Source organism: Antedon bifida, chromosome 3, assembly GCF_963402885.1.
Source record: "Antedon bifida chromosome 3, ecAntBifi1.1, whole genome shotgun sequence".
Classification (NCBI taxonomy): Eukaryota; Metazoa; Echinodermata; class Crinoidea; order Comatulida; family Antedonidae; genus Antedon; species Antedon bifida.
In genome coordinates, this window is record NC_136228.1 from 18,321,102 (window position 1) to 19,474,534 (window position 1,153,433).

Below are 1,153,433 nucleotides of genomic sequence, written 5' to 3' on the forward strand. Positions count from 1 at the left end.
ATCAGTTTGGGAAATGTACTCAGACACTTAGACTAGGTGTAGAAGGGGCTTATGTTATATCACACACTATAAGCACTTTACTTTACAAACTTAAAACCGACGTGCTTGTGTGATCTCTCAAACCTATGTGTCGTTAAACCGATAACTTTCAGAGGTATCTGATATTAAGATATCACACACTACTGAAGCACATGATAAAAAAAGAGCATGAAAATAGCTTGCATTATTACCGCTCCAGTCATCACCACCACTGTCTCTGTATCAGGTTGCACAATAATTCGCGAGGATCCGTCACGAAAAGCAACCCTTTCTGTTTTTACAACGAAACGATTTTCAGTAGGCCTACCAATATTGTCTAAACGAACAACAAACACATTTTAGATATCATTTTGTTAGTAAAGTTTCACCAAAATATTTATTTGCCATAAAAATATATATACCGTATTGTTTTAATACATTTCTTTGTATAAAAATCTATAAATAATTATTACAATGCAAATATTGCACATTTTGAAAGTTGCAATTATGATTAAAACAGAGATTCAGTATAAAATGTAATATTGATTATTGAATTTGAACATAATGAATGTGTTATACTGGTAAGAGTTTTATTTTTACATATTAAGTTTGGATAGAAGAGAGATGAGATCGTCAATCGGTGGTCGAGTTTTCTTGCATCTCACAGCCAACTCATTAAGTTGCTGCCAATGGCATGCCTGGGCTACTTCACAAATAACAAAGCAGAGGGCAAAGATGTCGCTTGATGTTACTCCAGCAGCAGGTGGTTCCACAAGTGGTGATGTTATTCCACCTATGTCAATAATCTTGCCCATCCATTCTTCACTTTCATGTGAAAGGAGAATGTTTTCTGCCTTTATGTCATTATGTGCAATTTTGTTCCGGTGGAGAAACTTCACACCATCAGATACTGTCAATAGGATGTTAAGAATTGACCTCCTATTCATGTTGGCGAATTTACTCTTTATTGCTTTTCTAAGAGTAAGAGATGAACTGTCAACTCCAACAAATGAAGAGACAATTTGAATGATGTTATTATCATCTCTTACTACGCCAAACATGAACGGAAATGATGGGTGAGCAGAACATAGTTGCATTGTGCGAGCCTCTATTTTGATGTTATCTGCACTGCCATTTAAGATGGTTTTGACAGCAACCAGTGAGTTGGTTGGATTGTGTCTCATCATAGAAACTTCCCCGAAAGCGCCTTGACCGATGACCACTGGTGTTTTCGTCTGGTCGACTGGTTTTAGATCCTTCTGGTTGATCACGTTCACGGTTGGCAGGAGACTCAGTAATACATCTGTCTTGTCTTTTCCTTGGTTTGAATTTGTTTGAGCCGATAGCTGAATTCTATTTTTTTTTAAAGTAAAGAAGTTAAATAATTTACCATTTTGTTTACAGAAATATCAGATAATATATTGCCTGCTTATATAAATTGTTAGGCCTACAATAAAAAATTATCTGTTAATGAGGAGACTCTTTCATAACACTTAAAGAAGCCAAGCAATAGCATTCTCAGTTTTAAAAAAAGTCAACATCAGAATCCTATTTATGGGCTTGTGATGATATAAGATAATCCTACCTTTGAACTTCTTCAAACAATTCCATAACCTTATTCTCTTCATTTTTTAAAAGTTTCTTGAGCTTTTCTAATTCTCTTTCTTTTTGATCGCAATCATCACAGCTAAAAAAATAAACAATACCTGAATGATTTGCTTTGAATTAGCTTGTAATTAACATGTAATTGTTATTATTCTAATTTCCTTTGCATTTTATCTATAGTTTTTTTTAAAAATTCAGCTCATCGTTATAAATATAATATTTTAAATTCATTAGTTGACCCTCCGACTGGGGGGTTAGATCTATTTTGGTTATTATTGTACGGACCCTACACATACCCTTGTTTTCTTGCACTTTCTGTACGTTGTTTACTCTTTAACAACTTCTTGGCTTCGTTTAGTTGTTCCTTTGCTTCCTTATATTTACTTTCATATCTGTTTGAATTATATTTTAATAAGTTATAAGATATATTTTTTATTTTTACAACATGTAATTTCAAAAACTTTGAGAAAAAGATGTCAACAATATTGTTGCATTTATGATTAGTATTGAATGTTGATAATGAAGACTATGATGAGAAGATGATGATGAAATTGTTGGTGTTGAAGATAATCATAACGATAATAATAGTGGAAACAAGTTGTGATAATAATGATATAATCAATAAATACCAGGTTAGCTTTTTATTCAATGGTATCAATTGATTTAGCTAACAAATCCTTTGCATGTTGGATGTGGTGAATTATCACAACATGGGGTTAGCTTTTTCAATAAAAACATTATACTTACTTAGTGTTTGTAGCATTAAGTAATTCTGTTCTCTTTTTCAAAACTTTCTTCAACTGCTCATTTTTTTTCTCTAACTCCTCTACAAGCTTTTCAATTCCTTTTTTCTCTTTGCTCTGTTGGCAATATTTCTCATTCAGCCTGAATTGACAATTGCACATAATGTTAGATGTGTTGAAAAAAGCATTAGCTTAATTGATGGTTACTGTAGCTCCTAGTATTTAACTTTTGAATATTTACTTGGCATTTACAGCTTCTAGACATTCAAACTCTTTCTGCAAGTCTTTCCTTTCACTTAACACTTTCTTTACTTCATCATCTTTGTTTTTAAACTCTTCCATCATTCTGAATTAAAAATAAAAATGTTTGAATGAGTTGAAAAATTATCAAATTATATTATTAACAAATAGGGTTAGCTTAATAAGTAACTGTAAAAGTTGTCAAAGATAAAACTGTTCAATACTTACTTGGCATTTACAGCTTTTAACTCTTTCTGTACTTTTTTCTTTTCATTTGACAATTTCTCTATTTCCTCACTATTGTTTCTAGAATCTTCCATCATTCTGAAATTAAGATAAAAATGTTGGTGTTGCAATATTATCAAATAAAAAATATGGTTAGCTTAATAAACTGTAGCTCCATTACTATTAAATCTAGATACAAAAGCAAACATTTCAATAATATTTACTTGGCATTTACAGCTTCTAGACATTCTAAATCTTTCTGTAACTCTTTCCTTTCATTTCCAACTTTCTTTATTTCATCACCTTTGTTTTTAAACTCTTCCATCATTCTGAAATGAAAATGTGTTGAAAAATGATATAGTGTTAGCTTAATAAATTGTTATTGTAGCTCCATTACTATTCAAATAATTATGTTACAAAGATGAAGTGATCAATACTTACTGGGTATTTACAGCTTCTAACTCTTTCTTTTCATGTATAACTTTCTTTACTTCATCATCTTTATTTTTCAAGTCTTCCATCATCCTGAAATAGAAATGTTCAAGGTATTGAAAATGATATAGGGCTAGCTTAATAAATGGTTATTGTAGCTCCATTATTATTCCAATTTGTTACAAAGATGAACTGATCAATACTTACTGGGCATTTACAGCTTCTAACTCTTTCTTTTCATTTCCAACTTTCTTTACTTCATCATCTTTATTTTTTAACTCTTCCATCATTCTGAAATAGAAATGTTCAAGGTATTGAAAATGATATAGGGCTAGCTTAATAAATGATTATTGTAGCTCCATTATTATTCAAATTTGTTACAAAGATGAATTGATATACATTTAATACTTACTTGGTATTTACAGCTTCCAACTCTTTCTTTTCTTTTGACAATATCTTTATTTCCTTACTATTGATACTAGAATCTTCCATCATTCTAAAATTAAGATAAAAATGTTTGAATGTGTTGGCAAATTATCAAATAACAAATAAGGTTAGCTTAATAAATAATTGCAAAAGTTAAGATAAAACTGTTCAATACTTACTTGGCATTTACAGCTTCTAACTCTTTCTGTAGTTCTTTCTTGTCATTTTCTTTCTTTATTTCCTCACTATTGTTTCTAGAATCTTCCATCATTCTGAAATTACGATAAACATTTTGGATGTGTTGCATAGGGTTAGCTTAATAAACTGTTGCTCCATTAATATTAAACTTAGATACAAAAATAAACATTTCAATAATATTTACTTGGCATTTATAGCTCCTAACTCTTTCTGTAAATCTTTCTTTTCACTTAACAAACTTTTTATTTCATCATCTTTGTTTTTAAACTCTTCCATCATTCTAAAATATAAAAATGTTCGAAGTGTGATCAAATAAAAAATATAGGTAATTAGCTTAATAAATAACTGTAGCTCCATTTTTAGTATTCAATGAACTTTTCAACATTTACTTGGCATTTAAAACTTCTAACTCTTTCTGTAAATCTTTCTTTTCATTTCCAACTTTCTTTATTTCCTCATCTTTGTTTGTAAACACTTCCATCATTCTGACTTTCTTCTCATTTAATACTTTCTTCAGCTCTCCGTTTCTTTTCTTAAACTCTTTTACTAGCCTTTCACTTGCTTTTTTTCTATAACGTAATAATAATAACATAAAACATTCAGGTATATAACAATAACCACATTACATTTTGATACTATTATAAAAATAAGGACACAATATTGTATAATATAATTGTTCCTTTTAGCTGTTTTTATTTTGTTCATACTTTTCTCTCAATTTCTCTGCTTCCATTTCAATAGCTTCCATATCGTTTCTCTTATGGTCCAAAGCACATTCAACTTGACACAGGAATGTACTTATGATCTTAAAACAATTATTTAATAAGAAATTGAATTAATATTTGTTAGATAAAATGAAATGTTGTTGAAAGAAAGTTAATTAATAGTGATAATAATAATGTGAAACTTGCAAGATGTGTTAGGAATCTTTTCCTACCTTGTTACCTTCCATTGTCCGCATAAATACTAAATCACCTGGATCAACAGTATTTCTTTTTGATGCTGAAAGTGGATCGGCATCTGGTTGGAATGATCTTGTTACTGGCTTCTTCCTCAACAGACTTGTTTTCTGCAGTTGCGGATCAAAGCTACAGTACAAATAGAATGAATCCAGGCATTGTTTTATTTGATGAAATTCAATTTGAAAATAAATTACAATACATGGGCTTCTATTCCTATTATTAGTAATTACTATAGTATTCTATTAAGTAGGCCTAGCAGCCTACTAGATGTAAAGCTAATGGAAATTTTAAAAAATAACCCAGGCCTATGCTGGGTCAGGAAAGGCATTATGTAGGAAGAGCAGCGTTTTAGGCCTAGCTATGCCCTAGCCCTAATATCTAGGCCTAAACTAGTCTAGGCCTAGGTAGAAGGCCTACCTAGACTATATAGTAGAGAGGTACGTAGGCTTAGTCTAGCCTAACCAGGCCCTAGTTTAGCTACATACAGGCAGTAGTACTATAGGCCTAGGCTAGTCCATGTTCATATTCATACATTTAGGCCTATATAGAGGAATACCTTTTAATTTACAATAAGCCTAGCTAGGCCTATTCTAGGGGCTTTTGAGGCCCTTGCTTATTAGGCATTGCTATTTAAAATAGTTAGGCCTACTACTAGCTCTAGGCTAGGCCTAGTACTACTAGCTACACTCACTGTACTCTAGGCTAGGGCCGAGGCTAGGTCCAAAGACGGCTAAAAACTAGGCCTCTGGGATTACCTTACTAGGGCCAGGCTAGGCCTACTTAGGCCTGCCTAGCTACTAGGCCTAGCTAGGGGCCTAGGCCTAATAGCCTAGGCTAGGCCTAGGCTAGGCGCTACCCTAATAGAGGCTGGTGGTGGTTAAAAAACTTACCGTCGTGATGAACGGCGCCAAAAAGGAAGTATATTGATGCTAGAATTCATATTGCTAGCTTAGACGTATAAATACAAATATTTAGGATGCGTAAAGGTAAATTAATTCGTCGTATTTAAAACCAGAAAAAACAATTCTGACGACTGATATGAGGCCTGAGCTCCGATTTCGGGTGCCTTTTATCAAAGAATATATATCACAAGAATGAGTAATCCGCGATTTTCCCTGTAACAGTAATATTGTCCATGTGGTAGGGCGCCGCCATAAGTGTGGATGTATCTGGGATGTATACACTTTTTGTGACGGTTTCACTAATCAAAGGCTGGACCACCGGTAGTATTTTTATGGTAAAAAATGTTATCAACTACATGCCAACATCATGTTAAATGCTGTTTGGATATTTAATTATTCGTTTTAGGCAATTTATTTAGTAAAAACTGCCGTATAAACAGTTCGCTTTATCAACCGGGCGCTACGATAGCGTGACCGGGCGTGTTGGTGTTTACGCGTTTTCACGAAGGATAGTTTAATAATATTCCTATATTTAACTTGTTTCTGGTAAAACAAATAAATGTTAATGAAATTTAACATTTTATCCTATTAATAACATGTATTGTATACTAATCTATATCATAAAAACAATACTTAATTTACCGGGCGTAGAGTAGTACGCGGCAATGGTAAAGAATAGGCCGTGTTGAGTAACGATTCGTTGATTTGTGGTGTTGCTGTGTTAGGCCTTTTTTGTGAACTAATTTAGCATGTTAGTAAATAATTGTTTGTAAAAGTGAAGTGCAAACTAGTTTGTTAATAAATATGTATTATAAAATAGTTTACAATTGCAAAATATATTATCATAATTCTATTTAATGTGACATGTATAATATCTATTAAATCAAGTCTTATTTAGTATGTATACATCCGCCCTTATGAGGGCGGGCATCACTCTCTGGAGCTCTCTGTTACAAATTTCTCATGCAAAAATCGCGGAATACTCATTCTTGTGATATATATTCTTTGCTTTTATACATTTCAGTGTGCGTGCCAGCCACACTTGTACGTCATAAAAACAATGTCGTGTGTGTCCGGATTTATGTTCTAAATACGCGCTACAGTCGACGTCATAAACCCATTGTTTGCTTTACAAAAAAACTATAATGATTATCTTATTAATCAATTAATTCAAATTCTTTAGTATTAGTATATATCATTAGTATAACTCATTCCTTTAATTCTAGTAATTTTTACTATTGTTATTAATTCATATTATTGAGGCGTGTTATCAAATTTAATGTGCTACTGGAATGATCCGGTGACAGAGGACGTAAAACCAAGTAGCAGATACGCGCGCAGTACGAAATTGTTGCCATGAAACATATAGTGTAGGCTGATATGTCGTTTATATGAATGTCGTGTATATTTTTTGTTAAAAGCAAACTTTGACTTTATTTCATATCTTGATAATATAAGGAATGAAAAAAAATATGTTGCCATTTTTTCAAAAGACATTTAAAGGACCAAATTCAAGATGGCCGCCAACATTCAAATAACCCTATTAAAAATCAGAATATCACCAATAATACAAATTATAAATGTGGAACAAGTCCGTTTTGATGGTATTACTGTACCCATTATACAATCTTAAGTATGTAAAGCGATTATCTGTCGGCCATCTTGGATTTCAAAATGGCCGCCACTAAAAATTAAATTCTTTAAATAATTTTTTTTAAATATGTGTGCATAAATTGTTGTTTGTACACAATGTTCTAAATTTGTCACTTCTCCCAGGATTGTCTAAATATAAGGCTGTCTAAAGTTGTCAATGTTCTCTATATAACAGATATATAATACCCAACTATGACTCTTAAATGAAATAATCGATCAAAGTTGGAGTTGCAAAAGTTGCAACTTACCAATTTATATCAAATATTCAACAACAATTACGTCTAACTAGAGGGTGAGCTTGCTTCGCTCGCTCCCCTCTAGGAAGTGTAAATGATGGTTCTCGGAATGATAATGACTCGGGTAAAAAGGTTTTAGAAGGACGTTCTCCTTGTACGTTTTATGTCGGTTACCATTATTGAAAATGCTTGACATTCGAAAAACTAAACCTACTCTGTTTCACAGTGTCTTAGATGATTAATAACATTTTAAAGTATAGTGTTTATTGTTTGGTAGGGCCCTTATATGGCGGAGGTCGGGAGGCAGATATCATTTGAGGGAGATGCTTATTCGAGGGATTTTTTAGTTTTAATAATATCGTAACATTTATAATCAAATAAAATCCTCTAATATATATGAAAATTGGTAAAAAATAATAACAAATGCTTGTTAAATTGTAGTTGACCGTGTGATGAATTCTATTACAAATAGTATAATTGTGTTATTATAAATATAATACAATATTGTGTGTATAAATTTGGATGGGCGTTTACCTGAAACCAGGTAGTTGCAAGGTGAACCTGTGAACTCATCGTGAACCTGGAAATTACTTTGATCGCGTACAATTGAAATTGAGTTGAAAATCTACCGATGAAATCAGACATTTTGTTTTAAAACTCTTTATAATATATTCCTAAGATATGAAACAATATCGTAAAAGTGAAAACTGTTTTACATTTCGCGGTACATTTGAGATAGGCCTAGTTCAGGTAGGTATCCAAGGCAGAGATTTGTTCTAAAGTTTTTCCATTGTGCTTGCCTATGTCAGAATTAACCATAATTTATATATAGATTCTAAATTACAGATTTCATTTCTTTTCATGAAACTGAAACTTGACAGGAAACAGGACCACAATATAAAACAAGTGCATTTATACCTTATTGTGAAATCCTGTATAAATATGATGTTAAATAATAAATGCGTTATTGCTATGTAATTCAATGTCTGAACCTTTAGGGCCATAGTCACCAGTATCATGGTTGGTAAGTTTTTAACCTGTCAACTTTTGGCAGAAGCTTGAAGGCAATACAGATACAGCTCATTCACAAGATTATTCATAGGCAGCATTAACTCCTACTTCTCATCTTCTACAATCTTAACCGATTTCATTAGATATGTACCCCCTACAGATGGACCACCATTATACACTGGTTTGATGAGTGCACATGGTTGTGGTTTAAAAACTCATGTACTAGGGAAAGACAAGAATGCCTGGTGATGACTCTTGCCCGAGATGAGTGAAGGTGGACAGAGATGACATCAAGAAGCAATTATTATGTCGACCCGGTGAACTATATGGCTTTTGGACATGTAGCATTGTGAAAATAGTGTTGAGGCCAGTGCTTTTGTTGAAACTGAACTTGTATTACCTATACAACCAGTGACACAAATATCTTAAATGGAAAACATCTCTAAAGGACAGAAGCACACTAATTCTGCTTTCTCTCTACAACTTTCTTCTACAAATGCAGACAGAGAGAGAGATTCTAAGTGAAGTCATTTTGTTTGAAAGAGGCTGATCATAAAGATATTAACTTGAATACAGAGAGTCGACGAAATCTAAATGATGTGGTTAAACTATATCCCTATATATGTCCGAGACACAAGAAAACGATATCTGCACACGAAGACGAACATTGGCAAAAAATATATATGACGGTGAATACAGGTGACAAACTTATCAAAGTAAAAGAGGACTCCTATAATAGAGATTATTTGGCAGTGAAATGAGGTATTGCAGTACTTTTGCCAATTTGTTTCTGAACAAGCTTGTTGGGATCGCAGATCAGTCTGTGGAAGTTTGATGGATACAGTAGTAGAAAACGAAGGAAGGTCAACTTACTGTATCGCATTCAAGATTAGAAATATTTCATTGAAGGACTTTGGCAGAGTTAGTTGTCATTTAACTGAAGAAGTGTATGAGATGTTTTAATATGAAGAAGTGTACTGTCAGTACTATAGACCTCCGACCTGATGGTCAACATTTTGTGTTAATCACCATGTTGTTGTCATAGGAATATCATTTTGTGTATTTCAATCTAATTTTATTTAACTTACACACGTTTTAATAAGAAATTTAACCCATTTTTAAAAAATGGCGTCCATTTTGAAATTCAAAATGGCCACCATTTTGTGTTAATCACAAATGTTGTTATCATAGGCCTATCATTTTATGTGATTTCAATCAACGTCATAACTTGCACATGTTTTAATAAGAAATGTAATCCAGTTTTTTAAAAATGGCGGCCATTTTGAAATTCAAAATGTCAGAATACTAATAAATATAGGTTTATAATAATTCTTATATAGCAGAGAACCCATATGAACTTAAAATATTATTCAAAATGGGTGTTACTTTGTCCAATATGGTACATTTATTGGATATTTTACGTATTGGCGGCCATCTTGGATTTGACACCCTTAAGCTTTTTTAAAAAAATGGCAACATATTTTTTTCATTACTTTACATCCTAAAGACACTAAATCAGCTGGAATTTTGCTTTTAACAAAAAAATGACACAAAATTACATAGTGGCCTATATTAATAAACAAAGTAGTGTATAAGTGTGAATACGTGATTAAAAAAAAGAAAATTGTGGGCTATGTGATGAAGCAAATTTTTACAGATACAGATAACTTTTATTGTCCAAATAAACTGGAAATTGCATTGCTCACTTATCACAAAAATAGATATTGAAATGTAGTATAAAAAATAACACACTATACGGTAACAATATAATATGACATTAATTTTAAAGGACACCCCTTCTAGATGGCTGGCCGGAAATGGTACTCTCGCACGTACAATTAAATAAATTATGATAAATGGCACCCGTCCGCCGGAACTTACTCTTCCTTATAGCTAATAGCAAAACGATCATAGCTCACAATGTCGGCGGTCGGTTGGTCGGTCGGTAAACACTACCGTAAATCTAATTGTAACCCTTGGTTATTATTCTTTGATTGTTTTTTAGGGTGGGTTACTATTACTTATTAGAAGGGGGTTACTATTAGAGTGGTGGGTTAATATTACTAATCTTAAATTAGGCACCTGAAAATAGTAGCCCATCCTCAACGTTTCCGGTCAGCAACTTATAGCAAAATAATAAATCAGTACAAATAAACAAATTTGGTTGAACTCTAACTTTATTTTATGAACTCAAAAACACTCAATCCTCCCCCACTCCCGAGATCAACATGCATTATCTCCTTGTTTTCGAAATACGGCTGCATCACAAACGACCAGTCATTTTTTCAATAGTTTTTGTGACTCTAATAGTAACCCCCATGGGTTACTATTAGAGTAGTGGGTTATTATTATAGATTGACTTATAAGGTGGGTTACTAATTAGAGGGGAGTTACTATTGGAGTGTGGGTTACTATTGGAAGATGTACGGTAACTCAAATTTGCACACGCGACTGCAGCCATGAATATATGTATATGTTTGCGTTGAATGTGAACGTCAGGTCCCCGATGAAGGTGGTACTTGTAACTTCCGATCATCATAAACGCTAGGCCATCTATCTGTGTTTGCCCAGGGAAGAAGACAACTTTTTTTTTGGTTGTTGTTACTGAAATCGCATCTTTCGCTATTTTTCTATATTTATACAGTTTTTTTTTCGTTTATACGCATATTATTTTGTGACGACCATTTATTAATGTTATTTTCAGCAATTCGCATTTTGCTATTATGGTTTGGATGAAGATCCATTTTTTTTCCACATGAAGCAACAGCAGGGAGGCCAGGATAATTGGATGATGATCCAATGGGAAAGCGCTACCTTAGCCGAACATGTGTATTTGGATGAAGATCCCTTTTTTCCCCTTTTTTTTCTACAACATGAATCAGTGGCAGGGAGGCCTGGAGAATTGGATGAAGATTCAATGGGAAGATAAGCGCTCCTTTAGTTGAACATGTGTATTTGGATGAAGATCCATTGTTTTTTTTTGGTTTTTTTTTTCACATAAAGCAACAGCAAGGAGGCCAGGATAATTGGATGAAGATCCAATGGGAAAAGCGCTCCCCTAGCCGAACATGTATATTTTGGATGAAGATCCCTTTTTTTTAAACATGAAGCAGCAGCAGAGAGGCCTGAATGAAGCAGTAGGAAATGGACAAGTGGTGTGGTGGGGCCCGAAAGGGAAGAGGATGTCCAACGACCCAATGTTTTAATAACATGATCCTCCATTCCTGCAGCAGCAGCAGCTGATGCCGCCCTATTCTAAACATATGTCTGTGGAAGTGTTGGTAATGACCACATATTTGTAGTATATCATTAAGCCAGGATAAGAAGGTTAGGCCTACTCGTAATAAGGGCTCTGTACTCGATTCGTTCTCTAAAAAAGTGGCGCTAGGTGGATATGCACCTTGTCTTAACCTAATAGCGATGTAGTTAGACATCGTTTGGACGGAACTTAAATTATTGTTTTCGAAAAAAGGTATTTCTACCCCTGTTCTAAATGGGTCGGTTTTAGACGCCTTTTTAAACGAAGTAAAAAAATTGTGATTCGGGCTTTAATGTAACATCATAAATTTGTAGGTATGCACCTGACCCTCTTATACTTGTAAATATTATTCGAAGAGTTTTAGGGGGCATTTATTCGAGGGAGGCGTTTATCTTTATATGGTATACCGTATAAATGGCAGAAAAGCAAAGATTGTATAGCGCCACTAGGCGGTGCAAGAAAAATAACTTGGATGCCATTCGGGCGGACAAAATGATGATGATTACAGTTATCGAAAAAATTTCCGGTCGGTGAATAGTCTGTCGGCGAAGTGGCGTTCGGCAAAACGTTCCGTCACCGTTGAAAGAAATTTGACAACTTCAAAGTCAAGTTAAATTATAAACCAAAATAAGTCTGAAATGGTGGAGATCTAAAAATTGAGTCGGGTAAACCAATCCAGCACCCCAAAAACTACTCTAAAACATTCGCTTTTAACATGAAATGCCTACAGCATATGAAAATCTGGACTAGTCTATTATTGCCACAAAAGACGATTTATTTGCTTTGCCTATTTTTTTTGCAAACTAACTTGATGATAGGTGGCGCCATTGGGTTTTTTTTAGAGTAGCAGAGCATTATATTGACAGTGACTAAAGAGTAACCAATCACCATAACATTTAGAGAGTCATCCTCAGTCTAGTCATATACAAAGTTGCACACACATCAGAAGTTTTCCGGAACAATATGAAATTAAAATATAATTACATTTTAATAATTAATATCGTACTAAAGTAGCGTCATACTGCACACGTCGGTCCTGGAACTAATTTCTGGTGACTTGCTTGATTTCCATCTGAAACAATTCACCTTACAAAATGTGCAAAACACACAGAATAGAGAAGACATTTTTTCTATTTATAAAAGTACATTTATCGTAAATAATCATAAAATATTTTCTAAATTACAAACATGCAAGCACCAATAAATCTAGGTCTACTATACTAAAAACAAAATATGGTTACGTACATAATTATGATGATAAAGTGTTTTTAAATCCATCATTGTTTTATTGTTAATTATTGTGACAGGAATTTTATTAACAGTAAGCTTTATTTCTGCTAAGCCAATATAATTGATTAAGATATTAATATTCTGGCACATACATTATCATTAAAATGGCATGTTAAATTACCATATATTAATATTTTAATTTCTGATACTTATTAGATTTATTACAATAAAACTGAAAAAAAAATTACCATGACAAATAACTAATATTTTGTTGATTGCCTAAATACATTATTAGTAACTGATAATAATATTTTTGAGAACAATTTCAAGCATAATCTACTAAAAACACTAATTCCCTGACACACTATATTGTATGTTATTTGCATTTAAACATTTTCATCTGTTCAGAATTAATTAATTTGATTCCATGGATTTTTTATCACTTTGGCAGTTAGATTTGTTTACAACTAGAAAACATCTTTACTTTTTGCGAAATTTATATATTTATTTCTATCCATTCAATAGTTCTCTATTTTCTATATTAAGCGACGCATGAACTACCAATAATTATTTAATTGAAATTTCATTGTCTCAACAATATTGTTATTAAATGTTATATCGGACAACAAAAAGGAGGTGAAAAGAAAAGAAGGTAGAAAAAAAGATAACTCAACCCATACTTCACATAATTTATAATATATGACTAGATACATAGATAATGTTTCAAGAAATAAACAGAAATGGATATCCTGCATGATAAAACGAGGACTTGGCATTAACTGTTTAGATTGGTTTCTGTTTGTTAAAGAATTTTCAATTACAACTAAAAAAATCCAGGCGATTCTTCTGAACGGTCACCATTTTTTCAATGTAACTACGGATTGTTTTGCCTAATTAATTAGCTACAATTTAATAATTTTATGAAACATCGTTGGCATTGATTTTTTTTAAAGTAAAATGATCCAAAAATGTTAAAAGTAGTATAGACAAGTAGTATCTTGGATTTTCAGCGACCAGCTGCTATTAACAATTGTGTTTAGGTCAAGTTTCCCCAGAAATGTATTTCTCATTCGATTTATGTCCACTTTTTTATTCTATCTAAAGCTAAATGCGACTTATTGCAAACACATCACTATTTCTGAGCATAATTAAAAACAAAGCTCTCACACAATGAAACAAAAAAATATTAAATAAAATACACCATGAAAAATATATAGTTTGGTAATGTATACTTTAGTGGCGCGTTCATCATCTAATTTCGACTACCACCAATTTTATTGTTGATTTCAGGTCCGTAAGCGCAGTTGTTTTATTACAATACTTCACATCTTAATTCTATAAATTACTAATTCATATGTTATCATTGAAATGTTTTAAACTGCCGACTGACTGACAGAGTTCAACGTGCATGTCCCTCTCATGCATGTTGTCAATTTATGATGTGCACCCTAGATTAATATTCACAGTGTCTTTTATGTTCGTAAAGTCCCATATCTAGGATTGCTTTCATTTTGGGCTTACAGATATTTCAAAGTGATATGAAGGAATACTTCATGTATAACAAAATCAATGATAATTGTTTGAAGGTTTGCATGGCGAAATCAAATGCATAAACAAATCAATGATTTTATTCTTGACAATTTTTTTTAAAAATAATTTGTCAGAGTACTTCTATCAGGGAAGAGTGTTGTGCTTTTATTATACTTACTCATCCTATGCGAATTATTACATAACCACATATTAAGGCGGAGCTCGGGTTACTGCCAGTACGTTCTATTATTTAGTTTAGGTGTGCAAATAAAAGCGAATGTATTGACAATATTTTTTCGAATCAGTTTGGGAAATGTACTCAGACACTTAGACTAGGTAGAAGGGGCTTATGTTATATCACACACTATAAGCACTGTACTTTACAAACTTAAAGGCCCATTTACACTAGGGCGATAACGATCGACGATAAAAAGATAAATATGCATTTTTCATACCTAAAACAAAAGAATTTTAAAAAGTTTTCATCCTAGAACTATAGGATTATCATCTATGCTGCCTTTGATGAAAATAATATTTCCACACGTCCAATCAAATGACGTCATGATTAGTAAGAGTAATAATATCGTTACAATACAACGATTTTATTTATTGATCATGACGTCATTTGATTAGATTTTCAAAAATATTATTTTTATCAAATACAGCATACATGATTATCCTGTAGTTCTAGAACGAAAACTGTTCTAATTTCTTTCGTTTTATCCAAGAAAAATGCATGTTTATCTATTTATCGTCGATCGTTATCGCCCTAGTGTAAATGGGCCTTAAAACCGACGTGCTTGTGTGATCTCTCAAACCTATGTGTCGTTAAACCGACAGCTTTCAGAGGTATCTGATATTAAGATATCACACACTACTGAAGCACATGATAAAAAAAGAGCATGTAAACAGCTTGCATTATTACCGCTCCAGTCATCACCACCACTGTCTCTGTATCAGGTTGCACAATAATTCCCGAGGATCAGTCACGAAAAGCAACCCTTTCTGTTTTTACAACGAAACGATTTACAGTAGGCCTACCAATATTGTCTAAACGAACAACAAACACATTTTAGATATCATTTTGTTAGTAAAGTTTCACCAAAATATTTATTTGCCATAAAAATATATATACCGTATTGTTTTAATACATTTCTTTGTATAAAAATCTATAAATAATTATTACAATCCAAATATTGCACATTTTGAAAGTTGCAAATATGATTAAAACAGAGATTCAGTATAAAATGTAATATTGATTATTGAATTTGAACATAATGAATGTGTTATACTGGTAAGAGTTTTATTTTTAGATATTAAGTTTGGATAGAAGAGAGATGAGATCGTCAATCGGTGGTCGAGTTTTCTTGCATCTCACAGCCAACTCATTAAGTTGCTGCCAATGGCATGCCTGGGCTACTTCACAAATAACAAAGCAGGGGGCAAAGATGTCGCTTGATGTTACTTCACCAGCAGGTGGTTCCACAAGTGGTGATGTTATTCCACCCATGTCAATAATCTTGCCCATCCATTCTTCACTTTCATGTGAAAGGAGAATGTTTTCTGCCTTTATGTCATTATGTGCAATTTTGTTCCGGTGGAGAAACTTCACACCATCAGATACTGTCAATAGGATGTTAAGAATTGACCTCCTATTCATGTTGGCAAATTTACTCTTTATTGCTTTTCTAAGAGTAAGAGATGAACTGTCAACTCCAACAAATGAAGAGACAATTTGAATGATGTTATTATCATCTCTTACTACGCCAAACATGAACGGAAATGATGGGTGAGCAGAACATAGTTGCATTGTGCGAGCCTCTATTTTGATGTTATCTGCACTGCCATTTAAGATGGTTTTGACAGCAACCAGTGAGTTGGTTGGATTGTGTCTCATCAGAGAAACTTCCCCGAAAGCGCCTTGACCGATGACCACTGGTGTTTTCGTCTGGTCGACTGGTTTTAGATCCTTCTGGTTGATCACGTTCACGGTTGGCAGGAGACTCAGTAATACATCTGTCTTGTCTTTTCCTTGGTTTGAATCTGTTTGAGCCGATAGCTGAATTCTATTTTTTTTTAAAGTAAAGAAGTTAAATAATTTACCATTTTGTTTACAGAAATATCAGATAATATATTGCCTGCTTATATAAATTGTTAGGCCTACAATAAAAAATAATTATCTGTTAATGAGGAGACTCTTTCATAACACTTGAAGAAGCCAAGCAATAGCATTCTCAATTTTAAAAAAAGTCAACATCAGAATCCTATTTATGGGCTTGTGATGATATAAGATAATCCTACCTTTGAACTTCTTCAAACAATTCCATAACCTTATTCTCTTCATTCTTTAAAAGTTTCTTGAGCTTTTCTAATTCTCTTTCTTTTTGATCGCAATCAACACAGCTAAAAAAATAAACAATACCTGAATGATTTGCTTTGAATTAGCTTGTAATTAACATGCAATTGTTATTATTCTAATTTCCTTTGCATTTTATCTATAGTTTTTAAAAAAAATTCAGCTCATCGTTATTGACCTCATTAGTTGACCCTCCGACTGGGGGGTTAGATCTATTTTGGTTATTATTGTACGGACCCTACACATACCCTTGTTTTCTTGCACTTTCTGTACGTTGTTTACTCTTTAACACCTTCTTGGCTTCGTTTAGTTGTTCCTTTGCTTCCTTATATTTACTTTCATATCTGTTTTGAATTATATTTTAATAAGTTATAAGATATATTTTTTATTTTTACAACATTTAATTTGAAAAACTTTGAGAAAAAGATGTCAACAATATTGTTGCATTTATGATTAGTATTGAATGTTGATAATGAAGACTATGATGAGAAGATGATGATGAAATTGTTGGTGTTGAAGATAATCATAACGATAATAATAGTGGAAACAAGTTGTGATAATAATGATATAATCAATAAATACCAGGTTAGCTTTTTATTCAATGGTATCAATTGATTTAGCTAACAAATCCTTTGCATGTTGGATGTTGTGAATTATCACAACATGGGGTTAGCTTTTTCAATAAAAACATTATACTTACTTAGTGTTTGTAGCATTAAGTAATTCTGTTCTCTTTTTCAAAACTTTCTTCAACTGCTCATTTTTTTTCTCTAACTCCTCTACAAGCTTTTCAATTCCTTTTTTCTCTTTGCTCTGTTGGCAATATTTCTCATTCAGCCTGAATTGACAATTGCACATAATGTTAGATGTGTTGAAAATAGCATTAGCTTAATTGATGGTTACTGTAGCTCCTAGTATTTAACTTTTGAATATTTACTTGGCATTTACAGCTTCTAGACATTCAAACTCTTTCTGCAAGTCTTTCCTTTCACTTAACACTTTCTTTACTTCATCATCTTTGTTTTTAAACTCTTCCATCATTCTGAATTAAAAATAAAAATATTTGAATGAGTTGAAAAATTATCAAATAACAAATAGGGTTAGCTTAATAAGTAACTGTAAAAGTTGTCAAAGATAAAACTGTTCAATACTTACTTGGCATTTACAGCTTTTAACTCTTTCTGTACTTTTTTCTTTTCATTTGACAATTTCTCTATTTCCTCACTATTGTTTCTAGAATCTTCCATCATTCTGAAATTAAGATAAAAATGTTGGTGTTGCAATATTATCAAATCAAAAATATGGTTAGCTTAATAAACTGTAGCTCCATTACTATTAAACCTAGATACAAAAGCAAAAATTTCAATAATATTTACTTGGCATTTACAGCTTCTAGACATTCTAAATCTTTCTGTAACTCTTTCCTTTCATTTCCAACTTTCTTTATTTCATCACCTTTGTTTTTAAACTCTTCCATCATTCTGAAATGAAAATGTGTTGAAAAATGATATAGTGTTAGCTTAATAAATTGTTATTGTAGCTCCATTACTATTCAAATAATTAGGTTACAAAGATGAAGTGATCAATACTTACTGGGTATTTACAGCTTCTAACTCTTTCTTTTCATGTATAACTTTCTTTACTTCATCATCTTTATTTTTCAAGTCTTCCATCATCCTGAAATAGAAATGTTCAAGGTATTGAAAATGATATAGTGTTAGCTTAATAAATGGTTATTGTAGCTCCATTATTATTTCAAATAATTATGTTACAGGGATGAACTGATCAATACTTACTGGGCATTTACAGCTTCTAACTCTTTCTTTTCATGTCCAACTTTCTTTACTTCATCATCTTTATTTTTTAACTCTTCCATCATTCTGAGATAGAAATGTTTGAGGTATTGAAAATGTGTAGGGCTAGCTTAATAAATGGTTATTGTAGCTTCATTATTATTCAAATTTGTTACAAAGATGAACTGATCAATACTTACTGGGCATTTACAGCTTCTAACTCTTTCTTTTCATTTCCAACTTTCTTTACTTCATCATCTTTATTTTTTAACTCTTCCATCATCCTGAATGTTCGAGGTATTGAAAATGATATAGGGCTAGCTTAATAAATGGTTATTGTAGCTTCATTATTATTTCAAATAATTATGTTACAGAGATGAACTGATCAATACTTACTGGGCATTTACAGCTTCTAACTCTTTCTTTTCATGTCCAACTTTCTTTACTTCATCATCTTTATTTTTCAACTCTTCCATCATTCTGAAATAGAAATGTTCGAGGTATTGAAAATGATATAGGGCTAGCTTAATAAATGGTTATTGTAGCTCCATTATTATTTCAAATAATTATGTTACTGATCAATACTTACTGGGCATTTACAGCTTCTAACTCTTTCTTTTCATTTCCAACTTTCTTTACTTCATCATCTTTATTTTTCAACTCTTCCATCGTCCTGAAATAGAAATGTGCAAGGTATTGAAAATGATATAGGGCTAGCTTAATAAATGATTATTGTAGCTTCATTATTATTCAAATAATTATGTTACAGGGATGAACTGATCAATACTTACTGGGCATTTACAGCTTCTAACTCTTTCTTTTCATTTCCAACTTTCTTTACTTCATCATCTTTATTTTTCAACTCTTCCATCATCCTGAAATAGAAATGTTCGAGGTATTGAAAATGATATAGGGCTAGCTTAATAAATGGTTATTGTAGCTCCATTATTATTCCAATTTGTTACAAAGATGAACTGATCAATACTTACTGGGCATTTACAGCTTCTAACTCTTTCTTTTCATTTCCAACTTTCTTTACTTCATCATCTTTATTTTTCAACTCTTCCATCGTCCTGAAATAGAAATGTTCAAGGTATTGAAAATGATATAGGGCTAGCTTAATAAATGATTATTGTAGCTCCATTATTATTCAAATTCGTTACAAAGATGAATTGATATACTTTTAATACTTACTTGGTATTTACAGCTTCCAACTCTTTCTTTTCTTTTGACAATATCTTTATTTCCTCACTATTGATACTAGAATCTTCCATCATTCTAAAATTAAGATAAAAATGTTTGAATGTGTTGGCAAATTATCAAATAACAAATAAGGTTAGCTTAACCCTTTCACTGCGGAGCATTATTCCTACCTCTGTGCGTAATATATATTTAAGAAAAACATATGATATTTTAATAAATTGCAAAAAAATACTAATTGAGATAATTGTGTAATTATTTTTGTGGTGTGTGATGGGCAAAGGGTTAGTCTACAGTTAGGTATAAAAAAAAAAGTAATTTGCATATTGATGACGTCATGTGACGTCATTACAGGTATTTTGGATTTCTTGTTTTTTATCGAATCAATGATAAAAACTATATTTTTTATAAGAATTCTTATGGAATACGTTTTTCCAACTGGATATTGATGAAGATACGTATAACAAATAAAAATATAAAAAAAAATTGAATTATTTTGATTGTTTTATAAAAATTATGCACAAATCAAAGTTTTGGGGCAAAATCGTGAAAATAATGACAGTTTCCAAAAATTCACTATAGTACAAAATCTAACTATTGTTTCAGAATTTTTTTTTGGGGTGTTGTGATAAACACGATGTTGCCCTATTGGGGCTGGTAAATTTTTGTTACTTTCAAAATTGCCGCCATTACGCTACTCAAAACAACTTTCCAAGATAGAAATACTATTATATATACTATACTATATATAATTAATTAATTAATTAACTATAGAGGGCGCATTATTTTCAAGACGATAATACAACTATAGAGGGCCGTTTTTTTTGCTGGAAAATTTTTTTAATGACTTGCAAAAATATTCAAGTTCATCGAAAGAATATAGAGGGTGCTATATATTATAGGCAAATACGATTAAATAATTGTTTTGCCCATACCCGGTATTACCGGGTATACGTATTTCAACGACGTTTGTTTATACCCGGTAGTACCGGGTATACGCAGAGAAGGGGTTAATAAATAATTGCAAAAGTTAAGATAAAACTGTTCAATACTTACTTGGCATTTACAGCTTCTAACTCTTTCTGTAGTTCTTTCTTGTCATTTGACAATTTCTTTATTTCCTCACTATTGTTTCTAGAATCTTCCATCATTCTGAAATTACGATAAACATTTTGGATGTGTTGCATAGGGTTAGCTTAATAAACTGTTGCTCCATTAATATTAAACTTAGATACAAAAATAAACATTTCAATAATATTTACTTGGCATTTATAGCTCCTAACTCTTTCTGTAAATCTTTCTTTTCACTTAACAAACTTTTTATTTCATCATCTTTGTTTTTAAACTCTTCCATCATTCTAAAAAATAAAAATGTTCAAGTGTTATCAAATCAAAAATATAGGTAATTAGCTTAATAAATAACTGTAGCTCCATTTTTAGTATTCAAATGAACTTTTCAACATTTACTTGGCATTTAAAACTTCTAACTCTTTCTGTAAATCTTTCTTTTCATTTCCAACTTTCTTTATTTCCTCATCTTTGTTTGTAAACACTTCCATCATTCTGACTTTCTTCTCATTTAATACTTTCTTCAGCTCTCCGTTTCTTTTCTTAAACTCTTTTACTAGCCTTTCACTTGCTTTTTTTCTATAAACATAATAATAATAACATAAAACATTCAGGCATATAACAATTTACACATTACATTTTGATACTATTATAAAAATAAGGACACAATATTGTATAATATAATTGTTCCTTTTAGCTGTTTTTATTTTGTTCATACTTTTCTCTCAATTTCTCTGCTTCCATTTCAATAGCTTCCATATCGTTTCTCTTATGGTCCAAAGCACATTCAACTTGACACAGGAATGTACTTGAAATTGAATTAATATTTGTTAGATAAAATGAAATGTTGTTGAAAAAAAGTTAATTAATAGTGATAATAATAATGTGAAACTTGCAAGATGTGTTAGGAATCTTTTCCTACCTTGTTACCTTCCATTGTCCGCATAAATACTAAATCACCTGGATTAACAGTATTTTTTTTTTATGCTGAAAGTGGATCGGCATCTGGTTGGAATGATCTTGTTACTGGCTTCTTCCTCAACAGACTTGTTTTCTGCAGTTGCGGATCAAAGCTACAGTACAAATAGAATGAATCCAGACATTGTTTTATTTGATGAAATTCAATTTGAAAATAAATTACAATACATGGGCTTCTATTCCTATTATTAGTAATTACTATAGTATTAAGTAGGCCTAGGGCCTAGCAGCCTACTAGATGTAAAGGTAATGGAAATAAAAAAAATAACCCAGGCCTATGCTGGGTCAGGAAAGGCATTATGTAGGAAGAGCAGAGTTGTAGGCCTAGCTAGGCCCTAGCCCTAATATCTAGGCCTAAACTAGTCTAGGCCTAGGTAGGCCTACCTAGACTATATAGTAGAGAGGTAGGCTTAGTCTAGCTTAACCAGGCCCTAGTTTAGCTACATACAGGCAGTAGTACTATAGGCCTAGGCTAGTCCATGTTCATATTCATACATTTAGGCCTATAGAGGAATACCTTTTTATTTACAATAAGCCTAGCTAGGCCTATTCTAGAGGCCTTTGAGGCCCTTATTAGGCATTGCATTTACTTTAGTTAGTTAGTTAGGCCTAGCTAGTACTACTAGGGCCTAGGCTAGGCCTAGGCCCTAGTACTACTAGCTACACTCACTGTACTCTCTAGGCTAGGGCCGAGGCTAGGCCCAAAGACGGCTAAAAACTAGGCCTCTGGGCTTACCTTACTAAAGCCAGGCTAGGCCTGCTTAGGCCTGCCTAGCTACTAGGCCTAGCTAGGGGCCTAGGCCTACTAGCCTAGGCTAGGCTAGGCCTAGGCTAGGCGCTACCCTAGTTAGAGGCTGGTGGTGGTTAAAAAACTTACCGTCGTGATGAACGGCGCCAAAAAGGAAGTATATTGATGCTAGAATTCATATTGCTAGCTTAGACGTATAAATACAAATATTTAGGATGCGTAAAGGTAAATTAATTCGTCGTATTTAAAACCAGAAAAAACAATTCTGACGACTGATATGAGGCATGAGCTCCGATTTCGGGTGCCTTTTATACATTTCAGTGTGCGTGCCACACTTGTACGTCATAAAAACAATGTCGCGTGTCCGCATTTATGTTCTAAATACGCACTACAGTCGACGTCATAAACCCATTGTTTGCTTTACAAAAAAACTATATTGATTATCTTATTAATCAATTAATTCAAATTCTGTAGTATTAGTATATATCATTAGTATAACTCATTCCTTTAATTCTAGTAATTTTTACTATTGTTATTAATTCATATTATTGAGGCGTGTTATCAAATTTAATGTGCTACTGGAATGATCCGGTGACAGAGGACGTAAAACCAAGTAGCAGATACGCGCGCAGTACGAAATTGTTGCCATGAAACATAAACAAAGTAGTGTATAAGTGTGAATACGTGATTAAAAAAAAGAAAATTGTGGGCTATGGTGAAGCAAATTTTTACAGATACAGATAACTTTTATTGTCGAAATAAACTGGAAATTGCATTGCTCACTTATCACAAAAATAGATATTGAAATATAGTATAAAAAATAACACACTATACGGTAACAATATAATATGACATTAATTTTAAAGGACACCCCTTCTAGATGGCCGGCCGGAAATGGTACTCTCGCACGTATAATTAAATAAATTATGATGGCACCCGTAGTTCGCCGGAACTTACACTTCCTTATAGCATGGATTAAAGAATAGAAGGATATGCATCGACGTGAGATCAAGGGTTCCTTGACTCTCGCCGACAGACCGCGGACCGCCCACAATGTTACAGTTTAATTAACCGCACGGTAACAACGAAACGGTCGCGTGCCTAATATATTGTTTACTGCACATGTGCAATGACATTTAACTTAGTTGGCTACGCTTTTTTCGCGCGTTCTTTGGTGGCATGATGTTTTAGCGCTAGCAACAATGGCGACGAACACTTTATACGACGACGAATTTAGTTATAACCTTTCTGATGAGGAATTCGAAGTCGAATTAAACGATCTCCCAGATATAGAGTTTCGTGAAGAAGAGGTTGTCTTGGATCATGGATTAAAGAATAATCCATGCTTGGATTCAGACAATGGTTATGGAGGAAAATGTGTTAATGATGGTCCAACACGTTCTGTCGGCGAAAGCGAAGGAGACCGCTTAGGTTTAGGCCTGAAGGGTAAATATATTAGGGCCTAGAGGCCTAGCCTAGTTTATTATTCCCTTAGTAGTGCTTAGTAGGCATAGTAGTGTTGTTTCTGAAGATGACGAATTTAACATTACCAACGAATTGCCCGCAACCGAAATTAGTGATGCAGCCATGACTTGAATTGAAGCCTTGGAGATTACAGGCGTACTTTAATATTTTTAAAATTAATAATTTAAAATTAATTCATTATTAATGAATCCATGATTAAACTATGCTAGCCTAGTAGTAGTAGGCCTACAGTAGGAGGAGTAGTACTAAGACAGTACACTAACTAACTAAGCTTTCTATAAATCTAGTAGTAGGGCCCCTGGCAATTATTCAAACTTTATTGCCAGGCTAGTTGCAAGGCTACCCTCATACAATATAACAGAGAAGGGGTACAAATTACATAATTTGATTAATTAGATTGTGTTTGGTTATTTGTTTTGTATAAATATGGATAATTAATTTCTTTCCCTGCAATTTTTAATGTTTTGTTTTTACCTTAAAAACATTAAATCAGGTCATTCCTTGTCTGTGAGTGAAAAGTGAAATGTATGCATATGATTAATTATGATAAAAAGAGAAAAGCAATGTACTGCCTACAGTAATTAATTCATATAGAATGTCCTCTCGTGGTAGACCTAGCCTTTCTACAATGAATGACCTATTTAGTTATTTTCACACAGATGTCACCAATGTGACAAAGAAGCCAGAGAAATTGAAGACTACAGCTAAAAAGAAGCAAGATAAATTGAAGACTACAGCTAAAAAGACTAGAAAAAGTAGTAAGAAGGCTTTAAATTAATTTTAACTCCCACCCCCATTATTGCCATGGGCATAGGTCGTGTTTCCGTAGCTAAACATAAATTATCTTGTTTTTTTTAAACCAGATAATTAATAAAAAATTAAATTGTTTTTTTTTTTGGATTACCGGTTAATTTTTGGCTACAGAAACACGGCCTTAGTCTATAATAAGACATCAATTATTTTGTTTGTACAAATTGATTTGTTCTTTATACTTATGTATTATTATTGTTCAATTATGGTAAATTATTTCTCTGTTATTTAATCTATATTAGTGGGAAAAAATATAAACAGATTTTTGGCAGGAGACATATGTCTTACTGTACATTTCATGTGTCATGCATAAGGTGTCATTTTAAAAATCATGGACCACTTTCTACTTTGTAGTAGAGGAAGAGCAAACTTAAATTTTTAACATTCCATTCATTTATGGAATTTCATCTAAAAGCATGACATTTTATTTCATAGGCCGAACAGATTTAGGGTGTTTTATTATCTTAATTGTACATTTTATATTGTATGATGTATTTTCAGCTGTTCAAAGACCAACTATTAAATTTACGAAAGAAAATGCAATCAATAATAGTCAGTCATACTTGATGTCAGCGTTAGAACAGGTCATGCACCATCCTGTGTACACAGCCGATTATCCAACAGCAAAACAAGTTTTAGCTCTTGCCAAAGTGTTACTTGAAAATAATAATACATCAGAGTTTCAGGACTACTCTAAAAACACTGCTAAAGATTTTTGGCAAATTGTGACAACTGGTGACACAAAGACCATTAAACCTGAGGGTAATGAAATGGTCTGTCGTGCATTTCATCAATATTGTATCAATAACGGTACTGTTAGGTGGAAGAATTTAATGGAAGCTTTAAATTTGGACAGTGAAGGTCAACATGCTAGAACATTAAATCACTTTATCATGAGAACAATTTTAGATTTAATGTTAACTGATCGTCACAATAAAGACATGCCCATACCTGAGGTGAAAGACCCAAAACCATTGGACAGCAATGAAGAACAAGTAGTTCGATATGTGGCTGGATACATACCTTATGCACTACTTAAGAAATTAAACAAAACAACCAGCATAACAGCTAAGACCTACTGCAAATTTCTTGCAGAGTGGCAGGTAAAGGGTTCTGATGCGACTCATTCATTTTTGGACTACACACAATTATGGATAGCAAAGCAGACACGTGGTCGATTGTTTAATGTCAATGATGATGTTTACTTATTCTTTAGAGCTGTCGTGGTTCGGGAATCCTTAATATTGATTTGCTAGGTTTAGACCATTAAGGTTTGGTTTGTGAAGCCATGTATCCCATGCAACAAAACAATACGCAAGATGAGGCTGCATTTACTCTGTATCATTTATTTCTCTAAACAGGAACAAACCCTGTATAAAACAACGTCATAATTATTATTTTTCCAGCAGTGTAATATAATTCAACAATAAAAACAATCACAAGCAAGCTTACTATAATATGGTCACTTCACTAATTATCAATTAGTATTACTGTATATAACATTAGTATTACTGTATATAACATTTAACGAACTTATACCTGGATCCAATACACCAATTTCATACTACTAATCACATCAACCTGGTAAGTTATCCAATTAACTTCAACATGGTATGTGATACAACTAACTTCAACATGTATGCTATCTAATAAGACAAAGCTGTATATCAAAGAGAAATTATAAACAGTGAATTCATTGTCGTTACAAATAATGAACGATAACAACTTAACTCGGTTATGCACATGGAGTAATACTGTAAAACATTATGGTTGTATAGAAAATAATTATCTACTCACAGTATTGGCGAGAATCCACACTTAAAAGAAATACAGTATATAACATGTCTTACTCAGACAACAACTAAAACAACTTCTGCAGAACCAACGCTCACGCAGCCTATTCGATATAATCATTCACCTGATATGCAAATACGCCGCGAATACCAGTAGTGAACAATAGCAATGCAATGCAATATATTGCGCCACCAATAATGTAGGTATAAGAAACTTCGGAAGCTTTCCGATCCATTACAATTTCCCCGCTTGGATGCCCTTTTGACCCAAAAGGAGCGAAACAAACAAATTTATTTTTGAAGAGTGGACATGGGTAAACGATATCGATTTTTGTGAACACCTTTTGTAGAACGAGATGATCGCCTTGGAATTACTCCCGAATCATCACGCTCAACATCTATTTGTTTATCAGAATTCACATCTACAACAATCTTAAAACTTTCAACATCATCGTCAGATTCAGACTCACAACTTTCATCTTTATAGTTTACATCCGCTTCTAGACCATCATACGGCAACCACTCATTCCAATCAAAATGTACCGGTTCTTCCACCACACTCCTAGGATCTGATCGCAATCGTCTGCGGTTAACATAATTCAAAGGACCCCCAACTGCAGAGCGGATACCAAAAACGTCTGCTTCTTTGTTAATAGTCTCAACAATATATGAGTGCTCCTCGAACTTATTAGCCAATTTATGTCTAGTATTAAAATGTCTTCGGCGAAGTAAAACCCGATCACCAATTTCTAATATTTCCTTCGGAGAACAAGACTTATAACGATGCTCTTCTTTAGCTGCTGCTGATTTGATTCTACGTGAAACCACTTCATATGCCCTCTTCATGAGATCAGCTTCTTTAGTCAAATAATCCTCAGACCAATCTTGTTCCGCACCTCCAATAAAGTGATCTAATGGAATTAATGGTTCACGACCAAACATAAGAAGATACGGTGTTACACCTGTAACGGTATGAGGGGTGGAATTATACATAAACACAATATGCTGCAGCAATTCGGGCCATTTGTGTCGATCTTTCGGGCTTAAAGAACGCAATAAACTGCATAAGGTCTTGTTGAAACGTTCGCACTGCCCATTACCTGCAGGCCAATACGCCGTAGTGCGAGATTTTGTCATGCCATAAAGACTACATATACCTCGAATAATTTTACCCTCAAAGGATCTACCTTGATCCGAATGTAACCGTGCTGGCACACCATAATGGGAAAACCAATTATCTCTCAATACACGAGCCACTGTATCAGCCGTCTGATCTTTACATGGGACCGCTAGTGAAAACTTACTAAACACATCAGTCATAACAAGAATGTCCTCATAGCCTCCCTTTCCACGATCCATCTTTAAGAAATCTATAGCAAGAATCTCTTCGGGACGAAAGGCTAGAATATGACGAAGAGGGGGTTTGACCGTTGGTGTAGGGACTTTACTAGATACACAACTAAAACACTTGGAAATATGCGTACGTACATCACCGTTCATACCTGGCCAGAAACATCGACGCTTTAGAAGTTGTATAGTCCGTTGAACTCCTTGATGAGCCCATTTATCATGACATAAATCTATAAAAAGATTGCGCAAATTAGTAGGCACTAACAATTGATGAATTTTACCATGGATATCTTCATTGATCTCTCTATACAGAACTCCACAAATCTCTCTATAACTTGTCCACTGTCTCAACCAGCCCAACATTCTAGAATTATCTGTATTGTAGCGGTCACCAGGACACCATTTTTCCATCCATAATTTCCAGATTTCTCCCAATTCCCTATCTTTCTTCTGACATTCTGCCAACTGCTCATGAGAGTAAGAAGGAAAAATAGACAATGCCTTGTTAATACTACGTGATGATTGATCAATTTCAATACGTGGTTTACACTTATTAATTGAGGGATGAGAATCAACATATATATTAAGACATGAAGCGATAACTCCTAGATCTGACTTAAAATCTGTACACACGCTAATCGGACGACGACTTAAAGTATCGGCACATTTGTTGCTAGAACCTGGCTTATATTTGATTTCAATATCGAACATAGCTAACTGAGAGACCCATCTCATTTCTGTAGCGCCAAGCTTTGCAGTTTTTAAATGCGCTAAAGGATTATGATCAGTAAAAATGGTAACCTTTGAACCCTGAATGTAAGAAGCGAATTTATCCACCACTGCCCATTTTAGCCCCAACAACTCCAACTTAAAACTCGATAAATCAGGGTATCGGCATTCAGCACCACGAAGACTTCTACTTGCATAAGCAATTGGATGAAGAGAACCATTAGAGTCCTGCAACAAGCAAGCACCTAAACCTTTCAAACTGGCATCTACTTCAATAACAAATGGTTCATCAAATTTGGGATATACAAGAACTGGGGGTTTAGTTAAAGCATTTTTTAATTCAACAAATACAGCTTCTTCAATTTCAGTCCAACGAAACCTGTAGGCCTTCCCCGCTTGTGTGTCAGACAACCGGGTTACCAAATGCAAAGGCGCAGCAATTTTGGCATAATTACAGATAAACTTTCGATAGTATGAAGAGAGTCCCAGAAATGATTTAAGTTCAGTAATGCTGTTTGGCGTTGGCCAGGTCAGTATCTTTTCTATTTTCCCATAGTCTACAGCAACTCCAGCAGATGAAATAACATGACCCAAATAGGTTACCTCCGTCTTAAAGAAATCGCACTTCTTGCCCTTAACCTTTAACCCATACTTAAACAATCTAGACAACACATTTTCTAATCTAGATAAATGTTGTTTAAACGAAGAAGAAAATATCAAAATGTCATCCAAGTACAACACAATCTGAGTCAAATTCATGTCGCCTAATACATATTCCATTACACGTTGAAATGTTCCCGGGCTATTAGACAGACCCTGCGGCATACGAACAAATTCATACAGTCCCCAAGGAACCCTAAATGCAGTTTTATTAATAGATTCGTCTGCCATTATAATTTGGAAAAATCCATGAGATAAATCTAAGGTAGAAAAATAACAAGACCCAGTGAGTACTTCTAAAACCTCATCAATGCGTGGTAGGGGAAATGAATCTTTCAACGTTTGGAAATTCAACTTCCTATAATCAACGCACATGCGCAAAGACCCGTCTTTCTTTTTGACCAACACAATGGGACTTGCAAATTCGCTCTTGGACGGCCTAATTATTCCCTGGTCTAACATTTCTTGTAACATAGACTTAACACTTGATATAGAATGAGGAGGAATACGACGATATGGTAGTCTAATTGGAGTTTCATCTTTTAAATTGATAACATGAGGAATAACATCACACTTTCCAACATCAAAAGCACTATGAGAAAAAACATGATTATATTTGGACAATAGGTTAGTCACTAGTTGAGTTTCCACACAATCAAGGTTACCGTTGATAATTACCCCAGGCGGTAACTGCTGGCTCTCAGAATTTAACTCGGTACCACAAAAAGAATTAGAATAAGAGTGATTAATGTCATATAACTTACGCACAGAACCGACGGATACGAGTCGACTTTGGGTGTGGTCACTAAATTTACAATCATCAATATCAGATTTTACACTACCGTCAACAATGTCTGAATGTGAATCACAAGGAACAGTCACGTCAGAATGTTGCAAAGAAACTAAGATACTTGATTCATCCTCATCTACTTGCAAAAGAATTTCAGCCTTTCTATTCCATGGAGCATCAACATGTGTAGCTGTTACCTGTGAAAGATCACGTAATAGATGGAAACCTTGTAATTCGCGTAAAATGTTACACCCAATCAAAACAGGATATTCATTACTATGATTAGTTACAGTGACAGCATCTGAAACTACCAAAAAGCTACCAGTTAACTTTTGTTCACCTATAACAATGGGAATTTCTACATATCCTTCGATTGGAACCTCCACCCCACAAACACCGATAACATTCATGAAAAGTCCATTAACAGATCCCAGCTCTCCAACAATTGACTTTAACTGCTTATTATAGACCGATGACGGAATTATTGAAGCTTCAGCCCCTGTATCCAAGATACAACCTAACTCAGTTGAGCCTATTCTAACGATAGTACATGGACTTCTGGCTACTAATTTATCTACTAAAACAGCATCGGAACATTTCAAGGATTGGGCGTTAGACATATTTCCATTATTGTCCGTGGCAACAACAGGGATATGAACTTCACGTTCAACATTACCAGTTGGAATTGGATGATTGGCTTGTGACTTAGAAACAGTATTAATTATATCTTGAGTAGGCGTATCTGAATCACTACGTTGGATACCCGGAGTATTAGAATTACTACTACGATTCTTATGTGGACATGCATATGAATAATGACCTCTTCCTCTACAAAACCAACACAACCCAGAAGGTATTTCACAATCAGATTTGGTATGACCATTTTTACCGCAATTGTAACATTTTAAAGGACCTGTAGAATTTTGATTAAACTTAGGTGGACTAGATATAAATTGGGAACGCTGAATTTCGCTAATTTGTTTCTTTAATGCTTGCAATTCTCGCTTTACTTCTGATAGTTCTGAGGGCCGTTCATTACATTCTACGCCATGTGCACGCGGATTTGTCCTAACAATATCAATTTTATACAACTCAAGAACTTCTTCGCGCATATCAAAAAAAGATTTTCCTCTAAAAGCTAGCTCAATGCGACGTAATTCACGCTTAACTGTAGGATCACGAACACCGTCCACTAAACGCTGCTTTAAAGTAGTATCTTGAAGATGTCTCAAAGCGGATTGCTCAGAGGGGCGAGACGCTTCGACAAGTTGGGAGTACAATTTCATTAAAGAAAGGCTATATTCAGCCAAGGTTTCACCCGGTAACAATTGCCTAGAATAGAATGCTGAACTATATGATGCAACAGAATCCTCCGATTTAAAAGCGAGTTCTAAAATTCTTATAGCCGCTTTCACATTCTTCCCATTTTCACACATGCTCATACTGCATTTAACCTCATCCTTCGCACAGCCACCAAGATGACTAATCAGGGTATCGTATCGATCATCATCGCCCAACGAATAATGATCACAATAAATTCGAAAATCTTCAAGCCATTCTTTTAACGTAAGGTCCCCAGGAGATCTTGGAACACCCTTAAATTTTACTAACTTAATCGGAGGAGCTTTCTGAACCGAAACGCCTTTTAAAACATTAGTTAATGCCGCAATCATATCATTAACGCCATCGCCGCTTGCAGCTGCTTCAGATTTAGATTCGCCTAGCGACATTGCAGAAGGTGAATTTGTGACAATATTATAGTAACTACAAATACTTTAAACACTACTACAATAAACAGAGTTTCAATACAAAAAATAAGTATCGTAAATGTAATACAAAAGTAACAATATTTCATATAAGGTAAGTATAAGCATCAATTCACAACATCATCTTAAATAACAACACACTGGCTGCCATGTCCATCGGAACAAAGATTCTGTAATATATATAAAACCATACACTTTCCGTTCTAAAATTAAATTAAGTTCATAAATCTTATCTGTCCAATACTCCTTGTCTTATGCACGATCCAGGGTTTGGTAAAACAATTGTTGAAAATACACAATGCAATCCTCCTTCAGGAACGCTTGAAACGTTGCATCCATCCTGTCCGTGACGCCAATTTGTCGTGGTTCGGGAATCCTTAATATTGATTTGCTAGGTTTAGACCATTAAGGTTTGGTTTGTGAAGCCATGTATCCCATGCAACAAAACAATACGCAAGATGAGGCTGCATTTACTCTGTATCATTTATTTCTCTAAACAGGAACAAACCCTGTATAAAACAACGTCATAATTATTATTTTTCCAGCAGTGTAATATAATTCAACAATAAAAACAATCACAAGCAAGCTTACTATAATATGGTCACTTCACTAATTATCAATTAGTATTACTGTATATAACATTAGTATTACTGTATATAACATTTAACGAACTTATACCTGGATCCAATACACCAATTTCATACTACTAATCACATCAACCTGGTAAGTTATCCAATTAACTTCAACATGGTATGTGATACAACTAACTTCAACATGTATGCTATCTAATAAGACAAAGCTGTATATCAAAGAGAAATTATAAACAGTGAATTCATTGTCGTTACAAATAATGAACGATAACAACTTAACTCGGTTATGCACATGGAGTAATACTGTAAAACATTATGGTTGTATAGAAAATAATTATCTACTCACAGTATTGGCGAGAATCCACACTTAAAAGAAATACAGTATATAACATGTCTTACTCAGACAACAACTAAAACAACTTCTGCAGAACCAACGCTCACGCAGCCTATTCGATATAATCATTCACCTGATATGCAAATACGCCGCGAATACCAGTAGTGAACAATAGCAATGCAATGCAATATATTGCGCCACCAATAATGTAGGTATAAGAAACTTCGGAAGCTTTCCGATCCATTACAGAGCAATAGAGAATGAAAACAGAAAGTATTTAACTGTGAGTAGACTCGATTCAATGCCAAATGCAAACATCCAGCAGACAATTCTTGACACTGTATTGGAAAACCCAACTGTTCATAAATATTGGTGCAATCTGATACGCAACAAAATTACAGGAGAGGCATCAAAACATTTGCTTGAATTGATTATCAAGCTTTGGCTCAAGATACGTGTACATGCTTTTTTAAAGGTTTATCTTGATTTGAAAAAGGCAGACAGCAAGTCATTGTCGCGCAAATCTGAGAAAGCGTTAAGAAAAGACTTATAAAAAAGTTGTTGCATGTACACATTTGTGTTCTACACTGCTGTACCTAACCTTTTCAATATGTTTTGTTCTTATTTGAAATTTTAGATGTTTATATGTGTTTATTTCCAGAAAAAGATTTGAGCATTACTTTACATTTGAACAAAAACAATTGTGATATATTTTAATAGCTATTTAAACAAATAAAATCAATTAATAATGATCAGTGAACAGTCAGTATAAATAACATGCAAGTCCACAACCTTTATTAAAGCTAAGCATGTTAACTCTACCCCCATCAGGAGAAGGGGTGTATTAAGAGGTTTTTTAACAAATGACATAGTTAAAGTATACCTTTTATAGATACAAATTGTCAGAAAATTCATGGATTTTCTATGGATACATTTACTTCCTTCGAGGTAGAGGTGTCTCATCTAGTAAACTACTTTCCTCCATAATTTTGCAGTTACCCCTTTTGGATGCCTTGGCACAATCAGATGCGACATACAAGGATTGCATATTATGACCAAACTGTGTAACTGTAGGGTTATCAGATGCACCACCTGCTGCTCTCTGTTTACTAAAATATTGCTCTAATGGGTCCTGATTAAACTTCTCACTTAATAAAAAATCAACATCAGGCCTTGCCAGCAATTCTCCAGCGAGTTCAACAAATGCATTAACTAAGGATATAAAATAAAACATATTGATTATTTTTAAACAACATCACATAACAATTAAACAAAGCAAACACTACTGTACATTGGATGCAGAAGCAGAACGTTTTATAATTATGGAAATTAAAATCAAACCTAAATGTTAACGTTTCTTGTTAGAACCTCATGAATTTCAGCACTTTGACTAACAAATGTTCAGCTATACACAAATTTGCTAACCTGTTATTCTGAGACCTTCTAGTGTCTCTCTACTTAAAAGCATTTTCTTCTTTGTTCCATCACTAACATTTTCGAGGTTATTGATCTCAGCCTCCCATTCGTCCAGAAATCCAAGAAAGTCATCTTTTAGCCACTGAAAATATAATGTAGTGGTTTGCCTATAATAATAATAACAAAGACAACGACGACGACAACAATAATAATAATATGGATCAGTCTATTAATCTATAACAGTTTCAAATTGTAACCACTGTCAATTCAAATATTTTTTTGTATTACAAACCTTGAATCGCCAGTCCTCATTTGATCTATAGGGTGCTAAGGCTGGCTTAATCTTGCTGATTCCCTTATGTAACTGTGAGACGTTCAAACAGTCGAAAAATGTGTCAAACATTCTTACGAATTTGATGGTTGATTTTGTGTCATACCGTCCATGGCATTCGAGTGCATTCGCAACTGTGTTGCTTAATACCTGAAGCAAAGGGTTAAATTAATTAATTGCTAAATACATACATCGATTTCATGTTGCTCTATATATTAGACTTATTTAAGATGAAGGAAAGTGAAAATTCTAACATACCTGCGCAGCCATGTACACTCGCATTCTCAAAGAAGGAGTTAGATGAAGATGCTCGTATGATAACTTATGTAAACGTCGTAACCCTGGAGAACACCTGTCTAGTCCGATGTCCCATTCATATAGATCTAGAAGATGTGACCACTTGATATCTTGCTTGTTGTACTACAGTATAAGAGAAAGAACTTGCATATGGTTTCATGTCATTCAATTAAATAAAAACAGAAATTAATTATTCATTTAACACAAATCAACTAATTTTGTAATTTACAACTTACGTGTAGATGGCGAGTCTTATTATGGTAATTACTGTTTTCAAAGTTGTTACGTGTCGTTTTTATAAGATGTGGAACATCACAGATGAAATATATATTTCTGGATGGGTCAATTGCATTTGTTGTAGAGTATGTAATTGTTTTACAATCAGGATTAGAATGTAGTCTATAAAACTTTCTGTTTGGAGATGCACCGTCTGATACTAAAGCGCGAACTCTAAATCCTGCTGTTTCTATATACTCGATCGCTTCCCATATGCAAGAAAATAGTTCATCACTAGTCGCTCCTTTACTTGGATAGTACCCGACTGGAGAATGTAACCTTCCAAAAATACCACGAATCATAAGTACTAAAACATGCGTTGCAATGGGTGGCTCTCGTTCTCCCTTACATCGTCTCTCGAATGCTTTAATTTCATTAGCTAAACTACCTACGTCTGTGAAACCTGTAACATGGCCAGTTTTGACTGAAAAGCAAAGACCAGTCTTCACTTTCATTTCATCAAATAGTAAAGTTACGTCTTTCTTTAGTTCTCCACCCTCTTTGTGTAGACCAATGTCCGCAACTATCCTTTTCAACATTTCTGGTGAAAAACCAGAACTGTTGTCGGCAAAATGGCTGTATGAATGTAGAGTCCTGGGATGCGGTAACTTTATAAAACCAGCCTCCCTTAATAAATTATATGAAGAAGCAGATCGATTTTGCAATGCAACGCACCAACGAATTATTGCCGGGTGCCATCTCATCTGCTTACCTTTATCAAAGGACAATTTCTGCTGCTCCCACAATAATTTAGCCGCTGACGACAAACTGTTCTCATCAAAGTTGTTAAATGTGTCCTCAAGAGCAGACGACTGTTTGTTACTGAGCTCTACGCTTTCGTTCCTATATAATTCGGAAATTTTGTCTTCCAGATAAGTGTTTTTTCTTTTCAGACGTTTTCTGTCATACTGCAGGACGCTAGTTTTGTTCTGCAGCTGTAATCTGGACAAACACCTGTTTGGGGTTTTTGATGACAGAGTCCATGTGTTTGATCCTTTACGACGCAAGGCGTTGCGCATGGCTGACAAGTCGGCCCTGTGTATTTTACAGACATGACAACGGACGATGTCTTTGCCTATTATTAGAGAACATTTGTTATGCCTGATTGTTTCAAAGTGGAAGTTGTACTTGTCATTTTTTGTAATAGTGACCGGTATCTGTCCTTCGGGGCCTTTCTTGGAATTGACCACATCTTGGAAGTCATTGTTACCGACACAGATATTTGTAGATACAAGAACATAACACAAACGCTTTATGTCTTCAACATCAAGTATTTCCTTATATTCATTGAATATTGGGCTCATATAACTTTGCTCGACACCAGCTACATTCAACTTCCATGTAAAGTCCGAATAAACTGTAAGGTTCACTATAGTGGAACCAGTGCGGCTCATCCTCATGATGTTAACTTGGTCACCGGTGGACCAGGACAAAAGTCCCGCCCTCTGCGCAACTTCTTCATACAACTTCAAACTTGGCAGTGGTTCTGATGGTACTGTTTTACACGATGCGCATTCACGTTCATCAAAAGACAAAAGTGTAATGTTGCAAGTTTTTTTCATATTCCTGGTTTTCCTCTTTCTCCATCTTTTTAATTTCAATTGGCAACAATGACAAATATGTGGTGGATGTACATCTATGTCATCACTAGCAATGTCAATTTCCAATGCATCCTTGATCAATTTAGAAAAAGTATTTTTCAATAACGGTTTCCGGTCCTTCATATAAACTTTACTGCTACCACATAGCCTACAAATCGTTTGCAGACACAACTGGTGATTGCTCATTTTCTATCTAGAAAATATAAAATATTGTTGCACTGTATGTATTCATATATATTTGAACAGTATAATCAGTGGCGTAACGGCTATGTGCGCTCACTGGCTAAACCCAGGGGCCCTGAAGCTTGGGGCCCATGAGCAGTGCCCAGAGGAACAGGCATAACATATGTCGCAAATGCTAAAAACGTCCGAGGCCTCGATCTTTGAAACTTTGAGGGCCACTGAGTATAATGTTTATTGAAAACAGTTATTAAATTACATTGTATGTTATTGTGAAGACCCTAGTGTAGGCCTACTTCATCAATATACCAGATAAAAACAATACTATATTGTTATTGGCTTAGAATTGTAGATGCTATAATTGTAATTAGTATATAGGTTTCTGCCGCGATTGATCTACGCTAATGTTTTTATGACATTAAGGTAGCATTTTATGACCTGTAGTAGCCCTACATCTGAGAAAATAACTATTTGTTGTCTCAGCCTACATGTAAAATTACAAAATCAGCAAGGATACTAGGCCTAGGCCTTCTAGGCTTACTATACTAGTAAACCATATGATTTGCCGACATTGATACTGCCTAGGTAGGCCTAGGCTAATATTAAGTGTAGTAGATACAACGTGTAATCATGTCTATATACTCACCGTTGTCTTACTTCTACTCCTGATTAAGTTTGCCCTGCGTGTACTTTTCAAAACGACCGCTAGGTAACGAATCGCAACTATACATAGCCAGCCAATCCCGGATCAGGGATCGCTGTTTTCATTTAATTAGACCCGGTGATTGGATGTGATGTGGATGACATAACCACTAGCCAATCACCAGGCACTACAATTTAAATATAATCACATCGATAATTAAGGAGATTTATGAAGAAACCACTTCTTAGCTATATATTAAAAACACGATTGTTGTATGGGTGAACACCGGCCACGCTAACAACATACATGGTCAAATGCATAATTTAATATTCTATAGATTAACGCAATTTTTAATGACAGAAGATGGCAGGCAAATAATGATAATTCAAATATAAAAATTGCATATTTTATTAATATTACCAACTACTTAAAATTACCAGTCGTAAGAAAGTGAACTTTTCGTAGTCCGATTGTGATGAAACTAAAACAAAATTATTCAGCAATATATTTTTGTTGTCAATTAATCATCGACGCAGACATGTCAATAGAACATTCAGACTGCGCATACGATTTCTACATGGTTACGTTTTGGTCTCAAAAAATGTAACAGTTGATTCGCAGCGTTTTACAGAGGGCCGCGGTTAGAGACACGGAGTTCAATGAGCGTGTTTGTTTGATTGGCAGCAGTGCTTTAGTATAGGCAAGCGCGTTGTAAAATCGTTTGATGTCACCGTCGATGCATATCCTTCTATTCTTTAATCCATGCTTATAGCTAATAGCAAAACGATCATAGCTTATTTTTAGTCTACAGCTCACTATGTCGGCGGTCGGTTGGTCGGTCGGTAAACACTACCGTAAATCTAATTGTAACCCTTGGTTATTATTCTTTGATTGTTTTTTAGGGTGGGTTACTATTACTTTTTAAAAGGGGGTTACTATTAGAGTAGTGGGTTACTATTACTAATCTTAAATTAGGCACCTGAAAATAGTAGCCCATCCTCAACGTTTTCGGTCAGCAACTCATAGCAAAATAATAAATCATTACAAATAAACAAATTTGGTTGAACTCTAACTTTATTTTACTCAAAAACACTCAATCCTCCCCCACTCCCGAGATCAACATGCATTATCTCCTTGTTTTCGAAATACGGCTGCATCATAAACGACCTAGGCCTAGGCGTTTCCGCCGCCTTTTAGGCCTAGTCAATTATTGTTATTGATTATACGAATACGTAATTAGTTTAGTAGCTCATCTAACTTTTTAGCAGGGCATAATGAATATCGTAGCTAGGCTAGGCCTACTAGCGTGAAATCAACCAATTATTTGGGTGGTACGAGGGCAGGAAGTTAAGTACGAGTTGGCATGGGTACGAGTCGACCAGGGGGGTGAATCGACCAGAGTACACCCACTAGCCCTATTAGAGCATAGGCTATAGTTCTGCGAGAATGGGAAATCTGGCCTAGATAGGCATAGGCCTACATTGGACTCCCCAAAAAAAGCTATCCTATAAGCATAAAAAGGCCTCGTAGTACGTAGAGCCAGAGGTGTTACTGTTAGCCTACTACGGATCACTACTATCTAGGCTAGGCCTACTATATATTATTTATTATTACTGCCTTTCCGCTGAAAAGTCTGCCGACATTTCCGCTTGGGCTGCTCCGTAAATCTCTTTTACTACGGTAGTTTCTTCCAGTCTGATCTTTCATTGGCTAGTTCTTTAAGTTGTTTCATGTCTTTCTTGGTTTTCAATTGTCCGGGATACTTAATGTCTGTATTATGCTTATAAAGGGTGAGTAGGTCGTTGCTGAGAGTTACTGGTAGGGTGGTTCTCGGTCTTCCTCGAAATTTTATATTGGTAGTGTTGCTGAAATAATAGCTTATTGCTGTGTTGGCTGGTGTACATGGGTCTTGTCTAAGTATGTGACCCAATAGTCTCCATCTTGCGTCGACTATTTCTAATGAAATCGGTTTTGTTCCTGTCCTTCTGTATAAATTTATGTTCGATATCCTGTCTGGGAACCTGATACCTATGATTTTGCGAAGTTGCTGTCTGTGAAATGTGTCGAGTTTATGTGCTTCTTCTTTTGTGAGTCCCCATGTTTCAGAGTTGTAGAGTAATATACTTTTAACTAGTGAGTTGTACAGCTTGATACGTATTTTTAATTTGATTTTATCTTTTCGAAGCCACATCGAGTTTAGTTTGGTCATTGCTACACGCGCTAGTTGTTTTCTTCTAATTATGTCTTGTCTGTCCCCAAGGAGCGATCCTACTTTTCTCGTGTTTCTCCATTGTTCTTGTATGTCCTCTTTTTCTCGTCTTACGATAGTGTGTTCTGTTTTTTCTTTATTTACATTTAAGTTGAAAGTTGATAGATGGCGTTCTAATTCATTTACATTATGCTTGCTGTTTAGACTCAAAAAATCTACATCATCAGCATATGATATTTCTTGAGGTATTTCTGTTTGGATAAGTGTTCTGATTCCTCTATAGAGTTAATATTATATATATTAACTATATATTAACTACTATAGAGTTAATTTTAAATTAATATAGATATACAGTATATACTGTACATAATGTATGGTATATAATAGGCACAACTCAGCACTATAACCGTATAATAAGATGGCATACATCAACATTTTCCGATCGTATGTTAACGTACGTGCATGTTAAAAAAAATATTAATTTCGGTAAAATGATAAAAATGATCACCTATAATTCGTCAAAGTGACGAATTAAATTCTAGTTTTATTTTGTTTTCGGTTTGTTTTCGGTTATTTTCGGTTGTTTTCGGTAATTAGACTGACCGCCCCTGCCTGCTTTCATTCCAATTTACTCCATTACCTCACAATGTATCCAATGCGGTGTCACAGAAACACCTCTAGAGCAAGCAGAACAAGTACCACTGACCAAATGGTTTCTTTTATTAAACAAAGCAATTTTTTATGTAAAAAATATAGTTAATAAAAACAATATTTAATAGTAGGCCTAAATAATGTGTTGTAGAGAGAGATTCTTCACTTCTATCTTTGATGATTCTTTTCCCCGAAAAATGTAAACCATTTTGGTTACAAAAATACAGTGGAAAAGCATGTGCTGTCATCCTTCCAGCTGCTACTCTATCTTCTAGTATAGCCAGCATCGCATGTGTGATAGCCCTTTGTAAACACAGCCAATTGACAATCAAATAACCCTTTTTAAAGGCACAATATTAACTTTAAAATTATACTTTGTAACTTATTATCAACATTTTTTTTACTATTGCATGTTAGATTTGTATTATTAGTGAAATACAGGTAAATAACTCCACATTTTCTGTCCGATTTTTAGGCCTAGCTAGGCTAGGCTAGCCCCTACTCTACTAGATAGGTAGGCTAAGCCTGAAAATGAAATAATTTTAGCGTCAAATTATTTGGAAGATGCATATTAATATTCGTTCTAATGGAAAAGTTTGTCCAAAAATGTCCGGAAGTATGATTTTTGGCATTTTTTACCTTTGACCTACATATGATGTAACTTCGTAACTAACAGTTGGACAAACTTTAAATAGGGCTCAAATTATTCTGAAGGTATAAGTTTCTATTCAGTTTAATGAGAACTTTTTCAAGAAAATTACTTAATTTTTTTTTTTTTTTAATTATTTCATTTAATCTAAGCGTTGCAAAGATATGACCATTTTGTTTTCAATTGGTCAAAGTATTCAAATTGAGGTCAGAGGTCAAAGACGAATTTTAGAAATTTGACAACATGAGTTTTTATAACCAGCATGCTTCAAATATTCATAAAACGCAATGTTTACACTTTCCCCATGATTTGCACACGAAAATACATAGGGAACTGGACTACATGGAAGAAGTAACAATTGACAATGTGAAACAAGGCCATATACATGGCTGCAGTCGCGTGCTCAAAGTTGAGTGTTTACCAACCGACCGACCAACCATCCTACCAACCGATCGACAAAGTGAAAAATATTACAGTGGATGCTGCAATTTGCTTTAAATGAGAAGATGAAAAGGGACATTTTATAGATTATCAGAACTTCAGAAGAGGTGGCAAGAGAAAACCAAGGGCTGGAAAGAGAAAGCCCTACATGGAGATTCTTGGAGATGGCTTAGGAATGGGTTTTTTTTTTAAGGAGACAGAAGGTTTGATACTAGCTGCTCAAGAACAAGCTTTAAGAACGAATGCGATAAAATACAGTATAGATAAGACTTCATAAACACCGTTATGTAGATTGTGTGGAGACTCTACTGAAACTGTAAGACATATTATCAGTGGATGCAAGATGCTTGCTCAGATATACTTCAGTGGCGGATCCAGGGGGCACGCCCCCCTATTAATCTGGAGAAAAAAAAATTATCCTACCATAAGGGAAAAAAAATGTGAAAAAAAAGCGTAAAAAAGAGTAAAGTACTTTCACTTTTGATTAAAACACATTGTTTCAGCGCCGTGCTAATTTACTTTTTATTAGAGGTCACCATTGCCGTTGCTGTCTGTAAATTTCTAAGAGTTGCGAAATGAATAGCCTATTTTCACCTGAAACGCATTTTGGTCCCTAGACTAGTCCAGATTTGAGAAAAATGAAATGCTGTAGGCATTTCGTGTTAAAAGCAAAAAAACATGTGTTTTAGGGTAATTTCGGGGTGCTGAATTCAAATCTTTTTTTAGATCTTCACCCTTAAAATGTGAAAAACAAAATGGCCGCCATTTCAGACTTATTTTGGCTTATAACTTGACTTCTAAGTGACGTAGCAAGTTAAAAATGGTGTCTATACCTATGTTTGTGATTATGAAGATTCCAAATATACTGTTATTAAAGTTGTAAATATTCTCTGTTTGTGATACTGAGGATTCTAAATATATTGTTACTAAAAAGTTGTAAATATTCTATTTCAGCCGCCATGTTGAAATCCAAGATGGCCGCCATTTAAAACGTATTTTGGCTTATAACTTGACTTATAAGTAACATAGAAAGTTAAAAACGATGTGTATGTTTGTGAGACTGAGGATTCCAAATATATTGTTATTAAAGTTGTAAACAGCCGATGAGAGAAAGCCCTAACTGAGATTCGAACCCGGAACCTTCTGCTTGATATGCAGATGTTCTAACCATTAGACCACTGGGGCTTTCATTGTATTGTTCCAATTCGATTGGACAGACTCTCGGTGGGGTATGGCTGAATGTATCTGTACATAGCTGTGCCTACTGTATACTGGTGGATATATATATTGCTGCTACTAAATTTGTCGAGTAATTTTACGTATCTCCTCCGAAATCGCTGAATGGTACGTGCTCACATTTGGTACACTTGTTTCTTTTTATCAATAAAATATTCTATTTCATCCACCATGTTGAAATCCAAGATGGCCGCCATCATTTTAAACGTATTTTGGCTTATAACTTGACTTTTAATTAACATAGCAAGTTAAAAATGGTTTTTATACCATAGTCCAGTAAAAGTATGGTTGCACCTAGAACAATTAATTGCAACAGAATTTCTTTTGTTTTGTCTGGTTGATATGGTCCAAATTAACATCATATCCAAAGTTTACCAAAATCGGACATCGGGAAGTGGGTTCATTAGCATAAATTAAAAAGGCCGCCATTTACCATTTTGAAGTCTTGTATATTATCTCCTTAACGGTTTAACTTATAAACCACCTACTGTAAGTGCATTACGAGTAGTTATAAATGTATATTTTACATTAGGCCTATAGCTTTCAATTATTTTTTTCTAGACCACCAGCCGATACGTAGGCCTACTCAACTGTATTAATACCACCTATTTACATTGATATATTTAGTTTCCTCAACAAATTGCTGTAAATAAATATAGATAGAGCTATCAGGGGCGGTCGCAAGACTATTTTAAGAGGGTTGCCCAAAGACTCCAGGGCTGTAGACACTGAGTAATTGAGCAAGCAAATTGTTAAATGACACCCCTAGATGGCCGCAAATGGTACTCTCGCACGTAAAATTCATGATAAATTTTTTTTCGTTCAATGCGATGTCACGGGGAAGTCCCCGATGAAGGTACTTTTGGTACGGTAATACATTCTAATAACTGTACTCAATTAATGTAAATTAATTATCAATTAATAATTTTAAAAAGTTATACAAAAAATATGAAGTTGTTGCTATAAATATATTGAGCGAAAGGTTAAATTGTATAATTTGGAATTTTAATTCATTTAAAAATGCTAAATAAAGTCAGATGTTAAAACCACAATTTCCAAAAATTCATTTTTATTTATCCACTATAAACTTTACAAAAGTGTTGTTTTAAACCACACTCCAAATAAAACAAAGAAAATAATGATAGGACATTTGCAGAAAGAAGCAACCTTTGCTCTGCTACCGGTATAACACGGTTCAAATTTCGGAACGTCTATAAATTACTACGGAAATTCGGCCTAATATTTACGAACGTACGGAAATGAAGATAAATAGGGTACTACACGCATCGGAAATACAAAACTATACGCACAATTATGATTTGGCCTAAAAATTGGCCTTAGATTATGGAAAACCCCCGGCAAAACGCAATAATTATGGACAAATCGATTATTAGCCTTGGCAATATGCCTAATATGGTTTATTCAAAGTCAAACTGTAACTAATCCCTCACTATTCAATCAAAATGTTATTATTATACTAGTATATTGTTATAAAATGGATTGCGTGATATGAAAATGGATTGATAGTAAAAGAAAGATACGTTCTTGTCTGGTTATTAGGTATCCATGCTCTGATGAAGCAGAGGATTATTTTTGTAGCGTTCCATTTAAAATAAATTTTATTACAAAGAAATATTTTGGTTGTGAAGGTCGTTTTAACAATTAGGCTAATATCAAAACATTCAACAATGATAAAAAGAAACATAAGTGTGCCAAATGTGAGCACGTACCATTCAGCGGTTTCGGAGGAGATACGTAAAATTACTCGACAAATTTAGTAGCAGCAATATATATATATCCACCAGTATACAGGTAGGCACAGCTATGTACAGATACATTCAGCCATACTCCACCGAGAGTCTGTCCAATCGAATTGGAACAATACAATGAAAGCCCCAGTAGTCTAATGGTTAGAACATCTGCATATCAAGCAGACGGTTCCGGGTTCGAATCTCAGTTAGGGCTTTCTCTCATTCTCACAGGTTTTGTCATTTTTATTGTTTCTAATTAATTAAATTTCATTATATCACCGGGCGGATTAGAATTTATTCTGTGCCTGTAATGTTTATATACTGTATATATACAGTATATAAATCCAAAGGCAAATTACTGAAAAAATGACAATGCTGTGGGTATCATGTAGCTGGATCTCAATGGAGATACAAAAAAAAAACTAAATCAAAACGCATACACGCATCGGAAATACAAAACTATACGCACAATTATGATTTGGCCTAAAAATTGGCCTTAGATTTTGGAAAACCCCCGGCAACGCAATAATTATGGACAAATCGATTATTAGCCTTGGCAATATGCCTAATATTTAAAAGGAATGAATATAAGCTATATTTCGTTTGTCGATGAATTTTTGAATTCATGTGTGAATGATTGATCCATTAGAGGTAATCTGTGATGGCTCTAGTAACACTGCTATGCAGTTACTTTGTGACTAACTTAGTATGCTACATACACGAGACTAGTTCATTGCGAGAGGAGGGGGAAGTCCGGTAATGTGTCATGAAAACTGTAACAAGCCAGAGATGAAATAAAATCACTAACATTTAGCTGATTGTCGTTGTTTTAGTCGTCGTCAGAAGTTTATCGACCGACATCTATTTCTCATGTGTATTAGAGCGTTTCTTTGATTGAATAATGTTGTTTGTATTATAACACAAGTTCATTTTGGATTTTCAGTAAATTACCAATGGTTTATTCAAAGTCAAAATGTAACATATATATATGTGTGTGTGTGTGTTTAAAATAGGCGTCATATTGGATTTCAACATGGCGGCTGTTTACAACTTTAATAACAATATATTTGGAATCCTCAGTCTCACAAACATAGACATCGTTTTTAACTTTCTATGTTACTTATAAGTCAAGTTATAAGCCAACATACGTTTTAAATGGCGGCCATCTTGGATTTCAACATGGCGTACACACAATAGGAACTTTACGAAACACGACGGGAAGCCATAGGACGGTGCTCATGAATAATTTATGCATGAGCTTTCAGCAAGAAAAATCACGTACTCCAAAATAGAAAAATAACAATAAACCTGAAAATGAGAGTCTTCAACGTATACTTCACAAGCATATTTTGGTATAATTGTGAACTGTGGACAATGGCAGTATTATCACTACAGAGCGAAATCGATGTCTTTCAAAGAAAATTCCTAAATAATAATAATAATAATAAGATTTATACAGCGCACATATCCACTAAAGTGCTTAAGGCGCTTGTGAAAACCATGAAACATATTAACCTTAAACCTAAATACTATTGATAAATTTGAGAAAAACCGAATAAAAAAACAAGACCAAATCGAACCCACAACACTGCTTCCGTTTACCAGCAATTTAAGGTACATAGATGTAACCCTTCTTGTTCGAAAATACTAATAAAAACTCGGATTCCAAATAAATTTATATTATTCCGGAGTTTATTCCAATTGAAGTTTAATTTAATCTGAAACTAAAAGAGAAAATACATACATGTATTATAACATAACTAACATACATAAATCGATTAAAACAATACAATATACTATGTGTAATTCCTATTAAAACAGGTAACTCTTGATCTCTAATTAATCCAAAATTGTCTTCATAATCAATAACATCGTAACAACACATAAATGCTATAGCAATAGTAATTAAGTGAAAATTCAATATAAAACACGCTAATGCTTCATCACTTTATACATTCACTAAGCCTAACATATTCCTTGGAATATCTTTAATACAAACGTATCCTTTAACATACTAGATCAAGAGTGTAATAAAAGTTTTAAGAAGTGTACCCCTATGAATCATCATTCGTTCAGCCAATTCAGCAAACATATGTGACCTCGACGGTGATTAGGAATGCTAGCATAGGGTCTAATTACACTTAAAAGGTCACCCTGTTAATATATTGGACTATTTGATTGTAAGACAACAATCATACACACATATCATAATTAATCAAGCAAGTAGCTTCATTTTAGAAATAATAATTAAAAACGAGCTCAAATATAAAGTTAACTATACTACAATAACAACAAAGATTAATACAATTCTAATACATTCTAATAAAACTGATAATACATGAATTAGTCCTATCATCGATTCAATATCGGTCGTCATAATCAAGACGTTCGTTTCTTGATCACTCATCAATAAGTAATTACTAATGATCTATATAATATAAAGATGGATCATAAATCGTAACAAGGCGGTAACCTTTCGTCTAAAGCATTGGCTTCTAATAATTAATAAAATTCGATGTATCGCTAAAATAATAATATTAACAATATAAGTACACTTTAATTAATACACTGATATTCAGGTACAAACCCGCTAAAACAATTTGGGACCTTACTTTAATGTGTACAAGTAGCCTATAATGCATATCCTTGGTACGTTAGTGTCTTTATACACACTGTACTATCATAAACAAAAAATGAGAAGTCACTAGTCTATAATTAAATCTATCCTATAAAACTTATTAAATATAAAAAACAAATTAAAGGTAATTAATACAAAACAATTGCTTACCTAAAAGAGCCAGTCGTACGGGCCAGATAGAAACTTTAAAAACAGGTTGTTAATAGAGAGGTTTCGCAATCTTACGAATACGATAACGAAAACGGATACGTCACGCACACGTATTCGTTTTCGTAAGCCAGTAAAAATCTGTTTCGCATGGCAACGAAATATTGAGGGCGCCGTCCAAAATATGACTGCGGTAAATTTGAGCGAAGCGCGTGTACGTGTTGCTTGGTGCTTGGCTGCCTAGGCCTAGCGTAACATCAAAGCGAGTGAGGACTTTAAAAACTGCTATTTATCAAAATTGACCTAGCATTTTAGTAAATTACTTTCAATAAATCTATAATTATATTATAATCATGAATCGTTCCTGATTCAAATTCAGAATGTGCAAAATTATCAAAAACTATACTCGTTTTGTAGTTACGAATATGACTGGTGATATTCGTCAACACGAATACGCTTTACGAATATGAATTGGGGATCAGCTCAAAAGTTTCACAAATGTGTGACGTATCCGTTTTCGTTATCGTATTCGTAAGGTTGCGAAACCTCCCTAATATGGTCGGAGCACTGTTACACTTTGTATGTCTTGGTCTTATCTGTGTTCATCAGGAGAATGGAATGTGGGGCTAAGCTTATCTGACAACTTTTGGTAATTTATGTCTTCTTTAATTACAAACATTGCAAGAGGGCTCTCTATATTATGGTTCCCTGTCATTTGTGATTTTGCACTGGGTTACACCCTCCCCTCTCTAACTATGCATTGTCCCTAATGCAGATATAGCATTTCCAATATTAGTTAAAAAAACATAAAAAGAAGGATTTCCTAAATTATCATATTGTAACCTAGCTGGTGGTCTTCTTTCTCTACGTGGACGGGTCGAAGTCTCCTCCCCTCTCAAATCGTCATCTTGGGGTTCTTTATGATCGATTTGGTCAGTGGTCGGAGGTTTATCACTTGCATCACTTGAAGTTAACAAGACCAGTTTATCCATTGAAGTTGGTTCCGGTTGAGTAACGATTGGTTGTGACGTTTTGGATGTTTGGGTGTCATCTGCTAAATCTGGATTGATGTTGTCTGCATCTGCATCACTATCTGCAGCAGCTTCCATATCTTGCATTGGTTCCTCTATACAAGGGATAGATACGTTATTAGCATTATCCAAGATGGTGGTGGTATCAGTCACAGTCATCTGATCTTTATTATCACTAACAGTGATGATGTTACTGTCATCATCAACAGAACTGCAGTTTTCATGTCCATCTCTGATAGGCATTCCGTCTCCGATACCTTCCACAATAACCGTATCCGGTATCGGTCCATGTGTGCTATCTACACATGAATACGACCTGGGCGTAGGATCTACCATAACTTCAGTTTCGTATGCTGTCTCCAATGTATCAGGATCCACTATTAAACCATCAACAGCGACTTCGGGTATTGCTTCACTCGCGACACTTTCTTTGTTACCAGTCTCAATATCGTGGATTACTTCAGGAGGTTCCTCCTGATCAACCAGTAACCGGATAAGTGTTCGAGGTGTAAATGGAGGTACATCGACGTTTAGGTGTGGTTGAGTTGATAAAGGTGTAGACGGTGGGTCTGGTATAACAGAATGATCACCTGGAATTAAAAGTTCTTCAGAATCAGCTACCGGTACTTGGTCCTCAGAGTCGCATACAGTATTATGGCGCTCAATAACTATTGGTACTATCAGTTCATCATCTTCATCACTGTCACTTTCACTGTCGTCACTAATATGTTGATTATTATTGTTGATCTTCTGGTGGGATCTCGTCTTTGGTTTGTGGACTTTGGTGGGTTTTGTTATAATTTCTTCCACTCCAGTTAGATAACCTATCGGCAGTAAGTGATCTCTGTGAAGTGTTTTAACAACATCACCATCCTTTTCTGGTGTCACTTTATAAACTGGCAGGTTTGGTAACTTATCCACTACTACATAAGGAAGTGACTTCCATTTATCTGCCAATTTGTTCTTGCCTTTTAGTCCTAAGTTCCTAACCATCACTCTATCTCCAGGTTGTAATTCGGAAGACTTTACTCGCAACTTTTCATCGTAGCGCCTTTTTCAGGCCTTCGCGAAGTTCTTTCACGTACTGTCCATGACTGGTGTGCGAATGGCCATCGGTGCTGATACCAAAACAGATGTCTATGGGTAATCTTGCTTCTCTACCGAACATTAGATAGTAAGGAGAAAATCCAGTACTATCATTTTTGGTGCAGTTGTAGGCATGCACAAGAGCTCCGATGTGTCTGCTCCAATGGACCTTTTTTTCCGTTTCCAATGTTCCTAACATATTTAGGAGCGTTCTGTTAAAACGTTCAGGTTGGGGATCGCCTTGAGGATGGTAGGGTGTAGTTCTAGACTTCTTTATCCCAAGCAGCGTCGTGAGCTGACGAATCACCTTGTTTTCAAACTCAGGGCCTTGATCTGAATGAAGTCGCGCTGGGAGACCATAGTGTTTGAAGTACTGCTCCCAAAGAACTTTTGCTACCGTACAAGCAGTTTGGTCTTTAGTAGCAAAGGCTTGCGCATATCTTGTAAAATGATCTGTTACTACTAGGATGGATTTTCGACCACTTGCGTCGGGCTCTAACGATAGAAAGTCCATGCAGACAAGTTCCATTGGGCCATTGGTCTTTATAGTGTGCAGTGGTGCAGACTTCTGCGGAAGCGCCTTTCTTGCAAGGCATCTTATGCAATGCTTTATCCAGGTATCAATATCTGCTGCCATCTTTGGCCAATAAAACCGTTCTCTAGCTAATGCCGTAGTGCGTTCAACTCCTAGATGTCCGAGTTCGTTGTGTAACATCCTGATTGATTTTTGTCTATATTCATCAGGCAAAACAAGCTGTCTAATAGGAGTGCCATCCGGTTTGATTACGTGTCTATATAGTATACCATCATGGATCTTCAGCCTATGGAATTCTCTAAAAATCTGGAAAAGTTCTTTATTGTCATCGGTGTAATCCTTAGCAGGTTTCCGACCAGCGGTTACTGCGTTACGTACTTTATTAATTACTGGGTCTTTCGTCTGAGCCTCTCTCCAATCTATAGAATCTGAATTTATATCTGAAGTTATGAATTCATTCGGGATTTCATCTTGACCCATGCCCAAGCAATATGCATAGGGTGTAAAGTTCTTATGTGGATTCTTCTTACCCGACGTTTCATTAATAGTAACTGAGTTCCGAGCATATATTGCATCCATAGCATCTTTTGAACATACTTGGAGTCTTGTTTCTAATAGATCCTTGATGTTTTGTTGATCTGAGATGTCCTTTGAGGCTGAGTTATTCAGTGTGGGTCTTCTCGACAAGGCGTCAGCATCTTGGTTAGTGCGGCCAGGTTTATACTTGATTGTAAAGTCGAAATTTGCTAAGGCAGCAAGCCATCTATGTCCTGTAGCATCAAGTTTCGCGCTTGTCAATACATAGGTTAACGGATTGTTATCTGTCAAAACTTGAGTTCCTTTTGCATGATACAAATAGTCACGAAATTGGTCGGTGACAGCCCACTTCAAGGCGAGGAATTCAAGCTTATGAGCTGGATAATTTCTTTCACTCTGTATCAGACTTCTGCTGGCGTATGCTACTGGTTTCAACTTTCCCTGAACTTCTTGGCATAAAACAGCACCAAGCCCGTCTCGACTTGCATCAATGTGAAGAATGAACTGTTTAGTAATATCAGCATAGGCCAGAACTGGAGATGAAGACAACTTATCCTTCTGTCTGAAAGGCATTTTCACATTCATCGGTCCATGAGTCACCAAATGGATCTGATGCTCGTTTCAAATCAGATTTCTGATGGTTGCGTTTCTTCACACGTCCTCGCTTCGGGGCATATCCGTAACCACTAGACAGAGCATGAAGAGGATTAGCAATCTTGGAGTAGCCTTCCACAAACCGTCGATAGTAGCCGGTAAGTCCTAAAAAGCTTCGCAACTCTTTTGCGTTAGTTGGACGTGGCCAAAACTTCACTGAAGATACTTTATCAGGATCAGTCTGGATTCCTTCTTCACTAACAATATGGCCTAAGTACTTGACAGACTTGCAGAAAAACTGACACTTTTCTGGAGATACCTTTAAACCATAATCATTTAGTCGATCTAATACTTTGAGGAGACGAGTTTCCATTTCTTCAGGGGTTTTGGCGAAAACAATTAGGTCGTCCATATACACAAGAACTTCTAAGTAATTCAGTCCAGACATGCAGGTGTCAATGAGACGTTGGAAGGTAGCTGGTGCTCCTTTTATACCTTGCGGCATTCGCTCGAACTCATAAAAACCTACAGGACAGGTGAATGCTGTTCGCTCCTTGTCTTCCTCTTTCATGGGAATTTGGTAAAATCCAGATTTCAAATCTATGACTGAGAACCAGCTCGAGCCGCTTAAATAGTCTACTGCATCTTGAATAAGAGGCACAGTGTACTGGTCTGGAACTGACCTTGAATTTAGCAGTCGGTAATCAACACACATCCTCAAGCTTCCATTTTTCTTGCGAACAAGTACTATTGGAGAGGCATATCGGCTCCTAGATTCACGAATTACTCCATGGTCTAACAGCTCTTGTATGTGATTCTGTAAGTCTTTAAGATCAGCAAGTGATACCTTCCGAGTACGCTCACGGAAGGGGCTGTCGTCAGTAAGGTTGATTTCGTGTTCTGCATGTTTTGTAAGACCTAGATCCCATTCATGCTTGGCAAAGACGTTCGATCTAGTTTCAAACTTCTCTAGTATGCGGGTCTTTATTTCGGGTGAAACATCACTTGAACGGCAATTTAGAGACAGTAACATCTTTACTAGCTGTACTGGACACATTAGTCATTCCATATGTTACATTACTGTTACTATTTACATCAGTCGAATAAATTGGAGAAGAAATAAAATCTGGGAGAGTTGCTTCCGCCAGCGGAGCACCCGTAGGAATATGAATATCATCATTAGTTGAGTTGAATATATTTACAGTGAGTTTACAAGTTGACGTGTGCGAAACCTCTGCTATACTTGCCACCGGAACTATACCTCGATTATTACCTCTACTGAGAGAATCTATAAGCACAGTCTTTGGTGTTCGCAAACGGTTCCGTATAATTCCTTGAACTTCCTTGGTCATACCTGCAGGAATGGTAGTCGAGCCTTTCGCTTTTACTACTCCAAACTTCCCTTGGCTACCTAATTGTGCTTCTTTCTCTGCCTTGCTATACAGTGTGGCGCACCAGGAATGCATATTTAACTTTTGCAAATATTGATTACCAGCATCTTTCTTACATCGTCGTCTTAAATTATCAAAAAGTCCAGTGTTAGTACCAATTATAATTTGGTGTTGTGCCTGTGGATTGTCTTTTATTACTAATGTTAAAGTTGAAAATGACTGTCGGGTGCCAGCAAAATGTTGGTTAAAGCCTAATTCTATCTTGGTCCAGCCAAGATACGGTATCTTTCCGCCTCCACCATACCAAAGAACAAGGTCAGAAAGTGGATACAGCTTTGTATTTAAAGACTCAAAGATGGAATTACTAATAACGGTAACTTGAGATCCGCTGTCGAGGAGGCAAGGATGGCATATTCCATTAATGTAACAGACATCAACTATACTCTCTCCGACTAAACCATGTGGAATGTCACTATTCGGAGCTACTGATCGTCTGATGACATCTGGTCGCTCCTTCTCAGATGCCGTCTTCCGTTTCCCTGATGCAGTGCAGCTATCAGTTTTTCGTTCACTAGCTCTGGGTTCTGGCTATTCTGGCAACTACGTCTCATGTGTCCTTCTTCTCCACATTTATAGCAAAAGTATGGTCGGGGCCGTCTAGGCTGACGTGATTGGCTAGAAGAATTTGGTGGTGTTGTAGACTCAGTCGACTGTTGCTGGTAGCTACATGCTGAATTAGCCAGGAGTTGCTCAATCCTACCTAGCCTCTCAGCCAGGTCTTGTTCTGACTTCCGGTCATTTACCGCTTCAACCTTCGCCACATGTGCGTTTCTAGCACCAATCGCCTTTGCCTTCTTGGTTTTCCCTTGGCATTCTTCTTCCCATCTACGCACCTGACCTAGTAGAGTCAGGTAGGTCGGTGCATTAACAACTTGATCTCGAAGATGCAGGTCTACGAGGAGAAGTTGGTCGAAGAGAGTTCCCTTCAGGAATTGCTTCAAAAGCGCCTGGTTGGCCTTGTCTGCTGTAATCCCTCCCTTTTGTACTATCTGCCTCAATGAAGACTGTAGTCTGGACAAATAATCAGAAGGCTTCTCACCTGCTTGCTGATCCAAACCCACAAACTGGTGATATAGTTCTTCTCCCGAAAGCGTAGTTCCAAACACCACCTCCAACGCGTCTAAGTAATCTTTGGCGGTAGCTTGCGGGTTATCTTTCTTCAAGTCATCTATTATATCTAATGCTGGGGATCTTAGAGCCTCTCTCAGTCTTCTCTTCTTCTCCGATTGGGAGACTTCAGTTTCGGCTTCTTCTATCAGCGCTTTGGCTTGCGCCCGCCAAACATGATATTTGTCCTCATCTTTTGACTTTTCGGTTGTGTGACCAGAGAACACACGGAGCTTTCGGTAGTTGCTACCAAGCGAAAGTCTGGACAGATAGATCAATTGCAGGTGAGGTGATATTTGCAGAAGCTGTTGGTGCCGGAGACGATGATACCATTGGTGTTGAAGTCACGGCTGCCTTCTTTAGGATGATGGTTCGCATCTCTATGTCTTCGGCTACCACAATCGTTTCTGGGATGTTAAGTTCTCTGACATGTATGGAAAGCTTTGCCAATACTAGCGTCTTCTGCCAGCCATGAGCATCTACCTCCTCTCGTCTGTCCACTGTTTCAGTTGGAAGGGACCCACACAGAGAAATATAAATTCTTTTTGTAGGAATTTCCAATTTTCGGCTGACTAACAACAAACATCGATCTACGGGGTAGTTTTTTTCCTCACACCACTCGATTCCGTACGAAACGTAGTCTGGCATGATCTTTTGTACACTGGCTCAATATTCCTTAAATTTCCAAGCTTCAATTGGGTTTCCCGGACGAGCCCCCAATTTGTAACCCTTCTTGTTCGAAAATACTAATAAAAACTCGGATTCCAAATAAATTTATATTATTCCGGAGTTTATTCCAATTGAAGTTTAATTTAATCTGAAACTAAAAGAGAAAATACATACATGTATTATAACATAACTAACATACATAAATCGATTAAAACAATACAATATACTATGTGTAATTCCTATTAAAACAGGTAACTCTTGATCTCTAATTATTCCAAAATTGTCTTCATAATCAATAACATCGTAACAACACATAAATGCTATAGCAATAGTAATTAAGTGAAAATTCAATATAAAACACGCTAATGCTTCATCACTTTATACATTCACTAAGCCTAACATATTCCTTGGAATATCTTTAATACAAACGTATCCTTTAACATACTAGATCAAGAGTGTAATAAAAGTTCTAAGAAGTGTACCCCTATGAATCATCATTCGTTCAGCCAATTCAGCAAACATATGTGACCTCGACGGTGATTAGGAATGCTAGCATAGGGTCTAATTACACTTAAAAGGTCACCCTGTTAATATATTGGACTATTTGATTGTAAGACAACAATCATACACACATATCATAATTAATCAAGCAAGTAGCTTCATTTTAGAAATAATAATTAAAAACGAGCTCAAATATAAAGTTAACTATACTACAATAACAACAAAGATTAATACAATTCTAATACATTCTAATAAAACTGATAATACATGAATTAGTCCTATCATCGATTCAATATCGGTCGTCATAATCAAGACGTTCGTTTCTTGATCACTCATCAATAAGTAATTACTAATGATCTATATAATATAAAGATGGATCATCAATCGTAACAAGGCGGTAACCTTTTGTCTAAAGCATTGGCTTCTAATAATTAATAAAATTCGATGTATCGCTAAAATAATAATATTAACAATATAAGTACACTTTAATTAATACACTGATATTCAGGTACAAACCCGCTAAAACAATTTGGGACCTTACTTTAATGTGTACAAGTAGCCTATAATGCATATCCTTGGTACGTTAGTGTCTTTATACACACTGTACTATCATAAACAAAAAATGAGAAGTCACTAGTCTATAATTAAATCTATCCTATAAAACTTATTAAATATAAAAAACAAATTAAAGGTAATTAATACAAAACAATTGCTTACCTAAAAGAGCCAGTCGTACGGGCCAGATAGAAACTTTAAAAACAGGTTGTTAATATGGTCGGAGCACTGTTACACTTTGTATGTCTTGGTCTTATCTGTGTTCATCAGGAGAATGGAATGTGGGGCTAAGCTTATCTGACAACTTTTGGTAATTTATGTCTTCTTTAATTACAAACATTGCAAGAGGGCTCTCTATATTATGGTTCCCTGTCATTTGTGATTTTGCACTGGGTTACATAGACCAGCCAGTACATAACTCAAGCATGTGTATAGGTCCGCTGAAAGAGAATAATAGGTATAAGGTGGCCGGAGAAAATAAAAAATGAAGATTTGTACAAAAGAACAGGAGAAATTGAGTGGAGTAAGAACGTAAAGAAAAGAAGGCTGACATGGTATGGTCACCTGCTCCGTTTAAATGAAAACACACCAGCTAAGATCGCACTCGTAGAGGCAGAGAAAGACCCTCCGCACGCCCCTATAAATCTTGAGGAAAAAAAATTATTCTACCCTAAGGAAAAAATTTGGAAAAAAAGCGTAAAAAAAGAGTAAAGTACTTTTACTTTTGATTAAAACACATTGTTTCAGCGCCGTGCTAATTTACTTTTTATTAGAGGTCATCATTGCCGTTGCTGTCTGTTGTGAATTGAATTTCCTATTTTCACCTGAAAAATAAACGCATTTTGGTCCCTGGATGTAACATGATATTGACGCGTAGGCCTATATCGTACCCATACTCGGGGCACGAACGATTTGTACAAAGAACACCGCCATACAACCGCGTAGGCACCTATTGTTTAGATCGCTGGCAGTCAGCAAGCATAAATAAAAGTGTATATACGTCAAAAATGGAACGCCATGGTTTCCTACACATCATCATCATAGAGGATAATAATGTTAATAATAATATAGTACACTAACTGTGGTAACTGTGTACTGTAGTATACATTAGCAACCGATTTCTTTTTCCTAGGCCACCCACCCAACTGTATCAATACCTATTTATATTTATATATTTAATTTCTTCAACAAATTGATGTAGGCCTACATAAATAAATATTGAGCTATAATAAGCATTAAATGTGCGCTTCTTTCGTAATTACGTAACTAGGAGGCTCGACGTTTTCGAACGAACCCCCTTTTTTGGAAGATGCCCTTTAAAAATGTAGATTTTTCATTCATGCCTTGTTTTTTCACCGTACGCCTACCAAAACACCCATGGCTTACAACATACCAATGACTTTTCAGGACGTTTTTACTACATAAACTATAACTGATATGCAATAAAAACAAATTTAATGCTGTAAGTTTACATTAAAATGCCATAGGCATATCCATTGAAATCAGCAACAATGGATTAGTATACTATAGTGCGCTCGATACTCGAAACTCTAGCTGTGAAACACAGAAAACCAAAATATTACAGTAAAGGTCGCACTCTTTTTACAAACAATCAGAATAATTTTATTGACAAAGCATGTCAATGTAACAGATATTCCTAGATTTTTTTTAAGGTATCGATAATATATAATAATCCATTGTTGCTGATTTCAATGGATATGAAATGTTGACGAAGAAGTTGATCATTGAACAGCATTGAACTTAAAATTAAATACAAATGTATTGTTTTATGATGATTAGTTAGCGTAAGCCTAGAGGCAAACGTGGTGTTTCGGGCTGTGCTAGCCATGCCTGCATGTGTCGTCGAGTAGACCATGCATTCGATAAGCTCATCGTACTGAGTCTGATGATTATACTTGATTAATATAGTACTGTATTGATAACATGATGTATTGTCCACTAAGGATCTGAAACGTTATTACGTAAACGTAAAGCATTTAATATATTGTAACTATATGTAATTATAGGCCAACGGTCACGCTAGTTACAGTATTGTGTGTTAAAGGATACCGTGTTGTGTTTGCAATAGGCAGAATAAAGGAACGTGTGAAGAAGGCGTATGTTACGCCATTTTACAAAGTGTATTTAAGGTGAGACTTGTGGTCATTTGTTTTACCTTATTTGATAGTTGTGCGTTGCCAACTAAACTTTGTATTGTATTTATTATGCTTTTGATGATTATGATTATAGTAATATTGTGATTTATGATGTTTATAGTTATTGGTATGTTTTGATGATGATTATGATTATAACAATGAATGAGTTAAGTTAAATACTGGCTTTTGGATTTAGCCATTTGTATACATCTTGTGATTTAAGCAAGCCTCTTATCCTAAAATGATGTTTATATAGTATGTTCATATGCACAGGCATTGATGTTGTGTTGCTTTGTAATACAAGCCAATGGTTTCTTATAAAGTTAATTATGACATGATGTAGTCAAGGACTAACGATGATAAGTTTGTATTTTTATATTATATTTTCTAGCTTGGCATACCGGCATTTCTTGTCTTGTCAAGTTGGGGGTGTTTAGTTTTTATAAGTTTTGTGGTTTTATTGCGATACTAGTTCCTATTCGATCTGAATAAATTTGTCATTGAAGATTACATCGTCTCTTTGGCTATTATTCTTCCTGTACTTTACATATATACAAATTGTTATTCCTAGAATTTTTTGAGGTATCAATAATATAATAATCCATTGTTGCTAATTTCAATGGATATGAAATAATGACGAAGAAGTGGATCATTGAACAGCATTGAACTTAATATTAAATACAAAAATAGAAACTTCTTGTGTATGCTGTAAGCCGTATTTGTAGGGTATTTCCTCTATGGTAGATATAAGTGGAAAAAACAAAGCATGTATATTTCATTTCATTTCAAGTATTCATTCGACTTCAAAAATTTCCTCGGACCCAAAAAGCAACAGAGTCACCATAACGTAATATGTATGAGGCCCCAGAAGAACTTATCTACATACAATTATTTATCAATACAAAATACATTAAAAAATTTGAAACCATATAAAATTGGCAAAATAAAAAGATTGCACTCATCAATCGTATAATATATATTATATTATATACAAATTGATATTCATATAAACTTGATTGCAATTATCAATAATACATAATTAACAACTTTTACAGTTACAGTTATTTATTAACCTAACATTATTTGTTATTAGATAATTTTCAAAACACTTTCAAACATTTTTATTATAATTTCAGAATGAAGGAGTAAAGAACATTTCAAATGATAAGAAACATTTATAGAAAGAGTTTGAACAGTAACCATCAATTAAGCTAATGCTATTTTCAACACATCTAACATTATGTTCAATTGAAAATTCAGGCTGAATGAGAAATATTGCCAACAGAGCAAAGAGAAGAAAGAAATTGAAGAGCTTGTAGAAGAGTTAAATAAAAAAAATGAGCAATTAAAGAAAAAAAATGAGCAATTAAAGAAAGTTTTGAAAAAGAGAACAGAAATACTTAATACTACAAACATTAAGTAAGTATGTTTTTATTCACAAAGCGAATCCCATGTTGTGAAAATTCACCACATTCAGCATAAAAAGGATTTGTTAGATAAATTAATTGATACCCTTGAATCAAAAGCTAACAGGTATTATTGATCATATCATTATCACAATTTATTTCCGCTCATTTCCACTATTATTATCGTCATGATTATCTTCAACACCAACAATTTCATCATCGTCCTCTCATCATAGTCCTCATTATCAACATTTAATAATAATCATAAATCTACAAAAATGTTCTTGACACCTTTTTCTCAAAGGCTTTGAAATCACTTCTCAAAAAATCACAAATGTCACTTGTACATTTTGTATTCAAGTAGAAATATGTTATCTTGATATAACTTATTAAAATATAATTCCAACAGATATAAGGAACAACTAAACGAAGCCAAGGAGATGTTAAAGAGTAAACAATGCACAGATAGTGCAAGAAAATAAGGGTAAGTGTAGGTTCATACAATCATTGACAACATAATATTAGGCCATGGGCTGAACACTGAAAAGTGGCTTAGTTTTTGAGTTTCGTGGTGACCCTCTGGCAGCTACCTCATCTTTTGTAGAATTGTTCTACACATATATCTTATCATAAAAACCAAACTCGCCAGTGAAAAAAGTTGCACATTAATTAATTAGAACGATTTTAAGATTATTAATTAAAAACATGCGCCCTCTATTGCCAAAATGTAAAACTCCCTATTCTTTTGCATTATACAATATCTATGTTTGCCAATAGAGGGCGCATTTTTATAAATTAAATAAGCTCACAATACTGTACCTGTCTGTATAGTAATACAGTAGTAAGACATAGCAGTACCACAGATACTGTATTATATTACATTGGAAGTTGTTGATTTTGTATCAAAACGTTATAAATTATAAAATAGAGTGGAAACGGATTGAAAAGGATTATTTTATATCAATTTTAAAGAACAAACATAAAGATGATTTTTATGTCAATGTATTGTGTGTATAATAATTGTAAAATACTATAGACAACCTTTATTTATATACTCATCACATTTATTAGAGACTTGGTAACATAAATACTATATACCAAGTTACAATTATCACAAAATTAATAAATTTTACTTGGATATTGCATATATTATTACAGGATATTACGAAACAGTTGTTTAAAAACACCATCAAAAAGATATGTTATGTATAGCATGTTAATTTTTTATGATAATATATTTATTAATAGTAATATTTATTTCTACACAAATAAAAGAACATTATTAGGTGAATATCAATTTAACATGAGTTGCTAAAATGTATAAAGTAATCATAGCTATGAAGTACAATGCATTACTTACAATATATTGGTAAAAATGGCGTAATATTAAAGTACAAGATGTATGGCATATTGTTGTTCTAATATGTCGGAAAAAAAATCAATAGATATAATATTATATATATTTTTTTGTAATTTGTTAATGCTATAGAATATTTCCTAATTAAATTATTTTTTCCAGCAAGCAAAGGCAGAGTTAAACCATTAACTGACTGTTGATCTGAAATTTCTTCTTAGATTGGTAGATACAGTACTTGCACTGTAAAATAAAAGACAGAATGTTACGAATAAGATGACATGAGTTGTCTGTGATCAGCTAAATTGTGAACTTAACAAGTATAGTAACAGTTCACCTGATAACAAGGACTATAGTGATAATAATTATTTATTTTGTATGACAAATATAAAGAAAACATATATGATAACGGAAGTACTGTAGATCATGTTTTTATGTGAACTGTATGTACTTACACAACACTGTACAGTAAATTAAACTGCAAACTACTTTTTTTGTCATTGTCACTGAACCTGTATTCTTCAGCTCTTTAAATTCAAGATGTTGTGGAATTCTTGTTGACTTTCTTAGAAAAAAAAAGAATAACGTTACAAAATAGAGGTAGACTTGGAGGTCTAAAGCTAGTCTCAATCAGTCAATGTTGAATGACATGATGACCACCAACTCAGCTGTATTATAACTATTAACACCATGGCATTATTGTGATTGATTCTAGGCCTACCCAAGGCCTAGAATCAATCACAATAATGCCATGCTAGTAGGCCCTACTACCTAGGCCTACTAGTTAGGCTAGTTAGGTAGGCCTATAAATAATATACATTATTACACTTTACAGTATTAATAATATGAACAAATAGGCCTATAAAATAGCTGTAAACATTACCCTCTTTTGTAGGCTTACCTAGTAGAAGGCAAATAGAGTACTGCTTGTTAACCATCTTCCAATCGAATAGGGTGCCTCTCTCTAGCTAGTAGGGTAGGCCTAGCTAGTAGGCCTAGGCCTAGTAGGCTAGCCCTTTATCACTCTGCTGGAACATTTAGTAGGTAGCTTCCACCATGCGTAACATTCTTAAAATTTAGCGTGTGTTGCTGCTGCTAGTTTTATAAACTTTTTCACAGAGTTAGATACGTCAATACAACACTAATTCGGCATATTTTATCATAAAAGGCACAAAGAGTAGGCCTACAACATGTGTGTGACCGTCTAGTGTTTTTTTGTTGATACCAAGCTAGTACCGAATAGCTATATCAGAAGGCTTCTCATTGGTCAACATTTAATAAAACTCTCCAAACGCCTATGAAAGCTTATTCGCGATTGGCTTATAATTTATATTCAACAATTCATAATTTGTTCATAATTTTTCATTTTTTACAAAAACAGTGCCTTATTGGCGATGGCAAGTTTATGATTAATGTTGTAAATATTATTTTCAAACTTTATATGTAAAGAATATGTAGTTGCCAGAGGGGCCACCACGAAAAGTAACAATTTTGATGTTCAGCCCATGGCCTATATGTAACCCCAGTCGGATGGTCCACTAATGAATTTAAAATATTATATTTATGATGATGCTTAATTAATTAATTTTGAAAAAAAAGTAAAGATAAAATGTAAATGAAATTAGAATAATAATAATTACACGTTAATTTCAAGCTAATTTCAAAATAATCATTTATTTATTTTTTAGCTGTCTTGATTGCGATCAAAAAGTAAAAGAATTCTCAAGAAACTTTTAAAGAATGAAGGGAATAAGGCTATATGGAATTGTTTCACGAAGTTCAAAGGTAGGATTATCTTATGTCGTCACAAGCCCATAATTTAATAGGATTCTGATGTTGACTTTTTTTAAAACTGAGAATGCTATTGCTTGGCTTCTTCAAGTGTTATGAAAGAGTCTCCTCATTAACAGATATTGTTTTACCTTGTAGGCCTAATAATTTATATAATCAGGCAATATATTATCTGATATTTCAAACAAAATGGTAAATTATTAAACTTTTTTACTTTTTTTAAAAATAGAATTCAGCTACCCACTCAAACAGATTCAAACCAAGGAAAAGAAAAGACAGAGTTATTGCTGAGTCTCCTGCCAACCGTGAACGTGATCAACCAGAAGGATCTAAAACCAGTCGACGAGACGAAAACATCAATGGTCATCGGTCAAGGTGCTTCTACAAGCTCTCTTAATGAGATCGGTTGCTGACTAAAACCAGCTTAAATGGCAGTGCAAATAACATCAACCTAGAGGCTCGCACAATGCAACTATGTTCTGCTCACCTATCATTTCCGTTCATGTTTGGCATGCCATTGACATAGGTGGAATAACATAACCACTCGTGGACCACCTGCTGCTGAAGTAACATCAAGCGACATCTTTGCCCTCTGCTTTGTTATGTGTGAAGTAGCCCAGGCATGCCATTGGCAGCAACTTAATGAGTTGGCTGTGAGATGCAAGAAAACTCGACCACCGATTGACGATCATCTCTCTTCTATCCAAACTTAATATCTGAAAAAAAAACTCTCACCAGTATTACACATTCAGTATGTTCAAATTCAATAATCAATATTATATTTTATACTGAATCTCTGTTTTAATCATGTTTGCAACTTTCAAAATGTGCAATATTTGGATTATAATAATTATTTATAGATTTTTATACAAAGAAATGTATTAAAACAATAACGGTATAATTGTTATTATGGCAAATAAATATTTTGGTGAAACTTAACTAACAAAATGATATCTAAAATGTGTTTGTTGTTCGTTTAGACAATATTGGTAGGCCTACAGTAAATCGTTTCGTTGTAAAAACTGAAAGGATTGCTTTCCGTGACGAATCCTCGCGAAATATTGCGCAACCTGATACAGAGACAGCAGTGGCATTGACTGGAGCGGTAATAATGCAAGCGGTTTACACGCTCTTTTTTTTATCATGTGCTTTAATAGTGTGTGATATCTTAATATCAGATATACCTCAGAAAGCTATCGGAATTAACTACACATAGGTTTGAGAGATACCACGTGCACTTCGGTTTTAAGTGTGTAAAGTACAGTGCTTGTAGTCCCCTTATAGTGTGATATAACTTTACATCGGATATCTCTGAAAGCTACACTGAGGATCACACCAGCAGGCTCCGCTTAGCCAAAAAAAAAAAAGAATAAAAACAAATTGAAAAGAGATAAATGAATTAAATAGAAACTTAATTTAAAACAGTTTTTGCCAAATGAAAATTAGGATTTTTAACATTTAATACCATATAATTCAAAGCCGGAACTTTGATCTAAAATGTTCTTGCATCAGGCTCAACAATAGTCAGGACAGGTGGCTAGGGATATCTAATAGCAAACATATATACAGAGGAGTATAAACTTAGTAGAAGGACGTATAAAATGAGGCCCCTTCTGCCTAGTCTAAGTGTCTGAGTACATTTCTCACGCACCGATTCGAAACATTATAGTTTTTGTCTACATTCGCTTTTATTTGCACACCTAAACTAAATAAGAATGTAAATTTAAAATTAAAATCAACACTATCATTAAATTTATTTGGCGTCTAAAAATGAATGAACCAAAATGATTGTAATCATTACAATTTGTTTTTTCCTCCTATTTGATATTATTGTAGTGCATTGTGTTCTCATCATAGTCTTGTAGTTGAAGGGTTTAACCGGGAAAAAATAGTTCAGAAGAAATGTTTACCTCATTGGAAGTGGAATTTTATGGAGAATAACATATCCAAAATCGATATAAATCCATCTTGGGGAAATTTTTTTAAACGCGTTTTTCTTTTATCAACATTTTTTTATAAAAATGGCCTACTGTAAATTAATATGATTGTATACTGTGGAGGCTTCTATTTGGTCTCAAATTATTTACAACATACATATTTCTATTTGCTCTAATGAAAATGTTTGTCAAAAAATAGCAGGAAAGGTCATTTTTTAAATATTGACCTCTGGTCTTAAATGGTTCGTAAAGTCTATGTTTCTATTTACTCTAATGAATAATTTTGACAATAAAAGACACTAAAAATATCAATTTGACCTCATATATCGTACACACTTAAAATTGGTTTTAACTATTGTTTATGTTTCTATATACTCTATTAAATAATTTTGACAATTCCTCCACATTTTTGCAAACTGTTCCATCTCAGCTATTTTCAGATATATATCAGATATTACTTTGGTTCATTACTTTGGTTCAATAGACATACATTGATTGTACCATTGTTATTAGATGATAAATAACAGGTTGTTGGGTGCTTAAACAGATGGATTCTTCAACCCCACTGTGGAGGGCCTATTAAGTCTGCATTATTTGCGACCACATAATTACCGAGTCATTGTATCAAATCACTTCAATTTGAAAAAGTCCCATATGATTCCTTATGTACAATAACCATCACAACAAACATTTAGACCACAAGACAAGAAAAAAGTTACGACCATGCAATAGGCGGCCTATTCTAATTTTTTTTTAGATAAAAACTTTTCAGGTTGATTTTTGGGCCCTTTTTTCTAAATCTGTATTCAGCATTTCTTGACTAGACAGCACATCCATACCATATGTCTGATAACTACTGACTAAGTTATACTATAATATATATTACCCGAACAAATCTGATCAGATAATGCGATAGTTTTTAACCTTTGATCTGAAGGACAAATTGTTGCGATGTGATTGGGTCTCTGGTTGTTTGATAATGACTGATCATGCGCACTTTATTGGTTAAAAAATTAACCGATAATTTTTGTTTTGGCTGCGGAAACACAGTCTATGTCAGATGAAACTTCATAAACATTATCACTATGAAAAACAACATCTAGTAGACCTACCGAAAATTAGCCTTATGTTGTTTCTTGAAGTATATATTAAACAAAGCTCCACATTTTGATTTAGAGGGAAAAAATCATAACCATAACAAAATAATAATAATACACGATTTTCCATGAATGTACAACATGCTTTTTATATTTTTGTGATATATGTTTTTCTTTCATTTTATCTGTTTTTTAGGCGTCCTGACACACAAGCATGTGCTGTATAGGTAACTCCACCATTCTTTGGAAATAAAAGTTTTATTGATTGATTGATTTATTGACTGTATGGATATAGGCCTATCTTATATATGTTGCCAATTTTGGTTTTTTTGCCTGCACAGAATTTATAAAAATAGCACATACACAGAATAAGATGGACAAGAAGGACAACATATAAAGTGCCAAAACAAGGACATATACATGGCTGCAGTCGCGCGCGCAAATTTAAGTTAGTGTTTACTGACCGACTGATCGACCGACCGACATATAGTGCGCTATGATAAAGTCGCATTTGCACACGCGACTGAAACAACAACAAATTGCTAAACAGCATCTGGAGAATTTGGTTATTTTATTAATGATGAATCAGATGATAAGACTCTTTGAAATATACTAATCCAGTTTATTATTACGGTATTAAAAAATTAAAATATTCCATTATCACAAATAAAAATATGCATGTATTATCTGTATGAAAAGTTTGAGACCATTTCCATAATACTATTATACAATTTCAGAAGTCAAAATAACCTATTTATTGTTGTTCGATGTAATGATATTTGTAATGTAATTAAATTTCATATTGTTTGCAAATTTTTGATTTGACTAGACTGATGATTTTTTCATGATTCTCTAAAAAATATTTAGAAAATTTTATTGTAGTAGAGTGGTGCCTGGTGATTGGTTACTAGTTACCTACGTCACACACTGTCAACAGTATGGCTGCTGCTGCTCCGCTCTAAAAAAAAAAACAATTACGCCACCTATCATCAAGTTAGTTAGCAAAAAATAGGCAAAGCATGTTGTTGTTGTGAATTTATGATGGGGGACTGTGTGTGTGTGTACTCTAAAAGGCTCTAGATCTAGAGTCTAGGGCCGGCCTAGGTATTTATTCAAATGAGTATATATGAGTGTATATATTATAGGGCCGGCCTAGGTATTCAGGACAGGTTACATTATTAGGGCCTTCCTATATGCTATAGGCCTAGTTCTAGGCCCACAGGCCAGAGGGCGCTAGTTCCGTTTCGCACCTGTCACTTATTTCGACTCAAAATTTGTTAAGTAACTTTATAGTGAGTACCACACCTTAAAATTAGGCCTCAACAATACTTTTATGAAGGAGATCACACAAAAAGTAACAAATAAATCCTTTAAATTGATGAATTTACAGACGTGTTTCTCGCACATCGGTTCGTGAATTTCGCATACTCCACGTTCAATGTAGTTGTTTCTATGGAGCGCCAAAAGAGCAATCATAATAGAGGGTTAAAAACTTGGTATAATGCGTATATTTAATGCATTTATTGGTGAAAATTACGTTCAATTTTAACATATTTTGTCAATGTCAATGCAACAAAAATGTTACTGTTGATACTGTACATGGTTTTCGCAGTTTTCGTTAATATTTAAGAATGAAAATCGACAAATTCATCATCATAATTACACTCTTAGTCTTAGGCCTAGGCTAGGTAGTGATGCTGATTTAGGCCTAGGGTCGACGGTTGATATTTGAAAACAGCACATTATTAGCAGTAAAATGTTACAGCATTTTTATTGACAAAATATATTATAATTAAACGTGTATTTCAATAATCGATGCGGATCAGGTGCCGTTTTCGGCCACCTCGACTTGTATGGACTATACCATTATAAAAAGATGGGAAAATAGGGGTGTCCCATTTATTAATTGAGTGTGCTAATGTGTTAAAATACTGCTGCTTTTGTTCTTTTGTTTAGTGCATTATGTTTCAGCAACAAAGGGAAAACAACTACGCCCTACACGTTGTAGAATTAATTTCAGTTTTCAAGTTATACAGTATATTATGGCTCTTTATTTCTATATAATGTGTAGGTATCCTTGATCCCTAATATGGATATTATTTGTTTTTATTATTATTACTTGTATAGCGCACATTTATACAATATTTAATTATAATCAGCGGCGCTTCACATCAATTAGTATCGTAACATTGTTTGAAATATAGTGCTTTTAAATGTTTTTTAAACTGATTATAGTCGTCTAAGTGTTTAATGTGACTTGGTAATCTGTTCCAAATTTTGGGTCCTGCTACTCACAGGTGGATTCCCTAAGGTGGATATTGAATAATTTTTACGGATTTATAGATACAGAAAGTACTGTATATAAAGAAATTAGTTTTTATTCCAGTTACAAATAAAAGATATAATGTATCTAACGATAAAACAGTAGTACATATTTAACAAAGATGACAGTAGTACATTTAATAAGATCTATCACAAACAAATAAACATAATTTTGTCAATGAATCTGTAACATTTTGTTCCCAGAAAATACAGCGTTTGACATTGCATGTTTTTAGGTTTGGTTTTTCTAAAACGTTTTAAACACGTTTTTAAACGTTTCTGTATAGAAATACAGTACATGTTCTAATTGAACAACGTTTGCATCAAAACGTTAAAAATAACGAATTCAAAACGGAGCTGACAATGTCGCCATGAGGAGGATGATTGGTGTCTAGCATGGAATATATGGGCAAGCCGTTTGCCGTCAAGCATTTGCATAGACAAACCAATTACTTTCCCCGCTCTACTCAGCATTCTCAATTCGGTCTTTATCCCCCTTAACATTCCCTTACTGATATTCCCAGCCCAACATACAATATCCTCAAATACAACATCACTGATTAGTAAAACATAAACATTCTATCAAATATCCTGCTTTACCCCAAAGAACCGAGTTTTCTCAAGCAGTACAGCCTTGTATTTAACTTCTTAACTATATGATCAACATGTCCACCCATTTAAGCTTTAGTCAAACACTACTCCCAGCATACTTATAATTGTTAACAATCTCTACTTCCTTTCCTTCCTTTCCTTTAATTAATGTATACTGTCAGACCAATTTTGTTTTCGAAAATCAATCCTTATTTCTTTCGTTTTATTTATGTTTAGTTCAAGAAAATTGTTGCCATAATCGGTAAAATCGAATAATCTCAAAAAGGTACAGAGAATAATCGTTGTTATAAGTCCAACTATAGCCGAGTCATCGTAAAACAAAACTACATATAATTAAGTCGTCAATGAATCTGTTACCATTTTGTTTCTGTATCTACAATCGTTTTATTTATTTATATTTAACATTAAATGTAAATGTATCAGGTGATCAGTAAAGCAAACATACATATATAATTACGTTAATGAATCTGTTACCATTTTGTTCTGTATCTACATTCGTTTCATTTATTTAAATTAACATTAAATGTATCAGGTAATCAGTAAAACAAATAAACATATAATTATGTCAATGAATCTGTTACCAGTTTGTTTCTGTATCTACAATTCGTTACATTTAGCATTAAATGTAAATGTATCAAGTGATCAGTAAAACAAACAAAAAAACATATAATTATGTCAATGAATCTTCATTTATACTCGTCTACCGATTCCAGGTTCTTGGGTTCAAATCCATGTTGTTGGGATTTATCCCTTGCAAATAAAAAATATGATTTATCTACCAATAGGATTAGAATGCGTTTGCATTCCGTGACACAGTACCTAATAATAACATGCCTTATAAAAAGTACATGCTTGCTAGTTTTTGATGTTCTGTATTGTAGGTTACATAACAGAACAATTGTATTGTCTTCCATTCAATAGACACCCTTCTCTACATAAAACATAATACACCACACCCCTATCATAATAATGGTATAGTCCATACAAGTCGAGGTGGCCGAAAACGGCACCTGATCCAATCGATGCATTAACAGAAGACGCATTTCACTGAGTTTTTAACCATCTATTATATTTGCCTTTTTTGGCGCTCCATAGAAACGAAAATAGTGAACTTCGAGGATGCTAAATTCGCGAACGGTATGCGAGAAACATGTCTGTAAAATCATCAATTTAAAGGATTTATTTGTTGCTTTTTATGTGATTCTTCTTCATAAAAGTACTTATGAGGCCCAATTTTAAGGTGTGGTATCCACAATAAGTTACTTAACAAGCTTGGAGTCAAAAGGAAGTCGAAATAAAAACAGGTGCGAAACGGAACTAGCGCCGGCCAGAGGCCCTAGCTATATATAGCCTAACTAGGCTAGGCCCGGCCCCTGCTGGCTAGGTAGGCCTACTGGTTTACGGTCGAAGCGGCCGCCAACCAAAGCGGCCGCTAGTTCAATAACAGTAATCTGTATGGAACGCCGTGTGTGCTTCGATTGTTGTTTTTTTGTTACAAAAACGCCATTGGCCCATGTGCTTTAATATTTGATTGTCGTTGGTTGGACAGGTTTTCTTTGAACGTAAATAACAATCTAAATGCATTATTATGTAATTTATTCTCTTTTTTACAGATTGAATGTGATACGTTCATTTAAACGAAATGGCCGATCGGCGATATCACTTGTTTTTCAACTGTTGAAAATTTGTATAAATTCGAAATATATATTATTCGAAATTAGCCAATGTATATATATTGTTGTTATTGTATATTAATTAATTAGTAAATTAACTACTGACTGTACTATCAAGAAACCAAAGTGTTTGCACTTACAATTAACTTTCAATTTATTTACAATAACATGAGCAATTTATTTATATCATACATCATACATTATATTTATATATTAAATTATTTAATTAACATTAAAATCAAACATCATACATTTTATTTATATATTAAATTAGTGACATTAAAATCATACATTATATTTATATATTAAATTAGTGACATTAAAATCATACATCATACATTATATTTATACATTAAATTATTAAATTAACATTAAAATCATACATTATATTTATATATTAAATTATTAAATTAAAAACAATAACATTTTAACTAATAAGTTTAATTAACTAATAACAAAGTGGCTGTCATAATTTGTTATTAACATACAATTTTAACTACTAAGTTTAACTAACTAATAACTAATTAATTACGGCTAATAACGCGACTGGCGGCCAGCAATAATGCCCTAGCGGTTCGCGTTCCTCGTGAGTACTCGTCCCAGAGCAGGTTCAGTCGATCCGTTGCGCGTGCAGCATGGCGTGATTGATTGCGTAGGTTGTCCTCCCTGCCGACCAACTCTGCATGAATGGCAACAGTCTGTCCTTCATCCAAAAGCAGCTTACAAAGTAAGTAGAAGTGTAGATTTGCTGCAGAAAAAAAACAATTAAAAATTACATAAGATCAATAAAAAAAAACACAGGTGGGTGAAAGACAAAATTAAACTGTTGACAAAATGAATGTTTGAAGTTATTCTTACATCTCTTTGCTCTGAAATGATAAATCTACAAAACAAATATTACAATGACATGAACACTTTACATAATATTACTTATAAAACAACCACGCCTGGGCGGAAACCGGGATAGAAATGTAATGACTAATGAAATACATTTGATTCGATGTAAATTGAAATATACGTTTCGACTCGCATGTAAATTAATAATAAAATTTACATTGACTTAATGCAATCAATACTGTATAAATACTATAGAATATAATGTAATATTAAGATTCGATGTAAATTAAAACATAAGATAAAACACATTCTACTGTATATAAATACTGTAGATTATCATGAAATACATTTGATTCGATGTAAATTGAAATATACGTTTCGACTCGCATGTAAATTTATAATAAAATTTACATTGACTTAATGCAATCAATACTGTATAAATACTATAGAATATAATGTAATATTAAGATTCGATGTAAATTAAAACATAAGATAAACACATTCTACTGTATATAAATACTGTAGATTATCATGAAATACATTTGATTCGATGTAACTTAAAATATACGTTTCGACTCGCATGTAAATTAATAATAAAATGTACATTGACTTAATGCAATCAATACTGTATAAATACTATAGAATATAATGTAATATTAAGATTCGATGTAAATTAAAACATAAGATAAACACATTCTACTGTATATAAATACTGTAGATTATCATGAAATATTAAGATTTGATGTAACTTAAAATATACGTTTCGACTCGCATGTAAATTAATAATAAAATGTACATTGACTTAATGCAATCAATACTGTATAAATACTATAGAATATGATGTAATATTAAGATTCGATGTAAATTAAAACATAAGATAAACACATTCTACTGTATATAAATACTGTAGATTATCATGAAATATTAAGATTCGATGTAACTTAAAATATACGTTTCGACTCGCATGTAAATTAATAATAAAATGTACATTGACTTAATGAAATAATTAATAATATAAATACTGCATATCATAAATTAAAACATTAAGATTGGATTTCATGTACAGTAATAATAACATGTACATTGATTTAATTCAATAATAATAAATACTGCAGATCATAATGAAAAAAAAAAACACATAAAATAAAATATATAAATATACTGTAGATTATCATGAAATATTATGTAAATTAATGGAAAATGAGATATAAAAAGTACGTTTAGTAGACAAATTTAATTATTTAATATTATAGAAATATTTAAGATTCGATAGTAAATAATTTGACCGTACTCCTTTGGCTGTAACTCAACCCGCCGTTGACAACAATCAAAGCGCACACGGCGCTCCATACAAATGACGATATTAAACTGGCGGCCGCTTTGGTTGGCGGCCGCTTCGACCATACTCCGGCCTACTACTAGGCTATACTAGGCCTAGAGGCTAGCCTGGTTAGGCCTAGAAAGCTAACGGCCTAAACCCTCCTAGACCTAGTTAGGCTATATTATTTATTATTAGGGTCCCTACAGTACACTACAGTAGTTATACTGTAGACTCTAAGGCTATTATTTATTAATATAGGCCTAGGGACTAGGCTATTTATAATAGTTCATGTAGGCCTATTCATTGTTCATTTATTCTGTGCATGTTAAAATATGTTAAATGCATATCGCCGCAAATTACTCAATTATTATTTTTATGTTGGGGCTGATATGTTCGTTTTATTTATGCACATGTGTTCTTAAGACATGACCTGAGCTCCATGATAAAACATTGAATTACTCCTGTGTTGTATTAAAAACCAATCAGATGAAGACGACAAAGTTTTATTAAATTTATTTTGTTTTATCACTAATTTTCTTCTTGATTCTGCTTGTATTGATGTGTGAGTTCCTGATATTCCTCTTTGTTCCTTAGGTCACCTAAGCAATGGAAGGAAAAACGTTTTAATTAAATTTCTTTTTTTTCTTAGCATTTCTTTTTTCATAGCCAAACCATGGAGGTATTTATACCTCCATGGCCAAACTATTAATACGTCTGTACTAAGAGATTATTTAACTGTGTCACTGACAGTTGAATTTGTTTTTCGCCAAGATTCCATGGTACAACTAAACTGGAATGGAAAAAACAAACGTTAAGAATGATAACACTGTAATGGTAGTAATAGTCATAAAAAATACTACACAACAAAGCATGAGATGCGATAACTAATAGAAAAAACAATAGCACAGTCTAATATATGCGTGAATGGCGCGCCATAGAAATCTGTTGTGGCCGAAACTGTCTGTGGTCGAAACGGTCATATGCCGCCTAGGCCTAGGCTATATGTATGAAGGGGATAGGCCTAGCCTAGGCTATATTATTAGTCTAGGGCTAGGGATGTTTCGAAAACAGAAAAAAAACTTCTCAACATCTTAGGGTTAGTATAATATAATAATTACCGAAAACAAACCGAAAACAACATTTTTATAAATTTTTAAAAATCGAAAAACCGAAAACAACAATATGTTTACAGATTCTGTAAGTAAATGTATGGCAGTCCATCAGTTTTAAGGAGAGTGAGAGCGATTGCTCTCCTCCGCTCTCCTAAACTTGCTTCGAGGAGAGCAACTAATTGCTCTCCTCCCGGCCCAGCCTAGGCCTAGGCTAGTCCACATTTTGCACCATGTACTGTACTAGGAGAGCAAATTGCTCTCCTCAGTATTCCAGGAGAGCAATTCATTGCTCTCCTGGATTTTTCATACGTGAAGGACTGGTATGGGTGTTATCATTGAGCCTGTTCGGACGGAACAAATTTACACGTGTAATGGTCGTGTGTGGTGTAAATTTTGAGATAAACTTGCTGTTTCAATTACACCTTAAACCGCAAGCTGATTAACCGCAAGATAAGTATAAGTAAATTGTTCATCGTTCGAATGATCACTGATTACACATGTAACTGATTTTACGTCCGAACACAGCCATTGAGTTTGTACGCTTTTTAGTTGTATGTTGTGAACACTACCATTTCATAGGGTCTTCCTTGGCTTTTGCACGCACAGTCTTCTCTCTGTCATGGTCTTAGCTTTAGAAACACCCATCAGTAGAGGGCGACATTAAAAAAAATTATACAAGTTTGTTTTCGATTTTTAAAATTTAGTTTTTGGTTTGTTTTTGGTTTGTTTTCGGTTGTTTATGGTTGTTTTCGGTAATTGGACTGACCGACATCTTATTAGGAGGTGTCTGTTTCTTGAAAACAGAAACCCCAATGAAAACTTCTCAATCTTTAGTTTTTCTCAACAAAATGATGCCAGGATCCCAATCGGATTTTACCAAAATAACAGGATTCTAACGTGATGAACTTTCATGGCATTAAGCCAGGATCCTGTTCGTTTACTTTGAGATTTCACCATGAGGATTCTGATATACTGTCTATATGTATATTGTTATGTTTTTGGTGGGAACCCTTAATTTTCATGGTGTGTAAAAAATAATTAAATTGTACTGTAAAATGTTCTAGATATAGAAAACAAGAAACAATAACATCAAAGTAGACAGTTTGATAGATTTCAAAAACAAATACCCCTTATATTACCGGATGTTGGGAAGTTTTTGTTGAGGTCTCTGTTTTCGAACCACCCGTAGAACTAGGTCTAGTCAATAAAGTGATAAAGATCTTATTGTTTAACACAGATAGTGATGAGATAAGACATGGCCAGTAGTGGTTACCATGAAGGTGACTGGTATAAATCATCCAAAGATATACAAGGAATTTTGCTGGACATCTCAGGTGTTCTGTACAATAGCTCTGATGATGGTGGTGTAGCAATACCAGGCTCCGTGCAAGCTGTAAACAGGTGAGCACTAGAGCCATAGGAAAATAAAATTGTTAGCACATGTGTGCAGATTTGCCCTTGCATCTAATCGAATAAAGAAATGTTTACCACAATCATGACATCACCAACATTGTATTTTCTCTCTGGCCTTACAATACAAAGTTAAAGTTCACTATTTGCTTCGGGGCTAAAGCCCATCAACAAATTTAAATCAAATCAATCTCTTTATTCATTAAAACAATACAATACACATCAATAAAAATGTATGGTAATAATCACAATTACAGTATAAACTAGAGGGTATTCCAAGAGTACAAACCTCCGCCTACTGTAAATTTCTCCTACATAAAATGTCCCCGGAAAATATTTATATTTTTCTAAAAATTTTTTTTATTAGTTCTAAGTGTAAATAGGCTAACTGCACACTACAAAGCAAAGTTGTGGATGAGCGTTTGGTGTAATGGTTATGTATCCACTCTCACAGCTGAGAGTCCCGCTGAGGTTTTTTTTTTTTTATTATTATTTTTTTTTTTTGTGGACCTTGATCTTTGACCCTGACCCTTCAAAATTTAACCACAAGTATATGATGAGTCATTGATCATTGTGGCTAAGTTTGGTGAGAATCGGATAAAAACTGTAGTCTCTAGGCAGTAAAATAGTTTTTTATTAGTTGTGATCTTGACCTATGACCTTTTCCCCTGTGGCCTCCAGGCTGTTCACAGACACACACACAAACACACAAACATACAGGGGTGAAATATAACCTCCTTGGCGGAGGTAATAAGGATAAATTTTAGGTAGATGAAAGGGACCTCCAAGGAACCCTAATGGGCTTGTGATAGGAGGCCCACTAAATATCCATTAAAATAATAAACAAAGACTCGTAAAAAAAGATGTATAATAATGAATTAATTAAAGTAATTAATTAAAAACCCATAAAACTAAAGTTGGACCATGATAGGATGAATAGAATTTACTATTCAGGCACATCAGCCCATAGTTTTACTATGACTCCAGCAATTATGCTACAGTATTTTCATGCTAGAATCAATTCAGCGCCTTAGTGCATTCTTCTCATTTTAATTTTCAAACACATAGTTTACATTGTTTGGTAATTTAACAGAACATCAAGAATGATAAAGAAACATGCATTTGTTATTTATTTCTTTTTGAAGGTTGAAGTCGGCAGGTTTTAAAGTACGATTCTGCACAAACGAGACACTTTGCACTCGTCAAGTTCTTGTTACAAAGCTTACTAAACTTGGATTTGACATCAAAATGGAAGAAGTGTTCTCACCAATCCCAGCAGTTTGTCATGTTCTACGCCAACAAAATCTTATACCTCATTTACTTGTACATACAGGTACAATATTTTGTGAAGAGCTGTTATTTCTTTTAAATAAACCATTTAAATAGTTGGTTATTGATTAGCTTGGGACTTTACGAAACATGGCGGTTAGTGGAATACGACGAATATCCTGTGTTCGATAGAGTGTAAAATCATATACAGTCAACATAGCTGTTCTATTAGTTACGCACGTACCTTGCGCGAAGATGACGACCCGCAGTGGGGCCCTTCTATATCGCTTGGCTCTGGTGATACAGCATAGGCCTTCCTAAGCCAATAAAAATGTTATTTCATTAAACAATTAAATTAGAAGTTATTATTATATTATTTATTAAACACATGCCTATAAAGCTTCGTTACTTACTTTTAACAGCTATCCTACACTGGAGAGGTGTGGGAGCTAGGCCTAGTTTTATAGGCCTGATTTTTTGGGCGCAAACAACTCCTCTCAATTCAAACTGCATGTTTAACAACCGCACGCGCTTAAAATTATTGTTCAATTCCTGTTTCAAATAAATTTACAACAGATGCCTACATTATGATATTAAATATTCTAATAATATTGTTAAATATAAAAGAAAAGTTTACTTATTCTAGACTTAAGCAAACCAGAGTACACAACCTCTGAAATTCAATATTTTAAAAATTGTTTACAAACATCTTGCGTGCGCATACGGCACGAAAATTGTACAAAAAGGTGCTATTATGCACCTTTTAACTTATAGGGTGCCAAGTTGAACCTTTGAATTTATCATGTTAAAGGTATGAAACTTTAATTTTCAGTTACAAGCCAGCGACTTTCTAATGTTCCGTAAGAAAAAGATTTTTTCGAATTCCGATAGCTGTCCCCACAAACCTATATATTATTAATCTTTCTTATTTTTGTTTTAACTTACCACAATAATGTCATTCTAAAAAAATTGTCCTAATCATCACCTTTTAAGTTTTTAGAAGCCCTAAGTTAAATATATCAAGAAGCGTTCATTAATCTAATAGGTCTTATTTTGTCACACAGTCACCATGGCCTATTTGGGCCTTTTCGGTGCAGTTCTGCACCTTTTTATACTTGTCTGCATTTTTCGATATAAAAGGTGCAAAAAGAAACCTTCTATGAACTCTGCACCATTTTATGAGAAAAAGGCGCAAATTAGCACCCTTTTATAGGTTTGCACCCTTTATTGCACCTTTAGTTTTAAGTGTGTAGAGGGTAGTTGTCCTAGGGGGTAATTGTCCGGGTAGTAGTTGTCCTAGGGGGATCATTGTCCGGGTGGTAGTTGTCCGGGTGGTAATTGTTCAGGGGGTAGTTGTCCGGATACGTATGTCTACATTCGCTTTTATTTGCACACCTAAACTAAATAAGAATGTAATTTTAATATTAAAAGCAACACTATCATTAAATTTATTTGGTATCTAAAAATAAATGAACCAAAATGAAAAATGATTGTAATCATTACAATGTTTTTTCCTCCTATTTAATATTATTGTAGTGCATTGTGTTATTATCATAGTCTGGTAGTTGAAGGGTTTAACCGGGAAAAAATGGTTCAGAAGAAATTTTTACCTCATTGAAAGTGGAATTTTATGGAGAATAACATATCCAAAATCGATATAAATCCATCTTGGGGAAAAATTTTTAAACGCGTTTTTCTTTTATTAAAATTTTTTTATAAAAATGGCCTACTGTCAATTAATATGATTGTATATCTTGGCAACCGCTAACTGTAGAGGCTTCTATTTGGTCTTAAATTGTTTACAACATACATATTTCTATTTGCTCTAATGAAAATGTTTGTCAAAAAATAGCAGGAAAGGTCATTTTTTAAATATTGACCTCTGGTCTTAAATGGTTCGTAAAGTCTATGTTTCTATTTACTATAATGAATAATTTTGATAATAAAAGACACTAAAAATATCAATTTGACCTCATAGTATTATATCGTACACACTTAAAATTGGTTTTAACTATTGTTTATGTTTCTATATACTCTATTAAATAATTTTGACAATTCCTCTACATTTTTGCAAACTGTTCCATCTCAGCTATTTTCAGATATATATCAGATATTACTTTGGTTCATTTTTTTGACACAATAGACATACATTGATTGTACCATTGTTATTAGATGATAAATAACAGGTTGTTGGGTGCTTAAACATAGCTTGATGGATTCTTCAACCCCACTGTGGAGGGCCTATTAAGTCTGCATTATTTGCGACCTCATAATTACCGAGTCATTGTATCACATCACTTCAATTTGAAAAAGTCCCATATGATTCCTTATGTATAATAACCATCACAACAAACATTTAGACCACAAGACAAAAGACAAGAAAAAAGTTAGGACCCTGCAAGTTGATTTTTGGGCCCTTTTTTCTAAATCTGTATTCAGCATTTCTTGACTAGACAGCACATCCATACCATATGTCTGACAAGTTCAAGTTTATACTATAATATATATTACCCGAACAAATCTGATCAGATAATGCGATAGTTTTTAACCTTTGATCTGAAGGACAAATTGTTGCGATGTGATTGGGTCTCTGGTTGTTTGATAATGACTGATCATGCGCACTTTATTGGTTAAAAAATTAACCGATAATTTTTGTTTTGGCTGCGGTCTATGTCAGATGAAACTTCATAAACATTATCACTATGAAAAACAACGTACAATAGGCCTACCGAAAATTAGCCTTATGTTGTTTCTTGAAGTATATATTAAACAAAGCTCCACATTTTGTTTCAAAGGGAAAAAATCATAACCATAACAAATAATACACGATTTTCCATGAATGTACAACATGCTTTTTATATTTTTGTGATATATGTTTTTCTTTCATTTTATCTGTTTTTTAGGCGTCCTGACACACAAGCATGTGCTGTCTAGGTAACTCCACCATTTTTTGGAAATAAAAGTTTTATTGATTGATTGATTTATTGACTGTATGGATATATGCCTATCTTATATATGTTGCCAATTTTGTTTTTTTTTATAACACCTGCACAAAATTTATAAAAATAGCACATACACAGAATAAGATGGACAAGAAGGACAACATATAGGCCTAAAGTGCCAAAACAAGGACATATACATGGCTGCAGTCGCGCGCGCAAATTTAAGTTAGTGTTTACTGACCGACTGATCGACCGACCGACATACAGTGAGCTATGATAGAGTCGCATTTGCACACGCGACTGAAACAACAACAAATTGCTAAACAGCATCTGGAGAATTTGGTTATTTTATTAATGATGAATCAGATGATAAGACTCTTTGAAATATACTAATCCAGTTTATTATTATTAAAAAATTAAAATATTCCATTATCACAAATAAAAATATGCATGTATTATCTGTATGAAAAGTTTGAGACCATTTCCATAATACAATTATACAATTTCAGAAGTCAAAATAACCTATTTATTGTTGTTCGATGTAATTATATTTGTAATGTAATTAAATTTCATATTGTTTGCACATTTTTTATTTGACTAGACTGATTTTTTTTTCATGATTCTCTAAAAAATATTTAGAAAATTTTATTGTAGTAGAGTGGTGCCTGGTGATTGGTTACTAGTTACCTACGTCACACACTGTCAACAGTATGGCTGCTGCTCCGCTCTAAAAAAAAAAACAATTACGCCACCTATCATCAAGTTAGTTAGCAAAAAATAGGCAAAGCATGTTGTTGTGAATTTATGATGGGGGACTGTGTGTGTGTGTACTCTAAAAGGCTCTAGATCTAGAGTCTAGGCCTAGGTATTTATTCAAATGAGTATATATGAGTGTATATATTATAGGCCTATCAGGACAGGTTACATTATTAGGGCCTTCCTATATGCTATAGGCCTAGTTCTAGGCCTAGGCCAGAGGCCCTAGCTATATATAGCCTAGGCTAGGCCCGGCCCCTGCTGGCTAGGTAGGCTATACTAGGCCTAGAGGCTAGCCTGGTTAGGCCTAGAAAGTTAACGGCCTAAACCCTCCTAGGCCTAGTTAGGTCTTAGGCTATATTATTTATTATTAGGGTCCCTACACTACAATACAGTAGTTATACTCATAGACTAAGGCTATTATTTATTAATATAGGCCTAGAGACTAGGCTATTTATAATAGGCCTGGCCCTAACTAGCCTAGGCTATATGTATGAATGGGATAGGCCTAGCCTAGGCTATATTATTAGTCTAGGGCTAGGGATGTTTCGAAAACAGAAAAAAAAACTTCTCAACATCTTAGGGTTAGTATAATATAATAATTACCGAAAACAACATTTTTATAAATTTTAAAAAATCGAAAAACCGAAAACAACAATATGTTTACAGATTCTGTAAGTAAATGTATGGGTGTTATCATTGAGCCTGTTCGGACGGAACAAATTTACACGTGTAATGGTCGTGTGTGGTGTAAATTTTGAGATAAACTTGCTGTTTCAATTACACCTTAAACCGCAAGCTGATTAACCGCAAGATCCGTCCGAACACAGCCATTGAGTTTGTACGCTTTTTAGTTGTACTGTATGTTGTGAACACTACCATTTCATAGGGTTTTCCTTGGCTTTTGCACGCACGGTCTTCTCTCTGTCATGGTCTTAGCTTTAGAAACACCCATCAGTTAGTAGAGGGCGACATTAAAAAAAATTATACAAGTTTGTTTTTGCTATTTAGATTTTTAAAATTTAGTTTTTGGTTTGTTTTCGGTTGTTTTTGGTTGTTTATGGTTGTTTTCGGTAATTGGACTGACCGACATCTTATTAGGAGGTGTCTGTTTCTTGAAAACAGAAACCCCAATGAAAACTTCTCAATCTTTAGTTTTTCTCAACAAAATGATGCCAGGATCCCAATCGGATTTTACCAAAATAACAGGATTTTAACGTGATGAACTTTCATGACATTATGCCAGGATCCTGTTCGTTTACTTTGAGATTTCCCCATGAGGATTCTGATATACTGTCTATATGTATATTGTTATTTTTTTGGTGGGAACCCTTAATTTTCATGGTGTGTAAAAAATAATTAAATTGTACTGTAAAATGTTGTAGATATAGAAACCAAGAAACAATAACATCAAAGTAGACAGTTTGTTTTAATACAGTGAGAGTGATAGATTTCAAAAACAAATACCCCTTATATTACCGGATGTTGGGAAGTTTTTGTTGAGGTCTCTGTTTTCGAACCACCCGTAGGACTAGGTCTAGTCAATAAAGTGATAAAGATCTTATTGTTTAACACAGATAGTGATGAGATAAGACATGGCCAGTAGTGGTTACCATGAAGGCGACTGGTATAAATCATCCAAAGATATACAAGGAATTTTGCTGGACATCTCAGGTGTTCTATACAATAGCTCTGATGATGGTGGTGTAGCAATACCAGGCTCCGTGCAAGCTGTAAACAGGTGAGCACTAGAGCCATAGGAAAATAAAATTGTTAGCACATGTGTGCAAATTTGCCCTTGCATCTAATCGAATAAAGAAATGTTTACCACAATCATGACATCACCAACATTGTATTTTCTCTCTGGCCTTACAATACAAAGTTACAGTTCACTATTTGCTTCGGGGCTAAAGCCCATCAACAAATTTAAATCAAATCAATCTCTTTATTCATTAAAACAATACAATACACATCAATATAAGTGTATGGTAATAATCACAAGTACAGTATAAACTAGAGGGTACTCTGAGAGTACAAACCTCCCCCTACTGTAAATTTCCCCTACATAAAATGTCCCCGGAAAATATTTATATTTTTTTAAAATTTTTTTTTATTAGTTCTAAGTGTAAATAGGCTAACTGCACACTACAAAGTTGTGGGTGAGCGTTTGGTGTAATGGTTATGTATCAAGCCTCTCACAGTTGAGATCGCTGGTTCAAGTCCCGCTGAGGTTTTTCTTTTTTTATTATTATTTTTTTTGTGGACCTTGATCTTTGACCCTGACCCTTCAAAATTTAACCACAAGTATATGATGAGTCATTGATCATTGTGGCTAAGTTTGGTGAGAATCGGATAAAAACTGTAGTCTCTAGGCAGTAAAATAGTTTTTTATTAGTTGTGATCTTGACCTATGACCTTTTCCCCTCAAATTCAAACTTGTCCGAGCTTTTGGGGCATAGATCATTGTGACCAAATTTGGTGAGAATCGGCTAAAAACTGTGGCCTCCAGGCTGTTCACAGACACACACATACACACACAAACATACAGGGGTGAAAATATAACCTCCTTGGCGGAGGTAATAAGGATAAATTTTAGGTAGATAAAAGGGACCTCCAAGGAACCCTAATGGGCTTGTGATAGGAGGCCCACTAAATATCCATTAAAATAATAAATAAACAAAGACTCGTAAAAAAAGATGTATAATAATGAATTAATTAAAGTAATTAATTAAAAACCCATAAAACTAAAGTTGGACCATGATAGGATGAATAGAATTTACTATTTCAGGCACATCAGCCCATAGTTTTACTATGACTCCAGCAATTATGCTACAGTATTTTCATGCTAGAATCAATCCAGCGCCTTAGTGCATTCTTCTCATTTTAATTTTCAAACACATAGTTTACATTGTTTGGTAATTTAACAGAACATCAAGAATGATAAAGAAACATGCATTTGTTATTTATTTCTTTTTGAAGGTTGAAGTCGGCAGGTTTTAAAGTACGATTCTGCACAAACGAGACACTTTGCACTCGTCAAGTTCTTGTTACAAAGCTTACTAAACTTGGATTTGACATCAAAATGGAAGAAGTGTTCTCACCAATCCCAGCAGTTTGTCATGTTCTACGCCAACAAAATCTTATACCTCATTTACTTGTACATACAGGTACAATATTTTGTGAAGAGCTGTTATTTCTTTTAAATAAACCATTTAAATAGTTGGTTATTGATTAGCTTGGGACTTTACGAAACATGGCGGTTAGTGGAATACGACGAATATCCTGTGTTCGATAGAGTGTAAAATCATATACAGTCAACATAGCTGTTCTATTAGTTACGCACGTACCTTGCGCGAAGATGACGACCCGCAGTGGGGCCCTTCTATATCGCTTGGCTCTGGTGATACAGCATAGGCCTTCCTAAGCCAATAAAAATGTTATTTCATTAAACAATTAAATTAGAAGTTATTATTATATTATTTAGAGTTTTGAAAATTTCACATTTAAATGTAATTTAACACTATATTTAAGGTTATATATACATTATTTCTAGTCGTTCTCCGTAAACGGGAAAATGGCAACTTTATCAAGACGACAGAATTTCACGCTAAGCTCCACCCACTTTTTTAAAGCTCATGCATAAATTATTCATGAGCACCATCCTGTTGCTTCCCGTCGTGTTTTTCATAAAGTCCCTAATGTCATTATGGTACCCCAAATTAATGTCATGTGTCTGAAAGTCTCTGGTGCTCATCACTGTTTGAAAAAGCCAATGGCACTTGGATTTATTAATAATTGAAATAAAATAAATAAAACTATACTCTTTTTACATTAGATGCTTTGCCTGATTTTGGAGATTTAGTATCATCAAAGGCCAGCCCTACATGTGTAGTTATAGGCGATTGTGCGTCACAATTTACATATGACAATTTAAACAATGCATTTCGAGTGTTGATCAACATGGAAAAACCAGCTCTCATTGCATTGGGTAGGGGGTAAGTTAGTTTCCTGGATCACTGATTATTACGTTAGTACGTAATTTTTAAGTTATCGTCCTGAATTTGTGGGTGTTAATAGGTATATACTTGCAGAACATGCATTGATTTTCAGAAAACAAATCATGCTTATTATATAAAAATATGAGTTACCTGTATCTTACATACGATATATTAAATAGAACGCCCTCTGTATTCTTTTAACATGGACCAAAATATCAAGTAGTGAGCCCTCTCCGAATATTGTTTTCCCTGATATATTTTGCCAAGTACTTCACTCAGTTTCCGAGTGCTTTCATTTCACTATTACCAATGTACAGTATTGCAATTTGTAGCTTTATATATAAGAATGATAATACGATAAGCAAATCTTGCACAACAACAATTTTGCCAACGGTGCTCAGAACATTTTATTTTTATGTCGAACGACATTCAATTTTGTAATTCTTCCTAATTCAATTTGTTGAAGCCTTCTATTTTCTATCCTTCCCATAATTTTTTTAATACAATGGTATAAATATTTATTTCAATCAGAAAATCAAACTACATTTAAATGAAAATGTGTGTGTGTTTTTTTTTTCAAGAAAATATTACAAAGATGGTGGACAATTAAATTTAGATGTTGGATCTTTTATGAAAGTTCTTGAGGTAGGCCTACTGCATATATTTTTATAGTTATTCAGTATTTTTTCTCACTAAATTAATTTGTTCAAAAACAAATAAGAATACCATTTATTAAATAAGATATTAAGTTGTGAAAAATGTCATTCATTTATTTGTTGCTTGTATATTTTGGTTTACAAATTGCACCTATACGTATTATAACTGAGAATGAAAATATCGGTATTTTCGTGATTGGTTAGTCGCTAAATCTGCACATTTCACCGTCAATGCAATGATATTTTCATCATATATTTCAAATCAAGATTTTTGCAATTTTGATAATGTCTGTATTACATCATAAGTCAAGCATCTTCAACTTTAAGATAAAAAGTAGGCTATCCTCTGTTGTTTGTGATACAATTTGATTGTATAATTATTTTAAAATAACCTTGTTTATGTGTGTATAATTTTTTGTAAACAATTGTCATTAAAACTACCAATACTTCCTTCTCTTGCAGTATGCTTGTGGTTGCCAGGCTACAGTAGTTGGAAAACCAGCAGAATCTTTTTTTATGGCAGCTCTAAATGACATGGAAGTTACACCAGATAAGGCAGGTTTTACATTCTTTTTCTAAAGCTCTGTCTACACTATCAAACTTTATGTCATAAAAAATGTGATGTGCCCATTTATGGACATGATTGACAATGTCATATCACTATCATATTTGGGCATATCACTACCATATTTAGGCACATCACACTTTTTTTTGTCAAACTAGTTTTATTGTGTTGACAGAGCTTAATTTGTATCTAAAGCATGTACTGTAATAGTGAACTAGTCTAAAACCTTTTTCAAAAGATATAAACATATTATTAGTAGTGTTATCAGGTTCGGAAAAAACTATATGGTGCTCTAAAATGTAAAAAAAAACAACTAAACTAATAAATACAAATAGAGTATGCAGTTTTAAAAAATGTCACAGATTTTAATGAATTTCAGTACATATTTCTTTTCAAATTCATGACACTTATTGCTGTAAAACTATGTCTTCAGTTCTTAAGAAATCCAAAATGTTCTCAAATTCTTCTCAAGCTCTGTCTACACTGTCAAACTAGTTTGACAAAAAAATTGTGTTATGCTCAAATATGGTATTGATATGACATGTCCATATATGGGAACATCACATTTGTTGTCACATAAAGTTTGATGTGTAGACAGAGCTTTATATTTTATTGTTTAGGCAGTAATGATCGGTGATGATATTGTCAATGACATTGGAGGTGCACAGGCTTGTGGGATACGTGGCCTTCAAGTAAGAACAGGAAAATACAGGTATATAATTGAATTTCACAAAATGGTGCATTCATGACGTCATTTTGACGTTTAAGATCACCTAATCAAATTTCATACAATGTGATCTTTTAAGATCACCTACTGTATAGCGAGCAACTCTGGTGTTTGTACAGAAAGAGAGTACTGTACAATAAATTGTATTACAATTATTATCAACTATCAAAATAACAATCTGTATGGTATAGTAGATGTAAATAATGTTTTGATGGGAAAAAATTGATGTGGTATTTATGCAACCATTGAAGACCAATATGTTAAAAAGAAATTACTTGAAGTTTTTTATTTAGTGAAATTGGTTTTTTTTAAGGCCATCAGATGAGCAGCATCCTGAAGTTAGACCTGCTGGATATGTAGATAACCTAGCAGATGCTGTTGATCTATTATTAAGTAATAGATGAAATAAAGTTTGGTGACTGTTGCAGATAGATTGGAAGAATTGGTTGGGCAAAGTCTTTTAAATTGTATGTCTGTCATATATTCCTTCAGAGTGTCTTAGACTGAATACTTGCTTTGGACTAACAATAACTTAAAAGTCTTCTGCTTATGTTTGTGTCGGACACAAACAGTTACTGACTATGCAAGATCAATTTATATAACTGATACAGACTCTTGTTAATTTCTCAACGGTACTTTATTTACACTATATACACAGAGTATGATTAAGTTGTATCTATCAGTTGACGTTATTTCCAAATTTTTATCGTGATTGTGAATTTAAAATCTGAATATACATGACTATTTAAGGAACAGTTCAGGGATGTGACTTATCAGTTCAGTGACCCTACTACTCCACTTCCAAAAGCTGGTATATCCCACCCAAGTAATTATTAGATACCAATTCTATAAAATGAGGCAATTAATTAGAAGTTGAAACCTTAATGGTTACAGCCCAGGTTACAGTAAGTATGGTCAACCACATGAGTTCCAGGAAAGTGAGTGACCTGCTACATATAACAACATTGTAATGATCGGTATGTACCAGTTCAGTATATGTAAATAAAACTCAATAAAAAGATGATTTTGTAGTATGGAACTTTAGCTTATTTAATAAAAACATAAATAATTAAAGTTATACTATTTCAATTATGCACTTGTCAAATTTGACGCACTATACGACCCCCAAGAGGTGCATCATTTGTCCAATGTGTGTCATACCTTATGTATACAATGAACGCACACCTGCATAAAAAAAGTGAATTACCTTTACGTGACAATGACGTACCCATTTTTAAATTAATGACGCACACCATGAATGTCCTTTTTTAGTAAAGTAATGGTTTGACATTGTCGCACCATTGTTCATTGAGGTGACGTACCATCAGGTTTCTTTGCACACTCCCGCGTCATTAAGTGTTTGTAAATAACGCACCACCTCTTCCGGGGGTCGCAAAGTGTGTCATACACCTGACAAGTACATTACCGTCTCCTTTGTAGATTGCCCCAAATCATCAGGTCTATAGTGTTATTTATCATGGCTTGTGTTCAGTAGGTTAACCATATCTGGTACAGGGGACGATTTATAGCAATATTTATACATGTTTTGGAATAGTTTGTTGCTATTTCTAAGCGCACATCCTTGAGTCTTGGAACTTCATGTCCGAGGAAGAATATCTCCCGATAGTCTGACTCTGAGAGATTTAGTAAAACGAGTGCAGAAAGCGTCTACTTCTAAGATGTGAACATTGACGTTACTATTAATTCCACATATATACAGAGATGCCTTCTCAGTCAATGGTATCGCGATAAAACATTTAAACATTTCTAAAAATACATAAGCCTATCAATGATGAGGATACTACTTGCACAAACATTTCTTGAATTTCTTGTGCACGCACTCCTTAAAGTCGTTATATTTGAAAGTGTATATTATTGGATTGATACAAATATTAACCATCGTCAGGCCTGTTGTAAAATTAAAAATCAGGTCAAAGTCAAAGGCTTCTACGTTTCCTTCAGATAGTACAAAAATTATGACCAGCACTCTGTTAGGTGTCCAGCAGATGATGTATGTCAAACAAACTATTGCCATTGTTTTAATGATATTCAGTCGTCTGGACACAACAGCTGCGCTAACTAAGGACGAGTCCTCTCCCACTCGATTTTTTAAAGTGTGAAAAATCTTGAAGTAAACAAAGAAGATAACAGAGATAGGTATAATTAACATCAAAGTGAAAACTAAAATACCATAAAATTTCTGATATGTTAAGCTAGGCCAATTTGTATAGCACACTTGCTCGTCAATTCTGTGTATCCATAACCATAAGAGCAGCACTACAAAAGCTGTTATCCACGGTATTGACACAAGAAACACCTTTGATTTGATCTTTTCCTTGAATATATTATATTTTAATGGATACATAACAGCGAAATAACGGTCAAAGGTCAGTACAAGAAGATTACATGTCGATGCCTGCATAAATGCCCAGAAAAGATAGCCGCTTGACCAGATCTTGCAGACTAACTCGGCTAGAACATTTGATTGTTTAAATAAATTCTCTCCTTTCTCCAAATTAAAAGCAATTGCGGATAAAGATGTTAAGAAATCAATTGCACTCTGATTGAGAATTAGTAGGTTTGTTGCAGTAAATTTTTTTGGAAGATTAAGTAGAATATATATTGCAAAACCATTTGTTAAGCACCCGATACTAGCAACTATCACTGTCAGTACTTCACCTACTGCCATTGCTCTGTATTCTTCTAAATCAGTGAGACCAATAGTATTCACATCTACTTATGATAAAAGTCAATCCATCAAAATCCACTGTACTGTAACTTGGTCTAGATTCTGGATGGCTTTCAACTTAGTATTGGTTAAAAGAATGCTGATTGGTGGACAAAAAGTTCCACATAAAAAAGAAAATATTCCTGGAGCGAGACTACACTGTATTCAAAGAACAGTATGTGTTTATAGTTGAAAACCTTCAAACCTTGACTACCAGGGTTCGGTAGTCGTCTCCAATCTGTTGATTGTTGCCAGAATTCTTGCCATTGCTAAACTCTGTAGATCTATTTCTAGATTAACGTATCTGATGGCATCTCAATTTGTTTTCAGTTATGTGTGAACCAATTATATTTAGTAGGGAAACTTTAATCAAGGAATAAGAGCGATGAGAGCCATAGGTGGTGCAGACTTACTTAGTCAGATAATCACATTAAGCAGATGTTGTTCTGTTGCTACATAAATCATTTGAACACAGATTAATAAAATTATGATAAAATATATATGTAACTAATACTTGATGGCAATTTGTTGGTATTAAAAGATAACTTAATTAAAATCAAATCAATCTTCTGATTCAATAAGTAAGGAATAGGCAGTGTACTCTATGGCATTTCATACCCTTTGACAAAACAACCTTAGGACAACTACCAACAGAACATCGTTACTTGCTAGATTAAATTTATTCATTTTGTCATCTTTACTTTTTTCTGCTCATCATTTTTATTTTATTTGTTCAACCTTTATCTACTGTGCTGGTATTATTTATTTTTGTTTTATTTCTTTATTTTTAATTAATTTTTTACTTTTTTTCATATCTATTTGTAAAGGCAATCCCGCCACAAGATTCTCATCTTTTTGGGATCCTGTCTTCGCTCATTTTCTAAATTATCTCTTGTCATCATTGTTTTTGTCACTTTTTGTCTTTTGACGTAAATAAATGTTTTTTTTTTAAATTGAATTGAATCCCCATATATATTTACTTTGTCCTTGACCTACAGCATTTAATACAGAGCTCTCCTCTCCAGTTTTGCATTTTAGAGACAAAAATTGTTGACGATCATTAATTATACTCTATTGATTGTTATTAGGAGACCCAACATTAGTCTGAAGGTGTCAAAAGCAAAAGACTAAATTTCTTCCTGTAATTGGCTTACTCATCTCACCATTATACTGTACTATTGAAATAATAAACGCCTAAAAATGTTGTAATGCGCTGTACATATTATTCTGGTTATTTTTGGATCAAACATGTATGGAAACATACTCCCATAATGCAGCTAGTAATCAGCACAAAGTTGTGTCTGGACCTTAACAGGTGCCCATTTGTATACCTGGGTGGAGAGAGGCAAAGGTAAGTAAAGTGTCTTGCCCACGGATACAAGCAATGCAGACAAGCATTGGATTCAAACCAACACAAATGAATACATGACCATAATCATTTAGCCTTGTAAAGTGATTTTATTCTTAATCTCAATGGGCTGTATCCCATAGTACATTGTAGGAATTGTCACCAGCAGCAACCAAAAACATAAAAACTATTGGTTTTTAAAAAGCCTCAATATCAATATTCTTTAAAAATGAAAAAAAAAAATTTATAATCTATGTTTGTTTCTTGTGAATGTAAATTCGTTTTAGTTTCATAGCAACCTAATGCTACATAACGACTAAATACTGTATTAGAAACTACTGTAGATGTTGCCAGGCAACAACAAAAATGTCTTTCATGAATTTGAATATATTCTCTTTGGTTCTTAAATGAGATAGATGCTGCCTTTTCCACTACCAGACCCTGTCTTGCCTACCTGTAGAAATTTAGTCCGAATACAAATTATAGCCTGAATACAAATTATAGCCTGAATACAAATTGAAATCTATCTTGAATACAAATTTGATTTGAAAAGATTCATTGACATTAGAAAGACAATGGATAAAACAAAAATATTACTAAGGATTGACATAAAATACTGTTTAAAGGTATATTATTTCTAAACTGAATACTGTGATGAAAATAATGATTTGGTGCATTACTGTTAACAATACCTAACCCATTACAGCACTAAAATTGTACATATTTTATATATTCAATAATTTCAGTTAAAACAAACAATATAATCATCAATATGGGATACAATTAACTTTAAACACATTCATAGGGTCAGATAACATCATTCATAATGTGTGCTGTACATATTATATGATAAAATGAAATTCATAATTGCACTCATGTGTTTTATGTCATTAATTCAATCATAAAAATTATGAATGCTAATACATTTTTAATTTGACCAAATGTAGCATTAATGTAAACTAGAACATTATGTATGTTCAACACTCATTATGTATAACATGATCTAAGCCAAGGAATATATGTATTCATAACATTCAAGTAGATCAAAATACTTTCATTCCTGATTTATTCAAAACATCTTGTATTTTCTTCAATTTGCATGCTCTAGTGCTCGGTTGGCTTGTCCATATCGGACATGCTCAGTCCACGTTTTTCTTTAGATGTTTCACCGAGGGATGCAGAATGGCCGAGGCGTGTTAGAGGTAGGGAGGAGACTAAAGGTGTATGAAGAAAAAACAATAAATTTATCAATTACATAATTTGAAACAATTTAATTGCTTAACTGATTGAAGGACAAAGAAGTACTTATGGAAGTAAAAATATTAAACTGCATGGATTTGTCAAGATTCAAAACCTTCACTTCAAATTATCATTATTATATCAACTTTGAGTCGTATATCTTGCTTGCAATTTTCAATTTGATGAAAAAAGCAATAAGTGTTTCTGTTGAATAAACACTCAATTAACAACGTTGCTAAACATTTTCACAACTCATGCAATTGAATACAAATTAAAATATGCAAATGAAGGATTATTGCAGTATAATTAACAAACACATTGTGAGAACTTTTGACAATAAATTCAAACAAATACACTTAATTTTTATCATTAAATATCAATGACAAAGGTAGTACAGTAGTATATAAAGAAACTGAACATCAATAGTTTGTCTAGATTATATTCTCAAATCAAAATAACAAAAAATTTTCTCATTAACAGTAATAAACAGCCCTTGTTTTAGTGAATCCATTAAACTATTTTGAATATATTTCTTTTGTTTGTGTGTCGTGTTGATTAATTAATTTTTGTTAAATTGAATATTTTAATGGTTATTTTACGTATATATACTTATTATAAGTATTTATATTTCTTTTTCACAATCTAAATTGTCAAATACAAAACTAAACTACACTGTAAAAGAAGATAACACATAAACAATAATAAATCACACAAACAATGCACACAAATTAGATGGGGGTGTTGAATGGTGTGGGTGGATATCACACAAACAATGCACACAAATTAGATGGGGGTGTTGAATGGTGTGGGTGGATAAGGGAACAGAGATGTGAGGTATGTAGCAACAGGAATGTGAGAATAAAGGAATGTGGGAAGAGACAAGTGGGAAGAGAAATGGGTACAAAGATGTGGGAAGAGAGATGCGATAAGAGAGAAATGGTAGCAGAGAAATGGGAACAGGTTTGTAAGAACAGGGGAATGTGGAATCAGAGATGTGGGAAGAAAGATGTGGGAAGAGAGATGTTGGAAGAGAGAAATGGGAACAGGTATGTATGTAAGAACAGGGGAATGTGGAATCAGAGATGTGGGAAGAAAGATGTGGGAAGAGAGATGTTGGAAGAGAGAAATGGGAACAGGTATGTATGTAAGAACAGGGGAATGTGGAATCAGAGATGTGGGAAGAGAGATGTGGGAAGAGAGATGCTGGAAGAGAGATGTTGGAAGAGAGAAATAGGAACAGGTATGTAAAAATAGGGGAATGTGGAAACAGAGATGTGGGAAGAAAGATGTGGGAAGAGAGATGTTGGAAGAGAGAAATGGGAACAGGTATGTAAAAATAGGGGAATGTGGAAACAGATGTGGGGATATTAATGTCCTAACAGGGATGTGGTAATATGGATTTGGGAATAAGTATGTGTTGTGAACACATATATCACTGTAACTCTATCTTTTCCATTACTATTTAAATAAATAATCTATATTTTCTTTGGTTTTTACTCACTGATCAAAATAAAATGAATGTTAAGCTATAGAATTCAGATGAAAATATGCGTTTTTATCTATCAATCAAGGTCTGCTCTATCATCACATTCTTAATAGATCATATTATTTGGCTTTTAGTACTAATCTTAAAGGTACAATTTCATGTTACATGAACAGAAACTTCTAATTAAACCACAAAAACTGTCCCCAAATAATTAAGTACATCAGTAAGTGGGATTTATTTATTTATGACAAGGTTATTGGGTTACTCATGTCCTCCTTGTGAGCCAACTCTCACAAGATGAGGACGAGGTTTATCTTGATCCTCCATTGTCTCTATGCTAGCCATTCTTGAGGTCTCCCCCAGGGAGGCGGAGCGGCCGAGTCGGGTCATAGAGATACCAGAGACTATACATACCACATTTAATAGGATAACAATGTAAGGTGCATTTTAGTAGTAAAATATGAATATCAATAATATCAACACATAAAATAACACAATACAAGATAAATTAATAATGCAAATTTGATAAACAATGAGCACAAAAGTCAACAAAATAAAATATCAAATCAATAAAATTATATTAGGTAAAATAAATTGTAGTAGAAAGTATAGAGTTAAAGAATACATAAAAAACAATGTTAACAAAATTAAGTGTTTAGTTATGATGACCATTCAGTACATACCAACCAGATGTAGAAGAAGATAAGAAAAGAAATAGATAATATTAATTACATATCTTTATGCATTGTACACTATATAGGGCAGCAGATGTGTAAAGTGAATTGGATTACATTATATATATTAATGTTTCTTAAGCTCTGTCTACACTATCAAACTTTATGACAAACATATTTGGGCATATCACTACCATATTTTGGCACATTCCACTCTTTTTTCAAAATAGTGTAGACAGAGCTGTAAAGAAAAGGTTGAATGTTTTGTAGAAATTACAGGCATGATTGAGAAAAATTAAGAGATAATAAATTTAATGAATGTAAGTCAAATGTATGAGAATGAAAGGATGACATTATATAAAGATGGTTGTTGGAGTAAATTGTAAATTAATATGAAAAGGGTTAAAAGGAAAAATACTCACTCAATCCAAGTCCTTGTAAAAAGTAAGTCATGCTTTCTACCAATTTCTTTGGCTGCAAAAAGTTTAACAACAAATTAGTACAAACAAATAGAATACTCTTTTAATAGCTCTGTCTACACTATCAAATTTTTCGCGACAAAAAAAATGTGATGTGCCCATATAATGGACATGACATCATATCACTACCATATTTGGGTACATCACACTTTTGTCGTCAAACTAGTTTGATAGTGTACACAGAGCTTTAGAACAAACATAAAAGGGTGTGATAGAATATCAATCAACCATTGATGGTACATGGTGTCACATTTAATAACTGGGACCTCTAGGAGAACAGTCTTTGACTGAAGAGCTCACCCAGTATAATAATAATTTCAATTATTCTGACTATATATTTTTATAAATAATACTGCACCCTGTTACTTGAGGAATTTCTTAAGGGTTTATAGATGTGGTAAGAAAGGCCTTAGGTCTGTCATATATCAAACAAGATTGGATCACTTCTTGAAAAGCGGTAATCATTATTTTTTTATTTAATATGGACTGGTGATGTGGATGTTGTGATATCCGGGAAATTGAAAATAACACATGTTGCATCTTTTGTATGTTTTGGAAAAGCACTATATATAAATGAAATAATAATAATTATAAAATGTGACCCGATCTGGCAAAACCCTACTTTTGTCGGAAATATTCATTTTGTATTTTTTTATATATTTGGATTATTTGAATCATAAGCGTTGTAGTGGTGTTTATTTCATAAAAATTGAGTAAATATTTAAAAAGTTATTACATTTTAAAAACTTACAAATCATTCAATTAGTTTACGAGAAAATCGCGTTTGAAGTTTGCAATGAAATTCTTTTTGATACGCGCTGAAAACTCACTCCGTAGCAACGCGGTATTTTGGTCTAAGACACAATGACGTCATACCAGGAAGTGTGTGCGATATAATAGCAGCGTGCACATCATAGTCAATTTGACTGATTTCAGACGCCGTTTTAACCTATTTAGTCACTCGAATTAACTATTTTGCACTATTGAAAAACAGCATTATAACGTCAAGCTTATTTTAACTGGTTTCGGAGGTGTTTACGATATCAACAGCGAAAAACCAAGCAGGCCTAGCTAGGCCTATTCAGATTTTCGCCGTCATCGCCTGTAAGACCTACTGATGGGTGTTCATCAGGCCGTGTATGGCAGCGGTGCATCGACATTGGGGCTGGCGTTAGTAGTAAACTAGCCTAGACAAGTTTGGCGCCTTGCAGAGTCACAGCTTGCTAGCTACTTACATTGTATTGACGATTTAATACATTTGTTTGTTTTATAACTTGGAAGATTCGCTGTAATGTTTGGACTTGAATCCAATGAGTTTAAAAAACATTTAAGATGAAAGGACTGGACAATAAATTAAATAAATAATTAAGAGCCGATTGGATATATAAAATGTATAAAGAAAATTATTTATTGACAATAAAGCTAAGCCCAGTAGTAGTAGGCCTACAACCATAATAAAATTAAGGCCTATAGCCCAAAAAAATATAGAAAATACAATTGAATTTATGACGTGAATTGTTTTTGACTTGTCTATTTTACTATGGAATAAACAAATACAGGCTACAGCTATTGCAGAACACTTTACTTTGAATATTAAAATCGTTTTTATTCCAATTTACGACATGCTGTGTGTAAAATGAAAATAACCTCACAAAAATGTAAACAACTTTTTATTTCCGCGCGTAGAGCGTATAACATCTAGCGCGTTGACCAATAACGTTTGTTATTGCGATGATGCGCCATAGCAACACAGGCAGTTCGCTGTTCCAGAAACTTCGAAGAACCGAATTTTCTGAAATTATGTCATAGTAAATCAAAGTTTTCATTGGTTCCTTCTTCAAACTCCGCCCTAAAACTTCCATATTTGGAATGTCAAATGGATGAGCTTTATTTTGATGTGTGACCTTTCAACATTGTGCAGCGAACTGGCGATCAAAATGTCGTCAAACTCTGCAACTTTCAACTGAATTTACGCAAAATGTTAGCGTAGATCGTGAATAAATTGTTAGGCTTGAGGAAAATACATGTTTTTAAAACTCTCTTTTTTCATAATTTTAATTAAATTTCGGGAGTTTAAATCAGGTAGACGTATTCTTAAATAGTGAAATATTTCGAAAATGCAAAAACATGTAATCTGCCAGGGTAGTCGATTTGGACGTATTTTGACTGATTACGTGAATTTTGAATTGCCGACAAAGAGAGGGTTTTGCGAGATCGGGTCACAAATGATTGTTTCGAGTATAGTAATAAGATAATTGATTATTTTAAAAGTGTTCTCACATCTTCTTCTTTGATATCTCCAGCAACATCTTCAGCCTTCAACAGGTTACTCAACCTTTTGTCATGTACATGTGACCACATCTTGTCCTAAAAAATTCAATAAAATAACATTTTAAATCCCTGATTAAGTTTGTTATTACAATTTCAAATAATTATTATGCTGATATAAAGTTTGCGGTACACCAGGTATATTAGTTCTGAAAATAACTGTTGAGTTACTCGACGTTCCGATTAATATATATACAGCGAGAATAATAAATTCTTCATTATATCATCTATAATGTGTTTCATTGTTTTTGGTATCAATACTATCAATCTTTTTGCAGTATCTTTTGTATGCAATGATTATGATATCATTATTTATTTTTCATAACTTTATTGTTTATATACAGTATCTATTGAGAATCATTGTTAATATTTTTACTATTACCATGGGCTGTACACTTAAATCTATTCGCTTACAGTACTGTCCCTTCATGTTTCATTTCATATTTTTATATTTTATTTTCAATTATATATTTTACTTTTCTTTTTCAAACAAATTTCAAATCATTGTTTTTATGTACGATTCATGTGAATAAAGTGATTGGTCAAACTTGTTTGTTTAATCTATATATATAATATGTGGTGTACCGCAAACTTTATATCAACATATTGAATTCAAACAGATAATGATTATAATTAGCATTTGACTTTAAACTTACAACATCCTTAAGATGAGGTGAGTGTGATCCTGTGATTAGCAGCATGGGTATCTTGACGGCATCAAGCTTGTCAAGGATGTTATTGCGACTACATAAAACAAAATATACACATTATGATTTACTGTTCAAATAAACGCACTCCATTAATTGTAGTAATACATACAACCATGTATTATTGAATAAATATGGCAATATATCGCAACTAAATACATGGTAATATTTTAACTAAATATGGCAATATCGTAACTAAATATGGCAATATCGTAACTAAATATGGCAATATCGTACATGGTAATATGTAAATACATGGTAATATTTTAACTAAATACACAGTAATATTTTAACTAAATAATATGGCAATATCGTAACTAAATATGGCAATATCGTAACTAAAGTTACGATATATTTTCTTTAATTGTTTATCTTTATTTAAATCCAAAATTAAGAATTGTTTGTGGTCCATGTCGATGTTCTTTTGTCTTGTTTTTTTATGTATTCATATTTTATGTATACATACATGTATGGCAATATCATAACCAAATATGGTAATATCCTTAATACTAAATATGGCATTGCTACTAGTACTTCAGTCAAAACGATTTTATATATAAAATAATAGAAAAGAAGCTATTATCTGCTCATTGCCATTTTGCATAATGATGGACATGTGCTGCCAATCTTAATTTCCTGTTTTTAAGACATTTGACATTTAAAAATTTCAGTTGAAAACATGGTAAAGGTGATTGATTAACTGAGCCATTCCACTACTACTACTACTACTACTACTACTACTACTAAAACCTAAAAAAAACCTTTTAAGGGACACCTTCATGACCTAACAAAGTGTCCCCATAATAGGGATGTCCCTTGAACAGGGTTGGCCATAGTGTTAAAACATCCATTAAAACATTTTCCATTTAACTATAAAGTGTCCTCTTAATTAAGGGGTCCACTGAATAAGGGTGTCCCAAAGGAGGGGTTCTATTTATCTATAAATCCAAAGGCAAATTAATGAAAAAATGACAATGCTTTGGGTATCAGTGGCTGGATCTCAATGGATAAAAATGAGCAAAAAGCTAAATCCAAATGATTAAGTTGCAGGGCTTTGGGCAACACTGGCCCTTCAGGAAAGTACTTAGACAGAACTAAGAATATAGAGCATTCACCCATTTAAGATTCAGTATTTGAGCTATTACTAAAAAAGTTTAAATATGTTCTAAAAACTTGAAAATGTGTTTCTGAATTAGAATAAATACTTCAATAAAAAAAAAAAGAAACAATATGTACTATGAGAGATTTGAATGTATTAGTGATCTGCGCTGATTATTATTATGCTTCTATAAATACAGGTGTTTGAATGTAAAATATAACAATTTTATGAATTTACAAAAAGTGCATACATACTTGATGAAGCTGTCGATGAATAGATGAAGGTTTTTGGCATTCATTCTCTTGTAAAGAGATTCCTGATATTCATGTACAACATCCAACTTCTCTTTAGTGTGCTGGATTAATATAAAATGATTAGATCATCAAAAATGATTACTGTATATAAAGACCGGGTATAGTCCCAGGGGGATCTGGGATTATACTCGAATTGTATTAACATTTAATAAAATTAGTCCTGTGTCCAGATTTAGCCTACAGGATTAGACTCCATCATATTCAGTACTATTTTCTCCCTGCTTTCTCTTAAATTTACAGCTGATTTTATTATCACTGTGATTGTGAAAGATTTGTTTAGTTTGTATCGATAAATAAAAATAAATCACAGTGGAAACCCGTTTCATTGTAGAAGTGTATATAAAACAGTGTTTGCAATAAATAGTGCATATGATTACTCCACAAAAGGTTGCCAAATAATTGAATAAAGCGGAAATAAGAGTTGGAGTTACTGCAGTAGTACAATAATTTTGACATGGTCCCCTACAAATATCAATACAAGTTTACTTACATTACCAAGATGGTGCCATAGGATGTAGTTCTCAACTTTCTTGTTCATTCCCTTGTCCATGTTCCATGCTGCAACCTGTATTAATAATTTATTAATTATTAGGTTATTATGATTATCAGTTTTAATGTACCCTTGTTGTCCTCTCCTTATATTATATATGAGCAAGTGAGTGGCCAAGTGGTTAAGTCATTGGAACGGTAATACCTAGCCATAACATCGGCAAGGGTTCGAGCCTAACTCACTCCATGGTTCTGGTGGTAGAACGAGTCTTCTCGGTTAAGGACTTTAAACCGTAGGTCGAATGTACACATCTGTATTATGTGCACTTTAAAGAACCTAGTACATCATCATGAGGGCCTCTTGATTGCCAGCATATGCTGTTTAGAGTCACCCTCGATAAATAAGGTTGAATAAAAATTAGTATTTAGTTTGGTTCTTTTTGGCTCCTACCAAGTATCATCATCCATGTTTTTGCAGGTATGTGTTTAATGTGTATATTTTCAAAATTATTAATAATTCAACACAAAATTACCTTTTCTTGTCCCCATTCAGCAAAACTAGCGGATGTTGCTGTGCATTCCAGGAGAACCAAGGCTTGCATACGTTCAGGATGGGTAATCTGTAAAAAAAAAATATTTAAATTCTACGATTAATAACACCCCCCATCCCCACTACACACATAGCAATTATGTTATCAAATATTAAATAAAGTACATAACCAGTACATACTGGTAAAATTTGGAGTATCCATTTAGTCACTCTCTGCCACACATCACACCTGTGCTTAGAAACTTTCATTGGCTTCCTGTTACACAGAGAATCCATTTCAAAATGTTACTATCTATCTTCAAATCCCTTCAAATTCCTCGCCTGTTTTTATTGCGAATTTTATTCATCCATATTATTCCTTTTTGCGATCTAGTTCAGAGTCTCTACTCGCTCATTCCATCTTTCCACCACTCAACAAAGCATTATAGTTTTCGTTCCTATTCTTGGGCCGCTGTCGCCTTTTGAAACTTTTTATTTCTTTTGTTAAGCACATTGAGCCTTTGCATATGTGCTATATAAGTCCCATTTATTATTATTATTAAGTTGATACTGTGCATTTTAACACCGAGCAGATGACATTCAAAGCGTTAACATCTCGTATTCGTTTTATAGTAGTAACTCATCTATAATTTAATAACACACTGTGTCTTTCACAGCCTGTGTTCAATTAGATGCTAATCACGGGTGGTAAAGCACAGGATCGTTTACATCATAAAATAGATAGCACACTTAATTTGGGATAGTTTGAGTTTGTAACTTGCACAATTTCATCATAAAGGTTTTACAATTATCAACTTAATTAGTGGTAAAAATATCAGATTCTTTTTATTGACACATTTTCACATCATACAAGCCAATTTACACAGACGAGAGGTAACGGTAATAAAAATATACAATCTATGTTATTCTTTATGACCATTTAAACAAAGCGTAGAACGGACGGGCGGTTCCTGCTGATAGAGATTCTACGTTTCTATTATTGTGTGTAAATGAATTGTTTATGAATTATTAGCAGTTACTACTTATTCATGTCTACTTTAAACAGATCAATAAAATACTGATAATAATTTCATAATGTATTCATATTTGAGTGTTAGTCACTGAATATCAAATGGCACTGTGGATTGGTAGTTGACATGCATGCTTACAAATCCTAGGGCCTTGGTTCAAATCCAATCCAGCACAACTACCCAATCCTCATGAGACCTGGTGTTTAGAAAGTATGTGTCTCTTATTTATAATTAGAAAATAATGTGGAAAAGCAAACTTACAGCAAACCTTAAGAGAACATTAGAACCAGCCCCTTCACCAAGACCAATGATGTCATGTTTTTTATCTTGTTGGAATCTACAAGTAAAAATATCATTATTAATGTGATATATTATATTGAGGTATTTAATTTGTTAACAAACTAAATACTAAACAAACAGCCTCCCCCAATTGCACTAAACATGCATGCATTTGTAGGATCCAGGCTTGAATACTGTAACACACTTTTCATTGGTCTTCTGAAAAATCGAATGAAGATTCTGCAAAACACATACGATAACATCTCCCCAGTGCTTGCAGATCTTCACTGGTTACCAGTGCAACAAAGAATACAGTACAAGGTCTTAATTTAAATTAATTTGGGGCCAGTCTGCCTATCTAAGCGTGTGCATATTTACCAGCCTACTACTAGATTTCTTAGATCAGTTGGCCAATGTCTGATTGTAGTTCTTAAGACTAGGACAACTACATACAGTATGGTGGAAGAGCTTTTATTGCTGTGGCAGCTCGAACTCTGTGGAATTCCCTACCAATTTCTATCAGACAGTGTACTACTCTAACTCTTTCAAGACCCAGTTGAAGTCTTTCCTTTTCAAACAAGTTTTTCATTAATTTAAATTATTGCCACTTCTCGTCTATTTTATTTATGTACAGCACATTGAGAGCTTGCTTATCTGCACTTATATAAGAATTAACTATTATTAAACAGTTTTGTTTTCTCTTTTGTGGTGTAAAACGACATTTACTATTATTAAACAGTTATGCAAAGATGGGAAGCTCTATTAACAATCTCAAAGTGAACAAGAACAATTATTCCAATTTAATTATTCAAATTGTTGTATTATCATTTATCAGGTAAATCACCAGACCAAATAAATACCAGTAGATATCAAAAATATAAAGTTTAAACACAGTTATGTATTCAGTTAATACTAATCTTGGCAAGTTTACAATAGACAGGTATCACATGAAACCAACTAAACAAAAGACAGCTTTTTGTTATGAACTGTAATTATAAATTATTATTATAATTGTATTATATAGGGCAACTATCATATCATTGCTGATGTTTAATTGCTAAATATTATTATCATAATTAAACCTTTCAAACCAAAGGTGGTTTATAAGTCGAATTTTTAATTTTAGTAACATATTCGTTTACTCTGTTTGTAACTCATATTTGTCAGTTAAAAGTTTTATTAGTACAGTAACAAACATATTTGTTTACTCTGTTTGTAACTCATATTTGTCAGTTAAAAGTTTTATTAGTACAGAAACATTTGTTTTAAATATTATTGTACTTTTACATACTGTAAAACTTCCATATACTAATAAAAAGTGTATATGATTTGAGTAATATCATAGGATATATATATATAGTTTTGCATTTTAAAGTCCCTGGATAAATGCTAAGGAACTGATTCATTCATATACAGGCAATGCAAGATTTAAAGTAAACACACTGAAACAATACAAAGGTTGTTTGTATGATCATAGAATGTCTTATTTGTGCGGCACATGATCAGCATATAGATACAAATAATGAATATTTATTAGTTGGATGGTGAGAATATTTTATGAGTTGAAAAATTGACTGCTCTTTTTTAAATAAGGCACAAGCCAAGTTGAAAATAGAGCAGTCAATTTTTGTTTTATAACACACCTACTTTTATTCAATTTATCCATGGTGAATTTTTTGGACGAATGCTATTGATAGGCTGAAAGCTAGGCCATTCAAATAGGCAGTGCTCCAATTTTAGACGCGGAGTAAAACAGTTATTGGTGGCACGCACAACAAGTTGATTTCTGAACGCAATCGGTTAACAACGCGTGGCAAAAATCTCAAAGTGTTTACAGAAAGCTGAACATGCATTAGAGCATGTTCATTATCACCATTAGATATCACTATTTCGTTCGATCGAATGACACGTGATGTGTAATTGACCAATCATATTGCAAGAATACAATCAGGTGTGCTAAAAAATACACTGAAAGACCCAATTCTACTAATACATAAATTATAAATTGGTAAATTGAGACAGATGGATGTCACAGACAGAGAACTGAATATAAAAACAAGATATATGTTTTTTTCCTATAGATAATTCTAGTAAATTCCAAGGCCAGTAAAATGAGGAGGGACACTGGTCATTCAGCAATGTAATTGACACCAAGGATGGGGAGAAGGAAGAAGAAGATATGATCAGATAATATAATGAATCGCCAAGGTCTGGGGTAATGGTCAACATGTTAAAAATAGATTTGTAGATCTATAGTGTTATATTGATGGACAGACAGTGTTGATATCCTGCGACATATCTGCTTAATTTCCTGTCAGTGTCAGAATAATGTTGCCCTTGCTGTCTCTTTAAAAAATGCACTAATAGAAAGTGGCTGGTTGTCAACAAGCCGGGGCATACCCATTTAATTTCAAATGTACTTTTAGTAAAGAAATGTAGAATACTATAAATAGAAATATATATGCATTAATTACATTCAAAATTAATTAACTAGATTTGAACTCGTCACTATGATGAGTTTAGTTATCTGCACAACAAACACCAAGTGCAATACATTAGAAAATGAGCACATAAAGACTCCTACAAAAGGTAATTGATTGAGCAAGAAAATATTAAAATATGGGAAAGATTGGGGTGCAAATAAGCGAGATACACTCTATCAAATTTAATTAACTAGCACAGAAGGGAAAATAACCTTATTTTTAAAATTCGTCTGCGCAACTCTAGACATCATTCAAAAATAGGATGTGCACGACTTCACGTGATGTACATAAGTTGAAAAAGTTACGAAATGATTATATGCTTTAGAGAGATGCAAAACGAGACGGGAGACACAAGAAAGGGCTAGAAAGAAGAATGCAGGGAAAAAAATGAAATCACAAAGAGTTATCCGCCAAGCTGCGGATAACTAAAAAATAAGGGGGGGGGGGGAGAGAGGAGTAGGTTGTGGTGCAAGGGAATAACACTTATTTAAAAGTGTTTGGTATCTCATTGACAATGATTTAATGTTGATATCATCTCAGACAGATGTTCCAATAAAGCTGCTTCCTCCTCCTGATCTTGCATTCTTTCTTTTAATCTATTTAAACAAACGGCTGCACGATACATAATTTATTGCATTACGAGATAGCAGTGAACTTCGCTGTTATATATCCATTGTGTTAAACTAACATTATTAACTATGATGGATGTTTGTTATGTCTGAAAAGTGAATTTTTTTTACAGTTCTTATTGATTTCTCGATTCTTTATTTGTCGTATATTAAATTTGATTTGCAGTATCAAACAATTAAAAATGTGTGTGCACTTTTGTAGAGTACTGCTTGCAATTTTAAAGCTGAATTGTGTTTGTATACAGTTGAATTTAATTTTATTAAATCTATCATATAATGTATTGTACCCTATTTTTACAATACAAGACACCTAATTAAACTGTTAATATGAAATTGAATATTCCATTTGTCCAGTAGTCACTGCTAGCATTTACAAAATTCAATAATCTTGCTATCATCACAGCCTGATTAAATAGAGACAACAAGTGTAGTGAACCTTTAAAATAAACATGACCCATTAAATATGAATAATATAGTTAACCACTAGGCAACAATTAGTGCATATTAATATGGCAAACAAATCACTGCAAGCTTCATGTACTGTACTGTCAGTCGGAGAGCCGCGTTGGGAAATATGACCGTTATCGCTGAATTTTCGACTTCGCATGACGTCATAAATTTTAGAAGCCCTCTCTCGGCACAGAAGCATCAACGTTTCGCGCGAAAACATAGCATAAAGTATACGTCATTTAATAGCTGTTTAATAAACATTAGTAGGCGAAAAATTAACCATATATGGTAAGATCAGTTCCTTATATGTTTAAGATGTCGCAGGTCACCTAATTTTCTGAATAATTTGTTGGATTTGTTGTCAGCGACAATTTCTTTCCAAAGTTCGTGTGCGTCCGTCAAAACTGAAGTTTTCTAACAGGTGTTTGTTTACAAATTTTCCATTAGTGGGATTTGCATCCCATACAGTGAATTACCAAAAAACCGACGTATATGGATAGAGTAAGTATCAATAGTCTGTTTTACGTTAAAATTGGCTTGAAACCCTATTTAAGCTTCCTATAGCGAACATTTTAAAAAAGGTCCTCATGTCATATATTGTTACGTCTCGCGGCACTAGTTCCGTCGTGTGTGGTGCATGGTGTGTTGATTGTGGTTGTTGTAGGTGAGTATATGCACGACCTGGTGGATCGTTGTCGTATTATATCGGCCTAGGCCTAGTAACATGTTCTGTTAATAATTTAAATACTTTAGTTACAATTTAGTATTATTAAAGTATCGTTACAATCCTACTCTATATTGAAGATGCATTGGGAAGTTTTAAAAAGATAATTAAGCAAATCGCAGCCTGATACAGGTATAGGCCTACCTATTCTATATAGTTAAATATTTATTTATAGTAAAATTATTGACAACTGAGGGGTACAATTTATTTATAATATTAATAATTATTACAATAAACAGACATAAGGAAATTTTGTATTTGCTGCTTTTTCATGGTAGGCCTATATCTGAAAATGTTTTCAGGTTGTTGAATAATTATACTGTATAACGATGCAATGTTTTGTTCATATCATAGTGACAATTATTTAAATAGTTTCATTCATTACATTTCAGCTATTCATTTTCATTTTAGGTTTTTTGTTGGTATCAAGACTCGACGATTTTCTGTCTCGTTCTTCAATATGAGGTTGGACGGTGGAAGCTGTAATGGTTTTCTCGATTTCAATATCATTTCATGCGCATTCAAGTTTTAGAAGCGTTTCAGATCAGTCAATGATAAGATATAAATTAAGTTGCAATTGATTGATTGATTTACTTTATTAACCAGAGTCACACAGATACATACAATATAAACATATAAAACAATCATAAAATCAGTACAACCGTAAGACTCACGTAAGTTAATATGATATAGGCCTAGCTAGTTTGTTATGTTTGATGAACAAGGTGCTATTTAAATAATATATACAGTAGTAGTATTTACTATTTATATCAGTATTGTTTGAAAGATATTTGTATTAAAAACTGCTTTTTCACATTCTGTATACGTAAAAAAAAAATTGGTTGCTTGTGTGAAATGCAAGTTGTATCTAATAAAGTAATATTTATATACAAGTAAATGATGGACTTATATTTTTATATCTTGGTTTCAGCTGGGCCCATAATTATCTTTTTTAAAAACATGACCATATAAAAATACACGTTTGAGTCTCTGAAACAAACATGCCCGATTTTATAAAACATTCCCCATATATAAATTGAAAATGGGTTATTTATTTTTATTTTTCCATTTATTGTTTTTTTAACAGTTTTTTATTTGTTCTGGGCCTAGTTTCTCCTTCAGGCTTCTTCTTGCTTGGTATATGAGCAGAGCTGGGATAGACCTACCACCAGCCTAGACTATAGAATACCCAGCTACTATTATTAACACTCACTAGGGTAGGCCTACCTATCTAATATTAGTATTATATCAGAATTACTCAGCCTAGCTAGGCCTAGAAAATACTATTTTTAGGCCTAGCTAGGCTAGAAATCAAGTAAGTAATTATAGTAGGTAGCCTTTCCTAGCTCAGAAACCAAATAGAACAATAATCGGGGAGCAAATTGAAATCTTAGGCCTATGACGTAATACGCCTGCATGAAAACCGTATTGAACACAGACACGATTCGGTCCGGGACGATTCGTACCAGCTTCGTAAAACGTAAACAAAGTTTCAAAATGGCGATTTTTCGATCGAAACAGAACAGAGAAATGTAGTAGGTTTGGTTTGATTAGTGGGAGTTGCATCCCAAGAAAGCTTAAAATTAGATTTTTATTTTAATAGATAGCTTAATAGTTTATCTTGAAAGGATTTTAAATTCGCTTTGAAACCTTATCTAGAAAATATGAAATTTAATGATTTTTTACCATCATTTAAAAAAAAATTAAAGTAAAAAAGTTTATACATAAAATAATGATATTTCTTAAAACAAAAAATCTGTGGAATTTAGATCACAGTTTTTATCATTATTTACGCTTGTAGTTCAACTATTGAAATACGTTTATTGATTTCATTTAATATCAAAATTATACCATTTTCTAAGTGTACTAAAATAGCAAAAATTCCAACATTTTCCACGAAGCGCGCCCTCACAATTAATGAAATCAGTGATGCGTTACCAACGCGGCTTTCCGACTGTGTAGCGTTAAAGACACTATCCCTACCATTTTGTAAAAATAATGCAGAGAGTATATTACTTTAAAAACATTTAACCAGGTCATTTCTTATCTTAAATGTATGTTTTAAGTAAGTAGGTTGCGATGAATGTCCTTGTGGACAGTCTTAGGCCTAGCTTAGCTAGGTTGAGTTTTGTAGGCCTAGCTGATAAATACTAGTGGTAACGTACGAACATCGTACGCTAGCTAAAGGTATAGCCTGACGTTGTCTCGTTGGTGAAATAATTGTACTTCCTTTTTTTGGTAGAATCTGTTATACAAATTGAAGACCTGGTATTTTCATTGAAGTTACGTTTCTTTTACTTGTTTACCCTTTCACGATCGTAGGTGCATCACATATGAAAATATCAATCCTCGCACGATGCATTCGGGTATTTATAGAGGGCAGCTTAAATTATTAGAATCGACTTATTTTTCACATTTTCAAGATCTAAATAAACATGATAATTTGTACATGGATACCTTTAACATGTTTCATACTAAACAATCATTGACAAATTGCACCTTAGCAGGAGAAGGAATGATGACTTTAAATATTGGGAAACTGTCACAATTATTAGGAGACTTTGGAGGTACTGCTTTCATTATTTATGATACAAGGGTATTGATTTAAATAAAGTATGATACATGTACTAGCCTTCTAGTATTACCTACTGTACTTGCACATACAAATTTAGCATAAGAATAGCACATACTGTATGCAAAAACTCTCAACATGTGTTACATTTAACTAAAAGAATATTAAAAAACTGTTGGTGTTAAATGGTAATTCATTAAATATAAGTGTCGCTAACTTTACTATTAAACAGTCCTAATATTTCAGACTGGGATTCACATCATATCTGTGTCACATACATGCAGAAACTCTTGAATGTATTACCAATGTGTGTGTTTCCAAATTCTATCACGTGAAATTGACAATGCAACATCTTTTTAGACATATCATTTATTTCAGAATATGATAATAAATATTTAATGGAGAGTTGAACAACAAAGTTTGACAATTAATTTATAATGCCAGCAAAAATGATAGGTAAACAGGATCTTAGCATATTTACAGTACTGTATATAAATTTTGATGAGTTAACATCTACTTTAAAACATTGACACAAGAATGTATTAAAAGGAATAGGCATTAGGGGAATGAATTATAAAATAGTTTTAAATTTTAATTGAAAATCTTCTTTTAACACTAACAGAAGTAAGAATAGAATTTGCAAATTTAAAACCGAGGTGACAGAAGCCATCTACATCTGCCAACTCTTTACTGTTACCAAATAAGTTAACATTATTTTATCATGGAAAATTGTTCCCACAATACAAAGAGTTTTACCAGTTCTAGTCTTTAGGAAGAAGATCGCTTTTTCAGATGAAAAGAAAACATGGCACTGATAATTAAATCATTTAACAATATTACAACATATATTGTAGGGTTTATTACTTACCCTAGTTGCTCAAGTATATATGGGATCTCATCTGCAAGTTGCTGCATTGTGGGATACACATACCTGAATATGGTAATAAATAAAAAGATAAATAGTTTTTGATACATAAAATACAGACATAATATTAATTGACTTTGAAGATTTAAAAAAAACTCTGGATTTTAATATCCAAACATGATTTCAACTGCAAAAATCAAAATTAAATAGCCTCTTAACATTGTTTGCTGTTTTAAACTAATTTTTTATTTTAATTGCATTGCAAATGCCAATGTAAATCCACTTTCATTAATTTTCATAGTTCATGGAGTTAGATGGAATGTGATTTTTTCCTCACACATAAATTTTACACGTATTTAACTTGAATTGTACAATCAATACACAGCATGCAGGTGTTTTTCACCTATTTGTATTTATATTACACAAAATAGCTGCTAATTCAATCTAGACCTTGAATATATTAAAGTATGTGGCAAATGAAGATTTATACCTCTTAATGCATAATGAAGTGGACTGGAAAAACACAAATAAATGCAGCATACATGATGTTGTAATCTACAGTAACTCATAGATTGGATATTTTTTGTAATACGAAAAATTAAAGCCATTTATAAAAGGCTGTATGAAGTTTTATTTAAAGATGTATTGTCCCCCAAAAACATGAAAAATGAAGATTTTAAAAAATCAGACATTAAATAGTCCATTTTGCAGTTTTAATAAAGTTATTCACTTCTGTAAAAAAAACCAAAATAATGATTTAACTTATAAAAAGACAAAGAAACGTTTAGAAAGAAATTTTAACCAAAAACCATTGTCTGACACAATTTAACTATTTTTTGCTTTCAATTACATTTTATTCAGGTAAATAATTTTTTCTCGATCCAGTTTTTGGTCAAAGTGAATAACTATTATGTTCATTCATTCATTTAAAAAAAAAATTGTTTAGTGGGACAATATATATCTTTAATACAATTATCAATAATTGCCCAGTATGTAAATCATTTCAAAGGCATTATTTTCAACAAAGTTAATTCATATTCAAATTGATGTTATTGATTTTAAAATTTGACAAATGTCCTGAGAAATGTCAATTTCATATTGTAGTAGTGCACATTGTTAAAAAGAGCACATTCACTCGAAAAATACAACAATAGGCTGAGGAACTAATGGGGTATTCGTGGAGTAAAGCTGCCGTGTAAGCTTGGTTCCCAGGATGTAACGATGTAAGCGCAACGCAAGTGAGTTGACAAATCGCAAGCCAGAGTTTGAATGGTCTATCACCTCCTGATTGGTCAATTGCGTTTCTCCTACATCCTTGCGTTACATCCTACTTGGGGACCACGCTTTAATGTAAAATATAAGTAATCAGCTAAATTTCATCACGAGGTTATTCAGCGTTCAAAACTAATTTCAAATGACAGTAGTCATGTCTGCTGGTTATTCAGTTGAAAAGGGACTAATTAAAAAAGTTTATTGTGTATACTATTAACATTCAACAAACATATGTATCGGAGAATAGTAGCAAGCATAGCAAAAAGCTATACAAAACAACCTTATTGCTACACATTTATAAAATTTAATTGTGTAGCAAAAAATACAATACAAAACTGTTTCTCGACTTAAAAATCAGTTTGATTAGCAATATTGCTATAACAAATTTAAAATGAAATTTTCCCCTGTGTACAAACAATATCTACAGATTATATTATCTACAGAAGTACTGTACAGTACTTCAATTTAGATATTTAAAAATAATATAAATTGACTGTATAAAAGATGCATGTGATACTATTTCAATACCATGTTCCTTATCTAATATAATGTAGGTCACATAACAGTCATACTGTATCCCCAGTAGGCCTGCTATGGTTTTATGATATAAAATATCATCTGCTCTAGTGCTAAATTTAAATTAAATATATATTTTGATTTCCAGAAGCAAGATAAAATTAGTTAAAATATTGTTAATTTTTTCGTTTAAAACGCATCAATCATCAGCTTCAACGCCATAAAACATCACTTATCACAGAGAGTGGTCTTCAGTTTCGGAATAAATCTAATGAGTATTTTGACTAAAAATAATAATTATAATAAATAATATATATATAATTCCGATTTAAAAATGTATAAAACGTACAATTTAATATTAAAATAACATTAAATTAAATTATGATGTACTTAATAACATTTATATCATAAAACCTTACCGGATGTATCAGTAGATTACAGTAGTATGACTCCATATTAATATAATACACATTAGACCTTTTATCACCTTCAATGTATTTTGTATTATTATCACTGGATAAAAGCATACAATTTTAGATGGTAGTATACTGGGATTAAACTAAAAATATGCATTGAGTTTTACAGTTCAAAGTGCACACCAACTTCAAATAGTTTTATTACGTTATATAATATTATTATCATCAAGTGATCAATTTTTATTTTGCAAAATACATTATTATTTTGTGGTTTTATATTAAAATATTTTTTACCTACAGTTATTATCTCTTTACAGTTGGTAACTTACCCATCTTTTAAGTTTTCTGCATTGTCTTGCTGTCCAGGAGCATTGATATGGACAAAGCACATTTTGGTTGCTAGTCCATGGGCTACAGGTTGGGATATCAATTTCAGATAGGCAGAATCTGAAACATAAAAATTAAAATTAATATAACACCAAGCTCTGTCTACACTATCAAACTAATTTGACAAAAAAGTGTGATGTGCCCAAATATGGTAGTGATATGACATCATCGTGTAGATATACTGTATGGGCACATCACATTATTATTTTTGCATGATAGTGTAGACAGAGATTTTAATTGAACTACAGTATGCAATCATTTGATGGAAAATCCCTCCAAAACATACCAGTAATTAAAATTAATTGTTTATTTCTATTATTTGTTAGTTAGAGGGATAACTTAGAAGTTTATTATTCGATTTTCATAAGATGTTAAAGGATTAAAGGTTTCATCATCTGTACATTGTATGGGAACATGTCATTAAATTTACATTTGCCTAGGCAGAGGCTTACGCTCTCTGAGTGCCCTTCTGGTTTAATTATGTAAACTTGTTGGTGTCAAGTGGTAGGCCAAAGATGTTGCAAAAATAGAAATGTCTCTAACTTTACTAAAGGCCATTAAACAGTCCTACATTCAATAATGCTAGCCTGGATTCACAGCATCACATCTGTCAACATGCCTTCTGTAGCAAGACTCAAACTAATTTCTGATAATTACTCAGGGGCATGAGTAAGACAGCTCTATGTAAATATCTTTCTGTAATAAGGTTTCTTCTGGTGATACGAGTTAAAATAGTAGAATACAAGTAGTATAGGAAAGGACATTTTGTAAAATTGTACACAATATGAAAAAATGGGAATTCGTAAACTAGGACTGGGTATGCGCAAACCCCAAAGCCCGTCTGGGAGAAGAGAGTCTAAATGAGATGTATGCAGACAGTAGGCTGTAAGACATGTTCAATAAACAATGTTTTCGTTTTGGTTTAACTGTTACATCCAAAAATTCGAGCCAAATATTTTGTAAGACATATTTTCTTGTTTAAACATAGTTGAAATAATGAAACTTACGATTTAGACCGATGTCATGAAATGTGACACACACCTTCTTATTTTTCTCTTTATCCCCCTTGAAAAAAAATATTAAAAACTACATTAAATACTGTACTGTACAAGACAACCTAAGTTAAATTAACAGTAACACACAAATTATTATTGACAATTAATAACACTCACGAATTGTACAACAATTGTATATGTAATCCTCGGAATAAATACTAGATACTGAGAGAGCTCGGCCAGAGAGAGATTGCCATAGCAAAACTGGACTTGCCACAGTAGACTGTAACATGGCCTGGTATGGTATCAATTAATTACATATTTTTAATATAAACTATATAATATTGTAGTGTACACTTGTATTTTTCTACAAATGGAAGTTTTGGAGTACAGTACCACTTTCCTATGGCCTGGGGCACATATTGACTGTATACCTATATGTACACAGACACATAAATCCAACACTTAAAAGCGATTAACTTCTTTATCTTTACAGTTGCCTTAACAACTGTATCCTGTATAAACTTTTCTATGACCCATTCGATGACCTTTGGTTTCATTGCTTTGCTGCCTTGTACAGTACAATATCCCTCTGTGTGCAACAAGTAGATTCTGTTGAATGAAGTGATTCCAAGAGGGACACAAGCAGATCAGTAGGTAACTTAATGTCATATTGAATTTGTAAAAGACTTACTCATTTATACCATAAAATATTTTTAAAACCTACCATATCAAATTTTAACATTAATATCAAGTTTAAATAAACATTTAGTTGGCACTATATAAATCAGTCGACTTTAAAATGACCTTATAAGTCACTATAATAATATAATAATGAATAAATATGAATTTATAATACATGTTTTTAATTCTTCATTTTGGCATCCCAATATATTAAAGAAATGGTTTCACAATAATGCTACACGAGTAGGAAAAACCAGGTCACATAAGGCCAAATTGTATACCTACATTTTCTGCAAATTGTAAAACGCTCATCATACTTCATTATTTGAAAACAATTTTTAAATTTTATTTTTAATATTCAGATTTAATGTAATTTTTTACATTGGATAATTGCCTTAAAAGCATCAAATTCATGTAACAATTAAATGACAAGTATACACTTATCTAGAATAGTGTTAATGAACTAATTAATTGTTTTATTCCACGAAAAGCTTTTATATTTGTTGAGTGCAAAAAGCATATGAAAAGACTTTAATTATAATACTAAAAAAATGTTTTGCTTTATCCACAGGTGAACCTTTGACATACTTGTGGTAGAATTTAACTGTAGACAAACAGGATCAACGACCAATGACGCTTCCTTCATTGGCAAATATTTGAAGCAGATAGTTGTAAAGATATTAACAATACACTAGCATAGACTATAGTACTCTAACTTTACTGTATAAATTACAACATATTGACCCAGCTAATATAGTTTTAAGAGCTAAAAACTTTCAACAACTATCCAATGAATGCATTGCATCCAGTGGCCTACAATAACAATAATGTAATGGCATTAAGAAATAAAATATTGATTGGTCGTACAAAAATGTTTTGTGAACTGCAAATAGCCTTTAACATTTACAGTACTTGTTGTTTTACTGCATACATTATATTATAAAACAAATTAGTAGTAGTGGCTAGTATGACAAAAACAATAATAAATCTAGGTCTAATTTTTAATGTTTGTAGTAAATATAAGTGGAAATATGTGTTGACAGTTTATTAATTTTGTATACAATAATCTATTTTGTTCTTTGATTTGTCTGCAAGCAACAAACCAGACATAATAGGCTTGTGAACCAGTTAACTATTTTATGCATAATGTTGATGTCAAGCACTCCATCACAGCATGACTGAAGGAATATTGGATCAAATAGTAATTGACATTTACTTTTAAAAGCATAGTTTAATCATATACAGTGAAAAACACCATGTAAATTCATATGTTGCACAAAACACTCATATGAAACACCTCAGTCCAATAAATACTATTACTAAGGCCTTGTTTCCGCTACCAAGTAAATAATAATAAGTTATTACTGTATTTTTTAAATATCATATACAGTATATTTTTGGCAGAGGAAACGGCGCTCATAAAAAATATACCATATTTTGTATACCATATTTTCCACACCAAATTTGTGGATAAAATACGGTATTTATAAATTTATACCGTATTTTGGGTACCCTTTTCTGCTGCCAATAAAAAATGACAGTATATTTTGATTTTCTGTAAGCTTTTTACACATGGATGGATAATCTATAGTCATGCAAATAACCTGTTGGGAAAACAAAGATTTCGGGAAAATTAAAAAGGAACAAACAGGACAGCCAGATTTACAGTAGAAAGATAATTTAGCAAAAATTAAAGGAGAGTATGGGGTGTGCGAACTTGTCGTTGAAACAAGTCAATAACAAAACAAACATACACTGTGAAAGCACAGGCTTATACAGTAACATCGCCAAAGATAACAAATTCCAATTCGGGCAACTTGTCCCCATTTTGGGGGATCGAAAGGCAGGTTGGGTATAAAAGATGAACTTTAACAAGACCACCATAGATAGTACTTCTAGCAGAAGCGGGGTAATCAAATATACAATATAAAGTATACCATATATTTATATTTTGAGGATATGCAGCAGAAACACACCCTAAAAGCACCAAATTGAATTTTGTATAAAATAGATCTAATATTATTATTTAATAAACAATACAGATGGCATGATGAAAATTTAAATTGTTTGAAGATTTACATGTTAATGTTTTTAATAATATTTAATAACTATCAAATTTATGCATACTTTATTGTAATGGTGACATTCAATCAAGTTTTAAAAAGATAAATTCACCATCAAAATGTTATGAATTCAGCTGAATTACCTAAATTATATTTTGTACTTTGTAATGTCTTCAGAAAAACTAGAAAAATGTAGAGTATCTTTTAATATATAATCATATGTACCAAAAGATTAACCATTTGGAAATAACACACTATGCACTGAAAATAAAGTCTCTATTAAGCTAGATTTTGACTGGCCTTAATAAGTAATAGAATACAAAATATTTTAATAACATTTACAGTACTTAATAATCCAAAATCAAACATCTTTTCTCATAAACAAAAAAAGTTAATAATTAATGGTAAAATGATATTCGACAACACTTTCCAATTAATTATACATTTTGCTGACTAACCTGAACATAGCAATGGAACGCTCCCCATTTCTCAGTCCAAACTTCTTCAAGCTGAAAAATACAAAATACAGGCTGTTACAATTTACTGTGGTTTTTTAGCGCATGGTATTTCTTTCAAAATGGTCAACACAGTACAATTTTGTTTTTTGTTGGGCATAAAGTTCAATCTATTCAGGCCTACTGTAGCAGTTGGATTTTGTCTTGCAAGAACGCCACCCTATACACATAAAACTAATCTACTGGTGGTGTAGCACCCCGACTAATGACAAATTTATCTGTTTTTTAATTAAATGGTTGAAATGATGTTAGATTTTTCTATATGAATAATCAATAACACATTTCTTCAGCAGTTGTTAACTTTTAAAAAAAATTGCATAAATCAAACAAGTTATTTAATGACATGTTATTTCATAAAATTCTACTACTGGTCATAGGCTTAGTTAATAGTTAATGACTGAAAATAGGCCTGGGTACTCATAGGCCTAGCAGTATTAGATTCAAATCATGTGAGGAGCCACAAGACAGCAGACCCTTTTTTTAAATTTTTTAAACAAAAATGTTTGCCCGCCACCCTATTTTACAGTGAGCTAGGCATGTATTAATAGTAAAGGTCCCTTTCTGACCTAGTAGGCCTACCTCTGCCTAATAACCACTAATAATTAATGAGACAACAATGCAACTCAGTTGCAGAGAAGCACTACTGCATGTTGTAGCCCATTCCATCCAGGCACCTCCTATTACATCGCCGCGGATTAACTCCCTCTCCGAGAGTGAAGTTGAGTCAAGAAAGTAGGTACACTTCCTACAAACTTCAACAACTCAAGCCTAACGAAAATTAACAATATACATAAAATTTACGCACCTTTGCTTCAGGAACGTCACTATGTTCTGCCGACATATTTGAGTTGATTAAAAATGAATGAATGGTAAAAAATCAAACAAATTTAGCTCTCTCACAACCGGCAAACTGGCCACAATATTTCGACTTGCACGTCCACCACCAACTCATACGCGACACGACCAGCTCAATCAAGAGAGGGACAAGCGAGTGTGGCACACCACTCGTGTTGTTGAATATAGTATGGCGTTCCACCGAGGTCACACAACATTAGCTTCAATGACAAATTTTTACTTCATCAGAAAATTATAGGGATAGGCCTAGTGCTTTATTATATTAAGATTAGTGCCTCGATTATTTATTATCAGAACTGTGCATAGTTAAATCAACTAAATGAGCTCCAGATAAATTAAATATGTTAATTTACTGTATACAGTTTTCTGAATTGTTTGACTGTTCTTTTTGCCCCAGTTTGCAGTATCCGAGATGAATTTCATAATGTAATGCCCGTCAGCGTATTTTTTTTTTCCAGGACGAACGTGGGCAATTTACATAAATGGGCGTGGCTTAACCTCCAAAATACTCTCGCGCATGCGCGTATTGTCTAAAAAAAGTTTTACTTTCTAGAGAGAGTATATGCAGAGAGATGGCGAGTTGTTTAGCTGGGAATGCTTGCCCTGATCTAAAACTCGATACATGTCCTCGATTGCAGGTAAATTTTATCTCATCTTGTTTGAATGATGCATTGTTTTTCATGGGAGCTTATTAAGTTATTTTTTGACCCAAAATGTTCAAAGAATTTCACAAAAAATGCAGTAGAATGGGTCTCACACAATCGATCGGTAGCCTAGTTCAGGTAGTGTGTGTAGGCTAGTGTTTGTTGTATACACAATAAATTACATGCGCGTGTACACTGTTACTTGTTGTACAACTACCTATATAGGCCTACTCTAGTTATACTCATACATATAGACGTTAATGTTGTGTAAATCTCATGGTATTAAAACAATCACCCCAGTGTGTCATTCGGGCTGCAGCGTGGTCTGTGGCATACTGCAGGGATCAAAGGCAATGTGTGTAATGTAAAAAATGGTTCTGAAGCAGAAATAAACAAATGAGAACAGGGTACCATATGTATAATTACATGGTATATGTAGATCTGTCCATAACCTATGACATCTTTCCCAGCCCAGTAGAGCATAGCCCTACATATTAAAAGCAAGTCATTTGCTTTTAAAAAGGACAACGTTTGGCTTGATAATGGGTTAATTACTACAAGTACAACACTTAATTTCGTCATAAACACACCCCTTTTAATATTATTCTTTCTTTAGTTTTGGATTGCAACAACAGGGACAAACAAGTAAAATACATACATGTTTGTTTTCGTCATAAGATGTTGGTTGCTCTAGACCTCTTTTTGTTGAATGTTTTGAGGTCTGTCACATCACCAGCATACTGATTAAGGCCATTTTTATGCCATTAAAGCCATCTGATTATAAATTAATTTCTCTTACAGATAATACTTCCAGAATTGCAATCAGGTCACAAGTATAAAATTTGCCACTATGAAGAAAACGGAAATTCAATGCTATGTACCCTAAGGTTACCACTCACCTCTGCTGAAGAAACACTAAGGTGGCTTAAAGAGTTTGAAGGAACTTCTTACTCAACATGGAGGACAAACAAAACATATCCAAATAGCGGACAAAAAAATGTCTTCCGGGTATGTACAGAAATTTGTCTCGTATCGTGTGTGAAAGTTGTGACAGCTGTAAGGATATTATTTTAACTGTTGATAGTTGTCAGTATAAATTACTACTTGGGTTTTGTTTTTGTGTTTTTGGTTTTTTTTTATCTTTTGTGGTTAACCACCACCTTTATTCATTCAATGTTTGTAAACAACAATTACAGAATCTCTAAGAATTTTCTACATTTTTTTGCTATTTTCTTATTTTTATCCTCTTTAATATTAATAATAATTTTAATATTTTGACTTATACGTAGTACCCAATGTTTTCTTAATGTATTAATTTGTTTTGTCTAAAATATATGTTTACATTATTTTCTGCATATTTTTTTATGTTATCTATTACAAAATATATTGCATTAATAAAAAGTTGTTTACTTATGAAACGTTTGTTAACTTATTTATTATAATTTGTGTGTCTTTTAGTTTATATATATAGTTGTGTTGTGTTTCGTTAACAGGAATTTATCACTATCAGCTAATTTCCATAGTTTTGTTTTTGTTTTTATTAGAGGTTTTGAAGAATTATCATGAATTCGATAAAAGTTCACATTGCAGCAAGGAATTTTGTATGGTTTGATTTGGACAGGATAAAGATCTTTAATAAAATAGCTATGATAACAAGTTCTAAATCAGATGGGCACAAATGCTGTTTTGCAATATTGTACCAAATACTCATCATCTGAAGTATGCTAACATTACTTTACGTAATAAATATTTTCTACATACAGTATCATCAGTTTGATAATTATTGTCCTGTTTTTAATGGATGGAACCTGCCACCTCCTGATTGACATGATGTATGTTTTTTTATAACAGGTTGACTTGCACTGTCACCATAACACCCATCCACGATCCTCAACAGCTGACCTGAAGAAAGGTTCCAAAAACACCAACTGCCCGAGCACAATGTTTGTCATAGTGAAGAGGACAGCTGACTGTCGTGGTCGAAACAGGTAAGCATGATTGTTTTTAAAGAAATTTAAAAGACATGACGGTATAGAAACAATACATTGACGCAAATTTAAAAAATGTAAATGTTAGGCCTATTAATTTGGCACTGGTTCTAATCCTCCTGAGAAAAAGCTACCATCTGCAAGAAAATTGTGTTAACCACTTCATTTCTTTGAGTTGAAATATGTTGTACCAATTCAAATGACAAGGATTTATGTGTGTCTTAATATCAACACACACAGTTTACTTTTGTTTAAATTGTTTTCCCAAGTTCCTGTACTGTCTGTCTCTGATGATTCATTAAAGCCAATGCATCAGTTACAGCTTAAATTTTTGTTTTAACTGTTCAGGTCTAAAGATAAACACATAGGGCAAGGTTATCCAACAATCATAACCTTGAAGTGGGATCACAACCATGAGGTGGCAAGTGCTGATGCCCTTCGAGAAAGGGATGTAAGTGATGATGCAACGGAGAAGCTTCTTGAGCTCTACAGATCAGGCCATTCACCATCATCTGCTCTGGATACCATCAAATATGATCTTCAAGAAGGCTGTACAGATGTTGAGTACACAAGAGTCTCTGCAGACAGAGCCCATTGCCCTGATTTGCAGTACTGTTACAGGTAACATTCTGTCTATGCTTTTCAAAGTTCTACATTGCTCTTTTCAAAATTGTATACAGTTTGGGAACAGGATGTTTGATTGATCTTCAGGGTCTATAGAAACAAGTAAAAATGCTTGAAGCATTCCAATTTGTCCGGGCTGCTTAGTGGACGAAAACAAAAAACTTTATCAAGTATTTATATAGTATGCAAGCGACAAAAAATGTATACCTAATTTTTGGTATGTGTTCTCTTTTGTTGATTTTAGGGTATTTTACAAGGAATTCAGGACACACTATGGGGACACCGGTGGAGCAAAAATGATGCTATTCCTTGACAAAAAGGTTCAAGATTTTAATGAGAACCACAATGATGAATGTGTAAAGCTAGAGACAACCGGTGATGGCCAGACCGTCATTGCTATTTGCACACCCCTTATGAAGCGAGTACACTCTATGTGGAAAATCAGTAAAGAGATGGTTTTTGTGGACTCCTCTGGCAACATGGATCGCCAGAACTGCAGAGTCTTTTTATTGCTGACGCATAGCCCTGCTGGTGCTCTTCCACTTGGTGTTTTAATAACATCTTCTGAGTCCGAGTCCACTTTAACATCTGCCTTCAAGCTGCTTCATTCAATTTTACCAGAGAGTGCTTTCTTCAATGCAAGTAATGGTCCAGGTATATTTATGACAGATGATTGCACATCACTTCGATTGGCCCTGCATGAAGTTTATCCTAATTCTGTCTTGCTGCTGTGCCATTTCCACTTGCTTCAAGCCATGTGGAGATGGCTGTGGGACAGCAAGCACAAGATTGATAAAAATGATCGACCCCATCTCCTTAACATCTTCAAAGCCATGGTGTATGCTGAGACTGAGGATGACCTACACAGCATGTTCAAAAGAACAACAGAAGCTGATGCTACTTCCCTAAAGTATCCAGGCTTTGTAGCTCATGTGAATGAAATCTATGAGCGCAGAGTGACATGGTCACTAGCCCACAGGAAAGATCTGAGAACAAGGGGCAACAACACTACAGCTTATTGTGAAGCTGCCATGAGAATTCTCAAAGACAAAATCTTCTACAGGCTGAAGGCATTCAATATCTGTCAACTTACTGATTTTGTTCTGACCCGGTTGGAAAATTATAATGTAAGAAAGCTGACAGACATCGCCAACAATCGCCTCAACAGCAACAACTTGATTTCTCGATTCTACCCTTGTCCGAAAGATGTTTCCCCGGATGCTGTCACCAAGCTAGGAAATTGTCAAGAGTACACAGTAAAAAGTGCCAGGGAAAACATTTATTACAATGTGAACATGGACATTGGAATCTGCACATGCCCAATAGGTAGAACAGGTGCTCCATGCAAGCACCAAGCAGCTATTATGCACAAATACAGTATAGAATCAAGCAACTTCCTCCCTGTTCAGTCTGTAGACATGAGAAAGCTTTTCTACACAATTGCTACTGGTGGAGATGCAATTGATGACCATTGGTTTCAGCCACTCAGGAGTGGTATATTGCAAACTGACAACTGCCGAAACATCAGTGTCTCCTCTTCAAAAGATGCCTCATCCACAGAAGAAGCTTCCTCCCTAGAAGGAACCCCCTCACTAGAAGGAACCGCCTCCCTAGAAGGAACCTCCTTTACAGAAGGAATAGCCTCCACAGAAGGAACAGCCTCCACAGAAGGGACGTCCTGTACAGCAGATGATGATGCAACCCCAGCTAAAGGTGGTGCACACCATATGGGACAATTACAAGACCCCCAGATCCTCCGCATCCAATCGTTAAGATCACAGGCAACACTGATTAATCAATTTGGCCAACCAAGCAAGCGTGTGCCACAGGTTGAAGAACAGTTAGAGTGTACATTTAATTCAATCCGACAAGAGCTGAGAAACGGGGATCATGAGTTTGAGAAGGCAGTTAAGCATTTCGTCTCAAACTATAACAAGCTCACTACACACAGTCACCTTGTCAGTGCTCTGCATACTTTTGGTTAAGTACAGTGGGGCATCATTAGCATCGAGGTGTAAGGTCAAGGCAAGGGGACTTCAAACATCTAGCAAAATTGGAGTGCAGCCCACATCTGTTGCTAGGCGTAAGATGCCACTGGGTGGGAGGAGGCGTTTGACCATCAAAGGCTGCATTCACCACCGAGCATGGCTATGCTGTTAAACGCAAAACCAACACACCAAATAGCATGCATGACCTTCCAAGGAAGAAGCGATCGGCAGCCCCGCACAACCTTTCATTTTGTGTTTTACAAAATGCATCACTCGGCAAAAGCCACACTTCAAAGTAAATTCTCATAGTACTGCTGTTTCACAGCCCATTTTCATAATGAACACGTTGAGATTATTTAGAGGGTTAGATTTAGTTGATACAGTAGTTGACACTTTTTAGAGTGTTAGGTTTTTGTTGATAGTTGACATTATTTAGAGGATTAGGTTCAGTTCATAGCTGAGGTTATTTAGAGAGTTTGGTTTAGTTGATAGATGAGATTATTTAGAGGGTTAGGTTCAGTTCATAGTTGAGGTTATTTACAGGGTTAGGTACAAAGCCCTTAATAAAATGATATACCAAACCAAATACTCAAGCAAGAGATTATATTTCGTCATATATGATAATATATAAATACAAATAGCAGTACTGTATGTACTGTATACATTGAATTCTGTAATGAAACAAAAGATACATTAGAAAATAGTAATCGTAATATTTGTATTGTTTTATTTTAACATTTCTCTTTTTCTGGATTTATTAAATTATACTGTATTTACAATTTCTTTTAAAACAGTTATAATAAAGGATGTGCAATTTGAATTTATGTGTATCTGGTTGAGTTAGTCTATTGCCATTATTAGTTAAGAATAACATAATGCCATTGAAACTACAAACATCACTTCATAAGGTATCATTAAATAGTCACCTATTTTTCCAATATTTTTTATTTTATACCCATAACACTTTGGCCAGGAACATTAATATTATTCTTGTAAACTGGTGGTTTACAAAACATCACCTAGTTGTAAGTACACATATTGATAAACATGAAGACATTGCAGACAGTGTGACTTTCTTAGATGTCATTAAAATAGGTAGTTATTATTGCTTTGGAACAACGAAAATGAACATAACATCATGTACGATGACCACGATTATCTTAATACCAACAAATAATAATACCTAACCCTTAAAGATGTATTGTCCCCCAACAACATAAAAAAATGAAATGAATAAAATCAGCCTTTGAATAGCTCATTTTGCAGTTCTTAAATTATAGTTATTCACTTCTGTAGAAAAAAAAACCAGCAAAAATAATTATTTTACTTATACATTTTTGACATTCCAGTTCTCGGCAAAATATTTTTAATAAACCATACTGAAAACAATAACATTATTTATCAAAAACAATCAGGCTTTGCAAGGTATTCCGCACACTTAGATAATATTTTCATCCTAAACAGCACAATCCAAAAATATTTAAGTAAAACTTAAAAGAGGGATCGAGTATTCTGTTGTTTCGTTGATCTGAAACTTCCCTTTGACAGCATAAATCAAAATTGTTTATTAACAAAATTAAGATAAATAGGTTTAAGCAATAATACATTTCACGTAGCAACCACAACTGCTTTTCGAGCTATGTCAGAAATAGCTGCTATTATAGCAGTATTTAACCCTGGCCTTAGACTAAATACTAGCATCAGTAGCATGCTTTTCAAGTAACAGCTATAGTGTAATATAGTGTTATGAGGTTTCTGACTTGTAATGAAGACTCTTACTCGCTTGACTGCACGTAACACATATTGTTTATTCAATAATACTTGATACTATATTACAATAGGCCTAGCAGTAACACTTAACTCTCAGACCTGAGAGCATAACGACAGTCCCACTGTCTATTTTACCAATAATGGCACAACTAGCATTAACTAGCATGGTCATAGCACCAAATTAGTAAAAAAATCTGTATGTCTTAACGCAGAAAAAAGCAGATACAAACATTTGTTATTTTGTACGCGATTATTTAGATCCGTGAATGGCTTTCTGTCGCCTCACAACTATTTCAGTCCAAGTACGCATGCGCGAGAGTATTTTTGGAGGTTAAGCCACGCCCATTTATGTAAATTGCCCACGTTCGTCCTGGAAAAAAAAAATACGCTGCCCGTCATTTTATTTATTTTTTTTATTTAGGACATGAACACAGGACAACAAAAAGTATGAACAAATAAACATAAATAGTTTGTTTTTTTAATCCATCGACATACTAATTAAAACACATAATTCCTGATTGCACGCAAATTTCAACCCACCAATTCAATACTGTTAAAAGATTGATCATGAAAGAATATCTTAAATAAGAACGAGGTGGAGCGGGTACATAACAAATTAGCACCCACAAAACACCGAGAACAAAAATTGTTATTCATAATTAGGCTCCCCTGGTAGGCAACCACTATTAACGGCAAGTACAACACACAGATCTGCCCTGTATTTCTCAATGGCTATTTTCATATTTAATACATTTAATATATGTTTAAACATAGAGATATTATAGTTCACTATAATATCTCTATGGTTTAAATAACTAAATAAAAAGTAAATTATCTATATCTTTTAAAAGAAAATTATTTGTAGATCCTTTAATTATTGGCTTATAGTAAAGAAACAAAATTGATAATGATTTTATTGGTATTAAAGAAATTCTAACAAGCAAAAACTTATCACTAGAAGTAAAAATGAGACTATTCAATGTATACATCAGAAGCATATTCATGTACAACTCAGAATTATGGACAATAACCAAAAAACAAGAGGACGAAATTGACTGTTTTTTTTTTAAATTATAAAAATTAAGTGGCCGTACACAATCAGAAATATAGAACTATACAGCAGAATGAAAGAACTAAAATGGTTAAACATAATAAGGAAAAGAAAATACAAATAGACCGGACATATGCTAAGGCTTCCGATGGACACTCCAGCCAAATTAGCGTTGACAGAATCCATTCGAAAAGTTGGCAGACCAAAACTACCTGGATAGGAAACATAAACAAAGAACTCAAAAAAGCAAATACATCGATCGCAAAGTTAATGACAGACCATCAGACCACCAAAAGAGAGTCATGGAAACGATTAGCGTACGCAATGTCTACCCAAGACGAATAGTGTAACGAATGATGATGATGCCTTCAATTATTGCCTTATAAAGAAATCAAATTGACAAAAAATATCAATCAATAGATAATGATCGAAAGCTTCTTTTTTTAAATACAACTGAACAAATACTTCCACTATCTTAACCCCAAAAACATATGACATTAATACAATATTTATGATTACACAATTTTAAACTTAATTAAAAAATATAACAGAATAATTTACATAAACATATGGTTTAAAATAAAATAGTATTTACTGAAAATATGTGCTTAGGCCTAACTATAATTGGATTTACAGTATAACAGATATATAATTTAGTGCATTAAACAAGTTTTATAATTATTGCTTATGCCACGTCATTCATCATTTGCATTTTCTTTAGTTTTTGCTCTTCTTTTTTCTGTTGATTGTTCAGCGCTTAGAAGCGTCCTGCATTTTGCGCTATAGTAAATTGAACATTATTATTATTATCATTGTTTAAAAATTAGTAAAATGTAAGATAAAAGATATATTGTCCCCTAAACATTTTTTTTTTTCCACATTTTTTGTTGAATATGCCATTTTAATGTCACATATTAATAGTTATTCACTTTGACCAAAAGCTGGATTGAAAAAAATGTAAATTAAAAGCAAAACATACTTAAATTGTCTGTCAGACAATGAATGGTATTTGGTTAAAATTAACCTTCTTTTGTCTTTTTATAAGTGAAATAATTTTTTGTTTTGGTTTTTTTTTACAGAAGAGAATAACTTTATTAAAACTGCAAAATGGCCTATTTAAAGTCAGATTTTATTAATCTTCTTTTTTCATGTTTTTGGGGACATTAAAATAGAACATAGATACATAAATTACAGTTTGATTAATATGAATGTTTATTAAACTGGATACCAGCCAATTTAATACTGTATTTAACATTAACCTAACAAATTCTAAAAATAGAATTACCATTGGGTTCCTCATTACTGGTAGCTTCATATTTAAATATACAAATCAAAATAGCTTTAATTCAGCATCAATATTGCGGTCATTTAAAAAATTTCTTTCTAAAAGTTAAAATTTAGAATAAAAATAGCTGATATGAACTTTTATTTTAAAATTGTGCATAATGTAGAATAAACGCTTTTGGATAAAAATATAGATGGATCTTAATCTTTGTGGTTGGCTTTGGCGCTTGCAATTATTTTGCTGTATTCTAGTTGTTCTTCTCGAATCAGTTCACTTTTTACTCTGGCTCTTTTCAGTTGACCATCCCTAATAAACAAATGAAAAAAAATAATTAAACCATCAGATTTTATATAGTGATACATAATTTAGCTTAATTAGATTAGATCAATCAGATTTCACCGCAACCAGGTTGGGTGTGAGACGTCAGGTTTGAATTTTGAATTCCCTGATTTCAGCAGAAAGATTTTAAAGTGTTGATATAACATAACTTTAACTAACTTTTTTCTATTTGTTGACCTTTTTCTCCATTATCTGTCTCACCAACATTTTTTGCAGTTTACTACATGATTATGGTTTATGTACATTGTCCATTATTATAGTACAATAAAGATAAAATAAAACACTTTTTTCATAAGATTTCAGTTAAAATTCTTAATCCTTCCCTCAAGAGTTTAAAATTAGGAGGTAAATTTCATACCATACAAGGTCAACAAGTCCTCCCTTTTTGGCAATCTCTGCTTTGACTCTATTTGCAAATTCTGCAGCTTCTTCACCATCCTGTTGAAAAATATAAAACATTATATAACACCTAAATAAATTCCTGTCACTTAATTGGACGATTGTGGGTCACATGACATGCAAAAGTATGTATTATTTAACAATCGTGTAATAGTACATTTTATGTAAAAAAAAAATATATTCTTATATTCTCGCATAAGAACAAAAAAATCTGCGTGAATTCTAATATCAGCACTGTCTGTTCTGCGAACGGAAGCAGCGACACGATCTCTCAATGATAATGACAAGAAATGTTATACTGTATTAAACAAATAAGGATGTTCGATGGTACAAATAATTTAATTCGGTGATATAGAATTTCACCTTATGAAATTAGTTTTCATAAACATTCATTATTTGTATATTAATTTATATCTGTAAAGCATTACTAAAGAAAATATTTTGTTCCGGCTGGTGATATATTGATTGTCTTCCAATAAATATTAGAATATATCTGAACAATTGTTTTATACGTACTTGTCTATACATTGGTGGAAGATACCAGACATCAGCTACAACTGCCCAACTTGTCATCATCATCAAGAGGTAATGCATACCAGAGAAACGACTACTGTTCCAAAATGCATCACCAAATCTTGAATCATACTAAACAACAAAACATATTGACAAAAAAAAAGCAAATTAAATTACGCTGTTATCCCTACCACATCATTACTGTATTACAATTATCAAACCTAAAGAGCCAACAATATTGGCATGGGTTCGAGGCCGACTCGCTACTAGTTCTGATGGTGTAACAAGTCTTGGATAAGGACTATCAACTTAGGTCTTAGTGTACACAGTTACTGTATAACCCGTGTGCACTTTAAAGCACCCAGTTCATTATATGAGACAAGTAGGGGGTTACCCCAGTGAACTGGTTCACAAAATAGCCCCAGTTCAGGAGGATTACCACCTAAGACCGTGATTAATTTACTATTGGTAATCCCTTGTCACATGAGCCTAAAGACATTAAACAAAAAAATAACCAAAGGCAAGAACATCATTCTAAACTTTGGTGGGAAGAAAGTAAGGAGCATTTGATTAGTGAAGACAGACAACCAAACTATGTAGTGTAAATTCATCTCAAGTTGGGTTGTGTTTCCTTGCTTTGAGAGTTTTGATGGCTTCTATGTCCAAATGACGACCAACAACACATCAATTGAAATGACCTAACTTTGTCCATATTTAGTATTATAAAATAGAATAAAATTATTATGAATAAACATTGTACAAGCAATGAATGTGTGCAATGACAAACCTTAACAGCAGCTGGATATATCACACCACCAACATCAAAACTTCCTTTCTTGAACATCATTACTGATGTATTATTGATACATGTACCTTTGGAAATAATAACAATTCATTTTTTATCAAAAAGATATAAAAAATTAATCGAAAGGTTAGTTGTATACAACGGACTACAGATTTCTTCATCTTTAACGTTTCAAATTAATTAATTAAATTTCAGTATATCACCGGGCAGTTGATAAATTAATATTTGACATGAGTAAACATAATTTATTTATAGACGGGTATGTATAATAAAATGATGGGAAAAATTGTTTTCCGAGTAATAAATTAAAAGGAAATTTCGTCTTCAACTGAATTAGTTTAAAAAATGTTGGACGTGCATTTTTGTTGTGGTGTCCTGTTCCATTTTCCCCTTTCAATCCTGACTTTCAATCAACGAGATAACAGGCACAGATTGTGTTGAAACAATTTAGTCAATTAACTGTCAAATGTTGTTTATGCCCCCACAAAATAAACTAGAGGGTACTCCGAGAGTACAAACCTCCGCCTACTGTAAAATTCCCCTACATAAAATGCCCCCTGAATATTTTTTTTTTTACATTTTTTTTTATTAGTTCTAATTGTAAATATGTTAACTGCACACTACAAAGTTGTGGATGACAGTGTGGTGTAATGGTTATGTATCCAGCCTCTCACATTGTTTACTCTACTGACGCACTGCACGCACGAGGAAACTTTATTAAGGGTAAAATATGAAACTACATTATTGGAGCCTAAAATGCATAACGCATAAATATTGATTTCGATAAGATCATTCATTGAAGATACTATGTTTTTTTTTAATCTGAAAAGAGCACCCTTATCGAAAAATAGACAATCCCGGTAAATAGCCGACCGTCGGTTGTCGAGTCGTCGATCGTTTGTGCAGCGCAACAAGTGATAGTTTAGGTAGACTCCATCATCCATATGTCGTGTAACGTCTGTCTCTCTGTGCAGTCTACCTCTGCTATCTCCATCATATTGAAATAACAAAGAGACGCCTGGTACAACGAAACAAGTTGACAAAAATGGAGCTTGAAGTAAACAACATGATAACGAACAAAATAAAATGCTTGAAGATCGACAAATGGACCTTTTAGTTGGACTTTATGCTTTCGCCAAAATGATTATTTTATTATCTATTTTATCATATGTCATAGCCAAAATGGCTAAAGTAGCCGTTTTATTTTTCGCCAATCTGGAAACGTTTTCGCCCATGGCGACTTAGCGATCGGCCAGTGCGAGCCCAGACAAACATACAGGGGTGAAAATATAACCTCCTTGGCGGAGGTAATAATAAATGTAAATCTAGTCTGAAGAACAAAATGTAAAAAAAAAAAAAAAATACCTTCGGGGAAAATTAACATTGGTAATTTTCTTGCATCTTCAACATGTTCTTTTAACCTGAAATAAAAAATGTACAATTTTACATTCGGCATCAGGAGGTTGTATTACATATTTGTCACAAGGACAACATGGCCCAGTGACAAGGATGGGTGTACAAGATTTTTTTTTTTCGCTACAGTAATCAAAGCAATGTACTTTATATGACCCAATCTAAAAGGAGGCCTGGGTATGAAATTTTACAAAAACAAGGGACTTGATTGCATTAAACATTTACCAAAAAAATTGATTATGGAATAGCTCTCCAGTGAACTTAAAGAAAATAAAATAAAAGAAGTTGTCATTGTCATCTATGGGTTGAAATTATACTTGAGTACTTCAAGTTACATACCTTTGTGTAACACCCCTTCTGTCTTGAATTTCAAATCTTTCAAACCATATATGGTCAGTTCCTGACCTACTTAAAGCTCGTTGAATTACACCAAATAAACCACCATGACTTTGACCAATCTAAACAAATGTTTTGGGAATTATTTCATATTATAACACATTGTATTCTTGCAATTTGATTGGCTAATTACGCATTAAATTAGCCTTAATGAAAAAGTTATATCTACTGGTGATAATTAACGCCCTCTAATGTACTTTCAGCTTTCTGTAAAGATTTCGATAATTTTTGCCACGCGACGTTTTTGATTGATTGCGTTCGGAAATCAATGTGTGTGTGGGCTGTCTATAACTGTTCTACTCTGCCTCTAAAGTTGTAGTATTGCCTTTTTTAATGGCCTAACTTCCAAGCCTAGCATTACGTGGTAGGGTGGCCAGTTCCTTTCCATTGAATAGAACCCAGGTCAACTTTCTGTATGATAGTCAAGTGTCCTAACCACTCGGCTACTGCAACTCTCTTACAAATTATAATATGGTTTTACTTGTAGAAAGGTATACTAATAGAACCTGGATATACTATCTGTTTTGTGTCCTAACCACTTGGTACTGCAACTCTCTTACAAAATATAATAAATGAATATAATTTATATAAATAACAAATTGACTTACAAATGCATAGCAATTATCACTGGCAAGTACTAAAACGTCTATTGGTGAAGTGTGATTAGCAACACAAATACCACCACCTACAGCCCGATTATCTCTGAATTACAAGAAAAATATTGTTAAACATTCTAACATGTCCCGAGACAAGTACACAAATGTTTTTTACAGATAGCTATAGTAAATTCCTACATAAAAAAACACTAGATTTTTGTATACTTACCGGCCATGGTAGGTGATCATAGCTGAGAAACAGCGGCATAATATCCTATAGACGGTTAAACTTACATATTTATTAAGTATTTGTTTGAGGCTGGAATGAAAAAAAAAATTATTTCAAATTCAAATTTTATTTGTTTTACATTAATTTATAACTATAAATTAAAAAGGGTGAGTGAGTGCTATGCAAGGCATAACATAGTTTTGATGATGCAGAGCCCTCCTAAAAAAGACACAAACCAAATGCTTCTCATTGGACAACAAAAGACCTCCTATGGACAATGTACAGTGTACAATCATTGCCTGCAATCAATGATTTCACCTGCAGAGAGCAAGAGCTGTAAACTTGCCTAGGTTGTCTTAGGCCAAATGTTTTGTAGTCAAACAATGACCTTTTGGATCAGACAAGCAATGAGGCATGACTGGAGGCCAAATTGCTGTGCATAATACAAATAGCTGCTTTGCAGCAACAATGAAGATGATGATAATGGTGATGATAAAAATGATTATGGCAAGATGATCACGATAATAATAATGGTAAATGGTAAAGTTAGGTTTGCGGTACACCATGTATTTCCAAAAGGAAATAAAGTATGGTTGAGAATGTCTCAACATTTTAGTTCTATTGAAGACGGTTGTAGCATTACAACCAAAATTAAATTAAACAACATCTGTGGTTATCATAAGGAGATTTGTAAATGAACGCTTAAAATAATAATTCTGAAACCTACTTTGAATCTGGCATACATCCCAGTAATGTGGTAGATGTTATTAGATAAGATAATGCAAATACAGTCACGGCTAACCTAATAATAATATTTAAAAAAATGATTTAGAATGTTTCTCTTCCAATTTAATATTTCTTCTATGCCAACTTCAAGTCAATGGCTACCAGATGTCTCTGTGAGACGGTTATTTGAACCAGTACCAGTACCAATCAATTATATGATAAAAAAAAAGGCCTGGTCATATATTTTGTTTTTTGATGCAGGGCTTTACCATTAGGTATTGTAACAATACATACCAATTTAATGAGAATATTATAATTTATACTGTATAACACCTAAATAAATTCCTGTCATTTGCGTTTAATAGTACTTTTTTTTAAATTTCGTGGATGAAAAAAATCTAGTATACAAATTACTGTGATATACAACAGCGCCACCTGTCGTCTGGCCTCAGTTTTTCATTTGTAAACACCACTGGAGGCAGCAACACGCATGACGCGATATGCTCACAGCAGACGATAAGTTAGCAAAATGGCCGACTGCAGATTCTGTCAACACGAAAAGACAAATTAAATATGCCATCTGAAGGCTAGAGGCATTTTCACAAGCTTCAGGCACAACATTGGCAGAAGTAGAAAGGTTAAGCACGACAGAATTTGATTGTTTTTTGAGTCGATTCGGGGGTCTACGAACAAATGAATTGTATATACAAAGAAATCGATGCATGCGATTCGATATGGCCTAGGCCGACACTTCCACGATAAAAACGATGTGGATATAACCGACAGTAAGGTCCTCAAAGAAAGTAATAAAACATACAAAGCCATGCTTGTTAAGATGGTAAAGGTGTAGTGCAACACAAACAAGCAGTGAGTGAAGAAGACATGGGGAAATACTTGACTTTTTGGATATTAGAGTACACCAGATGGACTTCAAAATAAATTGATATTGATTTTACTTTGCTAACCGTGGTAGAGAGAACCTTCAAGGTATGTCGATTTCCAAGTTGAAGTAGATGACAACAAGTAATAAAAAGAAAAGTCTATGAGCTGTACTTTGTCTACAAAAATGTGTGAAGTTTCAGAAGACCAATCAAATAATCTGCCTCAGACGTATTGGCTTATGCCTTTCCTCTAGTCAAGGTGGACACTGGACGAGAGAAGCCCTTGATCAATGTTAGGACCAATCAAGGTGCTTTAAACAGTCCTGGCTTTGTTTGTATCAAACCTGTTAGTGGCGGTAATTATCGCTGTTGGTTTCGATTGAATAAAATAAAATAATGCCATTTCAGAATCTGAAACAATCCATATCAAAATCTTAAACTCTTAGTAGTGAATCTAATTAAAAATCACAGCACTTCCACGGACCAGTTACCTTTTTAAACAAGTAAAAATGCAATTAAAATACAGTTTTCCAAATAAATCTATTTACAGTAGTATGTTATAATATATGAGTTTATATGCAATGTAAATAATATGCACATGTTTAAAAAGCAATAAATCTTACTATGTTTCAAACATTTTCTTCAATCTGATTCAAATGACAGGAATTTATTTAGATGTTATATAAAACAAATAATTAATGTTTTATATTCGTGTAATGGTACAAATAATGGCACTTGGTGAATGATGAAAGGTTATAATATATAATAAAGGCTGAAATATCATCATTCACCTCATGTCATTATTTGTACCATTACACTCATAACATTCATTATTTGTATAATAGCATATACAACTTGGAACAGTTAAATTTAATTGTTTGAAGGGATGTAAAATCAAACATTTTATTTGGCCTATTTGTAAATGAAATGTCATTCAAAAAATAATTACATTAGATATTGAGAATCTACTCTACCTTATTGGTAATAAAATAAAATAACGAATCATGAATCCCATAACCCAAAGGATGGTCAGTCGCATACTGCAAAAGAAAAGAGAGATTGAACTACAACTCGTCAAAACACAAACAGAAAAAACATGTTTGTTATTAGGAACATAGATATATCACGCCTTAACTCGACGCAGTGTTTTACCACTTTAACACTTGGGAAACCCCATACTACTGTATTTCTGAAAGATGTAAATGGCTCTTTTAAAAGTCAGTCAGTTTTAAGTCCTTATTACAGAAGAGAGTGCAGGGGAAGATTCAAGTGGGCCCCAGTCAGCCCAGGCACCCTCTAAATTTTAAAATCCTGGATCCACCACTGAAGTTAATTTTCTTGCAAAATGCTCAATGAGGGGCATTTTGTCTCTAGTATTTAAACCATCTGGGCGAACATAGTCAAATCCATGAGTGTGGAAAAGGGCAATAACTGAGTGCCTTAATACCAATACCATTTTCAATGAGATAACTATTTTTAGAAATTTATTTTTTACAAAATGTGTCGGATCAAGTACCTTAAATATTGATAATTCATATTGGTTCTTGTTAAAAGATTCCATGATGGTAATTCTGTCAAAAAAAATATCTGAATTATAATTTTATGGAATTAATTTTATAACAAATTATAAACTGGGATGCACAGTGTGGGAAAACTGGCGCGGGATGACCAATAAAAATGACGGTCGACTTGTTCTCTGTCGTCAAGCATCACTATAGACCTTTATGTTGTAGTTTGACTAACACAGATTAGAACACAATAGAATTGTTATCAGTATGTTACAAATCCACAATGTAGTCAGATAACAAAGAAGAAAACATTGTGACATGATTTATCAAAGCCTGATCACATTATTTAATGTGGTGTCTAGACTAAAGATATGTAATTATCAAACTTGCTACAGTACATTAATGTAGACCTCTTTGAGTCACCTCATAGCAATAAAGAAAAATTTAAAATCGCATTTTTTAAAGATATATTGTCCCTTTTTTTTAAAAAGGTTTTTGTTGAATATGCCATTTTAATGTCACATAATACTAATAAGTAATAGTTCACTTTTACCAAAAATTGGATTGACAAAAAAAGTTTTTTTTCTATCGAAGTGATTAACTTTATTAAAACTTCAAAATGGCCTATTCAATCAAGGTCTTTTTTTTTTAAATTAATTTTAATTTTTCATTTTTTTAACAAAGATAAAGAAACTGCTTCTATTTAATGCTCTCCAAGGTCAATTCAAAATATTACTGTATCATTAGATGAAATAATTAATTGTAGATGATAACATATATAACAACAATTTGTCAAACTTTATCTTTATCATTCATAAAATTACGAGAGATTTTATTTTGTAGATCAAAATTAAAACTCTTGAATATTCAATGCACATTGATTTTTCTATTGTATTTATTGACCTTGTGTCCTGTTCATAAAGCACAGCTGATAACATCTACAGTATTGTACAAACTATACTGTGATAATACATCCCCTGGATTAATTCTAAATAGTAATAGTTTGATAGTAGAGTGGCCTGTGAAACTCTTCTGTTGGTAGACCATTCCCACATACCATTCTTTCAATAAACAAGATATGTACCAGAAAGTCTAATAAATAGTGTGTCTCTGTGTTGCAACAAAATTCTGGAATAATTCCACTATTTTTTAAAAAACCATTACAGTATTTTGAAGATAATGTATGCAGTAGAAATGCACACTTTAGATTTTTTTCTTCAGAAATTCAACTTTTACTAAAGACTACAGAAATATTATTGAGAAACAAAATTTTAAATTTTTAAAAGCCTTACCCTCTGCTGAAAATCTTTTGGTAACGTCATCATCAATTATTGCCTAAAACCAAATGAAACACATTGAAACTAATCAGTATTTTCTTTTTGTCACCATCGTTATGTCAGGTTAAATTTGGTTTTGAAATATGAAAATAATAATAATCTACCAAGGATGTAATTTCAGAGCTTTTCATCAAATCTAATTTGAAAACTGCACTTTCTTCCCCCTATACACCCTCCAGGTTTTCAAGTATCGTCAGCATAACTTACTTCCATAGCTTTTTTGCAAAAATATAATCCATCTGATAGTTCAAATTCTCTTTGTGTCTCACCAATACCATTTCTTGAATTACCCACAGATTTTTGGTGTTTGACACCCTGAGCAATATGCCTACCACTTCCTCCTCTGTCTCTCCCTAGAGTCAAATAGAGTACAAAACCCACTTTACTAGTACTATAGTCTATAAACTGAATTTACAATATAATCACCATATCAGAAGTATTAAAGCTATCAGAGGATATTTTGCCCTGTACTCAAATTATCTGTCAGGCAATGGGGTTTTGGGTAAAATTAACAGTTTGTCATGTTTTTGGGAGACAATACATGTTCAATCTAAAAAAGCTGTCACATTAGTTATTACTTAATTCATATGAATTTTCCTCCTCTTCCTCTTCTTCATCATCATGATTTCTTTTTTTGTCTTCTAAAGCTAATCGTTGACGCCCAAACTGAAAAATTTAAAACAACTTTTTTCCAAACATTATTCTTTGTTAGGATTACAGTATTTTAATATATTAAAATTTAAAAAGATATTTGTAGCTGCGAAAATGCAATACTGTAGCTGCTGGCTGGCATAATGCACTGTCAAATGTATTACCCACTATACGACCTCCAGGAGAGGTGCGTCATTTGTCGGATGTGCGTATGAATACCATACCCATCATGCATCAAAAATATGACTTGCCTTAGGTGACCATGACGCACCCATTTTGACACACTGTGACCATGTTGTTTATGTTATGGTGGGCGGTGGTAAAGTGACAGACATTTGTTTTGTTTGTTTGTTTGTTTTATCTTTATACTGGGTGACCTCTTCAGTCAAAGACTGATCTCCCAGAGGGCCCAGTTGGTGATCAGTGGCTGTGATGTACTAATACACCGGGGTAACCCCCTACACGTCTCGAAAGATGTACTAGGTTCTTTAAAGTGCACACGAGCAAGTTGTGTACACTGGACCTACGGTTTATAGTCCTTATCCGAGAAGACTCGTTCTACCACCAGAACCATGGAGTGAGTGAGCCTCGAACCCCTGCCGATGTTATGGCTACGTGATTACGGTTCCACTGTCTTAACCGCTCGGCCACTCACTCACTCATTAACACGCCATTGTTCATTGATGTGATGTATGTACCATCTAGGGTTTTTGACGCACTCCTGCTTCAATAATTTTTTTGTAAATGAGGCACCTACGACGCACCTCTCCCGGGAGTCGTATAGTGGGTATATCTATCTATCCCATGATTTATGCTGCTGGCCTATAGAAAAAGGGGTAAAAACAGAGGCAATCATACAGACAGTACCAACTGAATAAGATGATCAGACCCAGATTCAACCTAACCTAACCTTATAAATAAACTTAGATACTTTAGGCCTACTAGCCTAGATGGCTTCCACAAAAAATATTCATGGTTGAATTTCAAATTGCGCAATAATATTTTTAAATGTCCTTGCACAAAGAAATCTTTCAAATTTCGCAAACAGTAGTAAGCTAGCTAGGCCTAGCTGGCTGTGGGCTCTCCTCAACCAACAAGAAGAATACAAATTAGTAGCGGAGGCCTAGTAAGGCTACCAAATTAGGTACAGGTACTAGCTAGGGCCTAGGCCCTAGGCTTACTACTAGGCCGGGGGTTCACCTGCCAGGCCGGGTAGCCTAGCTAGGCCTAGGCTAGCTAGTTAGGCCTAGGCTACAACTTTATATGAATGCACTTACCTCAAACAAACGAAGTAGAAACTGCATATAAAGCTTTCTAAGTCCTATGGAAACCCCAAAACATGCTGGGATAATAATCAGGCTTAATATAAGAATTAGCGGTGATAAGTATACACCAAGAAGAGTTAAAAAAAGCTGCATTTTTTTGCCATTGATTGAATGCTCGCGAATCAACAAATACAGTAAAATTGCCAACCACCAAAATGGAAAAATCGAGTAGTGCGCCCTCATGAAGTTTTAAAAACTTCTTGCTTCCTTCTGTAAAATCCATTAAAAAAACTATTTTAAAAGTTTCTGTAAAGTTAAATTATGCTCTGATTCGCCATTATGGGAGAGAAATAGTGGTTACTATACTACCCCGATGAGACCGGATGTGTCTCAAAGCCTAGAAACTCCAGGCCAACCTCTGTTACCAAGACCAGTTCAGGGGTATAATACAGCGGTAAAACCATTATTACCGGTGCCAAAATCAGTACAAATTTACACCCCGGCACACCAACTAAAAGGAGTACCAATATTAAGTTGTAGCAACATGCCTAGTCACCTACAGTTTTCAACAATAGTTAGAAATCTGGAAGGAACTGCACGGAAGCTGGTGTTGAACCTACCGAGAGAGTGTCAGACACCACAAAGAGCATTCAAAGAACTGAAAGAACAATTCGGAAATTTGTCCTCTGGTGACCCCTGGTTTTTATCAGAGAACACAAAGACAGGGTGAGTCTGTTTGTTTGTTAATGCGGGGGGAATGTACGACCAAGAAGTAGTTGGACGAATAGCACCCATGAGGCCGAGGTCTACGACATTTAGTTCTGTACTATCAGAGATAAGACTACTGGAAAGGGAACGAAAGCAGCAACCGTGCGCACCACACCTAGCCCTCCCATAACGCCGACAAATGCCAAAGGTTCCGAGGAGGACACGTCGCTGCACTGATTAGTTACGGATATGGAAAGAAAAATAAGTTTTCTTGAGGCAAAGGAAGCGGCGCAGCAACGGCCCAACACGACACAACCTAGGGGACTTGAATGCTACGGCTGCGGCCAAATTGGACACATTCGACGATTTTGCCCAAATGCGTCGACGGGAAACGGCAGGTCACCACAACAGTAGGTGGGTTGATGGTGAAAAGCACACACCCAAAGGACAGACATATCTTGTCGGGCCAACTAATCAAGCAGAAATATCAATTCATGGAGTAAAATGTAACGCCCTTATTGATTCAGGCTCACAGATATCAACTATAACTATTAAATTGTATAACAAAATTCCAGAATTAAAATCACAAGTTATGGAACGTTCACCAATAGAAGTTATAGCGGCAAATGGCCAGAGTGTCCCATACTATGGAATTATTAATAGCAACATCAATATACTCAATAAAACATACTTCGCTGTTACCGTGTTTGTAGTCTCAAACAGTAAATACCGCCAAACTATGCCCATACTGATTGGGACCAATGTTCTGCGTGCACAGAGAGACGACAAATGCAACATAAAAGACAAAGATGCAGCCTTTGAAGCAGCATTTGCGCAAATGGAGAAAAATATACAACCAGAAAATGTTGGCAGAGCTGTCTACTTTAATAGAGACCCTGCTCGCATAAACCCAAATCAATGTACTGCAGTGTGTTCTAAAGAAAAAATATCAACATGTGAAACGTGCGCCTCTCATGAATAATCACACTTACGAACCAATGGAACTACTATGCATCGACTTCCTTGGTCTGGAACGGTCGAAAGGAGGCTATGAGAATGTTTTAGTTAGTTATCACCGATCATTTCACCCGATATGCCTTAGCGTACCCAACGAAAAACCAGACGGTTGAAACTGTTGCCAAGGTACTATTTCAGAACGTATCCACTCCGATCAAGGGCGTAATTTTAAAAGCACAATAATTAAATCTGTGTGCAAAGTCGCCGGAATAACAAAGTCGCGTACTACACCCTACCACCCAATGGGTAACGGAACTACGGAGAGATTTAATAGAACACTAATCAACATGCTGGCTACACTCCCACTTGATTGTAAACAGGACTGGAAGGAATACGTTAGCGATATGGATTCTACAGGTTATGCACCATTTTACTTAATGTTCGGCCGTCATGCCAATCTACCAATTGATGTAATGTTTGGACTTGATAGCGATAATCATAATAGCGATGACGATGATTATGATGAGTTGGTCTTACAATTTCGCGAGCGATTAAAGCTGGTCTATGACCAAGCAGCCAAATCGTCCATGAAAGCCAAAGACAAACAGAAACGCGAGTATGACAAAAAGACAAGTCAAGACAATGGCAGCAGGCAGTTCATCCGGATTGCATTCTGTGTCCTTGCATAGTTGATCTATGTAGGTTTTGTGGGGACGTCTAACCTTCTGACGACCATGTCTTGGATTCCATAGAAGTGTAGAGCTAAACAAGTTCTCTTTTCGATCTCCAACAATGTCCAGCAAAGCGAAGACGCCGTTGTCTGATTGTGGAGGAGATTGGAGGCATACTGTATTTCCGTATAACTGTGGTTTGGTTGGATGATCTCTCCAAGATATGTCCAGAACTACTCTTAGCATACGAGTGTATGTACCATCAAGTTTCGCTTCTAAAGCTTTCGTTAGTGTCCAGGTAGAGGATACATACAGCAGCACCGATTCAACTGTGGCTTGAAAGAATTTTCTTTTGATATCCTGTGTTTTAGAGATAACCTTCAGTGAGTTGAGGGCAGTCCAGGCTTTAGCTATTCTTATTTCAACATCTTTTGATGACGACTCGATGTGACTTCCTAGGTCACCAAAGTGACCAATTGGATCCAATTTGAAATTGATATTGGTTCCTTCCAACCAAATATTTAAATTTCTGTAACATAAAAATAAATCACAATGGCTTGGAATATTGTAATACATTAGTATGTATAGTTAACTATAACTATTTTGAAATATTTTTTGCTACGTTGAACATACTAAAATGTATATAATTCTAACTGCTATATCTTTAAATATTTGGCTCACTAGACTACTTTATAACAATGACTTATTGCATCAGTCAGATTGGGTCTGTTAATTAAACATAACCAAAATTAATATGCAATCATTTTGAAAAATAATACAATCACCTACTAAAATCTATTTTATAAAAATAATAGATTATTAGATAAGTAAGTATTAAGCCGAACTAATTCGCTGGCAACTTTCGCAAGTTGGCAATCTTTTTGGTAATATACCGGTTCACTTTTGCCACCTCTGCATCTGCATATCTCGTTCGAACATGGTCTGAAAAACAATGATATTTTGCACATAAGCTTCTAGTAATGAAGATTAGTGTTTCTTGGTTGCCACAAAACCTGGAATAGGATGTTCTTGTCAGAGTTTGCAACTGAGAAGCCAATACTATCTTAGAAAGGACTTTTTTTTTTAATCTTAAGAAGTCAATCTTTTAAAAATTAGCTTCTTTTCAAGAACTGGTGGTTCCAACGTATTTCACAAGAAAGTGTCCAACAATAATAGAATGTCTTGCTGCTCAAACGAGGACATTCTACACCTTAAACAAAGCTGGTCAGTGGATGATCTCATCCATGGGGAGGGTGAGTCTGTTGAAGATGGTAAGGTTAAGGCTATAATGGATGCTACACTGTCTCGCGAACGAAAGATGGTCAGTATCAGTTTGGCCTCCTATGGAAGGACGTTAATTGTTCTCTACCCTCAAATAAGTTACTAGCAGACACTAGATTATCCAGCTTAAACTAAAGCTAAAGCTGGAAAAAAATGAAGACTTGCTACATGAATATGCCAAAGCAGTAGATGGATACTTATACTTATGTATAATTTAATTATATATTAATTTTGCCTGTCCTAAATAATTATTTAATATTGTTGATGGAATGTTAAAAGCTGTATGGGACTGTGGTATAAGAGGTTGTATGATATATTCACTGTATCATAAGTGTGAGGGTACAGTAATATTTGGAGATATTACAACAGAAGCTTTTGAAATTGAGGAATTGAGTTTGTAAAACTTTTAAAGTCACAAAACGTTGGTATTAGAATCCATGACATTTGGTAAGGAGCCCTATTTTGGGCAGATGATGTGGTACTGCTAGCAGACAGTGAACATGATTTAACTAAAATGCTTGATATAGCTTCAAGTTTTGCCAGGAAATGGAAAATGCCAAATCAAAAGTGTTAGTTGTTGGAAAAAAAGGTAGACAAAAAAAAATTGGAAACTTGGTAATGAATATATATTGGAAGATTATACATACCTTGGTGTTAACATACATGTAAATCATAATCTCAATGATCACAATCATATTGAGTACATTATAAATAAAGGGCAATCGCATTTGTGCATATATCAAATCAATACTTGAAAATGTTGATAGTTTTAATAGAATTTATTATGGGGATGTATTATGGCGCTCAATTGGGCTCACATCAATTAATTATAGTATAATTTTGTATTGTTTAGGTTTTAAGATTTTTATATATATATACTGTATGATATTGTTTATTCCATTCTGTAAGGGGCGGGTTTCCCGCTGTTGAATGAGTTTGAATAAAATAAAATAAATTATGGTTGTAAAGTTGTAATGGAAGTAAAGCAGATATTGAACAGTTAGAACATATACAAATTCAGATGGCCAAGTACCGGATAAAAGCAGGATCAGACGTGAATGTTGCAAGCGAGGTAAGTCATACAAACTTATATTTAGTGTCTCAAGTAATTGTATAATTTTAACAAAATATTTAACTTTTTTTCTAATTTAAAAAGTCTAGATTAATTTTTCATAAAGTCTACAAATTGGAGTAGTAAAGATCTTTAATGTAATAAAATAAATTGTTTCTTGACAAATGGCGTGAAGATATGAAAGCAAAATCCTCACTTACTCAATATGCTCAATTTAAGACTGCACCTTTTATAGAGGAATATCTCCTTGCTTAAAATTTAAGATACGCTCCAACACACTAGCTTTAGATGGTCGGACGTACTGTACAAGTGGGCCAATACTGCTATACCCATCAATTAATTATGGTTGTAGTACTTGGTGTAATATAAGTAAAGCAGATATTGAACAGTTAGAACATAACAAATTCAGATGGCCAAGTACCTGATAAAAGCAGGATCAGACGTGAATGTTGCAAGCGAGGTAAGTCATACAAACTTATATTTAGTGTCTCAAGTAATTGTATAATTTTAACAAAATATTTAACTTTTTTTCCAATTTAAAAAGTCTAGATTAATTTTTCATAAAGTCTACAAATTGGAGTAGTAAAGATCTTTAATGTAATAAAATAAATTGTTTCTAGACAAATGGCGTGAAGATATGAAAGCAAAATCCTCACTTACTCAATATGCTCAATTTAAGACTGCACCTTTTATAGAGGAATATCTCCTTGCTTAAAATTTAAGATACGCTCCAACACACTAGATTTAGATGGTCGGACGTACAAGTGGGCCAATACTGCTATACCCATCAATTAATTATGGTTGTAGTACTTGGTGTAATAGAAGTAAAGCAGATATTGAACAGTTAGAACATATACAAATTCAGATGGCCAAGTACCTGATAAAAGCAGGATCAGATGTGAATGTTGCAAGCGAGGTAAGTCATACAAACTTATATTTAGTGTCTCAAGTAATTGTATAATTTTAACAAAATATTTAACTTTTTTTCCAATTTAAAAAGTCTAGATTAATTTTTCATAAAGTCTACAAATTGGAGTAGTAAAGATCTTTAATGTAATAAAATAAATTGTTTCTTGACAAATGGCATGAAGATATGAAAGCAAAATCCTCACTTACTCAATATGCTCAATTTAAGACTGCACCTTTTATAGAGGAATATCTCCTTGCTTAAAATTTAAGATACGCTCCAACACACTAGATTTAGATGGTCGGACGTACTGTACAAGTGGGCCAATAACTGCTATACCCATCAATTAATTATGGTTGTACAGTAGTACTTGGTGTAATAGAAGTAAAGCAGATATTGAACAGTTAGAACATATACAAATTCAGATGGCCAAGTACCTGATAAAAGCAGGATCAGACGTAAATGTTGCAAGCGAGGTAAGTCATACAAACTTATATTTAGTGTCTCAAGTAATCCTCACTTACTCAATATGCTCAATTTAAGGCTGCACCTTTTATAGGAATATCTCCTTGCTTAAAATTTAAGATATGCTCCAACACACTAGCTTTAGATGGTCGGACGTACAAGTGGGCCAATACTGCTATAAATGGTAATTGCACATTGTTCTCACTTAATGTCATTGAAGATAATATGCATTTCCTTTGATTGTGCAGCATACAATGATATAAGACAAACAGAAATGCAAAAGTTAAAAGAAGCTTTAATTTTAAATGGACAAGAAAAATCCTGGGAGATATTTTTCTCTATGTTATGAAGAGCAAACAAACCATTTCTTTGATAAATATTGAGATGTTCCAGACAATGTTAGTGCAGATAAAAGTATGCGGAAAAGGATCTGTGACACAAATAATAATACATAATAAGATATTAATCAATTAAAAAAAATTATAAAATGAGATACACAAACAATACAGCAATGTAGATCTCCTATTCCATGCTTTACACACGTAAAAGATTCTCGAAAAACTTATTTATGATCGTACTTATGATTTTATTAACAAGCATAATACTCTTTTTACTAATCAATTTGGTTTTAGAAAACATTATTCCACTTCTTTTCCTTTAATTGACATCAGTATTCAAATTACGGATGCAATACAGAACAGAACATTCGCCTCTGGATTATTCATCGATCTTTCAAAGGCATTTGATACAATAGACCATTAATTTCTAAACTTTATAATTATGGAATACGTGGTATTTGCTTTGATCTCTGAAAATTATCTTTCAAATATATTATAATGTTTTAATGAAATGATGGGAATGGGGGCATGCAGTAGTAAGTATAGTTGCAGGTGGTGCATTGGGAGCCAGAAATCCAGGAGATCTGCCTAGATCAAGACAACAGATATATGATGCTAAGTGTAAACGCAGAAAGACGCATGACAGATGAATCGTTGCTGTATGTCAAACATGCAGAAGAAAGTTTTGTACTTGAACACCATGCTATGCCAGAAGACCTATGGACCTTATGTCCATTTTATTATATAAAGTTGGCAAAATTGATCAAAGGTACTCCGTACAATATGTTCCAAAGCAGATTAGCAATGCTCTTCGAAACAAACTAAATGTCATATAAACCAACCACAAAATGAAATACTGGATTATAAATGATTGATTTATAAAAAATGTAGTATAAGTAAAAAGTATTTATTTCAGAAAATAATAAAATTAGTAGCAAAAGAATGCAATGCATACTATTTGTAAAGTCTGTAATAGAGAACCCCGGTTTGGGGAAAGATCCCTGAGGTGGTAGGCCTAAATACATTTTGAAGAAAATGATTGTTTACCAAGTACAGTACCATGTACCATATAATAGGCCAAAGCCTCATATTATTAATATTAACAGTACAGTAATATTTGGAGATATTACAACAGAAGCTTTAGAAATTGAGGAATTGAGTTTGTAAAACTTTTAAAGTCACAAAACGTTGGTATTAGAATCCATGACATTTGGTAAGGAGCCCTATTTTGGGCAGATGATGTGGTACTGCTAGTAGACAGTGAACATGATTTAACTAAAATGCTTGATATAGCTTCAAGTTTTGCCAGGAAATGGAAAATGCCAAATCAAAAGTGTTAGTTGTTGGAAAAAAGGTAGACAAAACAAAAAATTGGAAACTTGGTAATGAATATATATTGGAAGATTATAAATACCTTGGTGTTAACATACATGTAAATCATAATCTCAATGATCACAATCATATTGAGTACATTATAAATAAAGGGCAATCGCATATGTGCATATATCAAATCAATACTTGAAAATGTTGATAGTTTTAATAGGGATGTATTATGGCGCTCAATTGGGCTCCCATCAATTAATTATGGTTGTAAGTTGTAATGGAAGTAAAGCAGATATTGAACAGTTAGAACATATACAAATTCAGATGGCCAAGTACCTGATAAAGGCAGGATCAGATGTGAATGTTGCAAGCGAGGTAAGTCATACAAACTTATATTTAGTGTCTCAAGTAATTGTATAATTTTAACAAAATATTTAACTTTTTTTCCAATTTAAAAAGTCTAGATTAATTTTTCATAAAGTCTACAAATTGGAGTAGTAAAGATCTTTAATGTAATAAAAGAAATTGTTTCTTGACAAATGGTGTGAAGATATGAAAGCAAAATCCTCACTTACTCAATATGCTGAATTTAAGACTGCACCTTTTATAGGAATATCTCCTTGCTTAAAATTTAAGATATGCTCCAACACACTAGCTTTAGATGGTCGGACGTACAAGTGGGCCAATAGTGCTATAAATGGTAATTGCACATTGTGCTCACTTTGAATGTCATTGAAGATAATATGCATTTCCTTTGATTGTGCAGCATACAATGACATAAGACAAACAGAAATGCAAAAGTTAAAAGAAGCTTTAATTTTAAATGGACAAGAAAAATCCTGGGAGATATTTTTCTCTATGTTATGAAGAGCAAACAAACCATTTCTTTGATAAATATTGAGATGTTCCAGGCAATGTTAGTGCAGATAAAAGTATGCGGAAAAGGATCTGTGACACAAATAATAATACATAATAATAATAAGATATTAATCAATTAAAAAAAGTTATAAAATGAGATACACAAACAATACAGCAATGTAGATCTCCTATTCCATGCTTTACACACGTAAAAGATTTTCGAAAAACTTATTTATGATCGTACTTATGATTTTATTAACAAGCATACTATTTTTTTTACTAATCAATTTGGTTTTAGAAAACATTATTCCACCTCTTTTCAGTCTTTTCAATCAGTATTCAAATTACGGATGCAATACAGAACAGAACATTCGCCTCTGGATTATTCATCGATCTTTCGTTGGTTGGGTTTGGAAATAATAAAAAAAAAAAAAGGCATTGGATACAATAGACCATTAATTTATAAACTTTATAATTATGGAATACGTGGTATTTGCCTTGATCTCTGAAAATTATCTTTCAAATATACCATTATAATGTTTTAATGAAATGATGGGAATGGGGGCATGCAGTAGTAAGTATACTGTAGTTGCAGGTGGTGCATTGGGAGCCAGAAATCCAGGAGACCTGCCTAGATCAAGACAACAGATATATGATGCTAAGTGTAAACGCAGAAAGACGCATGACAGATGAATGGTTGCTGTATGTCAAACATGCAGAAGAAAGTTTTGTACTTGAACACCATGCTATGCCAGAAGACCTATGGACCTTATGTCCATTTTATTATATAAAGTTGGCAAAATTGATCAAAGGTACTCCGTACAGTATGTTCCAAAGCAGATTAGCAATGCTCTTCAAAACAAATCAAATGTCATATAAACCAACCACAAAATGAAATACTGGTTTATAAATGATTGATTTATAAAAAATGTAGTATAAGTAAAAAGTATTTATTTCACAAAATAATAAAATTAGTAGCAAGAGAAAATGCAATGCATACTATTTGTAAAGTCTGTAATAGAGGACCCCGGTTTGGGGCAAGATCCCTGAGGTGGTAGGCCTAAATACATTTTGAAGAAAATGATTGTTTACCAAGTACAGTACCATGTACCAAATTAGGCCAAAGCCTCATATTATTAATATTACCATTTTTTTGTTTTGCAGGTCAAGAAATTTCATAAAAAGACGCTGTCGTCGATATGTTTCTGTTGCGGGAAAAAATTAAAGCTGAGGATGAAAGATATAATTTAGAACATATGAAAAACACACCACAATCATTTGATGTTGAAAATAATAATCATCCCAAAGCACTATACTCAACCTGCCATTCAAAATTTTGTAATGGACATATTCTGACACCATTAAAAGTTTAAATCTCATAGCGAAAATTATGTAACTTGTTATTTGTATACCAAGCCGCTACAGTAAGACCTTCTACAGTAATCTATGAAGCAAGAGTGGTAGTTTTTTCAAAGATGTCATTCCACTTCCCGCAGTCAGTCAGCAGTTTGGAATTTTAAACAAAGTTGACTAAATTTATCAGTGCAATATTTGTAACAACCTTTTGTCACTTGTGATAGCATCCAGACAGTGATCAACCACATACACTGGAAATCCTCTTAACCACAAAGAATTGTATACCACAACCACAAGAATTAGCGCCAATATTGGGAAAAGACCAGAGTGAACAACACCTGGTGGACATTGGAATTGATGAACAAGATTACAAAAATGCACTGGAAAAACTAGAAGCACTTGGTAAGACATTTGTGATTGCAGATATGAAGTCTTGAAGATTGAATCTACCGATGAAATAAGACATTTTATTTTAAAATCCTTTATAATATCTTTCTAAGAGAGAAATATAGAACAATATCATAATGTTTAATCAAATCCACATTTTGTGGTACATCGTAAATAAGGTAGGTACTATATCTACAGTAAGTCGGAAATCTTTACAAAAGTTTTTCAATTGTGCTCGTGAACACTCTGATCATCAGGTCAACAACCCTTTTTCACTATTTCTCTCTATTCTGGTTATTAACAATCCTAGTGGTTACTTCCTGTCCCTAGGGGACTCCTTATTCACTTTCCTATAACCCACATCATTCATCAAAGAATGTTCCCTTTCCCAAATAGTCCCCTTCCAGTACATGCATATTAATTAGGACGGTTCCTTAAATATGGATGTACTGGCCAAGAGGAGGAGAGTTAACAAATTGATTTGAATTGAATAAAACAGAATAGATTTGTCACTTTTTATGTCAAAACCCGATTTTATGCTGTCGTGTATTGAAGCTATATTTGGACAACTGTTTGACATCCTGCCACGAGACAATAGGGACAAGTAACGAATAAGGGGTAGATACCCTTAACCCCACATTACACTCGCCTATGTGGGGATTAAGTATAATTTATATATAGAAGACCAGTGAAGTGAAATACATAGGACATGTGCTATTGAGTGATCCTAGGACAGTGGAAGCGATTAATAAAATGCCATGACCTCGGGGCATGACCTCAAGGAAGGAACAATATTTCCTGTGTTTGATACCGTAGAAATTAGCCGTAGCTACAGTGTGTGCAATATAAAAACCCACTTTCACTTTGTGAAAAATATTCAGAAAACCCAGCCGGACTGATTTTTGCTGTAATCAACGGCCAAAGCTGGTCCGGCCTTTAAAATCGCTTTTTATTCTTTAAAATGTCATAAGAAGCCTGGAAAAAGTCCAAAATGATTTAAATAAACAATGCTTAAAGTAAATACTAAATATTAACAGACAAACAAAAAGAAAATAAAAGAAGAAATCTAAATTCATATGGGGGAACTTGTATAGTGTGTGTCTTATCAAAGAAATATATCAAAAGGCATAAGAGGTCCAAGTGTTCCCTGTATTCGGATAATCTTTAGTAGTTCAATTGATGTAACAGCAAAACAAAAATCATACATGAAGAATATGGACAGGACTTTATAGATAACATACAACTGATGCTGCTTGTCAGCTTTGTATTACTGATAAATACCTGATAGAAATAGGCAGAAGAAAGAAAACTTAATAAGCATTCAGAGGTCAGATTGATATGAGACGGTTGGCAGGATTGTATTGGAAATGACAGCTTCTGAATGTGTCTTGGGAATGCTACTAGTAAAGAAAGAAAACGTATCAGATGTCTCATAAAGACAACATTTTCTCCATTTAGAAGAGGCAAATCAACAAGCAAAATTTTAGAGGCCCTTTATCAGATTGATGATGAACTGTAAATGTAAAATGAAATAACCTGTGACTTGTAGCCTACTGGGCTAAATTGCGCACAGGTGTGAACGACACATACCACAACTTTCTTTTCCCCTAAGGGTCCCTTTGTGTCGAATGCTGCCACCAAATGGCACTAGTTCATCTGTCCACAATGACAGGCGCTGAATGGACCAGTACACTGGGGTAATCCCTTACTCTTCAGAAAGATGTACTGGGTTCTTTAAAGTGCACACGAGCCAGATGTGTACACTGGACATCTAGTTTTAAGTCCTTATCCGAGAAGACTTGTTCTACAACCAGAACAATGGTCGAGGAGTGACTTGAACCTGTGCCGATTGTACTGTATAGCTATGGTTTGTGGCGGCGCCACTGCCTTAACCGCTCGGCCACTCAACTCGACTGTACTACTACTGTACCTGTAATGCTGGTCCAGTAGCAGACAAAATACCAGTACAAGAAATTGAGATGCTTAATATAATAGATGTAGAAAACACCGATCGATAAGAAGCAGTTATGCCAATTAGTTTGTGGCAAAAAGGGTGCAATGGCGGCAACAACCTCCTGCATAGGCACTTGTTGTTGTTGTTGACTTGTTGATTGTAAACCGGACTTGTTGACCATGTGGAGGAACTTATCGTGGGATGAGGCAACCTTACATTAGTTTTCCGGCGGGAAATCTACTGTTAAGTGCAGCCATCACTTCCTAGCAAAGTAATGAAAGTTTTTCATTTCTTTAAAACAATGAAAAAGGCATACTTATTTTGTGGTACACACTATTTTTAAGGTGTGCAATTATTAATAACTCTGTTTAAGAACCAAAGTTCCTTATTACACAGTGATCAACCACATACACTGGAACTCCTCTTCAAATTTATGGAAAACCAAAAAGAATTGAATACCAAAACCACAAGAATTAGCACCAATATTAGGAAAAGACCAGAGTGAACAACACCTGGTAGACATTATAATGAACAGGATTACAAAAATGCACTGGAAAAACTAGAAGATTGAAGACAATCTACTGATGAAATCAGTAGATTGTGGATTTGTCAGATGATTTTACAAATATGTTGCCAGTCCAATGTAAAATTTTAAAACGTAGGGCATACCATCAATAAGTTCAATTGAACTGCTGTAAATGCTTGAAAAAAATATATAATTGTCCTATATCCATGTTATGTGGTTTTGTAAATGGTATAGTTGAATACTAACCATGATGCCTTCATCAAAATATCACTATACTAGGCCATCAACTAACAATCATATTAGAGTTACGAATATTTACAATTTAAATTTATAAATACAGTATATGTATGATTTACATTTTAATGGCCAATTTGGTTTTTAGGCTAAACATGTAAACAAATAATGCACTGGTAAAGCAAATTAACATTTTTCAGTGTTCATATAAAGGGTATTCAACACCATCGATAATTTTTTTTCACTTTGGAGGAACTGGAATTGGTTTAAAAGTTAATTCAATTCATTATGTTGTTTCAGATCCAAAGTACAAGGACTGTTAGTAGAATTGTGAGATTTCAGCAAGAAAATACACAATAGATTTCAAACTTTGTTTGTTTGATAAATTACATTAAAATGTAAATTGATTTAACATGTTAATAAATCATGAATTATTAAACTCAGAAGTTCCACAATAATATGTCACGTTTGTATAATAAATTGCAATCGTTTTGTTTGGAGATTTGCACTAGAAGGTTTACAGTACAAAATATCGCTACATGTGTGTCAACATTTCAAATACAGTTTTTCACAAGCTTTACTGACCAATATGTTCCAAAAGTATACTTTACGGGTTTTTTTCCTATAGAAAACAGGTTATTATTATTAAACAGTTTATTCACATGAAACAATTTCTATGTGCATTGAAAATCAGCTTCAGTTTTTTTAATAAAATGGTCAATCTTCTCAAGATGTCAACAAATATTTCAGTTTTTATTTATGTAGTATTGTACATAGAACATCCTTTGATCACAAAATGATTCATTATGAAATCAACTGCTTTATACCAGACCTCAATTATTCAGCTAAAATACACAGGTACAGTTTCTTCAACGGCTTGATAGAATCAATTCTTTGTGAAATTCTTCTGCATTTCAAAATTGTAGCTAAAACACAAGCAAGTGAGATAACAGTTTCTTCAAGAATTTAGAGTGGTTTTCTACCAGTTTCTCTGTTTTAACTTAAACTCACAGGTAAGTGAGATAAAGTATACAACAATCTTCAATGGTCCAATTATTTTCTTTGTAGCAATTTAAACTCACAGGTAAGTGAGATAAAGTATACACCGATCATCAATGGTCCAATCATTTTCTTTGTTGGAATTTAAACTCACAAGCAAGTGAGATAAAGCATACAGCAATCTTCAATGATCCAATAAATTTATTTGTTGTGATTTAAGCTCACAGGTAAGTGAGATAAAGTATACAGCAATCTTCAATGATCCCATCAATGTCTTTGTAGCAATTTAAATTCACAGGCAAGTAAGATAAATTATACAGCAAACTTCAATGGTCCCATCAATTTCTTTGTTGTGATTTAAACTCACAAGCAAGTGAGATAAAGTATACAGCAATCTTCAATGGTCCAATCAATTTCTTTGTAGCAATTTAAACTCACAAGCAAGTGAGATAAAGTATACAGCAATCTTCAATGGTCCAATCAATTTCTTTGTAGCAATTTAAACTCACAAGCAAGTGAGATAAAGTATACAGCAATCTTCAATGATCCAATCAATGTCTTTGTTGTGATTTAAACTCACAAGCAAGTGAGATAAAGTATACAGCAATCTTCAATGGTCCAATCAATTTCTTTGATGTGATTTAAACTCACAAGCAAGTGAGATAAAGTATACACCAATCTTCAATGATCCAATCAATGTCTTTGTTGTGATTTAAACTCACAAGCAAGTGAGATAAAGTATACAGCAATCTTCAATGGTCCAATCAATTTCTTTGTTGTGATTTAAACTCACAAGCAAGTGAGATAAAGTATACAGCAATCTTCAATGGTCCAATCAATTTATTTGTTGTGATTTAAGCTCACACACAGGTAAGTGAGATAAAGTATACAGCAATCTTCAATGATCCCATCAATGTCTTTGTAGCAATTTAAATTCACAGGCAAAGATAAATTATACAGCAAACTTCAATGGTCCCATCAATTTCTTTGTTGTGATTTAAACTCACAAGCAAGTGAGATAAAGTATACAGCAATCTTCAATGGCCCAATCAATTTCTTTGTAGCAATTTAAACTCACAAGCAAGTGAGATAAAGTATACAGCAATCTTCAATGGTCCAATCAATTTCTTTGTAGCAATTTAAACTCACAAGCAAGTGAGATAAAGTATACAGCAATCTTCAATGATCCAATCAATGTCTTTGTTGTGATTTAAACTCACAAGCAAGTGAGATAAAGTATACAGCAATCTTCAATGGTCCAATCAATTTCTTTGTTGTGATTTAAACTCACAAGCAAGTGAGATAAAGTATACACCAATCTTCAATGATCCAATCAATGTCTTTGTTGTGATTTAAACTCACAAGCAAGTGAGATAAAGTATACAGCAATCTTCAATGGTCCAATCAATTTCTTTGTTGTGATTTAAACTCACAAGCAAGTGAGATAAAGTATACAGCAATCTTCAATGGTCCAATCAATTTCTTTGTTGTGATTTAAACTCACAAGCATGTGAGATAAAGTCAGTTTTATGGTTATCAAATAAATTTCTCTGATTTGTGATTTATACTCAAATGTGTTCATTCAAATGCCTTACAATAAAAAAAAATAAATCTTCTGTGCAAATCTCCAAAGTATATTGAACAAGGAAGAGCCGAGTTCAATAGAATAGTTTATTTCACACGATATGAAATACACTTGGGTGTGTTATAAGTAAATATAAATACTGTGGTGAACTGCTGAGTTTTTCTGAATAAATTATTAGTTGTTAATGTAAAACATACAAAGTTTGAAATGGAATTAACATGGGATTTAGGATCTACTTTAATGAGTAAGCAACAGACATGGAAAGGAGTGTTTTTCTTCTCTTTTTTAATGTGAAAAACAGCATTAATTGTACTTTAAAAGAAGTTCCAAAGAATTAGGGGACCGATTAGGAGGCATTCAAAATAAAAAATTTATCTTAACAATTATTGAGAATTTTATTTTCACTGGAAATTACAGAAACACTGCTATCAAAAGATAGTACAGTTTCTTATGTCCAGGGTAAAAACATGTTGAAAGTGCCAATGAATGCACTATTACTGCATGCAAAGATGAAATAGGACAAAAATTAAGATTAAAAACATCTAGTTACGTATCTACATGACAGGACTTTTTTAATGGTACAGTATTAAATCTATATTTTCGAACTTTATGTTCCTTTAACATCAGTAATAAGTTCTTGCAGATACAGTTTTGCAACCCTAAGAAATCAGTTGCAGAAGAAAAAGGAAAACACCTTTAAAATATGGGAACATGGAGGACAATTGATATACCTCGTATTTTGTCATGATATTACAAGAAGTTTACATTTGAGTGTTTAATCTGGTTGTAAACATTGATGATCATGCAATTGTAATAGATCCCAATGGGAAAAGCCATAAACAGGTGCTTCTTTAAGCACTATTTTCTAACTTTATGTTCCTCTAACACATAATCAGTTCTTGCAGATAGGTGATACAATTTTGCGACCCTAAGAAATCGGCTGCAGAAGAAAAAATTAAGGAAAACCCATTTAACAACATATGGGATTATGGAGGGCAACTAATATACCATGCTATACATCGTATCTGTCATGATATTATTACTAAGCAGTTTACATGGTTGTATTTGATATGAGTAAAAACCTTGATGATCATGCTATAGTTATTGATTCCAATGGGAAAAGCCATAAACAGGTGCTTCTTTAAGATGACCGGTCTGATTTAATGGTACAGTATTACATCTATATTTTCTAACTTTATGTTCCTCTAATCTAACACATAATCAGTTCTTGCAGATAGGTGATACAATTTTGCAACCCCAAGAAATTGGCTGCAGAAGAAAAAATTAAGGAAAACCCATTTAAGAACATATGGGATTTTGGAGGACAACCAATATACCATGCTATACATTGTATCTGTCATGATATTATTACAAGCAGTTTACATTGTTGTCTTTGATATGAGTATAAACCTTGATGATTATGCTATTGTAATTGATTCTAATGGGGAAAGGCATATACAGGTGTCTCTTTATGAGGGATTATGGAGGACAAATGATATAACATGCTAAACATCGAATCTGTCATGATATTACAAGAAGTTTACTTGGTTGTCTTTGAATCAGTATGAGTGTAAACATTGATGATCATGCTATAGTTATTGATTTCAATGGGAAAAGGCATAAACAGGTGCTTCTTTAAGACGACCTGTCCGAATTAATGGTACAGTATTAAATCTATATTTTCTAACTTTATGTTCCTCTAATCTAACACATAATCAGTTCTTGCAGATAGGTGATACAATTTTGCGACTTTAAGAAATCGGCTTCAGAAGAACAAATTAAGGAAAACCCATTTAACAACATCTGGGATTTTGGAGGGCAACCAATATACCATGCTATACATCGTATCAGTCTCGAAAATTACAAGCAGTTTACATTGTTGTTTTTGATACGAGTGTAAATATTGATGAACATGCTATTGTAATTGATTCTAATGGGGAAAGGCATAAACAGGTGCCTCTTCAAGACGACCAGTCTGATTTAATGGTACAGTATTAAATCTATATTTTCTAACTTTATGTTCCTCTAACACATAATCAGTTCTTGCAGATAGGTGATAGCATTTTGCGACTTTAAGAAATCGGCTGCAGAAGAAAAAATTAAGGAAAATCCATTTAACAACATATGGGATTATGGAGGACAACCAATATACCATGCTATACATTGTATCTGTCATGATATTATTACTAAGCAGTTTACATTGTTGTCTTTGATATGAGTATAAACCTTGATGATCATGCCATTGTAATTGATTCTAATGGGGAAAGGCATATACAGGTGCCTCTTTATGAGGGATTATGGAGGACAAATAATATACCATGCTATAAATCGTATCTGTCATGATATTACAAGAAGTTTACATTGTTGTCTTTGATATGAGTGTAAACATTGATGATCATTCTATAGTTATTGATTCCAATGGGAAAAGGCATAAACAGGTGCTTCTTTAAGATGACTGGTCTGATTTAATGGTACAATATTAAATCTATATTTTCTAACTTTATGTTCCTCTAATCTAACACATAATCAGTTCTTGCAGATAGGTGATACAATTTTGCGACTTTAAGAAATTGGCTGCAGAAGAAAAAATTAAGGAAAACCCATTTAACAACATCTGGGATTTTGGAGGGCAACCAATATACCATGCTATACATCGTATCAGTCATGAAAATTACAAGCAGTTTACATTGTTGTCTTTGATACGAGTGTAAATATTGATGAACATGCTATTGTAATTGATTCTAATGGGGAAAGGCATATACAGGTTCCTCTTTAAGACGACCAGTCGATTTAATGGTACAGTATTAAATCTTTATTTTCTAACTTTATGTTCCTCTAACACATAATCAGTTCTTGCAGAAAGGTGATACAATTTTGCGACCATACGAAATCGGCTGCAGAAGAAAAAATTAAGGAAAATACCTTTATATGGGATCATGGAGGACAATTGATATATTATGCTATACATCGTATCTGTCATGATATTACAAGACGTTTACATTTTAGTGTTTATTCTGGGTGTAAACAAAATTAAGGAACATACCATTAACATATGGGATCATGGAGGACAATTTGACCTGTATCATGCTATACATTGTATATATTTTCATTTTCAAGATAAACTAAAAAGGAATCAGTAATTTAAATGTGAAGCATATATGGCAAGGACTCTAATGTAGAACATTCCTTTAAGTGGAAAATTATAAGAAAATGTATGCTTTATTCAAATGTTAGCAAACGTTGCAATTTATGTATGTATTAAAAATATATCATTATTTGCCATCCTGAGCTATGCTCACTTAACAGCAAAAATGAGCTACTGTAGTATCAACATGTAGGTGCAAAAATAAATATTTAATTAACAATAGGCAGCATATCCGTAAACAATAGACCTTTGAAAAACATAAACAACATAACTTCCTGGTCATTCATTAACTGTAGTCTTGTGGACAAATTGATTCACTCATGTTTTGTAATTCACCTGAAGAGTGTAACCAGCTTTGCTGGCCATACAAAACAAGCTTGTAGTGAATAAATATAAATTTCTGTATATCAATGGGCAGTTTAGAATTTATTCTGTGCCTGTGATGTTTATATTATATATATATATATATATTTAATTAGACGATGCCAATTCCTTCTATTCTCGCCACGCATTCTCTCTTTTGGATTTGGTAAGTTTTGTATTTGTATTTCTCATCCAAGTGCAGATTTAGACCTTTTCATCATTCGCATTTTTAAAAAGTAAATAAAACATATGATATTGAACACAACACAATGCCAACCAAGTCTTTAGTCTTATCACGCAAAAAACATTTATCAGATTACAGTTGTGTGCCAGATTAGCAAATGATTTATAAGCTCATTGGAGTCAAAGAAAAGTTACGCAAAATATACATGCGATCTCGGCATGGTACGATGCATGTACATGTATTCAGTACATGTGTGCTGAATCGCTGTATCCGTCCCTGTCAATGTCATCACCTTTTTGGCCGACAGGCTGATACAAGATGGTTTAGATTAAGCCTGGTTTCTATAAAATTGCTACACCGTTTCCATTAAAATCATTACACACGCTATGTCGCTGACGCGCAATCAAATCTACGTCATGTATCTGTTTTGGTCATGAGGTAATATAAATATTTATAAAATACCAAGCGATAAAAATGGCAACCCAAAACATGACCGATTTTGATAAACTGCTCTTGGTAGAAATAAGAAATCATCGTTGTCTTCACAACAAAAGTTTAAAGCAGTTCAAAGATTTAAGAACAAAAAATAACGCTTGGAGCAAGGTGGCAGCCACCCTCGACTGGGGTACCCTCCTCGACTGTGCTGTTACCAAGTGCGTACAACGGTATCAAAGTTTATGTACTACATTTTCAAGGTAGATATTCTAGCCCTACTAGAAAGCTTTACTCCTACAGGCTTAAACTAGCTTTGGAGTAGGGTATGCCTATGTATATATGGCCTTCTAAAAAATGTGCGTCATCTTGAAAATTCCACCTTTCGGACTTGTGTTTACCGCTATTGAGGCTAAGTCAAATTGGGATCGCATACTTTCCGAATTTTTAGAATGAAGATGTATCTAGAGTCACTACCAGATTGTCAATGGAAGGATGAACAAAAACGGTCCGAACTTCACACATCAATGGATGCAGAACCATCTAAGACCGTATCGTCCTTTGACCTAGAGTCGCTTGAAGATTTCCAATAAAGCCACAACCTCAACACATCATGTTAGTGTGCCATTGCTATCTGAAAGGGACCCATCTTTCCGAAAAAGGGTCACATGAATAGACAAACCTTTTCCAGGCGATTCAACTAATCTAGCACTAGTAGAATACTACAGTAGAGTAAATTTTAAAAAAACAAAGAGAAGTAATAACAGAAACAGAATAACAGCGGGAACAGAATATATCAGAACTGCAAACAGTACAAAGATGGCAGCAAAACAGAGACTTGCCACACAAACCTCACATGCTGATCTCCTGTTAAATGGAAGGAACGCCAATCCTAGAGGCATGAAACAGATACAAAATATAAAGTATAGCATGAAAGAGAAAGAAAAGGGACATCCTGCAGGACAAAATACAGCAGACGAATTACAAGCGATTTTGACGAAGCTTGCGACAATGAATTTGTAAAGAAAAAGTAGATCAAAACGAAAACAGCTACTTATTTCTCAATATTTTGTTTACGATTTTTCACCCATTAAGATTCTATTAAATGTGTTAGATCCCTATACTGTACCCCTGTGATTGATTGTTTATTACCTGTGAGTAAGCAGCACAGAAATTAGACCCCTACAAAATTTAGTTCAAGGACCTGTGGAGTATCACCTTTGCAGCTAAGGTTGGGTCTCTGGAATGTGACTTATCATCATTAAAAAGTCAGATACTGAGACACCAACACTTGCATTTACGTTATGTGTATTATTTCACAGAGTATGATTTTGCACCTGTAACAAATGTTTTGCAAAAAAAGATTAGACGCCTACCTCAATTAATTAATAAAAAGTAGCAAATCTTAAAAAATTGACGAAATCTTTGAACTTGCTTAATCCATTTATTTTATTATAATAGGTGTACCATCATCTAATGCAAAACAACATAAATATGAAGATATATGTTCATCGTCTGACCTAGATTCAGTGCCAGAATTTCACTGGAAGGATGAACAAAAATGGTCCAAAATTCCCACATCATTGGATGCTGAACCATCTAGGACCGTATCGTCCTCTAACCTAGAGTTGCTTGAAGATTTCAAATGGAGGAATAAATTCTACACATCACATCCACCCTCGGTATCCCCGGACAGAAGTTGTACAACTATGTCAAGGACGGGGTATCAAATTGACAGGTAGATTTCTTGGAATCCGTCGCATGAGACAAATTTTGGTACACACCCCAATTAGTGAAGTTGTCAATGAGGTTCCTTGTGGCATAAAAGAAAATATTGCATTTGTTGTAGACAATGGAGAAAACTTTGCACTCAGGGCAGACAGTATTTTTTATGATGACTGTGGTACTTGGCATTCATCTCAAACTACAACACCTCGGACAATAATTGCTATGAATGGCGTTATGATGACTGTGGCTAAACAGGATGGTGTGTACTGTACAAAGGTAAAAGGTGCCTGGAAACCAATGAACCCACAACCTTAACACACCATTTTAGTGTGCCGTTGCTTTCCGAAAAAGGGTCACATGGATTGACAAACCTTTTCCAGACGAGTCAACTTATTTAGCGCTAGTAGAATACCTGGGTAAATTTCCAAAAACAAAGAGAAGTCACGGAAACAGAACAACAGCGGGAACCGAATATATCAGAACTGCAAACAGTACAATGATGGCAGCAAAATAGAGACTTTCTGCCACACAAGCTCCAAGAGACGTTCATGTTGATCTCCTGTTAAATGGAAGGAACGCCAATTCTAGAGACATGAAACAGATACGAAATATAAAGTATAGCATGAAGAAAAAAGAAAAGGGACATCCTGCAGGACAAAATACAGCAGACGAATTACAAGCGATTTTGACAAAGCTTGCGACAATGAATTTCCCACGTAGAGGCATGATGGCACCACACATACTTTAAATGAGTAAACTGCGATACAAAGATGGAAAAGGTGATCCTGGAGGATTTACATTTCTAGACAGGAACAACATTCCACGAAATATTCTGCCAAGGTACCGAGGCAATCGGCTTCATATTTTGTTTGACAATGCAGGAATGCTCATTCAGCATCATGACCTTTTTATGGAACTAAGATCAGGTACTTCTCTTGGTGGATTATGTGCATCATTGATAAAAAATTTTGGTAGCAATGGCAAAGGCGGAGTTACAAGTATTGGGCCTCATAGGAAAACATTTAACTGGGTCATGGATGAGAAAATTAATCATATTGAAGACATTACAGTTGTAAAGGAATTAATAAAACGTTTAAAAGAAACTCGGACAAACCCAACAACCATCCTAAAGATGAAAAATGATTTCTTTGGCGAGGAGATAGTCGTTGACAATGTATTAACGAAGCTTAGAGCAGTAAACACCTCTGACGAACAATTTAGCTCCCTAATAAAAGGCTGCATAGAGAGTGCCGTGCTTGTTTTAGAGAGGCAGTACGAAAAGTATTTCAACTTAAAGATTACGGAAACCTTTAAAAAAGAAAGACTTTTATGACCTTTTGACCTCATATGCAATCACCCTATAGGACCATAATTTGACACAATATTTACATTATAAAGATTAATAACACTGTTAATATTGGCCGGAAGACATTGAATTTGGTATCATTTTAATGCTAACTAATGTTAGTGCTCTTAGTAAAATAATTGCATTGGATGAACTGGCAGGTGGAACGCACGTAGATTATGCAGATCAAATTGATGAATGCATTTGTCATTTAGCCACAATTTATAGTAAAATACATGATAAGGATGTTCAAGAAATTCAACATCAGTTAATTGATAAGATTAAATCAACAATGACAGACAGAGCGGCAGTTAATCATGCAACGGTTGCTTTAATTGAGAAGATATGGAAGACGACTTTAACTGAACTAAACTGCCATCTTCACCCGTTGGAAACTATCGCAAGAGACTGTAACAGTGTTTTGAATAATTTGGAAAAGCAACAAAGTAATCAACACAAAGATTTGTATGGTCACGACTGTATCGCCCAACGCCTTGTACACAACATTAGTAAAATGCGATGGAAAGGGAGACCCCAAAGGTTTAAAAAATGCTTTACAAGGAGGAGGCTTCCAAAAAGGCTTTCTACCAAGATACCGGGGTAATCGATTGCATATAACGTTTCACATTGCCGAGAAGCTTTTCACTGAAAAACCTTTTTTTCAAGAGTTACTCTTGAAGTCAAATTTAAGTTGCACTGCAATATGTCGTGCTATGGAACGGGTGTTTCTTACCAACTTCGCCCAGAGTGAACTGCAGGTGTTTGGCTTGGTTGGGAAATTGATATCTTCCCCTTGGATAAAAAGATTTTATGTAGCAAAGGAATCAGAAATAAGCCACTTTGATGCATATGATGTTCAGTTCAAGAGAAGATTAAGAAGTACGCTGATAAGCCAGAGCTAACACTGTCGACCACAACCAACTGCTTTGGTGAAGTTTTAGCTGATGTCATTAAATTACAAGTCAAGCAAACCGACCCCAAGTTATTCGCTGACATGCCTAACTGCAACATTACAAGTGTTGACTCGCCAATACGCGCATTATGAAAAATTCATAATAACGGAAGCTCTAAGGGAAAACACCTCATCTGCTCGTGTTCATAACATAGAGGCGGAGTAGATGATGGGAATGTTTTCAGCCAGACAATCTATGAAGCTAAATGCTACACTAGATTATCTTGCCTGTGGCATTATGGCTACCTGTAGAAAAAAACAAAAACAACCACGTTTTTGCAAACATTGAATCAGCCACTAAAAATCAAATTGATGAAAACTGCTATTAAATTCGGAAGAGAGAAGAGAGAGGAGAGAAAGAAAACAGTGGTGGAAGTCGGAAAAGAAATATATAGAAGGATTAAAGACGAGAAGCAGAAAAAGAGTGATGTTGAAAGAAGAAAGTTGGAAAGAAACTTAAAATCAAAAGGACTAACAGAAATGTTAAAGGAAAATCCAGATTGGAAAGCACAGAAAGATGAAATTAATATCATCTTGTCGGGAGAACTAAAAGGACTTATAAGTCATGCATGGTATGATGAGACAACGAAAGTAGACATTGTCTATTCTGGTAGAATAAAAAAATTCTCAAAAGGGATGTACCGTATTGAGTATTGGGGTGAGGAAGAAAGTTATGATGACGATGCCGAAAGTTACAATATTTCTATGTTTTCATTGGCAATCGATTTAACACATGGCAATAAGTAGTACTGTATATAATTATGTTTCCGGTCTCTTCTGGGAGGGGGATAAAGTTTTAAATCATTTATTTCTAATTCATCTTGATGTATAGTGTAGATACATGATCTTGCCATTCAACCTGTGTGAAAAAAAATTCATATGATTTTTATGTGTTCAAATATGCTATGTTTATGGTTCAAATATCTATTTTGGGGGGGGGGGGAGGGGGATAAAGTTTAAATATCATTTATTTCTAATTCATCTTAATGTACAGTGTAGATACACGATCTTGCCATTCAACCTGTGTGAAAAACAAATTTTAAATGATTTTATGTGTTAAAATATGTTATGTTTATGGTTCCAGTATCTCTATTATTGGGGAGGGGGGGGGGGGGGGGGTAAAGTTTAAATACATTTTCTTTCTAAATCATCTTGATATACAGATGAATGTATTGTCTTTGATGTTATCAGTTTGATATTCAACAGGGGGAAAAAAGAATTGAAAAAGAATTACAAACAAAAAAGTTATGACTAATTATATTTTCAGAAGTAAAAAAAAGGTCACAAAATTTGATATATTTTGTATACACAATTTATCACCGAATTTGATTATTAAAATAAATCGTATAAAACAAAATAGTTGACTGATTTTGTTCATTTAAACTTTTGTTGAATTCCATTTTTTAAATAGAATTATAAAAAAATATGATTGATAGGGCCTAATATTATAGGCCTATGTTATGGCAATATAAAATTGCTTGAATATGAATTTTTTTGTCACGTACGTACCTAAATTCGATTTGTTTTTATTATACATTTTTTTTATAATTGCTATCACAGAAACTTTCGTCAAAAAATCTAAAGAGTTGTTGACTTGTCTGCTAGCGTTTGCGAATGTGCGACTGTGTAAGAGGCGACTTTAAAGTGCAACAGACCGGGCGCGCCTGGTTTGACTAGCGAGACTCAGTCTGCTCGGCCTCTTTTTTGAACCTAGCCTAGCATACCAAAGCTTTAACTAGGACAGAACATTGTACAAACATGATGGTAAAACATTAGCTTTTAGGTGGTGCTACTACCCTAGTCAGACCACATTCAATAACAAATATCACTTACAATCTCAGTCCAGATGTCCTTTTAGGGCGTTTTCTTTATCAGTTGTGTGGCAAACACACATCAAGCTATCAAACGAAATTGAAAAGAACGCAAGCAAAGAACTTATAACACAAGAATCTCCTGTTCGTACGTCCGATGCCGGTTCAGGGACGATTCGGCCCTGAGACGATTCGGCCCGGGACTATTCGGCCCACTTTTGGTGAGACGATTCGGCCCACGTCTCACCAAAAGTCATATTCATTTTTTTTTCCAGTTTTTAAAGGTGTTAACAATCCGTATTTATTGATATTGACAATCTTGATATAATATATATAATAAATTACTAAAAAAACATAATTTTATATTCAATTTATTACTTCGAAAACTTTGTTTATTTCGTGCATTCGCCAAGCGGCCAACAGAGGGCGTAACTTGTTTACATCGTTCGCGTGACTAAAAAATGATCATTTTCGACAATGTTTTCAAAATGTTTGCTTTATTGCATCTTTATCCCTAGTAGTACTACCCCATAGTCTCTCTGAAAATAAAGTTTGGGGAAAAAAGCTTATTTTATGCTTATAAATGCATATCAAAGCCGATAAATTTAAGTGTGCCGAATCATCCCGGGCCGAATCATCCCAGGGCCGAATCGTCCCGGGGCGAATCGTCTCAGGGCCGAATCGTCCCGTTACCTTCAAGACACGGTATCGGAAGTACAGGGTTAAAAGGTCAAAACTGGGCTACGCCATTTCACAGCAGCGCCATTTCACAGCAGCGCCCTCTCCAAACTAGGAAACTATATAGATCACTATAGAGGGCTCAGGTCTCTGTACATGAATATTACATTATTACAAAATATAGTAAAATTCAGTCTTTTAAAAACTAAAAATATACGATTTCTCTATGATGATAAAAAATAAACTAGTTAACCAAAGTAGTTTTGCATAATTTGTATTTATTTTTATTTCAAAACACTTAAATCAATCAAATATAGGCCTAATAAAGGTCATAATAACAATTAAAATATTAATTTAAAAAAACTTAAAGAAAATATTGGAACGAAATATGTTATAAAATCCGCAAAATACATATTTGTATCCTTAGCATAAAAGAAAATTGTAAATTTAGATTATCATTCCTGTTTTTTTTTTAGAGCTTTTTTATGTCCTGTCAATTATCCTATCTCCTCCACAATACAAAGATTTTGACTTTCTAATTTGATGAGGGCGCACTAATCCATGGCTCACCAGAGCTCTGTGGCTCACAATGGCACCACCCATCATCATTATCCGTTACGCTATTCGTCTTGGGTAGACATTGCGTACGCTAATCGTTTCCATGACTCTCTTTCGGTGGTCTGATGGTCTGTAACTCCACCCATTAGCTCTATTCTATCCTGCAATGCATTTCGAAAATTACATGCTTCCGGACGAAGAGATTCTTGTGTTAAGTTCTTTGACGCAAGTTAAGCCAACGCTTTGTATGGAAAGCACGACGCGTGGTAAATTTATTCCAAATATGCCCTATTCTAGTATATGCTGCTTTTCGATCGATGCTAATTAATTTAATCAAAGAAAAGGTTTTTGTAATTTTTACAATAAAAAAAAAATATTTAAAATCTGTTTTAGATTAGGTTTTTGGCATAATTTATTAAATTAATTTCTAAAAATCTAGGCCTAACCAAAATATTTCTGGATTGCAAATTATCACCAAGGCTATACCATTATGAATGGGGTGTTGTATAATAATAATAATAATAATGTTCAATTTACTATAGCGCAAAATGCAGGACGCCTCTAAGCGCTGAACAATCAACAGAAAAAAGAAGAGCAAAAACTAAAGAAAATGCAAATTAAAAAGGTGGGATTTCAGGAGTTGTTTGAATGTGGTGAGTGATTCAGCATTCCTGATATAATTTGGAAAGGCGTTCCAGAGAACAGCAGCTGACCACGAAAAGGCACGTTGTCCATAAAATTGTGTTGAAGGCCGTGTAGGTATAGGCCTGAGTAAAACCTCAGAATTCGTTTTGGCTTGTATGTAGAAATGATATCAGATAGAAAAGTTGGAGCCATGTTATGAAGTGATTTGAAAGTAATGAGAAGAATTTTAAACATTATTCTCTTCTCAACTGGCAACCAATGTAGATGTTCCAGTACTGGTGTTATGTTTTGACATGTTGGGATGCGAAGAACCAGACGGGCAGCAATGTTCTGAACACGCTGAACCTTAGAGCGATAGTTTTAGCTGGAAGCCCGCAAAGAAGAGAGTTGCAAGAGTCTAGCCTGGATGAAACAAATGCATGGACCGATATTTCTGTTGATTTAGGGTCTAAATACTTTCGAACATGTCCAATCTTGCGGATGGAATTCATTGCAGATTTGCACACTTTGTCAACATGAGCAGACAAGTTGAAGACGGAATCTAAGGTAACTCCAGGGTTTCGAGCGGTAGGTGATGGGGTAATCAAAGAGTTACCGATTTTAACAGAGGGTATCCAGTCTGGAGGTCAAAAGCGAGAAGTGAAATGAATCAATTCAGTCTTGACATCGTTCAGTACAAGCATGTTGTGTACACCATGATTTGATTTCGGCGATGCAAGTTTCAAGCTTTTTCACAGCTCCTTCACGATTTTGGATTGAAGAACTCTTAATTGTCAAATAGAAATACTAATGTCACTTTATATTGGTAAAGAAGTCATAAATTACATAGATCCCAAAATTGATCAATAACTAAAAATAAAAACCCTTCTCTCGAATAAAATATGTGAGTTTGGGTAGGGAAATACGTTCAGCATTACAAGGGTATTCGTTTTTTCCGGCGGTGCGGTGAGCTATATATCCAATACCAAATTGGCGAGTAAATATATGTTTTACCTTGCCTAGAATAGAAGAGCTATAGAAGCGCTAGGGGGTGCTAAATATTTTTCTTCCTTAGATTTAGCACATGGTTATCATCAAGTAGTGATGGATGAGGATAGTATTCCTAAAACAGCTTTCAGGGTGCCGTTCGGTCTTTTTGAATTTACACGAATGCCCTTTGGACTTGTTAACGCCCCATATACTTTTCAGCGTGTTATGGAAAGCTGTTTAGGTGACTGCAATTTAACTGAACTTTTAATATACCTTGATGATATTTTAGTCTTTAGTTCTACATTTGAAGAACACCTCCAACGTTTAGATAACGTCTTTACTAAACTTAAAACATTTGGCCTTAAGATCAAAGTGCTCCTTCTTGAAGGAAGAAGTGAATTACCTGGGACATGTTGTAAGTAAGCATGGAGTTGCCGTCGATTCCGATAAGATTCAAAGGGTTAGGGACTGGCCTATACCAGCCAGTGCAGAACAGCTCAGGTCATTTTTTGGTTTAGCTGGATATTATAGGCGATTTGTTCCAAAATTTTCACAAATAGCGGCACCACTTCATTCAATCCTCCCTCCTACTAGGCATAAAAACAAACCAAAAACCGTCCAAAAGAAATTTCATTGGAATGCTGAAGCCGATTTTGCATTTAAAACACTGAAAGTAGCTTTAACCAATGCCCCTGTTTTAGCGTTTCCTGATTTTGCACGCCCTTTTATTTTAGAAGTAGATGCCTCAGTAAAAGGGTTAGGGGCTTGTCTAGCTCAGGCAGATTCTGAGGGCCGGGTACATCCTATTGCCTTTGCTAGCAGAGGACTTAGGGGAGCGGAGACAAACTATCCGGACTACAGTTTATTTAAAATCGAACTATTAGCACTAAAATGGGCGGTGGTAGACAAATCAGGCACCCAATTTACCGTACTAACCGACAATAACCCTTTAGCTCATATTCAAAATGCAAAACTTGGAGCCTGCGAAATGCGTTGGGTTGCCCAATTAGCAGCTTTTAATTTTGACATTAAATTCCGTTCAAGTATGTTTGCGCCGACGCCTTAAGTAGATATCCCCAAACCAACCCTGTTATAGAGGATAATTTACGTCAGAAACTAGGTTCTACTGCTATTCCTTTACAGGTGCGGTCAATTAGCTTAGTTAATAAATCTCATGAGGTGCAAATAATATTCTAATATGGCAGTTATGGAATCGGAGATGGACACTGGGAGGGAGAAAAGATTCCGGTTTCAGATATTAAAAATCTTAGGCCATGGTTAGACCAATGGCATAGAATTGTTGAACGAGATAATGTGCTTCATAGAAAAGTAATAGATCCGATTTTGGGAGAAACTTTTCAAATTCTTCTCCCAAAATCTTTACGACTTCGAATACTTAGTGGTTGTCATGATGGGTGGGGTCACAAAGGTGTCACTGGAACATGTTCTCTCTTGCGACGAAGGGTATTTTGGTCAAAAATGGCTAGAGATGTGCGAAGTCATATCAATAAATGTAGCGCATGTATGTTAGCAAAATCTACAACACCTAAAGCTAGAAACCCAATGCGTCATCTTATTGCATTTAGACCACTAGAGGTACTCGCAATTGATTTCCTTAAGTTAGATAGGGGCAAGGGTGGATATGAGTGTAACAGGGTAACAGGTATGCTTATTCCCTTGAATGATTTATCTGCTGAATCTGACTTGAACCTGAGAAACCTTGTGGGACCCATTAAAGTAAAAGCTGGAATGATAAGTGACCATGCTATAAATAGATGAGTCACCTCATCCAAGTGGCGGGAAAATGGTCATGAATATTTAGCTGTATAATGTTTCAGTATGGGTCAGTTCATAAATGGACAAGGGATTTTGTCAATTGATTTGTATTTTTAATAATTTCTTTTTTTTGTATAATCTAACTTTAAATTGATAATTACATGTGTATGACTCGAGTTACAGTAATCGGTCTGTAAACTACAAAATAATGTTATGGTAAATATATATACCATCGGTTAAAAATTGTCATTGTACCCAACTGGCATCCCATGTGGGTTGTTTAGATGTTTGATTGTTTAAATTGTATTAATTTTGCTTGACACTTAACTTTTTTTTTATACATGTCTGAGAGAAGACAATTTTACTTAATTTTAAATTTTAATCACAGTAGTTTGTTTATTTTGTTACCTTTACTGTATACTGTATCTTTTTGTATAATGTTTTTTTTAACTTACTTGTTTGCCATGTGTATGGCTTTTGTTATGTTGGTACGTCACCTTGTGATGGGTGGGATTGAACCTTCGAGTAGTAATCGCAGGATTTCGAGAAACTTCTGAAGTGTAAACGGGCACTTCTGTACACCGACTATTGTGGGTATGGCCACCCTTCAATAGTAATCCATTTGGATAAATTATTATTGGTTGTTTCTAATAATTCTGCATAACTTCTCTCATTGGTTCAATCAGGTACAGGTATGCTGTTATGATACAACAGTTTCGTTTTTTTATAAATGCCATTTAGTTAAGTTTTTTATGTAATTTTCTATGATGTCATTTTCATTGTATGAATCGTGACTAAATGCACCGAGGTATTTAGGTTTAGGTTAATGCATTTGTATATCACTGTGATTTAGCAGATAAATGGGGGGTGAGTGTAACAGGGTAACAGGTATGCTTATACCCAAATACTTGAATGATCTGCTGAATCTGACTTGAACCTGAGAAACCTTGTGGGACCCATTAAAGTAAAAGCTGGAATGATAAGTGACCATGCTATAAATAGATGAGTCACCTCATCCAAGTGGCGGGAAAATGGTCATGAATATTTAGCTGTATAATGTTTCAGTATGGGTCAGTTCATAAATGGACAAGGGATTTTGTCAATTGATTTGCATTTTTAATAATTTCTTTTTTTTGTATAATCTAACTTTAAATTGATAATTACATGTGTATGACTCGAGTTACAGTAATCGGTCTGTAAACTACAAAATAATGTTATGGTAAATATATATACCATCGGTTAAAAATTGTCATATTACCCAACTGGAAATGGATGACACTTACTAGTGCCTAGCCCAAAGTAAAGGTTTTCATCTCCTTCACTGGTTACTAGGTAAGCATCTATATTTTATCTCTCTTAATTTTGGAATTGTTTTACTATAGTTAATATAGTTGATTAGTTATTTGATTGTTATACTAGACACAACGCAATAGTAGCCTATACTATCATTAATGATAGGATCGACCGATCGATCACTGATATGTTCTTACTTGAATCTTCGGGCTCATGATTAAGGCAGATGCCTTTTAAACGCCCTCCATTTCTTCTGTATTTACTAGAATTGGTAGCAAAATTTATCTCCCATTGCTCTGTCTTTGTTTAGTTGATCCTTGAATGCATTTATGTTTTCTGCTTGTACTGTAGTGTGGTATAGATTGTTCCAAGCCCTTGATAATTTTAAACACTTGTATAATGTCCGCTCTCCTTCTTCTGTAATTCAGTGTAGGTAATCCAAGCTCTTTTAATCTCTGATCGTAAGATTTATCTCGTAACTTTTTGACAATTTTAGTGGCCCTACGCTGCACTCTTTCAAGCTTATCCAAATCACCTTTTAGGATAGGGTATCATATACAGCTTGCGTGTTCCAGATGAGGTCGAATTATACTTTTATAAAGGGGCAGGAACATATCATTATCCATGTAAGCAAAAGATCGCCTTACCAGTCTAATGAGTCTATTTGCTTTATTTACAGCTTCATTCGTTTGTAGTGAAAATTTTAAAGACTGATCAAAAGTGACTCCAAGGTCCTTTTCAGTATAGGCATTTGGCAGATCCTCGTCACCTTCCTCTGTTGGCATAGTGAATTGCATTTGTGGATTTGAATTTCCATAATGTATTACTTTACATTTATTGATGTTGAAATTCAGCTGCCATCTTTTAGACCAATCGGATAATGCCTTGAGATCATTTTGAACAGTATCATTTCTGTTTTCATGCACTACATTAAACACCTTAGTGTCATCTGCAAACATCCATACTTTAGATTTAACTGCATCAGGTAGGTCGTTTATGTAAATTATAAATAATAAAGGGCCTAATACGCTGCCTTGAGGGACTCCACTTTTAACCGTAGACCATTCAGAAAATGCTGCGGCCACTCTAACTCTTTGTCTCCTCCCTGTCAAAAAAAAAAAAAAGTTTATTTTAAAATTAATTGCATTTCTTTACTTGTTTTCTTTTGGTTAATATTTTAATTGTACCTGTATTATCTTTTATGTAATATATTGGTGTGTGAGGTTTCTGACTTGTAATGAAGACTCTTACTCGCTTGACTGTCGTAACACATATATTGTTTATTCAATATAATACTTGATACAATAATACTTCAGTACAATATACAACTATAAGTATAAAGATAAGGAACAGGATTAGGTGATGCTACTTCATCTGTGAGGGTAACGATTGGTCCTAAGTTGGTCCAGGGGTGTTTAAGTAGAAGTGATTAACGGTATAATAAGGTATTTCAATGATGGATAACACTGTCAAATCTGTACTTAAATAGTGTCAATCTCTCCTGGTTTAACGATGGGATAGGTCAGAGGGGGGTCAAATAAACTGTTTACTTTTGAGATTTAATTATGAGCTAAATGGACTAAATGTACTTTTGAAACATCTGGACAATTTCTCCTCTGGACTTTCTGGGTCAAGTTTGTGAACTTATTTGAATTCTGATACAAAGGTTGATTTCTCAATTATAAAAGTATATCATTATGTTACATCCCTCTGTTTCCCTTTTTTTTTCTTCTAATCTATTTAAAATATAAAAATGGTTATAATAGTGGCATGCAAAATTAAAGTTATATAAAAGAAAAAAAAACATGATTATACATATAAGCAAAAATTGAGTTAGCCAAAACCATTGACTCTGAAGTGTAACCTTATCACTTTCACTCTCTCTCTTCTCTCTCTTAAAAAATTAAAAATGAAGTTGGTATAAAAATTCGCGCAAATCAAACAAAAATCGGTTAAAATAAAAATACAAAACTTAAAGAATAATATATTACATTGAACATACATGAAATCGTGCGACAACTTATCGCATTCTATTGGCCTTCGAACATAAATCAATTAAATTAAAACATAAAACTTAAGAAACTGTGGCTGATTAGCCTAAAATCAATAATTTACTCAAAATATCAAACTTAATCACTTCAAACTTTAAAAGAAACAAATGTGTGTGTCCCGTTGACACAAACTTATCCACAATATATCGTTATCATCACAACTTTATCGATTTAAGCATTTATATTCACAGGTAATTATGATTTCAATCGGTCGACAAATTCGACTTTTGTACTCAATGTAAAAAATACAATTAAAAGTACTAAGAAAATCTCCTGTTCTTATATCAATTAATTAATTAATGCTTGAGATTAACGACTCAAAGGTTAAACAAAATATTTGTTACGAAATGCTTGTCGTTCTTTTCAATATCTCAATATCGATCATCAAAATTAATCATTATCAAACTCGTTACAAAATCAATACTTAATCATAAATTCAATTCTCCTTTAACTGAAATCACATCGTTACTAAACAAATCAAATCAAATACGTAGACTATGCTATCATTAATTTAGCAAATGTCGTAGTTAAAAAAATTCTTGCAAAAAATTAAATCAGTAACTTGTTGCATTATACAAACGTTTTATGAATCGTTTTGGCGATCCACTTATCGGTATCTGTTTATCATTAATAATCTCTTTAATCAATTTATCTGTATCGTTATATCTGTCAATATTCCACCAAAATTTGCGAACATTGGATTCGTGTTTTGTTTTATCGATGTTGCGTTTGGCTGAAGTCTGTTTAGAATACGAAACTAAAACTTGGAAATGTCCTGCTTTAGGCATGCGTAAACTTCCTCAAACGGCACTATAACTGTCCGTACTACATGGGTTAGTGTTAGGGACTTAAGTGTACAATTCAACAGCATTCCTTTTTAACAGTTCTCTAAACAATGATATAAACTAATTTCAAACTTTTGAGTTACAGAATTTAAGTAAGTTACATACATTACAATTATTATTTAAATTATTTTCTACCTTTCTCACAAATAAAGCCGTAAGATCCGTATAAACAATTACGATCCACCCACAATGCTTGATCTTTATCCAGCCTGCCGCAATCTGCGTTGCTTCGATATGGTTCACTCACCCGCCCATCCCCGTTATTTGGTTCAACTGGGTGCCACACTGTGAAAAAATGTATGTCTCAACACAAGTGATAAAAATAGAAAAAATGTAGATACAAATTTATTGTTAAACGTCTATAATAAACAATATAGGCCTAACATTGATCCTAAACATTGATTAATAGTAACCGTGATTGGTCGAAATGGCATCACACTGTTTTAAAGATCGTAAACGTTATAAATTCTCGAGGACTCTTATATAATTTTCGTATACAATCCAGTGAAATTTCGAGGATGACCACGTAATTTTGTGTAGCAACTCTTGGGAATGATATTTTTCGCTAAGCTTCGCTTCGAGAAATATATCATTCCCTCGGGGATATCAGATGTTAATATTTCAGCTCTAAACCAGGCAATATTATATCGCTGTATAATATACCTACGTACTAGTAAAATCATTATCATCTGCTCCAGATACCCACTTCCAAACACCCTCAACGTCTATGTCGTTAAATCCGATCCACAGATTGCAGCTATCGCTACCGCTACACATTTCAAGTATAAACGTCTGTTTTGCTTCTGTATTCACAGTCGCTAAACTTCCTTGATAGCCTTTACATACTTCAAGAGAATCAAACCAGTTGAGAGGGTTCTCAAATAATCTGTAGCATTTGCGACCAAAAGGTTTCCACAAATCTGGACAAACAGCACCTATGATATGATGAAATAAGTTCATTTGTTGTTTTTTGTATTTAATAAAATATTGGTTGCTTGAAATAAACGTTCGTAGACCTTATCTAGATTTTGTTTCTATAATTCCACTTGTTCATGTTCCGGTTCAGTTACACCAAATAACTTACGAGATTTAGAGAACCTTATTCGAATAATTGTAATTGTACATAATCGATGTAATTAATATAAAAGAAAATCGGTTTCGAGAAAGAAAAACTTAGTTCTATACCTTAATAACTATAGGGTGTGCCTATAAGAGAACTACATGGCTTAGACATTCAACACCAAATACAGCTACTGTATCGTAATTGCATTTCTTTATACTTAACGTACTTACCGTTTGTGCTGCTCGATACGAGAGAAGTAACAAGCATAAAAATAATCAAAAACGTAAACGTTATTTTGATCTTCATTTCGATAGATGATTCGGGAACAGTTTCACCAAAGTATACCTCTGAAAACAAAATGTGAATAAATAAATTCGGTTACAAAGCGTATTTTTAATGGATATTTTATTACGCTGCAATTTGTATAATTCATATATTTTTAAATAATCGTAAAAATTGTATTATCTTGTTGAGTCGGGTCGAGACAAAAGTTACCAACATTGAATAAATTAAAACACATTTTGTAAACCCATAACTGGGTAATATACGTGACTCGAATATAAATTAGAACAAAAAGTAATTTATCAATATTTAGTAGAATATTTTAATTCAAGTGTACTTAGGCCCATACAACTTTTTTATTAGACATACCTGGAAAACTGGTTTCATCCAGGAACGTAATATGCTAATTGAATAGACGTTAAATACTTCAAAGTGAAGGTTACAGCGACGAATTTTAATTTTCTCTTCCATCCTTAATTCACCGTCACGATGTACCCAGGAAACGTTTTAGTCCGCTAATTAACGACCGAAACGAAGGATGATGCAACCCGTGCGACAACACAGCTTTGCGACGCGTTCAATTCAGGAAAAACATTCAGACATTTTATTTACAGAAAAAAGGTGAATTTGTAGCAAAGGCTATTTTATTAAGTCTTTCGTTTAATATACCATTTGACAGAAAAAAGGGGTTGTTGAATGGAGGTAATTTTTAACGTTTGGAATGGGGGAGGGTGTTTATTCACAAGGGAGGAGAGGGTGTTTATTCACAAGGGAGGAGAGGTCGTTGAACTCACAGTATAGGTCTACGCCTACCAATAATCAGTCTGATTGGAAATATTTCACACTCGCAGATTTTCTGGGAGATGTCGGGGAATAAAAGGTGAAGATCAGGCATGCAAAGAAACACATTTTAGGCCTATTGCTTACGTAATACAACAGATAACATTCGCGATTCTATACTGCGGTACATATGTTACGTTCAAGCAGCGACTCTAATTAAATATACAATATATTGGATCTAAATACAGTGTCATTACAACCATAGATCAACTATTTTTGCATAAATTACCAACGGCTCTCGTGTGCGCATGTCTTACAATTTACAATTACCCAAAGTGACGTCACAGCGAGTGTGCTTGTTTGTTTTTACAATATATTGGTTTTAAATACAATGTCATTACAACCATATATCAACTATTTTTGCATAAATTACCAACGGCTCTCGTGTGCGCATGTCTTACAATTTACAATTACCCAAAGTGGCGTCACAGCGATTCTTCTGCGGTGCATATGTTACGTTCAAGCAGCGATCCTAATTAAATATACAATATTGGTGTTAAAACCATAGATCAACTATTTTTGCAAAATTACCTACGGCTCTCGTGTGCGCATGTCTTAAAATGTACAATTACCAAAAGTGACTTCACAGCGAGTGTGCTTGTAGTTTAGCGAAGGCCTAAATGTCTCACTCTACGTAAACACATTAAGAAAACTCGTGTATTCTAACACCACTTCCAACTTATAGGCTTGTATTCCTATAGTATATTAAGTCAACAATGTAAAATGGTTTAAATTTAAATGTTACTATATTATGAAAAACATATGACAACCATCGTGTCCAGATTCATACTGCGCATGCTCTCCTTCACTACGCAGGACGTCACATGTCAGTGCGTTTTCTGATGCACTCCGAACTTGAAACACAGTGCAATGTTCGATTGAAATGCAAAGACGAAAGCAATCAACCCGACTACGAACAGTCGTCGAACTTCTCAGTGTCAGATCAGCTAATTCACTTTCCTTCAAGCAGGCTGGGCTACCGTTGCGTCCATACACTTGTTTCGATGTGTAAATATGTCTCTCTGAATATAATTTAAATAATAAGAAACAAAACAGTATACAGGCCTATTAAAATATGTAATAAAAGACATGCTTCTCTACAAAAACAAAGGCCGGGTGAAAAACGCTTCACAAAGCGCCAACCTATTATGCTGCTGTCTTACCGTCAACCTCACTCTCCGCTCATTAACTAAATAGTACATAATAGGCATGCGTAAACTTCCTCAAACGGCACTATAACTATCCGTCCAACATCTATAACTATTTAATCAAACGATTAGGGACTTCCGTATTAAGTGTACAATTCAACAGCATTCCTTTTTAAGAGTTCTAAACAATAATATAAACAATTTCAAACTTTTGAGTTACAGAATTAAGTTACATACATTACAATTATTATTTCAATTATTTTCTACCTTTCTCACAAATAAAGCCGTAAGATCCGTATACACAGTTACGATCCGCCCACAATAATTTAGTGTTATCCAGCCTGGCACAATCTGCGTTGCTCCGATATGGTTCACTCACCTTCCGATCATAGTTATTTGGTTCATATGCGTTGTTGTAGCGGTGCCACACTGTGAATAAATAAGTTATAACTAAACAAACCGCCATCAATGTGTTAACGCATTTATAGAGAATGTTGGTGTGATACAGTAAGTGTAACATTTGTATGTCACAACACAAGTGATAATTTAAATAGAAAAACTGTAGATAAAATTATTGTTGAACGTCTATAATAAACAATATAACATTGAGCCTAAACATTGATTATAGACTATTTAAACTGTTACCCGTTCTCTCTATGTTAAGGGAGTGATTGCAGCGGTGGCGCCAGGATCTTTCCGACGCGGGAGGTAAATTCCCCGACGGAGGGGGTGGGGGCTATGCTAGTGAAGCGAGCATCACTAGGCTGGGGGAGAGGGGGCCGCCAAGGGCCCCCGGTGGCGGTCCAGGTGGCGAAGCCCCCGGAAGCAACGCGTTATAGCGTAATTTGAGGCCGTTTTAATCAGATTTAGGGTAGCCAACTTTTTCCATTTTTTATGGTACATAAATAAAATAATGTGTGAAAACACATTGCACGAGGTCCGAATTGCGATGACTGTGTAAATACACTCTTTCAATTTTAAAAATGAAAATATACGCGAACGTAGAGGCGTAGACTGTTTGCAGTCTGGGGGTGCGAAAATTGTAAATGCGAGAGACCAACACCCATGGGCTGATCTGTAAGAAAATGTTGAAAAACAGAGCTGCTAGGTCCCCGGAAATTGCAATTATACATTGATATATGAAACGAAAAGTCTACAGAGAACCAGCCCACCGGGGTTGGGATGGAGCAAAGAACCCGGAAATTGGATTATAGTATTTCGAAAAAAGAAACAAAATATATATTGTCTCCAGGACCAGCCCTACCATTAGGGTTGAGCTGCTAAGAAAATTGTGAAAAATAGAACTGCTAAGTCCCTGGAAATTGCACTTATATATGCCCTTATTAATAAATGAAACGAAATTATAAGTCTACATGACCAGCCCGCCATGGATGGTAGCGTAGACCATTTTTCGTCGGTGAAATCAGTTTATTTCCCAGATGTAGGCCTATAATATGCGTGCGTACCATCTGGACTTTCGATGTACGATGAGAAGTTCAGGACATACAGGACATTTGAAATGTAATAACTTAGCTATAATAAGATGATGGCTAAACGAAAATGGCATGTTTTTGTTTAGTAATGTAGGCCTACAGTAGGCCAGCCTATACTTAAACGTCTATTTTAGGTACCCCACGGTACAGAGGGTTAATCGTAAATAACAAAATCGAAACATACGAACAATATTATTCGTACCCTTTTGCTGTATGACGTACGTCGAAACTTAACACAGTACACGACGTAAAGCTTCGGTAAACTTCGCTCGCCTGGAAACTACAGTACACATTCTAGTCCCTGGATGGAACATGATATCACGCGTAAACCGCAATGGGCCGGGCCCAATGTTAAACGATTCGTACAAAGGGACACCGCCAGACAAGGGCAAGGCTCCCCGACGAGGGGGCTACAGCCCACGTAGCCACGCCTCCCCCACCCCACCCCGCTGGCGCCACCAGTGATTGTAGCTTGCTTTTGAACGTGATTGGTCGAAATGGCATGATATAACTACTGTTTTAAAGATCTTAAACGTTATAAATTCTCGAGGACTGTTATATAATTTTCGTATACAATCCAGTGAATCTGGAGGAACACGTAATTTTGTGTAGCAACTCTTGGGAATGATGTTTTTCGCTAAGCTTCTTCGCTTCGAGAAATATATCATTCCCTCGGGGATTTAAGATGTTAATATTTCAGCTCTAAACAGGCAATATTATATCGCTGTATAATATACCTACGTACTATTAAAATCATTATCATCTGCTCCAGATACCCACTTCCAAACACCCTCAACGTCTATGTCGTTAAATCCGATCCACAGATTGCAGCTACCGGCGCACATTTCAACTATAAACTTGTGTTTTGCTTCTGTATTCAAAGTCGCTAAACTTCCCCGATAGCCTTTACATACTTCAAGAGAATCAAACCAGTTGAGAGGGTTCTGAAATATTCTGTAGCATTTGCGACCAAAAGGTTGCCACAGATCCGGACAAACAGCACCTGTGATAGGATTTAAAAATAAATATTTGTTTGCTATTTACCAAAAACATTATTTTGAACAAATAAATGTGAGAGATGACCCATGTTTTTTTCAATAAATCAATGCTGTTTCACAAATTATTGTTTTTGGTAGTTAGATGGTGTAGTGTTATTATTAAATTACGAAATTAACTCGATGTGTTTATACTAACGATATTTGTCTATGATACCGGACAATGTAGCAAATGCCAATTGCGACATCGTTTGGTGTCTGATCGCAGTTCTGCAACCCCGTTGCATCATCCATGCCTATAATACCGTTCCCTACATTACGGTACTGCAGACTTCAAACACCGTACTCGTGTCTCGAAAGACACTGCGCGCACAGTTGCGAACCCATAATTAATGGTTTTATCGGTTTTGCGTCTGTTCCAAGATATATTGACCGACTATTAATAGTAGTCTAGATACAGCTAATACACATAGATTCGTTTTTAGATGACTGTCAATAGTCGGTGACAATCTATCTAGGGACAGCAGCAGAATCTGGTAAACATACTCACCGTTTGTGCTGCTCGATACAAGAGAAGTGACAAACGTAAAAATAATTATAGACGTAAACGTAAACGTCATTATCATAATCTTCATTTTGGTGATTCAGAAACAGTTGTTACCAACAATAAGGCCAGCGTAGTTGTTACGTCAACAACGAAATCTGAAATAAAGAAATTCAGTCACAGAAATGTATTTTGAGAACATTTATTTTACGAGCAAAATCAAAAAATAATCAATATTTCTTGCTTACTTTGATAAGAATAAGTGGAAAAACTATACACTACAATAAAATACGTGAATCTACTTATAATTTAGTAAATTAAAATATCAATATAATGACTGCCAATTGCCATCCGAGATACAATAGACATTAATTCTATCAATATTATAGTTTCACAAATCAAAACGAAATCAAAAACTCCTCAACTTAAATTACTTACCGTACTTTATAGGACTAAGTCAATATCTAAATTGTTCTGACTGAATCATTTAGAATTTCTTCTAAAGCTCTGTCTACACTATCAAACTTTATGTCACAAAAAATGTGATGTGACTAGATATCGACATAATGATGTCATATCAATGCCATATTTAGGCACATCACAAACTAGTTTGATAGTGTAGACAGAGCTTAATGCCTGTATATGTATTTATGGCAAAGCATATCGTTACATATCGATACATACACATAGGCCTACACTTTAATATAAAATAATTTGACGTAATGAAACAAAACGGTAAAATATTATAATATTAAATAAAGCAGACTCACCTTTTGATTCATACGTGTACAATACGACGTAGATAAATAGTTTGTTTAAAAATAAAGTGACAGGCGATTTAACATATACATTTATATAATTACCTTTTATTTTTTCCATACATACATAGAAGTCTGTGCAAAGGTGGGATAGGGTAAAAACTATTATTCAAAAGAATAACATTGTAATGTACTTTTAAGTGAAAGAAAAAAAAAATTAGTATTATTTTAACCATCGTGTCCAGATTTATACTGCGCATGCCCTCCTTCACTCCGGAGGACGTCACATGTCAGTGCGTTTTCCGATGCACTCCGAACATTGGTGTACCTCTGAAAACAAAATGTGAATAAATAAATTCGGTTACTAAGCGTATTTTTAATGAAGAGTTTACGCTTCAATTCGCATAATATATTTTTTAATAATCATAAAAATTGTATTATCTTGTTTGAGTCAGGAGACAAAGGTTACCAACATTGAATAAATTAAAACACATTTTGTATACCCATAACTGGGTAATATACGTGACTCGAATATAAATTAGAACATACAAAAAGTAATTTTTAATCAATATTTAATAGAATATTTTAATTCAAGTGTACTTAGGCCTATACAACTTTTTAATTAGACATACCTGGAAAACTGGTTTCATTCAGGAACGTAATATGCTAATTGAATAGACGTCAAATACTTCAAAGTGAAGGTTACAGCGACGAATTTTAATTTTCTCTCGCATCCTTAATTCACCGTCACGATAATACCCAGGAAACGCTTTTCTGCTAATAAACAACCGAAACGAAGGATGACGCAAACCGTTCGTCAACATAGTTTTTGCGACGCGTTCAATTCAGGAAAAACATTTAGACATTTCATTTACAGAAAGAAAAAGTGAATTTGTACCAATGGTTATTTTATTAATTCTTTCGTTCAATATACCATTTGACAGAAAAAGGGGTAATGGAGTTAATTCTCCACGTTTGGGGTGGGGAGGGTGTTTATTCACAAGGAAGGGTAGGTCGTTGAACTCACAGTATAGGTCTAGGCCTACCAAATCGTAATCAGTCTGATTGGAAATTTTTCAAACACAACGCAGATTTTCTGGGAGATGTTAAGGAATAAAAGGTGAAGATCAGGCATGCAAAAAACAAAGTGTAGGCCTATTGCTTACAAGTATAAAAGACAGAATGTTTGTTATTCTTACGTAATACAATAGATAACATTCGCGATTCTACTGCGGTGCATATGTTACGTTCAAGGAGCGACCCTAATTAAATATACAATATCGGTATTTATTAAAACCATAGATCAACTATTTTTACATAAATTACTAACGGCTCACGTGTGCGCATGTTTTAAAATGTACAATTACCAAAAGTGACATCACAGCGAGTGTGCTTGTAGCTTAGCGAAAAGTAAGTAGGCCTAAATTCGGTCATGTCTAACTCTACGTAAACACATTAAGAAAGCTGGTGTATTCTAACACCACTTCGAACGTATAGGCTTGTATTCCTATAGTATATTAAGTCAACAATGTAAAATGGTTTAAATTTAAATGTTACTATATTATGATAAACATATGACAACAATCGTGTCCAGATTCATACTGCGCATGCTCTCCTTCACTACGTAGGACGTCACATGTCAGTGCGTTTTCCGATGCACTCCGAACCTGAAACACAGTGCAAAGTTCGATTGAAATGCAAAGACGAAAGCAATCAACCCGACTACGAACAGTCGTCGAACTTCTCAGTGTCAGGTCAGCTAATTCACTTTCCTTCAAGCAGGCTGGGCTACCGTTGCGTCCATATACTTGTTTCGATGTGTAAATATGTCTCTCTGAATATAATTTAAATAATAAGAAACAAAACAGTATACAGGCCTATTAAAATATGTAACAAAAGACATGCTTCTCTACAAAAACAAAGGCCGGGTGAAAAACGCTTCACAAAGCGCCAACCTATTATGCTGCTGTCTTACCGTCAACCCCACTCTCCGCTCATTAACTAAATAGTACATAATAGGCATGCGTAAACTTCCTCAAACGGCACTATAACTATCCGTCCAACATCTATAACTATTTAATCAAATGATTAGGGACTTCCGTATTAAGTGTACAATTCAACAGCATTCCTTTTTAAGAGTTCTGAACAATAATATAAACTAATTTCAAACTTTTGAGTTACAGAATTAAGTTACATACATTACAATTATTATTTCAATTATTTTCTACCTTTCTCACAAATAAAGCCGTAAGATCCGTATACACAGTTACGATCCACCCACAATAATTCAGTGTTATACAGACTGACACAATCTGCGTTGCTCCGATATGGTTCACTCACCTTCCGATCATAGTTATTTGGTTCAACTGCGGTGGTGGAGCGGTGCCACACTGTGAATAAATAAGTTATAACTAAACAAACCGCCATCAATGTGTTAACGCATTTATAGAGAATGTTGGTGTGATACAGTAAGTGTAACATTTGTATGTCACAACACAAGTGATAATTTAAATAGAAAAACTGTAGATAAAATTATTGTTGAACGTCTATAATAAACAATATAACATTGAGCCTAAACATTGATTATAGACTATTTAAACTGTTACCCGTTCTCTCTATGTTAAGGGAGTGATTGCAGCGGTGGCGGCAGGATCTTTCCGACGCGGGAGGTAAATTCCCCGACGGAGGGGGGGTGGGGGCTATGCGAGTGAAGCGAGCATCACTAGGCTGGGGGAGAGGGGGCCGCCAAGGGCCCCCGGTGGCGGTCCAGGTGGCGAAGCCCCCGGAAGCAACGCGTTATAGCGTAATTTGAGGCCGTTTTAATCAGATTTAGGGTAGCCAACTTTTTCCATTTTTTATGGTACATAAATAAAATACTGTGTGAAAACACATTGCACGAGGTCCGAATTGCGATGACTGTGTAAATACATTCTTTCAATTTTAAAAATGAAAATATACGCGAATAGAGGCGTAGACTGTTTGCAGTCTGGGGGTGCGAAAATTGTAAATGCGCGAGACCAACACCCATGGGCTGATCTGTAAGAAAATGTTGAAAAATAGAGCTGCTAGGTCCCCGGAAATTGCAATTATACATTGATATATGAAACGAAAAGTCTACAGAGAACCAGCCCACCGAGGTTGGGATGGAGCAAAGAACCCGGAAATTGGATTATAGTATTTCGAAAAAAGAAACAAAATATATATTGTCTCCAGGACCAGCCCTACCATTAGGGTTGAGCTGCTAAGAAAATTGTGAAAAATAGAACTGCTAAGTTCCTGGAAATTGCACTTATATATGCCCTTATTAATAAATGAAACGAAATTATAAGTCTACATGACCAGCCCGCCATGGATGGTAGCGTAGACCATTTTTCGTCGGTGAAATCAGTTTATTTCCCAGATGTAGGCCTATAATATGCGTGCGTACCATCTGGACTTTCGATGTACGATGAGAAGTTCAGGACATACAGGACATTTGAAATGTAATAACTTAGCTAGAAAAAGATGATGGCTAAACGAAAATGGCATGTTTTTGTTTAGTAATGTAGGCCTACAGTAGGTGAGCCTACACGTACACTTAAACGTCTATTTTAGGTACCCCACGGTACAGAGGGTTAATCGTAAATAACAAAATCGAAACATACGAACAATATTATTTGTACCCTTTTGCTGTATGACGTACGTCGAAACACAGTACACGACGTAAAGCTTCGGTAAACTTCGCTCGCCTGGAAACTACAGTACACATTCTAGTCCCTGGATGGAACATGATATCACGCGTAAACCGCAATGGGCCGGGCCCAATGTTAAACGATTCGTACAAAGGGACACCGCCAGACAAGGGCAAGGCTCCCCGACGAGGGGGCTACAGCCCACGTAGCCACGCCTCCCCCCACCCCACCCCACTGGCGCCACCAGTGATTGTAGCTTGCTTTTGAACGTGATTGGTCGAAATGGCATGACATAACTACTGTTTTAAAGATCGTAAACGTTATAAATTCTCGAGGACTGTTATATAATTTTCGTATACAATCCAGTGAATCTGGAGGAACACGTAATTTTGTGTAGCAACTCTTGGGAATGATGTTTTTCGCTAAGCTTCTTCGCTTCGAGAAATATATAATTCCCTCGGGGATTTAAGATGTTAATATTTCAGCTCTAAACAGGCAATATTATATCGCTGTATAATATACCTACGTACTATTAAAATCATTATCATCTGCTCCAGATACCCACTTCCAAACACCCTCAACGTCTATGTCGTTAAATCCGATCCACAGATTGCAGCTACCGGCGCATATTTCAACTATAAACTTGTGTTTTGCTTCTGTATTTAAAGTCGCTAAACTTCCCCGATAGCCTTTACATACTTCAAGAGAATCAAACCAGTTGAGAGGGTTCTCAAATATTCTGTAGCATTTGCGACCAAAAGGTTGCCACAGATCCGGACAAACAGCACCTGTGATAGGATTTTAAAATAAATATTTGTTTGCTATTTACCAAAAACATTATTTTAAACAAATAAATGTGAGAGATGACCCATGTTTTTTTCAATAAATCAATGCTGTTTCACAAATTATTGTTTTTGGTAGTTAGATGGTGTAGTGTTATTATTAAATTACGAAATTAATTCGATATGTTTATACTAACGATATTTGTCTATGATACCGGACAATGTAGCAAATGCCAATTGCGACATCGTTTGGTGTCTGATCGCAGTTCTGCAACCCCGTTGCATCATCCATTTCGCCTATAATACCGTTCCCTACATTACGGTACTGCAGACTTCAAACACCGTACTCGTGTCTCGAAAGACACTGCGCGCACAGTTGCGAACCCATAATTAATGGTTTTATCGGTTTTGCGTCTGTCCCAAGATATATTGACCGACTATTAATAGTAGTCTAGAAACGAGTCTAGTTAAGCTAATACACATAGACTCGTTTTTAGATTACTGTCAATAGTCGGTCACAATTTATCTAGGGACAGCAGCAGAATCTGGTAAACATACTCACCGTTTGTGCTGCTCGATACAAGAGAAGTAACAAACGTAAAAACAATTATAGACGTAAACGTAAACGTCATTATCATAATCTTCATTTTGGTGATTCAGAAACAGTTGTTACCAACAATAAGGCCAGCGTAGTTGTTACTTCAACAACGAAATCTGAAATAAAGAAATTCAGTCACATAAATGTATTTTGAGAACATTTATTTTACGAGCAAAATCAAAATATAATCAATAGTGTGTTATTATTATTATTTAGTAAATTAAAATATCAATATAATGACTGCCAATTGCCATCCGAGATACAATAGACATTAATTCTATCAATATTATAGTTTCACAAATCAAAACGAAATCAAAAACTCCTCAACCTAAAATACTTACCGTACTTTATAGGACTAAGTCAATATCTAAATTGTTCTGACATTTAGAATTTCTTCTAAAGCTCTGTCTACACTTTCAAACTTTATGTGACAACAAAATGTGATGTGCCCAAATATGGACATAATGATCACTACCATATTTGGGCGCATCACACTTTTTTTTTGTCAAACTAGTTGATACTGTATAAGTAGACAGAGCTTAATGCCTGAAAATGTATTTAGGCCTATGGCAAAGCATATCGTTAACATACATACAAATAGGCCTACACTTTAATATAAAATAATTTGACGTACTGAAACAAAACGGTCAAATATTATAATATTAAATAATGCAGACTCACCTTTTGATTCATACGTAGATAAATATTTTGTTTAAAAAGTGACAGAAACAGCACCATCACATATCAAACCGATTTTCTGGCGCAGATATGTAGACGATGTCTTGGCAATTGTACCAATTGGATTTGAAGAAGAACTCCTCCAACATCTAAACACCATTGACCAGACAGGCCAAATAAAATTCACTATGGAGAACATGAAAAACAACACCATCCCTTTTCTCGATACTCTAATCACTATTCAAGACAATGGTAACATAAAAACATCAGTGTACAGAAAATCGACACACACAGACCAATACCTACACTTTCAATCAAATCATCCACTCGAACACAAACTTAGCGTAGTCAACACCCTAGTGGACAGATGTGAATCCATCGTATCAACAGAAGAAGGACAAAAACAAGAAATGAGCCATATAAAAGCAGCTTTATCAACATGCGGATATCCAGACTGGAGTTTTAAAAGAGTTAAAGACAAAAGGGAACATAGAAAAGCAAACAAAGACAAAGAAATAACAACAGATAAAGAAAAATCCAGAGTCAACATTGGTTTACCGTATGTCGAAGGGATGACTCAAAGGCTAAGAAGAACATTGAAACAGCACAATATAAATACATATATCACTCCCAAAAACAAATTAAGAGAAAGTCTCGTTCATCCTAAAGACAAGATTGACAAAGATCAACAGTGTGGTATAGTCTACCAAGTAGGTTGCCACAACTGCAAGAAGGTATACATAGGGGAAACAGGCAGAGCATTAAAAACAAGAATAATAGAACACAAAACAGACGTGGAAAAAAATACGGTAGGGACAAGAACCAGGAGCGCTCGCCACTCACAATCTAAAATTCTACACAAATCAGCTATCACAGATCACGCCACCATAGAAAATCACATACCGGATTTTGAAAATACAAAAATATTAGACAAAGAACAACACTACTTATCAAGAAAAATAAAAGAAGCCATTTGGATAAGAAAAACAAATATGAACATCAACAGAGACCAGGGAGGACATGAACTGAGCCACATCTATGATGACTTAATAAAAAGGGACACCCGAGCATCCAAAGGGGGACACCAGCAGAAAGCTGAACATCAGACGAAAGATGGCGCAAGTCACCGAACTATGACGAATGACAGAACATCATGTCAACGTCATTTGCGTGATCAAGGCTACTGAAAGTAGCTGAAACGTAGCAAGTAAGTACTTGTCAACTGGTTTAACCAAAAAGTTAACATTGATTTATTTAATACATTTAAACACCTTTTATTTTTTCACATATTTCAACACATACATCGAAGTCTGTGCAAAGGTGGGATAGGGTAATAACTATTATTCAAAAGAATAACATTGTACTTTTAAGTGAAAGAAAAAATTATTATTTTTCTAAGGAAACTCGTGCAATGTTCGTGTTACACGCGAATCTACTGCGATGCTTAAAAAACTTTAAAAGTTGAGTTTATAACACATACAGTAATTAGCGGATACGGCGCTTGTTACGCGCATTCGATACGTTTTACTTATTATCTGTTCTCTTATAGTCCTTTAAGTCATCAATGTAAAGTTTTTTTACATTTAAAATTTAATCTATTATGATAAACATATGACAACCATCGTGTCCAGATTCATACTGCGCATGCTCTCCTTCACTCCGGAGGACGTCACATGTCAGTGCGTTTTTCGAAGTACTACGAACCTGAAACACAGTGCAATGTTCGATTGAATGCAAAGACGAAAGCAATCAACCCGACTACGAACAGTCGTCGATTCTCAGTGTCAGGTCAGCTAATTCACTTTCCTTCAAGCAGGCTACCATTGCGTCCATAGACTTGTTTTGATGTGTAAATGTGTCTCCCTGAATACAATAAAAAATTAATCAATAACAATATGAACTAGAATTTAATTCGTCACTTTGACGAATTATAGGTGATCATTTTTATAATTTTAATGAAATTAACATTTTTTAAACATGCACGTACGTTAACATACGATCGTAAAAAGTTGATGTACGCCATCCTATGACATGATGCATATACAATTATAGTGCTGAGTTGTACCTATTATGTGTCATATACAATATGTACAGTATTATACTGTATATCTATATACAGTGTAGCATAGGTGAAATTACGGGACCCACATCATGTTTTTTTGTATGATGGAATTATCAAAATAAACTTGAAGATGACAATTTCGAAAGATAATGAATTGAGCAAATAAATATATGGATTGGAAGAGAATTTGACACTTAGAAGCGCAATGCGCGCTCTTTGAAATTTGTATAACTTCGACTAAAGAAATTTAAAAACTACGTTTTAACTTCAACTGGCCATATGATAACATCACAACATCCGATAGGCTTAATTTTTATATGAATTCATATCTACATTTCATCAGCTTTCATAATAAGTTATAATCTTCTTTAATTCTGAAGAGCTGTAAGATATTCAAATGTATGGTGTAGCTGAAATTACACGACTTAGGTTATTCAAGTATTTACGCGTGATGACGTCATCAAAATAAAAATGTTGACAACTCATGAGAAAGATAATTAATTGAGCAAGCACATACTAAAATTTGTGCGAAAATCGGGCTCAAATAACGGAGATGCGCAAAAAGATAAAAAATACTAATTTTTTAATTCAAGTGGCCATTTGATGACGTCATACCATTTTGTACGTCTAATGTGTACATGAATATGTATCTACAACCCATTTGCTTCCCGAATAAGTTAAAAAAATTGGGGGTCACCTGCCATTCTGAAGAGTTATATTCATTTTAAAAAGGCCTTATTTTTCACCATTTTCAGCACTTTGATGCAATTAATTTGCGCATTTTGTCATTGTTAACATGCTCGTATAGCGTTATTTTAAGTCGGAATGGACTCAAATTTGGTCAATGTACTAAGGAAGATGAGTAGAATGCAATTTGTATAAAAAAATTGTATTTTTTTACGCTTTGTAAGTATCGCGTGCGCAAAATATTTTTTTTGCGCAATAGTTTTTTTGAGACACGCATTACAATACATTAGTTAGTTAATACCATAAAAATGAGGTAAACTTGCAATTACTTGACATTAACACATTCCTAACTGTTGCCTTCAGACTAGTTACCATGGAAATTAATGATTGTAGGATGTAATAAGATATGGGAGTGTAATTTAGCAGCAGTGTGCAATGAGCATAGAAAAACCAGAGTTTCTTATTACCAGTATGGCCAAAGAAAAAATTACCTTGCTAAGCATAACACACCATAACAAATTATGGATAGAGGAGAGAAAAACGGTTTAAAAAAAAATAAATAAATAAAATAACATTAACATTTGCAATAGTATATTTCCACCATACAGAATTAACCAAGTATAAATACAGTACTGGGTTGAAATTTATTTTTAACAAAATAATAGATATTTAAATTATAGTATTTTAACATTGCCTTTTGCATGATGTATTTTTGTTTGTTGTTTTATTATCCTAATTATGACAAGCAAAATGAATTTCCATTTCAAAATGGACCAATGAAACATACATCTTTAAAAATGGGATATTACAATTGATTCAGGACTCATTAACGGAGTATAAAAACATACTAAAGAATGTAAAATAAATGACAATTGTTCTCTTATAGTCTTATAACAACAGCATTTTAATCCATACTTATTGTATGCTTAGTTTCTTTACCTTGAATGACTACATTTTATGACATTAAAACAGTCCTAACTGTTGACTTCAGACTAGTTACCATGGAAATTATAGATTGCAGGATGTAATAGGATATGGAGGAGTGTAATTTAGCAGTACATGTTATGAGCATTAAAAAGGAGGTTTTTAATAATAACAAAACATAATAGCAGTAAATTTCTGCAGGGTTATCAACTTTCCACTGTACAGAATATTAATATACAGAGTTGAGATTTACCGGGTTGTATTGGGACATCATAAAATCATAATATAGATATTTAATTTTAATTATTTGTATTTATGACATAAAAATAGTTTTTAGATCTTTATTTATTTGCTCAATTCATAATCTTTCGAAATTGCCATCTTCGAATTTATTTTGATAATTCTATCATACCAAAAAATTAGAACATGATATGTGTCCCGTGATTTCAACTATGCTACACTGTATATAGATATACAGTATATACTGTACATATTGTATATGGCATATAATAGGCACAACTCAGCACTATAAGCGTATAATAGGATGGTATACATCAACATTTTCTGATCGTATGTTAACGTACGTGCATGTTTAAAAAAAATTAGTTTCAGTAAAATGATAAAAATGATCACCTATAATTCGCACCAGTGGCAATTTTTTAAACGCTTAAAATGACCTGAAACGTGCTCTAATTTAATCAGAAATTGATTTGAAGCATTTTAAAATTTCAAACGCCGTTTAGGCGTGCACTTTCTAATGTTATAAAATTCGGTAGGGATAAAAAAGTTAACAATTGATGTGAAGCAAACGTGGCTGAAAATTACGTTAAAAAATATTTATCTGTTTCAAAGTTATGATCAATTTAAGATTTTCAGAAAATCGCGCGTAACTTACGCTACGCGGCTCTGCCAGCGTCCAAAAGCTTCGCTGCACATCTTCAGTTAAAGGTTTACCAAGTTACAACATGTTATGTTAACACGTTGCAGAGAAACGTCGCGAACAAAAGTGGCGGAAAGAAAGAAGAATAATAAAAAAAAAAAAAAAAAAAACACTACAATTCCAAGGGCTTATCCGCTTGAGGCGGATAACCAATAAAAAAGAAACACTACAATTCCAAGGGCTTATCCGCTTGAGGCGGATAACCAATAATAAAGATTTTATACAATAACAATAGGTGATCATTTTATTCTAAATGATCACCTAATTATTAGGCTTTAGGAATCTAAAAGCAGTATTATTATCTTATTGTATTTAAGTTCATATTTACTAGTAGCTTGTATATCCTCAATGATCATATCTTAGTTTGATTTTACACATTCCACACTCTGAATTAATTAAGACTGTACCTCCTTTATCTAGGTTTCCATAACAACTGGTCCATTTTGTGGGTTTTGTGGTGGGGAATAAGAAAGTTTTATAGCCTGTGTTATCATGGAGGAAACATTCCTCCATGGTGTTATCTAGGAATATTGTGAAATTGGATAGATGAGTCAGATCTGTGTAGTTAGTATTGAGTTTTAAAAGTAAGCAGTTAACTGTGTTATAATTAATAAAAGCATTTTCTATTGGAATTCTGTGTTTCATCGATTTTGTAGCTGAAATTGAGAACCTGGGTTTAAGTTATTATTGTTATTATTTTGTGAAGAGCTACATATAGAGTATAGACTAAAGTTTCACATATAAAATCGACTAACAAAGGGTTGTATATGATAGTCATAAATGAAGCGCAATAATGCTAAATAGGGAATCATGCTAAATAGGGCTACAATAATAGTCTACAATAATACTGGGTTGATCAAACCATGGATCTATAAAGTAGGCCTATAGGTTTATGATCAAACTATGAAATTTGTTTTAGAGCTGCAAACATTATTCGTTCAAAATAAATAATTGTATTCGTGGAGGTGAAACGGTCGCCATTTAAAAAGCTTGCTTGAGTCATCGGCAACCAATCACAGGCGGAGCTCAGAATAATAAATTCGACACGGCGCGGGATTTAAATACATATATAGTGTCACTTGCGTTCTGCTGCGGAAAAAGAGAAGCTCGTTCAAAAAGTCAAGTAAACTATCCTAATTATTATCAACAACAACTTCTATCAAGCCAATATATTTGCGGTGAGTTATTGTTTCATTAATCCTTATATATTGAGGTTTTTTAATTTTTGTTAATCGATGCTTTGTATCTTTTCCTACAGAAAACAATGCAATGTAGGTTGCTTGTGTAATTAGTACAGTAATTGTTACTAGATATTAAAAAAAGCCGTGAATATTTATTTAACATAACATGGTTTATTTATTGTTTGGAATACATTATCAAGTTTGAATTTAGTTTCATTTAATACAAATAAATGTATTAATAATTTAGAATACATTCTTGTAATGTATGATCAAGTTACAGAAATTAGCAATAAGCTAATCAACATGTTAACTATACATTATTCAACAGTATGTAAGGGCACTCATGGCCCAAGTACAAAAATAGAAAATAATAGGCCTACATAAAATTAAATTTAAGTAGCAGTAAAAGCATAATAATTAGTTCTCTTTTTATATGCGAAAAAGGCAAATTATACCAGGTTATTGATTACTTTTTTATTTTTGTTATTCATTAATAAAAATATAAACTTTTTTCATTTTTCAAAAAGAAGTGACTAATTTCTTTGTAGTTTGGACATACTCAAACAAAGTGATATCCATTTCAACCTCGTTACATTTGCAAACTTTTTATCTAAAGAACGGAATTAAATTTGATATGTGACATATGTGTCATACAAGTCACATTATAAGGTGAAATACAAAATATGAATGAATAAATGTAGCTATATAATATAAAAACACAGTTAAGCAGAAAAGTATGATAGTTGGTGAATAAAAATGTAATCAGAAGGAAAAAAAACAAACATATATATCGGTCAATACTGTTTTAAATGGTATTTTAAGATCTGTTCGCCAATGCGTTAATGTTGACCTATATCTTAAATTCCATCCTACAACAAGGTTGATTTATATAAGTTACCATGGTAATTAACGACGTACCCTCTTGTAATAGGATATAGTACAAGTTTCAGAGTAGAACTCGGGTTAAATATTATAATGACAATGTACTTCGGCCGTATACTTTTTAAATGTTAACATTCAAATTTTTAAATACAATACAATCGGTTGTGTTTAATAACGCTCTTTAATGAGTGTATGACTATGACTGTTTTATTTTATAATTATAGCCTACTTATTTTGAATACACAATTTAATGAAAAAGTAAAAATACACTGTAAGAACCAACGTTGGTTAAAGGAAATGAGCTACACTGATGACAAATTATGTAATTGTATTTATCCTAATTTAGATAAACAATTTTGCTTTATAGAATCCGATTGTTTATTGAGTGTAGATTTAAATACTTTGATCAATATTATTTCCTTCATTAGACATTAGATACATATAAGTAAATATGCAATGATATGTTGTTTCCTGTTGTTGTATTCATTAATGCGAATTGCCAAAGGCATGGGGGAATTACAATTAATTCCTTTAATCTTTGATCTGCTTTGATCTCACTCTCCCCTAATATACCAAAATGAACAATAATTGATCTCTTGATTAAGAGAATTTAATTAGCAGCCAACGTTTCACCAATGAAAATTACTGTCAAACCCAAGAAAATATCATAGGCGCGCCTACTTTTTTAAATTTGTATTTACTACACAAATGTTATAATGTAAAAGAAAAATACTAGTGTCAAGTTTTTTTTAAATTAACTTAGGCGCACTTTTAGTAAAAAAGTGTTGTAATTGTATTCTAGAACCATAGGCATCATATTTTGAAAAATTAAAAATGTCCAAATCATCTAAAATTCTAGTAAATTACCCAATTTTTATACAAAAGATAAATAAATACATATACAATTATTGTACCAAATTTGAACAAAATTGAAGTTGGTTAAGTATTTTTCCGCGATGGTTTTTGAATGATGTTTTTACAGTTTTATTTTATCCAAATCATACTAAATTTCTATTACTAATAAAAATCTAACTTTCCGATATACTGTATTACAATTTTGGAATTAAATACTATTTTATGAGTGGAACACACTTACGATATTAAATATTAAATGTAATGTAATTATTAGTCATAAATTAGATATTATTTGACTTTTTTCCCCGTTATTTGAAACCTACGCGAAATAATATGAGAGGACGCTGTTTTACTGGTAATAGATATGGTTATTGTGTGTTCTATTCTTCCGCTCGAATATTCTTTAACCCCACAGACTACATCGCCCAGATAGCGAGATCCTAAATATTTTTGTATTCTTATACTATAGGAAAGGTGATTACATTTTGCTAAAGGAACCTTTAGAAATACAATAGCTTTATTTTTTTGCAGTTTATTCAACAAGAAACGGAAATTAAATATCTAAATAAATAAAGTATAGACATCATGAATTAAATTAATAAGTACTTTTAGTACGAGAAAATGTATTATCAATGGGCAAAATATGTAGCATTGATGCCATAAAAAATAAATTGACGAGTCTCGGTAAATATGTAGGCTAGCTCGTGGTTCAGTGTAGCGGAGGAAATTCACTTTAGCTGCGTATCTTTATTACCACTCCGCGAGAGAAGTTGGCCTAACGGGTAGGCCTAGGACTTGTAGTGTCAAGCAGAGTGCCTCGGCCAACCTACGTTCCCTAGTAGGTAGAAGGTTAAGTTAGACCAGTCCATTTAGGCCTACTATAGCGGGAAAAGTTCTGGTGGTTCTACTTTTTTTATTTGTATTAAATGATTTATCAAATGGATATAGTATGTACATTATTCTATGGATTATGATGCGGATTATCGGGTAGCACATTCTTTCAAATGGATAGCATGGATTGGGTAGCACAATCAAATGGATAGCACATTGGGTAGCACATTATTTCCGGTAGCACATTATTTGAAATGGATAGCACATTGGGTAGATAGTAACTGTACATTATTCTATATGGATTATGATGCGGATTATCGGGTAGCACATTCTTTCAAATGAATAGCACATTATTTCAAATGGATAGCATGGATATGGGCAGCACAATCAAATTGAGCACATTGGGTAACACATTGCATTAAATGGGAGCCTTGTGCAGTTATTCTATGCGGATCATTATCGGGTATAGCACATTAAAATTGGGAGGACATAACAATAATTTAGTATTAATTATCCGACTAACTTCTTGATCTTTCAATAAATATATGCGTGTTATCTGAAAAAGGACATATCTTGCCAGATACAGAACAGCCGTTTCTTGTTGTTAGACATGAACCGTACAAGAGAATCGGGTGGAATTACCGTGTACCGTATCGGATTTTCCATGGACAGTTGCCCCTACTACATTCCGGCCAACGACCACAATAATATTGTCATATATACATTATAGTTAGACAGAATGATAATTTGTGTTTATATGTTAATAATCAGTGATCAAAATAATGAATATAATTCACTTTTTTTAACTGCGATAACATTGAGCTACAGTACTGTACGTTGAAAATATAAAATAATTGTGACTGTATGTAATGAACCATTATTTTAAAACGACACCAGCCTTTAAATATTTTCATTATTTTTGAACGTTTTTAAATGTTATGTACGTCATCAAAACATAATATGTTACGTTACTAAATAACATAAACACTATGTAATGATAATATTATACATTTGCATTAGGCTACATCTAAAATTATCTGAACGTTTGTCTTGAACGTTTTATAAATGTTACATTGGTACGTTATCAAGACGTTAAAATGTTACATTAATAAATAACATAAAAACTAAGTTATTAAAAAACGTTTCTATAACATTATTATTACATCTTAAATTAACGTTAGTTTGTATTTTACGTTTGTATAACGTATTTCTGAACGTTTGTCTTAAACGTTGTATAAATGTTATATTGGTACGTTATCAAGACGTCAAAATGTTACATTAATGAATCACATTTAAACTACGTTATTATAATACGTTTTTATAACATTATTATTACATCTTAAATTAACGTTAGTTTATAGTTTGTATTTTACGTTTGTATAACGTATTTCTGAAAGTTTGTCTTGAACGTTGTATAAATGTTATATTGGTACGTTATCAAGACGTCAAAATATTACGTTAATGAATAACATATAAACTACGTTATTATAATACGTTTTTATAACATTATTATTACATCTTAAATTAACGTTAGTTTATAGTTTGTATTTTACGTTTGTATAAAGTATTTCTGAACGTTTGTCTTGAACGTTGTATAAATGTTATATTGGTACGTTATCAAGACGTCAAAATGTTACGTTATTGAATAACATATAAACTACGTTATTATAATACGTTTTTATAACATTATTATTACATCTTAAATTAACGTTAGTTTATAGTTTGTATTTTACGTTTGTATAACGTATTTCTGAACGTTTGTCTTGAACGTTGTATAAATGTTATATTGGTACGATGTCAAGACGTCAGAATGTTACGTAAATGAATAACATATAAACTACGTTATTATAATACGTTTTTATAACATTATTATTACATCTTAAATTAACGTTATTTTATAGTTTGTATTTTACGTTTTTATAACGTATTTTTCAAACGTTAGGTCTGAACGTAATATAATTTTCACATGTAAACGTTATTAAAACGTTAATATGTTACGTTACTATACAACAATAATCAAACGTTTCTCAATTACGTAAACAAAACGTTGTGAAAACGTTTTTGTATTAACGTAATTTTATTCACATTATGTAACGTTTTAATGACGTTGTGACAATGTACTTTTGTAACGTTATTATCGGAAACCAAACTATAACGTTCGCGAATGTTGTCATAATATGTGTTTGCTGGGTATAGAGGATAATTTACGTCAGAAACTAGGTTCTACTGCTATTCCTTTACAGGTGCGGTCAATTAGCTTAGTTAATAAATCTCATGAGGTGCAAACCTGTGGTCCACCGGGTGTTTTCCCATCCTGGACGTCAGGCCAAATGTTGAGATTTCAAAAAGACGAACAGGCTGAATTACTTCTAATATGGCAGTTATAGAATCGGAGATGGACACTGGGAGGGAGAAAAGATTCCGGTTTCAGATATTAAAAATCTTAGGCCATGGTTAGACCAATGGCATAGAATTGTTGAACGAGATAATGTGCTTCATAGAAAAGTAATAGATCCGATTTTGGGAGAAACTTTTCAAATTCTTCTCCCAAAATCTTTACGACTTCGAATACTTAGTGGTTGTCATGATGGGTGGGGTCACAAAGGTGTCACTGGAACATGTTCTCTCTTGCGACGAAGGGTATTTTGGTCAAAAATGGCTAGAGATGTGCGAAGTCATATCAATAAATGTAGCGCATGTATGTTAGCAAAATCTACAACACCTAAAGCTAGAACCCCAATGCGTCATCTTATTGCATTTAGACCACTAGAGGTACTCGCAATTGATTTCCTTAAGTTAGATAGGGGCAAGGGTGGATATGAGTGTAACAGGGTAACAGGTATGCTTATACCCTTGAATGATTTATCTGCTGAATCTGACTTGAACCTGAGAAACCTTGTGGGACCCATTAAAGTAAAAGCTGGAATGATAAGTGACCATGCTATAAATAGATGAGTCACCTCATCCAAGTGGCGGGAAAATGGTCATGAATATTTAGCTGTATAATGTTTCAGTATGGATCAGTTCATAAATGGACAAGGGATTTTGTCAATTGATTTGCATTTTTAATAATTTCTTTTTTTTGTATAATCTAACTTTAAATTGATAATTACATGTGTATGACTCGAGTTACAGTAATCGGTCTGTAAACTACAAAATAATGTTATGGTAAATATATATACCATCGGTTAAAAATTGTCATATTACCCAACTGGAAATGGATGACACTTACTAGTGCCTAGCCCAAAGTAAAGGTTTTCATCTCCTTCCGACTGGTTACTAGGTAAGCATCTATATTTTATCTCTCTTAATTTTGGAATTGTTTTACTATAGTTAATATAGTTGATTAGTTATTTGATTGTTATACTAGACACAACGCAATAGTAGCCTATACTATCATTAATGATAGGATCGACCGATCGATCACTGATATGTTCTTACTTGAATCTTCGGGCTCATGATTAAGGCAGATGCCTTTTAAACGCCCTTCATTTCTTCTGTATTTACTAGAATTGGTAGCAAAATTTATCTCCCATTGCTCTGTCTTTGTTTAGTTGATCCTTGAATGCATTTATGTTTTCTGCTTGTACTGTAGTGTGGTATAGATTGTTCCATGTGTTGACGATTCTACTTGAAAAGGAGTGGCTTCTGATTTTCAGTCGGGCTCTTGGCTTTCTTAATTTGAATTGATGGCCCCTTGTTCTACTGTCCACTCTGAAATCAAAAAAGGTTTCGGCTTCAATATCATCCAAGCCCTTGATAATTTTAAACACTTGTATAATGTCCGCTCTCCTTCTTCTGTAATTCAGTGTAGGTAATCCAAGCTCTTTTAATCTCTGATCGTAAGATTTATCTCGTAACTTTTTGACAATTTTAGTGGCCCTACGCTGCACTCTTTCAAGCTTATCCAAATCACCTTTTAGGATAGGGTATCATATACAGCTTGCGTATTCCAGATGAGGTCGAATTATACTTTTATAAAGGGGAAGGAACATATCATTATCCATGTAAGCAAAAGATCGCCTTACCAGTCTAATGAGTCTATTTGCTTTATTTACAGCTTCATTCGTTTGTAGTGAAAATTTTAAAGACTGATCAAAAGTGACTCCAAGGTCCTTTTCAGTATAGGCATTTGGCAGATCCTCGTCACCTTCCTCTGTTGGCATAGTGAATTGCATTTGTGGAATTGAATTTCCATAATGTATTACTTTACATTTATTGATGTTGAAATTCAGCTGCCATCTTTTAGACCAATCGGATAATGCCTTGAGATCATTTTGAACAGTATCATTTCTGTTTTCATGCACTACATTAAACACCTTAGTGTCATCTGCAAACATCCATACTTTAGATTTAACTGCATCAGGTAGGTCGTTTATGTAAATTATAAATAATAAAGGGCCTAATACGCTGCCTTGAGGGACTCCACTTTTAACCGTAGACCATTCAGAAAATGCTGCGGCCACTCTAACTCTTTGTCTCCTCCCTGTCAAAAAAAAAAAAAGTTTATTTTAAAATTAATTGCATTTCTTTACTTGTTTTCTTTTGGTTAATATTTTAATTGTACCTGTATTATCTTTTATGTAATATATTGGTGTGTGAGGTTTCTGACTTGTAATGAAGACTCTTACTCGCTTGACTGTCGTAACACATATATTGTTTATTCAATATAATACTTGATACAATAATACTTCAGTACAATATACAACTATAAGTATAAAGATAAGGAACAGGATTAGGTGATGCTGTCGGTGAGACGTGAGTGTAGATGTTCTTCTGGAGAAGTGGCTGTGAGGTGTGTGCTCCGTGAGGTGGCTGTAAGGTGTGTGTTCCGTGAAGTGTCTGTAAGGTGTGTCTGGGCTCTTCTGAAACTTGGGGGTATATTGGCTTCGGTTCATTTGCATATGTCACTACTTCATCTGTGAGGGTAACGATTGGTCCTAAGTTGGTCCAGGGGTGTTTAAGTAGAAGTGATTAACGGTATAATAAGGTATTTCAATGATGGATAACACTGTCAAATCTGTACTTAAATAGTGTCAATCTCTCCTGGTTTAACGATGGGATAGGTCAGAGGGGGTCAAATAAACTGTTTACTTTTGGGATTTAATTATGAGCTAAATGGACTAAATGTACTTTTGAAACATCTGGACAATTTCTCCTCTGGACTTTCTGGGTCAAGTTTGTGAACTTATTTGAATTCTGATACAAAGGTTGATTTCTCAATTATAAAAGTATATCATTATGTTACATCCCTCTGTTTCCCTTTTTTTTTTCTTCTAATCTATTTAAAATATAAAAATGATTATAATAGTGGCATGTTATATAAAAGAATAACTTTGACTTCCAGTCAAAGTTTTCGATCAAAACATATCTCATAATGCAACGCGCTTATTTGGCTACTCTGTATGCATAATCATAAAACTTCCTCGCAATCTGTGTGAAAACACCTTCTCAACCGTGACGAGTTGTAAACAATCCTAATTAACATCATGCATAATGTATAATCATGGTTAGAAATCTTTGTTTACTTTCGCTCGCGACGATTTTCCAGACGAAATGTAATCAAATTAATTTAGCTGTTAATTACGTAAACCTGTTGTTTTTGGCTCGAATTTTCGACTGAAAGTGAATAACTTTAATATTACTTTGATATGGCCAACTTAAATTTAGAATATTCTGACCTTCATTTTTTTGTGTTTCAAGGGACAATACATCTTTAATCATAAATTCAATTCTCCTTTAACTGAAATCACATCGTTACTAAACAAATCAAATCAAATACGTAGACTATGCTATCATTAATTTAGCAAATGTCGTAGTTAAAAAAATTCTTGAAAAAAATTAAATCAGTAACTTGTTGCATTTTCAAACGTTTTATGAATCGTTTTGGCGATCCACTTATCGGTATCTGTTTATCATTAATAATCTCTTTAATCAATTTATCTGTATCGTTATATCTGTCAATATTCCACCAAAATTTGCGAACATTGGATTCGTGTTTTGTTTTATCGGTGTTGCGTTTGGCTGAAGTCGGTTTAGAATACGAAACTAAAACTTGGAAATGTCCTGCTTAATTAAATCTACCGCGGTTTAATGTTATATTGGAATCATTAGGCGCTGTCATAATAAGATTAGTTTGTTCCTTAATTTTTTCTTCCTTCATTTGGAATGGAGCTGCTAATCCCATGTTATTCTCTACACAGTTGATGCAAGGTTGCAAGTTAAGGGGTTCTACTTTAGTTGGATGTGTAGGGTATCTGATTGCAATTGGGTGGGTGTCCTATCATGTTCGTCGACAAATTCAACATTGGTTTCGTCATTTACTACATTAATGGTATTCTGAATTTTCTCGTTATTATCAGTGGGTTCATTCAACAATTGCTTAAGTTTTTGGAGATGTGTAAAATGTTTGCATTCTTTGGGTGTTCTCATAAAACAAGGTTTCAGTCTGTTATAATTGAATTCGTCGCGAAGTATTTCTCCTTTAATCGTTGCTAGGATGTAGTGTGTTCTGTCTAGTACTTCATGAATTACTAATGGTCCGACCCGTTCTGCGGCGATTTTCTTTGAATTTGCCGTTAGTGAGGATGATGTTGGCTTGTATAAATATACGAGTTATCCTACTGAGTAAATTGGACTTTTTTCTAAGCGTTGGGAAATTTTCGAGTTTTGGACGTTTTGTTGTGTTCGCTGTAATTGTAGCATTGTCTGTAAAATGTTTTGAAATTTCTTCTTGAGGTGTTCAAAGTATTCTTCATAGGAATGAGACAATCCTGAAACGGGGTTAAAAGTTCAAAATTTAAAAAAAAAGTAAATGTTCAAAAAACGTTCGAAAAAAACACCGGCGTGAAGTTGAAAGTGTCCAAACGAAACAGTTCTTGTCCGCTTGCTTCTGTTTTCCGTTTTGATTCTTCTTGTGTCTTTGATTATCTTCTTTGTCTTCATCCAACGGTTATACAAATTTTAAAAAAATCAATTGTCTCGATCTGGTTAAAATGCTTACTTTTTTTTTTTATCTTTTGTGGTTAACTACCATCTTTATTCAACAATTACAGAATCTCATATATATATTTACATTATTTCCTGCATATTTTTTTGTTATGTTATCTATTACAAAATATATTGCATGTTTAATGAAAAAAGTTGTTTAGTTATGAAACGTTTGTTAACTTATTTATCATAATTGTGTATGCTTACTTGAAAACAATTCTGCTTCTCTCGATCCAGTTAAAATGCTTACTTGGAAAAAAAATTCTGGATTCTTGGATCAAATTTTTGGTCGAAGTCAATAACTATTATGTGACATTAAAATGGCATATTCAACAACACAAATTTAAAAAATTAATTTTCAGGGGGACAATACATCTTTAAGCCTTTTTTTTTTTTTTTTTTAAATTGTATTTTACCACAAACTGTTTGGGATGTTAAACAGTATTTTGTTTAGGCGCAGGAGCCCCGGATAGCGTTACGAAGTCGTTAACTCTGTCAGCCCATGGAGAAATAAGTTAGGAAGGAGTAACATCGAGAATACATCAAAATTAGTTATATAGTAAAACACTGTGCTAAATTGCTATTAAGGACGAGATCTGAGAAGAAGTATTCAAAGTTACAACCAATCAGAACAGTGTTAATCAATATAATCCATGGCTACAACTAATCAGAAACGTCCAAACCGCTGAGTAGCCTTTTAAACCAGACGTTGCGAGGTTTAAAAAGTAAAACATGATTTACTCGCCAGTTTGGTATAGTTCGCACGGTGGACAATTTTTTAAACGTTTGTTTTTTTTTTAGAAAAGCGGAAGCGGGAACTCTCATTTGTTTCATCATGTCTGGACATTTTGAAAATACTCAAATATGGAATTGGATTTTAGAATTTGTATGTAAAAGTATGCACAGAGAATTTATTAATTCTTCAACAGTTGATGATGTATCTGGTCGACGATTTCTAAACGGTAAAGTAAAGTACTTATTACTAGGCTAGGCCTAGCTGCTGCTAGGCTGTAGCCTAGCTAGGCCTAGCCTAGGTAGGCCCTAGTAGTAGTAGCGGGTAGCTAGGCTAGGCCTCTATCTAGGGCCTAGGCCTAGTTAGGCTAGCCTAGGCATCGTCCTTCCTTTTTGTTGATGATGAGTATCAAACTCGAAGTGAAACACTGTCAGACAGAGGCACATTCGTCCCGAGACGATTCATCCAGGCCTAGCTAGTAGGCCTCTATCAAGAATTATGACCAAAGCGGGCACGAGCGAAAGCGGCATCCAATCTATAACAATGCATTTGTATTAATGTGGGTGTGTTGCTTTGGTGCAGGACGTATAATTGTAAAACATGATTGATTGCAATATAGAAGATAATAACGTAAATTTATGTTCTCGTACAGAAATGGATGTATAAATGAATAGTGGTGTACCCATTACTTTTTATGTCTTACATTTTTTTTCAACCGTGTGATAAAAGAAAGAAAGAAAAGAGAGCACATCAGCATTTGTTTTCAAACAACTGTTACACATTTATTAACACAAAATTCAATTCTAAGAAACAAATAAATAAATTATTATTTTTATAGGTAATTTAAAACAAACTATACATACTGGTTATAATGTTCACAATTTCACCTAAATATTCTAATTAATTTATTCAACTAAAAAATAAACTCAAGTACAGTATGCATTAATTTAAAAATATTGTTAAAAATCACATGAAATACAAGATAGATACATTTAATTAAATTATTTCAATAATAAAACAACTGATTAATTTGCACGAGCATTACGACATCACACGATGCTGCAAGTAAGAGGGACTTAGCTGATCGTACACCGCATGAATATTCATCCCAGAAAGTGTTGAGGCGTTCGTTGGCGATTTAACTGTGTGTCTAGACTTAGTTCGGATGATGTCTTCACGGAAAACAAGTTCGGCCTGGATGGAAACTGTTTGGCTTTCTTCGAAAAGTAGCTTGCAAAGATAATAATTATAAAAAAGTTAATTCCACGATTGTACAACATATAATACATACACACTTTTGTTTATTAAACATCTTACTAATATTTTTCTCTCCTTATATAGAATGTGCAAGAAAGAACGCGTGTGCATGTTTGCTTTCCAAGTTCATTGTTGCATTTCGAATAAAAATTAGATTCTACATTAAACAGTGTAGTACATGAATGATTTCCCTTGTAATATAATGTGCGAGTGCTAGAAAGCAGGTCGAATGCACGAAAGCGCAATCACAGAAATACCGATTTCTGAAGAAAATGTAATCAATGCAAGGTGGTAAAAAAGCGGCAACGACCCCGCATTAAACAGTTAAAACATAATACCGTAATTCCTTTAAACTTTTCCAGGAAAATCATCAAATCACTTGTTTCAAATCAATTTAATTACAAATTCAAGTTGATATAACAATATAACAGTTTTTAATTCATAATTAATTGATGAAATACAGCAAAATCATCACTTAACCTTATGCTTTTTAATTACAAATTCTTTATTTTATTTATCTATTCAAGATTACTGTACTTTCTATGTAATCAGCTGCTGGGCCGCCGATGAATTCATAATTTTGTAGTCTGCTCTATTAATGGTGTCCCATTCATTAATTTAGTGTACTCATTTGTTGAAATACTGCTGCGTTTGTTCTAGCTTTTGTTTAGTGGCATTATGTTTCAGCCTAAATGCTGCAGATATAAAACAGAACTGGTTTAAGTTCTAAGTTATATATATTTATATAGTATATATCTTTATTTCCTACTTTTTTTCGCAGGTCGGATATTGAATCTTTTTTTAAAGGATTTCTAGATACAGAGAGAATGAAGAAACTAGTACAATAACTATTTTATCCGTAATATATGATATACTGTATTCATTACAATACAGAGATATAATGTGTGCATTCAAGGCATAATTTTAAAAATTAACACCTTTTTGTTTCTGAACCAGTTAAGATCTTTAAATATACCTGAGAACGGTACCAAAATAATAACAGGCTACATCGGTGACTGCCGCAAACATTTGTATGACGTACTTGGCGTTTCATAGATTCTATTGGCGGCCGCTTTGGTCATATACTATATCTAGGCCTATCATAGATTTATTTAAAAATCATGTTATTTAATAATCAATTGTTGTATTTTATTTAGTATGACTAGGGCCTAGGCCTATACTATATCTACTAGTAACTATAGGCCTATGTCTAATTTAATATTTGAAATTGCACAAGTTTGTGCAAAATTTAAAATTTGAACAAAGATTTCTTCGCACAATTTGTGGAATGAAAAAAACACCACAGTCTATAAGCATAGGAAAACAACTGTTTTTCTGCGGTGTAGTCCTGGCACCTATTCTTAAATAGTTATACACTTCTGTTTTTTTTTATGGATTTTAAGTGGTGAAATAAAAATTTTATAAAATACATTTTATTCTGTTAACAATTGTTTTTATTCTGTTACATACAACTTGATAGGCTTTTGCAAGTACATAGAAGCGGAAACAGAACAACCAAATTTAAAGATGTGTTTACTGAAGTATATTCATCTACTAACTCAGCTGAGTGACGGTGCTTCCACACAGAGTCATTCCGACAGTGGATTAACCACTTTAGAAGATGCCATGCATACCATTGAGGAAATGATGCAGTTTGATGTAGATGGCATTATCTCAGATGAGACTATTGCTCATTTAAAACAACTAATTAGAAAAGAGGTCAGTATGCATCATACTCTTTTGATCAAACTTCCAGTAACACCCGCTACAGAAAACACTATTTCTTCCACACACTAAAGAATAAACAAAATGCATTGAACAAGACTTTAAACTAGAGACATGTATCACATGGAGCATTACATTGTCTTAAGCTTTTTCTACACTATCGAACTCATTAACAAAAATAGTGTGATTAGATGTGCCCAAATACGGTGGTGATATGACAACATGGGCACATCACATAATTTTTTGTTACATAAAGTATGATAGTACTGTATACAAATAATGAATGTTTATGAGTGTAATTGTACAAACAATGGCATGGGGTGAATGATGAAGAGTTACTGTATATTTCAAGAGGCGAAGCCGAGTTGATATATAAACTTCCATCGTTCACCAAATGCCATTATTTGTACCATTATACGAATATAAAACATTCATTTTTGTTTTAAATATAACATCTGAATAGATTCCTGTGATTTGAAGGCCTACATTTGATTCACATTGATTAAAACAGTAACATTTGGTTTTTAATAATTACAATTATATGGATTTTATAAACACACATGTAATGTTCATTTATGTCAACAATCGACCAAACAATCCAAAAATGTACTTCCATCGCAAAACCAGTCTTAACATTCAATTTTCACAGCGAAAGTACAAAATAGGTGGCGCTGTTTTAGTTAAAAAGCAATAGTACTGTACACGAAAAAAAAAAAAAAATTATATACTTTTAAACAGTTGTTTAATAGTGAGTACTATTGCATGCTATGTGACCCACAATCGTCCAATCAAATGACTAGAGTTACCTTCAAGTTACCTTCTCAATACAAAATCTCTTGATTCATGAATAATTCATGAGGCAACAGATCTGAGGCAAATACTACTTCTGTGGACTTTCTGAAAATTATCAATATAATACTTATACTTTATTAGTTATCATAATACATGTTGATGTTAATTAAGATATATTTTTTATTAACAGGCCGTCCTGGTTTGGTGTCGCAATAATGATTTCATAAAAGCTGAAGAAGTTTTTACAAATTGTTGGGAAAAAGATGTTGAAGTCGACGAGGTAAAGTGGAACATTACACAATATATTTATGTGCATACACAGGAACATGTTGTTGTTAAATCAATGCAACTTATAAAAGATCCCTTTTCCAATATAGACAAGCTTTTGTTTTTGAGATCTTGACAATTGACCAACATGGATGGAATTCAGATTTATTTGGTCCTTACGGAAATTCATGACAGGCACAATCGCTCACATAACATTACAATAACATACAAAAGTAAGGAGTTGTAATAAAGATATTATTAAAGATATACTATACAAAATAACAAGGTGATTCAACAGTATTTGTCATTGAAAGCATGGATGGGAAAAGGGACAAACAAATTTAGATATCTGTTAGTTCTACATGTTTCATGGTCTGATAATTTACCCTGACCCAAAACAAAAGTTCACTATTATAGGATCAGCAGGGAGTAAATGATTGATTTACCAGGGTTTGTTTTGATTAAATTTGTTTGTTCTTCAGGAAACTAAAAGTATTCTGAGAGATGTCATAAAATCTCATAGACGCACACACATAGAAATCAGGAATAAATCCTATAAAGATTTCTTACATGAGACACACCAGTATCTTGAAGTTATTTACTCAACTTTTGATGAACCATTTCTTATTAAAGTAAGTACTGTTCTGCAGAGGAGACCCGGGTTCAATTTCCGACAACTCCCAGTCCACTCAGCTGTAAATGAGTACCTGGTTGAAAATTACAGGGGCGGCGTGAAAAGGAACTGACCACCCTACCACATAATGCTGAGGCTTAGTACAATGAGCTCCTAACAGCTCATTCTTTCCCCTACGTTCAGAACACTTGACTCACCTTTACTGTACTGCAATTAATTGTTTTTCTTTTTCTGCCTCTTAGATGATATATACAGTACAGAAAGAAAATACTGCAACTTTACCTACAAAGTAGCTTCATAGATAGAACGTAGGCTACGTTGTTGACTTCGTAGGTTCCGTAACCTCAATAAACGACTTTAAATGAGCTACGTTCTGAACTTCGTAGGGAGTTCATAACCTATATAAACAACCCTGCGATGTTCTTAGTGATGTAAGAAGGTGTGAAATTAATGTGTTAAATTTAACTGGCGGAGGACCAAGTTGTAAATTACTAAAAAATAAATAATATTTTTTAATCGTAATCGTTTCCTTCGTTCATGTTTACCTACTCAATGGCGAATATAAATTTCCCACGATGTAAACGTAGAGACACGATCCAACACAGGTGAACCTCAACGAACAGGCCAACTAATAAACATAATATAGCAAACGTCCAGTCCATCCAGAAACGATGCCAAGAAAAAAAAGATCCTAAACAATTCATTCTAAATATAGTGTCAGAACGTTCAATCGGTCGCTCAAAAAGACTGCCGACAGAAGACCGTAATTAATACAGACGTAGTAATTTAACATAAAACAGTAATTAAGACCATGTACCTGGATTTTGTGTCACATGACATGAAACATAATACTCTCTCTCTCTAAAACTGCTCAAATGTTTTTTCCCCTCCAAATTCTGGTCGGGCCTTTTTCTTTACACATGTCATAATCATTTTAAAAGGCCTATGTTAAATCTTAATATGGAATATATATTTATTTTGCATATATTTTGTTGGTGTCCTAGCCTAGGCCTAGGTGTCGTTTTTATAATTCGCTAACCCAAGGTAGGATTAAATAATGTATAGTGTAGGCCCCCGAAACAGGCTAGCCTCGATTCCCTCTACGTGAGCTGAGGTCAACGTGCCCGATGCCGTCCAAATTAGGATAACTGTTGCGTAGTGCGGCTACAAAAATTGACGTCTACTATCTTTAAATAGGATTTTAATTAGCAAACAATACATTGTTTGTTTGCATTGTCCTTGCTTCTAAAGGCGATGACAATGGTGTTTACTACCCCTACGAACCACCCTACACGATCGATGCGTAGATAATTATCGTAGGCTATGAACAATACATCGTAGGCTACGAACAATACATCGTAGGCTACAAACAATACATTCCTACGACAAATTACCCCAATGAACGACGTCAAAATGTGAACCAGTGATAAAACTTCACTGGCTCTCCCTCATCTTTTTATTATGAATACCTGATCAATATTTTTTATTTATTTTATATATTTTTTTAATTTCCAGGCGGATAGGAAGTTTAATCAAATAATAACATCCAGTAAAACAGCTCAAGAAGATAACTCAGTATGTCGAAAAAGAAAACCTAAAAAGAAATGCTATACTGATGCTCAACTGTAAGATATATTTTTTGTGTACACATGCAGTACTGTACAAGTTATTGTAGGTTTAAATACAGTACAAAATCTACAGTGATTTACATAGTAAGCAAGTTGCTATGGCAACCACAATAATATTTTGATATAAAGTTTGCAGTACACCATGTATATTTAGTTCTGAAAAAAACTATTGAGTTTCTCGATCAATATACTTCGATCGTCCTCAGGAGTGAGAACCTGTGAGGATGATCAAAGTGTATTGATCGAAACGTTGAGAAACTCAACAGTTCTTTTCAAAACTAAATATATGTTGTGTACTGCAAACTTTATATCAACAAATTTATTTCGCCGTGCAAACCTCCAAACAACACAATCAAAAGTTTAGAAAAGTAAAGGCTTATCTTGCCATCCCAAGAGGCCCAAGAACTAAGCAATGTTATTTTATACAGTGTAGCTAAAGAGTATGTGTGTTTGTAATAATGAAGGAATAATACAAATCTAGTTTTAGAATATAAGGTCTAAAAATGGTCTTTTGTGTATGAATGATTCAAACAAAAGGGAAAAAAAATAATAGTATAACATGGTAGCATGTCTCTTCTATCATACATTTTTAGATGAGTTTATATGTAACATTAACATTTAAATAAATAAATTTGTTTTTAAACTATTTAGCATGTTCATTGCATAGTGATTTGTTTATTTTTGCATTTCAGTATCTGTAAACGCATGACCGAACACATGTCAAAAAGAGCCGGAGTAGATCAGGACATTATGTGGAGTGACATAAAGCGCAATGAAAAACTTCACATTGCTAATGTTATTAGAAAAGTGAGGATTTCAGTATGCATGTACTTTTGTCTATCAAACATTTTTATTAGTAAAAGGTAAAGGTATTTATATTTGTCCTCAAGCTTAACTGGAAACTGAGGAAATTCGGATTAGGCCACCCACGGCAGCCAGCAGTGCAGCGCCAACCAGATCAGCACACCGGGAGACGATCCCCATCTCTTTTCAAATAGTGTACCAAGTTCTTTAACGTGCACTGTTAAGTACACGGGACCAATGGCTTTAAATCCCATCCGAAGGATGAGGCAGTGAGAGTAAAGCATCTTGCCTAAGGATGCAATTAGTATGGTACAGATAACCTCGAACCCATGCCTATCACATGCTAGTCCGATATTACCATTACAACATCACTCTCCAGTATATACAGCACCCGCCGCGATTTCTAGACGGTCTCCCATCCAGAACGCAACCAGGCTCAACGTTGCTTAACTTCGGTGATCTGAGGTTGTAGCCATTTTCTCAACCACTTTTTCCTATGACAGGCAATTTTGTTTTTACTTATAATGGATATTTATTTATTTAATATCAGGATTACCTAATGCAATTGTCAATTGTCTAAAGGTAAGTCATTTTTTACACACAGGTGCGTCATGGTTTTTGTAATGTATGACACACCTTCCCGGGGGTCGTATAGTGGGTCATACAGTTGACAAGTGCATAATGATTGATCAAGTGGTAGAGCAAAACATTAATTAAACTACGCCAGTAAATGCATTTCAAATAATGGTTATTTTCCATGTTGTAGGTACAATCTAAAAAGGATCAGAAAGATGTGATGTCTGGTATGTATCCATCTAAATTTCTACATATTTTATTCTTTTTACAGTAAAAGCATGTAAAATGTAAATTCCTCTTGTGGGATGAATAAATGTTTTGAATCTTTGAAATCAAGTGTATACTGAAATAATCCATCCACTAAATTGCGGCAAGATGAACTTATGCCTCATGGTGTGCTTTACTGTACAGTTTACCACCTCTGTTAAAATGGTTTGCAAAAAATGAACAAGCTTGTCTACATGTTGGTTGCTTTTAGATATTAAAGCAGCAAAATTTCACACTTTTCAGAGTGCCAGTAAAACCATAATAACTATTTCATATAGATTGTGACATTTTTGATGGGCCTTCAACATCAGGGAACAAAAGTCAGAAGCGTAGTGAAGATGAGTCAGACAAAAATGAAACTGATTCAAGGTTTGTGTGTACACCCTTGTGCTTGCCCACAATGTGGACACCCTTGTGCTTGCCCACAATGTGAACATCTTTGCACTTGCCCACAATGTGGACACCCTTGTGCTTGCCCACAATGTTGACACCCTTGCACTTGCCCACAATGTGAACACCCTTGCACTTGCCCACAATTTGGACACCCTTGTGCTTGCCCACAATGTGGAAACCCTTGCACTTGCCTACAATGTGAGCATCTTTGCACTTGCCCACAATGTGGACACCCTTGCACTTGCCCACAATGTGGAAACCCTTGCACTTTTCACAATGTGGACACCCTTGCACTTGCCTACAATGTGAGCATCTTTGCACTTGCCCACAATGTGAACATCTTTGCACTTGCCCACAATGTGGAAACCCTTGCACTTTTCACAATGTGTACACCCTTGTACTTGCCCACAATGTGGACACCCTTGCACTTGCCCACAATGTGGAAACCCTTGCACTTTTCACAATGTGGACACCCTTGCACTTGCCCACAATGTGGACACCCTTGTACTTGCCCACAATTTGGACACCCTTGTGCTTGCCCACAATGTGGACACCCTTATACTTGCCCACAATGTGAACACTATTGTACTTTCCCACAAAAGATTCTCTGGTTGAGTTTTGGGAATGCATAGAAGGATTTGTCAAATAAATTTTTTTTTTTCAAATTGATTACATTTTCTAATTACAGTACTTACTTTACATTTTAAATAGAATCAAACAGAGAAGAACAATGAACAAAACAGAAACTACTGAAAGTAAATCAAGGTTTGTAAAAAATAAATAGATTCTATTTTAAAACAGTGACAGTGTGTTAAATCTTTTTTTCAATCTTTAATTATTTTTTTCAGACCACTACGCATTAAATTAAGGAGGACAAGACCACTGTAAGAATTACTTTTGGTTTACTGTACTTCAGCAAAATAAGTAACAATTTAAAAATAGTAAATGTTGAGAAATATAATTGGTTATTAGTGAGATAAAGAAGCTACAATGAGCTGATAATATAATTATGAATATAAATACATAAATATGGAATGTAGAGATTTATTTCTACTTCTAACTAGGGCCCATGATAATGTTTCTTTTTATTCATACTTTGTACTCTTTGCTCAAAACAAATGTTTAAAAATGAAAATGAATGATAATCATTTTTGTTACAATTTAGTTTTATTGCTGATTATTTTCTATCTACAATTTAATGATTATTTATGAAGTTTTCCGATAATGTCTATTTTCAGGCCCTTTGTGACGGGTGCCCCTGGAGACCAAATAAAGTGGGATGATGATGATGATGATGATGAAGAGGAAGAAGAAGATGAAGAAGTTCAATGTAAGTATAACTTATAACAAACCTGAGTGTATCCTTGCAATTCGATTGGTCAATTTGTATCACATGCCATTCATTATTAGTTCTACTAAATGGTATTGCACGTACAGCTTTTTAAAAACATGAGAATTTTGTTGGGTAATCGAAAGCCAACCAGTAGACTGCACCTTAAATAACTGTCCTTTGCAGCCAAAATCGGAGTGTTGCCTTTTTGTATTTGTTAAAACCTATTTAACTTTGTTCTGTTTCATTGAAAAAGAACATTGAATGTTTCAACTCAATTCAGTATTTGTATAATTACATGAGAATTGAATTAGATGATTTAATCTGTGTTTTAACACACATGCTAATTATTTTGTTTTACAGACCAAAACCTTGCAACTCCGAAAGTGAGACGTAGCCTTTATTTGAAGCCGAAGCGCAACATATGGAAGGAAGGTGAAGTAACTGAACTGAAGCTTGGAGTAAGAAAATATGGCGAAGGCAATTGGGCCAAAATATTACGTAATTCATCAATTGTTAACAGATCATCCGTTGATCTTAAAGACAAATGGAGGAACTTGCAAAAAAATGAATTCTCATAAATTGTTTAACTTGTACAGTATTATTGAGTTGATAAGTTATTGAATGTTTGAGATAAGGTAATTAAGATAAGTAACAAGTGTGATATACTGTAACTAAATAGGTTCAGGGACGATTCGGCCCGGGACTATTCGGCCCACTCTTGGTGAGACGATTCGGCCCACTTTTGGGCCGAATCGTCTCACTTTGTGGGCCGAAACGTCTCACTTTAGACCAAATTCATATTAATTTTTTTTGGGTATTTATCCAGATAAAGGTGTTTAACAATCCGTATTTATTGATATTGACAATCTTGATATAATATATATAATAAATTACTAAAAAACCGTAATTTTATATTCAATTTATTACTTCGAAAACCTTGTATATTTTGTGCATTCGCCAAGCGACCAACAGAGGGCGTAACTTGTTTACATCGTTCGCGTGACTAAAAAATGATCATTTTCGACAATGTTTTCAAAATGTTTGCTTTATTGCATCTTTATCCCTAGTAGTACTACCCCATAGTCTCTCTGAAAATAAAGTTTGGGGAAAAAAGCTTATTTTATGCTTATAAATGCATATCAAAGCCGATAAATTTAAGTGTGCTGAATCGTCCCGGGCCGAAACTAAATTCATTTCATGTTTAGCTCAGCGCCTTCAACAGAAGGTTATTTTGTAATCCGTGTTAGAAAATAACAACATTACAACAGCTTGTGTTGATAAACATTTAATAAGAAAACAAGTAAACATTTATACTAATTATTCAGAAATAAGTTACCTGATAAATGTCTTTAAAATGTCTACTGCTACAGTACCATATCTACAGTGTCCAAAATTTGAGATTAAAACAGCCAATAGAAAATTGTATACTCATAAAACCTAAGATTAAACTTCATATTAGTAAAAACAATTTTATTCTGGCTGCCTTTTGTGTTGTGATAAAAAGCTTGACAATAACCAATTTAGTAAAATATGAAATCTACAGCATGTGTAACGGTATATATAAAATGTCTGAATAAGAAATCAATAAAATGTACAATTGTGGACACCTGATCTGAAATCTTTAGTGCTATAGTGACAACCTAGTCTTTTTTTTATTACTTATTGATGACAAACCATACCACCTAGGTTTTGTAAAATCAATATACGTGATATATCTTGCCTGAAAACATACATTCAAAATGTAAAGAAATCCTGACAGTTTTTCATAAAACATGTCTTTAATACAACACTTGAATACAAACATGTTGTATTAGTAAAATTAATGAACAAATGTGTCCCCTGAAAACATTGATAAGAATTAATGTTGAAGGTAAACCTGTGTATGATCTCCGTAAATTCATCATACATAAGACAATAGTTTGATTTGATGAATTTGAAAGAAACCTTTGTAGAAAACATCCACACATACTGAATCATTTTCAATAATAAATAAGTTATTATTAATTATATTTCAATGTAATATTATTCTTTCCATCTTCCAGTGCTTTTGATTTGCAACTACCAAAGAATATATGTAATGGTATTACACAGTGCGCATGCGGGGATACTAGGACATGTTTCCTCACTTCCCACCTCGACACATCGATTGACCAGGGGCGGATTGCTATAAGCGGTCTATAAACGGTCTTAGCGCGCTATAATTCGTTAAGTAGCAAGTAGTCTTTAGTATAGACCATTGCTATACCGCGGTCTAACCTGTAAGCGGTCTTTAAAATTAAAGCCTACTCGAAGGAGTCTTAAAACAGTCTGAAACCTCTCTTTTTGTTGATTTTACGTATTATCTATTAGTCTAGTAGGAAGGAGGGGTTACCATGCACCCCCATGATGTATTTTTTTAATGTACATTTTTGTAATCCTGAATATATATAATTACCATTTTTTGATGTTCCCAAGACGAAATATTGTCCCATGGGGTTTTTTGGGGGCCATTTTGGTGGCCATCTTGAATTTATCAAAATCCTAAATATAGACGGTACTTGACAAAGAATGATCAAAGACAACCAATTGAACAAGTGTTAAATAAAATAATAACGGTGATTTTATTCTTATATAGGCCTAGAATAGATTTTCTTGTGTAAAAATGTACATACTGTTATGATTGTGAATTGAACAAACGTGACGAACATTACCTTATTTGGTATTCTACGCGCCTCAATTTGTTACTTTACGCGGTCTTATCTAAGACTGTTTTATAGCAATGGTCTAACAGGGGTGGCTTTAGTAAGACCGTCTATCCATGGAGGAAATATACAGTATATTTCCTCCATGGTCTATCTGATAAAGCCGGCTTTAATCGGGGAGTTAGACCATCAGTTAAGACTGTTTTATAGCAATCCACCCCTGACGTAGGTAGGTCGTCGCATATCGACTATTAAAGATGTATTGCCCAAAAACATGAAAAATGAAGATTAATTAAATCAGACTTTGAATATGTTGGTTTGTAGTTTTAATAAAGTTAATCACTTCCATAGAAAAAAAAAATTATGTTTTCACTTGTAAAATGACAAAATAAATGGTTAAATTCAACCAAAAATCTATTGGCTGGCAGCCAATTTGACCATTTTTTGCTTTAAATTACATTTTTTTCAGGAAAATACGTTTTTTTTCGATCCAATTTTTGGTCAAAGCGGATAACTATTATGTTGCATTAAAATGGAATATTCAACAAAAAATGTTTTAAGAATTATTTTTTCAGGGGGACAATACATCTTTAAACCTAGTGTCTTTTGCAAGCTATATAAAAGACATTAAATATGTAAACAATAATTTACAACATTATTTACAATGTATTCACAGTGAGTGCTGGTTTTAAAAAATACAATTTAAAATAATGCAGTCTAAACTGGGCACAATTGATTTTTAAAAACCGTTAAAAAAATAGTGTTCAGTAGTAGCGCAACATTTTTTGTTTGATTTTATGAATAACCAATCGCATGATGAGAAATATCCCTATGCAACATTATTTACAATGTATTCACATTGAGTTTTTAAAAATTCAATTTACAATAATGCAGTCTAAGATGGGCACAATTGAATTTTAAAAACCATTTAAAAAATAGTTTTCAGTAATAGCGCAACATTTTTGTTTGATTTTTATGAATAACCAATCGCATGATGAGAAATATCCCTATGCAACATTATTTACAATGTATTCACATTGAGTTTTTAAAAATTCAATTTACAATAATGCAGTCTAAGATGGGCACAATTGAATTTTAAAAACCATTTAAAAAATAGTTTTCAGTAATAGCGCAACATTTTTGTTTGATTTTTATGAATAACCAATCGCATGATGAGAAATATCCCTATGCAACATTATTTACAATGTATTCACATTGAGTTTTTAAAAATTCAATTTACAATAATGCAGTCTAAGATGGGCACAATTGAATTTTAAAAACCATTTAAAAAATAGTTTTCATTAATAGCGCAACATTTTTGTTTGATTTTTATGAATAACCAATCGCATGATGAGAAATATCCCTATGCAACATTATTTACAATGTATCCACATTGAGTGCTGGTTTAAAAAATACAATTAAAAATAATACAGTCTAAACTTAGATCAATTGAATTTTAAAAACCGCATAACATTTTTGTTATGCATAACCAATCACATGATGAGAAATGGCCGTATTCATCATTCACACTTAGGCTAAGGGAAATACCCTTAAAATTTAAGAATTCCTTATCAATGAGAAATACTTAAAAGTCATTCACAAATGAGAGGTTCACTTTAAGTGACATCAGAAAACAATTACTTTTAAAGAAAAAATATTCTTGAGTTTTTCATTGTCCAATCAAAAAGGAAATAATTTGTCCAATATCCAATATACGCCTCCTCAAAACCTCATTTGCTTATTTTCTTTTGTTTGATAGGTGGATACGGCCACTTGTTAAAGCACTAACCACTAGTATACTTTATTAAAAATAGCACACTGTCATAGAGAAAAGGTGATGAGTCAATAGCAGTGTTTGATTAATGCAAATAACAATTGAGATGGGACACTAAACAAAGCGTGCTTTACATAGGTAGGTGTAATAAGATTTAAAGACACTAGACCTACGTTTTTTTACCTACTTTAAGGTTACAAACTACATTTTAAGTAAAAATAAATACTATATGGACCTATTGCAATATTTTTTTTTTGTCTTTAAACGGTTACAAATGTGAAAAATAAGTTGATTCTAATCATTCTAGCGGGTCCGCTATAAATCCCAACATGCATCGCACACGGATTGATATTTTCATATTGTGATGCACCTATATAGACCGATCGCATGAAAGGGTAAACAAATAAAAAAGCCAGAACTTTTCAGCGAAAATACCAGTTCTTCCCCAATTTGATTGTATTAACAGATTCTGCCAAAAAACAAAAGACAATTAATTCAGCAATGAGACAACGTCAGGCTAGGCATATAGCTAGCGTAGGATGTTCGTACGTTAGCGTTCTTTACCAGCTGGCCTACAAAACTAAGCCTAACTATTGCTAGGCCTAGAAATGGCTATGAGAGAATTTTTGACATGAGCTACTTAGGTAGTGCATTGTTTTTCTCTTTTTTATCATAATTAACCTTAAATCGCACATTTAAGACAAGAAATGACCTGGTTTAATGTTTTTAAAGCTATATATATATATATATATGCATTATTTTTACAAAACATCAAAAATTGCAGGTCTAGTGTAGTTCAGTATATACATCCAGGCTCTGTGTTTGTGATTGAGCTTCCAGCGAATCAGGATAAATGTTACAAAACTCAAAATATCTTCACATCCAACCAATCAGGATAAAAGTTACAAAACTCAAAATAACTTGGCATCCAGCCAATCAGGATAAAAGTTACAAAACTCAAAATAACTTGGCATCCAGCCAATCAGGATAAATGTACAATCAGCTGTATAAATCCAGTCATTAATTTAATTGCATTGTAACTTCCACATTTTGAAATAAAGCACCTGTACGTTACAAATTATTTTCCAATTTGATCTGTACTTTCATTTCCATTAGACTTTGTATCCTCTTTGAGGTTTTGGCCTGTTGATTCTTCTCTGTCGATGCCTCTGTCAGGTAACTGTTTATCCTCTTTAAGGTTTTGGCCCGTAGATTCCTCTCTGTCTATGCCCTTATCAGGTAACTGTGCTACTCCTCTGTAATTAAATCATGTAAGAATACTTCAAATGAATAATGACGCAAATTACAAAAGGTCAATTAGACGCACTTAAGTTATATATAAAAGGTAGGATATTAGGCTACTGCATCTAGCATTTGAGCAGGACAAAATGTAGGCAAAGGTTTTAGAATGTATATGCTTATCTTTTGTTTCAAATCCTGATAAAATCCCATCCTTGCCCATTTCAGTTTCCTTATAGTTTTCAGTTGGATTTTATAGCAAAACCCTTTTCTTTTTTCATTTATTTTATCCTTAAGAATGAATTTGCCATGAAATGTACTTGCGGGCTGCAGTTTCTAATGATTGTAATTTATAAATGATTTTAAGAGCCGGATAGAACATAGCATCAGTTCTTTATAAATCTTTTTATTTATTTAAATTTGGCCCGTGAGCCACCTGTTGTGAATACAGGCAGTAGGTAGTTTTAAGGTATGTTAGATCGTAAAGGTCTGAAGCTCAAAACGCAAGTATTACGTTAACTACCGTATATAATTGAATAAACGCCCCAGACGTTTATTGTTCGGGAGGCATTTATTTGTTTTGGTGTAATATTGGTGTAATATTTTTGTCACAAGGGAAATATTTCCCTTGTGACAAAATACAACACAATTAATATCAAGAAGTGATAAAATACATCAAAAAGTGTATCAAAATGCTTGGTAAATAGTAAATCATGGAAGTCAATGAATAAATACAGAAGCGTGTGTATATAAAATATGTGGCGGGGCATTTATTCTAGAAAAAAAATAATTGCCCCTGGGTGTTTAATTTATGGGGGAATTTATTTCCAAAGATGTTCTATGGGGGCGTTTATTCAAAGCAGGGCGTTTATTCAAAGCAGGGCGTTTATTCAAATAGACATGATATCTCAATTTACCTTTGTATATTATGAGCATTATCTTGAATGAACATATAATGATTAAATCTTACCGTTCTCGGTTATAAATAGAAAATTGGTTTCCAAATTTGTCAAGATTAGCTCGTAATTCTTCACTCTGAAATAAAATATTAATATTTTGGTTAGGAAATTCTTATAAACCATGTTGATAATAAACCTAGATTGGATAATATTTTTATTTAATAAAACATTAAAACTACTGAATTTGTATTTAGAATTCCCCAACAATAAAATTTATTATTATGTTTAAAGTGCGTGTTGAATAAAAGATTAAAGACAAATGTTTTATTATTATATTATTTTATATATGTTTTGTTATAAACACCTATTAGATCAGACTTGGTTTATAAATTTGTGATAACATGATTACGCTATAAAAATAACTTACCACTTCCTTGCAATTGCCCTTTGACCCTTGTTTTGCTAGCCTCTTCTTTTTCTTATGTAAAGGTTTCGATTCAATTATCATTTCTTCAAGTTCAAATGTAGGGTCACAGTTCAAGTGATCTTTCTAAAGTAGAAAAACATAATAAACATTTTAATGTTTTGAACTGTGACAGATATACTATTCAGTGTGCATATGAAAGGAAAATATAAATAAAAGCACTCAGAAACTGAGTGAAGTACTTGGGAAGATTTTGCCACAGAGGGCGCATGTTGATATTTCAAATTTTCTGTAAGTAATATACCTATCTACAACAAAATATTCAGAATAAATAAATGATTTAAGAGCCAGATAGAACATAGCATCAGTTCTTTATAAATCTTTTTATTTATTTAAATTTAAAGTTGGCCCGTGGGTGGGTGCTATCATGCTAACAAAGCAAGTACTGTACTTATACAAGTAATAAAAATAAGTAATTTTTGTGCAACCATAAATTGATGATTCTAATACCAATACCCTATTAAACCCTTGGTGTCAAGTTACTATTCCTCTTTAATTAATATTTAATCTCACTGAGATATTACATGCTCGAAGCTGCATACGAAACAAAAATAGTACCAAATCACTTTTTTTCGGGAATAAAGAACAAATTCTTTTGAAACAACACATGAATCTTTCTGAAATTTCTTTAGATAAACAGTCTATTGTACCACAATGAGATTGAACATTAACATTTCAAATGATCACAGCGTTTTTGTAAACTATCCATTTGCAGTTGTTGACCGCGGCTATGTGAACTAATTTTCAATCAGGCATTCACCTTGGTTTAACGAATCTTATAAATGTCAAACACATCACTGTTATTGTTTGATATTTGTAATGTTTGTATAAAATGAAGTTAGAGCTAAAACATTACAGATGGTTTTGTAATTACACGTAATCCTCATTCTTACACACCAATTCAAAGCTGTGTGACGTAAATGCGGTGTACTAATTAATGCAAACCAAGCTTCACACATTAAGTGAATGTCCTCTTACATACGCCAAAATGTTGATATAAAGTATCACAACTTCACCTTTCTTTATCATCACTTGAGCCTTCATTTTTGTCAAAATTTGTATTTTATTTGAAACCTTCAATGTAAGTAAAATATTTTGTTTGTTCTCATTCTCACAGATTTCCTCATATTTACTGTTAAAAAATTAATTTTTTAGTGTATCACCGAGTGATTTTGAATTTCTTCTATACCTGTGAATTTATATCGAGGAAGGATTAGTGCTACCCAATTTCTCTCTGGCTGTTGTTATCGTTTTGATTTAGTTTTTTGATTATTTTATTTTTATCTCCACTAGCCACAGCATTGTCAATTTTTTCAGTAATTTACCTTTGTATTTAGATATTATATCTTGTATGTTTGTACTGTAGTTGGAGTGTTGTTGTTTGGAATATTAATAGCATGATAAACTGTAGTATAAACAGGTATGTTGCTTCATGGTTTCACATATGGTCATAAAAGACTGGTACAAAATCACTTGGCCTTGCAGTTTACCTACCGGTGGTATGAATGTCGGTTTGATGTTCTTATTTAACACTGCATCCCAGTCCACATCTTGCATATAAACATTTTGCTTCATGGCCTCTAAACTCTTGATTCTTGATTCTGGGTTTTTGCATAACAACTACAAATTAAAGAAAACAAAAAAGATCTTAAATTTTAAACGTACTGTAGATAAAATCATATAATAATATTAAATAACATTACTTGTCTGGATAAAAACAACTTCATGCTATTAGAATGTAAACCTTTTTAAAGTTTATTTGTAACAAAATGCTTTTCTATATCCTGTCTTATGCATTTCATATACTTGTTGACAGGCCTCGATGAATATTAACACATCCTACAATAACAATTTAATTTTAATTTAAACTGAATGAAAGACAACATTAAAATATCAGCAAATTATGTCCATTTGCATGTATGAATACAAATATATCCTATTATAATTATAGCAAACTGTAATTGTAAGCTGAAAGGCAACAATAAAATATGTGCAATTAGTTTTATTACATCATCAGACACTTTGTAAAATAAATCAAAGTGTTGAAACACAGTGTGGAACATCAAAATACAATTATGAAAGCATGATGGGAAAGGTCAGGACAAGGATGAGGTTGAAATAAAGGAGGTCACAACAATCAGCACAGTTCACTTTTCAAGTGTACTCAATTTGATGAATGTTTTCCTTCCAAATATCTCTTCATTTTTTTCCAAACTTAATGAGGATAGGAAATGTCAACAATGATTTATCAGCTATACGATAGCACAACAAATTTGCTATCGGAATCCCCATCCAAGTTTAAGTAGAATTACTTTCTTCATTTCATGGTGTAATACAGGAGAATGAATTGAAATTAATAAATGAAGAGTCCAATTGAAACTGATTACAGACTAACTTTTATATAGTACTTCACACATATTGAACTTAGGCTCTGCACAAGGATACTACACTGTAGAAACATCTGACAGTAAGATGAAAAACACATTGATGGTTAGAAAGACTGGTACTAATAATATTAATATGTCAATCTTATATATATATATATATCTTCACTTTATTATCCTAGTCATTGGATCAAACATGTATGGAACACATATTCAGCATTTTTTAAAGACACAAGACCTACAATTTGTTACGTTTTGTAAAAATAATGCATATATTATACTTTAAAAACATCAAACCATTGTCATTCCTTGTATTAAATGTACATTTTATGCTCGTGACAAATGTCCTCTATTGGACGGTTTTAGGCCTAGCTTAGTTGTGTAGACTTAGCTGGTAAATAGCGGTAACATACTGTAGGAACATCTAGCCCAACGTTGTCTTGTTGCTAAATTAATTGTCTTTCCTTTTTTGGCAGAATACGTTAATAAAAATTGGAGAAGACCTGGTATTTTCACTGAAAAGTTAAAGTTCTTTTATTTGTTTACCCTTTCATGATCGATCGAAAGTATGTGGGTGCATCACATCATAATATGAAAATATCAATCCGTGCGCAATGCATTCTGGTTTTTATAGCGGGCCGCTTAAATAATTAGAATCAACGTTTACATTTTTAACCGTTTAAAGACAAAATTATCGCAATAGGTCCATATAGCATTCATTTTTACATAAAATGTAGTGTGTGATCTTAAATTAGGTTAAAAAAATGTAGGTCTAGTGGCTTTAAATGCTGCAGCTATAGTATTGTGCAGTTGTGTTTGTACACCATGTGTACTGTACACCTGAAAACATAAGTGTCTTGCTAAAGCGTTGGTTTCAGAATGCCTAATTCGAAGAGTAATCTGACTTGAACAAACTTTTTACTGTAAATTACAGCAAAAAAAAACCAATGATACAAAAATAATCAATATATATTGAGGTGAAACGATGTTGGCACGAAATGAAGGAAGTGGCTGATTTATAGTCAATAAACGCTAGAATGAATTGTATATCCTACAGTTTATTAATTTCCGCAAGCCAACATGCAGGTTAGTTTATAATACACAACCAGTCATAACAATCAGAAATATATGCTGCATAACCAAAATTTATGTTATAATAAAATCATCTGCCACTTTTAATTGTAATTAGCGCAAACAATTAAAATATGAAATTAATATATTTTCCTTGAAAATAAATTGTTTCCAAGGCCAAATGCAAAACAGTTATTTTTACTGGTAAAATATTGTTCTTAAATATTAATAAATATTTAGTGGACGAAGGAAAAAACTAAGATGAATTGAAGTAATTCACATTATAAACTAATTTTTAATATGGTGTCAGCTCAATCCATACAGTAGATAAACAATTTGTTTATGAGAAGCAAATTTTAATTAAATACAGAAGCCATGAAATAAATTGTTTCAAAATCTATATGTCCAATATTGACAAGGATAGTTAATTAATAATTGTTTACGTGTTTCAGTAATGAAAGTGTTCATTAAAAAAACTTGTAATTCTGTCGATGTTCGCGAAGATGTAATGGAGCTGACTAATGACATGTATATATCTAGTCTGTAGATTGAAAATGGTTCGTTGACATCAAGAGCTGTTGTTACAGTCTGTAGTTGAAAGTGGTTCAGCAAGTGGTTGCCGGCATGCACATTTCTGTACTGAACCTCCACATCATTATGTTATGTATCATGGGTAAATTCTGTAATACAGTGTCATTGTACCGCCTATATTATGTTAAAGGTATATTGTCCCCCTGAAAAAAATATTTGTTTACAAATTTGTTGAATATGCCATTTTAATGTAACAGAATAGTTACTCACTTTGGCCAAAAATTGGATTGAAAAAAATATACTTACCTGAAAAAAACTGTAATTTAAAGCAAATAGTGAAATTGGCTGCCAGGTTGGATTTAACCGTTTTGTTTGTCATTTTATAAGTGAAAACATTATTATTTATTAACTTTGTTAAAACTAAAAAATGGCCTATTCAAAGTCTGATTTTATTAATATTTATTTTTCATGTTTTGTATGTACAATACATCTTTAAGGTTAATGTTTGTTTCTATGGCCTATGTTAGGTGTCACAGAATTTGTGGGCTAGATTTCGAGATTACTTCTGCAAACCAAAGTGGGGGGCTTCTTTGAGGTTCTTTTCGATGTTTTACAAAGTAAACGCAGGCATATGTCTTGTGGTACAAATCGTACTTCCTAACACATTCATGGGTGCGTAGGTGTGCTGTATTAATGTGTAGTTGAAGTACATGGTTTTAAAAAGTGAGGTAAGTTTGAGATTCATGCATTATTTATAGTAACAGCAGACCACAATCTGAGAACTCAGGATTATCAATATTTCTTGATAGCCCACAGGCATAAAAGTAACAAACAAAATATGTTATATGTAATTGGACGCATGTGAGTTTAAAAATGACATTTATAAATGACAAATCAACAATTACTATTCATAGTCCAGGAAATAAATCTTATCCTAAGGCAAACAATTATTTATTTATTCAAATTTATTAATAGCTATTTTTTTAACGGTTTAATTTGAATAAAACCCCAGCAAACTTAAAGTGGTGGAATAATATATTTTTAGGCCGACCACAATTTTGTAAATGTTTAAGGGTCTGTTTCTGCTGCATAACGCAATTTAACCGGTTATTTTAAAATAGATTAAAAAAAGATAACAATAACAAGACCGCGTTTCTGCTCAATTTGTGCTCCGAAATAACCGGTTAAATCTCTATGGGTGGTCGTCGAGCAAAACGTCATCATTACCCAAAATGCAATACACTCAGACGGAAGTAGTAAGTTGGCTGTTTGTTTACATCGACGTCAGTACACACGTGTGTGATATCGCCGAACATCTCAAACATGAACATAATAAAATGTTGTCTCCGGGTCTACAAGTTTTGTTTTTTGTAAAGCCTACTTACCATCACTAATAAAATTAATTCTCATGCCACCTTCAATAAACATGGGGAGGGTCGTGCAGCGTCCGATCGCCTAGGATCATTATTATCTAGCCTAATTCCTCAAAAAGGCGATGTCATACGGCCCTTCCCACGTGAACGACTGTCTTTCGCGAGCGCGGTCCTACTAAACACCAAACGGAAAAAAAACCAGACTCAGAATGTTGCAATACCTACCAAACGAGAGTATATAATTGTTAATTAATTATGAAAACCCAACTTTTATAGCAAAAATCGTCCGAATTTATGTTAAAAACGATGAGTTTGACCGCAAAAACTTAAATCAAACGAGTGTATCCAAGTCATAGAATATCGCACGCACATAGTGCCTTTGATAGAATAATGAGTGTTGAACATTATTTCGTATATTTATGTACTAACATAAATAATAGCACATTTTTATGCTTAATAAAATCATATGTAATATATTATCAAAGGCTCTGATAACCTTTGTTTTCGGTCGATGTGATGTTTTTATAAAAAATGATGATGTAAAACGATCAAAGTAAGATTGTTCATTGTTCTCCTATTAAAGGCACTAAGGGCGTGCCATAAATACGCTCGTTTGGTTTCAGTTTTTGTTGCTAAAATTCATCTTTTTTAACATAAATTCGGACGATTTTTGCTATAAAATTTGGGTTTTCATAATTAATTAACCATTATCTATTCTCGTTTGGTAGGTATTTGCAACATTCTGAGTCCCTTTTGGTATTTATAGGACCATACATATACCCTTCGCGAGCGTGTATTAACACCTCAAATTGTTTAGCTTGGGTAGTCCGGAACTCCACCCCGAATTCCTCTTTTACTTTCGCAAAAATGCTCTTATATATCTGTGAATCTTTTCTATTGCCTGCCATCCTTCCCCGTAGTTTCTCTTCCCCCCACAACTGAATAACATATCTTGTGATTTCATTCATCCACATACATGTTCACTTCTTCGTTCGATTGTCAAAACCACGAGGAAAACACACATGGTTCGCGACGGTATCTGACCCGGGGTCACAACTGTCAATCAAATAACCGTTATTTCGTGTTGCAGCTAAGAATTGCTCAGCGATAACCGGTTAAACGGCGTTCTAACACCGATTTAAATTGGTGTTTTTAACCGGTTATTTTGCGCTGCCTTTTAACCGGTTACCAAAAATGTGTCCTGTTTCTGCTGGCAAGAAAATGGAGTTAATTTATTCACACCGATTTTAATTTATTCACACCGATTTTAACCGGTTATTTTTATGCAGCAGAAACAGGCCCTAAGATACTGCAGGTGTCAATCAAATAACTGTTATTTTGTGTTGCAACTAAGGGCCTGTTTCTGCTGCATAAAAATAACCGGTTAAAATCGGTGTGAATAAATTAAAATCGGTGTGAATAAATTAACTCCATTTTCTTGCCAGCAGAAACAGGACACATTTTTGGTAACCGGTTAAAAGGCAGCGCAAAATAACCGGTTAAAAACACCAATTTAAATCGGTGTTAGAACGCCGTTTAACCGGTTATCGCTGAGCAATTCTTAGCTGCAACACGAAATAACGGTTATTTGATTGACAGTTGTGACCCCGGGTCAGATACCGTCGGGTACCATGTGTGTTTTCCTCGTGGTTTTGACAGTCGAACGAAGAAGTGAACATGTATGTGGATGAATGAAATCACAAGATATGTTATTCAGTTGTGGGGGGAAGAGAAACTACGGGGAAGGATGGCAGGCAATAGAAAAGATTCACAGATATATAAGAGCATTTTTGCGAAAGTAAAAGAGGAATTCGGGGTGGAGTTCCGGACTACCCAAGCTAAACAATTTGAGGTGTTAATACACGCTCGCAAAGGGTATACGTATGGTCCTATAAATACCAAAACGGAAACAAAAGGGACTCAGAATGTTGCAAATACCTACCAAACGAGAATAGATAATGGTTAATTAATTATGAAAACCCAAATTTTATAGCAAAAATCGTCCGAATTTATGTTAAAAAAGATGAATTTTAGCAACAAAAACTGAAACCAAACGAGCGTATTTATGGCACGCCCTTAGTGCCTTTAATAGGAGAACAATGAACAATCTTACTTTGATCGTTTTACATCATCATTTTTTATAAAAACATCACATCGACCGAAAACAAAGGTTATCAGAGCCTTTGATAATATATTACATATGATTTTATTAAGCATAAAAATGTGCTATTATTTATGTTAGTACATAAATATACGAAATAATGTTCAACACTCATTATTCTATCAAAGGCACTATGTGCGTGCGATATTCTATGACTTGGATACACTCGTTTGATTTAAGTTTTTGCGGTCAAACTCATCGTTTTTAACATAAATTCGGACGATTTTTGCTATAAAAGTTGGGTTTTCATAATTAATTAACAATTATATACTCTCGTTTGGTAGGTATTGCAACATTCTGAGTCTGGTTTTTTTTTCCGTTTGGTGTTTAGTAGGACCGCGCTCGCGAAAGACAGTCGTTCACGTGGGAAGGGCCGTATGACATCGCCTTTTTGAGGAATTAGGCTAGATAATAATGATCCTAGGCGATCGGACGCTGCACGACCCTCCCCATGTTTATTGAAGGTGGCATCAGAATTAATTTTATTAGTGATGGTAAGTAGGCTTTACAAAAAACAAAACTTGTAGACCCGGAGACAACATTTTATTATGTTCATGTTTGAGATGTTCGGCGATATCACACACGTGTGTACTGACGTCGATGTAAACAAACAGCCAACTTACTACTTCCGTCTGAGTGTATTGCATTTTGGGTAATGATGACGTTTTGCTCGACGACCACCCATAGATTTAACCGGTTATTTCGGAGCACAAATTGAGCAGAAACGCGGTCTTGTTATTGTTATCTATTTTTAATCTATTTTAAAATAACCGGTTAAATTGCGTTATGCAGCAGAAACAGACCCTAAAAGTTAAACAGCGATAACCGGATAAATTGCAATCTAACACCGAATCAATTGGGTGTTTTAACCTTTATTTTCGACCTGCCATTTAACTGGTTATTAAACATTTGTCCTGTTTCTGCTGTCAAGAAATTGGGTTAATTTATTCACATGGTTAATAACCGGTTATTTTTTCTCAGCAGAAACAGGACCTAACATGATCAACAGTACCGTCTTACGAATTACGATTGAAATTAGTTTAGAAAGACATGAGTTCTGTAAATTTGCTTTATTTAAAATAAATAAGAAACTCACCTGTCTAATTAGATCAGAGAGACCTGGATTCCACGACGACGGACAATGTAGTGTGTGCACTGTTAAAATATCACGTATGTCAGATATACTTGAGTCGGAATGAATATTATAAGGCCTCTGAAAGTAAGTAAATAAAATGAGACATATCACATTGACCTCTATGTGACCTCCTAATTTATACATTACAGATTCTATTTTTTATTAATTTAATTGATTTATTTATAATTCACCATTGTGAAATACACATTTTAATATAATCAATTTTAAAATAAAGCCATCATAATGTATTGAAATGTTAAACAAGTATATGTTTATGCGACTCGGACTTGATTCAGACCTAATTGGAATAAAGATCGTGATAATGATTGCGTTTAACAGCATGCAATCATTCCACTCGGTGTCTTGCTGATTGCCAACACTTATCTTTACAAATACTCTCATTAGACATTTTATTTCTAACTTTCTACGCAGCAATTTGACTCAGTCTGTTTAGCTTTGCTATTAACAATGATGTGGATTGATCTGTGCTTCGTTCTTCAGTGAACAATCATTCTAAAATACTAATGCTTGTCATATCTGTCATTAAAACATCTTATAAAAAAGTAGACGATTGACAAACTGGGTACCAGTGGCAGTATTCAACAATAACAGTCTAAAGGAAACACCCTTAAGACCAATTTACACAGACGAGCGATATCGGTGGTACAGTATGTGGCTTGTCCTATTAACACTGTACATGGAAATTCATGAGTGGTGTGGTGGATCGACATTTGTTGCCTATAATAACGTCCTAAATGTATCTTTTTTTACACTGTCATTAAAAACAATCAGTTACGTCATATAGTTGTTTGTATTTATGAATAATAAGTTCCGAATAAAAGGCTAGACTAGATATCTTGAACTCGACAGACGTATGTGTTGATGGATGACGTCACATTTAATCATGTTGTTGATTGGTCAGAATCTAAAATTACTGCGCGGTATTTTGACGAAATAGAATCCCATTGCCTAATGGTCATAAGAAATAAAATAGGTTCTATATTTTAGTTTTCCGCTTACCATTACCGCGGGAACCAGTATATAAAGGTTGGTTCTTGTTGCAAAATGACAAATGAAAGAGTAATTTAATTTATTTTCAATTTTACTGAGTAGTCCAAGAACTCTCCCCCACCCACTAAATCCTGATAACTTTCAAAAATAGGATTCTTTGAAATGTCATCCTCTACCATCAGTTTATACAGATATAGCAATTAAGGCATCTTCACTTTTTAATAATGAAAGAAAGAAATCTATTTTTGGCATACCTTTCCACGTAGAAGTTCATAAACACAGATTCCTAATGACCACCAATCAACAGCATAGCTGTAACCTGATGCATCACCAGTATTGAATATCTCAGGAGCTTAAAAGACAAAAGCATCAACAACTATCTGTATATTAGTCAGGAACAGTTTTATCTACAGAATACCAACCTATTTAAATTTACTTTCCTCTGAACTCAGAAATATGGTGTCACTACATCATTTTAAAAATTGTTTTTAAAATTTTACACCACAAGAAAAATCGCTATGTCTAGTATAGTGTAGGCCTATAGTATATTTTTGTATAGTTGTTTCGTTTTTCTGACTTCTTGAGCTTTGTTATTTTAATATGTTTGTTTTATCTGTTACAAGTAATTTATTGTCAGCATAGCTGTATAGGGCAGAAAGGGAAACCCTCTATAATAAATAAGGTTAAATAAACTAAAATAAATAAAACACTTTTATAATAACAGACAACATTGATAGGGAATATTAACAGCTTATACCATTAAATAGTACTAGAGGATTCGCTTCGCTCGCACACCCTCTAGTGGGTGTACCCGAATGGTTCTTGGAAACATGGCCAACGCCTCTGGAAACTATGCGTGTGAGATTTGAATCTTTACTGAAAATAAGTCTTGTATGATGCGAAATGACTGAAATAATCGATAATATAAACATTAAAGGTTTGTCACACCTCATCCTGGTACCAGGCCTCCTATAGTAACATTGAATCGCACCCAAATTTGATTAGGTGATTAATCATTAATAGCATAAATAATTAGTTAAATGACTAAAACAGATTGTAGTTAAATTACTAAAACAAATTGTAGTTCACGTAAAGTAAAGGCCTTTATAAAACAAATAAATTGTAGTTCACGTCACTATAATTAGTTGAATCACTAAAATCAAATTGTAGTTCACGTAAAAGTAAAGGCCTTCAAAAATTAAATAAATAATTAGTTACTAACTAATTAGTTACTACTTAAAATCAAATTGTATTTAGCACGTAAAGTAAAAGCCTGTCATTTCAGCCCCGCATATGTCCTGCCACTCCCTATTTTATATAGAATTAATATCAATGAGTTATTCATTGTGCCGTGTATCCGTATTTTCACTTATCGACGAATACAAATATTGAATGTCGCCACCAACGGCCATTTTGCAGGGAAGTCACGGGACCTGGAAGCCAGTTAAACAGCGCGAGTGTGTGAAAATAACCCTGTGATATCCAAAAATTTCGATAGGAAACGCTAAATTTTGTCATTTTAAAAGACAAAAATGGAACAATAACGTAATACTGAAAACTAATGTTATCAAATCTACGTTTTGCGATACATCTGAGATAGATGAGGTAGGTATCAAAGGCAGAGATTTGTCCCGAAGTTTTTCCATTGTGCTCGCCTATTTCAGAATTAACCATAATTTATATATAGATTACTATATTAGTTGAAAGTACACATTAGTACATTGGTACTGTAGTTGTAGTCAAATACTTTTATCGATTCCTTTTCTGCCATTAGTGTCCTAGAAATTTATATGTATGTATGTTTATACCTCTAATATAAATATGTATTTACTGTTTGAAATGACACTAAAAGTATTATTGTATAAATAAATTTACATTACTACAAATGATGTATTGTTTGTGTTGAATATGTATAGTAGAATTTGGCCATGGGAAAAACAATACGTTTAAAGTGGGAAAAAAGAATATTTTATATTACAAAATGTCATGGCAACAACCTTCACAAATTCAAGAAATGGATTATATATGATCTGTTTAAAAAACAAGATTAATATTTTTTGTCCTAATGTAGATGCAGTTTGAAGAGATAAGAACAAAACAACAATTTTGGTCCTTAGGTTGTAGTGGTCTAAGGTTGGTTTAATAAAAGAGCTATTAAAACAGTATTCATCTGGGGCATAAAAATGGAGTAATCCATGTATTATTCATATAGACAGAATTTAATTTTTCATGGTGTCCTGAGGTTTTAGTGGTCTAAAGCAATTTAGCCTATCATTAGATAGCTTTAGTATTCATGTTCATAGACAGAATTTAATTTGTTATGGTGTAAATATTTACATAACATAATAATATAAAATCATAAATAATTTGATTCTGAATTAATGGGATGAAACGATGATGTCTATAACATGAATAATGACATTTGTAATTAAAATTATGTGATGCAATTACTGTACATACAAAGTGTAAGAAGATGGACAACAACAATACTCAATGGCAATGATATTGATAGGGACTATATGAACCATAGGTCCGGGCTGTACACAGTTACAACCCATGTGCACTTTAAAGAACCAGTTCATCATGCGAGACGTGTAGGGGTTACCCCTGGTGAACTGGTTCACAAAATAGCCCTACATCAGAGCGATTACCACCTATTTGATAGGACAGTGATTCATTTAGTATTGATAATCCTTGGCTACATGTGCCTAAAGACATAAATTAAAATAAATGACAATTCTACAATGATGTTAATAAAGCTGGATTTTTGTTTTTACACACATTTTACATTTTAATCAATTTAAATTCAATTCTGGTTTATTAAAAAGAAGTGGAATTGTAGAAAAATCTGCCAAATTTATAATGATATAAAAAGTAAAAAAATCTTAAAATTCCATTTAAAAGTTCATTCAAATATAAAATATGTACAAATATAAAAATACAGTACAAACTAACATTACATTTAGAATATCGTGAACAAAAATTAGATTCAGGACAAACACATTAAAATAATTATCTTTATGCTCAGTCAGGATCAGAATATACTGAAATTCCCCAATTATACTAATAGACCATCTAACCAAGGCTGACAATCCTGTGTGAATTGTAAATGAAATATTTAATTATCCCAGTTGTACAGTATAGATAAAAATAGCCTCGGTTCTTATTACAAGACCGTTTTAAGTCACAAAATCTAAACGATGTAGGCTATTAAAATCTAAAACTAGTTGACAAATTTGTGTAAGCAAGACGGTGACCCGATACTAATTATGAAATATTATTTAAACTAAGCTGAGACAGCAAGACCATTATGTATATATTGGGAAAAAGAGTAATTAGTCAAATTTTGATGTCGTCGAGTTAATTCAAAGTTAAAACACTAATGTCGTCACATTGTCCATGATGTCAGAGAGAATAATGACACTCCCTCTGGCAATACATCCATCAAAATATATCGTCTAATTTTATAAATAATGTTTTTAACATTATTGTCCCTAAAGGGTAAAAAGGAGTGTAATGAGGCATTCACGGTGAATTGAAAAACATAAATTTCACTGTTAATGTATCATTTCTCTGCAAATGTATATATTCGTGTGTAATAAAGAATGTTGAGATAGGTGAATTTAATTAATTTTGTAGTATTTTTTTGAAGAAAGTAAATGAGTCCACCACTTAGAGCCTCAACTGTAATAAAACAACACCTGTGAATGTCCAACACACCAAGGAATACATGAACTATTGAAGTTTGCCTCAATTTTTAAATTCTAAATTTAAAAATAACTTATTATAGAGCTGAGTTGAATATCATACCTTCCATAGGCAGATTCAATTTTGAAACTTATGTTTAAGTTAATATGATATTACTGTAGGTTCTATTCAGAATACTATTTTTAGGCCTAGGACCCTCTCTATCTCAAAACCCTGGATCTGCCACTGCCTTCCTGAAATTTATCCTACCATAGATTTCTATAAAGAGTTAGGATACTTAATTAAGCATAATGTCTACTTAATCCATTGTGTAGTACTATAAATTGTAGAAAAATGTAATTAGTACTATAAAACCACTTTAGAGTATTTAATAGTTTAAAGGGCTCTGATAATGCAGTGTGTAAAGTGCCATAGTCAACTATAACTATAACAAAAGCAAATTTAGCTAACTATTGTCCAGACAAATTTACTTAGAATTTCACAAAATCTTTTCATATTCATTAATTAATTTCTTACCCATATACGGCTTTGTTCCCGATACAGACGTTGCGACTGTTCGTTCTTTCAATATCGTTGCAATGTTGAAATCTGTGATATGTATATGACCTGAAAAAAAAAAAATCATTTTCAAAGTTATCAAAAAAATGTATGCAGTCAACAGTCTAGGTCATCAACAATATCATAAATTTCTAACGATAATATTACATTACTCTGTATCAGACGGTCAACCAAAACCATATTTCTATATTAAAATATTTATTTACTCCTGGCGAGTGGCCTATGTGTTGAGAAATAAATGACCTAGACCCCGAGTGTAAGAAGGAGATCATTCTCTCTGCTTATTGAAAATAACACCCTTGTGCTCTCCATTTCTTATTTTGATTTCCGCTAGGTTTTTCAGAAAGGTTTATTGACTACAGATCACTATAGTACTAAAATTCTAATATCACTGCATAATATCTAATTTCACTATAACACAACTACCTGCTCAGGTATACTATTTCACCTGCAATCAGTAAATCTCTAACACAAAGTCTTTGCAATCACTCGCTCGTTGTCTAATTAAAAATCAAACCAACATAATTAGTCAAAGAACCCAGGTAGACATCCTGTGGGAATAACCTGGTTCAGGTATTCAGAATGTGTATGAGAAGAAGTGATAAGTATACCAAATGAGGAAATTGAATAAACAGCGATAACAAATTATAAAGTAAAGTTTAATTATTCCAAAGGTTTAGTATAGTATGAGAAATAACAATTTTGGGATGCAACCAGAAGGATGCAACAGTCCAGAGGGTTTCTGTAAATTATACTTTTTAGTGTCGAAAACACACCAAATAAATCCATCATAATTCACTTAATTAAGTATGAGAAGAAGTGGCGACACACATTAAAATAGCCGGTTTTGTAATTTATGGGTTTCATTAGACAGAGAGGTTTATACTGTAATCTACATTGTAAGTAGATACATGCTGTGATATGATATGTCTCCACGACATCAACTTCATACATCAACTCCACATCCATAAAATCGAAAGCAAATATTTATGATGAAAACACAACCGGTTTGTCATTAAGAATAATTCATAAAGTATCATATCAATATTAATAAAAAAATAATAACTGCATTTTTAATATCCTGTACCGCGAAAGCGATTATCCCAGGAGATATCAAAGTAACAATTTGCATTTTGTTGTTACATACGTGTAAATCAGGTTTTAGATTGAGTATTCATTTAACCGTAGTTTTGATGAAAGCTCAATTTCCAAGGCTGTTTCAATGCTTATATTTATATTATATTGTCAACATCAGTATCACTCTTGATTTCATTTTAATGTTATACCCATAGATTATAATTTGTATTAGTTCTATATTCACTGTTCACTATTTTACAAGATTTTTAAATTAGAGCATTGATTACGTTTAATGGTCTATCCATAGATAAGAAAGCCGAGGGCTAGATTGTCAACACCAATGCATTCAAAATGTGTCCATCTCTGGGAGAGCTCCTCTCCAATATGGCTGCCGCAAATCAACCAATCAGACACACAAATATCACTACGCTGTGCATTAATTCTTTGGGCCAAGGGGAACTAAGATCGAAAAAAAGGTAATCACCACACACATGTATTATAAAACAATCATCGTATACAAATTGTAGGAATTTGTTTCTATATAACATATTATTTCCAATCTAAAAAAATATATAAATACATTTAAACTACTGTAAATATTTGTCTTGTTTATTTTAAATGTTTCTTCACAAAATAGCATCAATTATTAATAATTATTAAACTATTTAAAAAGTGTTGATCAAGCCCGTCGGCCATCTTGTTGAGGACTGCCATCTACAGTAGTACTCCATTCAGCTTAATATTATCTCTATGGTATTATCACATAATGTTTATAAACCAAGAATGGATGATTACAATCATATACTCTAACAGGTAAACAAACCAAGTTTCTAAAACATTGAAAATTAATAAATTTGAATTCACTTTAATATTTTTAAAATTATACTTTTTTACAAAATAATTTTTTTGAAACAATCAGGTAGGTAGTTAATCAAAATAGGAAATATTGGCATTAGTAGATTAAAAAAATATAGATTACATTTTTATTGAACAAACAAATTAAATTTTGTGTTGATTGTATATGGTTGAATACTTTGTTTTGGCAGAAGCAGAATGAATTGACAATAAAAAGATTTAATAGCCAATCTAAATTGCCTCAAACGAATGTAAATGAATAGATACAGAGATTCATAGAGATATACGTATTATTTTACATTCTATAAAGTGAAATTTTACGTACAAGTTGTATAGGGGTTTTAAAAAACCCCGTAGCAACTAGCTTGCTACAATGGGCTTCAAAATGAATCTAGCATACCAACATTCTGCAGATGAGAAAATGGTAACCTGACGCCAAACTAAAGACATGCTAATTTTACTAAGTTGTGTTTCTGACATATCAAGTCGGAATATCATTTAAACGTTTTCTAATATCAAACACATGTATAGCTAGTAGTTGTTTATACATTTCAATTTAACTGTGATTGCCGAAAGCACGATTTGTTCATCTCGTTTCACCTACTAATGGATCATAAGAGAGCCTGTTGAGGTTTAAGACAGTCAAGATTAATAATACCTGTGCTATTATCAAGTCTTTGTAGCCCGACGGCAATTTTATCTAAACCTTTCATTTCTTACAAATTAATTCAGCATATTATTAGGCATGGAGGAAGTACAATAACAGTATATGGTTTTCAAAATGCACAGGTTTCTCTAAATTTGGGGATAAAAAAGTATACTTGAAGAATATTATATTAAATACAACGGCAAGTTACTGAAAAAATGACAATGTTGTGGGTATCAGTGGCTGAATCTCAATGGAGATACAAAATAAAATAAACAAAAAGCTAAATCAAAACGATAAAGTAAAACAACACAAATTTGAATATCCAATCTGCAGACAGTAAGCCATGATCAGATGATCATCATCACATCATCAGAGCCTTTTTCTTATAATAGCATAATGATACTATATGTACTGTAGGTGACAGGTTGATATTATGTAAATTAACTATTGTAATTACTTCCCATAATGCAACACACCAGATATCTGGTTTGCTAATGTTGTTTTATACTACTGTGTTATATTTTTATAGGTTGCATGGAAATCGAGGTTATAATGCGTTCTCAATTTTGAGAATTTGAGATAATGCTGGCTACGACGAAAAGTCAATCACATTTAATAATGATGACGTCTATCATGAGTATTTATTAGCTTACTTTTAATAATTGCTGGCAAAATAAATACTAAAGTCATAAATTATATAGCTGTATAAAGTTTAATTTATTTCATCGAGACAATGTGGCTGATAAATAAATAATCGATGGATAAATGTCAAAAGTTAAAGACAAATATTTTCTGATATTATTGATTTTAAAATTTATTGTAAACTTCGATTTAATTTAATTGTATATTATTTTCATTACATAATTTTACCCAATAACAATAAATAAAGCTAGCTATGTTTGACTTGCCCCAAGTTTGTAGTTACTGTCTTTTTTATATTAGTCCCCAGTCGGCATTTCAATTTTGGTCTGTATCATACGTATGAAACGCCATATGAGCCAAAAAATGTCTCTTTCTACTAACTTCAAGTCAACTAACTTCAGTCAGAATCTACATTACTAGCTATATATATGTAACTATCCTGCCTTGTTCTAATTATTACCGTACACACATTTATTTACAATTCCATAGAAGAATATAGCGTATGTTATCAATATATTACTAGCAGACTAAAATAATCAGGCCTAACCTATATTTAACGTAACACCGTATACTTTTATCTCTACCAATATCAGTTAATTTATTACGAAAAATAACTTGGTACTTTATTGTCATGGTAATAAATAACTTTGAAGCAACGGATAAAGACTAGGCTCAGGTTTTATTGGAGCATAACATCAAAAAGCGACATTATGATACATACAACAGAGACAGAGACGACAATGATAGATGTGGTTAAGATTAGTAGATGTTATAATGTGATATGAAGGGATAAGAATTGATTTACTGATAATGCGTTTATGTGTTTTGTTAGACTCAATGTAAAACTGCCTATACTCATAGAGATATTATAGTTCATGCTCTACTATAGTATAGTTTCTCTATAGTTGCTGCAATACCTATTTTCCTGTTTCCTGCTCTTTATTGGTATTGATACATAAATCTTTTATTCTATAATGAAAAGTATTGACAAGTAAATGGCATAGAGAGATGCTTTGGACCGGCGTCGACCTAAGACCAATTGTCACCTGAATCACCACGACAAACGGTGCCGAGGAGTAGAGCGACGAAGCATGTCCTGTATGCGTTGGAACGTTCCCACATGAGGGCGTGGTTGCGGACTAGTCCATTATAATACAGGGGTGTTCTAGGAACTTTTCACTTTCGTATCTAAAGCCCTCCCTCTTAAGAGCACGGGCTATTGCCGGTTTATACAGGTAAGCTAGGCACGATATAGACTAATATGACCTAACTTGTTACTAGGTCGAAAGCTCCCTACATCTTTAATACAATAAGAAGAATAACTTACCGTCCTCATCCAGTAACATATTATCAGGTTTGATGTCCCTGAATAAAGTAAATAAATGAATTAATTAAATAATGCATAATTACAATTAACCCTTACACAAAATCAACAATAACTACTCCAATAAATTTGCAAAACAATAGTGGTATAAAGACTTTATAAAACTGCCTATTCTAAAGCTCATTAGTAAAGCTAATTTAATTGAAGAGTCTTGATTAATAATTAATTTAATGAATAATACAATATACTATTAATGACAACCATACATTTACCAGTGTGTCCCAAAACCTAATTATTAATATAATAAATTATACAGTAATTGATTTTGGCTGTAACAGCTTAAAATCATTGAGTGTTGTTTTCAATGGCAATACACCCGCATCAGCAAATTTAAACGGTTTTGCTTCGTATATCTCTTTGTAGAAATGTTTATTAAATTATGACAGTAAACAATGGACATAAATTTAATTATACAATAAAAATTGATTTTTGTGGCTCCAGTATGACTAAAAAACTTATTGGTGAAGATGAATACATTGATATCTATTTAAAACTTAATTGAGAATCACCAAATACTATACCATGCCTTTAACCTTTACTCAGCATAAGTCTCACTTGTCTTAATACAATTAAGCAAGATAGAACTGTCTAATTTTAAAGACACTTTCCCTACAATTTTTGTCGTTTTGTAATAATGCATATTACTTAAAAAAAATTAAACCAGGTCATATGGCTAATTATGATAAATAGAGAAAAACAATGCACTACCAAGTAGCTCGCTTTGAATATCCCCTCGTGGACGGTTAGACCTAGCTAGGCTTAGATTTGTAGGCCTGGCTGGTATACATTGGTAGCTATAGGCCTACAGTAGTCTGCCGTTGTCTAGTTGCTGTTATTATTGTATTGATAATTCTAGTTGATGTTATTATAATTATTAAAAACGACTGTTTAAAGACAAAACAATTATCGCAATAAGCCCATATAGTATTTAAATTTACATAAAATGCAGTTTGTGACCTTAAATTAGATCGAAAAAAACAAAAGGAATGTGGCTTTTAAAGACACCTTCCCTACAATTTGTGACGTTTTGTAAAAATAATACATATATATTACTTTAAAAACATTAAACCAGGTCATTCCTTGTCTTAAATGTACGTTTTATGGTAAATTATGATAAAAAGTGAGAAACAATGCACTACCTAAGTAGCTCGCGGCGATTGACCTCTCGTGGACGGTCTTTAGGCCTAGCCTAGCTAGGCTTAGTTTTGTAGGCCTAGCAGGTAAACATCGGTAACATACGAACATCTTACGCTAGCTATATACCTAGCCTAACGCTGTATAGTTGCTGCATTAATTGTCTTTCTATTTTTGCCAGACTCCGTTGATACAAATTGGGGAAAACCCGGTATTTTCTTCCATTTGTTACGTTTGATAAAGGTCGTTTTGAAGCTGGCCGTTTGAGGCTGTTTAATCCATTTGGTAGTTGACTCCTCCCCTTTGTATGGCTGACTGATCACCACTGACAAACACTAATAATATTAGCATGCACCAACCAACTTTACACTTATTAGCATAAAACTCACCTGTGAATGATTTGTTTTGCCTGCAAATAATCTAACGCCAATGCAATCTCGCATATGTACAATCGTAATCTCTCCGAATCAAACTTAACACCCTCATTTAGGTGATAGCGAAGGTCGCCGCCAAGCAAGAGGTCAACGACCATGAACATGTCCTCTTCGTCTTGAAACGTATACCAGAGGTTTACTAAGAACGGATGTTCGAGAGATTGAAGGATCTCCTGTTCTCGTAAAACATTTCGAACAGCATCTTTTTTAATGCACATTAATTTGTTCATATACTTCATAGCAAACATTTTCTTTGTGTCTCTCTTTTGAACAATGCATACCTATGTAAATAAACAAAATCATAAATAAATAAAAATACATTTATTAGTTCAAAAGAAAAATTACAAAAACCAACAATAGTCTACCAAAAATGTCTCGAAAAGAAATGATGATGGTGATTTGTGGGGATGTGACCACTTGGTCTGTACCATTTATGGAAAGGGGTGAAGTTTCTAATTTTTTAGTTACTGTATATCTCGATTTAGAGTAGAATTGGTTAATGATTTAGTAATTCCTCCTATGGTTTATCTAGGTAAAGGAGGCACGAAATAGACACGCAATTTCAATCAATGTTCTCAAAGTTAACATTTTAATTTCTATTGCCACAAGATGCCATTTTTTTCTAATTTGCAGAGTTGCCATTTGTGATATTTTTTATTTAATGATTCCGCACCATGCACCAATACTTAATAAAGCAGCTTTAATGATTGATTTGTAAACGAGTGACATATTTCCTTCCAAGAATCTTTTAAAGCATCGCATCTGATAAATTGCAATTTGTTCTTTGGCCTTGTCACATACTTCTATTTTATTTTTTAATGTACAACCATGTTTCAAGGATTTATATAATCAAACATATCCATTTATATTAATTTTACATCTAGCATTTACATGTTGATTTAATATCGTGTAAATTACAAGATGAGACCTTGTTCCTATATTTCTGGTTGCATAATAAAACGGTTGTATATAGTAACACCTTAAATTTATATTACTAATTTCATATAAAATATAATACTGTATATTAAATTACATCAAGGTTTGAAAATCAATATATTAGTCATAGAATTCAATGTATAGTCGTAATATCAGTAGTATAAATAAAGCAATATGGGATATCAAAATGATTTGAATTTTAGTAGGTTTAAAAAGGAACACCTAAACCACCTGAAGCTCTCTGTACACTATCAAACTAGTTTTGATAAAAAAGTGTGATTACCCAAATATGATAGTGATATGCCCAAATATGGTAGTAATATGACATCATCATGTCCATATGGGCACCAACATAAAGTTTGATAGTGTAGACAGAGCTTTAGGGTTATGGGATATCAACATGAAACACTACATTAATTTGAAACCCACCCTGATAGATAAATGTGACAAAGATGATTATGATATTGATAATAATTAACATAAATGATAAGAATGATAATCAGGGAATTAAAGATAACAATATGAAAAGGAGAAGGGTACATGATATAAATGTTATTGTCATCTTCAAATCAATATTTGAATTACAAATATTTTTTAATTTCAAAATTGCAATTACTGAAGGCAATTAGAATGCAACTTAGCAACCTCAATTCAACATATGCCTTAACATATTAATAACAAAGAACAAAACAATTATTTGTATTGAATATAGTGAGCAAACAAACTAGTATTGCTACAAAGCTATCATTAAGACAGTGCGTTGAGTTCTCAAAGGTCAAAGTTTAAAAAATGCTCTATGAAATCACGCAGAAACAAATGTAAATATTGACATTTGACTTTGATTGAAGACTATATAATTAACTGAATGAAACTGATGAAACTGAGATGGGAAAGTTGAATAATGAATATATCACAATCTTGTAGGATTGTCACAAAATAAAATTGTTCGTTACAGAGCTATTTGAACATGATAATTTACATAAAGTACTATATTATAAGAAGACCACACTGAGAAGGTAGGCATAACATACTTATTTGTTATTCATGGAGATATCACTGTTTTTCTGGTTAGACACCCAACTACCTATCAGTATCTCAATAATATGGCTATTCTGTACTTACTTTTCCAAAACTTCCTTTTCCTATAGCCCTTAAAATCTGGAAATGATCAAAGTTAACTGAAAAACAAAACCATTAAACACAAACAATTGTCAAATTGCAATAATAGTCAGCCATGTCTATCAATCTATGAGCATGTTAGTGTAGGTGATGTTATGGTATTAATGCAACCTAAACACATTATAAATGAACTGTGATATTTGTTATATTAAATGCATTAAATTAAAAGAAAGTTGGAAAAATTAGTCTTCTGATGATGGCTTTAACTAATAAAGAAATATAAAGATATTAAAGATTATTATTATTATTTTTATATATTAATAGAATATGAAGATAAAAAACACACAGAACACAGTTACAATATGTTTATGAAATGTAACAGGTGGCAAAGAAAATTAATTAGGAATTAGAAATTGCAAAAAATAAACAAGCCAGTCATACCGTAATATTACAATAGAATAGCTCTTTTAACACAAAGCAATGGTCTTTAAAGAGGTTCCAAGATTTTTGAAAGAAATAAAAAAAAACTATAATAAAAAATGCAATTACAGATATTATTAACAATTTTTTAATTCAACTATTTTTTTTGCAGATATTTACAGGTCAATAATCTAAAAATAAAATTTGTCATTTGTCGTTCACTACATTACAACAACAGTCATCATTTGAGTTCATTGTACTTGGTCTTATACTGTAAATGAATGCTTCAAGAAAAGTACAAGGCAATTCTGTAAAGATCTTCCTTTGATTGATGCCGACAAAGACAGATGAATCATTAAAATATTGTAATTACAATGTTTAACAAATTTGGTTATTATTAAAATAATTCCAAAATGTCTTATTCAATGTACATATAACATAAGATAAAAAGGTTTGTTCAAATAAATTTTATGAAAGCAATATGTTTGAGTCTGTCATTAATTCGCAAGTAAGCTTTATATTTGTAGATAAGGACTCTGAACTGTACTAAAGGTTCATTGTTATCCACTCTGTGCACACTTAAAAATCCCAGGTACAGTTCTCATTTTTTGAGACCCTGGTATTCTAAGTCTGTAAAGCTCCTTGGATGATGGAAAAGATTTTAGCTGGCGAGATTTGGTTTTCAATCAAACATTTAAAATAAAAATGCTCTGTTAAATTTGTAATGATTTAATAATCCTATTCTATCAGACAGAGTGTAGGATCTGTACTATAAACAAGATAAATATATTTAAAAACATTTGTGAGTAACGCATTCTGGCTATTGGCACATCCTTCGTCACGGCGAGCGACCGCGGAAAAGTTTATTGTAATTTTTCCCTGATATTACTGTACGTATTTTTGTTGATATGTGTGGTGTTATTATATGAATACTCGCATAATGTTCTGTACGTTTAAAATACACCAATTAATTTGAATGTATTTTCCTCTCAAATTGTGATAAAAAATGATCACGCATATACTTCTGCTAAATGCGTGGCAAATATGTGGTCACACATGTGTTTGTTCAAAATGCCTGTTTTATTAAAAATCACTTTGAAATGTGTGACCGTACAGTATGATGCGAGATGTATCTTTAGTATACAGTATGTTTTCTAATGAAGAAGCAAGTTTTATTAACTATTTGTGAGTCTTCTGTAATAGTTCATGAGATTGTAACTACATATTCTATTGTAGAATACACAGTAAATGAATGTTTATGAGTGGACTGGCCGCAGCATAGAGCTTTCCCAATGCAAAACCCAACAACAAATTGAACAATATACCACCTAATTATGAAAATGGATTGAGATAATGCACGGCACATGGTAATGTGTGTATAAATCAACCAATCAAATAGCAAGGTTACAAAACTCGTAGAACAGAAGAGTTCCTCTCACCTTCTCCATTTGAATCAAATGCTGCCTCTTTCCGATTGGAATGATTCGCCCCCATTTTTATGTCACTGGAATTCTATTCAATAGTAGTTTGATCTGAAAAATACAAACAAATAATATACTGTATCAAGCAAGAATATAACAATTAATAACATAGATTCATTTTCAGCATATTTTTAATTTTCAGATTGGATCGTGAAAGTGAAGTGAATACTGTAATGCAATCAATGGTTAACTAGCATTGTTGACTACATAATATAGTCACTATTTCTTTCTACTTTAAATTTTCTGCAGGTTTTAAATAAACCGATGCATGTACAGTAGTTATCATAGAAATCCTACATTATTGTCTTATGGAAGGCTTCATATAATGTATACTCATTTGATGCATTAAATGTTTTAGCTGTTTGAAATTTAGACTTTGCCAACTTTATCATGTGTGTATTACACCTGTTATAGGTATCAAGCACATCCTCTAGGGATTGTGAATTGACCATAAAAATGTAAAAATTATCATGTTACCCATCGTAATATTTATAGTTTGTGATGTTGGACATTATGTAGTTTTATGAACCACATCTGATCCCAATATAGTTTCACTAGATTTCTAATTAGACATAAGCTCGTAAATGCTCCATAAATTAAAAATATCTACGATGAAATGTGATGGGAATACTTGAGACATTATAATGTGTGTACATCTGATTAATGGTTAATATTGTACTGTAGGCTGTTCGCTAAAGCAAAAACAAAAATAAGCTATTTCTCAAGCCTAGAGTTAATATTATTTAAAGGGGAATTATCATTTTTTTTTTCTTTCTAGAAATTCATGAGTAAATTTCATACTGTATCTATTGATACATTTTCTTTTTAATGATCCAATATTTGAATAAAATCGTAAACTAATACGTTCTTTCTATACAAACTTCAAATTCAAATCTTTATTGCAACAAGGTAGCATTAAAATATAAACCTAGTCATCTTATATAAAGTACTGTAATTATGATAACATTTTATTTTGAAAATATAAAAACAAGCACTATGAATCATGTGTATAAGTTATTACAAAGTATTAAAAATGATCTGTTGAGACAGGTGAGGTGGGTACTGACTGAATCACCATTCATGTGACAGTCCGTAGTTGATAATAACATTTCCAGATCTGTTGGTTCGAGTGAAAGGCATGGAGAATGATTCAATGTGTCTGAGATTATATTTATGTTTGACTTGTGGTGGAAGAAGGTGATTCAGCCAGTGCTTAATTCCATGACTTCAGTTGGTTCAGTCAGTCAGTACTTCCTCCTCAAGGTTTTATGGTAACGTTTCCAAACTACATTGACACACTCATGATTAAGCCAAATATTTGGATCATTTAAAGGGGGCATGGTCCAACCACCCTCTTAAATTTGCACCATATTCAAGAGTTGATGTAATTATCAAGAGGGGCTTATAGGCATAGCCTAGCCTCGACTCCGGACCCAGCACCGCTGAGCTCCGGAAACAAGTAAACAAGTAAACTATACAAAGATAAACCTTTTCACTAAATTTCATATCTTTTTAATAAAAGTCTAGTAAAAACGTTGAAACATTGGTTCTTGTCAGATCACCAAAGTTAAGCAACGTTGATCCTGGTTAGAGCTTGGATGGGGGACCATCTGGGAATATTGGGTGCTGTTCTGTATATGGAGCTAGGGTCTCATTAGGCATTTGAAATCAGCACTGCATCTAGTATCTGCCTCAGATTCCTCTCTGGTCAAAGTAGGCACTGGACAAGAGTAACCCTTGATCAGTCATATTTGTAAAAGGGGGCTTATTTTTAGGATGTTCTCTTATTTTATACTTTTATCGGCATTTATGAAAAATTGCTACATGACAATATTGAAAACACTTCAGGTATTCTTCAAATATGACTGTACAGTATTTTATTACCGATTTATAATGTTGGCTTTAATAAAGCAGGATTGATGTCTGCAATCTATATGAGATATGACAACAATATTTGAGAATGCCATCTGCAGTATTCAAAGATACTAATCTTACTCTCGATATCTTGTTCAGTATTATTAATATTGGCTTTAATAATTATGATTGATATTTCCCACATCGATGAGATCTGACCTGGTCAGACTATAACAGGGGTTAATAACACAAGGTTTATTTATATACTGGATGGAACTGCCGCATCAAGTTTTATGTGTATAAAAGAGCAGGGCATCTCCGACATAATATTTTATGAGGCTAACAACATGCCCATCTACTAGGGGTAGAAGACGAATGAACTACAGTACGTTGACTACGGTATGTTGCAAGAGACACCAACCAATTTATTGATGACCTACCAAATCAAAAGATGAACAAAGTACTGGGGCTTGGCATTGTGAACTCCATCTTGGATGTGTCCTCTTGATGATGTCTGATATAATTTACTTGTAATGTATGTAACTTTGGGGTATTTGATATCTGGCTATAGGGGACACATGGTTTTATACTGCAACATCAAAGCCCTGTTATGTTTATAATTCACATCGCTGTCTCACATGAATGTTTCATATCTACAGTAGCTACAGGGGACATAATGTTTAAAATACAGATGAAACTGCAGCATCTTAAGCCCCCTGTACGTTTATATCATGTGAATTTTTTAATCTCTTGACTGTGTAAAGAAATAAAAATAACATTCCCAAAAATTGGATGGAGACACTTGGAATTTTTGTAATGATTTCTGATTTTAATAGTTAAATGATAATAAAATTATACCTGTAATAATATAAATAATAATATTTCAGTCTTAATTTTATGTGTAAATGTATCTGTTACCATCTTTTACTAGAATGTGTTATTTCTATCATATGCTATGATCAATATATCAAATTACACTCTTCTAAAAATATCATGTTAACATATCAATTTATGCAAACGTAAAGTGTTTTAACTTACATAAAATGTACTTCCGTAGCGTTGCGATTACCAACACATAACAGAACATTCACTCTCTGTGACTGTTCTTGAATTAATGTTCTAGTGTTTAAAAAACTAAGAAGAAGCACCGCTTCAACCCGTCAACATGACAAACAAGTGGCATATTTTATTGCATCTTGTAGACTTCATTATTCTTTATCCTCTTGTTGAATAGCTCAGTAGCAGGCTCAATCATCCAGGTAGATGTACGCTGTCAGTTTGTATTCAATACCTTTAAAAAAAATTGTGTCAATCTTGTATAAATAAATATGAAATAGTACTTAAGAAAATAAAAGATTTATTTATGGTATGCTATATTTTAAATTTGACTTAGTAAAAAGAAGAAGAAGTAAGAATTGGACAGTGATGTACTGTCTAGAATGTTTATGAGAATGCCAACTTTTATAGAATCCAACTCTCTGCAACGTGCTAGTACATATTATATCATTACTCCCGCCAATCAGATACACCAGTCCAGGAAATCCTGAAGACTGAAATGTATCATTCTACCAAGAATACATAATTAAATATTCAAGATATCTAATATTCTACAGTAAGATATCTGTACTGCATTAAAAATACTGTAGGTCATGATTACGTGGTTCTTTATATAGAATAACTTTGTAACATGCCGGTAAATTTGTAAATTATTATCTTTTACCACTAATAAATTATCAATCGGAAAATGTCGGTTGTCATATTTTACAGTCAAAATTCTTATAATAATCTCACTTTGCCGTAACCTAGATCACACTCTAGTGCAGTGCAGTATCTCTATGGCTGAATACCATTTGACAATATGCTGGTATATTGTATCAAATAAAGAACCACAAGACAAAACTGGATACAAATTAATGAAATGTGATTGTATGCATACCATATTGTGATCACTTAAAGGGCCAATTTTAGCACAACCACCCGTCCACACCGCATTTTGTGGAAATGGTCATAAGAAATAAGATACATTCTATATTTTTGTTTTCCGCTTACCATTGCCATTCGTCTTTGTAAATTACAGAAACTTGTTATTAAAATAGTATGTTTAAAAAAAATGCTGGCTTTAGGCCTAAAATTGAATACCTGTACTACTACTGTAATACCAGACTGAAAGTGGTAATTAAACATTAAAATGCAATTAAGGTACAGTTCATTACATTCAAACGTGCTAGCAGAATCTGATGGGATAAATATTGAATGATTGCATTTGTAATAATCACAGATGGTGTATTGGAGAGCAAGAAAAATAACTGAATCATGATATTATTACTACCCAGAAAGTGGTGCAATTCCCTCATCATCTAGGTAATCAAGCAAATATCCTCACTCATGGGAGAGTTTTTGTCATATAAACACAGAATAATATAGTATCTCACTACATACAAGATAATAAACATTTACTATTATAATAGATTTGATAATTCTAAACAGAAAACTATTATTTGGTTTGTTGACATAGAGTACTGTAACAAGTGTCTGAAACATATATCAAATAAATACAGGGTATTTCACTTTGCAGATACTTACAGCAAATTATTAAATTAAATTCATAATAATTAATTTATTATTTATGTTCAATCTTACTCAATTATTAAAAAGACTATAATTAGATACTTTATATCCTTGGGTATAATCCCATTTTGGGTCTAATCCCACCCCCTACTTTATGTCTGACATCACAAACAGGCATATCCCCGGGTATAGTCCCAGTATTGACTTTTGGTCAGGATGTCGGCCACTCTCTAGCCAGTTCAGATGAGTTTTTACAAGAAATGCTTACCAGTCATTTTTTTTCCTGTACCAGGGTTTCCCCATGTATAGTCCTACCCTCCAAAGTCGGCCCGATTTTGTTTTTCTATGGGGGTCAGATTATATCAGAGGATACAGTATATAGATAATCCATAAATTTGATTAACCACTGTAATTATAAATGCGTTTTTAGTAAAAATTACAAATTAATAAACATAAAAACTGAATTGTACATGCTTTTTCTTAGTGTAAAAGGTTGAAGAACAATGGTGTTACAAAAAACTTACTGGATGCTTCAACAGTTTAACAAGGTAGTAGGGATTAATTATGTAGTGCATTTTATAAAGGAAGTATTTTAAAATGAATATTTAAGCATTGAGCGTTGCTTATTGAAGACAATGGGGCCATTGAAAGGCTGTCTATAAAATTACAGGATTATTACAGTCAAAATATGCCACATCAAACACCTCAGAATTAAGTCTTTGTTTAGAAGAAGAAACACTTACTGAATTGTTATTTCACTTCATTAATCAGTAGCCACTGCATACTGCAGTTATTCAATTGTTACTGTTATTTATGAATTATAAGTCGAATGGAAGAACTTGAAATAATTTCTGAATATGGTCAGAAAAAGTCAACCCCAACATTAAGCAAGGCTACAGTTGTATTTTGTTTGAGTGTTGTATTGATTTTCCACAAATAATACATATATTTTCTTGACAAAATAATTAAATATTTATAAATAGACTTTAAGCACAGACTACCAACCATAAATTTAAACTATGCCACTCTTTGATATCAAGACATCAATGTCTGGTCTCAATTCAATTGTATATATTATACAGTAATATGCATATTATAATTTATAATATCAAATTTATACAATAGCTACCACTGTAAATTAATCCTACATGAAGAACTTATGAGTTAGGTTTTAATTATTTTCTCATACCACATTTTGCATTACTGTAAACTGTATACTTTGTTCAAGTACAGTACATATTTATAAATTTTAAAGATGTTACAAAATAAGAATAAAACAGACACAAAAAAATCATTTATATTTTCTGTATTTTATAAAATATAAAAAAAAAATAGAATAAGTAATTGACAGTGACATACTGTTTTAAATTCAGAAGTGTGCATGATGATCACGTAATTGACATCAACCAACAGTCCACTGATTATCACATCAATAAAAGTGATTATGCATCAGAGAGTGAAAATGATTACTGCTCAGTCGAGGTATGGACAGAGGTTTGACCGAGAGCATGGACAGGTCAATCAACAAGATGGTATAATTCATTGCTACACATTTGTTGTGGTGTTTGGAGTTGGTACTTTATCATAATAATCATTACAGTATTAGACCTATGCCTAGGCCTAATCTGAGACTGTTTTTCTTTTTTAATAAACTGGTGAAATTTTTATTTAAAGATGTATTGTCCCCCAAAATCATGAAAAATAAAGATTTTTAAAATCGGACTTTGATTAGGCCATTTTGCAGTTTTAATGAAGTTGTTCACTTCCATAGGAAAAAAAACGGGGGAAAAAAAGTATTTCACCTATAAAAAGACAAAATAAACAGTTAAATTACCCAAAAACTCATTGTCTTCCAGACAATTTGACCATTTTTTGCTTTAAATTACATTTTTCTCAGGTAAATAAATTTTTTTCAGACCCAATTTTTTGTGAGAGTGAATAACTATTATGTGATATTAAAATAACATATTCAACAAAAAAATTAAAAAAAATATTTTTTTAGGGGGACAATATATCTTTAAAGGGAATTTTGGTTTTTAATTTACTAATAATGCAATCAAATGAAGCAATAGAGCGTATCAATCATCTGCACATGCTCATAAACCAACAAGGGTTGTGATACCGTAACCTTTTTTAATAAAATATTTTCTGAATCGTATAATTTTAGTCATCAAGTCATCATTTAATTTATTGTTCATCCTGAACACTCCTGCATGCATGGATGGTTGTGTGTTGCTGCTCAGTCACTATTTTATCACGTACAGATATAAATTAGTACAAATAAAAGTTTCCTATAATAGACCTGTACAAATAATAAAAGGTTACTGGTATGTTGGTTGATTCCTTCTATTGCTGTATGCCCTTGGAGGAGAGAGAGTGCTATTGTGTCAGAGTAGGTCAATTGAAATTGAACTTACCGCTTCCTGTTTTCTGCTGCTGGTATCTTCATAATATCATTGTTTAATTTGCAACTACGTAAAAATATTTAATAATTAACCTTTCTCAATAGTATATCCACTAAACTCAAATCCATTAAAATGAAAATCGACTAAATCAACATTTTAAATGTAAGCCCAATTCCACATACAGTACTTCCTTGCCATTCAATGTCCATGCACAAAATGATTGTTTTTCTCATTTATATTTTCCTGGATGTTTATTGCCGAAAATAAAATGGAAGATTCCTAAAAAAAAAAAATCAAAATACAGTTTATACATTATAGAATCGCTTAATTTATTTGATTTTAGTGTTATTAAACATTTATTGTAATATATTTAAATGTTTATAAATGTTATGTAATTAATTTTCAATATTTAGAGACTACAATATAGTGTAATATTCCCAAATAGTAATAGAATATCCCAATGAACCTTGACAGTCTGTTGCTGAGATATTACAAGCTTTTGCTGCTCTTTTTTTAGTTAAGATAGTGTTTCAAATCTGGATAATGTAGGCTTATTTAATTAATATATAACAATGCTGTAAGTACGATTATCAAGTGTAATTTTAAAAGATTGCTTTCTTAGTGTTATATAGCGTATTCAATTTCATTTTTTTCAAAAAGTATAGGTTTAAGTTTAGGCTAGCTAGGCCCGGGCCCTAGCCTAGGCCTAGCCATTATCATTTGATTGTTATGCTCCACCAACTCTTTTTTTGAGCAGGGCCAGGTTTCCAGATAAAGACCATCAGGCCTAGGTATTTCTATAATGTATAGCATCAACTCATACAAAAACGTAGGCCTATATTAGAATATCATATACATAGCCAAGCTTTATTTAAAAACAAACAAAGATACCATCGGCATGATTGATACTCTTTTATTTTTTTGCAGAACAGAACAACCACGATGGACATGACAGATGAGAACACATCAGGAGTTGTCTCTTCAGATACATGTTCTCACATTACTACATCATCATGTTTAGCAAAGTTAGAGGATTGGGAAGAAGATGTTTTGAACATAATTATAAGTTGTAAAGCCGTTGGGGCAACAAGTGTTGATTTAGCTGGAAAAGGAATGATTTACTTTCCCGAAGAATTGCTGGAACTTGACAAAATTGAGGTACAAGTCACTTCATCAAATTTATGCTTATTTCTCTTAACTCATACAGTAATCAATTAAATTAACAGTTTTTATGCAACAAATTAAGGGATGATATCCCAAAAAGAAACAGAACGAACATTAATAGTAATACTTTTAAATATGTAATTCATAAATATTGTACTATTGATAATGTACTGTATAGAAATGACAGAAAGCATGAGTTAAAAGGAAATATGAAAAGTACAGAAGAATGGCAAAACACTTGAGACAAAAAGGACAGCCAAGAAGACACTGAAGACAAAACCTGGGGGGAAAAAACCAGAAAGAATCTTAACTCTCCTTGAACTCACTGAAACCAAAAATTCTCCCAAAAACAAATAATATTTTCTTATTGATTTTTATCTAGGTCCTTTATCTTGAAGGAAACAAGTTAACAGAACTTCCAAATACCTTATTTGAAAGCTTGCCAAATCTGCGGTGGTTAGACCTTCGAAACAATCAACTTCAAGAATTACCTCCATCTATTGGAGAACATAAGTACGATAGAATTCATTTCTTTTTTATTAATGGATATTGCCAAATTTTCTACTAAATTTGTCAGATACTCTAGGTTTACCTTCACCAATAACAGCCATTTGTTCTATTCTTTGCTTTTTAGACACTTGAAGACACTCCTTATCGAAGGCAATCAAATTTCAATGCTACCTGTTGAATTAGGTAATACACTACTAGTATAAGAGCTACTACACTAGTACCAAAATGACATGTTTTTTTTACCTAAAATCTAAATGATATATCTATATTATTAATAGCATCAATTTCTTTGCGACAGCAACATGAGTGAGTGACCGAGCAGTAGAACCGTAACCCTTAGCAATATCATCGGCAAGGGTTCTAGGCTCACTCGCTCCATAGTTCTGGCGGTAGAACAAGTCTTCTCGGATAAGGATTATAAACCGTAGGTCCAGTGTACACAAAAAATGTATGTGCACTTTAAAGAACTACATCTTTCGATATGAGTAGGGGATTACCCCATTGTACTAGCTCACACTAAGCTCCGTAGTTGGTAGTACCAACATGACCTGACCTTTAGAGGAGTAGCATGTAGTTGTAAGTGTAACATTTAAGTCCACAGTGCATTGAGACAACAGTGTTTGTGGAATGCATTAACAACTATTAAATCCTCATTAATTAAGACTTTTTTGCTAATTGACTACTTTCCATCTATACTTTGTATAAATTTGAAGTTACATAAATCTTAACCCAAATGAAACTGAGTAAGTAACATTAGCTTTGATATAAACCAAAGCTGTAGAAATGGTCACATATGTAACATCAGTGCACTTAGCAATTAGAACACTAACACTTGCAGACATGGTCCTCATCAATGGTGTGACATTTTCATATAGAATTCTTGCAATGAAGAAACTTGATTCTTGAAGTGATAACAATTCAATTTATGTACTACACAGCAGCATGCATTCTTTCTCTTATGACAATAACAATATTATAAACCTACATTCAATTCTCAATTCAACTCTCCGAATTTAAAAGACACCATTTTCCTAATAATGTTGTTTTTTGGGGTTTTTTTTTACCATATTTAATGAGGGTGATCCATCCAGCAATTGCTCAGAGCCATATATAGAGAGAGTTTCGACATTGAATGGATTAGAAGCCGTGTTTGTGTCCAACTATTCCTATGTAGCGTATGGAGTTCAAAAGGCTTTAATTATCTAATTTAATATCAAAACAATCAATTTGTTTAAAGGTTTTTGTTAAAATAATAAAAAAATTATAAAGTTACTGCGAACATGATTTTAAACAACAAAAATAGCAATTTCGGAACGGCTCTGGTTGTGCGCTCCATGCACGCTCTACGCGTGCACGTTTAGTTTGTACAGCGATTCTCTATAGTAATGCATTGTTTTTACATTTTGTTGTTTAAAATCATGTTCGCAGTAACTTTATGATTTCGTTATTATCTTAACAAAAACCTTTAAATAAATTGATTGTCTTGATATTAAATTCGATATTTAAAGGCCAGGTGCGGGCAAAAAATTTCTATTGATCATACATTCCAATAATTATCGATCTATAGTTTCCCCTATGTTTCATAATTGTTTGAATTTTATTTGTGTTACACGAGCTTGTTGAAAATAAGCACTTTCTTATCAGTGGGGGGATAGTTCAAATTACACAGTAAAATCTCTATTCTTTTGTACACAAATTTTGTAAATAGAGAGGCATTTTAAAAAGCTATGAAAAATAAACGGTGTGGTAAAAAATGTTTATCAGATGACTAAATATAGGTATTAACTTGAATTTTACAATTCTGGTATTTTTATTCAACTTCAGATTTTTATTTTCATGCTATAGCAAAAATTATCCACCGTATATCCACCATCTTTTTTCACCTTCTAGGGAGTCACCAGACATGTTATTACATTAGGTTAAACTACCTAACTACTGAAAAAAAGTCTTCCTGGTTTTTATGGCAGAATTTTGCAAAATTTTGTATTTGACCATATTAAGGGAAATTCAAGTTTTTTCGTCTTGATTTCTGTTACAAAGATTTGATTTATGTACAATTAACCAGATATTATATTTAAAATTCATGCCTGTACCTGAGCTTTAAAGCCTTGTGAATGTTATACATTTTTTAAGCAAATGACTCGACTCCATACGCTACATAGGCATAGTTGGACACAAACATGGCCGGCGTGCACACCACGTGACTTTCTAAAATCCGTGAACGCAATGTCGTAACTCTCTCTATATATGGCTCTGCAATTGCTGATCATTAGGGACCCTCAAAGGTTCACACACACGATGCTCTACATAAACAATTATTATATTACAAGCCTTTGGGAGTGGAGTTGTAATTTTGTCCTTAGAAAAAATCATGACATGTGACGGGACTTGAACCCAGGACATGAGTGGTAGCCAAGCATCATAACCACCAAGCCACAACTCCACTGCCTGCTTTTCCATAAATTCTGATAATTTCATTCATTCATTTTTATTTGAAATTATTTGTTATCTTTGTTAGGTTTTTTAAAAACGCTATCTGGATTAAACCTACGCAATAACCCTTTAGAATTTCCACCTAAAGAAGTTACCGATCAAGGAGTTAATTCAATACTTCGTTTTCTACGCGAGATATCTGTTTGCCAGCAGCGAAGCTCAAAAGTTTCTATTGAAGGTACGTCGTATGATGTAACAGAGTCTGAAAACATTTTTTTTTAGAATTGCATTTGGATTATCCTGTTGACTGTTTATTTTAATCCCACAATATGGTCACCGTTACTGTTAAAGTTTCTTCCAGTAAATGGTTTTTCTACTGTAATATAACAATTACAGTACCTTTATACTAATTCTTTAATCAATTGTACATACTGTATCTCATTCTTATGAATTGTAAAACTGTTTTAAATTTGTTAATTCTATAATGTATTAATTTTTTTAATTTTATTTTTGCTGTATAATGTTTTTCAAAAAGGTTGCAATATTTTCTTTTTGTATTTGAGGACCCCAATGGAAATAAGTTTTTATTAAATTTTTTTGGGTTATCCGATTTGTTAATAATATATTGTTTTCTTGTTTTTAATTTATGTCTGTTAATTGTAAAATTGAATGAACTAAAATAAAAATAAATAAATAAAATACACTAATTTTTGTGTTGTAGACTTGAAATTAGAGAATCTCAGAATACAAGAAGGGGGTGGTGAGTCTTCAACTGATAGTGATAACTTTGTTAGTGTCTCTAATCAAGAGAGATGGAGCCACAGAATGCGCAAGACAGGCAGCAGACAATCATTGCAATCCAGTATGAGTAACCTTTCAGATGTTGAAGGTCCAAGCTCAGCGACCATGTCACTTCACAAACACATGTCTTATAACGAGTATCGCCAAAAGCAATATCAGAAATTTAAACGAGCAGGTGCTTTGGGGATCTCAGGCAGAGATAAGTAAGTATAGGTTAAAGTCATTTTACAGAATCAAGTTATATAAAGCCTTGTCTACACTATCAAACTTTATGTGACAATACAATGTGATGTGCCCATATATGCACATCACGATGTCATATCATAACCATATTTGGGCATATCACTACCATATTTGTGCACATCACACTTTTTGATAGTGTAGTGTAACATTGATGTGGTCCTGCATTTATTTATTTTCTGTTGGAGGTAGACTTCTGCTTTGTCATGATTTTGAATACTACTATAGTACAATTTTTGTTGAAAGTAAACACATTTTATTCGGATGTGTAGATTAATATAAAATTATATAAAATAATTTCTTGAATTAGTGATAGTAATGATATACAAAATAACTTACAATGTGTAATGTATTTTTGTTTTATATAAATATATTAATCATGTTTCTGGTCTATGGAATAGAAATATCTTTAATCAATTATTTTCATCAGACGGAAGCGACGAAAAAAGAAAACGCCACCTAAACCAAAAATGAATCCAATGCAAGCAAAAATCCAGGAGGAGTTAAGAAATGACCAACTACGAACACACAACTTACAACAATCCGTGGTTGAACAAAGGTTAAAGTAAGTATGCAAATTAGAACATTTTGCTTGAGACAAATTTAATTCCTCGTTTTAAACTCTGTCATACGGTTTGATTGATTGATTTTACTTGCTATTCCTCATGCAATACACAACATTAATTATTCATTGATTGTTTTTTTACATATCAGAGACTTATTTTCAATACACTAAGTTCACTGTGGAATATCACAAATTATTTTGAATGATTTATGTTCTTAATGGAACATTAATATTGATTTTACTATCACATAACATTCACAGTCATTACAGACAAAATGTTACTTAATTAACTATAATTAGATTTTGAAAATCGGAAATATAAACAGGTGTAAGGGTTAGCTTTTTCTAATTCTCCCAGATTTCCTTATCTTAAATTAATTATTTGTCAGTATTTCATAGAGTGACTCTATACCTGTGAGTGTGAATTTATATATGAATAACATATCCTTTGAGTTTTAATCATACTACTAATTACTATAAACTAGCTACAGAACCTCTCTTCCTTCGCAACCTCCTCCTACAATTTGCATAACATTTTCATCATCTTTGACTTGATTTCTAGGGACACTAAACTCCTTCAAGACTGGCGTGATGAAACACGCACCTTGCAACGTAAACATTACATAAGAGCTATCAGGAACAATTCCCTAGATGGTAATTATTAATGACTTGTTGTACTCTGTAAAATAAGCATTTAGATTTATGTTGATAAAAATGAAATTGCTCATCATATACAGTGAATATTGTGCTTTCATCCTGTAATCTGTATGGATAAATGTTCATTAGCAAATGACCTCACAAGTATATGCAGGTAAATTTGATCTCAATTTAGTTAGACTCTGTTGTCGGTATTTAGGCATAGGATCAATGATTTTTGTGATAACACATGATGAGACCCAAACCAGCAGTTTTATGTTACACAATGTGAATTGCACTATTGCTCAATTCCATTTCCGTATTATAAATTACAGAATTACCTAATAGAGTGTGAGATGGAAGCAACATTGATTTGTTTATAGAACGCTAATTATTGACTTAGTAACATTGGATTATGCCCTTTCACCTGTTTCATACATTTCTTATTGATACCATTTATTTACTTTTACAAATATGATATGTTTACATTATTGGATTATCATATTTATGTAAATTCATTCACATAATTGCATCAAACGTCAATATTCTCGGGTCATCCATCCCTTAAGGCATACCAACTTTCTGTTTTTCATCCATTCATAAGCTTACGGCAGATTACGTATCACTTTTGTGTAAGTGTAGTTTAAGAACAGGTGTTTATTGATCAGCTGATATCTCTTTGTGATTGACAGATTTTACAGACCCATCGGTCAAGGCACCGTACGATACTGACCCAGACTATATGAAGATTATGAGCAAAGAAGAGAGAATTAAGGTGATTTTTGTATTTATTTGTTAAGATTGTGTTTATGTTATACATAAGACCCACAGAAAAAAAATTTAATTGCCAGTAATTCTGAATAAATTGAATTGAAAATAAAGATTTTCATTACATAATATTTTTAACTGTAATGGTAAACATATAAATGTATTTATTATTAAATTTTGAATAAGGTTGAAGTGAAGAATAGACACGAAGCAATGATGAACAGAATGAGACCCGAAACAAGAAGAAGAATGGAGGTAGCCAGGTAATATTGCTAGAATGATGATTGTATTGATATTATGATAATAATAATGATTATAATGAATATCATTATGATTATTACAATTGTGATTGATTGTGATTGAACTGGCAAGTATACCCGCCCCAGAGCGGGTTTCAAATGTAGTTTAAGGTCATGTTTCCGCAGCCAAAACTTTTTCAACCAATAAAGTGCGCATGATCAGTCATTACCAAACAACCAGATGCCCAATGGCAATGCAACAATTTGTCCTTTAGGTCAAATTCTAAAAATAATCGCATTTATCCAATAATTATCCGATTTGAATGAGATAATTAATGTTAATTTTTCTCCAGTGGTTAAACCCTGTTTCCAGGCAGTATATCAGTTAATTTTTATCGGTTAATTATCTGTTACTTTTTGGCTACAGAAACACGGCCTAAAACATCATTTATCAGATTCAAACTCGCCCTATATCCTCAAGATAACTTTACCTAAGTTTCAGCTTGATCGGAGCAATTTTGAAATTTTATCTTGACCTTTGACCTCACATGATCTTGGGTGGCGCCCTCCGCAATATCAGATTAATACATGGTCTATCCTCGGGATCACTTGATCAGAGCATCTGAAATTTTTAGATTTGACCTAACGAACGCAAACTTTCTTCTTACCGTGCGACCCCTAGTCTCTGAATAAAGCCGGACAGACAGATATACAAAGACACACATAGATTTGGTGGGTTCTAGGACACCTACCCCCTAGACAGTTACCCCCCGGATGTTTACCACCCGGACAACTACCCCCTTAGGACAACTACCCGCCGGACAACTACTCCACGGACAACTACCCCCTTAGGACAACTACCCCCTTAGGGTTGTTGTCCTAAGGGGGTAGTTGTCCGGGGGGTATTTGTCCAGGGGGTAGTTGTCCTAAAGGGGTAGTTGTCCTAAGGGGGTAGTTGTCCAGGTGGTGGTTGTCCGGGGGGTAGTTTTCCGGGGGGTAAATGTCCAGGGGGTGAATATCCGGATACGAGATTTGGTGAATTATAGTAAAATGGTAATAATGATGATAATGAATTATTATTATTCAACTTTAATGATAACCACAAATTTCCATTCATAGGTGTCCATGCGTAAGTGTTAACTCATCCCATGTCCCCTTGGGTGATGTCCTAATCACGTATGCTGGTTATCTCACAACATCAAGCTCACTTGTATTATAATTATATATTCCAAAATAGATAGGTTTTTTTTTATAATCAGGTTGGATCGTGATCGACACCTTTTGGAAAAGATAAAGGAACATACTAAACGGATACAAGAAAGAAATCACCAGCCGAAAGGAAGGCCACAAGAAATCTTGGAAGCTACAAAGAAAGACCTAGAAATGGTGAGCAAACATTATTGGTCACATTAATTGCTCAAATTCCAGTCTAAAGCGTCTTCCACACCTGCTTGTTTTCACGCAGCTACTCGCATATAGATTGACACATCGCCGTGTATGGTGTCGTGAAAACGAAACATTGATGTTCACTTTTGATTTTCCGCTGGACCGGAACTGTGCCGTGTGAAAGACCCTTTAAGCCAGAACAGGTGGATAAAACTGCAGTATTTAAATTACTGAAATTGTCAGTAATGAATGAAATATTCTCTCCTATACAAAACATTCAGTATTTTGTTTTAAATATACACCTACTACACTAAATTAAATCAATCTCTAATCATTGTCTAAGGCTAGGCTAAGCTGGGGAACTAGGCCACGCTCTAAATTCGGTTGCAGTTACAGATGATGCAGGTTAATTTTTTATTGCCACTAATCTCGCGTTTCTCCAAATGTTTACAAAAAACGTTCATTAACACTGTTAATTATCACTATTAGATATCACTGTTCCGTTCAGTAGAACTAATAATACTGAAAGACATGTGATACGTAATTCACCAATGAAATGGCAAGGATACATACAGCTGGTGTGTTATAATGACAGCATGCTGCAAATGCATTAGTCCTGAAAGAAAACCTACAAAAACATGACCTCTCTGATCGTATACCAAGGTGTTATGATTATACTACTACTACTTTAATAATAATGATTTTTTTTTATCTCAAGCTTCCTAAACCATCTATGTTCCACCGACAAAAACTATTTTGATTAGTAAGTTGTGATTACTAAGTTATGGTGTCCAATAACATCCTTGTAATCAAAGCATGTTTGTAACGATAATGATTGATTAACTGCATAATTTGTGTTTGTTTGTTGTACTGATAGGTGTTATGTAACTTTAGCACGACTGCTGTGAGTCTAAGACTGTGTAAACACCAGGTGGCGACATATTTGTCATTTGTTACAACAGCATATGATGACAAACTTTGGTAATAATTTGTCAGCTGGGTTGTTGATAATATACTAACATATTTAATTTATTTTTAAGCAACCACCAAAATATAATAATGTAATAATGGTTTTTACCACTTAGCAAATTAACAAAGTGTCTGTGAAAACAGATTTGGTAATTTCTAAGAATTTCTGAGTGCATTAGTACAAGGAAATGTGGTGTAATTTAACAAAATACTAAATGCATAAATTCTAATAATTTGCACTTTTAATTACAGGCTTATAGTTTAATACCATTGCACTTAATCATAATCATGCATGAAATTCATACAGTAAAATTTGTATTATAATATTATATTTATATATCTTTATACCAGTGGCACAGTTTAGTGCGTTGGTAAATAATTAAATAAATAACAATGCAAACTGTAAATAATATACACAAAAACATGAAAAATTAAACACACATAAAGTTTATCTGTTAATAGAAAATATCCAAGTTGTTATTCCTCAAAAGGATCTAAGCTACTGTATGTCTACACTATCAAATTTTATGTGACAAAAAAATGTCCAATATATAGTCATGAATAAATGATGTCATAACATGGGCACATCACTACCATATTTGGACACATCTTCCCTTTTTTGTCAAACTAGTTTGATAGTGTAGACACAGCTTAACATCCAGTTACATGTACTGCATGCAAAGAGATGCCAGTGGCATAACAGCTATAGTAAGTGCTCACTGGCTAAACCCAGAGGCCCTAGAGCTTAATGGGCCCCATGGGAGTAGCCTCAACTACCCAGCATTGGAAGGCCCCTTAAGAGTGCTAAACTAGGGGCCTTTTCTTCCTTCCTTCCTTACGCCATTGAGAGAAGCTCTACATTCTTGGTAATCTTGGTAATGATATTGCTATTATTATCTACATTGGTAGTGATTTGTGGTAATATAATAAAATGAGTCGTGGTGTTAATATGATATGGCAATGCTACAACGTAGTGTCATTTACCACTAGGCATGTGTACATTTGCTGGGTGTTGAACATCAACATGAGAATGTGACTTTTGCCAATCAAGAAATTATTCATTAAACATTTGATTAGTCTTATTTTTGACTGCACTTACCAGTAGTGACAGACTTTAGTTAAATACTACTTACTGCATTATGTAACAATGGATATTGTTATTGTTTTTGTTTTTCAGGCCAAAACCTTGCATCTGGAAGTCAACAGTAGACAGAAAGAGCTGGAATATCGGTTCAAAGCTTTCACGGGTGATGTTTCCCCTTCTCCAGCATTTCCAAATCGTTATTAGTTGCGTGTGCACAAAATAATAACAGATTAAAAATATTATATTTTATTGTTGAGCCTTCTTTTCAATTCAATAACGTATAGAATACTTTAAAATTCTTCCAAACTCCAGTGTATGGATCTGTTACAGATGAGTAAATGGATTACATCCGTTTTTATAAGCAACATCAACCAAAAACAACAACTTTGTTTTCATGTTATCCAATTTTGCCTTATTTTATTTTTCTTTTAATATTAGATGTATTTTCAGAAAAAGGGAGAACTTGAAAGTAAACAAAATTATTATTTTATATCTCATTAGAGTTATTATATTATGTGATAGTATTATGCAAATTGTATGTTAGTCAATAACAGTTCAAAGATACTTTTATGGTAATTATTCCAGTACATCCTAGAGTTACAGTATTGTGTAAATTATAGTATTATGCAAATTATATGTTAATCCTCACTCGTCTATCCATAGTGTATAGTATGTGAATAGCATATAGTGTTGTTTTTAAAGTACTATAAAATCATTCCAGATTTGTAAATAATTTACGAGTGAAGTTTATTAGAAATATATTTATTTTATGTGTGTATGTGGTATATATATATATATATATTGATTTGTTAATTTATATATTACAGTGTTTGATAGTTTGGTATGTGTATAATAGTGTTCAAATAAGAATCTAATTTTTGTAGTTAAAATTGTTTTAATGTGATGTGTGTTAATTTGCTGTGCTACAGCTAGTATTATATTATCTATTTGATTGTTAGTTTATTTAGTCTGAGTTTATTTTATTTTAAATATTGAATTCAGTGTGGGTTTGCCTGTCCCTTTTGATAGACCACAAACTACATTTGCTTCCTGTTGCAATACAATTACCACATACATCGTTCGCACATTTCATAGAATTCTTCACTCAACCTAAGCTACGTTCACATTGAGCTCATATTCGGTATGATTCTTTCCCCCACCCCCAGCGCAAACTCTGTGTTAGGTTGAAGGGAGTGTGTGAACGTTTCGTAAACACTACACCCATTTTCCATGATTTTTTCTTCGTTCGCCAAAATCCGGACTCAGTGTGAACTAAGCTTTACCGTCTAACCAAAATCCTGGATCCATCACGAATGACCACGACAGTTTGGAACGTCTGAGTCCGTGTAAGCAAACCAGGAGGAATGCGATTTTAGAGAGCAATGAACTTCATTTTCCATAACTAGTAGGCCTACACTAGAGTGCAGCCAGTGTTATAATACCATAACTAGTAGGCCTACACTAGAGTGCAGCCAGTGTTATAATACCATAACTAGTAGGCCTACACTAGAGTGCAGCCAGTGTTATAATACCATAACTAGTAGGCCTACACTAGAGTGCAGCCAGTGTTATAATACCATAACTAGTAGGCCTACACTAGAGTGCAGCCAGTGTTATAATACCATAACTAGTAGGCCTACACTAGAGTGCAGCCAGTGTTATAATACCATAACTAGTAGGCCTACACTAGAGTGCAGCCAGTGTTATAATACCATAACTAGTAGGCCTACACTAGAGTGCAGCCAGTGTTATAATACCATAACTAGTAGGCCTACACTAGAGTGCAGCCAGTGTTATAATACCATAACTAGTATAGGCCTACACTAGAGTGCAGCCAGTGTTATAATGCCATAACTAGTAGGCCTACACTAGAGTGCATCCAGTGTTATAATACCATAACTAGTAGGCCTACACTAGAGTGCAGCCAGTGTTATAATACCATAACTAGTAGGCCTACACTAGAGTGCAGCCAGTGTTATAATACCATAACTAGTAGGCCTACACTAGAGTGCAGCCAGTGTTATAATACCATAACTAGTAGGCCTACACTAGAGTGCAGCCAGTGTTATAATACCATAACTAGTAGGCCTACACTAGAGTGCAGCCAGTGTTATAATACCATAAATAGTAGGCCTACACTAGAGTGCAGCCAGTGTTATAATACCATAACTAGTAGGCCTAGACTAGAGTACAGCCAGTGTTATAATACCATAACTAGTAGGCCTACACTAGAGTGCAGCCAGTGTTGTAATACCATAACTAGTAGGCCTACACTAGAGTGCAGCCAGAGTTGTAATACCATATCTAGTAGGCCTACACTAGAGTGCAGCCAGTGTTATAATACCATAACTAGTAGGCCTACACTAGAGTGCAGCCAGTGTTATAATACCATAACTAGTAGGCCTACACTAGAGTACAGCCAGTGTTATAATACCATAACTAGTATAGGCCTACACTAGAGTGCAGCCAGTGTTATAATACCATAACTAGTAGGCCTACACTAGAGTGCAGCCAGTGTTATAATACCATAACTAGTAGGCCTACACTAGAGTGCAGCCAGTGTTATAATACCATAACTAGTAGGCCTACACTAGAGTGCAGCCAGTGTTATAATACCATAACTAGTAGGCCTACACTAGAGTGCAGCCAGTGTTGTAATACCATAACTAGTAGGCCTACACTAGAGTGCAGCCAGTGTTATAATACCATAACTAGTAGGCCTACACTAGAGTGCAGCCAGTGTTATAATACCATAACTAGTAGGCCTACACTAGAGTGCAGCCAGTGTTATAATACCATAACTAGTAGGCCTACACTAGAGTGCAGCCAGTGTTATAATACCATAACTAGTAGGCCTACACTAGAGTGCAGCCAGTGTTATAATACAATAACTAGTAGGCCTACAGTACACTAGAGTGCAGCCAGTGTTATAATATCATAACTAGTAGGCCTACACTACAGTATAGCCAGTGTTATAATACCATAACTAGTAGGCCTACACTAGAGTGCAGCCAGTGTTATAATACCATAACTAGTAGGCCTACACTAGAGTGCAGCCAGTGTTATAATACCATAACTAGTAGGCCTACACTAGAGTGCAGCCAGTGTTATATTACCATAACTAGTAGGCCTACACTAGAGTGCAGCCAGTGTTATAATACCATAACTAGTAGGCCTACACTAGAGTGCAGCCAGTGTTATAATACCATAACTAGTATAGGCCTACACTAGAGTGCAGCCAGTGTTATAATACCATAACTAGTAGGCCTACACTAGAGTACAGCCAGTGTTATAATACCATAACTAGTATAGGCCTACACTAGAGTGCAGCCAGTGTTATAATACCATAACTAGTAGGCCTACACTAGAGTGCAGCCAGTGTTATAATACCATAACTAGTAGGCCTACACTAGAGTGCAGCCAGTGTTATAATACCATAACTAGTAGGCCTACACTAGAGTGCAGCCAGTGTTATAATACCATAACTAGTAGGCCTACACTAGAGTGCAGCCAGTGTTGTAATACCATAACTAGTAGGCCTACACTAGAGTGCAGCCAGTGTTATAATACCATAACTAGTAGGCCTACACTAGAGTGCAGCCAGTGTTATAATACCATAACTAGTAGGCCTACACTAGAGTGCAGCCAGTGTTATAATACCATAACTAGTAGGCCTACACTAGAGTGCAGCCAGTGTTATAATACCATAACTAGTAGGCCTACACTAGAGTGCAGCCAGTGTTATAATACAATAACTAGTAGGCCTACAGTACACTAGAGTGCAGCCAGTGTTATAATATCATAACTAGTAGGCCTACACTACAGTATAGCCAGTGTTATAATACCATAACTAGTAGGCCTACACTAGAGTGCAGCCAGTGTTATAATACCATAACTAGTAGGCCTACACTAGAGTGCAGCCAGTGTTATAATACCATAACTAGTAGGCCTACACTAGAGTGCAGCCAGTGTTATATTACCATAACTAGTAGGCCTACACTAGAGTGCAGCCAGTGTTATAATACCATAACTAGTAGGCCTACACTAGAGTGTAGCCAGTGTTATAATACCATAACTAGTAGGCCTACACTAGAGTGCAGCCAGTGTTATAATACCATAACTAGTAGGCCTACACTTGAGTGCAGCCAGTGTTATAATACCATAACTAGTAGGCCTACACTAGAGTGCAGCCAGTGTTTTAATACCATAACTAGTATAAGCCTACACTAGAGTGCAGCCAGTGTTATAATACCATAACTAGTAGGCCTACACTAGAGTGCAGCCAGTGTTATAATACCATAACTAGTAGGCCTACACTAGAGTGCAGCTAGTGTTATAATACCATAACTAGTAGGCCTACACTAGAGTGCAGCCAGTGTTATAATACCATAACTAGTAGGCCTACAGTACACTAGAGAGCAGCCAGTGTTATAATATCATAACTAGTAGGCCTACACTAGAGTACAGCCAGTGATATAATACCATAACTAGTAGGCCTACACTAGAGTGCAGCCAGTGTTATAATACCATAACTAGTAGGCCTACACTAGAGTGCAGCCAGTGTTATAATACCATAACTAGTAGGCCTACACTAGAGTGCAGCCAGTGTTATAACACCATAACTAGTAGGCCTACACTAGAGTGCAGCCAGTGTTATAATACCATAACTAGTAGGCCTACACTAGAGTGTAGCCAGTGTTATAATACCATAACTAGTAGGCCTACACTAGAGTGCAGCCAGTGTTATAATACCATAACTAGTAGGCCTACACTAGAGTGCAGCCAGTGTTAAAATACCATAACTAGTAGGCCTACACTAGAGTGCAGCCAGTGTTATAATACCATAACTATAGTAGGCCTACACTAGAGTGCAGCCAGTGTTATAATACCATAACTAGTAGGCCTACACTAGAGTGCAGCCAGTGTTATAATACCATAACTAGTAGGCCTACACTAGAGTGCAGCCAGTGTTATAATAAAATAACTAGTAGGCCTACACTAGAGTGCAGCCAGTGTTATAATACCATAACTAGTAGGCCTACACTAGAGTGCAGCCCGTGTTGTAATAAAATAAGTAGTAGGTCTACACTAGAGTGCAGCCAGTGTTATAATACCATAACTAGTAGGCCTACACTAGAGTGCAGCCAGTGTTATAATACCATAACTAGTAGGCCTACACTAGAGTGCAGCCAGTGTTATAATACCATAACTAGTAGGCCTACACTAGAGTGCAGCCAGTGTTAAAATACCATAACTAGTAGGCCTACACTAGAGTGCAGCCAGTGTTATAATACCATAACTAGTAGGCCTACACTAGAGTGCAGCCAGTGTTATAATACCATAACTAGTAGCCCAGCCAGTGTTATAATACCATAATTAGTAGGCCTACACTAGAGTGCAGCAAGTGTTATAATACCATAACTAGTAGGCCTACACTAGAGTGCAGCCAGTGTTATAATACCATAACTAGTAGGCCTACACTAGAGTGCAGCCAGTGTTATAATACCATAACTAGTAGGCCTACACTAGAGTGCAGCCAGTGTTATAATACCATAACTAGTAGGCCTACACTAGAGTGCAGCCAGTGTTATAATACCATAACTAGTATAGGCCTACACTAGAGTGCAGCCAGTGTTATAATACCATAACTAGTAGGCCTACACTAGAGTACAGCCAGTGTTATAATACCATAACTAGTATAGGCCTACACTAGAGTGCAGCCAGTGTTATAATACCATAACTAGTAGGCCTACACTAGAGTGCAGCCAGTGTTATAATACCATAACTATTTAGGCCTACACTAGAGTGCAGCCAGTGTTATAATACCATAACTAGTAGGCCTACACTAGAGTGCAGCCAGTGTTATAATACCATAACTATTTAGGCCTACACTAGAGTGCAGCCAGTGTTATAATACCATAACTAGTAGGCCTACACTAGAGTGCAGCCAGTGTTATAATACCATAACTAGTAGGCCTACACTAGAGTGCAGCCAGTGTTATAATACCATAACTAGTAGGCCTACACTAGAGTGCAGCCAGTGTTATAATACCATAACTAGTACAGTAGGCCTACACCAGAGTGCAGCTAGTGTTATAATACCATAACTAGTAGGCCTACACTAGAGTGCAGCCAGTGTTATAATACCATAACTAGTAGGCCTACAGTACACTAGAGAGCAGCCAGTGTTATAATATCATAACTAGTAGGCCTACACTAGAGTACAGCCAGTGTTATAATACCATAACTAGTAGGCCTACACTAGAGTGCAGCCAGTGTTATAATACCATAACTAGTAGGCCTACACTAGAGTGCAGCCAGTGTTATAATACCATAACTAGTAGGCCTACACTAGAGTGCAGCCAGTGTTATAATACCATAACTAGTAGGCCTACACTAGAGTGCAGCCAGTGTTATAATACCATAACTAGTAGGCCTACACTAGAGTGTAGCCAGTGTTATAATACCATAACTAGTAGGCCTACACTAGAGTGCAGCCAGTGTTATAATACCATAACTAGTAGGCCTACACTAGAGTGCAGCCAGTGTTATAATACCATAACTAGTAGGCCTACACTAGAGTGCAGCCAGTGTTATAATACCATAACTAGTAGGCCTACACTAGAGTGCAGCCAGTGTTATAATACCATAACTAGTAGGCCTACACTAGAGTGCAGCCAGTGTTATAATACCATAACTAGTAGGCCTACACTAGAGTGCAGCCAGTGTTATAATACCATAACTAGTAGGCCTACACTAGAGTGCAGCCAGTGTTATAATACCACAACTAGTAGGCCTATACTAGAGTCCAGCCAGTGTTATAATACCAAAACTAGTAGGCCTACACTAGAGTGCAGCCAGTGTTATAATGCCATAACTAGTAGGCCTACACTAGAGTGCAGCCAGTGTTATAATACCATAACTAGTAGGCCTACACTAGAGTGCAGCCAGTGTTATAATACCATAACTAGTAGGCCTACACTAGAGTGCAGCCAGTGTTATAATAAAATAACTAGTAGGCCTACACTAGAGTGCAGCCAGTGTTATAATACCATAACTAGTAGGCCTACACTAGAGTGCAGCCAGTGTTGTAATAAAATAACTAGTAGGTCTACACTAGAGTGCAGCCAGTGTTATAATACCATAACTAGTAGGCCTACACTAGAGTGCAGCCAGTGTTATAATACCATAACTAGTAGGCCTACACTAGAGTGCAGCCAGTGTTATAATACCATAACTAGTAGGCCTACACTAGAGTGCAGCCAGTGTTATAATACCATAACTAGTAGGCCTACACTAGAGTGCAGCCAGTGTTATAATACCATAACTAGTAGGCCTACACTAGAGTGCAGCCAGTGTTATAATACCATAACTAGTAGCCCAGCCAGTGTTATAATACCATAATTAGTAGGCCTACACTAGAGTGCAGCAAGTGTTATAATGCCATAACTAGTAGGCCTACACTAGAGTGCAGCCAGTGTTATAATACCATAACTAGTAGGCCTACACTAGAGTGCAGCCAGTGTTATAATACCATAACTAGTAGGCCTACACTAGAGTGCAGCCAGTGTTATAATAAAATAACTAGTAGGCCTACACTAGATTGCAGCCAGTGTTATAATACCATAACTAGTAGGCCTACACTAGAGTGCAGCCAGTGTTGTAATAAAATAACTAGTAGGTCTACAATAGAGTGCAGCCAGTGTTATAATACCATAACTAGTAGGCCTACACTAGAGTGCAGCCAGTGTTATAATACCATAACTAGTAGGCCTACACTAGAGTGCAGCCAGTGTTATAATACCATAACTAGTAGGCCTACACTAGAGTGCAGCCAGTGTTATAATACCATAACTAGTAGCCCAGCCAGTGTTATAATACCATAATTAGTAGGCCTACACTAGAGTGCAGCAAGTGTTATAATACCATAACTAGTAGGCCTACACTAGAATGCAGCCAGTGTTATAATACCATAACTAGTAGGCCTACACTAGAGTGCAGCCAGTGTTATAATACCATAACTAGTAGGCCTACACTAGAGTGCAGTCAGTGTTATAATACCATAACTAGTAGGCCTACACTAGAGTGCAGCCAGTGTTATAATACCATAACTAGTAGGCCTACACTAGAGTGCAGTCAGTGTTATAATACCATAACTAGTAGGCCTACACTAGAGTGCAGCCAGTGTTATAATACCATAACTAGTAGGCCTACACTTGAGTGCAGCCCGTGTTATAATACCATAACTAGTAGGCCTACACTAGAGTGCAGTCGTCAGTGTTATAATACTATAACTAGTAGGCCTACACTAGAGTGCAGCCAGTGTTATAATACCATAACTAGTAGGCCTACACTAGAGTGCAGCCAGTGTTATAATATCATAACTAGTAGGCCTACACTAGAGTGCAGCCAGTGTTATAATACCATAACTAGTAGGCCTACACTAGAGTGCAGCCAGTGTTATAATACCATAACTAGTAGGCCTACACTAGAGTGCAGCCAGTGTTATAATACCATAACTAGTAGCCCAGCCAGTGTTATAATACCATAATTAGTAGGCCTACACTAGAGTGCAGCAAGTGTTATAATACCATAACTAGTAGGCCTACACTAGAGTGCAGCCAGTGTTATAATACCATAACTAGTAGGCCTACACTAGAGTGCAGCCAGTGTTATAATACCATAACTAGTAGGCCTACACTAGAGTGCAGTCAGTGTTATAATACCATAACTAGTAGGCCTACACTAGAGTGCAGCCAGTGTTATAATACCATAACTAGTAGGCCTACACTAGAGTGCAGTCAGTGTTATAATACCATAACTAGTAGGCCTACACTAGAGTGCAGCCAGTGTTATAATACCATAACTAGTAGGCCTACACTAGAGTGCAGCCAGTGTTATAATACCATAACTAGTAGGCCTACACTTGAGTGCAGCCCGTGTTATAATACCATAACTAGTAGGCCTACACTAGAGTGCAGTCGTCAGTGTTATAATACTATAACTAGTAGGCCTACACTAGAGTGCAGCCAGTGTTATAATACCATAACTAGTAGGCCTACACTAGAGTGCAGCCAGTGTTATAATATCATAACTAGTAGGCCTACACTAGAGTGCAGCCAGTGTTATAATACCATAACTAGTAGGCCTACACTAGAGTGCAGCCAGTGTTATAATAAAAAAACTAGTAGGCCTACACTAGAGTGCAGCCAGTGTTATAATACCATAACTAGTAGGCCTACACTAGAGTGCAGCTAGTGTTATAATACCATAACTAGTAGGCCTACACTAGAGTGCAGCCAGTGTTATAATAACATAACTAGTAGCCCAGCCAGTGTTATAATACTATAATTAGTAGGCCTACACTAGAGTGCAGCCAGTGTTATAATACTATAACTAGTAGGCCTACACTAGAGTGCAGCCAGTGTTATAATACCATAACTAGTAGGCCTACACTAGAGTGCAGTCGTCAGTGTTATAATACCATAACTAGTAGGCCTACACTAGAGTGCAGTCGTCAGTGTTATAATACCATAACTAGTAGGCCTACACTAGAGTGCAGCCAGTGTTATAATACCATAACTAGTAGGCCTACACTTGAGTGCATCCAGTGTTATAATACCATAACTAGTAGGCCTACACTAGAGTGCAGTCGTCAGTGTTATAATACCTTAACTAGTAGGCCTACACTAGAGTGCAGCCAGTGTTATAATAACATAACTAGTAGGCCTACACTAGAGTGCAGCCAGTGTTATAATACCATAACTAGTAGGCCTACACTTGAGTGCAGCCAGTGTTATAATACCATAACTAGTAGGCCTACACTAGAGTGCAGTCGTCAGTGTTATAATACCATAACTAGTAGGCCTACACTAGAGTGCAGCCAGTGTTATAATACCATAACTAGTAGGCCTACACTAGAGTGCAGCCAGTGTTATAATACCATAACTAGTAGGCCTACACTAGAGTGCAGCCAGTGTTATAATACCATAACTAGTAGGCCTACACTTGAGTGCAGCCAGTGTTATAATACCATAACTAATAGGCCTACACTGGAGTGCAGTCGTCAGTGTTATAATACCATAACTAGTAGGCCTACACTAGAGTGCAGCCAGTGTTATAATACCATAACTAGTAGGCCTACACTAGAGTGCAGCCAGTGTTATAATACCATAACTAGTAGGCCTACACTAGAGTGCAGCCAGTGTTATAATACCATAACTAGTAGGCCTACACTAGAGTGCAGCCAGTGTTATAATACCATAACTAGTAGGCCTACACTAGAGTGCAGCCAGTGTTATAATACCATAACTAGTAGGCCTACACTAGAGTGCAGCCAGTGTTATAATACCATAAATAGTAGGCCTACACTAGAGTGCAGCCAGTGTTATAAAACCATAACTAGTAGGCCTACACTAGAGTCCAGCCAGTGTTATAAAACCATAACCAGTAGGCCTATACTAGAGTGCAGCCAGTGTTATAATACCATAACTAGTAGGCCTACACTAGAGTGCAGCCAGTGTTATAATACCATAACTAGTAGGCCTACACTAGAGTGCAGCCAGTGTTATAATACCATAACTAGTAGGCCTACACTAGAGTGCAGCCAGTGTTATAATACCATAACTAGTAGGCCTACACTAGAGTGCAGCCAGTGTTATAATACCATAACTAGTAGGCCTACACTTGAGTGCAGCCAGTGTTATAATACCATAACTAGTAGGCCTACACTAGAGTGCAGTCGTCAGTGTTATAATACCATAACTAGTAGGCCTACACTAGAGTGCAGCCAGTGTTATAATACCATAACTAGTAGGCCTACACTAGAGTGCAGCCAGTGTTATAATACCATAACTAGTAGGCCTACACTAGAGTGCAGCCAGTGTTATAATACCATAACTAGTAGGCCTACACTTGAGTGCAGCCAGTGTTATAATACCATAACTAGTAGGCCTACACTGGAGTGCAGTCGTCAGTGTTATAATACCATAACTAATAGGCCTACACTGGAGTGCAGTCGTCAGTGTTATAATACCATAACTAGTAGGCCTACACTAGAGTGCAGCCAGTGTTATGATACCATAACTAGTAGGCCTACACTAGAGTGCAGCCAGTGTTATAATACCATAACTAGTAGGCCTACACTAGAGTGCAGCCAGTGTTATAATACCATAACTAGTAGGCCTACACTAGAGTGCAGCCAGTGTTATAATACCATAACTAGTAGGCCTACACTAGAGTGCAGACAGTGTTATAATACCATAACTAGTAGGCCTACACTAGAGTGCAGCCAGTGTTATAATACCATAACTAGTAGGCCTACACTAGAGTGCAGCCAGTGTTATAATACCATAACTAGTAGGCCTACACTAGAGTGCAGCCAGTGTTATAATACCATAACTAGTAGGCCTACACTTGAGTGCAGCCAGTGTTATAATACCATAACTAGTAGGCCTACACTAGAGTGCAGTCGTCAGTGTTATAATACCATAACTACTAGGCCTACACTAGAGTGCAGCCAGTGTTATAATACCATAACTACTAGGCCTACACTAGAGTGCAGCCAGTGTTATAATACCATAACTAGTAGGCCTACTCTAGAGTACAGCCAGTGTTATAATACCATAACTAGTAGGCCTACACTAGAGTCCAGCCAGTGTTATAATACCATAACTAGTAGGCCTACACTGGAGTGCAGTCGTCAGTGTTATAATACCATAACTAATAGGCCTACACTGGAGTGCAGTCGTCAGTGTTATAATACCATAACTAGTAGGCCTACACTAGAGTGCAGCCAGTGTTATAATACCATAACTAGTAGGCCTACACTAGAGTGCAGCCAGTGTTATAATACCATAACTAGTAGGCCTACACTAGAGTGCAGCCAGTGTTATATTACCATAACTAGTAGGCCTACACTAGAGTGCAGCCAGTGTTATAATACCATAACTAGTAGGCCTACACTAGAGTGCAGACAGTGTTATAATACCATAACTAGTAGGCCTACACTTGAGTGCAGCCAGTGTTATAATACCATAACTAGTAGGCCTACACTAGAGTGCAGCCAGTGTTATAATACCATAACTAGTAGGCCTACACTAGAGTGCAGCCAGTGTTATAATACCATAACTAGTAGGCCTACACTTTAGTGCAGCCAGTGTTATAATACCATAACTAGTAGGCCTACACTAGAGTGCAGTCGTCAGTGTTATAATACCATAACTAGTAGGCCTACACTAGAGTGCAGCCAGTGTTATAATACCATAACTAGTATGCCTACACTAGAGTGCAGCCAGTGTTATAATGCCATAACTAGTAGGCCTACACTAGAGTGCAGCCAGTGTTATAATACCATAACTAGTAGGCCTACACTTGAGTGCAGCCAGTGTTATAATACCATAACTAGTAGGCCTACACTAGAGTGCAGCCAGTGTTATAATACCATAACTAGTAGGCCTACACTAGAGTGCAGCCAGTGTTATAATACCATAACTAGTAGGCCTACACTAGAGTGCAGCCAGTGTTATAATACCATAACTAGTAGGCCTACACTAGAGTCCAGCCAGTGTTATAATACCATAACCAGTAGGCCTATACTAGAGTGCAGCCAGTGTTATAATACCATAACTAGTAGGCCTACACTAGAGTGCAGCCAGTGTTATAATACCATAACTAGTAGGCCTACACTAGAGTGCAGCCAGTGTTATAATACCATAACTAGTAGGCCTACACTAGAGTGAAGCCAGTGTTATAATACCATAACTAGTAGGCCTACACTAGAGTGCAGCCAGTGTTATAATACCATAACTAGTAGGCCTACACTAGAGTGCAGCCAGTGTTATAATACCATAACTAGTAGGCCTACACTAGAGTGCAGCCAGTGTTATAATACCATAACTAGTAGGTCTACACTAGAGTGCAGCCAGTGTTATAATACTGTAACGAAAATCCGTTCTCGGGTTCGTTCCCTTTGGGGAGGGTCTACGGATACCACGGTACACTCGAATGAAACAAACAAATCAATTACAATTTCTGGAGTGACCTCTTTTATTCTTCTATGATTCCAAATTATTGGTAACAACCGATTAAAATAATTATTAGATTAGTTTTGATCTTACGCCGGACTTGAAACAACAGCGTAACCACCAGTAATGACGTAACTTCCAATAGTAGCGTAACCACCAACAATGGTGTAACCTCCAACAGCAACGTACACCAACAATGGCGTAACCTCCAACAGCAACGTACACCACCAACAATGGCGTAACCTCCAACAGAAACGTACACCAACAATGGCGTAACCTCCAACAGCAACGTACACCAACAAATGGCGTAACCTCCAACAGCAACGTACACCAACAAATGGCGTAACCTCCAACAGCAACGTTCACCAACAATGGCGTAACCTCCAACAGCAACGTAACCACCAACAATGGCTTAACCTCCAACAGCAACGTAACCACCAACAATGGTGTAACCTCCAACAGTAACGTAACCACCAACAATGGCTTAACCTCCAACAGCAACGTAACCACCAACAATGGTGTAACCTCCAACAGTAACGTAACCACCAACAATGGCGTAACCTCCAACAGCAACGTAACCACCAACAATGGTGTAACCTCCAACAGCAACGTGACCACCAACAATGGTGTAACCTTCAACAGCAACGTAACCACCAACAATGGCGTAACCTCCAACAGCAACGTAACCACCAACAATGGTGTAACCTCCAACAGTAACGTAACCACCAACAATGGCTTAACCTCCAACAGCAACGTAACCACCAACAATGGTGTAACCTCCAACAGTAACGTAACCACCAACAATGGCGTAACCTCCAACAGCAACGTAACCACCAACAATGGTGTAACCTCCAACAGCAACGTGACCACCAACAATGATGTAACCTTCAACAGCAACGTAACCACCAACAATGGCGTAACCTCCAACAGCAACGTAACCACCAACAATGGCGTAACCTCCAACAGCAACGTAACCACCAACAATGGCGTAACCTCCAACAGCAACGTAACCACCAAAACAAAACAGTGAACGTAGCCTCGGGCTATCCTGTAACTTTTTTCACTCTTTTGTGTAACAAGAAATGACGAAATAAATTGCACTTACTACTTACTGTTTCTATAATTCATTCTTTTATTACTCAACTTTAATTTTCTCTTTGACACTTGTTTTTCAATCTCTAATATCTCTACTCTTATTTATACGTCTGCTCTCTGCTTCTCTTCCTTTTGAACTCCCTGCTTATCTGCCGCCCTCTATCTTTTCTCCCCCAAAATCAATACATCATCCCCTCCCTAAAATGACCGGTCCCCGATAATAATCCAGAACACAAACAGCAATAAAAACAAAACAAAATTGTGTATAACATAAACGGCGAGAAAACCTAGCTGCTTATTGTTCGTAACGTGCAGGTCTCCGCCTTACACGTCTCCTTGGATACCTTTTCTCTGGGGGGGGGGGGGGGTGGGTCGGGGGACTGTGGAGATACCGTCGTACTTCCCCGATCACCGACTCCTGTGGGGCCGTAAGCAACGGGCCTTCCTCAGGCGTATCGGGACGTTGGATTTCCCCGTCCACTTCCTCTGTGACTGTTGGCGTCTCGCTACTTTCGGCAACGGCTTCCTGCGTCACCACCCGAGCCAACGGACTCTCTTCTCCTGGGGGAATGTCCCAGCGGGCAATCTCCTCGCCCTCATATGGCTTCAGTCGGTCCACATGTACGACCTTTGGTTTCTTTCTCGGTCCCTCTTGGATCCGGTACACCACATCGGATAGCTTCTTGATAATTAGGTATGGCCCATGCCACTTACATTGAAGTTTCGGTGATCTCCCTACAGTTTTCGCCGAATTATATAACCATACATATTTCCCTGCCTTGAGATCCTGCTTCTAGGCTTTCTGGTCGTAAGTTGCCTTCTGAAGGCGGGCACTGCTCTTAAGCGTCTCTCTGGCCCTCCCGTGGGCCGCCCGAAGTCTTATCCTCAACTGCTCTGCGTAGTCGGTCTTCATTTCTCTGTCTTCTGTCTCCATTATTGGTATAATCAAATCAACAGGAAGGGAAACCTCTCTCCCAAGGACCATCATGTTTGGTGTCTCTCCCGTCGAGGCATGCGGAGTAGATCGATATGCAAACGTGGCATACGGCACGTGAACATCCCAGTCTTTCTGGTTACAGTGGGGTTCTATCATTATCGCAACCATGTTGACCAAAGTGCGGTTGAACCTCTCGATCATCCCATCTGATTTGGGATTATAGGGCGTCGTCCGAGTATTGTCTATTCCCAATATCTTGCACAACTCCTTGATTAGGTCAGACTCAAAGTTCCTCCCCTGATCGGTGTGGAGCTGTCGAGGAACTCCGAATCGCAAAACAAAATTTTCCACGAAACACCTCTCTACGGTTTCCGCCCTTTCGTTGGGAATACGGTATGCTTCTATCCATTTAGAAAAATAGTCGCCTACGACTAGAATGTATTTGTTACCTCTGTCGGTCTCGGGCAGTGGGCCTAATATGTCCATAGCAACCCTTTCTATAGGGTTTTGTACGGCTTGTTGCTGGAGGGGGGCCTTCTTTCTTGGGTGTGTCTTCCGCCGAACGCAACCGTCGCATTTACGTATCCAATTCCGGACCCAGGCACCCATTTTTGGCCAGAAATAACGTTGGACCAACTTTCCGGTAGTTTTAGCCACTCCCATGTGTCCACCAGTCCTTCCTCCATGGAGCTCTTCGAGAACCGTAGACCTCATTGCTTCAGGAAGCACCAGTCGCCAGGTTATCTCTTTACCATTGTCGGATTCCCATCGGCGATATAACACATCATCTCTTACTTCCAACATGTTCCAGTTCTGCCAGTAACTCTTATAATCAGTTTGCAACCCGGCGATCTCTTCGAACTTTGGTCGGGACTCTCCTCTCTCTAGGAATCCCATGACCCATCGAATGGCATCATCTGCCATCTGGGACTGTCGGATGTCTGCGTTCTTCCACGTCGGCTGAAATTGGACCAGCCGTAACGAGGACCGTCCTCTTGCTTCTTCCATCTCTACTTCTACTGCCTTCCAGGCCAGCTCTTTCTCGCCATCGTCTCGTCAATTCCGCACTGCACACACGGTTTTCTGGACAGCCCATCTGCATTGCCATGTTTTAATCCGGGACGGTGGACGATCTTAAAATTATATTCTCCTAACACCGGGCAAGCTGTCCTTCGGGTTCTTTGAAACTCGTTAACCAACGCAGGGAGGCGTGGTCCGTGCGTACTGTGATCGATTGTCCATACAGGTACTGTCGGAAATGTTTGAGGTAAGTCACTACGGCCAGCAATTCTCGGCGTGTAGCGCAATAGTTTCTCTCCGTCTTACGGAGTCCGACTTGCGTAACATATTACGTGTTCTTCTTCTCCGTCCGTTCCTGGGATAATACAGCGCCGATGCCAACGTCACTCGCGTCGGTATCGAGAACGAAACGTCCCTCGGGGCGAGGATAAGCGAGAATTGGTGCCTGTATTAATCGGTCCTTTAATTTTTGAAAGGCTTGTTCACACTCCGGGTCCCAGAAAAATCGTCTGGACTTCTCTGTCAATTTGTGCAGTGGGGCAGCTATGGACGCGAACCCATTTATGAACCTCCTATAATAGGACGCCAATCCTAAGAAGCTGCGAACGTCCCGGACGGTGGTTGGCGTTGGCCATTCCTTTACAGACTCTATCTTCTCAGGATCGGTCATCACCCCGGCATGAGAGACTCGGTGTCCGAGGTACTAGACCTCCTGTTTAAATAAGGTGCACTTCTTGGGCTTTAATTTTAATCCGGCCGTTCGTAAGCGGCAAAACACTTCCTTCCAGGCGGTCGATCTCTTCTTCCACCGTCTTTCCATAAACAATCACGTCATCCAAATACACAAGAAGTACTTTCCACTGCAAACCGGACAGCACACGCTCCATGAGCCGCTCGAACGTAGAAGGGGCATTGCAGAGTCCAAATGGCATTACCTTCCAACGATATAAGCTGCCTCGCACGGTGAACGTGGACTTATCCTTAGCATCGTCATCTAACTCCACTTGCCAGTATCTTGAAGCCAAGTCCAGTGTCGAGAACCATTTGGCACCCGAAAGCGCATCTAAGGAGTCATTGATTCTAGGGATTGAGTAAGCGTCCTTGATCGTAACCGAATTCAGTCGCCGGTAGTCCACACAGAACCGCTTGGTGCCGTCTTTCTTAGTAACCAATACGACGTTTGACGCCCACGGGCTGTCGGTAGGTTCGATTAGTCCTCTCTCTAATAAGTCCTCGGCTTGACGTTCTATCTCCTTGCTGGCTTCTGCCGCCTGGCGTCTTGGCTGTTCCTTGACGGGTCGAGAAGTTCCAACTTCAATGTGGTGTTTTACTTTATTCGTCCTTCCCAGGTCCGAATCTCCTTCCGAGAAGACGTCTTGGAACCTAGTTAGTAAAGACGCCACCTGTGGTATTGCGGCTCTAAATCGGTTACGCTTCGGCTTAAGAGGTCCACCAGGTGTTATGGGAAAAGTCGCTGGCTGGGCTCAGGGTCCTCCGGATGAAGGGCATTAGCTTCGACCTGGTCTGCAGATACCGGGTACAGCTTTCCGACTTTAGTCCCAGCGCGTAGTACCCTCTTTTCGCCACCTGGATTAAAGATTCGTAGTGGTAGCGCCTGTTGCTTTGCATTCACTAGCGTTCTTGCCATGATGAGTCCTTGTCCAGCTAGTTCTCCTTCACGATCCGGCTCTATCAGGCCTGTCTCCATGTCGGTAGGTTGTGACTGGATCAATCCCAGAATTATGTGTTCGTGCCCTGGCAGGATAACCGAAGTGTCTCGTACGATTATGTTAGGCGAGAATCGTGTCTCATCAGATCCTAGCAGTTCAATCACCTTTCCACCCACCTTCATTTGTAGCCTACAAAGGTCTATTGCCGCTCCTGTGCCTAGTAGATAATTCATCCCAAGTACTCCCGAAACTTTTAAATCTGCACACACAACTTCCGTCACCCTAAAAGTGTGGCCAACTTGTAATCCTACCCAGGTACGTCCTATAGTGTTTAAACGACTGCCGTCCGCTTGCTGGCATTCTCGAGAATCCCGTCTGAGCTCCGGTCGGCGTTCCGTCGGTATTTCGTAGTACAATCGGGATGATAGGACTGTATCCGACGCTCCAGTATCAACCAGTAGTGTTGTTCTCGTCCCGTTGACAGTGGCTCCTACGTATAGGCCCTCGCTAGGGTGGTATTTGGAGTATTCTGTTTTTTCAAGTTGGTTTAATGTCTGGGTGGAGGTGTGGTTTGTGGTGTGTGCGCAGGAGTAGCTCCTCTTTCTCTTTGGTTCACTGGGCCTTCGATCTCTTCCAGCCTCCTCTCGACCCCTTGAGTCGGCTGCTCTTCGTTTCCCGAGTCTGTCGCTCTATTTCGGCACTGTTTGGCGAGATGGCCCTTCTGTTGGCAATTATAGCAGACACTCTTACGCACTCTCTCCTGTCTTTCTTCTCTTGTTTCCCATGGTTTATCCCGCCTCCTCGTCGTCTGCTGTTCTGTCGAGTGGGGCAGCATGCGTGCCTCTACCTGTGCCATCCATCTCCCCATTCTTTCTTCAAAATCGTCCTGCCTTTGACGAGGTTCGTTTGTAATCAGCCGTAGGTATTTCGGGGGTGCTCGTGCAGCTTGAGGAAACTGTCCGTGGATAGCGCTGCTCTGAGGGCATCATCCAGCGTGGCCGGAGACACTTTGAAGATTCCTTCTCTAATCTCTGCTCTCCCCACGGCGTCACTAAAGTGTCCTTTTGCCAACCGTTCTACTCCTGCTTCTGGAAATTCCGGGTATGCCAGGTAGGATAACTCTCGGATGGCCTGCCCGAGCTCTTGTAATGTCTCGTTGGGTTTCTGTCTCCTAAGTCTCAGTTCCATTAGGAAGTTTTCTGTTTTCTTTTCTGGACCAAATCTGTGTTCCAAGGCCGCTATCAGTTCCACGTAGGTTAACTCCCGCTCTGGGGCCACAGCCAGTACCTTCAAGGCTGGTCCTTTAAGGCTGGCTTTGAGGAATGCTCCGGCTTGTTTCTCCGTCCATCCGTTCGCCTCCACGCAGGCCCGAAAGTGTTGGAGATAATCCCTCCAAGGCGCCCTTTCCTTCAAACCTATCGGGATGTATGACTGGTTTCTGGCATCGGAGGTTCTTTCCAAACCTTTTCTGCATCGCTTCTGCTCCGCTTATCCTTGGTTCGGGTCAACGGCCATGGTGGAGTAAAGGTGTCAACTTCGGTCGGCTGCGACCTTCTCTTTCCTGTTGACTGTCCAACAGGGGACCCTAATATCTCCAAACTATCGGTTTCCTCCGCCCTCTGTTCCGAACTATCTCTCTCTAAAGGTGCACGTCCGCTACCACCAGTACTCCTCTGGGGCCGGGAGCCGTGTCCAATACAGGAGCTTAACGGCTGCGCCAGGTCCATGTCCGTCACCTCGTTCTCCAGTCGGTTTATCTCCCTCTGGATAGCATCTAATGACTCTTGTAATTGTTCCATCGTCGTGTGAGTAATTCCTTTCGCAACACGACCAATCCCACCGCTGCCACCAATGTAACGAAAATCCGTTCTCGGGTTCGTTCCCTTTGAGGAGGGTCTACGGATACCACGGTACACTCGAATGAAACAAACAAATAAATTACAATTTCTGGAGTGACCTCCTTTATTCTTCTATGATTCCAAATTATTGGTAACAACCGATTAAAATAATTATTAGATTAGTTTTGATCTTCCGCCGGACATGAAACAACAGCGTAACCACCAGTAATGATGTAACTTCCATTAGTAGCGTAACCACCAACAATGGTGTAACCTCCAACAGCAACGTACACCAACAATGGCGTAACCTCCAACAGCAACGTACACCAACAATGGCGTAACCTCCAACAACAACGTACACCACCAACAATGGCGTAACCTCCAACAGCAACGTACACCAACAATGGCGTAACCTCCAACAGCAACGTACACCAACAAATGGCGTAACCTCCAACAGCAACGTTCACCAACAATGGCGTAACCTCCAACAGCAACGTACACCAACAATGGCGTAACCTCCAATAGCAACGTAACCACCAACAATGGCGTAACCTCCAACAGCAACGTAACCACCAACAATGGTATAACCTTCAACAGCAACGTAACCACCAACAATGGTGTAACCTCCAACAGCAACGTAACCACCAACAATGGCGTAACCTCCAACAGCAACGTAACCACCAACAACGGTGTAACCTCCAACAGCAATGTGACCACCAACAGCAACGTGACCACCAACAGCAACGTGACCACCAACAATGGTGTAACCTCCAACAGCAACGTAACCACCAACAGGTAACCACCAAAACAAAACAGTGAACTTAGCCTCGGGCTAACCTGTAACTTTTCCACTCTTGAAATGACGAAATCAATTGCACTTACTACTTACTGTTTCTATAATTCTCTCTTTTATTACTCAACTTTAGTTTTCTCTTTGACACTTGTTTTTCAATCTCTCTAAAGCCCCTTTCTCACAGATGTGCCTGCAATATACCGGTACTATGCTGTCGTCGTGCCGGTATCGTTACCGGCATATACCCATTCTCATCGGACTATCGTGCCGGAAATATAACCGGTATATACCGGCTTTCTGTGAGAAAAGAGTCGGGCATATTCGGCCAATAAAAAGTCTCTGACAAAATAATTATTGAGGGCGTCCTTTATTGTTATTATTTTTGTCTTGCGATATATGGCGGCGAATTTTAAGTTACAGATTATTATCTTCCTATATAGCATATTTATGCAATATATGCTATATATAGTATATTGTGCATATTATACAGGTACAGCAATTAATTAGCCGTCATCGGCAATCTGTAAAACACCTTAGAAGGCTGTACAATTTACAAGGCGACGAAGGGTCAGGCACCAACAAAGTGCTGCTATGGCCTAGGCCTAGTATAGATTATGCTACAAATTTCTTCTTGTCCCCTTATTTTAAGCAGCTCTCTTATCTCATTATCCCTCCAGTTCGACATTATTATTGTTAATTGAATTGAATCGGCGCCAAAGTGATACACTTGACCGCGCAAGGTGTCAAAGCCTCGACAGGGAATTAAATATAACCAGAGAATATAACGGCGTTACGTTCTCACAGAATGCCCGTCTGGCATTGCGGGGAATATCCCTAGAATATTACTAGGTCTAAAGCAGGTCATGTCGATGCCGGCATGATGCCAAGACGACCCGTTCTCACAGAAAACCATACCGGCATGGTAATGGTATATTCCCGCAATATTCCTGGCACACAGCTCTGTGAGAAAGGGGCTTATTATCTCTACTCTTATTTATACGTCTGCTCTCTGCTTCTTTTCCTTTTCAACTCCCTGCTCATCTGCCGCCCTCCAACTTTTCTCCCCCAAAATCATTACAATACCATAACTAGTAGGCCTACACTTGAGTGCAGCCAGTGTTATAATACCATAACTAGTAGGCCTACACTTGAGTGCAGCCAGTGCTATAATACCATAACTAGTAGGCCTACACTAGAGTGCAGCCAGTGTTATAATACCATAACTAGTAGGCCTACACTAGAGTGCAGCCAGTGTTATAATACCATAACTAGTAGGCCTACACTAGAGTGCAGCCAGTGTTATAATCCAATAACTAGTAGGCCTACACTAGAATGCAGCCAGTGTTATAATACCATAACTAGTAGGCCTACACTAGAGTGCAGCCAGTGTTATAATACCATAACTAGTATAGGCCTACACTAGAGTGCAGCAAGTGTTATAATATCATAACTAGTAGGCCTACACTAGAGTGCAGCTAGTGTTATAATACCATAACTAGTAGGCCTACACTAGAGTGCAGCTAGTGTTATAATACCATAACTAGTAGGCCTACACTAGAGTGCAGCCAGTGTTATAATACCATAACTAGTAGGCCTACACTAGAGTGCAGCCAGTGTTATAATACCATAACTAGTAGGCCTACATTAGAGTTCAGCCAGTGTTATAATACCATAACTAGTAGGCCTACACTAGAGTGCAACCAGTGTTATAATACCATAACTAGTAGGCCTACACTAGAGTGCAGCCAGTGTTATAATACCATAACTAGTAGCCCTACACTAGAGTGCAGCCAGTGTTATAATACCATAACTAGTAGCCCTAAACTAGAGTGCAGCCAGTGTTATAATACCATAACTAGTAGGCCTACACTAGAGTGCAGTCAGTGTTATAATACCATAACTAGTAGGCCTACACTAGAGTGCAGCCAGTGTTATAATACCATAACTAGTAGGCCTACACTAGAGTGCAGCCAGTGTTATAATACCATAACTAGTAGGCCTACACTAGAGTGCAGCCAGTGTTATAATACCATAACTAGTAGGCCTACACTAGAGTGCAACCAATGTTATAATACCATAACTAGTAGGCCTACACTAGAGTGTAGCATGTGTTATAATACCATAACTAGTAGCCCTACACTAGAGTGCAGTCAGTGTTATAATACCATAACTAGTAGGCCTACACTAGAGTGCAGCCAGTGTTATAATACCATAACTAGTAGGCCTACACTAGAGTGCAGCCAGTGTTATAATACCATAACTAGTAGGCCTACACTAGAGTGCAGCCAGTGTTATAATACCATAACTAGTAGGCCTACACTAGAGTGCAGCCAGTGTTATAATACCATAACTAGTAGGCCTTCACTAGAGTGCAGCTAGTGTTATAATACCATAACTAGTAGGCCTACACTAGAGTGCAGCCAGTGTTATAATACCATAACTAGTAGGCCTACACTAGAGTGCAGCCAGTGTTATAATACCATAACTAGTAGGCCTACACTAGAGTGCAGACAGTGTTATAATACCATAACTAGTAGGCCTACACTTGAGTGCAGCCAGTGTTATAATACTATAACTAGTAGGTCTACACTAGAGTGCAGCCAGTGTTATAATACCATAACTAGTAGGCCTACACTAGAGTGCAGCCAGTGTTATAATACCATAACTAGTAGGCTTACACTAGAGTCCAGCCAGTGTTATAATACCATAACCAGTAGGCCTACACTAGAGTGCAGCCAGTGTTATAATACCATAACTAGTAGGCCTACACTAGAGTGCAGCCAGTGTTATAATACCATAACTGTGTAGGTACTTGTTTAAATGTGTTTTCAACCAAATAAAATCAATATTCACAGTTATTAAAGTAAAGTTGTTACTTTGCCTAAAGACATAAAATAAATAAATAAATAAATAAAAATGCCCTTTCTTTCAAATTATGTCTAATTTCAAACAAAATCATTATCTGAAACACGATGTGCGCGTTATTGGAGTCTGGACATGTATTGCATAGTCATGACTGAAACTTAATCTGTAATAACAATCACTAAAGGTCTGTCTACACTATCAAACTACTAAATAAAGTGTGATGATGTGCCCAAACATGGTAATGATATGCCCAAATACGGTAGTGATTATGACATCATCATGTTCATCACATTTTTTTGTCACATAATATTTGATAATGTAGACAGCTTAAAACTGCCAGTATAGCGCATATAAGCAGGCTCTCAATGCGCTTTACATCAAAAATAAAAGCAGGAAATGATTAAGAATTAAGATTTTAATTAAAAAGGTTAATAGATAGATGTCTAGCCTACTGTTATCTATATATAAATTTACGTAAGGGCAAAATTCGATAAATCGCGGTTTATTTCTAGAATGTTTACTCGATGGTATATAAAGTTGGTTCGTACTGGTTCGGGAGTTTATGTTCTGTGTATTAAGAAAATGTAATTTTGGCGAATCTTTTAGTAAATGGGTAAAAACATTATATAGTAACACAGAGTGTATAATTATAAATAATGGATGGACATCGAATAATTTTAAAATGGAAGGTGGAATAAGACAAGGTTGTCCGTTGTCAGCTTTGCTATTTATCCTTACAACAGAAGTAATGGCTTGTAATATAAGGAATGATTTAATCTATAAAGGAATACCAGTTCCTAAAAAAGATTGTGATTTTGAAGAGGTGCGTATTGCGCAGCTTGCTGACGATACGGTGTTGTTTGTCGGAAATGACACAAGTATAAGTAGGAGTGTAAAGTTTTTTTTGTTTTGTAAAGTGTCTGGTATGTGTTTAAATGAGCATAAAACCAACGCTATGTGGATAGGTAAAAATAGAAATAGAATTGAGAAGCCTGGTAAGCTGAATTGGGTAGATAAACCAATTAAGATATTAGGGATCTATATTGGATACAATACCAGATTGTGCAAAGAGTTAAACTGGGATGCTAAAATGATAAACTTTGAAAGATTACTGAATACTTGGAAAATGAGAGATCTAACATATTATGGTAAGGTGACAATTCTAAAAAGTCTCGCATTGTCAAAATTGATATACAATGCTTCAATTATAGATGTACCTAACCATGTTATCGCGAAAGTAAATAAATTGTCATATGAATTCTTGTGGAATGGAACAAAAGAAAAAATAAAAAGAAAAACATTAATTGGAAAACCGTTAGAAGGAGGCATTGGAATGCCTGATTTCTCACTACAAGTAAAATCACTTAAAATTAAATGGGCGAGAAATCTCCTATCGAGAAAACATGTAAGGTGGAAATTGTTGCCTTTGCATTACATCAATAGAATAGGTAATGAGAGTATTTTATTCAGTATGTCATGCATAAATCTCACTAATCAGAAGATCTTTCAAGGTATACCATTATTTTATTTAAAAGTTATTGAGAGCTGCGTCGATTTTAACAAGGTTGACGTTGAAACTATCAGTAATTATGAACAGATTGTTGAACAATATTTATGGGGAAACGAGAATATTAAAATAAATAACAAGGCTTTATTTTATAAAAATTGGGTTTCATCAGGGATTACAAAAGTGAAACACGTTGTTTCCTTTAATCGTTTATTAAACCCAAGTGAAATAAAGAATAATTTGGGTATAAAAAGAAATTGGATTAGTGAATACACTACACTTGTTGAGGCAATTCCAAAAATGTGGATAAATGTAATTAAGAAAAACAATAAACAGGTAAATAATATGGTTACAAAATGTGACGTAATCGATACAATTTTAGGAACGACCACAAAAGATGCATATTTATACTTTGTCGACAGCATTTTTATTCCTCCTCAATGTATACGTAAATGGGAGAATGTCTTTAAAATTACAATAAAATGGCCAGAAGTTTGGAAACAAAAAGTATTAAATGAAAAAAACAAAAAATATGCACAATTTAATTATAAATTGTTGAATCGAACTATTCCTACCAATAGTCGATTATATATGTGGAATATTAAGAGTACTAGTAAATGCAATAATTGTGATGCCTTTGACGATGAAAAACACATGTTCTTTGAATGTCCAGGTAACAAGAATTTATGGAGAAATATAGATAAAATTTTTAAAAATATTGATGGTAGTAAAAGCTCTTTTAAAGAGCTCATTCTTGGCAGTAGAAATTGTACAAAAAACCAATTATATACCATCGCTACCTATTCTATTTATAAAATAAAAATATATAATGAATTAAAAAAACCGTTTTGTCAAAATCCATGGGTGGCCTTTAAATCTAATGTAGTTGATATGACTGCCGTAGGTTTGATTTAAATGTGTTTTATTATATTTATTTTACCATACAATGTAGCATAATTATATTGCATGAATTAATTTTAAATTTATTCAGTTTATGTTACACAACAAAAGTGAAAAAAAATCTGCAATGCAAATGGTGCTAGTTTTTTTTAAAAACAAACAAATGAAAATGTGTAAACTATTTTAAATCGGGATAGATGATAATGATGATCCTGTCAAATGTATAGCAAAATATAAGAAAATTAATGAAAAAGGGAGTAATATACAGAATTCATATAATTATGTAAAAATGTTACTTATGAACTGTAACGACATTTACAAGTTAAATAATACGATTTTATGTAATATGAGATAATATGAATGTGAATAAAAGTGGTGTTGGTGGCGCCACAAAAGAGAAAGAAAAAAGTTGGTTCGTACTTTCGGTACTGATTTTAACCATCTGATGTAACCATGTTTACTAATTAAATTGAGTTAGATAATTAGTTATTGACAATTAAAACGAATTTAGGTTCAACGATTTGCCCCAAATAGGGGTGTTTCGTGGTCGTGGTATGCACTGTCTAATGGATGTCCAACTTGAAAAATACCCGCAGACAATAATGCGAGGATGCTTCGCATTTTCCTATCTCCTCCTACGATAATTGTTTTTAATAGCTGAAAACCGGTTGAACAGCTCGAGTACAGCATCATAATGTTGAAGACAGGCCGATTTTCTTAAAAAAATACTATTTTGATAGATTTAATATACGTTTATACAAATGTTTTGATCTGCAATAAATGGAGCATTCCAATCTCTGTTCCACAAGTGTCTATTCCCTCAGGCGTCGTAAAGACAAGTACAGTCATAACAGAAATTCGATACATTTTTTTCCAATCTGTGGAATCTTTTTTTTAACGCATAATGAGTTAGCCTTTCCAGTCGCCGTCTATGCACCCATCCTCTTCCCCATCCCTCAACCCTAATGTTACATACAAAACACAAATTGAGTTTGTTTCTTATTTTGTGACAAGTTTCTTTTTCGAAAGTAATTCCCGGGGTGCTAATTTTAGTTGAGTACATAAATCACCGTGTCTATTTATTCGTTCCTGTAAACGACATTATTTTCCTGCATGTACATTTGAAGTCGCCAGTTTTTTTAACGCTGAAATTACTATGTATTCGAGAACCATATGTGGGCACGACCTGATGGTACGCGAGCGAATCTAGTCTTATATAATTAGTTCTACTAGCCTAGGCCTAGTAAGTTAGAAAGGTAGGCCTATATGTAACATTATTTAGGCTAGGTCTAGCTTGATAGCATTACCATTCTAATAAATACAATGTTTGTACGCTGTATTGCTTTTTTTAATGTAGTCTAGATAATGTTTTTCTTTGTAATCCTCCACAGTTTTACCAATATAATATACTACGATACGACGCATAATAAACGTTAGTAACGAAACTCTAACTATAATGTACATCATTCTAGTGTCTTATTTGGTTATCTGGCTGTCTAGAAGACGCGACCGTTATCGAAGGCAGCACAATTATCTATAATCACAACAATGCACAATTAATACTTTTTATATTAGAGAAAGTTGAAACTACAGTACTGTATTTCTGACTGATATTGTCAGTATGTTGAAAGAGATGGCTTACTACTTGATATTTCGATTTTTCTTTTTTTATTTGCGTTATCAATAAACTGATTTTTTTTTCAAAATCAATAGGCATGTTCTGTAAGTATATACATAATATGTTAATATAATGTATACATATTGTGTGGACACTATCGCGCGAACACAATCGCGCGAACAAACAAACAAAACAAATACTATTATTGATCAAAATTCTATTTTGCAAAGTAATAAATAAATAAATACCAAAAATGAATATTAATATACTGACCTCTTTGATACTCTCTAATATAACTGTATGCCTAATTATGCATATCTTATCAAATCAATGCAATGCAACAACCTGAACTAGGGCTTCCAATGAAATTCATCAAATCAAGAATTCTTGCCTAATAAAAAATATTTTTTTCATTACAAGGTACTTGTATTTATTATTATTATTATTGATATTTTATTAGTCCAGTACCAGATTGTATTGTAAACTATAAAGTATATTCTAGACTTTTTTTACAAATAAAGAATGTTTATTAGTGCAAAATGGTACAAATAGTTTTTCTTTCACCAGAGATTGTTGTCTCAGCTTTAACCTAATTATTATTTGTTAGATAAACATATATTATTAGTCGGATAAGCGTTTAATCAAATGGTATTGTGATACTTTTGTCTGTTTTTTTTTTGTGTATTTTTTTAATGCAGCATCTCAAGTTATACCCCAAAATATGAGGATAAGAATCGGTACATCATGCATTTAATTATATCTAGTTTTAAATGCACTATTGCAATTCCAATTATACCATAATGCAACCTGTCAAAACCTATGTGTCTTAAATGACTTTTAAATCACGAAATTACAGCTTACACATAACCAATAATTCATTAATTTTAACTTTTGTACACTACTGTAATAGGCCTACTGTTCTTATAACTGTTTATATATAATATATTATCAATGTATGCAGTTGTTTATAATAACTATGTATTCTTTTCATAACACCTAGTTATCTTAGTTACATAACTCTGCACATTCAATTGAGTGCGCTTCTTTGAAAGCATTCCATATCGGTTAAAACAGGATACAGCATTTAAATAAACATAATCAATTCACGTTTTAAGATAGGCCCTATTAGTTTTACAGGGCCTGGTATCAAACTTACACTTACAGTGGACCTAATTCGAGCAAAACTCAATGTGATTGATTAAAGATTGGTCGATTCACAAAAATTAAACTAATTTGGATTCAGATCTAGTCAGTATACATATTGACGACAAAACTTATTGGTCTTATAGACAGGTCTTATAGTGTTCTACGCGCATACAGAAACCTACTGTTTATTATTACCATATGGCCGGTCTCTTGTCGCCTTTATTTCCGATTCATCCAGCACTCTATCATAAACCTGGAGAGCAGCTACTTTTGCCTTAACTCCCTCACCACCAATCTTTATATTCGTTTCGTCACAAGCCAGCTGCATTTGTGTGAAATCTATATAACCAATACTTGCAATCTATGCATTCCTCCAAAGTTTGACATTCTTGTGAATTCCATCAATGTCTAGTCAAAGCAAGAAATGTCTAGACTTCAGGCTTTCGAAGTATTTTAACCCACATTTAAAACTACAATAATATTTTCCTGCAATGGTATACAAATTTGCATTTTTTACCAACAATACAGCACGAATTTAATGTATCAAGACATACGGTACTATTTAAATGTATTAGTATCTACAAAAAAAACCCAAAAGTGTGGAAAAAAATAAGTGATAGTGGTTGTTGTAGTAAATTAAAAGAAAGTGATGGTTGTTACCTATTGTTTTGTTTATCTATAATCTTATTTTTTTTTTCATTCTGTATTATGTGTGAATACGTGCAAAGAGAAATATAATTCGATATCAAATAAATAAATTACAATTGATGATGATGCAAACATATCAATTTAAAACAAGAATCTTCAGACACAATAGCTTCTATAAGTATTTTATTATAGTATTCTATACTAGTTACATTGGGTATTCTTTATATCACTGTGTAATAATGCACTGTGTAATAATACTATAGTATCCATTATCTTGTTTTTAAACATCTTATTTAATTATTAATTAATTATTATTAATATATTTATTTGTAATAACTTTAAATGTTTGGTATGCTAATACAGTAGCAATCCATTACGGGTTTCTTTGAGGAATAAACTGTTAGTAATATATCGATTTAGTAATCTATCTATCTAATCTATCAAATTATTTGAAATAATGATAATAATATGACAAAAGCAGTTGCATTAGATTGTCCAAACAAAATGTAGGCCTACCTAAAATCTGAATACATAATTAAAAAACACTACTGTTTTTATAAACCCATCACAATTTACAATAATGAACATAATGTTAATACAAAAACAAAAAGTTCGAATTATAGAACCATAAGGGCTTTCTTCACCTTTTGCGGAATGTTTAATATTTATTTTTGTTCTATTTATTTCAAAAATATCCAACAGGATTATATTCGATGTAAACTATTTGTAATAATCGATCAACAGCAAACTCTTATTGTTAATGATTTTAATATTAAGGCAAAAGTAGTTTGTTGACATAGGGGTCCCAGATACAATTATACTCGTGTATCTAAATCGAATTGATTTGTGTTTACCTTAGATGACTAAAATAATTATAATATCTAGAACCAAACTTTAACTAAAATAACAGGGCGGTCCCAATAACCATTAGAAACATGCGCAAATCAAGCAACATAATCTTGGTTGTTACTTGAATTGGTCTTACAATCCGAATTTGGTTGCTCTACTTTAGACGAATTCAACCTAAAGGAAGTAGTTTTACCTGCACTGGAATTGATAGAGCTACTTTTAGTTCCTCTAAGTCTTTTACGCATCTTATTTAATTATTAATAATTATTATTAATATATTTATTTGTAATAACTTTAAATGTATAAACTGTTAGTAATATATCGATTTAGTAATCTATCTATCTAATCTATCAAATTATTTGAAATAATGATAATAATATGACAAAAGCAGTTGCATTAGATTGTCCAAACAAAATGTAGGCCTACCTAAAATCTGAATACATAATTAAAAAACACTACTGTTTTTATAAACCCATCACAATTTACAATAATGAGCATAATGTTAATACAAAAACAAAAAGTTTGAATTATAAAACCATAAGGGCTTTCTTCACCTTTTGCGGAATGTTTAATATTTATTTTTGTTCTATTTATTTCAAAAATATCCAACAGGATTATATTCGATGTAAAATATTTGTAATAATCGATCAACAGCAAACTCTTATTGTTAATGATTTTAATATTAAGGCAAAAGTAGTTTGTTGACATCAGGGTTCCAGATACAATTATACTCGTGTATCTAAATCGAATTGATTTGTATTTACCATAGATGACTAAAATAATTATAATATCTAGAACCAAACGTTAACTAAAATAACTGGGCGGTCCCAATAATCATTAGAAACATGCGCAAATCAAGCAACATATTCTTGGTTGTTACTTGAATTGGTCTTACAATCCGAATTTGGTTGCTCTCTTTTAGACGAATTCAACCTAAAGGAAGTAGTTTTACCTGCACTGGAATTGATAGAGCTACTTTTAGTTCCTCTAAGTCTTTTACGCACCTCTTCTGCCCAGAAACTACGAACATCCTTACTTCTTAAACAATACAGAACGAAGATAGCAAAACCTTGGAGAGAATTCAGGATACAGAAGAGTATCTGAATCACTTTGGAGGCACTGCCAATTGCAAAGAATCCAATAACCCATGTCAATCCCATAATTACTGATATGCACGTTGCATTCTGCAGTAAGTGCCTGCTTTTGTTGTATTCGTGAGCTTGTGCTGTTATTTTACCAAGTTTACTTATGCTGGGTAACACCATAATAAATACAATCGTATTAAAGAGTAATATGATTGCAATAGGTAATGCTACGCTGTAATACATACGGGTTGCAACAAGGAAACAGCTGTAAACAAAAATACACCCAGTTTTAAAGTGGTATATGTTATTTTAAAGAAAATATAAAGTAAGCTATGAAAAGGTAATGAGAAATTAGTTTGCCATAGGGCTAAATGAAACTCAATATAATTATGTTCTCAGTATGTTGTAGTTAAAGGATGAGTACACTTAACAGATAAATCAAACCGTTTGTGTAGTCGAAATATCAGAAAACTGCGAGTTGGTTTACTCAATATTTAATAAATATTAATAGATTATAATTTAATGTTACAATTTAAGTAATTGATGTATGCTGCTTTTATTTCTTGAACTGTTTCTAAATAAATGTTGTTGTTAAAACTTATAATAGACTTTTAGTATAAAATGATCTGATCTGTATCAATATGTATTGAGTAACTTACTAGTCTTTATTTGCATAATTGTCAACATCAATACCAACAGTAATAGCAACAATCACAGCTGGTAGACCTGTAAACAATAAATGTATATATAGTGATAATCACACATCCTAATGTATAAATTAAAAAGTAAGCCCAATGAATCAATTTACCGAGTAGCGCCTGAGAGGCTTGTTTTCCATTTGAAACACAACAAACTGCCATCATCAATGACTTCTTTTTAATCATGTAGTTAGTTTACATTAGGTAATAATTGTTATTTCGTATGTTTGTGCACTTACCCCAAGCAAAAAGACAGGCTTTTAAGAAAAACCTAGAAACATGTGTATTACAAACTTTGACGATCAAGTAATACAGGTTAATAGCTTGCACAGACATCCAAAACATAGACGTCAACAAAAAGTAGTGAATCAGTCCAGCAATGGCCGTACAAGAACCTTTTTTATCTTTACTGTCAATCCCAACCAGAAAGATCAGATACAAGCAGAGTAATGATACACACAGGTGGCATAATATTTGTTTTGGTTTACTCTTTCGTAGCTTTCTGAAATTTGAAAAAATAAAACAGCATCTGTAATTTTTAAATTGTGAGGTTGAAAATGTATAATATTGTTTTGTTGTCATCACATTGAACTGAACTGTTATAAAAAGATAAGAATGTTATCAATGAAAAGTTTTGAACAATTAAATTGAAAAAAAAAGAATAGTTAATCATACAAATTAATATATTTCAAAACACTTTACAACACTTTTTATGACAAATTTATATTTTTGTAAACTCGGAGGAGCTCTCATCATTTTAGAATAACACTCATCTTTATAAACATAGAGTCAACTTCATTAGTTTAAATTCACGAATTAAGAACGATTACCATTTTGTCCCTAATCTAAGATGTATTGTAGTAGGAATTAATTAAAATTACAGTTTAATAAAAACGTGTATTTTAATTTAAACCAACCTAGCTACCAAAAGTATTCAATACTTCCAACTTGATAATGATAAATGTTATGAATTAATTTTGATCCTACCTGTTGATTGTAAAAGAAACTAAAGTTGCAAGTAAACAAACGATTGAAACACCAAGACCAATATTTGTGATGTACCTTGCAATCGGTGGATCTTCTTGACCTGGATAAAAATTCTAAATGGAAAAATACAATTTAATTTTTATAAAATGGTACCATTACTGACTAGCCTTGATATGAGTTGGGCTGGTTTAAATGGATTTACAAGCCTACCACATTGTCTATAGTTCAGTCTGGTGCTGAGAAAACCATAATACTGTTATACAGTGTAAAGCAGGCTTGAATATTTAATTCAATCCTTTCTGGACTGCATTTTGTATAACTATTGAAGGATTTATAATACTATTTTCACTAATATACTGAGCGTCGCACTATAACAATTATTAACAAGCACCTAATAATTTGATTGATGATGTTTAATAAATATTCTATTAAAATCATAATATACTTCATCATTGTATAACTATTGAAGGATTTATAATATGTTTACTAATATACTGTAGTGTCACACCATAACAATAATAACAGGCGAGTGAGTGGCCGAGCGGTTAAGACAGTGGAACCGTAATACATAGCCATAACATCTGCAAGGGTTCGCTCACTCGCTCCATTGTTCTGGTGGAAGAACGAGTCTTCTCGGATAAGGACTATAAACCGTAGGTCCAGTGTACACATATCTCATGTGCGCTTTAAAAAATCTAGTACATCTTCGAGACGAGTAGTGTACTGGTCCACACAAACACAGCTACTGTCACACACAGCCACTGTGCAATTGGGACTGGACCGTTTTAGAGGTGTTTACCACCTGTTGGTCCAGATCCTTCACTAACAGAGTTAGTGACAAGTTGAATAAAAACAAAAATAAAACAAGTACATATTGGATGATTGATGTTCAAAAAATATTCTATTAAAACCTAATGTCGTTTTTTGCGAGAAACGCGTGACACAAGGCTACAGTAGGCTATCTACTGATCATTTTGCCGTCTGTAATTGTTCTACACTCCGAAGTACTGTTTGAATTGTTTGAATAGAAATTCGAACAAAATTCATTTTTTTTTTTTTATTTTAACTTGGCTTCACCTTTCATCTTTCACCTCATGAAGTTATTTTAATCATAGCACTCATAAACATTCATTTATCTGTATGCTACGTTTTCAATAGAACTTTCATAACTTGCCATAAGGATTGCAAAATTGTCTAAATGGTCGCAATGACAAATTTGTCTGTCACTGCCATCCAACGATCCATTAGCTAAGTAGCATCCAGCACTTGACCAGCCACCATTACCATCATCAAGTTCAAAATCCCAAAACACACAGGCTGTCTCATTATTATGTTTGGATATCTAAATAAAAAGAAATTGGAATGATTATAAATGAATGAGGTAATTTTAACAATTCTTGGCCAACTAATGTTCCTGCTTTCAACTAGTCGTGATGTACTAAAAGTATATCTGCTGACTACAGAATGAGACTTGACATGTAATTTATTTATCAAACTTTTTATTTTGTGATAAAACATGGTATAATAGAAATCAAACAAGAATATTATTTAAAATTTCAGGTAGAGAATCGCACTCTATAGGGTACAATCAACAAGGCTTTATTTTCAACTAGTCATGATGCTGACTGCAGAATGAGACTTGACATGAAATATATTTATCAAACTTTTTATTTTGTAATAAAACATGGTAACATAGAAAGAGTGGGATCAAACTTTTCATAATTGTAAGCATATTATCTCAACTTTTAAGAAAGTGGAGAACCGCACTTTATAGGGTACAATCAACAAGGCTATGACAGATATGTACCGTCCGGTTATAATAATAAAACGTAATGTTGAAATTACCTCAGCAGGTATAAATGTTGTGACAATTGGATCTGATAAATTGTTCAATTCAACTCCAGGTATTGACAATGAAATGACCTGACCATTAGTTCTTGTTGAATTATTTGACTGGTTTGTTGGAAATAGTGAACTGTCATTATATACTATTGTAACCACACGAAAATCAGATGTTCCTGTTTGAAAAAAAATCAAAAAAATCATTAATAGGGAAGATTTTTGATGAAAAGTCTCAACACACATTATAATTACAATGTATGTTGTAAACGTTTGTTTCTTTGAAACATTTGGAACAGTCATATCATTCTTGTGTGTTGATTATTCATTATGAATAATGAGTACGAGTATGTGGTCATTTGACCACTTACCATTGGAGGCTGCAAACATTTTAGTAATTGTTGGAGGAATGTAAATACTGACAGATGCGGCATTATCCAGATCTTCCTTCTCACTAAATCCTGTCACATTTACTATTGCACTAGTATCTGCAGATTGATAAGATGCGATTCCAATTCCAGTGTGATCAAGTTCATTTGTTGTAACATTTTGAGCTTGCACTGCTACACTGCTGGTTACAAATTCATATTTATCATTTTTAAGATCAACAACTGCTAATTGTTCTTCAAGGGATTCAACAATTCTACTTGGAGCTTGTGTTTGCATCTGACTCTCTAAGAGAACATCATCGTCTACTTCAAAGAGACTAGCAACAGTTCCAACTAATGTTGATGTCACCTGGATAAAAATTAAAATATTAATACACATGGAAAACTCTAGTTTCCAACTTTAATATGTTATACTGCAATGTATATAAACAAAACATAAACTCACTTCAGCAGATGTTGAATTTACAGAAATAACACTTTCAATAATCTCTGCAGTTGCTTCCAACCCGTCTGGTGTTATGGTATCTGGTTCAGTTGTTGTAATGTTATTAACTGCTTGAAGAACTTCCTCTGCATTATCCTTTGTAATTGGCATCTACAATTAATTATACTAAAACATTGAAAATGCTCTGCAAATCAATTTCAGCTCAAAATTAAGTTTAGGATAGACGCAATTAAATTGGAATTTCAGGATGGAACAGGTGAGCTGTGTTTTGATGGTAAAATAATAAATAATAAAATAACAGTTGTTAGACTAACAACACGGCCGGAAAAGAAATTGACTTACATTGTCAAAATTGTTATTTTAATAATAATAGAAATAAATAAATATTAAAATGTGTGAAAACATATCTTGTTTTCAATTATCTACAAGTTTAGAAGTAAAAATTTGAAGTCAAATATTTACAAGATTGCAATAACATTATCCTAATACCTTTCTTTGAACAATAGATGTCTATACTAACCATATTTAACCTTTCTAAAAGTAGATCAGATGTAGCCTCACTACAGTTCCGATGCATCACTTTTTGCCACATAGCAGGTGACAGGCCATCACTAAAGCATATAGAGAATCCCAGGGACATACCATCTATGACAAGGATATATAGTATTTTAGTTTTAACTTATTAGGAAGCTCTCGATTTGCCAAGACCGACGACTAAACAACGTCATGTTAGGGGTGTCACGAAATCTAAGATTAAGAAACCTATAGACCCAAGAACTAAGATTAAACATTCTAAGATAATTCTAATATAATATACGACAGCTTAAAAACAAAAATGTTTATCTATACATAATTTTAAACATAGGTTTAATTTATTGTTTTTACCATAAATATAATTAAATATTATTAAATAATAATAATTTAAATTGAGTCCTATAGTGTCTCGCGTATATTTGCATGTAGTGTAAAAGTGTAAATACCGTCCTACTACACTATCTTTGTATAGTACTCTATTTCGTTGGTTTTCGCACATTTTTGATTAATTAAAGTGTTAACTAACTTTATCCTGAATACCCACACCTTAGAATTTTATGAAGGATAAAAACAAATAAATCCTTTAAATTGATGACTTTACGGAAGTGTTTCGCGTGACTTTTTCCATGTTCAATATTTTCGTTTTTATGGCGCGCCAAAAGAGCAACAATAATAGAGAGCTAAATGTCAATATATTTTGTCAATTTGTCAATAAAAATGTTTTAATATGTTACTGCTGATATTGTTTTGGTTTCAAAGAATAATAATCCATCCTAATGTCTTCGATCAGCATCACTACCTACCCTAGTCATAAGGGCAACCTAAGTGCCATAAAATCCAACCTTATGGAATGTACCATTATAAACAGTGTGGTAACTGTCCAGTACCTCAATGTGTATGGTTTTTACATTATTAGTTAAATTATTAAAAATAAAAGTATACAAAACAATATAATACTGCTGGTCATTTAAAATGTTTAAACAAATAAAACATAAAAAGCTTACATTCGAATGCAGATTTTGGACAAACTTCTTCTGATGATACATTTTTACCAACTTCAGAACGGTTGAATGTTAAACTTTCTATGATATCTAAACCACAATTCTCTGTAATAAAAGGTAAAATATTATTTTATTACTGTACCATTATATTACATCAAACGACATAATACAATTTCAGTTGTAACTTGTCATTCTTTGCTACTTTTATCATCAATACAGCTTTTACAAAATCATAACTCAATATTAATTGTGATGAGGGACCAAAAGCGGCCAATACAACATTCCAGCTGCGTCTCTCCACTTAGTCACATTGTTTTACCTGTTTAGTATATCAGCACAAGAATTCTATAAACTAGCCTTTGTATGTTAAAAATTAAAATTATCTATGTTAATGTCGTTCATAATTAAATTAATAGTTAATTTCTAAAAGATGTAATTTTAAAAATGGGATATTAATATGTGTGTTATTCGTAACATGTTAGGTGATAAAAATTACATATTATATACAATTTTATGTACTAAATAACGTTTCTGAATATTTCTATGATACTTCGGAAATAGATACAGTACCGAGAATCGGCTGTGAACAAACATACATACATCAGGCCAGTTTCCTGATCTTCTTTTAATTTTACGGTACCTTGTTGAGTATCTAGTGTTTAAATACATCTATATTACAATTGTATAGATACAATTATTACATCCAGGTTCATAAAACTAGTTGTAGTAGTTTGAATTAGTTTGACTTACCAGTGCTAAATATTGAAAATTGTCCAATAGTTCCGTTATTTGCTAATGTATTAAAGTCTTCTGATAAATTGTTCGTAAAATTATCATAAGTTGTGTCTGCACTTGGAGTGTATATATTGACATCTGCAATCACACTACCAGCACTAAGGCTAAGAACTTGAACAAATATATCACTTATACTTATACTCTCAGTTAACTGTAAAATAAAAAAGTGAAAAGCAAATGCACAGTTACCTGTCTCAATTGATGAACCAATTCTTGTAAATAATCTTAACATTATTGGGTCTAATAATAACAATAACTCAAACTCATAAATTTAGTTATTTTTCAGAGGAATTAATATTGAAATTGTTTTGAACAAGGCAGTAATAATTTACTTTTAGGCTTATATCATGTTGGTTCCTGATGATTGAAACAAATTAAATGGTTATTACATAGCAGTAAAAGTGCTTATGTTTCCAGAATTGACCAGGAAGTAGATATAAATTATCCACAATTTTGAATTTATCCATTATTTTGTTTAGAATTAATCAGCAAATCTCTACAAACAAAACAAGCTTTTGTAAACAAATTGGCTTCAACCTAAACCTACCAAATTAACAATCATTGTAGAAGTGTTTTTGAATTCTTCAGAAGACGAGTCAGTCAAACCAGAGGTGAATTGTAAATTCAGGAAAGATACCGACACTGGAACCGTCAACGCATCTACAGAATATTAGAAACGTTTTGTATTTAAATATTTATACAAAGCTGCCAATAACATAATATTTATAGAGTAAACTATTGGCATTGTTTGTAATAATCAATAAACCAATTACTTAGGTGCATTAACATTTTTATTTATATGCATTTGCAAAGCAAAAAAATCTATTTCATTTATCAGAAACATGTCTATACAAAAATAATATACATTAAATAATGTATATTATTATTAAACATGGATTATATGGAAATAAACATGTGTCCCATTAAACCTGTAAAAGATTATCATCATTAAAGGCTGCTTTATTTAGCTATTTGCTACTTGATTGTGCAAAAAATATAAGTAACAATAGTTTGTATGTCATGATCGCACTTTTATTTTGTGTTTAGGGATATTTTCTAGTTCATATACATATTTAATTTACTTTATGTAGTTGAAATTTGATTTTGATTTTTGAATGAGGCATTAGAAAAAGGAAGAAATATGTATAGATACTTTTTTAAATATCTATGTAGTAACTTAGTTTCAGTAATTTAATGTTATATTAAAGTTTGTTACAGAAATTGCATATTTGCTGAAATTGAGTAAATTCTGTAATACTTCTGAAATAATTTTCCAACTCCTAGTTTTGGTGAATTTATCGGTAAATATTATGTTGAGTATTAATTTATCTGATAATTTGATTGTGAAAACTGTGTGTGATAAACTGTGTGTGATAAACTGTGTGTGATAAACTGTGTGTGATAAAACTGCATTTTAATTCCAAATATTATTTCAGCTGATCTGTTATTTCACATGAGTTTGTTTTTACTAATTCTAATTAAATTTTTTTATATGCATTCAATTTGTGAAATAAAAGTTTATATATTAACATACTTTGTAAAAATACGTTTACCTGATATAACAAGAACTGCCCTCAAAGAAGTATAAGTTACGCCATCATGTGGCGGTACTCCAAATGCTTTGCAGTAATAATAGCCTTGGTTTTCCAGACCTACATCATTAATAGTGAGATTTTTTAAACTTCGTGTTTCAGATGGGAGTTCGATGTCGTCTTTATACCAACGCCAATCAATTGAGTAATCCACATTACATTGGAAAGTGACTGTACTTTTCAAACTAATTGTGGATTGTGATAAAAGTTGAATTTCTGCTGTAGGTTCACCTGAATATATAATATATAATGATTTTAATCATATTAAAATATTTATCGTTGAAAATAATCTTAACAGTAAAACTTCGAAAAGAAACATTTTTTGTAAAACTCTTGTTTGGGCTTCTTTTCAAGATTATTTTTGCTGTACACACTACTGTCTGCTATTGCTACTGCTGCTACTGCTACTTTTGAGAGATTCCCTGCCAATATATATATATGAGGCTTGATTGATAATTAAGGGTTGTAAGGTCAATAATTATAAATACGATCATACACATTTCTATTGTTTTTACATTAAAATACAGTTTAATTAGAAAAAAAATCATACTATAATGAAAAGAAGCACAGTTGATTTTAAGATAGCTTTCTGTTTTTTTTAGATTTTAGACTCTTTTTAAAAACCAAAGAGGGGCTACTTTTTTCAGATGGGCTTCTTTTAAATTTTAAATTTCCTATTGTTTAACATTTGTAATTACTGTACATTGCAGATGAGGCCTTTTTTCACTCCAAATATTGATTGGATGTTGTTATGAATACGATTCTGGCTAATTAGAACATTAAGAAGGTGGTCAGAATATTTAAAGTTACCTGGAATGGTTTGACATAGTCTGCCTTCATATAACATAGGACAGATACATGTAAAGTTTGTCTCTAATTGTACACAAGATCCTTCATTAAAACAAGGTGAAGACGTACACAATTCTATAAGAAAAGAACCCAAGAAAAATATATTTCAAACGTTCGTTCTACCTAGTACCTCAATTTGGACTGTTTACTATTCTACTAGAACCAAAGAACTTATAACACAAGAATCTCCTGTTCTTCAATTTGCATTCAAAACACAGTATCGGAAGTACAGGGTTAAAAGGTCAAACTGGGCGACGCCATTTCACAGCATGGAGCAGCGCCCCCTCCAAACTAGGAAGTCGATTACTCGACCCCCCCCCCCCCCCCCCTAGAGTATTAGCAGATCCCCTCTATGATTTTGACTTTCTAATTTGATTCGGGCGCCCTACTCCTCAGTCAATTACTCTACCCCCCTCCCCCTAGAGTATTAGCAGAACCCCTCTATGATTTTGACTTTCTAATTTGATGCGGGCGCCCTACTCCATGGCTCACAATGGCGCCATTCATAGCTCTATTCTATCCAACAATGCCTTTCGAAATTGTTACGCGCTTCGGACGAACAGGAGATTCTTGTGTTATAAGTTCTTTGCTAGAACGTATTATTGTTTACCTAATTCACAATGAACGCCCGTCCGACCAGGAGGACAAGAACAAGTGTATGCATTACTACCCTCCATACAAGTACCATCGTTCATACAAGGTGCACTGGCACATTCGACCACGTCTAGATAGAAAGTACGAAAACTATTGAATTTATGATACTGATGTTGTGGTTATAATGATAAAGGGTCTTTCACAACTGTTCCGACACGGTTCCGGTCTGACGGCGGAAAATCCAATCGAACGTCAATGTTTCGTTTTCACGCGGCTACGCGCATTAACGTTCAATTCGACGGACCGGAACCATGCCGGAACAGGTGTGAAAGACCCTTAATGGTGGCTTGTGATAGTGATAATGCTAATATTGGCAATGGGGATAGTGAGATAAACTTACCCCAGAGTTTATACGCGTTTATACTCTTAACACGCTGCGTTGCGTATAGTCTGGGCTCCAGACGGAGTTTTGTCTTAATATTAGTAAAAATATAGATATTTTTGCACATATGGCGTTTCATACGTGTGTTACTTGAGTTTGGATACTCCGTCTGGGGCCGTGAAACACGCACAAGTCACGTGGTTTGGCACCAAGAATTCTTGGTGCATAAATTATCCAGTTGACTAGTTTCAGCCGCATGCCATTGGCTACTCACTCGTAGGCAGTTTTAATACTCATATTTCAGAATTTCAAAGACTCAACATCTAAGATGATACGCATGCGCTATGCAACGTTTAGACAATGTGTACTTGGGTACATTGATGAAAGTTTCTGAAGGCTAGAAATAATTTTATATGCCTAGTAGTCTGGTAAACATTTGATGGGATTTTTCCCAAGAACATGAAAACTCGTCTTGATATGATAGGCTAGCTTCTCCGCCAAATCAAACATTGAATGGATCATATTATGCGGAGATAATTTGATTTAATTCCCACTCAGCCCTGTTGTGTGCCGGTCGGTGGTGGTAATGTACCTTATTTATTGGCGTTTTATTTGGCAGGTCATACGTACGAGTTGAGTAGCCCTAAAGCTTGGTTCCCACTAGAACGTAACGCAAGGACGTAAACGCAACGCAAGCGTTTTAACCAATGACAAGCGAAGTTATAGACAGTTAGCAATCACAAGCGAATAAGCCATCGCTTGTGATTGGTCAATTCACTTGCGTTGCGTTACGTCCTTGCGTTGCGTCGCTAGTGGGAACCACGCTTACGAAGGAGGCCTAGGCCAGGACTAAACAATTAATAAACAAAACAACTTGGCAACACGATTTTATATTTCAACAGTTGTTCAGTCTCGATCGTACATTCAGCACTGTACGTACTCGATCTTTTTCATTTGAAACAAAATGATCATTGGTTGATTCGAAATCCATATTTACATACCGCCCGCCCCATATAGCCAATACGGTATGATAACCTACGTCTTTCTTATCGGATGTTTGCGGTCTGCAAATCGATTTCTATACGTGTTTCACAAGTCTGTGTTTTCAGACAAAAATCGCGGTCGAAATAAAAACAAATAAATAAAAAAAAAAGACAATAAATACAGACTTGGGGCAAGTCTACGTTGCGTATCGTTCTCACGCAGATAGGCGCAACACACAGGCATATATTAGTAGGTACTGCGTAGGGCATATCTGATTGGTCGATTGCAGCCCCCATATCGTGGTTCCCTCTCCATGAAGAATCACTTTTTAAACTGCGATAACATTGCAGTTTGCAATCCAGCCTTCGGCTATATATCATTGGCTTACCCATACATAAAGGCCCCGTCCAGCTGGATGTACAGCGACAACTGTACATGTTAATTTCATCAATACAAGTACCGCCATTACTACAGGGAGCACTGGCACATTCATTAATATCTATAATAAGCAAGAAAATACATTTGAAAATATAATAAAAATATGTATGCCTACACTCGGTATAGTAACAGAGGCATTGTATGAAACTGCATGTTGTGAGGAGACATCTACTAAAATATATAATTAATAGAAAGTAATACAGGTCCTTATACTATTATAATGCCAATAATAAACTGACTCCTTGGCTACACCTACTAATTTCGCAGTTGGTTCCAGTCCAGCCACTTTCACAAGTACAACTATAGCCATTCGTCTTGTCAAAACAGGTTCCACCGCTCTGGCATGGCACTGAAACACATTCGTCAATTTCTGTAACTAAAAACACTTGATATTGTACTACATTTTGTTAAAAAATTGTGATGGCAAGGAACACAAGGCTGACGATTTTAACAAGTACTTTAAATATTGTTTATTTATAAAAAAATATTATAAAAATCTCGTTTACAATTGTTTTTTAAAATATGATTTAACCATAAATTAAAAAAATCCCAAAGCATTACATATTTCGAGAGATGTGTAAATTGGTAAATATGCTATGGTATTACACATGACGGCATTTTATAATATAACGCTTTACAGCATGTTAGAATATTTTAGCAGTCTTAGCAGCTTAAGCAACACATTACAGCATGTCATAATATATTAGCGCCGTGTCAGTTTCTAATGCGCACACTTGATTATTCACAATGCAATGTCATTTATGATATAAATATCACTATTGATTAAAATCTTCTTTAGAAACTATATGCCTACGTAAGGTTTCAAGACAATACAAGTTTCATATCCTATATTCATTTCACTTGCAGAGTGAAGAAATACTAGGTCTATAAAAATGGTATGGTAAATGACCGTAAATAATTTGTTTTATTCTTCATACAATTACAATTCTTTGATTTTTTTTTATAAACCTAAAAAGTACTATTTTCAGAACAGTTTCCTCACCCCGGTACTTATAAGTATAACCACACCAACCACAGGATAATTATGTGGTAACCGCTAGTTATAAGTTAATACTGGATAATAATTAATAGTAACAGAGGCATTGTATGAAATTTATGTCGGGGATTTTGTAAGGAGGCGTCTAATAAATGTAAAATCAGTTGCGCTATTAAGTAAAAAGGGTCAAAATAGCATTGATTGATGGCTCGACTACACTTACTTATTTCGCAGTTGGTTCCAGTCCAGCCACTTTCACAAGTACAACTATAGCCATTGGTCTCGTCAAAACAGGTTCCACCGCTCTGGCATGGCACTGAAACACACTCGTCAATGTCTGCATGTGCAAAAACACTTGATATTGTAATACAGTACAGCTTAACACAATTGTATTGGTCATATAAGTGTGATGATGTGTGCCAACATCTATGAGGTCATACTATTTTAAAAGTTGTTGCTAGGAGCAATTTATGTTATTCTTAAAACATTATGCAGTGCATTGTTTTTTGTTTTTTATCTTACATATAAGTTTTTTTTTAAAGTTGTATTCATTTCGTTACATATTATCACATTTTTTTTGTCTGTATCTTTTCCTATATAATTTCAACTAGTACGGCTTCCTCTTTAACACATTTCCATTAACACTTTTTTCTTATTAACATAGTTTTTTCATCTGCATGCATATTTTATACTTGTTCATTAATTTTTTCCCAATTTTCCTCAATTTTGAGCATATCTCGTTTGCACTCAATTACACTTACTTGTTTCACACATAGTACCTGACCAGCCTGGCCAGCAGCTACAAGCAAATACATTCACACCATCGAAACATGTTCCGTCGTTCTGACAAGGAGTACTGTTACACTCATCAATATCTCAAAGAAATAGCAAAAAACGAACATTGTTAAATGATTAATACTGTACATGAATTTTAAGATAAGTACTGTAAGAATTTCAGAAAAACTAGTAATGAGTTAATATATACTTGCAACGTTACAAAGTAGTAACAGGAATTACATCGTATGTACAAAATTGACACCTACTAATTTCACAATCTGTTCCAATCCATCCACTAGCGCATGCACAATGATAACTATAAGTGCCATCAATACAACTTCCTCCATTCTGACACGGCCCACTAGCACATTGATTATTGTCTAAAATGTTTCAAAAATATAATATTCGAATTTAAATTATTACAAACTCACCGACAGATGCACAATAAATGCAGAAAATCAGAAAGTTTTAATAATGGATTTTATTGGGGTCTTCAATACAAGCCACTTTAATATTACAAGAATCAAATGAATACGACAATATTAAATGTGGTATCTGTTGCTGATATAATGTTTTATTTTGTATTTAAGCTTAGCATAGAAAATGTGCAAGGTAAGTTATTGAGAGCTGTGAGTAGTTTTCTTTGATTTTAACCATTTATTTAACAAAAAAAAGTTATAAATTCATTAACAGTATAGAATCTATCTTTCTTATTTTGTGTGTATATGTCACTAATAAACTCATCTTTATATTAACCGCAAACACCCTCACAACACTCCCTTTACACGTTTAAAAAAAATAGAAATACTATGGAATCTAAGATTTATAGACCGTTGTAAACAATAATTATTACGATTTGTTTTGCTATGCACGTTTGAAAATATGACACCAGAACATTCACACATTGTTAATGAAGTCACTATTATACCAAGTATACACGCGTTGTATACTAAAATAACAGTAAAGCAGAAGTACAGTATACTGACTATATGTACACTGAGGTCCAGTCCACCAAGGTGCACACTGACATGTGTAGCCATTACCGCTATCTAAACAAGTAGCTCCGTTTGAACAAGGATACTTACTGAAACATATATTCTCGTCTGACAAAAAAAAATCACATAAATTGCATCTTTAAAAAGATATATATTATTAATTTTCAAATAAATGTTTTTATGAATAACAATTCTAACTCAACACTTTGAAATGGAATTTTGGGTTTAAAATAATTAAACGACAATAATAATAATAATAATAATAATAATAATAATAATAATTACAGACATAATCTAAATCAATATGCATTGGTATGGAATTATTTCTTTTAAAGAGTTTAAAATGGCAGCCATAATCCTAAAAAATATAACTATTTGCTTTCCAGTTTTTGGTTATTATAATGTCCACCTATAATATCATTATGTACCTGCAATAAATGTTATGTTGAAACCTGCATCTACGGTGCTTTTGTCAGTTTTAAAAACAAACCATGCGTTGCTTCCTTGTATTACAAAACTGTATGGTACACTTTCACTTTTATCTCCATATAGCTTAACCCTATCAGATTGGGTGAAATCAGCTAAATAACCAGGCGCGTATGTAAGGACATCATAATTATTCTGTGACAACAATGATAAAAATAGAAACTAGAATTTAATTCGTCACTTTGACGATTTATAGGTGATCATTTTTATAATTTTACTGACTTTTAATTTAAAAAAGGATTCATGTACGTTAAAATATGATCGCAAAATGATTTATGTCATCCTATGACCTGATGCATTACATGCTTATAGTGTTGAGTCGTGTCATATAAAATATAATACTGTATATATTGTATATATCTATATACAGTGTAGCATAGGTGAAATTACGAGACCCACCTCGTATTCTAATTTTTTGGTATGATAACGTTATCCAAAAAACAACTTGAAGATGACAATTTCGGAAGATAATAAATTGAGAAAACAAATATAAGTTTTGAAAGAAAATTTTGCACGTCGAAGCCCAGTGCGCGCTCTTTGAAATTTGTATAACTTTGACGAAAGAGATGAAAAACTACGTTTTAACTTCAACTAGCCATGATAACGTCACAACATCCGATAGGCTTAATTTTTATATTAATTCATATCTACATTTCACCTTTAATCCTGTGGGATATTCAAATATACGTTTTTATGTATGATGAAGTCATAACAATTGAAATCGTGGCAACCATAAAGATAATTAATTGAGCAAGCACATATTAAAACTTGAGAAAAAATCGGGCACAAATAACCGAGATGCGCTTTGTTTGTTGAATATGACTTTGATGGTCTAAAATGAAATTGAAAAAAAAACAAAACATTAAATTCAGGTGGCCATATGATGACGTTATAACATTTTGCACGTAAAATGTGCACATTAATTCAAATCTAAACGTATTGGCTTTCATAATAATTATAATAAAATTGGGGTCACCTTCCATTCTGAAGAGTTATGTCCATTTGAAAAAGACCTTATTTTTTACTTTTGTGCAACTAATCTGCGCATTTTGTCATTTTTAACTTGCTCGTATACCACTATTTCAAGTCGGAAATTTGGTGAATGTAGAGTAGAATCAAGATGAATAGAATGTGCTTTGTACAAAATAAATTGTATTGTTACGCTTTCTAAGTAGCGCGCACACAAACGTGTTTTTGCGCATCAATTTGTTGAAAAACGCCAAGTAATTTTAGGCATTTTAAATTATTAACGCAATAATTTACGCGCATGACCTTGGAACGCGCAAGTTTTTATTTGCTAATATTTTTACTCATGATCAAACTTAATGTATAGATAAAAAAAAGTTAAAATAGAGATATGACTAATAATGTGATTTCACAAAATAGCGTATATATATGACGTCACGGATGAGTGATCAGGCTGAAAAGCTTAATAGGATTAAGTTTAAATATTTGAGATATTGTGTAATTTTTGTGATCATTGATGTATGTTCCACCAAAAACATGAACATTATTTTGTAGTTTTAATAAAGTTAATCACTTCCATAGAAAAAAAACCGGAAAAATTAATGTTTTCACTTATAAAATGAAATACTATGGTTAAATTCACCAAAAACCCATTTGCTGGCAGCCAACTTATTTCTTGCTTTAAACTATTTACAGTTTTCAGGTGACATTAAAACAAAATGTGTACAATACACATGTAATGTGTAATGTAACTTTAACTTTTTGAGATAATTGTGACACAAAATATGAACAGAAAGAAACAACGAATAAAGACCTGATAAATAACAATAGGTGATCATTCTAAATGATCATCTAATAATGAATCGTCAACGATTGAATGACTATCTCCACCCTCTATTCACCAGCCTGTGGAGAATAGAGAATTTGGAAATTTTAAAATTTCTTTTATTAAGGCTCATTCAGTAAGCGTTTGATTGCTTTATATTCTTTATCTCTATCCAGCCTATTCACACAAATCTTCATGCAAACATACAGGGGTGAAACATAAACTCCTCGGTGGAGTTGAAAATTACCTCAGTTTTGAACCTTTGCACAGTAAAATTTATTGAATGCGCGGCATGTATACGAACATAAAAATGACAATTATGTTCGTTACTATACATGTTGGGATAATTTGGTGAAATGATTTCGCCTGGTGTAGAATACACATCGTACCCACAGTTTCTTTCTGGAAATAAAAAAAAAATATATTTAATATTTGTAACGTTTTATATGTTAAAAAATATATTTGACGGATTTGATATCTTATTATTTCATGTGTGAATTTGCACGTGGCTAATGTAATATACTGTGTGGAGGTTTTACTGTATTAAAGACTCTACTCGCTTAACTGCAGTAACACATATATTGTTTATTCAATAATACTTTATACAATAATAATTAAGGATAACATAACTCAGGAACAGAGGATAAAGTGATACTGTCGGTGATGTGTGAGTGTAGATGTGCTTCTGAAGAAGTGTCGGTAAGCTGTGTTCTCCAAGAAGTGACCATGATGTGTATATCGGCTCAGTTCATTAGTATATGTCATTACATCATCTGTGAGGCTAATGATTGTAAGGTGGTCCAGTGACTTTTTGGAGGGATTGATTAATTGCATTTTAAGGTATTTTAATGATGGATATCAATGTCAAATCTGTACTTAAATAGTATCAATCCCTACTGGTTTAACGATGGGAAAGGTCACAAAGTTAAGCAAAGTATTTCTTTTGGGATTTAATTAATTATGCCTAATGGACTAAATTGACATTAAAACATCTGGTCAATTTCAATTTCTGGACCTTCTGGGGCAAGTTCGTGAACTCAATTGAATTTTTATACAAAGGTTGATTTTTCAATTATAAATGTATATCATTACATTACACTAAAGCAATGAAATGTCAAACCGTCTGATTTAAATTTTAAATCCTAAAGAAAGGTCAATTGAAATTGTTGTTATTAACAACTTATTTTTAGGGTAAAACATCATATTTTGGTTTAAAATAATTGCTAAACAACAAAACATAGCAGACCCCACCATTTATGATGTTTTACCTAAAAAATAAGTAGTTAACAACAAACATTTAAATTTTGGACACTAAGACCCCCTAAGATCTAAGATCACCTGCCTTGTATTTTAACTCTAAATTTGTTAAACAACTTTATCCTGAATACCACACCTTAGAATTAGATGAAGAAGAATCAATAAAAAAACAATACATTCTTTAAATAAATTGATGATTCTACAGACGTTTTCTTATGTGAATTTCGCATACTCTATGTTCAATACTTTGTTTCTTTGGAACGCCAAAAGAGCAACATTAGTAGAGGGCTAAAAACAATGTGTAATCCATCTATTTAACTCATTTTTGGTGAAAATCATGTTCAATTCAATATATTTTGTCACTGTTAATACAAGTTACTGTTGATATTTTACACGGTTTCGTTAACTTTAAGAATAAAATCGACAAATTCATCATATCCCCTTAGGTCGCCCTTATGACTAGGCCTAGGGTAAATAGTGATGCTGATTTTAAGATCGATTAATATTCTTTGAAAATAGAAAAGTATCAGCAGTAACATATTACAGTATTTTTATTGACAAATTGACAAAATATATTGAAAAAACTAAACGTGTATTTCACCAATAAATGCATTAAATGTAAACGCATTCCATCGAGTTTTTAGCCATCTATTATTGTTGCTCTTTTGGCGCTCCATAGAAACGAAAATATTGAAAGTTGAGTGAGCGAAGAAATGTTATAAATCTCAACTTCATAAAGCGCAAAATAATAGTAATTGTTGGGTAAGCGATGTAAAGCATATGTTATGCTCTATTGGTCATGGAAACATATGGTTTTCACAAAATAATGTCCTTGATAAATTTTATATAATTAATAAAATAAAAGAAAGGCTAACCGATATGGAACGCCAATCCTTTCATGAAAGCATAAATATTTCTTCAAAATTAAGATATTATAAAATGTTCAAAAACAATTTCGGAGTAGATGGATACTTACTACAGACCCTTGATACTAGATATAAGCGAGCTTTAAGTCAACTAAGACTGGGCACACTTCAACTAGAGGTAGAAAAGGGAAGATGGAAAAGAATAGAGCGCAGCAATAGGTTATGTAAAATATGTAATATAAATGAAGTTGAAGATGAATATCATTTTGTTACGGTTTGCTCTCGTTACAAGGAAATCAGAAAAAAATTTATACCTTCTTTATTTTTTGAAAATCCAAATACTTTTAAATTCTGCCGTTTAATGTCATCACAGGATCCAGTAATTATTGCTAATCTATCTAAATATATTTATCATGCTTATAAGTTAAGATATATGTTTTGCTTAGAGAACGAAATTAATTAATTCATTTATCTTGTGACCACAAATTGCTTTATTTTTCAATGTAATTATTATTTTGTTAATTACTAGGGGCCAGAGGCCTAAAGTAAATAAAGTCAGGCGATAAGCCTGAATGAATGAATGAATGAATGAAAGTGTGCAAGAAACACGGGTGTCTAGAAAACTCAGATCTCAGATATATCTGAGTTTTCTAGATCTAGAAAACTCAGATATCTGACTTTTCTAGATCTAGAAAACTCAGATATCAATATCTGACTTTTCTAGTTCCAGATTGGAACTAGAAAATAGTTCCAGAATGGAACTAGAAAACTCAGATCATCATTATGATTGGTTGGTAGGTCATTTGGATCATTCCATTATTATTATATATATATATATATATATAAACAAATCAGGCAAAGAACATAAATTCTAAACCGCCCGGTGATATACTGAAATTTAATTAATTAATTTGAAACGATAAAGATGGGGAAATCTGTGAGAATGAGAAAAAGTAGAATTTTGATCAATAATAGTATTTGCTTTGTTTGTTTACGCGATAGTGTCCACACAATATGTATATATTATATTAACATATTAATTTTAAACGATAAAGATGAAGAAATCGCCCCAAATCGTCTGCTTGATATGAAGTTGCCCTAACCATTAGACCACTGGGGCTTTCATGGTATTGTTCAAACTCGATTGGATAATGACTCTTTAACATTCTCGGCGTGGTACGGCGAATAGCACTAGTCCTCAGTTGTACGCACGCGCAACAGAGATCAAATTGATACGCCCTCATCTTACAGTATTTTTATATATATGAGTTATGACATCTGCATATCAAGCAGGCGGTCCGAGTTCGAGTCTCGGTTGGGGCGACTTTTTCTCATTCTCACAGATTTCCTCATCTTTATCGTTTCAAATTAATTAATTAAATTTCAGTATATCACCGGGCGGTTTAGAATTAATGTTCATTGCCTGATGAGTTTATATATATAAAAGTATCTTTTCGGAGATCCCGCCTCGTGAATAAAAATACTGAAAGATGAGGGCGTATCAATTTGATCTCTGTTGCGCGTGCGTACAACTGAGGACTAGTGCTGTTCCGCCGTACCACGCCGAGAATGTTAAAGAGTCATTATCCAATCGAGTTTGAACAATACCATGAAAGCCCCAGTGGTCTAATGGTTAGGGCAACTTCATATCAAGCAGACGATTTGGGGCGATTTCTTCATTTTTATCGTTTAAAATTAATATGTTAATATATTATATACAAATTTTGTGGACACTATCGCGTAAACAAACAAAGCAAATACTATTATTGATCAAAATTCTACTTTTTCTCATTCTCACAGATTTCCCCATCTTTATCGTTTCAAATTAATTAATTAAATTTCAGTATATCACCGGGCGGTTTAGAATTTATGTTCTTTGCCTGGTTTGTTTATATATATATACATTTACATAAGGGCAAATTTTGATAAATCGCGCGTAAATTCACGCGTATGGGTAATAGTCAGGTGGTGACTTAAAGCGACTTAACCATTACACGGTGGCAGTACTTCATACTAAGTATATTTGAGGATACTTGGGAATCGAACCCACGATCTCCAGATCACTAGCCTACTGTGGAGTACTTAATTTGGTATGAAGTACAAATTACGTCAGAGTAGGGCAAAACATCTGACCAATTACTCAACTCCCTGACGCAAAGCTACTCCACAGTAGTTTAATACAATTCCAACCCTGTTGGTGCAGTACCCGCTGCTTACTTGTGCTCGAATCTAACCACTAGCCATCAGCACAAGCTCGGTGGTCTAGAGGTATGAACGCCAGGCTAATGATCTGGAAGTCGAGGGTTCGAGTCCCACACGAGAACTACTTGCGAATTTTTTCGCAAGTATTCTCAAATGTACAAATTACGTCAGAGTAGGGCAAAACATCTGACCACATTACAATTTGTTTTATGTACCCAAAAATCCGGGCGATTTCCGCTAAACGGCACGAAATCACCGAAAAACAGCTATTTTTTGAAAGTTTTTTCAATGTAACTTTGTTATTAATTGACCGATTTTTATGGCTGTTTCGACATTGTAATGCCTAATTAAGTACCTACAATGTCATGTTTTTTTTAATTTAAAAAAACTTAAAACGTCGTCGGCATTGATTTTTAAAGTTAGACGATTTGAAAATTGCCCTGTGTTAAAGAATAGGCTTGTTTTGCAAATTTGTTGAGATCTTTACAAAAACGTTCATAACGTTTGACCTAGTTATCCAATGATATTGGCTGTTCCACCATGCAAAAGCTAATCAATCAAGCTTTCTAATGACCTAAATTAAAATTTGATTGGTTCAGATACTTCGTCGGCACAGCCCCTTTTTTGAAGCAGTGTTTTAGTTTGTCAGTGACCGGCTAGTGTTAAAGGATAGGCAAACATTTTCGAAGTCGACAAAGCTTTCCTTAACAGCAGTCAGAACGTAACGTTAAAACTAAAATTACAGTTGCTGTAAAACTACTTATCCAAAACGCTTAATTTTTTCACGAAAGTTAAGAGTTATTATCCCTTATTTGTAATATGTAAATATATTTAAGATTAGGGTACAGGATTTTTTACATAAATAGTTTTAAAACACTTGGTTTATTTGAAAACCACCAGCGTGGTTTTGCCGTATTGGCAGACTCGTCCATTTTACTAATAGGACAAGGATTGTAGCACATATAAAACTTTGAATTTGACCTATGTGGTTTCCATTTCTGTTTTCTAATGTAAAATTAATATTATATTATTAGTATCTCTATGTAATATATTATATATTCATATTGTACTAGTTAGCATCTACATACTGTTATACTGCACTTTGTTTTGATGATTTTTCAACACAGGGAGTTGGTATACCCTTAGTTCTACTAAAATTATTATTACTTTTATTTGTTTGTGCAATATTTGAAGATTGCTATAAAAATAGAAATAATTTAAATATAATATATTTAACAGATTAAGTGTACGCACTATGCCTATGGAACAGATTACCTATTGGGCGTAGTTCAGTATGACACATCTGATGTTCTATTATTACCTTCTGTATCAACCTCCGCCCTTTTGGGATTTTTTTCTATACAATACTTATTGTTAATGTACCATAGTTATTTTAAGGGGAATAGTCTCCTAATAAATAGTTCTTAACACTCTAACATTGTTCTTTTGTACCTATTGTATTGCTTTGTTTTCTTGTATTAAAAACTTGTGTTAACTGTCTGAAAGTTACCTCCTAGCAAAGTGGGACGACCCAACATGGTTCATTAACCACCACTGTATTAGGGAGCAGATTGAGATCAACTGATAAGAACCCAACGCACTAAAATTAAATAGGCCAAAAAAACAAAACAAATTGTAATGATTAAAGAAAATGTAATTATCTATCAAATAAGACCATTTAAAAAATATTCTGACAAAAACTTAATTACAGGTAAAAAAGTGTACTTGACTTAAAAAAAATCTGTTGGCACTTCTCGTGTGCCATCTAGGTTATTGTAATTAGGCTAAAAATACTACTTACGGGTATGGACGTTGCAGTCCACATCAGCCCAACCACCAATGCACCGGCACGTGTACAATTCAGATCCTCTCTTTCCGACACAAGGCGCCGCATTTTCACATGGATTATCATTATTTGGACATGGTGGTTCATCTAAAGAGAGGAACAAATGATCACTGCGGTGGTTATTTATTTTTGTTACAATGAAACTTGTTCATGGAATGGCAAAGCTAAAAAAATAGGTTTTCTAATTTCGGGATAATAATAATAACTGCCGCATACCTAAAACATGTTTTTTTGTCAACATTTTATGGAGAAGAAACTTGAAGTACGTATTTAATGGAATACAGCTAAATCCAATGGATCCCGTGTAAACGTAACTAGATGATGATGGGTTGGATGCGATAGTCCGCAGTAGATTTAGATCCGGGAATTGCCAATTTGCCGACAAAATTAGTGTCATTACCTGTACATACACCTGGTCAATATAAATGTTCTAGGATTGCATAGTCATATTGTCTTATATGGGATAACGATGCAAAATTAAAACCAAATTAAACATTATCTGTTAGTATGTTGTATTAATATTACAATAAAAAAAGAATTACGAAAATCTGAGTTTTCGAAATATAGGGTCTAAAACAACGCCGAAAATGATCGTTTTTAGCCACGAAATAAGTAAAACAATTTGCGGCCGCAGTCGACAATTCTATTAACTACGCCATTTTTGGTTAAAATAATTACATATAATTACGTTTTTTAGTAATTTATTTTATATATCACCATTGGAAAAATCAATAAAACATGTTATTAAATGCTTATAAAATATATAGAGTTGTTTACTTAACGGAATTCGGACAAATTCATTGCTCTAACTTTGTGTAGTAACGATCAGAGAGACCGTATGATCGACTTCATGGTACACGCGCGAGAGAAAACATTCCGCTGCGGGTGATTCGCATCCACCAATCAAATCAGCCAGAATCCAAAATCATTCAACCGTGAGCAATGCCAATCACGAGAAAGCTCAGCTTTGATTGGCTTACGATGACATCATATCACAAAATGGTGGTTTTGTAGTTGAGCCTCACGGAATATTCTGTTCCAAAAATGAAATACATGGATATTTTTAGTCGCGTGGACGCGACTCTATAGTTCACTATGTCGGTCGGTCGGTCTGTCGGTCTGTCTGTCAGTCCGGTATCACTATGCGTTTTATCGCTTTTCTGTACTTTTTGAACTGTTTTGATGTACAGAAAAGTTTTAAAGTACATTACTTTTTGAAAGTTCATTTTTTTCTGAGAACACGCGACTTATGGCTGTTGGCCTTGTTTATGGTATGTGTGCTTTTTCTTTAAAAAATTTGAATAATAAAGGCCTCATATCAAGAAAAAACGGGTTTTTGGCACTTATAATAAATATATCTTAGAGAAAAAAGCACATGGCATGTGGAACTATATATCTTAGCGTAAGAAGACATACAAATTCCAGGTCAGGAGAGGCTCAACTGCAAATACAAGGTTGAATAGGGTAAGGTCACCGGACCGTTCAAAGACTTTTGAGTAAACAATCTAGCGCGTACGGCCGTACGTGCTTTTAACCACATTTTTTACGTGTTTGGTTAGTTGTGATGAAAATAAAAAACAGTCTGAAGAGAATGATATGATATGTAAGTAAACAAACACTCAAAAGAATCATGTTTACAGTTCAATTATTGTCAGAATAATAGTTTATTCTTATTTGCCTAACTTTATTTTTTGTCCCCGGCACCTTTGTTTGCCGACGGACGCGATGATGTGCCGACGGACACCAAATCGGCCCCCCTCCACTCCGGGCCCCCCCGGTCACCCCACTGGATACGCCACTGCACTCTTTATATCCCAAAACGATCCTTGAATGGAACAATTTGCCTTTCAAAATCCGCGATGCTCCAAATACCAAGACCTTCAAATCCGAACTTGAACAAATAAACATTAACGACCTGATATCCACCGCCCACTATTTAAAATAACTGCTGCACATCAGACCCCGACCTGCGTGCAACGACAACCTAGGAAGGTGTTTGTACGAGTCGCATACAGATACAGATACAGATAAAATAATTTTCATTTTGTGTTGTTATTGTAAAAACTGCCTTTGCAACTATGCGTCATTTTGCTTGGCGCTGTCGCATTTGGGTTTTGAGAATGACAAAATATTTAAAAAATACATTACATTTTACATTCAATCAAGCTGGTGCATTGCTCTTACATACACCCCTGAATTTGTTTTCTTTGCCTTTTCCCTGTGCTAATTAGCAATGATGTAGGCCCTGCTTTAGCTAGTCATGTGTGTACACTTGAGAATTAGCTCGGTGGTCTAGAGGTATGAAAGCCAGGCTAGTGATCTAGAGGTCGTAGGTTCGAGTCCCACCCGAGAACTACTTGCGATTTTTTCGCAAGTATTCTCAAATGTACTTAGTTTGAAGTACAAATTACGTCAGAGTAGGGCAAAACATCTGACCAATTACTCAACTCCCTGACGCAAAGCTACTCCACAGTAGTCAAATACAATTACAACCCTGTTGGTGCAGTACCCGCTGCTTACTTGGGCTCGGTGCAGTACTCGCTGCTTACTTGGAAGAACGGAGGGTTCACTCGCTTCGCTCGCGCACCCTCTAGTGGGTGTACCCGAATGGTCCTCGAAAACATGACCAACGCCTCTGGGAATTGAACTTGACAGCAATCGGTCGTTATAGGAACGTAAAGGGGAAAAGTTACTCAATAGATTTATTAATTTGCAAACAAAATGTACATTAATTCTCCTGTAATGATGTAAAAACTTTACAACAATTAGTATTACAACAATTGGTGTTAATGCAAATAATATAATTGTAAAGAACAGTATACGTATAATATACATATTATATTATTATATATATTATCTGAACGTTACACACAGGAGGAAACCGTTAATAGGGGTCATCAATCACTGAAACAGTCTCTAACGTGACCGTACCAGCATCTTGTTAATTTTGGAACAAAATGATAAAATAACAACTTTCGTAGCCTACTTATATATCGGTCGTAGTAGACACCATTTATAATTATAAATAGAGCAAGCACCAGAAATAATCGATAATATAAACAGTAAAGGTGTTTCCCTGGTAGGCGCGGCCTACCCCTACCAGGACTCCTATAGTAACATTGAATTGAACCTAAATTTGATTAAATGATTAATAAATAGCATAAATAATTAGTTCAATTAGCCTCCTATAGTAACATTGAATCGCACCTAAATTTGATAAAATGATTAATAAATAGCATAAATAATTAGTTAAATTACTAAAACAAATTGTATTTCACGTAAAGTAAAGGCCTTTAATAATTGATAGTTGAATATCTAAAACAAATAAATTGTAGTTCACGATTCAGTTGAATCACTAAAATCACATGTAGTTCACGTATAAGTAAAGGACTTCAATAATAGTTCACGTAAAGTAAATGCCTTTAATCAATATAATTGATTAGTTGAATATCTAAAACAAATTAATTGCAGTAGGCCTAGTTCACGATACGTTAAACCACTAAAAATAAAATATTTGTATTTAATATTGAATGTCGCCACCAACGGCCATTTTGCCGGAAGTGACGGACCCGGAAGCCAGTTGAACAACAGCGCGAGTGTGTGAAAATAACCCTGTGATATCCATACATTTCGATAGGTAACGCTAAAGTTTGTCGTTGTAAAAGACAAAAACGGAACAATAGCGTAGTACTGAAAACTAATGTTATCAAATCTACGTTTCGCGGTACATCTAAGATAGATAAGGTAGGTATCCACGGTGGAGATTTATACCGAAGTTTTTCCATTGTGCTCGCCTATGTCAGAATTTACCATAATTTATATATAGATATGATAGGGTCTTGCCGATATCACAATCCGATCAAATACCCCTCTGCATATAATGTCATCAACTACATTTGTTACATAATAAAGACATAAATTACTTTTTATCTAGATTTCATTATAAATCATGTGTATAATCTATACACTAAGAAATAAAATTGAACAGACAATACAGATAATAAAAAAAATCATATTTCGTTTCGTTTCCCAAGCTGAGACTCGAACTCGGTACCTTGAATATGCCATAGACACGAGCACAGACCACCGAGCCATACACAACTGACTAAATCTTGTGGAAAGATTCATCCGTGTATTTACTATGCAGTAGGCCTAACCACTTTTGTGCAGATAGATTATTACATACCGCAATGAATTATAATTTGTTACTATTATGACATCTTTACAAGTTTAAAAAAGTGATGCACTGTCAAACTATATACTTTTAACTTTAATATATTATATATATAAACATTTTAAGGAAGAAAGTTAATGTTAAGTTTGTTATTTTGGTCTAAGAAAATGTCATAATTTGTTTGATTGTTGAAATTAATTTTTTTAAATTTAATATGCAATTGATGATGAATTACTGTAATCAAGTTTTGTTCTCTTAATAGCAAATTTGGGAAATTAAATTATAGTATATACACAATACCATCTAGAGCAACCCTGACGCCACTACAAGGACATTGGATATCGGTAGTATTTGAGGCTATGTTCAGACCCATGGCGTTAGACCGTTTTAGCGTACAACGTTACTAACAAGGTCACATTACAAACCGCAGAGAAAAAAATGAGGTGTTCAGACCCATAGCGTACCATTATCGTTACAACGGAAGTGCGTCGTTCAGGTTGGTTCTAGTTCCATATTCATGTGCTCTTACCCACGTGTTTTCATCATTATTTCCACTGTATATAGGCCTAGATCTCAGCCCTACACAATTATGACAAAATTTCCCGTAAATAAAACATACCTCAGCATTTATTTAAGAAAAATATAGTAAAGCCAAATTTCTGTTTCTATTGTTTTATTTTGTAGTAAAAAAAACATTTTCCCCAGGCTCTTGTGTTACGAAAATAAAGCAGGCCTCCTAATGATGAAGATGGAGATTGTGTCAACCATGTGGGTGGAAAAAATTGATTGTGATTAGTCCAGACCAGTCAGTTAAAAAAAACCCTTAACTCGCTAATAAAAATGACACAGCTCCCCTTGTTTGTTTACTGAATTTTTTAGGAGTTAGGGGGTTCTCAGCATTAAACTTGTCCAGTCTAGTCTGCCTTGTATATATGAATGAGTGACTTGATGTCCCACCACGCTAGTTTTTAGCTTGAATGAAATGCGTGAATAGCTCTTAGCTAGGCCTAAAAGGGGGCGGGATCGTAGTCACTATGTTTAAATACAAGGTGCATTTATTTATTTCATTTGTTAGAAAATATAATAGTAATCAATTGATACATGTAGTTTGTGGCCTAGTTTTTTTTAACAGTTGTATTTGTAGCCTAGTTAGGCCTTAAATTATTCTGGCCTTTTTGTTGTTGAAATCTATCTCTCACACATTGACGATACAAGATGTCAGCCTAGGTCAAACCTTGTTTCGCGTCATAACAGGAAACTTTCTGATTGGATACAACGTTGACTTACAGTAGCGTCGTACGCTAAAACGGTACTATCAACCGTTTTCCACTACAATGCTACAACCGTTGTACAACGCGTTGTACGCTAATCCCCAACTGTTCAGACACACATTCTTTTAGCGTCGTACGTTAAAACGGTCTAACGCCATGGGTCTGAACAGGGCCTTAGTGGCAATTACCTACACCAGTAGGGACCTTGACAAGTACAGCTGATGGACGGGTCCTTGCCTTTTGACGGAGTCAACCACCGGCTTCGAGTTTTCATCTCTAGCATCGAGTACCAACAATGGAACTGAGGAACAACAACAACCGGACAGCAGAAACAATCGGGTACTGACGGAGTTGGTCTCAAAGCTCTCCTCTACAGTGCAAAGTTTGCAGGAGAATGTTTCTAACCTAACACAAAAGGTAATTAACCTAGGGCATATGGCCACTAACCCGGTACCACTGCCTACCAGTAGTAGTATGCCTAATAGTAGGTAATTTAAAAAAAGGTAAAATAGTGAAAATTTTACAACAAATGTCGTCGCTAGAAGACGACACTCAAGGAACCTTCTCTATCGACACGGCCCTTCAAGCTCACAATGCTCCTGCAAATGATAATACCTCAAGAACATATAAAAAGACACGATTTGGATATTCAGCGGAGTCTTTACCATTAGTGGAAACAATTTCTCCTGCAATCCGGCAACAGATAATTTCAGGTTGGGATGTTAATTTAGCATCACTATTAATTCCATATTACAACGGTCCCCCGTTGAATCTAAAGACAAATGCCCAAACTAGAGATAGCCGGTTGAACATGAGCCTAAATATCGGGGAGTTCATATATGCCTTTGGCATTTACAAAAATATACTTTGCAGGGTTTATCTGCAACATAGAGAGGAGTTAGACCAATATAAGAGGGACATACTAGATATGGCGTCAAGATACCCCAGTAAAGAATTTTACGAATACCACAAACAGTTCAGTCTAACAGCAGCAGAACATTTGCGCTACAATAAAATGTTGGTCGTCGATTGGTGCACTGTTTTGCAATATATTCGCGAACAGTCGTCCGAATACATGCACAACATGTAACAGCACCCTGCATTCAACAGCATTCTGCTCCGATGTGAATATATCTCACGCAAAGGGTGCTGCACCAAATAACTACGCCGCCAATGATTTATACGGCCGGAAGCGCGTATTTCACAACGGCGGAGAAATTTGAAATAATTTCAACGGGAACAGAGGCTGTCTCAGGCCAAGATGCAACAATCTACATGTTTGCCTTGACTGTAAAGGAGACCACGCAAAACCATTGTGTAGGCTCAGCGCTTCAAAAAACGGACAACGGCCCCACCCTTAAGAGGCCAGATCAGAGAGAGAAACATGACACCGCTAACTTTAACTTGTCTGTTACAACGCCCATTAACATTAATGAACTAACATTAATGCTCGATACTTTTCCAAACACAAGCACCAAAGAATATTTACTCAACGGACTCCCATGCTTTCTACACGGGCATCAAAGGCCTGCCCGAACAATCAATTGAATGTAAGAACTTGAGATCCGCACTGCGACAACCCGAAATCGTTACAGAACTATTCACAACCGAGGTGAGCATAGGTATTTGATTGGCCATTTATTAATAATCCATATAACCAGTAGTGTATAAACCCGATTGGTATCGCTGAAGGTAGATATTCGCACAAAAATTGACTTATTGTGGACCTATCAGCGCTACATGACGACTTAAACAATCCGAGCCTACATGAACTTATAGACAATGACGCATTTTCCCTTCAATATGTATCAATAGATGACGCGATAAAAATAGTAAAACAACAAGGGCAAGGTGCGTTATTATAAATTAAGACTGATATTACCTTCAAAATTATTCCCATTCATCCTAGCTTAAGAAGTTATCACGGTATCAAATGGGACAGTAAATATTACTTTTTTAAACAATTGGTGTTTGGCTCCCGTTAAAGCCCAAATATATTCGACACCTTATCGGAAACTGTTTGCTGGGTCGCAACGAACGTATTTAAAATAAAAAATATTCTTCACTTTCTGGATGACTTTCTGGTCATTGAATCGCCACACGTAAATGCGAATAATACAAAACAAGTAATGTTAAACATGTTCTCAACACTCGGTATTCCATTATCGGAAAAGAAAACCGAAGGACCAACTAGATAGAATATCTTGGTATTTATCTGGACTCAGTTAACATGGAAGCAAGATTTCCGATGGATACGGTAAATATAATCCAACAGATTATACAACAATTCAGTAGGCGCAAATCATGTTCAAAAAGGGAATTACTAAGTCTACTTGGACACTTGAGCTTCGCTTGCGGAGTAATCAATTCAGGGCGTTCCTTTGTATCGCACCTAATCGGGTTTTCTACTACTGTTAAAAAAACTACACCATCATATACGCATTAATCATGAATGTCGGTCTGATTTAGCGATGTGGTCACGTTTCTTAAAGGGATGAAACGGTATTTCATTTTTTATGAATGATGACATAACAACAGCGAGTGATCTTAAACTATTTACCGATGCAACACGTACTGCATTTAGAGGCATTTATGATAACGATTGGTTCCAGGGGGATTTCCCCAAAGACTGCGTCACCGACAAAACGTCCATGGCCTTGTTTTAGCTCTATCCTGTTGTTATGAGCTGCGTGTTATGGGGCCATAAATGGAGTAGAAAGAGAATTCTGTTTATTGTGACAATATGGCGACCGTATAAATTATTTCTAACTTCTGATGAATTAAAACAGCAAGTCGAACAACTTTGGAACGCGGCTATTTGTGATTCTACAAAAAATGTGTATCGTACATCGTGCAACGTTTTTTGAATTTTCTTATGTCAGGTATGATTCTGCCGAAATCAGGACTACCGCCAATTGTTGAGGCACACCTTATTTATTTTGTAACTCACTGTCAGAAAGTACTGAACCTAAAACTCCAGACAATCAAACTATACCTGGCAGGAATTGATCGCTTCCATTATATCAAAGCGGGTCATCAAGATATCACACTGGGTGCTGAAAGGCTATTCTGCTACTGTCAATAGGTATGTATCTGTATAACTATAGCAAGTTATCCACGTTGCTGTCTGCATAAATGCTGTACTTTTAACACCGTACACTGTCATGTAGCACAGTGTCTGTTGACAATTTACAATGAGTTTATTACCTTAATTATTTTCTATTATAAAAAATTACTTCCTAAATATACTAAATCTAACCCTCTAAATAATCTCCCTCAACTATTAAAAAATATTTTAAAAAATGCATGTCCTTGATAGACCTTGAACCGAGGGCTCCAGTGTGCAACGTTAAAGCCTTTGCCACTAGACCAAACATTTCAGTTGGCAAACGCTGTTCGTATTTACTCTATATAGCGCACTCTATAATATATGTATGTAAAAGTACAGCATTAATATGCAGACAGTATACACTTGCTATAGTTATACAGATACATACCTATTGACAGTAGCAGAATCGGGTGCACTTCGCGGAATTAAAAAATCACAGAACAGAACAACAGTCAACAAAAACGTTTACCGATAACTGCATATGTACTAATGTGTAACGTACTTTCTCGGGGTATATTTTCCCCGTTTATAGATCTTATGCTTTAGTGTGTGTTCAAGTTAGCGTTTTATGGATTTTTACGATGTGGTGAGTTCGCATGTATAAGTAAGACTTCTTGTAATGACTATTTAAGAATTAGTGATATTACCTTTAGCCCAGATGGCCAAGTATATGTTTTACATCTGAACGCATCCCAAACGGATCCCTTTAGAGTGGGAATCGATATAAAAATCTTTGAGAACAAACATTTATATCCCGTCCATAATATTATGTCTAAGTACATTGCCCGTAGATTGGGTAATGGTGCACCCCGTTCAGCTCCGTTGTTCGTCGATAACAAATCAACACAAGATCCGTTATCAAGGGAACAATAATTGTAATGGTCTTAAGGGAAGTTTTAACAAGGAGTGGGATAGATAACCGCAATTTTTCAGGCCATTCTTTTAGGATAGGGGCTGCAACATCCGCTGCTGCAGCAGGTGTAGAAGACCACGTAGTACAAACCCTGGGAAGATGGTCCTCCAATTGTTATATTAAGTACATACATTAAGATACCGTTTATGGTCTACAATACTATTTAAGTTATCTACCTATTGTACAAGATGGGATGTAACTGTCAATGTTAACAAGAGTAATATTGTAGTGTTTAAGAATGGTGGTAATCTTAACAAATTTGAAAAATGGAATTACAATGGAAATACAGTTGACATTGTCAAATTCTTTAAATATTTAGGAGTTGTTTTTAACTCAAATGGTAATTGGAATAAAGCCAAAGAACACAATTGTCAACAAGCTAATAAGGCTTTGTTTACATTAAAGAAGTTGACCCATAGGCGTTTTGGTAACCTCCAAGTTAATATATGGAACCATATATTTGATGTTAATATTATGCCAATCTTACTGTATGGTAGCGAAATATGGGGTTTAAATGATATATCAGTATTAGAGAAAGTTCATTTAAGATTCTGTAAATACATTCTAGGAATAGGTAATTCTGCACCAAGTGTTGCAGTGAGAGGAGAATGTGGAAGATTTACTATTCAAATTCAAATTTTCATTAATATAATTCGTTACTGGATAAGAGTAATCCAAATAGATAATGACAAATTTATTAACACTTTGACTGCCAGAGGTTTTTCCAGTTAGAAACTGCCACCGCCAGCGTTTTTAGCCCAATTCGATGTTTTTATTAAAGCTGATTGAAACCATGTATGTGATCTGATTTATATGTATTTTAGACTAAAATAATCATAAAGATTTTAGATTTACAATGGTACCAAGAACGATTTTTAAATCGCAATATGTAAATCGTAATAGTAAAATGAAAGTAACCCACTTTTTGAGTTTTTCGTAGTTTCGCGCAAGAAAGTCGAGATATTCGCGATTTTGTGCAAGGCATCACAATATGAAAATATCGCCCGGTGAGATCAACAAACAACAAAAAAGTTACTTACACGGCACCGATAGGCCTATAAAAACAAGTTATCACTATCGAAAAATGTATTATATTTTATAAATCATAAATCTTACATCAATGTTTCGCCAAAATCCACATAGTAAAGACACCAGGCCTAGTTAACCAGGCCTAAAGTTGGTCCGGAACCGTTTTACGACTAGGCCTAGGCTAGCCTAGTACTACTAGCCTAGATAGTAAACTGATGATAATATCCATACCATTTCAGTTTGTTGCGTGAAACTCGGTCACTTTCAGTAAAACACCAAAACAATTAGGGTATACATACAATAATAAAATTAAATACTTCATATTGAAAATGACTCCATTAGGCTATTTTTTATTCAGATAACAAACATGTCAATCCACAAAAACCTTTGTAATGCTTCGGCGCGGCATAGCTAGCGCGCGACCGATACACAATTCGCCAAGCCATCGCTCTACGCGCAACTGTGATGCGCGGTGTTTGTTATTTCGACAGGTACCATTTTGACAGTAGTTCGTAACCAGATTAGTTACTTTCAAATTGTAAAATATTGACGGTCCAGACCGAAAATAGTGTTCATATTTATAGTATATACCAATAATTAACCTATCTACCGGATTTCGTAAAAAAACGCGAAAAACGAAGATCTTCGTGTTTGGCAGTCAAGCGTTGTGTTTCCAAAAACGAAGATCTTCGTGTTTGGCAGTCAAAGTGTTAAACAATGTTATGATTTTCAATATAGAAAATCTCAAAGAAATGAACATTGTTGAGCCAATGACGTAAAACAAATACTATGCATAAATGGATTTGGATTTTAGAATTGAAGAATATCTAATTAAAGTAACAAATTACATACAAGATAAGACTAGGAATATTAGATATAGAAATTGAAAAAGGAAGATGGAATTGTATAAATAGAAATGAAAGCTTATGCAAATTATGTGCTTTACAAGCAATTGAAGATGAACATCATTTCACTTTAGTTTGTCCATTTTATTCAGATATTAGAACTAAATATATGTTTTCCTTTTATACAAACAACCCAACTAAGTTAAAATATACTTATCTTATGTCTACCATAAATACTGATCTTATTGTTAAACTTGGAAAATATTTATTTTTTTTCATTTAAAGACACCTTTTCCCTACAATTTGTTACGTTTTGTAAAAATAATACATATATATATATTACTTTAAAAACATTAAACCAGGTCATTCCTTGTCTTAAATGTACGTTTTATGGTAAATTATGATAAAAAGTGAGAAACTATGCACTACCTAAGTAGCTCGCGGCGAATGACCTCTCGTGGACGGTCTTTAGGCCTAGCCTAGCTAGGCTTAGTTTTGTAGGCCTAGCTGGTAAACATCGGTAACGTACGAACATAATAATTCAACATGTATTAGTTTCTATCATCGTACGCTAGCTATATACATAGCCTGACGTTGTATAGTTGCTGCATTAATTTCTATTTTTGCCAGACTCCGTTGATACAAATTGGGGAAAACCCGGTATTTTCGCTGAACAGTTAGAAGTCTTCCATTTGGTTGATCGATCGAAAAGTGGGTGAATTACAGAAGAAAAACAAAAATATCAATCCGGGTTTGGGATTTATAGCGGGCCGCTATAATTATTAGAATCAACTTATTTTTCACATTTTTAACCATTTAAAGACGAAAAAAGTTATAGGACCATATAGTATTATTTTTACATTAAGTATAGATCTAAAAAACGTGGGGAAGGTGTCTGTAAACGTAGAACAGAATTTGTAAACGCACTCAAATGATATTTATTTAACTATTACATTGTATATTATTTGGACCAAAGGCCATATATAATAAATGTTTCATGGATTTCCAAGAAAGAAGAAGAAGAAGAAGAAGTATATTAGGTACATCCGAATGAATCGAGAGGTTTTAAAAGATGCACAAGCAAATATGTGTAAATTGTAAGTAAATTAAGACAGTATTTATGATAAGTTTAACTTTGAATTCACCATAGGGATCGAATGTATAGTAGTTCTTTTTCTTTCTATTATTTATGTTGTTGTATGTCTACCTAGAATCGAATGTATCGCTACGATCTCTCTCTCTCTCTCAAAAAAAAAAAAATCCCGCCGGGCTCAACCCCGGGATTAAATCCAGTCGGGCTCATCCCCTGGATAATTTTGAGAGATCAACAGCACCCTCCACTAACACAACATCTTGTCCCGCCGGGCTCATCCCCGGGACAAGTCCTAGTGGTTTTCATCCTAGGGATCGAATGTTCTGTAGTTTAATGTATTAAAGGACAGTATAATGATTTAAGTCCATTTTTTTTTATTATTATATATATCTAGTATCTACTGAGTCAATTATTATTGTAACTCTCATGGTAACTCTATTTAAATATTCTTTTCAGGTACTAGGCGATCTAGTACCTCTATTGTATTTAGAGATTGTTCTTATACAATTTAAACTACTTTTGTTAGTATAAATATAAACTTTAGTTTTATTTCTTTGGGGGCTTTCCCTCATGCTATTCGCTCGCTCAATTGGAGTTGGTATAATTCTTGGCAAATTATCTCGCCTCCAATAAAATAATACTATATTCCACGTACACGGTACAATATACCCTACTGACACCCAATGTAATTCTTCTGGGTCCTACTATCTCCAACACAGCGAACTATTATGAAATGAGTAGCCCCGAAATAGCCAAATAATAAAGAATTTCATTATTTAAGGTAAAAGGGACCACAGTAGTGGAATCAAATTTCTATAAATAAGCCAAATAATAATTAAGGAATTTCTTTTTTGAGGGTAAGGTAACCACGACAGTGGTATCAAATACATAATAAATGTTAACTATTATATTACTGTGCTTATGTGGTGTTGTGTATAAATTCATAATAAATAATACATATGATGATATTGTTAAAGAAAGATTGTAAAACAGAAATCGGGCAAAAAGAGTGAGTGCATATCAACGTTTAACGCGCAGTGCGCGTGCAAAAATCTGAACACTCATGGCAATTTTTAAACGCTTAAAATTGCCTGAAACGTACTCTAATTTCATCGAAAATAAATTTTGAACATTTTAAGCGCGCGTACGCATGCGTTATATGCGCTACGCACGTAATTGTATTGCCATATGATGAAATATTACTTGAAATTTATGAGTACCAAACTTTGTTTAATTGTGATTCATGCTTGTGAAAATATGATTACAAAACGTGATTTCGTTAAATCGCGCGTAGAGACCGCGTAATTTTAGATTGCGCCCTGTGAAAACATAACCACATCGATTCCTGGCCATAAGGAATAAACTCTGAAAAATTGACTTAGCTAGATGAAACTGATATCAAGATAATTGACGGACAAGATAGTGCTAAGGAAAGAATACAATTTATTAAATCTAGATTATTTATTTAATAAATAAACTAGATTTAATTCGTCACTATGACGAATTATAGGTTATATGCATTGATTTAAATAAAGATAATTGATTGATTGATTTTCTCAGAATCTTTAATTATTTATAATATATGATAGGATCTTGCTAACGCAAATACAATAGCCGGTATCACAATCCGATCAAAGATCCCTCTGCGTATAATGTCATAAACCAAATTTGATATTACATAATAATAAAGACATAAGTTTATTTTATTTTATTTCTTCTAAACCAACAGCAACGAAAGTTGCCACTTAAAGGTATGAAACAGAAAACAGATACAATAATACTCTATATGAAGTAAACTTAAATAAATAAGTCAATAGTAAAAATTAGCATATTGAGCACGATTATTTAAAAAAAGAATAAAATGAGTCTTGAATGAGGAAAAACTATTGAAAAATATCAACATTTACATTTGACTCACTTAAATAGTTATACAAGGAAGGCAAGTGTGTCTGAAACCCCCTTTTCGAGACATTAACTCTATTAAATGGAACATAAAAAGTGGACTTGACTCTGGTTTTACGAGAAGGAGCATGTAAATTATAAAGAGAGCAAGAGTCGCAACTAAACATGCAGACAATTGACACTCTTATAAAGGAACATTAAATCAGACACACTTCTTCTAAACTTAAGAGGCTCAAGACAATTAACAACATCAAAACGTTTACAAAGAAACCTAACAAACTTATTTTGAACACGTTGAAGTCTTGTGGCATGAATATCAGAAATTGAATTAAAAATAACAGAGGATAATTCTAAATTAGGTCTAACAAGCGTTTTGAACAAATTAACAAGGGGTTTGGAGTAGCTAATTCCCCTACAGTGCCTCCAAATGAAGCCAACCATTCTATTACTCTTACTAACAATGTGGTCAATATGCTTGGAAATTAAAAGTTTGGAATCGAAGAATATTCCCAGATCCTTATGGTATTGGACTTTATCCAAGTTCTGATTATTAATTTGATAAATGATGAGTTTTGATTTAAGAGTAATAGTCATTGACTTACATTTGGAGGCATTGAGTTTCATACCCCAAGAATTAGACCACTGCACTAGACCATCCAAATCCTCCAGAAGTAATACTGCATCGTTGTCGTTAGAAGAAATAATACGATATAATTTAATATCATCCGCAAATAAAAGAAACTTGTAAACTAGGAATTGGGGTAAAATCGTTGATAAAAATGTTAAATAATAAAGGACCCAACACTGAGCCCTGTGGAACACCAGAAAGAATAGGTAACCAATTTGACAATTGACCCTCAACAAGAACTCTCTGCTGCCTTCCACTCACGTAAGATGATAGTAGCTGGTGTAGTTTGCCAATGATACCAAATCTGTTCAACTTGTAGAGAAGGAACTTATGAAACACCCCGTCAAAAGCACGTGAGAAATCTGTATAAACAACATCACATTGCTGTTTGTTGTCTATAGAAGAATACGCTGTGCTTAAAAAAGTAGCCAGAATAGTTTGGCATGATCTCCCCGGAGTAAAGCCGTGTTGAGTCTCACTCAAAAAGGGAGAAACATGCTGAGATATATGATTATAAATCATTCTCACAAATACTTTGGAAATAGTACAAAGGAGTGATACTGGTCTGTAGTTCTTTACATTATTCCGAGCACCTCCTTTGAATATTGGGCAGATATTGGCCGTTTTCCATATATCTGGAAAAGTTCACTCCACAAGTGAACGATCAAAAATCATCTTACATGGGAGTGAAAGCGAGGATGCCCCGGTGACAAGAAGAGTGTTTTTTACACCATCTGGGCCCGAGGCCTTGCGAGGGTCAATTGTATTAAGTTCTTTCAATCTCCACCCGCGTAAAAGATATAAATGATAATTGATCAGCAGTATACTCAGGAAGGTCTGGATGGTCCATTGCAGCGTCTTGGCTAAATAAAGAATAACAATAATTGTTAAACATAGTGGCCTTAGAACTTGCTGTATAAGCGCTATCATTGTCATATTGCATAACAGACGGGATGCTGGAATCTTTCCTAGTTGTATTCACCCAAGACCAAAAGCGCTTTGGGTTTCCACCTATGTTAACTGATAAAGAATTAATATACTTTTTGTACTTTAATCTACACATTTTTAAAAAATTACTTCTTGCCATCCTAAAATTCTCTATATCAAGCCTATTCCCCCTTTCAAGCCTATTCCCCCTTTCAGTTACTTTTTATCTAGATTTTATTAAAAATCATGTGTATAATCTATACACTAAGAAATAAAATTGAACAAACAATACGGATAATAAAAAAAATCTTATTCGTTTCGTTTCCCAAGGTGAGACTCGATTTCGGTACCTTGAATGCCATAGACACGCACAGACCATCAAGCCATACACAACTGACTAAAACTTTACTTGTAGATAGATTATTACATACATGTGCTTTCCTGGCAGCTAGTGACTATGATTTATTATTTCTTTTGCGTTGTGTTTGTTTAATTTGTTGATTTGTTTTATATTTTGTAAAATGTATCTTTTGCCTGAATAAATAATAATAATAATAATAATAACTTTAATATATGAACTTCTTAAGGAAGAAAGTTAATGTTAAGTTTGTTATTTCGGCCTAAGAAAATGTCATAATTTGTTTGATTGTCGAAATTCATTTTGTTAAATTTAATATGCAATTAATGATGACTTAAGCAACTTTTGTTCTCTTAATTTCATAATACATTATACATATGATACATACACTTCAAGAAAATGAAATAAAAGATAGGTGTTCCCGAGCATTCTGACGATATATATTAATTTTAAAATTTAGCATATTTTTACCATTTTGTTAATTTACACGTTCGTAGCCTGTCACTATGGACGTGCTCGTATAACGCAATTTCGCGTTGAAAAGTAAATAAAATATGATGATATTATTAAAGAAAGGTTGTATAACAGAAATCTGAAAAAAGAGTGCGCATTAACGTTTAATGCGCAATGCGCGTGCAAAATTCTGCGCACTCGTGGCAAATTTTAAACGCTTAAAATTGCCTAAAACGTACTTTACGTACGCATGCGTTATATGCGCTACGCACGTAATTGTATTGCCATATGATGAAATATGACCTGAAATTTATGACTACCAAATTTTGTTTAATTGTAATTCATGCTTGTGAAGATATAATTACAAACGTGATTTCGTTAAATCGCGCGTGGACCGCGTAATTTTTTATTCCGCACCGTGAAAACATAACCACATCGATTCCTGGCCATAAGGAATATACTCTGAAAATTGACTTAGCTAGCTAGATGAAACTGATATCAAGATAATTGACGGACAAAATAGTGCTAAGGAAAGATAAATGAATGAATGAATGAATGAATAGTAAAAAGAAAACTATGAAATAGGCCTATGGTTGAAAAAATTGCAACAGAATTATTTCACCACAATGCATTTCTATAAGGTCCTTATATGAACATATTAAAAGTCTAGAAAAATCCAGGTAGGGGAAATAGGTTTTTTAAACAAAATGGCCGCCAAAGGCGAAAATACCTAAAAAAGGACAAAAAAACATAAATGATCTATTTACCACTTTATAACAGTTTTTACAATGCTTTATATATTTCTTTACAGTTTCGAAGATCTGAACTACAACATACACATTATTTTAAGTGCTGTTAATCAGAAAATGGCCGCAAAACAAATGTTAAGTATAGATATAGGCCTATCCCTAATGTTATAATATATAAAACGCACTCCTATGCTTAATGCATAGGACTATGGTGATGTCTAATAAATCAGTTCATTTACATTTGTACTGTTATAACAATATATTATAACATTGGTGGTGCCAGTGGGGAGGGATATAGGGATGGGAGATCATATGGGAAGGGTGAGGGGAGTCTGTCCAACGGGAGTATATGTAGACAATATATTTCCTAATATAAAACAATACCCCATTGAGACGTGCTGTTTCAAGGATTTTCATTTTAAAAATGATTAAAACTACCCTCTACTGGTATAATATTGTCGGAACTTCCGGGTGCTCTCCCACTGATGGCCCAGTGCACACTCCCCACCCCTCCCCCACCTCCTCATCGTGAAAAATCCTTGCGCCAACTGGACTACAATCTATTACCGTATTTATTTGGATAAACGCTACGTTTTGAAAAATCGAATAAAAGCCCCCCATAGAACATCATTTTGAATTTATTTCCTCGAATATACGCCCCGCCACATGCATATTATACACAATATTGTATTATAACATATCTCTAGTTGTAATAATTCACTGAATGGCATGACCTACAATTTATCAAATTGTGTTGTATTTGTTCATATCTAAAAGGTGTAGTTATTTGATTATACATGTTACCACATTACACCCAAAAATCCATTTTACTACAACCTTATGTACAGATACATCTAATCAACTTTAATAGTTGAACGTTGAACGTAGACGATGGCGTTGAACGTAGACGTGTGTTACACGGGCTCTCTGAGTTTCTTAACAGAAATCGATCTAAGTATACAGAAAATCATCATAGACAGTAAAGTCACTTCTTAGCATTAATTTCACTATCGATGAGCTACTAAAAGCCAAGAAGTTGAAGCTGCCAGGAACAAGTACTGTGATGAGACCCAAGATGGCGACGGGACACACACCGACGGAATAATGAATGGTTCAGACAAAACGCTAAGTACACTTTCTACATGTAATTTCATATTAAAGTCACGCAGATCCATAGGCAAAACAAGTTACCGTTAACCATAGGCTTATCGGTATCGACGCCATATTTGAACCCATAACAGAACCTACTATGCAAACTCTACTCAAAGCCATACTAAAAGTTCAATCGGATATAATCACTTTATAACAAATTAACTGAACACATTTCAACAAGTAAAGCCCAAATGTCAGTTTTCATAAGTGAAAAAAGAAAAATGGACAAAATTGACAAAATAGAAAAGGAATTCGGCGAGCTACATTCGATTATTATTATGTTCTTCTTCAAGTGAAGAAGGTAACAAGACAAAAAAACAACCAACCATTCATATGGTAATGAAGTGTCCTGATTGTACCGGTCCATGTAGCTGCACGGATAACCAAACCAACCAAGCGGAACCACCGAGTTCTATTGTGACTGAACCTGAAACCGACGAGGTTGTCCAAATCATCATTGATGATGACAATATGTTACACACCGCCGACTCCCGTACGTCGACAGAACAACTGATCGACAGAGTTTTTGATGATCTAAACCACAATGATCAGGTATCATATCAGCAACAGATTGACCAATACAGAAACAAACACAAGAAATTGAACATCACCAATACTAACCCCATAGCCAACAACGAAAGGTCACCAGCTTCCGTTGCAGACATCCTGATCATTGGCGATTCCATGATTAAACGACTTCAACCCAGGAGGCTGAGCAGAGCAGCAAATGTAAATGTAATCTGCCGGACTATGCGTGGAGCTAAAGTCGAGGATATCGTGCTAAATGCTAAAGACATGCCAAACAAACATTGTATTGACAAAGTCATTGTACATGTCGGCACTAACAACATGTATGACAGTCCAGAGACGATTGCAGCCAAAATATCTTCTCTTGGCGAAGTCATACAATCTAAGAAAGTTACAATCTCATCAATTATTCACCGCAAAAACGAGTCAAGTTCCCAACATAGAAAACGTAGAGGACTGCAATGAGCTGCTGAGATCCATCTCAAAGCGAAATTACTGGGTTTTATAAATAACCGATACATATCTCCCGACCACTTGGTCTCGGATGGAGTTCATCTAAATTCACGAGGTGTAAGTTTACTCGCGAAGAACATAATCTACTACATCAGTAATCGAACAGAGGACGCATATAGAAGAACCGTGCAAATAACCTCTTCCATTGGTAAGGTCGCATACACTGATGTCGGACAGCAACCGATCGTAGACGTGGATAACCAAGTAGGACAACCAGCTGAAGTACAAAGGTCTTTTCGATTAGCGAATCAGTGCCGACCAATACGACATCGGACTGCGTACAGCAAACCCAAACCCACGATGACCTGGAAGAAACACAGAGAACAAGAGTGGAATCAACACCTGGGAGCAGTCGGAGAACTTCTCAATCCACAGAACAGAGGTCCAAAGTAACCCTAACTGATGGTATCATTCACAACCAAAGTGCCGGTTGTTTCTCCATTGCTCACCTTAATGTGAGAAGTATAGTAAATAAATTAAACCAATTTTAATTATTATTTTCCAAAAAACCTTTCGATATTATCTGCCTAAACGAAACCTTTTGTGACGATACGATTTCAGACAACGAGATCTATCTTTCCGAGTTTTCGGTAATACGTAAAGACAAAAACCGACACGGTGGCGGAATCGCAATTTATATCCGAAACATGTGTGACCTTCTGTCGTCGAACAAACTTAGAATCAGATGATATCGAATGTGTTTGGATTGAAGTAAAATGTAATCAAAGACGTCCGATTTTAATTTGTTCTGTTTACAGACCGCCCTCTAGTCCAGCTGAGTTTATCACTAAACTTAACGAAAACATTGATAAGGCGGTCTGTGAAATGTAAACAAATCATAGTTCTTGGTTATTTTAACATTGACATGTCTAATGAAAAAACAGTACCAATCCTTTAACCTCATGTTTTGACCAATTCCAAATGACCCGATTAATTAATGAACCAACTTGAGTCACTAAATCAACATACACCACAATCGATCTAATATTTAGCTCAAATCCTGAACTTGTTAGCGAAAGTTGTGTATTTCCTGCTCTAATTAGTGACCATTATGTTGCGTACGGTATCCAAAATTGGAAAACTCCTAAAAACGGAAACGTTCGTTCATTACACTTTAGATTTTTTAACGATATAAACCATGATGCCCTCCAATACGACCTAATGTGTGCACCATGGAATAATGTACTTAACTGTACTTGCGTTAAGCTGTAAAGCGTGGTCCATGTGGCACTCGTTGTTTATGGGTATTTTTAAATATCACGCACCAACCAAATGTAAACGCGTCCGAAACGCATCGCTGCCATGGCTCAATGGTGTAATAACTTATGCGACCACGTGATTGCATACATAAAAAGGCTAAACAATCGGGTTTAGAAATAGATTGGAACACCTACAAAACGTTACGGAATAACGTTACTGATAATATCCGGACCAAAAAAGTGAATATTTTAAATCAACCATCGAAAAGAACTAAGGTGATTCGTCAATGCTATGAAAGAAACTAAAAGAGGTCCTTCCAAGCAATAAAAAATCAGCCAAATTGTATTATTTCCAAAAATGAAAGTACTACCAACAATCCTGACGACATTGCTGATATATTGAATGAACATTTCTCCACAATCGGTGAACGTATGGCGAATGCTACAACCAGTACATTTGAATCAAACCAAAACGTCTCTGAGTCAAATTCACTCGAACAATGTATATTGCCAGACATCACAGAAGAATTTGTTCAAAGTCAAATATTAGTAATGTATGCTGGTAAAGCAACAGGTCCAGACGACGTCAGTATCAAAATGCTAAAACTAGCTTACCCACACGTGACAAAGTCATTAATCCATGTCCTAAACCTATCAATACGATGCGGACATTACACTACAGAGTGGAAAATGGCCTCTGTTACACCTATTCACAAAGTAACACTAATAATTATAGGCCAATTTCCATCCTACCAATTGTTTCAAATATTTTAGAAAGGTGGGTACATTCGGCCGTCTATTCGTACCTTGATGTGAACAAGCTGATCCCATCTTGTCAATCAGGGTTTAGACCGTTTCACTCAACTGCAACAACGCTACATGCCTTAACCAACGAGTGTTTACATGCCATAGAATAGGGTAAAATGACTGGTACTGTTTTCATAGACCTGAGCAAGGCTTTTGACTCAGTTAATCATGAAAAACTCAAATGTATGTGCATGTCACCATCCGTAATAGAGTGGTTTAAATCATATTTAAGTGATTGCAGTCAATATGTAAACATTGGTGGCACAAAATCGAAGACGCGGCCACTAAACATTGGTGTGCCACAGGGTTCGATTTTGGGGCCACTGCTTTTTATCATTTACACAAGTGATTTACAAAAATTGTATTTCTAAAAACTGTAAGTTGTTCATGTACGCTGACGATTCAACTTTGACATGTAGTTTACCAACCATTGACGAAATAGAAACAAAATAAAACTAAATCAATGCTCATCGGATCGAAAAAGAAAACATCTACTAACGACCTTAATCTAAAAATTGCAAACAATTCAGTTGAAAAGGTAAAATCTTTTAAATGCTTAGGTGTCATAATTGACGAAACGTTAAGTTGGTCACCGCAACAAAAATAAAATAATTTTCAATTGCATACGGAAAACAAAAAAATAAAACCAGAATAAAAAGAAAGAAAAATTACAAAAACAAATAAAAAACTTAAATGAAACAATTATGAATACTCAAAATTGTGATATAACCATTAAAAATAAAATTGAAAACAAAAAGATAGAGCTTGAAAATATTTATAATGTAGAAGCAAAAGGCGCGCAATTAGGTCCAGAGTAAAATGGATCGAGGAAAGCGAGCGGAATACAAAATATTTTCTTGGGTTAGAAAAATCCAAAAGTAAAAAGAAACACATAAAAAGTTTAATTACTAAAGATGGGAGCTTAGCAACGAGCCCAATTGATATTTTAAAAGAACAAATACAACATTTCAAAGGTTTATACGCAAAAAATGTTATAAACTCTGGAAAAATTAAGAAATATCTTTGTAAATCTAATATAAACAAGCTTTCAGAAATAGAAAAAGAAAATTGTGAAGGTTACGTCACTATTGATGAATGTGAAAAGGCCATTTCAATGATGGAAAAAAATAAAACACCAGGATCGGATGGTCTAAGTGTTGAATTTTATGTGTTCTTTTGGAATAATATTAAACATTTAATTTCCGATGCGTTAAATGAAAGTTTAAATTCTCAAGAATTATCCTTTTCGCAAAAACGAGGTGTAATCACCATTTTGTTCAAGGATGGAGAAAGAGAAAATTTGAATAATTGGCGTCCCATTACCCTTCTAAATACTGATTACAAAATTCTTGCACATGTATTAAGCAATATACCTAAAATGGTTATTAAATCAATAGTAAGTTCAGACCAAAAAGGCTATATAAAAGGCCGTTTCGCCGGTGAAAACATTCGGTTAATAGAAAACCTGCTTTATTATACAGAATGTAATGATATCGAAGGGTAATAATTACCTTAGATTTTAAGAAGGCTTTTGATCCTATTAGTAGAGATTTTATGTTCAATGTTCTAGAAAAGTTTAACTTTGGAATGTTATTTTGTAACTGTGTAAAAGTATTATATAATAACGTTGAATGTGTCACAATGGTTGGGTTTCAAACAATTATAAAATGGAAAGATGTATTAGACAAGGTTGTCCTCTATCTGCTCTGTTATTCATTTTAGTGGTTGAAGTAATGGCATCTAGAATAAGAAACAAAGATGACTATAAGGGTATTAAACTTCCAAATAATGAAAATAACATAGAAGCTAGAATAAGCCAATTAGCCGATGATACTGTTTTGTATGTTGGTAATGACAATGACTTTTTGTGAAGTATCTGGAATGACACTAAATAAAAAGAAACCAATGCCTTTTAGATTGGTAAATGAAAGAACAGAATAGATAGGCCTTTAGAATTAAATTGGGTAAAACACCCGATCAAAATTTTAGGAATATATGTAGGGTATAATACAGAAGAATGAACCAGAAAAAACTGGGATGTTAAATTAATAGAGCTAGAAAGGACTTTAAAAATTATGGAATGCTAGAAATCTCTCAATTTTTGGTAGAATAATAATCCTGAAAAGTCTTGCACAAGTCTAAATTAACATATGCTGCAAATATCACCGATGTTCCAAAATATGTATATACACAAGTTACAAATCTAATATAAAATTTTATTTTTAATAATAAAAGGGAAAATATAAAAAGAAAAACTCTAATTGGTGATGATGAGATGAGAGGCATTAAAATGCCTGATTTTACTCTTCATGTTAGGGCACTCATGTGTGGCTGGTTAAATAGAATTATGAATGATGATGGTGTTAAATGGAAAAATATTCCAATGTATTATATTTAAAAAATATGTGATGTTAATGTTTTACCTAATATGTCATGTTATAGCATTATTGAGGTTAATTCAGATAAAATTCCACTGTTTTACAAAAATATGATAAAAGCCTACATAAATTATAACAGAATCTCTAAAAAAAACCTGAAACTTATAACGATATAATGAATGAGCAACTGTGGGGAAACCACTACGTTAAACTAAAAAAATCGCTTTTCTACAAGCATTGGATTGCCAGTGGCATTATTAGTATTAAAGACATTGTTAATAAGAAAACTTTTTTAACATCAAACAAAATACTGATGAAACTACGATGTAAAACAAACTGGTTAAATGCCTAAAATGGTAAGAGTACTTCAATGATAACAACATTGATTGGAAAATATCTTGGTTACGGAAAGTATGTAAAATAAAAGATAAGAAACTAGCACAATTCAATTATAAGATGTTACATAGAATACTGCCTACCAACAAACGGCTGTATCAGTGGAACGTTAAAGAAACACAAACGTGTGACAAATTTGGAGAAATTGAAAATGAAAATCATTTGTTTTTTAGTTGTAGTTATTCAGAAATTTTGGTGAAAAATGCTTAGTATCTTTGTAAGTTTAAACCATAACATTTACTATTTAAGCAATTAATACTAGGAACGGGAGATAAGCTAGTAGATTATATTTACACTTTTGCAGCATTCACTATTTATAGAATAAAAATGTTATCAGCACTAAATAAACCAGTGGGTAAATCTTTATGAAGATCATTTAAAAGCAATATGCTATATAACATTGAATGTGAAACATATAACAATAAAGAAATAAGTATAGAAAAATGGGTAGCTTTAAGAAATACTATTATGCTAATATAATTTCTAATTTGAAACGATTATCAGAAAAGGAATTACTGTGATACGAGTTACTGGTGGTACTGAGCTATTATTGTTTTTTTTTATTTCGTTTTATCTTGTATATTAATATATTGTATAATCCGGGTTGTAAAATAAAAACAAACAAATGAAAATGTGTGAAATATTTTAAAACGGGATAGATGATAATGATGATTATGTTAAGTGTATAGAAAAATATAAGAAAATTAATGAAAAAAGGAGTAATACGAAATTAATATATGTAAAAATGTTACTTATGAATTGTAACGACATTTACAATGTGTTAAATAATATGATTTTATGTAATGACATGAGATAATATGAATGTGAATAAAAGTGGTGTTTGCGCCACAAAAGAAAAAAAAAAGTTGGTCACCGCATGTTGAGTACGTGAACAAAACAGTTTCTTCTAAACTAGGCATGCTAAATCGGATTCGCGACTGTATTCCACAAAGCTGCATGAACACACTAGTAAGGCCGTCATTAGACTATTGTTGTACAGTATGGGGTGGCAGGTATCCATCCCATAATAAAACACTTAATAAGTGTTTAAAACGAGCTGCAACGCTTATTTTAAAATGTCCATATCGGACTCCTTCAGTAGAAATGTTCTCAGACCTAGGCTGGCTTTCATTTTCGGACAGAGTTTCATTTAAAAGGACTGTCCTTGTATTTAAATGCATAAATAAAATGACTCCCGAATATATGACTGATATATTTACATCCTTACCCCAGTCACGTGTAACGAGGCAGTCCATATTGTTGAAGTTAAAGATTCCTTTTGCGAGAACAGAATGTTTCTCCACAAGTTTTAGTGTTGTTGGTGCAACCCTGTGGAATAGCGTCGAAGAGGAGTTAAGAACCATCACATCCTTAGGGTTATTTAAATCAGAACTTCATAGGAAGTATATTCAGCAAAACGCTATCATATAAATGGTTTTTAACTCAATGCAGGGCCCCAATGGAAATCAGTTTTTAACTGTTTGGGCTTACCCTGGATAAACAAAGTAATAATGATAATAATAATAATAATAATAGTTTCTCTGGTTCTGGTAGTAAATTTGTCATCAATAGACACATCATGCCATCTTTAACTTTCCATCCCCAGTCTGTAAGTTGAAGAGTATTTTCTATCCACTGCTAAAAAGACTCACGAAATTTTGCAGCATTTTGAGGGAATAGATTTTTTTTAAACTGACATTTTGCTTTTTGCAACTTTCTTACAGAAAAGTTAGCTGTCTAAAGTCTCCATTGACTTCCATCCATATATAGCTACCAATGCCAAACTCCTCTGATGCAATGTTTTCTTATTTTTCTTTGGAAACTGTTTGGTTTATAGAATTTGACAGACTACTCCAACTGTGATGTGATGATTTTAAGATCAACACCTTTTTCTAAACCAAATTTACTTACGGCCCATAATTATAGCCATTAAACACATGATTTTGCCTTCACATAACGTAACAAACATACATGGTACATAATAAATGAAATGTTGCTGTTTCGGGCCAAGAGGTTTTGATGTAGCAGGGCTCCCCCATTACAAACATATAGTGGGCAGTGAGATGAAGGTTTCTGATAGTCTTTCATCTGATTCCAAAGTGCATCTTTTAATACAGCCTTGCAAGTCTAGCAGTATACATGGAGTCCAAGAGGGCTACAGGAAAAGTACAAAGTTCTTTACTTCAACAAAATGATGCATTTGTATGACTGTCTCCCATAGCCATCAATGATGAAATAGTACCTGTGAGGGAATGTGCACTGCTTCTCTATTGATAAATATAGCTGATTTTGACCCTGTGTAATAATATGTTCTTTCCTCTTAAGTTAATATTCCGTCACGGCTGCTTCATTTATTTATTTAATACTGTATGTTCTCGATGAGTGAGCCACTGTGAATGCATATATATAAATGTTAAGTCTTTCGTTGTTGTGATGCTCTGTAAACATTTGCTTTTTATACATAGAATCCAGGGATGTAATACTACATCCCACCTATTTGGTATAGTAAAAGGTGTTAAAGTCTTTAAAAAAAGTCATCACAGCTGCAGTAGTACGGTATGCTTACAATCTCTGTAAAACCACGTCTCCAAAAAAAAAAAATCATCGCATCAGATGAATTGGCATTGGTAGCTATGTGTTGTATGGAGGGAAAGTCTATAAACACTTTGGACAACCTACGGTTCTGTGGGAAAGTAGCGAAAATCAAAAAGGCACTTGAAATAAAATCTATTCCACCAACAAATGCTGCAAAATGTAATTCCTTGCATGTCTATTACCATAATGACGTGCTGAGGCGAGTAACAGGTTTGGCTGAGTGCTCGGAGAAAAAAACATATTTCTTGTCTTTTTTTCTTACCAGATAAACATAGAAGCTATAATTGTTAAATACTAGTACATTCTTTGTGTAAGCCTTAAAAATGAATAATAGAAAGAACAAGAAAATAAACAAGGTACCTGTTGGATGTAAGCCTGACCAGTGTCATGCAAACACTTCTACCGAGGCGGATGACGCTCGCGAAGGTCAGGCGGAATATATATGAATATTAATATATTTAATAAATTTGTTGATAACATACTACATGAAGTGACAAATAATAATAATAAAATCGTGTATATTATGGGCGATTTTAATATTAATATTTTGAATGCTGATATACATTTGCCTACAACTGATTTTGTTGACACATTTACTTCTTACTCATTGTTCTCCAGTATAACTAAACCAACTAGAACTAGAATTTAATTCGTCACTTTGACGAATTATAGGTGATCATTTTTATAATTTTAATGAAATTAAATTTTGTTAAACATGCATGTACGTTAACATAACATTTTTTGAAGGACAACGACAATGAGGGCGTCATCATGTATTTAGATACCATCATAAAGGGAAAGGAGCTCAATCAATAGTACAGTAGTATACAGTATATTATAATGCATATCTATATACAGTGCAGCATAGGTGAAATTACGGGGCCCACATAATGTTGTAATTTTTGGGTAGGATGACGTTATAAAAAAAACTTGAAGATGACAATTTCGGAAGATAATGAGTTGAACAAAAAAATATAAGACTTAAAAGAACATTTGGCACGTAGAAGCGCGGTGCGCGCTCTTTGAAATTTGTATAACTTTGACTAAAGAAATGAAAAAACTACTTCTTAATTTCAACTGGCCATATCATAAAGTCACAACATCCGATAGGCTTAATTTTCATATGAATTCATATCTACATTTCATCAACTTTTAGAATAAATTATAATCATCAAGGTCACCTTTAATTCTGAAGAGCTGTGAGATATTCAAATATACGCCGCAGGTGAAATTACACGACCTACGTTATTCAAGTTTTTACACGTGATGACGTCATCAAAATGAAAATGATAATGATAATTAATTTAGCAAGCACATACTGCAATTTCAGGCTCAATCGGGCTCAAATAACGGAGATGCGCTTTATTAAATGTGATAACCTACAAAAAAAGAAAAAAAATCCTAATTTTTAAATTCAAGTGGCCATTTGATGACGTCATGTCATTTTGTACGTCAAATGTGTACATGAATTCATATCTACAACTCAATGGCTTCCAGAATAAGTTAAACAAATTGGGAGTCATTGTGCATTCTGAAGAATTATTTTCATTTTAAAAATGCCTCATTTTTCACCATTTTCAGCACTTTTATGCAATTAATGTGCGCATTTTGTCATTTTTAAGCTGCCCGTATAACGTTATTTTAAGTCGGAACGGACTCCAATTTGGTGAATGTACTAAGGATAGTGAGTAGAACCCGATTTGTACAAAAAATCGTATTTTTTTACGCTTTTTAAGTATCGCGCGCGCAAAAACGTGTTTTTGCGCAGTAATTTTTTGAAACGCGTAAGTTTTTATTTGCTAATATTTTTACCCCTGACCTGAAGTTTACGTATAGTGAATTTTATTGATATGTGATAAATAGTTATGGAGATATGATTGATAGTGTATTAATGTACGTCACGGTTGAGTGATTACGCTGAAAAACTTAATTATTAAGGATTAAGTTACAGTATTTGAAAGATATTGTGAAATTTTGGTAATCATTGACATTAAACTTTTTGAGATATTTGTTACACAAAATCTGTACAGAGAGAAATAAAGAAGAAGAAAAATAAGAATAAAGATTTCATACAATAACAATAGGTGATCATTTTATTCTAAATAATCACTTAATTACGCCTAGAACGGCAAACAACCTTAATTGACAATATCTTTACGAACTCTCACTGTGAACAACATTCAGGTATAATCCTCAATAGTGACCATTTTCCTTCATTTATTTTTACAAACTTACCCACATATAGAAGGATTGAAGAAAGACAAAGTGATATCGGAATTATGAATGATACCAATATTAAACTATTTAAAGATAAACTGAATTCAGTTGACTGGGTAAATGTATGTTAATCTGACGATGCCAATGTTTCGTATAACTCATTTATAGATCAATTTAATACACTGTATGACGAATGTATACCCAGGAAAAAAATGGCAAATAAGAAAAATGTACCAAAATCTCCTTGGATCACGTTTGCCTTGATAAAATGTATTCTTAAAAAAATATACTTTACAAAAAATCAATAAAAAAACCTACAGAAAAAAAATATTTCCATATATAAAACGTATCGTAACACGCTTAATGCTTCCAAGTAAAATTGTATTTTTCTAAACTATTAGCTAAAGAAAGATATAACATGAGGAATACTTGGAAAATCCTAAATGGCATTTTAAGAAGTAGCAAGAGGGTAACACCGAACAAATTTGTCTGTAATAACAAAACAATTACTAATAAAAATGAAATAGCCAATGGATTTAATAAGTTTTTTTCTAATATTGGACCGTCGATGGCTGATAAACTTAAACATACTGGTAACAACTTTGATTATTATCTCAATAATATTTATAATGCCACATGTTTTTTTAATCCAACTGATGAAAGAGAGATATATGAAATAATAAATAAACTCAGTTGCAATAAAAACCCAGGCTATGATAATATACATCCAGGCCTAATTAAAAAAGTTGCTGACGAGATTATATCTCCATTGAGTATTGTTTTTAATCTTTCTATAAGTACTGGAATTGTACCAGATGTCTTGAAAATTGCAAAGGTTGTACCAATTTATAAAAAAGATAATCCAGAATTATTTAGCAACTACAGACCGGTTTCTGTGCTCCCATGCTCCGACGACGACGACGACGACGACGACGACGTCGACGACGACGACGACGACGACGACGACGACGACGACGACGACGGCGGCGGCGGCGGCGGCGGCGGCGGCGGCGGCGACCGCTGTTGTTATTATTATTATGTGTCCTACAATCATGTAAATTCATCATATGAGAGTGTCAAGTGTGGGGCCCCTCAAGGTTCAAAATTAGGGTCTTTATTGTTTATTATATATATGAATGATATATGCAATACCTCTAAGGTACTCTCTTTTATATTATTTGCAGACACTACTGTTTTCTACTTGGATTGTAATATTGATAATATGTTGAATGTAATGAATAATCAGCTCTCAGAAATCTGTAACTGGTTTAAATGTAACAAATTGACTTCAATACTGATAAAACAAATCTTATGTTTCTGGGAACACCGCACCAAACAAAAAATATAAATTCAACCTGTTGAATTTATCTGGATGGGTGTGAATTAAACCTTGTTCAAGAGGCACCATTCCTTGTTATAACTTTAGATCAAAATCTTACGTGGAAACGACATATCAATAACATTCAAAAGAAGTGTTCACAAAATATTGGAGTGTTAAACAAAGTGAAACGTTTCCTACCGGAAAAATCTTTACAATTACTGTATTATTCTTTGTTTTATTACACATCAATTACGGGATTTTGCTATGGGGTACAGAAAACAAAGGATATGTTAATAAAATATTGAAATTGCAAAAGAAAGCTGTAAGAATCATTACCAATAGTACATATTTATGTTCAACAAAACCTATATTTGAAAAACTAAATCTATTGAATGTTTTTGATCTGTACAAGAAGGAACTAGGTATATTTATGTACAAATATAACAATGGAATGTTACCTAAATCCTTCAATAATATTTTTACTGATCACAAAACTATCCATGGGTACAATACTAGAAATAAAAACAACTATCGGCTAGATATTCATAAAATCAAATCTGTATTTTCAACGGGTCCCAAATATTGGAATAATTTGCCTGTCATGTCAATGTCAAAAACTCCTCATAGTGTTAATCATTTCAAAGTTCAAATTACAATAAGTACATACAATCTCTTGACTAAGTGGCTTTACCTTGTACAGTTTATATTTTTTATTTATACTTATATTAACTTAACTTGTTCATTTTTGCTATGCATATTACAAGGGTGGGTGGGTTATGTCTTTTTTAATGTAAATTGTGAATATTTATGTATATAATTATGTTCTTTCAATATTATTATGTGTATGTTATTGTTAGTGTTTTTATTGTAAAGGTAGTAAAACGTTTTTTCAGGCTCTGCCTTAGTTGTACGTCCTCCATCTTAATTTGTATTTTATGTTTATTATGATGGAAATAAAGATTGATTGATTGAGGTACAGCAGTGAATAGAAAATACTCTTCAACCCACTGACTGGGGATGGAAAGTGGCATGATGTGTCCATTGATGACAAATTTACCACCAGTAATGCAAAGGCATCAGCACATGCCCAATTCCTACCTATAGACTATAGAAAGAGGATGGTAACATGATAATGAAAGTGAATGAATTAATAGATTGTAAGATTGTAGTCTATGTTATGACAGTACAAATTTAGTGGTCCTATGCATTTTAATTGATTCTTGTCCTTCATTCTTGTCAAGAACGTTGGGGTTGGGTTGTGGTCAGTCCAAACTACAATTGGAAACGGAGTAGATCCGAGATACACCTCAAAGTGCTTTAACGCTGACATCAAAGCTAATGTCTCCTTCTCAACAGTAGAATAACGCTTCTGATGCTGGTTGAATTTTCTCGAGTAGAAACACACAGGCTTGTCAACACCATTCTCGTCTGTTTGCGCCAGAACCAACATCACTGGCATCGATCATTAACGAGAACTGTTTATTGTGGAGCCATCAACACCGGTTCGTTTGATAACATCGCTTTAAATTAAATGAACGCATTACTGCATTCCTCCAACCACACAAAGCTCGCATTCTTTTTCAGCAGATTCGTTAATGGAGCTACAAGCGTTGAGAAACTTCTGCAAAAACGTCGGTAAAACCCAGCCATTCCCAGGAAACGCATTAACTCCTGCTTACTCTTTGGAACTGGGAAATCACAGACTGCCTTAATCTTAGCACTTAATGGTTTCACTTTTCCGCAACCAACTTTATGACCTAAGAACATAATTTCTTTTTCACCAAATTTACTGTCAACTTTGGAGCTGTCAACCTGTCAAACAATGCCTTAATTCTCTGCACATGGACATCCCATGTATCACTATAAACAACCATATAATCTATATAAGCTTCGCAGCCCTCCAAACCTGAAATTAAACCATTAACCAATCTCTGGAACGTGGCTGGCGCGTGACATGACCTTATACTGATAAAGACCCATGGGAGTTACGAAAGCTGACACTTCTTTCGCACGCTCTGTTAAAGGAATTTGCCAGTAACCCTTTAGAAGATCAAATTTACTGACAAACTTAGCACTACCCACACGATCAATACAGTCGTCTATCCTAAGTATGGGATATGAATCTGTAGTAGATTTGGCATTAACCTTCCGATAATCAGTACAAAAACGATACGATTTATCTGGCTTCGGAACTAATATACATGGAGAATTCCAAGCACTGCAACTAGGCTCGATAATATCATTCTTAATCATGTAATCAATCTCATTTTGTAGTATCTTCATCTTGAACGGATTTGCTCTATATGGATTTTGTTTTATTGGTGAACAATCAGCTGCCTTAACGTCATGCTCCACTAAGTTCGTTCGACCTGGAACATCCGAAAACAACTGCAGATTTCCAAATATCAAACTAACAATTTCAACCTTACGATCACGAGATAAATGACCAACTTTCTCTTCAATGTTTGCAAGGACATCTGAATTACTGAACTTAACACATGTATCAGGATCCCCAAACTCTTCAGAATTCTCTTCAACAACGCACGTAACTGGTGTTGACGTACAACAGGTATCACTATTATTTCTCGCTGTGTATGGTTTCAACATGTTTATATGACACAGTCGTTTCTTCTTACGCCTATCTAGAGTATCTAACACATAGTCAACTTCTCCTACTCTTTCTAATACTTTGTAAGGACCAGCAAATCTTACAGATAATGGTTGACTGGGAAGAGGCAACATAACTAACACTTCATCACCTGAACTAAAGCTTCTCTTTTCTGATTTCCTATCAAACTATCTCTTCATTTTACCCTGAGCCTTCACAAGATTCTTTCTAGCCATCTCACGAGCACGATTTAATCGATCACGAAATTCAGACACATAATCAAGTATTGATACAGACTCTTCTGCATTCCCTAACAGCCTTTCTTTGACTATTTTAAGAGGGCCTCGGACCGAATGACCATACACTAACTCAAATGGGCTAAACCCTAAGGACTCTTGCACTGTTTCACGAACAGCGAATAACAATAAGGGAACTCCCTCATCCCATTCCTTTTCACATTTTGAAAACAATAGGTTTTAAGCATATTCTTAAGTGTGAAATGTCTCAAGTGCCCCTTGAGATTGTGGATGGTAAGCACTTGAACTTATATGGGCAACACCTAACTGCTGTAAGACTTGTTTAAATATCTTTGACATGAAGTTTGATCCTTGATCGAACTGAACAGCTGTAGGCAATTAGGCAATCCTACCCATGTAAAGAATTTTACCAATGCTTTAACAACGTTCTTAGCTGTAATACGCCTAAGAGGAATCGCTTCTGGAAACCTACTTGATGCACACATTATTGTTAATAGATACTCATTTCCATTTTTAGTACGTGGTAATGGTTCCACACAATCAACAATAACCCTTGAAAATGGTTCACCGAATGCAGGAATAGGCTTAATAGTCCGGTGGCAGGAGGGGGGATATCACCACCCGAAAGGGGACAAATTGCCATCCAACTTTTCTAGACTAGAATTTTCCGTAGATTACGAATATGGAAGGTAATCGATCAGCGTTTTCGAGATGTAAGGGGTCAAAGTTCAAAATTGACCAATATAAAAACATGCTATATCTCTGGAAATTCTGGACGTAGTGAGATAATTTTGGTGTCAAATTGTTCACAATGTATTTGTTTATATTAGCTCTAACAGAACTTTCTTTGTAAAATTGACCGGAAACCCCATTGTTTGCAATTTTGACCTTTGACCTCTTTTTGCTATATCTAAGTAACGGCAGGTCGGAGAGAATTAAAAATAGAAACAAATTGTTCCCAAGATATACATTTATATTCAGTGTAGCAGATGATATTGCTTGAAAATGACCGGAAGTGTGGTTATTAACCTTTGACATAATTGAATAAGGTTATAAAAACATAAATTAATAAATATTTGTCGTAAGGAGCCAATTTTGGTGTCAAATTGTTCACAATATATATGTTTATACTTGCCATAATGCAACATTTTTTTCAAAAAGTGACTGAAACACCTATTTTTCTGTAATTTTAACCTTTGACCTGTTTTTCTCATCTAAATAACGACATGGCATAGAGATTTCTAACGGCAAATTGTTTATAATAGATATTTTTATTCAATCTAATAGATTATACTGTTTGAAAAATACAAGTGTGATTATTGCTTTGAAATCCTGTACATAAGAGCCTATCAGGGCGGATTTAATTCAAAGAGGTGTGGAAGGGGAATAATACTATTACTATACAGTACAATGTCTTTCAGAAATATTTGACCAATTTCAATCAGGTATCCATGTATCTCCAATAAACGGAATGTACGGCTCATAGAGAATTCAGAAGTTACCCTTGGTTCATTTTGGCAAATCCATATGGGTGCCTTTTAAAAGGATTGAGGGTGCACAGATAGGCTTTTCCCATGGCTTAATATTTGGAACCTACAGTTTTAGTTACCCAATATATTTCTAACACAGTAATTTATGTAGCCAAATACATTGATCCGATACAGGGGCCAAATGTAGAACTGAACATACAATAGAGAACCACAGAAGGGTCTAAATAGATGACCTGCTGTTGTTTCATTTTAGGCAAAATCCAAATCGGTTCCTTAAGGATCGAGAGTGCACAGGCAGCTTTATTCCATGTGCCTGTCTATAAACCCACATTGTCACCCCTTATATTTCCATTATGAGGCTTAATGTTCATAGATGACCGGCCCTTGGGTTAATTTAGGAAAATCCATAAGTGTTCCTTAAGGATCGAGAGTGCAAGGCAGCTTTATTCCATGGGCCCCGCCTGTCTATTATGAACCCACAGTGTCACCTCTTATATGTCTATTATGGGGCTTAATGTCCATCCATGGAGGACCGGCCTTTGGGGGTTAATTTGGGCAAATCCATAATTGTTCCTTAATGATCGAGAGTGCACAGGCAACTTTATTCCATGTGCCTGTCTATATAAACCCACAGTGTCACCCATTATATTTCCATTATGGGGCTTAATGTCCATCCATGGAGGACCGGCCCTTGGGTTAATTTGGGCAAATCCATAAGTGTTCCTTAAGGATCGAGAGTGTACAGGCAGCTTTATTCCATGGTTCTGCCTGTCTATATAAACCCACAGTGTCACCCATTATATTTCCATTATGGGGCTTAATGTCCATGGAGGACCGGCCCTTGGGTTAATTTGGGCAAATCCATAATTATTTTTTTTGTGTAGTGAGTTGTGGATTGAGTTTGGCCACCTGGATCTGCCTATGCCCTATCCTGTACGAATTGGTATTCTCTGGTTCTGATGAATAGGCCTAGTAGTTTATTTTCCAAAAACGAATATTGTAGCCCTAATAAATGCAACTGTATAGTGCCAATCATTGAAGGCCAGCGCAACATTTTTTATTAATTTTATTATTTATTTTACAGTATTATATTAATACATTTAAAATAATGTGCACTAGAAAAAATATAAAAATACCATAACTTCACTGATCAAATAACGTGATTACATTTATGAACATCGATCTCATAGTTTGAATAACTTTGCATTATTTAGTATATCATTTGTTCAAATGTTGACCTTTGACCTATGTCAACTTGTGTAATGATAAATGTGCTCTTTTGATTGTGTATGATTGATAGATGTCAGAATGATAAAACATAACATTTTGTCTTAAATGTTAGTTTTTATTTGGTTTTAAATGCAAATTGTGATTGGTCAATATTGACATTTGACCTTTAATTGCAAAGTATTTGTTTTATAAGGCGACTGAATAACACCATACAATACCCATAACCATACAAATGTATTAAAAGACCAAATTGAACTTTAATAAATTGGTTATAGTACATATGTATATAATACATTGTTGTAATTGGTCAATTTTGAACTTTGACCCCTTATCTCTTCCTATTCGCTTCCTATCCTGATCGAAGTCTGATTATTATAATTATATTAATCAAAATTATAATGAAATAACATAACTTTACTAATCAAATAATTTGATTACTTGTAAAACCATCAATATCATAGTTTGGACAACTTTGCATTTATTTGTTAACTAATACGCGTATTAAAATGTTGACCTTTGACCTTATGTCAACTGATGAAATTGACCTTATGTCAACTGATGAAATGATGTATCGCTCTTTTACATTGTGTATGATTGATTAACAGGATGAGAAAACATCCAATTTTTATTAAATATTAGTTTTTATTTGGTTTTATAGGTACGTTCTATGATTGGTCAATATTGACATTTGACCCTTAATCACAAAGGATTTTTTTTGACAATGCCGATTCTAATATCAGGGATTGTGACGCCCCTGTGTCTCTTAAGACACGAACTTTACTCAGATTCACATCGTTGATCAATGCTACAGAACCAGTATAGAGGAAAGGCTTAAATAGCTTTCGCACTTTTTCCGGATCTGAAGCTTGGATCAACTTCTCACTTTCATTAACGTCATGACTCTCTGTCACTTTCAAAGGGACTGTATTAACTAACGTGTTTGGAAGTGATTGGGATTTCTTATTATCCCCTTTAGCTTTGTTTTGAAACAGCCAGCAATCTGCCTTTATATGACCTTTTTCTTGCAATAAAAACGTTCTGACAAATTTACTACTACTATTAACTGTAGTTTTCTGACTTTGAACCTTAGAATCATCAACAGATTTTGAAACCGATTTGGTATCCACCACTTTTTTTTTATCAGCAACAGAAGCCGCTTTTATAACATTATCAACTTTCTGCTCCTCTAGATATGTACGAACTTCAGTAAGGGAACAGGATTTAAATTCCTCAACTAACATAAGCTCGCGAAGCTTTCCAAATTCACCCTTTACTCCTTCCGAACTACACCAAAAAGAATCTGCTTCTTACGTGCAAATTCCGTAAAAGTTTGATCACAATGTTTACCTAAGTTCCTAAATTTCTGACGATACGCCTCTGGAACTAACTCATAAGCTGACAAAACAGCAGTTTTAACCGCATCATAGCTTTCACATTGATCATCAGCCAATGCAGAAAATACTTCTTGGGCTTTACCCACAAGAGCAGTTTGTAACAACACAGTCCAGTGTCTAGCAGGCCACTTTAATCTATTAGCAATTTTCTCAAAAGCTAAAAAATATGTCTCTACCTCGTCCTCATTAAACTTGGGAACCCATTTAATATTCTGAGTAATCTCACAAGTGGTGTGACCCATTTAAAATGTTAAAAAATGTTAAATGTATTATTACTAGTCCTCAAATTTTACTGGAAATTGAGGAAATTCGGATTAGGCCCTCCACAGACCCACGGCAGCCAGCAGTGCAGCGCCTACCAGATCAGCACACCAGGAGACGATCTCCTACTCTTTTCGAATAGAGTACCAAGTTCTTTAACGTGCACTGTTAAGTACACGGGACCAACGGCTATACATCCCATCCGAAGGACGAGGCAATGAGAGTAAAGCATCTTGCCTAAGGATGCAATTAGTATGGTACAGATAACCTCATTAGCTAATTCTAATTTCCTTAACTCAAATTCATGTTTTTCTTTTTCCATTTCTCTTTGAGTTTGCATCTCTAGAATCTCTATTTTTCTTCTTTCAAAATTTAATTTTTCACGTTCCAACGCGATTCTAGCCAACTCGACCTCATTCCCCACAGTTTTTACGGATTCATGAGTAATTAAACCAACATGATTTCCAATCACATTTATCAAGTCAAATTTTGTCATGGAATCATTTATAGATGCTCCAACCTTAGTACCAAGGAGTCGCAAACGCTCCTCTGATAGCTGAGCTACCACCTCAATGGACATGCTATCCAAAAATTCCTCGTCAAAATCACTTTCTGACATAGTTTCTATTCGAAACAAACAAACAAAAACACAGGTTAAAATAACCAATATGACGATAATTAAGGCACCAGTAATAAATTACCTGCTAAGCCCACACAGTATTAAACCTACCGTGCCCCGTGGTCTCAATGACTAGACCCCTAAAATTAAAGCCAAACATACTTCCAGTATCACAGACAAGCCTACACAAGCCTAAAACAACAACACAGTGTACTGGCTCGACGAGCGCCAAACCTCGTTCGCTATAAAACGCCTCTAAACCTAAAACCAGCTTAGAATAAGCAACTAAAATTACCATCAGTTCGATCTACAACTACAATTCCGTACTTTGTTCACGGATGACCCCCCAATTTGTTACGGGCTCGCTCGTTAGGCTGAAACCAACAATAATAACATAACATAACAAAACACGTTGTAGTTGTCGTCCATCTTTATTCATCCCCCTTCTTTCTCTCTAGAGGGCTCACTTCCGTGTGACAAACCCATCACAGTATGTTCATATAGGGACCTTATAGAAATGCATTGTGGTAAAAAAAATTCTGTTGCAATTTTTTCAACCTTTTACTAATTCTGAGCATAGTTTTCCTGTACTAAAAGATCCTGACAGAATCAAGAGGTTATTAGGTTATATGCATTATCATGCATATAACCTAATACATAAAGATCCTGATAGAATCAATAGGTTATATGCATGATAATGCATATAACCAAAATATAGGTTATATGCATGATAATGTCCAGGGGGCAACCAGTCTAGAACCACCAAATTGGAAAGATAAAGTAGCTAATCTTCTTGTCTTGATCGCCTAAACGTAACTATTATAAAACACTGATGGTAGTATAATTATAATGCCTGAAAACATTGTTAACATGTAGACAAATTATTTTTTGATTCCCAATGGGATAAATCTGATTAAAAAATAAAACACAAGACACTTAGATTACCCAAACCATAAACATGAAATTGTTGTTCACAAGTTTAATTACTAAAAGCTAAGCGGATATTTAAATTATATACGACCCAAAACACGGGGGTAATGGAAACTAAAACCATTTTATTGTTTGCAAAGAATATGTACAATTAACAATATTATAATAAATATGACAAATGTTGTTGACATAGATAACAATATACAAGTTACTTTACCCTCATTTAGGAATGCAATTAAGTCAATGTATAATATAAATGTGTGTGTGTGCCTACTACTCGCAATGAAGTTACAAAGCAGTGTTTATGGTGTAACAAAAACATTGCTAGTATAGTAAGAAATCACTTGATGTGATTCGGAAATTTATTTCCTATTTATTGTTATCTAGCCCCTGCTGATACCATACGTCAAAAGTTAATAATTACCATCCAGGATTCTCTAGCATAATTATTGGACAATAGCCTTTGACATATGGTATCGACAGGGGCAACATAACCATTGCATTGCCTGGTTAATAGATACACATTATTCCAATGTAAGTTTTCTTATTTTTAGTAAGTAATAATATTATTATAGGTTGCATAGGATTTTAGGACAACTGAAAGAACACTATAATTGAGAACATTATTCTTACCTGTACAATATCCAATTGAGGTTCCAGGAGTGTCAACCAAATAATGAACAAAATATAAATCATTGTTTACAGTTGAACAAGCAAGAAGAGAAATTGGAACAGTGAAGCTACATGGATCCCCAAAGAAATCTATGCAGCCAGAAACATTTTTGATCGGGTCTCCAAGTTCTGGATATTTATCTATGAAAATAAATAAATCATAATTATATATTGTATTGTATATTTTTTAAATTTTATTTACATGGAGTGTTTACATTGTTATTTGGTCCAAACGTACCAGTCAACTTTGTAGTGCGCCAGGGGGTCAACAGCCATTTTAAAATGGCCACGATTTGTAACAATGTTAAAAAATTAAAGTTAAAATTATACTTGATTGTAATATTTATATTCTGTAAGGCTAGGCTAACTGCACACTACAAAGTTGTGGATGAGAGTTTGGTGTAATGGTTATGTATCCAGCCTCTCACAGTTGAGATCGCTGGTTCAATTTCCGCTGAGGTTTTTTTTAATTATTATTTTTAATTGTTTTATTTCTTTTTTTGTGGATCTTGATCTTTGACTCTGACCTTTCAAAATGTAACCACAATTATATGATGAGTCATTGATCATTGTGGCTAGATTTGGTGAGAATCGGATAAAAACTGTGGTCTCTATGCAGTAAAATAGTTTTTTTGTTAGTTAGTTAGTGACCTTAACCTATGACCTTTTCCCCTCAAAATCAAACTCGTCCGAGCTTTTGGGGCATAGATCTTTGTGGCCAAATTTGGCCGGATTCGGATGAAAACTGTGGCCTCCAGGCTGTTCACAGACACACACACACGCACACCCACAAACACGCAAACATACATGGGTGAAAATATAACCTCCTTGGTGTAGGTAATAATCACCGATGACACAGCTTGAGCGGACGATCACAGACATGTTGAGAATGCGAGAAAAAGCGAATTCCAGAAAGTACGAAATCGTCAACAAAACAAATGACATTGGTGGAAAGATAAAAGTCAAAAACTACTAGTTGGATTAAATTAAGAAACACAATTGGACGGCAAACAACTTTAAGACAGATAGTTGGTTAATTTATTAATGTTGATCCAACGTTGAAATAACATTGTCTTTCTAACTAGTAATTTACGTTAATTTATCAATGTTGATCCAACGTTGAGATAACATTGTATTTTTAACTAGAAATTTACGTTATTTTATTAATGTTGATCGAACGTTGAAATAACATTGTCTTTCTAACTAGTAATTTACGTTAATGTATCAATGTTGATCCAACGTTGAAATAACATTGTATTTTTAACTAGTAGTAATTTACGTTAATTTATCAATGTTGATCCAACGTTAAAATAAAATTGTCTTTCTAACTAGTAATTTACGTTAACTTATCAATGTTGATCCAACGTTGAAATAACATTGTATTTCTAACTAGTAATTTTTTTCAAACAATTATTATTTTTGTTTTTCAATGTTATTCCAACGTTATTTTAACGTTGAAATCCAGTTGTCATTTTCAAATGACATGTTTTCAACGTTGAAAAACTGTTGAAATTATGTTGTGTTTTCAAACAATTATTATTTTTGTTTTTCAATGTTAATCAAACGTTAAATTAAAGTTAAATTCTATTTAATACTTTGGTTAAAATGACATGTTTTTAACGTTAATATTAAATAATATGTGTTTAAGTGCGTTGCCATTGATGTTTCAACGTTAAATTAACATTAGATGTAGCTTGATTATTGGTTATTTAGGAATTTTAGATTGGCAAATATTATTGTCTCTGTATAATACAAAAATGTTCTAGCTAGAAGTTGTGTTGAAATTGAATGATCCTTTCATGCAAGATCAAATTTCATAAGATACGAGCTTGTCATTGGTTAGTTTCGTTTTGATCAAATTTTGAAACTGGTGTTAGTAATTTCAGTTACTTCGACATAGGCTAGGCCTAGTAGTAGTGGTGTGTAGAAAAAAAAGGCTCATCATTTAAATTGTCAAATAAGTATGTTTTCAGGTAGGAAAACAATCTTTTTTATTTGTAATCTACTAATTTATAAGCTTAGAGCTTGACTATTTTACCCCTATCAATAGCTAGCATCTAGTCTAGTAGGCCACACATGCATAGCTAGGCTATAGGTATAGGCAGGCTGCCAAACTGATGAACTGAATTCACTCACTAGGCCTAGTGGAAGCATTTAGTATCATGCCTGTCAAGGGCAAACATTTGCCTTGCCAAGGATAACTACAGTACTGTACTTATTATGGTTATAAAATGGTATGTATTAGGCCTTAGTTCAATTCTTTATTTATCCAAAAGTATACATAAATATAACATTATTAGGTGATCATTTAGAATAAAATGATCACCTATTGTTATTGTATGAAATCTTTATTTATTTTTTTTTTTATTTTTTTTCTTTCTGTACACTTTTTGTGTAACAAATATCTCAAAAAGTTGAATGGCAATGATCACAAAAATTACACAATGTCTTTCAAATACTTTAACTTAGACATAATAAGCTTTTCAGCGTGATCACTCATCCGTGACGTCACGTATACGCCATTTTGTGAAATCACATTGTCAATCATATCTCCATAATTCATTATCACATATAAATGAAATTCACTACACGTAAACTTCAGGTCAAGGTAAAAAATATTAGCAAATAAAAAATTACGCGTTTCAAGGTCATGTGCGTGAAATCGCGCGTTAAAATTTTAAAAAGCTCAAAATTAAGTTTTAATCAATTTAGAGCATGAATTAGGCCATTTGCGTGTTTTAAAAAATTACTGCGCAAAAACATGTTTTTGCGCGTGCGTACATAGAAAGCGTTAAAAATACAATTTTTTTGTACAAACTGGATTCTACTCATCTTCCTTGGTACATCCACCAAATTTGAGTCCATTTCAACTTAAAATAGTGCTATACGAGCACGTTAAAAATGACAAAATGCGCACATTAATTGTACAAAAGTGCTAAAAATGGTAAAAAATAAGGCCTTTTTAAAATGAATATAACTCTTCAGAATGGCAGGTGACCCCCAATTTTTTTAACTTATTATGGAAGCCAATAAGTTGTAGATATAAATATATATACATATTAGACGTACAAAATGGTATGACGTCATCAAATGGCCACTTGAATTAAAAAATTAGTAATTTTTATCTTTTTGTGTGGATTATCACATTCAATAGAGCGCATCTCCGTTATTTGAGCCCGATTTTCGTACAAATTTTAGTATGTGCTTGCTCAATTAATTATCTTTCTCATGAGTTGTCAACATTTTTATTTTGATGACGTTATCACGCGTAAAAACTTGAATAAACTAGGTCGTGTAATTTCAGCTACACCATACATTTGAATATCTTACAGCTCTTCAGAATTAAAGGTAACCTTGAAGATTATAACTTATTATGAAAGCTGATGAAATGTAGATATGAATTCATATAAAAATTAAGCCTATCGGATGTTGTGATGTTATCATATGGCCAGTTGAAGTTAAAAAGTAGTTTTTAAATTTTGTTAGTCGTAGTTAATCAAATTTCAAAGAGCGCGCATTGCGCTTCTACGTGTCAAATTCTCTTCCAATCCTTATATTTATTTGCTCAATTCATTATCTTTCGAAATTGTCATCTTCGAGTTTATTTTGATAATTCCATCATACCAAAAAGTTAGAACACGATGTGGGTCCCATAATTTCACCTATGCTACACTGTATATAGATATACAGTATATACTGTACATATTGTATATGACACATAATAGGTACAACTCAGCGCTATAAGTGTATATGCATCATGTCATAGGATGGCGTACATCAACTTTTTACGATGGTATGTTAACGTACGTGCATGTTTAAAAAATGTTAATTTCATTAAAATGATAAAAATGATCACCTATAATTCGTCAAAGTGACGAATTAAATTCTAGTTATAATATATAATTAGTTGGCCTAGCTAGCTTTTTGCTAGGCTGTCTACAGTAGCTGCTAATGCTATTAGTATTAGTATTAATAGTATACAAACACATGCTAGCCTAGGACGGCTATTTGTTAAACTCACTCGCTTTCTTTATTTCAGAGTGTAGGCCTAGCTAGAGTACAAAATAATGAAGTACATGTATACTCTTTTCTATGTGAATCAAACGAGAAAAATCTAATGGATGTTTTTATATACAAAAGGTTGGTATTTATAGTTCTTAACTTTAATATTGAATAAATTTTAATACAGTGTTGCAATATTATTTACATAAATTGAATTGATTGCATATTTTACGTGTAAGTGTGAAATGATGTTCTGAATTGAATTTTTGTTTATGTACGGTATGATTTTTTAACAATGTGTTAAAGATATAATTGAACTGAACAATTTTTTTTTTAATGTTTTGTTGAATATGCCGTCACTATAGAGTTGTTCACTTTGACCAAAAATTAGATTTTAAAAAATGCATTTGTACCTGAAAAGAGGGACAATTTAAACAAACAATTGGTTTTTGGTTAAATATACTGTTTATTTTGTATTTTTGTTTAGTGAAATCTTTATTGTTTTTGTTTAATTTCTACAGCAAGTGAATATCTTTGTTAAAATTGCAAAATGGCAAGGTATTCGAAGTATGATTGTATTAATCTTCATTGTTCATGTTTTTTGGGGACAATAAATCTTTCAATTAATTTTGTACTGTATTATTTTTGTTTAAAACTACAGTAACTTGATTGAATTTGCTTCAGGTTTGGAAAAATGATATTGCCACACTTTTGGAAAGCATAGGACAATGTCAACACAGGAATCGAGGCAACTGTTTATTGACTAATCGGAACAATGCAATTACAGTATTGTGTTATTGCCATTTCATTTGGACTTCTGCAACATTAGCACAAGGCACCTGTGACGTGTGTTGTATTTATTGTGTTTTACTGTAATCAGCCAATATTTATAGTTATTCAATCATGTTAGTTGGCAAACATATTACAAACTGGTTATTGGTATATTTTTTATACTTAACTTTGGTACCTGAGAACTGTCAGTGAGGATGTACATTATTTGATTGTTGCTTGGATTTTGCCTGATGATTTGATAACACCTGATTAAATGTTATTTTATGTTTTTATAGAAATTAAAGATTAGTAAGATATACAGTATTTATAAAATGTCTCTATTGATGGATTCTCCGACGTAACAGTATACTTTACTACCAACTACTTTAAAACCGTTGATTCAAATTGGATATAGTAATTCAACAAATCAATTACCATTGAAAATATGCCAGATTTCAGCTTGATTTATTTTGGTTGTGTTACTATAAGCTGTTCTTCTATTAACTAAACCATTGCTATGTTAAATTAATGTTGATAATTTCTATGTTGAATCAACGGTAAAAATGTGTTTACACTGAATCAACGTTGATCTGTATACGTTGATTAAACGTTATTTTTTCTACCTTGAATTTGGTTGATTACTCTACAATGGATCAACGTTGATATTTTTTTTAATTTAAACTTTAATTCAACAGTTTTTCAGCGTTATTTCAACGTTTGCGGATAATGTTGAATTAACTTTAATATTTCAACACTGAATCAACGTTGATAATTTCAACGTTAAATCTATGTTGAAATTTACGTTGATGCAAATTTTCATTTCAACCTAATTATTACGTTGTTTCAACGTTAATAATTTTAACATTGAATCAACATTGATAATATCAACGTAGACATTTTTACGTTGTTTCAACGTTGATAATCAACGTTGACATTTTTGTTGAGGCAAACTTTCAATTTCAACCATTTTTTCAACGTTGTTTCAACGTTACTTATTTTAACGTTGTTTTAACGTTGATAATTTCTATGTTGATTCAACGTTGACATTTATGTTGAGGCAAACTTTCACTTTCAACCATTTTTTCAACGTTATTTCAACGTTACCTATTTTAACGTTGTTTCAACGTTGATAATTTCTATGTTGATTCAACGTTGACATTTACGTTGAGGCAAACTTTCATTTTCAACCATTTTTTCAACGTTATTTCAACGTTACCTATTTTAACGTTGATAATTTCTATGTTGATTCAACGTTAACATTTACGTTGAGGCAAACTTTCATTTTCAACCATTTTTTCAACGTTATTTCAACGTTACCTATTTTAACGTTGTTTCAACGTTGATAATTTCTATGTTGATTCAACGTTGACATTTACGTTGAGGCAAACTTTCATTTTCAACCACTTTTTCAACGTTATTTCAACGTTTGCAGATAACGTTGAATTAACGTTAATTCAACCAATTTTTGCCCACTGGATAGGCCAAGGGTAAGTAGTAATGCTGATTTTAAGATCGAATAATATTCTTTGAAAATAGAAAAGTATCAGCAGTAACATATTACAGCCTTTTTATTGACACATTAAACGTGCATTTCACTAATAAAGTAATTTTTAGCCCTATTATTGTTGCTCCATAGAAACAAAATTATTGAAAGTTGAGTATGCGAAAGTGTGCAAGAAACACGTCTGTAAAATCACCAATTTTTATTTATAAATGATACCAAGTATTTATTTGTTACTTTTTATGTGAATCTCTTTCATTAAAGTACATATGAGGCCTAATTCTAAGGTGTGGTATTCAGAATAAAGTTAGTTGAATTATTTTGGAGTCAAAATACAATAAATGCAGGTGCCGAATGGAAACACCCCTGAAACCAACACAATGGAGTAAATATATATTAACAAACAAACCGTCCAGTTTGTTTGTTGTGAAAGGTATATATTTATTCAACGGGCAAAAATATTGTGAGTTTATTTCTGTTTGTGAAGTATTTAATTAAATTTATGGTAAAAAGCATTAATAAATAAAACCTATTATGTTTAAAATTGTGTATAGATAAACAATTATTGTTTTTAAGCTGTCGTATATCTTAGAATGTGTTATCTTAAATCTTGGATCTTAGGTTTCGTGATCTTAGGTCTTAGGGTCTTAGCTTTCGTAATTATATTGTCCTACAAAAAAACGAAGCTACAGCTTTTTTATGCAGGATCCTTGTTATCAGTTGTATTGCAATTATGATGTAATTGATGACTAAATAAATGTGGAATAAATGAAATGAAATGAAATGAGATCTTAGGTTTCGTGACACCGGACATCGGGATGTCACTACCTTGAAAAAGTGCGATGCTAACGCACGAAACGTTGGTAAGTTCAACATTAATTTTTGTCTTTCACTAGAAACGAAAATTTGGTTATTAAAACATTACTTTAACCTAGAGGAGCTTATATTTCATGCTGTTTAACGGCATTTGTGTACTGCAACTGTACTTGTCCAGTTCAGGAATATTACTTTATAGAGGAACTTTTTTTTTGTAATTGATAATCTGACAACAACCCAATGGTAGTGAATGTTGGTCCTAATATTAATCAAATTTTTACTTCAGATTTATTTTTAAACAAGTACTGTATATAATTCTTACAAAAAAAAAAACGCCGTTCGACTTTTTGACGTAACAGCGTTAATTATTGTTCTTTTGTATTTAAAAGAATTCATGTAAATAAAATTTCTAATTTCCCAGAACCATCGTCGTATAGCCGCCGACAAACGTACTCACCAATCAAACAATATTCTTTATCTATAGGCCTACACACTGGGATATACACACATTAATCGCCAAAACTGTTATTATTATTATTCAATGATAAATGCTTACGTTGACAGCCAAACGAAAACATTGGTCATTGTACAGGTCTTACAGACTACACAACATATACATCATCTCATAGACTCTCTTCTCCCGTATGTGCTTTGAGCATTCCCAATCCGAGCTTCCAAATACCGTAAATCTTCTAATAGTAATTCTCACACTCTAATAATAACCCACATTCTAATAGTAACCTCCTTCTAATATTAACCCACCTTATAAGTCAATCTATGATAATAACCCACTACTCTAATAGTAACCCATGGGGGTTTCTATTAGAGTCACAAAAACTATTGACAAAATGACACTAAAATCAACATTTTGCTTTTAACACGATTTATTCCTTAAAATACGGTGTGTGTCGATGATCCTTATTTGTATGCACTTCAGCTTAGTATGCCTCGATTAACGTTCCAGTTTTAGTTCAAAATAAGGATAATTTTTTTCGGCCACAAGTAGCGACATAGCGACCAGGGACCACGAGTGAAGAGAAAATGATAACGACAATAGCATCATATAGTTAGCATAAGTTATAGTTTGAATCTAGAAAAAATGTGTGACAAGTTAGTCAAGTCAATTTGTTTATTTTATTATCATTATGAAGACTGGTCGTTTATGATGCAGCCATATTTTGAAAATAAGGACATAATGCATCCTGATGTCGGGAGTGGGGGAGGATTGAATGTTTTTGAGTTTATAAAATATATTATTTGTTTATTCGTACTGTTTTATTATTTGCTATATTTTCAGGTGCCTAATTTAAGATTAGTAATAGTAACCCACTACTCTAGTAGTAACCCACCGTAGGCAAGGCCATATACATGGCTGCAATTGCATGTTCAAGTTAGTGTTTACCGACCACCCGACCGACCAACCGAACGACCAACCGACCAACCAACCAAACGACCAACCAACCGACATAGTGAGCTGTAGAGTCGAGTTGCACGCGAATAAAAACAATCAAAGAATAATAACCCAAGGTTACATTTAGAAGATTTACGGTGCCCATTTTTTTCAGTTTTACAATAAGTTACCGCATGATAACTGTTTCCTAATGGTTCTATTCTCTTGAATATATCTGCATGAAGGAGCGGTGCGAAAACAGTACACTGTTAATTATATTATTTCGTTCGTTTTTAATTAATTTCGTTAGAAGATTAGAACACCAATGTACTACTGGCCGCACGACTCTTCGTTGCCAGGTCGTATAACATTGTTTATTCGACACACTCGTAATAATAAACAAATGAAACTTCAGTGATGAAACTTATGTATTATAGTTCTGGCAAACGGTAACTGAAATAATGAAAACGCAACAATTATAACAGAAAATTCTCTTCAACTTTTTTCTCTAGGCTAAGCAGAAGCACATTCATGTACAACTCAGAATTATGGACAATAACCAAAAAAACAAGAGGACGAAATTGACTGTTTCTATAGGAAATTACTAAGAAAACTATAAAAATTAAGTGGCCATACACAATCAGAAATATAGCACTATGACATGGTTAACTATGCCAATTGTGGAGATAAGTTGTACCCAGCTTTTTAAAAATTTAAAAAGCTCAAAATTACGTTTTGATCAATTTAGAGCATGAATTAGGCCATTTGCGTGTTCAAAAAAAAGATTATTGCACAAAAACACGTTTTTGCGTGCGCGATACTTAGAAAGCGTAAACATACGATTTTTTTTACAAATCGCATACTCACCATCCTTAGTACATTCACCAAAGTTGAGTCCATTCCGACATAAAATAACGCTATACGAGCAGGCTAACAATTACAAATGCGGACATTAATTGCACAAAAGTGCTAAAAATAATAATAATTCTTCAGAATGCACAATGACCCCCAACTTATTATGGAAGCCATTAAGTTTTAGCTATAAATTCATGTAAACATTTGACGTAAAAAATGTTGTGACGTCATCACATCGAATGGCCACTTAAATTTAAAAATTAGAATGTTTTATCTTTTTTTGTAGGTTATCACATTCATTTCCGTTATTTCAATCTGAGTTTCGCTCAAATTTCAGTATGTGGTTGCCAAATTAATTGTCTTTACCAATATTTTCATTCTGATGACATTATCAAGCGTAAAAACTTGAATAACATAGGTCGTGTAATTTCACCTTTAGCGTATATTTGAATATCTCACAGCTCTTCCGAATTGAAGGTTATTTTGATGATTATAATTTATTATAAAAGCTGATGAATGTAGATATTAATTCATATAAATATTAAGCCTATCAGATATGTTGTGACGTTATGATATGGCCAGCAGTAGTAGTAGTAGTTTTTTCATCTCTTTCGTCGTTATACACTTACACACACAAAGAGCGCGCAAATCTTATGTTTATTTGCTAAATTAATTCCGAAATTGTCGTTTCAATTTGTTTTTATAACTTCATCATACCCAAAAATTACAACACGATGTGGGTCCAGTAATTTCACCTATGCTAAACTGTATAAACATATACAATTTAAACAGACTGTATACATTCTATATGACATAGGACTATAAGCCTATAGGCATCGGGTCATAGGATGGCATACATCAACATTTTGCGATTGTATTTTAACGTGTGTGCATGATATTCTATGTCAGTAAAATTAAATTTCAGTAAAATTATAAAAATTATCACCTATAATTCGTCAAAGTGACGAATTAAATTCCAGTTTTATGATTTATTATTTTATGTGGAATAAATAAAAATGAAAATATTGGACTCATTTGCTATAAAAAAAAACAAAAAAAAAAAACAAGTTAACAAACCATCAATCCAAATTGGGAATAAAGTTCCACATTTAAAAACTCCAGGTGATGAGGTTGGCATTCTAATATCGATTACATCACCCTCATTTCTCAGCTTGTACCAGCCATCTATTATAAAATCATCAGATATTAAAAAATAAGGTTCAGTGTTGTGACGATAACTACGTTGCCACTCTGTAAACACGAGATCTGTTTCACATGGGTCACCTGAGAAAATTAATAAAATAAAATTATTAACAACGTTTTTCGATTTACATAAATTAAAATCCGAGTTTGTATCTGAATTCCGCAATAGGGTTGGTGAACATCAGTCCAAAATACGCAGAATTTTTTCCAAAATACGTCAAGTTGCGGGCGCTATACTAATCCCAAATACGCGAGTCTTTCCAAAACACGTCGACTTGAGGGCGCTATTCATTTTCCAAAATATGCGAATTGTCCAAAATACGTCAACTTGAGGGCGCTATTCATTTTCCAAAATACGCGATTTGTCCAAAATACGTCAATTTGGAACCGCTTGTAATTTTCCAAAATACTTCAACTTGAGGGCACTATTAATTTTCTAAAATTGGAAAATTATCCAACTATTATCCGCTATCAGTCCAAAATACACAGAATTTTTCCAAAATAAGTCAACTTGAGGGCGCTAATCATTTTCCTAAATACGCAATTTCTCCAAAATAATTTTTGGGGCACTTGTTCCAAAATACTTCAACTTAAGGCTACTATTAATTTTCTAAAAATATGAAAATTAAAACTTTTTTTGTGGCGCTATTAATTTTCTACAATAAGAAAGGTATCCCGACATACCCTCAAACTTGAAGGCACAGTTTTCCAAAATACGCGAATTTTCCAAAAAAGTATTCGAACCTTCAAAACGTGAGGCTGTTTTAAAAAATACAAGGATTGTACTGTATCTTAAACATTAAAAAGGTGAACCATTTTAGTAAGTTTTAAATTAAGTTTGTATCATATTGTAGTAGTCTCATTGACAATAATATATATCAATATTTGTTGTATGTTAGGCGTATATCTATATTGTCCCAAAAAGCAATAGCTTAAGTATACGTGTAGGCATATAGTATAATTGGTATACTTATAGGACAATGCAAGTTATGTTATTTTGTAATATATTAAAATTGAAATAATAAAAAGAAACAAGAATAAAAATACTCTAGATGATTATACTAGGTTATATCATTTGGTAGTGGTGGTCCTGTAGCCTTACATTTTTTTTTCTGAAAACAACCAAAGTTATACAAAGTTTTCATCCTACAAAAATACGATAACCAGTTACTATTTTTGATAAAAATATTTTCTCAAATCAACCAAATTACGTCGTGATAATAATTAAAATAAATTAAAATCATACGATATAACGATTTCATTTTGAATCATTTAAAATTTTATAAAATCACTTTCATCTAAAACAGTATAAATGCTTATAATAGTCCTACGTTACACATTTTTTAAATACATTTTTGTTTTTCTGTATAAATATATAAGTAAGTTTATTTATTGTCTTCGATATCGCCCAGAGTTAATAGTAATCAACATAGGTATACTACAACTGACCAGTTGCTCTAACCACACACGATACGTAGCCTCCCAGGAATAAAGTTGATATAACCTCATGACCTTTTCCATCGTAAAATAGTTACAAGTGACAGATTTAAGCTATTTTTGACAGCATAATTAATCAGCGCCTAAAAGGTGCAGACAACTTAGGACAAAGCAAAAGTATATTAGAATATTAATTCATTCGTGGGTAGATGTTTAATTTTAGTGGTATAGGGCGAGAGAGTCCTCGTAAATTGAGGCTGAGGTGAGAGACCTTTGGGATGAACTTTTAGTTGGTCGGAAATCACTCACAAAATCACAAAAAAAGAAGAATAAATATTCAAATGTTTCAAATAGCATTTAAGATACCTGTCGATGTACAGTAGAAAATCTATAATTTTATTGAAATTTAAAATGGTATAGGCCTATGAATGATTTTTACTCCTGAAAATTTAATTGACGGGTACGGGTACTGTCGATTTACAGTAAAAAATCTATAATTTTATTGAAATTGAAAATGGTATAGGCCTATGACTGATTTTTACTCCTGAAAATTTAATTGATGGGGAGGGTACGATCGCGCTGTCCATTCTCAAGGCTGCACAATTTGTCATGATACCTATAACCAGGGCTTTGTATCTGCCGGCCCCATTTAAATCCATGAATTCTAGATAGAACCAGGTAAAATGAAACAAAAATAAATTAGCCTATTAGATTCAATATATTATATTATTATTATATTATCACATTATATATTATTATTATGTTTATGTCTTCCTTCCTAATGTAATTATTTGTTTGTATTTTTAAAAGGAAAACCAAGATGAAGATGTAACAAAGGTAGGCTACATATAATAATATGTGTGCAATGCATCGTTTTATCGAGTTAATAAAAACTAGATTTTTTGTTGGTACTGTATCTAGATTTATCCAGTATAGGAATATTCACATGTAACATAAAGTACTCTGAGAATTTCTAGCAGAGAGACAAACACAACTGTATATAACTATATAGATTTTAGAAAAAATGAAGTGCCTATATTGTCAAAAAACCTGGTCAAACAACTCTGAATTAAAAAGACACATTTCTTGTCACGAAAAACGATCGGTAATTATCCCAGCCACAAACACATTAGCACGAGTACATGTGCTTGCTTGTAAATGTGAGGAATATTTGTATAAATATGAGGATAGGTACCATTGACCATCAAATTGATTTTTAAAAATAATGTTGGTATTAAATTAACCATGTAGTGTAACCATTGTACACATTGTAAATTAATAATACGAAGGAAGAATGAAGTTATTCTGCACATAAACTCACCTCATGATTATAATGCTGAAGTTCCAAGTACTCCAAAAGACGCACAAGCTATCAAACAGGACAAAAGGAAAGCCATCGATGACGAGGGAAAGTTGAATAAACGACCCAGATTTCAGCCAGGTATATGTGTTGACATGATAGAGGGTATTTTTCTTGTGAGGAAAAGCATGCATGGTGGTGTGGCATATCCATGCCATGTTCAGAAGTGTAACATAAACAACAAGATATCTATGTGTGAAGTATCAGAATGCCGCAGTGATGGATGTTGCTAACAACAGTGGTATTTCGGTGTATGAGTGCTCTCATTTACAAGAAGCATCCAGGGTTTCGTATGGCACGTTTACTGGCCTTGAGGAACATGTACTTACAAGTCTGTCTGAAGATGGATCTTACAAGATGTTTAGCAAGACAACGACAGAGCGATGTATTGTTCTTCGGGATGCAGCTTTAATTGGTGAAAAAGTTCCAGTGGCCTATTATAGAGATGGTCGATACACCCATCTATCAGTCTATGATGGTGACACCGGGTATTACAAAAGGTTTAGGAGAGTTGAATGCACATTTGATGCAAAGACGAATAATATATCTTGTGGTTGCTGCAAACTCAAGTTTACTTGTGTTCATAAGGCCATGTGTTTTTGGCGCATGGTCCAAGACGACCTTATCCCGAAAGCAACACGAATCAAGAACGTAGATGACCATGCAAGCGAAAAGAACGACAATTGTGAAGAAATTGATCTAGGAGTGAAGACAACACTGAAAGATTCAGTTGCTAAATATACAGCATTATATATATACACTAACAAACGAATTCCAGAACCATTCAATCAGTTTCTGCCAGAAAATAATGACTGGCCAACTGAATTAATACCATCTGAAAATACCATAAATTGGGGTGGGTCAAACTTAAAGTCTTTATGACTTATATGACTCTCCCCCACATAATCACTTTATTGCATTCATGTATGTATTTTATTATATTGTGGAAATAAATTGAAATTAAAATTAAATGCAATGCCAAATTGGGGCAACCTATACGTATTCTGCTTACAATGACAGGAACGCACTTTGTACAAGTATATGTGAAGAAATGCACTGAGTGTAAATTGACAACCTATTATAAGGAACATCAACAAGGTGTCTTCAACTTTAACGACTCATTTATTCTTGGTTTTGACGTTTGTGCCTGGTTCAGAGCGGGAGTGAATCATCATGTAGCAATAGGAAGTGTTGTAAAACAGATAAAAAACATTCTTTCAATTGATCTTGACGAACATCTTGTTATCAACGCTCACCTAGCATTCGAAGCCTTAACAGAAAAAGAACATCCAGTGAATTGTGTCGTGTGTGGCTATTATCCTACTATTATAATCATGGACGTTGATCGAAAAATACATTTTAGAATTCCAGTTTCAGATCTTCGTCGACCACAAAATGATGATCATATTAACGAAACAGTAGATTTGTGAGACCTTTTACAGAAAGGTAGATCTCCACATAATTTCACGAGGCCTCATAAATGTAGCACACGAGAATCCCTTTCCTATAGAGGTAAGCTTTGATAACTGGGCACCCTACATGGGTCAACATACAAGATCAAGTGAGCTATTTAATACTAAAATAAGAAAAGTAACATCGGATGGAGGTCTATCTAGCGATTGCCGGGAGATAAGCGAAGCTTGAGATGTTAACACAGTCTAACCTGAAAGAGGTTAAAAAAATTGCAAAGATTCTAAATTTGAAAAAAAAATGGAGCACAAATTGAAATTATTTGCGCAATAAGAGAGGCATTAGCAAAAAACTTTAAGAAAATTTTAACAAAGTTATGAAGAAAGGGATGTTCAGGAGGAATTTTGACCGCTCACTATCCCCATGGGATTATCTATGGTTTCAAATATATCGTATCGCAGAGAGTCCAAGAGACTATGTTGACATTATTCGGTCTATGAAACACAAGCCCAACATATTATTTTGTAGTGGATATGTCCCACATTGTTGCAAAATTTGCAAACAATTTTCACTACACTGATCAAACAGACCCAGTTTTTTCTCCAAATGATGGTAGATTGGCTGAGCCGACAATAGAAAACAATGATCTTGCAAAGTCCAATAATCTTCAGGTACCCATGCCATGGCTTAACTCGTCGAAAGTGTTTGACGAAGGGCATCCTGTAACCGGAAGAAGCGAGACCTTTGCACTGTTTGACAAGTTTCACGAGAAAAATGCTAAGGGTGCAGAAAAAATACTTAGAAGAGTTCCACAATTAAAGGGAATACTTAACACACAAGTCGCTGAACAGTTTTATTCAGATCTCAACAAATCCAAGCATTTCCTCAACTCAATGTCGATTCCAAACCACATATTTACAGCAAGGATGATCATTGACATGTCAAACCAAGTTTTCAACAGAAAACACATTAAAAAAATTCAGAAATCAGTAAAAGTTCAAGTCACAAGTGACCTCATTGGTAGGATTAAAATGACCATTGGTTGTGCTGATGCAAGAAATATACACAATATCTCAGACGATGATGCATCATGTTCTTCCCACAAATTCACAGACGTACCAACATTAATTCCAAAGGCAACTAACCCAGCCTCAGATTGGTGGATAAAAGATCTTGGTTTGAAATTGGAAGACAGGAATCGGATTGCGCAATTGGGTTTCGAATTAAACGATCGCGTAATAAATGCTGCCAGTTCTGTACTTGAAGACACTTTCCAGATAAGCTTGGACTAGATGACACAGTATTGCAGCAGAAAAGTAACAACATGTGCGTTTATGGTTCCCAGAGTTTCACCCAGATGGTTCACCTACCTCGGCATTGGATAACAGTGTCTAATGAATTCACCAAATCCAACCGTCTAACTGTTGCAATATATGATAGCCTCATTGGCATTAATAAAAATAAATATCCATCGCAGCTACATAACATTGTGTGTCACTTCCTTGCAACTGAGAATGACGAGATCGTCTTAGTCAGAGAACGAGTTCAACAACAGTCTGGAAATAATACATGTGGTTTTTATGCAATAGCATTTGCAAGTGCCATATGTGACGGTCTAAACCCCAGTTTATTACAATTCAATACAGATGAAGCAACAATAAGAGAAACTCTCATAAAAGGCCTGGAAGAAAGAAACTTAAGGAAGTTTATGAGGACAGGTTACAATATCGTTACCAAAAAGAGTGTTAAATATGATGATGCATGGAAAGTAAGTGTTGTTTGCAGTTGTCGTATGCCACCAGATGAAGATACCACCATGTGTTCATTGTGTGGTAAGCATTTACACAGGAAATGCATACAGAATAAAGCTGCTGGATGGTGCGATGAATGCGACATCAAAAGAAAAAGAGAAGAGGAAGAGCGACAAAGGAAACCAGAAGAAATAAATCAAAAGGTGAGATAACAAATATCATCCAAAAGTCCACACAAACTCCTTGGAGAAATCCATCATCTATACTCAACCATAAACGATCTAGTATACTTCGGAAAACTTCCAAAGCCAGATGACCATGTATTCATCCATGAAATAACACGAGTGCGTACATAGATGCTTTGGCCAGACTTTGTTTTTGGGCAAGTCGTCCAGCTTTATAGTACTGGACACGGGAGTAAATAAATGTCTCAAAGATTACTACGAGACACTCATACACGAAAGGGGCATATGTATATTTTCAGTGTTAATGTAAATGAGCGAGCTCATGGACCACAGTTTACAAGCCAGGTTAAAAAGTCTGTTTCCATTTTAAACAAGCACAGGAATTCACTACCAGGGCAATTTAAAGATATGATTGCAAATAAAGACAAGGTATCTAAAGCAAAAACATCCTCGAGTAGTATTATCTAGTAAAAAGGAATGTTTGGACATTGTGTTGGGCCAATTTAGAGCGTTTACGTTTCATCCAAATTTAAGAGAATATTATAGTTCTACTTGAGTATCATAATAATGTTACATTTCGATTTTAGCATCACATGCACAGAATAATTCTAAACCGCCCGGTGATATACTGACATTTAATTAATTAATTCGAAAAGATAACGATGAGGAAATCTGTGAGAATGAGAAAAAGTCGCCCGAGATTCGAACCCGGATCTTCTGCTTGATATGACGATGTCCTAACCATTAGACCACTGGCGCTTTCATGGTAGAGTTCAAACCCGATCTGATAGCTACTCTTTATATTCTCGGCGTGGTACGGCGGAAAAGCACTAGTCCCTTAATTTTACGCACGCGCACCACAGATCAAATAATTGATACGCCACCATCTTATATTAATATATATATATTTATTTATTGTGAAAATTTAAGGTGCAGTTGTGACTCTAAACTAGTCACCTCTTTTTTCCCCTCTCATATTCATCATTTCATTTCAAGTACAAGTATTTCAAATGTAATCATAATATATAATATAATATAAAAATATTGTTATTTTGCCGTTTTTGCATCAAAAACAATTATTTACTACTTATATAACCAAATATAAATATTATTGTTAAAACTTTGACAATAATGGTTTTTAATTATTATTACTTACTTTTCATCAAGATTGAAGATGATATTATAGTTCAGTTTGAGGATCATAATAATGTTAAATTTAGATCTCTCTCACTTAACCGAACCATTTTGAACTTTAACTAACTGTTTTAACTATGGGTATTTTGCCGACGTTTTCGTGTAAAAAAAATAATTACTTTACTTCTTCTAACCAATTATTGATATTATTTTAATTACAATACCATATGCTTTTTATTATTATATATTATATGAAATAACTATTATGTTAGATTTCAGATTAGGTAACTTGTATTAGACCATAAGTACATTAAATTGAAAGCGATGTTGGTCTGTCGAGCTCGGGAAAAATATCGATTTTGTAGATCACCAAATACATTACACATACCTATGACTATACTTGTACATGCTGTTTTTGTAGCCGGTGTATGCCTCATTTAAACTAGCTTGTCTCGACAAAATTAATTCTGTGTAAACAAAATTCATTCTGTGTAGACAAAATTCATTCTGTCTAGACAAAATTCATTCTGTGTAGACAAAATTCATTTTGTCGCAACAAAATTCATTTTGTCGCGACAAAATGAATTTTGTTAGCCGAGCCTACTCAAGCGTGGGACAAAACGTTTTAACATTTAAATTAGAAGGCGGGGTTATTATTGGAAACTCGAAGATTGACAGTTATAGGTTATAGGCTTGATAAGATTGATGTTAAATAAAAATGCATTTTCCACTAATAAAATATAGAGTTGTATCGAGAGAGTATCGTAATTTCGGGCAGAATGGTTTTCGGTTTGGAAAGGTCATTATTACACTGTCTGTGGTGTTGATATTTATACATCGAATGTTCGAATCGAATCGAATAGCCCCATTATTGAAGCTTTACCTGAAGGGGTCCTAGACAACTTGCGTAATCTTGGAGAAGCCCAGACCCTCAGTCAAACCAGAATGGTTTTCGGTCTGGAAAAGTCATTATTACACTGTCTGGGGTGTTGATATTTATACATCGAATGTTTTATGGGCAATCAGTCCTGAACCTAGCCAACGTAGGCTACCTGGCCTACTTACTACTGTAGGTTAGAGGTTATTATGTTTCGCAGGGTGGATGACTGTTATAATAAAAACTAACGTGAGCAATCTTTTGTAATCAGTTCTGTAAATGTTTTTTTTTCTTCAAATAACGGACAGCTTTCAGCATCATTATTTCTGCAATGATTATTATTATCTTAAAGATATATTGTCCCCTGAAAAATGTTTTTTTTAATCTTTTTGTTGAATATGTTATTTTAATGTCACATAATAGTTATTCACTTTCACAAAAAATTGGGTCTGAAAAAAAATTATTTACCTGAAAAAACTGTAATTTAAAGCAAAAAATGGTCAAATTGTCTGGAAGCCAATGAGTTTTTGGGTAATTTAACTGTTTATTTTGTCTTTTTATAGGTGAAATAATTTTTCCCCGTTCTTTTTTCTTATGTAAGTGAACAACTTCATTAAAACTGCATAATGGCCTATTCAAAGTCCGATTTTAAAAATCGTTATTTTTCATGATTTTGGGAGACAATAAATCTTTATTTTTAAAATAAAGTATATGCATTTTATAAGATTAATAAATAATATTTTAAACGACAAAATATTAAATAGCCCCATTACTACAATTTTACTTAAGTAATAAGCAGGGCTCTAATGAAAACCATTTTCCGATTTTTTAATATAGAATACATTATAATAATAATTATTACTGACGACGTAGATATTAAATTTTCAAAGTATGAATACTGATCATATCTGATATTTTCAGGGGTCCCTGATATTATAAAATAGATTAATATGATAGCAATAGAGACGGAGGCATGCTCAGCCATAATAACTGAACCAATAACAAATGTCAAAGATTAGACTTTTCTACGTGGTCATAGTAAGGTTTTATATTAAAGAAAGTGTATAAATGAATCAGTACATCATTTTAATGAATTGGAAAACAAATAATATTTGATTTAAAATGCCTTCTCTGTGACGACAGTATGTAAATATAAATTTTATTTGTCAATAGAAATATGCCGCTACTGCATAAAAATCCCCTAAGAAATTGCTCGCCGCAAGTAAATTATAAAAAAAAGAATAAAATATGAGTTTTTATTACTGATTCAACTATTTAATGAATAGCAATTTTCCAACAAGTGGGTGTTATTTAACCTTGAGGAAAGGCTGTCACAGGGCAATAGATAATTAATTGGTTTTGATACCATTTAGCCTGACACCTTCAAGACAATATAGCATTAAACACCTGTACAGTGGATATGAAGAGAACTAGAATGTCAGCAACCTTCAGGGGTTCACCAAACTCCACTATGACAACAAATTCAGGTTTCAAAGGCTAGGTGTAGGGTCCTTATACAGGGCAGGTCCAGCCAAATGGCAAATTTCCAGCAAATTTCTTTACCAAGTTTTCAAAAAATGTTTGTTCAAAAATAATACATACATTTATTTTACTTATTCATTTGTAACCTATGAAGATGGTATAAACAGAGAGTTGTAAAATATTATTTTACAACTCCCTGGTATAAACTTGTCGTGCCCTGTGGGCTATATATAAAAGTGTCAGAGTTACTATGATTTATTTAAATCATTTCATCATTATTATAATGTAGAAAAATGGCCAATTATTGAAAACACTGTTGAAATGTAAACATAAGTATACTTTTGTTACAATTGCGTAAAGTATGATACAATGTTCAACTTAACATTTATTTCTTCCTTAAGATAGATACTTTACTAGGCTTCAATATACTGTAGAGTATATTCTACCTTATCTGAACTTTTTGGGAAGTTTTTTTAAAAATTGTCATAGTCCTCTAATGTTTTATGCTGTTACAGTTTAAATCATTTTGTATAGGAAACAATAGCTAAGACTAAGAGCTAATAAAAAGGCCACTCATTAAAAATAAATTACAGATTTCGGACTTCAAATAAACAATGAATTTCATTTGGCCTAATAAAATCGGTTTAAATGAAATATACACGATATTACATATTAATTTTCATTTCAGTTCTTTCTCCCTAACCAGTCAAAAAAAGTGAACAAGTTATATTACAAAAGTCCTTTATAGTAAAACCTTAACAACTAAACATAAATAATCATATCTATCATTTTATATATTTGTTCTGAACAAATCAAATATAGTCTTCCTAGTGATTCTGGGTTACACTGTATAAACATTGGGGATTTCTACAATTTCTTTAGCATGTGTTTTAAGATTTTCATGAAAATACCTATTAGATCGCATTCCTATTCTTACACACAAATTTGGTAAGTGGGTTATTTTTGGTTCTACTCTGATTATACACATCCTAAATGAACAATTCTGGTTAAAACACAATAGAATAGCATTTTGGTCTATTTCTTTTGCATGACTGTTGATTTTTGATAATTTGTATGTGTGTAATTACATTTTTTTTATTAAAGATTAATGAGAAATGCATTGAATGAAAAAGCCTTCTGTATAGTTAATGTGTCATTATTTTGATAGTTGATATTTGTAAAGTGAAGTAAAGGATGTAGGGCATGAAGAATTGAAGTTCTTTATCCACATAATTTGCCACACTTGTATATTTCGACCAATACCCACAAGAAAAACAACAACAAAAAGGAAAAAGTTAGGCATTGTTGAGTTGTTGCTAGCGCTATCCCAAAACATGTTCAACACCACTCTGTTGAAAAACTGTAGTGTAGTTACAAGAGTTTATTTGGCTAAAAATCACATTTGTTATGAAAATAAATATATTTTGGGTCACACGACTATTGACATTTTGATTCTTCAGGTCAATCAAGATTACTACATTGGTTTATGAATGAAAAGGTAATAAATAGCTTTTAATACAGAAAGGCAGCTTACATGCTATAAGCTTAAGCAGAATTAGCAGAAATAGCGGCTTAATTGACAAGTTCAGAAATGAAAGACAACAGCGTTTACAACAAAAAGGCAGCTAACGAATCTGCTGTTAGTGCTTCAGCGGAATTAGTAGAAATAGCGGCTTAAGCGACGAGTTCAGAAATGAAAGACAACAGCGTTGTTAGCAAAAAGGCAGCTAACAAATCTGCTGTTACTGCTTCAGCGGAATTCACAGAAATAGCGGCTTAAGCGACAAGTTCAGAAATGAAAAGGTGATAGCATTTACAACACAAAGACAGCAATCACATCTGCTGTTAGGCTATTGCTTTAGCAGAATTAGCAGCAATAGCAGCTTAAGCGACGAGTTCAGAAATGAAAGACAACAGCGTTTACAGAAAAAAGTTAGTGCTTAAGCGGAATTAGCAGAAATAGCCGCTTAAGCGACGAGTTCAGAAATGAAACGGTAATAGCATTTACTGCAAAAAGACAGCAATCATGTCTGCTGTTAGTGCTTTAGCGGAATTAGCAGAAATAGCAGCTTAAGCGACGAGTATAGATATGAAAAGGTGATAGCATTTACAGCACAAAGACAGCAATCACATCTGCTGTTAGGCTATTGCTTTAGCAGAATTAGCAGAAATAGCAGCTTAAGCGACGAGGTCAGAAATTAAAGACAACAGCGTTGACAGCAAAAAGGCAGATAACAAATCTGCTGTTAGTGCTTTAGCAGAATTAGCAGAAATAACAGCTTAAGCGACGAGTTCAGAAATGAAAAGGTAATAGCATTTACAGCACAAAGACAGCAATCACGTCTGCTGTTAGTGCTTAAGCAGAAATAGCAGCTTAAGCGACGAGTTCAGAAACGAAAAGATAATAGCGTTTATAGCTAAAATGCAGCTAAAAATCTGCTGTAAGAGCTTAAGCGGAATTAGCGGAAATAGAAGCTAAAGCACTGCGTTCAGGAATGACAATGTTATAGCGTTTACAGCATAAAATGCAGCTAACAAGTCTGCGGTAAGTGCTTAAGCGGAATTAGCAGAAAAAGCGGCTTCAGCGTCGTGAACAGATAAGAGCGTTTCAACAAAAAGACAGCAATCACATCTGCTGTTAGTGCTTTAGCGTAATTAGCAGAAATAGCGGCTTAAGCGACAAGTTCAGAAATGAAAAGGTTATAGCGTTTACAGCAAAAAGACAGCAATCACATCTGCTGTTAGTGCTTTAGCGTAATTAGCAGAAATAGCGGCTTAAGCGACAAGTTCAGAAATGAAAAGGTTATAGCGTTTACAGCAAAAAGACAGCAATCACGTCTGCTGTTAATGCTTTAGCGGAATTAGCAGAACTACCGGCTTAAGCGAAGAATTCAGAAATGAAAAGGTTAAAGCGTTTACAGCAAAAAGACAGCAATCACGTCTGCTGTTAATGCTTTAGCGGAATTAGCAGAACTAGCGGCTTAAGCAAAGAATTCAGAAATGACAAGGTAAAAGCGTTTACAGCAAAATGACAGCAATCACATCTGCTGTTAGTGCTTTAGCGGAATTAGCAGAAATAGCAGCTTAAGCGACGAGTTCAGAAATGAAAAGTGATAGCGTTTACAGCAATCACATCTGCTGTTAGGCGATTGCTTTAGCAGAATTAGCAGTTATAGCGGCTTAAGCTACAAGTTCAGAATTGAAAAGGTATAGCGTTTACAGCAAAAAGGCTGCTGTAGCATCTGCTGTTATTGCTTTAGCGGAATTAGCAGCTTAAGCAACAAGTTCAACACTGAAAAGATCATAGCGTTTACAGAAAAATAAGCAGGAATAGCGGCTTAACAAAGATTTTCAGGAATAAAAAGGTTACAGAGGCTGGAAAACAACACCACACAGGTAGAAGCGCCCCACCACATTTCCGACCTAGCCTAACCTAGGCCTTACAGAACAGTAGGCGTACCAGCTCAAAAACAGCATACTTGCACAGTACAACTGCAAACAAGCAGAATAAGCAAATTAGCTTGGTTTTTTCAGGGGAAAGCAGCAAATAAGCAAAAAAATACCTATTCTACAACACTGCTAAAATCAGACCCACTGTCCATTTGACCAATCCTGCGCCTTTAGTATTATTTGCCTTCGCCATAATATCCACTTCCGTGCAACGCACATTCCCGGCGTCGATAATGTTTTGGCGGATCTTCTATTAAGGGGGAAAATTTCACGTGCCCAAAAACTTTTCCCAGACATAAATACACTTCCGTTCATCGTATGTCAGATTTACATTTAGCTTTCACTAATACCGACTCATAAATGTATTTGTTCGAGCTGTGGCTCACAACGCATGTCATTTTATTACAACATTCATGGTTCAGGCAGACCTATTGAGCACAGCTCTGGGCCTATTAATTAAACCGATACAAACCTATGCATTTCGCTATACTTTTCTGGGCCGAACTCTCTCTGCGAGTCGGGTTTTTGGCGTGTGTGCCCATAATAATCATATCTCAATTTGTTTATGTATATTAATTCTACGATACGTTAGTTACGATTCTGTATAGACCTATAACTTTTATATTATATTATCGGTTATTTTACAAGTATATTAATGGTGCGTATATATATTTATTAATAACAATGGTGAATGCTAATTGTTAATACTATATATTCAACAGGGGCAGCCTTCACGTAATGTAAGGTATTAGATGTAATATCAATACCATAATCTACTTGAATAAGGTGGCTGCCCCCTTTATTATTGTTACATTAGTTTTACATTATATATTTAGTTATTTCGTCATTTAATAATAAATGACATTTTCAATCCATATTGGTGTTTTGTTTCCTTTGTTTTGTCCTGGACTCTGTTGACACAAAGAAAGATTTACGCGCTGTATGACAATAATTATGATTATAGATCTGAGTAAATTCTGACATGCATTATTCGAGGACCGTATGATTTAGATTCATTTTGAGTATGAACATCATGTGTTAGTTAAAAATATGTATTGTATACTCTGATAAAGTATACAATGGCTGAAGGCAGAAGTGTCATTAGATGTTAATGTTGAATTTATTCATTCTGGTTCTCAAGCTTAACTGGAAACTGCTGAAATTCGGATTAGGCCCTCCACGGACCCGCGGAAGCCAGCAGTGCATGGCCTACCAGCAGCACACCCGGATACTTTTAGAATAGTGTACCAAGTTCTTTAACATGCACTATCACGGGACCAACGGCTACATCCCATCTGAAGGACAAGGCAATGGGAGTAAGTCATCTTGCCTAAGGACACAATCAGTATATAGATACCGGAGATACTGACCGGTCGTGAGCGACCAATGTTTTTGTTTACTTTTTTTTGTACATAATTGTTGTTGTATGTTGTATGTATGATATGTACATGTAGATGCATTTAAAATAATAATAGTCACCAAACTGATAAGCACTGGCTTATTTTTGGTGTACTGTTGGGTGTTGTTGTAAAATTGTAAATTGTAATATTTGAAACCTACAGTATGTATAGTGTATCAACATCATAGAGTATTATGAATATTAATATATTACACTATAATATCTATGGTATCATGTACTGTAGTTTACATTTACCTTGCCTTTACCTAGACCTTTAGACTATAAACCTGTTAAGGTTTGTGAGTCCATCTTTGAACATCTTGGTTATATGGCTCAAACTTTAGGTTGTGGGTTTTCCAGTGTGTTTCAAGATGTGTTTTAAAATTATTGATTGAGGATGCATTTACTATATGATATGGCAAACTATTCCAATCATTTACTGCAGATATTGAAAAGAATTTATGTCTGTGTTTCGATTTACAATGAACTTTTTTAATTTTAAAATTGTGGCCTCTAGTTACAGTTAATTAAAAAAAAGACACCCGGATTAACATTATCATACTTTTGTATCATTCTAAAAATCTAAAAGCACAAGACCTCTTTCTTCGAAATGCTAATGATGGCAGTTTCATAAATTTCATGCGGTCACTGTATGGTTGAGATTTAATTTCAACAGCAAGTTTTGTGGCTCTTTGCTGAACTTTTTCTAGAAGAACTGAATCACCAACAAACTGAGGAAGACAAGCCGTACTAGAATATTCTAAAATCGATCTAACCATTGATTTATAAAGGATAGACACTAAATGACTGTCTAAATATTCAAAGGTTCTCTTAATTAGCATGTTTAACAACTTCGACGATATGATCATGAAAATTCAATTTATTGTCAACTAAAATACCAAGATCTCTCATCTGAGTTACAACTCCTAACTGAATTCTATCTGAACCTGTTCCCATAAAGTATGTTGTGTTCAATGATTTTTTACCGAGATGCATAACCTTACATTTATTAATATTAAATATTAAAATATTAAAATCTATGTCTGAATCAACAGCTTTGTATGTCTTTGAATCATCAGCAAACAGACAAAGAGGTGACTTAACTGATTGAGGCAGATCGTTGATAAATGTTGTAAAGCAGATTACACCATATACACTTCCTTGAGGAATACCTCGATCGATATCCAATCCGAAACTTCGCCATTTAACACCACTCGCTGGACACGATTTGACAAGTATATTTTAGTCCATTCCAACAATTCACTACGAATACCATATGTATGCATTTTGTAGAGAGGTCTTTCATGTGAAACGGAGTCAAAAGCTTTTTGGAAATCACAGTACAAGATGTCGACAGAGTGTCCTTCATCTATCATTGAAGACCATTTCTAGGTGACCTCAAGCAGTTGCGTGTTGCAGCATCTTCCCTTGCGAAACCCATGTTGTTCGTTACAAAATAATTTATTATCCTCCATATTTTTGATATTTCATTCTTGATGAATGTCTCAATGGTTTTACATAGTATTGATGTTAAACTCACTGGCCTGTAGTTTAGAGGATTAGTTTTACAGCCTTTCTTATAGATTTGTGAGACATTAGCTTGCCTCCATTGTTCAGGAATAGTTCCCTCATGTAAAAGCTTAGAAAATAAAATGCTGAGAATTGGACTAATTTCATTTGCCATTTCTTTTAGAAGTCGAGAGTGCACACCATCTGGTCCTGGAGACTTACAAATGTCTAATGCTAATAGTTGCTTTCGAATTTCATTCTTCGGAAATGCAACATTATACAAAGGTTTGACTTCATGATCCAGGTTAAGATTAAGCGCGGGAATATCCGAGATATTTTCTTTAGTAAAAACTGTTGCAAATGCTTGGTTTAAGAGTTCAGCTTTTTGTCTATCGTCTACAATCAGTTCTCCTGTCTTGTCTTTTAATCCAGAAATGCCCGTCTCTTTCTTTCCAGAAACTTTTAGGATTCACTTTTATCTCGGATGCTAATTTGGACTCAAAACTTTTCTTCGCTTTTTGTATTGCCTTATTTGTCTCATTTCTGACTTTAATGTAAGCATTCCATCTTTCCGGTGTTCTTCAACTCTGATATCTATTCCATGCTTTATGTTTTTGTTTAACTATAGACACTGTTTCAACGTTCATCCACTGCTTCTTATACCTTTTAGTTTTAGACCTTAATGGAAAATTCTGTAAAATACAGAAATCTAACAGAGAATAGAGAGAATTAGCAATAGAGACCCCATCAATTTCATGCAAATAAATATTTAGTTTTGACTCTTATTTTAGTTATAATAGCTTCGTATAGTTAGCTTTGTAGTAATTTCTAGTAGGAGTGACATTTTCTTTTTCTATAAAACTTAAAGGAAGATTAAAGGTTGAAACAACATGGTTACTCTTTCCAAATGGTGCACTACTAATAAGATCACAGACATCAAACTCTTCCTTTGAAAGTACTAAATCTAATATATTAGATTCCTCTCCAGGACGATGTCTCGTCGGACAATCTACATGTTGATGCCACATTAAATCATCGATTAAATCAGTAAATATTTGGTGCACATCATGTGATCACCCTTTACTACGCCAGTTTATTCCTTTAAAATTAAAATCGCCAGCAACAATCATATGATCAGCCCTGTACTTGTCTGCTGCAACCAAAATATCTTTTAAATCCTCAAATTTGTCCGCATGACTACTTAGACTGCGATATATACAACCAATTAAAACATTAATATCATTTAATTTAATATTCACAATATTCACATAATAGCATCCGATTAATTTTTTCTAGACCACCAGCCGATACGTACTCAACTGAACCTTAAATACCATTTATTTACATTGATATATTTAATTTCCTCAACAAATTGCTGTAATAATAATAGATAGAGCTATAATAAGCATTGAATTTGTCTTCTCACCCAAATTGTGCTTTTTTTTCGGGGCTCCCCTAGACGTACGTTCACATTGAACTTGAACGCAAAACAAAATACCGAGTGAATGATCAGAAAATGGGCGGTTCCGTACAGAGCACGCACATCTAACATACGGCAACAAAGTGTTATCGTCCTTTAAGTAGTCCACGTGTATGAGGAGGAGGAAAATAGTATGATCATTTTGCTAATTGATAGCAGTGTTTTTTCTGGCCAATTAGAGGTGCCATTTATCATGAATTTTATGCGAGAGTACCGTTTCCGGCCCTCTAGGGGTGTCACTTAACAAAATTCACTTCGCCTCAGGCCCCACCGTTACTTAGTGTCCGAACCCCTTTGACAGATCTTGGCTACGGCCATGGTCTCCCATCCAGAACGCCACTAGGTCCAACGTTGCTCAACGTCGTATAACAGGGAGCTTTCACAGGAATACGTAAATGTTAACTTTAACGCTATTTCCCAACATGCAACGCGAAAGTTCCGCCAACTTTGTAGCGCGTGCGCAGGCATTACGAAAACTTTAGATACGTGCGTCGAGAACCTATTTCTAAAAAAAAATAGCGTAAATAAGAAAGTGGTAAATTTAACGTTATGTTTTTAATTAAGTCAAACAATAAGAATCGCAATACTATTTATCACTCAATATGCAAAGAACTATGCTGTTTATGCAAAGGAGTAAATTTGACGTCATCCGTTTAAGTTAACATTTACGTGCTTGCGAAAGCTCTGATAAAAGAAACCATTTTTAATGTTTCTAGAATTAAAATGAATGTGTTTTATCGTCCTCTTTTGTACGATAAAATCATTATAATCAATACAACCTCAAACTGTACAGTGTCTGTAATAATAGTGTCCGACATCCTCACACATTTATTAAAGAATGTCCTCTCGTGGACTGTCTTTAGGCCTAGCTTATCTTTTAGTGTTAGCTTTGTAAGCCTAGCTGGTAAACAGCAATAATGTACGCTAGATATATGCCTAGTCTGACATTTTCTAGTTGCTGCATATTTTTGCTCTGTTTTTGCCAGAATCCGTTAAATGCAAATTGGAGAAACCCCGGTATTTTCGCTGAAGAGTTACGTTTCTTCGATTTCTTGTCTTTACAATCGAAAGTGGGTGAATTACAGAAGAAAAACGAAAATAACAATCCGCGCGCTATGCATGTTGGGATTGATAGCGGGCTGCTTATATTATTAGACATTGACTTATTTTAAACATTATTAACCATTTAAAGTCGAAAAAATGATCGCAGGGACCATATGGTATTCATGTTTACATCAAATGTAGTTTGCGACCTTAAATTAGATCTAAAAACGTAGTTAATGGGGCTTTAACATGTTTAAGTACATCTTTCTCTATTTTGTGTATGTCACCATTAATCTTTTTTTTAATTTTTTTTTTCAAACCTCTTTACGTGTACAAGATCTTATGGAATGGACTTTTTAAATTATACATCATTGACTTAAAAACAAGATTTACGAGGATTTGTTTTGCTAATATGAAAAACCTGAAAATCAATACATTGAAAACAAACATTACATTAGTATTTTGTATTATTTATATTAGTATTATTGATAAATTAACAGTAAAATCACATATCTTCGATTAGAGCAATGCAGTAACCAAAAACAAATAGTACACTAGTAGTATACTTACTATCTGTACACTGTGGTCCAATCCATCCAAGTACACACTGACATGTGTAGCCATTACCGCTATCTAAACAAGTACCTCCGTTTAAACATGGGGAACTTAAACATTCATTCACGTCTACAAAAAATGATAGAAATTGCATCTTTTAACAAAAATATAAAAGTGGAGTTATAATCAACCTTCCACTTTTTATGAATCGTAACTGTAACCGAATATCATTAAGAAGGGAAATTTTTGGGGTAACAAATAAACAACTATGCTTGATGTACGGTTGGCATGGCTAACGGAGATATCCGATTGTTCCACAGCAATAATTATTATTCAGTATGGGTAAAGGGTTATTTTTGGCGAAAAATAATATAACCTCGCTGTGAACTACTACTTTTCCCTTTCCCTGGTTATTATAATCTCTATATACAATCTCACGACGTACCTGTAGTAAATGTTATATTGAAACCTGCACCTACGGTGTATAGGCCGGTTTCAAAAAAGAACCACACATTGCTTTCTTGTATCACAAAACTGTATGGTACATTTAAAATATCCCCATCTAGTTCCACCTTATCAGATTGAGTGATATCAAATAAATAACCAGGCCCGTACGTAAGTTTATCATCAATAACCTGTCAGTAAAACAATTATACAAAAATACTGAGAAATAATGAAGCTTAATATATAACGCTGTGTAGAAATGTACACTTTTTTTAGGATTTGGAAAAGTAGAGTCGTTGATGAAGTTAAGTGACCAAACATGGCTCCGTAAATAAAAAAAATTAATTGCATTGTGTATGTATAATTGATAGGAAGGAACTAATACACTTTTTATATGACCTTCGATTAAGTTTCCTGCAGTTAGATAAACTGGATGTTTCTGGATTTCTATACATCGTCATGTTATGGAAGAATAAAAATTAGGCCCAGCTTTTTTTATTTTTAAACAAATGGAATAACAATTAAGATAATTTGGAGCCTTAGTTTCGATTCTCGCTTGATATCAAATAACTGATGAATAGGCCTATAAAGTTAGAACATTTTCATTTAGTAAAATAAAAGTAATGCAATAGCCTAAGGTGTTTTGGTGTCATGAGATTAAATATCCTGGAGGTTTAGTTGTCTATGGGGTTCTTGTCCTAGGGGTAGTTGTCCTAGGGAGTAGTTATCATAGGGGGTAATTGTCCGGTGGTAGTTATTTTAGGGGGTAGTTATTCTAGTGGGTTAATTTTCCGGGTGGTATTTGTCCTATGGGAGTAGTTTTCCATTGGTATCCGCTGGTTATTGTCCAGCAGCTAGTTGTCTGGATACCTACTAAACACCAAGCGAAACCAAACGAACCAAATGGAAACAAGCGAGACCAACTGACACTCAGAATGATGCAAATACCTACCAAACAAGAGTAGATAATATTTATAAAGCCTACTGTCTACAATGCTGTTTTTAAATGTCCAATTGTAATTGCCAAATTCAATATTAAATGTTGTGTTTTTTCATATACAGTATCTTAAGCTCAGGCAAGAACAAGTTATACCCCATCTTTCTATGTTCAAGTATAGTACACAAACACCTAATTTCAAACAAAGTGATCAAAGCCAATAATGACAAATGTATTAGTGCCGTTGCTATGGTCATATACAAGCTTCCTTCTAGTTGTTATAGCTTTTTTAATGATTTTATTTTGACAAGCTTGCATATGGTGAAAATCGACGCTTGGTAAAATGTATCTATCTATCTATAAAAGAGAACCTCAATATTGGAACAGCGCCATTAATTGGAAATAACACTTAACGATTATGGTGAAAACTCTGAGTTTTTAAAAGTAGTTGTTGAACCTAAATGATGGGACCACACCCCATCACTAAAGCTGAACATAGATAAATATGAGGAGAACTCAAGCAACAGCTACACGAATTCAAAGAAATTCATTCAATTGTTGTCACCTAGTAGGCCTATAGCTTTTAAAGAAATAAGTGAACGAAACTGGTCTCTTAAATAGCAATTCTCAAATAACATGATATATGAACTAGACTATTCAACTAATTAATATCATATATAATATATATATATATATATATATATATATAAATCCAAAGGCAAATTACTGAAAAAATGACAATGCTGACAAAACGATAAGTTAAACAGCCAGAAAAGTTAGCAGAGCTTTCGGGCAACACTAGCCCTTCATCATTGCAAGTGAAAGAATTTGGATAACGTCATAGTATAAGAGCTGGCAAGTGCTGCCTGGGTGGACAGGAATATATATATATATTATATTTAAAATAAATTACCTGGGTATTGAACTTATGCACAGTAAAATTTATTGAATGTGCGCCATGTAAACGAACACTATAGTGACAATAATGTCTGTTACTATACATGCTGGGATAATTTGGTGACGTGATTTCGCCTGGTGTAGTATAAACGTTGTACCCACAGTCTCTTCCTGAAAATTCGAGAAAATAACATAGAATGTTTAAATTGTTTTTTATATAAACAAATAATATTAACACTTGACGGATTTGTTATCATTTATATTATGTTATGTGTGGATTTGAAAGTGGCCAAAGCAATAATTTGTCAAAACGTCTTATTTAAAAAATGCAATCAAATACTTTTCGTCTAAACTCAGATAATAAAATCTTTGGTTTAACGCCGTTACTTACTAAGACACAAGCTTTTTAGTCGCGTTCACTATGTCGGTCGGTCGGTCGGTCTGTCGATCTGTCTGTCGGTCTGTCGGTCTGTCTGTCGGTCCGGTATCACTATGCGTTTTATCGCTTTCTGACCTTATCTTGATATCAGTTCGCGTGGACGCGACTCTATAGTTCACTATGTCGGTCTGTCGGTCTGTCGGTCTGTATGTCGGTCTGTCTGTCGGTCCGGTATCACTATGCGTTTTATCGCTTTCTGACTTTATCTTGATATCAGTTTAATCTAGCTAAGTCAATTTTTCTCAGTATATTCCTTATGGCCAGGAATCGATGTGGCAATAAAAAATTACGCGGTCTACGCACGATTTAACGAAATCACGTTTGTAATCATATCTTCACAACCATGAATCACAATTTAATAAAATTTGGTACTTCTAAATTTCAGGGCATAAATCATCATATGGCAATACAATTACGTGCGTAGCGCATGTAACGCATGCGTACGCGCGCTTAAAATTTTCAAAATTTATTTTCGATGAAATAAGAGTACGTTTCAGGCAATTTTAAGCGTTTACAAAATTGCCATGAGTGCGCAGATTTTTGCGCGCGCACTGCGCGTTAAATGTTATGGCGCACTCTTTTTGCCCGATTTCTGTTTTCTTGACTTACTTTTCAACTCGAAATTACGTTATACGAGCACGTCAAAAGTGACAGGCTACGCACGTGTAAATTAAAAAAATATAAATGTTTCTAAACATTTCAACATTTTTAAACATGTTCAGTAATTTCGGTCAATTGGTAGGTTGGTCGGTCGGTAAACACTAATGAGCACGCGACTGCAGCCATCTATATGGCCTTGTTTTAGTTAAAGTGGAGCTACAATCAGACTTTCACAGCTTATATTACGTTTAAGTATGTTTATGAAAGTGATTACATACAAATCAAAGATAGTTCTTTAATTATGAATCACATTATGCCCATTTTTTCACTAGTTAATTGTATACTATAAATACACAATTTTTAATAATTTATGGAAAATATGTTTTGTTACCATGGAAACGTGTAACAAAATAAAAATATGTTAATCACAAAAATACACAAAATCTAACATAGCTATTTAATTATAAATTACAACATGCCCATTTTGGTGGGGATTAGTAATCTGGTTTTATTTCATTGAATAATTGATATTTCTGCTATTTTTCAACAGCATTTGACAGAAGTCATGTGTACCTTTCCAACAATGTATTATTTGCCAACAAATATTAATCTACTAATTAAAAAATGGCTTTTAAAAATGGTTAATTTTGAACTTTAATGTGCTGTTTGTGTGTGACATTAACCTGTAGGCATGCAACTAAATACCCTCTAGTATAGAAACAACGTGACTTCACAGTGATACAAGTGAGAAAATTCTTCCGCAGTCTGTTGATTCGCGTCAACCAATCAAAGGACGAGAATCCAAAATCGTTCAACCGTGAGCCCTCATAGACTCTGGGATCTATAAATTATAGTCGAGTTCTCAAATTCTTAAAACTGTCGGCCTTAGAACTATAGCTACCACGATGATAAAGCTTCTTAATGAGTATGTCCTCTTGAGACATAGCTGGCTAAAGCCACGGCGCGAAAAGTTGGTCAGAAAGTAGTGTTTTTTAATACATTACACTTTTTCAGTAACTTAGTGGATATTAGTTTACAATACGTCACAACACGCGTTACATTTGGCGACTGACGCGTTTAGTCGCATGTGAACGCGTTGGTGTAATGTCTCCCCTTTGGTAAATAATGTGTCGTCGAAAAAATGGCGAATCAATTTTGAACACACAATTAATGCGATTTGTTTATGCCCAAGTAATATTTCAAATAAAAGGTTAGTATAATTTACATGTAACATCATGATTCTTGCACTGTACAACAAACCGCAGCATAATAATCAAATTGCTTATTAATTTTAAGCTAGGCCTAGCGGGCCCGTCTACTCAGCCTAGCTAGCTAGTAGTCCAGTATGAAATGTAGCCATGATAAGTTGCATTTTTTTTGTTGCTATATTTGGTAAAAATTTGTAGATATGTTGTAGAATAGAAATCACTGAATCCAAAAAGTATTTGCTCCATTTTTTTTTCATACGCAAGGGGGATTGGCAGCCATTTAAAAATGGCTGCAATTTTGAACAAAATTGTTTCAAATATTGTAAGTTTATAATAATATTATATATTACAGTATATATATAAATCCAAAGGCAAATAACTGAAAAAAATGACAATGCTGTGGGTATCAGTGGCTGGATCTCAATGGAGATACAAATAAAAAAGCGAAAAGCTAAATCAAAACGATAATGTAAACAGCCAGAAAAGTTAGCAGAGCTTTCGGGCAACACTAGCCCTTCATCAGTGCAAGTGACAGTATATATATATATATATATATATATATATATACTGGACCCATGGTGAAGATAATTTGGAATCTTTTCTTCTCAATATTAATGCAGCCCACCCAACTATCAAATTTACAGCTACCAAATCCACTAGTAGCGTTGATTTTTTGGACACTATAGTGACCATACAAAATGGTACACTCAAAACTGACCTATTCCGTAAACCACGGATAAAAATATGTACCTGCTTCCTAGCAGTTGTCACCCCCGACACTGTACTAAAAACATACCGTACAGTCAAGTATTACGTATCAGACGTATCTGTTCTTCAGATTTAGATTTTCAGAATCGTACCGAAGAACTAACCGGACATCTCCGGAATAGAAATTACAAGAAGGAATACATCGAAACTGCTATAAAGAAAGCAAAAGATATTCCTCAATGTCAAACACTGACGTACAAACCACGTCAGCCAAAAAAATCGACCAGAGTGCCATTGATCACAACCTACCACCCTAGGTTGCCTCCATTACGGGCTATTATTGAGAAACATATGCCCATTCTACAGTCCACAGAACGTCTCAGGACTGTTTTTCCGGAACCACCCATTATTGCATTTCGTAGACCTCCCAACCTTCGTGTAATATTAGTCAGATCCAAATTTAAGAGTGAAATTAACTCTCATGACAGCCAAAATTTGGGCAGTCACCTTTGCGGCAAATCTTGCAAAACTTGTTTATTGGTTGATTCTACTGAAAAATTTCAGAGTAACCAAACTGGCCGCATTTTTCGGATAAGACAATCAATTAATTATCTAACCATTACATACTGTAATATTTGTGGCAAACAGTACGTCGGAGAAACAAAAAACACTCTCCGTATGAGAATGACACAACATAGATCAGCTATCAAAACATTAAAGCTTGATCAACCTGTAGCCGAACATTTTAATTCAGCTGGTCACTCGATTGCAAATTTCAGAGTTATTGCAATAGACCACGACGTCAAATGGAGCGACAAAACTCGCAAAGACAAAGAAAACCACTGGGAATTACTACTTAAAACCACAAAACCTTTTGGACTTAACATTAGGAACATACTCCCAGATCGGTAAAATTATTCCATTGACTACCAAAATTTAAGTTTCAATATTAACCACTATTTTAGCTTTTTTTTAGTTCCAGTCCAAAATTGTTTATATCTCTACCAAGCTACCTTCTTTGTTTTCTACTCTTATTCAGTCTCAACCCACTATTCAACACGCTGTTTCTATTGTTATATTTCTTTTATTCCTGTCCACCCAGGCAGCACTTGCCAACTCATATGCTATGACTTTATCCAAATTCCCTCACTTGCACTGATGAAGGGCTAGTGTTGCCCGAAAGCTCTGCTAACTTTTCTGGCTGTTTACTTTATCGTTTTGATTTAGCTTTTCGCTTTTTTATTTGTATCTCCATTGAGATCCAGCCACTGATACCCACAGCATTGTCATTTTTTCAGTAATTTGCCTTTGGATTTATATATATATATATATATATATATATATATATATATAAAATAATATTTCACATTTGTGTAACAGAACAAGCCAAAATAACCGCTATGTTATTCAACATGGCCGCCATTTCTATCTGAAATGGATACATAATCAAATTGGTTTTTCTTTAACTTTAATGAAATACATAGGCTATAACATAATAATATTTGTGTTTAATTACTTAAATTATTAAATTGGTCGTCACTTTCGCCATCACTATCGAATCGGATGTAGACAACAATGGTTATATGTTATTCTCGTCTGCTTCGCATTTACACATCTCGGTACATTATAGATTGTTTTTCTTGCATGTGCATGTATGGAAACATGTACTTATTAAACATGAACACAGTATTAGCTCCACAACTGCTTATGGGATAATATTGGTCTTAGTTTGCCGTTCTCTATAAACCAGCCTAGTTTTGGCATGGATCAGGAATTATTCTGTCAATAGTGACATCTTGGTTCTATATATTGGCCTGGAGATGTGCACGTAGTATGTGCTGGTGCAACGCTCTAGACGTTGGTGGCAATTTTTCCACACCTTTGTTATTTGGCAGTGTTTTGAATCGTTTCCATCTCAGGGTTGATGAAGTTTTGGCTGACACCCTTTTAGTTCCAAGAAGACTAAATAAAATTTCAGATAAAAATGGCGGCCATGTTGGATAAAATGGCGGTCATTTTGGTTGAAATGTGAGCCATTGTTCTGTTACATAAATGATGTGAAATATTATTTGAACATTTATTGTTACTTATATGATTGAATTTCTATCTCGATAACATCTTTTAATGCCATAAACTTACGATATTTGTTTTTAAATTGTCAAAAATGGCGGCCATTTTGAAATTGCTGCCAACCCCCTTTGCCTATGAACACAAAATGGAGCAAATACTTTTTGGATTCAGTGATGTCTATTCTACAACATATCCAATTGTTACCAAATATAGGTGAATAAAAAAATATTTGATTGATATATGTGGCCATTTTAGATAAAATGGTAGTCATATTGAATAAAATGGCAGCCATTTTGGGCATAATGGCGGCCATTTTGGCTTGTTCAGTTACAAAAATGATGTGAAATATTATTTAAACATTTATTGTTACTTTTATGATTGAATCTTTTAATGTCATAAACTTACAATATTTGAAACAATTTTGTCCAAAATGGCGGCCATTTTTAAATGGCTGCCAATCCCCCTTGCGTATGAAAAAAAATGGAGCAAATATTTTTTGGATTCAGTTCAGGTTCTACAACAATTTTTACCAAATATATGTGAATAAAAGTTTTAAAAAATATTTGATTGATATATGTGGCCATTTTAGATGACAATGACAATGACAATGACAAGGATTCTTTATTTCTTTATCGACCCTTTTTCAGGGTATGAAAGAACATTCTTTCAATCTGATACAGAAACAAACTAAACACTTCCAGACATAAATATTTGGTCTTAATACATAATTGATATATCGAAAAACAACATCTAACTAAAACAAATACAAAATTTTATGAATAAATTTAGCTAAGTTTGAGTTTTTTGATCTGGTATTAATTAATTGGTGCATTTTGGTTCTATTTGGGCGAGTGATATAATACTTTTGAATGTAAATTTGGCGCATGGGAACAAGTAAGGGGTAAATAAATAAATAAATAGTGGTATTCGTCTCCAGTGTCGTTTAGGTTACATAAAGTACATTTGGTTTCGTGTTCATTACTGTATCTTTTAGAGATTGGAAGTCGATGATTCCCACATCTGAACCTGCAGAGATCAATCCTTTCATTATCTTTTAGTAAAATTATTGACTGTTCGAATACTAAAACATCCTTAAAATATCTATAATTATCACACATTGTGTCGATGGTATGAGAGCGAGTATCGCCCTTAATAAATTTTTTATATACTTTTGCTTTATTTTTTAATAGTTCTGTCGCCTCTGTTGAATTAATTTTTTAAGTTTATTTTTTGCCTTTACATATTCAATTCGTTTGTTTTTACATTCTTTATTAAATCATGGCTTGTTTGAAGTGGGCTTTCTTTTTTTAGCAGGAGAAGTATTAGGTATATTTGTTTTAAGTATATTAAGTTTTTTAGCTGAAACCATATATATGTTATTTAAGTCCTTAACTAAAGAACACATCTCATCATTTGATATATTATTAGCGTTCATTTTATACATTTTTGTGTTCAGGTTAGTTATAGCAACTCTATCGCATGCATCATGAAATGGCATTGCAAGACTGTGATTCCATGTGGTTTTAACATTTACATAATCATTATTTCTAACAATGGTATCCTTTGTCTTAACTAAAGGCGAGGAGGGGGATTGTGAGTGGGTCTTGTTGGGTTTACTTATTTTAATAGTTAGTTTTAATGGTGAGTGTATATCCGATAAGGTCTTATCTAGAGTGTCAATCTAAAAAAATACTATTTTAGGAAATAGTCTCGTGGAAGCAAGTACATAATCTACAACACTACCACCACCTTTGTGGCATGTTACTTTACCAATTTCTTTATCAACACCACATCTGCCATTTACAAATAAAAGGTTTAAATTTCTACACATTTGAACCAGCTTTCGATCATTGTTATTAACTAGGTGATCATTAATAAATCTTCTAACTTCAATCCCAAGGTCTTCCAGTTTTGATTTGGTAGAGAATGTGTCCTCTTCCTCTGTGTCGATACCAGATACATCTGCGATTTCCTGTTCAATTGCAATAAAATCATCCAATACGCCTGTGCGAGAGTTGAAATCTCCCATTATTACTACTATGGGTGGGTTGTACAGAGTACTATTTATGTGTATGACGTCGTATTCCAGTGAGTCAAATAAATCGTTGTTATGAAAAACTGAGCCTTCGTAAGGAACATACACTGAACCTAGCACAAATTCAAGCCCGTATGCCTCTTTATCTACTTTAATCCATAGAGCAGCTTCCAACTTACATCCAGATATCAGATTACAGTATTGGGCAATATCTTCTTTTACAAGGATACAAAGACCGTGAAAACCACCAAAACGCTCGCCCTCGCTAGCCAGTTTCACAAATGGAACAAATCCCTCAATATCATTAGCATCAATTGAATCCGATTTCGTTTCCGAAAGACATACGAAGTCTGAATTACATAAATATTGTTCTAACACACCCAGTTGGAGTTTACTCCTCAGTCCACACACATTTAAGCTAGTAAAATGAAGACTATTCGTGTAGGAGAGCTATAGGAGTGATCCGGTAAAACACTTAAAGGGTCGAGCCTGTCCTAGTCGATAAATAGGCCAAGCTCTTTCACTTTATCTTCTTGCCATCCAATCTCAAACAAATCATCCGGTGAATCGATTGACAGTTTTGTTTCCTTACCATTTTCTAAGGTTTTACAATATACACGTCCACCGACAGTCCAAACTTGTTTAATTTCCTCATCTCGTTTCAAAATACGCACAATCTTACTTCTTAGTGGGGTCAAATCATCTTCAATGTAAACTTTCTTCCTGTTTTGGGTTTCCTTTAATTTTCGTTTATTTAGCATAATGTGTGTTTTTGTTTTACGTTTAACGAATTTTACTATGATAGGTTTGTTAGTTCCCCGACTAGGTAGCCTGTGACTGACGCTAATGTCGTTATGTGTAATGTTTACACCTATTTTAGCCGCTACATTTATAACTAAGTCGTCCGTGGATTCATTACTAGCTTCTGGTATGCTATATATTTTGATGTTGTCTCTTCGACTATATTGCTCTAATCTATCGAGCGCAAATCTATTTAACTGTACTTCACTTTTAATTCTACTCACAGAGTTCACTGCTGCATCTATCGCCATGTTACTTTCTTTGTCACCCTTTCCGAGAAGCTCGATCATGTGTTCGGTCGACACAATTGAAATTAGCATAGGTTGAATTGTAGAAATAACCTTGGACAGTATCGCGTCTAAGCTTGGTCCGGTATCTTTTCCACTTCGTAGCTTTAATGTTGTAGGTAAAGCTTTTGTCGATTCAGATAAAGCAGTATGAATTGCTTTTAAAACAGCATCGTCAGATTCTTCCATGTCTGGAGTTGATTCGAGAAGCGAGGCCATTGGCATTTGTTAGGATGAGGCCTGGGGAGCGAGCAAAAAAACACGTCTGTTCACCACCACCGCTACGATAAAATGGTGGCTATGTTAGATAAAATGGCAGCCATTTTTGGCATAATGGCGGCCATTTTGGCTTGTTCAGTTACAAGAATGATGAACATTTATTGTTACTTTTATAATTGAATTTCTATCTCAAAAAAATCTTTTAATGTCATAAACTTACAATATTTGAAACAATTTTGTCCAAAATGGCGGCCATTTTGAAATGGCTGCCAACCCCCCTTCCATATGAAAAAAAATAGAGCAAATACTTTTTGGATTCAGTGATGTCTATTCTACAACATATCCAAATTTTATCAAATATAACACAAGAAATGCAACCTTCCACAATATCCTAGACTATATGCTTGAATTCATGTCTAGGCCTATGTATTTATGGATTCGAAAAGGATTGGTAGTTTTTCCCCCATTTGTTGTTTCTGGGTTTTCTCGCACATTAAAACTTGTGAAACACAAAATCCTCTCCAAAACAAGACTGATAATGCTGACTGAAGAGAAACTATTCAGGAACCCTATCATGGCCCATGGGTAGGCCGAGATTGGGTACCAGAACAAACTTCACTGCTGTAAAGCTATCACTTAGCCAAGCTAGAGACCACGGTACATACCTAGACTCTTATGGATTCGAAAAGGATTGGTCGTTTTTCCCCCATTTGTTGTTTCTGGGTTTTCTCGCACATTAAAACTTGTGAAACACAAAACACCCACTTTATCATCTCACTGGGTCTACCGATAGTAGGGGAACTAAATTACAAAATTGAGATGGTAAACGCAGAAATCAAGCACCCAATGAGACTTGACAATATACACAACTTGTCATTCTGTGACAACAGCAATTTTCTTAGAAATGGTAACATTATCTACCATTTATTGGCCCAAGACGGATATCAACTATCTCAAAATGGAACAAGGCTACTTGCTAGCAACATTCGATGCAAAGTCCAGTTAACCCTCAAGTTACAACGCCCGAGTACATCGGCGAGTCATATGGCCGAGCGGTTAAGGCAGGGGCGCCGTTTATCGTACCTAAAGAGCCAACTAACATCGGCAAGGGTTCGAGGCCGACTCGCTCCTAGTTCTGGTGGTGGAACAAGTCTTCTCGGATAAGGACTATAAACCGTAGGTCCAGTGTACACAGTTATAACCTGTGTGTACTTTAAAGAACCCAGTTCATTATTCGAAAAAGAGTAGGGGGTTACCCCGGTGAACTGGTTCACACAATAGCCTCTGTATCAGGGGGATTACCACCTATCTGATAGGACAGTGATTAATTCACTATTGGTAATCCAATCCAAGAGACAGAAGTTAAAACCGAAATAACCAAAGTAACATGGAAAAGTCTACTCAAGCAAACCCTGAAAGCGCAAAAAGTAAAAACAATGACAATCTATCAAATCAAACTGATATATTATTCAATCCTATTACTTTATGTAACAACTTTGACGTACAGGATGAACTAACTGATCATAGTCTTAGCAATAAAATATGTACGATAGAGACATGCTCGTATATGAGCACAGACCAGTTAAATGACGCGGTTAATAAAATAAATAATATCAGCTACACCTTTTTACACTATAATATCAGAAGTAATAACAAACACTTAGATGAATTAATTACTTGTTTAAACGGCATTAAACACCCATTCACTATAATTGGCATATCAGAAACATGGCTTAAAGAAACATCACCTAGACCATACTTACCAAACTACGATTTCCATGCTCTAGACAGGGAAAATCGAAATGGAGGTGGTGTTGGCTTGTTTATTTCAAATACTATAGAGGTCAAAACAAGAACCGATTTGAAAATTAATTTCTGTGAATGTCTGTTTATTGAGATAATTAAAAAAAGGTGTAAAAATGCAATTGTTGGTACTGTCTACAGACCACCAGACATGAACATAGATGTTTTTAATGATTCACTTGAAGATGTCCTCACTGCTATAGACAAAGAAGGTAAACCATGTTATATCATGGGAGATTTTAATATCAATCTGCTTAAACATGTATCATGCAGTGATGTAAATGATTTTATTGAAATAATGATGTCTCACTCGTTTTATCCATCTATATCTAGACCAACTAGAATACAAGATCAGTCAGTAACACTAATTGACAACATATTTTCAAATACAATTTCCGAAAAAGTTCTATCTGGTATACTAATCTCGGAAATGTCCGACCATTTACCAGTATATCAAATAACTCACTCTGCTTCGTCTTCCCACGTAAACACGCACATGAATAAAGGCACCTCAGTCTCATGTGACACGTATATAGTTAACAATAGAAATATTATGAAACTAAATAATGATTTGTTAAGTGCAGAGTGGCTTGGAGTATATGAAGCGACTGACCCAGAAATCGCTTATAATGATTTTCTGGATAATTTTAAGTTTCTATATAACAAACACCTTAAAAAAAACTGTAAAGTCATCAAAACAGTATGACAAATTCAAGCAGTCCTGGATGAGTTCTGGGTTACTAAGGTCTAGTAAAAGAAAGCATGTACTGTATAAAAGGTTCATAAAACACCCTACTGTCAAAAACAAAAATGCGTATAAAGAATTTTAAAAAGCTTTTGCACGCACGTGCAAAATCGCCAAAAAGATGCATTATGAAAATCTTAGTAATCTCTTGGTAATATTAAAAAAACATGGAATGTTATAAATGATGTAATTGATCCGAATAAAGGAAAACCAAAGTTCCATCTTCTTTTACACATAACAATGAAACTATACATGGTTGCGAAAATGTTGTAAATCACATTAATGATTATTTTATTAATGTAGGTTGTGAGGTTCGAGACAATATTGAGTCTACTACGACAAAATATTCTGAATACCTCACAAACAAACAACGCAACTCAATGTTTTTTTGCTATGTTGATGAGGAGGAGGTACTAAACGTTATTGAATCTCTCGATTCAAACAAAGCCCCCGGATTTGATGACATTTCAGCAAAAGTTGTAAAGGAAGTAAAATACAATATTTTAAAGCCGCTGACATATATTTTTAATTTATCACTCCAAACTGGACTGATACCAGGGAAGTTGACAATTTCCAAAGTAGTTCCTATACATAAAAAAGGGGACCGCCATTTGGCCTCAAACTATCGTCCAATGTCGCTGCTGCCCATTTTTTCGAAAGTTTTTGAAAAGATTATCCATAATCAATTATACAATTATCTTACACAATTTAAGAGCCATTGTCTGTAAGAATCAAAGAAATATCAAAAATAGTGGCAGACTCAAAAAAATGGATTTCTTTCAAATTTTGCACATGGCTATATATGTGTTGAGAGAAATCAAATATGAAGTATTTTTTATTTCACACATATATTTCCATGGCAACGGCCAAATTTGTGTTTTTGACAAATTTTGTCCTTTTTTAAGGTTTTTTAAAATGGATATTGGTACTACTTTGATGAACGATATTTTTGTTTTGTTCATTTAATTATAAAAAATAATTAGTGTATGCATAATAACAATGCATTGTGTACCTGTTTCATATTTTTTTTAAATTTTTGATTTCATACTTTGGGAGATACCATTTATTTAAAAAGGGGTGTTTTTCACTTTTTTTAAATTGTTAAATGCAACTAAACTTTACTTCACCATAACGCCCAAAGTGGTGTATTTTTTAGCTGATTTATTACAAATAGGTAGTTCTAATGTTTAATAATTGATTTCTAAAATAAAATACTGGGGTAATTTAAAAATCTACAAGCAGTGTTGCGAGAAACATAGGCATTTTTATAAAAAAAAAAACATGGTATATTAGTAAAAACATTTTATTTTCTATGATTATCTGATTTGAAACTCATTGGTCAGAAAAATTCTTAATGTTTTATATAGTTCTAGTTGTGTTGTGAGAAAAAAAACCAATATTTTTAATTATAGATTCTGTAATTCCCAGTTTTAATGTCATTTTATAGGTTATATCCTCTGGAAATTTGAATAAATTATCAGATCGTTGTGAATTTTAATCTTTGCAACAGATTACTCCTCTCTTAGTTTTAAGCTTCTCTTTCATTTTTTTACTTCTTTTATTTCCTAACCTAAGCAGATCCCACATGCCCATCCACCACCACTTTCGACTACCAACCCCTCCCCCCCTACCCCGACAATAACTACAAAAAGATAAACTGTAACACTTTGGTCGATCAACCACTATAGAGTGTCAAATACATGCATTCAAGCACCACCCACACTGCCGCTACCATCGCCCCAACCAATAGACGGATTCGAACTCCTCCATCCCACCCCCTCCCCCTTTCTCCAAGCCCCCATCCACCTCAAGTTAAAAATTGCAATGCAAAAGATAGGACATAACGTTAAGTTTTTAGACCCTCGCCTCCAACCCCTAACTATTTCAAACTCCTGGATCCACCACTTTCCCCATCCCAAATTTAAACCAATCAAAAGTCAATGATATACTCAGGTATGTTAATGCTACATAACAAATATTGAAGCCCTAATGTGAAATTTCATTTCATTTAAGGTCAGCATGTAAAATATCACACTTTATATTAAATATTGGTTTTAAATTCTATATTTTTTTTTAATGTGATGGTTGGATTCAGTATTAATTGTTAATTAATGATTATCTGATAATTATTTAATTCCTCTTAGCAACAGTTACTATGGTAACTAAAATTGAGATATTCTTTAGAATTTTTATACTTATTAAATTTTAATTTGTAGATTATTAGCAGGCATGCCTTATTTGCATTTTAAAATTACCGTTTCACAAGGTCATATTCGTAAGGACTTTCTTCTGTGATTATTTTTATTCATGAAAACCCCATATTTTATTTACAGCGGGCACCTCCCGTAAGCGGCTACCTCCCTTAACGGACGCACTTTGAAAAGCCTGTTTGTTCTTCCTATCTAATTAGTGCATTTGGTACCTACCGTAAGCGGCCACCTCCCGTAAGCAGCTGTGGGCACCTTTTTATAATAAAAATGAGATTGTTTGTATGATAAATGACCTCCCGTAAGCGGCCACCCGAAAAATGTGATACTTATTGCATGGACCTATGAATTAGAGGTCCATGTTTATTGTATTTCTTTATTTTGTTGTTTTAAAAACATTACTGTGAAGAGATGAGAAAACTACACAGATTTTGACCGACCATTTTTCATATGATAAAAGCTTTTAAAATTTGTCTGAAAATGCTAAAAAATACTAAACCACCTGGTTATAAATAATAATACAATTAGCTGGAAAATTGAGAGGCTCGCTTCGTTAAGAATATCGTGTATAGCCATAATACGTGATTTTGGCCCTTTATCGGGGGGTCACAGCCCGTAAGCGGCCAATTCTCCAGGTCCCGCGAGAGTGGCCACTTACGGGAGGTTCAACTGTATTAAAAAAAACAATTATCCTTAGTTACGCATAGAAACAGGTTCTAAGATAACATAAATAATACATCTTGACATAATTTGACCCAACAAATGACCCTTTCACAAGGTCAGATATTTTCTGGGATTCAGTAGATAAGTAAATTTGGGAAAAAGCAGTAAAGCTTATATGTAATCAATTGTTTGTAGTCATGAAACCCCATATTAAAAATATTGTACTTAGTTACGTATAGAAACAGTTGCTACAATACACTATAGGTAAAATGTTGATGTCATTTGACCTCAATATGTAAAATATAATTTTTTTTTTGTAAACAGGTTTAAGATAACACTAAAGGTCAATTTGAAGGGTGGCGCTGTAGTATGACTTAACCAAGGTATAGTCTTCTTCAGCTCTATTAAATTGACTTATAAATCTGAATTCTGAAAATAAACAACAAGATCAAGTAAGTACAACAGTTCCTGAAAGAGTTAAAGTTAAGCTAGTTGTGAAATATCGAGGTTTTTCTGCTGGAAAACATCTGAAATCGAAGACATACATGTCTAAGCCAGCTGAAATTATTGCTACCCCTACTGACATGGCGAATGAAGACCATAACAACGGGACTAACAAAGCCAAACACCTACACAACCAAGCTACGATAAATACACAAGGTGACGTAATCGAAATCGATATCCACACAGAAAGCGATCACAAAGAAAATGACGTAATAGCAACTAAACAAAAAGACCAAATCTTCTCAAGCGTGAAACCAATATTCTTTAAAGATAGCGATGCACGCGAAAGAAATGATGACTATTTGAGTGAAGAAAAAATATATTTTGCTTTATGTGAAGTAATACATGGAGATAATCTAGTAGGAATACAGAAAATTAAGAACTTATGGAGAATTTATATCAACAATCGTTCCGACAGAGTAAAGATCCTCTCAACTGGACTTAACATAAATGGCAGAAATGTGCTGGTTTACGACGTAAATCCGTATCTACCTGTGAACAACGGCGTGCGTGTTCTTGTGAAAGACATACCCATTTCTGTGCACAACGACGAAATCAGAATCTGCCTTCAAAAACTAGGATGCAAAATAATCGGAAAAATCCAGTATGTGAAATTCCGTATAAATGGAAAACTATCTAGATTCATAAATGGAGACAGATCCGTGATAGTTGAAAGCTTTAAAGGAAGCCTGCCACGCTTCACTAAAATCAATGGCTTTGCTGCAAGGCTCTTTCACAAAGACCAGTTTGGCGTTGGTGAAAACAGATGCTTCAAATGTAAGGAAATTGGGCATAAAGTAAGCTCCTGCCCTAATACCATGCCCTACACTTGTCACAGATGCGGGAAAGAAGGCCACATTGCTAAATATTGTCAAGAGACAGAAATTCCAGACAAGAAATCTTCATTTTTGAGCAACGACGAAAGTGAAGAAGAAACAACAGCGATCTTTCGACCAACATCTGGTGAAAAGTTTATACAAAAAATGTGGAAAGACCTCGTTGACCAAGACAAGAATAAAGATCTAGGATGGAGCCTTGGCGATAGCGATGAGAGTGATAACGAAACCAATGCTAGCGACAAAGAAGATATTAGAGATGAGGTGTGTAGAGAAGGTGCTGTAGTCGAAAAAAGCAATACATCCAACAAATGCAGTGCCCCGACAAAAGATAAAATACAGTCGAGCATTAAGACTTTCATTAGGCCAGCGGATTCCCGAGCAGCTAATTCCAAAGAACACCAGGATGAAATTGAAACAGAATCAAGAAAAGACTACAACATGCATAAGTCGAAAAAAGATGATGCGGTCTCAAGAAGCCCTTCAAAAACAAGAAATAAAAAGAGAAGACGAATGAGAAGCAAATCAACGTGAAATGATAAGTACTGTACGGTTGCCTGATTACAATCCTGTTTGTACACATATATTTAGGCTAAGTTTTAGCATTATAGTTTATACAATATGGGTAAAAACAACAATAATGTAGGCCTACACTGCTTATCTTTAAACGTTAGAGGTTTAAGGGAAAAACAGAAGCAAAGAAAAATGTTTAATTGGGTAAAAGATAACAAAGTAGACATTTTTCTGGTCCAAGAATCCCACCTCACAAAGGAATATATAAATGAGTTCAACTTCCTTTGGGAAGGAGATACTTACCACAGTTTTGGTACACCTTTCAGTAGAGGAGTATCTATTTTAATAAAACAAAATCTTGATTATAGATTTAAAAAAATACAAATTGACAAGGAAGGTAGATTTATCCTCTTAAATATCGAATTTGGTGGTTTGCATTATGTCATTGTAAATGTATATGCACCGAATATTAGTAAATGTAGAAGTTCTTTCTTTAGACACCTCCAGAAATATCTAGATGATTTCTGTGAGGCACAAAATATAATCATTGGCGGTGACATGAACTGCATACAAAATGAGTTATACGATCAGAAAGGAAGCAAAATGAAAAATGATAGATCTGTTTTTACGGTCAAAAACTTCATGAAAAAAATGAATTTAATAGACATATGGAGAGTTTTAAACAAAAACAAAATGCAGTTCACCTGGCGTAGAAAAGCGGCTAACCTCTTCAAAAGGCTAGATTATTGGTTTATCTCAAAAAATTTATATGATCTAGGATATGTGAATTCTTGTGACATTAGACCGGCTGTTTTTACTGACCATCAAGGGGTATCAATCAAAATTAACCAAGTAGACGAAAAACGAGGTCCGGGGTTATGGAAATTTAATTCAAACTTTTTAAACGACATGGTGTTCATAAAAAAAGTAAACGAAATTATTGACCAATGTAATCACATAGAACTTATTTCCTCAGTGGATAAATGGGAATTAATCAAAATTAAAGTTAAAGAATTTTCAATAAATTTTGGAAAATTAAAAAACAAAAATAAAAAGAGTAAAAAAGAAAAATTACAAAAAGAAATCAATCAACTAAATATTGATCTGGTAACCAACCAAAATGATGAAAAAATCGAACTAGAATTAAAAACAAAAACACAAAAATTAGAAAAAATATATACTTATGAAGCCAAAGGTGCTCAAATCCGGTCAAGAACAAAATGGATAGAAGAAGGAGAAAAAAATTGTAAATATTTCCTGGGGCTGGAAAAAAATAACAGTAAAAAAAGACAAATTAAAAAAATTAAAAGAGCAAATGATACATATGCTTTAACTACTAAAGATATACTAGCCGAAGAAGTTAGCCACTTTGAAAAGTTGTACTCCAATCAAAACGTTAAACAACATAAAATTGATAATTATTTAAAATCAAACAAATCACCCAAACTTTCAATCCCCGAACAACTGTCCTGCGAAGGTGCAATATCCATTCAAGAATGTGAAAAAGCACTACGTAAAATGAAAATTAATAAAGCACCAGGTACAGATGGCCTAACTGTAGAATTTTATAATTTTTTTTGGCCAAAAATTGGTTTTCTTGTATGTAACGCTCTAAACCAATGCTTCGAGATAGGCAATCTTTCACATACCCAGAGAAGAGGTGTGATTAACCTTATCTATAAAAAAGGAGAGCATGATAATCTAAACAACTGGAGACCTATCACTCTCTTAAATGTTGATTACAAATTAGCTGCGTTTGTTTTAACAAAAAGAGTTCAAAATGTAATAAAAAAAATTGTAAATAATGATCAAAAAGGTTACATAGAAGGCCGCTTTGGCGGCGAAAATATCAGGCTAATAGAAGATTTACTTGAATATTCTGATTCTGAAAATTTATCAGGAGCCATTATAAGCCTAGACTTTAGCAAAGCTTTCGATACTGTAAATAGAGATTTTTTATTTAGTACATTACGTCACTTCAACTTTGGTCCATCATTTATAAAATGGGTAAATGTCCTATATTACCGCTCAGAATGTATTGTAGTAAATAATGGATGGGTCTCAAACAGCTTCATTACACATAGAGGCATTAGACAAGGCTGCCCACTATCAGCTCTACTTTTTGTCATGGTAGCGGAAATCATGGCCTTAGAAATAAGGAATGATAATTTTATAAAAGGTATTGTGATACCAAATAAAGAGAATCATAAAAATGAATTGAAAATATCTCAGCTAGCCGATGATACAGTTTTATTTATTAAAGATGAATATAGTATTAAAAGAAGCTTAGATACAATAATAGATTTTGGCAAAATCTCAGGTTTACAACTAAATAAAGGAAAAACAATTGCCATGTGGTTAGGAAGATGGAAAATGAGGAAATGTAATCCTTTCAATATCAACTGGACATCTAGTGGTTTTAAAATACTTGGTGTATTCGTAGGCCATGATAAAGCTTTGTGTTATACAAAAAACTGGACCGAAAAAATCGAATCACTAAAGTATATACTCAATTCTTGGCGAAAAAGAAATTTGACTCTATTTGGTAAAGTTGTAATCTTAAAACAACTAGCTTTAGCAAAACTGATTTACATGGCAAGTATTTTAACAACACCTGAACATGTCATAAAACAAGTTGATAACATAGTATATGACTTTCTATGGGATAAAAAAGGAGAAAAAAGAAAAAGGTCAACACTTATAAATGACTATTGTCATGGTGGAATAAAGGCACCGGATCTAAGATCGCAGGTGCAAGCACTACAAATATCATGGGCTAAACGTCTCTTTAACGACGAACCTTCAAAGTGGAAATACTTACCGACTATGTATTTAAATAATATCGGACCTCTAGATGTCCTTGAAAATATGTCTCATTATAATATAAAATGTTGTAAAGGTGTACCTAGTTTTTATCTAGATGTATTAAATGCATTAACTAAATATAATGAAATTGTATTAAAATGGCCATCAGGCTATGATGAAATATTAGAACAAAACATTTGGGGAAATAAATTTATAAGTTATAACAGCCTATCACTACTGTATAGAAACTGGATCAGATCCGGTATTAGAAAAATAAAAGATATTGTTTTTGGTAATAGATTCATTAATTCGAATATGCTACTTGAAATTCTAATTTCAAAATCAAATTGGATAGCAGAATTTCACACATTACTACAAGCCATTCCACAAGAATGGAAAGATGTTATTAAGTCAAAAAATGAAAATACAATACAGGACAAGATTCAGTCTGCTACTAAATTATGTAAAATAACAAGTAAGCAAATGTATAACTGTTTTATTAGAAAAAAAGGTATAGAACCAAAATGTCAAATAAAATGGCAGTTGTACTTTAATACTACAATTGATTGGAAATTAACCTGGGAGCGTAAAATAAAATTAATTAAGGAAAACAAACTCAAACAAATTAACTTTAAGTTACTACATAGGATTATGCCAACTAGAAAGAGGTTATGTATATGGAAAATTGTAAACATAAACAAATGTCCACAATGCGACTGTGTTGAAGATGATGCACATTTATTTTTTGAATGTGCGGAAGCAAATAATTTGTGGCTTTACATAAATGAGCATACAATAACTAAATTCAATATCGAGGCAAATTTCAAAAATATAATACTTGGCACTGGAAATACATATGTAGATCATGTGTTTTCAATTGGTTTGCTAAGCATATACAAAGCTAATGTATTAAAACAACTAAATAAATGGAAATATGCCTCACTTCATCATCTTTTTATAAATGAAAAAAATATAAGAATATACATATTATCAATGCTGCTATAAACAACAATTATGTATAAAAATAATGAAACGTATTACTTACCTGGAAAATTGTATAAATAAAAAAAATTAATGTTCTTTTTGAAACAATATTCATAAGATATAATATTATAAAGTTTACTTTAATGTATGTGCAATATTTATATACAGTACTATAAAAAGATTGTTTGAATGTGTGCTGTCTTATATTAACAACTTATTCTATGATAGTATTTTATTATATTATATAATAATGAATTTTGTATATACATTATGGAATGAACAAAGATTGAATGAATAAAGATGGGAGAGACCCATAAAAGATAAAAAAAAAAGGTCAATTTTTTACCTTTATTCTGAGATTATTAAGATTCAATATTTAAAGTAAATTTGGCAAAATGTTTTGTATTTATGAAAAACCCCTTATTTTTTAAATATTTTCGCATAGAAACAGTTACTATGGTAAAATGTTGACCTCATTTGACCTCAAAATGAATGAATTTACAAGGTCAAGTTTGTCATCACTTTAAGATTATTAGAATGCAATAGAAGTAAAATTGAGAAAAATTACAAATGCAATAAATTCTTTGTATTCATAAAAACGCCATTTTTTACGTTTTTTTTAAATTACTTTCCTTAGTTACACATAGAAATGGTTGCTAAGGTAACACTATAGGTCAAAAATGAAAATTGTTGACTTCTTCTTCTTCTTCATATTTGGAGCCAACTTCATATGTGAAGACTCTGCTCCTCCAACTCTGTTTTGCTAGCTCTACTGTATTTGGTTGTGTATTATTATTCTATTTATAGTTATTCTTTTACAGAGAATTTCTATTTAGTTATTCTTTTCTATTTAGTTATTCTTTTACAGAGACAAACTGACTCCCTTATTTATTCATAATTATTATTATTATAATTATTATCATTATTATAATTTTTGAGAATTGTTATGAACTATCTTGTAAATTTTGATCAAACATTAATAGTTGTAGGAAAGTGGGGACCTGTCCTGTTTTGCATTCTGACCCCTTTTGACCTCAAATGACATATTTACAAGGTCAGAGTTTTTTGGAGGTCTTTCTGTATCTCTTTACACAAAATAGATGTAAAAATTTATAAAAACCATTGACGCAATTATTTCAAAGTTTAACATTATTTTCCATCAACTAAATATTCCAATGCAAAATACTGTTTTTCTGGCAATTAATTGAAATAAACCTGGCAACACATTCTCCTATTTTATCTAAACTATTCGTATGACTCTAGTAGCATTATGACAAGCCACATATACATTTTATTATTGGATTAGCCATATTTAAATTGTGTTTCATGTGTTTTGTTTGTTGATATTTTTTTGTATTTTTCGTATTTTCCTGGCAACACAAAACCTATGTACGAAATTTACCCCAGCGTTTTTTTCGTGATTATTGTTGACAAACCTATTGACTATCAAATTACAAAACCTTATTGATATAAAAACACCACTTTGGAAGTTATAGGTACGTTTATGAGGTATACTTTTATAAAAAAAATATTTTTTAAAAACACCCCTTTTTAAAATAATGGTATCAATCAAACTCCATTTTGTAAATTTTTTTTTTCTACATTAAATGGAACTCAATACATGTTGTTTACACTGCTATAAACAAAAACTGTATACTGTAAGTATTTTTGGTTAAAATAAGTATATAAGTTTGTACTTTTTCAATATAGAAAATCTGTGAAAAATGGCAAAAACATCAAAATTTGGATAATTGACCGTTGTCATGGCAACGGAGGCAAACAATTAAATTGAATGTTGTAGATATGCTTTTTATTGAAATGTCTATTCATGGTAAAAATCAGATCATCATGTTTAAAAGACAACAATATAGGGGTGCCACATGGCTCTGTTTTGGGACCACTTTTGTTTTTGATTTACATCAATGATATAAGTCGAGCAAGTAGTAAAATAGATATAATTAGTTTTGCTGACGACACAACTTGTATAACAAGGGGAGATGACCCTACAATGTTAAACCATACTATGAATATTGAACTAGAAAAAATAAACGTATGGCTTAAAGCAAATAAGCTGTTACTGAATGTCAGCAAAACTAATTACGTTGTTTTTAGAACCAAAAAAAAAGTACTTTGACAAAAACCAGTTTAAAATAAAAATGAATAATATGTTATTACATAGAAAAGAAAATGTGACATTTCTAGGTGTACCTAATTTTAAACGAAAACCTTAACTGGAAACATCACATACAGCTTATTAGGAAAAAATGTCTAGGGCAACTGGTATACTTTTAAAAGTAAGAGAATTCTTTCCTCATAAAGTCCGTATTAGTCTTTATAACACCTTAGTATTACCTCACCTTCAGTATGGTAACTTAATATGGGGAAATACATACAAGAGCACGTTAGAAGTAATACTAAAACTCCAAAAGAGAGCTGTAAAATGCATTACCTTCTCTAAATCCAGACAAGCCTCAGAGCCACTGTTTAAGAAACTAAAAATATTAAACGTTTATGATATTTACAAAGTAAACGTCATGGGATTTATGGCAAACGTAAAATTCAATGAATTACCACATCACATTTTAAATATTTTTAATTACTGTGACAGTATTAGGCCTACTCATAACCTCAGAACAGAAACTGAATTCGAAATTCCCTTCACAAGACTAACTTGCAGTCAACAGTTTATACACACATCTGGACCAAAATTGTGGAAAGAATTCACTTGTAATGGTGGTAATAAACCAGTTATTTTAAAGAAACAAAATAAATGTATAAAAAAACAGGTCAAAAAATACTTTTTATCACTATATGCTGATTAACAACACGTTTTATTTAAGTTCTATATACTTGTTCTTATGTAAAAGGGTCCTACAAAAAAACGAAGCTACAGCTTTTTTATGCAGGATCCCTGTTGTCAGTTGTACTGTAATTATGATGTACTGTTATTGATGACTAAATAAATGTGGAATAAAACTCTAGTAGGCCTAGCTTTATTGAATATATATCCACGTCTTTCTCAAATCTTTTTAAATTTGAAATTCTAGTAATGATCTCGTACACATTATTACAATGTGAAACACCCAGAATGTAGGCCTACTTTTCGCCCGTCAAAAATAACATCGCGACAAACAGATGGCCAGGTGGTGTGATTATTTTTTTCCTTTGAACTGACCGGAAAAATTGGGGTGGGTTACTATTTTCATGTGCCTAATTTAAGATTAGTTATAGTAACCCACTACTCTAATAGTAACCCCTTCTAATAGTAACCCACCCTAAAAAAAACAATTAAGGAATAATAACCCAGGGTTACAAATTAGAAGATTTACGTTTTTTTATAAAAATAAAGGGAAGACGATCGGGTCCACGAAAACGAATTGGATTTTTAATTTTTCACCAAAAATATTATATAACACCTAAATAAATTCCTGTCATTTGATTGGACGAATGTGGGTCACATGGCGTGCAATAGAACGCACTATTAAACGATCGTTTAATAGTACTTTTTTGGATTTTTTCGTGTACAAAAAAATATCTGTTCGCGTTTGGAAAATATTTTGTTTTATACTATTGCTTTTGAAATACAACAGCGCCATCTAGTTTGTAGTTTCGCGGCGATTTGAATGTTTTCGCGATCGGAGTACATGTCTTCTGGAGAGATATTATTATGTACTAATTTAGATCAAAAAGGCACTTAAATTAGCTTTTAGATTGTGTGTAGGATTTTGATTAATGGGAACATCTCTACAAGACGTAGAATAGTTTGAAAAACCATAATTAGCCTAGATAAGTTCCAATTGTCTGTCGAAGTTTTTACTTTCAGCCAAGCTAGTACTAGGGTCTAGCCTACTGTAGGCCTAGGCCTAGCCTGCTAGTGTTAGGCTAGGCCTAGCCTAGGCATTTTAGCCTTGCTAGGCCTAGGAATGTTTGGTCGTTTGTTGACATAATTAACACTAAAGTAGGTGTGTTTATAAAATCCATATAAATATAAGATTGAATATACTATTAAAAACCAAATGTTACTGTTTTAATCAATGTGAATGAAATGTAGGCCTTGGCTAGGGCTATCAAATGACAGGAATCTATTTAGATGTTATATAAAACAAATAATGAATGTTTTATATTCGTGTAATGGTACAAATAATGGCTGATGAAAGGTTAAATATCAACTCGGCGTTGCCTCATTGATATATAACCTTTCATCATTCACCTCATGCCATTATTTGTACCATTACACTCATAAACATTCATTATTTGTATATTATTATATAGTATGATTACCCTATTAAGGGGACATTTTTTTTCTATACCAAAAACAATAAAATAAAAGAACAAATAATTAATTTAGGCTAAAAAAAGGAACAGATATACAGTTATTACCAAATGACAAAATGTGGTGTTTTTTTAGCTTACGTCACCTTTATTAATCTAATAATCTTCTATTCTATCTTTTTTAACCGCATGTACCATTAATATTATAAACATAAACATTGTTTGCCGAGAACTATACACTCTTGGCTATCGGGACCAATGTTAAGACTATCGGGCCCAACGATTAAGACTATTGGGCCCAACGCATAAGACGATCGGGACAAACTTATAGGACGATCGGGCACATAAAAAATGGGCACATAAAAAAACGGGCCCAATCGTCGTCTGTTCGCCGCAGATGTGATCGTGAAAAATGTCGCGTGATCATACTCCCTAGCATAATAAAAAAAAACCGAATTCACCGAAACGAGGAAAGTGTCTATTTAGGCAAATTTGCGCAATGTATACGCGATAAAAAATACTAGAAATAGAAAGATCTTGAAAAATTACGTGAAAAAAAATGTATACATTCGATCTGAAAAAAAATGTATACATTATTGTTTGTGAAAAAAAATTATTTTTTTAGGATTATTCAAATATACCCTCTTTTGCACGTAAAGAATAGGAAATTACAAGATATCCCCCTAAAACGCAAAAAGGCGTGATTTTCAAGAAAATCGTAGTCGAAAAAAAATTTAAAAAAATGTAAAGCATGAGGGATGATATTTTTAAATAATAGTTGAAATGTATGAAAATATAAATGTTATGGGTAGAGCTCCACTTTAAACCATACTTATTGAACAGTATATAAAATTGGCAGTCAAAACAAAGTAAAGAGTTTCGCACGTCCTGGATGTTACAGGCGACCAGAATGATCGGACACCACATCGAGACGACTATTTATTTAAATAACAATACTTACCTGTGTTCACCTCGCAGTTAACACCAGCCCAAACACCAATACACTGGCACGTGTACGATCCGGATCCTCCTTCTCCGATACAATTCGCCCCATTTTCACACGGATTATCATTATCTGGACATGACTGTGGGTCTAAAGAGAGGAGCATTACAAAAATAAACATGGTCATAAAATAATAAATGTTTACAGCGCCGTTTATTTACTTGTTGACTTGAATTGCAAAGCCCAAAACATTGCTGTATATCTAGAGCACTGGTAATTGCTGCGAGTGACAATTATTCATTGAGAATATTATTTTGCAATGTGATGACCTTTGGTCAATTTGAACTTTACAAAGAACGAATCGAATACAGCTTGATCATTGAAGTCGTAGCCGGCCAATGAATTGTAATTTACATTAAAAGTAGGCCATCCAGTTCTGTCCTAATATATTTTATACATTTTTGCTCTAATTAATGATGATGTAATTTGACTTTTTATTGTAAGATGATGTAATCCATCTCCTTCTTTTGTTAATTGTCCCATGAGTGATGAATAAAGATATATACTGATACTGATAATTTGGTTTTTAAGAGAGATGACTGTATAATCTGTTTTGAAAAAAAAGTGGTAGTTTGGTTGTTTGGCCTATTTTTAGCATAGGGCCTATAATGTAAGACATTTCGACGTTTCGGAACCATCATGGTTATTTTACTAATTTCTTCTTGAGAATGGTTCAATTATGGTTCCGAAACAATGATCTTTTTTGTCATTAAATTTTATTTTAAAGATGGACGAAATACTTTGAATACAAATTGTGGTACATTACTCCGCAAATGGTCTTAACATGATGTATTGTCCATTCAAATGACAAATGAATGAAGAAGCCATTTCGTAGTTTTAATAATGTCAATAACTTTCATGAAAAAAAAATAGATTTTTTATAAACTACGGTGCAGTTAACACGATAAAAAATGTTGCTTTTTATTTGTTTTCTAAATGAAATATTAATAAAGAAAGTACAGTATAGATATAGCCTATTATAAAAATATAAATAATTGATTTATATAATATCATAGCATAGTAGTACGTTAAAATTTGCCTCGCACTATTTTGAAATTGTAAACTATATGCATCGCACTTTTGGAAATGATAAAATTATTCCTCGCACAAATAGTCGGCGTACCCCGCATACCTTGCTTGCCTGACCCATTACCGTGGATTTTTCTTTATAACTAGGAAGCAGCGAATGTAGTTCAATGAACTTATCGTTCCATATTTTTGACCGTATGTATATATATATAATGTCAGGTTGTCACCTAAAATTTGGTGTGTTGTGTCATTTACCGGTGCAACATTTTCATTCATTATTTTCAATAAACACATATGCATTAACACTGAGGAGAGGCAAGATTTCAAATGGATCGACAAAACTAGCAAAGACAAAGAAAAACACCGGGAATTACTACTTAAAATCACAAAACCTTTTGAACTTAACATTAGAAACATACTTCAAAATTTAATTTTCAATATCAACCAACATTGGAGTAGTTTTTTAGTTCCATTCTAATTGTTTATATCTACCAAGCTATCGTCTTTGAATTCTATTCTTACTCTCTCCACCCACTATTCACCAGCCTGGCCCCCTTTGTTTTTAAAAAAAATATTTCTTCATTTTAATCCATTCAGGCAGCGCCTTTCTGCTTTATACTATTTTTGTGCAAGTACTCTCACTTGCACTGATGAAAGTTCTGCTAATTTTTCTCGCTGTTTTGTTTTTATCTCCATTGAGACCAAGCCACTGATACCCACAGCATTGTCATTATTTTCAGTACTTTTCCTTTGTATGCCTATATATAAACATCACAAGTACAGAATAAATTTTAAACCTCCCGGTGATATTTTTCTCATTGTTTTATTTATGTTACAATGTTTTCTTTATATTTAAAAATAAATAAAATTGTGAATAAAAGAAAGAAAGAACTTAACTTTCAGTATAAAATGTTATAATTTATTTTGTGATGTTTATATATACAGGTATCTCTTCGTCGATTCCGCTTTGTGACAACAATTATTATCTTAATCACGTTTTTGGATGTACACAATGCTATTGGCATGAGGAAATACAAAATAAATGTAAAAAGTAAGTATAACCAGAAAATGTATGAAGATTATGATCAAAGGATTGTATAATAACAATGCTAAGTATTTTAAAAGGTAACTAGGATTTGAATTAAAATAATAGGTCTTTAAAAACAGCTTTATTCTCTTTCATAATTCCCTTTTGTGGACATATGCAACTGATCACAATAAAGAAAAAACAAAGATAACACTATAATGTGTATCCATTGCTGAGCATTTATTCAGACCTATTTATAATGACAACGTAATTATAACCACCTCCACGAAATTAATTTTCTATTATATGTAGGCGAATTTATTTATTATAATTTACTGCTACAGTATGATCTACAATTTGACAATTATGTTCATACAATTTTACTGTATTATCACTTTTTTAAGCACAATTTAACGCCTCTCCGAGCAATAACCACGGTATTTTAAAATTTTTAATAACAAATATATTTTCACAATAGCAAGCATTACAATAAAAGTTCTATGGTAACCGACCTCCGAAATTGGGCCGAAACGTCCACAGACTAGACTAGAGGTGAGCGAACGGAGCGAAGTGAAAGTCAAATTAATTTGTTTAACGCTAAGTTACTGGAAAGTGAGTTAAGTTACCGGCAGGATGATTCATGTAAATATTGTATTGTTTATACTATAATACACACACTATTATAGGCCTACTGTATTAAAAAAGTTTTGTAATGTTTGTATTATTTTCAATATTGGCATTGACATTATTATATACGGAACTTTCGCCAATGAGCTATGCTCGACGCGATTATGAGATCATGTTCCGAATATGAGCACTGTTTCTATAATTTACAGTATGATTTATATATATATAAACTGATGAAGGGCTAGTGTTGTCCGAAAGCTCTGCTAACTTTTCTGGCTGTTTTACTTTATCGTTTTGATTAGCTTTTCGCTTTTTTGTTGTATCTCCATTGAGATCCAGCCATTGATACCCACAGCATTGTCATTTTTAGTCGCGTCCAACGCGACTCTACAGCTCACTATGTCGGTCGGTTGGTCAGTCGGTAAACACTAACTTGTATATGACCTTATCTTGATATCAGTTTAATCTAGCTAAGTCAATTTTTCACAGTATATTCCTTATGACCATGAATCGATGTGGTTATGTTTTCACGGTGCGCAATAAAAAATTACGCGGTCTACGCACGATTTAACGAAATCACGTTTGTAATGGTACTCATAAATTTCAGGGCATAAATCATCATATGGCAATACAATTACGTGCGTAGCGCATGTAACGATGAAATAAGAGTACGTTTCAGGCAATTTTAAGCGTTTAAAAAATTGCCATGAGTGCGCAGATTTCTGCACGCGCACTGCGCGTTAAATGTTAATACGCACTCTTTTTGCCCGATTTCTGTTTTCTTTACTTACTTTTCAACTCGAAATTACGTTATACGAGCACATCAAAAGTGACAGGCTACGCACGTGTAAATTAAAAAAATATAAATGTTTTAAAATATTTTCAACATTTTTAAACATGTTCAGCAATTTCGGTCGGTTGGTCGATCGGTTGGTAGGTTGGTCGGTCGGTCGGTAAACACTAACTTGAGCACGCGACTGCAGCCATCTATATGGCCTTGTTTTCAGTAATTTACCTTTGGATTTATATATACATATATATATAGAATTAATGTTCTGTGCCTGATTTGTTTATATATATATATATATATATATATAAATCCTAAGGCAAAATACTGAAAAAATGACAATGCTGTGTGTATCAGTGACTGATGCAAAAAAAGCGAAAAGCTAAATCAAAACGATAAGCAAGCAAGACGACAAGAAACATAAGTTTCAATTTATATTCAAAGGCAAAATGACTTACTGAAATTTTAAATGTACTGGAAACAGTACTAGTTAAGTCTCATGAAATCTACAGAAGAAAAATACTCACTTTGTGAATTGACAAGATTAACAATTAGTCCAAATACCGCAAACAAAAACTTCAGCAACATTTAGTTTATCCTTTACCACAACAAAGCCGAATTAAAAGATGTAGTCTAGCTGATTCGTACAATACCAATAGACATCGTTTAAATCTGAGTTTCTTAAAATGATGTAGAGATAGCCTACAGTAGGCCAGGATAGGTTTAGGTGAATGTATACACAAATGCTGTTTCAAAATCCCACCCTAATTGGCTTGTTCAAGTCATGCATGTCCTTCAATACAATAATGTTTATAATTTCACCCTTTTGGCAACGATGGCTTCTATGAAACAATCTTCAAACAGCCTTATCATAGTTCATTGTTTCTCATTTGAAGAAATTATCTGCCACGCAAATGCTCAAAATAAATATATTTAAGCTAATTTTTCTGGCTATTTTATTGATCGTTATGATATAGTTTTTGCTCATTTGTTTTTATCTCCATTGAGACCAAGCCACTGATACCCACAGCATTGTCATTATTTTCAGTACTTTGCCTTTGTATGCCTATATATAAACATCACAAGTACAGAATAAATTTTAAACCACCCGTGATATTTTTCTTATTGTTTTATTTATGTTACAGTGTTTACTTTATATTTAAAAATAAATAAAATAGTAAATCAAATAAATAAAGAAATAAAGAAAGAAATTAACTTTCGGTATAAAATGTTATAATTTATTCTGTGATGTTTATATATACAGGTATCTCTTCGTCGATTCCGCTTTGTGACAACAATTATCATCTTAATCACGTTTTTGGATGTAAAAAATGCTATTGGCATGAGGAAATACAAAATAAATGTAAAAAGTAAGTACCAGAAAATGTATGAAGATTATGATCAAAGGATTGTATAATAACAATGCTAAGTATTTCAAAAGGTAACTAGGATTTGAATTATATTACTTTAAATTTCCTTTAAAAACAGCTTTATTCTCTTTCATAATTCCCTTTTGTGGACATATGCAACTGATCACAATAAAGAAAAAACAAAGATAAGATACAAAAATTCTGTTTCAACAGGAAATATCATGTAAGACGATTTTGAACTTTTATCCCACCCTAATTGGCTTGTTCAAGTCATGCATGTCCTTCAATACAATAATGGTTATAATTTCACCCTTTTGGCAACGATGGCTTCTATGAAACAATCTTCAAACAGCCATATCATAGTTCATTGTTTCTCATTTGAAGAAATTATCTGCCACGCAATTGCTCAAAATAAATATATTTAAGCCAAACGCGGATCCAGAAAGTGTGTCAGCAATAATAACAAATGCAACAAAGGCCTATATTTGGAAAGTCGCATTATATCATAAACAAAACATTCTGATATATATTTTTATGTACAATATCTGCCTACCTCAAAATCTCTCCACAGAATGTGCACCGGCTTACCTTAACATTGGCTTAATTGTTTTTAAAATGGGTTGAATGTGAATGGTTAGTAAGAGATTCTCACTGAGACAACATGTAATAAAAGAAAAATGGCATAATTAGCTCAAGTTAACTTTGTGAATTTTCTATATTAAAAATCTGATTACCACACAATTAAAAATCTTTAATTTTTTGTTACTGCATTTAAATTGCCTCCAAAATAATCATCAAGATAACTTGTAACTTGTACACAATACTTTTTCAAACAGGACACAAACATAAAAGTATGTATTATGTGTTCTGCAAACTATTATACTAATTTTTTTTCTTCATTGAGTACCAAGCATTCTAATGAATATTATGTATAAGGGGAATTTTTCGTAATATAAATTTGTACAAAGAAGTCAAGCAATTCCATATAGACAATGCTTACAGCATGGACCTATAAATTAGAAACACGTTCGCCTTTTTTGTCGATAATAAAATTATACCACGCATGCCCAAAATGCTTCTCAAAACAATCTAAGCTCATGACGTCATAATGTTCGTTGCTCCACACTTACCAATATGAATCGAAAGAGGGTGTCCTTTACCGCGGAAAACCAGAGCCATATTATTACGACATTGGATTATAGTCACGTGATATGCAGATCAATTTGTGTCAAACTTGTCTCCGTTATTGCATGTAAAGTATAGGAGCAAGAAAATACTTTAAACTTTTTCTTATATTTAAAAAAATGTAATTGCACATTTTACGGTGAAATATCGATGTGCACTTAATATAAGCAATGACTCTATTGCCTTTATTGATGATTTGGTCGATGTGAAAATGATCTGAAATATTTCTTGAAATGTAAGTACCAATATATTTGTAGGTTTCAACCTCAGAAATATATTGATCGCCCAATTTCCACATCTTATTGTCTATGCGCTGTCCAACAATAAGGACCTTCGACTTTTCATGATTAAAATTTAATTTCCATGACTTTGCAAATTTAGAAGCTAGATTGAGCATCTCACTCAGATCATTTTCATTGTTTGCCATAAGTACAACGTCGTCTGCCCAAAAAAGGCTACCCATGCATACATTATAAATACGAACACCTAGATCATGTTTTTTGAGTAATTTGGTAAACTCGTGCATAAGAATACAAAACAAAGTCGGTGATAAAACACACCCCTGTTTAACTCCTCCATCAGTGTCTATTTTACCAAATCTTACTTTACCTTGCACATCGTGATATAAACTATCGATTAATTTCCATAGCCTACCTCTAATCCCAATATTCCATGCTGCCATTAGCATTCCTTCCCTCCAAACCGTATCGAATGCTTTTTTAAAATCTAAGAAAGCCATGAAGGTTTTTTTCCCTTCAAGCAGACGACAGGAAGCTATGCTTTTGAGGGTAAATATGTGATCCTCACATCGTCGCGAAGGTCTAAACCCTCCCTGTACTTCTGACAACACATTTTTATCTTCCAGAAAGTGAGAAATATTGTTTGAAATGATTCGGTTAAATATTTTCGAGATACATGGAGTAAGGGAAATCTCCCTGTAGTTATTAAGATCCCTGCGGTCCCCCTTTTTATGAACGGGTACAATAATACTTTTATTCCAGTCATTTGGAACTTTTTCTAAAGCAATTATTCTATTAAATAAAGAAAGGATTGACATATTCAAACATTTACCACCATTTTTTAAAATGTCATTAGTGATCGTGTCAATTCCAGGTGATTTATTGTTCTTTGACCTTAAAATTGCAGTTTCAACAATATCTAAATTCAATTCAACATCTGAGAGAAATTCATCATTGTCGTCGTGGGCATTTTTTGTGGTTCTAATGTTATTAATAAAGGTATTAATTTGTTTAGTTCGTTCATCAATTTCGGCCAAATTAGTTTTACCTAATGTTTGCCAGTAATCAAGGGCTATTTGGTTCTTTTCTTTTTCGTCGGAGACTATTTCACTAGAATCTGTTCTTTTGATACAACTAACACGCTGGTTACGATTACTGCCTTTTAACCGTTTCAAAAAATTGCTACCGTTACGTCCACCTTTGTTTGCCAATTCAATAGACTTATTCACACGCATTCATGCACTCTAAAAAGCGTTGTGAGTCATTCTAATTTATAGGTGCATGCTTACAGGATGTTTAACTTTTCCAAAGGGCATCTTAAGTTATTATGAACAATAAGCAGTTAATTCTGTCAAAAGGCATTTCAAGGACGTCAGAAATGTTGTAGTCATGGGCACAGTTTGGTAGTAAAATTGGTTTATAAATGTCTTGCGAATCTCTATTGTCGGCTCCATATTTCAGATTGACTAAAAATAACACAACGCAAATGTGTTAATAGGAAATCAAATTATACCTAAGTAGTATAGTATTATAAGAACACACAGCTATACGGGAGGGATGATAATTTCATACCAAATAAATGAAATGAACTATGATGCAGAAATAACAATAAAAGTAAACTTTTCAAACACAACGGCTGCAATGCGCATACATTACTTTGACTAGACTAGTAAGTGTAGACGATGGTTCTCGGAATGTTAAATAATGGTTGTAGAAGAACGTTCTGGCCTTATGGCAAGCCGTTTTATCATTTACCTCTAAAAATAGTTTACAATATATTCAACTAATAAGAGCAATTCATTTAACTTAAGTGCAATACATTCAACTTAAGTTAATTTGTTTAATGAATTTTATACATGAGCGATGTATACAAATTACGAGTTTGCCATTCGCTCATGTTGAGTTTACCCACCACTCGTGTTGAGTTTACGCACCGCTCGTGTTGAGTTTACACATCGCGCATGACGAGGTTTTACAGGTCTTTATTTTTTTTACCTGCAGACTGCTCTTGAATTTGAAAATCATTTATCATACAGTCGTTTAAATTCAGTTTCAAATGAAAGTAAAGCAATATTAGGATCATCCGTACCGTAAACACCAGTCCAATTCATGTTTGAAAAATCGTTTTTTATGTTTGAAATATTTGTTTCGTTAAATTTTCTGTAGGTATGATTAGGACTTACATAGGTTTTGGGACGGTTTGGTATAGGGTGTAATGTTAAAAATGGGCAAATGATCACTAATGTCACTATAGAAAAGTCCAGATAGACTTGGTGATTCAATTTGATTAGTTAATATTTTGTCAATTAATGTTGCTGACTGGTAATCGAGTTGGTTTATTGATTAAGAGTAAAAGGAAATTACTAAAGACAAAATTAACAAAATTGTTGGATTGAATATCTGACTGATGATTAAGTAGGTCAATGTTAAAATCACCTAATAAGTACATTTTTTTGTTGGTTTTTGCTAAATTATTTAACAGGAGTTCAAAAGCGTCAATAAAAGCATTCGTATCAAGAGATGGTGCCCTATAGATTACACCAACAATAATGTTTTGATTGGATTCACTTTCAAGTTCTATAAACAGGGAGTCACACGGGAGGATCTGTACTATCGAATTTGAGCTACTGACCATTAAATGTAGACCGTTTTACCTGCCGAAAGAACTGTCATCGATAATTGTTTATATTGTTTACATACCACCGGAAGTGAACGCGGACGATTGTCACAAGTGACATATAGTTGGGTATATATTTTGCTATTCTTACTTTCCCTTTGTTTTCACTATTTGAACCTTTCTTTTGTTTTAGGAAGCTATTGTGTGAAGCCAGTGGAGCAGAGTATTTGTGTTGCAGAGAAGGATTGTGTGGAGTTTGCTGATTGGAGGAGAAGTATAAGAGTTAAGTTAGTGTGTGAGTTGCTGATTGGTGGAGAAGGATAAGGTGGTGGTATGTGTATAATTGAGGTAATTTTGAGGGAGATGGGAAATTGAGAGGAGACAGAGAAGGAGGGCTATGTTATGTTAAGCCAGAAAGGGATAGGTGAATATTGATATGAGAAATTAAGACGTACAGGAGAAGAAGTAATTGAATTATGGTGATATAGAGCTGAAGCAGAAAGGAAATAAAGTGATATACATGAAGTTAACAAATTGTGAGTTGGAAATAATTATGGTGATATAGAGCTGAAGCAGAAAGGAAATAAAGTGATATACTTAAATGTAGAACTGTTAATTGTTGAGATTACTGAGGATTAATTGAAATTGTGTATGTAAATTGAAGGAAGAAATAACTGTTGGAAATAGCAGAATTAGTTGCATTTAAAGAATTGAAGAGTAATTTTACTGATACTGATATGATTTTACGTGGAAAAGGAGAAAGAAATAATTGATCGGGAGCGGATTGCAGTGCAGAACGACATCAAGAAACATTTTAACTTTATATTTAATTTATTTATATATCAGAAATAGTTGCAGTTTGGGAAGAATTATAATTGATAATACAAGCAGAACGGGAGCAGAGGCGTGGGAGTTGTTTAGTTGCGGAATCGTTTTAACTTTTATATTTCTAATTCGTTTTGGTGTCAGCATAGAAAAGAAGACAAGAAGTAACGATATTGTGGACCGTTATTATTTGTTTAATTGGGATAGTATTGTATTTGAAAGGGGGGTTTCTGGGATTTATTTGACACTAAGAAGATTGTTGATATTTTGTCTGGAAGGATTGGGAATTTGGGGAATTGTATAAATTGTGTGGGGAATAGGGATACTGTATCATTGTTTGAGAATTGGTTGGGTTTTTTTGTTGTGGTTTTTTTTTTGGGGTTTGGATTATAAAAGAAAGAATTGTTTGTCAAAGATTATTATTAATTTTACTTTTTCCATTTATATGTGTACAGTTGTGGCTATTTACGTTGTTTACCGGTGGTTACCAGCAATTACATGTCCGAAAGAGCCGTAGTTGCGGCTGTGTGACACTAGGCTAGGCCTAGTAAGTTAGAATGGTAGGCCTATGTAACATTATTTAGGCTAGGCCTAGCTTGGGACAGTGTTGATAGCATTACTATTATAGCCTAGCCTAATACCAGGGAGTTGTTATTACAACTCCCTGCTAATAGGCCTACTAATAATAGTAATAGTAGGGGCTTACTATGTTTCGTGTTTATAATAATATTTTATGTTCAACAAATTGCGCAAATCATTTAAATTGCGAATAACATAAACAAATTGTCATACCTATTATTCCTCCAGTTGAACACCAGTTGGAAAGGCCAATTTCCAAACCAATTGGTCTGTTTCGCAGATTTTGTAAATTTTTTTCCCAGTTGTAAATTTTTTTCCCAGTTTTGTAAATTATTTTCCCATTTTTCCCACTATTAAATGGTATGATGGGTCTGACGGTATTTTACGGCACCTCAAAATCTGGTGACGCCAAGTAGACCGGGGTTTTCCCTTTTACTACAGACGCAGTATCGTGTGTAAACATGCAAAAATAAGAATACAACCTTTTGACTGGAAATTGCACTCATAAGCAACACTACAGACAATACATATAAACATTCTGGGGTTTTCTGTAAAAAATTGAGGAACACCATCCCAATGCCACCCTCCACTTCTTGAAAATAGGTGGACTGTATAGATCGAATCAAAATGTTATATTTATTTTAAATCGTAATATATTTTAATCTATACATACTTGTTTTACCAGTTTTATTTTTATTATTATTTAAATTATATTGTCTGTATCATGTTTCTCTGCTATTTTATTATTTTATTGGATTGTACTTTTGTACGGTTTTTTTAGATTAATAAATGCTGAAATAAAATGTAGATGATGCTCATATGACCTCTATTCTAAGCTACAATTATACAAGTGATATTTTATATCAAAAAAGGTCGAATTGATTTTATAAATTAATATACAATTTGAATTTTTTGTATCATACTTTAATGACACTTATCTTGTCTCTTTTTTTTTCCAATTTCAAATTATTACCTGTAGATAAATTTCATTCTTATTTTCCATTCATAAAAAACACAAAATAATAATGTTTTTAATAAAATGTAATTATACTCTAATAATGCAAACATGACAATAACTTTATTTTATGTATAAGTTTATATCAAGTAGAAATATATAAATAAGTAATTCTTATCCAAAAAAAATAAATAATAATTAGCGAAACTAACCTAATTGATAGTTTTGTTGTCCTAGCAGCTTGTTCGGAAGAATTATTATTTATTTTTTTTGGATAAGAATTACTTATTCATGAATATCCAAAACCAGATGAACATTTTTAATCAAATATAGTTTGAAATATTTTGTGTTTTTTTGTTTAAAAATTATATGTGAAAATTAAAATGTATACGTAATGTAAAAAAGTAAAAACTATCCATTATGTTTATAATTTATTAAAGATGTATTGTCCCTTTGACTAATTCCAAAAAAATAAAAAATTAAAGATTTTGAAAAAAAGTGGGTAATTTTAAAGTATCATAATAATTATTAACTATCACCAAAAATTTGTCGGAAAAAAAATCATTTAACTGAAATACAGACGTTTTTTTGTTTAAAAAATAACTTTGACTTCCAGTCAAAGTTTTCGATCAAAACATATCCCATAATGAAACGCGCTTGTTTTGCTACTCTGTATGCATATTTCATAAAATTTCCTCACAATCTGTGTGAAAATACCTTCTCAACTGTGACGAGTTGCGACGATTTTCCAGACGAAATGTAATCAAACTAATTTACTGTTAATTACGTAAACTTGTTGTTTTTGGCTCAAAATTTCGACTTAAAGTGAATAACTTTAATATTACTTTGATATGGCCAATTTAAATTTAGAATATTTTGACCTTAATTTTTTTAGTCGCGTGGACGCGACTCTATAGTTCACTATGTCGGTCGGTTGGTCGGTCTGTCTTTCTGTCTGTCGGTCTGTCTTTCTGTCTGTCGGTCCGGTATCACTATGCATTGTAGCACGCGACTTAATGGCTGTTGGCCTTGTTGTGTTTCAAGGGACAATACATCTTTAAGCTTTTTTTTATTCTTTTTTTTTATCTTAGATTAGGAGATGTCTGACTCACAAAAACATCATTCATCGAGAGGGACAAAACATAGGCCTACAAAAAATGAGCCAAGAGACAACCAAGAAAAGCAAGAGGACACTAGGAGGAAGGAAAAATGGAAACCACCAGACAAGAAAAGCTATAGCAGTCTTGTTATAGCAAGTAGAAAATGGACAAGGAGTAGCAGGATAAGCCAACAGCCTACTGGTGCCGCTAAACAAAAAGTAAAAAAGCCTAGCCAAAAGCCTACAACAGATGAAAGTAAAAAAAGCAAGTTAAGAGAACATTCTAAGACAACAATAGAAAAATAAAAGAAACCCATCAAACAAGCCAAAACGCTGTAGTGATGTTAAAGAAGTCACAAGAAAAGAACATTATAAAAGACTGGCATTCTACATCCATCCTCATCATTGAAATCATTAGATGTTTTTCCTGAGTGGATAGTGTACACTGAATTAATAGAACAACTCAGGATTTTTTTCAGCATCTAACACCTGTTGAATATCATCTACAATTAGCGAGCTCTATTGATATTACATCATTGAAAAATAATCGAGTGCATGAATTGAGGGTTGCTAGAGTTGGGCCAACACTTATGGGACGTATTATACAAAAAGGTGGACAGGGATTGAGAGACATTGAAGAAAATGTGCGTTGAATTAAAAAAGATGGTGCCATTACAATGTTTTGTGCAATTGAATGTTGCAATAAAACTGGCACTATAGGGTTATTTGTTTCAAGAAGTGTAGCGGTTGAGGCAGAGGCAATAGTTCAACAAATTGTTAATAGAGAACGTGATTCTTTGGAGAAGCAACAGCTTGAGGTAGCTATTGGTCACTCATAATCTGGTGTTCGTCAAGTTATTGGAAAAGGGGCTGAACCAAAATTTATCTTGATGCCAGAAGATTTTCGAAGACTAGAAATAAGTGGCGTCCATGGAAATAAATTTGCAATTTTTGAAAACTGGCTAGAAAAAAACCATCTAGAAGAATACATACATGACAAATTGAAATTTTCTTCCCATAGCAAACAAGCCAGTCTGGGAATCTGGTGTAAGCCTACACTAGAGTGCAGCCAGTGTTATAATACCATAACTAGTAGGCCTACACTTGAGTGCAGCCCGTGTTATAATACCATAACTAGTAAGCCTACACTAGAGTGCAGTCAGTGTTATAATACCATAACTAGTAGGCCTACACTAGAGTGCAGTCAGTGTTATAATACCATAATTAGTAGGCCTACACTAGAGTGCTGCCAGTGTTATAATACCATAACTAGTAGGCCTACACTAGAGTGCAGCCAGTGTTAAACTGTAATACCATAACTAGTAGGCCTACACTAGAGTGCAGCCAGTGTTATAATACCATAACTAGTAGGCCTACACTAGAGTGCAGCCAGTGTTATAATACCATCTAGTAGGCCTACACTAGAGTGCAGCCAGTGTTATAATACCATAACTAGTAGGCCTACACTAGAGTGCAACCAGTGTTATAATACCATAACTAGTAGGCCTACACTAGAGTGCAGCCAGTGTTATAATACCATAACTAGTAGGCCTACACTAGAGTGCAGCCAGTGTTATAATACCATAACTAGTAGGCCTATACTAGAGTGCAGCCAGTGTTATAATACCATAACTAGTAGGCCTACACTTGAGTGCAGCCAGTGTTATAATACCATAACTAATAGGCCTACACTAGAGTGCAGCCAGTGTTGTAATACCATAACTATTAGGCCTACACTAGAGTGCAGTCAGTGTTGTAATACCATAACTAGTAGGCCTACACTAGAGTGCAGCCAGTGTTTTAATACCATAACTAGTAGGCCTACACTAGAGTGCAGCCAGTGTTATAATACCATAACTAGTAGGCCTACACTAGAGTGCAGCCAGTGTTATAATACCATAACTAGTAGGCCTACACTAGAGTGCAGCCAGTGTTATAATACCATAACTAGTAGGCCTACACTAGAGTGCAGCCAGTGTTATAATACCATAACTAGTAGGCCTACACTAGAGTGCAGCCAGTGTTATAATACCATAACTAGTAGGCCTACACTTGAGTGCAGCCAGTGTTATAATACCATAACTAGTAGGCCTACACTAGAGTGCAGCCAGTGTTATAATACCATAACTAGTAGGCCTACACTAGAGTGCAGCCAGTGTTATAATACCATAACTAGTAGGCCTACACTAGAGTGCAGCCAGTGTTATAATACCATAACTAGTAGGCCTATACTAGAGTGCAGCCAGTGTTATAATACCATAACTAGTAGGCCTACACAAGAGTGCAGCCAGTGTTATAATACCATAACTAGTAGGCCTACACTAGAGTGCAGCCAGTGTTATAATACCATAACTAGTAGGCCTACACTAGAGTGCAGCCAGTGTTATAATACCATAACTACTAGGCCTACACTAGAGTGCAGCCAGTGTTATAATACCATAACTAGTAGGCCTACACTAGAGTGCAGCCGGTGTTATAATACCATAACTAGTAGGCCTACACTAGAGTGCAGCCGGTGTTATAATACCATAACTAGTAGGCCTACACTAGAGTGCAGCCAGTGTTATAATAAGGACGTTTATATTATACTGTGTTTGTAATATTTAGTATAGGAAAACAATTCAATAAAATCAATTTCATAATGTCTATTGCGTGTTGATTACTCCGGATATTTAGCTTCATACCGGATGAAATAACGGTTTATGCACTATATAAACAAATGTTATGTATACAGTATACTTCGAATTGTCCAATAATAACCATTGATCCGTTACCGTACCATTTCCAAGACCTCCTATCATTAGGAAACCATAACAATACTGTACGTGTTGACTACTTAACGAACGTTGAAGTATAAAGATATTGTCCCCTTGAAAAAAAACAATTGTTTTTTTTAATATGCTATTCCAATGTCACGAGCAACCCTTGTGAAACAAAGTTAAATAAATAGTTATTCACTTGTATTCCAAAACTGTAATTTAAAGGTGTTTTACGGAAGTTAAATCTACAAAATAGTCTGAAGTCTCATTTTATTAATCTTCGTGTTTCAAGTTTATTTATTGCCGATTTAATTTCACATTTTCAGCAAGTGTTGATTCGCACAAGCGCAACGAAAGCGAGTTGACCAATCACAAGCGACAGTTGGGCTCATCTATCGCGTCACGATTGGTCAAATTAATTGAGGTGCCCTTACGACCAACCATAGGGTTGCGTAAAATTTTCGATGAATAATAAATTCAACAAGAAGAACCCACAATGCACCATGTTATCTAAATAACAAAATTCCATTTAATTTGTTGCCTCGAAATTGATCAATAGTTTTAAAAAAATGTTATAACAAATACGTTTTGCAGAATTTCTCATTTTGACATAGAAAAAGTTGCATAATATGTGTTACTGTGACCGGTTATCGAACTCAAACCATCTTAACTTTGGCTTAATTCAGATTTAAAATAACGTATAACTTATTTAAGATACAAATTATAACCGGTTTGCTATTCGCCATGGCATTGGATAACGTTTCTGATGTAAGCAGCAAGATTGATAAATAAGCCATCGTGTAATGATGTACGCATCATCTAAATTCCTCCGCATTACCACCACGCGTGTATTGCCCTTAAATTCCTCTGAATGCTTTTTCCACTCACGTACCTTCCAAAATGAAGGAATAATACAAAAATAAAAACCGTTTCTATAATAAACTAACGTGTTACCATTTTAAACATATACAAATCTACAAAACTATTTAATTTGAATATATACTGAATGAAAGACTGATTTTCCAATTCAATGTAGGCCTAACTGATTTTCCAATTCAATGTAGACCTAACTGAGGCCTAATCTTGCCACCTCGCACTGGACCTGTATTACTTTGATGTTAAATACTGTTTTTTGTTTATCTTCAAGTAGAAAATGTAGTCGGTACGCGCTAGGAATATTTTATTGTTTAGCAGAATGGAATAAATATATGAAATTGCTTTCAGTCGTTCCATAAGAACCGGTTGTCGTCAAGCACAAATGCGAGTCGTTGTAGGCTGGCACGATAAAACTCGTCTAGTAAGAGCTTAGTCCGAGGTAGCATGGTCTCTTTGGTTAACTTATTCACGTTTTCTGCTTCATTCCTGCACACTATAGCTATATCTTCTTTTGAAATTGGGCCTGAAAATTGAAAATAAAATTTATTTTAAAAAATCACAGAACATTAAATAGAAAAAAAGATAAGAACATTATCATAATAGTAGTAGTTTATGAGCATTTAGTTCTTGGAGTACCACGTGAGAATGGATAAATGTCACGGATTACTGACATTCAACATTCAAAATAGAAATTATAAAATATCTATACTTTTAAAGTCAGTTTACATATGTTTTCTAACTGTGCCCTATATATTGTATATATATTTATGATAAACCAGTTCTATTTTTATCGATTTTAATGTTTACATTCGAGAAAATAACGTTTAACTGGTTACCTCCAAACTAAATATAAACGCACCATCAACTTACCTACTGATAAAAACTCAAATACTTCGGGTAATATATTCACACAATCTTTCTTCCAATCTTCTAAGCGTAAAAATAAAAATTGATTTCTAGGGAATGAACGCAACCAGTCTGTCACGAAAACATCATAAAATCCAAGGAATATTCGTGGGATCTGTTGACAAAAACAAGAGTAGCCTAATCAAAATGATGAATTTAAAGGGTACGTAAATATGGCCGGCCATTAAGACCATAATAGTAAAAATTGAAAACAAAGAACAATGTCAAAAAACAACGAGCAAACTAGAAAGCTACAACAAAAAAAAATAAAATAGAAAACAAATCAACGGACAAGTTTTCCTTTGATTGTTGAGCTTGGCCTTTGATTTTCCAAAGGGTCCGTTGTTGTTTGCTTATTCTGTGTTGTTTAACTTTTGACTATTATATGAGAATATGATTTAGTTCTTTGCTTTCTATATTTGTTCGTTGATTTTTATTTTCCTTTGTAGTTTTTTTAGTTTGTTCTTTGTTTTTAAGTGTTACTATTATAGTCCTAATGGCTGCCCATACGTAAAGGATACTGTATTTGTAATCTCATTATTACAGTTTTCGATTTTAGACTTATATTATATATATACGGAAGTAAACGGTCAACGTTAAAAAGCTGTAGGTCAATATAGTGAGGACCTAACTTAAATAAAAGTCGGTACTGACCCAGAGTGGACTTTCGTCGTTTCTCCTTAAGTAGGCACTTTCACGTAGCGTAAAATTCTTCATGTGAACATGTGCTTTATCAATGGAATGTACTATGCAATCATGAAAGTTATCTGCACTCTTTATAGATCGATCTTTTTGATAATTATATTGCGAATATAACCTGAAAAAATATGAATAAAAACATGCAATATCACTTTGTACATTTGTCTTCTGTATCATATTAAAAAGCGACTAATTTGGAAAATGGTATTTCTGATGAGAAGAGAGTCTACCGATGTTACAATTATGAAGATGAAAATAATGATGATGATGTCTATCTATCCACACCGCCCGTCCTCTCTGCGCTTTGTGTAAATGGTCATAACATAAGATTCTACATTGTTATTACCGCTCGTCTATGTAAATTGGCCTTAAAGATTATGATAACAATGGTGACGATCTTGATTTATGATGGATGATGACAATTACGACGATTTCAATACTGTTTTTGTGTTAAACTATAGGCCTATATTGTTATTGTTATTGATGACGTAAAAATGATGGAAGAAAGATGACACTCGTAACGTTTTGTTGTGATAACATTCACATGTCATTCTTTAAATTAAATAATAAGAAGATGAAACAACATGAATTAGTTTCCTACCGTTCAGATGGATTGCGAAAGATAACGATAAATTTAGCTTGAGGTTGAATGAATCGAATTAATTGAGCAGTGGTATATTCTAAAGGATCGTTGCGATAAGATACGTTGTTACGGTATGTTAATTGCCAAAACGTTGATGCTGACCCATCGCCTACAGAGAAAAACAAAGTTAATCTTTTAGAAAACTTACAGCTACTGCTGAGTACGAGTACAAAGTATATGTACCCTAGCTGGGCCGACTGTGGTGCGCCACCGTGTGTTTGGGGAGAACCTACGTGTTAAATTGAAACTGACATACATGTTGTGTTTCAATTATAAACGTGAAGTTAGATTTAATTTTAAAGATTCGAGTAAAATCATGTTTGTCAATTGTCAACGAAATCAACTTGGGAGCTGTTATTGGGCAATTCCAATAACTGTAATTTACTAACTTGAGTAGTGAGTTAAATTGAAATTAATTGAATTGAACAACACCTCCATGGCCCATTAACCATAATATCCATTCAGAATATGTGTTCTTTCCACTACATACAAACATGAAACTATAATGCGCAATCCCTCAAACCCAGAGGTAGTTATATGCGCCATCCCTCAAACCTACCGTATAGAGGTAGTTATATGGGCCATCCCTAACCCTTTACCGTATGTAGTTCAAATTATAGACTTACTACACTATATCAATGCTTACTAGGCTTATAATATTATTGTATCAGTACTCCGTGCTACATTGTATTAGACATTACGATGACCCAGCACGTTTTGTGATTCACATTCCAAAGTCATCGGGGATGATTCATACGTACCTACAATCTGCTTTGATGCTGGTAATGTTTTATCTTCAAGCTGCTGAGCAAATTTTTTCCAATGCTTCAAATAACTTTGTATTGTTTCACCATATTCTGTGATGAAAATACCAAAATTAAATGGTTTAATTAATAATACAAACAAAACGTTTATTGGAGATTATGTTAATTTCTATATCTCGTATTGAAGGATCAAATGTGGTTTAGATAGAGTCTCAACATCCTATGCCAATTTCACAAAATGGTTTTTTATTCATACTCATAAGGTCCTCAAACTACTAATTCATGACCCCTCAGTAGTCAGAATGTCCCTTGCCCGAAGCCAAGTTGAAATTATTGCACAATTTGTGTCCAAAATAAAAATCGCACGGTGGCTTGTTATAAAAAACACTGTGTACAAAAAAACAACCAAATAGGCTAACTGTGTACAAAAAAACACCGTGTACAAACAAAAAACAACAACTACACAAAACGCATACAAAACATAAGAAATATACTCAGTATTTAGTTGGCTGGCAAAACGAAAACAAAAGAAGTCAACTCATAATTTAATTATAAGCTAGACTGTTCAGGAATGGGATACTACTGCGTTAGGCCTATATTATCTAGCTTCAGCAATAGACAAACATTTATTATTATTGAAATATTTCGGAAATGTGCCTAATGAGTGATGGTTCCATTTGAAGATGGCCTAACTAAAAATAACCTTTATTTCCAAACAATAATAATTATTATTATTCAAATAAATTATGTAATGTAATTTAACTTACTGAATCTGTGCTTCCCCCAAAAATGCGGTTCTTTTCTACATAAAGTTGTTGACCGCATGACTGGATTCCAGCCGCAGGTCGTTATGTGTGGATGTTGTGTAATTTTTGACCATAAGTCCGTAGTACCGCACTTGGGCATTCCCGCTAAATAAAAGTAAGGCAGACAGGTAAGACTGCCGTTGTTGTACCAACATGGATTTTTGTATGTTGAATTATACTGATGTGTAATCAAACTTCTGATCTGAAAAAAACCAAAAACAAACAAGTATTAAATTTATATTGATCAGATCCAATGACCCTTTTAAATTGTGCGACAGGAGTTGTGACGTAACCTTAAGCTTGGTTCCCACTAGGACGCAACGCGACGCAGCGACGTATTGACGCAACGTGTCGTATTGCGTACGCAACGACGTAGACGCAACGCAAACGCGTTGACCAATGACAAGAAGCAGTTCGACACTTCCAACAAAAAAACGGCGACTGTTTTCTCGGTTTCCACTTATGAAAAAAAACGTAAATTGCATTGGTTCATTTCTTTGTCACGTGTCAAATGCTCATATTTTCATTTTCGTTCTAAATATAGACACACTGTGCCATTTCAATATCATATTGACGTCGACGGTAATATAATTCTGTTTTAATACTAATTGAAGTTGATAGCGAAGAGACATGGTTAATATCGTTTTACGTCACTTATCTTATTAATTAATCTGTATTTCATTAATTCTTTCAGGTTGGCCTATATATTTAAAATACGTTAAGCCAGGCATGTAAACAAATTATATAATTAGCCTAATTTAGCCAATTTTATAGCACTCAGGATAAGTTTGAACCTTGTAACCTGGATTTGTTGTATTTGCCCCATTCGGAAATGGAGGCTCATACACAATAACCACAGGTCTGTTCCCGCTTAGTTATTTAACTGCAAAGATGGCTTCATGGATCAATATTACCGCTAACGTTGGTTGGTGGTAACCTACTTACTCAAGTAACTAAGTCTGAATAGGCCCTAAATTACAGGAGTAAAAACACTTTGTAAATACTAACTTCTTGTTCGGATTTCTTCAACCATCGTACATACTCGCGGGATCTGTGAGTTGCACTTCTAGATAATGGTGACATAAAATTATCCGTGTACATTTGATGAAATAAAAGAAGCATACAAAACACGACGATCGATAGAAGAGCTCCATACGACTGCATAGAACAAACAAATGTATCATAAGTTAATCATATAAACATAAATTTCCACATTAATAAACAATTTCAGACTTTTTAAAGTCCAACTCACCAAACATTTGATCTCAAAATATTAAATTGTTTATATTGTTTATTCAATGCAACTTATTCTTAATTGGTGTATCCCATAACTTTGTTTTAATTTTTGTTTTTAATTAATTTGTACTACTTAGTTTTTGTCTTGTATAGGCCTAATAATGAGAAGTTTTCTGTTTGGGCTATACTTGGTTCTGGCAAGATGAAATGTAAAACGTACTTTTAAGAACTTTTGGCGAATAAATATTATTATATTATTATATTATATTAATAGCCGGATAGCCTATAACCACCAGGCTACCAATAACCCATTATACATTCAAAGCAAATCACTGTTTGAACCCCATAAAAATCATTTTCAAGATTCAAGAAATGTTATTGGTCAACTTTAAAATGGAAATTCGTTTTGCTTGGCATATTAATTGGGGCTGAAAGGTAGACGTGTTATATTTCCCGGTCAATATAACACGTTAAAGGCAATATAAATATCGATCCGCGGATCGGTAGTCATGTGATGCAATTTCGACCAATAACGTTCAGGTAATATACTGCACTGCACTATCCGAAAATAAACATAGACATAATATAGACGACGAACAAATCTTTCGAGCAAAATTGAGTCATATCCAAAATATGGAGGATGACCTGCTTCTTTAGATTTAATGTGAATCAATGGCCAAAATATGAAACTAAAAGTTGTTACTGTTATTCGTATGATTGTATTAACTTAATTATATCAGCATAAACAAATATTTGTTGCCACATGCATGTGTTGACTGCCAAGTTAAACACAGTGACGCGCTGGATGATGCGTGGTGACGCAAATGTCGCTCACACAACGTGACTAGGCTATTAATAACTAAAAATAAGATATTAAATAAATTGATTGAAAAGTTCATCAGAGTTTGCAATTAAAAACGGTATTGGGCTGAAGGTTTTCTGTTGTATTTCAACCAAGTATATGAGGCTCCAAAAACACCCATGGATGCCTGCCCAATTGACTATTGTAAACGTGTAATTTAACCTAAAATTAAATTCTAGAATTGTAAGGATGCCACAGGAACCGTGTTTGTACGCGCTCGCCGTAAAATGACAAGAAAACAACAAAACATACAGACTTGGCTAGTTGACCCTTAAGTATTACCACAGCAGGGTGTGTATAGGGGATTACTGAAGCTTGTATTTCCGTACATTGGATTATATCATATGATAATATTGCCGCAGGAAAACAAACCTCTGAATAATGGGCATGTCAGCGTCTCACAAAAACGTACACAATGAATTATTTTGGAGTGCAGTTTGAATGCCATGTTACCCTTGTATTCAGATTTGTTTTAATTTATTTAAATGCTATTTTATGTAGATTCAGATTCAGATTCGATTTAAGTCATTCATACATAGTATTATGATAATTGTTTTCTTTGCAGAAAAACACAAGCAAAACAATACATACATAATGTTTACATTCGTGATCAACTTGGAACTAACAACAACGACTGATCAAGTAATATAAAATACAACAGACCTAATGACCTATCTTTGAATATGTATATGTTCATTTGAGTTACATTATTATTATGTATGTTTGTTTGTTGTATTTATAGGGTTTTTTTCCAAGAGACGGCCGATTGTGGCTGATTGTAGTTTATATGTGATAAATGCCAGTGAATATGAATGTGAATTCGATTGTGGCTGATTGTAGTTTATATGTGATAAAAGACAGTGAATATGAATGTGAATTCGATTGTGGCTGATTGTAGTTTATATGTGATAAATGCCAGTGAATATGAATGTGAATTCGATTGTGGCTGATTGTAGTTTATATTGTGATAAATGCCAGTGAATATGAATGTGAATATTAATAAATGAAATACTGATGGAAATCAATGCTGCCTTCATATGATTGTGTCCGACTGATCTCGAACTACCACAGATGTATTTTACATACTGCCCAACACGTTTAATTTATTATTTGTTTGTTTGTAATATTTATTGCTATCCATAATATACAGAATACAATACATTATAATTTGAATTAACAAAATCATACAGAAACTAAATAATTATACATTATGGTATAGCAGAGGATAACCCTTTATGAATGTCTGAGTTGTATTGTGCTGGTCGAATAAGGAAACGATGTTACAAATTCATGTAATAATAATATCGAAAGCTTCAGCATAACAAAACGTATGTGTTGATAATGTACTTCCTTTAAAAACACTCTATAATTAGGCCTACAGTTATAAATTAAATTATTATTAACAAATCAAACATCGAATCATCCGCTTAAAAACATAACACACAATATTTCCAATTATTTCCAGATTTGGAGCGGTCCCAAAACTGAAAAAAAGAAACAAAACAAAAGCGGTCATGCGAAATATCTCGCTTTGTTCTTCTTGAAGTCAATAAAGCAAACGAGAATTGAAATTCAATAATTCAATGAATACATTATATTCCATAAATTACATACAGTACTTAAAACATAAATCATTAAAAATAATACTAATTTAAGGGGAGGTTGAGAGATTTCGAATATTTAATATCCCCAGATAATTATAAAAGTCCATATGAAATATTTACTAGGGTGATTTGTAGTAAAATAATTAAATACAACCTTTCATAAAGCGTGTATACATTTGGGAGAATATTTCGTCTGACGGTAAACGATAAACATGACATTAATAATAGGCCAACACTATTTGCAGACTATAACAGATTCACAAAGAATACAAATACTAGTGTGTGACCTTGTTCTAAAACAACTCAAACAAATTAGTTAACTGTTTTGCTTTCGTAATACTGTACAGTATATTTTAAATACAGTTTAGAGGTTATTGCAGTATGACGTCTTGGATGTGGTTTTTTCAATCGTTTAATAAATCATCCTAGGCTCCTAGTTTGTTCAGAGGCGTGTGAGTTGGGTGGGTGGGGCGGGGGACACTGGCTCTCTGTTTGCTGGAGAATTGGTATACTGTACTAATTTAATTATGTTCATATACGTAGTCATTTAAAACGTCCAAGATTGAAGGAAATAAGCTAGACTTCTGTAACTCTTTCTAAGCATGCAGGTAAACCTCCATGTTAAACATGCAATTACCGTACAGTACGGATACGGTACAGTATAACATCTAGCCTATTCACTCCGCGGCTTATAGGCTAATAAAAAAAAACTAAACGAGGATTTAGAAAAATTACTTCTGAATCTACTTGGTTTAAATTTATATATTGTAGGTCAATCAAATTAAGTGAAATTCGTGGGGATTTTGCGGTTCACACGCTGTCGTTTTCATAGTGACGTCACCTGCAGTAACACTCATTCTTTGTACTCAACGAAAATACCATGTTATTAGTATATAATGTTTAAAGATGAGCTTATTTGCTTACATGTTTCACAAGCCCGTAGCCATGATGGGTAGTGTTCGAATTTGTCCAAAAACAAACAAACAGCCCCCACCCCAGCCCCCCCCCCCCCCAATGTCCAGCCCCCCTCCCCCTTCCATGATGATGTATTTTTAACAAGCCTTATATTATTACCTTTATGACGATTTCCCCCTTTATGTTAGTGGGAAAAGGACCTCTCTGTAAACATCATGATGTAGATATACGGGTTTATGTAAACATTCAAATCTACAGGCAGCTATAATGGGCGTTTATGTGCAGCGTATCAATGTATCATGTTGTTCCAGAAGCAAGTGATAATATAAACAGATGCATGCAAAGAGATTGATGTACTAGACATCGATGTCATTTATATATTGCCACACACCTGTCATCTTTAGTTAATATTCATGAAATGTTCATATCATGTTATGTTCATGTTTATTGTAAGTTATGCATATATCCATTTGCAGTGGTATACATTACATTTACAGACATATCTTACATCATTCATGGGCCTATAGATTAGAATGTAATTTATAGGTCCATGCTTGCATTAATGTTAATGTATTGTTAGTTATATATATATATATATATATATAGTTAAATATACATAATAATACACCACACATATTCATATGCATCATAATATGTTAATGTAGGCCTATACATTTTCTAATATGTTATGCATATGTTAAGTTAATTTGTTTTATCATATCATATTATCATCAGTGTGTTAATAGGTTTACCTATCAGTAACCGTATCTACAGGCCAAACATGGGAATGGGAATACGAAACGTGTTTCATTTTTAATCGTCACATTATTTGACAGGTTGGTCATCGTGGTAGAATTTAAAACAATTCAATCAATAAATGCCAGAAGGTGCCAAGCATGTGGTCTCCCTCTCAGCTACAAAACGATTATGTATAAATGGGGACGTAGACGACAATGACATTGACGTTTTATGTAAAGCAATTACGTACTTGTCCCAGTTGGGGGGAAAAGCCGGGGGAAAAAAATTAAAATAGAGACATGTGTATTACTTAAGCACGTTTTCCATTCATTTCTTTTACAATTGAAGAATGTGAATCCATTAATTGTGAACCTCTTGAACTATATAGTAAGGTCAAACTTTGAAACGTTATTTATAATTTATGTGCCCAAGAATCGTCTATAATACACGTTGCAACAACGACGTTTATATTGCATTCATTATTTCAAACAGATATAAACCATGAACACGACGACGGAAGTTTGAGATGGCTTTCATAAACACAATAGAGAAATGGTTGTATATTAAAATCCAACAAAGAAAGCTATAAAAGATACGACACATCCATTTCTTAAGATCCCTATATTTTAGAACCACGGTGCGGTGTAAGCCCTGGTGTAAGTCACAACAATACTACTACTGTACATAAAAGCTGTTAATGCAATCACGGAAGCAGTGATTTAAATCTCTATAATAAGTCCACTGACGAAAACGTTTTTAAAACTGAAATACCAAGATATGTTTAACTTACCCTTTTAATCATTTTCACGCCCATTGTAATAAAACGTATCCTTCCAAATGAAGTCGTCCATAAAGACGAAAGCAATGTTTAAGTTCGGTAATATATAGGCCTACGGTTTACATCAAACGTGTTTACATTGAGAAGGGCAACTGGAGTATGAATAAAAGCTAGCTCTGGCCTATGACTTCCGTTGCCTGCAAATTGAAGGTCATGTCGTGATGCGAGCAAGCAAAGCAGATTTGTATTCAAATATTTCCGGTTTATTTCTATACTATAGTTTGTATCACAATAATTATTATAACTTTCAAAAATACATTGTTTGGTGAATATTTAAGAATATATCTACCGTTCAACATTTTTGTCTAGCAATCATTTAGGGGCCTAATTATTATTAATTCATTTATGATGACTAAATATTATTGAATATTCCTTTTAGTTTTGCCATTGGCTCATGCGTGTGACACGCGTGTGGTAGCATGCGGCACGTGGAGGTTAATGTATAATACAGTATGTTTATGAAACAACAGGTCAATAGTGCATTCGAAAATGTTATAATTATTTTTTTTCAGATCAATATGCCAAAATATTCTGTTAAAAAATGTTTTAAGCTAGCCCACCATTTTTAGTTTGGATTTTTGTTTTAGCTGGAGGACATACTGTTTTTTTTTAAAGTATATAATTTAAGCGCATCTTGATGCTAAGGATCTACAATACCGTAAATGATACACTTCCCTATCATAGGGGTAATTTTCCTGAACAGGGGATATTTTGTGAACCAGTTCACCGGAGTAACCCCTTTCATCTTTAAAGTGCACACGGACAAACTGTGTAGGCCTACAATGGACCTACGGTTTATATTTCTTATCCGAGAAGACTTGTTCTACCATCGAACCATTATAGCCCCATGATCGAACCCATGCCGATTGTGGCTCTTTTATAAGGTAAACGACGCCCGTGCCTTAACCGCTCGGCTTTTGACTCGTTCTCTCCCTAAAGGTCTTGAGCCTTAATTATCTTTATTTCAGGTTTTTAATTGTATTATTTTAGTCGCGTGCAACGCGACTCCACAGCCCCTTTTTTTCGGTCGGTTGGTCGGTCGGTCGCTAACTCAAATTTAAACACGCGACTGCAGCCATCTACTCTATTTTGAAATAAATCGTATAAACTAATAGCAGAACACAACTGTCTAATTTTCCGCTCTATCAAAATGGTGTTTTCAAAATACTTCTTTGGCGAGACTGTGCTTTTTTATTCCTCCTTCATTCATATTCCCTTCAGAATTAGTTCGGATGCCTTATTGTTTTAGCGGAAATTGACCAATTAACGGAAGGTACTTAAAGTTGTATCAAGAAATGCCTTCTTGACTTAAGCCCAAGCATAGGTATCGGCATTTTATATCTCTGGCCCAAGTATGATTGGTCTTTGTTATTACCTATTTTGGTTGATAACATTCTCAGACAAACTTTAACTATATATATAGATATAGATAGATATAATAACCTCCCATCCGATATATTCGTGATATACGAGGCGTCGCATTGTACTAGGCTATAACATATACGGTGACATACGTGAATAATAATCACTTTTAAAGTGTACAGTTCAATGGGGTCAAAATGACTCATCTATAAATAAAAGCATTTAAGTACAATTAATATTACGCTATATATTTTCTACCAAATAGTCCTAAAACGCACTCGTTTTGCTTTAGTTATCTGAAAGTTAATTACTGTATACCACTATTGACGTAAGCAAAGGAACATAATTATATAATCTAGTTGGTATAAGTTCGATTTGCATTGCGGAGCTGGCAACATATGTCGTATTGATAAACGAATGATAAGATTTTATCTATTATCAACCAAATAGTTGACAGGTTGCCGTTCACATCCTCTAAATAAGATAAGTTTCATTCAAATTAATAATTGTAATAATGTTATCACACAAGATACATATTTGGTAGATAATATTTGTATAAGAAATTAAAGTAACACACATATAAACCATGACTTGATAATTATATAAATAATCAGAGCAAAGCAGGTATATTATCAGTCTGCTGTATTCTTTGACGAAGGTAGGTTTAAATTCAATTATTAATTGTAATTTAGTAGCCTAAATCTTAGTTACGATTGAAAAAGTTTCAATGTTTGTAAATGTTAGGCGTATAGGCCTACAATAGTTTTGGTAACCAGAATAACATCTCTAATTTGAGGAGGGTTAGTATAGGGTTAGGTGAAAAGTGAATTATGGCGTTTGGTTAGAAACCGAATAATTCGGTCCACAAACGGTTCAGAATTATAATGTTCATTTTCTTACCTTAATTAATCAAAAATGTTATTAAAAATGTGATTATTAGTTCTAACAACTTTACACCACTTCAGCGCCTCGTGTGCACGCATCTGATGGAAATAACATTATGGCATGTCATAATTGAACTTTATTTATATAATTAATAATATACTTGAATATAATTATTTTAATGTATTCCTTGTTTCTCTTTTATAACATGATGTTTGTATTTTGTATTACATCCTCTAAATATAAAGTTCAAACATATTTACCTGTATTCCTGCGAATGATTTCTATTAAAAGCTTTTAGATATTAACCGGCAGTATGAGGTTTCTCGTCTTACTTGCAAGTTTTGTGGTTTGTGTCGCATCTATGCCGTCGATGGCGCCCTTCCATAGAGTTTCTGAACCAATTTCCGACAGCTACATTATTGTTTTGCATGTGAGTACAATATTATATTAAATTATCTTTGTTAACGTTATTGTCTTTTGCAGAATAAAATAGAATAAAAAAAGACAAAATAATGTCGATAAACCTTAATTAAATTATGTTTACCGTAGTAGTATTTTAAAATACCCAGACATTTTGTATTTGTTTATAATTCATTTTATGTATCTATTTAATTTGATTGATATCAGAAACACTTAAAACAACACAATAATGCTTTGTGGTAAAGAGGTTGGAGGCACTGACCACGGTCCCACAGCGTGCCACGCCAACACTTATCATACATACGTTATATACACTATATTATCATTGATGAATCGACAATTTTTAATCAATATGATTTCATATTTTCCTATCTATTGTGACCTTTTAGTGACCTTTTAGTGACTCTGCGCGGTCACTACGCGTTTTCACCGGAATAAAGAAAAGACCAGTATGGTGTGAGAGAGAGAGTATTTTAGTTCTCAACATAACTATACAAATTATCTTACGCAGCAAAACAAATGTTAAAAAGGAACTAATTAATTATTCATAGAAGAAATATCAAAATATGCATGTACAAATTAATATACGGCTTCACTTCTTTAACAGAACATAAGTTTAGGTCACTACAACCTTTGTATAGGTCTATTTGAACATTTTTTCTAACTATTACTAGTACTGTATTGCAATAAAGAATTGATCTTCTAGGACAATGAAGATAAAATGCAGGTATCATCTGAAATCAAGCTTCTTGCTCAAAACTCACGTTTGGATCTTGTCATTGATCGTATGTATAACCTCGTTCTCAATGGCTTTGCCGTGACTATGCCCAAGGCTGCCGTGGATATTGTAAGTATGTTTTTGTGAAATATTAAAACACATTTTTATTCTTTTGAATTTTTATTTAAACAAAGTGTTTGTCAAAAACGATTTATTTAAGATGAAGTGTTCGTGTTACAGGTGAGACGACACGCTTCCGTCAAATATATCGAGCAAGATAGTATGGTGTATGCAATGGAGGAAACCTGGGGTCTTGATAGAATTGACCAAGATGATCTGCCACTTGATGGACAATTTAACCCAGAAGGTCAGATTCTTCTTACATTTTCAACAGTAGTCATTCATTTTTAAAGCCCGTCCTTCTAAATTTCGGTAAATAAAAATGCAAAGTAGAACATTATGTTAAAGGGTACATCCGGGTTTAAAATTGAATATGTAAAACCACTTGCAATGTTTTGGTCACAAACGAGCATCTCGAGGCGAACGTACATTAAATGAACCTTATTCATTTTAAAAAGTGATTATATATTCATTCCCAGTATTAAAGTAGTTATTATGTAAGTGTCTCATTTGTAGGAACAAATAAACGGATATGGACGGAATGCTCCTTTAATGCAAATAACTGTAATGCCTATTTAAAGAAAATTATTATTTAAGCAAATAATTTAAAATTCCTGGATCCATCGCTTAATGTTGGTTTCTGAATATAATTAATGATGTTGTGGTTCACTATGCAATTATATTTAATCAGGTGATGGAGCTGGTGCCCATGTATACGTTATTGACACCGGAATACGATGGACTCACGAGGAGTTCGAAGGACGAGCTGAATTTGCTTATGATGCAACGAATAATGACAGAGTAAGGAAATAGGATGAAGATTCGATGACTTATTAAATATGCATCTGTAAAAGAAACGCTCTAATTCTCGGGCGAATAAATTCGTCTAGTAGAAACAGGCTTAGATACCATAGACGATGTTCACATTATTTAAAAGTATATATTAAACTATAACTAAACTAATAAACGATTTTTTTCCAGGGAACAGGGACGGATTGTAACGGTCATGGAACACATTGTGCTGGCACGATTGCTGGCAAGAAATATGGGGTTGCTAAAAAAGCAAACGTGTATGGCGTCAGAGTTCTTGGTTGCCTTGGATCTGGTAGCAATTCTGGTGTAATCGACGGTAAGATATTGATTGTATTAATACAGTAACATTTATTCGTACAATAGAGCCGACCATCCAACAGGGTGTCTGTCTCCCTCCTAGTAAGGATTGGCCCTATAGTGTTGCCCGTCGTTTTTCACGGAAAGTGTTTCCTTAGAGGTGTCAAATGAGGGAGTTCTTCTGTTATTGGCAACATTAAAAAGAAGCACAAAAATGAAGCACCCACTGTGCTGGCACTCAAGTTAAATTGCTCTTAAATAATAATATGACTACTGTATATCATTTCGTTAGGCATGGACTGGGTAGCACAGAACGCTAAGAAACCAGCCGTTGCATCCATGTCACTTGGTGGCGGAGCAACGAGTACAACGGACAATGCCGTAATTCGTTTGACGGAAAATGGTATAACTGTGGTTGTTGCCGCTGGAAATTCAAATGACGATGCTTGTTTAAGTTCTCCTGCAAGAGCTCCTCTTGTATGTTTTGCATATAATATTCTTTCCCCTGTGAACCGGGTTCACAAAATAGCCCCCACATTCTGATGGGACAGTGATTATTGGTAATCCTCAGCAACATGTGCCTAAAGACATAACATGAATAAATAAAATAATAATAAAGTAGTAGGCTTTTCTTACTATAGGGGTGGGGGCGGGGGGTACCATATCATCGTAGATTGATAAAACCTAATTAATATGTAAATGCATTTCTAATTTGAACATAATATATGCTGATCGAACAATCCCGTGACGTGACATCTCCATGGGCTAGGCTAGTGTTAAACAACGATAATGCTAGGCCCGCAATGATAGATGGAGCATAACATCCGAAAAGGGAGAATATTAAAGATTCTTTATTGTAATTAATTAACCAAAACATATGGAGAAGAATGAAAAGTCTTATGTCTCCATGACACATTTTTAAAGACTCTAAATTTATTTCTTTAAACAGGCGATCACAGTAGGAGCATCAAACATTAAGGATCATCGTGCCTCCTTCTCAAATTATGGTGGATGTGTTGATATATTTGCACCGGGTAGAGACATAACCAGTTCCTGGAATGAAGACGATGCCAGCTATATAACAATCAGCGGAACTTCGATGGCTTGTCCCCATGTTGCCGGTAATATATATATATTGTCATTTTTTCAGTAATTTGCCTTTGGATTTATATATATATATATATTGTTTATATCTACCAAGCTATCTTCTTTGTTTTTCTACCCAATATTATCTCCACCCTCTATTCGCCAGCCTTGTGCCTCTTTTGTTTTATTTCTTTTATTCCTGTCCACTCAGGCAGCGCTTGCCTGATATATCTATTTATCTTTGTCCATTTACCTTCACTTGCACTGATGAAGGGCTAGTGTTGCCCGAAAGCTCTGCTAACTTTTCTGGCTGTTTTACTTTATCGTTTTGATTTAGCTTTCGCTTTTTCGTATCTGCATTGAGATCCAGCCACTGATACCCACAACATTGTTATTTTTTCAGTATGTTGCCTTTGGATTTATATATATATTATATAATTGTCCACACTGGTTCACATGGTAATAAATAAACAGTACAATATATAAAATGTACGGTACTGATTCGAACAAATTTCTCCCTCCTCCTCCACGAATCCCCACGAATAAATTAGGCCTACCCCATAGGAATCCTCCCAACCCCCGCATGTACACACAATTGTTATACGATTATTTTTTCCCGACAATCTACATAGCATTTTGATTCAATTTTTTCTGAATGTTATCAGTAATTCTTCATATTTTATGTTTTCATATATCTAGGGGCAATTTATTATAAGTATGTTATCATACAACAACAACAACAAATAAACGCCCCGGGGTGTTTAATCGAGTAAATACGGTATATAAAAGTACAGATTATTTTATTTTATAATCTTATTACTATTATAAATTTTTTACTTCATAAGATTTTCTTTTGTATTACCTTCGCTTCCCGGGAGGTTATTTTTGTGTATTGGTCTTTATAAGTCACAAACACTAACTTACTACTATTATGAGAAAAACAAAGAAAACAAAATAGGTACATATTCACCAAAATAGAAATAATAGGGGTAGTATTAAAATAAATCAAACTAACACACAGTGGAGTTTAATAAATGGCTATATTTATCTCAAATATCATAATTTAAAGAGCGCTGTTACAACCGCTAATGTAGAAAACGCCAGCATTATGTCGAACCAACCGTTAATGTAGAACAATCCACCGCTAATGTAATAATGATATAGAAACTGTAGAAGCACCACCAGCTTATGTAGTAAATAAAATTCAACACCAGCTAATGTAGAAACACCAACAGCTTATGTAGTAAATAAAATTCAACACCAGCTAATGTAGAAAACACCAACAGCTTATGTAGTAAATAAAATTCAACACCAGCTAATGTAAAAACACCAACAGCTTATGTAGTAAATAAAATTCAATACCAGCTAATAACCTCTTTTTACGAACACACCACCGCTCGTCAGTAACGACCTCTTTTAAAGGACCACCTTAAAAGAGACGGTGGTTGTTCAATAGAGGTGGTCACTTACAAGAAGTAATCGATTATGAGAGAAAGAGGTCGTGGTCCCTTAAAAGAGGTGGTCACTTACGAGAGGTGGTCGATTATGAGAAGCGATCCATTAACAGAGATGGTTGCTTACGATGTGTGGTCGTTTTGCTTACGCGAGGTGGAAAGACTGATAGCTAAGTAAAGATCGATGCATTTGCACATGACTTAGACATTTTTGTAAAATATATAACATTTTTTACATTAGCTGGCGATAGTAACTACATAAGCTGGGAGGCAATTTTCGTTACTACATAAGCTGTTGACCGTTTCTACATTAGCTGGTGTTGATTTATATTTACTACATAAGCTGTTGGTGTTTCTACATTTTAGCTTGAGGTTTTACTACATTAGCGGTTGTAACAAGCGCCAAAAAGCTCCAATATAAGTTGTTCATATTATTTTTTTCATTGTCTTTTGTGTATTTTGTAAGGTGTTGCTGCGCTCCACGTTGGTAGAGATGAAAGTTTAACGCCTGCAGAAGTGACATCTCTAATAGTGAACGAAGCATCACGTGGTCGAATTACGGACGTTGTAGGATCACCAAATCTCCTTCTTTATACCAAGTATGTTATCAGAAAATAATTCATTCAAATGTAGGCTAATTATTAAGCACAGAAAATTTACTTACAACTTACGCTATCTAAAAACATGAAGAAATTAGTGACCTTTAGTCGCTATCTTGATTCTTAAACCACTACAAATTCGAAAATCATTTTAACATTATTTTTATTCACTTACTCCTCACTCAGTTACTCCAAAAATAATGATGTTCTTTTTTTTTTATTTCAGAAAGAAATAGGTCTTTCATTTTTCGAAAAGATGTTCCTCATATTGGAAATGACACTAAAATGACAGCTAGTTAACATTTTATGATATCAGAAAGAAAATAAAATTATATTGTTAGGCATATAATCAATATTCTAGTTCCCTTTTGGGATATGTTTAAAAACATGCAAACACAATAAAATGTTAGTTGTCATTTTATCCACTCTCTATTCTACAACAGTGATTTAGTGTAAATCGTTGGTATTTTAATGCTCGCGAATCTATATAGGCTAACTAATTATGTTGCGTTTGTACGCGCGCGTCATTATTATGTTATCGTTCCAAGATTACATAATACGGTGAATTTTATAATTATATATAATAGCAAAATGATGCTAATATTAAACGAGTTCAAGATCGATCAATAAAAATAACAATTAAGTAATCCGTTAAAATGAACAGATTATCAATGTAAAAAAACAACATAATTTAATATGAACGAGGAGTAGATCAATTTAAAAAAAAAACAGTTTTTGGAGGTGATGAGGATGATGTGATAGCTGTAACGATTTTGATGTGAAGGTGATGAAGGTCATGAAACAGCGATGGTGATGAAGGTCATGAAACAGCGATCAGAAGAAAATGACGCCAAAATGTTCAGATTTGAAGAAGGTTTTATATGGTAATGATATCAATGGTATTGGAGTGTATGCTGGTTTTGATCAGTAGAAAAAAGAGTAGGTAAAAGAGAAGACTTTAATGTCGACAACTCTTTAGGCCTACATTGACATTGGCTAAAGTGCCGAATTACTCTATTATAAATAATGAATTTGAAGAACAGACATTCAAGTGAGGGCGTGTGGCGCAGTGTGTTGTACGTTGAACTACTGATTGTGAGATCGTGGTTCGAATCCAACTCTTGCTGCATTGCTTGTATCCTTAGGCAAGATACTTTACTTAAGTTTGCCTCTCTCCACCCAGGTGTACAAATAGGTACCCGGTTAGATCAAGACACAACTTTGCGCTGATTACTAGCTGCATTATGGGTGTATGTTTCCATACGTGTTTGATTCCAAAAAAATGACTGGGGTAGGCCTAATAATGTTCAGCGCTTAGAGGTTTCACAATTATATTAGGCGCTATATAAATCCAGGATATTATATTAAGTGAAATACTATGGTATTCTATTAAGCTGGTCAATCATTAAGGCATTCATTCGATTATTCAGAGAGAAATACACCAACTGACCAACTGGGAGTTAATATGAGCCGAGATTTATATTTCATGAAGCACTGTAGATTATTATTAATGACTGCTTATGAAATAAGACTGTTATTTGAGTATAATTCAAATGGTATAATGAAGACTTTTATTGCAGATACTTTAGCACCGCAACACATTATCGAAAGTGAATTTATACGGTATGTCACTTGGGAATTACATTATTTAAAATATTGATTTCAATTAAATTTACGCCTAGTTGGCTCCCGGGCAAACGCAATAATGTCGCTCAAATAATAGTGATTCCAATGTTTTGCCGTTGCCAAGTTGGTTGAGATTGAATTCTACAGTATGACAGAACGACAAATATGAAAAAAAAATCGAACAGAACGTCAATATATCCTATATCTCACAAGGAACTGCCGTACGTTAGGCTATATATACTTTATGTTGATACCAATTCGTTCCTATTCCAATCATGGAGGTTTAAGTTCGACCGGTTTCGGATCTCAATTAATGACCTCCGTCCTTCTACAGTAGACCGAAATTAGTGAAAATTATTATTTTGGCACATTATGGCGTTTCATACGTATAATACATGAGCTCACATTGTAGTTTTCAGACAAAAATCGGATCGCCGAGTGTTGGACTAACATAAACAAAAAGACTTAAAGCAAGTCTAGCTAATACCGTACATAATACAGCAATTACTGAACGCCTGGTTTTTACTATATTGTTCACAGACTAATAAACGGATAAGAAAGTAATATGAACATATATTTTGAAAGTGGTGACCCGCACTTTTTTAAAGGACTTCTTACGTACTCCATGCGTACATCCTGCAATGTTGAAGGTTGCATTACTTACGGTAGGCCCTGCCTTTTATACGTATACGTATTATTTCCGTAAGTGGGTCTATTTTTTGTTTTTTTACAATAGCTAAGGTCAAGTGTTACTTAAAAAACCCATTTATTTATTAAAATGATATCATATGTATTTAATTGTTCATTATTCGTGATATTCGTTATGACGCAAGAGAAGACGGAGATTAAGTACAGTACGGTTAATCCCGTTATTCATTTAGTGTTCATTTATCAAAGTCGATATTGAATCCCAATATAATATTGTGCAACGTGGAATAAGGTACGTAATACTACTGTGATCTATGGAGGATTGAAGGGCATTGGAGACGTTTCACAAACCTGAAATCTGTCAAAAAAACTTAGTTTTCAACATGAAGTAATATATATATTATTCCATGGTATGATTGAATAAGTAATTATCATAAATAACATTTTTTTAAATAAGTATTTTTCACTTAATAATAAAATATGAATACAATTGTTTGTTTTTCCATGTCAAGCAAAACAACAACATTGATTACAACCCGCATTTTAAAGAATGACGTAATCTAGAATTCGAGAAATACACATTTTTTTACTGTTTTACACAACAATAAATTATTATCATGTATATTAAATATGATTGACATTTGTATCCGTATACTCCAAATATAGTTTCAATTTGCATATTGTTTTACGTTTCAATCCAGCAACCAATCTCCCTATTCTGACTCATAAGCTATACAGTACTAGGAAATTGCTCATGGCCAAAGTAGTATTAACTACATGTAAAACTACAATAAAAAAAATTCTTATTTCAAGACCTTTGGTTCTAGTCTAACCAGGATTTATTTACCAATGGCGCAAGAGATAGTCATTCCCATAAGCTTCGCCTTAGAATGCAACGCAAGGACAAAAGCGCAACGCTGCAAGTAAGGACCAATCACAAGCGACAGTTCGAATCCATCGCGTTGTGATTGGTCGTTTAATCGTCTTTACGTTCCGTCCCAGTGGGAAGCTTTAAGGCGCAGTCTGATCTCGATAATGGCTCCTCACTGATACAAACCTACAGGCCAAAATCTTCATCTAAATATGAAGTTTAATTATTAGGTTTTGCTTTTGATAAATGCATACAATTAACAGCATGGCATTATAAATTCACAATAGCAATATTATTCATATTTTATGCAATTAATTAGTTTTCTGTGTTAAGTTAATGTTGAATAACAGAACACCTGAGAAGCTTAATAAGTACGATATCGATATATACATAATACTAATAAATAACAGTTACAAAAGACCCATTTTTCATTGTAGGCATCTCATGCATTTTGAATGTATTCGGTTTCCTTATCCTTAGGCCTACAACGTTTGTGATAATTTAACGATCCATAAACAACCCATTCAGGTAATTTCATCATTTATCAATTTTCTGGCATTGCATGCACGTTCTTTTGCATACATATTGAAAAGAAACATCATATGCGATGAATAGAATATTCAGTTCAGATGTCAGGCCTACAGCTTTGTTCCCACTAGGACACGCCGCAAGTATGTTGATCTTCTAAATTATTGCTTGCGATTGGTCGACTAACCTGCGTGCACATGCTATTGAGTAACGTTTATGTGGGGAACTTAGCTTACAGCACAGTTACTTTATTTAATTCCAGGCTATCGCCACTTCTTACTCCTTGGTTTCTCGAATCAATATTATCTGATTCATCAGTATATCTTTCCAATTGAACATTTGAAGTTTATAGATGTGTACTAAATTCGTTATGCGATGAATTACAATCCTGAACTCCAGATTCACGAGAGAGTGTTTCATTTGATGTAGCAAAGTTGCGATGGCCGCTTTTTACCACTACCGCTTTTGGTGAAGGGGGTTCGCTATTTTGCCTACTTTGAGCTACGATTAACAGATAACATTTTGGTAAGAACATCATCATTAAAATAAGAGTGTATAAAATGAGTATGAACATTATAGCAATTATAGGTTGCAATTTCCCAACAGTAAACAAGTGAGTGGTGATGGATACCAAAAAGATTATTATCCAAAACGTCATGACGACGGATATAAAGCGGGCTTCGTGGTAATTATGCGGCATTTTACGCGCGCGAAATGCGAACACGAAACAGACTACAATCAGAATTAAGTTGAACAAGTCATTCCACATAAATGTTATTAGGGTTGTGTCACACTGGACTATTGTTGTCTTCGTTGATGACGTAACATCTTTCACCACTTTTACAGGTGATGCAAAAAAGGCCAGAACAACTATCAAAATCTGAAAGCCGGTGATCATAGAAACTATAAGCAGACGATACCTTTTCAGTCTAATTTTCAAGTTTGTCATAGTTTTGCCTTTCTTCCCGCGATTAAATATTTGTATGACCATATAAATCTTTATTAGAAACACGGACAATAAAAGACTGTCAAGAACACTGGAAATAGAAATACGTAGCTGACATAAGGTATCCGTTGGCGACATAATAAACAAAATTGGAGAAAGAAAACCGAAAACGATTCCGACGTGTAGAATCATACTCAGATCTCGTGATGAAGATTTCACAATTTCCGATTCTCGTTTCACGTAAAATATAGCTATAGTGATGAATGTAAGAATACAGCCGACACCAGACCAGACGAGGAAACCAATGGCACCAGGATCGCTCCAGTCTAAAACATCCAATTCCTTCAACAAACATTCAGTGTTTTCATCATTTGAATAATATCCCTCCGCACATTTGTCACATTCGGATTGATCTGAGAAGACAAAACGTTTATTTTAAATTTTGGAAATAATTGTTTCACTTTATCATTATACATCTTTTCTCACATAATGTATCATTTTTTTAGTGAATAAGTATGTTCCACAACTTCAAGTTCACTTATTATCATCATATAGGCCTATATATTACATAATCTATAGCTTTTCCACTTGCAAAATCAAATGAATACAAATACTTTGATCTGATTCGCTGACTCCACAAAGGTCAGTGAAATTTGCAAAGAAAGTGCATGACCTAACTTCTACAAACTAGTTTTGTGCAGTTTGCCGAAGTTTGATACTTTACCAAACAAATGTGTGTATTGCCAAACTAGGAGTATGTTCAAGCTTTCAAATTAAGGGTAAGACAGAGTTTTAATATCATTGTTTTTGCTGCAGGCCTACCTATCCATTTTGGTTAATTATTCATTTATGTTCAGTTTGTATCAATTGATTGATTTGTTGATTGAAGTTTTCAAGCACAAAATAACTCTCAATTCCTTTATACAATGTGTGTTCAGTTCTAGTACAGCACATTACAGAATACATTACAGGCTAAAAACATTAGTGGTTATACCAGGGAATACTCTTCCCCTGGTTATACTTGTGTTAAACAAGAAAAAATATATCTTACAAAAAAACGCCGCTTGACTTTTTAACAGTTTTAATTATTGTTCTTTCTTCATTCAAATGTGCTTTTTTAACATTGATTTTCTATTTAATAATTTGAAAAATAACGATTTATTATCACTTATTTTTGTTTAACAATCAGTAGACCTAGTAAACATTTTGTGTAACGTAAAAGATAGTCTGAAATGCTCTATTTAAATATAAAGCAAGGTATGAATACATAATTGTTTGATGTTGCGCATTTCCTTCTGTAGTTGATTTAGCTTATCAATCAATTAATTAAATCCGCAATCAAACAATCAACTTTTATTTCATAACAATGTCCATGACCCACTGATGTATATAACAAAACTATAATCCTAAACTAAACTAATAGTACTGTGAATATTCCGGGATAGGGACCAACATAGCCCATTATTCCTGTAAACAAAATGTCTAAGGAAGGAGGAACCTTCGTCGTTCAGGCGCCGACAAACGTAGGCCTACTTACTAATCAAACAAGTTTTCATCTATACACACCAGGGATTCACTATTCCCCACGCACCATTCGCCAAAACTATTTACCATAGAGGAAGGATTTGACCATTATTTGATGATAAATTCCTACGTTGGCAGCCAAAGTGAAAACATTGTTTATTGAACTACTACTACTGTCTGCATATTTCATAGACTTTCATCTCCATGTGCTTTGGGGTTTGAACATGCCCAGTCCGAGTTTCCAAATACCCATTTCTCCAGCCGTAGTACTAGGCCTATAAGCTTCCGCGTGATACAGTTTCCAAATGCTTCCGTCCTCTTGAATATAACTGCCTAAAGGTGCGGTGCGAAAAATACTGATGGAGTTTGAAACCCTATAGATGTTACCTTACCTTCATTAGTTGATATTGTATTTGAGGAACAAGGAACGCAGTCGAAGCAGCATATTGGCTGTTTTGTGTCATGAAGCTTCCTGGTTCCAGGCTTGCATGGTAGGCTACAGACGGAGGTTGGAACCTGTAACATGTATACAATAAAATTACCATTTCATTTAGAAAGTTTAATTAGGCAACGTTTAATCATTATACAAGCACAATGTTGAGTTATCTCATCAAACCATATGCATATATAGAACATGCGCAACTTAAAACCATAATTAAATTGTTGCTAATTGCAACTAAGATTTACAAATTGATTGTTTGATCTTTGTATAATTATTGATTACTGGATCTTTGTTAAATTAGTTTTTTGATTATAATTTGTATGCAAATATTTAATTAATTTAATTCATACAAACAAAACTCATTAGTAGTTGGTAATACAAAGTTATAGTGATTGAAAAATATAATAATTTCAAATACTATTTCTTCAAGGCTTTCTTTTATCATCTTTCCTGGTATTTGCCTTCATTCATACCAATCAATCAATCAATCAATCAATCCAATCATTGTTTGTCGTTGTACAAGGATCAGAGTATGGTATAATGAAATTAAATCTAAATGTTACCTTCTTAGATGTACCGCCATCCCATAATATGGCTGAGTTATTCATTCGTAAGTAGTTACCATCCTCAGCAGATTTATCATATTCTCCGATAATTTCAATTTTAACTGTATTTTCTGGAGTACGCTTCCAGTCATAAACCGTGTAGCGAGCCAACACTTCATAATTTTCATCAAACATAAATTGACGATCTTTGATATGATGAGTAAAGTTAACGTTTCTGAGATACTGCATGAGTTGCCATTGCTCAAGTTGAGAAACATCTGGACAAAGTCCATCTTTCAGCAAACCATTTGGAGGACTGCATTCAATGATATCATAAATGGCATAACCAATAGCATACACGGCATTATACGTTGTAAAATCAATATAAGTTCTGAATTCATCAGCTTTTTCTTCTAGTGAATGCGACCAACATTCTTGATTCATTACTGTACGGTTTTCTGAATACAAACTACAATCGAACGTTTTTTCCCAGAATTCATTGAACCAAAAGTTGATATTTGTATTATTCGGTGTACGGGAAAGAAAGTAGTTCCAAAAATCTTCATTCCTGACTTCCTCAACAGAAGTACCAAACGCTGCATCGATGACGTTGTAATATGTGTTATCAGCAAATATCCTTGATATTATCCACACATCTGTACCTACCCAAATCTTCTCTAAAAAATAGAAAAATAAAAGAAAATCACATTGTGTGGACGCTCGGACCAGCAAAGAGTGAAAACTCTCCCTGCTCGGACAACCGGTCCCCACTGAAATTTTGTTTTCATGTGTTTGGGACAATACATTTTTAAAAATTATATTAAAAGTTGATAATAATATACTTCGTTGATATGATCAAGTAGAAATATGTTTTAAAATACATGTAGTTCCGTATATTTCAGATTATCTCTAGACTAATTGGAACTTTAATTAAATGTCCTTCGATGGCCCAATGGAAAAATTAAATGCATACAAAACCGGTAGATGATTATATTGGTTATAATGCCTAAAAAAAAGACACATCATGTTCATTGTCATCTGTTGATGTGATAATAAGACAACTTATTACGACCAAATCGATATTTCACTAGTCTAATTATGGTCTAACAAAAAAATAACTGACAGAATCCAATACAATAAAGCTGAATATTATGAACAATTCAATGCAGAATTTTATGAGGTGATATTTATACAGAATTTATATTATTTCTAACACGAACTTAATCATAAAAACTACTAATTGCACAATGTCTGGTGAATACAAACATCTCTACATTATATTTCTGTGAGTATTAATTGCAATTTCATTCTTCAAATATATAATAGGCTTAAATCCAATATCGTAGGCCTACTGTCAATTTAACATAAGTAAAACTGACTACAACATAAATATGTATCAAAATGAGACTCAGACATACAGCAGAGCAGAATGAAATATCGATGGAAAAATAGGGTTTCTATTCTCGAGCAATACCTGCTAACTAAACAGTGAAGTTATCTTTTTATGTAAAATATTGAATAATGGTTTAGCCTATACTTACTACTGACGTTGCGTCTGTCGCATTCTTTGAAAATCTTAGCGACTTCGTATCCACTGTTGATGAATGTAATGATAACTTTTACATTTGGATTGTTCATCAATAGATCAACAGCCTCTGTCACGCTTTTAGTATCTATAACTGTCGGAAGATACATTTCATAAGCAATGCATATCCCCCTTTTCTCAGCCTCCTCCCTGAAATGTGCAATGCCCAATCGTCCATAGTTTTCGTCCGTTGCTAATGCTCCTACCCACGTCCAATTAAAGCTTTGGACAATGTCTATCAAAGCATCAGCTTGGTGATTATCATTCGGTACAGTTCGAAAAAAAGTTGGGTAAAGGTTTGTATCAGTAAATTCAACACTGGTAGCCCAGACAGCTATTACTGGTGTATTCGTAAGTTGGAAATAATTAGCTACTGGGCCTATAGATCCAGAGAAGGTATCTGCTACAATAGCGATAGGAGTTTCGTTAATGCCACATTCACCTGTTGAGATATCGGATGCTCCACGAAGGGCAACACTCCGTGACCGACAACCATCAGACAACATGTAACCAATTGATACATTTTTCAAATCCAAAAATGTGCCAGCATTTATTTCATCAATAGCGTACAAAATTGATAAAGAAGTAAACATTCCATGATCGTAAGGATCTAAGCATTTCTCTTTGATTGGTCCTTCCGTCAAACTGTTGTCCGTCACGACGGTGACACGATGGATGTTAACGAGACCTCCAATGTAGATATCACCTTCTAATACTGGACAGAAAGCATCTGGCTCATGAGTACAATTAGGCCTATCTTCGCATGTCACTAATAAGAATACTCCTCCAAGTAGAATGTACACGTAAACAAAACGATTCATGTTGATATATTTCGAAGCAAGTTGATGTTACAAATCTAACATAATGTACCTGTTTGTAAAGACAACAAAAACACACAGATGAGCTTGCAATAATCCGATAAGGAATCGTTAACCATAATATGCATTATTCATTTCTCGTTGATACAACTTACCAACCACAATCCTTGTTTTATTTCAATGGATAGTACGTCATTGTCCAATAACACACAGCCCCATAAAGGTAATTAAACAGAGTATTCTTCAGCAATGTCTTAAATGAGGGTGAATGCGAGAACGATATCTATTTATTTTATTGGTTTTTTTGTACAAAATCAACGAACTTTCAACGAGTCCAATTGTAATTACAATTATAAGTAAAAAACGAAGATAAATTCATTTTCATATCGACAAAATGTATTAGTTGATCTGCTAGGCCGTACGTATTAGTGAAAAAGCTATTATGTTATTATATATGGGTGTATATTGCCGATTTGAGATTTATATATTTACAGCAAATTGTTCTCCTTTTTTATAAAATAGCTTATCTGGATGAACCATGTTAATACATTACTATATTAAAAAACAACTATTCTTAACATAAAGTATAATATTCATACTAGATGAAATGAATACTTTAATACACACCTCATGAAAAGATAATCCACTTATCCGGAATTTTTGGTAAGAGCGTTCCGTGATCTTATCAATAGTAATGACAGAACAATTAAAAAGATAAAATAGGAAACAAAATGTCCATAATTATAATCCAAGAAGATAGTGTTGAGGTATCTAACAAACGTATAGGCCTACACGTATATTCTATGATAAAGCGTCAATGAAGGTGTTTCTGTACACGGTAGGCTCAGGCCTAGCACGTTCATCTGACCATTGAGTACACATAATCATTCTCACAATGAACGTAAATACGTTTGTGAATAACGGAAATAAAAGACGAACAGAATAAAACGCGTCAGAATGGTACACACTGAGTTCAACTTCCGTTACAGATTTATTTCATTCATTTTAAGATTTTAATGTATAGGCCTATACAGATAGTAACCCACTAAATAGATTTATGAACGGATACAAAATATGCTAATTGTGACAGGACGAAGGTAGGCCTAAGAATAAACGCGTTATAGAAACGCGTCAGCAATGTGTTCACACACCAACAATAACGTAGTAAATATGTTTGTGAACGGAAACAAATATGCAAATTATGTGACAGGAGGTAAATTGGCTCCAAAACGAAAGTCATGATTCATGATATTAAGTGAGTATATGGTGTAAAAATGGAGGTATACAATGTTGTATCCGTGTTTAGTAATAGAAAGTGAACCGTGAACTGAAGCTAGAATAGAACTTGTGTTACTTACATGGAACCTAAGCCTGAATCGGCCTTGTCAAAGGCAGACTTGTACCCATAACTCCGGAATTTTGGAATGCGCTAAAGCAATAACCACTACAATGAATGACGAAAAACACACACGCACACACTCGATGGTTGCCATATCGGCGTACAAAATTGCCACTAGGCCTATATTACATACCATCATAATACAATGTCCTTCAACGAATTTATAACGTATTTTTACCTATTAATACAAACAAAACAAAAAGTATTCCTACTTACTGGTAGGAACGAATGCACTTGTTGTGCTGCAGCTGTTACTGCTCAGTAAACGGGCCAGTAACGCGTTGTAATAACATACGCCTGTATTCATGTGTTGTACAGTATTTGGTTTTCTCCAATTTAAATATAAAATACGTTGTAACAATAGATAGAAAGATCCATAAAACTCCATATACATATATATTAATAATATGAAATACGATCCAAAATCAATAAACCATACAACCAAATTATGATACAAATGACATAGGCCTAATAATTAATATGATTTATGATACATCGTACCGTAGATCTAAATAAGTTAACATGCTGCCTACTTAAGCTCCATTCACACTTATTCCATTTCACAGACGGTGCCATGTTATTAGGCCTACATCATGGTAAAAGCTACATTCACACTTGTTCCATTTCACAAGACGGTGCCGTGTTATTAAATAATAGTAACACTACATTCACACTTGTTCCATTTCACATAACGGAAGACGGTGCCGTGTTATTAAATAATGGTAAAGCTCCATTCACACTTGTACCATTTCACATAACGGAAGACGGTGCCGTGTTATTAAATAATGGTAAAGCTACATTCACACTTGTTCCATTTCAAGGAACGGAAGACGGTGCCGTGTTATAAAATAATGGTAACACTACATTCACACTTGTTCCATTTCACGGACCGGAAGACAGCACCATGTAGTTAATGGGAAATCATAATTGGTCGGCCGTGCCGTGAAACGGAACACGCAATGTTAGCTATAGGCCTACTGCATTTCAAACGCTCGGGCAAAACATTTTTTCTCGGTTTTGTGCTCCATACAATTTAATACATCTTCGGTTTTTCCTAACGTTATCATCTCTTTTTCTTATATAATCTAAAGCAGTACTGTGTGGTTCGCACAACTTGCGCTCAAATGCCAAACAAATTCCTCACAACGCGTTATGAACGGTACTGTAAGATGTAAAAGCGTTAAAAACTATACATTGCAAAGTACGGAAGAATATTCCATCATACTTAATTTGAAGATCTATGCTATTGATGACATACTTATGACATGGTCTTTACTTATTTATCTCTATGCGTATGACAAGTAATAACAATAATTTGGAAGCCTTTCACTAAAAGACAATATCGATTCATTCATTGAAATCCACCTCGTCGTCTTTTTTTACTCAATTAACATTTGATTGATTCTATATTAACGCAATATTTCAGCGCCTTTGGGTTCTTCAGCCGATCATAACGATTGCCAAATGTATCTCATATGGAGTGTTTTTTCAAATTACAATTATGGTTGGTTCGTCTCGAGTGCTTTAGGCCATGTGTATAAACCGTATATCGGTTTGATTAAATTGGATAAATTAAACTCAAACTAGATAAATCCGAATTTATTATACATCAATCCTGAAAAGGCAAATGAATAAACACGAACAAATAAACAAGTTATTTTTAATTTAATGAATAAATTTTATTAGAAATAGAGAGAAAAATCCAAGCCTTTGAGATGAGAAATGGGTTTCGTATATACAAAGACCGAATAACAATGAAGAAGTCCGAAGCAGAGTAAGAGCAGCCATCGAAACACATGATGACCTCCTCTCCATTGCCAAAATTAGAAAGATGAGATAGTACGACCACATTAGTAGATCACCTGGACTTGCAAAAACAATCATGCTAGGGACTTACCAGGTGGGAGAAAAAGAGGAAGACCACAGAAACACCACATCAAAGAATGGACCAACTGACTAATAGGCCTAATAAGACACCGAGGATGGCGGAGGACAGGGCAATGCGGAGGAGGAGAGTTGTTATATCATCTACGGTGCCCCAACAGCCCACAAAAGGCTAGGGGCAAAGTAAAAAAGGTTTTATTAATCGTTTACTGTATAATAGTTAAAAGTTAATATACCGCCGTCAAAGACAAAAATAATTTGTATTTATATTAACGATGATTTTTAACACATCATCCAATAACAAATCAAGGCAATCCAACAACATTTAGATTCATACTTAATTGAACATTAGATCGTGGTCTCTGACTCTATTTGTGGTTTACTACCATGTGAACGAATTGTATCCCCAAATCTTATGTTGTCAACCCCTCTCCTGCTTGTTAACATGTTGGACAGGGTCTACCTACTGAACGCTACCATCTTTACAGAATGCAATTAGCGAGTGGTGATTTTGGTCTAAATTGATATTATTTTATAAACCTGAATGGGCTAATTCCACACCATTGTGATAAACCTCATACTAGAGGTTATAGAATAAAATACAATATATTTTTTCTATCAATTATGATTTTTGTTATAACCTGTATACAATCTGAGCCTAATACCGAATAAGGTGAGGTTGTTCTTCCACGTGTCAACGACTCTTAAATAAATCCTCTTGTTGTAGTCAAAAACAATAAAAGTATTTTTATATATTATAATTAAAGCTATAGTATGATAACCGTTGAAGGCATACTTACATACCAAAATCTTTTTCTAAGCGTAGCGTTGTCCTTGACTTTTCGTTATCACCCCTTGTTAAAATTGTCCGAGCATCAATACCTCGTCCCATTGATTATATCATGGAGAAATAAGTTAGGAAGGAGTAACATCGATGTAATGCATGGATTTTAATCCAATTAAGCACATTACATGGTCAAATGACTCCTATTAAATTGCACTGCGACCGCCCGCCGCGTTATCTCGGTTCGATCTCCTTACACACAAGGCTCCTCGCCGCTAAGTAGCAACCCCTATACCCTGTCTAACTAACAGTGGAGTACATAAATACGAACAAAAAACACATTGCATATGCGCAGTTAATTGTCAACAAGGATTCACATGCGTGTTTTATGTATTCGGATTCCGAATTTTTTTGCGAACGTACCAGTCATTAAATCATTAAAATCAACCAAAAATAACTACTTGTTTCTTCAATTGTAAGTATTCCATTATTTTGAATATAACAACGAAACAAACACGTATTTTAATAGTTTCCCTTTGTACTGGAGTTTTAAGTTTTAGTTATATGAATAAAGGAAAGCTGTAGCTTTCATTTGATGCCTTGCATGACAGTTTCCGATGGTGTCCGGCTGACATACAACGAATTGAAAAGCATCGAATCTGTCCGACCGCCGAACCGAATAGCCGGAGTTAGTTCCACCGGTCGTAGTTATTTTGGTCCACCGGTCGTTGTATTACTTAGGCCTAGCTAGGTCTAGGGCAGTTATTGTTTCGATGTTTAATTTAGGCTAGGTCTTAGATTTAAATTTTAAACCAATAAATAATAACTAACATTAGCCATAAAATAATTACTTTCGTAGGCCTACTACTACTACTAGCTAGGCTAGGACTAAAGTACTCGACTCCTAGCTAGGGTCTAGTCCTACTAGCTAGGCTAGACCTAGGCCTACCTATTGTTCTATGTACTATTTATCATAGAGGTAATGTTAATCTACCACCTAGGGTTATGCCAAAAATACCAATACTACTATCTAGGGCCGGCCTAATTAGACTATGTTCAATAACATTAACAATAAAAAAAAGCAGGTATTTATTTTTAGTTAGCTAGCCTAGATAGTACTACTACTAGGACAACAACTCTAGGTCATCATTCGCCATTTAAATTAAATTGCTCTTGTTTTCAGAGAACGATGACAGGACACAGTGTTTGTTTGAAACCTACTTGTCGACTTTGTGGAATTTCCAGGGCGATTCCTTCAGATCGTTCACCTTATACAAAGGACGCGTTCAAGTCTGTAATCAAGTCATGTTTTTGCTTAGATATTGATAATGATGATCCAGAAATCCACCCACCATTTATTTGTTATTCCTGTGTGCAAAAACTGAAAAGGTGGAAGAAAGGCCACAGCAAGGACCGCAGTAAAGTGTGCAATATTGTAATTGCAAAATTCAATGATTCTCAATGTGCGTCTTGTATGACTGATGGGGAGATTCCTACCAATCTTCACGATTACAGAAAGGAAGCAGAAAAATGTAGCCTTGTCTCTTTGTTTCCACATGAAGATGAATTACTAATAATTAGACTTTCACCAACTGGTGATGCTGTCATCAAGTTAACAGTCAACAGTGATTCGACATGGGGAGTTGTCATTGCTGGTGTTGTATTGCAAGCACAGCCTATTCTAGGAGAAGTCTTTAACAAAAAATTACCATTACATCAGTTCACCAAGCTGTGTGATATATTGAGGAGTGCTAAAATCTGTGCAGGCAATGAAGATTATTTAGATTTGATAGAGAGACGAAAAGGACCAGAAGGGCAGATTCCTATAAGGATAACACCAAAAGATGTCTATTTATGCAACACCATTAGACATAATGACTGTGAATTGCTAATTGCTGAGGATCTGAAGCGGTGCGCAGTTTGCCGAATTTATCGTGGGGATTTATCATCAATGCGAAGTGCTTCCTGCAAGGAAAAGTCTTCACTGACGGTAGCCAACAAGTATTTATCAAATTCTCAACTGCAGAACAAAGCAGCAACATTACAATGTAATTACAGACGGTTGAAAAGAAAGAGTGGTTCCCTTGAGAATAAAGTTTCCAAGATGTACATGCTAGAAAGCAAATTAATTTCTGAAAATGCAGCTCACTTAATGGAAGACACAATGGAAATGGGAAAACCTGAAATTGAGAGTTTATTATGTAAATATCCGTCAGCAAAGCTTTTGTGGGAGCAGCAACTGGCATCTATGGGCAAGGGAAAGCAGATGCGTTGGCACCCGGCAATTTTACGTTGGTGCATTGCTATCCAAAGCAAGTCTCCGTCAGCTTATAATTTAATTCGCGAAAGTGGATTCATGACGCTGCCTCATCCAAACACACTCCAACCCTACAGCCACTTTGCTGGTGTGACAACTGGTTTTTGCCATGAGATGTTAAGTAGAGTTGTAACAGACCTCAAATTATATGAAGAAGGTAATGAATTGCAAAAACATGTTGTGCTATTATTTGATGAAATGAAGATAAAATCAGGATTGGTTTTTTCACAAAGCTCTGGCAAAGTTGTTGGATCAACAGATGTAGGCAGCTTAGCCAATGAGATGCATTCATTTGAGCGGCGATGTCGAGGTGAAGAAGAAATCCCAGTTGCCTCACATGTTCTGGTGTTGATGATCCGGGGTTTGTTTTCTAACCTGCATGTTCCAATTGCCTACTATCCAACAACTGGAGCTTCTAGTTGTGATCTGTTCATGGCAATGTGGGAAGCTGTTGAGATGATCGAAGTAGCTGGGTTTGTAGTTCATGCGATGGTTTCTGATGGTGCCACTCCGAACAGGAAGTTTTACAGACTGCATTCACCATCATCTACCACTTCATCCATTGTCTTCAAGACATCGCATCAGGGAGACCCAGATCGCAGTGTTTTTTTCTACAGTGATGTGCCGCATCTAATAAAGACGCTTCGAAACAATGTAGAGAACTCTGGCTACAATAACAAGACACGGAATCTTCATGTAAGTACTGTATGATCATACACCACATTGAAAATACCAATTTCATTATAGCATGTTGAAAATGATATTTACTTATTTCTAAATCTAAAAATGTTCTTCATTTAAAGTATAACAAACAAGACATCAAGTGGAGTCATTTTCTTGACACCTATGAATGGGATGTGAAATTGCAGAACACATGTCCAGGGCTGAGGATGCTCCACAAGTTGACGCATGAACACCTCCACCTTACTCCATCATTGAGAATGCGGGTATACTTGGCTGCACAGGTAATTACTTGCAAGTTTTGTGTTCAGCCCTTGTTCTTTTGCAAACAATTCTGTAATTTAATTTTTCATGAATGTTTTTTATTTTCTTCATATTTTCAGGTGTTAAGCAATTCGACAGCAAATGCAATGGAGATTATGGATCGACATGACATGACATCCACTATCAAATTTGTTAGAATGGTAGACCAATTTTTTGATTGCCTTAATGTCTCTAGTTTTTTCCAAGGCAAACGATCCAGAAAACCAGCTATGGAGCCATACAGGACAAAAGATGACTGGCGTTTTAAGGTACATTTTTTTTAAATAGAAAATTTAAAAAAAATTGAACATGGGACATGATTGGGCTTATTATTGTTTTTGTTCAATTTCAATTAGCATTTGGATATACATTGAGAAATATCTATAATTTTTGTATTAATCGAAGGAATAATTGCCACTATTTTTTGTTCTGATGTTTTTAAGTGGTTGCAAGATGACTTCCTGGGTTTCTTTAAAGAATGGCAAGACGAGGTGAATGCGCTTGAAGATGTAGAGAAGAGTGTAAAAAAGAGGATGTTATTAAGCACCGCAACACTTGATGGACTTGAGATAACAAGCAAGTACATTTCGTTTTTTTTTTACAGCTGACTTTGTTTAATAATTAATCAAAAGTTCTGACATCACAAGAGTGACAAAGTATATTAAAAATGAATTAATAATAAGTATATTAATTTTTATTCTTTGCCATCAACAGTTAATTCGTTTGTAGAGTTGACTAAAAAACTACTGGACCTGCCAGGGGTAGAGTGTGTTCTAAGTGCGAAGTATAATCAAGATCCGTTGGAACAGTACTTCAGTAAACAGAGAGGATGTGGTGGAAGTAACACAAACCCAACATCAATGCAGTTTGGCCACAATATGCATGCACTGTATGTAGCTGCGAACTGTTCCAAGGCATCCAGGAGAGGCAACTGCCGCAGCCAAATTGTTGACCAAACTATTGATGACTCACCTCTTCAAAGGAAGAAGACACCAAATGCATAAATGATATTTATGATCAGCAAACTTTTTCAAACCAAACGGTTCTTTTCAGAACCAACCAAAATACAATTGAGATTTAATTTAGCTATTGTCGTTATTTATTTCATCACACACACAAAATAGTATATATTACAACAATTCTTTTCTGAGAGATTTTTCACCCTTTTTTGAAACTTTGCCGCTTTCCTTCTTTAAATTCAAGTATACCTTGAGGAATGCATTAGCTCTGATTTTCAACCAGTATCTAACTACAATTTGTAATAATTGAGCAGAAGCATTGTCACCTAGTGTATCTCTGGTTATTCTGCACCAGAAAGTTTGAACATTCTCCTTATTGATAATACGGTCATACAAATCAGCCAGATAGTTACTATTTAACATCGTATTAAGTTTATTTGTAGCTAAATGCTGCCTTGTTTCTATTTCAACGCTTCTAAAAAACAGATATACATCATCATCAACAACAAACAAACCTGATCTATTTTGTTTGTCGATCCATTCTTTGGAATAGTCGTAGAAGGAATGGGTTACGTTGGTACTACACACTTGCCACTTAGTGAGCACATCACAGTAGGCTCTGGCAGTACTACTTTTACCCTTTCGAAATCTTTTCACAAGCGCATAAGGCACATAACCGGCAACGTACCGAATTATCTTTTCTGTGTGAACATCCAACTGTGGGATGTCAGTTACCGTTTCCTCATGTGGCAAATCTATTTTATGCTTATCATTTAGAATTAACCTTAACATTGTACGTTGCAAAAATAGGTTCAGTGTTTTTACATGCTGCCCATCAGAGTTGACATTTAGCTCCTTTAACAGGGTGACCCACCTTCCCAAACTTGTACACATGTGTTGGTGAAATGCCCGGCACATCATCTCATCAGCTTCTGGTTTCATTTTCTTTGTGTTTCCTGATGTTATTACCTTCCAAAGTAATTTTGTACTGTCTTCCCAAAATGTTTTTATAATGACTGTATTTGAGTGCTTCTGCAGATCATTTGCCAATTTTTTCACTTGACGAGCTATTGGATACAAGTCATTGCTGTATACTGGATCGTTCGCTAACATGGTAAAAGCAGCATCAACGTATTCATTAACCCTGCTGACAGCTTCATCTTCACTAAACTTATTGGAGGGTCGGTTGATGCCTGAAAATACAGAAAAGAAAGATTATTGAGCATACAACAGTTTTAATAAATGATGAGAATGCATTTAATATAGTAAAGATGAAATGTTCAAAATAAAATGTTATCATTCGTTCAAAATCCTTACTCTTTTTCCTTGATTGGTTTTTGGCTGGGTTTGTTGACACTTCCTTCTTCTGATGGGTTGCGGTAATAGTAGTTGGATGTAGGCCTACACTAACATCCATACCTAAATAGCATAATAAAATTGAAAATTAACTCATGTTGTCCTATAAGAATGAAAAATAATAATTTATCTAAAAAATACAGACTAATACTAATACTAATGGTTTGAGGTCTTGACAAGGTCATAGATGAGTTGGTTGCATCAGATGATAATCGTGCCTTCATAATTAATATAATAATATGAATGATGCATTATTGATGATTGTGCAATAAAATTAATGATATATTAGGCCTAGGCCTCCTATAGGGGGAAATCCATGGATGGATAGATTATAGGGCCTAGCCTAGCTAGACCTATCAATAAATCGGGCGGCTAATTTTTGGCGTACAGAAAGAAAAACTACAAAAATACTACCTAGCCTAGAGAGGACGAACGAATTCAGAATTATCGTTGTTACAATCAACCCGGTCGTGTAGACAGCCTAGAGTGGGCCGGGGCAGACGAGGCCTCTTTAAAAGAGAAGAGGTTCAGGTAACTAGGCCTAGCTACTAAACTTAAATGCAATGCCTAGTTTTAACCTAGCATACCATTTTCCAGGTCTTCATGTTCGCTGGCAAACTTCAATTCCTCGAGAATTCCGGGTTCCAATTCGTCCTCCAATTCATAAAAATCCATAATGATAAATAAAACGCGTAAACAAAATGTATCGAGTGTGGTATAATTATTCTTCTGCTGTGTGTATGGTCGCCGCGTGTGTAGATCAGCATCAACAACGAGTCTCGCTTGATGACGCGTCACATGAAAGCAATGGATATGCGCATGCTCAAATCTAACAAGCGACAGATCAACGGCAATTAAATGTTACGTAACAGTCAGATAATCCAATTAGCGGCGGGGTGGCCTATTCGTTTGATGTATTCTCGATGTTACTCCTTCCTAACTTATTTCTCCATGATTATATGTTACACAGTACATAAATACTTACATAAACATATGTTTTCTGTAGTTTCTGTAATCATCATCAATGTTGTTCATCGACGCCACATTCCAATAAAACGTCTACTTTGCTCCTTCAAAAAATTTACTTATTAAGCCACAACAGTCGTTTTTTTCTACATAACTATATTGTTATATATTGTACATGTTCTCTACAATATAACTAGTAGTTATCTCGTGTATGGGCATTATAACTTTACACTTGGCTACACTATATCACGCATGATTAAGCAGAGTGTTGTCATTGGATCGTATTATATATTGATTCGAGGAATTTTCCGGTTAGATGAGTAATTATGATTTATGTAAACATTATCAAAATAATCAATTTGAATTAATGAAAATTAATGAAATCTTTTTGAGAATTAAAGACAGAAATGTATGTATTATTCATGATGGAACAATATGATGCGTAACAAACAATATATTACAAATTAACTACCTAACTGGCTCCTACATTACAGTTTTTGGTCATTGTATCCACACAAAGCCTATAAAGAATGAAGAAACAATACCAGACCGTTTCAATCGATAAAGTTGTCTTTTTGTGTTTATTTCAGAGTTGTTATGTTTAGGCCTATTCGTGCAATTTGGGTATTGATTCCAATTTTTGTTCATAGTAAATGTAGGCCTACTAAAGCAGAAAATATAGTACATACAGTAGTAGCCGGCGAATCACTGCATAAGTAGGCCTAGCAATAAATCCTTTGCTTAGGAGAGTTACTACATACAGTACTTACCTTCAAACTTAATATAAATGTTTCTCATGGCTTTATTTTTTTTCTTGCTTGACAATTTTGAGTAAATACACCAGCTTTTATGCGTTCATTTTTTGATGAATTCAACGTCTGTTTTACAAGGGGAGAGTTAAATTACAATTTAACTCTTCCCTGATTTTAGTATGTGTTCTATTAAACAATTTTTGTAGATTTACTTCATGCCTACTTCGAACTTAATATTATTGTTTCTCATGGCTTTGTTTTTTGTTTTTTTTCCTGCGTGACAATTTTGAGTAAATACACCAGCTTAAATGTGTTCATTTTATGGCGAATTCAACGTTTGTACTGTGTTCTTATACACAAAACAATTTTTATAAAATTCAGAAAAGTGTAACGAATCTATCGATCATGACGTCATCTGATTGAACTTGTGAAAATAGTATTGTTTGTTTAAATAGTATTGTTTATATAAATGGTTATTTCTAGGAAATAGGAAAATCTCATCTTGAATGTGTGTCAGCGCGCTTGCATTATAAAGTGTGTTCTTGAACAAAACAAGGGTAATGTTTGTTAAGTTTAATAAAAAGATCATCTGAATTGGTGATGATCTTACCATATGAATACAATGTAATAACTTCCTGATTATAAACCATGGTGAATACACCGAACAAAATGACTATACAGCACATTTAATTCACGGTCAGAAGTGTAGTGTGTATTAAATAAAATGAATAAAGATTGTGAATCATTTCATAAGGTAACTCGTCAAACTTTAAGCTTAAAGGCCAATTTACACAGACGAGCGGAACGTACGAAAACCGCGTAGAATCTGTATCTATCCTCAGAAACCGCCCGTTGTGTAGGAATAATTGTAGCTCATACAATGTATCCGATGGGTTTAAACGAGAGATTTTAGGTTCTAGTTCTTGGTGAAATTTTATTACTCGATCATATCATGAGATTGAACCCGTTCAGGCTTAGTTAAGTTACTCGCTAAGTTGGATACGAGTTGCTTACCTTGTTGGGAGATCACCAACTTACCTGGGTATAACAAGCCTGAACCGGCACTATGTATCTGTTGTGAGATATCTTGCTCGAAACTACATTCATTCATTTGGTCAAAACAACAACAATATACTCGATAATGTAGGCCTACGAGAACAAGATTACAAGCAATATATAACTAGAAATTGGAGTTAAAAGGTTATATAAACCTTCCATTAAAAGCAGAAAACATATCAAAGATTTACATTTAATAGGGGCCTACACGTTTTTAAAAGAACTGTTGACAATAACGAAAAGATTTTGACCACGATAGCCCCCAAAACCCAAATTCAACAGGTTTATTTCTGCTGGGGGTCCTGAAACAAAATTACACGGTGTAACTGTATTGATTAGCTTGTTCAGTCCAGGTTGTTATCTCATGTGACATTCATCATAGGTTCTACTAATCATATTGATAACGTACGCGCGGGGGGAAGGAGAGAGAGAGAGTTCTCCGGGCGGATTTTACCGGGTTGACAATTCGTACCGGGCTGGGTAGAATTAGAAGAAAAAAAGAAGAGGAGAGGTAAGAGCGAGAGAAAGGCAACCCTGTCTACTCTATTAAACTAGTTTGAAAAAAAAAATGTGCCCAAATATGGTAGTGATATGCTTAAATATGGTAGTGAAGTGACATCATCATGTACATTACATCTCATGTTTTTGTCACATAATATAAAGTTTGATTGTAGACACTATCAAACTAGTTTGACAAAAAAAGTGTGATGTGCACAAATATGGTAGTGACATTCTTAAATATGGTAGTGAAATGGCACATCACATTTTGTTGTAACATAAAGTTTGATAGTGTAGACAGAGCTGTAAGTAGGGAAGGGTAAAAGGAAATAAAACGAGTAAAAATAGGATTATTGAATAGTTTAACATATTATGCATAGCATACACAGAAAGAACGTGTCGCATGAACTGTATTCGCTTTCCATATTTACTCGATTCTATTATACCCTGTGGCTTCAAATGTTACATTATGTTCGTGCATACAGATCAAAACGACTAAAAATAACTTTTTACCATGAATATTTTATTTGAATTTCATTTAATCTACGGTTTGGTAACATACTTACGTAATTATGATATGCACATTGTGATTAGTGAACTGCAAATAGGTTGTATGTGTAATAATGAATATGTATTACAATAAATAATACATTAAAATCTATGTTGTATCGGATGCCTTGTGACGACATTTGTACTGTATAGGGCATATTGCTGGTAGCTGTATAAATTGTTTACATGTATATCGTATTTATTCGAATAAACGACTCGGAGCGTTTGTTGTTCAGGAGGGTTTTTAGGAAGGAGTTTATTTGGGGAAGGCATTTATTTATTTGTGTGTAATATGGTAACATGTATAATCAAATAAATACCCCTAGATATGAAAAAATACAACATAATTAGCCTAATATCGAGAAGTGATAAAATCAAAACATCTTTGTAAATTGTAGATCATGTAAACCTATGAATTCTACTACAAATGGAAATGTTTTTTTCTTCAATAGCCCTATAGCTCTTGTAAACAATGTTTTCTTGTCACCAACTTCGGTATGTTGTAGTATTTTGTATTGAAACATGAAACACAATGAACACAGTTTAGTTACTCATAGAAAACAAAACGAAATAATTCCAACTATAACTATATAGAGACAAAATCCGTGTGTAGACAATTGCTTATTACAATGTTATTCTCTATATTATGCCTAATGTTATCGTCTACTAGATTTAGTCTTTATTCGAATAAATGCCCCGGGGCTAATACAGCATCTCATTTATATCACATGTAGTGTCCGTATCATGTAAGGTTAGGTTAAGGGGATGGGTTTAAGTGGAATTTATTCGAGGGAGGCGTTAATTTTGGTGTGTATAATCAAAAACAAATAAATTCTCCCTAAATATGAAAACACAATTAATATAAAGAAGTGATCAAATTAAATACAGCAAAAAGTCTATCAAAATACTTGGTCAATTATGCGTCATATATATATTATAAGTCAATGAATGCCACTACAAATAGAAATATGTGCTCTGCGCCGTATACTTAAAGATGTATTGTCCCCCAAAAACATGAAAAATGAAGATTAATTAAATCTGACTTTAAATATGTTATTTTGTAGTTTTAATAAAGTTAATCACTTCCATAGAAAAAAACGATAAAAACAATGTTTTCACTTGTAAAATGACAAAATATATGGTTAAATTCAACCAAAAATCCATTGGCTGGCAGCCAATTTTTCCAGGTAAATACATTTATTTCGATCCAATTTTTGGTCAAAGTGGATAACTGTTATGTTACATTAAAATGGAATATTCAATAACAAATGTTTAAAGAATTATTTTTTCAGGAGTCAATACATCTTTAATGTCTCTAGAAGTAGTAGTGCCAGTGCAATGTTTATTGAACATGGTGTCCCTTCCTTTAGTGAGTACATGCGAAAATCTACCTATGGTTTCATGCAACGTATGTTGAATATTCATAACATCCTTGTTTTTGCAATCATATGCTCCATAACTCCAAAATGTATTGTAGATGGAGAAGCATTCTATATACATAAATTTAGAGTTTACGATTTTTCTTTTTCTGTTTATAAGTTTATTAATATGGATGATATTTCCGAAATAAAAAGAAATTGAATAAAATATTGTTTATTTTAGGGAGGCTTTATTCAAAAAACGATGTTCTATGGGGTGGGGGTACGGTTATTCGAATAGATCAGATTTGTTCGGTTGATCAGCTGGAATGTTGTGATCGTGAGGATGAGGTCTACATAAGCGTAGTGTGAACAGTCAAATAAAAGATGCCAACAACAGATTCAACTATAATTATTTAATTGCACAGTCATTAGTAAAGATTAACAAATGAATAAAACATTTTACTCTACTGCTTTTCTAGTTACATCATTAAAACATGAGTTTAATCTTTAGTATGCTATTTAATCTATGTCATTTAATGTACAAAATAACTTTCATAGATAGATTCAAGATTCAATATTAAAATAATTACTTTCGTATCATTCCTTCAGTAATAATTGCACTAAATATTTATATTGCTGCAGTATAAAGTTTAGTTGACATTTTGATGTTAAGTAACTGTTCTGAATCCACCGACATGTCTGCATATGGCCTAAGAGAATTTAGATTATTTTAATGCCCTATTGTTCAATGAAATCTAAGTAACATTTGACATTTATCAATTATTTATATATAGAAAAAGTTCCGACACTCCAGCAATGGATCATACCATTTTCATAATAGGGTATTGTCAAAGCACAGATGCTATCCTGCACCAAGTAAAATAACTAAACTCATATGATGAATTTTTCCTATTTATATATATATATATATAATAATAATAAATATTTTATTTTGAGGCAGAAACAAGAAATTTGTCTGTTTTATTTTTATACATGATCCTGCCTATGCAGCACCTATTTCTTTCCTGATATATAATAAATACTCCGTAAAACCTCTGTTTTTTTGGGGTGGGCTTGTTTTCGAGATTACCTTTGTAAACTGAAAAAAGAGGCTTTTTTTTTCAGATATGCTACTAAAATAAGAACAGATAAGAAGATACAAGATCCGAAGAACCATATTAGGAAAACAACAAACTGTAGCAGAAATATATATGGCTAGTTTGTTGAGATAATTAAGGGTTGTAAGGTCATTAAATGATATGAAGCAGACAATACGATACTGTACAAGATGCAATCTTTACAATAACTGCAGAATTAACATATGAGGCTTGATGGTTGAGATAATTAAGGGTTGTAAGATCATGGATATATTGATAGTGATACCGTACGATAACACAATCATACATTTCTTTCCTTTGACATTCGAATACAGTTTATCTGGAAAAGAAGACCATACTATCTAAAAAAGAAGCCCTTTTCGAGGTTTTACGGTACTGTATTGATTAGGAATGTTAAAAATACTTACAATATCTACCTATATTTAGTCCTATTCCATAAATACTAAATACTAACAAAATATGAAATATATTGACGGTTCTACAAATTATTAAGTACATGTAATATTACGGTTGATTAAAGTTAGATGGATGTTTCTACCATATTTGTTGCCATATAATCTACTGTATTTAACAGATTAAGTGCACTATTTCGGTGGGAATGTTGAGTTTACTTAATATTCATGATTGCAACATTTTGGAGTGAATAATAATGAAAAAATTAAAAAATAATTATTATTTTGGTTTGTTTTGTTATCTTTTCAACTTGTAAAAACAGTTTTCAATTATAAGCAATAGTACTTTACTTTATGTTCTCAAATCCAACAAGCAATAATGTTTGCCATTTCCAAATGTCTGTATTTTGTTCAAAACAACAAAAACAAACAAGCTTCAATGACACAGTTTTAAATATCATCATTCATCTACGTGTTCAGTGAACCAAAATACAGACGTGCCTTCAATAACAAAGTGTTAAAATTGCAAACAGTTGTGTCACGTTATGTTTCTTTCCAAACACATACATAATAATAATAGTATCTGTTCTTATTGCACAATCCTACTGTGTGCATCACATTATTATCCCAGTCATTAAAATCAAACACATATGAAAACATACTCCCATAATGCAGCTAGTAATCAGTGCAAAGGTGGGTCTTGATTTAACCGGGTACCCAGTTATACACTTGGGTGGAGAGAGGCAAACACTCAAGTTTTTTGAGTAATGATACAAGTAATGCGGCGAGAGTTGGATTCAAACTCATGATCAGTAATCCAACGTCCAACACACTGCGCCACACGCCCTTACTCACTAACACCTGATATGATCACTTTGACTGCGTCACTTGTTCACCAGTTAAGAAATAGTAACATTGATTGCACACCAGTTCTTTTGCACTCTGAGCAGCTGGGGCTGAAGTAAAGAATGAATGATTTTACAACATTTTAACGAATTATAGGTAATAGTTATAGGTAAATTATTATTTATACTGGGCGATATCTTCAGTTAAAGGCTGGTCTGCCAGAGGGCCCAGTTATGATCAGTGGCTGTGAGTGACAGTGATTGTGTGTACTAGTAGACCGGGGGAACTCTCTACTTGGCCAATCTGTAATCTGTACACAAAAATTAATCGGAAAGTTGATATATGCCATCCTATGACCTGAAGCATTTACGTTTGAATCTTACCCAATATTTAATTTCTTGTAGCATATCAGATTTCATTACTAGCTATTTTCATATACAGTCGACTCTCTCAATACCTGACTGTCTGAAACTGGAAACTCTCCCAAAACTAGACTTTTTTTGAAGTCCAAAAGGTCCCAAATTCATTTTTACCATTAAAAACACATCCCGAATACCATACTTTCCGGAAACCCAGATATATTAGGCCAGCTCAAATGTGTCCAGTATTGGGAGAATTTGACTGTATATACTGTATCAACAAACAGATGGATGAACTTAATTGATGACTAATAAATATTAAACTTACAAGTTGCACCAAACGATGAGCGTGGGATCTTCTTGAAGCAGCATTTTGGACAGAATTGGTTTCCACAATAGCGACAATAACGCTAAGAAAAAGAACAGCTTTGGTTTTATACGACAAGTAACAATTTGTATGAAAATCTAGAATGGTCGGAGATGGTAAAAACTTACTCTTCTCTTTAAAACGGATGTAAAGACAGTGTTACACAGGATGCAACTAGGAGGCTTGTTGGTTTTTGTTTTTTCATCTCCTTTCTCGTCTATGTTTGTTCTTGATAGATGTTCTTCTTTTGTGTCATTGTACATTGATTCAGTGTCTGAGTTACATTCTACATCAGACTGGTACCAAAATAAAAAAGTATTGTAAAATAAAAAAACGTGATAAAATATCAGCACTTTATTTCCATATCAATAAATATATTGTAAAATTACAAAGAATCCCATGGGGTTCTTTCTTTTTTAGGAGTCTTGGGTGGGCTTCTTTTCAAGATGGGCTTCCTTTCGAGATTACTTTTACAAACTGAAGAGGTGACTTCTTTTCAAAATGAAATGTAAATTTTGTGAATTGTTTCTACAATAATATGGTTTTTAGACATTCCCTGCCAATTACAATAATTGTAGAATTAATATATGAGGCTTGATTGTTGAGATAATTAAGGGTTGTAAGATCATGGATATATTGATACCATACGATAACACGCTCATACATTTCTATTCCTTTGACTTTCAAATATAGTCTATCTCGAAAAGAAGCCCATACTATCTTGAAAATAAGCGGGCTTGATTTTGAGATGGGCTTCTTTTCGAGATTACTTTTGCAAACCACAGAGAGGGCTTCTTTTCAAAATGGACTTCTTTTTTAGGGTTTACAATAACTGTACTGTCGTGTGTAAAGCATTGGTCATTTACATTTTTTTTTTTCATAAATAAATAATAACTTACATCCACTGGAGTAGACAATTCTTGTATTGACTCTGTTGAAGGCTGAAGACAAAACATTGAGAATGTTAAATTATATATGTAGGAATTTTGCCTAGTTGGGGTGGGATTATACTTGTCATAAACAGCAACAATAAACAGGTATGTATATATATGCAAGACAAAACTGAAATTCTGTCTAATTAACAGTGAAATATACAAATATTACCTTTTCCCTTTTTTCAACAAACTTATAAATGCTGGAATACGCAGACAATAAAAAGCAGTAAAATCCTCTATTAATTGCAAATAAACTGCAAACTAAAACAGCTCCAGTCAATTGGTTAGGAAGAAGAAAAAATGCTAATATCGCCAACAAACATGCACCATAAAACCTAAAAACATATAATTTAGTACACATCAGTGAATTAATGGTTTGTTTAATGGTCTGTAAAAGGATAATGTCTGAATCCGAAATGTCAAAGTCAGTGGATGAAATAACATTAATGATAATTGGGTTAAAAATTGACTTCATGACAGTTCTATTTATGAATATATCTATGTTTTGAGCTTCACAGATACAAGGCTATTGCCACAAAATAAAGGATAAGTCTATTTTACATGATTAGCATGGAAACACACGATGAATGTTAGAAACCGTATATATTTGAATAAACGCCGCTGGGCATTTATTATTCGAGGGAGGCGTTTTTTTTTTTAATGTAATATTGTAACATGTATAATAAAAAAAATGCTCCCTAAATATATGTGATAAAATACAGTAAAAAATCTATCAAAATGCTTGGTAAATTTATAGATAATGAAAGTCAATGAATTTTTGCGTGTAATGCATGTGGCGGAGTGTTTATGTTAAGAAAAAAATAATGGCCCCGGGCATTATTTGAGTTCATTCCAAATGATGTTTTATGGGGGCATTTATTTCGAATAAATTTTGAATAAATGTGTTAAAATGACTAAAGTATGGAGACACTTGGGAAGCTCCTTCACAACAACTGCTCATGGCACAGACGGTAAGTTGTGGTTTAGAATTGTAATAACCACAGTGCTTCAGATTAGATATTTAGTTGTCGGTCTAATTCTAAACTATCCTTTGGACATATTGAAAGTAGATAAATAAATAGATGACTTAAGTTAAAATGTCAACTTGTATTGCACACTACTGAAGTAAGAGACAGTAGTCTCCTGTGAGGTGTACAATACAATGTATCAATTATCAACCACTTTTCTTCATCAACTACACCAAGTCTACACTATCACTATCAAGACAAAAAAATGTGATGTGCCCATATATGGACATGTTGATGTCATATCACTACCATATTTGGCATATCACTACCATGTTTTGGCACATCACAATTTTTTGTCAAACTACTGTAGTTTGATAGTGTAGACAGAGATTTAAGCTCTGTCTACACTATCAAAATGTATGCGACAAAAAAAAATGTGATGTGCTCATATATGGACATGATGATGTCATATCACTACCATATTTGGCCATATCACTACCATATTTGGGTATATCACTACCATATTTGGGAACATCACAGTTTGATAGTGTAGACCGAGCTTAAAATTCAGTTGAATGTTACAGATTACAATAAAGAAAATGAATACATTTATAACTATATAATACTTACAAACTAGATAAGTAAACATTATACCAAATAAGTAAACAATACAGATCATCAGTTGCCTTATTCAGCCACAGAAATAAGTCTTGAGCATCTAAAAACAAGCGGCGGCTTTCAAACAAAATCTGTTTTTTCTCCTCGTCTGATAGTGTTGCTGTTTTAGTATCATATGATGACCTTGAAATATAATACAATATAATGTCATTATAATAATGTAGAATTTACAATGAATACAGAGAGGTATTTGCTTTGGAGCAGCACTATAGCATTGAAATTTTGGACCACTTTTTAAAATTATTTTCAGACCTGCTAATGTTGAAAGATAGGACAGAAATTTCAAAAGCCGGTGAGCAATCTTAAAGTAACAATTAAACCAAAATTGTATTTTCCCGAGAACTACTTGTCCAAAAAACTTCATTTTTATACAAGAGGCAAGAATTATATTTTGTGCTTTCTAATTTTAAAACATAATTAGATTTAATGTACAAGTTTTTGGATGCGAGTAGTTTAAAAACCCTATTTCTTTTCAAATTCACTCGTTTGTTTTTTGCGTTTCTGTTCTATTGTTAGTCGGCTGAAGCTAGTGTTAGTTGAAAGGCGGGTTACATAACCTTTACACCAAACTCGCATACATATATGTTTGTAGTGAAATTAGCCTAAATCACACACAGCATTAAGACACACACTTTCCGGTGACTAAATCTGATGTAGAAGAATTTTACAGTAGGCATTCTCGGATTGGCTTTCTAGTTTATAATGTTATTGATAATGTGTTAAAAGTAATGAGTAGAATATCTTACCCAGTAGTATCTAGTAGTTCTGTATTATTCTCTTTTCTCCTTTTATTCAAATGTTGAGTAGTTTTGATTTGTGATAAACGAATAAGTGCACCAATTACTGCCGTTGCCAAGATGCATGATATACTCCAAATAAGAACTTGTTCTGTTAAGATACAAACATTATTAATTAAATTAATTTAATTGGGATCACCATGTTAAAGGTTATATTTTTACATTATATAGTATTGAATTTGCTCAGTCTACACTATCAAACTTTATGTAACAACAACATTTGATGTGTCCATATATGGACATGATGATGTCACATTACTACCATGGGAACATCACACTTTTTTTGTCAAACTAGTTTGATAGTGTAGACAGAGCTTTACAGAGAGTTGTTAATGTAATTTACAACAATAACATTTGTGAAACAACATTTTATTTCAGTTCATTCAATTTTACAGACAAAAAAAAAGAACAAGAAAACAACATTAACTTAATGAACTGAGGATAACCCAAGCAAGTTTAACCAAAAACTTATTTCCATTCGGGTTTCCAAGTACAAACAGAAAACTTCTTAATTTAGTATAATTTGAATATATTTATAAAATCAGCTTACGGCGGGTAGCTGTCAATGATACTGTAAACAGAATCATCCACGATGTAAGAGATAACAAAGGATTATTCCACCTGAAATATAAAGATGAAATACTGTACATACATATCATGTAATCATAGGGGTTGGGGGCATTTGAGGATTCATGACTGTAATTATCATATAGTGTACATACAAGTCATGTAATCATAGGGGTTGGGGGCATTTGAGGATTCATGACTGTAATTATCATATAGTGTACATACAAGTCATGTAATCATAGGGGTTGGGGGCATTTGAGGATTCGTGACTGTAATTATCATATAGTGTACATACAAATCATGTAATCATAGGGGTTGGGGGCATTTGAGGATTCATGACTGTAATTATCATATAGTGTACATACAAATCATGTAATCATAGGGGTTGGGGGCATTTGAGGATTCATGACTGTAATTATCATATAGTGTACATACAAGTCATGTAATCATATGGGTTGGGGGCATTTGAGGATTCGTGACTGCAATATTATATACTGTACGTGCTCATACATATTCATGAAATAAATTTACCTGACGATGTGTAGAATAACTTGAGCTGAGAGCTGCAACAGCCAACTTGTGCTTTGTATTCGTCTGTAACTACTAACTAACGTTACAATGTTATATTGTTCCATCTGAAAAACAATTTACAGTCAATGAAATACAGTAAATTTATTTATCATAATTAAATAAAAAGCATAATACAAATTGTATTCTTCATTCAATTTCAAACATTTCTTGTAATGATATTGTAATAAATATAATTAATATGTTCAGGCCTCATTATTGAATGTCCCACCAGCCTTTATTAGTTGGCCTACCAGCTTATCGATCACAATATCATTATGTGGACGTTTGATCTTTGAAGGGTACTTTTTATACAGACACAGGAGCTGCAGGAGGGGGTCATGCTAATCTCCACCCGGTATCACCTGGTAGGGTTTTATGATATCAAGCACATGCTAACATAATATACACTGTAATGTTATTGTGATATTTAACTAATTTAATTGTACGTTTTATTCATTTTTTAATATAAAAAACAGTCAAAATACTGAAGACTCGGTGATAAGTGATGTTTTGTTGTTGTTAGTAGGGAGTTTTCGTAGGAGCCCATAAACGTTAACTTTAGCGCTATTTCTCTACATGCAACGTGCAAACTCCTCCCACTTTGTAAACAAATAGATCTGCGCGTACGCAAGCATTACAAAAATTTAGCTCTGTACGTCGAGAACCTTATTTCTGAAAAAAATTAACCAAAGGGTATGGAAACATGGAAGAATCATCAAATTTCTGCAAAATTATTAAGAAAACCAATTGTTCATTGAAATTTCCTATTTATCAGCCAATATGCATTATTAAACAAGCTTAATTAGGCCTAGTATCTAGGCCCAATGTATGCCATGTCCATGATTTGTTTAATACGAAAGCAGTGTATGTTGCGTGTGCGACACATGCGTTGCGTTCTACGCGTCCTGTCGAAGCGAAATCAAAAAAGTACGTTGCGCAACTGTTGCCTGAACTTTGCGAAAACTCCCTATTGCTGATGCGTTGCGAAGAAAGAAAAGTTTTTTTTTTAAACTGATTTTAACTTGTTTCTGTATATATACGAGTTAAATTAAATTTATGACTAAAGCATCTTAATAACATGTCATCTTATATCATAAAACCCTACCAGGCGATGCCGGGCCCTACCAGGCTGTCACGGCCAGCAGGAGGGGAAACATAGCCTAGCTAGGCCTATAGGCATGGAGGTATTTAATAGCGCCGCCTAGTAGTAGTAGTAAGTAGGTTAGCTCGCCTACTATACTACTACTAGGCTAGGCCCTAGCCTAGCCTAGGCCTAGCCTGCTGAGTGTCTAACTAACTAGGCATAGTGTCAGAGGACAAGCCTACTTGGAAACATACTAGTCTAGGCCGGATCCCCTAGGCCTAGTAATACCTTCACCTCCCTGGTAATACTATGAATATACTAGCCTAGGCCTATATTATAATTAATGCTTTTGCCTAGTTTGTTCAGGGTAAATTTTACCTTTTCGATCTCATTTTGTTTTGTTGTTCGCTTGGATTGTTGCAACTGAGGGCGCTAATACCATTAACAAAAGTGCAAAACAAAACACATGGATAGTAATGTACTGCAGTGTTATACTACTTGTCTAAGGGGAATCTGCGGCTAAATGATGTAATTGTGGTGTAATTTTCAAGGTAGGCCTAATAGTATTATATTACCTAGTGTATAATACATAATAATTGAACCATTTATTGCATTTACTAGAACCAGCTAGGGCTAGGTAGCCTCAGCCTGGTAAATTAAATGAATGAAGATGACGGGAATTTCCCTGTATGGCCCTTACCATACCTCTCTCTGCTCTGTGTCTGTGTTTCAGGCTGGCCTAAAAACATCTAAGTTTAGAATAATATAGTAGTAAGAAGGGTATTTATGTATATTTACTAAATTATTATTTTCTTCTCAGACTTTTCAAGCTACTGCATTCAGATTCTATAACACCAAGACCAGGTTCTACCAACTCTAGGCTAATGAATTTGAGTCATAGACCCATTGCAGCACTGTTACAATCAAGAAGACATTGTCGATTAATAATTTGTTCTAGTGTACACAATAAAAGTAATGGGATGAAGTTGGATTCTGCAGAATTCCGTGGAATCTTCAGCCCAGGGATGATAAAGTTGCATGACGTATTTACACATTACAAATACGAGATCCGCATTGCTGGAGGGGCCGTCAGAGATTTGATCAAGAGAGTAAGACTATAGTACAAGTTGTTGGTCATTTTTCACTAGATATACATTTGAATAAATATTCTAATTGTTATTATGGAGACAATAAATACCTTTAATATCATCATCTGTTATGCAATTCATTTTGGGTATACATTGCGAAAGCTAATCAATTGTCGTATTTGATTGGGAGTTTTACCGTTAAGTATAGGTTTTCCCGTTAAGTATAGGTTTTCCGTTGAGTACTTATTTAGCAGAGTATTTTGAGCGTTGAGATTGTTCTCAACAAAAAAGCTTGCATTTTTAACCTTTTCTATTCGAATGATTTTCTGTTGAGCACAATCCATTTACAATTATAGTTCCTAATCGAATACGACAATTGCCACAACCTTCTTTCGGTGGTTTGATGATCCGTCATTAACTTAATATATATATACAAATTTATTTTTGCAGAAAATTCCAAATGACATTGATTTTGCAACAACAGCTACACCCTCTGAAATGAAGGAAATGTTTAATAAAGAAAACATTCGAATGATCAACACAAAAGGAGAAAAACATGGTACAATCACAGCCAGAATAAATGACGAGAATTTTGAAGTTACAACGTTGCGTATTGACAAAGTGACAGACGGTCGACATGCGGAAGTAGAGTTTACTAAGGACTGGGTGATTGATGCTGAGAGACGTGATCTTACTATTAACTCCATGTTTCTAGGTTTGTGTGTTTATTATTCCATTCCATATGCTTTCGAGGAAGACCGAGAATCACCCTACCAATAACTCTCAGTAACGACCTACTCACCCTTTATAAGCAGAACACAAACATCAAGTATCCCGGACAATTGAAAACCAAGAAAGACATCAAATAACTTAAAGAACTAGCCAATGAAAGATCCGATTGGAAGAAACTTGTAAAAGAGATTTACGGAGCAGCCCAGGCGGAAATGTCGGCAGACTTTTCAGCGGAGAAGCAGTAATCATCATCATCATGCTTTTAAAACTAATTAAACCATATAAGCAATGCATACAACTGCAAAAACAGAACATACATAATGGGATTACCCTATAATTCTACAAATGATTATATTACTACAAAGACGTTTTACCAAAAACAAATGTGGTCTTGTGTGTCGGAAAAACTTACTTTAGGCTTAGGCAAAAGTATATTCATATTTACAATGTTTATGATTTTATTTTAGTGTTGTTTAATTTCAGGATTTGATGGAACCCTGTATGACTACTTTAATGGGAGAGAACACCTTGACAAATGTGACGTCAGATTTGTCGGTGACCCTACCAAGAGGATTCAAGAAGACTACCTCCGCATCCTTAGATATTTCAGGTCTGTTGAATGTCATACAATGCCCTATTTTTATTCCGAAACTTTGATATTGTTTTTTGATGAATGAATACAATATAAGATATTTTAAAGATGTATTGTCCCCAATAATCATGAAAAATAAAGATATATAATCAGACATTGAATAGGCCATTGTGCAGTTTCAATGAAGTTATTCACTTCCATAGAAAAACAAACTTAAAAAAAAAAGATTTCACTTATAAAAAGACAAAAATGTAACCAAAAAATCATTGTCTGGCAGACAATTTGACTAATTTTTGCTTTAAATTACAGTTTTTTTTTTATCCAATTCTTTGTCAAAGTGAATAACTATTATGTGACATTAAAATGGCATATTAAAAAAAAAATTAAAAAATTATTTTTTCAGAGGGACATCCTTTAAGTTTTGCACAATTTTCACATAATATTTTCAATAATTCTATTTATTTATTTTATATTTATAGATTCTTTGGACGTATTTCACACACAGATATTCATTGTCCACAGACCTTACAAGCTATTAGAGAGAATGCATCAGGCCTTGCGAACATCTCGGGAGAGAGAATATGGATGGAGCTAAATAAGATTCTAGTGGGTTTTCATGCTGCCCATATTGTCCAGTGTATGTATGAATTAGGCTTGCCTGAATTCATTGGTAAGCATAATAATATGACATTGGTTTTGGTAGCACTATTCGAAAAGAGTAGGGTTTTGTCTCTTGGTGTGCTAATCTGGTAGGTGGTGCCTTGATGGTTGCCGTGGGTCCATAAAGGGCCTAATTCAAATTTCCTCAGTTTCAATGTAAGCTTGAGGACTCAAAGGGTGTCTGGCACAGTAATGGGGCCAGGATTTGCTATAACCTATTTTTGGGGAAAGATTTGAAAATGTGTGACACCAAGTATTTGATCTGCAGGCCCCTTGCCCCCATAGTGGGTCTGTGGCAAATGTTGATTCATGAATTTATTATTACCGTGATTTGACTATGCGCGCATGATGTATGTATATGGCTGGCGCCACCACTGGTCTGGTAATTTGGAGGGTTTATTGGATAGACAAATTCTTTTAAAGGTTTGCCCGTGAATGGTAATCTGGATTGTATGAGAGTTGTTTATGAGCGAAGTCACAAGCTCGAACCAAAACCTATGACCATCTTGTCGGCACTTCTTGACAACGAGCAAGACATTCTCAACATTATTGAAAGACTCAAGATTTCTTTAGAAGAAAGAAAACTAGGCATGTTTATTTTAAGCCACCGCAAGAAAATAGAAAGTGAATGTCCACTCAAATATTGCCAAGATGTTATTGTTGCTGTGAGTTGCATAAATTACTTTATTATTTTGTTTCAAAATTCTTGTATACTTTTACATAGCATACACCATTTTATTCGAATAAACACCCCGCTTTGAAAAACACCTCCCTTGAATAAACACCCCCATAGAACATCATTTTGAATAAAAGTCCTCCTCGAATAAACACACAGTGCTTTATTTATTTCCTTGAATAAACGCCCCACCACATGCATATACTCAATATTTTATTTGTAGTAGATTTCATTGATTGACAAGCACTTTTGATTCATTCAACCCTTCCAAGCAGTCGCTTGTATCTGAAATATTTGTTTATCTTATTTCAGAATGGTGGTAAAGAGAAAAATATAGTTAGCCATGTTTGTGAAATGTTCAAATACAGAGGCGAGCAAGCGAACATTGATGCCATAAAGAACTGGGAAATTCCTGTTTTTCCAGTTTCAGGAAAAGATTTAATAGCTGCTGGTGTTCCTCGAGGAAAAGAATTTGGAAAATTACTGGAAAGTATGAGAATGAAATGGATCAAGAGTAACTACAAACTAGATAAAAGTGAACTTATAAACATGTTACCAGGCCCCTCGTAACCAATAGTACTGTACCTTTATACGGTGAACCAATTGTGAATATCAGCCTGTTATCTACGCACATTGTTAGTGGTTCACTGTATGTATATATCATGTGTTTATAAGTTATATAAACTGTTTAGTCATATACTGTACTATAAATAATTTTTATTAGATCAAGACCACTACATTTTGAAGGTAGATTAATCTTTCTGGTCAACAAAAATAAGTTTTATTTTAATGGTAAATATTAATTTATGCAAGCTTTTTTGATTAATACTCAAAAAGAATACGCAAAGTTCTGACTAAATAAGGAAAATAAAGTAATTGTCATTAAATCTAATAAAATGTGACAAAACCCTTTTTTAGTTTATCTTTTAGTTTGTTTTATTTATTGAGTAATAACGCCAAAGCTTGGATTTGAAAATTAATTTAAAATTAAAAAAAATATGCCCTTAAACTTATCGGAGAGTATTAAGAGCGTAAAAATGAATAACAAAAATAAATCGAAATGCTGAAAAAAAAAGGAAAAGTTTCGTCCCCGGGTGGGCTTGAACCACCAACCTTTCGGTTAACAGCCGAACGCGCTAACCGATTGCGCCACGGAGACTTACTGAAAACGGGTTGCTTGTTTTGTGTATAGGACAGTTTTTTTGTATGAATTTTTTGTGGGGGCGTGATTAAATTTGGTCTGTTGTATTATTTCAGTGGGGTTATTGTACATGGATAGAGGACCGACTATCTTAAGTAAAAGATAAATGGTAGGCATATTGTGTGCATTTTAAAGAAAAACAAAGGAGGAAATACATTTCTTAATTGTTTCAGATTTTTATTTTATAGTGAAATATTGTATTAAGTTATTACTACAAACAAAATGGAATGTCCACAAAAAAATAAGCCAATCACAACTAAGGAATTTTAAGATTGGAACTAGAGAGGACGACATTTTCCTTAATTGAATTGGAACTATAGAGGGCGATTATTGGTTGGCCTACTCAGAGCTATATATGGCTCTGGGCCTACTAAACTATTACAAAGATTTTTATAATAATAATTTATTGAACCTACACCTTTACAACGGTGGCACCCGTTCATACACGGTGCGTTCTATATACAGATAGACATTCAACAGATACAAATTAATAAAAACAAACAGATACAAAATAAAACTAGTCAACCGCCGACTCGATCGCTATCGTAGTCGTACGTCACTTATGCAATATACAATGAGTTAAAAAGAAAAGAAATAGGCCTACAAACAATTTTTAAGTAGTACAGTAACTGAAAAAAAACAAACAAATATTGTACCAAAATTTAAAAAATAGTAATATTAAAAACTCAAAATAAAAAGATCTCTATACCGCAACAAAACAAAAACATTACATGCTATCTGCGAGTTGTATAAGATTGTTTCGTATTTTCCATGATCTTGTTAGGTATACTTTACAAAATTTGTCAAGACTCAATAGAACATTACTACTGAGGGGAAGTGTATCCGTCCCCAGAACATTTTTTCGTCATTGTTACTGGTGCAGAATGTTTCCCAAACATCTAACTCGTTATGAAAAATTAAGTCTTGTTTAAGTATATTTAGCTGTTCTTCTCTTAGACATTGTAATGCATCACAACTAAATAAAAAGTGAGATATGTCCTCTATATTTCCAGAGTTAAATAATAAACAAAGACCATCATTATCCACGGTCCATTTACTTAATTTAAAATTTAAAGGGAGAGTATTGGAACGGGCTTGAAATTTAAGACGGGCACCATTAAAATTTGTTTTATCAAGTAAAAACTTTTCAAGATCCGGCTTTGATTTTAACTTTGCATAAAAAGATAGCGACGATTTAGATGCGAGGTCCTCTGACCATTGATTATTTACATTATCTAAAATATTTTGTTTCAGTAAATTAAACCAATTTTCCATAGTGCGATTTTTAATAACATTGTTAAAAATATGCATGCATTCAAATCTACAGAAAGTGGTTCGTACACAACTAAGGAATTTAAATCGTAATTCTTTTGTGTTGTAATTAAGCATAGTCTTGTACAATAGGTTGGGCCATCGTTTTTCATTTAACCCGACTAAACGTTCAAAGAATTTTAGTTGTGAGATACGGTTAAGGGTATCCATCCTAAATCTCCATATAAGGCCACTTTGGGTGTATACACTGGTGCTTTTAAAATATATCGTGCCATCTGCATTTGAAGCCGTTCCAGTCTCTCAATATCTGAATTGGACCCTCCAGTCCAAACAGAGCAAGCATAATTAATAGAAGGTAAAACTATTGTTTTCCATAGGATATTTCCGTAATATACTCTGTCAAAGTCATCAAGATTATCAATTATAGATTTAACATATGAAAACTGAGAGAAACTGCAGCAAATCGTGCACAATGGTCAAATTTATTTTAACATGTATTATTATTATTACTTGTTTATGCAAGAAAGGCATTACTTATTATTTATATAAGAGAAATTATTTATTTTTCATTGTGAAAATGTTACATTTATTTCATACATGGATTACAAGACTTACCAGAAATTGAGAGTTAATTTTTTCAGTTTTTTAATAAAGCTATATATATATACTCAAACTATTATGGCTTACTATTACAGCCTAGTAAAATACTATTTTTCATTAGATATTCAATTTTTATTATGAATTTTGGTTTTTGTATTGAGTGTGGTTGTTACGTTTACAAGTCAATGTAGGCTAGAGTCTAGTTATGCTATTCCTAACTATGGCCGTTGTTTTCACTCATTTTTATTAATTTCATTAGAAAGTAATGGAAATGATAAAGTTTATAAATTTGGCTGGCTGAGAATGAAATAGCCTATAACTATAGGCCCTATAGGCGCCATAACAGCCACTTCTGATTCTCAATTTTTATAGATAGATTTAGTAAATTTATTTTAATTTAATAAGTAATGTTATTGCCTTTTTATAAAGACTGGGCATGCGCAAACCCCAAAGCACGTCTGGGAGAAAAGAGTCTATGAGATGTATGCAGACAGTAGTCTGTAAGGCCTGTTCAATAAACAATGCTTTCGTTTTGGCTGTTTCTATTATAAAATAGAATATCAATTTAAAAAAACTCATCCTTTAATGAAGAATGAACAATGAATTGACAATTAATTAACTGTTAGGCCTATATCAAAAAGTCGAGCAGCTTTTTTTGTAAGAAATATTTCGTTTTTTCTAGTTTTATTTTTCTTTATGGTACTACAATGGGGACGTTTGGTTAAAGTTTGGGGTGAGGAGAGGGCATTGGATGTAGTAAGATGCTTGATTTGATGCTCTTTTTTTCTCTTAGGATGATCATATTCACTGGTAGGACAATGAGTACCGGTACAAGTAAACTTATTAGACTTTATTAATATCAACATTCATTGTTTATTAGACATATGCATTTAAAACTAAACAAGTTTACAATTAAACTTCCCTCTGAATAATGTTTTGTTACTGGCAGTATTATTCATTGATGTAAACACTGAAAAATCGATCTAGACTTTCACAAGTCGATTTAAAAATCAACCTGTTTAGCGCCCTCTAATAAAAATTGCATACAGAACTAAGATCTTTGATACAGAACAATAAAATGCCTTTTATAAATAAACCATACCATTGGCATTACATTTTCAATGTTTTGTTTCTTATTTTAATAAATATTAAGCTTATTCCCAAAATACATGGCGTGACATACTTATGCCTGTACTTGATATTTCTTTTTATTTAAAAAATAAATAAAACTGTCGCTGGTGACACTACGTAAAAAGAAACAATAGGTACAGACACTTAAAACCACTTGCTTAAAGCAACAAAAGATAGTGTAATAAAGTTTTTTAATATTTAAAATCCGTGTGTAGTTAAGATTTCTTTCATTCCAGCCGCAGCACTGCTGTTAAGACTGAACAAAGGTCAAACCATTGAAGCGTATGATCCTTGGTCGATTTCAATTGATATTTGAACTTGACTTTTAAAAAGTGCATCTTTTCACAAATCTAGACAAAATATCGTAATTTTAACAACAAACGGGAAAACACCTATGAAATTAGCTTTTATTATTGCGAGTTATAATCTTGATTGTAAGTGTTTATTTTTTGAGTTTATATTATCGGCAAGGAAATCTAAAACACCCTTTAAACGATTATAGAGGCTTGATCACAATGCGATTTTGTTTGTACATAATTTGATTGATCGCGAGTTCACTGAAATTAAAATATATAAGATTATTACTTTTAAGTTAATTAATTTGTAGCAACTTTAAAAATAATACAAGGTCACATTTTGGTAGAACGTGAGAGGTTATAATGCTGACGTTTTCTATCCAGTAGGCCTATCCATAGGCAAATTGTAATACAATATGATGTATACCATGATTGCCAAATCCTAACAGTAACATAACAGGTTCATGTGATACTGTGCGGTGAATCCAGTCGACAAGAAGGTACTCTCCACCTCCCTTAAAATAAATGCATATAGAAGTTACAAACGTTGTTACCACAAGACCACCTCCCAAATATACCGCCATATTATGTTCATACTGGACCCCCTGTTCAGACACTCCTTCTGGCGCGGACCTACAGGACATTATAGATCAATGTACCGTATTACACTTTTCCCAGTGAATTTTTGCATAGAGACGAATGATATTTTTTCTCATGGTTCCACTGAAAAAGGCAATTTAAAAGGGCAATCGATAAAGCGACTTCGTTTTTAATTTGGTGGTCAGCACTTGCGTTTTAAATGAATGTATTTTGAGTTTATATTTTTGTAAATCGTGACACGCTTTGTATTTCTCGGAGTAATTTCTATTTTGAAGATAATAGTTGTGTGTGATAAGAGGTAGATGAACAAAAGCAGAGATCTAACTGGTATTACTGCAATACAATTACCAGTGATGTTATCAAAGATTACGATGCGTTTCTTTTTATTTCTAACAATGATATGGGTTAACTTGTACTTTTACGTACGTGTTTACTTGTAGACCTGTGTACTATTTTTATCGTATAAAACCAAAGTAGTCATTAATATAAAATCACATAAATTGTCCTTCATGAGTTATATTATTAATATTGATTTAGTTAGTCCGTTTTAAAACGATATTTGGTTAGTTATTAATAATACAGACATTATCTTATACCTGTGATACTTACAGTACTTATTTATGTGTCGGAAATCATAAATAAATGTGAGTTACACCCACGAAAGGGAGATGGCATTTTATATTTTAAGTCATTCTCATACCAAATTTCATCTATGTATTTTACTTGTGATTGTATTGAAATGTGCTGGAACTTTGAAAAAATAAATACATGTGAGTTACACCCACGAAGAGAGATAAAAACATTCTATATGTTAGGCCACACCCACATCCAATTTCATATAATTATGTACATCAAAATGCAATTCAATCCGTAGTTGTCTTTTACCTGTAATTTTATTGAAATGTGCTGGAACTTTGAAGAATAAATAGATAAAAACATGTTATTTTCTAGGCCACTTTACACACCCAATTTCATTTTATGTAAGCCTAATCAGTTAAATGCAACTCAATCCATAGCTGTCTTTTTGCTTATACATTTCTTGTTGGCGGATATTCTCATGATGGGAGTGGGAAGACAAATAATCTAAGCATAACAGGCCGGCTAGATTACCTTGATATCAACACACAATGATGACCAAAATACCTCTTGTAACTTACAAGAAACGTAAACATCACTTATGACACTGATTACTGTATAGAAGTAAAAATGATGTAAACATGAGGCTATAAGACGCACGAACCGATCAGCAATGAACGCCTAATTTAATGTCAACATTTATATTACCGGCGTAATTTGACAGACCATTTAGCCATTGCTATCGTTTGATTATTTGCAGTAGCAAACGCACAAACAATAAATCCAACCGCTCAGGTGCAACTTAAGGTATTGTAAAAACTTCGTGTAGCCTACGACTTTCTCGTGACCTAATACCTTTTTCATAGCTCTTTGATTAATGTTTTTAGGCACAGCTCAACCGGTATCAACAAACAGCCCCGTGCTACCACACATGATGTGTACGAGTAGGGTTGTATGGTTGTACCAAGGTGGGGAAGATGGACATGGACCACACAAAGTCCGGTTTTCTTTGATGACCCGAGCGTAAATCAAGGTGTTGACGATGATGTTGATGAGTTACTAATGGTTTCGACAACACAGAAGGTGAACTCAAGGTTACCTGGTCACTAATTGACCAATCATGTCGAATTATTTCATAAGTTATGGCTAGATTTATAATGCTGAGTACATTTGGAAATTCAGCAAATTGACACATGGTTTTAGCATTTTTATAACGGTTTACTTTCAAATTATGGCATATACTATTGGCATATTATACATATCTACAATTTATTGACAAAACATGTTTTAAAGTACTTCAGATTTTACGTTTTGCGCGTTAAAAATGTGAGGCGGACGCGCGCGCGTGCTAAAGTTTTATCATAGTTTGAACGCTGTTGTTTGTGAAGCATCAATTACATACCTGCTGTACATTCTATTATGTGATTATCGACTCATTAGTTTATCATATCATTGACACATTCTTATTCCATATCGTCATTCTCTTATCTTATGTTATTCCCCCTCAGTTCCTATAAACTAGATACTTAAATAGCATTTATCACAAATGTAACGATTTTTATAAGCAGTGTTTTTTACCTTTTTTTTTTATCAAAGCTTGGTTTACACGCAACGCAATGGTGTAACTCAAGTAATTTGACCAATCACGGAACGAACTGTGATTGGTCTTACATTGCGCGTACGATATCTTTGCGTTGCGTCGTCCAATAGAGAACAAACTTAAGAAACCTCCGCTATGGAATAATTACGATAAGAATGGTGATTTACGTTGAGTGTAAGATTTAGGTTTACCCTACTTGCCTAGAGAATAACGTATTCGTAAGATTGTCACGTACGTGCGTGTACGACGAGTGCTACTTCAATTCTATCAATTATCAAATCGGTATTTGGTCAATTTACACTGCTTTTACATTGTACATACCTTCTTTTTCGCGCGACAATTTGTTTTTTCATCATTTATATTCCGTAGTTAAATTTATTTGTACCAATTTTTATAAGATGTCTGAAAATCGTGGTTCCAATTGGACATACGAGGAGGTACTTGGGTTGCTCGGGATTTGGGCCGAGGAAAAAATACAGGCTCAAATGGACGGTAGCGTCCGAAACGCTGGCGTCTATCGGATTATTTCCGAAAAGCTCCTACGTGAAAGTGGGATTGTTCGGAACGCACTGCAAGTGCAAAGGAAAATTAAAAAATTAAAAGCGGACTACAAGAAGGTGGCCGATAATAATAAAAAGAGTGGGGCAAGCAGGAAAACATGCAAGCATTTTGAGGAACTGGACGCAATACTTGGGTCCAGGCCTGAAATGAACCCGCCGGAAATTGTCTGTTCCCGTCGGCGTCAACATCAAAAACCCGGAGGAGGAGGAGGAGGAGGAGGAGAAAATGACGAACCGAGCACTTCCTCTGGTAGTAGTAGTACTAGGCCTAGGCCTAGTAGTAGTAGCAGCGATACAGATAGTAAGTAGATTAAATAATTTGAAAAAAAAACAGATTTAGACTTAACATTGATTAGACGTTGCTTTTTACAACAAGTTAGGCCTAATCATTTTATTTAATTATGTGGTTATTTATAATTTATCATTTCATTGTCCCCTACATCATTAATTAGATGACGATGATGATGTAGGCCTAGTAGAGGAAGGAACAGCCGTAGTAGTAGAACCACCATTGCCAGCCCATCAAGCTACACCACCAGCAGCCCATCTAGCCACACCCCCAGCAACCCATCTAGCCACACCCCCAGCAACCCATCTAGCCACACCCACTTACAACGGTTAGTAAATATTATGATTATTGGGGCATTTATTGAAATAAATACAGTACTTGTTGTGCAATACACAAAACATTCCATGATAAATCGATCATAAATAAATATGAAAACCAACAATTTAAAAATAGAGCAATGATTACCTACTATTTATCTATTCAAAAAATTTAATTATTACCATATTACAGTATAAAGAAATTGTAATCTTATGTATAGGTAGAAACCAACCAAACCCAAAAAAGGCAAAAAAAGGAAAGGCAGAGCAGGCATTAGATGCTATGACGAAGGCATTTTTAAAGTCGGAGAAAGAAAGAGACGAGCAACACTGGGCAATGGAGAAGAGGAACAGAGACGAGCAAAGGATATGGGAGATGGAGCAAGCGAAGGAATACAGGTTATGGGAAGAGAAGAGAAAGGCAGAACGAGAAGAAAGCATGGAAAAAAGACGAAAGGAAGACATGGACAGGGAAGAAAGAATGCGAAACCAGGATAGAGAACATGAAATGCGTATGATGTCGATGATGTGCCAGATGTTCAATAATAGTCAACAACAACAGCCATCTTCAGACCAACCAACATACTACAACATGTAGAATCAACAACCTATATAAACAGGATGCAGTATTCAGTTACTTAAGTACAAAATGAAAAGAAAGTAGGCAATATTGTTTTGTAATTTTTGAAACTTTATATACAGCTCGACAGCTTGAAAATGGTGCTATGTACAATTTGATAAAAGTAAAATGGTGTCTTTCACGAAACTTACACTAAAATTATTATAGTATTAATAGCAATATAAACAACTTAATTTTGTATTTTAAGGTATTTTAGAAATGTTGAAAGTCATGGGAATACTTGACTATTTAATTGCATTTTTCTTTTTGTTTCTATACAATCACATACCTCAGCCAGCCACTATAGTTATGCTTTATAAACAATGCAATGTAGTATTGTTTTCTATACTATACTTTAATGTTATTAGTTTGGTAATTTAGAGAAAAAAAATGTCTTTCACAAAACCTTTAATAAATGTTAAAAGTCATGAAAATACTTGACAATGGTGCTATGTATAATTAAAAACGAAACTTACACTAAAATTATTATACATGTAGTATTAATAGCAATATAAACAACTTATTTTTTTATTTTAAGGTATTTTAGAAATGTTGAAAGTCATGGAAGTACTTGACTATTTAATTGCATGCTTTTTGTTTCTGTACAGTTGCATACCTTTCAATACAAATTTTATATAAAAATATCATTAAAAGTTTAATCTAGTTATCAAATAAAAATTGTTATATGCCTTCTCGTTGAAAGTGATTGGCCAGTGCTTCACGTATAGTATGACCTGATGGACCATTAACCTCAATATTATTTTCAATGGCTGCTAGTACTGGTTCATTATATAAATCAAGATTTGCAACCCCCATTTCAATTTCATCCCCAAACAACTCGCATATGTTATGGAGAGTACACGCTGCAGCTATCTGGGTGGGAAGGTATTCCAACTTTGTGTCGTTGCGTTTTAAAAGACACCGCCATCTTCCTTTTAGCCTGCCAAAGCACCCTTCAATTACCATTCGGGCTCTACTTAATCGGTAGTTAAACGTAACTTGTCTTTCAGTGAGCCTTCCATTGTCTGAGTAACCTTTCATAACTGTTGGGAGTAGGGGATAGGCCGGATCTCCAAGTATAACCAATGGGACTTGAACGCCATCAATATCTTTGGGAAGCTGAAATAAATTTTAAAAAATACAGTACTAGTTCGTCACCATCAGAGAAGTTACTGCTTTGTTTTCGTAGTTTGAAATACTTACATCTGGGAGGAGATTTCCTTGACACAAGTCGTCATAGAAAGGAGAATTCGCAAAAACCCTGGCGTCATGTACCTTTCCCGGCCATCCGATGTAGATGTCTGTAAATCTGCAAACAAACATTATAACTTGTAAATGATATGATGACTACCTATTTATAAAAGTAATTGCTACATATCTCATTATAAACAACCAAATCAATTAAAGTGAAATTGCATCTTGTACTCACCGGTACTGGTGGTCACAAACAGCCTGCATTATAATTGAATAAAACCCCTTGCGGTTATAGTAATCGGCATGAAATTTGACTGGTCCAATTATGGGAAGGTGTGTGCCATCTATTGCTCCAGCACATTGGGGAAAACCAAATTGTGTCTCAAAACCAGCCACCACTTCTCTCAGTCTCTGTCCTTCTGGAAATCTTATATATTGTTCTTGTAAAACATCAACTATTGCACTACATGTCTCTATAACAATTTTACATGCAGTAGAGGATGCAACACCAAATAAGTGGCCTATTGATCTGTATTCGCAATTAGTACCAAGCCTCCAAAGTGTAATTGCCACTTTTAATTTTACACTAATTGATTTTCTAAAACAAGTGTCTGATTTAAAAAGACGATTATGAAGTTGACCACATAAATATTCAAACGTGGTTTTTTTCATTCTAAAATTTTGTTTCCAGTCTTCTTCAGTAAATGTGCCTTCTATAATAGCCTGCCAAAATACACCCTGCATCCGAATTTTGCACCAGATTCGCCTGTCAACCATGTATCCAAGGCCAACACCGTATGTCAGAAAGTGTACCCACCGGCCTAGCCTAGCACGGCGATACTCCCTTGAGCGCCTGTCAACATCTCTCAGAAAACGTCTTCTACTCTTTTGAACACGATCTTGATATTTTGTAAAATGAACCTCCTCTTCATTATCCTCATCTGTGACTTCTTTCAATAAAGTATTCCTCCGCTTGTTTCGCATATACATAAAATACAGCCATATATATAAAACAGTGGGGTTCATTTTGTTTTTTAACGGGACGGGACAAAAAACAACAACAGTATAAATATAAAATGGTCGGTTCGCGCGGAAAGTTGAATTGACGATCGAGCGAGAAAAATGTAAACAAACTGTACTTCGTATCCCAGCATGCAATGGTACTTCCGATAAAATTATTTACGACCAGTAATCTGCGTCGGTAGTGTAAACGCTCTGGGCCGGCCTAAAAAGTAAATATTTGCAACCGGCCCAGGACCGGCCCAGGACCGGCCCTGGACCCAAACGAAAGTGTAAATGGGGTCATAGTTTTGTTATTTGGCTATACACAATTTGATAATAAATGCGTACTAAATTTCGTGCTAAATGTATATGAATTTGTAATTGTCATGTACGATGGCGATAGATGTTCGTCAATCTGTAAATTATTGAATGTTTTATCACGGTAGAGGTAATATCTCTCATTATTCACTCGTTTGCTATAACATACCATCAGTTTCTCGTCTGATTAATGACTATAAACTCTACCCAGACAGGTGAGAATAGTTAGGTGTTTTTGTGGTACCTTCTTAGCGAAGGAATTAAAAAGCCATCAAGTTGTTCTCTCGCTCGACTGTTTATCCTTTAGTAGTTAATGTTAGCGTTTATGAGGGCTTTTAAGATAGTCCAAGAAAAAATAGTTAACACCGCGGCGTTAAGGTCGTCAGTCTCAACAGCTTATTTGGATAGGTTGGCATTTAGGAACATCTCACAGTTGAGATTGGTTGTAAATATAACTCACGCTAATCGTTAGATACGATGATAGACAGGAAAACGGAACACACGTAGTATTTCTGGTGTTATAATCGTGATATGATTGTACATGCCGTTTAAGCACAGGTGTTAAGCTAATTCTGGGTTTTAAGAATATTGGGTCACATACCCAGACACTAAATGTCTGATTTTCAGAAAGTGTTCTTCCTTGTCTTGGTGATCCAATTTTTGTTTTGCAATTAACTCGTAACTTTATTAAATCGCATAAAATGAAAGTAGGTTTCATATCATATCGAATCATTTATTTCGCCAAATTTCAAATACAGTGCAAAGTAAGACACAGTACAAAAGTAAATCAATGAGGCAGCATCACCTAATAGTTATAAATAAAAATAACCGTCTAGAGGCTCTCCACATAGAAATAATTACATAAAATGAATAACACACATAAAAAACATGAATTCCTATAATATTAAGATAAAACGTTAACATTCAGCAATTGCATTTATATAATAAATTATTAATTTATTTAGTTACGTTAGGTTATGTTAAATTGATAAAGATTGGTCTGAGCTAAAACCGATTGTTCTGAATAAACACAGAAGTAGTGATTTTTAATTGAAAAAGAATCGAAAGATGTCTATATTTATGTTATCATTAACAGACGTTTCCTTTAGGTATCTCTCTTCTTCTCGATGCATTTGTATTAATTATTATAGCAAATAACTTTAGTAATTGCCTAGAAATATAGTTGAAAGGCCTCCAAGTGATCGTTTATATTATGAGGATGTAAATGGGATATAATTAGTCATACTGCTTATACGGCTGTACGTAGATATATTGATTGGACAGTAACTTGCGGAAAGACCCGGCTGCTAGCTATTAATGTCCTCAATCTATCGATGATAATGGGGTGAACGAAATTGAATTATATCCACACTTTGAATTAGCAAATTAGAAAAATAATGTACAATTTATATTGACTCAGTATTAGAAGTGATTTTGTTGCTAGTCAATTAGAATGCAATGAGTGCCTAATGAATTTGAATCAAGCATCTACTACAATCGATGTTGAGAACATGAACGTTTAAACTAATTCCTCCATGGCTTAATAAAGCGAACCAGCGTAGTTCACTTATAGAAACTGTCTCTATTTAATTAAATTTAAAAGTGTTTGAGCCTATGAAACAATTATCTAATTAACTATACTTGCTTTAGTTTGATCAGTTTCGCGTTAGAATTTGACTTTACGTCGGTTTGAAGTTCTTAGTCTAGTTCTTATTCTAAAGAACACATCTAGCCTAAACTTAGATTTTTCGCGTTAGAAACTTGACTTTTCGTCGGTTAAAGTTCTTATTATTCTTATTTCCAAAGAACACATAGGCCTAAACGTAGATGTTTCGCTTTAGAACTTGACTTTATGTAGGTTTAAAGTTCTTAGTCGCCAATGTTTTTTGAAGAAAACAAGTAATTGATTGATATAAAAATATTTAATCATCTAAGAATTATGGGAATATAAGGGTATATAATAATAAGGGTTTGAAAGAGATTGTTTGTCATTTAAAACTAAATAGGTCGAAATTTATTTATTTTTTTGTTTTTTTTTGCAAAATATTGTGTTTAATTGAAAATATTTCAAGATGTCAAGTGTTTCCAGGCAGGAATATCTTTTAACGAATTAAAATAATAACGTTATCCACGTGAATGGGTACCGGTATATCGTGATTTACGTTTTAACACCTTTTGTAACTGATGAATAAACAAATAATTAATTCAATACTTGAAAGTACAACTTTAATTTAATTCACCGATTAAAATCAGAAATATTTTGCGATTAATTAATTGGTCAATGACGAGGCTTCAAAGTGCATGAAATCATACAATTTGTAGTCATGTATAGGTGCCTCTCAAGGTCTTACAAAATCGATAACTATTAGGAATATTTTGCACCGGAATGTTTGTACGCTATAGGCGTATACAGAGATAAGTGATCAGACCATAATAACTAAAGTTATTGTTATTAAGATGACACCTGGACCAGGTGTCCAAATGTTGCAAAAGGATTAGAAGCTCTTATAACGTGTAATATGATACTTATATTTAATTGGCTATTATGCTTGTATTCAATTCTACACGAAATCAGGAAGAGGTGAGCCAAAAGGTGATGAATAGACGAGAAGAATTAGAATTTGTAAAAATAAACAAACAATATAATTATACCCGGATTAAGGATTTCCAAACATTTTAATGAATATTGTTAGGCAAATGTGTTCGGCAAATAGTTTATTAAGTATTTTAATTCTTCCATTCAAATGGATCAATTTTTTACTTTATCTTAACGTTGGCCTATTTGTATTTTTGTATAAAACAGTGAAAAACATATAAAGTTAATAAAAAGATTTGAAGCTAACAAAGTTTAAATGTTTGGGTGCGGTCCCTCAAATTGATTAAAACAACATTAATATTTATCGCTTACGTAATTTGAAAATATTTTTTATTTATTTAATAAAATGTGTAGGCCTCATGCAATTAGTTATTAGTAAAATCTTCTAAATTCAAGATCATTTTGTACAATTCTTTATTTTTTAAATTTATTTAGGCCTATTCATTTTTCTATTTTTTTACTTCGCTTAAAATGCTTATTTAATATTTATACATATAATATGAGATAAATACGTTTTATTTTTTCTGGCCGAACTAACGTTAAAGCCTTAAATTGCTTATTTAAGTTTCTCCAGCAATCTGTTTTTTAACAACTCTGATTTTTGCTATTACATTATTATGATATTGTGAGAATAAATTGAAAATGACTAGAATGAATGTGAAATGAACTACAAATTTGAAAATGAGACGTTATAAGTTGTTATGAAGGCTAATGATAGCATGTATCACGACAAAGGAAGATGATAATGGTTGTTTTTTGTGACTGAAGTAAAGGCACACCTTTCATTTTAAAGTCATAACATCCTTAATAAAATGATAATTAAAACGTAAGACAAAGTAAATCATATACTATCGCATTGTACAATCAGTGGATCCGGTCCTAAATAAATGACAATTAAACATAAAACAAAGTACTGTAAATCATGTATGGCATTGTACAATCAGTGGATCCGATATGAGAGGGCGTAGGTTTGGCGGAGCGATACAATGTCCTTACTTCGGGCCCATAAAACATATTTACCGCTGACATAATATATGAGATAAAAAAAACCAATGATTCATTATTTTTTCCATAAAAGTGTCTGAATTTTCCCCTGGGTCTCTGATGTTATTTGGTTTTACTATGTATCATTAAAAAAATGTACTGTACTTTTGTTGCAGCGATTTAAATATTGTTCGATTGAACCTGATTAGCCCTATCAGTGATATGTCTAATCCCGTTACTTAGCTACACAATAATGATTATATAGAGTTACAAGTTAATCGCTTCTGATTAAATTAATCGAATTCTTTCTTTCTTGTTTAAAGTAACATTTTATTTCGATTTATTTTCAAGTAAAAAGGAACACATCAAGGTCAGAGTTGATCTTTATCTAACAAGCTTGAAATACCATAACAGCTTAAATTTGAAATTGTTTGAATTGTATTTAGTACGGTATCTTAAACATCAGTAGTCAAACGTGTGATTATACGTTAGTTGATTACTGTTGGGTCTAAATATTCAACGAATAAAAGCATACATAAATGTGTAAAAAAGGTTTTAATGGTTAAGTCAAAACAAAATAATTATTTCACTTATAAAAAGACAAACGAAACTGTTAAATTTATCCAAAAACCCGTTGTCTGACAGACAGACAGACAGACAGATGAGCTTTGATTGACTAATTTTCCCTTAAGTTGTGGTGTTTTTCCAAGTAAATGTTTCGTTTTTTATGATATTTTTTTGTTTAAAGAAGTGAACTGTTATGTGACAGTGAAATGGCATGGTATTTTTATAATTAAAAAACAATGAAATAACATTTAAAGATGTATTGTCCCCAACAAAACATGAAAATGAAGATTAAGATGTTTTTATTTTTTTTATTAAGTTAATTAAAATACCTTGAACATGCCTTTCGCAGTTTTAATAAAGAAAATCATTTCTGTAAAATAAAAATGTTTAAAAAAATAATGTTTTCACTTATAAAAAGACAAAATAAAGGGTTTAATTCAACCAAAAACCCGTTGACTTCCAGTTTGACTCTTTAAAAAAAAATAGGTGAATAATTTTTTTTTTCGATCCACATTTTTGTCAAAGTGAATAACTATTATGTGACAGTAAAAGAGTATATTCCACAAAAATCAACAAAAAGTATTTTTTAGGTGGACAAAACATCTTTGTTAACTATGTGCATAAATTGCGTGTATTTCTTGATTGGTACGGTACAAAAAAGCCATTAATAATTGATAAAAATAGATATAATCTGCACAATGAACACATTTATTTATCATTAATCCAGTTCAATACCGATAAACATATAATTACCTGTTTGTATATAAATATAATCACAATTATATACAACAATCGTATATCGTCAGTCAACTATCGTAAATCAAAATCATTCTGGTTTGCTTTTGTTTGCAATGTTTTATCCCATCGTTGTGTTAATAGTCATGATATATGTATCTATCGTGACTGCCTTTATTTTTGTTGATGTTTCTACGTTTGTTTTTCGAAGTTTCTTCTATTGAGTTTGTTTCATCGGCTACGCATTTACTACCATTTGTCCTTTGATGTTTATCGCTCAGTTTGACATATTTATCGTTTATATGTTGTGAGATGTATTATACCTAATCAAAGTGGATGAGGTATACATAATGCTCATTGGTTAGCATTCCATAACATTGGCAATAATTTAAGCGGACATTCATTTTGTTTTATTACCAAAATAGTCTTTCTTTAATTTGCTAATATTCTCTGACAGATGGTTATCACAAGCCATCAGGAGTGTAAGCACATTGATTACATTCTAATGATAGTTCACGCGCGCGTACAAACATTGATTATATATTCCAACCATTTTTTGTACGCGCGCGTGCAAGTATTGATACTTTATTATCCATTATTGTACGCGCACCTAAACTTCGTGGTGTGGTTCGTGATATGTTCATTGATAACAGATTTGACAACAAGATAAGATTTCATATTTGATTTATTCTCGATAATTGGCAATGCAAAAGTATTTTATTTGAAATGTAAATTATTAAAATTAAATAAACAAAATAGCGCCCTCGTTGTATCTTTATTATTATGTTTAGCCTATGGAGATAATGTTAATTTTACTCCTAATAGAAATGAATATCCAATTGAATGTGGTGCTTCCACTATGTATTTGTCGAAGAAACCGGTAAGTTTACATTCAGCCTACCCCCGGGGATCAAATCTATCTACAAATTTAACTGATGAAATTAATTAGGCATATAATGAATTGGAATATAGAACCTTGAAATAAAAATCACCCCTTGCTCATGGAGACTATGACCCTTGACCTATAATTTCATACGTAGTACGACCATGCTTATTTTGTTTATTATTGCGCCATCTTTTAGTTTTAAGCAGGCGTTTGATTTATTTTAAGTTTGTGACATTACGGGGTAAACACTTTCATTACGATCGGGTTTCTCGCTCAAATTTAAGTTCAGTCTTTCCTTATTGTGAGAAATTGTTGGACTTGAATTGAACAATTGTGTTCAAAATCTATCAAGTTTATTTTAAAATAAAATGTTCTCATTCCTCCCAAATTACCGGATACAGATATCTTGAACCATTGATTTAAATGCATGTACGCCTACTGGTTAAATAACTGCATATCGATTGTTTTTATATCGCCACCGCATACAATACTTTATTTTATATTTTTAGTTTTACAATTCTTTAAAATTGTGTACATTTTTAAATAAAACTTGTCACAATTGAGGACTAAGGTATCCGTGACATTTTATAAAGGAGGAATTAACTAGAAACCTATTTTAAGATATCCAATGTTAAAATATAGGCCTAGGCCTATTGGATAGGTTTCGAGGAAAAAATATGTAGTTGCAAGTATTTCGGAATCATGAGATTTAATTTCAAAATGTCTATATCTGTATCTGTAACTGTCAATGATTGAGCAATAATTGTGATGATCATGACCCGAAAGATAAGTTTAAATTGTTTAGGTTATGAGAGCACTAATAGAGGTAGATAATGATGCATATTCAGACAGATTTAGGCCAGAAGATTAGGAACAGATCGATCAGGCATTGGGACGATATATATCTAACCGTCTCGTGTTTGCGACTCGAGTGTGTCTTCCCCGCTGTTATCGGACAAAGCTGAGGTAACCTAAAAATGAACATGTTGATAACGGTATTAATGATGAGAATATTTGTCTGCCCACTTTGTGGTATTTCTGTGCCCACTCCGTGCAATCTTTGTTACGAGCATCATCGATAAACCTGAGCCCAGGCCCACTGATTTTCGTGCGGGGCATTTAATCAAGATAGTATCATTAAAAAATAAAATTGTTGTCTTAGCCTTTAAATTTTAATTTTTCAATTTGATTTTAAACAAAAATCAAAGGTTGTTTGTCATATTATATCGTCATTGTCAGTTGATAGGAATTAGTTTAATGTTGTATAAAAAACTCACTTTTCACGGTCTATATAGATTGTTCCATAATTGGTGTATGTAATTTTAGAAATAAATAATAATTTATGACTTATCTAATTGACAAATAAATCATGAACGGTAACCGCAATTTGAGTCTGTAAATAATAATCAAGTGAGCTATGTGTGTTTGTTAATGAAATATGAATGATAACGTATATCTATTGAAATGTCTGTCTGTCCGAAATGTATCAACCTAAGACTGAAGAGCTAGGCTATTACACCTTTTATCTAACTGTCGACAAAAGAAATCTAAAGGCGGAGAACACGCGCTTTAAATCCATGATATGTTTAGATTTGTAGACCTACTATAGGCCTATTGATTTGCCCATGTTGATAATTAAACATCAATATAGGGTGTCCCCTGAATATAAAAATAGGTGTCCTAAAGTTAGGAATGTCCATAAGTATGTTTAACATTAAACCGCATTCACAGATGAATGTATTAACAACTAATTGTTGTAAGAGTTGAAGAGTTATTGACCTCATCAATGACCACCATATTGACCACACCAAAAAGTGTTTACCTGTTGATGAGCATTACCTGACAAGGTACCGCTCGGATCATAACAACCTTGCCATAAATTAACTTCTAAACACCAAGAATTAACTTATTTTAAGTGTTGAAGTAATTAACTGATGATGTTAATAAGAAATCAATTGAAATTCGAGAAGGTCAACAGTTTGGGTAATTATACGATAGAGGTAATGCTAAAATCAATATTCTTGTAACTTCTACTATTGACCCTCATAAGGAGATACCGTAATTGTCTAATATCAATTGTACCACTGTATTTTCGCAATGTAACAATACTTATGTAACTCAAGATAAAGTACATTAAACTAAGAGGAAAGAAAATCTCTTGTTAAATGAACTAATGGAAATAGACTGCTATAATTACAGACCATCCTTCTAATTAAACAAAACAATACTAAGGACCCTTCCCTAATGTTATTCTTTTGTTATTAGATAAGCTCCAATCGATATTGGTGTATCATTGAATCGATTATACAATTTACTATTATCGTCAATATCAACATTGTCAAAAATGTCGTCTTCATTATACTCATTAGACTTACTGTAGAATCCCTCATTTTGGCACCCATTTAGAGACCAGATATTCAAACAAGGGACAACCTATTCACGGGGTACGTTAAGCGGCCGAATACTTTCTCGTGAAATGCACAAGGGTAACAATGTTATGTTTTATCGGACACCCAGGGGACAATCTGTTGGGTTCCGAAGGCCCACTTATAGGTTCTACTGTTAATTAATGAAGTTGTCTATTAAAGCTAGTTGCCCCGTAGTTCAGTGACTTTTTCATCGACCTGTACTTGTTATTTTCAGTTAGAAGTTTGCCACAAACCTCAAACTGATGATAATTAACCACTTATTGCCACAAATGAATGATTGTTTGTTGTGTGAGGAATTCCTAACAAGGAAATAAACCTGTAAATTAGTATGAATAGGTATATTTTGGTCAGAATAATTGGTCAACTGAGGCCTTAATCGTATAGGTTGTCACAATTGTTATATTTGATGATGTATATAATATTCCAAGTTGAAGAAATCAGTGAGTAACATAACAATGCTGTTCAGTGGGTCTAGGCGTGGTTTTCTTAGTTTCGTGAATGTATATAAACCGTAAAGAATGATGACAAAATTACTGTAGTTTGGTGATTGATCATGTTAGCCTTCACATTCATGAGTTCAATTAGGGTCCATGGTGAACTACTCTAGCTCTAGGGAAATATACAACACCGCGGCCAACAATCATGGTGTAGGCCTACTACATTATGTCAATGTAATCAGTTTAAATTTGAACCTCCATTGGGACACCCCTATTAAGAAGACACTTTCTCAGAATCTAACAAGGAAAATATGTTTTAATACTACTACGGTAAACCCTTATTCAGGGAACTTTCCAATTAAGTAGATACTATCTTCGTTTTTTTATTTCGTTGTTGGTGAAGATATCTGTAGTTTGTGGTAATTAGGGTAGGCCTATAGTACGGCAATCGATTGTTGTCTGGGTGTATCGTATTATTTCATCAGAAAATATGCTATCGGTAAAAAATACTAAAAACATTAATACCGATCATGACAAAATATCAAAACACCGGTAATTGTTTTAAATGTAGAAATTTTATTTCCTTTTTAAAATAATATAGTCATACAAAACATGTTTAGGCCTAAACTTTTTTAGTAATATTAAAACTAAATTAAACGTAGCCAAGAAGAGTGTTTATACTTGAATTCAATAATATATTTCGGTGGATGGAGAACGCTAATTTAATTTATTCTATTAAAAAAATGTTTTTTCGTTGAACACAATTTGATAGTTATATTTGCAGGCCTACACATGATACCGATTCTTGATCAGATTATGTAGTGCCTAGGCCTAATATAATTTTTGTTTAAATGCATCATAACACTGATGAATCGACCAGCATAGCTGCACTACGTAGTGTTAACATTATTTCATAAAACAAATTATCAGAATTCTGTACATAATTATGTTAATTTACATTATGCCTATATTATTTACTGATTGTTTGAAATAGAATAGAAACACTGAACTTAGTGGATTATATACAAAATTTCTGGATTAATGAAATGATGGTCTTAACGTTATTAAGGTTGTATCAAATAATGACGTTATGACCAAGTTAAAACAATGGTTTGTTGTAAATTAATTGAAACGTCATTAAGACATGTTTCGACGCGCGCGTCAAAACATCATGGTTACGGCTTTTGTACGCCGCCCGTCAATAATGTGTCTTTCCTGATGTATCTGAACTCTGCATGATATTAAATCAATTAGGACAATTATAGCATTCGAAATAGATTACATCAGCCTCTTTCAGATAATTGTTCTTTTAGCAAAGTAAGTCTGGTATACACTTAGCGTACGAAAAAATATGAAAGAAAAAAACATATTTCTAATGCTCTAGACATTAAAATTGCACTTTGAATAAATAGGTTGCCTAAACAACAAATACTAAATGCTGTATAAAACAATGCAGTTCTATATGTACCTACACAATAAAAAGTGAATGCTCAAAACCTTGTTTTTCGTGCCTTCCTTTCAAGAAAGTAACAGATCAAAAACGGTATCACTCAACAATGGTGTAAACCGTGATATAAGTTTATTATTTTTAAGCGTATCGGTAAAAATTGTTATAAATTGAGGCGTTAATGTAAACGTCCTTTTAGCAAGCACTGGCAACATGCAAAGCTGTGGTACTTAGTATTGTTGTAGGCCTATTCACTTCCGCTCGACTCTCATAGCAGCACTACAACAGACAATCCGCGTTGTCGCAACAGTTTCGACACATTGTTGCAACTTATTGTCGCGTACAAAATGATCGTCGATAAGTGTTCATATGCGTTATTGTTACGTCACATGCAATGTTTTGTTTCCAAAACATCTTTAATATATTTGTTCATTTCATGTTATACTCTCTGTGTTCATTTTCTTCATCTTCTTCCAGTTCTTCTTCCTCCTCTTCATCCCCTTCCATCTCATCTTGTTGTGTTTCTAACCTCCATCGACTCACGTGGTGAGACCCTTTTTTCTTCATGTCTTGTTCTCCTTCTTCTTCAGCTCGAATTCGTTTGTATTTTGTTCTTCGATTTTGGAACCAAACCTTTACCTAAATAAAAAAAAATACCATATTTTACAAAAACCCAATTGTTCTTCTTTTAATAAAATATGATTTTTTAATTAACGATGTTTGTTTTTTTAATTGGAAAATGGCATTTTCAATGACAATAAATATTTTATTTCTATGAAATTCATTTTTTTACCATATAAATGAATAATTAAATTGTTAAAAACAAATAAAAAAATTATAATACACTGTAGTTGAATTAATAATTTATTTTATTTTAAAAATATTAATATTGTTATAGTTATTCCTTATATTATTCAAATTGTTTAAACACACATAGTATAGTCCAAGTAGTGTATTGTTCATAGAGCCAAAATATATTCATAACACGTTAGCAAAACATATCATTTTCGTTATGAAAACAAATGCAGACATTTTTGTGGTTCAAAATTGTCACGTTTTAATTTCAGTATTGATATCAAAGGTGTTGATAATTACTCGCAATTTAGTATATTTTTTCTTATCTTGATAACTGTTTTGATCTTACTTGTGATAAAATCGTTCAAATTATCCAACAATTCAATCAAAGAACTTTTTATTCATAGAAATGGGCTCGTGTAGAAAGAAATAACAAGACAGACGATCACTCATGCCTTTCTATACATATGTTATAATAATCTACGGCCAGAAGGCTTGTATTGTTTACATCTTTTATTTTTGAAAAAACGATAATCATCAAAATAAAATTAAAACCCTGTTGTCGGTAAATTTACAAGCGAATAAAAATGAGTAATGAAGTTAACTATTAACAAAACTAGTATTCTTTTCATTTGTTGTCTTTCACAAAAACTATTTAGTCCGCTTTGCGGTTTAGCCAAGGACATAAACGTCAAAATAAGGGTTACAATTAACTTTTATTCAACACAACAAAATGTTCCCTAATCGGATTTTTATAGAACTTATATTATAAGGAAGAAAAATAAGCCATGCCTCTGGTTAAACAGTCTATAGTTAGCCTACTACAACGTGACTGTACTTTGCTCTATTCAACACATTTTAAAATATTAGCTTATTCGTGCTCTTTAACTTCCATATGATATCAGTAATACGAGCAGAAAATCAAAAAGTTTCGGGATAATCCGTTCCCCATGGATGATTAAAAACTGTTTCATTAAACTTGTTAAATTTACTGAAAATAATGTGTGGCTGTCAATACAACACTAATGCAGAGTCATTTTCTTTATTTTAGTTAAAAGCACAGTTCTTGTAATGTCAATAAGCGTAGCTAAATATCACTATTACCCAGCCAAGCAAACCCAACTCGCCTTCATGGTAGTTTAGACCCGCAGCCGACTGTAAATAATACCACTATAGGTAAACTCTTTATCCTAGCTCAAGACCGCACATTAAACGCTACATTTCGCTAAATTTAATTTGTCAATTTTTCCCTAATTAGCAACACGAAGTGTAATTCATGCCGTAGTTAACGTACAAAGCTTAAATGCTATCGTTTTGGACAATACTATTTGTTACGGTTATTGTTCATTTCTGCATTTTCCCACACAGTATAATTTTGTTTCACCTGGCTATTAAAATTAAGTTAATTTTGAAAATTACTAGTCGGCTGCTTGAGTAGGCTAATCGGTTTACTAGTAAATAGCATAGTAAAATATTATTTATTTTGACATAACAGGGCTTTCAAACTGTGCTCGTCCTGCTACCAAGATTCTTTTTTTTTCATAGAACTAACTTAGGTATCGACCAAAAAAAGTGTTCCTATTGTGTCCAAGCGCTTGAATGTAAGCAGGAAAGAGTGAACTTCCCTGATGTATGTAAAAAGCCATAAATTAAGGTTCCCATCAGCCCAGAACAACCAAACATAGAGGCCTGTATGGATAAAACAAACCAGATCTTTAGCTAAGGTGTATGAACAACTACGGTAAGTATTCCCTCAGGTTCCCTCAGCCAACCCCAGTCAAGACAAGAACGTCGAGAACCCGATTAGGGCTAGGCGCGCTACCAACGTAGATGCCCCTCAGCCCACCTCAGCAGTCCAAACAAAACACGAGAAGCCGATTTTCTACGCTTAAACACAATTTGCTTACAAGTTCAAAAGATTAATCTAAAGAAAAAGCCAAATGATAATGAAAAGAAGATAATTAACGAAGACAAATGCTATCAATTATTCAACTTTAGATCTTGTCACACCTTTTAGAAGCTTGTTATTTGATTCTCCAGCCACAACAAGGCGCTTATGATTTTAATTGGCTGAAATAACTCGGATTGGTGGGTCGTTATTGTCCATTTTATGTCTATTATTTTCTTTACAATTGTCCTATAGTTAATGATTAAAAACGATGAACAGATTTGAGATCAGTTCTTTGCTAATCAGCACACATTTTACTTAGGCAGCCCACCTGTAATAATAAGCACTCACATCTCTATAGAACCCTAAAACGCAATCCAAAACTTCAACACATTCGTCGTAATTTAGTGGATGATACAATGTCCATTTTAAAAATGTTGTGATGTTAATTATTTGTGTAAGTATTTATAATTAATTTTGAAAAATATTACTGTTACCAAAGATTCTTATTTTGTTTACAAGTAAAATTATTAATTTTCTTTTATATTTCTGTTCTCGCCAAGCCAATAATAAATCTTATTCAGTTTGAGTGTGATTATTCCTATCGTTTGTAACACTAAAGATATTGTAAAATTACAATCCGGGTCACTATTTGTAATTTAAGTAGTATAAAATTCTTATGTAAAATTGACTGTTCTTTAAATAATAGGCCTATACCTTTTTCTGTAAGAACAAGGCCATATAGGCCTACATGGCTGCAGTCGCGTGCTCAAATTTGCGTTAGTGTTTACCGACCGACCAACCGATCTACCGACCGACGGACCAACCATCCGACCAACCGACCGACATAGTGAGCAGTAGAGTCTAAAAATGTCTCAAATTTACATAATGAGAGTCAGTATTGGTGAATTTTCTATCTTATAACATGAACCGCTGATGTGTAGCTCGTTCCTTAATATGAATTTATATTTTTATTATTATTATATTATTTTAAAAATAAAAATAAATGTTAAACCAGGAGTTGCTATTTAATCTAATGTGTTCTCCATGAAGTCATGAAATCAAGAATGATTCAGATGATGATGATAGCCATTAAATAGACTAGGATGTTTATTGGTAACAATGCCAACATACAGATTGATATCAATCAATTAGTTTAATGATACCTAACAAGACTCAATTTCACATAGTTACTGATTACTAATTGTACTAATTAAGGTTCTTAAACCACTCGTTTACGACTTGTTTAGATCGAGAATTCTAGAAATGTATATTTTACTTCTTACTAATAACAGTGAGCGTTTACAATTGTACGATAGCGTATAGCCAATAAATTAGCCCACGTCTGAGACAACAATTAGACGCTTTTAAAGCCTAATTTAGCTTTAATTAAACCTAATTTGTATACTTACTTTTTCGAATTGTTGAGTCATTTAATGCATGGGTATTGATTTGCAATTTGCTATAATGTAGGACTAGGAAATTCTAGTGTTTAGTTTAACGTATTATTATAATATTCATAGGCCCTATAAGTAGAAAATAAAAATAGCGATATTCGGGCAATATCAATCAGAAATTTAGCATGTGATAAATATAAATGTTTGTCGTAACCGGTTTTTTGGATCGTACTGTTAGTTAAAATAGTAAACAGTTATACAATGTATTTGTTTACTGGTATCTTACCTGCGTTTCTGTAAGGTTTAAGTTGGCCGCTAGCTGTTTTCTCTCCGCCCCTACAACATAGTGGTTCTTTTCAAAAGCTTGTTCTAGTCGTAGAAGTTGTGATGGTGAGAAAGCAGTTCTTATCCGTTTTGGTTTTCTAAATGGATGCTGAAGAAATCCAAATCCAGCATTCGGTAATTCTACTCCTAAAAAAAAATAAAATAAAAATCCATTTATTAAATAATTATATTTGTTATAATTGCAAGTATGAAAATGTGGTCAAATAATGTCATGTCAGATTAGTACTATGTATGTTTTAAGTTCGAATCAAGACATTTTGTGTTATAATAATGAAAGGTGTTTTTTTTAAAGTTTTGATAGTTTTAATAAAAAAAAGTACAGAGGCATGTTCATGGTATAGAAACTAAATAGTTATGATTAAAATATTAACCTTAATGTCTGATGACAGATATGACCATAAATATTATTCATTTAAGATAAAGTATGGAAACAAACTTTTAGAATTACCCAGTAAAATAAATTTTGCAAAAGATTGGCAATAAATGGATTGTCAATTGTTTAGAGGTGACACTTTAATAGTGTTCACAAGAGTTTTTGATTTCTTTCCTGTATTATATCATATCCCCTAAAGAGTCGTAAAATATTCTTGCAATTTGTTTTCCTCGTCTAATTTTGACATTTAAAACTATGTTGATATTTTGATGTTTAACAGTCATCATAATTCTGTAACAATGACAAGTTCAAGTTGTTTTTATGAAACTTGTATGTCTGTTTTACAAGCCTTTCTGAAATATGACATACACTAACTAGAGAATCGGATATAATTTATAAATATGTTTCACTAAATTAAATCTGATCGAGGTATTTAGTTGCAGTCTGCGTCTAAAATATTACATGATGTAAATCATCATACAGGACCTAGAATTGTGTGTATTTTAGTTCATTTTAATTTAACAGTTCTTTTATTATCATAATTTGGCCATTTTTTGAAAATTTCCCTGGACTGGTTTACGAAACTATTATCCATATCATAATAATTATGATTATTATTATCAAAATATATGAATATTATGTTGTATCATAATCATATTTATCAACCGTCTAAATCATTGCTGTTCCTTATATTTAAACTGGGTAATAATCGCCCTGTGCATAAGTACTAATGGTACGATGGACTAAAATCGTATAATAATATATAAATATTCAATTGTTCCAAAAATGCTATGCATCTGTACATAGTAAACAAAAGTATTGTTACTCACATTAGGCATACTCATATTATTTGAATGTGCCTAACTGGTCTATTTGTAAAATGAACTAAAATAACTCGTTCGTTATTTATTGGCGAGAGATATTTGTGCACTTAATATGCAAGTACTAAAGTTATTAAGACGAATGAAACATTTATTAAGTAACCGATATGCCTAACAAATCACTTGATTTAACTAATTGTCGAGGAAGGAAGGAACGAAAGAAACAGTAGACTTCTATCTCCCACTGGAATCATAAATCAGTATTATGAATAGGAGACAAACGAAACCGAGTTCTCATTTTGTGTTTTTAGTCGTATCAGGTTAATGCTCTAAATAAACTTTCTTCTTGTTCTTAGGCCTAACTTGTTTTTTTCTTCAGGTAAAATGAGAACCTCATTAGCAAAATTGTGTTTTCAGATTTCAATAGGCCTATATAAATCGAAAGTTTGTAGGCCCTATTTTTTATTTCTTCCGTTACTTTTATTTCATGAGTATGTAGCCCTACACTGTTCTGAAAGTCAATACAACATTTCTATCAGAGTTCGCCTGTCAACCCGACAGAACAATACTACGTTAGGCCTAACTAAAGTAAAACATTTTTGTCTGGTTTCATTTAGAAATAGGCTTTTATTTAGAATAGTATTTAGAATATTGTATATAGGGAAGGGCTAATATGATGGTAAGTTCACGAAGAATCAATTGGAAGACATTTCGCTGTGTATATAAGCCTAAGAACCATGTTTGTAGTTAATTAATACACTCATACATCTTTTACATTGAATTGAGTTATTGGCTATACACACCCTTTTAATTAAAGTGTAACTTTAATAATTTATGACCAATTAGAATTATTACCGAATCGATTAAATATCGTATGGTTACGTTTGAAAAATGTATCCTAGAGGCAGTTAGTTGTTGTGAAGGTTTGTTTACATTTAATAGTATGTTCTTTTGATGTTATTCAATGCCGACGCGTGTACCACCAATACCAAAACACCTTGTTCAATATTCATTAGGCCACACAACGAATCAGCCTAAAGGTATAATTAGTAAAAGTTAAGCATTTTACAACTTTTAAAAGAGAGAATTCGGACAAAAGTAATCAGATGTTGTTGGATTGGTATACCCACCACTTTAGGTAGGAAATTCAATTTTATTCTCATAAGATCATATTATGTAATAACAAGAGTAGTAGAAATGTAGAATGCACTATGTTGGATAAACTTAAATAAGCTTAGATGGGCTTTAAGGCTAGTTCCACCAGAAAAAAAAATAGAAGAGTATATGAGTCAAATATGTTATATAAATAAACATTTCAAGAGTGGATAACAAAATAAATAGGCTAAAAGGAAAGGTACTCTGGTAGGCCTACGGTACACATTTCCGTCGTATAAAGACTAGACATTTGGCTATTTTAGGCCTACTTAGTTTTAATTTTAAAAGATCCCCTGACCTGGATCAACCCGGTAAATGGACAATTTTCACTCGAAAAATGAGCCTAAAAAGTTGGTTCGTTTTCGTAACAAAACACATGAACATTATATCTGTTGGCCATTGAACTGTTGTCCTCCTTGTGTTTCAACACATTAGTGTTTAATTAACGCGATCTTTACCCAATTTAATTGGATTGCCCTATGATTAGTGGCGTATTGTTAGTTCTCATCGTGAAGAGAATAGATATCTGTGGTTCTTATGTAGTTTGTATTGTAAGATCGTTTGTAAGACTACGTACACTAATTAACCATATTAAAAGAACAATTATCGTCTGCTAATGCGGGCGTTGTGGATGTGTCCATGGTTACAGAGGGCGTTGTTTGATATTGATAGTGTAGATCTCTAGACATGCATGTGTTAAGAACGTCAAATAGCATCACAATTGCTCATTTAGTTTTCGTTAAATTAGTTTCATAATATATAATTATTAACCGTTTATGGCCTAATCAGGTTAATGTAACTATTATTGAAATAGGTATTGGCAAATTTGAGAGTCCAGTAGACCTACTTTCTTATGTTGCGTGTTTCGCATAGGCCTAGGCCTAAATGGCGTATCTCAATGTAAATTCAAACCAAACATTCAACTATATATTGTTGCCGTCAAAATGTTATGTTACTGTTTCGTTTAAGTGTATAAACTTTTAAAGACTCCAAAATTACTTTTAAAACTTGGAAACATTAACACCTTTAATGAAGATCAAAACGACCGCCATCTGTCGCGGCCTGGTTGTAGTAACCATTTCATTAGAGTCCTTTTACAACAGCTTTTAAGAAACGTAGTGTATTCCGTTGTTTGATTTACTCTTTAGAACTTAAATTATCCATTTAGGAAGCCTTCTCGTGATTCTGTTTGCAATTGAGGCAAGGCAATTCATTCATTAACTTTTGTAGACAGTTTGTATTCATTTAATCAGTGTATCGATTTTCCTTGTTTTTAAGGTACCAGTGATAACTTGACGCTTTATGTTTGAAATGATTTGGTGGATATCGATATATCGATTAGTACAGTATCCATTTCACATTAATTGAAATCAATTATGTATTACAATTCAAGGATAATTATCACAATAAGGACAATTGTCACAATAATTACAATGTTTGTGGCCTAATAAAGTTTACCGAAAATTATTATTTTATTTTAATTATTTGGCCAATGATGATAAAATGCCGGTAAAATGTTAACAACAAATGTTAAATGTGTTTATTCTGGTCCTCAAATTAGGCCCTCCACGGACCCACGGCAGCCATCAGATCAGCAAGTTCGTGGTTTTAAAGGCCCAGTTCCATTAAATAATTACCAAGCTTGTTTTAGCTTGTAAACATTTTAAATGTAACTCATATCCCTGTTACAAATGAGTTTGATTTTAGAAATAATATACATTATAGTTAAATTATTAATTTCAATTATTGAAAACATTGAAGCTATTAAAATGTTGAAATTATCTGTTTAATTATATTGATGCAAAACGAATTATCACCATATCCTAACTTCCTCCTCATCCTGATCATCAATAACATCTTTTTATTTAAATCTCTTTAGGCCTACTCTTCAGCAGGTTAATTCTCCATCGATTCATGGTCATCACCTCCTCTCGCCCTCTGTCCTTCACATCCAGTGGTCTAACCACACGTTTGATTCTTGCACTGCACCTTGCTTATGTTTGATTGTTTATAACTTTTGACCAATTTGACGCCAAATGGACCACAATAATTAGCAGATGATTTACATTACTGACATATGATAAGTTTTTAGTGGTAGGGAGAAGGGAGTAAACATTACGATAAGAATGAGGGTAATGACTCTTATATATCAACAAGAGTATACTAAGATTTAAAGTTTAAAAATTAGATTGTTATAAATATAATATTTGCACATACCGGTAGATACTATTACTAACGTGATCTCTATTTTAATTAGTGCTAGAATAACAAAAATAAATAAGAACAGAATATGCTTGTTAATTATATGCTGTATTACTTTTTTAGATATAGCAAAGTTGACTTACCTGGAAAACGTTGTCCTAACAGGCGACTCCTTGAAAAGAACCACGGGTAAAAGTTGAAAGGATCTCGCCTAGGTGAGTGGAACATACTATGTAAGGCTGCAGGGCTGTGTGTGGGGCTTAAGCCTGGGTGGTGGTGATGACTTAGTCCTATGGGTTGTGGAATCGCTATCCCATGAGAGTCTGCGTAAGTGGGTTCAGAATATAACCCTTTCATAGAATGTAATGTACTTAAAAAAGGCGACTCAGTCGGACAGGGTTTATATCTAGATGTTACTGGTGATGCGAATGGCGATGCACCATGATGATTCGACTCGGCTGACGACGGGACATCCTTTGAAACAAGTGATTCAATACTAAAACACGTTGGTTTAGGCTGGTAAATTTCTGCTACAGACATTTTGAATTGTTCTTATAAATCACTGTGAATAAATATATAGTTCTTTCAGAAAACACATCTACTCTTTAGAATAATACTGTTCCGGAAACCGTTCATTAAACATATGGTGGTTAAAATGACAGAATATAGTTAATCTGTTTTATAAGAATCAAAGAACCTTCTTTACATGGATAGAGCGCTGCAACGTTGCGTAAAGTGCATTAAATGGTTGTTTCGTTTCCTTTACCGTTTGCCTGGTCTATACCGTATATATCCAAATAATTCGTGTGTTGTGGTATATAGAGTTGTCAAACGTGTGTACGTCTAGAGAGATAAACACCGACTCATCGTTGAATAGTCACTGTTTGTTATACGATGATGTCACTCTTTTTATATAAACCACAACAGTTCCAATCAGGTGTACAGTACGTTGATTAAGATTAAGTTTCAAAAATTGATGAAATACAAAAATAAAAGTTAATTTGCATAGCTAGTCTAATTATCCCGGATCGCTAGAATATAGTGTGTTGTGTTTTCAGATCATAAGCAAAGTAACATAGATATAGAACTCCATTTATTCTAAGCCAAAAGTCATTGGTAGACAAAATGACGTAGATCTAAAAAGCGACCAATCAGAAATGATTATGAGTTACAATGGGTCGACAATTGTTGATGATTGGTGATTATAGAATTACTCATTAGGCAACAGTGCTTTCTAACAGGATTGTTAGTTGGGTCTTGAATTAATTACTTTTGCCACTTTTTAACACGATGCCAATCACTTAAGACGGCTTAACTTCCAACACTACTTACAATTCTATACAAACCGCACAGCCTATACATATAATGTATTTAGCTCTAGGGTTTTTTCAATACTGAAGGGGTACGTGGTAATCTAATAAAAGCCTAAGTTAAAACTAGCATTCAGCTTCAGAATTTTACCTCTGAATTGATTGATTTTGATTTTTATTATTGAGTAAGAATACGTTATCGCTGTTAAATAAATGGAATTTCCAAATTTTCTAAAAAATAAATAAAATTACAAAATGAAGAGTACCTTATTTTTTTTATAAAATATAATTATAAATAAACATACGGAACACATTCATTTTGATTTGTTAATTTTCGTGAAACATTGCTGATTCAATACAATTTACAAATAAACCTGATCAAATTCAACTTTATCAATTCTTGTGAATTATTATTATACTTGCATACTTGTTTTATAATCAAATAATGTCTCACATATTATTTTATTATTTGCTGCTTTTTGTATATAATGACTTCTTTAGTATTATTATTGTATTTCATAGATTGCATTGAATAAGTAAGAAGTGAATACATTGTGGGGAAAGGTGATCAAAATTCGATTATTTTATAATAAAAATTAAGATTATAATTGTGACTTGGGAGAGGAGATGAACCCACTCTGGATTCGCCACTGGTTATGCTTCATCAGTTGTCAACATTAAAAAAAACAATACGGTAATCAGTGGCTATGAGCGCTCACTGGCTAAACCCAGGGGTCTCGAAGCTTATGGGTCCTCTGAGCAGGGCCTTGAGGAATAAAAGGACATTAAAACAAGTCAAACAAGGCTAAAAACTCCCAAGGACTCCAGCATTGGAGGGCCACTTAGCATCCCTACACCAGGGGCCGCATCCCTCTGCGTTACGCCACTGACTGTAATCATTATTATAATTATTATAAAATAATATAATAATTTAAATGAAACACACAAAAATTAGAATTACTAAGATAGCATCAAATATAATTGGTTGTACGGTTAATGATTTAAAATATCTTTATGAAAAACAGGTCCTAAGTAAATTAAGTAAAATTTTAGAAGATAAGAAACATCCATTACATATGAGATTTTATAAGAACAAGTCAGGCCGGTTACGGGCTCCTAGAGCTGATACGTCAAGAAACCGACTGTCTTTTGTACCAAATTCAACTCATATTTTTGACTCAAAGATTGTTAGATCATAATAGCGCACATGCAATATATATTTTAAAGTTTTACTGTTTTAATTAATGTTTTTAAATTGTAAATTTGTTCTATGTATGATGTAATTATGAATGTTTTACCATATTTTTCTGTCGAGGAAAACAATTTTTCCATGTACAATTTAGTATATATGGAACGAATAAAGATTTGATTTGATTTGATTTGAACTGATTATGAAATATAAATAGAACATTGCAATGTAATGTTACATTCAAGGAATGTTACACCATAGCTTAGTAGAATCAAAGTGACCAAGTGAATGCCCGATGATGGCAGTGTCCATGCCAGGCCTGGTTCCTTGTTACATTTTTGTATTGTTTTCTTAGCTTTTTTATATTTGTTTTGCAATGTTGATGTAACTGATAAAAGCACCATGAAGTGAAATAGAATAACTAATAAACAAATACATTATAATCGAGAAAATAGCATTGAAGTTCACTTCTATTTCCGTGTTGCTTGTAACTTTGTGTAAAGTATAGGCGTTCCTTAACTGACAACATAATATAAATGAGAGTTACAAATAATATTATTGATGTTACAATCTAGCTCATCTAATTTGAGTTTTAATTGATTTGTTGCAATTATTTTGTTCGTTGATTGCTGAAGATAGGCTCAATTAAATTGCACCAATAGAAAAGAAATAAAAACGAGAGAATTTACCAAGTTATAAACACTCTTCATCTCAATATTGAGTTTTATTACCCCGGGTAGGTGCGAACAATTACTGCAATTAATTTTGTGTTATTAACTGGATTTCGTTTATTTTCTGACCGCACTTGTTCTATAATAATAACACTACTAAAACGATATAATCTATCATTTGTAATGATTGGTGTGAAATACTAAACGAAGGGTGATTTTGTTCTAGTCAAGATTAAGATGATGATGCGATAGTTCGTTTAGACGGTTAATCAATTGATTGATAAGCATTTCAATTTTAAATTAAGCAACGACACTTTGCATCTTAAAAGTAGTATTAAGATAATCATTGCAGGCGTTTCTTTAATCGTTTGCTTATAAACAATTTAATAGACGGCTACTTTACACTTATCACCCAGGGAGTCCATGTCTCGTAAAACAACTGAAATTTCCTTACAATTCGGTTGTTAAATTCACCAGCGACTGACGCGCGTGAATTATCAATTAAGAAATACGACCAACTTGCTTCAAAATAATTAAAATCTTCATTCAATATTAATTTCTTAAAAGAAAATTGACTGGAGTATATTTGGGTTTTAAAACATTCGATTAATCAAGATGAATATAATAAACAGATTTAGTAACATTTTATGAATAAAATAAATTCTAAAGGGAATTAACATCTGTATTAAGCTTCCGTTATTAATTATTCAGTATCAGACCGCACGCACACTTAAAGGTTATTAAATACAAATTATGTATATTATATTAGTAGATTATGCTGTACTTTAATTAAATATTAGACCACAATTTCCTAAGGTTCACAATGTTCTTATTTTATTGTTTATTGTTATAAAAATAAGTAAATAACCACTTTGTAAAATGTGTATGAAAAACGTTCTTTTTTTGTACTTTAACATTTTATTTCCATCCAAAATGTCGAGTATGTCTATCGTATTCTATTCGTAATCTAGTGACTGTTCGTTGTCTTTCATTACCATTATCATAGTGCATTACTGGGGTGGGGAAGTTCCTCCATGAATATCATAAGATACCTGCCATGGGCCTTACTGGTGCTCTTTTTTCGTCATATTGTTTCAATGTTTTACCCCACATCTTGATTTAGGGAAAAAAGTATGTTTTATAATCAATCAATCTAATTTCTTTGATTTTGCTTACTTATTCCTCTAAGATCTTCTTTATTATATTATATGAACCTCTCTTTTGAGATGCCCATTCAGAGGACACTTTTCCATGGAATTATCAATGGGAAGTAATACGCATGACACATAACCCCCATTCAGGAGACATCCCTATTAAGGGGACACTTTATTCGAGGGTTTCCCTTTATACTATTAGATAATTGTTATTGCGCCGCTTAAAAAATTGAAAATCTTATATACGATTGAAAAATGAAAAATTCGCCTTTCCTTTTTAACATTTTTCAAACTTTGTTGCACCGATTCGTCTCGTGATAGTCAGTTTTGAACACTTTTATGATATAACAACGCTTACTTAACTCAATTACCAATGAACAATGCAATATTTCTTAGCATACACAGAAACGGTTTCATATCTAAGTATAGTTTTTGTATACAGGGAATTTGATTGGTCGACTTAGATTGAAACCCGCTCTGTTAATATTATTAACAGGTTTGATTGGACAAATCAAATGATGTCTTACATGAGTTCTACCAATCATCATTCAGCGTCCCATATTGTGCTACACACGTATTGTGATTTGCATTAAATGGAGTCATATTATTTATTTATGTTTATTCTATTAAATATTATATTTTAATCGATTTTGTATATGGCAAGACGACACAAAATGATACCATTAATTGCATGCAATGTACTTTATTTCGTGTAATTAATTCATTATTCTTTGCCCTATCCGGTTATGAATTAGAACAGCCTTGTCGTTTACACAGATCCGGACTTATTATTAATATTGTTTAATGATATATTTTCCCCCTGAACAAATAATTTATTTTAGATTTTGTTTTTGAATGTCATTTTAATGTGACATAATAGTTGTCACTTTGACCAAAAACTGGATTAAAAAAAAGATAGGCCTAGGCCTATATCCATTTTTGACGTAAATAAACGTAATTTAAAGCAAAAAAGTATACACTTAAGCCTATCTATCTGTCAGGCAGAGTTCTTGGTTAAAATTAACCGTTTATTTTGTATTTTTATAAATGAATTTATTTTTCTACAAAATTTATCAAAAATACAAAAGGGTCTATCAAAAGTCTGATTTTTTTCATGTTTTTAGGGAACAATACATCTTCTTTTCATGAGGAAAAAAAAATTAGGTTAGGAGTTGGGGGTTTCATTTTTTTGTTTGCGTTATAGCTGACGTTTTTTGATCAATACAAGCCTCATATACAATAATTATTAGGCCTACTAACTTAATTTGGATGGGTAAGGAACGGAAAGATGATGAACTTTAAAGATCGAAAGTTAATGAACTACAATAATCGATAGAGCAAAATCTATGATCATTTAAAGGCCACTTAACTCTGTATCTGTATACTTGCATGATGGAATCTTGGTTATTACCATTACTTGTTAGACAGTATCGATTCTTTAACGACACGTTCTAGATACAACATAATAATTTCAAGTGTACTGACTACAAACAATTATACTATAGCCTACTTATTTTTCGTTGCTATCTCATCTTTATTCACAGTTGATTTAAAACTTATAATACGGTAACCGTTACCTAACTTAATATAATCCTGACATTTTATAATTTGCATATTTTTATATGCTATTTTTTCTATTTCTATTTTTATAATTACGGTTTTATGGTATCGTCCTAGTTGACAGGGGCTGGTTAAGCACATCACAACATGACAGTTTTATTACTTTTCCGCTATACCCCTTCTATGTGTAGAAAGATCGAAAATAAAAAATGTTATATTCTTTGTACAAAACTTGTAATTTCTTACTTTATTTTATTTGTATTTCGTTTCCGTGTATTTGTTTTTGTGTGTGTTAGTTGTTTGCTGTCCCTATCATTGTCCTAATCGCTATCGTTATATAACTGTATACGGCTTATTTTCTATACTTTGTTTGTTTGTTTTATTTATTTATAGTTTTTTGTTACGTATTAATTTATCAGATAATATGATTGTGAAGACTGTGTTTTAATTCCAAATTGTTTGCCAGCTGGTCTGGCATTTGACATTAATCTTTTACTATTTTATATTGTTGATACTTCATCTTAGTTTTATATGCATTGAATTTGCGAAATAAAAGTTTATATATATACGGTTGGTTCCTTGAAGACTCGCCTTGCTCTAATTAAAACTCCTGCCATTCATTTTTAATTTTAATTTTTTTATTTTTCCTCAAATTGTTTTTACTATTATAATCAATTATGCAATACTTTCATAAGAATTATTTGGTTATCGTACTTTTAACATTAAATTTAAAAATGAAATTATTTTGACATCTGCAGTAATCTAGAACAAACTTCGAACTAATCGCGCTGTGTAACACATGCGTTTGTCTGAAATATTCATAGTTGGAAAATCTATACTTCTGGCGTTTAAATTAATTCTTTTTCTCACCCGACTAAAAATCATGTAGAAATAAGTGTCTAACAAGAGCTTAGTCCCAGTGTATTTGATTTCCCATGGTGCTAACTAGATCCTCTTCCGGTGACTTCGATCACCTTCAGTAATGGGGAAGTTATTAAATCGTGAAAGTTGTTTTCTTATCCTGAAATAGTCCTTTTAAGGGTGTTAAATCTTCTAATTAAGGTGAATTTTCTTGATATTGCAAAGTGATTTTGCAACGCGAATGTAGCCCTGACTATTAATATGTGATATTACAGCTGTATGTTGCGAATCACGTGGTCATTATGTGAGGATAGATGAGCAATCGAGTGCCTATCGAATGACAGGTTTTCCGCGACTGACATGTCATAATCGATATCGACAATTCTATGCCTCTTAAACCTCATTAAATTTAATTCATTATAATTGTTCTTTGATGATGACGACGTGATTTTCATTCTGCCAATTGTACTTGTACATCAAGTATTTTAACAATTTAAACTACTTTTAGAACAGCATTTTATCCGTCAAAAAATACGAAATGTTCGTTTTTAATAACTACACTTAGGCCTAGCTATTTCGAGCAATACTCTTTTTACTTTTTATTTCGGTTTATAATAGGCGGTTATATCATATTTTAAGCGTCATATTGTCTTGATGGCGGCCACACATTTACCACTATGGCCTATAGGCCTACTATTTGCATATTATTCCAAATGCAATATTTGTGAACTTTTTTGCCTTTTGTTGTTGTTACTGGATTTTCTGGATGTTTTTGATTACGTGTTTTTTATTGAAATGAAACGGTACGGGGATATTGTTTTTTAAAAACATTTAATTATTAAAAGGAGTTATTATATTATGATGAAGAGTATACAAAAAATCTCATGAACCATTTTCACCATCGCCTAACATTAAACACACACGCACACAAGCACCCTGTAATTCTATATTGTACAAATACAATGTTAGGTAAAATTTTCAGTACGTAAACATAATCAAAACTGTATAATCTATTTTGGAAAATGATATGCTATAGAAAGTTAAGCGTGCGTGCTTTTTCGTTAATTACTGTAATCGTGGAAGGCCAGTAGTTGAGCTATCAATTGTTGATGAATCTATCTCGTATTACATACACTCTTCATACCCACAAGTGCCCAATTTACACTGGATTGTTTGTATTCTATAGATAATGTAATAATTACGCATCGTAAAGTGCGCTAAGTTTTGTCAGGATCAACGCGTAAGTTTTAACATAAATACGCGTTTCATCAATGTTGATTATTATTACAATTTTCTTGATTATTAAGCGTGTTTATTTGGTGGAATTAGTTGGAACATAAGTAGCAATCTGTTCGATTACCAGCAGAAATCGAACGGTTGATAGTATTTCTTAATTATGTAATAACAATTAGAGATGATGGAAGCTGTCCTGTTTGATGTTGTAAGGAATCCTCGCTTGTGTATGTGTATTTTCTGAACTTCTCTTTGCAATGTATTAACTTCACATAATTATATCGTAGTTGAAATCGTCTACATTAAATATAACAATTATTGGTGAAGCTGGAAAAGGCTTATACGTTGAAAACGACTGACCATAGATTTGAACCTCTCACTTTGGACGAGTTAGGTTATTCGCGCAAATGTACAGTACACATAATCAATATAGACACAAACAATTGACTACACTCATCCCTGCGGTATGTGTGATACATGAATACATTTTCCCTACAGAAAACAAAAAGAAATTAGAAAAGTGTTTTATCCTAATACTATTGGGTAACCATTATCTGTCTAATCAAATGGCGTTATGATCAATAAGAAAAATATAATCGTTGTATCGATCATTATCAGTAAACGGGTCTTGTTTACAGATTTGAGAAAGGGAACCACAGAAAGGAAAAGGAACCATAAATTTATTTCTATAAATCTCCCATTGCTTGTGAAAGCTTAGCTTTATCACCGTGTATGTAACATAGGTAATAGGCCTATACTTGACAACTGCTGGTAAAAGAAAGCGACCCTTCAAATATTTTAAGTGCAGTATTTATAATATCTAATTACATAATCAAACGTTCTTCGTTGGTAAAGAACAAAACATAATAATTTGTTTCCATAGAATGATTAATTATTTTGTGAGCGGATGAAGGCGTCTTGCTAACTCGCGTTAACGTGTGAGTAACGAGAATCGGCAACATCGATCACGTCTATCCGAGTAATACTAAACGTTGCATAAACATACCTTCATTACCGCACCAATTAATACAATTACAAGTTGAAACATTCAAACTGACTTGAGAACCTAATTTAATTAACACTCCCTTTTCGTTTGCCTGACAATAGAAGTTAACGACAAAAGATGAATTAGCTAAGACGCTAATTTGTCGACAACACTTATGTGTGCCGTATCCAGACTCATAGAACTTGTATTCTTTGTTGGTCTAAATAAGCCACCGTCTGCTATCAACGTTAAACCTTCATTTTTTAAAAGTTGAGTAGGCCTAGTAGGCCTACTTAAAACTTTTAGAATTTAATATGGGTTATGTATACTGTATTCACTAATATATTTTCCCGGAATTTCTATGACATTCATTTACTGCCATTAGAATTGGTTTTTAACTTTTAACTAAATTCAATGTAGACATGCGAGTTTTCCGAAAAGTTAATGTTGTAGGCCAAATTAATTTAATCGTTAAAAATGTTATCCATGCATTAACAACATGATCATCTATTGTATTATATTTTCAGAAGATGGTGGCCGACGAAAATATATGAAAGTTTTAAATATAGGTCTACATTTAAGAAAACGATATGTGCTAATTAGACTGACAAACTCTCAAGGTGTGTGACGTCGAGCAATACAATAAACATCACGTCATGGTAACTTATAATTAGGAGTTATTTACATCATTTTATTTTTTTAAACACTAACCGATCTAACCGTCAAGACACATTACAATTTGAGTTATGATACGAAGAATGTGTTTAATTTTAGATCAAAGAATAAGAAGTCTGGTGATAGATCCGGACGTAATGATCGAACTCAGAACTGAACACATGATAATACGATTGCAAGGTAAGCACTTTCTAAAATGCCATTTGTATTGATTGGTGCTGAACTGATTATAAACGTCTTAGTGATAGTTGATTTCTGTTCAAATAAAAGAAATATTATTTTATTAGTAATGGAAAGTGAATCTTCAAAACAACACCTGGTGATTGTTGTTGAGGTGTTTAATGAGAGTTTGATTGTCAGATTTCAAGGTTAGCTCATTTAAAATGCCGTCACTTTAAATTAACGGTTTCTAACAAATAATATGCCTGATAAAGCGAAAACAAACTACGATCGTTTACTGTAAATAAGGAAACACGCTAGGCAATTTTAGGCCCTTACTGCAAACTTTTCCCACATCATAAGCCTAGATAACCGACACTGCCGCCTTTGTTCGTTCTTTCTTTCGCGTATTTAAGCAGCACGGGTGAATTGAGGAATCAAAAAGCTCTCACTAACAGATACATATACTTTTCAAATGTGTCTATAGTCTAATTACTCGATCATGGCATAATACAATGGTTAATAGTTGAAAATTCGAAGCAATTTGCTTTTGAAATGAAATGATTTGTGAAATAGACTAGTATAGAATGTCCAGTTCGGACGCGATGGCGCGTCTCTTCATTTTATACGCATATCCGAATAATAAAAATATGTTCATAGTTACAACACAAAAGATGTGTTTTTATCGTAGGCATGTTTTTGCTGGAAGAATGGTAATTAGTTTACACTGATTGCTAGCTTTTAGTCGCATGGGTACCTCTTATCAATTGGCTTTCTGTGTAACTCGTGGGATCCTTGTCATACCTTCGAAATAGTTGATGTTTTCTTTTAACACTCTCAAACACAGCAGTTTCCTTTCTTTTACAGATGATGCGAACAAATAGATGATTCTTTATTAATAATATAATTTAATATGAATATTGTTTTTATTTGAATATTTTTTATTTATCGACGGAAATGCGCATAATGCTTGATTGATAACGAACACCAAGTTTCTTATACGAACATTTTGCTGGCAACATCAACTCTGTTATAAATAACAGTACATTGCCACAGGAGCATAACCTAATTTAATTTGTTTAATACCGTTATTATATATAATAAGTGTCGTTTTATTTACTTATTAAACTCATCATCCGAAACTTCAAAGAATTATTTTTAATGTAAATGACATCAGCTTGTAGTAATTTCAATCCATCACATAAATAAGTTGGCAATAGGTCGACATAAACAAACCAAACCGCATTTTAAACGAAAATAAGTTTAAAATTTGATTCTTAATATTACGACTAAATATATAGCAAAATTAGTCAAAATTGTTCTGATCTTACTCATGTCTGGATGGCGGCCAAGAAATTAGGCCTAGTATATTTATTATCGGATTTCGACAGATTATACCCTATATGTATTTAACATTTTACTCCAGACATGCAATATGGAAACACTGTTTTAAATAATGAAATAAGTATAGGCAGTACAGGAAATTGTAATACAGGAGGCCTTTATTTAAAGTTGTAACGATGAGGGCGTTGTTCTTCTTATCTTTATGGATAGGCATCTTATATGCACCGTTAAAAAAGAAATACTATCTCTTACAGCTTTGTGCAACCCTCTAATCAACCTAATTATGTTGTCGACATTTCCATCCATAAAGCTTGGTTCCCACTAGGATGCAACGCAAGAACGTAAGCGATGGATCATCCGAGCTGTCGCATTGGTCAACTCACGTGCGTTGCGCTTACGTCATTGCGTTGCGTCCTTAGTGGGAACCAAACTTAATACAACGTGATGAATTGTTACACAGTCGGTACTTTAATGATCTCATCAATGATATTAACGAATATTGTGCGTACAATCAATGCCAATCATTCTAGCCTGTTTTGTTTTTGATTGTTAGAAATGAAATGAATTCAATCAATCAAATGTAATGTAATCTAACGTGTTATGAATACACATACGTTGAAAATCAACCAACCATACGCCTTGTTAAGTAATATTCAACTGGTTATATTATAGGCCTTATTGGGTGTATTAGTGAAACCATAGGATCAAGCACACTGAGTATACAGCTATGACTTCATTTGTTTTTCTCTTTTTATTCATTAACTCCGCTTCATTAAAATAATTGATAAACAATATGCAAAGTCATCCGTGTGTAAATTACTTTTTTATTAATATTAGTTAAACACGAGGATACACTATCGCCTCGAACGAGTGTGTTGTTTTTTTTAACAACGGTGGCGGTGTACCGTTTTTGTTGCTCCTTTTCAAGAGGACGACCACATTTTTGAAATGCAACACCACTTCAAATTTCCTGTTAAGCACGCGTTTCTTTACCATTTCTTTTCAATATTTTAATATACTTGTAACATAATCACTGGAACAAGTCTAATTTCTATACTTAATTTGGCACCTATTCTTTTAAGGTTAATATTAACTTGAAAACGATGTTATTACCCTTATTGTTCAACTTATTAGAAGCCAAACTGCTGTAATTAAAAGTATTTGTTTACAATTGTAGAACAGCGTTTTAATTTAAAGTGAAATTGGTAACCGATATATTTTGCCATTTTAATTGCTGTTGTCACGCTCTTCCTTTATCTGTTATAGTCTTCACTAGGTCATTTATTGAAATCAACATTATTTCTATTTTTAGTAACAGATGATACAATACACCATTGCATTCTTTTAATTAATACAACAGTAAATAAATCCTAATATCAGCCGATGGAATAAGATAAAACATATAGGCCTAATTTTTACAATGCACGCCAGATACATTATACCTAAAGTATGGATACAAGAATGTATCGTCGATAATCAGATTGAATGGTGGCTAAACATGATAGTTACCTGGGGTCGCTTGTAACACCTCAAAGAAAATGCGTTACCTTAACTGCTGTATTCCTTATTTATATATTTTTATATTTATCTGCAAGTGCAATAAATTTTAAGCATCGACCTAAACTTGTCGAAGGTGACATGTAAATTATATATTTAAGGTTCAAACGTGTAGAAGGATCAAAGTACAATAGATCATGGCGTATAATCGAATATTATACAGAAACTTTTGAATTAAGTAATAAAGGAATACATTGTATATAAGGCATACTAATTAAAAGACATATCTTTCGAAATTTGAATCAATGAATTATTAATAGGCTACATTTCATCCATCAAATTTAAGGAATATTTTTATATTTCATTTTAATAGTTTTATTTTAATAGGTATATTCAGATTGATTGTGAATCTAATTAAATAATATAAAAGGCCTATTAAAGAGATACTGACATTAAGAACACAAAGTTGTTCTGCATTATTTAACGTATTTTAGGCCTACGTGCAATTACTTCAACATCTTGAAACAAATCAATTATACACAATGAACTTTAATCATACTGTTTAGAAGATAAAGAATATACTTAAATTTAATTACGAACTCACAAAATTTTTATTTGATTTAAGTCGTTTCTCAGATTAGGTGCCTAACCTATAGTAGATCTATGCCTACGCCATTATTGTACTATATTGTAGCTATTGAGTAGATATAACATTATTATTTTTAAATATTGTATGAATTAAAAGTATAGCGATAATGTCAATTTCTATTTATATTAGAAATAAAATACTTAAGTAGGAAAGGTACTGTATTCAATATTACTTTTTACTTGCCAACGATTACATTTATAATCATTTTGATTGTTATGTGTTAACTGTGACATAATTTAATTAACTTTTATATTTAATTAGGTCTTATTCATTGTTCCATTTTATAATTTTTATTTAATACAATATCTCATGCTATGAATACATACTTTTGGTGATATAAAAAATCACAAATTGATGTGTTTTGTTTCTTAAAAACTAAAAAATCTAAACATTGTTTTTCAACAAGTTAATGTTCATAGACAGAATTCAATCGGCCTTCGATTATACTGCTAATGATTCGATTAAGTCGACACTCTTTCACACAAAAGTAGTTTAATTAGTAAAATCACTCGTATGAACCCATTTATAAGGATTGTATTCGCGACTGCTCTTCTTTGCTTTTGTTCCTACCACCTGATCACGGCACGCAAGCACTTTTTGTATATTCTGTCTGCATGTTACAATGTATACAATAACGTTATATTAGTCTTTTAATAAGTATGTGATTAGTGCAGTTAGTGAATTCCTTATCCAAAGTAATCGTCATAATTAGAAACTAGATAATCGCTAATGTTGTAAGAAATCATCCTATTAGTAATTTTTAACAGATTTATGTTGAACCATTTCTAAAACAGTGAACAAATATATTTCGTAAATGTCGGACAAATTATCTTCAATCATAAAGATTGCCATAATTCGACGAATTTAAGTCGTTTTATTGTGATATTGCCATTATTAGGCGTTTGAAAAAAAAATCCATGCGTTAAGGGATATTATAAATATACCTCTATGACAAATGTGCTAGCCTTCGTCAGGAATTCACATTACTGGTGTACGCATGTATTGATCTTTCAACAAATAGACATAATTAATTTTCATGTCGAAAGTAATTAATTTTATAGCTTATAATCCAACAGACATATGAATAAAAGAACTAATTTCGTTAATCCAACCGAGAATCTAACCCATCCCAAATTTAAATTAAAGTCCTAGTTATTGATATAAGATAAAAAGACCCACATTGAATAGGATCAATTCATTGCAGTTCCGTTACTATGGGGTTTTTTCTCGTCAAGGCCGGGTTAAAATCTAGATTCAGTCAGCCAAGACGTTCCATTTGTTACTTTTCATCTAATTTAAAACTTTTATATTTGTAGTATTCATCAATTAGGCTTAATCTTTCGATAATTAAGTATAATTACGAAAGCTTTTATTAGCCAGGGCCGTTTACTGGTTGCCACAGGACTGACAAGGCAACAAGCTTGCCGGTAACGTACCGTAACTACCCTTTCAACGGTTAATGCACTACTAGACTACAGTATAACATTTTATTTCTACCTACCTGGATCTACCTGGATTCTGAGAGTTGAAGCATTAATGCTTCTGTGCACCTCATGACCAGAACATATTCTTCTTATATGGGCTGTATTTTAACGTCTTATATGGGCTGTATTTTAATGTCTTATATGGGCTGTATTTTAATGTCTTATATGGGCTTTATTTTAACGTCTTATATTGGCTGTATTTTAACGTGTTTGGCATTTTAGTGCGGTTTTAAATTGGTTTAAATTTTGAGATTTAATCACACTTTTTGGCAAAGAGTTCCAACAATTTATAGTTCTTATAGAGACATTCTAATTCAGATGAGACAGCAATATTGTGTAAAACGAACAAGGTGAAATATTTGTTAAAACCCAAACCCTGATGACACACCTAATACCAGGAATTTTAATTACATTAATAATTGAACTTTTTAACATTTTGGTGGTTTTCTTCCTCTTGATTTGTTTTTGTTGCTGTTCAGTACTGCAGTAGTCTGAGCGTTCTTGTAATGAAAGTGTATAATCTTCATTATGTTTAATAACTAGTTTTTTAACTTAGATTTCTTAGTTCTTGATTCGTGTTTAAAATAATCCATCTACTAAACTCGTACGAATAACAATAGGTAGTAAGCCGTTTATAAACGTTTAATGGTAGGTTCGTGTTCTACAAATAGTGATTGTAAGCCAACGCAATGCGTTTTAAATGAAACTTAGAAATCTCCCCTTCACGATAATGATGCATTAGAGCAAATTTACTGAAGTTATAAAACGTTTCTAACAATTGATTTTATATTAAAATAATAAATACAAAGAAAGTAATATAGACATTATAAAGAGATTTGAATGGCGTCTTAGCATGAAGGTTATGCAAGAAATGCTTTTATTAGGTAGATGATGAAGCTAATACAAACCATTGTGTTATATTATGTTCTTAACATTGATTATCGAACCAAACAAAATAGATGATAAATAAATACAAATAATAGATAAGATAACGATAAAGCCCGGATCTAGGTTATTACTGCATGTATTTCTAGCTATCAGGTTAAAAAAAAACAACTAACATTGAATATGCAATTTTGTAGTTTTAGTAATTTCTTCATTTTGATGATAAAAAAAAACCAACAACAATTACCGTATTTATTCAAATAAACTCTCCGGGCGTGGAGGGGGAAGGGGCGTTTATTCGAGAGAGGCGTTTATTTTTGTGGGTATAATTTTGTATTATTATTATTTTATTAAAGCAATTAATATTCTGCAGTGACAGAATACAACAAAAAGTTTATCAACATTTTTGGTAAATGGTAAATCATGTCAAAGAAACAATTCTACTACAAATAGTTTATTCGAGAGAGGCGTTTGTTCAAAGCTGCGGGCGTTTATTCAAATAAATATGGTGTGATTTCGCTTATAAAAATACAAAATAAATGTTTAATTTAGCAAAAACCACTAACTGACAATGTTCTTCGTCTTGAATATGTTTTTCTTTAAATTATCTGTTGAGTTAGGTAAATAGTATAAGCATAATTCAATTTGATGCATTAAATTATTTAAAAGACCTTCATATGATATCTGTGTAAAAGGCTAAATAAGGTCATTGCTTTGTTATAATGATTGTCTGTTGAATGCATAATTCATGAAATATCCATATAAGTCAGATGTTTGCCCTGCTCTGACGTAATTGTACGTTATTCACTTATTCAGGTGTAAAAAAGCTGAAACGTTTATGCTAAGTAGGCCTACATTGAATACTTGTGAAACAAGTATTTTTTAGGATTGTATTCCAACCCATGGTCCCACAGATCACTAGACTGGCGTTTGTAACTCTAAACCCCAAAAATGACTGTCGGGTCGCTCAATACATCTCTGATATCCTGCTGTCTATGCTATATCTGTTCGTGACACGCCAATCTTTCGCAAGTAAAAACTAAGTCCCTGACGCAAAGCCTTTGACGTTATTAAATAATCATTAATTATCGTTTTCAAAGGTTTGTTTGCCAAAAAAATACCGTTTTATACGAATTTGTAAAACATCACAACTATAGTGCATGTTATTTCGTGTTGCTATAAAACTATATTTGATGCATTCATTATTATTAATAGATTACATATTTAGCTGTAAATCATATCATACTATATGATAACATTTTATATTGTGTTTTTGTGTGTGAATCGAGTATATTGATAGTACGTAGCTGCAATTAATTGTTCTAAGATCTGCTGGTTCGTTTTAACAATTTACTTTGATCGAATGTAACTAAAGGCCCTTAAGTATTAATTACACAAGTCAGCTAGTTTAAAGCAGACACTCCGTGTTATTACTCCACAACACTTAGAAAAACACTGTAACGTCGTCTTGTGTTAGTATTAACTCGAAAAACGAACTGTTAAGACTTAATGACCATCTTTTCAATAATTCTGATGTCTATTATACTTTCAACTGAAGCTAAACAGTCATTATTAAACGTAATTATCATCTCTAATGACTATGTTATTACTTGAATACCATGATCAATAACTTGCCATAATAGTACTGGATGACAAAACAATAGATATGAACAACTAAATTACCTGCCGTGGATATTAAATACACGAAAGCGGATATTACATATACACATGACGTAAACATCATAACGCTGAAAATGAGAGAGGTAAATATAAGATCCGAAAACCTGTCATTTGTAATTTAACTTACCTATGCTTGTTATACATGATAGTGTATTGTATTTATACCGGTTTGAGTCGGGCCAATTTCATAGATATCATCGCGATGCTCAACGTACGCTTAGATCGTAAATTAAAATTGTACAAGTATTTTTGTATGTGCCTGCGGCTTCAGGGATAAACAGCCACCACTCCCGGTGATCTGGGCCTCCGTGGATGATAAATAAAGTTGGATTGAAGACCGTGTACTCTACTTTTTTTTAATTGTTGCAGTAATCTCAATGATGGTTAATATCATGAAAACCACTCTATAATCATCATCATCATCATCATCATCATCATCATTTAATCACCATTAATTTAGTATCATCTTTACATGAAATCATCATATCAGAGTTGTCCGACATACTGTTTAAGTAAGTAGTGTAGGTGGCAGCAGATATAAAACGCGAAACGATTTATTTCAGTTGAAAAAAGTTTATTTAAAATGTTCACGTTGAGGGCGTGTACATATTTATGATACGCTTCAAGTTGAATTGATATCGTCTGATGACCATCAAAGGTAATCAAAAGCAACAATACACAAACTATTCTTTAAAAATATGACAATAATTAGAATGAAAATGGCGGATCCAGGATTTTGAAAGATGGCGCCGAAGGAACAGACTAAACATTGTGAATTTAAATGCTGAGCATGTTCTGTTATGGCATTGTAATTTCCGGAATAGCTTAGAGAAAATAAAGTGGAGAAAATCATCTATATTTTTATTGTACGCGATTACAAAAAAAAAATCAAAATTGAATTTTACATTGAGTGTTATTTTATTGAAACATACTTACAAAACAGCTCATTCACAATATCAAAAAATGGTAAATTTTCATATCATAATTACCGAATAAAAAAGTAAATATAAATTCTGAAATAGCAATTATAAAATTAAAAAACTACAAAGACAAGATTACCTTACAAAATGTACATGCGAGACAACAATGTCTCAGATACAAGTATGCTCATTGAGGGGCTTGTTTGTTTGTTTAGCGCCCCCTATCAATATTCTATCGATTCATCAAGACAGCCACTATTATTATCTAACTAAATATACAAATCTACACTGAAATAAGAACATCAATATATATATATATACTTCAAACATTTCAAACTGAGTACACGAGAGGTTTCATTCACTTTTGTGACACACATGTCAACGTTCAGACGCGCGCATGCACCAAGTCTACACAAAATCGAAACGAATTTCAGATTATCAGGTACAGGCATGAATTTTAAATATAACATTTGGTTAATTGTACATAAAACAAATATGTGTAACAGAAATCACGACGAAAAAATGACCAAATACAAAATTTTGCAAAATTCTGCTATAAAAGTTAGACAGATTTTTTTTTTTCAGTAGTTAGGTAGTTTACCCAATGTAAATATATATCCGGGACTCCCTAGAAAGTGAAAAAGTGGAGAAAAGGTTGATGGGTATACAGTGGATAATTTGAAGTTGAACAAAACCAGGAGAAACGTAAAATTAAAGTTATTTTATCCATATTTTGTCACCTGATAATATTTTTTAACATTTAACGTTTTTTTTCTTAATTTAAAAAAAAATGCCTCTCTATTTACAAAATTTGTGTACAAAAGAATAGACATTTTACTATGTAATTTGAAGTATCCCCCACTGATAAGAAAATGCTTGTTTTCAACCAAATCGTGTAGCACAATAACAATTACAAATATTATGAAACATAGGGGAAACTACAGGTCGATAATTATTAGAATGTATTGTATGATTGATCAATAAACATAAACAAACACACCTGGCCTTTATTGCCAACTCAGACTGCGTCGTACTGACGACTCGTCAGTGCTGTCTGAGTTAAATCCCGACGAGTCGTCGGCCGTAGTTGTTTTTAGGTCGTCGGGAGAACATTAAGCCGATTTTCCACTAGGCGAATTTGTTCGCGCGAATCGAAAGCGTCAGCTTATACGTATGCGTAGAGAGGGATTTGGAAGATGGAAACATGCATAACAAATTTCGCCTAGTGGAAAATCGGCTTTAAACATGACTAATTTTCTACCGACGAGCCGAATCAGACGACTCAGTTGTACGACGCAGTTGGTCTTTAGGATCACAAAATATACAATTACGGCACAATAATGTATAGTACATTAGGCATACAGTCATTAGTCAAGGATTGGTTTGACAAGTCCAAATGGAAAGACTGTGAAAAGTGACTGTGTCTATTCTGTCACAGTATATACATACTTTTGAGAGATATTGATTTGATCATTCCAAAAGCGAACGTCTCTATATAGGCAAATTACACTTGATTGGTGATCATTTTTGTCACAAAATGTCACAAATTATACTTTCGAGTAGGTGTTGCTTCTAGGAACAACAGCTCGGATTGGTTTGATAATACCATGACGAAGTGGAGCTGAACATGCGAAACTCACCAACGGAATGGATGCCGGGTAGAATATGTGGATCATGTGTGATGCGGTAGACGCCCTGTATACATCGTCGTGAAGGATGTTAGAAGAGAAGATATGAAAGAACAGCAGACAATAGAGAGGAGCAAGCAACAGAGTAAAGAATAAACTTAACAGGAATAATAGAAGAGTCACCTGAAATGATAAAATGTTATTATTTCATCATGTTCTGGTAATATATAATATAAATATAAGGAATTGTTATTAATTATATAAGAATATATTATGTACTTGCACCGATTAAGGGCTAGTGTTGCCCGAAAGCTCTGCAAATTTGTCTGGCTGTTTTACATTTACGGTTTTGATTTAGCTTTTTGTCCTGGGCGTTTATTTGTAATTTGATAACATTTTTAATCAAATAAATTCTCCCAAAATAACAAATTCAATACCAGGATTGATAAAATACAGTAAAAAAATCTACCAAAATACTTGGTCAATTATAGATAATGATGAATTCTAATACAAATAGAATGTGTTGTAATATAATATTTGATGTAATGCATGTGGCGGGGCGTTTATTTGAAGAAAAAAGAATGGCCCGGGGGCGTTTATTTGAGGGGGAGTTTATTCCAAACAATGTTCTATGCACAGCATTCTCATTTTGTCAGTAATTTGACTTTGGATATAATGTACTCAAATGATTATGTTACGTGGTGTATCCAGGATTTACCTATTTGTATCTACTTTTGAAAAGACAAAGCGACTTGTTTTCCCAGGAGCAAAATAAATTAACGAAGCTGGCGGATAATTTTGTTAGTAATGAAGAAGAAAGAGGAGAGTAACCTTTAAACACTACTGTATGCCTATACGGCAAATTATGTGAAGTTTCGTGTCGATTGATTAGTTAATGTAATTCATCAATGAAAGAAGCTTTTCATGCGACAAGAAAAGGTGATCTTTTTAACCTACCTTATTTTCACGCTTGAGATCTTCATTAACATCTACAGTTCCTACGATGAGGGGCAAGTCGTGTTTTATAACAATGTGATCGTGGTTGTCATTGATTTCCTCTTTCATCACATGCACTCCGTTTTCCGTACATCCATTACCATGAAACGGCGCCTTGTCGTACTGCTGCCGAAGATATGTGACGGTCTCCGTCGAGTTTGGTGCGAAGAATGTTCGTCGAAGGCAAAACATGACGGGGTTTATTGACCAGATGATAAAAACTGGTATTCCAAAACCCACTAAGAAATGTGATAAGTAGAATACCATGTGCGCATGTGCAGATGGAAATTCTGATCCACAAAATGTGAAACTATGGAAAGTATGAATACGCTGTAAAAAGATAAAAAGGATTTGTGTCACTCATAATAATATAAAAAAAGAATAATTATTAAAGTCAATATGCGAGGTTTGTTTTCAGATTCTATTTTCTTTCTATTACCTATAAGAGGAAGAACAGTTTACTATAATATCTGAACTCGATGCATTAAAAATATCTATATAGCCAAAAGTTCCAATCCATAGCGCCATTCCTACCCCCATCCAATCACTTCAAAAGAATTAACGAAAGGAAGGCGCCAACAAAAGTCACATTATAAATGCTTCGTGATCGTATTTAAGTCGAATGTATTACTATATAGCGTGTGAACTACTTTTTCTTGAACGTAAACTAGACTTATACTTCTTTAAAAACATCCGATTGCATTATGTGGTACTGCTGAATCATACATATTGAACTGGTAGGCCTATATTAAGGTATGTAATTTCCCTAGGGTAATACACAGTACCTTCTCAATGTTTTATTATGCACGGTATACTTTTTTGTTATTAAGATACAGCCCTAGAAATATTAAACTTACGTGGTAAATTGGCACTGGACAATTGACAACGATGGATGCTAAACCAGCGATGCTGGAGAAAACAACAGCTATGAACACCGGGTTCTTTCGAAAACTTCGCTTCATTACTGTATGAGAAAGTAACCTAAAAAAGAACAAATAATGTTAATATTGTTTAGAATACTGTATTTCTTAACATTTATCCAGTACCATAGACAAATCTCGTAATTCACACTTGATTCTGCAACTGTCTCTAGGTAGATCTTAACCGATTATTGACAGTCATCTAGATACGAATAATAATGTGTATCACAATGCCGCCTGTATCATGGAAGGTTAAAGGTTTAGGGCCCATTTTATAGGTATATAACATGTGGAATAGTTTAGATTTTGCATGAATATGATACACGAAAAGTAGATAGTACCTAGAGTTTGAAAAACGGGCAAGTTTAATAAGCCAAATTGGGGATTTGTTGGTTATTTATTTATTACAAAAAAAAATCACACCTCATAATGCAAATAGAAGACAGTCCAAGACCAGTATATGTATATGGTACTGAGCTGACAAACGGAATCATTTTGCAGAGTGACAGTCCAAAAGGCCACGTGACTTTCTTCACGTGAACTAAAAAGAAAGGGATGGCGATATTCTGAACAACTTGAAGCATCGAAATGGTAGCGAGCATGTACCAGACAGCGGTATGTAGAGCTTTGTTACGCCACACAGAGAGCACCATACACAGGTTTCCCGGTACAGATATTAAGAACGTTATGATGTAGATTATAGTGTAGGCAGGGGCTTGAGCAAGAACAATTTCATAATCGGAATACCCGTAATCCATTGATCCATTGAAACTGTGGTAATAATCAAAATAACCTAAAAAAGAAAACGATTTATTGTAAAAAAAAAAACAACTATATAAAGTATAAGTTAGTTTTCGTAAGTTGTTTATTAAATTGCGTTTTGTCTTTAATTTGTATTTTAATTCAAAGATCGAATCCTTTTGAAAATGCCACTTGTGTTGTATGCGGTCCATATTGCGCACTATTCGGCATGAATAGTATCCTAATTGTGCCATTAAAGTTACCATTGTTGTTTTAACCAAAATATTATTACTTGAAGATCATTAATGACAATAGGTATATATGGATAATACAGTATATCCTTCCCAATCGGAAAGGTCATCTGGTTGTACTTTGATTTTAATATAGTATTTCATTCAAACAACGGAAACGGAGGCCTCCTAACAAACTGGTCTGAATAAGAATGTAGAGTTTATTGCAGAAGAGTCAATAGAATTGACCAAAAGACAACCAAACCCTATCGTATCGTAATGACTGCAGATGTGGTGTTCAAATATCTCGTTGTGTAGGGCCAACTTATTTCACTGATGGGATTCGAAGCCAGTAAATACTTGTGAATTTATCTTTGTGTAATAGCTGGAATGTTTTCAGCTAATTTATAGCCTAATTGTTTTGGTTGGTAACGTTCCACTTTCTATGTTCCCCCGTTTCGAATAATATTTAATATATTATTAATTGAGTTAATTACGTTCTGTTTCATGGCACAATGTGAAATTAAATATATAAAGCAATGCATAGAAACATGCTAAAAAGACTTACTGAATTGTTCAAATATGCTTTCCAACCAGCTCCCACCGTAGAAATCATCCCAGTCGCCTTCCTCCATTCTGGAAAGTCTCTCTCTCAGTCGCTCTGCTGCCAGTCGCTCTGTTAGTGTTAACACGTGTTGCTTGGCTTCTGTGTAAAATCCAACTGATCCTCCACAACCTTTAACAACACTTATCCGGATGAAAGTCGACCCTGAATTACTGAAACTTATTCCTATGAATCAACAGAAATACGGCATTATTAGATAGCACGACGTTTTAAAACTTCATCGTCAATTAAAGGCCATTGATAATAACCTCATTTCGTGTTTTAGTGGAGGGTAATGTACGGTGGTAATGAAAGCGCCAGTCAATTATTTAGTACCGCCATCGGCCTGACTTAAGGCTCGATTTTTTAAGTTACATTAAGCCAAGTTGATTTTATCTCTCAATTTACAACATAAACGTACTCTACTTTGTGTAACTTTACTTTTTCCTGTGAAAATGAAAGTCATTGCTAAGTTTCTGTTGCACTGCACATGCGCAAAGCCATTGAGAATATTTTTCGTGAAAACATGAAGTAAAAGTGTATACGTTCATGTATACACGTTACTACCAACAAACAATTCAATTCCATTATATATTATATCATTTACGTAAAATACAGAAAATGGTGTGCTCTAAGATTAACAGCACAATACAATACAAAAAAAGTACAAAACCACATCATTCTCTCTATCATTCAGTGCTCTATATGGCAGATCTATTGGTACGATAGGTGATGGACCGGAAGCGGCTGCCGCTCCCATGACTTCAAATACATAGTACATGGGATGGGTTGGGTCTTGTAAAATTGAAATATCGACACGAATATTGTTGTTTGTGTTCGTATACACCTGTGCGTAATTTAGTAACGTTAGTGTTTACAGTATATTTCGAAAACGTGTCCATTAGTAATAATTGCACACAAATTATGTAACTAGGTATCGTACATCATGGACTCGGAAGACAATTGTTTTCGACTCAATGTCCAGGTTTCTGAATTATAGTGAAAATAATTAAAATCCTATAAATTAAACAAAACACGGAAAATTATTAAGAAATTTGATGTGAATTAAAAATTGTTTGTAAACAATGCCCACTTTTCATTATTGAAAATAGGTCGCCGTAATTAATTAATAATAATAGTAATCAAACTAATAGTTTGTATGCCATTGTAAGAATGACTGTATTATCAGAGCTGCTATATTATTCAAACCGTCTTTGTCAGTAGGCCTACATAATTATAGGCCTAATTAACCGACAAATTGTTAATAGGGTATACGTATAATACTGTAATTAAAAGTCTTATTGTCGCTTATTAAACTACTGCCATTAGAATTAGCCTACAAAATTGATTATATAAAAACTTTCTTATGTAAGCTTCCGACCGGTAACTCACTTGCTAGGCCTACATTTTAAATGTAGGCCTATACTACCTACAACTACAGTATTATTATATTTTTGTCAGATTCAGCCTCCAAATATTCTATATTATACGCACTCTTCAATCATGCAACAGGCTTACGGTTATTTCAGCAGCTAGTTTAAACAATATGTTGTTTTTGTGTCATTTTTGTTTCCTGTTTCGCTTTGATTTTATAAATTTATTCCAGCATCAATGTTGTTGTAAAAACCTGTATTCTATATACAAAGAATATAACGACACATTTTCTTTTCCTATCGACTTTGACCTTAAAGAAGTTAAAGTGTAAGAGGACCATTAAAGTATAATTTACGATGTAAATGCCAAACCTGTCATAAATGAAGCTATGCTTTAGTTTACTTACGAGTTATTAAAAAGAGATTCGCTGGATTTTCTATCTCGTCCCAACCTTCTTGAATTGACTGTAATAGCTAATTAAATAGATAACACTTCCGCGGAGGTTTCAAGCCTACAAAGTCATCTGTACACCTACCTATATTGACATACATCCATTTTGAAGATGAAAACCTGTCAAATAAAATCTGGCATATCCTCTTAGAACAATTACAACGAGATTTGATTACATGGCTTGTTTAAGATCTAGGTATGATTTCGATTTTAGATCACAGATTTCTGCCAAATCAATACGAACAAAAAAAATAAATAAATGCAGTACGAAGAAATATTATTAATATTATTGACTATACTCATGGGCCTAATTTGAATAAGTGTATCTGGGTGATTACCCATTCAGTGTTACTAATTATTGTTGTAATTATAGTTATACAGCTTAAAGATGAGTGTCCTCTGGAAAAAAAACTTAGGTAAAAAAGAAGTTATTTACAACAAATATTTACTTGATAAAACCGTAATGTAATGAGTAAAGTCAACCGGAATCCTATTGTCTGGAAGACAACAGGTTTCCGGTGATCAGAATAAGAATAAACATTTTGTCGGAAAAATACATCTTTCAAGCAGATAACATAATAATAATAATTATTATTATGAGGTCAAAAATGCTACACTACCACCTGCTAATAGCTACTTCCTGTATTGTGTAACAAATATCCCTTATAATGGGGTAAATATGTTTCCTTAAATTTGGCTGGACATGCAACAATAAATCATGTATGCCTATCATAGTTTCACACGACGTTCAATGATGTTATACGGATGTACTCAGGTGCGAAATAATTAATGCAGCAGATTTTCTAAACGACTTTTTGATTCCACGCAAGGCCAACAACTTATAAATACTGGAAAAAGTAGGAAACGTAGAATATGATATATCACGGAGTCCGGGTAATAATAGTATTTAACCGCTTTAGTAGTTATAGAAACTTTGTTTTAGTTTAAAAAATATCCGCAAAAATTAAGAAATTTAAAAATATGAAATGATGGAAAGTTAATTTATATGCAATAAAACTATCCCGGCCGCAATGCATCCCAACCAGCCAAGAAAAATAAAGTGTAACGATACGATTTATAATTTGTTTTACAGTCACGTGCACTTATACATTAACATCACCTAGGTCTATTCTCTTTCGTTCAATGTCATCACACATGTCTACTTATACAAATTCGTGACTATTGCATTCCAGTGCGCATCGCGGTGCTAAGACCACTTTGATGAGACGTAGGTACGTCGGTGCACGCGATTTGTGACCATGTGCGCATGGTTTCCTACTGTATGCCTGGGTAAGTAAAGCCAGAAATCGCGACAATGAAAGCATTGTTTTAATAGATAAAGGGTTGGTTGTTACATTTCATAGTAACGTCAAGGTAAAATCACTTCCCTGGATTGAATAAGGAATTAATAAAAACATTATAGTATACCTGTAGCAGTAGTTTTCTTAAATGTGAATTTAGGGCCTACTAAAAATAGCTTGGCAATCTTACAGGTTATATGCTGTAAATTGAATACGTATTAATGGATACGGCATGAGAGAGTGGAATAATCCTCCCTCCATAATTAAATTAAATAAATCACATAGAATATATTGAAACCGGAAATAAGATATATAACAACGGCCTATATAATTAGAACATATGACTGTAAGGTGTACATTTTGAGATTTAATAGTATAGTAAGGGTACTTGGTTAATATAACCCCCTCCTCCAGGCTTAGTTACGATATTTAATTTTAAAAGGTAATCAGTTACAAGGATGAGCACATGTATAAAATAGTTTTTATACACGATGGTAGTGAATTAATTAAAATGTGTGCAGGTATGTATACGACCGCTGCTTAAACTAGGACGCGACGCTAATACCCCTTTCACACCAAAAGCAAAACTCCGGAGACACTCCGGAGACACCCCGGAGTTGACGCCCCGCTGTTTGGTGTGAAAGGTAAAATCAAGCAACTCCGGAGTTTAAAACTGCGGGGTTGAACAGCTGAACATTCTCCGGAGAGCGAACTGCGGGGACACCCCGGTGTTTTGGTGTGAAAGGTACCAACATCAAACTCCGGAGTGTTTCGGGTCAAAAGGTCATCCTCTAAGATCACTCATTGCTTTAGTTTTATTTCAAAATACTTTAAATATTTGTACAAAATATATAGCGGGTTTAAAAAATAATAAGTAGTATCAATAAAACATTATATTACTTCTGAGACTTTTGAAAGTAATTATTAAATTAAAAATATTGTTAATTAAAATTATTCTAATGATCGTCGCTATGTAAACAAAAAAAATTGAGGGCGACATTTACAATTTTATTTTATTAACCCCGGTGGCGCTAGGTTGGTGTGAAAGGGGTATCTCCGGAGTTTCTCGACGTTTTGAATGTTCATAAACCCCGGGGTGTCTCCGGAGACTCTCCGGAGTTTTGGTGTGAAAAGGGTATGCGTGTCGTACACGCAACGCAAATAAGTTTACCAATCACAAGCGACAGTTCTGGTGATCCATCACGTCGTGATTTGCCAAAGTAGCGTACTACGTTGCGCTTACATCCTTGCGTTGCGTCCTAGTGGTAACCAAGCTTTACATACCGGTTCCATTTCTAAACTGCAATGGGAAAATTTAAATCCATTGCACGATCAATTGAGCACAAATGATTTAAACAGTGCAGTATAATAGTACCAGTATAATTTGAGATTTCTATTCACGTGCTCCGGTTTGAACTGTGAAAATTAAACTAATGATTTTAATCCCTTGAGATGTAAGAAATCCTTGAAAATAATTTTGTATTATAGTACTGTAAGTTGAAATTACAGACCCTTCTCTGTTACTGTTTTACAACGTGGAAGTCACGTAGTGTGAAGCTTTATGGTATTCTTATGTTGACAATAAAAGGTAAATTATAATATTCCCCATCCCTTACAAAAAAAGTCACCAAAACTTACAAGTGAAACAAAAGAGTACTATATTAGAGTCACAAATCGGCCTTGGAGAGAATGTTACAACTTTAGATGTTTACGCTATGATTTCAATCACTCAATCAATCATCGACATTTTTATTCCATAATCAATATAAAAACATATACAAATACAGTGCTTTAAACATGTAACCCTAACAAAAAAGAACAAACATTAGTTAAAAAAAACAAACAAACAAACCAAAATAACATAATGTGATTTACTTTAATATTTCTATTGATATAATGTTGCTTTATGTTGATTTGAAAGGCAATTGTTTGTGAAATGATGTGTTTGTTTACTAGTATTCACATTCAATTAATCGTTATTGCAACTAATATAATACAATATTAGTTTGGATATTACTGTAGGCCTACATAGAAAAAAAGCACCACATCGACAGAAAAAATATATATCTTTTTAAATGACAGAAAATAACTACCAATGTGTAGTAAGGATGAAAATGCGTCAAACTCAAAAATGAGGGTTTTTTTTACAAATTTGAATTCAGTATCAGTTAACTCTGCAAAGTCATTACAGTCAGTGGTTTTCCAGAAGTATCAAGATACATTGCGGGCCAACAGTCAAAGCTTCTTAGTTTTGAGCAAATAATATTTCTAATAATATTAACCTTTATTAGAAACTTCACTTTATATATCAGGCTTCAAAAAGAAAGATTATGTAAACAGACTAAAAACTAAACTCCGGCATAGTTATTTCCCGTAAGTTAGTTTCCCGGGTAAATAAGTAGTCCTACCGTTTACTGCTTTATACGAATATAAAAGTAAACCTACTGTGTATGTAATACAATGTTAAAATATTACATTTTATTTGAAAATTTTACTTTTCAGTTTTCATCTTTCTCCCCCAAAAGTCTACTACATTTTTACTTTCAGTTTGAATTATACTTCTTAGTTTTGGACAAAGCACCGTCTTAGTCTGGGAAAAACCATTCATTCTTAGGTTTGGGAAAAACAATTACTAGTACTTAGTTTTGGGAAAAAACAATTACTTCTTTATAGTTGTGTTCAAAACAATTACTTCTTAGTTTTGGGCAAAAACAATTACTTCACAGTTTTTGTCAAAACAATTACTTCAGTTTTGTCAAAACAATTACTTCTTAGTTTTAGACAAAACTATTACTTCTTAGTTTTGGGTAAAATAATTCTTAATTTTGGGCAAAACAATTACTTCTCAGTTTTTGTCAAAACAATTACTTCTCAATTTTTGTCAAAACAATTACTTCTTAGTTTTTGTTAAAACGTTTTCCTGAGAAGTTAAAATGTTACTAACTGTATAGTTTGAATTATACTTCTTCGATTGGGACAAAGCAACGTCTTAGTCTGGGAAAACCATTCCTTCTTAGTTTTGGGATAAACAATTTCTTCTTAGTTTTTGGCAAAACAATTCTTAGTTTGGGAAAAAAACAATTACTGCTTTATAGTATTGTTCAAAACAATTACTTCTTAGCTTTCCTATTAGTTTTGTTCAAAACAATTACTTCTTAGTTTTGGGCAAAACAATTACTTCTTAGTTTAAGGCAAAACTATTACTTCTTAGTTTTGGGCAAAATAATTCTTAATTTTAGGCAAAACAATTACCTCTTTATAGTTTTGTTCAAAACAATTACTTATTAGTTTTGGGAAAAAACATTACTTCTTAGTTTTGGGCAAAACAATTACCTATTAGTTTTAGGCAAAACTATTACTTCTTAGTTTTGGGCAAAACAAGTTTTGGGCAAAAACATTACTACTTAGTTTTGAGCAAAAACATTTCTTCTTAGTTTTGTTTAAAACAATTACTTCTCAGTTTTTGCCAAAATAATTATTTCTTAGTTTTGGGCAAAATAACAATTACTTCTCAGTTTTTGTCAAAACAATTACTTCAGTTAGTTTTATGCAAAACAATTACTTCTCGGTTTTTGTCAAAACAATTACTTTTTTTTTCTTCTTTACGTTTTTGGTAAAACGTCTTTCTAAAAAGTTAAAATGTTACTAACTGTATAGGCCTATCTCTTAACCTTCTCACTTCGCATGAGTCTAAATAAAAATGTTGTTTACTGCTTCAATGCTATTAAACCCATAATGTTACATATTATGTTCGTTTCTTTGTCTAGAGCCATGTGTGGCGCATTAAAATACTTGCAACAACGACAACGCTACGCAGTATGAAAGAAATACAGTATCAATACAGAATCAACATAGTTAATATACGATGAGATATATGTAAATAGGATAGTATTAACAACATAGGACTTACCTATCAGATTGTTTCCGATATTTTCTATTGGTTGTTTTAACCCACACCTCTATACAACTACTGTACTTGAAAGCGCTGCCGTGTTTTGATATACACCCGCTCTTATCCAAAAATCCATTCGATATGCTTGGATGAAATCCAGTTGTATGGTTGAACGATTTATTTTCCTATTAAACAATAGTAGTATTTTAGATCCACACAGGGCAGTAACCTTTTTAAGCTCATCTGATAATCAGAATAATTGATACTATACTAGTGTAACACAATACCAAAGGAAATATAATAAAAACGTTGATGGTTTTTTGCAATGTTTGGCCTTCAAACTGAAAACCCCCAGCCAGACGGTAAAACGAACGACGACATGCGAGTTCTTTGTTGAGCGACGTACACGCACGTGCTAAATTATGCTGTTTGTCCTACTTTTTAAATCTGTTGTCGCATTATTATGCATTTTTATAGCATAATGAAGGGTTATCTAATGGCCGCGTCTTCATTTATTCAGAATGACATTGAAACGTAACGCTTTCAGTGCTGTGTAATGACACTATAAACAAAATATGACGTTTTGCAAATTTAGCATCGTACGTGTCCTTGACAGTGAACATGTCCGAAACAGCGCCATGTAGCGATAACAATAATTACCTTAAAGTGGTTATGTCATTACCCGTTGTGTGTTCGTTTGTTTATCTCTGAGCATCCAATTATATAACACCAAAATAAATTCCTGTCATTTGATTGGATGAGTGTGGGTCACATGGCGTGCAATAGTACGTAATATTTAATGATCGTTAAATAATACTTTTTTCGCGCCGCGCCTTTAGGCAGTTACTTTTACACTTTTTGTCATTTTTTTGTCCGTTTATGCAGGGAAGAGTTAAATTATTTGCTGACAACCGAAATTTCTTTGTTTTTCACGAAGACAAATAAAGTTTCTTGTATCTAGTATATTTCCAGAGGACGTAAGCATTAGGAAGCAGTATCACACGCGGAGCTATAGTACAACGGCTTGACAGAATTGAATGGATTTGTAAACTCGACTAATTTATAGGTTCATGCTCGACCCAAAGTACGTCTGGGAACAAAGAGTCTATGAGATGTAGGTAGTGTGAATACCATGCAGTCTCTCTGTTGTATGCTAGCTGTCAAGATTCATTGAATGATGAAAGATGATTATATTTCCACTCGGCTTTGCCTCGGGGAAATATAACCTTTCATATTCACCTTATGCCTTTATTTGTACCATTCCTAAATTTCATTCCAAAAATGCATTACTTGTATGATATTTAATAATAGCAGTGACTGGATCTGGTAATGTTAGTACCACTGCATTAATAAATAGAACTTGTATATGGGATTGATGCACACTTGTTTTAATGAATCTTATTTTTGTAATTTTTGTAAATGATTGTGAATGTTTTGTTTGTTTTATTATATTTCTGTCGAGAAAACAATGTTTCCATGTATACCAAAAAAATAAAGATTTTGATTTTTGATTTGAAACAATTTTTTATTTTAATTCTTTAAAGCACTTTACATCTAAATATTGTGAGTTTTTACCAGGCACCCGGCTGTAAATGAAAAATAGGAAGGATAAGGTGGAGTAAAGGAACTGACCACCCTACCAATAATGGCCCATTGTCTTATGAATACAGGACTTTATACCTTTCTTATACAATCATATACACGCTTATGATTACATTTGTTTAAAACTTAATCATTTAAAATATACATAGATTGTGTTATATTAGATTTATTATACGATAATAGGCCTATAATGTATTTCAATTATTTACAGAAGATAAGAAGTAATTATAAAGTAATTCTAAATATTGGGAATTTAGAGTTTAAATGGTTGCATACAAATTGTATAATCAGAGGTTTGCCAATTACACGAACCCAACATATCGATAAGCATATCATGATTATTAATATAACATTCATTATACAAAAGTATAAATGCAACTTCTTTTCTTTTAGCAAACATTTCAAAAAGACTAACATCAATAATTGATAACTGTACAAACTGTGTCACGTAGGCCTAAATATACATTAGTGATACACAGTGAATTATACCTTGGCTGACGTCCCGAAATGTAGTGTCGGAGTTTCCCGTTTTTGGAGAGTCTGGTTTGATGGCCTATTATATTAATTGTTTTATTTATGACGTATGTTCTATAGTGTGGGACAATGGCTATACAATAGTCAATTTCTGGCTATACTTATAATTAAAATCTTGAATGACTGATCATAGGCCTACATGAATTATAATACCATATTTAGGAGACCGAATTTACAAGAAAAAAACATTGTCTCAGTACAGCATGCATAGCAAAGGACAGGAAGGTATTATACATTATAAAAGGGACTCCTTCGGTAGGCCTACTGAAGAGAGATGTTCCCTGAATTGAGGTTTTCCCTGAATAGAGGTGTCCCAATTAGTTTATATAGTTCAATATATTTTTTAAGAACAGTTCTATTCTACATAGTGCAAGTCACATTTCAAATAACCTCAATAGATTCTCATATTATGTTTAGGTCTACAGTGTCATCAGATAGATTCTTGCTCTTAAGATTTTAATTCGCGTAACTTTGGAATAATGAAGAAAGCCGCTAGTGGGTTTATGATTCCGACAGTTAATGATACGATGTGAGTATACTTCAACGCCCAGTGGAGAACAGATGTGTAGGCGTTTGCGTAATGCACAGCCATCGTTACTGAGATAGCATAGGGCAGCAAGATCACCATGTATATAACCATGTACGCTATGTGTAGAATAGTGATCTGAAAGCAAGAAAATACAAAAATTACTTCAATTTCAGTTGTTAATAGTATATAGTATAGGCCTAATAAAATAATATTTTGAAAGGTATCAGTTTAGTTATGTTTAGTAAATGCACATGCTTCTTTGTCATTTATTATTAAAAAAAATAATAATAATTTAATAAATGTATCCGCTTATATAAGGTTTCTGGAAAACATTTTCTTTATTAAACGTCATGACACTTATGAGCATGCGCAGACAGTTTTATTTCGTGAAGTGCCATTTTGAAATTGAAAAATGTGCAATAATAAGTTACCCTTCTTTCTTCTTGTTCAGACTCCCCAGAGTAAATTTCATCAACCATAGGGCGGTCATCCTCAAAATCACTAGCCTTAAAAGAAAAATAAATATATAAAAAAAAAAATTGGATCTGTTTGTGTGAACTCGAATTCCTGGTATTACATGGGATACCTCCATAAGCTTTTTTTAGGTATTGTGGCCTAAATTTTTATTTATTTATTCATAGGAATCACCTTTATATTGGTGGCACACATCAATTAATGCTGCATCCATTTTACAAAATAAAAAAGAACAGTAAGCAAACAGTACAAACAACATTAGACTACAGTATAGAAAAAATCACACACATAACACATAACACATCAAAACAATATGTAAGTTAAGTATTTAAATCTGTCATAATGTAAATACAAAATTATATTGATACTGTTAATATGTATAACAAACAAAACAAGTTAGCAAAAAAAAAGTTTTCGGATATGTATATTTTCATTCATCCACTTGACTTACTTGTCAAACAAGTATGGAATATCATTAAAAAGTTAAATAAATCTGATAGAGGGCTCTCTTCAAATGATTAGAGTATGCAGATTTTTGTTAGCAGTTTAGCGCCCTCTATATATACCTTTGTGATAATACTATGTGACCAATTGCACAGAAGTTGCAAATTGGCCAACAATAATAATATGTAGAGCAAAATAGATGTACATTATTTTAGTAATCTAACCTTAGTTGAACCGTTTTCCTTGTTATCCACACTGTCGAGCTGGCGTAGGTACGACACGGATGTCTTGCAATATTCACGATAGAATTTCGTCTGGTTGATTGCCATAATAATTACACAGATTACACCAATTATTAACGGCATAAACATACAGAAACTGACATTGAATTTATTCCATCGGAGATACGGGTCATATTTGTCAAAATGAACGTGGCAAATGCGCATTAGTTTGTCGTCATCAAATATAGTTAGATCCTGACAAAAATAAAATTTCTTTCAAATGATATTTGATAAATACACAGAATTTAGCTTTATTCCTCTTACATGAATAACAAGTTGAGATAGAACGCATTAAAATAAAATATTTATAAAACAAATTTAATATACTGTCCTCTACTTTAAAATATTGCAACATTTGAAACACTGTGTTAAGAATTGCGTTTGAAACAAAAGACAAATTAAACCGTTCTTTGTTTGTGGTTACAAAAAGAACAAAATAGGCTTTCATTTGACAAAACAAATATAATGCCTTAGTGTGTCTCAAATAGAAACTACTACTACTTGTTTATTATTATTTTTCGAATGTAATATTCATTTTAAGCCTAGTCTGTATTAGCACACAGCAGCCACCAATGTCTTGTTTTGCAAACTGGGAGTTTCCTACAGTTTGCCAAATTGTCAAATTGCCTACAAGTCTTGCCAAGTTTGCAGTTTGCTTGAGTTTACAAACATTAATTTCCAGTTTTAAATAATAATAATATGTGTATAATATAAATTGTTTATAACTTACCAAATAGGACACAATTGGAACCGTTGAAAAGAATGCAATCAACATGACGACCACGCTCACAAAAACACCACAAATGATCGGATGCTTTGCAATGTACTGACGCCGAGGTGTAAACGAAATCAGCCTGATAGGATAAAAAGACAATAGTTAAGATCGCTTACCCACTAGAACAACGAAAACGAAATATTTACGTAGGCCTACACGCAAGGAAAGTGTCGACGGGTCATCATGGCAAACTTTTGTTGTCAGACTCGATCGATCGAACAAGCTTTCGGTAAAATATTCTAGTGTATCTACTAGCACGTACATTACTGTGTTGCATCATGGTTGCCTGATTGTTAGAAACAATTTTCAAAACAGAGTATAATTATAAGTATATAAACTTTAATGATAACAACAGACAGGAAGACAAATGGACAATTTTCGTTTTCGTAGAACGTCTTCATGATCGCAGACGGACGTTTTAAATCAAGTGTGCTGAAATGTGCTCTCGATGTCACATGAAAATTACACAGTAATAAACGATGTATAAATTATTGGTGATGATTGATAAATAAATGATTTACTTTTACCTAACCGAAAGCAATGCCAAGAGCATCATGTTTGAACTTGCTCCTGAAAATTCAACGAAGAAGTGAAACGCCTTACATGAAGCGACAGTTTCATAAGCAAATCCATGGGGGTGCCGGCTTGCATGGTACTCAATTGGTATCATTATAATACGCACGATGAGAGTAATACTAAACACGCCTTGTAAAAACCATATAACATCTCTGTACAGTTTCTTTTTCATGATGATGAAAAGGATTGAAAAATTTAATGGTAGTCCTGTGATGCACGCAATAATTGTTACTGCTAAGTATGTCTTAAGCCATGGCTCAGCGTGTACGTCGATCTCATCAACACTTTCTTCTACAAAAAAATAAATACATGTAAGATAAAATGTAAACAGCCACAACAATGATTTTATATTGGAGCTAGGTTTTAGAGAAACTTTCTTATTTGATTACTGTACCCTAACGCTTGGTTTCTAGGACGCAACGTAGTGATGACCAATTACAAGCTACAGAATAATATTCATGTGATTGGTCAATTTACTTGTTACACATACAGAAAAAATCCCAAAGTTCAATTAGTTAGATATTGGCAGTGGTAGTATGTAAACTGTCAAGACACACTCATTATTTCTCAGAGATGGGCCCACTGAATTTTAATCTTTTTTGTGTGATTCAGATTCCATTGCTAGTTTTCGACTGCCAGAATACTTATTCTGGATTGGCAGTCTGCAAACAAATGGATTGGATCCATCCAGACTGGTACTAATGAGGTGAGTAAGAGAAAATAAAACTGGTTAAAAACGTATTTACCATCAGGGTATTCTTCAGGATAAGAGGGAACATCAAAACTCCAAAAAATTGCCGAATCTTCTCCCATTTTGTATAACTAAAAAGACATAAAAAAATTAATTTCAATCAATATTACGTATGCATGTACACAGATCGTACACATTTCATTTCTATTATCATTTTCCGTTGCGTATTTACAGGATTGTCGCATAATGTTCATGTATATTACATGCAATGTACATTACAAAAACATGTCAAGATAGATAGATCATGTAAAGTATAACGTAATTTCTTCTTTACTAAATTAATGTTTACAATTTTAAAAAGTTCAAAAACTTACTTCTTTGTATCCAATGCTGCAATGTATATCCACGATTGTAAGAACACGTCGTGAAAGATCGAAGCTTCTGCAACAATTGCGAATAGTTTGTGAAGTGAGCTATTCAGCATACAACACACTCTGTGGTTTCCGATCCTCAACTGAAGAAGCTGAGAAAACTGTTAGCAACACTTCTTTTGGGATTTACAGATCTATTTCCAATATTAATTTGCACACCATTGCCCCTTTGGGGTTTGGACAACTGGACCTGTGAGCATGCGCATCTATCCCACTGCTTATTAAAGTAAAGTGCTGAGCCTTTGAAGTCAAAACCGGAAGTTATTCTGCCAAAATCTCACGTGAACAAACTTAAAATGCAAATAAATTCTTTACCACAAACATGAACATGAACATTTACTCACGTCCAGAGAAACATACTATTATTCCAATAGAAAAAAAAACATAGAACGAGACACTAAACGTACTATTTTGGATTAAAATAAATATTTAAAATTGTATTGAATTACTGTTAGACTATATTATTCTTTTGATAATTGACAGCCGATTTTTATCATTTTACCAATAATGTGATAGATTTTCTTTCTTTCTCTGCTGCGAGGAGATTTCGAACATAACTACACAAATTATGTGCCATTTTTTATCGAGTTAAGTATTAAGTGTCCTATGTTTACATAAAAAGAAAACTCTTAAGAAAACAAAATCTGTCGGAAAATAGAAGAAACAAAGAGATATTGTATTTGAAGTTTCATCTACCGGATGTAATAAGAATTTAAATATCCCATAAGAAATCGAACATGCCATTTCAAAAATTCCACAGAGTCTCTAGATTGGTTGATTTGCGCAGGCAGTGTAAACATTTACAAATTATAATACCCGAACATATTAAGTACAAAATCAAGCATGACACTGAGTTTTCCAGTTTGATGTTACAACTCGTTCTAGCTTCGGAAAACATCGATAGATCTATCTTAGTTAAAAGTAATTTCTAATAAGATATTGTTATTATTAGTATAAGTTTATGAGCCATAAATATATTTGTGTTTGTTGACCACAATGACTTATTGGTCAGCTTGAATAATTCTGATTTAAAACATTCTTTTGAGAAAAAAAAATACTGTAAGCTCAGTCTTTCATTGCTTGTTTATTACTAAATAATACTTTATTTTAGTTCAAAATTAACTATTTATTGTAAGCCTATTTATTTATGCTATATAAAAACAATAAAGAACACAGAAGTTGGTAGGGTGGTAAAACAAATTGTAGTACTTTAGGAAAATGAAAAACTCTTATTTTTATCTTTAAAGTTGTTTCTGTGGGATTACTTCACATATCCTAAGAGATAATAAGTGTATTGATAATGTTCCATGGTCAAGGTTACATCCCCTCGATGGATTTGTACAAAGTAGGTCACAAAATCTACCGTAATGGCGCCACACCATAGTATGGCGTTACATTAATATTGAAAGAAGTTATATACAAACTACACTACCATCAGCAAGTGCTTAAAATACTTCGATAATCCTAAATAATTCACAAAGCGATCAACTAATGGTTGGTTTATTTAAACTTCCGGGTGTCTTCAATAATTGTTTAATTAACCTGTTTATCTTATAACTGTGATATTGTTCAAGAATATACTTTTTAGTTCGATTTGTTTTCCAATAAGCGAATTCATTCACGACTGGTTGCGTAATTTTTCTTCGCGTCACATGCAACGTTTTCTATTTACTAAAATGAATTCTCCCATGCGCAAGGAAAACAGACTTATATGGCTAACATTTTCATAAATGTGAAGAAGCCATGAAAATGAGACAAATTATTAAGAAAAACTTGCTATGTTTCATTTTCTACATTATACAGTATATACAATAACATACATATTCAGTCCAACGTACAGGTGATGTGCAAGTTACGTATAACGTACACGTACGTATCGTGTTGTTTTATAGATAGTGCATGGTTTATCGTGTTATTTTAATCAAGATTTTTCTTATTTTACAAAGCTCTATTACATTTTGGCGCAGATGGCGGGAAAACAGAAAACAAATGATAGGAATATGCATCGGGAATGTAGTTGCAACCAAACCAGAAACGCGGTAACTGTGGAAGAGCGCCGGACTACTATTGTTGAAGTCGGAACCGAGATAGATGGCCCAGATGATAGAAATTGGTGCCAAGCAGACAGCGAATGATACTGACATGAAGAGGTGCATCAATGTTGCCTGAAAACAAAAATATTTAAATTTATTTAAATTTATTCAATTAATGATATGATAAATGTGTTAAATAATTGCTATAATTACTTAACTTAAATACAGTTTCTTTACTTTTTTTCTCCTAATAATATCCATACAAATTTGGCTGTCCATAGATAGCTTACCTTTTTCTGATCTCGAATTGTGAGTGTTCTGAAATCTTCAAATTCTATCACATAAGGCTTGACTTTAACAGTAGTTGATTCACACTATAAAAATAATATCACAGAATATCAGACGTTTATAAAGGGCGTTAGTTATTCCGGAAAAGTGCGTAATCATACAGTCTAATTCGATAGTAAGTAATTCTGAAAGTGGTTTTTACATTATAAGTTTTTAAATAAAATTGCTTACGCTTACTTGGTGTTCATTTTTAATGTCATTTCCATAACATGCGTCATTTTTGTGACTAGGGTTCTTCAAAACGGTTGATGACAACATAGTTGGGTCGATGTTTGTGTTGCTTGCTTGCATGTGATCGGCGGAAGGATACTGCTGTGCTTCGTGGATGTTATGGAACTCCATGCGTGGATCGTACTCTTCCGCGTAAAGCCTGTCCCCACGCACCATCAACAGTGTGATGGATAACACCATTATGATTAACGGTAATATCAAAGTCATTATTAAGAGATATGTGAACCACATTTTGTACTGTTTAGATCGCACGTCATTGAAGAGACAAAATTGATTGTCATAGTCATCTTGATATAGGAACTGAAATAGTTATAATACAAATAAAGTTAAATGAACTCAATAGCAGCATATTAACATTTTCTAACGCGCATTTACAAAGATTAAGAGTTTTTAACAATGTGTCACTGACGATGAATTGCGTATTGTTCACACATGTGAATTTCCACAATTATAAATTTGAATCAAAATATGATGATAAACATATTGATCATAGTTCATGAACAATCGTTTCATTTCATTATTAATCTTCTTTATCGAACCCTAATTGTTGGCAAACCATAAACATCAAAGTTTTTGGGTAGGCCTATTTTGATTTTATAAAATACTAACAGTTTGTGTTCCTAAACAATCTTTCGATTTCTACCACGTTTTCAAACCCCTTTGACACACCTTAGTTCTTTCAATCCCCCTTTTATTTCTAAACGCTTTGGGACATTACTGATTGAAGCACTATATAAAAATATAACAATAACTGTTTTCAGCAACTTTGTGACGTCATTTGTGACAATTTATATAAATTGAAAAACAATAAAAGAGGTATTTACGACAAATCTAATAGCTGGTAAACTTGATAAAATAGAAACGAGTAGCGTGACAATGAGGGATCCGGTGACAGTAAGAAAAGGACGACGTCGGCAGATGCTGTTTATGGATGAGTAGGACAACCACCTAAAAGAACGAATGAATTATCTGTTTTAGACAAGATGAAAACACAATGTAGTTTAACTGCCTCCCTAAAATGGTAAAAGGAGCATTTGATTTGCGATGACCTTGTAGGAACTATAGTTACGTCTTCATGTGAATCATGTTAAATCATGGTGAATCATGTTAATTTATGTGTGCATGATGCGGAATTATTTCCTCACTTGATTCGATTCCTCGACACAGTTTTGGTGAATTCTAGGCCCAGTGAAGACTTCGAACTTTGAGATAATCGTCGCACTTTGTAATACCTGTCGCGACCAACCTACGTACTTTCAAAATATCATTTAAAATACATCAAAAGGCAGACAATGTCGGATAGAAAATGAAATGCAAACACAAGTTAATTAACGAGATCTGCAATTGCTATAATACTTGTATTTTTAATGAAAAATGAGTATCATAATAGTCGATTAAATAAGTTTACCTGATACCACAAGCTGTTAATATTGAGAGCCGCATGAAAACGTTGCCAAAATCAGAGAAGAAGTGAACGGCTTGGCAGGAATATATGCCATCCAGAGGCCAGTTCATTGGATCGGTGTGCGACAGGTATGACAATGGTAACGCCATTGTGTGTAGTAAAACAGAAAAACACACAATACACTGACATAGCCATGTAACATCATGTAGTAGTGGTGTCCTCCAGACACAAAACATCACCAAAGGGTTACCGATGAAGGAGATACAACATGAAATTATGGTGATTGATAAATGAGCCCGTACTTGATTGGTACCATCAAAATCTTCATATTCAACTGTTAAAAGAAGAACATTAAATCGTGATCCAATAAAAATCGAATAGTTAGGCCTAAATATGATTATCATTCAAAAGATAAACAAGATTAATTGTTTTTAATGAATTTAATCTAGCTTAGATTGAAAGTGTCTTGTTTATAGCATTGATAAAAGAGAATGCTGTGAGTTATTTTATGAATAGCGTATTAACTAATATAATTATGATGATAAGAGGCCGATAAGCAAGCAAATGCCTCTATCTTAACTTGAACTTAAACTTTTATTGTCTATTGTGTATGTTTCATATCAACTTCAATTTATTTACACAGTATAATGAATTAATAATAATATAATAATTTCAAGTGAATTAAAAAAAAATACTAGTAGATTCCTCTCGTGCACTTGGAAAATCATCGATATCTGGTGGTGGAAAGCTAGATTCCATTTCCATGAAGTAAACCTGTAGAAAATGTAAAAGTGGAAATTAGTCTACACTTTTATTAGTCGTTGTTCTTTATAGAACATTGATAATGTATGAATATGATGTTTAACAAGTGTTTATGTCCTGGCTTTGTAAATATTGTACCATACTTTACTCCGGAACCCTGGATTGTCAAGTTAGTTTTCCGTTCATACTAAGTCATGCTAAATCCGTACAATTTTTTGGCAGGTCGGTACATATTTCAACACGTTTTTGTTTTGGTATACCGTCCCATTTTTACCACCGAAAGCATATTATTAAGTGTTAGCCTCAAGGTAGTCTATACTGTACGAAGAATAATACGAAAAGCAAATTATGAAACTAGGGAAGAAAATAAAAAGCGACCAATATCATAAAGTAAATAATAAAAAATATATATATAGGCCTAGCGAAGCACACTGCTGAAAGCTATAACAAAAATTAACGTCTGTTTCAATTTTCTTAAGTTAGATTGCCATTATTTACATTAAAAAGAAAGTATGCCTACATACAGTAACATTGTAAGCAAATGCATTATTCAATGTTTCATAACACGAGGTTGCGTATAAGTTGTTATTAGGACTATTTAATTGCTTTGTGTTACATATAACGGAAGGCAACTATAGAAGGATTGGCCAAAAGTAATTCATACGGGAAGCATCCTTCTAATTGTTTTAGCAGAGAATATAAGAACAATAAGCCTACAGGTACCCATGAGAGACGATGAGAGATTCAGTTAGGCTTGGTTCTTGAGCTAACCCACTTCAAGAACTAAGTGTACTTGGCGATCTCACACAGGTCCCGCTTGTAACCGTTCCCAGTATTACGTGCCTACTTGAAATCGATAAGATAGGTGAAAGAAAGAATAGAAGTTTAACTTGAATGACCCTTAAAGTCGTCACTTATTAGGAGAAGCATTTTTAGACTATGTGTGTATTATGACGTCAAATGTTAACGCCACCATCCAATTATAACCAAACTAAACTTTTTCGTTTTGCAGTGCGCAGCTCATTTTTTATCGCTTTGATCGTCCTACAGACTACAAAAAGACGACCTTTCAAAAGTTATCCACATTAAAATCTTTTAGTTAGTAGGCCTATCTGTGAGTAAATTGTATCCACATCAATGATGTATCAATAACTAAATTATTTTGAATAATTGTATTAAAATTATGATATTTTGTACACCGTTTGCGTACTGCATTCCTCGTAGTAAACGTAAAGTTTGAAACATGTAATTCTTTAGTATGCCAAAAACGTAGTAGTAGCCTTGTGTTAATAATATTAAACATAATAGAATTATATTAAAGATGTATTGTCCCCAAAAAAACATAACAAAAATTAATAAAATCAGATTGAATGAGTCAGTTTAGTGTAGTTTTAATAAAGTCAATCACTTTCGTAGGAAAAAACACCCTAAAAATAACGTTTTCACTTTATAAAATGACAAATTGAACGGTTAAATTCAACCAAAACCCATTGGCTGGCAGCCAATTTGAATATTTTTTGCTTTAAATTACAGTTTCTTCAGGTAAATACTTTTTAATATCCAATTTTTGATCAAAGTGAATAACCATTTGAGTGACATTAAAATAGCATAAATTCAATACAAACAAAATAAAAAGTTATTTTTCAGGGGAACACTATATCATGTTATAAATGATTTAATATATTTCAAAACTAAATAGGCCTACACTATAAATGTGGTCTTATTAAAAAACAAGCATAACACTTAGTATTCTGTAGACTGTACCTTACCGGTTCCGTAAAAGTTTGCTTGAAGAAGTTTGGTAGAAAATGAAATCAAAGAGTTGTCAAGGTAACCTCCACTTGAAGATGTTGATGTTGAAGAATGCTTGTTGAAGTTGGCTGACAACAATCATAGAAATGAGTAATGTTCATACGTAGGCCTACTTAATCTTGTGATTTGACGTTCTGTAATTGATATTATCATTATTTTTAGAGTTAGTATTGTTTTTTCTAAAGTAGTTATAGGTAGTTAAGCACTATGTCAGGAAATGTCCCTCATTGACCCGACATATCCAGATGTTGTAGGTCAATCACAAGGCTATAAGTGACATTATTCTATATGTTATCGAATCAAGTGACAATAGTAGTCATGATCCACCCATTTGATGAACGAAACAGACCCAAAGAAGTTCTCTTTCCACGAATATTTGATAACCCAAATAACATATCCCCATGAGTAACAGGTAGAGGGCATATATAAGATTAATAAGGATGAGAAGATAACGAACTGATTTCAATTTCATGGCCCTTTGCTTAATTCAAGTTAACCTATTTTCTCACGAGTATAAGCTATTAATATTATTATATAGGACAACAGTTTAGGCATTCTAGGTATAAATTCTAAAATTACCTTAAATGTTACGATTGTGTTATTTGTTTGAAATATGGAATTGTTTAACGATTATAGTATACAGCGGCGATTAGAATGCCATCTATACGTGTCCAGATGTTGCACAGAATAGCCTACTTTAAGGCCTATTAAAAGGAATTGAAGTTAAAAAGATAACCTACTTACCTCGATTTGAATGAGTTACGGTACAATATATAGTGTAATAATAATGTTGTAGTTATTATTAATAGGCTACGTGGTATTAATTTAGACAATGGTATAGATGACGTAATCTTACAATTGTTATCAATAATAATCTTATATAATATGAGGGGGTAATATAAGTACATTTAATTAATTTTCATATTTTGATACGGTATGAACACTAATTACATGGCGGTGTCCATACTGATTGTATAGTATCGGTTATATAAGAACGGTACTGAAAATAATAAAGCAGATGGGACCAAATCGTCTGGTATGTGAGGTAATACCGATAGAGGGCGTTCCAATTACTTTCTTTTAAACTAAACTGTATTACTGTATAAGTATAAATTAAATGAGAGATAGCTGGTAAAAAAGTACCACTACAAATATGCTATTGTTTCTACTATACATCTTTATTTCAAAATGAAAACAAAATCATTTTAGTTTTAAAATAACACTTTCAGAAGTAAACAAAAAATCTGTTTTTTCCTTATAAGATAACATGCTGTTTGCGTTTTTTTAAATTAGTTTTCAAAAATTATAGTATTATTTTAGTTTGGTTGTAGGATTGACTATTTACTGCACCACACATATTTATTTCTTTATTAATGATTCTCAAATACTTTCAGGAGTTACTGACAGCTGCATGACCTTTTGACCTCGAATGATAGAGATTTTTAATTGTTTTTCACTCTTTACAGCATTGTACACTTCTTTTGATGTCTTGATTTTTTCCTTGTCAATGTGAGTGATGATATCACCTGGTTGTAAACCACCTCTACAAACACAAACAAAAATGTTATATGTTACGTAATCTATTGTAGTTATACATTTAACACAATTTGTTACAACCATGGAGCAAGGCAATCTAACAGGATGCTGAGCTCTGGAGATCAAAGGGTTTACACACGATCAGTTCCACGCTCCGTAACAGACACTGTGTGCCACAGAGAATATGTACATAGTACATAGAGTATTATGCCTAGGCATAAGATCAAAGGACTGTTACAAGTTCCTATCTTGGCAAGGCAAGCTCAGTGTCCTGTTGTTAGATTGCTTTGCATGGATTAATAACTATTTTACTTGTGTGCTGGTGATCCATATGCAATTCTATAAACAAGAACTCCTTGATGAATATCTGGAAAATCTGGTGATCTTTGTTGAAGTTCTAAAATTATCTGCTGAGTTAAAGAAAGCATAGTGATACCCAAGTAGCATTTCTGTGATCCTTTGATGGCTGGAGTGTTATTACTAGTGAACCAGCTTGAAGAATTTGATTCTGAAAGGAAGAAAATAAAAATTCAGTATTTTCTCAAGTTATATAACTCACTTTTTTTAGTTCAGTTCTTTACTGTAACATAGGAACATACAAATACAAATACAAATACATTTATACTTTAGGAACATAGGAATATAGGATTTCTGAAGTAATTGAACTACTTCAACCTACTGTTGACAATTTTCTTGCTTTCTTCAATAAAATCTAAAGCATAATCAATTGGTATAGCAAAGGAAATACCGGCGGTAACCTTCATGGTATTGATTCCAATTACCTCACCATCTAGGTTCACCAGAGGACCGCCTGAGTTACCATACTGTCAATCAAAAAAAAAAAAGAGCTACTTTTTAACAAGCCCCTGAGGTTTCTTTGAGGTTCCTTTCATTAAATTGTTTACTCTTTTTTTTGTGTGTATTGTATTGATAAGTAAAGAGACTGAATTAAATTTTCCACAAATATTTACTTTCTATATAAATTTATATCAAGACTGGGTTTATTGCGCACTTTACAACTTACAGTAATTGCAGCATCAGTCTGGATATAGTCAATATCTTTGTTTAATCCAAGTTCTTTGCTTGTCCGACTAACAGCACTTACTATTCCGGCAGTTATCGTGTTGCTAAGAGACAAAGGGCTTCCCATAGCAACAACCCATTCTCCAGGCCTTAACAGTGATGATTTTCCAATTTTTAATTTTGGAACTTTTTTATTCTAAACACAAGAAAACTGTAATTAAATTGAATTTCAATTTTAAATGCAATAAAATTACAAATAACGTTTATTTAAAGATATTGTAATTATTCTAAACTTACAACATTAATTTTTAAAGTCGCTAGATCAGAAACAGAATCGACGGCGATGACTCTACCTTCGTAAACTGTACCATCCTTCAGTCGAACTTTAACCTTACTTTGCTGTCCATTGGCAACAACATGAGCATTTGTCAATATCAAGCCATCATCGGAGACTAGAAAGCCTGAGCCATTTGACATCGGAACTTGACCTCTGTGAAATGGATGCCTATAAAAAAAGATGTGGATTATTGCTGCATGTTCGGTAATTTCATGAGTTCCCTACGTAACTGGAGGCCCTAAAAAGTAATTTATAAGTAGTTTTATTAGTAATTTATTTCTTTAACTAGGCCTAGGTAGGCCTCATTCTTGCACGGTTTAATTAAATTGATATTTCTTAAGGGACTAATTTTTTTATTAATGTTGGTAATGACATTACCTTCCTTGCATTTCTATATACACGACTGCTGGACCTGCAAGATCTACTGTATTTGCTATAAAATTGAATCGATTTGAAATTGATTTGGACCTTTTCTCATCATCATTATTAATATTATTGTTTTCATTTATCTCCAAAGCTTTCACTCGGGGTAAACGCAAACCTGGATGCGGTTTACGAGGGGTATCATCAATTGTTTCATCTACTTCAATTCCAGCTTCTTTTTGCTGTAATTTTCTTCTTTTTTTGTCCCTTCTGGGTTCCCAATGCCTAGGTGCTTCGATGAAGCCTGGAAGGTAGGGACTAGCAAAGACGAGCACAACAATCAGGCCTGCAAATGTTCCTGTCGTTAACCAATATTTTCGTCTATTTTCATCCATCTTCTTTTGTGTAATTGACCTTATTGGTACATTCTTATACATTTGACGCATACAAAGTGATGATTTATTATCAAATAAACGTACAAAATTCTTTCTTCCAACATATGAGATTATAGACGTTCTTATTATGGAGGCTGCCATTTTGAAATAAAGCGCCATCTCTTGTCGAGAACTAAGACCGGCGGAAAAAAAATAAAAACAAATTGACTGCGCCCTCTATGTAGCCTATATAGTTTGCATCATGATGTTTTTTGTTGTTATTGAATGTGTGTAGGCCTAGCCTAGGCCTAGGTAAATTTACATTAATTTCTTTTTCTAATTTAATTATTATTTTGGTTTTATCATCATCATCATCATACTTACTTACGGATCATTACCCAGTACTGTACAGGCCTTTCTATCTAGTCTACTCTTATCATACTAGGGCCTAGGCCTAGGCTATAATAATAATAAAATAAGATAGGCTAGGCCTAGGCCTATCTATAATAATTAAGGTTATCAGACGATCGGGCCCACGGACGATCGGGCCCAGACGATCGGGCCCACTTCAAGACGATCGGGCCCAAATCGTGAGACGATCGGGCCCATCAAGGGTGAAAGACGATCGGGCCCAGAGACGATCGGGCCCAGACGATCGGGCCCAACAAACAAGACGATCGGGCCCAAAACATTCTCGGAAAATTTAAAAAAATAAATACGCGAATACAAACAACACAATAATAACAATCAAAATCAATCACATTTATTCATAAATCGAGAGTATTGGTAAGAAATTCTGAAAACCAGTAGACGTGTTAATTAGGGGAAAATTATTATATAATCAGAAAAAAATCTAATTAACCTTTTTAATTAAAATCTTAATTCTTTAATCTTAATTATTTCCTGCTTTTATTTTTGATGTAAAGCGCATTGAGAGCCTGCTTATATGCGCTATATAAGAACAGACTATTATTAAATTATTATTATTATTATTAATTACGCAAGAAAAGCACGTTGACACTAGCACTAGGAATTAAAAATGATGAAATGTGGCACATTATTTTATATAACACAAACGACTATCGGGCCCAACGCTAAGACGATCGGGACCAACTGGTAAGACGATCGGGCCCAACGTGGTTCTGAAAACACTGGACGATCGGGCCCAACTGGTATGACGATCGGGCCCAACGCTGAAGACGATCGGGACCATCTTTTCTGGGCCCGATCGTCTTGGGCCCGATCGTCCGTGGTCCCGATCGTCTGTTCCCCATAATTAAGTATTAGGCCCTAGGTAGTAGGTAGCCTAGGCCTATTAGTATTAGTTAGGCTTAGCCTACTCTGTGTACTGTTGTGAACCTAGCTAGTTACGTTAGACCACGTAAGTCCACTACTAGCCTAGCTACGCTTTACTGTACTACTACACCAGCCTTTTGGCCTAGATAGATCCTAGTGCATAAACAATCGAGGTAAACAAATGACAATACTTTACTTGGAAACTGTTTGCTTCTTTTATTTATAAATAAAAAACATGTTTATTCTACAGATTAAATAATATTTACATTTGTAACTGTTTACATGGTAAAACCTGGTTAAAATGGGTGGATCAGAAAAGAATGTTTTACTTGTGCGACATCTTCCAGATGAACTTACAACTGCTGATAAGCAAAGCCTATTGCAGCACTTTGGAGCAGTGAGTGTCAAGTGTCTATCTAACAAAGGACGTTTGGTAAATAGGATCTTAAAATAAACAATCACTTGTTTGACGCACTATACAACCCCCCAGAGGGGCATTAATGATGAACGGATGCATCAAAAAACCTAATTGTACACACCTCAATGAACAATGGTGTGTCAATCTCTTTTCTTTTATTTTATTTCAACTACATCCAACAGCGAAAAATGGCCAAATATAGAATGAAAAAAGAAAAACACAATATGAAACATACAAAAATGGCAAAATTTAATAGCTTTAAAAACTTTAGATTTAAAAATTGACACCAGTCATTGTAGGTGCGTCATTGTTCTCTAATTTAAAATGGGTGTCACACAGGGGGGTGTCACACAGGGGTGCGTCATGGTATACATAAGGTATGATGCACATTGGACAAATGATGCACCTCTCTCATGGGTTGTATAGTGTGTCATACAATTGACATGAATTTAGGTAGTTATTGATGGAGGTTTTTTTTTTTTTAAAATAACATTTTTTTATAGCATGTTTAAATACTTTTTCAAATATTTTAACTATTTGTTTTTTTTTTTCAACCTCTAATCATAGAAATTGTGTTTTAATTTGTAAATTATTTGTTATTTTTCTTCTCAGAAACACACAGCATTTGCTACCTTTGAAGATGAAGAGTCAGCTGCAAATGTAAGAATGTAGCATATTCTTGTAATAGGATCGAACTAAAGCTCTGTCTACACTATCAAGCCACAGTTCGACACAAAAAAATGTTTTTTCACATAAAGTTTGATAGTGTAGACAACCATTTGTACTTATTATTTACTGCATTATATGAAATATATCTTCTAAAGTAAACAAACGGCTTGCGATGTGAATTTGAGTAACCTATGTAAAATAAACCTCAGCTATGTTTGTAGTATGCCTATGTAAAATATTTATGTATATCAACCACCCATGGTTAAATTTGTAAAAGGATAGCAAAAATATGAGGATATGGGTAACATTTAGTATGATCAACCACCTTAGTTTCCTCATAGGTTTTTTTTTCTTGTTAAAAAAATGAGGAAACATAAAGGACTGAAATAGTAAAAGTGCCCTCAATCAATATTTTTGGTATTCTATTTATAGCTCTGAATACCCATCATCCCTGTAAGCCATGCTTGTGTACATATACTGTTTGTATCCCATATTTCTGACATATTTTTTAACATTTTTGTCTGTAGGCGTTAAGTAGGTTACATCAGCTAAAGGTTATGGGACGCACATTGGTTGTAGAATTTGCCAAGACACAACAGCAGAAGGACATGGCTGCTGGATCTCTACTTGATAATAAAAAGTAAACTTTTCAAGTCAATATTAGAGAATTTGGGCAAACACATGTATACATGAAACGGATACTGTATGTATGTATCCGTATCATGGATAGATTTGCATTTATAGCTTTTCCATTAGGTCAAAATCGTTAGAAAGCTAAAGGTATGTACAGTAGGAGGTAGGCTCAGCCTAGCCTAGCCATAGTTAAAGTTTTTTACCTCTTTGTCGTTTTCTTGAAACATTTGTATACTAAAACTTTGTCTTTCGAGATGAGTAGGGAGTTACTCCGGTGTACTAGCTCACACACAGCCACTGTCACATACAGCTACTCACCATAACTGGGCCCTTTGGGAGACCAGTCTTTGAAGAGGTCATCCAGTATCAAGAAATATGGTAATAAATAAATAAAATAGTAAGAAAACAAAAATGTGTTTTTGTTGGTTTGTTGATTTGAATTTGTTTATTTACAGAAAACCTGATGATGAGAACAGAGAGGATGCAAGTAAAGGAAAAGATGTGGAAGATGTTGCCAGGGAGAAAGCTAGAAAATTGAAAGGGCAGATACTGAGTGCAAGTAGTGGTCTAGGGTAAAGACACTCATTAAAACTTAAAAATGTGTTTATATTAATGAAAAAACAATGACTGGTTTATTATTATTACTTTACCTGTATACCACATACTGACTCTCAGTGGCGTAACTGTTATGAATGCTCACTGGCTAAACCCAGTGCCCCAGAGCATGAGCAGTCCCAATGCAACTACCCTGCGTTGGAGGGCCCTTTGGAGTGCTAACTTGCATTATGCCACTGCCAACGCTTATAGGGTTATATATTTTTTCTGACATTTCTTTTTAATTTTGGCTTATTTACAGTCTAGATTTTCCAATAAACCCAAAACTATACTACAAGTATCCCCAGCCTACCGTAGGTATCTTGGCAAATATCATCAATGCATTAGTATCCGTTCCCAAGTTTTACACTCAAGTGCTACACCTTATGAACAAGATGAACCTTCCAGCCCCCTTTGGACCTGTCACTCAAACACCTCCCATTCCAACTGATGCCCCAGCTGAGCAACCTCCTGAACCAGATGAAATGGAAATAGCAAGTTCCACAGAGGAGTCTGAATTGGAGAGTGATGGGGAACATAAACAGAAGAAGTAAGAGAGTTGATAATTTTCTCTAATTATAACAAGCACGAATGTGCGATACTCGGGGTACAGCAAAAGAAGCTGTAATGACGTCATAAGACGGGATGTGACGTCACATACACATCAATAACCCCGCTACCAAATACGGCTATACGGTACCATCTTCGAGACGTCATATGGCTGCATCCGGCTCTATAGCTTTGAGGACATGTCCCTGTAGTATATTCATGCCAAATCCCAGCTCAATACTACAACGAATAAGGGAGGAGTAGTACTTTATAAATCGCACTTTTTACTCAATATTGTCGGATGGAGGAGAAGATGAGTCCTAGACTCGGGTACCCCGAGTAAAAAGATGTAAAATTATAAAAACATGAAAGTTTGCAGTACAATATATGTAGTTCTGCACAGAACTTTTGGGCTTCTCAACATTTCAATCAATATGCTTCGATTGTCTCTTTTGGATTTATGCTAATAGTGATAATATTTTATATTAATATGTATTTTACATAACATTTATGAAATTTATGAAATATATTACTGTGTTGCTAAAAAATATATTTTCTTTAACAGAGAAAAAGTAAAACTATCGATTAAAAGACGTTCCCAGGCTAGATTTCCTAGAGCTAAGAAAATGAAATTACAGGTACCGTCTGCTGGCCTAGTAAAGGCCTTAACAACAGGGCCGCCTACTGTCACAGCCAAGCCTCAAGATGTATTTGATCAACAGTTACCAGCTACTACTATTAAGAAGCTTGAAATGAAACTCCCTCAAAGCTTATCCGATATCCTAGAAGCTCATACCAAAAAAACAGGTAAAAATTAACAAACTCCACATTTATTTTTGAAATTGTACTAGCTTACTATTAAATTTTGTTACTTTTTATTTGCCATTATTTTTTTTGTGGCATTAATATCTGGCTTTGTTGTTACAGCATCATCCATCCAGACACCCATATTTAGGGACACCTCTATGTAGAAAGCACTTTTCCTATGAAATGAATGTTTTAATAATACTCGGGGTTGGTCCTATTGGGGGGACACTTTGTCGTGTCTTGAAGATACCCCATAGGAGTTCTACCATATATGACTTTTTCCAAATCATACTATGTAAACCTTTGCCCCTTTTAGTCATCATTGATGAAAAGTTAAACTGAATTATATTCCTATCACCAACTAGAAGTTTGTTTTGCTCATTCTAGCAGTTGACCAACTGCCAGTATACACATTCAAGAGGTGACCTTTCACTGAATTAAATTATTTGTACCATAGTATGATATAAGTTTTTTCAATTGGTTAACAGTAATTCACCACGCTCTCACTGTAGCATGCCCAAAGCCGCCTGTGCATGTGCAAGACATTGTGGTTTTGCAGTTGTTAATTAATAGGGCAAATACTTTTTTTCATGTGACCCTCAATCATCCAATCAAATGACAGGAATCAGTGTTATTATTGCTGCATATTGATATTAATGCTTATTTGTTTTTGTTTATAGAAGCTGTCACAACAAATGTTGATGAATCTACAACATCTGTGGGTTTTGGAGTGATGGAAGCCACAGCAAAAGAAACAGAAGAATTACCATCAGAAAATGAATCAAGTGATGATGACGATGAAAATGAAGTGAAAGAATTTATCTCTTCAAGAGAACTTAGGAAGAACAGAATATCAAGCAAAGGTAAACACTGATTAAATAAATAAGTAGTTGCTTGGTGGCTGACATGCTTGCTTACCAATCCCAGAGTCCTTGGTTGAAATCCTGTCAAAGTTGGTTTAGAAAGTATGGGTTATTAATTTATTAATATCTTAATGTAACTATTTTTTGTGGGCCTCCTATCACTAGCCCCTTGGAGTTTCCTGGAAGTCCCTTTCATCTTACTTACAATTTGTTTTACTCCTTTTTTGTTATGTGTATTGAGATGAATAAAAGAAATTGATTGATTGATTAATTGCCGAGTTATGTATTTGCTGTTAGAGAGTATGAAAATTTAAAATATTAAAATTTTACTTGTAATTATATTTTAGTATTCTTCGATTCTGAAAGATATCGGACTAATATCAAATCAATAAATGATTTTAACCAATCTATTTAAGATTTTGATTCTTATTTTTACAATACTATTGATTGTTCAAATTAATTTATGCGACCATTATTGCAATAATAATTTAAACAAAGTACATAAGTTAATGAATTAATATAAGGTTTAATAGACTGGCGATTAATATAAGGTTTAATAGACTGGCGATTTAGAAAGTAGATATCTGGCAATTAATTGCAACTATAATGTACATTAATGGGTAAATTACTATGAAATATGGTAATTAAATGGTAGTCTCAGTTCTAGACGGTGATTCACTTAATATTGGTAAAAATACAAATGGCATTTCATACGTATAATACTTTAGCTGGAATCACAAAAAAAAAACACACACACAAACGCCAACTAGAATACATACAAACAACTAGAATACATACAAACAACTAGAATACATACAAACAACTAGAATACATACAAACAACTAGAATACATACAAACAACTAGAATACATACAAACAACTAGAATACATACAAACAACTAGAATACATACAAACAACTAGAATACATACAAACAACTAGAATACATACAAACAACTAGAATACATACAAACAACTAGAATACATACAAACAACTAGAATACATACAAACAACTAGAATACATACAAACAACTAGAATACATACAAACAACTAGAATACATACAAACAACTAGAATACATACAAACAACTAGAATACATACAAACAACTAGAATACATACAAACAACTAGAATACATACAAACAACTAGAATACATACAAACAACTAGAATACATACAAACAACTAGAATACATACAAACAACTAGAATACATACAAACAACTAGAATACATACAAACAACTAGAATACATACAAACAACTAGAATACATACAAACAACTAGAATACATACAAACAACTAGAATACATACAAACAACTAGAATACATACAAACAACTAGAATACATACAAACAACTAGAATACATACAAACAACTAGAATACATACAAACAACTAGAATACATACAAACAACTAGAATACATACAAACAACTAGAATACATACAAACAACTAGAATACATACAAACAACTAGAATACATACAAACAACTAGAATACATACAAACAACTAGAATAGATACAAACAACTAGAATACATACAAACAACTAGAATACATACAAACAACTAGAATACATACAAACAACTAGAATACATACAAACAACTAGAATACATACAAACAACTAGAATACATACAAACAACTAGAATACATACAAACAACTAGAATACATACAAACAACTAGAATACATACAAACAACTAGAATACATACAAACAACTAGAATACATACAAACAACTAGAATACATACAAACAACTAGAATACATACAAACAACTAGAATACATACAAACAACTAGAATACATACAAACAACTAGAATACATACAAACAACTAGAATACATACAAACAACTAGAATACATACAAACAACTAGAATACATACAAACAACTAGAATACATACAAACAACTAGAATACATACAAACAACTAGAATACATACAAACAACTAGAATACATACAAACAACTAGAATACATACAAACAACTAGAATACATACAAACAACTAGAATACATACAAACAACTAGAATACATACAAACAACTAGAATACATACAAACAACTAGAATACATACAAACAACTAGAATACATACAAACAACTAGAATACATACAAACAACTAGAATACATACAAACAACTAGAATACATACAAACAACTAGAATACATACAAACAACTAGAATACATACAAACAACTAGAATACATACAAACAACTAGAATACATACAAACAACTAGAATACATACAAACAACTAGAATACATACAAACAACTAGAATACATACAAACAACTAGAATACATACAAACAACTAGAATACATACAAACAACTAGAATACATACAAACAACTAGAATACATACAAACAACTAGAATACATACAAACAACTAGAATACATACAAACAACTAGAATACATACAAACAACTAGAATACATACAAACAACTAGAATACATACAAACAACTAGAATACATACAAACAACTAGAATACATACAAACAACTAGAATACATACAAACAACTAGAATACATACAAACAACTAGAATACATACAAACAACTAGAATACATACAAACAACTAGAATACATACAAACAACTAGAATACATACAAACAACTAGAATACATACAAACAACTAGAATACATACAAACAACTAGAATACATACAAACAACTAGAATACATACAAACAACTAGAATACATACAAACAACTAGAATACATACAAACAACTAGAATACATACAAACAACTAGAATACATACAAACAACTAGAATACATACAAACAACTAGAATACATACAAACAACTAGAATACATACAAACAACTAGAATACATACAAACAACTAGAATACATACAAACAACTAGAATACATACAAACAACTAGAATACATACAAACAACTAGAATACATACAAACAACTAGAATACATACAAACAACTAGAATACATACAAACAACTAGAATACATACAAACAACTAGAATACATACAAACAACTAGAATACATACAAACAACTAGAATACATACAAACAACTAGAATACATACAAACAACTAGAATACATACAAACAACTAGAATACATACAAACAACTAGAATACATACAAACAACTAGAATACATACAAACAACTAGAATACATACAAACAACTAGAATACATACAAACAACTAGAATACATACAAACAACTAGAATACATACAAACAACTAGAATACATACAAACAACTAGAATACATACAAACAACTAGAATACATACAAACAACTAGAATACATACAAACAACTAGAATACATACAAACAACTAGAATACATACAAACAACTAGAATACATACAAACAACTAGAATACATACAAACAACTAGAATACATACAAACAACTAGAATACATACAAACAACTAGAATACATACAAACAACTAGAATACATACAAACAACTAGAATACATACAAACAACTAGAATACATACAAACAACTAGAATACATACAAACAACTAGAATACATACAAACAACTAGAATACATACAAACAACTAGAATACATACAAACAACTAGAATACATACAAACAACTAGAATACATACAAACAACTAGAATACATACAAACAACTAGAATACATACAAACAACTAGAATACATACAAACAACTAGAATACATACAAACAACTAGAATACATACAAACAACTAGAATACATACAAACAACTAGAATACATACAAACAACTAGAATACATACAAACAACTAGAATACATACAAACAACTAGAATACATACAAACAACTAGAATACATACAAACAACTAGAATACATACAAACAACTAGAATACATACAAACAACTAGAATACATACAAACAACTAGAATACATACAAACAACTAGAATACATACAAACAACTAGAATACATACAAACAACTAGAATACATACAAACAACTAGAATACATACAAACAACTAGAATACATACAAACAACTAGAATACATACAAACAACTAGAATACATACAAACAACTAGAATACATACAAACAACTAGAATACATACAAACAACTAGAATACATACAAACAACTAGAATACATACAAACAACTAGAATACATACAAACAACTAGAATACATACAAACAACTAGAATACATACAAACAACTAGAATACATACAAACAACTAGAATACATACAAACAACTAGAATACATACAAACAACTAGAATACATACAAACAACTAGAATACATACAAACAACTAGAATACATACAAACAACTAGAATACATACAAACAACTAGAATACATACAAACAACTAGAATACATACAAACAACTAGAATACATACAAACAACTAGAATACATACAAACAACTAGAATACATACAAACAACTAGAATACATACAAACAACTAGAATACATACAAACAACTAGAATACATACAAACAACTAGAATACATACAAACAACTAGAATACATACAAACAACTAGAATACATACAAACAACTAGAATACATACAAACAACTAGAATACATACAAACAACTAGAATACATACAAACAACTAGAATACATACAAACAACTAGAATACATACAAACAACTAGAATACATACAAACAACTAGAATACATACAAACAACTAGAATACATACAAACAACTAGAATACATACAAACAACTAGAATACATACAAACAACTAGAATACATACAAACAACTAGAATACATACAAACAACTAGAATACATACAAACAACTAGAATACATACAAACAACTAGAATACATACAAACAACTAGAATACATACAAACAACTAGAATACATACAAACAACTAGAATACATACAAACAACTAGAATACATACAAACAACTAGAATACATACAAACAACTAGAATACATACAAACAACTAGAATACATACAAACAACTAGAATACATACAAACAACTAGAATACATACAAACAACTAGAATACATACAAACAACTAGAATACATACAAACAACTAGAATACATACAAACAACTAGAATACATACAAACAACTAGAATACATACAAACAACTAGAATACATACAAACAACTAGAATACATACAAACAACTAGAATACATACAAACAACTAGAATACATACAAACAACTAGAATACATACAAACAACTAGAATACATACAAACAACTAGAATACATACAAACAACTAGAATACATACAAACAACTAGAATACATACAAACAACTAGAATACATACAAACAACTAGAATACATACAAACAACTAGAATACATACAAACAACTAGAATACATACAAACAACTAGAATACATACAAACAACTAGAATACATACAAACAACTAGAATACATACAAACAACTAGAATACATACAAACAACTAGAATACATACAAACAACTAGAATACATACAAACAACTAGAATACATACAAACAACTAGAATACATACAAACAACTAGAATACATACAAACAACTAGAATACATACAAACAACTAGAATACATACAAACAACTAGAATACATACAAACAACTAGAATACATACAAACAACTAGAATACATACAAACAACTAGAATACATACAAACAACTAGAATACATACAAACAACTAGAATACATACAAACAACTAGAATACATACAAACAACTAGAATACATACAAACAACTAGAATACATACAAACAACTAGAATACATACAAACAACTAGAATACATACAAACAACTAGAATACATACAAACAACTAGAATACATACAAACAACTAGAATACATACAAACAACTAGAATACATACAAACAACTAGAATACATACAAACAACTAGAATACATACAAACAACTAGAATACATACAAACAACTAGAATACATACAAACAACTAGAATACATACAAACAACTAGAATACATACAAACAACTAGAATACATACAAACAACTAGAATACATACAAACAACTAGAATACATACAAACAACTAGAATACATACAAACAACTAGAATACATACAAACAACTAGAATACATACAAACAACTAGAATACATACAAACAACTAGAATACATACAAACAACTAGAATACATACAAACAACTAGAATACATACAAACAACTAGAATACATACAAACAACTAGAATACATACAAACAACTAGAATACATACAAACAACTAGAATACATACAAACAACTAGAATACATACAAACAACTAGAATACATACAAACAACTAGAATACATACAAACAACTAGAATACATACAAACAACTAGAATACATACAAACAACTAGAATACATACAAACAACTAGAATACATACAAACAACTAGAATACATACAAACAACTAGAATACATACAAACAACTAGAATACATACAAACAACTAGAATACATACAAACAACTAGAATACATACAAACAACTAGAATACATACAAACAACTAGAATACATACAAACAACTAGAATACATACAAACAACTAGAATACATACAAACAACTAGAATACATACAAACAACTAGAATACATACAAACAACTAGAATACATACAAACAACTAGAATACATACAAACAACTAGAATACATACAAACAACTAGAATACATACAAACAACTAGAATACATACAAACAACTAGAATACATACAAACAACTAGAATACATACAAACAACTAGAATACATACAAACAACTAGAATACATACAAACAACTAGAATACATACAAACAACTAGAATACATACAAACAACTAGAATACATACAAACAACTAGAATACATACAAACAACTAGAATACATACAAACAACTAGAATACATACAAACAACTAGAATACATACAAACAACTAGAATACATACAAACAACTAGAATACATACAAACAACTAGAATACATACAAACAACTAGAATACATACAAACAACTAGAATACATACAAACAACTAGAATACATACAAACAACTAGAATACATACAAACAACTAGAATACATACAAACAACTAGAATACATACAAACAACTAGAATACATACAAACAACTAGAATACATACAAACAACTAGAATACATACAAACAACTAGAATACATACAAACAACTAGAATACATACAAACAACTAGAATACATACAAACAACTAGAATACATACAAACAACTAGAATACATACAAACAACTAGAATACATACAAACAACTAGAATACATACAAACAACTAGAATACATACAAACAACTAGAATACATACAAACAACTAGAATACATACAAACAACTAGAATACATACAAACAACTAGAATACATACAAACAACTAGAATACATACAAACAACTAGAATACATACAAACAACTAGAATACATACAAACAACTAGAATACATACAAACAACTAGAATACATACAAACAACTAGAATACATACAAACAACTAGAATACATACAAACAACTAGAATACATACAAACAACTAGAATACATACAAACAACTAGAATACATACAAACAACTAGAATACATACAAACAACTAGAATACATACAAACAACTAGAATACATACAAACAACTAGAATACATACAAACAACTAGAATACATACAAACAACTAGAATACATACAAACAACTAGAATACATACAAACAACTAGAATACATACAAACAACTAGAATACATACAAACAACTAGAATACATACAAACAACTAGAATACATACAAACAACTAGAATACATACAAACAACTAGAATACATACAAACAACTAGAATACATACAAACAACTAGAATACATACAAACAACTAGAATACATACAAACAACTAGAATACATACAAACAACTAGAATACATACAAACAACTAGAATACATACAAACAACTAGAATACATACAAACAACTAGAATACATACAAACAACTAGAATACATACAAACAACTAGAATACATACAAACAACTAGAATACATACAAACAACTAGAATACATACAAACAACTAGAATACATACAAACAACTAGAATACATACAAACAACTAGAATACATACAAACAACTAGAATACATACAAACAACTAGAATACATACAAACAACTAGAATACATACAAACAACTAGAATACATACAAACAACTAGAATACATACAAACAACTAGAATACATACAAACAACTAGAATACATACAAACAACTAGAATACATACAAACAACTAGAATACATACAAACAACTAGAATACATACAAACAACTAGAATACATACAAACAACTAGAATACATACAAACAACTAGAATACATACAAACAACTAGAATACATACAAACAACTAGAATACATACAAACAACTAGAATACATACAAACAACTAGAATACATACAAACAACTAGAATACATACAAACAACTAGAATACATACAAACAACTAGAATACATACAAACAACTAGAATACATACAAACAACTAGAATACATACAAACAACTAGAATACATACAAACAACTAGAATACATACAAACAACTAGAATACATACAAACAACTAGAATACATACAAACAACTAGAATACATACAAACAACTAGAATACATACAAACAACTAGAATACATACAAACAACTAGAATACATACAAACAACTAGAATACATACAAACAACTAGAATACATACAAACAACTAGAATACATACAAACAACTAGAATACATACAAACAACTAGAATACATACAAACAACTAGAATACATACAAACAACTAGAATACATACAAACAACTAGAATACATACAAACAACTAGAATACATACAAACAACTAGAATACATACAAACAACTAGAATACATACAAACAACTAGAATACATACAAACAACTAGAATACATACAAACAACTAGAATACATACAAACAACTAGAATACATACAAACAACTAGAATACATACAAACAACTAGAATACATACAAACAACTAGAATACATACAAACAACTAGAATACATACAAACAACTAGAATACATACAAACAACTAGAATACATACAAACAACTAGAATACATACAAACAACTAGAATACATACAAACAACTAGAATACATACAAACAACTAGAATACATACAAACAACTAGAATACATACAAACAACTAGAATACATACAAACAACTAGAATACATACAAACAACTAGAATACATACAAACAACTAGAATACATACAAACAACTAGAATACATACAAACAACTAGAATACATACAAACAACTAGAATACATACAAACAACTAGAATACATACAAACAACTAGAATACATACAAACAACTAGAATACATACAAACAACTAGAATACATACAAACAACTAGAATACATACAAACAACTAGAATACATACAAACAACTAGAATACATACAAACAACTAGAATACATACAAACAACTAGAATACATACAAACAACTAGAATACATACAAACAACTAGAATACATACAAACAACTAGAATACATACAAACAACTAGAATACATACAAACAACTAGAATACATACAAACAACTAGAATACATACAAACAACTAGAATACATACAAACAACTAGAATACATACAAACAACTAGAATACATACAAACAACTAGAATACATACAAACAACTAGAATACATACAAACAACTAGAATACATACAAACAACTAGAATACATACAAACAACTAGAATACATACAAACAACTAGAATACATACAAACAACTAGAATACATACAAACAACTAGAATACATACAAACAACTAGAATACATACAAACAACTAGAATACATACAAACAACTAGAATACATACAAACAACTAGAATACATACAAACAACTAGAATACATACAAACAACTAGAATACATACAAACAACTAGAATACATACAAACAACTAGAATACATACAAACAACTAGAATACATACAAACAACTAGAATACATACAAACAACTAGAATACATACAAACAACTAGAATACATACAAACAACTAGAATACATACAAACAACTAGAATACATACAAACAACTAGAATACATACAAACAACTAGAATACATACAAACAACTAGAATACATACAAACAACTAGAATACATACAAACAACTAGAATACATACAAACAACTAGAATACATACAAACAACTAGAATACATACAAACAACTAGAATACATACAAACAACTAGAATACATACAAACAACTAGAATACATACAAACAACTAGAATACATACAAACAACTAGAATACATACAAACAACTAGAATACATACAAACAACTAGAATACATACAAACAACTAGAATACATACAAACAACTAGAATACATACAAACAACTAGAATACATACAAACAACTAGAATACATACAAACAACTAGAATACATACAAACAACTAGAATACATACAAACAACTAGAATACATACAAACAACTAGAATACATACAAACAACTAGAATACATACAAACAACTAGAATACATACAAACAACTAGAATAGACATTTACTAGAGACTAGACAGAAAGTGTAATTAACTTAATTATTGATAATTAACTTTTTACAATTTTTGATTTATTTATAAATGATTTGTTGATGTTTTATGTTTTTAGAAATGGAAAATATGTCAGTTTTTAAGAAGTACAACGCAGGAGAACCAACTACACGTTTATACATCAAAAACCTAAGCAAACAATGTGAACAAAAAGATTTAAAGTTTATATATGGACGATATGTTGACTGGGACTCAAAAATGGACCAAGATATGTACGTTTTCATCATTATTTTTATCATAAAACAATTTACCTTTGGGTTGACCCAAATTTGTTTTAAAAAATCAGTAGATATTGTAGAGTAACATTTCCTAAAAAATGAGGCTGAGACTACAGCACTGTCTATACTATCAAACTGTGAAGTAACCATATATGGACATGATGATGTCATACTGTATTAATACAATATTTGGACACATTACACTTGTTTTTGTCTAACTAGTTTGAGAGTGTTGACGGAGGTTTAGGTTATCATAATAATAATAATGGATAACCAGTTCTTTTTTTATTTGTCATTTTTTTATTTTTTTAAACTGACTTAAGCAAGATCATTGACTTAAACAATGATTTTTTTTTTGCTAAGCATGTTTGATAAATTGAACCTGGTATAAATGTTTTCCAATCACATTAATGTTAATTGTTTTTATTGGTAGGTTTTCAATTCAATTGATGACCCAAGGTCGTATGAAGGGTCAGGCTTTTGTTAGCCTACCCAGTGAATTTGCAGCAAAGAAAGCTGTTAAGGACACAAATGGTTACCAACTACTGGGAAAGCCTATTGTTGTTGTATCCTTTATTGCAGCCATTACAATATAAGTTTATGATAGTGTTAAATATAAAATGATAGTGCTGGTAATGAGGTGACAATGAGGTTGGTGACAAGACAATCATAGATGATAATAATATCTGTACTTAGATAAGTACAATGTTATGGTTTATGTGGATTGTTGGTGACAATAATGTATGCTTGTGGTGACAGTGATTATGATTTTATGGTTATGTTGGTGACAATAATGTATGTTTACAGTGACAGTGACTATGATTTTATGGTTATGTTGGTGACAATAATGTATGCTTATAGTGACAGTGACTATGATTGTATGGTTATGTTGGGGACAATAATGTATGCTTAAGACCCATTTACACTAGGACGATAACGATTTACATAAAACAAAAGAAATTAGAAAAATTTTTCTAGAACTATAGGATAATCATTTATGCTGTCTTTGATAAAAATAATATTTATAAATTCCAATCAAATGATGTTATGATAAATAAAAACAATAAAATCATTTGTGGTGTCACGATATTATTGTTCTTACTAATCATGTCGTCATTTGATTGGACAGCATAAATGATTCTATAGTTCTAGAATGAAAAGTTTTATATTTCTGTTGTTTTATGTATGAAAAATGCATATTTGTCTATTTATCAGTTATCGTCCTAGTATAAATGGGCCTTTATGGTGACAGTGACTATAATGTTATGATTGTGTTGATGATGTGTAATTGTGTTTTTGTGACAGAATGGTGATATTACCTTTGTAATGATGATAATTCTTCCATTTCTGTGTTCATTGTGGTGCTCATGTTTTATCGATGTATGCAATTTCATTATGCTCTACTCTACATAGATAAAGTTATTTTCCTTCATAACGAAATCAGCAATTTGCCCGATCTTCAAAACCAAAAGAACCACAAACATCCAAGACCACATGATATTAAAAATGTACACAGGATCATCATGAAACTGGTCATCCAAAATGCGGCAAGATGCAGCAGATCTGTCTGACATTCACCAGTATTTATGGCGGTAATGGTTGTGTTGTCTTGTCTTGATTTGCAACGACCTACTGCCTAACTAGGTCAGATCCATCAATGTGTCGTCGCCTAGACCTAGAAACTATCAAAACGGTGGGAGTGAAGAAACACATCCCAATATCCCTGCACACATATAGTGTATTTACATGACGTATTTTGGTTGTCGCATATCAAAAACCCCTTACTGTATGTGACCGAGTGTAGTCCCATGGGATTATACAGAAGTACAATTAAATTTATCCTAAATTAGGAGGTGGGATTAAACTCGAGCATGTCATTAATTGATACTCGGTAATATACTGTACTGTACATTTTAACGAATGGAAAGCTGACATTGCAGTCTGCTGTATATTGTATTTGATCAGCTGGATGTGGTACATCAGATCGGTAGAATAATTTAATACCTGCTTAGTCAAATTTTGAAAATAGAGTTCGCCTTATCTGCTTTTAAGGAGCAAATATATTTGTCTGACTTGAATTTGTCACTAAAGATTTTAATGCAGTGTGTGTTTTCTGCTTAAGTTTTTCCAAAACATTGCTGACGTACAATAATGTACTTTATATACGCCATGAATAACATGCACATTATATGTTTAAATAATGCGCATAATACAGTTGATTTAATGATGTGTCAATCTAATGCCATTATATGGTGGTTATTGCAAATAGAAACATCATTATTGTAGTGTACAATTTATACATTCAGCTCTTAAAGATTTGATGATGAATAATATTAAAGTTAACATCTATGAACATGAACTCAAGTGTACTTAAAACACAGTCATTTGAGAGGCTTTCTCAGAGTCGATAAACAACATGATCATTAAGGCTTCAGCAGTATTTGGACTTTAATGGATGTTGTAATAAAAAGTGTTGATATCAGATATGATGTTGTTTCAATTGTGAATCGAAAGTGACTTGATTTAAAAACGAGAAAGAAAACAACCACAATCTGCATAATGTTCAAATAAGATCAATTTGATCAAAAACATTTTAGCAGTTCGGCGTACAGAAATAGATAAAATGAACAATTTTAACAGTAAAGATATAATGTTCCTCTGATAAAAAAAATGTAAACGTGTTTTTGTTTGTTGAATAAGCTGATTTTCTGAAAATATTTTGGGTCAAATCAAAAATAGCTTTTTTAATTTATTTTGTCTTTTTCATAAGCAAAATCATTGTTTTTGTTTTGCAAAAGTGAATAACTTTATTAAAGCTATATATATATATAAATCTAAAGGCAAATTACTGAAAAAAATGACAATGCTGTGGGTATCAGTGGCTGGATCTCAATGGGGATACAAAAAAAAAAGCGAAAAGCTAAATCAAAACGATAAAGTAAACAGCCAGAAAAGTTAGCAGAGCTTTCGGGCAACACTAGCCCTTCATATATATATATATATATATATATAAATCATACTGTAAATTATAGAAACAGTGCTCATATTCGGAACATGATCTCATAATCGCGTCGAGCATAGCTCATTGGCGAAAGTTCCGTATTTTTTAGTTGTATGAAAAAATGTCTCTGGCGGGATTCGAACCTGCAACCTCTCGCTTACAGGGCGAGTATCATACCACTAGAGGTATGATACTCGCCCTGTAAGCGAGAGGTTGCAGGTTCGAATCCCGCCAGAGACATTTTTTCATACAACTAAAAAATACGGAACTTTCGCCAATGAGCTATGCTCGACGCGATTATGAGATCATGTTCCGAATATGAGCACTGTTTCTATAATTTACAGTATGATTTATATATAATTTACACAGTGCTACGCAACATCATTGATTTATAGTTCGAGTCTCGGTTGGGGCGACTTTTTCTCATTCTCACAGATTTCCTCATCTTTATCGTTTCAAATTAATTAATTAAATTTCAGTATATCACCGGGCGGTTTAGAATTAATGTTCTGTGCCTGATTTGTTTATATATATAAAAGTATCTCTTCGGAGATCCCGCCTCGTGAATAAAAATACTGTAAGATGAGGGCGTATCAATTTGATCTCTGGTGCGCGTGCGTACAACTGAGGACTAGTGCTGTTCCGCCGTACCACGCCGAGAATGTTAAAGAGTCGTTATCCAATCGAGTTCGAACAATACCATGAAAGCCCCAGTGGTCTAATGGTTAGGACATCTGCATATCAAGCAGGCGGTCCGAGTTCGAGTCTCGGTTGGGGCGACTTTTTCTCATTCTCACAGATTTCCTCATCTTTATCGTTTCAAATTAATTAATTAAATTTCAGTATATCACCGGGCGGTTTAGAATTAATGTTCTGTGCCTGATTTGTTTATATATATAAAAGTATCTCTTCGGAGATCCCGCCTCGTGAATAAAAATACTGTAAGATGAGGGCGTATCAATTTGATCTCTGGTGCGCGTGCGTACAACTGAGGACTAGTGCTGTTCCGCCGTACCACGCCGAGAATGTTAAAGAGTCGTTATCCAATCGAGTTCGAACAATACCATGAAAGCCCCAGTGGTCTAATGGTTAGGACATCTGCATATCAAGCAGGCGGTCCGAGTTCGAGTCTCGGTTGGGGCGACTTTTTCTCATTCTCACAGATTTCCTCATCTTTATCGTTTCAAATTAATTAATTAAATTTCAGTATATCACCGGGCGGTTTAGAATTAATGTTCTGTGCCTGATTTGTTTATATATATATATATATATATATATATAGATTAATTTTATTCATCTATACTTTTCATGTTTTGGAGGACAATAAATCATTGTTTTCATTTGTAGGTATGTGTAGGCCTGTATATGTATATTGGTATTGGAGTGAGTGCACTGTTTTCCTATTTTCAGTCCTGGTCGAATCAGAACAAACTCTGTCCATCCTAGCTCACCAGGTACACACTACATTCGTTGGTGAAGTGTTTAATGAAGGACAAAACGGGCCAAATTACAAAACAATTCGGTTGGAGACAGAGGTCGATGATGCATAATTAAATTAAATTTATTTCCACTGGTACTTGAACATGTATTAGTTTATCACGTGATGTGCTATGCATTTGTCTCGAGGGGACAGTGTGTGTTAAGTTACATTGCATACCATAAACAAAATACAAGAAATTACATGGGAACAAGACCAGTGTTTTATTTAAATTGCAAGGATCAAACGGCTGTCCTTAATTATTCAAATCATCACCATTGTTGTCGACAGATAGTTTCTAAAATCTTCAATGTTAATTTAACAAAGAATGGTGTGAACCCCTCTTTAACGATCGATTTATTCAACGATCAACATTGATTTTACTTTACTACTGGCCTCGATTTTGCGCCCTTACCGACGCAAAGAAGTACACGAACGCGAGTAATTTGACATGACGCTTTGATTGGTATAAGTTTCTTTTATTCATCCATAAGAAAATACTGTATAGTAAAAATCATAAAAACATCAATATAACAGAGTGAAATATGGACAAAAAGGAAGGATAGAAAAGGCTCAACTTACATTTGCGTTTCGCGTATATCATTGCGTCCACATGGGAACCAGAATTAACTATCCCAAGTAGCAAGCCCATATGGTGCCCATGCATTATACGACGAATTATATGGGTCCCATCTGGGACAGCCCATATAGCCCAATATGCGCACCACATGGGCTGGAAATTGGCCGAATATGGGATAACACCCAAGATTCATATGGGTCCCATATGAAAGAGCCCATCAAGCCCATATATATCCCATATGGGACCCATTTGGCATATACACATGGGATAGGCCTATCATGATTTAAGTTAGGAAATTTTTGAATAGGTCTACTAAGTGATAAATACTCTTGAAACGTAGTCGTCGTTTAGTACTAACGTTCATATACACAATGATATATTTGTAGATCTTTTAAACCGCTGCAAAAAAAAGAAGCAAATTGTTGCCGATTACATTTTATTTAATAATATTTTTATATTCAACTGTTTGATACTAAATGCTTTATATAAATGCGATCCATTTTATAAGTTAAATTTCAATTAGTTTTTACTTATGTTGTAGATAACGCTGTCATCACCAATCAGTATCTGGTTTATAAAATTGCCTCTACAATTATAAAATAAAAACAATAAATCGCTTTCATAAAGCAATAAAGAGAGAACAATTAGTAGAATACAGTTTCTGATTCAATAGATTCACTATCAAAATCGTTAATAGGTTCGTTATTGAACTGTTCAATAAGGGGTGCGAGTTTCATTGACTTGATATTGCTGTTGCGATCGGAATCGTTCACTTTTTCGTCTTCAATTCCATCCCCTCCTATATCGGATTGTTTGTAAGGATCGAACGAGTTATTACGCATTGTTGAGGTGTACAAGCGCCTGTTGACTTTGCGACATCGTGCGCAGATGACGATTTTTCTAAATGCCATTTTGAATTCTTGATGTCGGAAATTATAAATAAACGGATTCATCATGCTATTTATATAACCTAGCCACGTGACTGCACAATCAACTTCTTTTGGAACTTTGTGTTGCCATCCACACACATTAATTATTATATACATTAGGAAAAACGGAAGCCAACAAAATATAAAACCACCCATCACAACACCCAAAGTTCGAACGGCTTTGTATTCTTGAAAAAAGGTCCTTTTAGTCTGCGATCCGTTAGCAAACTTTTCGAAAGAAGCTCTTTCTAGTAAAATTCGATTCGCTTGATCTCGCGCAATTCTGTATATTTTACAGTATGTAAATACCATAATGGCTAAAGGTACGTAAAATGACGTCATTGATGAAATGATTGCATATGTAGGAGAAACGGCAAAATTGACACTGCATTCGAGTGAATCATTTACGTGTGAGTTTCCAGAGGCGTACATACCGCTAAAAATCGGTACAAACGATACGAGTGCTGATAAAATCCATACAATCGCTATCATTGCGGCTACGCGACGTTTCGTTAAAATTCGCACGTATTTTAAAGGTCGCGTAATCGCAAGGTATTTGTCCATCGAAATCATACATAGATTTAAAATAGAAGCTGTACAACACAACACATCAAACGACATCCACATCAGACAAACAAAGTTTCCAAATATCCATTCGTTGTTGTAGAGAATCCGCACGGTTGAAAATGTCATCACAAACACGGCAACGGCAATATCAGCAACCGCTAAGTTCACCAATAACAAATTAGATGGACTTCGTAACCTACGAAACAATACGACGGAGGCTACGACTAAAAAGTTACCGAAGATAACTGTTAGAATGGCAATCACGCACATTACTCCGATTATTATATTTTGTAGCGATCCTGATGGGACCGATGATGGTGTCGAACCAAGAATTATGGCATTCACGTCTGTCACATTCATATTGATGGCTCTTCATTAATGTTCTTGACGATATGTATCTATGTCACATAAATGCTCTTCTATAATCTTGTTAAAACTACATGTAGACCGTGTATTGTAAACGTCTTGATTGTATCCATCCAAGTGCACACATCACCAAACATTTTTTATATTTAACACGATGAAGGACAAGGCAGATTTATTGACACAATGAGTGACACTGAAAATAAAGAATTGTGTTCACGATTGATGCATAATACCCTGATTATTATTATTATTGGTATAGACGCTGTTGTCCTTGCTATGATTGTTCCAAAATGCGTCCCATATTAGTGACAAATTGCCTTACGCACATATCCACTCTAATGCAATTTGTAAATGATAACAATTCGCGCTTTTCGATAAAACGTTAAATAGTCGCTATTGTTCTTGGAACACGTTGATTGGTTACTGGTATTTTGGTCCATATTGTAGGCCTACTTGTATCTTTATGCGCATCGTCGTGAACGTACACAGGCAATCAATTGCACTCCATAGTTTTCTGTGGAAGAGAAATAATAATTTGATAACAATTTAAGTTATTATTTATATACATTGATCAATTACTGTAAACGCGTTCATCAATCAAAACAGCCATCATACACCATTAGTAGGTCTAAACATACAATTAAGCGTGTGAAAAACATTTGCTATTTAAATGACAATATAAAAGATTAGAGTGTAACTACGTAATATATATGCACACTGCAATTGCTTTTTGATATCTCTTGTTCATACGAAGGCAATAAGGCGCGGCGGCCGGTGTTATGGAGATAAACCTAGACCTTGATTCCGTAATACCATGTACAGATTAAAATCTGTTTTAAAAGTGGTTTTAAACGTAGGCTGAATAATGGGAATGACTTAGAAGCTTTAGTGGCAACTTATAAAATCAATATCATCATTCGTACGAATCATTTTTGGCATAAACATAAAAGACAGGTCAGAATGCAGGGTTCATAGTTACGCGTACCTTTCAGATAAGATGTTGCTGAAAGCTATTTACCGAAAACAGAACCCGAAAGTTAGACCCCCTACCAACTTTATTTTGATGACTTAGTTAACACAATTCCCAAGCTATTCGATATTTTCTCGACACTGACATTACATTGTAAACGTGAACTTGAAGATGTGTTTTTTATGTCATACCCCCTGGATGTTATGTTAAACTATTCTTTTTAAACTGTACTATTATTAAAGTATTTTATTCTTCAATTGTACTATTAATTATACGCTTATTATACTCGTTGTGGGCCATGAATTATGCTAACAGTAATAACTTTATTCCTGGCCATAATAAAAGTGAATTTATTTTTGGATATGATTACAAAAGTAACTTACAGTAGTTAATGCACGGTTGTTATTTTAGTACCGGTTTTCTTTATTATGTATTTAGTTAAGGATATACAACCCCGGTATACAACATAAACAAAACAATATAAAATATACAACACATTATTACTATTACTAGGTTAATCCTTTTGAATATCTAGACCCTAATATATAAATGTATGTACGCATTATTAAAAATAGTGCAAATTTCAGTAAATTGCGTTTAACGCCTTAGTCTTTATTCAATGGTTTAGAAAGTAGGTCCATGCTATCTGTACTGATTTGTACCACGAAACGAAAATGAATGAATATATATTTACGTAGGCCTACTGTTGGTTATATGATATCATATGGGTACTTTTATATAATAGTACATTCATCTTCCTCGACCGTGTCAATAACAGACACGTTGCTAACTACAGTAATGATCCTTGAAGAATCGGTTCTGCTTCAGGGACGTTTCGTACATGACGTTTGACAACATTAGTGGACAAACATTGAAAAGTAAACTATTGATGTCTGCTTTATTGTTTAAAAAACATTATCACACAATCGTTAGCTCATTATCGAACAATTATGATAATTAAGTACGTGACGTTGACAAGATGAGAGAAGTTCGATACCAAGGGCACCAAAGTGTCTTTAAGAATTTCGCCAAGGACTTGGTCTTTGAAGGGGTAATTATTTCAATAAAAAAAGGTAACAGTCGATTGTTACATACGTCGATACAAAAATGATGGTAACATTATGCTTAGCACGATACAATGTCATCGACCCTATGTAGGCCTACAATACTGCAAGGCCTATTTACGTGTTTGCAATTTATACGACGGTTATTGCATAGACATAAAAATAAACAAGTTGCTAAGCAACCATAAACAGTAGCCCGATTTAATTATACCATGGTCTCTAGCTGGATTCAAATCATATATTATTGATTGATGTTGTACACATTATACATTGATTATATTTATCTTCCTTGTCCCAGCAAAGTAGTTACTATCTACCCGAAGGATTTAACGGTTCCGAACCCCGTCCCCCATCACATAACGATTTTTGCACCTTTTTTGTGGAAAAAAAATCGAACCCCATGTTAAAATCCTGACTAGGTCTGCTGCTTAAAAATTATCACAGCCACTAAAGTATCCGATACAGTTTATTATTAAAGTATTATTATTATTATAAACCTCCGTATAAAAATGATTACAGTAATCATTTGGAAGTACGTAGGCCTACTAATAGCCATAATAATTAATACAATTCAAATGCAGAAATTAAAATTCCTGACGTAATGACTTACGTAATAAAACATGAATAGGACATGGTTGTAGTGGAGTTCATGTTATATTTTTATATTAAACTTAATATTAATGATTTACCTTTTACTCCATAGATTATATTAATATTAATACAGAAACATTGGGGTTAAATATTAATATATGGAGACAATAAGTTGTTATTACAATATAATGCAAGGCCTACCTTCTAGTACTAATACTTATACGGCATTACCACCATATCGGAACATTTAAGTCCTATCTTTATCCCGTCGCCAAGATTGTGTGGGGGTCATAAAAAGGGGGGTATTTCGGGAAAACTACCAATTAGATTTATACCGTACACCACAATAAAAATAACTTGCAATATCACACAAAAAAATAACTAAAATAAGATAAACACATTTATTTTGGTTTTCTGTGCTTCCATGATACGTATTAATCATTGTCTTGTCTTTTTGTGCTTGGCTTGTTTGTTTGTCTGTCCTGTTTTGTTTCTGTATGTTAAATCAAACATCAATATGAATACAATTAGATTTTTTTTTCTTAACTGGCTACCCGTCACGGGTTTTTTTTGGAGGGAGACCTTTTTTTTTTACTTTCTGGGTTTTGCCTCTTTATTATTTATATTTAAATTTGTATTTTGTTTACATTGAAAGAGAAAAAGAAATAAATGTTATATTATGAATGAATGAATACATGAATAAATAGCGAGATGTAAGGCCTCCTAGTGTAATAATATAGTTACGGTAGTACCGTACAGTACCACCATAATAGCGAAATATATCCAATCGTAGATTAAATAAGCTATGAATACGATGTAGTCATTAGTACTTGATTGATCTAGTCTCAATGTCCTCCAAACTCAATTTAGTATTATAGTACTGATTTCTATTCTTCGTCTACTAAATATCGAGTAAGCATTTCAAAACATGTGCAGTCTATATTGAAATTCTCAATGTCATTTTATGTTAAGTCTGTAAAGTACATATTCATAGTATTTGAAGCCAATTTATTTAACTACACTTTGATATCTTCCATTGCTATACTATTTATTATATTAATATTTCGATCAGGTCAAACCCGAACAGTGAATTAAAAAATGACCGTGATCATTTTCACCTGCTACTAATACATGAATTCGGAGGCGGTTCATTCTTAACTCAACAGGCCTACCACAGGTCGGAAAAATCATCTTTTTTAACAATATACCATGTTTCCACTATGTGAATTTATTATCGGGAATCGAATCATCGGGGGAAAATGCTCTTCTGCTCTTTTTCGTGCCACTGATCCGGCAAACGTCTTAACCCGAAGGAGAAGGGTAAAAACATGGTGTGTAAGTAATACCTAAAACATATGAATTGTAGATCTCCTAACATCGCACTTTGCCTGAAACCATAGTTAGCTGAAAATTCTCGCTTGTCTGTATCTGTTTGGTTATGTGAATAATTTCCGATGTATTTGATTCAGTTAGATAATGAACGAAACAAAATAATGGAATTCAGTGATTTAGTGATACGCCACTCAGTCAAGTTTAATGTTGTAAATCAAATTTAGCGCATGGCGATCAAGTACGTCACAGATTGGAAAGAAGTCCACTGTCAACAGTTAACATCGTCTATCATCATAATACAAATGTAAAATGTATAATATATCATTACAATGTACATTTCCCACACCTATTGTTGTTGATATGCAAAGAAATGGACCTACACTTTACTGGGGCTAATACCTAATATAGTTGATTAATAGAGTAATATAAGTTAAATGTTTATGCCAAAACAGATAAAATGGGTTATGAAAAAAATCGTAACTACAGTATAAGATAAGAAGAGCACATGCGGAACGTAATGGAAAACTGCTGTACCTAATACTAATTTAGAAATTACATATACCGGTACATTAGAATCAACAGTACGGTGTAGGCCTACGCCTGCTTATTTATGATAATTATGTGAGATAGGTAGTGTTACTACTACTACTACTGTACTAACATTATTACTTTACCAACTGTACCATTATATGTCATTGTATTATAAACAAACACCTTCTCAGATTTCAATAATGTGTTAAAAATATTACTACTGTACCTCTTTACTCGACTAGTCAGTAAATTTGAAACCTTGTGCGTTTTGTACAAACTAACAAATACTGGTACGTATCCTACCTTAATTGATTTGAAATAGTCTGGTATACTAGTATAGTGAGATTGTTTATTGTATATTATCACCGATTATCATCTCCGCTTAGTAAACTGTGGATACTTGTCCAGTGCTACTTATCAACAATACAACCATCACTACCAAGGCCTGTCTGTGATGGCGCTTTTTTCTTATCGTCAATGAAATCATGCAAGAAAATGAAAAACAGTTTGGCATACGTGGCGTTTCATAACTATACTTGGTTCGTGGGGAAAAAACAGACAACGTAAAAGAAGAAACTGTCACTAATTTTTTTATATTATTTACTTCAATAAAATATCGTTTTTGTTGATTTTCTTGTCTTTTCTTCCTTTCGGTGTATAGTATTTCTTGATATATTGTCCCCTTGAACAAAATATTTTTTTACATTTTTTTATTTTTCTTGAATAGGCCTATGCCATTTTAATGTCGCATAGGCCTAGGCCTAAATATATTCACTTTTAACAAAAATTGGAAAACCAAAACCAAAATTTTACCTGAAAAAACTGTAAATTAAAGCAAAAATTGGTCAATTGACTGGAAGTCAATGAGTTTTTGTTTTTGGTTGAATTTAACCGTTTATTTGACAAACTTTTTTTTTAGTTTTTTTTTACGAAAGTATTCATTTTATTAAAACTGTAAAATGACCTATTCAAAGGCCTTTTTTTTAAAATTAACATTCATTTTTAATGTTTTTTTGGGAAGACAATATATTTTTAAAGAACTTCAGCAACTTAGTTATATTGAAATGCCCATATTTTTTCGACAAAGTGGTTCAGAGAGTTTTCACCCGGCCCTTTTTTGATAAAACTTTCTATATGACCAAATGTTGTCCCTGTTTCGAAATAACTGGCTACTAATATCATGTGTTCTGCGAATGTTACCTCAATACATTTTGCCATTTTTCGAAAAAATCCTTGGGAGAAATTTCCGAAAATTTCCAAATTTCGACGTTTTTGTTTTTCGACATAACTGGTTACTACTGTATATCATAATGTGACATGCGCATGTTACGTACCTCAATACATTTTGAGACGATAATTTGGCAATTTTTCGAAAGAAATCCTGTACTATACTGTAGTACAGGAATTTTTTCTCGAAAAGATTGCCAATTTTTTCCCTTTTATTTTTCGACATAATTGGTTACTATAATTATCATATGGCATGCGCAGAATCACAAAATATGTTCGGCGCATGTAAATTCAATACATATTTGTTAAAAGTCGATAATTTGGCAATTTTTCCAAAAAAAATCCCTGTACTATAATCGTACAGAGATATTTTTCGAAAAATTGCCAAATTTTGACCCTTTTATTTTTCGACATAATTGGTTACTATGCACAGAATCACACATAATATGTTCTGCGCACATATGTTCACATAGTGGTAGTGTGCATTGACATAAGTGGTTCACTATAATCATACCTTAATACATGTTTTAAAAAGTCGATAACTTGGCAATTTTTCGGGAAAAAATCCTTGTACTTAAATGGCAAAATTTTTACTTTTATTTTTCGACATTGGCGGCTAACTGGTTACTATAACATGTGACATGCGCAGAATCACATAATGTTGCCTCAACACATTTTTAATGATAATTTGACCATTTTTCGAAACAAGGATTTTTTTCGAAAAATTGCCAAATTTCGACCCTTTTTTTATATAAACTGGTTACAACATCATAATGTGACATGCGCAGAATCCCATAGTGTGTTCTGCGCATGTTACCTCAATACATATTTTTAAGTTGATAATTTGGCCATTTTTTGAAAATAAATCCATGTACTAGCCTATAGTACAGAGATATTTTTTCGAAAAATTGCCAAATTTCGACCCTTTTGGGTAACTGGTTACTATACCGTAACGTGACATGCGCAGAATCACATAATGTTGTCTCAACACACTTTTTTTAAAGTCGATAATTTGACCATTTTTCGAAAAAATTAATGTAATAGTAGGCCTACAGAATCACATAGGCCTAATGCGGTCTTTTACTATTATATTAGGCCTATATGCATTTGTTTTCGGAAAATGGTGAAATTTAGAAAATAGAAGATGTTGAAAAAAACAATATATGCGTATATTATAGCAATATTAAATTTAATCGAAACAAAATGTTGTTCCTTTTTCTCTTACCTTCGATCAAATACAATCAAACATGCACACAAACACGCACACAATCAAGAAAGCAATTAAGCATGCACAAACACCCAAGTACGCACACAAAAAAGGAAGGAAGCAATATTTTGAACGACATTATAAATTAATTTTTCAAAGAAACATCTGTACTAAATTCAACGAATGATAACAATACAATATACTCATAAACAATGTATACATATCATTATACAGACCTACAGTCATTTATTTCTACATTTCATACATGATATTCCAGCATTTTGACGTGTTATAGCCAAGGCTATTTTGTCAATCAACACTCACAGCGTCAATCGTATAACGATAGGCAAATTTAATCATTTTATACAAAACAAATTGTCACTAATCATTAACACGTATAAGCGTAAATGAAAGATAGGTCAGTAATTGGTAAGATGACCACCTTGATATTAAGCATCAAGGTCTGTATGATATAGGTAGCACTCAGCTGAAATGCTTCCAATAGAAGAAGGTTCATTAAATAATTATATGATAATGGTTATCAAATAGGCCTAGCTTATTAGTAGTTATTTGACGTCTTGCTGTTAAGAAATTATTATATTGCAGTTACTGCAGTAACCACAATGTTTACTCTTCAACCAATTATTTAGCAAGTTTTTATAAATGTTTGTTATTGCAGTGATTGCCTCATAAATAAGGGAACAAAGTTTCTGCAGTAACTGCAGTATAATCATTTTTACATGATGCCGAAGTGAAAAGAAATGTGTTGATGTATAATAGTTAATACTGCACCTTCTAATCTATATACATTTGAAACATAAATATCATACTAATAATCTTTAAATTCTGTAATCCTTTAATTACCAAGCATTGAAAATTATATCTCAGGTTTATATAAATCTGTTCATTAATCATCTTTATCTCATTATCGAATGAATGTATATCTTAAAATCAAGTTATTTGATGGTAGTTAACCGAGTTACAAGAACTAGGTTAGGGGACTAGTTACACAAAGCTAACTGTTCTATTTATGCCAGACATGAACCAGATTAAAGTAATTCAATGATTTACTTGTCATATTCATTACATGAACATCATAATATTATGTTACTGAAATAGAACTGTCCATGGAAACATGCAGACATTGCACAACAATGTCTTGGCAGCAGAAACAGGACACATTTTCAGTAACCAGTTAAATGGCTGCTTGAAAATAATGGTTAACTAAACCCACGCCATTTAACTGGTTAATGCTGTGCAAATTTTAGACGCAAAGTAACGGTTATTTGATTGACAGCTGCTGACCTTGAGTCAACCACACTGCAATAATGTTTGAATTGACTGCCAGAGCCCATTGCATTTAGGGTAATGCTCGATTCCGTTGATAACAACCCAATGATTTAAACGGTTATTTAGGAGCACAAATTGTGCAGAAATGCAGTCAATATAAAAATTATATTTTAAAACTATTTTGAACAGTTCATTTGACGCTTTGAAGCAGAAACAGACTAGAATGAGTTGTTTTATATGCCAGGTTGATTTAATACATAATCTAGTTACAAACCCTTAAGAAGAAGCCATGAATTGACATGGTTCAGATTTTAGTTATCCTTACGACCCTCACTACTACATATCGGCTTTTACTAGGCGACTGATCCATTGGCTAAGTTACCCTTATAACCCTCACTACTTCAACACAGCTCTTAGCAGACGACTGACCCAATGACCAAGTTAACTTTGTGACCTACATTACTACGTATCAGCTTATAACTGGCATCTGGCTTATTGTGAAAGTTATCCTTAGACCAACAATACATCGTGACTTCCGATCCTGTCAGTTGGCTCATTGGGCATATTATCTTTACAAACAACACTACATCTTGGCGTTCAACAGTCAGCTGGCCCATTGGGCAAGTTATCCTTCCTATTATTGATTACATTTGTTTACCAGTCAGCAGCCCCACTAGCCAAGTAATCTTTACGGCCCACACTACTAGCTTGTTTAGATTGCATAGCTTCTAGTTTAGGACAGTCTGTAATACGATGACCCAAACCGCCACAATACGAACATCCTCGTTCATCTAAACAGAAAAATACAACAATTAACTTTTAATTTGAAACATTTGCAACATCAGTGGTTTAACGCTGAGGCCCCTGGTTTAGGAACGCTAAATGGCCCTCGAACGATTGGAGCCTTGGGCGTTTTAAGCCCTTTCTCCTCCTCCCTGCTTAGGGCCCATCAGCTCCGGGGCATCTGGGTTTAGCCAGGGAGCGCTCATAGCCATTACGTCACTGATCAACATGCTATCATATTTTCTTTGTAAAACATCAGAATTTAATAGTTAACTTTATCATGTAATTAATGATCAATATCTATGTACTGGTCACCTGTACTTTTTCACAATTACAAAGACCTTGTACAACTTGTAGATATTCACAGAATATAAATTAAATAAATCCTTGAATAGGTGGTTGAGTAATGATAAGTGCTGATATTCTGATTCTTTGAAAAAAATATAATTATAAGAGTAGTATTTGAGATTTAATTATCAAACACCTGTGCAATTATCATAGTAAGGGTATTTTGCAAGAAGTCAGTTTATTTTTTAAAAATTTCTTGAAACAATACAATATACAGTACTGTATTGAAGGTTTCTTTTATTGTTCCAAATTGTACAAAACAGAAGGGAAACATATTGGAACTAGGTTCATATTGAACTACTACTAGCTACATTTGGAATGCTGGATATAAATAAGTGTAGTGGGTGGCTGGATGGTGTTTTTTGTGTATCACATTTATTTGTGCTTTTGTTGTACTGGATACTCTGGGAATGTTTTTTAATGTTTAGGGGCAAAATGTTATTCCATGAAGATTTAAATGTGTCAAACAAAATATAAACTAGCATTGAGTATAGGAATGACATTTGAGCTTTGAGGTATTTTGAAATGCAACATTAATAAGCATGGAAGAATCCATAAATAAAACGCTACACAGGTGAACAATAGCATACATCTGACATATTTAAATTATTTTGGCTATGTATACTAGGGTGGGTTAGGGTTTTATTTCTGTAATTGAATTTAATTGAATTGAACACTTTATTTCAGAATAAATATTCCATATACTCAGTATCATGATCATTTTCACTATTCACAACTCTTAATCTAAAACCATAGACACACTTGCGTACATGCATGTAGAAAGAGGGAAGTCCCCTAGTGGCAAACATGTTACTAGCACTAAAGTGCTTAGGTAAGCCTAGCAACATGTTACTAGCACTAAAGTGCTTAGGTAAGCCTAGCAACATGTTACTAGCACTAAAGTGCTTAGGTAAGCCTAGCAACATGTTACTAGCACTAAAGTGCTTAGGTAAGCCTAGCAACATGTTACTAGCACTAAAGTGCTTAGGTAAGCCTAGCAACATGTTACTAGCACTAAAGTGCTTAGGTAAGCCTAGCAACACTCTCAATATTTAGGTGTCAAAGTGTGTTGTATTGTTATTGTTAAGGTAGTACAAGGTTGCAGTCCCTTTGTTGTGTTGCCTCCAAAGTCCTAATATGTTTTATGATGGAATATAAAGATTGAAATAGCCAAGGTGACCAAATGATTTCAATGCCATGTGCAATTAACACAATTCATTGAGGGAAAAGGTTTAGGAATATCCTAGGATTAACCTACTGTAAGCTATGTATAGAGGCAACAGAAAAGCAATAATGGTGTCTGTTAACTGCCTGTATTTCTTTAAATCATACACACTGATTTTTAACTTTTTAACAAAATGACACAAAGCAAAATTATAGACTGTTTACCTCCAATATTCAAGTGTTCATCATTGTCGCCCTCTAGAGATAATAAAACCATCGGAACTTTCTGTTTGGCTTCTACTAATAGATGTTTTAAGTCCAGCAAAACAGATTCGTCTGAAAAAATAACAACAATTTTACACATTCATATCAATACTGTACTTTAGTAAACTATACAGATGCTTTTAAAATCGTGGTCAAAAATTACATGTTTAAAAGGTTCAGCTCAAGTATCTTTATAGCTCAATTCATGTACAAGGGTTGAGCTAAATGTATAGGTTTCTATAGCTTATAGCTCAATTTGTATAAGGTTAAGCTCAACTTATATAAGTTTCTATAGCTTAATTCATATAATATTATATTAGCTCAATTTGTATTAATGTTCAATAGCTCAATTCATATAGGGTTAAGCTCAATTTGTATAAAGCAACAGAGCTTAAGGTTCTATAGGTCAATTCATATAGGGTTATATAGCCCAATTTATACAAGTTTCTATAGTTCAATTCATATAGGTTTATATAGCTCAATTTGTATATTTGTAGCCCAATTTAAGATTTTATAATCTGTAGTAGTACATCTACATCAGACAGGTAAAATAATATAGTAGTAGTATGTCATTTCTTATAGAATTTTTAAATGCATATTTTCAAATTGCTGACATTATACTTAGTGAATGTCCTAGTTCTAAGGGCACATCAGCAGAATTCAGGTCGACTTCAAAACAACATCACCTCTTTCTCCTATTATTAGATATCACACTAAGAGGTGAGAGGTGCTTACAGATTTGTTAAGGTACACATTTCGGTCCCTAGATACATAACAGGTCCCTAAGCAACAAGGTTACATCTTGCGCATAAATCAAACATTAACATTTTTATATAAAACACATTGTTTACACATTAATACATTCATTATACTATTCTACAAGTAAAATATTTGGAGTTTTTAGAATTATGAGTTAAGTAAATAGCGCAAAAACCTTATGTAAACAGCTATTTTAATTAATCTTATTGGTCTCTACAGATTAAGTATTACATTATAATTGCAGTAGAACTTGTAATAGGTAACACCTTCTGGACATCTGAACATACAGTAATTCCCACTTGTCCAATCAGGGGACAGTCTCCCTTTAATAGGAAAGTCCCCTTAATAGAGAGGTGTCCCATACTGTACTTTATTATTATTATCTCTCCCAGCAGGTTTTAGTTATAGCCTGCTACTTGTTTTGAATTACTAAACTAAAATGTGTCCCCAGGTTCTGGCGATTTTCTGTTGTCAATTTCAGCCTCAAAGCAATTTGTATTATTGTTGTGACATGACACAGGTCTACAGTACAGTAATACAGAACTACTATATTTGCAACATATCAAGATTTTGTTTCACCTTATCTCTCAACTTTAATTTGCTCATAGTTCATTCTCAGTATTTTGTCAATTCAACCAGAGTGTACTTGGAAAAAAAAGCTAATTAGCACATATCTTATGTGTAAATGGGATCATCTGGCAAGAAGTATGGCAACCTTGATTACTTAATTACATCATTTTAGGTTCACATTGACAAAGATTAGTTGGACTACAGAAGTCCAAGTTTACGACCTTGTCAGTTTTATCTACCCACCAACAGAGGCAAGGACCCCGGTAGAATAATATTAAAGATGTATTTTCCCTTGAAACACAAAAAATGAAGGTCAAAATATTCTAAATTTAAATTGGCCATATCAAAGTAATATTAAAGTTATTCACTTTAAGTCTAAAATTCTAGCCAAAAACAACAAGTTTACGTAATTAACAGGTAAACTAGTTTGATTACATTTCGTCTAGAAAATCGTCGCGAGCGAAAGTAAACAAAGATTTGAAACCACGAGTATGCATTATGCATATGCTAATTAGGATTGTTTACAACTCGTCACGGTTGAGAAGGTGTTTTCACACAGATTGCGAGGAAGTTTTATGATTATGCATACAGAGTAGCCAAACAAGCACGTATCATTATGGGATATGTTTTGATCGAAAACTTTGACTGGAAATAAAAAAACGTCTGTATTTTTTTTTGTGAAAGTTAATAACTATTATAATACTTCAAAATGACCCACTTTTTTTCGAATTCTTTTTATTTAAATTTTTTGGAATTAGTCAAAGGGACAATACATCTTTAAAATGCAAATTGATTTGGGTGTTTAATTATAGCTACCTGGCAGGAAAGCAAGAAGGCTACACATTGTATCAAAATCACAGGGTCAACAGGTTATTGGTGTCATAGAATAATCAAACTGTATCAACATTACAAGGTCAAGGGTTATTGGTGTCATAGAATAATCAAATTAAAACAACAAATGAGCTTCATTAATTATGTGATGATACAGATAATTCAAGATTTAGAGACCTTTTGTGATCACCAATATATTTAATGTATAACTGCAAGCAAACATACTTACATACATATGATTTGCAAGTAAAAATATTTTCAAAGTGATACAACTATGTGGTAGGCTATTTTACAATACATAGCAAACATGGACATTACACACTTATTGTGTAAATATATGCTGTTAATTGTAATTAACAAAGCCATTCATCTGATTGTCAATTCCTTTGTTTTCTGGATGATCGCTAAATATTGTACAAAACTGTTGGCAATTGGGTGGGAGCTCATTGGATTAAAGTTGCTTTCATATCTCGGTAGGATTCGGTCCGGTGCCCTGAATAAACTTTTGCGAGAATTGAGCGTGCTTTCATATCAAACACAAATTGTTGTTAAGCAAGGTCATTTATGCTCACTATTTATTGGTCAAAAGAAAAAATCGTACAAATTTCAGGAAACAAATGGCTTCGATTTTAAATACCACTAAACCAATTTTCCACAATACTTTTCTCAGGGTGCTGGACAGAATCTGGCCGAGATGCAAAAGCAGCTTTACACATAGGGTCAAAATGTAATTAGATAATGTTTGGTTACACTTACCACACCCCTTGTTGATGAAAGTTGTCGCTATACCAGTCTGACCGCATCTTCCGGTTCGACCAATTCTATGAACTGAATACCAAAGACAGGTTATATTAATCAAAAAATAACTGATCATTCAAAAGACAAAATTTTGTTTACTTGAAGTAGTAACTTGTGATTTACAGAAATCGGTTTGCCAATACAAGAATGGTAGAAAACACGAGAGAAGTACCGTATTGTTCCTAATAAACGCCCCCCGTCATTTTTTTTTCATTTTCTAATTAACACACCTTAGTGCCCAATCTATATAAACAGAGGATTCTCACGTTTAGAATTGGTTTTCAGCCCAGAAAGTCAAATTTGTCAGCGACTGTGATAGCGATGTACGCTAACAGCGTGACAAACATGTAGGCCTACACCGAGCGCGTAGGGTAATTCGTGCGTGTAGGACACTGGACGTTTTTTTTAAATTCGCGACAACATACATCGCTGGTCTTTAAAAACCAGGAAAACAACGGGGATCATACAATCGCATGTTTATTCACACACCACGGAATTGATACAAGGCGTCTGGTTCATGAAGACCTTTCGAGTTGTTAGAACTTTTCATCAAGTTGAGGGCGGATGTTAATAAACTACGATAAACACGCTGTTTCTGTTGTGAAGGACAACGAAGAACAACGCTGCATCGTCGGCCATTTGCCACAAGAGCAATCCAAGATTTTTAATTTTTTTTTTAAACATAAAGGCGAAGTAAAAGTAAAAATTACAGCTAAACGCCACAGTAGCATAGCGGGGGGTTTGGAGGTACCCTGTGAACTTATTTGTTGCACACCCAAAAAAACATTGATTGACCGTCTGAAGCAACTTGTTTAGGGTAGCCTAGCTAGCAAGGTTCTATTTACATTTTTACATTTCACCCCTAACAAACGCCCCCCTTTTTAAAAAATGCAATGCCCCGGGGCGTTTATTAGGAACAGTACGGTAGGCTGATTTGGAATAATTTTTCAAATTTAGTTTATTCAAATAAAAATATAAATGTATTTTATCTTCTTTCTTCAGAGGGTCTATGAATGAAATGTTTTTCAATAGATGTATTTTGCAGTTCAAAACAAAGAGCTAATGTAATTATGAATTTTTTTTAAATGTATTAAAATAAAGATACGGAAGACAAATTAAGAATTTCAATATAAAATTGTTAAGCTCTGTCTACAGTATCAAACTTTACGTGACAAAAAAGTGTGATGTGCCCAAATTATGGTAGTGATATGCCTAAATGATAGTAATATGATCATCATGTCCATATATGGGCACATCACATTTTTTTGTCACATAAATTTTGATAGTGTAGACAGAGCTTCAACTTGGCATAATACCCACCATAGTTTTCAATATCCTCTGGCATATCATAATTAATAACATGTTGAATATTGGGAAAATCCAATCCCTTAGATGCCACATCTGTTGCAACGAGGACATCTTTTTTAGTTTGTCGGAACTGATCTATTGCACGTGTTCTCTCTTCTTGATCTGGTGGTAGAAAAGTGCCAAATATTTGTTGTTAATATTTTTGAGGAGGAGGGGCAAATCATACAATGCATTAGAGAAATTGTGTTTGTTCTGCACGGGAGAAATGATCTTCTTAAAAGTACTCCACTGATTGATTTATTGTATTGTTGCTTGTAACAGTTTTAGTAATAGTTTTTAGTTTAGTTATTCATTTTTCTTTTTATTTCTTCTCAGTTTGTTTGGACTGCACTGCATGTGTGAAGTGCCACCGATTCAAAGGTAAACATAAATAAATAATAGATTTTTTTTACAAAATAAATACACTTTGAATAAAATAAAACACACAATGCTTTACTTAATTAGCTGTCTTTTTTTTTTTAAATTGTGTAATAAGTAAGCATCGATATTATCCACTAATAGACTGCTGTAGGAACATGCTGTCAAAAACAATCCTTATTAAATGTTAATACCTTTTCCTCCATGAATTGCCACTGCTTCTACTCCCTTCAATAATAAATACTCATGGATATCATCAACATCTGCTTTCTTCTCTGCAAATATTAAAACCTATATATAAAAGAACAATAGCATTTACACACTACACAATAACATTTTGCATTTTATGTATATTATATAGTACCCGCCGGTATGTGTAGACTGTGAATTCAAATAAGCATCCTCGTACACCTCTTTTAAGGTTTTAATTGGGTGTTTTTAGGTCATCCTTTGAACTTAGCTAACCAAAGACCTAGCATAACAAACGCAGAAACTTTTCAAACACGTCCACCAAGCTCCTGTGTACAGGGTATGTGGAGATGGCTGCTGTCAAAATAACTGTCGCACTCTGTTAATTACCATCCCTTTGTTTACCATCCCAATGCATAAGCTCCCTAATGTTGAAAGAGAACAATACTCTAGCCACTTACTGGAGGTGGTGTTTTTTGCAAGCATTCTAGAATATACACCATCTTAGCCTCTTGTTTTACATATTCCACCTCCTGTATGACGTCAAGACTAGCAGCACCAGCACGACCAACATTAACTGTTACAGGAACCACGAGGGCGCTTTTAGCAAAATTCTGAATCTTTTTAGGCATAGTAGCGCTGAATAGTAAAGTTTGTCTTTGACCCTGAAAGAAGTAAGGTTATCGTAAGTGTAATGAGACACCAATTTTGAATTTTTAAACAGATTTACTCCAAGAAAAAAAAAGCACAAAGGTCAAAATATCAACAATGAATTAATCCTTAATCAGTAGTTTTGTTCTTGCCATGGAGAAGATTCTGTTGTTTATAATACAATGCCTACATTTTGCAGAAAATAGAATAACAAAACACTATTTTGCCAGATTTATTTGTAAATTGGGTTAATCTTAACAATTTGATGTTATGCTATGATTAATTTAACAAGGGCATTTTAAATGTAATCTTAATTACTTTTTTTTATGTACATGGTCTGTTTTTTTGTTGTAATTTTGATGTATTTTATGGATGTAATCTTGAATGTAATTTTAAAATTGTTCTGTTATTGTCCCCAAAAACATAAAAAATGAAGATTAATAAAAAAGACTTTGAATATGCCATTTCACGATTCATTCACAAAAAAAAAAAAAAAAAGTTATCACTTTCGTAGAAAAAAATATATTTAAAACAATGTTTTCACTTGTAAAAAGACAAAATAAACAGTTAAATTTGACCAAAAACTTATTGACTTCAAGTCAATTTGACTATCTTTTGCCTTAAATTAGTTTTTTTAGGTAAATCCTTTTTTTTTTCGATCTAATGTTTGGTCAAAGTGAATACTATTATGACATTACAATGGCATATTCAACAAAAACATTTAAAAAATAATGTTTTCATGGGGGACATTATATCTTTAAATAAATAGGATATAATCAATTATGAGTAAAACAAAAAACAAAAATGGCAATGGTTACCAAGTAAATACAAACGTAAATAAAACAATAAAGACACTTACTTTGAAATAAGTGAGGATTGTCCTAATGTCTTCTTCAAATCCAAGATCAATCATCCTATCTGCCTCATCCAGACACAAATAACGACAAACAGACAAAGTGAAAAACTTCTTATTCAACATGTCCATCAACCTACCAGGTGTAGCTACAATAATGTGTACACCTCTACCAGAAGATAAAACAATAGATATAGTAAAATGTGAATTCAAATTATATTGTTAATATCAAACTTTATGTGACAAAAAAATGTACCCATATATGGACCATATTTGGACACATCACTACCATATTTAGGCATATCACTACCATATTTGTGCATGTCACACTTTTTTGTCATACTAGTTTGATAGTGTAGACAAAGCTTAATATCATTTTTAATGGAAATTCTGAAACGCCAAGTGACAATGCTAAAATAGTGTACAACAACATATTATGTAAATCAGAAAATCTGCGAGTGTGAAAACATTTTTGGCAAACACTAACTTTTATTTGGTATGCAGATGGTCTTACCAGTATATTATTGTAGACCATAAAGTACAGTATAACTCCTTCTTTGGGACACCCCTGACCAACTCCTATTTCGGAGACACCCTTATTAGTGGGACACTTTTGTCCCGAAAATGTCTACTTAAGGCCAACTCAGACAGCGTCGTACGATGAGTTGAACACTTTTAAATTATCTCAAGATGACTTGTCTTGTTGGGATTCAACTCGGATAACACTAACGAGTCAAGACACTTCGTCGGGCCTCGTTGTGTGACGCAGTCTGAGTTGGCCTGTAGGGTTTCTACTGTAACTAGTTTGTTCTCGATAGTGTACAAACAAGCCCACATTGACGGCATGCATTTTGACCACTCTTTCTTACTTTACTTACTTCTTAACAATCTCCATCTGCTCTTTTACAGACACACCACCAATACACAGCATTGTCTTGATAGTTGGAAGACCATCAGCTTCAAGACATTTGATGAAATACTGGATACCTTCATATGTCTGTCTTGCCAACTCCCTCTGAACAAAGAGACATGTTACACAATTTCCATATCATTCGAATAATAGCCCAGCTTTGAATAAATGTCCCCACCCCTCGAATAAAGGCCCCGGGCCTTTATTTATTTCCTCAAACAAACGCACCACCACGTGAATATATACACAATATTGTATTACAACACATTTCTATTTGTAGTAGAATTCATTGATTGACATGATCTACAATTTACCAAGCATTTTTATACAATTACTACTGTATTTATCACTCAAATGTGTGGTATTTTTTCATATCTAGGGGTATTTATTTGATTATACATGCTAACATATTATAAATACAGAATTATTAATTTATTCTGTCTGGCGTCCAGATGATGGAAGAAAAGCTTAGTGTATGATTTAAGTGACTTCACACATCAAGATGGGAGGAGCATCAGGATAGGAGGAAGGTGGTGAACAGAGTTTAAAAAAAATTGTATTCCTTCAGCCTAGCAATTGGCGAATAACCATCACACTAAGCACTGTTTAGCCTCCACAAATCAGTTTTATGATAGTGAAATGTTCATTTTTGTAAACCACATAAAGAGTAAGACATTATATAATGTTACAAATTGTCAATTCAAATTGGAATTGTATTGCGGTATTTAAAAATAATAGGTGTTTTTCAGGATTCATCTGACGTTTTGAGACAACATCAAATGTAGTTTATCATTCCTTAAAACTGTGGATGAGAGATTACCAAATGCTCGGTCTAATGCTCGGTCTAAAGTAGACAGGGCGTAATGTAAACTGCCGTCATCCCGCGCTTTTTGCCCTGGTTAAAAAAGTCCCTAATATTACATCTCAAAGTGGATTTTTGGTTATGCGGGAATAAATTTGTTCGCACACAGACAGAAGTTAAAAAGCAAATAATTTAGTTTTTTTTTACTGAAGAATAATACTTACAGATGGACAAATGATCAAACCATAAGGGCCTTCATTCTTTACAAATGGCATTCTCTTTTCTTGTTCAATACAAAACATCAAGATTGGTAATGTAAAAACCAGGGTTTTACCAGAACCAGTGAAAGCTATCCCAATCATATCACGACCTGATAAACTAGAAAGCAAAAACAAATCTTGTATTAATTGAAACTTAGTATACACTACAGTAGGACCTACATTCACTCACAGCTATGCATGGGGATGACTACTGTATAATGTTTATAGTTTATATCATAAAAAATCTTAAAACAGGTGATATCAGACCTACCAGGCCCTACTGGACGTAGGTTAGATTGGCCGTTAGAATTGCACACTCAATGTACAGTGTGCATTATGCTTGTTTAATTGTTATATTGTATTTTAATTTTCAGAATAAAAGATTCCTTGAGGTATAGTGACCTTCTGTTTTATATGTTTGTTCTTGTCTTGTTGAAAGATTTTTGGGAAAAACTTACATGACTGGAATTCCCTGCGTTTGGATAGGTGTAGGATGTGTTATTCCCTTTTTCTTTAAACCATATAATATTCCTTTTGGAAACTTCATTTCCTAGAATAAAAAAAAATTCATTTCAATTCAGTTTCCAAACATATATAAATACAAGCATATCAATCAAAAAATGTATTAAATGTTATGTGTATAATAAAATTCGGGAAACTTATAAATGAGAATAAAGAGTGGAAAAGGGACCTTTGACCTTCCCAAAGGCTACTGAAAATGTCACTGTACACCACAGCTAGTATCACCTACTTTGAATGATTTAATAGGTGGTGCAACATTTTCTCCTTCAACTAAGATGTGCCACTTCTTGCGTACTCTTTCATGGCGAGCCTCTGGCATGTTTCTAATGTGTCGAGGAGCTCTCCATCTGCAATAGCAATATCAAAATTATCATTGGTTGTGACAATCCTAATGGTTAACATGAATTAAGTACTGCTAGTATTAGCTTACAATAATTGTTCTCGCGAAATGAACCAATTAAACAAATAAACAGTTGACTGGTCTTATTTAGCTTAGCTTAATTGTACTAGTTCCTCCACTTACCCTGTTTTGATAGGATCTGTGTATGTGGTTCCAGTGGCCAATTCTTGTACTGTCATTAAAGCCTTTTGACGCTGAATACTTTCTAATATCTGCTGTTCTTTTTCAAGCTGTTTATCTCGCTCTGTTACTTTAATACCTTTTAAGAAATTCAAAAAGAAGTTAGTCATAGTAATATCCTTGATTTATAAAGTGCCTAAACTTCCAAGCGCTGTACATATTATTACCCGGCAACTTTTGGATCAAAGATGTATGGTAACAATCAGCGCAAAGTTGTGTCTTGACCTTAATACCATATACCTATTTGTACTGTACACCTGGATGGAGAGAGGCAAATTGAGTGTCTTGCACAAGGATACAGGCAATGTGACTAGAGTTGGATTTGAACCAATGATCAGTAACCAACAAACTGCATTACACATATCCATTAATGCATACATATTAATAATTTTGACAATTTTTTTTTATACAGAATTCAGTAATGATGGAATCAAGTGTATACTGCAACTCAAATTTTAAGTTAAAAAATTATTTTGTAGGCAAGTTGTTTAGGTAAATTATTAGGATCCCACATATCATATTATGGAGACAACCCCCAGTGGCCCATAGTTATTAATAACATCACTTAAAGGGGGCAAGACTTACTTTCAGCCTGTTTCTTAAGTTCTGCATGTTGATCCATCAAACTCATCTTGGCTAGTGGTCCTTCTTTTGTTTCATCTGTCTCTCTTTCAACATCACCATCTTTTGTTTTTTCATATGATTCTTTGATTGTTCGTTTAGTTAAATATTTATTTGCCTTTTCAAGCTATATGGTGAAAAAAAAGAGATATAAAAATGTTAATCATAATAAAGGCAAAACATTTAATGCAAGTTTAAAGTTTAATTCTTTATTAACATACTAACCTGTTCTTTCCTTCTTTGTTTTAATGGCACAAATGGAATATATTCTTCTTCATCTGAGTGTTCTTGTTCATGCTTATGTTTCTATACAAAGTATTCAAGTGAATGTCAGTTAAAAAAACATTACATTTATATCAGCTGTTAATACTGTGACAATATGAATATTATTCTTCCACATACATACCCATCCCAAGCCTTATTATGTATTATTAGATATAATTAATATTTAAAGATGTATTGTCCCCCAGAAAAAAAATAATTATTAAACATTTTGTTGTTGAAAATGACATTTTAATGTCACCTAGGCTAATAGATATCCACTTTGACCAAAAATTGGATCGAAAAAAAATGTATTTACCTAAAAACTGTAATTTAAAACAAAAACATAGTCAAATTGGCTGCCAATTTGGTTGAATTTAACCATTTATTTTGTAATTTTATAACATAAGTGAAAACGGTTTTTTTTTTCTACGGAAGTGATTAACTTTACTAACTTTTCTGGCTGTTTTACTTATCGTTTTGATTTAGTTTTTCGCTTTTTTTTTTTGTATCTCCATTGAGATCCAGCCACTGATACCCACAGCATTGTCATTTTTTCAGTAATTTGCCTTTGGATTTATATATTCAAAGTCTGATTTTTTTAATTTAATCTTTATTTTTCATGTTTTTGGGGGACAATACATCTTTAAAAAAAGAATACATGATAGGCTAGTGTTAAAGATGTATTGTCCTTTGACTAATTCCAAAAAATAAAAAAAAATTTTTGGAGAAAAAGTGGGTCATTTTGAAGTGTTATAATAGTTATTAACTTTCACCAAAAAAAAAATTCATTTAACTGAAATACAGACATTTTTTTATTCAAAAAATAACTTTCACTTCCAGTCAAAGTTTTCGATCAAACATGCAACGCGCTTGTTTGGCTACACTGTATGCATAATCTTAAAACTTCCTCGCGATTTGTGTGAAAACACATTCTCAACCATGACGAGTTGTAAACAATCCTAATTAGCATCATGCATAATACATACTCGTGGTTTGAAATCTTTGTTTACTTTTCGCTCGCGACGATTTTTCAGACGAAATTTAATCAAATTAATTTACCCGTTAATTATAATAATAATAAACTTTTTTTTTTTGGCTCGAATTTTTGACTTAAAGTGAATAACTTGTGTCATTTGTCCGATGTGTGTCATACCCTATGAATACCATGACGCACTCATGCGTCAAAAATGTGACTTACCTTTAGATGACCATAACGCACCCATTTTGACGCACGATGTGACCATCAACATGTTTTTTATGATATTTTGAGTGGTAAAGACGAACATTGACACACCATCGTTCATTGATGTGACGTACCTTCTAGGTTTTTTTACGCACTTCTGCGTCAGTAATTATTTGTAAATGACGCATTACTTTGATAATGGCCAAATTAAATTTAGAATATTTTGACCTTCGTTTTTTGTGTTTCAAGGGACAATACATCTTTAAACATTTTTATTTATTTATTTGAATTCAATTTACAAACAATATAAGAAGAGTATAAGTTCGTGTTTGTTCAGAGAGAAGCTGAATGGGTCGAAACGACTATATCACTCAATCAAGAGGAGTGTGTGTGTATGCAGTGTGTGATGAGTTCTCACCCCCGACAATTGTTGCTTACTTGGCCTAACATTAACAGTAATCGTTTCCAGTTATATCTTTAACATGAATTTATTTATATTCACCTTCGAATATTTAGAATGACTACTAACTGCTTCTCTTCGTTTAGACGACATATGTATTTTTATTTATGATGATTTTTATAACTAAAATTTAAAACCTGTTTGTTGTGTTCTCCAACTACTTCTGTGCATGTGTGTGTGGTGGCGCTGCTGTTTTTACATCGAAAACGCGCGCATGCGCTCACACAATTTGTGAAAAGAGAGAATAAAGATGGCTCCTGCACCGGTTGTAGTTTCACCGCTTGTTAGGGTAGGTATATTTCAGGTTGTAAGTAATTATATGGCAAGAACAGTACATTTATAAAATTATTAATTATTTTGTTCCATTATCGTAATTTATTTGAATTGACTGATACTTGTTTTTTGCTATGCAAAGCTAGGCCTCACTGTTGTATGTAGGCTACTGGGCGCCGGCTACTGTACTAAATACACCCGATCGATGCCCATCCATTGCATGATCCGAGCCTTCCACGCATCTAAACTAGGCCTAGAAAATATTGAAATTATTTTGTTTAATCATTCTACAGTTTTCAAGGTATGCTGCCATATTGATTGGAATCAAATATGGTTCAAGTCACCACAAAACACTGCAAAAGAAAGAAGATACTTTGATGAAGTTAAAAGAAGAGAAAAAAGCTAAGGAAGTTAAGAAAGAGGCTGCTGCAGGTAATAAAATATTTTATTCTAAACAAAAGAATGATTATAAACTGACTGTGTGGAAATAGCTTTTCTTTTTGGGGGAAAACCAGAAAACTGGAGCCATGGCCAGGTCAACTAGTCAGCCAGTAGATATATTTTTTAATAACAAAATATTCTGATTATTATTTATGAACTAATTAATTGTTACTTATTTTTTATCTTTCAGCATCCTCAGAAGGCTCAATATTTGACTAGATGAAATGATTGTTTCCGATTTCAGTGTGATCTAGACAGCTTGCTTGTTGTGGTCGTAGAAGAATGAACTCTTTAATATCAAATGTGTATATAAAATACTAAAATCTCAATATACCGGTTGCCACAACGTCTCACAGCTACCAAAACATCTGTTAGCTGTGTCTATAATTAGTTTTAGCAACCCATTTCAAGCAGTGACTGAAAATGATGAGCCTTTACTTTGCTTGTTTGCAAAAGATTTACAAAGAGATTAATAAATGTGTTTATTGAAAGATTATATACTTGAGTTGTTGGTTTGTCAAAGTTAGTTTTAGTTTTTAATAGATGAATGGAAAATATTTTTAAGAAGATAAGTATAAATACTCAATGTCTGATTCAAAGTTATTGATTAAAAACACTGGTAAACAGCACATCCATTGTGAAAGGTGAGGGGGAGAAATAAAAGAATACTTTGCGAGCGAGATGAGCAATTATAGGTTGTTTCAATCAATTTATAAACACATTTCAACTATCCCGATTTCATGTCTGCAAACTAAAACTAACTTCATGTGAACCTTAGTAAATCTTCAGCTTATGACATCAATTGACCATTTGCATGTAACGATTTTATGTTGTGGTACGATGATGCATGCACAATTTCCGAGCTTCATCAGCTGAAGTATAGGCATAGCTTGATGTCAGACAGCAATTTTACTGTAAATGACTTTTATCATTTTTTTTTATGATACATCTTGCTATAGTATATAATAATAAAAAAGGTACAGTATTCAGATAATATTGTTGCACCCAACCCAGTATGTGATGCACATTGAAATGCATATACAACATCAGAGCAGCAGAATCGGCTTATAAACTTTAAACCAATGATCATGGACAAAAATGAAAACATGAAATGAAACTACACATAACATTTATTCAAGTAAAATACTTTTATACAATATTTGTGTAATGAAAAAAGTGGCATATTATTTCAAAGCAAAACATTCTTAAGCTCTATATACAAGCTGTACATATAATATATCTGTGTAAAAAACTAAACACTCTGAAAATCCAAATTCTAAAATACAAAATATATCGACAAAAATCTTATAAAACAGGAATGTTTAAAAGATTGCAACTCTCTAAAATGTTAAAACTCAGTACTCCTATACGTATACTTCATCTGTTAAATAAACGGTATTTGAATTAAGAGAAACAAATTAATTTGACGCGTACGTACATAGCTAGTTATTGTTTCTTTTTTTGCTTTAGTGCCACTAGCGGGGTTATTTACAACTCAAGTATAATTACAACACGTCATGTGTGCCTATTTGTTTTTTTCTTTTCAAGAAGTCGAATCACCATCTACAACAATGAATGAACGTACGCGTCAAATTGTCTGTTTGTTAGTAATTTAACAATGTAATGGTGCTTAAATTGATTAAAATTAATCTGTGTATAGTACATATTATAATAATGTCTTTGATATTAAAAACAATACAAGAAAAGTTGTAAAGAAACTACGGGCACAACATACTGCAAATTGTTAATCTGTGCATGGTACATATAAACTATTGCTTTAATATGGAGCTTTCAAATTGCGAATGACCTACGACCTAGTTACGCAATATTAATTGTGCATTAAGAGAAATTGGCAAGTACTTCTTCACCCGATTTTTCTACACATTCGTCCAGATGAATGGCACAATATGCATTAAGTCCTAAGTCGTCGCAAGCTCCCTATGTTACAGACAAGGTGGCTAACAATGAAACGTAAAACTTAGCTTATCTTGTAATATTTGGATACAAACAGGTGGATGTGTGGAAGAAAATATATGTCAACATTCATAATCATTTGGTATTATGATGGTAAATCCATTTAGTTGGTTAAAGAAAATCCATTCAAACATAATATATAGGCCTTTAGACCTATACTAAAAGCAGACCCACACCGAGGGATAGCTAGGTAGTTTCAGTAATGACATAGATATACATTTGTTTTGTGTTCATCAATTATTATTATTATTATTATTACTACTGTAGGTATCAAAATGATATAACTATAGTACACAATACATGTAAGTTATTAAAGATTTACTATCAGTAAATAAATGTATCCTTACGGTAATTTAAAATGAAAAATACAATTTATTACATTTGACATTTATCTAAATTATTAAACTTCAAGATGATATACAGAATATATAATTAACTTTATTAATATATTTTTCTCAATATCTATATTGAATATTGCCAAATTAGGAAAATTAGGAATAAGAGAAAAATAGGGTAGTAATGACCATGCCTACTAAATTTCACCTTTTAAGAATAGTCTAAATATTTGTATAATTATAAAGCAACCTAATTTACATATTCTAATGTTGAATAACTACTACTGTATGGCAGGAATTGGCAATGATACTAATAATTGGCTAGTACATCTTTGTGAATCTATCTAGACAAGTTTAAACAATATTTCTTGATAACATGTATATTACTGTGGCAATGCTAGTCTGACATTGCACATGTTCAGCCTATTTTATTACAATGAATAATGTCAAATTACTGTATAAACAAATTTTATATTTTTTTTAGAAATCTAACATGAGGCATAAAAGGAAACAACTGTTCAGCTCAAACATAAAACATCAAATACACAAACAATGTGCTATATAAATTGCAACAATATTTTATCATAAATCTACATATTGAATATGTAAGCAGAAGTAGTAACACTTCAATACAACCTTTATGCCACACAAGCTGCACACTATTAAAACCTGCATCATTCTGCGTACGTCAATAAACATTTCAACCAATTAAAAAGCTAAAAAGAATTGCTTAGCTCTATAGTGTTCATCTAGTTAACCAAACAATGGTTATAACCATTAAGTACTGAAGAATCCTCATGAAAATGGTGTAGTTTTTACAAAAATGGACGATAAGATAGAAATTCAGCAAAACTCAGCAATGCTCTTCACTCACTTTATCATCTAACAAAACAAAAATTATAAATAATAAAATATGAATATATGATTCAACTCTAATTGCAGATATAGGATTTTGAAAAAGGAGTAAGGGGTTGTGGATGGTTTGTGGGAGGGAGAGTTGAAAGAGTCTAGTCTAAGAGTTGTAAAATTGTGCTAAACCCAATGTTTTTTTATATCTTTTGCATTGTATTTTCAGAATTTTTTGGGAGATAAGCTTCCACGTTGCTTCCTAAAAACCGAAACTTTCCGGGAATTACTTGTTTTGGGAGAGTTGACTAGGTTTAGCAAGTACTGTATAACAACAAAAACTTGTATGGTTTATCCTTGTTACAGTAAAGTTCTTATTCTACTCCTAAGTTAAGTTAATTAAGTTAAAGGAAAAGGGACCGACAGACATTCAGCAATGCTAAACACATGCACAAGAAAAAGAGCAAAAAGCTAGTTCATGCAGTAGAGAGAAGCAAAATAAAGCATTACTGTACAACTATAAAAGCAACCTCATTTGAAGAAAGTGTTTGGTGTGGCTATAGTAAGAGTTTCTGTAACTCCTTCTTGAGCAGTATCAACAGTTTGGTAAATAGTAACTGTAGTATCTCGATCCAGATCATTGAATGCTACTGTTTTGTTGTCCCAGGCCTCAGCAGTGCTAGCCGTACTGATATTGGAATTTTCTTTGGCAAAACTGTAAGAAGCAAGCAGGATGGCATTTGGAAATGTGCCATTGGTTGTTACCACCATCAACAGCAAACAGATGAACTCGTGCAGCACAAGAAGATGATTCTTGCTGGGTTAGTTGGAATTTACAATATTAAATTATTGACAGCAAATTTGACAAAAGAAGCAAGAAAGCAATACACACATAGCAAGACACAATGAAGAAGTTAAACAGTGAAAGTTAAATGAAAGAATTATATGAAAGTAGTGTATGAACAATTATTTTATTGCAGAGAAGTACAGCAGTACAAAACCGTGCAAAAAGTAGGTTTCCTATACTAAAAACAACTACAATTAAAAAGTTTCCTATTAGGACACATAGGCGGCAACAACCACCCCTGAATATTACAATGCAAAAGATAGGACATAGGTAGGTAGGTTAAGTTCAGTGTCTAATTTCACATATAGTTTGACGTTAATTAATCAAATGTAAATTATTTTTTTAAATACTAAAAATCATTATAGAGATTATTTAGTGCACAATGCAATGCATTGAGAAACAAGCAGAATATATGAACATTAACAATGTAATACGTTGTAGGAAGTATAACAATGATATGATGATGACTACTTACGCATAACCATTATGTGGGTGGACCTTGTTTCTGCAATTATAAACAAAAACAATCATTACTAGAATTACAAATACAGTACAGCAAAATAAAATAATACAGATTTGAAAAATTTGTTTTATTTCCTGTGATTTGAAGGCTTTTTCACCATGCTTGGCAAAAGGCTGTTTTCTAACACCCTTTTCAAATTGCATTAAGTCGTAACCTATTTTGATCTCCTGGTTTATTACTCGTTTTCGTACATGCATTAAAAAAAATAGAAAATTATTTTTGAGCAAAATTATTTTGTTGATATACTGTACACAGACATGCATGTTACCATGTATAAACTATTAAGTATCACAACAAAAATAAAATCATTAAAATATACTTCTGATAAGAAAACTACTGCTACTTTTGTATTATCTGAATTATCTACTATAGGATATATGAAATGAAACTATATTGTTGTTTTTTATGTAGAAGTTATGACTATAGTAAAAAACTTGATATAGATAAATGATAAGGTATATAATGATGTGCTGTTGACAAGAATACTACTAACTGTATTACTCTTCTCAAGCAGATAAAAGAAAAGTAACAATACATGATTACTGAATTAATTCTATAAGAAGTAAGAAACTATACTATTCTTTTTAATAAAGTAAAAAAAACTATGAAAATGGGAATATTCTTAAATGAAAACTCTACTAATATAATTTAAGATCAACTAATAAAGGTCAACTCAGACTGTGTTGTACGACGAAACGTCTTGACTCGACAATGCTGCATGAGTTGAATCCTGAAGAGACAAGCATAGTTTTTAGGTCAGGAGAACATTAAACATGTTTTCTTCCGACAAGACGGGCCTCGTCATACAATCCAGTCCGAGTTGGTGGCCTTAATATGGCTGTCAAATTGCATAGCAACACAGCTACACTATGTGAAAGAGAGTGTGGTACAACATGCCAGGGGAAACCTTCCCATATGATGTTACATTCTACCAAGAACATGCATTTTTTACTTTATCATTAGATGTCAAATGTTATAAAATAAGGTAAAAGACCTAACATAGTTGGTTAGCTGCCAATACCTTATCTTGTATGAAACTCAACATTTGATCATTGTCAGAAACTCAACCTTTGATCATTGTCAGAAACTCAACATTTGATCATTGTCAGAAACTCAACATTTGATCATTGTCAGAAACTCAATAACCACCTTACCCAGAAATCAATTTTAAGTTCTGTATTTCTGTACATTGCATATTAATATTACTGGTACTGTAGTTAGCAGAAAATTCTTTTTTATCAAATTTTAGTATCAAGCTTGTATTTAGTTTCTTGTTATACAAAATAGTAATAATAATTTGGTGAGTGTTGTTAGGTATTATTATTTCAACAAGCAATTTTTAAAAAAAATCTAAATGAAATTCATTCCAAAATCATGCTATGTTGCATTTTAATGGCATCCATGATGCCAAATTAATTTGTACCAGTTGTTCTTGAGATTTCTGTTGTGTTTTAATCAAACTCTGCACCACTAGATAGAAATATAGAAATTATTAGTAAAATAACGTTGCTTTTATACCACAATCGATCCTACTGGCTAATAATAGTACCTATAAATATAAATCATTAATTAATTAAACAAACAAGTTACAATACTGTACATCAAATATAAAGTACAAAACTAGAACTAGCATGCTGTTTAAATAAAATACATACATTTACTGAACACTCACTTCCTGTGATTTACTTTTTTTTTTTTTTAAATTAAATTGTGCAGAATACAAATATAATTATTTTACAACTTATGATTACGATTGAAACAATAAAAACAACCCGACACCGTGAATGGTTGAAATGTCTAGAAATGGAGGACGATGATGAGACATTAAATAATACAAGAAAATGATAATAATAATAATAATAATAATAATATTTATTCGGTCATCAATGTAAAAATAACCAGGAATGAGAATAGGCTAAAGCCCAAACAGATTCTGCACTCACTCCATACAATACAATCAGTTAAAGATAAAACCATATACAAGAAAAATACAAATAAATTATACATAACATGAAATATAGTGTTTTGTTAGAGCAGCCTTAAATATTGAAATTGTTTGTGAATCTTTTATGTCATTTGGTATTTGCTCCCATAGTCTAGGAAAGGAAACAAAAACAGAATTATGAAAAGTATTGCCTTTCGAATTCCAACGTAAAAGCCTACCCGGACATCTTTCACTAGTTTTAATATACTCATTGAAAGAATGGGGACAGTAACCTTTCAACACCTTAAATCCTAATGAAAGTCTATTTAATTTAAACAAGTCATCAATAGATAATAATTCAAGCACTTTCAACCTATGAAAATAAGATGTGTCCCAGGAACCTTCCTTTCTAAACATTATTATCCTTGTTGCTTTCCTTTGTATACTTTCTATTCTATTAATATATGATTTCTCAAATGGTGCCCACATTGAACAACAGTAGGTAACCACTGGAAGCTTTGTATAAGTTCAACATAGCTAACCAGGACATATTTTTACTACATTTTGAAATGAAACCAAGCAATCTGCTTGCTTTACAACATATATAATTAACTTGTGTATGACAAGACAACGAACTATTTACATAAACACCTAGAAATTTGAATTCTGTAACTTTAGGAATATTGTCTGATTCTATGGTATAATCCCAGTTAACTATCTCTTTACATCTTGTAACATGCATTACAGCTTAGTTAAACTTTACGAAAAATGATGATAAAAGAAAATCACAATGGCATGTTTACAATAAATGCATGCATTGTAAAAACTAAAATCCTAAAATGCAAACCATTGTGATTCAAAAGCTTTTACTTGGTAGATTGAATGAAATGTTCATAGCTATGATAAGTTTCCACTGCAGATGGGATCAACTCAATCACCCAAATTCCACAACCAAGCTAAACTCTATTAACATTTTCTTGAAATGTTAACAATACAGTAGAACCCCTATTAAGGGGGAGCTTCCAGACCCAACAAGGTACCCCTTAACGGGGGTATCCTCTGAATAGGGGTAGGCCATAGTGTTAAATATATTGCCCCTCATTTGATTCATGAGAAAGTGTCCCCTTAATAGGGGTGCCCCCTTTATGGGGGTTGGCCATAGTGTTAAAAGATATATTGTCCCTGATTTGATTATGAGAAAGTATCCCCTTTTTTAGGGATGTCACAAAGGAGGAGCTCTACTGTATATAGGTTGTTATTGAAGGCTACGGCAAGCAAAGCTAACCACTTTAAACTTGGAAACAGCTTAGTTAAACTTTACGAAAAATGATGATAAAAGAAAATCACAATGGCATGTTTACAATAAATGCATGCATTGTAAAAACTAAAATCCTAAAAAAACTCAACCAAAAAATCCACTTACGCATTCAGACGTGCTCCGTATGGTCTAAAATAAAATTTAAATAAAGTTTATTTCTATAAACAAGATACTTTTACTTTCTACATTATATCAAATATACAAATTGATCTTTACCATACACCAAATTCAACAACAGAAAAAGTTGTAATACTAATATAAGTTATATGGTGAAATCATCTCAGAAAGTTGCTAGAAAAAAGAACATTTTAAAATGTTATGTTTTAAAACTCATCTACACATTTCCAATTAACACAAATCCACCAATTCTCTACTGATTTTAAAAAGCAATTGCAAAAATATAATAACAAAAAAGGAAAATGTAAAATTTAATTAAAATTCCCAATAATACTGTATATAACTTTAAGCAATAAACTCAAATAACACAAATGTTTGAAAACTGAACACGGAAATGAAGATGATGATTGTGTGGACATAAAAGTCATCAGATATATTCAAGTCCCAAATCAATGATGATATGTAGTGGTATGGGGGTAAGACCAAAACTTTAATAATAGCAGGGTTTTTTTTTTAAATAATCATTGGTTTTCTGCTAGAAAGTTAACATAATTATATTGAATTTTCATATTTTTGTACTTTTCTCATAATTCAATTTTTATTGCAAAGAGGACAAATAAAAGTCATAATAACAATGGGGTTTTTTTTCACCTAATTTATAATTACTTTATTAATTTAATAATCTTCATAAAGCGTGAAACTAATTAACATTTACAAGTGTGATATTTATAATCTTCATGCAACAAGAACCGACAAATTGTTTTTATTAAAAACGAGAGGTTGAATAGATGAATCATGAAGACAGACATTTTGTATAGATGATCTACTCTACGAAAAATTATGATTTTAAGAATTTAATATGGATATGAAAAAAGTGAGAAAGTTTTGAAAAAAAGTATAGAGTTGATTACCAAGATACAAATGGTCCATAGACGGGAGCTTTATCCACCCACTGTCAAGTAAAGAAGAAGTACTTAGATTGAAAAAGACACATGCAATGAATTGTATATATACACATAGCAAAAGTAACGGACTAATCTATTATAGCTCTGAGACAGGCACGTAAACATGAGGCCTAAAAGGTTGGCCCTTATGCGTAAGACTTAACGAAATAATGAGCGATAATTTGGTTGTATACTACAGGGACAGTGTTATATCTCTTCTTACAACACCAAATCGGAAGCTTGCTGCTTATTAGACGAACCATGGATATCTTTCTATTAAAATATCCCCAATCACCATGTGAATTTCATCCTCGGTTGCTATATCTGTTTAGCAAGAATACTCCCAGAAAAGGTCATTGATTTATTAAATTCAATTATTGTAAAATAGACTTGGACCTATTATTTTATGAAGCATTTTACCACCATACCACTACTGTATCTGTAACACATTGTTGATTATAAAATAACTGAAAATTGTTGATTAACAATATTATTAACCACATTATAAGCAAATAAAAAAATGTAAAACAAAATGTAATAGTTTGTAAAAACCACAAATGAATATTATTTATGTTATGTTATTAATTACCTAGTTGAATTCAATCATTATATACAAACTTCTGACATGCTATAATAAATAAATTGTGTAGATACGAAATAATATTTTTAAAAAAATATCAGCTGACAACATAACGATACTAATTTAGTTTGTTTCTAAAGAAAAATCAAGCTAAAAAAACAAAATGGTGCAACACTTCAATGTACAGATCTACAAGAATATTGTATTAAAATTTTATAAGATTACTATCGCACTTTTTTTGCCAAGACTTTTAAGTTAAAACTGGTTGATAAGTTTTGGGGCTTTAGGCCGGAGGTTACATAATGATTGTGTGCATGCAGGGACATTGGCATGTAGTTCCTCAACACTCTATTCTTTGATTCTAATTCAAAATAAAATACTTAATATGTGTATGTAGGCCCTAGCTCATCGCAAACCGAAAAACTCCCTACAAAATTGCAACACCAGACCAGTAACTTAACAGGAAGACTTACCAAGCCACACAGTAAGTTTAACAGATTCTTGATTGCTCTGTAAAACTTACCGAGAAAGTTAACAAATGATAAAACTTAGAAAGTCACCATCACTTCAATGACCTTTAGTGATGAAGTAAAGGTCAGCAGGTTACACAATCCCCCAAGATAACAAAATTAAAATGAAAACAAGAGAACATTGAGAGTAGTAGACTTTGCTGTTGGTGATAGACATGATTAGACTATAAGATAAAATTAAAACTAACTTACCCATTCTTATTAACATTGCTCATCTCAATCCTATAATTCAAAATAAGTAAGTGAACAAGAACATTAGATAGATAATTCAATATTTACAAAATGTATACAGTATTTACATAATTTTGGTGCTTAATGGAAATTGGGCTCTAAGCTTTTTAACATGACATGAGCTTTTTTTTTTCTTCTCCTTTTTTCTTCATTTTTGTAGACTTAAGCTCTGTCTACACTATCAAACTTTATGTGACAAAAAAATGTGATGTGCCTATATATGGGCATGATGATGTATATATCACTACCATTTAAGCATACAGTATCACTAACATATTTGGGCACAGAACACTCTTTTGTCAAGCAAGTTTGATAGTGTAGACAGAGCTTTATGAGTGAAAAAAATTGAACACATTTCTTTTCTGTACATTTTTTAAACATTTGAGTATTAAAGGAATAATAATAATATATATATATAGTGGTTCACAACAACAAACTTACTCATCATAAGTATCCTCAGAAAACTGCATTTTTCTGAAATACTTGGCAAGCTTGATGGAGTAGACAATGCCAGCCAACATAAAGAACAGGCACCAGCCAATGCAAAACCAAAGGGAATTCTACAATAAAATCAATCAAAAACCATCAATCATCTACATTTGAATTTACATGTAAAGCATTATCAATAACTAATGTCCTGTTTCTGCTGCGAAAAAATAACCAGTTAATAACCGTGTGAACAAATTAACACTAAATTTCTTGGCAGCAAAAACAAATTTTTAATAACTAGTTAAATGGCAGCCTGAAAATAACGGTAGATGATTTGTCCGACGGATCGCATTGCATTTTTGGTAATGTTAACATCATTATTAATGACCAACCACAAATTTAAACAGTTTATCTTCTAGCAGAAATGCAATGTAAATTTTAACATGAATATTAATCCCAATTGTATGTTTATTTAGTAATTGTTAACAATCATGTTTAGTCTCCTGATCTGGCTATTCTACACAAATAAATATTCAAGCTAAACATATACTTACAATTCCCCTACATAAAATATCCCTCCGAAAATATATTTTTAAAAAGTTTTTGAGTCTTAATGCTGTGGTGATTGGGATAATTTCACTACAACCTTGTGAATGTGGATTTGGTGTAATGGTTATGTACTGTATTAAGCCTTTCACAGTTGAGATCCCTGCTGAGGATTTCTTTTTTCGTCATCATTATTATTTTTTTAAATAATTAATTATTAATAAAAATATTTTATATTTTAATTTTTTTTTACTGTGAACAACATGTTCTTACGGAAACGTACCTGTAGACAATGAGTAATAAATAAGTCAAAAAATAATAAAAAGTGGTCCAGAATTGGGATCCTGGTCTGGATTGTCTCCAAAATGGAGTAGTATGTTACTACATATCTATCAGTGGTTTCAATTTGATAAAGATCTGGAAATAACTTTTTGAGTAATGCTGCTAACTAACAAACAAAGGCAATCCACCAAATTAAAAACAAAGAGACCTACCCAATACAGTAGCATAGACAAGATCATTGTACCTACCCATGACTGCAGCAAAGACACACAAATTAAATTCAAAGAATCTTCATAAACACTGTACAAAGGTTTACATCGTCCAACCTCGGTCTGGACCTGATAATAAATAACCAAAAAATAGGTTCTTTTTATGCTATTCTCCAATCACCACTTCTTTATACAATTATTTAGAATTGGTGTATTAGAACTTGTATCTTTCCATTGAACACGTTTACTGTCATACGTTCACTTATGAGAGCTTATGAGGGCCTTGAGCAGGGATCGGAAGAAAAAAAAGGCATTAAAATATGTCAAAAACAGCCAAGGCCTCTAGCGTTATAGGGCAACTAAGTCTCCCTAAACCAGCGACCTCTGTGTTACGGCACTGAGAGTATACTCATTCATTATCAAACTTCATGGATACTTATTGTGTCACATGCCTAATACCTCTTGACCCACTTGGATGCTGTTGAACTGTACACTGTACACTCAGTGGTAAGACATATCGTACCAATTTATATAGCACATATATATGTTTGAGGGGTCAATTAAAAAAAAAACTATATTTGGCATGGAAATGAAATTGTGATGATATCAGACCTGATCATTAACATAGTTGACATACTGTTCAGCATAACCAAGGACACGGTCACTGTATGAGGACACTTCCTGTTAAACAAGAAAAAAGAAAACAATATTAGGTATTAAAACTAAATCTCTGTCTACACTATTAAACTAGTTTGACAAAATAAGTGTGATGGCCTAAATATGGTAGTGATATGACATCATCATGTCCATATATGGGCACATCACATTGTTTTTGTCACATTGATTGTGTAGACAGAGCTTAAGAGTTGATCAGGATTACAGTTGATATTTGTAGTTTTCAGTGAATATATTGTTACTGATGCTAAAAATAGTAGATGTTATTGTGATTTAAGCCTTGGTAAGTATTGAAACTAAGTTTTGGCTTAAGGGGAGTGAATTTGGGGTTTCTTAAAATTCTAAACAAAATGTCGGATCTCATCCATTGCAAATTTCAAAACTTTGGGCTGGGCTCGGGCTAGCTAACCTCGGATCTATGTATAACTAAATATCCTATTCCCCCTTCGGATCTGCCACACTGCATAGGTGTATAACTAAGTAACTGGAAGTTTAGAACTGTTACTTACATTATCAACCAATGAACCAATAGTTGAATCAATATAATTCTGTGCTGCTTCAATTTCAGTTAATGTACTATTAACGTTCATCTATTTAAAAAAATATACAAAATGATTTATAAAATTATAATTAATAATAATTGTAATCCTACATTTTACCTTTTTAAGATATTTAAAAAAATAGAATTTATAGAGAGTTCCTGTGCTTAAAGAAGTTGGAAAAAATGCACTGTATTTTATAGATGGCCTAAGCACCTTTACTTCTGCTGCCTCTTGCTTATGGAATGACCTACCCGCCTCTATTAGATCATGTTCTTCTACTATCGCCTTTAAATCTGCCTTGAAAACTCATCTTTTTCTTTCAAATTGAGATCTCTCATACTTTGATCACTTACTGCTGGAATTGGCGCATTACAAATTCGTATTATTATTATTATTATTATTATTATTAGATAGCGGCTGCACTTTACCTCAATTTGAGTAGTTGAAGCTTGTAATTCATCCAATGCTGTAACCAGTTCATCCTGTAAAAAATATAAATAATCAATGTGAAAACATTTATGGCATAAAAACAGTAGAATAATTGTATTCTGTTTGGCGAAGTGTGTAACATTAATAGCAATACATGTAACTGTATTAAAAAGCTTTGCTAGTAAAGTAACGTTATTTAAATATTATTATATACTTTTATTCAAACCAATATATAAACGTTTCAACTTGAGGCCAATGGCCTTTTAATACAGGCTCTTAAAAGTATTAAAAAACAAACACCAATATATAAAATACATAAAAAGGTGAAAAATGATGCCATTGACATATAGCTACAAAAACATAATAATTGTTTGACTAGTGACTCAGTGCTCCTATCAATGTTGATCACATTCAACAATATTCCATTTCATGATTATCAAATATATTGTATAGTTGTCTTACCCTCTTTGCAACCATTGGATCAATAAAGTTTGATTGTAAATCTGTCAGATAACCTGCCATTGTGTTCAATGCTACTGCATTGCTCTGTAACATAAATCATTGAATTAAAAAAAACAATTGCCTTTCTGTGGTAGAAGAATTACACAATGTATGCTATCATAGATTAATGTTAAGAAAAATACACACAATACATAAGAAACTGGATGGTAGGCTCGCTTACTGGCATCCTTTAGACAATCAAAAGAACGTAGGCCTAGGCCTAGTCTAGTTATTACTACATTTATTAGAAGTTTAGCTAGTTAACAGCACATTATGCCTGTAATTCATTTATAATTGTTCAGTGAAAATTCTAGGGCACTATGGCCAGTATTGGCTGTAGTTGTTCATTTTCAAAGGCATTAAATGTCAACTGAGAGGGCACCGACCGCTGTAAAATGTTAGGCCTGTATTAGATCACACTCAATAGAGGACACAGTAGCATGTCTGGATTTCCTGTATTTTCAGCATCTAAGTAAACATATTCTATAAACGAACCCCGGTGGAAATTTGTAGGTGTCCCTGCACTGCTTAAAACAATTCTGTCAAGCTAGGATAGCTTACTTACCCCAGTAATTGCATGACTAGTAATATAGGTCGTAATGACAGCAGCAGACACTGAAAGATCGTTAGGATCATCACTATCCAACGTGATATCTTTTCCTAACTACAAAAAAGAAAGAATAATAAACTTGTCATATAATGTTTTTAGTAATTATGAAAGCTGTAAACTATACAATTATATATATATATTAAATAGCTACTTTTTTTATTGTATTGCATATTGAGTATATTATTTAATTTTATTTAATTAATATTAAAAGGATGTTTAGATATATATTTGATGTTTTACGTTGTTCAGTGGCCATGGGCCTTAATTGCCAGTGTCCATTGATAATGTAAAACTGTTTTATGTCTGTGTACTTAATGTAATTCTTTTTTTCTTTTTGTATAGATTGTGTCTATGAGGAGGGGCGACAGTGATGAATTTGTTTGAGTCTCTATGTCATCCCTCGACCAAATAATACCTTTTTGTTGTTTTATTTGTTTAGTCAATGTACATACTATGTTGTTGTTTGATTTGGTAGAAATAAATGTTGAATTGAATTATTAGTAATAACAGTATGATTAATTATTAAAATAAATCGGGAGAAAATGCACCTTAGCAGAAATATTGGGAATCTTTTGTGATTAGTGGGAGACTTGACTCAAGACAATACACATTTACACTTTATTATCCTCTGTAGCCCATCTGTCTTGGGCTTTATTGATTTGATGTTTTTGATATTTTGAAATGCAAGACTTGAATAAGACTACTATAATGACTTACCTCCTTATTGAACAGTGTAAAGTTGATGGAGATGACACTTGAGTTTCCAAATTCTTCAAGTGTTTTTTTGCCGCTGTCTGGTAGAATATCAATATTACTAAAGTCACCAGTGATGTTCTCAAACTGACTATCAATATCAGGCATAAACTGGAGAAAAGAAGAATTCAACATTTTAATTGTTTTCATTTAATAAGAATAATTGAGCGCCTTGCTTGTGTATGTGCGCTATTTATAAATCTTATTATCTTATCTTATAATGTTTGTGCTGATTTTGAAGATGGTGTCTACACTATCAAGCTAGTTTGACAAAAAAAGTGTGATGTGCCCAAATATGGTAGTGATATGACCATCATGTCCATCACATTTGTTTGTCAAAATAAAGTTTGATAGTGTAGACAGAGCTTTACACCAAGATGATGTCTATCAAGATACAATTATTAAACTATGATGAAAATGATGATCATGACAATGAACATCATAAAGAAATAATAAATATGATTTAATAATTTAAATCTATTATAAAATTATTAAATCAATTTATTCTAGATTTAGTTTTTGTAGACAGAACCTCCTTTTTAAACCAACAATATAAAATAGATCATTTACAACACACATACCTCTTTATAATTCAGGTACTCAGAAATGTTAACAAGATACTCCAATTTGGATGCGGTGTAAATAGCTTCATTGTTTTCACAAGCTCTGTAAAATAATATTTCATTATACATATCTAATAGACAGTTGACACAATTCTTTTGCCAAGTACATTATTTTCTTTTTGGCACAATGACATCCAGAATTCTCTGATTATCATCCTCAATTTTGTTGTAAATATAGTTACAAAAAACAAATTTTCAGAGATTATCAACTAATTTTTAAATTTAACTGAGAGGTATCTAAACATGAAGTGATGGGTCAAATAAAATCTCCTACAATTAAACATGTTTAAAACAAATATTAAATAAAACAAAAATACATACTCAAGAATTGCAGTAATTGTTAGCGGTATAGAACTGTCATTAAGAAGGAGGTCTGACAAGTAATAACCATCAACACCTGGTATTGCGCCCTTCTTATCTACCGTCTGGAAAGAGACAACGTTAAACATTGTTAAACAATTGTCAAGACATACTATCGTAACTTATTTATTTATTCCTTGTTTATTTATTTATTTATTTATTTTTTTATTTCTGTGCTCTGTTGCCTTGCCCTTTATATTTGTTTTGTCTTCTTTGTATTGTATATGGCAGAAAATTGAATAAATAAAGAATAGATAAATTATATACAAAACAAATATTTCAAGACTGTACAACTATAAAAGCTTGCTTATTCGCAGAGTTCCTTTTCTACTGAATACAACGATCAATTGTACTTTCAGTTTATTTTATAATTATTCAAATCATATATTTCATGTACAAAATGTTTTATGAAAAAAGTGAAACAAATATTATTAGTCATTCCAAAAAAAACCCCCTAATTGTAAAATTGTAGTATACTAAGTAAAATTGGATATAATGTAAAAGATCACAATGTCAATGCTTAGCAACAATATGTTAATGAGTGACAAAGATTAGAAAGTTACCTCTTTGTATACTTCACCCGATTGGAAAGGATCACAGAAAAGTCGATCAACCGGACCACCGATGATAAACGGAAACGTGGTTAAGATCATTAGAAATGTGCCAAATATGAACACTAGAGCTGCACCTCTATAAAACAAGAGTAGAAATATACATGTACTATAAATTATACTTTTATGAGTTTTCAAAAAAGTAACACAATATTAAAAAATTTTAAATTACTTTATAATAGAGTATCACGGTGTGACGTCACAACGATAGAGGGCGCTGTATGGCTGCTAGCCAACCAAAAAATGCGTTCAACGCTACTATGTTGATAAACTGTAAAGATCTGTATTTCTATCAAATTATGTATCTTAGCTTGATTTTTTTTAACTTAAACTGTATTTGAAGAAGAAAAAGATTATTAAAAACAAATATTTAGTGATCTTTTGAAATTTTAGTTTTTTTTTATTGAAAATTATTATGTTTTAAAATGACTACTTCAATAAGCCTATTCCAAACCATTGGTGACCTTGGAGTCACTCAGGCAGGTTGAACGCATTTTTGGTTGCACTAGCAACCACGCAGCGCCACCTACCGTCGTGACGTCAGCACCGTGATACTCTATAGTCAATAAACTGTATTGTGAATTGTACCGTCTGTAAAAGGGTATTAAGATGTAACAAAATTGTGCTCATTGTTAAACTTACAGTATAAGAAGGCATCCACCACAGTTTGAGATACAACCTCGTTCAGTAGGTAAAGCATCGCTTGATCTTCCAAGCAAACCACAGCTCAACCCAAGCAACCAAATAATAGGCACTAAGAGAATGAGACCAAAGATGCCAGCCATCATATATACACGATATACATCATAGTCTTGGGCCGTCTCACCAAAGTCATCAATATCAGATGACCACTTGTCCGTCTCATCTAATACCTACAAAGATGAAAAAAAAACACAGTTCGCTCAGTTATTTTATAGCAACTAAGGGACCATGTCAAATTGATTCTATTGCAGTTACTGCAGTAACTATATTTTACTACATTTTTTATGTTAATGCAATAATTTATAATTCTTATTCATGTTTTTTAAACACACTGTTTATTGCAATGACTGACTTAACTTCTACATTGACACAAACTTTTTTATTGCAGAACGAAATGTAATTTTTGACATGATGCCTAAGTCAATAGAGAGGTTTCGCAATCTTACAAATACGATAACGAAAACGGATACGTTACGCACACGTATTCGTTTTTGTAAGCCAGTAAAAATTTGTTTCGCATGGCAACGAAAAATTGAGGGCGCCGTCCAAAATATGACTGCGGTAAATTTGAGCGAAGTGCAGGTACGTGTTGCTTGGTGCTTGGCTGCCTAGGCCTAGCGTAACATCAAAGCGAGTGAAGGACTTAAAAAGGACTAAAAACTGCTATTTATCAAAATTGACCTGGCATTTTAGTAAATTACTTTTAATAAATCTACAATTATATTTAATCATGAATCATTCCTGATTCAAATGCAAAATGTGCAAAATAGATCAAAAACTATACTCGTTTTGTAGTTACGAATATGACTGGTGATATTCGTCAACACGAATACGCTTTACGAATATGAAATGGGGATCAGCTCAAAAGTTTAACAAATGTGTGACGTATCCGTTTTCGTTATCGTATTCGTAAGGTTGCGAAATGTCCCTAATAACATGGCTTTATCAATTTCCTTTTTTACTATTTTAGTAAAGGCTTTTAATTCAAAGATGTACCAGTATTTTCAATATAAAATTTAATGACAAAAATAGAGATCGACGTTTCGGTACCATCATAGAACCATTTTCAAGATCAAGTGAATACAAAACAATAATAATTATGTGCACTAAGCACCAAAGTTGGTGACAGGAAATGCTAATTGAGGGCTAATTAAGTAATTAGCTCCTCCTACTGAGTTAGATAAACAATTTAGCTTTGATGGAATCCGATTGTTTATTGAGTGTAGGTTTTATCTCTTTGATCCACAACATCTCCTTAATTAGGCAATCAAACTTATTGTTACATTTAGATAAGACTCTAAAGTATTCTGAGATATCACCAGTTATGCCATGTTGTTTTAGGTGATCGCCTATAATACTTTTGTTATGTTCATTAATGCGTTTGTAAAGGTGTCGGCAAGTGTAACCGACATAGTTTGTATCACACAAACCACATTGAAATTTGTACACCACGCATTGTGAATTAATGATTCTGGGTTTCATTTCTTTAGGTTTTAAGGTGTCACCTATCTTACGACTAGTAAATACTGGTAAAATATCGTTTTCAATCTTCGCACTAAGTTGTTTAAGTTGTTTAGTAACCGTGTTACAACAAGTTTGATCCTTGTACGGTAGTACAATCAGATTCCATCAAAGCTAAATTGTTTATCTAACTCAGTAGGAGGAGCTAATTACTTAATTAGCCCTCAATTAGCATTTCCTGTCACCAACTTTGGTGCTTAGTGCACATAATTATTATTGTTTTGTATTCACTTGATCTTGAAAATGGTTCTATGATGGTACCGAAACGTCGATCTCTATTTTTGTACCAGTATTGCCCCACAAAAACATGAAAAATGAAGATTAATAAAAAATACTTTGAATAGGCCATTCATATCACAGTTTTAATAATGTTAATCGCTTCTGTAGAAAAAACATTTTTAAAGACAAAATAAACGATTAAATTCAACCACAAACCCATTGACATCCAGCCAATTGAACTATTTTTTTCCTTTAATTACATTTTTTCAGGAGTAAATAACGTTTTTTTCCTATCCAATTTTTGATCAAAGTAAATAACTATTATATGACATTAAAATTGCATATTCAACAAAAACATTAAAACAAATGATTTTTTCAGGGGGGGGGGGGGGCAATATATCTTCAAGTCTTCTTTTTTTCTGATAACAATAGGTGAAGATGCCCATTGCACGTTTGTTGTTGCTCTTTGAATCATTACAATCAAATGTACTTGTAAACATACCGAATCTAACTCCGACGTAAGATCATCAACTGCATCCTGAATATCATCTTGGAAACCTTCAATATTTTCTGAAATTGCTGTTAATAAAAAATGCAAATCAGGTTTATCACATTCTATATGACCCTTAATGCCAATTTACACGCACATGAGAGGTAACGGTAATAAAAATATAGAATCTATGTTATTTCTTATGATCGTTTAATACAAAACACGGAGGGAGGGGCAGTTTCCGCTCGGGATAGATACTGATTTTATGTGGGACAAGCTACGCGATTTTCCGCTTACTGTTACCGCTCGTCTCTGTAAATTGGCCTTTAATCATTTTTTCACATATTAAGAAAATTGGAAATGATTACATAATAATTATGTCTCTATTTTGTAAATAGTGGTCTCTGCTTAAAGTCTATTTTTAGACTTATTTTGACCACCATCCACATTTATACTTTATTAATTAAATATAAAGAAATATATTATATATTATTATTTGTTGAAAATCAATAAACAACAAACAAAACAACAATGTAGGAATTAATTAAAAACAAAAAGTGCTTTATAGAAACCTTTAAATTTGCTATAAAAATATATTACTCTCATATATGATCATGCACCTTAGTATGGAGAACTTTACTGTTGTTTTCTGTTGATGTTATGTTATTTTATAATCCAATTCCTAAGTAGGATCTCATGAACACTGGACTTAACAGCCAAGTTTGAATAATGTGTTAAGTAATATTCATAACAATGAGAATATGTTAATGTCTCTCAATGAACTTCAGAATCTATTATGAGCCAGTTAATGAAAACAAATGCTGTGGTAACTCTACCAAATAAAGACTTACAATCAATATCAGACTTGGTTGAATTTGTCAGGGTTTCTGGAATGTCTATAAACGTCTGTTCACCCTTTATAATTACAAAAATAAAGAATAGTTATTATATTTTATAACACAACTAAAAAATAAATTTCTGTCATTAGATTGGACGATTGTGGGTGACATGACGTGCAATAGTACATACTATTGCATGATCGTTAAATAGTACTTTTTTCATAATCAGTGAATATTACTATATTTAGCATTAATTTTTAAAATAACAAAATGAGTTTATGATGAAGTTCTGGAAATAAAAAACATACTTCCGCAGCTACAGAAGCCAGATCATCATCTTTCAGTCCTTGTAATTCATTTATAGATTGGTCAACAGCAGGTTGCGGAAAGCGACCCTAAAAAAAACAAATTAGAAACTTGCATATTGTATCATAATTTTATATATCAATTACTAAAGCTATAGTTCATATAATTTCATGGTTAAATAATCATGTTGCTGGGTTTTTCTGATAAAACCCAACCTAATTGTTTTCAAGATTGGTAATTCATATTTAAAGGCCAGGTGCGGGCAAAAAATTTCTATTGATCATACATTCCAATAAATATCGATCTATAGTTTCCCCTATGTTTCAGAATTTTGGGAATTTTATTTGTGTTACACGAGCTTGTTGAAAATAAGCACTTTCTTATCAGTGGGGGGACAGTTCAAATTACACAGTAAAATCTCTATTCTTTTGTATTGTACACAAATTTTGTAAATAGAGAGGCATTTTAAAAAGCTATGAAAAATAAACGGTGGGGTAAAAAATGTTATCAGATGACTAAATATAGGTAATATAACTTGAATTTTACATTTCTAGTATTTTTATTCAACTTCAGATTTTTGTTTCCATGCTATGGCAAAAATTATCCACCGTATATTCACCATCTTTTTTCACCTTCTAGGGAGTCACCAGACATGTTATTACATTAGGTTAAACTACCTAACTACTGAAATTTGCCAAATTTTTTTTTTTTTTTTTTTCTTTTCATAACATTTTATATTACAAACTCTGACAATAAAGGTAAGGAAGAATACAATGCAAACAATATAATGATAATAGATCAGAGAATGAAGGCAGATGCCTGGAAAGATGAAGACAAACGTCTTGAGGTAGGTGAGCATTAATGAATAAATAAATAAGAAAAATAAATAAATAAATTAAAGAAAAAATAATTAACATAAGTGTTCTCAGTGTATGCTCTCATTCTGTACAATTACATCAGTTTAGGGAAAAATGTACTCTTTAGTTCTATAATACTACTTCTTCCAAAGATAAAACTATATATTTATTTTTTTAATTAATAATTTAATCTAAAATCCAAAATGTGTAAATTTATTTGAATTTACATTTGTATTTCATTATTTGTGAGTTGTTTTGATATCTAATATATGTTTAATTTATTTGATATATAAGGCATCCTGTAATTGTCAACACTGCTATTATATTGGCTGCAATTTAAATAAAATACTAAAAAAACTTATCTACATAAACTTACATTGTCAACACCTAAATCTTGGTAATCAACATTTGATACGTAGTCATTGGCATAATCTGGAAAGCCGGACATACTACAGCATGAACAAGATAAACAGTCAGTACCAAAGTTAGCTCTAACTTGGTCAATTTTCGCTTTGAATAATCTGTAGAGGTCAGCCAATTCATTTTGGGTGTCATTGACCACTACAAGTATATCGTAAGTATCATCAATACCTGAAAGATAATAAAATTAAGTCACAAATACCTGATACACATGTAAAATATCTTTAAAAAATATATATTATAACAAATTGTTATGACATTTGTCATTGTTATTATGAATGTCTGAATGTGCTAATGGTTATATCAAGAAGAAGGTTCTGGGTTGGAATCTCACTCTAGGCAGCTTTTTTTTCGTCTCACATATTTCCATTTTATCTTATCATTTCAAATTCAATGGATTTTAATTTGTGATGTGTGTGTGTGTGAATTAAGTGGTGCATTTTGTCAGAAAAATACCGTTTTTATTAAGCACTACTGATTATTAAATACAGGTATAATTTTGTTAATGAATTTTCAAAAACAGGACACATTTATAAATTCAACTGGACAAAGTTTAAATCTTTCATACGAATAGAATTTGTTGCACAGTTCAACCACCACTTTTTAGTGCAACTGCAATATTTAAAGTTTACTGTAACCTATGACTAAATTAGTTTCAAAGAATATGTGGCATTAAAATATCAGGGAGTTACTTGATAAAGGAATGAAAGCACTCATAAACTGAGTGAAATACAAAATATATCAGGGAAAACTATATTCCGAGAGAGAGGGCTCACTATTTGATATTTCGGGAACATGATAAAAGAATACTGAGGGAGTGCTATTCAATATCTCATATGGAAGACAGGCAAGTCAGATTTTATTATAATAAGTTTTTTTCCTGAAAATCAATAGGCATGTTCTGTAAGTACTATATTAACACCAAACATTCAGGACGATAATGTAAAAATTGTAGATGCTATCGTGCTATAAAACAAACAAAGCAAGTACTATACTAAGCAAATTTCTTAGTTTGCTATGTAAAAGTAAACATTTCCTTGATTTCTATGAACCAGGAAATGGGTTTTCAGAGTATCTATATACTACTACCTAAAAACCACAAACGTGATCACTACAAATACTGGTGGTTATGAAAGGTATTGTATTGTTTCCCCTGTGGTCATATAGTGACGCTTAGTTATTGTTCCCATCAATATATTCAGGTTTCTAGTGCGTCATAAAAGGTACACTAAATAGTAAACGACACTTAGAAAATAATTGAAATTCAAAAACACATTTTTTCATGTGCTTCCAACAATGGTGAATATTAATAAATTATTAAGTGTTGGTTTAACGATAGAACAAGTATTGATATACCAGGGCTTTTTGTTAAGATAGATAAAGGAGACCTAAGAAATAATAGTCATTTGTGAGCATGCACGATTGAAGGAAGCCTCTAACTTAGGCCTAGACTCGGGGAATAGTCAAGACAAAAACCAACATAGCGGCATAAAAGTATATTGTCTCTGCCTTATCAAAAACCAAGGATACAGTTTTTTTTAAAGAATTCCAGTAAACGCATAATAATTTATTATATAACTGAGAAATAAACATATTTTTCTATGGTATAGTAAAACCTAGCAAACATGGACAAGTAATAATATAAAAACTAATTAATCCTCTTGGATTGGTTATGATGCATCCTTGGCAATTTGACTAAATACTGGGAGCTTGGTTAATTTTGTAATATGGGAACAATAAGGGAGGAGTGGGATTATACTTGGATTGCATTAATAATGATAATTAATAATGAAATTTACCATAGTATTGTGCACGATTTTAGCTTTAAAATTATAAGGTTGGATTATACTGTACTCGAGCATGGGATTATATATATATAAGGTAAAGGTAGGTAAAGCCGAGTCCTGTGTTCATTCTGAACGTAGGGGAATGAGCTGTTAGAAGCTCACTGTACTAAGCCTCAGCATTATGTGGTAGGGTGGCCAGTTCTCTTCAACGCCGCCTGATCCTCCTTAATAGTATTTTTAACCAGGTACTTATTTACAGCTGGAATCTACAGTGGACTGGGAGTTGTCGGGAACTGAACCCGGATCTCTCTGTACGACAGTAAAGTGTTCTAACCAATCGGCCACCCAATAAATATGTACGGAGTATAAACACCATACAAATATACAGGTATTGATAATTAATTAGGTATTCATTTTTAAATTAAAAAAGAATGAGGTAATCTTAAAGTATATGAAAATATACATAGGATCATCACTGGAGAGAAAACTGCAATGAAGAATTGATGATTTCCTCTGATTTTAATTAAATAAAATTCAATATTATTGATTTACTATATAGTTAGTAAACCAACCAAAACCAAAAACTGTGTATTAAAATTGAAACATATTAGCCTGTAATTTACAAATAAGATGAGAAGTAAAAATATTCTACATAGTAAACTGGAGGTTGTAGGTTCAAATCCCTTGTTTTCTCAAACGTGCTGAATATTCAGTGTATTGTTCACATTTGGGAAAAACTGATTTAATGATTTGTGATGCAAAATTTCTCGACAATATAATAAAACAATGATACTTACTTGTAGCAAGATCTTTGACGGATGTAATAGCAGGACCTACTTCATTATCCAATTCATCACGTACAGGAACACCGACCAAGTTACCAATATCTACAACACAAAATCATTAAATCGTTTCAAGTATGTCCAGTTGATTTAGAAATTTGTCCGAAAAGAAGTACCATATATTGAAAAGTAAAGGCCAATTTACATAGATGAGCGGTAATGATAATAAAAATATAGAATCTATATTATTTATGACCATTTACAAGTACCAAGCAGACGGGTGGTTTTTTCCGCTGAGGATATATACAGAATGTATGTGGAACAAGCTATGCGGTTTTTCGTTTACCGTTACCGCTCGTCTGTGTAAATTGGCCTTTTAATAACAAAACAATGATTGTTTATATATTTCGTTGTCAACAGACAAATAAGAGCTGTTAGGTGGAAGCCCCTCACAAAAAGGAAAAATAAAAATTGTTGAATGTGCAACATTCAGTCGACTATGCTTTGAGACAGTTATCAATCGTATAAAAGTAACAATTAAATGAATTCATTATCCATTACATACACTAACCTTGCTTCTTTCAATAATATACAATTTTTAATAAATAAAAAGGGGATTATTCTGGCATAAAACACTAAATAAAAAGCAAAATGTTATCATTTTCAAGCATTTCTTTTAGCCTATAAATAGATATTAAAGTATTTTTCTTCTCAATGTAGTGAGTGTAGTAAATGACTTCCTGTTGTGTAATTAATGTAAGATGCAATTATTGTAAATTCAGAATGTCATTCTGCATTCTACCAACTAATTCATATTGATTTTCTTGTTTTCTGAATGTAACAACAACTATTCGATCCTTGTAATCAGCCAATCATATTTTCCGCCCACAAATATGAACAGGTGGAGCTCAAATAAAATGTCCATCTTCTATTTTAATGCATATATCATTATGTAAGCCCTTGAATGGTTTTTTTCAAAAATGTAATAGGGCATAAAATAACCTCTTTCATTTTATTATTAAGCACCAAAACTTTATATTTGAATAACTGTTTTTACTTTTCTTTATAATAAAGTATGGGAACTTTACTATTTGAATACTTAATTGAGTCTTTGTCTATTTTTATTTTTTTAATGTTAAAGTGCATAAAATAGGTACTTTTTTATTACTTGAATATATATATATTTTAATGCATTTACTTTTATTATAATAACGTACCAAAGTTCATTTAATAGTTTAGTTTTTAAATTCATTTTATTGATTATCACAATACTTTAATTAAAATATTTAAATTCATTCAGGTTACATTCTAACTTGTAAATATTTTTTTGTTAGGTTTTCTTATTTTTTCAACATTTTCTGTTTGTTTCTGGACCATACAGCATTTTGTGAATGCCACAGAATATTGTTGATCAAAATAAATGATATTTCAATTTCACCGAGTGACTATACAAAATGTATATTAACTGGTTAATGTCATACACTGGTAAATATCTAACAACTATCTATTATCACAAGCCACAAGCAGGAAGCCACACAGTGTGTGAAACAATTGTTTATAATCAATTGGCCTGATCCTGTTCACAAAAGGCTTTATGTTGCTTAGCAACTGAAATCAACATATTTTTAGTTCCTGTTGTAGTTAATGACCTCTCATACATTTTACAATTCATTTTATTCAAGCAAGCCAATGATAGTTTAAATAGGCCAAGGGTATAAATAATTTGTTTAAATGTAAAAAATTGATAGGTATTTTGCTGTGAACAGCTACTGTATGTCACATTTTCTAGAATGACTAGAAATAATGTACATATAACTTTCTTAAAATCAATACATTTTGCACAGCATTTGATTCCAAGGCTCCTAGCTAGGAAGGCTAGGCCTATGCTGTATCACCAGAGCCAAGCAATTGAGAAGGGCGCTGGCCGCCGTCTTGCCGCAAAAGGGTGCGTAACTAATAAAACGGTTTGTCGACTGTTTGTGATTTTATGCTCTAGCAAACGCAGGATATTCGTCATCCTCATCTAACCGTCTTGTTTCATAAAGTCCCTATTGTGTACAGTAGTGAATTACCATTTCAAACTCTTTCACTGTGTTCAGCAGTTCAACAAGGCAGAATGCATTATGTTTTGCGACAATGGGCTTGAGTAAACAATTCAATAATAATGATCATAAAAATAGTAAGTAGTCATCGTTATGTACATACACGATCATGTTGTATTTTAATTTATATGTTCTTTATTTAAATTAACCATTATCCATCTTACAATGTAAAATTATTAATGAATAGAAAAAATTTTTAATTTTAGTTTACTCCATTCCTAAATTATCCATTCCAAGCTATCCTCATTATATCCTACTCTTACTCTCTCCATCCATTCTCTATTCACCAGCCTGTGCCTCCTTTGTTTTATAGTCAGCGCTTGTATGCTTTACATTCTCAATTCTGTCCAAGTACTCTTACTTGCACTGACGAAGGGCTGGTGTTGCTCTGTGTCTCCATTGAGATCCAGCCACTGATACTCACAGCATTGTCATATTTTCAGTAATTTTAAAATTAATACTGTAGTTAGAAGTCGTCATAAACAGTTATGAAAATGAGTTATAAAAATATTATTAAAACTTTATTACTATGGAGAAATTTAGTTACTAAAACACAAAAGACAGCTAAACTACACAGACTAAAAATAGCCAGTATGCAATAAGTAACCATAGAAACGCAAAAAGAAACCATTATAAAATAATAATGAGTTAAGTACTGCTTTTGAAAATTTTCTAATTTAAGTGCGGCATAGAAACAAAATACAATCTTTGAAACCATTTAGAAATTCTTATCAACTGTTTTTGAAAAAAAATCAATAAAAATAGGCTAAAGTAACAACATTTAGATTGTTTACAGGACTCAAAATTGAAAAATAAAATAGTTTGAAAAACTCACCATTGAGGTCTATTTTTACTTGATCCAATGTATAGTTTAATTGTTCTCCAACCAGAAATGAAAGCTCCTAATATAAACAAATTATTCACAGGCTCTTAAACATATCATTTTAGTATTCAATTTCAACTACTTAAATTTTAACATAACACACCTTAACTATGAAAATAACAAACTATTCATTATGATTTTGTATTGAATATTAAAATATGAAAAGCATCAAATTTCCTTTTATCAATATCTGAAAGAATTTACAGGTAATTGTAACATACACCAACATTACTCAATTTACAGTATATATTAAGTTCATAATCAATAATCAAAATACACACTATTGTTGTCTTAAGCCTTGTCTACACTATCAAATGTTATGTGAGAAAAAAAATGTGATGTGCCCATATATGGACATGATGATGTCATATCACTACCATATTTAAGCATATCACTACCATATTTGGGTACATCACACTTTTTTGTCATAAAGTTTGATAGTGTAGACAGAGCTTTAGGATTCATATTATATCATATTTGAACAGACGATATAACGCGGTAAACACAATAAAAATATAATAATAATAATATTAATAATAATAAACTTTTATAGAGTGCTATTTACTGATGTCTCACACTATACATATACAAAACAGAAAGGAAATTAGAAAATTTTTACTCATTTATTGTAACCATTTATTTCGATTATAATCAATAAAAACAATAAAATTGTCGCATCGTAAAGATTGATTTTTTTTTACTAATCACAATGTCAATTGATTGGAATTTAAAAATATTATTTCCTTAAAGACAGTATGAATGGTTATCCTTTAGGTTATAGAATGAAAACCTTTCTAATTCTTTTGTTTTCTGTAGAAAAAATGTATGATGGTTATCTATTTATCATTCAAGTTCCTTATCCTAGTATAAACAGGCCTTAAGTCACCATTACAACGAATGCTATTATGCTGATGAGGATATCATTCATTTAGAAATTAATGCCAACCCATATAATAATCAATGTTAACTATTTACTTACATTGTTTGTGTTCTCAACAAATTTCACAATGTTATCAATGTTGCTGTTAACATCATCTGCAAATGTTTTAACTGAATCAGCTGTGTAATTGTTCAGAGAGTAGGCAGTACCAACACCACCCCTAAAAGTACACAAAAAGAGATCTTTCATTGTCAAACAAAAGAATTCTTTAAACACTCCGAGATATTTTCATCTTACCGTTAAAATGGTTTTTAAAACGTTTAGAAAAAACACCATTATTTTCTATATGTCTCAGATATTTAAAAGATTTCATATATATTCTGTTTAATCATATTTATAATTTTAAAATCAAATGAATTTATGATTGAATTTAAAAATGAAATTGAATTAAAATCTGATTAACTTTAAGATTGAATTTAAGATTTAGGATCAAATTAAAATAATAATGGATTTTAACTTACAAAATGAATTGAAAACATTTCATATATTTTTTGTATTAATCATATTTATAATTTTAAAATCAAATGAGTTTATGATTGAATTTAAAATTTGATAAATTTTAAATTAAGATTGAATGATGTAGGATCTAATTATAAATAATAATGGATTTTAACTTACAAAATGAAAGCTATATCAGATATTTAAAAGATCTCATATATATTTTGTATCATATATTTATAATGACGATTTAAAAATGAAATTGAATTTAAAATTTGATTAACTTTAAGATTGAATTAAAATAATAATGGATTTTAACTTACAAAATGAAAGCACATGAAACTATTAAACCAATAATCAAATAACAACACATGCAAGTTGAGGAAGATTTCTGTTCCATTCTACCTCCGCATTTGTTGCAAAATCGACAACAGCAAAAACAAAGTGCAACGATCGGAAACACAACGATGAAGATGATTCCAATGACAAACAACACCGTAAAGCCAAGAATGTTGTCTTTGAACTGTTAAAGAAAATAGTATTTGAAAATAAATACCTTATATCCTCGATTATAATCCCACTTCGGGTCTAAGCCCACCCCTACTGTATGTCTGACTTCACAAACAGGCATATTCCCGGGTATTATCCCAGTATTGACTGTTGGTCTGGATGTAAGCATCTCTCTAGTTCAGATGAGTTTTACAAGAAATGCTTACCAATCATTTTTTTTCCCTGAACCAAGGTTTCCCCGGGTAAAGTCCCATCCTCAAAAGTCGCCCCCCATTTCGTGTTCTAGGTGGGTATGATTATACCAGAGGATATAAGGTAATTAAGATTATTTATGCTCCAATATCCGTTTTAAACCAAACTTTTTGTATTTAGTACATTTGGGTAAACATACTATGAAACGCTGTAATATGGTACAGTATGTCATTAATGGGTAATGAAAGTATGTTGAGATAATGTAATGTCTGGATGCATGCAACCAGTGATTTGACCTATGAAAACACATGTCACTGCTCTTTATTGATTGCTCTTTTGAGTGGAAGAGCCAGGCTCACTTGTGCATACGTAACTATGGTAACTACAGTTTAACCTATGCATTATTATCCTACCTACCTCATTGTAATAGTCTATAGGTTCATAATCAGTTGTTTCAAATTCACCTCCAATAGCATCACTGATTATTTCTACAAAAAAAAAATGGAATAGACACACAAGTCTCAATTGCACTTTTAGTCCAGATCCCTATGTATTTTCGTGTGCAGATTATGGGGAAAGTGTAAACATTGTGTTTTATGAATATTTGAATCATGCTAGTTATAAAAACCCATGTTGTCAAATTTCTAAAATTTATCTTTGACCTCTGACCTCAATTTCCTGCACACTAGATACAAGACGCTTTTCACAACTATGTTCCCTGAATGAAGTTAATTACAATGGATCACAAGAAACTTTTAACACTTACATGAGAATTACTTATTGATAACCTATTTCACTATATTCCTCGGATTGATGATGAACTTGAATCCAGAAATTTAAACATTTTATTCAAGCTATAATGGGCAGTCAACTGCAGTTATGTTATTTTCTTGTTATGAACTGAATTTTGGGAAACAGGTCAACTTGTTTCTAGGCAACAGCTGATTGATGTATCCGTTGGGAGTAAATGCAGGAGTTACTGAATTTATGACCAACTGACTTTTATTTTCAACTGAACATGATTGCTGAGCTATATATTATTGTGAAAACTTTATATTATTATTATGACTTTAATTTGAGAATTTTGACCAATTTTACTTTTACTTTTGTATGTTTTGCCACGTTTGCCGATTTATTGATTTGTGACGATTTGCGTTACTTTTCCGTTTTGTTTAGATTTAAGATGTTCGTAGTTAAGTTTTTTTTTCTCCATCCATTTTGGCTCAGTGACTCGTTGGTTTCGAAGACACGGCTTCGAGTTGACGAGCGGGGGAATGTAACATGGTGGGACCAAACCCTATTAGTCACACAGGCTATTCACCCCTTATTCTCCCTGATGCCTACTTAACTTGGAAAACTACATTCCAGAGGTGGGTCTTCCAAGGACATATGAATCTCTTGGTGCAAATTTTGCAACCAAACAGTGATTTTTAATATGTACCTATTGAGCTGTTTATATACTTATAGGTTCATACCAAGTTCATGCAACCCAAGTCTTGTCATCGTCCATTATATAGGAGGGGGTCAACCATTATGACTATAACTAATTTCCACAATTATTGATTACATGTTTTAACCAAAGAAATTAAAATGACATAAACTAGTATAGTATGAACATTTTCAAACTTCGTAATAATTACCATCTATTAATTAAACAGGTCACAGAAAGATAAACATAACCATTACCCGAGTGATAAATGGTATATCCCAGCTCGCTGGCATTCAAACATAGGTATCTTAATTTTGCAATTGTGAATATAAAAAACGACATATAGAACTAAATAACACCTAATAATTGTTCCTTATATATCAAACATTAGAATGATATAAAAATTAAAATGCTACTTACAAATTATATAATGAAAAATTAACCCCAAACTTAGCTACAATCCAACGGTCTGTCAAGTGAAGGCTTGATAACACAGGCAAACCCTATTTGAATTTTGCCGCGATTTTGAGGATTTTTTAGATTTTTTCAAAATAGAATTTGCTATTTTGACACGGTCTATTTTAAGCCAATGCTCATAAGAAAAGTATGTAAGGAATCTATGAATATTCAGCTTTCTTTTAAGAAACTAACCAAAATGATTGATGACATACAAGTGATCTTAAATTGCAAATAAAACACTGTGGTACTTTAGAAAATAGGTAAAAAATTGACCTCACACTGTCAGCAGGCAATGGATGGTGAGTTTTAAAACGTAAAATGACACGTACTTTTTTTAACTTTACAATTTCAAACATATATCATAATGTTCAGTATTGTCTACAGTTTATTTTGAGCTACTAACCAAAAGAATCCGATTTATAATAGCCGAGATATTTAGGTGGGAACATGAAAATCAAGTGTTTTGTAGAAAATCACGGTGCGAAATCAGTGGTATTCATGTCCCAGTGGAGTGTGTTGAGGCAATTTAGCTATTTCATTGCTCAAGAGATTCATATGAAGTCAATCAGGATGTGGTACCATTTAATTAGTCATCCTTCCTGTCCCCTTAATATAAATATATGTTTTGTAGTTAAGTTAGTTAGTTCGGGTATTGATTCTTGAGACTATAACATCAGTCAGAATCATTACATTTTCACCTTGTTTTATAATATTACTTTTGATTGAATAAATATTATATTTTGTACATTGAATAATTTTGTGCCATCGTTATTGTCTTGGCCCTCGACACGACTACCGTTACAACATACTAGGTCAGTTTCTCAGAAAAAAATTGAGAAAAATATTCCAATAGATAGTTATATGATATGTAGGTCAAAGGTCAAAAATGCCAAAAATCATACTTCCAGCCATTTTTGGACAAACTTTTCCATTAGAACGAATATTAATATGCATCTCCCAAATAATTTGACACTAAAAATTATTTCATTTAATCTAAGCGTTGCAAAGATATGACCATTTTAATTTCAATGGGTCAAAACATTCAAATTGAGGTCAGAGGTCAAAGATGAATTTTAGAAATTTGACAACATGGGTTTTTATAACCACCATGATTCAAATATTCATAAAACACAATGTTTACACTTTCCCCATGATCTGCACACGAAGGCACTTTTTTTGACATAGGGATCTGGACTATTTGTGGCTGTCTAAAGCCTTGTTCACACTGATAAAATGGTGAATTTATAACTTTTTAATACCTATGGCAAAATATGACCATTGTTCGGTCTTGGATATTCTCTTCCCATTTTACTTTTAAACTAAATTAAACCATGACATTAAAAACAAAACTAATTAAAGTGAATGGTGAAAGACAGAGTGTACATGCATGTTTGGATCGGACTTTTCATCCAGTGTGAAACTGTGATTATAGTTTTACCAAGACCATGGTTAGACCAACGATGAAACACATGATACTGTATTACAGAATATTCCTATATTGATACTGCAGAAATCTATACAGTACGGAGAATCTGGTAAAATACAGTCTATTCCCAATTACTTACAGTATAACAATTGTTGTGATTGCTTTCAAGATATACAGTAAAATTCTGTCGTCAATGCATAAACTTTGATTTTTATATTTTCACCAGATGCAGTTTTTGGAAACCTTCTGTTGTCTAGTTGTCATGGTTATATTATAAAATCAATAGTGTAACATCATGACAATAAAGGCTGGATTATAATGAAGTGCTAATAACTGCAAGGACGTCAAAGTAGAAGTTTCCAATTCAACATAATTGTAATCATCAGTCCCTGCATCAGTCACTTTAATCAAACTAAAATGTTCTGAGCAGCCGATCAAGATAATTGACTACAGTATGATTAAGGATTGAATTTACCAGCAACTGGCTTGTCATTACCACATATTTATCAGTGTATAAGGTAAATTATACTCAGAGGACTGGGTATACAATTAAAAAGATTGGGATAGGTACAAAAAGGGCCCAAGAGTGGACCTCTGCGCATTGATGATTTTTTGTTTAAAATTCTAAATGGAAAAAATATAAATATCCTTCCCTGAAATTATTGACAGGGTGATGCTTAACATTTAAGTTGTTTTTTGCCATATTTCTAGTTGAAAATTTCAATTGTTGTATGCTTGCTAGAAAACTTATTTTTTAGTCAAGCAAATGTACATGGTAGTCTTGATCTACCAATTAATGAAAACTAAAAAAGTAGTTCAATTATGGATAAAAAAAAGGATGATAATGTTCTCTCTCTAAAAGGTTATTATTTGTACTATATAGTACAGTAGGCTCCTAATGTTACTTATTACTTGATTTGACAAAACGAAATATTGTTGGCATTTGTCAGTCCTATATAAATTATTGATAGAATTAAATGAGAGTATTTTCATTATTTTTCATAATTTGATTGATGATCATATTTTTACCAAGATGACCATACTTTTATGTTTTCAGCCGATTGTTTTTCTCCTGTGCTTTATTTTTTAAAATATTATTTTCATTTATTTGGTATACACTCAAAATGAAATTCTTATGAGTTTACAAAAAGTATTATAACAAAACAGTTAATAAAAATGAAAAACATTAAATCGCCTATGTAATAAAAAAAAATAAATAAATAGAACCAATAAATACACATTATGAAATTAATTATTAGATTTCAATTTTAGAAATGTGTGCACTAGTACTTTCCAATGAAAATTCTAATGGAATTTAGGCCATAAAAACACAATCTTCAAACTTGGAAGTACTATGGGTAAAACAATCAATATTGGTTCATGAAAACTATGATGATACTCTCAACACCATATAAAAAAAACTTCAACAATTTTACAATAGGATTATATTATATATAGTAATAAACATCTCAAGAGAATACTGTACTTGAGTAGATAATAAAACAAATCAAGTGAAAATACTTTACATTCAAAATGTTTAGTTTTCTTCCACTTAAGTTTTACGAGTTCTTGAAAAAAAATAAGTGGAAATGAAATGTTTGAGTAATAAAGGAAAATAAGTTTTGAGTGTTTACAATTAAGATAATATTAATATTAATACCAAAGTATTGTGATGTGAAACAAGCATTAATTTAAACACAGAGTTTGACTGGATACTGTGTACAGTGGTAAAGTAAATTCAATGAAGTTCTTGGAAACAACACAATGCACTGTATTTTAATATCATTATACTGTTCTGTTAGGTGTGTCTAATCTATTGATTTTGTCACCATTGAATTCCTGCCAAGTTTTGTTTGAAAGAATGAATCCTTCTATAGATAGAAGACATCTTTTGTCATTCTGTATATTCTACTACTGTATGTGTTAATTAATATTGCTCATTGAAACACCTTCATATACTGTACTATAGAAACCAGGGAAGAGATAGAAACTAACATCAATAATAATTAAAATAACATTTTAACTAAACACAGTGGCAGATCCAGGCCAATGGGGCCTAAAAATGGCAAATTTTATGTGCCAAACTGAAATGAGTATCCTATGTTTTGAATTACAATTTGCAAAATTTAGGGTGGGCCCAGGCCGGCCCTAGAATCTGCCTACTGTATGAAACAATATGTACGGTTAAAATGTTAAATTCTTCTGTTTAACTTTTATTGACATCATTATCTTTTTTATGTTTTAAACTTTTATAGTTTATACTCTTTTCAAAAGATGTTTGAGAAGAATGAAGCTAATTTTAGAACTTAACCAGTCAAGTCAAACAAAATGTCAGCTAATCATCAGCTCTTTGTGGTAGTAGGTCTTGGTACTTGGGTACCAATTGAACCATGCCACTATTTATATTCCTCCATGGATAAACTCGCCCATACTTAAATTGAATCACAATTTGTCATTCTATTATATTAATAATAATAATCAGTTTAATGGTAGGTGTGTGTTATTATTTACAGAATAACATGCACCAGTACCCATCACATCTGTTCTTTTTTTTTAATTGACAGAGCAAGACCAAAAAGTATTTTTTTCAACATTGAAATGCTGAATACTTTGGATCTAATTATTCAATTTCGAACACTAAATACAGTATAAACTGTATAGTTTACTTTTAGTGGGGTGCATTTTTCATGTAATCATATTCATAATTTGGTGATGAGAAGTACAGTATAAAATGTGTACAGTGCAAGACAATAAGTTAATGTATATTCCTAAATGATGTGGCGTAGTAAACCAGTGTTTAGTTTTCATAATTTAGAAATCAATTCTGGACAAGGTACAGAATCTAATACTCAAGTCAAATTGTACTTTATCAACATGACACAGCTTCTTAATGTTTTTGAATGTGTAATGTTTTTAATTGTGTCTACAGTAGACATAGACTACAACCACTACTAGTAAGCTTTATTAATGTAAGGTATATTTTACCCTATTTAATACCAGTAGGAAGTCCTTCGTTCCAGTAAATCCTGTTGGTAAACTGGCTTAGGGAAAACACTTAGTAAGCAATTAATAACATTTATTTTAACTCTTTAGTTAGACCAAAATTTACATTCACAAATTTTTGACAATTTTTTTCTAAACACCAGTGTATAGAAAACTGGCACTGGCAGGCATGTTTTTAGTGTTTGAACTTTTTATATAAAATCATTCCTGTATAAAAGTATCTTTAATACCTCTATTATAGCCTACTCCTGTATAGAGTGTCATCTGAGTCATTATGGTTGTACAAAACAACCATACCTTTTAAACAAATCAATTTGCAAATCAATAATAGATTCTATAGAAATTTCCTTCTATTTAAATAAAGAAAACAATTCAACAATTGTACATTGCATGAAATCACCATGATTTAGGAAGAATAGTGCAGTTCAAATAGCAGCTGTCCAAATTAGTATAAATCGAACTTGAATTTTATACAGTAACAATTTGTAAATAATATTAATGGCTAGATTTGTAAACTTACAGTACCAGTCCACTATTAAAATTTATTTAAATGTTGCAGTCAGTACTACTAGTATTAGTAACAATTCAGACAATACAAGTTTATAACAAATTGTAATGTAATTGTAATAGTTATACATAGAATGGCAGATATGACATTAAAGGCTGTCAAGGTATTTATACAGGGGGTTTAACTGGAAAATGATGGTTATCACACATTCATTCATTTCTATGGTAACCACTATAAACATATCAAAACATTCATAATTATACTGTACCAAGTGCTTTCTAGTTAGAAATTTTAAAATTATATAAATCTACTATACAATTAAAAAATATTGGCATTTTGTGTATTATTGTCAAATATAAAGAGTTTGAAAGCATTTTAAAATACCATTGATCAATTAAAAATGTAATAAACTGATTAATTCAATAAATACTATGCAAGTTGTAACAGAATTTTTTTTTTACAATGTTTCAATAAAAGATAATCGAGATTATATTTCAAACTGATGTCAGGTAATAAAAAAGTAATAGAAAATAATACTAGAATACATACCATATGGTGGGTCACCAGGTGATATGAATTTCAAGAAACCATCTATTGAATTCCAAGTAGTATCTAATGGAAACCGGTCCCCATCAAACTTTTCTTCGCTGTATTCCTGGCCTTCTGGCAATGACGCCCACGTTATATCGCCATCATTATTCGTGTTTGTTGACGAGACTTCACTAACTACCAATAACGTGATGGCCAACAGGATAACAAATCTCGTAATCATAATGCAACTTTAAACTTTTCCCTCTAAAAAAATGAAATAAAATGTAACAAATTGAATGACATTTATAATAGTACTTCTTAGAAATTAGAATAAGAAATAAATACTGTGTGATTGACAGTAAAAAACCTTTGGAGACATTTTTCTTTCTTTTCTCTTACGTGACTTTGTAACAAATGTTTGTTAGTTTTTTTTTTTTGACTGGAAAATGCTAAGAACAATAATAATTAATATAAAATATTAATTATTAAAATAACACAATATTCTATTAATAATATTAATAATAGTTTTTTCGCAATAGACTCTTTAAGACTTAGGTAAGCCTAGACTCTAGGCCTAGAGTTAATATTGCATAGCCCCAATCTTAGTGATGATGGTAATGGTAGGCCTAGGCCAAGTGGAACTGTAGTATTTATTATGACCTACCTACCTCACCTGTAAAAAAAAGTGCGTAATAGTATCCCTATTTTACACTTTCTCTGGGAAAAAATTAGAAACAAGTGTTTCTCAACTGATTTGTGTCATATGGGGTCTACATATCCACCAAAAAAAAGTTCCAGCTCATCTGGCCTGGGGAAAGCCGCCATTTTGGATTTTCAAAATGGCTGCCATAAAATACAGGTTTTTGCTCATATCTCCTCTTCTACATCATGCATGGAAATGATTTTGGTGGCAAAATGTATGTTTTGAGGGTCAAGGAATCTAAATACAGCATTTTGAAGTTCACTCAATGACCGCCATCTTGTTTTTCAAAATGGCCGCCTTAAAATACAGATTTGTGCTTATCTCAGCTTCTACATCATGTATAGACATGCTTTTGGTGGCAAAATGTAGGTTTTGACGGTCAAGGAATCCAAATACAGCATTAATTTGAATTTCACCCAATGGTCAATTTGAAAATCAAAATGGCTGCTATAAAATTTACAGATTTTTCCTCATATCTCAGCTTCTACATCATATGAACGTAATTTTGGTAGAAACGTATGTTTTGAAGGTCAGGGAATTCAAATATAGTATTTTAAAGTTCACCTAATGCCCGCCATTTTGTTTTTCAAAATGGCTGCCATAAAATTTACAGATTTGTCCTCGTACCTCCTCTTCTACATCATGCTTGGAAATGATTTTGGTGGCAATGTTTATGTTTTGAGGGTCAAGAAATCTAAATACAGCTTTTTGAAGTTCACTCAATGGCCACCATTTTGATTGTCAAAATGGCCACCATAAGCTACAGGTTTTTGCTAATTTATGAGCTACTATGATTATGATTTTGCTAAGCCTATGTTTTGAAGGTTACAGAATAAAAACAAAATTCAGCTTTTGAAATACAGTTGGAAAGTGATGACGAGAATAAGTCAATATGTTGGTGATAATATATGGGAACCACAATGATTATGACCCCAGGAGATACTGTACACAAGAAGATATCAGCGATGTACTGTAACTATATCATTCGCGTGAAGAACCTAAAAATAAAATATTCTAAAAATGTTTGTTAGACGACATTTTAAGATATTTTCCAAATCCTAAAGAGAAGCATGGCCAACTTTAGTTAAGCATATTCCAATCAGATACATTATAGATAAAGCAAGTAAAGCAATTTAAAGCAACATATCTTATGTGACTGAATGGATGGTTACCTAATACACTGGGGACTAACACTACTTCACCATAACTGGTTTGGATTTATGCATGTAGGTATAATGCGATAACTGGACAAATCGACGATAGTTTATGCCGATCATTCTTTTTTATCCAATTAACATGTCAACAGTTTATACAATGGTACAGCCATTCTGAAAACGTATCTAGCTGCTCATCTACCAGTCATAATAATCAGACACGGAGGAGTTTATCTTTTCAGGAGCTTTCTTGGTTATATTGGACATACTGGTGGGTTGAGGTTTTGAAGTTGTGCATAACCTACTTTAAAGAGAGCTGTATATTCTAAAGCTCTTAGAGGATGCAGCTATGTATCATATAATAATAACACGAGATGAGGATGTACCATTTTGTCTCCAGATATAGACACAGTATAGGACAATTGACCATGATGGCCAATATGCCTGAACGACAAATTTCCATATACATACAATACAAGATGTTCCAAAAGAATGGATATCATGCAACGTGTTATAATGGTGAAGAATCAGTTTTTAGACATAAGCACAATAGAGAAAACCTTATGTATCTTGAAATTTGTCTTTCAGCATTTCCAGATATAGCCTTCCACTTTTGGCATTTTGGCCATGACCAACTGCTGCAAATATGAAAGCATACTGTAGATCCTATATCTGAACCTGGAGCTCCCAATTGCACAATCATGCCTAAAAAGTTATACCATCTAATGATACAGCCACAGCTTAAATGTTCTTGATATCTTTTTGACTTTCCCAGAAAGCTCTTAAGAATCTTTCGAGTTTGACGACAAATGGCAGTTTTCTTTCTCTAACTATTTGCATTACTTTACGTCACATTGGTTGATCGAAGGTTATTAGGATGGCAGATAAGCAGCTAGATTTAAACATAAATGCAGACCATTTAGGGTGACTAGTGTTGATCTCCCAGTGTATTACCATGTATTCATAAGATATGTTACTTGCTTTATCCATAAGTTGTACTTTTAACTGCAAGTTGGCCATGCTTCTCTTTATATTTGGAAAATATCTTTACATGTCTATGTAACTTCTTTAGAATATCTTGTTTATTAGTTTCTTCTCGCGAATGATAGTTACAGTACACTCTCTGGTATCTTCTTGTGTACCTCTTTGGTCGTAATCAGTATGGATCTTGACGTTGACATAGTAATAATGAGGATTGTGATAGCGATAGATCTTGGAGACTAGACAAAGGGGATTGTACATAAATGTTGTTATTATTATATGTTGTGCCAGTTTGATTGGGAATTTTAAAACTATTACTGTATTTAACAAACTATGCAAAAAAAAGCAACATCTAAAGCCAGTGGAGCAGTAGCCTTCAACTATGAAGTTTGGTCCTAAATGGAATAAGAAGATCTGATCACTTTCCGACTCTGTATTTTAGAATGCTGATTTTTTATTCTGTAACAATCAAAACATAGACTTAGTTATCAAAATCATGTCTTCATTATGTATATGAGCTACAAAATTAGCAAAACCTGTATTTTATGGCGGCCATTTTGAAAAACAAAATGGTGGCCATTAAGTGAACTTCAAAAAAATGCTGTAATTGAAATCCTTGACCCTCAAAATATATACATTGCCACCAAAATCACTTCCATACATTATGTGGAAGCTGAGATAAGAGCAAAAATCTGTATTTTTATGGTGGCTATTTTGAAAAACAAAATGGCGGCCATTGAGTGAATTACGAAAATGCTGTTTTTCGATTTCTTGACACTCACAACTACACTTTGTCACTAAAATCACGTTCATACACGATGTAGAAGTTGAGATGAGTACAAATCTGTATTTTATGGCGGCCATTTTGAAAAACAAGATGGCGGACATTCAGTAAACTTCAAAATGCTGTATTTGGATTCATTGACCCTCAAAACATATACTTTGCCACCAAAATCATATCCATACATGATGTGGAAGCTGATATATGAGCAAAAATATGTATTTTATGGCGGCCATTTTAAAAATCCAAAATGGCGGCTTTCCCCAGGCCAGATGAGCTGGAACTTTTTTTTGGTGGATATATAGAACCTATATAACTCAAATCAGTTGAGAAACACTTGTTTCTAATTTTTTCCCAGATTGGCCCTTTTTAGACTTAAAATAGGGATACTATAACCACATCCGCATAGGCCTACTCTACAACAACAAACACATACCGTACTCTTACCCTCTTACTTCACTTCTGCACATTGCATATTTTGGGCCGGTGGGAACAAGCTTGATAACGTTTTAAATTAAATTATCATATAGTGATACACTAGGCCTACATGGATAATATAACATAACCAATTGATTATAATGTATTCGTGTAACTTACAGTTTATCATTAATAACCAAGGTACCAAGTTATTTACCTGCAAACTCTGGAGCCGTATACTAGAATCGAATGAGAGTCGAGCTGCTGCGCTGCTTGTGTGATGTGTGCTGTCTTCTTGTTCTTGTGTTTTGAAAAACTATGTTATTGGGGGCGCTCCAAACTTTTTTTTTATGACCTACAAAAACGTAATATCCCCATCCGTCACCAGCGTACCTACGCGAGACAATTAAATCTACAAATCCCATTCAGCGCCCTCTACAACAACAATAATCTTGTTGATGAAATGAAGAAATTAAACTTGAAGATTATCAAACTGATTTGGTAGGTTATTTACTGATGGGTCTTGGTGCTTATTGACGTGAAGTAATTTTTGACAAAACAAGAACTATTTATAAGGTTGACGGATGCAACATAATAAAAAATACACAAACGCAATGTTTTTTACACGTCTTTGGCTGGCGGAAGAATACATCAATGTCTATTACTATTACTGTACTAGTACTGCTTTACTAATTTTACAGTAAAAGGAACACAATACAAATCTTGTTTAAAGTAATTGTAATTTTAATTAAAAATTCTCATTCATTTTTACATCTTTTTAAATGGGTACATATTAAGTCACATCATCTATGGTTACATAAAAGCAAGTTAAACATGCATTGAAGCAGTTGCCAGTGACATTAAATGACAGTGACGATATTTGCATATCCTTTCCTAAATTTATACAAATCAACAATTTTTTTTTTCAATTGAAAGATCGGTGGGACATTTTAATATAACACTATCATTCTTATTTTATTAATATTTTAGATAATTTTCATATTTTCAAAAATATATTCTGTTCGAGTTTACACAAATTAAAAATACAATACTCCCACACTATGTAGTGTGGACAAACATATTGTATCTTCATATTGATGTATAACTTTAGTTTTTAAATTAATTAATCATACATTATATATACTATAGTATATTTCCAAAAACAAACATTGTTTAAACTTTTTAAACCATGATTTCTACAAAGTCACTAGGCATATTCGACTGGTCACCATAAGCACCTTCCACTGCTTGCATATATACAGTAAGGAGTTTGAGTAGCTAGATCTGCAGATTATTTGCTAAAAAATGTACTACTCATACCATTGTACAAAATCTCAGCACATGATTTCCACTCGATTCTCGGTACTGTATATCAATTTGGCCTAGATTTGGCCAATATCGTAACACAGCATCACATGTGTTTCACATGTATTTCCTAGTATCATATACTATAACCTAACCCTTAATCTAACCTTACATGATACCCGGCACCACACGTGATACACATAAGATGTTGTATGTACAGAGTATATTCTTTAAATTTTAAGTAAAGGTGTATTATTTCATTTATAAAGATAAATCTTTTCTTATCGACAACACCTCGCTGTCTACCTCACTATAACACAGTGATTTTAATAGTTAACACTTTCACCGAAAGTACAAAACTAATTAATGTATTTAAATTACAATCAGTCTATTACATAACCAATTCTACAAATTGCTAAATTTCTTTACAATGTCAGCAGAAACATTATCTAAATAAAAATATTTTTCAAAATAAAAAGTACAATTGATGTTTCAAACATCTTAAAAATAAATTGTTTTTGTTTGCCGAAATACTAACTCTAGACATCCTGGTATAAAAATAACTTATCTATAAATAGGTGACAAATTGAACTTTACATAAACGAAAGAAAACAAGTCCATACTAGATTACTGGAGCTTTCAGTTAATGTTTACCATCCAGATGCTGTGGGACCTTCACAGTTATACAGTTTATATTAATTTGGCAAGTGTAATAGCAATTCAGCAGAATATTAATTTTAAAAAACTTTTGGCACATAAAATATTACAAAAAATGTGAATATCAATATAATTAACTCTCATAAAATCAACTTAAGATCCCAAATATGTTGATACAATTTAAAACAGATTGTCAAAACCAGATTTTCACTGGAAAAAATTATGGGTGGTGTTCATTTTTGTGAGATTTGATTATAGTAATATATAACTTATTTTTAGGCTTAAGATTAGGCTGCATTATCAAAAGAGGTGTTACCAATGCAATACCAAAACCAACCTAAAACCCAGATTGAGCATAATCAAACTTTAAAAAGTGTAAACATTATTAAAAAGCATAATAAATGTAACTTTGATTTTTGTTTTTATCATTTGTTTTCAAGAATTAGAGACAATTGCTCAAACATGTCCATGAATACCAAATCAAGTCCAGTACTCAATGTTTACAAGACCTTGCCAACCAGTCAACACACAGTATAAAATCCTGCCATATGAGCGGATGTTAAGAACCTTGTGCTCAGTCAACATCAGCAGAGGCCTAGAAACATTTGCTGCCTAACACAAGATGAGGTTTAGAACCTTGTGCTCAGTCAACATAAGCAGCGGCCTAGAAACATTTTCTGCCTAACACAAGATGAGGTTTAGAACCTTGTGCTCAGTCAACATGAGCAGCGGCCTAGAAACATTTGCTGCCTAACACAAGATGAGGTTTAGAATCTTGTGTTCAGTCAACATGAGCCAAGGTTTAGTACCTTGTGCTCAGTTAACACAAGCTGAGGTTTAGAATCTTGCGCTCAGCCAAGGCAAGCTGAGGTTTAGAATCTTCTGCTCAGCCAATACAAGCTGAGGTTTAGAATCTTGTGTTCAGCCAAATACGCTGATTTCTGTTGCCAAGTCAATACGCACCGAGGTCTAGAATCCTGCTGCCCAGTCTACATATGCTTCCTTGTTAAACAACACTTCTATACGTTTGGTCGATGCTAAATACCTATGATAGATAACAATGTATATGAGTACAAATCGTGATAATATATGTTTCAGGATTATTCTTATTATATAAACAACTACGCAGTAGCTTTGCATGAGGGAGCTCTGCTCAGATGTATACTGTATATTACTACAGTAGAATTCTATTAAAGACAGCTTCCATAAATCTTTCCTTAATACATAGGGGTGTCTCTTAGTAGGGGTTAGCTGTAGTTTCAAAATGTATATTTTCCCTGGTCTGTTCTACAGGAAAGTGGCCCATTAATAGAGGTGTCCTAAAAGAAGGGTTTAACATTACTTAAGACATCTGCCCTTGTTAATCATAATAACCTGACGGTGACTATCTTAAAACTTACCTGAGAAATATGTCCAGATGTTTTTGTAAGGGTTTCAGTTTTTTTGGTGGAATGTCCATCTTGCCCAATAACTCTGGTAGTTTAACTATTAAAATAAAATGTTCAATAACTTTATTTCTTTTGTTATGATAATCATGGTTTCCTCTCTATCATAGAGCAGGTAAATGTCTTTGTGACTGAAATTTTATACTTAAACACTGCATGCAAAAACTTACCAAACAACCTTAGAAGATGGTGCATTCCATACATCTTAGATGGTAGTACACAGCCATCAAGGCTAGCATTTTCTGGTACAAGCATAAAACATGCTGTTTCCAGAATATGCTTAGCATTGCGTATCTCTTTCTTGGTCCTGGAACAAGTAGAGGCATGCTTAGGTTCAACATCTTCTGTCTGCGGTGGAAGCTGTGCAGGTGGTTGGTTTGTGGCTGTCGGAAGTTTGTCCTGACTGATATCTGGTGGACATGAGGTATGTGGAGCTAGCCTCGATGAATGTCGACTTGACCGTCCTTTCTTGTGAGGACTTTGATCTCCGCTGGATGATGACTTTACATTTTGCGATGTGTTGTCTTTCTTCTTTGTTTCAGAATGGGAAGTTGCAGGGCTCCCTATGTTTCCACTACTGGACAGTCGTCTTGTAATACGACGTGTCGTCTCGGTTTCTTCTGGTGTGGCGACATCAAATGAAGGCGATACCTGAGGCTCAAGAACTGGTGGTGATATACTACCTGATGACGACTTCCGACTTCTTTTACGTGCCTTTGTCTGAGTTGTCGTTGTTTGAGATCTAAAGAGATAAAAATCAACATAACTGTCTAACCAGTGGAAATACAAGCTGAAAATGATTGCGGTTCTAGATTATTTATTTATTTATTCTTTCAGTGATATATAAAAAGGGAGCACTGAGGAGAGACAAGAGCTGTCAAAGACAACTATCGCCAAAGGGCGAGTCTCTCCAATCAATCAATTAATCTTTAAATCTTCATTTTTCCTTCTCTTATTTCCTTCTAATTCCTTGCACGTACAATATCAAGGACAGGATGTTAACATAACAATGATCAAAACATCTATTCAAAACTATTTCTGTGGTGTACCACAAGCATAATTGCTCATCATGACATGTTCAATTGTAGGTCAAGCTTTATTTCCTCCCACTCCCACAGACATCAAAAGGTGGGAAAAAACAACTGCTAAACTTTATTCAAGAAATCCTTACACACTGTCATCTGCTTTGGTTTGAGTATTTTCCTGAGTTGTCACTTTCTTTTTAGCAACCACTACTTCATACTGTTTCTTCTCTGGTAAGTACAGCAGACATGCTGGTAACATGAAGTCAAACATCACTCGTAAACCATCCATAACTTCTCTACATAGTCTTACACTTTAAGCAAAACAGAAGCATGGAATAAATACATTATTTCTCTACAGTTTACACCTACTTTCACATCTCATTAGAGGGCGTGTGGCGCAGTGTGTTGGACATTGGACTATTGAGCATGAGTTCGAATCCTAAACTTGTTTGCTTGTGGCCTTAGGCAAGGTACTTTAATTACGCTTGCCTCTCTCCCAGGTGTACAAATATGTACCTGGTACAGGTAAAACACACCTGTGCTGATTACTGGCTGCAACATTATAGGAGTATGTTTTCAAACTTGTCTGATTCAAAAAATGAGTGGGGTAATAATGTAAAGCACTTTAGAGGGTGGGTACATAGTTACTCAACAATGACCACCAGAAAACATCAGGCAAGATTTTCAAGATGACCGAGCGTCATAAAATGTTTTCCATGTGCAATTAGACTATATAATAAGCAATTTAAACGATAAGTGTTGTTTTTAAAACTTGACTCGATCATAGTGCAATTTCATCATTTTAATATTGTATTGTATTATTATTAGTATTATTGTATGTTTTGCTTGTAAATATTTTAATCATGTTTTTTAACCTTGAAATATAAATTTCAATTACATGCAATGTATTCGACAGTAAATTTGAACTTAAACTTAAATTGTTCTAGTGCCAAGGATCAGTTCAACTATGTTATCTGTAGTTGACATAAGGTGGTCTATGAAAATGTTCTTATTTTTTTAGATGAAAATTATATGAAATTTATTAAATTTAGAAGAATATGACTATTCTTAAGGTTGAAGTATAGTTATTTTGATCAAAAGAAATATAAATATCATACTTATTTGTTGGAGGTGGTGGTTGTTGGAATTCTCTTTGTACTCCACTGGATGTCACATACGTAACTGGCACATGCTTAGCTTGCTTATCTATTGACTCAGCAAAGTATTTAATGTAATCTTCCAAAATGGTCAGCACTGACGGTGTACATGGTAGCTTAACTAACTGAAACAACAGAAAGATAAAATTATAGTGATAGGTAGTTTTATGTTATTTTGGTGACAGCAGTATGATACTTTACTGCGACGTAGGTACCCTGAAATATAACAAAATGCACTATTATCATTATTATTGGTAGTAGTAGTATTCCTGTAAATACTGGACACTACTTTATCAATTATTGTGTTAACAAACAAAGTAAACAAAAGGTTTACTCTAATTGTTAAATAGTGGTGCAGTGTGTTGGATGTTGGGATTATTGATCGTGAGTTTGAATCCAACGGCAGTCACATTGCTTCCATCCTTTGGCAAGACACTTAACTTGAGTTTGCTGCTCCATCCAGGTGTACAAATGAGTACCTGGTATTTAGGTCAAAACACAACTTTGCTCTGATTACTAGTTGCATTATGAGAGAATTACAGTGAGGTTTCACAACATATAGCGTTTTATACATCCAAGATATTATTATTATTATTACACTACAACAATGATATGGTATTTCAAAGGGTAGCTCTGGGCATAAAGTTTCAATTGTTTTTAAATATACCTTTGCGACAACATTGATACTATTTTGTCAGCAGTAAAATAGAATAAGCATCGCGATGGAGGTATTTGCTAAAGTTCATACTGGGGATGTGGGGATCAGCAAGTCTCCCACCACCCACTTGGGGATCAGCAAGTCCCCCACCACCCACTTAGGGATCAGCAAGTCTCCAACCACCCAAGTGGGGATCAGCAAGGCTCCCACCACCCACTTGGGGATCAGCAAGTCCCCCACCACCCACTTAGGGATCAGCAAGTCTCCAACCACCCACGTGGGGATCAGCAAGTCTCCCACCACCCACTTGGGGATCAGCAAGTCTCCCACCACCCACGTGGGGATCAGCAAGCCTCCGATCACCCACGTGGGGATCAGCAAGTCTCCCACCACCCACGTGGGGATCAGCAAGTCTTCCACCACCCACGTGGGGATCAGAAAGTCTCCCACCACCCACTTGGGGATCAGCAAGTCTCCCACCACCCGCGTGGGGATCAGCAAGTCTCCCATTACCCATGTGGGGATCAGCAAGCCTCCCATCACCCACGTGGGGATCAGAAAGTCTCCCAACATCCAAATACTCCTGCCTCACCTTATGTTTACAATTGATTGTATAACAATCTTCTTCTAGTTTTGATATTAGTGCTGGTGGGATGACAATGGGTACTTCTTTGTCTTCTTCATCACTGCTAGAATCCTGTTGAACCAAAACAAAAAACACACATCAATTTGTACTCCAATTATGTTCATTTTTGTTAAATGATAATTTTTTGATAAATACTGATAAATTACAATCGAATACAATCAACTCTCCCTATACCAGACTATCCCAAAACCAGACTTTTCTTGAGAGTCCAAAATGTCGCAAATTTATTTTTGTCATTAGAAACACATTCCAAATACCATACTTTCGAGAAAACAAGACATATTACTGTAGGCCAGCCCAAAGGTGTCCAGTATTGGGGGAGTTGACTGTATCATTTTTAGAGATTTGGTAGAGATTGAAATTTAATAGAAATCTGGTAATAGTATTTTTTTTAAACATTAATCAATGTACTTACACTGCTTTCTTCATCACTGACTGAACTGGTATAGTCTGTCTCCATATGTCCTTCTATAAAATATAAAATCAAAGTAAAAAGCAACTGCTGTACATTTTATAATTTTGTTCAAATCATCTATAAAAACCCAGTATATTTCAAAAAAGAATATTGCAATAAAGTCAATATTCAAAACATCAATATCAATATATTTCAAAATGGCAATTACATTAAAATAAAAAACAAAACCCTTCCAATTTTTGTATTGTAGTTTTAACAAAAACTTGACTCGCTATAAATTATCCATACCTGTACGTGTACGTGTTTAAAAATGTCTTTTTTTGGGTCAACTGAGATGAAATGACCAATTAATGTATAAAAAAATAAAAATTTTTATTATATTAAATTTTACTTTAATGTCCTTTTCATTCTTTGTAAACCCATTATTCATATTAAATTTTCTCCTGTAAATTTTAAATATGTGTTTTATGTACAATTCCAGTATTGACACATTTTCAAATTTAAAATTAATTTGAATGTTTTACTACTTAATTGTTATAATTTTATATTCATATTTGAACTTTTAGTGGTGTTTTACACTTAATTTAAAATAGTGATAGAAAAAAATGTAAATATGTATTCCTGCACATGAAACACTGTACAAAGGTATATGATCTAAAGGTTACAGCTGACGATAAAAAAAAACGCAGGTTGTACAGACAATGAGAATAGAAGCAGAGTACAATGATCAGACAGAAATAACAAAGACTAGCAAACACTTTGAATAAAACAACACACTTATTTAGGCAGGAAAGACCTTTACAGTTTACATTCCAGGAAGTGTGTGACAAAATAATAGTCTTTGTATATAAAGCAAAATTATATGCAAATATTGAAGATAAGATACAATAAGGCCTGTTTGAGGTGTGGCTCTAATTTGACTGTATTGCTTTACGAATGAGCAGAGTATTTACAGTAAATTTTGTCAAACCATCTCTTTTGGTCGTCATATAATAGTAACATTTTCTTTCATCGTCTTTAGGAACGAAACAAGTAAGAAAAACTAATATAATGTAAACACAATTAGGAGATGTTGCTAATGGACAGCTACATATGGGATTACAGTATTTTGCATCAAATAAATACTGTAATTAAAATACACGGTTACCTTCTTCTTCAACAGGAGCTCTAGCTGCATCAACTTTTTCCTTTAGAGAAGGCTTTTTCTTCTTTTTCCTGAAAGGTAAACACAATCATCAATTACAAATTATTTTACAATATTTCACATAACTACTGTATACTCCTTAAAAAATATTGGAAAAAATTATTAATTTAAAAATTAATATTATGTAGTTAATTGAATTAACTGTGACTGATATTTTTTTTATCTTCATTATCAGGATATTAGACAAATTCAAAAAGACTATTCTAAGTTAAAGAGTAAAAACCTGTCGATACCACCATTGATAATTTATAGTGCCAATGATCTTACTTATAACACAACAGGAATTAACGGATATTGAATAATTAACGACTAAATCATCTTTATAAAGCGAGATGTCTACGAACGAAAGCAATCACAAACTCAATACTGTACATTAGATGAATATTTGATATTTATACTCAAGAAACAAATTATGGAAATTTATTATTAACAATTCGGTCCAATCATTGTATATGCATGCCAACGACCCCAACATTACTCTACTTCCTGCAAAGGTCAAACCACATTGTAATCTAAGCACTGGACCTTATGCTGAAGTCTGTGGTTAGACAAAGGTTCAACGAACCTACATCTAAGAGCATTCATTCATTAATCATCTAGCTCTTTGTATAGTGTTTTGAAGCAGCTTGTCATTACCATGAGGTACCAATAATATCAATAATATCATGATTTTAACATGAACATGAATGAGGTTTCACACAGCATGCCAATTTAAAATACATTTTAATAAATATGAGGTTAATTCATAAAAACCATTGTTTTGTTAATGTTTGATATGCAGAACAAATCATTAATAATAATATTGTCATCCATCCCTACTCATGTGTATAATGTCAGTAAATGAATAAATAATATCTTTTATTTTGAACTTGTTTTAATTGTTTTATGGTTTATCCAAACTTTATATCTGTATATTTTTAATGTTTACGTTGTTATATCTACAGTATTGTATTTTTGTAATGGAAGTCTTAGCTGAATTTCTATAAGAAACAATTATACAAATCTGAATCTCAATACATTATTAATATTAGGCCACATAAAAAAAATAAATTGTCAATCGTCCTTTTTGTAAAAAAGTGAGAAGAAGGAAGGTTTTTTTTGTTAATTGTAGATCTACAGTACCACTTAGCCAGAATGGACAAAATGTTATGTTTTGTGTGTTATGGTATAAGTTTATTGACTTTATCCAAATGCTTGTAAATTACGACCATATACACAAAATCTGAGTAGTCTTTTTGATAAAAATAGCTTTTAAACGGGACTTTCCCAGTTAATTTCAGAATGGACAAAATGTTATGTTTTGTGTGTTATGGTATGTTTATTGTTGGTTGACTTTATCCAAATGCCAAGTAAATTACAACCCTATACACAAAATCTGAGTAGTTTTTATAAAAGTAGATCAAATGGGACTTTCCCAGTTAATTCTGTCATTCCAGTTGATCAGCAAGTAAAAAATAAATAATTAAAAATCGCTGGTGCTATATTCGGAGGTAGGGAGTGGACAACACTTTTTTTTTTACATTGTCTTAATAGTATACAGTATTTTTTAGCTTAGCAGATAAAGAGACTATAGTATTCAATTCTTATTAAGAAGAGAAATCAATCAACACATCCAAAAACAATGGCTATTTTATGTTTTTAAGGTACAGAAATACTTTTCCAGAAATATGTGGACAAAATACAGAAGAATACCAACATCAATAAAATTAGAATTTGTTGGAGTCTAAACAAAACCAGCAGAATTGTTACAAGCAAAGACAACAAACATATCTTGCTGTACACACATTATATTTTTTTGTTCTATGAATTCTAGGAAACCAGTTTCAAGTACTGAGAGTATTGTCTCATGATCACGTAGTACAAACCACCAACACTCACATCAACATTTTTTTTTTTACGACGAAAATAAGACTGAATGTGTTTGTGAAATCAGCAAATGATGCATTAATTTGATATAGAAATATTAAATCCAATGTAATTAAGAATAATTTGAAAATAAAGCAGGTTTACTCTAGGCTATATCATCTCTGGTGGATTATTACATTACAAGTTCAAATTAAAACAGGTTACAGTACAATGTTTGTACTTTGTATCATGTAAACCTTTTTAGATTATTATAACTTTATTATCAAATGTGTGTTCTATCATCTGAATTCTCAATATTTTTTAATGATAATACTGATAGTTAAACTTTAAAGACACTTTCCTTTCGTTTTTTTCTCAATTAAATGTCACAACTGCGTTTTAGGTAAAAATAAATATATATGGGCCTATCAATATTGTTTTTGTCTTTAACTAACAGTATAAATTGGGAAAAATAAGTTGATTCTAATCATTTAAGCAGTCCGCTGCAAGTACCAGCATGCATTGCACACGGATTGATATTTTCGTTCTTCCTTCTGTGATGCACCCACTTTCATTTGATCGTGAAAGCAAGACAACTTTTCAGCAAAAATACCAGGTCTTCCCCAATTTGTAATAATGGATTCTGCTAAAAAAGAAAGACAATTAATGTAGCAACTAGTACGCCAAGCTAGGCCTATATCTAGGCCTATAGCTAGTGTATGATGGTTGTATGTTACCGCTGTTTTGGGGTTAATCTATTCACACCGTTTTTAACCATTTACTTTTATGCAGCAGAAACAGGACCTGTGTAGACTTAAGTTTATTGAAACATGGGAAAATCAAAAATAAAATGTGTCCTTGAGTTTGTTTTGTGATTGTATAAAATGGCACGTCTAAACTCAGCATGAATAGTTATGAACAGTCTGGTCTGGTGGTAAAAAAGTAATATCGCTCTAGAAAAATACCAAAAATATTAGCTTGCTTTATTATAAAAACACACACAATATGTGAAGCTTGTGTAAATGCCTGGAGTACTGTACTGTCTAAACTATACTGCATTGTATGGACAAATTTAAACTATAAAGAATTTGGCAAAATGGCTAACAACAACAAAATTTCATTTTGTAAGGTTCACTCTTGCGGAAGTAATGGGCCTTTTTAAATAATGGAGTTCAATATATAAAAACGTTTAATTCTTGCCAGTAAGTACTGTATAGTACACTAAGTGTTACCTTTTGTACCAGGGTGAAATGATAAAAACAGAACCTACAGTAGGACTGTAGAAAGTCATCCTTGTAGTTGCACCTATTTCAAATTCCACTGTGTGTTACCTATTGTGGGGTGAAATGATAAAAACAGAACCTACAGTAGGACTGTGTAAAGTCATGCTATTTCAAGTTCCTATGTCTGAGTCTCTGACAAATAACTTACTAACCTCCTTCAACACAAATTTAAACAGTTATTCGGGAGTACAAATTTAGCAGAAATGTTGTCGGTCTAAACATTTTATTTTTGAAATAAATAGTTTATTCGGTGATACAGTATGCAGAGCTCTAAAACAGCTCTACTACATTTAGTAAAGTTGTCTTTAGTGATAAGAACTATTAGTAAACACATGTTCATTGTTTATCTTTAAACTGGACAAGATATCGTTTACAGTACTATCCACTAGTAAACTGAAACTAAGCCAAACCAATTAGACAATCAGGATTTTGTTATTAACAGATCTGGCGGATTGAATCCACAATTCATGATATTAGGTTCACTGACTTCTGTAACTAATTAGCCTGATAGTAATGGTTTCTATAAGCAACCAAGTGGAAAGATGATGATAGAGGTTAGACTACAATGTAAAGATGTGTTTATGAAACTTACGGGACTGGGACGGGACGTCCTCTGGATAAGTTGGATCATAAATCATTAATTTAGTAGGGACAGACCAGAGTTAAAACAAAGCAAATTTACAGGGTGTTTAAATAATAACAAAGGATTTTATGAGAATTCTAAGCAAGTAATGCTACTTTCACACACAAATTTAAGTAATAATAATAATAAATGGGGCTTATGAATAGAGCATTATGCAAAGCTTCATTTCGTTTAAAACCAAAGAAATTGAAAGCCGAAAACTATAGAGAAAAGAGGAGTTTTTAAAGTAAACTGTTCCAACGGGCGACAGAGGCCCAAGAATAGGAACGAAAACCATAATGCTTTGTTGACGGATGGATAGAATGAGCGAGTAGAGACTCTGAACTAGATCGCAAGTATCTCTTGGGAATATATGGAAGAATAAAATTTGAACTTATCTGATCTGATGACATTTGTTTTATTATGTAAATAAATAACTATATTTGAGTATGTCGGTTCTCTCGTGGCAGACACAAGTTTCGGGGGTTTTTTAACAGCGAACAAACAATAAACACAATACATAAGGAAGCTAACAAATCTCTATCGTGTATCCATTTCTTAAAATCAATTTTTCTAAGAAGAATGTTTTTTTCCCCTAAGATAAAACTTTAAAATTCACAGAACTAACCACACACATGGTCCTGTCAGATCTATGTACAGTACAGTTACAGTATGTATGATACAGTAACGTGGTGGGATTTTTTTGGTACACCATACCATTTTATTTTGGAAAAGAGTTGTGAAAACAGTTTTCATTCATTCTTGTGATGTACTACTATACTGTAAGTCTGTACAAAAAAACAATTTAAGTACAATACAATATATATATTCTCTGATTGCCTTGATCCCAAGGCATACTATTATTTACTAAAGCAAACAATAATTCAAGTTATTTCAATTAAGGTATTACCTTTTTTTTTTATAGCTCTGGGATTAAAATTTAACCTCAGCCAGTAAAACTTCATTTATTCAATAAATGTTTGTGGTCTCAGTGAACTACCTACTGTACATTGACTCATATTATATTATAATGTGCATGATTTATGAAATAGCCATTACAGTGTAGCTGACCAAGCAAACCATACAGAATTAATTATTTTTTAATAGAAATAAAACCCATGTCATGTTGATTGAATCCTGGTCTAAACGTGACAACAACATTACTTGAAGGATAATGAACTTTATTGTATGTATTGTATATCAATTTTTTTTAAACCACATCTTTTCTAATCTAGCTTCCTTTAAATATGACTGCAAGCAATGATGTTCATTACATTGGATCATTACAATAGAAAATCAATGCTATATTCTATTATTATGTTTACAACCTAAACAGTGGCGTAACGCAGGAAGCAAAGGCTTAGCACTCGTAAGGGGCTTTCCAACACTGGGTAGTTGCATGCCCTTAAGCACTAGGGCCCCTGGGTTTAGCCAGTGAGCGCTCTCAGCTGTTACGCCTCTGAACCTAAAATCCAATCTTGATTGTGATTTTTTTTTTTGACAATTCAAGAAAGGTAGGTGTTCACTTGGGGCCTGTTTCTACTGCATATCCTCAAAATATGGTATACATTCAATTACGGTATAAAATACAGTATATTTTATACCGTACAGTATTTTTTAGAACCCTGTTTCTGCTAGAAGTACTATCTGCCTTTCTATCTTGCCCGAATTAGAACTTGTTACTGTATCTTTGGCAATGTTGTAGCCTCTGCTTTCACAATTTCTTGTTTGTTTTGTTTATTGACTTGTTTCAACGATAAACACCCCATAATCTCCTTTAATTTTTGCTAAATTATCTTTCTAAATCTGGCTATCCTGTTTGTTCCTTTTAAATTTTCCCGAATTATTTGTAACAGATTATTTACAAATGTTGTGTTGTTGTTCCTTACTTTCGTTGAATATAGATTATCCATCCATGTGTAAAAAGCTTACAGAAAATCAAAATATATGATATTTTTTATTGGAAGCAGAAAAGGGTACCCAAAATATGGTATAATTTTGTTTTGTCTTGATATTAGTAAAAATATAAATATTTTTGCACATATGGCGTTTCATACGTGTATTACTTGAGTTTTGATACTCCGTCTGGGGAAACACGCACAAGTCACATGGTTTGACTCCAAGAACATGAAAACTCTTCTTGATAATGATAGGCTAGCTTCTCCGCAAATCAAACATTGAATGGATTTATTATGCGGAGATTATTTAATTCCCACCCAGACCCTCCCTGTCCTCCTAGCCTGTCCTGTCTGTGTGGTGGTGTAGCTCTGTTGTGTGCCGGTGGTGGTATGTACCTTATTGACGTTTTATGGCAGGTCAGGCCTACGTACGAGTTGATTAGGCCTACGAAGGAGGCCTAGACAATTAATAAACAAAACAACTTGGCAACATGATTTTATATTTCAACAGTTGTTCAGTCTCGATTGTACATTCAGCACTGTACGTACTCGATCTTTTCATTTTAAAACAAAATGATCATTGGTTGATTCGAAATCCATATTTACATACCGACCACCCCATATAGCCAAATACGGTATGATAACCTACGTCATTCTTATCGGATGTTTGCGGTCTGCAAATCGATTTCTATACGTGTTTCACAAGTCTGTATTTTCAGACAAAAATCAAAACGACGACGTGTGGAATGACATAAAAAAGACAATAAATACAGACTTGGAGCAAGTCTAAGTGCAAGCCTATGTAGTCAGGAGAAGTTATACAGTATCCCATAGGATGAAGGTTGCTATCAGAAGACACGATACTGCATAATGTTTATTCTTACTAGACAAATATCATCGCTCATGTTTTGACTACTTACTTAGGAAATCCTTGCATAGTAAGTACACTAATATTTGCAAATGATTCGAAAACCTAACTTTCTAGAAAACCAGAGTAAGAAACTTACAATTTGTCTTTAGCATCTTCCTGTAACCTTCTTTGTAAGTCTATATTCTCTTCAGTGTGTTTAAGTACATACTCTTCAGGAGCCCATCGATCCCAACTGTCATAAAAATTGAATCCATTAGATTTTTTAATACGTTATCTATTCAATTACTAACTGTATGATCATATACATTGAGCAATATCAGTATAATAATTTATTCCTATAAAATACAAGATGCAGAATTACTGTACTAACATAGATAGAAATGTTTTTATACTACTGAAATCCAGTCATTCATAGAAGATAGGAATTACAAGTACTTTTTAAATTAGTTTGTTATCCATTGTTTGTTTGTTTGTTTATTTGTTTACACCATATTTTTAATGAGGGTGATCCATCCAGCAATTGCTGATCATTAGGGACCCTCAGAGGTTCACAAGACAAACATACACAAGATTCTCTACAACAAAGTCTTTGGAAGTGGAGTTGTAATTTTGTCCTTAGAAAAAATCCTGACATACCCAGGACCCTTGGAGTGTTATACATACAGTAGAATTTAAAAGTTGTGACTCTGTAATTGTCTCGTAAAAAGAGTATACAACATGCTAACATAACATTTGAAGAAAGAATAAAATTAATTTTAATATTAAAATAATATTTTAATGGTTGAATATAATGTGATGCAATTATTGTTATGGTAATTTAACAATTTGACCAATGAGAATAAAGGATAAAATGATCCTGGATATCTGTTTACAATGATCCAGTTAGATGACACTTTAAAAATAGCAAAATAGAAAGAATATTTTATTTTTTTAAATGTTATATCCTTATATGGCATATATAATTATATACTAATGGCATAATTTTATCAATATTGTCAAGATACTGTAAGCTAGTGCTTCTAAAAACAGTTAAAAACAGCCTACTAATATAATATACAATAGTATAAAATTCAACAAAGATTCCTAAACAAAGTATCTACAACAAACCAGGTAACTGTAGGCAAACAACAATAAAAGCATAATTAACAGAAAAAATGGAATGACTGAAAAGTTATTATAAATTATATTATCTTACCTGGAGTTCCAACCATTAAAATGGACAAGATATTCTGGCACTCTCTTTCCCTTTTCATCTCTTGTCCAATCAACATCCAATATCTTTAAAACAAAATGTATTCCATTTCATAATTTATTTGACCAAAAAACATTAACAACAATAAAAACAGGTCAGGAAAAACAAATGCAACCTACAGTAGGCCACTATGACTCAATAATTCCTTTATATATAAATTTGGTAATTATTAAAACACTATTTCATAAATTGTCAGCAAGTATCCGTTAATAATTATTCGTAAATTTATTCTTAAAAGATGTTCATTCAAGATGACATACTGTAGTCCAGTCGAAGACAGTGAGAATGAGTTTTATGTTAGTATTAATGCTACTAATAATTGTGTCAATATACTGCTTTATTGTCTGTCCTGTATCTTTAGCATTAACTGGGCTTTTGGTGTACTTAAAGAAACTGAATGATGCCAAATCTTTATGTACACAGCAGTGAACAAGTCTGATTACTTAACTGGTAATTTGAATTGCTATGATGTGTAGCAAAAATAATGTACTGTTGTGTTCTCCCTGCACTGTAGTACTGTACACTTAGTGTTTGATGTAGTTCAGGCAAGTAATGTTTAATTAATAGCTTTCATCTGAAGTCTACACTATCAAACCACAGGTAGTTACGACAAAAAAAGTGTGATATGTCCAAATATGATAGTGATATGCCCAAATATGGTAGTGATATGACATTTTCATGTCCATATGGGAACATCACATTTTTTGTCACAAAAGTTTGATAGTGTAGACAGAGCTTTAGTATAGTTGTCAAGTCTTAAATGTATTGACTGAGCATTATTATAATAATATATGATTTGTTTGATTTGAATAAATTTGAAATCTTTTAGTTATACAGGGAGTAGAGCTAGATAGGCATGAAGTTGCCTTTTCTCTTCTTCCTTTTTATCCAATTATTGTTTTATATTATAATGTTATGTTTATGTATTTTTTTGGATGAATAAAGAAAGAAATAAAAAAAAAAAAAAAATAATAATAATTATTATTCTTAGGAAAACCAAGTTTAACAAAAAGTTTATTCTGCATACTGTATGACTATGATGATTTACTTTGAGCTTTGGGCAGTAGTATATCTATCATCATGGGTTAGGCCTACTAGTATGGTTCAGAGACGATTCGGCCCGGGACTATTCGGCCCACTTTTGGTGGGACGTTTCGGCCCACTTTTGGGCCGAAACATCCCACTTTGTGGGCCGAAATGACTCACTTTAGACCAAATTCTTATTCATTTTTTAGGGTATTTATCAAGTTTTTAAAGGTGTTTAACAATCCGTATTTATTAATATTGACAATGTTGATATAATATATATAATAAATTACTAAAAAAACGTAATTTCATATTCAATTTATTACTTCGAAAACCTTGTTTATTTCGTGCATTCGCCAAGCGGCCAACAGAGGGCGTAACTTGTTTACATTGTTCGCATGACTAAAAAATGATCATTTTCGACAATTTTTTTTTAAATGTTTGCTTTATTGCATCTTTATCCCTAGTAGTACTACCCCATAGTCTCTCTGAAAATAAAGTTTGGGGAAAAAAGCTTATAAAATGCATCAAAGCCGATAAATGTAAGTGTGCCGAATCGTCTCAGGGCCGAATCGTCCCAGGGCCGAATCGTCCCGGGCCGAATAGTCTCAGGGCCGAATCGTCCCGTTACCTACTAGTATTAGGCCTACAGTAGTAATTGTATTAAAATTGGTGTAGTACTGTAGCAATCTTTCCTGCTGGACTATTTGTAACATGCAGTACATCAATAAAATAGGCCTAAGGTTGACAGAAATTACAAAGTAATCATTTTGAATCATCAATTCTTTGCAAATATAACCAATTTTAATCCTGGCTACGAAAACAAAATCGTAATTAAATATGTAAATCTCATCAATCATTCAACATTCATCATCTCTAAAAAAGTTAAAGAGTTAGTTGTAGTGATACAAAATAACAGTGCAAGAAAAAATACAATAATATTCATTATAGAGTCTAGGCCTAGTAGTAGTTAAAAAACCAGTGCACATCACAAACATTTTTGTGTGTACTGTAGGCATAGGATAGCCTAGGCTAGTAGTAGTAGTACTTGCTTGCTTGTATTGTAGACTAGGCTAGTACTTTACTTGCTTGCTGATGGCATGCCGAAATATTATCGTTTATTTTCTTTACAAACATGTATGCTAATTTCTGTAATAAGTAAACTTTTACAAATTATGGACAATAAAAGTGGACATGCCAAACGCTTATTAAAGTAAGTGTTAGTGTACTATACTACAACGTTTCTGCGAATCCCCGTAAAACACAGAGAGATAAAACACTATCCAGGGCCTAGCTAGGCCTGGCTAGCCACAGTTATTTTGTGTTACTTACTTTTGATTCATAAAGCACTCTCGCCTTTGATACATCTGGTTCATAACACAAAATTTTCTCTCCAACAGAGAAATTCGCTTGTTTCAGTCCACGGGTTGCTATTACTCTAGGTTCCTCCATGTTTTTTTTGTAAATAAGAATGTTATACAGCAGAAAAAACGTAGGCCTGCTCGCTGCACTGAAACTGGTGCTGCTCTCCCGTTATTTCGTCCTCGTCGTCGTTGTTTTCTCTCCTCCTCGCGCACACACACCAGATCCTCAATTACAAATCTAGAGTCACATGGGATATGCGCAAGAACCAATCAGAAGACAGGTTACTCCTGGTCATCTAGAAATAGATATCCAGTTATACAGCGGGGTTAGTCATCAAACTTAGTTCTTGCTGTTTTCATTCGAAGTTTACGTGAGTAAAATAGAAAGGCGAGAGGAAAAAAAACAATGTAAGAATTTGAACAGGAAAGAGGCACGGATAAACCTAATACTGGGCTTAAATGTTTTCCGTACGGTTAACCAGTGCAGAGTGACGATTGATTGCAGGCCCCCAGCAGCAGCCTGGCTGAGTGTGAAGCGAGCTGTATCTCGTCATCACTCACGTCACGAACGAAGCACTGTGTCCCGTGCAGAGAGCCTAGGCCTAGTAGTATTCCTAGGCTAGTACTTGGTACTACACCACCAGCCCAAACTAACGTCCTATATTGATATTTTATTTTTATTCTTATAATTTATGAAGACATAAAGTTAAGTAGAAAGCCTGAAAGGCAGACTAAATAAATTGTCTTTAATTTTCTTTTTATGTCTAGCTAGGCTACAAGCTAGATACCGATCAAGTTCAAGTTAAAATTTATTAATATAAATAATAATAATATTGATTATTTATAGAATAATAATACATGGTATACAACTAGTACTATGACAACACGAAAGGCAAAGTTTGAGGAGCTGGATCCAGCCAAAGAAGGGTTGCGTGAGATTGGCATCCAGGCAGTTTGGTCGCTGTCAACATGTAAACCAGGATTTGGCATTGAGCAGCTAAGAGATGACACACATGGTAAAAATATGGACTCTCAAACACAAAACAATACTGTACATAATAGTACCACACCTCTAAATTAACCACACCCCTAACGATGCTTCCTTCCCATAGTATTGAAGTGAATTACAGTTAACCTAGGTGTCATTAATATAATTATGTATGACCACTTATTGTCTAAAAATGGTAGTTCCTCTTGGTGAGAGGATAATACCCTCTTTTCACGAGCATGGTTTTAGAATAACAGTTTTGTTACGATCTTCAAATTTCATCACTTAATTGGAGAAAAAAAAATCTTATTTTAGTGTGATTTTCCATTTTATAGTGTTTGTTAAATAAATACAGTAATGAATATTTTTAATTTTTTAGAAACATATTGGCAATCAGATGGGACTCAACCACACTTGATAAATATTCAGTTTCGAAGGAAAATAACTATTGATAGCATTGCCCTCTATGCCGATTACAAATCAGATGAAAGCTATACTCCTAGTAAAATATCAGTGAGAGCTGGAAACAATTTCCATGACCTACAGGAGATTGAAGTGCTTGACATGAATGAACCAACAGGCTGGGTTCGAATCCCTCTAAAGGACAGTAAAGGTCGGAGAATAAGGACATTCACATTGCAGTTGGCAGTTCTGTCGAATCATCAGAACGGACGCGATACGCACATGAGGCAGATTAAGGTGTACGCGCCACTACAGCAAACTTCATTGGAAAAATTCCCAAACTTTACATCTGTAGAGTGCGCAATGCATTCAACTATTAGGTGATGAATGTGTATTTTGTCTGTACTTTGCTAGAAGTTGATAATGTATGTTTTGTGTGGGTTAATTGAGCAACATTAAATGATGTAAATGGCTCATTATAAATCATCAGAATATTGTACTGATGTCACTGATAAATTACCACACTGAACCCAATAAAACCAGGTCTGAAGAATTACCCAATAAACCACATCGTACGACGAGGTAATTCTTAAAATGCTTTTTTTCCGTGGGCTAGTTACGATGATCACCCAAACCTATTGTATTAAGGAAGTTCTAAAAAAAGACCATCCATCAAGGAAAATGGCGAGTTAAACCATGTGTTCGGTGTGGTTCAATGGAGTTTGGTGTAGTAATTTGTCGAACCACACTGTGAGTTGTGTAGGAATAACAAAATCTAACGCTGGGTGAAAACCAACAGTTAAAAGCTTCTTTTGGGTGGCTAGGCTGTAGTCTAGACCGAAATTAGTAAAAAGATAAATATTTTGCCACATATGGCGTTTCATACGTATAATACTTGAGATCACTATTTCAAATAAAAATTGAAATGCCGACTGGTAGACTAACATAAAAAAAGACAATAACTACAGATTTCGGGCAAGTATAGCCAGGCTGTTGTGTTACTAAATAATTACATGTCATGTACTGTACATATTACTCGAAGTCTTGAAATCTAGGTAACATTTATAACTAGCTATATATTCATGAAGGTTTGTGATAACATGCAATAAGCCGCTGACAAAATATGTTTAGTACATTCAAAATAATGAATACAGAAAGTAATAAAAAACAGTATTTATAATAGTTTAATTTTATTTGTCACAATTTTATTTTGCTACATAATTGGGCCTGAGGTGATTAGCGTACTAAAACCGAAAATGATTACATTATCAGGATTAGTTTATGATGGAATTTACTTGTATATATTGGTGTGTGTGTAAAGAACATTCCATTTTTCTTCTACTGTTTTTAATACACTATTATTTCTATAATATACACTTCATTTCCAAGAAAATTCTGAATCTAGATATGGCTGGGACCAATTGTCATCAAATAGTATTCAAATAATGAATGTTTAGGAGTTGAATGGGGAGGAATTCAAACATATCTACTGTTCTTCCCAACTCTCCCGATAAGGGCAAAACTCTCTCGATATTTCGAGTCATCTTGCGCTCTCCTGCTAAAACTTCTGATATTTTGGATAAACCAAAAAAATCTCCCTATACGTATATTTTTAGTACTCTAGAAATTGATAAGAGAAACATACTAATATCGGTCTGTATAATGTTTACAATTCATTCATGCGATGCCAATATTTTTAGGTTTTTTATAACGCCATCTATATTTTGATGTAGTATTATAGCACCCTCTATCGTTTCAATATTTCATTTATCCAAGTTAACCAATCCAATGGAAAGAATACACTTGGGTGTGGTTTAATAACTATATTTCAGTTACACTATTTGCATTATTATTATTTAATTATATTGCTTTAATAAATTTATTTATCTATACATTGGAATGCACATCAAACAGCTTAATAAATTATAATCTATAAAACAATTAAGTATGTTATTAATTACTGTTAGTTGCAATACTGAAGACATTTGGGTTTTAAAATATATTTTTACAAAAGGCCTACTTATGTAGTAATGTTTGTCCAGTCATTTCAGATGGGATATCCAATCCCATCAGGCTTAAAACTGTTGGTGCAACGTCAGCCAGTGAGGCGTTATGGGTAATATTCTTGAATTTGTGTTCTCCAGTCATGCCAAATGGAACTACAGTTAAAAAAGAAATTGTCATTGTAATTATTGGAAATATGTAACTGAAAATGTATTTAATTTATCAAAAATAATATTTTGGGACACCCTATTAAGGGATACTTTTCCATGACAAACCTGGGGCAATACATATTGTAAAAACCTGGCCTACCCCTATTAAGCAGACACTTTCATGTTAAACAAACGAGGAGAAATTACATTCTAATCCTATGCCCAATATTAAAGTGACACTTTACCCACAAATCTGAGGCAATATATATTTTAACACTACGGCCAATCATATCCAGGGCGCATGTCTATTAAGGGGACACTTAGGTTGGGTCCTCAATAGGGATTCTACTGTACCTCGATTCGTAGAATGCTTTGTGACTGGCTTCCCAGCCTCGTCTATCATCAACTCAGCATTGCCATGATCAGCTGTCACTAAAAATGTGTAGTTATGTTTCTTGCATGCCTCTACCATTAAACCTATGGCTTTATCTGCAATAGTATATACAGTACATGATTTTCAGACTAACATATATTTTTGATATAAAAAAATAAGTACTGTAAAATAGCTATAAAATAGAACTACATTACTGCATCATACTTTCTAAATGTGAAAATGTAAATGTTGGGGGGGGGGGGGGGGGGAGATAACCTGTGACTCGCACCCTACTACTGAATTGTGCACAGGTGTGGATAACCTTCTTCTCTAAGGATCCATTTGATCGTACAAATGGTGCTCATTGAACTACTGGTTCAATGGAATGATTTAAATTCAGTAACATATTAATGACGAGCCTGTTGCATAGCTACAAAGCTACAGAATCCTTACATTATATTTTAAACTCTACATACCAGTCTGTGTACATGCTTTCACTGTAGCATCATAAACACCAGTATGTCCAACCATGTCAGGAGGTGCAAGATTACACATGACAAATGGGAATTTCCCACTTTCTATTGTCTCAACCATCTGAAATTATAATTAATAATTAATATATATTCAGAGTTTTAGGAGTAGTAGAATGATCGTCCTTGTCTACTAAACTATTTGTCAATTTTTTTGTGAAAATTGTGCATTTGTGACAATTGTTTGTGTTACTGAATTACTGAAATCAAAAATCAAAAAATATTAACCTTTTCTGCAACGCCCATAACACTCATCTCTGGTTCGAGGTCATAGGTTGCGACCTTCGGTGACGGAACAAGACAGCGTTGTTCACCTTCAAAACTCTTTTCAACACCTCCATTGAAGAAAAATGTTACATGCGCATATTTTTCTGTTTCTATAAAAAAAATGTTGTAAAAAATGCATACTGTAAATTTTTTTAAAAATATTTTACAGTTTCAGACTGGTTTATCACTCTCTCTTGTAATGCAAGTCATTTTATTTTTCTTGTAAGGTGTATTTTTTTACAAAAACTAAAATAAAAATTACCATTATTTAAAAAACTTTTTGGGCTAAGGTTCCTCATTATTTATGCATTTTTTACAACACTTCTTGGTGTAATTATTTCTCATAATTTGTCATGGCAACCTCATATTGATCAAATGATTAGTAAATGTAATTCTAGAATGTACTTTCTCAAACAGGTGCGGAGGGCAGGCCTGGATGCCCCCGCACTTGTCCAATTTTATACTAGTATCATTAGACCTATATTAGAATATGCGGCCCCAGTTTGGGGATCAAATATTACGAAGCAACAGAATCAACAACTTGAACAAATTCAGAGAAGGGCCTTTAAATTAATTTTTCCGCATGCTACTTATTCCGATGCCCGCAGCTTCCTTGGTTTTTCTACCTTAGAAGACCGCCGTGTTCGACTGTGCAAGGATTTTTTTGTTAAAATCAAAGACCCCAGTCACAGATTGAATCATTTGTTACCGGAGGCTCCTTCTGCTGCTTATAATCTTAGAAGACTCCGTGAGTTCTGTATCCCTAGAGTTAAAACTAACCGTTCAAAAACGTTTATTATTAATCACGGATTATTCCAAAAATGGTAAACATTTTGTGTTATGTTTCCGCGACTTTCCGTACCTTTGTGTGTAAATATTATTGAACATTTTTGAAGTTTTAAACATTTTTTAAATTTGTAAACATTTTTAATACTTTTAAATTTTTATCCTGCAGGCCTATGTCTTTAACAATTTGTATTTTATATCTATTGTTTTTATAATAAGTGATTTTTAATTGTAATTTTGTTTTAATTTTTTGATTGTATGTTCTACATTTCTGAATGTCTTTTATATTTGTATATTGCATTTTATTTTTTTGAGTGAAACGCTTTTGTTAAACTTCAATCTTTCGTTTGATTGCAATAAAGTTCTATTCGTATTCGTATTCGTATTCGTATCTGTTCTTTGTTTTTTTTTTCAGACAAATAAAAAAAAATTATGTATATTACAATAATTAAACCATATGTATGAAAAATAAACATAAATATAACTGCCAGTTATTGTGTGAAAGAGACTGGAATTGTTGGTTATAATTACCTGCACAATGATATTGTGTCATTTTCTTTGAGGCAATCCATTCAGCAAGGACATTGACCGTTGAAGTAGGTGGGTAGATCACTGGCAGACCAAAATCACTCTTATACTGTGTCATACACACAACATGCTGCAGATACATTATAATGATTTCATCATGTTTTTGTGATGTAAAAGTTGCTTTAGCCAAAAGCTGTTTGTAGTGGTTAACAGGAATGAGAAGCCTGTTGATGTATTGTCCTCAAAATATAAAGATTAGTAAAATCAAACTTTGGCCATTTTGTAGTTTTAAATCTAAAATAATGATTATGTTTCCATAGGTGTTTGATCCAAAAAAAAAAGACTGGGGTAATAATGTTCAGCGCTTAGGCGCTATATATATCCAGGATATTATTATTATAAAAGGTTAAAATTTAACCCGAAACCTGTTGTTTTCCAGAAAATGGGCTCCAGTCTTTAGCTTATGGTTTTATCAGGTAAATAATTTAACCCAGACCTTTTATTTGGTCAAAGTACATAACTATAACAATAAAACCAATTGTTAAAGGACAATAAATTATACATAATTACAGGTGATAAAATATATTTATGACAAATTATAATTAGAAAATAATTGTAAATAAATAATATCAAATTTTTTCAAAATTTACCAAGTCTTTTGGTACGACACTTGTTTCAAAGTGTCGCTGAATCGCAAACGCCTCTACGATTTGTCGCATTCTATCTGAACGGAAATCAATGAAAACTAAGGTGTCTCCATCTTGAATTCTACCTTCTGGTTCTACTATTATTGGCTTCAAAAATTCATCGGTTTCTTTATTGGCATAGCGAGCATTAACAACCTTCAAATAATAAGAGATAATTATAGTACAGAGAAAGTCAACTGTTATTAAGCTCTGTCTACACTATCAAACTTGCCCATATATGGACATGATGATGTCATATCACTACCATATTTAAGCATGTCACTATCATATTTGGCCACTTTTTTTGTCCCATAAAGTTTGATAGTGTAGACAGAGATTTAGACAAATTACTATAGAATATTGTTGTACATTAATGGAAATTAGGGTTAAACTTTACAGTCAACTGCTGTCTCTACAGGTATTTTCACAAAAATAAATACATTCTTTTAAATTTTACTTTAAATTTTACAAAATACACTAATTTTAAGAAAAATAATAAAATAACACAAAAGTGACTTGAATTCATATAGCTATTAATATCATGCCAGTGTAAAAAAAGAAAAAATGTCTTTAGGTCGTTGTTGTGGTGTTGCCATCTTTTATAAAATACTACTTTTTACAATTACAGTAATATGGACATTCTGAAAGAATGATTAGTACCTGAATAACATTTTCAGGAGTAGTAGACTCTCCAATTCCTTGCACAAGACCTTCATAGGCAAGCTTAATTCTCTCATGACGTTTATCACGATCCATTGCATAGTATCGTCCAACAACTGTTGCTAAGCTACCATAATCTTCCTGTTTTAGGAAATCTAAAACTTGCTGCAGATATTTTACTGTTTTAGTTAAATAAAAACTGTTTAAAATTTATCCTAGGGTTCGAACCAAATACAGTAACGATTTTTGTGATGCTTGTTTGAAAAATGTGGCATCACTGTAAGGTACAAAACAAGTCAGAATAGAAAGGTACACGTCAAATTAGCAAAAAGGGTGTCGTGCAAAAAAATTTCCTTGCTCAGCCCCATTTATAAGTAGGGGAATTTCAACAAAAAATGATTCTATTGTTCTTTGAAGAGAAGGTCTAATGTTGGTTTATCCATGTAAGCTAGAACCTCTTCTACAAAGGAGCATTCCTGTGTTACAAAAGAGTGTACCCAATTATTATCATCATCTAAACAGTAACGATTTGAAATACTCACCTCCACTAACTGGGCTTGTGTCGCGTCCATCTCCAAAGAATTGCACAAAACTTTTAGGCACTCCATGTGACTTAGCAGCTTTCAAGAATTCTAATAAATGATTTATATGTGAATGAACACCACCATCACTTACCTGTGCAAAATATAAATTATCTTTTTAATATATCAGATTTGCATTGGAGTTTCAAGTTTACCAATACACATATACAGTTATTTTACGGAGTAACATTAAATTACTCTATGTACACACCAATAACTACAACCCAGAGAAAATATTTAGGCCTACAAACCAGTCCTAAAAAGTGTAGTCGTCCATTGCCCTGAATAGCTCTCGTGCATGCATCCACAAATGCCTTTTGCTGGCCAAATTCACCATTTTTAATAGCCAAGTCAATTTTTACAATATCCTAGAAAAAGAAGAAACAAAATAAGTTACAAAGACAGTTGATTAAATAATAAATTGTAAGTGCAGTGTTTTCTGCAAATATATTTACAGGCCTCCCAACTTGAAAAAATAAATAAATATACGAAGGTTTCTTGAGAGCATTTCCAAACTATAGAGAATGCTATAGTATTTAGAAAATTACACCAAACCATAGAGAGTGCTATTAAAAATATAAATATATTGGCATCTATAATATTAAACAAGGGTACAGTATGTCATGGCATGCAAAAGGCGGAAAATGCGGTACCAACTTAATGCTTTTATGGACCGATAATATTAGCATGTTCCTAATCTGTAAAATTATAAATTGTACATTATTGTTGTTGATATTTTTTATGTTTATTCAAAAATTCAAAATTGTATTTTTTGGAGAGTGGAAGATGACATGAAATTACACGCCATTATCAGGAGAGCTGGGAGGTCTGAAATTACATATCTGAAGGACACAGACAAGACATTTCTGGAATTTGTCCTGCCTTTCCACACAAATGTTTGTTTTACATTGTGTCATCTTGCAGATAAAGGGGTAATGAGCCCTTATGCTGAGTTTGTTTTATTTCAGTTCATCTGGTCAAGAATTGTCATCTTACTTGGTAAATGATCCTGCCAGCACCAATGGTCAAGTGTCCAACCTCACTATTGCCCATGAGACCATCTGGAAGGCCTACAGCAAGACCAGAAGCATCCAGTGTTACAAACTGACTGTTAGCTGGATTACACAGTGAATCCATAATAGGGGTTTCCGCATTCTTTATTGCATTACCTAAAGTGAATTAAAAAGATTTTAAGAATTTTCTAATTTGAAATTACATAATTTTGGTGCAATTTATACAGCGAGAATACAGGGTACAGTTACCCAGTCATATTGACAATTATTGTTTTAGTTCTAGAGGGTATCTCTACAGCCTCGACTTTTACTTTACCAAAATTGCAGTCCGCCAGAGTCCTGTGCAGAGTGAATTATGACAGAGATTTTCCTTCTATCCATGTCATTTATTGTGTGTTCAAATTGTGCAACTTGGGAAATGTTCATAGTGCAACATGAAATTGTGCATCCTTGTTGGATGATTATGATAATTTAATGTTAAATCGATTTATTAATAGGTGTAAATCTCCCTGGTTACCTACTACTAAGTACTAGTACTAGGGTAGGTTTAGTTACAATTATTTAAACAATTAATATTTGTTTTATATCTTAACATGTCATATAATATACTTTACAGAGGTGCAAAAAGGTCCACCTTTTTAGGCCAAGGCCTGACATTTTCAAAGTGTATGCAATATATTTTAGTCAGCTCTATTTTTCAATTTTTAGCTCAGCTCCAGTCATCCTGGAGGCATATATATTTTGTTTCATTTCAGAGTATAAATAAGTGCAATTTCCAGGGATCTACAGTTATTTAGCAGATCTATTTTTCAAAATTGTCTTCGCTCGGCCCCCAACCCATGTTTGGGCTGGTCCTGGACACAAGTTATATCTCGAAATGTATAGGTGCAATTTTTGGGGACCTACTGTAGGCCTACCAGCTCTATTTTCTAACGCTATGACTAAAGTAGTAGTGCCAGTGCAATGTTTATTGAACATGATATCCCTTCCTTTAATGAGTACATGCGAAAATCTACCTATGGTTTCATGCAACGCATGTTGAATAGTGGTAACATCCTTGTTGCTTGTGTTTGCAAACATATGCTCCATAATTCCAAAATGTATTATAGATGGAGAAGAAGTTCAGAGTTTACGATTTTTCTTTTTTGTTTATAAGTTTATTAATATGGATGATATTTCCGAAATAAAAAGAAATTGAATTGAATTGAAAGTCTAAATATACGGTACAGTAATTATAGAGGGCACTATGTAAACATAGATGTTAATCAAGTAGGTTATGGAAATGGTTTTTTGAAAGCCAGCTGTGTAGCGTGGTGGGTTTGTGATGAGGTTATGGCCTAGGGGTTGCGGGATCGATTCTCTGCCCGACGATTTTTTATAATTTTTATAGAGAGATTATTTAGAGGGTTAGGTTTTAATATTTAGGACGAGTTTTAATATTAAGGACAAGTTTTATTATTTATTTAGGACGAGTTTTATATTTAGGAACAAGTTTTTTTATATTTAGGAATGCAATTTTACCGTACCTTTAGCAAACGGAAGTTCATATACAAGGTCCTGGAAACTTATTTAGTTATATAAAAATTATATATTTCGTTTCATAGGACTAGCTAGCTAGGCCCTAGTAGTAGGAATCTAGATGCATAGGCTATGGAGTATGGTATGAAGTCTAGTTTATGCCTAGGCCTACTACTACTAGGCCTAAAGGGTGGGGGCGCTAGGACTACTGCAGTTTCGCACCTAAAACTGGGCAATTGACAAGAATACCCAATTGACAAAGACTCGCAGCGTGGTGCGAAGTAGGCCTAGCACCGGCCTAGCCAGGCCCTAGTTAGGCCTCCTCTAGGCGCGCCTAGCCTAGCCTATTATAGGCCTAGCTAGGCCTCTAGTAGATTTTTGCAATAATGTATTAATATTTTGAAAACTATAATAAAAAATATTACCTTCTACGTTATCACTTAATCCCCATCCATCTATAACTACTAAACAGACACTCATTTTTACACAAAATTTAATCTAAAACAAGAATTATTGACTAGCCTAGTATGTAAGAGGCCTACATTCTCTGGAGGTATATTCAGAGCGTCATTCTGGCGACTGGAGCATCCTCTACTTCTCTACGGAGCGCCATTTATGCTTTTATTAACTTCAATAATAGAAATTGTACTACGGTAACTGCTCAAGTGGACCCAATTTAGCACCAGGGTAGCACAGTGATATAAAATAGAAATAAAGTCATTTAAGTTTCAATATCTTTTCGTATGTTAATACACTGTGCTCCAGTGGATCCAATTTGGCACCAGTGGTGGAGCACAGCGAAATAGTCACATACAAAAACATCGAGAACTAGAATTTAATTCGTCACTTTGACGAATTTTAGGTGATCATTTTTATAATTTTACTGATATTTAATTTTTAAAAAACATGCACGTATGTTAAATATTACTGCAAAATATTGATTTATGCAATCCTGTGACCTGATATTATGCTTATGGTGCTGATTGGTGCCTATTATGTGTCATAGAATATATGCTCTATACTCTACAGTGTACTGTATATCTATATACAGTATAACATAGGTGAAATTACGGGGCCCACATCATGTTTGAATTTTGAAAAATACTTCTGAAAATACTTCAAAAATATTTCAAACTTCCAGGTATATATGTTAAATATCGGTACTCTATAAAAATTAGTTTCAAGCCATATCAGTTATTTTAATAACTTGCGTTTGGAAGATAAACACTTATTTAGTGTCCCCGGAGAGTGCACCTATTCATGGAAATATGAAATTAAATATTAAGTCTCCAGTACTAGCCCACCATGGTTGTGGCAGAGCTAATAATAATGAAAATAGAGCCCAGAATTGCACTTATACTTATTACTATACATAATCACCTATGATAATTATGGTAATGTTAAAATTTCAACTATCCAGATGCGACTTCAAAGTTGTAGGTGTGGTTTTCTACTTTAAAACTCGACTTTGTATAAGGCCTAGTCCGGCGGCGGAATTAGTCTACTTCGAAATTGGTCTAGAAATCGGCATCTTTGGAAATGTTCTATATTTGATCTTATTTCACTCTCCATTAGCCCCATACAAAAACCATCGGAGACAAACTATCTGTTTAAAACATGTTTATTCTGGGGACGGTGCGGCCATACACAGCAACTACCATAAAAGTTTATTCATAACATTTTACAATACAATATCTTGCATGAATCGGACATTTTTGCTACCAATGTAGCAACATTACAAAATCAAAATTTAACAGTGTGGCGTGTTGACCGCGAATGACTAACAATACCATCTTTCCCACTACACCTGCACAACCATTGCATAACAACGCACGGCATACCAAACCGTTTCGTACACCTGCGATGAAAATATAAATTCAATTTATTTTAAAATTGCATAAAATTTACGAGATCGAATACAGGTTGAAAAAAAAAATTAAATAAAAAAAAAGATGTTAAATGTGCTCTCCCTGCCTCAGCACTAAGGCCCTGCCACAGCCTTTTGGGGTCGTTTCCAGCACATCACCAGATGCATTGATGTTGTAGCCTCATGATGTGTGGTGGAAAGGGGGACGTATAATTCTGTGAACCCCAAACACAGTGGCCGCATGCCTTTAACTCTATTCCACCGACCAGCGTGGGAATCGAACCCACGACATACGTGTTGTCAACACGACGCTCAGGCGACTGAGCCAACTGATCATTTTGGTTTTAACAAGGTTAATATGATAGTTATGACGTACTGATGAATTACGTAATACACGTATAAATAGACTATTATCAGCTGTTCAGTCATGTACTACTTTGTGGCCTAACGGGTAATGCTCAGGTTTAGGTGCTCTCAGCTCTAGTAGATTGGGTTCGAACCTCTACGGATATTTTTTTTTTTAATAAAAAAAAAATAAATAAAAAATAAATAAATAAAATAATGAATATTGTTTTTCTTTTATTTTAAAAGAGAGATATTTTGAGGGTTGTAAATGTCAGGCCTAACACAAACCTTTTTTAAAATCAGAAACAAAGCTGCATGGCATTATTTTCCATTAAATAGACTACCATAAAACCTTGAAACTTGCCCATGTGCTCCTTCATTTTTGATACTCTTGGGTGGGCTTCTTTTCCAAATGAAGTTCTTTTCGAGATTACTTTTGCAAACTAAAAGAGGGGAGCTGATAGGTTCCCGGCCGGAAAATGTTTTATTTACATGATTTGAACAATCTTCTAATGTAAAGATTACCAACATCAACATTTAACAGTGTGGCGTGTTGACCGCGAATGACTAACATACCATCTTCCCCATAATACACCTGCACAAACTCATTTGCATAACAACGCACGGCATACCAAACTAATTAAAATATAACTGTAAGGTCTCCGGAAATGACATCTATTATTTTTTCAAAACAGTGTATAGGAATCTTCAGTACCCCACCATGCTTGGGGCTGAGCAAAGATAATTTTGAAAAATCGAGCTGCATAGGTTCCCGCCCGAAAAAAATGGCACTTTACATGATTTTAAATTATATGAAACAAACTATATAAGACTCAGCAGGGACAATAGAGCTTGTCATCGGAAAGTGCTCCTATAATTCATTAACATATGAAATTAAATATTAAGTCTCCAGTACTAGCCACCATGGTTGGGGCAGAGCTAATAATGAAAATAGAGCCAAGAATTGCACTTATACTTATAACTATACATAATCACCTATGATAATTATGATAATGTTAAAATTTCAACTATCCAGATGCGACTTCAAAATTTTAGGTGGGGTTTTCTACTTTAAAACTCGACTTCGTGTATATACCTAAGGCCTAGCCCGGCGGCGGAATTAGTCTAAGCTTCGAAATTGGTCTAAAAATCGGCATCTTTGCAAATGTTTTATATTTGATCTTATTTTACTCTCCATTATCCCCATACAAAAACCATCAAAGACAAACTATCTGTTTAAAACATGTTTATTCTGGGGACGGTGCGGCCATATCCATACACAGCAACTACCATCAAAGTTTATTCATAACATTTTACAATAGAATATCTTGCATGAATCGGACATTTTCGCTACCAATGTAGCAACATTGATTAACAAAATCAAAGTTTAACAGTGTGGCGTGTTGACCGCGAATGACTAACAATACCATCTTTCCCACTACACATGCACAACCATTGCATAACAACGCACGGCATACCAAACCGTTTCGTACACCTGCGATGAAAATATAAATTCAATTTCTTTTAAAATTGAGGGCGGCAAACCTAAAATTTACGAGATCGAATACGGGTTGAAAAAAAAAAATTAAATAAAAAAATAGATGTTAAATGTGCTCTCCCTGCCTCAGCACTAAGGCCCTGCCACAGCCTTTTGGGGTCGTTTCCAGCACATCACCAGATGCATTGATGTTGTCGCCTCATGATGTGTGGTGGAAAGGGGGACGTATAATTCTGTGAACCCCAAACACAGTGGCCGCATGCCTTTAACTCTATTCCACCGACCAGCGTGGGAATCGAACCCACGACATACGTGTTGTCAACACGACGCTCAGGCGACTGAGCCAACTGATCATTTTGGTTTTAACAAGGTTAATATGATAGTTATGACGTACTGATGAATTACGTAATACACGTATAAATAGACTATTATCAGCAGTTCAGTCATGTACTACTTTGTGGCCTAACGGGTAATGCTCAGGTTTAGGTGCTCTCAGCTCTAGTAGATTGGGTTCGAACCTCTACGGATATTTTTTTTTTAATAAAAAAAAAATAAATAAATAAAATAATGAATATTGTTTTTCTTTTATTTTAAAAGAGAGATATTTTGAGGGTTGTAAATGTCAGGCCTAACACAAACCTTTTTTAAAATCAGAAACAAAGCTGCATGGCATTATTTTCCATTAAATAGACTACCATAAAACCTTGAAAAGAAGCCCATGTGCTCCTTCATTTTTGATACTCTTGGGTGGGCTTCTTTTCCAAATGAAGTTCTTTTCGAGATTACTTTTGCAAACTAAAAGAGGGGAGCTGATAGGTTCCCAGCCGGAAAATGTTTTATTTACATGATTTGAACAATCTTCTAATGTAAAAATTAACAACATCAAAATTTTAACTTTTTTACTCTGCTAAAGGAAACACAAAGGATATTAGGAAGACTGAGGACGATCAAAGCATATTGATCGAAACGTCGAGAAACTCAACAGTTCTTTTCAGAACTAATATACATGGTGTACCGCAAACTGTATATCAACAAAGGATTTTTTTTTCCTAAATTTATTAAAATGTATTGACTTTATTTCTATATACCACTGTGCTCCCTGGTGGCAAATTGGGTTCAGTTGAGCACACAGTGTATGAACATACAAAATATATTAAAATTCAGTGACTGGACCAGTTACCGTAGTACTATTTCTATTTCTGAAGTAAATAAAGGCATAAATGGCGCTCCGTAGAGAAGTAGAGAATGCTCCATCGTCAGAATGACGCTCTGAATATACCTCTTCTCTGATGATACAACACACTAGAATATAGACGAAATAAACATTGAGGGCGCTATTCCATGTTTCTCATCAGAGCCATATATATATAAAGAGTTACGACATTGGATTATGTCACGTGATATGCAGATCAATTTGTGTCAAACTTGTCTCCGTTAATGCATGTAAAGTATAGGAGCAAGAATATACTTTAAACTTTTTGTTATATTTTAAAAAATGTAATTGCACATTTTACGGTGAAATATCGATGTGCACAGCGTACAGAAGTACTTGCAGCAAAGAATATTGCGCGCGCGTGCAGTAGTACATTATAAAGTTCGATTGATTGATTTTGGAACGAAACATCCCATAACTACGTCCTATTTATAACAATTATGTAATATTTTCAATCCATAATGCATGCTTTGATGACTAAATAAAATAATAAAGTGTCGTGGATATATTTGTTAATATATGGATATATATATTTGCATATATATGGCTCTGTTTCTCATGAAAATTAAAACAATTTCCAGGCTCATGAAATATAAATAAAATAGTAGTACCGGTAATAGATTATTTCGATTTATGTTCTATCCACTCTACCATTTTCATAATAAGATATTGTGGAACCACGTCAGGTTAAGTTCAATATTGAATATCGAAACGTGGCAGGCTATAGGCGATTGACCTGTGACAATTAGATCGCCTAAAATGTAAACGTAACTTACGATACTTAGGCTAGTACTTGTATGTATCTGGAATCCGCTCCATAATCTCTCTGATTTTCTTCCTTATATCTATATACACATTTTATAATGTTAGATTATTATTATTATTTATATATTTATTTATTTAATTTTTAATACTAACACATTATCATTGTCTTTGTAAATATTTAATCTATGTACAAGATCAGGCCTATCCAACTATTTACCAAATTATTTACAATAATAATAATCAAACATCGAATACTCTATCTCTAACCATGGATTAAAGATTAATCCATGCTCTAACAAAACATTTCAATCTTCTATCAACAAAAGCCGAAGTATAGAACCACAGTCTATTAGTCACCACGGATAGACTTTCTTGAGGATGACTTTTGGGGGTTCTAGGACACCTACCCCCTAGTCAGTTACCCCCGGATGTTTACCACCCGGACAACTACCCCCTTAGGACAACTACCCCCCGGACAACTACTCCCCGGACAACTACCCCCTTAGGACAACTACCCCCTTAGGATAAAAAAACCCCGGACAACTACCCCCCGGACAACTACCCCCTTAGGACAACTACCCCCTTAGGATAACTACCCCCCGGTCAACTACCTATTATACACTGTTGCAGAGTCAGGTTGTTCCTAGGGGGTAGTTGACCGGGGGGTAGTTGTCCAGGGGGTAGTTGTCCTAAGGGGGTTGTTGTCCTAAGGGGGTAGATGTCCGGGGGTATTTGTCCGGGGGGTAGTTGTCCTAAACGGGTAGTTGTCCTAAGGGGGTAGTTGTCCAGCTGGTGGTGGTTGTCCGGGGGGTAGTTTTCCGGGGGGTAAATGTCCAGGGGGTGAATATCCGGATACGCTTTTGGGAACAGGAACGCTAGACCAAACCCAGTAAGTAGGCCTACTTTGATTTCGATCATTCGGGAAATCTCCTCATGACGCCACTACCATCAGCTATTCCCCATCTATAATTACACGACAAAGAGTAGATATTTTTATGACGGTCCATATTGTGACCAGTATTGTTGTGATAAAATATATACAGTAGTTTAAAGTATCAAGAAAAAGGCCATGTACATGACTCTGCAGTCGCGTGCGTAAATTAAGTTAGTGTTTATCGACCCCACCGACCGTAGATTCGATCTAATAGATTCGCGTTGCGCTCGACTAGAAATATAACAGTAGGCCTACCTACCACCGGTAATAAACGTAGACCATTGATCCCGGTACCTCTCACATGCAAAGCGAGAAATCAGTAAATATTTTGTGACTGTTCATATTGTCACCATTATTATTGCGATAAAATGTATACAGAAGTTTACGGAGGCTGATTTCCGCCAAAGAAAAAAATTATTTTATAAGAATACGGCGTTATAACGCCCTAATTAGGGCGTTATAACGCCGTATTAGGGCGCCGTAAAAGTTTAAAATCTCAGCAACAAATGTAACAGTACCGGAAATAAACTTTAACCAACATTTTTGGAGAACCCGGGCGATCGCAATCAAATTATGCTAGATGGCAGCACAAAATTATGCCAGATTATGCCAGACACAATTAAGGCCAAAATAGCACAAAATCAATGTATTAGAGGGCGATGTATGGTTATGTACCACAAAGCTTGGAAGCCAAAAAAAAAAAAAAAAAAAAGGTCTTTATGTTTTTGGTTAAATTATGCCAGATTTTTACAAAATTATGTCAGATTTTTTCGAAAATATGCCAGATAATATGCCAATTCGCTGTAAAAATGCGTTTTTCAAATTATGCCAGATTTTCTAAAATTATGCCTAGCATAAATGCTAGATGCCAGATGGGTCAAAATTATGCCAGACGGCATAATTATGCCAGATTTGGCCACTATGGATGGTGGTGAAAACAAAATTTTTCCGCATCAAGCACAAAAATTGCGCCAAAATTGCATACGCGTCTCTGATTGGTTCACGCGGTCACTCTTTTTTCACTCTCGAGGAGCGAACTGCTTTCAGCTATTCGTATTATTTTAGACGATTTTAACCACTCTCGGGGAGTGAAAAATCGCTCTTTTAGAGTGAAAACAGTTTCACTCCCCACAACGAGTGACGTTTTCACTCGTTTACAATAAGAGAGTATATACAGTAAAAATGTAACAGTACCGGAATAAAACTTTGCCCAAATTTATTGGAGAACCCAGGCATTGATCCTGAGCTAGTTCCCCATATATACAATTGGACGAAACCAGTAGCTATTTTATTACTGTTCATATTGTCACCAGTATTGTTGCGATAAATATATACAGTAGTTTAAAATCTCAGCAAAAAATGTAGCAGTACCGGAAATAAACTTTAACCAACAATTTTGGAGAACACGGGCATTGATCCCGGTACCTCTCACATGCTAAGCAAGCGCTCTATCATCTGAGCTAGTTCCCCATCTATACAATTACACGAATCCAGTAGCTATTTTATTACTGTTCATATTGTCACCATATTGTTGCGATAAAATATATACATTAGTTAAAAATCTCAGCAAAAAATGTAACAGTACCGGAAATAAACTTTGCCTAAAATTATTGGAGAACCCGGGCATTGATCCCGGTAACTCTCACATGCAAAGCGAGCGCTCTACCATCTGAGCTAGTTCCCCATCTATACAATTACACGAATCCAGTAGCTATTTTGTTACTGTTCATATTGTCACCAGTACTGTTGGGATAAAATATATATATTAGTTAAAATCAGCAAAAAAATGTGACAGTACCGGTAATAAACTTTAACCAACATTATTGGAGAACCCGGGCATTGATCCCGGTACCTCTCACATGCAAAGCAAGCGCTCTACCATCTGAGCTAGTTCCCCATCTATACAATTGCACGAAACCAGTAGCTATTTTATTACTGTTCATATTGTCACCAGTACTGTTGGGATAAAATATATACATTAGTTAAAATCAGCAAAAAAATGTGACATTACCGGTAATAAACTTTAACCAACATTATTGGAGAACACGGGCATTGATCCCGGTACCTCTCACATGCAAAGCGAGCGCTCTACCATCTGAGCTAGTTCCCCATATATACAATTGCACGAAAACAGTAGCTATTTTATTACTGTTCATATTGTCACCAGTATTGTTGGGATAAAATATATACAGTAGTTTAAAATCTCAGCAACAAATGTAGCAGTACCGGAAATAAACTTTAACCAACATTTTTGGAGAACCCGGGCATTGATCCCGGTACCTCTCACATGCTAAGCGAGCGCTCTACCATCTGAGCTAGTTCCCCATATATACAATTGCACGAATCCAGTAGCTATTTTATTACTGTTCATATTGTCACCAGTATTGTTGGGATAAAATATATACAGTAGTTTAAAATCTCAGCAAAAATATGTAACAGTACCAGAAATAAACTTTGCCCAAAATTATTGGAGAACCCGGGCATTGATCCCGGTACCTCTCACATGCAAAGCGAGCGCTCTACCATCTGAGCTAGTTCCCCATATATACAATTGCACGAAACCAGTAGCTATTTTATTACTGTTCATATTGTCACTAGTATTGTTGCGATAAAATATATATATTAGTTAAAATCAGCAAAAAAATGTGACAGTACCGGTAATAAACTTTAACCAACATTATTGGAGAACCCGGGCATTGATCCCGGTACCTCTCACATGCAAAGCAAGCGCTCTACCATCTGAGCTAGTTCCCCATCTATACAATTGCACGAAACCAGTAGCTATTTTATTACTGTTCATATTGTCACCAGTATTGTTGGGATAAAATATATACAGTAGTTTAAAATCTCAGCAAAAATAAGTTACCATACCAGAAATAAACTTTGCCCAACATTATTGGAGAACCCGGGCATTGATCCCGGTACCTCTCACATGCAAAGCGAGCGCTCTACCATCTGAGCTAGTTCCCCATATATACAATTGCACGAAACCAGTAGCTATTTTATTACTGTTCATATTGTCACCAGTATTGTTGGGATAAAATATATACAGTAGTTTAAAATCTCAGCAAAAATATGTAACAGTACCAGAAATAAACTTTGCCCAAAATTATTGGAGAACCCGGGCACTGATCCCGGTACCTCTCACATGCATAGCGAGCGCTCTACCATCTGAGCTAGTTCCCCATCTATACAATTACATGAATCCAGTAGCTATTTTGTTACTGTTCATGCTAAGCGAGCGCTCTACCATTTGAGCTAGTTCCCCGTATGTAGAATTACAAGAAACCAGTAGATATTTTATTACTGTTCATATTGTCACCAGTATTGTTGGGATAAAATATATACAGTAGTTTAAAATCTCAGCAACAAATGTAGCAGTACCGGAAATAAACTTTAACCAACATTATTGGAGAACCCGGACATTGATCCCGGTACCTCTCACATGCTAAGCGAGCGCTCTACCATCTGAGCTAGTTCCCCATATATACAATTGCACGAAACCAGTAGCTATTTTATTACTGTTCATATTGTCACCAGTATTGTTGGGATAAAATATATACATTAGTTAAAAATCTCAGGAAAAAATGTAACAGTACCGGAAATAAACTTTAACCAACAATTTTGGAGAACCCGGGCATTGATCCCGGTACCTCTCACATGCTAAGCAAGCGCTCTACCATCTGAGCTAGTTCCCCATCTATACAATTACACGAATCCAGTAGCTATTTTATTACTGTTCATATTGTCACCATATTGTTGCGATAAAATATATACATTAGTTAAAAATCTCATCAGCAAAAAATGTAACAGTACCGGAAATAAACTTTGCCTAAAATTATTGGAGAACCCGGGCATTGATCCCGGTAACTCTCACATGCAAAGCGAGCGCTCTACCATCTGAGCTAGTTCCCCATCTATACAATTACACGAATCCAGTAGCTATTTTGTTACTGTTCATATTGTCACCAGTACTGTTGGGATAAAATATATATAAGTTAAAATCAGCAAAAAAATATGACATTACCGGTAATAAACTTTAACCAACATTATTGGAGAACCCGGGCATTGATCCCGGTACCTCTCACATGCAAAGCGAGCGCTCTACCATCTGAGCTAGTTCCCCATATATACAATTGCACGAAACCAGTAGATATTTTATTACTGTTCATATTGTCACCAGTATTGTTGGGATAAAATATATACAGTAGTTTAAAATCTCAGCAACAAATGTAGCAGTACCGGAAATAAACTTTAACCAACATTTTTGGAGAACCCGGGCATTGATCCCGGTACCTCTCACATGCAATGCGAGCGCTCTACCATCTGAGCTAGTTCCCCATCTATACAATTACATGAATCCAGTAGCTATTTTGTGACTGTTCATATTGTCACCAGTACTGTTGGGATAAAATATATACAGTAGTTTAAAATCTCAGCAAAAATATGTAACAGTACCAGAAATAAACTTTGCCCAAAATTATTAGAGAACCCGGGCATTGATCCCGGTACCTCTCACATGCAAAGCGAGCGCTTTACCATCTGAGCTAGTTCCCCATATATACAATTGCACGAAACCAGTAGCTATTTTATTACTGTTCATATTGTCACTAGTACTGTTGCGATAAAATATATATATTAGTTAAAATCAGCAAAAAAATGTGACAGTACCGGTAATAAACTTTAACCAACATTATTGGAGAACCCGGGCATTGATCCCGGTACCTCTCACATGCAATGCGAGCGCTCTACCATCTGAGCTAGTTCCCCATCTATACAATTACATGAATCCAGTAGCTATTTTGTGACTGTTCATATTGTCACCAGTACTGTTGGGATAAAATATATACATTAGTTAAAATCAGCAAAAAAATGTGACAGTACCGGTAATAAACTTTAACCAACATTATTGGAGAACCCGGGCATTGATCCCGGTACCTCTCACATGCAAAGCGAGCGCTCTACCATCTGAGCTAGTTCCCCATATATACAATTGCACGAAACCAGTAGCTATTTTATTACTGTTCATATTGTCACCAGTATTGTTGGGATAAAATATATACAGTAGTTTAAAATCTCAGCAAAAATATGTAACAGTACCAGAAATAAACTTTGCCCAAAATTATTGGAGAACCCGGGCATTGATCCCGGCACCTCTCACATGCTAAGCGAGCGCTCTACCATTTGAGCTAGTTCCCCGTATGTAGAATTACAAGAAACCAGTAGATATTTTATTACTGTTCATATTGTCACCAGTATTGTTGGGATAAAATATATACAGTAGTTTAAAATCTCAGCAACAAATGTAGCAGTACCGGAAATAAACTTTAACTAACATTTTTGGAGAACCCGGGCATTGATCCTGGTACCTCTCACATGCTAAGCGAGCGCTCTACCATCTGAGCTAGTTCCCCATATATACAATTGCACGAAACCAGTAGCTATTTTATTACTGTTCATATTGTTACCAGTATTGTTGGGATAAAATATATACATTAGTTAAAAATCTCAGGAAAAAATGTAACAGTACCAGAAATAAACTTTAACCAACATTATTGGAGAACCCGGGCATTGATCCCGGTACCTCTCACATGCTAAGCGAGCGCTCTACCATTTGAGCTAGTTCCCCGTATGTAGAATTGCACGAAACCAGTAGCTATTTTATTACTGTTCATATTGTCACCAGTATTGTTGCGATAAAATATATACAGTAGCTTAAAATCTCAGCAAAAAATGTAACAGTACCAGAAATAAACTTTGCCCAAAATTATTGTAGAACCCGGGCATTGATCCCGGTACCTCTCACATGCAAAGCGAGCGCTCTACCATCTGAGCTAGTTCCCCATATATACAATTGCACGAAACCAGTACACTGAACACTGCTGCCAGAATCATCACTCGTACTAGAAAACATGAACACATCACACCAGTACTTCGGAACTTGCATTGGCTGCCCGTTCAATTCCGTATTAAATTCAAACTGCTTCTCATTACATACAAAGCTCTAAATGGACTTGCACCTCAGTATATTGCTGATCTTTACACTTCGTCTCGTTCACTGCGTTCATCTAATAAACTTCTCCTTCATGTTCCTAAATGGAAACTTCAGACATAGAGCCATCGTGCATTTTCCTGTGCAGCACCCATTTTGTGGAATAAACTGCCAATCGACATAAAGACATCTGAAAACATCAACACTTTTAAACCACGACTAAAAACCCATTTTTACACAGAGGCATTCCCTGCTTAACTTTGTCAAGCGCCTTTGAACATTATTATGGATACTGGCGCTATATAAATCTGATTGATTGAATTGAATTGAATCAGTAGCTATTTTATTACTGTTCATATTGTCACCAGTATTGTTGCGATAAAATATATACATTAGTTTAAAATCTCAGGAAAAAATGTAACAGTACCGGAAATAAACTTTAACCAACATTATTGGAGAACCCGGGCATTGATCCCGGCACCTCTCACATGCAAAACGAGCGCTCTACCATTTGAGCTAGTTCTCCATATATACAATTACACGAATCCAGTAGCTATTTTATTACTGTTCATATTGTCACCAGTATTGTTGCGATAAAATATATATATTAGTTAAAATCAGCAAAAAAATGTGACAGTACTGGTAATAAACTTTGACCAAAATTATTGGAGAACCCGGCCATTGATCCCGGTACCTCTCACATGCAAAGCGAGCGCTCTACCATTTGAGCTAGTTCCCCGTATGTAGAATTAAAAGAAACCAGTAGATATTTTATTACTGTTCATATTGTCACCAGTATTGTTGCGATAAAATATATACATTAGTTTAAAATCTCAGGAAACAAGGCCAACAGCCATTAAGTCGCGTGCTACAATGCATAGTGATACCGGACCGACAGACAGACCGACAGACAGACCGACCGACCGACATAGTGAACTATACTGACCGAAATTACTGAACATGTTTAAAAATGTTGAAATGTTTAAAAACATTTATATTTTTTTAATTTACACGTGCGTAGCCTGTCACTTTTGACGTGCTCGTATAACGTAATTTCGAGTTGAAAAGTAAGTCAAGAAAACAGAAATCGGGCAAAAAGAGTGCGCAATAACATTTAACGCGCATTGCGCGCGCAAAAATCTGCGCACTCATGGCAATTTTGTAAACGCTTAAAATTGCCTGAAACGTACTCTTATTTCATCGAAAATAAATTTTGAAAATTTTGAGCGCGCGTACGCATGCGTTACATGCGCTACGCACGTAATTGTATTGCCATATGATGATTTATGCCCTGAAATGTATGAGTACCAAATTTTATTTAATTGTGATTCATGGTTGTGAAGATATGATTACAAACGTGATTTCGTTAAATCGTGCGTAGACCGCGTAATTTTTTATTGCGCACCGTGAAAACATAACCACGTCGATTCCTGGCCATAAGGAATATTCTGTGAAATATTGACTTAGCTAGATTAAACTGATATCAAAATAAGGTCAGAAAGCGATAAAACGCATAGTGATACCGGACCGACAGACAGACAGACAGACAGACAGACAGACCAACCGACCGACATAGTGAACTATAGAGTCGCGTCCACGCGACTAAAAATGTAACAGTACCGGAAATAAACTTTAACCAAAATTATTGGATAACCCGGGCATTGATCCCAGTACCTCTCACATGCTAACCGAGCGTTCTACCATCTGAGCTAGTTCCCCATATATACAATTGCACGAAACCAGTAGCTATTTTATTACTGTTCATATTGTCACCAGTATTGTTGGGATAAAATATATACAGTAGTTTAAAATCTCAGCAAAAAAATGTAACAGTACCAGAAATAAACTTTTCCCAAAATTATTGGAGAACCCGGGCATTGATCCCGGTACCTCTCACATGCAAAGCGAGCGCTCTACCATCTGAGCTAGTTCCCCATCTATTCAATTACACGAATCCAGTAGCTATTTTATTACTGTTCATATTGTCACTAGTATTGTTGCGATAAAATATATATATTAGTTAAAATCAGCAAAAAAATGTGACAGTACCGGTAATAAACTTTAACCAACATTATTGGAGAACCCGGGCATTGATCCCGGTACCTCTCACATGCAAAGCGAGCGCTCTACCATCTAAGCTAGTTCCACATATATACAATTGCACGAAACCAGTAGCTATTTTGTTACTGTTCATATTGTCACCAGTATTGTTGCGATAAAATATATACATTAGTTAAAATCAGCAAAAAATGTGACAGTACCGGTAATAAACTTTGACCAAAATTATTGGAGAACCCGGGCATTGATCCCGGTACCTCTCACATGCTAAGCGAGCGCTCTACCATCTGAGCTAGTTCCCCATATATGCAATTGCACGAATCCAGTAGCTATTTTATTACTGTTCAAATTGTCACCAGTATTTTTGCAATAAAATATATACATTAGTTAAAATAAGCAAACAAATGTTACAGTACCGGTAACAAACTTTAACCAACATTATTGGAGAACCCGGGCATTGATCCCGGTACCTCTCACATGCTAAGCGAGCGCTCTACAATCTGTGCTAGTTCCCCATATATACAATATCTCGAAACCAGTAGCTATTTTATTAATGTTCATATTTTCACCAGTATTGTTGCGATAAAATATATAGATTAGTTAAAAATCTCAGCAAAAAATGTAACAGTACCAGAAATAAACTTTGCCCAAAATTATTGGAGAACCCGGGCATTGATCCCGGTACCTCTCACATGCAAAGCGAGCGCTCTACCATCTGAGCTAGTTCCCCATATATACAATTGCACGAAACCAGTAGCTATTTTATTACTGTTCATATTGTCACCAGTATTGTTGCGATAAAATATATACAGTAGTTTAAAATCTCAGCAAAAAACGTAGCAGTACCGGAAATAAACTTTAACCAAAATTATTGGAGAACCCGGGCATTGATCCCGGTACCTCTCACATGCAAAGCGAGCGCTCTACCATCTGAGCTAGTTCCCCATCTATACAATCACACGAATCCAGTAGCTATTTTATTACTGTTCATATTGTCATCAGTACAGTATTGTTGCGATAAAATGTATACATTAGTTTAAAATCTCAGGAAAAATGTAACAGTACCGGAAATAAACTTTAACCAACATTTTTGGAGAACCCGGGCATTGATCCCGGTACCTCTCACATGCAAAGCGAGCGTTCTACCATCTGAGCTAGTTCCCCATCTATACAATCACACGAATCCAGTAGCTATTTTATTACTGTTCATATTGTCACCAGTATTGTTGCGATAAAATGTATACATTAGTTTAAAATCTCAGGAAAAAATGTGACAGCACCGGTAACAAACTTTAACCAACATTATTGGAGAACCCGGCCATTGATCCCGGTACCTCTCACATGCTAAGCGAGCGCTCTACCATTTGAGCTAGTTCCCCGTATGTAGAATTACAAGAAACCAGTAGATATTTTATTACTGTTCATATTGTTACCAGTATTGTTGCGATAAAATATATACAGTAGTTTAAAATCTCAGCAACAAATGTAGAAGTACCGGAAATAAACTTTAACCAACATTTTTGGAGAACCCGGGCATTGATCTCGGTACCTCTCACATGATAAGCGAGCGCTCTACCATCTGAGCTAGTTCCCCATATTATATACAATTGCACGAAACCAGTAGCTATTTTATTACTGTTCATATTGTCACCAGTATTGTTGGGATAAAATATATACAGTAGTTTAAAATCTCAGAAAAAATATGTAACAGTACCAGAAATAAACTTTGCCCAAAATTATTGGAGAACCCGGGCATTGATCCCGGTACCTCTCACATGCAAAGCGAGCGCTCCACCATCTGAGCTAGTCCCCATATATACAATTGCACGAAACCAGTAGCTATTTTATTACTGTTCATATTGTCACCAGTATTGTTGCGATAAAATATATACATTAGTTAAAAATCTCAGCAAAAAATGTAACAGTACCAGAAATAAACTTTGCCCAAAATTATTGGAGAACCCGGGCATTGATCCCGGTACCTCTCACATGCAAAGCGAGCGCTCTACCATCTGAGCTAGTTCCCCATATATACAATTGCACGAAACCAGTAGCTATTTTATTACTGTTCATATTGTCACCAGTATTGTTGCGATAAAATATATACAGTAGTTTAAAATCTCAGCAAAAAATGTAGCAGTATCGGAAATAAACTTTAACCAACATTTTTGGAGAACCCGGACATTGATCCCGGTACCTTTCAAATGCTAAGCGAGCGCTCTACCATCTGAGCTAGTTCCCCATATTATATACAATTGCACGAAACCAGTAGCTATTTTATTACTGTTCATATTGTCACCAGTATTGTTGGGATAAAATATATACAGTAGTTTAAAATCTCAGCAAAAATATGTAACAGTACCAGAAATAAACTTTGCCCAAAATTATTGGAGAACCCGGGCATTGATCCCGGTACCTCTCACATGCAAAGCGAGCGCTCTACCATCTGAGCTAGTTCCCCATCTATTCAATTACACGAATCCAGTAGCTATTTTATTACTGTTCATATTGTCACTAGTATTGTTGCGATAAAATATATATATTAGTTAAAATCAGCAAAAAAATGTGACAGTACCGGTAATAAACTTTAACCAACATTATTGGAGAACCCGGGCATTGATCCCGGTACCTCTCACATGCAAAGCGAGCGCTCTACCATCTAAGCTAGTTCCACATATATACAATTGCACGAAACCAGTAGCTATTTTGTTACTGTTCATATTGTCACCAGTATTGTTGCAATAAAATATATACATTAGTTAAAATAAGCAAACAAATGTGACAGTACCGGAAACAAACTTTAACCAACATTATTGGAGAACCCGGGCATTGATCCCGGTACCTCTCACATGCTAAGCGAGCGCTCTACAATCTGAGTTAGTTACCCATATATACAATATCTCGAAACCAGTAGCTATTTTATTAATGTTCATATTTTCACCAGTATTGTTGCGATAAAATATATAGATTAATTTAAAATATCAGGAAAAAATGTAACAGTACCGGAAATAAACTTTAACCAAAATTATTGGAGAACCCGGGCATTGATCCCGGTACCTCTCACATGCAAAGCGAGCGCTCTACCATCTGAGCTAGTTCCCCATCTCTACAATCACACGAATCCAGTAGCTATTTTATTACTGTTCATATTGTCATCAGTACAGTATTTTTGCGATAAAATGTATACATTAGTTTAAAATCTCAGGAAAAAACGTAACAGTACCGGAAATAAACTTTAACCAACATTTTTGGAGAACCCGGGCATTGATCCCGGTACCTCTCACATGCAAAGCGAGCGTTCTACCATCTGAGCTAGTTCCCCATCTATACAATCACACGAATCCAGTAGCTATTTTATTACTGTTCATATTGTCACCAGTATTGTTGCGATAAAATGTATACATTAGTTTAAAATCTCAGGAAAAAATGTGACAGCACCGGTAACAAACTTTAACCAACATTATTGGAGAACCCGGACATTGATCCCGGTACCTCTCACATGCTAAGCGAGCGCTCTACCATTTGAGCTAGTTCCCCATATGTAGAATTACAAGAAACCAGTAGATATTTTATTACTGTTGATATTGTTACCAGTATTGTTGCGATAAAATATATACAGTAGTTTAAAATCTCAGCAACAAATGTAGAAGTACCGGAAATAAACTTTAACCAACATTTTTGGAGAACCCGGGCATTGATCCCGGTACCTCTCACATGATAAGCGAGCGCTCTACCATCTGAGCTAGTTCCCCATATTATATACAATTGCACGAAACCAGTAGCTATTTTATTACTGTTCATATTGTCACCAGTATTGTTGGGATAAAATATATACAGTAGTTTAAAATCTCAGCAAAAATATGTAACAGTACCAGAAATAAACTTTGCCCAAAATTATTGGAGAACCCGGGCATTGATCCCGGTACCTCTCACATGCAAAGCGAGCGCTCCACCATCTGAGCTAGTTCCCCATATATACAATTGCACGAAACCAGTAGCTATTTTATTACTGTTCATATTGTCACAAGTATTGTTGCGATAAAATATATACATTAGTTAAAAATCTCAGCAAAAAATGTAACAGTACCAGAAATAAACTTTGCCCAAAATTATTGGAGAACCCGGGCATTGATCCCGGTACCTCTCACATGCAAAGCGAGCGCTCTACCATCTGAGCTAGTTCCCCATATATACAATTGCACGAAACCAGTAGCTATTTTATTACTGTTCATATTGTCACCAGTATTGTTGCGATAAAATATATACAGTAGTTTAAAATCTCAGCAAAAAATGTAGCAGTACCGGAAATAAACTTTAACCAACATTTTTGGAGAACCCGGACATTGATCCCGGTACCTCTCAAATGCTAAGCGAGCGCTCTACCATCTGAGCTAGTTCCCCATATTATATACAATTGCACGAAACCAGTAGCTATTTTATTACTGTTCATATTGTCACCAGTATTGTTGGGATAAAATATATACAGTAGTTTAAAATCTCAGCAAAAATATGTAACAGTACCAGAAATAAACGTTGCCCAAAATTATTGGAGAACCCGGGCATTGATCCCGGTACCTCTCACATGCAAAGCGAGCGCTCCACCATCTGAGCTAGTTCCCCATATATACAATTGCACGAAACCAGTAGCTATTTTATTACTATTCATATTGTCACCAAATTGTTGGGATAAAAAATATATACATTAGTTAAAATAAGCAAAAAAATGTGACAGTACCGGTACAAACTTTAACCAACATTATTGGAGAACCCGGGCATTGATCCCGGTACCTCTCACATGCAAAGCGAGCGCTCTACCATCTGAGCTAGTTCCCCATATATACAATTGCACGAAACCAGTAGCTATTTTATTACTGTTCATATTTTCACCAGTATTGTTGCGATAAAATATATACAATAGTTTAAAATCTCAGCAACAAATGTAGCAGTACCGGAAATAAACTTTAACTAACATTTTTGGAGAACCCGGGCATTGATCCCGGTACCTCTCACATGCAAAGCGAGCGCTCTACCATCTGAGCTAGTTCCCCATATATACAATTGCACGAAACCAGTAGCTATTTTATTACTGTTCATATTGTCACCAGTATTGTTGGGATAAAATATATACATTAGTTAAAAATCTCAGGAAAAATGTAACAGTACCAGAAATAAACATTAACCAACATTATTGGAGAACCCGGGCATTGATCCCGGTACCTCTCACATGCGAAGCGAGCGCTCTACCATCTGAGCTATTTCGCCATATATACAATTGCACGAATCCAGTAGTTATTTTATTACTGTTCATATTGTCACCAGTACTGTTGGGATAAAATATATACATTAGTTAAAATCAGCAAAAAAAATGTGACAGTACCGGTAATAAACTTTGACCAAAATTATTGGAGAACCCGGGCATTGATCCCGGTACCTCTCACATGCAAAGCGAGCGCTCTACCATCTGAGCTAGTTCCCCATCTATACAATTACATGAATCCAGTAGCTATTTTGTTACTTTTCATGCTAAGCGAGCGCTCTACCATTTGAGCTAGTTCCCCGTATGTAGAATTACAAGAAACCATTAGATATTTTATTACTGTTCATATTGTCACCAGTATTGTTGGGATAAAATATATACAGTTGTTTAAAATCTCAGCAACAAATGTAGCAGTACCGGAAATAAACTTTAACCAACATTTTTGGAGAACCCGGGCATTGATCACGGTACCTCTCACATGCTAAGCGAGCGCTCTACCATCTGAGCTAGTTCCCCATATATGCAATTGCACGAAACCAGTAGCTATTTTATTACTGTTCATATTGTCACCAGTATTGTTGGGATAAAATATATACAGTAGTTTAAAATCTTAGCAAAAATATGTAACAGTACCAGAAATTAACTTTGCCCAAAATTATTGGAGAACCCGGGCATTGATCCCGGTACCTCTCACATGCTAAGCGAGCGCTCTACCATCTGAGCTAGTTCCCCATATATACAATTGCACGAAACCAGTAGCTATTTTATTACTGTTCATATTGTCACCATATTGTTGCGATAAAATATATATATTAGTTTAAAACCTCAGCAAAAAATGTAACAGTACCAGAAATAAACTTTGCCCAAATTTATTGGAGAACCCGGGCATTGATCCCGGTACCTCTCACAAGCAAAGCGAGCGCTCTACCATCTGAGCTAGTTCCCCATATATACAATTGCACGAAACCAGTAGCTATTTTATTACTGTTCATATTGTCACCAGTATTGTTGCGATAAAATATATACAGTAGTTTAAAATCTCAGCAAAAAATGTAGCAGTACCGGAAATAAACTTTAACTAACATTTTTGGAGAACCCGGGCATTGATCCCGGTACCTCTCACATGCTAAGCGAGCGCTCTACCATCTCAGCTAGTTCCCCATATATACAATTGCACGAAACCAGTAGCTATTTTATTACTGTTCATATTGTCACCAGTATTGTTGGGATAAAATATATACATTAGTTAAAAATCTCAGGAAAAATGTAACAGTACCAGAAATAAACTTTAACCAACATTATTGGAGAACCCGGGCATTGATCGCGGTACCTCTCACATGCTAAGCGAGCGCTCTACCATCTGAGCTAGTTCCCCATATATACAATTGCACGAATCCAGTAGCTAATTTATTACTGTTCATATTGTCACCATATTGTTGCGATAAAATATATACATTAGTTAAAAATCTCAGCAAAAAATGTAACAGTACCGGAAATAAACTTTGCCTAAAATTATTGGAGAATCCGGGCATTGATGACGGTACCTCTCACATGCAAAGCGAGCGCTCTACCATCTGAGCTAGTTCCCCATCTATACAATTACATGAATCCAGTAGCTATTTTGTTACTGTTCATATTGTCACCAGTACTGTTGGGATAAAATATATACATTAGTTAAAATCAGCAAAAAAAATGTGACAGTACCGGTAATAAACTTTGACCAAAATTATTGGAGAACCCGGGCATTGATCCCGGTACCTCTCACATGCAAAGCGAGCGCTCTACCATCTGAGCGAGTTCCCCATCTATACAATTACATGAATCCAGTAGCTATTTTGTTACTGTTCATGCTAAGCGAGCGCTCTACCATTTGAGCTAGTTCCCCGTATGTAGAATTACAAGAAACCAGTAGATATTTTATTACTGTTCATATTGTTACCAGTATTGTTGCGATAAAATATATACAGTAGTTTAAAATCTCAGCAAAAAATGTAGCAGTACCGGAAATAAACTTTAACCAACAATTTTGGAGAACCCGGGCATTGATCCCGGTACCTCTCACATGCTAAGCGAGCGCTCTACCATCTGAGCTATTTCGCCATATATACAATTGCACGAATCCAGTAGCTATTTTATTACTGTTCATATTGTCACCATATTGTTGCGATAAAATATATACATTAGTTAAAAATCTCAGCAAAAAATGTAACAGTACCGGAAATAAACTTTGCCTAAAATTATTGGAGAATCCTGGCATTGATCCCGGTACCTCTCACATGCAAAGCGAGCGCTCTACCATTTGAGCTAGTTCCCCATATATACAATTGCACGAAACCAGTAGCTATTTTATTACTGTTCATATTGTCACCAGTATTGTTGGGATAAAATATATACATTAGTTAAAAATCTCAGGAAAAATGTAACAGTACCAGAAATAAACTTTAACCAACATTATTGGAGAACCCGGGCATTGATCCCGGTACCTCTCACATGCGAAGCGAGCGCTCTACCATATGAGCTAGTTCGTCATATATACAATTGCACGAATCCAGTAGTTATTTTATTACTGTTCATATTGTCACCATAATGTTGCGATAAAATATATACATTAGTTTAAAACCTCAGCAAAAAATGTAACAGTACCAGAAAAAAACTTTGCCCAAAATTATTGGAGAACCCGGGCATTGATCCCGGTACCTCTCACATGCAAAGCGAGCGCTCTACCATCTGAGCTGGTTCCCCATATATACAATTGCACGAAACCAGTAGCTATTTTATTACTGTTCATATTGTCACCAGTATTGTTGCGATAAAATATATACAGTAGTTAAAAATCTCAGCAAAAAATGTAACAGTACCGGAAATAAACTTTGCCTAAAATTATTGGAGAATCCGGGCATTGATCACGGTACCTCTCACATGCAAAGCGAGCGCTCTACCATCTGAGCTAGTTCCCCATCTATACAATTACATGAATCCAGTAGCTATTTTGTTACTGTTCATATTGTCACCAGTACTGTTGGGATAAAATATATACATTAGTTAAAATCAGCAAAAAAAATGTGACAGTACCGGTAATAAACTTTGACCAAAATTATTGGAGAACCCGGGCATTGATCCCGGTACCTCTCACATGCAAAGCGAGCGCTCTATCATCTGAGCGAGTTCCCCATCTATACAATTACATGAATCCAGTAGCTATTTTGTTACTGTTCATGCTAAGCGAGCGCTCTACCATTTGAGCTAGTTCCCCGTATGTAGAATTACAAGAAACCAGTAGATATTTTATTACTGTTCATATTGTTACCAGTATTGTTGCGATAAAATATATACAGTAGTTTAAAATCTCAGCAAAAAATGTAGCAGTACCGGAAATAAACTTTAACCAACAATTTTGGAGAACCCGGGCATTGATCCCGGTACCTCTCACATGCTAAGCGAGCGCTCTACCATCTGAGCTATTTCGCCATATATACAATTGCACGAATCCAGTAGCTATTTTATTACTGTTCATATTGTCACCATATTGTTGCGATAAAATATATACATTAGTTAAAAATCTCAGCAAAAAATGTAACAGTACCGGAAATAAACTTTGCCTAAAATTATTGGAGAATCCTGGCATTGATCCCGGTACCTCTCACATGCAAAGCGAGCGCTCTACCATTTGAGCTAGTTCCCCATATATACAATTGCACGAAACCAGTAGCTATTTTATTACTGTTCATATTGTCACCAGTATTGTTGGGATAAAATATATACATTAGTTAAAAATCTCAGGAAAAATGTAACAGTACCAGAAATAAACTTTAACCAACATTATTGGAGAACCCGGGCATTGATCCCGGTACCTCTCACATGCGAAGCGAGCGCTCTACCATATGAGCTAGTTCGTCATATATACAATTGCACGAATCCAGTAGTTATTTTATTACTGTTCATATTGTCACCATAATGTTGCGATAAAATATATACATTAGTTTAAAACCTCAGCAAAAAATGTAACAGTACCAGAAAAAAACTTTGCCCAAAATTATTGGAGAACCCGGGCATTGATCCCGGTACCTCTCACATGCAAAGCGAGCGCTCTACCATCTGAGCTGGTTCCCCATATATACAATTGCACGAAACCAGTAGCTATTTTATTACTGTTCATATTGTCACCAGTATTGTTGCGATAAAATATATACAGTAGTTAAAAATCTCAGCAAAAAATGTAACAGTACCGGAAATAAACTTTGCCTAAAATTATTGGAGAATCCGGGCATTGATCACGGTACCTCTCACATGCAAAGCGAGCGCTCTACCATCTGAGCTAGTTCCCCATCTATACAATTACATGAATCCAGTAGCTATTTTGTTACTGTTCATATTGTCACCAGTACTGTTGGGATAAAATATATACATTAGTTAAAATCAGCAAAAAAAATGTGACAGTACCGGTAATAAACTTTGACCAAAATTATTGGAGAACCCGGGCATTGATCCCGGTACCTCTCACATGCAAAGCGAGCGCTCTACCATCTGAGCGAGTTCCCCATCTATACAATTACATGAATCCAGTAGCTATTTTGTTACTGTTCATGCTAAGCGAGCGCTCTACCATTTGAGCTAGTTCCCCGTATGTAGAATTACAAGAAACCAGTAGATTTATTACTGTTCATATTGTTACCAGTATTGTTGCGATAAAATATATACAGTAGTTTAAAATCTCAGCAAAAAATGTAGCAGTACCGGAAATAAACTTTAACCAACAATTTTGGAGAACCCGGGCATTGATCCCGGTACCTCTCACATGCTAAGCGAGCGCTCTACCATCTGAGCTAGTTCCCCATATATACAATTGCACGAATCCAGTAGCTATTTTATTACTGTTCATATTGTCACCATATTGTTGCGATAAAATATATACATTAGTTAAAAATCTCAGCAAAAAATGTAACAGTACCGGAAATAAACTTTGCCTAAAATTATTGGAGAATCCTGGCATTGATCCCGGTACCTCTCACATGCAAAGCGAGCGCTCTACCATTTGAGCTGGTTCCCCATATATACAATTGCACGAAACCAGTAGCTATTTTATTACTGCTCATATTGTCACCAGTATTGTTGGGATAAAATATATACATTAGTTAAAAATCTCAGGAAAAATGTAACAGTACCAGAAATAAACTTTAACCAACATTATTGGAGAACCCGGGCATTGATCCCGGTACCTCTCACATGCGAAGCGAGCGCTCTACCATCTGAGCTAGTTCGTCATATATACAATTGCACGAATCCAGTAGTTATTTTATTACTGTTCATATTGTCACCATATTGTTGCGATAAAATATATACATTAGTTTAAAACCTCAGCAAAAAATGTAACAGTACCAGAAAAAAACTTTGCCCAAAATTATTGGAGAACCCGGGCATTGATCCCGGTACCTCTCACATGCAAAGCGAGCGCTCTACCATCTGAGCTAGTTCCCCATATATACAATTGCACGAAACCAGTAGCTATTTTATTACTGTTCATATTTTCACCATATTGTTGCGATAAAATATATATATTAACTTAAAACCTCAGCAAAAAATGTAACAGTACCAGAAATAAACTTTGCCCAAAATTATTGGAGAACCCGGGCATTGATCCCGGTAACTCTCACATGCAAAGCGAGCGCTCTACCATCTGAGCTAGTTCCCCATATATACAATTGCAGGAAACCAGTAGCTATTTTATTACTGTTCATATTGTCACCAGTATTGTTCCGATAAAATATATACAGTAGTTTAAAATCTCAGCAAAAAATGTAGCAGTACCGGTAACAAACTTTAACCAACATTATTGGAGAACCCGGGCATTGATCCCGGTACCTCTCACATGCAAAGCGAGCGCTCTACCATTTGAGCTAGTTCCCCATATATACAATTGCACGAAACCAGTAGCTATTTTATTACTGTTCATATTGTCACCAGTATTGTTGCGATAAAATATATACAGTAGTTTAAAATCTCAGCAAAAATATGTAACAGTACCAGAAATAAACTTTGCCCAAAATTATTGGAGAACCCGGGCATTGATCACGGTACCTCTCACATGCAAAGCGAGCGCTCTACCATCTGAGCAAGTTCCCCATATATACAATTGCACGAAACCAGTAGCTATTTTATTACTGTTCATATTGTCACTAGTATTGTTGCGATAAAATATATGTATTAGTTAAAATCAGCAAAAAAATGTGACAGTACCGGTAATAAACTTTAACCAACATTATTGGAGAACCCGGGCATTGATCCCGGTACCTCTCACATGCAAAGCGAGCGCTCTACCATCTGAGCTAGTTCCCCATCTATACAATTACATGAATCCAGTAGCTATTTTGGGACTGTTCATATTGTCACCAGTACTGTTGGGATAAAGTATATACATTAGTTAAAATCAGCAAAAAAAATGTGACAGTACCGGTAATAAACTTTGACCAAAATTATTGGAGAACCCGGGCATTGATCCCGGTACCTCTCACATGCTAAGCGAGCGCTCTACCATTTGAGCTAGTTCCCCATCTATACAATTACATGAATCCAGTAGATATTTTATTACTGTTCATATTGTCACCAGTATTGTTGGGATAAAATATATACAGTAGTTTAAAATCTCAGCAACAAATGTAGCAGTACCGGAAATAAACTTTAACTAACATTTTTGGAGAACCCGGGCATTGATCCCGGTACCTCTCACATGCTAAGCGAGCGCTCTATCATCTGAGCTAGTACCCTATATATACAATTGCACGAAACCAGTAGCTATTTTATTACTGTTCATATTGTCACCAGTATTGTTGGGATAAAATATATACATTAGTTAAAAATCTCAGGAAAAATGTAACAGTACCAGAAATAAACTTTAACCAACATTATTGGAGAACCCGGGCATTGATCCCGGTACCTCACACATGCGAAGCGAGCGCTCTACCATCTGAGCTAGTTCCCCATCTATACAATTACATGAATCCAGTAGCTATTTTGTTACTGTTCATATTGTCACCAGTACTGTTGGGATAAAATATATACATTAGTTAAAATCAGCAAAAATATGTGAGAGTACCGGTAATAAACTTTGACCAAAATTATTGGAGAACCCGGGCATTGATCCCGGTACCTCTCACATGCTAAGCGAGCGCTCTACCATTTGAGTTAGTTCCCCGTATGTAGAATTACAAGAAACCAGTAGCTATTTTATTACTGTTCATATTGTCACCAGTATTGTTGCGATAAAATATATACAGTAGTTTAAAATCTCAGCAACAAATGTAGCAGTACCGGAAATAAACTTTAACCAACATTTTTGGAGAACCCGGGCATTGATCCCGGTACCTCTCACATGCTAAGCGAGCGCTCTACCATCTGAGCTAGTTCCCCATATTATATACAATTGCATGAAACCAGTAGCTATTTTATTACTGTTCATATTGTCACCAGTATTGTTGGGATAAAATATATACAGTAGTTTAAAATCTCAGCAAAAATATGTAACAATACCAGAAATAAACTTTGCCCAAAATTATTGGAGAACCCGGGCGTTGATCCCGGTACCTCTCACATGTAAAGCGAGCGCTCTACCATCTGAGCTAGTTCCCCATATATACAATTGCACGAAACCAGTAGCTATTTTATTACTGTTCATATTGTCACTAGTATTGTTGCGATAAAATATATGTTAGTTAAAATCAGCAAAAAAATGTGACAGTAACGGTAATAAACTTTAACCAACATTATTGGAGAACCCCGGGCATTGATCCCGGTACCTCTCACATGCAAAGCGAGTGCTCTACCATCTGAGCTAGTTCCCCATCTATACAATTACATGAATCCAGTAGCTATTTTGTGACTGTTCATATTGTCACCAGTACTGTTGGGATAAAATATATACAGTAGTTTAAAATCTCAGCAAAAAATGTAGCAGTACCGGAAATAAACTTTGCCTAAAATTATTGGAGAATCCGGGCATTGATCGCGGTACCTCTCACATGCAAAGCGAGCGCTCTACCATCTGAGCTAGTTCCCCATCTATACAATTACATGAATCCAGTAGCTATTTTGTTACTGTTCATATTGTCACCAGTACTGTTGGGATAAAATATATACATTAGTTAAAAATCTCAGGAAAAATGTAACAGTACCAGAAATAAACTTTAACCAACATTATTGGAGAACCCGGGCATTGATCCCGGTACCTCTCACATGCGAAGCGAGCGCTCTACCATCTGAGCTAGTTCCCCATATATACAATTGCACGAATCCAGTAGCTATTTTATTACTGTTCATATTGTCACCAGTACTGTTGGGATAAAATATATACATTAGTTAAAATCAGCAAACAAATGTGACAGTACCGGTAATAAACTTTGACCAAAATTATTGGAGAACCCGGGCATTGATCCCGGTACCTCTCACATGCTAAGCGAGCGCTCTACCATTTGAGCTAGTTCCCCGTATGTAGAATTGCACGAAACCAGTAGCTATTTTATTACTGTTCATATTGTCACCAGTATTGTTGCGACAAAATATATACAGTAGCTTAAAATCTCAGCAAAAAATGTAACAGCACCAGAAATAAACTTTGCCCAAAATTATTGGAGAACCCGGGCATTGATCCCGGTACCTCTCACATGCTAAGCGAGCGCTCTACCATTTGAGCTAGTTCCCCGTATATACAATTGCACGAAACCAGTAGCTATTTTATTACTGTTCATATCGTCACCATATTGTTGCGATAAAATATATACATTAGTTAAAAATCTCAGCAAAAAATGTAACAGTACCGGAAATAAACTTTGCCTAAAATTATTGGAGAATCCGGGCATTGATCGCGGTACCTCTCACATGCAAAGCGAGCGCTCTACCATCAGAGCTAGTTCCCCATCTATACAATTACATGAATCCAGTAGCTATTTTGTTACTGTTCATATTGTCACCAGTACTGTTGGGATAAAATATATACATTAGTTAAAAATCTCAGGAGAAATGTAACAGTACCAGAAATAAACTTTAACCAACATTATTGAAGAACCCGGGCATTGATCCCGGTACCTCTCACATGCGAAGCGAGTGCTCTACCATCTGAGCTAGTTCCCCATATATACAATTGCACGAATCCAGTAGCTATTTTATTACTGTTCATATTGTCACCAGTACTGTTGGGATAAAATATATACATTAGTTAAAATCAGCAAAAAAATGTGACAGTACCGGTAATAAACTTTGACCAAAATTATTGGAGAACCCGGGCATTGATCCCGGTACCTCTCACATGCTAAGCGAGCGCTCTACCATTTGAGCTAGTTCCCCGTATGTAGAATTGCTCGAAACCAGTAGCTATTTTATTACTGTTCATATTGTCACCAGTATTGTTGCGATAAAATATATACAGTAGCTTAAAATCTCAGCAAAAAATGTAACAGCACCAGAAATAAACTTTGCCCAAAATTATTGGAGAACCCGGGCATTGATCCCGGTACCTCTCACATGCTAAGCGAGCGCTCTACCATTTGAGCTAGTTCCCCGTATGTAGAATTGCACGAAACCAGTAGCTATTTTATTACTGTTCATATTGTCACCAGTATTGTTGCGATAAAATATATACAGTAGCTTAAAATCTCAGCAAAAAATGTAACAGCACCAGAAATAAACTTTGCCCAAAATTATTGGAGAACCCGGGCATTGATCCCGGTACCTCTCACATGCTAAGCGAGCGCTCTACCATTTGAGCTAGTTCCCCGTATGTAGAATTGCACGAAACCAGTAGCTATTTTATTACTGTTCATATTGTCACCATATTGTTGCGATAAAATATATACATTAGTTAAAAATCTCAGCAAAAAATGTAACAGTACCGGAAATAAACTTTGCCTAAAATTATTGGAGAATCCGGGCATTGATCGCGGTACCTCTCACATGCAAAGCGAGCGCTCTACCATCTGAGCTAGTTCCCCATCTATACAATTACATGAATCCAGTAGCTATTTTGTTACTGTTCATATTGTCACCAGTACTGTTGGGATAAAATATATACATTAGTTAAAAATCTCAGGAAAAATGTAACAGTACCAGAAATAAACTTTAACCAACATTATTGGAGAACCCGGGCATTGATCCCGGTACCTCTCACATGCGAAGCGAGTGCTCTACCATCTGAGCTAGTTCCCCATATATACAATTGCACGAATCCAGTAGCTATTTTATTACTGTTCATATTGTCACCAGTACTGTTGGGATAAAATATATACATTAGTTAAAATCAGCAAAAAAATGTGACAGTACCGGTAATAAACTTTGACCAAAATTATTGGAGAACCCGGGCATTGATCCCGGTACCTCTCACATGCTAAGCGAGCGCTCTACCATTTGAGCTAGTTCCCCGTATGTAGAATTGCACGAAACCAGTAGCTATTTTATTACTGTTCATATTGTCACCAGTATTGTTGCGATAAAATATATACAGTAGCTTAAAATCTCAGCAAAAAATGTAACAGCACCAGAAATAAACTTTGCCCAAAATTATTGGAGAACCCGGGCATTGATCCCGGTACCTCTCACATGCTAAGCGAGCGCTCTACCATTTGAGCTAGTTCCCCGTATATAGAATTGCACGAAACCAGTAGCTATTTTATTACTGTTCATATTGTCACCATATTGTTGCGATAAAATATATACATTAGTTAAAAATCTCAGCAAAAAATGTAACAGTACCGGAAATAAACTTTGCCTAAAATTATTGGAGAATCCGGGCATTGATCGCGGTACCTCTCACATGCAAAGCGAGCGCTCTACCATCTGAGCTAGTTCCCCATCTATACAATTACATGAATCCAGTAGCTATTTTTTTACTGTTCATATTGTCACCAGTACTGTTGGGATAAAATATATACATTAGTTAAAAATCTCAGGAAAAATGTAACAGTAACAGAAATAAACTTTAACCAACATTATTGGAGAACCCGGGCATTGATCCCGGTACCTCTCACATGCGAAGCGAGCGCTCTACCATCTGAGCTAGTTCCCCATATATACAATTGCACGAATCCAGTAGCTATTTTATTACTGTTCATATTGTCACCAGTACTGTTGGGATAAAATATATACATTAGTTAAAATCAGCAAAAAAATGTGACAGTACCGGTAATAAACTTTGACCAAAATTATTGGAGAACCCGGGCATTGATCCCGGTACCTCTCACATGCTAAGCGAGCGCTCTACCATTTGAGCTAGTTCCCCGTATGTAGAATTGCACGAAACCAGTAGCTATTTTATTACTGTTCATATTGTCACCAGTATTGTTGCGATAAAATATATACAGTAGCTTAAAATCTCAGCAAAAAATGTAACAGCACCAGAAATAAACCTTGCCCAAAATTATTGGAGAACCCGGGCATTGATCCCGGTACCTCTCACATGCTAAGCGAGCGCTCTACCATTTGAGCTAGTTCCCCGTATGTAGAATTGCACGAAACCAGTAGCTATTTTATTACTGTTTATATTGTCACCAGTATTGTTGCGATAAAATATATACAGTAGCTTAAAATCTCAGCAAAAAATGTAACAGCACCAGAAATAAACTTTGCCCAAAATTATTGGAGAACCCGGGCATTGATCCCGGTACCTCTCACATGCTAAGCGAGCGCTCTACCATTTGAGCTAGTTCCCCGTATGTAGAATTGCACGAAACCAGTAGCTATTTTATTACTGTTCATATTGTCACCATATTGTTGCGATAAAATATATACATTAGTTAAAAATCTCAGCAAAAAATGTAACAGTACCGGAAATAAACTTTGCCTAAAATTATTGGAGAATCCGTGCATTGATCGCGGTACCTCTCACATGCAAAGCGAGCGCTCTACCATCTGAGCTAGTTCCCCATCTATACAATTACATGAATCCAGTAGCTATTTTGTTACTGTTCATATTGTCACCAGTACTGTTGGGATAAAATATATACATTAGTTAAAAATCTCAGGAAAAATGTAACAGTACCAGAAATAAACTTTAACCAACATTATTGGAGAACCCGGGCATTGATCCCGGTACCTCTCACATGCGAAGCGAGTGCTCTACCATCTGAGCTAGTTCCCCATATATACAATTGCACGAATCCAGTAGCTATTTTATTACTGTTCATATTGTCAATTAGTGGTTTTTTCCAGTCCCTGACTTCTGAGTTCAAACCTCTTGAACCAAAAACCAATGATTGTAACACTGTAGTACCACCCCATTTAATTATCACGCCAGAGACAATTGAGTCTAAGCTTAAACTTGTGAAATGTAATAAAGCCCCAGGCCCGGACGGAATCCCTCCGTGGGTACTACGTGATTTTGCCAATGTCCTTTCCAAGCCAATAAGTGCAATAGTTAACTCCAGTTTAAGGGAAGGGGTTCTCCCCATGCTTTGGAAGTCAGCCGATATAATCCCCATTCCAAAGGTTAACCCACCTAAGGTTCTTGAGAATGACTTGCGTCCTATTTCGCTGACTTCCACCACCATGAAAGTTATTGAAGGGATCGTAGGGGAAATGATTTGGGTCCAAATTAAAGATAAAATCAAGTTGAATCAATTTGGTTGCTCTAAGGGTGTGTCTACCACTGACGCTCTTATACTTTTGTTAAACGAATGCTTTAATGCTACTGACCAAGGAGATGAAATGAGATTATTATTGCTTGATTTCAAAAAGGCTTATGATTTAATTGACCATAATATTTTAATTGATAAGTTGTATAATTTAGGGGTCGAAGACCATCTAATCTCTTGGATCTATGCTTTTCTATGTGATAGAAAACAACGTGTTAAACTAGGCGATGAATTGTCCCCTTGGACAGTCGTTAAGGGTGGTATCCCACAAGGATCCTGGTTGGGGCCCATGTTGTTTATCATCTTTGTCGACGATCTTCTGGATGGGGTGCCGTGCATGAAATACATGGACGACACCTCCATCCATGAACGCGTCGGCAACGATGGGGCAACTGTACTCCAAACCACTCTTGACGAAACTGTCCAGTGGGCTAAGGATAACAATATGTACCTTAATATTAAGAAAACGAAAGAGATGAGAATTAGTTGTAAAAGGTCAAAGACTGCTTTTGAGCCACTCCATGTTGGAGATTGTAATCTGGAACGTGTTGACGAATTTAAACTTCTTGGTGTAATTATTTCTCATAATTTGTCATGGCAACCTCATATTGATCAAATGATTAGTAAATGTAATTCTAGAATGTACTTTCTCAAACAGGTGCGGAGGGCAGGCCTGGATGCCCCCGCACTTGTCCAATTTTATACTAGTATCATTAGACCAATATTAGAATATGCGGCCCCAGTTTGGGGATCAAATATTACGAAGCAACAGAATCAACAACTTGAACAAATTCAGAGAAGGGCCTTTTAATGTATTTTTCCGCATGCTACTTATTCCGATGCCCGCAGCTTCCTTGGTTTTTCTACCTTAGAAGACCGCCGTGTTCGACTGTGCAAGGATTTTTTTGTTAAAATCAAAGACCCCAGTCACAGATTGAATCATTTGTTACCGGAGGCTCCTTCTGCTGCTTATAATCTTAGAAGACTCCGTGAGTTCTGTATCCCTAGAGTTAAAACTAACCGTTCAAAAACGTTTATTATTAATCACGGATTATTCCAAAAATGGTAAACATTTTGTGTTATGTTTCCGCGACCTTCCGTACCTTTGTGTGTAAATATTATTGAAAATTTTTGAAGTTTTTAACTTTTTTTAAATTTGTAAACATTTTTAATACTTTTAAATTTTTATCCTGCAGGCCTATGTCTTTAACTTTTTGAATTTTATATTTATTGTTTTTATAATAAGTGATTTTTTATTGTAATTTTGTTTTAATTTTTTGATTGTATGTTCTACATTTCTGAATGTCTTTTATATTTGTATATTGCATTTTATTTTTCTGAGTGAAACGCTTTTGTTAAACTTCAATCTTTCGTTTGATTGCAATAAAGTTCTATTCGTATTCGTATTCGTATTCGTCACCAGTACTGTTGGGATAAAATATATACATTAGTTAAAAATCTCAGCAAAAAATGTAACAGTACCGGAAATAAACTTTGCCTAAAATTATTGGAGAATCCGGGCATTGATCGCGGTACCTCTCACATGCAAAGCGAGCGCTCTACCATCTGAGCTAGTTCCCCATCTATACAATTACATGAATCCAGTAGCTATTTTTTTACTGTTCATATTGTCACCAGTACTGTTGGGATAAAATATATACATTAGTTAAAAATCTCAGGAAAAATGTAACAGTAACAGAAATAAACTTTAACCAACATTATTGGAGAACCCGGGCATTGATCCCGGTACCTCTCACATGCGAAGCGAGCGCTCTACCATCTGAGCTAGTTCCCCATATATACAATTGCACGAATCCAGTAGCTATTTTATTACTGTTCATATTGTCACCAGTACTGTTGGGATAAAATATATACATTAGTGAAAATCAGCAAAAAAATGTGACAGTACCGGTAATAAACTTTGACCAAAATTATTGGAGAACCCGGGCATTGATCCCGGTACCTCTCACATGCTAAGCGAGCGCTCTACCATTTGAGCTAGTTCCCCGTATGTAGAATTGCACGAAACCAGTAGCTATTTTATTACTGTTCATATTGTCACCAGTATTGTTGCGATAAAATATATACAGTAGCTTAAAATCTCAGCAAAAAATGTAACAGCACCAGAAATAAACTTTGCCCAAAATTATTGGAGAACCCGGGCATTGATCCCGGTACCTCTCACATGCTAAGCGAGCGCTCTACCATTTGAGCTAGTTCCCCGTATGTAGAATTGCACGAAACCAGTAGCTATTTTATTACTGTTCATATTGTCACCAGTATTGTTGCGATAAAATATATACAGTAGCTTAAAATCTCAGCAAAAAATGTAACAGCACCAGAAATAAACTTTGCCCAAAATTATTGGAGAACCCGGGCATTGATCCCGGTACCTCTCACATGCTAAGCGAGCGCTCTACCATTTGAGCTAGTTCCCCGTATGTAGAATTGCACGAAACCACTAGCTATTTTATTACTGTTCATATTGTCACCATATTGTTGCGATAAAATATATACATTAGTTAAAAATCTCAGCAAAAAATGTAACAGTACCGGAAATAAACTTTGCCTAAAATTATTGGAGAATCCGGGCATTGATCGCGGTACCTCTCACATGCAAAGCGAGCGCTCTACCATCTGAGCTAGTTCCCCATCTATACAATTACATGAATCCAGTAGCTATTTTGTTACTGTTCATATTGTCACCAGTACTGTTGGGATAAAATATATACATTAGTTAAAAATCTCAGGAAAAATGTAACAGTACCAGAAATAAACTTTAACCAACATTATTGGAGAACCCGGGCATTGATCCCGGTACCTCTCACATGCGAAGCGAGTGCTCTACCATCTGAGCTAGTTCCCCATATATACAATTGCACGAATCCAGTAGCTATTTTATTACTGTTCATATTGTCACCAGTACTGTTGGGATAAAATATATACATTAGTTAAAATCAGCAAAAAAATGTGACAGTACCGGTAATAAACTTTGACCAAAATTATTGGAGAACCCGGGTATTGATCCCGGTACCTCTCACATGCTAAGCGAGCGCTCTACCATTTGAGCTAGTTCCCCGTATGTAGAATTGCACGAAACCAGTAGCTATTTTATTACTGTTCATATTGTCACCAGTATTGTTGCGATAAAATATATACAGTAGCTTAAAATCTCAGCAAAAAATGTAACAGCACCAGAAATAAACTTTGCCCAAAATTATTGGAGAACCCGGGCATTGATCGCGGTACCTCTCACATGCTAAGCGAGCGCTCTACCATTTGAGCTAGTTCCCCGTATGTAGAATTGCACGAAACCAGTAGCTATTTTATTACTGTTCATATTGTCACCATATTGTTGCGATAAAATATATACATTAGTTAAAAATCTCAGCAAAAAATGTAACAGTACCGGAAATAAACTTTGCCTAAAATTATTGGAGAATCCGGGCATTGATCGCGGTACCTCTCACATGCAAAGCGAGCGCTCTACCATCTGAGCTAGTTCCCCATCTATACAATTACGTGAATCCAGTAGCTATTTTGTTACTGTTCATATTGTCACCAGTACTGTTGGGATAAAATATATACATTAGTTAAAAATCTCAGGAAAAATGTAACAGTAACAGAAATAAACTTTAACCAACATTATTGGAGAACCCGGGCATTGATCCCGGTACCTCTCACATGCGAAGCGAGCGCTCTACCATCTGAGCTAGTTCCCCATATATACAATTGCACGAATCCAGTAGCTATTTTATTACTGTTCATATTGTCACCAGTACTGTTGGGATAAAATATAAACATTACCGTGACAGTACCGGTAATAAACTTTGACCAAAATTATTGGAGAACCCGGGCATTGATCCCGGTACCTCTCACATGCTAACCGAGCGCTCTACCATTTGAGCTAGTTCCCCGTATGTAGAATTGCACGAAACCAGTAGCTATTTTATTACTGTTCATATTGTCACCAGTATTGTTGCGATAAAATATATAAATTAGTTTAAAATCTCAGCAAAAAATGTAACAGTACCGGCAATAAACTTTAACCAACATTATTGGTGAACCCGGGCATTGATCCCGGTACCTCTCACATGCAAAGCGAGCGCTCTACCATCTGAGCTAGTTCCCCATATATACAATTGCACGAATCCAGTAGCTATTTTATTACTGTTCATATTGTCACCATATTGTTGCGATAAAATATATACATTAGTTAAAAATCTCAGCAAAAAATGTAACAGTACCAGAAATAAACTTTGCCCAAAATTATTGGAGAACCCGGGCATTGATCCCGGTACCTCTCACATGCAAAGCGAGCGCTCTACCATCTGAGCTAGTTCCCCATATATACAATTGCACGAAACCAGTAGCTATTTTATTACTGTTCATATTGTCACCAGTATTGTTGCGATAAAATATATACATTAGTTAAAATCAGCAAAAAATGTGACAGTACCGGTAATAAACTTTGACCAAAATTATTGGAGAACCCGGGCATTGATCCCGGTACCTCTCACATGCTAAGCGAGCGCTCTACCATCTGAGCTAGTTCCCCATATATACAATTGCACGAATCCAGTAGGTATTTTATTACTGTTCATATTGTCACCAGTATTGTTGCAATAAAATATATACATTAGTTAAAATAAGCAAAAAAATGTGACAGTACCGGTAACAAACTTTAACCAACATTATTGGAGAACCCGGGCATTGATCCCGGTACCTCTCACATGCTAAGCGAGCGCTCTACCATCTGAGCTAGTTCCCCATATATACAATATCTCGAAACCAGTAGCTATTTTGTTACTGTTCATATTGTCACCAGTATTGTTGCGATAAAATATATACATTAGTTTAAAATATCAGGAAAAAATGTAACAGTACCGGAAATAAACTTTAACCAAAATTATTGGAGAACCCGGGCATTGATACCGGTACCTCTCACATGCAAAACGAGCGCTCTACCATCTGAGCTAGTTCCCCATCTATACAATTGCACGAAACCAGTAGCTATTTTGTTACTGTTCATATTGCCACCAGTATTGTTGCGATAAAATATATACATTAGTTTAAAATCTCAGGAAAAATGTAACAGTACCGGAAATAAACTTTAACCAACATTATTGGAGAACCCGGGCATTGATCCCGGTACCTCTCACATGCAAAGCGAGCGCTCTACCATCTGAGCTAGTTCCCTATCTATACAATTACATGAATCCAGTAGCTATTTTGTTACTGTTCATATTGTCACCAGTATTGTTGCGATAAAATATATACATTAGTTAAAATCAGCAAAAAAATGTGACAGTACCGGTAATAAACTTTGACCAAAATTATTGGAGAACCCGGTCATTTATCCCGGTACCTCGCACATGCAAAGCGAGCGCTCTACCATCTGAGCTAGTTCCCCATATATACAATTGCACGAAACCAGTAGCTATTTTTAACTGTTCATATTGTCACCAGTATTGTTGCGATAAAATATATACATTAGTTAAAATAAGCAAAAAATGTAGCAGTACCGGAAATAAACTTTAACCAAAATTATTGGAGAACCCGGGCATTGATCCCGGCACCTCTCACATGCAAAGCGAGCGCTCTACCATCTGAGCTAGTTCCCCATCTATACAATTGCACGAAACCAGTAGCTATTTTATTACTGTTCATATTGTCACCAGTATTGTTGCGATAAAATATATACATTAGTTAAAATAAGCAAAAAAATGTGATAGTACCGGTAACAAACTTTAACCAACATTATTGGAGAACCCGGGCATTGATCCCGGTACCTCTCACATGCAAAGCGAGCGCTCTACCATCTGAGCTAGTTCCCCATATATACAATTGCACGAAACCAGTAGCTATTTTGTTACTGTTCATATTGGCACCAATATTGTTGCGATAAAATATATACATTAGTTTAAAATCTCAGGAAAAATGTAACACTACCGGAAATAAACTTTAACCAACATTATTGGAGAACCCGGGCATTGATCCCGGTACCTCTCACATGCAAAGCGAGCGCTCTACCATCTGAGCTAGTTCCCCATATATACAATTGCACGAAACCCTTAGCTATTTTATTACTGTTCATATTGTCACCAGTATTGTTGAGATTAAATATATACATTAGTTAAAATCAGCAAAAAATGTAGCAGTACCGGAAATAAACTTTAACCAACATTATTGGATAACCCTAGCATTGATCCCGGTACCTCTCACATGCTAAGCGAGCGCTCTACCATCTGAGCTAGTTCCCCATATATACAATTGCACGAAACCAGTAGCTATTTTATTACTGTTCATATTGTCACCAGTACTGTTGGGATAAAATATATACAGTAGTTAAAAATCTCAGCAAAAAATGTAACAGTACCGGAAATAAACTTTAACCAAAGTTATTGGAGAACCCGGGCATTGATCCCGGTACCTCTCACATGCTAAGCGAGCGCTCTACCATCTGAGCTAGTTCCCCATATATATAATTGCACGAAACCAGTAGCTATTTTATTACTGTTCATATTGTCACCAGTATTGTTGCGATAAAATATATACATTAGTTTAAAATCTCAGGAAAAAATGTAAAAGTACCGGAAATAAACTTTAACCAACATTATTGGAGAACCCGGGCATTGATCCCGGTACCTTTCACATGCAAAGCGAGCGCTCTACCATCTGAGCTAGTTCCCCATCTATACAATTACACGAATCCAGTAGATATTTTGTTACAATGACTTTGATGGAGGGAAGGGTAATTCTATCATTCTAGGTGGAGATCTGAATTGCATCATGAATAGTGACATTGACCAAAAGGGTAGCGCAAATACGTCTGATAAATCTGTTTTTACGATTAAAAACCTAATGAAAAATTTAAATTTAAATGATAGTTGGAGATCCAAAAACATGAATAAGCGACAATTTACTTGGCGTAAGAAATTTAACAACATTTTCCGTAGGCTGGATTACTGGTTAATATCAGAAGATCTCTTTTCAAAAACCAAAATAAAAAGAAAGAAAAATTACAAAAACAAATAAAAAACTTAAATGAAACAATTATGAATACTCAAAATTGTGATATAACCATTGAAAATAAAATTGAAAACAAAAAAATAGAGCTTGAAAACATTTATAATGTAGAAGCAAAAGGCGCGCAAATTCGGTCCAGAGTAAAATGGATCGAGGAAGGCGAGCGGAATACAAAATACTTTCTTGTATCCAAAAGTAAAAAGAAACACATAAAAAGTTTAATTACTAAAGATGGGAGCTTAGCAACGAGCCCAATTGATATTTTAAAAGAACAAATACAACATTTCGAAGGTTTATACGCAAAAAATGTTATAAACCCTGGAAAAATTAAGAAATACCTTTGTAATTCTATTATAAACAAGCTTTCAGAAATAGAAAAAGAAAATTGTGAAGGTTACGTCATTATTGATGAATGTAAAAAGGCCATTTCAATGATGGAAAAAAATAAAACACCAGGATCGGATGGTCTAAGTGTTGAATCTTATATGTTCTTTTGGAATAATATTAAACATTTAATTTGCGATGCGTTAAATGAAAGTTATAATTCTCAAGAATTATCCTTTTCGCAAAAACGAGGTGTAATCACCCTTTTGCTCAAGGATGGAGAAAGAGAAAATTTGAATAATTGGCGTCCCATTACCCTCTTAAACACCGATTACAAAATTCTTGCACATGTATAAGTAACAGACTTAAAATATTTATTAAATCAATAGTAAGTTCAGACCAAAAAGGCTATATAAAAGGCCGTTTCGCTGGTGAAAACATTCGGTTAATAGAAGACCTGCTTTATTATACAGAGTGTAATGATATCGAAGGGGCAATAATTACCTTAGATTTTAAGAAGGCTTTTGATTCTATTAGTAGAGATTTTATGTTCAATGTTCTAGAAAAGTTTAACTTTGGAATGTTCTTTTGTAACTGGGTAAAAGTATTATATAATAACGTTGAATGTGTCACAGTTAACAATGGTTGGGTTTCAAACAATTTTAAAATGGAAAGAGGTATTAGACAAGGTTGTCCTCTATCTGCTCTGCTATTTATTTTAGTGGTTGAAGTAATGGCATCTAGAATAAGAAACAAAGATGACTATAAGGGTATTAAACTTCCAAGTAATGAAAATAACATAGAAGCTAGAATAAGCCAATTAGCCGATGATACTGTTTTGTATGTTGGTAATGACAAAAGTATTAAGTCAGCAGTCAGTGTAATTGAACGTTTTTGTGAAGTATCTGGAATGACACTAAATAAAAAAAAAACAATGCTTTTTGGATTGGTAAATGGAAGAACAGAATAGATAGACCTTTAGAATTAAATTGGGTAAAACACCCGATCATTTTAGGCATATATGTAGGGTATAATACAGAAGAATGTACCAGAAAAAAACTGGGATGTTAAATTAATAGAGCTAGAAAAGACTTTAAAACAATGGAATGCTAGAAATCTCTCAATTTTTGGTAGAATAATAATTCTGAAAAGTCTTGCACTATCTAAATTAACATATGCTGCAAATATCACTGATGTTCCAAAATATGTATATACACAAGTTACAAATCTAATATATAATTTTATTTGGAACAATAAAAGGGAAAAGATAAAAAGAAAAACTCTAATTGGTGATGATGAGATGGGAGGCATTAAAATGCCTGATTTTACTTTTCATGTTAACGCACTCATGTGTGGCTGGTTAAAAAGAATTATGAATGATGATGGTGCTAAATGGAAAAATATTCCAATGTATTATATTACAAAAATATGTGATGTTAATGTTTTACTTAATATGTCATGTTATAACATTATTGATGTTAATTCTGATAAAATTCCACTGTTTTACAAAAATATGATAAAAGCCAACATAAATTATAACAGAATCTCTAAAAAAAAAACCTGAAACTTATAACGATATAATGAATGAGCAACTGTGGGGAAACCACTACGTTAAACTAAAAAAAAAATCGCTTTTCTACAAGCATTGGATTGACAGTGGCATTATCAGTATTAAAGACATTGTTAATAAGAACACTTTTTTAACATCAAACGAAATACTGGTGAAACTACAATGTAAAACAAACTGGTTAAATGAGTATTTGTGCATTATTAAGGCAATACCAATTCAATGGAAACGTATTATTAAGGAGGTAGATATTTTCAATTGTGATGATAATGATGAGTTAGTTGGGACCAAGTATGAGATTAATACTACCAAACTAATATACTCATGGTTTGTGAAAGAATATTTCATTATTCCAATGTCACAATTAAAATGGGAAGAGTACTTTAATAACAAAATAGATTGGAAAACATCTTGGTTACGGAAAGTATGTAAAATGAAAGATAAGAAACTAGCAAAATTCAATTATAAGATGTTACATAGAATACTGCCTACCAACAAACGGCTGTATCAGTGGAAAGTTAAGGAAACACAAACGTGTGACAAATGTGGAGAAATTGAAAATGAAAACCATTTGTTTTTTAGTTGTAGATTTATTCAGAAATTTTGGAGGGAAATGCTTAGTATCTTTGTAAGTTTAAACCATAATAATATATCATTTAAACAATTAATACTAGGAACGGGAGATAAGCTAATAGATTATATTTACACTTTTGCAGCATTTACTATTTATAGAATAAAAATATTATCAGCACTAAATAAAATAAATCGTTATGGAATTCATTTAAAAGCAATATGTTATATAACATTGAATGTGAAACATATAACAATAAAGAAACAAGTATAGAAAAATGGGTAGCTTTAAGAAATACTATTATGATAATATAATTTCTAATTTGATACGATTAACAGAAAAGGAATTACTGTGATACGGGTTACTGGTGATACTGAGCTATTATTGTTTTTTTATTTCTTTTTATCATGTATATAAATATATTGTATTATGTATCCGAGATAATGATGATCCTGTGTATAGCAAAATATAAGAAAATTAATGAAAAAATGAGTAATACAGAATTCATATATGTAAAAATGTTACTTATGAACTGTAACGACATTTACAAGTTGAATAATACGATTTTATGTAATATGAGATAATATGAATGTGAATAAAAGTGGTGTTTGCGCCGCAAAAGAGAGAAAAAAAAAAGATATTTTGTTCTTCTTTGCTTTTTCAGGGAATTTATTAGTTCAATGTATATTGGCCTTTGGCCCTAATACAAACAAATAAAAAATAACTATAACTTAAGATAATGGTTTCTTCTTTCAAAAGCAAAGTAGACGTATTTTCCTAAATTATAAGTAAACTTTGTGTTGGAAAGTAATAAACATAGCTTATTAAGCGTGGTTCCCACTAGCGACGCAACGCAAGGACGTAACGCAACGCAAGTGAATTGACCAATCACAAGCGATGGCTTATTCGCTTGTGATTGCTAACTGTCTATAACTTGTCATTGGTTAAAACGCTTGCGTTGCGTTTACGTCCTTGCGTTACGTTCTAGTGGGAACCAAGCTTAAATAGAAGGAAAAACACGAATAAATCTTGGAATAAATCTTTTTCTTAAATCATTGTAAAATGTGTATTGCAAAATAAAATGATATTCATCCTCAATAATGTTCTTTTTACATAATTTACACGTTCTCTTATACCTTTCTACACCCTCCCATCTGCCCTTTTCAATTTCTAGCTCTAATATCCCTAAACGTAACTTAGTTAATAATCTTTTTTGTTTAAAATTAATGATGTTGGTCAAGTGATAACTTAAACATATTTCTTTTTTATAAAGAGAAAAGAGCCTTAACTTATTATGTAAACTAAATTTTTGAATGCATTTTTGTTTTTCAATATCACATAAGCGCAACTTAAATTCTCTCAAAAATAAACCTTTACTATTAACATATTGTTGTAACCATATATACCAAAACCAGTAGAAGTGTTTGACCTGTTGTGCCCAACAATTCTCATTACGGTTAACTTTTCTAAGTTGAAACTCATAACACTTAAAAATGAATCTGTCATGATCTAAAGGAATAATATGTAACCAAAATCTTATAACTGTAACTAAACAATCCAAAGAAAGTGGTAATCTACCTAACTCAGAAGTAACAGCGGCATTTGGTGCATTTTTCCCAACTTGCAATAAATATCTACAAAATTTAGTATGTGTTTTTTCAATAATGTTTGTGCTATCTGACATTCCCCAGATTTCGCTTCCATACGTTAAAATAGGAAGTATTTTCACATCAAAAATATGGTTCCATGTATTAATTGGAAGAAAAGATAAGTTACGATAAATAAATGATTTTAAGCAGAATAAACTTTGATTTGCTTTTTGTTGATTATGTTGCATTGAGTTGTTCCATGCACCATTTGAACTAAAAATAACACCAAGATAATTATACGAATTAACAATTTTTAATTGAATATTTCTATACTTCCATTTTCAATGTTCCTTAAATTGCGGCCATTTTTAAAAACCATAATTTTGTATTTTGTAGTGTTTACAGTAAGTTTCCAAGTATCACAATAAAGTTCAAGTTTATTTATTAATTTTTGGAGACCTTTCACCGTATCACTAACAAGCACTAAGTCATCTGCATAAAGAAGATGATTCATATGACAATCTCCAATTTGAATGAAATCGTTTACCTGATTAAGTATACCACTCAAATCATTAATGTAAATATTAAAGAGTAAAGACGACAACGGAGAACCTTGTTGTACTCCAATCGAACAATTAAAAGATGGACTTAGTTTGTTGCCAATTTTAACATGAGCAGATAAGTTTTGGTATAAGGAATTTATTATGTTTAACATTCTGCCTGAAACACCGATATATTTCAGCTTATGTAGTAAAAGTGTATGATTTATAGAGTCAAAGGCACATTTAAGATCAACAAAACAAACAAAAATCCTACCCCGCTTTTTATCTAAGTATTTAGAGATGACGGTATCTAAAATGAATATATTATCTGTCGTTCTATATCCCTTACGAAAGCCTGCTTGTTCCTCATGGATTAACTTTTTACTATTTGTAAATTGTGTTAACCTAGAATTAAGAATATGTAAAAATATTTTTCCTAGGATTGGAATTAAAGAAATACCTCTATAAATTTCAGGTTTGTTTTTATCTCCATTTTTAAAAATTGGAACAATTAAGCTTGTTGCCCATTGTTTGGGAAATTTTCCAACTAAAAATATAGCGTTAAAAAAATTTTTTTAAATATCAAAAATAATGTTGGGGGCGTTTAGCAAGAATTCAAAATTCATTCCATCAATGCCGGGAGCTTTTCCACTATTTTGAGAATTAAATGCTCTATTTATTTCATCCAACGTTATGTCGTGGTTTAAATTATCATTGTCCTCATTCTGTTGGCATTCTGTGATTTTTGGCAATTCAACGCTAACAATAGACTCATCGTTTTTAAATAGGTTCTTAAAATGAATATAACATTGATTAATAGAAAGTTCAAGATAATTTCTGTTTTGTCTTCAACTTCATCCAAAACGTTTTGCTATCCTTTGTATTGAGTGCATCGATAATTTGTTTGCGTATTTTTTTATGAAAGTTAATTTGTTTGCATTTTAATAGCGATTTATATTGCTTTTTTGTCTGAATATAATTATATAAAAAAGGTTGAATGCGCATAATTCTAAATCTCTTTAATGATTGTTTAACCTGCATTTTAAGGTCCTTACAATCTTTATCAAACCATTCGTTTCGTTTTGTAGAAGTTGAAGATTTACTTGTGTGTGTATACTTAATTCCTTTACATACGTATTCAAAAATTTTACATAAATGTGAAACTGCCTCATCAATTTTATTTTGAGAGATAGCATTCATAAAATCATTATCAATAGTTTCAATGACATCATGTTCCCATCTGACTTTGGATGCATTAATGTAAATGTTGGACCATTTGAACGTACTCTGTGTAAACGTGTCATCTTCATTGACAATCAATTTAGGCCTAGTGTGTTCTTTGTCTTTGAATTGAATACTAAAGGCAATTGGCATATGATCCGATTCAACACGGTCATCAATTCTTAAATAAGATATTAGTTTAAAGTTGTTTGAGTTAGTAAGAAGGTAATCACATACACTTTTACCTTGAGAACTGATAAATGTAAAACCACTGGATGATTCTTTATCAATTCTACCATTTGTGATTCGCATACCAGTTTCTTTGCAAAATTCTAATATATCTTTACCGTAGCTATTTAGTATACAATCAGAATTCGTTCTACTTTCAATCCGGATGTTGTCTTCCACATATAGATTATTGTTCCATGTGTCGTTTTCATCAGCGGATATGTAATCGTCCTCCGAACCAGTTCTACCATTAAAGTCGCCAAGTACATATACTATGTCAGATATTTGGGAGCTGTAATGCAAATATTCGTTAGATAAAATGTCAAAAAAGTCAGTTGTCGCGTAACTGGATGTACTTGGTGGTCTATACAAAAAAGCGATTACAAGAGTGTCGGTTGGGGTTAGAGTAATCTTTAACCAAATATATTATTCGATGCACTTGACAGTTCTTCAACGACGAGATTTAATTTATAATATACCATTACGCCTCCACTATTTCTTCCATGACGACTTGTTTTATCTGGTAATTTTGATATGCAAGTGAAACCTTTATTATTGTAATCGTTCCGATATTTATCCCATGTTTCACTAAAACAAATTATGTCAAATTTGTTAACATACTCAATAAAGTCAGAATCAGCAAATTTGTTTCTAATACCGTTAATATTCCAAGAAATACAATCAATGTGTTTAGTGACTTTCAAAGATGGTTCAGATTGTTCTTCATTAGGACCATGGCCAAAACCCTATTTTGTGAGGTTTATGATTCTGTCGTCTTCTACGTTGAATGTATATACTTCGTCGCCTATAAACAGCTTATCATATCTGAGCCGAAAACGATCGTTGTTTTTGATTGCTTGTTGTATATTTGATTGTAGGCCTTTTCTAATTATACGGACTCTGAGAGTATAATCTTCACCCATGTCAATTTTTGATTTATTTCCAGCCATTTTCCTTTTGAGTGCTCTATTTTTGGACATTATTTCATCTTTTTGTTTGTAGCTAGTAAGTTTTGCTATGATGGGTCGTGGGTTACTTTTGCTGTGCAATCTATGCGCTCTCTCGAAAGCGTTACTCTTCGTATTGTCACCAGTATTGTTGTGATAAAATATATATAGTAGTCTAAAATCTCAGCAAAAAATGTAACAGTACCGGTATTTAACATTAACTAACATTATTGGAGAACCCGGCATTGATCCCGGTACCTCTCACATGCTAAGCGAGCGCTCTACTATCTGAGCTAGTTCCCCATATATACAATTACACGAATCCAGTAGATATTTTGTTACTGTTCGTATTGTCACCAGTATTGTTGTGATGAAATATATACATTACCTAAAAATCTCAGCAAAAAAATGTAACAGTACCGGTATTAAACTTTGACCAAAATTATTGGAGAACCCGGGCATTGATCCCGGTACCTCTCACATGCAAAGCGTGCGCTCTACCATCTGAGCTAGTTCCCCATATATACAATCGCACGAAACCAGTAGCTATTTTGCTGCTGTTCATATTGTCACCAGTATTGTTGTGATGAAATATATACATTAGCTAAAAATCTCAGCAAAAAAATGTGACAGTACCGGTATTAAACTTTGACCAAAATTATTGGAGAACCCGGGCATTGATCCCGGTACCTCTCACATGCGAAGCGAGCGCTCTACCATCTGAGCTAGTTCCCCATCTATACAATTACACGAATCCAGTAGCTATTTTGTTACTGTTCATATTGTCACCAGTGTTGTTGTGATGAAATATATACATTAGTTAAAATCAGCAAAACAAACTTTAACCAACATTTTTGGAGAACCCGGGCATTGATCCCGATACCTCTCACATGCAAAGCGAGCGCTCTACCATCTGAGCTAGTTCCCCATATATACAATTGCACGAAACCAGTAGATATTTTGTTACTCTTCGTATTTTCACCAGTATTGTTTCGATAAAATATATACAGTAGTTTAAAATCTCAGCAAAAAAATGTAACAGTACCGGAAATAAACTTTGACCAAAATTATTGGAGAACCCGGGCATTGATCCCGGTACCTATCACATGCAAAGCGAGCGCTCTACCATCTGAGCTAGTTCCCCATCTATACAATTACACTAATCCAGTAGATATTTTGTTACTGTTCGTATTGTCACCAGTATTGATGTGATAAAATATATATAGTAGTCTAAAATCTCAGCAAAAAATGTAACAGTACCGGTATTAAACTTTAGCCAACATTATTGGAGAACCCGGGCATTGATCCCGGTACCTCTCACATGCAAAGCGAGCGCTCTACCATCTGAGCTAGTTCCCCATATATACAATTGCACGAAACCTGTAGATATTTTATTACTGTTCATATTATCACCAGTACTGTTGGGATAAAATATATACAGTAGTTTAAAATCTCAGCAAAAATGTAACAGTACCTGAAATAAACGTTGCCCAAAAGTTATTGGAGAACCCGGGCATTGATCCCGGTACCTCTCACATGCAAAGCGAGCGCTCTACCATCTGAGCTAGTTCCCCATCTATACAATTGCACGAAACCAGTAGCTATTTTATTACTGTTCATATTGTCACCAGTATTGTTGCGATAAAATATATATACATTAGTTTAAAATCTCAGCAAAAAATGTAATAGTACCGGCATTAAACTTTAACCAACATTTTTGGAGAACCCGGGCATTGATCCCGGTACCTCTCACATGCTAAGCGAGCGCTCTACCATCTGAGCTAGTTCCCCATATATACATTTGCACAAAACCAGTAGCTATTTTATTGCTCTTCATATTGTCACCAGTATTGTTGCGATAAAATATATATACATTAGTTTAAAATCTCAGCAAAAAATGTAACAGTACCGGTAATAAACTTTAACCAACATTATTGGAGAACCCGGGCATTGATCCCGGTACCTCTCACATGCAAAGCGAGCGCTCTACCATCTGAGCTAGTTCCCCATACATATAATTACACGAATCCAGTAGATATTTTGTTACTGTTCGTATTGTCACCAGTATTGTTGCGACAAAATATATACATTAGTTTAAAATCAGCAAAATAATGTGACAGTACCGGCAACAAACTTTAACCAACATTATTGGAGAACCCGGGCATTGATCCCGGTACCTCTCACATGCAAAGCGAGCGCTCTACCATCTGAGCTAGTTACCCATCTATACAATTACATGAATCCAGTAGCTATTTTATTACTGTTCGTATTGTCACCAGTATTGTTGCGATAAAATATATACATTAGTTAAAAATCTCAGCAAAAAACATCTGAGCTAGTTCCCCATCTATACAATTGCACGAAACCAGTAGCTATTTTATTACTGTTCATATTGTCACCAGTATTGTTGCGATAAAATATATACATTAGTTTAAAATCTAAGGAAAAAATGTAACAGTACCGGAAATAAACTTTAACCAACATTATTGGAGAACCCGGGCATTGATCCCGGTACCTCTCACATGCAAAGCGAGCGCTCTACCATCTGAGCTAGTTCCCCATCTATACAATTACATGAATCCAGTAGCTATTTTATTACTGTTCGTATTGTCACCAGTATTGTTGCGATAAAATATATACATTAGTTAAAAATCTAAGCAAAAAAATGTAACAGTACCGGTAATAAACTTTGACCAAATTTATTGGAGAAACCACGCATTGATCCCGGTACATCTCACATGCGAAGCGAGCGCTCTACCATCTGAGCTAGTTCCCCATATATACAATTGCACGAAACCAGTAGATATTTTGTTACTCTTCGTATTTTCACCAGTATTGTTTCGATAAAATATATACAGTAGTTTAAAATCTCAGCAAAAAAATGTAACAGTACCGGAAATAAACTTTGACCAAAATTATTGGAGAACCCGGGCATTGATCCCGGTACCTCTCACATGCAAAGCGAGCGTTCTACCATCTGAGCTAGTTCCCCATCTATACAATTACACGAATCCAGTAGATATTTTGTTACTGTTCGTATTGTCACCAGTATTGTTGTGATGAAATATAAACATTAGCTAAAAATCTCAGCAAAAAAATGTAACAGTACCGGTATTAAACTTTGACCAAAATTATTGGAGAACCCGGGCATTGATCCCGGTACCTCTCACATGCAAAGCGAGCGCTCTACCATCTGAGCTAGTTCCCCATCTATACAATTACATGAATCCAGTAGCTATTTTATTACTGTTCGTATTGTCACCAGTATTGTTGCGATAAAATATATACATTAGTTAAAAATCTAAGCAAAAAAATGTAACAGTACCGGTAATAAACTTTGACCAAATTTATTGGAGAAACCACGCATTGATCCCGGTACATCTCACATGCGAAGCGAGCGCTCTACCATCTGAGCTAGTTCCCCATATATACAATTGCACGAAACCAGTAGATATTTTGTTACTCTTCGTATTTTCACCAGTATTGTTTCGATAAAATATATACAGTAGTTTAAAATCTCAGCAAAAAAATGTAACAGTACCGGAAATAAACTTTGACCAAAATTATTGGAGAACCCGGGCATTGATCCCGGTACCTCTCACATGCAAAGCGAGCGCTCTACCATCTGAGCTAGTTCCCCATCTATACAATTACACGAATCCAGTAGATATTTTGTTACTGTTCGTATTGTCACCAGTATTGTTGTGATGAAATATAAACATTAGCTAAAAATCTCAGCAAAAAAATGTAACAGTACCGGTATTAAACTTTGACCAAAATTATTGGAGAACCCGGGCATTGATCCCGGTACCTCTCACATGCGAAGCGAGCGCTCTACCATCTGAGCTAGTTCCCCATCTATACAATTACACGAATCCAGTAGCTATTTTGTTACTGTTCATATTGTCACCAGTATTGTTGTGATGAAATATATACATTAGTTAAAATCAGCAAAAAAATGTGACAGTACCGGCAACAAACTTTAACCAACATTATTGGAGAACTCGGGCATTGATCCCGGTACCTCTCACATGTAAAGCGAGCGCTCTACCATCTGAGCTAGTTCCCGTATGTAGAATTACAAGAAACCAGTAGCTATTTTATTACTGTTCATATTGTCACCAGTATTGTTGCGATAAAATATATACATTAGTTTAAAATCTAAGGAAAAAATGTAACAATACCGGAAATAAACTTTAACCAACATTATTGGAAAACCCTGGCATTGATCCCGGTACCTCTCACATGCTAAGCGAGCGCTCTACCATCTGAGCTAGTTCCCCATCTATACAATTACATGAATCCAGTAGATATTTTGCTATTGTTCATATTGTCACCAGTATTGTTGCGATGAAATATAGTTCGGTGGCAGGAGGGGGGAATCACCACCCGAAAGGGCACAAATTGCCATCCAACTTTTCTAGACCAGAATTTTCCGTAGATTACGAATATGGAAGGTAATCGATCAGGATAGGAAGCGTTTTCGAGATATAAGGGTCAAAGTTCAAAATTGACCAATTACAACAATGTATTATGTATATGTATTATAACAAATTTATTGAAGCACAATTTGGTCTTTTATTACATTTTTATGATTATAAGTGTCTATTCAATCACCTTATGAAAAAAAAATCCTTTGTAATTAAGGGTCAAATGTCAATATTGACCAATCATAGAACGTACCTATAAAACCAAATAAAAACTTATATTTAATAAAAATTGGATGTTTTCTCATCCTGTTAATCAATCATACGCAATGTAAAAGAGCGAATACATCATTTCATCAGTTGACATAAGTTCAATTTCATCAGTTGACCTAAGGTCAAAGGTCAACATTTTAATACACGTATTAGTTAACAAATAAATGCAAAGTTGTCCAAACTATGATATTGATGGTTTTACAAGTAATCAAATTATTTGATTAGTAAAGTTATGTTATTTCATTATAATTTTGATTAATATAATTATAATTGATACTGTATTTAATCAAATCAGGATAGGAAGCGAATAGGAAGAGATAAGGGGTCAAAGTTCAAAATTGACCAATTATAACAATGTATTATATACATATGTATCTATATATAAATTATGGTTAATTCTGACATAGGCGAGCACAATGCAAAAACTTCGGTACAAATCTCCGCCTTGGATACCTACCTTATCTATCTCAGATGTACCGCAAAACGTAGATTTGATAACATTAATTTTCACATCGACGCTATTTTTCCATATTTCTATCTTAGGAAGATATTATAATGAGTTTTTTAACACAATTTATGATTTCAACAGTAAATTTTCAACTCAATTTCAATTCTTCCCGGGTCAAAATAATTTCCGGGTTCATCTTGCAACAACCTGGTTTCAACTATTTTTTTTTTTTTATACACAAGGGAGCAGTTAAAATAATAGATTTGATCCTAAAGGTGACTGGAAACAGGCACTTTCCATCAATCAATACAGTGTCCCTTTGGAAGAAGGAAGAAAAAAACCGATAGTAGGACTGGAACTTAAATTGCATAGCCATTTCAGTTTTTTTGTTTATTTTAGGAACGGACAGAGCGTGTGTGAAGGTAGAGTAGTTAAAAAATAAAAATTATACTGCAAATTAATAAAGATCAAATTAAATATACGCCATAAAGAATCGGAATATATTGTGGGAAATAGTATTATAAAATTACATAGGGAGATTTGATGATAAGACATTTTGTTTAAAATCGAGTGAAATCCCGATAGTTGATTGAGTATTAGCTGACAGGAATAACTGTAGGCTATTTTTGTCCCGTTAGGACCGAGATGTCTACCCATGTTGCAAGCCGTAATGTCTTCTTTCTTGGGCCCACTCTGTCACGGCAGTTAGTTTCAAAAGATGTTTAAATTAAATAATGTATTAATAATTATTAGGATAGTATTTATTTGAATAAACGCCTCTCCAATAAAACATCACTTTGAATAATAATCATTATACTATTTGTAGTAGAATTCATCGCACTGTTATCTACAATTTACCAAGCATTTGTTATTCTTTTTTACTACTTTTCAAATCTATATAGGATTTCATTTGATTATAAATGTTACCATATTATTAAAACTAAAAAAATTAACATATATCCCTCGAATAAGCACCTCCCTCAATGAATTCCGCCTCCCCAAAGGGCCCTACAAAACAATAAACACTATACTTTAAAATGTTATTAATCATCTAAAACACTGTGAAACAGAGTAGTTTAGTTTTACGAATGTCAAGCATATTCAATAATGGTAACCGACAGAAAACGTACAAGGAGAACATTTTTATCATTCCGAGAACCATCGTCTACACTTCCTAGAGGGGGAGCGAGCGAAGCGAGCTCACCCTCTAGTTATAACCAATTTATTGAAGTTCAATTTGGTCTTTTAATACATATGTATGGTTATAGGTATCTATTCAGTCGCCTTATAAAACAAATACTTTTCAATTAAAGGTCAAATGTCAATATTGACCAATCACACAATTTGCATATAAACCCAACATTTAAGAAAAATGTTATGTTTTATCATTCTGTTAAGACATCTATCAATCATACACAATCAAAAGAGCACATTTATCATTACACAAGTTGACATAGGTCAAAGGTCAACATTTGAACAAGTGATATACTAAATAATGCAAAGTTATTCAAACTATGAGATCGATGTTCATAAATGTAATCACCTTATTTGATCAGTGAAGTTATGGTATTTTTATATTTTTCTAGTGCGCATTAATAATTATAATACTGTAAAATAAATAATAAAATTATTAATATTATGACGGTTAAAATGTTATGATGTTAAAATGTTACGCTGACCTTCAATGATTTGCCACTATACAGTTGAATTTATTAGGGCTACAATATTCGTTTTTGGAAAATAAACTACTATTCATCAGAACCAGAGAATACCAATTCGTACAGGATAGGGCATAGGCAGATCCAGGTGGCCAAACTCAATCCACAACTCACTACACAGACAGACCACAATTTTTATATAGTCACAGATAGTTTGGCCCATACAGGAAAGAGTTTCCTGTACACAAAAGATTCTAAAATAACCCATATGGATTTGCCCGAATGAACCCTCTAAGGACCCTTTTGGGATCTCTATGTGGTGTGCTACATAAGGCCCTGTATTAGAAATTAATATGGGGTAAATAGTTCATAGATGAACTATGGAATAAAACTAAAATGTTTACCCTCAATCTTTAAATAACATTTATGGATTTGCCCAAATGAACCCAAGGGCCGATCCTTCATGGACCTTTCGGGGTTCTCTATGTGGGTCTACAAGAGACCCTATATTGGAAATACTGTATGTGGGGTGAAAATGTGGGTTCATAGAGATATAATAAATATCCCTGTGCACCCTCGATCATCCATAAGAAACATTTTATGGATTTGCCCAAATTAACCCAAGGGCCGGTCGTTCTCCATGGATGGACATTAAGCCCCATAATGGAAACATAAGGGGTGACACTGTGAGTTCATATAGACAGGCGCGGCCCATGGAATAAAGCTGCCTGTGCACTCTCGATCCTTAAGGAACACTTATGGATTTGCCAAAATTAACCACCCAAAGGCCGGTCCTCCATGGATGGACATTAAGCCCCATAATGGAAATATAAGGCGTGACAATGTGGGTTTATATAGACAGGCACATGGAATAAAGCTGCCTGTGCACTCTCGATCCTTAAGTAACCGATTTGGATTTTGCCTAAAATGAAACAACAGCAGGACCCTTCTCTACTGTATGTTTAGTTCTACATTTGGCCCCTGTATCAGATCAATGCATTTGGCTACATAAGTTACTGTGTTAGAAATATATCGGGTAACTAAAACTGTAGGTTCCAATATTAAGCCATGGGAAAAGCCTGTCTGTGTACCCTCAATCCTTTTAAAAGGAACCCATATGGATTTGCCAAAATGAACCAAGGGTAACTTCTGAATTCTCTATGAACCGTACATTCCGTTTATTGGAGATACATGGATACCTGATTGAAATTGCTCAAATGTTTCTGAAAGACATTGTACTGTATAGTAGTAGTATTCCCCTTCCACACCTCTTTGAATTAAATCCCCCCGATAGGCTCTTATGTACAGGATTTCAAAGCAACAATCACACTTGTATTTTTCAAGCAGTATAATCTATTAGATTGAATAAAAATATCTATTATAAACAATTTGCCGTTAGAAATCTCTATGCCATGACGTTATTTAGATGAGAAAAACAGGTCAAAGGTTAAAATTACAGAAAAATAGTGTTTCAGTCACTTTTTGAAAAAATTTTTGCATTATGGCAAGTATAAACATATATATTGTGAACAATTTGATACCAAAATTGGCTCCTTACGACAAATATTTATTAATTTATGTTTTTATAACCTTATTCAATTATGTCAAAGGTTAATAACCAAACTTCCGGTCATTTTCAATCAATATCATCTGTTACACTGAATATAAATGTATATCTTGGGAACAATTTGCTCCTATTTTAAATTCTCTCTGACCTGCCGTTACTTATAGCAAAAAGAGGTCAAAGGTCAAAATTGCTAAAAAATGGGGTTTCCGTTCAATTTTACAAAGAAAGTTCTGTTAGAGCTAATATAAACATATACATTGTGAACAATTTGACACCAAAATTATCTCACTAGGTCCAGAATTTCCAGAGATATAGCATGTTTTTATATTGGTCAATTTTGAACTTTGACCCCTTATATCTCGTAAACGCTTCCTATCCTGGTACCTCTCACATGCAAAGCGAGCGCTCTACCATCTCAGCTAGTTCCCCATCTATACAATTACACGAAACCAGTAGATATGCTATTACTGTTCATATTGTGACAGATTTTGTTGTGATAAAATATATACAGTAGTTTAAAGTCTCGGTAAAAAAATGTAACAGTACCGATGTAAGATTGAACATTTTCCGGTGTTTAAAAGTGTCCACCGGACAATTTTCAGCATTGAATAGCTGTTAAAAATGGTTGCAACCACCCGGGCAGTTTTCATCGTGTGTATTCGTTTTCATTTGTAACAAAATAGGTCCCTCGACTGTCACATCACCTTTATCCTGTAACTTAACAATTAGGCCACTGGACATTCAACTCCCATTAGGGTATTTATAATTCCTTAGAATATCAACTTGAATCACTTGAGTCGATCCAAATAAATATTATTACCTCCGCCAAGGAGGTTATGTTTTCACACCTCTATGTTTGTGTGTCTGTGTGTGTGTTTGTGAACAGCCTGGAGGCCGGCCACAGTTTTTATCCGATTCTCACCAAATTTGGCCACAATGATCTATGCCCCAAAAGCTCGGAGAAGCAACTGTCAGTAATAAAGTATTATATTATTATGTGTTTATAATCTAAAAGTAGGGGCTACCCACACTCCAGTAATAAAGTTTATTAGTATATTTGTTTATATTATATCTAACAGTACCAACACACACAATAAGACATTTGCGATTCAAATGGCGATCAAAAGTTGTTAATACCTATTTACAGTATTGTATAGCATTACAATACTATTTATGTTTATTCTCCAAGGGCCCATAAATTTACCTACTTGTGTTAAACCATGGAGGTATGCAAGCATGGTTAAACCAAATAATTTGGAATGTTCCATTCATCGCAAATCAATACATTTGTATAAACGTATATTAAATCTATCAAAATAGTATTTTTTTACGAAAATCGCCCTGTCTTCAACATTATGATACTGTACCCGAGCTGTTCAACCGGTTTTCAGCTATTAAAAACAATTATCGTAGGAGGAGATAGGAAAATGCGAAGCATCCTCGTATTATTGTGTGCAAGTATTTTTCAAGAGGACATCTATTAGACAGTGTATACCACGATCGGAAAACACCCCTATTTGGGGCAAATCGTTGAACCTAAATTCGTTTTAATTGTCAATAACTAATTATCTAACTCAATTTAATTAGTAAACAGGGTTACATCAGGTGGTTAAAATCAGTACCGAGATTCTAACCAACTTTATATACCATCGAGTAAACATTCTAGAAATAGCGCGCGATTTACCGAAGTTTGCCCTTACGTAAATTTATATATAGATAATATAATGGTCGCTACTTTGAGGTGTCTTTAAGTTAAGTGATAATTTGAAGAGTACCAGTACAGTTAATTGTTTTTATCACATTTAAAAACTATTATTATTCTTGTCTTTACTCATACCAAATAATATAGAATAATAATAATATTATAATATAGAATGAGTTTGCTTAATAAATTCGCAAAACATTTTAATTTTAAACAAACAGCTCCCTCACAATTTGATATCAATGATGCGTTAACAACGCGACTCTAAAATAACCGTGGGGAATTCCCACTATAATATGATGTATGTACGGGACGACTGTATCCGGTTATTTGACTACCTGTGTGGGTTCAGGGACGATTCGGCCCTGAGACGATTCGGCCCGGGACTATTCGGCCCACTTTTGGTGGGACGATTCGGCCCACTTTTGGGCCGAAACATCCCACTTTGTGGGCCGAAACGTCTCACTTTAGACCAAATTCATATTCATTTTTTTTTTATTTATCAAGTTTTTAAAGGTGTTTAACAATCCGTATTTTATTGATATTGACAAAGTTGATATAATGTATATAATAAATTACTAAAAAAACGTAATTTTATATTCAATTTATTACTTCGAAAACCTTGTTTATTTCGTGCATTCGCCAAGCGGCCAACAGAGGGCGTAACTTATTTACATCGCGCGCGTGACTAAAAAATGATTATTTTCGACAATGTTTTCAAAATGTTTGCTTTATTGCATCTTTATCCCTAGTAGTGCTACCCCATAGTCTCTCTGAAAATAAAGTTTGGGGAAAAAAGCTTATTTTATGCTTATAAATGCATATCAAAGCCGATAAATGTAAGTGTGCCGAATCGTCTCAGGGCCGAATCGTCCCGGGCCGAATAGTCCCGGGCCGAATCGTCCCAGGGCCGAATCGTCCCGGGCCGAATCGTCTCAGGGCCGAATCGTCCCGTTACCCCTGTGTGTACGTACTGGCTCTACCTTACAAATAGGCCTACTATAACAACCAACTGCTTTTGGGGTGTGTCTGTTCAAAGTACAAATTCAAGGCAAGGGGAAAACTTATGAACTGTGGACGTTGTAGAATCAATTGGCACTGCTGAGGCCCAATATTTATATTATTATTTTTTTGGGAAGCAGCGATACGGTGATTTAATTATTCATTTTGATTATTATTGTTATTTTATTGTTTGCAAAATTAAATTAGGCCTAGCCTAGGCAGGCCTAGGCCTAGCTAGCAGTAATCTGAAAGCTCTTGGGACTGCAGTGTTAGTACTACAGTAGCTAGGCCAGGCCTAATATTCAGGTAGTGTAGAAACCGGAAAATGCTGCCTGGGTTACATATACAGTTTGGTATTTATTAAATATTATAATTAAACATGATTGTCTAGTTGGCCTAGCTAGGAGTTATATTTAATATTAACTTATTTTCATCGTGTGTTTTTTTAAATACAAAAAGTCAAATAGGCCTAGGCCTAGATTAGAAATGTGGAATAGTGAAGGATACCTAAAAATTATAGAGACATATAAGAGCCATAATAATTATCTACTCTCGTTTGGTAGGTCCTACCAAACGAGAGTAGATAATTATTATGGTATTTGCAACATTCTGAGTCTCATTTGGTCTCGTTTTTGTTTCCGTTTGGTGCTTAGTACGACACTTCAGGACGGTCATGCTAATATTCGCCTGGCAGGGCTGAGTAGCGCCCGGTAGGGTTATATGATATAAAATGATATCAAGCAAATGTTATTAACACATTTTAGTGGTAAATTTAACTTAGGCCTAGATATATTTTTCTTTCCAATAAACAAGTTAAAATCAAATCAAATCAACAAATTATTTGTATGATTCGTAAGAATATTGCAAAGATACAACTAACATTAAAGTTTGTGTTGGATATTCATATTATTATCCAATAAAAAAGTTCATTTAGTACCAAAAATACTTTATGACAGGTCACTTTTGTTAGGCCGTATGTTTACAGTGGCGTAACGCTCACTGGCTAAACCTAGGGGCCCTGAAGCTTCCGGGGCCCCTGAGCAGTGCCCAGAGGAAAAACCGTGGCATTAAAATATGTAGAAAAAGGCTAAAAACCCTCGAGGTCTCCAGAGGACCACTTGAGGTTCCTAAACCAGGGGCCTCAGGCCTCTGCCTTACACAACTGTTTGTTTATTGTGGTGGAGCATGTAACTATCTTATACTTAAGTAACATATTTTTAATCACTGATTAGTTTGCATTTATTGTGTTCAATGGTTTATAGAAAAAAAAACAGAAAATACTGTAATGCAACTAAAAACCACTGCAAAATTTGAAAAATGAATAGTCTTTCACAATTGGCTTTTAGTGAGATATGTTGCACATATTGTCAAGAATTTTATAATTTATTCCCAACTATTTATTTTACAGATACCAAATGTAGTATGGATGGAAGTGAAGTTAACCAAAAGTTTATGGACTTAAAGAAAAATTTCAGTCAACACTATAATGGCCACAAATATCGTTGGTTAAAATTGTGTCTTTTTGATATTGTAGATCTATCTGACCTTACTGATGACAATTTTTCAGCAAATGATTTATTAAATAGACTAGATGATTTTGGTGTTATTACTCCAACTAATGTAAACATTCTGTTAGAGATTTCTGATCTATCATGTTTAGACAAGGCAAACAATCTTGTAGTTCAGTATATGAAAGAGAACAAAATTCAAACTACTTATGTGAAAAGGCTAACCCAATATCGAAAACGACTTTTTAAGACCATGAAGAAAGTTGGACAAGATGACATTAAGAATGTTATTGGGTATTATGACCTGCAAATATATCCAACCAATATGTGGGATGTGGTGTTTCAATTGGAAAGAGACACAACTTTGGCAGATGAAGAAGATAAAATAAAGAGGTTTGCTGGTCTCCTTAGTCCATTAGCAAGGAATGTACTACTTGATATCTGTATGTATCAATATTTTTTATAATTTATTGACATATAATCTAATCACATTCTGTAGTTTTTAGTACTCTTTATTGAAGTTACTATTTGTGTTTTTTTTTCATGAACTTTCTTTCAACTATACTAATGTATCTGGCATAAACTTATGATTCCTTCTAGTAAATGTTACAAAATTGACTAAGATACTGGACATGCCGTGAAGATACATTACACATTCTTCCTATGTGCATGTTTTTAAAAATAAAATATATGATTTGTTTTAATTATTGAAGGTGCACAAATACCAATAAACCTAAAAAGAAGGTATCCTGACTCTGAAGATAACCCATCTACACAAACAGGTGATACTCGACATTTGCAAGTTATCTACGATGGTAAACAAGTGATATCATTAGTTCATGATAGAAAAGAAGAAATTGAAATTTGCTTTAAAAGGAAAGGTTTTACAAGCATCAATGTGATACAAGGTTCTATCATATTTGAAGCATGTCTATACGATCCAAAGGCACTAGAACATCTATGGGTACAGCACCAAAATGGGCACCTCTCAAGAGAACTGGCAGAAATATTATTTGCAGAGAAATATTTAAATGGGTTTGAAAAAGAATGGACAATACATATTGATGATGAAAAGTACCACACTGCACTCAGTATGTTAAAAGGAGAAGGTAAGAAATCAGAATAATTGTTCATCCCATTTGGCAGTAAAATTTTTCCAGCAAAGTGAATTATTTTGCTTATCAAATCACTTTTATTTCCATCAAAATAACAAATTTTAAAAATATAACAATACAAAAATTGATGGTTATGTACAACAAAGGAGCCTGTAAATAACATTGTACACCATTACGAAAAAACAAAACATCAACAAACGACGAATAGAAAATTAATACTTAAACATTTTATGTTGAAGCAATACTATTATAAAACATTGGCTGTTTTAACTATTCTTAATACATTAAATTATTAACAATATATTTTTTTCGTATTTTGTTTGTTTTGTTAATTTACCTACAGAAGCAAAAAAGGATACAGAGTTATACACGCACTTGGAATTGACAATTGATGTGGACCAAGAAGAGATAACAAAACATATTGAACCTGAAATTGGTACGTTTTTAATAGACAAATAAATAGTTGTTACAAATATTTAGGCAGCTTTTATTCTTACATTTTACAGTTAGGCTATATTATAAAATTACTTAATTATTATTATTCAAATTTAGATAGCATTGGTGTGACAGAAAAACCTGAAGAATCGCATTCAACTGTGATCAGCAGCAAGGAACAGGGATCAGAAATAGGTTATTATTATTATTTACAATGATTATACTGTGCTAACAATATTTGCTATAGTATTACAATTCTTACTGTGTGTGCTACAAGTGTACGTGTCATGTTTTTTCTATAGGATGGTTGGAGCAAGAAAACTTAAGCATTGCATTATCATATTTGTTTAAAATTGGTGTTATCAAAGATTCTTTGATGTTTAACATATCTTACGTTTTGAAGCAATCCACAATAATGGATTGTTTACTCTTTTATGTATATCGTTTTTTGTTGATCTTAGTGTTGTGTGCAGAAGAGACAAAGGAAAAAGATGTTACAACCCACTTGACAATTGATGTGGATCAAGAACAAAAAACAAAACATGTTGGAGCTGAAGTTGGTGTGTACTGAATATTGGTTTAAAATAATTTTAGTAGGAAACATTTTATTCTTATATCTTATTTACAAGTAAATGATAGATTATTCAAATTTTGTGTAATATTAGTTTTTTTATTAGAGAAACCAGAGGACTTCCATTCAGCAATAATCAGCAGAAAGAAGCAGGAATTAAATATAGGTTATTATTTTTATAAATATAAATATTTGTTTTTTTTTATCATTTTTAATGGATGTACTATCAAGTCATATTTCCATAGCTTGTTGATTATATAGAGTATGCTATCCATTCATTTTAAATTAAGAATTGTATAGCAACTGCATCCTCCCATTGGCATAAATGTACAATTTATCATTGATACAGATGTAGCTGTTTCTGATATTGATGAAGGACATTATACACTATCTGAAATGGATCTAGAAAGTGTTGGCTCAAAAATGGGTGAGTTCTCTGTAGTTGAAACATAGGCTGTGTTTATACAACACCCTAAATTTGAACACGTCTTTAATTTTTAGCGTGTTGCACGGGCCGAGGTCAACCCCACAAAAACCTTGCAGTTATACATTAAATCGTAATACCGTGTTATACCGTAGTTCATAATACTAAGTTGTATATATACTCGCATGCATTATGAATTAATATGAGTTTATAGGATTTTATAAAGGATGATTTCGTTTAAAATCTAGTTTATTCAGTTATTGAGTTTTTAAATCTGCTTTTGAAATTATGAAAAAAAATGTTTTAGAATTAGGATAAAACTATGCTACATTTTGCCAAATTATGCCAACATTTGATTAGCGTTAATGTTAAGTGCTAAATCGGTTAAAATATGCAAAAAAGGCACAATTATCTACTAGATTTGGTCAACATTTTCAAAGCATATACTTTTTTTTAACGAGAGGTCAAAACAATACCCTGAGGACACTTCCAACACGCCAACAGCAACCAGGAATCCACAAAATTTTAGGATTCAGCCAAGTAGCCTTTTTTGCAATTAAAATCTCATTACACGGAATCTCTTCGATGTTATACAACACACTTCTCGTAGGCGTGTTGAATATGCGTGTAATAGCATGTTGTATAAACGCGCCCAAAGACAATTTTGATGGGCTCTCATCTTAATTGTAAATTATTTATTTAAATATATACAGTATGTAGGCCTAAATAATTGCAAAAAAAGAGAGAACTCAAATATATTAGGAATGGTAATTGGAAAAAGTTTGAAAAGGGAGGAGTAGGTTTGCATTCCGTTTATGTTTGATATTATAATCCCGAAAATGCCACAACAAAAATGCATCAATATAATTGTAAAACCTGGGAAATAATTGAGAGGCTCTCTTCGACGATGCTGTGAAATATTGAACATTGCATGTTAAAATGTTTGGCCCACTATTAACCAACATTTTTTAAGTATACACTTTTGCCGGACCCAAGGGTTTTGTATATAAATAGATAATAATTGTAAAAGGCCTATATGCCTTCATATCATGAAGACAGTAATACAACACTAACCCTCACATTCCATTTATTTCAAGGACATTAGATCTTCTCTTCTCATGTTGGCTTTGATTAATATGACATATGGCCATCTTATCTTCAATATTGTTCGTAAACATTTGAATTGAAATGTGTCAAGTTTCTGTTATTTTCCATGTCGCACAACTGTAACACTGATCAAACAAGTGATCTAAAAAGTCTTAATTTGAATAGATGTAAATGTTTACAGTGATGAATTGTGTCTATTTTTTGTCATACAGTATATAGTATTTTGACAGAATACACTGTATAAATTATATACAGTGTAGCATAGAAGAAATTACGAGACCCATCTTTTATTCCAATTTCCAATGACGTAATTGAAATGAAACATGAAGATAACATTTTTAGATAATTGTCTAATTAATTATATTCATAAAAATTTGAAGAATTTTGGGGAAGTAAAAGCAAGATACGCAGTCTTAAACACAACAAACATTTTATGAAAGAGATGAAAATCCGACTTTTTTAATTCAACTGACCATATGTATTGATAGGCAACATTTTATTATATAATTCAACATTTAATACATATTATTCAACAGCCTCCCTAATAAGATTTAATCATGTTTAATCACTTTTCATTCTGAGGAGCTATAACAATTGAAATATACTGTGTCGATCAAATTAAGTAACTTACGTTATTCAACATTTTTGATTTGATGACGTAATAAAAATGAAAATGTTTGTAACTCATGTGGAAAAGAATTGATTGACAAAGAAGATATTAAAATCTAGGATAGAATACTCAATTAAATGGGATTAACAAGTACAAAAGAGAAAAAAAATCCTATTTTTTATATTTGAGTGGCCATGCGGTGACGTCATCTCATCCGGTAGGTACAAATTTTACAGGAACAAATCGGCTTCCATAATAATATTTTAAAAATAGAGGTCACCAACCATCCTGAGGAGCTATAATCGATAAAAATAGGTATATTTTTGCACAAATTTTCATTAAATTACCCATTTTTTAGCACAATTAAAGTTCATCGAAATGAATGATATCTATTACAGAAGGTATGAAAAACAAAAATCAATTGCAAAAACCATTTTTCTATGCTTTGTACGAGCTGTGTGTGCGCAAAATGCAGAACATTTAGAAACGCTCAAAATGTCATGAAATGTACGCAAAATTGATTAGAAATTTATGTTGCGCATTTTTAAATTTTAAATACGCATACCCGCATATTTTTTTGCGTAGCACGCTATTTTTATCATGTCATAAATTGCTCCATATTATGAAGTATACTTTTTTTTTCATTGAAAAATATTTTTTGGTTCAGAATTTATGATCAACCATAAAATGTCATAAAATCATGTGTAACTTACGCTGCGCAACTCTGAAGTCATATAACAAAGTTTCCTGCACATCTACAGTTAGAGGTCAAACTTCTGACAAAGTTAAACAATGTTAGGTTGACAAGATTTAGTGATACAGCTGCAACAAAATTCATGGAAAGAAAGAAGAATAAGAAAAAAAAAGATCCTGACAATATCAAGGGGTTATCCGCCAAGTGTGGATAACCAATAAAAGGTTTATTTGGCACTTATGCAGCAGATGACAGCCTTCACATTCTATTGATGATTATATGATTTCCAGATGAAAGTTAATTTCTACTATGTTAGAAGATTATATACTAAAAGTACATGATTTTTTATATTTTGATTTAGCTGTGCAAACATATACTGAAGTGACTAATAAAAGAGATCTTGAACAAGAACTTGAATCTATTAAAGGTAGGCTGAAATATTGGTTCAGTTCAATACAAATTAATTAAAAATATACAAATAATGAATGTTATGAGTGTAATGCTACGAATAATGGCATAAGGTGAATGATGAAAGGTTATATAATATACCAACATGTCAAAGCTAAGTTGATATTTAACCTTTCATCATTCACCAAATGGCATTATTTGTACCATTAAACGAATATAAAACATTCATTATTTGTTTTATATAACATAACGAGTTTGATATTGATACTGTGGGATTTGTGTGTGGCAACTGGCGTTGGCGATAAATAAATAAGTCATCTATTGGGATGTAAATTCTAACGTTTCATCTCGTTCCGATGTCATGGATCTACAATTTCTTTACATATTTAGAATAATAATTTTATAAATGACAACAAAAGTTCTCCATAATCGTGTTAGACAATTTTAAGAAATTACTGTTTTATTTTGGTACTTTATTTTAATGTACACCGCGTGAGTGATTTGGTCGGGGCGAACATTACACGTTCAAATTATCCGCAACGTCTTAAAAACTGTACCACGTGATCGTATTTCACCAATCATGCTCTGGTTACAGATGAGGGAATCCCCAAACTCACACACGGCAACGTCACACGTGGACAAAAATATTCAATCATGGATGGAGTAACTAGACAATTTGTTTGATTTTGTTTGAACAAATGCTGCTGTAAACGAAGAAATGATGCATCTTATTTTTATCATCCTATTGTATTGAAATAGTCTCCTTCTCATATAGGAAATGGGATTTTTAGAATGTTACCACTTAAACCAGTGTGCTATATTAATATTCGTACAGGCTAGCTACGTCTTAGGCTCCAGCCTAAAGGCTTAAGGCTACGCTAGCCTAGGTCTGGAGGTGGTAGTGTATACTAGGCTACTCTCAAGATGGCATAGGCTAGGTAGGCCCAGCAGCAACACAGTACAGTTAGGCCTGCTACTAAACTATAACTAAATGAGCCATTATTAAGTTAAAACGGAAACGGAATACAAAGACACAGGTAAGGATAGCATAATTTTACTACATTTTGAGCAAACACAATATAAATACACATTAAAATTAATATATTATTAATAATTACTAATTAATAATTGTTTGAAATAATTAATTTGGTCTGGCCTAGTTAGCAGGCTTTCCCTATACTGTACCTAGGCTATCCTATTATGCATTCATTTTAGTAGTATTCATACATCAGCCCGGTATTATTTTTATTTATAAATGCTTAATTTTGATTTAAAATAATTTATTTCATTTCAACTGTATCTTTTCAATTCAATTTATCTTCAATTTATGTCTAGGTTGTCTAGTGGAAAGGAGGCACCAAAATGCTTAACACTGTTCACTGCTTCTGGTAAGTTTTGGATCCTTTTTTATTGTAGAGATGAGAAATGCCAAATGCTTTAAGTTTTGTTATCAGTATGATGTACAATAGTAGTAAAAGTGGTAATGAAAGTTAAAATAGTAATGAAACCAAGAAATAAGCTGAAAAACATCCATTACTTTAAAATTGTTTTATATACCAGGTTGCATTGTCAATAAATACTATATAGTATGTGTGGTAGAGTAAGTAAAGTTGAGAATGTTTCAACATTTCTGTGTATGGTTTACCACAAATCTGAACTAATTTTTAAATATAAAACCAAAAAGATTAATTGTAATTTAATAATATTCAGTTTAACTAAAATATTAAGTAATCAATATAAATTAGATAATCTATTCTTGATTATTTGTTACAGAAATGATACCAGCTTCAAAACAATTGTCGTCATCTTGAATTTTTCATAAACTTCACCACCATCAACTGGCTGAATGTAAAATACTTACTGCAAATGTTGATGAATCTCTGTTGATCACATTTTGTTCCAGCACAATATTTAATTGTACCTACCTACCACATACTTTATATGAAGGATATTCCACATAGTAATTATTACTACATAGTTAAAGTTTAGTGCCTTGAGCACTTTTAGTGGATATGTGCGCTATATAAATTGTTATATTATTATTATTATTAAAGTATATTTGCTATTTCCATTGTACACTAGCCATGCCGCACCTGAAATTGACAAGAGTAGGATTATATACACTGTATATTGGGCAACATGTAGGGTTGTGAAAAAACACAAATCCAAAAGAAATTAATAAATGAAAATACATGTACCATAAGGTGCATGTACACAAAGTATTTGTTTTGTGTTTATATATATTTATATTGTGTGTATATATGTCCAGTTCATATCAGAATCAACAATAATAATTCTGTCCACAAGAGTTACATTCAATATAACAACAGTAAAAATGAACTGGTAGGCCTACTTATCTGGTGTTTCACAGAAAAAAAGGGGTTGTTTTTATGGCTCCTGCCCTAATTGGCACTAACATAATATAAATACATAGTGAGAGTTGATTATAACTTAACTGCTCAAAAAACGACTACTAAAGAATATAAAAATTATCTATAAAATTGGCCAAATCTCAGTTTTTGCACCTTCATAATTAAAAACTTCCTAAAGCTGACAAGTTAAAACTTTAAATGTTGGTTACAAACCCTTTTAAATAGTTGAGGAAAAAATATGAATAGGGTATGTCAGTTAGTTACGAAGATATTGTGCCTTAAAAATCTTGAAAAGTGCAATTACAACTAAATAATTGTAATTTTTCAGTTTTCCTCACTAGTCCGGTCCCTAAGAGGAAATGATGTTACCATAGTGGATACAAGTGTGCCCTTTGGCATGTTGATAGAACATGATATGGAGATACCAAAACAAAGTTGCTGGAAATCTGATTTGACCTCTGTGACCTCTGACCTCAATTTTTATATTTCTACCTTAAGCAGCCATATCTCGGGAACGGGTTGGACAATTGAAATGATATTGGTGTCAAATAGATCAGAGGGTACATATTTATATTCACTCTAATACAACTTTTTTTTTAAAAACGACAGGAAATGTAATTTCTAAATGTTTTGACCTTTGACCTCGGCTTACTGTATCTCAATAACTACTGGTCGAAATTTCTTGAAATTTATTTCAAATTGTTAAGAGCATACATATTTATATATGCTCTAATTAAACATGTTCTTCCAAATTCACATGAAATGTCATTTACTGACCTTTGACCTTTAATGTTTGAATATTTTTGTATCTCTGTAACCAAATGTCATAAAAAGTTCAGTTTGGTGTCAAATTGTTCAGAATGTAAACATTTATATTAGCTCTAATAGAAGATGTTATCATACTTTTACTGGAAATACCAGTTATGGCAGTTTGAGGTATGACCAGGATATACTGAAGCGTACGTGTGTCATACTTATAATAACATACCCAAAATATAGATTTAATGGACCAGAACTACATTCAATATCCTATTTAGGTTACCTTTTACAGTTTTCTTTAGACCTTCAATTTCAATATAACTCCATCGCATTGTATGCCTACACCGTAAGAGCAACACTTAGTATCAACATAAAATTAGATAAACTCAAAGTTGATGAATATTTTATAAAAAAAGAAAGAAAATCAAGATCTTAAAGAAAAGATTGATACTCATAAAACATATGACCTAATTACCAATTATAGTAAAGTATGCTGAAAAAATGAAATGTTGAAAACAGTGAGGAAAAAGCGAAGGAAAGAATGAAAATCTGAAATTTAAAAGGATCAAAGACAAATTAATTACAAAGCTGATTTCTTTCCAAGAACATACTGTAGTGGAATAATATAAAGGAAAACGAACCAGTGAGCAGTCAAAAAAATTACCATCCATTCTTGTAAAGGAAGTGAAAGAGGCTTTAAGGCAAATGCAAGAAAACAAAGGTCCCAACACTTATGATGAAGATGAGGCAATAACACATCCAGCTCATAAGACTATACAACAAAATCTTTGAAACCAGAAGAAATGAAGAGAAGCAATGATATACTTTAATCCATAAAAAGATGACAAAACTGAAGTATCAACAATCAACAATTACCGACCAAACGAACATTATCACATACATACAAATAATTTACAAAAGTAATCCAAAATAAAATCAGAGACCAATTAGAAGTAGATAAACCAAGATATAAGGCTTCATACATTAGGACAATCTTATACATTTTATCAATTGAAACTCAAATAAAAATGAAATGAATATCACCAAATCAAAGGAGAAAAACAAGGAGACACTCAAGATCTTCACTGCATTGGAAGAGGTATTCAATCAAAAGCTAAATCTTAAAAATATAGTAAATATCACTTATAAAAAGACAAAATAAACTGTTAAAACCACATTGACTTCCAGCCTATTTATAGTCGGGTGCGTGCAACGCGACTTTACAGTTCACTATGTCGGTCGGTTTGTTGGTCGGTAAACACTAACTCAAATCTGTACTGTACTGTATATGGCCTTGTTTGCTTTGATTACAGTTTTTTCAGGTATGCCCTATATCATTTTTTTTCAAACCAATTTTTGGTGAAAGTGAATAACTATTATGTTACATTAAAATTGCATATTCAACAAAAATATTTGTAAACATTATTTTGTCATGGGGAAAATAATTATATCTTTAATAGCATGTAATATTGTTAGCAAATATTTCAAATGTAGTTTTGAAACTTTCCCATTACAAACAATTGCCATCATTTTGATAACATTACAATACACTCATCTTCTGGGACTTATTTTCAAATGTAGCTTAAAACTTTCCAGTACAATTCTGGTCATTTTGATGTGTATAGATGTATGCAGTAGCATTTGTAAAGCGAGAGAGAGGGAGGTGGTTGGGGTGGATGGAGAGACACATATTTTTTACATGTTTGTCTACACTATCAAACTAGTTTAACAAAAAAGGTGTGATGTGCCCAAATATGGTAGTGATATGATGTCATCGTGCCCATATATTGGGCACATCATCGTTTTTGTCGCATAAAGTTTGATTATTAGTTGCTAAATATATGCAAAACGATGGGTCATAGCTCAAAATAGCATTTCCAATTGAATTCTGACAAAATCTTTTGTTAGAGCAAATATAAATGTGTATATTCTGAACAATTTGACATCAAACTGAACTTATTAGGACAAATAGTTACCGAGATATAGACATATTCAAACATTAAAAGTCAAAGGTCAAAAAAGCTTACTTTATGGTAATTTTTTGAAAAAAGTTTCTATTATACTAAATATTAGATTTATTTTCGTAACATTTTGAGCCCATTCTCAAATCTCTGTGATTGCGCGTTATTGAGCTATTAGGCGATCAAGGTCAAAGGTCAAACTGAAAAATATAGCCTTTGCAGCCATTTTTGTACAATTTCTTTCATTGTAGCGAATATAAATATATATCTTCCAAGCATTTTGACAGCAAAATTAATTTAAAATGTCCATGCGTTGTCAAGATAGGGTGATTTTTAGTTGTATAATAGAAAAATATAACAATTGAGGTCAAAGGTCACAGAGGTCAAATCAGATTTCCAGTAACTTTGTTTTGGCATCTCCACACTATACTCTACCAAACTGCTATATTGAATAATTTGTATCCAGTCTGGTAACATCCCACCCCTTTTTCTCCCCTTAGGGACTGGACTACACATACGAAATACTTATTTTAAAAATTTAAAATTTTGGATTAGAGTGTTCACAATATACTAGACTATTCACAGAGAAAGTATAATAACATTTTAACAAGGACCTTTAAAGATATTGGCCCATAAAAGTAACTCCTGACCTCAAAATATGCCGTTTTTGCAGTATTGGGGTATGTTTGAGAGGCCATTGCTCAAAATTGTCCAAATATTTTGTGGAGAACTTTAGATATATTGTGGGTAACGTATTCATTTCACAATATCAACTTTCAAAATGTAGATCCAAGAGGTGGGAACGAAATCCATGTTCTAGGCCTCTTTTGAGTTACTGCTTATGGCCTAAGGTGAACGCAACACCTAACTAGGCCTGGGCAGGTAGACCAGACCCAGCAGATATTCTAACTGGTTATTGGCTATATAATGTAACAGATATCACCTTTTGTATCGATAAAATATAAGATTTGATATTCCCTCAAGCAAAATATCATTCCCTCTGGGATGTCAAATCTTGTATTTCACCTCTAAGCAGGCGATATCTGTATAATAATTTTTTAATAACAAAACAATTCTTTTGACAGCCATAATTGAATGTTGTATTTGTTTACAGGATCAATAAGCTTTTATGAAGAATCTAAAAAAGCACTGGAAGATGAACTCATTGAAAATGAAAGTGAGTCTTTACAATAATCAGGTTATAAATTAGATTCTGTATCTTGTCACAGCTCAGTTTATTACAATGTGCGACATACAGTGTTACAAAGTGTGACCAGCTCAGTTTCTTACAATGTGCGACATGCAGTGTTACAAAGTGTGACAGCTCAGTTTATTACAATGTGCGACATACAGTGTTACAAAGTGTGACAGCTCAGTTTCTTACAATGTGTGACATACAGTGTTACAAAGTGTGACAGCTCAGTTTATTACAATGTGCGACATGCAGTGTTACAAAGTGTGACAGCTCAGTTTATTACAATGTGTGACATACAGTGTTACAAAGTGTGACAGCTCAGTTTATTACAATGTGCGACATGCAGTGTTACAAAGTGTGACAGCTCAGTTTATTACAAAGTGCGACATGCAGTGTTACAAAGTGTGACAGGTTAGTTTATTACAATATGTGACATACAGTGTTACAAAGTGTGACAGCTCAGTTTATTACAATGTGCGACATACAGTGTTACAAAGTGTGACAGCTCAGTTTATTACAATGTGTGACATACAGTGTTACAAAGTGTGACAGCTCAGTTTATTACAATGTGCGACATACAGTGTTACAAAGTGTGACAAAGTGTGACAGCTCAGTTTATTACAATGTGCGACATGCAGTGTTACAAAGTGTGACGGCTGACTGTATTACAAAGTGTGACAGCTCAGTTTCTTACAATGTGCGACATACAGTGTTACAAAGTGTGACAGCTCAGTTTATTACAATGTGTGACATACAGTGTTACAAAGTGTGACAGCTCAGTTTATTACAATGTGCGACATGCAGTGTTACAAAGTGTGACAGGTTAGTTTATTACAATGTGTGACATACAGTGTTACAAAGTGTGACAGCTCAGTTTATTACAATGTGCGACATACAGTGTTACAAAGTGTGACAGCTCAGTTTATTACAATGTGCGACATACAGTGTTACAAAGTGTGACAAAGTGTGACAGCTCAGTTTATTACAATGTGCGACATGCAGTGTTACAAAGTGTGACGGCTGACTGTATTACAAAGTGTGACAGCTCAGTTTCTTACAATGTGCGACATACAGTGTTACAAAATGTGACAGCTCAGTTTATTACAAAGTGCGACATGCAGTGTTACAAAGTGTGACAGGTCAGTTTATTACAATGTGTGACATTCAGTGTTACAAAGTGTGACAGCTCAGTTTCTTACAATGTGCGACATGCAGTGTTACAAAGTGTGACAGCTCAGTTTATTACAATGTGCGACATGCAGTGTTACAAAGTGTGACAGCTCAGTTTATTACAATGTGCGACATACAGTGTTACAAAGTGTGACAGCTCAGTTTATTACAAGGTGTGACATACAGTGTTACAAAGTGTGACAAAGTGTGACAGCTCAGTTTATTACAATGTGCGACATACAGTGTTACAAAGTGTGACAAAGTGTGACAGCTCAGTTTATTACAATGTGCGACATGCAGTGTTACAAAGTGTGACGGCTGACTGTATTACAAAGTGTGACAGCTCAGTTTCTTACAATGTGCGACATACAGTGTTACAAAGTGTGACAGCTCAGTTTATTACAATGTGTGACATACAGTGTTACAAAGTGTGACAGCTCAGTTTATTACAATGTGCGACATGCAGTGTGACAAAGTGTGACAGCTCAGTTTATTACAATGTGCGACATACAGTGTTACAAAGTGTTACAAAGTGTGACAGCTCAGTTTATTACAATGTGCGACATGCAGTGTTACAAAGTGTGACGGCTGACTGTATTACAAAGTGTGACAGCTCAGTTTCTTACAATGTGCGACATACAGTGTTACAAAGTGTGACAGCTCAGTTTATTACAATGTGTGACATACAGTGTTACAAAGTGTGACAGCTCAGTTTATTACAATGTGCGACATGCAGTGTTACAAAGTGTGACAGGTTAGTTTATTACAATGTGTGACATACAGTGTTACAAAGTGTGACAGCTCAGTTTATTACAATGTGCGACATACAGTGTTACAAAGTGTGACAGCTCAGTTTATTACAATGTGCGACATACAGTGTTACAAAGTGTGACAAAGTGTGACAGCTCAGTTTATTACAATGTGCGACATGCAGTGTTACAAAGTGTGACGGCTGACTGTATTACAAAGTGTGACAGCTCAGTTTCTTACAATGTGCGACATACAGTGTTACAAAGTGTGACAGCTCAGTTTATTACAAAGTGCGACATGCAGTGTTACAAAGTGTGACAGGTCAGTTTATTACAATGTGTGACATACAGTGTTACAAAGTGTGACAGCTCAGTTTCTTACAATGTGCGACATGCAGTGTTACAAAGTGTGACAGCTCAGTTTATTACAATGTGCGACATGCAGTGTTACAAAGTGTGACAGCTCAGTTTATTACAATGTGCGACATACAGTGTTACAAAGTGTGACAGCTCAGTTTATTACAATGTGCGACATGCAGTGTTACAAAGTGGGACCAGCTCAGTTTATTACAAGGTGTGACATGCAGTGTTACAAAGTGTGACCAGCTCAGTTTATTACAATGTGCGACATGCAGTGTTACAAAGTGTGACAGCTCAGTTTATTACAAGGTGTGACATGCAGTGTTACAAAGTGTGACCAGCTCAGTTTATTACAAGGTGTGACATGCAGTGTTACAAAGTGTGACAGCTCAGTTTATTACAAGGTGTGACATGCAGTGTTACAAAGTGTGACCAGCTCAGTTTATTACAAGGTGTGACATGCAGTGTTACAAAGTGTGACAGCTCAGTTTATTACAAGGTGTGACATACAGTGTTACAAAGTGTGACAGCTCAGTTTCTTACAATGTGTGACATACAGTGTTACAAAGTGTGACAGCTCAGTTTATTACAAGGTGTGACATACAGTGTTACAAAGTGTGACAGCTCAGTTTCTTACAATGTGCGACATGCAGTGTTACAAAGTGTGACCAGCTCAGTTTATTACAATGTGCGACATACAGTGTTACAAAGTGTGACAGGTCAGTTTATTACAAGGTGTGACATACAGTGTTACAAAGTGTGACAGCTCAGTTTCTTACAATGTGCGACATACAGTGTTACAAAGTGTGACAGCTCAGTTTCTTACAATGTGTGACATGCAGTGTTACAAAGTGTGACAGCTCAGTTTCTTACAATGTGCGACATACAGTGTTACAAAGTGTGACAGCTCAGTTTCTTACAATGTGTGACATACAGTGTTACAAAGTGTGACAGCTCAGTTTATTACAATGTGCGACATGCAGTGTTACAAAGTGTGACAGGTTAGTTTATTACAATGTGTGACATACAGTGTTACAAAGTGTGACAGCTCAGTTTATTACAATGTGTGACATACAGTGTTACAAAGTGTGACAGCTCAGTTTATTACAATGTGCGACATACAGTGTTACAAAGTGTGACAAAGTGTGACAGCTCAGTTTATTACAATGTGCGACATGCAGTGTTACAAAGTGTGACGGCTGACTGTATTACAAAGTGTGACAGCTCAGTTTCTTACAATGTGCGACATACAGTGTTACAAAGTGTGACAGCTCAGTTTATTACAATGTGTGACATACAGTGTTACAAAGTGTGACAGCTCAGTTTATTACAATGTGCGACATGCAGTGTTACAAAGTGTGACAGGTTAGTTTATTACAATGTGTGACATACAGTGTTACAAAGTGTGACAGCTCAGTTTATTACAATGTGCGACATACAGTGTTACAAAGTGTGACAGCTCAGTTTATTACAATGTGCGACATACAGTGTTACAAAGTGTGACAAAGTGTGACAGCTCAGTTTATTACAATGTGCGACATGCAGTGTTACAAAGTGTGACGGCTGACTGTATTACAAAGTGTGACAGCTCAGTTTCTTACAATGTGCGACATACAGTGTTACAAAGTGTGACAGCTCAGTTTATTACAAAGTGCGACATGCAGTGTTACAAAGTGTGACAGGTCAGTTTATTACAATGTGTGACATACAGTGTTACAAAGTGTGACAGCTCAGTTTCTTACAATGTGCGACATGCAGTGTTACAAAGTGTGACAGCTCAGTTTATTACAATGTGCGACATGCAGTGTTACAAAGTGTGACAGCTCAGTTTATTACAATGTGCGACATACAGTGTTACAAAGTGTGACAGCTCAGTTTATTACAATGTGCGACATGCAGTGTTACAAAGTGGGACCAGCTCAGTTTATTACAAGGTGTGACATGCAGTGTTACAAAGTGTGACCAGCTCAGTTTATTACAATGTGCGACATGCAGTGTTACAAAGTGTGACAGCTCAGTTTATTACAAGGTGTGACATGCAGTGTTACAAAGTGTGACCAGCTCAGTTTATTACAAGGTGTGACATGCAGTGTTACAAAGTGTGACAGCTCAGTTTATTACAAGGTGTGACATGCAGTGTTACAAAGTGTGACCAGCTCAGTTTATTACAAGGTGTGACATGCAGTGTTACAAAGTGTGACAGCTCAGTTTATTACAAGGTGTGACATACAGTGTTACAAAGTGTGACAGCTCAGTTTCTTACAATGTGTGACATACAGTGTTACAAAGTGTGACAGCTCAGTTTATTACAAGGTGTGACATACAGTGTTACAAAGTGTGACAGCTCAGTTTCTTACAATGTGCGACATGCAGTGTTACAAAGTGTGACCAGCTCAGTTTATTACAATGTGCGACATACAGTGTTACAAAGTGTGACAGGTCAGTTTATTACAAGGTGTGACATACAGTGTTACAAAGTGTGACAGCTCAGTTTCTTACAATGTGCGACATACAGTGTTACAAAGTGTGACAGCTCAGTTTCTTACAATGTGTGACATGCAGTGTTACAAAGTGTGACAGCTCAGTTTCTTACAATGTGCGACATACAGTGTTACAAAGTGTGACAGCTCAGTTTCTTACAATGTGTGACATACAGTGTTACAAAGTGTGACAGCTCAGTTTATTACAATGTGCGACATGCAGTGTTACAAAGTGTGACAGGTTAGTTTATTACAATGTGTGACATACAGTGTTACAAAGTGTGACAGCTCAGTTTATTACAATGTGTGACATACAGTGTTACAAAGTGTGACAGCTCAGTTTATTACAATGTGCGACATACAGTGTTACAAAGTGTGACAAAGTGTGACAGCTCAGTTTATTACAATGTGCGACATGCAGTGTTACAAAGTGTGACGGCTGACTGTATTACAAAGTGTGACAGCTCAGTTTCTTACAATGTGCGACATACAGTGTTACAAAGTGTGACAGCTCAGTTTATTACAATGTGTGACATACAGTGTTACAAAGTGTGACAGCTCAGTTTATTACAATGTGCGACATGCAGTGTTACAAAGTGTGACAGGTTAGTTTATTACAATGTGTGACATACAGTGTTACAAAGTGTGACAGCTCAGTTTATTACAATGTGCGACATACAGTGTTACAAAGTGTGACAGCTCAGTTTATTACAATGTGCGACATACAGTGTTACAAAGTGTGACAAAGTGTGACAGCTCAGTTTATTACAATGTGCGACATGCAGTGTTACAAAGTGTGACGGCTGACTGTATTACAAAGTGTGACAGCTCAGTTTCTTACAATGTGCGACATACAGTGTTACAAAGTGTGACAGCTCAGTTTATTACAAAGTGCGACATGCAGTGTTACAAAGTGTGACAGGTCAGTTTATTACAATGTGTGACATACAGTGTTACAAAGTGTGACAGCTCAGTTTCTTACAATGTGCGACATGCAGTGTTACAAAGTGTGACAGCTCAGTTTATTACAATGTGCGACATGCAGTGTTACAAAGTGTGACAGCTCAGTTTATTACAATGTGCGACATACAGTGTTACAAAGTGTGACAGCTCAGTTTATTACAAGGTGTGACATACAGTGTTACAAAGTGTGACAAAGTGTGACAGCTCAGTTTATTACAATGTGCGACATACAGTGTTACAAAGTGTGACAAAGTGTGACAGCTCAGTTTATTACAATGTGCGACATGCAGTGTTACAAAGTGTGACGGCTGACTGTATTACAAAGTGTGACAGCTCAGTTTCTTACAATGTGCGACATACAGTGTTACAAAGTGTGACAGCTCAGTTTATTACAATGTGTGACATACAGTGTTACAAAGTGTGACAGCTCAGTTTATTACAATGTGCGACATGCAGTGTGACAAAGTGTGACAGCTCAGTTTATTACAATGTGCGACATACAGTGTTACAAAGTGTGACAAAGTGTGACAGCTCAGTTTATTACAATGTGCGACATGCAGTGTTACAAAGTGTGACGGCTGACTGTATTACAAAGTGTGACAGCTCAGTTTCTTACAATGTGCGACATACAGTGTTACAAAGTGTGACAGCTCAGTTTATTACAATGTGTGACATACAGTGTTACAAAGTGTGACAGCTCAGTTTATTACAATGTGTGACATGCAGTGTTACAAAGTGTGACCAGCTCAGTTTATTACAAAGTGCGACATGCAGTGTTACAAAGTGTGACCAGCTCAGTTTATTACAAAGTGTGACATGCAGTGTTACAAAGTGTGACAGGTCAGTTTATTACAAAGTGCGACATGCAGTGTTACAATGTTTGACAGCTCAGTTTATTACAATGTGTGACATACAGTGTTACAAAGTGTGACAGGTCAGTTTATTACAAAGTGCGACATGCAGTGTTACAATGTTTGACAGCTCAGTTTATTACAATGTGTGACATGCAGTGTTACAAAGTGTGACAGCTAAGTTTATTACAAAGTGCGACATGCAGTGTTACAAAGTGTGACAGCTCAGTTTATTACAATGTGCAACATGCAGTGTTACAAAGTGTGACAGCTCAGTTTATTACAAGGTGTGACATACAGTGTTACAAAGTGTGACAGCTCAGTTTATTACAATGTGTAACATACAGTGTTACAAAGTGTGACAGCTCAGTTTATTACAATGTGCGACATGCAGTGTTACAAAGTGTGACAGCTCAGTTTATTACAAAGTGCGACATGCAGTGTTACAAAGTGTGACAGGTTAGTTTATTACAATATGTGACATACAGTGTTACAAAGTGTGACAGCTCAGTTTATTACAATGTGCGACATACAGTGTTACAAAGTGTGACAGCTCAGTTTATTACAATGTGTGACATACAGTGTTACAAAGTGTGACAGCTCAGTTTATTACAATGTGCGACATACAGTGTTACAAAGTGTGACAAAGTGTGACAGCTCAGTTTATTACAATGTGCGACATGCAGTGTTACAAAGTGTGACGGCTGACTGTATTACAAAGTGTGACAGCTCAGTTTATTACAATGTGCGACATACAGTGTTACAAAGTGTGACAGCTCAGTTTATTACAATGTGCGACATACAGTGTGACAAAGTGTGACAAAGTGTGACAGCTCAGTTTATTACAATGTGCGACATGCAGTGTTACAAAGTGTGACGGCTGACTGTATTACAAAGTGTGACAGCTCAGTTTCTTACAATGTGCGACATACAGTGTTACAAAGTGTGACAGCTCAGTTTATTACAAAGTGCGACATGCAGTGTTACAAAGTGTGACAGGTCAGTTTATTACAATGTGTGACATACAGTGTTACAAAGTGTGACAGCTCAGTTTCTTACAATGTGCGACATGCAGTGTTACAAAGTGTGACAGCTCAGTTTATTACAATGTGCGACATGCAGTGTTACAAAGTGTGACAGCTCAGTTTATTACAATGTGCGACATACAGTGTTACAAAGTGTGACAGGTCAGTTTATTACAAGGTGTGACATACAGTGTTACAAAGTGTGACAGCTCAGTTTCTTACAATGTGCGACATACAGTGTTACAAAGTGTGACAGCTCAGTTTCTTACAATGTGTGACATACAGTGTTACAAAGTGTGACAGCTCAGTTTATTACAATGTGCGACATGCAGTGTTACAAAGTGTGACAGGTTAGTTTATTACAATGTGTGACATACAGTGTTACAAAGTGTGACAGCTCAGTTTATTACAATGTGCGACATACAGTGTTACAAAGTGTGACAGCTCAGTTTATTACAATGTGCGACATACAGTGTTACAAAGTGTGACAAAGTGTGACAGCTCAGTTTATTACAATGTGCGACATGCAGTGTTACAAAGTGTGACGGCTGACTGTATTACAAAGTGTGACAGCTCAGTTTCTTACAATGTGCGACATACAGTGTTACAAAGTGTGACAGCTCAGTTTATTACAAAGTGCGACATGCAGTGTTACAAAGTGTGACAGGTCAGTTTATTACAATGTGTGACATACAGTGTTACAAAGTGTGACAGCTCAGTTTCTTACAATGTGCGACATGCAGTGTTACAAAGTGTGACAGCTCAGTTTATTACAATGTGCGACATGCAGTGTTACAAAGTGTGACAGCTCAGTTTATTACAATGTGCGACATACAGTGTTACAAAGTGTGACAGGTCAGTTTATTACAAGGTGTGACATACAGTGTTACAAAGTGTGACAGCTCAGTTTCTTACAATGTGCGACATACAGTGTTACAAAGTGTGACAGCTCAGTTTCTTACAATGTGCGACATACAGTGTTACAAAGTGTGACAGCTCAGTTTATTACAATGTGTGACATGCAGTGTTACAAAGTGTGACAGCTCAGTTTATTACAAAGTGTGACAGGTATTACAAAGTGCGATGTAACAAGTTGTTGTTACTACGTTATGGCTAGTTGTTTTTAATTGCCTACTTTCGGTACACGATTCGATTACAACATCCAACATCGTGATTGTAAGCTATTGACAAAAGTTATAAAAATTACTATTCTACTTTGTAAAGCATACATTTATTCAAATGTATTGATTGACAGCTATAGAACATTCCAAATCTGTTTTTCAAGCTTCAATTTCATCAGCATCTTCTGTATGCAAACAGAAATTTGATACAAAACATGATTTTTCGGATTGTTTGAAAGATTTCTTTCCTATCTGTGAATGCAGTTGGTAAACAAATGGTTAACAAATGGTTGCTCAATTTTCAAAACCATAGTGATTGCTCAATCGTTTCATTTAACCTAAATATTATCTATAGGCCTAGAAGAATAATAGCTACAGTAGGCCCTATAGGCTAGGTAATTGTTACCATCTGTGTTTATTGGTATACTGCCTTACTTTGATGAAAGTGCTACTTTTGAGTAGTAGACCAAAACAGGTTTTTGTTTTTCATTACAATAATTTAATATTTTTAATTTCAATACACCAATAAAAAATAGTTTTTACAAATTTGTTTAATTTTTGTTTAATTAAAAGGGTGAAATTACAGATAACGCAATTATCATTATTAATGAATTATTTGTACTAAAGAGTCAGTATAGTCCTACGGTACACATATAGCCTTGCGTTAAAAAAAATGTTCAGTTATTTTTACATTATAACAATTAAACCTTTTTTACAATTATATTTCTATTTTTTATTAAATCTTAATGTTTTTTTATAGAATTTCTGAGACATTATGGATTTCTTAAAGAAGAACTTGAAGAGATTATAAGTAAAGGTAAGTTACAGTCATATTTTGAAGGATAGGATTAACAATTTGTAACGATATCTTAAAAGATGCTGTATTGGATTTTTGATAGGAGTAGGAGGTTTTCAACTGCATATAATCTAGGATCTTGTGGCAGATAATTTCGCCCATTTCACAGAAGGAGAAGAACACATTAATATTGATTTTACCACTGAACACGTCAGTCTGAGCTTGTAGTCTGGTCTAATTGCCAGACCCCTTGGAAACCCTACAGTTATTTCACCCCTGGACCAAAATTGGTACACATAGTAGTATGTCATTACTTCTAATGAAGCAAAAATGATTATGCCATCCTGTGACCTGAAGTATATTTACAGTCCAGAATTGTGTTTATTTTTTGTCATAGTATTTACAGAATATACCTGATTATATACAGTGTAGCAAAGAAAAATTATGGGACCCACTTATATTCTAATTTTTAACATTACGTCATCAAAATGAAACGTGCAGAAGAAGTGCTCAAACTTTGGACGCCGAGTAGAACAGTTATAGATGGCGAGCACAAGAAGTTCAAACACGGATCATTCAACAATGTCGCATGGCAAAAATTCTCAAAATTATTACAAAAGCGTGCATTATAGTGAATTATCACAATAGACAGAGCAAATGCCGGATGACAATATAATTGCAAGAATACAATCAGGTGTCATAAATGAAATTAAGTAACCTACGTTATTCTAATTTTTTTACATGATGATGACATAAACATTTAAATGTTTGTAACTCCCGATAATTGATTGAAGAAGAACACATTAAAATCTGGGAAAAATGGGGTATGGATGAGCAAAATGCAGTTTATTATTATTATTAACCTGTACAAAATCCTATTTTAAACTTTTGGGTGGCCATATGATGTCACAACATCCAACGGGTATAAATGTTATATCGATTCAGCAGCTTCCATAATAAATGTTAATAAAATTAGGGTCACCAACCATCCTGAGGAGGTATGATAGATTCAAAATAGGTACTATATACTTTATCCATAACACAAAAGTTTCCAAATAAAATAGTATGAACGAAATAAAGATTTATAATAATTAGTTATCCGCATTCAGCGGATAACTCCTTGTAACTGTCCTGTTTCATCTTCTTCTTTTTATGGCAGTGCTGATAACTCCTTGTTATTGTATGGGATCTTTTTTTTGGTTATCCACAACTTAGAAGTCACATGAGTTAAAAATATTTTAATTTTTATGATGTCATCATGTCTAAAAATGTAAATAACATGGGTCACTTATTTTCATCTTTACAGTAAATTTTAATCTGTTATAGCTCGTCAGAATAAAAAGTGATAATCATGATTAAAACATTTTCCGGAAGCTATTGGATTGTAGATACGAATTCATGTGAATATTTTGAAAATCAGATGTTGTGACGTCATCATATGGCCAGTTGAATATTAAAAGTAGTATTTTCATATTTTGCGTCATAGTTCATGACATTTAAAAGAGCGCGCATCCATATTCTACGTATCCAAATTTCTTCAACACGTTGATATGTTGTTGCTCAGATAATTTCCTTCCAAAATTGCTATCTACGTGTTTCATTTTGATGACGTCATCATGTTAAAAATTAGATTGAAAGATGGGTCTCGTAATTTCATCTATCATCATCATCAGGCATCCTTCAGTCAAGATTGACTATGGAGACGACATTGGAGAGAATTTCATCCGTTTTCCAGTGAGTCTGTGTGAGTTCCAGTGGCTGATCTATGCTACACTGTATATAACATATACAGTGTATTCTGTTATAATACCGCAATGATATAGGTACAATTCAGCACTGTAAACATATTGAATTCATGTCATAGGATGGCATAATAATTGTCGACGTTCATAATAGTTTAACGTATGTGCATGTTGCATTTCCGCAGATAACCCGAACTCGTCAAAGTAAACGAGTTCAAATCTAGTTGCGGATAACCCTTGTGATTGTAAATATCTTTTTTTTCATCATCTTTGTTCTTCTTTCTTTCCCGGATTTTTGTGAGCAGCATATCCCCTATTGCTTGTGAATATATCTTTTGTATAACTTTGTCATTATATGGACATTTACCTGAAGTTGTGCACCTCCATATTTTGAATGACGTCAGAGTTGCGCAATGTGACTTACGCGCGATTTTATGAATTTCAATGATTGATCATAGGATAAAAAATAAAAGTCATTTTGTATTGACACTTGGTGAAAATTTAAGTCATATTAAGGGCAAACTTTCTATGGATTAAAATTGGCATGTTTTACTAGAAGTTACGCGCGCACGCTCATTTAAAGTTTCAAAATGCGCAAAATTAATTTCTAATCTTTCTACGCTGATCATGACATTTTGAGCATGTCAAAAATTCCCGCACGCGCGAAAATGTTTACGCCTATGGTGCGCACGGTGTACGAAAATCATGTTTTTTTCTCTTAAATTGTGATTTTCTAGCCTTTCCTAGTCATTTTTAAAAAGATTGACATCATTTCAAATTAAAATGACTTCATACGAACACGTTGATTTAGACCATTTGCGTGCGCTTTATAGTTGCGAAATTTACAAAATATTGTCAAAATTATGCCTAATTTGAATCTATTATAGATCTTCAGGATCAAAGGTGACCCCCAATTTTTTTAACTTATTATGTAAGAAGATAAATTGTAGATATGAATTCATGCAGAATTTTTACCTCTCGGATGTTATGACGTCATCGTATGGCCACATGAATGTAAAATATACGATTTTTGTCTCTTTCATTATTGCTCATCACATTCAACAGAGCGCATCTCCACTTATTCGTTTTCCATTTTCACCCCGATTTTGATATTTTCTAGGTCAATGAACTATCTATCGTATTAGTTAAAAATATTTTAATTATTATGACGTCATCATGTCTAAAAATGTAAATAACATTATTTTCATCTTTACAGTAAATTTCAATCTGTTATAGCTCACCAGAATAAAAAGTGATAATCATGATTAAAACGTTTTCTGGAAGCTATTGGATTGTAGATACGAATTCATGTGAACATTTTGCCAATCAGATGTTGTGACATCATCATATGGCCAGTTGAATATAAAAAGTCGTATTTTCATATTTTGCGTCATAGTTCATCACATTTAAAAGAGCACGCATCTATATTTTACATATTCAAATTTCTTCTACACGTTAATACGTTGTTGCCGAGATAATTTCCTTCCGAAATTGCTATCTTAGTTTTTCATTTTGATACCGTCGCCATGATAAAAATTGGAATAAATGGCGGGTCCCGTAATTTCACCTATTCTACACTGTATGTAATATGTATACAGATTTTACTGTTTATACTGACTGTAACAGAATGGTATAGCCCAAATCATTTATTTCCTACCTATTTCTATAATGTAGCAGGCCAAATAAGACTTGGTTCTGATTAGCTATTTTATTGTGCGTGTAATTTAACTACACTTTAAATTGTGGTAAACAACTTATCGGACCTTGTAGGTATATAAGGTCATAATGCCATGATCTTTTTCTGTGTGCAATATTCCAACGTATGACGTGCGCGTGGCGTTTGTCGTGCGGATAACTAACTCGTCAAAGTGACGAGTTCAAATCTAGTAATTTATTTGGAAGCTACACTTTTGAAACAGTAGCACACTTCTTTAAAGGAAAGGAACACCCTGGGCTAAATGTGCCACTGTGCTTATAGATAAATGTAATAAAAACATGATTACAATGGTTCAAGGTACAATAGTAAGCAATTTAGTTAAAAAATAGACTTATAAACGACAACATATCGGAAACTGAACAGCGCCATTTTGACAGGTTAAGAGCAATTATGTGACGTCAGATTAGGTGGACGCATTCAAGCAAATCCAAGCGTCCATCGTCTTAGCAGTATTTCAATATGGAAGTGCGGGATATAACCATAATTAAAATCAATTAAATAGCCTAACATACCTAATATTTTCGGAATATGGTTTGGAGTTTTTATAATTCAGAAAATTTACAGAAAGAGAGTTAGTTTTGCGTCGTGCTGAAAAAAGAAGAGAAGAAGAAGAACATTCTCGAGCATAACAAGCCGTCGAAGAATGGTGTACTTTCGGCCAGTGTATCTGTATGCCTTACTAGGCCTAGAACTCGTGTTGAACGAAAATAAAGTAAGACACTGCATCGTCAACCAACAGCCTCCGTTTGGAAGGTTTGCCAGTTAATTCCCCTACCAAATCCCGTTTGAAACAACTAGGCAATAAAAGTAACAATAGATTAACAATAGCTGAAAGATTTACGAATTGGCTTGCAGAAGAAAAGATCGATCAAAGGTTTGTTTACCAAGCCAGCGCATGCTCATACCGTGTCATCGCCATCCTGCATGACCGCATGTCGCGTTATTAGCCAATCATATTAGCGGATTCGCTTAGCCAATAAAAGCGCCGAATGCAACCGCGAATCTTAAAATTTTCGTCGGCCGTATCTGACGTCACAAACAGGCTGCCATGAGCATAAGATGGCGATTTTCAAAAGTCTTGAAAACAGCTTTAAAATCCTGTTTACTAGAAACCTACAAATCCGATTAAAACATAAATTGTTCTAAATATTAAGTTGGTAGGGTTACTTTTATAATAGTTACGTAACATATAAAGGTGTTCCTTTCCTTTAATGAAGGTGTGTCCATAGTACAGTAAGTAAAATAAAAGTTATAGAAAAAAAAATTAACAATAGGCCTATTTACAAGGAAACTTGAAATAAATTATGTACAAGATATAAAAATAACATGAACAAAAGTAAAACAGGATTTAAAAAGCAAAGAACTAATCATTGATTTCCCTTCTTTTTTTCCATGCCCATTTGGTGAAACCAAAGGTAGTGTAGTAGGAAGATATCACACTTTCTATTCGATCAATGCAAAACTCGAGACACTATGGGCGCCTATTTCAAGGGCGCCTCGCACGTCGAGTAGGGATACGGAAAGTTATTGTATAGGAAATAGGCTATATAACAGCAGAATAATATGACTGTAAAATTAAGATTTAATATGAATTAACATATAAAATGTAATGTTATCTTTATAGAAAGTGCAAATGAATCGTATGTTTATGCTTTGGAATAAAAATGTGTGTTTACCTGGAATTGTTTAGGTACCTGGAATATCTACCATATTTTATTTCTTTTATTTTAATGTTTTTATTTGCAAATCAACTGAACTTTTTTTAAATTATTATTGTATTTACATTTAATTCTTTATCATTGGACAGAGATAGAGAATTTAATACCTGCTTTAGAAAAACACTTCTTCATCAGAGTGATGAAGATGAATAAATATATTCTAGTGTTAATAATAATACAATGTGTATGCCTATATAATAATAATAATCGATTATGTGTGTGGTTTATTTTTAAATGGGTAATAAAAGAGAATAAGAAGTATGGCATGTGTAATCAATCAATCAATATTTATTATAATCAATAATATTATACAAATAGTCGATCATCAGTAGGAACTGTCTATATAGGAATTTAGGACTTCGGAAAAGTATGTTTTTTTACTGTGAAAAACCCAATTATTGTTATATCTGTTAATTTTATAAGCCTAAGTATTATTATTATATTAACCTTATTATATTATGCTTGTAACACTCCGAAGTTTTGTGCATTCACCGTAATTTATATGCCATAATTAAGTAATGTTGTGATAATATTATTGATAAAATTAGGCTAATTATAGTCGATGAGTTAATTTTTCGTAAGGTATACTAGGAAAAAATATCCATGGGGAGGCCTACGTTACCCCGTTTTATTACTATCCTTACAAAAATGTTCTATAGAACTCTACATATATAAGTTTTAATATAATTCTATGTCAATCTATAGAGACACAAATAACTTCTATAGAAATGTTTTATAGAATTTATAGATTCTGTATAGCTCTATAGAGTTCTATAAAAATGCTTTATAGAAAATATTGAAATTGCAGAAGAATTGATATAATTTATTTATAAATCATATATTGTTTGCCAACAACAATACTGTATACTGTAGAATTAATATGACTTGGGTTTGTTTGGGTACGAGATGACCAGCACCCATTCTTGAATGCATCTACAGGCGCGCGTAGGCCTCCTTCTGATTCTAGCTCAGTGTTTACAGTCATGTCATGCCAAAACTCACTCCAAATAAATGTAATTGACAATTAAAAAGATCCAAAAACAGTATGAAAACATCATATTAATTTTTATGTTATGTACAAAAAATTAGAAGTTCGATGTTGTTTGTGGCTTATTTTTACAATTTATTGCCGAAAACACCATTTTCGTTGTGCTTTGGTTCCAAACGTCAATTGCATTCGATAGATTTTGCTCGGGTATTGCCAATTCCTCCAGTCTAATATTCTGGAGCGCAGGACATGAAAAAAAGAAATGCCTAAGATCTTCAGTGGATTTAGAGTTACATAGGGTACATAGACTGTCATTCACGGGTCTCCTCAATAATTTTTACAGTTTCAAAAAATTAGAAGTTCGATGTTGTTTGTGGCTTATTTTTACAATTTATTGCCGAAAACACCATTTTCGTTGTGCTTTGCCACTGCGATCCTCATGTTTCGGATTCGTCTATCCCTAATCGTCGTGAGAGGCGCCCTATCTCCAGCCTTTCAGTCATTTTTAAGTGAAGTGTGACATCTTACAAAATCTATCGAATGCAACTTCAATATTTGTAGGGAGATCAAGTACAGGTGAACCAAGAACATACATTAATTTTTGGTCTATTATTCCATTATTAAATTGGTTCCAAATGTCAATTGCATTCGATAGATTTTGCTCGAGTATTGCCAATTCCTCCAGTCTAATATTCTGAAGCGCAGGACATGAAAAAAGGAAATGCCTAAGATCTTCAGTGGATAGTTACATAGGGTACATAGACATTCACAGGTCTCCTCAAAATTGGGTTTGTTCGTACTTTGATTGACAGAGTTTACAAATTGAATAATTCCTGGTCTAGCTTTAACAATGACATTTCAACTCTTAAAACCATTTTAAGTAAAAACTGTTTTCCACTCTAATTAATGACAATATTTACAGATATCTTAATAATATTTTTTCTCCTTGCAATGTTGCGTCAGTTGAGTCGATTATTGAACAAAACAAGGTTCTTTATTTTAAATTACCTTACTTACAGTTTGCCAAATGCGCACAACAAAGAATCGACAAAATCACACGTAAATATTGCAAAGGTATTAATATTAAATTAGCTTTCAAATCATTCAAAATTTCAAACTTGTTTAGTCTTAAGGACCCACGCTCTCGTGTTGTATATAAATTTAAATGTATGGGATGTAATTCCATGTATATTGGTGAAACCAATAGACGATTATCAATGCGGGTGCGTGAATATTTCAGGGACAAGGCTTCTCACATTTTTCAACATCTGCAGGATTCAGAACGGTGTAAGGTCCTCGCTAAGGCGGAATGCTTCACTGTCAAACTTTCATACTTAAAGTCAAGGAAGCCCTCCACATCTCCTGGAGTAAACCTTCCTTGAACAAACAAATCTATAACTTAGGCGTCACACTTGCCATATGATTGGTTGTTGCCTACATTCCTTGTTGTTTTATTATGCTAATTACTTACTTATTTACATACAATATGTCCTATTGGTATATAAGCACTCTAGGCGTTATTTACTGTTCTGATGATGAGAATAGTTTCTCGAAACATGTCACATTTACATTTTAAGGCAGTTTGCCTTTTTATTAAATGCCTCGCTATAGTCATCCTAACTCGTAAGTTTGGTGGTATTATTCATGACCGTCATTATTGCTTTTATCTGACCAGCTTGAGGTACGTCTGTTTAATGCTAACGTATTAGATCGCAATTTAAATTTTATGCTTGCGCTTTCGAAGTCTAATGGTTCAAGTAAATATTTTTCTAGGCAGGGGGTTTCTTTAATAATTTGATAGTCTAAAAGAGAAGATTTTAATGCAAGATAATTAACTCCTCCAATCAATACAAGCACGTTCTTTAATCTTAGACAACAAAAAGCTGGTCAGATCTACGATGGAGTTATCCATCGTGTTACATATCTCTTCAAACAAATTATCTTATCCACATTTAGAAAAAGTAGTATGTAAACAAGTTAAACATTTAAAACGAAAATCATTCTGATTATACAATTAAGTTGAAGCAGAGCATTAAGCAAAACCTTTGGCCAACGATGTGATTCCATGTGTACAATTCGATTAAAATATTTTATATGCAAGCTATCGTGTGTGACATTTATTGGGAACCAACCCAATTCACTATATAAGGTTGCATGCAGCGTGTTTTTAGACGCCTTAAGAATATATCTAGCCATTTGCAATTGTAATTTTTCTATTTTATCAATATCAACTTTATTTAACTAACACCAAACAGCTGATCCGTAATTAATTACAGGTAGACCGATTGTCCTCCATAATATATCTCCAAAAAATACCCTGTTAAAATTATTGCAATTGTCATCAACGATTTGATATAAGCTATAAAAGCCTATTGCATTTTGTAATTACATTTTGGAACTGTACATTGTCATTTAGTTTCCTAGAAATATGGACACAAGGTATTTGTAAGTCTCTGCTTCGACAATAAATCTATCCCCAGCTTCCATTGTTTATGGCTGTCAATCTTTTCCCAAAAACCAGAACATTGGATTTAGCAAAGTTAAAATTTAACTTCCATTTTTTTGCAAATAATGTTGCAAGATCAAGCATTTTGACAACTAGATGGTACGCGAGCGTACCATCTAGGTCGTGCCCACAGATGGTTCTCGAATACATATAAATAGTGATTTCAGCGTTAAAAAACTGGTGACTTCAAATGTACATGCAGGACTCGACAATAATAATAATGTCGTTTACAGGAACGAATAAATAGACATGGTGATTTATGTACTCAACTAAAATTAGCACCCTGGGAATTACTTCCGAAAGAGAAACTTGTCACAAAATAAGACCAATTGTTTTGTAACAAACTGAATTTGTATTTTGTATATACAGTAACATTATGGTTGATGGATGGGGAAGAGGATGGGTGCAAAGACGAACAATTTTTAAATGTATTCTTTATCCATTTAGTAACAAAATATTAATTGTTTTCATGTTTTACAAATAATATACACTAAACACAGTAAAACATTGCGATTTAATACTTTGTTGAAACTGTCACCTTCATAGTCGATTGAAATAGTACAGTACATGTAACGATACATCACTAATACGATGTTTATATTTTTTTGTAATTACATTATTAAATTAATACAAACGTTCAGAAGGAACTGTCAGTAATAAAGTAAACATCTCTATTCGGGGAAAATCGTAAATTCGCTTTAATCGTCAATAGATAATTATCTAACTCAACTTAATTAGTAGGCCTAATGGTTTTCAATTGTTTCTGAGAGCCAATTCATACTTAAGTTGGTTCCTAACCTGAGGGAATAGAAACTTGTGGAACAGAGATTGGAATGTTCCATTTATCGCAGATCAAAACATTTGTATACACGTATATTAAATCTATCAAAATAGTATTTTTTAAAGAAAATCGGCCTGTCTTCAACATTATGATACTGTACTCGAGCTGTTCAACCGGTTTTCAGCTATTAAAAACAATTATCGTAGGAGGAGATAGGAAAATGCGTGTTATTGTTATATTATATTATTGTGTGCAGGTATTTTTTAGGATTGACATCCATTAGACAGTGTATACCACAACCACGAAACACCCCTATTTGGGGCAAATCGTTGAACCTAAATTCGTTTTAATTGTCAATAACTAATTATTTAACTCAATTTAATTAGTAAACAGGGTTACATCAGATGGTCAAAATGAGTACCGAAAAATTCTAGAAATAAACCGCGATTTATCGAATTTTGCCCTTACGTAAATTTATATATAGATTCATGTTCGCTATTGGCAACTAATACAACATCATCTTCCCAGAATAACCGGGTGTCACGAAACCTAAGATCACGAAAGCTAAGACCCCCTAAGACCTAAGATTACTAAACCTAAGACTCAAGACCTAAGATTACCAATAGTTCTCTTTCGCACCTGCCTTGTATTTTAACTCTAAATTTGTTAACCTACTTTATCCTGTTATATATACCACACCTTAAAATTAGATGAAGAAGAATCAATAAAATAAATAATAAATTCAAATAAAAAAAATGTATATAAATTTTTAAAAAATAAAATAATATAAATAAATTCTTTAAATAAATTGATGATCTTACAGACTTTTTTCGCATACTCTATGTTCAATATTTTGTTTCTATGAAACGCCAAAAGAGCAACATTAATAGAGGGCTAAAAACTATGTGGAATCCATCTATTTAACTCATTTTTTGGTGAAAATCATGTTCAATTCAATATATTTTGTCACTGTCAATACAAATAAAATGTTACTGTTGATACTTTACACAGTTTCGTTAACTTAAAGAATAAAATCGACAAATTCATCATATCCCCTTAGGTCTCTCTTATGACTAGGCCTAGGGTAAAGTAGTTATGCTGATTTTAAGATCGACTAATATTCTTTTAAAATAGAAAAGTATCAGCAGTAACATATTACAGCATTTTTATTGAAAATATATATGTCAAGTTTGGTATCAAATTATAGCTTATGACATGTCACCTGTCACCTGTCTGTGTCCTCCGCTCGAAGCAGATTGGCTGTCATGAATTTCCATTCTTTCCTCAGCTGCGCCTTTCTCACACACTTCTCATAGCTCATTTTTGTCCATTCCTTTATGTTGGTTGTCCATGTAAAACGTGGCCTACCTCTGCCTCTTTTTCTGTCTATTTTACCATCTAGTAGTTCCCTTTGAAGACTTTCCTTATGAGATGACCAAAAAATTCTACCTTTCTTTTCTTGATGGTATAACCTAGACATCTATTAGCTCCCACTCTTCTCAACACCTCTGCATTACTAATTCTATCTTTCCATGTGATCTTCATTATGTGCCTGTACACCCACATTTCAAATGCTTGAATCCGGTTTCTAATATTTGTGTTTAAAGTCCACGTTTCTGCTGCATATAATAACGTGGACCATACATAGCATTGTGCTAACGTTCTTCTTGTGCTTACTTTTATGTTTCTGGTAGTAAGCACATCTTTTAAACCTTCAAAAGCCACGCGAGCAATTTCAATCTGTCTACGCACTTCCTTCATAAACCATGCTTGACACTTGATTTAACTGCTTGCCATCAAGTTGTATATGGACATTAAGTGTTAATTCTCTTTTATGGATAATCATCACTTTGGTTTTAGTGATATTCATCTTCATTCCGTATAACAGACCTTCTTCATTTATCACAGTGATTAAGCTTTGGAGGTTGCTTTCGCTGTTGGATAACAATACTGTATCATCAGCGTACCTCAGATTGTTGATGTTAATTCCTCCAATCACAACACCTTCAATATCTTCTGCAGTTTTGAAAATATGCTCCATGTACAAGTTGAAAAGATTGGGTGATAAAACACAACCTTGTCTTACCCCTCTTTTGATGTTGAAGTCGCTGGATAACCTATATTCTGTTCTAACATTGCCTATTTGGTTCCAATATAATAATGCAATGAACTTCACTCCGATATCATGTAGTAATGATAGTAACTTCTCATGATTGACACAGTCAAAGGCTTTGCTGTAATCAATAAAGCACATCAAAATTTCTCGATTGACTTGAAGTGCTCTTTCACAAATAATTCGAAGGTTGAAAATGCCTTCTCTGGTTCCAGTCCCTGCTCTAAATCCACTTTGGTATTTGCTGATCTCCTTGTCCACTCTATCTGAGATTCTGAGCTGTATTATCTTCAGAATAAGTTTCGTCACTTGACTCATTAGACTGATGGTTCTAAAATCAGAGCAGTTCTCCACTTTTACCTTTTTGGCTAGAGGGATGAAAATTGACCTCCTCATATCAACTGGTATATAGTTACCGTGGTAAATTAAGTTGTCGGTCAGATGTTGTATGTTTATATCATCCAGTAATTTGATACTTTCCATAGGGATTTCATCTGGACCTGCCGCCTTACCACACTTCATTTCTTGAATTGCTTTCACTACTCCTTCACTTTCTCTTCTCCTTCTTCTGATGTAAATTCTGGTATTTCTCCTCTTTCGTCGTTGTAAAGTGCTTCTACGTACTCTGCCCATCATCTTTGTCAAATAAAACCTTTCCATTCTTGTCTCTAATGCAGCCTCCATCCTTACTTTTTCTTTTACCTGTTAAAAATGACATGTACAATACCACTAACATGAGAAAAATATAATGTATGTCACAATATAATGATGTCATCAAAGCCACACCCATTATATATTACATAACTTCGTGAAAAAAATTAAGAAATCAAATAAATATGGCAAGTTTGGTATCAAATTAAAGCTTATGACATGTACAATATCACAGAACTATAACTATAACGTATATTAGAAATTAACTCCTTCTACAGGAAAATAAGCTACACAAACAAATATATATTGGTTTGCCATTATCATTGCAAACTTTGACCCAAAGTCTCTCTAAGTCACTGTTCCGCAACCCATGGGTCGCTACCCAATGTTTGGGTCGCGGAAAAAATTGATGGGGTTTCCGATACTGAAACTTTTTATCAATTATACACTAATATGTGAAATGTTCTCAGTTTTGTAGAATCTACAACACTGATTACATTTTACAGTTTTTCCCTATGTTGATGCGCGGCGAGTCCGTACCATGCACACAATTGGGAATCCCCTTTTAGGACGTGGATTTAATAACCTACCAACTGGTTCTACGACGCTATTTTTTGTAGTTTGCAATAGAGTGTTTAACTTGACTGAAAAACTGTGAACTTTGATGTACCGGCTGTGGGAACTTTTACAATGAACATTAGAATAATAGAAAGAACAATATAAACAGGTCCATCCCAAATTACACTCATAGCGATGTTGTTCAGGCCCTAGCCAGGGGAAATTTTTATGGTTCGGGAGAACCCCTTGACATTAGCATTGAACGCAAATGTGTTTACCAGCGGAAAAAGTAAACTACGATCATTCTGAGCGTGCTATTATAGTGTCAATTCAATTCTATTTTCAGGGATTTTATTCAAATATATATAGGCCTTATATTTTACAAAAGTAAAAAAACTAATTAATTAACATGTGTTGCATAATAATTTTTCTTTTTTTATGGGCAATAAAAATAAAATTTGCGACTTCTTCTGTAATGGTTTTGAAAATGAACAATAAATCTTCGGGATGTATTCAGTTCTGATATTTCTATAGAAAGGACAAATTAAAATAAAGTGAATTTCATCTTCTATTAAATTTAAATTACAAACTTTGCATAAATGTTCTTGGAGTGGAACTTTGTTCCATCTGCCCTTTTCAACTTCAAGATCTAGAACTCCTAAACGAAATTTTGTTGTAACTCTTTTACATTTCCTATCTGTATTTAATAAATGATAACTTAATTCAATCTTTGATTTAAATAATTTAAAATACTTTAATTTTGAATGAGTTTTAAACTGCTCAACATGGTTTTATTTGTCTAAATCCTCTGCGTCTAAGTTTAAAATCATTATTCTGTTTTTCACCGTAGCCAGTGGAACAAAGCGGATCTTTCACTTGTTTGACCCAACACTGTTCATTAGTTTTTCTTAGTTGAAACGTGTAACATTTAAAGAGAAATATATTTTTATCCATTTCAATGATACGTAACCAAAAACGAATAATAATAATAATAGTCTGCCTAATTCTGATTTGACACCCACGCTGGGTGCGCTGTTTCCAATGCCTAAAATAAATCTTGAAAAACGTGTCTGTAAATGATCAATTGGTGATAAATTCGAAAAGCCCCATATCTCACTTCTGTAAATTAAAATTAAAACTTTGATGTCAAAAATGTGGTTCCATATATTCTCTGGGTATTTTGTTTTGCTATTAATGACTGACTTGATCGTAAATAGGGCGTTATTTGCTTGTGTTCAATTGTGTTATTCCACTGACCATTTGAATTGAAAACCACTCCTAAGTAAGTATACGATTTAACAACTTCCATTTGAATGTTTTTATAATACCACTTTTCAAATGTTCTTAATTTCCCACCTTTTTTAAATACCATTATTTTTTATTTGTTTACGTTTACACTAAGAAGACCCCATGTGTCACAAAATATTTCCAATATAAATGTCATTTTCCGGCCAACTAGAGGTGCCATTTATCATGATTTGTACATGTGAGAGTACCATTTCCAGCCATCTAGGGTGTCATTTAACAAAATTCGCTTTGCCACAGGCCCCACCATGGGGTCTGTAAGATCAAATACGCAATGTTGGTTCGCGAAAATTCCCAAAATAGGATCATAGGGTCGCGGTCAAAAAAGGTTGCGGAACGCTGGGATGCTCTAGGTCATCATTCATAGATTCTAAGAAGTTGTCAGAAATAAACGATAAACGTTTAGATATAAAGAGACCGGTCCCACCACCTCCCCTTTCTTTTCTAATTTTTAATTTCCAATTATATCCATTAACATTAAAGTTAAAATTATTATCATTAAGAAATGTTTCAGATATACCAAGAAAATCTACTTTGCTATTAGTTAAATATTTTTCAATTTCATGAAATCTAGATTTTGTTAATCTATTTACATTATTAAAAGCAAAGGAAAAAGCTGTATTGCATGTGGCACTGTACCTTCACGTCGGTGTCGTTTATGTGTAGGTAACTGCTTAGAGTTATTTAATACAATGTCGGTTTCAGTACATTCATCATTTAAAATACTATAGCGATTTAGTGTTCTTGTTAGACCTGTAGTACTTGCAAAATCCTATGTGGAGCGGTCATGAACAAAAGCTGATGTCGAAGCATGTTGGCTTGGTCTGAATGTTGGCTGATTTGTGTTGTAATCATTGTAGTAGCCACTGTTGTAATCAACATGGTTGTTGTAATATTTTGAACAATAACAATAGATGATCTAGAAATAAAAGTAATACAGTAATAACGAGAGTACAAACCTACATAAAATGTCCCCGGAAAATATTTATATTTAAAAAAAATGTTTGTTTATTAGTTCTAAGTGTAAATATGCTAACTGCACACTACAAAGTTGTGGATGAGTGTTTGGTGTAATGGTTATGTATCCAGCCTCTCACAGTTGAGATCGCTGGTTCAAGTCCCGCTGAGGTTTTTTTTTTTTTATTATTATTTTTTTATTTCTTTTTTTTTGTAGACCTTGATCTTTGACCCTGACCCTTCAAAATTTAACCACAAGTATATGATGAGTCATTGATCATTGTGGCTAAGTTTGGTGAGAATTGGATAAAAACTGTGGTCTCTAGGCAGTAAAATAGTTTTTTATTAGTTGTGACCTTGACCTATGACCTTTTCCCCTCAAATTCGAACTCGTCCGAGCTTTTATGGCATAGATCATTGTGACCAAATTTGGTGAGAATCGGCTAAAAACTGTGGCCTCCAGGCTGTTCACAGACACACACACAAACATACAGGGGTGAAAATATAACCTCCTTGGCGGAGGTAATAATAATAAATATGAAAAGTGTTTAAAGTAACAAAAGTGACAGTAAAAACAAATACTAAAATGAACATACTGTACAAAGAATTTAAAAGTAATTAATGTAATAATAATGATAAGGCTAGAATCAATAATTTGTTAACAAAAGAAGAACTAGTGTACAGTATGTAAATATTTTTTAAATTGATTTAACTTGTAATTTTGGAAATAATGTGGACACTCTTTTGCATTCAATCAATCATTTGGATGTCTCTCCAGTTGCTGCCCTTTTTTAACCAAGTGGCGCATTGTCAATGCCGAATAAATCAACTTTACTGTATTTCTTCTCATTATGAATGTTACTGAAGAAAAACCTAACCTTAATTTAGCATAAATACTGAGGGCTTTTCCGTAATTGTGTACATTCCTTGTCATTGCATAACTATATTTTGAAATTGTTGTAAAAATCATAAGACAAACTAATAGTGTTTTTATAACTAGTCAATTATTGGAATTCAAATGTCTATATACCTGATCTAGCCCAAAACTGTATCATTAGTTATACTTAAAAGAATATGTTTACTCATAATTTACTCATAAACAGTATCTGCATATTATTTGATTCTCCAGGTTTTATCGACAGTCTTAAAGAGGAACTTTTTATTGAAGGTAAGTTGAATATTTTAGCATTTTATTTCATTTTATGTAGTTCACAGTTGGAAGAAGGGGAGCTTTGTTAAATTGTCTAAAATTGTTGTTTGATGTAAATACCTGTTTTCCCCAGTTTAGTGATCAGTCAATGTCGCATAGCTCTAATTTATCACTGATACAAGAGTCATTTTATCCAAGGCCAGTACATCAGTGTTTTCATTAATTTATTCGGGTACTGAAGTAAAGGAAATTACACCTGTTGTTTTGTTAAGTTTATCTACACTTTATCAACCATAGCATGTTCTTTTTCTATTTTGTTGTTAGGCTCTTGTAGAGAGGAAAGGCCCGCAATACTATGTTTGTCATTTGATAGCAATGTAAACATTTTTAGGCATATTACAGTTTCATTTCACATATTGATGTTGCTATGTTTCCTAGAAGTTTAAAAGAAAGATAGTATATTTCGTGCTAATTGATACTTTTATTTTACGTATGAGGCATCCTTCTTCTTTGTTTAGTATGTTGATATTAGACCAATTTAGGAATATGGTTGCATGTGTCAAGTGGTCAGTGATAGCTGATTTATGTAGTACAAAAAATAAAGCTTTTTTTATTATGAATATAATGTCACATACACTGCACTGCCAAGTTAAAAATAAACCTGTACTGTGTGAAGTTTGAATTTACTTTCTTTTACGCTAATTCGAGTAACCTAGAATCGCATGGGTTGCATGTCTTTGAAGTTCCAGATGGCAACCTGGATTAGCTTCATCAAAATTTATTCTATGCTAATAAAAATCAAATCTATAGTGAGTAGTGAGTGAGTATGTATCCCCCCCCCCCCCTCCACCCAAAAAAAAAACATTTGCAGATCTGTAGAAAATTGCGAATGCGGGTTTAGTTTTTTAAGCGATGTTTTCAGCTAACTTTTTTTTATGGCCGATGTCTGTCGCGAACAACAAGTTTAATGAGTTTTACTTTAATCTGAATGATGGATGAGACTAAACCAGCTACTAACTATTAGTTACAAAAATTGTGTAATTGATAATATAGGGATTTTATAATCTGATGTTTTTAAAGACTTACTTAAATCTAAGAAATATCTTTTTAATCATAACCTAATTTTGTTTTATTGTAGTTCATTTATATCAAATTTTTTTTATAGAAAAAATAGAAATGTTTCTACTTAGACACCAGTTGCTCAACACCAACAGATTTACACCACAAATTTGTAACCCTGATTATGTAGTCAATGTAAATGAACTTTTCAGTGATTTGGAATTCCAGAAAGATGGAAATGAGTCTATAACATTAGGTGGAATGTTAGATGTTATCAAATCCACACCTGCATGTAAAGTACTTATTGAGGGTGAGGTAGGTACTGGTAAAACGACCTTATTAAGGTATTTAGCGTACAACGCTAATCAATCAATTAAAGCCTTTAAAGGTAAGATTGTATTTCTTTTGAACGCAAGAGAGTTGGATCTAAATGAGGGAATCTTAGATTTAATTGTAAAGCAACTGGATATGGAAGATTTCAGTATGAGAACCAATCTTCCACACGATTCAAAGTTGATTAAACAATTCATAGTAAATCATGAGAATCAAGTTGTATTGATGTTAGATGGGTTAGAAGAATTAAAGTATAAGAATACAAGCCTAATTAGACTGTTCAGAAATGAAGACTTAGAGAAGAGTGTTGTGATACTCACATCAAGGTCAGGGAATCTTGATGAATTCAAAAAAATGACTGATATGCATGTAAGAGTTACTGGATTTAATGAAGAGGGCATAGAAAAGTACATCAACAAACACTTTGTGTATTTTAATAGACCAGAATTGGGGAAAGCCCTTAAAGAGGAATTGGGTATTGATGAAAAAGTTAGGCTTTGTAGACACCCAACAGTTTATTCATTATGCACAAATCCAATGTTTCTTCTCTCATTTTGTATTATGTGGGAAGAAATGGGAAGTCTTCCTGATAACAAAGTTGATCTCCTTAGAGGAGTTTTCTGCAATATTTTGAATCAGTTTAACAAATCAAAAGAGAAATACTGGAAGATCTCTCAGTTTGAAACCATTCCAATGGCATATGTAAATGCTATTATGTTTTTAGGAAAGTGTATGTTTAACAGCTTAAAAGTAAATCGACTTTCAATAAACGAAAATGACCTCAAAGCTAACAAAGATATTGGTGACTTGGCTTTGAAACTTGGATTTGTTTATAAAGATGCCTCAATTGAGAAATGTAACCTTGAAGCAATTTACACACCTCTTCACAAGTTAATTTCAGATGCCTTAGTAGGATTTTACTTGTGCAAATCATGTGAAGGAAAAGGTAGAGAGAATGAATCCACAGAGGATGCAAGACGAATCCTTACACCATTGAATGACGATGAATGGGAGGTAATTAGAGAAAGCAAACATTTAGAGGGGGCAAGAGAGTTTGCAATTGGTTTTCTAGGTGATGCTGCTGATAAATTCTTGAAGCACTGGATTACCAATAATTTATCAACATATCGAAATCTGCCAAGAAATATGCTAAATGTTAACAATAGACATGAGGATAATGTGTTAACTGCATTAATTAGTTACATGAACAGCAAGGATTTACAAATAATGAAACATGTAGACGATATATCAACATCTATCAGTATGTTTATTCAGCACACATATCCAGGTGTATATTGTGAAGAGCATTTCATAGATCTCATTATGCAACTTCATTGCATGAAATATTATAATGATAATTTAGACATCTTTTGTAGTGAGATGGCATCTGATTCTAATGGAAGAGTTCTTGCACACATTTTAGGCATCGAAAGCAAGTGTAGTAGAGTTACATTTGAAAAACTGTCAGGTAATGTAATGAATGAAATGGTTGATGAGTGTTTAAGTAGAGGAGTTAAAGTAGCATTACAAGGGATCGATATCAGTGATAATAACCTCAACGACGTAAATGGCACATTACTTGGTTCCTTGTTGATTATTTCTCCAAAGCTGAAGCACCTTACGATGCGTAATTGCAATCTATCAGGAGTCGTTATGAATCACATGATCCAAAAGTGTTTATGTAGTGGAGTTCTAGTAGCATTAGAACGCCTTGATATTACGGGAAATATGCTTGACAACATTGAAGGTACTTTACTGTGTTGTTTATTGAATTTGTCTCCGAAGCTGGTTCAACTTGCAATGTGTAATTGCAATCTATCGGGAGACGTACTGAATGACATGATCACCGAGTGTGTGATTAGAAGAATTGAAGCAGCATTAGAACAGTTTGATATTGATGATAATGATCTTTGCCAAATTGATGGTACTTTACTGGGTTGTTTCCTGGATATTTCTCCAAAGCTGAAGCACCTTGCGATGCGTAATTGCAATTTATCAGGGGACATAATGAATCACATGATCAGAGAGTGTTCAAGTAGTGGAGAATTAGAATCGTTTAATATCGATGATAACAACCTCAGCAACATTGATGGTTGTTTACTGGGTTCATTATTGATTATGTCGTCTAATCTAAGGTCACTTTTCATGCGTAATTGCTGCCTATCAGGGGACGTAATGAAGGGCATAATGACGGAGTGTTCAAAAAGACAAGTAGCATTGCCATTACAAGGGATTGATATCGATGGTAATGACCTGAGTAACATTGATGGTATTTTACTGAGTTCTTTGATTGTGTCTCCTCAACTGGCGTACCTTCGAATAAATAATTGCAATCTATCAGGTTACATAATGAATGACATGGTCAGAACATATTTAAGGAGTGCAGCATTACGAAGAATCGAGATCAGTGACAATGACCTTGTTGGTATTAATGGTCGTTTATTGGGTCATTTATTGATTATGTTTCCAAAGCTCGTTGAACTCGAAATGCGCAATTGCAATCTATCTGGGGACATAATGAATGACATGTTTGGAGTGTGTTCAAGTACAGCATTAGAATGGTTCGTAGTCGAAGATAATAACCTCAGTAGTATTGATTTTACTTTACTGTGTTACTTATTGAATGTTTCTCCAAAGCTTAAGCATTTTGCGATGCGTAATTGCAATCTATCGGAGGATTTAATGACTCGCATTTTAAGAGAGTGTTTTAGAAGGGGAATCGAGTATTAGAAATTAATACTGGTTTCTTATTGATTATGTATCAAGCAATTGTCAATCAGTCAGTAATGAATCACATTATCAGCAAGTACCAAAAATGGTTAACAAGATCAATATTGGTCTAATCTAACCAGATTAGCGATGTCCAAAATTGAAAGCAAAGAACCTAGCCTGGTTAAAGTATCGCAAAAGGAGACAACAAAATGTTACCAACACTACTGTAAGGCTAGAAACGCATCTGTTTCTGCAGCAAGGCATGCCAAACTGAAATTTGAGGACATACTGTAGCAGCTAATATAAAGATTGATCCTAAAGCGTTTTACGCCTATGCCAGAAGCAAGACTACTATTAAAGTTACCAACATTAAACGTTCTGCTTCTAATCTTGAAAATAGTGAACTGTTGAACCATGCTTTCCACGAGGTGTTTGTTAATGAAAATAGTACCAAAGTTTAACCTGAAATTCTTAATGTTGTATTTTCACCAGATGATGTTCTAGCTGCTATCAACCAGTTAAAAGATAATTTGTGTACTGGTCCTTGACGCTGTTCGTCCTAAAGTATTGAATGAATGTGGTCCAGTGCTGGCATTACCTTTATATCTAATTATGTCTAAATCATTGGCAACAGGTGAAATTCCCAAGATCTGGAAAGACGCTCTGTCACGCCTATTCACAAGGGCGATTCCCGGTCTGATGTTCTCAACTATCGCCCAATCAGTCTGACATCCGTTTTGCATGCAAGCTTATGGAAAAGATTTTAAGAAATGCTATAGTTTCTCATCTGGAGACCCATAACTTGCTCAGTTTACATCAACATGGCTTTCGAGCTCGACGTTCCTGTTAAACACAACTTTTGGAGTTTTTTCAAGACCTTCACAATGTAGTCGATGTCATTTACCTCGACTGTAAAAAGCCTTTGATACTGTTTCACATCTACGACTAATTAACAAATTAAAAGGTTATGGAATCGGCTGTCCTTTCCGCCAACAGATAATTCATTTCCTGGCTCGGCGTCGTCAACAGGTTGTAGTGAAAGGTTCTTTGTCTGCTAGTAACTAGCGGTGTGCCACAAGGTAGCGTTCTAGGCCCAGTACTATTTCTCATCTTTGTTAACGATCTTCTTCATGCTAAACTTTTTGCTGATGACAACAAAATCTACAGACGAATTAAATCCATTTCTGACAACGAAATACTTCAAGCTGACCATACAGCATTACGACAATGGAGTCAGAAGTGGTTACTAGAGTTTAACGAATCGAAGTGGAAAACAATGCATTTGGCGTACACAATCCTAAATACACTTATCAGCTGGGGCTACACCCCTGGAACCTGAGGTGTAGCATGAAAGACCTCGGGGTTTTTATTACACCCAACTTGAAATCAACAGTCTAAAAAGAAAAACCCGTATGTCCGAAAATAATATAGATTTTATTATGTGAAATGGGCCGGAGGCCGTTGTTTATTGAAATAAAAGAAAGAAAGAAAAAAATCTTCAGCAAAAGCTAACTCGATGAATGAACGCATCAAAACAACTTTTACATATTTGGACTCTGATATGTTTCTACCATTATATAAATCGCTTGTGAGACCTCTGATGGAGTATGCAGTCCAGGTATGGTTTCTTCATTTTAGAAGAGACAATAATACTTTGGAAAAAGTCCAAAATCGAGCTACCAAACTTGTTCCGGAGATACGTGATCTTCCAGCAGAATCAAGACTCCACGGACTTGGCCTCAGTAGTCTGGAAGAGAGACGTATACGTGGTGACATCATTGACGTTTTTAAAATGAACGGTTGCGAGAATATCAATTCTTCAAATTTGTTTACTTTGATGTCTGAAATTCAACACTAGAGGTCATCCATATAAACTTGTCAAGAAAAAGTCAAATACAACACCCCGTTCTTCTTTCTTTGACTCACCAATTGCGAGTCTATGGAACTCTCTTCCTAATTATGTTGTTCTTAGCACATCAGTCAACAAATTCAAAAACAACTTTTACAGACACATAACAAACACTAGGAGCAGAGGCAACCCTTATGAGTTTTAACTCACTACCTCTTTAAGCATCACTAGAGGTAAGCAGCAGAGTTCAAAATATTGATATCGGTCATAATAACCTCAGCAACGTTGATAGTACTGTACAATTTGTTTTGACTAATCTACTCAACTGGGGTACCTTCACATTACCATGATGACATGAGTGACAAAATTGTATCCTCAGCAACATTGGTAGGTTGAATGTATCTCATTAGAGATGTGTATGTCATAATGACATATCAATGCGTTTCATAAATTAGAGGCAGTAATATTTGATATGTGTTGTCATAAAATGAATGTATTACATTAGTTGTTAATTAGGTACAGTAGTGGTTAATATGGTGCTTGGTTTTTATTAGGGTGTACATTATTAGTGGTTGATTATGTTAGTAGTTAATGTTACACAATAGTTGATTAGGCTATGGTTTTATTTCCCGCACCCTAATAAAATATATTATGATAGACCAAAGCCCAACATTAGTGGATTACATGTTCAAGAGATTGAATTTATTTAAATAAGTATGGTATTTTTTATCTTTCATAATTTAAATTTATTTTGAAAAATGCATGTAAATAACTTTTAAAAAAACTTAATTTTACTAAAAATGACAAAATACTGGCCTTTCCCATGCCTCATCGATATATTATGTATTGCATTAAAAGAAGTTAGTAAATAAAATAGTGCTTGAGTACTATCATCGGTGCAATTCATAGGCCAATTAGATAATTTGTCTTTGTCACAAACACTGAAAATTCACTGTTTTTAAATCATGATTTTAAAAAATAAATAGTAAACCAAAAACTAGTAGTAAGTGTTTTATATTTGTTTGTAGTATGTGTTGTAAATAATTGTATTCTTGTTAATTATTTTTTATATTTTGGATGATAAAATTTCTTTTTTTGAATAAGCTGGTTATCGAAGTACTTTCGGTCTCTAATCGAGACCTTTACTATCTTATATTATATGGTATTTGATGGTGTTTTTAAAATGTAGGTTAGGAGCTGCAATGTTTTCAATGTTTCTTTTTGTACCCCAATGGAAATAAGTTTGTTTTCTTAACTTTCTTGGGTTAGCCTCAGTTCATTCAGTCAATAATATTGTTTTCTTGTACATTTTTCTTTTTTTTTAAATTGTTGTCTGTTTGTAAAATGTAGAATGAACTAAAATGAAATGTGTTGGGGTACATGGTCCAAAGAGAAATTACAATACTATGTATACTAGTATGGGTTGATCAAAATGATCCATTAGTTTTAAATATTTCAGATGTGACAATGAACTAATATTACATTGTTAATAATTGCTTTTATTTCGTTATATATTGTCTTCTTTATTATAACATAACATTATATTGTAAATTTATTTCGACTGCCAAATTAGTATTTTCTTATACATTCCACAGCACTTACAGTGTATTTTGTATAATCATTAATTTATAAAAAATATATTTTTAAGTAATAAATATTCTTCAATTAAATACAGACATATTCACAATTATCACTGCTTGTAATTTTAATAAAAGTTTAAAGTAAACTTTATTGTAATACTTGTGATTCTACTAATTATAGATTGATAAATGTAAAGATATACTGTTTATTAGCCTCCTTGGTATGTGCTACAAATTTACAGACTACCTGTCACAGATGAGATATCGCGAATTATAACTGTGCGTGCGTGAGTCTTGACCTGAGTTCGAATCCCATGAATGCTTTTTGGATGTCTATTCAACTCAGATCTCGGATATATCGGAGTTTTTGATCACTGGGTTTTTTTTTTGCTTGATCTAAATACTGTATATCTGAAATTTGAGTTTTCTATACACCCATGCTTTTTGGTGTACCCTGTATGTAGAGGAGATACTGAAAGTGCAGTCATCATAGTTGTACTTAAATTTAATTTATACAAAAATACTAAATTTTGTTATTAAACATAATAGTAAAACTTGCATCCAGTTTTGAACTGTTCTTCAAATTTTATAGCTGTACCTTCCAATTTATTTTTTTTCATACCCATCCAACAGCAAGCACAAACTCGCCAATTACAGGATGGATAAACTATTTGATAATTTATCATGCTTATAAACTAAATCTCATTTTAGGCTTAGGGAGTGGAGTTACTATTGTCAGTTTTAAAAATATCGTTTTCTTAATTTTTATATAATCTTGAAATGAAGATTATCTTTTGCCATCATTAATCCAATTAGTATTAATTCTGTGTTTCAAAGCAAACGGGTTTTCTTTATTGTGCTAAATGTATCATAGGGTATGCTCGGTTTGCTGCGTATCCTACATACAGTAAGCGAGTTCTCCTCTAAAATCACACAAGAAGAAATTTTATTACGGTCCATATTGTAACCAGTATTGTTTTGATAAAATATATAGTGTAAAATCACATAAAAAAATATAACAGTACCGGCAATAAACTTCGACCAAAATGAGTGAAGACCCTGGACATTGATTCCGGTACCTCTCACATGCTAATCAAGCGCTCTACCATCTGAGCTAGTTCTCCATAATATAACTACACGTACGTAGCTATTTAATTTCGGTCAATTGTCATTTTTGTTGTGATGTACAGTAGTAGGTACAATTGTTTCTAGAAAAAATAGTCGCCACTTTACATTCAAAATGTTTAGTTTTCTTACACTTAATTTTTACGAGTTCGTGAAAACAATTAAGTGGAAATAAAACTTGTTTTATTTGTTTAAGTAATAAAGGATAAATCATTTTCGAGTGTTTACAATTACATACAATAATAATAATACCAAAGTATTGTGATGTGAAGCATGCATTAATTTAAATACAGAGTTTGACTGGATACTATGTACAGTTTTAGTAAAGTAAATTCAAACGAAAATAAAAATTCACTGTGTTTTAATACAGTATTATTATGCTGTTTTGTAGGTGTGTCTAATTGAATTGAATTCCTGTCAAATTGTGTTTGAAAGACTGAATCCTTATATAGATAGAAGATGCCTTTTGTAAGTCTTTCCTCATCAAAGCATATTGATAAAACTCAACATATCGAGAAACTCAACAGTTCTTTTCAGAACTAATATACGTGGTGTATCGTAAACTTTATATCAAAAGGTGTAAACACAACCCATTATTTTGATATGTGAAACATTTCCTACGAGGAAACGTCTTACAATAATGTCTTCTTCCTCAAACGAAATGCTAGAAAGAAATAGACATTTTGAGGAAAGCTGAATTTTGATGAAGAAGATCAGCAGGGAGATCTGTCTTTTGCAGAATACTATGTATGTGTGTCAGATGATGAAAGAGATCGAGAGTATGATAAATCTTATGTGAATGCAACGGTGGCAGAAAATCGAAACTGGTTAATGGAAAGTGACGCAGAGGTGATGTCTTTTTTGAATGCAACATTAGCATCAGGCAATGAAAGCATTGCTGACCGAGAAACAACTACTGAATTTGAAGCGAGGCAAAGTGATAGTTAAAGATGGTCGTGTTACAGCAATGATTGTGGTTTTTTTAAATATGGATTAATATGGTGCTTGGTTTTTATTAGAGTGTACATTATAAGTGGTTGATTATGTAAGTAGTTAATGTTACACAATAGTTGATTAGGCTATGGTTTTATTTCCCGCACCCTAACAAGGCCATATACATGGCTGCAGTCGCGTGCTTAAGCTAGTGTTTACCGACCGACCGACATAGTAAGCTGTAGAGTCGCGTTGCACGCGACTATAATACATGGAAAGCAGGGGATAATCCTTTAAGCCCAAAGCCTTGTTTCCAAAGGGGTCAATGCAAAAATATAAATCAATTATTATTTATCTTATATTACAAATTAAATTCAACTTATGCTAAGTTCTGACAATCATCATTATAAAAATATATACTATTTACAAAAATGCAATCATTAATTTAAGTCTATAAAATTTGCATATTTGTTAATAATACACTGTAATCATTATAAAGCTCTGTATACACTATTAAACTAGTTTGACAAAAATATGATAGTGATATGCCCAAATATGGTAGTGATATGACATCATCATGTCCATATATGGGCACATCACATTTTTTTTTGTCACATAGTTTGATAGTGTAGACAGCTTTACAGTACTTCTTAGTAATAATAATAATCGGTAACTTCGCGGAAAGAAATGGATTGAAATGAAAATGTAGTATTCTAGCAACACAAGCTAACAAATACAGAAACGAAAGGCTGCACCCGAATGGGACGCAATATTTCTTTTCGTACATTATGTTTGGGACCCCTCATGAAACGTCACAAAATAAACATGAATATTCATTAGTCATATCCATAACTTTAAAAAAAATCGCGAAACTTTCTAATCAACCCCGAATTTTATCCTTGAGTGACAAAATATTTCATTTTATACATCAGTGGATTTGTCAATGTGTCAGCTAGTTATTTACACCTCCGTGACTTTTAATGTACTGTAATCGATTAGGGATTGCTTTTTAATTCGACAACATAGAGTTCACTTTGTTCACTGTGTAGCCAAAGTACAATGTTTAAATCAAGACAGTTTGTTATGATGGAAACTCTGTGTTTACATTTTGGCAGTTTCAAAAGGAACAAACTATGAGAGTTACAACTTTATTTTACAGAATAATGAAAGTTAATACAGTAATCGATGACTTGGAGGAAAGTGGTTTGAAATAAAAATGTGTTTTAGCATTGACTACATGTGATTATAAGGCTGAAATATTAACACCGAGTTTTTAATCCTAGTGACAAAATATCCATGTTACATTTTATATACCAGTGGATTTGTGTCAGCTACTTAGTTTACACCTGAATGAGTTATTTTGTAGTGGATTAGGAAATATTACTCATTAAAGATGTATTGTCCCTTTGACTAATTCCCAAAAAAATTTTTTTTTAATATTTCGAAAAAAAGTGTGTCATTTTGAAGTATCATAATAGTTTTTAACTTTCACCAAAAACTAGTCAAAAAAAAATCATTTAACTGAAATACAGACGTTTTTTTGTTCAAAAAATAACTTTGACTGGAAGTCAAAGTTTTCGATCAAAACATATTTCATAATGCAACGCGCTTGTTTGGCTACTCTGTATGCATAATCATAAAAATTCCTCGAGATCTGTGTGAAAACACCTTCTCAACTGTGACGAGTTGTAAACAATCCTAATTAGCATCATGCATAATGTATACTCGTGGTTTAAAATCTTTGTTTACTTTCGCTCGCGACGATTTTCCAAAAGAAATGTAATTAAATTAATTTACCTGTTAATTACGTAAACTTGTTGTTTTTGGCTCGAATTTTCGACTTAAAGTGAATAACTTTAATATTACTTTGATATGGCCAATTTTAATTTAGAATATTTTGAATCAGAAGAATCATTTTTTTGTGTTTCAAGGGACAATACATCTTTAAACAATCTGAGTTCAAAGCAAATTAGCTTAAAATGTTTAAATTTGTTATAGCAGTTCTGTGTTATGGGGTTTTTATTTTCGCACTTTTGACATACCGGATAAGTCCACTAAAACAGTGAGTACCAACTTTTGTTTACTATTTGTTTATTATAACACTCATTAAGGCCGCTGAATGATTGTCAAACCAACAGTACAAATCATGTCGTAGCTCATGTTACATCTTTTTAAAAGGCCACATAGTCGTGTTGCTAGTCACACAGCCACTGTCACATTATTATTTACGGTTCATTATTGTTCTTGATTACAATTATAATTTCTCACAGATTTGTTTCTGTCAGATATCCAAATACTATCGGAAGAAGCTTACAGTTCGCAAACATGGTAAGTACAATGTAAACTGTGACAATAAAGCATTCTGAAATAATCATGCCTACTGCGCATGAACATAGCGTTTCATTTTTTAGCAGCAACATCTTTTAACACATTAGTCTGGGTTCCAGACGGAGTTTTGACTTAATATTAGTAAAAAGATAAATATTTTGGTACATATGGCGTTTCATACGTAAACCTACTTGAGCTTTTTTTATTTTTTTTTGTTTCTTTTCATCCACACATAAATATACATTTCCACATACCACTAATCTTTTAGTTTCGAAAATAATTTATGCGGATTATTCCCTATCATTTACAAAATCGTTCTCTCAGACTATTACCAGGTAACACATCTGTAAAAGCTCTGTTTACACTATCAAACTTTATATGAAAAAAACCTGTACCCATATATGGACATGATGATGTCATAGCACTACCATATTTGGGCATACCACTACCATATTTATGCAAATTTTGTTTGCATAAGTTTGATAGTATAGACAGAGCTCTACATCACTAATTTCAGTTTGAATAAGATTCAAAGAGTACGTCTAGGCCTATGTGTAATTTCATTTAAAAATTTGTATAAAATACTTTCTATAAAATATTTAGAGCGTGTTGAGAGATTTGTTAAAACATTCAAAATAATTTGATCCATAATTTGTTTAGCAACCAGATCGCATAGGGTACAAACTAATTATTATATTGTTTTCTTCATCTTTCAAATTTATGTTCTACAAAGTCTACTAAATGCAAGCCTCACACAAACATAGTCTTCTTCAAAACTTATAAATGTGGAAGTTCGTCAGTTCAGAATATATTTTTAAGATTCGGAGACAAGCACATCTTGACGTTTGCTATGCCAATGGAGAACACTTTTGGATATGATCATATTTTCAGTCTTTTTATTCCTTTCAACATTAGCATGGTTGGGAATTTAACAGCCAATGAATACAATATATTAACACATTACTGTGTATTTAACAAGTCTAGTAAGTTTTATTCCTAAGCTCTTCTTACATCTAATATGTTATTTCCTGGTTCACAACACTCATTGCAAATTGTCATTTTAATAATTAATAATCTGAGCTGAATATTATGCATATGTCATAGTATTTTTTATTTATACAGGCATTTTTTTCATTTCTAACTTGTACGGTTTTTTTTTAAAGGTTTTGAAACCATTATGCCTTCCGATTCCTTTTACGTCACCATCCTTATCCGGGAACCAGTGTCGGTTTTTCATTCTTATTTTGACTGGAAAAAGCAATTTCGCACTTCAGAACTACTCGAATCCCCTCGAAGAGTTTATAAACCGTGTGGAAACATTTGACGTAATTCCACCAAGTTATAAAACCAGAAGAGATGTGGTGTACAAACAGTCTATAGAAACTGATACAATGGCGAAGATGGTAATGGGAAATATGGAAAGAGAGCTACATTTTGTTATGCTGTTGGAATATTTAAAAGAATCGTTAATTCTTTTAAAGAATAAATTATGCTGGTGTTTTGAAGACATTCTGTATGTGCCTAAGTTAGTTAGAAAACAACGTTTTGCTATCAACGAATCACTTGCGAATAGAATTTGTAAATGGAGCCGCTGGGATGTGATACTTTATGACAGATTTAATACTAGTTTTTGGAAACATGTCGACGAATTTGGATTGGATAAAATGAAAAGAGAACTAAAGATATTCAAGGAAAAACAAAAGGAGTCTCCGGAAAACTGTACTGATGAGAAAGATAATGTTTGTCAAAGGTTAAAAATACGAAGTTTAAATCTCACATTGAAGAAAACTCTTAAATCAAACGAAAAAGATAACATAAACCGTTTTAATAGGCTTACTAGTTTAAAAGATACAAGTGAGAAGAGAACTAAAGATATTCAAGGAAAAACAGAAAGAGTTGCTGGAAAATGTACTAGATAGATAGATAGATACAATTTTATTCGTCAAATAAGTAAAATTACATTATGAAAATTGTCTTCCTTGGCAAGAATATAAATATAAAAAGACCATATATAACATATTTAAAATACTTATACATCGGAATTACAGACTTCTCTTAAATCGTGAATTAAAAATATGAATAGCATTTGGAACAAAAGATAGTCTAAAACGTGAATTATTTGATCGTGGTGGTCTAACTCTCCCTGATCTATTTACAGTAAATTCATTGTGTAATGAGTGAGAACTGTTTCCCATAATGTTACTGATGAGAAAGATAATAATAATAATCAAACTAAAAAGATAACATAAACCTATTAAAATAGGCTAACTAGTTTTTGGAAACAATTCAGATTGGATAAATTGAAAAGAGAACTAAAGATATTTAAGGAGAGACAATTAGAATTCAGAAAACTGTCCTATTGAAAAAGATGAGCATTGATAATATGCATTCATCTTAACTATGACTGCGAATATTCTCAGCTTGATGGAAAGTATTGCAAAAGAAAGTTGTATTGCATTTGAAATAAACACTAAATGTCAGGAACTGAAACGTTTAAATCCGTTAAATCCGTCTATTAATTTCTGGCGATTCATGGTTCTACAACCAACTATTAATTTTGTACATGATACTTCTATTCAAACATTACTGAGAATATTCTCCGACCATTTTCCAAAGATTATAACATTTTGGCTGTAAGTATGTTACTACACTATTTGACGAGTTTTTATTTTGATAATTCTTATGTTTAATTCTTATGTGTGATTGCAGTGATGAGGCCGACATTCAAAGTCAGTACAGGTCTTTGTGTATTAGAAGCAACTCACTCAATCGTAAATTTATGAAATGCTCTACCAATGTTAAATGTTGTCTCTTTAGATCTTACTGTATTAATATGTATTGTGCAGCCCTTTGGTTTAACTATCGTATGAAGAATATTAGATCTCTTAATGTATGCTACAATAATGCTCTGCGCCGTATACTTAATGTCTCTAGAAGTAGTAGTGCCAGTCCAATGTTTATTGAACATGGTGTTCCTTCCTTTAATGAGTACATGCGAAAATCTACCTATGGTTTCATGCAACGTATGTTGAATAGTGGTAACATCCTTGTTGCTTGTGTTTGCAAACATATGCTCCATAACTCCAAAATGTATTGTAGATGGAGAAGCATTCTATATACTTAGTTTAGTATTTTCTTTTTCTGTTTATAAGTTTATTAATATGGATGATATTTCCGAAATAAAAAGAAATTGAATACAACGAATATAGAAATCTATCAATCAGGTAACAGAGCACACACTACAACAATTTCAAATGAAACCTTAAATCACGTGCAGTCTATGCAAAGAAGCTCTCTTTACAATCGATGTTTATGGATCGTATTGATAATTGTTGTGGTACTTTTATGCATCGCTACCATATGTATGACCACTAATACTTTACAAGTGTACCATGCTCATAGCTACTGTATTTGGCTATAAGTACCTTGCTCAAAATTGACACAGATTCTATAAGTCGTTGAACCGAAGTGAAATACTAATTTTGTTCTCTCTAATCGGAGCATTTGTATTGAGCGGTTGTGACTTCATATCAGCAAGTGGTAATTTAATAATTGATTTTCGGTATTTCACAGAAACAATTGAAAAGGATACATCAGAAATTAGCCATAACATAATGAGACAGATTGGTCTAATGCTATTGGCAGTTATAAATCCAGTTTACAGACAAAACTCATCATAAAGTTTCGAATATCCAGGATGTTCAGTGAGCACGCCAAGGATATTAGGCCTAATAATCGCTGCTTGATTTATCTAATGATTGCCCATGCACTTCACTGGTTGGGTGATACATGAGTCTATCCGGATACTGAAATGTATTCATCTGAGACAAATGATGTACTTTTTGGAAAATCTATTGCCGTTGTTAACATAACATTCTTTTCACTGGCAACGTTTTATCGATTTATTACTGCAGATTTGTTCTATCAAGCCAACAAGTTTTTAAGGTATTAAATCGTAAGCCACTGTAGGCCTATATAATGACCTCCTTGAGGTATAGGTCTACTGCAATCAGGGAGTTTAAAACTCCCTGCTGTAATGTTTATATGAATCGGGTGCAATTTCAAACTAAACATTTAACTGAACCCTTTATGTATAATGATGATATTTGAAGAAATCTCAATAATACTACTGATTTTTGGTTGAAGCCGAATAAAATGACGGAAAGCCGAAAGTATTATTTGTTAGTTTCTATTACACCAGTATGGTCGGTAATATCTAGATAATTGTACCACCTCGTCTATCTATTACGTTATGCAATGATAACAGTATGCCTACACATATTCCATGCACATGTTTGCAGTTAATAAATGCCTACATTTTTTCCTGAAATCGTAACAAAAAAAACGCCTATCGTACTATTTCACTCTCTATACGAAATCCGGTAATCAAAATTACCACAAGTATGGAAAATCGCTGTGGAAATTCTCTAAATGTTCCTTATACGTCGTACATCACTGAAAACCTTACTGTTAAAACCATTTGTGACAACAGATCCACACGAACACGAAGACCTGTGTCTTAATGTCATTTTATTCAATAATAATTCAATTTCAATTCATTTCCACAATATTATAAAATACATGATATACACAATGACATAATGTTAAACTAGTCTGTTAATAAATAAAATTGCATATAAATACGATAAATATTAGTTCAATCATGTGGGGGAGAGAGTCATATAAGTCAGAAAGACTTTAAGTTTGACCCACCACAAGATATAACATTAAATACGAAAAAACAAAATTACAAACAAAGCTACAATTTTTATTTTCGATCTTAACTAGTCTTATAAAATATATATTTAACGTTCATCATATCTAGAAAGTAAATAGTTCTTGTATACTAATTTAAATTTTGAAGTTGTAGATGCTGTTTTAATATCTACATGGATTCCATAATTTAGGTCCATGGTATTTAATAGAGTTCTTGATAAAATTATTTGTACATTTAGTTAAGAGATAATCATTTGAATTGCGTGTATTATGACTATGACTGTCTTTCATAAAGTAGTTATTAAATGATTTGGGAGTTTATTTTTTTCGTATTTGTATATAAACAAGGGAGATTGCAAACTATTGATATCAAATATATTTATTGTTTTAAATTTAGAAAAAAAGTGCTTAGGTATGGGCTAGATAAGTTGATTTAGAACAAATATGAAGCGCTTTTTTTCTATAATTTAAATAGATGGTCCAACTATGTTGTTTCCGTATAGTAGTCAATGGGCATTAAAGACGTTTATTTGTAACAGTTCCCTATAACAAGTTACAATTTCACAAACATGGAAGAACCATGGTATTAATGAAAAAAGAATATTTGTTGGTAAAATTACCCCAATATTCCTTGACACCACACAAATTTTAGTTAGGTAATTGCTGTTTCCTGTTAATTTGGGTGTCAATTGTGATTCTAAGAAAATGTTTTTTTTCTTTAACCAAAAGATTATCAAAATCAAAAGGTTATCAATTTTGATTTTTTAAATTATTATTCCCTCGGACGTGTTTTCAGTCACTTGCGAAATATAAAAATATATAAAAATTAATGTCAATATTCAACGATAGTTTATTAGCCTTGAACCAATCTGAGACATACAGTAATTCCCTAGTAAGTGTTTCAAAAAGTTTATTAATATTTTTATGAGAAAAAACATATTTGTATCATCAGCAAATAATATATAATTTAATAACTCAGATATCATTTACATGGTAGTACCCCGCAGTTTACAGGCAAGTACTGTATGTGAATTAAAATATGTAAACTGTTTTCTATCGTAAAGATAATTTGATAATACTAGAAGAGAGAGTCCTCTAATGCCATAATGTTCAAGTTTATATTTTAAAATGGTATGATTAATAGTGTCGAAGGCTTTCGATAAATCCATAAAGATTTTCAGATTTAGAAGAGCAGATTTTGTTGCAGATATCTAGTAATGCTAGGTCAGTTGAATGTTCTTTACGAAAACCATATCATTAGTGTTTAAAAAATCAATGATCCTATTATATAGATTAACTTCTCAAACACTTTCGAAAAGCACAAAAGAAGTGATGCCCGACGATAGTTAGAAATAATATGGCATCTTTTTTATAAATAGGGATAATTTTAGCTAAGTGCTGTAAGAGAAAATCCAGTAAAAATGGATACGTTAAAAATTTGACAAAGTGGTCGAACTATAAATGGTGCTATCTGTAATATAGGCCTAAAGTGAAACAAAAATATCAACATGAGTACGATATTTATATTTTTTAATTGGTAATGTGTCTTCTATTATCAGGTTAGATAAGGACAATCAAGTACACATATGCCAGTAGATAGGGACGCTTCTGTTGCATCATGAGGTTTTGTCCGTAGCAGATGACCAATTTCCCGAGTATGAACAATTCCTTCAGTGTCACTGTAAACGAAAAACAAAATAATGGTAATTTATTTGATGTTAATGTTAGAGTATTATAGCCATTTCACATGGCTAAGCAACACTACCAAGTTTACACACACCATGTCGTTTTGCTAGACGCATCTTTCCCGGAAATCGCATCAGGCGACGCATGCCTAACGCAGCAATCACATAAAATCCTTATGTGAAGAACAATCGTGGAATTCAGGAAAATTCCCTGTATATTTTTACGTCCCCGGAGCTACAAAATGGAGTGGGGGAGATGTCCTATCACTGGTTATTCAATATTAAATTTACGTCAAAAATGTTTTATTTTCCGTTTTGGACGTATTTTTTCAGGTGTTACGTCACTTACAATAATAGCATCCAAATAAGGACAGGATATGAATTACGTCATTGTTTGTCGGTTACCCATCGCCGGCGTAGCACTAACGACAAGGACAACTGGAGCGTAGACTACTGGAAAACCCCACCGCTGAATTTTCATTATCTCATATTGCATCTCGCATAACGTGCCAATTCTAATTTCTGTGTAGTATGACGTAGATGCAAAAATAACAATTACAATAATAGCATCCAAATAAGGACAGGCTATGAATTACGTCATTGTTTGTCGGTTACCCATCGCCGGCGTAGCACTAACGACAAGGACAACTGGAGCGTAGACTACTGGAAAACCCCACCGTTGAATTTTCATTATCTCATATTGCATCTCGCATAACGTGCCAATTCTAATTTCTGTGTAGTATGACGTAGATGCAAAAATCACAATTACAATAATAGCATCCAAATAAGGACAGGCTATGAATTACGTCATTGTTTGTCGGTTACCCATCGCCGGCGTAGCACTAATGACAAGGACAACTGGAGCGTAGACTACTGGAAAACCCCACCGTTGAATTTTCATTATCTCATATTTCATCTCGCATAACGTGCCAATTCTGATTTCTGTGTAGTATGACGTAGATGCAAAAATCATATGCCATTATGAATTTATGTATGTAATATTTATTTCATCATTACCGATCATCGCTTGCCGTCAGCAATTATTATATAAGGCTAATTTTTGTGGCCAAGCTCTACCTGTTGTTGAGTTTAGATTTAGGTATGTGGTTATTTACTTTCTATAGGCCTCATAAATACGGTACAAAAATACACACACACCCACATTTAAGTGTAGCTTTAAAAGATCCCATACACACTATTTATGTATTATATATATTTCACTCCTAGTTAACTCTGAAATGAAACGTCTTCAATTATGTTTTCAAAACAATGAAAGGCAGCATTCTGATTATTTTCAACATTGCTGCCTCTCATTTCTACTAATAGGCCTATGTCCATCACAGAGCTCATTTACCGAAACTTATTAATAAACCCTATTAGACATCACTTTGACATGGTCTTCTAGCAAATCTCCATGTACGTCACACGCCTCACAAAATTCAACCACGAAGAGAAACAGAATCACTCGTACAATAAATTCCTTCATTTATATAGCATAACTTCCAACATGGCCGTAGTCACCATTTTTTAATAATTTAGTCATGGTGTACCACGACCACTAACCAAAATGATAAATTTGTTTAATAAATCGTGTTTACACGACCGTCCATAAATCTACTGCGGACGCATCACACCTATCATATAGTTCTGTTTAAATTGGATGATTAGGAATTATTTATAGCGTATAATCAAAAACCTTGTACAGAATTTAAAAATTAATGTTACTATCAATACATTTACCTTTAATGACATATAATAACTTTATTTTGTTTTAATGCATTTAACTTACCCTACTATTGTACCATATATTCCGATCTCTGATGTCATCTCCTTCCACTTTACGTCTTCCTTATGTGTTATTGGGTAGCCTTTGCATTTGATCGGTTCAATTTTTTCCATTAGAATGTATTTAGTGCGACTTTTCAAGTCTTTTATTTCCATCAGTTTTCTCGCAACGTCCTTTCCAAAAATGTTGTTACCTTTAAAATCGAAATAAATGTTTATATTATTCGAATGCACTATAATAGGATTACTTAATTAACAGGGTAAGTTCCCTAACTTTCTTATGTAGTTCGCGAACTTACACGAGTAAATAACTAAGCCATAGACCTAATAAGTTTACATGTTCCAGTAGCAGATTGATTTAATGTAATATAAATTATATGTTTCAAAGATAACAGTATGAGCAGATGTGATGGAATATTATTTTACGTTTTCACATTTAAACCTTGTATCAATTAGTATTCACTTCACCTAATTTGTAGAGAAGAAAACTTACAATTTATAATAGCCTATCTGGTTATTTTTACTTACCACCAGATTCTCTGTTTGGCTTAAGTACAAACTTGTCTGGATTCTCTAGTGCTAAAGTAACGGCTTGGTCTCCTTTCGAGCCCTATCACATAAATATAAATTATTCAGCTGTATAATAGTAGTAGAATAGTAGGAATTGGGGCTCTAAAAAATACAGGGTACCAGGAAACAAGTATCTGTTTGGTATGTGAATAGACATAATTTGATTTTAAAAAATAAAGCATTACGGTAACTCACAATATCGAGCGAATACAATCTACAAAATGTTTCACGTATTCGATTAACTGCTTCTGGGTCTTCAATATACCTTTCGGTAATGCCTGGTTCTGACAATGCTTGTTGAACGGACTTAGTTCCCGCCAAATGACCACCTATTGATGGACACTTAATTGCACATGACTGCTCTGCTAAAGATCTACCCCTCCATTCCTGATTGACGAGAATGAGAATATACATTCATGTTGATAAGCAAATTTGCTATTTATTTGTTTTATTTATTTCAACCATAATTACTTCACAAAGCCATACAACTGTATATATGGAATTGCATACCTTCTTTGTCTTGTAATGGTCGGGTCTGTAACCAGTGCGATAATATACAACAGCAATTTCATATTCATCCCTAAGATAAAAAGTATGAAAATGTGTATATTCTCTCTCGCTTTTCAGCGCGTTCCTAATCTAGCGACGTCGCTATATTGATGGTAAAATGTACAAAATGAACTTGAAAATGTTGGGGTTTTTCATAAAATTCTTTAAAAGAAACCATGAGGCTAATGATATAACATATTATAAATAAAGTGGAAAACTTCAGATACTTATTAACATAATTGCTTACATTTCTAACTCTTGATCGTCAGTCAAAATGGCGCGATCTCCAATATCTTTTAGGTTTCCCTTAATAAAAGATATTCGCGAATTAACTTCATGAATTCGAAACTCGATGTGCTGGTGAGCATTAACAGCCCTGTCTGAAGTTTCAGCAACTAGTAAAATTGCTGCTCTGTAAATAATAAAATAATTACATCAGGTAGTTAGGTAGTTTCCACGCAAAAAATCGGGAACAATGTAACTGTTTTAAATAACTTAAACATACTGTACCTGGGTTGGCCGTAAATTTCCCATGCCCGAACAAGAGCAATGGCTATTTCATCAAGACACTTGTTTTCCGGAACACGTTCTTCTTCGTGTTTCCCTAACAACTTTAAGGTGTACCTGAATAAAATAAAAAGAATTAAAATGGAAGCGACTTATAGCCCTATTGTACCTTGCTTACGTTTATAATGCACACACGTTAATTTAATTAAATCTCGTTAAAATGGTATACGAACACTATACTGATGGGATGATAAGCCGGACAAGTTATATCAAATGGCGCTAAGTAAAGTGTTGTTATTTAATACGAAGCAGCATTTTACCTATGTAGAGGTGCTAACAATGTTGACATTTCACCAGCTCCAACTGATATCATGTTAATTTCAACTTGTTTAAACTGATCTCCATTTCTATCATCCAGCATGTAGTCGCATCTGATTATTTCAAGGCTTCCTCTCTACAAAATTATTAACGATTAATTGTTAAATGATATAAATGTAAATTAAAAGATACCACTTTATTAGAACTGTTAAAGACACGTTCCCTACGTTTTTTAAGGTCACTAACTGCATTTTATGTAAAATTGCATACTTTGGGCTTATTGCGAAAAATTGTTTGTCTATAAATGGTAAAACTGTGAAATATAAGTCGATTTTAATAATTGTATCGGCCCGCTATAAATACCAGCATGCATTGCACGCGAATTGATCGTGAAGGCCAAAGCAATTGGAAGAACTGTAACTTTTCGGCAAAAATATCAGGTTTTTTTCCTAATTTGTATTAACGGATTCTGCCAAAACAGTAAGCCAATTAATGCAGCGACAGGCTAGGCCTACAGTAGGCCTATAACTATTTCCAAAAGAGCATTATCAAAGACTCTACTTTCTCAGAAAGCTCAAGGAAATTAGAGTTGACAACACTATTTTAATCCTATTTTATCAAAGTATTATTTTAAGTATTTTTTCTTTTAGCATTGGATGTTTTTATAGTAATTATACTGAAAAAGATAGAGAGACCACCACGCAAAATTGCACAACGTATCATTAAAGCAGATCTAACGCCATGTTCACTGATTTATCTTAAGAAAACCTGAAAATATTATGAAAGATCCTACTGTTTGAAAAGTAAAATTATGCATTATTTTTACAAAATGTGTAGGGATAGTATTTTAAATAGGCTACTCACGTCTTTAATAGTCTTGTGACGAACCATTTTGCTAATCTCTACCAAATTTCTTGTAAATTCGTCATATTTCAAAGAACTGAAAGCAAAGTAACGTATGATTTAATAGTTAATGTTAAAAAATACATTTGCATTAAGATTTTAGAACAATATTTCAATAACAGTACATCAAAATTGTATTTGCCTTTATGTCAACGAAACATAATAGTTGTACGCAATAAAAACACAACAAACACGCATTACATAGGCCTACATACATTATCGAAGTTGATCGATTATTTAATCGGGTTAGGTCTACCGGTTTATTTACAGTTCTTACCTGTTCAGGACTTCGTACAAAAAGTCGTAATCTCGACTAACGTTGTACATCAGTAAATTAAAGTCCAGTTGAACTTTTTTCATTCTTTTAAATAGGTTCATGGGAAATGGTGTTGGAGTAAGCATAAATGGTATATAGGTGACTTGATGAGGCATTGGTTCGTTATCTTTCCTTTCCACTGGTCTGACCAGGCCATGGTTCATTGCCCAACATTTTGCTTTCCATATGACGTCATCAAGAACTTTTTTATCAATTATATCAGTACTCGTCATCATGGTATCTCTACCTATCTGTTATATAAAATATTGTTTAAAACACAGTAATAACGAAAATAAGAACTACGTTAAATTAAAAAGCATTGATTGTGTATTAATTATCATTATGATTTTATTTTATTATTTATCAGATTTGTGTGTGTGCGTGAGTGTCGGGGTGGGTGTGGGTGTGTGTTCGTGGTGGAGGTGGGGAGGGAACTCAGGTGCTGTGTGCCTGTGTTTGTCTGTTTCTAGATAACGTCACAACTAGAAGACGGATCTTTAACAAATTTTAAAGGATCCAAATTCTGGATCTCTTTTTATTATTAATTTAGACCGTACGTCAAGACGGATAATTATCACCTTTAAACCACATAGATTTATAGTCACGGAAGACTCCATTAAGTTGTGGAGGCAATCCGGATCAGAATCTCAAATCTGAAAAACATTATTTCCTAATTTAGGCCGTAGTTTAAAAAAAGTGCAAGGCGGATCTTTATCAGTTATCTTGATAATTTGTTCTCTTTTTTACTCCTGGCGGAGGTTACAACTTTCTGATTTCTCTTGTTTAATATGGAGCTATAATTTTGTATAGCTCCATGGTTTATTATATAGATACACTAGCATTAGTACCCGTCTTCGACAGGTGTGAGCCCCGCTGATTTCAACCGCGCCGAGAAAACTTGTCAAACGTACATTATGTAAAATAATATGTAAGAATTGCAATTGAAGTCTCATTCGTGGATTATACATAACTAGCATTAGTACCCGTCTTCGACAGGTGTGAGCACCGCTGATTTCAACCGCGCCGAGAAAACTCAAACAATTGAAGTCTCATGTTTTAAATACATTTGTACACAAAGGATATCTCGGTATCTTTATTCAATAAAAAACAATGACCTATAAAAATACAAAGGCAGCACATGTGCTGAATTGACGTATTCTTTACCAAAAAAAGAATCACAAATTACACAAATAAAATATATATTAAAGGTAAAATGTATATAAATATATATTGTATCTATAAAAATAGGTTGCAATTAGTGAACACCAATATTTAATTTGTTTACTTACTACGAAAGGATTGAAACTAACATAGGCCTACGTCTGGTAGGCTAAATGTTTATTATAGGTAGGCCTATACAATGTATGCTTAATAAATGTGAATTGAATTGAAAGTAAGATTCATCGTTACAAAATTAATACAACATTTTACTCTATTATTTTAAATACAATACATACAGTTTTACGTACTATAAAGGTTATATCAACGGACGATTTGGAGGAGAAAACATACGTTTAGTAGAAGACTTTTCCAGACCAATACATGTAACTTACCCGGAGCAATAGTTTTTCTAGACTTTGCAAAGGCCTTCGATTCATTAGATAGAAACTTTATTTTTAAATGCCTCCAAAAGTTTGGCTTTGGAATGTCATTTACAAAATGGATTACATTGTTATATACAGAAACAGAATATATTATAGAAAATAATGGTTGGCTATCTGAAAGTTTTCAGATGGAAAGTGGAGTAAGACAAGGATGTCCACTGTCTGCTCTTTTATTCACACTTGCTGTTGAAATAATGGCTAATAATATAAGAGATAATCCTCTATGTAAAGGCATTATGTTACCATGTAATATAGATAATGTAAATGAAAGTACTGTTAAAATTTGTCAATTAGCAGATGACACCGTCTTATTTACACAAGACGAGACTAGTTTAAAACACTTTTTGAAAGAAATAGAGGTTTTTTGTAATATATCTGGATTAAAATTAAATAAAGAAAAAACTAAAGGAATGTGGATTGGTTCCAGCAAAAATAATGAAACAGCACCTTTTAATCTAACATGGACGAAGAATCCAGTTAAATTCTTTAGGGATATATGTCGGCTACAATAAAAGAGTGTGCGAAGAAAAGAACTGGAATGAAAAAATCACTAAACTTGATCAGATATTGCAATTATGGCAAAAAAGAAACCTCTCTTTTTTTGGAAAAATAATTATTATAAAAACATTTGCAATTTCCAAACTTGTATATACTGCTAGTGTCATAAATGTGCCTAAATATGTATTCCCAAAAGTAGAAAAGGTATTATATAGATTTTTGTGGGGTAAAAAAAGAGAAAAAATAAAAAGAAAAACCCTTATAAATTCAATACTAGAAGGTGGTCTAAATATGGTACATCTTAGCACAATGGTTAGTTCGTTAAAACTTAGTTGGGTTAAGAGATTGTTAAGCCCTGACCCAGGTAAATGGAAATATTTACCAAAACATTATATGTATCCATTTAATTATACTGTCAATATTAGTGAGCCCAATTTTGAAAGTCATGTAGAACTGAAATGTATGCCTGAATTTTATAAAGAAATGTTAAAAGTGTTAGTGTATTTTAACAATAGCCTATAAGTAATACATACCCGCAAAATGTAAACGAAGTTGAAAAACAACATTTGTGGGAAAACACTTTTATAAAATGCAGTGGAAAAACATTATATTTTAAAAGTTGGATACAAGCAGGGTATAAAACAATAAAAGATATAATAATTAATCACAGATTAATGACTCCGACAGAATTGATACCCACCCTTTCAGAGCAACAAAATGGAATAATTGAATATTTTAAGATTGTAAATGCAATTCCCTCAAATTGGAAGAAAATATTTATAAACAATGAAAAAGAGAGAGACAAACAAGAAATACAAACAATATATTAGAAAAAGTATAAAAATTCTTTTTATTATAAACACATTATAAACAATATATCTATTACTCCATTTTGTCAATCGAAATGGGAAACAGAATTTAGAAATGTGAACTTTAAGTGGAATGAAATATGGTTAAAAAAAGTCTATAGCATGAAACATGTAACAAAAGTAGCACAATTTAATTTTAAACTGCTACATCGGATTCTGGCATGTAAACAACGAATGAAGATGGAAAATATCTCCTGAAGAAATGTGCGAATACTGCCAAAATGAAATTGAGACAGACAATCACATGCTTTTGAAATGTAAAAGTATCCAAAAAGTATGGACAAAATTTAACAACATGATTATAAAATGCTATACACTTGAAGAAACCGTACATGATTGGCTAGACATTGTTATTGGAACAAAAAGTGAAAATGTCAATGAATTATTATCATTGTTTACAACAAACTTTATTAAATCATTAGAAAAGCATTCAAAAATGAGATCAAAAGTCGTCTGGAACTTGTTCCGACTTGAGCTAAAAAATCTTATGCAGAATCAATATGCTTGTAACATAAACAAGGCAAAAAGAAATGGGGTAACGTAAAAAGAAAATTATTAACTTGTATTTCTTAAAATTACATGTATTAATTGTTAATTGTTTCATTATTATTTTAATTTTTATGTGTATATATATATATATTTAAAACTTTATTTTAATGACATTTTATACAATTTCTATATATAACTACAATGTGTAATATGAAGAATGAAATAAAAGTGGGTTGGCCCCACGAAAGAGAAAAAAAAAGTTATAATCTACGTATGAAAAATATGGCCAATATGAAATGACGCAAGATACACTATTGTCAGTATACGCTGAAAGATCACTTAATATATGGGGCCTACTACAATCAATACATTCGATTACAAATTATCAATAAAAGCGTTTATGATGGTCGAAAGGATGTTATTATTATAGCCAACCGGTATTTTAACAATGCAATAACCTTTTCTTATTTATTATATTATAAGTACAATAGGCCTATGGTCATATCCTTTTTATGATGTAGTTAAACCAATTATACTGCTTTTATTCAGCTTCAATTAGGCTTTGAATAATAATATAAAATAAATGCATCTTGAAATGTCTCTGTGGCTAGCTTTAAAAAGAATTAAAATTTGAAGTAAACGTCTTCAAATGATTTAAAAAAATCGTATTTATTTTAAATTAATATCATAATCAAAAATAAGTTAGTCTTCTAATTTGAGCATAACAATTTATTGTTGATACTTTGTTAAAACTATAGTAGGCCTATATATTTTATTGTAAAACATTTGTTATTATTAATTTTTAATAAATATTTATTTAAAGGCCCTGATGTCTATGGTAGAGCTACTGTGCATACAAAAACATTGAATTAATAGTGGTCGTTTGTAGTTACCTTCTACAGGTCAATTACAATTTCGACCTTTCGCTGGTACTCATGGATGTGATATAAACCGAAGGCTTTAACATCTTTGCTGGTACTACATCTCTCTGTACTATATATAACTGTATTCCATACTAATATACTATTTCTCACTCTACTATCTTACTGTACTGTATATCGTACTGCAAATTATATAACTGTAATATCCTACTTCACTATATTTCACTCTACTATCTTACTGTACTGTATATCGTACTGCAAATTATATAACTGTATATCCTACTTTACTATATCTAACTCTACTATATCTCATTCTACTATCTTATTGTACTGTATCGTACTGTTAGGTCTACTATATGCCTGTATCAGGTGGAAACTTATAGTTTACTAATGCTGAAAATGGAATTTGGAAACTCGAACTGAGCATGCGCAAATCCTAAAGCTCGTCTGGGAGAAGAGTCTATGAGATGTATGCAGACACTGTAATATATCTTACCATACTAAATGTCACTATGGGTCTACTATATCTCACTGTACTATTATACAAATAATGAATGTTTATGAGTGTAATGGTACAAATAATGGCACGAAATGAATTATGAAAGTTTATATTTGAGTTGAAATATAACCTTTCATCATTCACCAAGTGCCATTATTTGTACCATTACACGAATATAAAGCATTCATTATTTGTTTTATATAACATCTAAATAAATAACTGTCATTTGAATCAGATTGAATAAAAGGTACATTTGTTTGAAACACAGTAAGATTTATTGCTTTTGAAACAATGTGCATAATTTACATTGCATATAATACGTATATATTATAACATACTACTGTAAATAGATTTATTTGGAAACTGTATTTTAATTGCATTTTTACAAAAAAAAAGGTAACTGGCCCGTGGAAGTGCTGTGACTTGTAATTAGGTTTACTACTAAGAGTTTGAGATTTTGATAGGATTGTTTCGAGTTCTGAGATGGCATTATTTGATTGATCTTCTGAAACTTCATACATTTTCGTAGCCAAAGTACAGCTCATAGACTTTTTCTTTTTATTACTTGTTCGGGAGTAATGCTTTAATGACGATTCCGATCTATGCCCTGTAACCGACATTATATTTCGATTTGGGAATCCTGCCTCATCAAGTATTGTGCAGGTTGTAGCCCTTAGACTATGATTTGTGTATTTTTTTTTAGCATCCGGCCTTTGCATAAATCATTTTCATCTTATATCCAAATGTATGTATACCCAACGGCGCATTTATGTACCATGGAGATCCATCACTTGGTGCAGTAGATTTAGGACGCTGTCGAATACATTTTTGATTTGGATTTAACACTTCTTTGAAGGCAAAGAAACTTGAGACGGGGCACCTTTTTGAGCCACGAATTTCATACATATATGTCCACTACACTGCTCGTCTCGATTTGGTCAAGTTATCACGATCACAATGTAACGGAGATCGTTTCATCTACTTCAACAAAGAAATCGGAAATCGACATACCTCGAAGGTTCTCTCTACCTCGGTTAACAAAGTAAATCATAATATCAATAAGCATTTTATTTTGGAGCCCATCCGGTGTATTAGTATCAAGTCAAGTATTTCCCCATGTCTTCACTCACTGTTTGTTTGTGTTGCACTTTACCTTTACCATCTTGTATGTTTTATTACTTTCTTTGAAGACTTTACTGTCAGTTATATCCACATCGTTTTTATCATGGAAGTGTCGGCCTAGGCCGATTTCTTTGTATACAATTCTCCATCATTTTTTCGTAGACCCCATAGAATCGACTAAAAAAAACAATCAAATTCGGTCGTGTTTAACCGTTCTACTTATTCCAATACTAGGTTTTCCTAGGTTATGTTAAAATTAAATATATTATTTATTATCCTCAGTGAACAAAATATTCAATTTGCGATAATATATACAGTAGTTTAAAATATCAGCAAAAAATGTAACAGTACCGGTAATAAACTTTGAAAAAACTTGTTGGAGAACCCGGGCAATGATCCCGGTACCTCTCACATGCAAAGCGAGCGCTCTACCATCTGAGATAGTTCCCCATCTATATACAATATACAACACCAGTAGATATTTTATCACTGTTCATATTGTGACAAGTATTGTTGTGATAAAATATATACCGTAGTTTAAAGTCTCAGTAAAAAAAAACAACAATACCGGTAACAAACTTTGACCAATAGTATTGGAGAACGGGCATTGATCCCGGTACCTCTCATATGCATCGCTACCATATGTATGACCATGGAGTCTCCATGGTATGACAGAGTTAAGTTATATAATCAAACGCAATGTGTTTCTGCTATACAATTATATACAAATATACAAATATTCATACTAATAATTTATAAGTGTACCATGCTCATAGCTACTGTATTTGGCAATAAGTACCTTACTCAAAATTGACACAGATTCGCTGAACCGAAGTGAAATACTAATTTTGTTCTCTCTAATCGGAGCATTTGTATTGAGCGGTTGTGACTTCATATCAGCAAGTGGTAATTTAATAATTGATTTTCTTTTTTTTTTTTTGTTTTTTTTTTTATTTATTTCATATTTCATATTACCAAAAAAGGACCGACGGAGCGGTAACACACACACAAAAAAATATAAAAATCAAATTCTGCAATTAACAATGGTAAACCATCTATGGTAAATAAAGATATATAAAGATATATTAAATTGTCCCCTGAACATTTTGGTGATTAACCTACATTAAAAATACAAGAAGGGTATAAATCATAAGGCAAAAATCTTAATTTTTCATGTTTTTTTTGGGGGGGGGGGGGAGGGGGGGTAAATACATCTTTAATAAGTTTGTTTTCAGTTTAAAAAAACACCATATATACACAACTTACATAATTCTATACATTACATACGCAATACGTACCCATATGTGAATCAGAATTACCTAACTTTTGTTTTCACAACTACCCATTCTCTCCGATATGTATCCTTATTATAATAGTAAAAGATTTGTAGTCAAGGACATATTTAATATTTTGTACTGAAAATATCTCAGTCTTGTGTCTATTGTACTTTTGTATGTTAATCTATATTCCAAATGAAAGAGTACAGAATTTTATCTAATGTTTTAAAAAATGATATAGGTGGATTGGTTATCACATTAAACAAGAAAGTAATCATGGGCACTATTAAAGTCTTAATTATCGTTATCTTGCCAATTGGGGTGAGATTTCTTGCGGACCAAATATTAGTAAGCGTTTTAATTTTGTCAAGCTGAGGTAATAGGTTCAGAGTAAAAAGATCCGAAGGATCAAGTGTAAATTTGACTCCAAGTAACCGTATCGGACCTTTTGTCCAAGTAAGTTTTTTTAGTTTGTTATCCTCTTCAAATTTATTTAGTATATATTTATCTGATCCTATACACATCACTTGTGTTTTATCTTGATTTATTTTTAATCCAGAAATATTAGCAACATTTTCAAGAACTTTCATTCCAAAATAGACTCTTTAGAACCATCGAGAATGACAACTGTATCGTCGCGGCATATTGCGTTAGTTTAATTTCTTGATTATTAATTATAACACCTTTAATTGTTGGATTGTGGCGAATATGAGAAGACAATATTTCGGCACACAATATAAATAAGTATGGTGAGAGAAGGCATCCTTGTCGGAGACCTCTTGATAGATTAAAAAAATTAGACGAATAACCATTATTAATGACACAGCTACAAGCGCCGTTATAAAACACATATGTCCATTTTCTAAAATCCTTCCCAAAATTATAATAAGATAAAACCTTATCTAAATATTTCCATTCAATTTTATCGAAGGCTTTTTCAAAATCAAAAGCAAGGATCATACATGGTATTTTTTAGCAATCTGTGTAATGTATAATATTAAAAACTAATCGGATGTTTTCACCGATGTATCTCCATTTCATAAAGCCGGTCTGATCGGGATCTATTATTAAGGGGAGAACTTTTTTTAAGCCTTGTAGCTATCGCTTTTGTAGCAATTTTTTAATCCGTATTTAAAAGGGAAATAGGCCTCCAATTTTTTAGCAGTGATAGTTGTTTATCTTTCTTTGGGAGCAGAGTAATGATACCTCTATTTTGTGAACAGCTCATTTTTCCTTTTATAAAGGCCCAATTAATTGAGTTAACAACAGCAGATTTGATTTCTTGCCAAAAAAATTTATAGAAATCCGCAGGAAAACCGTCTGATCCAGGCGATTTATTATTTGGCATAGCGTCCAGTGCTTGTCTACATTCTTCTAAGCTAAGCTCTCCTTCAAAAGCTAGACTTTTTTCTCCACTGAGAAAAACCTTCTTTTCTTCAGGGAAGAATTCAGTGTCCAAAATATAATAATTGATTTTCGGTATTTCACAGAAACAATTGAAAAGGATACATCAGAAATTAGCCATAACATAATGAGACAGATTAGTCTAATGCTATTGGCAGTTATGAATCCAGTTTACAGACAAAACTCATCATGAAGTTTCGAATATCCAGGATTTTCAGTGAGCACGCCAAGGATATTATGCCTAATAATCGCTGCTTGATTTATCTAATGATTGCCCATGCACTTCACTGGTTGGGTGATACATGAGTCTATCCGGATACTGAAATGTATTCATCTGAGACAAATGATGTACTTTTTGGAAAATCTATTGCCGTTGTTAACATAACATTCTTTTCACTGGCAACGTTTTATCGATTTATTACTGCAGATTTGTTCTATCAAGCCAACAAGTTTTTAAGGTATTAAATCGTAAGCCACTGTAGGCCTATATAATGACCTCCTTGAGGTATAGGCCTACTGCAATCAGGGAGTTGAAAACTCCCTGCTGCAATGTTTATATGAATCGGGTGCAATTTCAAACTAAACATTTAACTGAACCCTTTATGTATAATGATGATATTTGAAGAAATCTCAATAATACTACTGATTTTTGGTTGAAGCCGAATAAAATGACGGAAAGCCGGAAATAGTATTTGTTAGTTTCTATTACACCAGTATGATCGGTAATATCTAGATAATTGTACCACCTCGTCTATCTATTACGTTATGAAATGATAACAGTATGCCTACACAGTATGTTTGTATGTATGTTTGCAGTTAATAAATTGCTACATTTTTTCCTGAAATCGTAACAAAAAAAACGCCTATCGTACTATTTCACTGTCTATACGAAATCCGGTAATCAAAATTACCACAAGTATGGAAAATCGCTCTGGAAATTCTCTAAATGTTCCGTATACGTCGTACATCACTGAAAACCTTACTGTTAAAACCATTTGTGACAACAGATCCACACGAACACGAAGACCTGTGTCTTAATGTCATTTTATTCAATAATAATTCAATTTCAATTCATTTCCACAATATTATAAAATACATGATATACACAATGACATAATGTTAAACTAGTCTGTTAATAAATAAAATTGCATATAAATACGATAAAAATTAGTTCAATCATTTGGGGGAGAGAGTCATATAAGTCAGAAAGACTTTAAGCTTGACCCACCCCAAGATATAACAATATATACGAAAAAACAAAGCTACAATTTTTATTTTCGATCTTAACTAGTCTTATAAAATATATATTTAACGTTCATCATATCTAGAAAGTAAATAATTCTTGTATACTAATTTAAATTTTGAAGTCTAGATGCTGTTTTAATATCTACATGGATTCCATAATTTAGCTCCATGGTATTTAATAGAGTTTTTGATCAAATTATTTGTACATTTAGTTAAAAGATAATCATTTGAATTGCGTGTATTATGACTATGACTGTCTTTCATAAAGTAGTTATTAAATGATTTGGGAGTTTATTTTTTTCGTATTTGTATATAAACAAGGGAGATTGCAAACTATTGATATCAAATATATTTAATGTTTTAAATTTAGAAAAAAAGTGCTTTGGTATGGGCTAGATAAGTTGATTTAGAACAAATATGAAGCGCTTTTTTTCTATAATTTAAATAGATGGTCCAACTATGTTGTTTCCGTATAGTAGTCAATGGGCATTAAAGACGTTTATTTGTAACAGTTCCCTATAACAAGTTACAATTTCACAAACATGGAAGAACCATGGTATTAATGAAAAAAGAATATTTGTTGGTAAAATTACCCCAATATTCCTTGACACCACACAAATTTTAGTTAGGTAATTGCTGTTTCCTGTTAATTTGGGTGTCAATTGTGATTCTAAGAAAATGGTTTTTTTTCTTTAACCAAAAGATTATCAAAATCAAAAGGTTATCAATTTTGATTTTTTAAATTATTATTCCCTCGGACGTGTCTTCAGTCACTTGCGAACTATAAAAAAATATAAAAATTAATATCAATATTCAACGATAGTTTGTTAGCCTTGAACCAATCTGAGACATACAGTAATTCCCTAGTAGGCCTAAGTGTTTCAAAAAGTGTATTAATATTTTTATGAGAAAAAACATATTTGTATCATCAGCAAATAATATATAATTTAATAACTCAGGTATCATTTACATGGTAGTACCCCGCAGTTTACAGGCAAGTACTGTAGTGAATTAAAATATGTAAACTGTTTTCTATCCTAAAGATAATTTGATAATACTAGAAGAGAGAGTCCTCTAATGCCATAATGTTCAAGTTTATATTTTAAAATGGTATGATTAATAGTGTCGAAGGCTTTCGATAAATCCATAAAGATGTTCAGATTTAGCAGAGCAGATTTTGTTGCAGATATCTAGTAGGCCTAATGCTAGGTCAGTTGAATATTCTTTACGAAAACCATATCATTAGTGTTTAAACAAGGCCAACTTGTTTAAACACTAATGATATGATTTTCGACTTAAAAGTCGCGTGCTACAATGCATAGTGATACCGGACCGACAGACAGACCAACAGACAGACCGACCGACAGACAGACCGACCGACTGACATAGTGAACTATAGAGTCGCGTCCAAAAAACGCGACTGAAAATCAATGAACCTATTATATAGATTAACTTCTCAAACACTTTCGAAAAGCACGACAGAAGCGATGCCCGACGATAGTTAGAAATAATGTGGCATCTTTTTTATAAATAGGGATAATTTTAGCTATTTTAAGTGCTGTAGGAGAAATTCCAGTAAAAATGGATATGTTAAATTATGACAAAGTGGTCGGACTATAAATGGTGCTATCTGTAATATAAAGTGAAACAAAAATATCAACATGAGTACGATATTTATATTTTTTAAATGGTAATGTGTCTTCTATTATCAGGTTAGATAAGGACAATCAAGTACACATATGCCAGTAGATAGGGACGCTTCTGTTGCATTATGAGGTTTTGTCCGTAGCAGATGACCAATTTCCCGAGTGTGAACAATTCCTTCAGTGTCGCTGTAAACGAAAAACAAAATAATGGTAATTTATTTGATGTTAATGTTAGAGTATTATAGCCATTTCACACGGCTAAGCAACACTACCAAGTTTACACACACCATGTCGTTTTGCTAGACGCATCTTTCCCGGAAATCGCATCAGGCGACGCATGCCTAACGCAGCAATCACATAAAATCTTTATGTGAAGAACGATGATTAATGTAGTCAACTAAAATTAGCACACTGGGAATTAGGCCTACTTCCGAAGGAGAAACGTGTCTTGAAATGAGTCCAAAAAACTAAAACTGTCCCTGTTATAGTCGATTGAAATAGTAAAGTACATGTAACGATACACCACTACGACGTTTATATTTGTTATAATTACTAATTAATACAATAAACACACACCATGTCGTTTTGCTAGACGCATCTTTCTCGGAAATCGCATCAGGCGACGCATGCCTAACGCAGCAATCACATAAAATCCTTATATGCAGAACAATCGTGGAATTCAGGAAAATTCCCTGTATATTTTGACCGACACGTACGGAGCTACAAAATGGAGTGGGGAAGATGTCCTATCACTGGTTATTCAATATTAAATTTACGTCAAAAATGTTTTATTTTCCGTTTTGGACGTATTTTTTCAGGTGTTACGTCACTTACAATAATAGCATCCAAATAAGGACAGGCTATGAATTACGTCATTGTTTGTCGGTTACCCATCGCCGGCATAGCACTAACGACAACTGGAGCGTAGACTACTGGAAAACCCCACCGCTGAATTTTCATTATCTCATATTGCATCTCGCATAACGTGCCAATTCTAATTTCTGTGTAGTATGACATAGATGCAAAAATCATATGCCATTATGTATGTAATATTTATTTCATCATTACCGATCATCGCTTGCCGTCAGCAATTATTATAAAAGGCTAATTTTTGTGGCCAAGCTCTACCTGTTGTTGAGTTTAGATTTAGGTATGTGGTTATTTACTTTCTATAGGCCTCATAAATACGGTACAAAAATACACACACACCCACATTTAAGTGTAGCTTTAAAAGATCCCATACACAATATTTATGTATTATATATTTCACCCTTAGTTAACTCTGAAATGAAACGTCTACAATTATGTTTTCACAACAATGAAAGGCAGCATTCTGATTATTTTCAACATTTCTGCCTCTCATTTCTACTAATAGGCATATGTCCATCACAGAGCTCGTTTACCGAAACTTATTAATAAACTCTATTAGACACCAATTTGACATGGTCTTCTAGCAAATCTCCATGTACGTCACACACCTCACAAAATTCAACCACTATCGAAGAGAAACAGAATCACTCGTACAATAAATTCCTTCATTTATATAGCATAACTTCCAACATGGCCGTAGTCACCATTTCTTAATAATTTAGTCATGGTGTACCACGACCACTAACCAAAATGATAAATTTGTTTAATAAATCGTGTTTACACGGCCGTCCATAAATCTACTGCGGACGCATCACACCTATCATAGTTCTGTTTAAATTGGATGATTAGGAATTATTTATAGCGTATAATCAAAAACCTTGTACAGAATTTAAAAATTATTGTTACTATCAACACATTTACCTTTAATGACATATAATAACTTTATTTTGTTTTAATGCATTTAACTTACCCTACTATTGTACCATATATTCCGATCTCTGATGTCATCTCCTTCCACTTTACATCTTCCTTATGTGTTATTGGGTAGCCTTTGCATTTGATCGGTTCAATTTTTTCCATTAGAATGTATTTAGTGCGACTTTTTAAGTCTTTTATTTCCATCAGTTTTCTCGCAACGTCCTTTCCAAAAATGTTGTTACCTTTAAAATCGAAATAAATGTTTATATTATTCGAATGCACTATAATAGGATTACTTAATTAACAGGGTAAGTTCCCTAACTTTCTTATGTAGTTCGCGAACTTACACGAGTAAATAACTAAGCCATAGACCTAATAAGTTTACATGTTCCAGTAGCAGATTGATTTAATGTAATATAAAGTATATGTTTCAAAGATAACAGTATGAGCAGCAGTGGAATATTATGTAACGTTTTCACATTTAAACCCTTATTTATTACCTTCAATTAGTATTCGCTTCACCTAATTTGTAGAGAATAAAACTTACAATTTATAATAGCCTATCTGGTTATATTTACTTACCACCAGATTCTCTGTTTGGCTTAAGTACAAACTTGTCTGGATTCTCTAGTGCTAAATTAACGGCTTGGTCTCCTTTCGAGCCCTAATCACATAAATATAAATTATTCAGCTGTATAATAGTAGTAGAATAGTAGGAATTGGGGCTCTAAAAAATACAGGGTACCAGGAAACAAGTATCTGTTTGGTATGTGAATAGACATAATTTGATTTTAAAAAATAAAGCATTACGGTAACTCACAATATCGAGCGAATACAATCTACAAAATGTTTCACGTATTCGATTAACTGCTTCTGGGTCTTCAATATACCTTTCGGTAATGCCTGGTTCTGACAATGCTTGTTGAACGGACTTAGTTCCCGCCAAATGACCACCTATTGATGGACACTTAATTGCACATGACTGCTCTGCTAAAGATCTACCCCTCCATTCCTGATTGACGAGAATGAGAATATACATTCATGTTGATAAGCAAATTTGCTATTTATTTGTTTTATTTATTTCAACCATAATTACTTCACAAAGCCATACAACTGTATATATGGAATTGCATACCTTCTTTGTCTTGTAATGGTCGGGTCTGTAACCAGTGCGATAATATACAACAGCAATTTCATATCCATCCCTAAGATAAAAAGTATGAAAATGTGTATATATTCTCTCTCGCTTTTCAGCGCGTTCCTAATATTCCTATATTGATGGCCGGTAAAATGGGGACTACTGTACAAAATGAACTTAAAAATGTTGGGGTTTTTCATAAAATTCTTTAAAAGAAACCATGAGGCTAATGATATAACATATTATAAAGTGGAAAAATTCAGATACTTATTAACATAATTGCTTACATTTCTAACTCTTGATCGTCAGTCAAAATGGCGCGATCTCCAATATCTTTTAGGTTTCCCTTAATAAAAGATATTCGCGAATTAACTTCATGAATTCGAAACTCGATGTGCTGGTGAGCATTAACAGCCCTGTCTGAAGTTTCAGCAACTAGTAAAATTGCTGCTCTGTAAATAATAAAATAATTACATCAGGTAGTTAGGTAGTTTCCACGCAAAAAATCAAAAACAATGTAACTGTTTTAAATAACTTAAACATACTGTACCTGGGTTGGCCGTAAATTTCCCATGCCCGAACAAGAGCAATGGCTATTTCATCAAGACACTTGTTTTCCGGAACACGTTCTTCTTCGTGTTTCCCTAACAACTTTAAGGTGTACCTGAATAAAATAAAAAGAATTAAAATGGAAGCGACTTATAGCCCTATTGTACCTTGCTTACGTTTATAAATGCACACACGTTAATTTAATTAAATCTCGTTAAAATGGTATACGAACACTATACGGATGGGATGATAAGCCGGACAAGTTATATCAAATGGCGCTAAGTAAAGTGAACCATATTGTTATTTTATACGAAGCAGCATTTTACCTATGTAGAGGTGCTAACAATGTTGACATTTCACCAGCTCCAACTGATATCATGTTAATTTCAACTTGTTTAAACTGATCTCCATTTCTATCATCCAGCATGTAGTCGCATCTGATTATATCAAGGCTTCCTCTCTACAAAATCATTAACGATTAATTGTTAAATGATATAAATGTGAATTAAATAATACCACTTTTAAATTATTAGAACTGTTTTTTAAGGTCACCAACTGCATTTTATGTAAAATTGCATACTTTGGGCTTATTACGAAAAATTGTTTGTCTATAAATGGTAAAACTGTGAAATATAAGTCGATTTTAATAATTGTATCGGCCCGCTATAAATACCAGCATGCATTGCACGCGAATTGATCGTGAAGGCCAAACCAATTGGAAGAACTGTAACTTTTCGGAAAAAATATCGGGTTTTTTTCTAATTTGTATTAACGGATTCTGCCAAAACAGTAAGTCAATTAATGCAGCGTCATGCTAGGCCTACAGTAGGCCTATAACTATTTCCAAAAGAGCATTATCAAAGACTCTACTTTCTCAGAAATCTCAAGGAAACTAGAGTTGACAACACTATTTTAATCCTATTTTATCAAAGTATTATTTTAAGTATTTTTTCTTTTAGCATTGGATGTTTTTATAGTAATTATACTGAAAAAGATAGAGAGACCACCACGCAAAATTGCACAACGTATCATTAAAGCAGATCTCACTGATTTATCTTAAGAAAACCTGAAAATATTATGAAAGATCCTAATGTTTGAAAAGTTAAATTATGCATTATTTTTTACAAAATGTCAAAAAGTGTAGGGAGTGTTTTTAATAGGCTACTCACGTCTTTAATAGTCTTGTGACGAACCATTTTGCTAATCTCTACCAAATTTCTTGTAAATTCGTCATATTTCAAAGAACTGAAAGCAAAGTAACGTATGATTTAATAGTTAATGTTAAAAAATATATTTGCCTTAAGATTTTAGAACAATATTTCAATAACAGTACATCAAAATTGTATTTGCCTTTATGTCAACGAAACATAATAGTTGTACGCAATAAAAACACAACAAACACGCATTACATAGGCTTACATACATTATCGAAGTTGATCGATTATTTAATCGGGTTAGGTCTACCGGTTTATTTATCTATACAGTTCTTACCTGTTCAGGACTTCGTACAAAAAGTCGTAATCTCGACTAACGTTGTACATCAGTAAATTAAAGTCCAGTTGAACTTTTTTCATTCTTTTAAATGGGTTCATGGGAAATGGTGTTGGAGTAAGCATAAATGGTATATAGGTGACTTGATGAGGTATTGGTTCGTTATCTTTCCTTTCCACTGGTCTGACCAGGCCATGGTTCATTGCCCAACATTTTGCTCTCCATATGACGTCATCAAGAACTTTTTTATCAATTATATCAGTACTCGTCATCATGGTATCTCTACCTATCTGTTATATAAAATATTGTTTAAAACACAGTAATAACGAAAATAAGAACTACGTTACATTAAAAATCAAGCATTGATTGTGTAATAATTATCATTATGATTTTATTACCTCCGCCTAGGATGTTATAATTTTTTTATCAGATTTGTGTGTGTGCGTGAGTGTGGGGGTGGGTGTGGGTGTGTGGGTGTGTGGGTGTGGTGGAGGTGGGGAGGGAACTCAGGTGCTGTGTGCCTGTGTTTGTCTGTTTCTAGATAACGTCACAACTAGAAGATGGATCTTTAACAAATTTTAAAGGATCCAAATTCTGGATCTTTTTTTATTATTAATTTAGACCGTACGTCAAGACGGATAATTATCACATTTAAACCACATAGATTTATAGTCACGGAAGACTCCATTAAATTGTGGAGGCAATCCGGATCAGAATCTCAAATCTGAAAAACATTATTTCCTAATTTAGGCCGTAGTTTAAAAAAAGTGCAAGGCGGATCTTTATCAGTTATCTTGATAATTTGTTCTCTTTTTTACTCCTGGCGGAGGTTACAACTTTCTGATTTCTCTTGTTTAATATGGAGCTATACTTTTGTATAGCTCCATGGTTTATTATATAGATACACTAGCATTAGTACCCGTCTTCGACAGGTGTGAGCCCCGCTGATTTCAACCGCGCCGAGAAAACTTGTCTAACGTACATTATGTAAAATAATATGTAAGAATTGCAATTGAAGTCTCATTCGTGGATTATACATAACTAGCATTAGTACCCGTCTTCGACAGGTGTGAGCCCCGCTGATTTCAACCGCGCCGAGAAAACTTGTCTAACGTACATTATGTAAAATAATATGTAAGAATTGCAATTGAAGTCTCATTCGTGGATTACAGATAACTAGCATTAGTACCCGTCTTCGACAGGTGTGAGCACCGCTGATTTCAACCGCGCCGAGAAAACTTGTCTAACGTACATTATGTAAAATAATATGTAAGAATTGCAATTGAAGTCTCATTCGTGGATTACAGATAACTAGCATTAGTACCCGTCTTCGACAGGTGTGAGCACCGCTGATTTCAACCGCGCCGAGAAAACTGAAACAATTGAAGTCTCATTTTTTATGTTTTAAATACATTTGTACACAAAGGATATCTCGGTATCTTTATTCAATAAAAAACAATGACCTATAAAAATACAAAGGCAGCACATGTGCTGAATTGACGTATTCTTTACCAAAAAAAGAATCACAAATTACACAAATAAAATATATATTAAAGGTAAAATGTATATAAATATATATTGTATCTATAAAAATAGGTTGCAATTAGTGAACACCAATATTTAGTTTGTTTACTTACTACGAAAGGATTGAAACTAACATAGGCCTACGTCTGGTAGGCTAAATGTTTATTATAGGTATACAATGTATGTTTAATAAATGTGAATTGAATTAAAAGTAAGATTCATCGTTACAAAATTAATACAACATTTTACTCTATTATTTTAAATACAATACATACAGTTTTACGTACGTCCGTAATCTGAAGTTCAAAAAGAAAGTCCACTGTTATTTACGAATTCGAAAGTATTGCTATATTGAACGAATTTTTAAAATGGTGGTACGTCTGTAGTTTATTATATATTAATTCCACATTTCATAGCCTTTTGATCAAGAGGTAATTTTTTTAATATTTAATAAGTCATAATTTAATACATATTCGGTTTACGAACTTTATATATAGACTATGACCATCTCCGTTGCAAGAATGATATTGAGTGCAAATTTCACAACATCAGAGGTTGTACCGCGGCGTGTTGTGTTTGCCTTTTATATAATATAGTACATTTATTCATGATTATAGGTATTTATTAAAAGATTGTCCAAGATTAGGCGCGACTAAAACAATGGGATGTGTATATATTTTTTGTATAATAATCCCTTAGGCTGACATCACTTTGTATTTATGTTGTAACTTAGTATTGTCTGAGTTATAAACATTGTAATTTTTTTTAACTTTCTCTCAAATATATAATAATAAAATGCTATCGAATATTAGTAGGGAGGCATACATCATATTCTATCGAATAATAGTATAGATCATTAAAAAGGGCGGATACATGAATTTATATTATAAATGGATCCCAATGGAAATAAGCTAATAAGCTTTTTTAGCTATCATGGAAAATCTTTTATAAATGTATTTATTTGTAATGTCGGTAATTTATGTTATCACTTTGTATATATTTTTATGATGATTTTCCAAATAAATTAAAATCAAATTACATCTTCACTCATGTCATACATATGCCTAAATAACTATGGTTTAGATTGAGTATGTTCGCAGCTTCCATGGTGTCGGTAGAGTCATCGATAAGCCAATTTGGGAAGTCAATGCTAATTTGGCTAGTTTGACCTCAAAACTTTAAACATTTAAATGTGTTCAAAGTCCAGATAGATATCTTTATTTACATCTCTTTTTTTTTTCAAGAAAACGGAATAATTAGAAATTATATGAGCTTGTAGCGGCGTTTTGTATTACGTCGTAATGCCAATCAAACAATCAAGAGCTAGTAATAAACAAAAACAAGTACTTACCTGAAATAAAGTTATAATCTACGTATGAAAAATATGGCCAATATAAAATGACGCAAGATACACTATTGTCAGTATACGCTGAAAGATCACTTAATATATGGGGCCTACTACAATCAATACATTCGATTACAAATTATCAATAAAAGCGTTTATGATTGTCGAAAGGATTTTATTATTATAGCCAACCGGTATTTTAACAATGCAATAACCTTTTCTCATTTATTATATTATAAGTACAATAGGCCTATGGTCATATCCTTTTTATGATGTAGTTAAACCAATTATATTGCTTTTATTCAGCTTGAGGCTTTGAATAATAATATAAAATAAATGCATCTTGAAATGTCTCTGTGGCTAGCTTTAAAAAGAATTTAAATTTGAAGTAAACGTCTTCAAATGATTTAAAAAAATCGTATTTATTTTAAATTAATATCATAACCAAAAATAAGTTAGTCTTCTAATTTGAGCATAACAATTTATTGTTGATACTTTGTTAAAACTATAGTATATCTTTTATTGTAAAACATTTGTTATTATTAATTTTTAATAAATATTTATTTAAAGGCCCTGATGTCTATGGTAGAGCTACTGTGCATACAAAAACATTGAATTAATAGTGGTCGTTTGTAGTTACCTTCTACAGGTCAATTACAATTTCGACCTTTCGCTGGTACTCAGGGATGTGATATAAACCGAAGGCTTTAACATCTTTGCTGGTACTACATCTCTCTGTACTATATATAACTGTATTGCATCCTACTATACTATTTCTCACTCTACTATCTTACTGTACTGTATATCCTACTGCAAATTATATCACTGTAATATCCTACTTTACTATATCTCACTCTACTATATCTCACTCTACTATCTTACTGTACTGTATATCGTACTGCAAATTATATCACTGGAATATCCTACTTTACTATATCTAACTCTACTATATCTCACTCTACTATCTTACTGTACTGTATACCGTACTGTAAATTATATCACTGTAATATCCTACTTTACTATATCTAACTCTACTATCTTACTGTACTGTATATCGTACTGTAAATTATATCACTGTAATATCCTACTTTACTATATCTCACTCTACTATCTTGCTGTACTGTATATCGTACTGTAAATTATATCACTGTAATATCCTACTTTACTATATCTAACTCTACTATCTTACTGTACTGTATATCGTACTGCAAATTATAAAACTGTAATATCCTACTTTACTATATCTAACTCTACTATATCCCACTCTACTATCTTACTGTACTGTATATCGTACTGTAAATTATATCACTGTAATATCCTACTTTACTATATCTAACTCTACTATCTTACTGTACTGTATATCGTACTGTAAATTATATCACTGTAATATCCTACTTTACTATATCTCACTCTACTATCTTACTTTACTGTATATCGTACTGCAAATTATATCACTGTAATATCCTACTTTACTATATCTAACTCTACTATATCTCACTCTACTATCTTACTGTGCTGTATATCGTACTGCAAATTATATCACTGTAATATCCTACTTTACTATATCTAACTCTACTATATCTCACTCTACTATATCTCACTCTACTATCTTACTGTACTGTATATCGTACTGCAAATTATATCACTGTAATATCCTACTTTACTATATCTAACTCTACTATATCTCACTCTACTATCTTACTGTACTGTATATCGTACTGCAAATTATATCACTGTAATATCCTACTTTACTATATCTAACTCTACTATATCTCACTCTACTATCTTACTGTACTGTATATCGTACTGCAAATTATATCACTGTAATATACTACTTTACTATATCTAACTCTACTATTTCTCACTCTACTATTTACTGTACTGTATATCGTACTGCAAATTATATCACTGTAATATCCTACTTTACTATATCTAACTCTACTATATCTCACTCTACTATCTTACTGTACTGTATATCGTACTGCAAATTATATCACTGTAATATCCTACTTTACTATATCTAACTCTACTATATCTCACTCTACTATCTTACTGTACTGTATATCGTACTGCAAATTATATCACTGTAATATCCTACTTTACTATATCTAACTCTACTATATCTCACTCGACTATCTTACTGTACTGTATATCGTACTGCAAATTATATCACTGTAATATCCTACTTTACTATATCTAACTCTACTATATCTCACTCTACTATCTTACTGTACTGTATATCGTACTGTTGCAAATTATATCACTGTAATATCCTACTTTACTATATCTAACTCTACTATATCTCACTCTACTATCTTACTGTACTGTATATCGTACTGCAAATTATATCACTGTAATATCCTACTTTACTATATCTAACTCTACTATATCTCACTCTACTATCTTACTGTACTGTATATCGTACTGCAAATTATATCACTGTAATATCCTACTTTACTATATCTAACTCTACTATCTTATTGTACTGTATCGTACTGTTAGGTCTACTATATGTCTGTATCAGGTGGAAACTTATAGTTTACTAATGCTGAAAATGGGTATTTGGAAACTCGAACTGAGCAAGCGCAAATCCTAAAGCTCGTCTGGGAGAAGAGTCTATGAGATGTATGCAGACACTGTAATATATCTTACTATACTAAATGTCACTGTGGGTCTACTATATCTCACTGTACTATTATACAAATAATGAATGTTTATGAGTGTAATGGTACAAATAATGGCACGAGATGAATTATGAAAGTTTATATTTCAACGAGGAGCCGAGTTGAAATATAACCTTTCATCATTCACCAAGTGCCTTATTTGTACCATTACACGAATATAAAGCATTCATTATTTGTTTTATATAACATCTAAATAAATTCCTGTCATTTGAATCAGATTGAAAAAAAGGTACATTTGTTTGAAACACAGTAAGATTTATTGCTTTTGAAACAATGTGCATAATTTACATTGCATATAATACTCATATATTATAACATACTACTGTAAATAGATTTATTTGGAAACTGTATTTCAATTGCATTTTTACAAAAAAAAAAGGTAACTGGCCCGTGGAAGTGGAAGTGCTGTGATTTGTAATTAGATTTACTACTAAGAGTTTGAGATTTTGATAGGATTGTTTCGGGTTCTGAAATGGCATTATGTGATTGATCTTCTGAAACTTCATACATTTTCGTAGCCAAAGTACAGCTCATGGACTTTTTCTTTTCATTACTTGTTCGGGAGTAATGCTTTAATAATGATTCCAATCTATGTCCTGTAACCGACATTATATTTCGATTTGGGAATCCTGCCTCATCAAGTATTGTGCAGGTTGTAGCCCTTCGACTATGATTTGTGTATTTTTTTTAGCATCCAGCCTTTGCAGAAATCATTTTCATCTTATATCCAAATGTATGTATACCTAACGGCGCATTTATGTACCATGGAGATCCATCACTTGGTGCAGTAGATTTAGGACGCTGCCGAATACATTTTTGATTTGGATTTAACACTTCTTTGAAGGCAAAGAAACTTGAGACGGGGCACCTTTTTGAGCCACGAATTTCATACATATATGTCCACTACACTGCTCATCTTCATTTTCACGTCTCGATTTGGTCAAGGTATCACCATCACAATGTAACGGAGATCGTTTCATCTACTTCAAAAGAAATCGGAAATCGACACACCTCGAAGGTTCTCTCTACCTCGGTTAACAAAGTAAATCATAATAATTATCAATAAGCATTTTATTTTGGAGCCCATCCGGTGTATTAGTATCAAGTCAAGTATTTCCCCATGTCTTCTTCACTCACTGTTTGTTTGTGTTGCACTTTACCTTTACCATCTTGTATGTTTTATTACTTTCTTTGAAGACTTTACTGTCAGTTATATCCACATCGTTTTTATCATGGAAGTGTCGGCCTAGGCCGATTTCTTTGTATACAATTCTCCATCATTTTTTCGTAGACCCCATAGAATCGACTCAAAAAAACAATCAAATTCGGTCGTGTTTAACCGTTCTACTTATTCCAATACTAGGTTTTCCTAGGTTATGTTAAAATTAAATATATTATTTATTATCCTCAGTGAACAAAATATTGTTGCGATAATATATACAGTAGTTTAAAATATCAGCAAAAAATGTAACAGTACCGGAAATAAACTTTGAAAAAAACTTGTTGGAGAACCCGGGCATTGATCGCGGTGCCTCTCACATGCTAAGCGAGCGCTCTACCATCTGAACTAGTTCCCCATCTATACAATTACACGAAACCAGTAGATATTTTATTACTTTTCATATTGTCACCAGTATTGTTGCAATAATATAATTATACAGTAGTTTAAAATATCAGCAAAAAATGTAACAGTACCGGTAGTAAACTTTGACAAAAATTATTGGAGAACCCGGGCATTGATCCCTGTCCTCTCACACATGCAAAGCAAGTGCTCTACCATCTGAGCTAGTTCCCCATAAATTACACGGAAACCTGTAGATATTTTATTACTATTCATATTGTCACCAGTATTGTTGCGATAAAATATATATACTGTAGTAGTCTAAAATCTCAGCAAAAAATGTAAGAGTACCGGTAATAAACTTTTACAAAAATAATTGGAGAACCCGGGCATTGATCCCGGTACCTCTCACATGCGAAGCGAGCGCTCTACCACCTGAGCTAGTTCCCCATCTATACAATTTCACGACACAGGTAGATATTTTAATAGATTATAGAGAAGTTTAAAGTCTGAGAAAGAAAATATAACAGTACCACCGGTAATAAAATTTGACCAATATTATTTGAGAACCCGGGCATTACCATCTAAGCTAGTTCCCCATTTATTCGACTATTTATTTTATTCCCAACAGTAGTTCTGATAAAATACCTTACGACATTATGAGAAGCGGTCCCTTAATAGAGATGGTTGCTTACGGTGTGTGGTCGTTTTAGATAGTTGGTTGCTTACAAGAGGTGGAAAGACTGATAGCTAAGTAAAGATTTATGCATTTGCACATGATTTAGACATTTTTGTAAAATATATAACATTTTCTACACTGTAGCTGGCGATAGGAACTACATAAGCTGGGAGACAATTTTCCTTAATAACTACATAAGCTGTTGACCGTTTCTACATTAGCTGGTGTTGGGTTTTATTTAATACATAAGCTGTTGATGTTTCTACATTAGCTGGCGTTTTCTACATTAGCGGTTGTAACATGACATTTCCCACATTAGCGGTTGTAACAAGCACCATAAAATATTTTAACTGTGTGGTGAAAAAGCGGCCCAATATGTGATAGGCCTTATAATAGGCAAACATGAAAGTTTATTAAATTTTGACTAAGACTAAATAAATGTTTACAGATACCTATAAAAGTAGTGTTCAATGTTTGTGAGCCTTTCGGAGTTTTGGCGAAGATTGCACTCCATACATAGTGTTTGGTGATTTTTTTGAAAAACGAAACCCCCATTTCGAAATGGAGTAGACTATAAGTAACAACCCAGCCCATGTAACATGTGGTTTGCATTTGCTCCTCTCTCATCCTCTTCGCGTCGATCGATCTGACCTGCTCGTCACGTCAGAGAGAGTGTAGTATGCAGGTATGATGTGTCAACTGTGAAGAGCTTATGCAGACAACACCATGCTCCCAGGAAAAGTGAGATTTATTTCTTTAGAAGCATGGGTCTAGTATAGCTATCTGTACAAGATGCAAATAACCGACCAGATTCAGAGAACAAAATGTGGCAGATAGATGAAGAAGAATGGAAATGATGGTTCGTTGTACATCGCAACCTGTTTGTGTGGTGGTATCGGTATGTACTGTATTTATTACTATTTAACGACCATTTTGAATCGACCACCGTTTCCATACATCTTCATCTACTCTAGTAGCAGGGTTGAGGTGAGTTTAACTTCAATCAAGGAGTGATTTTTTGTTTAAACCTCTGAATAAAATAATACTAAATAGAGTTTTAATTGTTATCCCAACTTCAACTAATCTATTCTATGCATTGTTTGGGAAGTCTTTCAAAAACCAGGAGGTGGTAGGCCTAGCCTAGTTGCCTTTTAGTTACTAGCTAGGCCTACCAAGGAATGATATTCATAAGGGTTAATTCTTTACACCCCTAAATTCTGTAATCACGCAACTGATTTTACCATGTGGCAGGGTGGTATTTTGAGGTCTAGAGGAGGCAATATACAGTCGCCAATTTGGTGAAGAGGATGTAAGATTGAAATGTGTCCATTATTCAAAAGTGTTTTCAGCATTGGATAGTGTCCAGTTGCATGTTTCAACCGGTTCGCAGGCATTTTCCAACAATTTAATGCTGTCCGGCCCGTTTAATAATGTCTGACCCATAGATTGAAATGCGTCCACTATTGAATACTGTACTGTGTTTTGAACGACCACTATTGTTAATAATAGGGATACTGAAAGCTGACTCCATTTTCATTACCACGATTAAACAGCGCGCACATTACTATGCGCGCAATGTCATTGACGCAGTGTTTTTCTACTTTGGTAAACACTTTTTATTAGGTCATTATTCTGAAAATAAATGAATTATGAAAATATCCTTTTGAGTGAATATTTATTTACCTATTATTCTATAAGATCAAGTATTTTTTATTTCCATTCATTCAACCAAACATGTGAATATAGTGGTTAAAAGATCGTCATCGTCTAGCGCGTATAGCTTTTGTTTACTACAAAACCCTCGGAAGGCTCATGACCTACCATTTTCAACCTTATTTTTGTAGTTGAGCCTCTTATGACCTCAAAATGTTTTTTCTTCCTACACCAAGATAATATAGTTCCACATACCATGTGCTTGTTACTAAGAAAAATATTAATTTTAAGTGCTAAAAAAACAGTTATTATCCCGATATGAGGCCTTTATGATTTGAATATTTCATAGTAACGACCCAATACCATGAAAAATATCTGTTTTGTCCATTTTTAAAATAATGTTTGGAAAATTCTGAGGGGCTCAACTACAAAAACGCCATTTTGTGGTATGATGTCATCGTAAGCCAATCAAACCTCCGCTTTCAACCGCTCCGCAGTGCTCACGGTTGAACGATTTTGGATTCTCGCCCTTTGATTGGTTGACGCGAATCAACACACAGCGGAGGAATTTTCTTGCGAGTGCCGTGTCCAATTACACGGGAAAATAATGCATTGAAATTCTTCGAATGAGGTTAAATAAACACTCTTTTTTTATATAATAAACAAGTAATATCATATTTTATTGAATTTTGCAATGTTGATACAAAATATATTACTTAAAAACGTGATTTTATATAATTATTTTTACGAAAAATGACTAGTTCATACATTGTTTACATCGTTCGTGTCTAAAAACGATCATTTTCGGCGATGTTTTAAACTCTATATTTCGAAAACTACAAGTCATATTTTCATAATTCTAAATTCAAAATCTAACAGGCAATGTATAATTTGTTTGAAAAATATTAACTTTTAATTTTACATCGTTATCCCTATTAATAATGCCAAACTAGTTTTTATTTTTCAAAGATCTCTTTGAAGACAAGAATAAATAATAATATAATAATAATGATAAAAACAAGTAATTCTGGGCTCGCACTGGCCGATCGCCAAGTCGCCATGGGCGAAAAAGTTTCCAGATTGGCGAAAAATAAAACGGCTACTTTAGCCATTTTGGCTATGACATATGATAAAATAGATAATAAAATAATCATTTTGGCGAAAGCATAAAGTCCAACTAAAAGGTCCATTTGTCGATTCGATCATTTATTTTGTTCGTTTTCATGTTGTTTACTTCAAGCTCCATTTTCGTCATCTTGTTTCGTTGTACCAGGCGTCTCTTTGTTATTTCAATATGATGGAGATAGCAGAGGTAGACTGCACAGAGAGACAGACGTTACACGACATATGGATGATGGAGTCTACCTAAACTATCACGTGTTGCGCTGCACAAACGATCGACGACTCGACAGCTGACGGTCGGCTATTTACCGGGATTGTCTATTTTTCGATAAGGGTGCTCTTTTCAGATTAAAAAAAAACATAGTATCTTCAATGAATGATCTTATCGAAATCAATATTTATGCGTTATGCATTTTAGGCTCCAATAATGTAGTTTCATATTTTACCCTTAATAAAGTTTCCTCGTGCGTGCAGTGCGTCAGTAGAGTAAACAAAACAACATTCGGGAAATGGTAGAGTCTAACGGGGATTTAGCTAAACACACACATGCATTTATTGCGGACTATAAACAGCAAGGCCGGCCTCCGGCTTCTGTGTTGTTGGGTAATAAATAATCGAGCCGGGATGGTATAAATTTCTCCCCCGACAGAAACACCTTTTCCCTGTGCTTTGGCCTATATTATCTGCACGTTCAACAACGATACGAGTGTTCGTTTGCTAGAAATATTTTTAGCATATAGGCCAACGACGACGTACCGTCGTACATAATTTTGTAGGCCTAGCTAGGCCCCTAGCCTAGCCTAGGCCTGCGCTACTGCACTTTCGCACCTCTTGAGCATACCCAATTTAAAAACATTCACCCGCTGCGCGGCGGTGACGGTGGGTGACCGTGAAAGTCTTAGGACACGATTTTCGTCTGGTACGGAAGCCACCAGCCAAGCGTAAAAAACAAAAATAACATAAATAGCGTTCAGGGGATTTCAGAAAACTGTAAAATGTTTCTTATTAAATTGATAACTGCATGAATGCTGTATGATTAAAAAAAATTTGAACGATTGTTTTGATCATATAAAATACAACAACAATTATTTTTTAAAATCAAATATACAGTGATTTAGGCATGGCTCTCTTTCCCCAAATGCCTTACAAAAACGTTCAGGGTACAGTGTATAGACCTATTGACATAGATAAATTAACTAAAACGTTTTTACCATTATATTTCAACAATTTTTAATTTTGGCTAATGACCGATTCATTTGGCTAAATAAAAAAATTTAACTTTAGCCATTTTGGCTATAGATAAACTGATTTGACTAAAAAAAAAATATTTTGACATCATGTGATAAAAAACAAGTAATTGTACTGGTCCCCTTCCATCCAATTAAAGATCACTTTAGTTTAAACACTTCCAATTAGCGACCATTATATTATTTTGTAAGAGTAATAAGAATAAATAGTTTATAATCATGTGATAAAAACAAGTAATTGTACTGGTCCTCTTCCAATTAAAGATCACTTTAGTTTAAACACTTCCAATTAGCGACCGTTATATTATTTTGTATGAATAAAGACAAGGAGAATAAATAGTTTATAATCATGTGATAAAAACAAGTAATTGTACTGGTCCTCTTCCAATTAAAGATCACTTTAGTTTAAGACATTTCCAATTTAAATTAGCGACCGTTATATTATTTTGTATGAGTAAACCAAGAAGAATAAATAGTTTATAATCATGTGATAAAAAAAAAAAGTAATTGTGCTGGTCCTCTTCCAATTAAAGATCGCTTTACTTTTAAGACACTTCCAATTAGCGACCGTTATATTATTTTGTGTGAGTAATGACAAGAAGAACTAGAATTTAATTCGTCACTTTGACGAATTATAGGTGATAATTTTTTACCATAAACAACAAGCAAATGGCTAACGGTCTAACAATACAATCACACAATGTCTGATTGGCGCACCATAAAAATTGGTTGTGGCCGAAACTGTCTGTGGCCGAAACGGTCATATGCCCTCTAGAGGGCGTAGCTAGGCTATATATTTCTATTGAAACAACAGGCCTAAAAAAGGACATGCAAAACAGCGTTAGCCTGAACTGGTGGGATGTAACGGTGTACTTGTAACGCAGAATCTTTGATTCTCTCTGTAAAAATCTCCCCCATAAAATAATAAAAATCAAATGTTGAACATTTGATTGTTATTTGGTCCACATCGGTGATCGTCGTCGATCGCGCAATAAACAGCATGCATTGTGAATGAGGGTTGCCATACTGTAGGTGAAAGTGTGGTCAATAATCGCTATTTTTTGTTGCAGATCAAAACTGCTCCGCAATAATCGGTTAAAACAAGAAATAATCGATTAAAACACGTAATGAATTGAGTGTTTTTAATCGGTTATTTTATTTTGCGCCGTTTCTGCTGCCCAGAAATACTTGATTAAAAAAATAAACGGTTAATAATCAATTTTTTCTGCTCAACAGAAACAGGCCTTTAAAACCCTTATCTTGCCGAATTCTTTTTAAGCTTTCTTTTTTGATAGTGATCATTTTTTCACGTTTTTAGAGGCAGTTCCCTTTGTTGACCATTTAAATCACTTTCTGTTAGTTTTATGGAAAAAAACAAATGTTCCTTATGAAATAAGCTACATTGTAAATTCAAAAAAAAAAGTTTTTTTTTTCAATATATAATTATTTTTTTTTTCAATCTAAATATTGTTTGAATATAAATATTACATATTTATGTTTATAAGCAGTATAGAGAACACAAGTATTCAAAATGAAAACACTTATCTCATTCACCAAAGTGCATGTCACAATTTTGTCTAAAACTTTTTTCCATTTACAGTAATTGAATAATGTTTGATACCAAATGAAAGGTCTTAAAATGTGCTTTCCAAATACATTATTTCTTTCTTGAACTAAATAAATGAAAATTATACAAATTGATAGTAAAACAAATGATTGTCTATTTTTCTTTGTGTCTGTGTAAGTCTAAATCTATATTTATATATAAATATGCAATATGCGACGTCAACAGGGCCGCCACATGAAGGCTTCAACATGGCCCCGGGGAGGGACAATCCCAAAGGCAGCAAAAGTGTAATCAAGGTGATTGTAATTAAATGATTGATTATAAAAAATGATGGTTGGACAAGGTAGATACGGTAGAAGTCTCTGAAGTTCCTGGTACAAAAGAAATACTATTAGCATGGAGTATACGGAAGAATCCAGCACCTACCGAAATTATATATTTTGTGATAGAAGGGCAGAACAATTACTGGTCATCATCCGGCAGGGACAATCCCCAAGGCAGCAAAAGTGTAATCAAGGTGATTGTAATTGAATGATTATAAAAAATGATGGTTGGACAAGATGAATGCTGAAAAAAATGGACAGCACTATCAGCCAAAGTAGCGTGCCTAAGCGGCTTCGGCAAAAATGAAAAAAAAAAGGAAATTACAGTTACTCTTTCAAAACACACAGTGGAACCCACTGCCCCTGTACCAATTCTGGTGACGACAATAGCAACTCAGAAACTCGCACAAGCCAACATATAGGTGAAACTTCTAAAGCACAAGGCGATGTCCACTCTTAAAGTACTAGGCTTATTCCGCAAGTGATTTTGAACAAAACAAAAATGACGATGCAAATGTAGGCCATACATCTGAATTGCAGAGCATGGAAAAATGGAAGAGGAATGTGAAGTATGCAGAATATGGAAAAAATACAAATGGAGCCCAATAGGGCTATGTTTGTAAGCAATTGTTCATGCTAGACAGAGAGGCTTGAGTAAGGCCGTTGATATGAGTAAAAACAACAACGATTTTTGATGTTCTGTCTGGTTGTTGTATTAAACAATAGAAAAAAATGGTGAACTATGCCTGAGCAGGACGAAGCCAGAGGATGCCACATGATTCAGAATAGGGCTATGTTTTTGCTATGCTCAAAAGGAAATTTGTGTTTATGCTATGCTTGAAGGGAAAAATGGTGAACTATGCCTGAGCAGGACGAAGCCAGAGGGATGCCACATGATTTTATTTAATTTATTTATTTTATACTATGCTTGAAGGGAAAATGTATGCTTACTATTGAATATAGTCCACCGTTATGCAGTTAAACTGGGTTTGGGGACATCATCAATGAAAACCCAAAAGGGCTATCTAGTTACTATGCCCAAGGGGAAATTTATGTTTATGCTTTTGAATTTCAATTTGTCCGCCGTTATGCAGTAAATGAAACTGAATTTGGGGACATCATCAAAACTCAAAAGGGCTAGCTATGCAGTTTACTACACCAGAAGGAAAATGATGTTGAATTAGTCATTGCCACAGTTCATGCAGAAATTAATCTGAGTTATGGTGGCTTCATCAGGGCCGCCACGGGAAGGCTTCAACCGGGCCCCGTAGGTAGTATTTTTGAATGATGCTCCTTGCTGTGGAAAAAAACATACTCAAATTTAAAAAAAATCCCACTTACTTGTAGTGTACTTACAGTTTAGATGTGGTATTCCTTTGTGCAATCTGCTTTGTAGTGAAGAAGGGTGTGGTAGCGCTTGAAGCAGGGCACATTACACATTGGTACTTCGCATTGCTCACACACGAATTTGGTTTGGTGACGCTTTACTCCTCTCTTTGAACAAACAACGCAGTCTGGTTCTGCTGTTTTTCCAGATGGCGTCTTGTTTTGATTGATCCGTGGAAAATGCCGTTCGGTCAACCGCTGGGGTGAATCTGTTGGACGCCTTCCTGGCCTGGTAGGACGTCGAACGTAGCCTTCAAGCAAACCATCAATAAGGTCGAGTCGCAGCTTGTCGGACCTAATACGCTGATTAGGTCTAAACCATCTGTAAATGATAAGAGCGTTAATGAAACTTACCTCCAACAAGTACATGAAGACTTTCTTCCTCCACTTCACGCTTTTGTGCGTGTGCAGGTAGGTCCATATCAGTCTGTCTGCCCTATCAACTCCACCCATGTAATGTGTATAAAGTTCGATAACTAACCCAAGCTATTCTCGGTGAACCGGAAGTTAGTGAAAATCTCATTTGAATGAGGTCATTCTAGATGTCGGATTTTCTCGACATTGGTGGCTGGATGATGTTTTCGATTGTCGGATTTTCTCGACATTGGTAAGATAAGGGATTTATTAAGAAGGATGTTGAAACTTTATTACAAACACTGGATTGAAAGTGGAATTGTAATTGTTAATGATATTGTTAGTGATAATATTTTGTTATCTGCTGAAATGTTATTAAGAAAAGTGTAAATCAAATGGTCTTATTGAATTTCTGAATATCCTCTAAGCTATACCAATGTTTAGAAACAAATGATTAAAGATGCAGTTATTTTAAATATTGAAATAAGAAAGGAATTAAGGTATGAATATATTAAAATAAAAAAATTTGACCTTAGTTTGTAAAAGAAATCTTTGTTACACCAAGACAAAAAGAAAAGATAAGGCCTGAGTGACATCTAAAAATTGTTTTAAATTTCGGTTCCAGTGTCATCATTGTATGTGGTCATTTTGAGACACTCAATTGTAGCACCATTGCTGCGAGTCATGATATGAACTGTTATTGGCAGCTCTTGAATGTTTCCCTCGATTTCCGAAAGCTCATTGACTGTAATGACATATTCTGTCTCTTCGGTGGTGACCAGCAGGTCATATGGATGTAGAAATCTATAAATTAAATGATACAATACATTACATATTTACGAACATTATGGATCATTTGATGGATATAAAGGAAGGTTTCTGTAAATTGAATTATGAAGGTTTTTTTAACAATTGTTAATAAAACTGAATTGTGTTTCCTGTATGAATGTAGGAAAGCATGTAAAAGAAGTTACTAAATTAGAATAGGCTGTAACTAATACAGTAAATCAAATCAGTTTGGTTTTGAAATAAACAATATGCATAATGATTACATTGATATATAAAGAGTATTATTAGATATTGTTCTTAGGTTATTTTGAAGGAATGGAAATATTTAATAATTATCAAATATTATTACATTTGCTTAATATTAGCCTAATGTAATTCATATGACGATATAATTTTTATTGAACTTAGGGGCTGGGATTATACTTGTAAGTTTTTCTTATTTTCATTCATTTATTGACATAGGAGAAAATGCTTAAAATGACTGGTGACGTCATCATTTCTAAGTATTTGGGGGTCAAATTAAAAGGAGGTCAACCTGGATTTTACGAATCCCATGTTTTATCTACGCATTTCGTACGTAAAATGAAGGTTGTACTGTATAATATTTTTGAATGAAATACTAATAAAAATAATAGTGTTTTTTTGTCAGTACAGAATACAGTAATTATGGTAAATATTATTTAAGTATAATGCGCTGTCATGGAAAAAAAATCACTTTTGTAGCTTGTGATATTGACGGAATGATAAATCTTGTGGTGCATTCAGACTTCCAAAATTATAACTATAAATATGGAATTCTAAAATTAAACTAACACTCAATTGCAAGTGTGTGTTTACATTATAACTGAACTGCAAATGCAACATTAAGTGAATTGACATATTAATATGTCATAAGAAACCCATTCAAGTACATAACAATGGTGTTTAAACAGGAAGTTGTAACAAGGTTGTTTATATTCATGTTGTAATCAGGGAGTTGTAAAATACACAACCCTGGTTGTAATACTTTGTGGTTGCTATTTTAAATTGGTACTTATTTTTATTTTATTAACATTTTAATTTATTTTCCATTTTTTTTTTGTTATAAAATATATTGTTGTGTACCATTTGAATGACATAAATGCATTCCTTATTACTAGCAAACCCTACACCTAAATAAACATACATAGGCAGATAATTGGGTTTGGGTGAACCCCTAATGTGGTAGAAATATTTGGCGTAGAGACATGCGTAGAGACATGGGTTATCATAAAGTTTGTTATTTTCTTGATTTTTAGTTTTAGTGATTTTTATATGACAAAGTAGTTCACAAAAGTTAAAAAAATAAAATGTTTTGTTCAAAACTTTGCTTTATGCAGCTAGCTGAGTGATGATTTTTTCATGACGGGATCCGCAAAATGATAATTTAAAAAAAGAGGGTGATGTGCTACTACCGAAGAACTACTAATACAGAGAGTGGCATCAGCAATGGAATAGATTACAGTTAGAATTGGAGTATAGTTCTTTTCGTCCACAGAAATACAGAGGTTGGATCAAAATAATGTGAGATGAGATTAAATTGATGTGAAATACTAGCCTAATGCCAATGGAACAAATTTTTAAATTATTTTAACTATAAATGTCTGGCTACCAATACATTGCAAGCCTCGCTACCACGTCAAGGTTGATGACCATAGCGAGGGTAGGTTGCACGTTTGTATGTGCCCCTTTGACCAAAGAAAACATATTATAGAAGAAAATTGCATAACATTATGAAACAGAATGAGTTGTAAATATAAAAATACAGTAAAAATAAACAAAATTTACAATCTAATTCACGTACTTTTACCTTACCTTTAGTCACATTATTCCTTTGTACAATCTGCTTTTTAATCCTTGTGTAGCGACCAAAGCAGGACGCATGACACATCATTGCCTGTTTACACTGGGCACATTGTATTTGGTCTGGTGTCATCTGCCACTAGACCCTCTCTTTGAGACTTCGACGCACTTGGGCACAGATATTCGTCTTCTGTTGATTCAATGAAAGATGGTGACGCTTTAGTCTAATCAGCTGCTGTGGTGAATCCATGTTCTTCTTTCTGGTCCGACGAATGCAATTGGTATTTCTCCGTCGATGAGTTCAAGATGACAATCTCCTCTTGACAGAAGCACCTGTAAAAAATCAAAGCATTAACAAACATTACCTCTATAAGGTAAACAAATACCTTTTTCACCATTTGATGCTTCTTTGTATGTTGAGATTATCAATCATCTGTAGGCCTACAGTTAAAGAGTGACGTATGAATCAACATAATTATAATTGTCCAGGTGCTTCATTGTTGCTCTGATGGATCCTTTCCGGGAAATGTTCCATGTCACAAAGCAAATTGAATATATTTAGATCGATATGATGTTTTAGATGGTTGACTGCTTCGATGTCATAATGGGTGTCAGTGAATTCAGCTACGTATATAACCTTCATAATGCCTTCGGAATGCATTACTGCTTCATCTTTGTAATTATCTACCAGAGCAGCATTAAGGGTCACATTGGATACAATATCCCAGTATTTCCGTGCAAGGTGGTTTTTGATTGGTGCGTATGGTGTATGAGTGTATTTTAATTCAGCGTCATAAGTTTTCTTGTCTACATCCAGGACAGACTCAAAGTGTGCACATAAGATGTTTCTTTCAGATATTAAATCACCAAACTGATTACTTATTAGTGCATATTTCAACCATTTGTAATGTGGAAGTCCTTTCCTTCTTACATATTTACTGTAAACATAAACATTCGTATTTGACATGGTTGCAAATGCCATGATTTCGATGTCCAAACCCCATGTCCCATATTCCCCCATTCCCGTGTCTTACATGTATCGTTCAAATGATCTGGATTCAATTTTTTCAAATAGGTTTTTGTTCATGGACATATAGTTAAGTATGTAATCCTGTACAACTACAACAACTACACACCAAAGAGCATATAACTCAAAGCCCTCAAAAGACAGTTGCCGTCCCCTCTCATATTAACTTTAGTAGGCCTGGCTGCCTTGTCCATTTCACATTCAAGTGAGTTTTGTGAACATTTTTTACATTGATACCAAATGGTGCTGCCTTTTCAAGCTGCCAATTGGCATCGACAGGAAAGAATAAATTTTAAGTTTTCGTGTTGAGGTATACCACATCATTATCAGATACAGGCCTACTGTTATGGTGAACATCATCATTGTCTAATGTAGGTCTGTTATCATGATTATCCAGTGTGATATCATCATTCTTGGATGTAGGTCTGTTATTGTTATCATCATTCTTGGATGTAGGTATGTTAATGTGATCATCCGGTGTGATATCATCATTCTTAGATGTAGTTCTGTTATCGTTATCATCACCATTCTTGGATGTAGGTATGTTAATGTGATCATCCGGTGTGATATCATCATTCTAGGATGTAGGTCTGTTATCGATATCATCACCATTCTTGGATGTAGGTATGTTGTTAATGTGATCATCCGGTGTGATATCATCATTCTTGGATGTAGGTCTGTTATGGTGTGTTACTTCAGGTGGGATGTCTGCCGTTCTTGGTCACTTTCGTTTCTTTGGAGCAGTGTTCTCCCCAGGCCTTTGAAGCGTCACGGTACCGTGACGCTTGGGTTCTCTACCATGATGCTTTATGGTCGTCCGTGACGCTTAAAACCTATCCGTGACGCTTAAAAATATCAACCACAACCAATCTAAAATAGATTAATAACAGGCAGGTACTTTCTAGAGCTGAGGCGCGGCATACATAAAGAGCCTAATGCATACGAGACACGTGACATGACCACAAGCCAAGAAACAAAAGACTGCGACGCACTTTCACCGGCCGCCGCCGAGAGATGTAAACACGTTTTTTGTTACTGCCATGTCTCTTTCGATCTCTAGTATTGGCTGTTGTCTGAATCGTCTAAAATGCAGTAACTTGTATATTGTAAATAAAGTTTTCAGTTAAAACAATGATTGATTGTATTGTTTTTCTTGTAAAAATGTTATGTGTATTAAAAAATAAATATCAATGATATTTTCAATATCACACTGAATTAATCGACTCTCTATGGATCGGTGGGATTTACTCTTTCGTCGGTAACGTACGCACATCATCAACAGACTGTTGTTAAATTCTCTCAACGGTACTTTATTTACACTATATACAGGTACACAGAGAGTGATTAAAGTTGTAGCTATCAGTTCAAGTTATTTCCAAATTGTGTTAATCTACAAGTGTTAATTACAGAATGTACATGACTATTTAAGGAGTAGTCCAGTGAGGTGACTTATCAGTTCAGTGACCCTCCTTGTCCCCTCCCAAGAGCTGGTATATCCATTAAGGTCACACCCAAATTATTAGATACTAATTCCATAGAATAAGGCAATTAATTATAGGAGTTGTCACCTTAGTGGTTACAGCCCAGGTCTATAGTGTAACGGTGGTATTTTAGTGTATCCGTTACTATATCATATAGTCTCAGTGGCAGGATTTCACACAGTCACAAAATGTACCAACAGCAAATATGGTTTATGGTCAGATACAGTTTTATTTAAATATGCAATGTAATACAGTCTGTCCTGGCTATATCACATAGGTTTCCTTCTCTCTATTATAAATGTTTTATTCTATCAAGTTCTCTTTTTCTTCTCTCTCTTCTCTTACCAGTACATCCATATTTTAAGGAACGGTCCTAATTAATACCCCTTTCACACCAAAACTCCGGAGAGTCTCCGGAGACACCCCGGGGTTTATGACCATTCAAAACGTCGAGAAACTCCGGAGATACCCCTTTCACACCAACCTAGCGCCACCGGGGTTAATAAAATAAAATTGTAAATGTCGCCCTCTATTTTTTTGTTTACATAGCGACGATCATTAGAATAATTTTAATTAACAATATTTTTAATTTAATAATTACTTTCAAAAGTCTCAGAAGTAATATAATGTTTTATTGATACTACTTATTATTTTTTAAACCCGCTATATATTTTGTACAAATATTTAAAGTATTTTGAAATAAAACTAAAGCAATGAGTGATTGTGTGAGGATGACCTTTTGACCCGAAACACTCCGGAGTTTGATGTTGGTACCTTTCACACCAAAACACCGGGGTGTCCCCGCAGTTCGCTCTCCGGAGAATGTTCAGCTGTTCAACCCCGCAGTTTTAAACTCCGGAGTTGCTTGATTTTACCTTTCACACCAAACAGCGGGGCGTCAACTCCGGAGTGTCTCCGGAGTTTTGCTTTTGGTGTGAAAGGGGTATAATATGCATGTACTGGGAGGGGACTATTTAGTAAAGGGAACATTCCATGATGATGAGTAATTGATTAAGGATGTGGGTTATAGGATAGTGAACAAAGAGTACCTAGGGATAGGAAGAAACCACTAGGAATGTTAATAGATGGAGTAGGGAGAAATAGTGTAAAAGGGTTGTTGACCTGATGGTCAGAGTGTTACAATAGTCTACATTAGTTAATATGGCCAACCACATGAATTCCAGGGGAGCGAGTGATCTGCTACATTATTTTACAAACCTAAATGTCTAAATCATGTACAAATCATGCATTTCTTTACTCAGCTGTCAGTCTATCCACCTCTCGTAAGTGATTGGACTTTCAAAACGTAGCAATCTCGTAAGTGACCACCTAGTAGAACGACCATATATCCTAAGCAACCACCCTTGTTAGCGACCACCTCTGTTAAGAAACCACCTTTAATATTTTGAAGGGACTACCTCTGTTAAGGGACCGCTTCTCACAATGGACAACTTCCTGAAGGGGTAACCTCCTCTCATAAGGGACTGCTTTTCATAAACTATGATGCCCCAGTCATCCAGTTGTAGACTATTTGACAGTTTCATAATTTCCTCATCCGTGCTAGCTGCACACATCTGAAAAGATTTGACATTTGACAGGTATCGAGCTTATTAGGAGAGCTATATATATTTTATTGTGATATAATGCGCTCATAGCTAGCTGCTTGAAAGTAATATGTGCAAGGTTTTAGATCTGCAAATAATGTTTGCCATTAAGTTTTATCAATGGTTGTGGGCCCATGTTTGCATAAGATGTTAGTGCACAAAAACTACCTTAATTAGATGCTGTCTTGACTCCATACACGGTACATCATTGGGGTCGTTTGATCGGTATTGCAGACCCAGAAGATGGGCTATTACTGGTTTACCAAAGATCCCGGGGCAAACACCATGGTTGATTGCCAGATTTGCAATAACATTGCCAAGGACTCTGCTTTCACTCAAATCTTGACTCTTTCCTAAAGTCGAATCATTGATGTAGTGGGATTTGGTAAGACCATTAAAAAATAATGTGGCCATCTCCCTTCCGAGACCAGTAAGATCAATTCCAAATTCACCTAAATCAATAACACGATCTCATTTACAAAAAAAAAGAAGAAATAAATGCATTGGTCGTGTATAAAGAACATGATAATTAATGTTTAGAATTAGTTAAACATTTGTAAGTAGGTTATATGTTTTAAAAATCGAAGAATCATATTTAGTGACTTTACAACCACACAAAAAATATACAAAAATCTATGATAGTGAAACACACGTACAACTTGTAACTCACCAATAAATTTTACTCTGTAAGGCTGTTCTAGCCATTTGCCACTAGGATCGATGTTTAAATGAAACTGAAAATGGCTCATTATGTCGACACATAACAAGTTTAGTTTTCGTAAACCCTCTCTGAGCATTTATCTTATATCTTATCAATTCTATTCAATTCAGATGACCTCTTGCAGCACTTAAAAAATAGAAGTAAGATTCAAGTTTTTACCTAAAGTGTTTTCATTTGTTAATTCCATTAAGTCGATAATTGTACTAAATTATAACAGTAATATTACTTTGAAAAACATCCCAGTGGTCTAATTATGGGGTGTCTCCATGCCTCTACATTTGTAATAATAAACTTACCTGTCTATATTTAATGTTAAATGTTCAGTTTCTGCGCAATTATCCATCACTATTTGTTGACTAAAATGTTGGTATGGTTTGTCACACTTTTCCATATATCTGAAAAAGATTTAAAATTTACTGAATTTGTTGGTATATATGCTTTATTTTCTATCAAAATGAATTGCCATGTTTTACAGAAACATTTTGTGAACCGTTTCTATAATACAATTTTTAACAAGACTCAATGTATTTCTTACATGGTCAGGCCTTCAGACTCGTCGTACCCATCCCCAAGCCACTGAACATTCAAAATTGTGCCAAATAGCGACGATGGAAGTGGTTTTTCTAAAGAAACATCAGTCTTGTTTGTTAATGAAAAGTCATGTCCAGTAACAGAAAATATTTCTGTTGAAGCTGGCTGCAATCCTGCAACGAAAGGTGAAAATATTTAGGAAACATTGACCTCGACCTGTCTCAGTCAGAGGGTTACATTACAAACACATGAGTGTCATTGCTTATGATCCTACTTTATATAATGCATTTTCTGGAAAGGTGTGTGTTGCCTGTGCGTTCTTAAACCGGAATTTAATGTTCTTTCCTGACTCGACATCTGTCACGTCTGTCAAATGGTACTCTCGCACATAAAATTCATGATAAATGGCACCTCTAAGTTGCAGGAAAAGACAATCTCATATGTAGCATGCTACCAATGAGCAAAACGATCATACTTTTTTCCTCCAATAAACACACGATATAACATTTTGTTGCCGATTTCATTCACTCAGTATTTAGTTTTGATTGCGTTGCGTTCAAGTTCATTGGAACGTACATCTAGGGGAAGCCCCAAAAAAAGTGACAAATTTAATGTCATCTATAAATAAAATAAAAACATGTTAATACAATGTTTTTACTATCCCAACTGATTAACAGTAATTAAAATACTCACTGATCTGCATAGTACTGTATGCATCTACGAAATCTTGCATTCGACGTTGTATCATATGGCTGATACTAGTTTTTAATACAGTCCTTAGTGTTATCGTGGTCTGGACGATTTCAATTCACAAAATTTGATAATCATATGTGTTCAAAAAATGAAACCAATCATATAGAGAAAATGTTTTATGAAGTGTTGGTTGATGTTGTGTTGGTGGCTGTGGTCTTGGTTGATGTTGTGTTTGTTGTGTGAAGGTATTATGATGTGGTTGTAATATTAATTTAAAAAGGTCCATCATCTGCTTATTATTTTGCTCCGCCATTTCTGTTGCTCTCTGGTGTTGTTGGGCAACCATTCTCGCTGAATGGCGGAGAAATCGTTCCTCAACCTCCCCATCTTGCCTTGCCATTTCTGTTGTGAATGTTTTTAACACTCTCCAGTTTAGTTTTCTTCATCTTTTTTGGGGGTGGTTGCACAACTGAAAAATAAATAAATTGTCAAATCAGCCAAAATTGAATATGGTGATATGATGTGCTGCCAAAAACTGCATTTCAATAACACTACACACTTATTTCTAAAGCGACACTTACCGACATCAACAGCTTCTGGTTCTACTACTGGCACTTCTGCTTGCTCTTCTTCTGGCTCTCCTCGGCTGTGTCCAATTCTACAGCATCACCATCTACTGAATCTGTCGATTTTTCAATGCTAATTTCTAATAAGTAAAATATTCTAAAAATAAAATCGCAATACAAAAACTGAAAGAAAGATACTTCGTAATAATTAAGAAATAAACCTGAATTGTATTTATAAATAGTAAATTAAAAATATCTTACCAAGGCTTTCATCAACACCAATGCTTTTTTTGGCACACTGAAAATCATCTGTAAAAAGAGTTTAAATCAAGTCTGATTTAAAACAAAAGTGCATCACCTAGCATCAGCCCTAATATTATTATGCCACAACTGAACTTTCACTTACCCACAAGCCAAACCCGCCTAGTTTTAAATTTTTTCCGTCGCTCTTTATCTGGTGCCTGGTGTCTTTTAGCCTAATATTGGTTTGGTTTTGCGTCGACCAGTAGCAATATGTATCATCCTTGGGGGAAAGAACAAGGAAATTCACAAACTTGATGAATAATTTAACTTTGTTGATTGTAATAAATTGTTGGATATTGTTAATCAATAATGGTGATTAAAGAATTAGCATTAAATGTTGACTTATTGCTTTTGTTAAATCAATCCACGATTCTGAAACTATCTCTACTGTCTCTTCGTCTCCATGAAAAGACTCAAAAATAACTACAGCGTAACCAGATGTCATCTATAAATAAACTAAAAACAGATAAAACATGTTAATACTATGTTTTTACTATCCCAACTGATTAACAGTAATTAAAATACTCACTGATCTGCATGTACTGTATGCATCTACGAAATCTTGCATTCAACGTTGTATCATATGGCTGATGCTAGTTTTTAATACAGTCCTTAGTGTTATCGTGGTCTGGACGATTTCAATTCACAAAATTTGATAATCATTTGTGTTCAAAAAATGAAACCAATCGTATAGGGATTTTTTTTGTGAAGGCCTCGTAACGCATGTGAATTTTCATTTTTTAATTATTATAAATTGTTTATTAATATCATTTTGTATTTAAATAATTTTTTTTTTTTATCGATTTTACATTTTTATATTGTAAAATAGATAATTAAATTGAATAACATTTTGGGCCACTATTGAGTTAATTTATACTTCAATTTGTTTTTTTACAATTTACCAATTAGATATCAAAAATATATGGTTGAAGAATTATCTTTAAATTACTAATTATAAAAATTACGGTACGGATATGCACTTATAAATATATATATAAAAAAAATTCATTAACAATTCATTAAAAACATTAAAATGGTATAAAAATTCACTAAAATACACAAGGGGGCCAACAGATGTTGCACGCTGTTATTGTTAAATCATTATATATTATTATTTTTATTTAAAATTCTGGTAAAATATAGGATTGCACTATTATGATAACGGCTGACTTTGGCTAATGGCTCAACATATTTTTTGGGATTGCGAAGAACCACATTGTGAGCTGTGTTATTTCTATTGAACCACCATGAAAAGCGATCGTCTTTCGCGCAAGTTTCGGCAAGTTTAAGGCACAGCTTTGTTTTAAGTTCAGATAGGGTTAGGAGGTTAAGGTTGTTCAGTGCGTGAGGATAATCTATTTGAAGGGTCCATTGTTAATTTATCTTGTGTTTTAACAACAATGTAGCAAAGCCATAAATACTGCTAACACAGTCAATGTCAAACTTCATGCTATGTACATTGTATCTAAAAATTCTTCTCCGTACAAGACTCTGCCCTGTTCAACATGTAAACTAATAATTGGCTGGTGTATTCGGGCTTACAAGGATGCAAGTGGCCATATTAAGAGCCAGTATAAGTACTAGGCCTAGAAGAACAAGTCGATGTAACTGATGAACCAGTCGTGTAGGCTGGTTTTGTTGCCGGCCGATCCCCGAAAACTTCATCCATTTCACTATAATACAGCTAATCTGAATGACAACTTCCAGATTTGTTCTGCTTATCTTTCTCTTCCAAATATTGTCTTTTCAAATTTTTACACTTATTTGTAACTTGAAAAATCCCAGTTCGGACAGCTTTGATTTTATCTCAGTGTATATCGCACCATTCCTTCTAGTACCATCAAAAGAATTTTCGATGTTGTTGTTCCCCCAAATACTGATAAGTTTATAGGTTGCCGTCTCGGTCCAGTGTACGTTTACCATTTTCAGATTATTTATTTTTTATTATCAGATTAGTATTAGGCCTAATCTGGAATAAGAAGACTCCACAGCAAGCTAAACAAAACATGTGCTTCTCGATAGCATTGTGCGTTAAGCTTAAGTGTACATCCGGTCAACTTTTCACATGTGATTCTCGTTAACAGCGTGATTAATCTACTTGCGGTTTAATGTGCAATTGAAAAATCCACCAAACGACTTGGATTTTTTAAACAACTGGTTCATCAAAATTTACACCGCACGCAACCTTTACAGTGTAAATTGTTACGTCCGAACGAGCCCTTACTGAAGTTTAAATTCCTAAATGATTTGTTAATATTATTTTCTACAGTAATAGTATAGAAGCTTGAACATAATTAAATATTAGTTGTAAATTGATATGTTCCAGACGAATGTCATAATTGCAAACACAATATAATTTCAACCTTTACTCAACGTTGACAAAATGTTATTATACATGTATGCTTACTGGAATGAAACGCATAGTGTACCCGACCATCAAATGACATAGGTATATATTTGCCGAGTTCACAGCAATCAACTTGTTCCTAAAATAAATGAAACAAAAAAAATACATTATGACTTTTTTTTTTACTTTTTCCACTAATAATAGACTTAACAACTGTTATTTGAAATACTATAAAGCATTCACAATACTTTGCACAACATTTTTTGTTTCTTTAAGGTGGGGCAACATTTGTGAATCATCATTGATGAATTGTTTACTTTGCTTACAAATGATTTTACTCTGAATAGTACTTGGTATTGTTCATAAGCGTGGGGCATGGTGGAACTTTGTGAATAATCAATCTTTTGAACATTACAATTGCATTATAAGAACTACATAGTTACTTTTGAATCACTGATCATTTTGTTGTATACATCACGCTGCTTCTGGGCCAATTTAACATGAATTTGTGCCTTCTCCATTAATTGTGCTTTTTTTCCAAGTGGAGAACCACTGCTCCGCAGGAGGATTTGAGTGTTAACTTGACACGTTCGACATAAATCTGTCCGTGGCTTAGCAATAACAATGTTCGGGAAAAGGTTAAGCCCGGCTCTTCTGAAAACGTCGACAGATGCTGGGTTCGATTCTGGAACTGAAGAAAAATAAATAATTAATGACTCACTTCACTTCTTTTTGTAACTTATTAGTGGACCCCGTGGTTAATTTCTATCATAACAAGATTGATTTTAAATTTTACAAATATAAATTTAAGTTAAACCTTTAATTGAGGAACACTTACATGCTTTCATTCTTGCATCATTGAATATTTGGTGCAAATGTGCAATTGTTTCGCTGCTGGAAAGTATAACAACATCAGATGTATTTATCATTCCTGGTATCCTTCCCGGTAACAAAAGACCTTTAAGTTTCGCATAACTCTTCATAAAACAGGAGAATTGAAGGTAGCATTTAAAACCCATAGCCTTCTTTGTATTCTTACGACCTGTAGTTCTTTTTTCCACATGTGAAAATCCGTCTTTGATATATGACACTTTAATCTTGTTATACTTGTCGTTACTGATGCTAAGGAAAAAACAAAACAGAAATACACAAAAATGTTAATTTTTAAAATGTATAGATACGACATTCTCTAAGCAAATCACCTAAGAGTTTGTTTTAAGTCATGCATAACAGCGAATAGCTGTTACATATTTGAAAAGAACGTAAATGCGCATCAATCAAATTTTTAATTGTTGAGAATTTACCTGTACAAAAACCTGAAACTGTTCCGGCATACTTGGACACCTCCACAACATGCGCGGCCCAAATTGGAATTATCAAAGATTAATTTTTATTCTCTAGCTAGGACGGCCTAGTTTTTAGGTGTTCGTATTAACTTGGATATTAATTAAACAAAATAGTCATAAATTTACTATTATTGAAAGCCAGCATATCAAGTCTTGCTTGCAAAAACCGGTCAACGCCAATTGCTTCAGAACATCTACCTTTACAACCACATTTGAAATTGTTGCATCGGGTACGCTCTTTTTCCTTGAAATCGTCTTCAAACGGAATATTCATCCCCATCTGTCCAGCATTTTCCTTTCCGACCTCTGGTAATGTAAGATCTTCTTCACTATCGGATTCATCTGAATCCGACAACCTTAGCCTTAGACTGAAGTCATCATCCACATCATCGTCATCGTCCTCCCCAGGCTCTAGCAGTAGGCCTAGCCTATCATCATCGGGACCACGGCCTAACTCATTATCCGCTACATATTCACTATCAACGGCAAAGAAATCTTCAATGAAATCGTCTAGCATATTGCACGATTCATCCCCCAGCAACTGTTCCCTGTAATACTTCAGGTTTTCGCTCATGGTTTTAATTTATTTTTCGATGCACAACACCATTCATGAATGTTTTGATAAGATCGACAACATGTGGGTCCCTTATGTGATTCGTGCTGCGCATGCACAGTAAGGTGAAAGGAGCCATGTTGTGACTTTGACCAATCACAAGAGGCCTCTTTCTAGTCGTTGTCAAGGAAGATGTAAATTTGTTTACCTAAGTTAAGACTCTTTTTATTGGATAAAATCACACAATTTGTATTTAATTGTCCAATCAAACGATAGGTTATTAAATGTATTTTACAGTGACCCCAAACATGCCTAGGGTCAGGTTTATTTATACACAAGAAAAGATGCCTAAACCTAGGCGTTTGATAGCGGAATTATGTGGCTAAGTTTTGATTTTACTGGTGAGTGTACTACAAAAAACCCTTTAATTTTATACCTTTCTGACCTTAAATAAACTAGACATGTAACTCGTCACTTTGACAAGTTTGGTTATCCGCCGCGCAAGTGGTGCAACATGAACGTGTAACGACGTACCTTTTAACATTAAGGGGATAGGTTGAGGACAAAAGGAAGTGTTCACGTTGGCATTATGACCTGAACTGGCGACGGCATCAAAATGAAATACAAAGATAGCAATTTCGGAAGGATATTATCTCAGCAACAACATATTAACATGCAAAAGAAATTTGAATACATGAAATATTGATGCGCGCTCTTTTAAATGTAATGAATTATGACGCAAAGGATGAAAAAACGACTTTTTTCATTTAACTGGCCATATGATGACGTCACAACATTCGATTGGCAAAATTTTCACATGATTTCGTATCTACAATCCAATAGCTTCCAGAAAATGTTTTAATCGTGATTATCAAATTTTATTCTTACGAGCTATAACAGATTAAAATTTACTGTAAAGATGAAATTAATGCCACACGTAATTTAAATTTTTAGGAATGATGACGTCAACAAAATTAAAATATTTCTAATTCATGCGAAAGACAGTTGATTGACCTAGACAATGTCAAAATTTGGGTGAAAATGGAAAACGGATAAGTGGAGATGCGCTCTATTAAATGTGATGAGCTATGACGAAAGATACAAAAATCCTAAATTTTATATTAGCGTGGCCATACGATGACGTCACAATGTGTCCGGTTAGCCATATTAATACATGATCCGATATCTACAACTCATTAACTTCCAGAAAATGTCATCCCCAAAAAGTTGACCGTGCAGTTTAGAAATTACGACTGTTTAAAAAAAGGCATAATTTTGACGAATTATTATATATATATTATTTTTAAAGAAATACATTTATTTGTGTTGTAAAATCTGAACGTGTTCTGAGTGTTTTATCATCGTTTTTCTGTTTTAAGGATGATTTATGTGTGATTGCTACGAGCATCTATATATAAATTTACGTAAGGGCAAAATTCGGTAAATTTGAACTTTTTCATCAAAAACGCGCGAAAATTGGCCAATTCGACGTGCTTGTATGACGTTACTTTAAGTCGAAATTGTTTAAAAGTTGGTAAAATTACTAGAAAAGGCTGGAAAAACATAAATCACGTGAAAAAAATATGTTTTTAATGCTACGTGTGCGCACGCGTGGGAATTTTTTACATGCTTAAAACGACATGAAACGCGTAGAAAGTTGATTAGAAATGAATTTTGAGCATTTTGAAATTTTAAATGCGCGTGCACGCGTAACTTTGTGTAAAACACGCAATTTTTTTTCTACAGAAAGTTAGCGCATGATATAAATTAAACTTTTGCGAAGTTTCAATTTGAAATGTTATTTGGTTTTCGACCTATGTTAAATACGAGAAAATCGTTAAATTGCGCGTAAGTCACGTTGCGCAATTGTAAACGTCATGAAAAGCTTCGCTTGACGACGTTACGTAAATGTCAATATGTTAAGATAGTTAACAAAATGTTATGTTTGCAAGTTTTAGAGAAAAGCGTTACACAAAAATCATACAGAAAGAAAGAAGATGAAAACTAGATTTGAATTCGTCACTTTGACGAGTTAGTTATCCGCACGAAAAAGATTATGGCATTATGACCTGAACTGAAGAATATCATATGCTGTTAGTGCTGAATTCTGTCAATTTTGCGTCATATAGTATATACAGTGCAAACGGTATAATCTGTATACATGTTACATACAGTGTAGAATAGGTGAAATTACGGGACCCCCCGTTTATTCTTATTTTCAACATGGCGACGGTATCAAAATGAAACACTAAGATAGCAATTTCGGAAGGACATTATCTCAGCAACCACATATTACCGTGTAGAAGAAATTTGAATACGTAAAATATAGATGCGCGCCCTTTTAAATGTGATGAACTATTACGCAAAATATGAAAATACGACTTTTTTTATTCAACTGGCCATATGATGACGTCACAACATCCGATTGGCAAAATGTTTACATGAATTCGTATCTACAATCCAATAGCTTCCAGAAAACGTTTAATAATGATTATCTCGTTTTATTCTGACGAGCTATAACAGATTGAAATTTACTGTAAAGATGAAAATAAGTGACCCACGTTATTTTCATTTTTAGACATGATGACGTCATAAAAATTAAAATATTTTTAACTCATGCAAAAGATAGTTGATTGACCTAGATAATATAAAAATCGGGGTGAAAATGGAAAACAGGTAATTGGAGATGCGCTCTATTAAATGTGATGAGCTATGATGAAAGATACAAAAATCCTATATTTTATATTCGCGTGGCCATACGATGACGTCACAATGTCCGGTTAGCCATATTAATGCATGATCCGATATCTACAACTCATTAACTTCCAGAATATGTAATAAAAATAATTTTTACCGTTTAGTTTAGAAGCTACAACGGTTTAAAAAAATGCATCATTTTGACGAATTTTTGAACTTTTTCATCAAAAACGCGCGCAAATTATCCAATTCGACGTGCTCGTATGACGTAATTTTAAGTCGAAATTGTTTAAAAGTTGGTAAAAGTACTGTAAAAGGCTTGAAAAACATAAATCATGCGGGAAAAGTATGTTATCATCGCTACGTGCGCACCGCGCGCGTAAAAAAATTTGCGCGCGTGGTAATTTTTGACATGCTTAAAATAACATGAAACGCGTAGAAAGTTGATTAGAAATTATTTTTTCGCACTTTAAAATTTTAAACGTGCGTAACTTTGTGTGAAACATGCCATTTTTTTTTCACAGTCAGTTAGTGCAAGATATAAATTAAACTTTTACTAAGTTTCAATTTAAAATGTTATATGGTTTTCGATTTATGTTAAATACGCGAAATTCGTTAAAACGCGCGTAAGTCATGTTGCGCAACTCTGACGTCATTCAAAAATAAAAAAGCACAACTTCAAGTGAATGCCCACATGTTGACAAAGTTATGAAATGTTAACTTTACAAGTTTTAGAGATACGCTCTGCACAAAAATGACAGAAAGAAAGAAGAACTAGACATGAAACTCGTCACTTTGACGAGTTAGTTATCCGCACGACAAACACCACATGCACGCCATACGTTGGAATATTGCACACGGAAAAAGATTATGGCATTATGACCTGAACTGAAGACTATGATATGTTGTTATTGCTGAATTCTATTATTTTGATTCATATATAGTATACACAGTGTAATCTGTATACATATCACATACAGTGTAGAATAGGGGAAATTACGGGACCCGCTATTTATTGCAATTTTTAACATGTTGATGGTTTTAAAATGAAACGCGAAGGTAGCAATTTTGGAAGGAAATTATCTCAGAAATCTGCTAACCCATCATGTTAGGAGATTTGTATTAGAGGTGAATGGAGCAAATTATTGTTTGGCGCCCTCTATCATTTAAAAATGTATTAGAAATTTAGATACATTTTTATCAAGTTTTTACAAAATGAAATATTGTCATTATGACCTGATGAAAATTGTTGCGCTGAATGCTGTTTTTTAGTGCCTTAGTATGCTGTATGTATCTAGTATATAATGTAAACATTACATACAATAAACCATAGGAGAAACAACGGGATTTGAACTATTGCGCATAGAAAAAAGGTGTGGCTATTATAAACTGAAGAAAACAAAATGTTGTCAGTGTGCTTTCTATGTTGTGTCGGAAGTATATTGAAGTACAGTATACACTATACTGTTTATTGTATACAGTGTAGCATAGATGAAAATAACGGGAACATCTTTAGTTCTATTTTTTAACTTGATGACGTCGTCAAAATGAAAGACGAAGATACCAGAAAATGTCTTTCCGACGGAAATTGTCTGAACGACATCTTATTAACATGTTGAAGGTATTGGAATACGTATAACATAGGTAGTGTATTTGCTGGTGATTTGACGAATTATGACGTAAAATATGAAGATACGATTTTTATATTGAAACTGGCCATATGATAACGTGACAACATATGATGCGGAGAATTTGTACATGTTTTCGTTTCTATAATTCAAACATTGTATTCATGCGTATCACGTTTTTATTCTGTGGACCTATAGCATATTGAAATTTAATGTAATGATGAAAATCAGTGGCCCAAGTTATTCACGTTTATGAACATCATGACATCATAAAAATTTAGATGAAAGGTAATGGATTGACGTAAAAGAAAGCAATTTTAAAATGTGAAGGGAACATTTTGATGTATGGGTAAGCGGAGATGTGCTTCATTAAAAAATGTAGGAAGTTGATTACAGATCAATTTTGCGCAATTTGAAATTTGAAATGTGCGTTTGCACGTAAGTTGTCGTAAAAAATGTCATTTTTAGTGTACAAAAATTGACCATTTTTGTAAGTCACGTTGTGCAACTTTGACGTCAATCAGAAATATGAGATGCACCAGTTGACATAAATTTCCATATGCTGACTAAGTTATGAAATTGAATATTTACAAGTTGTGAGTTGCGTGCTAATGCGACTTTGCAGCTCAATATGTCGGTTGGTAGATTGGTTGGTCAGTGAACACAAATTTCTGCAGCTGACTGCAGCTATGGCCTTGGTGACATATGCAAGGCATAACAAGGCCATATACATGGCTGCAGTCGCGTGCTCAAACTTTAATTAGTGTTTATCGACCGACATTGTGAGCTGTAGAGTCGTGTTAGCACGCGACTAAAAATGGAGGAGAAAGAAAGAATAATGTTGGTCTCGGTTTTAGGTTTGGGTTTATTTTTGAATTGGCAATAGCCTACAACATAACATTTATTTATTTATCAGTTTTATAATTTTATATCTGTCACTTCAGCAACCGCGTTGTAGGAAATTGTTGCCGACAACGGTAGTTGGATATCGGTTAGGCCTACTGTAAACGATAAGTCTTCAGGAACTTTAAACGTTTTCCCTTCGTTAGTGACGATATCTATTGGGTACCTGAAAAAGTGAAATGTAATAAATAGTAGAATACAAATATTGAGACATTGTTTGCATTTTATGTTGTTTTATTTATTTATTTGTTTTTTAGTCGCGTGGACGCGACTCTATAGTTTACTATGTCGGTCGGAATCGAATGTTTAACGAAATCACGTATTTGTAATTATCTTATCAATTATGAATCACAATTAAATAAAATTTGGTACTCATAAATTTCAGGGCATAAATCATCATGGCAATACAATTACGTGCGTAGCGCATGTAACGTATGCGTACGCGCGCTTAAATTTTTCAAAATTTATTTCAATGGAATAACAGTACGTTTCAGGCAATTTTAGGCGTTTACAAAATTGACATGAGTGCGCAGATTTTTGCGAAGGTTCTAGTTCTTGGATTTGTATGTTTTAAATTTGAAATGCGAAACATAATACGACGATGAAACAACAAAGAAAAAGACATCAATTTGCATAAAGTAATAATACTATTTGTTTAAATACTGTTGAAACATGATTGAAACTTTATTGGCTCTGTAAGACTGTGAAAACGATAACAATTTGGTATGGGTTGAATTAAATGTGGGAGGACTTTATTAATAATCATTAGAAAATCTTACCCGTCGTTAATATCGCCAATTGCCACAATCTCGACATCACATTTACTTGCACCATTTGTCTGGAAAAGTAAAAATTTTTTATGGGAATAAAAGTTACATTAAATAATTTGTTTTGTAATTTTGATTTGATGTTGTACGGTATTTTTAATGATTAGTAGGTTGTCGGAAAGTGTATTTTTAGTTGAAGATGTGGGCCTTAAGGTATTTGATAGTTTAGTGGTATTGGATATCTGGTTGTGCGATTTTACGATAGGCCTACTTTTAAAAGTTTATTTGTATATTGATTTTTTTTGGTATATGAATGGGGTTGCAATTTACCGTAAATTTGGTGGATGCCGTGCTTGAGGCATGGCCTTCTTGTGTAATGACTACTGCGCTCACGATAATGTTATCAGTAAGGGTTGCGGCATCTTCCGCCGCAGACCCCCATAACGTTATACTCATGGGGGCCTCTCTTGTCCCCATGGTTAGTGTTCTTCTGGTGTAGGTTGGTGCCTGAGTCAGTTGGCCGATCTAAAAGAGAAATATAATTATTTTAAGGCAACATTGTGATTTTTATTTTAGAATGAGAAAGTGAAATTGTATGTTTTAACCAAAGATGTAAAAAGATTTAATTGGAAAATTATGAAAACGAAACTCTATAACGCATTGATTTTTCTCCGCTTTTTCGTACATCCCGAATAATTTCGTTGTTACGTAATAATAGTTGTTTATAATTTTTTCTATTTTACTGCGTTACTACTGTTGAATACTTTACTGATAATATACTGTTTCAGTTTCAGTTTTTAATCGTGAAGTAATGAAACTAGCATTTAAACGAGCACTCTTTTTTAAGCGGGTCTTGTTTGTGAGTTTGGGAAAGTTAAAGGAAAAGTATATGGTAATGAGAAGTTATTAACATTATTAATTAATAAACTGATATCATATTATTTTTAAAGACGATGAAAGATATTTATGTATAACTGTAATAACACAATTCACATGCATGAACTTGTATTTATGTGTAGGCCTACCCTATCTAAGTATATGTATACATTTATATTAATTGTTCAATAGTTCGTTTGAGTGGTATAAGTAAACTATCAATATGTATAGAAAAGTTATATACATCGTTTGGTTTCTTGAAAAGGAAAATGTATATAGGTGGAAAAATATTAAATGTAATAAAATGACTGATTATATTTTTTTATTCGCAGTATGGTTGTGTTCAATTTGTAGATTGAATAAGACATTTTTTTTTTTTTATCAATAAAATAGATTGCAAATTGTGGCGGAAATTGTGTTATAAAATAGTTTACAAATTGTCGTAATTACTTCTAGGACTGGTCCCTCTATTGAAAGCCTCCTTTTTTGGGGGCTTCCCCTGGCCTCTGAAATTGACACCTTTTCAGGATTAACAAATCTGCTGACCGCTTGCATGTCCACATCAAAGTTAGCTGTGTTTGTGTAGACCTGAAAGATCATATAGAGTAATATCTTATAAAGAACGCTCATAGATTATTGTTGAATGGATAATAATAATATGGCAAGCCTCAGCTGTTTTGAAGTAATCGAAATGTTATATTATTATATCACTTTTTATTATATGTATCCATTGTACTGAATTATATGGGAAGCCTCAGCTGTCTGAAGTATTCGAAATATTATATTATTCTATCATTTTTTAATATTATTATATATTGTATTTAATGAATTATACTTTTGCATTATAATACTTGGTTTTAGCATCATATTATACAAATTATTGCATCAAAATACATTATATTATATGTATTTCTAATATACTATGTGAACATTTTAACAAATTATGACGTTTTGCATTATATTATTTGGTTTTAGCATTATATTATGAACATTTATTATTATATTATTAATTGGGTAGCTAGTTAGGCAATGGTGGCCAAGGACTACTTGACAGGCCCCCGGACAGGCCACAATAACTACTGTTTATACTACAATACAATAGTACTATAATAAGTACTACTGCTACGACTACTACTAGGCCTAGCCTAGTAGTACTAACATCATACGCCCTAGAGCCTAGCTAACACTCTAGGCCTAGTAGTACTGTACCAGGCCTAGTTGTAGTAGCAGTAGTAGTTATTAGTTATCCGCTTGGTATACCAAGCGGATAACTCCTTGTTATTGTATGAGATCAACAGTTTTTTTCTGTATTATGCTTCTTTCCATCCTTCCTTTTTGTGGATCGCGTTTCTCTAAAATGTGTAAACATAACATTTCATAACTTTGACAACATACAGTACTGGTCAGAGGACTTTCGACATTCCTCGTGTGTTTTGAACGAGTGTTTACCGAGCGTTGTTCGAGTATTGCTAGCGATATTCACGAGCGTCGCTATACTCGAGTAATACATTAAGGTCACAATCCATGCATGAACGGTTTTATCGAGCAGGGATTTCCGGCGAGCAGTTTATCCCGATGTCATTGTCTTTCGTGTTCCACGTTATTAGCGTGAAAAACTAGGCCGTTGTCGGCGATAATAATTTATTTTAGAAATAGCAAATGTCAATCAACAATCAACAAGTCAGTGATTAACACTGTAACCAAGCTATAATAGACGATTTTCGTTCGCTCAGTCGTGATCAGCCGAGTGTAACAAACAAAAATAACAGCGTTTTCAGGGTATTTCAGGACACCATGTTGATTAAAAATTGTACCGCCTGAAATGTCAGTAATTGATTCTATTGTTATTTATTTCAAAGGCATACCATGTCATTTTTTGGGGGCTCTTTAGATGTTTAATATAATAAAATCATTTAATAATGTTAGGCTTACTTTATTAGGCCTAGTATTTATATGTCAGACTCGACTCTTGCTGCGGGGAGAAAGTGCACGGTAGAGTATAATGTAAACAAAATGTTTAAAATGCTTTGGTATATTTCTACATAACATATTTAGATTGAATACTTGCTTTATAAATTCTTCATTTATTAGACCACTTAATAAGCTGTTGAATTGAATATTCTACGAGAAACTAACAAAGTACAAACAAATTATTTTCCGACATTAGTCTCTCGTGTGATGTACACTATAAACAACAACATTTGGTAAATGGTATGATCCACTTGAGGGGTGTCCATATTTTATTATCACGTATTTGACATAGGCAAGGTTCGTGTGAAATCAGAATTTCAAAAATAATAATTGTAATAACAGTATGAGTATATTATAACAGTTTTTATCTATAAAAAAAACGATACTCAAGGATGTTGTTTTTTCCACAAAAACATTACCCCATTTACCACTGTTAATTGAACCATGTGATTGATCTCATAGTTCAGTCAGTAAACACATGGTCTGCAGCTGTGGTGCCGCAACTCGCACATGGCTTAGTTTGAACGTTGTGCAGAAAGAAAAATAAAATCATACGTTAAGAAATTACATTTATTTTCAATTAATTACCGTAGCATAGCCTATGTACTGTATGTAATCATCACCGATATAATTATTATGTATATCTAATGAACAGTATAAATAAACAAAATAAATAAACTGCATCAAAACGATCGTTTTTGTATGCCCTGGAAAAAATCAACAGAAACAATTTTGTCATATTCGCAGCGCGATCCGAGGAGCTGATGAGAAAACCATGTGCTTGCAGCGTGACTTCACATCGCCCAAAGTTTCGTAAATCTAGGGTTGATGACCACCAACATAACAAAGATTGTAGATGCGTGTCTATGTATGCGAGAAGTGAGCGAGCGATATAGTAGTCATCATCTCGGTGTTGTTGACTCGGAATTTGAAGATATCAAATTTTACCATCATGATTTTAAAGCTGTTCATGTGAATTTTAAACGTATATTTTACTGTTTTTTATTATGTTAATTAATATATACTTTGTATTATTTGTTGAAGATAAACAAAGTCGGTAATCTAAAGATAAAAAAGGCTCATATATTATGTACGTATGATTGATTTCTATCGAGGTCAGCACTCGATCGCTCGATCCCTCGATAAACACTCCAGAAACGCTCCACCAACACTCTAGAAAAACAGCAGAAAAACACGAGCGGGAATGTCGAAAGTCCTCTGACCAGTACTGTATGGGCATTTACGTGAAGTTGTGCACCTCCTATTTTTGAATGACGTCATAGTTGCGCAACGTGACTTACGCGCAATTTTATGAATTTCAATGATTGATCATAGATTAAAAACCAAAAGTCATTTAGTATTGACACTTTGACAAAATTTAAGTCATATCAGGGGCAAACTTTCTACGGATTAAAAATGGCATGTTCCACAAGAAGTTACGCGCGCACGCGCATTTAAAATTTCAAAATGCGCAAAATTAATTTCTAATCAACTTTTTATGCGTTTCTTGTCATTTTGAGCATGTCAAAAATTCCCACGGGCGCGCAATTTTTTACGCATGCGGTGCGCACGTAGCGTTAAAAATATATTTGTTTCTCTTGAATTATATTTTTCAAGCCTTTCCTAGTAATTTTAAAAACAATTTAGACCTTTTCCAGTTTAAATAACGCCACACGAACACGTTGAATTAGACAATTCGTGCGCGTTTTTTATGAAAAAGCTTTAAAAATCGTCAAAATAATGTCTTTTTCTAAAGTAAACCGTGAACCGTTTATTTTTATTACAAAATCTAGAAGTTGATGAGTTGTAGATATCGGATCATGCATCGATAAGGCTAAAAAAACATTTTGACGTCATCGTATGGCCACACGAATGTAAAATATAGGATTTTTGTCTCTTTCGTTATTGCTCATCACATTCAATGGAGCGCATCACGCTTAACAGTAATCCTTTTTCTCCTACATTTATATATTGTCTAGGTCAATCAACTTTCTTTAGCATGAGATAAAAATATTTTAATTTTTATGACGTCATCATGCCTAAAAATTTTAATTACGTGGGTCATTAATTTCATCTTTACAGTAAATTTTAATCTGTAATAGCTCGTAAGAATAAAATGTGATAATCACGATTAAAACGTTTTCTGGAAGCTATTGGATTGTAGATACGAATTCATGTAAACATTTCGCCAATCGGATGTTGTGACATCATCATATGGCCAGTTGAATAAAAAAAATCGTATTTTCATATTTTGCGTAATAGTTCATCACATTTAAAAGGGTGCGCATCTATATTTTACGTATTCAAATTTCTTCTATACGTTAATATGTTGTTCCTGAGATAATTTCCTTCTGAAATTGCTATCTAAGTGTTTCATTTTGATACCGTCGCCATGTTAAAAATTGGAATAACTGGCCCGGGTCCTGTAATTTCACCTATTCTACACTGTATGTAATATGTATACAGATTATACTGTTTGCATGTATATACTATATGACACAAAATTGACAGAATTCAGCACTAACAGCATTTCATATTCTTCAGTTCTTGTCATAATGCCATAATCTTTATCTGTGTGCAATATTCCAACGTATGACATGCACTCGGCGTTTGTCGTGGTGCGGATAACTAACTCGTCAAAGTGACGAGTTTCATGTCTAGTTGTAGTAAATGTTATTGTATTGTAGTATTAGTAGTAGTCATTGTTTAACTATTTACGTAGTCTAGTATTAGAACGTAGTATAAAGATAATTAGTTATTCTTCGATAGCCATACAGTTCAGATTCTGCCGCTGCTTGTTAGTGAACAGGGGGAGGGAAAGAGTTTAAATAAGTGAAATAAGTCGTGACGTATAAGTATTCAATCAGTCGTTTTGAACATGAACAAAATAATAATATAACTAACGAATACGTATAATATAATAATGTTGTTTGTTATAAAGTAAGGTAAATGCATTTAATATAATATAATTATATACTGTATAATATAATGAATTTTATTAATAATATAATAGTAAATGTTCATAATATAATGTTAAAACCAATAATATAATCAAAAACGTCAATAATTTGTTACATTCTTCACATAATAATATTAGAAATAGATATAATATAATGTATTCTGATACATTAATTGTATGTAATATACTGCTTAAACCAAGTATTATAATGCAAAACGTATAATTCATTAAAATGCAATATATAATATAATAACAAATGATATAATATAATATTTTGAATACTTCAGACAGCTGAGGCTTGCCATAGATAAGATATTCGGTTTTTTTAACTAGACCTTTTGAAGCAGATTTAAGATATGTATGAAATATGATTGGTTTTATTTTTTATCGAAAATAAACAGAATTAATATTTTTTGAACCAGGTGATGACAAGGTCAAGGATAGCATTAATAACATATATTTGGATTTTGTGTTACTGGTGTGGAATGACTGTTTTTTTAAGTAACTCTAACCTAATAATACCGAATATATTAAAGTAAATTAGTAATGATTTTCATCAGTAGTACTAGTATAAAACAGAAATGATATTAATAATAGTGGGATTAAAAATATTATTTATTTGAAAGTTTGTTGTAAGTTATAAAATATTTAAAAGTTTCTTTTAACATACCTTTGATTTTTCTGTAAGCCGAACCATGTTTAGTTTTGTTTCTGTATGCGTGACAAAAACCTTCGTGTTTGCTTCTGTAGCCAATAGCGTTATAGCTGCTGGTGAGCTTATATTATTGATATAGCACGATATAACATTATGGTCGTTTTCTTTAATGATAGAACCAACAATAAAACTCCGGTCTTTCGACGTTTGCTTGCGCGTTTTAAATGCTTCGACAATATAAAATTTGGCTACTGATGAAGACATGTTTGCTGCTTCATATATTTGATGAAAGTGTGTAGTAGTTTAAGAATTGGGAATGTTTATTCGTGAATGTAGACCTTCTGTTTAACTTGAAGGTCTTCTAATATTTTGATTTATTAGGATAATACGTTGGTGGGCTTGACATATCATGGATCTCGTTTATTTGGTGTACTAAATTCCTTAGTTAGTTGGAAATAGAATTTTCTGTCGTTAATAATTACAATAAGATATTTTATAAATGTATTATAGTTTGGCCTGTCGAAAAAATTGATGTGTATATTTTTATAATATGTTCCCGGGTTGTAATTGGAAGTTGTGGATGTTGAAAGTGTGTTATTGTTGGTGCTGAAGGTGGGGGTGAGGGATGTGCTTAAAATTACATGAAACGCTTAGAAAGTTGATTAGAAATTATTTTTTCGCATTTCAAAATTTTAAACGCGCGTGCGCGCGTAACTTTGTGTAAAACATGTCATTTTTAGTGCACAAAAAGTTAGCGCAAGATATAAATTAAACTTTTGCTAAGTTTCAATTTAAATTGTTATATGGTTTTTGATTTATGTTAAATACGCGAAATTTGTTAATACGCACGTAAGTCATGTTGCGCAACTCTGACGTCATTCAAAAATAAAAAAGCACAACTTCACGTGAATGCCCACATGTTGACAAAGTTATGAAATGTTAACTTTACAAGTTTTAGAGATACGCTCTGCACAAAAATGACAGAAAGAAAGAAGAATGAAACTCGTCACTTTGACGAGTTAGTTATCCGCACGACAAACGCCACATGCATGCCATACGTTGGAATATTGCACACGGAAAAAGATTATGGCATTATGACCTGAACTGAAGACTATGATATGTTGTTATTGCTGAATTCTATTATTTTGATTCATATATAGTATACACAGTGTAAGGCGTCATCTCCACTAAATATCGGACGGATTGTACTGCAGCTGGTCGCGATATCTATTGTATTGTGACATCCTTCTGGACGCAGCTAAAATGTTGCGTCCAAGGGACTACCGATTATTCACAATTATTCCGTTTTAGTGCGACCATAAATAGCTCCGCCCCTCATTATGTGGTTGACTGATTTCAAGTTGTTGTTATGGAACTTCGCTTGATCGCGACCCACGGCGCCCTGACGGGCCCCTTGACTTGTCTGACTTTAATCAACAAATATATGTAGTAGTAAGGCAAACAAATAATAAATACGTGAATACGGCTGCTTCGCTTCCTTGAGTCGGCTTTCTAACATTTGATTTGACCTTTTTATCACGCACAATTGTGTGTAACAACAGTCAACATGACCAACTTCGACTTACTTCGTCCAGTTGCGATAGTTTTCGTGTACTGTAGAACATGTGATTGATAACCGTCAATGACACACTGCTGCGTTTGACTCCGACCACCCTCGCCGGATTGCGACCTAGATTTTTGTAGGAACGCACTTGTCTAGCGGTGTCCCTTTGTGGGAATCGTTCAACATTGGCGGTTTACGCGTGATATATCATGTTCCATCCAGGGACCAAAATGCGTAGAATTACTTTCCATCAGGCGCTACACAGCAAAAGAGTAGGCCTACGATCTAGTTCGAATTTTTAAATTTACGATTAACTCGATTTATACCCAGGTGGGGTACCTAAAATAGACGTTTCATTGCAGGCCTACTGTATAGGCCTACATGGATGTCATGAGTGGTGGTCGCCATGGTGAGGTTAGCTACAGAATACTTGGGCCATTTTCATTACGTCCTGGAAAATTAGGCTAATGTGTCGTCTCCTACTATAGGCCTAACCTTAGGTAGGATTTTTAGGCGGCGCCGATTTTAATTAGTGAACAGTACATTGTTAATTTGCATTGTCCATGCGTTTTCTAAAGGCGATGACAATGTTGTTTATTAACTCTACGAACCACCCTACGATCGACGCGTTGATAATTATAATATCAATACATCGTATCGTAGTAGTAAGTTACGAACAATAGGCTATACGATTTACATGCGTAAATATAGTGGTGGTCGGCGTCATGAAAATGGTGGTCGGAAATTCCGAGTGCATGGTGGACGGGGCCGTCCATCGCCGACCACCGTGGTGACATCCCTGGGCCTACATAAATAAACTAGAAACACGCTATTTTCGTTTAGCCAACATATTTTTATTAAGCTACGTTATTAAATGTTCAATGTCCTGTATGTCATGAATTTCTCTCGTACTACTTGAGATAGTAAGTCCCGAAATGGTACGCATAAACCTGGGAGGTAATAAACTGATTTCGCCCGATGGAAAAGGGTCTGTTAGCTTGATATTTGTTGCGAGGAATATTTGGTTTGTTCCACCAGTCACGCATGCCATCAGACCTCGCCGACGTGTAATGTGTTTTGAAAATAACAAGTAGGCTAGGTTATTTTTTTATTTTTATTTCAACAATCTTTACCGAGGGTGGTCCATCCAGCCGAAGCTGATCATTAGGGACCCTCACAAGTTACGAGTATAGCCGCCGCGCTATATTATTTCTGTTGGCTTCCGTTTTCCTGCACACAATACAATCCCCTTTTATTTATTATCAATACGTTTAATGTTCTTAATCATCTGCCTGAAGACAGTGGTACGTAATTAACCATGTACAGTAGGACTGTACCACTTTAATACTGAGTTGTGAGTTTTTAAATTGTAACAAATAAGCCGAAGGGGATAGATAGATGTTCCCTATAGTTTAATAAACGCCTGTCAAAACTTCACAAACAACAAGCGGGTGAATTTACTCGTATCAAAATTCCTATACATTAAATCAAATTAAATTTTAAAATTACGAATCACAAATTATAACTCTTGTCCCTCGTACAAAAATGAAGTTTTTTGGACAAGTAATTCTCTTGTGTTTGGACTGCTGAGTACCAGGTCGCCAGCTTTTGACAATTTCCCCTATCCTTTAACACTAGCAGTTCACTAAAAAAACGATTTTGAGATCATTTTACATCAATGCCGACGGTGTTTCTTATGATTACGAATTTAAAACAACTAACTAATTAATAACAATGCCGAAACAGCCATAACAATTTAAATAATAAATAATAACAGAGTTACATTGTAAAAGCCTCCCTAAAATAGATGCTTTTCTGCGATTTTTGGAAAACGCCCGGATTGTTGGGTACATAAACAAATAATTGTAATAATATCATTATTTGTCAGCGATCGGAGATATCCGTTTCTTTGTTTAATTTGAAGATATTGTTTGTATTTTCTAATGGCATTGATATTATTCTGTATGGGAATTGAATCAGTTCGCTGAATTATTTAAAAAAGATAGTATTGGGACCAGAAAAAAATCATAAAAAATATTGTTGAAATAAAAATGAATTCACAGTAAATGTAATAACGCACAAATTGAAATAGTTCTATGATCTTATGTTCACGTTGTTAATTTTTTAGACATTAACATTATTATTAAAGCTCCGTCTACACTATCAAACTTTATGTGACAAAAAAATGTGATGTGCCCATATATGGACACGTTGACATCACATCACTACCATATTTGTGCATATCACTACCATATATGGGCACATCACATTTTTTTGTCACATAAAGTTTGATAGTGTAGATAGAGCTTTAGACCTAGTAAACATAAATGACAATATACGAACAAATAATAATTAAAATATTTTATTTTACAAAACAAAACCAACCAACTATTTTGGTGTTACATTTTCACTACCTTTAAGTATTTCTCTAATTCTTCGGCATTTACTATTGACAGCCTCTTTTAAAGCTAAATAATTGTCTGAGGTGGCACCAGGAAATGTCTGTTCAATTTGTCTGAAAAGTGCTCGCGAACATGGCGCTTCTAGTGCTGGCCTTGTGACAAGTTTGCCATTCTCTATTTTCTTAGAGCCGTACAAATTAGATACTGCTAGCTCCTCCTGTGTGAGCATTATGTCCAGCAGTCTTCTAGTCATTTTTGTTGCTGACTTATTTTTGCCAACGCCAACTGCGGCTTTGTACTTTTCCTCGGCTACGGGCACCAGCCCCCCTATATGAACAATGCCATTACTGTCAGCTTTACCATTTGTTTCACCAAGTAAGGCATTGGTCGGCGGAGCTGCTACTTGCTGCACTTGTTGAGTATAACCTAACCGGGTGGTTAGCTGCTGCATAATAATTGTTTGATTTGTTATAATTGTTTCCAGCATGTTTGGGACCTTCATGCACTTTGCGCAAGCGCATGCCGTACATCCAGTTTGATCTGAAAGAAGAAATGTATAACATTCATTTAATATAATCGTATAGGATGCCCAACGTTTTTATAATATCAAAAATATAACAGGCCAATGCGGTGCCAAGTTAATATTAATTTACATTCACTGTGTATAGTTTAAAATGGGTCAAAACACCGATTTTCACAAATTAAAAGAAAAAAAAAACCATTTAAGTTAAAGTTGGGAAGATAATACAAAATAAATAAATTCAATGAAATAGGTAACAGTTAAGGGATCTTAATTAAGAATTAAATACTTATCAAAACAACTATTATTCAAAGTGATATATACTTACTACTTAAGACTGTGCTGCTCAATAGAGGACCAGCAAGGACTTCGACAAGAAGGTCGGAATCGATATCAAGCTCAATGTCTATAATTAAAAAAATGTCAATGATAATTGTTATACACAACACCTAGTTTGGGAACAACATAATGGTTTATTTATTTATTTCATTTATTTACCCAGGGTAGTTCATACCATTGGAGCCCTGCCAATTACTTGTCTAGTAAATAAATTCGAGGGTTTCATAATATATTTATATGCTGTTATTAAACGTTACACACCGTTATTAAAATGCCGTCGTTGGTGTCTGTATTTTTAGGTATTAATCTAATCTAGAATATACACGTTTTGTTTCATTATTTTGCTTCTCCAATTTTGTGTGTATGTAATATTTGAATCGTTAATGTAAATTACTATTCATGATGTTACTTATTACTGTGATTTTATGTTGTTATTTACTTTTTTTAAACAAAACAAATTGCAGGACTTACCGCTTTCCGATGGACTCTCGAATTCCGTCACGATTACGGCGTTGGGTGACTGGGGTTGGATGTCAAAATTCGGGATCGGTCGTTCATTTTCCGTTTGCTCATTATTTGGTTTCTCTTTGTCCGTTTGGTCATTATTTGGTTTCTCCTTGTCCGTTTGGTTATTCTTTTGGTTTTCCTTTTCTGTTTGGTCATTCTTGGGTTTCTCCTTTTCTGTTTGGTCACTCTTGGATTTCTCCTTTTCCCTTTGGTCATTCCTGGGTTTCTCCGTTTCTGTTTGGTCATTTTCCGTTTGGTCATTCTTGGGGTTTTCTTTTTCCGTTTGGTCATTCTTGGGTTTCTCCGTTTCTGTTTGGTCATTTTCCGTTTGGTCATTCTTGGGTTTCTCATTTTCCGTTTGGTCTTTCTTTGGTCTCTCATTTTCTGTGTTGACATCTTTCCTGGGGTCATTCTTCCTTGATTTTTTGTTAGGGGAGTCAACAGTAACTTCAGAGTCATCATCTGTCGATATAAAATGATTAATCAGTTATACAGGAATGACAAAATATAAAGGATATTAGGTTTAAGTCTATAATTTAATAAAAGAAAGTACAGTCATAAATATATTAAATCATTAGGTTTAAAATTTGATTGCGCCTATAATTTAATTTTATTATGATTTCAGAAAAAACAATAGGCCTACTGTTACAAATATGGCTTGTGCCATTACAAAATACATGTTATATAGGCTAATATTGAGGTACGATTAAATATTTTAAATATAATTATAATAAAGTGTAATATGCAAAATATACATTTTTTTAGTGCGCATTTTTATCAATTTTGGCGTAAAAATATGTTAAATAATCGACCAGCCTCGAGAACGTACAATGCGTGGATAATGTCTGTATTACGTCAACTCGTATGTTCACGATAACATTCGACAGCAAGTACAACAGTAGGTCTGGTATTTAAGAAGTTAAAATAAATATTATTCATTCACTATTTGAATGAATAACTACAATATAACATTACTTACCAAGCTCTCGCTTGCGTTTCTCCCAGAACAGTGTGTCTTTGTGAACTAAATCATCAGATGTGTCAGAGTTGTTTGTTGTATACCATTTTAACGACACCGTTAGGAACTTTGTCTCCCTGCAACTTCTTAGATAGTACAATTGCTGTACTTTCGTCTGAATCAAAATAGACCAAAGCATGTGCTGGTACAACAGTTTTCTGACGGCGTAGAGACATTTTAAAATTCGATGTTACTTGTAGAAATAATTATGATGAAGTGATAGTTATGGATGCCTCGACTGTGCATTTATTGACACTATTGTTTACTGGACTGCACAGGGACGCATTCCAAAGATGCTCAAATCAAACTTTCTCAGGCTTCAGGTAAACAGTGAAGGTGTGGTATATTACGTAATGAAAACTAAAACAATGCTGTATATTAAAATAAACAGCCAAATTATCTACGACTAAAAGCCAACACAAATGCACAAATAATGGGATTTGAAAATAACAATTTGCAAGGTGTTCACAAAACAGTATAACAAATACAAAAATTAATATTAAAATTGTTAATTTAAATATAGGTACCTCACGCTTCCCCACAAGAGATATTGCAATACTAAAAATTCAAAATTATCAGCAGCCACAGTCTTCGATATGTGATTTAAAACTCATTTTTAAGAACATAATGAATTGAAAATAAAGCAAATTAATTAACTATAAGTAACTATATTTTACACCGTCAGTGTAAGAAAGTATAATAGTGTGAACAACTTGAATAAGATCACAACTATTGTGAATTTGTGTGGGAGTAATTTAAACAGGTTACATATTTGGCTAATACCTGTGTTCGTCATTGTAGTAGTAGAAAAGTCGTCAAAATGTATTCTTTTAATGTGTGTTTATTACCTCCGCCAAGGGGGTTTATGTAGTCTATATTTAATAGTAGCATGATTACTAAAACGAACTTATTCCAGATCTTTAACACATTGAAACCACATACAGATATGGGTCAATGAGCATTCAATAGTATTATGGGATCCCAATTCTGGACCACTTTTTTTTATTATCATCAATATTTTAAACAGAAGACAATTTTCAAAATCAGGCAATCTGGTACTGAGCAGTCGTAACGAGGGCCTAACAAGTAAACTGCATTTATTAAAATAAAATATAGAATAAGGATAATAATAAAATAAACGAAAAATAATAAGCCAACGCAAAGGGCAAATTCAATGGCTTCTGAAATTAACAATTTAACAGCTGTGTCAAATAGCTTCATATAAACAGTGTCGAAATACAAAAGGATTATAATACAAAAGGTTAATAATTAGAATTTCTATTCCACGCTTTTACATACTAGAGAGAGAAGATCTGGTCATCAGTTAATTGCATATTGAGGTGTGATTTGTCAAGTACCAAAGAAGCAGCAAGCAGTGACAGCTATAAAACCACCTCCCCTTTTAGGCATTATGGTGAATTGGAAATATATAGTATACTATGGTACAGGTTCCTCCACAATAATATAAGCAAATCTGTTCTGTTCTTTTTGAAAAATTACCGTTGTTAAAACAATTTGTAAATTAATCTATCTTTTTCAATAGAAATTACAGTACAAATATATCTATATTTAGCACGATATTCAGTGCACTCGTGTATCGTTTTCCATTAATTTTCAAACTAACAGCGAAATTCAATTGGGCGTTTAATACATTGTTTTAAGTCCATAGTATATTAAGTCACAGAAATTGTACCGTATGATTTTTATTCATTCTGTATTGTTTTACTGTTCGTCCATTGTCCAATAAATGTATTGATATTATGCTAATTATTAAATACTATGGTACGCGAACAAACCACGTTATTGTTAAAGATGTATTGTCCCTTTGAGTAATTCCCAAAAAAAAATTTTTTTTCATATTTCGAAAAAAAGTGTGTCATTTTTAAGTATCATGATAGTTATTAACTTTGACCAAAAATTTGTTCCAAAAAAAAAAAATTCAACCGAAATACGGACGTTTTTTTGTTCAAAAAATAACTTTGACTTCCAGTCAAAGTTTTCGATCAAAACATATTCATAATGCAACGCGCTTGTTTGGCTACTCTGTATGCATAATCATAAAACTTCCTCGCGATCTGTGTGAAAACACCTTCTCAACCGCGACGAGTTGTAAACAATCCTAATTAGCATCATGCATACTCGTGGTTTGAAATCTTTGTTTACTTTCACTCGTGACGATTTTCCAGACGAAATGTAATTAAATTAATTTACCTGTTAATTACTAATTAATTAATTTTTTTTTTTTTTCATTTTTTGTGTTTCAAGGGACAATACATCTTTAAGAATTTGGAAATTATTATTTGTTTGAACTTCAAATAATAATAGCCGTACATTCCCTGAAAGCAAAAAATAAATAAATAAAAATACCATAATACAAAAGTATACAAGCAAGACAGTACAATAAATTCATAAAATGGAAATCTTTAATTCTGATTCACACATCAATAGATCATTGCAGTTATACTACGATATGTATACAGTATTGATAATCAAGATTACTTTATTGTCCAAAAATAATATTTTAAAATTTGTCTTCCTAAAGGCAACAAACAGCATAAAAAAACGTTTAAAAAAGTTTAAAACGTTATATAAAAATATACAGTATGTAAAAAATTCATAAAAAAACTAGATATATAAAAATACAATAAAATACAGATATATTTCAGTGTACAAAGGCTGAAATAGGCCAACATATATAAATTACAAGTAGTTTTAAACATAGCAACTAAAGGACCTGCTGCCTTGGATGGTACTTTCTCCTGTGAGAAGTTATCTCTGCGTTGCTGTTGAATCCATATGCGGGACAAATGGCACATCTTCCACCAGCAGGTGGCATCAGCTGATCGAGAGTATCCCATGAATTTAACTTTAATACCTCATGAATGGTGAGGAAGTGTCCTTCCTTCTCGCTTTGCATGGGTGAAGGAAATCCATCCCTATTAAAACAGGCATTCATTACATCGTGGGCAATTATAGGATTGCGGCTGCAATGTGTACAGTTAGGGTCTCTACATTTAGAAAAAACTAAAAAACCTTTCCTTTTATCAATATGTTGAAGCATAAACTGGGACTCGTCTACAAGATTGCTTTGTCTGAACGTTTTCCCGCTGTTAGACGCCATAACAGCGTGCACTTGACTGTAGTCATCATAAGGCGTTTCTTTTGACGAAGACAATAAGTGGCTTACACTAATCGGAACGCCGCTAAAATGTACACTTTTCCAGTATTGTTCTAAGTTTTTTAGTGCGTTGTCAAATACTTTACATTCTTTCAGACGCATTTCTTCTTCGTTTAAACCTTGCTGCCATGGCGGTCTGTCTTCGCATTCAAGTCGATCCGTGAACATAACAGACGTTAACGCTAATGTACAAGGAGCCCACGCATGTTCGATCGGATTTAGAGCCGATTGTCCTGGAGCATACGCTGTCACAATCAGAGCATCTAAGCCAGTATCTCTAAACAGTCTAGCATAATATAGTAAATTTGTATGATGACCGGAATTAAAGTCGCACCCGCCATCTGCAATTATAGTTAAAATTGATTTTCCTGTACGGACTTCCTCTTTCACTATTGGCAGCAGGTCGTTGATATGGGAGGCTATGGTGCATTTTGTCATGGGTCCCCTGTTAATGATGGTAACGGGGCCATTCCTATGTAGTTTGTATTCTAGCCGACCTAGCGAATCAATCGATTTTTCAGGGGGGTTAGGTAGTGTCAATTTCATATAACCACATGGTGTAATTAGGTAGCCTGAATGACTTGGGAAGTCGTGATCTAAAAGCACCGGCCTGTCAATGGTTGGAAATATTCTTCTTATTTTTGTCCTTCGATCAACAGCTGGGACATCTTTTCCTTTAAAAATAAAAACAATAAATAATAATAATATAATAATAATAGTAATACAAATATAGAGTTGACGCAATACACATTCTCAAGACACTTTGTATGGTCTACTGGTAGGGCTTGGTTATAATTGATATGACTTTGTATTTAGGTTCGTACACTTAAATAAAGAAATAATGTATTAATTTAAAGAAAAGTATTTTCCAACGAAATATAGCACATTTCACAAAATTATTTTAGAGTTTCCAGATTATCATCAAAACCCATTCTCATTCACTCCCTCGCCGACAATTTTGCGTTACATAACTGCTTTTCTTTCAAGATTATCATAAGCAATTCAAATTAAATGTAAAATAAGTTGTTTTAATTAATATTTATTTCAGAATCCACCTAACATTCTCACCCAATTTTGTATGGCCGTTAATATTCTGTGGATGTTACATTTGAAAATTCTTAATTGTATATGATTGATCTTACCTATCTTCACTTTGTTTTTGTTGTCAACAGAATATACACTACACACATCCGGAAATGCTGCACTTAATTGAAGGCAATACTTCACCCTCGCATTGTAAAAATGAGCATTGTCATTTTCTTTCATCCTTCCATTATCTTTTTTTGGAACTTTAGCATCGATGAAACCTTTGTACCTTGCTGAACTGTTACGACCTTGATGAGGGGCCTGTAGCATGCGGTGCACAGTATGAATACCTACAGAAAGAAAATTAATAAAGTTGTCATTGTTTTGCATGATCACATTATACCATGGAAAATTCTTTATGATTATACTAGGTAAATTACAAAAGTCGACGCTATGTCGATTTATCCATCCGGGTCCCCGTCCCGGATTCATAGGCCTAGTTTAATTATATATTTAATATACTTGGATATCCATATAAATAATAATTTATCAAATGTTGTACTTACTAAAATTGGGATGCTGCTCAGCCAAACCTGGTACTTCGTGAAGAAGATGGTCCCGAACCGCTTTCAGACCAGTTCCACAGTGTCCGGTGGTGCTTTGGCGACGTCGATGTGCTTCAAATCCACTTCTTTCAATAAAGTTTTTAGCTATTTCAATAATTTGCGGGAATTTGTCTACAATTGCTCGTTTTACAGGAGGCCGGTTTTCGTTTTCACTCGAAGTGTCAATTAACAAATTTGTCAATAGTCTTGAAGGTTTGTGATTGCTTGTATTTAACATAATGCTGACGACAAGAAAGATATGCTACAAATAAATTCAATGAGACCGGAACTGTATCTGTAACAATGTAGCCTAAAGTGGACTCTTCCGACTTTTCAGTGCTTTTTCGAACAAATGAAACGACTGGGCGTTTCGATTTTGTGAGCGTTACAATAAATTATATTAAATAAATCTTAAAAGTAATTTTACCATAGTTTGACCACCGTTGTTTTACCTAAGTACCTAAGTAAGGAAAAAAATTCCTCAGCAGGACTTTGAGGGGATTTGAACTGTGAAAAGCTGGAGATACACCAAACAGGCATTCACAAGGTTTTGGTGCAATTAGCCTAATCACACTCAGAACTAAGACACAAAAATAAAAAACAAATGTCGAATGAAATCGTATGTTATAGGGGACGTATAGTTTAGTTATTGTTATGGTTTGAACGCACTAGTTGTAAATTACAGCCAACGTTTCACCATATAGATATTATAATATTTCTATGGTTTTCACCAATGACAACTGTCAAGCTAGAGAAAGCATTATAATTATGATATCCATTTTAGTAAAGAAAATGGCAAAATGTTCTCAACCTTTTATTTATCATTTACAGGGAAATGTGTGTATGACTACCATTTTTTACTCTTTAGGTCGTCAAAACTGCCTTTTCCAAAGCTGATTTTTTGTTGGGTGGTATTCTCATAGAGTACTATTTTTCTTAGATATCATGTTAACAGTAAAATAAAGTATGCACCCTACCCGCATTATTAAATAATGCACAACTTATTAGACAAGGATGTATATTAAAAATAAGCAGTCAGTAACAAAAGAAGCCAACGCAAAGCGAAAATTCAATGGCTTCTGAAATTAACAATTTAACAGCTGTGTCAAATTGCTTCATATAAACAGTGTCGAAATACAAAAGGATTATAATACAAAAGGTTAATACTGTAATTAGAATTGCTATCCCACACTACAAAATTAATAAAACGCTTATGTGTCATTTATCCGCCATACGTTAACCATGGAGTAAAGAATATTCCATGCGTTAACAAAATAAAGGTTTACTATTTTTAAATAATGTTAATGGATGTTTGTTTTATAAAGGCGAATGGCAAAAAAAACCAGAAAAGGCATCATACAAAAATATGACATTTTTGATACGCCGTACACAAACAGGTCGCAAACCGGCGAAGGTAGTCGGGAGCAGACGCAGCGTGTTACCGAATCTATTATCACATAATTCTAAAGAGTACACGCATACTATCGCGACCGGACGAAGTAAATCGAAGTTTATAGCCATGTTATTATTACTACTGTACAGTAAATAATTGTTTTTGTTTTATACACGATGGTGCGTGATCAAAAGGTCAAATCACTCTTTATAGAAAGCCGACACAAACCGAAGAATATTATTTAACTTGTCTCTAAATATAACTTTTTATTGAGGAATTTGGCGATCTGGTTCAATTGTTCAAAATGTAGGCCCCCGTGTAGGCCTATACAGTAGGCCTGTAATACAACATTTATTGTAGGTGTACCCCACTGTACAGAGAGGGTTAATCGTAAATGTGTGTACTCTTTTGCTGTGTAGCGTACATACAAAGTACACGAGGTACGCGTCGGTAAACTTCGCCTGGAAAGTAACTACGTATTTTGGTCCCTGGATGGAACATGATATATCACGCGTAAACCGCAAGGAGCCGGGCCCAGTGTTGAACCATTTGTACAAAGGGACACCTCGCGTTCCCCGAACGGACGATCGAAGTAGCCTAGTTTCGCGACTGCCTGGCTACCCGGTGACATCACACAACACACAACAGTCGCAAGCGGACGCACCAGAGTTCGATAAATCGTTCAACGCGTACAGACGCGACCGGTCGCAAGTTTCTGCATCGGTATTGAAGGGCGGGGCTACAACTGGAATCCTCATGAATATGTAAATTAGAATTTAATGAGATAAATTAAATTACGGTCGCGTGCAGACGAACTGCTATTTTTAGACGCGATACACTTCGTCCGATATTTAGTGGAGATGACGCCTAATCTGTATACATATCACATACAGTGTAGAATAGGGGAAATTACGGAACCCGCTATTTATTGCAATTTTTAACATGTTGATGGTTTTAAAATGAAACGCGAAGGTAGCAATTTTGGAAGGAAATTATCTCAGCAACAACATATTAACGTGTAGAAGAAATTTGAATAGGTGAAATATTAATGCGCGCTCTTTTAAATGTAATGAACTATGACGTAAAATATGAAAATACGACTTTTTTTATTTAACTGGCCATATGATGACGTCACCACATCCGATTGGCAAAATTTTCACATGATTTTGTATCTACAATCCAATAGCTTCAAGAAAACGTTTTAATCGTGATTATCACATTTTATTCTTACGAGCTATAACAGATTGAAATTTACTGTAAAGATGAAATTAATGCCACACGTAACTTAAATTTTTAGGCATGATGACGTCATAAAAATTAAAATATTTTTAATTCATGCTAAAGATAGTTCATTGACCTAGACAATATCAAAATCGGGGTGAAAATGGAAAACGGATAAGTGGAGATGCGCTCTATTAAACGTGAGGAGTTATGACGAAAGATACAAAAATCCTAAATTTCATATTCGCGTGGCCATACGATGACGTCACAATGTCCAGTTAGGAATTTTTGACATGCTCAAAATGACATGAAACGCGTAGAAAGTTGATTAGAAATTGATTTTTCGCATTGTAAAATTTTAAACGCGTGTAAAACATGCCATTTTTAGTGCACAAAAAGTTAGCGCACGATATAAATTAGACTTTTGCTAAGTTTCAATTTAAATTTTATATGGTTTTCGATCTATGTTAAATACGCGAAATTCATAAAAACGCGCGTAAGTCATGTTCCGCAACTCTGACGTCATTCAATTACAGGAAAGCACAACTTCACGTGATTGCCCATATGTTGACAAAGTTATAAAATGTTAACTTTACACGTTTTAGAGATACGCTCTGCACAAAAATGACAGAAAGAAAGAAGAATAATACAGAAAAACTAGATTTGAACTCGTCACTTTGACGAGTTCGGGTTATCCGCGCAAACGCAACATGCACATACTTAACTATATGAACCTTGACAATTATTATGCCATCCTATGAGATGAAATAAATATGTTTACAGTGCTGAATTGTACCTATTATGTAGCATACAGCATGTTACAGTATTCATTCATTCATTCATTCATTCATTTATTATCCAGATAAATAATAACAATAATACAAAAAGCATAAATTACATTAACAAAAACAAGCATAGAAAAAACGCAGAAACTATCCTGGCGGATTGTCAAAAAGCAAAAAATATCGCTATAGAAGACTCTCCTGATAGTGCTGGTGGCAAAATAACAGAAACAAGGTTAAACATTTAACAATCCGGTAACATAGAATTTATATAAAACAGAATAAAAATTGCAATCATTATAAATAAACATGTCTGTGATAAATACCGGAATCTCATCCCACATCCGTGGAAATGAAATAAAAACAGAATTAAAAAAAGCATTTGTACGAGACTTCTCATGTCTAAAAACAAGTTTCTCACTTCTACGTTCAACAGGTTTAGGTAGCAAAACACCATCAATTAGGAAATCTGTACAGAGGCACTTCACAACAAATTTAACACGGATGAATTTAAGTCTATTATAAATCGTGGGTAATTTTAGAGTCCGTAACCTTTGTTCGTATGACGGCCGCATGTCATAATCCATGTGAAAAAAACGTGGGAAGCATGATCGTGTAAAGCGTCTCTGAACAGATTCAATCTGATTGATGGTGCTTTGCAGAAATGGAAACCAGACAGGTGAAGCGTATTCAAATACAGGCCTAATGATAGACTTAAATAATTTAGGAAAAACGGTCTGATCATTGGTTCTAACACACCTCTTAATAAATCCAACAAGTTTATTGCATTTACCAGTAGTCAGAGAGATGTGTTTATTCCACTTCAAATCTGAAGACAAGGTAACACCAAGATACTTGTATTCTGTTACACTTTCTAGTATTTTATTATCAATTCTATAATGAAAATACTGTTTTACTTTCGATCTAGAGATCGACATAACCTTACATTTACTGTTATTTAGAGACATATAATTATCAGTGCCCCATAGGGCTATGGCAGTTAGATCGTCTTGAAGCTTCAAACAATCATCTTGATTATTTATTACTCTGAACAAGACAGTATCATCTGCATATAATGCAATATTTGAATTAACTACTGATGGGAGCTCACATGTATACAAATTAAAAAGAATAGGTCCCAACACGGAACCTTGGGGTACCCCCGATAATACATCTTTCCAATCTGAAAGTGAACCTTTGAATAACACTGCTTGGCTGCGGTTAATCAGAAAAGATTGCAACCAGCTCATGAGCTTACCGGCAAAGCCATATTTTTGTAGCTTATTAATGAGAACTGAGTGACAAACCTTGTCAAAAGCCTTTGACCAATCTAAAAACACAGCATCAACTCTTGGTGGTTTGTTTACATCCAAAAATTTATAAGAATAAACTGTATATGTTATATACAGTGTAGCATAGACGACATTACAAGACCCATCTTTTAAATCCAATTATTAACACGATGACGTCATCAAATTGGCATATAAAGATAACAATTTAGAAGATAATTATCTAAATAATTACATTAATACAAATTTGAAGAATTTTTGGCACGTAAAAGAGAGATGCGCTTTCGTTTAAACGCAATGAACTTTTACGCAAGAGATGAAAATATGACTTTTTGAATTCAACTGGCCATATGATGACGTCACAACATCTGATTGGCAAAATATTCACATCAATTTGTATCTACAATCCAATAGCTTCCAGAAAACGTTTTAATCATGATTATCACTTTTTATTCTGACGAGCTATAACAGATTGAAATTTACTGTAAAGATGAAAATAAGTGACCCACGTTATTTATGTTTTTAGACATGATGACGTCATAAAAATTAAAATATTTTTAATTCATGCGAAAGATAGTTGATTAACGTAGACAATATTAACATTTCGGGGGAAATGGAATACGTATAACCGAGCGCTTTGTTGAATTTGATGAGCAATAACAAAAGAGTAAAAAATCCTATATTTTCGTTGCAGATAACCAACAATTTAACCAAATATCCTAATAAATGGATATTTAAGGGTCACATATATATAAAAATAAATAAATAAATAAAAATTTTTTTTTTACCGTACATTATGTATAAGTGCCTATAACTCGAAACCAAGCCATCCGACTTATGTCCGATTTCGCTTGCGGACGCCACATATTTTACATTCATGTGGCCATATGATGACGTCACAACATCCGAGAGGTAAATATTCTGCTTGAATTCATATCTACAACATATCTGCTTACATATTAAGTTTAAAAAATTGATCCTGAGGAGCTATAATAGATTCAAAATAGGCATATGTAACCCTATGATTTTTTATGAATACATTTTTTCCATTTATATCTTTCTGTTTGGTTTTATTCATTTGTATGTATCTGCTTTTACAATGTATATAATATACTTTATAGGTCAGTAGAGAAGAATGCAACTTATTGCAACTAAGGTTATCCCAAATGGGTCAAAGTGACCACTGTTGGGAAGTCAGGAATGTGTTTTTGCCAGTTGCTAGGCAACTAAGATGATTATCTTCATTTTTGATGATGATTATACCTCACTTCCACTTGTGCCTGCTCACAAGAAACATGTATACATTTTTAACAACTTTAAAGGAAGTCACTTTTTTTTTATATTTTGGCTCTTAGGTAAGAACTATCAATTATATTATTTTATGTTTAACAAATTTGTTAACTTAATTTGAGATTTAAACATATGAAGATTAGGTTTATGCATTATGTTTGCATTGGCTCGATGCTTTAGATTAGTTGTTTAACTTTTGTAATACCATTTGCAATTGCGCTTGGTAATTTATATTACTGTAAAGTAAGGTTCTGCAATCACACATTGTTCTCTCCTGTTTTAAGTTAAAGAATCTATAAGTGATTTACTTGCTTTTGCTAATATTTTTAATTTTATGAGTGTATCAGGACAATTCTGGTAAATGTGGGTCATTTACTAGATGGCAGTACACTCTTGGTATTGATTGACCTAGAGACAATTGGAGTGTGATTGTAGAATTGATACTATTGTATTATACATTTATTTGGCGCTAATGCACTTTTTCACCCCATCCTCAAAATCAAATTTATACTTAATTATTTTCTGTTATATTCTTCATATGTGTCTTCTGTAACATGGTTGACCATATTAAAGAACTGTTTTCGTCTTTTATTATAGTAAAAATCACGTTTTACTTCGTCGTGCTACCTACAGGTCATTCGCGACCATTTTGTAAATAAATGTTTGCCAGAATCAGGGTTTGCAAGAACAAAAAATTCAAAATAAATTTAAAATAGCTGTTTAAATATGTTTTTATTTGCGCAGATTAATTAAAGCAATTTCGTTTAATAACATATGCATTGATTATACTAGCGCACAATGATATTGAATAGGTCTAACTTTGGTTAACAAACGAAGTTTAGCATTGTGCGCTACTATACCATTTTTGGTTATAATAGCGCACAATGATATTGAATAGGTCTAACTTTGGTTAACAAACGAAGTTTAGCATTGTGCGCTACTATACCATTTTTGGTTATACTAGCGCACAATGATATTGAATAGGTCTAACTTTGGTTAACAAACGAAGTTTAGCATTGTGCGCTACTATACCATTTTTTGTTATACTAGCGCACAATGATATTGAATAGGTCTAACTTTGGTTAACAAACGAAGTTTAGCATTGTGCGCTACTATACCATTTTTGGTTATACTAGCGCATAATGATATTGAATAGGTTAAACTTTGGTTAACAAACAAAGTTTAGCATTGTGCGCTACTATACCATTTTTGGTTATACTAGCGCACAATGATATTGAATAGGTTACACTTTGGTTAACAAACAAAGTTTAGCATTGTGCGCTACTATACCATTTTTTTGTTATACTAGCGCACAATGATATTGAATAGGTCTAACTTTGATTAATGAACGAAGTTTAGCATTGTGCGCTACTATACCATTTTTGGTTATACTAGCGCACAATGATATTGAATAGGTTACACTTTGATTAATAAACGAAGTTTAGCATTGTGCGCTACTATACCATTTTTGGTTACTTGCGCACAGTGATATTGAATAATTACGATATAATAGTCAATTAGAATTAATCCAAACTCTTTCAGAAAACAATATGGAATAATTGAATACTTTACGCTTGTAAATGCAATTCCCTCAAATTGGAAGAAATTAATTATATACAATGAACAAGAGAAAGACAAACTAGAACAAGAAGTACAAACAATATATTGTAAAAAGTATAATAATTCTTTTTATTATAAACACATTTGTGTTTCAAACTACGAAAATATTTTCTAAAGAAATGTGTGAAACCTGCCAAAACGAAATTGAGACAAACACATTGCTTTTTAAATGTAAAAGTATCCAAAAAGTATGGAAACAATTTAACTAAATATGCTATACACTTGAGGAAACAGTACATGATTGACTAGACATTGTTGTTGGTACAAACCGTGAAAATGTCAATGAATTACAGTACAGTATTATCATTTTTTAATTGTTTAATTATTGTTGTAATTTTTAAAAAAATTATATATACGTGTATATATATATAAATCCAAAGGCAAATTACTGAAAAAAATGACAATGCTGTGGGTATCAGTGGCTGGATCTCAATGGAGATACAAATAAAAAAGCGAAAAGCTAAATCAAAACGATAAAGTAAACAGCCAGAAAAGTTAGCAGAGCTTTCGGGCAACACTAGCCCTTCATCAGTGCAAGTGAGGGAATTTGGATAAAGTCATAGCATATGAGTTGGCAAGTGCTGCCTGGGTGGACAGGAATAAAAGAAATATAACAATAGAAACAGCGTGTTGAATGGTGGGTGGAGACTGAATAAGAGTAGAAAACAAAGAAGGTAGCTTGGTAGAGATATAAACAATTTTGGAATGGAACTAAAAAAAGCTAAAATGGTGGTTAATATTTAAACTTAAATTTTGGTAGTCAATGGAATAATTTTACCAATCTGAGAACTTTTTTAATGACATTTTATACGGTTTATATATAACTACATTGTTAACTACTGTGTGTACTATGAAGTATGAAGAGTGGGTCCGGTTGACCCCACGAAAGAGAAAAAAAACAATAAAGTTGAGACTTATATACATTAGTGTATCCAGCACATGACTTTATTACATCGAGACATTGTGAGACTTGTTATAGTCTCTGTAAGAAATGACAATATGAATCCAAAAAGACTCACAATGTCCATGTCTTACAATGCTTTGATTCCATATTGGCACGTCTTACTAGCGCACAATGATATTAAATAGGTTAAACTTTGCTAAAAATAAAAACACTAACTACGGACGTATGTACAGATATATAAATCTTGCATACATTCGGGTACAATCAACACCAACATATTAGACCATTTTCCTATTTCTGATTTTTTATAAGGGTTTTTAAATTGTAAAAAGAAATACGCTTGTTTATTTGTTCATCGTCGACAAATACTGTTTAGCGTTGCCTTTACGTACTCGCGGTACATAGGTACATGTACTTGCCGCATGACCAATGGTGGCACGTTAGCCAGAAGTGCCTCTGCATTCTGAAAGAAAACAGTGAGAAAATAAAGTATAGTTTTGAATTTATAGTTTAAGCGGTCCTGTAATTGGGGGTGCAAAGAAAAAAGCATGCAGGCAGATTTCCGATTGAATAGGCACCATAGATCGAGGGGACGGGAAGGCACACAAGGTGAAAAAATTGCATAAATAATTTCTTTGGGTGGCCAAAGTTGACAATTTTATGTTTGAAATTAACTTGTAACAGTGTAATGTTTGTATAAATGCATTAATAAAAATTGTATACTTTTGAAAATTATTATAATCTGATTGTCATAATTAAAAAATTAAACTTTGACGACTTATTGGTGAGCTTTGTGATTGAAGATAAAACCCAAGAAAGACGCCATTTGACGACATTTTGTACTTATATTAACTTTAGTTCAATCATTACCTATTGTCTGCTTTATATTACTACTGTTTAGTGCTGTCCACTTACCATTAAAACAAACACACCACAGCTTTCACAATCTCGCTGCTTATTCACAGGGTATGCCACCCTGGTCCATTTTCTAAGATGTCCTTCAACAGAATCCGCTCGACATCGCATGAATTTTCTGTTGAGTAAAAAATCAATCATTCATTCGTTAATCAGCGCTTAAAGTGCAGCTCTATTCAGAAATTTTCAATTTAGTATTATATTGTTAAATCAATAAGTTTTTATAGTAGACTATAGTCTACTATAAAAACTTATTGATTTAACAATATAATACTAAATTGAAAAACTCCTTGGTCAAATTTGTAATTTAAAGTATATTCATCCATGTTTGAGGATGTTTTCGATTTTTTTTCGAGTACAGTTGCTCTTTTTTTGGAAAATAGTTATTTTCTCGTACATTGGGGGAAAAAAATAAATAAATAGCAAAAATTACAACTTTAAATTGCAATTCTTTTACACACAAAATTGGCAGTAGTGGTGTCTTTAAACAAATTAACGATGAATGTTTTACCATTAAACATAATCTAAAACGCAATTACCTCCAGTAAGTAATTAATTTGCTGTCGTCGGGTGTTTCGTTCATGGAATTTAATATTGCTACCGTCTAGTTGTTTACGTTTGCCGCTAATAATATCCAAAGATTGTTTGTGTTAATTGGCAAAAGCAGCCAATCAAACGTAGCAAACCGTTTCTGTAAAAATAAATATAATGGAAATTATGATGACAGTTTACAGGTTAACTGACTTGCTGTATGACGTTTCCCGTGCTGGGTCCAAATCCCGACGGAGGTTGACTTTTTTCTAATTTCCAAACTAAATTGTGTAGATTAGATGTATGCTGTTTTAAAATATGTTAAAATAATTTTATTAGATCTACACTTTCTTGTCATGTTATTTCATTAGTACGCTTACACAGCACTGTATTATTATTGTGTATTTTTTATACGACAATGATTACTTAATACTTGAGTATTGTCCATGTACATGTTGTTGTTGTCGCCTTTTCTGTGTTCAAAAGTGTTCAATTTCGCATTGATAACTAAAGATACCGGGTTCGAATCCCAGGTGAGGCGTGTTTTCTCTTTACTTTTAAAATACTACAATTACCTCGCAAAAAAAATAGTATATTTACCGCGTCATTCAGCCACCCTCCGATGGACCGAATATCGTTTCTATTCAGTTGGGTTTTTTCAGTGAGAGTGGTGTTGGGCTTTTTTATGTGGTCTGGCTTGTTTAACAGCATTTTAGACAACTGCTGAGGTGAAATGTTGTAGTGTTTAGCTACAATGAGTACTGACGCTGCCATTTGTATTGCGTTAACAGATGTGGTTCTGCTCGCAATGGCAACATCAGACATCATCTGGTTCATCTCTTCTTCGTAGTTTGTGTTTGTCTCGTCGACAAACGAAAACGCAGCATTTTTCTTTGCTCCGACCATTGCGGGTCCTGTTCTTGGTAAAGGCAAATGAATTGCATGCACCATTTCGATGAGTCCCATGTTGGAAGCCTTGCCACGTCTCTGCAAAATTGATTCCAATCCATGATAGTGTGTTGTGAGCCAATTTCCAAATCTTTCATAATGAATTCCTGTGATATACCGCAATGCGTAGACCACAAAAAAGTAAACGCAATAATCTTCTCGAAAACTTATTGTTTTTCTGCAGTTCCGGCTGGGGCAGTGAAAAACTCGACTGTCGCTACATCTGTTGTCGATCCCTTCTTGGCAGATAACATTGCATGTAGGACAAACCATCGTCACTGGTAACAAACCATACCGTCTGCACCACGCTATAGTAGCGGGAATGTTTTCCATGAATCGGAAAGCAATTGTAGCATATCTGATGGATTCAAACTCGGCTCTATCCGGCAATGGCCGTACAGCGGGACCTGCTTGAGCCATATTCAGGAATAAATTCAATTAACGAAAACGGAAAGAAAGCGGTAAAGAAAAGGCAAACTTTGAACACTAAAGACTTTTTGGTTCGAGAATTCTAACAAAAAGTTGCTAACTGTTTTCCGAATTGCATTACAAATGTAAATGATGAATATATATATAAATTTGATAGGCATGGGTAAAACCCGCAAACAACAAAAAACGGCCATTGATGCAAAACAAACGGAATAGTAGCGCACAATGCTAAACTTTGTTTATTAATCAAAGTTTAACCTATTCAATATCATTATGCGCTAATATAACAAAAAATGGTATATAGTAGCGCACAATGCTAAACTTTGTTAATTAATCAAAGTGTAACCTATTCAATATTATTGTGCGCTAGTATTAATTAATTGCAGTAGAACAACATTTCTTTTTAAGGTGACGATTCATGTTGTTAGCTTTATTTCTGAATTGTTTAGCTTTTGCCCAATCAGCAGGGTCATTTGTTTTATGAGCTTTAGAAAAGAAGTAGTCTCGGTCTTTACTTAATCTAAGATATTCTGGAGTGATCCATTCAGGCATAGAGTTCTTAATACGCTTAATTTTGAATGGAGCATGGATATCACACGCTTCTTTAAAGAGGTTTGTCCAAATTTTTAAAGCTTCATCCGTATTAGTTGATTGAAACACTAAGTTCCAATTTAAATTTCTTATTGTTTCAGTAAATTTATGTTCATTGAATTTCCTAAAAGATCTAATATTTATAGTTTTTGGTTCAGATTTCATTTTTTGGTTTTTCCGAACAATATAAATTAGTGAATGGTCACTTATTCCAATACTCTTAGTACCATAATATACTTATTTGAATTTGATACAAAAATTAAATCCAAAATTGTTTGATTTGAGTCAGTGATTCGTGTTGGTTGATCTATTAGTTGTGATAGACCACTATGGTTAGAAAGTTTGTTAATATTTGACTGGTTACATTTTTTCAATATCAATCAATTACATTATTCTAAATTATTAGTGTGACCAGTGACAAACTTGACAATTTGACAAAATATACTATATATCTACTATCAATTTTATCAATATAACCACAGAAAGTTGATATCAATCAATCTCTAGTGAAATTAATTGAGGATGCTATATAGCCAAAATTATAGGCTCCTATCTAGCTCTGTTGAACAGTTACTATTTTTTAAGTCTTTCATATGATTGTCAATGTTTATTTTGCGATGATGGGTTAAATCTTCTTGTCGGCATCATGATGAGATATTTCTCTCTCCCAGCCTAGACCTAACTGCCCTATTATGATGCATGGATGGAGTTGTTTCAGAAAATTAAATTTTCCTAAGCTCTAGTTTGCAATTATCATCATATCGGTTTTATAAACCATGTTTTAGTTGAAAATGTGTCATCTCCTAATATAAAATGGTAGTTGTTGACCACCTACAACAAATGGGTGGCAGATTCAGTGTTCCGTACTTTAAAAAAATGAGGATCCCCAAAAATAGCAGCATCATTTACATGCCCATACTAACTAATGTTTGTTCATTCATACAAAAAAGTATTTTTCATCGTAAATGACCATTAGTACTGTACTAAGCTGATAGCTTGTTCTTTCCACTATGCTTCTTGATACAGAATGTGCACCGTTGTACCTTCTTTCTTCAGGTGTTATAGGATTTTAAGTACGGTCTTAAGGCATCCAGTGTCGCCCAACAAGTACCCGGCAGGCATATTTATTTTCCAGGTACTGCATGTTTCAGGTGTGTGTGTATAATTTCTTTTATATTTAGTTACGAAATATCCAACCGGTGAGTGTTGGCTGAATTTTAGGTCATCTTGGGGAATAATACCTGTTTGTTGACGGACTCTAAGGAAAATTTTTGTGCACTGTGGGGCTTTGATGTCTTTTGTAATTGATAGGAGCAGGAGGGTCATGGAATAAATATGTTGTCTGTGAAATTTATGTGTGTTTGATATACAGGTGGCGATGCTATTCAAATCAATGGAAAAGTCGAGTAGTCTATGGGGTAGGACATTTTGTCAAAACAACATAAATAACTGCCAATGTGTAAAAGGGTATTTCATTTGATGTTAGTCAGTTGGTCTGCTGGACTGATGTTGCAGAGGAATAATAGCACTCTTTTTAAGGAATCTAAAGTAAATGGCATCATTTTGGTATGTAGAATTGCGTTTTGTCCGCTTTCGTAAAGGATCATCCTTTTTATAAGGGCACATTCCGTGGACAGGCGCGTCATCAGAATTTTGTGGTTTAAGCATAACTGTGTAACGTCAAGCTTTTCGGATTCCATTTCAGTACAGGGGGCAATTTGGAATTTGGAACTAAAATTACGATAAATAAAATGTATTTAAAATAAACAGTGCATTCACAGTGACTTATTAACATTTATAGTTTTATACCTCTAAAAATCTATTGCCATCAACATATGACTTGTCCAATACACTTATGTTGGATTCATTTTTTTGTTTTCGAAGGCCTAGTCCACATGAATTGGCTAATACCTCCATACTAAATACCAAGTCTATAACTTGATTAAGCAAAATGACAGCTGCTTCATTTAATGGCTTTTTTTCCGGCTTTTTGCTCTGCAATGTAGAGATTGGCACTGTTCACCTCCACTGTAAACCTGTCAACCATTGACAGGTCTACTATCAGGCATTTCTAATAGAACAATGCATTAAAAGGCCATCAGATGTTTTATGCTGAACATTAGATATTGTCCTTTATGGTGTCATAATTCTAAACTGACCAGTAATGATAACATGTAAATGCATCTAGGAATAATAATTTATTTACTAACATGGTAAACCAGGTACATTCAAGACCGATGATTTCCTGCAGGTATTCCCACGCTGCCTTCATCTTGAAATCCTCTCTGTAATAGACAAAGTCCGCCACCACCACTGGGGCATGCCTTGCCAAATGCTCCGTTGCACTACCTTGAATCAGGCGGTGGTATTGGACACATATAGTTCCCCTTCTTAGCCACAGGTGTCAGGGTGCTGCGATCCATTGAACCGCTTCACCGCCGGCGGTTACAGGTGGGCTCGAGGCTGGTCGGCTTCTTGAGGCAGATGGGCTCGAGGCCGGTCGGCTTCTTGAGGCATTCGATCGGGCCGCTGGCCAGGGAAAACCTGTCGTCCGAGCAACTGGCCGCCCCCTGGTGCCTTGTACAGAGGTAGCCACGACGTTCAGATGAAAGTCTTGGCACGCAAATGTCGTCTTGATTGTTTCTATTTCTTTAATCAATGTTTGGAATCAATACCGCATCTCCCTTCCATGAGGTAATTATTTTTAAATAATATATAAATGTTGAAGACATATATGAAAATATCTCGTTCTCGTTTTAAGTTGGCATTACGCACGTGTAAACAGAATGATCAACAACTGAGAGCTGATAAATTAGCTCAGTCTTACAGTAATAGGGACTACCAAGGTTTTTGGGAAGGTGTTAAGCATATGAATGATACTAGAGCTAATACCTCTGAAGTTATTGATAATGTTAGTGGTGAATACAACATATGTAATCATTGGGCCAAACATTATGAGATTTTGTTTAACTGTGTGGATAACACGACTCATAAAGCATTTGTAGAGGAGACTCTAGAATACTGTCCGCCTGAGATTGGTATTAATGTCACTCCTGATCTTGTATCTAATTGCATTGATAAACTTTCTGTAGGAAAATCACCCGGACTTGATGGTTTGGGTGGTGAACATCTTAAATATGGTAGTAAACGACTTAATATCCTATTGAGTTTATGCTTTAATGCTATGCTGTGTCATGGTCATGTAACTAAAGATCTTGTTAAAGTTATTCTAGTGCCGATTGTTAAGAGTAAATCAGGTGATATTACTAATAAGAATAATTATAGACCTATTGCTTTAGCGTCTGTATTATCTAAGGTGTTTGAATCTATTTTGATCAGTCATTGTGGTAACTCATTGGAATCCAATGACTACCAATTTGCATTTAAAGCGAAACACTCGACTGATACGTGTATCTTTGTTTTAAAACATGTAATTGACTACTACAATAGAAATGGTAGTCCAGTTTTTGCCTGCTTTCTGGATGCCAGTAAGGCTTTTGATCGAGTCAATCACTGGACTCTTTATAATAAGCTCATTAACAATGGTATTAATCTTTGTATTGTTAAATTGCTCAAATGTTGGTATGAGAAACAGAGTTTTGTGATTCGTTGGGGAAACTCTGTTTCAAATCCATTTACAGTATCCAATGGAGTTAGACAGGGTGGGGTTATGTCCCCTCTCCTTTATAACATATATATTAGTACTCTAAATTGTAGACTAAGTGGTTTGTGTCAGGGTTGCCAATGTAGAAACATTATCTTGAATCATCTTAGTTATGCGGATGATCTTGTTCTACTTGCTCCTTCTGTTGCTGGTCTCCAGCTATTGATACATGTTTGTGAAGAGTTTTCGCAAGAGAATGATGTTTTATTTAATGATAAGAAATCTTTTTGTATGCGTTTCTGTCCTCGTACTTGCAAACTTGAAGGTAATTCTATTACTAAACTTTTTGGTAAAAAACTCGCTTATGTTGAGAAAGGTACCTATCTTGGTCATATTCTTATGTGTGATTGCAGTGATGAGGCCGACATTCAAAGTCAGTACAGGTCTTTGTGTATTAGAAGCAACTCACTCAATCGTAAATTTATGAAATGCTCTACCAATGTTAAATGTTGTCTCTTTAGATCTTACTGTATTAATATGTATTGTGCAGCCCTTTGGTGTAACTATCGTATGAAGAATATTAGATCTCTTAATGTATGCTACAATAATGCTCTGCGCCGTATACTTAATGTCTCTAGAAGTAGTAGTGCCAGTGCAATGTTTATTGAACATGGTGTTCCTTCCTTTAACGAGTACATGCGAAAATCTACCTATAGTTTCATGCAACGTATGTTGAATAGTGGTAACATCCTTGTTGCTTGTGTTTGCAAACATATGCTCCATAACTCCAAAATGTATTGTAGATGGAGAAGCATTCTATATACTTAAGTTTAGTTTTATGGTTTATAAGTTTATTTATATGGATGATATTTCCGAAATAAAATGAAATTGATATACATTTTATGAATGTGGTTACCCAAAAAGCACGGTCTTGCAATGAATATTTTGTTTAGACGTGCAGATGTCTAACTCATGATGATATGAAAAGCTGGGAGATTACTTACAACATTTAAATGTAAATTGATGTTGTGTCCTTTGGTACATATCTTGTTCTCTAGAAGATGCATCTATAGCTTGAGTAAGGAGATCCCCTTTTGTCTGATATATATAATATAAGATAGTATCTTAAGTAAGTTCAACATTATATAAATTTATGTAAACCTCCAGTATTACGTAACTAGAAAAGTCAGTTGTATTACTTACAGCATTGCTAATCCACTTTGTACTCTCCAAAGTGGACATTTCTTCTTTGTTGATGCTAAATTTTGGTAGTTTTAGCCAGTCGTCATCATTCAGCGACTGAATTCTTCTCAGAAGCGCCAACCTTTCACCACTTCTTTTTTTAAATAATTTGCTTTTTAATCATATATTATCAATTACATTATTCTAAATTATTAGTGTGACCAGTGACAAACTTGACAATTTGACAAAATAAACTATATATCTACTATCAATTTTCCAAATATAACCACAGAAAATTGATATCGATCAATCTCTAGTGAAATTAATTGAGGATGCTATATAGCCAAAATTATAGGCTCCTATCTAGCTCTGTTGAACAGTTGCTATTCTGGGGTAGCACTAACATTTCATTTTCTTTAGCCATTTGGCGAAAGTCAACATTTTTTTTTTAGTCAAATCAGTTTATCTATAGCCAAGATGGCTAAAGTTCAATTTTTTTATTTAGCCAAATGAATCGGTAATTAGCCAAAATTAAAAATTGTTAAAATATAATGGTAAAAACGTTTTAGTTAATTTATCTATGTCAATAGGTCTATACACTGTTCCCTGAACGTTTTTGTAAGGCATTTGGGGAAAGAGAGCCATGCCTAAATCACTGTATATTTGATAAAAATAATTGTTGTATTTTATATGATCAAAACAATTGTTTAAATTGTTTTTAATCATACAGCATTCATTGAGTTATCAATTTAATAAGAAACATTTTACAGTTTTCTGAAATCCCCTGAACGCTATGTTATTTTTGTTTTTTACGCTTGGCTGGTGGCTTCCGTACCACGCGAAAATCGTGTCCTAAGACTTTCACGGTCACCCACCGTCACCGCCGCGCAGCGGGTGAATGCTTTTAAATTGGGTATGCTCAAGAGGTGCGAAAGTGCAGTAGGGGCCTAGGCCTACAAAATTATGCAAACGAACACTCGTATCGTTGTTGAACGTGCAGATAATATAGGCCAAAGCACAGGGAAAAGGCGTTTCTGTCGGGGGAGAAATTTATACCATCCCGGCTCGATTATTTATTACCCAACAACACAGAAGCCGCCGGCGGCCGGCCTTGCTGTTTATATAGTCCGCAATAAATGCACGTGTGTGTTTAGCTAAATCCCCGTTAGACTCTACCATTTCCCGAATGTTGTTTTGTTTACTCTACTGACGCACTGCACGCACGAGGAAACTTTATTAAGGGTAAAATATGAAACTACATTATTGGAGCCTAAAATGCATAACGCATAAATATTGATTTCGATAAGATCATTCATTGAAGATACTATGTTTTTCTTAATCTGAAAAGAACACCCTTATCGAAAAATAGACAATCCCGGTAAATAGCCGACCGTCGGCTGTCGAGTCGTCGATGTTTGTGCAGCGCAACACGTGATAGTTTGGGTAGACTCCATCATCCATGTGTCGTGTAACGTCTGTCTCTCTGTGCAGTCTACCTCTGCTATCTCCATCATATTGAAATAACAAAGAGACGCCTGGTACAACGAAACAAGTTGACGAAAATGGAGCTCGAAGTAAACAACATGATAACGAACAAAATAAATGCTTGAAGATCGACAAATGGACCTTTTAGTTGGACTTTATGCTTTCGCCAAAATGATTATTTTATTATCTATTTTATCAAATGTCATAGCCAAAATGGCTAAAGTAGCCGTTTTATTTTTCGCCAATCTGGAAACGTTTTCGCCCATGGCGACTTGGCGATCGGCCAGTGCGAGCCCAGCTATTTTTTAAGTCTTTCATATGATCTGTCAATGTTTATTTTGCGATGATGGGTTAAATCTTCTTGTCGGCATCATGATGAGATATTTCTCTCTCCCAGCCTAGACCTAACTGCCCTATTATGATGGATGGATGGAGTTGTTCCAGAAAATTTAAATTTAAATTAAATTTTCCTAAGCTCTAGTTTGCAATTATCATCATATCGGTTTTATAAACCATGTTTTAGGTGAAAATGTGTCATCTCCTAATATAAAATGGTAGTTGTTGACCACCTACCTTCAGTGTTCCGTACTTTTAAAAAATGAGGATCCCCAAAAATAGCAACATCATTTACTTGCCCACACTAACTAATGCTTGTTCATTCATACAAAAAAGTATTTTTCATCATAAATGACCATTAGTACTGTACTAAGCTGATAGCTTACGATCAATATAGGGAAATAAAACCTACCATAAAGCTACAAATTCTAGTATAGTCGTGTACAGGCAGCTGAAATCAACTTTGACCCTACTCTAGTAGGAGGGGATTTTCGGTTTTAACATTTCTATATTTATATACATTTTTTTTGTGATGTCTTAATTACTGCAGTCACATGTAATATTTTTAAAGATTTTCTGATAGAAATGTTCGGAACCACATTTAATGTTGAAACGACAGCTAAACAATAAGGAAAGAAAGTATAATACTTCAACATACATACACGCTAATTATAAAAGATACAAGATTGACCATGTTAAAAAATAAACTTTGAATTTATAGCTTAATACCTCTAAAAATATATTGGCGCCAACAGATGACTTGTCCAATACACTTACATACACAACATGCAGCCACCGCAGGGCATGCTCGATTTGGTTGCATGTGATTTTCTTAATGCATACAACGAAAGCGTCTCTTCCAAATGTAGTCTATAATGGGGGAGGACATTTTGTCAAAACAACATAAATAACTGCCAATGTGTAAAAGGGTATTTCATTTGATGTTAGTCAGTTGGTCTGCTGGACTGATTTTGCAAAGGAATAATAGCACTCTTTTTAAGGAATCTAAAGTAAATGACATCATTTTGGTATGTAGAATTACGTTTTGTTCGCTTTGGTAAAGGATTACCCTTTTTATAAGGGCACATTCCGTGGACAGGGCGTCATCGGAATTTTGTGGTTTAAGCATAACTGGGACGTCAAGCTTTCGGATTCCATTTCAATACAAGGGGCAATTTGGAATTGACTAAAATTACGATAAATAAAATGTATTTAAAATATACAGTGCATTCACAGTGGCAGTGACTTATTAACATTAATAGTTTTATACCTAAAAATCTATTGCCGTCAACATATGACTTGTCCAATACACTACCTAGCCCACATGAATTGGCTAATACCTCCATACTGAACACCAAGTCTATAACTTGATTAAGCAAAATGACAGCTGCTTCATTTAATGGCTTTTTCCTGGCTTTTTGCTCTTATAGAGATTAGCACTGTTCACCTCCACTGTAAACCTGCCGATGGCCGGGACAAACCTGTCGCCCGAGCAACTGGCCGCCCCCTGGTGTCTTGTACAGAGTTAGCCGGGACGTTCAGACGAATGTCCTGCCACGCAAATGTCGTCTTGGTTGTTTCTCTTTGCAGGAAATGCGTCACCAGTTCCCCCACCGTCTCCGACATAGGTGGAAATGGGTGGATGGCGCAGATGATGCGGTCCCGCCCGATGGCGGCCACAACCTCTGCTCTTTTTAATTTCCTATAATTGTGTACAGCTTCTTCAGTACATACCCCTCACAAATGTGACAGAGACACTTAATAGTTGCTACAAGTGCTTACTAATTTATTAATATGGGTAGCAACATGGAAATATTACTGTAGCAACATGGAAATATTACTATATGACTACTTTCAAGACTGTACAAGATTATAAGACATTTTTTGTGGCCTTTGCCTAAATTATCACTAAATTTTTTAAAAAGTTTACCGTAATTTCCAATGATGTGGCAGATTTAGTTCCAAAAAAAATTTACATGTATTCCAATGCCCTTCATGGAGAATGTCAGAGCAGCATGCTGCGATGGGATAAGCTAACATCTGGATGGCAGTCTGCTAGTGTGAACCAGGCATTAATTGTTGAAAGGTCAGATAAATGTCGCTAAAATTGGTATATTATGAGGTGTAACATACCTGTAACTTAATCTATGGCCAATATACCTATAATAATACATATAACTCCTTATGGGATGGTAAAATGACTAACACATTAAACAATACAGTACACAGACTACTAAGAACTCTAACATCAAAGATGCTGAAACGAAACTGAATGTCTCAGACTTTATTTGACTTCTACTCAACATTTTGACTTCTTTAGCATGTTGTCTAATCTAAAATTTAATATGTATGCCAAAGTTGGTGAATTGTATCTAGAGGCAGTTTCCTCTGCATCTTTAATGAATGTTTGGAATCAATTACGAACAATACCGCATATCCCTTCCATGAGGTAATTAATTTTAAATAATATATAAATGTTGATGATAGCTTTACCATATACATTTTATGAATGTGGTTACCCAAAAAGCACTATCTTGCAATGAATATTTTGTTTAATTTGTGATATGAAAAGCTGGGAGATTACTTACAACATTTAAAGGTAAATTGATGTTGTGTCCTTTGGTACATATCTTGTTCTGTAGAAGATGTATCTATAGCTTGAGTAAGGAGATCCCCTTTTGTCTGATATATATATATATAATATAAGGTAGTATATTAAGTAAGTTCAACATTATATCAATTTATGTAAACCTCCAGTTTTACGTAACTAGAAAAGTCAGTTTTAACTTAAGGCATCGCTAATTTACTTTGAACTCTCCAATATGGACATTTCTTCTTTGTTGATGCTGAATTTAGGTAGTTTTAGCCAGTCGTCATCATTCAGCGACTGAATTCTTCTCAGAAGCACCAACCTTTCACCACTTCTTTTTTTAAATAATTTGCTTTTTAATCATATTATTATCAATTACATTATTCTAAATTATTAGTGTGACCAGTGACGAACTTGACAATTTGACAAAATAAACTATATATCTACTATCAATTTTATCAATATAACCACAGAAAGTTGATACCAATCAATCTCTAGTGAAATTAATTGAGGATGCTATATAGCCAAAATTATAGGCTCCTATCTAGCTCTGAACACTTACTCTTTTTTAAGTCTTTCATATGATCTGTCAATGTTTATTTTGCGATGATGGGTTAAATCTTCTTGTCGGCACCATGATGAGATATTTCTCTCTCCCAGCTTAGACCTAACTCTGGTCCATTATGATGGATGGATGGAGTTGTTTCAGAAAATTAAATTTTCCTAAGCTCTCAGTTTACAATTATCATCATATCGGTTTTATAAACCATGTTGTAGGTGAAAATGTGTCATCTCCTAATATAAAATGGTAGTTCTTGACCACCTACAACAGATGGATGGCAGATTCAGTGTTCCGTACTCGGCCTTTTTGAAAATTGAGGATCCCCAAAAATTGCAGCATCATTTACGGACAAGGACAGAAAGTATAATACTTCAAGATACATAAACGCTAATTATAAAAGATACAAAATTGACCATGTTAAAAAATAAACTTTGAATTTATAGCTTAATACCTCTAAAAATATATTGGCGCCAACAGATGACTTGTCCAATACACTTACATACACAACATGCAGCCACCGCAGGGCATACTCGATTTGGTTGCATGTGATTTTCTTCATGCATACAATGAAAGCCCCTCTTCTGTGTGGGAGGACATTTTGTCAAAACAATATAAATAACTGCCAATGTGTAAAAGGGTATTTCATTTGATGTTAGTCAGTTGGTCTGCTGGACTGATGTTGCAGAGGAATAATAGCACTCTTTTTAATTAACCCTTATCTTGCCGGATTCTTTTTAAGCGCAGTTCACAAAAAACGCATTCTTTTTTGATAGTGATCATTTTTTCACGTTTTTAGAGGCAGTTCCCTTTGTTGACCATTTAAATCACTTTCTGTTAGTTTTATGGAAAAAAGTTTCGAAAAACAAATGTTCCTTATGAAATAAGCTACATTGTAAATTTTTTTTTTTTTTTTTTTGAGTAATGGTTATATAACAAAAAATGCCAAAAATGGCCAAAAAAATGCAAAAAAAAAAAAAAATGCAAAAAAAAAATTTTTTTTTTTCAATATATAATTATTTTTTTTTTCAATCTAAATATTGTTTGAATATAAATATTACATATTTATGTTTATAAGCAGTATAGAGAACACAAGTATTCAAAATGAAAACACTTATCTCATTCACCAAAGTGCATGTCACAATTTTGTCTAAAACTTTTTTCCATTTACAGTAATTGAATAATGTTTGATACCAAATGAAAGGTCTTGAAATGTGCTTTCCAAATACATTATTTCTTTCTTGAACTAAATAAATGAAAATTATACAAATTGACAGTAAAACAAATGATTGTCTATTTTTCTTTGTGTCTGTGTAAGTCTAAATCTATCGAAGTATTCCACTAAAAAAAAAAATGGAAAAAAAAAATACCATTATTACCATGAAGTCCTCTTCATATTTGACCAAGGAGATTGGTAGTTATGCATATTTACACAATATCTCCTTTGTATTTGAATAGTTTTATTATTTTATAAAACCTGTGTGAAAAACTATATGATGTTGAATTAGTTAGCCACATATGGAATATGCGACGTCCACAGGGCCGCCACGTGAAGGCTTCAACATGGCCCCGGGGAGGGACAATCCCAAAGGCAGCAAAAGTGTAATCAAGGTGATTATAATTGAATGATTGATTATAAAAAATGATGGTTGGACAAGGTAGATATGGTAGAAGTCTACCGAAATTATATATTTTGTGATAGAAGGGCGGAACAATACTGGTCATCATCCGGGAGGGACAATCCCCAAGGCAGAAAAAGCGTAATCAAGGTGATTTTCACCATCTTTTCCACGAACGCTAACTTTGTCTTTCTTTCCTGGACAGATTCTGCTATTATCATCATTTTGCGATGATGGGTTAAATCTTCTTGTCGGCACCATGATGAGATATTTCTCTCTCCCAGCTTAGACCTAACTCTGGTCCATTATGATGGATTAAATTTTCCTAAGCTCTCAGTTTACAATTATCATCATATCGGTTTTATAAACCATGTTTTAAGTGAAAATGTGTCATCTCCTAATATAAAATGGTAGTTGTTGACCACCTACAACAGATGGGTGGCAGATTCAGTGTTCCGTACTCGGCCTTTTTGGAGGATGAGGATCCCCAAAAATAGCAGCACCATGTATTTGTCATCATAAATGACCATTAGTACTAAAGTTGATAGCTTACAATCAATATAGTGAAATATAACCTACCATAAAGCTACAAATTCTAGGCTAGACTATTATATAGTCGTGTACAGGCAGCTGAAATCAACTTTGACCCTACTCTAGTAGGAGGAGGATTTTCGGTTTTAACATTTCTATATTTATCTATCCACATTTTTTTGTGATATAATTACTGCAGTCGCATGTAATATTGTTTTAAGATTTTCTGATAGAAATGTCCGGAACCACATTTAGTGTTGAAACGACAGATAAACAATAAGGAAAGAAAGTATAATACTTCAAGATACATAAACGCTAATTATAAAAGATACAAGATTGACCATGTTAAAAAATAAACTTTTAATTTATAGTTTAATACCTCTAAAAATCTATTGGCACCAACAGATGACTTGTCCAATACACTTACATACACAAAATGTTGGTTGCAGCCACCGCAGGGCATGCTCGATTTGGTTGCATGTGATTTTCTTAATGCATACAACGAAAGCCTCTCTTCCATGCACCAATTGTTCTTTCCACTATGCTTCTTGATACAAAATGTGCACTGTTGTACCTTCTTTCTTCAGGTGTTATAGGATTTTAAGTACGGTCTTAAGGCATATCCAGAGTCGCCCAACAAGTACCCGGCAGTAAATGGCATCATTTTGGTCTGTAGAATTACGTTTTGTCCGCTTTGGTAAAGGATTATCCTTTTTATAAGGGCACATTCCGTGGACAGGGGCGTCATCGGAATTTTGTGGTTTAAGCATAACTGTGTAACGTCAAGCTTTTCGGATTCCATTTCAATACAGGGGGCAATTTGGAATTTGAAACTAAAATTACGATAAATAAAATGTATTTAAAATAAACAGTGCATTCACAGTGACTTATTAACATTTATAGTTTTATACCTCTAAAAATCTATTGCCATCAACATATGACTTGTCCAATACACTTCTGTTGGATTCATTTTTTTGTTTTCGAAGGCCTAGTCCACATGAATTGGCTAATACCTCCATACTGAACACCAAGTCTATAACTTGATTAAGCAAAATACAGCTGCTTCATTTAATGGCTTTTTTCTGGCTTTTTGCTCTGCAATGTAGAGATTGGTACTGTTCACCTCCACTGTAAACCTGACGGGTCTACTATCAGGCATTTCTAATAGAACAATGCATTAAAAGGCCATCAGATATTTTATGCTGAACATTAGATATTGTCCTTTATGGTGTCATAATTCTAAACTGACCAGTAATGATAACATGTAAATGCATCTAGGAATAATAATTTATTTACTAACCTGGTAAACCAGGTACAGTACATTCAAGACCAATGATTTCCTGCAGATACTCCCACGCTGCCTTCATCTTGAAATCCTCTCTGTAATAGACAAAGTCCGCCACCACCACTGGGGCATGCCTTGCCAAATGCTCCATTGCACTACCTTGAATCAGGCGGTGGTATTGGACACATATAGTTCCCCTTCTTAGCCACAGGTGTCAGGGTGCTGCGATCCACTGAACTGCTTCACCGCCGGCGGTTACAGGTGGGCTTCTTGAGGCAGATGGGCTCGAGGCCGGTCGGCTTCTTGAGGCAATCGATCAGGCCTATGACCGGGAAAAACCTGTCGCCCGAGCAACTGGCCGCCCCCCTGGTGTTTTGACAAGAGGTAGCCACGACGTTCAGATGTAAGTCCTGGCACGCAAATGTCGTCTTGATTGTTTCTATTTCTTTAATCAATGTTTGGAATCAATTACGAACAATACCGCATCTCCCTTCCATGAGGTAATTATTTTTAAATAATATATAAATGTTGAAGATAGCTTACCATATACATTTTATGAATGTGGTTGCCCAAAAAGCACGGTCTTGCAATGAATATTTTGTTTAGACGTGCAGATGTCTAACTCATGATGATATGAAAAGCTGGGAGATTACTTACAACATTTAAATGTAAATTAATGTTGTGTCCTTTGGTACATATCTAGTTCTCTAGAAGATGTATCTATAGCTTAAGTAAGGAGATCCCCTTTTGTCTGATATATATATAATATAAGGTAGTATCTTAAGTAAGTTCAACATTATATAAATTTATGTAATGTATACGTATTACGTATACTAGAAAAGTCAGTTTTAACTTAAAGCATCGCTAATTCACTTTGAACTCTCCAATATGGACATTTCTTCTTTGTTGATGCTGAATTTAGGTAGTTTTAGCCAGTCGTCATCAGTCAGCGACTGAATTCTTCTCAGAAGCACCAACCTTTCACCACTTCTTTTTTTAAATAATTTACTTTTTAATCATGTATTATCAATTACATTATTCTAAATTATTAGTGTGACCAGTGACAAACTTGACAGTTTTACAAAATAAACTATATATCTACTATCAATTTTATCAATATAACCACAGAAAGTTGATATCAATCAATCTCTAGTGAAATTAATTGAGGATGCTATATAGCCAAAATTATAGCCTCCTATCTAGCTCTGAACACTTACTCTTTTTTAAGTCTTTCATATGATCTGTCAATGTTTATTTTGCGATGATGGGTTAAATCTTCTTGTCGGCACCATGATGAGATATTTCTCTCTCCCAGCTTAGACCTAACTCTGGTCCATTATGATGGATGGATGGAGTTGTTTCAGAAAATTAAATTTTCCTAAGCTCTCAGTTTACAATTATCATCATATCGGTTTTATAAACCATGTTGTAAGTGAAAATGTGTCATCTCCTAATATAAAATGGTAGTTGTTGACCACTTACAACAGATGGGTGGCAGATTCAGTGTTCCGCACTCAGCCCTTTTAAAAAATGAGGATCCCCAAAAATAGCAGCACCATGTATTTGTCATCATACATGACCTTTAGTACTAAAGTTGATAGCTTACAATCAATATAGGGAAATATAACCTACCATAAAGCTACAAATTCTAGTATAGTCTATTATATAGTCGTGTACAGGCAGCTGAAATCAACTTTGACCCTACTCTAATAGGAGGGGATTTTCGGTTTTAACATTTCTATATTTATCTACATTTTTTTGTGATATAATTACTGCAGTCGCATGTAATATTTTTTTAAGATTTCAGGATAGAAATATCCGGAACCACATTTAGTGTTGAAACGACAGCTAAACAATAAGGACAGAAAGTATAATACTTCAACATACATAAACGCTAATTATAAAAGATACAAAATTGACCATGTTAAAAAATAAACTTTTAATTTATAGTTTAATACCTCTAAAAATTTATTGGCGCCAACAGATGACTTGTCCAATACACTTACATACACAAAATGTTGGTTGCAGCCACCGCAGGGCATGCTCGATTTGGTTGCATGTGATTTTCTTAATGCATACAACGAAAGCGTCTCTTCCATGCACCAATTGTTCTTTCCACTATGCTTCTTGATACAGAATGTGCACTGTTGTACCTTCTTTCTTCAGGTGTTATAGGATTTTAAGTACGGTCTTAAGGCATATCCAGAGTCGCCCAACAAGTACCCGGCAGCCATATTTATTTTCCAGGTACTGCATGTTTCGGATGTGTGTGTATAATTTCTTTTATATTTAGTTACAAAATATCCAACCGGTGAGTGTTGGCTGGATTTTAGGTCATCTTGGGGAATAATACCTGTTTGTTGACGTACTCTAAGGAAAAATTTTGTGCACTGTGGAGCTTTGATGTCTTTTGTAATTGATAGGAGCAGGAGGGTCATGGAATAAATATGTTGTCTTTGAAATTCATATGTGTGTATACAGGTGGCGATGCCATTCAAATCAATGGAAAGGTCGATTACGGAAAAGTCGAGTAGTCTATGGGGTAGGACATTTTGTCAAAACAACATAAATAACTGCCAATGTGTAAAAGGATATTTCATTTGATGTTAGTCAGTTGGTCTGCTGGACTGATGTTGCAGAGGAATAATAGCACTCTTTTTAAGGAATCTAAAGTAAATGGCATCATTTTGGTATGTAGAATTACGTTTTGTCCGCTTTGGTAAAGGATTATCCTTTTTATAAGGGCACATTCCGTGGACAGGCGCGTCATCGGAATTTTGTGGTTTAAGCATAACTGGGACGTCAAGCTTTTCGGATTCCATTTCAGTTTTGACAAGAGGTAGCCACGACGTTCAGATGTAAGTCCTGGCACGCAAATGTCGTCTTGATTGTTTCTATTTCTTTAATCAATGTTTGGAATCAATTACGAACAATACCGCATCTCCCTTCCATGAGGTAATTATTTTTAAATAATATATAAATGTTGAAGATAGCTTACCATATACATTTTATGAATGTGGTTGCCCAAAAAGCACGGTCTTGCAATGAATATTTTGTTTAGACGTGCAGATGTCTAACTCATGATGATATGAAAAGCTGGGAGATTACTTACAACATTTAAATGTAAATTAATGTTGTGTCCTTTGGTACATATCTAGTTCTCTAGAAGATGTATCTCCAGCTTAAGTAAGGAGATCCCCTTTTTCTGATATATATATAATATAAGGTAGTATCTTAAGTAAGTTCAACATTATATAAATTATGTAATGTATACGTATTACGTATACTAGAAAAGTCAGTTTTAACTTAAAGCATCGCTAATTCACTTTGAACTCTCCAATATGGACATTTCTTCTTTGTTGATGCTGAATTTAGGTAGTTTTAGCCAGTCGCCATCATTCAGCGACTGAATTCTTCTCAGAAGCACCAACCTTTCACCACTTCTTTTTTTAAATAATTTGCTTTTTAATCATATATTATCAATTATATTATTCTAAATTTTTAGTGTGACCAGTGACAAACTTGACAATTTGACAAAATAAACTATATATCTACTATCAATTTTATCAATATAACCACAGAAAGTTGATATCAATCAATCTCTAGTGAAATTAATTGAGGATGCTATATAGCCAAAATTATAGGCTCCTATCTAGCTCTGAACAGTTACTCTTTTTTAAGTCTTTCATATGATCTGTCAATGTTTATTTTGCGATGATGGGTTAAATCTTCTTGTCGGCACCATGATGAGATATTTCTCTCTCCCAGCTTAGACCTACAGTACAGATAATAATTACTGCAACATCTCTACGCGTAGACTACGTATACAACGTGTAGAGAATTCGTAGGATATGCGTGGCGCTCTACGCGTAGGCTACGAATGCCCTCCTGGGCATGGCTCGTCGCGGCGGCCGCGCTGCTACACACTGGCGCGACGATGGGATGCACTCATTCAAGTCTAGGCCTAGGACCTAGTCGTCAGGGGAGTGACAGCCGGAGTCGAGAGAATCGTTTATCTACTAGGCCTAGTATATAAGCATTTTGAATTACAAAATACATTTAATTAAAGTAACTGTAGGGGCCTAGTACACTAGGCCTACTGTGTGGTACTGTATAATTAGAAATAAAAACATTTTGAACTCAACCAAGTGACCCGTTCGATCATATCATAGCCATAGATAGGCTACACGGATGAGTCGAGTATGAGCTTGCATTGATTAGGCCTAGCTAGCTAGGCCTAGGCTTCCATAGGCTTAGATCAATATTATAAGGTCGTCAACCTTTATTTATATTTCATTCTTTAAACCACTATTTTTTTTAAACCTTCAAATAACCCGTAACATACTTTACAAAATAAACATGACAGTCGATTTTGATATTCATGTTTTTTAAATATGGAGCGCCAATTGCGCATGCATGATAATGTATGTTAACGGACAAATAAAAAATAGTTTGGTATTTTTTTTCAAAGACGGGGAAGATGCGGTGATGGTTGACAAATCACAGTGCATGATACGGTGTTTATATTCAATCCGATGGAATTGTATGAAATGTACTTAGGCCTTATGATGGTTGCAAGGATCCGATTGAAAAACTGAATTTCGTATTTTTATAACGGTAACAAAATCGCTATCTGATGTTGAAATATTTATTTGGAAATAACAATACAGAGAAGAGCACATGAATACTTATAGATTGGTATACAATATTCTTTTAATAAATTTAATCAAAAATATTGACAATGAATTATTATTATTATTTTTAAATTCTATGTCAAATGACAATATGACAAACCCTTTATTCATTACTGTACATCTGCATTAGGCCTATTCGGTTTTTGTGTCGCCTAATGTCATCGATGGATTGCAGGCATCTTTTCCAAGCATCCCCCTGCAACCCATGAGGAATCGGCGGTATACTGCTTAACTTTGGCCATTCTTGCCGGATCAAGTTTATCAGACCCCCGTTTACCTGATGTATTACACCGCTCACGTTCTTCTTCTGTGAAGAAATATTCCACCAGACACCTGGCAACCTTTCGACAGTCGTCGTGGTAAGCCATTAGTTTTGTAATTAGAGCATGTGGTATTTCGTCTTGTTCTTGTTGTGGTAGTTGTGCTGGTGGTGGTAGTTGTGCTGGTGGTGGTATTTGTTGTTGCTGTGACATTTGTGTTGGCTGTTGTATTAGTTGGGGTTGTGGTGGTATTACATGTGGTGACCTAATGCATTCAAGTGTTGCCAGGCGCTGGTGGAAAGAGCGCAATTGTTGCTCTTGCCTTTCAATAGTGCTCTCTTGCACCTCCACCTTCTCTTCTAACTTTCGCAATTTGCGCCGTAAATCATCAAGGCCCGCGTCAGATTGATGATCATGCTCATCTACTGCTCTGGGAGGTTCTTTGCCCGTTGCATTGACAGCGTTTTCTACGAGTTCGGCTAGGATCCCGTCGGCTTCATCGAGGTCTAAGTCAACATCATCTTCCACCGTCGAGCGCGCCGCAGGCTGAACATGTAGTACACGAGCCGCCTAAGTAAATGAATAATAATACAATCGAAACAATTTATTTAGGTAACAAATGATTCAAATAAATGGAGTACATGAGCCGCCTAAAATAAATTAATAAAAACAAAACATTTCATTTTATAATACAGTTAACCCATAATTAAAACATCAAAGGGTATATAGCTAATTTTATATTATTGGACGTTGTTATGAATCGCACACCTCTCCTACTCAATATAAATTACCGTCGGACCTACTTAAGTGGCTAGATTACTGTGGCGTTATTCATATTGTATTTGAACGGTGAATATAACGGTCATGCTGGAACATATTGGATTGCAAGTAGGAAATGGATGTTAAATTGCAATTCAATTCACATTTATTTACTCATCGTTTATAAATTATTTGTTGATTGGTTGATCTAACGAAACCTGCTGCATTTTCAATTTTGATACCTGTATAATACATGAATTAGGCTTAACTTATAGTTAATTCCCGAATCGAATCTATTATGTCTATTAATTGCTATAGTAGTAGGCCTATAGACTTAAGTTGCGTTTAGATGAGCCCTCTTCACTTACCGGTTTCTCTACGGAGAGGGTCTTTCATTTTTTGGTTGTTGGTTGACTAATTGGTCGTTTCTGTGCTGTTTGTTTCGGGACAGCTGCGTCTTTAATTGGAGTAGTTGCATCTCCCTCTGCCTCCGCAGCTTCTTCTGCCATGTCCTCTCGTGCTTCTCCAGATACTATATGCTCGTATCTCACGCGCAATCCTATGCTTGATACGACCTGGAAAATATAATATAACACAAATTAAAAGCGGATAGGCCTAGACTTTTTGAATAATAACAATATTAGGATTAATAGCTCAAACGCCGCCAGAAAGTTTTGGATAGACGCACACACGACTTATAATTTCGTGAGTCTACTTGAGTAATGCATGTTTAGCGGTAGGCCTAATCACTTTATAACAATTTAATAATGGATCATCATGTTTTTTGTTTATCCATACTTAAATATATAGGCCTATATATATATATAGGCCTTTTATCAGGCCTATATATAGGCCTTTTATTAGGCCTATATAGGCCTTTTATTAGGCCTATATACATATATTTTTTAATGGGGGTTTCACTTTTATATTTGATTAAATGAAACCAATCATACCTATTAGGCCTAGGCATATATACACACAAAATAACAATAATAAAACGTACGTAATGCCCATTAAAACAAAATGTATGCCTAAGCTAGACCAATTTAAGTTTACATTATTATATAGCTTAATTATGATTTTCTTACCTCACACAAGAAAGGGTCATTAATTTCCACCTCCATTGAAGGGGAAACCTGCCCACTTGGAAATCTCTTTTTGAATGTGTCCCCTCGTTGCATTTGACGATCCGTCCCGGTCACTTTGTTTAAGCGCCGGAGCTCTGGTTCTCGGACATTGTCTTTGAGTAGCCAATCCATTGCACTTTGATCCTGCCGTCTTGTGATACTTCCTTTACTTTAGCACGTAGACACACCCCACAGGTATAATCAATAGCCTGCACTATAGCGCCAAGTTTAAACATTGTAATATAGATGATTTAATTAATAATAGTCTGTGTTCAATGAAGTTCAAGGATGCAAGTGACGATCGGAGGATATCTCCTCAAAGAATTAATTTAGCGCATGCTCAATATATATCGAAATATAACCACGCCCACCCACTAATCCCTCCCCCTCCCACCACATCATAATCAGGATTGAATTGACAAAAAAAAAATAGGCCTAGGCCTACCTAATTTAGGTCTAATATTTCGCAGGCCAATGCCTATCGTATTTATATTTTTATATGAGTGTTCTCTTTTGTCAATATAGCCATTATACAATTAATGATTATTATTAATTTACTTGCAATTTACGTGTAATTATAAACCTTTATCATCAATGTATGCATTATATAGACTTGTATTCTTATCTTAGGTAGGCCTATTCATTCTATTTTTTTAAAATTATTTAATGAAAAATAATAATAAAAAAAGGGGGATTTGTTTCGGACACAATGAACAGATAGGTATAGGTCATGCTTATCAAATCTCTATTGTTCAAATTGTAGCCCTGAAAAGGGCTGTTTGGTTTGGGAATAGAAGAAATTGTAGCCCTGAAAAGGGCTGTTTGGTTTGGGAAAAGAGCAAATTGTAGCCCTGAAAAGGGCTGTTCGGTTTGAGAAGAAAAGTTGATTTAATATCCGGTTGCTTTACCTCGGCGACGTAAAACAGCTGGAACAACCTTCCGAAGATGACCGATATATTTCGTACAAAGTTCAGCCGTCAGGATCTCAGTCCAGAAAGTCTTTATACCTTCTATCAGCTGTTCCTTTGTGTGAGGCTTGTGTGTGTTTCGGAGATACTCCTTTAGCTGATGCCATACCAATTCTATTCTGTTTCGGATCATTATCCTGCATAAATCGGTAGCCGTTGGGGAAGTTTTGTTGTACATATGGCAGCAAAGTGGAATTAAGTATAGCCTCTACGTAAAACTCGGTACGCATTATACCATCAAATATTACTATGGGCGCGGCTCCTTTCGTAGCTATACCAGACCAAACATGTACCTTCAATGGGTGTTTTGGTTTTGGTTTTAATTTTGGCTGTTCGTCTATTTTCCGAAAGGAGATGCGACCATGGTGATCTAATTCGATAGTGCTTTCGTCTGTAAAAATTACATCTTTAAACTGTTCATTGTTTCTAATGCAACGAAGCGCAAATTCGTATCTGTGTACTTTGTTTGGCTCTCTGATTAGCTGACAGTACCTACTTCCATTGCATTGCCATCCAAGCTTTCTCCGTGTTTTCTTAATGCAATCTATACTAAGATTGACATTAGTCTGCTCTTGAATAATTTCTTTCAGCTTTCTAGTCGTCAATTCGTCATTGGCCTCCATCTCGCTATCGATGATATTGAGGTGTTCGGCGGTAACTATCTTTGGTCGGCCAGAACATGGAAGGTCAGCGATCGTCTTCATGTCTCGAGACTTCTTTAGTATTCTATATACAGTGCTTCGATGTATAGAAATCCCCTCCATCTTAAATGTGTTTATTATTTTAGAAATGCTAAAACCAATAGCGTTATAGCGGACTATTCGTGCACGGACGTGATTCGGTGTTCGAGACTTTTTGTGATATGAGACCTCGGTGACCAAATCATGAAAGTAATTTACACTGATGTTTTAGACAAATTTTGACATTTGATTGGACATTCATTTGTTTCTTTTTGCCAATCAGTGATAATTTATGCAAACAAATACCCTGGATATTTTTTGATTGACATTCTACACACAAACAAAAATGAGGTGATGTTTTTACAAATTCCCGAGCATTTGATTCGACAATCTTTGCCGCTATTTAATAATAATTACACATAAAAAATACGCACAAAATTAAAAATACATTTAATGAATAAACAAAAATTTGATTACTTTCGTATGTGTTGTTTTTTTTAATTATTCGTGAATAAAGTTTCTCATTGGTTAAGTCCGTACTTACACGGAAGAAAACAGAGCATTTGATTGGGCAATATATGACCGCGAAATGTGTAGATTATTTGACCCTATTTGCCAATCGATCGATATTTCACTTCAATGTCACCACCAAAATTCATAGATAAACGTAATTATAGGCCTAGACTATGCCTACTTATACATTCTCAATTGATAAATTAAATCTACCTTGAAAAATATATTTATAGAAATAAAATAAGAGAGAATGCAATACAATATGCATCTTAGGCGTATTATACCTATCGGCGCCCAGCCAACCTCATCATCGCACGTCGCTTCTTCGCTGCAGCACAGCTCAGCGAGCTTGCATTATTTGTAGAGTATGCATGATGCTAAAGTGTATAATAATAGTTAGGCGGGTCCTACTAAACACCACCAGATACCACCAGATACCTACCAGAGACCTACCAGAGCAACAAATCTTACCACCAGAGAGCAGCCACCTGTTTGGAATGTATTATTAATGGTATATTACAAATTTCAAGGCTTAATTCATTCAGAAACTTATAAAATTGAAGTTAAAAGTGATTTTCTCGCCTTCGCAATTTCAGAATCGAATGCGTTCGAACTTCGTAACAAATAACGAAAAGAACGCGTTCATCCGTGTCTATTGTGTATTGTATTCAGCGGTCAACTGTGAGGCACTACCGATGCATTTATTTGGTCAAATAAATTCTGTGTGGACTAACATTTATTATTTATTTCATTCCAGACCAACAGCAAATCATCGCCATTAACAGGCTGGTTAAGATCTTAATAAAAATTACTTTAGATAAAAAATTTAAATCATTTAAATGACATCGAATATAGAAAAATGATATTTCAGGTTAAAAGTGATGTAAAATAATAGAATGGAAAGAAGCGATCAATAAAGGAATTATATTGTAATTGTGAATTATATATTTAAAAATAATTAACTTATTTGTTACTCAGTCAACTGCTCTCACATCATTTATTTGGTCAAATAAAATCAGAAATTCTTTTCTGTACACTATATCATTTAATAATAAATAAAACTACAATGTTCACACACTTTTTTTTGGTCTTTTTTTTTAATGAAACCATAGAATTGACTATAAGTACGGTCATTTCAGTAAATCCGACACGCCCTTCTGTCAGTGATGGTATTCTGTTTAACAATGCGTGTGTCTTTTGATCATATAAAATTTTACCCAAAGTATTTATTCAAAACAATCCAAATGTTATCATTTTCGATTTTCATGTAATTAATCTTCGATTATCATTTAAAATTCGTTTACGCAATCTGGAGAAAATGTACAAAGTCATCATCAAAAAATTGGTACAAAAATACAAAAGAATATTACGCACAGAATTAATGGAGGTTATTTTTTCAAAACAAGGTTTAATTGAATGCAGACGAACATAACTTCCAAAAAATGTCGATTTACTAAAGAATTTCTGATTTTATTTGACCAAATAAATGCTGTGAGAGCAGTTGACTGAGTAACAAACGCGTTATTTATTTTGAAATGTTATAGTGATTTATTTAACCAAATAAATGCATCGGTAGCACCTCATAGTTGACCGCCAAATACAATAGACAATAGACACGAATGAACGCGTTCGTTACGTTACTGTTACGAAGTTCGAACGCATTCGATTCTGGAATAGCGACGGCGAGAAATTCACTTTTAACTTCAATTTTATAAGTTTCTGAAAGAATTAAGCCTTGAAATTTGTAATATACCATTAATAATACATTCCAAACAGGTGGCTGCTCTCTGGTGGTAGGATTTGTTGCTCTGGTAGGTATCTGGTGGTGTTTAGTAGGACCGGTTAGGCCTAATAGGCTTGGGATGGGATTAACCTTGGGATTTATTGAAATTAATACTAAGCTAGGCATGTTTATATTTTCCATCAATGATCAAGTAACCACCAGATTGCCTTATTTTAATTATAAATTCGATTGTCCGCCAGTCAGGTAGGATTGCAATACATTTTTGCTAGGCTAGGCCTAGGCCTAAAACTACTTAGCTAGGCATGACTCAGGACCCTTATTATTTATGTTCCGTTCATGCTTTCTTATAAGTAAAATAAACTTATCAATTACAAACGTAGTCTAGTTAGTATTGTTTATATAGATTTAGATAATATTTATGTATCAGCAATTGGTTTTCATTTATACTTTATGTTGAGGTATCGTTCGTTGGCTACACTTTCGCTACTATCGTTCGGCGGCGAGGGGCGGGGCGGCGTAGGCAGCAGGAGGTCGCATCGTGGTGTTCGTAGGCTACGCGTGGTATGTTACAATCGTACACAACGCCACGCAATTACCACGAGGAATCTACGCGTAGATTACGTTGTCTACGCGTGGGGAATGTTGCAGTATTTATTATCTGTACTGTAACTCTGGTCCATGTTTTAAGTGAAAATGTGTCATCTCCTAATATAAAATGGTAGTTGTTGACCACCTACAACAAATGGGTGGCAGATTCAGTGTTCCGTACTTTTAAAAAATGAGGATCCCCAAAAATAGCAGCACCATGTATTTGTCATCATAAATGACCATTAGTACTAAAGTTGATAGCTTACAATCAATATAGTGAAATATAACCTACCATAAAGCTACAAATTCTAGGCTAGACTATTATATAGTCGTGTACAGGCAGCTGAAATCAACTTTGACCCTACTCTAGTAGGAGGAGGATTTTCGGTTTTAACATTTCTATATTTATCTATCCACATTTTTTTGTGATATAATTACTGCAGTCGCATGTAATATTTTTTCAACCCTTATCTTGCCGGATTTTTTTTAAGCGCAGTTCACATGAAAACGCATTCTTTTTTGATAGTGATCCTTTTTTCACGTTTTTACAGTCGAGGCGCAGAGTTGCGTGACCTCGAAATTATCACAATCTCGAAATTTGAATCGCCGTCATTGCTACCGGCGATCGAGAGAAAAAAGTTTGGAATTTCCGTGTAAAATTATGAGATTTTAATAAGGATTTACAGGGTATTTTGTATTTATAAATAATATTTAAGGGATTTTACCTGTATAGAATTCAAAAATTCGATCATATTTTGCCTAGCCAAGTGAAAGTTTGTGGCGACCTTAGCGTAGGCTAGCGGCGACTGGCGTAGTGCTGAGTAACTTTAGTCGAAAAAAATTAAATAACTTACTGAAAATCGTATGAACAGTCACAGATTTTAGGTATATGACGTAAATATATATTCCACACATTTCTACCAAAGGAAATTGTTTAACTCTCTTGAAGAAAAAAATGGCTGGATTCGTTTGAGAAACGCGAATGAATTCTAAAATAGCAGCCATTTTCCGACGAGAGAAATGACGTAATGGCAATAGCCTTACAGCACCAGACAGCTTAAAATGACGTCATGGCATTAGTCATAGAGAACCAGACTGCTTTTAATAAAACTTTTAAGGTCCGACTGCATTACAGTATTTATGTTGTTTAATTTCAAATAACATTTATTATTGTTATTCATTAATAATTATTAATTTACAATGCACAATCCATCACTGCAATCATCACACCACAAATTCTTTAAAAACTACATAATAAAACACAAAGAAGAATTTTTAAAATTTATACTGTATTTTATTTCAACTCGTAACTGCATACAAATATACTGTTGTAAACATTTTTTTTTATCACCCAACAATGACCAAACGTCACCATTAACAGGGTTGAAAGTCATAAAATATAATATAATATATAAAATACAAATTATCAATAAACTATCCTAAAATATACCTAAATGAATTTTTTTTTTGTCACCCTACAGTGACCAAACGTCACCATTAACAGGGTTGAAAGTCATAAAATATAATATATAAAATACAAATTATGAATAACAAACTATCCTAAAATATACCAAAATGATTTTGTTAGAGTTATAAAACATTAAAGTGTAAGTGTAATTTTAACTAATCTATTTGGTATTTTTTTAAGAACTGAGAAACATGTAACCCAATACAATTGGCACAAATTTAAACATAAATGCAATAACATTTAAACAGACTAGATATAAGTAATGCTGATATAATAAATATATATATATATAATATGCACTATACAATATTTACACTACCATGATGAAAGCTATATGGCAAAATAACTGGAACAAATACTGGGTTTTAAACTTATTTAAATTAGTTTGGATTAAGTAATTTCCAAGTAAAATGGATTATTGAATATAAAAACAAAACAGAAACCAGCCACCTGCTGAAATTTCTTACATTTTTGTTTTTAAATAGCACCTATATTATTAATGAAATTAAAATCCTAGACAATGCAGAATGCAACGAGATGTTTTTATTTTTTTTATGGCAAAGTACCCAATAGAAAAAACGTGCGGGATCCCGGTGGGATTTTAGCGGGATCCCGTCCCGTTCGACCAGGATTTATAGTCGGGATTCCCGGTCAAACGGGAGGGATCCTGTTGTGATATCCCGATTTGACATCCCGATAATTCGGGATTCCCGATCGGGATCAGGATTTATAGTCGGGATTCCCGTTATTTCGGGAATCTCGAGAACGATATCCCGATAAAAATCCCGATTACCAGATCAAAAATCCCAAACGGGATCGTTTTCGGGATTCCCGAAATAACGGGAATCCCGACTATAAATCCTGATCCCGATCGGGATCCCGGCCGGGATCGGGATTTATAGTCGGGATTCATATGAAAAATCCCGAGAGGCTTCGTTTTCGGGAATCCCGAAATAACGAGAATCCGTACTATAAATCCCGATCGGGATTCCCGTTATATATCGAAAATCCCGAAAACGATCCCGCTTGGAATTTTTTTTTATCGGGATCGGGATTCCAGATTTTAATAATAATCAAAACAGTTTTAATAAGAACAAGAGTTTAAAAAACGGAGGATACGTAAATGTGTTTCCTGTTTAAAAAATGATACGGTGTCATATTGATGATTAAGGTAAGAGACCATGACTTCATTTATTGTTCATTCATTCATTTTATTAACCATTACATATTTATTCATTTCAAACATTGTTGAGTTTTGTTATTTCACTACTACTATAATATAACATTTTCATATGTTATTATTGGTTTACTTTTTACCCCTATACTATTGATTAAAAATGTTGAGTTGTTTTTGTTCAATATACGATATGTTTACGACCAAGTTCAATTGTTGTTTTAATGAGATAACCAAGTTGAGTTTATTTAATATGTTGAGGGTATTACGCTATTGGTTTCCTACATGTTTCATTGGGTGGGGGGGGGGTGCTACTACAGTATACTATCTAGCTAGGTGAAACGTTGAAAATAAGAATTAATAAATAATTATTAGTATTATAAATACAGTATTAGTCAAAATATCAAAATAATAAAAATACAGTCGTAATGTTGAAATTTATGGAAATGAAATAAAATGAGGAAATCCCGTTAACAATGTATAGCCTCTATGTTGTCAAGACGACGGCTTTACCTAGTAAACAAAATTCCCACGCTATACATTTCCCAGGCAAGCACAGGTCTGGCCCAGGTAAAACAGCCGCTGCTCTATGTGCGGCTTACACAAAGGCATTCCAATTCGATCACGTGACATTGCGATCAACTAAATTCTCTTCTCCGTATGTTGACCCATCCATCGGTGTACGTGTCGGTGTCCGGGAAAAGATCAAAACGAGGTGACGCCTATTAATTGCTGGATTGCTGTTGAGCATACGCAGGGTCTGGATTTTTTGCCAGGGTATAGACTAGCACCATCGCTAAACAAGGAGGAGCATGACTTCAGTCTAAGGTGTTAATGGATTTGCCATTGTATGCCGTTTATACACTGTATGCATAATATGCCTGTCATATTATTATTATTATTATTCAATAGTACAAAAACAAACAAAAAGTGGGTATATATTATTATATTCCAGGACAGCCATCAAAAATTTGTGTTTTTAAAACGTTCATTTCCGAAATAAAAAAGCACACTACTATTTTAGTTCATTGAATACATTATTTGGCTGAATTGCACGGTGATGCGAGAACGACGTCACTGTCGATGATGAACAAGAGGTACCTTTAGAGTAATAATGTTAAGCTACATTTTAAAAGACAATTAATAATAATTGGACCCAGGTAAAAGCCAGGTAAGGATAACAAAAGTGTGCATACCTGTATATTCCTTTGGCGCATTCCGTTATTGATCATTTACACAGTGTAAAAAATACGGTGGCTGATTTCCGCCAAAGAAAACAATTATTTTGTAATAATACATTACGGTGGCTGATTTCCGCCAAAGAAAACAATTATTGTATAATAATACATATGAGGGCGTTACAACACCCTAACAACGCCGTATTATTATACAATAATTGTGTTTTTTTTGGCGGAAAACAGCCACCGTAAAAAAACGTTAAAAAATAAATTCAAAACATTTATAACTAGGATTTTATCCTAGGACAGCCAAAATCATCATTATATATTTTTTTGTAATACCCTATATAATTATCTTATTATACCGTACGTAAACTTCCAAAATCATTTGGCTTGATGTTTTTACACAGCCTTTGGAAATTGAAAAGAAAAATATTGAAAAAAAAATTAAACCAATTTATATTATCTAAATTCGAGACTAACTATTATTTTATTATTGATGATATATTGGCTGTTTCGATCCTAAGAGTTAGGGAGGTGGCTATTGATCGGATCTCCTGCATAAAACGAAACATGCATTATCTATGCAGGAGTGCATATTTGCACTCTTCAGCTAGGAAACCAATAGCGTAATACCCTCAACATATTAAATAAACTCAACTTGGTTATCTCATTAAAACAACAATTGAACTTGGTCGTAAACATTCGTATATTGAACAAAAACAACAACATTTTTAATCAATAGTATTGGGGTAAAAAGTAAACCAATACCAACATATGAAAATGTTATATTATAGTAGTAGTGATGTAACAAAACTCAACAATGAAATGAATAAATATGTAATGGTTAATAAAATGAATGAATGAACAATAAATGAAGTTATGGTCTCTTACCTTTAAAACTGAAAACACATGATACACGTATCCGTTTTTTTTTTTTATTAAAAGGTGAACACCATCCTTACTATAAAAACGAGATACTATAAAGATTTTAAAGTGTCTAATCCCATCGACAATTATCCCATAAGTGAAATGTGTTAGTAAAAATAACTTTTACGTATAAAAACTAAAAACAACCATGACTAACAATCCGTTTTCGAAAGATTGTTATTTCTAAAATATTTATTAGAAAGTTATTCATTTTGAAAACTAGTAAATCTTAAAACTAAAAAAAAACGACGATCGGGATGAATCAACGGGATCCCGATCAATCGTCCGTCCCGATAAAATCCCACTGGGATTTTATTATCCCGAAGTTGTAATACAAATCCCGGTAATGGAACGGGATTTTAGCGGGATGATATATCGTCCCGATACGATCCCGTTATTTCGGGAAAAAAATCCTGTCCATCCCGATATTGGGTAAAAAATCCCGATTTCATCCCATCGGGATAAGCTAATCCCGGTGGGATGAGCCTATCCCATCGGGATTCCACCGCATCCCGATCGGGATCCCGATGTCATTTTCTAATGGGTATTGGCGTAAATACTTAGAACTTCAAGGTTTATAGTGCATATGAAAATACTACTTTTGGTACGGCTTTATACTATTCTAGGGCAAACAAATCTAATTATTATAATAATAATAACTTTCAAGGTTTTATATATCATATAGGTCTATAACTTATTTACATAGCACACATATTAAACTTGGATTGCAGACATTTTGGCTTGGTACAGTATGCTGACTAATTGAGGTAGCTTGGTTCAAATCCTGAGATGATCAAACGATGGCATCAAACACCTGCAAAATAAAAAGAAAATATTACAGTATCATTGCTCAACCAACACAGACAAAAGGAAATAAATTATGTTATTTAACTAGTCTGAAACCAGCCACATGCTGAAATTCCATAGAAAATAACAAAAACTATTACAGTCATTATTACTCAACGAAAGACAAAATGGAACACATTTTTGATCAAGTACATACATGCTCACTTTAATAAACTGAAACCAGCCACCTGCTGAAATTTCATGAAAATAAATGTGCGACTAATCTTCTAATTCAGAATCAGATGCTGAAAAACTATCTACATCAGAAACATCAGATTCAGATTCTTCACCAAGTTCAACTGAACTGGAAGACGTATTACTTTTTGGCAAGTTAGTACAATCTTTACAGGCACAACCAGGACCACATGCCCTATCTGATAAGAAGCATTTGCATCGTCTGGAGTTGCATCTGGAGTTGCAACCAGTTTTACACTTACAACCCTGTTTAAGGTACTTTACATATTCCCTTACTTTCTCCATGTTATCTTCAGTATCCCACTGTATTGAGATTGTCTCATCATTAACACACCATCCATAATTAGCCATATCTAATGGCTCGCAGTGACTGTCAACTGCATGTGACCATAAACTTGCAACATAACAACACCTAAGCCAATGAAATTTTAAAGCCGATGAAGTAGGCATCCAGCTAGACTCTGTAGATATCCATGGAAATGTCCTAATCCTAATTTCATCTACGAATGCAATATGTCCATCGAGACCGTCACCATGATCCTTACTTATCCTATCAAACAAATCAGTCGGACTTTCTTCATTAACAAAAGCTCTACGACTGCCATAGAAGTACACACAACCTACCAATCTATAAAATGCAAGTAGTCCCTCCGAGTAATCTTTCACATGGTTTAACGAACCAACATATTTGTCACCAGATATAAATCTACATTCACTAAAAAATACTTTCATAAATGTCATCCTTGAGTAACCCCTGAAAAATGAAATATAATCACAGCCACTACAAATGTAAATCATTTGCATCAATGACGGAATGTGTATAAGCTGATCACCTAAAGCTTGTGTGTCAAGACAATCAAGTAAAGATTTAACTAGCATATTCTGGGTTGTTTAGATTTAATGCAACAATGATTTGTTTGCCAGGCATCTTTGTAACTAATGGCAGACCTACATGAAATGTATCCCTATCTGGACTATAAACACAAATTAGATCACACTCTGTTTGGTGAGCATGAAACCATACCCTAGTGTCGGCTTCCTCGTGTGTACTGTCATATTGTTTACAATGGGAAATCTCTCCATATTGTGAAACAAATGCTTTATCCCTATCATCACCATCAAATCCACCAGCTACTACAAGTTTTAATCCAAGATCTAAACCTTTACCTAAGCTCAAAAATTGTTCAGATATTAGATTAACTAAAAGTCGCTTCTGGCTTCTAACACCAATAAACTTTTGCCAATTTGTTAGACATTTAGTGGCGGTGGTTAATTCTGAATATGAAACCTCATCATTACGATTCTTATCGCGCCTAGCCCGTTCCAAGTCTTTGGGACTTAACCCATGCCTCTTTGGATCATCAAAAACTATGTGTACTTGACTTGCCTTGGTGTATCTAAATATTGATGATACCCATCTATCATAGAGAAATCTAATATAATTTCCTAATGTTAAATGTGACACAAGAGGTGAACTGTTTGTATGAACATGCCATCAATAATATATGCCAAATTACCAGGTTTTGGAAAAGCAAGCTTGCTGTCAAACACATTTGGGAACTTTTGTTTGAAGACTTTAGATGAATTAGCTTTATTGCTCTTAAGTGGAAAGCCCTCAGAGTCACACAGAGCTCTAGGTAGTGCAATGACCTGACCAAGAGTAGTGACGGCCTCGCCATGTAACTTTGAGTAGGCTACCTGCCGACGAAGGCACGCTATCTGAAGTTTTTGGTCTGCTATCCTGCCCTTTTGTTTGTGAACAGTAACTTTCCTAGGTGTGAAAGTCTTTAAGTTGGTCTTTTTCCTAACTATTTTCTTTGAATTTGGATCAGCCAGAAGAACGCAAGATGTATACGAAATAAAGTCACTATATCTAGGTCTTTACTAACGTTAGCTGATGGAATGCTAAAAGTAAATAAGTGACGAATATTCTGTGCATCTACTGAATCAACAAGTAGAGCAGATTCCTTCATTTTAGCCATACTACGCCTGAGTATTACTACTAGCACTTTTCATAACGCTAGGGGACATATCTGTTATTGTTGATTGTTGACTAGAATTTACTAACTGACTTTGAATATTTGCCAATGTGTTGGCACGGAAGGGTAATGAATGAACTTGAGTGGTAAGCTCTCCCATACTATTTGTTGTCATAGCCATCTTAACTTTCTTATTTATGACCATCTCATGAGCTTCATCAAAAGCCACACTAGCAAAACTAGTACCAGAAATACTAACCGAGAATGCACCCTTCTGAAAATAATCTAGAATTTCAAGTGGGAAACATTTCAATTCTGCCAAATGATGCGGGACCAATCGCAAGTATAGATGTCTATCTAAAGCAAAATAAATTGGTGCAAGATTGAGAATGCACATGTTGCGCAAACTGAAGTTCCTACTTCTAATAGATAAATACATACCCACATAAGCCAACATATTCCGTCTTGTGAAGTTATTCCAAAAACGAAATGTGGCATCCTTTTATCAGCTTTAGTTTCACAGAAGGAATCAAATCTATCCACTAAAGATGGTACAGCTGAACCTACTGAAGTTAGATCAACCTCTGACAACACATCAATATTCTCAACATTTCTAGATTGTGTTATACACTCAACTACTGTGGCCTCTACAGCGGACGATTGATCGTGTAGAAACTGTCCTAACTGAGTTCTATATATAGCTTCCCAAGTTTGTAACAAAAAAGTGTTTGTTTTATCGAAACCGGAGGCTTTTGCGACAGAAGTTAAAGTTGCGCCTGATGGAATAAACCTAATAAGTTCTTGAGACCAGCATCTAAGTATAGTTTCATTAAAGGCGCTTGAGTGTTCTTTAACAAATGCCAGTCGCCTATAAATGGAAGCATCCAACTAAGTGCATCACCATACTCGGTCTTAAGATGCATTAAAATGGCATATGTTTTTCCATCACCTACTACTACAAGTTTTGACAACCTGGAACCTACTTGATACTTATCATACAAAAGGTCAAGAATATGTTTCATTGTTTCTTTGTTGTCAGTTGGCAAATCCAAAATAGAGACCATTTAAAAATTTGATTTAGAAGTTTCCTTTGAGCTATTGGCAAATAAAACACCTTTAACCCTTATCTTGCCGGATTCTTTTTAAGCGCAGTTCACATGCAAACGCATTCTTTTTTGATAGTGATCATTTTTCACGTTTTTAGAGGCAGTTCCCTTTGTTGACCATTTCAATCACTTTCTGTTAGTTTTATGGAAAAAAGTTACTAAAAACAAATGTTCCTTATGAAATAAGCTACATTGTAAATTTTTTTTTTTTTTTTTTTTTGAGTAATGGTTATATAACAAAAAAATTTCCAGAAATGGCCAAAAAAATGCAAAAAACAATTTTTTTTTTCAATATATAATTTTTTTTTTTTTCAATCTAAATATTGTTTGAATATAAATATTACATATTTATGTTTATAAGCAGTATAGAGAACACAAGTATTCAAAATGAAAACACTTATCTCATTCACCAAAGTGCATGTCACAATTTTGTCTAAAACTTTTTTCCATTTACAGTAATTGAATAATGTTTGATACCAAATGAAAGGTCTTGAAATGTGCTTTCCAAATACATTATTTCTTTCTTGAACTAAATAAATGAAAATTATACAAATTGATAGTAAAACAAATGATTGTCTATTTTTCTTTGTGTCTGTGTAAGTCTAAATCTATCGAAGTATTCTACTAAAAAAATAAAACTGGAAAAAAAAAGTCCTCTTCATATTTGACCAAGGAGATTGGTAGTTATGCATATTTACACAATATCTCCTTTGTATTTGAATAGTTTTATTATTTTATAAAACCTGTGTGAAAAACTACTTCAGTTACTCTTTCAAAACACACAGTGACGAATTTGATTGAAGGTGACTGAATTTGAGCCTTACACCAGGCGATGCGCGACTACGTCAAAATGGAACCCAAGGCAGCAAAAGTGTAATCAAGGTAATCAAGGTGATTGTAATTGAATGATTATAAAAAATGATGGTTGGACAAGATGGTTGGACAAGATGAATGCTGAAAAAAATGGACAGCACTTTCAGCCAAAGTAGCGTGTCTAAGCGGCTTCGGCAAAAATGAAAAAAAAAGGAAATTACAGTTACTCTTTCAAAACACACAGTGGAACCCACTGCCCCTGTACCATTTCTGGCGACGACAATAGTAACTCAGAAACTTCTAAAGCACAAGGCGATGTCCACTCTCAAAGTACTAGGCTTATTCCGCAAGTGATTTTGAACAAAACAAAAACAACGATGCAAATGTAGGCCATACATCTGAATTGCAGAGCATGGAAAAATGAGGAAGAGGAATGTGAAGTATGCAGAATATGGGAAAAATACAAATGGAGCCCAATAGGGCTATGTTTGTAAGCAATTTTTCATGCTAGACAGAGAGGCTTGAGTAAGGCCGTTGATATGAGTAAAAACAACGACGATTTTTTATGTTCTGTCTGGTTGTTGTATTAGACAATAGGAAAAAATGGTGAACTATGCCTGAGCAGGACGAAGCCAGAGGATGCCACATGATTCAGAATAGGACTATGTTTTTGCTATGCTCAAAAGGAAATTTGTGTTTATGCTATGCTTGAAGGGAAAAATGGTGAACTATGCCTGAGCAGGACGAAGCCAGAGGATGCCACATGATTTTATTTAATTTATTTATTTTATACTATGCTTGAAGGGAAAATGTATGCTTACTATTGAATATAGTCCACCGTTATGCAGTTAAACTGGGTTTGGGGACATCATCAATGAAAACCCAAAAGGGCTATCTAGTTACTATGCCCAAGGTTAAATTTATGTTTATGCTTTTGAATTTCAATTTGTCCGCCGTTATGCAGTAAATGAAACTGAATTTGGGGACATCATCAAAACTCAAAAGGGCTAGCTATGCAGTTTACTACACCAGAAGGAAAATGATGTTGAATTAGTCATCGCCACACTTCATGCAGAAATTAATCTGAGTTATGGTGGCTTCATCGGGGCCGCCACGGAAAGGCTTCAACCGGGCCCCGTAGGTAGCATTTTTGAATGATGCTCCTTGCTGTGGAAAAAAACATACTCAAATTTAAAAAAAAATCCCACTTACTTGTAGTGTACTTACAGTTTAGCTGTGGTATTCCTTTGTGCAATCTGCTTTGTAGTGAAGAAGGGTGTGGTAGCGCTTGAAGCAGGGCACATTACACATTGGTACTTCGCATTGCTCACACACGAATTTGGTTTGGTGACGCTTTACTCCTCTCTTTGAACAAACAACGCAGTCTGGTTCTGCTGTTTTTCCAGATGGCGTCTTGTTTTGATTGATCCCTGGAAAATGCCGTTCGGTCAGCCGCTGGGGTGAATCTGTTGGACGCCTTCCTGGCCTGGTAGGACGTCGAACGTAGCCTTCAAGCAAACCATCAATAAGGTCGAGTCGCAGCTTGTCGGACCTAATACGCTGATTAGGTTTAAACCATCTGTAAATGATAAGAGCGTTAGTGAAACTTACCTCCAACAAGTACATGAAGACTTTCTTCCACCACTTCACGCTTTTGTGTGTTTGCAGGTAGGTCCATATCAGTCTGTCTGCCCTATCAACTCCACCCATGTAATGTGTATAAAGTTCGATGGCACATGGCTTGTTGATCTCCCTTTGGTTTGGTCCATGCCTCTGTCTTGCCCGTTTCTGAAAAGTTCTAGAATTATGTATATTCGTTAGCAGCCTTACCTCTTTTTTGTCGTGCCATACCATGAAGAGGTTCTTTCCATCTTGTTCAAAAATTGCATCTCCAACTGCAGGTTTTCCATTTTTGTTGGCGTCTAGTATTCCTACTCTGCTTTTGCGAATTGTCCCACAAGCACCGCAACCTGAATCAGCTAAATCTGAAAAGATCTGGAGAAGTAAAGTAATTATCCATGTACACATGATGACGCTTACCTGTGATTTGTTCACACAACTTGTTGACCGTTCTTCTTGTAGCACCAGCACCTCGGTTGTCCTTTCCAACATACAAGTTTTGGTTGTAGACGTATCCAGTTTTGGCATCTGCTAATGTCCATGCTGTCATCCCACGCTTGTGTGGCTTCAATGGATGGTAAGTCTTGAACCCTACCCTGCCTAGGAATGCAATCACACTCTCATCTACAGAAAGATTTCTAGAGGGGTAAAAAGCAGATTGAAAATTAGCAATTAAATGAGCCATAAAGGCACTTACCTTGAATCCTCTGTCGTATGCTGGATCATCACGTGGTAGAGCGTCGTCATCATTACAAATGTGGAGACATCGTAGCATCAGCATGAACCGGTTCCTCAACATAATCCTCCTAAAACCTCTCTGATCTAAAAACCAATGCTGAGTCCAATGCATATCATAGCTACCACGTTTATCAAAACCTAATCCTAAAATAATTGCAATAAAAGCCAGTACCTCATGTATATCCGTATCAACCCAACCTTTCAATGTTGAGTGCTGCAACCTACCTGCTGGAAGCTCAGCAATCTCTTTATGGGCATACCTGTTGGTCTCCGTCACAATCATCCGAAGTAGATGGTCATCTAAAAGACTAAAAAAAATATCAGTAATTGATGAATTAGCATCATGCAACTTTGGTCCATCCTGCTCTGTATACTCACCTAAAAGAAAAAAAAAATTACAATAAATAGCAATAAAAGATTGAATAATAAAAGCCTCAAAATAAAAAATATATAATTATATAGGCCTAGTAGTAATTTATAAAAAAAAAAGGAAAAAATAATAGTTTTTGTATTGTAATCGGAAAATCTAATAAAAAGACCCAGACCTCATGCTCGTCTATCTAGGCTATAAGAAAAATAAAAGATTGAATAGGCCTAAGCCTATTTATAAAAAGAAAAAAAATATAATTATAGTACTAGGGCTAGAGTAGGTCTAGCCCTCTACCTAACTAGGCTAGTAAATTATATAAAAAAAAAAAAAAAAGTTTTGTAATGGAAAAATATAATGAAAAATAAGGACCCAAACACTGATCTGCCTATAGTAAATACATGCGGCCGAAATCGTTTGCCGCTGAAAACGACGGTATTCGCCTTTTTCAGAAGGGGTCAATATAAAACAACGTAAAAACACACTAATACAGCTAAAAAATATTATATTTACGGTTATATTTCCGGCACGATAGTCCGATGAGAATGGGTATATGCCGGTAACGATACCGGCACGACGCCAGTACTGTACCGGTATATTGCAGGCACATCTGTGAGAAAGGGGCTTCTATGATATATTGTATTAATACTTTAAACTTTCATGTTTTGGGGAACCTCTTTCATAAAATCAACCTATCTTTTGTTAATATTATGTATTAATTGTAATGGTATGTCACCAATGCACTATAACAATGATTATGATTTTAGTTCACCCTCATGGAGACCATTATGACATTTACTGTGGACCTCTGCTATTTCACTTTTGTTCATGATCGTGTCATTCCCTGAATTATTTAATTCGGCTAACGGTCGACGATATGGTTGTTGAGGTTGGTTCTCATCAGGTTGATCAAGGGGGACTTGCGGTGGTTGCGGATTACGATGGGGGACTTGCGGTGGTTGCGGTGGATTTTCAGGAGGAGCTTGAAGCCTTCGAAGTTGCAATACTTCGTCTTTGAGGTCTTCTATCTTTTCGGTGAGATTTGCTACCACACCTTGCATGTTAGTCAAGTAGCGTGTAAACCAAGGCGGAATTTCGTTATGCTTCAGCTCAATATAGCTCATCACTCTGTCCACACTCTCCACGGTAAATACGTCATCGTGTTGCTCATGGTCACTGGATGCGTCGTTAAGCAGGTCATCGTAGATTATATCATCTAACTCGTACAAACACTCGTTTGCTCGCCTTATTGCCACAAATGATGTATTAGATGAACTCTTTCTTCCAATTACACTAGGAACCTAAAAATACAAAATAAAAATGAACAAAATTTAATTGATTTGTGTAAAAAAAAACATTGAAAATATTAGGGGCAACACATTATTTACACACAATACAGAGGCGTTATAGTAGTAACTGGGTTCTCATCTAAAATGCTAAGGGTTTTCATCGAAGACATTAACGCTGAAAACATGACAACGTAGAGTAATCGAACATAATTTCAAAATTAAATTTGGCAGAAATTACCTCTTTTCCCTTTTTCTTTTTGTTTGTTGCTTTTGGAGTGGACGTGGTTGGCGTTGGCTTGTACCCCTTACTGGTTGATGGCATTTCGTCAATCTCTTCGTGGTCATCTTCTTTAACTTCACTATCCGAGCTTTCCCGATTTTCATCTCGGTTTTGGTCCTGCTTTAGAAGTTCGCGTTCTAAAGAGCTCAACTCATGTGGATTGTCTGTTGAAATAAAAAAAATAGATCAATATTAATCATTTAAAACATTTTTTGAAGTGCCACGACCAAGGCCATGTGTTCAAACAAATTATAATTTGAGTCCCAATATACAAAACAGTAATTCACCCAACGCAAAAGTGCTAAGTTATTCTGTACTTACTTGAAAGTTTTCTGATTACGGCTGGTACAGTCTTTCCGTCCCATAAAACATCAACTGCCTCATCCTCACATATTACCCCAGATATTAATGTTGTCTTCACAACTGCCAGACTTTCTTCTTCGGAAAAGTAAACAAGTGCTTCCCTACAAACTTTAGCGCGTTGACGTACAGACATTATTTGGTAATCGTAAATTATAAATCAAACATAAATTCTAATGAAGAATGGTATCCCTATCAACTTTGCTCCAGTATTTATGGTAAATCACATTCATTGTCTTTGATACTCCTTAGCGATTGGTCAAAATGTTTTTTTTATCATAATTAGTTCAAAAGAAGATTTTAAGGAATCTAAAGTAAATGGCATCATTTTGGTATGTACAATTACGTTTTGTCCGCTTTGGTAAAGGATTATCCTTTCCGTGGACAGGCGCGTCATCGGAATTTTGTGGTTTAAGCATAACTGTGTAGCGTCAAGCTTTTCGGATTCCATTTCAGAGGGCAATTTATAGCTTAATACCTCTAAAAATCTATTGGTGCCAACAGATGACTTGAGTCCAATACATTTACATACACAACATGCAGCCACCGCAGGGCATGCTCGATTTGGTTGCATGTGATTTTCTTCATGCATACAATGAAAGCCTCTCTTCCATGCACCAATTGTTCTTTCTACTATGCTTCTTGATACAGAATGTGCACTGTTGTACCTTCTTTCTTCAGGTGTTATAGGATTTTAAGTACGGTCTTAAGGCATATCCAGAGTCGCCCAACAAGTACCCGGCAGGCATATTTATTTTCCAGGTACTGCATGTTTCGGTTGTGTGTGTATAATTTCTTTTATATTTAGTTACAAAATATCCAACCGGTGAGTGTTGGCTGGATTTTAGGTCATCTTGGGGAATAATACCTGTTTGTTGACGAACTCTAAGGAATTTTGTGCACTGTGGGGCTTTGATGTCTTGTCCTGATAGGAGCAGGAGGGTCATGAATAAATATGTTGTCTGTGAAATTTATGTGTGTTTGATATACAGGTGGCGATGCTATTCAAATCAATGGAAAGGATCGATTACGGAAAAGTCGAGTAGGGCTGGTTTACTCTTATGCTTTCAAATGTAGTCTATGGATGAGGACATTTTGTCAAAACAACATAAATAACTGCCAATGTGTAAAAGGGTATTTCATTTGATGTTAGTCAGTTGGTCTACTGGACTGATGTTGCAGAGGAATAATAGCACTCTTTTTAAGGAATCTAAAGTAAATGGCATCATTTTGGTATGTCGAATTACGTTTTGTCCGCTTTGGTAAAGGATTATCCTTTTTATTAGGGCACATTCCGTGGACAGGCGCGTCATCAGAATTTTGTGGTTTAAGCATAACTGTGTAACGTCAAGCTTTTCAGATTCCATTTCAGAGGGCAATTTGGAATTGACTAAAATTACGATAAATAAAATGTATTTAAAATAAACAGTGCATTCACAGTGGCGTGACTTATTAACATTTATAGTTTTATACCTCTAAAAATCTATTGCCGTCAACATATGACTTGTCCAATACACTTCTGATTCATTTTTTTTGTTTCTGAAGACCTAGCCCACATGAATTGGCTAATATCTCCATACTGAACACCAAGTCTATAACTTGATTAAGCAAAATGACAGCTGCTTCATTTAATGGCTTTTTCCTGGCTTTTTGCTCTTGTAGAGATTAGCACTGTTCACCTCCACTGTAAACCTGCCGATGGCCGGGACAAACCTGTCGCCCGAGCAACTGGCCGCCCCCTGGTGTCTTGTATAGAGTTAGCCGGTACGTTCAGACGAATGTCCTGCCACGCAAATGTCGTCTTGGTTGTTTTGTCTTTGCAGAAAACACGTCACCAGTTCCCCCACCGTCTCCGACCTAGGTGGAAATGGGTGGATGGCGCAGATGATGCGGTCCCGCCCGATGGCAGCCACAACCTCTGCTCTTTTTAATTTCCTATAATTGTGTACAGCTTCTTCAGTACATACCCAAAGACTCTCCCTCACAAATGTGACAGAGACACTTAATAGTTGCTACAAGTGCTTACTAATTTATTAATATGGGTAGCAACATGGAAATATTACTGTATGACTACTTTCAAGACTTTACAAGATTATTAGACATTTTTTGTGGCCTTTGCCTAGATTATCACTAAAGTTTTAAAAAAGTTTACCGTAATTTCCAATGATGTGGCAGATTTAGTTCCAAAAAAAATTTACATGTATTCCAATGCCCTTCATGGAGAATGTGAGAGCAGCATGCTGTGATGGGATAAGCTAACATTACCTCCCGATCTGGATTACAGTCTGCTAGTGTGAACCAGGCATTACTTTTTGAAAGGTCAGATAAGTATGGCTAAAATTGGTATATTATGGGGTGTAACATACCTGTAACTTAATCGCCTAACAAATCTATGGCCAATATACCTATAATAATACATATAACTCCTTATGGGATGGTAAAATGACTAACACATTAAACAATACAGTACACAGATTATTAAGAACTCTAAAATCAAAGATGCTGAAAAGAAACTGAATGTCTCAGACTTTATTCGACAGCTACTCAACATTTTGACTTCTTAGCATTTTGTCTAATATAAAATTTAATATGTATGCCAAAGTTGATGAATTGTATCTGGAGGCAATTTCCTCTGCATCTTTATTCCGTACAATACCACATATCCCTTCCATGAGGTAATTAATTTTAAATAATAATATAAATGTTGAAGATTGCTTACCATATACATTTTATGAATGTTGTTACCCAATAAGCACTGTCTTGCAATGAATATTTTGTTTAGACGTGCAGATGTTTAACTCATGATGATGGGAGATTACTTACAACATTTAAAGGTAAATTGTCCTTTGGTACATATCTTGTTCTCTAGAAGATGCATCTATAGCTTAAGTAAGGAGATCCCCTTTTGTCTGATATATATAATATAAGGTAGTATCTTAAGTAATATAAATTTATGTAAACCTCCAGTATTACGTAACTAGAAAAGTCAGTTGTATTACTTACAGCATCGCTAATCCACTTTGATCTCTCCAAAGTGGACAGTTCTTCTTTGTTGATGCTGAATTTAGGTAGTTTTAGCCAGTCGTCATCAGTCAGCGACTGAATTCTTCTCAGAAGCACCAACCTTTCACCACTTCTTTTTTTAAATAATTTGCGCAACTCGGGCATTTCTAATATACCAATGCATTAAAAGGCCATCAGATATTTTATGCCGAACATTAGATATTGTCCTTTATGGTGTCACAATTCTAAACTGACCAGTAATCATAACATGTAAATGCATCTAGGATTATTTATGTACTAACCTGGTAAACCAGGTACATTCAAGTTTAGTAGTTTGGTGGTTTTCTCGGTGGAGGTTAGTATGTCCTCAAACAACACCATCTTGACTGATATTTTTCTCCAATTATGTACACATTCTTCCCACAATGAAGTAACATTAATGTAATCTTCAGTATTATGTAACTAGAAAAGTCAGTTGTATTACTTACAGCATCGCTAATCCACTTTGATCTCTCCAAAGTGGACAGTTCTTCTTAGTTGATGCTGAATTTAAGTAGTTTTAGCCAGTCGTCATCATTCAGCGACTGAATTCTTCTCAGAAGCACTAACCTTTCACCACTTCTTTTTTTAAATAATTTTTTTGAAAAAATGCTTTTAAATCATATATATGTATCATTATCAATTACATCTGGGAAACCAGCAATTTGGTGGAAAGTGAAAGTGCACATTATTACCAAATCTTACATGATTCCAAACACAATATACTTTTTTACTCTTTATATCTATCTTTCTCACCTTTCATTTTTGAATTCATTAAGGAATATCTGGCTTAATAGAATGCAATGTCTTTCGAAGGTCACCTTCTTCTATTATGGCATTAGAATGTAATAATATTGGTCCCTAGCATTAACAGTGACAGTGACTGATTAACATTTATAGTTTAATAACTCTAAAAATTTGTTCCAATACACTTCTGTTGGATTCATTTTTTTGTTTCTGAAGACCTAGCCCATATGAATTGGCTAATACCTCCATACTGAACACCAAGTCTATAACTTGATTAAGCAAAATGACAGCTGCTTCAAAATTAATTTTTTCTGGCTTTTTGCTCTGCAATGTAGAGTTTGGCACTGTTCACCTCCACTGTAAACCTGTCAACTATTGACGGTCTAATTTCTAATAGAACAATGCATTAAAAGCCATCAGATATTTTATGCCGATCATTAGATATTGTCCTTTATGGTGTCACAATTCTAAACTGACCAGTAATCATAACATGTAAATGCATCTAGGATTATTTATGTACTAACCTGGTAAACCAGGTACATTCAGGTTTAGTAGTTTGGTGGTTTTCTCAGGTGGAGGTTAGTATGTCCTCAAACAACACCATCTTGACTGATATTTTTCTCCAATTATGTACACATTTTTCCCACAATGAAGTGGACAATAATGTAATCTTAACTATGCAAAAGTTGATGATAGGCCCAAATTCTAAAATTAGCTTTTAGTCTTGGAGCCCAGAAGGATTTGTTTAGCAATGCACAATATGCATCGAGATCCCGAACAGGTTCCAAATATGGAATAGAGCAGTCTACACATTCACAACCCAGTGTAACCAATAACCCTCTGAGATAGGTACGAGCTGTCATCTTTCTTATATATGTTTTGGTAAGGAAGATTAGCTGTGCGACGTTTCGACGCAACCCTATAGCCATGTGTGTGCTCAAACTCGACGTGGCCGAAATTAGCAGTGATACGAGTAGCTTGGAGATCATCTCCCGATGCTCTGAATGATATTTGTTGTGTATTTCCGATAAGGCATGCAACATCGTACCCTTCAATTGTACATGATAATAGGGAGAAGGCCCAAGTGACAGCCCGCTGCTGACGTCCTATACCCGGTAATTTTATATCCATCTAATAAAATAAATAATACATTGCTTAACATACTGAACATATAGTAAGCCCTCTATAGTTTAATATGTTACTGTCCAATCTGCCACTTGATATTTTTCTTATATATACAAAATACTCTGTCCGTCCTGCCGTCCCGTCCAACTGATGACGTCATACTAATACATACATACATAGATATGGTCTATGGGACACAGAAATGCCAATTCTTCAGTGACGGGTCCTTTTCAATTTTAAGGGGGAATCACCCAAATTTCCCCTGAAATTGGATTTAATTAGCATATAGAGTACATGACCAAACCAATTCTAAAATGTTCTCTGACCTATCAGGAACCATAATTCTTAAGTGACCATTGCTGTGCTAAATAGATAAATAAAAAAACGCCCTTAATTGTGCTAATTAGACATTTAATTAGCATCACATATACTTATGAACATACTTATTAAGGATTCATCATTCTAAGTTTAAAATCCGAGGCCAAGTCCACTTAAGAATGGGTCAAAGGTCAAAATAATTAAATTCAATTTTAATTAATATTTTAAGTACATCGACCAAACCAATTTCCAATGTTCTCTGTCCTATCAGAAATCAAGATCCATAATTCTTAAATGACCATTGCTATCTAAATATTTTCTCTTTTGTGGTGTAAACTACCACTTTTATTCTTTCGTCATATATCACAAATACATATACAGTATAGCTGTTCGTTAATATTTCTCTCTTTTTTTATTACTTCCCAAAAAAGTTTTGCTGAATAGGAATTTGTATTTCTCTGTCCACCGGGGAAAAATTATGTGACGACAGCTCATTAGGTGATTGATAGACAAACTGTTGAAACAAAGAACCAGAACGTATTTCAAAGTACTTTCTAATGGTCAATGACAAACCTGAAGTGGTACTGAAACTGCAGTGGATCGTTTAGTAGTATCTGATAAACTGCCCAATTTCACAACATATTTTTGTGACTATATAACTCTTTGGCAAACAGTATAAATGTCTGAAAGTAGCTTCAAGGCAGTCAAAAGTGTTGCATCTATCTCAAAATATCCGTTTGGCTCATCTTATTTCTACTGTAGGCCACCTTGGTGAGGATCAATATTATTCGCGTCCAAAAAACGCACTAGGGTAGCCTTTCCGAATATTCTATTCGAAAATTGTATACACTGCCTTTGAATATTTTTATGATTAGTTCAATCTTTTTAAACTTTCTCCTTAGTTTTTTTTTATTATATAGTAAATTATTATTTTTTATATGCCTACTTTGCTATGATTTAACTTAAAAACCATAGCTTAACTTAGTGTATGGTAAATCTGATTTCTTACATCACATGAATAGGTCATTATTTTCTACTTCCATTAAACAGAAAACATTTGCATTGCTGATTTTGTTTTTTTTTTTCAATTTGTCCCCTCATTGTATTTTATGATGTCAATGCTACCTCTTCTAAATGAAGCTCATTAATCTTTTTTCTCTAAAACGTTGAACCATAAATCCATGATCATTTATCCTATGGTCACCCAGTACCTCCTTTGCATGAACTTGTTTAAACATGGTCATGCGCTACCATTTTCTGCCATACTGTATTAACTAAAAAATATTGAAATATTAATTTACCTTGAAAAGGCCTCAACGGAAATGCTTCATCTCCAACTATCAGCTGAGGCAATTCACATATAGCTCCTACACAATTTTGAAAAATACCCCCTTTTTTCAAACTGGACAGCGATATCTTTCCACACTTTAGTATTGAGAGGAGCCATGTGAATTGGCTGTAAATTTGACCGAAATCGATGACAATTAACCTGCCATCAACCTTCTCTAATAAGATAATCTTTATATTCTTCAATCTATTGAGCTTACATTAGACCATCACATTTTGGGAGTTATACTGCTGACTACATTGCAGTGCCAATGTGATACTTGTTGATTAGAACCTTTCTGCCTAAAGCACTTTACAAAAGAACCAGTACCTCCAAATGGACTGTATATTTACAATTCCTGTATTCTTAGCTCCCATAATTGTTATTGTCCTTGCATTGCCAATGATGAGAGTGCCGTTTGGGAATCACCATGCTAAATCATTATTTTAAAATTACTATTGGTTCTAATTTATAAAGGAAGGAGTGTAAATGTTATTGGTATTTTCATAATATAGGGAGGGCCAAATTAAAAAAATATTTGATTAGATTTTTGAAAATTATTTTGAAAAGTAATAATATTTATTATTTGATGGTATTGCTGTTAAACCCTATTATCTCATAAAAAGGCAAAAACTATACAGAGATGTATTGTCAAGCAAGTAATCCCACTGAGTGAGTTGAGCAATGTAAACCTGAAACTTCTGGGCTAAAATTGATGACAGACTTTGTTAGAATAAAGCTTGAGGACAGATAAATTCAAGAAACATTGAAAAGAAAGAAAAGAATAACTACAATATAAACTTCAGGTGAAGGCCAAGAACCTTCTGATGTGAGCTTCAGAAGTTCGGCAAACAAAGAAGACAAGAAGATGAATAAACTTCTTTGAAGCAATGTTGATTGAAGAAAGACAGCAAGCAAAATGCTATACTACAAGAAAGGAAACAAATTTTAAAAACAGCAAGTTTTATCAAGATCAAGCATCAAATATTGTATTAGAAGAGAATAACGTAGTGAAACTAACTGTGTGAAAGAAAAACATTTGGAAAAATATTATATGTGAAATGAGGAATAATTGTTTCATAACGCAATTAACTAAACAAATTGAGATGAGGAAAAATAAGAAGAAAATGTGTTTGTTTTTGTGATATATTGTTTCTGGTCAAGAACATTTATATGAAAAATCTTCAAGAACCTTCAGGCAGGCTATCAAAGTATTGCTGTGGACAAAGGTTGATGGAATTTAAAATCAGAATGAACATTTTGAATTCAGATACTTGGTTAAAGAAAATGTATCCACCTTGAGAGAGTTTCAGTTGGAGATACTGCATTCGATTCTATTTGACTTTTATGGCCAAAATATACTGGAGAAGATCAAGAATTGCTACCATTAATATCAAGAACTGCTTATGTTACAAAATGGTTTCAAGTTGGTGGAAAAGCTGGCATACATTGCTCTTATAAATGTTACTTTTTACAAGTTGACAGGATGAGATATTGGGGTTTAAAAGGCATTGCCACAATACAATTATGCTATAAAATAATTATGCATATTTTATTGAATTATTTAGGGGAAATGTATGACTTTGATGTAAAATCCTACGAAGATGTTTATATCCAATTTCCAAGCTAAAACATTTACACTACAAATTGATTAACCAAACTCTCTGTTTAAAGGCAAGATATATCAAATTCAAATTTAATGATGAAAGCACTTTAACTGGCTGGCAAACCTTTCTTTCATTTCTTTTCATGTAACAGTACCTTCTCTAGAGAATGAATGTCTTTCAGATGATTTTCAGCTTTTCATGTTTTCTGTTTGTTCTCTTTCAATTGATGATCTTACAGGTAGCTCATAATTATTTTCGGACAGGTTCATCTTATCTCATGACATACTGTACAATACATTTGGCTCATCAGCGCATGAGACACATTTGAATTGATTTTGTAGTGGTCTGTAAATCTAGAAGCCAACAACACCTTGATTGTTAATTGTTCTCGCATTTGATGTCTGGTAGTTTCTCCCTCCCTTTTCCTCCGATCTTTTTTTCTGGCTTTCGGCCTCCATGTCAGCAATTTAGATTTAAACTTTTAAACCTGTATGTGTGCATTAAAGAAACTCTATTTATGAATTACAAAAAAAACTGTCCAGTGTATCAACCAAATAAATCCTTTCAGTTCAATTTTGTTTCCCATGATCGGATTTCTTCCTCGCACAACACACCGAGTCAATGAACACCTGCTAAAGAAAATCCGAAAAAAGATTCCTTATACCTTTTATACATTTTAACATTAAATTTTATTAATGCGTTAACATAAATTAATTTTTGAATTTAAACAAAATAGGTTATAGACAATTTCAATTTAATTCAAAAACTAAATGTAACATTTTTCCTTTTATTGTTCGTCCATCTTTACTATATTGTGGTTATGAATTCTTTTGTGTAACTGGTGCTAGGAGGTATCTCTTGCATCCGTAACTAGAATCACTAAGTAGCAAACTGGTGTACTCAACGAAATAGTTGTTGTATACATTACTGATTTCTATACATTATAGATAATTTTTACATCAGCTGTTCAATTGTATTATCAAGACTGGTGTGAAAGAAAATCATTCAATTCAATGGATACAGTATACCAGTTACAGTAACTTTTACATTGTTATATGGCACCTATACTTATGATCAACAACAGCTTGAAGTATGATGCTGTACCACCCTTTCCTATTGTGATAATCAGACTTATTTTCTGATGGACCCAAAATTTGTAGGTGGGTACCATCAATGTCCCTATTGCTGCACATGGGCGTTGAATTGCTTCACCATTGCTATTAAAAATGGCGGCTCAAATAAAGTCCAACTTAACCAAGTTAAATCAGACTTCAACATTACAAAAAAAAAGCAATTTATTATTATTATATATAATGTTAAAAAGATTGCATTATCAAAATAAATATAAAATAATATTGTATGTGAAACGGTGATACTGCATTCAGGTTCGATGCAATAGAACTAAATTGGGAAATTTTACTTGTAACACGGGCAAGTACATCTTCACTTGACAACTTGTTGAACTTATCAATATCAATCAGGTTCCACTGCAAGGTAGCTTATCTCTGCTAGTTCATACTCATCACTGTGCCCACATATCATTAAACCCACCTCAATTTGCTGTGGCGATCCACTTCTGCCCACAAATCTCGTACAAATGCCAACTTGGTCATGTTGTTTTTGTTTTTTTTTCTTTATTTACAATGTTCAGCTTCTTTTTGCCAAGTTAACTTATTGTTGATACTCTCTGACTGATTTGAATAGCATCTTTTTTCTTTATTTACAATGTTCAGCTTCTTTTTGCTAAGTTAACTTATTGTTGATACTCTCTGACTGATTTGAATAGCATCTTTTTTCTTTATTTACAATGTTCAGCTTCTTTTTGCTAAGTTAACTTATTGTTGATACTCTCTGACTGATTTGAATAGCATCTTTTTTCTTTATTTACAATGTTCAGCTTCTTTTTGCTAAGTTAACTTATTGTTGATACTCTCTGATTGATTTGAATAGCATCTTTTTTCTTTATTTACAATGTTCAGCTTCTTTTTGCTAAGTTAACTTATTGTTGATACTCTCTGACTGATTTGAATAGCATCTTTTTTCTTTATTTACAATGTTCAGCTTCTTTTTGCTAAGTTAACTTATTGTTGATACTCTCTGACTGATTTGAATAGCATCTTTTTTCTTTATTTACAATGTTCAGCTTCTTTTTGCTAAGTTAACTTATTGTTGATACTCTCTGATTGATTTGAATAGCATCTTTTTTCTTTATTTACAATGTTCAGCTACAACACATGGACACATTTTTATTATTATTTATTAAAAAATCGAAATTATTAATCGAAAAAATACAAATACCTGAGAAATTGCAGGCCTATAAAATCTAGACGGGGCTTTCACCGACCCATACTCTATGCCGATCGAAAAAATAAAATAAAAACTTGTGGATATTATTCGTAAAATCTATTCGGCACTTTCATCATATGATGCCGTTACCCAGGGCAACAAATACAAACTTGTAACCATATAAATTGTGTAAAGATCTCGATCTCGACAGCGCTTTCATCGACCAATGCGTTACGTCGGTCGAAAAAATGCAAACCTTATTCTTTTAAACATCTATAAAATCTTTGCCGCTGCGAAGAAGACATCTGCTGCCCTGCCTGTTATCGAATCGACCATCGTTTTGTTTCCAACATCAACGTTGATCAGTCTAAATTGCCTGCTGAATCGCATTCTTTTTTTTTTCGTTCTGTTTTTTTTTTTTTGCTTGCTTTTTTTTAACTACAGAATTGTTTTCGTTTTACCTTTTTTGTAAAGTTTGCCGTTGGAATTCTTCAGCCATCTCACTGAAGGCTTGCTTCATGTCCGATTTGAGAGAAGATAGCATGTCTTTGTATTCTTCTTTTTCTTTTGTCCAGTTTGCTGTTCTGTCCTCCATTTCTTTTTTAATTGCATCTCTCTCTATCTCCCATTCCTTTGTTCTTGTTTTGCATCATTTAATTGTCTTACAAGGGCATCTAAACATTTATTGTCATGATGCTCAGGTGGTTCAAATCCTTGGACAGTCCGCGTGTGGAGAGATAGGTGATGTTGGCGATGGCCTTTGCAAGCACTTGTTTGCGTTCTTCTACTCGCTTCACCTTGCCCTTGGCCACTTCAATTTTGTTAGAGACATCCACAATGCTGCCGTTCGAATGAGGGCGATGATTGAATGGCCCTGCTCAGAAATGTTCCAGGCTGTTCTCTTTGTATTTTTTCATATGATGGCTTGCGTCGTTCGTGATTGAGGCGATGGTCCTAGGAGCTAATGATCTCTCGTCTGGCATTGGCATGGTGTCGTTGCCACAGCTGTAGCACTGTTTATCCTTGTTAAGGAAAAAGTAGAGCGTGTGTGCATCTTCTTCCACAGCGTAAAATGGAAGTTTCGATATCCAACTGTTCGTTTGTGTTTTCGTCCTCTTCCCCGATTATGCAGTGTCTCCACATCATATTTCTCATCATTGCAACCAATCGCAATCTTTGAAAATTGCTATTGATGATGTCATGGGTAACGCATAACTTTTCCCGAAAAATGTGGCACATGACACATTATTTAACAAATCTCTTAAGGTTTTGAGGTCTTGATCCAATGGCTCTTCATTACACTCCAATATCTTCAAGCTGTTTGGAATTCCTAGGACATCTCGTTTAGGGGAGTTTATCTCTGTAACTGTATTTTGTAGTGAGTTGGGGTGTTCAACATTAGCAATTTGTATTATTTGCTTAAAATTCCCACCCCCCTTGTCACTGCCAACTTTGATCCAAAATTGAGAGTCTGGAACTTGTCCATTGTGCCATGTAAGTAGGTTAAGCCTATAAAATAATTATTTTTATTTTAATTACCACCGGTTTCCATCTCAGATAAATATGTAATGTAATGTTTATTTTTTAGTGTTACTGGTAATTATTTTGTAAAACTAAATTTTCCAATTCATTAGTTTGTTGTTCCATCACACCAACAGAAGTGGACTTTTTGAACCAACTTTAAAGATGATATTATAAATGTAGTGGGTGTCCACTCCTCTTAGCAAGCGTTTTGCACAATGCTAGCACCGCGAACTACAAATAATATATCTACTCGGACCTGGTCTATCGAACTTCCGAAAGAATAAAAAACAACACTAAGGAATCGGTTCACGGTTAACCACTCAGCCGGTTTAGAGCTACGTCACACAGCAGGAAACGCAAAACTAAAATTAAACAACTTTAATTTATTATATTAAATAATAATTAACAGAATACAATTATACTACTCATGTGAGGTAATTGGGGGTGTGCACAAAATGTTCAAGTTCAGGTGGTGCCTTGCGCGTAGTCCAGCAAACGGTGAAACAAACAATTAAAACAATATCAGGAACGGTGTCTGATCCAAATGAATTAATAACAAGTTGACAGTCTAGCATCTAGTTGACAGTAGTCTTCTTCTTATCTTGTTTTTCATTTAATAAAACAGGATTATTATTATTATTAACTGGTTCTCGTTCTTATCCAAATCTTGAATGGCCAAATAATTGAAGAATAGAACAAAAACAGTCTACAGCACACTGTTTTGTCCAGATGAATTCCGAAACGATACTTCTTTGTGTTGTTCAGCAGTTCTGAGTGTTCCTCAGCTCTGTATATCTGTGTTCTCGATTCTTGAATCTTTCTTTTTAATCTCCTTTTTTTCAGTCTCTTTGTTCCTTGTTTATAAGGGGGCTAGACTCCACCCATATAAGTCGATTCATTGATCTTGATTGGTTACTGATTTGTTTGTTCCTTTGTTTATAACTGCTAACATATATCAGAAGATATTACACTGAGATAATGAATAATTTACAAATCAAAAATGCACACTACTACATAAAGAATTATCTAATTGAATTTAAACCATGTCAAAATTGTGGGTTGACATTTATCAATCTTGGAACCACGACAAAGCAAATAACTTATTTATCAAATCATCTTAGCAATGTCTTAAAATACTGCTTCATGCATGTGTTAATTAGCTTATACTCTAAAAGTCTAAATTAACTTAAGTAATCTGGTCTAGCGCTCTCAGTAAATGAGATTTACCTTTTTAGTACTCTGTTTCATTTCCAGGTCAAACCCAGGTTAGTTTTCATTGGCAATAAGTCGCCGATTGGTAATCTGAAAGGCGTTGATAAAAGATTTTGCAATTCTTTTGGTATGGACAGCCCTCGAAACTGGGACGAAATGACTTCGGCAAAAAAATGCCGACGTAAACGAAGCCCACCTCGGCAACACGTCGGCATTTTTTTTGTTCAGCCCCCAAAGCTATTTTTAGTATTCAATCACACACACATTAACTGTACTGTACCTAAAAATAGCTGTGTTGATAATGTACAGCACATTTACGGCGCGGCTTGCTCTCTAAACAATAACCACGCAAACAAAAGAACCCTTGTGGCCAATCACAAAAGGATCTGCTGATCATCCAATGACGATTACGCGGCTGTAATAATAATAGAATTAAAAACCATGACAACCATGTATTTCACACGACGGTGAAACGAAGTGTAAAAAGAGACGAACAACGTTGATATTTACTTCTTTTTAATCATTGTCAAATGAAAACAAGGTACATGTAGGTACTGTTTGGGATTTTATTAATCCTATAATTGGTGTACAAAAATACAAAATACAACACCAAGAATTACTCAAGTTTGAAAAAACTGATACAAACTAGGCCTGCTTAGAACTCATCGTCTGATGACGAATCCGTCCATTCTTCTTCGGATTCGGACAACGACATCCACTGCAGTGACATGATCGCCGTCTTCGCCAGTTCGCCGTTTTTTTGTGGCGTGACAATCTAGGCGGCGAGCACGTTTGCGGACTTCCCCAGAAAGATGAACCGATAGGAACAGCTCAATGGCCCTGTTGTATCGTGTTGGATCGTAGTCCCTATCGGCGTTCTTTTGAAAAAATTCGCCATAAAAAAGGAAAAACACTCTCCGTTTCAGCATTGCCAATTGGTAAAGAAATACACAACTCAACAATGTGCAAAATATTGACAATGCCAAGTGACTGCTTCATGTTGAAAATTTGTGGCCAAACTTTGGATGGAGAACTAATTTTGAAAAACTTTAAAATATGATTGTGTAAAATGTCTACTTCTGTATACAATTTGGTCAGAATACAGCCGTTTGCTTCTAGCAATGGCTTGTACTTATTGACTATCACTTTCACATTATCGCAAATAGATTTGCTTTCCTTATATCTGTAATTCTTGGTGTTTAGAACCTCTGCAACGGCAACAAAAACATCGTCAGTTGTGATCGAACTTAAGCGGTCTTTGAAGGCGTTTACTAATTTGTAAAGGATTTTCCGGACTTCTGCCAAGTTTTGTTTTTCGCTCGATTTAGATTGCCCTTAACGAGGTAGCCACGGAACATATATGTCATATGCCCATCATCGCCCTCGGCTTGATGACGTGTAAGTCTCTCTTGGATTACAGGGTTCTCATCAACGACTACATCTTTCGGGATTTGAGATGTTGTGGGGAAATACGTATCATTTTGAAATACGGACGTGTCATTTTCATGGACAATTTGAGATAATTTTGATGTTTGTGAAAGAACGGATGTTGTGATAGAAATTAGGTCAGGCAAGATTAGATCTGTTGATTGCAGTGATTTTGTGAGTGGGGTCAGGTATTTCAAGATATCTAGCTTAATTGAATTGAATATTTGTTTGTGATTGTGTTAGTGGGTTGGGCGATTTGGTTGTTGCAATAACTAATTAATATAGGAAGATTGTGCATGTATGATAACAATCCAGCAGCTTGATGCTCTGTCCACCTGGTTCCATTAGGTCGCTTGTATTTGCGGTAGACCTGTCCGATGTGTTGCGAGTGTTGTTTGAAAAGTCGCCATCAGAGATTTGCCCGTTTAAATAAACTATACGTCGAATTGACGTCTTCTTGGCTCTCGGTGTTGAGGTCACTAATGCCAAACGCATCTCTAATGGCCAGCTCAACCCTGTGCGAAGGACAGTGAGTAAAAGTATAGTGTTCTATATTAATGTTCTATATAAATTAATTAATTAATTAACAATTGAATAAATATTCTGTTTTTTATTTTAGGCATACTGTATGAATTACTACTATAATTTAAACTGTTGATTATTTATTTGAATTAGTAAAGAATATATAAGTTTATTACTACTAAAATTACCTGTGTAGTTTCAAGTTGACGGCTGCACCGTCACTGCACATGCCCAACTCTTTAAATTTTCTATCGAACGTAAAATTCATCTTGGCAAACGATGAGTCAAGAGCATCCTTTAGACCTTCAGCGGTTGTGCTACTCGGCTCTTCCAGTGTCATAACATTAAAGGTGGGAACACCGAAAGCAGCAGTCTTAATTAGAAATAACTCTTTCTCATCCATGGTTTTTGCACTGCTGCTTCCGTCGTACTGTACTACTGTAGTAATTTGCTTTATTGTTGTTTAGTGGTTCGGTAATCTTTTCTAACTTTAAACTTTCACTAATATAGAACACGATTTCTCTACACGACTTATCATTGATGTACCCGGTTTTTCAAATTCGGCCATATCGGCATAGAATTTGAATGATTTGGCATTGCCAACTAAGAAATGCGCCAATTGAAATTTTTTTTGTAGTTAATTGTGTTGTTTAAGTGACATGCCTTGAAGGTATGGCATCAAAGTATTTGGTTTGGACGCTCCAGAGCTCTCGGCGCTATGAGAGGTTTCCATTGGTGTTTCTTTCATTTTATTTAACTGTGAAATTTCATGAGCCCTGCTTTTTTTAACATGATCTTGAAAATTGTTCTTTTTAATTGTCGAAGTTCCTCGGGCAAAACAATCGGGCTTAATGGCACCAGTATGGGCTCGCATCGAGGGTGTCTCTTCGCAAATTTCACAAAACTCGCGGCATGTTTTGCACCATATTTTTGTAACAATGTCATCCTCGTCGGGGTGGGGGTCGAAGGTGTCATACAACTGTATTTTGGAGGTTTAGGTGGTCAACATTAGCAATTTGAATCATTTGTTCAAAATTCCCACCATGATGATGAGCAGTTGTTTAAGCATGGCAGATTTATCTGATCTAATAACATTAGGAGAATCTTCAGCATATCTTCCACAATATGGGGAAAACAATGGGGCACATTGATCTTTGTAATGGCTACCCCATTAAAAACCATTAGGGATCACGACCGAGATTCTGGCGGGATCTTGCTGTGATCAGAAATATCGTGATCCCGAATGATGTCCTGATCTTTTGTGAATCCTGATTACCCATCTCGTACTAGGATTTTCTTTGGAATTCACAAAAAATCGGGATCTGGAACGCCCATTTTGGAACGCGACACTTTTCATCTTTTATTTCGGAAAAAAGAATAAAAGAATACAGAGTACAAAATTCTGCATAGCTAAAAAAAAAATATATAAATAAACCGACGCCACATAGTCACGTGGAATACCATGTAGATTGGATGATGGAAGAGAAAAATCCTAAATGCATTTCGTGACCATATTGCCTGTCCTCCCCAACCTGCACATCATCACATTTGGCTGTTTGCATATCTTGATCCATGGACCATTCGCTTTAAAAACAAATTCATGGACTCAATCCCGAAGCAGGAGTACTCATATAAGGGGCCATACATTCCACAAACATCTGTGAGATGTGTCAAAATCGGATTAGGATATCTATGGACCTACGGCAAGGCCTACCAGATCAGCACACCAGGAGACGATCCCCTACTCTTTTTTTTTTCATATTCCATTAACCAGCAATGTATAATGTTGAAATAGGTCCTCAGGCATGACTCCGTGTAATACTGGAATGGAAAAATGTATTAACCATTCTCGATATTCAGATGCTTTAATATAGAATGGTATTGTAGGTTTTACAACATTTAAAATACTTATATATATATTGTAACGTTTCTCGGGTTCCTTTCTAGCCCGGTATCAATCTCGTTCGTTAGGCCTAGAGCCTGGCTAGCCTAGTTATTTATTATAAAGTTAAAGACAAGATTCTCGGCTTATCGGAAGGAGTATGCTCCTTCTAATAAACGGACCACTGGAAGAGTCCCACACCCTAGTTTATTTTAAGGACAGATGGGAAGTTTAAACTTGGCTCATGTTCTCAGGTTCCTCTCGTTCAGTCTGCTCGCTGTAGGCCTACACACGTACGTACACTAAATTAAATAATTATTGCTAGGTAAAGAGGGTTTATGTTTATGACAGGTAGCGTCAGGTTCGGCGACGGTGATATTCCGTCGGCTTCACGTACAATGTAAATAGATAAATGATAAAAGTACAAGTAGGCCCTTTTATTCATATAAGGTAGAACTTACCAATTTAATACAAGCTATGATACAAATTACAAGAAATAAGGTTTGGGATGGATGGCCTGATCCGTCAGAATCAAAACGAAGAGTGCCAGAGACCTAGTAGTCCCTGGATAAGTTGTTTACCACAATTTAGCGCGTAGTTAAATTACACACAGAGTAAAATAGCCAATCAGAACTTAGTCTTATTTGGCCTGCTACATTATAGCAATAGGTAGGAAATAAATGATTTGGGCTATACCAAATTCCATTACAATATCAATACAAGATGGATATGAATATCTAGGGAAAATTGCCATAATACAAGCACCTTCACCTGCTTACACCATGAAAAACAAATGTTACATCATGTCATAGCAACACCTTCTGATCTGGTTCTAATTCCTCTTTCACATAAAAAAACATTGTATTTTCAGACTTTGAATATGCTATTTTGCAGGTTTAATAAAGTTATTCACTTTTGTAAAAAACAAATTATTTCACTTATAAAAAGTCAAAAGAAACGATTAATTTTAACCAAAAACCATTGTCTGACTTTGAATTAGTTAGCTTTAAATTACATTATTTTTTCATGTTTGCCATGTCCATAACAACATTAGACTTAATTTATCTCTTGCACTCTCTGCTCTAATGACAAACTTGATGCCATACAAACACCATGACTGTAACAGTGCTGTCAAAATTTCGCTCAAAGATTCCCCCACATTTTAACTAGCATTTCCAATAACCTTTCTTCTGTCAGCTCCCTACAGTCTTCACTTAAATTATTGTCGTTCTTGTTAACTTTTCGGATTTCAGTGTTTCAGACCATTGGCCCACTGAAGTTCGGTTCTAAGCGATTTCCTTTGATGTTTCTCTTTTTTTGTACTGCTGTTGCTTATTCTTTATGTTGTTAAGAACAGCTTTTTTTTTTTCGCTGATGGCATTGCCTCTTCTTGTTATTGTTTCTTCAATCACTGGTGTTTGGACCAACATATGGGCCCAATTGCCATAAGATGGTTTGATTTTAAAAGTGTTGTTTACCTTATCGGTCAACCCTCTTGCAATTAATAAATTATACTTATGCTGACTCATGCATCGAAATGTATTTACGACTGAAGTGGAATTATCTAAAATGTCTTTCTGAAATCTGATGGACAAAGCTACCAGTGGCAATCTGATTCAGCAATCCAGAATGTATCCACTTTCAGAGAACAATATGTTACACATTATAAGAGCTTGAAAGGCCATTGGAAATCCAGCGTAAAACTGCTAAACCGCTAGCCAGAAATGTTTGGATAAGCATAATAAAATATGATTCTATAGAAAAACTACAAGAGTATGCAAAGCGGGTGCGAAAAAAGCAACGTCCAATAAACAGAATTAATGCATCTTCGTATAGAAGTCATGCTGTTGATAAGAGGATGTGGTCAAAGCTTGTTCTGGATTTTAAAAGACATCCTTTATTGTTTTCCCTTCAGCCCACTGAAGTTCGGTTCTAAGCGATTTCCTTTGATGTTTCTCTTTCTTTGATCAAATGTTAGTACCTTGCAACCTACTTCAATCACTGATGTTTTTAAATTCTTTTTTTTTGTACTGCTGTGGCTTATTCTTTATGTTGTTAAGAACAGAAAAGTTGGATGTCATGATATGCATTGGTACCTACCCACTCTTCCTCATCGTTACTGTTCTCTGCCGGTATTTTGGGTTTTCTGTGGTATAGGAGGTTGTTGTCGTGTGCCAGGTGATGTTTAATGCTGAATCCAGGTATCTTTCCCAGTCATCTTTTTTTTGGTCCATTAATTTTCTCACATAGCTTGAAATTCAATTAATAATAAATACATTTAATTTATTTTTAATATATTAAGCTATCTCACATACTGTAGGTGTTAAATTTCTAACTTTAAATTATTTTTTCGTCTTTTCATGTCACGCTCTTCTTCCATAGAAAAAATGGCAATGTTCTTCATGAATTCTGTAATATAAAATGTTTATCTTGCAGTAATTACCAACAAATTAATAAACCAATGGTATTCAATATATAATATATATTATAGTCTATTTTTATTTATTTGTATGTTTTTACAAAGAATCTGCATATTCATGTTACATTGTACTCCCCCACCAATCAAACGGTAGCAATAAGAGTGGACTCTTCCAAAAAGAACGAAACGAAAGAGTGAGTATTTTTGCGTGATAACTAAAAAAAATAAAGGAAGGTATATTTTAAAATATTAAAACAAAATAGTGCAACCATGGAATACGGTAGCATCATGCTCCGCGTTTATCTACGATACTATCAGCAGCTTTCTGCTGAGTGCGCACATAACAATTAAGGGGCCGGCGAGGAGAGATTCATGATACAAACATTTCAAATAAAGTTGTTTGCCTAATTGTTTTGTGGACAATGTTTACATGTAGTCACATGGTTGTTTCTGACAAGCATCATTTGTTGCAGAAGGCAGCGAAGCCAATGCAAGTAGGTACTCACCTGGCGTTATTTCATTCCATTGCCTCGTCGTCGTCATAGGGGTTCCGGATTGATTGTAATTCTCGGGGAATGATTGATTCTACTAATTCTGCAAATTCGGTCAAAGGAGGTGGAGGTGGGCCTCTCCCCGTCTTCTTCCACTGTTCCTTGCAATTTTTTATCGAACGAACGTCACCAAATCTAGCATTATGGATAAGATGTGTTTAGGTCGTGTTTTCTCAGCAATGTATTGGTTAAGTATACCAAAGGCATTTTCCTCAACGCGTCGCGCTCTAGACAAACAATAATTAAATATGCGCTTATCATAGTTCAGATTTCTGTGAGGAAAAGGTTTCATGATTCTATAGTAGACATTGGAAATGCATCATCGCCAATTATGTGGTACTGTACAGGACCATTAATATCTTTGGCGCCGGAAAAATGTTAATTGTCTTTATGCAATGATCCTTTTAGAGAAGAAGTTAAAAACACTCCAGAGTCCTCAGTTCTTCCACTGCTTCCTATGTCTACATAAAGTGCTAGTAAAATGAAGCTAAAAAAATGTTTGTATTTGAAAAATTCGGATCCACTGTTCGCTGGTTGTTTAACAGCAATATGTTCTATATAACATCTATAGCTCCCATACAGCATGGATAGTTCCAAGATGTGTTGAAGTTATCTGCTACGTCCTTCCATTCAGCTTCAGCTATCAGTGTTTGGAGTCTGAAAATATAGTAAATTGTTATGTTTTGTTCTTTTAGGCACCTCACGACAACATACTTCTTGATAAAAGTATGAATGAAAAAGACGACTATATTGTAGGTAGTCTCTCTTCAGCATTAATAGATAGGTGCAACAGCGTGTCTTGTTTACTTATCAATGGACTAACCATTGATAAAATGACTTCAAACAGGTGTCTGTCCATACGAAGGAAATTTTTGAAAGAAACTGGGTCTTCTGCCCTTACAATACAATACAATACAATCACTTGTGTAACAGTGGCACACGTTAGACAATACCTAACGGTGCATCCAAAGCAAAATTAAAAAGAAAAAGCAAAATAACATGACGAATAAGAGATCTAGTCTCACTGAATAAGTAGCTCAACTACTATACTTACATATTATAATAAAGTTAGTTCTTGGACTAAACATCCTATCCAAAATCATCGGTAGTAGATCTGTTTGCTAGCCATTCTTTTTTCCAACATTTTCTTTTAGAACGCCTTTGTCGGCGTCGTCGCTGCCCTTTAATCAATATCAACACTTCTTCATAATAAATCAGAACGCGCCGTATAGTGTAGTAAGTAGTTATCCAACCAGATTGTTTGAAAGCACTCGCGTACAAAAGGCGTTTAGTGTGCGTCCGAGAGGCTGAAAGAAACCGACAGGAAGACAGACAGAGAGACCATCAGAGGATGATGCAGATCATGCAGTTATTTGCACCACAACAACAACAACCACCGCCACAACCACAACAATACCACCACCACACAATGCATAGACCTACACATCAAAACTACTACCCAACAAACCAACAACAGGCAGAAAGTCAAGCTCATCATAGCAGAATACCAGCTCGCACTAGTATACCAGCTCGCACTAGTACACCACACTACACTAGTACACCAGCTCCCACTAGTACACCACACTACACTAGTACACCAGCTCGCACTAGTACACCACACTACACTAGTACACCAGCTCCCACTAGTACACCACACTACACTAGTACACCAGCTCGCACTAGTACACCACACTACACTAGTACACCAGCTCGCACTAGTACACCACATTACACTAGTATACCAGCTCGCACTAGCACACCACATTACACTAGTACACCAGCTCCCACTAGTACACCAGCTCCCACTAGTACACCAGCTCCCACTAGTACACCACATCACACTATCAGCAAAGCACCTGAATACTTTATTCTGTAGATTTCATGTTTTTGTTTCAAAACAACTTGTCTTTCCTTCTCAGCAACATGTAAATAATGTAAAAAACCACATTTATAATTATATTAGATATTTGTATTTTATTCTGTAGATTTAGATATTGCTTTATTTTAGAAAAAAACATAGCATGTTTTATAAGTTATAGCATTAGTAAACCAAAATACCTTTCACTCTCAACATTGTAAATAAAAACAGTGGTACAGTATTTCATATTACTTAACTCCACTTTATATAGTAATATACCTTTACAACTCAAAAAAATGCAATAACATCGATATGTGCAATAACACATTCTTGCTTTAACTTATTTCATTCAGGGTTACTTGCTTCCGTCCAACTCTAAACTTATTTATATAATAATAATTTTAATTAGTTATCTGCAATTGGGATTGTCCTGTTTCTTTTTTTTTCTCTTCATTTTTGTGTCTTTTAAGACAAGGAATGACCTGGTTTAATATTTTTAAATATATGCATTATTTTTTACAAAACATCAAAAATTGCAGGAAAAGTGTCTTTAATGATAATGTTTGTATAGAACGGAAAGTAATAATAATTTAATAACAAATAAAATATTTTATTAAATAATGGAAAGTCTATGTCAGGTGGTTAAGTAAAGCATTCCTAATATCTACAGCACCTGGTTGTGGGTCGTTGTCACCTGCAACATCATTTTCTTGTAATTCTTGTAATTCTGGTAGTATGTCATCATTCTGTTCTATGCAAAAGTTATGCAATATACAACAAGCATTGACCATCAATGGCACCTTGGACACGTGCGAGTCATTCCTACGCATCAGAATGCGCCATCTTCCTTTTAGAAGACCAAATGCACGCTCCACAACCATTCTGGCCTTGCTGAGTTTGTAGTTAAATAGCCTGTGCCGTTGGTGTTCATTTCCTCGTTGCGGAAAACCCTTCATCAACCATGGAAGTAGCGGATATGCTGGATCACCGATAATAAAAATCGGCACTTCCACGTTCTCCATGTTAACAGTGGTCTGTTAAATATGTAAAAATAAGAAATAAGGTTTTTATTCTGTAAATTTATTCATGAAAAATAATTTTAATTTGCATACAACCTCCTCATCTGTCAGTATGCAGACATTTTCACTGATTTTCTTTTTAAAATGTTTCGACCACTAACCCTAGGAAATAGCTGACCGTTTTGACCCTTTTCAAATAATGAAGAGTTCCTAAAAACTCTGGCATCATGTACCTTCCCAGGCCATCCAACATACGTGTCTGTGAATCTGAAACCAAAAGGTTTATTACCAAAATAATTACACAATTAAACTATGTTTAAAACAAAAATACAATACTTGATTCGATTAATAAGTTCAACTTTAATTTGAAACATCATAGTTACAAAAAATGTATTGTTAGCCATGCAATAACACACACAGTACTGTAGTGCCAAGTTACCTTAACTTATGATCTACTACTGCTTGTAGTATAACAGAGTAGTGGCCCTTGCGATTGAAGTAGTCGGCTTTTGACTCTTTAGGTGCAAGAATAGGGATGTGTGATCCGTCAATGGCACCTGCACATTGAGGAAAGCCATGCAGTTCATTGAAGCCTGCTACAGTAGTGGTCAAGCGATCTCCTACTGGCCAAACAATGTAGTCATCGTACATGAGACAGTAGACCTGTGCACACCAAAGAGATTTCCAATTGTGCGAAGGTCGCAACACGTTGAAAGTCTCCATAGCGTCATGCCAACTACATGCTCTACGGTCATCCCATTACCAAAGTTTGTTGCTTCTCTTTGCAAATTTGGCCGCAGTATTCCACATAGAACAGTAAAAGTGTCTAAACAAAATTTTAAATAAGTTAATATTGTTTTTTATTTCATAAATCACCATTGTCTCTAGCCATTTCACTGACCCCACTAATCAACCAACTGATCATCCTAAACTAATAATAAAGCAACCCATCGTTTACGTAGCACTACTACCCACTGTACAGTGCAGCAGTAGTATTACTACTACTACTGTACCACAGTAATTTTAGTAAGTAGTAGAAGACATAGCCTAGAAAACATTTTTACAGGCTAGGCCTGCCTAAAAGCTAGTTTATTTATTAATATTATTTAGTTAGGGGGTTAGAGGTTAATCCTCTAGAGCATGAGGCCCGGCCGCCTACTATACTAGCTAGTACTACGTACCCTACTTTACTTGACTTCCAGCCAAAAGATTTAAGGCCTCTAATTGTTATAATCAACAATAATAATAAATATAAATAATAACTAGATTTAATTCGTCACTATGACGAATTATAGGTTATATGCATTGATTAAAATAAAGATAATTGATTTGTAAAAGATATATTGATTGATTGATTTTCTCAGAATCTTTAATTATTTATAATATATGCTAGGATCTTACTAACGCAAATACAATAGCCGGTATCGTAATCCGATCAAAGATCCCTCTGCGTATAATGTCATAAACCACATTTGTTACATAATAATAAAGACATAAGTTTTTTAATCTGTTATAATACTGCACGTTTTAAATTGTTTGCAATATTGTTGTTTTAATCTACCAAGCAAAGTGAATTTCCATTTTTATGGACAAATAAAATTTCTTGAATCTTGAATCTTGACATAAGTTTCTTTTTATCTAGATTTCATTATAAATCATGTGTATAATCTATACACTAAGAAATAAAATTGAACAAACAATACAAATAATAAAAAAAAATCTTATTTCGTTTCGTTACCCAAAGTGAGGCTCGATCTCGGTACCTTGAATGCTATAGACACGAGCACAGACCACCGAGCCATACGCAACTTACTAAAACATGTAGAATGATTCCTCCGTGTATTTACTATTCAGTAGCCACTTTGGTGCAGATAGATTATTACATACCGCAATGAATTATAATTTATTACTATGATAACATCTTTAAAAATTAAAAAAAATGATGCACTGTCAAACTATATACTTTTAACTTTAATATATGAAATTCTTAAGAAAGAAAGTTAATGTTAAGTTTGTTATTTCGGCCTAAGAAAATGTCAAAATTTGTTTGATTGTCGAAATTAATTTTTTTTAATTCAATATGCAATTAATGATGACTTAATCAACTTTTGTTCTCTTAATTTGATAATAAATCATACATATGATACATACACTTCAAGAAAATGAAATAAAAAATAGGTGTTCCCCAGCATTCTGACGATATATATTAATTTTAAAATTTAGCATATTTTCACTATTTTGTTAACTTATACGTGCGTAGCCTGTCACTTTTGACGTGCTTGTATAACGCAATTTCGAGTTGAAAAGTGAATCAAATATGATGATATTATTAAAGAAAGATTGTAAAACAGAAATCGGGCAAAAAGAGTGCGCACTAACGTTTAACGCACAGTGCGCGTGCAAAATTCTGCGCACTCGTGGCAATTTTTTAAACGCTTAAAATTGCCTGAAACGTACTCTAATTTCATCGAAAACAAATTTTGACAATTTTAAAACTTTTAAGCGCGCGTACGCATGCGTTATATGCGCTACGCACGTAATTATATTGCCATATTATGAAATATGACCTGAAATTTATGAGTACAAAATTTTGTTTAAAAGTGATTCATGCTTGTGAAGATATGATTACAAACGTGATTTCATTAAATCGCGCGTAGACCGCGTAATTTATGATTGCGCACCGTGAAAACATGACCACATCGATTCCTGGCCATAAGGAATATACTCTGAAAAATTGACTTAGCTAGATGAAACTGATGCCAAGATAATTCACGGACAAAATAGTGCTAAGGAAAGAATAAATAAATAAATAAATAAATAAAGATCCTGACAGAATCAAGAGGTTATATGCATATCATGCATATAACCTAATAATAATTACCTTTTGACATACGGAAATTTTCTTTCCACAAATGGGCGGTGTAACGATTGCAAACTGTTTCGTTCCACCAGTCTAAAGACACAATTGGGTTACGAGGTCGCCTAGCCCTGGCGCGCCTTCTAGGCCTCTCATCCATACCAACTTCATTGTTTGATGTTCCCAAAATAGCGGCTAATGTTGTTAGAAAACGTCTTCTTCTTCCCTGCCTGTGTATATGTTCTCTCACAACATCTCTAGTATCACTAGGGCTAGGCTGTTGAAAGTTAAGCGTAAAACTGCCTTCATTGCGACTTTTAATTATCGCAATCAAAACTACGAAGTTTTTCGTTACGTCTACCATGTTCGTCGGGACATGCAACACATGTGAGACATCGAGAGTGGAAATTCCTGAGTTACAGTGCGCACGCTCAGTATACTTAGGTCAAACACAGACTTCCGGTTCAAGAATGGCCGCTTGGGTAATAAAGATGAAATTTAACACGACCACCCAAGAAGTATTTTTAGCAGAAACGGGGTACTAAAAAATACGGTATAAAAAATACCGTATTTGATACCGTATTTTTATACCGTATTTTGAGCAGTTGCAGCAGAAACAGGCCCTATGGCTCAGCACTTGGATTTTTTGCTTTACAAATTCTAAAAAAAAAATAAACAAGGTAAATGTTTGCATTTATTTATCATTTTAAAAAAAAGTATCGTTTTGATCATACAATCACTCGGGAAACACCTCATGACATACCCTCTTGGTCCAATGCCACTTTCTTGACCGATGGTGCTTCTGTATCACTTTCATCCTCATTTTCCTGTAGCTGCTTTCTTTCAATAAAGAGGCCAACATCGAGCTTGTGGCACTTGCTTTCTAAGTTGTTGTAAATTGTCTTAAATATCCCCAAAGATATATGAAGAGTTGGCACTGAGACCTGTAAATAAATTACTCTATACTATAATAAAACTGTATTTGTTGCATGTTTATTTGTATTTAAATATGTTATGCATTAGTAACCTGATCAATTTTGATGTCAATCATTGGTTCCCTGATCACACTTTGTGTGTCTTTTTAGCCCCTGCAGCATCAAAATCTGCCATATTTCTTTTCAAGGATTGCAGTGACCTAGTTTGTGACAATTTGTATCTCAGCCTTAAAACTTTCTCCCCCATGGTATTTAAAATACATACTATGCTTCCTTTTCACAGCATATTTTATCTTTGCTTGTACTTCAGGTTGTGTAAAGATTAAGTGATTCTTCATCACTGACATGGTTTTTGCCAGAGCTGACTTGACACCATACAGACTTCTTCTTTTTTTGTTGAATGACGAGTGAAACACATTTAACAAACCGATTCCAACATTCCATCGCTTTAAAAATTCACAACATGAAATTGATATGTTTATCTCCAATTTTCTGCCATTGGACATGAAGTCTGATATTTGAACCTGTAATTAAATTAATATTTAAATTTAATTAATTTTTTAATAAGCCCATTGCTTAAGCAGCTGAGTGTAGAAACTTAATTCAGATTTTATAGCTAGATAGTTTATAGTTAACATTTTTTTTCTTACCAACAATATCAATTTCATTCTCAGTCATTGTATTGGTATTGTTTATTGCCTTGTGTATTTCTGAAAATTGGTAGAAGATAGGTGTAAAAGTTTCTTCAGATTTCTTTAGGTGTGCTTGTAATTGTCCAAGATATCCAATTGGGATATCTAAGATTTAATTGTTCTTCTAGAACCCGGTTTGATGCAGTTGTTAGTAATATTTTATTATTATTATTATTGTTACTAAATTTGAATTAAGCTACTGTATACTATCTTAAGTAGATGGTGTAGTGTTTATTTTTTTAATCACCTGGCAACACTTGTGTACATGGTTGCCTACAAAGGCCTTCCCATGATAGGCTTGATGAGGAACGTTGTTTTGTTGGAGAACTTCCTCCATAGCGCAAACTATTGGCCCAGTGCCGTATATCCGATATCGGTTTGATCAACGCTGAATTCGTTGCAGCCTGCTCTACATACAATTTCTTAAACACTCCCAAAGAAATATGGAGGCTTGGTACAAATACCTGCAAGAATAACACATTTTCAAATATAACCTCAAGATTTTATATTAGTACTATTACTTTATTATTAATTCATTTCAGTACTTGTACAAGTGTCAGACTGTTTTGTGATACAAATTGGTGAGCAGCAATGGTGTGTCAACGTCCCATTTACCATCCACCATAATGTGTGTCATGGTCACCTAAGACGCACATCGGACAAATGACACATCTCTACCGGGGGTCATACAATTGATAAATGCATAACTATGACAACAATATTTAACCAAAAATATATATTTCCTACATGATCAATGTCAATAGGCACCATTGTTTTTCTGATTACCTTCTTGGAGTTAGCAATTCCAGAATCTTTGAATAATTGAAAGTCTTTGTTCAGTGTCTTAACAATTAAGATTTCAATTTGTATACAATAAATTATAATTCATATTAAATGCATATTAAATAAGATACTGTATCTTACCATTTGGTCCATTGAGCTCATACATCCGTGACAAAAACTTGTAGTCTCCAAAAAAGAAGAGATGGATTTTGTGGCTCCTTAAAGGAAAACAATTTAATTAATTCAGCACACACACAAAAAAAGGTTGTGTTTTTTTATTATTTCAAAATTAAAATGCTTTTAATGTTGAAGACATACCTCTATTCAGTCCCATTCAGTTTCATGACCTCTTCGCATACATCCGGCAATAAAAAAAAAAAAAAAAAAAAAAAAAAAAAAGTCACGCCTACCTTCTTGCTAGCTAGGCTAGTTAGTTTTTTAAGGTTGGACCTATGTAAAACCCTATACACTAGGCCTAGGCTAGGGGATTGTAATTTTTATAGACTTATTTGTACAGCTGTCTATTATTTTACATTCCAAGTAGTGCGCCACGTGCGTGGGGAATCTGTGTTGCATTTTCAGTTACCTCATAAGAGCATGATACGTCGCATAATGAGGAAAGAGTATAAGAGCATACCTCATAAGAGCATGATACGTCGCATAATGACGAACGAGTATAAGAAGAGCACACCTCATAAGAGCATGATACGTCGCATAATTGGATACCACATAATTGAATACCGCATAATTTAGGATGACATAAGAGCATGGAAAGTCACATAAGAGTGAATAAAAGAATAAATAAAAGATTAAGAATGAGTATAAGAGCATTATTAATGAGCATAAGATCATTAAGAATGAGTATAAGAGCAGTAGGAATGAGCATAAGAGCATTAGCAATGAGCATAAGAGCATGATGTGCAGTCATAAGAGCATGTTACGTCATCGAATGAGAAGAGATTACTGGCGTTCCATACCATCTCACTACATTTTGGCATATGAAATTGTGGACCCCCTCCAGTAGGAGCATTTTTTTAAAATCTCGTCGACGGTTCGATTGACCTCCCCATTTACGCTATTTAAAACTTCTTTCCATGCCTCAGCCTTTGAATGCAACAAACTCTCGACGAAAATTTGGAGTTCAAAATGTCTTTTTTAAAGAAGAAAACTTCTACAAGGCTTATTTTTTCAGTTTCGGTAAACATCGGCCTACGTTTGCTGTCCATCGTTATTACTACAGCCAGGGAGTTGTTACAGTAGGCCTAGTAATAACTACCGAGTCGTTTGTCGTCGTTTGTCAGTAGTCAGACGATAAAACGAAGGGAAAATTCCCCGCGTGATACCGTAAAATAAAATAGTACAATCAATAGTCTTTTCATTTTTTTAAAGCTTAACAATATATTTATTTATTTGTTCTTTCTTTAAACTGAAATACACTTTCAATACAAATGTACTGATTTCCAAAGTAGTTCAGTAAACATATTTACAACAAAAATAAAATATAAAAGAAAGAAAACTATTTACAGTTTTGATTATTTTGTTTTTAGGCCTATATACCGTATTATTTCTGTTTATTTTGTGTAAGACTAGCTTGGTCGGTCTACCTTCTTGCTAGGGCTAGGCCTAGACTAGAGTAGCTCGTAGCTAGTAATAGTACTAGGCCCTAGTTAGTATATAGTAGTAGTGCTAGTATAGCTAGCTAGCTATCTACTACCCTTGCTAGGCTATAAGCCCTATAACTGCGTATATGCCCATATTGTACTTTGATATTATGTTAGAATAAACTAAGCATATTCTTGGGCATATAAAAGTCCGGGCCAAAAAACACCATACACGTCACACTGTCACTAGCTAAATAAAAAGAGTATAACTAATAATAGGCCTATTTTCAGTACCTTGCCAAAATAATAAAAATAGTAGACCTATGTCTGAGCTACTACTGTAGGCTAGGCCTATTCTTAATAATTATTCATTTAGTTCACGTTCACTTAGTTTTGAGTATACATGCAATTTTCAATTATGATTATACTATAGGCCTATTATTATAAAATAATTAGGCCTACATTCATTGCATATGAGATATAAGAAGTATATTGTATTTCTTTAAAGATAACAGCTGATCAAGTGTCATCGTTAACCGATCAGCAACTAGAGGCATTGGGGGTACTGAGCATTGGCTCAAAGCACCGTCTAAGAATGGCGTGTAGGACTACTGGTAGGTTGTTTTAATGAAGTCATTTATTATTTTTAATTATTTGATTGGATCACTTGTACGTATACTTGCGTATTATTAGCTATGTAGGCCTATGTATTGTGTTGCACTCTGGTGACAAGTATGATTATTTTGTCCGGCTACATTGTTTCAATAGAATAGAATCAATCCTTCATGGATTTTTGAAATTCTCGTAAAAAAATGATGTAAATGATGATGGTGATAAATAATGTCTCATACGTTAAACAAAAATATAAAACATTTCAGCTTGTAGATTAAATTTACAACATTTCAATTTTTCTCGAAATCACCACGATTGTAAAGTACACAATGCCTATCATATACAGTATATTGAAACACTATTGATTATGTTTGATTACGGGTTTTCTTATCTTATGATAGGATCTCTGCTGGCAAGATTTCCACGTTTTGCACCATATTCCAAAAGAAAGAGCGGAAAAGGAAAGAAAGTAGTAGCTTGGACCAAAAAAGTAGTTTGCGTTGCAAACAAAGATCAAACGTATAGTCCTACATGCAGTGAGAAACAGGCTCTAAAAACTGCTGGTCTCGGCGAGAAAATTCTAGCATTTGACAATTTAGATATAACTCCTGCTCAATTTCAGGAAATGTTATTTAATGCATTTCCAAAATTGCGAGAAGGAGGAGGATTTGAATTATTATATTGCAATGTGAATTCTAGAAAGCTTACCCCAATGGCTGGGGCATACACGCCGAAATCAGTCAAAGAAAATATTGGCCAAGGACGCCTTTTTGTTAGGCCAATTCAAAATAATTTGGAGGTCGGGCCAATCGATGTAAGTATAGGCCAATAAGTGTTTGTCATGTTTAATTAATCATTCATCAAATTCTATTTGTAAATATTAAATGTAAACTTTACAATCCTTAATAATGGAAAGAAAACGACTAGAAAGAAAAGGTTGCCTATAGTATACTATCATAGGCCTACTCGTTATTTTGTGTAGGGGACTGAATCGGAAAATAGTGGACTAATGCAGACGTGCAATAAATGCAGAAAGTCGATGTTCCTAAACGAGCTGAAGAAGCATGTCGAAAACTGCAGGCAAGTATTCGAAATTAATTAAATTTAGGTTGAATAATAGATACTTGAAAATATCAAAAACAAATAATTATTGCCTCAATCTTACATTGATGGATCCAAATTTATTTTCCTTTTGTGGATTTGCCAGTATATGAACATTCTGATGTCAGTGGAACAAGCTTCTGGAAACGGAACAAATTATTCTATTTACTTACAGTAGGCCTAATGAATAATAATTTATACCGTTATTGTGGGAATCTGTTTTTTAAACTGTTGGTAGGGCATACAATCTCCATTACTATTTCAAATATTAGGCCTATAATTTAAATATCAGAGCACAATTAGTAATTCATGACATTTTTGTTTATTTCTTTAGTTCTAATTCTGGATCAACCTTGACCGACGAAGAGGTATAGTAATCTTAAGTTTTTCTTTATTTCTTTGTATCTCACTTAGTAGTAAGTTGATGTAAAAAACATGGCTATTGTATTATTGCATCTTATAATATGAATTATTACCATAGGTCTATAAGCCTACTAAAGATAGAAGCGCACTTCATACGTCATATCTCTGATTTTGAGTGCTGTCTATTAACTTATCTACTTAAAATTACGATCTACATTATTATCCTTTGTACGCTGAAACAAGATGAAAAGGGCAATTGCATGTTGAAAAAGATATTATGCAATCGGCAGTATCTTAATTAGGCCTACTACGATACTTTTATTCATTTTTTTTAGGATGACATAAATGACGTACTTTATGATCCTGAATTTAAACATCTTACCAGTACCGATCCGGTAAATGTAAGTTTTACTTCTTAACCTTTGGAATTGCTACCATCGTTATTTCAACAACCACTTTGGTAACAAACCTTTTTTCTAATATTTGTATCAAGTCTGTGCGGAACTTAACGGTACAAAAAATCTAACTTTATGCTATTATTGTACTGTATGCTGGCTGTATATTTTATACCTTAATAAATAAATTGATTAAATGAATTATACTTTTGTCTCAACTGATCACTATTGTTTTTACTTTGGAATGTGATTTCTTTATATTTCAGATAACATCTTTTAATGCTGATCAGCCATCGACAAGTCAGGCAACTCAGTCTAGAGACCACACGACTTCAACCTCTGGTCAATCGGTAGGCCTATTGTACCATCTTTTTTCGAACAAGGAGTGAGTTAAAAAATATTTGATTGCACACAATCTTTATTTAAGAATGTGATTGCTTTATTTCAGATAACATCTTTTAATGCTGATCAGCCATCGACAAGTCAAGCAGCTCAGTCTAGAGACCACACGACTTCAACCTCTGGTCAATTGGTAGGCCTACCTTCGAACAACGATGAGTGAGTTTAAGATTACTTTGTTGTACACAATCTCTGACGAAAATACTCTTCATTGATTGACGTTGATTTTATGCTGTAATTTTGCTTTCTACAAACAATTGTTTCAAATAAATTGTATATTTTTACGTTCAAGGTCTGCATACAGTATGTATGTAAAATTATGTACATCTGATCCTGAAGACGAGGACACAGATGATCTAATGCGTGCAATACGCAATAGTTTCGAAGATGTGCAGAGACCAGGGTTAGTACAGTGCTGTCTTTATTATTTAGCAAAAAATAAATTGAAAAGATTCATGCAATATAGACCTACATAACAATCATGTGCTTTATAAAATAGAACTCCTACTGCTGAGGTTTCCATGAAGGACTTACTAGAAAATTACCAAGTAAACCGCAACGATGACGATACTCAAAATATAATCGTACATAGAAGAAAACTATTGAAATCAGTTTTGTATGCTTTTGGCCAAGATGGCTTTAACTGCCGAAACAAAGTAGTTGTAGATTTCGCAGGAGAAGAAGCCGCAGACATAGGAGGACCCAAGCGGGAAATGTTTAGGTGAGAGTGTCATTCATTACTTATTAAGTTTAATTATTACCGTATGTGTTTCCTAATTATTTTGATTGATTAAACAGCCAGAGTGAAACGTTGAGCTTTCGGAAATTCACTAATTGAATTAATAATTGTATTTGAACAAATATTGCAATTGATTATCATTTATGGAGCTTTGTTTACTTTTGAAGGTTATTGATGAAAGCAATTTCTGATGAGATGGGGATTTTCGAGGGACCTGCTGGTGGCAAATATTTTACATATGATGTAACTTTGCTGGAAAAAAACAGCTACCTTATTGCTGGTAGTCTGGTTGCATGGAGCATTCTTCATGGTGGACCCGGACTGCCAATATTCCATCCACAATTGTACAACCTGATGTGTGGGAATACCAGAGTTGGTCCACTGACTGATGTAACTGATGTATTTCAATTAAAGTAACAACACAGTCTCGATTTACTTATAATTCATTTCGATGACACTTACTTTTATCTATGTAGTCCGTTTGTGTTCATTTATTTATCATTTTGATCTAAACTTTAGTGGTTAGTGAGAGTAGGCTATCCTATCTGGAATTGATTAGTTAATGTGTGCTTTATTCAATTGTAGCATTCATCAGGATTCTTTTCTTTTTTGTTTTTCTTTTCAGATATCAAAGTGTAAGTCTGCAGCGGAATACACACTTGTTGCACAAGAACTAGCAGACTGGGCAGCAGACCGTGGAGTAATGTCGCTGTATGCAGCAGATTTTGGTAACCGACAAGAAGTCGCTGCATCATTGATAAAGCAGTTTATGTTTTACAGGTGAGGAAAGCGCAAAACTTAATACTAAATGATCTTATAACAACACAACAATTGGTTTAACAAGTATACAACTCTATGAATTTGATATTATATTACAGAACGAAAGCAGCAATAGGGCAGTTCACAGAAGGACTGGGTGTTCTGTGGGACATTGTGAAAGGATTTCCCGACCAGTTTAAACCACTCTTTACTCCCAATGCAGTTGACTCTCTGTCTAAACGTGCCTTTAAGTCATTAAGCAAGGTTATATTGTCGGAAGAGGGATCGAATTTAAGAATACAAGAGGATGACACAATTTTTTGTTGGGAAATATACCTCCAAGATTGTGAAGGTATGCATTATTCTGTTTTCTTAAACTTTGTGTAAAGTTTTATATTTAGGCCTAAATAATATAAATGTTCAATCCTTACTGTTCCGAAAGATACACTTGATTCTTTAAAGTGCACACCGATTTTATTATATGATTACAGATGGCAAGACTAAGAATTCATTAAAAGATATCCTAGCTTTTATAACTGGAGCTGATGAAGTTCCTCCAATGGGATTTGACAGAAAAATCGAAGTGGATTTCTTCACAAAAGAGGGGCCTTCAGCTAAGGGGTATCCTACAGCTTCGACGTGTGCATTAATTGTTCACTTACCAAGGGGAATAGAAGACCCAATTCTCTTTAGAGAAATATTTGATGACGCAGTTATATTGGGAAAAGGTTTTGGTAAGATGTGAGTATGTTGCAACATAGTCTGTATCAGTTTATTCTGTTGTTCTGTATACAAGTATACATACAGCAGTTTTAACAGGTTATTTGGTTCATTCAAACTTGAATTTTAATTAAAAAACTTTTAACTGTACTGAACAATTACAAAATAATAGATGGTTGATCAAAATGACATAAATAATCTTGATTTATCTTTCTTGATTTTCTATGCTAATTGTAACAGCATTGTACACTATGTAACATTTTTTAACTTTTACAAACATTTTTGGTAAAGGAATGATTGGTTATTCAGATAATTTAAATGTTTAAGAAAGATATTTTGTTATAACTTGTTTGTTAATTTGTTCCACATAAACACTATTCACTATTTTTATCATATCTATATTCTAATAGAGTATCAACAAAAATATATGGTAAAATTCAGTGTCTAGTAATAAATTGTATTACATCTAAATATACATCTAAACCATTTTGAGTACTTTCCTTCATAGGGTCTATTTCTTGAGTCAACTGATCATATGCCATTTCAGGTAATGGGATATTAGGCTCCTCAACAATAACATGTGGATTTGTATTTCTATCGACATCATCATTATTTTCTTCACTAGGTATTTCGCACTATAATGAGAAAAACAACATATGAATAAAAAAATTGTTTGTGAATTGTGAATTTGTAGTTCAACCATAACATAAGTCAATACATCCACTGATTTTACTAACCATACTTTACTTATAAATACCGCAAACCTAACAATATTACATTCTACATAAATAATTAAAACAATGTGGACAAAAGTAATGCATGTTTTTATGCAAATTTGTTATATTTAGAACCAACCTCTGATACAGGATTCTCCAACTGGCCAGATAACCACATATTAATTGGGGTACGTCCAACAGTACGGATTCGATGGTTATTCCAGGCCATTGCCCATTCCTGTAGTGAGAAATTTATTCGAGGAGTAAATACATATTGCAATGAAAATAATTGCATTTCGTCTAGTGGGTCAAGACTGCCTTCTTCTTCTAGGTGGTAAAACATCTGGTAAAAGTGGTGCAGGCACCCCTCGAATACATCACGCCAAAGTCTTTCGATGCGCTGATTGTGAGTGCTTTTCCCAATTATAGTACCTCTAGTGCCTGTTGAAAGAATTATAGTATCCATTATTTCTATTTGTGCAGCATACATATATATGTAGCAGCCTATCTTAGTCTCTTACTCTTCTTTTTGACAAACCACAATCCCTTAAATAAAATTAATAAATGACCATTAACCCAACCTCGTACTTCCTGCATATACTTCCAAACTTGTACATTTTCTCCCCCAGCATCCGATCGCACACGAAGAGGAACACCATATTCTTCAACTGCTTTGTAAAATGCAGCCAGTACAGTTGATGATCTGTTATTTGTTGAACATTTTAAATAAACAGGTAGTCTGCTAAAACCATCAACTCCGCCATGGATGACAAATCCCCATCTTGAGAAAAACATAACAAATTGTGAATTACAAAAAATAGCAGATAACTAAATTTCAATAAATAATATATAATAACTTTAGGCTCTATCTTAATAGGTGACAGTGGTTTGAACATACATGATATTGAAAAATAAATGCTCAGGTTAGCTACGTACCTAATTAATTTGTGGTTTCCATCTATATGCCATAAATGATTTGGGCCTTCGACGCTATAAACACGACGATGAAGACGCCTTTTACGTAGATTAGCTGAACCTTCCTCATCTATACGATGTATTGCATCTCGCAATGCCTTCCGAGGCACAGAAATGCCTCTATCCTGAAGAAAACCCTTTAACATCACCTCCCCACAGTTTGAGTGGGTCATAAGTATCTCACTAATGTTGTCATCTAAAGCTCTGTCTTCAATATTGCTGTACTGTATGGCTGATAAATTGTACATTTGTAACCACCTGAACACAGTACTCCAACTAACACACATCAAATTTTTTATATCGAATACACTGTACCCATGTTGGATGAGATTTTGTAATACATCTTTATCAATTACTTTGTTTCTTAACGATGCATTGCATTCCCGTACAATTAAATTCATTTCTTCTCGAGTTAGTATGCCAAGATTTTCAAATTCCTCACGGCTTAAATGATCCACTATTTCAATAGTAATCTATTATCAGAGAAAACAATCCAAAAAAATGAATTCATTTATTAAGAATCATTTAAAAAGGATTAACAAAAATAAAAACATGATGGGGCCTAGTAGGCCTACTTATACTACTAGCTAGGCCTATACTAGATATAATACTGGCATGCTCTAGCTAGGCCTGCCGCCTATAAATGCCCTAGGCCTCGCTAGGCCCCTACCTTTATTTAATATTAATATAGTAGTAGTGTGTAGTAGTATAGGCTAGCCAGCCTGGCCTGCTCTGCTCTGGCTGGCTAGCCTATACTACTACACACTCTAGGCCTACTAAGCCTAGTAGTAGTAGGCCTAGCCTAGGCTAGTCTATTTTTATAATGAATGATGAAATACACATTAAATGATATCACCTCCTCTCTCTCGAAAGCATCCATCACTGCATTTGTAAACGAAAGGTCCATTAATATTTTTTTTTAAGATTTCTTTGGTTTCATTGGAAATATTGTAGGCCTAGGGCTAGCCATTTTCATTAAAAGAATCGGCGCACGGAGGACCGGCCCGGAGAGGATGAGATGCTTTTATGATCGAGAATCGTAACTTTCGTAGACTTATTTGTACAGCCGTCAATTATTTTGCATTTGAAGTAGTGCGCCACGTGCGTCGAGAATGTGTCGGTGCATTTTCAGTTACCTCATAAGAGCATGATACGTCGCATAATTTAGAATGACGAAAGAGTATAAGAGCATGGAAAGTCACATAAGAGCATGACGAAAGAGTATAAGGTCATTAAGAAAGAGTATAAGAGCATGACGAAAGAGTATAAGAGCTTTAAGAAAGAGTATAAGAGCATTAAGAAAGAGTATAAGAGCATTAGTTATGCGCATAAGAGCATTAGGAACGAGTATAAGATAATGGTGTGTAGTATAAGAGCATAATGAAATAGTATGAGAGCATGACGTCACCGCATGTGAAGAGATTACTGGCGTTCCATACAGCTTTAGGCATTGTTAATGATAGGCTTATTATAACCAGTCAATAAATAAATGGTGTTATTTACATTTTAACATGGCTACTTATTAAATTTAATTAAATACAATTCAAATCATAATAAAAATATGCATTTCTTATTGCATCATTTATAAATTCTTCAAAAATCATCAATAAACCTTGATTGAATGTTTTAATTTATAACCAGTCATCAAATAAATTAGTGTTTGGTGTTATTATTTAAATTTTTAAAATGGTTTTTTATTTCATTATCATAAATTGAAAACCTGCATTTATTTTTTGCATCAAACATTTTTTGAAAATCATCAATAAACCTTGTACAGGACATTTTATTTGTAAATTTTTTACATATGTAGGAACTTCACACACATATATTTGCGTGTATGCGCTCAGCACACAGAAGTTATGCAAACTGCTGTTGTTGTAAATATAGCGAACATGCAACGAGCGATCTCTCTCTGTGTCAAGTTTTCAACGAGAAGACATCGACATTTTATGAGCAAACCATTAGCAAGTTTTTACAAGTTTAACGGATAACCCTTATGATTGTAAATATCTTTTTTTTTTCATCTTCTTTGTTCTTCTTTCTTTCCCGGAATTTTGTTGCACGCATATCTCTCATCCTTGTCAACATAAGATTGTATAACTTTGTCAAAAGATTGACCTGTAGCTGTAGATGTGCAAGAAACTTCGTTATATGACGTTAGAGTCGCGCAACGTAAGTTACGCGCGATTTTATGAATTTCAATGATTGATCATAGATTATAAACCAAAAGTCATTTTGTATTGACACTTGGTGAAAATTTAAGTCACATTAAGGGCAAACTTTCTATGGATTAAAAATGGCATGTTTCACAAGAAGTTACGCGCGCACGCGCATTTAAAATTTCAAAATGCGCAAAATTAATTTCTAATCAACTTTCTACGCTGATCATGACATTTTGAGCATGTCAAAAATTCCCACGCGCGCGAAAAAAATTATGCGTAAGGTGCGCACGGAGCATAAAAATCATGTGTTTTTCTCTTGAATTATGATTTTACAGCCTTTCTTAGTCATTTTTAAAAAGATTGACATCATTTCAAATTAAAATGACGTCATACGAACACGTTGATTTAGACCATTTGCGCGCGTTTTAGTTGCAAAAGTGACAAAATATTGTCAAAATTATGCCTATTTTTAATCTATTATAGCTCCTCAGGATCATCCACGACCCCCAATTTTTTAAATTTAATATGTAAGCAGATATGTTGTAGATATGAATTCATGCAGAATCTTTATCCCTCGGATGTTATGACGTCATCGTATGGCCACACGAATGTAAAATATAGGATTTTTTACTTTTTCGTTGTTGCTCATCACATTAAATAGAGCGCATCTCGCTTATACGTATTCCATTTCCTCAGATATTTTAATACTGTCTAGGTCAATCAACTATCTTTCGCATGACTTAAAAATATTTTAGTTTTTTATGACATTATCATGTCTAAAAATGTAAATAACGTGGGTCACCTATTTTCATCTTTACAGTAAATTTCAATCTGTTATAGCTCGTCAGAATAAAAAGTGATAATCATGATTAAAACGTTTTCTGGAAGCTATTGGATTGTAGATACAAATTCATGTGAATATTTTGCCAATCAGATGTTGTGACGTAATCATATGGCCAGTTGAATTCAAAAAGTCATATTTTCATCTCTTGCGTAAAAGTTCATTGCGTTTAAACGAGAGCGCATCTCACTTTTACGTGCCCAAAATTCTTCAAATTTGTTTTAATGTAATTATTTAGATAATTATCTTCTAAAATTGTTATCTTTATATGTCAATTTGATGACGTCATCGTGTTAATAATTAGATTTAAAAGATGGGTCTCGTAATTTTGTCTATGCTACACTGTATATAACATATACAGTTTATTCTGTAAAATACTGTAATATGATGTATGCTACATAATAGGTACAATTCAGCACTGTAAACATATTTATTTCATGTCATAGGATGGCATAATAATTGTCGAGGTTCATATGGTTAAGAATGTGCATGTTGCGTTTGCGCGGATAACCCGAACTCGTCAAAGTGACGAGTTCAAATCTAGTTGGTTATCCGCAACTTAGTTGCAGGATAACCCATGTGATTGTAAATATCTTTTTTTTCATCATCTTTGTTCTTCTTTCTTTCCCGGAATTTTGTTGCACGCATATCTCTCACCCTTGTCAACATAAGATTGTATAACTTTGTCATAAGATTGATCTGTAGCTGTAGATGTGCAGGAAACTTCGTTATATGACGTTAGAGTCGCGTAGCGTAAGTTACGCGCGATTTTATGAATTTCAATGTTTGGTCATAGATTATAAACCAAAAGTCATTTTGTATTGACACTTGGTGAAAATTTAAGTCATATCAAGGGCAAACTTTCTATGGATTAAAAATGACATGTTTCACAAGAAGTTACGCGCGCACGCGCATTTAAAATTTAAAAATGCGCAAAATTAATTTCTAATCAACTTTCTACGCTGATCATGACATTTTAAACATGTCAAAAATTCCCACACGCGCGAAAAAAATTACGCGTAAGGTGCGCACGGAGCATGAAAATCATGTGTTTTTTTCTTGAATTATGATTTTACAGCCTTTCTTAGTCATTTTAAAAAAGATTTACATCATTTCAAATTAAAATGACGTCATACGAACACGTTGATTTAGACCATTTGCGCACGTTTTAGTTGCAAAAGTGACAACAAATTGTCAAAATTAAGCCTATTTTTAATCTATTATAGCTCCTCAGGATCATCCACGACCCCCAATTTTTTTAATTTAATATGTAAGCAGATATGTTGTAGATATGAATTCATGCAGAACCTTTACCACTCGGATGTTATGACGTCATCGTATGGCCACACGAATGTAAAATATAGGATTTTTTACTCTTTCGTTATTGCTCATCAAATTCAACAAAGCGCTTCTAGGTTATACGTATTCCATTTCCCCCGAAATTTTAATATTGTCTACGTTAATCAACTATCTTTCGCATGAATTAAAAATATTTTAATTTTTATGACGTCATCATGTCTAAAAACGTAAATAACGTGGGTCACTTATTTTCATCTTTACAGTAAATTTCAATCTGTTATAGCTCGTCAGAATAAAAAGTGATAATCATGATTAAAACGTTTTCTGGAAGCTATTGGATTGTAGATACGAATTGATGTGAATATTTTGCCAATCAGATGTTGTGATGTCATCATATGGCCAGTTGAATTCAAAAAGTCATATTTTCATCTCTTGCGTAAAAGTTCATTGCGTTTAAACGAGAGCGCATCTCACTTTTACGTGCCCAAAATTCTTCAAATTTGTTTTAATGTAAATTTTTAGATAATTATCTTCTAAAATTGTTATCTTTATATGTCAATTTGATGACGTCATCGTGTTAAAAATTGGATTTAAAAGATGGGTCTCGTAATTTTGTCTATGCTACACTGTATATAACATATACAGTTTATTCTGTAAAATACTGTAATATGGTGTATGCTACATAATAGGTACAATTCAGCACTGTAAACATATTTATTTCATGTCATAGGATGGCATAATAATTGTCGAGGTTCATATAGTTAAGTATGTGCATGTTGCGTTTGCGCGGATAACCCGAACTCGTCAAAGTGACGAGTTCAAATCTAGTTTTTCTATGTTATTCTTCTTTCTTTCCCAGAATTTTGTGTCACGTGTATCTCAAATTCTGATCAACATTACATCGTATAACTTTGTCAGAAGATTTACCTCTATCTGTAGAAGTGCAGGACAGTTCGTTTTTTTACTTTAGAGTCGCGCAGCGTAAGCTACACGCGATTTTATGAATTTTGCGTATTTAACATAGACTAAAAACCAAAAGTCATTTTGTAATGACACTTGGTGAACATTTAAGTCATATCAAGGGCAAACTTTCTATGGATTAAAAATGGCATGTTTCACAGAAAGTTACGCGCGCATGCGCGTTTAAAATTTCAAAATGCGAAAAATCAACTTCTAATCAACTTTCTACGCGTTTCATGTCATTTTGAGCATTTCAAAAATTCCCACGCACGCGCAATAAATTTACGCGCGTGTGCGCATGTAGCGCAAAAATATAATTATTTGGGCATTTGGTTCGGAATCATCGACTTTATTTAGGCCGACTACGTCTTAGAAGAATGATGGTCTAGGCCTAGCTAATCTAGCCTAGTTAGAGGCTATGTACATAGCAGGGCCTAGCCTGTCCAGTAAAAGTGTCACTGTACTGTCAGATGGGTAGGTGATGCTGCTGCTAGATGATAAAGACTGTGTAGTTGTTCGGCTAGGTAGTGGTAGTATTAGTTGGTTTTATTATATAATGTTATACTGTATGTTATTTATTTATTATTTCAGTCATTTTTGGTTTGACATATATATTAATACATGTTAACTGTTGATTTTATTTACAAATGTTGCGTAAATATAATAATTATTATCTTTCAGGATATGGATACGTGTCCGACTCTGAGAGTTATGAAGAATGCCTCATTATTGCATTGTGTATGGCTGTAAAAATAGCTCATCTACGAACTCTGGTCTCTCATTTCACAGCCTACCATTAAATAATCACAATATATATAATCATTGGTTCAACCGGATCAGGAGAGATAAACGCCATGTTGCACGAACAGCTTCTTCCAAAGTATGTTCAAATCATTTTAAGAGCAGTGATTTTACTGGTGGGGCTTAAAGCTATTAATGCAATTCCTTCAAAATGTTTATGGACTCAGCCAGGCCCAGGAGAATCATCAGATTCTTCTGAGGAAGAACGACCAGTTGTTAAAAAGCTAAGAGAATTTCAAGAGAAACTGACTCCGCATCCGATGGAGAAGGTGAAATTTTAGATCCTGAAAGACCAACTTTAATCTCACATAAACTTACAAATATGCAGAAGACGATTATGAGGTTGATATTAAATTCATCATATGAGGCTTTCAAACAGTTTTTGATGTTTGTGTGTCCGACTTTAGACAATGAAGATATTATCTACTGGAGAACCAAGGCAAATCAGTCACGTCAAATAGACACAGAAAGTCTATTCAACGAATCATCTTATGAAAGTAATGATATATTATTGGAAGATGATGAATCTAAGCGGAACAGAACAGGACAAAGTTTTAAAAATCAGGAAAATGTTACCAAAAGGATCACAAAACTTGAAAAGGCACAAAAGGAAATGGAACACTTAATTGATTTTGTATATATAACGGCAGAAGAAGCAAAAAAAAAAGTGGAAAAACTTGGAAAAAAATGGAAGAATATGAAAACAAAATGGCGGCGTACGAAAACAAAATGGCGGATCTTGAAAAGGACACACTTGAACGATACTCCAGAAGCTTCAATATAAGATTCGGTGGTATCCAGGAAGATGATAAGGAGGACACACATGTCAAACAGTTTAATTGAAAAGGAACTTGGACTTACGGACATCATTATTGAAAATTGTCATCGAGTTGGAAAGCGTTCAGCAAGTAAACCACGACACATCTTGGCTAAGTTTCTCTACCGGCCTCAACGGAACTTAGTTTTAGCGGATGCACGGAAAAAACTGAAAAATAAGACCATATTCGTTACTGAAGAATTACCAGAAAGTGACTTACGCAAAAAACGGGAACTTAAAGATATCATGGCAAAGGCATTCAAGGAAAAGAAACGGCCACTGTTTAAGAATGGATCCCTATATATTAACGGAGTACTATAATACCAAGAAAAATAAATGCAAGTACACTACATTAGTTTTCTAAACATGACAAATATTTAGGGTTGTATACTGCACATTTATAGATGTATTTTAAGAGCAGAAACTATTGTACAATTGTACGTGCTACACTCTTTTAGTTTATTATCATTACCGACATTAAATAATTTATCTATTCATTTATTAATTTATGTTTTCAACTTTTGATAAAGAAGATGAACTGCAAGATTAAACCTATCATTGTTTTCACTGAATTGCCGTAGTATGGTAAACAAATTTGATCACATTAAAAATTACAATTTACCATTTACAATAATAGGACTGACTGAAACCTGGCTATCTGAAAAATCTGATATGAAATTATATAACCTACCTAATTATGATTTTATCCCATGTAATAGAGAAACAAGAACCGGTGGTGGAGTTGCAATCTACATTAAAAATGATATAAGGTATAAAATTAGAAATGATCTAAGTCAATTACTTACTGGTGCTGAATGTGTTTTTGTCGAAGTCTACACAGCCACCAAGCCCATTATATGTGGGGTCATTTATAGATCAAACAATGTAGAAACTACTGTACAACTATATGTAACACACAAATCGATGAAATCTCACATAAACTTACAAATGAAGGGAAAGAAACTTACCTAATGGGGGACCTAAACTTTGATCTAAACTCATATGAAACAAACATCATGTCAGAATACATGTTGACAGCCTACTATCCAACTCATTCATTCCGCTCATTAACAAACCAACACGTATCACTAACCAATCAGCTACAATACTAGACAACATATATACTAACTCTGTAGCCACCTAATCAATAAAATCCGGCATTTTAATATCAGACTTATCAGATCACTTTCCAGTATTTTGTATTCAAATGCTAATGAGGCATACATTTCATTTGCAAATAAATTAACTGCTACAATAGGCAGGTGTTTCCCACTTAAACAAGTTAGAATAAAAACAGATAAGTAGCTCGATATTCTTCACGGCTGTCACTGAACACGATATTATGAAATATATAAGTAAATTAGAAAAGAATAAGTCATGTGGTCATGATGATATAATGATAAAATATATTGTAAGTAATTATGACCTACTTTCAAAACCAATTGCTCATATTGTTAACAAATCACTTGAGAGTGGTATATTTCCAGATCAATTAAAAATAGCTAAAACTGTGCCTGGAAATGACACTTTATTAGCGCGCTAGCTAGCAAACAGCAAAGTGAGCATAGCCTCAGCCTAAGCATGCGGCGACTAACAATAGATACATCTTTTTTTGTTGCGTTCAATGCAAACGTCGGGGGAAGTCCCAGATGAACGTACTTCCGATACGGTCATAAATGATAATAATTCATTATTATTATCAATTGATGATGCATGTAATCTTTTATCATTCGACATTGTTTTCATGTTGATTACTGAATTTATTTGATTTAAATGAGCAGTTTTTCCGTTTCTAATTTGATAAACACAAAATTAAGAATTTAGACAATATCCGTCGTAAAGTATACGGTAAAACTTTATAAGTTTTCAAGTAGTGTATTACCACCACGAACATTTAACATTATTTACAATACATTTGTTAACCCAGTGTGCGTCTGAGGGGCCTAGAGAGGTAGAGGTAACCCATACCCTCACTCCAGAATACTGTTATTCTGGCTCACCACCACGAACATTTAACATTATTTACAATAACCCAGTGTGCATCCTATTACGGAGGTAGCTCTTCACTCGTCTTAACCCTGAGAAGGAGCGTTCCGCTTCTGCACTACCAACTGGTGAGACACAACCTATACAGAGAAGCTCATAAATATTGGGATAAATATCCTTGTCACAATTTCTTAGACATTCAAGTAAATTTTGTGGATGTCCTTCTCTCTTCACGGTTACCCAATGGGCTCTCCAGTACCTTAATTCATTACATAATGACAAAGGAGATGGCAAGTCGCTCTTCCAAAATAACAATTTTTCACAGTGTGCGTCTGAGGGGCCTAGAGAGGTAGAGGTAACCCATACCCTCACTCCAGAATACTGTTATTCTGGCTCACCACCACGAACATTTAACATTATTTACAATAACCCAGTGTGCATCCTATTACGGAGGTAGCTCTTCACTCGTCTTAACCCTGAGAAGGAGCGTTCCGCTTCTGCACTACCAACTGGTGAGACATAATATATTGGGATAAATATCCTTGTCACAATTTCTTAGACATTCAAGTAAATTTTGTGGATGTCCTTCTCTCTTCACGGTTACCCAATGGGCTCTCCAGTACCTTAATTCATTACATAATGACAAAGGAGATGGCAAGTCGCTCTTCCAAAATAACAATTTTTCACAGACGGGTGCAACGTTGACGCTCTTGATAATTAATTCAGGAATTATTTCAAACAGTGAAGCGATAACTCTAGACTGAGCATTGAATCTTGTCTCCATTTCATTGAGCAAGTGATCTATGAATGGGATAGCCAGGTTTTTCCGGAAATACTCTTCAATGATATCTGCTGGCACATTGCTTCTGTGCAATTGTCGCCTGTTGGTTCTTGGTTTGGATACTACGCCACCAACACTTACAGTAAGAAAGAATCCAAATTACTGCGTTGTAACTTGACCGCAATCGGTCTAATCGGAAATAAGCACTGCTTTGTCACAAAAAATGACATTAAAAACTCAAAAGACTGTAGTGTTGAATATAATCCCTGTGCTTTCGTCCTGGTGTCGGGATCCCATGACCAATCATCATTACCAATTATGTCGGGTAAATCATTAGGTCGAAGTATAACTTCAAATGTGATAACTATGTGTGCAAACAACTCATGAAACGTTTCGTAACAATCATGACGCTCCACCCAACGTGTTTTACACAAACCCTTAATTTTCTTTTTTTTCCCATCATAATCAGAATGCTTTCAAACATTGCTTGACGTTTTGGCGAGTTTGAAAAATCAAAAATACTTCATTGATTGAACCAATCATATTTCTAATTCCTTGTAGCTTGCAGGATGATGCGATACTCAAATTCAGAATGTGACTTTTACAGTGGGAGTATAATGCTATTGGTACTACCTCTCTTATTCTACCATTCACACCTCTTACAGCAGATGACATAGCCGAAGCCCCATCGTATGCCTGACCTCTGAGATTTTGGTAGTTGAATCCATTGTCACTCAACGATTTCATGATGGCATCAGCAATCGCCTTGCCTGTGGTGCGGTTTAAGTTGACAAAGTCGACAAAATGTTCTGCAATTACACCTGCTCAACTGATAATACCCCTTTGTTGATGGTAGTATCAGTAACCTCATCGCCTATAATAATTTTGTATGGTTTTCGAAGTGTAAGTGCTATTTTTATTACTAGATTCCAGGTGTTTCCTCAATATTGGATCTCTACTACTTAATAACTTTAATATGGCCAGAAAGTTCCCAGTTACAGCTGCTTGTACTATCATCTCGATGGCCACGAAAGGCAATATTCTGCTTGCCACATAGCAGTACTGCCTCGATGATACTTTGGAGAATATGGATATTGTCCTTGTAGATTTGTTTGCTAGCGTCATTTAGCAGAACATCAACATGATGTTCAGGATGTAGGACAGACATACTAAGCTGCTTGTATTTTTCTACAGCAGTTTTATGATACTGGAAATTAGTGTGGCAATCAAGTACTCAATCTTTACCTTTGGCGTGCTTAAGAATTTTAAATGGTCTCCCAACTAATACGGCATTGGATAAATTAATCTTATCTGGAGGGAACATCACACAATACTTGCAGTATCTGATGGTCTGTACACTAACCACGAATACTGAAAAGTTAGTGTCTTTGATCGACCTTCACCCTGCATTACTATTTGTTTAAAAAAATGCTTATAGTTTGAATCGGGTACAAAGTGGTTGTCGATGTATTTAAGCTTTTCTGATGGTGTTAGAGTTGATATATCAATAAGCTTTGTATTACGTGCCCAGACTGTTGCACAACACCGCATTCATGTCGAAAGAGCCATAGGCAAAATTAAAAGATTCAAAATATTCCAGTCACTGGTTAACAAACTTTCAAAATTCAGTAATGTCTGAAGAAGACTGATTATATGTATATCTTTTAACTAGAATTAGACTATTAATTCCTCTATTATTTATCTATGTGTGTATAAAAAAAAATCTTTTTTTATTATCAACGAACAGTTAACGTTATGTATCATTATTATTCAAAGGTGCTTATAACTGCAATAATTAAAACTGTAAATATATAGGTTTTTTTTAAATATTTTTATAAGCAAGCAGCCAAAGGATCGGTCCTGACCGTCTACCACCAACGGAAAATGCAACCGCTCAACATTCCCTGCGTGTTCATCTTCAAGTTGGGATATGGAGGCATCTGAACACCTCGGTTCTGAACCCAAAGGAAGAAGATGGGAATTAGACTCCAACAGAAAACTTAAACCTAAGATGCTCTCTTGTGGTATTGCGCCAGACAACCTTCTCAAAGGAATCTGCTACAATTGCAAGAAAGGCGAAAGGCAATGCCAAACCATGAGATGCAGCTGCATGAAAGCTGGCATGTCGTGTGTATCTGCATGTGGTGTGTGCAGTGGACATTGCGAGAATGGAAAGGATAACACAGATGCAGAAGAACTAATTGACAGCGATGAAGAGGAAGCATTATAATTATTAATTTATTTTGTTTTTGTGATAGTTACTGTAAGTTATTATCAGAATTATCTTGACCTTGTATTTGGTGGTCAAGACTTGGTTTAGGGTAATTGTCAAATTTAGTTTGACCCATTTATTCTGTTCGTTTTTGACACCATCTACGCCTCAATAACATGACATCATTTGGTCGGTTTATTTTTAGATTTGCTACGTAAATGTATCTATGTGGAAGCGGTAGTATCATGCTTATAGATCAACAATTATGTTTTAAATATAATTAAGGCTTAACACGACTATTATTATTACATAATTCCACAGAATAAATAACTTACAATTGGAATAATAAAAGAAAATACGCACAATCATAATTTAAACATAGTCAAAATTTTAGAGCCTAGCGCGCTACTTACCAAACGATCGAACACAGAAACAAAACAAAAAATAGCCGTCCTAAGAAACTCATATGCAGAAAATCCCCCGCTAATCTAATATTCTATTTTAAGTGTAATTGTTCTATAGATATTTAACTCGGATTTATTATCCTTAAAATAAAATGTTGTTTTTTCCCTAAATCTTGTAATTTACAGGTTTATAAGTTAGTGTTTCACTTTCATGGTAGATATTGGGTTTAGCAAAGACTGGCCTAGCTAGGACTTTACTGGCGTATTCAGTAAAAATTAGGTCACGGGTCAGCGTACTCTAAGGTGTCGACCACCAGAAATGGATAGGGGAGAGGGGCCTAGGTTTAAATAATAGACAGTAGTTTTAGGAAAACACAATAAAATAACAATAGAATGTCTTAACTTGTCTTTCTCAATATTGTTCTTTATTTTACTCATTCAGTTAGTTGAATTTACTGTACAATTATGCAATTGTCAGACTAGGCCTATCAATGTCAGTGGACAAATCGACCTAAGAACAGCTGAGAAAGTAATAAAAATTTATTGGTGGACCAGGTCCAGAGACATTATTATATAATAACCCATAACAAAAAGTCTTAGTAGTTATAGCTCTATAGCGGTTAGCCTTATAGTCTATCCGGCTTAGTAGATATAGAGCTGTCGCCTATTTATCACCTACTAGTAGATAGATATTTGATAGATTTTTTATAGTTGTTAGTAGATTTTTGCCTCATTAGCATATTTCGCGATGATATTAGTAGGCGACACCTACTAAATACAACTATTATTAGACTATCAATAATCTATCTAGAATGGATTCTTAATTGGCTATTATTTGGCTTTTAAAAATCTACAATAATTTGCTATTTATGGGCTATTAAAAATCTACTAATTAAATGACTATTATTGGGCTATTAAAAATCTGTATAAATTGGCTATTATTTGGCAATTAAAAATCTACATAAAATGGCTATAATTTGTCTACTTTAAATCTACATTATTTGGCTATTAATATACTATTAAAAATCTACTAAATAATTGGCTATTATTCAGCTACTAAAAATCTACATTATTTGCCTATTATTGGGCTATTAAAAATCTACATAAAAATGGCTATTATTTTTCTACTAAAAATCTACATTATTTGGCTATTATTGGGCTATTAAAAATCTACTTAAAAATGGCTATTAATCGTCTACTAAAAATCTACATTATTTGGCTATTATTGGGCTATTAAAAATCTACATAAAAATGGCTATCATTTGTCTACTAAAAATCTACATTATTTGGCTATTATTGGGCTATTAAAAATCTACATAAAAATGGCTATTATTTGTCTACTAAAAATCTACATTATTTGGCTATTATTGGGCTATTAAAAATCTACATAAAATTGGCTATTATTTGTCTACTAAAAATCTACATTATTTGGATATTATTGGTCTATTAAAAATCTACATAAAAATGGCTATTATTTGTCTACTAAAAATCTACATTATTTGGATATTATTGGTCTATTAAAAATCTACTTAAAAATGGCTATTATTTGGCTGTTAAAAATCTACTTAAAATGGCTATTATTTGTCTACTAAAAATCTACATTATTTGGCTATTATTGGGCTATTAAAAATCTACATAAATGGGCTATTATTGGGCTATTAAAAATCTACATTATTTGGCTATTATTGGACTATTAAAAATCCACTAAATAATTGGCTATTAAAAAATCTACATATAGCTATTATTGGGCTATTAACAATCTACATATAGATATTATTGGGCTATTAATAAATCTACTAATGAATTGGCTATTCTTTGGCTGTTTAAAAATCTATAAATTGGCTATTAAAAATCTACATAAACTGTAAATTAACTACTATTAAAAATTAGATACTTAAAATCTACAGAAATTAAAATCTAATTTTTTCTGGCTATAATACAGATACAGAACAACAATTCATCTTATTGGTAAATAACAAATGTATAGTGATTAAAAAAATAACAAATCAATTTTTTTCCCATATTTGTAAACCTTAATATCTTGTCCATACACATGCGAGTCCGAAAACTTTAAGCACATATTTAAACTCAGTTGGACATGCAAAAGGAAGAATACCGAACAACAGTCATCACTTTTGTAACAATTTAGACTTATTAAATGAAACAAGACATAGTAACCAAATATACAGTATACATTTCATAAATTTATTAAACTATTTCAACTTTTAAAGAACAATTGAACACTATAAAGTATTGCGTTCTGACGTCACAATACTATGTGACATCTCTCGTTAATCTGTAACGGTCCAAGCGTTCAATTACGTTTTTCCGGTCTACAATGCAAAATCTTTAACATCGCAGACCGGAAAAATGTAATTGAACGCTTGGACCGTTGCTGAAAAACTAAGAGATGTCACGCGATATTGTCAGAATGTGATATTCTATTGCCATGAAAATTAATTACGCAATTGAACACTAAATATAAGAATTGTGTGACAACACTCAGAGCATGTAGCGCATAAAGAAAGGAGCACTCGCTTGTTGTAGGCCACTTGTGTTGTAGACCTATTTAGTAAGACCATGAAGTTCCTGTGTGTATACTTTTATTCTGACCAAAATGAATTGCAGACCCCTTTAAGGTATGATGTGTTCACCGAAAAAAAAACCGATTGAACACTATAAAATATTGTGTTCAGACGTCACAATACCATGTGACATCTCTCGTTAATCTGTAACGGTCCAAGCGTTCAATTACGTTTTTCCAGTCTACAATGCAAAATCTTTAACATCGCAGACCGGAAAAATGTAATTGAACGCTTGGACCGTTGCTGAAAAACTAAGAGATGTCACGTGATATTGTCAGAATGTGATATTCTATTGCCATGAAAATTAATTACGCAATTGAACACTAAATATAAGAATTGTGTGACAACACTCAGAGCATGTAGCGCATAAAGAAAGGAGCACTTGCTTGTTGTAGGCCACTTGTGTTGTAGACCTATTTAGTAAGACCATGAAGTTCCTGTGTGTATACTTTTATTCCGACCAAAATGAATTGCAGACCCCTTTAAGGTATGATGTGTTCACCGAAAAAAAAGAACGATTGAACACTATAAAATATTGTGTTCAGACGTCACAATACCATGTGACATCTCTCGTTAATCTGTAACGGTCCAAGCGTTCAATTACGTTTTTCCGGTCTACAATGCAAAATCTTTAACATCGCAGACCGGAAAAATGTAATTGAACGCTTGGACCGTTGCTGAAAAACTAAGAGATGTCACGTGATATTGTCAGAATGTGATACTCTATTGCCATGAAAATGAATTACGCAAAAGTACACTTTGCCATATTAAAAGTGTAGCATTAAAGCAAAAATTATTATAACATTATTTAATTGTTAATAACAATGAGGGAAAAAATATAGATTCATATTTGAGTAATCTACCATTTTTTGACAAGGGGTATAAAATCTGAGCGTTACGGACAGACATTTCATAAGGATTTACAGATAATACTCAAATATTAATATTTAGAAACTGTAAATTTTATCTTATATGTCCGTAACGTTCATATTTTCGCTGTAACAGAATTTTTTGGCACATCTTTTTTTTTGGAATGAGGGTATGTGGTATACTTTCATAAAAACATACAACATATTTAAAGGCCCATTTACACTATGACGATCGACGATAAATAGATAGGAAAAAGGATTTTTCTTGTATGAAACAAAAGAACTTTTCATTCTATAACTATAGGATAACCATCTATGCTTCATTTGATAAAAATTATATTTTCACACTTATTAATCATGACGTCATTTGATTGGGCTTAAAAAAATATTATTTTGTTATCAAAGACAGCATAAATGATTATCCTGTAGTTATAGAATGAAAACCTTTATAATTTCCTTTGTTTTATGTAAGAAAATGCATGCTTATTTATTTATCATCGATAGTTATTGTCCTAGTGTCAATTCAATTATTATTATTCAATAATTATTATTATTGCCAAATTTTTTGGAAAAGTGTCCGTCATGTAGCACATGCAAGCGAAATCAGACATAAGTTGAAATTTTCAAAATTTAGATTTTTACACCATTTTTTAAAGATGTATTGTCAACCTGAAAAAATAATTCTTTAAAATAATTGGTTGAAATGTCACATAACAGTTACCCATTTTGACCTGAAATTGGATTTTAAAAAATAGTTTTTACCTGAAAAAAATTGTAATTTATGGCAAAAATATAGTCAAATTGGCTGCCAGTCAATGGGTTTTTGGTTGAATTTTAAGTGAAATAGTATTTTTTATTTTCGGAATGATTAACTTTATTAAAATTACAAAATAACCTATTCAAAGTATGATTTAATTAATTTTCATGTTTTGGGGGGACAATACATCTTTAACCAACAGACAACACAAAATTTAAAATTTATGTGTCTTTTAACATAGAAAAACACCAAGGTAATTTAAATACAAAAAAAAAAAAATCTAATTTTACAGCCTTTAATTTTTTTTATATTTTTTTTTTTGCAGTCTATACTAATCTACCCATGCGACTTATGTCTGATTTCGCTTGAATGTGCCACATACATACATATTCCTAACAAAGTCATTGTTCTTTATTGATTATTGCTTTGCCTACGGCATCTGCAAATACTTTATTCATTTGCACCATGTTGGGCACGTCCCACTTGTTGCGTTTGCTGTAACTCAGCACAAATTCTAAAAAAAATAAAAAAATAATATTTAAAAAAGCATTTTGAACTACATGTCAACATTTAAAACTAATTTTCTCATTTTTTTTTTATTAAATAAAAGTTAGTCATAAAATTAATGAATTTAAAAACATTAACCAAAGTACATAGATATAAAGTTTAAATTGGCCAATTTTATGTTACTTAAAAATTAGCAAGTTCAATTCAAGATGTTTAACCAGTGTATCTTTGAATGTAGAACCAATAAACCGCAAGAAAAGTTATGATGTGTATTTACCTTTTAAACATAGTACCTTCTGCTTGTCCAGTGGTGGAAGTTGATTGTCCCCCTTTGATTTTCTCATCCCCAGTCCACTTGATTTCGCCAGAATTTGTGGCTGGAAGACTACCTTTATTAGATTTCTCAGCAAACGCCTGCCATTATTACCACAGTTAGCAAGGCATTCAGACCACTCTGAATTTTGTATAAAGACCTGGTGGTTTGCCATCAAACGCTTTCGGCCGGTTGAGTCCTAACATAAAAATAACAAAGTAACAATGCAACAACAATTTGTTTTTGTCATCAGGCTAATAAACACATGTAACTGAACTGTAAGTAAGTTGTAAGTAATACAAATGGAAACTGACAAGCAAAATAGAAGATGGTCTGTATTTCTTTATCAGATTCTCCATGTAATTTAATGTTTCTTCAGAAGGCACTGTAAGTAGGAAAAAACAGGATTAATAAATAATACATTGGCATTAATAAACACAGAAAGTAGTAGACCATTCAGCTAGATATGGACAAGTAAAAGTACTGTAGCCATTACTTTGTGATGACTATGTTTTCATTGTAAGGGTAGAGCTTATAAATATAGTGAAAATGTTCAGAGGTACTGAAAGTTAGGAAAAATATATGATTAACAAATACTGGTATTATTCAATACAAGTAGTATACTTCTTTATGGATGGACACGGGAAAAAATAGCACCACTCTACTTGACATTACTAAATGACTGCAGCGATTGTAAGGGTGAACTTTAGACCTTTATATAAATATAGTGAAAACTGTTAATAATAATTCTCATTCATTTAATATTCAACTTTAAAGTTAGTACATACCTAATTCAGTTTGTTGTCCATGGTTTGGCTTATTATGAAGATCCATACATTCTTCACATTCTAACATTTTAAGATATGATACTTCGTCAGACGTCCAATTATCAAACATATTGAAGTTGTTGGTTTCTTCCTGTGGTGTCAACAAGTTTGGTGGTTGAGTTGGCACTGCTTGTTGATCCTGAGCGACATATGAGGTGGAAGCGGATTGTGGGGTTGAAGTTTGAACAGCCTGTTGAGTTGGGCCCATGTGTGTAGAGGGTGGGGGGGTTGGTGCTGCTGGTGTCAGGGTAGTATATGTAGTTGAAGTTGCATATGGGGTCGAAACCGTGGATGGTGAGGTTCGAACAGCCCGTGTTGGGCCCATGGCGAAAGCTGTGTCTGGTGAGGTCTGTGCTGGGATGGGGTTAGGTATGGCATATGAGGTTGAAACGGCTGGTTGAGTTGTGGTCGACCTTTTTTTTTCTCGCCTAGAAACACACAATTGATTTTAGCTTCATAAATACATCAGCATTTAAAAAAAACTAATAAATAATTAAAACAGCTGAAAATAAATAATATCTGGTGAGATCCGTGTACACACAACTTCCCTCTCACATTTCAACCCAGCCTCGAGCCTGTCTGTGCTACTTGTTGAGCAGGGATGGTGTATGAAGCCTGAACAACATAAAGCCAATAATATTTAAAAATTACATCAAACTAGGTTATTAATGAAAAGTACACAAGTGGCCTATTACTTACAGTTTCTTCAATAGAGAAAGCGGCATTCATTGCAACTTCTGTCGCTGATTTTTTCGGTGGTTTTTGCGTAACGTTTCGTTTTTGAGCCAGTTGTGAAGAATCTGGGCCTAGACAAATACTGTCCTCTCCCATATCAATTCTCGGTACCATACTTTGGTTGAAACATTGTGGATCATCTTCTAACATGACTGCTGCAGCTTTACATACTTGTTCTATGTAAGTTTTGTTTTCTATAAAAATAAAGTTAATTTTAAACTAGATTTGAAAGTTCAGGTTAATCTACACAATTGTTGTAACTCATGTGAAAGAGAATTGATTGAGTTAAAAAAAAAAGAAGAGTTTTATTATCTATTGTCTAATTATAATAGATAGGCCTACATGGCTACCAGTAACCTATTAATAAACTATTAACAAACTGATAATAGCCAGTAACTATTAATAAACTATCTATTTTACCTACTAAGAATATATTACAAATAGGCCTAGATAGATATGGACTAGGCCTACCAGACAACTATTAGAAATCTATCTAAATCTATTCAGGCCCGATTTTGTCAAATTTTCTCTAGGACAAATTATTTATAATAAAATAATAAACAAATTTGATAATTGTATTTTTTAATATTTTTTTTCTGTAACCTATGTATGTGTGGCCTTGGTGTTTGTTACAGATAAGCCCCATCTAGCCTAGACCTAGAGGCTAGGAGGCCTAGGCTAAGCTAGCTAGGCCCTAACTCTTTTATTCACGGAACAGAAGACATGTTCAATCGATGACTACAATGCTCTGCAGGGAAGCGAAACCAACAGAAATAACATAGGCCTAGGCTTTTCAGGGGATTTCAGGACAACATCATGATTGTTAGGCCTAGCCTAGGCCCCTAGGCCTATTGTATTGTTAATTAATTTAAGAAATCGTAACTCCTGAACAGACGGTCGTATGTGGAAAAAATACTGTAAAGATTTTAAGAACATTTTACAGTCATTTTTTTTCTCATACACCCTTCGGTCAGGATCGAGTTAGGCCTAGGCCTAGCTAGCCTGGATCTAGGCTAGCCTAGCCTAGCTAGCTAGGGCCTAGGCTACGTACGATTTTTTAATTAACCCCCCAGCTGTTATTTCTGTTGGTTACGCTTCCCTGCACACCACACACAGCATGCTTGTTTGTCATCGATCGAACGATGTCTTCCGTAATTAGCCTAGGCTAGGCTAGGCCTAAAAAGGCTAGGGGTTTGACGGAATTGAAATTATTTCCATTTCAGGCGAACACTAACAAATAGGCCTAGCCTAGCCTAGGCTAGGCCTACTCCTTCCTAGTCCTAGCTCTAAAAAAATAGACTTCTAGGCTCCTAGACTAGCTTAAGCCTTAGGCCTAGCCTAGCCTATGCCTACATCGTAAAAAATATGGATTGATTCACTTACCACTGATTTTTAGAACACGTGCCATAAATACTTGTCCGCGTTCCCATTTCACATTTGTATCGTCGCCAACTTTTAAATTTTCAGAGTCTTGTAGACCTACAGTCGAACACGCAGATTGCTTGACTGTCGACACATTTTGGTCTGAATAAAAGTATACACACAGGAACAGGAAAAATTAAATAGATTTATACGACGGAACAGAATATAGCTAGGTGTGGTGGTGATTGGCGAGGCTGCTCTGTGAATTAAACTTGTTTTCTGCGAACACGTCATAGGCCTACTAGGCTAGACGTACCTACCTTCAAACATTTAAAACAAAATTCATAAGAATTGTATCGACCCGCAAAAGAAAGAAATGTCTGGTATTACGCCTACTATTGGTAAGTTTCATGGATTTTACGTTAGCTTCAAAATTAGAAAAATTGTTTTTACCTCTTAAATTAAAATCCAACGGAAAAAACACCACAGATGAGAGTGTATTAATTAAGCATATAGGAAGGGGACCTATAGGCCTAGGCCCTACTAGGCGAGGCTATATCATAATACAGTGATGTAGTGTCTAGCTACCTAGCCTAGCCTGTAGGCCAATCTTTTAAGAACATTTAACAGTAATTTTACGATTTCTTAATTAATGACATATGGTCCTGGACCTGATGTCCTGAAATCCCCTGAAAACGCTAGGCCTATAGGCTATGTAAATATCATGGACGGTCTTGGAGTAAAGAATACTCCATGATATTATATTCGTGTAATTTAGCTAGGGTAGCCTAGGGTTTTTGGAAATACAGGTGGTAGGCCTAGCCTAGTAGAGTAGTGGTCTGGTAGGTAGGTGAGGTCTAGGCCTAGCATAGTAAGTAGACTAGGGCCTACATCATACAACCTAGCCTGTAGGCTAGCTATATATAGGCCTAGTTTAAGTAGTAGTAAAAAGTAGTATTACTAGGACTAGCTAGGAGCCAGGCCAATCAACCAAGTATCAATAAACAACAATCAATGAAATACGTTGTATTACATACAGAACAGTATATTAATAGCCTATATATAGGCATATTATGTGATGATGGTCTGTGTGGATGAATGTTCATGGTGTTATTTCATACAAAAAAAAACTTCATTATATTTTTTTTAATTATTTTTTTTAAAATACCCTCATTTGTAAAATTATTTTTCACATTTAAATTAAATTTTATTTTTTCTTATTTATAATCAAGCCTATTATAATAATATATATTATTTATTAACTACCTGCAGCTAAAGCGAAGAAAAGAAGAGGCCCATACAAAAGCACATTGCAAGAAACATCATCTCCTCCAAAGAACTTACTTTTAGATTGTACAGATCCTATTGACTGTAAGTATGTCATGTTTTTATTCCTTAACTATTTATTACTATGAACTTGAAAAAGACTGTGTGTACAATCCCCCATCTTGTATATAAACCAAACGGGGGGGGGGGCGCAGCAGCCACTTCACGACATGAGGCACTTGCGCTACCTGTTTTACTGAAAAATACTACGGACTTGAACTACCATTTACCAAAATCCAGTGTTTTCTTTTTTATCTTGCAGGTGATTCAGAAACCGATGATGTGATACTATGCGATCCTATTGAAGAAGAGTTCCTTACAGCACTAAAAAATGATGCTGCTGATGACATTGATGTGAACAGCTTTGGAGATGAAGATTGTACAAATTGCTTTGCCCATGTGAAAGATAATGTCACTTGCTTAAACACTGCATGTAAATCTGACTTGACATCCAAAGATGCAACATTGTATTTTTTTGAAATGCCTCTTATTCCACAACTTATAAGTTTTTTTTCAAAAGAAGGATTTTTAAATAAAATTCAACATCGCTTCAAACGTTCAAAAGTTATGAAAGAAAATATAGAAGATATTTATGATGGAAATCAGTATTTAAAACATGTTGTTGGTGATGGACCTCTTGCAAATAAATATAACCTTTCTCTAACATGGAACACAGATGGGTGTCCAATTTTTAAGTCTTCAAAATTCAGTATATGGCCACTGTATTTCATAATTAACGAATTACCTTACCATGAGCGAGTGCGTAGGGAAAATATGTTATTTGCTGGTATATGGTTTGGAAATTCAAAGCCAGTTGTGTGGAGTTATCTAAAACCTTGTTTCGAAACATTAAAACAACTAGAAGAGGATGGTATCAATGTTAACATTCCAGGTCATAATTCATTTAAATGCAATGTGTATTTGATTGCTGGTACAGCAGATTTACCAGCTAAAGCAATTATGTTAAATTCTGTCCAATATAATGGATTGCACGGATGTCACAAATGTTTACAAGGTGGTGAATCCTTTCATACAGGAGCAGGGGGTGTTACTCATGTTTACCCATTTGCTGCAAATGACCCTAAAGGTCCTGAAAGAACCCATAACCAGACAATAAGTGATGCCAAAAAAGCATCGATCAGTAATACAGTAAATGGTGTAAAGGGTCCCAATTGGTTTTCCTTTCTGAGAGCTTATGATCAGATTAAGGGATGTGGCATAGATTATATGCATGGGGTATGTTTAGGTGTTATGAAACTTTTAACTACTTTATGGTTCGCAAGTGAACATTCTGGTAAACCCTTCAGTATTCGAAAGAATATACCAGATATAAATTTAAAATTGGGTTTAATAAAACCAACACACGAAATCCATCGAATTCCGAGAGATATTTCGCATATAAAATTTTGGAAGGCTTCAGAGTATCGAACATTCCTTCTTTATTTTGGTGTTCCTGTTCTTCTTTGCATCCTTCCTCAAAGGTACTTTGATCATTTTTCTCTTCTCTCGTATTCCACCTTTATCCTTCTTAAGGACAGCATATCACCTGGTGAGTTAGTACAGGCTGAAACTATGTTAACAGATTTTGTTCGTCAGTTTGCGCAACTTTATGGTTCCAGATATATGGGTATAAATGTTCACAATTTGCTTCATTTGACTGATTCTGTTAGAGACCTTGGCCCTCTTTGGACCCATTCATGCTTCCATTTTGAAGACAAAAATGGCTTCCTTCTAAAGCTTATTCATGGAACTCAGTCTATACCAAATCAAATCATCTCTGCAATAGCTACTGTCCAAAGCCTACCACTAATATCCCAGAAATATCTCATAAAAGGTTCACCTGAAGAGGACTATATTATGAAACTAAATAGGAACTTTTTGAATGTGGGTGAACAAATTGGCAATTATACATGTATTTTGGGAAAGTGTATAAATAGACAAATTTCTGACTTGGACAAAGATTTGTTTTGTTCATTCCTGGGAGTTTTTTATTTACCAGACACTTTAGTTTTTGTACGATTAAGTAAAATGATTAATGGTCATCCGACTGTAATTCATTCTAAACTTTATTCACGTGTATCAAAACGTAATAACAGTATAATTATGTTCAATATCCATGATAAAATTCATTTTGCCATTTTAGAATACTGTGTTAAAATTAGAATGTGTGGTTGCCTTTTGTTAACATGCACATGTTTAAACTTTGAATATTTGGCTATGGTTACAGATATTTATGTTGATGAAATTTGCAACCATATCAGGCTTTGTAGAATCAGTAATACCAGACGTGTAATTAATGTTAGTTCAATCAAAGAAAAATGTTTGTCTGTTAAAACAAGTACTGATAATATTTCTATGTGTGTGGCCATGTATCCAAATTTGTATGAAAAAGAATAAAGTTATTATTCACTTTGTAATCCTTGGTTTAAAAAAGAAATAATCCTAGTGTATGAACTCATGTATAAATAACATGCATTGTTATTTTTGTACAAGTGCCTTAGTAATTAAAGAAACATTAAAATAAATATTTTGCAGTTACTGTGACTTTTTGCACATCATCAACAACATAAACCTGGACTAAACAATGTTGAATATCATACAGTACTTACAAAATGATGTACCCTACAGTAAACACTTAACCAGATTATCAATACAATACATGTATATTAAAAATCAACAGTATTAATATTATTCCAACTTCAAGCAATTAATATGGAGGAAATAGATAGATAGAGGCTACATTCAAGATATATTAATATTAGCTATATATAACTTTTTCACCTACTAAATATTATTAGATGGAGGCTGCTACTAGTATTTATATAAAATCTATGAGTAATACAGTTTTGTATTATCTATCAACTGTCTACTTATAATAGATAGACAACAGCTATCTATAATCTATTAACAAACTACGTTTAACTTTTCTTCCATACCTACTAAATATCTATTATATATAGATAGATGGAGGCTACTATAAGTCTATTAGAAATCTATGAGTAACACAGTTTTGTATTATCTATCAACTGTCTACTTATAATAGATAGACAACAGCTATCTATAACCTATTAACAAACTACCGTTAACTTATATTCCATACCTACTAAATATCTATTATATATAGATAGATGGAGGCTACTATAAGTCTATTAGAAATCTATGAGTAATACAGTTTTGTATTATCTATCAACTGTCTACTTATAATAGATAGACAACAGCTATCTATAATCTATTAACAAACTACGTTTAACTTATATTCCATACCTACTAAATATCTATTATATATAGATAGATGGAGACTACTACAAGTCTATTAGAAATCTATGAGTAATACAGTTTTGTATTATCTATCAACTGTCTACTTATAATAGATAGACAACAGCTATCTATAATCTATTAACAAACTACGTTTAACTTTTCTTCCATACCTACTAAATATCTATTATATATAGATAGATGGAGGCTACTATAAGTCTATTATAAATCTACGAGTAATACAGTTTTGTATTATCTATCAACTGTCTACTTATAATAGATAGACAACAGCTATCTATAACCTATTAACAACTACCGTTAACTTGTATTCCATACCTACTAAATATCTATTATATATAGATAGATGGAGACTACTACAAGTCTATTAGAAATCTATGAGTAACACAGTTTTGTATTATCTATCAACTGTCTACTTATAATAGATAGACAACAGCTATCTATAACCTATTAACAAACTACCGTTAACTTATATTCCATACCTACTAAATATCTATTATATATAGATAGATGGAGGCTACTATAAGTCTATTAGAAATCTATGAGTAATACAGTTTTGTATTATCTATCAACTGTCTACTTATAATAGATAGACAACAGCTATCTATAACCTATTAACAAACTACATTTAACTTTTTTTTCATACCTACTAAATATCTATTATATATAGATAGATGGAGACTACTCCAAGTCTATTAGAAATCTATGAGTAACACAGTTTTGTATTATCTATCAACTGTCTACTTATAATAGATAGACAACAGCTATCTATAACCTATTAACAAACTACATTTAACTTTTTTTTCATACCTACTAAATATCTATTATATATAGATAGATGGAGACTACTCCCTGTCTACATAAAAACTCTTAAGGTGAAAAATATCTATTAAAAACTACTAACAATGGTGTAGCTTAAAGGCCTACTTTAAATAGTGCTACATCAACTATGATACAACTACTTACTGTGTACTTTTAATAGGTAGTACCTATTATGTCACCTATCTATTTTATGTAGTCAGAAAGTAGTCGAAGAAATCATTATAAAATCCTTAGTAGCCAAGAGAAAAAAACTACTAACAGCCTATTAAGCCTACTAAGGATAGAGCTAATTCTATTAAAGACTATCTAAATCTACTTAGTTATTTCGTTATGGGAAGCCAAATCATTTAAATATTAAACTTAGGTATATTACATTTGTGTTGACAGATATTCTGCTGGTTAAAATATTCCTTATGAAAGGAAAATATAGATTCAGCAGTTGTTTAATGACCAAGATTGAGGCTACAGTTAGAGCTCATTTAGAGCAACATTTCATGCTAATTCTTTATAATGTATATTTAAAAAAAAACCAATTATATTGCTTTAATAAAAATGTAAGATTGTTTTTTTTTCATAAATTGTGAATAATATTTTTGCTTTATAGGTCAGATAACCTGGTTCCTTTTAACATCGAAATATGGCTAACATATGGTGGGGATCAGGGGGAGGCTCTACAATATTCAAATTCTCAACATTAAGAGCCTGAATGCAACCAGAAACGTTATAGTGGTGTTGTTGTTTGAGGCTCCTGACTGCTTATATAACATTGAATCCACCTTGCCCAATGTTTTTAGTGAGATTTCCAATATGAATGGAACAAAATGGAGGTATGTTGAATTTTGATTTTGAACAGAATTTTGATTTATTGAATTGATTATTAATCTGCTATGGTTAAAATAAACACACTTTGTTGTATATTAACAGAGACTACACATTGAGAATGTTTGGCTTTGGAGATTACGCTTACTTGACAAAATTATATGGGCTACTAGGACCAACTCGAGAAATCCATGCAGGGAGGACGCCAGATGTAGCACGAACAAATTAAGAAAGATTATTCAAAGTTCTGGACGGCCGAATAGAAAAAGTTGAGACAGAAATAGATCATGTAAACATTTGTGTTTTTTTCTCTCCATATAATATTTAAAAATGTTTAAATTCAGTAAAAGCTTACCTGTCTTTTTCCTTAGGTGTCACTTTTTGGTCCCTGGATGTAAAATCATAGAGGATATGTTAATAATAATATAGTACACTAACTGTGGTAACGTAGTATACATTATAGCAACCGATTTTTTTTCTAGGCCACCCACCCAACTGTATCAATACCTATTTATATTTAAATATTTAATTTCCTCAACAAATTGCTGTAAATAAATATTGAGCTATATAAGCATTACATTTTGCGCTTTTTTCTTGGCTTCCCCTAGATATACGGTTTGCATTGAACGCAACGCAATCAAAACTAAATACTGAGTGAATGAAATCGGCAACAAAATTAGTCACATGTATTTATTGGAGGGAAAAAGTATGATCGTTTTGCTCATTGGTAGCATGCTACATATGAGAGTGTCTTTTCCTGCAAATTAGAGGTCCCATTTATCATGAATGTTATGTGCGAGAGTACCATTTCCGGCCATCTGGGGGCCGTCGCCACAGGTCCTGTCAACGGCCCTGGACAAGCACCTTTTTCCGCCATGTGCAACGCTTTTACTCAAAATAGGCCTATGGGGAAAATGTCACCATTTAATAGGCTAGTACCTCAGTATTCATATTTAAAATATCAATTTTTAATACATTTATAATAACGTGAGAGTGCCATTTCCGAGATTTAGAGGTGTTGTAGTTGGTGTGGACTCTCTGCAGTTGAGCAAATATTGTGAGGAACTAAAAGACACTTTTCAATTTCTAAATGTTCTGTATAAACTTAAACAACAAACAACTTTGTCTTGTTTTATAGGAGAAACAGCTTGAAGCAAACCTACCTTTTGGTACAGGTCCCATTGTAACAGCGCTTGATGATTTCTTGAAAGCAAATAAAATAACACATCAACAGTACCACGGTAAAGCCTTCAACGGAAACCATGTCCACAAAGCTCTACAGGTAATTAGTGTTGTTTATTTACTAGTAGAACTCAATGTACCTATTCAAAAAGTGTATACAATAAATAAATTCATATGGAATAATGTATTAATTTTAACAGTCTCCCGTAATTGAGAAACTCTTCCAAATTCCTGCACAAGTCCTAAATAAAGAGGTAGAAAAGGTTGGCATTGTGAAAATGAAACTCATCAAAGAAAAGCTGCAACAGTTGGATGAGCTTAAAACTCTTTTCACTGGTTATGGTAAAGTTCATAACCAGATGAATCATTGTAATGCAATGTCTGAAGAAGATATCCAAAGGCTTGGCGAGTTTTAATTCAATAAATACATATGATGGATTCTGAAAACCAAATCTGACCTCATATCCCCAAAATTGCATATGCTTCATGTTGGAGAGCAAATGAGACGATGGCATTTTGGTCTAGTCTACTACTACTAGCCTACCAGATAGACTATAGGCCTATAGCATTTAATTAATAGGCCAGCTAGGCAGCTGGATTGTTTATTTAGGCGTGCCTAGGCCCATATTATCATTATACCTAGGCGGTAAACCACTGAATGTGTATCATCCTAAAAGACCCTGCTACAGTACGCTACCTGACAATGCCAAAACATAACTATTTAAGTAATAACTACTACTACGGTACTAAACTAGGATTTTGTTTTCTTCGCAGGTGACGAAGCCCAAAATAAATAAAAACAGATTGTTTGTATCGATGGAACTTTTTCAGAACCCAAACTTTGTACACATAGAGTTCCACAAGGTAGCATATAAGGTCCTCTTGTGTTTATATGTTACATTAATGATATGACTGTAAATTGTTATTATACGCTGATGATAGCGCAATGTTGGTGGCCCATCGTGACCCAGTATATATTTCCAATAAACTAGGGCATAATATGGAAGTATGCAATAACTGGTTGGTTGAAAATAAATTATCCATGCAACCACAAAAAACGGAGTGCATCATTTTTGGATTCAAAAAGAAATTAAAGAATATCGAACACTTCGAAGTCCTCTATAATGGACAGACCATCCATACTTGCAAATCCATTAAATACCTTGGTCTACAAATAGATAATTGTGTGTCTAATGAAGAATATGTTAACAATATAATTAAAAAAGCAAATTCCAGATTAAAGTTCATGTACAGACAGGCTAGCTGTTTGGACATGCAAAGTCGTAAGCTGTTATGCACAGCGTTAATCCAAAGTATTCTCGATTATGCTGTCTCGTCCTGGTATTGTGGTATCAGTACTGTCCTGAAAAATAAACTACAAGTAACACAAAACAAAATTGTGAGATTTATTCTCGATCTCGCCCCTAGGGCACATGTTGGTCAGGCCGAACTTGCCGTTACTGGATACCTGAAAATAAGCGATAGAGTTAAGTATATTAGACTAATCCATGCTTTCAAAATATACCACAATATTGACGCTCCTTATCTTAATGAACATTTTACAAAGATTTCTGATCGGCACACTCATAGTACAAGGAAATCCAATGTAAACTTTGTAATTCCAATTATTAAAGGCCAAGCCTCTAAAACATTTTATTATAATACTATTAAAGACTGGAATGATCTACCTTCCGATATCAAGAGTATACAAAAATTAATTGAATATAAACGTGCATTAAAGGTTCACTTTGGTATATTGTATATGGATGTTTTCTGTTTATTGTATTAGTATGCATTTATAATGTACACATTATTATCTAACTTGCTTGTTTAAAGGACCCCATTGGAATTAAGCTGTTTCAGCTTTATGGGTCATCCTGGTATTTTTGTTGTATTTCTTGAGTACCGAATAAAACAAACAAACAAACAAACAAATATACACATATCCATTTCTAGAACATATGCACTTAATTTATCGTGGTGCCTGTTGATTGGAAGGTTTTTTAATAATTATAATAAGTATTGAATTTTATATTTTGTAGCAATTGATGATTGATGAAATTTTAAGGACAAATAATAAAATACCACAGCAACAATACCATGGGAAAAGTTTTGTTGGTAATCATGTCCATAGAGCCTGCAAGGTAAAATATTAAATTTACTGTAAGGCTACAAAAACAGCACAATTGATATTGGATAGCTATACAGTATGAAAATACTTTTAAAATAAAATTAACTGCACAGTATGTTTCAACAGAAGGCGTAAGCTGCATATGCGTGAACACCATGCCATTGAATTTATGAGAGGTGGGGAGTTGATACATGCAGAATTCAACTGTAGTAAAAAAGCAGCATATGGATTGAGATCAAACTTGGATCAACTAATGTCAGTTATGAAATCTCACCTGACCTTCACATCTCTCACTATACAAAATGCCGCTATCTGTAACCTAATATAAACAATAGTATTAACTTAATAACAATTTATTAAAATTAATGTAACAGAGTAAAAACAAATTTCAATAATATTGATGCTTGTACACTGTATGGATGCCATATAATTATGGCAATTGGTATTATTATTATTATTTTATTGCTAAACTATGGCTCAATCCAGCAAAGTCGAGATGTCTGTTCATTTGTATATTGTGGATCCATTGGAATCTCAGACTGTTGTAAAGGGTCCAACTGCTAGACAGTTTTTTAAAGGATTTGGAAAGAATATAAGAAAACTATGGATTGCTATATTAACAACAGTGCAGCCCTGACAGAAGATATGATCAATAAACTACTGTTAGTAGAACTGGGAAAATTTATCACCATTAAAAACTGTTCGGTCGATACAGTGAATGATTTCATTGTCGGCCAAAACAAAGGTACAGTGTGACTAGCCTATTTTAATATTAATTTGGTTTGATACTTTTTGAGCTAATGATCACGTTTATTGGAATTTGTTTGAAAAGGCAATTGAGATTAAATGTTCTTTTCTCTCTTTTCAATTTTTCTTCAGTTCAGGTTAAGTGTAACCAGTGGGCAATAATAGCCCTGATGCTATTGAGGTCAACTTGTGGGTTGACCTCACAGACATTTCAAAGTAAAAGAAAGGTACAGGCAACTGCCCTAATCGTGACAGAATACGACAACATAAAATAATTGACTACATCGTTGGTCTTTACCAATGTCATGAAAAAAAAATTTGTATTTGTTCAAATACTGAAGCCAAATTTATATAAATCTCCTTAACATTTTCCAATTTTACATTGTAGGTGCCAACGCTCTTATGAAGGAATATTTACTCCAGGCGATGACGAACATGTAATCCTGGTCACCGAAAACTCTGAGGTGAATGGTGACCTCTCTACTCTTCCAATTTCGGCACATGTCACAACAGTTGACAATGGTTCATGTATGGAATGCGTTTCGTTAAACATCGTCCGACGACGAGGATATCAACTTTAATGAACAAACTGGTTGGTTTAAAACTAAAGATTGTGCCAATTCAGTTAAATATCTTCAGTTGTTATTTTATAGAAAGTGAAATTAATAAATTCAACATAAAGATAAACTTGAATAGTGCTTTTTGTTTCCCTAGTTCATAATCTGGATCCCATTTTTTCCATGATTATACCTGTAACTGTGTCGATTCAGAAGGTTATATTTACATACATAATTTTTTGCTATGGTGTCCTCTTCAAAATGTTATGTAAATGACACATGTAAAAGTTCATACTCTCAGAATTAATCATTCTGACGATCTATATTAATTTTCACATTTTTTTTACCGGATGAAATTACTAAAGACAGGTTGTAAAACAGAAATCGTGCAAAAAATGTGCGCATCATCGATATATATGCGTGTGCAAAAATCTGTGCACTCAAGGCAATTTTTTGAATGCTTAAAATTGCCTGAAACGTACTAATAAATTTTGAAAATTGTGTTTGAAATGTATGTCTGCCAATCGTATAAATGGCAGAAAAATAGCGTCATCAAAGTGTTTTGTCTGCCAATTGTCTTACAGACCTGGAAGATGGGGTACTCATAATATATATTTTAAAGGCCACTGCATCTTCTGCAATAAATATTCAAGCTATTTTGAAACTGCATGTAGGCATAGAAAGCAATTATGGCAAATACCAGAAATAAAATGCTTACTTTTTTATTCCTTAAATTGTATACTGTAATTGTAACTTTTATAACTTAATACACATAACACAAATTTAACGACAGATTGAAATTTGGGCAGTTTATAACTCTCAAACTTTACTCAAACTGTAACATCAATAAAAACCCATAGAAACGTCTTCATTCGGGAATGATACTTGTGGAAGCTGTCCAGATATCAGCCCATCATCTACATAGAAATTGTTACGAATGTAGTTGGCGGCATTCTTACCAAATTCCTTCTTGCCGTCGCCCGCTGCCTGTTTCAGTCCATAATTTGCACATGCTGGTGAACTGACTGCATGCACCAAATAAGTGCACTTTCATTCGATATTCTTGAATTTTTTCTGAAGTATCACTATTCTTCCACCACAGAAATCTAAGAATGTCTCAGCCACAACAAACTGATGGAACTTTCCTTGTATATCGGACATTAGAGCCACTCTTTCAACGAAGCAATATACCTAAAAGGTGGTTAAGTAAGTTAGGTCCAGGTAATAAACAATCACTAATAGGTACACCTTTGAATCTAGCTGAATTTAAATGTTATGTGTATAAACATTTGATTAATTTGTGAAGGCGTTATAATTTCCTTAGAGGATGAAGGAAAAACAAGATTTCGATGAGATATTGCTGAATCCTCCTCTTTACACACATCGTGGATAATTTCAACTGAGTTTTTGTACCCTTGACTTTAAGCCTTTTTATCAAGTCTTCGTCTGTGAAGCATGAATTACTTTGAGCATCGAGAATCCCGTATACAAGTTGCTCAGAATGATTTTGCAAGTTTCCATACTGGAACAATCATCGAATCATCAGATATGTGGTAATAATGTTGCCTAGGTCAAAGTTCACTGTAAATATCAACGTTTTTTCCCCATTTTCAGTTTGTAAGACATGCCAGACACAGTTGAAGAGTAAATTGTCTAATATTTCATTGAGGCAACCACAAGTGCCTCAGCAATACATAGTGTTCTCTCTAGGCATTTGAAGCGTCACGGTACCGTGGGTTCTCTACAAAAACTCTCTCTAAAACCTTATCCGTGACGCTGAGCTGAGGAGGCGTGCATGCATATATGCATATGAGAAACGTGACATGACCGCTGTATGACAATGATGCAAGCCAAGAAACAAAGACTGCATTTCACTGGCCGCCACCGAGAGATGTAAACACATGTTTTGTTGCTGCCACGTCTCTCTTTCGATCTCTAGAAGTATTGGCTGTTGTCTGAATCGTCCATTATAATAAGATAGGGCCGGAGTAATGCAGTAATGCAGTAACTTGTATTATTGTAAATAAAGTTAAAATAATGATTTATTGTATTGTTTTTTTTTTTTTAAATGAAGTTAAATGTTATGTGTATTAAAAAATAAATATCATAATGATATTTTCAATATCATACACTGAATTAATCGACTCTGTGGATCGGTGGAATTTACTCTTTTGTCGGTAACGTATGCACATCATCAAAGGCGTGATTAATTTGGTAGGCACAATTCATTTGCTAGCTGCTTTGCATTCAAATCATGTCTCAGGTGAGCATTACAAATTGGTTCAGGCCTCCTCCTCCTCCTCAAAATGATGAAGATGATCCAACTGCTGACTCGGCTGAGGTAAGGAAAAAGCGGCATTGGCCCACATATATGGTTACAAGAAACATCTGACGTAAAAAGTTAGGAGTTAATCAATTGAAATTATTTATAAATATGTAGGCCTAATATAATTGATCAACAAATAGTAGATTATCCGAAATGGGATATTTTAGTTTAGGATTTCAACGCATATTTTAGTTTTACAATGCAGTCAACGAATCCGCACAACAACTACCCAAAAATGGAAAATACATTACCCGTTCACTTTTGCATTTTACTTGTGTTCCTGTTTATTATCGCTATTTCTATTATTAACAGGCATGCTCTGTAGTTTGTATTCGAAATTTAGTCTAAAAGCCCAAAGTGGCTCAATGGTATGGAGTCAAGTTCCTTGCACAACGCTACACAAAGCAAGCTTGGTCAAGCATCAAGCCACAGAAATGCACAAGACTGCACTTCAAATGGAGTCTGATGCTATTGAAGCAATTCCAATAGATGCTGCCTTTGCAAAGCAAAAAAATAGCACAAGATGTCTTTAGAAGGTGCACATCAATGTGTATACTGGTTGGCAAAAAACGAAATTGCTCATACTACAAAATTTACATCTTTACTAGAATTTGTCAAAGGGATGGGATGTACATATCTTGAACATTTAAATCAGGTACAGTACTTTAAACATTTCACTAACTTTACTAATAAATGAATGTCAAATTTGTGAAACTGAAATAAATAAATATTTACTTAAACATGTATTATATTTTACTTCTTACGTTTAGGGACAGAATGCGCACTACACATCAGAAAGGGTTCTACAAGAATTCCCTGCAATCTCACAGGTAATTTCTGACAAAGTAATTGGAGATATCAGGAATGGTATTGCCTTCAGCATTCTAAAAAAACAGAAACTACAGACATCGCAGTTTTAAAACAATTGATAACTTACTGTCGAAACCACTAAATGTTGTGAGGTAAGACAGCTTGTTTCCTTTTAGGTAGGCCTGGGCCTAGGCTATTATACTTAATCTAATACATTATGGAGTACCACACGACTGCACTTTCGTAGATGTATGTGTAGAATCTGTGGAAGAAAATTAAAATCAAAAACATTAAATCGCTATCCAGTGTCAAATTTATATTTATTATTACTGCCTTTCCGCTGAAAAGTCTGTCGACATTTCTGCTTGGGCTGCTTCGTAAATCTCTTTTACTAGTTTCTTCCAGTCTGATCTTTCATTGGCTAGTTCTTTAAGTTGTTTCATGTCTTTCTTGGTTTTAAATTGTCCGGGATACTTAATGTCTGTATTATGCTTATAAAGGGTGAGTAGGTCGTTGCTGAGAGTTATTGGTAGGGTGGTTCTCGGTCTTCCTCGAAATTTTATATTGGTAGTGTTGCTGAAATAATAGCTTATTGCTGTGTTGGCTGGTGTACATGGGTCTTGTCTAAGTATGTGACCCAATAGTCTCCATCTTGCGTCGACTATTTCTAATGAAATCGGTTTTGTTCCTGTCCTTCTGTATAAATTTATGTTCGATATCCTGTCTGGGAACCTGATACCTATGATTTTGCGAAGTTGCTGTCTGTGAAATGTGTCAAGTTTATGTGCTTCTTCTTTTGTGAGTCCCCATGTTTCAGAGTTGTAGAGTAATATACTTTTAACTAGTGAGTTGTACAGCTTGATACATATTTTTAATTTGATTTTATCTTTTCGAAGCCACCTCGAGTTTAGTTTGGTCATTGCTACACGCGCTAGTTGTTTTCTTCTAATTATGTCTTGTCTGTCCCCAAGGAGCGATCCTACTTTTTTCGTGTTTCTCCATTGTTCTTGTATGTCCTCTTTTTCTCGTCTTACGATAGTGTGTTCTGTTTTTTCTTTATTTACATTTAAGTTGAAAGTTGATAGATGGCGTTCTAATTCATTTACATTATACTTGAAAATCAGAAATACTAAATTTCATTTAAATTAATCCAAATTTAGAGAAAGAAGATATTCATCCCCAATTTGTGTGCAATACTTGTCAAACTCTATCGTACAAATTGCAACCAATAAAAATATCTCATAATTGGCAACAACATACTGATGTAGCATGCTACACATATACACAACAACAGCGACCTGGTAAAAAACAGAAATTACAAATGAAAATGAATTTGAATTAAAAGATGACAAATTTGGAAATATCTACAAATGTTACCTTTGTCAATCAATTATTTCATTCGACAATCTTCTTACACATTGTGGCCATCACTTTTGTGTTAAATGTCTGTCCAACCTGTTTGTGTATTGTTTGCATGTCACCTTTCAGGCTAAACGAACATAAAAAGCCTACCTTAATTGCTAAAAATGCCTTACAATCTTTGGAATTTATTTGCATCAACTGTGAACATGTTTTTAAAAACGGTTCTCTAAACCATGTCTGCAGAGGTAAGCAAGTTACAGCACACCAGTTCTTAACTAATGCCATTGAAATAATTCATAATGAAATACAATTAGGACCAATACCTGAAAATGTACAGTGGTTAGCCGACAAGGTTCTGTGGAGAACTCTTAAAGAAAACGATGGCGAAACTTTGATATCTACTCCAGGAAGGGTAAGAATTTTGTTATTATAGTAATTAGTAATAATTCATTTCTGTATATTATAGCTAAGCATTCGAATTTAACTTCATATAATTATCGTTAATACAGCCAATAAGAGTTTCAGTCACAACTAACCCAACAAAGAAAAGTGATGAAGTTGGCCAACGAACCCTCCAACGACACACCAGAGAGATAGAAACAGAGTGAGCAAAGGCGCAACAGTTACATGAATTGCAATGTACTGATGCGTCTTTACTGGACACAGCTTCATGTAACAGTCGACCTGATGTTGATGAGTGCCTAGCCATTCTCGGAGATTGCCATCTGGCTTGGGACCAGCTTCGGAAACTAAGAAAGGTAATAATATAAAGAAGTCATAGTAAATATATACTGCAAATAAACAGTTTTGAAATTTTTAAAAGTGTTTTATAATAATATATTCATACATTTGTACTAGATACATTGGCAACAATGTGCTCGTATCAGAAAGAAAGATGCGCTTACGCCAACAAGAACTGATTGACGGCAACTTGGAGGGAAGACTCGAGCCACTTTTTTTTTTCAAGCACTTCCCCAAATTCCGTAGATGGATTTTTGATCAAACACAGTCCTGTGGTCCAAGTATCTGATATTAGAAAATTTGTTCGCAACTGGACCAACATTACAGGTACAGTATATATAATTTTTTTTTAGCAGCATTAGTTGAAAACTACATATATAACTATCATTAATCTGTGTAATTCATAAATTTATCTTTTTATTTTAGCCAAAAACAATCTAAATAATCAAATAAATACCACCTAGATATAAAAAAAATACAGCACAATTAATATAAAAAAGTGATAAAATTGTGTCAAAATGCTTGGTAAATTGTAAATTATGGTAGTTAATGAAATGTGTTGGGATACAATTATTGTGTAAATGCATGTAGTGGGGCGTTTAAATCGAGGGGAGAGGGAGCGTTTATTCCACATAATGTTCTATTTGGGGGAGGGGTGGCGTTTATTTGAGGGAGGCTTTTATTCAAAGCTCTTATTCGAATAAATATTTTAATAATTATATATAATTCGTTTCTCAACTGATAAAAGGTACTTTACATGATTCGTTTTCCTCTTTATGCTTTTGTAACAAAATGTTTCTGTGTTTTAGAATAAAAGTAACCCTGTCAAAGGTTCCATTAAATGGATCTTTTCCAGGTGCCAGTATAATAGAAAGATTAAACGAGACTTACCTGTAAGTTGAAGTTTGATCACTATTTTACGAATATGGTGAGTGAGGTGTAAACTGAGATCACGAACCTGCGCGTGTGAACTAATCAGTCATATTTTAACACTGCATTATGAAAACAGAGCTGCAACGAACGTAATGTAAAATTTTTTTTATACTAATTATTAAATACTGTAATATGTAATATGTTCAATACAAAATAATTAATATATAATGTAATTTGCTAGATAAGTACAAAAAGCAAGCAAATTAATAATGAAATCACTGAAAATATTTAATATAAATAATACTAAATAGCCTGATAGTAAAATCAACTGGATGAAATAGTTATAATACTTATTATAGTAATATAAATTAATAGCTTTCCATTTCTTTATATACTGTAATTGTGTATAATGTATATTATGTGCAAAAATAGCCTATACTACCAGGAAATCTAAAATTGTTTACTGAAAATCTCATTAACCCTTTAGTGTTAATAGAATAATCTAATTCCAACCAATAAAAAATCACTAAAAATACATTACCCTTGATATAATGGTACAACCCACCATTAAAAAAAACCTTAGGTCTTAGTTTTCTAGATCTTAGTTTTCTAGACACCCATCATCGCATCTAGAAAACTAAGACCTAAGATATCTTAGATCTTAGTTTTCTAGACACCCCTTCCCTGGGCCTACGTAGTAAATAGACTCTACTAAAAGTACTAGATAAAGCTAACTTTTCTATAAAGTCCAGATGAGTAAAAAAATATCTGGCGTTATATTAAATCTTTTTTCTTTTAGATTATGGCCACTGTGACCTGCACTCGGTTCAACCCAAAATTAGATGTTGTTTTATTAAAAGAAGTGTTGGCTGACTCACCTTTTTTAGTGCCACTTGGGGAGCGGAAAAATTAAGTGAGATACTGCAGTAAATAAATAAACAAACTTAATTTTAAAATTACAACAAGAGATGCAAAAGATAGATTGAAGGTATTATTAAATTTTTTTCCCATTTGGGATTGGGCCACCTGTCCTGAAAAGTAAGGAAGCTTGCCTAGCTAGTTTTACTTACTACAGTACTAGGCCTAAGCTAGATACAATACTAGGCCCATATTATTATTATTATACCTAGGTATAGGTAAACCACTGAATTTGTATCATCCTAGAAGGCCCTGCTACAGTACGCTACCTGACAATGCCGAAACATAACCATTAATAAAGTAATAACTACTACTATTATACTAGGATTTTGTTTTCTTCGCAGGTGATGAGGTCCAAAAAAAATGGAGCAATATCAGAAATGCTTTTGTAATAGTAAGTGGAAAAACAAACAAAAAAGTGGTGGAGACCAAACCAACGAAAGCATACAAGAATGCTAAAATTCTTGGGTTTCTGGATCCTTTTTTAAATCTAGGGAGTAAGTTGAAATTTGTTTTCTTTCTGTAACTTTTATTTTTTAAGGCAAATGAATATTTTTTAACAAATTATTATATAGCGCCATTCCAACTGTCATTGCTCATGGTGCTGCAAAAAATATCATAAAATGTGAGAAACACCACATCAGTCAATGTACATAGATCAATTTTTTTCTGTCCGATTTAATTGTTTATATTACTAGACTGTAACCTGCTGTACATACTGAAAGACAATTATGTACATAAATGCAAACTATCATCAGTCTACTTTAACTGGATTACATAACTTTCATCAATTTATATAGAACATCCTCTAATCTAAATGAAGATGAAACAAGTACACCATCCAGCAGCAGTAAAATACCAGGGGCGAATTGCAATAAAGGTCTTAACCGCGGTCTTAGGCTTTACAGTATATCGCCCTCTATGGGGTCTTAGAATAAAGCCTTTTGCAATATAAAGTCTAAGCCTACAAAGGCCGTTTCACGGTTTTAGATTTTAAGCCTCGTAACAGGCTTAGGATTCGCCGCGGAAAAAAAAAAAATGGCCAATGCGGTGCAAGGTTATCGAGAGAGAGAATAGGACGAATTATACCGAAAACTTTGGTTCAACCGGCAAACAATAATGAGGCTTGGTGATATACTCCCAATTGATTTAAACGTAAATAATCGAAATGCAGTGCTACAGGTCCTGAAAGTGTGCACAGCACTTGGATTCTATGCAAGTGGGTCAATGCATAACATTTCCGGTGATCTTTCTGGTAAAGTATTAATATTAAGCACAACTAACGATGGTCTAACTAAAGTGAGATATTGGAAGCATTTAGTAGACATATCGAAAGTTCTGCAATTACGCCACATCAGCCCCAAGACTTTGTTGGCCCTCGCCGTAATAAAATTAACCTGATAAGAAAATGTTATATTTTTAGATAATTGTGTTTTGAATTTTATTTTTTAACATACAACTAGTATGTTTTGTGAATACAATTCTGGACACGATAAATAATGCAATAAGAAACTTGTTCCGTTTTGTCTCATTGAGTGCTTATGATCAAGTGACAATATACATTCCTACAACTAGCTAAGTTACTTAACTATGTGAGTGTTTATATGTGATGAATTGAGTATTGAGGGCGCTGCGTAGTCATTCTGTAATTGGAATACAGGTGACACTGTGTGATAAAAGACCGTGCGTAAGCAGAGCGGGTCTTTTGTTCGTTTTGTTTCAGGCTCTCGCTATGTTACTACAGTTTTGTTTGAGAGTTTGTTTAAGCTATTGCTATGTTCTTGTTTTGTAAGTACTAAGCTTAACTTGTATATGTATAAGCAACTGATTTACCATATGATAACTATAATCATGCTTACAATTAATGAAACTTGCATTTACAATATTTATCTTAGTTTTGCTCGGTCGGAAGTATAATAATCAGGAGTTGTTATCTTGTTATCACGAGTTGATGCTGTGTCATACATACGTTGGTGTTGATAACTTGAGGTACTATTATATTGTGATTGTTCGTTGTTGTATTAATGTTGTGAATTATTACATTATTACTTATTGTTATAATTGACTGTTAGATACAGTGGCAATTGTTATTTGTTATTCATATTTTGCAGGGCTTGAATCTTGAATCTTGAATCTCGAATTCTTGTACTTGAAATGACATAGGCCTATGTAATGATTTGATGCTGAAGTACAATATATACGAAACTAATAAAATCGCACTGAAGGAAAGAAACCAAGTGTTTTCTCCTCTTTATTTGTTCGGACCACGACATATACAAGTCATTGGTTGAAGGCTACATTGGTTTACCACAGTATATTATTATTAATTAAAGAATGCCATTAAGTTGACTTTTAATGGTGGTCTCTGATATACACCATGTGTGTAATCTAAACAACATGAAGTTCATAATCATTACATAGTACTGTAATGTACTTTTGGCAGATCTGGAACAGAAGAAGAGTATGGAAAACAAGAAGTTTTACTTACAGAGATAGAGTCAATTATGGTTGAAAAGGAAAAAGAGAATGATTAGAAAAAGGATGGAAAGTTGAAAGAGTTATGGGAAAGCAAATAGGAGATACGGCAATGAAACGTTTGAGAGCACAACCAAGCCTGATGAAGAAGGAAATGAAGATAATAGGGGCAACAATGTGAGCGATTATTTAAAATCAAGAAAGTCAGTTAGAATTGGAAAAGCAGAAATTTAAGTTAGATAGGCAAGAAAGAGAAGCACGGATGAAACATGATGCGGAAATGTTATCCATTTTACAAAAACTTATTAATAAAGACAAACAATAACTTGCTCATATTGACGCCCATCCAGCTTAAAGATATATTGTCCATACAAACATATTATTTCATGGGGGACAATATATCTTTAATGCCAATTTCGATTAATAATTAAAAGTAATTTGAAAACTGTTTATCAGTGTTTTCCTCCAACAGCATCAATCCTTCACAGCTCTTTTGTTGTATAACAGAATGAGTTTCCTCCTCTATTGAGTGAAGAGGAAGATGGCGAAGAAGAGAAAGAAAAAAATGCATTAACCAATTTACAATGGTGTAACAAGACTAAAAAAAGAACATACAAAATGGAAAAATTGTATAATTAATATAAAAGCAACTTGTTTAAATTAAATTTAGCATCTTATACCTCTAGTTATAAATTAATGTATTAATAAAGTTTTGTTTAAATAAAAATGACTTCAAATTTCCCCAACAACATTTCGAAGGTTAAGGCGACAATTGTTACCATAACCAGCAACTGACTTTTGCTGGACATGCCAGAAAAACAGCAATCTCATCACCAAACCGGTCATTTTGCAAAATGAATTCAGTCCTAAAATAGATATAATCAATAATTTAACTTTTTTTTTTATCAACTTTCATAAGCATGACAAAACCCAAGCACTGAGAGTTCAAGACACCAAATTGACCATGTAAGTTTTAAAAACGAATTAATCATTATATCTTAGTAACATGTAATAATTTAAAATATTTTATAAACTATTATTTTGTTTGTATACTGTATGCACAGGTTTCAGTACCAAGTCTGCATATTTCTCTTGGTGTATTCAAGAAAATATTTGACCTTTATGAGGCTGAAATAAATGCAATTGATCACAAAACTTTTTAGCTCTCACAGCGATGGAGCAACTCAATTTGAGCGGGATATTGAGGCAGCTTCCAACCTGAAAGTAGACACCAAGGAGAAGATTGAAGCAAAGAAAAAAAAATAATTGAAATCGAGGAAGATCTGCCCTTAGCATTTATAAGTCAAAACGCTAACATGACAAAAGACATGGTTTTTATAGTCATAGGATAGTGGTCCTTGAGGCATTGGTGAACTAAAACTAACTTTGCCGTTAAAACAATTTTAATACTGGTGGTTCTATTACTATTCATGTATCCAAAAATGTACACTTTGCATCTTAAAAAATTCAATAGACACACTGCAATTTTCGCCGTAACCATACAAAAAACAACAAAAAAACATGAAAATACTCAACCAATTTCAACTACTCACCAGCATAACATGTTTCAAACTGCACGTCCCACAAAATTAATTCCTACAAAATCCTGGAATGAACATTCATGAAAAATCTCAACAATTTTAACAACTGAGGCGTCTGATTCGTTCATAAAAGATGATTTAATATATTTTCGTGGAAAAAAACGTGCTTCCACGTGCATATAGCTCCTTCAATTTTAAAATATTTCAATTTCACTGCCTGAGGGCTCACTACTTTATGTCGCTGTGAATTCTAGGTGGAAGGAGAGGGGAAAACCTCATTAGCCTTGAAAATCTAAAAGTTGTTTTTTCGTTTTCTGTTAAATTTTGCAGCCAGGCCGGATACCGGGAATAAAGTCTGCAGAAGTGAAACTGTTGACGACTTCAATGACGAAAGCATCAGTATGGAGAACCTTCAAGGCAGCAGCTCCCGGATTTCAAATCGCCCAACAAGATTCCGAAGGTTATGGCGACAATTGTTACCGTAACCAGAAACTGACTTTTGCAATCTCATCACCAAACAGGTTACTTTTTTTTAAAATAAATATAATAAATAATTTTTTTTTTATCAACCTTCACAAGACGACAAGAGAACAAGAGTTCAAGACATCTAGAGATGGTCCGGAAGGAGAGAGACATTTATAGAACAGCATGCCAACAAGCAGCTCGGCTACACTAAATTATGAAGAACCAAGAATCTTTCATAATAGTTTTGATTTCGCCCAGCAAATCCACTACCCTTCAAACCTCTTTCAACTTGAATCTATTTACCCCACAAAATGCCATATATTTGGTATCACAGCAGAGGGAGTACCCTGCCAAGTTATTTAATTGACAGATGAAGGAGTGAGTTTCCCCATACACAGGGTTCAACAATTTTTCTCATCATTCAACCACTTGCATTACATTTCGTGAACAACAACAGCCATATCGGCTGAAGAAATTGAAACCCTTTAATTTAGATAATTTATTTTTAGACAAATCTCCGAATTCTAACTTTGTCATTGACAACCTTGATGAAGCCGATATTTATTCCTGCAAATTGTGCTCAAATATTTTGCATTTTATGTGTGAACAATGTGTATTCAGCTATTCGGAACTGTATAATGTATAACTGTATAATTTGCAATGAAAAAGTAAGGTACGACGAATTTAAAACTCCCCCTGAAATTTCAAAGAAAGCGTTGGAGTATTGCATAGTTAGATTTAAGAAATGTAGTCTTACATAGGCATACAAGCATATTAGACTTCATTTGTGTGTAAAAAATGCTAAAAAATCAGATGAAAATACAAAAGTGCTCAAAGAAAACATGGCAGGCAATCCTCATTTACATCCGGCAATATGTCATCTAAACGATGAGGTAGTCATGAATAGATTACGACTCTACGAGCTCAAACAAGACGAGGAAACGTAGATCTATCCAAATGCGGGAAACCTTCAGGACAATGAGCAAGAACTGCAGAGACATTCGGGAAATTGCATTTATACAATCAACACCGCAAAAGACTCTGAAAGCAGCCGGTGCGACGCCACCTGAAAAGTGTCTACAGAGAAAGCCGCCCTGGCATTGATGAGCAATGCAAACCTTGTCTGGAACCAACTCCTAAAAATAAGAAGGTAATAACATTCAATAAGTTAAAAGGTATTATAAATAGCTTCCTGCACATCTTGGATGCTAATATGTACTCCCTGGCATCCCATCAGAGAAGAAAATGAGAGCCACACAAAAAGACTTACTATGCAATAGAGATATAGATGAGGAATGAAGACCTGTTCTTTCATTTAAGCAGGAATGAGGGACTAACTTTGAAAGAAATTGCAGTTGCTCACATCCCAAATTGCTGATTTTTAGTTACCTGGAGGAAAAAAAGCTAAGCCCAAACAAGCCAATTCAAGTGTCGAAATTGACCATCAAGGCAAGCAAATGGGTGACGAACCATCATCTAAACAAAAAGATGATGACTTGTCACATGACAAGTGCCGCAATATTGTAATAAGGAATGAACAGCTCAAAACAAAACTGGACAGTCATACATAATCATTCGTCAACTTGAAAATGTTGAACTACAATCCTCAGTAATGTTTGCTCGTGATACAGCCACTGAAAATAATATATAGGTTACCAGTACAGTTGACAAACTGAAACAGTTAATAGCAATCATAGCACATTGACGTAGATTCAAGAAAATTTCTTACATTTGGAATGTTATTCAAGGGCATTCAATTTACGTTTCGATGGGATAGAGGAGAACAATGTCGGATACCCAATAGATATCCCTAGAGGAATTGATATCGAGAATGATCAAAGAGCATGGTTTAAGGCATCTTGCCTATTTTGTTATATTTTTCAATCAGTCCCAAAGAATTTGGAAATCAAACTCAGTGGTAATATTGAATATGTTACAAAAAGAAAAAAAAATGAATGAATATGTTACTTTTAGGTTTTCTGTGAAATAGTCAATCATTATTTATTAGAATCCAGGTACTAGTTAGATAGAGAGAAAGTAAGTTACACTGATTAAAACGTGACTTTACTAAAAACAAGATGAGACAAACAAGACAAACCAAAAAAGCAACAAAAGTGCAGCTAAGCTTGGAAGCATGAGTGTCGATGGCAGGAACTTAATTTCTCAGTGTGAATGCTTTGCATCACAACTGAGGAGATGAACATTTACTGCGAAAAGGAGATAATGATGTATGTCAAAGAGAATGTAGAAGGTTAAGCAGAGGCCGATATCTGGAAACCAACAAATACAGAATGCCATTCATGCAGATTATAATCATAGAGAGAAACTACACGTCTACAACTGAATGTTCCATTCATCAAATCATCATTAAAGACAACAGATGGTAATGTAGGATATCAACCCAGATTTAATGATGATGTCAATATGGGGAGATCGGAAAAAGATTACCATATGTTAGCAGTAGAGCAGAGAATCTGATTGAACATTTATTAAAGAGTTATGATACTCTTCCCACTAACCCTTGAAGAGGAAATCAGTAGTCCCTCTGTGTGCCAATTTAAACCAAAACTGTTATAGATGACATTATACAGCCATACTTTCTAAATAATTTCTAATCACCTGATTTCGTTACAGCTTCCATGTAAAAAAGAACACCAAGCTTGTTGTTGAAAGCACACATGTCAACAAAAAAACAATCATGGTTAGGGCCATCATCCTGCAGGTGCAAAAGCAGTTTAGCACTGCTGGTTTTAAGGGAATATGAGCTGACAGAAATTGTTAATAGCAAATGTAGATTTTGAACTGAGGCTGCTAACATAAAAAGGAAATTATAGAATAGATACAAATGATCATACACAGAACCTATAAAACGTAAACAACTAATATAGGTAATAGTACAAGAATATCAATTGTGCAAAACAGGCAGAAAATGAAAAAGTGCAAATAAGCAAACTAAATTTTCCTTAACCTATGGATTGATTTAAGGTCAACATATTCGTTCTGGTAACTTACTTGATAAACACATTTTTCAGGATTAAAGATAATTAATTGCTGCTTATGTTTAAGCAGTATATTTGTTATATCTTATCTGGCAATAGAATATCCTATTTATTTACAGAAATTGTGTAGATTTTACAAATGTTGACCTAGTGTAACATATAAAGTCAAAGGCCACAATGTTGTTTAAAAGTGAAAATTGATACTGTACAAACAATATTATTCTATACACTGAATAAATTATTATAAGCACATAATTTTTGTCAATTTTAGTTAAATTCCTCTTCATCTTTTTATGTCTGAAATTGATCCATTGCAGCAGTGCAAACACTACACACCAGAAGCGAAGAAGAAGACACCACATGACTGGGTCTTGGATACAATTTAATACGATTTAATATCTTTGGTCTTAAGTTGTCTGATTCATTTAGTAAACCATCCTCCTCCAATAGGTTAAAAAATGGAAACTCAAGATTTTTCAATACCACAACTATTTCTTTATTTGACTGTCAAATTTTCATTTTGTCGCTTCCTTTTGAAAGTGTTCGTAGCAAGCCTTTTTAAGACAACCATGCATAAACTATTTGTGATTTGTACTGCATTTAGCTGTTAAAAAATGTCAACGGTTGTCTTTTCTTTACATTCTTATCTTCCATTTGTATGCTGCTGATACAGTGTCATTCAACAGTTGCATGGCTGATTTATTTATTATTGCAAAATAAATGAATCTGTTCCTGTCATCGTCTTTACAGTATGTTCATATGTCTTTATGTTCATATGTGAAGCATACACTTAGTGGTAGTATTGTCTTGGTTAGAGTTTTTCTTCCTCAGTTGTCAATGCTTTTTTTAATCATTTATCTTTGGTAAAGGAACAACTGGCTATAGTACAACAGGTGTGTAGTATAATATCCTGGTTCAATTCCACTTTCACAACCTAGTATTCATCTTCAGTATAGGTATTTCAGCAAAAACGATTATATCATGGTTTCAGCTAATCCCATGTAAAGATCAAATTCCAAAAGCATGAATTTGTGGTATTGAAAAATCTTAAATATTCTTGAACATCTTGGAAGAGGATGTGAGATAGATGGGTAAAGAGAACAGTGAACATTTTGCAACTGCTGGAAAATGAAATTGCTTCAATCGATCAAGCATTGTAATGAAGAGGAACTTAATTCAAAATTATCTGCCTATTTTAATTAAATATATATTACTTTTATTTATATTTTCTTGCATTATTTTTAAATCCTATTCTATTGCCAGACAAAAATTATAACTGACTTAAATAGTTTGTGAAATTTTGTTCTTATAGCTTCAACTGATCATTGCAAATAAATTACCTATATTGACCTCATCAAAGTCAAAATTTGGGTCCAATGATCAGATTTTTTTTTCTGGGTATTTAAAAAAAATAAAAAGTATATAATGTGACCATGAATAAACAAATAATTATTTTACTTTCTCAATCAAGATAAATCAATCAATAAATAGTAAATTTAAAAATCAGCCTTTGTCTAAACAGTGTAATCTACTACTGGGCAATTCCATAATATGATAACAATTTTGTCAAAATTAATAACACGTCAAATATGTTTATTATTGATATCATTTCATAGGTTATATAATGTAGTATTATAAAAAAACTATTATTTTTATGAAATACTTGTGATTTCTCATATAATTTTGTTTAAACACGAGTATAAATTGTTGAATATTTGACAATAAAAATCGATTTAAGGATTAGGAACTATATTTTTTACATTAAAATAACATTAATTCAATTTCTTTTTACAATATATAATATACAAAGGATAAATATTGGTATTAGTATAAAAAAAAATGTTTATAATTAATTTTTGTTTGAGGTAATATATCTTGCTCGGCAAAAAGAAGACCCAGATAAATACAGACAGATCCTTGAACAGGACAGAGTGCGAAAAGCTAAGAGCAGATCTGCTGCAAAGGCAAGAATGAGTCAACACAATTGGAAAGCTTAACGAGCTGCAGAGAATGCACGCATATCTGCTTACAGGAAAGGAAAGAAGGAGCAAGGAGGGCCTGCTCAACCAGAGGGAGACAATAATAGAAAACCATACAAGTCTGTGCAAAAAGTTCGTACCTCATTACCTTTCTCACCTAACAAGAAAAGGGCGGTTGCTGCAGTGGTTGCTACAGAGATTGGTTTAACTATAATTGAGCCAGGCCATCTAAACAAGGAAGACCTGTTTTAGATACCACTAAGGGAAAAAGTGGTTGAATTCTACCTGAAGGATGACATACCTTGGCAGGCTCCTGGAAGAAAGGATAGAGTAATAATCAGAACAAAAAAAAAAGTGGAAATAAACTTAAAACCATTTACCAAGCTCGATACATGCTAATGTCTTTAAGAGAGTCACATGACCTATTTTGTATAGGTAATGGAAAGGTAATAGGCATAACTAAATTCTGTGATCTGAGGCCCAAGTATGTATGGTGGTACCGTCAAACGTTCAGTTTGGCCGTATGTCCGTAGTGGTAAGGGTCAAGCTAATACACCTTATGAGTTTTATGAAATTGCTGTAAATAGGAATCCAAATATGAACATATACTACTTGTCTAAAGAGAGTGTAGCTCAGAATGAACAGATGTTAGAGGATCATTGGAGCACTACTACATTGCCAAACACTCTTAAACTACACTTTGTAATGCCAATAGATTGGTGCCATTTAAGGGTTGCCTCCAGAACACAGAGGGATAGAATATCATGATTACCGGACATTTTTTATTGTCGATCGTTAAAGTTACGGGGATCAACAGAGTTGTAACGCCAAATGGAGATCGTGAAATGTTAACTAATGTTTTAAAAGTCATTTTGTCTGAGTACGTCTGACACGGAGCCATTTTGCTGTCATTCTTTGTTACCATAGCAACATTAAAAATATGTTTTTGGGAAATAAATGTACTATCTAGTACATATACTTGGTACATCAAAGCAAAACTATATACACACATATTGATGAAAAATATCATTAAAGTGTATGAAAGGTACGTCCGACATTATGGAATTGCCTTACTTTAAATATATTGTACTTATAAAAGAAGTTTGGCAAATAATAACAATTCTCATAAAATAATTAAATCTAAAATTTGTGTTTCAGAACTAAACCTAAAACAATCCCATGCATTTAAAATTTCTTGTAAATGAGAATATATCTAGACATTACAAGAATTCTTTGGTTTATTGCATAAAAGGAAATGTTAGGGCAAGTACAAATTTATCTGGAATCATGAATGGAATAATGTGAACATGCATCGTTTAGCAGATAGTAAATTTATTTTTTATTTGAACTGTACTCCAAGAAGTCCATATTGAGCACTGGCTTTGGCCTACAACAGCAACAACAGAGGAAGAAAGTGAGAAAGAAGACGAGGAAGAAGAAATGGAGGAAGAAGACGAGGAAGAAAAAGAGGAGGTAGTTGAGATGTAAGTTATGAACTGTTTTATATTTAGACATTCTAGAATGAACATAGCTTATCATTTTCTAAAATTTACCAGTATTATTTTTCTAGATTGAACTTATTATGTAGCAAAACATATACTATTGAGCATCCTTATTTGTGTTAACTTTAGTTATTACTATAACCATAACAATATTTTGTTTATTTGTTTAGGTATAGTGATTTTAAAAAGAAGGGAAAAAAGTAAATATTATTTGACTAATAATTAAAATAAACAGCCATTGGATCACTTATGCCCTAAATGCTATGTTATTAAATAATGTAAAAATAAAAATATGGTGGTTATATATAGTTAACATGAAATATTATATTACTTTATCAGTACTTTTCCTTTAATACCTATGTGTTGTATTTTGTTTTTATTAGGAAGGACATAGAGAAGAAGAAAGCTGTAAGGGAAGTATTTCCATATTGAATATACTTTTGTACTTAATTTTGTTTCCCCTTTTTTTTATTATCAATTTAGCTAGATTAAATTTTCCCTGTAGATTAGCATCAAAAATCTAATTACCGTAGATAGTTGTAGTTTATATCTGTGGTTACTGAAGTCTTAAATTATTCATTAAAATAGTTTGTTTTATTGAATATAAATAATATAAATTTTTATATTTTGATATTGATTGTTGATAATTAATAGACCTTAAAGCATTCATTCAAAATAGTCATGGTTTATTATTGCCTACAGAACAGAAAATTGTTAACATGCATTCTGTGTGGCCGCATAAGCAAGTACCTTGCCAGCCATCTGGAAAAGGGCCACAAAATAATAAATAGAGAAATAATTAAAAACATGGTTGCTGATGCCAGAAAAAGGTGAGTACTTCATTCATTATGAACAATTTTGTTCATGTTGTTACCAGCTAAATTATAAATAACATATTGTTAAGTATAACATGGAGTTTCTTCAGCTACATAAGAGCTAAATATATAACATAATAAATTACATATTTTTATTTATCTTAGTTTTGTTTGTAGTTTCTTTTTTATAGAATATTTTACTAGTTAACTCTACCAATACTGGAAACCGAAAACTGCACTTGTAATGTATTGAAAACCAAACATTCTCAATGGTTTCTATTTTTGGGTGAATTGAATGCTGTGATTGGATTATTGAAAAATGATAAACAGTTTTGTATGTTTTATCCAGTTATCATGAGTGTATCATTTAAAGTTTTCTAGATACTAAGGATCAGAGAAACAAAAAAAGGCCAGACATTCCTGCAGTGTGCCTGGATGTTGGGCTAAAAACCTGGCAAGGTATGACATGCACCTGCAAAGGAAGCATAAATTCCCTGTAAGTTAAAATTCTTTCAAGTTCAATCAAAGGTTAAATTAAATTTTTTGTTTTATTTCAGAACAAGAAATAGTGTGTAGAGTAGTAATGTATTTCCAACTATTATAATTGTTTGTTTATTGTTTATTTTTTTTAAAAACATGTATGTTAATTACAAAAATCTATTTTTTAGAGTTCGTAGAGCATCACCACTCTGTCTCGGGTCCAAATTTTGACGTGTACATGCAGTACACTTTAAAATTATTTATTATTTTGTTAGTATTTAATAGAATGTGTGTTTGTTTTATTTTAATCTATGCTTAAATCCACCACATTCAAATCCTGATGTGGCATACACTTTCATATTAACATCATCCACCAGATTACTGCATGCACGTTTTTGTTTTTGTTTAGTAGTTTATAGAATGTGTTAATCCAGGCTAATCACTAAAATCTATTTCTTTTATAGAATGCTATCATAGCTCAGCTGGTAGAGCATCGGCACTCTTGTCGAAGGTCTCGGGTTCGAATCCTGATGTGGCATACACTTTCATATTAACATCATCTACCAGATAACTGCATGCATGTTTATTTGTTTAGTAGTTTATAGAATGTGTTTGTGTGTTTATTTTATTTTAATTTAATCTATGCTAATCACTCAGATTCAAATCCTGATGTGGCATACACTTTCATATTTACTTTGTAATTGTTTATAAATACTTTAATTATCGCTGTATGTCTTAATCCATGCTAATTTCTTAGCTTAATTGTGATGAAAATCAAAGTTATATAGGTAAGTTAAGGTAAGTTATACATTTACATTTTTTTAGGTTGGCAGTCCTGACTATATTAAGTTCAGACGACAAAAAGTCTGTAAATTTGCAGGTAACCTTTTATTTATAAAATTATTATAAAGTTTCATTTCTTTGATAGATAATTAATAGTTTCAATTTAAAAATAAATGTGTACCTTTTAGTGACAAAAACAATTCTTATTCATTTTATCTATGCTGGAGAATTAGAAGTACCTAATTTATACTACTAACTACTACTTTTAGGTCAAATACAAAGTTCTCTTTATCCCAAATAGTTACTATTAGATTAGATAACCAATCCTGAACTTTGTTTTCCAAGAATGGACTTATTTTTAATGTCATTAAAGTCTTTAACTTCTGTAGAGCCATCTACAACAATGAGCTGGTTCCAGGCCTACATGATTGATACATTGAAAATACCATGCAGCACAGGTGGTAAAAGAGATAGAAGGAATTTAGAGTGAAGCAGGGGAGAAGGGATATTCTCTAAAGATAATAAAGACGTAACCTTTTTTTATTACTATTATATTAATAATGGGAAAAGGAAGAAGCTAAACAATTTAAATTTCATTTAGCATTAAAATAAAAAGTTATCTTAAATGTCAGCTATAGATTGTGAGCCTAATATATTATTGTGTTATTAGGCCTGAGCTACCATGTGAAGCTACCATGAATCACTCGATCTTAATTACTATAATGAAGATATTACATATTTTAATATTTGATTTTTGTGTATTGTACTCTTCTTTTCATTTTTTTTTAAAATAATTGTTTAGTGCTGTTAGCCATTTACAAATGAAGCTGGCTGGCTCCACTTTAAGGCACTACCTGTGCTCCTTTGTCAAGATATTGGACTACATTTCTATCTATGAATAGAAATCTGTTTCGCTTGCTGAAATGTACAAGTCCAAAGATGCTTGCAAAGGCCTGAGCAAATCTCTCAGAAAGCGCATTTCTGAAGAAAAGGCAAAAAACATGAAAGAAATTGAAGGTAAAATCTATTGAATTAAAGTTTTTTCTTTTCATCAAATGTTTGAAAGTCATATTATTTAAATTGAAATAATAATATGTTTTAATTTTCTTTTAAGCTGATCTAGTTTCGGCGGACGAACAGTCCCATTATCTTAGAAAATCAGAGACAACAATTAAAAGCATAGTTGGTATGTTTTTTTTTTATTCTGTAGTTCCTTGTATGTTTTTTTTTTCTTATTTCTTTATCCATAAAATGTATTCATAATCATAAGATTTATCATATTGTATGTTATTACTAGGTAAAGATGCATTTCAAGCATGGAGAAATAACTAAAACTAACCCTAACCCTAGCTTATTTCTCCATTGTGTTAGTAAAGGTAATTAGGTATAGGTAAAATGTTGATTATGATATTGTTCTAAGGTTCACCTGTATTTATAAACTACCAGGACAAGGTCACTATGTAAATGATCAAAATCCTTTTACTAAACTAAGTACAGTAGTAGTTAATTGATTTCCAAGTACCCTTAATCTATCTGGGTGCATTCTTGCACAATATTATTATGGTTGTCTGGCTGGCTATCCTTTTACTTTTACTATTGATATATCAAAATGTAGTATGTTATCTTTTATTTCAGGCATTGGATGATTGGCAATTTTAATTTTATTAAATTAAACTAGGAGAATGGAAAAGTAAACTATTTCAAAGGCAAAAATATTCACACATAATTTTATAATAAATTAATAACCCTATTTGTAAACATTTACATCTAGTTCAAATCCTGATGTGTCATACATCATCCACTCAATAACTGTGTATTTAATTTTTCATATTTTGTTTTAGTGGTTTATAGAATGTTATGTGTTAATCCAGGCTAATCACTAAAATCTATTTCTTTTATAGAAATGCTATCATAGCTCAGCTAGTAGAGGGTTCAAATCCTGATGTGGCCATACACTTTCATATTAACATCATCTACCAAATAACTGCATGCACTTTTGTTTAGTAGTTTATAGAATGTGTTAATCCATGCTAATCACTAAAATCTATTTCTTTTATAGAATGCTATCATAGCTCAGCTGGTAGAGCATTGGCACTCTTGTCGAAGGTCTCGGGTTCAAATCCTGATGTGGCATACACTTTCATCTTTATTTTGTTTTAGTAGTTTATAGAATGCTTTTATCCATACTAATTAGTCATCAAATCCTGAATATTAACATCCACCTGACATGCACATGTTTATTTCTATTTCTTTTATTTCATTTTATTTTTAATTTGTGCTGATCATAAAAATGCTATTGGTAAGAAATCCGTATTTTATGTTTTTCTGTCTTGCTTCTTCACTTATACAAATCTACTGATGTATAAGTTTGATTCAATAGACGTTTAGTAGTAAAGTAGTTCCTCAACCAAATATAGTTGGTATTAAAAAAACTGTTTGTCAAACTTTCAGAAAGGATAAAGAACGGGGAGAGTCTGCAAAACCCATCTAAGCGGTTCTTCCGCATTCACATAATGCTACTTCTGGCCATGAACAATGGTTGTAGGACTGGTGTTCTGGCGAATGCTACATTGGAGCAATATTATAAACGAACAGCAGCCACAAATGGCATGTCCGTTATGAAAGTGAGTACAATATACATTTTTTAATGTATTCTTAACTGTAACTGTTTTTATCAGGTCTTGGTATCTCAAAAAACAGGAAAATTTTTACTTTTTAAATTTGCACATTACTCTTTGTATTCTCTAGTTTGTATGCTTAGTTAATTTATTTATACAAACTAATTTGAGGCCTCCCCGACTCCAACGCCGGCAGATGGAGGGGTATGATATCCCCGACCACATGTGCGAAACGTGGTTAACTCTGAGGTCGTAGCCCAGTAAGACCAGGACCCCTCCATCCTCATCAATGGGCAGACACCCTGATCATCAAACATACGTGTCACTGGCGTTGGAAGAACATCTTGTATACCTGAAACAGGAGAAAAAGAAGAGCCTCCGTCATGTAATATTCGGGGAGGCTTACATGAAGATGATGCGAGAAAAGGAACAAAAGAAAAAAGAAGAAGAACAAGCAAAGGAAGAAAGAAGAAGAAAAAGAGAAGAAAAAAAAAATAAAAAATCAAAAAATAAAGAGAGTCTGCAAAACCCATCTAAGCGGTTCCTCCGCATTCACATAATGCTACTTCTGGCCATGAACAATGGTTGTAGGCGAATGCTACATTGGAGCAATATTATAAACGAACAGCAGCCACAAATGGCATGTCCGTTATGAAAGTGAGTACAATATACATTTTTTAATGTATTCTTGAATATATGAATTAACAGTTTACATGTTTTGGTTGTTGTACACAGTTTAAGTTGTTCAGTGGGCTGTCATTACACAAATCAACAGCTACAGAAATATGAAGTAAGCTATATAGAACAGTAAGAATATAATGTGAATTATAAAACATCCTTACCCACCAATTTTGCTATGTTGTCTATATGTTATATGTTAATAATGATAATTAAGTGATTTTGCAGATTTCAAAGCACAAGACGTCAAGTAAATTTGGCGCAGCAAATTTAGTAATCACCGAAGAGCTGGCTGGTTTGATAGAAATATGCCTTAAGCACTGCAGGCCAACTCATTCTGCAAATGACCAGCTTTTCCTGAGCTGCACAGGGGCGACAATCCGTTGCGCTCAGGAAATGACCCGCCACTGGGCAGAAGTAACAAATAGCACCAGGCCCATCAATCCCACCAATTTGAGAAAGGCAGCAGCCACTCTAGTATGTGATCGTTACTTATTACTTTAAACCAGATGACAACAGATGACAAATATTATTTTCAAGTGATAAACCATCAGTTATATTTTGTTTTGGGAATTATGTGGGACACAATTTGTAAGTGTAGAATAATTCATTACATATTACCTTCTCTTTAAATAATTTCATCAGTCCTGAGGTCACTGCGACAAAAGGGTGAGAGATGTGGTTGCTGACCATATGGCCCCTAAATTATCTACGCAAGAGGCATACTACAAGGCCACGCAGTCCCGGGAGACGGCTGTAAGAGCCCACAATCTAATAGCGGCAAACCGTCAACTCGGAAGAAGTTGGGCAAGATTTAATTTCTGTCTAAAATGTTTGTATCCTGAAAGATGTTTATTTTTTATTGAAACATAACATAATATAAAGAATATATCTAACACTTTAATAATTAGCAATCAACAAGAAAACAAACATTGCATGCTATTATTAACTAAAATTTTATTTTACTTTTTTTAATGTGCTATGTACACTCTTTCAGAATATAAATGAAACAGCTGATGTCCAGGTAAGGATGGCCATTACTTTCATATAAAAAACAAAAGAATGCAAACTGGGCAAACTGTATAATTTATGTGTTTTATAAATGCTGTTTAACTACCAATTAAAGGAACACAATTTGTCATCTTAAATCATTTTAATATTAAGGTTTTATTATCCCAAATGCAATACATACTTTACTTTAAGGTATATCTTTTCTAGGTTGCATTTCCAAGTGTTGAGGACATGATTGATGAAATGCTGGTAAGAAACAATTTTCACATAAATATATATTTTTCCAGTGTCCATTTATTTATAGGACTGAATTCTATGTAATCATTATTATTATCTTGTATACCTCTTTACGAATAATGAAACAAGTAATGGTATTATGTACAATATTATTTTACATTCACCAGGAATTTTCTCAAGCACAAGCGAATGAAGCGCCATCACCTGTAAGTATTCAATAATTGTTAAAAGGACACATATGTAAAGCATCAAACTAATATTGCCAGACCACACTCTTTTTAATTGGTACTGCAATATATGGTCAACGTTGATGTAGTATTTTTAAACAATTTGTATGAGTACACGGCCGTTCCAAGGCAAAACCATGTAACTCGCATTTTGGACAATTTTGAGATTTTTTCATTTGGGGAAATTATTGAAGTTGCTGTACATCCTGTGAAAATTTTAAGTCTCAGAGATCATTACTTTTTTAGATAGTACCACGTATCTTTAAGCAAAAAAATAACAATTCTCGTATTTTCCATGGCAAAACCACGTATCTTTAAGATTACAAGGCAAAACCATGTATCTAACAAATACGTGGTTCTGCCACGGAATTGTATTACCTTTCCACATCTGGTAGTTGTAGTTATGTTACTTTATAGGCTGATTCCCACGCGTTGACGATGACGTACATAGCAAGACGCACAGAGTCACGTGATACTACACCCGCGAAAAAAATCAACAATTTGTTTACTCTCTCTCGTGACTCGTTCTCGACTAGACTGCAGCAATATTCACAACACTGTTTTATAATCATCTCTTTTATTAGGTGTATAACAATGGATCATACAAGTAGAGCATACAAATTACTCCAGATGGCTCAGAAAAGTAAGAAAACGAACAATAAGATATTTCTTAGACGGAGATAGGCATTATTTAATATTTCTTTAGGTAGGCCTATGGCTACAGCCTCACTCAGGTAGGTAGGCTCTACTACTACTGCTGGCTAGGCTCTCCATAGCTATTACCTAGCTAGGCCTAGTCGCCTACTGTAGCTAGCTAGGCTAGAACTAGGTAAGAGGTAGGCCTATATATAGGGCCACCAGGCCTCTTGCCTACTACTAGGTAGCAGTCTAGTAGTAGTCTAGCCTAGCTAGGCTACCTACTACTAGTCTAGTAGTACTAGTCTAGTACTCTAGGCCTAGGCCCTACTACTACTAGCTAGGCTAGGCCTAGATGTCATTTATTAGGCTAAGCCTACTAGAAGAGGCTATAGGCCTAGGCCTAAGTAAGCCTAAACTAAAGCTAGAGAGATGCCCACCGCCCTGGCTTCTAGTAAGCTAGGTTAAGTTACCTAGCCTAGGCCTACTCTATTAATAATAGGCACTGGGGCAACAATCAGATGCGCTCAGGAAATGACCAATTCCAGCAGGCCCATCAATCCAACAAATTTGAGAAAGGCAGCAGCCATTCTAGTATGTGATTGTTTCATTATTACTTTAAACCTATCAACAGATGACGAATATTATTTTTAGTGTTACTAAACATTCAGTTATATTTTGTTTTGGGAATTATGTGGGACACAATTTGTAAGTGTAGAATAATTCATTACATATTACCTTCTCTTTAAATAATTTTATCAGTCTTGGGGTCACTGCACCAAGAAAGAAAGAGTTGTGGTTGCTGACCATATGGCCCACAAGTTATCAACACAAGAGGCATATTATAAGACCACGCAGTCCCGGGAGACGGCTGTAAGAGCCCACAATCTCATAGCGGAAAACCGTCAACTCGGGAGAAACGTGGTAAGATTTAATTTCTGTTTAAAATGTTTGTATCCCGAAAGATATTTATTTGATTATTGAAATATAACATAATATAAAGAATATATCTAACACTTTAATAATTAGCAATCAACAAGAAAACAAACATTGCATCTATTAACTAAAATTTTACTTTTTTTAATGTACACTCTTTCAGAATATAAATGAAACTTATGACCACATCCATTTCAAACCATCAACGACAGGCAATTCTGATTTTCTATTCATTTACCAATCAAAGTTTCAGGGGCAACTTCTGAAATGTTACGGAGGGGAAGTATGTCTTATGGACGCAACAACTCGATTCGCTGTGCCGATTTTCTTTTTGTGTGCAAAAACAAATGTGGACTATTGTGTCGTCAGCGTTTTTGCCACTATACACGAAGACCACGAAACAATCGCAAGGGCTTTGAGTAAATTCAAGGACTGGAATTTTATGGTGGATAATTGTGAGGCAGAAATTAAAGCCATCGAAAAATCATTTCAAGGTAGGAATTAAGCCTACATTTCATAATTTAAAGAATTGAGATTTAAATATAAATGAAAATCAGGATAATGATAGACGGTTGGAGACTGTGAAGCATTATAAGTGCTTCAGTCTAGCACCTATTGGAAGTCGAATATAGCATTTAGGAATGTATGGTTAAAACACTCGGAGGTAGGTAAAAATCAACTTTATTTATAACCGTACAATCTGCAAACATTTGCAATTTATTGAGTTAGATCAATTAAGATTCTAATTAATGCGGTGATATAAAAAACATTACAAAATTCAAAATTATTCCAGTTTTGTGTGTGTTTGTGTGTGTATTATTGTTGTTTTCCTTTTGAAAAGTATTGTATACAATTGAACTGCAGTATATTTTACCCATTGTATAATTTTTACATTTTGTCTGGTCGACTACATTTGTACAATATTTACATTTTCGGTTTATATTTTAATTTCTGCTATAGAAGTGGGTTTGGTGTTATTCTTTATTCTGGATATTCATTCAATATTTGTACATTGTTCTTCCTTGAAGTCCAGTTAACACTTACAAATTATAAATATAAACAATAAAAATGGAAAATTATGAAAACGTTTTTAAAGACTACAATATCACAAGAAGCAAGAGAAATTCAGTTCAGTAGGAAATTAATATAATTCCCATTTATTTTTTGCTTTATTTAGTTTTGCAGATTTGCCAGAAGCAATATCATCATTGCCTCGTCTGCATATCGAATATACAACGAACGTCTTCCAAAATTCCTCCATAATTGACCAAGGCCATTTTTAGACCACTGTAAAAAGCGTCTGAAGAAATTAGCCCTTCTCTAAAGGAGACAGCACCAGGTTCATTTATAGTGCCAAGCCTTTCATCGTCATTGTCAACCTACACACTAGAACTTGGAAATCATGACCACTTGCTATCATGTGGATGTTATGACTTCACTCATATACACTGTATGTAAGCAGACGTTGGCAGTTGTGGTCCACCACCCTGACTATTCTTGGGAAAGCCTTCCTGCTCATTACAGGAATTACCCGATATTCACCCTTGATGAGGATGTGGTTTCAGGACATTTTGGAGGACATTTCCGTAATTGAGGAAGATTGTGAACCAATATGCCTAAACAGTAATTTTTCCAATAAAACATGTTAAAAAAAATATGACACTACTAGAGAGCATCCGTGGAGTAATTGGAAAGATCCGCAGTATGACCCAAATAGACCCAACCCTTGTCGAGCAGAAAAACTACCATTTGGTATTAGCAGCGGTTTAAGAACGGGTAATAAAACGTTATTGTTATTATGTTAGTTGTATACATGTACTACATTGTGCAAACTTTTAGATTATATATTTTTGTTTACAGACCCCGGGAAGAAAGTACCAATTCTGAATGTCAAGCCACGAAGAGAAAGTTATCTCAATGTAAGTCGTATTGCCATCAAGCATTATCATGTACATCAAGTAAGTTGTTGAAGTTAAATATAGCTCATAATTTATTTTTGTTGATATTTCAGGGCGTTGCAGTAATGATGTAGACCTACCAATGGATAAGAAAAGGCTTAATGACCTTCCATTTAAAAAAAGACGCAAACCCAATGTTCAGGTACACTGCCAAGATAAGGCAATAAGAATTCCTGAAGACCCTGGTAATTGGTTAGTTATTAAGCTTTACCATGGAGTATTTACATATATACTGAAACATGTACTAATGTATAACAAAAACGTTTGTTTGTAAACAGCTAAGGCCCCACGCAAAGGAACAAACTTCCTAGTAATATAAAAGATATCAAACATTTTGTTCAATTTAAGAAAGAGTTAAGGAAATTTCTTTTATTTAAATATTAAACCCTTCATTGTATTATATATTACTAATGCTTCATTATTCTTACTTGTTCTTATTATTTTTTGTAACCATGTTAAAGGGCAAACTGAGACAAGTTTACTTCTAGGTTGGTCCTCATTTTATGCTCTGTATTATTTGTATGGCATTTGATGAAATAAATGAATGAACTATTTTTTCATTAAAAAAAGGCATTGAAAAGAGCTCCTCCTCTCTCAGTACAAGGCTTGTGCAATTCCTCTTTCAATGCCAAGTATATTCATTGGTAACCTTAGAGCTTAAATTTACATAAATAATACATCTAAATTCATATGCATTTTAGGTAAACTAACCGCCTGGTACACTATATATATACTTCTATAAACTAATTTATTTATGTTTTGATGACGAGAAAAAGCCACCCAACTCTGAGAATATTCAGCCTATTTAATAACCTGTCTTTATAATCCCAAATGTGATTTTAATATCACCACTAGTGTGTAGTTTTTGTGTGCTTATTATCCCAAAGCATCAATTCTAATGGTGTGAATATCTACTGGGTCAGGTAGCTAGGCCTCCTTTATGTTAGGCGTTGCATTCACCTTACCTTGCGAAGAATAATATACAGATAGTTACTAATTAATGATTCCTTGGCAATAAAATATTCACTTAGACCTAGGTGTTAGGAATTTCCATAAATAAGCCTACATTAATAATAATAATAATATTATTATCAGGTAGGCCGAATAAATAATAATTCCTTCGAGCCGCAACACCGGATTTTCAGCGCGCCACACGTACCAGGTTACTACCGTGAGTATTGACCAATCACAAACGGTCTTTCATCACATCTAGGGAGGGCGAATAACAAATGAAGGCGCTATGTATGCATAGTTTAAATAGTTGATTAATTTCTTCAAGTTTCGTGGTGCAACAGGTAAAACGTTGTCTTCACGAGTTTATGTCTCAGTAGATGACTTTTGTATATTTATCACCAAATGCGAGTGTTGCCACATGAAAATTACAGTCAATATCATCAGACTCGAGAATTTACTGGATTTTATATGTTTAATGACAGGGACACCATAATCACGCGAAAATTACTCAGTCAATATCATCGTACTCAAGGAAATATACGATTTACGATCCTCGCAGCAGTAGTCATGTGATGTAGTTTCAACCAATCACGTTCACGTATTTACATAGGCTATGTAATATAAGTATATAATGTACCTGTAGTTTGTACAGATGCCAATGAAATTGAATGCAGGGCTCGAAATTCACGCTAGCAAACTAGCATTTCGCTAGTAGATTTTTCATATCAAAGACACCCTGTAATGAATGGACTCTACCAGATGTCTTGATCTTGGTACCACAATCTCTCATGGAACCATGGAGGACACATGAGCTACATGAGGTGATAGTGGTAGTATTTTAGGTACTGTACGTGGATTACTAATAGTAATATGAATGGAAAATAATGAACTTTCAAATGATTTATCAAGGAAATATAAATATGAATATCTTGTGTATAAATTCACATATGAAATGCAATAATGATTACCAAATAAACTGGATGTTTATCTTGGTTCTACTACTGCCGAATAGCCATAAAACTAGGAGCCTACTACTAGATAGGCCTCTAGCCTGGTTACAGATCATTTCGATCATGTTTGAAATCGATCACGTATATGGCATGCCAAATGTGCCTTATGTATATTTTTCTTTACTTGACCAACTCATGGAAGATTTTTATTATAACTTTTCTGATGAGGAATTCGAATTAAACAATCTCCCAGAAATAGATATAAAGTTTTGTGAAGAGGTTGGTTTGTCCGTCGAGGAGGGTAAATACTGTGCTTGTGATTCAGACCATGGAGAAAAATGTGATAATGGTCCAGGTTTCGTCGACGAAAGTGAAGGAGGAGACCGCCGGCACAGGCGTTGTGTTAAATGCATAGGCCTAAGCCTGACTGGTTAATATCATTAGTTTATTATTTTATTATGGAGGCCTAGGCTAGATCTCATAATGTTTTGATTTTTTTTTTTTTGATACTCAAAATGAACAAATGGATGTATTTATATGCTGTACATATTTCAATTTCAGTTAATGAAAATAAAGAGCCTGGGAGGTGATGAAAACAAACATGGTGGTAGATCATGATGAACAAGTGACGAAAGTGAAAGAGCCAAATGGAATATAAAAGCACATAAAAAAGGTAATCAGTACTTTCTACTATATTCCCATTTTTGGTTCTCCTATATACAATAGTATACCATTTTTATAGGTATAATACGCCTATTAGATGCATATGGAATTGCATTCACTCTTATTTTATTTCTATAACTATATTTTTCAAGGTAGATTATTTATCATTTCAGAATGTATAAGTAGATAATTATAGCCTACAGTAGGCCTATAATTATGTTTATCTATGAATTTTGGTGGCAAATGCAAGCTCGCTGAGCTGTGCTGCAGCTATGTGCGACAAGGCTGGCTGGGCGCCGGGGGCAAGACTGGACACCTTAATATCATCGATAGCGAGATGGAGGCCAATGACGAATTGACGGCTAGAAAGTTAAAGCAAATCATTCAAGAGTGAACTATTTCAATCTTACTATAGATTGCATTAAGAAAACACGACGAAAACTTGGATGGCGATGCAATGGAAGTAGGTACTGTCAGCTATATCAGAGAGCCAAACAAAGTCCACCGATACGAATTTGCGCTTCGTTGCATCAGAAACAATGAACAGTTTAAAGATGTGATTTTTACAGACGAAAGCACTATCGAATTGGATCACCATGGTCATATCTCCTTTCGCAAAATAGACGATATGCCATAGTAATACGGCTACCGCTTTATGCAGGACAATGATCCTAAACACACTGCAAAGGTAACCAAAGAATTCATGACTGCAAACAACATCAACTGGTGGAAGACGCCAGCGGAAAGTCCTGACCTCAACCCAATTGAATTGGTATGGCATCAGCTATAGGAGTGTCTCCAAAACACTCACAAGCCGCACACAACTTCATTAACCCTTTCACTGCGTATACCCGGTACTACCGGGTATAAACAGACGTCGTTGAAATACGTATACATGGTAATACCGGGTATGGGCAAAACAATGATTTAATCGTATTTGCCTATAATATATAGCACCCTCTATATTTGTTCGATGAACTTGAATATTTTTGCAAGTCATTAAAAAAATTTTCCAGCAAAAAAAACGGCCCTCTATAGTTGTATTATCGTCTTGAAAATCATGCGCCCTCTATAGTTATATTATATATAGTATAGTATATATAATAGTATTCTATCTTGGAAAGTTGTTTTGAGTAGCGTAATGGTGGCCATTTTGAAATTAACCAAAATTTACCAGCCCCAATAAGGCAACATTGTGTTTATCACAACACGCAAAAAAAAAATTCTGAAACAATAGTTAGTTTTTGTACTTTTTGGAAAATGTCATTATTTTCACGATTTTGCCCCAAAACTTTGATTTGTGCATAATTTTTATAAAACAATAAAAATAATTCAATTTTTTTTTTATATTTTTATTTGTTATACATATCTTCATCAATATCCAGTTGGAAAAACGTATTCCATAAGAATTTCTTATAGAAAATATAGTTTTTATTATTGATTCGATAAAAAACACGAAATCCAAAATACCTGTAATGACGTCACATGACGTCATCAATATGCAAATTACTTTTTTTTTTATACCTAACTGTAGACTAACCCTTTGCCCATCACACACCACAAAAATAATTATCTCAATTAGTATTTTTTTGCAATTTATTAAAATACCATATGTTTTTCTTAAATATATATTACGCACAGAGGTGGGAATAATGCTCCGCAGTGAAAGGGTTAAGAGCAGATTATCAATATTACAATCTTTACCATGTTTAAAACTGCCGCTGTATCCAGGCAATTGATGATACATGTGGGGTGTGGCTGCGGGCTAAGGTGAAGGAGGTATCCGGCAACCGTAGATGGATAGGCTATGGGTCAATGTGTTGGTTAAATAAGGACAATGTCCGAGTACCAGAGCTCCGTCGCTTAGATAGGCCTAAGGTGACGGAAGCATATCGTCAAATGCAAAGAGGGGATAAGTTCAAAAAAAAATTTCCGAGTGGCCAGTTGTCCTGTTCAATGGAAGTGGAAGTTAATGACCCGTTCCTGTGTGAGGTAAGGAAAACAAATAGGCCAAGTCTTAGTAATATAGTAGTATTTTTTAACATTTTATTTTAAAGTTATGTAGGCTAGTAAACGTCTCTTAATTCGGGATATGTAGGCCTATAGGCCTACGTTTTAATATTTTTGTTTTCTACGTACTTTATTTTTGGACAGAATATAATTGGTAATTTTAATTGTTACAAAAATGTCCTCCATTTTAAACATATTTAGCATGTATAAAATATATTTATAGGCCTATATATTATTTAAATATCTAGGTCTATGATTCCGCTAAACATGTATCATTACTTAAAGCGTTTGAGCTAATCCTAAATAGCATCAGGTATCAGTTACTAATTTGCATTATCTTTGTTTTTTAGATCGTATCAACCATAGGATTAAAAGTAAGACATGAACATATTGTATCTGATTCACAAGAAGCAGGAGAGGACGACATAGAAGAGGCTGCGGAGGCAGATGTTCCAGTCGAAGACGCTGCTGTGCCCCAACAACTTGCAGCAGCACAGAAAAAATCTCCAGAAACCAACGGACCAAAAAAACGAAAAACTCTCTCCGTAGAGAAACCGGTAAGTTATGACCCATGTATTGTACGCGACTTAAATAAATAAGTTGTTTTGATTGTATTATTATTCATTTACTTTAGGCGGCTTGTGTACTACATTTTTCAATTAATTAGTTAGGCCTCGAAATAAAATAAATAATATTAAAATTATGTTGATTTTAGATATTTAACAGTTTATTCTCAATATGGAAGCATTAGATAACTGGTATGTTGGCGTAGATAGGGTTACGTATGGTTTAGTTAGGAATATTATAGATTTAATTAAAGGGTTTTAAAGCTGCGGCGAATTGCAGGATAATCTGACCATGCTATCGATGCCTTAGTTAGGCTAGATTATGAGAATGGGGTAATTGCTAGGTAAGCCAGCATACCGTAACTTTATATGGCTAGTTCTTAAATCAGTATCTAGTGATAAGTAACATGAAGTAGTTCATTGTTTCTATCCTAATAAAGATTCTTGAGTAATCTTACCAAAGAGTTGATAATTAATGTAATTTGAAGTAAAGGGGAAGGTGGAGCACCTAGGGTTAGTGTGATAACCTACCTAATGGGGTGGTCCTGGATTTGTATAGGGTAGTAAAGAAGGAATGTTGAGGTTGGGTGGTAACAAGTATACCCACATGTTCAAAATAATTTCAACTTTTTTTGATGTAGACAAAGATGCATGTGACAGCGATGGCATGATGTGTCATTGTGTTACATCATTATTGAAAGACCTTGCTCCATTGTCGGGTGAGAAGAGGAAAGAGAATACATGTTTTGAGGTCTTTATTGTGAGAAAGAAGGAGATTGTGGAACCCTCACCCGACAATGACAGTTCAATTCAATTCAATTTCTTTATTGCTGCAAATGCCATCAAGGGCTAATATCCGCTTAAACATACTACATCATACAAACATATACATATTTACATTTAAAATTGTTGTTATCATTACTATATAGTACTGACCTTTCTGTGATTTTGGGTAAAGTGGAAGTGTATAAGGAAGAGAATGCGAGATTGTGTGAAGAGGTTGAAGCATGGAGTAAGAGAGTTGCTGCTGTTGAAGAAAGGGTGAGAAATGATGAGGAGAGAGATACTGTATGTTGTATACAGAGTTAGGAGACATTAGATTAACTGAAAGTTGCAAGATTAATAATAATCTAAACTTAAAAATTCCCGAAGAAGGGAAACCTGTAAACAAACTAAAATAGATGACCTAACAAAACCAAGAGTCTAATGAAATAATTAAAGAACTAAAATCTAACCTAGAAAATGAGGCAATGAAAGCTACTGTTCGTAGTGAATTGCTTAAAGAAGATAGGACCCTGCTTGAAAAAGAAAGGCAACTTATTAATTGGACCTTTCTGAAATGCAAGCATTAATATTAAATAAGCAAACTAAATTAGAAGATGTCATACACCTTCAGTGTACTAAAATTAAATCACTATAGTCACAACGTAATAAGTAGAGGAAAAAATCTAACAATAAGGGACTGTCACGAGATAAGTTAAATTTATGTTTTTCAGTTACGTTACGATCTTTTTACAATACAATAGAAGTTAATTAGTGCAGAACACTCTTTATCTTTATGTATGTAACAAGTGGCAGTCTCTGATTGGATGCTCACTTGCACACACGGTATCACTTGTTATGCAAATTAGCAGGATAGAATGTTATACCATGTGTTTAGATTAGTAGTTGCACAGTACTGGTCGTATAGAATAGATGTGGGCTAAGAGAGTGTTGCTGTACACCTTAGCCAAGGCATTACTCCGAGTACAGTACATAAATAAACGGTAGCTAATGCTACATGTATTAAGGTTGTGCACTCAAATAAGCCCAAGTGGGGAAATAACGACCCTGGTCGGAGGAGAAGCTGATCTCCGTATAAAGTTATTTGTAATAAGAAGTAGTGTAGAGTCACGTTGAAGATAAAGTCCTCTAGTGATCATTGCAGCACTGGAACACTGTGGAACAATTCATTGTGAGCGCCGAAGTACACGGACGGAGTCACGTGGACTGTTATTGTGCATTGAATATATACGTTTGAAACAAACTATTAAACTATTAAATCATTTAAACATATTATTACTAGTTTGTGTTTGTGTCGGGCAGTAATATCGTGACAGGGACTTAAAATAATTAAATGCTAACATAAGTGTTCTAGAGAACACTAGATTAGAGTTAGAGAAAAGTTTAAATAGGGTCAGAGTTGACAATAAATTAGAAACTTTTCAGGAGGGTAAATACACAAATAATGTAAGGGATTTATCTTCTTAAACTAGGTATCCGTAATGTGGAAGCAATTGTACGAATGGTCCTTAAAAAATGGAAGTGGTGGAGGCTACTTGCTTGCCAAAAAAATCGTTTGCAAGTGATATGTTTCTTGAAGCCGGAGCTCTTGCTCATTTACATATTATAGATGAACTTTTGGTTGATGGTGGTAGTTCTTACACCACTTTGTGCAGTGATGGCACAACAAAATTTGAACATCATTACCTTGCTTATGATGTAAATCTTAACAACAAAGCACTACTCCTTTGGGTAAGGGAAACAGCCTCCGGTTAGCTGAATCAGCTGTGGATGTGCTGAAAGACATTTTGGATAAGTTGGTGAGCACAGATGGATAATGGCACAGAAGGCGTGGAGAGGATAGTTGCTAGTGCTAAGAATGTGATAGGTGCGCAACACAGCAAGCAAGTTTAATAGAAGTATAGGGAAGGGGTGTTGCCGATTGGTGTACCTGCTCCTTTTGTCATGAAATGCCAACAGACCTAGAAAAATTTTGCTGTAACATGAAACCTGACTTGTGCCTGTGAAAAGAGGATGTAAGTCTTCAAAATACACATTCACACAGCTGTTTCAACCTATGATATATTTTAGAAAACTTGATGCGCCCCCAGTGTCTGTTAGCAGACGTCTTTTTCTGAACCACGGAAGATTGAAAATTCGTTCACGGGAGGTTATCAAACTTTCGTGAACGTCAGAAAGATACTAGTATCATTTATAGTCGATTTAATGTGTTTTCAATAAAGTTATCAATTATGGTTAGTATTTGCTGGTTGGAAACCAGATTTGTTACGATTTTAATACAGCATAATGATAGAAAACAATCACTAAGACGAATATAAAAGTCGATTAATGTACCTAGAAATAGCAGTAAACAGCGTAGTCTATATTGTAAACAAACAAAAGTTAAAACGAGAAGGCATTATCATCTATATGTTTTGATTGCAGGAAAAAAATTGAGATGAGAGGTACACTTTGCAAATTTGGCAAATATGAAGAAATACCACCTTTGTTTGAAATTCAAAATGCTGATAATCCAGAGGCACTTTGTTCAACTTGCCATTCAAGGTTTTGTAATGGCTTTCGCCATTTCATTATCGACCACATGAAGAAGATGTTTATCATGCTTCTTGTACCAAAATCAACTGAGACCAGGCCCATTATTTCCAAAGAGGCACAAGCGATAGTTTTGTTTCAGTTCCTCTGCCACTGGCCCTAATCAGTCGGCAGTTCAAATTCCTAAATGAATGTGATCAAATTTACAAACGCCTGATTTGCAGTAGAATTTTGTCTCTTGATACCATTCAGACACCATGTTGCCACTTTTTTGCACACACTGCACAAATAAATTATTTTCTGCAATTTCCCTGTTTAGTTGTAAGTAGGTTTAAGTAAGTTTAGTTTTAAGAAGGATAAACTTGTACAAATTCAAGCAATCGCTGAGCACGCATCAACATCGGTTACATGAACCTGTGATCAATTATGATGCAACAGCTGCAGATGTTAGTAATATTGATTACCTACAAGAAACTGTAGAGGAAGAAATCAATCTGGGTATTATCAATCCTACTACTGATGAACTGGTGAGTTTTGTCCATAACTTAATTTCACCTTGAAAAAAATGTGGAAAATAATAGATATTTCATACTTCATTCTGTATAATATTGCTATAATATAGTTAAGATTTTGAAAACTACATTTCGCATAACATTAAATGGAAGGTGTTTGTAAAGCAATTAAAAAAACTATAAACTAAATTCAACTATAATGGCCTTTCTGTGTGATACCTTTGGGTATATGTAATTAGAATAGTTTGGTGTTTGATACTTATTATTATTATTATTGTTGATATTATGATTATTTTATTCTTATGTACTATTAATCATGTACCTAATTACAGTATCTCATTAGTTTGTTTAGTAGGATGATTTTTATTGTTTGTTTTGACTGTTCAACTGTCATTAATACAGGTCCTAATGTATTAAATTAATTTTACTTTATTTATTCAATTATAACGGATCTTGACAACCCTGTAGAGATCTTTAAAAAATTCCAGAATACACTTCTTCATGGCCGTCCTTTGGACCTCCAGCATTGGTCAAGAAATGGAAGGTGTTTGTGAAGCAATTAAAAAAACTTTAAACTAAATTCAACTATAATGGCCTTTTTGTGTGATACCTTCGGGTATATGTATTTAGAATAGTTTGGTGTTTGATACTTATTATTATTGTTGATATTATGATGATTATTTTATTCTTATGTACTGATCATGTACCTAATTACAGTATCTCATTAGTTTGTTTAGTAGGATGATTTTTATTGTTTGTTTTGACTGTTCAACTGTCATTAACAATAATACAGGTTCTAATGTATTAAATTAATTTTACTTTATTTATTCAATTATAACGGATCTTGACAACCCTGTAGAGATCTTTAAACAATTCCAGAATACACTTCTTTATATGGCCGTCCTTTGGACCTCCAGTCTGCAGAAGACACTATAGAAGGTACAACATATCCCATATTGCTATAATGTAGCAGGCCAAATAAGACTAAGTTCTGATTGGCTATATTACTCTGCGTGTAATTTAACTACGCGCTAAATTGTGGTAAACAACTTATCCAGGGACCTAGGCCTCTGGCACTCTTCGTTTTGATTTCGACCGAGTAAGACGTTAGCAATTCTTCGGACGATCCACCCCATATTTTCATTACTTCCACTTGTATTTTACCTTGTATTATAATCGGTAAATTCTACCTTATGAATAAAAGGGCCATACGGCTCATGAGAATTTAATCTACTTGTACTTTCATCATATATCTATTTACATTGTACGTTACACTGATGGACAACATTCACAATGGCCATATTTCAATGTTTTGGTTTTGTATTACAAGAAAGAGAGAGAAATGAACAATATTCTTAATTTATGTATTATAGTTATAATAATTAGCCCAGATAAATGATCTTACAAGTAGGATTACATTTTAGTGCTTCTGTAGGTGCAAATTAACAGACTATATAAACACTATTGTTTTTCAGCCACACTCTTTTTGAATATGATGCAAAAATTTGTAGAGATAACTCCTAACTTCACTGTTCCTTTAGAGGTGGAGTTCTTGGGTGAAAAGGCAGTTGACCTCGGAGGCCCTAGAAGGGAATTTTTGCGATATATGTTTGCGGGCTGTCAAGAGCGACTCTTAGAAAAAAATGGTGAACTTATCATCAATGATGTTTTCAACAACATAAACTTGTACTACTGTATTGGTTTAGTTATGGGTAAGTGTATACTTGCATTTACCATATTTCTTATTAATTAATTTTAGTCCTGGTTACAAAGTGTAAAAGTGAAATTTTATATTTTAGCTTTGGTCAAAGTGGAACTATTACGTTACATTAAAAATTTTGTTAAAAATTATTTTTTTAGGGGGACAATACATCTTTAAGCAAATAAAACCGAGAGGCTTTAGTATTGCAAGGATGTTCATTAAGAACATTTTTGTGAAATAACAAGTTTGTTTAGTCAATGTTGTTCTCAATTTAAGATTTAAGATTATTTAAACAATACAAAAAGATGGTAATGAGTTAATGCAATGATGAAGGATGCAGACTGATGGACAATGTGTAGGATCATAATGAACCATATTATTATTATCAACTTACAGTATTAATGAAATTACAACCATTAATTATTTTCAGAGTTTCATGATAAGTTTTGAAGTCATCAAGTTTGGTTAACAATTGATAATTGATTTTAGTGCTTCTGTAGGTGCAAATTAACAGACTATATAAACACTATTGTTTTTCAGCCACACTCTTTTTGAATATGATGCAGAAATTTGTAGAGATAACTCCTAACTTCACTGTTCCTTTAGAAGTGGAGTTCTTGGGTGAAAAGGCAGTTGACCTCGGAGGCCCTAGAAGGGAATTTTTGCGATATATGTTTGCGGGCTGTCAAGAGCGACTCTTAGAAAAAAATGGTGAACTTATCATCAATGATGTTTTCAACAACATAAATTTGTACTACTGTATTGGTTTAGTTATGGGTAAGTGTATACTTGCATTTATCATATTTCTTATTAATTAATTTTAGTCCTGGTTACAAAGTGTAAAAGTGAAATTTTATATTTTAGCTTTGGTCAAAGTGGAACTATTACGTTACATTAAAAATTTTGTTAAGAATTATTTTTTTAGGGGGACAATACATCTTTAAGCAAATAAAACCGAGAGGCTTTAGTATTGCAAGGATGTTCATTAAGAACATTTTTGTGAAATAACAAGTTTGTTTAGTCAATGTTGTTCTCAATTTAAGATTTAAGATTATTTAAACAATACAAAAAGATGGTAATGAGTTAATGCAATGATGAAGGATGCAGACTGATGGACAATGTGTAGGATCATAATGAACCATATTATTATTATCAACTTACAGTATTAATGAAATTACAACCATTAATTATTTTCAGAGTTTCATGATAAGTTTTGAAGTCATCAAGTTTGGTTAACAACTGATAATTGATATAGCTATGTATTTTATATTTCAGTTGCTCCGTAAGACCCACTTTTGCATATTTATTTAGAATTTCATTCCCTGAATACTCATTTGCTGAAACCAGAGTTTGATGAGGCAGGGTCAAACTCTAGAATGCAGCAAGAGGAGGTATACAAATGATTCACCGTGTACCTTCATGAAATTGCAGGTAAGGCTATTTTGGAGTTGAGTTAATTTGTCAGATTTGTGTTACAGTATATTGTGTTTCCTTTCCATGTGGATTACTCATACACACATTACAGCCAAGGCTACCACTAACAATCTTTACTTTTTATTCTTTTAGCTGGCAGGCGAGATGGTGTTGATTTGAGTAGAATTCTACAATTTTTGCACGGGAGCAATGAGTGAACTGCTCTTAGGATTCACATGTTCACCAACTGTTGTATTCAGAGAAATGCAACCCAGCTGATGACAAGAGATTTTCAAGAAATTCACACATGTTATTTGAATGTATCAAATTAACACAATCACATACAAATAAAACTGAAAATTACATCATTTTGTTCAACATAATAATCGGTATTTCTTCCATTTTCCAAGTTTGGTTTTGTCGAAAAAAAACCCAATCTTAGTTTCTTAACGTATCCCAATAATGAAAGTGAGAGAAAACAATGGATAAAAGCTGTAAAGTTTACAAGAACAAATCATTTCTGTCCGGAAGACAATGTAAACAACAGCAGCAGTAGGCCTATTATTAGGCATAGAACTTGCGCATACAGAATCGTCAGCCAATTGCACACACAGCAGTGAAACGTAAACACATGGATATTGTTTTGAGTTTTGAGTGGCATGTAGTCCAATTTATATTGGTCAAATGTAAAAATAAACTAGACAACAATAAAGAACATCATTTCACCTTTGTTTTCGTACCTTATTTTATTCGTTTTGAGCAACTAAAGCTAAATAAAGCATTACTATGACTTTAATATATCATATTCAATAGCACGCACTGTTATACTCGATACGCACGCAGAAAATTATAGGTTTTTTGGACATGGACACCCTTATAACCTGTATTATTTTGATGATTCCGATACGTTAAGGACAACCTTTGAACTTGGATTTTTTTTTAGGCTAGGGGAATGTCTGAACTACGTTGTTGTTATGCCGAAAAAAAATTGAGAATGACTACTCGAAGCGGGAAACGAAAATCAGGTAAACAATCTAAAGTATTTCATAATTTATGGAGAATAGGAAAATTTCAGATATATAATAAGAAAATATATAATTTGAGCTTTATTTTTATGTGCTGCTTGTAATATTTCGTTAACGTTTGCGCATCGTAATATTGTAATTAAGTTGGGTCATTTCTGTATTTTGACAGAATCGCAGTGGGCTGCAACACAGCCAGCGTTGGACGAGGAGACGGTTAAAAAATATACTGGGTGGAGTTCCCGCGAAATACCATCATTAGTTACAAACTGCATTGTACCAGGTAAGATAAATTGTATTATTTGTTAGCATCTAGTTCCATTTATCCTAGGCCTAACTAGAGTTAGACTATCATCCTATTGAAAATTGTGAAAATAAACAAACAATAATAGTATATAAATAAATATATTAGATCTATTGAATAATAAAAGAAACATACATATTCATCTGCAGGAGGTGCATTGTATTGTAGTCTCTTTATTAATTACATTTAAATATAGTAATAATTATGTTTATTCTATGTTATACTGTGTTACAGTCTATCATTGCTATTCTTGTAACTGTGTAATGAAAAATCACTAAAATGTTACTGAAATTAAACAAAATTGTATTTTACTCAATAGCAGTTACTATGCTCGCCCTGACACGACGATTGTTGGGGAAAATAAATATATTGTTGGCGAGTCTCAACTGATGTCTTTATTTAATCACTGCAATAAATGTGGCCATCTAACAGAAAGATGTATTGTCAAAAAATGCGGGACAGCAATTGAAATTGAAGCCAGGTGTACATCAAAAAGCTGTGGGTTTATTTATAATTGGGCAAGCCAACCAAAATTGGGAAATTATTTTACATTCAACATACTATTGTCAGCAATTATTCTCATTTCAGGTATATTTAGTATTTAAAAATTTGTTTTTTATTTACTTGAGACAGAAATTTATTCTCAGAAGAAATATATATTACATGTGTTTCAGTCTTCCTGATCAGATCCATATTTTCCTTTTTATGAACCGTATCGTATAATAACATTACCCTAAAATTACTTTCAGGTTCATTTCTCAATTTTGCGAGCATTTGAATTGATGAACATTGCAGTTCTCACAGAAAGAATATATATTTATCACCAAAAAATTTTAAATAGACTTACATAGTTTTGGTATCTCCTTTTCTTTTGTGAACGATTTAAATTTTCATTCAGATAATACTGTACCCCTTCTTTTCCTATCAGGTTTCTTTTTCCTGCTGTATATGCAGCACAAAATAAAGCTTTAAAATCAAAATTAGAGCCATTAGACGAGATGCAATAGCCCTGGTCATACAGAAAAATTTGAAACGTACACTACTATAGATGCAAAACAAAATAAATCATCATCGTAGAGTTAGTACAAGATGACTTTTTATTGCTTGTTTTGACTGTTTAACTCATAAATAATAGAATATGTCTGATAAATCTCTACAAGTAGAGCATCGGTCCTGTATGGGATAACGTGGTCAACGCTATATGACAAGATGCATAATCGGCAATAACTGGACGGTTAGGTCCCAAGACAATACTTGAAGAAGCCGAAGAAGGTTAGTGCAGTTTTCTAAATGATAACAATGATGGCATAGGTGCAATAAAAGTAATATAATTAAATTATACTGCCGTACTATGTAAACTAAGCATCAATAGTACGTACTTAAATACTATGATTTATACGGTATATACAATACCGCATTGCCTTTTGCTTATTTTTTTGACGCATTGTAAATTTCAGATACTTGAGGATTGGCTAATAGAAATTGGGTACCCACTGACAAGGTGGCAGCTCTAGGATGAGGTAAAGCGCATTCTGGACGCAGACGGCCGTCCAAATCCCTGCACGGACAATCGTCCAGGGAAGAAATGGGCGTCCTTTTTTGTTTCCATGGCAACGATTTATTTACAACCCCTTGCTAGGGGCACCAGAAGAAGGTTCCTGGGAAGAAGCCATAATGGATGGATGGATGGACCAGGAGGTTTTTTTTGAGTGGACTGCTAACCATTTTTTTAGTTGTGTTCGGTATGCTGGAATCAAGTTTCCCATTATTCTTTTCGTTGACAGACACGCCACTCACATGAACATTGCCACATGCAAATTTTGTAGGGATAATTCTATTCTTTTGTATTGTTTTCCTAGCCACTGCAGCCATATTTTACAGCCCTTAGATCTATCTTTGTATTCTTCTTTGAAATCAACCTGGCAACGTGCTGTTCAAAGATACCAGTATGCGAATCCAGGAGCAGCCGTCACCAAGCAGACCTTTAACGTGTTTAACGAAGCCTGGCTTGAATCAGCGAACAAGAAAAACGTGGCAAATGGATTTAAGAAGGCGGGTCTAGTCCCTTTTACAATAAATGCAATAGACAAAAAGAAAGTTGCACCTGCCAAGGTTTTTGTGTGAGCTGTAGAAATTGCTGAGGAGGACATCGTCGCTGACCAAGGACCCCGCCAAGAACAAGCCGCAACAACCTCACAGGCTGAGATCGTTCCAGAGAACGACGTAGTTGTTGTAGTCGCTGCTAATAACTTCGTTCCTGACCATGCCGCCGATGCTATCGACGATAGAGGCAAGTCTTGAGCGACGGTACGACAACGGATACAACTGCGAAAATGAAGAATACCAAAGGTGGAAAAACTTAAACAGCGTGTGAGCGGCGGCGGCCGGCTGGCGTGAAGAGTATACAGCAGCTACACGCAAGATTCATGGGACGATTTGTTCACAATAATGAATACAATTCAAGAAGAGCTAGGTAAGATATTTTATGATATATAATTTAATTATTTAATAAATAAATGTAGGCTAATTGATTGTTTTTCCCGGAAATCATTTTGCGTTTGTTATACTGTATTTCATTACAATCAAATTTACTACAGCTAGGCCCCTAGTCTATTCGTTTCATAGCGTTGGCCTAGCTATAGGGGGCCTAAACTATATCATCCGACGGGCTCTACTGTGGTGGGTTTACGGTTCAGTCGTTACGCTTCACTGGTCTTCGCTGGCTAGTGGATTTACGCTGTGTAAAATTTCCGTACTGTAGTACAGAAACATGATTTTGATAGGTGAATGATTTAATCAAATGATAGGTGCATATCATGCCTAATAGTACTAATAGCTTATATTTGTGAATATATTTATGGATTAGGCCTACTATGTTAAATAGAGACATCATTTGTGATGTTGAGGTGTTATATAACCGATGCATCTTTTTTATTTTATAATATGCATCAATCATTAACAGTTTTTGTAAGATAATTAAATGAAAGAAGTAAATAATGAATTTTATTTCTAGATGAAGACTATCTGATATGCTTAAAAAAGCATTTTTACACCAAGGACGTGGGCGTTCAGCAACTGTACGAATAACATCGCTTACCAACAAAGTACTGGGGCAATTGGCAGATTTAAACAAAAACCACCGTTGCCATTGGAGTCAAATTGTTAGTTAACTAGAGAAACGATGGCCAATATTTCCATCACACAAATGGCGTTATGCTGTTGAGTCTGCCTGGACTGCCGCTATCGAGGGATCCAAAGAATTTAGGATGGAATTTTATTCGAACTTATTTGATATTAACACCATAGGTGAGTTTAAATTTCATTTACTTTATCTATATTTAATAAACTGGTTATTAAAAGAAAATTTTTGCATAAAATTGGTTTTCGTAGTGTTTTACTTGTGAAGTATTTAAGCGAACCGAACAAACAGCGCCACCACGAAATCGAGCTAGCGCTAAATATGAACTCAGAAAATCGTCTGCCACACAAAAAATATTGCGTATTGAAAATCAGAGACTTCGCCAGCTATCTAGGTCAAGGTCATACTGTATTTTACTACAAAATCAGATTTCCGTATCGGCTTAATTTAACGCCATCGGTCAATCAAATACCAATCAAGATACACTCACTAGGCTTATTCTGACGTTGTTTACAGTACTGATTTAGTGTATTTTGTGTATCAATGTAAGTAAACTGTCAAAATGTTGTCTCTTCACTCTAGTTCGATGTTGTGGCTTTGTAGATTGTGTGGCAATAAATTTAGAAATTCTGACAAAAAATGTAAAATTACAAATCTTAGGCCAGACATTTTACATCACAATAACTTTGACACAGCCATTAGTAGCATTCATCCACAGTTTGTTTGCACTACATGTCAGTCAAAGGCATACAAATGTCAACCTATAACACCATACAACTGGACAGAACACACAACAGAGTCATGTTTGTCATGCTATTTATTTACTAAAACATCAAAATCGTCTTGTTTTATCCAACCTAAATGAACTTCATGCTGCATGGAATAAAGCCTACCCAGAACAAAAAGTGGGATTCTCTACTTTTGCAGCCTTATGGCCAGACTGGTGTGTTCTTGCGGGTGCTGCTGGAACACATGCTGTGTGTGTATGTAAATACACCAAAACCCTACACTGATGGCAGAAACTTGCTTAAAGTCATCAATAAATGATCTTATGAAATTATGTGTATGTTCCAATGAACAAGAAATGTGTATGATGGGACATTGCAAAAATTGTCCTGGGCGTGATGGCTTGGTTAATTACTTGAACAATTGTGAGGAGTTGGCTGATGTTGAAGAAGTTACATACCTACAATGGGTTAGCACTGACAGAACAAAATTAACAACGATATGATTGTTATTGTCTAAATTGAAAAGTAAAGGTAGATTTAGATTTCTTAATCAATGCTCTTTCCAAAACTATAAAAAAAAAATCTGGTTACTATAACTTATAAGCGGAGATATTAGGGTTTGAAGGTCGACGGCCGCACCCGTTTTTATCGATTTTGTCAAATTTGGGTGTGGCATATCTCCGATTTCGTTTAAATTTGAGATTTCGCCATGAGAGTGCACAACGAACATGTATACCTATTTTCATTAAAATCCAAGTCGGACGGGTTAAACCCATTTGGTGATTTGGCACGGAATGACCCAAGAGGAGGAAGTAATCAAGAGAGAGAGAGAGTCGAATGTGGGACCAATAAAACAAATAGGCCTAACTACCCAGGCCTCTTTTAGCCTAGGCCTAAACTAATTATTATTTGCATCACACTTTTTCTAATACTAGAAAAGGCCTATCCTGGTTTTCAGGCCCGTAGCCAGGGGGGTTTTTTGGGGTTCGGGCGAACCCCCCCTTTTGCGCGAACCCCCCTTTTACCAGCGAACCCCCCTTGAAAAACAAAGGCCCCACTTTCAAAATCGTGCAATTAATTATCAATTATAGCAGATTTTTTGGTCATTTTACTTCTATTGACTATGTTTAAATCGATCGAATATACAGAGTGTACGATGTCAAATTCACTGCTGAGCGTGAGATCGAGAGATTGTTGAGAGATGATGGTTATAAATATGACAGAAAAATGGACTGACCAATCACGTGCTTCGGCCGGGCTTTTCGGAACGCACAAGATCACGTTCAGTTCAGTTCAATCTTTTTGGGGATTTTTATTTTTTTCCTGGAAATATTTTTCATTAAACCAAAGAATTTCACTGTGTAAACTTGAATAAAAATGGTGCTGAGTTAAATTGGTACGTGTACGTAGGCCTACCGTATATTTCGGTGTATAAGACGCACTTTTGACACGCAAATTTGACCTCTAAATTTTACCCTAATTAATTTAATTACCTACTAATAGTATACTTAAATTAATTAAAAATAGTGTACTACTCTGCAATGTAGGCCTAGCTAGTTACTCACTCCTGTCTAACCACATTGTGGTAACAAGTTTATTGAATTTTTAGTTAAGGTAAGCATTAGATATTCTACCCAGGCCTAGTAGTACTCTCTGAACTCGCGGCATGCAGCATCACAGCGCAACACATTTATGGAAGAGTCCATTAATTACGGTGGTGTCACATTTTAATTACACAATAACTATGTCCCTTGATCACGGTGGTTTATTTTATTACATCTCTATGTCAACAATCACATAATTTTATAATCATGTAGGCAATAGTTCGTATGTCAAGCGATATCTAAAAAGAGTGTGTTGTTATTGTGTTAAGTAGCTTCCCCTAATCTCATAATGTATATGGCCAACAGTGCTGGCCACCAGGCAAGGAGCACATGGTTAGTGCTCTCCTCTCCTCATATTGCTGTAATGCATGCATGGAAATAGGAAAGATTTTCATATAGGCCTACCCAACATGATATTCCTGGTTCATTATCAGCCCAAAAAACTGAACATCATTTGGATTGATTTTATAATGGTCATACACACAATAAGAAGGTATATATTTAAATAATATGAAATTAAAGTTACTTAAATAGACATAGGCTAGCCCTACCCACACAGTGCATCGTAACTGAAAAAATATGGGGATCTCCCTTTTCATTGAACGTTCAGTTGAAGTAGAGACTGATTACGATGTAATAATAAAGGAAATCAAACAAAATTATATCATTTGATTCTAATAAATATGTCTCAAATATCGTTGTTTTATTATTAAAATACCATTGTTTTGATTGTAAAATGTTTAAATTTCGGCCTAGAAATAAGTGCGTCTTATGCATCGACTACATAAAAAATACTAATATTTCAGTCTCCGTTATGGGTGCGTCTTATACACGGGTGCGACTTGTACACCGAAATATACGGTACTATTTGTTTTTTATGTTTATAGGATAAGAAATTTTTAAGGGCCTAATATAATATACTTTTTTGCAACAATAAAGCTGTATTTCATGATCAGTACTACTAACTTCCATAATACTGTACTATATAATTTCTCTGCATAACTCAGATTTTAGTAGGTAAAAAATGTCTCTGTAAGCTGATTAAAACAACCGATGATTGCTCTGAGAGCCAAAGCTTCCAGGGGCCATCGGCCCCTGGACCCCGAAAAAAACTTGGTGTCAAGAAAACCCCCCTCTGATGCATTCTGGCTACGGGCCTGGTTTTGATACTTTATAGTTGTTTTTTTCAATTAAAAATAAAAATAATCAAACGGAGATAACACAACGTTCCTAACAACGTTGCACACAATATAGAGGCCTACCACTACTACTACTACTACTAGGCCTACTACTAGTACTATACTACGCTTGTGAGCTTTAGCCTGGTTCTCTAGGCCAGTAGTACTAAGTAGTAGTATGCCTAGCCTACTTACTTAAAAAACCACTCTCCATCTCGTTCCTTCAGCATCATAAAATGGGCATGGTACTGTTGAGTTGACCGATGTGATAACACATCTCTCACCCACATCCTGTGTTTTCTTCTTTTTTCCTGGTTTTTATTTTGCCGTCTAGCTTCCATTAATATTATTAATTTTCTAAGTTTGGATCACTTATCCTCTGCAGGCGCCATGTCGATTTGTGTTTGTAAACAAATGCACGTCGCGTCATGTCATAAGATGTCACAAACACAATTTAGAACATTTCAACTTTAACGATCGTGCGATCGCGCAATCACAGCGTTAATATCTGCGGTCTGACACGATTACTCTTGATCATTATAATTTTCAACTTTAACGATTTTAAACTCAACGCAACTTAGCTCAACTTATCGCAACAAAGTTAACCAATGATACATTTTCAACCTCATATTTTCTCATTTTCATATTTTTTCAACATTCTGACATACCTCAGCATTGCCTTATCCAAATGTTTTTTAACCAAAAAAATTTTCAGATATAGTTCACACAAATGTATTTTACCTACCATAGGCCTTTTTACAAATAAAATTTTTCCAGAAATCAACAAAATAACTTTTTTTTTGTAACAGAATCATGATTAAATATGTGTTGGATTCGTATGTTTTTTAAAGTAGGCTTATGCATATAAAAAAAGAATGCAAATTTTTAAAATCACTAATATTATTTGAACATGGATTTTTACTATTTTATTATGGATGTAGCAACTTATTTGAACAAAAGAGTATATATACCAATTTTCAAAAGTGTTTGAATACAAAAAGTAATTTTGCCTGTGATGCCTGTCTATTCTTTTTATCTTTCCTGGTACACATTTTTACATTTTACATCTACATGCACTGATTGAATGAAAAACGTTGTGTCCAACACTGCCGCGTATTACGCGCAAAGCTTTTTTATTGACAAAACATGTATATTTTTTTTTTTACAGGAAAAAATTATTAGCATTTTTTATGTGGCCTTATCAAAAGCGTCAACAAAAAGCAACATAAATTGTTAAATATGTACATAGGGGAGGATGGGGTGTGGTCCATTCCATGTATGGGCAACTGGTCCAATTACTAAGTTTTTCTTCAATTACTCCTATGCTACCTTCTATGCTACCCTCTATGCTACTAATGAGCACGCTGTCTCATTAGTTTACTTATCAAATCGCAATTTTCCAACTTTCGTCTATCAGTTATCTATTGAAAAATGCACTCTTAGAAGGATTGTTTCAAGAAGGTAAGTTTAAAGTGATTTTTAACTACTTTAAAGATAAATAACTCATTCTAGGCAGAGTACATCTTGTAGCTTGAAAAAAATGAAAGCTGACAGTGTGCGTTGTGCCTGTGTCAATGGCACTTTCTTTAATTAAGTGACTGAACCAGATAGTTCAGAATAATTTTTTTTACGACCTCATTTTTTAAAACTGGAAGTACAAAAACGGCGCAATAGGCCTTATTAATATTGCTTAAATGGCCTAATTTAATATGATGTTCTATTGTTAACATTTTTGTAAAAATAGAAAATATAAATTAGTTAGAATTAATATGAGTGGATCTTGTTGCTTAAATTGGTATTAAAAATTCCATATTTTAGGCTTGATTTGTACCCTGTTTAAAGTACCCATAAAGTGTGGATTTTAATATGGCTGCCAACCTACTAAAAACAATAGGCCAAACTATAAAAACGGTCATTCTTGCCATCTAATTAGATAAATAGGTTTAATTATGAATAATTACTAAAATATGTATGTTAGTCATCTATAGAAAATAAATTGTTAGCGTATATACCAAAAATTGAATTTGTAATGTCATATTTTAATAATGTTAAAATTATTGGGGTAAGTGGTCCAGTGGGTATTGGGGTAAGTGGTCCAACCATACCGCTTATGTCTTTGGCTTTAACTTTGTATTAAAACACTCTAAAACAGTTAGTTATGGTGTTATATATGCAATTATGAATTATTATTATTTAATTATGATCTTTTTGTTTTATGTATTAATTTTTTAATTATTTAAAAAACGCCTATACATATTTCAGTATGGTTAGAACATGAAACGGGGCACCCAAAATAAATGGGACATGGAGTCAATTGTGAATGCGGTGGAGGCAGTAAAGAATGGGGAAATGAGTATGGTGTACAAGACAAACACACCTGTATCGCCAGTGAGTGAATGTCGCTCATGTAGTGCATGGTACCATGATGAATGTACTTCATGGAGAGGACAGATGCATAAATTCATTTGCACAAACTGTATAAATAAATTTGGGTATGGTGATGATATCGAATGAACTTGCAATTGTCAAAACCCTATGAATAATACTGTGAAAAACTTTTGCGTATGATAAAGCTATGTTTAAAGATGTATTGTCCCCCAAAAACATAAAAAATGAAGATTATTAAATCAGACTTTGAATAGGTTATTTTGTAGTTTTAACAAAGTTAATCATTTCCATAGAAAAAAAAACGGGAAAAAGTAACGTTTTCACTTATAAAATGACAAAATAAATGGTTAAATTCAAACAAAAATCCATTGGCTGGCAGCTAATTTGACTATGTTTTGCTTTAAATTACACTTTTTTCAGGTATATACATTTTTTTTTTCGATCCAATTTTTGGTCAAAGTGGATAAATATTATGTAATATTAAAATGGCATATTCAACACAAAAATGTTTAAGAATTATTTTTTCAGGGGGACAATACATCTTTAAAAATGAAAAATTGAAGTTTAAATAATATGTAATTATTTTATTAAATGACTTGCTTTTGTAAATATGTTATGATAAATAAAAAACAATATTATGTCATCAAAAATATTTTTTTTTATGTATTTTATATGTTGGTCCAGTTACCCCACTGACAGGGCAAGTACAGTAGTCCAGTAGCCTACAGTAGTCCAGTACCCCTTTCACACCAAAACTCCGGAGTGATCTCCGGAGACACTCCGGGGTTTATGACCATTCAAAACGTCGAGAAACTCCGGAGATACCCCTTTCACACCAACCTAGCAACTCCGGAGTTTTTTAAATAAAAATATAAATACCGCCCTCTATTCTGTTCGTTTACATCGCGACGATGGACGATCAAAATCAATCAATTTTACTAATTAATCACATGTTATCAAATAATTACCTTTTTTTATTACAAATCAACAACGCCAATCAACAGTTAAGTTTTTCTATAAATGAAAGCAATTCCAATTTCAGAAGAGGACGCGTCCATCGTCGTGAGAGATTTTGTAGGCTGCAGCAACAAACCATCACGGCCCACTTGATCGCGGCGACCATCAGATCTTCAACGATCGAGCGAGGCCTATGGGCTCGAAACAGAGAGTATGGACGTTTATTTTGGACTTATGAAGTCAATCATTATAATAATCAAATTTTTCGTTCGCATTTTCGCATGTGTCGCGATACATTTAATAATTTATGCGAGTTATTGAGGCCCGAGATAGAGAAGAGCGACACAAATTTCCGGCGATCAATCCCATATCAGGAACGAGTTGGAATCACTCTTTGGTGGTTGGCAACGCCAACCGAATATAGGTACTGTATTGTATCTATCTCTCTAGTGATTGATAATTTATTTCATTCTACTATATGTCATACATAGGAATAACAAAGATTCCCTTCAATCAATCAATTAGGCCTAGGCCCTAGCCTAAATTAATTACTGAGATCAGCTCACTCCTTTTTGTAACTAAAAAAATATAGGCCTCCTACATTCTCTAAATTCTTTTACTCCTACCTTGGAATTAGATATATGTCCACTACATGAGTCAATAAAAAATATAAGGCTATATCAGAATTATTTCCTTTTTAATCTAGGCCCTAGGCCATATATGTGAGCCTACACGTAGCACCTACACACCGAGAAGTTAGAGTCACAAATGAATGATATACAGCCGATGCGTGCAAATGCCAAGGGCTTTTGCGCGTCGTGAGGAAATTGTAACATTTTGTTACAATTTTCATCATCTGTGTTTGCGGGTCAATAGTTTGCTTTTACTATGTTTACTAGGCCTATATAAACAAAACAAAAACTTATAAAAAAGATTTAATTTCCCTTATAATATGGCCCGTAATATGGATAGGCATAATGAAAATTCACTCTGCACCATACCATAATTGATAACTCAAAATGTTATTAGCTATATTACCCGACTATAACAAAATGCTTTTTTTTAAATTGTCAGGTCTCTGGCCAATATGTTTGGAATAGGAATATCGACGCTATGTACAATAGCACATCAAGTTGTGGCTGCCTTAAAGAATAGAGAGTTTCTTCAACGCTATATTTCACTGCCAAAGGGTATATGCGATTTTTTTTTTTTTTTATTATAAAAATACAACATAGTTATTTTCCCCCTGAAAAAAAAACTTGGATCAGAAAAATCGATTGTTTTTTCATAAAAATCTGTAATTTAAAAAAAAAAAAAGTCATATCTGGCCTATTCAAAGTTTTTTTTTTAATCCTCATTTTCCATGTTTTTGTGGGACAATACTGTACCTCTTTAACAATATTGGACAACTTATTTATTTTATCATTTACCAAATGGCATTTTTTATTTACAAATATACAGGTCAAAGATTAGATGATACCATCAGTGGATTTGAACAGAAAGGTTTTCCACAATGTGCTGGCGCCATTGATGGTACGCACCTTCCGGTTCTCGGCCCATCAGAGAACAAGGCGGACTATCACAACAGGAAAGGATGGTACAGCATCATTCTTCAAGCCGTTGTGGACCATAAGTATAGGTACCATATAACAATTAATTTATAAGTTACTGTAACTGGTATACTGTATCCTTAACAGTAACTGAATGATATTCTTTCACACACACACCATTCTTGATAAAATTTAACAGCTGATGTAAAAAGTATCAATAATGTATTTATAGCACTGTTTTTAAGGTTTCTTAATAATAATTTTACAGATTTACTGATATATATGCAGGATGGCCAGGTCGCACACACGATGCTAGGGTCTTTGCCCACTCAGCTCTGCCTGAATTAGCTGCCAACAACAATGGCCTACTCTTCAGTGCAGAGGTACATTTCTTAAACATGTTTGAATATTGCTATACATAAAACATTTTATTTGACATGAAATGCAATTTAGATACTGTTCAGTACATAATATGTCATTTCCCCTTTTGTGTTTGTAGAAAAACAAGCAGTTGAGTGGGTTGAATGTCCCAGTGTGTTTAATTGGCGATCCTGCATATCCGTTGCAGCCATGGTTGATGAAAGGTTATATCAACAACAACAACCTAACTCCAACCCAACGTCATTTCAACCGGCAATTAAGTTCAGCCAGAGTTGTAGTGGAAAACGCCTTTGGAAGACTTAAAGGGCGATGGAGACGACTACTTAAGCGCAACGACACCTCCACAATATTTTCAAGTGACATTGTTGCAGCCTGCTGTGTGTTGCACAACTTTTGTGAAATTCACAAAGATGTGTATAACCCACAGTGGGATGTGACAATAAATGAAGAGGTGCAGCATGGTTTGATTCAACCCGATGAAGATCCAATTAATGACCGACCTGAAAGAGCATCTGATATAAGAGATGCTATTGCAGCATACCTCACGATGTAATTTAAAAAGTAATTCAAATACCAATAAGCTTTGTTTTTTAATTTTATTTTTGTACACCATTTGTTAATTATAAATACTGTATGAATGGGTCATTTTCAAATACAGTTCAGTAGTTTAATCAATATTTTATTAATTTAGCACATATCTTACCTTAATAATAATTTTTATTTATTATAAATTCAATATAATTATATAACAACTTGGTGAGGCAGCATAAGGAACATATGTATTCATTAATGTATTCATTTAAAACAAGTTATTTTATTGTGGAGGATTTTGTGGGCGAGGATTATAATTGGGAAGCATTGGAGGCAGAGCGTAATTAGGGCGGGGATGTTGCAAAAATTGGGCAAGCGCCTCTGGCTTTCTTGAAAGGATGCCATCATTGTTTGCATATTTTCGTTATGCTGCCTTACCAAGTTGTCATTCGCCATCTGATGTCGCTCCTCTCTCTGTCTTTCTTCTTCAGCAAATTGCCGGTTTTGCTCCCCCATGACCTGAACTAAGGAGCCAGAGTTTCCTGTAGTTTAGTCTTCTTTTTGGCCTTTTTTGGTGGTCCTAAAAATGCATACATGAAATTTTATATTTAATTTATACTCTGCCAAAAAACTGAAAAAATTGAAAATGTTGATGAAAGTAAATTAAGTGGGTCTTGACAAAAACTTCCATTTTGTGCAGTTTATGGTTTGTTAAACATGAAAATGTTGCCACGGTTAGACAAAACACTTTCTGTTAAACTTTATTTATGAATTTTTTAAGTAAGTAATTGCCACCACCTACTTCTTGCAGGTAATGCTGGTTCTGCAACTGGTACAGCAACCTCTTCTTCTTCTTCACCTGATGCTTCTTCTGCTGATGCTTCTTCTTGTTCTTCCTCCTCTTCTGCTGCTTGTTCTCCCTCTGCATCTAATCCTCTTTCTACCATTTGCATATCAACAATTGCATTGGCAATCACTGAAATTAGTTTTGATAAAATGTATCAACATACAAATAAGCCATGCATCATATCTTGAAAGTAAATAGTTCTTGTATACTAATTATTTCTTGAAACCTGATTAGTAATTTTAGTTAATTTTTCAGTTGTAAATGAGCATTACAAAATAATTTTTTTTTAGTACTGTCGTACTTTTTAGATGAATTGAATGCTATGCTGTTGTGCAATATAAACAAGTTTTAAATTGTACAAGTAATAAAACTTTCAAATAATTACAGTACTATAATATTCTATGCTTTTTAACGTTATTTGTAATTTTACCAATTGTAATACCGTTCAACAAGGACTTAAGTGATATTACCCAAAAATAGTATAAACTTACCAACTGGTATATCATTATTTTCATCTATCTGTACAGTCGACATTGAAGTGCCTTCCTCATCATCACTGCTGTCGGATGACTCTTGCTTTCTATGTACAGCACTTATTATATTAACTGGTTTAGCTAATGCTGAGTTTCCCCATATTGCCTGGCACTGATCATAAAATTCATAGTTCCGTCTCCTTTCTCCCGATGTCTTGTTTAATCGTAAAATTTTAAAAAATTGTGCCTTTAATGCCTTAAGTTTATACACTATCTGTGCATGTGTTTTATCTAAAACACCCATTTCCTAAAAAAACAAAAAAAAGTCAGTCACTCGCAATAAATATTCAATTTAATACACGGAATAAATTCTAAATCAGCCACATGAATAACAATAAAGGAAGTATACAGTAGGTCAGTGTAATTATTTATTACCTACAGTATTTACTAGGCCTAGGTCTATTGTATTAATAATTAGTTACCATTTCAAACTGACCTTTAGTCTCTCTGCTACTTTGTCGTAGCAACGACGATCCCTACTTGTACCATTTACCATGGCATTGACGGCAGCCTCACCCCGGATATCTAGTAGTAGGCGGACTTGTCCTGGGGTCCATGTTCCATTGGGCTTAATAATAGGCATAGCATTACTACTAGTAGGCCTACTACTACTACTACGAGGGCTACTGTTAATGTTATTCCTACTAAGGCTACTGCTCGTACTACTACTAGGCCTAGGCCTAATAATAGGGACAGGCCTGCTACTACTACAACTACTTTTCTTCTTACTCTTCACCGACATTTTAATAAGGGTAGGCCTAGGATATTACTGTAACTTGTAAGTGTAATTGAGTCTGACGTTCTCTGACGCTGTGTAACTAGCCTAGAAGGCCTATAATATAGCAGCTAACTTGATCGATCGAAGTGACTGCTGATCACGCACATACCCGCGCCGCCTACAGTACCTAGCTATAGTCTGGTAGCTAAATTGCTAGGCTACGCGGCCCAATTCTAAGCGCCTACTAGTTAGTAGCCTCGCTAAGTATTACTATTAGTAGGCCTAGTATTTTTAGGCCTATTACTAGGCCTAGGTAAATGAGTATTAGAAATATACTTATCTTAATACTTAAACTGTCATATATTATTGTTGAAACGATAGATTATTGGCTAATAAAAGTAAAAAATCTATTCAACTCCAGCGAAACCAAACAACAAAGCTATAAAACGAAACGTGATAACTTTGGCGGGCAAAATACTGCGAACAATAATTATACTTACTTATTAATATTTTTATGCTTTACTAATTATTTTAAAATTTCTCAAAAATCCTATAATATTTTATTTATCAATTTTTATTTTCTAATACATGCTATATATTTGTTTACTAAATTTAAAGTTTTTTGAAATAAAACTAAATAAATCTATAAAGATAATTGATCGTGCGAGGATAACCTTTTGACCCGAAACACTCCGGAGTTTCATGTTGGTACCTTTCACACCAAAACACCGGGGTGTCCCCGCAGTTCGCTCTCTGGAGAATGTTCAGCTGTTCAACCCCGCAGTTTTAAAGGGGGATTCTGGGTTTAAAATTGCTTTTAAATATCGTTTATTTATTAAATAAAAAATATTATAACAATATAGACATGTCAGAATGAAGAAGTAATAACGAGAAATTAAAAAAATTAAATTTCATATGCATTTTAGGGTAAATTCATGGAAAGTCTGTTTTTCAGCAGCTTAGGGAAGCTCATTAATATTCATGAGATATTCACAAAACACGTCATCAGTGGATCCCAAACTCGCGACGTCAAGCTTGTACGTTGTGTTTGTCAACTTGCATCTCTCTCCCCTGTCAAACGACGACCACCCGATCATTGTGAAATACATTTTTTGTAGATTTTCTAAGCTAGGCCTAAAGTGTAATAATAACAGTAGTAGCATATATTTATTTGACATTTAATACAAAATTTAGTACAGATTACGGAGTCATAAATTATACTATTTTTATACCTCGAATAGTACAGATCGTATATCGGCTTCACGTACTAGGCTAGGCCTAGCCTAAATCATTTTATTCATGGGTGAGAGCCATTTCTGACTAGGGATTCCATGCCACGATGGCTACGTTAAAACATTGGGGCCATCATGGGCCTAGCTAGCCTACTATAAACGATTGGCCCATAAATAACAAAACTCAGTGGATTCCAAACCCATCCTATCAACCAAACTCCTAAACAATCTAAACCTAAAACGTTCTACAAAATCGGCTGTAAATATTGAGGCAAAACGAGGTCCGATCGCCTTCCGCACGTATGGTGTCCCGATCGTCTAATAAGTAGGCCTAAAATAGACCTAGTTTACTCTCCAAAAAAGCGGATACTGCATCAAGCAAGTAGACCAGGTAGTAGGAAGGAGACCTAGCCGATCCGGCCCAGTTAAAAATTGAGCTAGCTAGTGTAGTAGACCCTATGCGAATTGATACTACCAGGCCTTTTACTATAGGCTACACTTTTTAAAATTAGCAATACTTATGTTTACAAATATTCCAACTCTCTCATTCAAGCTATATTATCTATACCATTCCGGTAGGTCGAATCGACCTTCAATCAAATACTGTACATCGTTCATGTTGTGATTATTATAGACGGGGTATACTCGACCCGACCAGTTTGGTATTGTATATTGTATCTGCTTATCACGTGACGATGCCAGGCATGGGCAGAGAGAGCACGTGTATCGTCGTCTCGCTCTCCTCGCTCAGCAGGAATGTATACGTTACGCTTCATTGATTTTGAAGGCTTTCCCTAAGTCAGTGCGAAAATCGGCAAACGTAAAGTGCAAACATATCTAATTTTTCACTGTTTTGATGGATTTTCATAAAAAATTGACTTTATAAATGGGAAGACCGACTAAAATTACATCAGATAAGTATAATTTTACAAAAGTAATTGATATGGCTAATGATAACGAGTCGTCGGAAGATTGACCATTTCACGAATTTCGTATTCTGTAACCACAGTGTGATTTTGCCGTAGCTGCACTTGTAATCTGGCCTCATTTCACAGCCTTCGTTCTGCTTCACTGGGCGCTTATATAAATTGAAACTTTTACCGTTCAAGAGACAAACAAATATACTTTACATTTTTTACTATTCATTTTAAACCCGGAACCCCCCTTTAAACTCCGGAGTTGCTTGATTTTACCTTTCACACCAAACAGCGGGGCGTCAACTCCGGGGTGTCTCCGGGGTTTCTCCGGAGTTTTGCTTTTGGTGTGAAAGGGGTACAGCAGAGCAGTCGTAATTCAAATTAATTATTTCCAAATACTAAATCCAACTTACTTTTGGATATAACTTTATAAGTACAGTATATAGACCATCTAATCATGGTATTTATATTAAGTTTTACTACCACTGGCTGTATTTATTTTATGATAAGTCACTAATTGGACCACTTACCCCATCCTCCCCTACATAGGCCTACCTCTCTTTTATTTTACTTCATTCTTCTGTTTTCAGAGCACCACATGCGCTGGTGGTGGACACTGCACTGGAGGCGAGTCTGCTGTGTGTACTTCTCTGTGTTATAAATGTGAATCAGTGGTGTTAGGACAGTAGCCTACTCTACTGCCTATGATACTGTAGGCCTAGCCTATATTCTTTTTTGGATTGCTTGCTGCATATTGATGGTGGAGAGATCAAACAAACCCAAATAATATTGTTCCTCTCTAGGCCTTGCTCCGAATCCGATCCCGCTTGCAGCGCATATGCTTTAATTCTTCACGTACTCGATCCACCCGCCACCACACCATCATCAAACCATGTGACTCCGCCGACGACCGATTTGCATGGCGCGCATAAGGCGAATTTGTTCGCGTGCGAATCGAAAGCCAGAGTAGAGAGTGTGCAGTGATAATGAAGTAGGCCTACGCATGCGTACAAGCTGGCGCTTTCGATTATAGGCTTTTTACTTATTAATTATTATTTTCTATAACCAGAATATCGGCCTATATATACAGTATTTCTTTTATAAGAATATTTCTATAAGTTGAATCTAAATCATAATGAACGGAAAACATGGTATTTGATACAAAATGGGTTATCCAACGAACACCGTATCTAATTAGCAAATAAAAGTAAAAATATAAAATATAAATAAAAAGTAACAAAAGTGAACTAACTCTACATGAGTGAGTATTTATTTATTAATAGTTTTTGTATTTCTTTTTACAAATTAGGCAATACTTCTCTAGGCAATACTTCTCTAGGCAATACTTCTCTATGTCCTATATTTTGTTCTTTTTGGAGCAATACGGAAATCACTCTTCTTCAGCGTACTATAGGCCTACTCATGTACAGATTCCATTTTTGTATTAAAAAAAGAGTTAACTGAAACTGGTAAATTGCCCATACGGAATTGAAACATAAATACAGCAGTGTACTTCTCATACAAGTCAAAAATATTAAATAGGTTTTATTGCATAGGCCTATATTAGGTGAGGTAAAATTAACGAGTTGTACATTATTAACAGAACATTTGATTGAACAATATATTTAAGTTTGTTCAATACACCAATGAAAACCTTCTAATTTTCATAGTAATGGTATCTATATGACTATGGAATGTTACAAACTCATAAAGAATGACACCTAAGAACTTAATTTTACTAACTCTTTCAATTTCAACATCATTAATAAATAAAGTATAGTTATTTGTATCTTTTTTCTTATACATGCTTTTAAATTCGATAAACTTGGTCTTTTTTGTATTCAGACTCAGTTTGTTCGCAGTTGATTTACTTAATTATGTATTTAAAATGTTAATTTAAAGTTAATATCTTTGTGCTTAAAAAATACGTTAGTATCGTCAGCAACAATGACAACTAAATATTTACTACTTTCAACAATGTCATTTGTATAAATTATAAATAGTAACGGCCCAAGAATTGAGCCCTGTGGTACTCCATAATCAATCAGTTTTAATTCTGATTCTGGTTTCCCGTGTGAACATATTGTTTTCTTATAAGTAGCTCTTAAACCATTTAAGAACAATGCCCCTAATACCATAACATTTGAGTTTTTGTAAGAGAATCTCATGATCTATCGTATCAAATGCCTTAGAAAGGTCTAGAAGACGCCGATACTTACCATTTGTTCATCTATTCCTAAATTATTTTTTATATTGTTTGTGAAAGTGCATGACTCGCGTAGAGTTGTTTTTGCGAAAAACCAAACTGTGATTCATTAATGATGTTAAAGTTAACGTTTATTTGCAATATTGTAACATTATCTGGGCAGCCGACTTTACCACTAATATCATGAAAATTTTTTAATTACAGAAACGAGTTGTAAGAATTATTTCTTTATCTCATTTTATTGCTCATAGTGAACATTTAATAAGAAGTTAAACATTCTAAATATTTATGATCTACATAACTTACAAGTTTTATCTATTATTTATAGGTAAATATTTTTCAGATTGGGCTGATGTTTGTGGTGGTATCCCGCAAGGAAGCGTTGTTGGACCTGTTCTTTTCATTATGTTTATTAATGATATACCTTCTGTTATTTCTTCCTCTGTACGCATGTTTGCAGATGATACTAAATTGTATAGAGTAGTTAACACTGTGAATGATGCTCAAGTTTTACAAGAAGATTTAGAGAGAGCATGTGACTGGTCTGACAAATGGCAATTACCCTTTAACGAGGGTAAGTGCAAAGTAATGCACTTTGGGAAGAAAAACAACAAGCATCTGTATGCCATGCGTGGTTTCTTATTGAATGAAGTTGATCATGAAAAAGACCGCGGTGTTACTATTGACTCTAAACTTGTTTTTAATGTACATGTGGCAGATGATGTAGCAATGAGAGCAAATCGGAAGTTAGGCATGGTATATCAAGCTTTCAAATTTTTAAATATGGATGGTTTTCTTCGTTTATATAAAGCTATTATTCGTCCGACCCTGGAATACTGCAACGTTGTTTTTAACTCACTCCATTGTAAGGAGGAAGACCTATTGGAAAAAGTCTAAGAACGTGCCACCAAGCTTATTTTTTCCATTCGTCATTTACCTTATTCAGAAAGGCTGAAAATTCTCAACCTACCTACTTTCGCATACAGAAGGCAAAGAGCTCATTTGATACAGATTTTTAAAATTTTACATGGAGTGGATAGTATTTCAGCTGACTCTTTTTTTGAGCTTGATGAAGATGTCAGAACACGTGGTCATTCTTTTAAATTAAAATTTAAGTTTTCACGCACAAATTGGATAAGGGACTCATTTGGTCGAAAAGCTATTATACTATGAAATTCGTTATCGGAGGAGGTAGTATCTTCAAGATCAACCAATCAATTTAAGTCAGGTCTTGAACGGGCATGGTCCAACCACCCTCTAAAATTTGCGCCATATTCAAGAGTTGATGTAATATCAAGAGGGGCTTATAGGCATGGCCTAACCTCGACTCCGGGCCCAGCAATGCTGAGCTCTGGAAACAAGTAAAAAAGTAAGTAAACAAGTAAGTAAGTAAAGTAAATAATATATTGCCAATCTCTACCTCAAACATAAAGTACGTAACATTTATCATCTTAGAAATACCAAAATATTGGAAGTACCATTTACGAGGCTTAAAAAGATTCAATTTTTTTACAATATATGGTCCTAAGTTATGGAATGAACTGTCTATAGAACAAACTTGCTGTAAAAACCTTAAAGATGTATTGTCCCTTGAAACACAAAAAATGAATGTCAAAATATTCTAAATTTAAATTAGCCATATTAAAGTTATTCACTTTAAGTCGAAAATTCGAGCCAAAAACAACAAGTTTACGTAATTAACAGGTAAATTAATTTGATTACATTTTCGTCTGGAAAATCGTCACGAGTGAAAGTAAACAAAGATTTCAAACCACGAGTGTGCATTATGCATGATGCTAATTAGGATTGTTTACAACTCGTCACGGTTGAGAAGGTGTTTTCGCACAGATCGCAAGGAAGTTTTATGATTATGCATACAGAGTAGCCAAACAAGCGCGTTGCATTATGAGATATGTTTGATCGAAAACTGGAAGTCAAAGTTATTTTTTGAACAAAAAAACGTCTGTATTTCAGTTAGGCTAAACTTTTTTTTTCGACTAATTTTTGGTGAAAGTTAATAGCTATTATGATATTTCAAAATGACCCTCTCTTTTTCGGAATCTTTTTTTTTTATTTTTTTGGAATTAGTCAAAGGGACAATACATCTTTAATATATTAAAAAAAAATTAAAAAAACATATGTTTCCAAATACAAATAATGTGCCGTAATTAGATTTTTTATTTGTTAAATGAAATATCTAAAACATTTATGATTTTTTTTAGGATTGTAATTTATAGATCTACTATTATTAATATTAGCTAATGATTTGTTGTTTTTGTTTAATTTAGGGGTTGGTATTTGACAAGTTCTTTTACTTCTTTTTCTGATCCCTGAAACAGTTCTTATTTAATGTTACCATTTTAAGTTATTATTAATGTATGCTGTTTTTATTTCATGAACTGTTTCTAAATAAATGTTGTTGTTGAAATTTAAATGAACGTACGACTCATTTGCATAACAGCTGCTAATTACATTCTCCCAGTCTTGCCGTTCTATTTCAGTTCTGAATAGTTCTTTATTGCGACGGAAGTAGCTACGCTGTAACTTATATTTGTGTTCATGTTTTAACCGATTTATTTATGCAAAAGATATAGGATAGTGGTCTGAAATATCCGTGTAAATTATTCCCGATTCTATCTGATGATATTGCTGTGAATTCGTAAGAATATTGTCGATTATTTAAGTTTGCTGTTACACGCGTTGGCTTGTTTATGATAGAGATGAAAGAATGTGTGAAAAGGGTGTCTGTATGCATCTGTACGTTACTTTCCGTGTGATTATCTAAATCAATCTTATAATCTCCTGCGAGATATGAATCTTTATTTTCACTATTAATAATGTCCATACTTTACCCAATTGTTCGTTAAACTCTTTAGAACATTTATCCGGGGTCTGTATATTTTGATGTTCAACTTCAACAAATAATGATTCTGATTGATCCATCATAGCCGAGATATCTTCTCTTATAGCATAGTATGCATTGTGAGGTAAGTATTAATAATATCCGCCACCCCTTTTATTATGTCTGTTTTGTAGATAAATCTGTAATTTGGTAGGCTATATATATTAGGTATATATCACTTTTCGTTAGCCATGTTTCAACTCAGAGCTTACAAGAAAATTCTCGGTTTAATGAGGATATATACTCACTTATGCTATCAAACTTGTTTACAATACTCCGACAATTCAGGAAGATGATGAAACACATGCCTGAATTTTTTCAAATTTTAGGAGCATTATAGTAATTGCAATACATAAAAACGAACAACAACAAAACATGTTGACAGTTTGTAGGCACGGAAGATAATAATAGCAGAAAATAATGTTAAAGATGTTTAAAATAATAATTGTACTAGCATTATGTTCGATTTTGTTTATATAAAACAGTAGGCCTATAATACACAGTAAGTACAGTGTAAGTAAGAGATTAATAAAAGTGGCGTAAGTTACAAAAGAACGTACAATCCTTCAAACCAATCCAATTGGATTAATATTAACCGCAAATCTATATCAACAATTATCTTTTCATTTTGTTGTATTGTTAGAGAATTGTTTATAAAGATATTAAGTGATGAACTTATTTGGTCATCAGCAATGCTATCTGGCATGAATTTTTTTTCTTCAAGGAATCAAGATTAGTGCGAGATTTTGTTTTTGCATTTTATATACTTATTTATGGAGTACAGTAAAGTAAGCAAACTGTACCGCGGTGGCTGGTTTTTCTGGATGACACTGGTAATAACTGCTGATTTAACTGCAGGGTCAGATACATATAAAGACGTGCCATGATTCACAACAGAAATCATGACCCTTTTTAGCCAAGTGTAGCCGTGAACCTTCTTTCCGAGCCTGAAAGACCAATGCCGCCACCTTCATTTACTTCAACACCCTAAAAGTTTGCTGCGTAATCAAACACAACTCTTAACTTTTTTGTATGATACACTCAGTGGTGTGGTACTACATTTACCATTTGTTACTCCTTTCACTAATATAGTCAGCTGGGATACGTTGGGCATGATTTTAGGTATAAAAGCAACGTAGGCCTACTTAAAATGATTTAGTCGTTGACATGTCTGTATTTTGTGGTAATGTTGTTCTCTTCAACGGCAATTCTTAGTGGTAGTTAATTAGTTTTTACATTCATATATCATTTCGAATGGGGGTTTGTACTTCGAAGTGAAGAAGTAAAATGTAAAGCTTATTAAAAATTAAAATTCTTATTTTTCTATAAAGTAAAAGGAAACTGTTTCATAGTTTTGCGAATTTTGATGAAACATCAAATTTACCAAAGGAATTGGTATAAAATTTAAAAAAATTATGTTTTTTTAGCATTTTTCATTTGCGCTATACATTTGTTATTGTTTATCAATAACCATGATATAACGTTGAAGAAACATTCTGTCGGTAACGTTAATCAATGGCATTAATGTACACATTGACGTTAACAAAAAATACAACTTTAAAACGTTACTGTAATGAAATTAAAATTGAAATATTTTATTTATACTGGGCGACCTCTTCATGAGTCAACGCCTGGTCTCCCAGAGGGCCCAGTTATGATCAGTGGCTGTGATGTACTAATACAAAGTAACGGTGGTAAAACATTATTGTATAACGTTTAATCAACATAAAAACAGTCAACGTTAATGTAACGATGCTATTTGCAGGTTGTTTTCGAGTTATTTGTTTTTATTTATTTATTTCAAAAACCTTCATACATACTGTAACTATTTGTAAGTTTTCTAAAATGTTGTCTATATTGTAGCCATTAGGGACTTTTAGATTGAGTGAACGTGCACACTAAGGTCATGTCCACATGGGTCGTAGTCGACTCGTCGGAAGATATAAATTTGAGATGAAGTGGACATTTACGTTTACGTGCCAGTGAACGTATGACGTAATAACCTTAAGATCTGACCTTGTAATTTCTTTAGTAGCGCTCATCCGTGGCATTCCACCTCACTGGGCCGGTTAAAATACTCGGGTAGGCCAGACAAGTAGTGTGTAGCCTAGATCCTTAATTCTATAAACGAAGGCTGGCGTCCTAGTGATAAGACCTGTATTAAAGCTTTATTTAAAGATGTATTGTCCCTTTGACTAATTCCAAAAAAATAAAAAATAAAAGATTTCGAAAAAAGGTGGGTCATTTTAAAGTATCATAATAGTTATTAGCTATCACCAAATATTTGTCGAAAAAAAAATCATTTAACTGAAATACAGACGTTTTTTTGTTAAAAAAATAACTTTGACTTCCAGTCAAAGCTTTTGATCAAAACATATCCCATAATGAAACGTGCTTGTTTGGCTACTCTGTATGCATAATCATAAAACTTCCTCACGATCTGTGTGAAAATATACCTATTACTACTAACAATCCTAATTAGCATCTATATATAAATTTACGTAACGGCAAAATTCGGTAAATCGCGCCTTACTTCTAGAATTTTTACTCGATGGTATATAAAGTTGGTTCGTACTTTCGGTACTGATTTTAACCACCTGATGTAACCCTGTTTACTAATTAAATTAAGTTAGATAATTAGTTATTGACGATTAAAACGAATTTAGGTTCAACGATTTGCCCCAAATAGGGGTGTTTTTCGATCGTGGTATACACTGTCTAATGGATGTCCATCTTAAAAAATACCCGCCACAAAAATGCGAGGAGGCTTCGCATTTTCCTATCTCCTCCTACGATAATTGTTTTTAATAGCTGAAAACCGGTTGAACAGCTAGAGTACAGCATCATAATGTTGAAGACAGGCCGATTTTCTTAAAAAAATATTATTTTGATAGATTTAATATATGATTATACAAATGTATTGATTTGCGATGAATGGAACATCCCAATCTCTCAGTCTGCCAGAGTTTGGTTTAACACAAGTAGGTAAATTTATGAGCCCTTGGTTTAACACATACGGTAGGTAAATATATGGGCCCTTTGAGAATAAACTTGCAATACTTTGAAAAATACTGTAAATACCTATTAATTATTTTTGGTCCTCACTTGATTCAATCGATTATGACAGTGAAAGTTTTAACAAAGTATTATATCGCAAATGTTTTACTGTATTTAGAGGTATATAATTTATAGGCCTATAAAACATGAAAAAAATATTTTGTTACTGAGTGGATAAAGAATATATTTAAAAATTGTTCCTCTTTGTACCTATCCGCTTTCCCATCCCTCAACCTTAATGTTACATACAAAACACAAATTGGGTTTCTTTAAATGAGTCCAAATCAAAAATTTGGACTCATTTTGTGATAAGTTTCTCCTTCGGAAGTAATTCCCAGTGTGTTAATTTTAGTTGACTACATAAATCATCGTGTCTATTTATTCGTTTCTGTAAACGACAATGTATTATAGTCCTGCGGTACGTACATTTGAAATCGCCAGTTTTGTTACGCTGAAATTACTGTGTACAGTATTCGAGAACCATCTGTGGGCACGACCTAGATGGTACGCGAGCGAAGCGAGCGTACCTTTTCCAGACGAAATGTAATCAAACTAATTTACGTGTTAATTACGTATACTTGTTATTTTTGGCTCGAATTTTCGACTTAAAGTGAATAACTTTAATATTACTTTGATATGGCCAATTTAAATTTAGAATATTTTGACCTTCATTTTTTTGTGTTTCAAGGGACAATACATCTTTAAGATAACCAATACAAATCAATAAAATAATTATAATTATACTTTGACTGACACTGTAAAAATCAGAAAATCATCGCGAGATTCGATCAGCCATGGTTTTTGTAAGCGTTTGCGTCACACTGTTTGTAAAAGTCGATTTACAGGTCTAATTAGAATCACATTTTGATTTTCATTTTCTCTAAAACATAAAATAATATTACCAAGCAATTTTTGTTTATTATCAATATTGTGAGAGTACCGTATTATACTTCCCAGTTAACATTAAAATATAAAAGTTGATATAACAAGCATTTTCGTTGCGTTCGGTTTTTATATTGAAATCACTAGGGTCAACCCAATCTTTTCTGTTTTCTTATTATTTCTTTATAGCTCACTATGTCGGTCGGTTGGTTGGTAAACACTAATTCAAATTTGCACACGCGACTGCAGCCATGCATATGGCCTTGAGAGAGCCTGGTTCGAAACTTTGATTAGCCAGCAACATTATTTGCAGTAAATTAGTTGCAGGTTGTGAATAATAGTATTATTGGTAATACCAGCAGCACGGTCATGTGAGTGCTTCAACTCTTGCAGAATATTATCGAGAAACATTTTAGCTTGTATCTTTCTATATTTATTTATATGATCGTCGTCGAAGACGGAAGAGGACAAGAAGTAACGACATTGTGGGTTTTGATTACTCGTTTATTTATTCATTCTAGGGTAGGTCTATTACTATAAATGTACTTGTAGGGGTTTTCTTGGCGTTGTTTGATAATCTCGAAAAGGGTTTAGGGAAGATTGGTGATTTATAGAAATTGTGCTTGAAATACGGATACTGTTAGGGGTTGATTATTGCTTGGAAATTGGATTGAGTTTTTTGGGTGAAATTTTTCGGGATTCAGAAATAAAAGAATTATTTTTCCAAACGTTATTTATTACATTTTCTAATATATATAATTGAGAGTTGTACAGTTGTAGATATTTCCCTTTGTTCACTGATAGTTCAAATAATTTACATGCCCGAAAGAGCCGGCCGTAGATGCGGCTGTTTGACATCATTATAGAACCACCTCTATTAAGGGGACAATTCGTTGGGTCTCGAGGAAGCCTCGTAAAATAGGGGTTCTACTGTAAATAAATGCTACTAGGTCCGGTAGGGTATTGAACATCTTTGTTTTTTACCAGTCCAGATCTGTGATTCTACCTTCACTTTACTTACTCTTTCTAAAAAATAATCGTCAGTATTTTGTTTTCGTAATTTAATGTAAATTTACTTTTAATTTTTGTCAGATTGTTAACAGTATCGTCAAAAAGTGTAAATAATGTCAACAATTGAGGGAAATCCTACCATTGGACTGAGTACATCTATCACAGACATGCCACCGCTTCTTCTTCAGAAAAAAGCGGATAAATTTGGGTGCAATGTGACTGATAAAGAGTTCCCACTCAAGATGGACTTGCAGGACCCCATTGCCTTCCTACGGAGAGAATTTAACGTTCCAAAAATGAGAACTTTACCCGGAGGTAAGTTGTTAATTGATCCATAAACCCCTAAGCCACATTTAGTGCGAGAACTAGTTGGAAAGATGTAACATTTTGGTCAACTGGCTTGATATTAGAAGATGTATGTCACTCTTCACTGTATGCCTGCTTAGGCCTATGCGTTTAAACTATTACTCAAAGTTCATCCCAATATACACTAGCCAAAAACCTGCTATCAATAAAATCACGACTTATCCTTATTTTTGTTTATGCAACATATGTCATATATGCAACATTGTCGTCTACATTATATATCATTTCAACGATATGACTTGACATTTTATTTTGTTAATGTTTATTTTTCTTGTGAATCGAGAAAGAAATAACGAAATAAGAAAAAACATAGCAAAGAGGAAAGTATTTAGTCCTGGCTGCCACTTTAGTAAAATGTGTTTTTAAAATAATCTATATAATTAAACATACAAGGAAGCCAAGCATTTTGTAAGTTTTTAAAAAGTAATCAAAGACATATTATATTTCTTTAGATAAAATGAATAATTGATGATCCTAATACCATTAGGAATTTGAAATCAGCACTGCTGATTCTTATGGCATCCCCTGCATCTAATGTCTATTGGCCCATGACTTTCCGCTGGTCAAGGTGGGCACTAGACGAGAGAAGCCCTTGATCAATGTTATGACCAATCAAATGTTAATGTTGTTCGATTTATAATGTGCTTTAAACAGTCCTGGCTTAGTTTCATCCATCATTCAGATGAATGTAAAACTAATTGAAATTGTCGTTCACGACAGACGTCGGCCTAAACTAAACTTAAACTATTTCAAATCTAATTTGTCAAGTAAATATTGTTCAAGTTTTTGTGTCCTTAAATCGAACATAATCTGTCAAAATGTCTTACAAACAATAATCTGTTTTCAATCATACTTTTTTTTTACCAATTAGTGTTTTAATACAGTATGTGCCATTACTAACCATGGTATTTCTAGTTAACCAGTTGATATAAAGTGATACAACACCAGCGGTAAGCCAGCAGAGATATCTGCCTGATTTAACGTCTCGTCATAGACAAAAATGTTCCATTTTGTAAATGGCGAAAATAATATTTAATTGCTGGTAAACACATAACTATATAATAATAATAATTTGTTATCAGTGGACCTATCTTTAATCGATGGAGAGGAAGATTGCATTTACATGAGTGGTAATTCATTAGGGTTGATGACTGCTACAACGAGACATTATCTGAACAACGAACTAGACAAATGGTCTAATATGTAAGTAGTCGCATTCAGCTTACAGTATCATTTTTTATAGCTTTTTTTCAGGGCCGTATATAAAAGAGGTAACTTACTATACATTGGACATTACTTACATACGTACATACATACCTTCTCTGGACTAGCATAGGTATAGCAATATGTGTTGACTAAAACCGAATTGAAAAGATACAAATACAAATATATATTCAAGTTCCAATAAGATCGTTGAAAGTTCTAACCTGATAACCACATATTGATATATCGCTAGTACGTTTATTGATATTCAACTTTTATATATTGTATTTTAATGTTACTATGCTTTTGAGATTTTCTTCAATTTTGTAGAGGTGTACATGGATATTTTACGGGTGAAATACCATGGAGCAAAAGCGATTTAAAAGTACAGGCTGATATGGCCAGGATAGTTGGTAATGAATGAATGAATTAATTAATAAAGATCATGACGACGGTGAGGACGACGATGATGATGATGATGACAATGACGATAAATGGGGTGGTGCATTGTTATGATAGATGATGAATTTGAATGGCTTGATTGATGTTTCACCACAATGTCTAAAAGCATACAGTACTATGTGATCATTACGGAAAGCTTGGTAATTGTATCTATTCATTTTAGGTGCTAAGACTAGTGAAGTGGCTGTGATGAATGCACTCACTGTCAATCTCCACATTTTACTCGTGAGTAGAAATTGAAAATATGATATACTGTATATGATTATTAAGATAAGATTTTGATCTAAAAGAGTTTACAGATAGGCCTATACTGTAAAAATAATATATTGATAAATTCTTCGCTTCGCTCGCATACTATCTAGGTCGTGCTGCAGATGGTTCTTCAATACAATGAAGCTTCTGCTTAATAACTGGCAATTTTCAATGTGTGTCGCAGGACTAAACCTTATGTAGTCAAATACACCCTGGGAATTACATCCGAAAGAGAAATTCATAAAATGAGTCCAAATATTGAATCAAATTTAAGCAAAACCAATGTTGTGTTTTGTATGGTATCACTCTCATCGAGACTGACACATTTCATGAAATAGTGGCAGTGGCATAAATAGTTTATTCCACAGCTACGCTTTTTAAAATAAGTTTCCAAATTACAATAATAAAGTTTAAATAGTTATTTTGGGGATCTCCATACTAAACACAGAAAACAAAGTACCTTGACTATAAGACCTAGCTCTTCTAGGCAATTCTCTCAACAGCACCAAAGATAAATTAACGTATTTGAATTAAATAGGTCTAAATGTGTTTTCTTTTTAGATTTCATTTTACAACCCAACAGAAACCAGAAAAAAGATCTTAGTGGAATCAAATGCATTTCCTTCAGATCAGGTAATGAAATTGAAATCAAAATTAATTTATATTTCTTTGTTAATTTCAAGAACGTATATAATTGTATAAATGGCGATCCCAAAAATTCAAAAGAGAATATTCATTTTGAATAGTTGAGGTACTCTGGCCGAGTGTTAGTTGAACATAAACAAATTCTCATCACAACAATATAAAACATTTTCTTTCATTAGACTCCCAGGTTCAAAGCCGAACACACTCACTATTACTGTATTAGATGGTAAAACTATTGGATATTTAAAGAACATAATTTTATATTCGTGAATAATTTTGTGCAGTATATGATTGAAAGTCAAATAAAACTACACGGTGGAAATCCAGAGGATTGTATCATTTATGCAAGCCCAAGAGAGGTATAAATCAATTTATTCAATTCAACATTATTTCGACCATAATCAACATAGTATGTACATCGACTAAACAACAAAATAGTATCATTTTGGTGGACGAGGGACGACATAGAGACTAAAACAAGTCCGTACTGTCTCTTTAGGATTCTTAATGAAAAGTTGTTTGAATGTTGAACATGTTTTTGCAGATTTTAGGTTATATTCAGATATCTACAAATGTTGATCCACAACATTTGTTAATGTATTTTAATGGAATGTTTACTTTTACTAAAGGTTGGTCTAGTTAACAGTAATGCCGCTGACGTATAAGTAGTATTTATATTTTTTTTATATCGCTAAGAATTTCCATTATTCTTTCAGGCAAGAACACATTTTTGTCATTTTTTAAAAAAATGTCTATATAGTAGAAGTACGTATATTTGTAATAGTTTGTGCTGTTTTTAACAGGGAGAAATTAATATACGAATGGAGGATATACTAGCGTTAATTGAGAAGCATGGTTCTGAGATTGCAACAATAATGTTTTGTGGTATCCACTATTATACAGGTCAATTATTTGACATGCAGGCAATTACAAAAGCTGGACATAGTAAGGTAGGTAGCATCTCGAACCTTGTTGGGCTTACGAGTCCCAACATTTAAAAAGCATTGATTTATTTCTCAACTAATAATGAATAAATAAATAAAGAATAAGGTGATTCTAAGAATCAACAATATCAACATGCTAAGAATTCCTATTCTTATTGTTAATATAATAGTAGGATCGTTTTGGGTGTGTAATATTTTGTATTTCAAATTTCTAAATTTTCTAAACTTGAGTGACCTATAAAATATTACTCATATCCATTCATTAATTTTTGTCCTTTTCCTCAATTTTAAGGGTTGTTTTGTAGGCTTTGATCTTGCACACGCCGTTGGCAATGTTGAGTTGTGTCTTCATGATTGGGATGTTGACTTTGCTGCTTGGTGTAACTATAAAGTTAGTTCTTCAATTCCAATTATTTTTTAATCTCATTGAGAACTATAAAAGGAATAGCGTTTTCGAAAGTTTGACACTTCTTTCTAATAATTTAGCATTTTGATTTAGCTTTTTGCTTATGTGCTTGTATCTCAATTGAGATTCAATAATTTTGTCAGTATTTTGCCTTTGGATTTAGAAATTCAGCTTTTCTTTTTGTTTATCACGTCACCTAAAAATGTAAAGATATTTGGTCAAAATGAAAGTTAAGCAAAAAACAAAGATTGACAGTTTATGGCCAAATGCATAGAAAAAAAATATGTTTCCATTATTCCAGCATTACACTATGATGATGTATACTTTATATATGGTTTTCTTTGCAGTATATGAATGGTGGGGCTGGTTGTGCAGGTGGTGCGTTCATACATGAAAAACATTCAGAAACTGATAAACCAAAGTAAATAGGCTCTGTATTAGAAAATAATTAAAACAATGTATTAGAAAATAATTAAAACAATGTATGTTACAGTTTCTTCTCTATACATAATCACTATTCGAGGAACATTTTTGCCAGTTTTTTTAGCCAAATGCTACAAGTACCACCTTGTTGCTACACATTGATCAAAAGGTATAGCCAATACAAAACGGTTTCCTACTCCAAATTGACATAATCTGTATACTCATCCAATGATTGTTAAAACACTTTCTATTTAGGAGTATCTAGGCATACATATTTTTGTTTTCAGTGGATACATTGAGCCACATTACTAGAGCTGTATTAATTAATCGTGTACAAGGTTCTCCATATCGTTAAGATCTTTTTCTTCCGACAGTCTAGGCCTACTTTTGCTTCTTACATTCTAGTAATCGTGAAATATGTTTCTTGTCATTGTAGATTGAGCGGTTGGTGGAGTAATCGAGAAGAAACAAGATTTGAAATGAGTAAAAGTAAGTTGTAAATTAAATACTATTGTGTACATCAATGTATTAACATGATATTTGAATATTCATTTATTGTGCATTACATGTGTGATTTTGTTTTGATCATTTTTGTGACGTGTTACGGATAAGCTGATCTGAACTTAACAACATTGTATTATATCTCTTTTATATTAGAAGCACCCCAATGAGATGTGCAACGACTAGGTCTGCAGTATACATAATAAAAATATAAGAACAAAATACACCATATTTCTAAATATGCTTTGTAATGACATTTGTGGTCAAGCATAATGTGAACTGGAAAAAATAACAAATTAAAACACTGAAAAAACTAGTTGAGATCTTCAAATATTACCTTATAGGCCTACAGTTTTTAAAATAAACTGAGAACAATTAAAACTGAGAAAAGGGAAAATTAAATTTGAGAAGGAATTGTATTATAGGGCCCATATAATATGTCATGTCGTGAGTTCTATGCCTTGGTAAGAAATATTTTACAATGTTTGTAAAAATCACTGACTTCTGAATAATGCCTAAGTATAGGCTTAATAATTAATGTGTATAATGAAAAATAATTAAAAGCAATGTAAGCTAAATATAGATAAATTGTCATCCTACTGTAGTAACAAATATCTGAATACAAGTATCTGAACTGATGTATATAGTAATAATGTTCATATTGACACATAATTTCTGTGAATATTTTTCAATACAACATCTATATTTATATAGACATAGACCTGTCGCCTGGAATTGAGGGCTATCGTATCTCTACTCCCTCGGTTATGGCAATAATTCCATTAAAGGCCAGCCTTGAGGTTCGTAATTTTTAAAATATTTTACTTTATCTTTAAATTTTACTAGGCATACTTATTGATTGTGTATATTTTAAAATAATTGTCTATGAACACTTAAAATGGTGTTTGCTTGTTAATACTATATTGATATTTCTTGTTACTTTGATGTAATGATATTAAATAATAATAAAAAAAAATGGTAGTCTGACATAGCGCCTAATACAATGTTTCTAAGCGCATTACACAAAAATGATACATTAAATATCTTAAGATAAACAGAAAAGGTAGAAGAAATAAATGAACCATTTAAACCGCTTTGTTCTTCATGGAGAACGAAGGCAGTGGACTTTGAAGCTTCCATATGAGAGCTCACCGGAACAGAATTGAGTGAGCTTGAGTGAAAAGGCTGTCTATCCTATCCTACTAAAATATAAAGTAAAATGCTTAGGTTTGTTTAAGTGTAAATCAATCGCGGTTCTTTTTATTTGCAGGTTTTTAATAAAACAAGTATGTCAGATTGCGTTTCCAAACAAGTACTTCTGACGGGTTATTTTGAGTATTTATTAAATAAAACATTAGTTAAGAGTGTAGTGGAACCAGGAAAGCCTTACATCAACATCCTGACACCATCAGATCCGAAGCAAAGAGGATGTCAGTTGTCGTTGGTGTTTTCAATTCCTGCCAATCAAGTTCAAGTAGAATTGAATAAGAGAGGAGTTACGGTAAGTGTGTGGAGGTTGTTTGAAGTCTAGGGATATTCCAAAACACTGTAATTTTATTTAAAAAGTACCGTACACAAGTCATGTAGGCCTACAAATGTTATCAAAATTATGGCATTGATCTAAAGTTTTTTCCTTTTTTACACCTGCTCGCCTTTTCTTGATTTTATTCCTTAATGTAATATTTGAATTTTCCCTTATTGATCTGTGAAATGTTTTGGAGGGAAAGTGTGACAAATTAAATAATACCGTAAGCCATCGATATCCCGATTGTTGCTCTTTACTCCTAGCCTGACGTCAGGATCACAATGGATTCCACAGGCGCCGATTGTCGATTCCAAAGGCGTCTTTGAAATACATAATTCATGGTTTTCACTATATATTTTATATTTATCCCATACTTTTATAGAGTGATAAACGTGAACCAGATGTCCTTCGATTTGCTCCATTTCCTTTGTACACAAGGTATAATGACGTTTATCGTCTCGTTTATGCAATACAAGATGCTATGAATGCAACCAAATTAAACTCAGTGCATTATATGCCTTGTGGAACCAACTGATTTTCATGACAAGTTCAAGATAGACAAGTTTAAGAAGGTTTCACAATTACTATCTTATATTCAGAAATATTAACATAATGTTTATATTGTACTGTATACTGTACTCAATATCTATCTATCACTAATTATATTATCAGGCCTACTGATAGTGGGCGTTTGTTTCAGTAAAGACATGACATGTCGCGTTTTGAAAATTAACATTTGAATGCCTTTGGAGCAAGCAATCTTATTTTTAGTATAAATCGCATAAACTCGCATAAAAACACGATACTTCAGTACTAGGCAAAAATTTGTTTATTTCATTCAAGTAATTCAAGCATGGAACTAAATTATTTTTTTTTCTCTCTTTTGTGGCGTTCACCGCAACTTTTATTCATATTAACTTCAAATAATCGTATAACAAATTTTATTCCGATAAAGCATGGATTAAATAGCCTAAAGTTATAAATTATAAATTCCTGTTTGAAATGGAAAATGATAATTGAACTTACTTAATTTTGTAAACTATGTAAAATTGAAGGTGAGTGATTATGAACATAATTATAGTTTTAGAGAGGTACGGTATATGCAATTTTAAAAATCTCACCATTTCTATAAACGGAATATCTCTAAGGAATAATAGATGTGTGTTAATAAAATGGCATTTAATAAAGTTTGTTATTAGGGAAAGACGATGTTTTCACATTTTTTGTACTCTTTTAAAGTCCGATATTTCAAAATAACAAGTGTAAGTAAAACTAAATTATAATATAAAAACAATTTAATTGAATGTTTGTCTTTAGAGTAATCTTCTGAGTTAAAATATTTTTTAATAATCTCCGTAAGTTTCTTATTAAACATTGTTAGTAGTTTAGTTTAATATTTTTTATTGTGTTTGTACGTGTTTGTCTGTGTTCCCTCCTGTAAGTGGTGAACCATGAGTTCACTGTTGGTTGGGAAATGAAAAAAAAAAAATTAAAAAAATAAAAAGCCTAGATTAAGATATCAGCGAAAACATGTCCTAGGCTGGGTTGAAGAATCAAAACACCTAACTTTTTCAATTTTCACGCGGGCCCGACACTGCGCGTGACCGGCCTTTGCTTTGCAAAACTTCACGTCCATGTGTCCCAGCAACGCTCGAAAGAACCAAGAAACCATTAACGATCGCGTAAAAATGTGTAAATATTCGCGGTCCGGCTCAAGATTCAGTTTATTGTCACATATTATTACATACATGAAATTTGTTTTCCAGAGCTTAGAAACATAGATACAATACAATTTAAAACACAATATAAAAACGTAACACCTTAGCTAATTATGTCTTGAAAAATGTAAATTATATAGACAAGCATATGGGAAAAAAGAGTCTCTAAAACGGTTGGTTTTAACATTGCATTGCCGAATTCTACCAGATCTATTAAAATTACAATACTTTCTAGTGGATAAGTCACATCTAATTAGTAGGCAAATTGATGTGGATCTGCAAACATCTGTGTCTGCCTAATTAAAATATTCTTAATCGATCATCGTTTATATCGTTATTTATTTTCAACTTTAACGATTTAAAAATTCAACGCAACTTAATAACGCAACTAATCGTAACGTTTCGTCGACGGGAAAACAGGCTTTAGGCTATTGGCGCAAAAAAAACCCCAGTTTTGTTAAATATGGTCTATAAACCCCACTATATTCAGATAATTATGACAAACGACAGGCCAAAACGCCTCAGATGCTATCTCCGGTTGTCTAGATCCCCTAGACGATTATCTTTCCATATCAGAATTTTTTTCACCGCAATGCATTTCTTTGAGGTTTCTTTGTGCAAGCGCAGTTCGCGTTTGTCAACCAATCAGAGCTCAGGAATATCTCTCTCTCAGCTCTCTGTCCCCATCATCATCATATCGACGACACACCGACGGCAAAAATGGTGGCTGCAGAGGTCTTTATGGAAATTCTTTGTTAATTATACCCTTTTTTACGATAAGGATATTAACTGAAGTCATACAGAGACAGAAACATAAGGATTAATGCATGGAAGACAATAAGTTCACAGACAAATATTTGTGAGAGAAATGCCAGAAAACTACCTAGGCTAGCTAGGCCTAAACGCATCAGAGATAAATGTGTAAAGTGAGTTAGAGCCTATAGGCTAGGCCTAGTAGTAGGACGACCTAGTAGGCTAGGCCTACCTATCCTAGGTCCTAGTCTAGGCTAGGCCTAGGGCTACTGTATCTACAAATCACCCTACTCTAGTAGGCCTAGAATAGGCCTAGTAACTAGCTACTAGGCCTACTACACTATAGGCCTAGTAGGTAGCAACTAGCAAAACCTCTAGAGGGCAGTAGAGCCTAAAGGGAATACAAAATCGTGACCAAAAAGAGGGGTCAATTCAAGTAGGGTCTTTTGCGCAATGTTTTTCAGTATCTGATTGGCTAAAAAAAAAACAACTGCGTGTACGATCTTCTCTGATAATATAATAATAGATATTATAAATCTGGAATTCCTGCTTTTTTGCGGTCATACTTTACATCAGAGTCGTTTTTACATAAAATTAGAAAAAATAGAAGGTAAGTATAAAATTGTTGGATTTTATTAAAAGATTAAAGATTTATGTATGTATACCATTCATTTTGGCTAAATTTGGTCACAGTCACAGCCAAGTGTTTAAATATCGACTATAAGTATACGTCTGCTTACTGGCAGTAGCTAGTCTAGCCCGCAACAGCGCGGTGACATCATCGCACAGACTAGCGGACGTTACTGTTCACCGCGAAGGATTCAGACACGTCGGCCTAGTAAGCCTAGAAATTGTTGAGAACATAGAAGTCAGTTTCGTCTCATTTTTTATCATTTGGACCACTAGTAATGTACTAGTTATTTTCTTTACTTAACTAGTAAGTACTTGGTTAATGTTTCCATCATATGATTCAAATCTATTACTTTTTTTCCAACATATACAATCAATACTATTAATTAAATAGAGCGTACAATTGTGGTACACTGGTTATTTTGAAAAGGGTGCGGTTGGCGGGGAGAGGGATAAATAAAGCATTAAATTAACATTTTAATTAAATTGTGTAAAATGTATGATTTAATTTTTATTGTATTTTAAGGGTTATAGGCCTATACACATATTTTTGTTTTTATTAATAGGCCTATATTTACTATAGCTATGTAATGTTTCTTCATACTAGTTTGTAGGCTTAATAATAATATATTATTTAATGACATTTATAAATATATATTTAATTATAATTTTTAATTTTAATTTTATTTACATTTAACAACTGATGAACTGATGAAATAACAACCATGAAATGTACTTTTTTGTTCTAAACAGTACTAGGTAGGGAATGTAAATTGGCCTCTGTGGCCCACTGCAATCGGTAGCCCAATTTTCTTAATCACATTTCTTTTGTAGTAAAAGATATTATCTTGTTTCAGGAGAGGCCACTTCCAGTTTTGGCCAGACTTATGCATAACGTAAACTCTTATTTCCTCACTCTGTGATCTCTCCCGGACACTCATTTCCATCATATCTTACCAACACCCAGTCACCTACATTCAACTCTAACTCTTCATCTGACTGCACTGATTCTGCTTCCTTATCCAACTCAATTTTACTTCCACTATCATCTGATTCTTCACCTTCACTATCATCTGTTTCTTCACTTACACTATCAAGTATCATCTGACTCTTCACTTATACTATCATTTGATTCTTGACCATCATTTGATTCTTGACCATCATTTGATTCTTCACTTTCATCATCAACTTTAATTCGTACTTCATGCAATTGATTTGAATCTGTGGTCTGGGCAACCCTTAAATGGCTCCGATCTATTGGCATTACAAAGTGTAGTTTAAGAGTGTTTGGCACTGTAGTTAGTAGTGCTCCAATGATCCTCTAACATCTGTTCATTCTGAGCTATACTCTCTTTAGACAAGTAGTATATGTTCATATTTGGATTCCTATTTACAGCAATTTCATAAAACTCATAAGGTGTATTAGCTTGACCCTTACCACTACGGACAAGCGCCCAAACTGAACGTTTGACGGTACCACCATGTCCATCTACTACGCCCTTCCCATGGGAAGTGGCGTGGTTTAGTAAATATTTTTAGAATTTTGTTTAATATAATAATAAAGGTTTACTTATAAAACAAATAACAAATTTATCCATGACTTGAAATCTAATATTTTATAATAAATAAATCTATGATTAGTAGCATTACCTTCCTTAATTGACGAATCTGTTGTACCGTCAGAAATTACAGAAATGTAATTTACTCTCTCCAAAACTTCATGAAGTTTGCGTCTTTCAACCTATAAATAAAATTGTCTACAGTAATAATACCATGTAGCAAACATGGATAAAAATTGTCTAGGGGCTATGGACTACTGAATTAAACTATAATTAATATAAATTAATGTCAGCTAATAAATCTCAGCAATAAAATAAATAAAGTGCTGTGCCGACTTGTCCGTCCGGTATGAGGCTCCAACTGAAAGTTCCTTCACTTCATCTAACTTACACATCCAAACAAAATCAGTGAAAGGTCTACATACAGTGTTTACCAATTGCATGCGCGTTTCTGAAAAGCATGGTAAGTTTTTTCAACATTGTAGCAGCTTTGCTTGATCCTGGTTTTAAGAGCGTTGCTTTGTGTCTGTCGGTTGCTGTTATCTGGGCATGTGACTTATTATGTGATTTTAACGAATCTACCCCAAAATTATTGGTTCCTTCCAAAAGTAAATTACTTCGATCACCAGCATTAGCAAATTCACGGCACCACTTACAAAACATTGCATCGTCAGTCTTGTCATAGGCTATAGCCACTCAATATCTCTTTCCCAATCCGGCCTGTATGTTCTTCTCTTTGAATTATCATAATTTTGGTCATATTTCCGTTTTGACTCTTTTTGCTTTTCCTTTGGATCTTTCACATTTTCTAGAAACCGCCACATCGTAAAACAAATCATAAAACATGCACACAAATTCGTTGTGGTTGTGGATATTTATCACCTCCACTGAATGGTCAAAAGTATATAGCCGTCATGTTCCAGTCGTTTAAAACCAACCCCATAGAATATGTACTATTTACATTCTTTTTACATTAAACAAAATACGGTCGAGACTCGAGCGAATGGCGTGGTGGTGTATGTAGAGGAGGAGAAAGGCGATCAACGTGTCATGATATTGTTGAGCGGAGCGGTTGACGTTTTTTGGATTATCAAACGCAAAACTTAATGATAATTAAATATTAACAACAACATACAATCTTTTTTTGAAACTTTATTCATGTATTTTATTACCATATGACATTTTAATACCATTTCCTGTCGTAAAAAACCTGCTAGGCTAGGCCTTATATTCAGGTAAGCTAGGCCTTGACTAGGGGCTAGGTGGTTACTAGCCCACCGGGCTCAAAGGAAGGTAGGTTGACTAGCCCGGAGCAGTTTTTACTAGCCATTGTATGCCGGGTTAGTACTAAATCGAGCCCTGAGGTCGTTCACACCACGTGTACTGGCTGCACAACTCTTCGTCGCCAGGTCGTATAACCGTTGTGATTAGTCAACACAAATAAAGGAAACTTCAGTGACTGATTTCATCTATAGTATTATGTGTCTATTTCGTGAGATCCCTACCTGTATAGACTCTACATATGCCATTATTCCCAATATGGACACCCCTCGAAAGGAAAATGGAATAGTCCAGGCGCCGTAGCGGGCCGTACAAACGTCTCTCACGCATGACATCGTCCTCATATTCCTTTCGCTTTCCATGGAAAGCGGACGTGTGACCTTGAAACCTTGAAGGAAAACTAATTAAAAGAACAATAACAAAGGCACCTGGCTAGCAACGCATACCTTTGTGGATTTATTGTGTTTAGCATTCTTGTGAAGGAAGCTTCTACCAACAGTATCCTTACTTGTTTTGTAGCCATGTCTGCTCGTAAAGCCGCAGCCTGTTCCGTGTGTGGCGGGCCCCGCCCGTCCACGAAGCTGGACCGCCATTTGGCGTGCCCGCGCTGCCGCAAATGCAGCCAATCTGCGACCTGCGAGGTATGCATACGCTGGCCTGCGGCGAAGTTCATTACCGCCGATGAGTGGGCCTTGGCGCACTCTAGCCCCCCTGGTAGAGCCATGTCTGTTAGCTCCGGGGTCGTACTCCCTGACCCGCCGCCTGTACCTCAGGTGCTAAGCCCGGATATGCTGAAATTAATATCAGAGCAAGTCAGTAAGACCCTAGAGGAGAGGGAGCGAATTAAAACTGGATCCTCCAGTGCACCTCTTCCCGTCCCCTCGCTTAACAATCCAGGTATCGAGGTGCGGGTCTGTGGGGATTCCACTGACATAGATGATGGGTCGGAGCCTGAATTTGACGATGATACGCCTCTCCCGTCTGGACTTCAGCAGCTCGTCTCTAGGGCGCTACCGGGTATTCTTTCCCACTTGGGAATCCCGTATGAAACACCTGATGCTTCTGGAGGTTCTCTGGGTGGTGGTCTTTGGGACTCGCTCTCCCAAACTGCGACGACCTCTAATGTGCCTGTTGTGGGGATCCACCCAGACTTGCTGAGACGAATTAACCGTCAGGCCAAAATATTAAGGACCGCTAAGGTCATAAAACCATCGGCCCGGTGCCTGGCAAGCACCTTCCCCGTTCCCGAAGACCAATTTAAAACAATGATTCGGGAACCACAGATACCCCGGGCCGCAAAGAATCGGCTCCGGGATGATCAGCAATTAAAGCCATCAGCGAACATCTTCCCGGATAAAACGCAAGCAATCCTGGAAAGTACCCTGCGCACCCACGATAGGGCTGCCCGGGAAGGGATCCGCGCTGTTAACATCTGCGGGATCCTCCTCTCATTCCTCTCGGACAATGAGGCGGCTCCGACGTTGGTCCCAGACGCCGTTACCATTCTCCGGGAATGTATGGGGCTTATTGCCGATCAGTTCAACACCGTAGTGGTCTCGGCAGGGGATGCCCGGCGCACAAACGTCTTGCGTGCGTCGTCTATTGATCCGGGTCATTTTGAACGGTTCATGGATTCCCCTTCCTTCCAGTCCGAAGATTTATTTTCCGGTCTGTTTGCATCAAGGGAAGAGGCTTGGGCCCGCGAGCTAGAGGCGCGTCGCCAAACCAATTCTAAAGCGTCTGGCGGCGTTAAGCGTCGTGACCGTCGCACTTCTCGCTCGCAACGCTGGGCCACTAACCCTTACCAGGTGCCAAGCCAACCGAGGCCTCCTCCTCAGCCACATTCCTCGTCTTCCATCCCACCTCTCATGGGACCTACTTACTCCCCCCGGCCCTTTCGGGCCAGTTCCCACCCGGCCCAACATGCCTCCCGTGGGGGAGGGCGGCGTCGGGGTCGCCGTGGGAACCAGAAGTGACATTCCTGGGGATGGGCTCGGTTCTTCTGTAACCGAGCGGGTGGGGGGAAGATTAGGGATGTTCGCACAGGTCTGGGAGTCCATGGGAGTAGACTCATGGGTTGTAAGTACCCTGTACGCGGGTTACAGGATAGAATTCACCTCACTTCCGCATATGGGTCCACAGAGGCCAACTCAAATTCCTTCCTGCCCAATCAGGAAGAAGGCCTTATTCGATGGGGTCAAAGAATTAATGCAGAAGGGAGCAATCTCACGAGTCCCTCTGACATCCCTTACAAAAGGCTACCTTTCTACACTATTTCTCACAGAAAAGGCATCGGGGGGTTGGCGTCCTATTCTCAACCTCCGAAGTTTAAATCAGTTTATAATCCCGGTAAGGTTCAGAATGGACACGCTGGTCACGGTCCTACGTGGCCTGTGTCCCAGGGACTGGGCAGCATCTCTAGACTTAAAAGACGCCTATTTCCACATTCCCATTTCCCCAGAGGACCGTCATTGGCTACGGTTTCTCCTGGACGGGGAACTATACCAGTTCAGAGCCCTTCCGTTTGGTCTGTCCACTGCCCCACGGGTCTTCACTCGGGTAGTCAAGGCACTGGGGGCAGTATTCCACTCGATGGGGGTAAGAATCTTCATGTACCTGGACGATTGGCTAATTCTCGCAAATTCCAAACAATATGGACACCCCTCGAAAGGAAAATGGAATAGTCCAGGCGCCGTAGCGGGCCGTACAAACGTCTCTCACGCATGACATCGTCCTCATATTCCGAGATCCACGTGATCACGGCGAGGGGAGGCGGGAGGGATTGCTATACAGGTAGGTATCTCACTCATAGACTACCAACACCACTGTTGGTTTGTGTAGTCTATTTCGTGAGATCCCTACCTGTATAGACTCTACATATGCCAGAGTAGCACCGGCATCAGGAGGAGGGCGTGATTGTGACTAAAACCAAACTTACCCTACTTAGAAGGCCGACAAATCGCCGACGCTACGGTCGCCTGGGACGAGACAACGTCCTGAAGGTAGCACGATGAAAAAGTGGTCTGAGCTCTCCACCATGCCGCCGCTAAAATATCCGAAACGGGCACACCCCGAAATAACGCCCACGAAGCCACTGAGCCACGCACCTCGTGCATATGAGCTGGCGGCGGCAAGCGTGAAGATGCATACGCTGACTTGATGGCGGAAACGACCCAACGGGCTATCGTATCCTTAGAGGCGGGGCCATGGGGTTTTATTGTCGTCACAAACAGATGTGACGTTCCGTTTCGTAAATGTTGCGTGCGATTAACATATATTTGTATCGCACGCACTGGGCACCAAAGCCTGTCTTCTCGCACAGAGGAGTGCGAGGAAATTTTAGAAATAAAAATGGTTGGTGGAGAGTGATTCAGGGTTTGGGTCTTTGCTAAGAACCCTGCTCGGAAAGTGAGACGAACACCGTTGTTCTCAAACCGAATATGGCCAGGGTCTAAGGAAAGTGCGTGAATCTCACCCTTACGCTTACATGACGCTGCGGATACTAGAAACGCAGTCTTAATAGAAACATCGAGCAGAGAAGCTGAACCAAGGGGTTCGTATGGCGGTTTTGTAAGGGCCTCAAGGACCGAGTTTAAGTCCCACCGGGGAAGCAAAGACCGCACGGGAGGTCGAACATTAAACATTCCTCTTATCAGCATCGATAGTTCTAAAGAGGAGGATACTGACGATCCGTCGGGAAACCTCGGTAATACTACCGCAATAGCTGACCGGTACCCCGCTATGGTTCTGACCTGGAGTCCCGACTCAAATAGGTCATGGAGGAACCGGGAGACTTCGCCTAGAGAGGCGGAATGAGGATCGATTTCATAACCGGCACACCATTGATAAAAACGCTTAAGGCGGCTGTTGTATAGTGTTCTTGTCGACTCCCGTCGAGACTGGGCTGCCAACAAGGCAGGCCCGTCTGGAATTCCTGCACTTCTGAGGCGATTCCTGACAAGGGCCAGGCAGTCAGCGTCAGGGATTGCAGGTTGTGAAGGCCCAGCCGGGCCCGGGATTGAACTAAGAGATCGGGCCGAATTGGCAGGGTCCTGGGCTGAGAATAAAGCAGACTCAGCATTGTGGGAAACCAAGTTTGGCGAGACCACCATGGAGCTACCAGGAGGATTTTGCATTGATGGCGGCGAATGTGAGATATGACCAGAGGGATGAGGGAAAGAGGCGGAAAGGCATACGCCCACATCCCGTTCCATGAGATCGACAGGGCGTCGGAGGCCCAGGCCGTGGCTTCTGGGTACCGGGAGCAAAAAATCGGAAGTTGAGCATTCCGGTTCGTCGCAAACAGGTCGATGAGAGGTCGTCCAAACGTGTTGAAGATCTGTTGGACGACGGCTGTCGATAACATCCACTCGGTCGGAAGGACAGAGCCCTTGCGACGGGAGAGGGCATCGGCAATCGTGTTGAGTTTGCCGGGAATGTGAATTGCTTTTAGGTGGATCCCCTGCTGGTGGCACCAGTTTAGGAGCTGCCATGTGTAACAACACAGGGTTGGGGAGTGCGTCCCGCCCTGACGGTTGATGTAAGATACCACCGTGGCGCTGTCGGACAGCACCAAAACAGCCTCCCCGTGACATAAGTGGAGCAGGCTGTGTAGAGTATTTGAGACTGCAAGAAGTTCTAGGACATTTATGTGGAGGGCTGATTCCAACATGGTCCAGGTTCCCGCTACCTGCTCGGAGGGCGCATGACCGCCCCACCCAGAGAGGGAGGCGTCGACGGTGACTCGCACCGACGGAATAGGATCGGAGAAAGGTTTTCCCCCGTCCAACCCTCCTGGTTGAAGCCACCACTGAACGTGAGAAGCTACGAATGTATTTAGCGGGACCTGGGCCAGAATGTTTCTGGAGGAAGGGGAAAAATGATAAAGGAGGTGGAGTTGCATCGGACGCATGTGAAGTCGGCAGTCCGGAACTAAATCTACGAAACTCGCAAGGTATCCCAGAACTTTCAGCCACATCAGGGCTGGAGATGATGGTCGGGACAACAGGAGTTTTATCGCTGCCCGACAGGTCTCTATGCGAGCTTGTGATGGGAACGCCAGGGACCGAATGAGATCTAGACGGGCCCCAAGAAACAGTGGGGACTGAGACGGGGTGAGAACTGATTTTTGATAATTGATAATGATTTAATAAACGCCGACCTCACGTTCTGGCAAACGGTAACTGCAATGATGAAAACACAACAATATAACAGAAAATTCGCTTCAACTCTTTTCTCTAGGCTAGGCCAAGCTAGGCAAAATAGGCCTAAATTAAGCTACAATACAATATGAATATGATCTAAATAACAAGATAGATAAAAACGAGCAACTTACAATAACTGATATCCACTAGGGGAACGGTATGTCCGTGTTGCAGTGTATTGTTAAGCTTTAAGTTTTATTAATTAAGTCAAGCAATATATTTTAATCTCTTCTTCAATTCAACCAAACAACTTTCGTCACCAAGGCTACGTGCGCGTACGCAAAAACACGTTGAGCCCTCAAGTAGTTAACATAATGCAAACGATTATAAAACAACACACTCCCCCTATAGCGTTAACAATGCTATTAAATGATAATTAAGTCTTATGCCTCTTCTAAAAACAGCATCACTATCTCAGACACTGGTCATAGAAACATCTTCGCCACTCCTTTTCTTATCATCTTTTGTTTGTTTCCTAATAAAAACCCTATTATTACTCGAATTATGCCATCATTCTTTAAACTATGTACACAGTTCTCTAAGATAAGTATATTTTTGTTTATATTGAATAAAATTAAAGGGAAATAATATTGTCGCCTGCATAGGTTAACCTGTTACATCTAGTCCTTATGTGTTGAATATAAAATAATGATGAAAAAAAACATTACTTACCAATCACAGTTATGTCCTTGCCTCTGACTTTGTCAATTGCGGAGTCCATGGTCTTGTTCCGAAATGCTTCAATTGATGGACATGTATATTAGTGATTGGCTTCTCTGATGGGTTGATAATGAAACGAAACCCCATTTACAAAAAGAAAATAACCGTTGGTACTGAAGTTATTACCACTCAGTAAAATGTTGTAACTTAAAACAAAATCCCCAAAATGCATATTCTTGAACTTTGGTTGTGAATACCAGTGATGTACGAGATAGTTTTGTGCACAGACCTGTCGGCCTCAAAAGTAAAATAAAATGATATCAAATCAAGATCAAATTACATGGAACATATACATTTTTAATTAAGAGTTGTATATTAATTAGGCCCGAGTTAAGTATTTGATTGCTTTTTTATTAAAATTGTATTCATCTGATACGTTTAAATTAAATTCATCCTCACTAGTACTATATTATTTAAGATTAATTTAGACATATTTGCATTTCTTGGATTATAGTGAGTGATAATACATTTTTGAATTAAATACAGTACATACCCACTTTAAATTAATTGATGTTGCAACACTTTCAACTTTCATGGCAACCTGCTCTCCACAAGTTGGGCACATTATGGGAATTGTCGTGTTGGCAAGGTCCATTAGGCAGGATGCATACGCAATCTCACCTATCTGTTTTTGTGTCTCATCAAGACTTTCTAAGTCACGCCTACAAGTGCTACTACTGTCGTCTTCCAATTGCTCCTCCTCTTGTTGGTTTTCAATATTTTGAATCTTCAGCTCATGCAGCGTGAAAAGTTTAGTGATGTCAACTGGTCCAGAAGTGCTATGTACAACATGTATGCAATGTAATTCAAAATTCAATTTGGCATTTAAAAGAGTATCTACTTAGGCACCGTCAGCTTGAACAAGTTTGACTGAATATAAAATATAAGCTGAGATCTGTAAGTGTAATTAAAGAAATTTGGGATATCATCTCTTTTTATGTAGATACTATTAAACCAAAGAAACTGCAAAATGATAAGGCTATCTAAATTCAAAACAGGTTGACTAAAAGTATCTTCATAATACAAGTGGATTGCTTTTGGAAGCATGCAATCCTGAGTCAAAACCCATGGAGTACCGTCTCATTTTATGAGTTAACAAGTTTTACTGTATGTATGATATAATGAAGGAAAAGGATTAAGAAAAGAAAAGCTGTATTATTAATACTTGGATTTTTCGTTTGTCGTTCAATAATTTTTAAAAACAACTTGCTTCACAGACATATCAATGTTAAAGCTCAGGTACAGGCATGAATTTTAAATATAATATCTGGTTAATTGTACATAAATCAAATATTTGTAACAGAAATCAAGACGAAAAAACATGAATTTCCCTTAATATGGTCAAATACAAAATTTTGCAAAATTCTGCCATAAAAACCAGGAAGACTTTTTTCAGTAGTTAGGTAGTTTAACCTAATGTAATAACATGTCTTGTGACTCCCTAGAAGGTAAAAAAAGATGGTGGATATACGGTGGATAATTTTTGCTATAGCATGAAAATAAAAATCTGAAGTTGAATAAAAATATCAGAAATGTAAAATTCAAGTTATATTACCTATATTTAGTTATCTGATAACATTTGTTACCACACCGTTTATTTTTCATAGCTTTTTAAAATGCCTCTCTATTTACAAAATTTGTGTACAAAAGAATAGAGATTTTACTGTGTAATTTGAACTATCCCCCCACTGATAAGAAAGTGCTTATTTTCAACAAGCTCCTGTAACACAAATAAAATCCAAAAAATTATGAAACATAGGGGAAGCTATAGATCGATAATTATTGGAATGTATGATAAATAGAAATTTTTTGCCCGCACCTGGCCTTTAAATCATCAAACTCATCTGTCTGCGGAAACCATGTTGCATCAGAGTCAGCCTGATCGGAGTTGATTGAATCAGCACCAACCTCAGATATATTATCACAAACTACTTCTTCATCACTAAAAAATGAATATATTTTGTATCTAAAAATAAAAACATTTAGGGATAGGAATTGTTCCCCAATCTCTTCTTGATACCGTTCATACGCTGATAGCAAAGCTATTCTCATCCTATCGTGCAATAAGTTTTTTTTTGTTTTTTACTCTCCATATCTCGTCGTCGAAGCAGCAGAGACCTGGTAGACGATATATTATTATCACAAACTACTTCTTCATCACTAAAAAATGAATGTATTTTGTATCTAAAAATAAAAACATTTAGGGATAGGAATTGTTCCCCAGGAACTCTTTACCTATCATACAATCTCTTCTTGATACTTTATATGCTGATTTGCAAAATTAGTACCTTTCCATTGGCATTTCACCAAGTGATGATATTGAACTTTGGGAGCAGCTCAACTGGTGAACTCCTTTTATAATAGGTGTAGATGTTATTGGGTCCTCATCTGACTCTATTTGATGCCCAAACCTAGATAGTAAATGCAATAATACAGGACACAGTACAGTTAGAGTAGTTAACTAGGATATAGAGTGGTAGTGCTCTGGGCATCAGTGCTTACCTTTAAGTGTTCTTACCCTTAAAAGTGATATAGCAGGTACTCGTGACTATCTGCACAAACAAATTCAGTCAGCCCTGCAGTTTTGTGATGGTGCAATGGTGGTGGTAGTAGTAGTACATAGTACAACAGTACCTTATAGGCTTGTTATAGTAGTAGTTGTAATTGTGATTTGTTAAGACTTCATTGCAATTGCATGGACATTGATTAGATCACCGCCAAGCAGAAAGCAGTAAAGTAGTTACAAAACCACTAAATATTAATAAATCATTCTTTGACCAGGCAGGAAACATACTTCAGCTTAATTTAGAAACTTTATGTCTATCTTGTACCACATGCCAACTGTGTTACTATTGGAAACAGAAAACAGAGCTTGTGAGTGTCGGTATGTTATTGTTAGTAATTAGTAGTTAGGTCTGGTGGTAGTACTAGTACAAGTAGTATGTATAATAGGCCTAGCCTAGTATTGAATTATCTATCTGCCCTCATCTGCCCAGTCGGTCCTGCAGCTTCATCATTTCTACTTAGGGCCTAGCCTAGGCCTAGGTATTGTTAGATTGCTAGACTAGGACTAGCCTATTCTAGGCCTATAGTGTAGGCTAGTACTACTGTAACCTAGTAGTAAATAGTAGGCTAGGCCTAGCCTAGACGTAGTAGTAGTAGTAGTAGGCGCCGACTGACCCACAACGGAGATCCGGGAGAGCGAGTGGCTTCTACCCTCCTCCAGCCAACACAGGATACCTACCAGAAGTCCATTAAAACGTCTGCAATTTCGGAATCCCCGCATTTGTCCAGGCCTACTAACTGTATCTTCAACGTTTGTCATCGTTCATACGCTGATAGCAAAGCTATTCTCGTGCTATCGTGCAATAAGTTTTTTTCGTTTTTTACTCTCCATTTCTCGTCGTTGAAGCAGCAGAGACCTGGGGCAGATTGCTATAAGCGGTCTATAAACGGTCTTAGCACTTAGCTGGCTATAATTCGTGACCTAGCAAGTAGTCTTATATTATAGACCATTGCTATACCGCGGTCTAACCTGTGAACGGTCTTTAAAATTAAAGCCTACTCGAGGGAGTCTTAAACCTATTTTTGTTGTCAACATGGCGTTGCCGATAATAGGCCTTGGTATTATTGATCGTGAAAGACCACGCATTGAACAAATTTTCCATGATAGATCACATCCTTTGGATACATATAATGACGATGAACTGTATAGAAAATATAGATTTCCTCGCGCTGAAATTTTAATGTTAATAGATTTAATTATAAATGATTTAAGGCAATCAAATAAAAATCATTCGGTTCCGCCAGTTCTACAAGTGTGCACAGCTCTCCATTTCTATGCTACAGGTGTGATGCATAATGTATCTGGTGACAGCAGGTAGTCCTTTTTTATCGCATAATCTATTAAATATTTGTTTTATTGTAATAAAAATGCAATCGTTACTGTATTTTATATATATAATTATTTTAAATGACAATTTAATGGACAAATGTAGTCTTACAAAACTGTATTCCCTTTTTTTAAAGGAATTCATGAATCGACAGTTTGTAGAATAATTAGAAAGGTTTCTCTGGCATTTGAGGCCAAACTAAAGCTCTGTCTACACTATCAAATTAGTTTGACAAAAAAAGTGTGATGTACCCAAATATGGTAGTGATATGCCCAAATATGGTAGTGATATGACATCATCATGTCCATATATGGGCACATCACATTTTTTTGTCACATAAAATTTGATAGTGTAGACAGAGCTTAAGGCAATATGTTACCTTTCATAACAACAACCACGAAATTATAGCTATTATATATAACTATAGTAGCACCAAATGGGAGAATTGTTAGGGATATGATTGCCCACAAGACAATGCATAAAGTTCATATTATGTAAAAATATTTTAATTAAAACCGTATTCTCACAATGAATCAATTGATTTAAATACCGTACTGTTTGATTATTTAGGTTTTAATTTTAATTAATTAAATTACTATTGTATTTACAAAAGTTTGATTTGATTATACAGTATAAATTATTAATATTAAATTATTGTTCAATCACATAAACTTGTGGCAATGGCAATTTCTAAATTTAATTTCTGTTGCTCTAGATTTAATTTATTTATTTCCTCGTTCAATTTGATTTCTTCAGTTTTGTTTTTTTGAATTTTTGACCAGCTTGACGCCCCAGTCCATATATTCATCCTATAAATTTCTTTTCCTTTGTGATGATGCGTTACTCATTTGGATCATTTAACTGCTGGCTCGTTATGGTTGGTTGTAATTGAATGACATCATTTAAGTCATCATCATTACCTGAAAATAAAATTTTAACATTTACTTCCTATTTTTATAACAATATAAGCCTAATTTAATTAATCATAACAATGGGTTTTAACTTACTACCAGTTTCTATATATGTTTCACACCCTGTCGAAACACCAAACATCGCACTATTTAGTCCTCCGTAGATGTCACAAATAATTTTAGAAATTTTGCTCATTTTATGAGGTGGACCACCGCCGGCCCCTGGATGTTCTTAACCTACAAAATTAAATTAAATACTTCACTTTATCATATATGACTTAATTATGTCATTTTCTAGACTTAGCTACTTTAATATTAGCCTATACTTATACTATAATATAGGTTTACTTTGTGAACACAGCTATACTAGGCCTAGTCTACCTAGCCTTTATTTTCTGCGTTTATTGTTTATTATTGTATTAATTAAACATATTCTTAAAAGGAAATATATGGGTAAGATTTGTTTTTAACTTATTGATATCTTTTTTGGTTTCCGCCACTAAGTTCTTCCACTTTTTTTTTATTTCTTCTCGCGTTCGTTGAACTCCAGGATTAATTGCATTTATGCTATATTACAAATTATGTCCCATTGCTTTCTTTTAATTTCAACATTAACATTCGCATTTAATTGCGATAGCAGTATTGTTTTTGATTTGTTAAATAGCTCGACTAATGCTATCTTTTCACATTCTGAAAACGCCGGCCTTCTTTTATTCACCTTCATTTTTACACATGTAAACTGAATTGTGATTTGAGCGAGTGTGACGAACATAACCTTATTTGGTATTATACGTGTAAAGTGCGCCCTCAAGGCCTATATAATAATATCCAAATTTTGTCTTTTCACACCTAGTCAGAGTAGTCTGAAATGACAGTAAGTTTAAGATCGTTATCAGTATCATCCCCTATATCTGCGGTCTTCTTTTTTAGCTACACGGACGGGGTGCCACCGGGTGGCATGAGCGGAGGCCTACATCAGTACACGCAAATTAGCATGACGTAACGTTTTTCAACAACATCGCGAGTATGCTATATATCTATATTATGTTTTAAAATTACAAATCACAAATTATAACTCTTGCCTCTTGTACAAAAATGAAGTTTTTTGAACAAATAGTTCTCGAGAAAATGCAATTTCAGTTTACTTGTTACTTTAAGACTGCTCGCCGGCTTTTGAAAATTGTCTCCTATCTTTTAACACTAGCCGGTCTGAAAATAATATCATTTATTAATAAACCAATTTTGTTGATATTCAATAGGCATGGTCTGAAAGTATATACCTATCTACACCCAAAAATTCAGAACGATAACTTGAAAACTGTAGGCGCTATCATTCTAACAAACAAACAAACATACATACATACAAACAAAGTAAATACTATACTTGGCAAAATTTTATTTGCCAAGTAACAAAAACACGCGATCGATTACATATACCTCCTTGGCGGAGGTAAATGAAAGATTAGTTGTTGCTGTTAAAATTATGAATTATGAAAAAAAAAAATGATAAACTACCTGATTACAAGATTTAAAGTCATTATTTGTTGGGGAATACCTGATTTTTCCGTCGTAACAACAACACAGCACAAAACTTATTCGACCAATCACAACAATTTCTGACAATATTACTACGCCGAATACGAACATATTTTAATGAAATAGTGCTATGACTTATCGTCTTTCCGATTTTAGTAGACTTTTTCTAAGGTTTTTTATCATAAAATTCAAGTTGAATAAAAAAAATCTTTTGTTGCAATTTTGTCTATTTTGGTAGTTGACACTGTAGATTGACTGGACTATAATAAAAAGAATTAGTTTCCATTGGGGTCCGACTAAAATATCAAAGGCACTAAACAACATTGAAAATAAAAAGTATGAAATAGAGATAAACAAACTACCATATCCCATGCATCGTCCCATGCATCTCTTATCCATACAATAGGCAATGATGTGGCGCGCATATTTCCTGCTGGTGTAAATGTTTTTGGTCCATTTGCCATCCAGTCCATTTTTTTCTGATATTGTCTTTGAATGGTTTGTTGATACTAACATCCAAAGGCTGCACCATGGATGTCGGACCTCCTGGAATAACCGTATTATCGGTATGCCCACTCTTAATTTGTCATTAAGAACACGACCGGGCCGTCGTTCCCATACCTTTTCAATCCATTTGTTACAGCCATCCTCGTCCATCCACCCCTTTTATGAAGGATGAGTCCTGGTGGGAAGATGTCCTTTGGCATAGTTTTCCTCTTGAAAATGACCATTTTAATTTTGTACCATCAGCCATGCATGCGATGTGCTGTTTTTCATGGCCAGTTGTTTTTACCATAATCGTATTTTCTCCCTTCTTACTGACTGTCCGATTGCCGGTAATGTCAAAGTACATTGGCATTTCGTCCATGTTGCCAATGTGTGCAAGATTATATTCATTGGCCTGTCTAAGTCGAATAATATTCTGTTGAAAAGACGTAATTTGTTCTTCCATGTCTTTTGGAAGTTTTTGTGCCATTTTTGTCTTTTGGCGCAAGCATAAGTTGTGTTGGCACATAATTCTTGTACACCAAGTGGGGTTTGCCGTGAAGTCCACGGATTGTTGGTTTGGTACCATATCATTATCTTATGGTCATACTCTAGGTATGACCGAAATTGATCGCTACGGTCAACACCAGACATAAATCTGTTATAATCTAAAACAGACTGTGGCAAATATTCGTCCTTCATCTTCTCTTTCACCGCGGTTACGTCGCTCCTTCTGGATGTTATCATGTACTGTTGACAACAATCGCACTAAACCAGAATCTTGCCACTGCACAACTATGGAATCGTCCTTCACAAATAAAATAGGATCATCCCCTTTCGCAAGTTTTGGTCTTGGATAGGCAGCAGCTCCTCCGTGCCTTTACAGGTGGTGTTAGCAATAGGGTTTCCTATCCGATTTGCTTGAAGTGTACAGCAAGCACCAGTATCTTTGTTTTTGAGAGACCGGAAAAGTGTGTCAGATGAATACAAATTATCCATTTATACAATATGGCCTTTATCCGAAAATTCATCTTCGAGTAGACAATTTACAATGTCATCCACAGTTCCATCACCTGCACCAAGGTAGACAAACCAACGCAACATATAGCCATTGTGACTGTCACATAGTGCCCATAGTTTCAATCCCCATTTTGTAGGCTTTTGGATCATGTACTGTTTCAATATTGCTCTGCCCTTAAAAGCAAGCATTGCCTCATCTAAGCAAATCTCTCTATGAGGCTGGTATAAGTTGACGTACGTGTCCTTCACAATTGATATTGCATCACAAACTTATAATGGGTCATACCCAACTTGTCCTTGGGGAACAAACTGCCTGTTATCCGAAAGTTGAAAATTTGGCTTCAAAGCGATTCTTAGACATTACACTAGAAAAGCCTGGTGTTGATGTAAGCCAGTTTGTTGAAGTGTATAGGCCTAGGCCTATAAAGTATTTTAAAAAAAGGAATTGAAATATAAGTACCTCAAGCATACTGCCAACCTTTGTTCGATAGAAATACTTGGTCTAACTTAGGTAGTTTCTTTTGCGATATCGTCTTTGATTAGTTCTAGGATTTCATAAAAGCATTGTGGGGATACTTGGAAATAACTAACAAGTTCAGGAAAAAGCGTATGGAATTCACCATAAGTCTCTCTTGATTGATTTATGGAGTGAACCCATAAATTTTGATCTCTTTTTTTCAGTTGACATCTTTTTTTATATAGCAGAAGGTATAACAAATAATCGTCGTCTTCTGAGTCCGTCGTGATTGTGAAACAAAAGGCGCACGTCATGCGCGTACTTCGCGAGTCATAGAACGATAAAATCGTTGTAGACGCGACACAGCGTTAAAACTCTTACGTTTACAATATATAGTTATAGTTATCATCGTAGTATAAACAGGCCTTAATGGTATGATTGTATATAAGTAAAAAAAATTGAATCAGTTTTAGTATTTTAAACCTTAACTGGAATAAAAAGATTGGTTTTTACCCACCTTTCCAATATCCCCATCTGGTTTTGTACTTGGTTTTTCTTTAGGGTCATTTTCCATCATTTGCAGTTAAAAATCCACAATTTCTACGTTGATATCCTTTCGGTTCGTTTTACTTAGTGTTGTCAGACCATGACAATTGCACTTAAAAATACCGTTGGGTGATGCGCCAATCTAGGGTTTATGAGGATCATACTAGTCGAAATCCAAGTAGCATTCAGTGCCTGTTCTTTAGTTTGTTTAAATCCCTCTTTTCTTGATATCGGCATCCTTTCAATAAACGTTCATATTTTTTCATCATTGTCAATTGATAGAGTTTCAATTTTATTTATATTTTTCTATCAATTCTTGTTTTTTAGGTGGTCAATAACAGGATTAATACTGGTAAACAGTGCTGCGTTTGGCACTGCGTCGTCATGCAGCTCTCTATACCAGTGTGTAACTTCTTCCGTTTTTTTTGTGTAGGTAAGCGAGGATCAATTTCATTCATTGCTTAATATTATCTTAACATCACTTTTGCTGAAGCAACATTCTTTTAGATTTATTCTACCTGCAAGGTATCAATGTACATTCTGGATCAATAAACCCATGGATATTGGAGTACTGCAATAACATGATTTCAACATCTGCTACTTCCTGCCATACAAGAGCACCAACAAACAATTATTTTTACAGGGTCTTTCTCTACATCAATCCATGTGCTATTGATGTCTTTCTTCATTGATTTATTTTACATCACAGTAAATAAACATGTGTGATGGTGCATCATAAGTAAAAATCTCACTGACGTGTCCACTGTCCCAATATGAATATTATGTTTTTTGGTCTTATAATGTCCGATATGTTCCTCATCAAAGTCCCTTACTTTCAAAATCCAAGAAAAAATATGTGTTAATTTTTGGCCAAGTCGTTACATTTTCAATGCACTCTTTTTCATGAATTAAGAGCGGATCCCTGATGCCAATACTTCTTAATCGAGATGTGTACTCGGATTTTAATTTCTTTCTTTGCTCTTCACTAGATTGAACAATTTGAACATTTTCAGATTTGAATCAGTTATGTCAACTGAATATTACATTTTTCTGCATTTACCTAAAAAAAACAATTAACTCTGTATAGTAATTTCAATAAAACAATTAATAATTTAATATAATTTTTGTTGACATTAATCAATTGTATAATAAAAATATAATTCATATACTGTATGGTTTCAGTAATAATATCATTTTATGAAAATATATGAATATCGATGAAATGAATAAATATTAAATTACTACTATTGAACATTTTATAGTTGGTAATTGTCTTATCTTGGCATGCCTCATTTGTTAAATTTAAAGGTTTGCATGGTAGGTAAACAAGGCTAGAGCAATCTACTTTTAACCTCATATTGCCATTTTTCTTGCAATAAATAAATATGTATGTATTACGTGATTAATACTCATGCATAGTGAAGTATTACGTGATTAATACTCATGCATAGTGAAATATTCTTCATTTGTTGAATGTCTTCCTCAATTTGTAGAATTAGTTGATTAATTTTTCTCTTCACTTCAATTTGCTTTAATTTTGAAAACTTTGAACAGTTGCAAGATTTGATTTAAAAAATATAGTTAGATCATCAGCTTCTTTCTAGTTATCGCTTGCCCTCTTTGAATGTAAATATTCGACTAACTGCTCTGCTCTTCATCTTTTTTGCTGCATGTCGATTTAATAGTTTCTTCATTATCTTAATGCACAAGGTTCCTTCTACATCAGCTGCAGAAGCTTCAGCTACCATGGCCTTCATAGTCAGTGGACGTTGGAGTTGACATTTCTGTAAGAATTTACTGAAACATCTGTAAGTTAAATAAGTTGGTTTAAATTGGTAGAAAGATAGACTGATTACAGTAAAATAATAGTAAATAATAACATTTATAACAACAATTGAATAGCGTCGGAGTAAAATTACAGAATACACGATTGTAAATTTAGGGATGTAAATAAATAAATGTTTTGGCTAAACAGTGGGTGATGCACGTGTTTAATAGGCTCTTAGATAGTGAACACCCTCCATAATTAATGTACTCTACCAAATTATTGTTGTTTCTACAAAACAACGAACGGATTTTCAGAAATGTGAGATAACATATTAGTAAAAGCTTCCTCCCCTGTCCTGCCATCTTTCCCGCCACATAAATTCGTCAAGGTATACCGGCAACCATTCTCGTTTACACCCTCGCATTCTTTTTAACTTTAATTTAGCACGATTCCAGTAGGCCTCTATGTACTGTGGTTCACTGTTAAATGTCCATCTACCACATCCATGTCCTACACTCTGTAATACGTCTTCCATTTATCAGAATATATTATGGTTCCAGGAATGTACGTGTGCTTCAATGATTGGTAGTAGAGTTTGTGCAGATCTGTTTTCCACCACCTCCATATAGCCAAGGGCTGGCTTATAAGTCGTGTCGGCCAGACCAAACACCCACAGTGTCGGGGCTTCTCTACCTCTACCATTCTGGAATGAAATGATAATGTACATTAGTTTCTTTTCTTAATATACGGTAGGCATATAGATATTTCCCCTTCGCTATGCTTATCCGTGTATTAATCTTAATTAATAGCATATGGGTAATATGCTCAATATTTGTAAAGTAATTATCTAGAAATTAGGCTGTCAATGTACGAACATTCAAATATAAATTGTTTGTTTACCATGGTTTCTTGTTTTAATTTACTAATAACAGTAATTACCTGATTTATTTAATAAGGTTAGGCATGAATTGATTAATTATTAAATTACTGTCCAAATGGTTTTTTAAACTTTTTGTTTAATGATGGAAATAATGGTAATTTAACAGCTTTAACTACTTACATTAGCATTTGGTAAATCCATAGCCCAGTAGTAAATGGTCAGTAGCCAAAAGTCCAGTGTTATCTTAACCCGCTGCAAGAAGGTCCCAGTCAGTAAACTTATGTTTGAGGAGCATTTCCCACACCTCCAAGCATAAGTATCAATACCTTAAAAATATAAAACATTAAGTGACTTTAAATAAATATATAGAGTAGGCGAAATTAAAGAACAAACTTTCATAAATAAAATGAGGTTGTTAGGAATCGGAAAAATTACAACTCAATGTATTATAATATGGAAAAAGTGAAATAAATATTATTATTCATTATATTGCTAAAATTTAAAAGAGTGAAAATAACTTATACATCGTTTACACCGGACTACATTTCCGCATTTTTGCGTCCCGGGTACGACTCAGGTTATACAATTCCGGATAAACTCCGCATTTTTACTGGCAGTGTAAAAGGGGTATTATATATAATTGAATTGATCACTTTATTTTCGAATAAATATTCCATATATACAACAAATACAAAACGGAAAATCACACAAAAATAGGAGTGAAGATCATAACAGATAGTTCATAGCAACATTCTCAATGTTGTTGAGGTATGATTTTTGATATATTGAGTAGAGTAGTGTATTTTGTTTGTTGACAGTGTTGTGTAGTTGATGGAAATGTGTGTTTCCAAATATATCATATTTGTGGTATTGTAAGTAAAGTTAAGTGGAATATTGTGTGGGTATGTTAGAGGTGGATTTAATAAGATCAAGAGACTTTACTTTATTGGCCCAAGTATTGACTCTTGGGGTATACCACATATACTTTTTCTGCTAGTCGAATGGGTGCCATTAACATAATTTGTGCGAGAATAGTCCTTAAGATAATTAGAAAACCATTGATAAGAATTGTCCGTATCAAATGCCTTTTTTTAAGTCTATTGCAACTAGACCTGTAAATTGCCCACTACCATTTATCCAGTCTTCAGTTACATTTAATAATGATGACATGGTAGACAAATTTGATCGAAAACCTGATTGACAGTTATAAATTAAATCGTTTTCATTAATGCTCTTTCTAATACTTTTTATAAAATAGGTAAAATAGATATTATCTATAGTCGCTAGGTTTAGTCCTGTCACCATTCTTATGGGACAAACTCTAGCACTTTTCCACTTGAATGGAAACTTATGTTAGTATAGCAACAATTGAGAGTATAGCAACTTTAGCTAGTTTAGCAGGTAATTCATCATTACCCATTGCTTTCTTGGGAGAAATAAGTTTTAAAATATAAAGGGTGATAATGTGTCGAAATTCTTTTATGTTGCAAGATAGTCGATTGTATCAGTTTTGATGATACTTTTAAATATTGGATGTTTTATGGATGTATGTATAGTTTTTGTATGGTTTTTTATATACTGAGTAGTGTATTTTGTTTGTTGATAGTGTTGTGTAGTTGATGGAAATGTGTGTTTCCAAATATATCATATTTGTGGTATTGAAAGTAAAGTTAAGTGGAATATTGCGCGGGTATGTTGGAGATGGATTTAATAAGATCAAGAGAGTTTACTTTAATGTTGATGATTAGTGCGCCTTCTTCTATATATATCGGGTAAATAAGAAGTTTGAAGGGTTAAGTTGAAATCTGTTTAGTGGTGGTGAGGAAGTCTAATTCGTTCAAGAGGAGGGTTAAATTAGCAATTTGGGCGCTATGATATCCCATAATAATTCCTTGTGTTGGTTTATAATGGTCGTCTCCTACTTTGAAATAAGCGTTGTTATTAATAATGTTGTTTAATTTAGTAAGGTATAATTTTGTTTCATTGTTATAATTTAAAAGGTTACAAGCATTTATAATGGCGTCATTAGGCAGGTTTCGCATTTTACGAATTACTGATACCGATACTGATACGTCATATGCGTATTTCGATATCCGCAGACTGTAAAAAAAGTTGTTTCGCGCTTTGACAACGAAATACGTGAATAGAGGGCGCTTTACTATGTAAATATTATGATTGCATAATAATCGAACGTTGCATGTAATAATAATCGAACATATTTTGATTGTGTAAGTATTACTTTAATTATGTTATGTTGTGAATATATAATGTTTGCATTCAATAATAGGATCATATATTATAGTTATTGTGTATGCAGTCGATTTTGGTGACCGGTCTCAACACCAAACAAAGTCATTAGCCTAGGCCCCTAGGCCCAGCCCTCTCGATGAGCCTGAACGACGATCTAAAAATAAACCAAACTTGTCAAATTATGTTTATTTCTGTACTTAGTCTATTGACAGATTGTCTAGGCTTTGGTCGTGTATTATTTTAAAATACCCATGTTATTTAACCTTTACTAGACCTAGGGCCAGGCCTACACAGTTTAAACTATTTTAATGTGTGCTGTGTACTAAATGAGCTAGTACTAGGCCTAGGCTAGGCCTAGCTAGTTGTGTAGATAGGCCTCTCTCTAGGCGGTAATTCCTCTAGGACTAGCCTGGCTACTACTACTAGTAATACTACTTTCTACATTTTTTTAAAATGTTAGTATTTATGGCGAGTTGTTAAAGCTTGCTATTGAAAATGATGATGATGAGTTAGTATACTTTCTAATTTCTAAACGACCCGAATCAACATTTCGTCATTTCACAAGATTCAATATTAATAATTTGACAAATTCTCAATGTATTAATAATTTCAGGTATGTATACAGTACTTTATTTATTTTTTGTACTCTGTATATTAAACATGCAAGTGATTTAATTACTGTAGTAAGTAAATGTAATGTAATGCGACATTTATATAGCACTATTTCATGAAGATCAGAGCGCTCTTTCCATATCATTCTTCTCCCCTAAGGATACCTTCGTGTCTGCAACACCAAGACTGCCTTCAACTGTCCAAAAGTAACTATGTATTGAATTCAAATAAGCTAAATTAATTCCATTTCAGATTTGACAAGCACATGATTTTTCAATTGGCCAATTCACTGAACTTGCCAGAGAAAATTGTCTGCCCGAATAGAACAGTTGTGTACCAGGTCGATGCACTCTGCATGCTGCTCAGAAGGATGGCATATCCAAACAGATTGTCAGACCTTGAATCATTGTTTGGTCGCCCGAAGAGCACCCTCTCCTTCGCCATTTCGAAAACATTGGACATCATACATGATAGATTTGGACACCTGCTAAAAAATCTCAACAATGCATGGTTTAACGGCAGACTCCAAATATACGCAGACAAGATAAATGAAAAAGGTGCCCCTCTCAAGAACTGCATTGGGTTCATAGATGGAACCGTGAGACCAATATGCCGGCCTACTCACAATCAGAGGGTGTGCTTTAACGGGCACAAACGAGTACATGCACTGAAATTCCAATCAATTGTAAGCCCGGATGGCATGATTTGTAATTTGTATGGTCCTATGGAGGGAAGGCGCCATGATTGCGCTCTGCTTCGAGCAAGCAACATAATGGAGTATTTTGAGACAGACATGCGAAGGGATAGAGGTGGGTTACCATATTGCGTGTATGGTGATCCAGCCTATCCAATTAGGGATTATATCATTTGTCCCTTCAAGGCAGCTCAGCCATCACCGGAAGAAGAAATATTCAATAGAAGAATGTCTAGCGTAAGGCAATGTGTCGAATGGCAGTTTGGCAAAATCATAGCTAACTTTGCGTTCCTAGATTTTAAAAAGAATCTGAAGATTTTTCTTCAGCCTGTAGCCAAGTACTACATTGTAGGTGCTTTGTTGACAAATTGTCACTCTTGCTTATACAGTTCACAAACATCAGAGTATTTTGATCTAGAACCTCCTACTTTGGAAGAATATTTACAAAGATAATTATAATTCATAACATATTGAATTGAACTAATAAAGAAGAAAGACAAATTGTTATTTCAATTTTACAATTTATTTAGTACAAACTTTTGTACTGGAAGTGGTGATAAATAAATAGTACATATACTGTACTATATGTGTCTTGAGGTGTATGTTACAACAATACATAACACAAATAAATAAATATTTATTGTCTTTAAATATTAAGTATTAGTTTAAAGATGTATTGTCCCCCCAAAAACATGAAAAATGAAGATTAATAAAATCTGAGTTTGAATAGGTCATTTTGTAGTTTTAACAAAGTTAATCACTTCCATAGAAAAAAAACCCCGAAATATAATGTTTTCACTTATAAAATAATAAAATAAGCGATTAAATTCAACCAAAAACTTGACTATTATTTTGCTTTAAATTACAGTTTTTTCAGGTAAATAATTTTTTGGTCAAAGTGAATAACTATTATGTGACATTAAAATGGGGTATTCAACAAAAAACATTTACAAATTATTTTTTCTGGGGGACAATACATCTTTAAATATTGCTATTTATATTATTACACTGTTTTATAGGAATTTTCTCAACATAACAAATAACAAAATCAACACAACCCACAACAAACTACACACTTTTCCTATATGCAAAAAACACATTACACAATATATAATTATTAAATTATTGTTCTTTGTTGATTAACTGCTGCAAGAGAGCAAGCACGGACGCATCATGCTGAATGCGTGCTTCTCGCTCTTTTTTCTCCAAATCAAATTTCTCTTTCTCCAGCTCATGCTGCTCTCTCCGCAGTTGTAAGTAATTATTCACATTGCTCTCTTTCTTTTTTTTTTGAGCCCCAGTTACCTCGTCATCATTCCTCTCTCTTTTCAGCGACTGCATTGCAGCGTCACGCACATCTTTTCCTTGTTGTTCTTTAACTCTATCCTCAGCTGCCTTATTTGACTGTACCTCCATTAAAGCAACAACTTCTGTCAACAAAGTCTGCCGCTCAGTGTATTCTTCTGCTGTACCAGATCTGCAAATGTAATAATAAATAAATAATATATTGTCACACACAAGTCCGATTCCTTACCGCTCCACCATGTGCTCAGCGGACAACTCTTGTTCTGAAAACTTTTGCTTCCCTCGTCACATCCGTCGGCAAAGCCAGGTAGGGAAAATTATTGTTTTTAGTCAACCAAAAAAAATACGACTAAAAAAAAATAATAAAATTACTTACGCCCTTAAACTCTTCATCTCATCCTGCTTATGAGCTTTTATAAGTACTTTCATTCTCTCTTTGGCAGCTCTTATAGTTGTGTTTATTAGGTGTGTACTATTGACTCTGCTCACTATGCCTTCCCACGTTTTTGTCCTATCCACAAATGGTACAGAAAATGGGGCATCTGCCACCACCTCTTTCAGTAGAACAATGTCCAATTTTGGGTTGAATCGATTCATAATCTTGGGAGAATAAAATATTATTATTAATTAATTATTGATGTTGATTATGTCATCATACCATTAATATTATGATTGCACTTGTTATTGTCACTATCTTTTTTTTCCCATGTTATTCTTCTATCTTTCCACGAATTTTGTTGGCAGCGTATCTCTAATTGTGGCAAACATAAGACTGTATTGTATAACGTTGTCATAAGATTGACCTGTTGCTGTATATGCGTAAGTTACGCGCGATTTTATGATTTTCCTATTTTGACATAGGTGGATAATCATACAACAATTTAAATTAAAACTTAGCAAAGTAAACCCTACCACTAGGGTTAGGCCTACATACAGACCTAGGGCCTAGTAGCTAGAGAGAGAGGCATAAGTAGGGCCGGCCTACCTAGCTAGGATCCTAGGCCTACTACTAGGCCTAGCTTAGGCCTCTACTACTACTACTACTACTAACTAGGCCTACTAGTACTAGTAGAGGCCCTAACTATCTAGGCCTAGCCTATGCCCTCATATAGGCTAGTAATATAGCCTATAGTAGAGTAGAACTAATGAAAAAAAGGGGCCAACCTCAAAAAAATTGCAACAAAAGGTTTTTCAACGGATTTTGGTAGTATTGGGTGTACTAAATAACAGAAAAAAAGTCTCAAGAATTTTGACCACCGGAAAGTGGTTTTTTTTCAAGATGGCCGCCAAAATAGATAAAACGTTAAAATGTCAATACCTCCTAAACTACTTGGTCTATTGATATGATTTTGGTACCAAAATACTCAGAACATACATATTTATATTTGCCCTAATAGAACATTTTGGCCAAAAATGACCGGAAATGCTATTTCTTGCATGTTTGACCTTTGACCTTGATATGTTGTATCTTGGTAACAACTGACCGTAGGGAAACAAATTGTGACTCAAATTTTTCAGAATGTACATATTTACATTTATTGTAATGAGACATTTTGTCAAAAAATGGTTAGAAGTAAAGGTTATTGACCTTTAACCTTTATCTATGTAGAATGTCCATATCTCGGCAACTATGTGTGGTAGAGATTTAAAATTGGGCTCTAAATACTGAGCATATGCTTATTTATATTTACTCTAATGAAACAGTTTGACAAAAAATGACCAGAAACGACATTTTTTGATGATTGACCTTGATATGCTATATTTCGATAATGACTGACTAAGACATACTATTTATGCCTCAATTTGTTCAGAATATAATTATTTTTATTTCGTATAATGGTCTAATCTACCCATGGAATTAAGAGCTTTCCTGGGTAACTGTAATATTTATAAAGACTTTTAGAATATGAGTTCAAGTTCAAATTGTTCAGAACATACTGTATACATTCTTAATAATAATAGTGAATAAAAAACCCGAAAAGTAAACAAAAACAAATATAATAATAATTTTTAATTTCTAATTACGGTATAGCAGCAGTTGATTGGATATTGTGCATGTATTTAGTACGGCTTCCTAAACAACTTTTTTAACTTCGTCTTCATCATCGTCATCAATCTCTCTATCTACGTTGTTCCATTCTTCTAGTTGACACACTCCCCAAACTGAAGTACATGCCAATCCATAGCATCTACAACTGCAACATACAGTTTTACATCCAGTAGTACAGTTACAATGGATGATTTTCAAAAGTTCTTCTGAAGCAGCAGTTTCAATCGTCATTATTGGCACAAATGTTTTATTAAAAACTTCCCCGACTTGGTAGCATCCATGGTATTATCTTTCTTTATCCATTGCATGATTTGATAGTATACTCTAAGACTGTGACATTTTGTAGCAGATGAGGTTGGTGGTAGTAGTTGTTGAGGTTTGATAAATTATTTACCCTCAGCAACTTTCTTATTAAACAGCTTGCATCTGTAGCTATTTGGGAAATCCAGTGACTTGGCTCCAAAACGAATAGACATGGCCTTTAATCCAAACTCCTCGATAGTTTGAAGTTTCTGATGCGGTTGAGTGAAACTATCGGCACACATCAGTGTCATATTCTAGGTTACTTTCTATCAATTTATTGATTTATTTGCCTTCCTAAAGATGTCTTTAGGCTTTGAAGAGTGAGGGTGGAAACGGACTTCATATTTCATTACATCGTCTAGAGAGATTTGTCCTAACTGAATTTGATGGAAAGAAAGAAGAATTCCTGTCAAGGCATGAGAACAAACACAAATTTATCAACATGCTTTCATATGAGCTATAGAAAAAAGAGTGGAGTGGTGGCTTGATGGTTATGATGCTTGGCTACCACTCCAAGGGTCCTGAGTTCAAGTCCCGTCACATGTCAGGATTTTTTCTAAGGACCAAATTACTCCACTCCCAAAGACTTGTAATAAGACTTTGTTTACGTAGAGCATCTTGTGTATATGTTTGTCTTGTGAACCTCTGAGGGTCCCTAATGATCAGCAATAGCTGGATGGATCACCCTCATTAAATATGGTTTAAAAAAAAACAAAAAAAGCGATGTTGACATTGCTCTGGCAACAGTTGAAGTCTCTGAACATAATACAGTAACTTTGATTGGAGAAGACACGGACTTACTGGTACTTTTACTGTATCATGTAAATACAACAAACCGAGAAATGTACTTCAGATTAGACAAAGGAAAAGATGGGCCTACTAGAGTGATTAATGTAACCAGATTGAAATCTGTTTTAGGATATAAAATCATCCATTGTAACTACTGGATGTATGTTGCAGTTGTAGAAGCTATGGATTGGCATGTACTTCAGTTTGGGGAGTGTGTCAACTAGAAGAATGGAACAACGTAGATAGAGAGATTGATGACGATGATGAAGACGAAGTTGGAACAGTTGTTTAAGATGCCGTACTAAATACATGCACAATATCTAATCAATTGCTGCTATACCATAATTAGAAATTTAAAAGTTATTATTATATTTGTTTTTGTTTACTTTTCGGTTTTTTATTTACTATTATTATTAAGATTGTATACAGTATGTTCTGAACAATTTGAACTTGAACTCATATTCTGAAGGTCTTTATAAATATTACAGTTATTTGATTCCCAGGAAAGCTCTCTATTTCATAAGTAGATTAGACCATTATACGAAATAAAAAATAATTATATTCTGAACAAATTGAGCCATAAAAGGTGTATCTCAGTCAGTCATTATCGAAATATAGCATATCAAGGTCAATGGTCAAACATGTCGTTTCTGGTCATTTTTTGTCAAACTGTTTCATTAGAGTAAATATAAATAAGTATATTCTCAGTATTTAGAGCCCAATTTTAAATCTCTACCACACATAGTTGCCGAGATATGGAAATTATACACAGATAAAGTTAAAGGTCAATAACCTTTACTTCCAACCATTTTTTGACAAAATGTCTCATTACAATAAATGTAAATATGTACATTCTGAACAATTTGAGCCATCATTTGTTTCCCTACGGTCAGTTGTTACCAAGATACAACATATCAAGGTCAAAGGTCAAATTGTCAGAAATGGTATTTCCGGTCATTTTTGGCCAAAATGTTCTATTATAGCGAATATAAATATGTATGTTCTGAGTATGTTGGTACCAAAATCATATCAATAGACCAAGTAGTTTAGGAGGTATGGACATTTTAACTTTTTATCTATTTTGGCGGCCATCTTGAAAAAAAACACTTTCCGGTGGTCGAAATTCTTGAGACTTTTTTTCTGTTATTTAGTACACTCAATACTACCAAAATCCGTTGAAAAACCTTTTGTTGCAATTTTTTTGAGGTGAAACCTTATTTCTACTCTACTACTAGGCCTAGTACTATAGTAGGCCTACCAGCCAGTAGCCTACTAGGGCCTAGCCTAGGCCTAGTAGTAGGCTTTTTTTTAGGTGAAAACCTACGTCTACGAACGACGCCAATGAGGCAGGAAAGTTGGTTTTATTTTGGTAGGGAATTCGATAATAGAAGGGTAGGTCTAGGCTAGAGCGGAACCATCTCAGAGGCGCCTACTAGAGGACGGGGTAGGCTAGCTAGCTAGGCTGATTATTCGCGCGCAAATTGAAACAGACTACAGTACAGGCCTGGCTACGTCGTGTGGATGGGTGGAAAGGGCTAGCTTGCATGAAAGACAATCCTGATGACATTGATTTATTTTTTGGGGTAAATTAGTTGCAATATATTATATATTTTCAAATCCTAATCATAATTTCGTACATTTAAAGCAAAAAGTTGATAAATATGTTAAATATTGTATCAGTATTTCTACTTACGGATACAGCGGTTGATTCCAGTAAAACACAAATACCAATTTACGGATATGAATTAGGGATCAGCTCAAAAAGTTTATAATGATGACGTATCAGTATCGGTATCAGTAATTCGTAAAATGCGAAACCTGCCTATTGGTATCTTTAATTGTAAGGTTAGTATAAAGACTTTCAAAGTCCCATGTAATAAAAAATTGCGTATCGGAACATTTTGTGTTGATTAATTGTGTCTTAGAAATTAAATTGATCACAAATGTAAATATTATGTGTGTATTGTTTTGTTTGTGCTTTTCTGCCAAGAAAGCAATTATTATTATACTATGTATGAATGACTTAATAAATCAAATCTGAATCTCCTGATCTATTATGTCACTTATGACACCCTCATTGGGTTCTACGGCATCACTCACAGCGTCGATAAGTCTGTGCAACCGCTTCCTTTCACTAGAAAAGGCCTTAATCTTCACATCACGATTATATTCAAGACCCTTCTTGGTTAACTTTCTCTTTTATCCATAGTTACTACTTCAATTTTGTTACTTTAATTGCGACAACAATTAATTGAGTGTAGCTGGCTGGCGAGCAGTTTGTTTACGCAGAACATAAATAAAGGATACACAAAATTATTGTAATTGAATCTTCTTTATGTATAACAGAATCCAAAAGCAACATAAATATAATCCAAAGCAACATAAGTATAATTCCAAAGCCACATAAGTATAAATCCATCTAAGTAAACTCCAGGTTTATAATAAAAATGGTGTGCTGGTAACAAAAAATGAACTGCCCTTACTGGGTGCTCAGCTACAACTAGCTGGTAGAACTAAGAACAAAAGAAACTGACTGCCCAATGCAGTAAACAACTGCTGGATAAAATAATATGCAAATTAGGCAATTGAACAAAAGAAACTTTAACTAAATACAGTTACACTAGACGTATTCGTTAATTCGGTTAATAATTAATAACACTTACATATAAACAAACATATACCTAGTCCTGTTCATCTACTCACACCTAGCTGTCGAATGTATTTCGCCTCCGCGATGAACGTCAAAAACAACAATTGATTAGCGTCGGAGTAAAATTACAGAATACGCGATTGTAAATTTAGGGATGTAAATAAATAAATGTTTTGGCTAAACAGTGGGTGCACAAGTTTAATAGGCTCTTAGATAGTGAACACCCCCCATAATTAATGTAATCTACCAAATTTTTGTTGTTTCTACAAAACAACGAACGGATTTTCAGAAATGTGAAATAACATATTAGTAAAAGCTTCCTCCCCTGTCCTGCCATCTTTCCCGCCACATAAATTCGTCAAGGTATTCCGGCAACCATTCTCGTTTACACCCTCGCATTCTTTTTAACTTTAATTTAGCACGATTCCAGTAGGACTCTATGTTTTGAGTGTGGACTCCTGTATTGGGTCAACACAATTCTTACTGTGGTTCACTGTTAAATGTCCATCTACTGTACCACATCCATGTCCTACACTCTGTAATACGTCTTCCATTTATCAGAATATATTATGGTTCCAGGAATGTACGCGTGCTTCAATGATTGGTAGTAGAGTTTGTGCAGATCTGTTTTCTACCACCTCCATATAGCCAAGGGCTGGCTTATAAGTCGTGTCGGCCAGACCAAACACCCACAGTGTCGGGGCTTCTCTACCTCTACCATTCTGGAATGAAATGATAATGTACATTAGTTTCTTTTCTTAATATACGGTAGGCATATAGATATTTCCCCTTCGCTATGCTTATCCGTGTATTAATCTTAATTAATAGCATATGGGTAATATGCTCAATATTTGTAAAGTAATTATCTAGAAATTAGGCTGTCAATGTACGAACATTCAAATATAAATTGTTTGTTTACCATGGTTTCTTGTTTTAATTTACTAATAACAGTAATTACCTGATTTATTTAATAAGGTTAGGCATGAATTGATTAATTATTAAATTACTGTCCAAATGGTTTTTTAAACTTTTTGTTTAATGATGGAAATAATGGTAATTTAACAGCTTTAACTACTTACATTAGCATTTGGTAAATCCATAGCCCAGTAGTAAATGGTCAGTAGCCAAAAGTCCAGTGTTATCTTAACCCGCTGCAAGAAGGTCCCAGTCAGTAAACTTATGTTTGAGGAGCATTTCCCACACCTCCAAGCATAAGTATCAATACCTTAAAAATATAAAAACATTAAGTGATGACTTTAAATAAATATATAGAGTAGGCGAAATTAACGAACAAACTTTCATAAATAATATGTATTATATGGAAAAAGTGAAATAAATATTATTATTCATTATATTTCTAAAATTTAAAAGGGTGAAAATAATAATATTAATAAATATATAATTGAATTGATCACTTTATTTCCGAATAAATATTCCATATATACAACAAATACAAAACGGAAAATCACACTAAAATAGGAGTGAAGATCGTAACATAGTCTGTAGCAACATTCTCAATGTTGTTGAGGTATGATTTTTGATATATTGAGTAGAGTAGTGTATTTTGTTTGTTGATAGTGTTGTGTAGTTGATGGAAATGTGTGTTTCCAAATATATCATATTTGTGGTATTGAAAGTAAAGTTAAGTGGAATATTGCGCGGGTACAGTATGTTGGAGATGGATTTAATAAGATCAAGAGAGTTTACTTTAATGTTGATGATTAGTGCGCCTTCTTCTATATATCGGGTAAATAAGAAGTTTGAAGGGTTAAGTTGAAATCTGTTCTTTAGTGGTGGTGAGGAAGTCTAATTTGTTCAAGAGGAAGGTTAAGTTAGCAATTTGGGTGCTATGGTATCCCATAATAATTCCTTGTGTTGGTTTATAAAGGTCGTCTCCTACTTTGAAATAAGCGTTGTTAATAATGTTGTTTATCATATTCCCTCAAATAGCTTTTTACTGTCGATGTCACATTATTCGGATAAGTTGGGTATCTACTCAGCGCATCTGTACATTTATTTTGCTTCCCCATAGGAGGAATTAATTTACTATTAAGCTTAACACCACAAGGCAACCTCACCATAGTACCATCTTCACAAACATAAATATCATTAACCAGCCCCTTCCCAACCTGAATACTGGATGGACCATTTTCTTCACTTTCATTCACTACATCTACCACACCCACTTCAACCATACCATTCAGTTCACGAATCTCTGGTCTGTTTTCCGGTTTGGCCGCAGAAGCAATTATTTTCGCCAGGCATTAGCTTAATTTTCTCAGTTGAATTAGTTACTACATCAATAGGGATATCCCGTCCCCTAATATTAACACAACCGTCCAGGATATTTATAGGAATATTAGTTATATTTGTTTTCTCAGAGGTAGGTAATACAAGAACATTATTATTTAAAGATTCTGAATCCTGAATATAACACTTGACTCTACTAATGCTTAAAGGGGCAACTTCTTCTTCCTTAGCCACAGTTGTTGCATTAAGGTAATTATTTGCCTCCTTAGAAACTTCCTTAGTAAGTAACACACGAAGCGCATTGCAACCCAATATTACTGGATGAGATTTTTTCTGAAAAGTGAAATCTTCCTTCATTATAAGAAATCCAACTTCACTAACATTATTCCCAACTTTAACCCTGGCCCTAACGTAACCCTCAATTGGTATATATATATACCTGAAACTCCGACTACTTTAAAAGAATCATTTAAAGCATTGGGAGTCCCAGTCTTATCCCGTAAATGTTTATTAAAAAATGAGCCATTTATCAAACTCGTCTCAGCACCAGTGTCCATCACACATGGTGTCTTTAACCCATTGATCTCAATCTCTACCATGGGGCTTTTTGTTACCAACAACTCACAAGGATTCACTTTATCTAGATTTGCTTGAACAACCCTAACCCCAGTAGTAACAATTTCAGGAATAGGCTTATCATCCGATTGTACTTGAGAAGGGACAACTGGAATAGATTTCTCCTTAATTCTACAATTTATTTTCTTATGCCCCACTTGCCCACAATTGAAACATTTAAAAAGGAACCTGTTTGGCGCATTAAAATTGCAATTTCTAGCCAAATGACCTGGTCGTCCACAACTATGGCAAATGGTTTCAGAGCGATATGATTTTTCTGTAGGTCTTAACCCCTTCAAAGCCCCAATTACGTCAGTTAGGGAATTCTTAAGTTCCTGTACATCTTTTTTTAACTCGCAAATGGTTGGATCCACCCTTTCTACAGATTTAATAGCCAAGGTATTAATGTTTTTGGTTTTTTTAAATTGGGAGTCTGGGAAAACTTCCAATAAATCTTTTCTCAGTTCTAAAAATGATTTGCTATCACCCAAAACAAACTGTCGTAATTGGGTTTGAGTCATATCATCTCTACACCCACGGATTAACCTATCTTTTAATGTTTTATTTTCATAACTTCTAAAGTATTAGTTTCAACATCGGATTCAGTAGCTGCTACCATTCGGTCATACAGTCTTAGAAGGGCATTACTATAATCAGCTAAGCTTTCATCTTCGCGCTGAATCCTATTGTGCAATTTACTAGTTAACGCAGGTAATTTCTCCCCAGGTCCAAATCGAGATTTCAAAAGTTTCACAATCTCAACGGAATCTTCTTTCACCTCAGCAGAACGACAAGTTATTTCCTCTTTAGCAGGACCCTCCAAATGAGTTAATAGTATCTGGGCTTTATCCCTCCCATCCACTTTATAATAGCTACAATATTCTTCGACCTCTGTAATGAATTCAATCAGTGATATGTCTGAAACCATTTTAGGATGACCACGAAATTTAGTAAGTTTTAATTTAATTTCATTGTTATAATTTAAAAGGTTACAAGCATTGGCATCTTGAATTGTAAGGTTAGCATAAAGACTTTTAAAGTCCCATGTAATAAAAAATTGCGTATCGGAATATATTATTAAGTTGATCACGAATGTAAATATTATGTGTGTATTTGCTTTTCTGCCAAGAAAACAATTATTATACTATGTATGAATGACTTAATAAATCGAATCTGAATCTCCTGATCTATCAAGTATCATGTCACTTATGACACCCTCATTGGGTTCTACGGCATCACTCACAGCGTCGATAAGTCTGTGCAACCGCTTCCTTTCACTAGAAAAGGCCTTAATCTTCACATCACGATTATATTCGAGACCCTTCTCGGTTAACTTTCTCTCTCTTTTATCCATAATTACTACTTCATTTTTTGTTTAGTTGAGTGTAGCTGGCTGGCGAGCAGTTTGTTTACGCAGAACATAAATAAAGGATACACAAAATTATTGTAATTGAATCTTCTTTATGTATAACAGAATCCAAAAGCAACATAAATATAATCCAAAGCAGCATAAGTATAATTCCAAAGCCACATAAGTATAAATCCATGTAAGTAAACTTCTGGTTTAAAATAAAAATGGTGTGCTGGTAACAAAAAATGAACTGCCCTTACTGGGTGCTCAGCTACAACTAGCTGGTAGAACTAAGAACAAAAGAAACTGACTGCCCAATACAGTAAACAACTGCTGGATAAAATAATATGCAAATTAGGCAATTGAACAAAAGACTTTAACTAAATACAACCGCAGCTGCAGTTACACTAGACGTATTTGTTCGGTTTGTTAATAACACTTACATAAAACAAACATATAACCTAGAGAGGTCTACCTAGTCCTGTTCATCTACTCACACCTAGCTGTCAAGGCGGTACATCTTTTTCATAGAAATAACAACAAAATACCTGGTACAATATTCTCCCGTATTAATTTTAGAATCTCCATTTCTGTTGTTCCACAAATAGCTGGCTGGCGAGCAGTTTGTTTACGCAGAACATAAATAAAGGATACACAAAATTATTGTAATTGAATCTTCTTTATGTATAACAGAATCCAAAAGCAACATAAATATAATCCAAAGCAGCATAAGTATAATTCCAAAGCCACATAAGTATAAATCCATGTAAGTAAACTTCTGGTTTAAAATAAAAATGGTGTGCTGGTAACAAAAAATGAACTGCCCTTACTGGGTGCTCAGCTACAACTAGCTGGTAGAACTAAGAACAAAAGAAACTGACTGCCCAATACAGTAAACAACTGCTGGATAAAATAATATGCAAATTAGGCAATTGAACAAAAGACTTTAACTAAATACAACCGCAGCTGCAGTTACACTAGACGTATTTGTTCGGTTTGTTAATAACACTTACATAAAACAAACATATAACCTAGAGAGGTCTACCTAGTCCTGTTCATCTACTCACACCTAGCTGTCAAGGCGGTACATCTTTTTCATAGAAATAACAACAAAATACCTGGTACAATATTCTCCCGTATTAATTTTAGAATCTCCATTTCTGTTGTTCCACAAACAGTGCAATACCCCTTTTACACCGCAAGCAAAAAGGCGGATTTGATCCGGAATTGTGTAACCCGAAAGAAAACCCACAGAAATGCGGAATTATATGCCGGTCGGTGTAAACGACCTAACAAGGTTATCCGGGTACCTGAACCAAATAAACTTTTTTCCCGGCTATTGAGCAAAAACAGGCATACACACATTTAATTTTTTTTTTATCTATTACTAATTAACTGAAACTCTTCAATTTACAATGGCAGCTCTCCCTTGCTTTACAAACATATTCTCCATGTATTTCACTAAATATCCATTGAAATTGTCTCTTTTTGATTTGCTAATAATAAGCTTAGTTAAAATCAAATTTAACCATTTTATATTACAGTATTATCTTGCATTAACTTGCTCTTATAAACCCCTCAGTGCTTCAGCTCATTATACCCAGATAATCTTGTGGATTATGTATCATTATTTAATATTCGTTATTTATTTGTAAATAAAGATAACAAATTGAATTTTTTTAAACCATATTAATAATAGATTGAAAAGTCGTAAACCTTTTTACCTTTGTAAATCTTTTTGCTGGCTCCAATTAATTTTGCAAGCATTCATTATTCCAAGGAATCTTTTAGCATCCATTGTTTGGTGTCAGATATGAGAATATACCTGAAGAGTATGAAACAGATTGGACAGACATTTAACACAAAAGTGATGGCCACAATGACTGGTTTACATTACATAAGTTACATTTGTAAATGTTTCCATCATCATCTGTTAAACTCCATTTTCATTTGTGATTTCATTAAGTATGAATAGATCGGCTTATTATACAGTTTAATTTGACATTCTTATGCTAATAATAAGCTTAGTTAAAATCAAATTTAACAATTATATCACAGTATTATCTTGCATTAACTTGCTCTTATAAACCCCTCAGCGCTTCAGCTCATTATACCCAGATAATCTTGTGGATTTATTGGTGATGTATCATTATTTATTATTTGTTATTTTTTTATAAAGATATCAAATTGAATATTTTTTTCTATTAATAATAAAATTAATAATAGATTAAAAATTCGTAAATCTTTTTTCTGGCTTCAATTCATTTTGCAAGCATTCATTATTCCAAGGCATCTTTTAGCATCCATTGCTTGCTTACAGATACATTCTTGTGTAAAATAAATTCTTTGAGATCTTTTTTCCCTTTTCTGGTCGCCCCCAAGTCCATGACAATGCATCCAAAGATCCCAAGTAGTGGATGGTTGAATAGTTTCTATTCATCTCAATGTGCTTTGAAACAACACAAGTTTACCTAAGGGTGGGCATGGAAAGTAGTCTGTTCAACCCCCAAACAGTTACAGGGTGATTTTTTTTTAAATTCTTGTTGGAATACTTTTCTTGTCTTCTGGTTATCTTTTCTTTTTAAATTCTTATGAATGTGATGTTTTTGGTTGGTCTATAGACATGAAAAAAACACAGCCATGATTATTAAAGTATGTATAATTGTACATAATTTGTGAATTGGTTAAGTTGGTCGTGGTGCTTTAATTTGAAACATGATTGATAGGTTCACTTATTTCTGTATTGAGTCAAATTCAGTTTCATGTGATAACCAACGTAAATGAAATTAAATAGGCAATTTTTAATTTTTATAAAAGTGCATTCAGTTACTTTTCTTAGGTGTACTGTGCGCACGCCTTCAGCAATAAATAATTTTGGAAGACATCATTTTTTTGGGAAGTAAAATATGATTTATAATATTAAAATTCAATGAATTATGAATATTAATTATAAATATGAATGTTAAGATAGTTTAATTTACCCTAAATCAGAGGCCACAATTTTTATTCTAGATTGTACATTTTAAAATATGAATTTGACAGTCTTTCATTTCATTCAACATGCAGAGATACATTTCAGCTATGGTATTTCATTTCTTTCAATTGCAATCTGGATCAATCTGGAGGTCTCTGGTGCAATCTACAGGTTAACATCATCGTATATCTGCCAACAGATTCAATAGATGTGTATTAGGTGTTGCTATACCACAACTAAATGAAGTTTTGTTTTATGCTGCTGATAACTTTATATCTGTTGCTCATCATAAGATCAGGATCAACTCAAACTGTGTGTCCAGAATTATATACTAATCAGTATCATCCAAAAAAACATTTCTCCTACTGATAAATGTAGGTTGTTATTTTCAACAAAAGATCATGAACCAGAACGTCATACTTTCATGCCAGAATACAGCCATCGACTATACACTGAGCTGACATATCACAATATCAAGCATAAAATAAGGGCAATACTAAACTTTATACTGCATTATATACAGAGTTTGGTAAAAAATGCATTGATATATTACTTTTGCTCTTTGCCAGGAAACTTTTCAATTTGCTCTTGAAGAAAATGATAATGGCTTGTAGACCTATGAATACGTCAGTAATACAATATAGAAGACGGTGACTATGAAGAGTTTTAAGTCACATGGCCAGGAAGTAACATTCTTTAATTATGAACATTCAATGTCATCACTGAATGCATACTTGATTTCAAATCAAATTCAGCTGGATTTAGACAGTGCAGAGCACAAATGGTTGTCACATTGTCAGTACAATGTAGAATTGACAGTCTACCAATGACATTTTAAGCAACCAACACTCTTTAATCTTTCAAGTTATGATATGGCAACATCTAAATACCACCATTATTGGACCACAGAGATGATGCGAACTAGACAATTAACGACAATGTTACTGTGGTTAAGGAGGAGATAAATAATTTCCATTTTATATGCAGTTGAATGAAGTTATGAATAGAAAGTGTCTCTACTTGTGGAATGTTTTGGACTGTTCGTGGGTCATTCTCTGTCAAATTTGACTTTCCTTCTCAACCTTATTTCGGTTGAAATTTTATAAAAATTTTGCATTTGTTTTTAGCAAATCGTTAAATCAATTGTTATCGAATAATATTATAACAACTTTCAGCATCCATATCTTCATTTTCTTCTTCACCACTTTTTTGAATATCTTAATTCTATCCAGATTACATGATGTCACCTTGTGTTGTCACCCCAGGCATGACTTGCACTTCCTTTAAACTCTATCAAGATAGGATGAAAATACTGTGGATTTTCTGTTAGTGCCTCTGATTGTCTTCTCTCGGCATCACTCTTTTACTTTTCTGTAATTCTTCTACATAGTTTAGTCATCCCTATTTTTCTTTTCTTTTTTCTCTCTCTTTTAAATTTCACTTCCGTTTCAGTAGTTTTTTAATTGGTCTTGAAGTGTTTGCATGGTGTCATTTAGTATAGTAGAAAATGTTATTAGTATTCAAGGATTGTCTTGCAGAAAATATTTCCATCATCTGCTCTGACCATGAGCAGGTGAGGTTTTTTTTTAAAATTCTGCTGTTATTTTCATTTCTTTGTAGTTTAAATTAGCACTTGTATGCATAAATGCTCAACCAATAAATTGGTACAGTACTGCAGAAATATATTTATAAGAATTAAATGCATGCAATACAGCATCCATAACATAGATGTACTCCATCATTTCCAAAGCAAATTTTTGTTTCAATTTATATTTGAATCAATGTGAAAACCAGCAATACAAAAGGTTGTGGTTATGGTACCTTGGTATAAACTCCTATTGAATTCCTTCTTTTTACACATTTTGAAGTCTTCCTAAATACTTCATTTTGCTAATTCAAAATGATTTAAAACAGTTTTTTTTAAATTCGAATGGTTGTAGGTGATAGTGGTAGTTTATAGAAGTTTCAAAGAGGTATTCAAAGTAGCTGCAGCTTTCGATCTTAGTTGATTTATTTTTCTCAATCAACTGATGTACTGTAGATTCTGCAATGAAAAACATTTCAATTTTACATTTCTTCAGTTTTTGTGTTTCTAAATTTATTAGTTGAAAAATAGCCTAGTCAACAGCCTCATTGTATTTTGATGGCCACTTAGTGCCACCAGATTTACTTGGATGGTGTCAGCACTCACTAATTGGGTTTGCCTAAATGAATACTAATACTCCTTAAATTAGTTTTGATCAAAATTGGTGGATGTTTCGTCGTTAGCATTTTTGCCATTTTCCCCATCCCTGTTGGTAAAATGGATAATCCCTTAGCAAAGCCGAATGCTTAAATAGCCTTTGACAAGGATTTGATAAGCATTTGAATGCTAATTTAGTGGTCAATTTTAGATTTTAGGCATTCATAGTTTAAACCACTTAATCGGAATGCTAAGAAAAGTTTTCAACCATTCATATGTGAATGCTCAACCAATCAGATCAATCCTCACAAACTGCCAAAAAAACAAAAACCAATTTAAATTCAAGAGACCAATGGCTAGAGAAAGGCTGCTGAGTGAGAAGCCCTAGACTGCAGCATTCCTTCTTTTTACAGCTTACCTGCTGGCAACACTAACACAGATTTTGCTGATATTAAAAGGTATTGGGTTCTGGTCAACCCATACCCATGCCAAACTCTGTACCCAACTTGGCTATACCGTACCCAAATAATTGGTCAACTCGTACCCATTTTCCAAACCTACCCATACCAACTTGTACCCAATTATTTGACTAAGTATTTGGCTTACTCGTATCGTTTTTTGGCTTTTTCACACAGATCACTCATTATTTTATTGCGAATTTGTTTTCACCTATTTATCATTTGTATCACAGTATATTATTATTACTTTATAAATCATCTATTTTATTTTATAGGGCCTCACAGTATATTACTTTTAATATGAATTATCTATTTATTTTTATAGGGCCTCACAGTATATTACTTTTAATATGAATCATCTATTTATTTTTATAGGGCCTCACAGTATATTACTTTTAATATGAATCATCTATTTATTTTTATAGGGCCTCACAGTATATTACTTTTAATATGAATCATCTATTTATTTTTATAGGGCCTCACAGTATATTACTTTATGAATTATTATCTATTTATTTTTATAGGGCCTCACAGTATATTACTTTATGAATTATTATCTATTTATTTTTATAGGGCCTCACAGTATATTACTTTATGAATTACTATCTATATATTTTTATAGGGCCTGAATGTTGAACTGTAAGGAAAACAAACTTACACACATTTTTCGAAAATTCAGATATTTTTAAATCTTTAAATTAATATAAAAAACAAACAAATATATATAAATAGAAAAGCAAAAGTACTGTATAATTACTTTATTAAACACTATATACTGGCAGAGGCATACATGATAATTAACAATTAAACATAATAACCATGTTAAAAAAAGAAAGAAAGATACAAAATTTAATACCACATATATGTACAGTATATATATACAATATTTAAATTATGTAAATACAAAGTAATTTAATACTAAAAACACAGTTTAAAAATGGCTACTGAAAAATACAAAAGCACATTTTAAAGTTCAGATAATCTTGAAATTACTACCGGTACCAAATATATGTATATATTAAAATCCAAAGGCAAAATACTGAAAAAATGACAATGTTTGTGGGTATCAGTGGCTGGAGCTAAATCAAAACGATAAAGTAAAACAGCCAGAAAAGTTAGCAGAGCTTTCGGGCAACAATAGCCCTTTATCAGTGCAAGTGAAGGTACTTGGACAAGATAGATATATATCAGGCAAGCGCTGCCTGGGTGGACAGGAATAAGAGGCATAAGGCTGGTGAATAGAGGGTGTAGATAATATTGTGTAGAAAACAAAGAAGATCGCTTGGTAGATATAAACAATTTTGAAATAAAACTAAAAAACAGCTTAAATGGTGGTTAATATATATATATTTATGTTTTTTTATAATATTTACATCATATTATAAAAATACAAAGTAATTCAATACTAAAAACACAGTTTAAAAATGTCAGTTTAAAATCAATGGGTGATCAACAACCCATAAAAAAACAGAAAAACAAAAGTACTCTTTGGACACTAGATACTGACAGAGGCATGCAAATTAACAATACCATACAAATCAATTAAAAACACATCGTACATTGCTGTCGTATAAATTACTATTACCACATATTCAAACTTTTTTTAATCACAAATCGTATACTGTATTTATTTAGGTTCAACAATGTGCACACAGCCAATATTTGCAATATATACTATATGCGTGGATGGGTTATGAGTGCGCACGAACGTAAAAGATGCTTTACTGAAAGCTGCCCTGCAGCATACTTGGTCCAAAGAGCACAGAATTTAGCTTGCTGGGATCGTGTCTGTAAAATACAAAAAGCCGAAAATTATAGCAAATTTAAGTACATATTAAAGGGCCCAGAGCTGTAAGAAAATAGACATACAATAAAGAAATAGATCGGATACAGGAAAAGTCTTGACGGAAAACAATTTAAATATTTTACGCAACTCAAAAATTGTTTCAATGTACCTCTTTTTATCGTAGCCGATTAAGTTTTCCTTTCTGAAATTAACGACGACTTACTAACTAAGTTACAGTCAAATAAAGAATTAACACATTTATACTAAAAAACAAGATCAAAAAAGTTTCTACGGGACTCCGGAGATTGGACATGGAAATGAAAATCAGGATTCTGGTTGTGACTGATGTAGCGTAAAAAACGGTTATGCAGACGCTGAATGCGCGTAGACTGAGTTTTCGAAATAGAATTAAAAATAACAGAACTAAAGTTGAGAATTGGATGGATAATTGAATAATAAAGGTGGTTTATAAAATAGTTGGTTATTTAGAATATTCCAACGAAACTTACTTTCTTGGTTGCATATGTGGCAACAAAACCTCCATTTGCTTTGCCCATTTGTAAGGCCTTACCATCATAGCACCCGCTCCACTTTGCCTTACCTTCCTTTGTTTTCTATATTTTTTCGAGGTGAATCCCTCATATGGTTGAATTTAGCCTTATCACCTATAATATATTAATATATAAATATACAATGCACAAATAAAACAAAACAAATGGGCCTTAGTAGGCCCCTTCTACTCTACTTACTCTATCTAGGCCTAACTAGTCCTAGCTAGTAGGGTGTTGGCATATTTTTATTATTTATATTATATTATAGCCTAGCCTAGGCCTATTTATTTTATTTTTATAGGCCTACTCTGACCCTACTCTAGCCGTGGAAGTAAGCTAGGGTGAAATGTACATGGCTTAAAATTATATTAAGACAATAAAAAAAAAAAAAAAAATATAGGCCTATAGAATTTCAGATCATGAAAGTCAAATAGGTAAATATTTAGGGATAGCTGGTTATGAAATTTAAAGAAAAATAATAACACAAACGGTAAGTTAAATATACTTTTTACATATATATGATAATTAAGGTAACATCCGTTTACCTATTTTTAAGAAAAGAAAATAATTAAAGTAGATAAGCAGACACATAATGCGTAATACAGTACAACAACCTACAGTGTTAATACACATCTAAGCCATCAGATTAAATCAGGAGCAAGCCGGGAGAGATCCGCGCGAGTACTAATGACATGCCTTTTCAATGTGTTGGTAAGTATGTAGATTTTACCATCTTGAGTCCAGGTGGCCTTGATCGCTTTTAAATACATTGATTTGACCTTCGATACACAAGACTTTTCTTTGTTTAAGCGAAGACCCATATTATACACAGTGTCCAAGACTTTCTGCAAAGATCATCGTGTTCCTGTTCTACCTGTAACAAGAATGTCATCTATATAACAACTACACCCGGCATTTGGGCTAACATATCACTCATGACTCGTTGATATATTTCTGGTGCCTACGTTTTACCAAATCATCCACACCTCGGTCGGTCGGATTGCTAACTTGAGCACGCGACTGCAGCCATGTATATGGCCTTGTTGTTTTTATCAGAATCGCTTTTGGGACCTAGTCTATGTGATCTGTCTATGTCAGGTTTGTTAACATCCACGTTGAGATGATCTTTAAATACCTTTATTATAGCCTTATCCGTGTTCTCATTTATTTGTTCAGGAATGCCATGTAGTATTAGGCAGTATTAGAATAACACTCGACACAGCCACAGCAATTTGAGTCATCAGTTGAGAGTCAGAGGCTTCAATGTAGTTCCGAATCAATTAATTCTTTGATATCGGAGACATTTTGGCTTGTTGTTGCTTTTCAAGTTGTTAAACTATGCCCATTCCATCTGTTGCGTTAAGATCGATATCAATAGTGTTTCCACATTTAGTATTTTTCCATGTAGTTGGTCTACTTGTTTGTATCACAATCAATGTGATGAGTATGCTAACAAAACTTTCTTTCAATCTCGTGACAGAATGTTCAACACTTAACCACCGCGTTGATGATGGTTCTATGGGCTTTAAAACCCTGTCGTTGAGCACACTTTGTACAGCATGCAGTCCAGCTGTTTGTATGGCACTGTTGTAAAAAAAGTCATACAATTGGCGTAGAATAGTTCCAAATTTCTTAACATATGGTACTGTATTTGCAGCTTGTGAAGAAGCTAATTGTAACCGATGTCCACAGCAATGTAGTCCAATAGCGGAAGGTGCATATTCCTGTAACCGTTTAACAACTCCATTATGTTTGCCTGTCATAACTGCTGCTCCATCAGTTTCAATACCACATAATTTGTCAAAATTAAGATTCTTTTCCGCAAAGTAGGCTTTCACGTCTAGTAATGTTTTCCGCATTTAAAGTTGCAGAGATTTTTCTGTCAATTATATATATTATTATATTAGAATTAAAGGATTCTTTCACCTGTGGTTTTATTAAAGATCTGATTAATCAATTTTATCAGATAATTTAAGTTCTGCAAAATCACATTAATTCACATAAGAACAAAATGTCAGTACAATTTCAACCAACTTTTTTTTAATTTCAAAAACTGTAGTAAAATGCTTCATACTAAATACTAAACTATGGTAATTTCAGTTAACATTTTTTGTTTCGTCTCCACATACTGTACATTGACAGGCAGCTCCATCTCTAAATATATCATATAAATCTATATAAATGATATTTACCGATCCTCAAATTTACTTTCATTCCTTTTATATGCAGACGATACCACCCTCCTATATACTGACACAAATTTAGACTCGCTCCTTAAAGTTACCATTGATAGCATACCCAGCATCCTTGATTACTTTTCTGCAAACAAGCTCTCCGTAAATTTTAAGAAGTGCAATTTTATGATTTTTCGGAATTCGCCCAAACCACTAGTAGGATGCCCAAACCAACTCCAGTTTGGCACTTACCAAATACCATTAGTGAATAAAACAAAATTTCTTGGGGTCTATTTAGATAGTAGATTGACCTGGAAAGCCCATATTAACGAAATCGAAAACAAAATATCTAAAAGTTCTGGTATTATTTTTAGACTTTCAGCATTTATTCCTCAAAACATCCTTCGTACTATATATTGCTCCCTTATTCTTCCTTATCTCCACTATTGCAATATTGTCTGGGGGAACACTTATCCGTCGTACCTAAACAAACTTCTTTTACTACAAAAAAAATGTATTAGAAACATTTCAAACTCGCCTCCAAGAGCCCACTCAGATCCGTTGTTTGCATCCCTTTCCCTTTTAAAAATTTACGATATAAATTGCCTTCAACAATGTATTTTTGTATACTCTTGGTTAAATTCCCTAATCCCCGCTCAATTTCAACCCCTGTTCAAATTCAATTTCAACTATCATAGTCATAACACAAGAACCTCAAATAAAATACATATTCCATTACACAAAACACTATCTTTCCAACATAACATTCAGTTTTCAGGGCCAAAATATTGGAACAACTTACCCAAATACATAACCGAATCGCCAACAAAAAAACATTTCACTTTTAAGCTAAAAAGGCATCTATTATCCACATATAATCACTGAATCCTAAATAATATTAATTCAAATTTCATTGATATTTTCAATCGGTTATTTTTGTTTACTTTGGTTTTTTTTATGATTTTTTGATATTTTTTATTTTTTGGCAGCCCACCACAAGTTTACACTTTCTGGGGTTCGCCTCTCTTATTTAAAATTGTTTTTTTTTTACAAACACTGTTAATAGAAAAGAGAAGAGAAATAAATGTTCTGAATATATATAAATCAAATTCTACATCTTCTGGTAAAAAGACAGACTCACCAGTCTCAAGAATAATTTCCACTGGAAACCTACATAAATTTAAGTTTATTGAAATACATAATTCCAAATTTGTGATCTTTTCCTCTAAACTGTGCCGTACAGTACTGTACTTCTAATTAGTAAATTGAATATGGATATCATTTTATTAAAAACTATATTACATAGCCTATGTAAATACGTGAACGTGATTGGTTGAAACTGCGTCACATGACTACCGCTGCGAGGATCGTAAATCGTATATATCCTCGAGAACGATGATATTGACCGATTAATTTTCGCGTAATTATCGTGTCCCCTGTTATTAAACATATACATTCTCGAGTTCGATGATATTGACTGTGTAATTTTCGTGTGGCAACACTCGCGTTCGCCGATAAATAAACAAAAGTCATCTACTGGATTTGAACTCGGGTGGAATTGTCACTCCATCGCAAGACAACGCTTCCATCGCTGCGCCACGCAGCTTGCTTGAAGAAATTATTCATCTAAACTATTTAAACTATGCATACATAGCGCCCTCATTTGTTATTAGTCCTCCCTAAATGTGATGAAACACTGTTTGTGATTGGTCAGTAGTAACCTAGTAACTAGTACGCGCTGAACATCCGGTGATTCGGCTCGCTCCTCGAAGAGAAGACGATGAATTGTTTATTCGGCCTACCTGATTATAATATTATTATTAATAGGCTTATTGATGGAAATTCTTCTGTTAATTTAAACGACCTAGGCCTAAGTGAATATTTTATTGCCAAGGAATCATTAATTAGTAATTATCTGTATATTATTCTCCGCAAGTTAAGGTGTCTAGGCAGGAGGCTTGTTTACATACAATACAAATACTCTAGGCCTACTATAGAATAGGAGGCCTAGCCTAGCTTCACCCAACCAAGCAGACTTGTTCTAATCTTGGCTATATAATATAACAGATATCGCCTTTTATATCGGTAAAATATAAGATTTAACATCCCCTCGGGATGATATTATGTTCTCGGGGAATTATATATCCCTCAGCTGCCGCTTCGGGATATATATATTCCCTCGAACATAATATCATTCCCTCGGGGATGTCAAATCTTATATTTCACCTCTAAGCAGGCAATATCTGTATAATAATGTACCATTTTTGTACTATATCAAAGCTGAGTACAAAGTTATATAGACCTCTTTCAGGTTGGACACAAGGTAAATATCCTAGGTGTGATAAGTACATGTCCAATGTCCCATTTCACAGTGGTGCTATACATATAGAACAAATTCAGGAAGGCTGCACCCATTTAACTGTATTTAAGATTGTGGCATCCATGTCATGGTAATTAAAATATATTCTACAGATAGAGTGAGTCAGTTCAGAGAATATTTTATAGATTAAGTTGTTTACTTATGATTACATTATATCACATTGTGAATTACTGTACTTTGTTAACAGTATTTTGCACATAATGATTTAATTTACAGTTCATTTAATACTATTCACAATACTTTTCTTTATTGTGAACATTGCTATGTAATTCACATACCCATTCTCATCATCTGTTGCAATAATCACACCAGTCTTCTCTTCTGAATATGTGCAAAACTAAAAAAATAAAAATTAATTTATAAACAAATACAAATTTTACTCCCAAGATCAATGCCTTTGATGACTTAACTCAAAGCACAATATAAATGTGCAATACAAAACTCAAAAACAGCACTACGTACAGCTAAACTGACACATGCACATCCACACACAACAGAAACAACTTTCCAACAACAAGCGATCCCATTTCACATGCATCATTAAAAGATGCATCAAGAACAACTTGCCAAGCTTACCAAAAAGTAACAAAAACAAATGTTGAAAAGTTATCAAATTTGAACAAAAACATGTCAGCAACCTCCTTCTAGTCTAATGCTCTTCCTTTTAAATGAACTAGTCTCCAACAAATTTCCAACCTACATAAATAAAAGAAAACAAATTTGGAAAATATTAATATCAAATTATCTAAAATAATCAAATAATTTAATAATTAAATTAATTAATAAAGAAACAACACATAAATAAAGTAAAATAAACATATAAATGAAGAAATAATTAAAACAAATAAAATAAAAGTCTGTTGAAAACAGGTACTGATCGTCCAAATGACGTCATCATTTACATTGGAAGTCAAGTTAGTAAAATTACCTCTATTACATCTCCAGAGACGCTGAAACGTCTCTTTACAGGAGAGCATTTTGCTTCAGCTACACCCACCAAGTCTGGTTTGATGTAAGCCTTTACGATTTCCATATTCACCGCGAAGTCACTTATCTTTGTAAATACCTGCATACCAAAAATAAAATCACTATTAATTAGCAACATTAAAGGGTCTTTCACACATGTTGAACATATTGCTCACATTCACTTCAATAATTTCTTAACCATTCTAATGGAGTACCTCTGACTCCATAATGCGAAAGATTAGATAATAAAATCTTGTGATCAACGTCAGTACATTCTTGGATTTATTCACAGCAAAGTATTCAATAATCCACTAGGCTTATAAATACGGAAAGCATGCAGTTGTGAATTTGACTATTTTGAAACGCGGCTGAAATCTTTTTGTGAAAAATTTTACCTTTGTTGAAGTCGTAAACCTCGGGTACTCGCCTCCTTTAGTGATGTTGGTGCACACCACCTTATCACCAACTGACAACGAAAATAGCTTTTCATGCATTTCGGGACTTGCTTCATTTACATAACATCGTATTATTATTTCCTTAGCATGTCCTGTTCCTTCCTTTTCAATACCTTCAATCACTTTCCCAACTATGTATGTTTTTTCTTTTCCTCTCCTTTTTCTTTCTCTGAAAGGTTCCACAATGAAAAGTTTGCAAGTACATCCCGTTTTGATGACCCACGTCACTAAACTCAACATATGAAGTCAAAGACTATCTTTGATGAAGTGAAGTACAATTTCCGCAACATTCAACACAATTTATTCGTTAGTTTATTAACCAATCACATCTTGCGCATGGTCCAAGTCAAAATTATGGAACGCCGTTTACTCAAGTTTAGGCGATGATAAAATTTAATTCAATCAATGATGAAAATTACTACTTGGCCTACAATAAAGTAAATGATGATAATAATAAAAATGATGTTAATAATGTTGCTAAAAGTTGAATAGTGAATAAAATCACGTAAAATTGGTAACTGCGTAAAAATGTGCGCACCTGGTGGAAATTTTCTTAACCCTTAAAATGACCTGAAACATGTAGAAAGTTGATTAGAAATTGATTTTTCACAGTCTCAAAATTTTTAATGCGCATGTACGCGTAACTTTCTGTGAAACATGCCATTTTTAATCCATAGAAAGTTAGCGCAAAATATAAATTAAACTTTTGCTAAGTTTCAATTAAAAATGTTGTTTGGTTTTTGACCTATGTTAAATACGCGAAATTCATAAAATCGCGCAATTGCAAATGTCGTGAAAACCTTCGCTGCACAACTTCACGTGAATGGCGATATGTTGAGAAAGTTACTAAATGTTATGTTTGCAAGTTTTAGAGATTAGGTATTAGGAACTCATGGTGAACGGACGTGTATAAAACCTCGCTCCCGGTTTTCATTGAACTCAATTATTTCACCATTGTTGTAGCTGATTCAACCAGCTATCATTTTGACTCGGACACTACTAGTCCTACGGTAGTTTGTTCATCTACCTTGCCATATTGTTACTGATATTCCGCTATTTCTACTGTCGTTCATCAATTCAATGGCTAGTTCCAGTACTAGATCAACACGGAAGAATGCTAAAGGCGGCAGTGCACCTGGTGACGAAAATGCTACAGCTGTAGTCAGCTCGGATCAACTTAAAAAAAATCAACACAATGGTGACTCAACGCATGATTTAGCAGGTGTGAAAAAACTGATCGACTCGGAACTACGAAGATGCTTAGCAGAGGATTCTAATTTAGTTTTAACAATAGCCGAAGCGGTATCCGACGCAATTCAAGAAAAATTGATCGGTAAGAAGATTACAGACCTTATTAGAGATTCTGTTCAATTTGATATTGCCAACGCTAACGATAAAATAGGCCATCTACAGGAAAGGATTAATTGTCTTGAAGAAAAACTAGATGATGCCGAACAGTATTCTCGGCGTAACTGCTTAATTCTTTATGGGGTACCTGAAACCAATAATGAAAATACTGATAATGAAGCGTGTAGTGTATTTAAAGACAACCTCAATGTATCAGTTGACTCTGGCGACATAGATAGGTCTCATAGACTGGGGCCTAAAAGAGAACCGGACCCCAAGAAGAAGAAAAATAATAGGCCTATTATAATTAAATTCTCCAATTACAATAAGCGAAACGAGGTTTTTAAGGCCAAAAAAGGTTTTAAAAACTTGCCATATTTAACCATGAAACGCTCGCAGCTGTTGCGTGAGGTGAAAACCAAATATGCAGACGCTATCAAGTCCACCTGGACACTAGATGGAAAAATACACATACTTACGCACACTATGAAAAGAATCGTCGTCTGTACGCGCTCGGATCTATCTCGGCATGCTCAAGACCTGATGAAGTGAAGCGGCTACTTTGTTCCATTTCAGGCCCAGCTAGAAAACTAATTTACTGAAAACCGGATGAGTTTTTTTTTTTGCCTAATTTATTCTTGATTTGATCTGAGACAAACTTGATTCATCAGATACTGTACTTTTTTAATTTTGGATATTATAGAAGACTTGATTATGTTTCATTTATGTTTTAAATGCCCTTATGTTCTAAGCATTTCGTTTATATGTCCTGTTCTATGTTTTTTGTATGTATGTCTAGTCACTAGTAGTTTGGTTTATACAAATAAGTACAAATATATAATTTATACATTTACATATATTGAATCCACATGAATTGTTTTATCTGCTGTATGAACGTTAATTCTGATTTTAAAAAATGTATTAATTGCAATGAACTTTATTACTGATGATGATACATTTGAGGCTCCCATTAATAGCCTCGACAATTATATCACCCTACTAAGTTCTCTGAAAAATTTACTGGTATTATGTCACACTCTTTATCTGTTCTAAATTTTAACATCAGATCACTAAAAAAGAATTTTGAGGAATTTGAACAAGTTCTTAATACTTTGGGAAATTTTAAAATTATAGGTCTTACTGAACTTTGGAACATTCCAGATCTCTTTAATTTGAACTCGTATTCATTTGAATACAAATGCAGAGAACAGGGTAGGAGTGGTGGAGTAGGTATTTATGTTCACTCTTCTCTCAATTATAGAGTGCTTGATTATACAATAGCTAACTCAGAATCATTGTGGTTGGAATTGTTTGATGATGTGAACAAATTTATTGTTGGTGTTATATACAGGCAAAATAATACAGACCTAACTGAGTTTTATAACAGTGTTTTAGATATACTAAATAATAATAAAATTGAAAAAAATAATTGTATTATATTGGGCCACTTTAATTTTGATGTTTTAAATTCTTCTGTTAATGTAGACTCATTTATTGATAAACTTAATTGTTTAAATATACACAACCTAATTAAAACTCCGTCCAGGGTCACTAAAGATACTTGTACTTTAATTGACCATATTTATGCCAATGTTTTTAATACAAATATATATAGTGGTTCAATTGTCTGCGATATTTCTGATCACTTCCCTGTTTTTTCAATATTTGAAAATATTGTTTCAAGTGAAAAAATTGATTCTATTTTTGTTCGTGATTTTAGTAACTTTAATACAAATGCATTTATTTACGACTTATCTAATATATAATGGGATGAAGTTTATATGTCTAAAGATGTTGAGGATTCTTACAACAAATTTTATACCTCATTTAGTAACCTTTGTAACTTGCATGCCCCTTTTATCCAACGTTCGGTAAAAAACATTGAAGAAAAAAAGCCATGGATCACTAAATCAATCAAAAAATGTATTAGGAAAAAGCACAAGTTGTTTTCAAAAGTTATTAAGTCAAATCATGATCCAATTTTATTTTCAGAGTATAAAAAATACAGAAATACCTTAACAAAAACAATTAGATTGGCTAAAAGCACTTTTTATCACAATTTATTTTCCGAAAATAGTAATAACTCTTTCAAAACATGGCAAATAATCAATACATTATTAGGACATAAGCGCAACACTAATAACTTACCCATAAATATATCTGTATCGATGCATAATTATACCAATAAATTGTCAATTGTTAATGAATTTAATAAATATTTTACCAACATTGGCCCAAATTTAGCGAAGAATGTTGAAAGCACATCTTCTAATTATTCTTCGTTTTTAGGTCAACCTCGTTTGAACTCGTTTTTTCTTGAACCAACAACTCATGATGAAGTTTTTAAATTAATTTCATCCTTAGATTCGAAAAAGGCTACTGGTTCAGACAATATTCCATCAAAATTAATTTCTTTGGCTGCTCCTTTTATAACCATTCCCTTAACATATATTTTTAATCTTTCATTTAACACTTGTAAATTTCCATCAGCATTTAAAATTGCTAGAGTTATTCCATTATTCAAAAAAGGTGCAAAAGACAATCTTGGAAATTATAGGCCCATCTCCAGTCTTCCAGTATTAAGTAAGGTTCTTGAAAAACTATATAATAAACGTTTAGTAAATTACTTTGAAATATTTAATTTGTTTTACAATCATCAATATGGCTTTAGAGAAAAATATAGCACTAAGTTGTCATTGATTAATTTAGTTAATAATCTTCAATGTGATATTGATAAGGGAATGTCTTCAATTGGTATATTTATTGATTTTCGTAAAGCCTTTGATACGATTGATCATAACATTTTACGTTCGAAATTATTTCATTATGGTATTAGAGGCAATGCGTTAAATTGTATTTCTGATTATCTCAACAACCGAAAACAATTTGTTTCATCAAATGGCTTTACCTCTGAAAAATTACCTATCACTTGTGGTGTGCCTCAAGGCTCGGTCCTTGGCCCTATTCTGTTCTTAATTTATATCAATGATCTTCCAAATTCTTCAAATTTTTTTGATTTTCATTTGTTTGCAGATGACACTAATTTATTTCATTCATTTGCTCACAATCTTCTTGATCTGACTGTTATTAACACTCAATTCCAGAAAGTCATAGATTGGTGCAACGCAAACAAATTGACAATTAATCTTGATAAAACTAATTATATGATTTTCCACTCTAAAAATAAACAAATTACACAACGGGGCTCATTGACTGTTAATAATGAAATAATTAAAGAAAGTACTTGTATTAATTTTGTGGGTATTAAATTTGATAAGCTCCTTTCATGGAAGTATCACATTTATGATATTAAAGCAAAAATTAAGAAAAAGGCTGGTTTGTTATTTAGGTTGAGACATTTTGTTCCTAGAAAAACTCTAATCATGCTTTATAATTCATTTATTTATCCAATCATAACTTATGGCATTGAAGTTTGGGCTAGTACATTTGAATCTTTCTTAAATCCTGTTTTAATCTTACAAAAAATGGTTAGATGTATTACGTTTTCAAGTTTTAGGGCACACTCTTCTCCTTTGTTTTATGAACTCAAAATTTTAGATGTTTATAAACTACATAGATTACATGTTCTCAAATTTATTTCAGATATATTTTATAAGCGAACTCCTCATAGGCTAACTGATTATTTTTCATCTATTGGACACTCTCATAGTACAAGATTTAATAATGAATATAATTTAGCGTTACCTCAAGCTCGTATTTCTTTAGGAAAGTTTAGGATTAGTTTTGAAGGAGCAAATTTATGGAATAATATTTCAGTTGAAATTCGTAGTATTATTTATCGGAAATCGTTTATAAATCAAGTTAAAAAATGTTTATTTGATGAATATATAGAATAATGTACGTTTTATGTTTTTCTTTTCAATTCCACCTGTATTTTTGTAATTTATATTTGTAAAGGGGGTTAAACTCGATTAGAGAAATCTATTTTTTAACCTCCTATTGCCATGCTGTAATTTGTTTTTTTTGTTATATATTTATATATAATATATATATTTTTCTTTTTTTGGCAATAAAAGTTGAAAGAAGAAATGAAAGAAAGAAAGATACGCGTGACACAAAAATTACAGAAAGAAAGAGGAATAAGATTTCGTACAATCACAAGGGATATCCGGCAACTTCGTTACGTAACAAATGCGTAAATACGCAGGTGGAAGACAAAATTAAGCTGTGGACAAAATGTTTGAAGTTCCGCATGTACGTCATCATTGCCAATTATAGTGGTGAGTTGCCTGCAACCTGTTCCAGACAATACACACGGTACATGCTCCACTGGCAAAAAAAAATGGTGATTGGTTCCTGCATGTAGGCGTGTTGAAGGCCAACTTCTTGGACCTTGCTGGTCATATGACTTTGCTGCATAAAGTCTATCCTCCAAAAAAAAACTGGTTGAAGATCATCAATTTTATGTGTAACAATAACCATATTCTTTTGGTATGTGATTGTTAAAAGCAGTAATACATCAAATGGACATGGACCTGTTACACCATAAACTGAAGTGTTGTTTTCAACGGCAACAATGGCATCAAGATGATATGAGTGAATTTCACTATTCTTTGGTACAAAGAATGTTTCATCAAAATGGACCTAAATTTACAAGAAAACCCACCAATAGAGTGACTTGACAAGTTATCAGCAGGTATGCCTACCAATGAACCCTAGTCGATGATACTGATGTCCATTAACAAGTACAGTAATGCCTGTAGCAAAATGTTTAAATCAGAGATCAAACGCGTTAGGATTTCCTTGTACGTATACTTATGTACTAGCTTCTTGTATCTAACAAGGAGTGCAAGATGGATATTTTTTTAGAGTGCTTCTGTATCTTGACTCAAACCTCTAAGCGCTGTACATAAACTAATATGAAAAAAGGGAAATTCCAACCATGGCAAAAAAAAACCCAAACCGAAGTAAGGGGAAACGCCTTCATCGCTAACCAGGGATCGGTCTAATTGAACCCCGGTCAGCACCAGTTGTGTCTTGGTCATCCCATACTCGGGCGTCTCCTGCCCTACTTAATTAGATCTAAAACAATCTAGGTGGCATGGTAAAGGAGAAAAAAAGGGGATTTGTATAACCAACTAATAACTGAGGATGTTGTCTACCGTTCTGCACTTGATGTGTGCTTGTCCAAACATCATTTTGAGGCAGATAATGTTTTAACACCTCTAAAATGAGAATATACTGCTAAGAAATAAATAATATGCACAACCTTTTTCCATTTTTAATTTCCTCTCCAAGGATATATTCTTGTAACTCAACCATTGCCAAATTTGATACACAATGTTTTTTTTAACCAGTATTCAGAACTTAGGGAGTTAAATGACAACTCTACATTATCTACATACTGTAATGTAGATGTACTAAATCTACTGTAAAATGGTTTTTAAACAACCTCACAGCACAAAATTCAACATACCTTGGATTTTCTTATCACATGCCTTCATCAGTAGAATCCTATGAGTGTTATGAGGATTGGTGAACTCTTCTGACCTGATGACGTCAGTCAGAAGATTCCACTATACAATGACGGTAATTTACCTTCAACAAAGAGCGTAACAAGACTAGGTGGGTCCATGGATGGTATCCATCCTACAAACTTTACTAGGTTGGGATGCGGTTTAATGGAAAGCATCATATTAGCTTCTTTTATTATAGTTTTTCGAAGATTCTCTTTTCTTAAACCTTCAGGATTTTTAAACTGTTTTATTGCAACGTGATACAACCGCACAACTCCAAATGTGTTTTGGAATATGGTCTGAACAAGTAGTTTCTTTTGCCAGGCACTGTACTGATTTGTACCTTAGCTATTGTTCTTTATCCAACATAGCCTTTAAATTGCTTTCCTTATACTCCAAATTTCTTCTTTTCAATTTATCGACTTCTAATTCTTTATTTAGTTTGTTTATTTCCTGACTATACTGTAGGTTTTGTTGTCTATGCTCAGATTCTAAGCGCTCATTCACAGCGCTTTTCCTTTTTTTACTGTTAATTTCTAGGCCTACTTCCCTCTTTCTGTCCCGTTTCGTCCGCCTTTTCGTAATCCGAATATGAAAACCCCCATCTTTGTCATGGTGTACCCCACCAGGCTTTAATATTTGCTTCCAGCCTACGTATCCTTGCGGCTCGATATTTAGTGCCATCTCTACCATCAATTAATGAGGTTAACCTGTAGAGATACAATTAATATTTGTTATTTAAACTTAACAATAGGCCTATTATACATTTTCTTTCACGCAAATTTTAACAAAATATGCCTACGGTAATAAACGTTAAAAATGATTTTTTTATACGGAAAAACATCTTACTGATGAAGCTCCTTCCCTAGTTCATATTCCATTGTTTGTGTAATTGCATGGTCTACAAAAATCCCCATATTTTCAAGTTTGATATCTAATAACTTTTCTGGATGAACCCGATCAATTGTTTTCTCCAACGTTGACTGAAACTTTACTCTGATTTGGTGCACGACATATAAATGTTAAAGCCATCCTGTGTTAGTGGACCAACTTTACCTCCAACAATTGCGTCTTGGCATTTTGAGTCACAAGACAAAAATACCGAATTTCCTTTTCTTTCCTGCTCTCTTATCCAGCTGTTTAAGACACATTTCCCCTCTGAAATCAGGTTGCCTTCCAGGTCATCACCAAAGTTAAAAGACGGCAACCCTCCAAAACATATGAGGGCTATGTATCTTATTTCCAACCAGCTCCTGGGAACCATTGATATTAGATAGTGACAAGACAGATGTTGGCCGTTCTCCATATGTTCGTCCGCCAAAATTCTGGTCCATCCACGTTTTCTAGAAAATCATATCTAATTTTTAATGTCTAATCCACCCGCAGTTTTTCTTGACTTCCATACCTTCTTGAATTGTATGTTGCATCTAGCTTTAAGATCTCGAACTTTATAGCGAGAAGCAATGTGTAATATAATGTAATATGTAACAAATATTATTTGTAAATGCACTATCCATTAGAAAAAGGTTACCTGAAGGTTAGGCCTATAACATGCATATAAATGAGCTCCCTTTATTCTCTTATTAAGTCTTTGAACAGACTCCCTTTGTGCTGAGCTTCTAGGCTCCAAATAACCACTTTCTCCTGGTACTCTTTCAAAATTGTCAACGATGTTTGAAGTTGAGATTTTCTTGGGTAAAGTACACCTTCAACTTCAATTCTCTGGTTTGTTAACACTGTTACGGCTCTTTTTAATAAAAAATCTTGCAGTTCATATATCTTTAATATAAAATCTTCTATATCTGATACGCAAGTTCTTAATAATCACTATCTTGCAAATGATTTCCACTAAATAGTATGGTTAAAAACACATTTACACTGATATGTGTTCTCTTGTCAGCGTTATTTAGCAAAATCTCATTTCTAACATTTATGAATTAAAAACGTGTCCGTACCCTTGTTTTTCTTTACGATTCCATAGTGTAAATTTTTAAGTAAAAAGAATTTTAGTAGACTTTTTTTAATATTAAAAGTAAATATTTGTATAAACAATTTTAACATGATATGCCTAAAAAATGAAATAATGTTACATTAAATCAGTTTCCTGTAAGTGGTATTCACTTACAAGCGTACAATTATTAATATTATGGTGTTTTTTTTGTTAAAACACCATTAAAGTTTTTAAAACGTTAAAAACAAAATTTTCTTCAGATTATGGCTTTGAATTACTCATTTTTTACAACACTTGTTTGAATTTCAAATAAGCCCTAAAAGCCCTCAATGAGGAACTTTCAACCTTATCTTTTGACTGCTTATAAATACAACTTTAAAATAACTTCCAAACCCATTTGCACTTAGCTTGGTAGTTACAATCAAGCACAAAGTGTGCCTTGTAGCATACATCAACTGCTTTCAGCAGGGAAGGCTGCTTGATTATATTTTGTTCAATAACCACAATGTGCTCCTTACTTGTCAACTTATAAGCTCCAAGAGCCAATATGTATGGCTGTGGGTGGGTGTGGTGGCTAACATTTTCCAAATATTGATCAATATTTATTATTTCCTGGAGAAACAAAAACAAAGAACTAATTGCAAACCAAATCTGGATATCTGAATAATAATTATGAAGTTCTTTTAACACTAAAATGATTGTTTGCACTTAAAAATGAACAGCCGGCTTCTTCGACTTGTCAAATAGAATTGGCATCATCAATATTACCAAAGTAGATTTCTGATCTATGAAGAATGTTTAATCAAATTACCATGAGATTCTTAAACAACCTTCTCCATTAATACAATGTTTACAAATAGCATCATATTAAAGGTAGATAATATAGAAATATTTATTGGGCTGAAGGGATGAGTTTGTATTTAACAAACTTAATTTTGAAAACATGATTACCTGGAGACAACAATTTTATATTGGTTTCAGGTGATAAGCCTATATTGCTTGCCTCCAAAATGGGCACATCTGGTGTCCATACTCACAAATTGGATCTACCATCCCCTTCAACTTTTTGTAAATGTATCACTAACTCTGGATAAAGTGAATTAAAATCCTGGTCAATCTATAAAAAGGAATTTAGAAAAATAGTTTTTCACTACAAAGAGAAAACTAAGATGCAAAGCAGACCACAGCATTAACAACTACACAGCATAATGGTAATAACTGCGATTTTCTTAAGGTATTTTAATTACTCCATGCGCATTTGACACCACAAGTTTTAAAAAGAGCAGTGATATAATAGCTGGTGAGAACATATTATTGATATACAGTATGTTGAATTTGGCTTACCATACTCTCATCTAAAAGTCTGGGAAATTTGTTTACAATTTCCCGTACAGAGCGTTCTTTATTCTTGATTCACTCAAACCGGTAGTTTGATGTAAGTTCCATCCACTGTTGTCCAGTATTATCCTGTAAAAATTGTACTTTTTCAAGAACATCTTCTGATAGTGGTTCAGGATGTGGATTACTTACTGCAGAAAAGTAACATATTACTGCAGAATTAATAATTTTATAATAATAATTTTCATTGCATTCGCCTGTACATTAGAAGGATAACAATAACTGATATAAAAAGTAAAGTAAATTACCTGTACATGCAACTTTCTTGTTTGTACTACTAGAGGTAGATGCATCTATCATTCTTTTGCGAATGTATTGCAAATGCTCTTCTAAGTAACCTGTGGCCGGACGACTCCTTGCACCTTTACAGTAAAATGCTTCCTAAAGGGCAAATCATGTAAATATTTTATATACAGTATATAGTAATGGTATGGTAACTTATTTGTCACTTTCTTACATGGCTGTCATTTTATTTAATTGTTTCATTCTATTTCATGTCAGTGTGTAGTTATATCAATTATTTTAGTCTGAATGATATAAAAAAAAAAGTTATTTAATTAATTTACAATTTATGATGCATGCCAGTTTAGTGTTACATTGTTTGTTATATACTAAAACTGTTACACCATAACTGAAGTGTTGCATGGCATCAAGATAATATGATTGAATTTCACTATTCTTTAGTACAAAGAATGTTTCATCGAATTGGACCTGAATTTCGTCCTTAGTAGCCATACAAAAACAACAAAACAAAAGTTACAAGAAAACCCACCAATAGAGTGACTTGACAAGTTATCAGCAGGTATGCCTACCAATGAACCCTAGTCGATGATACTGATGTCCATTAACAAGTACAGTAATGCCTGTAGTTTCCAAAATGTTTAAATCAGAGATCAAAGACCTTAGGATTTCCTTGTATTTATACTTATGTACTAGCTAATTGTATCTAACAAGGAGTGCAAGATGGATATTTTTTAGAGTGCTTCTATATCTTGACTCAAACAACAATAACCATAATGCATTGGGATTACGATGAAAAAATTCATTATTGGTGAAATTGTACGACTTGTATAACCAACTAATAATTCAGGATGTTGATTACCGTTCTGCACTTGTCCAAACATCATTTTGAGCCAGATAATGTTTTAACACCTCTAAAATGGGAATATACTGCTAAGAAATAAATAATATGCACAACCTTTTTCCATTTTTAATTTCCTGTCCAAGTAAATATTCTTGTGACTCCAAATTTGATACACAATATTTTTTTAACCCAGTATTCAGAAGTTAGGGAGTTAAATGATAACTCTACATTATCTAGTTACTGTAATGTAGATGTACTAAATCTACTGTAAAGTTTTTTAAACAAACTTGCAGCACAAAATTCAACATACCCTGGATTTTCGTCACGTTTGACGTACCTTCATCAGTAGAATCCTATGAGTGTTATGAGGATTGGCGACCTGATGAAGTTTCAAGTCATGGTTGAGAGAAGGTTTCTTCTTTTTGATGTAAATGGCCTCCCGTACTATTCGGGGGTACTCTCTATCTTCTCTGTCCAAAATTCTCCAATCAATAGTGTATCCGGTGGTGGAAAAAATGTTCAGCATGATTATTTTGACTGATGGACATTAGGAATGTTACATTTTCAAATATGTCACTTTTGAGAAGATATGATACTCTCTTGTTTTCAGTATGAACAATGCTAAATGTTTTTTTCAGTACTTCAGGGATTGCTATATCATCACCACCATTAAGCTTCATATCAAAGTCTGCATCTGCATCCACTTTCATCCTCGACATAGTTTTCATTGAAATGAGAACCTTCCAAGCCCAGCAAATTTCTATGCTTCCGGTACAGACTACGGTAACTGCAATTATTAATGTTACATGTCAAATGCAAATTGGGATTGTGTCAGCGAAGTAATCGCTTTATACTACGTAACTCATGACCAAATACTCAGACATAAGAATGTGTTAAAATTATGACCATTATGCATGACCATCATCCATTGTAATGATTTGTTTCCGATTTGTAACCTTTGTCTATTTAAATAATATTAATATCTCAGGGCCTAGTACTATTATTTAAACAAATAAATTACAGTACTGTATAACTGATATCAAAGAAAGACATACAGTGCAAGAGTTAACTTACACTGTAAAAAGGTTGGGCAAAAAAGTGTAATGTTGTAAAATTAGATTTGTTAAGACCTTTAATGGTATTAGCAACCTGCTATAACATTAAATTACCTGTATGTCACTATTAATTAAAACTATGAAACAGAACTGAACTGTCATTCAAAATCAAAAATTAATTCATTAATTAATTATTAATTTTTTCATAAGTTGTCTTTGTTCTGCTTCTGGATTGCCCCTTATTTCCGATTCTAACCAATTACAAAATTTCCCAACACGGTCATTTTTTTTATCAGGTGTTTTTACAAAATCAATAACCGCTTGTTCGTATGGAGATAAGGGCTGGCAAGCATCCTGGAAAGAGAAGTTTTATATGTGTTACCTTGGTATTTCTATGTAGTAAACCCTTTATACAAGGAAAACAGTGTGGATAAATAGTTAAAGTTAAACAACATTTTTTAATTGGAAAAACATTAACCCTATTACTTAAAAGCAAATATTGTAATGTAATGATTTTTTAATGCTTTGTAATGCTTAACTTAAGGGATTTAAAAATGTTTGTCAAGTTTTAAGAATCCAAATGCTGTATATCAATTTTGTATACTGTACACTAAAAATGTGTGTAAATGTGGTTAGTACTAGCACTATCCAAAAAGAATCTTTCCTCATCCAAAAAACATGGTTTATAATCAAAATTGGAATTTTGAATAGTTGTACCAAACAAGAAATTGAATCTTAAATTGCTTTTTCCGGTTAATTAAAAATCAGAACTAAAAAATGAGAATGTGAATTGTTAATTATTAATAAATAATTGAAAAAAAAAGAGTAGAAGGTAGCCGGTTATTGTTAGCGATCGACAGGAAAACAGGCTTAAAATAGATATGAAAGTGTTCCTAGCAATATCATTTTATTGGCTCAACGTGCAGATCAATCAGTTTTAAGCTTGCCATAGTCAAACTAAATGTTTTTGACGACGACAACGCCCTCAAAACGCCCCTGGGAAACCTGTGAAAAACTTGTTGTGACGTCACTATAATTAAGAATAATAATCTTGTCTAGGTCTAGTTATTTGCGCATGCGCGAGAATCGCAGTATTTATTTTTTATTGACTACATTTTTAATTTCATTCATGCGACGGAGGTTTTTCATCCTTGCAACTAGTTTCCTTGCCTTTGAGTTTGGCATTTTCGTTTTGTTAAATCGAATTGCACAATTTTTTTTTTCCAAAACAGCTATTTTAATTAATTTTTCTTACCAATCAAAGGATCAACGAGATGCTTTTTAGCTACCCAATCTTTTTTTGCTCGTGAAAACTACAAAGATTATTCCTCATCCCCTGCTTTGTTGACACGTTGTTGTCGTCCAACATTTTCGTTGCAATGCATTGCTGCAATGTAGGTTCTAAATAAACAAATTTTGATTAAAAAAATTTGTAATTTTATTTCATCTCGCATGAACAGATACTGTAGTACTGCAGAATTAAGTTATCTATATTATTGTATTATCATCAAGCATCTTAGTAATGAATATTTTCAAAATGAGAAAACCAGCAATATAATAAAAATAATATAATAAACTTGATAAGAAAAAGTGGTATAATATGGATAAATAATTTAAAGTACTGTACCTTGCAACCATACCCTTGAAGCGATAAGGGTACATCTTAGGGGCAAAATAGTTGATTACCTGATGGAAGGACTCGTTTGAATAAGTTTGGATGGAAGGTGACAATTGTTTAACAGAATTCAGCAGATGAGTGGAATTCAGCACTTTTGAAAATGTCTCATCAGCTTTTGAATCTTAAAGGAAATTAAATAATTATTAGAAACATGACCTACTCTAAAATAATTATGGTCTGAACATCTACAATTTAATATCTTTATGAATACAGTAACTTACTAGGTAGGATATAATCATGTGGTGACAGTTCTCCATGGAGACACTTGGGGTGTAAAGGCGTTTCATGATTATGTATACCTCTCACATGGTTGTAAATTGTTTGAAACTTCTGTTTCCCAAGTTCTCCATCGTCTACTATATTGCTCGTTTCTGGGCTTGAACTTGTGATCCAGTATACCATCCGAATAATTGAGGGTATCCACTTTCCAATTTGCTTTACAATCTTTAATTTTTCCCGCTTTGAGGCATTTCTTTTTTATTCCTAAACCAATTTGTATAGTTATTTGGTAAATTAATTTATTCTAAGCATGGCATTCATTCAAACAAATCATCTTTACTGTATAATGTAGGTAAGCCAGTTGTCTAAATTCAAACAAGAACAACTTGTTGCATATATATGTGCGTATACAATGGAATTAATCATGTTGTATACAGGAAATAATGAATGCTATTAATATTTTGCTTACCATTAGCAACATGTCAGACATCAAAGTAATGGATTATATCCAAATTTCGAATATAAGCTGCCACACTGCTTTAACGGTCAGAAACAAACCTTTTCACTATAAACACCCCATGTCCTTTTAAAACAGTGTCCGTTTTAAGCCCTCCAATTCCATTGCTGTGGAATTTGGACATTCATCTTTCTAAAAAATAGAATATTAAAGCACACTTAATTGAAATACTCTACCATGTTCTTTAATAGATGAACATGACATCTAAAAAACCCAACACAATCTTAAAGTTAAAATGTTACTATTTGTGGCAGAGAATATGCATGCGAATACCTGCACAACTTCAATGTGGACGACTTTCTGAGTGTTAGCATTTTTGTCGTGTAGAGAAGTCTTGTTTTAGATAAATGTAACATAACAAGAGACTTTCAATTATTTTTGTAAACAAAACAACATTTAAAAAATATATCATATATTTGTTGCATTAAAATTGCACAATGATTATATTGTAATAATTGCTTTAGCTGAAAAATTGTACAGAAATATGTAACATTGCACAATAGTTATGAGGTAGGTTGATGAAGTCTGCATCAGTTCAACAAATCAGACATTAAACCATTGAGGTACACGAGATTTGGTTTTCTTCTTCAGCTTGTCGACAATGTAGTAAATAGTCGGTCTTTGCTCTGGAATAATATGTGTACACTTCCTGCCTAGTTTACATAGAGGTATCATATTCAGACATAGTCCCATGTCCAGAAACATATTTCCAAGGCTATAAATGTCACATTTAAATGTAGGCGGTGAATTTGGATAAAAGAGTTCTGCTGCGTAGCCTCTATGAGCTGCCATGAGTTCTTTGTGTTACTCTGCAAGAGTTTAGTTAATGTAAAGTAATCGTAAGAAGCATCGGCATGGCAGATGGAACCAAAGTCTGTGAATTTTACCGACCAGCGGTTACCATCTTGGTAAAGAAGCATATTCCTACTGGCGATGACGTTCTGCCATATCGAGTGCAAGTTGCAGTCCATCTCGAAGAGTAAGCCAGGGATTCTTGTATTTGATGGCTTTAAGGAGTGTGACTGATTTATACTGTGTTGCATGTCCAACGTATTCCATAATGATCCTGCTTCTAAGTTCGTGTCGTGTCATTGCAGATTCCAAGATTAAACTATATTAATGTTAAAGATGCATTTTAATTTGAATGGTATTGATATATTTGATGATAGTTTTTTTGTTATCTTTGTCTATTGAATAACAATACATAATGCTATGTTATAATCTTGCAATGATTGTTTTGGAAAAATTGAAATACAATTAAAAAGAAAATGACCAGTTTGTCCATGTTAACCACTGGGTACAAGTTGTCCATCAAAGCTGAATTTTGTTTTGGTCGTTTGACAAGAATAGTGTAACGAAAATCCGTTCTCGGGTTCGTTCCCTTTGGGGAAGGGTCTGCGGTACCACGGTACACTCGAATGAAACAAACAAATCAATTACAAGTTTTGGAGTGACCTCCTTTATTCTTCTTTGATTCCAAATTATTGGTAACAACCGATTATAATAATTAATTAGATTAGTTTTGCTAGTACGCCGGACTTGAAACAACAGCGTAACCACCAGTAATGACGTAACCTCCAATAGTAGCGTAACCACCAACAAATAACGTAACCTCCAATAGTAGCGTAACCACCAACAATGGTGTAACCTCCACAGCAACGTAACCACCAACAATGGTGTAACCTCCACAGCAACGTAACCACCAACAATGGTGTAACCTCCACAGCAACGTAACCACCAACAATGGTGTAACCTCCACAGCAACGTAACCACCAACAATGGTGTAACCTCCACAGCAACGTAACCACCAACAATGGTGTAACCTCCACAGCAACGTAACCACCAACAATGGTGTAACCTCCACAGCAACGTAACCACCAACAATGGTGTAACCTCCACAGCACGTAACCACCAACAATGGTGTAACCTCCACAGCACGTAACCACCAACAATGGTGTAACCTCCACAGCAACGTAACCACCAACAATGGTGTAACCTCCACAGCAACGTAACCACCAACAATGGTGTAACCTCCACAGCAACGTAACCACCAACAATGGTGTAACCTCCACAGCAACGTAACCACCAACAATGGCGTAACCTCCACAGCACGTAACCACCAACAATGGCGTAACCTCCACAGCACGTAACCACCAACAAGGGTGTAACCTCCCCAGCAACGTAACCACCAACAATGGCGTAACCTCCACAGCAACGTACACCACCAACAATGGTGTAACCTCTAACAGCAACGTAGCCACCAACACAATGGTGTAACCTCCAATACAAAACAGCGAGCGTAGCCTCGGGCTAACCTGTAACTTTCTCACTCTTTTTGTAACAAGAAATCACGAAATAAATTACACTTACTACTTACTGTTTCTATAATTCTCTCTTTTTATTAGTCCACTTTAGTTTTCTCTTTGACACTTGGTTTTTCAATCTCTTTTAATCTCTACTATTATTTATACGTCTGCTCTCTGCTTCTCCTCCTTTTCAACTCCCTGCTCATCTGCCGCCCTCTATCTTTTCTCCCCCAAAATCATTACAATAGTTTGAAATCTTTAAGTTTTCTAGTTGCTGGTCGAATATGTAACGTTCAGATGATCCACGGCGTAAACACTCCAGTGCCTTTATTGAGTTTATATGGTATGAGTCAGTTGAAAAAAATAAACATATTTCTCCCAGTTGGTGTTCCAAGACTATGTGGGACCGGTGTAAGCGAGTACCGCATAAGTTCATCGATATTGATAGGCTCCTTTAGTTGCTGTGACTTAACAAGGAGCATGAAAGCAAGATTACTTTGCTCATGATACTGAATAAGCTGTAAAATGATATTGATATACATTATTAATTACATACTAATAAGTTACTATATTAGTTATATGATTGCAAGAATAATATTTAAAAATAATTAGTATGTCATACCTTTCCCTGTGAGGCAGTGAGCTTGATCATCTTATTGCAAGCTTCCATAGTTTTGAGTTTGTCTCCTAATTGGTTCAAACATGGTATATACCTTCATGGTTCAAAGAACACTGTTTCAGGATTTTTTATAAGCCAATTTTGGAAGAACTTTTGCTTAGCCTCTTTACCAGCTTTCTCAGCACGGAGTACATCTGTTTCCATTTCCAGAGATGCAGGAGCACCTGAAGCAAGGTTATATAGATGATTGTTGTCAATCAAGGGAAAGAGATTTGTAAAGTTTTGAATAGTAGAAATAGTACGCTGTACTGCATCCTCAGATTTCTTTATCTCGGCCCTCGACAATTCGCGATGTTTTCCTGCCTTTGAATAATCTGGATCGTCGAAGAGGCCACATTTCTCAAAATATTGTGCACGGGTTGAGGTCGTACCGAATTTAGAGAAGATGCCAACAAAGCCACCTAGATAATTAAATTATAGATACATAGTAAAACATCAATATAACATAATTGTGTATTTTGTAGGCTTATGCTTATGTAATCAATATTACAGTATGTAGGCCTGTTAATAATAATAATAATATTTATTCGGCAAAAGTTCATAAAGTACATTTTACAATTCATCTTGCCAGGAGCAAGTAATAGGCATGAGCCCAAAGAGAAAACTGTTCTTACTCCATCAAATCAAATCTAAAAGATAGTTAATTAAAATAAGTATTCAGTAGGCAAATAAAAATATGTATGTGACTTTGCAAACTTCATGAAAGTCTCCTCCATGGCCTTGTCTACTGCACTCAGAGCACCAGGGATGAGAGACCGTAGTTTGCTAAATACTTTATGTACATTAGCTACTTAAAATGTAAATTACCTTGAGTAATTGTGTCCATCATATGTAAAAAAATAAGTCTTCCATATCACCATTACACTTGTGAAAAAGTGCCAGGTTGTTGGTTTTTACTCAATACTGTATCATCAGAATGAGATGAGTATGGTCAATCACACTGAGCCAGAATGTGGCTGTTTTCCCTAGATGACCATTACGAACTTTGTCCTCATAATCCATGTATTACTCGGGCATGTTGAGGGTTGCTGGATCCTGTAGCACAAGATTAAGGGTGTCACGGTTACAGATGTGGAACCTTTGCAGCATCAATCTTCTCCTCAAAAAATTGCTACCGTTCCATGGCTTCAGTGACTGTTTGAGACAGAACAATGCTTTTGAATATCCCTTTCCTTTAAGCACACTACTCAAACAACCACTTGTGACGATATCAGCTATATGTCAGAATAACCTGACCTGTGAATACACCGTCAATATCAATAAGGAAACAATCTATTTTGTGTGTTACTATAGTGTTATGTTATTGTACAAATTAACAATACATTAAACAAATAATGGAATAAACTGAAATTACATAGCCATTGTTACTGTGGACAAAAAAATCCTAATTATTTATATGAACACATCTAAAATGGAGGGATAAATAAATAGTAATTTTCACTCTACAAACAGTTTTTTTGAACAAATGGTTATTAGCCAAAAACTAAAATACCTCTGAATGAACTCCAGTGTTATTTGCTAGTTCCTTCGGGAAGCACATATAATCAGCTGCCTTCCTATACCCCTACCTTTACCTACCTTATATTTTGTGAATTACATTGTATAACCAATAAAGCTACCACCCTGCATATGCTAAAAATGGTGTTGGTGTTTGACTTCCCACAGTGTGTTCTACAAAGTGCACTCTGTGTCAACAGTGTGTTCACACAGTGCACAATGGGATCACTACGTGTTGACACACTGTGAACAATGTGTTTTTAAGAAGAAACACAGTGTAAAAAATTAAATAGTGATTCACAGTGTTGACACAATGTGACAAATATATTCCCTGATATACGGCGTGAAGGCTGTCCGATGGGAGGCCATTAATATTCTGGGAACGTTCATTAATGGTGAAGGCCCTTTCACTCCATATACCGGATTGCCATTCACCATGGCACGTGCAGCGTACTCAATCGTCTTAAAATCGTATGCTCTGACCCAACCCCTTCCTTTCTTAACTCGTATACCTGGATTTAAACACAATGGGCAGTCGTATTCACCATTAAGAGCAGTTGTCTATAAATATCGACCTTTAGGTGGCCAAGTCAAGAAAATAGATTTTCTTTAAAATTTGCACAGTGAAAGAGGTTTGGTTGAAACATGCACAGATAAAATTATTATCTCGTGCGTTAATCTTATAGGTTATGTTACTTTTTTTTTTAAACAAATTTTTTATTTATTTTTACCTAAGTGCTGATATATAAAATATAACCTATATTCTTTGAAAGTAATACAATGCAGTAACTTATGTAGGCTTATATATTCATACTTCTATCGCTTAAATATATTACACTAAGTTTAGAGAGTGAGCTATAGCTCCATTAATTTACATTTTTCAATATGTACTAAGTCCATTACAACATATTGTTTTGTATTGTACCGCACTTTATGGAATATTTGAGATAATGCCAAACAGCTCACTGAAGGAATAAATACACAATGTTTTTTTTTTGTTTTTTTTTTTCTGCAAAAGAAAACATTTTTTATTGTACTCATGCATAAATGATTCAAATTACCTATAAGTTGTGAAGTTCTCAAGTGTTGGGGTTCAAATACCAGGAATGTTCAATGATGATTACGATGTAACAGATGAAAAGCCAGCTACTAGAGTAATGATGGTCACATCGTAAGTGATTTCAAAATGCATAGTTTTTAAAATTGAAATAAGATCATCTGGAAGCTTGTTTAATTTTATAATAATAATTCAAACCATTTCCAAATGAAAATTATCATCAGACGGGCATAGGCCTACAAACCTTTTCCCTAATTTACAAAAATAGAGAACGGTGCACAGTGTCATTCAATTGTAGAGTTGCATTGCGGCTCAATTTGAGAGTTATAGTTTAATATTTGAAGTGCTGATGGTATTGATAAATTTAACAAACTATATGTCTAACCATGTAAAGTCAAGACATTTTGCGACAATGTTAAATATAGACAGACAATCGAGCACGACAAGAAGTGTCTAACACTTGTGAATTGATTGGATAAAAAGGTTAGTGAAGTTGAAAACTGGTTCAGCAATGAGGGTTGCGTGCATAGACGGCTGCCTTGACATTAACACTGAATCCTGAAATCAGAAGAAGGCTTGGACAAGGTAGGAGTTTAACGACATAGAGGATTGATTAAAACAATAGGGAAGAGATCAAAAAGCTGGATACGACACATTAAGAGGAAACAAACAAACTAGATACTTTTTATCAATTTTCGATTTTTTGATTTTGTCTTTTGAGTTTTCAAGGACCTGTTGTAGAACTTTACAGCATAGAAAAGCTGCATCCTTACATACAGTGCTACCAGAGAATCTTCGATTCACAGAGATTAAAACTCCTACCTTGTACAAGCAGAGTTGATTTGATTCTGGTAATTATCTTTTCTCTTATGTCACTAACATGCAAAAACCTGATAAAGATGTTTTCGCACAAGTTTAGGTTGTCTACAAGATTATCGGTGGGTACAGTCAACCCTCTGAAATTATACATCGTAACATCGTACGCCTTGTAACTAATTAGCAGCTGTGATGGGTCTTCTACATATTGTGTGTCTTTCTTGGGTGCACTTGTGCAGGTTTGGCAGTTCGGATGTTTGGCTAAGACCGTCTTACCAACATAGCCAGCAATGTACACCAATGTGTTCTGTTCAGCCTGATCTTTGGTACTGATCTCAAGGCAAATGTCTTCAAACGGAATGATCTTGATCTAGTTGGCAATTTCCTAATGGTATCATAAATTTGTTGCACACCACCTGCTTTAACGACGCCCTAAATTCATTTGCCATAGGACTGAACCGGTGACCACCTCTTCAAGCAATCTTGATTCAGTCGATTTGTCAGCAAATACTGTAGCAATCCTCATAATTGATCCATCCTTCACTTGCCAACCTTTTATCCAATCAATACAGTCATTCCAAAATGGAATGTGCACAGATGTGTCGGTTACCGGCCGTCTATACTTAACAGTGTCCCTACAATGTCTCGTGTTACATGTGTCAAATAGTTTGTCAAATTTATCAATAAATGTAGCAGTATGAACTACTTCTCCTGGAAGCTTACCGAGAGAAGCACACGTCATAATTCCAGAAGCAACACTATGGCTTAAAACTTGTGCTGCTAAGCAGGGAGGGTAATATGCTTGGTCGTTAACTTGGGAGCCATTCTCAAAGGAAGCTGGGAATCATTGTTATAAAATTGAACGATATGATCCCATTTGATCTCATTTCCATTGTCAATAATGACATGACGCTTCAGATTATTGCGCACGCTCTTCAGAAGATGTGGAGGATCATAGAGGAACAGGATGTTATGAATTTCTTCATTAGCATTCTTCCATTCCATGTAGGGTTTCTCAGTGTTTACCCCGAGCTCATTGAACATTTTCCTGTTATTTGAACCCTGATCACAAACAGCCTTCACAATCAGCCCTGCTAAGCCCTGTAACTTTGTAATACATTCCTTCAGCAAGATCATTTGGGTGTACCCAGAAATTGGACCGGCAGTAGCCCAGAGGTTGTTTCCACTTCTTAGTCATCCCCCTCAATATAAACACAAGGGCCTGTGTTGCGGATTTCTTGGTTTTAACCAGGCTTCCTAAATCCTTCATTCCTTCGATGATGTCCCTGTGGACATCATAATGGAGACTAGCTTTAATGCTCATTTCGTCTAATAGTAAGACACATACCTTCTCCCTATCAGAGAATGACACTGCCCTCATTCCTAACGATTGAAATTTTGCCTCACTAAAGCCTGGAAGGACGTCAACGGTCTTTGACCATCTTCTTAGAGACTGATCGTGAGGCAACACAAACATTTGTCGCAAGAAGCGTTATGCCCTTGGTCTCTGGTAGCGTAGAGCTATAGGCACCCTTTCGTCTGCAGGCTTGACATCCTTAGTTGCGAGGCAAAGAAATCAAGGGCAGGGCCTTTCATATACTTCTTAGTTGTCTTGATAAATATGTTTAATGGAGCTCGATTTTGAATCTTTTACCAGTGATGTCGATGATTCCAGCCGCTCTATTCGTTTTCGAAGGCAAAACATTTTGACTCTCTGCGTTGATGTTTTTCGTTTTGGTTTATCTTTGCAAGATACAGATCCTATAAAAGAATGTGCAAAATATGCCCTCTAAATAAGTTAACACTCCTAATCAGTTGTATGCTTTCTAAGTGTTATTTATAATAATATTGATTGTTTTAACCCGGAAAATGCGGCTTGTTTGGATACATGATTGAGTAGGGTGGTATGTGATCATGTGACCAATGACAATTTAGTAGACTCTTGGTTGTCGTGGTTTATAGAGTAGAGAGCATGATGGCGAGGTGTGTTCTTAGGTTGTGTGTGTTTGTGTGTAGTTTTTTTTTTACTAGATAGCAGTTTCTCGTCTGTAATTTCGTATCCGAAATTCCAGGAAGTTTTTATGTGCGACTGTAAAAAAGCAACATAATAATAATAATAAAACATAATAATTATTACTAACCTGCAATTATTTCAAGGCTGGATTCGGCTTCATCATTCATGTAATCTTCAGCTTTAGTTGTATATGTGTGATCTACCGCTATGGAACCTGTAACATAAATGTTAAATACACTGAGTACATATAACTTTAACAATAAACCAAATTCAAAACACCAGATTTATCAAAAATACTTACGTTTTATTAACTCTGTTGCTGTTGTTGTTGCTAATTTTTTCTTCATCTGTACTTGAAATATTGTGGGAACAGCATTCCACACCAAAGTGTTTGAATATTTAAATGTGTGCGACTCTTTGAAGTGTAGCGAACACAAATGGCAATTCCTATGCAAATAAGTCATAGATTTGTTTTTTATTTTTCAAGTCTTCAATTTTTAACCTATTCAGCACACCTAAAAAAATGATTCATGGGTCATTCCATGCCAACTCAACAAATTTTCTGAAAATCATGGCTGGGTACCCCCTCAGATTTTCTTGAAACTTTCATATAATATGCAACAATATGTCTCACGAACACACCAAAAATTTCAGTTGCCAACTCCAAGTTGTTTAAAAGTTATGGCCATTTGAAAATGTGTCGTCTGTAGAAATTTTGGTCTTAATAAATTACCTTTTTGTAAAGTTGCATTTTTAATTAGCCATATTTTAAAAACTATTAAAGCTAATAAGCTGAATATTGATACACTGACATAATTTTGGTCATAGGTTAAAAATATGAAAAAAAATTTGCTGTATCTCAATTATTTTCCGAGTTTTTGGTCCCTAGAGACCCCAATTTATTTTGTTGCAAACAGTTTCGGCAATTTTTACCCCTTATTTAAATATGAAAATACATTTTTAAATTGATTTTTTCCTATACAATGTTAATATATGGTGCTAAATGTATCCATACAAAAAAGTTCATCATATTAAAAATTCATCCTAGGGGTACACTGCGCGTCAAAAAGTCCTTTTATTATCTTTGATTATATATATTCTATAGACATTTTGTGAATGGATAAAAGGCAAAAAACTTTGGGGAATATATTTTTGTTATACTGATGTTGTCACAATTGGTTGTATTTTTTCTGAATCGGGATATGCTATTTGTAAGGTAATGGCATAAACATTGAACTGAATTCAAATTGAATCAAATATTAAAACCAAAATGTAGTACAGACAGTACTCTATTTATTGTTATAAAGAATTCTGAGCAAGAAAAACTATTCGTATTACACCCTACCCCAAAATTGTATAAAAATCTAGAACTGATTGTTTTGCTAACTTGTGTACATACAACTTCATTTAAACATGTACAGGACTGAACTGTACCATTTATTTGTAATAGGGGTTAGACCTGCATACCATCTATGGTAACACTCAAATCGATTTGTTTTTGCAAATATATGTCAATTTGCTACTTTCACCTGAAGAAATGCTGAAGTGAGATGAATAACTTCCTGAACCATAATACTGTATAGGTATATATATGCTGTGCAGAAAATTATTTTCTTCAAAAATATGACATTTGGTCCATTGGCAGTAATTGATTTCATGGCCTGTTTTATACTGTAGTGTTGTACAATGCCTATTGAACTTTATACCTTTATTCTCTTTCTTCACAACCACCAAAATGCAGAATACTTATTAAAAAATGGAAATAGATTTATAAATTCAGTTGAGAATGTACTGATACTAAAGAAACAATAATGAAATACGAAAATGTGTCAAATATGCTATATCAAATCTCTTTTGTCGTTGGGTGGTTCGGAAAAGAACCGTTTGTTTTGAGTTTTTTTTTCCAGGCTGGTCTGCCAGCATCTACTCCACGTGAGTTGACTTTTTTTTTTTCCAGGCTGGGCTGACAGCATCTACTCCACTTGAGTTGCCTTTTTTTTTTTCATGCCGGACTGCCAGCATCTACTTCACATGAGTTGACTTTTTTTTTTCTTTTTTTTTTTCAAGGCTGGTCTGACAGCATCTACTCCACTTGAGTTGACTTTTTTTTTTTTTTACTTTTTTTTTCAGGCCAGGCTGCCAGCATCCTGGGACTTGTTTTGACCCAGTGACTCTTCATGGCCGATTGTAGAATCTGCACACGATCTGTTGTGCCTCTTATGTCGCGCATGATGGTGTTGAGTTGGGCAGGCATGGATTCGCCTCCTTGCTCACCATGGAAGCCGAAGCCGAGGCAGATAATGCAGTTTAAATAAAATACACCATACTGTTATATGAATACTAACTACTAACCTAATTTCTTTCTGCAAACTTTTTAAACAGCAAGTTGTATTTCTTGGCCACAATATTGGCAGATGGCATCAAGGCCGGGCAATGAAGTTGGGTTTCTTAGAGCAGCATGTCCGTTAATTTGTTTATGTTTTCAGTCTAAATTTTAATGTAAGTATTCATAAATCATTAATAACTACCCTAAAATTTGTCTAAATATATTAATCTTGTTATATTTAATCATTTTTACAACAGTGGCACAATGTTCTTATTAAATAAATAACACAAGTCTACCTACTTTACAACATGATTTCCAACGAATGATTGACCATGATAGGCTTGCCGCTAGAAACCAAATGACTTAAGTGTGGAATCTAATTTTCCACATATGGGCCCAAGCCCTTTGTCAAGTTTGACATCTCTAAACTTCATTGCTTCATTTATCTATAAATAAAATAATAGTTACATTAATGAGATGTGACTCATTTAAACATTTTTTCCAGGTATTGCACCTAAATAATTTAAATTATTTAAAGGCACTTACATGATATTGTTGTTGACCTTTTTTCTCTACAATTTCTTTGATGATCTCTTGTAGGTTATTTATGTCTTCATTTAGAATTTAAAAAACAGACAAATAATCCTCCAGAAATGCAACAGCTGTCTGTATCGCATCAGCCTCTGTTTCATGTAATCTTGCTTTCTGGAGCTGACTACATAAAAATTAAATTGCTGGCGATGTTGGTTTGTTTGGTCATTGGCCAGGTGAAACCCCATTTCATTGTCAAGTACCTGGCAAGCATGTTCAAAACTTTTAAAGTGCTTTAAGTATAGTCCAAGACTGATATGGAGGCCAGGGGGAGTAATGAATTGAGGTAAGAATACAATTTAAATATTTACCTCTCAAGGTCACTTAAGTTTTGATGGCAACTTTCTGTATTAATATGTAATAATGTCCTTTGTCAATTCATCGGCTGCCAAAAGGGGAAGATATTCTGATGTGAAGTTGTTGTTGACAATTTCTTTTACTTGAATACGCATTTTGCCCTCACATTCAGCAGCAATGCCATATTTTTTTAACCATCTTGAACAGAAATGATAATAATTATATATGGAATTTCTACTTTGCGTGTTATTAATATATAGATTGTTATTTCACAAGAATTTACCCAAATAAATCAGGTGTACTTTAGGATAATTATACTTACTGTTTTAATTCCCTGTTTCTCTTCCAGGTGAAGCCCAGATTTGTTTTCAGGGATAATAAATCACCAAATGGCATCTTTATGGGTTGAGCCAAAATAGTTTGCAGTTCAGATGGCATACTCCTGACTTCGTCTTTTTGCTGTACCATGCCGTCTCCACCACTGACCAAATCTGTTTACGAATTATGGTATGGAAACTGATTTAAGAATCTAAAACAAGAAGCCTTTTTAAGTTTGTTGTTGTTTTTGAATTTGAAGTGTTAATAAACATTAATTTTCACTAATATATTATGTTTTGTTTTTATTAATACTAAAAAAAAATTGTAACCAATTTATATTTTATTGACTTAATTATGAACTTTATTGATTTATATGTACAATGTGTATAATAATTTCTTTTTCTCAAATGTATGTTAATAAATATATTGCTGTTACATTATTTTAATTCTCACCTTTCCATTATCATAAAATGTCTTTTGATTGGCTCAACTTGGATTTTATGATATGTCTGCCAATTTTCTCCATATTTGGTGTTATTGGTGCATCTAAGGGCCTTGTCAACATTTCGGCAATTGGATCCGTTTGGTTTGGTGAGTCACAGTAATAATCGTGGTCACGAACACAAACATGGACATTACATTCTCTACACTGAATTACACAATGACACGATTTACAAACAACTTTACATGACAGAGAACATTCAATGAACAATGCTGGTACAGAAGTGACAGACAAAAAATGAACATCAAAATTGCATTTAGGACAATCAACAAAACCTGACTTAACTGGATACATGCTTTACATGAGACATGATTACAGGGTAAGGCAACATGACTGATACAAACACTTTGACAAAAACAACATGTAAATGCATCCAATGATCCAATTGTAACCAAACTGAAACTGCTTGGTATTTTATTTAATTGTCGACACATAATGGAAGAAAAGTGGTCGACAATGTTGTTCTTGGTGATTTTATTTTGGTTATACGTTTCTGCACCTAAACCGCATTTCGTTTTTCTTGGTCTTCCTCCCTTTGATTGGATTGTATGCCTTTGACATGTGGTGCAGGGTCCTATTCTTGTGTGTGGCTTCCACACTACTGGTTTTGGGTTTGATCATGAAGATTTTAATGCAGTGTAGCATAGATGACAAAATATGTAGGATGCACTGCGGCTTCATCTGTATTTGGGTCAAAGCCCAGCTTTGCGCTTGAGCATATTACCCCTTTTGTAATCGTTATATGATTTTAAGCACTGGCCACATATTCTGCATAGAGAATCTAGGATTTTAAGATGGTCATCCATTCTGAAATAAATAAAGTGTCATGATTATATTAAATGCAATTTTTTTAATTGTCTAGTAGGTCTATATAATATAATAGTATATTTATTAACTGTATAATAAAAATTAAAATATAATTTCTGACTTAAAAGATAAATGAAAGACACATGCTATTGTAATAACTTATACTGTATTTAAGTGTTGTTCATTCAAATAATAGTTAATACTGCTGGTTGGCTATTATAGACTGCCCTATAACCTATATTTTAACAAATATTAATACAGATTATCAACTGTTATTGTATCTCTAGTTTATCTTAATCTAGTATTTAAGTATACTGTATTTAAGCCTGTTTATAGCCTTGTCAGGCGCGCGCCTATGCTTTAACATAGGCACGTCTATTCTGCTGTGCAAAAACTTAAGATTAATTACAATTTAACATTTTAGTTGACTCATTTTACTTCAGAAATTCCCGTAGTAAAAAGGTCTATTTGTTGTTCATTGGTATTGCTATCTTTGAAATGCTGTAATATTTTAAATATTGTGTCAAAAATGTTTAAACTTAAAAATTCTTGTAGAATATAATGTAAGAAATAAAAATACTACTTTACTCAAAATTCTAAATAAATATTTGTCACAATTGTTAACGTCTTTTTGTGTTTAGAACGATCATCCTCTTGCCGTGTCGACGTAAAAACTTTTGTGGGAAAACTTTCTTTGATTCCGACTCCCTCTATAGTTTGGCTTTGCCAGTAAACTTACCTATTTTTGCATTGCGGCGAACATACGTGCCGGTACTTAGTTTCATGATCTTTTCCCCAAATGGAATATCTTGTATGATATGAGGACTTGTTATAAATGTGATAAAACTTGTTTTGAATCTACCAGCATTTAAGTCTTCTTTTGCACTTCTACTTGGGCTCCACTTGCATGCAAGATCTGATGTTGTCGTGCAATTTTGAACCTGTAAAGTGTGACTGGTAGAAAATGCGTTAATTCTTTAAATTTTAGTGTGTCAGCCATTATTGATAAAATCTGCCTGCAGGTTGACCAATGATTTGCGTTCATGTAGCATTCTGTAAGAGTTTCCATTAACTCGTAATCTAAATTACGAAGGTTAGGATCTTCAGAATTGTCATCTTAAAGACCCGATGACATCAGTGCTTTCCAGAGTTGACCAACATTGTATGGGGCCAAAGTTTTCAGTACAGCCAATACCGATTATTTCGCCTGTTGCAAATGATGTCGTTTGGGTTTAATCATTTGTTGTACTGATTTGTTGCCACATGTCTAGAGATATTCAATAAATTTACTTAGCTGTTCTTCTGATGCTAAAGTTTCTTTGGTCTAAATCACTTTCTGTAGTGTAGTAGCAGGCAGGTACCATGAATGTTTCATCATGTCTACCTCTTGTATCATCATATGTGGCATCATCCTAAAACACAACACAATAAAGTAAATAGGCATTTGCGACTCTACAGCTCACTATGTCGGTCGGTTGGTCGGTCGGTCAGTAAACACTAACTTGAGCACGCAACTGCAGGCATTTAATGGCCTTGCTTATTGCAAATTCAACCGTCATTTTAATATTTTCTCCCAAAAGCATTTTTATTGTCAACATTATTTAATAAGTAATCAATTTAATCAATTATTAATTTGATACATGACATGCTGCTACTCACTTATGGCCTCAAAATCAGTAACAATATTTGGCATCTCTTTTTTATCAGCAGTAGGCTAACCACATTGGATGTAACTATTTGTTTACGACACGTCGGACAAATTCCTATGAATGCAAAAGAATTCACATTTTGTTATTAGTCAATGTATGAACTAGGCATACGGAAAATCAAAGCAGTAACAACTGCATATATATTGTAATGGAAATATGTTTCTAGATTTAAAATTTATAATTTGACATGAATTATTATGTAGGTTACCTGATCCAACTGGAACAAAGCATTTTGTGGTTGTAAAAATCTGCAATGACGAATAGACATTTTCCAACCAATCCTAAAAATATCGCGATGAAAAGGGCATATTGTTAATTTTGATCATCATCTACTTTACTGAAAGTTCCAGTGCGGACCAAAATGAGATCCATTTCATTTTCTACTCCTCCAAACTTATAATAAAATCCTAATCATACATATCATCTTGGTGACACTGAACTTGCATCTGTGACTGAGCAAAGAGATCTGGGAATAAAACCCACGTAAACAAGATTGTCGCAAAAGCTAATGGCAGAATTGCAATGATTAGGCGCACCTTCACTTACTTAGATACAGAGATGTTCATCCCATTGTATAAAACGCTAATTCGTCCACTCTTAGAGTACTGTGTACAAGTGTGGTCACCTAACCAAGTTGGACTCAAGAAGATTTTAGAAAGAGCACAAAACCGAGCATCCGTGGTATAGTAAACATTGAGGCAAATTCATTTTTCACTCTAAGGCAGAACCCCGGAGGTTATATAACCAGAGGACACTCACTTACACTATCTAAACCTAGATACAAAACCATCAGGAGAGATACCTATTTTGACGTCAGAGCAATCAACAAATGGAACTCACTACCAGAACATGTCATTAACAGCACAAACACAAATTCATTCAAAAACAACCTCGACATTCACATAAACAAAAGGAGAGGAGGCAACTATTACGAGCATTAAGCTCACAGCCTCTTTTAATCACTTAAAGTAAGAATCACTAAAGGTAAGAATAAGATAGATGGGAAGTTATATCTTTTTGGCATGATATAAGAAACACTATTTCTTTTTCTGTATCGGATCTGGGGTGTTTGCCACATGGTGACCCATTATATCTGGAAAATGAACATACCATGCTTGGTTCTGTACCTTTTGGCTAGGTTGGTCTGGAATTAAATAAATAACAGAGGCTCAAACTATTGTATGTCTAAAAAATAACTATATGAAATACATCTATAAACTCTATATTACAATGATCAAATGGTTATATATATATGTTTTATAGCCTTGATTTACCACGTTGAAACACCGGTTCCATTATGGCCTTACCACGTTGAAACACTGGTTCTCGTCAGATCAACGAAATTAAGCAACGTGGGGCCCAGTTAGAGCTTAAGGCAGCCCCTGCATCTACTCTCTTAATGTAAAAGAGTGAGAAACCACTTAAACTAGAGTGAACTTCCACTCTTTCAAAGAGTTAACTGAGGGACAACTCGTTTTGGAGTGAAAAAAAGAGTGAAACCAACTCTAAAAAGAGTGAACATTTTCATCACTCTTTTAACAAGAGTGGAAATAATCCACTCATAAAAGAGTGAAAGTGACCCACTCTTTCAAAAAGAGTGAAAATAATCAACTCATAAAAGAGTGAAAGGAAACCACTCTTTTTCAGGAGTGGTATTTTTAGCGTATTCTTTTTCTACTTGTATCTTCCGTCTGCAAGGCTGCTCCTGTGATCCCAAACTTGGTAGTAGCCTTAAAAACATGCATTGCAAACATTTAAAACACAATTGTGCACAACCAAATAAATGAAACCGACATTGAGCTATATTAATTTGTTTATTTTGAAAAGCAAATCTCTTCTCTATACATACTGCATAATTAAGAGGTAATTTAAATTCATCAAAAACATTTCATCTGAATTACTCATATATAATATATATAACTCCCTAACAGTTGGTTTGATGTTTGTTGTAATTTCGTATAAGAGACCTTCAAAGAAATTGAAAAAGGTCACAAGCGGACTGGCAAATTGGACATTAAATATATAATGAATTTTAAAAAGTCGAACAATTGTGTTACCACCAGGAATAAGGTGTTGCATCAACAATAATAAAAAAAACTTTGTAGGTTCTTTAACATCACCCAATGCAAGGATAAATGGCTGTGCATATGTCTGGTCTTTTCCTGATGCAAAGCTGTCAACATCTGTCCCAGCCTGAAAAATATAAAAATACAGTATAAAAAGCTGAAAAATATGAATTTATCACAATTTCTCCGATACTCAAAAGGTACTTTAGTCTATTATTTATCACATAATAAACAGTACAATTTTGTATCTTTAATCACCTTGTTATACTAATATTATCTTTTGGACCTTTTTTATAAAGTGGTGAAACACGAACAATTTTCAAAGCATTTGGAAACATACATTTTTCAAAAGAAAGGTTGAAAATATAACAAAGAGGCATTGAGATATGGGGGGCAGCAAGACAAATTAATTTAGCTGGTAAATTATCATAACCAGTAGCTTTGTTTTTATCTAATGATGAGATTAAGTTAAAAACCTTGTTTACAGATACATGTTCAAGAAAAAAAGAGTTCAAATTAGGTTTACGGAGATAAGAAGAAAAATGATGAGGGGACGTCTGTATTCCCTTAGCTAAATTAGAACCAATGTTTGTAAAAAACGTATTGAACTCATTAACAATTTCATTTGGACAGTTGATATCTACTGGATTATTGGATTTATTTGTGATAATTTTTTCAGGTAAATTTGGTTTATTATTATTTTTGGGACCAAGTAAATGATTAATTGTGGACCATGTTTTAAAAGAACTATGCTTGTTTCTATAAAATAAATCTGAATAATATTTCTTCTTGGCTAACCTTAAAGAGTTAGTTAGAATATTCTTATACTTTTTATAGTGCGCAAATTTTTCTGGATTAAAATTTGATTTTAAAACAATGGAATACAATTTATGCTTTCTCTTTATTGATTTTTTAATTAATTTAGTTATCCATGGTTTTTTTCTATTTACAGTTTTAACAGAACGATTAACAAAAGGTGCATGTGTATTACAAACATCATTAAAAATCAAATAAAAATTGTCATAAGCAGGAGTAACGTTTTGACTGTTTTCAAAGCCAAGATTTAATGAGTCCTCTTCAGCAAAATTAAATTCATTCATATGACATTAACATCATAACAGAGCATAATGTATACAGTGGTTTTAAATAACATGTTGATATCATTGTAAGTATTGGGAATAATACATACTAAAAAAGAATAAATAGAATAAATACAACATAAAATAATAACAAAATGATAAATAATAATAATCAGATGTAACATTTGAATAATCAAATGTAAATATCAAATACATCACATGATCATTTGAAGCTCCTGTCACAGTGTCATGCTTGCTACTGTCGAGGACCTAGATATCACGTGTAGCATTGTAGAAGGAAGCCAGAGCCCCCTGCTTGCCTCTCCATTTTCCAGCATAAAAATGAAGGCGTGTACCTGCATCGTATGCACTCTGAACCTCTTTCTTCCATTTTCTTCTTTCATTTAAATCACGAATTGTTAAATCATTTGTTATAAAGAATTGAGCTTCTGAAAGATTATCTCTTTGATTTTTCATGACAAACAACTTATCTTGATACGACAACATTTTAACAACTATGTGTCTCGGTCTGTCTTGTTCTTCTTTTATTCTTCCATCTCTATGCGCTCTTTCAATCTGTGGCTCATCAATCTCAAAATATTTCTTCAACATAGCTCTTACATTTTCTCTAACATTCTCGCTTGTCTCATTCTTTTTTTCGACCATACCGATGATTCGAAAGTTGTTCCTACGGGAAAAACGCTCTAACTTGTTTTCTGCTTCTTTCATTTTTTCCAATAGAATTTCATGGTTGTTGGATTTTCGCTCAAGTTCATGTATTTTGTCTTCCATAGGCTTGACTTGATTTTCCAGGATATCAACACGTTGTGCCTGGAAATCCAATGCAATCTCAAAATTAGAAAGCTTACTTTTTATGTCATTAATTCCATCAACAACAAATTTCTGGAATGTATCGCCTGTGTCCATGGAAGTAGCAACTCCCTGGTCCATAGCAGTAGACAACACCGTAGGTCTAGGCCCACTTTCTTCTTCGCTTGAGTCAATTATCATCGTTGGTGCAGTTCCTGCTGCTTACTTGGGCTCGAATTCAACCCTAGCCATCAGCGCAAGCTCGGTGGTCTAGAGGCCTGATGATCTGGAGGCCGTGGGTTTCCACCCAAGAACTTGCATATTTTTTTGCAATTGTTTTCAAATGTATTGAGTATTCGGTACACATTACGTCAGAGTTGGGCAAAACATCTTCCTATTAGTGTAAATAAGTTATTAAATAAAACAGGTAAGAATTAACACTCTTTATAAACTTGCTGAGTTTTGATTGATGCATCTGCACAAACTTGGGATGGTAATATGGCTTCCATTTGATAAACATTTTGGATCAAATTCCAAGTTAATCTGAAACATTGAAATTATTACTAATCAACCTAAAATTTTCTGAAATTTATTTTGTCAAATATTTATTTTATATCCTATGAGAAATGATTCACAGCATCATAGTAAACTTGAATGTGTAAATTTTTACAATTTTACTCTTAATTTAAAATAAACATTCAGAAACATGACATAAATTTTCTCAGAACATAGTATCCTAGCTAGGCATAGGATAGTAAATAATAAGGCCGCAACGTGTGCATGTTCGTTACGGCCACAAAAAAAAAACGTTTTATTTTATTTAAGTGAAATTTGTAAATATCATGTGTGTAGCCTAGCCGGGTCTATAATTAATAAAGAGTGGTTGAATAAAGTGAATACAATACAGACAGGTCAAATCACCCAATGGGTTAAACCCTACTTTCTTCAAATTTGCTCAAATTTGGTTTTTGGGTTATTTTTAGCTAAAAAACCCGAAATTTTTAATTTGAGCGCCATACGACCAACGGTCAATCTGACAGTGACACCCATAGTATTAAGAGGTAAATTTGGTAGTGATATAAAGTCGACAATACATCTACACTGTATAGAAATACCAGAATTGTTGAAGTAAGGCCAACTTTGAAATAAGCTAGAAAGCAAACAAAAAATAATATATCTCCAATTTTTTTATATTATGTAAATATCATGTAGGAGATAATTTTCACAAAATTTCATCTAAAAAAAATTGGTCCCACAAGGTTAAATCCTAGGTCAAATGGAATAGAATAAGTTATACATCTTTTAAATAGTTCTATCTCAAAAGTAAGATACCTGTCACAACAAAATCGGTCCACACATTACGGAGATACGGTCATTTATATGTAGCCCGCCGCGTCGATTTTGGGCAAAAACGCGAAGAAACGACAGCGTGTAGCGCGCAAACCGTTGGTCGGATTGCAGTTCAAATAAAAAATTTTGGGTTTTTTGGCTAAAAATAACCCCAGTAACCCAAAAACCAAATTTGAGCAAATTTAAAGAAAGTAGGGTTTAAAATGTCATTTTTGTGGGTGATTTGGTATGGAATGACCCCATGGCAAAACAATTTTATTTGGGTATGGGTTCGCCTATATAGGCTAGATACGAGTTAGCATATGGGGACGAGTTGGTTTGGGTACGCGTTGCCAGCACCTAGCTAGCTACTAGCCTAGGTGCTGCTGGTTGGCTGTCTGCACTGCTGCAGTGAGTGAACATGGTCCGGTCCGGGGTCTAGGCTAGGCCTACCTAGGCCTAGGCGTTAGTACACCAGGATTCACACACAAATAAAACACATTACAAAACAATCATAATCATTTCTACAATACACGGTAACAAAAGCTACATTTTAAATGTAAATTTACCATTAATTATCCTGATTAAATGTTGATCTTGTTCACAAAATATCTGGTGCAAAAATTCCCCCATCTCGTTGGAATGCGGCGGGAGAAAGAGAGAGAGAGAAACAGTCAATCGGCCGGCCCGATGAAAGTTATGAAATGCTTGCATTTGATTGGCTGCCTCGATCAAAAGTTTTCACTCCCGGAGTCGAGTGGTGGGTGTTTACAGTTCGAGCGGGAATACATGCACACTCGTTGAAGGAGTGGTACGTTTTATGCTTAATAATTATAGCAGTCTCTCAAATTGGAGTGGATTACCACTCATTCAAGAATGAGCATCAGTTCACTCTAAATTTGGAGTGGAAATATCACTCGTTTACATTATAAGACAAAAAAAATTAAGAGAGTAGTATCGCCTCAGACTTATGCCTCTCCTCTGGTTAAGGTGGGCACTGGACGAGAGCCCTTGGTCAATGTTGGGACCAGCCTGCTGGCTCAATGTAAAACGCCATTTACACTACATATGATAACGACACGAAACGACACGAATGTTGAACGATTTGGTAACGATTGTCGTGGAGGTGACGTTGACCGTGATACGCTTACTACGTTACTATGCAATGTTACAATTTGATAATTTGTAATTACAATAATGTTGCCAATTTATTTTTTTTAAAGTTTATGTGGTCACATATTTATAAATTAGTTTTTGATTTTCGAAAATGTTAAGGTGTCACTTTATTTTGAATTTTAATTAAAAATACTTGAGGTCACATAATCAATTAATTTATCAATCAATCAATACTGGCGGATACTTTTTGACCTCAAACAATTTATTGCACCTAGTGTCAAATGCAAACATCCTACCAAGTTATAAGTCTGATCACTCCATAGTGACAATAACACTTGATTTAAAAAGTATAGAAAGAGGAAAGGGGTTTTGGAAATTTAATAATTCACTTCTCCATGACCAAAATTATGTTACACTCATAAATGAAATTATAGAGAATACGATTAAAAGCTATACCAACACCACACCTAAAGACCCAGAGAATAATAAGTTAAATCTAACTATAAATGACCAACTATTTTTTGAGGTGTTGCTTTGCAATATTCGTGGAGGTACAATAAAATATAGTTCAAGAAAAAATAAAGCCCTTCGTAATTTGGAAAAAGAATTAATTAATAACATAGAGAGACGATCTCGCACAACAAACATTAGACATTACAGTCACAGAACACCGAGTAAAAGAAATTGAACAAAAAAAAGCACGCCTAGAAGACATTCGAAACGAAAAGCTAAAGGGAGCATTTATTAGATCTCGTGCTAAGTGGATAGAAGAGGCTGAAAAGCCAACCAAATTTTTCTTAGGTCTCGAGAAAACTAACTTTACGAACAAATTAATAGACGAATTAATAGATGAAGGGAAAAAAACTATATTGGACAATAAACTTATAATAAAGGAAGTTGAGCGTTTTTACAGTTCTTTATATAAAAAAAAAGATATAGAGCAAATAGATTTAAACGTATTAATAACAAACCAGAACTTCTAAAAAGTTTCAGAAGAAGAGTCTCAAAAGCTTGAGAGTGAATTGACCTTAGCTGAGCTTACAAATGCACTCAACAAAATGAAAAACAACAAATCACCTGGAACAGACGGCTTTACGTCTAAATTTTTCAAGATTTTTTGGGGGAAACTGGGTGCTCTACTTCTTCGTTCTTTGAAATATGGCTTTAAAACTTGTAACCTTTCAGTCACTCAAAAACAGGGAGCAATCACTCTAATCCCAAAGGCGAATAAATCAAGAAAAGAATTAAAAAATTGGCGTCCTATATCTTTATTAAATGTTGCTTACAAAATTGCTTCATCGGCCATAGCAGAGAGGCTAAAATCTGTCTTTCCAAATATCATTAATGAAAACCAAGCGGGATTTATAAAAGGTAGATATATTGGTGAAAATGTTCGTATTTTATATGATATCCTCTCACTCTATGACGAACAAAACCTACCTGGTCTCGTATTACTGGTAGATTTCGAGAAAGCTTTTGATTCCCTGGCGTTCAAATTTATTGATAAGTGTTTGACCTTCTTTAATTTTGGACCAACTCTTAAAAAATGGTGTAGACTTTTTTACACGAATATCTCTTCATGCGTTCTAGTTAATGGACACCCCAGCAATTTTTTCAATATTGACAGAGGTTGCAGACAGGGCGATCCGCTATCTCCATACCTATTTATTCTGGGAGTGGAAATTCTAAACATAATGGTACGCCAACATATTAATATTAAAGGAGTAACAATTGATACCTCTGAGATTAAAATGTTACAATACGCAGATGACACTGCATTTCTTCTGGACGGCTCACACAAATCACTTACTGAATGCATGAGTACACTTTCAAAATTTGAAAAGATGTCTGGTTTAAAAATTAACATTTCTAAATCCAAAGCAATATGGTTTGGATTAAAAAAGTTCTCGAGTGAACAAATTAAAACTAATTCAAATCTTGACTGGTGTGATAAAGGCCGTTTTGATTTTTTGGGTGTTACATTTGACTTAGAAATAAGCAAAATGACTAAAATAAATGTTGAAGAGATAACGGGTAAAATTAGGTCTACTATCAATGTGTGGCGTAAGAGAAATCTTACTGTGTTGGGAAGATTAACTGTGTTAAAATCTTTAATATTATCAAAACTTAATTATATTTTTACAATGTTGCCAAACCCTACTACAGCTTATCTAAGTGAACTTAATAGGATGTTTTTTAATTTTGTCTGGAAGGGAAAGGATAAAATCAAAAGAAATAAGCTAATTAGAGAGTATAAGGATGGCGGAATTAACATGATTGATATCTTCAGTTACATAAAGGCAGTTAAGATTAGTTGGATGCGAAGAATTCGTAACAACACTGGAATTCTCAATGTAGTTTTCAACAAAATATGCCATGGTAAAAAAACTGAATCAATCTTTGAATACGGCTCATGCATGATTCTGAGGCTGTCGAAAAATATGAACAATTTGTTCTGGAGAGATGTTCTCCATTCATGGTCCGAGTTTATTGCTATTCATAATTCAACAGCATCTGCAAACTATAACGTACTAAAAGAACCAATATGGTTGAATGATTCGATTCTAATCAATAACTTTCCAATTTTTTACACAAATTATTATGAGTGTGGCGTAAGGTTCATAAATGATTTAATCTCGGATAGAGGAACCTTGCTTAGTTATGAAAACTTCAAAACACACTATAAGGTGAAAAAAAATAATTTCCTTAAATACTATGGATTAATTGATGCAATTATAACTAAATACCCTTCTTTGGGTACAGAAATAAATACTAAATTACAAAACCCAATAAATTTACCCATACTTGAAACCATAACCAAACCCCAAACAGGATGTAAAGCTTTTTATAGTAAGTTTATTCAAAACAAAGACTTTAACTGTAAAGCTAAACAAAAGTGGGGTAAAATCTTAAATGTTGAATTCTCGGAACATGAATGGGAAGGAATTAATGTTGCAACTTTTAATGTGACCGACAACATAAAATTACGATGGTTCCAATACAGACTTAACAACAGTATCCTCACAACTAAAGTCTACCTTAAGATTATTAAGTATATCGACGAAGATAACTGCTCTTTTTGTAACATTAGAAGAGAAACAGTTTATCATTTATTCTGTAAATGTAATATCAGTAGATGGATAAGCAATTTTTTTTTTCAATGGTGTTCTCGAAATCTTGATATTCGCATATGTGTTTCGGAAAGTGAACTGCTTTTTAGTAATACACCATCCAATAGGATTAATTTACTTTTGTCAATACTAAAGTTGTATATATATAAGAGTAAGTTTTCGGGCCTCCTCTCACCCACCGGCCTCATAAGCTTTGTAAAATATTACTTTACAATTAAAAAGTTTAGATGTTTGATTAATAATAGAGCCGAAGAATGGGAAGAGTGGAGTGCCTGGGATAATCTTCTGTAACATAGATTTGTATCACTCTACTGACTTGATGTACACAATTGTATTTATTTTATAAGTAATACACCATCCAATAGGATTAATTTACTTTTGTCAATACTAAAGTTGTATATAAATAAGAGTAAGTTTTCGGGCCTCCTCTCACCCACCGGCCACTTACGCTTTGTAAAATATTACTTTACAATTAAAAAGTTTAGAGGTTGATTAATAATAGAGCCGAAGAATGGGAAGAGTGGAGTGCCTGGGATAAGCTTCTCTAACATAGATTTGTATCACTATTTTCTGACTTGATGTGCACAACTGTATTTATTTTATAAGAAGGTGTTTATATAGGAGAATTGATTATGTATAATTTTTCTTTTTTTACTCTGTCTGCTTTTTTTTTGTATTCCGATGTATTAAAGAAAGATTGAAAATAAAAAAAAAAAAAAAAAAAAAAAAAAAAAAAAAATACTGGCGGATAGTGATTCCAGTGACGATGAGATGCTTCTCCTATATGTTGCTAATCAACAACATAAAAAAAGAAAAAGAGAATGGGTACACGACATCTACAAATAGAAAAACGCACGGTTCATATCAAACCTTAATTTGCAATGAATTGGCGATATTTGGCGACAAGTTTTACGAATATTTCCGAATGACACAAGTCCAATTCGCCGAGCTATTAGCTTACATTGATTCAGACATCGGCAAAGAAAAAACACTCGTTTTCGTGAAAGCATATATGTGCGAAAGACTTATTATTTGTCTAAGGTAAGGAATGTATTCTAATCTCTAACTTTAATAATATATAAGATTAACGTATAAGTTATATAAGTTCTAGGCTTACAACAACATATATATGGGTAGTACTAATAGTAGTATTACTCAAGGCTAGTAGTAATTAAAGTGATATATTAAAATATGGGAATTAGTTGGTTGTTATATAATGTATAAGTTTTTATAAGTTAATTTTGAAATATTAGGTTAAAGGTTTGTATTTTCTTTTTCTTTCGGACGCACCGATATACTGATATAAAAGTGTTGTTTCCAATAAAGAGTATTATATGATTATTACTATACAGTACTGTATTGCGAATAGGCCTACATTGTTTTTACCTTCTTCTTAAAAGTTTTTATCAACTGGAGACTCATATGGCACATTAAGTTTTGAGTACTGTGTTTCAAAGGCCTCAATCTGCCATATAATCTCTGAGGTATGCGATCCATTTGGAATAACCTTCAGCAGAGATTTATGCCGCTTCCAAAGACCAACGACTGGCAGCGAATAGCCAAACAATTTCGGGTACGTTGGAACTTTCCAAATGCAATCGGGGCCATAGACGGCAAACACGTTAAGATTCAAGCACCTGCGAACAGCGGTTCAATTTATTTTAACTATAAGGGACACTTTTCTCTTGTGCTTATGGCAATGATAGATGCCGAATATAACTTTATCTACGTAGATGTTGGTAACTACGGTTCCAATAGTGATGGAGGTATTTTCGCACGAAGTACCCTATGTCAAGGACTTGAAAAAGGACTCCTTGACATTCCTCAACCAAGAGAACTTCCAGGTAGCCACGACCTGGAGAGAATACCGCTGTTAGTTGTGGGGGATGAGGCTTTTCCTCTTAAAGAAAACCTAATGCGGCCATACCCTGGAAAAATGTTAACTAAGGAAAGGCGTATTTACAACTACCGCCATTCAAGGGCACGGTGAGTGTCTGACAATGCTTTTGGAATACTCGCAAGCAAGTTCCGACTGTACCACACGAAAATCGCTATTAAAGCGGAAATTGCCGAGAAAATTATGAAGGCTGCTGCACAATTACATTCGGAAGACTTCAAAATGTAAACATTTTGAAATTGGTCTAGATGAAGAGAACATTTTAAGTAATAACTTAATGGAAGCAGGACTGCAAGCTGTAGAAAGTCGAAGAGGGCAAGTAATAATAAGTTAAGCGCTACTTCAGTTCTGATGCTGGCAGTGTTTCATGGCAGGTCTAGAAAACATTCGGTATAGCTACACTATTGCCAAAGTAAATTAACTCTATGTAGTATATTTATATAAATGTAATTCGTTCATACTATGTATATATATATATGTCCACCAAAAATTAACCGGTTATAAATTTAGGTAAACAAACGTATTCTTAGACAACAAATTGACTATTCCACAATTTAAAGTTCAACATACACGTTTTAATAATTTCAAAATATTAGCATTGCACCAATATTTTCAAAGTTATGAATAAATAAAAACTATGCATTTATTCAACCACAAGTACTTTGAGTCCAATTAATTGAGTATACATTTTTGTTTATTGAATTATTCTTCATTAGCGATTTCTTCTTCTTTTATGTCGAACCATGGATTTAATCCATGGTCGAACACAGCAAGTTAGAATTGAAATTAGTCCTCTATTATCGTTGCTCTTTTGACACTCCATAGAAACAAAAATATTGAACATTGAATAAGTGAAATTCGCGAACAAACAGTGTGCGAGAAACACTAATCATTAATTTAAGGATTTATTTGTTACTTTTTATGTGATTCTTTCATTAAAGTACTCATGAGGCATACTTCGAAGGTGTGGTATTCACACGATAAAGTTGTTATAAAATTTGGAGTCAAAATACAAGCGAAGGAAACTAGCGCCAGGTTTATTAGTACGTATACATGGACAATAATAAATAAAAATCGTTCGCCTACTAAAACAGGAATAGTGTATCATTATTAATATTACACAAATTTATTATTATTATATCAAAATTGATTAAATTATTTTCTACATAGGCTTTTAGGTTAGGGCTACGCATATTAGCTAAAGTTTAATTTTAGGCCTAGTATTACGATTTTTTTTTTCACACGCGCTTCAGAATTCTCTTGCAATTTTTTTATTTGCAGCATGTTATTTGATCGGCATATCAGTTACCTTTTATTCACCGCCAGTTATTGAACTTGTCCTGCCCATCGCTGTTCACTTTATTTGCGAGAGAGGTACAATACACGTGTTGATTTCCTAGAGAATGGAATGTCAAAAATGTCTTTGGCACGCCGCTCAGAGAGAAGTCTGTGCGTTGGCTGAAACCATGGATTAAACCACGTTCTATAGGAGGGGAATCGCCACAAGGCCGAATCCTCTCAGGGCAGAATCGTTCCGCTGATACATTTTTTATCCCAAAAAATATTTAATACATTTATATTAAATTTTTAAATTACATTTTGATTATTAAACATTACACAAACTATGTTTTTTTAAAACTTAAATAGAATCTGTCGAAAAATCCAATAGAGTCGGAGGTGACAGTGCTTACGAAGAAGTAGTAGTTGGAGTAGGGGAACTAATGGTAGAGAACACAGATGAACCGAGGGTAGAAGAGAACAGTAATATAGTAATCGAAGATAAAAGGGTAATCATGGATGAAGCAGTAATCAGTGAAGAAAGAGTAATTGAAGGAGTAGTTGGACATGAAAGAGTAATTGGAGATGAAAAAGTAATTGAAGGGGGAAGAGTAGTTGGAGATGATAAACGAATCGAGGAGGCAAAAGAGTTACAAGAGCTTCAATCAAAGGCAAGTGTAAATAATTATAATATTAAATTTTAACTAGATTTAATTCGTCACTATGACGAATTATAGGTTATATGCATTGATTAAAATAAAGATAATTGATTTGTAAAAGATATATTGATTGATTGATTTTCTCAGAATCTTTAATTATTTATAATATATGCTAGGATCTTGCTAACGCAAATACAATAGCCGGTATCGCAATCCGATCAAAGATCCCTCTGCGTATAATGTCATAAACCACATTTGTTACATAATAATAAAGACATAAGTTTCTTTTTATCTAGATTTCATTATAAATCATGTGTATAATTTATACACTAAGAAATAAAATTGAACAAACAATACAAATAATAAAAAAAAATCTTATTTCGTTTCGTTACCCAAGGTGAGGCTCGATCTCGGTACCTTGAATGCTATAGACACGAGCACAGACCACCGAGCCATAGACAACTTACTAAAACATGTAGAAAGATTCCTCCGTGTATTTACTATTCAGTAGCCACTTTGGTGCAGATAGATTATTACATACCGCAATGAATTATAATTTATTACTATGATGACATCTTTAAAAAATTTTTTAAATGATGCACTGTCAAACTATATACTTTTAACTTTAATATATGAAATTCTTAAGAAAGAAAGTTAATGTTAAGTTTGTTATTTCGGCCTAAGAAAATGTCAAAATTTGTTTGATTGTCGAAATTAATTTTTTTTAATTCAATATGCAATTAATGATGACTTAATCAACTTTTGTTCTCTTAATTTGATAATAAATCATACATATGATACATACACTTCAAGAAAATGAAATAAAAAATAGGTGTTCCCCAGCATTCTGACGATATATATTAATTTTAAAATTTAGCATATTTTCACTATTTTGTTAACTTATACGTGCGTAGCCTGTCACTTTTGATGTGCTTGTATAACGCATTTTCGAGTTGAAAAGTGAATCAAATATGATGATATTATTAAAGAAAGGTTGTAAAACAGAAATCGGGCAAAAAGAGTGCGCACTAACGTTTAACGCGCAGTGTGCGTGCAAAATTCTGCGCACTCGTGGCAATTTTTTAAACGCTTAAAATTGCCTGAAACGTACTCTAATTTCATCGAAAATAAATTTTGACAATTTTAAAACTTTTAAGCGCGCGTACGCATGCGTTATATGCGCTACGCACATAATTTTATTGCCATATGATGAAATATGACCTGAAATTTATGAGTACTAAATTTTGTTTAAAAGTGATTCATGCTTGTGAAGATATGATTACAAACGTGATTTCATTAAATCGCGCGTAGACCGCGTAATTTATGATTGCGCACCGTGAAAACATAACCACATCGATTCCTGGCCATAAGGAATATACTCTGAAAAATTGACTTAGCTAGATGAAACTGATGCCAAGATAATTCACGGACAAAATAGTGCTAAGGAAAGAATAAATAAATAAATAAATAAAGATCCTGACAGAATCAAGAGGTTATATGCATATCATGCATATAACCTAATAATACTGTGTTGCATCAATCACAGCATAGTTTAAACCTCAAAATATTACCGGTAGTTTTAAACATTTATTTTCACAGCACCCAAAAAAAAACCGAAAAAAAAAAACAAATTCCAGGAGACAATGGAGGCAGTAACAGCGCATAGAAAGACAGGAACGCTCTGATGCAGAAATGATCAGGTAACACAATGCAGTATCCAAAATATGATGTCTGCATTTCAAAACACACAGATGCAAACAATGAATATGTTGACGAATCTTCTTCAGACAAGAAATAGCTCACCACCGCTAAATAGTAAAGAGGGATTTTCCATCTCTCAGGTCTACCGGATCGAGGCGCGGGGTGTGACAAAATATTATTTTCACTCTGCTCTCTTCGAGAGACATGTTAAATTAATTTTAAAGTGAACGAAATCGAAAATTCTA

The 1,153,433-nt window shown here is 33.8% G+C and overlaps 46 protein-coding genes, 4 long non-coding RNA genes, 46 other non-coding genes and 1 pseudogene across 122 annotated transcripts; 21 read left to right on the plus strand and 76 right to left on the minus strand.

Moving 5' to 3' along the window:
- Positions 1-452: 452 nt before the first annotated feature.
- LOC144838629 (serine/threonine-protein kinase 4-like) lies at positions 453-2,673 on the minus strand. The gene is made up of 4 exons (XM_078694057.1): positions 2,371-2,673; positions 1,920-2,015; positions 1,604-1,705; positions 453-1,371 (listed from the first exon to the last, which is right to left on the minus strand). The coding sequence occupies exons 1-4, from the start codon at positions 2,526-2,528 to the stop codon at positions 615-617; spliced, it is 1,113 nt and encodes a 370-aa protein (XP_078550183.1). The 5' UTR covers positions 2,529-2,673; the 3' UTR covers positions 453-614.
- Positions 2,674-4,083: 1,410 nt separating this feature from the next.
- On the minus strand, positions 4,084-6,138 carry LOC144837940 (uncharacterized). 2 transcript variants are annotated; one of them, XR_013611570.1, is made up of 4 exons: positions 5,740-6,138; positions 4,825-4,975; positions 4,277-4,456; positions 4,084-4,167 (listed from the first exon to the last, which is right to left on the minus strand). It is a non-coding gene; the product is annotated as an uncharacterized LOC144837940 (long non-coding RNA). The 2 variants fall into 2 exon arrangements; XR_013611569.1 differs by lacking the exons at positions 4,084-4,167; positions 4,277-4,456 and having other exon boundaries at positions 4,671-4,975.
- A 9,841-nt stretch (positions 6,139-15,979) lies between these two features.
- On the minus strand, positions 15,980-21,846 carry LOC144838192 (uncharacterized). The gene is made up of 10 exons (XM_078693552.1): positions 21,806-21,846; positions 21,487-21,666; positions 21,282-21,377; positions 21,076-21,171; positions 20,014-20,097; positions 18,182-18,277; positions 17,727-17,864; positions 17,275-17,370; positions 16,972-17,073; positions 15,980-16,736 (listed from the first exon to the last, which is right to left on the minus strand). Exons 1-10 carry the CDS (start codon positions 21,844-21,846, stop codon positions 15,980-15,982), a joined length of 1,686 nt encoding a protein of 561 aa, XP_078549678.1.
- Positions 21,847-23,791: 1,945 nt separating this feature from the next.
- On the plus strand, positions 23,792-33,673 carry LOC144838193 (uncharacterized). Its single transcript, XM_078693553.1, has 5 exons — positions 23,792-24,259; positions 24,853-25,056; positions 25,610-26,334; positions 30,899-31,041; positions 33,370-33,673. Exons 1-5 carry the CDS (start codon positions 24,016-24,018, stop codon positions 33,671-33,673), a joined length of 1,620 nt encoding a protein of 539 aa, XP_078549679.1. The 5' UTR covers positions 23,792-24,015.
- A 215-nt stretch (positions 33,674-33,888) lies between these two features.
- On the minus strand, positions 33,889-37,227 carry LOC144838195 (uncharacterized). The gene is made up of 5 exons (XM_078693554.1): positions 35,401-37,227; positions 35,126-35,287; positions 34,829-35,017; positions 34,546-34,678; positions 33,889-34,332 (listed from the first exon to the last, which is right to left on the minus strand). Exons 1-5 carry the CDS (start codon positions 37,225-37,227, stop codon positions 34,055-34,057), a joined length of 2,589 nt encoding a protein of 862 aa, XP_078549680.1. The 3' UTR covers positions 33,889-34,054.
- Positions 37,228-39,539: 2,312 nt separating this feature from the next.
- On the minus strand, positions 39,540-43,247 carry LOC144838196 (uncharacterized). The gene is made up of 2 exons (XM_078693555.1): positions 43,171-43,247; positions 39,540-40,350 (listed from the first exon to the last, which is right to left on the minus strand). The coding sequence occupies exons 1-2, from the start codon at positions 43,245-43,247 to the stop codon at positions 39,540-39,542; spliced, it is 888 nt and encodes a 295-aa protein (XP_078549681.1).
- A 14,433-nt stretch (positions 43,248-57,680) lies between these two features.
- Positions 57,681-58,318, plus strand: LOC144838656 (uncharacterized). The gene is made up of 2 exons (XR_013611685.1): positions 57,681-57,802; positions 58,200-58,318. It is a non-coding gene; the product is annotated as an uncharacterized LOC144838656 (long non-coding RNA).
- An 11,114-nt stretch (positions 58,319-69,432) lies between these two features.
- LOC144837422 (phospholysine phosphohistidine inorganic pyrophosphate phosphatase-like) lies at positions 69,433-79,373 on the plus strand. Of its 2 annotated transcripts, none has more exons than XM_078692515.1 (3): positions 69,433-69,631; positions 74,508-74,671; positions 75,826-79,373. In XM_078692515.1, exons 2-3 carry the CDS (start codon positions 74,526-74,528, stop codon positions 76,064-76,066), a joined length of 387 nt encoding a protein of 128 aa, XP_078548641.1. In that variant the 5' UTR covers positions 69,433-69,631; positions 74,508-74,525; the 3' UTR covers positions 76,067-79,373. The 2 variants fall into 2 exon arrangements, with proteins under 2 accessions (XP_078548641.1, XP_078548640.1); XM_078692514.1 differs by lacking the exon at positions 69,433-69,631 and adding an exon at positions 73,628-74,293.
- A 281-nt stretch (positions 79,374-79,654) lies between these two features.
- Positions 79,655-86,681, plus strand: LOC144836816 (phospholysine phosphohistidine inorganic pyrophosphate phosphatase-like). Its single transcript, XM_078691687.1, has 8 exons — positions 79,655-79,756; positions 81,225-81,388; positions 82,627-82,814; positions 83,483-83,642; positions 84,227-84,290; positions 84,764-84,860; positions 85,491-85,578; positions 85,907-86,681. The coding sequence occupies exons 2-8, from the start codon at positions 81,243-81,245 to the stop codon at positions 85,995-85,997; spliced, it is 834 nt and encodes a 277-aa protein (XP_078547813.1). The 5' UTR covers positions 79,655-79,756; positions 81,225-81,242; the 3' UTR covers positions 85,998-86,681.
- A 687-nt stretch (positions 86,682-87,368) lies between these two features.
- Positions 87,369-88,282, minus strand: LOC144838197 (somatostatin receptor type 2-like). Its single transcript, XM_078693556.1, has one exon. The coding sequence runs from the start codon at positions 88,280-88,282 to the stop codon at positions 87,395-87,397; it is 888 nt and encodes a 295-aa protein (XP_078549682.1). The 3' UTR covers positions 87,369-87,394.
- A 1,477-nt stretch (positions 88,283-89,759) lies between these two features.
- Positions 89,760-115,886, minus strand: LOC144837078 (uncharacterized protein ZK1073.1-like). 2 transcript variants are annotated; one of them, XM_078692068.1, is made up of 13 exons: positions 115,700-115,885; positions 114,838-114,888; positions 111,645-111,702; positions 110,580-110,697; positions 108,050-108,112; positions 100,306-100,381; positions 99,018-99,104; positions 98,486-98,560; positions 97,936-98,036; positions 96,532-96,619; positions 95,828-95,914; positions 93,491-93,542; positions 89,760-90,883 (listed from the first exon to the last, which is right to left on the minus strand). In XM_078692068.1, exons 1-13 carry the CDS (start codon positions 115,733-115,735, stop codon positions 90,774-90,776), a joined length of 1,002 nt encoding a protein of 333 aa, XP_078548194.1. In that variant the 5' UTR covers positions 115,736-115,885; the 3' UTR covers positions 89,760-90,773. The 2 variants fall into 2 exon arrangements, with proteins under 2 accessions (XP_078548194.1, XP_078548193.1); XM_078692067.1 differs by lacking the exon at positions 89,760-90,883 and adding an exon at positions 90,916-92,798 and having other exon boundaries at positions 115,700-115,886.
- A 2,228-nt stretch (positions 115,887-118,114) lies between these two features.
- LOC144838198 (uncharacterized) lies at positions 118,115-120,990 on the plus strand. The gene is made up of 4 exons (XM_078693557.1): positions 118,115-118,132; positions 118,245-118,381; positions 118,730-119,002; positions 119,250-120,990. Exons 1-4 carry the CDS (start codon positions 118,115-118,117, stop codon positions 120,988-120,990), a joined length of 2,169 nt encoding a protein of 722 aa, XP_078549683.1.
- Positions 120,991-123,209: 2,219 nt separating this feature from the next.
- On the minus strand, positions 123,210-136,329 carry LOC144836833 (glycerol-3-phosphate acyltransferase 4-like). The gene is made up of 15 exons (XM_078691706.1): positions 136,170-136,329; positions 134,820-134,907; positions 134,449-134,594; positions 134,197-134,239; positions 132,913-132,967; positions 132,371-132,436; positions 130,517-130,591; positions 129,790-129,879; positions 129,573-129,666; positions 128,908-129,026; positions 128,521-128,576; positions 127,138-127,223; positions 126,354-126,482; positions 125,797-125,876; positions 123,210-125,405 (listed from the first exon to the last, which is right to left on the minus strand). Exons 1-15 carry the CDS (start codon positions 136,308-136,310, stop codon positions 125,300-125,302), a joined length of 1,374 nt encoding a protein of 457 aa, XP_078547832.1. The 5' UTR covers positions 136,311-136,329; the 3' UTR covers positions 123,210-125,299.
- A 34,332-nt stretch (positions 136,330-170,661) lies between these two features.
- On the minus strand, positions 170,662-171,964 carry LOC144837618 (echinoidin-like). The gene is made up of 3 exons (XM_078692811.1): positions 171,847-171,964; positions 171,225-171,488; positions 170,662-170,838 (listed from the first exon to the last, which is right to left on the minus strand). Exons 1-3 carry the CDS (start codon positions 171,920-171,922, stop codon positions 170,678-170,680), a joined length of 501 nt encoding a protein of 166 aa, XP_078548937.1. The 5' UTR covers positions 171,923-171,964; the 3' UTR covers positions 170,662-170,677.
- Positions 171,965-173,054: 1,090 nt separating this feature from the next.
- On the minus strand, positions 173,055-177,058 carry LOC144837617 (C-type lectin domain family 6 member A-like). The gene is made up of 4 exons (XM_078692810.1): positions 176,925-177,058; positions 176,125-176,382; positions 174,154-174,315; positions 173,055-173,760 (listed from the first exon to the last, which is right to left on the minus strand). Exons 1-4 carry the CDS (start codon positions 177,007-177,009, stop codon positions 173,483-173,485), a joined length of 783 nt encoding a protein of 260 aa, XP_078548936.1. The 5' UTR covers positions 177,010-177,058; the 3' UTR covers positions 173,055-173,482.
- Positions 177,059-178,942: 1,884 nt separating this feature from the next.
- On the minus strand, positions 178,943-180,023 carry LOC144837619 (uncharacterized). The gene is made up of 2 exons (XR_013611534.1): positions 179,905-180,023; positions 178,943-179,510 (listed from the first exon to the last, which is right to left on the minus strand). It is a non-coding gene; the product is annotated as an uncharacterized LOC144837619 (long non-coding RNA).
- A 1,846-nt stretch (positions 180,024-181,869) lies between these two features.
- On the minus strand, positions 181,870-182,830 carry LOC144838199 (C-type lectin domain family 4 member D-like). Its single transcript, XM_078693558.1, has 2 exons — positions 182,692-182,830; positions 181,870-182,135 (listed from the first exon to the last, which is right to left on the minus strand). Exons 1-2 carry the CDS (start codon positions 182,774-182,776, stop codon positions 181,870-181,872), a joined length of 351 nt encoding a protein of 116 aa, XP_078549684.1. The 5' UTR covers positions 182,777-182,830.
- A 16,722-nt stretch (positions 182,831-199,552) lies between these two features.
- On the plus strand, positions 199,553-210,634 carry LOC144837890 (telomeric repeat-binding factor 2-like). Its single transcript, XM_078693204.1, has 12 exons — positions 199,553-199,719; positions 202,228-202,466; positions 203,455-203,544; positions 204,014-204,163; positions 205,681-205,790; positions 206,486-206,600; positions 207,364-207,400; positions 207,719-207,809; positions 208,545-208,598; positions 208,682-208,717; positions 209,072-209,163; positions 209,527-210,634. The coding sequence occupies exons 1-12, from the start codon at positions 199,593-199,595 to the stop codon at positions 209,742-209,744; spliced, it is 1,359 nt and encodes a 452-aa protein (XP_078549330.1). The 5' UTR covers positions 199,553-199,592; the 3' UTR covers positions 209,745-210,634.
- Positions 210,436-247,357, minus strand: LOC144837895 (serine/threonine-protein kinase 32A-like). Of its 2 annotated transcripts, XM_078693209.1 has the most exons (13): positions 247,146-247,357; positions 243,199-243,451; positions 240,265-240,357; positions 238,409-238,464; positions 236,306-236,631; positions 234,726-234,763; positions 230,134-230,223; positions 226,164-226,261; positions 224,860-224,976; positions 217,738-217,863; positions 216,187-216,309; positions 215,831-215,895; positions 210,436-214,877 (listed from the first exon to the last, which is right to left on the minus strand). In XM_078693209.1, the coding sequence occupies exons 3-13, from the start codon at positions 240,317-240,319 to the stop codon at positions 214,700-214,702; spliced, it is 1,272 nt and encodes a 423-aa protein (XP_078549335.1). In that variant the 5' UTR covers positions 240,320-240,357; positions 243,199-243,451; positions 247,146-247,357; the 3' UTR covers positions 210,436-214,699. The 2 variants fall into 2 exon arrangements, with proteins under 2 accessions (XP_078549335.1, XP_078549336.1); XM_078693210.1 differs by lacking the exon at positions 243,199-243,451.
- Positions 247,358-247,610: 253 nt separating this feature from the next.
- Positions 247,611-259,009, plus strand: LOC144837883 (uncharacterized). 2 transcript variants are annotated; one of them, XM_078693196.1, is made up of 13 exons: positions 247,611-247,710; positions 248,061-248,291; positions 248,680-248,810; positions 248,932-248,990; positions 251,326-251,478; positions 251,962-252,244; positions 252,712-252,846; positions 253,409-253,500; positions 254,175-254,257; positions 254,437-254,513; positions 255,749-255,875; positions 256,594-256,638; positions 258,022-258,144. In XM_078693196.1, the coding sequence occupies exons 2-12, from the start codon at positions 248,076-248,078 to the stop codon at positions 256,633-256,635; spliced, it is 1,398 nt and encodes a 465-aa protein (XP_078549322.1). In that variant the 5' UTR covers positions 247,611-247,710; positions 248,061-248,075; the 3' UTR covers positions 256,636-256,638; positions 258,022-258,144. The 2 variants fall into 2 exon arrangements, with proteins under 2 accessions (XP_078549322.1, XP_078549321.1); XM_078693195.1 differs by lacking the exon at positions 256,594-256,638 and having other exon boundaries at positions 258,022-259,009.
- Positions 259,010-259,125: 116 nt separating this feature from the next.
- Positions 259,126-423,263, plus strand: LOC144837959 (uncharacterized). Its single transcript, XR_013611590.1, has 2 exons — positions 259,126-259,337; positions 423,157-423,263. It is a non-coding gene; the product is annotated as an uncharacterized LOC144837959 (long non-coding RNA).
- On the minus strand, positions 288,478-293,906 carry LOC144837875 (adhesion G-protein coupled receptor G6-like). Its single transcript, XM_078693177.1, has 9 exons — positions 293,803-293,906; positions 293,283-293,432; positions 292,820-293,186; positions 292,455-292,627; positions 291,784-291,951; positions 290,610-290,722; positions 289,862-290,124; positions 289,584-289,650; positions 288,478-289,189 (listed from the first exon to the last, which is right to left on the minus strand). The coding sequence occupies exons 1-9, from the start codon at positions 293,872-293,874 to the stop codon at positions 288,694-288,696; spliced, it is 1,869 nt and encodes a 622-aa protein (XP_078549303.1). The 5' UTR covers positions 293,875-293,906; the 3' UTR covers positions 288,478-288,693.
- Positions 423,264-423,871: 608 nt separating the features above from the next.
- On the minus strand, positions 423,872-434,373 carry LOC144837905 (carbohydrate sulfotransferase 15-like). The gene is made up of 8 exons (XM_078693227.1): positions 434,216-434,373; positions 429,079-429,228; positions 428,032-428,272; positions 427,262-427,357; positions 426,459-426,609; positions 425,813-425,975; positions 425,123-425,273; positions 423,872-424,775 (listed from the first exon to the last, which is right to left on the minus strand). Exons 1-8 carry the CDS (start codon positions 434,237-434,239, stop codon positions 424,597-424,599), a joined length of 1,155 nt encoding a protein of 384 aa, XP_078549353.1. The 5' UTR covers positions 434,240-434,373; the 3' UTR covers positions 423,872-424,596.
- Positions 434,374-434,429: 56 nt separating this feature from the next.
- LOC144837906 (aqualysin-1-like) lies at positions 434,430-442,408 on the plus strand. Of its 2 annotated transcripts, XM_078693229.1 has the most exons (10): positions 434,430-434,482; positions 436,802-436,940; positions 437,637-437,777; positions 437,889-438,015; positions 438,460-438,569; positions 438,750-438,897; positions 439,171-439,355; positions 439,828-439,999; positions 441,885-442,017; positions 442,244-442,408. In XM_078693229.1, the coding sequence occupies exons 2-10, from the start codon at positions 436,824-436,826 to the stop codon at positions 442,251-442,253; spliced, it is 1,143 nt and encodes a 380-aa protein (XP_078549355.1). In that variant the 5' UTR covers positions 434,430-434,482; positions 436,802-436,823; the 3' UTR covers positions 442,254-442,408. The 2 variants fall into 2 exon arrangements, with proteins under 2 accessions (XP_078549355.1, XP_078549354.1); XM_078693228.1 differs by lacking the exon at positions 434,430-434,482 and having other exon boundaries at positions 436,795-436,940.
- Positions 442,409-443,869: 1,461 nt separating this feature from the next.
- LOC144837860 (extracellular calcium-sensing receptor-like) lies at positions 443,870-462,323 on the minus strand. 3 transcript variants are annotated; one of them, XM_078693153.1, is made up of 5 exons: positions 462,202-462,323; positions 450,689-451,588; positions 449,166-449,824; positions 448,553-448,676; positions 443,870-447,049 (listed from the first exon to the last, which is right to left on the minus strand). In XM_078693153.1, the coding sequence occupies exons 2-5, from the start codon at positions 451,551-451,553 to the stop codon at positions 446,037-446,039; spliced, it is 2,661 nt and encodes an 886-aa protein (XP_078549279.1). In that variant the 5' UTR covers positions 451,554-451,588; positions 462,202-462,323; the 3' UTR covers positions 443,870-446,036. The 3 variants fall into 3 exon arrangements, with proteins under 3 accessions (XP_078549279.1, XP_078549280.1, XP_078549281.1); XM_078693154.1 differs by lacking the exon at positions 462,202-462,323 and adding an exon at positions 455,638-455,664 and having other exon boundaries at positions 450,689-451,602; XM_078693155.1 differs by lacking the exon at positions 462,202-462,323 and adding an exon at positions 453,166-453,202 and having other exon boundaries at positions 450,689-451,602.
- LOC144837862 (uncharacterized) lies at positions 455,788-460,753 on the plus strand. Its single transcript, XM_078693157.1, has 6 exons — positions 455,788-456,092; positions 456,801-458,630; positions 458,738-458,899; positions 458,999-459,187; positions 459,362-459,494; positions 459,633-460,753. The coding sequence occupies exons 2-6, from the start codon at positions 456,807-456,809 to the stop codon at positions 459,920-459,922; spliced, it is 2,598 nt and encodes an 865-aa protein (XP_078549283.1). The 5' UTR covers positions 455,788-456,092; positions 456,801-456,806; the 3' UTR covers positions 459,923-460,753.
- LOC144837899 (uncharacterized) lies at positions 459,995-462,164 on the minus strand. Its single transcript, XM_078693219.1, has 3 exons — positions 461,821-462,164; positions 461,195-461,296; positions 459,995-461,070 (listed from the first exon to the last, which is right to left on the minus strand). Exons 1-3 carry the CDS (start codon positions 461,906-461,908, stop codon positions 460,049-460,051), a joined length of 1,212 nt encoding a protein of 403 aa, XP_078549345.1. The 5' UTR covers positions 461,909-462,164; the 3' UTR covers positions 459,995-460,048.
- Positions 462,324-466,830: 4,507 nt separating the features above from the next.
- LOC144837908 (protrudin-like) lies at positions 466,831-475,481 on the minus strand. The gene is made up of 10 exons (XM_078693232.1): positions 475,475-475,481; positions 473,974-474,077; positions 473,426-473,496; positions 472,825-472,966; positions 472,031-472,201; positions 470,602-470,767; positions 470,397-470,438; positions 469,626-469,793; positions 469,459-469,540; positions 466,831-468,881 (listed from the first exon to the last, which is right to left on the minus strand). Exons 2-10 carry the CDS (start codon positions 474,075-474,077, stop codon positions 468,796-468,798), a joined length of 1,032 nt encoding a protein of 343 aa, XP_078549358.1. The 5' UTR covers positions 475,475-475,481; the 3' UTR covers positions 466,831-468,795.
- Positions 475,482-475,541: 60 nt separating this feature from the next.
- Positions 475,542-479,726, plus strand: LOC144837219 (CCA tRNA nucleotidyltransferase 1, mitochondrial-like). 2 transcript variants are annotated; one of them, XM_078692235.1, is made up of 7 exons: positions 475,542-475,647; positions 475,917-476,205; positions 476,635-476,899; positions 477,400-477,526; positions 477,988-478,178; positions 478,592-478,833; positions 479,157-479,726. In XM_078692235.1, exons 2-7 carry the CDS (start codon positions 475,981-475,983, stop codon positions 479,412-479,414), a joined length of 1,308 nt encoding a protein of 435 aa, XP_078548361.1. In that variant the 5' UTR covers positions 475,542-475,647; positions 475,917-475,980; the 3' UTR covers positions 479,415-479,726. The 2 variants fall into 2 exon arrangements, with proteins under 2 accessions (XP_078548361.1, XP_078548362.1); XM_078692236.1 differs by lacking the exon at positions 475,542-475,647 and adding an exon at positions 475,768-475,783.
- A 203-nt stretch (positions 479,727-479,929) lies between these two features.
- Trnan-guu (transfer RNA asparagine (anticodon GUU)) lies at positions 479,930-480,003 on the minus strand. Its single transcript has one exon. It is a non-coding gene; the product is annotated as a tRNA-Asn (tRNA).
- A 6,501-nt stretch (positions 480,004-486,504) lies between these two features.
- Positions 486,505-487,992, plus strand: LOC144837934 (uncharacterized). The gene is made up of 2 exons (XM_078693267.1): positions 486,505-487,297; positions 487,508-487,992. The coding sequence occupies exon 2, from the start codon at positions 487,570-487,572 to the stop codon at positions 487,882-487,884; it is 315 nt and encodes a 104-aa protein (XP_078549393.1). The 5' UTR covers positions 486,505-487,297; positions 487,508-487,569; the 3' UTR covers positions 487,885-487,992.
- Positions 487,993-488,370: 378 nt separating this feature from the next.
- Positions 488,371-490,242, minus strand: LOC144837891 (uncharacterized). Its single transcript, XM_078693205.1, has 3 exons — positions 489,335-490,242; positions 489,109-489,214; positions 488,371-489,024 (listed from the first exon to the last, which is right to left on the minus strand). The coding sequence occupies exons 1-3, from the start codon at positions 490,123-490,125 to the stop codon at positions 488,587-488,589; spliced, it is 1,335 nt and encodes a 444-aa protein (XP_078549331.1). The 5' UTR covers positions 490,126-490,242; the 3' UTR covers positions 488,371-488,586.
- Positions 490,243-499,909: 9,667 nt separating this feature from the next.
- LOC144836992 (homeobox protein EMX1-like) lies at positions 499,910-510,512 on the minus strand. Its single transcript, XM_078691958.1, has 3 exons — positions 509,620-510,512; positions 504,867-505,051; positions 499,910-501,139 (listed from the first exon to the last, which is right to left on the minus strand). The coding sequence occupies exons 1-3, from the start codon at positions 510,014-510,016 to the stop codon at positions 500,930-500,932; spliced, it is 792 nt and encodes a 263-aa protein (XP_078548084.1). The 5' UTR covers positions 510,017-510,512; the 3' UTR covers positions 499,910-500,929.
- A 17,213-nt stretch (positions 510,513-527,725) lies between these two features.
- Positions 527,726-540,080, minus strand: LOC144837904 (uncharacterized). The gene is made up of 6 exons (XM_078693226.1): positions 539,887-540,080; positions 532,816-533,037; positions 531,700-532,069; positions 531,214-531,337; positions 530,318-530,686; positions 527,726-529,543 (listed from the first exon to the last, which is right to left on the minus strand). Exons 2-6 carry the CDS (start codon positions 532,880-532,882, stop codon positions 529,280-529,282), a joined length of 1,194 nt encoding a protein of 397 aa, XP_078549352.1. The 5' UTR covers positions 532,883-533,037; positions 539,887-540,080; the 3' UTR covers positions 527,726-529,279.
- Positions 540,081-541,388: 1,308 nt separating this feature from the next.
- LOC144837907 (uncharacterized) lies at positions 541,389-546,492 on the minus strand. Of its 2 annotated transcripts, XR_013611565.1 has the most exons (8): positions 546,149-546,492; positions 545,830-545,905; positions 545,035-545,374; positions 544,463-544,586; positions 543,676-543,927; positions 542,965-543,039; positions 542,172-542,668; positions 542,117-542,139 (listed from the first exon to the last, which is right to left on the minus strand). XR_013611565.1 is itself a non-coding variant. In XM_078693231.1 (7 exons), the coding sequence occupies exons 2-7, from the start codon at positions 545,894-545,896 to the stop codon at positions 542,453-542,455; spliced, it is 1,074 nt and encodes a 357-aa protein (XP_078549357.1). In that variant the 5' UTR covers positions 545,897-545,905; positions 546,149-546,492; the 3' UTR covers positions 541,389-542,452. The 2 variants fall into 2 exon arrangements, 1 of the variants encoding a protein (XP_078549357.1); XM_078693231.1 differs by having other exon boundaries at positions 541,389-542,668.
- Positions 546,493-547,366: 874 nt separating this feature from the next.
- Positions 547,367-552,805, minus strand: LOC144837624 (uncharacterized). Of its 3 annotated transcripts, none has more exons than XM_078692817.1 (7): positions 552,754-552,805; positions 550,918-550,996; positions 550,226-550,556; positions 549,642-549,765; positions 548,758-549,117; positions 548,529-548,612; positions 547,367-548,370 (listed from the first exon to the last, which is right to left on the minus strand). In XM_078692817.1, exons 2-7 carry the CDS (start codon positions 550,985-550,987, stop codon positions 548,110-548,112), a joined length of 1,230 nt encoding a protein of 409 aa, XP_078548943.1. In that variant the 5' UTR covers positions 550,988-550,996; positions 552,754-552,805; the 3' UTR covers positions 547,367-548,109. The 3 variants fall into 3 exon arrangements, with proteins under 3 accessions (XP_078548943.1, XP_078548945.1, XP_078548944.1); XM_078692819.1 differs by having other exon boundaries at positions 548,764-549,117; positions 552,754-552,801; XM_078692818.1 differs by lacking the exon at positions 552,754-552,805 and having other exon boundaries at positions 550,918-551,110.
- Positions 552,806-553,953: 1,148 nt separating this feature from the next.
- LOC144836844 (serine protease HTRA2, mitochondrial-like) lies at positions 553,954-556,597 on the minus strand. Its single transcript, XM_078691721.1, has 6 exons — positions 556,071-556,597; positions 555,653-555,860; positions 555,357-555,551; positions 555,012-555,156; positions 554,645-554,840; positions 553,954-554,339 (listed from the first exon to the last, which is right to left on the minus strand). The coding sequence occupies exons 1-6, from the start codon at positions 556,589-556,591 to the stop codon at positions 554,177-554,179; spliced, it is 1,428 nt and encodes a 475-aa protein (XP_078547847.1). The 5' UTR covers positions 556,592-556,597; the 3' UTR covers positions 553,954-554,176.
- Positions 556,598-556,647: 50 nt separating this feature from the next.
- LOC144836845 (RNA-binding region-containing protein 3-like) lies at positions 556,648-575,656 on the plus strand. Of its 2 annotated transcripts, none has more exons than XM_078691722.1 (11): positions 556,648-556,741; positions 557,976-558,158; positions 558,756-558,803; positions 559,340-559,452; positions 559,901-560,017; positions 560,302-560,589; positions 561,154-561,395; positions 562,076-562,258; positions 572,758-572,911; positions 573,351-573,483; positions 574,362-575,656. In XM_078691722.1, exons 2-11 carry the CDS (start codon positions 558,027-558,029, stop codon positions 574,413-574,415), a joined length of 1,464 nt encoding a protein of 487 aa, XP_078547848.1. In that variant the 5' UTR covers positions 556,648-556,741; positions 557,976-558,026; the 3' UTR covers positions 574,416-575,656. The 2 variants fall into 2 exon arrangements, with proteins under 2 accessions (XP_078547848.1, XP_078547849.1); XM_078691723.1 differs by having other exon boundaries at positions 562,079-562,258.
- Positions 575,657-576,625: 969 nt separating this feature from the next.
- Trnad-auc (transfer RNA aspartic acid (anticodon AUC)) lies at positions 576,626-576,697 on the plus strand. The gene has a single exon. It is a non-coding gene; the product is annotated as a tRNA-Asp (tRNA).
- A 292-nt stretch (positions 576,698-576,989) lies between these two features.
- Positions 576,990-577,061, plus strand: Trnad-auc (transfer RNA aspartic acid (anticodon AUC)). Its single transcript has one exon. It is a non-coding gene; the product is annotated as a tRNA-Asp (tRNA).
- Positions 577,062-578,112: 1,051 nt separating this feature from the next.
- LOC144836775 (D(1)-like dopamine receptor) lies at positions 578,113-584,707 on the minus strand. 2 transcript variants are annotated; one of them, XM_078691626.1, is made up of 2 exons: positions 584,629-584,707; positions 578,113-580,351 (listed from the first exon to the last, which is right to left on the minus strand). In XM_078691626.1, the coding sequence occupies exon 2, from the start codon at positions 579,829-579,831 to the stop codon at positions 578,620-578,622; it is 1,212 nt and encodes a 403-aa protein (XP_078547752.1). In that variant the 5' UTR covers positions 579,832-580,351; positions 584,629-584,707; the 3' UTR covers positions 578,113-578,619. The 2 variants fall into 2 exon arrangements, with proteins under 2 accessions (XP_078547752.1, XP_078547753.1); XM_078691627.1 differs by lacking the exon at positions 584,629-584,707 and adding an exon at positions 584,552-584,590.
- A 2,030-nt stretch (positions 584,708-586,737) lies between these two features.
- On the minus strand, positions 586,738-602,766 carry LOC144837876 (putative ATP-dependent RNA helicase DDX41). Its single transcript, XM_078693178.1, has 15 exons — positions 602,629-602,766; positions 600,905-600,985; positions 600,644-600,806; positions 600,002-600,137; positions 599,708-599,825; positions 599,415-599,506; positions 598,921-599,074; positions 597,863-597,999; positions 596,991-597,153; positions 595,942-596,145; positions 595,486-595,582; positions 594,887-595,036; positions 593,525-593,596; positions 590,570-590,680; positions 586,738-588,840 (listed from the first exon to the last, which is right to left on the minus strand). The coding sequence occupies exons 1-15, from the start codon at positions 602,677-602,679 to the stop codon at positions 588,704-588,706; spliced, it is 1,866 nt and encodes a 621-aa protein (XP_078549304.1). The 5' UTR covers positions 602,680-602,766; the 3' UTR covers positions 586,738-588,703.
- LOC144837942 (uncharacterized) lies at positions 602,730-603,796 on the plus strand. The gene is made up of 3 exons (XM_078693272.1): positions 602,730-602,875; positions 603,153-603,291; positions 603,491-603,796. Exons 1-3 carry the CDS (start codon positions 602,837-602,839, stop codon positions 603,517-603,519), a joined length of 207 nt encoding a protein of 68 aa, XP_078549398.1. The 5' UTR covers positions 602,730-602,836; the 3' UTR covers positions 603,520-603,796.
- A 616-nt stretch (positions 603,797-604,412) lies between these two features.
- LOC144837863 (prominin-1-A-like) lies at positions 604,413-644,741 on the minus strand. Of its 9 annotated transcripts, none has more exons than XR_013611556.1 (29): positions 644,637-644,741; positions 640,402-640,647; positions 633,445-633,515; positions 632,649-632,848; positions 631,927-632,047; positions 630,900-630,966; positions 627,978-628,067; positions 625,350-625,564; positions 624,119-624,205; positions 623,823-623,886; positions 622,984-623,060; positions 620,682-620,911; positions 619,992-620,118; positions 619,390-619,493; positions 619,027-619,111; positions 618,410-618,556; positions 617,648-617,746; positions 617,044-617,127; positions 616,581-616,634; positions 616,120-616,200; positions 615,548-615,616; positions 614,975-615,064; positions 613,911-614,029; positions 613,431-613,460; positions 612,096-612,136; positions 611,173-611,196; positions 609,249-609,295; positions 607,778-607,807; positions 604,413-606,491 (listed from the first exon to the last, which is right to left on the minus strand). XR_013611556.1 is itself a non-coding variant. In XM_078693161.1 (28 exons), the coding sequence occupies exons 2-26, from the start codon at positions 640,622-640,624 to the stop codon at positions 609,362-609,364; spliced, it is 2,571 nt and encodes an 856-aa protein (XP_078549287.1). In that variant the 5' UTR covers positions 640,625-640,647; positions 644,637-644,741; the 3' UTR covers positions 604,413-606,491; positions 607,778-607,807; positions 609,344-609,361. The 9 variants fall into 9 exon arrangements, 4 of the variants coding, with proteins under 4 accessions (XP_078549287.1, XP_078549285.1, XP_078549286.1 ...); XR_013611558.1 differs by lacking the exon at positions 609,249-609,295 and adding an exon at positions 609,344-609,374; XR_013611557.1 differs by having other exon boundaries at positions 644,600-644,690.
- A 289-nt stretch (positions 644,742-645,030) lies between these two features.
- Positions 645,031-663,305, minus strand: LOC144837879 (MSL complex subunit 3-like). The gene is made up of 11 exons (XM_078693185.1): positions 663,061-663,305; positions 660,646-660,728; positions 659,587-659,682; positions 652,875-652,942; positions 651,728-651,780; positions 651,259-651,363; positions 649,970-650,133; positions 648,998-649,162; positions 647,997-648,568; positions 647,782-647,866; positions 645,031-647,426 (listed from the first exon to the last, which is right to left on the minus strand). Exons 1-11 carry the CDS (start codon positions 663,178-663,180, stop codon positions 647,351-647,353), a joined length of 1,587 nt encoding a protein of 528 aa, XP_078549311.1. The 5' UTR covers positions 663,181-663,305; the 3' UTR covers positions 645,031-647,350.
- Positions 663,306-663,360: 55 nt separating this feature from the next.
- LOC144837926 (anaphase-promoting complex subunit 10-like) lies at positions 663,361-665,795 on the plus strand. 2 transcript variants are annotated; one of them, XM_078693256.1, is made up of 3 exons: positions 663,361-663,463; positions 663,940-664,108; positions 664,460-665,795. In XM_078693256.1, the coding sequence occupies exons 2-3, from the start codon at positions 663,970-663,972 to the stop codon at positions 664,864-664,866; spliced, it is 546 nt and encodes a 181-aa protein (XP_078549382.1). In that variant the 5' UTR covers positions 663,361-663,463; positions 663,940-663,969; the 3' UTR covers positions 664,867-665,795. The 2 variants fall into 2 exon arrangements, with proteins under 2 accessions (XP_078549382.1, XP_078549381.1); XM_078693255.1 differs by having other exon boundaries at positions 663,372-663,500.
- A 72-nt stretch (positions 665,796-665,867) lies between these two features.
- On the minus strand, positions 665,868-785,112 carry LOC144837882 (2,3-bisphosphoglycerate-independent phosphoglycerate mutase-like). 3 transcript variants are annotated; one of them, XM_078693192.1, is made up of 11 exons: positions 784,998-785,112; positions 672,043-672,215; positions 671,298-671,414; positions 671,008-671,140; positions 670,466-670,644; positions 669,770-669,961; positions 669,123-669,249; positions 667,767-667,915; positions 667,485-667,602; positions 666,990-667,124; positions 665,868-666,641 (listed from the first exon to the last, which is right to left on the minus strand). In XM_078693192.1, the coding sequence occupies exons 1-11, from the start codon at positions 785,068-785,070 to the stop codon at positions 666,499-666,501; spliced, it is 1,539 nt and encodes a 512-aa protein (XP_078549318.1). In that variant the 5' UTR covers positions 785,071-785,112; the 3' UTR covers positions 665,868-666,498. The 3 variants fall into 3 exon arrangements, with proteins under 3 accessions (XP_078549318.1, XP_078549320.1, XP_078549319.1); XM_078693194.1 differs by lacking the exon at positions 784,998-785,112 and adding an exon at positions 674,003-674,132; XM_078693193.1 differs by lacking the exon at positions 784,998-785,112 and adding an exon at positions 673,076-673,171.
- On the minus strand, positions 682,452-682,524 carry Trnaa-agc (transfer RNA alanine (anticodon AGC)). Its single transcript has one exon. It is a non-coding gene; the product is annotated as a tRNA-Ala (tRNA).
- On the minus strand, positions 682,668-682,740 carry Trnaa-ugc (transfer RNA alanine (anticodon UGC)). The gene has a single exon. It is a non-coding gene; the product is annotated as a tRNA-Ala (tRNA).
- On the minus strand, positions 683,097-683,169 carry Trnaa-ugc (transfer RNA alanine (anticodon UGC)). Its single transcript has one exon. It is a non-coding gene; the product is annotated as a tRNA-Ala (tRNA).
- On the minus strand, positions 684,253-684,325 carry Trnaa-ugc (transfer RNA alanine (anticodon UGC)). Its single transcript has one exon. It is a non-coding gene; the product is annotated as a tRNA-Ala (tRNA).
- Trnaa-ugc (transfer RNA alanine (anticodon UGC)) lies at positions 685,110-685,182 on the minus strand. Its single transcript has one exon. It is a non-coding gene; the product is annotated as a tRNA-Ala (tRNA).
- Trnaa-ugc (transfer RNA alanine (anticodon UGC)) lies at positions 688,054-688,126 on the minus strand. Its single transcript has one exon. It is a non-coding gene; the product is annotated as a tRNA-Ala (tRNA).
- Positions 688,479-688,551, minus strand: Trnaa-agc (transfer RNA alanine (anticodon AGC)). The gene has a single exon. It is a non-coding gene; the product is annotated as a tRNA-Ala (tRNA).
- Trnaa-ugc (transfer RNA alanine (anticodon UGC)) lies at positions 688,907-688,979 on the minus strand. Its single transcript has one exon. It is a non-coding gene; the product is annotated as a tRNA-Ala (tRNA).
- On the minus strand, positions 689,122-689,194 carry Trnaa-ugc (transfer RNA alanine (anticodon UGC)). The gene has a single exon. It is a non-coding gene; the product is annotated as a tRNA-Ala (tRNA).
- On the minus strand, positions 690,204-690,276 carry Trnaa-ugc (transfer RNA alanine (anticodon UGC)). Its single transcript has one exon. It is a non-coding gene; the product is annotated as a tRNA-Ala (tRNA).
- Positions 690,638-690,710, minus strand: Trnaa-ugc (transfer RNA alanine (anticodon UGC)). The gene has a single exon. It is a non-coding gene; the product is annotated as a tRNA-Ala (tRNA).
- Positions 691,279-691,351, minus strand: Trnaa-ugc (transfer RNA alanine (anticodon UGC)). Its single transcript has one exon. It is a non-coding gene; the product is annotated as a tRNA-Ala (tRNA).
- Trnaa-ugc (transfer RNA alanine (anticodon UGC)) lies at positions 692,363-692,435 on the minus strand. The gene has a single exon. It is a non-coding gene; the product is annotated as a tRNA-Ala (tRNA).
- Trnaa-ugc (transfer RNA alanine (anticodon UGC)) lies at positions 693,010-693,082 on the minus strand. The gene has a single exon. It is a non-coding gene; the product is annotated as a tRNA-Ala (tRNA).
- Trnaa-ugc (transfer RNA alanine (anticodon UGC)) lies at positions 693,225-693,297 on the minus strand. The gene has a single exon. It is a non-coding gene; the product is annotated as a tRNA-Ala (tRNA).
- Trnaa-ugc (transfer RNA alanine (anticodon UGC)) lies at positions 693,653-693,725 on the minus strand. Its single transcript has one exon. It is a non-coding gene; the product is annotated as a tRNA-Ala (tRNA).
- On the minus strand, positions 694,166-694,238 carry Trnaa-agc (transfer RNA alanine (anticodon AGC)). The gene has a single exon. It is a non-coding gene; the product is annotated as a tRNA-Ala (tRNA).
- On the minus strand, positions 698,267-698,339 carry Trnaa-agc (transfer RNA alanine (anticodon AGC)). Its single transcript has one exon. It is a non-coding gene; the product is annotated as a tRNA-Ala (tRNA).
- On the minus strand, positions 698,909-698,981 carry Trnaa-ugc (transfer RNA alanine (anticodon UGC)). The gene has a single exon. It is a non-coding gene; the product is annotated as a tRNA-Ala (tRNA).
- Trnaa-ugc (transfer RNA alanine (anticodon UGC)) lies at positions 699,767-699,839 on the minus strand. Its single transcript has one exon. It is a non-coding gene; the product is annotated as a tRNA-Ala (tRNA).
- Positions 700,838-700,910, minus strand: Trnaa-agc (transfer RNA alanine (anticodon AGC)). Its single transcript has one exon. It is a non-coding gene; the product is annotated as a tRNA-Ala (tRNA).
- Positions 701,698-701,770, minus strand: Trnaa-cgc (transfer RNA alanine (anticodon CGC)). Its single transcript has one exon. It is a non-coding gene; the product is annotated as a tRNA-Ala (tRNA).
- Positions 704,481-704,553, minus strand: Trnaa-cgc (transfer RNA alanine (anticodon CGC)). The gene has a single exon. It is a non-coding gene; the product is annotated as a tRNA-Ala (tRNA).
- Positions 707,840-707,912, minus strand: Trnaa-cgc (transfer RNA alanine (anticodon CGC)). The gene has a single exon. It is a non-coding gene; the product is annotated as a tRNA-Ala (tRNA).
- On the minus strand, positions 709,124-709,196 carry Trnaa-agc (transfer RNA alanine (anticodon AGC)). Its single transcript has one exon. It is a non-coding gene; the product is annotated as a tRNA-Ala (tRNA).
- Positions 709,767-709,839, minus strand: Trnaa-cgc (transfer RNA alanine (anticodon CGC)). The gene has a single exon. It is a non-coding gene; the product is annotated as a tRNA-Ala (tRNA).
- Trnaa-ugc (transfer RNA alanine (anticodon UGC)) lies at positions 710,391-710,463 on the minus strand. Its single transcript has one exon. It is a non-coding gene; the product is annotated as a tRNA-Ala (tRNA).
- On the minus strand, positions 710,603-710,675 carry Trnaa-agc (transfer RNA alanine (anticodon AGC)). The gene has a single exon. It is a non-coding gene; the product is annotated as a tRNA-Ala (tRNA).
- Positions 710,816-710,888, minus strand: Trnaa-agc (transfer RNA alanine (anticodon AGC)). Its single transcript has one exon. It is a non-coding gene; the product is annotated as a tRNA-Ala (tRNA).
- Positions 711,669-711,741, minus strand: Trnaa-ugc (transfer RNA alanine (anticodon UGC)). The gene has a single exon. It is a non-coding gene; the product is annotated as a tRNA-Ala (tRNA).
- Positions 711,882-711,954, minus strand: Trnaa-ugc (transfer RNA alanine (anticodon UGC)). Its single transcript has one exon. It is a non-coding gene; the product is annotated as a tRNA-Ala (tRNA).
- Positions 712,096-712,168, minus strand: Trnaa-ugc (transfer RNA alanine (anticodon UGC)). The gene has a single exon. It is a non-coding gene; the product is annotated as a tRNA-Ala (tRNA).
- Positions 712,523-712,595, minus strand: Trnaa-agc (transfer RNA alanine (anticodon AGC)). The gene has a single exon. It is a non-coding gene; the product is annotated as a tRNA-Ala (tRNA).
- Positions 720,798-720,870, minus strand: Trnaa-cgc (transfer RNA alanine (anticodon CGC)). Its single transcript has one exon. It is a non-coding gene; the product is annotated as a tRNA-Ala (tRNA).
- Positions 721,422-721,494, minus strand: Trnaa-ugc (transfer RNA alanine (anticodon UGC)). The gene has a single exon. It is a non-coding gene; the product is annotated as a tRNA-Ala (tRNA).
- Trnaa-ugc (transfer RNA alanine (anticodon UGC)) lies at positions 721,637-721,709 on the minus strand. The gene has a single exon. It is a non-coding gene; the product is annotated as a tRNA-Ala (tRNA).
- Positions 721,854-721,926, minus strand: Trnaa-agc (transfer RNA alanine (anticodon AGC)). Its single transcript has one exon. It is a non-coding gene; the product is annotated as a tRNA-Ala (tRNA).
- Trnaa-ugc (transfer RNA alanine (anticodon UGC)) lies at positions 722,071-722,143 on the minus strand. The gene has a single exon. It is a non-coding gene; the product is annotated as a tRNA-Ala (tRNA).
- Trnaa-ugc (transfer RNA alanine (anticodon UGC)) lies at positions 722,623-722,695 on the minus strand. Its single transcript has one exon. It is a non-coding gene; the product is annotated as a tRNA-Ala (tRNA).
- Positions 723,271-723,343, minus strand: Trnaa-ugc (transfer RNA alanine (anticodon UGC)). The gene has a single exon. It is a non-coding gene; the product is annotated as a tRNA-Ala (tRNA).
- Positions 723,703-723,775, minus strand: Trnaa-ugc (transfer RNA alanine (anticodon UGC)). The gene has a single exon. It is a non-coding gene; the product is annotated as a tRNA-Ala (tRNA).
- Trnaa-cgc (transfer RNA alanine (anticodon CGC)) lies at positions 723,919-723,991 on the minus strand. The gene has a single exon. It is a non-coding gene; the product is annotated as a tRNA-Ala (tRNA).
- Positions 732,635-759,007, plus strand: LOC144837183 (uncharacterized). Its single transcript, XM_078692199.1, has 10 exons — positions 732,635-733,163; positions 733,434-733,829; positions 734,179-734,271; positions 734,388-734,465; positions 734,732-734,830; positions 735,191-735,268; positions 738,038-738,103; positions 744,291-744,353; positions 753,851-753,907; positions 758,970-759,007. The coding sequence occupies exons 1-10, from the start codon at positions 732,635-732,637 to the stop codon at positions 759,005-759,007; spliced, it is 1,497 nt and encodes a 498-aa protein (XP_078548325.1).
- Positions 785,113-815,702: 30,590 nt separating the features above from the next.
- Positions 815,703-816,499, minus strand: LOC144838200 (uncharacterized; annotated as a pseudogene).
- An 832-nt stretch (positions 816,500-817,331) lies between these two features.
- Trnaa-cgc (transfer RNA alanine (anticodon CGC)) lies at positions 817,332-817,404 on the minus strand. Its single transcript has one exon. It is a non-coding gene; the product is annotated as a tRNA-Ala (tRNA).
- A 153,166-nt stretch (positions 817,405-970,570) lies between these two features.
- On the plus strand, positions 970,571-973,813 carry LOC144837185 (uncharacterized). Its single transcript, XM_078692202.1, has 4 exons — positions 970,571-970,595; positions 971,467-971,565; positions 971,783-973,404; positions 973,748-973,813. The coding sequence occupies exons 1-4, from the start codon at positions 970,571-970,573 to the stop codon at positions 973,811-973,813; spliced, it is 1,812 nt and encodes a 603-aa protein (XP_078548328.1).
- A 61,589-nt stretch (positions 973,814-1,035,402) lies between these two features.
- On the minus strand, positions 1,035,403-1,037,036 carry LOC144838628 (uncharacterized). The gene is made up of 3 exons (XM_078694056.1): positions 1,036,627-1,037,036; positions 1,036,091-1,036,264; positions 1,035,403-1,035,868 (listed from the first exon to the last, which is right to left on the minus strand). The coding sequence occupies exons 1-3, from the start codon at positions 1,036,910-1,036,912 to the stop codon at positions 1,035,813-1,035,815; spliced, it is 516 nt and encodes a 171-aa protein (XP_078550182.1). The 5' UTR covers positions 1,036,913-1,037,036; the 3' UTR covers positions 1,035,403-1,035,812.
- A 7,227-nt stretch (positions 1,037,037-1,044,263) lies between these two features.
- LOC144837884 (kynureninase-like) lies at positions 1,044,264-1,057,518 on the plus strand. 2 transcript variants are annotated; one of them, XM_078693197.1, is made up of 14 exons: positions 1,044,264-1,044,400; positions 1,049,675-1,049,908; positions 1,051,042-1,051,162; positions 1,051,493-1,051,575; positions 1,051,788-1,051,849; positions 1,052,438-1,052,509; positions 1,052,806-1,052,880; positions 1,053,325-1,053,471; positions 1,053,758-1,053,856; positions 1,054,219-1,054,292; positions 1,054,731-1,054,783; positions 1,055,510-1,055,595; positions 1,056,066-1,056,296; positions 1,056,703-1,057,518. In XM_078693197.1, exons 2-14 carry the CDS (start codon positions 1,049,707-1,049,709, stop codon positions 1,056,853-1,056,855), a joined length of 1,458 nt encoding a protein of 485 aa, XP_078549323.1. In that variant the 5' UTR covers positions 1,044,264-1,044,400; positions 1,049,675-1,049,706; the 3' UTR covers positions 1,056,856-1,057,518. The 2 variants fall into 2 exon arrangements, with proteins under 2 accessions (XP_078549323.1, XP_078549324.1); XM_078693198.1 differs by lacking the exon at positions 1,044,264-1,044,400 and adding an exon at positions 1,048,983-1,049,067.
- A 17,912-nt stretch (positions 1,057,519-1,075,430) lies between these two features.
- Positions 1,075,431-1,085,140, minus strand: LOC144837187 (uncharacterized). Its single transcript, XM_078692205.1, has 3 exons — positions 1,084,920-1,085,140; positions 1,084,375-1,084,715; positions 1,075,431-1,075,519 (listed from the first exon to the last, which is right to left on the minus strand). Exons 1-3 carry the CDS (start codon positions 1,085,138-1,085,140, stop codon positions 1,075,431-1,075,433), a joined length of 651 nt encoding a protein of 216 aa, XP_078548331.1.
- LOC144837915 (uncharacterized) lies at positions 1,082,410-1,083,965 on the plus strand. The gene is made up of 2 exons (XM_078693240.1): positions 1,082,410-1,082,545; positions 1,082,797-1,083,965. Exon 2 carries the CDS (start codon positions 1,082,810-1,082,812, stop codon positions 1,083,689-1,083,691), a length of 882 nt encoding a protein of 293 aa, XP_078549366.1. The 5' UTR covers positions 1,082,410-1,082,545; positions 1,082,797-1,082,809; the 3' UTR covers positions 1,083,692-1,083,965.
- Positions 1,085,141-1,153,433: the final 68,293 nt, after the last annotated feature.

Excerpts from the sequence above, each read along its gene's own strand:
- LOC144838629 (XM_078694057.1), bottom strand. The coding sequence starts at position 2,528 with ATGTGCAATTGTCAATTCAGGCTGAATGAGAAATATTGCCAACAGAGC. Across the intron at positions 1,706-1,919 it reads GAAAGTGCAAGAAAACAAGG|CTGTGATGATTGCGATCAAA; the intron begins GTATGTGTAGGG and ends TTATTTTTTTAG. Across the intron at positions 1,372-1,603 it reads TTGTTTGAAGAAGTTCAAAG|AATTCAGCTATCGGCTCAAA; the intron begins GTAGGATTATCT and ends AAAAAAAAATAG.
- LOC144838192 (XM_078693552.1), bottom strand. The coding sequence starts at position 21,846 with ATGGAAGCTATTGAAATGGAAGCAGAGAAATTGAGAGAAAA. Across the intron at positions 21,378-21,486 it reads TTAGAAGTTTTAAATGCCAA|AATGATGGAAGAGTTTAAAA; the intron begins GTAAATGTTGAA and ends TTTATTTTTTAG. Across the intron at positions 18,278-20,013 it reads TTGGAAGCTGTAAATACCAA|AATGATGGAAGATTCTAGAA; the intron begins GTAAGTATTAAA and ends TCTTAATTTCAG.
- LOC144838193 (XM_078693553.1), top strand. The coding sequence starts at position 24,016 with ATGGCGACGAACACTTTATACGACGACGAATTTAGTTATAACCTTTCT. Across the intron at positions 24,260-24,852 it reads CTTAGGTTTAGGCCTGAAGG|AGAAAAGCAATGTACTGCCT; the intron begins GTAAATATATTA and ends TATGATAAAAAG. Across the intron at positions 26,335-30,898 it reads TATTCTTTAGAGCTGTCGTG|ACCGATGACGGAATTATTGA; the intron begins GTTCGGGAATCC and ends TGCTTATTATAG.
- LOC144838195 (XM_078693554.1), bottom strand. The coding sequence starts at position 37,227 with ATGAGCAATCACCAGTTGTGTCTGCAAACGATTTGTAGGCTATGTGGT. Across the intron at positions 35,288-35,400 it reads ATAAGACTCGCCATCTACAC|TACAACAAGCAAGATATCAA; the intron begins GTAAGTTGTAAA and ends CTTATACTGTAG. Across the intron at positions 34,679-34,828 it reads ATGAGGACTGGCGATTCAAG|TGGCTAAAAGATGACTTTCT; the intron begins GTTTGTAATACA and ends TTATATTTTCAG.
- LOC144838196 (XM_078693555.1), bottom strand. The coding sequence starts at position 43,247 with ATGGCGGCCATCTTGGATTTCAACATGGTGGATGAAATAGAATATTTT. Across the intron at positions 40,351-43,170 it reads AAGAAACAAGTGTACCAAAT|AGGAATCAGAACACTTATCC; the intron begins GTGAGCACGTAC and ends TTAACTCTATAG.
- LOC144837422 (XM_078692515.1), top strand. The coding sequence starts at position 74,526 with ATGGCCAGTAGTGGTTACCATGAAGGTGACTGGTATAAATCATCCAAA. Across the intron at positions 74,672-75,825 it reads TCCGTGCAAGCTGTAAACAG|GTTGAAGTCGGCAGGTTTTA; the intron begins GTGAGCACTAGA and ends TTCTTTTTGAAG.
- LOC144836816 (XM_078691687.1), top strand. The coding sequence starts at position 81,243 with ATGGCCAGTAGTGGTTACCATGAAGGCGACTGGTATAAATCATCCAAA. Across the intron at positions 82,815-83,482 it reads TCATTTACTTGTACATACAG|ATGCTTTGCCTGATTTTGGA; the intron begins GTACAATATTTT and ends TTTTTACATTAG. Across the intron at positions 84,291-84,763 it reads CTTTTATGAAAGTTCTTGAG|TATGCTTGTGGTTGCCAGGC; the intron begins GTAGGCCTACTG and ends CTTCTCTTGCAG.
- LOC144838197 (XM_078693556.1), bottom strand. The coding sequence starts at position 88,282 with ATGGCAGTAGGTGAAGTACTGACAGTGATAGTTGCTAGTATCGGGTGC.
- LOC144837078 (XM_078692067.1), bottom strand. The coding sequence starts at position 115,735 with ATGTCGGCAGAACATAGTGACGTTCCTGAAGCAAAG. Across the intron at positions 96,620-97,935 it reads TTCATCGACAGCTTCATCAA|TCGCAATAACATCCTTGACA; the intron begins GTATGTATGCAC and ends TGTTTTATGTAG. Across the intron at positions 95,915-96,531 it reads CACCTCATCTTAAGGATGTT|GACAAGATGTGGTCACATGT; the intron begins GTAAGTTTAAAG and ends TGAATTTTTTAG.
- LOC144838198 (XM_078693557.1), top strand. Across the intron at positions 118,382-118,729 it reads GACTGTCGTGGTCGAAACAG|GTCTAAAGATAAACACATAG; the intron begins GTAAGCATGATT and ends TTAACTGTTCAG. Across the intron at positions 119,003-119,249 it reads GATTTGCAGTACTGTTACAG|GGTATTTTACAAGGAATTCA; the intron begins GTAACATTCTGT and ends TGTTGATTTTAG.
- LOC144836833 (XM_078691706.1), bottom strand. The coding sequence starts at position 136,310 with ATGCAGCTTTTTTTAACTCTTCTTGGTGTATACTTATCACCGCTAATT. Across the intron at positions 129,027-129,572 it reads GTGATAATTGCTATGCATTT|ATTGGTCAAAGTCATGGTGG; the intron begins GTAAGTCAATTT and ends ACATTTGTTTAG. Across the intron at positions 125,406-125,796 it reads GGACTTGTTGACCTTGTATG|GGATGGTCAACTGAAAAGAG; the intron begins GTATGAAATTTA and ends TTTGTTTATTAG.
- LOC144837618 (XM_078692811.1), bottom strand. The coding sequence starts at position 171,922 with ATGAAGATCAAAATAACGTTTACGTTTTTGATTATTTTTATGCTTGTT. Across the intron at positions 171,489-171,846 it reads CGTATCGAGCAGCACAAACG|GTGCTGTTTGTCCAGATTTG; the intron begins GTAAGTACGTTA and ends ATCATATCATAG. Across the intron at positions 170,839-171,224 it reads AGATGATAATGATTTTACTA|TGTGGCACCCAGTTGAACCA; the intron begins GTACGTAGGTAT and ends ATTTTTTCACAG.
- LOC144837617 (XM_078692810.1), bottom strand. The coding sequence starts at position 177,009 with ATGAAGATTATGATAATGACGTTTACGTTTACGTCTATAATTATTTTT. Across the intron at positions 174,316-176,124 it reads AGATGATAATGATTTTAATA|TGTGGCACCGCTACAACAAC; the intron begins GTACGTAGGTAT and ends ATTTATTCACAG. Across the intron at positions 173,761-174,153 it reads CGGCTTTATTTGTGAGAAAG|AGAGACATATTTACACATCG; the intron begins GTAGAAAATAAT and ends AATTATATTCAG.
- LOC144838199 (XM_078693558.1), bottom strand. The coding sequence starts at position 182,776 with ATGAAGATTATGATAATGACGTTTACGTTTACGTCTATAATTGTTTTT. Across the intron at positions 182,136-182,691 it reads TGTATCGAGCAGCACAAACG|GTGCTGTTTGTCCGGATCTG; the intron begins GTGAGTATGTTT and ends ATCCTATCACAG.
- LOC144837890 (XM_078693204.1), top strand. The coding sequence starts at position 199,593 with ATGTCTGGACATTTTGAAAATACTCAAATATGGAATTGGATTTTAGAA. Across the intron at positions 199,720-202,227 it reads TGGTCGACGATTTCTAAACG|GCTTTTGCAAGTACATAGAA; the intron begins GTAAAGTAAAGT and ends ACAACTTGATAG. Across the intron at positions 204,164-205,680 it reads ATGAACCATTTCTTATTAAA|GCGGATAGGAAGTTTAATCA; the intron begins GTAAGTACTGTT and ends TTTAATTTCCAG.
- LOC144837895 (XM_078693210.1), bottom strand. The coding sequence starts at position 240,319 with ATGGGGGCGAATCATTCCAATCGGAAAGAGGCAGCATTTGATTCAAAT. Across the intron at positions 238,465-240,264 it reads ATTTGATTCAAATGGAGAAG|TTAACTTTGATCATTTCCAG; the intron begins GTGAGAGGAACT and ends TTTGTTTTTCAG. Across the intron at positions 216,310-217,737 it reads AACCGACATTCATACCACCG|AAAGATCACTTGAACTGTGA; the intron begins GTAGGTAAACTG and ends TTTCTACTTTAG.
- LOC144837883 (XM_078693195.1), top strand. The coding sequence starts at position 248,076 with ATGGACATGACAGATGAGAACACATCAGGAGTTGTCTCTTCAGATACA. Across the intron at positions 248,811-248,931 it reads CCATCTATTGGAGAACATAA|ACACTTGAAGACACTCCTTA; the intron begins GTACGATAGAAT and ends TTTGCTTTTTAG. Across the intron at positions 252,847-253,408 it reads GTGGTTGAACAAAGGTTAAA|GGACACTAAACTCCTTCAAG; the intron begins GTAAGTATGCAA and ends CTTGATTTCTAG.
- LOC144837875 (XM_078693177.1), bottom strand. The coding sequence starts at position 293,874 with ATGTGGCAAAAAGTGATGCATCGGAACTGTAGTGAGGCTACATCTGAT. Across the intron at positions 293,433-293,802 it reads TTTTAGAAAGGTTAAATATG|ATGCCAATTACAAAGGATAA; the intron begins GTTAGTATAGAC and ends AATTAATTGTAG. Across the intron at positions 289,651-289,861 it reads AGCCTGTCTTTTTGCTTGGG|GTCTACCAGCTGTGATTGTT; the intron begins GTAAGTGCACAA and ends TATTGTTTACAG.
- LOC144837905 (XM_078693227.1), bottom strand. The coding sequence starts at position 434,239 with ATGGGCGTGAAAATGATTAAAAGG. Across the intron at positions 426,610-427,261 it reads AGCATCAAAGCAGATTGTAG|GCGATGGGTCAGCATCAACG; the intron begins GTACGTATGAAT and ends TTTTCTCTGTAG. Across the intron at positions 424,776-425,122 it reads ATTTGAGTTTTTATCAGTAG|GCCCAATTTCAAAAGAAGAT; the intron begins GTAAGTTGATGG and ends TTCAATTTTCAG.
- LOC144837906 (XM_078693229.1), top strand. The coding sequence starts at position 436,824 with ATGAGGTTTCTCGTCTTACTTGCAAGTTTTGTGGTTTGTGTCGCATCT. Across the intron at positions 438,898-439,170 it reads CAATTCTGGTGTAATCGACG|GCATGGACTGGGTAGCACAG; the intron begins GTAAGATATTGA and ends TCATTTCGTTAG. Across the intron at positions 440,000-441,884 it reads GGCTTGTCCCCATGTTGCCG|GTGTTGCTGCGCTCCACGTT; the intron begins GTAATATATATA and ends GTATTTTGTAAG.
- LOC144837860 (XM_078693153.1), bottom strand. The coding sequence starts at position 451,553 with ATGAATCGTTTTGTTTACGTGTACATTCTACTTGGAGGAGTATTCTTA. Across the intron at positions 449,825-450,688 it reads CGACAGACGCAACGTCAGTA|AGAAGATTTGGGTAGGTACA; the intron begins GTAAGTATAGGC and ends TCTATTTTTTAG. Across the intron at positions 447,050-448,552 it reads TACAATATCAACTAATGAAG|ATCAATCCGAATGTGACAAA; the intron begins GTAAGGTAACAT and ends TTGTCTTCTCAG.
- LOC144837862 (XM_078693157.1), top strand. The coding sequence starts at position 456,807 with ATGACAGGACACAGTGTTTGTTTGAAACCTACTTGTCGACTTTGTGGA. Across the intron at positions 458,631-458,737 it reads ACAAGACACGGAATCTTCAT|TATAACAAACAAGACATCAA; the intron begins GTAAGTACTGTA and ends CTTCATTTAAAG. Across the intron at positions 459,495-459,632 it reads TGATGGACTTGAGATAACAA|TTAATTCGTTTGTAGAGTTG; the intron begins GCAAGTACATTT and ends TGCCATCAACAG.
- LOC144837899 (XM_078693219.1), bottom strand. The coding sequence starts at position 461,908 with ATGGATTTTTATGAATTGGAGGACGAATTGGAACCCGGAATTCTCGAG. Across the intron at positions 461,297-461,820 it reads ACATGAAGACCTGGAAAATG|GTATGGATGTTAGTGTAGGC; the intron begins GTATGCTAGGTT and ends TATGCTATTTAG. Across the intron at positions 461,071-461,194 it reads AAACCAATCAAGGAAAAAGA|GCATCAACCGACCCTCCAAT; the intron begins GTAAGGATTTTG and ends CTGTATTTTCAG.
- LOC144837908 (XM_078693232.1), bottom strand. The coding sequence starts at position 474,077 with ATGGAACAATATAACATTGTAACGTTAGTTAGTAGTTACAGACGAATA. Across the intron at positions 472,202-472,824 it reads GAACTACTAGATACTACTGG|GTCATCATATGATACTAAAA; the intron begins GTAAGATATTCT and ends TTATATTTCAAG. Across the intron at positions 470,768-472,030 it reads AATGTTTACTTATCTAGTTT|GTTTTATGGTGCATGTTTGT; the intron begins GTAAGTATTATA and ends ATATGTTTTTAG.
- LOC144837219 (XM_078692235.1), top strand. The coding sequence starts at position 475,981 with ATGAATTTGAGTCATAGACCCATTGCAGCACTGTTACAATCAAGAAGA. Across the intron at positions 476,206-476,634 it reads TCAGAGATTTGATCAAGAGA|AAAATTCCAAATGACATTGA; the intron begins GTAAGACTATAG and ends TTATTTTTGCAG. Across the intron at positions 478,834-479,156 it reads GCCAAGATGTTATTGTTGCT|AATGGTGGTAAAGAGAAAAA; the intron begins GTGAGTTGCATA and ends ATCTTATTTCAG.
- LOC144837934 (XM_078693267.1), top strand. The coding sequence starts at position 487,570 with ATGACGAAGGCATTTTTAAAGTCGGAGAAAGAAAGAGACGAGCAACAC.
- LOC144837891 (XM_078693205.1), bottom strand. The coding sequence starts at position 490,125 with ATGAACCCCACTGTTTTATATATATGGCTGTATTTTATGTATATGCGA. Across the intron at positions 489,215-489,334 it reads GTTTGTGACCACCAGTACCG|ATTTACAGACATCTACATCG; the intron begins GTGAGTACAAGA and ends GTTTGTTTGCAG. Across the intron at positions 489,025-489,108 it reads AAGGAAATCTCCTCCCAGAT|CTTCCCAAAGATATTGATGG; the intron begins GTAAGTATTTCA and ends AATTTATTTCAG.
- LOC144836992 (XM_078691958.1), bottom strand. The coding sequence starts at position 510,016 with ATGTCTGTAGCAGAAATTTACCAGCCTAAACCAACGTGTTTTAGTATT. Across the intron at positions 505,052-509,619 it reads GTTAGGACAACGTTTTCCAG|GAGTAGAATTACCGAATGCT; the intron begins GTAAGTCAACTT and ends ATTTTTTTTTAG. Across the intron at positions 501,140-504,866 it reads TAAACCTTACAGAAACGCAG|GTAAAGGTTTGGTTCCAAAA; the intron begins GTAAGATACCAG and ends TTTTTTATTTAG.
- LOC144837904 (XM_078693226.1), bottom strand. The coding sequence starts at position 532,882 with ATGGAGGAAGGCGACTGGGATGATTTCTACGGTGGGAGCTGGTTGGAA. Across the intron at positions 531,338-531,699 it reads TCTTCTATTTGCATTATGAG|GTTACTTTCTCATACAGTAA; the intron begins GTGTGATTTTTT and ends GTTCTTTTTTAG. Across the intron at positions 530,687-531,213 it reads GTCCAGTGCCAATTTACCAC|CGTATTCATACTTTCCATAG; the intron begins GTAAGTTTAATA and ends ATCTTTTTACAG.
- LOC144837907 (XM_078693231.1), bottom strand. The coding sequence starts at position 545,896 with ATGGGAGAAGATTCGGCAATTTTTTGGAGTTTTGATGTTCCCTCTTAT. Across the intron at positions 545,375-545,829 it reads TCCTGAAGAATACCCTGATG|AAGAAAGTGTTGATGAGATC; the intron begins GTAAATACGTTT and ends ATTTTTTTGTAG. Across the intron at positions 543,040-543,675 it reads AGGAAAACGGTTCAACTAAG|GCTAGTGATTTTGAGGATGA; the intron begins GTTAGATTACTA and ends TTTTCTTTTAAG.
- LOC144837624 (XM_078692817.1), bottom strand. The coding sequence starts at position 550,987 with ATGGAAATGGAATCTAGCTTTCCACCACCAGATATCGATGATTTTCCA. Across the intron at positions 550,557-550,917 it reads TGCACGAGAGGAATCTACTA|TTGAATATGAAGATTTTGAT; the intron begins GTATTTTTTTTT and ends TTCTTTTAACAG. Across the intron at positions 549,766-550,225 it reads TTAACAGCTTGTGGTATCAG|GTGGTTGTCCTACTCATCCA; the intron begins GTAAACTTATTT and ends TCGTTCTTTTAG.
- LOC144836844 (XM_078691721.1), bottom strand. The coding sequence starts at position 556,591 with ATGGCAGCCTCCATAATAAGAACGTCTATAATCTCATATGTTGGAAGA. Across the intron at positions 555,861-556,070 it reads TATATAGAAATGCAAGGAAG|GCATCCATTTCACAGAGGTC; the intron begins GTAATGTCATTA and ends CTTTTTTTATAG. Across the intron at positions 554,340-554,644 it reads TATGGATCACCAGCACACAA|AGGTGGTTTACAACCAGGTG; the intron begins GTAAAATAGTTA and ends TTGTGTTTGTAG.
- LOC144836845 (XM_078691722.1), top strand. The coding sequence starts at position 558,027 with ATGGGTGGATCAGAAAAGAATGTTTTACTTGTGCGACATCTTCCAGAT. Across the intron at positions 558,159-558,755 it reads TATCTAACAAAGGACGTTTG|AAACACACAGCATTTGCTAC; the intron begins GTAAATAGGATC and ends TTTTCTTCTCAG. Across the intron at positions 561,396-562,075 it reads AGCTCATACCAAAAAAACAG|AAGCTGTCACAACAAATGTT; the intron begins GTAAAAATTAAC and ends TTTTGTTTATAG.
- LOC144836775 (XM_078691626.1), bottom strand. The coding sequence starts at position 579,831 with ATGAATGTGACAGACGTGAATGCCATAATTCTTGGTTCGACACCATCA.
- LOC144837876 (XM_078693178.1), bottom strand. The coding sequence starts at position 602,679 with ATGTCGTCTAAACGAAGAGAAGCAGTTAGTAGTCATTCTAAATATTCG. Across the intron at positions 599,826-600,001 it reads ACAGATCCTATCAAAACAGG|ATGGAGAGCTCCTCGACACA; the intron begins GTAAGTGGAGGA and ends TTGCTATTGCAG. Across the intron at positions 593,597-594,886 it reads AGAGGATATTGAAAACTATG|TTCATAGAATTGGTCGAACC; the intron begins GTGGGTATTATG and ends TTTGGTATTCAG.
- LOC144837942 (XM_078693272.1), top strand. The coding sequence starts at position 602,837 with ATGGCTCCTGCACCGGTTGTAGTTTCACCGCTTGTTAGG. Across the intron at positions 602,876-603,152 it reads TAGTTTCACCGCTTGTTAGG|TTTTCAAGGTATGCTGCCAT; the intron begins GTAGGTATATTT and ends ATCATTCTACAG. Across the intron at positions 603,292-603,490 it reads TAAGAAAGAGGCTGCTGCAG|CATCCTCAGAAGGCTCAATA; the intron begins GTAATAAAATAT and ends TTTATCTTTCAG.
- LOC144837863 (XM_078693159.1), bottom strand. The coding sequence starts at position 640,624 with ATGATTACGAGATTTGTTATCCTGTTGGCCATCACGTTATTGGTAGTT. Across the intron at positions 615,617-616,119 it reads TTGGTTCATTGGTTGATAAT|GAAGTGTCCTCATACAGTGA; the intron begins GTAAGTAACAGT and ends CTTGTTTAACAG. Across the intron at positions 612,137-613,430 it reads AGCAATGTTAATAAGAATGG|TGGGTGGATAAAGCTCCCGT; the intron begins GTAAGTTAGTTT and ends TTTACTTGACAG.
- LOC144837879 (XM_078693185.1), bottom strand. The coding sequence starts at position 663,180 with ATGGAGGAACCTAGAGTAATAGCAACCCGTGGACTGAAACAAGCGAAT. Across the intron at positions 652,943-659,586 it reads GAAGATGCTAAAGACAAATT|GAAAAAGAAGAAAAAGCCTT; the intron begins GTAAGTTTCTTA and ends TTTACCTTTCAG. Across the intron at positions 648,569-648,997 it reads ACCAAAGCAGATGACAGTGT|ATCTCAAACAACGACAACTC; the intron begins GTAAGGATTTCT and ends TTATCTCTTTAG.
- LOC144837926 (XM_078693256.1), top strand. The coding sequence starts at position 663,970 with ATGACAACACGAAAGGCAAAGTTTGAGGAGCTGGATCCAGCCAAAGAA. Across the intron at positions 664,109-664,459 it reads GCTAAGAGATGACACACATG|AAACATATTGGCAATCAGAT; the intron begins GTAAAAATATGG and ends TTAATTTTTTAG.
- LOC144837183 (XM_078692199.1), top strand. The coding sequence starts at position 732,635 with ATGGATGGAAGTGAAGTTAACCAAAAGTTTATGGACTTAAAGAAAAAT. Across the intron at positions 733,830-734,178 it reads CAGTATGTTAAAAGGAGAAG|AAGCAAAAAAGGATACAGAG; the intron begins GTAAGAAATCAG and ends ATTTACCTACAG. Across the intron at positions 735,269-738,037 it reads AAGTGTTGGCTCAAAAATGG|CTGTGCAAACATATACTGAA; the intron begins GTGAGTTCTCTG and ends ATTTTGATTTAG.
- LOC144837882 (XM_078693192.1), bottom strand. The coding sequence starts at position 785,070 with ATGGAGCATATGTTTGCAAACACAAGCAACAAGGATGTTACCACTATT. Across the intron at positions 667,603-667,766 it reads TTATGGGCGTTGCAGAAAAG|ATGGTTGAGACAATAGAAAG; the intron begins GTTAATATTTTT and ends TTATAATTTCAG. Across the intron at positions 667,125-667,484 it reads GAAAGCATGTACACAGACTG|ATAAAGCCATAGGTTTAATG; the intron begins GTATGTAGAGTT and ends ATACTATTGCAG.
- LOC144837185 (XM_078692202.1), top strand. The coding sequence starts at position 970,571 with ATGTCTGGTATTACGCCTACTATTG. Across the intron at positions 970,596-971,466 it reads TGGTATTACGCCTACTATTG|CTAAAGCGAAGAAAAGAAGA; the intron begins GTAAGTTTCATG and ends AACTACCTGCAG. Across the intron at positions 971,566-971,782 it reads TTGTACAGATCCTATTGACT|GTGATTCAGAAACCGATGAT; the intron begins GTAAGTATGTCA and ends TTTATCTTGCAG.
- LOC144838628 (XM_078694056.1), bottom strand. The coding sequence starts at position 1,036,912 with ATGGGTGTTTTAGATAAAACACATGCACAGATAGTGTATAAACTTAAG. Across the intron at positions 1,036,265-1,036,626 it reads AAATAATGATATACCAGTTG|TGATTGCCAATGCAATTGTT; the intron begins GTAAGTTTATAC and ends AACTAATTTCAG. Across the intron at positions 1,035,869-1,036,090 it reads ACCAGCATTACCTGCAAGAA|GACCACCAAAAAAGGCCAAA; the intron begins GTAGGTGGTGGC and ends ATGCATTTTTAG.
- LOC144837884 (XM_078693197.1), top strand. The coding sequence starts at position 1,049,707 with ATGTCAACAATTGAGGGAAATCCTACCATTGGACTGAGTACATCTATC. Across the intron at positions 1,051,576-1,051,787 it reads TGATATGGCCAGGATAGTTG|GTGCTAAGACTAGTGAAGTG; the intron begins GTAATGAATGAA and ends TATTCATTTTAG. Across the intron at positions 1,054,293-1,054,730 it reads TCAGAAACTGATAAACCAAA|ATTGAGCGGTTGGTGGAGTA; the intron begins GTAAATAGGCTC and ends TTGTCATTGTAG.
- LOC144837915 (XM_078693240.1), top strand. The coding sequence starts at position 1,082,810 with ATGATTTTTCAATTGGCCAATTCACTGAACTTGCCAGAGAAAATTGTC.
- LOC144837187 (XM_078692205.1), bottom strand. The coding sequence starts at position 1,085,140 with ATGAATCGATTCAACCCAAAATTGGACATTGTTCTACTGAAAGAGGTG. Across the intron at positions 1,084,716-1,084,919 it reads GAGATGAAGAGTTTAAGGGC|ATCTGGTACAGCAGAAGAAT; the intron begins GTAAGTAATTTT and ends TTACATTTGCAG. Across the intron at positions 1,075,520-1,084,374 it reads TCTCTTGCAGCAGTTAATCA|TTGCGCCAAAAGACAAAAAT; the intron begins ACAAAGAACAAT and ends CACAACTTATGC.